The 1,029,223-nt window shown below is 43.2% G+C and overlaps 15 protein-coding genes and 1 pseudogene across 18 annotated transcripts; 8 read left to right on the top strand and 8 right to left on the bottom strand.

Moving 5' to 3' along the window:
• Positions 1 to 47,986: 47,986 nt before the first annotated feature.
• FBXL14 (F-box and leucine rich repeat protein 14) lies at positions 47,987 to 49,189 on the bottom strand (the record flags this gene model as incomplete). The annotated part of the gene is made up of 1 exon (XM_079541197.1): positions 47,987 to 49,189. One exon carries the CDS (start codon positions 49,187 to 49,189, stop codon positions 47,987 to 47,989), a length of 1,203 nt encoding a protein of 400 aa, XP_079397323.1.
• Positions 49,190 to 64,646: 15,457 nt separating this feature from the next.
• On the top strand, positions 64,647 to 80,213 carry WNT5B (Wnt family member 5B; the record flags this gene model as incomplete). The annotated part of the gene is made up of 4 exons (XM_079536744.1): positions 64,647 to 64,789; positions 65,330 to 65,577; positions 71,951 to 72,243; positions 79,755 to 80,213. The coding sequence occupies exons 1-4, from the start codon at positions 64,710 to 64,712 to the stop codon at positions 80,211 to 80,213; spliced, it is 1,080 nt and encodes a 359-aa protein (XP_079392870.1). The 5' UTR covers positions 64,647 to 64,709.
• An 8,266-nt stretch (positions 80,214 to 88,479) lies between these two features.
• Positions 88,480 to 128,453, top strand: ADIPOR2 (adiponectin receptor 2; the record flags this gene model as incomplete). Its single annotated transcript, XM_079538223.1, has 8 exons — positions 88,480 to 88,499; positions 107,913 to 108,148; positions 121,366 to 121,485; positions 123,280 to 123,451; positions 124,090 to 124,276; positions 125,292 to 125,479; positions 126,706 to 126,899; positions 128,322 to 128,453. The coding sequence occupies exons 2-8, from the start codon at positions 107,981 to 107,983 to the stop codon at positions 128,451 to 128,453; spliced, it is 1,161 nt and encodes a 386-aa protein (XP_079394349.1). The 5' UTR covers positions 88,480 to 88,499; positions 107,913 to 107,980.
• A 6,199-nt stretch (positions 128,454 to 134,652) lies between these two features.
• On the bottom strand, positions 134,653 to 248,508 carry CACNA2D4 (calcium voltage-gated channel auxiliary subunit alpha2delta 4; the record flags this gene model as incomplete). Its single annotated transcript, XM_079550891.1, has 40 exons — positions 134,653 to 134,739; positions 135,547 to 135,637; positions 136,015 to 136,140; positions 138,468 to 138,585; positions 142,595 to 142,615; positions 143,957 to 144,012; positions 145,003 to 145,055; positions 146,774 to 146,849; positions 147,705 to 147,775; positions 149,889 to 149,951; positions 150,871 to 150,915; positions 152,231 to 152,245; positions 153,198 to 153,259; positions 192,367 to 192,447; positions 195,197 to 195,324; positions 196,946 to 197,041; positions 198,252 to 198,345; positions 200,247 to 200,344; positions 201,827 to 201,872; positions 202,011 to 202,078; positions 202,721 to 202,782; positions 206,603 to 206,674; positions 210,171 to 210,257; positions 211,602 to 211,676; positions 213,826 to 213,906; positions 215,204 to 215,281; positions 216,493 to 216,510; positions 217,778 to 217,911; positions 219,896 to 219,974; positions 220,788 to 220,901; positions 227,483 to 227,572; positions 228,383 to 228,457; positions 229,566 to 229,716; positions 230,268 to 230,328; positions 231,216 to 231,347; positions 233,554 to 233,716; positions 235,341 to 235,400; positions 236,898 to 237,014; positions 243,267 to 243,348; positions 248,420 to 248,508. The coding sequence occupies 40 exons, from the start codon at positions 248,506 to 248,508 to the stop codon at positions 134,653 to 134,655; spliced, it is 3,315 nt and encodes a 1,104-aa protein (XP_079407017.1).
• On the top strand, positions 141,204 to 142,116 carry LOC306958272 (annotated as a pseudogene). Its single transcript has one exon. The product of its transcript is annotated as an uncharacterized misc_RNA (transcript).
• On the top strand, positions 168,203 to 175,797 carry LRTM2 (leucine rich repeats and transmembrane domains 2; the record flags this gene model as incomplete). The annotated part of the gene is made up of 3 exons (XM_079549741.1): positions 168,203 to 168,269; positions 172,647 to 173,237; positions 175,343 to 175,797. 3 exons carry the CDS (start codon positions 168,203 to 168,205, stop codon positions 175,795 to 175,797), a joined length of 1,113 nt encoding a protein of 370 aa, XP_079405867.1.
• A 23,442-nt stretch (positions 248,509 to 271,950) lies between the features above and the next one.
• Positions 271,951 to 312,819, bottom strand: DCP1B (decapping mRNA 1B; the record flags this gene model as incomplete). The annotated part of the gene is made up of 9 exons (XM_079548100.1): positions 271,951 to 272,117; positions 274,300 to 274,548; positions 280,397 to 281,233; positions 281,992 to 282,120; positions 288,884 to 289,019; positions 291,251 to 291,317; positions 309,507 to 309,634; positions 311,641 to 311,681; positions 312,667 to 312,819. The coding sequence occupies 9 exons, from the start codon at positions 312,817 to 312,819 to the stop codon at positions 272,037 to 272,039; spliced, it is 1,821 nt and encodes a 606-aa protein (XP_079404226.1). The 3' UTR covers positions 271,951 to 272,036.
• Positions 302,011 to 773,159, top strand: CACNA1C (calcium voltage-gated channel subunit alpha1 C; the record flags this gene model as incomplete). Its single annotated transcript, XM_079548089.1, has 49 exons — positions 302,011 to 302,140; positions 369,559 to 369,880; positions 373,616 to 373,721; positions 573,524 to 573,663; positions 582,259 to 582,398; positions 601,443 to 601,604; positions 603,879 to 604,075; positions 626,409 to 626,512; positions 632,915 to 633,087; positions 656,389 to 656,479; positions 664,831 to 664,857; positions 666,947 to 667,107; positions 668,397 to 668,622; positions 675,903 to 676,110; positions 676,900 to 677,020; positions 678,974 to 679,088; positions 680,140 to 680,260; positions 680,372 to 680,441; positions 686,846 to 686,978; positions 688,571 to 688,700; positions 692,269 to 692,328; positions 692,465 to 692,524; positions 696,226 to 696,332; positions 697,813 to 697,900; positions 698,355 to 698,462; positions 699,145 to 699,197; positions 699,305 to 699,451; positions 700,354 to 700,555; positions 700,946 to 701,104; positions 704,019 to 704,129; positions 721,358 to 721,441; positions 722,067 to 722,150; positions 741,954 to 741,986; positions 745,008 to 745,136; positions 748,046 to 748,111; positions 751,487 to 751,578; positions 752,259 to 752,424; positions 753,297 to 753,424; positions 755,068 to 755,164; positions 756,058 to 756,160; positions 758,114 to 758,215; positions 759,699 to 759,826; positions 760,520 to 760,654; positions 761,669 to 762,021; positions 764,248 to 764,376; positions 765,017 to 765,126; positions 767,122 to 767,225; positions 772,300 to 772,623; positions 772,863 to 773,159. 49 exons carry the CDS (start codon positions 302,011 to 302,013, stop codon positions 773,157 to 773,159), a joined length of 6,636 nt encoding a protein of 2,211 aa, XP_079404215.1.
• An 8,148-nt stretch (positions 773,160 to 781,307) lies between these two features.
• IL17RA (interleukin 17 receptor A) lies at positions 781,308 to 800,206 on the top strand (the record flags this gene model as incomplete). The annotated part of the gene is made up of 13 exons (XM_079549209.1): positions 781,308 to 781,436; positions 787,611 to 787,635; positions 789,029 to 789,175; positions 790,534 to 790,658; positions 791,557 to 791,683; positions 793,877 to 793,924; positions 794,008 to 794,165; positions 795,440 to 795,517; positions 795,944 to 796,019; positions 796,106 to 796,120; positions 796,933 to 797,034; positions 798,047 to 798,088; positions 798,711 to 800,206. 13 exons carry the CDS (start codon positions 781,308 to 781,310, stop codon positions 800,204 to 800,206), a joined length of 2,568 nt encoding a protein of 855 aa, XP_079405335.1.
• Positions 800,207 to 807,785: 7,579 nt separating this feature from the next.
• Positions 807,786 to 809,318, bottom strand: TMEM121B (transmembrane protein 121B; the record flags this gene model as incomplete). The annotated part of the gene is made up of 1 exon (XM_079550879.1): positions 807,786 to 809,318. One exon carries the CDS (start codon positions 809,316 to 809,318, stop codon positions 807,786 to 807,788), a length of 1,533 nt encoding a protein of 510 aa, XP_079407005.1.
• Positions 809,319 to 817,979: 8,661 nt separating this feature from the next.
• On the bottom strand, positions 817,980 to 822,556 carry HDHD5 (haloacid dehalogenase like hydrolase domain containing 5; the record flags this gene model as incomplete). The annotated part of the gene is made up of 8 exons (XM_079550865.1): positions 817,980 to 818,325; positions 818,893 to 819,081; positions 819,387 to 819,561; positions 819,973 to 820,006; positions 820,438 to 820,531; positions 821,901 to 822,013; positions 822,134 to 822,334; positions 822,461 to 822,556. 8 exons carry the CDS (start codon positions 822,554 to 822,556, stop codon positions 817,980 to 817,982), a joined length of 1,248 nt encoding a protein of 415 aa, XP_079406991.1.
• Positions 822,557 to 829,348: 6,792 nt separating this feature from the next.
• Positions 829,349 to 844,240, bottom strand: ADA2 (adenosine deaminase 2; the record flags this gene model as incomplete). Its single annotated transcript, XM_079538577.1, has 9 exons — positions 843,925 to 844,240; positions 841,519 to 841,744; positions 835,131 to 835,341; positions 833,880 to 834,007; positions 832,904 to 832,994; positions 832,471 to 832,579; positions 831,558 to 831,715; positions 830,297 to 830,499; positions 829,349 to 829,457 (listed from the first exon to the last, which is right to left on the bottom strand). Exons 1-9 carry the CDS (start codon positions 844,232 to 844,234, stop codon positions 829,349 to 829,351), a joined length of 1,545 nt encoding a protein of 514 aa, XP_079394703.1. The 5' UTR covers positions 844,235 to 844,240.
• Positions 844,241 to 856,179: 11,939 nt separating this feature from the next.
• Positions 856,180 to 948,858, top strand: CECR2 (CECR2 histone acetyl-lysine reader; the record flags this gene model as incomplete). Its single annotated transcript, XM_079550854.1, has 19 exons — positions 856,180 to 856,359; positions 902,958 to 903,052; positions 923,565 to 923,748; positions 924,478 to 924,617; positions 925,107 to 925,211; positions 925,857 to 925,906; positions 928,296 to 928,465; positions 929,188 to 929,265; positions 934,043 to 934,199; positions 937,999 to 938,128; positions 938,417 to 938,454; positions 938,541 to 938,632; positions 938,882 to 939,008; positions 940,418 to 940,851; positions 942,069 to 942,197; positions 942,427 to 943,237; positions 945,674 to 947,063; positions 947,561 to 947,666; positions 948,718 to 948,858. 19 exons carry the CDS (start codon positions 856,180 to 856,182, stop codon positions 948,856 to 948,858), a joined length of 4,557 nt encoding a protein of 1,518 aa, XP_079406980.1.
• A 14,277-nt stretch (positions 948,859 to 963,135) lies between these two features.
• ATP6V1E1 (ATPase H+ transporting V1 subunit E1) lies at positions 963,136 to 972,115 on the bottom strand (the record flags this gene model as incomplete). Of its 3 annotated transcripts, XM_079535415.1 has the most annotated exons (9): positions 963,136 to 963,198; positions 963,764 to 963,851; positions 964,616 to 964,710; positions 965,135 to 965,203; positions 966,430 to 966,519; positions 968,294 to 968,360; positions 968,837 to 968,946; positions 969,904 to 969,969; positions 972,083 to 972,115. In XM_079535415.1, the coding sequence occupies 9 exons, from the start codon at positions 972,113 to 972,115 to the stop codon at positions 963,136 to 963,138; spliced, it is 681 nt and encodes a 226-aa protein (XP_079391541.1). The 3 variants fall into 3 exon arrangements, with proteins under 3 accessions (XP_079391541.1, XP_079391543.1, XP_079391542.1); XM_079535417.1 differs by lacking the exon at positions 966,430 to 966,519; XM_079535416.1 differs by lacking the exon at positions 969,904 to 969,969.
• Positions 972,116 to 977,726: 5,611 nt separating this feature from the next.
• On the top strand, positions 977,727 to 1,009,324 carry BCL2L13 (BCL2 like 13; the record flags this gene model as incomplete). Its single annotated transcript, XM_079549858.1, has 6 exons — positions 977,727 to 977,847; positions 986,844 to 986,954; positions 987,881 to 988,037; positions 990,767 to 990,836; positions 997,372 to 997,515; positions 1,008,518 to 1,009,324. The coding sequence occupies 6 exons, from the start codon at positions 977,727 to 977,729 to the stop codon at positions 1,009,322 to 1,009,324; spliced, it is 1,410 nt and encodes a 469-aa protein (XP_079405984.1).
• A 6,540-nt stretch (positions 1,009,325 to 1,015,864) lies between these two features.
• Positions 1,015,865 to 1,028,838, bottom strand: BID (BH3 interacting domain death agonist; the record flags this gene model as incomplete). The annotated part of the gene is given in 7 exon segments (XM_079550841.1): positions 1,015,865 to 1,015,876; positions 1,016,324 to 1,016,527; positions 1,017,788 to 1,017,933; positions 1,018,875 to 1,019,085; positions 1,020,966 to 1,021,002; positions 1,021,004 to 1,021,030; positions 1,028,690 to 1,028,838. Coding segments are annotated over 7 exon segments (786 nt in total).
• Between the last annotated feature and the right edge of the window lie 385 nt (positions 1,028,839 to 1,029,223).

The following is a 1,029,223-nucleotide window of genomic DNA, read 5'->3' as shown; positions in this document are numbered from 1 at the left end:
AACTTTTTGCTAGGTTTGAGCTGAAAAACAGCTCAAGCCTGTAGTCCAGGTATAGTGTAAAAGCTGACATCCCAACCATGCTTGCTGATGATATCCATGAGTCCAAGCACATATTTTCCTCTGAATCAAGCCTCATTTAAAACACTAAAAGGACATTACAACACTAAAGTTGCAGTGTGAGAACATTAGCACTATTTGTGATTGGAAGAAGATTTGGCTGGAGTGCTCCCAAACAAAACTCTAAGCTTCTGCTATTATTTCTCACTTTGACTGCCTTTAACCAGCTTTCCCTTTAGAAAATGCCAAACTCTGGAGCATCCAGTTTTTGCCAAGTCCAGTGGATAGAAGGTGAAAGTCATGCAATGCACGAACTGTATGTGCTGTTTCCAGTTGCGCTGCTGAAATATACCTTCTCTATCAGATTTGCTGACTTTGTGGGTCTCAGTATTTTATACAAGGGAGCACTGATCTCATAGTTCTTATACGCATAACCCTGTTTTTTTAACCAAAGGGGCTCCTATTTTTGTTTGTCCTCTAATTCCCACCCATTCTGCTGCTAAAGCTCAATTTGTTGGGAAATTTCTACGGCTGATAACAGGTTAACAGAGTTGAGTCCCCACTCCTGGACTAATTGCCAGTTGTTGCCACTGAAGGGCTCTTTACAAAGGATGTAGAGAGCCATGCACTGATACCATTGCAAAAAAATACTTCACTACGTAAGTCACACGCGCATCTCTCGATGACACCGATAAAATAAAAAGGGAAATAGTACAATCAAGGCATCTGATGTTAAAAGCTCTACTCAGCTCAACGTCTGCACTGGAACGGGGAAATGGGGAGGAAGCAGAAGGCAATGGATAACTAACACTGCCCCAGTGAAGCCGGTGGGGTAGAAGGGTCAGGCGGAGGGTGTCCGGCGCTGCTGGCGAGAGCACCCTGCCAATCAGTCTCGTCAGCATGGCAAAAAGAATGAGTGTCGGGGGGGATTTTTAAGCAAAATTACGTTTTTAATTGTTTCTTCCACATAAATGGAAGGAACCTTATACAACGGCAAATCCTTCTGAACAAAATGGCTGCGTCCACTGACTTTTTTAAAAAGAAAAACTGTTTCAAAACTTTTTAGTGTCAAAAGCATAAACACAGAAATCCTGACTTTTTTCCAGTGTGTGTGGTGAGTGCTGTAACCCTGTCATCAGTATCTCTCCTGACTTTTTCAGGGGCGTTTTTTCCTGTTTTGTTTTCTGCTTGTTGATATTGTCTGTGTGGTCCTAAGGCTGGGGCAGTTACCAACAATGTGTGTCTGTTGTCGGATTAAAAAAAGATAGTAGTAGAACTGAAAAAGATGTGTTTTAAAAATATATAAAAAATAAATTTCATCAAAAGGAATTCAAGTAATGAAACAACAAAGCCGTGACTCCTCCTCTCAGGACTGTACGGAAAAGGATTTGTGGGCTTATAATTATAACCAGTTGCCCTTCACAGGCTTTTGAGGTCCAGGAGGCTTGGCCTCATTGGAAATGTTATGAACTATGTGTTGTAAATTCCTGCTTTCCCACTTTTAGACTGTACATGCCTCGTGTAGAAATGGGCAGAAAGAAAGGGGATTTTATCTTTTCTGGTATCATTGGGTGTCCCCTACAATGTGAACCATTGATGTAAATGGACCAGATTGTTTGGCCAACATGCAAGAGCCACGTGGAAGTGTAGTTTGGCTGTAGGCATGTGGGTCTATTTTCAGAGCTGCTTAGAAGGAACAACGTGAGGATAAACTGGCATGTTAACATTTAAAAAAAGCCCACACATTTTGCTTGATCTGGGATACTAGGTGAAGAACATCGTTAAATGAATGTATTTTTTCTTTCAAAGTTAATTAGCACGTGCTATTTATCCTCATTTTGCACTTTCTGTTTGGATCTTAATGAAGTAAATCAATTTTGCTTTTATATGCGCCTTGGTTTCTCGGTGCTTTGGTGGGTTCGTTGCTCAAAAGATTATTTTTTCAATTTGGGCTGACAAAAAAAAAGGATTTCTTCATCCATCGTATGTAATCTCTTTTATTATAAAACACGGTCATCAACTAAAATCCAAATCTGAAGCTAAATTGTACAAGTAGGCATCTTTCCTTCGATCTCCGTGGGCACGGCCAGGCCTCAGACCCTGTGAGATACAGGCTGCCCTCAGCCCTCAGCAGCACGTGGCAGCAGCCTGGCTCAGGGCGCCTGCACTGGGCCCGTCCTGAAATGTTTATTACAGTACATCTGGGGAAGTTGTGGTGGCAAATGCCTTTATCTGTTCAGATTCTGAAGGAGGATGAAAAATGGGACCATGAACGGGGAAATAACTTCTAGTGCTAGTCTAACGTGCTGCTCCGAGCTCACTAGAATAGCACGTTGCTGTTTTCCTCCAAGTCAGTACATAATGAGGGCCCCACTCCAGGTTCTGGCTCACCGAGTGTTTGGGGGCAATCCAGAGGATTGCCCTAAGGGTTAAAAAAACCGCGGTGGGATGGGATACTCCATCCTCTCTGCAGACATGGATCCCTCATTTGCTTTGGAAGAGATGTGTTGCACTTTAGTGGAGGGGGAGAAAGGCTTTGGGTATGGGATCTGGTGTACTTGGATTCCTTTTGGAAATAGCAGCGGGAGACATTGATGTCCGTGATGCAAGTGCGCACGCTGCCTTCAACTTGTATGTGTTTTATTGCTGGAGTCATGTTACTGACAGGATAATGAAATTGCAAAGAAAATGTGTTATATTCAACTTTGCCTTGATAATATAAACACTTTGTTCTTTTTTTTTTTTTTTTCTTCTTTTTTTTATTCACAGACTAAGTTCATCAGGAAATTATAAAATTATTTAAAAGTTCTGTGCCATTGTCTTTCATTTCCAGTGAATCCCAGTGTGTCTCTCCCAGTGCCCTCACTGCACATGATCAAGTCAGAGGACCGGGTGGCTGCATGGTTGTTCCTTGAGACCAGGCTTGGGGTCAGACCCACTCCCCCTCCATTCCTTTTGGGGCTGCCCTGTGACCTTGGCAGGGTGGGTGGGCACAGGTCAAGTTGCTGCAAGATGAATGTGAGTGAGCACTGTTGTAGGGGTATCCCCCCATGCCTTGGGATCACACCAGCCAAATAAGTGGAGTTGAAGCAACTGTGTTTACGGTGAGCCATTCCCTTTGTCTCTCTCTCACCTGTTTTCCGAATAAACACGACTCCAAGGTTGCTAACGAGTGATTGAATCCCAGATACACATTCAGCACTGAGCCTATTTCAGAATCGAGTCATATAGACTTGGAAAGACTTGAAGTGCAAAGGCCAGCAAGGCTGCCTCACACAGCATGCTGTCCATGAGTTCTGAGCACAAGTCCTGTCCCCAGAGCACCCTCAGACACTGCAGGGCTGCAGCTTGTCACCAGGGGTGGCCTGTGCCCCCTGCAGCGCTGGAGGAAACGGGTTCAACCCGGTGTTCTGCTTCCAGCTGCATTTTGAAGACGCAGGAGATTGCCTGAGTAATGTCACTATAAAATCTCATTTTTCTCGCATTTCTTAACTGCTCTAAAAGAGAATAGCGTTGCAAAACCAGGTCCCAGTGGTAGAACAATGTCCATTTTAAATGCACTCCACCAGATTCTCTGCAGCTATCCCAAAGCCCTGGGAGATGACTTCCCTACATCAGGACAATTTCTAATGAATTTCACTTGTAAAGCCTCTCTGTTTCTTCCCTCTTTTGTCTGTCCACACAGCAGATTTTTCTCTGGGACGTTCTACTGGCCATGTCCCTTCTGCTCACTGTAGATTTATCATTTTGAGGGGCTCTTCAGACCCCAACTAACTGCTTCTGTGGGGATGACCTCATACACCACAGCAAAAAGCCCCCTGTTCTCAGGGCCTGCAGAGTCCCTTCCCTCTGCTAATTGAATCTCTATCACTTGGTCTTCAATCAAATGCATAAAGCTGCACGTGGAAAAAGGATACACAGGGATTAAGGGTCTCCGGAGCTTTGAGAGGAAGAACCCATTGGCCTTTCGGTGCCTAGTCTGCTTTGTGTTCGGGTGAGCGTCTGGCCAGGAAAGGGCCTTCATGATTCCAATCAGGCCAGGGTGTGCCTGACTTACAGGGGAGCCCAGATGAGCTGAATGAAACCACATGCCACATAAATTTAACTGATTGCTGTACAATGATGGGCTGGCAAGTGGGCCCAGTGTCCCATCCCAGGACAAGCATGGGGCAAGGAGGTGTGGGCAGCAGGGCTGTGGGCCTGCAGGGCTCGGCTGGGCCAGCTGCTCGGCAAGCTGCTTGCTGTGCCCCTGCAGGCAGGCTCCTGTTTGGGATGGCCCCTAACAATAATGCTGTTTGTGCCACAGAGCAAAGATGCCAAATCCCTTTTGTGCATTTGTGCTTCAGGTTACATGTCATGGGTTGTGCAGTAAAACGCAACGAGGCATCTAAATAAAATTGTCCATGTTGACTGCTGTTAGTGAGACAAAAAACAGGCGAGGCCACAGTGGAGATGGAAAATGATCAGCCCCGTGATCAAACACACACAGAATGTTTTACAGTGTTTTCCTCTCTCACTTGGTGTGCACTGCAAAGGTGGGTTAGAGTGCAAGGGGCCTCACAGAGCAGCCTCACGTCCCCATGCATCTTCCTGAGGAGTGTGACACTTGCCCCTGTCTCATCTCTAAATTAAGCCGGTCAGGGAAACTGCTGAAACCATCTCAGAGAGCAATCAATGTGTTTTGGAGCTCCTGTTTCCAACAGCGTTTGTGCTGCCCTGGTTCATTTTGCTTATGCAGATTGATGCTACAGAGACACATCAGCTGCACTGCGCATGTGCAGGATTACCCAAAACAGTCATTGCAAACAAATTGCCTGAGCTAATGAGGTGATCTGCATTTGGCTAGTGACCCTTAGGCTGGGGCTTTGAGATATCCACTCTTCTCACTGGGCTTCAGGATGTTTAAAAATCATGGGCCAATGGCCAAAATCTGCCTTTTGCTGTCTCAAAAGGCCCTAAAACTAAAGAAAGAGAGCACTCCTCAAGAAAGCAAATGCATTGTAGCTGCACATAATAAACACAATTGTTAAAAAAAAAAATTCCTTGTCAAGCAGAGAGAGACAAACATCTTCTGAATACACTGATGATCCATCCGACCAGTGAGCCAGCTGGGCCCTGCAAGAGCCCTGGGCTTTGCTGCTACAGCCAGTGGTTCTGGGGCTTAAAATCTGGGTGCTTCTAAGCGTGTAATCAGTCACATTTGCCAAAACCATTACAATTGCAAACACTAGGACAGTCCTGGATGAGTCACCAAGAAGTTAAATATTAGGCCCAGGATCCACAGTCCTTTCGCATGTCACTCCATTCATGGGAACTCAGTTCCCGAAATGTCCGCAGATGCAAACCTCGTGACACAGCAAGTTGCGTCACTTGGTTTCCTTCTGTGTTGGGAAAAAGGAAGGGCTGCTGACCCAGCTTGGAGCCCCTCCTGAAAAGATTTTTATTCAGCTAGAGTAAACCCTTCATTTTCTGTAATGGCTCACCGTTTGGAGAACCACGAGCCTTGGAATGTATACAAATGCTCTTAAACTCTGCTATGTAACACATGGAAAATGTGTTTAGCTTCAGACAATGCATCATCTGTAGCCCAACACACTGACACACATGTGTACGTGTATCTCTGTGCATCTGTGTACATCTGTGCAAAAGAATATGTACTTATATACATACATCTGCACACTGGAAATCGTGTTTAAAGGATACTAAGCTTGCAATGCCAAAGGTCTGGAAATTAGAAAATACATGACTCCATGCCTGATGGGTCTATGATGGAATTTTTGGTCATGCATTTACACAACCAAATTTCAAAGAATGATAGAATCATTTGAGTTGGAAAGGACTCTAAAAGGCCATCTGGTCCAACCCCCCTGCAGTGAACAGGGACACCCACAGCTAGATCAGGTTGCTCAGAGTTCCATCCAGCCTGACTTTGAGTGTCTCTAGAGATGAGGCATCCATCCATTTTTCTTCTGGACTTTCCTTCATTATATGTGCAGGATGAACTGATTTATTCCAACCAGCAATTACATAAGCCTCAGCACTGAGGTTATCTGTGCTTTTCCCAAGGCCACCAGTTCTGCATTGCAAGCCTCTCGTTACTTTGATTCTGTAAATTGTCCCTCACATCAGCGACCTACGACACCAACAGGCTGCCCCTATAAGGAATTGCCTCAGAGAAAGAATTGCCATATTTTTAAGAGACATAAATTCAAATCTGCTTTGTCTTGAGTCCTAAAAGAATCAGATCCTGACATTTGGGAAGACCCAGACTTCAAATTCCACAGCTCACAAGTGTCTGGAGCAGGGATTTAGTCTGGCAGAGTATATAAAAATATATCAACTAGATCTAGAGCTGAAATGGGGATCATCTCTCTTTTTCTTAGGTCAATGAGAAAAATCTTTCTATTCTGGGGCTATATGCATCAAGCACCTACTTGTGTGCTTTGCACAGCTTAGTTTTGTAAGTGTAAAAATGTGATCTAATTCCCATTAGCCACACACCTGTACATGTCCAAGCCTTCAGCCTGTGTTGGCACTTGTCTCCTGCTCTTGGCTGAGCTGTCTGACTCTCCTCCACCAAACAGGTGCCAGGGATGTGCAAGGCCACAAATCCCCCGCAACTCAGCAGCTCACAACGTGAGCACCCCTGATCCTACCCCACAATTGGGCTGAGGGCAGCCTGCACACAGGCACCTCCCTACGCTTGGGTCTTTGAACCTGAACTGCCCCCACCTGGTTTCTATTACCAGAACCCCCCTATAGGAGGTAACTCATCTGAGGCTGTGAGGTAGTTAAAGACTTAGCAGGGCAGGGGGGAGATCCAGTTTGAAGTTAACGTGGAGGAGTAGTGATGGTCTTCCTCTGTTCTTCCTGTCTCTGGTGGTGACTGTTAAAGTTTGAGCAAAGGTGTGACTATCAGGGATACTCTGAATTACTGCTCCTGAACTCAGGGTATGCACTGACACCCCTTGCTGTAGTCAAGGAGTACAGTGCGGCTTTGGGGCTGTTTGCTGTCCAAGCTGCTGCCATGTGAAGTGCAGCCAGGCCATGGCAATGCCTACCTAAGCCAGCATGCTGTTTGCAGGAGGGCATTTTGTGCATCACTTACCATGGAACAGATCAAACACACGAGCTCAAGAACACTGTCACTCCACCACGGCTAGGCAGCCTGGACATTTCCAGCAGTCACTTGACATTAGATATGAAACCCTCCCTACGTCACTTTCAGCAGCAGATCCCACTCTATTCTTAGGAAATAGCATTGTGTTGGGTTATCGTGAGTGGGGATGAATGCAAGGCTTTGGCCAAAGCGTGCCACTTGTGTCTGGCTCTGCCTGTCCTGGGCGGTGCACAGCTGGGGCAGACCATCTTCCTTAGAGGCTGCCGTTCAGCACAAGATAGGAATCTCCCACTGAAGGTGGCAGTGAGATTGCTTAGCCCTCCTTCACCTTCCTTCCTTGCTGTTGTTGCTGCTTTTTTGTTTAATGCTTTCTAGTAGCCTGCAGCTGAAGTGGTAGCAGAGGAATTAATGGGCCTGCATGCAGCTTGGCTCCATTCCCAAGATGTCCTTTTTGTCCACGGTGAATATTCATGTTTTTGCAATCTCAGGGCTCCCAGAAGAGTAAAATGGACAAGAATAAGTGAGGAGTCATGCTGCTATTTTGATTCTCTGAATAGGAGTAGGACTTACAACAGAGAAGTGTATGGACAAACAGGAATTTCAGCTGAGGATGATATACAGCCATGGCAAGGCCTTCCTGCTTGGAAGCTAACTCACTTCCAATTTTTTAGTACTGTCAGCTTTCAGCGCATCTCAGAAAACAGTGCCTATTTTTTTACCTTATGTTTAACAGTTCTGCATTTCAATAAGGTGGTTTTGCTGGCTACTTTTGTTGGCCCACAAAGTTATCATCAGATGGATGTGGCAAACGGAGGAGCTGCAGGCCAGAGCAAGGGGTCCTCAAGACGGGAACCGAACTGCTCTGCCCACTCTGGCTTCTGCACGCTTTGGGATTGCTTTCTTTCATACAGTGCTGTGAGGTCAACAGGGTTTTTTGCAATGATTTGAGGCTAAGCTGGGCACAGTGACTTCAAGGTGGCAGTGGAAGGCTGCTCTGGGCCCTTATGGCTGGAGGCTTTCATTTGAACACAATGTGAGTGAAGCGATGACTCCTGAAAACAACAGCGGCAGCACAATTATTTATGTTCAGCTGTCAGAAGAGTAGATCAAAGCTATCTATAGAGCTGCAGACAACATCACCGCGGATGACCCAGAGGCTCCCTTTGTGTGAGGTGACAGACTGGAGCATGACTTCACTGGGAAACCAGTCTAAGGCCCACACAGCAAAGTCATCCCAGCTAACGCTGACCCAGAGCTTTTCTTTGCGTTTGCTTACAGCTGAGCAGCAACAGGGGTTAGGAAGGATGACGCCGACTTTCCCTGTTTTTGTTTTTCTGGTAGGAGACCTTGTTCAGCACAACAATATCGCTTGCGCTCATCATTACGTGTGCAGCCTTCAGATGCTATCTCAGCAAGTTCAGACACGATGGAGACCTTTGAGCCGCGTGGCTGTGGGGTGTGTTGCAGCCTGGTGTTGTGTGGGATTGTTTTGGAACCCCATAGCCATGTGAGGAGTCAGAGTGGCAGTAATGTCTTCTTGCCCAGCTCAGAGCCAGACCTGAAGCTCTTCCTGCTGCTCAGGTATCTCAAAGCACATCCTCACTGAAGTGCTGACACTGTCAAATGCCAACAGGGAAGAACCAAGGAACTTTAAGAAAAGGTAAAGGGCAAACTGACAAAAGGAGAAATTAAAGCTCATCTTCTCCCTTGCCCTCACCAGGGCTCTGTCCACACCACCACGTGCAACTCAGTTCAGCAACTCAGTCCAACAAAAAGGGCAAGAGAAGCCTGCAGGTTTAGCTGCCATGTGCAGGTTCCTGTAGCTCACTGACAATGAATGATGCGGTCACCCCTAATGCACAACTATATGTATTCCTTAAGTACCAGCAGAGATAGATCTGGGCCCTTTGCACCCAACAGCTCACTCATTTTCTGCAGATCGCTGTGGACAGGTTATTCAAACTTCTACAGAATGGTTTATAGACCAACCACATCCTGAAGGTGTTAAACGAGACATCATAATCTTTCATGACATTTGGTTCTTCAAATCACAGCTCCTGAAGTCCTGCAATGGAAAGAACATTTGCGCTTTTGTACACTTGCATGTACAAAAAAAAAAAAAAAGAATGCCAGCTCTCACTGCTGGAGAGAAGAAAAATGAAGCTTCAGTGAACTGGAAAGCTTCAGAAATAAGAATGAAATGGGCTAAACAAAAAACCAAAAGCCTCCTGAGTGAAAACAAGGCCTTGTGCGTGACAGCAAATATCATGTTTAGGGGCATGAATCATGGGGCTTGGGGATTTTTTCTTTGCAGGTGTGTGTGATTACAGTCACAGGATCTGCTGAAGCATTTAGTGAGTTTTGGCTTAACTTTTAGATGCCATGACCAGTGTCAAGCAGTGGGCGTTTTGTGTATCCTGGAGGATTCGTATCTCAAGCAGCAAATTCAGCCGTGATTTCTTAAGGAAGTTGACTAGAGAGAATACAGAGCACAAAAGGAATATAACTTAAGCCAAACAGGGCAACTCTGTCCTTGATTTTACCTTCACAAGCATATGTGACTGCAATCTGAACTAAAACTTATTGGCTTATATGCCTTTAGCTCCTTATGTGCATAAACACATGCACGGGTACCTTCTCCTAATTGATCCCTTGAAATGTGCCAAATGAACAGCAGTATTTGTGTGCAGCTCTTTGTCTGGTGCCTGAGCTCTTAGACCATGTTCAACACAATATGTGAGTGTCTATGAAAAGAACCATTATCTGCCACGTGGTATCTTCCCCTTTCATATCTTGTGGCTGTGCTGGTGCTTCAGTTATTATAATTTCCTTCTCTGCCTATTTTATGCACTTTAATTCTGGTATTTGTGTAAGCCCATATATTACCGATGCTAAATATGTTTGTTTAAAAGCCACAGTGTCTAAGAACTGTATTTATATTCCCTCTGGGCTTACACTGTGAAGGTGAGACTACTAACCAAAGAGATTTGTCATCAAAGGATGCTTTGCAGCCAACAAAACATAATAGCTTTCACACAAAGGTTTTATTGTCATTTGGTTTGTGAGCAGCAAAGCCGTGGAGGCCATCCCAAACCTGGCTTAAGCTCTGTAGTTCATCTCTGGGCTTTGTGGGACCCTAAAGTAAATCACAGAATAATATCACGTAATCACAAAGGTTGGAAAAGACCTCTAAGACCATCTAGTCCTGCTGACCCATCACCACCATGCCCACTAACTCATGTCCTCAGTGTCGTATCTATCCTTTTCTTGACCACCTCCAGGGACAGTGACTCCACCACTTCCCTGAGGCAGGAAGCACACTGCGGTTTCTCTGCCTCTATTCGGTGCTCATCCCAGGGCTGTATGAGCTCTGCCCACAGCAGTTGTGCACCCAGCAGGCACGCAGGGTGTCCCTCTGTGCTATGCCACCCTCCCTGTCCAGGCTCTGCCCGCTTCCCAAGCACCTCGGTGGCACCGGTCGCACCCTCCCAGCTTGGTGTTGTCAGCACATTCCCTGTCACCTGCCCCACCAGCAGCGTGTCACCCGCCCCAGAAGCCAGCTTGCATCACCCCCTGCCAGTGGCAACATGGAGAAGCAAGGGAGCGGCTGAGGAGGACAAGGGTACCCACTGATCTTCCAGTCATTTCCAGCATGCAGGTGGGAGATCCCTATGGAAAGGAAATGTCCCTGCAGTGTCAGGGCGGTGAACGCAGAGATGGGGTTGAAAACAACCACCATGGGCTGTGAGATGGGTCCTAGAGCCAGGCAGGGAGAGGGGTTGCCTCCATTAGCCCCAGTCTCAGCCTCTCCCCATTGGTGTGAACCCACTTGCTCGGCATGGTACATGGGAACAGACACAATGCACGGGCAGTGTGCTTCCTTCTCAATCTGCGGTTATTCTGCAGCGTTAATCCCAGTGGTTATCAGGAGACTAGTCCACTTTCTTGTTCCTGCTAAAGGAGAGAAGCCTACCTTGCTTTCAGAGGTAGAAATTATTGAAGAAAGTTTAAATGAGGGGACAAAGAAATTGTGAACGGAGGGGGCTGCTGCTGTGCCAGAGGGGTGCATGACAACAAACAGGAGCTATGGGGTCCCATTTGCCTCTGGCAGAGCCTCATGGGACATCTCACTGGATTTATAGGACTTCAGCATCACATCACCGATCTTGATGCAGGACCCAGCAGGGAGGCAAACACTGCTGCCCCTGCTGAAGACAGTGGTGCAGTTGATACCACAGACCGTATTTAATTATGCTATGGAGCTCGTTACCACAGGAAGCAGCTGAGGCCAAGAATTAAGTAAGGCTTGAGGAAGGGATCAGCCATTTCAACAGACAACGAGAATATCCAGAGTTGTCATAACTCATGCCGATAAAAATTTTGGAGAGGATGTACAACTCTTCACCTTGGGGTCTAAGCCAAGCAGAAGAGACTGAGGGCCTTGGTGTGAGAGGAGCGGGACTGGGGCAGATTACCTCACCGTCTGACTATGGCTGGGGGCCTGAGCCCCCGCTAACCACGTAGCCCCGGGACTGCTAGGGACATCTCCCATCTTCCTGGCTTGGGGACAGCATCCACCTGGCCAACGGGAGGGACGGATGGGGTGAAACCTGACATGGTCCTGGTCACCCCTCGAGGTACCACAAGGACCTTCCCCTGGTGCCAAGCAGCACTGGGAGCTGATGGGACTCATGTGGAAGGCCACTCCTGCTGGCAGGAGCTACTGGCTGGGGGCCGCTGAGGAGGGCAGTTACACTTTAACTCACTGAGCCCCTGGAGCCTGCTGCTGGGAGTGTCGGTGTAATGATTAAAGCGTTGACCGAGGCGGCATGAACTCTGCATGGTCTGGCTGCTGGGTTACGTGGTGGCAGCAAGTCACGGCTTCACACACTGCAGCCACCAGGTCCACCTGGGTATGACTGTCCTTCAAATCCCTGTGGCTCACAGAGAGGGTATCACTATTTGATTTCTACGTATTTTAGACCTAATAAATGGCTCAGCTCAGCCCTTCATACAGGGACGAGAGGAAGAAGAGAAAGGAGCTGAAAGGAAGAGGGTTGCCATAGGAGAAGCCCAGGAGCCCTTGCCCTGTCCTTCAGCCCGTGGAACTCAGCATCCAGAAATGCAGCTCCAGACTCTCAGTCCTGCTACGGGTGCCTGACAGGCCCAGCACAGCTGTGCTTCCCAGAGGAGGGGTAAACTGGACAGAGGACAGAAGGTAAACTGACCCAATAGCAGTGCAGCAGTGCCTATGCAGGAGCCGCAGGCGACCGCACGAGGTTGGCAATGAGCATTACTGGCTGTCTCTGTTTGACCTCAGAGAAGTGCAGCCACCAGCAGCACCACCAGATGCAGGAATTACTTTCAGGGATACTTTGAGTGCATCACCAAGGTAAGGAAAGGCAAACACACATAGTGCAGTTGCTGCATTACCCTCTGTGCCAGTGAAGGGGAAGAGCGTGCTTGGGGCACCCATCTCTGCTGGCAGCAGCTTCTGTCCATGCTGTGGACTCCCTACTTGGCTCCCACCTCTCGTCAGTGCAGGGTGTCCGTGAGTCCAGGATGGATTTGACTAGGTGATGTCAGACCAGATGAATCCTGGTTTAATTGACCATGGGTGAAATTGTGCTCTGATGGTTAATGTTATACTTGGGTCTGGGAAAACTACTGCACAATCATAGCAATTAGAGCTGGAAATGATTCAAGTCATCTAATTTATTTCCTCTCTCCCCCCGCATTGTCTCTCCCAGGGATGGGGCAGTATGGTTCCCAACTACGTGTACCCCTGTGCTCTGTCCCATCCTGTCTCACTGACTCAAGGAGTAGAGCATCCACGTGTCCCTGTGGGAGACAATTCCACAGCTTGAAAGACGTCAACGTGAGAAAATGTTTCAGAAGTTTAGTCTATATTTCCTTTTGTGGAGTGCCACAAATTCTCAGGTCGTGAGCTTTACGCCTCAAGGAAACTGGCTGCTTCCCACGAAAGCAGTGGCTGGGAATAAGGTGGTGGTTTCCTTTGGAGTTTGCAGGGGCAGGTAGAGAACATGGGGTGGGTCAATGAAGGTTTTCACACCTGCAAGGCAGGTCAGATAAGGTAACCTGTCTGGAATGAACCCTCCTTTGGCAGAAGATGGAGATATATGTATTTTTTTCCATTTCCAGATGTATATTCCATGAATTGCACTTTGACTCATGAAAGTCTCACTGCTGGAAATTTGTTCGGCTCCTCCAAATTCACCCCCTTTAGCTTGCTCCTATCACTGCCACTAAAACCACCACAGGAGTGTGGAGCTAATCAAAGGACAAAAAGCATCTGTTCTGGAGGAAGGAGTAGCAGAAATCCCTTGAAAGGTAACACGGAATGGGCATGGGGTTGGACTCCACTGCATGCAGAGAGGACTATGGAGAAATTTACTGTGCACAGGCAATGGGGACAGAGTCAAAGAATCATTAAGGCTGGAAAGGACCTCTTATCTCATCCAGTCCAACTGCCAGTCCATCTCCATTATGCCCACTAACCATGTTCCTCAGTGCCACAGCCACATGGCTTTTGAACACGTCCAGGAACAGTGACTCCACCGCCTCCCTGGGCAGCCTTTTCCAATGCATCACCACTCATCAGGGTAAGTTTTTCCTAACATCCAACCTGAACATCCCCTGGTACAACTTAAGGCCAGAAGCAACACCCAAAGGGATAAGGGCTTATGAGCACAACAAAAACTAGACTGGGACAACATCTACGTTATGAAAAGTTGGAGCCATATTACTTTCTGATGATAAGGTCTCCTGCTTCTGAAGAGGGCCTGACAGCACCACTATTATGGTAAAAAGAAAGGAGCAGCATGAAGATGACTGGAGCCATAGAAGTGCTTGTGCTCTCAGGGAGCTGCATTAAACAATTTTTTGCAATTGATCAGATGCAGCAGCTTCCTTGGTGTGCCGTGACATGTCTCCCACCAACATTAGTCACAGCTGAGTCTCTGACTGTAAAGTTCAAACCACAACCAGTTCCAGTTGTGGACCAACTCATTATTAAATCAATGAGTCTTAATCACATCATGACATCTTGCAAAGAACATCTGGATGACAACTGATGCTACACAGGAGCCCCTCCTGCCGGCAGTTGTTGCCCCTGGTGCCCAGTGAGGAGCAGCCCTGGCCACATTCACATGCCGCTTCCATCTTCCCGTGATGACCTGCAGTGGGTTGGTGTTCTGGATGAAGCACACCTGGGGGGAAATTAGATGAAAAGAAGGCAACCAACCACTCTCTTAGAAAGAAAATTATTACAGATTATTTTGGCAGAGAAGACAATGTAAAGCCACAGGTAGTCTGCTCTCTTCACCCAACCCCACAAGGACCTGAGACCAACTCATCTATGGAAGTCCATTCTTTCTCATGGGTTACACTAAAACCAGCACGGGCATTCAATAAGCCAAGATCTTTCTGAGTAAGCTTTTAAGCAGCATGTGCACCCAGTTCTACCTCTCTATCCCTGCTGCTGGTTCTACAGTGGTTCTGCTGTCCCCTCCTATCACCTCTAGCCCTGAGATATCATAGGACATGGAGCAGTCCCAGCACTCCAGTGGCACAGTATCAAAGGCAGCGATGAGGACCCCAAGCCTTCTGACCCACTGTGGCCAGCTGCCCCTTGTCACACAACAGTGGAAATGCATGTCACTCGACAGAGCAAGCCACCTGCCACCATGCCCCAGGTTGCTCCTCCTCACACCTATAGTTGCCCCAAGGGGGACCTCACAGTTCAGTGGCTCCCCAGACAGCCACATCTGCACTCTGAAGCCCAAACATGCAAAGCTGAAACTCTGACAGAGGAGCACCATAAAGCAGCTCCACCTTTGGATGGATAAAAGCTGGTACCCAGCATTTCCTGCAGCCAGCTGCAATTTCAGGACAGCATTTCCCCTCTAATTAGTTGGCATTTGCTGTCCCAGCTATTATCTTCCTGGTTACGTACCACTGGAGACAATGGGTCCTTATTTCCTGCCACAAGCACCAGGTTACTGTTTACCTCCAGCTGCACCTCTTCTATCCCCCTGCTCACATTAAAAGAAAGTATCTCTAATGACTGCTGTAATGGGAATGGCTAGTTGTAAACTAAGACATGGAGAGCCTGCAATCAGTGGCACTGCATCCTGCGCCCCAGCCCTCACCTGCTCTTCTCCAAAAGCTCATGTGGGCATTCCCACTGGGAACACACACAGATCCTTGGGGTTGTTTGCAAACAGATGCTTGTGCATGGATACGTGGCCGGAGCAGCATGATCCCAGCCTGGGCCAGGTGCCTCCCCAGTGTGACTCCATCCTGATGCCCACCTGCATGTGGATGTGAGAGGCATGGGTCTGGCTTAGCTGCTCCTTGTACTTCGTGCCATGCTCTGGAGCTCCCACTGCACAGAGACTTTGGATTGCAGACATCATGGGGCCCTGAGATAGGGATCCCAGTGCAACAAGTGTAAATCCTGGCTTTGTGCAGCCATTGGGCTGCCACCCAGCTTGGAGGCCAGACAAATAACTCTGTGTATATGCTCACTTCCCAGCCACGCCAAGGGCTGGGCACCACACTCAGCGATTCCCATGTCAAGACACGGTGATCCCGCACATACCCCTTGGCCACCCCCTGCTCCTATCAGGGCAAGACAGAATCTGGCAGTGAATCTGTCGAGTGTAATGGGCGCAGAGGCAGGGGAAAGTCCCTCGACGTGATGCCAGCGATGTGGGCACGGGGTGGCTTTGCCCGCTGGGAACCAGCCCCCCAGACAGCTTCACACCGCCCCGGCACCCGGTAGGTGAGGGGGGGGCGGCCGTCCGCGCCCCACGGCAAAAGCTGCGGCGGCAGCGACCCGCGGGCGGCCCGGTGCCTCTGGGGAGTCTCCCCGTCCCACACCACCACTCCGGGCCGGCGGCGCGGAGCTCCCCGCCAGCGGCGCCTCGGGTCCGGCCCCAGCCCGCCGCCCGTCCCCTTCCCGCCGGCGGCGGCGGCGGTGCCCGCGGCGGGGCGGGCGCAGGGGGCGGGCGCGGGGCGGGGGGAGGCGGGGCGGAGGCGGCCGGAGCCCCCGGGATCCGCCGGCACCTCCCGGGCCCGGCACTCGCCGCCGCCAACTTCGGCCGGGAGTCGCCTTCGGAGCCGCCGATCTCGCAGCCCAGCGCCGCCGGGGAGGGCAGCGCCGGGAGCCGCCCCCCGCTCCCCTCTCGCTGCCGGCGGGGGCTCAGCGCGGCGCGGGGGCCGCGGTCCCGGGGCAGGTGCGTCCCCAAGCGGTCTCCGGCCGACGCGGCGGGGGGCGCGGGGCACCGTGCCCGCCGCGGGCACCCGCTCACCTGCCGCCGCCGCCCGGGGACACGGCGCCGTGGAGATGCAGGTAGGAGGCGGCCCCGGCCGGCGGCGGGGCAGGGAGGAGGAGGAGGAGGAGAAGGAGGGCGGGGAGGGAGGCGTCCCGCTGCCGGGCGGCGCGGCTCCGCGGGCCGCTCCCGTCCCGTCCACGGCGAGAGGCGGCGCCGGGGGTCGCCGCGCTCCGGCAGCCTCGAGCGCGGCAGCGCCTCTCGCCGCCCGTCCTCGGCAGCCCCGCACGCTTCCCGACCCTCGGACGGACGCCGCTCCGCGCTGCTCCGGCGGCGGGGAAGGGTCCATCGGGGGGTGCCGAGCGGGGCGCGGGCTGCGGTCGGGCGGGGACCTTCGGCGCCCCTCGGCCCGGGCTCGGAGGGTCGGGGGAAAGGGCCGGGGGCCGCGGCGATGGGAGAGAGGCGGGCCGGCTCCGGCCGGCCGCTTCTCAGTGATGCGACGGGCGGGACTGGCAAAGCAGGTGTACCCCGGTAAGGCGGGCGGTACTCCCAGAGGAGAATGGGTGTTCCTCCTCGACGAGGTCCCGTGCCCTCCTGCGAGCCCCTTGCCCACGCTGCCGTTCTGGCCCTCGTGCCCTCAATACGGCAGCGGGCCTCGACCCGGGCAGCAGCACGGGAGGTCGTGTTCTTGCCCTGGAAACACGCTCCAGTAGCAATGGGGCTTCTGGTGTCATGGCACCAGGGTGCCAGCATAGCATATATATAGTGCCCATAACAAGCACGCTGTTCTACGAAACTTGCTTTTTCTGAGAATCGTAGTTCAGTACTTCTCTCATAATGGTACAGGCAGAAGAACTTCCCCCAATATATCCTTGTGTGCTGTGACACACTTTGCTGCCCCTGTTCTTCACGTTTTTCTTCTGCCACCAGTTGAGCATGCTTGTCACGCTCCCTGTGCAACCTTTTCCTGCCTCCTAATGCTCTCCAGAATTGTTCACCATCACCCTTGCTCTTCTGTCTGCACCCACCTACTCACGTTTGTCTCATTTTTGTGACAGAGCAGTGCTCTTGCTCGCACATGGAGCAGTATTTATATTCTTGCTTCATTTTCTTTGTAGCCAGTAACTGGTGTACATCCATCTTCAAGTGCACGTTTCTGACAGTGTGCCCTGCCACACTTCAGTGGTGCACAGGGGTTGTCTTTTGCCCCAGTATCTCCTCTCCTGACTGCTACACACTGAACGTTCTTTCCTGCTGAGGACTTTCTCAAAGGTCACAAGAGGGACAAAGTCCTCTTAAACCAGCGTCCCATCCATGGACACATGGATTTGTACAAACTTGGGTGCTGCAGTAGTTCAGGTGGAATTCTCTTCACGCATCCAAAACGTGGAATAAGCCACCATGTGTGGCAGCAAAGCTAGCCCAAGCACTCTTTTTTTTTTTTTTTTCCCTCCTTCTTTCGTGAAATTAGCCAAGTATATGAGGGGAAAAGCAAAAGGTTTGCTTGCCAGCTGAGGGTAGGAGGCAGAGTTGGACAGGAGAGCTGGCCACAGCCCAGCCATGGATTTCCTGAGCTCTCAGGCTGCATCGCTCACTCATGCTCCGTGTCTAGGAGCGTCAGCAAGGGATTCCTTCCTTTTGGAAGCGAGTTTCCCCACAGCTCATTCGGTGACTTGGGGATTGGTTCACCTCTCCTCTTGGCAGCTGTGTCCTTTGCCCAGTCTCTATTGTATGCAAAGCTAAAATGTCCTTGTGTGTTACTGGCCTCCATTTGGGGCATGCTGAAGCTGAAATTGTTGCTGCTGGCTTCCACCACTGAGGGTCTTCTCTCCCAGTCCCTTCCCTTCAAATCTGCAAAAATTCATGAGATTTGCTGAAAAAATTGAAGTTTTGGAAGTGCCGAGTCTAAAAAGTTTTATTTTCTGACGTTTTTTTAGGTGGTAAGTCATTGAAAAGTCTTTTCAAGACTTTTTCTTCAAAGACCAAAAACAGCTTTTTAAAGAAAAATTCACATTTGTGTATACTGAAGTTTCCAGGAGTTTGGGCGCTTAGCAGGCAATCAAACATTGTGAAATTTAGAAACCCAAATAGATCAGTGGGATCACCTTCGGTGTTCTTTTTCTAGTCCAGTAGGCCTCTGTGTTCCTGGACTGCTTTAGATCTTAAGTCTTTTCTTTCGAAGTTGTCGGGCTTGCGTTTCGAGGCTTGCAGGGAAACCAGTCTTTTCTGAAAACTGCACTATTGCTCAGCTGAATGAATATAAATTGTTTCTGTTCAGAAAAACTTTTTTCCTAATGGCTGATCACAGTCCTGGTGAAAACCATTTCATCATTTGAAAATTAATTGGACACACACATACAAGAAGTGTTTCAGAAAGATTTTTAAGCACAGTAGATCTTAAATCAGGACATGGATAGCCAAGGCATGTTGTCACGTACGATTGCCCAGTCTGTGATGTACTTCCACTTTTTTTACAGAGGAAGGGATGTTGGCTTGCTGGAAGAGGGATACAACTTCATTAACATTGAAGGTGGTGCAGAGGGGAGTCACGGGAGTTGTTCCTGGTCTGGAAACAATCCCTTCTAATGGGAGATTTAAGGAATGCGGACCTAAGCAGCGTTTCAGAGAGAAAACTGGGAGGTGGGTTGGTGTGATACCTGAGTGCATTCAGGGCTAGGAATTAGCTGGTACTCGAACAGCTTTCTGATTCAGGGAGAGAGCTGTGCACAGCAGTGTGTGGATGGATGTTTTGGCTATGTGCATTCACGTTAGCACTAGGCAACATGTTTGACAGCCGGGTGATGAGCCATCGGAACAAACAGCCAAAGGAAACGTTAGCTCTTAAAGTCCTCAAATAAAAGCTGAGTATCTGTTTGGAAGGCATGCTTTATTTCATGAGTGGTGGAGCTGGCTGCAGAGATAGCTGGATGGAAACATACGTACAGAATCATGGCAGGACCGGGCCATGCGATCCATGCCCCTTCGAGCCTTGGTGTGCGGATTGACAAAGCTTACGCGAATCTTTCTCTGCTGTGAGGGAGGCAGAGCAGCAGGGTCATTGAAAGCAGATTGCCGCTTCTCAGTGCAGCTGTCTCGCAAAGTAGGGATGCTCTCACGTCCCTTGTAATTACGCAGCCTTTCTTCACAGAAGCGTTTTGCAAGCCGAGACCGCTGTACGCTGCAGCCTGCCCGTCTGTGGGGATCCTTCACTTGTCCTTGGACGCTGTGAAACACGCCGTGGAGTTTGATGACTTGCAGTGAGGCTGCAGACAGCTGGAGGAAGGCAGTGCTGTGTATCCCCTCGAGTCCTCTGGGCCGGGAAGACTCAAGTTAAAATTTGGCTGAGTTTGCAAGACTTTAACTCCTTCTTCTTTCATTAAGTGTCACAAGCAATCACCAAACCTCTTCCTTCACGCCCTTTTCCCTCAGCATGGTTGCTCAGCAGGGCTCTGGCACCACACCATCTCTGTGGCCTCCTTGCATTTTCTCTGGTACCTTCTGACTGCGCTCAGCCTCACATCTGTCAGAGCTCGGCTGATGGGACTGCAGCCCACGCACACCTCCCTGGGGGACACAGCTCTGCTGTGGCCTACATGGAGGAACCTCTGCCTGTGGTTGCACCCTGCACATTTATTGGGGTGCCCTCCCCAGGCAGGCGGCAGGAGCTGTGTGAACCCTGTCTCTTCCCCTTGCTCTGTTTACCTGTCTATATTTAACTCCCTGGCTGGCTTCATCCCTCCAAAGCCGACCTGCTCTCTTGTGGCTGAGCTGCGGGTCTGGCTCTTGCTGCAGTGTTTCCTGGCGGCTTCGGGCCCGTGGTTTGCTGCTCAGTACTTCTCTCCAGCAGGCGCTGGTTCTTTCTAGGTCCTGGGCAGCTCATCCTCCCTGCTTCTGGCTTTATTTTTAAGCCTGACTGTGCAAAAAAGGGACCTCAGAGCTCTCAGGCTGGAGGGTCTCTGTCATCTCCAGATGTTCTTTCTTGCTATGTATGTTGCAGTGGGCTTTGGGACATCTCCCTTTGTCCCCTTACAGCCTACAGCTGTTTTCATTCTGGCCGTGATCAATCCCAGAGGGATTCCCAACACGCTGAAGAGCTCCATGGCTGTCTCTGAAGGGTCTGTGCCTCTTGCAGCCCTGCTGGACTCGGTGTTGCTCTGTAGGTCCTTCCTGATGGATGTGTCTTCCTTACTTGCTTTGTATGGAACTGAGCTTCCCTGGGCTGGCGCTGGTCCCAGTTTGTTTGGGAGCTTACCGATGTGTTCCTCGGCTTCTAAATAGCTGGCGAGAGGGCAAAGCCAAGGAGAGGAAGCACTCCTATTTCTGTTGGGTTGGGCAGAATTAACTTTCTGTAGAGTTTCAGAATCTGGTACAGTAAATATGGCCCAACCTGGCAGCCTTATTCATCTTCATAAAAACGGCAGGATCAGACCAGTAGTGTCCTGCATATTCCTGCAAAAGACCCTTAATTGATCTCTGCTTTTCTGGGCATGCCTGGTTGTCGTGTAGTTAATGCTGTGGTCTACCACATGAGAGAGATGGTTTGAATCCTGGCCTCCTCTGTCACTCTTTGAGCTAAGCCGGTGGCCTTCTGTTTAATGCCCTTGTATTCTGAGGAAGGGTATCGAAGGCCAAGGTTTTCAGCAGTGACTGGTGATTTGGGGTGTCCAGCTTGAAGTGCTGTCAAAGGTCTTGATTTTTATTTTTTTTTTTTTCCAGGGTTCGGCTCATTCTGACATTTGGGCTGGCTTAAACAGTCTGGAATTGATTACTCAAAATGACGACTCAGTTTTGAAAGACTGTCTCAGGAGCTGGAATGGCATTAGGAAAAATGAAATCAGATAAAATAATGCATTCTGTAGGTCTCTAGCAGGGATGCTCCAATAGGGTAAATCTTGCTTGAGTGGGCTTGAGTGCTCAGAGAATTTGTGGCACTGTTGCATGCATGGACTCGAAAAAAGGGTTTGGATGTAATTTTTGTTTTTCATTAGGTCATAAAAAAGCTTGAAGGGTTTGATAGCTTTTCTCTTAGGAAAAGGAGAGCAGCATTGTATCTTTGATAGATAGATAGATAGGTAGGTAGATAGAGATATATTTCTATTTATATGTAAAGTTTTTTTTATATATAAAGCTTAAGTTGTCGTTTTATTTTGAAGGATTTGGGGAGAACAGAGTGTACTTTTTCTAAGCTTTAGAGATGAAGGAGACTGTGAAGTTGTTGGATAGAGCATGTGTTTAGGCAATTTTTTTAAACATCATTAAGGGCAAAGGGTTAACAACAGTCATCCCAATACTGATACTTCAGAGTTCTCCCTAAATTTATCTTCCAGTTGTTCTCTTGGCTGTTTCAGTGTCATTGTTCCACAGAGTCCTGGAGAACTGTAGCACCTCTGTTACGTACAAGTCAGTTGTAAAGCAAATAAACCGAGCGTATCCTTGCTTAGCTGCTAAGACCTCTCTGAGCTTTGTTACACATCAAAGAATGACGAGAAAAACGTGTGAGCCCGAGTTCGCCATTAATAGGACATTTTTCAGAAAGTATCATTTTGTGGCTGTCAGGTTCATTAGTCTCTGGGGTGTTCCTAAGTACTTCAGAGTTGGCTGCAGTCATAAAAAACTGATACCATGCAGAAGAAAATGAAGTTCCTTTTCTCCTTTTTTTACAGATAGAGCAGTTTAGAGATTGCCCGATTATGTTCTGCGGTACAGACTTGCTGTGATTACCATAAATATTGGATGTGGCAGAATGCTGGGTTTTGTTTAGTAAATATGTTGCCGTTATCATTTCTGTGTCACAGCTGGGATGCTTTGTGTACCCTGTGGCTGTCATCACTGTTGATTCTGCCCAGCCACGTGTACTAGAAAAAAACAACTGGAATTTTACAGTCCTGCACTGAGGGGATGCAGATATTCATGAGGTAGCCCCATTACCCTGCATGCTGTAGGAGAGACCTCTGGTTTTGAACCAGGATGTCACTTCTTGCTCCAGCACAGAACATGCACAAACCAGATTTCCCACTGACATCTGCTGCCCTGTGTGCGACTGCAGCTGTTGTTCCACCTGCAGAGCTTCGTGGCCCACCACGCAGGTAGAGCCGAGTTAGCGCTCGTGTGAATTACAACCAATTCCCTGTTACAATTTCTCCTCTGTTTTTATAACTATTCCCCATTTCCATCTATTCTTAACAAGCTGTTTGGGAGTTTTGCCAAAGGACAAAATGAACTTCTAATAATTTTTTATTAATGGTGAGAAAGTTTTCAGCTGGGTGAGCTCGGTGAGCGCAGCGCTGTTTATGTGCATTTTTTATTGTGTCTGCTCAGGCTCTTTCAGCATCTCTGCTGCTTTCCTAGGGGCCTGTGCAATCCTGAAAGGTTCGAGAGCCAGTTGTTTTCTGCACAACTCACTTAGTTGATCGACCAGTCTGCATGACTACAGTGGCACTCAAAAGCATAAGAACCTACTGCACATAACAACCACATTTTTTGTTGACTAGGCATCTAAAACTTACATGTTTTCAAAGAAAATTGTGCCATTAGGTCAGACTTGCCTACAGGGAATGGTTGATTCCCATCAGCCTCTGTCTGCACTCAACTGCTGTTGATAAATCCCATCCATGGCAGAGCAGCACTGGCACTGCCTGCCTGTTTGTGACACCTTCCAGGAACATGAATGGAAGCAGCAGCAGCAGCTCCTGCTGGGATCCATGGCAGTACAATGGTGTTAACTGAGGCATATGTTTGGTTTGGTTTGGTTTTTTTTTGTTTTTGTTTTTACTCCACAAACTAACAAAGTTTTGTGGGGTAAACTTGATAGTAGTCTGGACCAGGCCTTATGCTAGATGATGCTAGAAGTTGAGCATAATAGACAGAGAGAGTTTTTTTTTTAATGAAGCCTGACTTTGGCTTATGGTCAAAGCCAAATTAGGAGATGTATTTTAAATACATTAGAGATAAGGCTCTGTCAGTGCCTTGCCACTTTCTGTGAACCTGTGTGAAATCCGAGTTGGTACGGGTGAACCTCACACTTCATGCAATCACCTCCAAACTGAGCAGATGGAAGGTGGCTGAGTACCGCTCACCATCGCGGTGTGGAGGGATGAAGCGCTTTGCCTCTCACCTATGCAGGCTTCATATTTATGCAGACCCATTTTTCCTCCTGGTAAAAGAACTGTCGATTTCACTGAGTCCCAATCCCTCTTTGGATTATCCATCAAACCTTTGTGCAAGAGGGTGTGCACAGGGGTGAGGGAGGCCCAGGAGAAGGATCCCCTGTGGGACTGAAAGAGCCCCCCAAGCAATACCCGTTCCCAAGTCCTGCACTGTCACCCACAAGGTCTGTCAGCAGAGCAGGCTTGGTCTGGTGTTGAAAGCTGTGGAGTCGCTCTCACAAAATTCAGTCCCCATTTGGATCTCAGGCAAATGTCACTGCCCTGCTGAGCGCTGTTGTCATTGAAATCTCTTTCTCACTGAGCTTTGCTTATCCCCTCATCTCCTCTGCCCAAGTGGGCAGGAGCCTTTGACTTTCAGTGTCAAGAGTGTTAAATGTATCACTTGATCCTACCACTCTTTTCCTTGGTAGTGCTTTCTCTCAGTGCACCTCAGCACGTACTGCTGTTCTTTCAGACCAACTTGCTGACTTATAACTTGAGGTCCTGTGCCATAGATCGACTCGCTGTGTGGTGTTAATGCAGTGCAGACTTGCACTCTCATGCTCCTCGTCCCATTTGTCAGGAAAACCAGACATTAGTGGCGTAGGTGCCTTGTTGGTTGAACTTCACAACCCTGTGTTTGTGCTGTACTGCTTTCTCTCGTTGTCCCCAGTTCTTCGGAAAACACTGGTTATTTCTGCACAGGGCAGAGGTTGCTGTTGGTTTTACATTTGCTTAAAGACATCTTCAGAAATGCTGAGGATTCCTAGAGTTTCAGTTCAGAACTTGTTGTTGTTGTTTTCTTTCTGTAAAGAATCAATATTAAATAAGTAACAAGTGCTAAGAGGTGATATAATATTTCCACAGTCCCATTTGCCTTGTCCTTTCCAAGATTTTGCAAAGCAGACCATGGGAAAGAGTTCTGTAATCAAGTGTGCTAAATAAGAAGTGCTGCTCTGTGTGGCATTTAGTTCTGTCTCCAGATCTTCCCCATCATCTGTGCGTAGAAGTGGGGTTCTGTTTGTCCACAGCTTATCTGACACTACAGACCCTTTCGTTGAAGTTGAAATCAGTAATTGCTCTATAATGTATCAGAGTAGGATATGACAGAGTCTAATGTGTAAGTGTAGATGATGGCATACTAGTTCCTCACAGAGGCCAACCACACCTGGTTCCCGGTGGGCATACTGACACTGGGGACATCCATATCCTTGAAGCACATGTTCTCTCCTCAAGCAGGAAACAGGAACAAACATGGAGCTGGTAAAATAATAGGCTTTGACTAGAAGACATGCTTTGGTCTACAGTGAAATTTTCAGAAGGAAAACATGTTTTTTCATAGTGATGTTTCAAAACCTAATGATTTCTGTTTCCAGTTGCCACTCAGTGTCATTTGAAGTTGAAACCTGAAACAGGAGTTTAAATTTCAGATCAACATACTGAAATCTCTTGTTTTGCATCAGTGTTTTGTGTTGAGTGTTTTGTTTCTATCAATAATACCTTGGTTTTTTTCCTCCACATTTTCAAATCAAAAACATTTGGAATTGTTCATGACATGAAATAGTATAATATTTTGACCTTTCATCCTTCCTTGGGATGAAGGCAAATGCTGAAATCCCAGACCTTCTTGGGGAACAGAGATTCCATTCTCTGACCAGATCCACAAAAGTATATTTCCACTGGTTTTGCTGGCTGGCTACTCCAATACTTTGTGTGCGATGACTTGTAATTCACTGCAGATTGAATCTGCGGCGCGTCCACATGGCTGGTCTGGAGAGGCTGAGGGCAGTTAATCTTCCTTACTCTGTGTTGTGTTTTCAAATTAATATCCAGATTTCTTGCCCAAGATAAACTTTCCTTTCTAACCAGTGTTTGGTAGTCCGCTGCATGGCTTCCTGATACAGAATCCACGCACAAAGCAGAACTCCGATGCTCTCTTGGCACAGCTACAAGCTCTCATGTGACATCAGGACATTTGGAAACGTGAGACAGATACTTGGTTGTCTGTTGTTTGATATCCTGCAAGCTGCCATTTATCTTCCTGCTCAGAAGTTACTTTTTCCCCTTTCCACCATGGTGGGGAATGTTTTCCAGGCTCTGCACGCTGTCTCTGAAGCAGTTTTATGGTGTTCCCCAGAAGCGTGCTTTTGTAAAGTTGCCTCAAAGCACAATCCAGAGAAAGTCTCTGAACCAAGAAATGCCTTTTTCTGTTTGGCTTTGAGGTGTTATCTCCACTCTTCCAAAATGCAACTGGCTCCATCTACGTCCCTAAGCTGTTTTGTTTGGAGCCAAGAGAGCTGAGGAAATCAAGGGAGGCCACACACATAAACAACTGTGTGTGAAATCAATTAGTTTAAATGAGCAGGAGACATGTTCTTGAAGGGGAAAAGAGTGGTTCTCACGGCAGCTTCCCCTGTGGATTGCCTTGGCGGGCCTGTTACAAACATTACATCACGGGAAGGATGATGAGCCAGGTGAATGTTTTAACTTTTCTTCTAATTTCAGTCAGTATTTAGAGTGGCGTTTGACTGCATCTGAAGACCCTTCCGTGCTTCCGTGCTCTTTGTGAATATTCTAGCAAGAGATTTTAATAACACAAAAGCTTGTAACTACCAGTAGCAAATGGAGGGACTTGCATTTTGACATCTTCACTTCAAATATTTGCATCCTAAATTTGTATCCACTCAGGGATAAGAAGCCATGTCTGTTAGCCTGGTGTGTTCAGGTATCAGATTTTCAGCAGTGTGTACAGAAACAGTCTACAGGACAGGAAATATTTGCAGGAGTTTTTATGAACAGTCGCTTATCTCAAATCAGAGAAAGATCGTACTGCTTTCCAAAAATCTGAGGAGAAAAAGAGGTTTCCTCAAGTTGTTTGCTGCAAGCTATTATTCCTCTCTGTGGTTGTGTGACCGTGAAACAGGACACCGATGTGCAAAAAGGATTTCTAAACCTGGTTAACTCTTGGATCATTGTCAGGTATGGCCAGAGTGCCCAGCCTTCCCTGCAGGAGCAGAGTTATTCATGTCTCAGCACATTGTGGTCCTGGGCTGTAGGATACCCCAGGGTCAGTGATTAAGATCACATCCCAGTTCCTTTCTGCACCTCTTTAAATAATAGTCTCCTTTCTTTGTAGGCTGGTCTGGGACACTGATGATGTTCTGGGAGCAAAAAGCTGCGTTTAGGCATTTGCTGGTTGAAGGATGGCCACGGAAAGGAGGCTGAGAGAGTGAGAGCACTGTTCAGGGGAAAAGGAAGAAAGATTGGGAAATCTGAGAGGCAGCTACTCAGCTCAACCTCCTAAATTGCTGCAGGAGAATGAAGCAGTGCAGCTCTGAGAAATCTTTTTGTCTCTGTGCTTGTGGTACCATTCAGACATTAAAGTCTTTTCATGGCCATGAACCTTCCCTGGCCCCATCCAACCTCCTCCCATTTGGGGATGAGGAAAACAATAAGGGAAATTGCTTTGTGCTTTGCACTGAGGGCTGCCTAATGAATCGCACTCTGCTTAGCCTTGCTCTGAACGGAAGGTTTCTCTTTCAACACAAAAGGTTCCCAAAGGCTTACAGAAGAATCACCTTTGTTAGGGAAAGCTGTGGGATAAGGGTATTGTCTGGATTCTCCTGTTTGTGCAACCTTGTGGTTAGGTTTTGGCTTGATTTCTTGTTTAATTTCTAATCTGCAATAATGTATTATTCCATCTTCCTCAGGCACTTTTATACATTGCCAAAGCAGCCAGTGTGCTTCTTTACGCACCTAAATATTGCTAGTACTGCCAGCGGCCCCTTGGCTTTCCACCTCTGAAAGGGGAGTCCCAGCGTGTTCATTCTTCTGTGATGCTTGTGTACAGCTGCCTCCCTTTCCTCTTGCAACACACCCAAGAAGCATGTGTCCTCTATGTTCCCTTCTTGGGCTTGGAGGGAAACACAAAGGGCATTTGACAACACTAATAAATTAAACCTCTAATTTCCAGAACCTAATTATGGTTCCTGGGTTTGCTGCCTGACCTGAAAATAAAACTCTTCTCATGAAGTTCTTTTGTTTTCGTTGGTGGTGGTTTTGTTTTGTTTTGTTTCAACAAAGAAACAAAAGCCACACTACCAGTGCAGAGAATGGTTTGCTGGGTTCATTTTCCCATGTTTCTGTCTGGGTTCGGCTCGGCCAGTTATGCCCCAAGCTGCGCTTTGGGAGGGGCATCCTACACTAAATATATCTGCAGTGTCTGTGAAATGCAGTATGGGGCACTGCGTCATTTGGTGGAGTTTACTTGGAAACTACGGTGGGAAGCCAGCTTTTATTTTCGGCCTAGGGTCAGATGCATTTGGGCAGTTGTCTCACCTAGAATTTTAGTCTCGATCAGGAGCTTGTCCTTGAAAATTGAGACATTAAACCTTCTCTCTAAAATAAAAAAAAAAAAACAAACCCAAGCTAACTGCAGCAACAAAATAACGTTGGAGAACCATCACTTTCTTGTTCAGCATCCAGATTTAAGATCCAAGAGCTTCTTTGGATAGGACACCTTAAAAAGTAAATAAAAAAATATATCATGTTCAAGTATCATGGCTTACTGAGCAGAGGAGGTGGTGCGATTCTGAGTGCTCTAAATATATCAGGGGGAACTCCAGCTCTGGCACGCACTGACAACTGCAATCCTTGGGCTTTTGGATATACTGGGACAGAAGGGTATGCCTCTAAGAAATGCATGAACATATACAACTTAGTGTCCAGGGAGGGTTTAGATTTGCATCTTCTAGCCACGATTTGAGGCTTGTTTTCCTTCCACATTTCCAGAGCATGGAAATGTTGAGGTGCAGCACCTGAGCTAGCCTGGGTCTCTATCTCACCTGGCCCAGTGAGGCTGCACTGATAGCACAGACCTGGGGCCTCCTGGGGAACTCACCCTGACAAATAGGTGGTGAAGCCCTCATTGTCTGCCCAGAGCAAGCCAGCAGCTCCTGCCTACCTGTCTCACACACAGCAGTCACATCTCTGGCTGCTGAATGTGTTTTTCTTTCTTCTTCTCTAGAGTGAGAGGAATGCCTGTATCTGTGGCAGTCTTTTTAAACTAGGAGATAAGGAGACTGTTCAGAGTAAGATCTAACATTTGTCCAGAGATAATGAAGTAACTCCTGCCTTCTGTTTCATGGTGCTAGGCAAACCTGCCCACGCTACAGACAAAAGCCATCACATTCTACTTGTGTAGAGTACTGGACATACCAGCAGCCTGACCCACAGTCCCTGAACCACCTGATGTGCACTTCATACCAACCACAATGAAATACTTCACATGTATTTGGGAGGATTCAAATATGAAGATGAGGGCTGAGATCTCTGTCTTTGTGACTGCCGACAAGGTGGAGCAACGTCTGTCTTCTCTTCATGGGCTTCACCTGGCACTAAGAATGCAAGCAGCTGGGAGGGCAGATGATTGTCATTACCATCTGAGCCTGCCAGGTGTAGATTGTGCTCTTTGTAACAGCAAAGTGTTGGGAAAATAGAAATACTTCAGCTTTTGTTACAGACTCTATGTCTGTCCTGTTCTTTTGGTTGCCTAGTGATTCCTAGGAAGATGATAGGTGAGTGAACATTCCTAGCAGATATTTTGGTAGGTGTTTGACAGCTTTGTATGTCTGTTTTTCCGATGCTTTCTTCAAGTGGGCACTTTTGCTGCGGCTGGGTTGCCATGCTGTTCTAGGGATGGTAGGGCTGGGGGCAGAGGGTTTTCAAGCCAAGGTGGGTAGAAGGCACAACCATGCCATGTGCTCTATCTGCTGCACAGCAGAGTTGGATGCTCATGGGTTTTGCTTAGCAGTAGCACAGAAAGCAGTCCTGTGTGTGCTGCATGCCAAGAAGGTACCTTTACTTGGTGAGGAGATGCCAGGCGGATGGTACCTGTCCATCTCAGGTCATTAACTAAGCCATGATAATGTGTAATTAACCCTTCAAAAGTAAGCACTGCTTTTGTAGGTAGCTTGCTCTATTCATTCTTTCTCCCTCAAACCCTTCTCCCTGCCCCTCCTAACACTCGGGATACCTTTTGACAGGTGTGTTAGTGCTTACCCCATACTTTATGGCCTGGGACTTCCGGGCAAGAAACATCCTCCAGACAACAGCAAGTCAAAGATTTTGTGTTCCTGAACTGCAGAGTCTTGGTCTACCAGGTGACTCCGTGGGGAGGATAAACTTAGGCCTGCTGCTCCTCACCAGTCCTCCTGCCCATTGCAAACAAGTGAATATAGAGCAGTGAATAGATCCTGGCAGCTCTTTGCCTTCTACATGGCTCGCACCCTTCGGTGCCTTTGAGAGAACAGCTGACAAGTTGGGGCTGCGGTTTTTGGGAGCGGTCTGGCTTTAAAGCAGCAATTCATTCATCTGTGCCAGCAGGAGTGGCCATGAGCTTCCCCTTAGTTTGCAGATATTGAGTGCAAGGGGTGAGGAGTGGGAAGAAGAAGGGGAAAGCTGCCTTGGGGTCTGGGAAGAGCAGGGACAGAAGAGGAAATGAGCTAGGAGAGGGGAGGTGGTAATCCTGCTGGGATGTGTATGGGAAACAGGGTGCAGGTCTTTTCATCCATCTCCCAGTGTCTACACTGCACTGGTGGGCTGTGATGGTGACCCCAGCACAAAATCCCAAAAGGCTGAGGAGCAGCATGCGTGTGGGGAAGGAGGGAATGTGATAAGGCAGAAGGTTAATCCTGCTGCTACAAGCTCTTTTCTATGTGCACCCATCTCCTATTGTGTATTGTCATCCATGTTTAGATGAAAGCTGTTGTCTCCTAAATGAAACTAGGACTTCATTCATACTCTGTAGCAAAGCCACAGAGAAATCCCATGGCTGCAGAAGGCTGAGTAGGAGATTAATTTTATTTAATATTTCCCCTCATAAAAAGTACTGAATCAGTGCTGCAGGAGTAAAAAAATAAAATTTGGTGTTGTGCCATGGGAGAGACGGTCTTATTGGGGGGGATATAAAACTTTGTGTGACTGCTGGAGGTCTCCTGGCGCTCCTGTTAATCCTCCCAGGTCTTGCTGTGGAGAATGTGATGTAAAACGCACAGTAAGTCCCTTCTGTAATTTTGGTAGAAATGTTTTGTTTCCTGAGCTGGTGCTCTGTGTTCCCATGTCCTTCTGAGCTGCTGCTGTGTCCCTCTCCAGCAGCCCTACCGTAACAGCTTGGCCGGTTTGCTGGGTGGTTGGGAGCCTTTTGATGGAAGGCGCTATTTAATTATCAGCGGTGTTATGTTCCCGGAGTTCGCTACATGAAAGCAAAATACCGGCAGTCTGTAATTAATCTAAGCTAATGTGCCACTGTTTACACTCCATCTCCCAAACCAGACAGATGTAAGAAGACACCCAGCCTTCATCTGGGATCCTCCCAGGTTATTTCTGAGCTATCTTTGGAGAACTGCCGTGAACGTATCTGCCCACCCCACAAGTCCCTCAGAAATGAGTACCTTTAACTTTCTGAAGGAATGAGTGGGAGACTTTGTTCTCTGTCAGGGAATGGGTTTTCATGCCTTTTCGTCTGCGTTACCACAGCTGACGTTGGCTGGCATGGCGCTGGAGTGCAGAACCGCTCCAGCAGTTGTGAATTTTGCGGTGCCGCTCGAGGTGACTATAGAAAGCTGCTGCGCATGGGGACCCGCTGGCTCCCTTTGTGTGGAAGATATGCGATTCTCTGCTGGCCTGGCCTCCGCTCTTAAAAATAAAATATCAGATGTGTTCGTTTCCGGTCACTCTGCTACAAATACTTAGCAAAAAAAGGTGATGAAAATGCTTAGTGCTGTGGAGAGACTTGAAAAGATTATGCATCTGTAGTTAGAGTGAAGAGTAATAAAAAGGAACGTGACAGAAGTATATAAACCTAGAAGCACAGAGAAGTAAACCAGGCATTCCTGTGTGTACTTTTACGTAGTACGAGGTTTCCAATTGAAACAAAACATCTGACATAGGTGAAACTTACTTTTTCTTGCAGCACGTAAATAATTGAGACCAAGAATTTAGTAGAATTCAGAAAGGATTAGATATTTATATGGATAAAAGTCTTACGATTTATGGATATTATTCTAGCTGCTTCAGGAGGTATTGGGCCTCTGCTCCAGGACAACCTTCCATCTGCAGCTGGTTAAGCTGGCCCCATGGACGCGTAGTGCCTTCCTTTGGAATACCTGGGGATGGATGCTGAATTAGAGCCTCATGTTCTCAAGCATCTCTGCATCAAGAGCTTTCTGTAAATATGGCTGGAGTTGGAGGTGACCAAGAGCTTCTAATCACTTGCAGGTTGATGTGAGGCAAGTGTGGCCGTCGTATTCTCTGACCATAGATCTGAGATGACGATCGTGCGCCATGTGCACTGCAGCGGGTAGGTGGGCTCTGCAGGCCCTCATGTGGCCCAGCAGGAAAGTCAGCAGAATCAGAGCCCATATGGTTCCCCTCCTCATGGGGAGCAATGTAGCAGGACACAGGGGGACCACATACAGGGGCCTTCCTGGGAATGCTCAGGGCAGGCCCCTACCTCCAACCCTCAGTTTCTTGCTGATTTGGCCAAGATAGTGTGCTAGCAAAGCTGGCCTGGATGGAAGAAAGCCTGGTGATATCCAGCAGAGGGTGCTCATGAACAGGTAGCCTGAGGAACTGGGTACTGCTGGTATCCTGCACTCTGGTTTCTGTGCAGCCAAGCCCCAGTTTCAGGGGGCTGTGCCCATGCTGACAGATTGAGTGGGGCTGAAAGGTGAAGCAGTGGGTGCTGAAGACATCCACATAGCAGTGTGGTGGGGGCTCCTGTCTAGGACTGGCTCCGATTAGGTTCTACAACATGAAGGAGTGTGAGGAGTCCTCCTCAGGCGTGTGGCCTGTTCAGTTTGAGCCGAAAGGAATCCATTCTGCCAGCTAAAAGGCTGCTTCAAGTTGCAGACCAGCACAGACAGCAGGAATGATGGTTTGAACTGCACTGCTGGCATGCTCCTGGCTGTCTCATGTTGGTAGTGGTCAGGCTGGCTGTCTGGTCCCTGCCACCAGAGTCAGGTCAGTCCTTTCTGAAATCCTGGTGAGTGCAGATGCTCCATCTGCTCTCGTGCAGGCAGGCTGCAGTCCCTGAGTTTGGAACTAAGTTTATAACTGAGAGTACAAACTCATAACTCTCCAAGTGCATCTTGGTCAAAGCTTCAGACTGCAATCAGATCTCTTTGTTTGAGCCACAGAGTATGGTGCAAAACTGTAACTTGGTCCCAGCTGTGCTCAAAAGGGTCACAAACCTTTCAGTGAACCTGGACTGAGTTCGTGCCAAATCCCAGAACCAGGTGTATTTTTCATGTGCTTTTAGGACTGTGTGCTGTAAATGTTACGTGGTTCTGAAGTTTAGTCCACAGAGCAAACGCAGCATGTCATCAGGGTACTGGGATTAGGGAAGAAGAGGAGGAATTTTTCTTGAGATAATTATAGGCAGCTGAGTTGCCTATGCTCAGCATCTTTGGAGTGCTTACTTACCTCGTAGTGTAGGCATCCCTGAACTCCTGTACATCAAAGGGTGTAATACCTGTCTGGTCTGTAATTCAGCACATTTTGCATTACACAAAGATCATAGGTCACAATTATATCAAATGCAGAAAACTGCTGTCTGTAGGAGTCTCTCTTAAGTTTCCCTAATACCTTTTCTACTGGAAAAAAAAATCCTAGACTGTTTAATAAATGTACTAAATTAACAGTACCATCTTGCATAACTCATCCTTATGGTGATCTCTTAGATGGAGTTTTCCATCCGTAGCTCAAAGCACTTTACAGAAGAGATTCTTCTCACAATCTCAGTGGGGAAACCAGGGTAGAAGAAGAAGGTAGAAGGGACGCGTTCAAGGTTACGTGGCCAACCAGAGGTGGGGGCTGCAATAAAATTTGAGGCTCTTAGTTTTGTGCTCTGCTGGAGTTGCTTCTTCAACCTCTGAAGTGCCTTTAGGTCTGAGTGAAACACAGCAGCTATTGACACAATTTGGGGCATAAAGCGGAGGGAGGCAGAAGTGTAATTACACACGTAGGAGCGGTCACGTAGCCAAATGCCAATGTTTGTGTAAAGCAACATGTCTTTAATAACCACAAGCGTGGTCAGGCACCCATTTATTTCCTCTGAAAGACATCCCGCCGTGCGGGTCAGCACCCTCCAGCACTGCAGTGAAACACTGGGTAGGTGTTGACTCAGAGGAAAGAGTGACACGGACTGAGTCACCGCATCGCTTCCTGAGGGACCCTGGGTTTTCCTGGGGGTATCAGCGGGACCCAGCCCTGCTGTCGGGGTGAGATCAGATGAGCTCATGACCTGAAGTGGTCTGGCTGCAGTTAAGTGTAAGGAGGTACTGACAAGAAACAGAGTTCATTATAAGGGCTACAAGAGTGTTAGATTTTTTTTTTTTCTCTAATAATTTCATCTTGAATTACAGAACTTAACAAAAAAAAAAAAAAAACCCAACGAAAAAGCCTTCTTTAACTAACTTGGTAATAATAGTATGGTTTTAAATGTACTTGTTTAGCCTATGCTGACTATATACTTACACAGCTACCTCTGGCCTGGGAAAGATCGAAACCACAATGGCTAAGTATAGAGGCCTCTAAAATATCTTCATGTATGCAGTGCCTGAATACACAAACAGAACTGGTCTCTTCTGTCTACAGGAGCAATATTTTCCATAGGATTTGTATTGACAGAGGTTTCCCCCAGAGTTATGCTTATTTATTAGAACAAGAATCCTCCAGAACTACATCCATGCGCTGAACCCCATTTCATGACCACCGTCAGCCTGGTACAAGAAATGTAATCTCTTCCTGAAAAAAAGTAAGCACTTCTTTCATTCTGTGGTGGAGCAGGCTCCTAACTAGGGATTGCTTTTTTGTTTCTCTTTAAGTTGTTTTTTTCGTGTTTAGTTTTTGAAAAGAGTGAGGAGTTATTACTTGGATTTCAGCTCTGACTCCTGAGAACAGCTGGTGCACAGAGGAGAAATTCTCCTGTCTTGAATCGTGCAAGGATCCACATGCTGAGCAAGCAGGCTGCACTGCTGCTGGATGTATGGAGTTAGTGCTTTGCAGCCTGTTTTCTGGAGTGCACATCTGTGCCTCTTTTGGAGCCTCACCCCTGGCTTCTCTGTGTGCCTCCCTTCAAGTCTTTCACTTAGACTGCCACAGCTGCTTTTGGGCAGCTGTGGGCAAAGCAGCTTTCTGTTCCTTCTCCGAGTGCGATACCTCAAATATGTTCCTGCTGATTCCCAGCTGTGGGCTACTTTTATACTGACACAACATATTCTTGTGTAAATGACAGATTCCTCTGAAGTGGGGTTAGCGGCGCTGGGGTTACACGTAGCTGTAGGCAGTGCGCGACATTGTTCTGGTGGGAGTGACGTCCCATCCGAGGCAGGAGGTGCTAGGAGTGGCATGCTGAATGCGTGCCCAAATTATGTGCTCCGGGGAGTAACACCTGGTTTATGAGACATGTGCAGATATTGCGTAGGTGGCCCTCAAGATGGTGTAGATTTTCCTATCGTTTCTACTGTGATTATCTCTGCTGGCTCTGGATCGTTTGCTGGCACACCAGCAACCCTGGAAACCCCCCAGCTTTCATAATAGTAAGAACTTGTCCTTCCTTTTTGGATAAAGCAGCTTCTTTAAATGTTTGCAGCAATGTGCAGCTGAATACATAGACAGTTCTTTCAACACAAAAACCCCACCTGACACAATTTGTCTGCAGTTACGGACTCAAGCTGTGTTTTGAAATACTTTCAAATACTTATTTCTACAAGGACTATTCTTCAGGGAAATGGTATGGAAGCAGGCAGAAAGGAATACGCTCTAGGACCACCTCCAGGATTGATGGGAGGCTTTGACAACCCCATGATGCTGTGCCTTGGGCACAGGGATATCAGGGATTATATTTGAGATGTCTCTGATGACTTTCTTGCAAAGGTCTCAAGTACTTTTTTTGAACTTCCACAAATTAGCTTTTCATTCTCATGGATATGTGATACTGCTCTCGATCTATGGATGAAGCAGCTGAGGTGCAGCCAAGTGGCAGGACTTGCCTGCTGGGCTGATGGTTGGACTGGATAATGTTAGTGGACCTTTCCAGCTGTAATGATTCTATGCTGTCATGCAGTGAGCTTGGAGCAGAGTCTACTCCCTTATTTATACTCAGAGGTGCAACTCACCAGAATCATAGAATCACCAAGGTTAGAAAATACCTCCAAGACCATCTAGTCCAACTGTTCATATACCACCAATATTTCCACACTAAACCACGTCTCTCAGTACAACATCTGAATGTTTTTTGAACATCTCCAGGGATGGTGACTCCACCACCTTCCCAGGCAGCCCATTCCAGCACTTGACCGCTCTTTCAGAGAATGAATTTTTCCTGATATCCAACCCGAACCTCCCCTGGCACAACTTGAGGTCTTTCTCTCTAGTCCTAGCTTCCATGTTGCTCAGGAATCTCTGAACATGCAGACTCCCAAAAACTGAACCCCTGTATAGGCCTCTTCACTTACTCCACTGCTGCTGATGCCCATGAGGGCAATGCAGTGTGTAAGACATAGAGTTCTAAGTTCCTGGGTGAGCAACATCCTCTCTGTGCTGTATGGTAGCTCACTACTTCTGCTGTGCTACACTAGCAGTGAGACTGGAGATGCAATTATGCCTTGAAAACAGTTTTTTACTGAACTGAACACATCTACCTTGTCACCATTAGCGGACCCTGGGCAGGGGACAGAACTACATCTTCCAGGGATTCCTGTGGAGATCTCTGCTGCTGGATGAGTGGGGTTGCAGTATGAGAGATCACTGAAAGGAAAGATAAAGGAGTGAGGCTTGCAGGAACCTGTAAGAGAAAGAAGTGGGAATGCTGGGACAGAGGAACAGTACTGAGTTACCCACTTGTAGTAGGACTCTCTTAACAACAATGGCAAGTTGTCTTTATAGTATACAATAATATTGTAACATATGAAATCTTGTAACATCCCTGTGCAGAAGTTGCTTTACATTGTTGACATTCTGGATTCAAATCTTGCAATCTGCAAATGTTTGGGAGGATTGTAATGGCTCATGGCATGTTTATCATACATCTAAAAATCCACCTATATGGTGTAGCATTATAACTGTGCTCTTCACAAAGCAAATCCAGCACAGAGATGAAGCATGCTGCACTTTGAGGTGCATCCACTGAGTTGAGCAAAAGGCCTAAAGGGAAAGGAGTTGCGTGCCAGGCCTTAAGAGGTTGCCCTAAACAGAAGAGTGATGAAGCCTTTTCTGTTGCCAGCTGTGGAAAGTACTTGGGGGTGGAGGAAGGAGGGGGAGGAGAAGCTTAATCTGCAGGAAATACAGAAGATTTTAGATGGATATGGAGAAAAATTATTACAAGATAGGGACCAGCAGGCTTTGTCCTTGACGGGTGAGTTTTGGGAATGGATGAGATAAACCTTTTGAGGAATGATCCAAGTATACTTGATGCTGCCTTTGTGCAGGATGTTGGGCAGGGATCTGTGGAAGTCCACTGTGTTTCACTGGTACTGTAAGGAGGGCTCTTGAAGGTTATCCGTGGATGGTAAGCCATGTAAAAACAGACTGGGAGCTCCAGGAGGGAGGCTTGCTTGCAGTGCTTGGGGATAGATGGCTGGATGAAAGATTCACTTTTTAAGCAGGATGGCTCTCCTGTGGGTTTACGCCTCACATTCAGTTGACTGGAGTGAGAAAGAGGAAGGAGAACTGTCTCTTCCCCAGCCTTACATTTGTAGCAACACTAATGAATCATACAGGTCACATACGATGCTACCAACTACTAGCAATTCTGAGTCCCTTATCTTTGGATGCTGAAGCTTTCCAGTCTTGGAGAGCGGACTCATCTGTCTTCTGAAAGGTGGACAAATACAGCGTATCTTAAAGCACATCAGCCTTAATGAGCAGTTTTGAAAATGCTGGGTCATTAGCCTTTATATCTTACCATCTTAAAACTTTGCAAAAGTACTGTGTGTGGATGGAGAGAGTGAGGAAGAGAGAGGTAAGAGACCTGATTAAAAAAACAAAACAATAACAAAGCAAAACAAATGACATTTAGGCAGCATTCAGAATTGCAAAATGAAAATCCCCACCTTAGGCACCACCTAGCTCCTGGAGGCATCTAAATTCCACAGATGCCTCATTTGCCTTTTCCTCTGTGTTTGTCTGGTTTTTATTTTAACACCCCTCAGGTGCTGAGTGCTGTACTTGCGTGCCTGCCCAAAATTGCTTGAATCTGATCATGATCCAGAAGGAGAACACCCTGGCCCCTCAGCCTCCCCAGGTGTTTTCAGAACACACCTAGCACACATGGATGCGATAAGATCCAAAAGGCAGAGGCAGCCACCGCTTTCTTTTGAAACATCTTCCGTACCAACCATATGGTTGGAAGGCTTAGGGGTCAGAGCCTATTTCTGTGCTTTACTCAACAGCTGCTGTATGGAATGTGAAGAAAGCTTTCCAGAAGTAAAGACAGGCCCTGAGAGTAAATGCTCGCGATCTGCAGTCATTCTTTTCCTTGTGTGCTCTTCTCGCCACAAATCTGAAACGACCAGTGTGGCTTAAAAGGAAAGGGGAAGAGTGGCCCTTTCTCCAGGCCTCACCTGACGGCTCATAGTTACTGCCTTCTCTGGGAGGTGTAGGTTTGGGGTGCTGCAAAGGGAGGAAGGAATTAGGCATGTCTTCCTTTGTCTGCTATTCGGAAGCACGGCATGCTGCTGCTTCCTCCAGGTCTGGTAAGGCTTGTTTGTACACAGGTGCAAGCACAGCAATTTGACAATAGAGGAGCAGTGCCTAATTGGATGGTTTGGATGGCGTGTGAGCGCAGGCACTTCCCAGTAGCTCTGATTAAGGTATGTGGCTCCTCAGGCAGGACAGCCAGCAGCACTGACATGTGGCTCCCTGCCTAGCAAGGAGTTGTTCTGGAGCCTCTGAAGTGTCTGACTCTTGTGTGTCAGCTGCGAAAGCACCAAGGACTCCAACCGAGGTCCCACCCTTGGAGCGAAGCTCTGGAAAGCTGGGTGTTGCAGTGCACACAGCTTCACTGCCAAGGCTTTTTGGAACTTGCTGTAAGTTACTTGAGCAAGACCTCCTGCATAATGGGTTTGCAGAGCCAAAGCCCAGCCTCATGGCCTGTCCAGAGGACCATAGCTCTGTCTGCTCTTTTTTGGTTATTTATTTTCTAGTTCAGCAAGGCTTACAGGACTGGAATCAGTTGCTTTTTCTTGAGTGATTATTAAGAAGGACTTCTAGAGTACAGTGTTGCTCCTGTTATAGGTGTGCAGAGCATTAGTAGGGCTCAAAGCCTGGGGTCTGGCTATAGGGGCTGGAGGAAGCTGCTGAGATGCGTGCTTGTGGTTTTTCTGGATCCAGCTGCAGTGGTTTAGGTTTCTGGCTGAGCCTGTCTGAAAGCGGCGCAAACCAAAACACAAAGAGAGGGAGGGTCGTAAGTACCCCCATTCTCTCCCGATAATCCCTTAAAAAATAATTGCAGGCCTAAACCTCTGGCCTCCAGCAAATTTTCCACTCGATTAGAGGCTTTTGTGAAGCTAGGGAAAGGGACACGCAGACTTGCACATTGTGCTGCTGCCTGAAACTTCCAGCTGGGATTTTTTCCATCAAAAGGGGATTTTAGTAAAACCATTATAAGGGGCTTAGTCACAGAAAAGCAGTTGAGCTGAGACAGGGGTAGATTAGCTCTAACATGCTTGTTTTTGGCACCAGGGACAGGGTGGAAGTTACACCCAGCCGTTCACATGCAGCCTCCGCATGTCTGCCCGCGCTCCTGGCAGGTGTGCAGGAGGTGTCATCCCAGCACGCCCCGTCCAAAGCAGCCCAAGATACGGGGTAGAAGCCAGCAGCCCAAACACAATTACTCCAGCTCTGCGGTCTGAATCTCTAAATCAAAAGCTGCTGCCATCCCATTGGTCTTTGGTGCGATCTGTGCGAGTTTTGCTAATGGACAGGTGCCCCTAGGGATGGAAAATCGTGATGGGCAATGCCATTTGTGGCCTTAAGGACCATGTCCTGTCCGCGCCTTTGATCCACACGGGTGGTCTCGCTGAGTCACTGCAGAGAGGGTCCTGGTGAAGATGCAGACAGAGCAGCTGGTGCAATCTGAGCCGTACCTGTTGTGACTAGACGACTGCCTCCAGGAGTGTCCAGGCACTGCTGTGTGTCAGTTCTGCCTTTGTTTTCGAGGCTTGCCCTGCTTGAAACAAAAGCTTCAATAGCCAAAGAATCTGGAGAGAGGGGGATGTTTTGCTGGAGTGGTCACTGTTGCTTGGAGCTTCCCTACAACCTGTGCTCATACATCAGCGCTTCTGGGGGTTCTGGATGGCAGACCCTGCTGTGAGGATAATAGGAAAATGGCCCCACACTTGGTGTTCCCTGCCCTGATCCTCCCTTTCAGGGCAGCTGAGGCTGGAAAGCTCATTTAGACTTTGCTGCTCCAGGTGCCAGCAGTGAGGAGAACTGTGGAAGCAGGAGGGGTGTACGTAATCTGAGTTGTTTCCACCTCTTTCCCCGTCAGTGATCATACTTGCCTTTCTGATGCCTGTGCATGTAATGAGCCATGCAGAAGCTAATTACTAATTCTAGGAAATTATTGGGTACAGCTGTTTCTGAAAAAGACACTATAACTGTGTTTGTAGCAGCAGTGTTAGAAGTCAGAGGGAGAAGAAACATTCAAGTTTAGGTGCTAAAAAGGACATGTGCATACAGCCCTTGGTACTTTAATCACCATGGAGGTATCCCACTGAGCAGCTGCCAGAAGCATACCCAAGCCCTGCGCAACGGAACAGAGCTAAAATAATCCAAGCATTAATTTGTTTTATCCTACTCTGTTCATATTCTCATACTTCTTGTGCATGATTTGCTTAGTGTGAAGCTGCAAAGGCTGAGACACAGACTGCTTTGGGTGTTGCTCTGGGCAGCAGCACTAAGCCTGGAGCCTGTGAGGAGGCTCACTGCTGGTGTTTCTATGGCAGAGCCCCAACCTGGCTCCGGTGCAGCAGGGGTGCTGGTTCTAAATCAGGGGGATATCTTGTCATACAATCACAGAATCATAGAACAGCTTGGGTTGGAAGGGACCTTAAAGTTCACCCAGCCCCAACTGCCTGACGTGGGCAGGGCTGCCACCCAGCAGCTCAGGCTGTCCAGAGCCCCATCCAACCTGGCACTGAGCACCTCCAGGGATGGGGCACCACAGCTTCTCTGGGCAGCTGTGCCAGGTCCTCACTGTCCTCTGAGTAACAAATTTCTTCCCAACATCTAATCTCAATCTCCCCTCTTTTAGTTTAAAGCCATTCCCCCTTGTTCTATCACTATCACTCTGTAACATGTCTTGCTGTTGAAATAGGTGTTTTCCAGCAGCAGCCATCTCAGTCCTAGACAAGTGGGTCCCACACGGGAACCAGGCGTGACCAGGCAGCTGTCTCCACACCATTTGCTTTAAGGTGAAAACCCACAGCAGCCTCATCAGTTTGAGGAGCTGGAGGAGCATGCTGGAATTAATTATGGGGAAGCCAAGTGTTGATGATGACAAACTCCACTTCTTGTTTCCTGCCAGACCAGCTTCCAATGGCAGCCATCTCACCCAGGATACTTATCCGTGGCTGGACTAGATGATCTTAGCAGTCTTTCCAGCCTTAATGATTCTGCAATTCTATGCCCACGTAGAATCTCTTCCCTCTCCTTACAGCCTTTCTGCCCATTTTCCTGCTAGTGCTGCAGATGACCCCGAGGTGACAACACATCTCCGCCGGCCTCGCCCTGCGGTGCTCAGGCGCGGCATTGCCTGCGCTCGGCACTCCACCTGCGCTGCGGAGCGCGTTTCCCAGCGCGTGCTAATTAATTAATTAGGCGGTGAAGAGCGCGTAGCCGGGTCCCCGTCCGCCTTGCCGGCGGCTGAGCGCAGCTCCCGGGGCTGAGGGCAGCCGGAGCCAGCCCGCTGCGGAGGCTCCCCGGAGCGGGCGGCGGCACTCGGCGGGCAATGCTGCCGCCTGGCGGCGCGGCGCGGAGCTGCGGCGGGGGCTGCCCGCGGAGGGCTGCCCGGCGTCCCCGTGTCCCTCCCTTCCCTTAGGCCTGAGTCCGGCCGAGAGCCGTCCCGGTGGGGCAGCCCCTCATGGAGGCCGAGGCGCTAGAATCGAGAGGAGGAGAACGACAAGGAAGCATCTATGTGCGCATCTCTGTTTCTGTAGCAGAACGGCAGCCTGGTTCAATACAACTCAATAAGCTCCTGTGGAAATGCTTGCTTGGGGGCGTACGTCCCTACTGCGATACTGTTGGCACCCCTTCCGAAGCACACCCCAGGTTTTAGGAAGCCTTTTAGAAGAATCTCGTTTCTGTTCATCATTCTGTCGCAAGAGCAGGTCGGATTTGGATCTTTCAAAATCTTGACAGCACTGTTTCAGGTTAGACTGGCATGTAGCTAATGCGTTTGGTAGATTTAATTAAAGATGGTGGAAAAGCACTCAGTGTCACTGCCAAACGTGGCTGGAATCTGAGCTCTGGCAGAGGAGCCCGTGAGCCCTCTCCAGCTCTGGGCTGGGGAATCCAGCGGCCAGGCAGGGAGCGTTACGCAATGCGGCCAGCAGCTCTGGCATGGGGCCTCGCTGCTGTCCTTAGGGGTCCTTGGATGGGCCAGAGCCACCCCGATGGGTTCATCGATCATTTTTCCTCCACAGAAGGCACTGTTAAATTACTGCTGGCTGAAGTAGTGGGGTTTTAGGTAGAGGATCAAAAAAGAGAAGGCAAAGGATTCACTTTGCTAGAAGCAGCCCGTGCACATATGTAGCGAGGCTGCCAGACCCCAGGGGTACCTACCTACCTTTAAGCTGCTAAGGACAGCCTGTGCTGACTTGTGCCCTTTGGATCCAAAAAGCCCAAGTGTGTTGGCCACCATGCTCTCATTTTGGCTCTTCTCCTTCATCAGAGGGCATGTTCGGTAGCTATATTTTCATGGGGACAACCTCTTGTCCTAGCATGGACCCAGGCAGTTTGCATTACACCTGTCCCTAGGCCCTCATGATTTATTAATAGGGAAACAAACGACCCCAAAATCTCTGTGACTAATGGATTCAGACAAAACTACAGCACAGGGTGGAAGCATATAAAATGTATAAATCTCCACGCGACTCCCACATGCTCGTCCAAGGGCAGTAGGACCCAGGTGGAGCCTCCCTTTCCTTCCATCTCTCCCTCCCCACATGTGCTTTTGGAGGTTGGTTGGGAGAGAAGCCAGCCACTGGCTCTGGCCAGGGACGCAGCTGCTGCAGCAGCCAGGGACCTGCACACTCGGGTGTTTCGCTGCAGCTTGCGAGCTGCCATCTTCTGCTGCCTGTCCCTTTATCCCCGCTTTGTGTCACACCTGCTCTGTTCCTCTGTCCTGGGCAAGGACTGCCTCAGCCAGCAAGGCTGGTGATGCTTTCGCTGGGCTGGAACTCAGGGGCTGGGGCAGGCAGTGCAGAGCCCTCGCTGCTTTCTGCTTTGGTGGTGCTCTGAGGAGTGTGGGGACACAGACGGGATATTTCCAGCCCGCTTCCAAACGGTGCTTTTATGGCTTTCTACCTTGGCTGCCAACTGAGTCATATTCAAAAATTCAAGAGTGTCTGGAGAGCGAAAATTAAGTTTTCTTGTTACCCTGAGGAGTCATATGGTAATTGGTCTATGGTTGTTGGCAATGGATTATTTATTTGGAGAAACCCGTCTCTTTACTAGTGAAAACATGCATTCTTCCTGCTCTGGCTTCACAGTACAGTAAGGCTGTGCCCAAGGAGCTGTCGTTCCCAGGCACGAGAGCACAGCAGTCGGTGAGGAGCACTGGCTTCTGCACAGTGGGAACAATCCCTGGTGTCTCAGGGTGCTTTGGTTTCAGCAGTGTCTAGGCTTGGCTTCCATTTAAACAGTATGCTGGGCCACGGGGCAATGGTTTTGGCTTTGTTTTTGTTTTGTTTTTTCCTCTAGTAGGCAGCGAAGTTTGGTGGTTTTTTTCTTGTATTTGGTTGTTTTGGTTTTGTGTTTTGGGGGTTTGTTGTTGTTTAGGAAAAAAATCCTGTTCTATTCCTGATTACAGAACTCAAGAGCCCATACATTCTAGTCATTTAGACACAGACATCCAACTATTACCCATTCAAACATGGCCCTTAATAAGGAGACACCATTTTTAGTCAAATCCAGTGGAAACAACCCTTTTTGGGGATCTATCATGCGAGATCTATCATTCCCCATCCCTCACTAGAACTGCTGGCTACCCTGGGAACGCTTACATTTCAGAGGTAGCGGGAACCTGATCTGGAATTCCTGTCGCTTATAGCGTTCGTACATTGTCTTTTTAGTCAGGAAGTTACTGTAGACCTTTTTCTTCATGCAGGAAAGAAAGACCCCACACCTCCCTCCAAGTAAAGGAAGATGGATATAGTGTCAGGCTCAATTAGATCCAATTGTGGTGGCTTTCCCCAGTGTGAACAATGCAGCTTTTGTGATGAACTCTCAGCAGAAAGCGTGGAAGTCTTAGAGAGGGAAAGAAGACAACGCAGACCCCAAAGTCCCAGTCTCAAGGTGCCGGCCCTTTTCCTTGGGGTGGGGATGAGGTTATGCACAACTGCGGCCCTCTTGAAATGTGATTTTCCCCTTTGAAATGCAGCACCGAGATAAAAGGGGAGAGGTGGTTAGGGCTGGGAACAAAGAGCCGTGTGTTGTCCAGCCTGAGCCAAAAGCATCGTGGAGGCAGAGGTGAGCACAGGGCCAGGCCCCACACCTCCTCGGTTGGGCGGCCAAGCACCAGGGGCAGCACCCGGTGAGCGCGGTGCCCGAGCAGGATAGCGCACAGGGAACAAAGTGGCCTGCTCAGTGCTGGAAGTGCTTAAAATGCAAATGTACAGGAACTTCAGACCATCCCCCTCCCTCCTCGGCATGGAGGAAAGCAGCTTAAATACAGCCAGGCCTGGAGAGGAATGTTAAAAAGAGGGGAAGAATCACCCTCCTCCTTTCCATAGGGACCCTCACACGGCGAGATTCAGTATGCATGACTGAACAAGCAAGCAAGGACAGCTCCTCTTTTAACTTTCCTGAACAATGGCTCTGGCTTCTTCCACCATTTCGCATTCTCTCTACCCCAACCCCTCCTTTAAGAAAGGAAAGGGGCAGCGGGGGAGAGAAAGCCCTGCTGCAGGACTTAGAGGGAGAAAAGCTTTGTTTCATGCCCTATAAACACCGCTTAAGCTCCATCTCAAACAACAATAAAAAACCCACATCGTGCAAGTCTAAAAGGGACCCTGTCAGGTTAAAAGTCATACATTAAAGAGAAAGATTACGGTATAGTACAAAGAACACCTTCAATTATTCAAACTTTTTTTTTTTTTTTTACGTTCCCACTTTACTTCCTCTTTCCTTTCATCTTTGCTTGGGCAATGGAAACCAGCGGAGCCATGTCAGATGTCCCAGGTTCTCGTGTGCTTGCACGGCTTTGCTGGGAAACATTTTTATCTGACGGGTGTTCTGCAGGGAGCGGTGAGGGTGGGCCTGAAGTCAGGCACAGACCTCCTCTACCATCTACCTGGCACTATGAAGAATGAACAGATCGGTCTTTACGCTCTCCCTTTCAAGTGTCAGCTTTCCCCTGTCACAAAATACCAAATTCACGTGGTAACAAACTCCAGCTGAAGCAGACACCTCACACCAAGGAGCATCTCAACACCAGTTCTCTCCATTGATGCCGAGAGCTCCCGCAGCCGGTGCTGCTGCGACCAAACCTTCCCTAGAACCTTTTAATGCTGATGCTACCCAGCATCCTGCACTGAGGGATCAGACCCTACCTCTTTTCCCTCAGCAGCGGCCCGAACCTCTCAGCACCACGAGCACACCAGGACAGGCAGGCACCTCTCATCAAGAAGCACAGACAACACAGATACTTTTTTTTTTTTTTTTTTTTCAAAAACATACTTCATATTTCCTCTTTTATTATATAAATATCAGTTTAACCTTTTACTGTAAGAATATAAAATGTTTTAAGAGGATCTTTGTTATTTTTATACAAATTCACAAACAGTACAATTAATCCATAGGGGTCTCTGGGTTTGCGTTAACTCTGTGGTCTGGCCTGTTACTGTGGAGGGTTTGAGATATTGAACACATGAGAAAGGGAAAAAGAAAAAAAAAAAAAAGAAAACAAAATAGCCAAGATAGTTTTCTGTTAAAAAAAAAAAAAAAAATCCTTAACTCTTCCTCTTTAAAATAATAATAATAAAAAAAAAATCTAAAGAACCAGCTCCATTTTATTGACAGAACAGAGATAAGACAGATGAACTTCAGTCTCCTCCCCTCGCGCTGCAGCCTCGGGGCCTGCAGGCTGCTCGCTCCTCGCCCACAAACAGGAAGCCTCGCACAGTGACCTTTTGTAGGTGATTCGAGAGGGGAGGGGACAGGATTTGCATATATCTCTATATAATTTTGTAAAAAAAAACAACTTGCATTTTACACATTTCTGTCGTAGCAGTAGCCTGATCCTCAGCACGGATTCTCACGTTACTTGTTTGTGCTACAAGAGGCAAAATGCAGAAGCACAGTTTGGGTCCCCAATCCCCAGCGAAGAGGGAGGGAGAGGCACAACCAGAATGTGAAGGTGGGACACAGCGGGGTAAGCTCAAAAGCAAACGAAGATTTTTTAAAAGGAAAAAAAAAAAAAAAAAAAGAGGGAGGGGGAAAGGGGAGAGAAAATGAAGAACAAACCCAAGGAAGGGGCATTATTCCAGTCTAGGCACAAAAATGTTTCAGTCTCAAAATCTCTTTCCTGTAAGAATTCCAGGGCTTTTGAGGAGGAAAAAAAAAAAAAAAAAAAAAAAAAAAAGTAACAAAACGAGGTAGCCAGACATCATATATATATTTATATATATAGAATATATTCAGCAGAAAAAAAATGTACTTAATCCACAAGAACAGCAACTTCAAATGTCTTTAAAAATAAAACCGTGTAAGAAAATGAATACTGTAAAGAAGAGAATGAATGAGGAAAACTGGGACCAGTTACAGGACATAAGCGAGGGATAGATGGGAGAGTAAGAGGCTGTTTTTGTAGCAGTAATTTTTTTTATGCATTTCAAAATAAAAACAGGTCACAGTATCTCAAATGAAGCAGAAATGAAGCTGGAGATTCTTCCTTAAGTCCCCCAGGCCGAGGGGAGCTGGCCACCCCTTGTGCCCTCTCAGCCCCCATCCAAGAGGAATGGATACATAGTTGGATATGTTTATCCCTGTTGCCAAGAAGAGGGAGGGGAGAAGGAGAGAATGGTGAAGGGAAGAGGAGTCTCTCAGTAACTCTGTGGCCCCTCGTGCATGGGAAGGTCTAAGAGACCAGGGTCCACATCCAGGCTCTACAGAAACAGGGTAGGAGGAAATGGTATCTTCATCTCCAATACGGAGATGGGGAGAAAGAACAGAGTGCCTGGGCTTTTCCTTTAGCTATAGTGCAGGATGACGTGGAAACGTGCTGACAAAAGGAGAGGTTGTAGCTGTCCCTATTCTCAGTGCAGTGGAGAACTGGAGTAGTGGGAGTATGTATCTACCCACAGCAGAGAGCAACACGGAACTGGAGATTGAAAACAGACTTTAAAAAAAAAAAAAAAGAAAAAAAATCAATGTACTTAGGGAGCAGTATTTCTGTCACAATTCCCAGCTGACAGGGGAGGGGCAGGCGCAGAGGTGGAATGGTTAGGGTTTGTTTTTCAGGGCTTTTATTTTTTTTGTAACCAAAAGCTGTGTCTGTGCCCAGTGCAGGATGACTGGGTGGCCAGGTACATAAGTGTAGCTAGGAAGCCTTTCCTGCTGTTGTAATTGTTTGTTCCCATTTCCATTCCTACTCTCCTTTATATAAATCAAAAATAATCTATTCTCAATACATGGCAGAGCAAGGGTCTCGATCTTTATCCATCCTTAGTGCAGGAGGGGATGGAATCAGGGAGTGGGGATAAAGAGGGGTGTCTCTAGCCCCAGTGCATAAGTGTGGGCTTCTACCTCTTCTGTAAGGGGGAGGATGCTGGGGTAGGGATGCGGAGAGCTCTGTTTCCCCTGTGTGGAGCTCGAGGCATGACCTGGAAAAAGGGTGGGTGTTTTGTCTCTTTCCTCCTGCCCCCCCACCCCACCCTTTCCTCCTTCTCCGCCAGAACGAGGGCAGGTAGGCAGCACACAGGGGTCAAGGATACTCGCTCTGTTCTTCCCTCCAGTGCCAGGGTGCGTGGGTAGCATGGCTGTGCGCGTGCCCCTCTCTCCTCTCCTCCGTTGCAGCAGTCAGTTAGTCCTTCAGTCCGTGAGTTCCTCCGGAGGAGACGGAGGTCTCGGGGCACCCCCTCCTCTCACCTGACCTTCTCGCTCTCAGTCATTTCCCACAGTCCCAGGTTGAGCACCTTGAGGCAGGGCAGCTGGGTGATGCGCTCCAGGCCCCGCTTGGTGATGCGGGTGCAGCCGTAGAGGTCGATGCCCGTCAGCTGGCTGAGGTGTTCAGCGATGAGCTCCAGGCCCTTGTCGGTGATGCGGACGCACTGGCCGATGTTGAGGGTGCGCAGCCCGTGCATCTGCCGCACCATGCGGTTGATGCCCTCGTCACTGATGTGGCAGGAGCAGAGGGAGAGCGAGCGCAGCCCGTCCAGTCCCTGCGCGATGTAGGCCAGGCTCTGGTCCCCCACTTTGTCGCAGAAGGAGACGTCGAGGCCGGAGAGCCGCAGGCTGCCCATGGCCAGGTGCATGATGCCCGTGTCGCTGATGTTGTCGCAGGAGCGCAGGTTGAGGCTGCGCAGGCTGCTCATGTGCGACAGGTGCAGCAGCCCCGCGTCCGAGATGCCCCCGCAGAAGCTGAGGTTGAGCTGGCGGAGGCGGCCCAGCCCACGGGCCAGGTGCTTGAGCGAGAGGTCGCTGAGCTTCTGGCAGTCCTGCAGCGTGAGCTGCTCCAGACCCAGGCAGCCCTCGGCGGCGCTGCGCGTCATGCCCGCCAGGTGCCCGATGCCCACGTCGGAGAGGTGCCTGCAGGAGCGCAGGTTGAGGCTCTTGAGGCGCTGCAGGCCCCAGGCGATGAGCAGCAGCCCGGTGTTGGTGATGTTGCTGCAGCCGCCCAGCTCCAGCACCTCCAGCCCCTTCAGGTACTGGGCGATGCGGCCCAGGCTGCTGTCCGTGATCTGCTTGCAGAGGCTGAGGTTGAGCGAGCGCAGGGAGCTGATCTCCGCCACGAAGGCGTGGCCCAGCCCGTTGTCGGTGAGGTTGTAGCAGCCGCTGAGGTTGAGGCTCTCGATGTCCGCCATGCCCTGGATCACGTAGCTCAGGCTGCGCCGCAGCGACAGGATCTGCACCCGCCGGATGCCCCGCGCCGCCAGGCTGGGGAAGAGCGAGGGGTTGGCGCGGCGCAGGTGCAGCTTCGCCTCCACGCCCCGCCACACGGAGCGGTGGTAGGCGGCGTCCCGCCAGGCCGTGCACACCTGCGCCGCGCGGCCCTTGTCGCGCACCTCCAGGTACCCGAAGATCATGGCCAGCAGCTCCGGGAACAGGCACGAGATGTGCGTTTCCATCGCCCGCCCGCGCCCGGCCGCCCCCGCCGGCGCCGCGCTCCGCCGCCGGGCCCGGCCCGCTTCCGCTCGGGGCCCGCCCGCCTTCCGCTCCGCGCTCCGCGCCTCGCCGCGCTCCTCCCGCCCGCCGCCGCCGCCCTCACATCGCCGGCCCGGGCGGCGCGGCCCGGCCCGCGGGAGACGCTGCTGCCGCGCGAGCGGCCCGGCCCGGCCCCGCGCCCCGCGGCCGCCGCCTCTACCGCCGCGCCGGGCGGGCCGCGCCGCTGCTGCCGCCGCGCTGCTGCCGCCGCGCCGCGCCGTGCCGCATCGTGCCGCCTCCCGGCGGCCGGGTGCGCTCCGGCGGCGGCGGCCCCCCGCGCTCCGGCGCCGGCCGCCGGGCCCCGCCGCCTCCCTTTGTCTCCGCGCTGCCGCCGCCGCCGCTCACAGCCCGCGGCCCCGGGCCGCCCGCATCCCGCGGCGGCGGCGAGAGGGCAGCGAGCGAGGCAGGGGGTCGCGCCGGCACGGCCCGGCCCGGCCCGGCCCGCCCCGCCGCCGGTACCGACTCCGCCGCTCCGGGCCCGGCCGCCGCCGGCCGCCTGCTCCGCTCCGCCGCGCGCCGCTCGCTGCTGGGCCCCGGCGCCGCGCTCCGGCCGGGCGGGAGGAGGGGGAGGAGGCGCGGCGAGGCGGGCGGGGAGGGAGCGAGGGAGGAGGAGGAGGAGGCTGGGATGGGATGGGCCGGGCTGCCGGCGCTGCCGCCGCCGCCGCTGGCGCTCCCCGCGCCCTTGCGCAATGGTACGATCCGGAACACTCCGAGCCGTCGCCCCGGCAACAGCGCGGCCCATTCGCTGCGTCCCGCCGTTAACCGTTGCCGCGCCGCCGGCAGGGCCGGCGGGGATTCCCGGCTGCGGGCCCCGAGGGGAGGGAGCGGAGGGGCTGATGCGGAATGTGGGGGGGGGGTGCAGGCCAGGCTGCTGCTGCGCGGGGCGCCTGGTGCCCGGCTATAGGGACGTGACGAGGGCTGCTGTTGTAGGGCCGCCGGGCCGGGCCGTGAAAGAACTTTCGGCTCGGAAACGGTGTGAGCGCTCCCACGAGCTGAGCGGTTTCCAGCCGTGTCGGGAATGAGTGTTGGAAATCCGAGTTTCCAGCGTGTTCGTAGCCTCGTGTGGGGGTAACAGCGCGGCTCGGGCCCAGAGCTGTCACTGGGTGCTACAACCGGATGAAGCGGTGTTGTGGAGCAGGTAAGGCTTCTCAGGATGCCTCCAAAGGAGAAGTGCTGGTCTTCCATGCCAAAGTGCTGTAAAAAAAAAATAAAGCTTGTATTCGTTCAACACGGTGGGGTGCGTTCTTAATATCGTTTGGATTGCTAAATTGATACTGAAATTAGCCTGGTTTTGACAACATTTGTTACAGTGAGACTTTCAGCAGCCTGAAGGAATGGGCTCAACTTTAATCATCTGTCTGCTGCAGAATCACCATTGCTCCCTCCTCACATGCGTTAGCATTAGTGTTAGCTCCAAGTCAGAGGCAGCAACAACTGATGGACTCTCAGGCCCTGATGCTGCCATGAGGTCCCAGCACGCGCACGTGCCTCCTCTAACGTGGCTGTGGTTTGGCAGCACACGGAGCCCAGCACTACAACTCCCAGGCACGTGATGGGACGCGCTGACCTGCTGCTCATTCACTCCGTCTGCTCGAGTCAGCTCGCGATGTTCCTGACAGGTTAACTTTTTATGAGCAGACTTTCTGCCGGCTCAGGTATCACTGAGCACAGCCCCAGCTGGGTCAAGTATCGTCTGCACCCCTGCAGCTGGCGCAAAGCTGGTGTTGAGTCCGGCTCTGCACCGTGCACTCTGCCTTGTTGAGCAGGAGTGTGCTTATATGTCTTGGCCTGATCCTGATCAAATCTGTGCTCCTGGGTGATCCGGCGCAGGGTATGGCTGGTTTTAATGACCATGGATGTCACGCCAGGTGTCACCTGGTGAGAACTGAGCTTTGTGGTACGATTTGGCTGTTTTGACGGTGTTAAGGGTGGCGGTTAACCAGCAGGTTAACTGGAAAATGATCAGGTGAATGGTGCTGAGCGGCAGTGCTGCAAATCTCAAACCATGCAGCCAAAGGGGAAAGTCGAGGTGAAGTGAGGAGCAGGTGGAAGGTGCATGGAAGATGTGTGAGGAGCAGCCAAGGTCACTTAGTTTGCTCAGCCGAGGAGAGCGGAGGTTTGGCTGAAGAAGGACTGCTCGGAAGCAGGATGGGTCCAGCAGGGATCCGGCAGCGTGTGGAAGTGAAGTGGCACAGAGGTGGTGTTGGGATCTTGTAGTGATTCTTGCATTACTCATGCCTGGCAAAGCACGAGCAAATTACACAAGTCATTCATAGAGTGCACTAATAAAGGCTGCTACTGTATCATCCCAAATTTGGTTGCAGAATCTTGACATGGAAGTAATGCTGCATTTCCCATCCCTCAGCCTTTCCTTCAAAATGACATTTGGGGGAAGCAGAGAAAGGCATGCTTTAAGGCATAAAAGTCAACACAAAATTTTTTTTTAATGCATCTTATCATTTTTTGGAGGCCCCCAAGTTCCCCATCTCACACATTATACTTCAGTTGCCTGTGCCTGCTTGCAAACAGTTCAGACTTAGGTGCTAAATGGAACAGCCCTGGAGCTTGGACTCTTTTTGGGGGGGAAAGATATGAAGTATATTCCTGGTGGGTTTTTATTGTCAACTCTAAGTGACAGATGTTTGGAAACAGAGGTTTAGAAAGAAAAGTAGAAGTACACGAAAAGGGGCAATTTATCTCATGGCTGTCCAGCTGACGTTCTGTTTCCAGGAGTAAAGAAATATGTGCCATGTTCATCATGATCTCATGGTACAAATAAGAGGAGGTAATCACCATGTGATAACCTGAATTTTATTAAAAATCTCTGCCTGCCTCTGTGCGTTTTGACGGCTAATCTGTCCCGCTGGAGCCGTGTCTGACATTCCAGCCCCTTGAGCAGCTCCCAACAGCCGCTTTCTCTTTTTGAAAGCACTTGCCAGATAAATGTTTCATTCTTTTTTTCCCCCGGTTATACCAGTGTTCAGTGGAGGCTGGACAGTTTAGCTTGGCGGCAGTTCAGGAGGATCTGCATAACTCACTCGTGGCTTCAGTGACTGGGTGCATCTCTTACTGCGTGGTTGGGCGTAGCATCTGCCAGGTCTTTCTGCAGTTTTCATCTCAGTCTCTCCCTGCTTGTTTCGTTTGCTTCTCAGCTTGCAGGATTGCATTTTGTTCTGTTCCATACCTGGATCCAATCTCTCATTTAAGAGATAACAAATGCAGATTCATTCCCTCTCCTTTCTTCTGCCACTCCATTCCACGTGCTTTCTGTGTTTTTACAGCTTCCTGGAATGGAAAACTCATGAATTTATCCACACGAATCTACTTGGCTTCTGCCTTTTTCTTACCAGTAGGTGGTGGCCACTGGGGCTGCAAGGCAGAAGCGTCATAAAACCACTTCAACAGTGCAGCCCAACCCTTCGTTGTCTTAATGCAGATGGCTCTGGAGATCCAGGCTGGCATTCAAAGCATTGGTGCTTCCCTTCCCACTCTTGGAAAAAACAAGGCATGGATGTCAGCTGCTGGCGTTTGGTGTAGAGGTCGCAGGCCCGTGCTGTTTGGGTGTAGCCTGATAAATCCCATTAGCTAATTTCCTGCGGCTGGATTGTGCTGCGTTTTTCTGTCCTTTTGTCCAGCCCACCACTGCATTGCTTCTCAGTTTAAAGCGTTTCTCCACAGCCCAGACTGCAGTGGGGAAATTTCTCCTTCCTAAAAAAAAAAAAAAAAAAGCTGGCTTAAGGAGGAGTTCAGCTAACACTGCTTTGGAATTTAGGTTCTGGTGTCCACCTCATTCCAGGTGGATGCAGTTGTCCTTCACAAATTGGTCTCCAGACCTTCTCCATCATATCTACATGCCCACGAAACTTAGCTTGGCCTGAGACAGCCCATTGTCTTTAACTGGTTCCATTTGGTTTTGTGGAAGGAACTTGTTGAGAGTTTGTTTGGGAAATGGCTTTGTTGTATGGAGGAGACCAAAGCGATCCTTCGGCACTGCTGATACCCGAATCGCGATACTCTGGCTCAGCACAATGAGGGTGCTGGCTTGCTGGAGAGAGAATATGTGGCGTCAGCGTTACACGTGAGGCGGGGTGCTGCTGCTAGGCTCTGCAGCACTTAGTAGGGTGTCAGAAAGCAGCGATGGCGTGATTCACATAGTGCTTTCTTTGCTTGAACGCGAAGAAGAAATGATCCCCTGCAACTCTTCTGTGAATGTAACCAGTAATTACCGACAAAGATCTCTATTAAGACGAGTACGTTTAAGTGTAGGCAGAACATGTGTCATGTGCGTATTTAAAATGTGTAAGTGTATATACGTTTATTATTGCACTCATATGTGCCTCAGTAAATCAAGATGGAGCTGCTAAGTGAGTGGGTTCCCTTTGGAATTCATACCGGTCGCGATCGTTTTTTGACAAGTCATTATCAAGGAGGTGTAATTAGTTACTGGGTTATTCAGGCACTGTGACATTAGGATCCTTCGGCATTGCAGAGCTTTGCTGGGAAGCTTAGGTCACAATGAAGCATTCCTTAAAACTAGTTTAAGAAGGAGTGTTTTTTAAATGGAAGGTATCGTGACTCTAAAGGTGAGGTGCTGTGTGAGCCTGTGTTTGGGGATTACACGGTTCCTCCTGCAAAGTGATTCTGCTCTGCCATGTATTTTCTGGCATTGGGGGTGACTTATCTGAAATATAGTGGACTGTGGTGAAATTCAGAGCTGATGTCTCAGTGCAAATACCAGCTCTGAATTGGAGCCTATGGGATTAGAGGTTTTTATCCAGGTTTTGATTTTACTTCTCAGTCAGTAACTGCCAAGAATATAACTGCTTATATGGGGAAGAATGGTCAGAGGGTATAAAGCATGGGATTTGTGGATTATTTTCCCCATTTTGCCATTAAAGTGGCCACTGACTGTCACTGCTGTAGCAGATTGAAACAAGTCCAAATGAAAGGATTACTGGGAGAACCAAAATGATTATGGTCCAGGCAGTTATGCTTGGATGTCATATACCTATCACCTATCATCTGCTTCTGTGTGACAGGGCTGTCTAGGGCTGCGATAAGTGGTTGGGGCCCTGGCCACGGCTCCACCATGCATGTCACACCTATTGTAGCTTTTATGCACCTCAGCACCCGATGGCTAATATCATCAAAGAGAAAGTGTTCTGGCAGGGCAGGGTGTAAAATCTCAAACCTCAGCGCTTGCAGTTCATTGCGTTGGTGCTATTTCAAGTGCTGGGCTTTGTCTGTCCTTTATTAGCAGTACCAAAGACGATCAAGATGGTGGGAAGTATCTGATGTAATCATTATTATTAAAAACAGTGGCAGAAAAACAAAGAGGCCTTTCAGGTAGTGCTTGCTTTCCTAAGCCATTCCTGGAGATTGAACTCTGAGACCTCTACGAGCAGAGCTGAAGCAGACAGCCCTGCAGCTCCAGCACAGACACGTGTGCCCGGCATGCCATGTGGTACTGTCACAGCAGCACGCTGAGAAGGCTGCCTCCAGCAGCTGCATGGGCCAAAGCCCAGCAGGGAACAGCGAATGCTGTGTTACATTCAGCTGGAACAAGGGGAAACGTTCTGGGCCTTTGGCTGAGATGGGAGAAAAGCAAGTGCCAGAAGGATAGATGTGGCAGTGAGGTCCATGGGAGGGTAACTCATAAGCTCTTCAGTAGAGTCGGAGGTAACCTCACAAGAAGGTAAGCTCAGCCCCAGCTACGGATGTAGCCATATGGTTCTTAAAACACAGTATTTCTGTACCCAAGGATTACTGCAGTGTTGATTTTAACTGTTAACTCCTCCCTCCCTGGATCCCAGCCACCGGCACATTTTCAGGTAGTAAATAGCCTTCTAAAACTGGCAGTTCACTAGAATTGGACAGAGTTATGTCACCTGCCCTACGAGCATTGGCTCCAATTAAGATTTTAGAGGAAAACTGAAAAATAAGGTAGTACTGTTTTGGAAAAATGCTGTGAGAATCGATGCCACAGTTTCAGCCCAGCGTGAAGGAGAAGAAGCTGCAAGTGAAAATTACAAAATATAATTTCATATGGAATGTAAGGTAAAAAAGCAAAGTTATGTTTCATAGAATGGGAGATTTGTATTGGTTCTGACTGAAGAAAAGTCAGTGTAGCATCGAAGGGAGATTCAGATTGGAAATAAGGAATAGGTTTTCACAGTCAGGGTAGTGAGGCACTGGATCAGGCTGCCCAGAGAGGTGGTGGGTGCCCCATCCGTGGAGACACCCAAGGTCAGGCTGGACGGGGCTCTGAGCAACCTGATCTACCTGTGGGTGTCCCTGTTCACTGCAGGGGGGTTGGACCGGATGGCCTTTAAGGGTCCCTTCCAATTGAAATTATTCTGTGATTCTGTGTTACTAGAAGTAATAGTTCAGAAAGTGTTGTTGCCAGGTTTATTTGATTTCCTGAAAGTTTTGTGGGTTTTTTTTCTGCAGTTCCAATAGATGCATAAAGAAGTGGTGACAATTCTAACTTCTGCTCTTGGGCACGTGCAGACACTTTAAAACCTCATTCAAACTGCTAAATTGGCCTAAATGAAGTATCTGGCGGGACGTGACAAAAAATCTTGAAAGCCTCTGAAAATGTGAGGGTGAGATGAAGGGCAGATCTGAGCAAAGTGGGGGAAAGTCTGAAGATCAGAATGTTGGGGGTGGAAATTCAATGGTTAAAACAAAGTCGGTGTTTTATGCTGGTTCTTTCAACTTCTTTCGGAAAAAGGAACCCTTGGCCTGCCACATATTTGTTAATCTTCCATGTAGCTGTGTAGCCAGAACCTGTCATGTACAATGAAAACACAACTTTCTTTAATCAAGATGGTTCCCAAGTTTTTTGTTGTTTTTTTTTTCTTAGTGTATATGCATGGGAGAACGCCAGACAGAAATACTGCTTTTAGTCCATTTTCTTTTTTTTTTTCCCAGCATACAAGCTGACTAAATGGCATGGAAAAGCAGCTTCTCTTTCCACTGTTTCAGCCCTGAGATCTGCTATTTTCCTAGTTTTGTTGGTGTTGCTGTTCCACACTTTTTGCCAGCAAACGCAGGCTGTATTCTTTATGTTCATCTTGGAACAGCGGATCCTTTCGTCTGAAGATTATTCTTAATGCCTTGAAGCAGGAAATGTAAACAAAAAGCCTTTAGATATATAGAAACCTCTGAAAATATTTATAGAACGGCAATAGCTGCCAGAACGTGGGAAGCGGCAGGTAACTAAATAATACTCCTCTGCGTCTGCAGTGTGTGTCGTTTGACAGGGCCAGAGCTCTATGTAAGTGATCATACTGTGAGCTCTGCAGAGGTACTGGCTGCTCCGAGGGAGTTTTAGCCCTCTTTCATCAGTGGTGAAACCTAGATCCAAAGGCCTGGCTGGGAGGTGTGCACCTGCCTCAGTAGGCTTGGGCTTCTGCTGCCCAGCAGTCCAGGCCCCAGCGCTTCCCAGCTCCTTGCTGAGTTTCTTTGGATCCTAGAGAGCACTGACTTTTTAGCAAGTCAGCTGGCAGCCCCGCCGTGTTTTGTTTCGCGTGGTTCACATTCTTCCATCTAATTCCCACACTGAAAATTTCCAGCTTCCTATTTTCCCCTAGCTGTCCCAGCAAGACGTATTGAATATGCAGATGTGATGGCACACACTCACACACGTGCTTTTCCCGAAGCAACCCCTCAAAGTTTGTTCTGCGTGTTTGTTTTACTCCATATCCTCTAATCCCCAAAGTGACATTGAACAGATTTTTTTGTTTAACCTTTGTATGAAATGCTCTTATTTGCAAGGATATGCGAGTTTAGTTACATTCTGTTATACTCCCTTGTGTGTGGAGGAGACACTGAGTAAATGAAAACACATTACAATTGTTATGCACCACGCACAAATTCCTTTTCAGACATCTTGTATGCATGCCTTCTCTAGGACGTATTTGTGAATGTGAGCACCGCTGTATTTTCAGACACATTCATGTCATAAATAACAGTGCTTTTGCATTGAGGGCCACTCATGTAAAGCTTTCAAAACAGGTTATCAGAGGCAGTGAGTTCTGGAAAAACCAGGGCTGGTGGAAGAGGAGCTGGGAATGCTGATGACCGTCTGCTGGTGTTGAGTCTCCTGGTACAGAATGGCACTGGGCCTGGCCAAAGAACTGTGCACATCTTGTCAGCACCAGTGAAGGAAAGACAATCAGAGATCTGGCTTCTGCTCCAAGTGAGGAAGTTATTTTGCTGCAACAGCATAAATCCTTACTTGGATCTCTTGCTTTCCCTGCAAAATAGAGACTTGAGCAATTCCTTCTCTCCTCCTACACGGTGCCCACCCCAGGGGTGAGTGCATGTATCCTCATTCACTGGCTTTCTGTGCTCTACAGAAACAAACAAGCATACAAGGCAGCATTCATAACACTCTTCTATGCAACACAACATGCTTTCCTCACCTGCAAGGCAAGCAATCCTCACCTTCTGTACAAATACAGCATTTTTGCAGGACACGCTTCACTAAATGGCTGTTGTATTTGTTCATCGAAGCCAATATCATAGAATCATGAATCATAGAATCACTAAGGTTGGAAAAGTGCTCTAAGATCATCTAGTCCGATCCCAACCCATCCCTATCATGTCCACTAACCAAGTCCCTCAGTGCTACATCCACACATTTCTTTAACACCTCCAGGGACAGTGACTGCACCAGCTGTCTGGGCAGCCTGTTCCAGTGCCTCACCATTCCTTCTGAGAAGAAATTTTCCTAATATCCAAACTGAACCTCCTCTGGCCCAACTTGAGGCCATTACCACTAGTTACCGGAAAGAAGAAGCCAAACCCCACCTCACCACAGCCTTCTTTCAGATCACTGTAGAGCGTGATAAGGTCTCCCCTGAGCATCCTCTTCTCCAGACTGAACAACCCGTTTCTTCAGCCACTCCCCTTAAGACTGTGTTCCAAACCCCTCACCCCCAGCTCCATTGCTGTTCTCTGAACACGCTCCAGGGCCTCAGTGTCCTCCTTGCACTGAGGGGTCCAAAACTGAACACAGCACTTAAGATGCAGCCCCACCAGTGTCAAGTACAGAGGGACAATCACTCCCTGCTCCTGTGGGCTGCACTATTTCTGATACAAGCCAGGATGCTGTTGGCCTTCTTGGCCACCTGGGCACACTGCTGGCTCATGTTCAGCCAGCTGTCAACTCACACTTCCAGATCCTTTCCTCCTCATGCAGATTTCCAGCTACTCTGCCCCAAGCCTGTGGCATTGCATGGAGTTGTTGTGACCGAAATGCAGGACACTTAGTTTTACTGAAGTTCATACAGTTGGCCTCAACCCAGCAATCTAGCCTATCCAGATCCCTCCGTGGGGCCTTCCATCCCTGAGGGTAGATGGACACTTCCTCCTAGATTGGTGTCATCTGCAAAGTTAATGAGGGTGCACTCAATCCCCTTGTCCAGATCATTAATAAAGATATTAAACAGGGCTGACCCCAGCACTGACCCCTGGGGAACACGACTTATTGACCGGTCGCCAGCTGGATTTAACTCCAGATGATGAGCAGCCGTTCCACCTACAGAAATTCCCCGGGCCTTTCCAGTCAGCATATTCAGTAGCATCATGTCCAGAGAGAATAAATGTGTTCAATGTAATGGAATAAAAGTTTCTAGTACTGTTAATATCCTTTTGTATGGCAGCATAAAATAGGTAGTTTTAATTTTCTCTATTTGAATGGTAATTGGAAGGCCTAGCCTCACTTAATTGGGTATATATTTTCCCATTATCTTCGAGAGAAGAACAAACACATCTCTTTCTTTGGAAAAAGCTGTCACCTATAAACTGTTCTCTTGCATTGGGACATTCTGCCTTAGGTGTCACTGTGCATATGGAGTTAATAACTGTATTTATATAGTGTCACTGAAGGATCTTTAAAGGCATTGGAGCCTGCAGAGGCTCTATCACGGCATCCACAGGCAATGTCATGATACTGGTCCTGAAATTAATCTAGTTTCCTTGGATGAACAGGGAGACTGAATTCCAGCATCCTGGGTAGTTAGAACCACAACGATGTTGCAGAGCATACTGGCACACTAGGGCAGAGCATACAGACAAGAGCATACAGACCCATACTATGGCAACCCCCTGCCTTCTAATAGATTGATGCATAGTCATGTACACATGTGAATTTTGACCATGAATGAGAACTTGTTAGTAGTTGTTTGTTTCCTTCTACCAGCATGATCCTGAGAGCTGGTGACAGTAACACACCATCTGACGCTGCAGTTGTGTCATCATTCACGGGTGACATCAGCCCACATTGTGTCGAAAGAAGTGGTCCTGCCCTCCTTCACCTCTGGCTTAAGGCCAGATTCGCCAGTGCACGCTGCATACATCAGCTCAAGCAGCACTTTCAGAACAGATGAGGTGTTAGATAAGCATCTGTGTTTTCCGGATAATTGAATCCTTGGAGTTTTGATTCCGGTTGGTTACGACATTTTTTGTGTCAAAAACAGGAATGTGGAAGCTTGGCTTTCCAGGGGTGCTTCTGAAATCAGATTCCTCCCTTTGAAGCTGAGCTCCTGGCAGAATAGATTTCCCCCAGTGCAATGCAGGATGTGCAAGGGGCAGTGTGTGCTCTGCAGCCCTGGGGGTAGGTGGAGAGCAGCCTGTAGCACCTTGCACTGCTTCTCCAGATGCAAAGCAGGTTTTTGCTTTTGTTAGTCCTGCTGGGCTGGCAGAGCTGCAGGAGGAGAGATGGGTCTCCACTCTAGTAGTGCCTGCACCACCAGCAAGCAGCCACATTGCAGCTCGTAGTGAGGAGAGGCAGAAAAAAAGGAGCTTTTCTTGGAATCGCTTTTGGATCGCACCAGTGACTTGGGGATCTTTCCAGTTCTGTTTTATTTCTGCTGAGGGACAGGACAGCTTGCAGAACTGGGGAGGCAGGAGCGTGGGACTGGATCTGTGTGTATCAGTGTTGATATGCTGACTTCTGCTTACATTATCACCTTGGAAGGGCAGTGTCCTGCAGCATAGGGCTGCTATGAGCTCCGAGGGTGGGAGGCAGAGGTATGCGTGGTCCCAGTACTTCTGCCTGTGGGACCCTATTGCTGGCTACAGCCTCAGGCTTGGCGTTCAGAGCTTTAAGGGATGAGCTGGCAACACAAACAAATGGATGTGAGCTGACCACTTTTAGACTGGAAATTAGAGAAAGAGTCACAGTCGACAAGAGAAACAGCTTTTTGCCTGGTGAGTTTGCACACAGCGTAGGGACCCAAATATAGCAAACAGCTTTCAGGATGCTTGGAAAATGTATTCATAGGATTGTATGGTTTGTTCCTGAAGGGTCGCACATCCCCTTTTTGCTATTACCTAATTAAAAGAAAAGAAAGTAAATGAATGATTGAGCTGCACTGTTCTGTTCAATCAGTGCCGATCTTAACTTTCAAGGCTTTGCTTTTGGTTTAGAGGATGGACAACCTGCACAACACTGATATACTGATACAGCTCTTTCAGATTAAGTTTGCATGAATGCACAATCTGCTGAAAATTTGTATCTGGAAACTTTATCTAAGAGCATAATAATGTTAAAATAGCATTTTACAAATTGGTTTTACGAAATGGTGACATTAAGCACAACACTTTTTTCTTCCTGGAGTTAGAATTGTACGTGTGATTGGTACTAAAATAGAGGTGAGATGTAAAATGATCTTCTTTTTGGTACAAATGTGTATGCAGTCTATTTCCAAAACAGTCTGAACAGGTTTAGCTTAAATCTGTTGCGTGCAGCATTAATAGGATATTCTTACACTGAATAGAAATGTGGTGGTACAGAAGATAAATAAAGTTCTGAAATTGGTTAAATTAGTGTAATCTGATGTCAACAGGACTTTATATATAGCTTCAGCTTTTTCTGTGCTTTGTTGTTGTTGTTTTAATACTGCTCCCTGGGGAGGTGGCAGAATCACCATCCCTGGAGGTGCTCAAGAACCATGTGGATGTGGCACTGAGGGATGTGGTCAGTGGGCAGGGTGGGGGTGTCTGTGGTTGAATTTGATGACCTTAGTGGTCATTTCTAACCTTCATGATTCTATGCTTGAACCATTCTTTCTCTCTATGGTTGGGTACTCCAGGGACAGCTGTCACCGGGCTGCTGAGGCTGGCAGCTGTGCCTTGGCATTTGTGCATGACATGGCCTGGTGACAGGGAGACCAAGTGCCCTTGGCCAGGGCAGCTGTGGAAAAATGAAAGAGCAAGGTAGCGGTGAAAGGAAATCTGGATCTGTCAGCAGGGTGGCAGGTGATGAGATGCAGAAAAAGGTAATGCATGAGCGTATCAGGAGATCAAACTGAGCACAGAAGTACCAAAGAAATGAGCAGAAATAATCTGCCCTTCCAGCAGAGAGAGATGGTGTGCAATAACACAGCAGGGCAAGGCAATGGCACAGGGAGAGAGATGGGCACTGGGGTGCTACACCTATTGTAAGCTGGACCTGTGGATTGACTGCTGCAGGTGAAGTAATTATCGTAATACATATAAAATAGCACATTTAGGTCGGGCAGTGTGAGCATCAGTGTGGCACCACAGTGGTACAGTGCTGAGGGAGGGACTGGTCGTCAGCAAGGAGCAGCAGAATCGCAAACAGGTACGGGTTGTGAGGAGAACAGATGATGTGGTTTCTGTGTGAAAGCTGCAAGGGACCAGTCTATATTCCATATAAAACTGACTGAGTGGGCAGATTTGATGATATTTCTGAAGCCTTGGTAAGAGCTGTGGTTAAAAACAAGCCTGGCTGCTGGAAGTGAAGATAGAGTAATTTGGTATGGCACGGTACATCTCTTGGTGCTGCCCATAGCACAGATTTACACGTCAACCCTCCTTCCCAAGAGTGGAGTCCTGTGTCTCTCTGCTGGCTCCTCCAACAGAGGAGACTCTACTTAAGTGAATATTTTTCCCATCTCAACTAAGTGTCTCATGTCAGTCCAGAGGGAGAAAATGTTTCTGGATGCGCTGGATGTTGCGAGGCATGAGAAACAGGCATTGAAGCGCAGTCAAGTTGCAGAAATAAACAGGAACTTGAAAAAGGCTCGTGATCATAGCAGGAAGAATGCACGTCCAGTTCTCCCCAGTCTGGGACAAACTGGAGCAGATACAGGAACAGTGACCATTGAAGAGACACTTTCTTTCAACTCTTATAGCTTATAGCACTCAATAAAGATCTGTGTCACGCTTGGGAACATCCCAAATTTTTGGAAAGCAGTCAATATCAGACAAGGAGTTTGCTTGAGTAGCTCTCCTTTTCCAACTTATCAGGGCTGTCTTCCAGCCAGGGCTCAACTTTTTTGCCTCCTGCCAAATCTTTGGGAATGATCTCATGGACACCACCTCCCCTTCTTTCTTGGAGCCTCGCATCTTCACTGTCAGTGCACGTGGCAAGAACAGCATCAGAAAAGGGCTCTGCAGCTGACTTCCAACACTTGGTGAGCAAACTCATGCTTCAGGCACAGTTGTCACCTCTGAACACTGAACAAAAGCAAACAGAGGTACTAATTTTAGGCAGCACAATAGGCAGTTGTCTAGGGCAGCAGAGGCTTGAGAGCATTAACCCAAGCTTTTCATTTACTGAAGCAAAAACTCCTTTTAAAGACCTGTAAGGCAATTAACAACAGATAACAGCAAGGAAGGAGGATTGGTGGTATTCTTCACACCACCCGCCAAACACTCTGCAGCTTTTGATTTGAAAGCTGCTGGCATTTCCACTATCCACAGCCGCTTGTGCCAGTGGCAGACTTGAGCTGCAGTTCAGCATCTCCTTCCTCAGCACCGAGGAGGAGACGTAGTGAGGGCAAAGCACAGAGATGCACCTCTCCCTCTGCGTCATTTATTTGCATGGTGCATGCCATGTGTATGTGTGTGAAACAGCCGGGGTCGCTGCTTCTTCTTTTTTTTTTTTTTTTGCCATAATTCTTCCCATTGGCCGTGTAGAAACAGAAAGGTGGCACATGGTCTTCTCCTTCAGCAAAAGGATTTTCTGTATCTGAAGCCGGCTTGGAAATTCTTGGGGTGACATCACACCGTGTCTGTGCAGCCTCATTGTTTGTCATGGAAAAGCCATTCATCCATACACGACTTCCTTCCTCCCCAGACTCCCAGAGATAAACTTTCCATTCTGTCTGTTCCCTATAGAAGCGGCCCCCAGCTCTGCGCGCAGCCTTCGCCGTCCCTCCGTCGTGCTCTGGGCTGTGGGAGCAGGTAGAGGCAGGGTATGAAGGTGCGAATACAGTCACCCTGTGGATCCCACTGTGTTGGGGCAGGCAGAGCACAGGCTGTGGGTCACACAAGGCTTTTGTGTCCCAAAGCTGATTCTGGCGCTGGTGGCCACACATCTGCCTGCCAGGTGAGGCGGGCCACCAGCTGCAGGTAGAGCACATCTGGACAGGGCAGAAAGCGGAGCGTGCCGCAAACAAACGCAGCAATTGCACCGTGAGGAATTGGATGAAAAATATATTTCAGCGGGGCTGAGCCGCTGGGTCTGGTGATTTCATGGCTTGGGCCACGCTTGCTTGAGGCAGAACAAAAGGTCCGGTGCTTGTGGCACAGCTTGGGACTGTCTGAGGACAGCAGAAGGGGACGGCCAGGGATGCCCAGGCCCCGGGGTGACCGTGGGGACGTCCGTCTGTGGTGTGTGGTGTGGGGTCAGGCAGGACGGTGAGGATGGAGTGAGCCGTGATGTGGGTTTCTGTGCGGCTTAGGGAGCGTTAGTTGGTGGTACCCGCGTGGGTCCGGGTGCTTTCTGCCAGTGTTGAGGGCGGTTCACTGCCGGGTTGCCCAAGTCGGGCTGTTGGGAGCGGGGAGCCTTTGGAGCTCTCTCACCTCTCGCCAACTCCCGACCCGGCTCCCCTCCTTCTGCCCATAAAGCCGCCCGGCGCCGGTGCCGGCCCGACCCGCAGCGCCGCGGAGCCTCTCCCTGCCCGGGGCTGCGTTTGAAGGCGGTTTCGGGGAGGCGGAGAGGAGGGGAGCGTTTCCGAGCCGGCACCCGCATTACAAAGGCGGCGGGGCGAGCGCGGCGCTTTGAAGCGCCCCGACGGCTCCCGCACACCTGCCGCCACGGGGCTGAGGGCACCGGCTCGTCCGGGGGGCACCGGCGGACCACCGGCGCTGGGGCCGGGGGGGGGGGGGGGAAGCTTCAAAGACGGCTCTGAGGCTCCGGGGGAAGGACGGCGGGGAGGACGAGGGCGGGGGTGGAGGGGACTCCCCGCTGCCTTCGGGGGCGGGGGGGGCGCGGCCGGAGGAGGGTCTGTGGGGTGGGCGGGGGCCGGGGGCCGCGCTGACCGCGCCCCGCCGCACGCAGACCCCGCCGTAGGGCTCAGCGCTTCTTCTTCTTCTTCTCCTCCTCCTCCTCCGCAGGGCGCCCCGTGCCGGCGGCCGCCTCCGCGGGGGCTGCCCCAGCGCCGCCGCCGCCCGCAGCCCACCATGACGGGGCCGAGACTAGCGCTCGCCGCCGCTCTTCTCTGCAGCTGCACCTCGCCGGTGGCCGACGCCAACTCCTGGTGGTGAGTGAGTGAGCGAGCGAGCGAGTGAGCGGGGCGCGGGGCTGCGAGCGGAGCCTTTGTCCGGGGCCGGGGGCGTCCCGGGGCGGGCGGAGCGCGGCGGCGGCGGCGGCGGCGAAGTGCCGCATCGCGGGGTGTTCTCGCTGCCTGCCCACAAAGTTCCCACAAAGGTTTTGGGGAGGTGGGATGCCTGCGTCCCGGGGAGCTTCGGTGCGGGGTCGGGCTTTGCGTGAGGGAGTGATGGGGAAGAGGGTGGGTGAGGTCTCCCGTCCGCTGCCATAGGAGCCCCTTTCCCGGAGCAGCGGACGCAGCCCGGCCCGAGGGCACCGCTGCCGGCGCTCTGTGCGAAGCAGCTCCCGCTCCGCTCCCGCAAAGAAAGTGCCGAGCTCTGTACCGCGTCTCCACGCCGGCTTCCTCCGGCTCGAGCCCTGGGAAAGGCTCACATCTGGCAGCGCGGGGAGGGGAAAGCGAAAAGCGCATTCGGCCCTTGGGACTGGCAGCGCTTATGAGACCGCAACCTTCGTGGGACGTTTCTCCGTGCAGGTCGTTGGCCATGAACCCCATCCAGAGGCCGGAGATGTACATCATCGGCGCGCAGCCCGTGTGCAGCCAGCTGCCGGGGCTGTCCCCGGGGCAGCGCAAACTGTGCCAGCTCTACCAGGAGCACATGGTGTTCATCGGCGAGGGGGCCCGCAGTGCCATCAAGGAGTGCCAATACCAATTCCGGCAGCGCAGGTGGAACTGCAGCACGGTGGACAACACCTCCGTCTTCGGCCGGGTCATGAAAATAGGTAGGAGCAGCGTTCTCCCTTTAAATACATGCGTGGAAGCGTTAGCACCTCTCCTAACACTGCCCTTAGCTTGTTCATTCACCGGTGCGCAGGTGCTGCCCGCACTGAGCCACCGCTGGAGCCAGAGAGGTGGGACATGGGCTGCTTTTGTTTATGTGCTGGTTTGGAGGTGGGGAGAGAAGCTGGAGCTGGGAACAGTGGACCTACATTATAATTCCCAGCATCTTGAGTGCCCTTGGACAGGGAGTGTGGTCCTGAGATGTGGGAAATATGGGCTCCCCCCTTGGGATCGGCTTCCTCCTCCATTCTCCGCTGTTTTCTGTGTAAACCGAAGGGATTTTTATAATTCCTGCCCCTGCTGGCTGTGCGGGGCACATTGGCAGGCCATCCCTGCACTTGAATTGAGGTGTGACCTGCCTGCATTGTCCCGGCTTCTTTTGAAATGCAATCATTTGATGGCAAGAAACTGAGAAATCCGGGCTGGGTTTGATGTGTCCGACAGGCAGGACAATAAAGAAAAGGTGTTAAAACAGCCGCTCACACACACTCACACACACACATGCACATACTCAAGCCCCTCCGAGGAGGGGTTCTGTGTCCCACCCGCGCAGCTGACGCTGAGGAATCCAGGGCCAGCGCTACTTTTCAGCTCTCGGGTCAGGGAGAGCACTTAATAAGGGATGGAGAACCGTTTCCTGCAGCCTCGGCTGCCCCCAGTATCTCTTAATGCCTTTTAGGCTCACTCAGAAAGCTTCAGAGCTTTAATGTCAAGGCAGTAGGGGTGATCGCTTCCATTCAATACTAAAATTCTTACATGTCTCTCTGGAGAATTTCAGGGATTTTCCTGCATGTCAGTCCCTAACCCAGCCCATCAGAGCCATTCCCAGCCCAGCCTTTCTGCCCATCTGTCCTGCTCACACCCCAACAAATCCCCTCTTCCTCGGGATTTGCCCTTGGGAAATGCCATTTCCTGACACATACTTTCAGCTGCTGACACACATCCAAGGCATCTGTGCATCCTTGATCTCTCACTGTTTGATAGCAAGGGTGGTGGCCAGATGAGGCAGTGCGCAATCCCAGGTTGTCAGTAGGGTTTGTGCTTCGGGGTATGAAAACTGCAACTCAGCCAGAGGGAATGGACAGCAAATCCCCTTCTGGTGTCCCTCCCTCCTGTGTAATTTAATGTCCCAAAGAATGAGGAAACATGCAGATTCCCAGAGAGATCCTAGTCACCCCACAAGGGTGTATGGAAAGAGTCTTCTTCTCCAGCACCTTCCTGCAGCCCCAGGCTGATCCAGGGATGCTCCAAACCTGGAAAAAAAACGTGAACTGAAGGCGATGGGAGGTGAAGGACAGAAAGCAGTCAGGAAGGATCAATGAGCACATGGGAGGAGAGGAAGAGATGGGTGTTGGGAGATGAGTGATACCTCTGAAAGGTTGTAGTGAGGGTGGGGGTTGGCCTCTTTTCCCAGGTAACAGCAGCAGATTGAGAGGTGATGACCTCAAGCCGCATCAGGGGAGGTTCAGGCTGGATATTAAAAAAAACTTCTCAGAAAGAGTGGTGGGGCATTGGCACAGGCTAACCAGAGAGGTGATGGAGTCTCTGCCCCTGGAGGTGTTCAAGATCTGTTGTAGAGATGGCAGTGGGGGATGTGATTAATGGGCATGGTAGGGATGGGCTGATGTCTGAACTGGGTGATCTTAAAAGTCTTTTCCAACCTTAATGATTCTGTGATTCTATGACCTCCTTTTTAAAATGAATTTGATGCTTTTAGATTAAAGTGGGAGTAGTTTCAGGGTTTGACAGGACAGAGGTGGTGTGAGCACGTACTGGTTGTGTCCAGTGGTGCCACTGCTGTTTGGTTTATGCTAGGGAATCTCCAGGAGGGACCTGCTGGTGTCTATGAGGCCATGGCCTGTGGCTGCCACCATTTAAGTCTGTCCCAGCAAAGAGCTCTTAGATCCTTTAGATCCCTGCTCTGAGGGAGTGCTTTCAGGCAGGGGTGTTAGTTCTCCAAAACAAGGAGATGGACAACAGAGGCAGCCTGGAGGGTTTCTGAAGAGTCACTGCTGATGTCCACATGTGCAATAGTTGCTGTGGAGGGGGATGCTGCCTCTCCTCCTCCCTCTTGGCTCTGCCTTGTGATTTTACTTCTGCTGACTTTATAGTGAGATGCTAGGATAAGAAAACAAACCCCTTAATCTCACAGATCACGTCAGCTATAAAGCCATTCTTCCCCGGGTTCATGCTGTGTGCCTGTTGCCTGTTCTCAGCCCCTAAACCCAATCCTGGACCACAGCCCTATCCCTGCACGTGGTGCCAATGGAATGAGAAGGGGCTGGAGACTGGAATATCTGCAGAGGCATGCCAGGGAGATGTGGAGAGGGGGAAGGAGATAAGGAGGGCCCAGAAGGTGTGCGGTGTGCCAGCAACCCGCGGCTGCCCACCCACCGCTGCAGGCATGGCATATGCTACGTGACTTCCTGAGCTGCCTTAGATTATTGAGGGGAGGAGAACCTACCCTGGCCAAGTCCAAAGCCTGGGAGAAATTCAGGAGAGAGTTCACTTAGTAACCTGGAAGGTTGCTTTGCTTCCCACCTCGCAGCGCTTGGCTCAGTGCAGGAATGGGAGAGCCGCTTCTGTGTTCAATCACTATGCCTTCATTCTGTGTGTGCTAGCAAGGCAGTGCAGCCCAGCAAGACAGGGATTTGCAGGGGAATTTGTAGCACTGAAGTCAGCAGCATTTTAATGTTGATTCTTCCTAGTGTTTGTGTTATGGTGAGAATCACCCTTAGCTTTCGAATGTAATTCCTGGCTTATTCAACAACAGTACCTGCTGATGTACAAAATCCTTCTGAAGATGCTTCTGGTCCTGTCAAGACAGATTTTAGGTGGCATATGTGTATATTCATACATTATATGCAAGTACATTCCTTATTTCTGCGTTTATGTAGAAGAGGGCAGAGCACCCAAGAAGTCCATGTTGGCATGTCCCTGGGGGAGGAGGGAATACACAGCCTGTCATCTCCCGCAGAGCAATCTGCGGTGGGTGAGGGGGGCTTCCAGGATGGTCCGTCTTCTTTGGAGCCATAGATCTTATCTCTTCTGCCTTTTCAAATGCAAAAAGGAGAAAAGGAGTCATAAAAAGACAAGAACAAAGAGAAATACTTTTCCCGGAGACAGGAACACTTCAGGGAAATGCTTTTTTTTTTTTCCCTTTAGTCTTTTGAAGCTACAGCTTTTCCATTAGAAAAAAGCTAGAGCAACACACTTCCTTCTTTTTCGCTCATTCTCCTGGCTGGGGTCGGTTCTCCTGTTTCCCTCTTTCAGCTCTTGGAGGCCTGATGCCCAGCAGGCAGAGGGGGGTGGCAGAGCCCGCAGAGCCCACACAGCCCCGGACTGTCAGCAGCAGAGTGGCAGGTACCGACCTGCAGGACGCAGGTTTAGGGAAGAAGCCAGCACCGAGGTGATGCTGTAGTAGTGTGGGCTAAGGTAGGTTCTGAGAAGATGTGCTGACATTCTAATGCTTTTTCAAGGCTGGAGGTATGTTAGAAGAGCAGAAATAGGAGACCAACCAAAGGATGTGTAAGCCCACAGCTACTGGCTACCAATTTGCTTTCTGTTAGCAGAGGGTTTCATGCACACGTCGGATTCTGCCTCCCAAACCAAAGCTGCATCAGCTGAGCACCATGGTTTGTCCTGCGTCACGTACAGCCAGGAAGAAAAACTACTTCTGCTTGTTGCAGACTCTCCCATTAACTATCCCAGACTTGTGCAGATCCGGGAACTGCACCATCCTGAGCTCCTTATGCAGATGCGGGGACTGCACAGGAGTTGAGTGCCGCTCCATCTGAAACACGTGGGTGCTTAAACAGGAACAGTGAAAGTGCAAAGCCAGCCTGCCCACAGTACAGGAATCACAGCCAGAGTTAGGGATCCTAAGCACCTGGAGTCATGCAACCACTGCTCAGCAAGCTGCAGCCCCAGGAGGTGTTGTCCCTGTGTGTATATCCATCTCTCCAGGTACCAGGAGTGCGGCTCCCACAGGGCATTGAACAGGAAGGCTGTTCTGTCTGCAGGGTTTCCACCACATGGGCACAGTGGTAAAGCTGCACAGTGGACCATTACCTTAAAATTGGCCATGCCATTGAAAAAGCTGGACTAGTCCCTGCAAAAGAACCAGAACTGCCCTATGGGCTGGAGTCAACTGAATTATCTTGACTCTCCTGGTTGCCTCTTGGTCTGGGAAGGTTCTTGGGGCATAATCCTCTTTCTTCTGACTCCCTTGCATGCTGTGTCCTGCAGCATTTTATCACTCTTTGTGCACATGGCAGAAGCCCTTAGTGTACAGTCCTCATTTAGGGAAAAAAGAGAAAAAGAATCCCAAGTTACTCTGCAAGGTGGGTGCCATTCACAGCCTCGCCTTTGTCTTGGATCATTACCACTAAGCTGGTGATAAGCCGCTATTAATTGCAGAGTGTTGGCACATGCAAATTGGAACAAGAGCATACCAAAGGCATCCGCTGGGTCCTGCTGAGGGAGCTGGCACTGAGCATGGTGACAAACTGCTCCTGGGGCACCTGCCCTGTGGGAGCAATCTGATTTATTGGGCAGCATCTGAGGGTCAGCTCTTGCTGGGGTTCTCTGTTTGTGGCCCAGCAGCATCAGATTGCTTATTCGTGAAGGCTTTGGCAGTTGTACTCTTTATCACCTGGGAGCATGGGGACGCATATAGTAACTCTGGAGGTGCTGGTTTAGGAATTTCTTACAGTGTATGGTGATAGCACAGTTGTGGATTGCCCCTCCCCCCTTGCAGAGCCATGGCAATTCACAGCATTTGGCCCATGCTGCAGTGTTGTGGCTGTGTTGGTGCCCGGCTCTGGCTGCAGTGAATCTGTGCCAGTAGCAGAGAGCAGGAGATACGCAGCAGCTGCTGGGATGCATCCTGAACAGGGCTGTCTCATGCATGTGCAAGCAGAAAGTCATATAATCATAGAATGATTGTTGAAAGGGACCTTTAAAGGCTATCTGTTCCAACTCCCCTGCAGTGAACAGGGACATCTACAGCTAGATCAGGTTGCTCAGAGCCCTGTTCAGCCTGACCTTGTACATCTCCAGGGATGGGGCATCCACCACCTCTCTGGGCTTCACTAAATCTTTTCAATTATCTGCTTGGGAAAGTTTGACTTCTTCCAGCACTGCGGTTCTGTAGATGTTGGGAGAGCTTCTGCCTTTGAGTGGAAAAATGGTTTCCTACAGTTTATTTTGAATCAAGTCTCAGCCGACTGTATTTAGCCAAAATGAAACTGGATGTGCCTCTTAAATATGCTTGTCCCAGTTGAAGTGAAGCACTCCTAGACTGTATATCTGGCGATATATGAAGTGCTCAACTTGTACAGCCTCACCCTCACTGGTTGTTCTCAATGGCTTTTTGCAGATTCGGTGGGCAGCAGCTGTACTTTCAGCAAATGAATAACCTGGTACCTCCAGGTTAAAATCAGAGCATCCAGACAAGGGCCATAGAAATGATTCCAGAGATGGAACACCTCCCTTCCAAGGACAGGCTGAGAGAGGCTGAGAGGGACTGTTCAGCATGGAGAACAGAAGGCAGTGAGGAGACCTGAGGGTGGCCTTTCCATATCTAAAGAGGTCTATAAGAAAAAAGGACAGACTCTGCTAAAGAGTCTGTTCTGACAGGACAAGGGGAAATGGTTTCAAACTAAAAGAGGGAAGATTTAGATTGGATACAAGGAAGAAGTATTTTACAATCAGGGTGGAGAGGCACTGGAGCAGGTTGCCCAGAGAGGTGGTGGATGCCCCATCCCTGGAGACATCCAAGGTCAGGCTGGACAGGGCTCTGAGCATCTTGATCTACCTGTGGGTGTCCCTGTTCACTGCAGGGAGGTTGGACCAGATGGCCTTTAAGGGTCCCTTCCAACTCAAAATGATTCTATGATTCTAAGGATTGACTTGAAATAGAGAGGGAAAGAAGGCTGAGCAGCCCCTGCCTATGGTGTTTCTATTTTTTTGGGGCAAGACTTAGTATTTCCAGAGCTCTTAACTGGGCAAACATAAGAGTAATAAAAATTATAGTCCCTGTGGAACAGCACTACAAAAAGTCATGACAGACACATTCTTCCAGGCTGTATCAGGAATCTCAGTTCCTTTCTTGGTGCATGTCAGAATCAGGTTTGGTTTTGCTCCTGGTCACGCAGAAACTACCAGCACTGGGCAGACAATTGCCTGGAGCTGTTATTGTGGAAAGAAAATACAAAAGGGATGCCAGCCTGTGTTAGGGTAGTTCTTCCTTCACCAGAGCAAGTTGGTGAAGGTCAAACCGTTCATTAATTTGCTTCTCACATTCCCTTGCAGGTAGCCGAGAGACCGCTTTCACCTATGCCGTCAGTGCTGCCGGGGTGGTGAACGCCATCAGCCGTGCCTGCCGCGAAGGAGAGCTGTCCAGCTGCGGCTGCAGCCGCACGGCCCGGCCCAAGGACTTGCCCCGAGACTGGCTGTGGGGCGGCTGCGGGGATAACGTGGAGTACGGGTACCGTTTTGCCAAGGAGTTTGTGGATGCCAAGGAGAGGGAGAAGAACTACGTGAGAGGTTCCGAGGAGCAGGCTCGCATGCTGATGAACCTGCAGAACAACGAGGCTGGGCGCAGGGTAAGCTGAACGCTGACCTTTCCCAGCTGGTGAGATTCAGAGGTTGTGAGATAGCGGGGTGCCACATTATTTGGAGGTTTGGTGAGGGGTGGTCCCGTCATGCCCCTGTAAGTCCTCTGAAATGGAGTGTGGTCCCATTTTCTGCATTTTTGTGTATAGCACAAGCAGTATTGACAATACGATATTCCAGTTTTAGTGGCTGACTTCCACTGTCTCTAAAGGCTATGAGTTTTGGGGCCTGCTGTGATGCTAGGCGGCACGTATGTGCAGACATGTAAGCCCTTGCCAAACAAACTAGATGCTCTCATGGCCCTCTTTTCAAGTTTAAGTCTCAGAAATGTGCTTCCCAGAGCTGCCAAAAGGGCAGGGTGATGTGAAGAGAATGGCCTGCTGATGTGTGGAGAAATCTGCTGCCATCATTCAGATTTTTGGGAATATAAGGCCAGAAGCAAACGTAGAATCAGGCTGCCTGGCTGTCTCCGAAACTTACACCTCGCTCAGTTACCTCAGCATTGGGCAAAATAAATAACTTGCACCAGGGCAGCAGGCATTTTCTGAGAAGATGGATGCATTTGCTCTGCAGACCTCTAGAGATGGAGAATCCATCACCTTCTTCATAGTACGCTGCTGTCATTAATCATCCTCACTCCTTTGACGCTGTGCCTCATTACCATTTGAATTTATCTGCTGTGAGCTTCCAATCAGTTCCTCCTCTGACTTTCACAGCTAGATTGAAAAACTCTTTACCAATCAGAATTTCCTCTCCCTAGCATTATTTATCTGCTGCGGTTTATTCACCACTCTCTTTATTTTACCACTCTCTTTACTTGGTTGAGAACTTGTGTCTGTCTCACTTGCAGATGTTTTCATCAGTAGTCAGATTGCTTCCACATCACTTTAGTGTACCCTTTCCAGTTGTCCTTTAAAACTCACATACAAAAACTGCGTGCCAAGTTCTGGTGTTGTTCTGACTGATGCCATAAATATAGGTGAAGTTGTCCCCTTTTAATGCTTCCAGTGTATGTGCATTTGCTTAATTTGCAGAAGGCAGAAAAGGGTGGACTTGAGAGCTCTGGAACTCAGTGGGTTTTTTTTTGAGTATTTTGCTTTAAATTTTCTGTTCATTTGTTTTGCTTGGGAGGGCAGAGAATCTGCATTTACTTAGAAAGGACAGTCATCTCTTGTGGAGTAGTAATGTAAAAGTGACATCTTCACTACATTACATACTTTGAACATCTTGTATGTCTGGAGTCATGAATTTGGATTACTACAAATAAATGTCCTTTGTATAACAGGGAGTGTATGCTACCAGCCTTTTTAACAGCTTGTATTGTTGCCATGAGAGAACCAGAGATAGAAAATGGTCAACAGTTTGAGGGATGGCTGAACTTCAGTAGCACCTGAATTGGAAGATCAAGTTAGAAGATGCTATGCAGCGTGGCGAAAACATCACTGCAACTTACTATTGCTGTAGTATGTGGTAGAAACTGAGTTGTGATTTCAAATGATGGCATGGTTTTTGATGGCGAAAGCTGTGTCTTCCTTAGGGGTACAGCTAAAACCAGTTCTGAGCTGCCTTTACTACAAGTGCAGTAAGTTGTTTGAACTGTGCTTGCAGTGCTGCAGTGCTTGTACTTTTGCAGACAAGACCCTCGAGACAATTTCTTTGTCTCCAGTTAGCTCAGGACTTGGACAAAAGCTTTCCTGAGGGCCCAGCAAAAGACAATGTTATTTCAAGGTTGTTTCTGGTAGACTCTGTAGAACAGATGGCCACAGAAAATAACCTTAGATTAGGTGAACACAAGTCGTTTAGATTAAATTGAATGGAAGTATAAACCGGTGTGTAATTAAGCTTGTGGATTTCAAAGAACAAACTGATAAAGTAAGGGAGCCAGTTAGTAAACTCAGCCGAGGAACTCGATGTGGAGGAGGTCTGGAACTTTTTCAAGTCAAAGATGCTAAAGCCATTACAGTTCTGCATGCCAAGCAAGAGGAAAAAGCTTGTAGGAAGAATATCCAGACCTCACTGAATGAATAACTACCAGAAAGAAGCTGTTAGGAATAGACCGAGAGCCTACGAAGAATGGAAAAAAAGAACTGATAGCAAATAAATAACAAAAACCCTCTGTCTTAGAGGTCAAGAAGTGTAAAGATGAAGTGAGAACAGTGAAAAATCAAGCTGAGTCAGACCTTGCAAAGGGTAGTAACAGAAACAGCAAAAGTTTTTTTTTTTTTTTAAACTTAGTAAATTGAAAGGGATTGGAAGAAAGGAGCTGCTGTTCAGTGAGGATGGGGCTGAGTTTAAAGTAGTTTTGCTCCCGAAAGTAGTTGAATGCTTTACCTGGAGCTTCAAGTCAGAACAAGGCATTGCTCGTGGGAAGGGCTACCATATGTCTGCTATTCAACAGAGAGATCTTTTTCTGTCCTCAGCACTTCTGCCTAAAGGAGTCAGTGCCCGCAATGTAGAATTGTAAATCCTCCTCAGACTGTGCTATCTGGGGACAGCCAGGCAGAGTGCCCTGGGGACAGGCAGCGGCGATGCTGCTGGCACCCTGTGGAAGTGAGAAAGACAGGAGGAAGCAGCTCTTCTCAGATAGGTAGGGGAAGAGGAGCTGAACAGCAAGTACTGATGTTTGGTGCCAGCAGACCTGGAATGGGTGGGATCGTGCATGGGGCTGCTGACAGAGAGCTTTTGGGATTGGGTTGAATGGACTGGATGATCTCCAGAGGCCACATCCAACCCCTACGTTCTGTGATTTAGACAGAATTGATCATCAAGCAGTGGCAGCAAAGGGCTGGGAGAATGGAGGGCTTGAGAGTAAATGGCACAAGAGTGTTGGGGTGGATTGGATAGATGAAGGTTTGAGGGTAGTGAGGAATGGAGATGCTGGGGTCAGGAAAGGAGATGAATTGAGTTGATCTAACCTGAGACAAATCTGAAGTGACTTTGCTACGAATTCTGGGGCTGTCTGGCCAGGACAAGACAGCTTTTCCTCACAGCTCTTAACATGTTGACATGGCATCAAAGGGTACTGGAAATGATCACCACCAAAGTGGAAGCAAAAATTGGGAAGCTTGAAGCTCTCAAGACACAGAGAGTCCTTTTAGTGCCCTGGCATTCTGAAAGAGCTGGCACCTGGTAGCACAGGCAGAGTGACCTTGGTAGTGTTTACAGGAGGACATCTCAAATTTCTCAAAGATTGATCACGTGGGTATTTAGAACATCACTGATTTACTGGAAGACAAAATAAATTTAATAGATAAATGACAGCTAAATGACTTAGCTGAACTCCAGTGAGATAATTTCATATATTTCCCACATGAAAACACTTGGTTAGATTGGAAAAGATAAGGGATACAGTGACTGTGAGATGGATAAGAAACTGGTTCATGGCAAGATGTCAGTAAGTTGTGTGAAAAGATGCATATTGATCTCAGCAAAGCTTAATTAGCAAAGCTCTTCAAGGACTTGCCTCAAGACCAATGCTTAGTATTTTTTGCTTCTTAGCCTGGCACAAGAGTTTAGGAGTGGGATGATGAAATTTGCTGATTATGCAGAGGTGGCAGATATCATGAATACAGAGAAGAAACTAATTTCACACTGAACAAAACTACATTGAAACAATCATTTCAAGGTCCTGTATGAGAAACATTTTTTCTCATTAGGAAACTAGAAAGGAGCTGTGTGTGGCTGTCAGCTGTAGGTGACAGCAGATGCAATGTGTCTCCTAAGGTGGCAAGTACCCTGCAACATAAGAAGGAAAGTCTTTCTGTAAAACATAGGGAATAGTAATGCTATTGTATTAAGCTCTTGTTAGGCCCCAAAATATTGTATGCTCTCATATTCCAAAGTAAAATGACCCCAGACTAGAGAAGGGTTGTTGTGCTTGACCCATGGGATAAGAATCTTTTCTTAAGAAAGCAGGCTAGAACAGCTTGCCATGTTTAGCCTAGAAAAGTGAAAGCTGAGAGAGGATATGACTGATGTCTATGTTAGTGGGAGAAATAATAGCGAAGGAAAAGTACTTTTTAAGCAAAAGGCCAATTTGGCACAAGAGCAAATGGGCATAAAGTGAATGCGCTTAGATTGGAAATTAGAAAAAGATACTTTATCATTGGAATAGTGATCAGAATAATGGTGCCTGAAAACCTAATTGCTTTAAAAAGGGCACTCAATACATTTAAGAAAAGCATTACTTGAAGTAGTGCCTACAATAGCAAGAGATTGTACTTAATAACCGAGGAGGTCTCAGCTAGTCCTACATTCCTGAATGTTTTCACTTCTGAGATGCTGGTTTTGCAGAGAAGAAGGTGCGTGTGTAACTCCATATTCCTGAAATTACTGCTGCAGGAAAGGAGTACTGAAAGGGGATGTGGCAGTGAGCGCTGCTAAGTGACCACCAGCTGCCATCCCTTGTGCAGCTTTGCTCCCACTTCCAGCCTGTGTTTGAGCGGATGATGTTTCTGATCTCTAGGCAGGCTTTTGGCAGGTGTTCCTGCTCAGTTTCCTCTAGGTGAGACAGTTCTCTTGAACCCCATGAAGCTCTGAGGGCAGAAGAGAGGATCAGCACTTCTCATGAGGACCTGAGAGGGCTGGGAAGGAAGCCGAGTCCTTTTATCTTTCAGGCACTTCTGACCCCATCACCCCTTCACTCCACGTCACAGTCCGTGTGGTAGTGCTCCTGGGTTTATTGCCCTTGTTTGTTTGTCTTTGGCTGTTATCTCAATATGCTCTTTCCTTCCATCTGTCTCTTTTTTCCAGTTGGTCTCCATTAGCTTCTCTTCTTTCTCCCATTCCTTATCTGTCACCCTTGTCTGGCGGGCTGTGGCGGTCTGTCCTTCCGTACCATTTACCCAGTCAGCATATGGCAGGCCTCAGTCATCAGTCACTCAAGCCAGTGCCAGGAGAGCCTGGAAGGGGGTCTGGCTAATTGACCACATAGGAATTCCCCATTAATTCTCTTCCTGTTCCCATTCTTGCAAGAAAAGAATTGGAAGAGAACTTGGGCTTATGGGAAGGGGCTTTAAGCCTTTCCATTAGACACATTTTCAACCTGCTTAAGTGGTGCGGCCATCAATCAGACCCTGCTTTCAGAAGTACACATGGGGTCTGTTATTCTTTACCTTGACCCTCGCCCAGTCAGAGAGGAGCCCTCCAATTTCCTCTGCGTTCTCCCCATCCAGGCAGCGAAGGGGAGAGAGGAGAGCCATTCAGAGGCTAAAGCTGGGGTTACCTCAGAGGGCTGTTGATGGCGGGGGCTGAGCGGCGCCATGCTTACCTGTGGTAGCTGGTAGCGCTCACGTTCCCCCGCGTGGCCGTCACCCACACGGGCCAGATGTTTTGAGCATCAGTTGCTTATAGCCAAGTCGGAGTGAACTCAGCCCCATGACATTAGCTGAGAGAGATCGGGTTGCAGTGTTTTTCTAAAGGAACAAAGCCTGGGATTAGGAAGAATCATAATACTTTCTAAAAACATATGCAAGGGCAAAGGAGGCATGAGTGGCCTGGGATTTGGTGGAACCATAACCAAAAAGTGTGAACTAAAGCTCGTAACGAGCATACTGGCAGTGTAGTGAGGATACAGTAAGTGTCTGGGGCTCGGGAAATTCAGCTGTAGCTCTGTCTGGTTGTAGTGCAGCAGGAGTCCTTAAGTAGCGGTGTGGTTGGTCCTCCACACTTACCCTTCAATTCAAAACGACCACTTAACTCCAGGCCTGTAGCTGTTAGTCTGCACTGCAAGTGATTGCCTCCACAAATTGAGCTCCAAGGAGCAGAACTAAAGCTCCTCTGTTTTCAGGACTCAGCCCATTGACTTTCTTGGGAGCTGGGTTGGCCTCCGAGTGATTTAGCAATTAAGCCCAATTGCATCTTCGCTAGCTGTGAGAAGCACTAGGTGTTTGTTAGAGCAGGAGCCGCCAGTTGCTTGAGGAGAACTCTGACCTCTCCCTGCTAGTCCGCAGTGTAGTCATACGCAGAAGGCTTTGTTTGCAGGATCGCCTTAATCGCTTGTTTCTTGGCAAGCGAATGTGGAGAGCTGAGAAACTTTCTTTTTTGTCCATGAGTGAGGCAGGAAAGGAACCTCAGACTTTGGCTGCTTTTTTCAGCAAAAAGCCTGTCTAGAAGACGTATCGCCAACTTTTTCAAAACATCCTATTTTTTCTCACGTTCCTTGATCTCCCCACCCCAATTGCAGCTGGTGGTAATTCTGCAGCCAGTGCCAAGTAGCTGTTTGGCATGTGGGATTTGGCAGACGCAATGCCCTGCAAATGTGCAAGAGGCAAGATGGCCATGAGAGAGCAGATGTCAGCCTCGTATGTAAAGTGTAAAGGGCTCTGGAAGTCAAATGCTGAACACTTGGTAGCTCTGGCTGAACGCAGATGCCAGCTCTTCACTTTGTAAACTCCGAGTTCCTGTTAGTGCTGACAGGGTCTCACATAGCCAGCAGTTTGGTACCTGCATCTGAAATTAATGGAAAGAACAAACCTGACCTGCACTTGAGGGTTGTTTTTTTTTTCATTGGTTTTGAGCTGTGTTATTCTAAAATGTTTTTAAATTTCTCTCTCCTCCCAGCTAGTGCAGGGAGAAGGAGAGTGAAGGCTGTTTTCCTGTACATCACATACTTGCTCTCCTGAGGGTTTTACACTCGTTGGCATAAATTCTCAAGACCATTTGTTAATTCTGGTGTCCTTCCTTGCAGTACAAGGTGCTGCATTTTCAGGGGTGTGATGCATCGTAAAGCCTCTCTTAGACTTTTGAAAGTGGAACTTGCAGTATCTCAGAGAAGACCAAAAAGTGTGTTTGCTTTTCGAAGCATATGCTCTTCTGCTTTGCACCAGTGATTTTGGTGCAGTGGAGTGTATGGACACGAGATGGCGCAAATTTTCAGCTCAGGCTTGCGTATCTGCTGTTCTGGGAGACTGGTAACACATCGAAGCGATGTGGACGGCTCTGTCACTTCCACACCGTGGCTACCATCTCTGCTCCTTGTTCGAGATCCTCGTCAGAGAAATGAGATCCTCAGCAGGGAAAGAAGGGAAAGGCATGGGTTCTTAGATTTATTCCAAAAGGACGCAGATCTATTCCTAGAGCGATAGCATCAGTTCCTGTTTTAGTTGGCAGGAAACGAACAGGTTTCCAGGTGTTCCCTTGTATCAACTGTGAAGGGAAAAATGTGCAGTAGGGTGGTCCATGGGGCATTTCCAGAAGCACAAGGATAGGGCTCTTCTCTATGGTCTTTCTTGTTCCTGACCATGCCATCAAGTCCGCAGTCTGCCGGAGGAAAAGAAGGTGGGGTGAGAGAAGCCATGGTTAGCAGTGTGACCAGAAATATTTAGGGAACCGGATTGCAGCTGGAAGGAGAGATTTTTGTTTGTTCTGAAGGATGAAACAGCAGAAAAGAGGGGTATAATCAAAGCTGTTAAGAAAATGTGATTGTGGATTCACTGTACCAGATGCCAGCTGCTGGGTTAGTTAGAATGCTTCGTTGCTGACCGTGCTCCTTTTCCCACAGGCTGTGTACAAGCTGGCGGATGTGGCCTGCAAGTGCCACGGCGTGTCGGGCTCCTGCAGCCTCAAGACGTGCTGGCTGCAGCTGGCAGACTTCCGCAAGGTGGGCGACCTGTTGAAGGAGAAGTACGACAGCGCGGCCGCCATGCGGATCAGTCGCAAGGGCAAGCTGGAGCTTGTGAACAACCGCTTCAACATGCCCACGCAGGAGGACCTGGTCTACGTCGACCCCAGCCCGGACTATTGCCTGCGTAATGAGACCACCGGCTCGCTGGGCACACAGGGCCGCCTGTGCAACAAGACCTCGGAGGGCATGGATGGGTGCGAGCTGATGTGCTGCGGACGGGGCTACGACCAATTCAAGAGCGTTCAGGTGGAGCGTTGCCACTGCAAGTTCCATTGGTGCTGTTACGTCAAGTGTAAAAAATGCACAGAGATCGTTGACCAGTACGTCTGTAAATGAAAAGAGCCACCAAAGCAACAAATCTATATTATATAAATCTATATAAATATATTTTATATTTGTATAAATAAACAGATGATGATAATAATTAAAGAAGCTTATTTAAGAGACATTTTGGTTTTGAGATTTCCCCCGTCAAGCCGGCTGCTTTGCCATCCCACCCCTTCTGCCGGGGAGTTTGTGTGTGCATCTCCCCTCCGAGGATCCAGGCAGGGCGAAGAGGCCACAGAGGTGCTGACAGAGTGAATCCCCTGCACGCACACACACACACACTCACAAACACACACACACACACACCATTTCACGACAGAAACCAAATTGGCAGCAAGGAGAAGGGTGGGTGCTCCCTGCTATCTCAGCATTGCATCTCTGCGTTTTGCACTGTTCCTGGACATCTGAAATTACAGCCAGGCGTGGCAGAATCCTGGTTGTTCAAATGTCAAGCCCTGCCACCCCAATAAACCCCAGTGGGGATTTTGGAACCAATTCTTAATCCCTCTAAAGAATTTTGTCACGTGAAAGGGAAGGTTGTCCAAGGCTCACGCACAAGAACACAGCTTAAACTCCACAGTCGTGTAAAGCATTCCTGGATGCTGCAAAGCCCACAGCATGGCAGTGGAAGGTTTGCATGCTGCTGTGAGGAGGGGAAGTGAGACCTGTGGCTGGGAGTCCAAGTGAAGCCAGCACCCTGCTCCTCCATGCCGCCAGGACACAGGGGAAGGCTGTCCAGCTCAGTCTACATGGCAGCATACAAGAGTGAGAACTCCTTTTAATCCCATGTTGAAACTTGTCATTGTAGAAGAGAAGTTGCCAATGCCAGAGACGTTTGCAAAGGAGATATACTTCATATTCTGACAGAAGTTATGTGCACACGACTGCATAAGCACTTCTGATGTCGTTGCCATCTTTCCTCTTTGGAGTGGATGCAGGTGGTCACCTCGTTTGGCTCTGTTGAATCCTCCTCACCACCGTCCCAGATGTATAGTTTCTCTTTAATATTAAACACCCCTCAATGAAATCTCTATCCCTCTGTTGCTTTTGTATATGTGTGGTTTTGTTTTTTTCTTTTTTGGGGCTCTTTATTTTGCTACTTTGCATTTCAGAGTCCAAGGGCCTTGCTCTTCCCCAGCATAAACCACCCGCAGGTAAGTTTGCTCCCAGAACATGGGCATAAGTTCTCCACTCCAATGCTTTTGTGCACTTTCTGTTGGTGTATAAGAGTATAATAAAATTGTACCAGGACAGAAGCCATCACTGATGCTTGCTACTCAATCTTACCGCTTTGGAGTCCAATTCATAAAGCAGGGAACAAATGCTGTTTCTAGCACAAGACGTTTCCTATGCCTCCTGGCATCTGCAGAGTTCATTTGCAGTCAGAGAACAATTAGGAGAGGCCAGTCCCAAAAATACAAGGCTTTGCTAATGTACATCCTCTTCCTTACTCGCATTCCAAGGGGGTTTCTAACTGTAAATTTTAAAAATGCACAAAATATGCCAATAAGCAAAGAGGCAGTTGTGAAGATTGTTTTTTTTTTTTTTATTAAACCTCTGTTTCTTATAAAATATTGCACTTTTACAGATTCCACCATTTCAACCACCAGAGAAGAATTTATATGTACCTTTCATTCTTCAAATATTTGAGGACTCCAGAAAAGCAGAAGGAAGAAAAATTATGTTTAATAATTAGGAGCCGTTGTTTTTTTAAACCAATGTGTCCAGTTTTTAATTTTATTTTTTTTACTCCAACAGGCAATATATTTGCTGGCATCCCAGAATGCAGTTTCTTGGAATATAAACAGTGGCCTAGATTTATTTTATTATATAAAATCCAAAGCCAGTGGTATTGTAATTCAAAGTAACGGAAATAGTTTTCCATGCATGGAAAAAATGTGAGTGCAATGACCTGATCCAACTCCCATTAAACTTCAGTGGGAGCTGGACTGAGCCCAAGATCAGATCAAATGTGTGAGCTATTCACTCCTGGGATTCTATACGTTTCTAGCCCAGTCATAAAACTTATTCTACCTTGGATACATCTAAAAAGACCTTTCCTCCCACCATCCTCGCTTCATGTTCTTGTCCATCCTCATTGCATCAGTCCTTGAAGGTGTCAGCTATTTGTATACGGCACCCTCAGGCATTGTTAACGTGTCTAATAATTCCAAATGATTTCACTCGGCCTTCCCAATAAAGACCACACATTTAAGGGAGCCCCAACTCTCCTTGCCATTTGGCACCACAATTAATTTTGTGGGTGTAAACAACTTTGGGAGTGGAAAAGTTGGCATTGTTAGGGACTGCTATTCATCTGGGTGTCCCTGGGTATGTCCTTCTTCCACCCCAAATTTTGTCTGGATGGAAAAACAATGATTTTGGCTGTTTCTCCCAGAACTCTGGACAGCCTGCTTGGAGCCAGTAGTTCCTACTGGACTGGACTGGGACTATAGAGAGATAGGAGAGAAGTGACTATTCCTCCCCCCAACCCCCTTTTTTTTTTTAACAAGACCTAGGTTTCAGTCTTCTCATCTTTCTGATAGTTTTGTATCCAAAAATGCGCACGCTAGGTTAAAACTTAATTTCTATGGCGCCCACGCATTGGATATCCAACCCCCTCAGGGTGGCAGTAAGTATAAAATAAATCAGAGCACGGCACGTTCGGTTTGATGCAAAGCCAAAGAAAAACAGTAAACTAGCAGAACTGCTTCTTTACTGTGAAAGTTCAAAAACGATGGGTTTGAAGCTGTGTCTTGTTAGGTACACAAAGTTGTAGAGGCATGTGGGGAAGGGGAGCTAAGCTTCGTTCTGGGCTTTGCCAGTGACCTGTTTTGTAGTCTTCAAGTTACTTCATTTCTTTGCATTGTAATCTCCATATATATAAAACAAAGAACAGAATACCTCTTTTTTCTGATGCATAGTGGTGGTTTGGGGGCACAGCAGGAGCCTTGAAGAGGAAAGGCTGTTCTACAAAACAGAAGTGAAACACAGAATTTGTTTTTGTGGCCATCGAATATCTTGTAGTAAAAGTAAAGCTTAGGAGTAGTAGCCTGGTTTCTGAATCAAATACCTGCCTGCTTACATTCTGTTTGCAGTTTCATATGGATAAGATATTCACACAATGTGCTGTTTTATAGCGTGTGCTGGTAACTGACTGCCACATTCCAACCCTGAAGTCGCTGCACTTCAAGGCTGATAGAAATGACCACCCGTAAGTCATGTAAAACTAAAATATTTTGGAGTTAAAGGCACTATGCAAACACGCGGTTATTGCAAGTCAGTGAACATCAGCTCCTAAACGGAGCAGAACAGGATGCTAATCTGTCATCATTTTCCAACTGGTTGGTAATATATAAGTTATAAAGTGAATGAATGAGGCCTTAGTACACTCTGCTGCAAAGTAAGCTAAGCAACAGCTGACACCAGAACAAACTGAAATTTTAATTAGATAGTAATTACAGTAAAAAAGGTAATGGCAGGCAGGGTTGTGGGAAAATTTTAACAGACCTTTTAACATCACTGGAGTCTCAGCCACTTGCATTGTTTGGAGGTTCCTATCCTTTGTCTCCAAGAGGTCTGTGCCTACCCAGAGCTCAGTGTAACTGAGAGACTGCTGCCTTTTGCAAATCAGGGAACAGCAACGTGGAACCTTATAGTTTAAGTTTACCTTATGCTGTCTACACAAACCCAAGTTTTATAGCCCTGATAAAGCACAAATGAAGCAGATCTTGTTCAGCCATATACAATCAAACATGCAAAGGTCTCTCTCTGCTCACTTGACCTGTCCTGGGAGAAGCCTGGTAGGTTTGAATTACACCATTGGAGCAATTCCTAATCACCTGTGGCTACAGAAATACAGGCAGGATTTTCATCAGCTGACATGTACGCAAAACATCTCAAGGAGAAATACCTTCCAGCAACTAAAGGGCGTTTCTCAAGTATCTGTCACAAGGTTGTCCAGAACCAGCTGCTTATATGGGCATCCATTTTCATTTAGCTTTTGTTTAAGTACTTTAACTACAGTCAGATGAAGTAGTTCCTAGAAGAAGCTCTATGAAATAAAGTTCACTGGGTGGCATGCTCTGAAAGACCTCTTGTGCAGCGGACAGTGGGCAGGTGTCACTAAAATATTGCTCCCATCAAAGGGAACCCCTCTCCTCAAAGTTAGACTTTGGCAACATCTAAACTATGGGTCCCAGATGCGTATGAACTTTGGTCCACAAATGCATCCTGGCCATGCCCTGACTCCTTGCCAGGGTGGCATAGGCACTTACACCCCATACAAAAGGACTGATGGATGCACAGACCATCAAGCATGCAGTCTGTCTCAGCCCCAGTTCCAGTGCAGATAGCTGGTGGCTTTGGGACTAGGCTATGTCATGAGCATGCCAGCTCTGAAGTCTAAATATAACCGGCCTCAAAGATAAGCAAAACAGATCTCTGTGGCTAACAGGACACATACCAGAAGGGACAAAAAGAATCATGATCAGCCGTTGTAAATCCCAGAATAACAGTGATAAAAACCCGCTGTATAATACAATGATCACAGCATGCTTGTGCCTTCCTGTCAAATTACCCATTGTCAGACCTCTCCTGCAGGGTTACCACTCCCTCTTCTTTCTTTGCTCTGTTTAAATGACAGTTGAAATCTATTTTTTGCATTAGGATACAAAAGGTCCTGACCTACTCATAGCATTTCCTCAAAGAAAGAACAGGGGAACAAACAGTGGGGTCAGAAGCTCTGCCTCTGTGAGTTGGGAGAAACAGTTTCTTTATTTCTTGTTCACACAGGTGAGCATCCATAGAATGGAAACCAAGGCAGGGGTTTATTAGAGCTAGCAGAAATAGGGCTCGGTCTTCACTTGAGTGAGTGAACTCTGGAAAATTTAACTGCGAGTAGCCAGAATTTGCATGCCTTCACAGTGAGTCACATGGAGAAAGGCTTCGTGGATTCTTGCCTTGTGATAAAAGAAGTCCTTCTCCCTTTTCCAGAGAAAACCATCAATGTATTTAACCACTAGATATTGTGCAAAAGCCTGGTAAAGTGGCTGGAGTGTACAGGGGACATGTGCTAAGAAAGTTACTTGGTTTTATTTCATTTGTTTGCCATCGTAATGCTTTCTATTTGTTAATTTGGACTTTGCCACCTGTGCTCTATAAAGAGCCAGCATTTCCTTGTAAGTGGGAAAGCCAAAGCATTCTTTCCATTTCCGCACGAACAGATGTAACACTCTGCAGCCATGCCTCTCCACCACAACCGCCCCTGGAAGAAATACACCCTACTTAAGCACTGATCTCTGAGCATTGCCTCAGCTCTGAGGAGCGCAGCAAGAGGGTGCCCGCAGCTCTCCTTTGATGTGATGCAATGTGATGGGAGACCAGTTCCACACAGCTGCAGTTTCAGAGTCTCTCTGACCAGGACCTTACGACCAGTGAGGCAGGGCTGTGCATCTGCTGGACACCGTAGGCATGAAGGTTTACACAAGTCCTCCAGGTGTAGTGGTGCCAGTTGTGTTGTGTGCACTGGCAGAGAACAGGGCTGCCCACTGGCACACCCATGGCAATGCGTCTGCATAGCACATATAGAAAGAGATTTTACCAACATATCATTTTCTTTCCTTCTATTATTTCATACTATTTTGGGAGAACACCAAAGCTAGGCTAATCTTTTAAAGCAATTTGTTCTTTACACTTAAGAGAGAGCCTCATTTTGATTTTTCCTTCCCCATAGATGGTACGTGTTTGGAGCTCTCAGTAGCATCCAGGAAGGCACTGGGAAGCCTTCTGTGACATCATACAGTTTTCTTGTGGAATCCCATTAATAGTTGTGGCTATTCTGTCTTTACAGGAAGATATCACTTCTGCCACCGTCTTTTATCCTCACTGCTCTGCCACTCTTGCTTTTCTCCTTGTGTCTTTTGCACTGAGGGAGTTTACACTTTGGGCTAGAGCTCATTAATTTCTGCCTCTATGTTCTTTGTATTTATTCTTCCCGCAGGGGTTGAGACTGGCAGGCTGAACCTTGGTTACGTTCAGACAGCAGGCTGCCCCTGAGATGGCTTGGCAGTGACTCAGGGACCACATTGCCCAGGAGGGAGAAACATGACAATCAGGTTGGCCACCTGAATGCCACAGTTACCTCCCCACACTATGTGTCCAGAGGGAGCCAGGTTTGATGACCCCATGGCACTGCCATCAGCCATCACGCTGGCCGCTGCAGTGAGCACCACCCCTCGGCACGCTGCCAGAGCATGAGATGAGCATGGGATAGGGAAGATTGTTGCAAGGAAATGCAAACAGAATGAGCAGGCAAAGGTTCACTGGGGGCCAGTAAAATAGTAATGCCAGTCTCCTGCCCCCAGGCCCTGTCTCCATTAGCGCTGCATAGCGCCGGTGTCACAGGGTTGCAGCCATCCTGGGAAGCACAGAAGGCAGCAGCTGTTTTCGCCAGTGGGGATAAAGCAGTTTACAGGCTTGCTGAAATAAGGCATATCCTGTAAGAAAAATGTACAGGCTCTTCCTTACCCTAGGGTAGTTTTATTCTGAATCATGATTTGTCTTTTGACTGTCCCTAGAATGCCATGTAGTTGTGTCAGTCTTTTGCATGATTACCAGAGCGTGGTGACTGGTGCAGGATGAGCAGGATGAGGCATTACCATGCAAGGACACATTACAATGATGCCTTTCAGGGAAAACAACAACAACAAAACCAAACCAAACAGATGTGGAGTAGAGCCAGTGTCACACCGAAGGTCACAAGTACTATGCTGGAACTGACTGTAGCCCAGCTTTGCTCACAGCCAGCATCAGTGTTCAGTCAGCCCCCTATCAGCTGAGGGCTTTAGAGCGGCAGCCGCTTTGCAATTCACAGTCATTATTCTGAGTTTCATTTACCACAAGCAAATTTGCTCCCTCTTGCTCAGGAACAATAAGAGAGTTAACTAATCACGCTAAACATAAAAGTAGCTGCCTACTTTCACAAAGTGCAGGACTGTATTTAGAACAAAAACATTCAGAGAAGGAATGAAGGCAATGAATATGGTATATTAATGCTCTGAACTCCAGGAATTACCTAAAAATGCCCAAGAAGTAATAACTCAGTTTTTGTGTTTTTTTTTTTTAATGTGTCCTTCCAAATGAGTCATTTGCTTGATACAGCAGAGCACAGCTTTGGTTTTTGTGGGTTTTTTTGTTGCTGTTGTTTTGTTTTTGTTTTTGCTTTACAGGCTCTTGAACCAGAATAAACCACTTTAATCCCGTTTATTTAATATTTAATGAAACAGTGCTCCGGTCTCAGTTTCCCTCTCCGCTGGCTGAGTCTGCTTTAAGTTACAGTGACAGGAAATGACAGATGAAAATGACATGTCGTTTTACCATGCATTTTTTGCCAGTGGAACTCAAAAGCATCTCAAATTCATTAGCGCCATTTTACAGATGAAATACTGAAACACAGGGCAGGAAATGCTTCATCTGCCAAGCAGGGTGGAGCCGGGAGCGGGGCACTGCAGCTGCTCTTCTCTGCTGTGCTGTCAGAATGCGTTTTGATTGATGAAACTGTAAACAAGGGCAGTAGGGCCGTTTTGGTGGGCGGCAATGACGCTTCTCCCTTCGAAACCCTGAAGATGTTAATGAATGTGTGAGACGGGACGTATTTTAATGGAGACAATAGGGATTCGTGTTTTTGTAAACAAGGTTTTGGGAAATATTTATCTTATGTTGGTAGGTATCCGGGGCCAGTGTTTCAAACACGGATTGACAGGGATGATTTTGCTTCTATAAAGGGGCCAAGGGCGACATTACTGCCCGCGCAAAACCCGTAGGAAGCAGTGCCACAGGGACGACTCCCTCTGCCCGCGGCTGAGGGCGGGCGGGCAGGCAGGCAGGACACGCCGCCAGGCACAGCCCTTCCTGAGTGCCATCAGCCCCAACCGCCACCAACCGCCCGTACCATGGTAACAGCGCCGGCAGAGAACAAAAGCCCGCCGAAACGTCACCGCCAATCAGAGCTGGCTCCCGGCGGCGGGGGGGCGCCCTCACCCCTCCCTTCCCCCATAGGGGCCGCCTGCATCACCCAACAAGCATCGGGGCGAGCGGGCCGCCTTTCCTTCCGGTGCGCGGCGCGCAGGTGCGGGAGGGAGGCGCTGATTGGCGGGGGCGTCCTCGTGCGATGATGACGCGCTAGGACCGGGAGGCGGTAGCGATTGCGGCAGGAGGGGGGCGGCGCGGGGCGGCGGCGGCACCTCGCGGGGCGCCAGGGCGGGCGCTGGCCGTTGCCAGGGCGCGCGTTGCCAGGTGAGCGGCGGAGCCGCGGAGCTTCGGAGCGTCCCGCCGCGGGGCCGGGTAGGGAGCGGGGTGGGTGAGCGGGCCTGCGGCGGGGGGCGCCGGGTCGGCGGTCGGGGCGCTACGTTGCGGCGCTCGGAGGGGCTGAGGGAGTAGGCCCGGGGCAGTCGCTGGGTCGGGAGTGGGAGAACGCGTCCTGCGCCCGGCTCAGGGCACTTGTTGCTGGTCGGGGCGGGGGGGTGGCTGCGGGCCCTGGGGTCCTCGGGAGGAGCGGGGAAAAACATAGCGCGGTGCGTGGGAGCCCTGCCCGCACGGTGTGTGTGTGTATCGATATAAACACCGCGGCTCTCAGCAATAGGGAACGCAGGAATTGGGCGGCAGCGCGGCCGCCATCCTCGTATTCCCGAGTGAGAGTTGATTTCATTAACTTTTTTACGAGTTGTTTTCCTCCGAGGGGTAATCAGGCTCTCGTCTCCTGTGCGTTGGGGATGATAAGAAAGATGGTAATCAGCTGGAAGCCAAAGCCCGGTGACAGCTGCTGCTCCTAGGGAGCTCCTCAAGCAGCCTGTGGGTTTTTTTTTTGATCTGCTTTAACCTAATAAGACAGTTGGTTTAGTGGCTATTGTGGGTTAGCGTATGTGTGAGAGAACCCTTAAAGTGAAATTGGAACTTCTTTGGTGCTAGGGCTTTGTCACTGTGTACATAGCCATGTAAACAAGCAACTGTCACAGTGGAAAAGCTGTAGATGTCATTCCTTAGTTAAAGATCCTTCTGAGTCTTAGTCCCGTGCTGAATTCTTCTAGTGCTTGAGCTGTCCTATTGCAAACTCTGTGTATTCCTTAACATGGACCTTAACGTCGACTGTGTCCTCTGGACAGACTGTGCTGCACATGAGCTGGCAAGGTCCCAGAGTGTAACTTAAGCTCTGTGTTCAGTGCCTGGCTGCAGTCGGTGTCTGGGAGCACTGAATTCCAGGTTATACTTTGACTGTGCTCTTCATGGATCTGTCCCAGAATCACCGCAGAGTCCTCTACACAGTCCTTTTGGAGCTCCTGCTTAACGAGGCTGTTTCAAAAATGCCTACAGACCAATGTGTGTCATGGAGCTATGGGTGCAGCCAGTCACTGCCTGCTCTCTCTTTCTATCTTTAGTTCTGAATTGTTTTCCCCTATGCAGAAGGGGAAGTGATCATGTTTTAGGTTTTTCCCTTCCTGTAGGGGTACCAGGCAGTTCCGGTTACAACTATTTTATGCTGTTGCTCTTCATGGAGAGAACGTATAGTGTGCCATTTTCAGCTGTCCTGTGACACTTCATGCTGTGTAAATGCTGTGTGTGTTAGTGGGCAGTTTGCAGGAAGCTCACTGCTGTTTTGGACGTGTAAAGTTAGCTGCTTAAAACATAGCAATGACTCCCTGCTCTGAGCTGATTGCTAAATATTTTGAAATAAACCTCTTGGTAAGGCTGTTGGCAGCTTCATCGTGGCAACCCTGGGGAAGAGTTGCTAGTGCTGAATCAGAATGGGCAGTGGTAGAGCTAAAAGCTGCAACCCAACTTTGTCTGGTTTATCAAAATCATGCTGTAAAACGGGATGGGTGTTAGAGCTTAAACTGCATCAGACCTTCAGCTGAGCCAGACACAGGACTCTGCTCCACCACTTCAGTCTGTGACACGTTGCTGGAATAGTATCAGTGCTGCTGAACTGGTGGCCCTCTTGTGAGTTTGCCCAGGAGCTGTGTTTGGGGCAGCTATGGGTGAGACTCAGACCTGAGCCCCACTCCTGGATGTAGGGTGGAAAGGCTGGGCTTTGGAAAGCCTACATTTGCTCGAGGTGAGACTTTATGTTGATTTGTCATGAAGGAAGATTAGCAGGAATTGGCAGGGCGTGTAATGCCAGTGATTGTGATGCTTGGATCTCTGTTAGTATCTTTTGTTTTCTGTTAGTATTCAAGGAGCCGTGTCAAGCTTTTCTGTATGAAGATTCTCAATGCTAGGCTGTTAAAGTGTGAGTTTTGCAGGTTTCTGGTTGTGTAACTTTATTGTTCAAGATGCTGTGCTGGAGAAACAAGGCTTGCTTTCATTAGTGTCTGTACATGAGGAAAATCTTGATAAGGAAACTTCAGGCAGTTGTTGGATTGTTTTGTTGTTATGCCATCAGTGATTCAAGTGCTTAAATAGAAGTAGTTCTGAAATGGAAATAGCAAATCTGAGTATTTATGATCTGAAAGTCTGTCTGAGTCATTCAATGAATTTTCTGGCAGACAGTGTGGGTAGATTTGAAAAGATGTTCTTGCACAAGATTTTGGTAGTGATGGCAGAAATGTACTTGGGACAGTGTTTAAGGGGAAGGCTGCTGCTCTGAGTTGTACCATCCTCTAATAAAGCTCTAAGTTCTTCCTGCAAGGCGTTCTATTTCAGCTGGTTGTACCCAGTGTAGTGACCGTCTCTCTTTGCTTTTTGAAGTAACAGGCTTGTCAAGGCAAGTTCAACCAAGACATCCTTTCTTAAAAAATAAGAATATTTATAAGAATATATAAAACCAGTGCCAACAAACTTGGCACTGGTTTTGCTTCTTCAGAGAAAAGGTTTCTGAAAACATGTTTAACTTTAGCTTGTTTATGTGAGTACGTTCCAACCCCCAGAATGCTTTATTTTTGAAGTTAAATGTTACAGCTCAGGATGTAAATTACTAAGAAGCAGAAGTTATTTCCACATAGCTCCTGTTGCAGCAGAGCTTTGAGAAGAACGACCTCTTGCCTTCCATCTGGACGCAACTCAGTAAGACTCAGGCTTTTATCATTAGGTAACTGTAAACCTGAGCTGCTCGGTCAGTACATACGTTCTCTGGAAAGTTCTTATCAATGGTGTGATGCAAAAATAAAATATTTGTCTTAGTCCGGTTTGAAGACAAACATCAAGGCTTACTTTCAGGGCACGATGACAGTCATTCTGAATGCAACAGCTACTCAACATGTCACAGCATGGCAGTTGGGGTGGCAGTAAGCAGCTGGCCTCTCCGGAAGGGATGTGCCACAGCTTTTACTATTGCTGTTGCAGTTGGGCTGACAGCAAAACTGACAGTGTGGTTCAGCTAGTTTTCAGCAGCTGTGAAAGTGCAATGGAGTCTGCTGCTGGGGTGTGCCAGCTGCTGTTGCTCTGAACAGGGCTAATTATGCTCTTGTGAGAACAGAAAATAGGCGCTATTTACGGGAAGGCAGTGTTGGAATAGGCAGTGCTGTAGTCCTTGGCTCCGAGACGCCTTTGGAGAACAGCAAATGAGAGCAGACGATTTACTTGTAGGATAGATTGGAGGTCTGTTCTGAAGTACTTAAAATGAGTAGAACACTACATTGCAAACTTCTTTGGGGATCTTCTGTGCTGAAAATTCTGCTTTCAGTAGCTACAGATGTCATGGTGCTACAAGATAGCACACAGACAAGGGAACATGAATTCATGGAATCATAGAATGGCTTGGATTGGAAGGGAGCTGGAGGATCATCGAGTTAGTAGTGTAGTTCCAAACCCCCTGCCACAGGCAGGGCCACTGATCTCCCCGTTTAATACTAGACCAGGCTGCCCAGGGCCCATCCAACCTGGTTTTGAACCAGGGATGGGGCGCCCATAGCCTCTCAGGGCAGCCTGGTTCCAGCACCTCACCACTCTCTCTGAATTGTAAAACAGTGTGAACTGTTATTTTTTTTTTTTAAATGCAGTTCTGGTCATCTGCTTATTTAAAGGTGTGCTCCCATTGATTTATAGGTACATGAAAGCTGTTTTTCACACCTTTTCACCTCATTTCCTTCCATCTCAACCAAAATAAACATAGTTTTCCTCAATCTTTTTGGTCCCACTTGATCAGAGGATTGCAGAGAACTGCTGTACCCTGTTTAAAGCCAAGGTCAGTTGTGCTGCCCTGTTTAGGTCTAGAGGATGAGGATGACAGCTTATATGGCATAGGTTTAGCTGGGGGGATCACTGGGTATGCTAAGCAGTCCTCTTGGGTGGTTTTGCTGGTGAGAGTCCTTTGTGGGCTTCTCTCTGTTGTAATGACAGCATTCTGGTAAGGCTGCTGTTTAGCTCCTTACTTGTGCATGAGCTTGCTGCTTGACTAGGCTTATCTCCTCAGAATCTTATTGTGTGATTTAGGAAATGGGATGTTTGTGGATATTTGAGTAAACAGTCTGCTCTTAGGAGAGAACGTGCCACAGACCTTCTTGATGTATGAAACTTTTTCTTCATGTAGTTCTGCAGTCTGATTTCTTGTACAAACCACTCGGTGGGTGACGTGTCCTGGGGCCTGCTGGTGTAATAAGGGCACCAAGCCAGCATGTCTGTGCGTGGCTCCTGAGTCTCTGTGAAATGGAGAACTTGTGATGAAAATGGAATAACTCTACACAGGCAGTAGAAGTTGTCTTCCGAGAGCGAATGACACCTCTGGCTTCAAGAAGACTTAATCTGAAGGATAAAATTCCTGCCTGCACTAGAAACTCTTAGATCTGTCTCCCAGTATGCAGTGGGAGCTGTTTGAAAGACCCATGCAGTGCAAAGAATAGCCAAGACCAGTTATCAGTCTTGAGAGTATTGGCAAGCTTTTACCTTCTTCAGGGAAAGTTATTTTAGCCTTTGGAAGGAGAGAGTGGATAGCTTCTTGGACCTGACCTTAAGCACTGCTGAATATGTACTTCAGCTTCTCCCAGCTGACAGTTTGGGCATGCTTTTGTGATGAAGAATTCCCCCCACTGTGTTTTCTGGTGGGCTCCTCTGTGTGATTTAGGGTTGCTTTTGTCTGGAGTGAACTGGTGGATGCTTTAAGCCTTGCTGTCCTTAAATTGGTGGAATTTGTGGGCATGCACTGCATAGTCAGGTTCTAGTGCTGTGATGGTAAGTTGGTGCTGCCTGACTTTATGACTCATGATAAGCCTCTTTTGCATGCAACAAACCACGTGCTTTGCAGGTGGTGGCTTTATTTGCTTTAGTTTGATTGTTTATGCCTCCTTTTCGTAGAACAGCATTATAGCATTGCAAGGTTGGTAACAGCAATATTCTCCTGTTCCTAGTTTTAATCTCCCATGCAGTTTTTTCATAATGGAATGTGACCAGAGATATAAAGAAGGGCCTATTAATAATTATTGTTAAAGTAGCTATGTGACAGAGTGCCAACCATTGGCTTTCTGCCTGCAGTACTTTCAGCAGAGAACAAAAAGGATTATTTTTTGAGGTGGATGTGCTGAGAATTGAGAAAAACATGAAGTCACCCAAAGCTTTACTTAGTGGCTTCATGACCCGTGTGGTCTGAGCTAAGAGGAGAATGCTGTAAAACACTTGTGTCCTGATAACCTTAATGTCTGTGCTTAAGTGCGAATATTCTTTGACTTCCTGCTGTGACCTTTTTAATAATTGGCAACCTTACTCATTCTGCAGTGTTATTAAAATAGTTTAATAAAGAATGTGTTCTAAGAATCTTTTTTTTTTTTCCCAGCTACACTAATGCAGCAGAGGAAGTTGCTAGGTAGCTTAGACTTGATTTGTAAGGTATCTAAGGGGCAATTTCCAAATATATTTTTGGTATGGAAGAGGAATGCTAAATCTCTCTGACTACTTGAAGGTTATGAATTGCTCATTTCACTCCTGTGAAAGGCAGAAAGAGGTGGTTAGTTTGTTTGCTTGGTTCGCTTTGCAGGTCACCCTCCAGGAAGAATGTAGTTTTTCATGGCTTTCTTGGCATTCTTATATCAACCAGGACTGTAAACAAGGAAGATCAATAATTAAACCTTCCATTTTTGGAACCTGGAAGTTAATGGTTGGTTCAGTAAGCGGGGCCATCTTGTCAAAATCGAGTTGTCTGTTGGTTTTTTAGCTACAGTAGCTGTAAAAACTCTCCTCAAACTTGGACTTGCTTCCTTAGTGCGAGATGTACAGGTAGGGTATTTCTTGTTTCCCAGCATTAAGGCAAACTCAATTTCAGGTTAAACTCATTCTTGATGGAGAGCAAGAGAGGCTGAGCAAGTTCCACAGCGGTTGCAAAAGGTTTCTGTCCAACATATCCAGCTAGCGCGTGATGCTGTTGAAAATGCCAGTTATGTCAACTGATTTGGAAGGGCTCCAATGTGCGGTCAGCGTAGGGAAAAGGAGATGATACGTAAGACTGGGGCAATAGTGAAAAACAAATATTAAAAAAAAAAAGATAAGGTCAGGGCTGATGTAACTGTACAGCTCTGTGTGACGGTAAGCAACTGTGGTCGTTTTGGATTTTGAGCCGCAGTCTTAAAATGCTATAGGACAAGTGGCACAAGATGCTTGCAGGAGGACATTAGTTTCTCGTTTTTCAATGCAAGCCCTCTCCAGCTGACTTTTTCTGTACCAGTTAAGCGGTTCAAAGCAGCCCCTTGTTACACATCACAGTAAAGTCATTGTGAGAAACAAAGCGTGATCACAGAACCCATGACTGTTTTCCTCTGAAAACTAATGTCTTGGCTCCCTTTCAATAGTTCATTATTATGTAAGTGCCTGAGGGCTCATGTGCCTGCAAGACTCACATGAGTGTTTTGTGCAGGCTGTGGTCATCCTTGAAGAGGTACAATTCCACATTCCTGTACCTTTAGCAGTACAGCAGTAAGATTCAGGTGGGACTAAAGTGCTTTCAGAGAGGCTTTGTCTTATGTGGGGATTGGAGCTGCTTTCAAACTCTGTACTCCCTCCTTACACGCGCTGTTCTGAGGTCACAGGATATTTGGAACACTTTCTCATTTAAAGCCAAAGGGACTCCAGAATTAGATGGTAATTTAAGTTATGTCTTTGTTATAAATGAACAGCTTGTAAGCACATTATTTGTTAGAACATTCAAAGTCACAGGTGATGGTGGTGGTTGGGGTTGACCAAAGCGTAGCTGCGTAATTCCTACCATAGGATGGCATTTAGTCATGCTAATGATGGAGTAATTGGGAATTACTGGCACTTAAAGTTAATTACTAGGCAGACATAAAAAGGAAAGGTGCAGGAGATATGCATTACTGCTGCTTGCATTTGAGTCTGCCTCTTCAGGGGATGTGACAGGTAATGATAGAGCTGCATGGGCGTGTTGTGTCAGACCATCCGGTCACTGACATGCAAGTTGTGTGCTAAGGCTGCTTGTCCTCAGCCTCCCTTTGCCTTTGAGTTTCTGGTTGGATTGTGCTGGCAGTCTTAGGTTGCCTGGTAAGTAGTCTGGAGAGTTGACTGTAGTAGTGAGCAAGTGGTTTGTATGAGAACCAATCCTGCTTTTTGTGAAGCTTTAAACAACTATTGGGTGTTCAGTTTTGTATGGGAATATACAGAGCACTTACTGGACATACTGCAGTAAGCATAATGTTTGAGCACACTTTTGTGCTTTGTGTACTATGTGAAGTATGGGTGAAGTGGGCTGTATGAAGTCAGAAACATTCTTCCTGCCACTGGGGCTCAATGAATGTCAGCTTGGAACTGGCTTTTGAGTGTTGTGTGTTTTACAACTCCAATGACACAAGATCTTAAGATAAACACAAGACTTCATTTAGTGGTTTTAAGGGTCTAACAACATGCCATCAAACAGTGCAGAGAAAATGGCAGTGAATCACAGGAAAAGTCTTTAGCATTCCTTGCTGTTTTCATGCTGCGATATTTGTCATAGATGATCACTCTGAAGCTCCAATTTGAAACTGCTGGGTGAACCAAAAGCAGCATTGTATGTGGTTTGATAAAACTCCTCTCTGACTGTCTTTGTGACTGAAGGCAGATTAACATGCAGGTTAATGTATTTGACAGTAATAAATCAGTCTTAACAAGTACTTGTTTAACTGGGAGTTTGACTAAAATGGGATATCTGGGGTTGCGCTGAGCATTTTATGGGGAGTGCTCAAGCTGAGATGGTGAAAAAATTCTCACTTCTTCTGGTCTTTTGCTGATGCACCTTTATATTTACTCAGAGACAGCTAGCCACAATTTCATTCAAGTCAAAGCTGTTTTCTTCGGGGAGGAATCGAGGGATTCTAAGTTAAATGGAACGTGTGCATTTTCTTAACAACTGTAAATGCTTGATAGCTGCTCTGTAACACAAACTAAGCATCTTTTCCTTTCTGCCTAAACTTATTATCTGCTTTTAAGTGGATAAAAAGCCATTATGTTGCTTTAACATTCCCCTTGTTGGAATGTTGGACATTGACTTCCTAAACTTGAATGTAAAACCCAAGAACCAGTGACAAAGGTGAGGTGAGAAATTGATCCGGTAGCAGCTGTTTGTCAGACAGCACAGATGGAGGCTAGGAATACTGGCTGTTAGTCTTGTTTTTTTTTTTTTGGGGGGGGGGTGTATTTTAGTGATTAACTGCTGTGTGTTACTCCGCAAAGAAGGTTCAAGAGCTTTTTGCTTTGTTGTTCTAAGCTGTGTTTCTCGGGACTGAGGCTTACAGGAAATTCATGTTTTCTGAAATGAGATGGCAAGCATGGCTTCTAAATTGGCGTCTATAACTGAGGTGTAAGTATAAAGTTGATGTGACTGAACTATAGTCACTCTTCTCCACTTCAGAAGGAAAATTGCAACGACATGTCAGATATTTGGTGGGCAGTTGAGGTGTTTCATTTCTTATTTTTCTTCTGCCTTAAACCACTGCTCAGTTTGAGAGTCAGTAGAAACCTGCGGCATCAAAGCGTTGCGTGACAGCCTGCATACTATTCATTGAACAAGCTCGAAATCCTAATCGGTTAACTGGCTGTCTAATCTGCATTGAAGAATCAAAATTGAGGCAAATGGAGTGTTTTGAGTCTCTGGAAGGAGGTGAGTCATTTCAGCTTGTCATTAGGGCAGTGCCCGCTGGCTCCTTGGGTGCCTTTGGGGAGCACTGCTGTTTAGGGACTTCTAGAGCTAGTGGTTATTTCTGGTTCTGAAGCACCCCTTCATGGATTTATCCCTTGTTCCCTATGAATCCTGATTCCGAGCAAGGATTTGTAAGGTTGGCTATCTGCTGCATCAGATACAGCTTCCTTCTGCGTTTGAGGTTGCTATCTGCTAACTGTGACCTTTCCTTGGCTAACAGAAAATGTTGCGTGTCTTTGCTTTTTTGTTGTCATTGTTTTGGGTGGTGTTTTGTTGTTGTAGATGTGAAGATTTAGAAACCTTGTGCTGTGTTGAAATCTTACTGGGATTTTGAGTAGTCGACATTGGTTTAAAATAGATTTTCACTAACGTAAAGTACATCCTCTACTAAATGCAAACTCATGAGCAAATCATTTCCTGAATGTACAAAAGGTGATCTAAAAGGTTTGAATAACTATTGACTGCCTAGCACACAATAAAAGTAGATTTCAGGTTTTGTATTTCATTCATGGCAAAGCTTGTGTCATTTCATAGTGTTGTTTCCTTAGCTACAGTTGATTCTCTTCGTAGGTCAGAGCATGACTGTGTATCTCTGGGCAGGTCAGCTGTCATCCATGATTTTACTTCTCTCTTAATGTTAATAAATTCACGCGTGGTTTACCAATTATTTTTTGGGGATTTACACCTCTGTCACTGTATGTTTCTTTCCCTGAATGCATCCATGCCATTACTATCAATGCCGTCAATACTGTAAGAATGTTTTGTACCTTTCACAGTAGCATATCTGGCAGTATTTACGTTCTCTTTACACCTAACGCCCTATATAGAATTCGTGGCTGGATTTCTACGTACGTCCAGATGAGCCTTTCAGCTGGTCAGATGAGCCAGGCATACAGATGAGCCTTTGGTGTCTCTGTGCAGTGCTGAGTCCCTGCTAGGAAGCTTGGCCTGCGTTCTGTCAGTACTGATGGTGACTTTGGCTGACTGTACGTGGCAGATGAATCTGAAGAGCTGCTTTGCCTTTCAGTCACTACTGTGGATGCAGTAGTTAGTCTCTGCATCAAAATCATGCTGAATGACTTATTTCTGTTATGGAGTGATAACAAGCTCGTTCTGGAATGTGGTGGGTTTTTTTTTGTGTGTGTTTTTTTTTTTTTTTTTTTTTTTAGGTGTGTCAGAAAAGGCATTTTTTCCTCTCTTCTAAACAGTTTATCTGAATAGTTCTGTGTGTATTAACATCCCTTGCAGATGCAGTTGGGCTAGGATAAGAGTACCTTCAGTGAGTATTTTAAAAACTAGGACAAATAACTATTCAGTAGTTTGACCCAGTTCTTGCTCTCTGCTTGTGTTCCTCCTGTCTGGGCCCGTGGCCAGGAAATCAACCCAAATTCCTACCCTTCTTACTCCTAAGAGTGTGGATGCTTATCGACTTGGCCACGCTTCCTTTTCGTAGGGTTTCTTAAAGAAATCAGATGTCTTCTGTGATGCCTGAATTTCTTTCTGAAAATAGGCAGTGACTGCTTAGCTGACTGCTTTTTGTATTTAGATGCTGTCATAGGAATGTATGTAAATACATGGAAGGCACTTTGCTGCAAAACAACTTTGACTGGGTCACCCTCTAACAAGGATTTCTCTCTAGGGGAAGAGTGTTACAAGTTCAGGTGGCCTATTTGGTTGCTTTACCTGGGGCTGTTTCAGACTCTATTATATTCTATTGTAATTTTCCTGTAGTGCTTTAAAGACTAATAATGCTTTCAGAATTGCAAAATGGGGGAAGAAATTGAGGCCTCCGCCCACACTGATACATTCTTGTTTATGGGCGAAGAGGAAGTACTCTGTGTGTTTGTGTGTGGAAAATAACGTGTGTAAGTGAAGCCAATGATACATTATTAGTTGAATAAAAATCTTAGCTGGCTAGCTCAAGATTCATTAGTCCAGATTTAGGCCTTAAAGAAAAAGAAGGAGCTCTTTAAATGCAGTTGGAATACTTACCTACAGGAAAAAAACAACTATGAAATGCGATTAAAATGCTCTCACACTCTGATTTCTGGCCCTTCTTTCAGTGCCACTCACCCCTTCTGTTGCTGCTTTGACTCTTTACATCAGCAGCTTCGTGCTGCTGGGGAGGATACCAACGTGCTGTCACCTTCTGGAGTCCTTGTTGGGAGGAGTATGATAGTGATGTTACCTGTTTCTTCTTCCTACCTCTAAGATCGACTTAGGGATATATTTTTGTATATTTGCTAGCTTTTCAACCTTTTTCTTCTTTGATCTACAGCTCCAAGTTGTATCTAGACTTACTATCTGTGGTGCCCTTTCTATATGTCAGTTTCCATTTCTTTATTGCTCCTGAAGCCACTTTTGTTTGGCTCTAGGTCTGTCTGGTTTCCTTACCAGACCCCTAGTGGATAGCTTACGGCCACAGGGTCTCTGGAGGCCCGAGTGCCCCATCTTTGTCCTGTGCCTGAACACCTCTGTACTGTGTTCTTATATGTCCTCAAGGCCACTGCTGTCACACCAGTCCTGTGTTTCTCTACGTCCTTGTAAATAACTTTCCACAGAGAAAAACTACTCGTCACTGCTATCTGTTTAAAACTGTGATTTTTTATTTATTTTTATTTATTTATTTATATTTTTTGTCACACAAAGATGAAGAAAAGTAAAATAAATAAGCCAGAGTCAATTTCCTGACCTGTTTGGAGCTCGGGGCAGGTCGGGAAGAGTTTGCAGAACAAGCCTAGCCTCAGTCCCTTAGGGCCAGTACAAGCAGTGGCCATGCTACATTACAGGGCTGCACTGCTACTCATCCCCCTGCCAGCATAAATTCTGTTGCTTTGCAACACATCTAACGTATCTGCTCCCCAAATGCTTCCTGGTTACCTGAAAATTAGCATGGAGCATGTTTATGGTTTTAAGCCATTTCAGACTTAATGTTTATACCAATGTAGCTGTGCTGATTAGACTGCAGACCACAACTAGATTAGCAAAAAACTTCTGCAGGGAATGCAATTACACTAGCAAAAAATTTTATGCCAGGATGTTAAAACAAACTGCAGCAAGATGACTTCTTGTGGGAGTGCCTTGGTCTAGCTAGAGACTGTAGATGTGTTTTGAGTTTAGGCTACATCTCTAAGGGTTTACATGCGTACAGATATCAGTTTGGGTTCTCAGTGTTCTAGCAGTAGTCTGAGTATCATAAGTAGATTGGGAGGGGAGGGGTGTATTTTTTCTCTCTCTCCTTTGTTATAGGGCAGTCATTTTGGATTGTATCAGTGTCCTTGGTCTTGTTTCAAAATTGGAGATGTCCTGTGTTTCTTTTCAGATAGTGCTGTTTCTCTGGAAGAGTGGTGCTAGGTGTCAGCAGGTACTAAAGGTTTGCTTAGGCTTATTCTTAACTCTCAGCTGTGATTTTCAGAAAACAGGCTGCATTCTCTGCCTTTTGCTTGAAGGCTATTAAGGTACGCATCATAAAAGTAACTTTACCTGGTCTTGTCTAGAACGTCACCCATTTGACTAAATACATTTCGTACTAATACAATGTAGATGCAGACTTATTACGGCAGATCTTTTTCAAAATTTATTTCTTGGAGTCTTTATGATTAAGAGAGTATCAGCAAAAAATGCATTCAAATCAGGAGCCTTGGTGAAGTGTACGGTTTGCTAGGCCAGTTGTGGTCTGCAGCTGGTTAGTAGGTCACAGGAAAGATCACAGGTGTATAGGTGACAACTTAGTGATTTGGTCAATGGAGCGCTGTCAGTATGTAAGAAGTAAGGAAAATACTGCCTGTAAAACACAGAAGGGTTTAAAATCTTAAGCGTGTGGCCCATCCCTCTGTCATGGTGCCCCTCCTGCTTATCTGGTGGTGTATTGAACCAGTCCAACTTGCCAGTTTGATAGAAAATGGTTGTCTTCTCCAGACAGCACTGGGATGGACAAATCCTATCCGTTCCTGTGACAAATGGCTGGTGCTGAGGTTGGATGGGCAGCAATGGAGCTCCCTGCATTTGAGAGCAGCCAGCCCTTCCATCTATGTTGTTGCAACATCTCCTAAACCAGCCATTCAGGCAAGCCTCGGGAACCACTGAAACAACTGTTCTAAATGTGTCCTGCTTGAATTTAGCAGCCTAAAGCGTGTGTATTCCTCTTTGCTTTTAACAACAAGGCAGAAGTAGTTGGTTTGGTACCGTTGCTCCAGGCATTAGAGTGTTTGTCTGCGCTGTAAAGGATCTCACTTCAGTTTCTAGAGATGGAATCCCACACTTGGAAGGAGAGCACTCATACCTGCCAGCACAGAGGAATGTTTGCTCTCTGGATCGCAGCTGCTGTTGATCTGGTGCCATTTACATTCTCATGCAGAGATTCTCTGTAGAGGGGAAAAGTGAAATGTAAGCTTAGCTTCCTCGTGTAGCAATGGATTTTGGTGCCTGCTCCAAAGACTTTGTTTTCATAGTTTCCCGACATCTCTTCTGTGGATCGGGTGTCTTTGAGGCAGGAGTTCAAAGGCTGTATTCTAGAAATCTTGGTTAAGATGAAAAGTGATGTCTGACTTCAGTCTCTCACCTTCAGACAATCTGCGATCCAAAGTGTTACTAACAAAAACCAACTGCATCTTTTAGTTTTTCTTTTTTGTGGGCAACTGTGAAGCAAGTTGGTGCGAGTTAGTAAGATGCCATAGAAATAAAATCAAAGAAGGGCACGAAAATGGGACATCTTGCACTTGGAGAAAACGAGCCATTGAATGAAAAATGAACCAAAGCTTCCCAGGTCTGGGCTGTGGTTTTTTTGTGGAATGCGGTGTGAAAAGAACTTGAACTTCTGTTCCTCATTTTATGTCTTCGGTGACAATTCTCTTGGCTTGGGTTTATTGAAGAGTAAAACTAATTTACAGCAGCCATCCAGTCTGTAAGAGCCGGACGTGGGGCGCTGGGGGTGGGCCAACCTGTGACACAACGCCTTCACCCAGTTACAAAACCGGGCTCCAGTTCGCAGTACAAATTGGACAAATGTTATAACAATGTAACGGGATCCTGTGAAATGGATGCATTCAGTTAATGTAGGCAGGCTCTTGGCTCTTTCCCTTTCTTTGGATCCAAACGCATCAGAATGTGCCTGATTGTTTGTCTCTGTAGCCTGCTGTGAAATAGTTTAGGCTGAAGTGTCCGGTGACAGTTTACAAGTTACAAAGACAGCTTTTTGGCCGCTGACCCTCGGCGGGAGCCTAATCTTTGTTTGGTAGGTGTCTCTTTGTCTAGGGAAATTGTATTGAAGAGGAGTGGTGCTGCATTGCTTCCTCGTTGTTCCTCCTTTTTTAACGATGCCCCTCCCCCCCAAAAGAATTTTTATAGCCTAATTCATAAGTTTCCTTCAGGGTACATTAAGAAAACAAGGTTTTCTATGATCTTCTTCCTTCCTCTGTTTGTAGGCACCCTTGTTTGTTATTTTAGAGCGTGTAGTTCAGGAGAGTACTTGATAGACTGCAAGACCTTAACTCCTTAATTGAAAAAGGCATGGCTCTGTCACCAAAAGGCTGATTTACTTTTTTGAAGAGGGGGTGAGAATCACTTATTTCAGGCTATGCTTTTAGATCTTTTGGTATTATTGTTTTGTTATCTTTCCAGCTGTGATCTTTCAGCTTGGAGGTTTGAAATGTATGGAGTGCGTATCTCTTCTGCACTGCTCTATGTGCAGCAAAATGCAGCCAATCAGCAGGTACCCCATCTAGTTAGTAAGTCACCCAGTTAATAAATAGCAGGGCCACATCTACAGGTGAAGCTCAGCAGCAGTCTAGTTCATGTGATGCAGCATTTCACATGACTTCCTCTTCCTCTCCCCCTTGCCCAGTGTGTATGTTCCCACTTCTTGTCTGTATGGGCACTTGTGCTGGTTTTGTTTCCCCAGTAAGCAGAGCAGGATACTGCACAGGCGCTAGAAGAATCATCATCCCACCACCACAAAAAGAACTCCAAAACAAATTAACCAAAAAAGCCCAATCCAAAACAACCTGCCAGCGTCTCACAGTTGATAAACTTGATTGAGGACTTGTACTGGCTCTAGGGAACAAGGGAACATGATGTCTGATTTGGGCAAAAGGGTGATGCTAGCAACACCTGATATAATTTGTTATATGATATTACTGAATAGTGCTGTTGTTACTGTGTCTTTGGGGAGGGGCTGCTTATGCAGGACCTCTCTAGCAGAAGTTTGCAGGATGAAATATATATCTCTAAGGAGGCTTTTCATGCAGTGAAGCCCTTCTTTATACATTAAGGAATGTTGTGAGAAATGATGTTAGCCTGAAATTTTCATGACCAAAAGGTTCCTTTGATAACTAAGTTCTGTTGGGGATAATGGACTAATATTAAGAAGGTTAGTCCTCTATTGCTCGTTAAATATTGTTCATACTAGTCTGAGAGATAGTTTGAGCAGGATGAGCAAGGAAAATGCAGAGTGGATGCCATGGTTTTTCTAAACAGATGGAGCACTAAGGCCTGAACCATGGGCATCGAACCAAAGTTGGCATCTAGATGAATCTCACAGCCCAGCATTATATATCATCGGTATCTGATCATTAGTGAAATATGTATGGCCATTAGCAAAATATGTATCTTAACAGCGCATCTTATCAGCAAGAGATATAGCTTAAATAAAGCGTTGTGTATTAACCTTTCTTTGTTTAGAAGCATAGTGTCAAGACCTGGTAGGACACACTTCCTTGGTTCTTCCTTGAGCCCTGGCCAGGCTTGAGGTGGAATCCAAAGGGAGAATGAAACTAAATATTTCTGTGTAATAGTCACAAACTTATTTATTCAACAGTATTAAAAGCTGGACCCTCTTGTAGCAAAGGAAAACTCACCTATGCATGGACACACTGTGTAGGGCCTCCCAGTAGCTGGGAAAGGCTCTCCAAATCCTTGCTGCAGCCCAGGCTCCCCATTGACTGCTGATCCGGATGATGGTCAAGTGTTTGGGCAGTTGTTGATGTATCTTTCTTAATTACAATCACTATTCTCACGCAGTAACAGTTAGGTACGTTGCCTTGCTCTGTATTATTCTTGCTGTATCATTTTAGTTATTACCTCATTGCTTTAAACTTAAGAGAAACTCACTTCTTTAACTTGATGTCTGTGGCCTTTGTGCTGGCCCCGACCACTGGCAAAACAGCCAGAATGTTTCTATCAGGCTGTTGATAAATGAGAGGAGTGGAGAGAGGTGACACTTTTCATTCTTCTTTCAAATACCGATTGTGAACAGAATGAAATGGGTCTTACGGGATTGTTGAGCTGCTTATAAGAGGGACGTGCTCGAGAGGGCTGAGTGCTGGGGAGATTGCTTTGCCTTGGTGTGGGAAGTAATGTGACCGTCTGGGGTCTGTTCTATCACAAATGAGGGAGTTACAAATCTCTGACATTTGTCTGCAGGCATTACCTTTAGAGTGCTTGCTTTGCTTTGCTACATTGTTCACTCAAGGTGGAAAGCCAGTCCTCGTGGGGGGCAAGTTGTGAAAGCTTAGAAGGTCTGTATGACTTACTGGAAAAGGTTACTAAGCTCTTGCAGTCTTTTCTCTTGAGAATATCCAGGAAGATCTTACAAAGGACAGCATCATCATCCTGTGGTGCTTTGGCTTGTGTAACTACTCTTGCCTTGTCATCTAGAGGATGACACCTGGGGGGTATTTGGTGTCCTACATATGCTCAGTAACTGTGGATGTTGACTCCGCTGCTGTTGCACAATTTCTGTGATGTGCTGAAATAGTTCTGCCTTCTGAATTTGTTCTCAGAAAGATAAGTTTGTCTCCAGCCATAAAGCAGTGCTGACTGCCCTTTGCTGTGAGGCTGACCTCTTCTGAACTGGGGTGGAGCGAGCAGTTGGAAGAGAGGAGCGCTTGGGCCACTGCAGCTTGTGGTGGCAGCTGCATGTTGAGTCAACAGATTGACAGAGTGCTGGTTTTGCTTCTAGAACTTAAGATAATATTAAAGTCTTACGTCCTTTCTAAAAACCGACACAGCCTTTTAAATTTTTGTACGTTAAAATAAATACACCAAATTCTGTAGATTCTCTTCTCAGCTGATCTGAAACACAGCAGGAACTAATGGATCTAGGTGTGGATATTATACTTGTTATATGTGCAGTTATTAAGTGGTTCTAGTTGTATATGGCAACTTCCTTTTTAAATAGAAACTAATCTTAATGAGTGCTCTAGGTTGTTGCATGCTGCAAAAAAAATTAAGGTGTTAAATTTAAGATTTGTAATTTCAAAAGCAAAATGACCTCTTCCAACAACCCAAGTGTCTATAGCTTTATGATGTTTGTTTTCATGAGCTTCTTCCTCTTAGGGACAGAATGGAATGACAGGCCTTCTTTGAGTGTTTTAGCTGCCATCTTTTGGCTAGATGGTACTGGCCACACTTAGGTTTTGCCCTATATACCCTGTGAGAGTGGGCATATTCAGCACTGAAATAGTACTGCTTGAAGGACAACACGGAGACATCTCAGTCCATTGAGCAGTTCTGCTGTAATTTCAAGAAACAATGAATTCTATTTTTATGATGCTCTGAAGCTCACCTCTGCTGCTGAATGCAAATCTGACTGGCAGGAGGTAAAATGCATCTTTTATTTTAAACCCCAGTGATTGCTTGGCAGAGAGTGCTGGCTAAGTAAATCTTCAAGGCCTGATTTCAGAAGTCTCTTGGCGTTCTTACATCTTTTCATATTAGCAGAACCTTTCACAAATGCATTGGCCAAATGTGGCCAAGCCTGTTGTGCCAGTACTGTGCCTCTTTGTCTTTGAGCTGCTCCCGCAGTGTCACGGAGGTGCAGGGTGATGTAAGGACATGCTCTTGGGCAACATAGCAGGCAACACAGCACACGGTAGCAGTCCTATTGCTTAAAGCTGGTGGAAGGAAAAAAAAAAAACAAAACAAAAACAAGTAAAACTTGCTGTTTACTTGGTAGACAGATATGGCCATTTGAGGTGTTACCTTTCTGATGGAGGTTGCTGATCCTGTAGTGGCAGGCTAACAGAAAGGTGTGCATGCCATCTGCTCTGCTGTTGTGCTGTAATTGTACTTTCCTGTGATGAAGGCAGCATGCCATGCTGAGCTCTGACAGCTGAGGTGTGCGCAGGCTCCTCAGTCTGATACCTGCTCCTTAGCAGCTCTTTTCCCTGGAGACTGCTGGGCAGCAGAGGGGAGATAACGTTACAAACTGCTACAGCAAAATTAACTACAGCACATTTGACAGAGCTGAGAATTATCTTGCAGTGATCATATTTAAATGAGATTAATCCCTTAGTTGTAGGGGTTATTTTATTTGTTGGCCTTCTAGAAGTGATATTTTATTGCGAGACCACCAATATCAAACCTTCATCTTACATTTTTAATTTGCCCTCTTACATTATGACAAAGTTAAGCATCTTTTATTGGGTTCTAAAATTCCAGTCTAATTATGCACTCTGGCAAGTTAAGACTTGTTAGATGGGTTATCTTAGTGTTACACATTAGTCACATCTAAGTACTTAAATGCTGCAGGAGCAGAATCAGCCCAAGCGATTATTGGTATGAGACCAGTGGGTTCTCATTCAGAGTGACTCTGCAGTGTCAGTTGAGCACTAATTCGTTCTTCTGGTTCGTGGTACTCGGAGCTCAAAACGCCCTGATTTTGTGCCTCCCGAGACAAGTGATGCCAGATGGGTATCTCTCAGCTTACTGTCCCAGTGACTACTGGGTACTGGTGTACGAGATAAATAGGTAACCAATAGTACTCTTGGATAAAAAGCTCATTAACAAGCTATCATCAGGTAGCGCTTGGACATTTAATTAATCTTTGGCATCTTGAGTTAAATTTGCCCTGCATCCTCTTTGCATTGTTGAAAGTGTAAAATGCAGTTACTTTTCTGTGTGGATAGCCTGGCTTATGGTAATTATCTATGGTAATTATCAATTTTCAGTTGTTGGGATGGAATGAATGGCGTAAAGCTGTTTAGTCTAACTCCTTTTGTAAGGTATGGTACAAACCCGTTGCTAGCAATAATTGTGAACACGCTAAGTTAAGTGATGGTAACAACATGATTGCTGTGTGTACTACTACCCCACTTTCACTTTGCCTAGAGCTAGCTGGTGCTCTGTGTGCTTGCTGCCATCCATGCAGCTGTATCAGTGCTTAATGTTCTAGTGTTAGTGGAGCCCAGGCAATGTGAAATGAGTCTCGTACCCGCAAAACTGATAGCTTTAGAATGTGTGTGACAGGTACTTTAATTATGACTAATATCAACAGCCCAGCATTTCTACTTCGTAAAAATAAAAAAGATTTGTCGGAGCACAGCTGTGCTTCTGTAAATGTACCATGAATTTCTGGGAAGCATTTTCTGTTGTTTTTCACAGACGTGCTTAACTTGTGTTAGAATACAAGCATTAGTGGTCAGAAGATAAGAATTCATTGTTCAGCAGTGTAAAACTATATAGAGATGATTATGTGGAAATTTGGGCACGTGTAAAAGCAATCATCATAGCTGTCTAGCAGCTTTTAGGCATATTCTTCTTCCAGCCAATTCTTATGCTGTTCATTTTAACTTCAGTATAGTTATACAAATCCTGTCTTTCAGAGCCAACGCGTAATCAGCCAAACCAGATCAAGAGGAAGCAGAATATTTGAGAAGGCTCCCAGCATCTCATGAATGAACTAACGGAACTCGATAATGCTGGTTCTCCAGAGCCAGGTCTGCGGCTCAGAAAAGGACACATGTCTGACTCTGCAACAGCACAGACAGCCTTTGAAGAGGACAGCTCTGAGCAGAGGCTTCTTTTAGTGGAGCCACTTCTGTCTTCTGATCAGGAAAATGTAAGTTATCTGTTAGAGTGGCTGAGATAAATGACTTTTTATGTGAATGCTTCATTCACTGGTTGAAATAAGTTCCAGACCTATGAACTGAGATTCTGTGACCATGTTATGCGTGTTAAATAATTGTAATAAAACTAGGAAGATACCAGAAATACTCAGCTGAATGTATGAGGGCTTCATGGAATCACAGAATATCCCAACTTGGAAGGAACTCATAAGGATCACTGAATCCAACTCCTGTTTCCACACGGGACCACCCAAAAATCAGATCATGTGACTGAGAGCATTGTCCAGACGCTTTTTGAACTTCAATGAGCTCAGTGCCATGTCTAATGCCCTGGGAGCCTCTTCCACTGCCTGAAGAGCCTTTTCCTCATATCCAGCCTGGCACTCCCCTGACACAGATCCATGCCAGTCTGTTGGTGTCACTAGAGGCTGGAGATCAGCTTCTGCCCCTCCACTCCTCTACTGAGGAAGCTATAGGCTGTAATGAGGCCTCCTCTCTGTCTCCTTTTCTCTGGGCTGAACAAACCAAGGGACCTCATCTTCTTCTCATACGTCTTCCACTAGTTAAGGCTGAGCATTAGTGACAGGACAAGGAGGAGCAGTTTAAAACTAAAAGAGGGGGAGGTTTAGGTTAGATACTAGGAGAAAATTCTTTGCTCAGAAGATGGTGAAGCCCTGGCACAGGTGCCCAGAGAAGCTGGGGTGCCCAATCCCTGGAGGTGCTTAGAGCCAGGTTGGATGGAGCTCTGGGCAGCCTGAGCTGCTGGGTGGCAGCCCTGCCCATAGCAGGGGTGTTGAAGCTAGGAGGTGATCTTCAAGGCCCCTTCTAACACAAGACATTTTATGATTCTGTGGTAAGTGTAAGTTTAGCAGCTTTTTTTTTCTATTCCTACCTTAAAGAGTAGGGCTTGAAATAATTTGTTCCCTGCTGAGATGTTGCTGAGGTAGAAAGATTTGTTCTGCCACTGACAGTTACAAATAAAAGGAGAAGAAACATTTACTCTAGCTTTATATAATCTGAACCTTGGCTAATTGCTATCCTCTTGGATATTAGGACAGAAAAGTGCTTGCAAACATTCTTACTGGAAGAACAGCTGTCTGGGTTAGACCGAAACTCTCTGCAGTAGTCAATATGCTGTCGCCAATAGTAGACTTGTAAGGAAGAATACAGGGATGGGGAACTGTGTTACTATGCTAGCTTTTAGCAGTTGGTAGTTTGCACATTTCTTGAGATAGTGGCAACATTTTTGAATTTTTGGCATGTGAGTCTTTGTAGAATGTAGGAGCATCCTGTAGAAAGGTATTCCACAGCCTAATTAAGTGTTGTACAAAGGTAGTGTCCAAGCACTGAAGTACCTTCTGGTTAGAGAGTTTCAGAACTGTAATTAGTGCTCCTCTCAGGATATACGCAGCTGAATATCAGGACAGTTAAGTAGAAGGAGCATTCATCTTAGGCTCACTATTAAATTCATAATGATTTTACGAGTGTACTGTATCAGTTTAGTTATGGCAGCTGTACATTTTTTTAGACAGTAGCAAAAACGTGCTGATACTACATAACATAGCCATTAATGGAGGGAGGATGAGCTATTGCTGTAATTGCATTTGCCACAGGTTTTGGTTGTGTGTGGACCACAATAATGATTTGGATGACGTGGTAGCTTGTATTAGTCTGTCTTAACTTTGTTACTGTGAGCACTTACTGCAGTTAGCTTAAGATGTCCTTGTAATTAAAATTGCTCAGAATACTGATGATTGAGAAGCCATGCCAATGATTATATGGTGCAATAACTTCTGCAAGCTGTTCTCAGAATCACGATAAAAGTGAATAAATGCAGTCATCTTCTTTGTATTATGTCATAAAATATGTATAAAATTTTCTACGTGTGTTAGCCAATGGCTGAATTTGCTTAAGGTAGGAAAAAAAATAAGAATAACACTAACAGTTATTTGGAACAGATATAATTTATCTGACTCTGTGTTTGGTGTCAAGTTCTGTAAGGTTTTCATTCTTGTCTCGACTTTCTGATTGAATAATGTGAGTTACTTGAAGATGGAGCAGAGAAAAGTAAAAGCCCAGAACTGATTATGGTTTGTAATTCATTCTGTACTTTTGCTTAGTGAAATACGAAGCATGTATAGAGTATTTTGACGAGTATATATTCAACCAGTTTTCTTTCAAATTTAAAAAAACAAACAAACAAAAAAAAAAAAAAAAAAAAAAAAAACACCAAAACTCTGATTTACTCTCTACCTTTTTCAGGCATTCTTAGCATGCTTTTGCGAAAGTATATGCTGCTTGAATTGTGGTTTACTATGAGTATTTAAGTGTTTTTGTTTGTTGCCTATCTTCTTTCCAGTCTCTTAAAATGCTGCCATAGAATGTTGTTGGTTTTGTTTTCTTTTTTTGCCACTTAGACCAGGCTTTTTTCTTCTGGGACTGCAACGCTTTCTTTGCAAAATGTGGCCTCATATATTCTCATCTTTTCTTCCTTCAGCCCAAAGTTTTATTTCTATTCTGTGATATCACAGTTTTAAAAACAAGAAATCTGAGGGTTTTTTTCCTTCTTAAAAGATTGAATGTGTGATGTTTCAGATGGAGCATCAGCACTCTGCTGTGGAACACTGCAGCGTTAGCTTACTGAATGGTCTTTATGTGGTGACTGCAGTGGTCTAAATAATCTGAAAAAAGACCATGCTGTATGTCTTCCTATGTTGTGTATAAGCCTCAGTACAGCTGTTATTTGGATGCACTGACATGCAAACTAGAATTTAGTTTTTTGCTCTACTGGCTATGTGATGCTCCCTATAGATGTGACTTACTAGTATGTTCAAATGGATGATTTTCTTTTGGTTTTGTTTAGATAACAGTGTAAAAAGGTTTCTGCTCTTCTGTAGATGGCAATAATGCCCAGGCACACAAGCTAAACAAACTTTATAAAAGTGACGCCCACAGTATTTTATTGGCCAAATACTTCCTGCTTCAGTGTAGTTGCAAAAATCTAGTAAACCCTATGCTGGTAAAGAGTGGATGAGAGCTGTATAGGGAAGGTGTACATGCCTAAGAACATCCACTGTATTTTCCTATGCTTTTAAATTGATTTGTTATGACTGATGTTTTACCAGGCAGGCGTATTCTAACAGTTACACTATTTCCCTAAAATTTACTGGGCGTAAGACTTGACTTATATTTCTGTCCTGTTATGAAACTACATTGTTTTTCTTCTGCCTGCGTGCTAACTGTTGATCTTATTAGCCTAGTTATCTCACTGCAGCTTTGTTATTTATAATAAATCTGCCTCAAGCTCTATGAGAATCCCTTACCTCTGCCTGTTTGCATGTTCACTTCCTACATGGGAGGGAACTGTCTGAGCCCAGAAGGGGTACTAGTTATTTGCCTTAACAATTATTTTAGTTGCCCTTCCATAGAAACAAGGTTGGTTTGGGTATTATTCAGAATACTTCACCACGCTTTCCTAAAATAATAGTAAAACAGCTGTATCCCTCTACCAGTGCTATCATCTGCCAGTTACATAGTGATAGTTAGAAGAAGGTGTGGATCACATAAAATTAATATCCGTTACATGTTGAACCTCTTTGTCTTTGATCCCGTAATTCTGTTCTTTCCTGGAGTGCATATATGTTGATAGTCTCAACTGCCTGCATAATTCCAGCAGTGATTGCCCCTAAAGAAATCCTTCTTATTGTGGCTTTCTTAAGCCCATGCAGTCAGACGAGAATGACTTTTGTAACCTGATGAATGAGATCTTTACGCAGCCCTAAAAACCTGTGCTTGACTTTCTCCTTTTTCAGCTTTAATCCCTCAGTGATAGGAGGTGAACAGGAAAACCATCTTCTCTGCCTTCTAGCAGTGAGGCTTTTACATTCCTGGCTGATGCTTCCTTTCATACAGTTGAGCCTTGTGTGGTTGCACTGGGTGGTGCTGAGATGCATCTGTGAAGTGGGGACATATTGCTCTGAATGTTTGGTAACCGGTAGTAAGGGTCTGGGAGGAGTTCCACGTGTCTCTCAAGTCATCTAAGTGGGCAGAAGAAGCCTGGGCAAATACTCGTTGGGATTGCTTCTCAGGGAGCGCGTGTTTTGACTTCAAGTGGAACTCGCTTCCTTCATGGAACTCACGCACCTCTGGCAAATTTAATGGTACCTGCATGTAGCTGCAAGAGACTTTCCAAGGTATGAATACCAAAGTGATGTGAAGGAGAGAGACAGAAGGGGATAACGCAGTTTCCAAGTATAAAAGAAAAGTCTTGAGAGTAATTGGAACGTGAGGAAATAACTTGAGGCATTTAACTTGAGCTCTGGAACTTGCTCAGAGCCTCTGCAGTTCAAGAAGTGACTATGAGTTGTCTACAAAAGTAGACCACAAAAATAGTTTCAGTAGCAACAGCAGTTTGAGTGTAAATTCATGGAAATCTTTAATTTGTCTTTATGATGGATTCTGAGTGGAAAAGTCTCAGGAAGTCTTGCAGGCCAACCGTATGCATTGGGGTTTTAACAGTAATCTTTCTAGAAGTGATATTCTTATATTCTGAACTTCTTTTTTTCTTTGCAAGTTTCTTGATCTGCTTGATTTCATTTAGCTTTAATTTCCATCCAGCATTTTCCCATTGGTACTTGGACTGCTTCTGCGTTTTCTTGCCTTCTGCATTGTACTCCTGGTTTTGTTGTTAGAGATTGTCATCTGAGTGTATGGGAGAAGCTTGGCATAATAGAATTCAAGAGGCCACCAAAACATGTTTATTTTAAAGCATGTTATGTTCAAAATCTGTCCTTCTATAGACTTGTTTGACCTTTTGCATCTCTCCATCTTTTTTTCAGCTCTTGGGAAAGCATGTTACTTCTTTGAAAGCAGACAACTTGGTGTTTTACTTCAGGTCAAAGATCTTAGCATCTGAATTTCTCCTTCAGTTGCTGTTCTAAGCACTGGAAGTAATGCATATCTTTCTCAGATGCCAGTCAGTGAAGCAAGTACTTGAATCTAGTATTGGTCCTGCAAAATGCCCTCTGTTGGGCAGCAAAACACTCTTGGATATACAGAGCAGAGTATCTGCAAGTTTTCCAGTTCAAGCATCAAGCTGAAGACATCTGATGCATCTCTGGAGATGGTTTCCAGGCTCCACTGGTTGGAATTTGGCTGATGCATCCTTCACTGACAGTTACTAATGTGCCTGGATGTTGACAGGCTTTTAGGGCATGAATGTCTGCAGGGGGAAAAAAATACTGTTAACCTAGTCAACCATGAGTAGACAGTCTTCTGCCACGAAGGATGGTAATGTGGGGAACTGCCGTGTCTGTGTGGCTGCCTCTTCTCCCAGAAAGCTTCCATATGAATTATCAAACTGTCTCCTTTCAGTCTGGAGAGCCTTAGCACATTGTGAGGGGAAGCACTGGTGCTCTGCTGGGCTTGCTGCCTGTCTGCTGGGTTTGTGGCTGTTGCTTGCTGCATTGGGTGTTGCAATGAGGCGAGGGAGCGGATTTGTTTGTAGCTTACTGGTACATCTGTTTTCCTGGACAAAGGTTATATTCCACAGCTTTTGCCTTAATTCTCACGGAGATCTTATCTGGCTGACTTGGACAGTAATGAGGGATGCAGCAACCCTTCAGAGCAATATGGAGAAAATAGTGTTGTACTGATGAGTTAGCCTGCATTTCTGCCAACTGCTTTAAATTGCTTGGCTTTGCTCTTCTGATAAGTACAGCAATGTGATTCCAGCGGTTCTTTTTCCTGAGCGCTCTTTTCCATAAGCCCACTGGGATTTTTTTTTCCTCTCTTTTTCTGCTGCCTGGGTTGATAGTAGTGAAGGAGCACAAAATGGCATATGATGTTTTTTTGCTGGCTTTTCTTGGAAGCGCACTGGTAAGAATGCGTGGACACTGATGTCCTCAGTCCATTGTACAGAGCACTGACAGAAAATCAGTAGCTGGTATTACGCCTAGGTTTAATGAGCCCTGTTCATCTGAAGATGTTTAATGAGGGAGCTCGTTCTAATAAGAGTGTGCTTGAAGCCAACATGATTTTTGTCCTAGAACTGTTTGCTAAACAAGTGTTAAATGTTAGCGCTTGTTTTTAATGAGTGCCAGCAAGCGGTCACCCATAACGAGTTGTGTAAAACTGTTTCCAAGTGCTGTATTAAATGGAGTGTAGCTTTTATAGGAAGGTGACCTACAAAGGAAAAATACTCAGCTGCAGGAACCCTCAAGTTCTTAACATTTTGACCAATAGGCTGCAAGGGTCTTTGGCACAGAGCTAATGAAAGACGTTTTTGGTTCTGTGACAGCAAAAACAGCTCTGCACACCCTGCATAGAGGGTTAGTTGGCCTTTTGGAAACTCTGGTATGTACATGTTTATAACCCTGCCAGAGAGACCCTTAAGAGAATGCGAACTCTTAGTGACAAAACTGTTTTAAAATAACCCAGTATGTGCAGAAGTTAAGGGAAGGCCAGGAGAAGTGCCCTGCTTTTCCAGTTAATTACTTACAATCTAAAGGACATAAGCTGATGAAATTCTGAAAAATGTATAACAGGCTTTTGGGAGAAAGTGCGTGGTACCACCTATCACTGCTTTCTCCTTGCAAAATGCACACTGGTAAAAGGTCAGTTGACAGAATGGGTACATAGGAATTGCTGAAGAAGGGGATCTGACTAACTGAAAAGAATGTTACAGGACTGCAGTCAGGAAAAAATAGCATTTTTATATTACAGCCTTCAACATATTTTGGCCATTATACTGCATGCTCTCGAGTTACTGAATCTGGCACATTGCCCCAAGAAACATTAAATTACTTGAATGTCATGTTAAACACTATTAATCATTCATCTGATGAGATCAAGATAAACAAGAGCAAGAGAGCTCCAAGTTCACGTCTAGACTTTGTGACTTCAGTTTAATATAGTGGATAACGGCGGTATTGTGAATGAGGCGATGTATGTCTTCTAACCGGTATTGTAGGAAGAGAATTGTACGTAAGTATGGGTTGCATAGTGTCCTGTAACTTACTGTTAATCAAGGCACTTGATTTTTTTCTGAGTTATCTTGCCCATGGTACAATGGTGCGTTCATATTGAGGCAGAGTTCTGTCTGGACGCAGGTCAAGAGGAGAACAGAACGGGGAACATCTTTTATCAGCTGAAGGAAGCAACAAGAACTATAGAACGCACTCAGACAGAATTGTATTTAGAAGATTCCTGTGATAGTAGTTTTAAGGCACCAGCAACCTGTCAACAATGAACTGAGATCAGAAACAGAGTCTTGACAGTTAAGGTTTCATTAGCTCCCGATCTTAATAATACGTAGGTATCTGTATGGCCCTCAAGTAATTGAGCAGTGAGTGTCCAAAAAGAAACCCTGACACGGGGAAGTTGTGCCCCTTTAAGGGTTTAGGTGATGTGTACTGCAGTTATTGGTGTTGCTGGTTATTATGTGCACTTCTGTACACTTGTGTGTACTTCTGCATCAAATTCTGTGGATGCGACTGGTGAAAACTACTGTACTTCTGGACGTGCAGTTCTGAAAATTGCTGGGAGTTTGGGGAAAACAGCAGCCTGAGGAAGCAGGTATTAGTTACATGTGGATTACAGAAAGCTAAACCAAGTCCTTATGTTCCTTTCAGTACAGAATGAGGGACTGGAAATAATCTGGTGACCAGCAGAAATGTATTGAACTGAAATTTGCTCACAAATGTGGTGAACAGAAGGTATTCTGTTGTGAACCTTGGTAAAAATGGGAGCTGCTGCTCCTGATGTTGCTGTTGCACTAATTTGAGCTCCTTCAATCTCTTGGTTATACGATGCAACATGATTATCTAACAGAGTTTGCCTAACAAAACTGTGAGCAACTTCTGCCAGGTTACCATTGGATCTGCTAATCAACCTGAGGGTCAGAAGTGCCAGAAGCACTTTACTAAAAGGTTGAGAGGATGAGAAGTGGATCACTTCTGATAAAATAAAGCTTTTAAGGTTGATTTAAGTCTGACTTGCTTCAGTTTGCACCTTCTAATGAGCAGATAGCATTTTTCTAGCAAAATTGTAGTCTATAAGTGAAAAAGAGCTTGCTTGTCACCTGGGTGAGGTAATAGTCACACAAACTGTCAAGCTTTCAGTAAGTCTTTAAACTGATGTAAAGAAAAATTATCTGTACTTTTGTTACTTGCAGTCTGCAGAACCCATCTTTCTCAAAAGCAGGTAAGGAGTTTCTGGAATATTATTCTGCTCTTGGAGCTTGGCTTCTGGCAGACTTTCCCATGAGGACTGTATCAACAAATAGGGCATCTGATTCAAGGTGAGGCTGGATCTGGCCCTGGGCAACCTAATCTAGCTGTGATGTCCCTGGTCGTTGCAGGGGAGTTGACGAGGTGGCCTTTAAAAGTCCCTTTGAACTCTAGGGATTCTATGATCTGCTGACAGATACAAAGGGGGCAGAATAAAAATTGTTACCCTCTCTATGAGAAGGGTGAGCTGTAGTAGCCAAGAAGTATATTGATTTTGTCAGAGCAGGTTTTGCTGTGGTTTTGTCTGTAGCAAGGTCTTTGGCTATGTGATCTGATTTTTATTTTATTTTTTTTCTTTTTGGATGGTGTTCAGACAACAGACTTTTGTACTTCACGTAAACTTTTCTAAAAAGTTCTCTGCTGTTGCTATAAAATGATAAGATTTAATGTGAAGGTAAACTAACTTCATGAGGGTAATTGGACTCTGAGAGGTTTCCTGCTCTTATTTGCTCGTATTCTATGTCTTGGTTTTGGCATTAAGCTTTTTCCATCCTTACCAAAATAGACTCTGAAATTCCTGTTTTGAAGATGGCCTGTCTGTGGATGTGCGTTGACCAGAACTCCAAACAAAGTGGTATAATCAAGTCTGTTTCTTACCTCTCACTTTTGCCTTCTTGTCTGTCACTGCTATCATGAAAGAAGCTGGAAGACTTCCCAAAATGAAGTGCATGAGGATGAACCAGTGAAACCTTTTTTTTCCAACCGTTGTCACTTGTGCCTTCAGGTTTAGCTTACCCTCTGGTACAACTTAACTCGGGATGCATTTATGCTTCTGTTACATAATTGATGTAACACTGGATACTGTTTGCCTGTAGTTTAATCCTTTACGAATCTGCAAAGGTGATATTGTTCAACATTTCCATAGACATAAACATCCAGATGCTTAAGTGTAGTGTGGAGTCTTAAGTATTCAGGAACCACGATTTCTGATTTGCATGAAAGACTGATTCTAGGCATTGCTACTCTGTACAGCAGGAGAGTGACAGCTGGCGATTGCAACAAGCTTGCTTGTTACAAGTGATTGAGGAGGGTTTTTATTTCAAAATCAAACATTTCCAAATGCCTTAAGGACTTCAGAGTCTTCAGTTTCAGTGTTGAAAACTTGAGATCACTCTTGCAAGGAAAGTTGAATGAGTTAGGCAATGCAGAATAAATAAGAACAAAGAACATCTGAAATGTTAGTCAAATAGAAATCTTCTTAGCCAGTAATCTGGAAAGTACAAGGCAAAAACAGTCCTGGAAGTACTTGGTTCAGGATGTACCGTATTGCACTAACAACAGTTTCATTTGGGACTCTTGTTTTTTTGGGTTTGTTTTGGTGGGTTTTTTTTGTTTTGTTTTGTTTTTTTGCAGGGTGTTGAGCAAGAGGGATTGTTTGCCCATTGTTTTCCAGTTTTAGAATGTGATTCTGTGGCAGAATTTGGAAATAGTAGAGAAAGGGTCCTGAAGCGCACGCTTGTTTATGTTGTATCTTTTATATGGTCAGCTAAAGAAGAGAAAATCTTGGAATCTGAAGACAGAGGAGCTTACCACACTGGATGGTTTACCATGTGCCTTCTGAACAGAAAGGTGTGGTTTTTGTTCAGTCATTATCTGAAGAGTTGAAGGTCAGTAGTCTCCTACAGATTTCCAAATGAAAACTGGTGTTGTTGTTGCACTCCAGATATACATTTCGAGCTTCCAAAAAGCAGTTTACTGTCCTTTCTAATAGAACATGGGGTGAAGGAGTTGAGAGAGGACAGATATTCCAGAACAGACCTCATTTTTCGTCCTTATGGAGAAAAAAGGACTAAGAAGCTGAGCTTTAGTTTTTTCCTTGAACGCTAATTTTGCAGCTTAATGGGCAGGAAGGAGATAGTAAAATCAATTCCATTTTCTGGCAGTAATCTGGACTGTGTTTGTGTATATATATGTGTGTATATATATATGATATGAATTCCTTTTTATCACTAAAAAGCTCACTAAAGATTTGTTTGTAGGCACATTGCCAAAATGCAAAGATTTTGGACTAGTTCATAAATAACTGTGCTCTTCGAGCTTTACAGTCTGTTCAAATTAAGCCTTCCCATCATTCTAGAAATGGGAGTATGTGGAGAGGGGGAAATGAACGTTTTTTGGCTTTGAGTCACTGGACAGACTGCAATGAATACGGGCTTTGATTCAGTAAGAGAAGGGACATTTTTCCTTCTGTCTGCCTGGTTTTGTAAACTGATGATTACTAACTTGATCACCCCGTTCCAGCTGGTCCTTATATGCTGCTGGGGGAGAGAATTGTAGGGTAGGTTAAAGGTGTAGCAGTACTTCTTACATACCAGCCTTGCTTTTCTGTAAGGCATGTCCTTGGAATCTCAAGTTTTCTTTAGTTTTGTAGAATCACTGAATGGTTTGTGTTGGAAGGGACCTTTAAGATCATCTAATTCCAACCCCCCTGCTATAGGCAGGGACACCTCCCTCTAGACCAGGTTGCTCAAAGCTCCATCCAGCCTGGCTTTGAATGCTTCCAGGGAGGGGGCATCCACAGCCTCACTGGGCAGCCTGTTCCAGTGTCTCACCACCCTCACAGTAAAGAATTTCTTCCTGATAACTTGTTGAAGTCTACCCCCTTTCAGTTTAAAACCTTTTCCTCTCATCCTGTCGCTACCTGCCCCTATAAAAATTTCCTCCCCAGGTTTTCTGCAGGCCCTCTTCAGCTACTGGAAGGCTGCTATGTTTCCTTGAGCTTTCCCTTCCCTAGTCTGAAGAGCCCTAGATTTTTCTGAGATTTTCTAAGATTCTGCAGGCTCTCATAATGAGCATCTCTTCTAGACCTTCAGTGAATTATTTATAATATTGGAAACTGAGAAGCCTAACAGGAGAGAGATCCATTAGTAGAGAAGGTCAGCAAAACTAACAGTGAGGGAAATGTCTGTGAATTTTGTTGAGTCAGAATGAAACAATTTTTTTTTTTATTATAGCACTTTCCAGACCCGCAGAACACATACCTATTTTAGAATAATTTTAAACCTATTTACAATTACATTGCCTGAAGCCTTTTTCATTGGAATGAATGGGAAATTGAGGCTGTGAGAGTTTATCTAATGCTGCTCTAAGATTTGCCTGTAGGCAATCAATACTTGTATCAAACATTTGATATAAAATAAGCAGTTGCTGTCCAGACTTGTTCAGAGGTGCTGTAGACTGGAATGGTAAATGAAGGTGAGTAAACCCTACAAATGATATGAGTTATGTGAGAAGATTTCAGTCAATTGAATTGTTCTATTGTGGATGAATGTGAGGTCATACGTAGTGTACAAAGGTTGTATACTGTGCATTGGATGAATGTGAGGTCATACGTAGTGTACAAAGGTTGTATACTGTGCATTGGATAGCAGAGAACTGTGTTGTGGATGAACGAAATTGGGTTGAGGATGATGTGGTGAGGGGGACCTTTGAAAAAAAGCGACTTCTAGTGGCAACTGCACACATTGGGTGGATGAACAAGCACTAATGTGTCATTCCTTCCTTGGGAGGCCAGAGTGAAATAAAGTTGGGGCATCTAGGTGAATGTTCTTCAAATCTAGAAAAGCTCCTTGTATTTATTTAAAAAATGAAACGCTTAAGCAGCTTGTTCAGTTTACTTGTTGATGGGACTAATGAAGAAGGCCTTACCCGAAGGAGAGTTGTAACGTGTGATCTGCACAGCAAGATCTTCCTTCTTTACTCAAAACCTAGGACACTGACTTGAACGTTACTGGTACTAATTCATGAATGAATTACAGAAAGTTATATGCTAGATTCCCAGTCACTTTAGACTGATTCAGTGATAACTAAACACTGATCTCGGTATGAGAAAAAGGAGAATGTGTTGTAGCTTGTGGTATTGAGGAGGCCAGTCATCATCCTGGCTTTCTTGTGGGGCTTTTCTTGACTTGGTCATGAGATGAGGCAGCTTCCTACATCAAGCTTGAGCCATACAGAAGATTCATTCTCCCCTCTTTAGCTTTCTCAGGCTTGTTTATCTTGGAATCTGGAGTATTGAATGGAGTCTCTGGGCTATGAGCATTGTAGTGAGTAAACTTGTAAAGCTCTTTTTGTTTCTCCATCTGCCCCTTTTTCTTCCCCTAAAATGAAGAACTGTAGTGTGCGCTGTGACATGGAGATGGTGCTCGTGAAGTGAGCACAGGGTAGAAAACTACCAAACCTGCTAACTTTTCCCTATGTATTTATTAGTGACAAGTATCAACTGACTGCCCAGGCTCAGTAGTTTTGTTTGTTTGTTCTCACAATTCTTCTGGCTTCTACTGGGGATGTGGATGATGGATATTTTTCTCTTAATCTTGCTTAAGGCTTTGATGGCAGTTACTGCTTTTATTTGATTAATGTGCTTTTGTCCAACTAAAAGAAGTTGCGTACTGATTTTTGGAGTGCCTTGAACTTTCAACTGATGACTAAACGACCTTTAAACAGAATAGATATTCAGATTCAAACTAAAAATTGAGCCTTATAACAAGGTAAATAGATTTCTTTCCCTGTATTGCTTTTATTGTTTTAAAATGCCAGATATGTTATAGTGGCATTAAAGCATACATGGTGGCACTGAATCATAAAACAGGTAGTAATTCTTCCCTAGAGGAGAGTAGGCTGCAAGCCTGAGGCTCTGTGTCTGGACTTTAATGAAGCATAGCTTAAAGAGGAGCACTGCTTTCTTCCAAACCTGGTGAAAGCATGTGCAAAATGAATCAGACATGTGAGTTGTTCTCAGATATCTGACAATGTAATAATTTTTTGGCTGGTTGTTTTGAATTTCTTCCTCAGTACAGTACAAGGATAGAAGATTGCTTGTTTGCCAACACCTCAGATAATCACAGTTTTGTATGGAAAACAACAACTCCTTTCTCTGTTCACCTTTTTACAAAACTTTTTTTTTTTTCTCTCCAACCCAGAGTTCTGAGGATAATAACCACAATGATGAGTCACCTCAAGAAGATGAAGGGTTTATGGGTATGTCACCTCTTCTACAAGCCCATCATGCCATGGAGAGAATGGAAGAATTCGTGTGTAAGGTAAGAGCATGTGGAAACTGCCAAAGTGATTTCCTTCTTCAGGAAGTTCCATTGGACAACAAACTATGCCTGTAGGAAGAGGAAGAGCAGGTACATAGCATCCCCTGAATGGGTGTCTCTTGTTATAACTAGGAATGTTACAGCTTCTTGGGATCTCAGTTTGTCATAAATAAAGTTGTGAAATATGGAACAGCAAGGATTATAAAAGACTCAAAAGGTGATCAAGCAACTGAGAAACCTTTTTTGAGAAACACTTGTGTGTACAAAGCAGAATCAAAGCCTTCTGTTTCCAGTTTTTTTTCCTCTTAAGGTACTTTCATTTACAAGGATGTTTTTATTTTTTTTGGGCTTTTTCAGACTCTCAGATATTTTGCTTTCCTGACACCCTTTGCATACATTGTAGAACAAGCTTTGTCCCTGACTCAAATAGAAAACAAGAATGTATTAAAAGTTATCCAACTAAATCCATTGTAGGTTTTGTAATTGCTGACCTTGGCTCGATTTCTGTTATTTATTAAGCCACGGGGTGTAGGCAGTATCGGCCTTGGACCCCTTTTCTTGGGTGAGACGCATGCTGTCCCTCTGTATGTTTGTTCCTGCTGGTTTTATGAACTATTCCTTGTTATTTTTACAGAGGAACTTGAGTTGCTTGTGGGTTTTTTTTTTTCTTTTTTGTGACGCATCTTTTCTACTTTTTAGATGCTTTGAAAGGTGAATTCTGTAAAATCTCATTCCTACCTTGACTTAAACCTTTGTTTCATTGACTAAAATTAATTGGTCTTGCTAAATATATTTAAGCATCTGGTCTTTAACTGGGATGGTTATTCTGATTATAATAATTTTCCTTTTGTGGAGGAGCAAGGAGAATGAATTTTGAAAACTTTTGATGTTGAAACTGAAATAAGAATGTAGCTTTCTAAACTTAGTGTTGCAGGATTCTCCAGTTTCACTCCTGTATTACTAAGCAGACTTCAAATGCAACGAACGCTGCAGAAACAACCCCGGTACATAAAGCACTTCCTTGATACCCCTCTGCTTCAGAAGCAGCACTTCACAAGCTAAACTGAAGACGACCTGTATCTTTCAACACTGGAGAATGCTAAGAACAGCTATATGTATTATTTTTTTTCATTGGGAACCAGCTACAAGAGTAGCTTCTTTAAAGAAGAAATCCAATGGCATTGACAGTCATGAATCTGTTGGCCTAACAAATCTGTCACTTTGTTCTGGGAATGTGGGAGATCTTTTTCCAGTCTGGATAGGGGGTCAAACACTTCTTACTGGACTCTTGCCATTTCATGTTTTCTTGCCTATTGTAGTGCTGATGAGCAGCCTTTTTACTAGATTGCCTCTAAATGCTAGCAGGTGTTATAGTCAGGTTGTCTTGTGGTTGGCAGAAAGGATTTTTATTGGAGAGAAAAAGTTGCCTTCAATTAAATAGGAAAGATCTGTGGAAATCTGCATAAACGGACATGGAAATGAATTAAATGCTCTCCCTAAATTAGCAGTAAAACAAACAAAAAGTACAGTATCTATCTTGTGTAATGAAATATTGAAGCACTCATTTTTCTGGAGAGGCAGCTAAACTTCATAATGATAATGTTTTGAATAGGGAAGAGTGACTCAAGCATTACACTTCAAGAGTGTGTCTTTTCCCCAGAGACATCCCATTAAACCCTTTTCTATTTATTACACCCGTAGGTTAACACTTCCACTAATGAGGGTTTTCTGACATTTGCCATACCCTACTGAAGTCAAGTTTCCTGTACTTAATCAAAACCTTCTAAACTCTAGGTATGGGAGGGCCGATGGAGAGTCATTCCCCATGATGTTCTGCCTGACTGGCTAAAGGACAACGACTACCTGTTGCATGGACACAGACCACCCATGCCTTCCTTCCGGGCTTGTTTCAAGAGTATCTTCAGAATACACACAGAGACTGGTAACATCTGGACACATCTTCTAGGTACGTTCAGTTTGCTCTAATGCTGGTTAGGTTTGTAGCTTTCTTTAGTTGAGATCGTGATAGAAGTTGGTGTGGAGTGATCAGCATAATCATTCCAATAGTGACCTGTTAAATTAGCTTGGTGTCCCTCTCCTGATTTTCTCCCACTGAGGTTGATTGGGATGTCCTTAATTATGACACTCCACTGCATGAACTAATAATTTCCTGATCATTAATAAATTACCACTAAATAGTCATTATTCCCAAGTGTGTAAGTATTAAGATTTTTTTTTTTTTTTTGCCTTGGGAACATGACATTGCAGCTTGTATCAGTGGTTTTCAGCTTGCAAGCTCTTTGAACTATACTCTCTCCTATACAAGATTCTATAATTATATACAAATTTGTTGTTGTTGTTGTCAGGATTCTTGCAAAATGAGTAAAAATACAGAGTCTGTGCAAGTCTGAAATGCTTCAGGCTGAAACAAAAACCTGCTTGGAAAGTGCAACTGAAGTATGGAAGACGTTTATTCTGCACTTGTGCTGCTAGTTACCGTGCAATTCCTCTGCTTATTACATCTGCACATTGAAGCCATGCTCTTTGAAAGAAAAGTTTTTGTTTGCACAAAATTGACACCTTTCTTGCCTTGTGGCTTGTCAGGATGTGTGTTCTTCCTGTGTCTGGGAATCTTCTACATGTTCCGGCCAAACATGTCCTTTGTAGCACCTGTGCAGGAGAAAGTGGTTGTTGGATTGTTCTTCTTGGGAGCTATCCTCTGCCTCTCCTTCTCATGGCTCTTCCACACGGTTTATTGCCACTCAGAAGGTGTTTCCCGGCTCTTCTCCAAGTAAGTGCCTAGAGGGCAGGGTAAGCCAAATAGGAAACAGTTGGGAAAACAGGACTGGAATTCGTGCCTGGCGCCCCAGTGTAGGAGTGGTTCACTGCATGAGTGCTCTGTATATTTTGGAACAGAACTGAGCAGAGATTGATTCACTGCAGCTTCTTCTAATCGTTGTTTGTTTCGCCAGGGGCTTTTGTCTTGTTTTAGGCTTAGAACTGTTTCCTTTTATGTTGTTCAGCAGGTGTGTGAATGCATCTTGCTGCTGCAAGTACTATACCTAGAGCTTAGTGGTAGAACTGTTTTTTGAATGCTACTGTTACTATTTGTCATTTAATTATTCTGGTAACTGAATCTTTACTCTTATGTAAGACAGCTCTGTGTATCAAGTTTGGTTTTGCCGTGCATTCTGCTAAGCATCTCATGTTTCTTAAGATTACTCAACCTGGGATTATGTAATCTGCAAGACCACCTTTAGGGTAACTCAGCAATTAAAATCCCCTACCAAAGAATTAACTCCATCTTCTCTGCTAGGAACACTTTGGCAGGGTGTGGTGAAAAGCAGTGGCTGTGGGAATTCCTTTCTTCATTGGTGTCTAGAAAAACAGCTTGGCTGAAAAATTACGACGCTATTCCCCAGTGGTCACTTAGCTGATGCCTAACTCATACTTGTCAGATTCTAAAGAGTTTGTGTTGGCTGTGCTCTCTCAACACGCTGTGTGCCCTTCTTTGTGTTCATAGCACTTTGTGCTGCTTTTTTCCTTATCCAAAGCTTAAATCTGAGTTTCCTTGAAAAGACCTTGATCTAAAGGCTGCTCAGTATGTTGCTGGTGACTGTCCAGAACTGACCTTGTGTGCTATGAAGATAACACATTACTGTAGGAATGCACTGGTGGAGGAGCTGTGGTCAGAAAGTAAGTTGAAGTAGAGGGGGAAAACTTCAGTGAAAGGTAGTCTGTTGGTCTGCTTGAGAAGCATATTAATGTTTGCATTTCCCACCAAACTGATTTTTGTTTCCTTCTAGGCTGGATTATTCTGGCATTGCACTTCTCATAATGGGCAGCTTTGTACCATGGCTGTACTATTCGTTCTACTGCAACCCTCAGCCTTGCTTCATCTACTTGATTGTGATTTGTGTCCTGGGCATCGCAGCCATAATTGTCTCACAGTGGGACATGTTTGCAACCCCTCAATACCGGGGTGTGAGGGCAGGTAAGACCTGAAATCAATTATTTTGCTTCTTGTCTGCCTTCCTTCCTTCCTGCGTGGCACTTGGAGGAGCTGTCTTGAGGAGGCGTAGAGAGAACTCAATTTTAGAGAAAGCTAATAGCCTTGGACTGTGAACTTGATGGATTTTCTTTCAGCATTGCTTATAGCCAGCTGGATGCACAGATGAGGGCTGGTGTCCTGGAAGTGCATTCGTGAAATGGGCAGTAACACATGCAGTAAGAATGGCAGTACAAAGTATCTCTAGCTGTACCTAGCGACTTTGCTCAAAATGGCTGGCTGCTTGGTGTGTGTCTGTGTGTGCAGCTTTTTGTTTTGTCTCTGTAACACCAGGCTAGCAAATCATTGAATGATTGAATTAAGCTGAGTGATTTGCCTAGATAAAATACTTCTTTAAGGCAAAGAGCCTAGTTGTTCTCCTTCATATATTGAAGGAATGAAAATGAGCTTGGTTTTGTGTTCTGAGGTAGGAAGTAATAGAGACCTGCAGTGGGCAGCTATGGACTACAAACACAGCTGGGGTGAATGTTAGTCCTTCTGTTACTTAACCTGAGCGTGCCATCTACAGTAAATCCAGATTTCCTGGACGAGCTATCGAGGTACCTTCGAGAGTTCAGCCTTCCAAACTTAAAATCTATTGATAGGATGTGATTATTTCCTTCTATCCTCCCCACGTTTTTTTTTTCCTCCAAGATTTCAGTACTTCTGAAATCTGAGTCAACCACCACATTCTCACGTGTGGCAGATGAGCCTCAGATATTACATTTGTTTCCTAGGATTACTTGCAGTGAATATGTTAAATGTCTTTGTTGTTTCTCCTTGTTGCCCCGCTCTTGAGAGACTGTGATACAGCATGACATAATTCATGTAGTCTCAGTGCCCTCTACAGTCCCAGATGTGTAACTGGTGTAATGTCTGCCAACTTTAGCATACAGGATTGTTAAAATGAAAAATTCCACTATCTGCTGGAACATACAATGAAGTAGCTTCTGTTACTTGAAGGAAATTTGTGCCTTATTTAACATCCCTTCCCTTCTCCCCATTAAAGTCTCCCCGTTACAGTTACCCAGCTTCAAGAGTTGTGACCTTTCTGCTGCTCTGGCAAATACTGAGTTTTTGTGCCATTGTTTTTGTATTTTGTTGTTGTTGTTGTCTCCTTTCTCTGCCAGTGTACTCAAACCTGACTCTCCCACATTTTCTTTACCTGCCAGGAGTATTTCTAGGTCTGGGTCTTAGTGGGGTTATTCCCACCCTGCACTTTGTCATCTCTGAGGGGCTCCTGAAAGCAGCCACAATGGGGCAGATAGGCTGGCTGGCACTCATGGCATGCCTGTACATCACTGGTGCTGCACTGTATGCTGCCCGCATCCCGGAGAGATTCTTCCCTGGCAAGTGTGACATCTGGGTGAGTCTACAGAATGACTGGATGAAGAGACCAACATGAAAGCTGGTTTCCCTTAAGGCTGGAGGATGTTGTGTCAGTGGTTTTTCCTGCAAATACTAAACTTCTGAATCAGATCTGTACCTCTTAAAGGGCCAAAGAGCTCTCTGAGCCCAGCTTGCCTTGTGCCTTTCTTGCTGAGTTATCGCAGGTTAGCTGGTCTGCCATATCTGCTGGTGTGCTAATTCACCCCATCATGTGTACTAAGTAGCTTTTAATAGGTAGGTGAGAAACTTTGCAACCCTTTCTTTCATATCTTCAGCATGTCTGCCTTCTTATCTTGTGAAGCCAGTGGAAACACTGGATAGAATTGATACATCTATGAGGGATCCCTAGCCCAGAAGAAGGGAAGGTGGTGGTAGGCAAGTTGGTCGGGTGGAAACTCGGGGTGAGGATCACAAAGGCTTGTGGAGTAGAGATCTGTGGGGAAGATGCAGAGGGAAAAACTGGAGCCAAAGTAGAGATTAGAGGGAGATAGACCTCTGAGAGAGAGGCAGTGTTGCTGTACTTCCATTAGAGAGGTTTAATGCCCCTAAAGAGGATTAGAAGGGGTCAGGCCTGGGTTGTCTGAGTGGCTTTTGCACAGCACCAGTTTGCCAGGTGTAAACATCAGAGGCATAGTATTGTTTAAGTGGCCAAATTAAACTTTGTGATAATGTGAGAGGCTCCAGAAGCATTGGTGTACCACCAGCTCCTTTCCAAGCTTCCCATGGAGCCCACAAATACGCATTTGTAGACTTTTTCATGAGCATCACCCATATTAATATGGCTTCCCAAAACAAGGCCATGCTTTGTCACGTACCCACCTCCTGGTTTTCATTCTGTAGTACTGTAATCAACAGCATCCTGAGTGTTCATTGAGAACATCTGGTTGTTTCAACATTTTAACATAGCGTTTTTACTGCTCTGTTTCTTTGTGACAGAAATTAAATAGCTACGTTCTGAAAATCTACTCAGTAAAACTTATACCTGTAACCAGAGCAGAGACCTTAGCCACTAGCTGCATGAGATAGTTGTGTTCTACCAATAAACCAGCAGTGTGTGTGGTTGAGGACCTAATTCTAAGTATTTTTTAAGACTTTTGCCCTGAACTTTGAAATTCTCCCTGCCTCTTAACAGAGATGATGCTTATTTATGTTGTGTGCTTGTAGATCGATCAGCTGGTTAAGATGACTGTGGAGGACGGGGTGTGGGGTTGCACGTGTAGGGAATTTGCCCTTTGCTAATGGTAGCAGAGGGCTGAGTTTAATACACAACTGAACTTTGCAGCTTGCAGTTTGAGGTACTGCTCCATGTTACCGTGTGCTTCAGCTGAATGTGTGGCTTTTTTGGGGACGGGGTGGCCCTGGAAGTACCCAGCTGAATGCAAACGTTTTGTCTTCACAGTTCCACTCCCATCAGCTGTTCCACGTCTTTGTAGTGGCTGGTGCTTTTGTGCATTTCCATGGGGTTTCCAACCTCCAGGAGTTCCGCTTCACAGTAGGAGGAGGCTGCACAGAAGAGGAGGGGATGCAGTAAGACCAGGCTTCAGTCTGAGATCGTAAGCAACACAGTGCAGCAGGGGTGGCTGAAGCCTACAGGCTAGCAAAATGAATACCTAAGAAGAATCCAAGTTTCAGCTGATGGAGCGTGGAGCTTCACGGGGATTCTGACTAACCGAGATAAATTCTATACCTCAAGCAATGGAATGAATCAATTTGAAGACCAGGAAATTCCGAAACCCTAATTTATTCTTGGGATCTACAGATTGAGCTACAGAGGACCCTTTCCAAATCGGCTTCTGTTCAATGCCATATTTATTTGTAGAAGTGGGGAGGGCTAGCTTAGCAGTTTCCTTTTTTTAAGAAAAAAATAAAAAAAAAAATCGAGGTTAAATTTATATCCTCTTGGAGGGGTTGGGAGTCGATTTTAGACGCTCTTTTGGGAGAAAAACAAATTGTAAATAAGATTTCTAACTTTCTGTTTAAATAAAATTTATATAAATGTTTTAAACAACGGGTGGGGAGGGGGGGAAAGGGTTTTGTAAAGAATGCAACATGCAAGTACCACACACTGTTTCAATTTTGCACAAAAATAAATGATTGCAGAAGGACCAGGTAAAATTCCCAGGAGTGAATCATGTTGGCCGTGCAGGTTTTCCTGATGGTCAGCATGCCCTGGGCAATGCAGGGTCCTGGCCAGGGCTTGGGGCGGGTTCAGTACATGTGCACAGATAGGCTGCAGTCATCAAGCTGACATCCAGCTCACAGTGTTAGCAAGTTCCAGTCGCGTAGCTCGAAAGATAAGCCTGCATCATGCCCAAGTGCATGGGACAGCTGCCTTCCAAGCCTGCCTGGCCTGCGTGGCTTTGGATCTCACAGCGAGCTGTTTGGTTCTCAGCATCTGAATTGGAGCCAGGTGGCATCACTGCACGTGAACTGGCGGAAAGTCTGACCCCATCAGTGCCTGCCTATACACAGGGGCCCCTGCTGAGTTGCCAGTTGAGGGCCTGCGCTGTTTTGTCTGAGTGTGAGTGCATGGTGGTCGTGCACTTGTCAAAAGGTAGTTGAGCATGTGAGGGGAAACAGAGGTGGGGTTAGGGTAGACTGGAAAGAGGAAGTTGTGTGCTCCAGGGCTTGGAGTTAACAGTTACTGCAGGCCTCCAGCATGTTACCTTCTCATGTGTCAGGCTCCATACGCCAAGGGGGGTTGCAGGTTTTTCTTTTTAGGAGGAAAAAATCCACACTTGACCCACTGCAGCTCCATTTTATTTTGTATTTTTTCTTTTTCCTTAGGTCTGCTTCCCATCTGTGCTTTAGTAATGGGACTGCTGGTATTTCTTAAACCTGAAACTAAGAGTTCAGCTGAATTGCTGTGGAGCAGACACAGCTCCTATATAGAGGGAGGCATGTACTCTTCTCTTGCTTAATTGATGTAGCTTGATCTCTGGAGCCCAGGCAGAAGCCAGACTGGAGGAGAATCTTTGGAGTTGTAAGATGAAACCTGAACGCTTTGTTTGTTATGGCACAAGCACTGCTTGGAGTGTTTAGTTGGAAATTCAGAGCAATTACCTCCAACAGATGAGTTCAACAGCTCATAAAATGCTGTAGTTCACAAAGAAGGAAGGTAGAAGGTTGGTTTTGTAGTTTTCTTGGCTTGTTGGGTTTTTTTTTTGGTTTTTTGGCTTCTGCAAGTTTTAATTTTCATCCTTCAAGGGAAAAAAAAATGTGGATTGTGAAGATGTCCCAGCATGCCGAGTGTCACCAAGTGTGTTTTGGGAAGTTGCTTTGTCTGCTGGAGTCAGATGGAAGCAGAGAGCCTTCCTAAAGTTGGCTGGGTAGTGGGGCTTCACCACTGGGCTGGAGTCTTTGTAAAGCCCCGAGTGCAGGGCCAGCTGCAGGAGGAGGTGCTGCTGCAGCCCTCTGTGAGCCTAGGGGGACGTGTTCTCAGTAGGGTCACTATGCTGGATGCCAGTGGGCCCAAAGGAAGCTTATCGTGGGGCTGTGTGGTAGTGAAATGAAACAAAGCAGTATTAAGTGGGTGTACGGGCTCGCAGCACCGGCACCCCGACAAAGAGGTGCCTAGCAGGAAGTAGGCTGGTGGCTGAGGAAAGAATAGAACATATCAGCATCAGACTTATCTGAAGGGTGCTTTGGGATGCCTCTGTACCAGAACCAGCAGGAGTGGCAGTCTCCATCCTGCATCATCCCACGTTCGCTCCTTGAAGGGTGATTGTAACCTGGTCCTACACAGCACAGAACTACTACAGAAACACAGTACTCACCTGCTATTCTTACCCGGTCAGTCTCTCCCTTCAAGAAGTTTGTGTGTTCCGATAAAAGCAACCTAGCTGTGCACTTTTCTGTAGCTCTTGCTGAGAACTCTTCCCAGGTTGGCACCTGAATGCCTTACTCTCAGCAGTCAGAGGCTTGCTTGCTCTGTGTGCAGGTTATTGCCATAGAATAGTTAGGACCTACAGCTTCTTTCCTTCCCCATTAAATAGTGGCCTTGTTCAGTATATTTCTTTTTACAAATTGCTTACTGTTGAAAGCAATGAAGCACATTCTAGGGTTTTGATGGTTGGGGACTCTGGTGATGGTTCCATATAAGATGGGATCTTACTACTTGCTGTATTCTTAACTTCTGCTAATAAAAGAACCAAATGGAATGTTGTCTGTCTGGCTTGGGTCCTTCTGGGCTGGGTGTGACACTCCAGAATCGCGGTGGCTTTCTTCCCAGCCCCCCTCTATCACTCTGTGCCCCTTGAACTGGCAGACAAGGGACTGGAACAAACTGGCCAAGAACCGAACTGGGTGGAGGGAGCGGGGTTGGTGGTTTGGGGCAGCAGTGAGAGGTTGAAGGTGGTGAGAGCTTGTGGGAAGGAAAAGGGGTGGGAAGGACGGGGAGTCAGAAGAAGGGGAGCTGGGCAGGAAGAGGATGGGTGCTGGAGTCCTTGGCTGGTGTGGGTTTTTCAGCTTGGAAGGGCTCTCTAGGAAGGCTGGATTGGAATTACTGGTGTGGAAGAAACGCTTCCTAGCTCTTACCCACGGAGGGGATGGGTGTCTCCTCCTGCTAAGCAGACATGGGCTGGTGGGGTGGGATGGAGTCGCATTAAGCTGGGGAGAGAACAGGGCTGCGGCCGACCAGAGCAGCTCCATGCCTGGAGCAGAGCCTGCTGCTCCTTCATCTCTGCTGCGCAGCTGTCAGCAAACATCTGTGAGCCGCCTCAGTGAGATGCACCTCCTCCTCCCGTGTTGGTTCAGACTCAGTCTGGGCACCTACAGCTGTGCTGTTTATCAGTTCCCATTCTTCAGATACAGCCTTGTAAGAGAGCCAGCGCCAGTAAATAATAACCCATGTCAGCTAGATGGCTCAGAATGGATTTTTTTTTTCTTTTTTCAAATGCAAAGCAAATGCAGGGAGCACAGAGAACTCCAGCATTAGATTACACAAGTTACACTAAAAAGAGCTACCGCATGCAAATGTGAGTTGGGTTTATTGTGTTTTCAGATACTGGAATGATACTTAAAAGCTGCCTGAGCGCTCTGAAGCTTTGCACCCTGCTGCCTCTGCACGTGGCTGGGGCTGTGCTTGGTCCTCCCTCTAAAATCTCTTCGTTCTTTGCCAACGTCACCAAGGTCATGGGTACAGATTGAAGTGCTGCAATCAAGGTGAACCTCTAGGGCCGCTGCCTAACTTTTTAAAAGCAGCTGGAAATAAATCTGGTGTGTGATTAGTACGAAGGAGCTGAGTTTGTTTCGGTTGAAGCTATTAGCAAAGCCGAGTTCCCTCTCTTTTTTTTCTCTCGCCTGCTGTGTGCCATCAAGCACTGAGCCAAACTCTCCTGCTGGTCGGCACTTCTATGTTTGCTTCGAGTGCTCCAGCCTCACTTCTCAAGGCTGATTTCCAGAAATGCTGAGCACCAGCTGATATGCTTTCAGACAGTCCCTTAAAAAAGCAGCTCCTTGGAGAAGATCCCAAGGTGCAAACTGCTATATATGGAGGAAGCATAGCAGCCCTGTGGCAACATTGAGTGTGTCACCATGGTCATCATCGAGCACCATGGCAGCACAGAAAGAGCACACGAAGGAATCCTTTGTCCAGCATCACCTGAGGACCTTGTTCTCCCCCAGGAAGGAGGCCTGGAGTCTGTGAGCTTATCAGGCTATCCTGCGTGCACCTGCAGGGCTGCGCCTGCTCAGCTCAGTTCTGGCACTCCAGAGCCACCTCGGAGAGCTTCACTTCACTGCTCTTTCCTCTGTTAACACTTGTAGTGGAACACCGGAGCTGCTGCTGCCTCTGAGCTCAGAGATGTTTGCAGCAACATTTGAAGTTGATCTCATTTTTTTTTAGCAGCTTCAGCTCTGGCACAGAGCAACTGGGCACGGAGGCTCTTAGCAGCTGGCATAAAAGCTGAGCTGCTCCAGTTGCAAATGAGATGAGAAAATCATATGCCTGGCTGGGTTCCCAGAGCACTGATGTGTTTCCCTAACAGAGGCAAATTACACCCAAACCGGGAGATACCTTCTGTGTTCGTCTGCAGCCGTGCTGAACCTGCACACAACTCTGGAGGTTGGCCTTGTGGTTGGCTGAGGCCGGGCTCTGTTGGATCAAGCCCATCATCCCTGTGAGGTGAGCCCCTGCGGGACAGCTGGGTCTCTGAGTGAGCTCACTCGAACTGCAAGTAGCTGATGTGCTGTTGGGCTGATTTTCCTGTTTTTCTGTGTGTGAAATCAGCCCTGCCTGGCTATACCTGTTGGCCCACAGCAGTGTGACTCAAGCTGGGGTGTCAGCCACACCATCCAGAAGTGGTAGAGGCACTCAGGGAATTTCCTCCTTTTGAATTTTAATTTTAAAAAGCCCAGTGCCTGCACTTTGCTTACAGGGGTGGACAGGACCTTGGAGGATCCTCAGCTGTGAGTTGAGCCAGGTCAGTATGGTGCTGCACAGCTGCCGGTAAGCCTCTGTCCTCAGCTCTCCTTGCTTCTGCCAGCTGGTGTCTGAAGGAGTGGAGAGCTGGACATAATTCCTCCTCCAGTACAGGTCTGTTCATGAGGGTGTGTTTGCTGTGGATTAATGTGCTGGAAATCAGCCAAGTGCATGCGCACACGTCTTCTCCAAGCGGAATGGTGCTGGGGCCATTAATCACTTCTGACAGCAAGGGCAGCCGTGCTGGGGGCAGCAGCTCTGAGCCCTGGGGACTGCCTGAGCTCTGCATCCCGACAGAGCCCCTTTTCCCTCTGCGCTCACTTTACCTTCCTTGGCTGTGCCTGACTCTGATAAGGTCACTGGATGTGCAGGAGGGAAAACGTATCCACCTCCAGAGATTGATCCACTCCCAGTGAATGATCCTCTCCTCTTTACTGCCTCTGGTTTAGCAAACCCAGCCACCACATCCCCCAAAGGACCCGGAGCTATGAGGGGCAGCACCCCCTGACCCTATCACTCCCTGGAGCACACCTGTGGGCATCTGGGCATGCTGTCTCCTTCCTATGGCCTCCACCTGTGCCCGTCCCCATGGGTTCAGCAGGGAGAGGGGTTTCTGTAGGGCCACGATGAGCACCAAACACGACACGATAAAGCTTAAATATCTATTTAAAATATGCCATATATATTCTTTTTAATGAGATGGTATGGAGCAGTTCATACAAAAAGAGATGAAAGATGGATGCTCCCCACCCCTTGTTCATAAAGCTCTGTGAGAAGCAGCCTGTGCCTGCTGGCCAAGCTCAGGCCCAGGGCCCCAGACAGCCACGGGCAGCCTCAGGGCAGCATTGCCCCAAGGGAAGGAGCCTTCCCTTGGTGAGCAACATGCAGCCCCTTCCCGCATGCACACCCACACCTGGAGAGGCATCTGAGCATTGTGCTGGCAGTGCTTGGAGCAGGTTCTCAGCGAGGTGCAGCTGCCTGGCAAAGCCGAGCTGCCTACTGTGGTCTGCCTGCAGGCAGTCAGTGCAATTCAGGGCCAGAGCCATGTCCTGAGCCCAGGGTCCTGGCTGATGACCATCGCAAGACCAGGAGAAGTTGCTTCACTACTCAGGACCCCGATGGCCCTGTACTGGCTCAAAACCCCAGCCTCTCCTACAAGGCAGGGTCTCCCACATGCCCACTCTCCTAAGGCAAGATCAGCCTGGCAGAGCCCTGTGGCTCCCAGGGCACACCGCCATCCCCGGTGTCACCAGGATGTCCCCACAGGGTCGGCAGTTTGTCCCTCGCCGCGTCCCCACTGGGAGCAGTGTCACCGCACAAGCAGCGCTGGGGGCAGGAGGAGCAGCATGGGGGAGACTGAGAGCTCAGAAGCACCACCACAGTCCTGGGCGTTCTCCTGGAGGATCAAAAGAAGGCATTTAGCAGGCCCTGCTGGCACTGGGGGAGGAAAGGGAGCCCATCCCCAGTATGCTCTCTCCCCATGAGGAAGCCTCCTGGGGAGCCACAGCCAGTGGGATACACAAAGCCCACCATCAGGGTAGGAAGGACCTACAGAGGGATCTGGACAGTCTGGATCGCTGGGCTGAGGTCAACTGTATCAGATTCAGCAATGCCAAGTGCCAGCTCCTGCACTTTGGTCACAGCAACCCCATGCAATCCTACAGGCATGGAGCAGAGTGGCTGGAAATCTGCACAGGAGCCTGCTTTGCCAGGGGCATTGGACTACATGATCTCTAGAGGTCCCTTCCAACCGCTACAATTCTGTGATTTTATGATGCTGGTTGACAGCAGCTGAACATGAGCCAGCAATGTGCCCAGGTAACCAAGGCAGCCAGTGGCATTCTGGCTTGTATCAGAAACAGTGCAGCCCGCAGGAGCAGGGAGGCGATCATCCCTCTGCACTCAGCGCTGGTGGGGCTGCACCTCAAGTGCATCCCCATCCCCATCCTAAGGCAAGATCTGCCTGGCAGAGCCCTTTGGCTCCCAGGGCACACCGCCATCCCCCGTGTCACCAGAATGTCCCCACAGGGTCGGCTGAACTGCGTTCAGTTCTGGCCCCTCAGTGCAAGGAGGACATTGAGGCCCTGGAGTGTGCTCAGAGAAGGGCAATGGAGCCGTGAGGGGTCTGGAGCACAAGTGTTATGATGAGGCTGAGGGAGCTGGAGTTGTTCAGTCACACCTCGGGGTATACCCACAGCCATACCTCGGGGTGAAACGCGTGGCACGTGTCTGGTCGCCGCCTCAGCTTCTGGGAGCGCATGCGGTCGCACTTCACCGATGCGTTGTGTGCAGGGCTGTTAAGGACACGGGCAGAGAGACGAGGCGCAATTGCAGCACACAGCAACGGGGTGCAAACCTATGGGTGCTTCTGCATGGCCTTGGTCTGAGCAGGGTAGGTTAGGGAAAGGCAACAGCCTCCCAGCTGCATGTTGCAGGGGTGTGGGCTGGGAGGCCTCCAGGAGCTAGAAGAAGACGAGGAATGCCCAATGGCTGGGAATGGCAGAAATGTATGCAGGAGGCCCAGCAGCAGCGCTGCTCTCTCCACCACACTGTTCCGTTTCCCTGCCTCCTGCTATCCCACAGGCAGGCTGTGCACTCCACACTTTTCCCCATGGGAACTGCCAGGGGAGCAGGTTTTCCACCCTCACCAGCCCTGAGCCCAAAAGCACACAGCAGAAGGATATATTTGACTTCTTTCGCATCCAGCAGGACAGGTGGGAAGATGCTGCAGTCGCAGGTAGCATCTGTCACAAGAAGCAGCAGGTTGCTGCTGGCAATCTGCTGGGCCACAAACATTCTGCGAAGAAAAGAGAGAGATGGAGAAATGGCAGCCAGACCCTGCATGGCACCACCACTGCCTGGTGCAAAGAAACCCAAAGGAAAGCAAGCAGCTCTGGAAAGGGAAGCAGCAGAAGGCGGGGAAGGAGTGAGGAGTACACCTTGCTATGGAGAAGTGCCCAGCCAGCTCAGAAGCACACCTCCACAGGGCGCAAAAGCCAAAATCAGAAGCAAAACCCAAATGACCAAAAACCAACCCCGAGCAGAGCCACTCCTCAGGCACATGGAGGCAGCATGAAACTGGGCAGCGTGGCTCAGAGGAGCACAGCTGGAAGGCCTAGCTTCATCAGGAGGTGGCTGGCACTTAGCCGATCTGTATTTGTGCCCAAACAACAAGAGGGACTGTGTGCTCTGTGGTCCTCAAGGGGCAGAGTTCTGAACATCACATTACTTGAGTGAGCCATGAAGAATCCCAGTAACATCGTGAGTGCTTCATCTTCTTGTAGCTTTGAGTCTGTCTGTCCCTTCCCTTCCCTGAGGGATGAGCAGAAAGGTCCAGGGGTGAGCATGGGCACATGCAAATAAGGATGAGCCCAGATGCAAGTCTTTGCATGACAACACCCACGTGAGGACCTGCAGAAGGGAGTGTAGGCTGTGCAGGAGCTGGAGGGCTGATGTGGGCAGGGCATGCACGTGTGTGTGTGACTGTGCATGAGTGTGCACACACGTGCACGTATCTGGGCAGCTCAGAAATGGCTCTGCACACAGGAGGCTGTGTGTACCTGTGGCTGCATAGTGCCACCTCACCAGCTTGCATCACCTCCCACCCCATGCCTCGTCTGTGCCACTTCTGTTCCTCCTCTTGGCTGAGGCAGAAGGCTTCTGGGTCGGGCTGTGGGCATACAAGTTTGTGAGGATGCCCTGATCGACTCAACTGCTCTGAAGAACCAATTTCCCTGACAGCTCACTGCCCATTGTCTGCTTCTTGCCTTCGGGGAACTTCATATTTGTTTCTAGAGGTGCTGAATGTCACACGCTGCCACTTGCTGAGGCTGTTTCATTCCTTCCTGAGTGATGACTGCTCCAGGAGGTCGGACATGCAGATTTTAACCCTGCCATCACAATGGAGGTGCCCAGAACGAAGCACTGCCCAGCTTCTCCCTGCACTGGGAACCATCTGGAATTTCTAAGAGGCACCGGGAAGGCCTGTGTGTCTGAGCAGGTCATCAGCTAACACTCCACAGAGCCCATGCTGGGGCTCTCATTCCCCTTGAACATCTGCATGAAAGGTGCAGGAGGCACACCCAGCTCCAGGGCTATGAACCCAGCCCGCACCTATAACCATACAGGATCAGAGCAGAGCCTGGCTTGCTGCTGCAGTGCTGAGCATCAGGCAAGGCATGCTGCATCCCCATGGGGCAAGGTGCTGGTCTGTGCCTTACAGAACTCCCCCTACAACCTTTGTCAGCAAATCTATGCTCTGAGCTCAGGCAATGCGTGGCACAGCCTGTTCTTCATCAAGCCGTGCTGACTAGCACAGGCTGTTTTCCTGACCTTTAATTCTTTCCTGCAACTAGTCCAAGACTGAAGCCAGACCAGGTAGGGCTTTGCTTTGCTTTACGAGGGATTCCAGTCAGATCTCTTTGGCCTCTGTGGGTCTGTGCAACAGCACATTAGGAAAAGCCAGGCCAGTGGAAATTCATCCTCTCTTCACCTTTCTACACGTGAGTGCTGAGGGTGCCATGTGACTGCTGAAAATGGCTCTTCTCACAATGCCTTTCTGTTATTTTTGACTGCTCATTCGCTTAAAACGAAAACAGAAATTAAAATGTGTACCCGTGTTTTGCTTTCTTTTGGTTTAACACTTCTTTTTTTCTCCTAATCCCTCCTTTTCTTTTTTTTTTTTTTTTTTGGTAGAAAAACAGAAAAAAGGGAGAATGAAAAGCGGAAAGGAAAGCTGAAAGCATTGCAAAAAGGAAAATTTTAAGGAGAAAACATTTGCCAGAAACGTGAAAAAACAGAGGGTTCCTTTCTGAAATTTGCAGAATGGAAAGAGACCTTTTTTTTTTTTTTTTTTTGAATGCTCTCTCCCTCCTCCTCCTGACACCTCTGCTTATTAACAGATGGCTCTGATTCTTCTCTCTATCAAGAAGTTGCCCAGCGGGGCCATTCCCCTCTCTGGGGATGCGCTCGCTGCACACACAGTGTGGGACATGTGCTGGGCACGGTGGCGAGTGGCTCTACTCAGGTTGTCACCATTCCCACTGCCACCAGGCTCCAGTGCTGGCACTGCTTGGGCACGGGCGCTGTGATTCCCGCTACGAGAAGGACAGCTGTAGTTCTTACTTTTGGCAGTCCCCGCACTCGATCAGCCCGTTGGTTTCCTTGATGGTCGGCTCGTACACGAACACGGGGTACTCTGTGTCGCAGGGCTGCAGTGTGTCGTGCTTCTTGTGCCTGTGGGCTGCGTGGGGAGGAGGGAGAGAACAGGCAACATCAGAGGAACACAAAGGAGAGGTCTGCACTGTGATATGAGGTGCGGTGGGCACGGTGGGGATGGGCTGGTGGTTGGACTGGATGATCTTAGCGGTCTTTTATAACCTGAATGATTCTATAAACTAGGGCTCCATCAAGGCCTGTCCCGCTCTGACCATAGCCTACCCGAGGAGCAGCAGCTGAGCACTGCAGCCATCCCGGCTCCCACTAGGTGGTGCGGGAAAACCAGCGTGTGCAGGGCTGCTCCACGGCTCACACCGTCTGGCCCTGCGCATAGCAGGGCGAGAGGCTACAGGACTGCCAGCCTGCTGTCCTCATCGAGGCCTCGTGTCCTGCCTGTTCCCGGGCACACAGTGTTATACAAAGGGCTCCGAGCATACAACAAAGATTTAAATGCTTCCCTGCGACACAGATCCCCCACAGCTGCACCTTGTGCTCTTCTCCTGAGCTCTCGTCTCCCACCGAAATCCTTCCAGGCTATGGGAACACCTCTCAGTAGCATGTTTGGGTTTCTCTTTTTTTACAGATCCAGAAGCAGACAGGACTTGAATTCGGCATCAGTATTCAGCACTCTTGATAATATCTCCATTCGTGGTTTGATGACAAAAGCTACTAGCACTTTCCAGCACAGAGCGGCTACAGAGCAGGTGACCATAAACTAGCCAGCGAAATCCCTGAAGGACTAACAGAGAGGGAAGAATGGAGCAGGAACCCTTTCCTTCAGACTTAATTTGCCATACTAGTGGCTTGGAAAATATCTAATTCTGTAACCTGTGGCCAGACTATCACAGGCACACTCCTCTTTGGGAACGTATGTGCCAAGACCCCACATCTGTGACAGCTTCCCTGGGCAGCCTGTTCCATGCCCATCTCCCTCTGGCGAAGAACGTGTTCCTAACCCCCAAGCTGCTCCTCACACACCTTGCCCTGCACCCCCCTCACCATCTTCACAGCCCTCCTCCGGATGCTCTCATAGTTTTATGTCCTTCTTATGTTGTGGCACCGAAACCTGCACACAGAGCTTGAGGCAAGGCCACACGCACAGAGCAGAGTGGGACAGCCCCTTCCCTTGCCTGGCTGCAGTACTGGCCCTGATGCACCCCAGGACATGGTTGGCCCTTTGGGCTGCCAGGGCACACTGCTGACTTGTGTTTAACTTGCCATCAATCAGAACCCCCAGATTCCTTTTCGCAGGGCAGCTCTCCTACCTCTTGTCCCCCACTCTGTACATATATCCAGGGGCTGATTCCAGTACTTGATCTCGTTAAACTTCACACAGTTGGTAATTTCCCAGCCCTTTAATTTGTCAGGATCTCTCTGCAAGTCCTCTCTGCCCTCGAGGGAGTCAACAGCTCCTCCGTATTAGAGTTGTCTGCAAACTTACTTAGTATACCTTAAAGTCCTGCATCCACATAATTTATGGAAACATTAAAGAGAATTGGCCTGACCCCTCAAGCCCTACAGGTGTTGCACAACTGCCTGCAAGAATTTATCATGCCGCTCATGTCATGGTCCTGACAAAACAGAGATTTTATCCAGGTCCTCATTTTTCCTATATCCCCAGCAAAGCAATTCATTCTCCATTAGCTTCAGCTTGTTGGTGCAGTGTCGTTGAAGTGAATGGAGTTAAAGCAACATAAAAACAGTGGTGTGAAGGATGGAGCACAGGTAGGGGGTGAATCAGACCCAGGCTTACAAAATACAGGATAGAAGTAGTGATGAATAATCAGGGTTGTTGTGCTGGAGTTGGTGGGTTTGGAGAACAGGGCCTTACTAGGAAAGGCAGCTAAACCCACACCAAGAACATACCTGGAGCCTCAGCCAGCCCAGCACTGCTTAGAGGCACACATCTACCCAAGCTCTGATGCAGCTCCCAAACCAGACCAGAGGTAAGTGATGGAAAGTACTGCAGGACTGGCCCCTGCAAGAGCAATTCAGCCCTGGCAGTATGGGCTGGTTGCTAACATTTCTGCCCACAACCTTTCATGGGCATCCACAGTTGCCTTGCTCTGGGTTAACCTCATCACATGCACTAAGATGTACTTTAAAGCTCCTGCACAGGCTGTCTTAGATCAGCCTTGTGGCACGGGCTAAATGAAAACAAGCAACTTTACAATCTCTGACTTCTGAACCAAGACAAGACCTGAGACAGAGATTATGCTTAAGCCTACTGCCACTTAATTTGCCTGGAAGCAATGCAGCTGCAGCAGTATTCTGAATCTCAGAGGGCCCAGCAGCATGTGCAGCATCAGCAGCACGCTGGGACTGAGCCTCTGCGTGCACACACTGAACATCAAAACGCTATCAGCAGCTCTGAGAGCCTGGCGGTCAGGGCTTAGTAAACAGTTGGAGGAGCTGATAACAAATTGCAAACTTTATAGCAAAGCGTGAGTTAATTCCCGGCTGTCATTGCTGCCATCTGCACTTCCAGAAAGACTTTGTCAGGCAGTTGGCAACCAATCCTTCTGAATAGCAAAGGCGGCCCTGCTCCTTGCTGCGAACTGTGCAGCCCAGATTGTGAGCCCTTTGCCACCAGCATACGTCACGAATGTCTGCGCCCATGTCAGTGGATTTACTCTGGTACAAATGAGACAAAATCTGCTGCTTAGATACAAATACAAAACACAGAATTTAATTGATGAGCTTGTAAAATATCCTCTGAGTACATTATCTTGCAGTCAGAAAGGAACTTTTCTGAGCTCCAGAATTCTGGAAATATTCTTTCTTAGGCTGCGTGTCTTGGCTGGGAGTATCTCTGGCTTAATTAAAGGCCTTCAAATCTGCACTGTTGTCCATAAAAGCAGAAGCCCTTACTGACACAGAGGGGAGGGAGATGCTGAGAGCATTGAGAAATCTGTGGAAGCAAAAATGTCTTTTCACCATCTCTGGGAAGCAGATTTGCACAAGGAGTGCAGTCCGAATCAATCATGCCCATACTCCAGTGGCAAGCCTTGCCCTCCCAGAAAGCACAAGAATTTGGGAAGCAGAAATAGGATCAGTGCACACTGAGCAGGGATGTGCATTATTAGATCCCCTAACATTAATTCCTCTGTACGTATCCCCGAATTCACGTGTACTCAGTTTCTCTCCCACAAAATGTCTCCTTCTCTACATACGCTTTGCATTCACCAGCTTTGGCAGGCAGTCAAGAAAATGTTAACATCCCTGGCAAAAATCTTCAGCCTGTTCCTAACAACATGTGCAACCCATTCCTTCCAGCTCCAGTGGTTTCCTTTCACCCTGCCACTCCCTCTCCCGTGCACGGACCCTCAGTTTTTCATCAGCCACACTCCCCTGCTCTTCCTTTTCTTCACGCATGAGGCACATTCCAACTGTCTCTATTTCTCTATCTCTGTCTCACACATACGTCTTGCTGGGCAGAGCGCAAACCGGCAAACATGAGCCAGGTATGGAAGCAGTGAGATACAAACACAGCCACAGTCTGGACTCTGTCTGGAGGGATTTCCAGCTTTCCTGCAGGAGTGGATTTATGAGCTAGAGCATATACTTATCAGTTAAACTGCTTGAATGTAATTCTGCATTACCCTGGGGCTGGGCTGTTATTCATCAGAAGGAGCTAAACCGTGGGGTGTGGAAAAGGAGACTTAAATGCTTCTTAATATCTGAAGACTATGGGACCCACAGAAGGCATTGATTTTGGTGTAACACCTGAAAAGACAGGGGCTGCTGGGAGACATAGTGAGGGACAAACCACATCACAGCAGCTAAGGGCCCATCTGTTCTACAGTCATTATGTGATGGTTTCATTTGTGCCTGCAGTTGCTGAGCAGGCTGGCGTGTCCCTTCCCAGCTCAGCCAGCTAAACAAGGAGTGGAGGGAAATAGCCAGGCACTGCCACACCACCGTGACATCCTTCTGCAAATTCCCTGTTGTCCAAAAAGGGGAAAATTGTCATTTCTAGCCTGGGATTTCTAGCTACATCCTCCTCTTTTTTGCTACTCACTGGTTCTACTTACAGTGATGGAAGACAGCCTTGGCTGGAAGAGTGGCATGCACAAAAACAGTGAAGATGGAGCCATGAGACAGGTTCACATGATGGCAGCACAATGGAGATGAGTTTGCACATAGCAGGCATGGAGATGATATAGGAGAGTTGAAGAAAGCACAAAATGAAATGGTGATGAGTAGTGCAGCAGCAAGAACCTTCTCCCTTCCCCCTCAGACATCCTCAAACAAAAATTAAATAAAGTTGCATCCATTTACTATTCATAACGTCACTATCAGAAATCTTGTACTTGCTCATCTGACTCTTTCTCACTGATTTCTGCAGGGGGACACTCCATGCAAGTTAAACACCATCCATCAGTGCCTCGCAGAGGAAAACTGTAACTTCTACTGCTTTGTCTGCAGATCCCCTTTGGAAGAGGTAAGTGGGACTGACAGCACCCAGATGCTGGGCTGGTTCTCTGACTAGAAGGGCAATTTGCTCTCTGAAAATGAATGTTACCTTGTTAAGACCAGGAAAGTCCCACAGCTTGCAGGGAATGTTCCTCTGCCATCACCCAAAGCACCACTAGTGCTGACAGTCTGTAAGGAAGCAGTGATGGTATGCTACATACAGGAGTGTAGATCTTGCCTGTCCCTTAGGGCTACCTTGGGGCCACTCACATTCCCTGCCTGCAGGGATGGGACGACAGAGGCTTCCAGAACACTCTGAGCAGGCAGCACAGTAGCTACAGGGCAAGTCAGTTGATTTCAACCTAGACCCCTAACCCACACCTCTCTGCTTCCTCTGCTGCACACAGCTGCTGTGTGGTGCCAGGTGCCACCAGCTACTAAAGCCAGTGGGAAAGCAAAGGCCCTCAGTGCGTTGTTTGATCCATGCAGGATGACTCAACAGAGAATCCCACAGCATGGTTGAATCAAAGGATGCAAAGAAGCTTGTTCTTGGTTGAATCTTACAGGCTTTCCTGCTAGTTCTGCAGAGCCCGCTGATGCGGCATCACTGTGTCCCATCCTGTGAGCCACCACTATGAAAGACAGGAAACCCTTCCAACTGGAGGACTTTTTGGCTGATAGACATGCATGCAGGGTGGGGTACTTGGAAGGAAAAGCCTCCCTTTCTCCTTGCAAAAACACTGAGGAAAGAAATCTGTGAGCTGCACAGAGTTTTCCTTGAGCTTGGGCAGGCTGAGATGGGGGTGGGAGGGAAACAGGGTGGTGCTGAGACCTAGAAGCTGGCTTCCAGTGTCTGCAAAGGGAAATGTGATGGGATGGTGTGTTCTTCCATGAGGCTTGGCTTCTCCATACAGCTCCTGCTGCCACCAGCAGTGGTGACACTCACTTGCTATGGGGTGGCTGGACTGCCGCATACTCACCGTCTGCCACATTGTCAGAGTGCCAGAAGCTACTCATGTTAAACTCCAACAGGAAGCTGTCAAAAGAGCAAGAACAGGGGATGCTTTTTCAGCAGCCTGGAAGGATGTAAGGGTCAGTCATCAAGGATGTCATCAAGGATGCAAGAGATGGCCCTGTGGCCCAGTGTGCATCACCTCTAACAAGTGTACTGCAAGTTTCCTGGCAGTGCAAGTCTGAATTTTTTGTTTGTCTGTTTGTTAGGTTTATTTATTTGTTTATTTATGGTGTGTAGATCTGTACTGTGGGATCTATACGGTGGAATAACTGAGTGGGCTTTCCCTGAAGGATATACTGTTCAGGGACCTACTGGTGAAGGGCTGAAAGTGGCAGCCCCAGAGGGGCACAGGTGGCTTGTGGGGAGCCAGCACTGTGGTGACACAGACTTTAGCCACAAGCCATGTTGAACTGTGCTGTGCCAACAGGCTCAAGGCCCAGCACCTGGATCATTGCTGCCTCTAGAGTTGGGATGTTCACGATCATTGTTTCAGCCTGGGCCCAGAAAGCTGAGCAGCTCTGGTCTTAATCTGAGCTTGATCCTGATTTGAGCTTTAATTTTTATTCGTTCTGTGGTGTGAAGTATGCCTGATCCAGAGCTTGACACAAGACCCCTCTCTTCTCCCTCACCTGCCACTCATACGGGAGCTTCCTGCTTCCTTCTGGCCTCCCTCAGCCCGTGGGGGAATCACTTATCATAGGAGAGTGAGACAGGGAGGAGGACTTAGCATCAAGGACCTGCAGGGCCTCCAGAGACCCAAGTCCTATTTCTGACTTTGCCGCTTTGTACTGAGTGACTTCAGGTAAATCCCAGACCTGCTCAGGGCCTCTGCCTCTGCCTCTGTGAAATGGGAATAGTAATAGCTTTCTGGCTCCCGGGAGCAATGCACCAGGCTGAATGTCACAAAAAGGCTGACAGCGATGTCCTGTGCATAGCCTCCTCTCACAGTCCTCTCAGCTCTCACCCCGCCTAGTCTGAGCCTCCCAAATACCCGCATCTTTTTGTACTCACATGAGGAAATCACTTATCAGCCATTTCAGTGCAGCTAGAAAGGCATAAATTGGCTAGAGAACAAAAGAAGAAATGAGACACACTATAAGGACCTGGTCAGAGAGTATACAGTTGTTATGCAGGACCCCATGTTTCAGATCAATTCCCTCCATTGCTCAGAGCTCCTGAAGGTTGGAAATTCAAGGTCTGGGCATCACTGGAAAACACTCAAATACATCAGAAGCAGCAACTGCCTTGCTGCTAATAATATCTTCTCACCCCTCCCAGTCAGGGTCAGGGAGTTTATCACAGATGTGTGAAGGACTTTGAAGATGTAATTGCTTGATGATTTCTCTCCAGTATGGATGACCTTGAAACTCAGAGCAGGAGAGAAATATAGCTAAATGGGGCACCACCATTCTAGGAAGCTTTTATATTCCAATTGCAAGTGGTGTTTCTGGGACAAGCTACAGCATTGTCCAGGAGTTGGTGTTATCTGCTATTGATTAAGTTTAACTGTGATTTCATGCAGCCTTTCCTCAAGATGGCATGACTTGTACTGTCTTCCATCTGTTCTGCTATGAACTGAAAATCCAGCATCATCCCAGGGCCAATTATTCTGCAGAGGATCCTGCTGGTTCTTCACTTCGGGGTAAGTAACCATGTTTAAGCTTCATTTCTCCCTCTCCAACTTACACTCATGTCCTGGAACCCAAAACATGCAGCAGTCATTGGACACGAGAGAATGTTTAATTACTGCTTATCTTCAAGCAAGATATGTCAGCAAGTAGGAAAATGATTGGAGATTTGACTGATTTTTTTCCTTCGAACTATATATATATCTATAAATGGACTTTTCTTTCTTCCTTTCTGAGGATTTTGCTACAGGGACAAAAGGAGAGATGGAATTTGGAGGTTGATTCTTTTGTTCTCTTCTCAATTCACCTACTTTTGGCAGCTGATGTATTTTGACATTTTTTTCAATTCTCGATCAAGCAAATATTTTCAGTACAATCACAATATTTTATCTATCCAGTTTCAGTATAGCTATTAAAATGAATACTTTGTTGAAAATTATTTTACTAGAAAAAAAAAAAATGACAATGTTATGCCATTAGATGTACTTCCAGCACACCACACTTTCAGCAGTCAAATCATCATATCAATAATAAATACATCTCTGTTTAGGGTTACTTTAGCTAATTTGAATTGGATTGAGTATTGATTAACGACTTAGTTCTGCCTGGTCAAGGCTGCTAGAAAGGTAGAGAGGAATTATGTTATCTGTTGTATCAGATTAAAGAGAGGTTGCAACCTCTGATAGTTTATTCTCTGGGCTGTCAGCTCTTCTCAGCAGCTTTGACCCTTCTTTCTGTTACTCCCAGCCCACTCACGCTTCACCTGAAAGGCTGACAACTTCGCCTCTCTGATGCTCTGTTCACTGTCAGGGCAACTCTCCCTTTGGGACTGCTGAATGAAAACACGTCCTGTGAAAGCATTTCTGTTCATTTCAGCTGCAAGCTGGTATAGTCTGGTTCCTGCCCCGTCCCTGTTTCTTCCAGTTGTCAGTAGGATCCTACATGCCAATAGTCAAATTAGAAACCACTGTCAGTGGCCATTACTGCCTCAGAAACTTGTCTCAGATGAGTCTAGATCTTCCCAGCACTTGGAAGTAAATGGCCCTTAAGTTCTTCCGGGCAATGTGCAACACTACATGTGCTACACCACTTTGTTGGAGATGCCCAAGGAAAAAGCCTTCACAGACAATCCCTGTGTGCAGTGGGATACGTACACTGAGCAGCGGCCGGGCACCACTGTGGTGGTGGTAGGGCACCTTGCACATTGCTTGGTAGTCATACATTGTCACCCTGCAATTAAAACAAAATAAGCAGGCAGTGAAGAGCAAGCAACCCAACCGACTATGAGCCACTCATGGCAGCCTATGCTACTTTATCCTACCTGGGTCCCATTCTACAAAAAAGTTTCTGTGTGGACGAATTAAAGCAGTGGCCTGCTTAAATATGTCTTTGCTGTTAGGTCAGTGCTGGACTTTGAAAAAGGAGAAATATGGGACTTGGATTAATGTAACTGGGTCAGTATGGGAGGCAATGCATCCCTAATTACAGGTGATGAGTAAAGCAGAATCTGAAGCTGGAGAATTATAATTGTGTATTCTGTAAGTTTCCCTAGTTCCTGCTTTCATGTCGCTGAATATCTGAGTTTTCTTTTGAAATGTGCTGGGAGAATGGAGAGAGGTGGTCAGAGAGATTTTATAAAAGATTTTATAAGGGAAGGAATGTTCTCAGACAAATGCAGTGCCGCCTCTGAGACCCCTCATTCCATCTCTCATGGAAAGGCCTTCCAAGTGGTGGGAGAAAATGAAGTGCTTTCACCTCAAATGCCAGGGTGCATTTCCATAGTACTGTGCCCTGAAAAAAAGGCAGAGAGCAGCTGTTCTCTGGCAACACTAAGACTGGCGTTGTACATCTCAGTGCGTCAAGCCGTAGGAGGAACAGAGAGGAGGAGAAACATGCTGTGGGGTGACAATGGCTGAGCCTGTCAGGGGAGGATGTGGGCAGCTGAAGTTGCTCTGGTAGCAAAGAGCCACAGATGCCTATTCAGGCATCCTGCACTGCTGAGTAGGACTGCTTGCTGAGCCTAACGTGCTCTGCCCCACACATCAGCTGAGCAAGGATAAGCATGAAGCAGGGACCCCCGCTTACCGTCTGAACATGCCCATGTTCAGTAGCTGGGTCATTACTGAGCCATCCACTGCACCAAGGAATTTTCCAATCTGCAAGCACAAGAAAGGGGAAAAAATGGCATAAGCTATCAAGAGTAAAATTTCCATGTCTCGAGTAAAATTTCTTTCCTGCTCCAGCTAACCTAGCCTGTCTGGAGGTGCACTACACACCACACATGCCTGTAAGAAGGCAGTGCTGAGCTTTGACCTTCATCTGGTGAGGACTTCCCCTACCACCAGCCCGGTTAACAGTCCCCAGATCCCACTGGCATGCCTGGATTAAATGTGGACTTTGTGGTTTTCTGGTCCCATTTATGTTTTGATGTCAACGACCTCAAATATCTCAACCCCAGACCTGAGAACTGCTGCTCTGGAGATTTCACATAAACAACAATTCTGGCTTTCTTGATTACTAAATCATGACAAATCCATTCAAAAATTGCTCAGAATCTGCCAAGCTCACTGCTTTGTTTGCATGCAAGAAAATAAAATACTCATAATAATACTGAAGAAATGTGCTGTCCTTTGTCTCTTCCTGACTCATGGAGTTTGACATAACAAGTAGCTCCCATCTACGATGGAGCCATCCCTGCAGTCTGGGGGGACATCTTACTTTTCCTCTTACTTTTCTTTGATAGGCCCCTAGTTATTTAGAAAGCACTAGCAGATGACAGATGACTCCATTTTTTTCGAGTTGGGCATTTCCAAAAACAAACAAGCAAATCTTAAATAGATTCCGTAAATAAATGTACCTAAGATCATATGGTAATCATCTACATGGTTATGGGAAGATACAGTCTTCCCAACAAGCTTTAAAAGATGTTTCACTATACAAGTAAGTATGTAACATCAACTCCCCTTTGAGCACTTGGATTTTAATCATCCCTGATGTCGAAGGTGTCTGAGCATGAAATAGCTTTTCTCACTCCTTGCTGTGACAAGGGCAGAGGGCCGCTGCAGGACCACAGATGGGGCTCCCCTAAGAATCCCTCTGCCATGTTTGTCCTTCTTCCCGGCTCTGGGTTTCCACATGTCCTGGCGATTTCAGAGGTTCACAGCACAAAATATCACCTCTGGTACCTTTTTTTTTCTGTGATCTGGCTGTTGATAAGCTTCAGGCAGTGGTTACAGGGGCCCAAAGGATCTCCACGGGGCAGGGTGTGGGATGGGACAAGAGGGGCTGCAGAGCACCAAGTGAGCATCATTCAGCTAGCAAGGCTACGAAGCACAGATACTGATTTAATGGTGCTGCTGCCTTGAATTCTCTTTGGGGTTTAAGAGTGTGGATGCTCATGGTTATGCTGGGAAACAAGCACAGTAACTGGAACAAGCAGTATTTTCTTTATTTTTCAAGTTTTCTTTGTTTTATTTTTGGCAAAACAAGTTGTTGAACAGGGACCTTTACTGAAATAGTCACTGTGCCAGGTAGGTCACTGTCCTGACAGAAAAGAGGCTGGTTTTTCTTTGCAGTGTGCCCTCTTTATATCTTTATATCTGTCTGTATCACCCCCTGGTGATACAGTGGTGCAGATTCACTTTGCTTTGTGAGTCCCAGCAGCCCTCATTTTGGCTTCTTTGAAATTATTGTGTAATTGTCTGCTGGATTCACAATCTCACTTTTTTCTTTTGCCAGCCTATTACGAGCGTGGTAACCAAGATGAGTCCAGATGGAAAATAAGGGACACACAAATTTTTATTACCAAAATCCTGTTTTATTACTCCTTTTTCTTTTCTGTCCCAGCTGCTTTGAGATGAATGACACTACCTCGTGCTCCACTTTCAAACTATAACTTCTTGAACAGCCTCTTATGAGATACTCTGCTACAGGCTTTGTGAGAAACTGAAATACAGTCTGCCATTCATTCTCCCCTACTACTGTTTTGCCAACACATGCAAAGAACTATAGCTGCTAAGACATATTTTCTTCTATCATAGACGTATTGCTTGTCCCAGTCACATCCACAGGAGAAAAGGAAACAAAAGGATGACATGACCGGTTCCTTCCTTATCATCACAAACTCCTGCCTTACCTGGGATGTGTTGTCCCTTCACCACACAGCCAAGTGTCACCACAACCTGGCCACCCTCGTAGCCCTTGTTGGGCTTCACTGGTGTTCAGTGAGCACACCATGCACCCTCCCCTCCTTCTCTTATGTACTCTTACCTCTGGAGGTCTTTTGGAAACAAGGATAAAGCCATTATTATCAATGAGGAAGCAATTCAGAACCTGCGGAGATGAAAGAGAAGTGACATCAGAGACAGAGCTGTGCTGGCTTCCACAAAGTGAAGTGTGTGGGCTCAGCCCCAACACTGCCATGCCTTGCCCCATCACACAGCTAACACAGGCTTTGGAGCACTGACTTCCCTCTGCTTCCCCATTTTGAGGTATTCAGCTTGTGGCAGAGATGCTGTCGTGCTGTGGCTGTATGTAGGGCTAACACAGTTTGAACCACTCTTAAAGAGATGATACATCCTGTAGGCATCGACAGGATATTTGGAGGGTATCCCTCTTCTACTGTTTTCCATCTCCATAATTCATATTTTATAACCACTCATTAAATAACCCTCTCCTCACCACTTAGTACCTGTGCTGCTTTTATCATTTTTACTTTGCAAAGTAGGAAATGGAGGCATGGGGCTCCAAAAATCATAGCCTTAGATGAACACAGGAGGATAACTGTGGTGATTCCACTCTCCTGGGCACAATATCATGTCCTCAATATGCTGAGACATGCAAAGCAGTGGCATAAATGCAAAGGGGACAGTCCAGCACATACTGTCATACTGCTAGCCTCTCTCTCTGGCAGGCTGGTGACACTGGTGGGACTGCCTTAGAAGAGATGGACGGCTGGAGACCAGGTGTCCCTGGTGGGCTCAGCTGGGATAGAATCATAGCACGGCCTAGAGCTTGGAACGGACCTTAAAGATCATCTGGTTCCAATCCCTTGCTGTGGGCAGGGCTGACGTCTCAGTTGATGTCACTACTAGCAGAACATCTAAGTCAAGGGAATATCTAAGCTGTCCTACCCTAGCTATACAACCTCTTGTGAGATGGCAGGCAGCACCTGATGTCTGGAGAGATAGAGACCTCCATGACCATCAATAGTTCCCATTGCAGATACAGAGAGGAAATCTGGGCAACTTACATCGTCCTGACAGCTCAGTGGACAGGCACCATCGAAGGCACTGCACTGGAAAGAAAAAGCAGGAATTACATCAAGACATGATCTCATCTTCCAGACTCCCCCTTGGGACTGCACAGGGTCTCCACACCAGCATCTCATGAAGCTCTGCAGGTCAGCTGGCATTTGGAACAAGACAAGAAGCACCCTCAGGCTGGTCAGTCCATGGCCATGTGCAGTCCTTGTGCTGTGCCTCCCCAGTGAGCAATGTCCCCTTAGCTGCCCCAGCATACTCTCAGCAGAACTCTGTGCCCAGAGCAGAGCCAGAGCTGGTAAGGGAAGGGGCAGCAGCCAGCTCTGCTGTGCTAGCAGAGGCTGCTGTGCGCTGGCAAGGAAACAGCACGTATTTCAGCATCTGCTGGGAAATACATGGCATGGCATTTTAGATCAGAATTATTCTCAGGCGGGGTTTTTTTTGTTGTTGTTGTTATTGCTGTTGGTTTCTTTATTCTCAGGACAGCTAATGATAAAATAGGATGTGAATGGTGGTTGTGTAGCCCCGGGCACCATCCATTTGTTTCATTTAGGATTTCTGTGTACTGGATTTGACATGTGTTTCACAACACTGAACCGGGTGGGGACACGAGGGGTTAAGTGGCGAGTAACAAAGCCCTTCAGGTGCTTATTGATTCTGTAATTGTTCGGAGTTGGTGGTGGCTGCCCATGTCTGTCTCTTTGTGTTATTTTTCACGCTATTCGTGCTAGCAGCTGAGAAAGGGAAGCTGACACGGCATTGCCATTTCTGTACATGGGGTCCCCTTCCTGCCAGAGGTCTTCCAGGGCCAGGGGAGGATGCTGACGTGTTGCAGCCTGCCTGCTCCCCCCTCCCCCACTGCCCTTTCTCTCTGCAAAGCCCTTATTATGCAGAAGCCCCAGCCTCTTTCTGGATGATTCTCAATACCAAGAAGCAAATTTCAAAGTACAACAAAGCCATTACTCTAAGGTAGGATTTGTTTCCCATCCTGAGTTTAGGACAAACTCTATTTCCAGGTTTCCATCCCTCTGCTCAGTTTCGAGGGAGGGCCAGTGATTGTCACACTGTTTGCACTACAGCTCCAAGCAGCTCACGGAGGCTGTGGGGAAGGTGGCTTCATCCACAGATGCAAGCACAGCCTCACTGCTGTCTTTACGCAGCACAGCAGAGAAATACAGCCATAAGGAGCCAGCGTGACCACCTGGGGGTCACATATATGGGACACACAGACTGGGGCCGTCTCCCCGACTGCAGGCCCCAGAAAGTCATGACCCTCAGACCCCCTGCACACCATAACCTTCATGCACTGGCACCCAGTGTACTCAGCAATGCCAGCCAGTGCCTACTTACATCGGTATCGTTGGGCTGGGGGCAGCCGATGCAGCATGTCCAGGGCAGCAGGAGAGAGAAAACAGAACTGTTAGTACTGCCCATGTCAGTCTATGGTCACAGGAAGCCTGGCAGGATTTTTCCTACAACCATGTTGTACAGGTGCTTGGAACACAAGCCTCCTTTCAGCTTCTGTCATAAGCACCCCTATTGTCAAACAGCTGAAATGGGCTTGTGCCCATGTTTGTGTTTGACCATGGGTATGGTCTGCAAGAGATGGGGTGCCTCTGCCTCCTGCTGCCCAGCCTCCTGAGTACCCTCCCAGCCCCCTGTTTTCCCAGCCCTCACCTTCTGACTCTTCCCTGCTGACCACCAAGATCATGTCCACTGCATGCTGCTCCAGCCCAGAGTCTGTTGTCCCCGCCAGAGGCAAAACCCATGAGGAAAGCCCCTGGTGCTAGTAGGATGGGGTTTCCCCTCTTCTGCCCCTCAGAGGAGGACAGCTTCCTCATGGCGCAGCAAGGGTTCAGAATGAGCACAACACTGAAACTTCATCCCTGCAGCAAATTATTTGTATTTTGGCAAGCTCGTAGCATTTTGTTACCATCATCAAGATGATAAAAGAGGACAGAATATTTTTTTTCCCCCACGTTCCTGAAATTTCAGATTTCCATGAGGTTTCTGAAAGGCAGGATGAGCAGAGACATGTTTCTACAATTAAATGTCATATGCAGCAGAGCTCATGCTGGGCTGGGATGCTGACACCATCACCGTAGTGATTATGGAGCAGACCTGGGGCTCAGGCAGCATTAGTGCTGTCAGAGGATTAGGGAAATGTGTGGCTTCCAACTAATCTACTTTCAAAATCTTCTAATATGAATTTCACTGCAGCCCTTATGAAGATACCACCACTGTGCATGATGCACTGCAGCCCTGGCCCAGCTGACCAAGAGCACTGTGTTGCCTGCACGCTCAGTGATGCTCCTACCTGCTGCATGGCCATCCAGAACTTGCGTTGGAGTAACTCCAGCTTGATTTGCACGCCCACCGCTATGGGAATAGGGGAGGAGGAAAAGAGGAACGTGTGAGAAAGAGAAAGACTAAGTTAGGAGAGGAGTGCTAAACAGACTGCAGTTGAGAGTCAAGGCTTTAACAAGGTAGGGCTGAGGAGGACGCTGGCTGCTACACTGAGGCACTGACACCTCCCTCCTGCTGAATACTGCCGACCTACAAACTGAGAACACCACCACTGAAACAACATCCCCCTAAAAAAACAACACAGAGAGAGCCTGTGCGCTTTCATCTCTGCCCTTTGTGGGTTTGTCCAGCAGGAATGGACTGCTCTGATCCTCCCTGTCTCATCTCCTTACAACCCAGTATCAATCAGCAAAAAGTAGGGCAGCGTGAAGAAGGGATGAGAACCTCCCCCTTCTCAGGGGGAAACAACAGTGATTGAAATGGCTTTTAAGCCACCTCAAAAGCACAAAACCACTAATGCCCCTTGAGGAGAGCATGTGGGGTAGTACTGCAGTGTTACCCCAGCCCAGCCCAGTGCACACTCCAAGAAGTTTGTGTTCCTTAATGAAGTGCACCCTAATTTCTCAGCTTAATTGCTCTTCTATTCCCAGCACCATGTTCCTGAAGCATGGCACAGCCCCACTCTGGAAGAAGCCAGGCAGGGTCTCCCTGACAGAACAACACAGCTGTTCTGATGCTGAGATCTGATGCTCTCATTTGGATGGGTGTGAATTAAAACCAGAGTATCGTGGTGGTAATTTCCATGCAGCACACACAAAGCCTGACACCAGCAGGGTCACAGCCATATCGTGGCAGCTCTGCCTTCTGTAGCAGTGTCAGAGCCCTTCCTGTCACAGTCCCACTGCTTGCAGAGATTATGGAATCCCATTCATGTGTATGCCCCTTACCCTGCTGCAGAACAGCTCTGACTGCCAGTGACTGGGGGAAAAGAATGATTTTGTACAGCTGCCCTAAGTCCTAAGTCCCGCACTGCACAAACTAGACAAGACACAGCTCTCACTTGAGTTTCCTCATTCTCTTTTATAGCTTCTCAGGAAACAGCTATTCCCCTTATCACAGCAGATCACATCAGTGCCACCAAGCATTATCCAGGCCTTATAGGTTTTATGAGACTGAAAGAGGAGTTGACACCAACACAGCTAACCTTGCATGGCACAGACACACTGAGTAGCTCATGTTTTTGCCGGTGGGAACATCTATCCCCAAAGCGTTCTTCTGAGGGACCTTAGCCCCTAGTTGCCATCCCTGCCTCTGCCCAGCAGGCAGGAGCAGCACATCCAGAGCCTGAGCTGCAGGGTCTGTCCCCTTCTGAATTTGCAGTCAGGTTTGCCTGTCTGCAAAGCACCCGTCAAAGGAAGCCATGGCGGAAGGACTGCCCCATGCTCCTGCCTGGTACCACCTCTCCTCATCACCCCGGTGTGGATAGACAGCTCAGCTGAGAGGGAGAGGACTGGAACAAGACCCTCTTCTCCCACTGAAACATGGCTAAGGGCCCTTTTTGGTCTGGTTGCAGAGTGTGTGCTGCAGGAGTGAAAGATCCAAGGCCATGAAATTGCGAATGGCCTTGTGTGCTGCACAGCAACAGCCTTGAAGTCCTTGGAGGGACTGTGGCAAATCATTTTATTCCAACCAATTACAAATAACCTGGGCGCCTCCAGTTTCCCAGCAATGAAATAAAACCCAGGGACAAGCCATGCTGCATGCTTGCATATCGAACTGGTGCTACATCATGCTGAGGAGCTACCTAGCAGCAGGCAGCTTCCCACCTGCAGGCCTGGCCAGCACTCGCTGTTACCAGCTTCTTGGTTCAGTGTGGAGAGAACAGCCTCCCCTCCACCTGCTTCTTCCTTCACCGAGCATGTCTGCCTCATTAGCTCATCCTCTGCCGTCTCTCGTTCTGTCTGCCTTCTCCAGCCTGTCTCTTTGATCATCCATATGCTGCTCTCATAAGGAGCTTTTCTCAAGGTTTAATTCTCTGGTCTGCCGCGTCACAAAGAGGCGCCACAAAGAGTTGTGAGATACATCCCAGGACCGCTTATCAAGATGTACCTTGCCATTCAGAACCTGTTTTCATGGTGGCCGCTGTGATGCTTAAATAAAAACTGTACTTCCAATGAAAGGACACGCCTGGGCAGCCTTTATTTCCCACTGTATTCCCCGCTCCCTATCTCTGAAATATTCCCATTCTCCACCTCCAAGCCAGAAGAGGAGCTGCCCCATTAGGTCTGAGAAAATCAGCTAAAAAATTTATTTAAAAAATAACTTCAAGACACATTGAAAATAGCAAAAAGCCAAAATCACACAGAAGTGGATCAGCAAAGCCTGGCAAACATTAGCCACTGGAGCTCCCAGCAAGAAGGGGTTGGCTTTGGCAGGATGGGTGTGGGAGTGCAGTGGGATGCCCGGAACATCCCTCAAAGCAGGGGCTTGGGTTTGGGTCCCTCCTGTGCCCCTTCACCAGCAGGCTGGTGGGCAGGGGAAAGCACAACTTAGAATCACAGAACGAACCATAGAACAGCTTGGATTGGAAGGGACCTTGAGCCCATCCAGTCCCAGCTCCCTGCCATGGGCAGAGCTGCCACCCACTAGAATCGAAGTGCCATCCTGTCTGACCTGCTCCCCACCACGCCCCCAATCCAGGGGAGCACACTGTGGGTGTCAGTGCTCCCCTCTTTCACCATTCCCCTCACTACAACCATTTTCTGTCCCCCTGTCAAGTTTTCCCTAAGCCCCCCTTGGGAGCAGAGGCCAGGACATGCTCCATCCCAGCACAGAGGGGTGACAGTGGCTGGGATGTACCCAGCCATGCCTGGTGAAGTCCCTGAGCCACACACCCTGCATTCTGCAGCACTGATGGAAGGGGGTCTCGCTCCAAGCCCCTTGGTGTCCCCCCCACTGGGTGTCTCATCCCCACTGTATGCACAGCCAACACAGCAGGTTTCCCTTCGCCTGCCTTTCTCCCCGGCTCATTGTGATCAGCCATCACATCGAGAGGAGGCGGGGAAGAGGCAGCCCGACTCAGAGCTCCTCTTGCAGCCTCTCGACTCGCATCAATCTGCCTCACCCCCAAGCTGGCACCTCCTTGCCCCCCTCGGCCCCTTGCACTGGGGGAGGGAAAGGAGCGAGGGGGCAGGAGGAAGATGGTGAGGCTGAAGGCGAGCGACGGTTCTTCCCCCAGGATAGGCTGAGAGAGATGGAAAACCCCCGTGTCCCTTCCTCCAACTGATCCGCATCGGACCCTGCCCACCGGCTGAGTGATGCCTCGGCACCACGGGTGCGCGTCCCCGTGCTGCCGCTGCCGATGTACCCTCAGCCCTGCGCTCAGCCTCTCTCGCCTCCCGCTCGCTCTTTCTCCCTCTATTTATTGCTCGCAGGGGATTACAGCTCGCTCCCCAGGCTGCCCTCTGAGTGCGCTGCTCCTCAGCCCCCCGTGTGGTGCGGCCAGCTGGCCTTCTGGCCACCGAGTCCGTGCCAACTAGAGCCCTCCCTGAGATTGCTGGGCGAAAAGGCACGTTCTGCTGGATTTGCTTTGGGATTGCCCAGGGTGCGCTGGAAAAGCCCCGTGTCTCAGAGGAGCGTCTGTCCCTGTAAGTAGAGCCGTCTCCCCGCCGCGCGGTCCTCCCCAGCCTACCTGAGATCGGTGGGGCTGCCTCTCGGAACCAACCTCCCTGGGGAGGGCCACAGAGTCGTTAACGTGAAGCTGAAGGGCAACTGTGTTGATTTTAGCCCAGTTCAGTGTGGGCAGCTGAATGTACCTTCTCTCAGACCAGCACTGGGTAGGTGACAGATCCAGCATTCAGCAAACGTGTTTTGGGGTACTGTGCATACATGTGGGTGCATGTGTGTGTGCGTGTACAACTCCACAGGCAGAGCTCAGGGACATATCTGCTGACATGAGGCGGAGGCTGCCCTACCATCAGCGTACCCAAAAATAAGTGCCAAGCTGTATCGAGCAGGCTGAGCCTGGGATTCTGAACTTTAAAGAGAAAAGGGCAAAAAATACAGCATGGGGGAACTTTACACCTTTCCTAGTGTTGCCTCTGAGAGCAGCTCTGCAGAAAAGGGGGAGAGAATTGAGTCTAAAACGAGCAGAAGCCTCCAACAGATTTTGCTTGTGGTGGGAAGACTATGTGTGAGTGGTAGCATGCACGTATGTGTGCATATGGATGCGTGAACCGACACGTGCACACACACATGGTGCACAGGGCATCCTGCCCCCTCCTCTCACTGCCTGCCCAGCACATTGCTGCCACCACCTCTCACCCTAAGCAAGAGAGACGTGTGAGCTCAGGTCTCTGCTGTGCTTAACAGAGGCTACGGCCAAAGAACTATGCCTCAGGACCACCATTTGTATCATCGGGGGGAAACCAAATGTGCTGGCCCCAGCACATCCCAGTTGCGGGCAAGTAGGATTTAAGGTGCAGATCTGTCAGAGGATGGCAGGAGGAAGGAAGAGCTGTTGTGGCAGAAGTGGGGCACCACACAGGGAAACGAACCCTGGAAGATAGCCCTGGGAGGCTCAGAGGGACCTGTCACAGAGCAGGGGACGGGCTGGCAGGGAGGAGGCGGGCTGCCGTTCTGGGATCACAGGGCATTTTTTTTCTGAGCTTTGTCACTTGGGCCCATTTCGGGGGGAGGATCTCTCTCTAACCGCTGTGGGCAAACAACATTTGCGAGGGAATTATTCCACATGAGCAAAAGGCTTGAGGGAGTTGTCTCCCCATCAGACATCAGCACAGGCTCTGTGGCGTATCTTGTCCACTCGGAGGAATTATGGTAAATCCTCAGCAGAGGGGCAGTTTGCAAGGAGAAGGGGGGAAGTCCTCTTACATAATTTTTATGCTGGATTATGGCTTTACCCTTGCCTCCAGCAAAGTGAATGGCACATGCTAGCAAGGTGCACTCATCCCGGGTATCTCCAGCTCCCTGCCCCTCTTCTGGCTCTTCCAGCCCCAATGCAAAGGATTTGCCGTGCTCTCTGGAAAGCAGAAGCATGATTCCAGCACAGCAGGGAGGGCAGCAGCAGCAGTGGGCCACGAGGAGACCTGGAGCTGAGAGTCTGGGCAGGTCTGCAGTGACTGATCTGCACCCGCCTGTTGCTGATCGAGTTTCCCTCACTTGCCATGTTTGGTTACAAGCAGCTGCTCACAGTGCTTGACATCTGTCCCAGCCCTGGGTGGCTCAAGCAGTAATTCAGATGACCATACTGGGATGCTCCTGGCAGCTGGGTAGTGCTCCAAAGTGCCACACCACCACATGTGTTCTGGCTGTCAGTGGGAAGAAACTGGGGCTAGTGTCCCAGGCTGTTCCTGTCCTTGCTGCAAGAAACACCTCCCAACACACACCTGATTCCTGCAGTGGCTGTACTGAAGTGCTGGCTAGCAAGAATGCTCTGTGTGTCTTGGGGGATGCTAAAACTGAGTTGCATGTCTAAATAGCAGTTCAAATGCATTTTGGATAGACCAAAGGGAAGGTTACTTCACCTGCGAGCTGTGGATTACATGAAATACAGTTTTATTCATATTGCTAAAACAAGCACTTGAAAGCTAGGAGGTGTCAGCATTCAGAGCAGATTGTTGTCTTTGCTGGACTGCAGCCCCTGGTACCATCTCCCTGCATGCTCACAAGGCTGCCTCGCTCAAGAGCTGCACTGATGGTGCTGGAGGAGGGAAGCAGGAAACTGTTATTTTTTTTGGAACAGCTAAGCATGTGCCTCTTTTGTTTGTTTACTGCCTGACATCCCAGCCTTTCAGGCAATACATCATCATGCATTGTCATGTGGTGTTCTGAAGACTTTCTCTGCTGTAGCTGCCTCACTGACAATAGAGAATTTAAGTTGTTGATGACGCATGAGGATGGTTATTTGCTTGCTGTCAAAAGGGAGACGAAGATTTCCCCTTAGCTAGGCAGGGAAGGAGCAGCAGGTGCAGGACTGCATCCTGGGGCGTCTTGGCTCCCAGTGCCACTAATTCCTTCAGACTGTACCAGTTTGCTGGCTACGCTGCCAGCATTTTGGAAAACAGCTGTGAGTACTCAGCAGTTCTGCAAAATGGCCCCTAGGGTCTTGTGTGGGGTACCCACAAAATTAGGAATGTACAGACTGTGGCCAGTTGCCAAAACTGCAGTTTAATATCTTGAGCTGTCCATATAAAAATAGCCTTATTTATTACAACATCTTCATTGTTAGCCTGAGTACCATGTGTTGTTTGTACAGAGTTTGGCACGGAGCCCTGTGAAAGAAAAGCAGGAGTACCTGCTGGGGTGGGCAAAGGCTATGTTGTCATGCATATTTGTATGAATGGCTGAATAAAGTCTGTGCAGATAATTAACTCATTTAGGTACTGGCTTTGCAAACCATGTGGCATATTTTTTCATACAGCCTTTTTTAAAAAATGAAAATAAGTTTCTTGACTTTTTTTATGAATAGGAAAACAAGACATATATAATGTATATTTATGCACTGAATCATAGAATGATGGAATCATTCAGGTTACAAAAGACCTCTAATCTCATCTAGTCTAACCGCCAGCCCACTGACCACGTCCCCCAGTGCCACATCCACATGGTTCTTGAACACCTCCAGGGATAGTGACTCCACCACCTTCCTGGACAGCCTGTGACGATGCATTATCACTCTTTCAGAGAAGAAATGTTTCCTAATATGCAGCCTGAACTTCCCCTGGCATAACTTCAGGCCATTCCCTCTCGTCCTATCGCTGTTACCTGGGAGAAGATGCTGACCCCACCTCAGCATAACCTTCTTTTAGGGATCTGTAGAGAGCAGTGCCTCACAGCCATCACAGGACAATTTGAGACCCAAATTCACACTGGGGTCATCCATGCCTGAACTCCAAGCAAAGGCTGCAGCCTGAAATCAGGCCCCGCAGCTGTGCCCCTCCTTGCTGTGAGGAAGTTGGGAAGCTCCCTTTGGCCACTCTGCAAAGCTGAGGTTTTGCTGTGAGATGCCCATGTGAGGACAGAGGGTCTGAAGTGGGCCCTGCCCTGCATCCAATAATATGGATGGGATGTGAATGTTGCCATGCCCTTATCTGTTCTATAGCTGCAGAAAACTAAATTCACCTCAGACCTAAGACATCCTCCAGCCCCTGAAGACCCTGCAGCATGGGGCCGCGCTCTGCAGGCCCACATGCATACGAGGAGGTGAAGCTCTGGGTTCTGATAGCTGTCACCATGTCCTGAGCTGTGGGCAATGTTCCCACCTTGTAAAGAGTGTGTGTCCCAGTGATCCTCAAGTATCCTCAGACCCTGTGTAGTTTGTGATGACTTTGCAGGGACATCCCTCCTGGATGCTCTGGGAGGATGATGGGGGATGATGGTTAAGAAGATTTCCAGGCCAGTCTAACAGGCAACACTGCAGTACTGGGACCACAGTGGCAACCAAGTGAAACAGATCCATGCAATTCACTAAGGCAGAAAAAGAAATCAGCAAAAGGTCTCCTTCATAGTTCAGTATAAATGCATCATGTGTGAACAATGAGAGCCAGCCACTCCTTGGGAGGTTTGCCAGGAGCTGTGTATGTGCTGGGTCGCCGATTCCCTTACGGTAAGAGCAGAGAGGATTTTTACTGCTGGCATCTCATGCTCTGCCCCACCACGAATCATCATGCCTGGTTGATCCCTACCCCTAGGAATACGCCAGGGGCACGAGCTTGTGAAGTGAGACACCAGTGAACTCCTTCCCTCTCCCCACTGTGTTTGCTGCCCCCTCTCTCTCCTCCTGCTCCAAACACCGAGCAGGAAGCTACTGTCCTTGCAGCTGATGGACTGACTCTAAAGGACTGCGGCCATGGACCTGCAGACAGGGTGCAGTGGGAGGAAAAGTGGGAGTGACACTCAGCAGCTTGGGTGGCAGCGATCTTCCATCACTCTGGCTTCTTCACTTTGCGGTATCTCAGCTCCCAGAAGTAAAAGTAGTGAAGCAAGCACTAGGAAGGTTAGTGAGCTTGGGGTCTGACCAATTTCAGAATGCAGACTATGAAAAAAGGCAAAAGCAGCTCCTGGGCTACTGCAGATAAGAGCAGTTGCAGATAAGGAGGTGTGGGACGTTCAGTATGTATGGCATCACCCAGGCTTGCTGAACCTCATCTGACTGTACTGACTGGGAAGCATAGGTAGAAAGGCTTATGACTGAAGTACCTTGGTCCAGATAAGATGTAACAGGTTTCTTGGAACTGATCTGGAGGCCCACTGACTTGGCTGTCCGGCTGTACTATTTGACAGATGTCCATCTGCCCAGAGACAGAACTGTGAAGGGTTGATAATGAAACTTGCATTTTCCTATCTGGCTGCTAAATTGATGTACCTCCATTTCATACTCTTGAGCATGTAAATACATCTTTCATTTCAGACAGGCTGGCAACTTCCCTGGTACAGACTCACTGCATCCTTTGCCCCTAATGAGAGACCTAAGGAAAGGACTGGGTCATATTGAGATTTCTGAGCCCCGACAATCCTTCTCAAACATGGGCCCAAACTCTTTTTTTGGAACACAAGTGGAATAAAACCAACAAAGGATTAATTTCAATTTCAGAGTACCATCCAAGTGAGAAACGTGGAAGGTATCTATGTGTGGGGTGGGGAGGGAGATGAGCAGCACAGCACTGGGATTCTCCCACTGAATCGCCTTCTCTCCTGGAGGCTCTCTGTGGGGTAAGCCGCCCACCCACCACCCATCAGGCTTGGCAGGAAGGGAGTGCAGTGCTCGAAATGCCAGCAAGCTGAAGGACACCTGCGAGGTACAGAAATGGAACCAGGAGCCAAACTGGGCCTCTTTCCGATCTGCTGAGCTGGGAGAGGCTGCAGTCCTTCTGCCAAGGGCTGAGTGGGAGGATTAGGGGTCTGAGCTATTACTGACCATGGGATTAACCCCTGCAGGAAATTAAAGTTGTAGAGAACGCTCTTCACAGCTGAGAGAAAAACTGGGATCTGGATTAGAACTGGCAGAGCTGGTGACAAGCCACCACCCACAGCCAACTGTTCCCAGCTGGATCAGAAAATGTTATCTCAGTCTTCAGGCAGAACCCCCCTCCACATCTCACTTGGTTATCAATTTTTGCCAACAGTGAGAGAAGAACAAAATACACATTTTAAATTTAAAAAAAAAAAAAAAAAAAAAGAGGAAAACTGGGAGGCCAGCTCACGTGTCTCTCTGCTGAGCCCCTCTCCCACTCCTCACCCGCTTCCCTGCACATCGCCCGCGCTCTGCTGAAGGAAGCACGCACGTGGTCTGTCGCGCTCAGAGAAGACGCTGGCACACACATGGCTGGATTTCTTCCTGCCAGCTGCCCCCTCAGCTCTCCTCCTGCTGCTGCTCCGGGCCTCCTCCATATGCCACACTCTTGCTTTGCTGGGACTTTCCTGTCACTCTTGTGTTGGATATCCCGGTCTCCCCACCTGCTTCCACAGACTCCCAAGGAATTTCACTTCTTCACTGCAATCTGGGTCTTCCCCAATGATGCTGCCCCCTGGCTCCCCTCAGGATGCTCTGTGCTTTCTCAGATGGTTCAATGAGGCTCGGTGCCCTGGGTTCAGCCCCTCTGACCCTCCTCAGTCTCCTTGTTGTGCATTGATCAGGAAGACTTTGGATGCAAATAATGTCTCCTGTTTAAGGTACAGGATGAGGAATCAAGACACTTGGCTCCCTTCCTGATTCTGGCACAGGTCTGTTGGATAACTGTGGGAAAGCCCCATCAAAACTCCTTTACTCTGTGTAACTTTGATAAGACCCACACATTTCTGCAGTGCAGAAGAGCATTCACAAGTCCACACAATTCTGAGCAATCACTGCACTTGGCAGCTTTGAAAATCCTAAGCTGGGAATTGATGTAGGGCCATGACAAAGTACCAAGAGCTGGGCAGCTGAAACTCCAACAGCTAAACTCAGCAGCCATTGTAACCTCTAAGATGGCCTTCCCCTCCATAAAATGAGAATAAAACTGACCTTCCTTGGTAGCCTTGGGGAGGAAATGTTTGTTTTACAACAATCACATTTGCATTTCAGAAGTGCCTACACACTGTCATCTCAAAGATCAGAAGATCTCTGACCTCATCACATCCCAGTGAATAGGGTGAGGTTTATTCACACTAAGTCAGGAATGTGACAGATTCCCTTACAACAGAGTGGGTTTTGCATGCTTTCTACTTACTTTATAGCTTTCTGTATGAGGTGTTTTGCTTTGCTGTGATCAACTGCTGCAAGTCAGATGGCACCGTTTCTTGTGCAGCTGGGTTTCTAGTGTGAATTTAAAATGTGCTTTCCATTGAGTGTGACAGCACAACACTAATGAATCCTGAACACTTGTGTTAATAAATCAGCAAGTGTTGGAAATGAAGCCCCCAGCTATTTAGCTTGTAAGCACACTGGGGCAGTGACACACTGTATGTTTCTATAGTGGTGCTGAGCTTGGCTGCCAAGTCTGGGTGTTTTTGCAATCCAAATAAACAATAAACGAGGAGCTGCTGAGACAATGGGCTTCAGTGTGAACTCACTGCTGAACTGACCCAGGTCAGTGGAGGGATAAAGAATGGGTATCATATACAGTCCATCCTAAACTCACTTGTGGTACTACAGAAGAGTGCAGCTTCCCACTAGGACTCATCAACCAGGTTGCTTAATGAACTTGCAGTTGCTGCAGTCAAATGACATGGCTGATGTGTCTCCCTTCCTTCTGTACAGACTCTCATCCTCCAAGTACTGATGGAGGAAGAGACGCAGGACAGCATGCTTTAATCACTGGGCTCTAGGGTACCACTGTTCCCCTTCATTATGGGCAACAGTAATAAAACACAAAACCTAAAAGCAACAAGAAAGGGGGAGGGGGGGAGATAATCTTCTTTAAGTGTACCCCATGCCCTCCCTTGCCTTGGTGCTTTTCTGATAAAGCCTAAAGCAATTCAGCACTGGGAGGGGACTTTGCCATCATTCATCAGGGAGAGCGTGGGGGAGGGATGAACGTCTGCTTGCATTCTGGTAATTTATCACTGGCATCTGTCATAGCCTCTGTAACCTACCCTTTTTTAATATAGGTCACCCATATGCCCTGCCAGTGCCAGTAAGCCAGTCTGTTAGAGGAGTCTGATCCCCAAGCCATGGTCCAAGCTCGGGTTAGTACAAAGGACAGGGAGGTAGAATCTGAGACAGAGGCTGTGGGCCTTGCTTGTGACCCTAGCTCATCCCAGTGACATGCTGGGACAATTACTTGTCTCTATAGCCTTCATGTACCTGCTGGAAGATGGGATAATTTTGTCCATCTACCTACTGGCTCTGACCACAACTTTGTTTCTGGGGTTCATTAAGTACAAAATAACAGCAGCAATACTTACTGTTATGCTAAAAGTCATTCGTGAAGCTGAATTGGGAAGATACTAAAGCAGTATTTGGATGCAGTCAACAGAAGCCCCCCTCACCATCACAGTGTGCTCCTTAGGATCCTGCTTAGCAAAGCCAAGGCTTTGAAGTGATACTGCAAACATGACTGGTATCTGGGCAGGGAGCAGGAAGCACCAGACAGTGACACTTTCTGCTGTACCTTTTATGCCCTGGCAAGCACTGGAGAGTCATTACAAATGTCCCCAGCACCCCCCCAGCAGTAAAGTTCCCTGGTTAAGCTAATTAGGGGAATCCTCATTAGAGTCCTCTGGGAAGTCTGACAGCAGGCCAAATGTCCAAGTGGCACTTCAGCTCAGTGTATTTTTGGCCTCTGGAGCCCACGGCAAGAAATGGATGATTCCGTTCTGCTGCTTTGAGCTGAAACTAAAAAAAGTTGCGCTTTACTGTCCTATACCAAATGGCAAGAATCAAAGGTCATCAGCCCTGCAGGCTCTGCTGTTCATTCCTCCAGAATCTGAAGAAGAGATTCAGCTCTAAGCACATGGAAGGAAGCTCTGGACAGTGTCCCATGGAGCAGAGGGGAACTGGCTGACAGGTTTTTCCAGGGTGAAGAACTCATCCAATAATCCTGAAAGATTAACACTGGGTTTGTAGAGCCTTTGGGTATCTTCAGAGTGTTCAGAGCTGCAGCTGCGTATACCATCGCTAGGCTCCAGTCAGTCCCGCGTCAGTTCAGAATGGATGGCACTGTGCCTCTCCTCACGGGCTGGGGCACTCCTGGGTCTGGCATAGTCCTCACTGCTGGGTAAGCCCCTGGCTGTAAGGCTGAGAGCAGCCAGACAGCTCTGGTGAAGCTCTGGGGAACCCAGAAGTGCGGGCAGGTCCCAGGTCGTTCCAGGACCATGAAGTTCCCAGTGCTGCATTTACCATAGACATGTGACTTCAGAGGAGAAATGCAGAAGCTCATTGGCCCTTTCAGTTAGGCATTCAGGAACCCCTACCTATTCCAAATCTCATGCTCTGCCCCCTGAACAGATGCTATGCTGGGAGAAGTAGGCAGTTTCATGCAAGACACGGATGACATGAATATGGGTCACAGAAGAGTCCCAAGTACACATGCAAGCCCAACTCTACAGACATGTTTGTAAATGCAAGCTAGATTAGCAACTATGTCTGCGTAAGCATATGATGGTATTTGCTTTTAAATCTTAGAAACATATGAATGCGCAAAGGTGTGGATGTAAATCTGTAGGGCAGAGAGTACTGTGTTTGTGTGACATGCTTTGAAAATAGTCATGGGTTTATTGAAGTACCTCCATCTTTGTGCATGTTGCAGCACAGGAGACAGCATTAAAGCCTGAACAGGTGTTAATCACTATGCACTGCAATAAATTCTAAACATAGGGAGAGGGCTTATTTATACACTGCTGCTCCTCCCACCTTGCACTCGGTGCTCGAGCCCTGGCACTGTCTCATAGGAAGAGACGCCTGTGAGGTACCAGGGATGGATGTGGGAGCTGGACATTGCCATTCAGAGCAGAACGGACCAGGGGTACAAACCCCGACCCTGTCACCAATCTTGGGTATGCAGTGCTGCTATCAGTACCTCGGCATTGCCTGGGGTTGGCGTGGTGGAATGGAGCAGCAGGCAGGGGGAAACCCTGGCCCTGGGATGGAAAGGGGGCCTGGGCTGAGGGGGATCACGGTGTCATGAAGCACCCAAGCAAGCTGGGTTTGTTGTTTTTTTTTCCCAAAGCCTAGCCCCCCTGCTTGGAGCTAAGCCAGCTGATACAGATGGGGTGTTACAAAACAGAGCCAAAAGGCAAGAGCGCAAGGAACAGAGCTATCTATAACCCAGACAAAGTTAGATGGAGTGAAGGTGGAGAAGAGGGAAAGACAGAGCGTGGCAGGCAGCCCCTGAATGATGCTGAAAGCAAGGATGCGATCAGTCGGCAACAGGATTTGGAAGTGAGCGGCTCCCACTATCCGGCAGCTAGATAAGGCTCTGTGGCTGTCAGCTTAACTCTGCTGTTTATTCCTGTGCTGTAGGGAGTTAAATAGAGCACAAGGAAAGCCTGCTGCTGGGAGTGAAAGTCACAGAGGGAGAGGGAAGGAAGCGGCAGCATCCGTGCGGTGCCCAGGGAGCCAGGTGGAAGTGACTGTGGGCAGAGCCCCTCCAGGTAAGTGCTGGCGGCTTTTCATCATCCTCACTGCTCCTGGAGATGGGAGGCTTTGGGGTGGCATTCAGGACACAGCCATCAGCACGGGGGAGGCTGGAAGTCTCCTTGTTGAGCCTTCTCCTCCAGCAGAGATTGCTGAAAGGCAAGCCTGGCACTGTGAGTTGCTGGGGGGCTGCGGTGGGCTGGAGTGGGTTGGTTTTGGTGTTGTGAGAGGTCTGTATCTAGCTGGTGCATTCAGTAAGCGAGCGGAGCAGCCTTGCAAAATGCATGAGACCAGGCACTGAGCCTGCTTGTCTTTCTCACCAAGATGCTGATTTAAATGTTTCCCGGTGGTTTACATTCCTGTCCAGAATAAATCCATCACGGAAGCCTGAGGGAGGGCATGTGCATGGGGAGAGCGTCCCAGAGGGAGCACAGCGCCCAGCTGAAATATAACCATGGAGGCTGTCAGAGCCTCTCAGGGGTATGAGGGGTGGTTTGCTCTGTGCCCTGGTAGAAATGCATCCATTTGAGTGATGTTGTGACTGTGGAGGGCATGTCAGAGAGCACCTGGGGAAGGGAGGGTCTGCAGTGTTCCCCTTGTTCCTGCCCGCAGCTATCCAAGAGGGAAGCAGGACAGAAGGGGGGACCTGTTGTCAGTCACTATTGTCAGGAGAGAGTTTATGGTCTTTGGGTTTCTAATTAGACTGAGCATTTTTCCTTCTTCTAATTAAGCCGTAATTCCTTTCTTTTCAACACTCCCACTCAGTCTCCCCCGCCCCAGGCCCTCCCTTCCCCTCAGAGGCTCCTCAGCTCCCGCAGTCACTGCAGTGAGATCCCCATGCTGCCCAGCCCTGCTCTAGACATCACATCCATTTTACCTTGAAACAGAAAGGACGCTGGTGGGGAAGATGCCGGGGGGAAGGGGCGGGGGGGAAAAAGGAGGGGGGGAGGAGGAAGAATCTGCTTGTCAGTCCCTAGCGTGCACAGGGGATGCACAGGTGGCTGCAGCCGGCACGGCAGCAAGTGGCGGGGAGCTGTCCTGGCAGAGTCACCTCAGCCATGCATCAGGATGACCTTGAATGTCGGGCTCACAGAGCTGCAGCAGCAGGCTGTTCAAGCACAGGCTTGTCTCTTTGGCACCTATGAGAATCAGGCCTTATTTCTGTAGTGAGAGGGGAAAGGTGAATTCTTGCTGCGCCTCCTGCAACATCCTCCATCTCTCCTCTGAAACAGGGCTGGTGCCCGAAAGGCAAAACTCTAGCTGGGGAGGGGAAAGGATAGCAATGAGTCCAGCCCTACGTCCAGTGCCAGGAACCGAATCCCACCCATTCTGCTCTGCTCTCCCCACCAGGAGCGGGTGGGCAGGCTTGGAGGTCACTCTGCACCCCGGGGCCGAGCGCCAGGCTGGCCGGTGGATGTGAAGGCGCGCTGGAGAGGACAAAGATGCTGCCTATGAGTGCCGGCCACCGGTGGAGGAGCAGGTCCCTCATGAGGTGGCAGGAAGCTTGCCGTAAGTAATGCCTACTCAGGTACTGAGTACAATGATCTTCTTTGTCAAGGGAGTGGGAAGAAAATAGGTCGCAGCAGGGTTAAGAATAGGGGAGAGGGACAGCTAAGAATGGAGATGTTTGAACTAATTCCTGATTCCTTTAGAGGCCAGGCTAGCTGGGAGGGAGAGCGAGACTCTAAAGCTGAAGATGGGCTTAAAGTGGGACAGTGTGTGATGATTGCTTCTGAATTCCAGTGGGCCTGACAGGTGAGAAACAGCAAGACAGATACCACTGCACACAGATCCACCCGAACACTCCTCAGATCAGCATCCTGTAAGCTGCAGCCTCCTCGCTGTGGCAGGGCTTAGTATGTAGGCTGCCGAGCACAGTTCCCAGTTCCCCATGGCAGAAGTCATGACAGAATTTAGAAGGGAATACAGGATGCAAATGCAGAATTCTCCTACTGGGCACTGCCAGATGCAGTGAAAATCAAAGAATAAATAAAGAAAATATCTTTCAAATTGAATTGTAAAAGTTCAGCATCTGCATCTTCCCAGTGGACAGAGGCATCTGCTGCAGCACCCCTGAGTGCAGAGCAGAACTGTCAGAGTGATGTGGGGCTTCAGGGGGTGTTCCTGTTTTGCAGAGAAGCTCCTGGGGACATTAGGGAGTGCCTGTCACTGTTGCTTGCTCAGGCCCATAGTTTCCTTCCTGCTTGCCCTCCTGATTGAATTCGGGACAGACGCTGTAAGAAGCTGAGAGAATTATTTATTTATCCAAGAAACAGGCATTTTTGTAATCCATCCTCACAGACTAGAATGCTGTATGAATTATTTACAATGAATACTACTGAATCTTGACTTAATCTGATATTCCTGGATCAGCTTTCTACCACCTACACGAGTCACCAAACACCTCACAAAGTAACTTCATCTTCACCTAACACAAAAACACATGCTGCTCATCCTACTGCAGGGCTGGAAGAGAGTTTGAGGTTCTGCCTATTGCTTCCCTCTTTTCCCTGTAAAGCTGCATTGTAGCCATTTCTTGGTCTCTGCTCACATCTTAGTAGATGCATCTCTTGCAAGGACTGAAAATGAAATCAGACTTTCTCTTCTCTATGATTTTATTACAATGTTTCCAAGGAAATGATGAAACCAGGCTGAGAGATACATTTGATGCAACCGAAGGAAGGGATGTCATCCAAAGAGATATGGACCGGTTTGAAAAGTTGGCCCCACCTGTGGGTTCTGGTGGATGGAAAGCTGGACATGAGCCAGCAGTGTGCACTTATAGCCTGGAAGGCCAAGAGTATCCTGGGCTGCACCAACAGAGGGGCAGCAAGCGCGGAATGGGAGGGATTGTCCCCCTCAGCTCTACTCTTATAAGGCTCCATCTGCAGTACTGCACCCAGGCCTGGGGCCCCCAGCACAAAAAAACATGGAGCTGATGGGTTCAAAGAAGGGCCATGAAGATGATCGAAGCGCTGGAACACCTCTTTCATGAAAAAAAATTGAAGGAGTTGGGCTTTTTTAGCAGCTTGAAGAAGAGAAGGCTCCAGGGAGACCTCATTGTGGCCTTCCAGTACTTGAAGGAAGGGAGACCAACTTTTTATACTGTCTGATAGCAATACAACAAGTGGGAAGGGTTTTAAACTAAAAGAGGGAAAATTTGGATTAGATATTAGGAGGAAATTTTTTACTCAGAGGGCAGTGAGGCCCTGGCACAGCTGTGGAGAAGCTGTGGGTGCCCCAAATCCCTGGAGGCACTCAGGGCCAGGTCAGATGGGGCCCTGGGCAGCTTGAGCTGCTGGGTTGCAGCCCTGCCCATGGCAGGGGTGTTGGAACGAAGCAGAATATGGATAATAACAGACTTTTTTGGCACATCCTATATGGCTGCAGAAACTTGGCATAAGTGCTTTTCCTGAACAACCACAGCCAGCTGCCTGAGATTATGTTCCTATTCACCACTGTCAGCACCCCAGAGGCAAGTGGTTGGGGGCCAGCAGTGAGTAGGTGTTTGGGGAGATAAGCCCCAAACAGAAGGCTACCTGTATAGCTTTACACAGTCTGCTTTTGCCTTCCTCAGTATACAAAGAAGCTGAGTTATCTCATCATCACAGCTGTCAATCTATTATTAATAGTGTACTTTTGTTAAGCATCCAGGAAAAGACAGGGTCACTCGAGTGACTCATGGCTCTCTCCCTTCCTCATTCTAGTTCTCATTCTTTTAATTCTCTTCCTACAACAAGAGAGCGATGTATTCTGAATGGAATTAAATATCACCCAGCCAGGCAGTACCTGCACTGTGCCAGTTCACAGGCTATGATCTGCTTTCATGTCAATATCTGCTGTTGACCCCAACCTTCGCATGATAAGAAAGCGCAGAGGTGTTCAGGGTAAAGATCTCGCTATACCTTACTGTAATGCTCTATATTTATCATTAAAAGAGCAGGCAGGCATGGCTTGGGCTGATGTACACCTGAGATCTCAATTGTAGAGCAAAAAGAAAAATTCTTGAAGGAATTGTGAAAAGATGGATTTAAAAAAAAAAAAAAAGAGCAGAGAGATTCTCTCTGAACACTCATCCCTTGGTCCTTAACAAAGTTACATAGCTTAGCATCCAAATTGCGCATTTCTCCTTAGGCTGTCAGTCCAAAAATATGCCAATTCTCACAAGGATCACCAGGAACACAAAAAGAACTGACACAGGATGACAGGATTCAAGTATGAAGGCAGCATCACTGAAAGAAGCCGCGTTGGTACATAAAATGGGCAATGGGGGCTGACTTAACTCCAGAAACAGTGGCATGAGGGAAGAGAGGAGAAGCAGACCTGTCTGCAGACCTGTCCCAGACAGAGCTTCTCCTCAATCTGGGTGTCCAACAGCTACCTGGCCTGTGACAGTCTCTTCAGAATTCCCCTTGGGACAAAAAATAAAATACTTGCTGATTGTTTGATGAAAAAGAGGGAACGCAGGCAGGGCATAGTTTTCAACCCAGGAAAGAATAACAAGACAACACATGCATCAATTTTTGCTACCATTCATTGCTAACGACTACCAAGCCCAAGTGACTTCTCTGAAGCAAAGTGGTAGGGCATGATGCAGAGACAAACTTATTTCAGTTTTAGTCAAATGCTCAAACTCATCACCTTAAAAAAAGCAAGGGAGCTGAATTTGCTTCCCACACTGAAGCAATTAATCTCAACTTCACAAAAGGAATTGGGATGAAGGATGCAAATGTTTTACACAGTCTGCTTAAACATAACTCCCACTCCTCTAACGACAGGAGGCACAAAGCTTGCTTTTCTGTTGCTGGTGCTTCCTTGTCACAGAAATGAGAGTTTTAAAAGTCACTGGCTCCCAGGAAGGGGTGACAACTACAGCCCTGACACTTCTCACAGGATCTGAATCCATTGCTGGAACAGGGATCCAGAACAGCTCTAAAGAATGCTATCTTGTGGAATATCCAACCTTACCTTTGAGTAGAAAGAGAGTGTGTGCTAACCCTTTTTTCTATTCTTCAATTACAAGTCTGGAATTTGTTCCTCATCTACACTTATGAGTAATTTTGGTTAGAGATGCTTGTGAGGCTGTTGCTGTGGGACTCGGAAACTATTTTGAGAGCAGCGGCACATACAAAGTGCCTGCTGGCTTAGTGTCTCATTGTTATTTGCTAATAGCTTTCTTTGGTCATCCCTTTGTAAGTTAATCTAATTCATAAGAAAGTCTTTTTCCACAAGGCCCGCACAATGTGCTGTAGATGTGGAGAGCAAATGATAAGCTGATTTAGAGACTAACTTGGACTTGGGTCTGATGTCATAAAGACCATGACACAAACTGCAGGAGTGAAATTGAGATTTAGGTTGTTTTGTTTTGATTTTCCTTAAAAGCTTTTTATTAACATGCTTACTTCTTTGAAAAGTAGAACTTCTTAAGTATATTGCACTGACTTCCCTCTCTCAGCTCTGACATTTCGAAATAGCTGTCCTTTAACAGAGGTAACCTCTCTTACAGCTCTCTCTTCCTTTCTCTTCTGAATTCTCTGGCAGCAAAGTCATCTGGTATCATTGGGGATTGGACTCAATGATCTCTAGAGGTCCCTTCCAACCCTAAAATTCTGTGACACAATGTCCTGTGAAACTGGAAGGATATTTATTTGCTTGCTAATTAAATAAAGGTTCACGAGAAACTCATGCTAGCAGGGTACAGGCCAGCAATAGGAGGATCTGTCTGTGAGGAAGTTCCTTTTCCTTGGGGCACTGTGGTGAGGAGTACCCTTGTGAGGGCCATACTGTGGCTGTAGCTGTGTACAGAGCGGTGCTGGCTGAGGATGGGAAAGCACTGTTCTAAAACATGCATTTTCTCTTCCCTCTCCCTTGCTATCCACCTCCCAGTGCTCGGCTGCTGGCTGTCACTGTGTGCTGCAGAGTCCTTCTTTGCCTGCCCTTCCTCCTGCAAGTGTAACAGTGGTATCCTGGAAGTGGATTGTAGTGGCTTGGGCCTCTCTTCCATCCCCTCAGACATCCCCACAAACACCAGGACCTTCCTCTTTCTCAACAACAAACTCAGCATTCTGCCGGGACCAGTGTTTTCCAATCTCTCTGCCCTGCAGAGGCTGGATCTATCCAACAACTTCTTGGATCAGCTCCCACAGAACATCTTCAGCGACCTGGGGAACCTCACAGAGCTCCAGCTGAGGAACAACAGCATCCGGGCCTTGGACAAGGACCTTCTCCAGCACACGGCCCTGCTGCGCCAGCTGGATCTCTCCATCAATGGCCTGGCCCAAATACCCTCGGGCATCTTTGATGACCTGCCTGCTCTCCGCTCCCTCTCACTCAGGTCGAACCGCTTGCAAAGCCTGGACAGGGTGACCTTTGAGCCGCTAACCAGCCTGCAGCAGCTCCAGGTTGGGGACAACCCCTGGGAATGCGACTGCAACCTGCGGGATTTCAAGCACTGGATGGAGTGGTTCTCCTATCGAGGTAGGTGCTTGCGCAGAGGGAGCGGAGCAGGCAGGTGTTAGTTTGCCACGAGAAGGGAGGAAAAGCAAGCAGACACAGCTGGCAGATCAGAACAACCTAAATTCTGGATCTTAGCCAAGGAGCAAGAGTACAGTGCAATAAAGCTGACTGACAGCATAACACTGATGCATCTTCATAAAATAATGCTGCCAGGCTGGAGAATCCTCTGCAGCCTCAGGCTCCCTAGTTCCTCATTTTGTTTTGAATCCCTAAGATGACTTTTTTTTTCTTTGAGAGGAAAGTAGTGTTCTCAAATAACTTCGAAACTTTAGGATTATAAGTTCCCCTAACCCTTTGCACCTAAAGAGAAGAAATGCTTTTCAAACCTGAAAACAACTATCCAGGTCTTCTCCTTAGGCTGGGAGAACTACAGGCTGGATTTGGCTGCGAAGCATTGGGTCTGCTTTCAGCAAAAGAACCATGGGAACAGTGTTGTTTTGGAAAATATTACAACTAGTACTGGCAAATCCAAAGACTTGACTTAATATGTCAGTCCTTAAATCATTATTTCAAAATCAGTGTTTTTTGACAAGTTTGTATTTACAGCTTATCCTTGGAGGTTAGAAAGGTCTGTATCACGCTGCAGGAATTCTGAAGGATAATTTCAGGACCTGCGACTCACAGTAAAATGGCACATCTTACAGGATTGAAGGCCTGACCTTCTGTCAGTGCAGCCAATGAGCAGGAAAGGGTCTCAAATCATGTGGATAGCAGCAGTCAGCTGTCACATCCCTGCTGATCACAGCCATGCTGCAAAGAGATTATCTATGCCTATGGCTAGACTGCAGTCTGAAATATGCATTTGTGTGAGCAGAATCAAACAAGCATATGAGTGCCACTTTTCTCTCTCTTTTTTTTTTGTTTTGTTTTGTTTGACTGTCATATCACACAGTCCATAAAAAGCACACAGAGATTTTGGTTTGTTTGGTTGTTGTTGTTGTTGTTGTTGTTTTTCCCTCAAAAAGAAATTGCCCAAACTCACTCAAGCATTTGTTTCAACATCTGTCACTATTTCCATAAGAGGGGGATGGATTAGTTGTTAGAAGATGGTACTGTGAATCTGTTATTTTGAGAAGATAGAGCCTGGCCCTGTCTTTTTCTTTAATTTTCCCCTTTCTAAAATGATTCTGCTGACATTTACATAACTCAGTATAAAGCACGAAACTGACTTAATAGATGGTTTCAGAGGGCTTTCACATCTTGGTCTTAAAGATGCCTACACAGATATCAAGCATCATGAGCCCTACTGTCAAATTCCATCTAGGTAGAAGTATCCTGCCATGGTTCAAGCCATTCCCTTGATGGAGGCCTACGGCATGCAAAACATCTCTAAATCAATCAGAACAATCATTTTAAAGGATATCAACCTGCCTGGTACATGGAGGTGCAGCCATTGCTGCTGCTCTCCACCCTTCAGAAGGCTGCAGATCTGGTAGCATTTGGAGGCCTGCAGCTCATCTTGACTTCAGCCTTAGCCCTGAACTCTCAATACATACTGTGCAAGACTGTGGCTGCATTTTGGGGTAGGGAGAAGATCTCTGAATATTCTGTTTACTCAGTAATGCATTCACACATGAGGGACTGGATTATATTTAAGATGAGAGGTACTGACCTTAAGTTGGGCCAGGCAAGGTTCAGGTTGGATATTAGGAAAAATTTCATCTCAAAAACAGTGGTGACAGATTAGCACAGGCTGCCGAGGGAGGTGGTGGTCTCACTCCCCCTGGAGGTGTTCAAGAACCGTGTGGATGTGGCACTGAGGGATGTGGTCACTGGGCATGGTGGGGATGGGCTGATGGTTGGACTAGATGATCTTAATGATCTTTTCCAACCTTAATGATTCTGTGATTCTGTATGGCCTCAAAGCTATACTGAAGCAGTCCTCCACTAGAAAACCATCATGCTGCTGCACTTCACTTCTGCAGGACAAATCCTTTTCAGGTGTGAATGGAGACATAGGAACTTTATCTCACCTGAGGATCTAGTTCCGTTGTCCATAAATGCTATGCCATAGCTCTGCATCAGGATGAAGCTGTGGTTCACTCCTGTTATCTCTGTTGGGACAGGTGGGAAAATCGACCAGCTGGCATGCACCCTGCCCAAGGAGCTGAAAGGGAAGGATATGCGAATGGTGCCCATGGAGATGTTTAACTACTGCTCACAGCTGGATGATGAAAACAGCTCCACTGTGCTGGACAATACTGGCCCACCCTGCACAAAAGGAAGCCCGACTCCCTCCAAAACTAAATCGGGCCCAGAACCAGAAGTGGAGCCCAGCGTGGGATGCCCTCAGAAACAGCGATACCGGCCTGTGAGCGTACGCCGGGCTATTGGCACTGTGATCATCGCAGGGGTGGTTTGTGGCATTGTTTGCATCATGATGGTGGTGGCGGCCGCTTATGGCTGCATCTACGCCTCCCTCATGGCCAAGTATCACCGGGAGCTGAAGAAGAGGCAGCCGCTCATGGGTGACACAGAGGGTGAACATGAAGAGCAAAAACAAATCTCTTCTGTGGCATGAGACTCTTCTAGGAAGGAAGGGACAGCAATGAACAAAGGTACCTGAGAGCAGTCAAGCAAGCATGGGGTCCTCCCAAAATACATCTTCCCAGACAGAAAGACAGACTGTGCTATTGTTCCACTCACCCAAGCAGTGCAACATGCTTCTGGGGAGTCAGGGCATCTGACTCTAATTTCTGTTCTTCTGCCCCGGGCCCATTTGTGCCCTTTCACCCTTGGGCCCAGACAAATAAAGTAGAGTCAGACCTCGAGTGCTTGCTGTGCCTCATGCCCACGCACAGATCTTCCCTCGCATGCCTGCTGTGGAGACAGCTGGCACTTTCTGGGAACCTGTGTCATCCTCTCAGCCTCAGTCCTGAGTTGTCTTGTATCCCACCAAGAGCTGTCTGGAAACAGAGAGAACAGCTCTATGAAAGTCTGTGGGAGGAGCAGGACCAGAAGTGTCCACACCTCACTGGAAGGGTCACTGCTGCGCTGTGACTGTAACTTGCTGCCCACAGTGTGCCCAAGAGCACATCAGAAGGGATCAAGGGTTCCTTGGGGGTGACAACAGTCAGAGAGAGGCTTCGTTTCTCACTTTTATAGGTGAAAAGATACCTAAATCATTCTAACACGCTGCCAGAGAGCACAAAGCTCCTCTTCTTGCTCCCAGCCAGCACCCAATCTGCCAGTTGCCTCATCATCCATTATAGGTGCACAGAGAGAGAGCCATCCCCCTGTACATGCTTCCTGACTCACTGTGATCCGAACGCACACACATAGTCTGTTCAGCTCCATACAAGCAGACACTGTGTCTGCGTATCCAGAGTCCCATTTGCACATACTGATCTGCCCTGTGCATGCAGCCATGAATCCATCTAGCCACTGCAGCTTAGTCTTATGGTAACAGTGTGCAGTATCTTCTGCTTTGGACAAAATGCACAAAGTCTGCCACTGAGGAGCTAACACAAACTTCTCAGCCACAGTAGGGAGCTGGTGAAAATGGGGAGGAGAGGACAGAGAGGTAGAGTTATTAAGGTTACAGCATGAGTCAGTGGAAACAAATGCAGAGCATGAAAAATAAGGAAGTTCTGTTATTCATTTTATGTATTCTCTGATAGATGGAGAAAGCAAAGATATGAAGCCTCCATTTGGAAATGTTTGGTAGACAGAGCAGATGTGGGCCATCAGGAAGTGGAGAACATGGCTTACCAGTCCAGGCAGTACGATTGCTGCTATGGGTCGTGTGGGCTGAAGGGGAGAAAAAGAAACAACCTGAGAGCTGACATTACTAGCAGAGGGAAGAGCACAGTGCACAAAGCAGGGCAATGTGTCTGGGCAACTGGAGAGAGGGGCACAACTCTGGAGGGTCTTAAGGTAAAGGCTGAAATCTAGACCATAGCGTGGCACAGGTGGGAGAGCCTGAAAAGGAGTTGGCATGGCGTACAGCATAGCCCACATATTCTCACCTCACCATCACCATTGTGCTCACTGACAGCTACAGCTGCGTGAGCTTCCCCGTACACAACTGCACTCACTGCTGCTTTCATGCAGTGTCTTCCCCCAACCAGATTTTAAAGCCCTCAGACTGCAGTGCCTCTTATTAGTCTCAGCTCTTTTCAAACTGACAAGGAAGGGGAAAAAAAAAAAAGCAAGAGAGGAAAAAATGAAGGAAACTCAACATAAGGACTCATTTTGTATTGCTGGAAGTGGATAAAATGCTGTCTCCAGGGGAGAGCGCACATTGCCATGGTAACCTGCTCTAACCCATCACAGTGGGTATTCCTGGGCTAGGAAGATGACACCAGAGGTCGTGCATCCACAGTGCCTGTGGATGGTGTGATCCTTGCCATGAGGAAACAAGCTGGCAGCGAGCCCAGCTTGGCAGGGTACTTTGCGAGTCACCCTTGTTCAAAGGCCAGCAGGCACTGCAGGTGGCACTGCCAGGGCACCTCACCTCTCCCTCCTGCTCCAGCTGGATCCTGAAGCCTTCAGACATCTCACAGTCCTCCTGCTCGCTGCTGCTAGGTCCCCGTGGGAGTGATGCATACCAACTCCTACCCCCTCCTGATCCCAGACAGGTTGTACTGACCCATGGGCAGGCAATGACAAGTCTTCAATAAAAGCCTGGATTTGCAAAATTCCTTCTGGTCTACCAGGGCCACCAGAGGCAAAGAGACAGGATGCTCTGGACTGTGTTAAGCATGATACAGGGCTGCATGGGACAGACGAGGATGTTCTCCAGGAAGCAGAAGACCAGGCTACCCTGGAAGAAGGACTGGGAGAAAACTGTCCACCCACCAGTGTGGGCACACATCGCACTCCCACTCTCAGCACACTGCTCGTGAGGAAGATGAGGAGGAGGAGGGAGGCTGGCAAAATGTGAGGAGGAAGGACTCTTCTCCCATGCACACTGTACAGCCACACAAACCATCCCATCTGCTGCAACCATAGCCCGCTCTGAAGGGCAGAACTGGTGCACTGCAGACTCCTTATGTGTGTTACTGCTGCTCCACATTCCCAGCAAGCCTGGACTAGACTCTGCCTGCTGAATCCAAATCCCCCCCAATCTCCCTCTCAGGGGAACTTCTCCCTTTACCATACTGGACTCCGCAATCATACTTGAAATGGGACTTGAGTCAGAGCGGTATATTTATGGATCTATATTTTACTTGCATCAAATAACGGTGAAACATTGCACAAAACCAATGGGATCTATATATGTGTGTTTGTGTGTGTGTGTGTGTGTGTGTGTGTGTGTGTGAGAGAGAGAGAGAGAGAGAGAGAGAGAGAGAGCAAGAGAGAGAATGAAATTGTTTTTAGAGGGATAGACTAGAGGCAAAATGAGTAGGAGGGAGGCAGGAGCTGGGGAAGGGGGAAATCCTCCTTTCTCTGCACCTTCCCTGTGAGCTCCTCCTGTCCCGACAAATTTTAATTTGTTGCTAATAACATTTTCTATATTTCGTGTTGTGGGCTGATGATGACCTTGCCCATCCTTTCCTCTTTGTTTTCAGTTATAAGGCAGAAACTCTGGATTCATCTCAACCCTAGACAAGGGACCGCTGTGTTTAGAAATCCACCAAGGAGAAAGACAGGAAAGGGGAGAAAAGAATGTTGCTGAGAAACATGAAGGCTGAATGCTATGGGGAGTCCCACTGGAAAGCAAATATCGTACTTGGAAGGACAAGGACCCGTCCTCTTTCATGCAGAGCAGAGTAATGGGATTCACTGGGAAATTACCTTCTTGTACCACTGGCAAACAGGCTCTTACTCTTTCCAAACACACCTGGAAAGCCCTTGCACTGTCAGCAAGCATCTCTAGGGAACAGTGTCTGACAGGGTCAGAAATTATGCTCTCCTGCAGGATGCCAGGCACACAATGAGCCCCAGTGCTCCCTGTAAGCCCAGGAAATGTGTTCCTCTGGTGTGTGGAATGGGGGCTCCTGCAGGCATGGGGGAACACCAGTAAATGCACTCTTTGCTGCAGGCAGGGGTACCAATGCCAAGAGCAGATACCTGCCCTCAGGGAATGGTCTTCTGGGGCAGGCATGCTTTCCTTATGGGCTGGCAGGACCACCAAAAACATCACCCCTGCTCCCTGCAGCCCCCTGGCCCCACACACCCACCTGTGGTACAGGCAGGCACATTTCTTGCAGGGAACAGATGGCACTTGTAATTTCTTTTTCTTTTTGTTACTGTTTGAGGGAGAGCAACAAGATTTTCTAAAACGACTGAATGGAGGTTTCTTTGGCATGAGACAGAAAATTTTTAAAGGTATATTATATTTCTGGCTTGTTGTTACAGAAGAATAATAAAGAATGTATTTTCCTATGCTCCTTCTTGTTTAAGTGAGATCTCTGATAGCAACTTTCCCCTTTTCTTTTCACCAATAAGGAAAACACTGCAGGGATGCAATCAGCTAAACAAAAAAGCCTCTGAATTTCCCTATCTGCATATGCTTCCCTATACATACTGTTTGAACTTGGAGTGATCATGCACATACATGCACACATGCAAATGCTACAAGCATAAGCCCTTGGCAAGCATCTGTCTGCAGTCAGGGTGAGGCTGGAGGACTGAACACGCAGGCAGTCAAGGTGAGACCCTGGATCTGGAAACAAACAGAGGCAGCTCCAGGGACACAGCCAGGCAAGGGCGATTGTGTAACAAGGATAAGATACTGTGGCAATCAGCTCATTACATAAAAGTAGAAAGGGCCAAATTAATCCCTAGTGTAAGAACGCAGAAGCCAATGGAGTTATATTCAGGTCAAATTTGATTCCAAAAACCTTTTTTTTTTCTTTTTTTTTTTTTAAATTAGAGCATAACATTCAATGAAACTTACTGTAACAAACAGTGAGCTATGGGTTGCTGCATCTCCAGATTTCTGCCTCTCCTGAGCAAGGTTATTTTAAAATGAATGGAAATCTCTATCTAATCCTATTGCACCCCCAAGTACACAAGCTGTCACCCTCGGAGCTAGATGAGTCTCTCCACCAGCTGTTCACTAGCGAGGCTTATCACACGCAGCTAAGATGTTTAAATTCTCCACTCCCAGCACTACGTATACACAGTTCATCACATACTCTCTCCATGAGAAACAGCTAATTGTGCGGCACGTGGAATCACAAGGAGTGTTAAACCCCACCACAAGCAAACCCTTCTGCCACTATACTGGCACTGTTATACTCAGTCATACTGTTAGGCTCAGTCTGACCTTCAAAGAGAAACTGTAAGTAGAATCAAGGTAACAGCCAAGGTATCTCTTCTGCTGAAAAGGTATGTGCTGTGAGAGAGTCACCACTGTTGTTCAACACTGGTGTGTCCATGACGCATAGTTTTAATCTAATTTTGCCATGGAGGTACAGGAGCACACAGAGGTACTACGCAGCAGTTCATATAATAATCAGAAATGCAGAACTGAAAATAAAGCAAAGCCAACACACTCATCTGATGACTCTCAGCTCTTGGTTCATAGATCACCTGGGAGCAGCCTATGATTTTCTGCAATTTGATTATCTTTTGTTTGGCAAATGTATTTGCTCCCTATACGTACCTATTCACACAGACATATAATTCTATATATATTAACATGTAATTTTGCATATGCCTATATAAAATACAATGCCTCCTCAGTAGCTTGTTCATGGGCAGCTCACTCTGCAGCCTTGCAGAGCACTTGTTGGTACTGGTAGGGAGCACAGGTCAGAAGATCACTTTCCATGTTCTTATTTGATAGGTGCAAGTCCTAGCATGCTATTTCTGAGGACCAAAAAGCCCTTTCTGAGAATACCGTGTGACACAAAGAATAAGCATTCCTTGAAGAGTACAGTTACAGAACAGGGTGAAAGCGAATAAAATATTTCCTGTGTCATTCTGGGAAGCTTCCAACAACAGCAGCAGCCCTAGAAAGGCGGGGACAAGGCAGCATCCTCACAGCATTTCTCCTTTAGGAGGGTGGGAGAGAAGCAACCAAGGGGCCAGACCTCTCCTTCCTACAGTTGCACTGTGCTGCAGCCAGGCAGAGGCCATGTGTAGGGCACCTGGAGAAAGCAAAGCATGCTGCTCAGAATAACAACATGTCTTGTGTGGAGCTTCTGAGCCAGGACAACGACGTGCCGCTCTTTGCTCGGAGCACTAGGTCCAGATCTGGCCCTTCATGTTTGTTTTTTCTGTGTTCTAACTCAGGAATAGACTTGCTTATTAAGAACATCTGCAGAAAGTGAACATGTAAAGGGCACAGAAAGAGTGGCAAATGCAGGTATTTCATTTGAGAAAAAACGCATGGACTATACACTGAGATATTCACCCAGCTCTGCATAAAGCTCAAGGGAAATATCCAGAGTAACAACAATGCTTTGCATTTCTATAGTGCTTGCCTTTGGCAGCTCTCTGGGAGCTTGCAAGCATTAATGAATTCACAGAGGCAGAGATTCAGAGAGTATAAAGGCCAGAAGGGACTTTAGATCATCCAGTCTGACCTTCTGTGTATTGCACGCTATGGGAAAGTGTGTAGGAAAGAACCACAAACGTTATTTGAGGGTGGCAGAAAATGCCTTTCTGTGAAAAGGCTTAAAGAGCTCAATCTGTTTAGCTTATGAAACAGAAAATAAAGAAGTTATCCTGTAGAAAGTCCAACGGTGTGTTTGCATGCAGCTAAGGTGCATTTTCCAGAAAGGCAAACCTTTGATTTGAAAATATTCAAGAGATGACCAAATCTCCTTGCTTCCCTTGGTACCTCACCAGAGCAACTATTCACACTCATTATTAGTGTTCATACTTAATATCTTATTTGAATCTGCTTGAATTTAGTTTCCCATCATAGGTTTTTGTTATGCTTCTCCCCGGTAGATCAAAAATCAACCTTTTTGTAACCAGTATCTCTTACTTTGAAGGTACTTTATACACTAATCACATCATCTTTCAGTCTTTTTTCTTTGGTAAGTTAAATAGATTTTCATTAAGTTCATTTTTGTGATAAAGCACTTCCTCTGATTTGGAACAATGCCATAGACATGTGTTGCATTCTTTTCCATTTTTCCTCCTTGTAGAAGCACACTCCTCACAAATCTGTGCCCTGCACTGTCAGCAATGCCTAGCTTTTGCCATACAATAGTAAATATCACCTTTCCCTACACCTGCCCATGTCTCACAATGCGCCTGCTAGGCTATGAGGGCATTATTCTTACTTAGAGATGCATGCAGATGGAAGAGATACTGCAAAACCCTTAAATCATTTTGAGGAAGCTGGTTAACAGGAGACTGGTTCTGATCCCCTCTACAACCACCATTGCTGTAACACTGCTTTCCCAGATTTCAAACAAGATTCTCCACATTGAAGTGATTCCTGGTAAAAGAAAATTGTTTGCTTAAATCTGATGTTGCCTCTCCAGCAGTTGCAACTTTCTAATTCACTTCTGGTCTCATACGGTATCTCTCAGATCTCTCCCCAGGACATAATGCATTGGTTCCCATCACTCCTCCTCTCTCCCTGATTATCGCTCTCTTCTGACTGTTCACCCCCTTTCAGCGACTGCTTCTGACCAGCTGCTTTTCAGATCCTCCCTTCTCTGATCTCCTCAAACTGTCACTTCTCAGTTGCCACAAGCATGCCAGCCCCCACATCCCCATCTGCTTTTTAAAGGATCATTATCATAAGCAGGGGCTTCTCTGCTCACTCCTCTTTACTCCACAAATACCCGAATCAATCCAGAGAAACTATCTTGGCCAGCCTTGCGGCCTTCCAGGCGCACCACCACCTTCTGGCAGATTTTTCAAACTTCAGCTTAAAACCACGTGACTTTTTACCTCAGATTACGCCTGGAAAGCTGTTCTAAAACTGCATTAGCCTAATGGCTAGAAACCCTTCTGTAGTTTTTCACCCTAAATATCTTCATAGCCTCACTATACTATGTTGTTTTCATATTAGCAATGTCGTTGAGATTGTTTCCCCCAAGATGCACTTATTACAGCAATCCTATCTGCTGAAGACACGATCCTTTCAATTCTCTCAGGATATGTTTATCAACTCATTCCGAATTATAGAATCACAGAATTGTTTGAGTTGGAAGGGACTCTTAGAGGCCATCTGGTCCACCTCCTGCAGTGAACAGGGACACCCACAGGTAGATCAGGTTGCTCAGAGCCCCATCCAGCCTGACCTTGGGTGACTGCAGGGATGGAGCATCCACCACCTCTCTGGGCAATTTCTTCCAGTGCCTCACCACCCTGACTGTAAAAAACTTTCTCCTTGTGTCCAATTTAATTTCCCCCCCTCATGTTTGAAACCATTTCCCCTTGTCCTATCACAGCAGACCCTACTAAAGAGTCTGTTCCCTTCTTTCTTATAAACTCCTTTAGATACTGAAAGGAAGAATTAAATAATAATAATAATAATAATAATAATAATAATAATAATAATAATAAATCCTTAATTTGGTAAACAGATCCTGTGAACTTTTGAGAACTAAAGGTTGATGAAGAATGGGGTGGAGCAGAGGAGGATGTGGCTGAGGCATGACCAGAGCTGTTGGGTACCACTAAGTATGCCTGGTTGCCTTTCAGCAAGGATTTCAGGATTGGACTCGGTAGGCATGAAGGGGCCGAGCCATGAAGGACTCGGTTAGGTTCCCTGAATTTTATTTAGGTATCAGAGGGCAATACAGTCTACATTGAGGATCCTTACTCAGATGTGGCAAAACAGACCCAGCAGCTTCCAGAAGACAAGGGCTGCCTCTAGTCCTGCTTGCCGTGCTCTCTGCCAGGTTATAGAGAGTTCCCTGCACATGGATTTCTAATATTAGTTCTCAAGCATATGACCTTGTCTGTCATACTACTGAAATTCATTCTGTTTCTTGTATTCCTGACAAGGTCAAATAAAGCTTTCTCTATGATATCCTGGTCCTTCCCTGTACTAGCAATGCCTTCTAGTGTTGAGTCATCAGGACACTTCCTCACTATCTACTCCTATTTTTGTCATGGTCTCAGACTTACATTAGCGAAGACTGAATGTGGCTGAACACTGGGGAGAGCTACGAGTAATCTTGTATTAGATGGACAGGTGATGTTGCTGTTGCCATCAAAGTAGACTCAATTTTACCTCCCTGCCCCTCACAGCTCCTGTGTCTTTCCTGATCTCCTTCAGTGTATCTAATTGTTTCTTATGGGTCACTGAGACACAAATATGAGAAATTTGAATTTTCCTATGCCTTCCAGGAAAACAATCATCTGAAAAAAAGATATTGGGTTAGTCCAGCACAATCTAGCATTGTTGAACTCAGGTTGCCTGAATTCCCTTTTCCCTAATCATATGATAATAATTGCATTTTCCTTCATGATCTCCTCTGAAGTATTACAAGCATTACAGAGGTTGCACTGATCTGAGACTGGCAATTCTCTCCCTTCCCTAATCCTGACTGCTGAATTTTCATTTTTCCAGCCAGCATGGAGTCACAACTGCAGGCAGAGTTGCAAAAAACCCTTGCTGCGTTTCCATATAGCAGCTCTGCCAGGGATGGAGTGCACCCAGGCCCACGCACTGAATGCACTAAGCAGCTTGAGCTGCTTATTCCAGTAGTCAGCTTGTTCCTTCCCCAAGGACAATATAGCTGTCCTTATTAATAACTTGGGTACACAGTCCTCTTTGGTTTTGGCTCAGACTATTAGTCTCCTTGATCTTGACTGCTCTCACTCCCCAGAAGTGGCCCCGCTTCTTACTCTCTTTTTCACTGAATAGCTGTAGAGTCTTTTGCTGTTAGTTTAAATCTCCATTCCAGGGTCTAACTCAGCTTGATTTGTAAGCAATCCTCACTTTATCCCTACACTTCTTGATTTCTAAGACATCACCTTCTTTGCTGTCTCTTCTCCATTCCATGTAGGCTCTGCAGAGCCAGCTTAAATAGCCTAAGCAGTTGCCTGTGGCAGCAGGCAGATGCAGGGTAGCAGAATCACACACTGGCTCACAACATTCCCCTCAAACCCTCCAGCCATGTGCTTTCTGTGAAAGCAGTGCCAAAAGTCAGAAGCCGACCACCCTCCTCACTCTCTGAGCAAGGTGTGGGCAATCTTTTTGGACTGATGAGCCATGATGATTTCTTGATAGCGCTGAAGCAGAACAAGAGCAGGGAAGGCAGAGGAAAAGAGAGTTGCTATCAGTAAAGCCCCTCCCTATACAGACTGAGAGTCCAGTGTAAATGCATTTGGGAGGAACAAGGAATATTTCTGAGAATATCACCAAGCAAATTACTGCGATGAAGCTCTAAGCAAACTGGTCTGACCTCATAGCTAACCCTGCTTTGAACAGGAGGTTGACAAGGGACCTCCTGAGGTGCTTTCCAACAGAAGTATCCTATGATCCTATGAATGAGACTTCTGTATCCCAGTGAGGGAAAGGAGGAGAAGAAAAAGGTCTTGTGAGTGGAAAGGGCTGCAGCGGGAGCCTCTTTACATAGCTTTGTGATGGGGAGATTTGTGTCTTAAGGGGATAGAGCAGCAGAAGAGGAAGGAAATAGGCTGTTTGGTGCTAAAAGTCATACATCTTAGGAACAGACTGGAACTGCCTCAGACCTGCTAAGCTTCTCAATCTGTAAAACTGGTTTGCTTATGCCTTGGCTGAATTTAGGCCAAACCGTCTCACATAGTATTTCCTATAACCTGCTGTATTTACCATCCTCATCCCCACATTCACAGACTGCTTCTGTGACCCTTTTAGGATCTTCTCAGTTGACTTCACTCCTCTGCCGAAGTACAGGCCCTAATACAGCTCATGACATCATCTGTAGCTGTGCCAAAGCCATAGTCCTTGCAAGGACAACACCACTTTACTCCATGTATTCACATGCATAGATAGGAGTTGCTGTGGAGGGACAAGCACAAGTGAGGCAATGTGCTGGCCTTGCACTCAGCTTGGTGAGAAACATTAATGCTCCTTCCTTGGCAGGCTGAGGATCCTCACACTGCTGTGAATCGGAGGCCCTGGCTTATCTGTGACCCTCACAGATCTTCTGTCCTGCTGAAAAGTCAGTGCATATCAACAGACTGCTGCCACTCACCCACACCCACTACAAACTACATCCACACAGATTACTCATGCATGTACCTGTGTGTACACAGAAAACACAAGTGTGCAGCCACACCTCATGTAGGAATACATGCCAGTATGTGCATGAATATACTGCTATGTGTGCAGACAGGTATCACAACCACACAACACACTACAGAGAAACTGTAAGTGTATGCAAAACCACACAAACAGCACAAATTCCCTCACACACTGTGCATCTATGTATTCTACATGCAAGATGCTCTCACAGGTCCACATGGCCCCAAGCAGACACAGATCCCTGATGATTGTGGCTGGGTAGGAGTTAATGCAAGAGAGGATAGGAAAGAAATTAAAAGCAAAAAAAAAAAAAAAGAAAAGAAAAAAGAAAAAAAGAAAAAAAAGTTGAAAACCCAGCACATGATTCTTCTCCTATCACATCTGTGAATCCTGGAGCGCGAGAGTAATTGTCTGCAATGAGTCAGACCAAAAGGCACAAGGAAATGGTTGCTATGGCAACCCTTGCACTGCTCTAATTCGGCTCAGAATTAAAACGATATCAAATAATTTGCAAGCAAAGGGAACACGGCAAAGGCGTTGAGTGTCAATCTAAAAAATCCAGCTATATGCAAGCCTCTCCTGAGTCAGTGTCAAGGGCTCTCTTCCCTTCAAGCGTGACAGCCATAGCAATCAGAGGAGCTACAGAGGCGAGAGAGATGGATAACCTCAGGCGAGAAGATTTCTGCCACACGCAGGCGAGAATGAGCTCCTGGGCTGGAGGTGCAGCCTGGAACAGGCTCCAAAACTGGGGATGGGCAGCTGTAGGACCCAGCGGGCTCATTCCCTGTGCAACAAGCAATGTCCCCACACATAAGGACAGTCTCTATGCTGAATTTCTTACCATTGTTGCAGACAGCACATACACCATGGATTAAAAGAAAACTGCTGATGTCCAGCCAGAGTGGGTGGAATGCTATGGGAGTTGTCTCACACACTTATTTTTTGCATTCTCTCGAAGATAAAATGAATGCATTTGTCCCCACTGTCAGTAGCTACTGTCTGTTTGTGGAGACATCTGTACATAATGGAGAATGGAGAGATACTGCTCTTGGCACGCCACTGGCACTGCGTGATGCCAATAACCTGGCCTGCGGAAGACTGGCTCAACTCTTAGTCCAATCAAATGAGCACTCACAGATAAGAGCCTCCAGATGGATCTCCTGAGAGGTGGAGAAGGCACGGCTGCTGGTAGTACTAAAACCACAAACACTTCTGCCTTACTGACTGCCCCTGGTGCTTCCTATGCCTGAGCTCCAAGCGCAGCCCCTTCAGATGTCTCTTATTTTGTCAGATCAAAGGGCTGCCTCAGAAACTGCTTAGGCTTCAGGGAATGCCAGGAAGGAATGGCATTAGACAGAAACTAGCAGTAGCAGGTAGTGGGATGAAAATGAGTTGGGTGTCCCTTCTTTCTGCCCACGCTACGACTGAATGCAAAGAAGATCATGCCTTTCCATAAAGACTCCCATGCAATGCCTCAGAAGCTCTCTGACATCCCCCCACTGTAACCAAGTTGGCACAACGTGCAACATTAAAAGAAGGACAGCATTCCTTCTGAATGTGGCAGCACAAGTTCAGGAGATCAGCTGCTCTCAGACTTTTTATTGGTAATATCATGCTGGTTTCCAAGTCAATCTAGTAAAATCACTTCAATCCTCTTGCTTGGATGTGTCTATTTCAGTGCAAAAGGTGCTCATGTCATTATAGCTTATTTCCATGCATCCTAGCTGCTTCCGCAGGTGCAACTCTCTCAACTTTCTGGAGAGGAACAGAGAGGAGGTTTTATCCACCCAAACAGCAAAACAGTAGGAATACAGAATTACGTGTAGATTAGTTTGAAAAGATGCCACAGCAACAGAACTGCTGAAAAAGGCACCTGCACCTCTTCCCTCTGCTTGCTGGTAACAGCCAGCAGGAAGCCAAAATTGGACCAAGGAAGAGGATGGAGAGACGTCAAGCTGGCCAGTAAATGCTTTTCAAATGAAGAGCTTCCATCATACTGATAGAGGTTGGATTTTAACCAGTGGTATAATGGCAAAATTACTTTCCATTACCCATTTCTCAGACTGACTGATTTCAAATACTTTTGAAAAAAATCTAAGCTTTTTTGAAATCTGCTCCTGCTGTGAGTGCAGAGCTCTTCTGAAAATATTGGCCTTAATAACTTGGTGCCCCCAAACTCCCTCTGTACAATAGGAATGATACTTCTTTCAGTCTTCTTTGGGCTTGCCTAGGACTCTTTCCAAACACATCTGTGCATACTGTTATCATCACTGGGTAACAATTTCAATGTGCCATAGTCATTGTAAATAAGAAGGAACGTTACCTTTGAATATAAACAGAGGTGAGAGGTATTGCATACAACAAATCTGGATCTCCCAGCTGCTTGACTGGATACTCTATTTGTTTTACTGGGGACAATGGAGCTTGTGCACACCCCATATTTTGCTGATATCAGTCATCTCCCATCCCCAAGACATGACAGCAATGGCATGGAACCAGTCCACCAGAACGAAGACCTTACCTGTCCCTGCTCTGACTGGCAGCCAGCTGACCACCGCATAACTCAAACAGAGAAAAGGCAATAAAAAGAGACATCATACCCAGACCAAAGTGACAGTTAAACTCCTGCGCAGATTCCAGCAGTTTCACTGGGGCTTTAAATCACTAAAAGCTGCTGTCAGCAACTACATGTGATTTCTGCAGCACACCCCTCCCCACCGCCCCGGAGGACCATAAAGCCTCAGGCTACTGACTCAGTGGAGGGAGCAGATGACAGTGCTATCTGGGGCAGGACTTGGCTTGAGGAGAGTGCCATCACGATTCCTTATTTTTCATTTCCAACTAAGTTAGAGCTTGTGAAAGGTACTGACTGACATCCCAGGAGAATAGCCGCCTGCTAATTAACTATAATTAATCATCCAGGCATAAGTTAATGTTTGCATAGTGCTTTGAACTGCCAGAGCACAATATAGCGGGTAGATAGTATGAACTCAAAGGAACAGGTATAGCTGTAGATTCGCCGGCATGGCTTCCCACTGACTCTGAGACTACTTCAATCCAACACACATAAGTGGCTCCACTGTGTTATCTGAAAGACCTGTGGGTACCTCCAGCCCTCAAAATGTCCGCATGATGTCCCACATGCCCCAGGTTCACGGGCTTGGCTGAACCAAGCCATGCAGAACCAGGGGGACGGAGGCCCCATGCTCCCCCTCCATTTCTATTCTCAGCCCTCCAGCCCAGCTGCTCCCTAATCCTAGCTGACAGCTCCCTCGCTCTCTGACAGAGCCCAGGCCGATGTCATCTTCCTGGACATTTGATTTTAGGAGTTTGCCTTTCTCTGCCTTGGCTGGGGCCTGCCATTCAGCTGCCAGAACAAAAGGGGCCCTGTCAACGGTGTTCTCCTTGCAGGGGCACAGGGGGTACCCCCTCCCCAAAGGCACAGCTGTAAATCCTAGAGCTTAATTTTTCACTGCACGCATAGTGAACATTTCAGAGTGCTTACAAATCCCCCCAAGCACCATCAAGTCAAGGAAATGACAGTAACAATCAGTGGCAGAATGACAGGCCAGTTCATACAAATTGCACTTTTATAGGGGCACTTAAAAAGCCTTCTGTTGTCCCCCCTTTACAGAACTGTGACAGGGTTTATCCAGAAAGTACAAGACTATGCAGATATTTGGCTCTCTGGGAACAAGTGCTGGATACCAGACTGATTTCTGGTAGTTTCCTGACTCTACATGAGCACAATTACCATGCTCACCAAGGTCTGATGCCATCTGAATAACAATAATAATAACAATCTGCATCCTATTCTGCTCTGATTGTCTCTTGTTGTGCCTCGTTCACCCTCCTTCCCTCACCTCTCTCCTGTACCCAGTGTGGGGGCAGGACCATATTGCAGCATCATCTCTGCTGCAGCCTCCACTGAGAGGTGAAGTTCCCCAGAACCAGGTCCTAGCCACTCAGCACTAGTGTGTAGGGAGCAAAGGGAGACCTATATACTTACTTTCATACCTGCTATCCTCAAGATCAAATAGTATTGTAGTGGGTAAATCTTTTCATTTCTTTCTTTTTTTTTTTTTTTTTTTTTTTTTTTAATGACTAGTGGAATTATGAAAGATTCAGATGATTAACCTATTCACTACTGGAAACAAAACAAAAGGTAATATATAGTGCCACTTCTCTCCCTGAAGCCCCACAACAAGTTGTAAACCTCTGCCCAGTATAGCAGATGGGATGTACCTCAGGAAACCCTTGCACTTCCACTGAGGTCAGTAAAGGCTACAGCTGGAGCCCGAAGGATTTTAGACCCTTTGGGAGAAAATGTTTCCTTCAGTGCTGCTGAATATACCACGTGTGAAAGTAAGCAGGAGATGACTGTGGTCATGTCACTGAATATGCCTACTTGCGACAAGGACCAATGGTATCTCTACGGTACAAAACCAATTGAGAATTCACTTCTGCGTTTCTCTGATTATGAATGAGGAAAATCATTTGTTCTGTATCAATTCCACAAAGGTCAGAAATTTTACCTTGCAATTATTGTTTTGACAGTTTTTTTTCCCCTGTCCTCTGCTGCTGCTTTCTCCACCCTCTGTTTCCACAGCAGAGGATTCTGCCCCTTCACACCATGTCCATAGAGACAGTTGATTCAGAATCCAGGATAACTGAGGGGGTGGAAATCTCCACAGGGGTTGTGGGAAGTGCTGCTGACAGAAGAGAATTGGCTCTGTCAGGGGCAGCTCCTACAGCCACTTGTTCTTGCGTTAGCTCTTCTACCTAGAAGTTTCCTTCCTAGTATTTATGTTGAGTGCCAAATCAACTGTCTGTGTGCCTCTGTTCTAACTCACAGGTCAGGAAAAGAAACAAAAAGAAACAAAAAGAATCACGAAGAATAATCTTTTTTAAAGAGCATTTTTTTTCCCCTCTCAAATTCATTGCCAGAAAAATGTCTCAGAGCTGCACACTTAGCATAATCTCAATGCCATTTCATTCTCTGCCAGTGTACTTGTAAAGTGACAGCTAGTATTGGTTTGGGGAGTATTTTCTATGAGTCAAACAATTAAAATGGACTGTACTGAAAACACCTTTTTTTCACAAGAATCTCTGGACAGGCTTCACTTCCTAATAAATTCCGTTGTTTGGATTTGAAGTGGTGGAATAGAATTGAAAAGCACTATTTTGTATCATCAGTCCCTAAGATTATAAGTACTCTCACAAACCACATGTGATACTTAGAGAGTACTACTCTCAGTTGGAACTTACTAAGAGCCTGGAAATCAAGGAGAAGTTCATCAGATGAAGTTAAAACGCCATAGTTTAACTTAATAGTAGACTGAAGATCATCTATTGCACCTGGGTTTACCTAGTCTACGTAAAATAAATGGCTGACAGTGATTTGAAGGTATTAAATATAGCCTTCTCTCAGAAGCAATTACTACTGAAAATGATAAAGGTTCAGGTTCAAAAGCTTTTGGATTTTGAGGGAAATACTATGCTTTACAAGTATTCCAAAAGTAGATGCAGAATCTGGTGAAAGTCTGTCAAATGGGGATCAAAGCTCAGATAGAAAGAGAAGTTTAGAAATCTAATATATGAGTTGGAAATCCAGCAGCAAGCCCATTCCACCAACAGAAGTTATTTTTCAGCAGAGATAACAATAAAGATGTAGGAATGTGCTGTTCTTTCGAAACAGTTCAAAACTTGCACAGATTTCTCAACCTGCTCATGCTCCAAGGAAATAGCCAGTCTCAGTCCACAAAGTCACTGGCACTGAAGATAGGAAGTTTCCATTCAGACAGCCAGCTTCCCTTCCAAGACATGTAAGCCATTTGTACCTTTTTGTTTAGCCTAGTTTTCAAACATGACAATCATTTGTGGCTCCCGTCACTTCCGTTGAATGACAAGAAAACAGCTCTCAACTCCTGCTCTCAATACAAGATGCTACCATTTCATTCAAGAGAGGAAGAAAAGTCAGAAATTTCCTACCTGCAGCAATACCCATCTTCCCATCGACAGATACAGCCACTGCCGTGCTAACTGTCACCACTTTTGGTAGGCCGCCGCCCTCTGTCAACACACAAAAACAGCAGACTTGGTTAAATTCACCACCGGAGATTAGGAAAATGCAGCAGGATTTGCATCCAGATCAGTGCATACAGATGCCTCAGCACTGAAGGATCCAGAGCTTTGGAGGAATGCATCTTCCAAACCACGCTAAGAGACCTAAAGGGCTAATAAATAAGGAGAGTCGTTTATCTCATGATAGAAGTGGTATCTTCAGCATGAAATGTAAAGGATCAGCCTCTTCCAATCTGAACAGGCAGAGCTCTTAGGCCAGAAAGCTGCTTTGCTTCACATCCCAGCTAAGCTTTGCAGGCAGAGTAGAAGCAGGACAAGGAATTCTGACATTGGCCCTACACAGCAAAGGCCATACTTATGTTTAGCTCTGCTACCCAAGACAGACTAGCATTACAAACTGGAGAGACAAACACAGTGCTCAGTGTACTTCCAGAGTGCAGTCCATTTTAGAAACAAAGTCTTATGGGATATATTTGGCTGTTTAAACTTTGTTATGCCCAAGGGTATCCTGTTTATGTTTTAGTTGCTCTTTCAAGTGTCCCTGCAGGTCCTGTGTCCCATCTGCCAGCCCCATGCAGATCTCTTGTATCCCACAGGGCAATTAAAATAGCATGGCTGGATAGACTTAAGCAACTGAGCCCCACGTCCTCTGTCTTTGTTAGTGCAGTTGTTTCAGCCTGCAATTGCCCATGTGACAGATTCAATTTTGTATTTTTAAGTGATTAGGTTAGCTTCAGCTGGGGCACCTATTTTGAAACTGCCAGGGGACAGTTTGAAGGTCAGCATGATCGATTTAATGTGTGACTGACTTCTTCCTCGCATGCTGGATGGAAAACTCCCGCTCAGAGGATGGGTCAGGGATCTTTTCCTTCCCAAGAGCTCAAGCATTTGTTACTGTTTTCCATTTCTGCTGTCATCGTTCTTGTTGGTACCCAGCATATCCTGAGCATGATTCAGTGGCTACTGCAGTTTAGCCTGGAGTCTGTCTTTTTCTTTTTTTTTTTTTTTTGACTGAAGTCAGATTAACTTACTAAAGGATGTCAGAAGAACTGGTAAAGCCTCTGTGAAACAATGACCTAGCCAACTCATGCTGACATGCCTTGCTCCTGATCATGCCTTTGTGGTGAACCCCACATTTCAGGCTCACCCCTGGAATAGAACAAATAAGCAAAACACAGCAATAAGCAAAGAACCCCAACACATGAGAGATCTGGGTTGCAAGAACAGTCCTACGCGGCTGGCAGAGCTTTCCCTGCTGTCATGTCTCTGAGACCTCTGGACTCTGGAAGGAGGTACCCTGGATAAATTACTCTGATGACTTGCAGCCATTGCCCACTGGACGCCTCCCCAACACAGGAGTCATCAGGCTCTTGCCTCTTACATGATCAGAGGAGCATCTGCTGTGAAAACTCCTTGTCACATGGTGGGCATACACAAACTTGCAGAAAGCATGGAAAGGGTATTTAAGAATGTAATCACCAAGAACTTCCTGAGAAACTGGGTGGCCTGTTCTGGCCAAAAGGTTTGCTTCTAAGGATGTCAAATGAAATGCTCAGAGTCTGCTGTAACAGTAAGCACAGTAACTCATATACTGTAACAGTAAGCAAAGTAACTCAGGGGAACTGGGTATTATTTTCTGGACTCTTCACAGTCATCTTGAATGATCCCATAGATCACAGTTTCACTGGGCTGGACTGTTCACCTCTAAAATGACTAATAATCACCTCTGCAATTTAGAGCATGAAGTATTCAGGGGCAGGCATTACTTCTTACAATGTACCTGAGTTGTGGCTATCTCAGAGGGCCCTATAGGGTGTTCCTGCCTGTTTTACTAGCCCAATATCTATTTCAAAGAACAAACGCTGTTGTGTGCAAGGTTTCTCCTGCCATGCCTGTTTCTTTCTCTTGCCACTTAAGTGAGATGTAAAGGTGCTATGCAGAGAAAGAGGCTTTGGTGGAAGTTTTCAAGTATTTCCACCTTCCACCTCTCTCTCTTTACATCTTGGTTCATCTCTTGCCTCCCTGTGTTGTTTTCTCCATTTTGCTACTTGCTTTTCCACCTACCAGCCTCCCACCACTGTGCCACAAAAAGCTTCGACAGCTAAAGCGCTGAGCTCTGTGACAGAGACTGAGTGCTAGGGGCTGGGGAGCAGAGGGGATTTCCACCTTCTGTGTAGGAGTCTCATAAGAGGGTTTTGTTTTGATTTCTTAATTTCCAGGCTCTTCTGCTCTCTTCCAGCCTTTGAGGAAGTCCTGGCTGGCTCTGCAAGCTCACAGGAATCAACACTCTAAGCAAGAGACACCAAAAAGCCACTCCTTGCTTTTCTCTGGTGTTTGAACTCTTTTGCTGAGTATGAGGTGATATAGTCGAGTGATGTGATGGAGGGGACATCGGGCACCAATGGCACACTCTCACTGAAGAGGAAACAATGGAAAAGCACTCCTCCCTTTTCCTGCACTTTCTTCCCCAACAAACCCATCCCTTCCTGTCGTGGAAAGCAGCAATGGGAAAAAAAAAAAAAGACACCCTGTGAAATCAATTCTTGAGTGTTTGCTGATATTCCTCGTCAGTCCTGGCCACTGCCCTGATGGTTCTGACCCTCTGCCAGCACTCAGGGTGTGCAAAACATCATGAGGCCTGACCTCTGCAATTCTCACTGTGCGACAGAGGCAATAAAGGGATCGGAAGGAGCCCAAAGCTTTCTCTTCATTTTTCTTGCATTCAGGCTGAGGTTACCTGAGTCATCTTCTGAAACGATGCTGTAGATGAAGCTCCCTGGGGGATGCTCGGCTGCCCGGCGGTACCACAGAGGGAAGTGGTCCATGGTGAAGATACTCTCTTTGTCCTTCCGAGTCAGGAATTTCCTGCCGGAAGAAAACGGAGAGTCGCCTTTTGCACAGGGCAGCTCTGCTCGGGGAGCCGCGTTCTGCAAGTCCCGAGGCCCGGCAGCCCCCCCCCCGCCAGGCTCCCCGACACTCTTGGGCCAGCGCGGCCGCCGCGCCGCTGCCAGCCGCCCGCCAGGTGCCGCTGTTGCCCAGGCCGAGGCCCGCGGCGCCGCCATCGCCCCCACGCCAGCCCCGAGGACGGACAAGGGGAGGTCGCGGCCCTGCGGCTGGACAGCGGCTTCTGGCCTTGGCAACGGCCCTGAGCACTGGGAATACATCCTCCTCTTCCTCCACCTCTCCCCTGGATGCAGCGTGGGCCGCCGTGTGTGAGAGCACTGGGCAGGGCCGGGGGGCAAAACGAGATGCTAGATATTGAGCTCCTAGCGATGCCCGGACTAAAGAACCTGAGGAAGCAGGTGCTTCTGAAGACAAGAGTATGGGTGCTGGGGCATGGCCTGCCAGGCAGCTCAGGAGAGCCCTGGAAAAAAATCAGGTCATTGCCTTCCCTGGAGAGCTCTCCTTCCTGGCTGACAAATCCTCTTTGTTTTCAGGCTCTCCTTTCGATGAACGTTTTGTCATAACAACGGTTACTCATTTATACGATTCCTTCCTTTCAAGAGATCCCAAAAGTGCCTCTCCTGTGACGTGTGGGGATCTGTCATTGAAATGTAGTGACTACAACTGTTCAAGCATTGAGCAACGCTCCTGATGAGCAGCGTGGGGTACTGAGTTATGCTATTAGCTTTCTATAGCACTCTTTCTTCCTTGACACCAAAGCCTGAATACTCCAAGTTATTCAAAGACTGTCTCAGAAACAAGGCGAGAGTGGCTGTCGGGGTGTGCACTTCAGGCACAGTGCAGCTTTCTGCTTTTGACAAATGATTCATATCTGAGAAAGTGGGAGATAGTGAAACACCTGCCAAGAAGCTAAGGACCACCACCACCATCCTGTTGTTCCATCTGCCTCTGCAACCTGTCCTTTCATACAGCAGCATGTTATCAGTCTGCATGTTCGAAACTAACCAACAACGAAAATCTATGCCCTTTCCATGTCGAAAACCTCCACTGAACATGCACTTTTGCCTTAAGGGAGGGGACAAGAGAATGAATCATATATGACAGATGTCAGTCACATCACTTAATGCATCACTGGAAGATACTGGGGTAGTAATGTGATGTGGGCCATGTGAGAGCCAGAACAGAATAAAACAGAGAAGAACTGAGACAGAAAGATCAAACCTAGCCAAGCTGGGATGTCATAGGGCACTGGAGTGCAGAGCCTTTACATTACAGAATGCTCCTGGGGATATTTAATAATGATGGACATTTTCTCTGTTAGCTGACTGAAGTCAGGGAATAATAGAAGTTTCTTATTTTACAATGAAATTAATGCATTTTGGGACAGCACTTCAGGAAAAAAATCAGAAGGATCAGAGCAACATAAAGGACCTGTACCCTGATTCTGTAAATCAGTTCCCATGCCACCAAGGTCTTTCTCCTTTTCTTTCTGTGTCCTCAAGTACATTTCTAAGTCTGGGAGTGGTTTCAGAGACACCTTCAGAGACACAGAGAAATCCCTTAGTGCAGCTTAGGGACTTACCTGTTAGAAAGTTTCTCAGAGCCCACATACAGGGCACTTCTCATGAGTCCAGCCCGAGTGCCCAGAAATGCCATCTCAATCCCTGCCTCAGAATCCCTGTGGAATTAAAACACATTAATGACAGCAAGTTTTTACTAGCTAACAATTGGCAGGCTTAGACTTGTGCCTGGATTGACACATTGGAAGCTTGCTCATTTGGTTCTTTGGAAGTAGAAAAGAAGCTGCTCTCCTGCTAGCTCTGCTCCAGCTGCCTGCATGTAGGTTGAATCAAAGAAGACTGCAGGGAGAAAATGGCTGTCTCAGGCATGCACAGGACAGGTAGGGTAGCAGACTGACTGTAGATTGATTTGTATGAGGTTTTCTGGAGTTACTAAGGGCACTGGTGGGAGAGTTGCACAGTGAGGAGTCTGCCATAGTGTGGTACGGAACAGATGAGAGAGATTTTCTGGTGTAGCTGCTGAAGGACGGTGCTGGTATTTGGGTGATTTAGCACAACTGCCCTGGCTCAATCTCCCTCAGCAGTAGGGATAGTGGTAACTGAAACAGGAACAGGAGTTCTGTGGCCACACACCTCTGTGAGTAGCATGTTGTTTGTTGAAAGTAGATCTGTGTGACATGATACCAGATACTACTAGCATCAGATGCCTCACTGGGAATAATAAAGAGGAATGCTTGCTGAAGCCAGCCTGTCCTCTTCCTTCCTGAGTCTCAGTTCTCATCAGGCATCAACAACAGAAACAAGACCAAACTCTCTTCTCCACTGCTAGTAGGGAAACAAATTCCATGCCAGCTGGGATGTAGCTTTTGCTACAGTCATGTGGAAGTCAATCCAAACCATGTTGCTGTCATTCAAAGGGATAACTGGTGCATAGGGAAATAACTCCAATACTAATTTTAAATTGAAGCAGTCTCAAGTGCCCCGAGATCCCAAACTGTCAACTACAGAGATAAATGCTGTGCATCCAAGTTAAACATAGCGAAGAACTGATGCTGAACACCCCCTACAGTGACACATCTGGATCACTGTTGTCTTCCAGTAATAGTCAGACATTTGGCATTAATATTCTGTTACCAAAACAATCCCTCACCAAACTACAGGCTTCCTTTAGAGAGCCCAACCAGCTGGAGTTTTCTCCTCAGAGACACTTTTGAGCTATTTCTAAATCTACTGAGCTACTTCTAACAGCTTTTTGAGCTATTTCTAAAGTTTCTTAGATGCTTTGCAGAGATCTGTGACTGTTTTCCACGCCATCTGGAAACACAGCTTCAACAGTGTGTTACACGTATTTATTTCTCAATCACTTACGTGGACATATTGAGGGCTAGGGTTGTCCAGTAGGCTTCCATGGGTGCAGTGACCACTGCATCAAACAGCACTTCCTGGACCAACTCCTCATCGCCTACAGAGGAAGGTGAACAAGAGTCAGAAGAGAAAGACATGTCCCCGTAGATGTCTCAGAGAGTTTCTCATTGTGAACCCTCTGCCTGACCCTGGGCAGTGGAGCAACAGGCACAAATGAGGCCTCCATTTCTAGGACTAAAAATATGACCTACAATCCTAGATGGAGAAGAGCACAGGACGAGGTGTTACAGCTCAGATTATAACACTGTTTCCCCTGCAAACTCAATGGAACGGTTTACGTTTGAAAGTGTAAGCAAATGAGAGGCTTCCAAATGAAGTTATTCATCAGGCTTTGCCTCAGATCCCTGCCTTAACCTTTCTTCTGGGTGTCCTGTTGTGAGGATGCCATCAACCCCATTCTACTCGAGAAGATTTCTTCAGAGCCCCTAGTGACTTCTTGATGGCTTTTAGTTAACCACCTGTCCTTACTGTGAGTCTCACAAAATGCTCTCCTGTCCTGGTTTCCCCCAGACACCTGACCAGTCTAGATTACCAGTTCAGTCCAGTCTGCATTGGGTCTTAGAGACGTTTAGAAAAGTTTGAGATATCATTATGTGCTAAATGGTATAGTCTAAAATCCTATTCATTTGACCCACTTCATTTCTATGCTGCCCTATTTCCATTTGTCTCACAGCATGAGGACGTGATGGCTATCGTATTGCAGATGTGGCCCTTCCAGTGCTGTTCTAGGCAGAGCCATCCCCTCTGTTTCAGTGTTTCTGGCTTCACATTCTGGCTTGAGCTTCCAGGTATCCTCTAATCTTTCTTAATCGCAATTTGCATGACACATTTCTCCATCTCCCTGTCATTCAGAACTCAAAATCAGAGGTCACCAGCTGATCTTTCCTTCCTCAGGCCCTGCATGCCTAGGTTGTGTCCTAGTCATATTTCTTTCTCTCTTACAGCACTTCCAATCTGCATGCTTCTCCCAGTCAGCTCTCCCAAAACTTTCCTCCTTCCTGGCCTCTTCAGCTACTACATCTCTTTTCAGCCTTCTCCAAAACAGTCAGGAGGGGTCTGTTCATACAGTGTAAGAGAGGAGCAATTATCAGATTACAGACTACATTTACATCTAGTTTTAAGATTAAAATCCTTGAAATCCTTGTATCAAAGCTTTCTTTGAATCCTTTTAGAATCATTACATACAGAATATTGATTCAGCACTTTGCACGACTAAGAAGGCTGAAGCCATGGAGAGCGGGGTGAACTGAAGGATATCCTAAAGCTAAAGTACTGTAGGGAGATCCCTATGCACAGTTGCCCACTTCTGTCTACCAACAGAGATCTCACTCTGTAGTGGTGCTACATCAGCTGCTTATGTGGCTGCACCTCACATGGAGAATCAGACCTGTTACAAGGGATGAGCAGCAAGGAAGGTAATCATTCTGCAACATTTTTTTCCCCCTTAAATCAATTACAAATTGTGTTTGGAAAACACAATTAGTAACATTTCTCTGAAAGTGTTCATCAGTCTCCATGGCGCAGTGCAATCCTCAGAGGATGCTAGCTGAAGCTCTGGGGAGCAGAATAGCCACAGCAGCTTTCTGGATCCTCCTGCCACCATCCTTCTTGTCCTGCTGGCTGGCCCATCTGAAACGAGGTGTTCAGCCCCCACCACATGCTACTCAAGCCTCTCGATGTTACGTATGTAAAGATCTCAGAGAAGTCAAGTTATGTGACAGCTTTGAAATGGCAAAAAAAATATATCTCTGCTGAAGACAAGAAAGTGGATCCTCAGCTCATTTCCACTTGTGAATTAAGCTAGGCTTAGGTTTAGCCCTGCCAGCATGAACAGGAGCCTCGGGAACTCAGCCTGATACCAATCAGCTTCACAGTTCTCACTCCTTTGTGACAGGTAGAGGAAAACTCAGCAGGGCCTTTGGGATGATGAGAACTTACATTCCAGGTCAGGTTCCTCTCCTGTGAGGAACCGGATTACAGCCTCCAGCTGGCTGAGCTTCCGATGGTCTGGATCGATGTCTGTGATGCAGTAAATCCTGGTGGGTAGGGAAGGAGAAGCCCAAAAAGGCAAAAAGAAATCATCATCAAATAAATGCTTCTTGAGAATAATAACTGCAAACAGGAATTCAGCAAGAAAGCTTAGGGTGCAAAGAGTTTGCTGTTGTTGCACACCATGACCACTCACACTCCATCAGTGTGGCTTTAAGTGAAGCCCTACCAGTAAAACCAAGCATCAACTGATGGCTGTGCTTGAATGTCCCATGAATATAGTAGGGCTATGAGCATAAGCTCACAATGCAACATATTAACAGTCCTAAATAATTACAGCAGATTTATCAACACTGTACACTGTGTAATATGTGTACCTTTGTATTTATACACAAAAACAATGTGATGGAGAGACCTGAAAAGCAGGGGGCCACGTGCAGTGTGAGTAACACTGGGCTAGGAACAGAAAAAAATGAGACAGAGATGCAACTGTGAGATGAGGAATGAGCCTGCAGTATGATACAGTGTCAACAAAAATTTTCCAATGGGACACTGCTGTAGGATGCATTTAAGGGAGAAATGAGAGAATGTTTTACAAGCGTGGGTGTGTGTATAATAAAAGAAACCAGCTTTCTAATCCTGCTTCCAATTCTGACTGCTTCATTGTCGGGACAAGGGAAAGGAAGGGATTCTATGAGAGAATTGCATCTCATTAAGGAGCTGAAAGGAATGATTTATGAGGAAAGTCTAGGAAAAATGAATATGTAAAATGTGGTAAGCTGACACCCCAAGTTAGGAGTAGAAGAAGTCACTGCATGCATCTCAAGTGCTCTGCCTATGAAACTTGACAGTGTAATGAGAGGTGTGAAGGACTGCGGGGCTTCTTGAATATAGTTATTTTGGCTTTGATGCAGGCTGGGTTCACGTGCCTGAGTGTAACTGAATGTTGGGTTCATGAAAATCCCAAAGCTCACAGCAATAAATGGAAAGTGCCATGTTTTACCCTGTCTTCTATCCAAACCAAGCAAAACTCTAAATTATGCATGCTATTGAAACAGCAGTCATAAATCACCTTTGTGTTCTCTAGGAATTAGGTCTAGACTTAGTTCAGAGGAATGCCAACCAAAAATAAGCAACGATTTTAAAAAACGTTTCAGTTTCTCTCTAAGTTTGCTACAAAATTCACTGACAGGTCTGACATACTGTGAGTTTTGCAGCACAATTCTGAGCATCACGAGGAGGAACAAAATGAGTTGGAGTGCAGACTACTGAGAATAAATCATAGGAGATGGTTCTTGGGTGGTGTACAAGGCCTTGGTGGAATCCCCCAAAGGAAGAGATGGAATTGAGGTCTGAAGGTAGCACTACATTGCCCTGAGACTCTCAGTTCTTTCCAAAGCTGTTGTCCCTGAACAGTGTTGCTTTTTTTCTAGGCCACTGAGGGTGGTGAACTCAAGCAAAACTGTTGGGAATTTTGTCAAAATCTCATGACAGAGTTCTCTGTCTTTGACAGGATTTCCTCCACTTACCATTCATTTGCTAAAGACACATCTGGCTGGAGCAGGTCATGCAAACCTGAAACCAAATAATACACTCAGAATTCAATTAGGTGGCAGACAGACAGATAGAGGCTGTGAAGGAGAAGCAAAGTAGTACATTTCAGGGTAGCAATCTTGTCTGTTAGGACAGTGGGGCCGTTCCAGATTAACCTACCTTCTTCCACTGAAGTGTTTCCCAGCAGAATGTACTCCCCATGTCCCCTGGATAGCACAACCCCCAGGCTGCAGGGAGAAGAGAGGGCTGGTCAGCAAGAAGAGGTGTAATCCTGAAACATGACAATGCATTCCCTGCAGTTGCAACCCTTAAAGACATTAACTCCCTTCACAGCAATTAAAGAAAAGAACATCATCAAAAGAGGATTAAGTGAAATCTGATTGTGGCACAAGAGGCTAAGGAACCTGCTTGTAGAGCTATGAGACATTTTTGGTGACAACATATTTAGCCAAAGTTGTAGGTTCAAATCAACAATAACACATACAAATTCTGTTCCAATTTTAAACCATTTCAGCCGTGGAAAAGGAAAGAAAAAGAAAATGTTTAGCTTGATTTCTTATGTGAAGTTTTATTTTCAGTTTACAATAATAATTTTGTATTAGAACCAATACCGGCACACAAGAATATTCAGTGGAACTGAAAGTTGAATATATTCCATTTTGCTGAACTGAAACAATGTGCTTCACCTAAAGTGTAGCTTTTGGGCTCTGAACTTCAGATAAATAACTTTCTTGATAGCGATAAGAACAAGTAAGTCAGTTATTCATGCTGCTCTAGTCATGAGTCACAGCCTGCTTTATGACCAGTTTGCCATCCCTGATGGCAGACTTCTGATGTATTGCATAGCTGATGTACGAGCCCATGCTCACCTGAAGGGTGTGCCACTGATGTCCGTGAAGAAATAGTCATTTGTGAGGAAGAGAACTCGTTTCTGGAATGAGAATGAATAAGAAAGTGAGAGATCATGGACAGATCAAGGTCACAGTGGCAATGGAGACCTGAGAGTAACATCTTTGGGGTTAAGGAAAATAAGTTGATCCCCAGTAGAGGACTGCTGGAGGCAGGGATGAATGTGTAGTATTCAGTATATTTAACAACTTGTGACTTTCAAGATCCATGCAGCCACCCTGTCTTTCCATCTAGGCCTTCAGTAAAATCTTCCTTTGCTCTAGGGCTCCTGCTTGGGATGGAGGAAAGCTGCCTTCCTTCTCATATCCTCCAAGCTTATACAGTGGAATCCTGCTGTTCTTTTACTGCACAAAACAACTCTGATGGCTTTGCACATCAACACGGTGCCCAGCAGGAGTTGGGATTCAGTGAGGCGGGTAAGAAAGAGGGGTGGGGTGGGAACAGAGGCAAGTTGGCAACCCTACTCACTGCTTGGGTTGGCAGCTAGGGCCAGCTCTCCTCAGCCTTGTGGGAAATGATGAGATTCCTGACATTTGCTTTCATGCCAAACTGGGACATAATATTAACATATTCCAATTTTGTCAAAAAACACCCGTAAAAGAAACAATTTACATTTTCAAATTAAACAAAAGTGCTGATTCAAATCCAAGCCATTTTGATTCATATGAAAATATTTGTTTCTGACTGACATTTCAACTCAAGAAAGCTGCTTCAGAACTTCAGCTGTTTGCCAGACTGGCCTTTTCCTATAGGAAAGTGGAACTCTTTTCCAAAGAAGAAAAGTTTTTGGAAAATTTTTATCCCACCCTTAAGGCAGAATAGGAACCCTAATATGTTTAAAATCCCAGTCCCAGTCTGAAAATGAGGTGAGAGGATGTGTGTGGGAGACAGCAAGTGAATACAGAAAACTCACTGTTCTCCAGGGAAAGTCATGCCTGCTCTAACCTGCTTAAGCCATGCAGCCATAGAAGAGGTACAGTGCACAAAGGACAGGCTAACACTGGGCAGATGAGAAATGGAGAAAGGCTGTTTTTTGGGGTCTTTTTTTTTTTTTTTTTTTTTTTTTTTTACAGTGAGGAGATGGCAAACAGCTCAGCCCTTTCCCTTCCCTCTCTCTCCATGTATGGTAATTGTGTACTGCAACAGAATAGAGACTTTTGCTGAGCTGAGATTGGCACAGTGGTGTTTTGGTGGTTATGGAGAAAGTACAAGAGAGACTGAAATTCCCTGTTTATAGTCTGATCTGATGGGGAAGAGGCAGAGCAAAGAAAGAGACTTGGGCAAGGATACAACAGATGACAGCCCAGGGGTACCACTGCTCTGAGATGTTTCAGCAGTGTTTGCTCTGATCATCCTTTACTCCCTACCTGCTGCCCCTCTTCTGCACACAGAATCACAGAATCCTGAACTGGAAGGGACCCACAAGGATCACTGAGTCCAACTCCTGGCTTCACACAGGACCACCCAAAAATCAAGCCCCATTTCTGAGAGCAGTGTCCCAAAGTTCCTTTAACTCCAGCAACCGAGGTCTGGGAACATGTACATTCCAAATTTGGGTATTGTGACTGTTCTAGGCAGTCAGTCACTCCTGACTAACGCCATCCATGTTTGCCACAGGCCCATCCATTTGTCCCCAAGCTGAAAACAAATGCAGTTTTTGCCACCAGATCTCTCTGATTTCACCTTCATTCCTTATACTTCCCTCTCTGTCTCACTCTGCCCTCCATACTTTCCTAAGATCAGCCTGGGGAATTGCTATTGTGTGGCTGACAGAATAATTCCTATCCCCTTCATTCAGCCCTTCACTCCGCTGACTGCCTCATTCTCTGTGGTTCTAGGCTCTGTCAGCACTTTCTTTGTTTCTACTGCTGCTCTGCTTCATCAGCTAGTGCAGCAACAGTGGGAAATGCAATTTCACTTCTGGTCTCTACTCTGTGTATTCAGATAATAGTGAAATTGTAACTTGCTCAATTTCTGTCTCCTATTATACTTCATAAGGCTCACAGTGTAGCAGAATAAAATACATAATATCTCTTACCAAGGCCTTTTTTTTTTTTTTTTTTTCCCCCTCAGGAGGAAAGCAGAAAGATGCCCTTAAAATATTGAACTAAAATGCTATCTTTGGATGACTCAGAAGATACGTTACTGAGGGTGCCCAGAGACAGAAAAAAAAGAGGTTAAATTAAAGAAATAAGCAATCTAGATTGACAAAGATAGATCTTGTTGGAAAACCCTGTTCTTTTCCAACAGAATAACAAAGATAATGGATGAAGAGAATAAAGGACATGCTCTGTATCTGGGTTTATATAAAGCACTTGAAACAGCTTTTCATGAAATTTTATTCTAAAGAATCATTTAATGTGACCTTAAATAGATCTGGAATGAGAACGAGCAGCAGTACTCTAAACAGAAAGAAGCAGTACACAGTGCATCAGGAGAAGATGACCTACTCAAAGAGAGAGACTGTACTAGGAGCCATTCTGTACTGTATCTGTAAGATAAAATAAATCAACATTTCTCTGCATATTGTGTTAGCGGCTCTAAAGATTATGAAGATGAAAAGGAGGAGGGGAATTCAGGTTAAAAAAAAAAAAAAAAAAAAAAAGCAACTGGAAAAAATAGCTAAGAAACATAGAAATGTAGGCAGTAGTTCTAGGACAACTGTGGGATGGAGAAAAAAATGAAGGGACAGCAGAAAGGAGGTCTGGGGCTTCCTGTTCAGAAATATCCAATGCAGAGAATAGAAGTGCTGTACAGAGAAAGAAGGAAGCAGTGCTCAAATAGTTCAATGAAGCTCTGGTACCTAGATACCAGAAATGATACAAGAAACAAAGGCAACAAAAATAATTGCTCAGGTGCTTGGACTGAATACTGTGTATTTCAAATGTAGATGTTGGGGAAGGGCAAACCCACTGCCAGCTGACAGTACCTGATAGTTGCAAACATCAAAAACAGAGATGGATAATTTAGTTACAATACCTAGCAATGCACCCATTCAGAAGAAATGGAGGGGTATCTTCACTGAGAAATGGCATAATTTCAGCCAATGGCTGTGAGCATTGGCCTATTGGAATTGGTGCTGACAGGCTTAGCATGGGAGTAGACCAGCCAGCTCTATAAAAAAAAAGATGGAAACTTTTTTTGGAAGACTTCTGGGCAGTTAAACTTGCAGGCCTCTGGAATACTTCCTAAGAGGAAATGATGGAAGCCAAACTCTTTGGGAAAGTTAAATAAACCCAAATGAAAAAGTACCAGTGAACCTAAATATACAAGACAATTTTGCACTGATTCCAGGGGAAGATGTACAACCTTACATTAGAGCTGGTAGGGAACATTCACAAGTCTCCATTTCACTAGAAGTTTTCATAAAATGCTTGTAAATATTTGTGTAGAAATTTAATCCTGGACTTGGATAAAGGAAAACACATTCTGACAGAGTGAGGGACAGTTTTCTTGAGTGTTTTTGGGTAAGGAAAGAGAGTTGAAAAAAGCATCCAAGCCTCTTTCTGTCAGCTTAACATGTCTTCCCCATCTCTAAACTCTTGAAGATCTCTGATTTGTTTCACAGCCCTATAAACAATGAACAGCATGCATTTTGGCTTTGCCTGGACAAAGCAGGGAGCTGTGAGGCATTTCCAGTGCCTTTGCTCATGCAGAATGCTAGTAGGTAAAAAGAGCACTTCTAACTATGTTCTATTTTATGTCTTTAGCACGTGTAATGTATGTGGTGAAACAATAAAATCCTCACACTCAGAAATGCTGAGAGTTAAAACCACATCCTTCATGGTTCTTTAGCATCCATTTCCCCTCCCTTTGTGTGACCTGAGCAGGATCATTCTTACCCCTTTGTCCACAGGAACCTTCACATCCATGGAGAGGTAGCCTGTTTCCCCATTGATCATGGCAGTTCTCAGCTGCAGAGGTGAACAAGATCAGCATTAGCATCTCTGGGTAGAGCAGGATGGGAATTAATAGAGCTGCTCATTGTTAAAATACAGGGCCTGACAGGAAAGAGCGGGTGTCATTTTTTTCCCCCCACAGCTTGGTTTTTTTTTTACTTCTTTTAAACGGAAAACCTGTTCTTGGTGGTCAGGATCCTTGTCCAATCAGTGAGACAGAATAAAAATGGCTTATGCTGAAAGCTTGTTGATATGTCTTTTGAGCTAAAGGAAAGGATCTGGAAGCTATGAAGCTGTCAGTCCACGTTTCAGACTTCATCGTTTGGCAGCCAGAATGTCATTAGTGTGATTCTCTGAGAGCCTGAAAGAGGAGACACCTGAGAATCCCACCGGCTCCCTCAGGCTGACTACAAAACCCTTTGGCATTTCTTTAAACTGATTTATAAATTATAGACTGTACAGAGTACCACTTCTGAGTGCAACAAAGCAGCTGTTTAACACAGCAAAGCAAGGCTGTGTGATAGCTGGGGAGGCAGTGCGAAGCCCACTCCATTCAATCCAGGTTCCAAAGTCAAAATATAATTTTCTCAGTAACTCCCAGCCTCTTGCGAGCAAGAGCCAGGAAATTTTTCCATAAGTGCAGAGGGTTTGACATTAGGTTCAGCCTGCCAGAGCATATCAGCCTGTTGCTTCAGCTTGGGTAGAAAAAAAAAGGTGGGAAGTAGCTTATTCATTCACACAAATTGCTTCCGTGCTTCCAGAGACAGGCTTCCATTCAGGTACTGGCCAGACTCAACTGCATTTGCTTTACAAGACCACAGCTCTATTTATTATGGCTGTTTGATGTGGGTTATTTACAGGCTTAGAAGCTTGTCTTTTCCAAAGTCCATGTCTTGGAAGTCCAAACAATGACTGGTACTGTAACTCCTTGCTAGCTAAGAGAGCTTGACCTCCTGCCAGAGCCACAGCATACTCTGTTCTGGTCTGACAGACTGAAGTAATTTCTCTGGGTCCTGGGTTCAGTTTGGTTGTTGTTATTTCATCCATATCTTCTTGAATGTCAGCCATCCCTCACTGCACCATGGGGCAGTGGAGAAGTAAATCAGTGGGAATGAGATATTGGATCTCCTCATCCTCAGCCTGTCCACAGACCTCCAATGGTGTGGCAGTGGCTGTAGGTTGGTGCCACAGCCCAACCTTGCTGCATCTTCCATGATAGTGTCTCCTGCTCTGAATATTCAAAAGCAGACACAGTCCTGGCATGCAAGATCTCAGAAGCAATGGATCCGTGCTGTCACCATTGCAGGCCATGAGTGCTGGTGATTCCTTTTCCCCATCTACTCATGTAGCTTCAAACCAATAGACGTACAGTTTTCCTGAGGGTTCTCATAACATCTAGGTGTTTTGCCAGTCACAACATCCTTGCATGCTAATTTCCTCTTTAAAAGTTCTGTCAAGGCTGAAGAAGCTCCATTTGGGTGGCAGTTCCTGATGCTGGACGTGATCCCTCAACTCTTCCCTGTTCCCCTCACACTAAGAATAGCCCAGAATTTCTTTACAAGCAAACCCAAACTTCCTAGCTGCAAGTCACACCATTCTACATCAATTTGTCTTTTCCAGACAGTGCTATGTTCCCTCTCTTTTTCTCTTTAGCAGCTGGCTGTATTATACATCATTAGCACTTAGGCATGTTTTTCCAGTCTGATTTTGCTGCTTATCAGTGTTGCTGAGATTACACTGCAACTGATGTTGAGTCTGTCATTGATCTAATACCATAGCTGTGAATCTGAGTGTTGAAACGTTGGCAGCTTTCTGCTGCAGTGGGTGTATCTTGAGAGACTCTCAACTTGCTGAAGTCACACTGCAGATATTGCTCACGTCACTGAATGTCTCTGTACTCTCAGTGGCTGCAATCTTTCTTTCTTCTGGAAGATGCAGCAAAAGAACACAAAGTGGCTTTGTTTTGCATGCCTCTTTTGACATCTTATCATTTTATCATGATTGCATAAGGACTGAAACCTTACACTGTGCATTATATTAGCATTCAGATAGCAATGTTATTTGATCAGACAGTAACCTGGTAGCCAAATAAATATGGCAGCAAAGTTTTAATTTAAAAAAAAAAAAAAAAAAAAAAAGTATATATATATATATATACACACACATATGTATGTATTTGTGAAACAGCATATTGAGTAGAGAGAGAAGTAGCTCCCATAGTGGCTCCAGCAAGAGAGAAAACTACCACGGGAGCAGAAATGCTAGAAGACATCAGTGAACCCACACAAAACCACAGATAACCCATATCTTGACAAGTCCACTGCATATAAAACTGCTTATTTTTACCTAATTCTCTATGTTAAACATATAGATGTAGTACTTATGGATATCGTTTAGTGGGCAATATCGGTAGTGGATTGTTGAACTAGATGATCTTAAAGGTCTTTTCCAACCTTGATGATTGTTTGATTTTGATTCTATATTTCAGCCTCATTTCCTTTCTCAGCCTGCCACACTCTTCCACTTTCCGCTTTCCCCTAGCACAGCCCTCAGTGCTTGCCCTGCACTGGCCACAATAGCTGCTGTGATCCCCTTGCTGGGCTCTTTGTCCCACCTAAGTGGGCATCTATAGCACCAGATCTGCTTATCTCAGCAGTCTCCCCTGTAATCCCAAAGCATGTGTCCTACAGCTAATTCTATCTTACTCTCAATTCAGTTCTTATCTTAGTAACTTAAGTAGCTATTCTCTCTTAACTCCTTTGAGTAAAAGAAAACCAGCTATGGAGAAGCCTGTCTACTTGCTGTTGTATCTTGATTCCAAGTTCTGATACACTGCAACATGCAGCTGTTGAGATGTATGCTGTTTCTTGTTTACCACTTTTTAATAGTTTTGCTTGAGAGAGAGTAGAAAAAGCATTTTCAAGTCATTTCCCTCTAGTCAGCTATTGTTTTCAGAGGCTCCATGCGTGCAATAAGGTGTTTTCTGGAAAACCATTTTCTTAAGTGATATATCCCATATGCTCTTTGTCTATCATTAGAAATGACTGCAAGCTTTGTCTCTTTTTGAATTGCACTTTCTTCCTTGCTGTGAATCTCATTAGTTGAGTGGGCTCTGCTATATCTCACATACTGCATGTACAAGCAACATCATGGGACATCTCCCTACTCCCAAGCTTTTCTGGCTTTGTATTAAGCTGAATCCAGAGGTGCAGCAGCTACCACCAGCACGTGGGCCATGTACACATAGGCTGACTCCCTGAAGCATCCTCCAACTTCTTCCCTCCTCCTGCAAGTACTTTCCCTCCCTGTTCCGTGGAGACAAAAGCTCATACAGATAAAGAAGGCAAGCAATTTGTAGGGAGCGCTGGCCTTGTTCTCTTCTCACCAGCTTCTCATAGAGCCAGTTACACATAGTAAAAGCAGGAGTGCCACTTCCCTCCTCCTCATTCTGTATAGGTATGCTTAGTAAGAAGGAGATACAAAAAGCTTGAATTCATTTTTTGATACTCACTATTTCATCCTGGTCTTCCCATTCCACCTCTGAGAGATCCACACTGTTGTAGTTCGGCTTAGGCTTCAGTTTCTTTCCTTCTTTATACTGGTATTTATTTATTTACAAAAAGAAAAAGAAAAAGAAGAAAGACAATCAAAGAAGAAAAGCACTCAAGTAAGTATCCAGATAAACTAATCTTTTCTAAACTAACCTGTGAAGAATTAAATTGAATTTGAAGAATAATACTGTCTCATTCTCTGACTGGGAAGGCAGCATTTGGGTGCAGGTGCCTTCTCAATCCCATGCTGTGTATTTCTTTATGTGGGAAAGGCTTTTTCAGGAGAAAGAGACAAGCAAGAACATAGGTGAACTTGCAGATAAAGGGTATGGCCTGGTTTGTGAGAATATTCAGCTAAATAGGTCAGTATGTTACACTTCAATACGCTTACCTCCAGGAAACCATTTTTTTCCTCTACAGCTAAGAGTGTAATCCCATTAACACTATTACACCAGCAGGAGATCTTTTCTGATGGGTATTAGGCTTCAGCTTCACTGAGAAAAAAGGAGGCTTTTCACCTCAGGGTTAACTGATAAAATACACCTATTTGCCTGTAATCTTCCTGATGAAGAAAAAGGTGTGAAGTAGACTAAGAGAGATCAGTTTCAGGTGGAGGATAAGATAGCAACCTTACCTGGCTTTGCCTTGCCTCTCTGGAAATGTGATATGTTCCTCCTCCTGACTTAATGAAGTAACTCCACACATGCGGTATGCCTTTAGGAAGATGGCTACTGGGAATCCCTGTGGTGGCACTTTCTTTCACCAGTAGCCATGTTAACTACTATTGCTGTGCATGTGAAAGTTTGTGTTGACAGGAACGCATATGAAGTATCAAATGCATAGCATACCTGGGTAATGAAACCTGCTGGGTGTTTGCAGAGATGTATGGTCTGGAGTTCCGTGTGGTACCACAAGTGAGAATTATCCTTGCATCCACCCAGCTGGTCTACTGGTCCCTAAATTGTCTCTGACCTACATGTGACTAGGATGCGTGATGCTGGATCCTGCTAGCCTCAGGTTCTCCACATGTCCAACACTACAGCTGCGTGCCAGCTGTTACTGGGGTGCTGAATCTTCCCGAAGGAGGTATGCGTGGGTAAGGGGTCCTTCAGCCCAGCAGTGAAATGCTGCATGCATGCAAATACACATGTACCCACAACACAGCAATGCACAAATATATCACCCACATGCATTCTTACAGAGAGGAAAGGCAGGGCACCTCCCACTTCATACACATGCATGCATATATATATCTATGGGTGTGGTATTGATTTCTCCGTTCCTCATGTTTCTGAGGCTGGTATATCAATAAAACATGAGAAGTCAGGAGCACTCCTGAAAGCCAGTTCTTCCACACTAGCAAAGCTTCTTAAATTCTCAGTTGTACATACCAAAGGACGGAGGTCTGGGTGTGAGAGGATGTAGCCATTGTTGGTGTTCAGAAAGGCATATCCGTGGACACCCAGCTGGAGAAAGAGGCATGAGAATAATTAGCTCTGCTTTTGCTAGAAGAACTGCTGCATAAGGATTGCCACTAGTACCTGGCCAACTCAGAATATTCAGAAATATTTTCTTATTAAAGGTATATACTGGTAGAAAACAGGCTTAATCCTAAAGCATTTATCTCTGCCCCTTTGGCTGCTCTGAGAGGACAAACTATGTTGGAGTGGGGAGCCCCAGATACCTCCCTTAGAAGCCAGGTCAGTCTGCAGAGGAGCTCTGTTTTACGTTTTGGTTGTTGGCAAGAACATACGGAGCCTTGGCCAGTTGTATAGGCCTCCCATTTACAGTGCTTTTTAAAGAGTAGCATAATCAAGCCAGAGCAGGCACCGTCTGACCTGATCTGCAAGAGATTTCCAAGAGAGCAATTACTCAGATCAAGCCCATACATAATACAAATTCCAGCTTAACTCGTGAGTTTCTGAAAACCCATGGATAGCCTATGCTTGCCAAAACAAGAGGTGTCTGAAGGAAGAATGGCTAAGGTTTCTATCTTCAAAAAAAAAGTAGCAAATTTATGTTCCTATAGAGACAATCTTGGAGGGCTAACAATAGGAAAGCAGGGAGGTAAGTCATTCACTGCACATTTTTTTTTGAAGGGAATGGATTATGTATTGCACACATCTTAGATCAAAACTTGGACTCTATTTAAAAGATTTTTTTCTTTTCAAATTGCTTAGAGCTCAGCATGGCAGATGCATCCAAGGCACTGGATCAGTACTACATCAAATTTCCTTGCTGGCCTATTAAAGATGAAAAGTGCGGACTCAAGTGAGCTCTCAAGGTAGCTCTAGAACTGGTCTTTTGTGGCCTGTATGCCAGGAGAGACAAGGTGAAGAAATGAGGTTTCCAAAGTGGTCTGAAACTGAAATAGCTTCTGGGAAATCACATCCTGTCTCTGATGTAAAGAAACCCTTCAAATATTTTCTTTCCTTCCATGGCATTGCTTGGAGTAAGGGACCATTCCTCTTCTAGGTCTAGAAGAAAGATTATTGCGACACATGGCTTTTGAGTGACACGGAGGAAGGAAAATGAAAAGGTATAAGTATTCTGCAGAAAATGAATGTGTATAAAAAGTGAAGCCTCCTGGACAAGGCTCTTACAGGCTGAAACCAGCTTGCATTGGTCTGTTGAGCACAGGCACCTCAATACTCTCAGTTCCTGGGTTGCCTGAAAGGCAGTTTCCTGTAGCAAACGGTCTGCAAATCCTGCATCTAGGTCTCAAGTGCCACACTCATGCATTGCCTCTGACAGCACTTCCATTCCTGTGAGTCTCTAGCAATCAGATTTTGGACAGCTGCCTAACTGGTAGTTGATGTCTAATAGTTCTTTAGGACAAACTGGAAATTGGAAATGATGGCTCAAACTACCTGATTTCTGTGGTGATTCTAGGATGAGTTTACCATCTCCTGGTATGCAGACCGACTGAACAAAATTCACTGCACAGAACTTACAGCAGAAACCAAACTAAACAGCACATCTCTGGAGTGTTTGCCTATTGGGGAATGCTTTTTCTTTTTTAAGATATACTGAGCACAGAACTAGTGGAAACTCTTGGACTAATTCTGGAGAGCAAATACTCTGTCTAGGTATAGCATCAGTGAGTGAGAGCCAACTCCCTGTTCACTGCGCTGCCAAGAAGTCTTCAAGCTGAGCTGGAAAAAAAAGGACAACTATGCATAACAAAACCATTTGGTTTCCCAAGTCCATTCAGTTCTTAGATTTTCTGCCAAGAATATGTTGACAGGGAAACTAGTTCGTTTTTTGGCAACTGATATGGCAGCTTATCCACTGGGAACTGGATATAAAACATTAATTTTTATGAGATGGACTATCCAATCCGTATCATCTTTGAGGGATCTGAGCAGGTGACCATAAAGTCAAAACTGGTGACCAGTTATGAATCCACTGGACCATCCAGTCCCTGTGTTTCTGAGGCATCCTAAGGGGTGAATGATTTCCTGTGTTGCTATGATGTATCACCACAACCAACTGCTCTTGCTTTATGCTCATTCTTCTTCCTACAGGCAGAAGAATGACTTTTCAGAGACATGACGATGGAAGAATGACTAAAGACTTTGCTGTATAAAATAGCAAGTTTTATCTCAATCTTACCTTATAGCGTGGAGCAAGTTTTAACAACTCCCTCAGTGGCACATCAGAGCCCACCACACCCAGGAGAATGCCGTGAGATCGCTTGAAAACAAGAATTCATTTTCAAAAGTAAAATCTGGGTAGTTTTCTGCCTGAATACACATTGCTGCCTTCCTACTGACCTCTCACGTGTTTTCTCCAAACTTGTGTATGTTCATTTAAACCAGCTAGCATACGTCAGAAAATCTCAAGGGTTGCTCCAATGTTTATGGGTAGGAGCATTTCTACCCAACACTAGTGCACATTTTTTACTGTGATTCAGAAGTAATAGAAAATGACTGAACACAAGATTTGAGGGCAAAAGTATTCATTTGGTATGTGTGAATAACAATAAGGACAAGGCAACCATGCGAAGCAATACATATTCGTTTGTCACCGGGCTAAGTGAACCAAATGCCAAATACAAAATTATCAGTCTAGGACAAACGAATGCATGAAATCCTCACAAAATGGGAAATAGTTTATTTATAAGCGTCTGAGGAAAAAAATGGCTCAGAAGCTCCCACTGCAGTGCTGTGTTAATAAAGGCTAAGGCTGGCCTAGGGCAGAGAAGACAGACAGCTGTTCACATGATCTAGGTGGAGAGTTTATGCCTTGTACAGCAACAGTAAGGAACCAGAAGCTGAGATGAGGCTGAAAAGCTAGAAATGGTACAGAAAAGCGTGTAAAGGGTTTCAAAATGCAGAGGAAATGCCCTCATCAAAGACACCTAAATTTTCTAACCTTTTTACCTTACCAAAATAAAGACAGGTTTGACTTCATTGCAGTGTAGAAGATAGTTCCCAGGAGAAATGCCAAAGGCTATGTGCTTTTTAGTTCAGCAGAGAAAGCCATCATGATGGGAGAGTGAAGCCAGACAGCCTCAAAGTGGAATTTAGACACCAATTTTTAACAGAGTGAGAAACTGCAATGGAGAGATCAAGACTGGATGCCTTTCTCCAAGGACACTTTGACCAAACACAGGTTATTGGACTCATGAAGGACCGTTACATGAAATGTAGAGGAATGTAATAAAATGCATAAACGAGACAAAGTAATGATTACTTTCAGTCTCAAATCTTACAGGGCTGTGAATTAGGCTGGCTTTGAAAAAGGAAGGATAAAATGGGGAGGAGTGTCATGTTCAAGAGGTATTTGGAACAAATAGTATTCAGAGGAAATGACAGACTATCATTTTGACAGACAAATTATCATCTGCACATCCTGCCCAAAGTCAACTGCAGTTCCTAATGATCTGGCAGTCTTTCAGAGAAGCGTTGGCTCTAAAACCCCACACAGGTCTGCTGCAGTCTTACACTTCTGCTGGTGGAAAGGAGAGCAAAGGCCATGTTGCACTCACCGTCTCGTTCTTCTTGCTGAAGACTGGCATAGCCACTGTTGTCATGAGCAACAGACTTTGAGCCTGAGATGCAAAGAGCTGCCAGAGAACAACAAGCCATTTGTTAGCGGATGCAGTATCGCAGAGAACCCAAGCAAAAGGCACTGGAAATCCCAGGGAACCCAGATGTTGGGTACAATCAGACACCTCCTTGCCTCCCACACCCCTCTGAAAACAGATGGCAGCATTTTTCAATGCTTTGTATCCAAGAGGATCGTAGGATGGATGCTTGCTCATGTGGGGTGATGAGAATGGGCTGAAAGCCAGTGAAATGTGTTGAAGCAGGAGAATGAAGAAACCTGTAGAAATGGTGACACAACTTAAAACCGACACATAATGGTGTATAGACATAGGTACTTATGCAACAAGTGTAAAAACCACCAACACATCTAGCACAGAATGTAGAAAAACAACACAAATATGAGCAAAACACAAATATAATCTATTCTGCAAACACATGAATAGCATGAATGAGAAACAGCATAGGCAAATGTTTAAAAGGCACAAATACACACACAGCTTGCTTGTATAAATTTGTCACTCACGCATCTAAGCATAGGAAAGACAGAGGACAACACAGTGAGCTGTCTGTACAGTTGATGTGCACACGTAATGGGGAAGCAGAGGGTCCCATTACTACAGAAGATAGATGCTCTAAAAACATACAAGAAAGGAGGTAAAACAGGCAAGATACATGCACAAGAGTCTCCCAAACATACCTAGCAGTGAAAAGGACCTATTGTCTTGATGCCAGTAGCATCTCCCTTCCATTTCTGCTTCGGTCAAGTTAGTAGCAAGGCAAGAACTGACTTCCTGTCTCTATTAGTGTCCATGCTGGGAGCCATACAGCAGCCAGCCAATAACCTCTGCAGTTGCTTGAGGGAGATTTGAGTCCAGTGTCTTGAGTTATTGGTCTGGATGCTTCTTTGTAAAGAATTCCCCTGCACAGTAACACTTGTGCTAATATACAACAAACTACTGTCCCCAGCACTTATCAAACGCATGGAAGAGATCCAGTGAACTAAGCTACCATACGACACAGACACCCCTATCTACTCTGGACCCACAGCACAGCTCTCCAGTACATCCAGCATTGCCTCCCCTCTTGTTTGTGTCAGAGGGCTCCTCAGAGCAGCAGACTCCCACCCCCAGATGTAGAGGCCAGCTGTGGCTGTGAGTGCTCACACTGACACACCATTCAGCACACGGCAACAGCACGGCATGCTCACAAAACACAGGGCAGCAATTACCTCCTCAGACTGTGGCAGCTAGTGGGAGACATGGATGAACAGGTGAATGAATACACAAATGGAGGAATGAGACAAAGATGAAAGAGTTTGGAGCAGAGGAAAAGAACTGCAAACCAAAGCAAGAGGCAAGGAAAGAGACACAGCAACAAAAGTGCAACAAACATATCCCAGAAGCTGTGGGTTCTCCCCAGTTCCTTTCAGGGCTGTGGCAGACATCCTAAAGATGCTGCTGATCACAGCTAGTAAGTGCAGTTCCACCGTGGAATTCTGTCCAGGAAATAGTACCTGAAAACATTCTCTAGAGAATTTTTTCCTCTGGTCAGTTCTAGTTGTCACAATTATGCATAAATCTGTCTGTGTGAGAATGCCAGTGTATGAAAAAAACCAAAACCAACACATCTCTCTAGAAGCGTGGAAAGCACGGAAAGAAGCGTAACTTTCCCTTTCTGTACTGAAAATCGAAGTGGAGATGAAGACTGAGAAACATCTTCTATTTGAGGTAGTGCAGGGGAAAATAACTTCAGTGATAATCAACTTTGTTTTTCCCTTCTTTCCTTTGGAAGGTGCATGGCCAACGTAACATCATGATGGCACCTGCTTGTGGTCCCAGTTTCTGAAGTCCTCCTCTGACACAAGGAAGGGGTGTTGGAAGCCCCAACTTCCTGGTTCTTTATTTCCCTTCCAGGAAGTGAGATGTGCCCATTACCCACAAGCTGAGCACAGGCCAGTACAGTGGGCGACCTTACATCTTACTAATCCTAAGAATGGGAGCGTGAACCTGCCTCCCAAACTGAGATCTGTGTCTTTGTGTGACTAACAGTATGTGCTTAGGTATTGGGCTAGAGGAAGTAAATCTCTGTGACCCATATCTTGAGCTGTAAATAGTCTTTCCTGTGAATAATCCTTTAGAAGGTAGCCATCTTTCACAGGAGAACTTCTTAAGTCATGCTGTGTCTGTGTGATTAGTCCTGGGCTCCTGGGTCACTGCAGATACATACCTGAGTCCATAAATACATCTCAGCTTCAGGAGCAAGCAGAAAAGAAATACTGCCTGACTCAGCCAGAGACCTGTAACTTCTATTTGCCAACCAGCTCCTGGTTTTACATAAATTTCAAGACTTCTTTTAGGCTCTGATACTACAACTACTTTGATACATAAGATATTTAGATGGGAACTGGGACAAGTTATATGCCTAGCATACTCACTGAAGGTTTAACACCTTTGCCAGATTGGCTCATAGGCCCTACTGTTTACTGACTAAAGACTTGAGGTGTCATTCCTTACCGCGCTGTCCATGTAGGCTTCAGTCCATATAATGTCGTGGTCATGGTTGATGACCATAGGACGGCTGAGAACATGCAGGTACTCCATCACGTTCTCCTGGACGTCCGCCAGCGTGGAGATCTGGGTATAGTAGCCTTCAATGGAGAAACGGAGGCATGAGTCAGTCTTCTGACATGTCCCTCATGTTTACAAATGAACGTTCATGTGAAGTCAGAAAAGGGAATGTCAAAAACTACATCTACCCAGACAGTTCTTTACAAAAAGCGCCTTGACATGCCTTGTAGCCATGCTTTTTATGTATACAAGTTTCCATGGAAATCTAGAGTTTCAAAGCACTGGCTCTGTTCTTCTCAAAGCACTGGACCGGTACTCAAGACCAGAGTCTTGAAATAACACAACAAGCAGATGTAAAAGGCTGTTTTAGGTCTTAGGCAAAAACATTCACGAATCAGGCTGCCTGTGTTCCTGAATGCCAAACATTTGCAAAGAAGGTATTCCACCAAACTACTCACTTCCCCTGCCCCATTTTATGTAAAGCCTAAACTCTCAGGTTCTCTTGCACAGTGCTCTACTCTTTGCTCTGCCTAGCTTTGCATCCAAGGATGGGGACTATGTCTATCCACCCATTGGAAGCAGAACCAAAAAATGTAAGTTACTTACTTCCAGAGCTTTCTCCTATAGCAGTCTAATATACAACAAAGAATACAAGGAAATAATGTCTTCCAGTTATCAAAAGATTGTCAAATGCTAGCTGCTTAATTGGTTAGAAATGCTAAACATGGATCTCATTGGTTACACTTGGTGTAGCACAGAGTATGTCAAGTATATGGAAAACTGTTATCACTAGGAAATCAATGCCATGTGAAATGGTTCATGAGTTGATAAGCTTTGTGATGTGGAAAATGTTGTATGCTTGAAAACGAGGATTAAAGAGCAGTATAATATGTTGAAATGGAGTAGCCAAGATCAGTGAGTCTTCCTTGGAGATCGAGTTTGCTAAGTGAGAATTGAAGTGCGAACAGTATATTTTTGTTCTCAAGGATAATCCATTCTCACATTTTATAGTGAAACAACAGTACTGTGAATTTCTTGTCACTAATCTTATGGTTGAATATGCAATCTGAAATCCTTTTTTTTTTTTCATCTAATAAAAAGTAAAAATGTTACTTGTGTTCATAGTGCTAACAGGTAAACATTTGAACCTTGGACATCTGCAGCACGTGTACACTCTACAGACCAGCAAATCTCGTATGTATGTCAATTATTTTCAATAGCAAATATACCCATGTCTTTCACAGAGTCCATTGAAGACACCGTTCAGACAGAAAGAGATCCAATAACACTAAGTGGTCAGGCCCCAAGCTCAGTCTCTTTTTCCGTTATCGGTTGAAAAAGTGTACAGACATAGCAAGCACTGCAGGTTGCTGGCCATTGCCAGACGTACTAGGGCCAAGTCAAGCTCAAACAGACAAGACTTTTTTTTTCCTTTCTTTTCCCATATCTGATTGGTCTAACTGGACTTTTAAACTGGCCTCAAATGGATAGGGATGACTCATCTACTTTGAATTAACTTTCCCATTCATGCCATTTCATGCTGTCTACAGAGAACATTGGTTGTGGGGCAGAATTAGCAAGCTGTCCTGGTACCTCAGTGAAGTCACTGGCACACAAAGAATTTGGCTGGCATGTAGGGGTTAACCTGCAGGCATTGTGAAAAATGCTGTAAAATCCTTTAAAAATATGCTTGTTTTACATCTGAGTCAAAAGATGTCAGGCTTACTGACAGAGGTTTAGACAGCTTGTCAAAAGCCAGTAGCTGGAACACAATAAGCACAGGGACTTAGGTGGACTAAGGCTGGCATGAATTTTGATCACAGTGTCCCTTGGCACCGAGACAAGAAAACATGGTGGCTCAGCACCGAGGACTTGCATTAGCTGGACATGGGCATACTCCATGCAGACTAGCAGGGACTGCTCTTTCATTAGGTCATCTTCCACCCAACAGTTCCTGGGCCCCTGAGCTGGTGGGGGGAACTAGTGGGGGAGTCCAGAGACCTACAGTCACGGTCCACATGTGAGGTGAGTGGTTGGAGTTGGGTAGCCATTACCACACAGCACCTTTGTTGTTGCAGGCGATCCATTTCACATTGGGGGCAAAAGTGACCTCCCGTCCAATGAGGTAAGTGAAAACCCGGACCTGGGAAAGAGAAAGAAAAGGTAGCCTAAAAGAAGCTGTCACACACTACCAAAGCCAAGAGGTCAAGGTTTGACACCCTGCCATGCAGCAGTGAGCGCTTGATTGTGCTGCAGGACAAGAGCTCTGCCTTCATGCAGAAACAGGAGCCTCTCGCTCCATTTGTTTCACATTTTCCGGGCTGGAACTTCATTTCCAATTACAATAAGCTCAGAAAGCCAAGTATCACCCAGGATCATCTGCATAACAAGGCAGAACTGCAAATTCTGTTTGATTTTAAGATAGCAGCTCTGCTAGGCACTCAGCAACAACATGCAGAGAGGTTTATAGCTCACAGGAATCCTTTACCCAGGGGAACAGCCGGTCATGTGAGCATTTAAAGAAAGCTTCACCACTTCTTGTGTATGACTAACAACAAAGGAGTGAATCCTGAAATAAACAGCTTTAACAGCTCTGGTAGGCTGCTTCTCTCCCTTTGTGCATTGCTGTTAGCTGGGATGAGGTAAACAAATAAATCTGGAGGGTTCAGGATGAGCTTGGTCTATTTCACTTTCAAAGCAAGCAGGGTTGGGAGGTACTGAGAGAGGTTGTCTGGGCCATTCCACAGCCCACCATATGGACTGGTAACAAACAAGGCTTTCCCAGACAGGGCCAATTATAAACAGTCCAGCCTGGCTGCATGGTGTTAGCAGCGGGATGCACGCAGGTGTTTGGATGCTCAGCTCTGCCCACTCTGCCCAACACCTTGGATCATCTTCTTCCCACCGTGGTTGGATAGCACCTTTCTTTGCCCTATCTGTCTTCTCCCAGACAAACCTTTCGATCTGGCCAGTTGTACTTTTCAAACACAGCTTCATAATCCTCCACTGCTCCGTCTGTGATCAGCATGATGGCTTGGTTACACAAGCCTCCTTGGCCGGCATCTCTGAACTGCAAGCAGAGTGAAGAGGATTAGTTATTGCAGCACTGACCCTTTCCATGTTGCTGCAGTGTCTTTATACACCAAGGGCCAGATCCTGTGTTTCTCTTGCAAATCTCACCCTGTGGGCAGAAATCTCTCCTTGCAAAAGGACGTTGTTTTGATATTGCATATGTGTATATATATATATTAATTTCTACAGCACTTACTACCTAATGTGGTTGCTGGAAGCTTTACAGAAGTAAAATAAGAAGAAAAGCACTGCAGAGGAAGGTGCAATTCACTGCTGCTTTACAGCTTGTGCAGTCACATTCATTTACACTAAATGGCTGTAGACTGACCATAAACACTGCCATTCTGATTTGACAGCAATAACTGTCACTTTTTATGGCAGAAAATGTGAGAGGAAGGGGAAATCACACTCATTATTTCAAGGCAAATCCATCGATCTACCAAAAAGAGCAATGAGAAACAGGAACACGTGGAAAAACAAGGCTGCTGCCATCAGCACTGAAGTAGAGCACAAATGCATCAGATAGAGAGACCACGTGCTGTAATGAGAGAGGGCCAGTATCTGTGCTTAAGTGATACTCAAGGCATATAGAGGTAGCTAGGACTTTGGTACAAATGTCAGTGCTCTGTTTCTGTGCTCCGACCAAGGAGAGGTCTAATCAGCATAGAAGGCTGCAGAAGCTGGTATGCAGAGTGAAAAGTACTGAAAGAGGAAAATATGACAGCTCTGCACAGAAAATTAATGAGGCAATGGCATGAGATGGAAAGAGTATGGGAGGCTATTTGAAGGGTGGCTGAGGTTATATCAAACAGCAGCAATTTTAAGCTGGAGAGAATAGACATAAATTAGGAATAAAGACTTGAAATGGCAAGACTAATTGCATAAAATAAAAGTAAACACTGGAGTGCAGGGTGTGAACTGGGACTCGTGAGGTGTTTCAGGTTTCAATTCACAAGTCTCTTCTGGCTTGGCAAGGCTGTTATAACAAAAGGCAAGCATCTTTACCAGTATGAATGGCACTGTGCTACTACTGCAGATTGGCATCATGACCATCAGTACCCAGAAACCTAGTCAAAGTCAAGACTTCTCCAGTCAGTTCACCACCCCACCATTACCTCTATGGTTATTCATCTATATAAAATACCAGAGTTGGTGTTAATATCACCATAATGTCTCCTTACATTTATGTTAGAGGTCCTGTCTTCTACAACACCATTCTTAATATCACTGAAATAAATGTTACTCTACTTCAGTGACCATGAATTCAACATCTACTGAGTGACCACTGTTAGAACAACATGTATGGTCCCATCCCTCTCTGTTGCTTAATAATCACAGTTATATCACTGACCAGAACCTGGACAGATTATTACAAAAGAGAACCACAGAATCCTTAGGGTTAGTAAAGACCTCTAAGATCATCCAGTCCAACCATCAGCTCATCCCCACCATGTCCACTGCCCACATCCCTCAGTGCCACATCTACACGGTTACTGAACGCGAAGGATGGTGACACCATAACCTCCCTGTGCAGCCTGTGCCACTGCAGCACCTCCTTCTGAGAAGAAATGTTTCCTAACATCCAACCTGAATCTCCCCAGGTCCAACTTGAGACCATTCCCTCTCATTCTAAACAGTGAGGTAATGTGGTCATATGCATATTTTTCTCTGTGGAGTCCCCAAGCACTGATGTTTCCAATGGTCCAGGAAGTTTCTATACCTTGTACCATGGAAAAGCCCTGAGTGCCAGCTGCAGGATAGGTCAGCCCAGGAGTGTCATAGCAGGAGTGTCTCCTGCTTGACAAGGGGACCCAAGGCAGAGCCTGGTAGTGCTGAACAGCAGCAAGAACAGGATGCCTTTTGGTACAAAGGAGGAAAAGGGAAAAGCAGCTGATAGCCACCAGATGAGGAAGATAAAACCACCAGATGAGATAAAACCACCAGATGAGGAAGATGAGAAGGAATCTCAGGTGAGCTATTCCTAGGACAGATACCAACGGTTTCCAGAGAGAATGGCAAATGTAAGTTTTCATCACTGAGGTGCAGGGTTATGGTGGTGCAGGAGACATCAGAATAAGGTCCATATCACAGATATGCAAGCCTTGTAATTACAAAAGCAGCTTATTCAGACCGTTGCAATCTGCAAAGTATTTTGTTTGGGCAATTATTACATTAATGTTTTATTAAGGTTGTCAGCAAACTACTTCAGACATCTCCTCTCTAGCTTCTTTAGACTTCATAATACTGAGATACTAAGAAATTAGATGCTGTATCAGAACCAGCAATCTCCTGATTACTGGAGTAGATGATATTTTCAACAGGGAAAATGAGATCATCACTGTCACAGAAATAGAGATTAAAAAGACAGATTTAGAAAACAAACGAACACGAGGTAATCCCTGATGTTTGGATCCTTTTGTGGCTGGCTGCATCTGTAGCAAATGATCTAGAAACACTCACACAAAGTTCTGAACATAATTCCCTGCTCTGACTGAAGACTTAAGGGTGTGAAATAAGGTGAGATGGGGAGCAAGATGCCCAGAGACAGATGTCTGAAGGGGTGTGGGCTAGAGATGAGGTCTGTGAATGAGGGTTGGGGCCATGTATTCTCCTGTATAAGTTTGGTCATGTTGCCAGGAGGAACAGGTATGATCTAATTCATTCAGGGTCATGATGTCTTACGCTCACTTATTTGTTCATTGCTGTTTACTTTGCAGTTTCAGCCTGGTCAAAACAATGGTGAAGCAATGGGAACATGAGCAAAGCTCAGTGATATACGCACCCCCAGAATAATGGTACACCCATCTGGCCAAATGGCTGAGTGTCCCCCTCCACCTCTGTCTGCCCCACATTCACACAGACATGCCTTCAGAATTATGAGGCATTCAAACTTATTGACAAGTCCCCCCTAGGCAGAAGGTTAGCACTAAGGAAGGAAACAGAAAGTCATTGAAGGAGAAACAAGAGATGGCTTTAAGCAGAATTGCAGAGGCTGGCGAGCAGGAAATTCTGAGCTTTGCATATCCTGGAAAATATACTGCAGAATCCAAGCCCAGAAAGATGTGAGTGGAATCAAGAAAAGATTTATAAACTTTCTGGTGAGAAGAAAGGGAGTACAAAGAGTACATTGGCAGATGGTAAAACAAAACAAAACAAACAAAAAAAAGCCCACAACAAAAACAGCAGAGAAATAATCAGACGAAGATGCTTTATAACCTCCATGTTTTATCATCAAAAGAACAGTATTGTAGTGGCTGGGTACAGTCTGAAGTTGTAAGAAAGAAAAGAAAGAATTACAGGGAGGGTCACAAAGTGATTGGATTCAAGAAGAAGTAAACTGAAAGCATTCAAATAATCTGTGCTGAGCAGAAAGGGTAAGAATTGCAGAACGTGCTGCTGGACTGCTTGCCCTGTGGGCTGAGACCAGACTGGGACCTTACTGAGATCCCAAAGGGCAACAAGGAACTGCCAGAAAGTACATTTTACATAGGAAAGATGGGTAAGTTGTCCTTAAGCATCTACACCAGTGCTAGAAAAAATAGTGACAGTCCTACCATGAGTATGCAGAGGTAAAGTCCCAGCTAGGTGGGATGTAAGAGGCTGCAAACTCTTTCAATTTCTTACATCAGACAGGTTTACTCTCTCCATGACATTAGTTCTCAGATATTCATATTTCATCAAAGGCCAATTTGTTACCAGTTTCACTTTTTCTTTTTTCTTTTTCTTTTTTACCTATAGTCATTTGGGAATGAGCTAGTCATAATTAATCTCACAATTTCTGTCACTTCTGAGTGCAGCAGTGAGTCAGGGTGCCATTAAAACAGCTTGGTGTTAGGAGCAGAGTTTGTTCCGTGGTGGCCTCAGAGAGCAAAATCCAGGCTTTCTTTTCCTCCATGGGATCAGCTTTCAAAATGCCTACTTACATAGAGGGCCCTGAGAAAGGAGGACCCAAAAGAGCCCCAGATTTTGCACTGCCTTATCCTAAGAGGTTGACTGTAATGAATATATGAAGGTATGTATGATGCCCCTAGGATTTGGGGGAGTGTATTTGCATAGATATGTGTGTACATACATATATATGGCATGACTATACAAATATAAAAATATATTTACAATTTATTTACACTGGGAAGAATAATCAGAGGCTCCAGTGCGGAAGAGGAGGCTGAACATTGGCCGGAGAGGAATACTGCGGAGGCAGATCAGCTGCCTATGAATTAACAATGTGACAGCATCTGAAGAAAGGTAACTGTTGTCTTTCGTTGCGTTAAGAGAGGGCTGTGGAGTGTAAGACAAGGAAAATAATTATTATGCTCCGCTTAGCCCTTGGTAGCTCTCGGCTGCAGCACTCGGCAGTGCTGGGAGCACTCTGCTCCAGGGGGGGCAGAGAGGCCAAACTGAGACGTACACAACTGATGGAAAAGAGCGAAGAGATGTGCCCAGCATGTGGGAAGAGAGAAGGCAGCAGTGAGATAGACTTGAACTCGATAAGCCAGAAAGGAACTCAGAAGACTGCGCTTGACACTTGAGAATTTGAAAGCGCTTTCTGAATGCCATGCTTAGCACCATCGGTTCCCCTGTGATGCATATTTCAGTGAAACTCTGTGGTGTGTGGCTAAATTGAAACAGAGAGTGTAAGTGGCTTATGGAACGTGGCAGAGGCAGGGGAAGCTGTGGCTAACCGTGCTCCTGGAGCTGCTGTGCGGATTGCGTTTGAGATTAAAATATGCCCTGCTTCCCCCAGGGCATCACGGAGGGAAACAAGGGCGGTGAGACACTGTACTCTCCTTCGCCCCCCTCTGCCACTCGTAGCTCACCCGAATGCGTCTCTGCCAGGCTATTAATTCTAAAAGCAATTGGGCTGAGGAAAATTACCGGGGAAATTCTGCAGTCACTTTCATTATAGATATTATTACTGGTTGTCTATTGTAATCAGCAAAGCCCATTTCATCAGCGTGATGTAGCATCTTTCATTCTCTTGCGTATGCTGCTGTGAACAATAACAGGACAGACAATCTGTGAGGAACAGTTATGATTACATGCTGAGAATGTGAATTTTGTCTGATGGAGGTGGGGTGGCTGCTTCCACCCAGGCTACACTCCAGCCCTGCCGTTGCGTGCCTTATCTGCATGACCATGGCAGCAGCACCACAGGTTTGTTTCAGGACAAGGTGATGCAGACCCCTTTCCTCCCCTGTGGCTGACTGGGATCTATTGAAGCCTTAAGAGATTTCAAAGTCCTTAAAGCACACATATGCTTGCAGGGGATGTCCTTCTGCAGACTTGGGGATTGCCTGTCCAATGAGGGAGAAGGTGTGCAGTCTAATCTCTTGTGGGAGAGATCATATGCCTGGCAGAGCCGCCTGCTGTGTCAGCTGGGACAAGGAGGTTGTCTTCAGGGCTGTGCTCCATTCTTCTCCACCGAACCCTGCAAAGCTGTGCTGGTTGAGAGGGCCTGCAGCTGAACTGCGTTAAGCATCTTCAATCTGTTGTCACTGTACATAACCAGTGACATGTTAGACTTTAAGAAACCAGTTTTATTCTGGGGGAAAAACGGTTTAAGTATTCTTATTTATACTGCTCAAGCCTACATATGCACTAGGTCTTTTGTTATGAAGATAAAATCTGTTTTGCCATAAAATGTGAGGATACGTTTAGGTAAATCTAACAGACATCTAGTGCACGTAATTGTTCTAGGTTTGTATCATTACTGTTTCCATGGTCATCTAAGCAATTATCTTCTGCAAAAGATGTCAAATTACATCAGTGATGATGCTAAACTACTCTTCTCAGGTAGCCGTTAGGTTCATCAAGCTTTAGTTACCGCTGCCAAGTCAGTTCAGTCACCACCACTGGTTGATTCAGCTCTGATCGCACCAGCATAAATTAGGAGCATGGTCACTGTATAGTCAATGAGCTTAAACTTACAGTCTGCAAAATGAGTAAGAGTGGAGTATCTTTCCCAGGATGCCAACATTTCTGTTACAACCTTTAACATCAGCATCCTTATTTGGACCACTGGCATCATACTCCTACATATATTTTGCCAGCACCAAGGGCATGGAATTTTTTCCACCTAACTCACTACAGACAAAGTAGTGAGGAGGAGGGGGTATCCAGCAGCCTTTTTTTGTTAATATTTCTTAAGGAATGGAATTCAGTCACATGTTTACCTCCAAGCAGAAATCACAAATGTTCACATAAGGCAATGAATTATTTATGAATCTTATCACAGCCAAAATCCTCCTGGCCTGTGATGAGCCAGTGCAACACAGCAATGAGGAGGAGGAGGGGATGATTCAGTGGGGCCAAGTGAGGAGATGTCCCCCCATCTGCGGGGTCTACATACCCACGAGCACTGCTCCCCTGGGCACTCAACTGCCATCCTGGGCAGGTTAGCAGCATTACACACAAACCTACACCTGGTCACTCTTGTCACAAATTCAGAACCCATAAGAGTAGTTTGCACAACCCATATCAACTCTCCCCATAGCATCATGGTGAATATGCTATATCAGATACAAAGGAGAGAGCAGGGATACACATGCCCTGTGTGAGCATCAGCACAGAGCCTCTTACCTCCCTCAGGATTTTGAAGGACTCTGTCAAGGCCTTGTTCACCGTTCCCACTCCTTTTGCCTGCAGTTCGTCCACCAGCTGCTTGAAATGCTGTCAAGAGCCCAGAAAAGTAGTGGTGAGCTGCAGGCAGGCTCATCCTTGGAGGGAGGAAGAAAGGGAGACCTGGAGAGCCCATACTTGTGGACTCCCACCCTTTTTTCATCGCTGGCAGTGCAGTGTCACACCACCATGGATGAAGGTGGAGAAGTGTCTGTGCTGTTAGCAGAGCCATTGCATTACAGAGCACAGCCCTTGGACTGTGAAGTCCCAGTAGATTGTGAAACATCCCAAAAGGGGGGGAAAAAAATAAAAATTAGAAATTAGACTTTCGTCTATCCACTCCTTCAGGAAAAAATGACAACAACAACAACAGACATTCCTGTGCATGTGAGAGCAACAGAATAAAGAAGAAGAAAACAAGCATTCAAGCTGGCTTTGATCTGGTTGAGACAAAACCCTCAGAGAGTGCTCTCCACAAAATGGACAAGGTCCAAAAGAAATGAGGGTCCTCTGGGAAACGCTGCAGGAGATGTCACCCTCTGAGGGCATACTCTGCAGCCCAGAGCTAGGCTGGGAAAGAAATTTGGAGAGAAAGTTGATGAATGATGTGAAGGAATGCACTACCTGGTTGCTGCCATTTAGCAACAAATTAACCCAATGTCATGGTACCTTTATGCAAAGTTGAACCACAGCCAGTACACACCACTGAGCTGGTGCTTGCTTCTGAAATACAGACCTACATGCTTCTAGGAGATAACTGTTTCTTGCTCTTAGAGTTTCATGTTGAAGCATCTTAACTCCATGCACTTATCACTTATCACTGCCTTGTCTGGATAGCATTAGTGGAAGCCTGGTACTTACCTCTCTGTTGTCTCTGTCTGCTTGGACCAGGATACCCTTAAAACAGGGTTCAATAAAATGAACATAATCATTGTACTGCAAAGATAAAATGAGAAGAAAGTTGGTGCAATGTCCTGGGTGAAGGCTGAAAAGCATTATTAATCATTAACACATTTTATAAATTTTTCCCTTTCAAATTGTTTGCAGTAATCAAGGAAAAATACAATTTTGATAAAACCCATGTATGTTTAAACAATTTGTTAATTATAGGGTTTGCTGTATTACATTTGGGCATATCCACATATACAATAATTTTTTTCCCACTCAGACTCTCTAGAGATCTCCATGCTCTACAAGCTTGTGCCCCTTCTTACAATTGTTTATTATATTTGCACATATTTTTTGACTTCTGTAGACTTTGAGCCCCAGTCATAAGATGAACCTTGTCAATGGTTCTGTAGCCCAGCAGTCAATGTCTCTGATACTCAGCTAAATAATAATATATTAAGTTACCCCACATCCACTGAATTACAATTATTAGTGCAGTGTCTGCTTCCAGCCTGATATGTATGTGAGGAAGGAGATGCCATTATAAACCCTTTCCTTTAAGGTTCAGATGAGTATATTTGTCATGGACTAAGGTGGTAATTACTGATGGTTACCAATGCTCAGCTTATCAATAGGACCTTAGGTCAGGCTGTAATATATCTGAACCAGAAGGCTCTTAGTGTAGGTGTAACATCACCTGACCTTTCTGTGATTATTATTTTTTTTAAGAGTAGATTATATTTACATCTTTTTAACAATTTCCTTCCTTTTATCTGCCAATACTATTCATTTCTCCCTCCGTTCATCCATATAAAGACAGAGCTGTCACCACTGGAGTTTCTAACCATGTTACACAATGGGAAAGCTGCCATGAAAAGTAGATTTTATATCTTGGTGATAGTGCCTTGGCAGACTCATATGGAAAACCTGGTGAAAGAGGCAGTGCTTGAATTAGCTTTGAGAATGAAAAGGTGAGCAGTCATTTGTCTCTAACCTGACTCGGAATCCCCCAGTCTCACTGTGAATCATGGAAAAAATTTCCTTTTGTGTTCATTGGTGCTGGTTCTCTCTGGGTGATCAGACTATTCTTATCATGGCCAGGGTCTTGAAAAGGGAGAGAGTAGCACCAGTGCATCCCGACCAAAGACATACTTACTGCAATGATATTGACAAAGTCATTTTCCCCAAGAGTATCTAGAATGGTGACAATGGTGTGTTTGGCAATGGTCATCCGCAGGCCCTTCATGCTTCCACTGACATCCACAATGATGACAATGTCCTTGGGAGAGGTGGCTGCTTGGATGTACCTTGATAAAGAAAGGAATACAAGAAACCATGAAAGAGTGGAGTGGAGGATTTCTGGGCATACGCATCTGGGTGATGTGAGCCACAGCATGACATGCACTGTGAGTATGGCTATCCCACAGGGTCCAGCTGTTCAACAGCAGGGCTCTTGCTACCCACCTGCCTCTTCCAGTGGCTCCAGCCTCTTCACACATGGACAAGAGTTGGGACAGCTGCAGACATATGTCCAGGTTTCAGCCAAGAGTGACAACTGCTACTATACTACACTTATGCCATTTAGCTGTGCTGAACAAACTGAGCGAATGCCAGCCTTTCTGTGTAAACAGTCCCATTCCTCTAGCTGCAGGTTTAAGAAGGAAGCACGTGTGATACTTTCTACGTGGCACAGGTCAGATCCCCTATGGAAAGTTGGCACTGTCTGGTGTCAAGCCTCTAGTTATGTACCCTTCTCCTTCATGAACAGCATGGCACAGCGACTGCTGCTCAGCAGCTCCTCAGGTGTCACTGTGAAAAAGAGGAAGAGGGGAGAACCAACTTTCTCCACAATGCTTACCAGCCACGATTCCTGCAGTCAAAGGAGATGACCCCATTCTCATCTGGTAGCCACTTTATTCCTGAGGGAAGCAGCAAAGGGAGCAATCAGCATGTACATAAACAGGCATGGACTCCCTGTCAGTGTATCCAAAGCACTAGCAGAGCTCTGTGGTCTTCAGCAGTTCCCAGAAAACTATTAAAATTTTATTAATGAATATTGTCAGGTGTTGGCTGGTGTCTCCTTGTAGTCTGGTAAAATTTGAGGAGCAGTTGCACTTACTTTAAACATTCTGATGTAGTTCTCCACATTTTTTTTCTCATCAAGAGCATAAGGCAGCAGCTGCAGAGAGAGCAATGTGTCCTATGTTCCCTGCTGGAGGCTCTGCTCAGCCATCCCTCTGTTCCCTTCCATAACACTTGGCAGACAGGTCATAGAGCAAGGGCACACAGCCATCTCAGAGAGAGGCCACCAGGTCACGTTGCAGCTGTGGAGGGTCTCCCAGCCTCCTCCAAGTGTGCGTGGGCCCTCCCTCTAGTGCTGTGACCTTACACAATGCTCAGAACTGGTGATCAGGTAGGTCAGGCTGAGCAACTGTTTTGGGCATGTGTGGCCTTGAGCATGAAAAAGGGCTGTGGCACTGTGACTGCAACTAAAAACAGCATGGAAGTGAAAAGATTACACCCAGTCCAGTAAGTTTCTTTGTAGGGCAGCCTGTCCAAGGCACAGTCCTACAGACAGGCTTCTCTGGGGCTTTAAGTGCACCATACCTGGGGGCCAATCTGGGAAAGAAATAAGGCTTTATGCCCGCTATGGATGCTATTCCTTCAGCCTAAGGTAGCAGTGAGACTTTTGGTTCACCACACCTTGTCCTTCATGAGGACATGCTATCCCCATCCTGGGCTCTCACACAGCTCTGCTCCATCCTGCTCTGTGCTGAAAGACTTGGGCTGATGGTTGTGCTCTTACCTGGGTAGAGCCTGAAGAACCCTGTAGAACTGCCAAAGTACTGCCAGGTCAGCGTAGGATCCCTTTCGAAGTTATCCACAAAGACAGGGTTCAAGGCTTCTGACATGTAAACACCATTCAAGATGTCAGGATCTGCAGAGAAAAAGAATAGAAAATGAGCAAAAAAAGGATATATAGGAGGGGAGACTCTCATGCCTTACCCTCCTTCAGGATGCAGATTGGGATGGGAATGAAGATGACCCTGGAGGAGTACAGCCTTCTCCAAAGGTGTTTCTTCCTGATCTGCCCAAAATCATGTCTCTTCATCACAGTGCCTCACAATGACGGCTGTCCCCTCACCAGCAGCTCTTCAGTAGAAGCAGTGGAGGGAGTAAAATGCATAGTTTAAGCCAGCTATGGAGGGCAGGTCATCCCTGGTGCCTGGAGGTGTTCCCAGCTGGGCATTATCCCCATTTCTCTTACGCGCAGTTGGAAGAGGGCTCTGAGAGACTAGAGATGATAAGCAAGTGAGCACAGACAGGCCTGAGCTGTTGTAAGCAATTGCTTACCACTAAGTGGAACAGCCTTTCTGCAGTGTTTAAATTTAGTCCCCATGATGCAATTTCCCAAGACAGAGGAGCCCTAGGTTTTACATGCTGTTTTTTGTCTCTCCACTTTTTCCTCACATTTTTCTTCCTTGCTTTCCCTCTCCTTCAAAAAGCTTGAGCTGTCCTCCCTTGCCCTCAGTCTCATCAGAACCAATAAAAAGTTGCAGATTTGTGTGAAGTCGTAGGAAGCAGTGTACATGCGGTGTCTGTGTTGAGTCATTGCCTCAGGGGACCAAACAGAGCAGCAGCAATAGAAGGGAATTGCAGGAAAATGGTCACAACAGGATTAACAGTATTAATATCAAACAGGATAGGAATTTGACCTACCACTTCCTGTTTAGTCATTTCAAAGTAGGGGCAAAATTTAACAGTGGCTCCCCAGTGATAGGATCAAAGTAGCTCATGCAGGAAAGGAACCAAAGGAGATTTGGAGAGCAAAAGCTTGCTGAGCCCACTGTCATACATGACAGAAGGAGCAAATGCTGCCAGGCCTGCTCCTGAGAGGAGCCCCGGGTGTGGAAATGGTCTTCACCATCTCCTTCTCCTTATCCTGCTTGTTCTCCAGTTGCAGCAAGAGCAGCTGGATGCTTTTTGTCCAGTTGTACAGACAAGTAATCAGATAGTTGGGTATAGCATCGCTGCTGTCTCCGACAGAAGCCATTTGGCCACCTTTTCGTGTGCCACTGCAGCCAGCTCCCTGCCTCATGCTCAGCTGCAGCCAGCCCTGCTGGTGGCTTGATTGTATGCAAGTTTTTGTGTCTGGGGGTCTCAGACCAGATGAAATTAATTTAAAATCTGGCGAGAAATGAAACTCCTTCTATTGTCCCTCTAAATAATGTACCAGTTGTAAGCTCAGTCAACAGTGCCAGCCCCATCTGGTCCTGAGGCTTGTAAAAGAGCTCCATCTATGAAAGAAATAATGGATTTTTTGTTTGTTTCCCAAATGCATTCAACAGGAAGAACCAACTGGGTGCCAGGCAAGGAGCCAGTTCAAAGCATCTTTGTGTGTTGACCAAACACAGCAGCAAACTTAGGACAGTCACAACTAGATTTTAGCCAGCAGCTTCTGCAGTGTGTGCACTGTCTTGAAGACGGACTATTTCCTGGTGCATAGGTGGAATGGCATCAGTGTGCAAGGGAGAAAGGACAGACTGGGCTGAAATGAGGCTATATGAGCCTCAGGGTCTTCCTGGTCTCCTGCTGCTATTAAAGTCTTATTGAGGAAAGCAAATAGCCCAGAACAGTCACGCTCCAGTAGTAGCTGTGAATTGTCAGCATCCCCCTTTGAGTGTGCTCACTGTGAATTAACAATGTCTCCATGAGTTGTTAGGCTCTCATAACCCAAAAATACTTGGGATCTATTTTCTCAGCTGAAATCAATGAGATCCTTGACACCTAAACATCTTGATAGATCAGACTCTTTGTGTAGAATAGCAATTGCCAATAAATCCACATCACATTTCATTTCATAGCATCTCTGGTTATAGAGATGAATCTTACAGACTATACTGCCTACCTAAAATGAAGGACAGTGTATCACTTGGAGGCCTTCCAAGAGCAGATTACACCTGAGCCTTGTCACAGTGATAGACTGCAACATGGGCATAACTGTGTCTTCAGAAAATACCTTTCCAGACCTGGTTTGTTTGTTTTTTTTCCTTTCCTCATCCTTTATTCTGGTATTATTACTCCCATTTAGATTTCACACCATCCTACTAGGACTGAGAAAGTAAAGGCCAGCCATCCATTACCTTTGTTGTAGACATTGGTAGGGAGCTGGATATCACTGTATGTTGTGTTTACCAGCAGGTTATTGAAATGCTCATTCGGCTCCAGAATGAATTCATCTCCAAGCTCCACATAATTGTCATTTTCATCCTTCTCATTAATCAGGAGGGAGTTGTAGTAATCAAACTGTTAATGAAGATAATGAAAAAGAAAAAGACAATGAGAGTACAGAGATCAGTACTACCTGAAAAAAATAATGTTCTTTCACCTATAAAAAAGAAGGGAAATCTGGAGAATGCGGGCTTCAGCTAGAATCAAGATGAGTACCAAATGACAGCCTCTACCAATGAAACGTGTCAAGCTGCCCAAATGATGGTTTCTGCCAGTTTCTTATTGGCAGGTTTCAAGCATAATCAAGCCAACTGCCAAAGAGCCTCCTAAGAGCAAAGGGATACAGTGTTAGATTCCCATGGTCACTCAGCAGCATTTGAGCTGCTGTCTGGAAAGGTGGAGTGTCTCACTGGGTCTGGCTCTCAGGTTTGCTACAGCATGCCTTTTCTGACCTTAGTCGCCCTGTCTCTACCACTGTCATGTACTGGAGTTAACTCCTGATGTACATTCAGATTGGATTATCCTCTCACTGTCACTCCAGGCAGCAGAAGCTCATCAAAAGCAAAGGACAAAGCAGAAGGTGCTCAAAGACAACACAAATCTCCCCTGTTAAGGCCCTCTGGGGATTTAGCAGCTGCCGACATGTTAGAATCTTCAGGATAGTCTTCCCTGTTGGATAACAGCCATTTTTAATGTGTTTTGTTCACTTTATCTGAGGCAAGAGGCCCTTTAAAGTCTTATTATGTTCAAGTACTATCAGTACTCAGAAGTGTGAACTGTGTGTGTGAATAAAGGGCCATGTGCCTTGATACTGCAAATGCAGCTGATGCAAGAAGTATGACTATAATGTGATTCTTAAACAAATGAGTAAGAGAGGCAAAACTGATATCTGGGTTGGTTTCATGAAGCGTTTTCAGTCCCTGACTTTCCTAGCATTAACAGTAGCCTGCACTTCTGCTATGCACTCATTGCTTACAGTGTGGATAATGAACTTCAATAATCAGTTTGCACTCCAATTCCCTTCACCAGCAATAATCCCATTGCTTAGTTACAAACAGTTACTAAAGGAAAGCCAATTATCCAAACTGCATAGACAGAACCAAACTTTCATCCAACAGGAAGTATTGACAAGTATGTGTCTGCAAGCTGGAGAAAAGTCAATGGCAGCTGGTGAGAAACTCTGCTCATTGGGATTAATAGTTTGCTACAGGTATTAATAACATTACGACCTTTGCAGCAGGACCCTCCCTGTTGCTCATATACCAATTTTTAGCTAATTTCCCAGGCAAGTAAACAGGAAAGTACCAGATAATTTGCACTAATGTGTCACATAATGACAATGCTTATTTTAATAATGCTTATTAATAATTAATAATGACAATGCTTATTTTAATATTACAATAAAGGTAAAACCTTTATTGTAACATCATGCAACCCAATGTCTTCCCAATCCCTTCTCATCCTAAAGAGACTAATCCCCTAGGTGTTACTTAGGCTTGGGATCTGCCCAAGGAGTCGTGTTGATTTCTAGATGAGCTGAGTGTTCTGAAGACAAGGATACTCCTAACCTGGCTCCTAGGTAGAGTGTCAGGTGTGCTGCACAAGGTGCTAGAGATGGGAGGTTACTGCTAGATCAGCCTGTTGCCTGGTCCTTATGAAGATATGCACCGTATTTTGTCACTGACGGGGACCAGCTTACCTCCAGTGAGGAGTTGTACTCGTGGTTCAGATCTGCATCCTCTGCTGCTTCCACCAACCTCTAATGCAAACAGATAAAGAAAGATGAGAGAGGCTGTGGGAAGTCCCCAGAAGCTTTTCCACCACCAAAAGGCACTCATATAATGAAAAGACATGTGACTGCCCCCTTCACTACAACAAAGACACAGGGCTGCAAACACTCCCTGTCCTCTGCTGTCATCCCATGCTGCAGCTTTATGACTTGGAAGTTATAGTCACATCTTTTATTGCTGAGTGCATTTACACCTGCTTACTCTGGAGTCCCTAACAGCCTCTCAAAGAGTCTCAGTCATTGTAGGACATGTACACACAAATAGAAACATATTCATTTAGACGAAAAACAGATATATTTCATTTTCCATGAACCCTTTCAAAAAGCCATGGGAAAGGCATTTTGGACCCAGACTGATGTCAGTAACTTGTCAAAAGAAAAGGAGTCTCAGACTGCCATTGTTGCTGAGAAAAAAGACTGTAACTTGGTTTCGTAAAGGACTCCGTGATGCTATGGCTGTTTATGAGATCTGACCATTTATGGTGCCAATATCATCACTAGCATTCTCCAATATGATGCTTCAGGGCACTAATTCTCACTTCACATGCAGACTGGGAAGGAATCCAGATAAGAATGCACATGTTTTCAGAGTTGCACAATTAGTGACAGTTTCAGCAAAGATACTTCGTGCTCCTTCACAAAGGGTAAGGCAATCCAAATGCTGGAAAGGTCTGGCTGTGAATTTAACATTATGAGCCAAAGCCCTGGATCTAAATATGTCCACATTTCACTTCAAGATTCAAATGATGTGTTTCTGGATGGCTTTTCCACATTAGATGTCTTAAACAGTCGAGGCTCTGTGACTACAGAAATATGCTTTGTATAGTGTGTAAATATAAGGGAATATGATAGATCCTTAGATGTGAGAGAGGCCATAATGATTACCTGCTCTCCTCATCTACAACAAAGCAACATCTGAAGCCCATTTGCCACCTACTCCACATTTCCCCTTGTACACTGAAAACCCAAGTGTTTTACTTGAAGCTCCTGCTCAGGGGCTGCAAGAATTTCCCCTGAGCTACACACAGCTGAAACAAGCTACTATAGTCTTCAGTGGCCAGAGGGTATCATGCAAGGGTGAACTTTATTTTCAGTTATCAGAGGCATCATGCAAGGATGAACTTCATTTTCACTTATCAGAGGCTTTTCCCTTTCTTCTAACAGCTATAGAATTAAACACCTTTAAGGAGAAAAGTGTTAATTCCCTTATATTTATTCCCAGGCTTTGTTTTCGTCTTATTTCTTACTCTGGGCTGACAGAGCAGCCAGCATTCCCCTGTCTGAACGCCCACGTCCTCCCACCAGTGTCTACTTAAAGCTCAGAGAAGCCAGCTGCTCTGCTCAGCAAGGGAGTCCTCACACAACCCCTGTGCCCACGTACCCCTGGTGCAGGCAGAGGGAGGCCAGCACTGGCTGCTTTGGAGCCACTGGGAGGGGACTTCCTTCCCACAGCGCCCATGGTCCTACCTCAACAGCTTCCACCTTCCTGCGGAGCATGCTTTCCATCTGCTCTGAGAACTTCTTTACAAGCTCCAGGCCATCCACCTCTTTGATCTTCAGGGTTGGCTCCACGTCTTTGTATTTCTGCCCAAGGGAAAGCAGAAAACCCTGCTGAGCGGGAGTCCCTTAAGGAGGGATGAAACTGTTACTGCTAGCTGGACACTGTTGCTGGTGATAAAAGATGTATTGAAAGAACCACCACAATTTACCTTCTTCTCTCATTTTTGTGTTTCTTCCCTTTTTACTCTGTAATTTGTGCACATGCAGATCCCTGACCAGAACCTGAAGCACTAAGTAAAAGCAAACAATCCAATTATGAGCTTGTGGCTGCTTAAAAAGACAATATACCTAGGAATTATCAGCATAGCTCCCTCTAATGCAAACATTAAAAGCCTGGGAACACTTCTGAACTGGGTAATTGTCCAATCTTTATTTCTCCTTTTCAAAAAAAATCCCAAAGCTAACAAACAGATAAGCTGAAAGAAAAGGGAAAATCAAGCAAAAAACACAATTTGATTAATGATAAACAGTTTGGTGGAAGGGCACAAATTGAGTTTCCCCCATCATCATATCTCTCTTTAGAACAAACACATCCCCTCCATTCTCATACAATCATTAAGGTTGGAAAAGACCACTGAGAATTTCTGGTCCAACTGCTGACCCACCACCACCATGCCCCCTGACCACGTCCCTCAGGGCCATATCCAGACGGTTCTTAAACACTTCAGGGGATGGTGACTCCGCCACTGCTCCATGGGCAGCCTGTTACAGTGACTCACCACTCTTTCTGAGAAGTAATGTTTCCTAATATCCAACCTGAACCTCCCCTGCCACAGTTTAAGACTATCCCTCTCATCCCCCCTCACCATAATTTCCTGTCAGGGAGCTATAGAGGATGACGAGATCTTCCCTGAGTCTCCTCTTCTTCAGATTGAACAATCCCAGTTCCCTCAGCTGCCCCCATAAGACCTGTGCTCCATATCATAGCTCCACTGCCCTTCTCTGGACACACTGCAGAGCCTAAATGTCCTTCTTGCACAGAGGGGCTCAAAACTGAACACAGTACTTGAAATGCAGCTTCACCAGTGCTGAATACAGAGGGATGATCACCTCCCTAGTTCTGCTGGCTGCACTATTTTTTATACAAGCCAGGTTGCCTGGTAGCACACCGGCTACCTGGGCACACTGCTGGCTAATGTTCAGCCAGCTGTTAACTAACACCCCAGATCCTTTTCCTCCTCTTACAGATTTCCAGTCACTCTGACCCAAACCTATAGCACTGCATGAGTTTGTTTGTGATCCAAGTGCAGGACTTGGCACTTGGTCTTGTTAAAGCTCATACAAGCTTCATGTTGTGTTGGCACCACAGCAGCAATCTCACTAGGGATGTGCTCTTTTTGCAAGTACAATATGAGGAAGTGAAAAGAACGAGAAGATGGCAGAAGCTTTAGTGGCACTTTTAAACTAGAAGCAAGTGGTGGGGAAAGGACTTTGCATATCTTGGGGGTGAGTGGGCACAGCTCCTTTTGTTCAAGCTGACCACTTGGGAAGGCAAACAAGCACAGGCAGAGTAAGAAATGCCCTGGAGCCTGAGGTGGTCAAACAGAAATAGCAGCAGCAACCAGTCTGCAGCAGGCATGGCGGGGAGGCTGCTAGTTCTGTCTGCCGTGATTAACAGCAAGGGTTTTACTGGATTAAAAATGCCTCGCATTCCCTCTGCTGCAGCTGATAGCTGGGGCAGTGGTGGATGAGGAGGAGGAGGAAGAGGTCAGGTCAAGCGGGGCGGTTGGCATAACCACACTGCTGAAAGAGGGAGGTTCAGCAGCCCCAGAGGGAGGGCTCTGGCTGATGACCAGCCTGCAGCACGCACCCAGCTGGTGCCTGCCCCATTTAGCTCCATGTCATGATTTCAGCAGGAGGGAGGTGATCTCTGCTACGGTTTAATCAGGCCTTCCTCGGGGGGAGGAGACTAATCTCTCCTGGGAGAGCAGTGATGGGGGAAGAATGCACTAGCACAGCCATCGTACACTTCACAAAGTGACCTGCCAGCAGCTACCTTGGGTCACTCCTTAGATTAAGAAAAGCAGGGTTCATTACCTCTCAATTATTTTTAGCGTGCTTTTAACACATTGAAAAGTGGAGGTTAGCAACATAATATAATCACAAGCTAACTCAAGCGGCCTGCTAATATCATACACATCTCAGCCTTGGGAACTAGCCAGTGCTGGGAAGATGTGGCAAATTTTTTGCAAAATTTCAATTAGCTATTGTGAGGAATAAATGGGGTTTGAGCTCAGATCCCCCTTGAGCTTTTCTCCTACAAACAATCCATAAAACCATTTTATATCTGTATTCCTGCCACTAAAGGCTCCTGCTATTAAGGAATATGCACTGCAAGGCTTCCCAGAGGTAGGCAACAGGGTTGTACCTTTAATTTCAGTATTGTTACCAGATTCCATGGCACAAAGAACATGGTAAGTGCCATCACTGGTACTTGTTACCAACCAAGTTCAACCAAGCTGCAACACAAGTTCAGGTTATCAAATCATTATATTTTCCAACATGGGAATCAGCTATAGGCTTGGGAGAATGAGCTGCAGTCAGCTGATGTTGAGAAGGCACCAAATAGGTAATTGAAATAACACATTCTTTCACATTCCTCTGGTGCTTCACTCCCTGAAATAGCAGGGACAATTCATTAAGATTCTCCTTCTGTGGGGGTGGCAAATTGAAAGCGGAAGATCTAGAATTCAGTACCTAAAGTTTTAACTGTGAACAGAGACATGTCACCAAATATATTTTCTTGTTCCCACCTTCTTAAAATTAAGCCCATTGAAGTATGTAGTGTTGCATTACTCACCGCTAGTGAAACTATATTAAGGGTGTGAAAGACATTGCTTTCATCTTCATCCAGAAACATGTCTTGATTGAACTTATTTTTCTGTTCTCTGCTTTGTAGTTACCTGCATTGCTTTATAGTAATCACACATCTGGAACAAAGTCTTGCTGTCCTTTCTAAGCTCTATCTACCAAGGAAGGCAACTGTCACCTCAGCTTCAGAAGGAAGCAAGAGGAATTCCCAGAAACATCTATATCATGCTAATGTAGCACAGGAAAAAATAAATTCTGGGTCTGCTGAGATTGATTAGTGTTTGCCTCGCTCAGAGGCAAGCTGAGCTCTGGGGAGAAGCCTAAAACCACACAGGGACCTCCCAGCATGGCTGCAGCTGGTGGCCCCAGGCCCTAGGCAACAGCTGCAGCAGGGCCATTGCCAGCAGACATAACAAGCCAAAGGTTAAAGCTGTGGGAGATGCTACTGTCCTCCTACTCAGCCTCCCACATCATCACTTGACCCCAGCTATGTTGCTGTCATCTGTCCTAGACCCTAGCCAGTGTTTTGGTGTAGATCCATCAGCAAGCCAGGTTCACATACCAGACTGGTACATGAGCTTCTCTTGACCTCTACTGCATAATGTCCAAGTGAATATGAATGCTTCAGCCATCAAATCAAAACAACTCCTAAGCTTTTGTTTCTCTGAGGTTAAATTTGGTAGCATCCTGGCTGCTTGAGACCAAGAGCCACCTGGGACTTTCTCAAAGCTGCTTGGTCCAGGATGAGAGCCTGCCCTTCCAAAACCAAAGGATATCTACTGCCTCACCAGTTCTCCAGAAGCAATAAAGCCTGGTGGGAAATAGAAGATTTGGGTTTGCAATATAGTATTTAGTTTCTTCTGGAGGGAAACAAAAAAAATCCAAAGAAATCCAAGCAAACTAAGCCCAGAAGAAAATTTATGCTAAGTAAGGAGAAGGTGCAAAAACATGCAAAACATTCAGATAACGAAGGAATTACAGGTCTCAGAACAATAAACTAGCTATTTTAATATACTACCTAATAGTCACAGGGGAAACATGAAATCAAATTTGGAAGGTGCAGTTGTCTCCATATCTTCTCAAAGAGAAAATGCCCATTGACTTAAAAAAGCCCTGAGGACACAATTGTTGGCACTCTGCATTGCACTCCACACCCTTGTACTTAGAGAATCTCTTGCACAAAGAGAAATATTTCATATGAACAAGAGGCAGTGGTCCCAGATGAGAGAGGTAACTGGGGAGCACGCACATTTTTATCTCTAGGGCACATTTGGCTCCTCTGGCCAGGCTGCCTTGCACTCTTTGCACTGGGGCAGCAATCTCCATGAAGCCACTTGGAGTCTGAAGCCACTTAGGTACTGATGCATGAGGCATGAACATTTTGCCTGTTAGCAAGAAGTTAGTCTGCAGCACTGTGTTAGGGACTAAGGGAAGACCTACAGAACTGTCCCTGCTTTGGGAAGTGTGAGAAGGTGTCCAACTCTGTGCTTGATTAGGTTGTTAGAAGGACTGAAGATGCCTTGAGCACTCTCAACATGAATTCTAGAATGGATTTGGCTACATTGGGCTTCTTCTTCATCCGTTCTTTTCTCTCACAATGAACTATACTAAAAGCCAACAGAGCTGTGAATTTTTATTTGAGATGGTTGCTGTGACTCCTAGTCTACTAGCATCTACAGGTCTTGTACAACCCCTACACCAAAGAGATCAAGATCCTGAGTGACAAAGTAAACAGTGTGAACAGAGGGAGGTGAAATGATCCTCTGCAACACCTTCATGAAACCAACAAAGCACAGCTATTTTGGAACCCACTTCAGGATCATGGCTGCTATCCTTGACCTCCACCATTGATTTGTAATGACATTGGCATTTCCAAACTATACCCTGTCCTCTGAAGTCCCACTGACTTTTGAACCTTAAGGAGTGTAAACCCCCTAATCTGCTAGCACTCTGCTAGGGCTGGGGCAGGTTGACAGTGTTGGAGCAGCATGGAGAAGACAGTGACAGCAATAGTTCTTGACACTATAAAGTGGCACCCTTAACATATTAAAAAAAAATAAATCTACAGTCTGCAGACTTCTTATTGGACATCAAATACCTACACAGCACCAGACACAGATGACTGACTATTTGATACCCTCATTTTGGGTGTGCACTGTCCACTGGTGACTGGGTGTCCACTCAAACTGCTGTAGCTTTGCTGTCACTTTGACTCTAGCTCTACTGCTTGAGGACGTCATACAATTGAATCCTCAAAATTGCTAAAATGCAAACTTTTGCCTATATCTGCTGAAAATTATTTATTGTACAGTGACACATTCCTTCTAAGAAGGACTGATAATCATCATTTGTCTTTGACAAATACTAAAGGCCTTTCTCAGGAAAGCCTAGCAAAGACTTTCCCTTTCTCCAGATGTAGGGCTCATTAGCACCTAGATTTTATTTATCTATCTATCTATCTATCTATCTATCTATCTATCTATCCATCTATCTATTTATTTTTGTGCTGGGATATGGGTATTACTAAAGGACAAAAAACAGTCACCCAAAGGCACTAATAGGCAGTGCATGGCTTGTGTTGAAGAGAAGAACCAGAGAAAGAAATGAAAAGAAACCGGCTGGCCACATGAGATCGAGCAGGGAACATATCCCCTCGGATGTGCTCAGCAGCCATCAGGCTCCCTGAGTAGTAATTAGGAAGGGATGGTTAGTACAGCCCTGCTGCAGCAGTGTGCAGGGATCAAAGATCAGAACAGGAGCAGCCATTCACCTCTGACTTTAGTGATCAAACACTACAGGGCAAATTCTATATGAGCGTAAATGGGAAAAATTATTTTAAGTCCCTAGAGCTGCATCCTTTAATGTTGGCAGAGAGCTTAGCGGAGAGGTCCTTATTCTTCAGGAAGATCATAGCTTCCAGGACACCTGCCTCAGAGACCCTGTGCAAACGATGATTTTAAAGGCAATTCAAATGCAAGGAAAGTGCCTTGAAGAGTTACTGGAGGAATACAAATGAGGAGGCAGAAATAAACAAAAGCACCAGCTGGAGAGCTGCAGGAGGGCACTGTGGGGTGATGACAAACAGATGAGCGATGTGCACACGAGGCGGGGACTGATGTGCACTTATAGAGGACTGAAGGGTTAGCATAAAAGAGAGTGAAATAATGAGAGGGTGAACTTGAAGAGTACTGCTAAAGTGCATTTATTTTTTTTTTCAACTGGACATTTTTGTGGCATTTGGCCATAGCAAATGAAAGTAGGGAAGATGTGGATCACCCTCTGCAGTTTGGCATAGCCATGAGAGATTACTATTCTCATGGATATGAACTCACATGGTTTTGAAAGTTGGCTGGAGATCTGTGTACTTGCCTTCTTCCACCCCAGGTTTTCAGTGGAGGGGGAAGGGTGGAAGGCTATGTGGGGAGTGGGTGCAAGGCCAGTGGGATCCTCACAGTTTTAACCTACCTTTTGCAATAGGAGAGAGCCTGAATACTTGGTCACAATTGAGTACAGCTCACCACCAAAGACATCTGCCCAAGACTTAACCCTAAAAAGAAAAAAAAGGGAAAATCAGTACTAATAATTCAGAGGTAGTAAATTACTTCTTTTTACAATGAAAACTCCATTTTTCTAAGTATGAAGCTCCTCATATTTCTCAAACTTGTAGAATGGCAATAGTAATGCTTTCTTGCCAAGCAGTTAGCAAGACAAGCAGTAAGGAAGGTGAAAAACGCTGATAAGCAGGACATTTGTCAGCAAGGAGTATCAGTGAATGCTGGCCCTGGTCACTGCCTGTTGATTCCAAGTGGAATTTGTCTCAACTCCCTTTCGAGGTGTGAAAGTCGTTTGTTTGGTCTTAGACATCATTTGATTTCCTCTACTGTTAGTAAAGCAAAATAAATAGTTCTCTGGAGATACTTGTCTTCACTGATTACAGACAGAGCCTAGAATGAAAGGCTCACATCAAGGCTGCTGAGCAGATATAAGTATCAGAGTTGAAAGAAATTGTCAGGACTCACCACTGGATTCAGTTCCCAGAGCTGTGTGGGGTAGAGACTAATGAGCCAGATGAATATACTGCTCTTAGAGGAGGTACTACAGCTTCATAATGCCAAGGAAGATTATGTACTTCCTCCTTGTAAAACACTACTCACATCTGTGCCATCCTGTAAATAACTGATGATAGCAATTCCACATGGAGAACATAAGGATGTTAAGAGCAGCCTGAACACTGAGCCATCCAAATGAAAATAGATGGCTCTCATAATTGACAGAGCACTTCATCAGAAATCTGTTACATGATTCACATTAGGCAGTTCCACCTACATGCAGTTCCTTCAGCAAGGATTCACTTAGGAGAGATTTATTTAATGGAATAAATGGGCCTTCACTTACCAGCATGCACTACTTATTTATGGGCTGCAGCCTTACCTGGGGCTCTCAGTAGGTACCTCCCAGCCCTCAGCAGGCTTTAATCCCAAGTCCTGATTGCTCAGCACATTGCACCACTGTTAAGGCAGGGTAATACGCTGACAAAAAGATGAACACAGGAGCAAAGGCAGCGCAGCAATGGTGGAATAACCACAACAACTAACATTAGCCTAGGAAGCCTGTCTGTTAGGCTCTCCTATTGTAAATGCAGGCAGACATGAGGGATGATTTGAAGCCACTGTAAAACTTCTGCCCTGAACAGTACCCCTCCTCAGTGCCTATGAAGGAGGCACAATGCGAGCAAGTGCCCTTCGCGACTACTCCTCGATTGCGAACAAGGCACTCATTTCCATCTGCTGTAAGCCAGCACCAGCTGAAATCAGTAAGTACAGCTACATTGTTTGGACACTGTGGCCTATGTCTTATTTTGACAGACAGATTCTATCTCTTCGTTTCATTCTTAGAGCAAAAAGACCACAGGTACCTGGTAGGAGGCCAGGATTTACTGCTGCAGTTCAGTCATTCTAGCAATTTCTAGAGAAAGAAAAGAGAAGAAGACACAAAGAGAGATGAGTCCCTCCTGGATTGCTTTCCTGACTGTTGTAGTGATTAGCTTATTGCCTGAATATCTATGAACCTGTATTTAACTTGACATAGCAGCTAGTTTCATAGTTCTTTTCTTGGTCTGAGATGTTCTGTGCTGACATTAACTAATACTCTCTAGATCTTACCTTCCACTGAAGAAAGAAAGAGCTTAAGCATGAAGTTTGGAATAGTGATTTTTACCCTATTTTTCTAAATAAAATAAATCAGAGGCATGTCATCCTACACTTTCTGTTTTGTGCTGTGTCTGTGGCCATGCATGTGACCTTCTTCCTATCTCTTCTTGTAATTTTTCTATTCCACAGGGTACAAGAGTCGGAGATATTAAGTTCAGACCAGTGGGTGTAGTTGGACAGCTTCAGCAGAACGATGCTGCTATTGAGACGATGGGTCTGCAATATGAGCTTAGCAATTACTGGTTGGTAGAGAAGCCAACCACAGGGCTTCGTGGAAAACCCTGCCTCAGTGCTCAGGGAACTGCTGGGTTGTAAAACTCTGAAGCCACGTGATTATGTGGGATTCTCAGCTTTCATAGAAACGGGAAAAAGGAAGTTCATTTTTTAGCCTTTGAGGCCATGGTAAAAGAAGCCTAAACACATGAATGTTGAAACATCCAGTAACAGCATAACTTAGGGGAAAGAATGCATTGGGATTTATGCATTTTCACAGTTCCTAAGCCTGTCCCAGAGGTGCTGAGTGTTGGCCTCAAGCTGCACACTACGGCCAAGTCTGAGCTGCCCTTCCTGTTGGGGGCTCATGTTCTGCTGATCCGCATGGCAAAACCCACAATGTGAGGGACAGGCAACAGTAAGAGGAGGAGCAAAGGGAAAAGGATGAGCAAGGCGGAGAGGGCCAGCACCTGGAGTGTAGGAGCTGGGAAACCCAGAGGAAAGAAAGAAAAGAGAAGAAAAAGAGGAAAGAGCGGAAAGAGAGGCTCTATGTGACAGGGCTGATGAGTGGGGAATTAAAATACATGGTGCTGTTTCATGGGGGATGAAGAAAATGCATAGAGGTGGTTACGGCAGGAGCCTGTTCCAGGTTGAATATCACCTTTCCCCACAGAAGTTCTTAACATTTCTGGCACCCCAACAAAGAAAGGCTGAGTAGCCAGCCCAAACACCCAGTGCCCTTGCAGCTCAAGAAATCCTGTGCTATGGCCAGCTTATAAATCAAGTGGAGGCCAGGAGAAAAGGGCAGGTGGTTTCTGTGCTGGATCTGTATCCCAGAAGCTAGCAATGTGCTGAGCAGATTTTTGCACTGCTGGAATTAAAGCCAGCAAAGAGGTAAGTCGGTGATGAGCCGAGGGCAGTGCTGACTCTGGGGAGGCATGACTCTGGGGGCAGAAGAGGGTAACTAAGTTTTCTGTCACTTCCAGTGATCAAACCCAGCTGGTGCTTAAAAGCTTTTGGTTTCGTGTCCCCAAAATGTCCTCATGCAATCTGTGGAGCAGCTCTATTTTCTACTGATTTACTTTCTTTTCTCCTCTGGCCAATGTCTTCCTCTCCTGAAATTATATTTGAAAAGGGCAACTTTTGTGTTGCAGTCAAATTCATGAGTGGATTTGAAACACAAGGGATTAATTCAGCTGTTGGTCTGGTTTTGGCACCAGAGGAGAAAAGCTCTTTTTCTATTGTTTATTCTTTATTCTTGTATATGAACAAGTTCCAAATTGTGCAAAGTGACGCAACCATTTTCTCAGTAGTAAAGGGCTATTACATTATAACCACACGCATCAGAAAAGGATTTGGCCAGAGATTGCCTGCCTGTAATCCCTGCACTTGTATTCAGTGGTGAAAACAGCAGAAAGGACAGGCTGTCTTCTTAATGCCACCGATGTCAAGGCCAAAAGGTATTTCCATGCAGCATTCACTCTGGACACAGAGAGTCAATTTTATTTTGCATAGCCTGAAGCTGTTAGGGGTTGAATTTTATTCTACAATAGAGGTTTAATTCTATTTTTGAGGTTGAACTCTAATTTTATTTTACAATAGAGGTTGAAATTTATCCGATGGAGCTAAGAGAAGAAAAGAGGGGAACAATTTTAGGGAGAAACCGCCTCTTTTGCTGGGAAGTTCCTTTCAGCTGGATTTTTGAAGTCCCATAGAATCATAGAATGCTTACAGTTGGAAGGGACCTTTAAAGGCCATCTAGTCCAAGCCCCCTGCAATGAACAGGGACACCACAGGTAGATCAGGTTGCCCACAGCCTGATCCAACCTGACGTTGGTTGTCTCCAGGGATAGGGCATCAATCACTAGGCAACCTCTTCCAGTGCCTCACCCCACCCACTGTAAAATATTTTTTCCCTGTATCTAACCTAAATCTACCCATCTCTATTGCTATGAAAGAGCATAGGGACACTGCTGCAGTTCAAAGGGAGCAAAATCACCCATGGAGACAAATGGGTTGTGCAGATGTGTGAAGTGGGCCAGCATCACTCTGTGTGGCCTCTGTGTCTTTTCTGTGGCACAGCATCAGGAGCACTTTGCTGGTATAGGGTTTGGTGCATGAAACCCTGGTGGCAAAGCATCCTGGAGCCCCCTGCATGAAGTCAGTGCCATGCTTTGTAATCACAGAATCATAGGTAGCCTTACTTAGGTTGGAAGGCACCTTACAGATCATCCAGTTCCAACAATCAGTAGGGCTGTGTTGGTGAGCATATCTGCAAGGGACCTGATGGCACTTTTTGGATGCAAAACACCTTCTCATTCTCAGCAAAAGGCACGAGATGACTTCGGTTGGTCTAGCAGACAAACTTGACAGCAGCACTGTCCCCTCCACACACTAACTACTCCCCTACACTAATCATCCCAGCCCCAGAGCTGCTGCCCCATCAATTCTCCTACAGACGTTTTTAATCCTGACAGGATTTAACTTGCCTAAGTCAGCTTAACAAGGTGAGGCTTTCACAAGCTTGGCCTGCCAGGCACTCTGAGCCTCCTGGTGGACACCAAGGCAGAGCAGAGCAGGTGATTCAAGGAGCTGTGGGCCCCATCCTCCGCTCAAATTCCCCTGCTGACATCCACATGGAATAAATACAAGTGTGCATAAGCACATCCTTGCTTTTATCAGCTTCCAGTGCACTTGGCTAGTGCTGCTGATATATAAGGTAAAAGCAGCAGCAGTCTCGCTTTTATGCTGAGAGACAAGCCCTCACCCAACCACCCATCTCCTGTGACTCCTGAGGCTGGGTTCTGGCCACAGCTATACCTGTAGACTGCAAAGCAGCACTCGTGAAAGCAACCCTGAGCGAGGGCTCTGGGCTTGCCTACATTTGGCTCCATGGCCGTATCACCGCAACTTGCACCTGCACTGAGATGAAGGTGTCATCAGCTGGTTTTGCCTTCCACATCCTGGAGCATTAGTGGCTGTCCAGGTGCTTAACTAGAGCAGATGGGTGTCACTGCCCTGCGTAGCGAGTGGGGAAAATGAGGCTTCAACAGCAGTGCTAGTGCTGGGAACTGAAGTTGTGGCTCCTGTCCTGTGTCCTTGCCAGCATCCATCACCACTGCTATTCACATCACCTGGAGGGAATGCCATCCCCCTCCCACCCCACCCCACCTCAAAATGAGAGGAAGCACTCACGTCTCCAGCGGTATCTTGGTCTGGAGCTGGGCGGCGGGCAGGAGGCAGAGGAAGCTGAGCAGCAGCAGCGGGATGGCTCCACGGTCCATTCTCCATGTGCCAATCATCAGCAAGGGGCCCGGCCGGCGGGATGTGCGGGATCCATGCCATTCCTGCTGCCCTGCGGGGGTCCCTGTGCAGCCCCCGCCATGCTGCTGGCCCCGTGCCCCGAGCAATGGCTGCGCCAGGAGGCAGCTCTGTGCCCCGAGCTGCAGCGGCTACGTAATCCCCCGGCAGCCCCTTAATCCCCTGGCCAAGCAGCAGCAGCCACAGATTTAGGGAAGTGGAGTGGGATAAAATCACCAGGGATTACTCTGATTCCTGAAGACGGGTTTCAGCTTCTCGAGCCGGAGGTCAGGCCGGCCTGCTTTAAAGGGTTCACAGCTGCGGGACCAGAAAAGCCCCCCAACCTTTGATCTCACCCACCCATAGCGTGGGATGCTGGGTACCCACTCTGGCACTATCACTTTGGGGTACAGTGTGCGGTTGAAATGTCCAGACGCCTCATATAGGAGAGACGAAAGGGATGGGCAGTCAGAAGGACTACCCATTACCTGATCTCCTGATCTCCTCCTCATGTGAGTGATGCTTTGTTAATAGCTGAACCTCTCAGTTTGGGAAAGATTCAATTGAGATTGCCGTCCCCTAATCAGTGTCTGGAGACCAATGAATCAAAGGAAGCCAATGGCTGAACGTGAAGAGCAGCAGCGAGCAGCAAAGTGCACAGTCAGATGAGGGGCACGCTTTGAAAGCTCATTATCATTGTGAGGAGTATGAATTATAAATAACTGTAGATATAGCAGTGGAAAGATATAAATGAGCAGAGAGACCTGTTGAGCAGCCTGACTCTGCAGCTATGAGTTAACCCACTCTTAGAATAACTTCCATCATTTTCTCCACGTTTAAAATGGTTTGTTTTCTATAAAATGCAAAGCCACAATAGATCATTAGGTTTTTCATAAGAATGTGAGGGGGCAAAGTGACTTCAAACAACTGAAGTAAAATCAAAGCACGTATTATAGATGTGCTGCTGAATGCAGTGTTGGTGCCACATGCTAAATGGGACAATAGAAGTGGCAGAGAAAATACAGATAAGGGAATTAAAGGGTGATACATGGAATGGAGGTTAAATTGTGTGATGCAGAGACTGAAAGCTCAGGCTGAGCAATTAAGTCATTACAAAGCTGACTCACCTCAGGATAGGCTGGTTTCTGCATTTACTGCAATCTTTACTCCAAACCAAATGTCTTTTAAGTTATGATCCTATTCAAGCAGATGGTGGATCTAACAGGGCTGAAATTTCCAGATGACATTCTTAAATCTGTGCTGTGCAAAGGGTTACACGGGAAGGTTGAAATGACTATTTGAGACTTTAAAATCTACAAAAAAAAACCCATAAATTTCTGCACATATAAACTCACACTCTTGTGACAGTGCCTTTAGGGTACCACATAGCTGTACAGCAAATGGCATTGTTAGCAGTTGAAGGTAACAGGTGGACAGGTCTAGATCATACCAGTACCTTTCTTAAACGGCCAAAACGTGCCATGGGGGCTCTCACCCTGACAAGGAGTCAACACAGATCTGGACTGCCCCAAGACGACTCTTTTGGTGAGCATAGCATGGAGAAATATCTTCCTCCAGCAACTACTCTCTGCAGACAAGGGGTGTAATATATTGCCTGTGAGAATGGATGGAGCTGATCGCTCTTCCCCAGACTAAGATGGTGCTGGCACCAGGGATCATGGGGTCAGACAGCTGCTGCTTCCTTTTCCTCCTCCTCTCTCTGCATCCTGAGAAGAGGAGAATGTTGTTCTAACAAGGACCAAGAAGACTGATCATCAAGGTCTCATTTCTCATTTACCAAGATTAAAAATGAGGGGTAGAGTACAGGCCTGCCAGGATACTTGTCTGGATACTTCAGGAAGGAGACGATGAAAGTTCACATTCTGAAAAAAAATCTGAGTGCAAGCTGAAGGCAGGAGAATCAGGGTTACATACAACATTTTCTCTCCACTTTGCAGGGAGCCATAAGCAAAGAATTATTGTAAGTGATTTTGCAGCATCTTTGTGCTAGCCTTTCCAGTCATTGTGTGCTATTTGCAGCGGGGACCCAGTGTAATCCAGATGGGTTTGGAAAGAGTCCTGCTCTGTGTTGAGCAAATCCTGAAACACCCGTAGAAAAGGCAATGAGATGCAGCAACATGCTAAATGGGGAGACCCAAATCCCTTTATTTGTATTGATCTTGTTTAATGGATATCACCTGACAGGTATACCTCACTTAACCTCTTAATGACCCAAAGTTGCAAGGGAAGGGAATTCGAAGATGAAATGAAAACAACAAAGAAAACTGGAAAACATCAGGTGCCTAGAGAGCCCTTAATGGGATTATTGTGTGTGGAGGTGCTTCTGCAGAGCTCAGCACTGTGCTGTGTGAGCACAGCTGAGGCACAGGAAGGAGATAAATGACAGCAGGTCTCATTGGGGAAGAAGAAAATGAGTCCTATAAGAAAGAATGAGAGAAAATCCTTAATGAAGTGTGAGCATCTGAGGAGGGTTGCAAGAGACATGGGGGCAGAGAGAGGAGCAAGTTAGAAATACATTTGCTAGACCATGAGGCAATAAAAAGTGCCAGTGTGATTCTGTGCTGTGTTCATAAATATAGGGAAGATTTACCAGTTCTGTTTGTTTCTGGTTTTACTAGAAACTGAGGTCAGTTTGGATTATCTTGCTAGGAGAAGGTGCTGGCAAGTGTCAAGATCAGCCAAAGAACAAATATAGTCAAAACACTGGTTTAAGCAGTGTTGTAGGTGAGTTTGTTACAGACACCAGAAATCCTCATTTGTTTAATGCATTCACATGATGACCTTAATCTGGGAATGCCTGAGCAGACTGAAGTGCAGTCTTATAGCAAGATAAATACAAAGAGAAAGGGAGAAAACAAGGAAAGGGAAATTTTACACTGAGCACCATAAAAAGCTGATCAGAAAGTTCTGCCGTGCATGGCACAGCCTTTTGAGGCAGCCTCTCTCCTTGCAGCACAGGTTGCCAAGGCACAACTGGTAGCAACCAAGCTTCTCTTTGTCAGAAAGCCAGCTGGAATGGGGGACAGGGCGGCAGCCCTGAACGAAGTGTGCAGCTTCATGGAGATGAAGAGCAGATGAGGCAGTGTCTTAGAACCCCTTGGGCATTAAGCTCCTCCTGATGCCAGGCTTATCTGCCTGAAGCTGGTCACCAGATACTTCTTCCCCGTGGCACCATGGTATGTGTCTCCCAGGAAGCCCAAGCAGCAGGGCAAGGATGAGCCCTCTGTTCTTCAGGACAATATCTTGGGGCCTACATGGAGTCCTTTCTGCACTGTGGATATCAGGAGTGGGAAGAGGGTGTAGAAGATGGGTACTCCCTTGGTTTTCATTATGGAGGTGCTTGCTGCATGTCTGCCGGCACCTCCAAGCAAATCTTTGCTGTACCATTATCCTGAGCTTAAACCAGCATCATAGCCTAATAAGAATTCTTTGCTTTGATTTTCAATAACTTAAAACAAAGAATGATGGGAACAAAATACTTGATCTTATTAACAGTAGATACATTTATCTGAGCTCATAATCTTGTGCCTCTCTGCCTCACACCAGGACACCAAGTGTCTGGGTATAGAAATTCCTTTCCACCCTGCTCAAACATTGTGCTTGAAAAGCTCCTTTCTCAACAGTGCTGGAGCCTGTATCCTGTTTGGGAGATATGAGGACGACGTCTCTGGCCTGTCTGAGGAGATTTAACTGTTCCCTGGCGTGGTTTGGAAAGCAGCTGTGAGGTGTTTCTCCAGCAGCAGGGAATTTGATCTGCCTGTCCAGCAGCTGCCAGGAAAAGGGGACCCTTGCCAGAGGCGGTGTTGGAAAAGCACTTTTATTTGTGGGCTTACTGGCTGGCCATGCAAATCTCTTCTGATCAGGTTTCAGAGGAGGGTTAAAACTGCAAGCTGACTTCACAGAAGAGTGGATTTACTGGGTGAAAAAGGCTGCAGACTTGCTCCTTCAGTAGTGTTGATGCTGCAGACAGGCCCCAAGGCTGGGGGCTGGGAAGCATCCTTATCCCTATCCCCACTTCTATCCCAATCCCTGCTCCCTGTGTGCGCTGCCCTCCCTCTGGTCCGACAGTGTCAGAGCTAGCACTATCCCACTGAGCCTCAGATGCTGCAGCTCACTGGGGCAATGCTGTTGAGTGACCGGTCACATGGAGATCTTGGTTTGAATACATACAGCACGTACAGAGTGCCTCACTGAGATCTCTGCAGAGTACAGATTCACCCTTAGAGTAGCTCCGGTGGTACAGGCAGGTGCTATACCCCCAAATCTCTCCATTTCAAGTTGCCTCAGAAGCAGTGAACAATGGATGCATGCTTGGCCTACAGAGTTTCCCCATGTCAGCAGGACTCTGGCCAACATGGCCTTTCAGACCTTCCTTCCATTCAGTAGTTCTGCAAATATCTGCCTGCAGATCGCTCATCTCAGCTGCATGCTCTACCTGTTGTTTATAGAAGCAGACATGTAGGTGTCACATTAATTAATGCCTTTGCCTGGTTACATTGTCTTTTTTCCTTTTTTTTTTTCCACAGCTAAATTTCCACTCTAAATTTAGACTTGTTTAAATACTCCATGTTGAAACAAGAAGAAAGGAAAAGGGGAAAAAAATGAAAAAAAATATGAACAGAGGTGTTCAATGGGGAGAGAACTGTGAGCAGACAGCTGCTTTCCTGGGTCTTGACACAAGGTAGCTAGAATGAAAGTCAATTTAAGCCCTCTCCCTCTACTACCAAGGGGTTAAACTTAATCTTTTCCATTTCAAGTCCGCATGATTTGAAAGAACTTGATTAGGAGAAAGGGAAACCCCATTTTGAAAGGGATTAAAGCTTTCCTGATAAAGTAGCTGCACTAGAACAGCTTTTTTGAGGGAGGAGGCTTTGCTTCTTGGGGAGCCCCAGGAACTGCAATGCATCAAGTGACTAAAGAAATGATGCCACTTAGTCTGCTAATCTCCACAGCCACGAAAACACTTGACTCAGTGCGCGTCTCGCAGCATCCTTCGTGTTGCCAAATCCTTTGCGTTAAACGTGTCATGCAATGACCCTGCTCAGAGGATGTGCTGCAAATACCTACTTCTCACTGCTCAGTGTGTTAATAAGGATACAGAGGTTAAAAAGGTTATCGGCATCGAGGTATTTGGGTCAAATTAGAGCTGCTGTCTGGGCCAGAAGGAAGTCTCCTCTGCCCTGTGTCCCAGCCAGAGTTGGCAGATCATAGAAACATAGAATCATGGAATCAGAGAATGGCTTGGTTTGGAAGCAACCTTAAATATCATCTAGTTCTAACCCCCCTGCCAGGGGCAGGCCTGCCACCCAGCAGCTCATGCTGCCCAGAGCCCCATCCAACCTGGCCCTGAACACTCCAGGGATGGGGCACCCACATCTTCTCTGGGCAGCCATGCCTCATCACCCTCTCAGGGCAAAACTTCCCCCTGACAGATGTGGGAGCAGAGATGAGTTTCTTTCTTTCATGATCTGACAATAATGCCCTATGTACATGCAGAAATTCTGACAAGTATTTACTGGCTAATGGCTGCAGAGTGCTTACACTGAAAGTCTGGGTGGGTGCTATTGTAGAAACGCATAACAGCATGGCTGCAATATTCAGAGGTCAATTAAAAATCTTAAAAAAATTTTTTTTTTTCCCCATCCATTTTGATACCACAGAATGGAGCAGCTCTGCCAAAATTCTAGGTCAGAAATTATAACATTTCATGCTTTCCTCCTTTGAAAACAAACTATTTTTTCCCCATAAAAATCAGAGGTGATCCAGTTTCAGTGCAATTAAACATAAAAGCTGGGCTTGAGATACATTTTACCACACACTGATGTAGGTGTAGATAAAAACAGTCCATTCTTTCATGAATATTAATGAAAACATGTTTGCGAGTTTAGGCAGCCATCAATTGTTATTAAAAATATCATGACAGTCTTGAGGAAGAGAAGGACTGTGAGAAGGTTTCCACACCAGATCCACAGTTTCCAAGCAGCTTGCATTTTGCTTTGTGATTCCTCCTGCAGTGAGAGGAAGATGTCTCCCCTGACCTATGACTACGGAAAGAGAGGCTCCTTCAAGCCCCCGGTGACTTGAACCACTTCCCATCAGCCCTAAATTGCCTCCGAGCCTGCAATTAACTGTCTCACCTGTCAGCTCCTTTGATTTCCTTCAAGGGGCACAAATTAGCTGAGGAAGAAACTCAGACTCTTTCAAGCTGGACCCCCACACCAGCAGCTATCATCCCCCCATGGGATGCTGGGCATACAGGAGGGCATCAGATTCAGAGGGCATGGCAGCTCACCAGGACATAGTCTCATCTGTGCACATATGGGAGTAAATCATCTCTCTCTTCTTGCTGTAACATGTAGCAGCATGCAAAATCTATGTTTGAAACAATCAGTTTCTAGCAGCCTCACTTATTCTGCTTCCTCCTGGCATTGAATCAGCACATGTGGCACTCGATAGAGACAGTGACAACTCAGCAAACCATTTAGCTGAGCAGAGCAGTCTGCAACGTGCTTGAAATTAGAGAAATGCATTCACTTCCCATGACAAAAATTGGGTCTTAGGTTCACCAGAGCTATTGATAAATAATGCATGCATATGTAATGAAGAAGAGAACTCTTATCCCAAGCTTTGATGTCCATAGTCATGTACCATTTGCTGAAGAAACACACTCCAGCTGCCTGCCTCCTGATGAGCACAACACTGAGGTTGAATCTAACACCTGAGATGGAGGCTCCCAAATCTCAGACAGAAGCTGTGCAGCCATGCCTTGGGGATGCCTGCATGGAATACCTGATTCGCAGCAGTCATGCAGACCTGCACTGAAATCTTGTTAGCAATGGTTGCTTGTTGCAGCTCTGACTTGAGCTTTATACGTGCGAGTGATGCCGGAGTTAACAGGCACTCCCAGTTTGGAGTGATTCCCGTTCTAGTTGTAGTGTACACCTAGGCCTGCTCTGCTCAGGGTGGCTCCATCACACAGTGAGGCAAGGAGCAAAGCAGGAGAGCTGGCAGCCCTCATCACAGCCTGAGATGGAAACAGGGCCCGGGACTCAGCACGTCCTTTGCTGGGGCATCTCCAATCCGTGCTACCTGCAAATCCTCCGCTTCGCGTCAGCTTTGTCTTTAAGTGCTGTAATCTCATGCATCTTGTATAGAACAAGATGGAAGTAGAGGAAGCATTTTAGCTTCAGGTAACTAAAAATTCCTTATAATTAATTGTTATTAATTGTGTAGGACAGTGAGAAAAGCTGACTGGTTGGAATGGCCACAGGAAAAAATGACAACAATCAGCTGGATTTATCATCGTGCTTCATATGGTAGCCAAGTAGAAATACGTTATAACCACTAGGAAAATTGCTGTCCATGTGGGTGGCTGCCAGGGCCAATAAGCTGTAGAGACAAACAGAGATGCCAAGGAGCACACAGTTCAGCCCTCAGGAGCCAGCAGCCATTTTATTGTTGAGGGGCCAGCAAGCAGTGCTATGCAGGGCTGCAGGGTGTCTCTAAAGGCTGTTGTGGCCAAAGAGAGGGGTAGCTACAGGTCCTGATAGGAGGTGGTCATGAATCAGTATCAGATTTTTGTATCACAGATTTGTGTCAGAAATAGCACAGCCAGCAAGAGTAGGGAGGTGATTGTCCTTTTGTACTTGGCACTGGTGGGCCTGCATCTCAAGTACTAGGTTCAGTTTTGGGTCCCTCTTTACAAAAAGGACGTTGAGGCCCTGGTGTGCGTCCAGAGAAAGCAATGGAGCTGCAATGGGTCTGGAGCACAGGCTTTATAAGGAGTGGCTGAGGGAGTTGGGATTGTTCAGTCTGGAGAAGAGGAGCTCAGGGGAAACCTCATCGATCTCTACCATGACCTGAAAGGAGGTTGTGGTGAGGTGGGAGTTGGCCTCTTCTCTCAGGTAGCAATGGCCTCAAGTTGCACTAGTGGGGGTTCAGGTTAGATATTAAGGAACAGGGAGGTGGTGGGGTCACCATCCCTGGAGGGGATTTCAAGAACTGCATGAATGTGGCACTGAGGGATTATGATCAGTGGGCATGGTGGTGTTGGCTTGGGGTTGGACTAGGTGATCTTAGAGATCTTTTCTAACCTCAATGATTCTATGATTCGAATAGATCCACCTGTTCTGGCAAAGCTGCATGTGCAGAGAAACAGTAGCACATGGGAGGTTCTTCCTTTTCCTCTCTCCCTGAAAAGGGACTTTCTGTTAATCCTGCCTTTTTTCTAAAGCAGCAATTGCTCACCTCTGAGCAGACTGTCAGAAAGCCCTTAGGACACCTGTTATGCTGCTGCAGTTGTTTGGTAGGAGAAAAACATTTTCAGGGAGGAAGTAGCTCTGTCAGCAGCACTTCACAAATCCCATCAGAGGCTCTGAGAAAAGCTGAGCAAGGAGCAGCTGCCAATGGGCTGAGAAGGGTAAGGGGAACAGCCCCTGGTACAGCTCTGCTGCATGGCTGGGAGAGCACATCTCAGAGCATTGTGACTTCTTTTTTGATCAGTGCAGTCACTGCATGTGCAAATACCATCACTTTCTGTTCGCTTCTGCTGACTGTGTTAGCTCTTCTGTCCTGCAGCAGGCTGTCATGTGCAGGCCACCTCAGCTGTCCAGCCCGTGGGATGCTGCAGGGGAAGGGAACACGGCTGCTGCTTCTCTTTGCTCTGTGATGTTTCTTGTTTTCCCTGCCCACACAACTTGCTGATTCCTTCTGAAGTGCTGCTGATGGGGGAGGGGGACATTTGGGCTGGACGGAGGGATTTCTGTTTGCTACAAACAGAAATTGCAGGATGCAGAAAGGACAAAGACTCCAGTGGTATGTGGCTGAGTCTCTGCCCATGCCTCTCTACTTCTTCTGCAACTGCCATAAACCCACTGTGTAACCATTTGTCACTGCAGTTTTAGATGGAGATGATAGTATTTCCTTCTCTCCTCTTTGCAAGGGTAATTTTTATAAAAGTGCTTTGTATCTATCTAGGTCTTTGCAGGAGAGCACTCTTACAGTGACATTGGAGACATACAAAATATACACAAGAAACATCCTTTAAAATCATGTAAGAGCTCTCATCCAAAGATGTTTAAGCGGATTATGAAATCACCGCTATTGTCGATATTTTCTAAAAAAAAGATCAGTGTTGTAAATGTGGGAATGGAATGCTGATTCTGCATTGGATACTGGTAAGGGCAATTGATCTGAAGAAGTAGAACATAAAGTGTTTGTATTCTGTAGCTTGTCCTTAGAAGTAGCTGATGTGAAAAGTAGAAATACCGTATACATATTAGTAACATATTTTAGAAACATATTTTAGAAACATAATTACTGAATTATGTGACAAATTCTTTCTCACAAAGCTGCAATAGATTTTGAGTGTTCTAAACAAGCTTTCAAAGAGCCAAGGCCTTTACACAAAGCAGGACTGTCCCACTCTGTGGGAAGGTTAGGATGTCACAGGCAGGCTCCAAGATACTCCCCTCTATCCTCCTTCCAAGCTTATCTGTGTGCAAGGACAAACAAGTGATCAACACAGTGACCAAGTGTGAAGGGAACAAATGCTAGAGGGTAATTAAATAATTAAGAGGTTTATGTTTATGTTTGAATTGCAAAGCAGGTGTCTGAAAGCAATGACCAGGTGTTGAGAGAGCAATTGTTGGAAAGTAATTAATTAAGAAATTTGTGTTTGGATGGCAAGGATTTGTGTTTACTGGGTACTTATGTGATCAGTGAAGCATCACAAAAGAGTGTGAACCTGCAGTACTCAGCCAATGAGGAACCAGGGGAGAAAGAGATAAGCGGGCAATAGGGAATAAAAGATGTAATGCTGTTTTCTGCTTGCAGGAGGCCCACCATTGCAACTGTGAATGAAATCTGCTTTATCAGAAATAGCGTCCTGGGAAATTATTTGGATATTTCCAACAATCTGGGGGCTTGTCCGGGATTATTATTGCCTCTTGGGGATCTCCCCCGCTGCCCTGGACAGGATAGGTGCACCCCACTGATTTCAGCGGTCCAGTCTGGGTGGTGAGGTGACTCCCTGGGACGGTCGATAGGAAACCGAGACTGTTACTTACATAAGGGACGGGCTCTGTGAAAGCCAAGGGATAGGTAGGCACGGGTGTTGGCCATTGCGACCAGGTAACTTTGTGCACGGATCAAGGTAAGGGAATCTAATTCTTGCCTTGGGGGTTGGTTGAGACTCTTGAGTGTGTGTGACTGAGATGCACTTCAGTGCGAAGCGAGTGCGGAGTCCTGACCTGAGGTTCTGTTGTCCCGCGAGGGGCACGGCCAGGGGCGGATGGAGCGGCTGTTGGTGAAAGGAAGAGTCTCGGGAGGAGGCTGTTGGTGTGCGGTACCCTGCGCACCTGACGAAGTGCCAGCAGTGCACCCCTATTAATCCGAGATAGGAGTACAGCACTCTGGGGGGTTGGGCCCAAAATCTGACAATGGGGGTCTGGTAACCTGTGAGCTGGGGAGTTCATGGTAGCATTCTGGAGGGATGGGTAGTAGGAGCTCCTGAGAGCCGGGGAAAAGGGTCCCCAAAATCGTGCCTATAGATAGCCCCTTGGGAGAAGTGCTTCAGAACTGGAAAACCAACCCCAAAACTAGGGACAAAGACAGGAAAGAGATGTTTAGATACTGTACCCAAATTTGGCCTAGAGAGCCTTTACAGGGAAAAAGACTATTTTGGCCAAAATACAGATCTGACAAAGATTGGACCTGTCAGATTCTGAATTCGTATGTAAAGAATAAAACTCCCTTGTTGGAGGAAGAAATAGAATATGCTGCTTGTTGGACACAAGAGGTCAGTCTACTGCTAGCAAAGAAAGGTTCGGATCAGGAAGAAGAGGAATTAGGAAAGAAAACTAATCAATGGGATCCCCTAGAGAACCTATCCCCCCCCCCATATAACTCTAGTGTAGTACAAGAGGTGACAGTCACTCCCCCAGAAGAACAAGAGAAGAGCCATAGAGTCATTTCACAAGAAAGAGGGCATGCTGGGCTCAGAAGAGAGTTAGAACAATGTAAGAGGGATATTGAAAACTTTCCTTTCCCTGATACTGACCACACTAACACCTCCATGTACACCCGATGGGAGGTCCCATTGGGACAGGGGCAAATAGGTTATGTAAACTCCCCACTCACAAGCGGAGAGGTCAGAAATTTTAAGAAGGAAATGAAATCCTTAATTGAGGATCCTGTAGCAGTAGCAGAATAATTGGACCAATTTCTGGGTCCTAACCTGTACTCATGGATGGAATTAATGTCTATCATGGGTATATTGTTTACTGGAAACGAAAGAGTTATGATCAGGTGAGCTGCTATGCAAGAATAGGAAAAGAATAATCCCCCTGGACACCTTGGGATGGTTCCAGCAGAGCAAAAATACCCAGTGGAAGACCCTAACTGGGACTGTAATAATGCACAACATCAGGAAAACATGAAGGACTTGCGAGATATAATAATAGCTGGAATTAAGGAGGCAGTGCCTAAGTCCCAGAATCTCACTAAGGCATTTGAGGTTCAGCAGAATAAGGATGAATCCCCTAGTGATTTTTCTAGAAGAGCTTAGAGACAGAATGAGAGAACACTCAGGAATGAATTCTGAGGATCCTGTAGCCCAAAGCCTCCTTAAGGTGAATTTTGTAACTAAGGCGTGGCCAGACATACAAAGAAAGCTTCAAAAGATAGAAGGATGGAATACAAGGGCTAGGTTAATGGTTTCCACAGTTGATCGTGTACTGAAACAAAGAATGGATAATAGGGAAAGGAAAATAGAAGAGAGGTTGAGTCCTGAAGGGTGGCAAAGAGAAGGAAAATTATGAGGATATCGATCTAGGCCTCAGTCAGAGAATAGTGAAAAGAGGTGTTTCAGGTGTGGTAAGGTTGGACATATAAAGAGAAACTGCCCAGAGTGGGAGAGAAAGGAGACGTTACTAGCTGCTTTAAATTGAGAATAGGGGTGCCAGGGGCTCTTGAAAATTTGGTCCCACTAGGAGCCCTTGGTAAATATGAACGTGGGACCTGAAGAGGAGGATATTGTATTTTTAGTTGATACTGGGGCAGCTCGGTCATCGCTGGCTCATAAAGCGTCAGGACTCAAATTAACAAATGAGACTCTAAAGACAATGAGGGTAGAGGGGACTGGGATGACAGTACCACTTTTTGAAGACTGAATTGAGATTAGGGAATAGGTCAACAACAGGACAATTATTTATGTGCCTGATGCAGGGACTAATTTGCTGGGGAGAGATCTTATGATGAAATTGGGAATACAAATAACAACCTGTCAGGAGGGAATTGTAGTATCAATGAATGTGTTAACTGAGGCAGATGACAAAGAGATAGATCCCATGGTCTGGGTAAAAGAAGGGAATGGGGGGGGGGGGGGGAAGGGGGCTGAAAATAACTCCTTTAAAAATAAAGTTGCAGGAAAAATACAAGACCATAAGACAGAAACCATACACAATTACAATTCCTTTAGAGGGATGCATTGTGCTTAAACCTGTGATACAAGGATTACTGAAGGATGGGTCTCTGGAACCATGTATGTCAGCTTTCAATACCCCCATTCTACTAGTAAGGAAACCTGATGGCTCCTATTGATTAGTCCAAGACCAGAGAAAAGTTAATGAAATAGTACAGAAATGGCATCCAGTGGTTCCAAATCCATATACCTTGATGAGTAAAATCCCAAATGAAGATGAATGGTTCAGTGTTATAGATCTAAAGGGTGCCCGTTGGTCTTGTCCCCTGGATCTGGAGAGCAGAAATATATTTGCCTTTGAGTGGGAAGATTCTGAGAGAGGACGAAAACAACAGTATCTGTGGATGGTTCTGCCTCAGGGGTTTGAAGAGTCACCAAATCTGTTTGAACAAGTTTTGGAGCAAATATTAGAACACTTTCAGCCACCAGAGGGATTATCGCTCCTACAATATGTAGATGATCTCTTCTTGTCAGGAGCAGAAAAAGCAGATGTTAAAAAAGCTACAAATGAACTGCTAAACTAAACTAGGGAAACAGGGACTGAGAGTCTCAAAGAGTAAACTATAATAAGTAGAAAAAGAAGTTAGATATTTGGGACACCTGGTTTCTGAGGGAAAAGGGGTGATCTGTAGGATCACCCCAGAGATAATTCAGGGAATTGTTGAACTACCCTTGCCCAGAACAAAGAGGGAATTGAGAAAATTCCTAGAGGTAGTAGGATAGTGCAGACTCTGGATAGAAGCATATGCTCAGAAAACCAAAGGGTTATACCTTGAATTATTAGATGAGGAACCCAACACCCTTGAGCAGACTGCCAAGAAAAAGGAGTTGATAGAGGAATTAAAACAGAATCTAATTCCAGCCCCAGTCCTAGCTCCCCCTGCACTGAATAAACCTTTCCAGCTCTTTGTTACTGTAGATCAAGGGGCAGCCCTGGGAATGCTAACCCAGGAATGGGAGGACAATCATCAGCCTGTGGCATATCTATCTAAGCTACTGGATTCAATATCTTGGAGATGGCCAGAATGTATCCAAGCTGTAGCAGTGACTGCTCTTCTGGTAGAAGAGAGCAGAAAATTGACTTTCAGGAGATGCTTGGTAGTCACTACCCCACATCAGGTGTAAACTATTTTAACTCAGAAGGCTGGAAGATGGTTAACTGACTCTAGAATTCTGAAATACGAGACAATCTTAATGGAGAAAAATGACTTAGTGCTAACAACTGAATCTTGCCTAATCCAGCTACATTCTTGTGGAAAGGGGAGGAGAAAAAACAAAATGTAGAGCATAGTTGCTTGGATTTAATTGAGTATCAGACGAGAGTAAGATCTGACCTGCAAGACACCCCCCTTGAGGAAGGAAAGCTTTTGTTTATCTACTGGTCTTCAAGGGTGGTGCAAGGAAAAAGACACAATGGATGTGCTGTAGTCGAGGGGGCAAAAGAGGAGGTGAGAGAGATGGGCCAGCTGCCTAATGATTGGTCAGCACAGACACGTGAATTATATGCCTTGAACCAAGCACTTCATCTCCTTAAAGGAGAGGGGGGAACCATATATACTGATTCAAGGTATGCGTATGGAGAGGTACACACTTTTGGAAAAATTTGGGAGGAACGAGGATTAATCAACAGTAAAGGAAAGGAATTCCTTCATGAGAACCAATCAGACAAGATCTAGAAAATTTACTGCTACCCACTGAAACTGCAATAGTGTGTGTCAAAGGGCATCAGAAAGGGAATTCGATTATTGCCCAAGGTAACCAAGCAGCATATAAAGCAGCCTATGAGGCTGCTTGACAATCAACAATTATTATGAATTATCTTGTGCTTGAGGTATCACCTCTTCCCAGAACAGATATTCAGTGAAAAAGAAAAGGAAACCTTTAGGAACTTAGGGGCCATGGAGTCCGAGGGAAGGTGGGTGGGAGAGAAGTATTGAATAAGGCAGTGACAAGAGAAATTTTAATCATCTCGCATAAAGGGAGTCATTGGGGAGTGCAAGCTCTGTGTGATGGTGTTCTGTGGAAATATGTAAGCATGGGGATATATACTCTGGTAAACAGGTCTGTAGGGGGTGTGTAGTATGCCAGAAAGTAAATAATAAGGCTATTAGAAATCAACCTGAAGAGGGAGAGAGCTGGGAACTTGACCATTCCAAAGTATTCAAGTAGATTTTACAGAACTTCGCACCCCCTGGCACTCATTGCCATCGGGAAAAGGAGAAAGAATGAATCAGACGATAAAGAAACATCTGACTAAGTTGGTCCTAGAGACTCAACTCCTTTGGAGCAAGTGCTTGCCTCTAGTACTTCTCTGAATTTGGACAGCACCAAGAAAGGATGTGGGGGTTTCTCCATATGTTATTTGAGTTACCATTTTACCATTTCTAGGAAAGAAAAATGAGATACCACAGTTTGAAACTAAAGATATGTTTCTTAAAAACTATGTACTCGGATTGTCTTCCTCACTATCATCTCTCAGGATCTGAGGACTGTTAGCACAAACACCACCTCTGGAATTTTCAATTTATCCATTCCAATCTGGAGACTGGGTCCTGATCCAGACCTGGAAGGAGACAAAGCTGCAACCTGACTGGGAAGGGCCATTCCAAGTATTTCTAACAATGGAATGAATTTAAGACTAGAAATCAAATTGCTGCAGGATTTGAGTCACTGTTCTGGTGGGTGACAATTTACAAAAATGTAGAGTGGATAAACTACATCTATTACAATCAACAGTGATAAACTATACAGGTATAAACTATACCAAGGAGGCACTAAAGAGAATTGCAGAATAATTGGATGCTACAAGTAGGATGGCCTGGGAAAATAGGACCGCCCTAAATATATTAGCTGAAAAAGGGTGTGTGTGTGTGTAATGTTAGGCACTCGTTGTTGCCCCTTCATCCCTAATAACACAGCCCCAGATGGCACAGTAACTGAAGCACTACAGGGGCTTACTACTCTTGCTGATGAATTGGCAGAAAACTCAGGAATAAATACTTCTATCACTGGGTGGTTGGAGTCCTGGTTTGGCAAATGGAAAGGGATGATTGTGTCCATATTTACTTCCTTGATTGTAGTAGCAGGAGTCCTGGTGGCCATCGGTTGCTGTATTATCCCCTGTGTGAGGGGGCTGGTACAGCGATTAATTGAAACTGCGCTGCTGAAGCAAACCATAATGGAGCCGCTACTGTACTTGGATAAAATGATGGTACTAGAAGAAATGGAGAATGAAGAAAGTGAAGAAGGCTTTAAAATCGTACCTTAGAAAAGAATTGCAGAAATCAACATTGTAAAAAAAAAAAAAAAAAGGCGGAATTGTGGGAAGTTGTTTCTGCACTGGATACTGGTAAGGGCAGTTGATCTGAAGAAGTAGAACATAAAGTGTTTGTATTCTGTAGCTTGTCCTTAGAAGTAGCTGATGTGAAAAGTAGAAATACCGTATATGTATTAGTAACATATTTTAGAAACATAATTACTGAATTATGTGACAAATTCTTTCTCACAAAGCTGCAATAGATTTTGAGTATTCTAAACAAGCTTTCAAGGAGCCAAGGCCTTTACACAAAGCAGGACTGTCCCACTCTGTGGGAATGTCCCACTCTGTTAGGATGTCACAGGCAGGCTCCAAGATACTCCCCTCTATCCTCCTTCCAAGCTTATCTGTGTGCAAGGACAAACAAGTGATCAACACAGTGACCAAGTGTGAAGGGAACAAATGCTAGAGGGTAATTAAATAATTAAGAGGTTTATGTTTATGTTTGAATTGCAAAGCAGGTGTCTGAAAGCAATGACCAGGTGTTGAGAGAGCAATTGTTGGAAAGTAATTAACTAATTAAGAAATTTGTGTTTGGATGGCAAGGATTTGTGTTTACTGGGTACTTGTGTGATCAGTGAAGCGTCGCAAAAGAGTGTGAACCTGCAGTACTCAGCCAATGAGGAACCAGGGGAGAAAGAGATAAGGGTCGGGCAATAGGGAATAAAAGATGTAAGATGTTTTCTGTGTGCACTCCTGCTTGCAGGAGGCCCACCATTGCAACTGTGAATGAAATCTGCTTTATCAGAGATACTGTCCTGGAAAATTATTTGGATATTTCCATCAACTATTGACCAGAAGTTTTGTGTCCCTTTGTTCTGTACTCAGTCTTCCCCATCCCACCATCTCCATATTCAGACCTGCTTCCTCAGTGCCCATGTTATTAAGCATGTTGTTATGCTGTGACATGAAGAAATCACAACCTTCCTCCTTGTGTCACCTCTTAAGCTGGTATTTGAATTCTTCTCATTTTGGTAGCTGATTCCTTCAAAGTATGCACAGAAGCACTTTGTGAAGTGCTCTGCTTTGCAGTGCCTGCTCTGTTTCAGCTGCCTGCTGATGGCTCAGAGATAAGCGCTCACTGTCTTCACCTTTGGTTACCTGGCTGCTTCAGGGCACTTTGCACTGAAGAACTTTCAACTGCTGGATTTAACAGCCTCCTGCAGTGAAGGATTAGCTTAGTTCGTGTCTCTTCTGAACTGTAACCTTCAAATTTCTCCTTTAATACAATGGAGTGAAAGTTTTCCTGGATGAAATTGAGTTTCATCTGTGCTTTTCCATCTCCCTTCATCCTTTTCCAATTTTCGCACCCACTTCTGTCCCACAGGTGAGCTGAAAATTCCCAGCTTACCCTTCTGTTTATAATTCACTGTCGTTTCAAAGAGTTCACTGCATTTTTTTGAGCATATTGCCAGCATACATAACTGTCAGTCAAGGGAGTGAACTGGAGATCTTTGATCTTCCTTGCATTTCCGCTGATTCCTTCTAACCTTCCCTTGACAAACCTCCTTTATGATTCCTGCAGGGACTTTTTTCAAAGATAACGATTTCATTTGTTACAGTAATCACCAGTCTTTCTCTGATCAGTTCTACCAATACTGCTGACACATTCCTAAGATGCAGGACACGTTTTTAGTGGGATGTGATCCATCTGAAAGTAGCACAGAGTGAGCACTTGTGATTGCTCACATGGAAGATGTGGGCAAACATCCCCCTGTGATCAGCTGCTTTGGAGGAAAAGGAGGTGGAGATTACAGGAACTGTGGCTGGGGTAGAAAACAGAACTGGAAGCACTGGGTTTGGGTCTTTAGATAGAGAAATATGGAGACAGTAGATCCCAAGAGGGTGAGACAGCAGGGACAAACAGCAGATTGTGTATTTCTACCCTGTTGCCAAACACTAAGCATTAAGTACAAGATCCCAGAAACAGGCTGTGATTCTCCAACCTGGCTGATCCTCTAATTCCAACACTTGGCCACAGCTCCATGGGAGAGGATAGCAAGTGCAGGACTGGCGCAGTAAATACCCAAGCATTAAAAAAAAAAAATCCAAAAAAACCAAAATAGCACTTTCTTAGAGGAATGAGAAATGCAGGCACTTCTGCTAAGTGGTAGGTCTGGGGCTACTGCTCTAAGGGGAAAGGAGGAGGCCGTTAGTGATCCAGGCTGCTAAGCAGCAGTAAAAATGAAAGAAGACAGAGCTTCTGTCCCCAGCCCTGCACTGGGAGTGCTGCCAGGAATATGCACGTTCCTTCCTGCTCTCCTTCTATCTGTAGTATTTACAGGCAAGTGCTGGAGAAAACCAGAGTTGTATCTTTTTGTAGAGACATAATATCTATCATTATTTCATAGATTTCATAAGTAGATTTCAGATATCGGGTGAAGAAATGTGGTACTGATAGCTGCACCCAAAGCTCTTTGCTGTACAAGAGATGCATACCAGCAGTGTTCAAGAGAAAGCACAGGAGTTCTGCACTCAGCTGATGGGCCTACGATGCAGGCTGGCAATATTTGGGCAAGAAAGGAATTAATAACTGTGTAGGATCCAGCCAACATTCAGCATCCCTCTGTATGCAGGGTAGCACCTGTAGAGCCTTGGTTCCTTCATCATTTGAAAGTGAACCACTATCTTACTAGTAGTAAAATGAGTTGTGATCCTTTCTATCTCTTTTGGCTTTTGTCCACATGATCTGAGGGTTTTCTTTTTTTCTGCCTATTTTGACTAACATTGTTAGTGCACACACATTGTCCTGAACTCTGAGCTTGCTTGACCTTCTGTGTCCAAATATAATAAAAAGGATTTTTATTCGTGACTCAGTCTCAGAAATGTTTCTTTTTTTTTATTTCTTGTCTGAGATTGCTGCCTTTAAAACACATACAGTGTCTTCCTATTGTATATACCAATTCATTCACCCAAGCATCTGCTGTTTTGTGAGGCAAAGTAGGGGCTGCCTTTATGGTCAGCAATTTCAACACAAGATGGTGGTGGTGCTGGGGAAGGTGCTTGCACAAGCTAACATTAGATCAGTCAGTCTAATCTCCCAGGCCAAGTTAGGTCTGTGCTCAGGCTTGTCCTCAAGACAATCCTGTCTTTCCATTGCCTCTACAGAGAGATTAACCTCATGAACAATGCTTATCCTTAGTAGAGCTATTGCAGACACTCGCATGGACCTCCACATACAACCAAAGCAGGGCACAGCAGTGAAATCACATTTTGATCTTTGTGATATCTTCTGAGTATGAAGTAAAGAGGCGAAAGGCCTTTTGCTAAGTTTCACAAAAGCTGAAGTCAGCTTAAAGCAATAGATCAGCTCAGTCCTCCTGCTTCACTTTCTTCTCTGCAGACCCCACCCATGATTTATATGTAGGTCTGCTCTTCTCACAGTGACTCCATCAGCAGCTGGGCAGCAAGCAGGAGAGCTGTCAGCCCTCATCATACCCTGAGGTGTGACTCAGAGTGTCCTCTACTGGGGCACAGGTTGCCCAGAGAGGTGGTGGATGCCCCATCTCTGGAGACACCCAAGGTTGTGCTGGACGGGGCTCTGAGCAACCTGATCTACATGTGGGTGTTCCTGTTGATTGCAGGGGAGATTACCAGGTAGCTCCAACTGAAAAGCTTCTGTGATTCTATGAGTACATTTACCCCCTTGCCTCACCAATGCAGGTACCTGCACTGCTGCTCGCCAAACTGATCTAGATTTAAAGCAGCATTGGTGTGGAGAGAGTCTTAAAATGCATTGTGGATAAACAGGTCCAGGTTACTATGAACCTGTCTTAGTTCAAAGGAAAAGAAATATATTGGGAAAAGGAAGGAAAGCTGCACACGCCCACACCAGTCTAAGTGTGGGTAGTGGCCAGTCTGCCTCTACAACCAGCTTAAAGTGTTTATAAAGCCACAGTCTTTGTTTCTTCATCTGTGTCTTGCAGGATCACATTTCCTCCTGTTTATACATGCCCAAACTTCCTCCTTTATTCCCAGTTCTGCTCAGTGCAGATTCATGCCCAGAGGTCAGAACAAGCTTGTTATGGATAACCATAGCAGTTTGGAAAAGGCCAGAAGTCATAGGAGGCTCTTAAAAGTCCTTAGTCAGGATGAACAGTAAAGTCTATAATATGTTGACTGAGGATTAATTTTTTAGTGCATTATTCACTTTCAAGACTGGAATTTTATCTTTTCTCTAGGTTTCAGGAATCCCTCGGGGTAAAGCTGCTGCCTTCTCATAACATTTTCAACATTAGAGCCTCAAATGCTTGATGAAAAATGTCTTTTAATCTCATCTTTTCCCCAGCAAAGATCTCCAAGTTTGCTAAAATATTAACTATGGTTTTTAATATCCTAAAGGGACTGAGTTATCTAGAATTCTACTGCACTTATGACTGAAATTCAAAGCTCAACACATTGTAAACAGGCTGTCAGAGGAGATGAAGCCTCATGCTGCTCCTGGAAAATTTTTATTTTGTTGTACAGTTTTAATTATCCACTTTGCAGCAACAACAAGGAAGCACAGACAGAGGAGCAAGGAGAGCTAATGAATGAAAATCAAATTAAGGATTTGAATTTTCTGTGAAAATGGCCCGAGGAAAGGTTTGGATGACTTCACAGAATATTATGGGTTTCCATGATAAACACTGGCAGAATTAGTTAGAGATTATGTTTCAGTATTTGACTGACTTATCTCTCTGGTTCAATAGGAATGGAATTTTGTAAGAAAGCAAACAGTACTGAAGTGGAAACACTCTGAAATCTAGTATCAATTCAATGCTGAGACTGGGATTAATGCGTAAAGCACTGCTGCAACACTGGAAATTCTTGCGAAGTACCAACTCCCAACATATTTACTCTACTGGGAAAAAGAGAGAAGAAGAAAACTTAGCAGTATATTCGATAAAATACATCAAAGAAAAAAATAATACATGGAGATACTGTGGAAATGCCTTAACTAAAAGTAATGCTAGTGGTGTCTTACAACTGTGGCAAACAACCTGGGAACCTGAGTGTTCAGAACCACTCTAGTTTCAAGGTAAGGATCTATAAAACCTGACATAAACATTCCGGTGTCATGCACAGATCTGACTGCCTAAAGAGACAGCCCCAGCTGATAAAAGGCTATGAGGCAGAATAATGTACATTTTCATCACTGCGTGAGGATCCTGCAGCTTTTCCATGGTACTGGAAGGTTCTGGCTGTATTTCTGAAAAAGTGTCTTTCTGTAATGGACTCTTCAGTTTACAGCAGAAAGAAGAGAGAACAGGGCAAGCACTTCTCTCTTCAGCATAGCACAGAACCAAAGTTCAGCCTCCAGCTCCCAAATGTCCCTGAAGAAGCTCATTTTGCCATCTAAAATAAAAAGCTGAACAACAAATTTGACTGCAATTCAGTTTTGTCAATACTTTTTATTCTTTCCTCTGTTGTCTTAGAATTCAGAGTGTTTCTCTTGTTCTACCTTGTTACTTCTGTTACTGTTGGTAAGTATGCAAGGTCAACTAAAATGGCAGCTCCCTTACAAAGTACCCTTATAAACACCCAAAAGGCAAGTGTACACTACCCAGTCTCAGATACTCCCTAGAGCTCTGAGGATGAGAGAAAAACAGCTCTGTTGGCGTTACATGGTATAGCAGTAACTCAGAAAGAGAGCAGTGAGAAGAAACGTGGAATTAACTTTACTCTTGTCTGCTTTAAGATATGCTTCAGCTTGTTGACACGGTGCCAATATTACCGTTGCCATGTGCATCAAGAGTTAACAGATATTTTTTTAGAAATACACCTTTTAAAAGTGATGTTATTCTGAAAAGCAATAAGTAAGGATGTTCTTAAAATTCGTGCATCAGATTTGTGGATTTGTGAAGGGCTTTTTTTTTGTTTTTGTTTTTGTTTTTCAAATATAACTGTTTCTCCCATGACTAGAAAACCAATCAATCACAGACACAGTCAGAGATACTCAGGGATTATCTTTACCCACCAGTTATAGAAGGTTCTACATGTCAAATTAGGTCATAACTATGCAGCCCCGTCATTTCTAAATTGTACTCTCACAGATAATCCAGAGTCACAGACATTTTGCATGTGTTTCATTTCATACACACTCCTTTGTACAGATTCCAACTTCTTTCACAGCAGAGAAGAAATCAGAATTGGGTCTTGCTGCCTTTAAGGTCTTTCTACCTGTGCAACACATTCTTTTCAGGGAACCCAATTTGGTAACAAATAGAACAAGAACACAACTTGCTCTTTATGAGCTACTTTGTGTAGGAAAAGTCTAGCAGTTTGGTAGGCACAAATCTCTTGGGATTTGGGATTACTCACTTGTGTATAAAACAAGTAGTTCTTCACTTTTTTTTGTTTGTTTGTTTACAAATTTGCCCAAGGAATGTGAGCAATGCTATTATCCCTCCCCAAAGGCCATATATGGGGAGTGGGGGTAACTATATAAACAGTTAGAACTACGCTAATTGAAACGTATGCCCCTATTTACACTGAAGAACCTTTCCCTCACAGCTGAGGCAGGTGAGCTATGCCTACATACCTACATCTATAGCCCGCCCAGACAAGTGTGTACTCATTTGTACATTACAGGTCAGACTCTCTGCAGCCATAAAGGAAATATCTCCTCAGCAACAACTTGTGATTCCTAAACTGTGGCAAACTTGCACTTAAGCAGGAGATGCTAATGAAAATACAGAGAAAATTTCTTTCAGCCACTTATTCTAATCTCATTAATGTCTCTTCTGCCAAGCGTAAGAACATTTTAAAGTCACAGAAATACAACTGATCCCAACAATTCTATATATATAGTCCACTGTAGAATAAAATGAAAACACCACAAAGTAGGGACTATCCATTTTATTTTCTTTAGAAATGGATCCATGAAACCACTGTGCTCCAGAAAAAAAGAAAAAAAAAAAACACACTTAAAAAAAACCCCCAACTTAATAGAACTTTTACATCAGGTAGCCTCCCCCTTAACAAAGCTGCACGTTGCTTACAGTAACGCAGATTGGATCTGGAGCAATAGGAACATGAATCCAGTGCCACCCCAAAGCTATGCTGATAGCAAGTACATTCACAAACAAAACCCTCCCCCCCTAGTTCATCAAAACACCTGCAGAGTTCTACTAGCTAGCTAAAAATATTTCTGTTAAAATAGAAAAAGATTTCTCTACAAAATTTTGGGGGATAGTCATGACATTTCTTCTAAATCTCTCTGCAGACAACTAAGTAAGGTGATATAACAGTTTACCTAAGACTTTCAGTTCCAAAATTTCACCGATTTTCACTTTCCTAAAAAAAAGTCCAACATTGCCACCATGTGGTCAGAAACAGGCATCGTTCATCGTGGAAGTCGCACGTGATATTGGAAGAAACGCACCCAGTCAATGAATAACCATGCGGTAAGTCAAAAACGAAACTGAACTCTGAGAACGGTGACTTTATGCAGGAAAACCAATTCTAAGTATGGGCCAGTCTACGAAAAATACTTTGCGATTAAGTCTTCAGCATTGTGACACACCTCTCCCTGAAGGCACAATCCATTTCCACCCACCTGCTAACAAGCAAATTCTGTGTGTATGCAAAGCACCCAAGACCATTCATTTCTTTAAATGTAACATCAGTTGAAAATTTGGAAGCCTTTTTTTCCTGGGATTTAGGAAGTAAAATTTCGTATTTTTTTTTTTTTTAAACCAACAAAATATCTTTCACATGGATTTCTTCATTGCTGCCTTTCTCACACTGAAGAGATACGCTTCATAAATAATGTTTAAGAAGTTGTCGTCGTTCTGAAAAACAAAACAATTGTTACTACAAAGGAGACATTCTTGAGTACACAGACAAGGTTCTTTTTTCATTTCACAGACAAAATACTTTTCAACCTTGCTCTGTCTTAAGAAGCACACAACAGAAGGGCTATTTCCTGTACAAACATATATTCTATGGCTTGAATGTAATATATAACTGGATGGGAAGCACAACTCTATAAGTAGTAATGAATAGACAGAAAGTAAACTTTCTAAACTCACATTGATTTATCTTGACTACGCTGTTCTTGCATGATACTGCAAAGAATACAGTTCAGAGCAACTTGATCTAACTAACCTGATCTAAAGCCCCTGTTCATTGCAAGGGAGTTGGACAAGATGATCTTTAAGGGTCCCTACCAACTCTGAGGATTCCATGATATAATCCTGTAATTTCTTCTCTTTGCCCCCACTTACCTAACAGTTTCCTTAAGTTTCTTCCGTTAGTTCACTGATTATTGTAAGTGTCTCTGAAGGAACAGTGGAACACTTTGGGTTTTGCTCCTATGCTAAATCCTACCTGGACAAATACTTCTATCTTGTTTATCACAGAACACCTTGGGCTTGAAGTAACTTCAAGTTCATCCAATTCCAACCCCATCCCAGAGGGAGGGCTGCCACCCATCCAACCTGGTCCTGACCACCTCCAGGGATGGGGCACTCACATCTTCTCTGGGCAGTGTGGGCCAGGGCCTCACTGCTCTCTGAGTAACAAATTACTTTCTAACATCTCACATAAAATTCCCTTCTTTTAGTTTAAATCCGTAAGCCCTTGTCCTATCACCATTAGACTGTTTAATTATTTTAGACTTAATGCTCCTACCACGAACTGCTTCTTTGGCTCTGCTGCGTGTTTAACTTTCCTCTTTAGAAGACCAGTTTTTTCAAGAACTAGCAAACTCACATTAAGAAAAAGTGTCTTAAGTAGCTTACATAAACATATGAAGATAATTAAAATCAGGGCAGTCCTTGAGGAAAACCAGGAGCAACTGAGATTGTAGTGTTATATAACTGAAAATGCTAGCTAAGAAACTAGCGATCAGCATCATGTTATTAAGCAGTAAATGATTTCCAGGTAACACAGTTAATCCTAGCTGCCATCAAGAACAGCAGGACTGAAAATGCATTTTTCAAATATAATTTCAGAGCACAGAATCTAGTTTTCTTTCACAAGTAGTCTCCTTTTCAATTTTGTACACAGTTTGCCTACTATCCAGATATTTTACATACGTAAGACAAAATATTACAATACTTTTATTTTTAAATCCAACATAAAAATAAAGAGGAAAATGAGAAGAACATCTAATGTCTAAAAGACACTATTTTATTTCTAGGTCTATAATTTAAACTTCATTTTATGTGAGTCACTTCAGCATTCCAATAAAGACATATCGTATTGCCAAGCCTTACAGGCATAGTTTGGCCTACAAATTAGACACTTCAACCCGTGCCTCCATTCATTATGTACTATAGCCAGTTCTTTTAATTCTATAGTCTCAACCTCCACTCTTCAGGTATTAAGTTCAGAGCAAGTTACTGAAAAAAAAAATCATAATCATTCATATAATCGCAGACCAGGAAACAATAATGTCCTATATGCTGTTAACGCTTTCTCAGATTTAAGATCAAATAATTCTAGCAAGAGGAATTTTAGCATTTCAAGTAGAGAAGTACATAGAACAGATAAAACTAGCATGTTGTTACTTACAAACATAAATATGTTAACCTGTATTTTAAAGTTGCTCACATTTCCCATGTGAGTTGTTCTTGCTGCTAGCATGCCTCTTTAAAGTATTTGCCTGCTAAGATAACCAACCTTTACTTTGCTAGAAATTCAACAGGTATCTTTCCAGCTCTCAGGACAGCCTTTTGAAGCTTTCAGTCATCTTTATTCTTTTCCTTCAATTGTATCATCTCTTCCTAATCTCAAACTACATTGACTAATCACAGTGCATTTAAGCTAGCAGTATGCAAGAAGAGGCTATTACCTCCCTGATCTATGGAATAGTGCTCAATTAACACAGCAATAAAAAGCACAATTCCAGCACATACTTAATTACCCCCTTAGTCTCTAAACAGATGAATACAACTCTTCAGATGACCAGGTGCTTATATTAAAATGGGAATAAAGGTTTAAATTGAAGTAGAACTCTTGGCACTTTACCTGGATCAGGTGTAGAAGTGTTTCCTGCAGCTGCATCTTTGTCACTGAGCTGCTGGTGATCACAGGTGGCTCTGGGGTTTGCAGTGGTAGGAGAAGGTTAGCAGAGCTGGCAGAAGGTTCTTGGTTTGATGCTGCTAACAGCCCACTTTCATTGGCTTTTGGTGCAGCAGGTGTGGGCTGAGTGAACACCATTGGGGACATCAATAAGGTAGGAGTCACAGTGGCAGGAATGCGCTGAGGTGAGATTACCTGTGCACATAAAAATTATCAATTAAATAACCTATTTAATTAATTATATATGATTTGAGATGATTAAAGCTGCAGACTGATTAGCAACAGGTACAGAAACTGTGGGAGATTGGTATAGTCACATGAACCTCCAAGTTCAGGACTCCTATATGATTCAATTCCAGATTAAAAGGACCTCCATCCAAACTGAGAATGCAGTCATGAGTTCAAATACAATACAGTCTACCTGTCAGGCAAGCGATCTGAGTACAAAAGCATGTTATCACAGAAATTAGACTATTGCTGAATAATGAGCATTTTCAGAGAATGCAGGTGAGAAGTTTTCCATAAGGTCAGTAAGCCCTGAAGTTTGATAATATTCTTTCTTACTAGCAAATGCCAATAATAAAGCTCAGTCTTTGTATCTAATACTAGAAAATACTTGCCAATTATCACTTTCGATATATGTACATATATATACGTGCATATATGTGCATACAAACACCTCTATATTCTCTTTTTAAGCTAGGAGAAGTGAAACAAAATGGAGATTAAATGATTTATGTAAAGACCTGCAGCGAACTAGTGGCACTGTAAGAAACAGAACTGATTCCCAACCAATACTCAGCTCATCAAAATGGCCCTCAAAGAGAAGGAAAATCCAGACACTGCTGAAGTTCCACGAGTTGTCATATCCATGCCAACATGCAAATATGGGTGTCAAAGAATTTTTACATTTCAAATTTGCGATACATCTCAGAACTGAAAAACCTGCAGGATTAGTCAGCACTAGCAGATATAATATATGGCAAAACAAAGTTTATTCACTAAGTTTGTAGATATTGAAACTTTCTGCTGGTAATTCTAGTAATAAATCCTTATCAGCTGTCTCCTCAGCATTCAAGCACCCAATCTTTTTTTTCAAGGAACAGAATGCACAAAGAAATTAGTTTTAGCCCTCCATGCTTGGAGCTGGAACATGATTTATTGCTATTCCACGAAGGTGAAAGGCTACAGCATCACTCCGCTCTGTGTCCTGAGTTACATTTCAATTTTGAAGAGAAATTAAGACTAAGAAAATAGATCTGAAGTTGATCTCCTAGGTGTGCAAGACAATGCACATGAACATTAAAAAGCATTCTTTCTTTCACTGGTTCTCTTAGCCCTAGCCACAATTGCTCTACACAAGACATTTCTGAGCAATATTAGGCAACAGTACAAAAAGAATAGAATAATGAAGACTGAGATTTCATGCTCGCTGGTGCTAAATTGAAGGAAACAGAAAGACTAGGGGCCAGGACAGACCTACACACATTAGAAAGCATGCAATATGCGTCTCAGGCAAAAATCTCCCAGTACACTTTCTAGGTAAACATTGTTCCTCTGTTTCTCAAATACAGAATATTACTTAAAAATTCAACTCTCTACCTGCTACCTTTTTTTCTCCCCTGTGAGATGAAAAAGTAAATAATCAAGTCTGTCTTACAAGCTCCTGAATGAATTAACAGTATTTCTAGCTTAATGCAGGTTTGCTTCAGGAAGTAAAGTGGCACAGATGTTTGTACACCTATGCTTAAAAACCAATGCTCATTTTAGAGGAAAACCATCAGAAGTCCACGGGGCCATACCGATGTAGATTGAGACCTTCAGCATGTGCACACACATCTCCTGCAGATGTGCCTGTAGAAGATCGGCTGCCTCCGGACAATCAAGACAGCATCTCTGACCTATTCATCCATGCAGCTTGAATAACTTCTCTTTAGTTTATCCCAAGTAAAACTGGTGGCTTACCTGAAATCAGATGATTTTTCCTAATGTGATTTAAAGAATGCACATGCTCTGCAGGGTAGGAGCCTCCAGCAAAGGAGTGGTGGGGAGCAGCTGGAGGAGGTAAATTATCTCACTAAGACAGGGAAACCTAAGACTGATGATGTCAAGGATCTAAACGATGAGTCCTTTGAAATCAAAAGACACTTACTTCTCTTTAGAGTCTGAGACAAACAAACAAAATTTGACACAAATTATGTAACAGATAGTTACTACTGTCCAACATACATGTGTTTTGTTTTAACAGATATATCAAAAATTGTTTATTTTGTTCTGGATAGAAACAGCTTTTTGGAAGGGTTTTCCAATCATATGGATGGTATATGGAATAAGCAATGCTGCCATCTACTGGCGACAGAGCTAATATCTACAGCTTACTGCAGTATTTCAAGTACTTGCCTCAGAAGAATACATGCATCTTTTATTCTCAGCCCATACTAAGTGCTTTTGTGTGCAAACATTAAAATGTATTTTCTTTTGCTAAGAGATCATGCTCAAAGCTTCTGCCATTTAAAAAACTTATGTGTAAAAAAAAATATGTTTTAAAACATAAGGGCAAATTTTCAGTTTAAATTCAATTCAGATCACCTCCAGCCACCTGACAACTGATGCCCATCAGCAAATGTAGGGCACTGGACTGGCATTGCTAGTGTGATTCCTACAGAGCAAAGCTTTTGCCAAAAGCACTGGAAACACTCTGTACAGACATACAACCTTCAAATCAGTCTTTTAGCCTTGAGTAATTTTGTACAAGGCGTAACAGCCTTTCCAAAACACTACAGATCCCTTTCTTTCTCACAGAATCTAACAAGAGCAGCTTGTGCATCCAGCCTTCCCTGAATTAGCTCCAGCTTTTTCAGGTCAACACTTACATCTCTGAGTCACTAATAACAGAGTGGGAATCTACTGTCAGTTGTGCAGCAATAAAGTAAGAACAATGAAAAAATGTGCAAGATAGTCACTGCAGCACGTACTATTCCTCCTCTGAAGCACAAATGCTCACTAAGATATGTTTAATGTTGTGTATGGCTGCTAGCAGCTAGACATTACAGCTGGCAAATTCACATAACACCACGCACTAAGAAACACATGGCGCTCCTGTAATGGGAGACTGGGACCAGGCCCTGCTTCCTCTTTCTGCGTGTGCAAAATTCCACTTGCATCAAGCACTCCTGTGGAACATCAGCACCCGGGGGATGCCATGGGCTGTTTGTAGGGGCACTATTTAGAGCTGAGAACACTTCATCTAGGAATGGCTCCAGAATTTTAAAAACAATTGCTGTTACAATGCAGCCAATTATAATGCTAATCGTAACATTGTTTTGTCTCTTGAGTATCATCCAGAAAATTTTAATTGATGCATAACTATCGAATCTGAGATTACATTTCATGACAAGTTTAACATATCTTTTGCATTCTTCCTCGGCATGCTTATAATCTCATGCTGAAACTGCAGTTATGGTAATAGGTATCTTTGATGCAGGCGTCACACCACTAGCTACTATGTACTGGACATACATTCAGAACATGTAACACAGCAGGTTTATGACATTTTTGATGGAAAATGCTCTACGAAATCAAGTGAGTGGTATACAATATAAGTGGACTTCTGAAGAAAAGATCAACTTGTGTCAAGGTTATTGTAAGCATTCTCCAAATCACAATTCTGATTAACATAAACACTTCAGCATGCATGAATCTATAATTGGCATAACTCATGCCTAATACTAAGCACATGTTTAAAAGCCCATTGCAGATTAATGCATTCTCATTGCATCCAAAGCACGTGTTACTCACTGTCTGCATAAGGAATACTTCTCAGAGTAGGGCTAGCATCAGACAAATGCTTCCAAGCATTATTCCTTCGCTTTTCATGTTTAGTTTTATTTTTTATTCTTCTGTAACTGGTCTTTTCCTCTCCACGTGGGAGAGCGCAGTTCTTACACCATATGGAGATGCAGAAGCCAATTTAAAATTGGACTTGTAATGTGTCAATTGTGGAAAAGACTATTGCTTTAATTTTCTCAGCACTGCTGATAGATCTGGGATGTTCCTGTAATGTGATTTTTCCAAACAACAAAGACACTGTCCAGATACCCTTCTATTCCTGTCAAGCGTTTTAGCATTCACTTTTTTCGTGTGCTGGATTACAGTAAAAGATGCAATACCAAAAGATAAGCAATTACAGAGAACAAACCTTTTGCCGTATTTGTCAGCAGAATCTACTTTGATCAATTTTGCATGAGCATGTGCAGATATATTGATGCCAACTCAATTTCACTCAAATGTCTGTCTGCAGGCGTGGCAGCGCTTAAAAGCTTTTGTCTATAGTATGGATGCGATTATAAAAACATTAACGTCGGTTTTAGAAGTTGTTTTGAATTGTTATCTTCAAGAATCTCTTCATATGGCAAATTCATGGTAATCTACGGGAATAAAGACTTATTCCTTAATTCCTATCCTTTTTTTCCTTTTTTTGGGGGGGGGGGGGGGAGGGGGGGGGATGGGGAAGGCAGAATCTGCTGCATATCAGAGAGGCCATTCCTTCCATATTGCAGAGATTTAGGTGTCCCAAACAATTATTAGTCATACTTTCATAATTTTTAGTCTGTTTATTAAGTTTGATTATTATTATTTTTATTCTATTTATACAAAAATGTGTCAAAAACTGATCTAATGCTGTTTCAATAGCAGCTGTAGCGGTGTCAGCATAGCCACCCCTAGGCAACTTCAATCTTTTTGGACTGCTCACAGCCATGCAAAGTGGGATTTAGAGTCTCTTCAGTTTTTTTTGTGTGTGTGTGTGTGTTTCTGGTTTTGTTCCTCCCTTTTAAAGCAAACTTGCAGCAATAATTCTAGCGGATGTGACTTCCAGTAAAAATTGTCCCTTCTCTCAAGCTATTTCTCTATTTATACTAAAGCTGTAAAATTATTGTAACTGCATTATTAGTGAGATCCTCAGAGAGCCTCAGCTCCCTTTTCATACTAAAACTAATGCTGACATCAGTTTTTTTCTCAAATATACACAAAGTCATTAGCCTCATCAGCATCAATACGGATTTTTCATTTGAAAACACATCAAGGTTTCTTCCCCACTCTCTACTGCACATACTAGCTTATTATGCATAGCCTGGTACTTGCCTCATTTCAGTTTTATCTTCCAAGTAAGAATGTCTTAAGTCTCCATTCTATACGCGCATTTCCCAATGAATTGGACAATTTCTTTCATTTGTAGCAGGCAAGTTCCATTCCCAGCAAAAACAGTAAATCACTGTGACCCTAGATCCTCTTTCTATTCATTAGCATTTCACTGGAAAGTCAGATTGCCATCTGTAAGCAACTGATCCTGAAAAATTTCAGTGACTAATCCACCAAACGCTCCTTCGCACAGATTCAAAATCATGCTAGTTTAATTGAAAGAATTAAAATAATGTGGCTATTCGTTCTATCAAATTCATCTTCCTCTGACCTCTCTCATGAAATTAGAAATCATGATCTGTCAGTGTTTATGACAGATGTAGCCCACGTGGCCCTTAATTGTTAAATGGCTATTTCAGGCTCCTCAGGTGAAAAATAGCTTTCTAGCAATAAGGAGGATATTTGGAGCAATAGTGTTTCATTCAACTATTTAAGAAGTTGCAGCAGATAAGCAGCAGAAAAAATAATGATTTATAATTTGGGTAAGTAACTTGTAGACTCCAACACAATATAAGGCTTATGGATTCTGTATCTCCTATAAAGGAAGTAAAAGGGACTTTAATGCTCATCCTCAAGCAGAGTACACATGAAGACATTCAAATGAGGAAGTTCCTACAAAGAATGACACTGTTAGCAGTGAGCAGTTGTCTAGGATTAGTAATCACGTTTGAGGTTCTCCTAAAGGACAGAAAAATGTATTAAGTAGAGACGTGTCATCTCTTGATGTCTCCTGAATTTTCTGGCCCCAATATCAGGGGCACAATCAAAAGAACTCAGTATTTTGGAGATTTGCTTTTTTTTTTTTTTTTTTTTTAGAAAACTGCTTCTGAAATTGTTTATTTACCTGAAAGAGAGAGCTCTGCTTTTCCGTACCCGGTGCCTTTTCTATCCAGGAATCCAGTGGTTTCAAGGTGTTGGTGTTCTGAGTAACAACAGGAAACTTAGCTGCCAAGGTTGGTCTGCTGGATACATGCAACTGTTCTTGTTGCACGATCTGGAGCTTCTTCAATAACTCCTGAGGTGATATCACCCCAGAATTGGCTGTCTGATTGCCAGAGAGAGAAACTGGTTGTCTAGGAAGTTTGGACTGTTCTTTACCAAGTGTCTGAGACTCTAAAGTCTGACCTGGCAGGGAACCATTGAAATATACCAAAGGTGGCTGGGTCACATTATTCATCTGTGCTGCTGGTGCTCCAACAGCAGCAGGAGTCCTGCTGAACACAGAAGCTGTTGAGTTCACAGATCCTGTTGCACTGGGATCCATTTTAGTCATCGACCCTGACTGACTCTGCAATTTCTGTAACAAGCTCTGAGTACCAGCAGCATCCTGAACTACGTGAGACGTTGCAATGCCACGAGAAGTCACAGGCTGGAAGAGTCCTGTGAAAGTCTCACCCACAGGGTGGATATTGCCATTTTCACAGAGTCGGTTCTCAGGAAACTCAGCAAGCGGGTGAAGGTCTGTCCCACGCACCATCAGCTTTTGAATAGCAGGGCAAAGCTGTTTCTCTGCACAGGGAGAATGCCTGCTAGGTTCTTCATAGGACAGAGAACGTACCACACCCTGCCTAACAGGAAGGTTCTCTTGATGCTGTTTATTAAGTGGTTCTGTGACATCTGTTTTCTCTTGTTTTCCAAACAGGGCTGTCAAAGACAAGTGTTGCGGTTCAGGATCCGCATTCTGCGAAGGGACAAAGAAAAAAATCTTAAGTGTAGTTATGTCACGCATGATAAATAACATTAAGTGGTGACAATATTTAGCCAGCAGTATTCAAGAAAAAGCCAAGAGAACTGCTATGCTCTTTTCTCCCTAGAGAATTTCTAATAGTTCAGTCACATCAGAAGGGCAAGAAAACAGTTGTCAAGCTGCTAATGTGGGAGAAAACCAGTGAATCTGAAAGATAGCAGTGGTTTCACTTTAAATACCATAAAAGAGCACCTACCCGTCCAGCCATCCGTACAACATTAATAAAGAACAAAAACCTCCCCCTGTGCAGAGCAAGGTCACTTCTGGTACATCTCCTTGTCACAGTTGACTGAATTCAGCTTTTGCAATATGGTATAGTTTGAAGATGCTTTTGTAAAAGCAAAAGACTTTTAGATTACCTAAAATTCCCTTGAAGACAACAAACACAAAAAATGTGGTTCAGCAATTAACTACACCAGCTTGGGATCAAAGCAGCATCTCAACATTGAAAAACAAGGTGGTTTTTAATTTTTTTATTTATTTTTAACTGCTGCATCAGGATGCTACGTCTCAGTACTCAGATTGGTGGGATGGAAGCAGACTTTTTTATATATAGATTAGTTTTGCATTTAAAACATAATCCTTACTGTGGTTTTACCACAAATTCTTGCACTGATTTTCTGATCTAATTAAGTACTCTTGGATGACTACTTGGTTATAACACTAGTCAGAACACACACAAAACACTTTACCTTGCTTTGCTGAGATATTCGTTGATGTTGATTTTCACTAGGCTTCACTGGAATTGGTTTGATTAGGTTGGGGTTGTTACAGATTGCAGAGGAACTAGTTATTTGTTTTGGCTCAGAACAGGTCTTACACTGAAACAGAAAAATCAGTATTTTTTAGTAACTGTTATTGTACTTTTCCCTCTTAGTTCTCTACCACAGTAAAATCCAGACCTAGCTGGGTATTCAGTTAGCAAAAATGACAGCCCTAGCACCATGAGGTGTTACGCTGTTGAAAGAACTACAACCTGATTTTCTAAAATCAAAAGACATATGTAAAAATAAACACTTAACTCCAAGGTTTTTTTGAGCACAAGGTTTCCCCTTAGCTTGAAACTCAGTTCTCATCTTTGGCTTGTCCTGCACTTAACACAAAATCAATCTGACACATTTTTCCTGTATCGGGAGTCAGCAAGACCTTTAATAGTCTCAAGTAGTTTAGATACAGGGATTTATGTACACACAGAGTATTTAAAATGCTTTTTGCTAACTGCTGAAATTTTAAAATCAAATTCTATTACATAAACATTCCACAATGTGGGAACTCGTATACTCACACAGAAAAATAATTAAAGATTTAATCAAGTTGTAGATTAGCATGTTTACCTATTATATATGACGGAATTAATAACTGTATTTATAAATGAGCAGGCAGAGACAGACGACTAAAAGTAGTCAGAGACAAGAGAGGCCATCGTTTAATTCAGAAAATGTGCAGAAAACACTGCATGAAAGAGAAAGAAAATACGGAATAGGAAAAAGTGAGTAACACAGTTCTATTTACACTGTATCCAAAACAAGAATCTAGTCAACAAAATTAAAAAGTACTGAATGTACAAGGAACGCTATTGTCAGTGTAATAGAAAATAGTACTTCAGAAGTCACTGACTCTAGATATGACTGAAACCAAGAAACTGTGAAGACATATATATATATATATATTTTATATATATATATTATAAATACAGTATATTATTATTATATATATAAAATATATTATATATAATTATATATTATATATAATATTAATATATTATATATATTAATATTATATATATTATATATATTATATAGTATATTACTTATATTTATTTTATATATTTATTTATTTATTTATTTATTTATTTATTATATATTTTAAGGTACCTACAATTTAGGACTAGAAGAAAACAAGTACTCCTATTTTCAAGGAAGGGCAAGAAAGAGTATTTGCAGAACTTCAGGCCAGTTTGCCTCACCTCAGTCTCTGGGATGGTGATGGAAGAAATCTTCCTGGAAGCCACTTCTAAACATGTTAAGGAAAATAGCATGAGCAGAAATAGCCAGAATGGATTTACTTGATCAACCTAATAGCCTTCTTCAGGGAGATGAGTGACTCAGTGGGTAATGGTAGAGCAGTGCATATTGTTTAGCTTGATTTTAGCAAAGCCTTTGACACTTAACATCCTCAAAGACAAACTGATGCAAAAGTGATGCAAACTGAAGATTAAAATGCAGGCTAGGTAAGCAGACAGTTAGGACTGAAAACTGTCCGATATACTGGACTCAAAATATTGCTGGTATCAAGTCCCACTGGGGACCAGCTGCTAGTACTATTCCCCAGGGCTTGATATTTGGGTCAATACTGTGTAACATAAGTAATAACCTAACTGATGGAACAGAGCAGGCAAGCAGAGGATGTAAAATGAGACTGTGTGGTCAGTAGACCCGGTGGTTGTGGTGCCATTCAGAGGTACATCATGAAGTTTAACAGAAGAAAACTGAAGATGAATAACCCTATGCACCAATATGGGCTGGGACCAAATGACCAGAAAGTAGTTTTGCAAAATTGATCCAGGGCTCCTGGTAGACATAATCATAGAATAGCTTGGGGTGAAAGAGATCCCAAGGATTATGAAGTTCCAGCTCCCTTGCTACAGGCAGGGTTGCCAACTGCCAGATCAAGCACCAGATCAGATTGCCCAGGGCCCCATCCAACCTGGCCTTATACACTTGGAGGGATGGGGGATCCACAGCCTATCCGGGCAAACTGTTCCAGCATCTCACTCTCTCTGTAAAAAATATTCCCCATCATCTAATCTAAATCTCCCCTCCTTCAGTTTAAAACCATTCCCCCATGTCCTTTCACTATTAGATAGTGTAAGATTTGATTTCCCTCCTGTTTATAAACTCCCTTTAAATACTGAAAGGCCATAATGAGGTCTCCCTGCAGCCTTCTCTTTTCCAGGCTGAACAAGCCCAGTTCCTTCAGCCTATCCTCATAAGAGAGGTGCTCCAGCTCTTGGATCACCTTTGTGCCCCCCCCCTCTGGACCTTCTCCAAAAGCTCCACATCTTTCCTGTGCTGGGAACCCCAGAGTTGGATGCAGTACTCCAGTTGGGGCTTCATGAGAGCTGAACAGAGAAGGACAATCACCTCCATCACCGTTCTGGCCATCTCTCTTCTGATAGAACCCAGGATACCACTGGCCTTCCAGGCTGTAAATGCACGCTGCTAGCTCACGTCAAGTTCAAAAGTCAACAGATAAAATATGGAATATACAAAATTCTGTTTAAACTAAGTAAAAAACTTTACTATAAGGCTGTTCAAATACCAAACGGACTGCCTGAAGTGCATGGCAATATTCAAACCCTGAATTAACATGCCTCTAGGCAACGTGCTCAAAGCAAATGAGGCTGGACAGAACTTTGAGATACCACTCAATAAGCAATAAGCACAGGAACTCCAAGGGAGGTTAGTCTGCACTACTCAGAGAAATTATTTTCATAGATTCTTTTCAGCTGACACATTGTTATCCTTGCATTTAAGGAATCATTTTTAAGCACACGAAGACACATGACTGAATTATTCTTAAATCACTTTGTAACTTCACTTTCTCAGTCAATTTCTGACCAGTGACTTTTGTTGTCACTTGTTCTCTTAATGACAATTAAATATCCTACCTGCTAATTAGCAGATTAAAACATTTTGATAGTTCAAGTAACTGATTCCTGTGGCCACTAATTTGACCTACACTAAAACAGGTGGATATCATTCCCTTTTTATTTTTTTTTGTTTGGACATATCCTAACCCATTATGATGTTATACAGAACAAACACACACTTCAGTAAGATTAAATATCTCTTCTCTCCCAGATTGCTCTCTTTCTACAGTATGCTGCCTTTTCTTCAACATGCCTCCTCACTGCTATTTTTCACCACAGGTTTTTAGGGGAAAACACATAAGCACCTACATAAACTTCTTCAACATGACGTATGACATAGTCTTGTAAATTTCATAATGAGTTCTGCAGACTTTCAATAAATGCAGTAGGCCCTTATTTCTCCAGGGTATTTTAATAAGCTGAATTCTTCGGAAATAGTGAGTACCTTAGATACCACTGCCATAGCCTACATAGCATCAAAACTAAGTGCTTACAAATGAGGAGTGCTCTTACCAGTGTAAGAGCATTTTTTTAGATGCTATTCATCAGCAAAATGAAAACATAAACTATAGCAGCATATACAGAGGTCTACTGTGGATGACTTTTACTTTTGACTTGGTATAATTTTCCTGATTTGATAACATGGCTAGCAGGCTGGTATCCAATACAGGAGTATATACTGAAGAAGAAAAGCCTTGTGCTGATTTCTACTACTGAAGCTCAGAATATAAGGTCACTTCGGCACACTGGCAGCATGGCCTAGCTGATAAGTAAATTAGGAACACCATCCTGACACTTAAGCCCCTGTTGTGTGGACAGGTAAAAAAGATACAATCTCCCATCATCATCAAACAGCAAAAAGCAGCTTTCATAGAAATGTCAACATACTCTTTAGTGTTAGAACCAGCAGAGTAATGATGTGCTACAGTACTTCGTGATTACCACATCTTGCTTCAGAGGTCAGTCCTGTAATCATGTGTCTTGTTCAAAGCTATGCCCCTACAAGAAATGTGTACGCAATTAAAAAGTTCTAAGATCAAGCTGAAGACCAAGCAGCATTAGAAAAAAAGGAAAACACTGATCAAAAAGAATATTCACTGAGGGTGTCTTAGGCAAGTTTGTCTTAAACGTCTCCGACTACACGAAACAACTGCTCTCTGCTAAAAGATTTCATAGTCTACCTGTGCAATATGAGGCTCAAGCTGAACAGGACATTGCCAGAAGAAATCAGGGAATGGTCAAGCATGGTACCATAAGCAGTGCAGCTGTCCAGAAGCAAATGCCATGTCACATCATCATCTCATGGTCTGTAGCTGAAATCTGACTGAGAAACAAGCTGCAAAGACCTCTCAAGTACAAAAACAAGATGCAAGAAGGCTTGATATCAGGAAAAAACTCTCAGCCAAGATTTGATGGGATTTAGTAGAGCTATGTAGGTCAGCTACACAGAAAGCAACAGAGAACTTTGAAGCTTCACAAACTTAAATGTGGAGAATCCCTGGAAATGTCTAGCTGATGTAAAGCAACCACAAGAAGATATTAGTGAGCAGACACATGAAAATGCGCAAGGTGCTCTGCAGAAAAGAAAAGCTCGAGGACAAGAACAGTCTTTAAAGAGAGAAGCAGCAACAAGGATATTCAGACAGAGCCCTCCTTAAGCAAGACATTCACACCCCACTCAGACCATTCAAGATTAGAAGCATACAATTTGCATCATCCAGCCTGAGTATAGCACTATGTCCCTAGGAAGGACAGGCCTTCTGGGGAGGTGATGAGCTACTATCAAGTCTTTCATGCTGCTAACAAACCAAAAACTATTAGGACAACTGAAAACTTAGAAACTCTATTTCTGTTCAAACAGGGCAGTATCACTGGAGTATTTTGCTCAAAGACAGTGAAGAAGCAATCAAAAGAAATAAAAACCAAGAAGCCTCTGCTCACTACCAGACAAGATGTTCTTATCAAATGTTTGTGTCCTCAGTAATGAAGAGCGAAGCTCCAGTTATTCTGGTCACATCAACCAGACAAAGCTTATGCACCTCATCTGACATCTAACAGATCAAAGGACAGTGAATTAAATGGGTGAATGCAATCAAGGAACAGGGTTGCACAGAGCTAACACCACTACAGTACAAGGCAAGGCACAATGGTTAAGGAGCAACACGTTTTGGTGTACTTTTTCTGTATCCTAGCAGCTCTTCAACTGTTTATCTTCCTAGCCATCATGATCAGGCCTCCTAAAAACACTTCTCATCAGATTTTAAAAATAATATCCTAGGATTTAAAAAATTAAGTAGAATTCCTTAGATGCTTGGAAAAAAATGATATCTTGAGGCTCACAACAATTTAAAGCACCTTATTTTCTGAAATCAAATGGAATTCAGAAAGAACAGCATAATTCATAACTCATCTCAGCATGTTAGCATTGTAAACTTTAAGACATACGTCAACAGGGAAGTAAATGTCATAAGGAGCTGAAAAGGACAATTGCTATGGAACATATTGACATAAAATACAACAATAGCTGTCACTGCCTTTATCTTTCATGCCCTTCCTAATTCTGTGTTACCAACCAAGCAAGAAAAAGCACACAGTTCATAAGACTATATCAGTATCAGATAATACTACTCAAAATGTCCCAGGTGGAAAAGTTTTCATGTTATTTCCCTATCAGCAGAAAGATTAAAGATGAAGTAAGACACAAATCTGGTAAAGATCTTAGCTGCAGAAAAAAAATAAATAAAATCAAGAAACTATAAAACACAGATCTAGAATTTCCTTTCCTTGATCTTGATTTGCTGAGTGTTCATGTAGAAGTGAAAGGTAACTTTTAAAACATGTACTACATCCTTCTCATAGTATCCAATGACAGTCTAATATTTTTCAGGCTTTCCATTTTTAAGGCATTTAGTGAAATTCTATTATGAAACATTTAAGTAATCAAATCCCTTTTATTCCAAGACTAGACGCCAATTCAGTTTAAAAATAATAAAAAAAAAAGATACCAGGAGCTGGAAGCGTTTGTTGACTATTAATACATTAAATCCTTATTACAGACAAAAGAGATCCTAGCTTCAAAATAAACTATACCAACATAAAAAGGGCATAGACATTACCATAACTCAAATAGTTCTTATTTGAGGACAATATGTCATATTTCAGAAAGTGAACTTTTTTTTTGTTACGCTTATGTTTAAAACATACATATTTCTAGACTCTGAGCACTTACGTAATGACCTTTATTACAATACACATGAAATACTTGAAATAGCAGGCTCTGAAACAATTTGCAGCATATATATGAACAGTTAAAATTATTAAATCTTTATTCCCTAAAGTAAGACATTTTTGATTATTCAATAATAGAGAACATTATTAGTCCATTAGTTACTTTGTGGTTTAGAAGCCTCAGAAGACCAATGCAGCATATGGGATCACACTAGATTTCAACCTTTTCATTTACTTCCAGTAGCATCTAAGATAGACAACAACTGCAGCTAAAGGCAGTAAGTTCAATGTTAAAGGCTTTCCCTAAGGTAAATCATTTGTGCAAATCACAGAATCTATTAGCAGTTTTGAATATTTCACCCTAAAAAGGGGACACAAATTTCAGGTACTGAAAGCACAAGGTCAAAACAAAAGCCAATTTAGACTTGCTCTTACACCCTAGCATTCATCAAATAATCAAATCTCATTCATGTTGTCCTTTCAGGAGTTACTGACAGAATTCAGTTCTTTCCAATCTTCAGAAAACTCTGACAAAACATACATACTTCCACAAAACAACAGAGCATTCTGTCAAAAAAATTAGTTTAACTTCAAGTAAAATTAGTTTACAGAATAAAAAGTTTTAAAATGTAAAGTTGGAGCAAATTAGCAACGCAGTATCACCAAAAACCAAAAGCTGAGATCTTAGAGATAGCAAATCTCACCTTAGTGTACTCATCTTTGGCCTTGGTAAGCATCCGTAAGATATCCACTTCTTTGTTATTAGCAGAATTTGTGACCATAGGGGACACTCCTGTTCCTGTGCCCTGCTGTGCTTTCAATTGCTCTTGCTGAGTTAGGCTGAAAACAGGAGGTGAGAGGAGAACACACAAGACAAAAACAGGTAAAATATAAGAAGTTTCACTACAACTACTTTACAAGAATTTTAAAAAAGTATTTTAATTCCCCCACCTCCCAAATTACATAACAATACAGTTAAAAATCTCTATTTAAATATCTATAATAAAGCATAATTTGACCAGGTGCAAGAAACATTTTCTTCAATCTTGAATAGACTAGGTCATACCCTAAAATTTCCATAACTCAGTCACAATTTCCATACCCAGAAGGAGCAGGGAACATATAACGTTATTCAGTTCTCCTGGTGATAAAGGATGGCAAACACAAGCAAATCAGTCATTAACTACCAGCAAATGACCAATTTCCTGCCCCAGCTGTTTTATTATTATTGTAGAATGCTGAGAATTAAAACACAGCCAATTGGCTGAATGACAGGTTTGTTTTTTTTTTTTAATCTATGTGCAACACCACTATTATAAACCACTACACGTGGTTTACAATAGCATGAATTCTCTGCAAACTAGTTTTTATTGTGGTAAATTACCAGTTTGAGAGTACCTAATCACCACCAACTGAAGCTTGAGCTAGTTAACTAAAATGAGCTGTCAAAAAAATGGGTTTCCTAGGGTTCACTGCTTATTTCTGGAAATTCATCCCCATCAATTATTCCTTGGGTCATAACCAAGTCAGTTTAGAGCTGCAGAACGTAGAGCAAAAGCAAAAAAACCCAAACAAAACCCCACCACTGTTACAGTCAGTGTTTAACAATGTTTTGTCACTGCAAAATGTAAAGCAGCAGGCAGTTCTTTAAAAAGAGATATAGGGGAAACATGACTAACTTCCCATCCAGTATTTTGGAACAAGTCCAATCTGAAACACAGTGGCAGAAGAATCAACGCACTTTGCTGTGGATTGAGATGTGCAATGATGAGCACATCCTTGCAACAAGATGAGTCCTTGTTTGGACTTGAATTGTAGGACATGAAAATGGGCACTTGATACTTTGGCAATCAGAATTGATGTCACTTCTTCAGCATGCTTCCGGCTACAGAAACATGTTTGCTAACCAGGCTGTTAAGATTGGTATAGATGACATGAAAAGGAAAGATTCACAGCTCTGACTATGCTTTCACATTGCACCCTGTTAGTATCTAATGATGTTGGCTTGACTGTATCAGTTTCTCATGGCTTTTCTGTGATGACAAGGACTGACCTCTAAATCATTCCTCTTCCTATCCCTTACATGAACTGTGACACAATGGTAAGCCCAACCCTCTATACCACAGACAACTACTACATCTAAAGTGTCCATTCCTACACTGTCCCTTTCCTACATATACTTCACATTATGCCTCTAAAAAAAAAAAAAAAAAAAAAAAAAAAGGGAAAAAAAAGCAGATTATATACGTTGATAAAATCTGTAGGATTTCAGCCCCTTCCTCTTCCAAGCAAGCATGAAAACCTGTAGAAAGTAGTCTTAAGAAAGGAATCGTTGCAAACAAGGCAGTCATTAGATCAAGCAGAGGGAAAAACAGAATGAGAACCGTCAATCCTGGACAAATAGAAAAAGCAGTGACAGTGACTAAAATAGCCACTGTGTTGTTAGTTAAAAAGCTATCCATTATGTTGTGAGCTTAATACAGTTTTGTACATAATTCTGATCTCCTGCTTCATTGCACTATTAAGGTTGTGTAACATAAAATATTCTTAATATGTATATAAGAGTTATGAATTCAAAGCTAATTAGAGCCTTTCTTTATAATCCTAAACCAAAGTGGATTCTTTACATACTGGTAAGAAAGAAAGAAAGAAGAAATCAACCATGATGTAGAAAAAGGATAAAAACAATAAACGGTATTATTGCAGCATTCCTTCATGATATTCCATACTTACATTGATAAAAGAAGGAAAGCTTCCCAAACTGAGAAACGCATTAACCCCTCCCAACGAATACAACTGTATAAAACAGATCTCTGAATTATCAAGAAACAATTTAGATGAACTTTTACACTTTGATGTAGCTAGAAACCTGCATTGCAAATTATGGAAAAAGTCCTGCAATTATTTCTGAATATATAAAATGCAGGTGTGAGACAATTTTACTTGCAACAAATTCTATACGAGCAGGTTTTAAGTAGAAAGGTACAGCCATCCTAGTAATATAATGTGCATGTATGTACAGAAATACATACATAAAAAAAAGCACAAAGTCTTGTTTACCCGTCACTTACTTTTTCATGAGCTCTGCAATTCTTTGGCATTCTTCCTTATCATAAAACCAAATCCCATATATGGACACTGTAAATGCACATCAAACACAAACTATGAGCATCTTCTCAAACAGCATTTCTACCTGATAGCAGTTCTGCCTGCTAGATACCTAAATATACAGGCTTGTGACCTGTAAGTTTTAGTTTTTATTTCTTTATTTCCCCTTCTATAAAAATGACACCTCAAATTCTCCAGCAAAATCAAAAAGGATTGAAAGGTGTACCTAAGAATGTACATTACAAGTTCTTGAACCCTGGTTGCAGGCAAAGGTACCTCTGATCCTTTTCTTCAAAACACTAAAACTTGGCTTGTCATTTTTCCCCTTAATGACTTGTCCTCATTGAATTTCCCAGTTGTCATATCATAACGATTAGATCCCAGGGGCTAAGTACTGCAGGCAGTGATGCACAGAAATATATGCAAGACGTGCTCAGTTTTCAACAACCATGGGGCTTATCTCATATACCGTCAAAGTTGTTATGGTAGTATGAACACATCTCTACTTCCTTGTGGATTTCCTGTGATTTTATCAACTAGTTTAACCCCCATAAGTTATTATCTGTATCTAACATCAGGATTAGAAAATCTTTATCTAAATTCAGACTTCTGATTCTGATTTCCACAAAAGTTAGTGCCTGCAGCTTTGTCCAGCTACAAGATTTATGTGTACTAACAGTTCAAAATTCTCCCATGTACACTCTACTTAACCACCATCGTGGTAATAGCCATAATGGAGCTGTAGCTAGTTAGCTAGCTCTCACAATCACCATAAACAAAGAGCTTTTTCCACCCACTACCTTATTATACAGTTCCTGTTAGCCTGGGAATAAACGTGTAACATTGTCCAGTCATATTCTCGTGAACAATCCATCCATATTTTTAAATTTTAACCTCAGATACAAATTTGCTGAGAGAAGGGATAGGAAGAAGCCTATCTTACCTACAGGGTAAACACAGACCTTCCCCTCTGCACCCTGCAATCCCTCTGTAACCTTGTGAAACATATACGTTCTCCTTATACCAGAAGGTAGCAAAAAGGTAACTACCCTGTTTCTCTCCTTCTTCCCCTCCTACTATACTGTAGCAAAAGCTTCCTTTAATGTAAGATAAGGCAATTTCTAGCATGCCTTCCAACACATTAGGGGGCTAGATTCTATTTGCAAGAAGAGGAAGTGGATAGAGTATCTGTTTAAAAAGAATTACAACACCAACACTGAACATGCGATATTTCCTTGCATCAGAGGAATACAAAAGCAATCGCTCCTGCAGCTCCAAAGAACAAACCCATGACATATAAAGTATAAGTTAGCTTTGTTAATATTTGAAAAGAAACTGCATGTGCAGCTGTTTGCAAGACAGAAGTGTAGTACTTATCACCATTTCCCCTCTAATTTTCAGCCACGTGTTGTCTTTGATACAGCCAAAAATAATTCAACTATTTAATACAGAAAAAAAAGTGGTGAAAAGCATTTAAAAAGCTATCCTGTAGACAGACAATAAGTACCTCCTATAATATATATAGTCCTTTTCATGGCTAAATTTTCAGAAGTTTGATCATGATTTCTATTATTCACCATAAAAATCACAGGTAACAATATGCCTCAGTGGTTCTAAGATCCACATACAAATGTCCAACATACGAGCTGAAGTACCTAGATCACTACCTTTTTGTAACATGGACGTTAATATCAATACGCCTTTAAAATAGACATTATTTTTACATATACCATCAATTATTTAACAATACCATCTACTTTACTGTAGAAAAATATGTGAATAATTAGCAATATACTGTCCTGTAATGCAAAACTACACATCCTTCTAACTCAACATACTGGAATATTTTATGATCTTTTAGTGTTGTCCATACCACAGCCATAAAATTCAGTGCAACAGTGTAGTAGTTTGACAAGTCAAAATCCTTTTAATTAATCAAGATTCTTCTTATAAAAGAATCTCCAGTGTAGAACAGTACTGATAAAACATCACTGAATGTGCAAGATAGGTTGAACAGCTTCAGTTTTTGGCCAGTTGACCAAACATGTCAGAGGCTATTTATGAATTTTTGATAAAATTGAAACCTGTCAGTCCTGCAGAAATACTGCAGTACTTCTGGTCATTACAAGTTTAAAGGCTGGAATCAACAGCAGACACAAGCTGTTTTATCTCAATTTGGAGACCAACACAAGTGAACTGTCTGACTACTCTTAAGTAATGGCCCTTCAGATTTTACAGAGTGACAGCTAATAGTTTGAAATGTGACTCATACAAATGCACAACCATTTCAGATTACAGCACAAGGATACTAATTATCATTAGAGTGGCCCACCAAAGCAAGCCACCAATGCAACAATAAATCACATTTTAAGCCAAGCTTAAAGCCAGTATATGGCAGATACACATACCTGCCTTCACCATCGAATCACTCTTGATGCAGAATATCATCCCCTCCGTACTGGTATACACACAAAGGCACACACGATTTCTCACCTCAATCAAAAGGTACTTGCAACCCAGACAAAGAAGCACAGCTGGAAGAATCTTGAGACAGAAAACCCACATCTGCTGAGCATACAACTTTTCCATTCAGCAGCAAGATCTTCCAGAAGCAGGGAATCCTCTTTTTCTCCCTTCCACACTTGCTCCATCAGTCCAGACAAAACAGATGAATACTTCAGAAGTACACTGAGAAAGAATCATGCAGGTGCTCCATTTGTTGCAGCACAATGTACTCTAAATGCTTTCACGCATGGGAGAACAACGTAACAGTGAGGAGACAATACTTTGCTGGTGATCTGAGATACCACGTACCCCAAATATGCTAACTCATGTTTTCATACTGGCTGCTCATCACCTCAGCTAACCGTGATGTAAATTCATACAATTCATCCCGCTATACTTACAGAAACAAAAATGGAAATGAAAGAAGTAAAAAACATCTACTGATGATCACGTTCCTCATTAATGATGAACACAAAATGGCAAGCTTTTCTTTTATGTATGACAACGCGTGAAAATCCATGACTAGCAAAAGAAACTGAGAGATTACAAACTGCAACTGTCAAGCTAGGAACCTGGAATGCTCTCCACTAACAAAAAAGATAAACAGACATACAGTGCAAACTTCACTGCAGGCTTTCTACCAGCATGAAAGCACTGTTTCATTGGGATTAAAACTAAAGAGATTATTTTCTTATCCACCCTCCGTCTTATCAGAAAACAGAAATCCAGACCTAAATATAATCTGTAGAGTGGTAATGGTAATTTTGCTAAAACATTCACATCTTAACAGTGAATCATTAAATGGTAGAGGTACAAAGCAAAGTCTTCCACTGCAGAATAAAAGAGGAAATATTATGTCATTTTTAGGCCCAGCTTCAGCTATCAAGTTATCAAGGAAGAGAGTACCATAAAAAACAAAGAAAGGACAAATCAAAATCAAGTATCTTTTGTTCCCCAAGCGGGAAAGCCACATTAAAAATAGCTAACAAAAGACCAATAAAAAGAGACTTTTATACTGACAAGATGGCATACATTTAGTCATCCACATTCAACAGCTCCCAACTCATTTGATTTACTAAAAGAAAAGAGATTTAATCATGAATTGATTACAGAAAGGGGAAAAGAGGCACCAAAGTTGTAACACTGTTAACAAGATTAAGTAGTACTAGAAAGATACAATACAGCTATCAAATCAACAAAATACAGTTAATATTGAACTAGAATAAATAGGTTACTTAAATTATCCAATTGAAAGCACAATTAAAATTAAGAAATATTGATCTTTAGAATTTCTGAATTTTAAAAAGGTAGATTTCTTCTCCTACTACATACTCAAATATTGCATCATCAATTTTGCCAGACCTACTGCAAAAAAGACCCAACTGTAGGTCATATAATCAATGAGTTCCTAACTTAAAACGTGACTTAAGACATTTTACTCTAAGGCAAATGCAATCCCTTTACCTGCAATAGAGTATTTAAGATTACTATATAGCCACATGATGTTCAATGCACTTCTCTCAGGCTCAAGTACAGGAGACTTGGCCCACTCAAGCTCAACATCCTGCTCCACAGGATAAAGCAAAACAGGATTGCAACAAAGGAAAGAGGGTTTAAAATATCTGCAGTTAAGTCAGCTGCACTCTGTCTCTGAAAGCTGAATACCATCTCTGACGCCATCCCTCAGATATTATGCAATGGTACGCAAGTTGTGAAATGTCATCATAAGTGGCTGTCACTGAGCGTGTATGCTTCACATTCAGTTCTTGATGTGAAATCCTAAACCTGAGTGTAAGATCTGAGGGCATGACCTGCAAAAACACCAGCTACTTACAAACGCAGCTGAAGTCTGTAGGAAGCGGTTTTGAACATATGAATGATAAATATATTGGAAAAATTGCACCAGAATAATTTAAAGTCACACAGTGCATTCAATGGATCTCTGTGATTTTAACCACTATGCCCCATGATCCCAATTGTAAAATAGAAAAAATAATACTTCTAATCCATCAAAGTGCAACAAGTTATCAGCTATTATACTGACGAGTGTCACAGACAACAGCAAAAGAAAAACAACCAATAGTTCTGTCCCTGCTACAGAACTTCCACAGCAGACGACAAAGCAAGAAGCCCACGTATAAGTAATGAAGAAAAAACAGAATTCTGAGTAGCCACTCCACATGAACATTGTTCAGACTGTTCAGTGACTGAAGCAAGTCTTTACTGCAGAAGATTATGATCATAGAATTTAAAATTTCTTGAGTAAAAAAGGGAGATTGCACCAACAACCTTAACTTCGGCATCTGTTAGTTTAGGAGAGTTCAGTTTTGCAGCTTTTTAAATGCAACATTTTGTTTAGCTTGAACAAAATACTAAGAAAAAAAAAACCATAATGATGTGGCATATAAACAGGATCACACCCCTCAGGTCTCCTTTCTTTCTGCTGTAGAAAGCAGTAAATATAAATAAACATAAATAAAACAAATGCCTTTGTTACTTAACACTGGAAATAGAGATTAGATTTATCTTGTTGTTTCTGGAAATTCTCAGAAATCAACATTTTCACAGCATCCTAAGCACAAAAATGCCAAGAAACTGAAGCAGTACAAGAATTTTCAATCAACATAAAACTGTGTTTTGATATGAGCTTAACTTCAGTTCCTAAAAAACTGGGGAAAGAAACATATCTGTCAAAGTACTGAATGCTTGCTCTTTCATTTAAAAGCTGATAATGTCCCTGGTTCCATAATCTGGGTGACTTTTATACAGACAAGGAAAGGAATGGTATTTGCTGTGCAAACCCAAGGATGTTTCACAGAATTACAAAGGTTGGAAGGGACCTCTCGAGATAATCAGTCCAACCCCCTGCTAATTCATGTTCCTTACAACAGGTTCCAAAGGAAAATGTCCAGGTGGGTTTTGAATATCTTCAGAGGAGACTCCACAACCTCTCTGAGCAGCCTGTTCCAGCACTCTGTCACCCTCAAAATAAGTATTCTCTTGTGTTCAGACGGAACTTCCAGTATTCCAGTTTGTGCCCATTGCCCCCTGCTCTGTCGCTGGGCATCACTGAAAAGAGCCTGGCCTCGTCCACTTGACTCCTGACCATTAGATATTTATAACTGTTGATAAGATAGTCCTGCTAGCAAGGGGGCTGGGGAGCAGAAAAGCTGGGAGGGACAGAACCAGGACAGTTGGTTAGAGAATGGAGAGTGACTGGTAACACTAAAAGTCAAGAACAGGTTCCCAACCATTGTCTGCTTATACCTTAAACACTTTTTTTTTTTAAATGGACTTTTAAATATTCCTATAACTTTCCACCAGTCAGGCAATTTGGCTGACCAACTCATAGATGTCCAGATATAGTGCCACAAAATATTCTGATGGTTATAAAATCATATCTGCTCTAATCTATGGAGACAGCCTGACTTCAGGCGGATTTTTAATCAAATATATTGGAAAATAAAAGAAAGCAAAACAATACAAAACAAAAAACAACCAAAAACCCCCATTGACTCTGTAGCAATCAAAAGAATGACTGACTAGAATGTCCGTTAAATAGTTTCAAAACTAAAATTATGCTAGCTTTGTAGGAAACTTTAAATCCCAATGCTCCATTTATTCCCATAAAGCTCAGCAGATGCAAGAGTTCATCAGCGGCTTCTTTACTGTTTGAAAAAGATCCCAAGCTCAATTTGCAACATTTACCTTAAAACTGAGTTCTTATGATGCAACAAGTTATTTTGGTCATGACACAGGAATAGAATCTACGTTATGATCCATCTGGCCCAGTGCACTTTTTTTCCCACTTGTATCCCCTGTCATTGCAACATCATTTCCAAGTAATTTTTAAATCATGATGATTCACGACACTGAAATTGAGGCAGGAAGTCTGTCTCTAGGGGCCAGGCTATCAATTTCTTAAATAAGAAGTTGTTCTTAATAAATCCTTTATTGTTCTTATAAATTGCTCTTCAGCAACAAGTGGTTTGCATTACTTCTTCACAATAGACTTCTGAAACATCGAAGGGAACGGAGCTCCACTGCTTTTTGTAATGGAAATAATTACAGAGTCTCATTCAAGGAGCATATACACTCCACGCAAAGAAATGTTAAGACAAACACATGGTGGGTGAAATTATCATTCTGTTTTTGATATAGAAATATGATAGACACTGACTTTGAAAAATTAAGCAAAGAAGTCTTTCGCAAGGCTAAAAAGTCAGTCCCAAAATTCTAAATCAACAAAAGCAACCTTCCTGTGAAAAAAAGAATCTCACCAGAGGACGGCTTAGTTGAAAAGAAGTTTAACTCCTCAACATCTAAAACTACGACTTCTACTAGCTTAGCAGTGCCCTATTATCTAGGCCACAAATCATTAAAAAGGTCTTCAGTGCACACCGAAATGAAGTCAGACCCTCATCTACGTGAATGATCAGAACAGAACAAAAAATGCAATTACACAAATCCACGCTAAATATATATCTATAACTTCTATGAGCAGAAAAGCTTACAATAACATATCATCACCACAAGTAAAAGAGAGGAAATTAGAAATTAGGCTCTCGACTCTTTGTACAGAATCATGCCCAGCAGTAGCTAAGAGCAATGAGAACACTCTCCAATCAAGAAGGTTATAACATTGCTTTTCCATCCAGAAGAAAGCTTGTTTATATTTCAGAGAATACAAAGGAGTTCTGCCCTTGCCTTTTCAATGTCTTGTCTTTACATTTCCATCCTGCTTTCCACTAGGTTAAGGAAAGCAGCAACTGCTGTTGAGTATCCAGGGACTCGGTCCTGTTACAATAAAGCTTTCTCCACTGTAAATAACACACACTGTGGTGTGGTAGAGGACACAGATGGATTTGAATATTCATTTATGATTTAGTCAAACAGAGGAATACGTTTCCAATGTGCATCTCTGATGTACCTGCCACGGGACAAAGTAAATCTTTATTTCCAGAGCTACAGTCAAGTTCAAGGGCAAGTCGCTTTCCAAACTATGCTGATGTCATTTATATATATATATATATATATTTTTTTTTTTTCCCTTCAATAAAAAAGAACAAAGAATATTTAAACTTTAAAAAGGTGTTCAATAGCATATCATTTCTTTTCCCTGAAGCCTGAGTATATACTATTAATCAGATTGATGACCCCAAATGACTGAAAATATATTTGCTAATCTGAAAGATCTTAAAATGTTAATGTGCAACAACAAAAGTCTAAACTGTTTGAATATATACACACCTTTGTCCTTGCAACAATTGACATCTAAAAATATCATAATACAGCCAAGTTTCTTTTTAAAATTCATCTCCTCATTTGTACATTTTGTACATGCCACCATTTTAGGAGCAAGCAACTTCCTCATTTTTCCTACACTATCTCTTCATTTCTGAAATACAAAAAAACATTTAGAAATAAGTAACTATAAAGTGAACTACTCTTTCTGACATCCCAAATATTCATATTTACAGCATCTCTTAAATATTTGCTTTTGCTGATTTTTCACAGCCTGTTAACATGTTATATTCAACACATTAATAGTCTCTATTTCTCTGTCGCAATTCCTTTTGCTTTAGTCAGCTGTGACACTGACTGAAATAACACCTTTTTTCTGTATTGCTGTTACAACTTTAAATATATCTGATTTTTAGAAAATACAATATAGTTCAACTGACACAGTAAAGCCATTTACCTACCACAACTGGAATGTACTTAATACTTTGTCTAGTAGTAAATGGCTTTACTGTGTCAGAACTTGTGAGCAGGCTGTACTTTCAGGTTAGGCTTCAATAGACATCTGTACCTTGTAGCATTTATCACTCACATATGACTGCTGCATTTTTATTTGTTCAAAATGGAAGGATCATTACATCTTATCATTTGGATTTTAGTTAAAAAAAAAGAAAGTTTAAAGCATACCTTATGACCTATTTTTTTGTGAAAGTTGCAACTACATAGTTTCTTTCATGAAGACACAAATGCCATCTCTCTGAACTACCTTATTGCTTCTTTATTTTACCAAATATATGCACACCTTTTAAAACCAATTCTAACTACTGAAGTTAATTGTTCAGACCATAGCAATCCAGTGACTTTTCTACTTTCTTCCAACACAAGTGGGGGTTCTCGTACAGTGGGAAAAACAAGAACATACTTCTGAGATCAAGTTTGTTATGACAAAAATAATTTAAACTGTTAAAATGTTCTTGTTTTAAGCATGTAGTCCAACAGCTGAAAGCATCACAAATTATGAAATTAATTTTATATTAGCAGCTAGAGATTTCAAAATACTGAAGCAGCACTGGGGTATATACCCTACAATTTATGAGTAGCTGAGTACGGAATTTAGAGGTACATTTCCATACAGATTAAAAACTGCAGTTGTGCACTGGGTGATTTTCATTACAGCAACGGCATATTTTCATACAGAAAGTGAAAGTGCATCATTTGACTTTGCTTCAGAAGTATTACATCACGTGCACGGTCCTTTTGGAATAAAACATTCATAATCATCTTTTGCTTCCCCATTCTATCCCCTCCTGCTTTTAACTCTTAGCGTCCATCTAAACCTTAACTTTGTTTTCTGTACAATAAAGACATACAAAATGTTAACGAGAGAGAAGCAAGGAAAAACATAAAAATACCACAAAAGTAAAGAGATGTCAATTAAAAAAGAAATGAAGCATGGCACGCAGGTACCATAGTTTAAATAAAAATACACTGTTAGCTCTTTTATAATTACGAAAACCTGTCTAGTAAGAGATGCTACGCATTCCTGTGTAGAGGATTTAGTACTGTATGTCGAAAAGCAAATAAACCTGAAATTTTACAGAAAGGCAGTTTGTTTGGCAGAGAGAAAAAAATTGGTGGAATTCATCAAACTTAAAATCTATATCCTGTCTAAGACAATGAGCAGCACCAGATGATTCACAGGAAGAACCTTTATAGTTCCTCTGTTGTTGACTTCTGACCCAAAGCATGTGTCTTGCATCACTTTTTTTTCTTCCTGGCTACAGGATCTCTGTCTGCTTTTATTCATATAAATAATCTCTCTGCTATGCAAAAGGATTACTGCAAGAGGCTCTAAAAGGCTTAGGAGTACATTCAACCAAAATAATGAAGCCAGCAGGTACAAGCCACATTTTTGGTGAAGACTGACTAAAAAAATATTTTACTCCATTGAGATTTAATATTTTATCAAATTTTACCACGACAAGTTCTGCACTGCAAAATAACAAAGGAACTGCAACCATAATCGTTAAAGTAGAGCAGATACCAAATACTAATTCCAACACACTTAGTAGTTTGTATGCCACTTGAGACAAAAAAGCAGCATTGCGTTTGCAGCCTTAGTGGAATTCCACTGGAACAGTAACACCGGCTTTCTGTATGTAACACATTCCTTGTCCTTTAAAGGGTATGCTATCTTATACTTGCGAAGGATTTCTTTTTCTCCTCCTGCAATTGAAGAATATTGCTTATTTCTGATTTAAGGCTTGTTTTGACGAAGACCGAGCTGATGAGGCACTCAAGAGCTTGTATTAAATCAGTAATAGACAGAAGTGGGCAGCTTGTATATGCACTGTGGGATACACTTGTTCCTATATTTATCTTTTGTGTTTTGAGAGAAGGTTACAAATATTTTTATATATATACACACACACATAAAAGAGCGAGAGCGAGCAAGCTCACATTCCAAGAGAAGTTTTCTGGCTATGTCAGGACTGAAGTCCACCCCTTGCTAGACAAACCTATTTTTTTCAAACACAAGAGGATATTATCAGAGAAGTCCGTGCTGATATACAGAAACCAGAGATCGCCATGGCTCGGTGAGGTGACGAGCTGACGGGTGGATGGCGCCCATTATCTCCACTTCTCAGTCCTGAAAAAGTTTTCCTGAAAAACCGCAAGGGGAGGAGAAGGCACCAACAGAACATAAGGAACACAATACAAGAAAAGGATTAGGAATGAGGAGAAAGGAAAGGAAGAGCAAGATAGATATTGTGGAGGCTTCAGAGAGCTAAAAAGTAGTTTTTAGATGAAAGGACCAAGTTGTCAGTAGCTCTGGTTTTTGGTTTTTAAGTTCTGCGCAAGGCTATTACATACAATAGCTGCATTAGGAAAAAATTGCCTAAAAGGAATTTACCTCCTTTATATTGGGAAAATATATTCAACTCAGTGGTTTCAACGCTTCTTGGAATTTTAAAACATGTTTCAAGCCTTTGTTCGGCAAGCATACCAACCGCTATCCAGCCACCAGCAAGGGGAATCTGAAACGAAGTACAAGGGGAAGCTGGTGCATGAAACTCAGCTCAACTGCTTCTACATCAAACCTGGAGGTAAGGGAGCAATTCAGATTTGTGTGCATGCAAACCGTACTGGTATCTGTCTGCTTAGATAAGTATTCCCTTTCTACATAAATAGAGCAGTCTGTATGATGTATGAAATAACACTAGTAATGTCGGTAAATAGTTGGGGATAAGGTACTGAAAATGCCTGTGTGTGTGACAAGACTTAGGGAATTTTGGTAATTGTCACATCTGTGGAGTTGAGCAGACAGCTTCTCTTGTTAACATGCTGTCTTTTGAGCATCTTTGAAAGTTCCTTTTTCACTTCCACTTTCACAATGGAGCAAAAACTAAAGGAAAAAGAAAGGCACACAGGTATAAGGAACAGAAAGTAAAGAGGCTAAGAGATTTAGAACATACTAAAGCTTAACATATGAAATAGATACCTATTGTGTAAAGGGAGTGAACTCTATAGATACAGATGCCTATTGTGTATGGGAGTGAACTCTAAAAACCAACTAGTTCTACAATATTTTCAATTGCAGAATGCATTTACACTAGCCTGGAAACATCCAGTATTTTATGCTGTACAAGGTGGAGGGTATGAAAGACAGGGTATATAGGTAGTCATGTGAAGATAACACTCTCTAAAAGTAAAAAAAAAAATCTGCTCCAACTTTAACTCTTGAGTTTTACTGCATCATATGCCTATCTTATCTTGAAGAGATGTCCGGAATTCCCAGTGCTTGCAGTACACTCTCAGCAGTAAACGTCCAGACCAGCTAATATGTTGCTTATGTGACAATATCCATAAATGGGAAGCAAAGACCGCTTAGCAGATACAAACAGTGAGACTCCTTCCTTTCTGTTCAGAATACAATCCACAATTGCAGGATGCTTGAACGATGCTTTTAATTCTATTTCATACATTTTTCCTACCAATTTGCTTGCCCGAACAGCAACAATTCCACCATATTCAGAATAATTATCAGCCATTAAAAAACTACTAAAAAACTTTATTACCTTATCTCCTTAGACTATTTATTTTTCCTCATGATATACACTCAAATCAGAATCCATCATTCTACATAGTCAAAAATTTACGTTAGCAGGACTGCACTTCTGTCCTTGTACTTTTTATCACCATCATCACGACTGAAACTGTTAGAGCAAGAAGATGGCTGCAGTCATCATGGCTGCAAGACCTACTATCTTGAGAAAACCAAATTCACAAACACAAAGTGTTCTAAACTGTTTGCTCTTCACGGCCAAAGTCTTCCACAACTGCAATCAAATCCTTAAGGTAGGAAGCATGAGAAGGAAACAACAAAAATGTCCTATAAGTCTGAATTGAAACCCTGTGTAACTGAGCTGAATCGGGCAGGGTGAAAAGGAATATGGTTTTATCCATCAGAGCAGATGCCTTAAGGATAAGGTCTTCAATTTCCACTGAAAAATAAATACATTGTATCTGTAGGAACGCGTGTTGAATAAGAAAAAAAGAAAGAAAGAAAAAACACTTCAGAAATACAAGCACAAAGAGTTTTGTTTAAAACAACAACAAAAAAAATAAACAGAAAAAAAACAAAATAGAATCATACAATTCCTCCTCTTGATCCAAACTCTAAGAACCTCAATTTGCAATCATTGAACTACACTTAGTTTTCATGATAAGCACAAAAAATCCTGCGTACTGGAAAACAGGATCAACCGATACCTGCTGATTATTTATTTTTGCAGTGATTTTTGCATACACACACACAAACACATCTTTTCTTAATAAATAAACAACCAAATAATCCTGTCCCCTTTCAGAGGTCACACTACATAAAAATCCAATCCAATTTCCATAGCATCAAGCAGTTTAGCAACAGATTTCAAAACCAGATGCATCTGACTGTATACTCTAAAACAGGCATGCCAGCTAATTGCTAGAGAAAAGATCAGGACTCCTGGCCTTAAAAGTCTCCTTTCTTAGGCTAGCACTGCTGTACGCCCATCTATGCCTTGCATGCAAAACACAGTTTAATTATGCCATAAAATAATCATATTGTTTTTACATCTCTACAAGTAAACATTAAGGATTTGTAGGTACCCTTGAAAATTTGAATATGAGACAGAAACGCCAACATTTAATATAGAAGCACACCTACTTTATGGTTCTAAGCATAAAAGTGCAAAGTAACACCTATGCCATTCCTAAAGGGGTAGATTATTCTTCCTGATATTTTGATTTTTTTTTTTTTTTTTTTTTTTAAGCACAATAGCATACCACAGAACACAAAGGAAGGCACTAAGCGGGAAATATAGTGAAGTAATAATGCTTTCACATATGCTTTTATAGACCAGGCTAAGAACAGATAATTTCTGCAAGCAGTTGCAAGGAAGACAGAACCTCACACAGAAAAGAAAAATAACCAAAAATTTATAGTCACTATGCAACAGACAATTAAATAAAACACAAGGAGGGATAAATTTGCTTTGAAAAAATTTGCATATACAATGAACTATAAGACACTTAAGCCACACAGATGCTAAAAAAGGTTTTTAAAAACATGCATGTAACGTGACAGTTAATCCTGTCAGTCAACTTAATTTTCTGATTTTAGAAGCAACACTGCAATGTTAATGTACTTTTGGTATGGATATTTTCCTTTCAAAAAGGAAAAATAACATCTGTTAATATATTATTTTAATATAAAACATTAGGATTTGAATGTTCTCAGCAAAACTGAGGTTTCAATCAGAGGTAAAGAATATCCCTGGAGAACAATCCTGACCTCAGCTACTGTTCCTGCCCAGCTGGAGGCAGGATGAATTTTTATCATACTGATCAAAGGAATGGTGGTAGAAGGGAAAGGAGGAGGAGCTACTTTTTTCCAAGACAAAAATGTCTCCCAAGGACAGCACCTCAGGTAAAACACACAAATTTGTATTCTAAGCAAACGTCAGTGGTTGATCCAGGCAAGCTTTTAGAAAAAAAATCAGCCAAATCTGGTTAGCAAGAAGAGATTTATAATACTGAATTATAGAATATATAATCTATGACAGAACAAGAATAAATTTCAGGGTAAAGCAGACACTTATTCATGCTATATTCAGTTTTACACATCACCCAAATTCTACTACTGTGGTCTCCTCTTTTATCTTGGGAATTAAACTTCTCATATTCTTCTAATCAAGCTGCTCCTTACAAGAAAAATGTTACCATTAGTCTACCTGCAGGATCAATGAGTCTTCCAACATGCCTACAGAATCAGGACACATTAGCTATTCAGTATATATTTATAACAATATATAAACATTGGAAGAGTTAATGAAAGGGACCCGAATTAGTCTCCCAAGACAATGAATTCTTCTGTTTGAGAGCGCTCTAGTATGCTGCAACGCAGAATCTACAGATGAAAAGTTTAAGAAATATATATACAGTTACCTTTTCCTAACATTTTACAATCATTTGCCTTGAAACACAAACCTACATTTGGGAAAAAAAAATAATCATGTAAAAATAGTTATGACATAGGAGGGAGAAAAAACAATAGCAACAATAAAACCCACCCATGACAAAGTTTAAGCTACTTCTTTGGCAAACTTCCAGTCTCGTCTACCAGAAGTCTTTGCAGTACAGAAATCTAGAAAAATGATGTAGGTTGTTTAGGGTTCTGACAAACAGAAGGTGGCAAGTTAAACTGAAATTATTACGAGGCACCTTTATGAGAAGCAAGCACGTCTGATCTGCCTGTGTAGCACTTCCTGGACTTTTACAAAACCTGAAATTCAATAGAATATGTCACATCTGGCTAGAAAGCTTCATTCACTTTCAATTTTACTAGATAGCATGACCAAAGGCCTTGCTACAAATATGACCCAGAATGCACAAATGGGCACAGAATCTGGTCAGATTCTATTTGTAGAATTGGTGAGACTATTTGTAGAGCTTCCAAAGTTTCTTTCTCCACTTCCTGTAGTACAATAATCAGCAGTGATAACTGGCATACAAGCTCCTTACAAGCTGGATCTGGTATCTTTTTCTGGCAGCTGAAACACACAAGGTGTACTGAGCTCTAACATATGCAACTTTCCTCAAGTACCCCATGTTTGATAAGCATGAAAAACAGTATTCAGTGATGAAATTGTACATCAGTCAACATAAGAAATAATTTGCTAGCCCAGCATACAATCTCATACACCTAGTACAAAATACACCATTGGGAAAAGTTGCAAGTAAATTATTGTACAGTTGACCACTGCTAGAAGGAGAAACTGAAGTTATTTCACCCAACAATTTACAGTTATGCATTTTTCTGAACTATATCACATTAACCAACATCAAGCTTCAAGCAAGAGGTTCCAAATGTTCTTTTTCTGCAATAAGCACCACCAAAGGTTAAGGAAAAATGTATTAATTACGTAGATAAGATTACTCAAATATATAATCCAGGAAATACTTTAAATTTTTGAAATCATTAGATGATAAAAAAAGCAGTACTGTCTTATTTGCACGCAGAAAGTATCTGAAACTGTGGTTAACTACCAATGTCTACAAATAACATGGAACATATTTTGCAGAATCATAGAAAGGCCTGGGTTGAAAAGGACCACAACAATCACCTAGTTTCAACCCCCCTGCTGTGTGCAGGGTCACCAACCACCAGCCCAGGCTGCCCAGAGCCACATCCAGCCTGGCCTTGAATGCCTCCAGGGATGGGGCATCCACAGCCTCCTTGGGCAACCTGTTCCAGTGTGTCACCACCCTCTGAGTGAAAAACTTCCTCCTAATATCTAACCTAAACCGTCCCCCTCTCAATTTCGATTCCCCCTTGTCTTATCACTATCCACCCCTCATAAACAGCTGTTGCCCCTCCTATTTAAACGCTCTCTTCAAGTACTGGAAGGCCATCTCACTTATTTGACTGATGTGCTCTTTGTTTCTTGTTGGAATTAAAGATTTCTTCTGGCATTAAACATGCTATAACCTGTATCTAACTCTTTTGGCTTTGAAATGAATAACTCTTACACCTGCCTGACTAGATTTTCCAAACCAAACTTTTCTGTGAAAGAGTGGATCAGTGCACTCATTTACTTGCATGGATCCCAACACCAACCCCCAAAGACCTGTGAACAGATTACAGGCATCTGAAAAGGGTTCTTAGATAGTATTTCAATTCTTGATTACCAAGAACAATGGACCAACAGGAGAAGTTTGAAGCACAATAAAGTGAAAGATCAAAAGTTTCTTAATTATTAATAAAATTTACTTTAATATGGTTTTAGAACGCTTTTTTTTCTACTGCAATAATATATTGGATGCAAAACAATTTTTCTAAGACGACAGATGCAATATAACAAGATCAGAAAACTAGAACTTGCAAAACATTGGGCGGGACAGATAATACAAGTCCTCTTATGTGAGAAAGCAACTATACCAGATACTCAACAATCACAAGATCTGGGGTCACAAATCCAAAACATAGCACTATGCAAGGAAAATTAACTCTCTTCCAGCTAAAACCAGCACAGTAGTTTGCCTCCAAGGACATCCTTTTCACTTTTGTGGCTCCAATCTTCCTTAGTTTGTCTACTACAACTCTTGCATTTCATCTCTAACATTACACTCAAAATGCTGCAGCTTTGTAGTACAGATCTACAACGTCTCCTAGCAGAAGGGAATATTACCTTACCAAGTGAAGGGGAGTCCTTTAGTGTGTTTATGAACATAGGAAGATTTAATAAAATTGCACAGAAGTGCAAAAAGACACCAACAAAGCACTCTGAGCTTTGTAAAAGCTGATGGATAATCATTTTCAAATCCGACTCCATTTTCAAATCCTACTCCAAAAGGAATCACTGTCTATGCAGAGCCCAAAAAAGCAGCCTTCTGCATTTTGCTGTTGCACAATTAACCAATAAAATACCAAGATGTGTTATCAGAAGCATGTTAGTACCTGTATTTGAGACTGTGCAAATCTATAATTATGACATCTCTTAGTGAACAAATGGCTTATACTTCTCTCCAAAGCCCCCAGATTTTTCTCCTAAATAGATCAGTTTATATGCAGTATTTGAACTGAAGACTGTCTTTCTTCATGCCAGTATAATTATGATAACTTCTAATTATTCTTATTGCTAATTGCCTCAACAAAAAGAAAGAATTAATAGATCAAGCTTCAAAAAGCAGGTATACATACATATACAAGTTCCTGTTGGAATTTCAAAACAAGACAAAAATACATTACATATACATAGGAAAGTTTTCATAATCACATGGGAGAAAAGTCTCAAGGTATTTAGAATCCTGATAGCCTAGGTTAGCCTGGAGATGTCTGTATTTCTTTTCAGCTTTTTGGGGAATTTCAGATGGCAAATTTAAACTGTTTTTCAGCCCACCAAATGCTCTTGGAAATAGAAGTTTCATTTAGATTATTTAAAATGCCATCTCTATTGCTCACGCATACTATGTGGTAGAAACAACACTATGTGGTAGAATTCCCTCTTGATCTACACGCCAACTCCAAATTAAGTTTATGAAATAAAAAGGTCTAGCAGATTATCAAACTGCGCTGCTTTGTATGCCATCAATTTCCTCTGCTTTTACTTCATCCAGAGGGAACACTTCTGCAACACATTTCACATAAGGATTTTTTGCAATGTACTTTTATGCATCAAGAACAAAATATAGATCATACTATAGCTCTATTTCCAAGTACGAATATAAACTTGCATATTTATAACTGTTTGTTCTTATACAATTGCACATTATCACAGTCTGTGTGTCTATCTGTGTGTAAAAGCACAGCTTTTTTATGTCTTCCACTCATTTCTGAATTTGCCAGATGCATGCTTGTATAGAGGTTCGACAATTATGCAAGACAAACATACAGCCCACAGTAATAACTTCATCTTTCATCGGAGTTTAACTTAGGCTTAGCGTCACAGCGTCATTGTTTCCCATAATAGTTGGGAAGTAACCCACCTTCTAAGATGCTCTAAGGACAGTGCATCAGAGCTGGAGCACAGAGGCTTGAACTAGCTGCATTTGTTTACCCTTACACAGCTCACAAGGATTATTCCAATCTTCAGTGGGCTTGTATTATGACAAGATATCCCAGCACTGACCAGAGTATATTCAGAACATACAACGCATGTCTATGAGCCTCTACACCCATCACGGTACATGGGGCCACAGAAGACTGTTATTTGCCAGTTTAAAGTGACTTCCTTTTCAACAGTGGCATTTCAGGTAGCACTTAACAACTCTTTCTGCATGTCAATGAGCAAAATACACTCCTTCAATTGTAAATGTTAACCAGCCAGTTCCAGCCCTTTAAAGCTAAACTCTAATCTAATTACCTCAACTAAGAATAGATGCTGAAGAGTTCACCTCTTCAGCATTTGACTCAACATATCACATACTTACATCTGGCATTTCTGTAAAGTAGAAAAGGGTCCTGCAGCTGGAAATCAAGGTCTTTAGTAATTGGTTCTGTTCGATTTTCCATGCTCAGCCTGTTCATAATTGTGAAGCCATGCCTTGGAGAAGCTGATCTGAAAATTATCAAGTAGAAATCACATCAAGTCAAGAAAAAAAAAAAAGGAATTACTGTGGTTTTCTCTGTTGCTTGGTCCTCTAAAATGCATTTTTTCCCCAGTCACAGATAGTATAAAATTCTCATTTTGTCCCAGATCACTAGCATCACATTTTCCAACCATAATTTCTTGTAGAAAATGATGATTACATTCAGAAATAAGCAAGGAGCACTGCATATTTGATTATTGCAATTATATTTATTATCATCACTAACCTTCAAGTAGCAATTGTGGACAATACTGAAAAACCTATCTAAAATGTAAGTGAAAAAATTGTGACATTTGCCTATGGTGGTTACAGTTCAAGCAGTTAGACAGTTTTTATTAATGTCAGGTGTTAAACCTATTACCATCCTGACAGGAGACATTACTTTCGTATTTGACAAAAGTATATTGTGATGCTTAAACATTTGGTAAAATTGCCATCTCTGGTAATTGCCTGTTGGTGGACATCTAAGAAATCTAAAGCATGGGGACCTGCAGTGGAGAGTAAGATGCAACAGGAAATGAAACAAGCAGAACCCTTAACAAGAATCCAATCAGTACTTTAGTTACAAGAATGAACTTCCATTGGTACTAACTCAGTGGGAAGCCTGATTTTTGACCCTTCCTCAGAATTTGCAAAGCTTCAACTCGTGATAAAAATCAGCTCCAGCAGAAGAGCCATGTTACATTCTCATAGCAGTAATAAAAAGTAACAAAGCAACATCAGCAGACTCCAACCTGCAGTCTGTTGGCAACGTTTATGACGTAACAAGATTTTATAACATTGCTCAAAGCCACAAGAAATAAAACTGGTGGGAAAGGCCCTGTATAATGTTGTTCACAACCTGTTTGCTGTAGTCACCTACATGGCAGGAAGGATAGCAATCTCTGCTGTAAATGGAAACTTCCTCAGCCAACAAAACAGCATGATGAAAGATCACAGATACAACACATGTCAGGTGACATGTTGTCAAGTTCTGAAGGTTTAAATCCAACATACCAGACAAATACCTCTGTTTTGCAGCATGCAACCAGCTACCCCTAGCTACTGCTAACAAAATCAAGGGCCAGCTCTTTCCTTTTGCAATGGTAACCTTTTTATTCCCCCTCATTTACCTTAAAGAAGTTTAGAAAAGTTACTGATGACAATTTCAACTGCTGGTACAAGAGAACTCAAAAGATTAATTCCACCCTTCCCACTCCACACAAAGCTCAGTCTCCTGGGCCTTCCTGTCCATTTGCCATTTTACTCACACACCTCTTGCCCTCTGAAAACAGTCTCTTGCTTCCTCAGTTTTCCTACCAGTTCCTCAAAAATAAACACTGAAAGAGACAGTTTCTTCTTCAGCATCCCATCCCATCAGCTACTGCACGATGTGCTCACTATGTCATTTTCTGATTTTAACAGTGCTACAAGGAAATGCTTGGGCGCTGCTTAGGAAACCTAAAAACAAAACACATTTACAACAGAGCTAAAGTACACATTGAAGTAAGTGACCAATTCCAAGCTCTGAAAAGCTGTAATTAGAGGTGCTGCAAACAGCAAGCACAGAGAAAATCCAAATGCTGGATGGAATATCCACAAAATTGAACAATCAGACTGAAGAAATACTAACTCCTAAATACAGTGCGCATATCTTCTATCATTCTTTAAGAAATATCATTATTTATTTCTGTTTGTTTTTTGTTTAGCCACCTTTAACCTGCCAACACTGAATCCTATTTAAGGCAGTATAACAGATTTCTATGGTTCAGCCACGTGAATTTAAACCACATCTTCAAGTCATATACATGATGATCCCTCCTTTTTTAACGATCCTTCCTTTTCTGCACTTCCTCCTTTATGTTTGTCTTTGCCAATCACAGTTTCCTTTCACCTCTGAGCACAACACAGTTGGGAGCATTTTCCGTCCTTCAGACAAGCCTCATCCCAGGTTCCCCACACCCACAGGCTGCACCTTCAGATGTAACACTCTCACCTTGTATAAACGAACAGCGTTCCTTCCACATCTGTCTTCTCCTGAATCAGAATATTAATAAAGTTTAAATTAGGGCTGCTTTTTGCCAGACACAAGCAAGTTCCTTTATCTGTTTAACCAACACATTTCACCTCTTTCCCATAAAGAAAAATAACAAATGAGGAAAGGTTGAGGGAAATGGGATTGTTTAGCTTGGAAAAGAGAAAGCTCCAGGGACACCTCATTGTGGCCTTCCAGTACTTGAAGGCAATGTTTAAATAGGAGGGGCAACAGCTGTTTATGAGGGCGGATAGTGATAGGACGAGTGGGAATGGTTTGAAACTGAGACAGGGAGGTTTAGGTTGGATATTAGGAGGAAGTTTTTCACACAGAGGGTGGTGACACACTGGAACAGGTTGCCCAAGGAGGTTGTGGATGCCCCATCTCTGGAGGCATTCAAGGCCAGGCTGGATGTGGCTCTGGGCAGCCTGGTCTGGTGGTTGGCAACCCTGCACATAGCAGGGGGAGTTGAAACTAGGTGATTGTTGTGGTCCTTTTCAACCCAGGCCTTTCTATGATTCTATCCCAGCTCAGCAGGATGGTGGTGAAAGAGCACAACTAGCACAGGCCAGGTTAAGGGTGAGATATGCCCCTTGAACTAACAGAACGACTCCATGAGGTTAATTACATCTTTAATAGCCTTTCTGCTGTTGGTAAACTGAAAGCTTGCACACACACACTCTGCTTCTGGCCAATCCCAATTTTCAAACAGCAGCAAACTCCTCCAGCCCAGCTCTCAACACAGCAGGCTGCCTAATGTTACTTTTAAAGCCCCATTACCAGGCCACAAGCCCAGCCCAGGAGGAGCAGACAAAGCCACCCAGTCCGCCCTACCCTCACACCTCCACATGGCAGGGCACCCCCACTTCCGTACAGGGATGGGGGCGGGGGCCTCGCCTTAGCCCCGCCCATATATGGGCGGAGCCTGGTGCCAGCTCCTCCCCTCGCGGCCGGGAGGGGGTCGCGAGGAGGGGCGGCCCGACGTACCCACTCGTTGGCGCGGTGCCCGAAGGTGTAGAGCGCCACCTGGCTGGCCACGTCCACGATGCTGCTGATGTAGGGGTCGTGCTGCTGCAGCGCCGCCAGGCTGATGTCCAGCCCCTTGCCCAGCAGGGCGGCCCCGGCCACCGCCGCCGCCATTTTGCCTCTGACAACAACACACGGTTCCTAGTAGGCGCGACCAATCCAGCGCCGAGTGAAAGGAGGGAGCTCCCCCCCCTCCCCCTGCTAGCCCTATCGGAGCCAAGTCACCACAATCGAACGCCGAGTGCGTGGCGCGCGGCTGCTGCGTGCGTGTATGTGTGTGTGTGTGTGTGTGTGTATATATATATATGTGTGTGTGTGTGTGTGTCATGTACATGTGACATAGGCAGCTGAAACATAAGCAAGTGTACTACGATAGGGAGACACACAAACAGCAGAGGAACAGATTGGCGAGACTGAGAATTTAGTTACCATATTTTCCTGTCAAATATATTTTTTATTAGTCTATTGATAGCTACAGTTCACAGTGAATATTTCAGCCTTATGTGGTGTGCAGATACACTCAGTATGTACGGACACATTTTAAGCCTTGTTTAACAGTTCAGCCTGAACCCCCTGCAGTAGCAAATTGGATTTGACTTCATCTTATCAGAGCTCTGTGACAGTTTTGTAAGGAGCCCCCAAAGCAGAATCACAGAATCATAGAATGGGTTGTGTTAGAAGGGACGTTAAAGCCCACTCAGTCCCAACCCCCTGCCATGGGCAGGGCTGCCACCCAGCAGCTCAGGCTGCCCAGGGCCCCATCCAACCTGGCACTGAGCACCTCCAGGGATGGGGCACCACAGCTTCTCTGGGCAGCTGTGCCAGGGCCTCACCGCCCTCTGAGTAGAGAGTTTCTTCCTAACATTTAATCAAAATCTCTCTTTTGGTTTAAAGCCATTCCCCCTTATCCTATCACGATTAGATTGTGTAAGATTCAGTCTCTCTCCTACCTATAAGCTGGAATGCCACAATGAGGTCTCCCCAGAGCCTTCACTTCTCCAAGCTGAACAAGCAGAGCTCCCTCAACTTTTCTTCACTAGAGGTGCTCCAGCCCTCTAAGCATCCTCATGACCCTCCTCTGGACCCGCTCCAACAGCTTCACGTCTTTTTTTGTGCTGGAGGCCCCTGGATGCAGTACTGCAGGTGGGACCTCACAGGGCAGAGCCTGCCACCTCCCCTCTGTTGATGCAGCCCAGAACATGGCCTTGCAGGCTACAAGCGCACACTGCTGCTTCATGTCCAGCTTTTCATCCACCACAACGACCAAGTCCTTCCCCGCGTTTTTAGACAGAAGAAGCAGGGCTGTTTAATTCCTTCCAGAGATTGGGATAATTCAGAAGAACTAAAGGCAAAGGTAATGAGTGCTAATTTGTTTGCAGTATTCCAGATGCCACGTGTTTAAAAGTGCAGTAGCTGGACACAGGGGAGGCAGACTGCCATTTTGTTTCTCCCCACCTTTGCATGCTAGGCTGCACTGAGGCTGTGGCATGCAGTGAGAAGTGGCATCTGATCCAAGGGCAGCCGGGCAAGCCCAGAATTAAAACTTCCACAGTGTGAAAGTGGGGATAGAAGAGATAGCAAGCTTGATGTTGTAGTATTTAAAGTAGGGACAGGGAGTCTCAAGAAGAGTTAGGAATGGATATGTTCTCAGAATGGACAGTAGAAGGCTGTTCTTTAGGATTCAGGAGAGAAAACTTAGATTTTTTTGTAGCCCAGAAGGCTGCTGAAAAAGAACTTCCTTCAAATAAGGAGCTACAGCTTGCTTTGTAGGTATAGAGTAGGAGGGGAAACCTCTTTACATAAGCTTTTATTATAATCTGTCTCACTTTGTCTTTTCTACAGCCATCTTGTTTTAGTTGGGACTGTAATGAGACATGACTTTGGAGTTTAAGAGTTTCCAGGTGGTATTGGAACTAGGGACTTAACAGTAATTGTGGCTTTGCACATTTGTTACCTTAGGGAGATAGACAGACTGAGCCAAGTGTGTCTCTTGTCTTTCTTCTCTTGACATACAAAGATTATGAAGAGCGTCTGTTTCCTTTTACTCTGTGAAGAAAACCCAACTGTGAGGTTCCCTGTCAAAAATGTTGCCTCTTTTCAGCACTTTGGCTTCTTTAGCACTGTCTTCCTCCTGGATCAGTGCATCTCTTTCTCCCATAGCTGGACAGACAGTTCCCAAGCCCTCCGTTTTGAGTCAGTGAACCTGTCAAGCTTCTGGTCATGCACTTGCGTATTTGCTGTGGCATCATGTGGTTGCTTTTCTTGGTTCCAACTGCTTTGCTGTGTAAGTGGGGCAAAACTGTTCCTTTCATTTAGCCTGAAGGAAAGGTAGTTAATAAAACCATTAGTTCTGCTCTGCACTGTGGTATCACTTGATAGTAGACTTAAAATCTTTCCCATGAAAAAAAATCTTGTTAAGGAGAGAAAGACTGAATTCTTAGTGCATCTGAAGGTAAGGACTTTTTAGCAAAAAAGTCACAGGTTGAAAAGGTTGATTCTTTAAGTTGTTATTTGCAGTCAGTTACCTATAGTCCATGATAACTATCAAATCAAGTTAGAATGATTTTGCTGTAATTTGTTTATGAAACAAATTCAGTTAGTAGCTTTGAAGGTGTCATAATTTCTTGAAGGATATAATTTGAATGTCACATTTTTGTCTTCCGCCCACTAGGATGCTATTCTGTTTAAAAAAAAAAAAAAAAAGGCAAAAAACTTTGATTTTGGCACAGTATGAAAAGGATTTTATGTAGGTAATATCCACACCGATTTAAGGCAAAATCCATACAACATGCCATTTTTAACGTCTCCACTAATGACAAAAGGTTAACATGTTCAGGCCAAACCATTTTGCAAGGATTGTTCAGATATTAAGTCTTTGCTTCACATTCAGTTATTGATGCTACTTGTAAAAAACAAGTCTTACTTAATTATCAGTACTGAGGATATGTCTTCATGTGAGTGTGTCTGGTGGCACTGCTGTGCATGCACAGCCCCCATTCCGGGTCCCAGTCACTCATCCATGCCATTCTGGCACCTTTGCTCTGTCCTGGCCCAAGTGCGTGTGTGGCCACAGCATGAACCAGACAGGCAGGGAAAGTGAACTGATTGAAAAACAAGTGTTCACACTGTTGCTGGGATCACAACCTCAACAGACTGCATTTCTATCTGTTCGTATACAGGCCTTACTTTGAGCAGTAATTTTTTTTAAGAAGCAGCAGGACTCACTTGAGAAAATGTAGTGCTGAGCAGCCACTTAGCGCTTTGCGCCATTTCCTCATATTCATTCCCTTTGAAGTTGTTAGTGCACAGTAGTTGCCTTTTCTTTTTATTCCTTCCCCAGGGCTGCCATTCAGTAGTGGCTTTTCTGTATCTGAAGGGGAGATATAAGAAAGAAGGGGGGCAGGCCCTTCAGCAGGATCTGTTTCATAGAATCATGGAATCACAGAATGGCTGTTGTGATAGGACAAGGGGTTTCAAACTAAAGGAGAGAAAATTTAGATTGGACACAAGGAAAAAGTATTTTACAGTCAAGGTGGTGAGGCACTGGAGCAGGTTGCCCAGAGAGGTGGTGGATGCCCCATCCCTGGAGACACCCAAGGTCAGGATGGATGGCGCTCTGAGCAACCTGATCTACCTGTGGGCGTCCCTGTTCATTTCTTGGGGGTTTGGACCAGATGGCTTTTGAGAGTCCCTTTCAACTCAAACTATTCTGCAATTCTGTGATTCTATAAATAGTTTCTAACTGAGTGGTGGCAAAGGTGCTGTGGCAGCATTAATATATTTCTCTTCCTGCATTCATGGCCACTTGCATATCTTTGCTTGATACCATCCGGTGTTCTGGCTTCCTGGGAAACAGTAGGTGGCTCTTGTGGAGCTAAGGTGATCCCACATGGCTCTATATACCACTGCGGATGTGCTCACAGCTCTGCAGCACAGTACCTCTCACCACCTGGGAGCCAGTGCTGGATGCTAGATGCGTTCCTTCCCAGACACAGGTGAAATGTGCAGACTTTGTAGCCCACATTTATTACAGACTCTCGGGAGCTAGCTTTAGACTGCTTTTCTCATGCTCAACAGTTGAAATTGTTGGTTGCATTGTTGGACCACTTTTTTACTCTAATTCTACGTGGTTAAAGCAATGTTAGTCTTTTTGTTGGCAATTTATGACTCGCTAGAAGTTCCATAAAATGTATAGGTCTGACCACATAATTTCAACTGGGGCAGTTATTAAAAAATCTCTAGATGAATACTAAATCTGGTAATTTTCATTGTGGGTCAAAACTCACCCCTCTACCCCCACATAAATCCTGGCATTTTATTAGCATGCACATGTGTGTTTGTAACATTGCTCCTGGGGAGGTTTGTGAGACTCTTCTGAGATTTTATGTAAAATGTTAGCCCAAACAACAGAGGGGTGGTATTCTTTGACTGTGGACTTTGTAGTTCTGATTTTTTACATACCATGTAAGGCTTAATATGATTTTCAGTAGAATTTTTATTGATATATTTGTTTACCAAAAGACTGTTTTTTTCTTTGACTTACCTTTTGCTAAGTGATTCTATTAGTAACTCTATGCTTTATTTTTTGTTGGATATTTATTTGAAAGATACTGAACTTTACTTTTTTAATAGGCCTGGCTTCTACCAGTGGCCTGTAAATATTCCTCTAGAGAATTCTTTTTGATTTAGTTTGAATAACTTTTAAGGGGATATAATTTGAGCTGAAAGAAATTTAGTACCAGGAGACGACCATTTCGAGATGAGTAAGGGGGATGTTTATCAATATAATTGCATTGAATCATAGTGTTAGAAAAAAAAAGGATTGTGTACATTGACAATGTATAGTGTTAGATTTTCACTGACTGGAAATACGATTTCAGAGCAGAAATGAGAAAATGATAAACCTGAAAAAGATTTTTGTGCCTGAAACATTTTTTTTCTAGTTATACTAGTTGACTCAACAAAAGGTGTTATCTTTACCCATAAACTTTGCCTGAATTCTACTTAGCTATGCAATTGTGAGCATGATTCTATCAGATCTTTTAATGAAATTCTTGATTACATCTTTCATCCTCTCCCAAATGCTGATACGTTCCACGCATACATTGGAGATTTTCCTTGCTATAACAAGGAACAAAACCCTGTGAAAAATCCTTGGCTTCTTTTGCCTTTATTTATTTAGCATATCAGAAATCATTGGGTTCTTTCAGAAACATTCCTCTCAAAGTTCAACTTCACAGGTTTTTTTTGCTTTCATCCCCACAGTAATTTAATTGCAGCTTAAAAAAAGGACACTGACTTTTTAATTATTTCTAAATATCTGTCCTTTTTTTCGTGAGGTCACCATATGAGGGCTACTGTTGAAGTTGTTAAGCAGTTCTGCTACCACAACTGTGTAGAATCACTAAAACATGGTTGCGAGCTGTTTTTTTAATGCAGGCCTTATGAACTGCCATGAACTGATTTGATCCATCAGGTTCTTTGTTTACACTGTCCAAAATAACAGTGAGGACAGAGCCTGCCTATTATCTCCCATAGGTTAATAAGATATACCAGTAATTACATCTCACCTAAGATAATACCTTTCCAACCACATATTTCTGGTAATCACCATTTAATTTGGCAGAATCAAACAGCTGTAGCTCTATAAGAACTGTTTTCCAACTAGTTACAGAGAAGAGGACCTCATTTAATTAAATCCTAAACTGAAAATTTCCCTCGGATAATTACATAGTCAAGACCTCATTTTTACACCTCGCCTGGCATGGGACCTCTTGCCATGGCAATGAAATGGAGTCATCACAAAGATGTGTTACCGTTGCTGCTGCTAAGATGCTGGTAGCAAGCATGAGGGGTGCCTGGGTTGAGCTTGGTCAGGGTAATGGCATGTGGGGGGAGTTCTGGAGAAAGGCAATGTGCCCTGGTGCCAAAGGGGATGCATTTTTGGAAAATGTGTTGTGTGCATTCAGATTAGCTTGTTTGAGGTCACTGTTGAAAAAGAGCAGCTCTGGATTTCTACTATATGCGTATCTGACTGACAAAAATATATTTGTTACAGACGTATGTTTTGCTACATATATTTTCGTTAACAAAGAACAGTTGTGTTTGTTAGGCTCTGATAAATGAATTTGCATCAGTAGATGTAGTGTGGGTAAATTAAGATATGAGAGTGTTGTGACAATACCGAATACTGAGGCCTACAACAGATAAAATGACGATGCAAACAAGATTTCTTAAAGTAACCAAATAAGCGAGGTGAAATTTCTGCCTCACAATTTGGTTGCCCGTGTTTACTTGTTATTAGCATTATTTGGCTGGCATGTGCTTTAAAGTAGACTTCCTTTCAAACTAAAAGTTGGCTTTTTCCTTCTCTTATTGAGGGTCCACAGTGCTCCTGTGCTTTAAATGTAACGTCTTGCCTCTTACTTAAAGTTAAGAATAATTAAGAATTATTTTAGTTCTTCGTTTCGACTTTCATACTGCTCTAGGTTTTGTGGGTGTGGGAAGAAAGGCTGTATTTCTGTAAGTGTGCCAGAAGTTGGAACTTGGTAACATTTGAAGTGTTGCGCAAACAACCAGCACAATCTATGCCGGCTGTTCAGGAGGGATTGATTCGGATGAGGGCAGCTTCCAGCAGGCACCCAATAGTAGATTTAAGCACTCTGAATGAGATTTTTGGAGTAGGAACTACAGATACTAGCACCACAAAACTCCAGTGAGTATCAGAGTCTGCTTTTATTACACTTGTGTCAATTTGTTTCCCCGGGTGAATTCTGAGAGCTGTGAAGGTGTTTGGCAGTCCCTCTCCTACAATCTGATTTTGTCATTTTCTGGGGATGCTGTGCTATGTCTTCTGTCAGATTAAATTTACAGGCATATTACCTCGCTTGGCAGAAACATGAGCTACAGAGATTTTTCAAAGAAAAACTTCCCATAACCAGTAATAGGCCAAGGTTTCTTTCTTCCTGTTGTTTTTCCTGCTGATTTGCCCAAATGTGTTAATTTTATTAGCTGAATTAATAACTATATGCTGAATTAATCCTATAAGCATAGCTTATTGTATTAAGAATTCACCTCCTTTGACCTGCTGGCAGCGCTTTCCTGATGCAGCCTAGGGTACCTTCAGCCTTCTTTGCAGCAGGGGCTCATTGCTGGCTCATGTTCAACTTGGTGTCTGCCAGGACCCCAGTTTCTGGCCTGCAAAGGGTACTCTGCCTGTCCTGCTGCTTGGGGTTGTTACTCTTAAGGTGCGGGGATTTGTGCTTCACGTTTAACCTGGTGAGGTTCCTGTCAGCCTGTTTTTCTGGCCTGCTGAGGTCTCTCTGAATGTTTTCTGGTGTTTCAGCCACTCCTCCCAGCTTTGTATCATCTGTATGCTTGCTAAGGATACGTTTTGCCCTATTAACCAGATCATTAATAAAGATGTTAAACTGCTGCTAAGCCCTTAGAAAACTTGCTTGGCTCTAATGCTAATCAATAGGATTTCTCTTCTTTAGATGGAAAAGCCATTGTGTTTATTTCTGAGTCTGAAAGGATCTTTGAGTCCTAAGGAAAGGAGGAACGAAAAAGTTTGGGAGGGGAAATGCGTAAGACAAATTAGTAGACAGGATTATAAAGGAGAGAGATCAGGATTGGAAAATAATTAGTTATAGCACTGTATTATTGGTGATGTAAAACCTAAGCCTATAGGCTGGAGAAGCAAGATGCTTGTTGGGTCACAGCTGATGAAATGAGGGGCAGAACAGCCAGAGCTGAGGTGGAACAAGGCCTGCCACGGTGGGGGGGAAGGCAGGACTTATGTGACAGCAAAACTGAAGGACACCTGTGGCAAAAAAGAGGAAGCTTCTAGGAACAAAATGAAATAAAAAGGACAGAGCTACTGGAGATGTTGGGCAGAAAAAGTTGAGTAAATTTTGTAATTGGAAATAGAGGAAAGGGGAGTGTTGGGCTTTTAGAGGGAATGAAGTATGGAGCACAAAGATGGGTAAACAGTGTGCCACCATCAGTGGAACCTGCCCTTCTGCCATGGCCAATTTTTATGTCACTTGAATGATTGCTTGTGATATGACAAAGTGGTTGTGGTTGCTGTTGTGCTCCACGTTCTTCTTAGCTTTCTTTCTGCCTCCAGAGCACTTAGAGAAGTCCTTCTTGCCCTTCGTATCTCTCACTGTTTCCACTTGCCTGTAAGATTTCTTGTCTTTCTTGGCTTTCTTGTCTCTATCCCTGCATTCTCAGACAGTGTCTGTATATTTGTCCTGGGTACCCTGTTCCTGCTTCCATCTCCTGCGTACTTCCCTTTTTTTTCATTTGAGCACAGTGAAGAGTTCCCTGCTCCTCCCTATGAGCTTTCTGCTACTCTTGTTCAGCTCCTGGCTATCAGAATGGCCTGCTCTTGTGCTCTGACAAGGTTGCACATGGGGACCAACCACCAGTCCCGAGCCTTTTTGCATTGCGGGACAGTCTCCTGTGGGATACTACCCAGCAGATTCATGAGCAAGCTGATTTCTCTCCTGAAATCCAGAGCTGTGATTCCAATATGTCCCTTGCTCGCTTTTTTCTTCTGGGATTTCGAACTTCAGAATATGATGTTTGCTGCAGCCTTGGCTGTCCATGACCTTCATGTTGCCCAGCTAGTCATCCTTTTTCATGAATAACAGATTGAATGCCTGACCTAGTCAACTCACTGATAGTCTGCATCAAGAAATTGTCATCAGCATCTTCATGTGATTATTCATGAGGATTTCATTTCATGATATGTGTAGTTCAAAATTACACATTAAAGAAGTTTGAGTAAGTCTCCAAAATGACTGGGTAATTATCCAGACAGAACTGTTTAAAGTTCTCCCACTCTTTTTATTAATAGGAGCCGCAATATTCCCATGCTGACTATGAAGGGAAAAATCGATTTCAGCAAACGTACATTCATATTGATTTATCATCCCCTTTGGTTTTCTAATTTAGTAAAGGCTACTAATGCAGCATTACATAAAGATTCTCAGGAGAGTAAAAAGGCTAATAAGATCGGGTATCACTGTTTGTTCTGTGGAAGTGAACTGACTTCACTATACAACGTCAACAGTGGAGTTATCCAACAAACGAATATTGCGTGAATTAGCACATCCTTTTGATCTGTGTATCAGAGGGCATAATTCCAGGGGAGTAGACTACTCAAGGCAACTTTTTGGAATACAGGCAGAACATACTGTTAGGATGCAGACATTAGTGAAGAGAAGTCCAAGGAGGCAAATTCTCAGAACGTTTTTTCCACCTTAGTATTCTAAGAAATGCTGTACATTACACACATCTGGTCAGAGCCTTTGTAACCTTCTTTCAACTAGATTGAAAATGGTTCTCTGGCCATGTGCAAGATCTTATGCAAATATTTGTGTTTTTTAAAGATATTTTTTCACGTGTTGTATGAGGAAAAAAGAATGTCTTATGAAAGTAATCAGTTTGCTTTTGCTTGTTCATTCTAAATAAAGGGAAGCAAATGAGGAAGGGAAAATGGTTTTAAGTTGGAAAATGAAGCTTATGTCCATCCAGAACTCGAGAAAGTTGTTTTTCTTGAAAAAGATCAAATTTTCATGTCTCATATACTATATACTTACAGATAAAATTAGGATATGATATAGAGCAGACTGTTGCATGTTTAAAGGGTATTAAGCTTCAGAAACAAAGCTGCTTAGTTTGGCAGTGTATACTTACACAGCTACACCAAACTTCTAACAACATTTCTTGCACTTAATATTAAATCTCAAGATATTCATCCTTTTAACTGAAATATATCCTCATTTTTATGTTAAAGAGATGAAATTGCAACAAGTTATAAAATGGAAATAATATTCATTGTATTCCTACTGTCTATCATCTATATGCACATGTTCATAATTGGAAGTATTTCTGTTTTTATAGAAGGTAGGACATTCATGAGGGCACTGTTGACAAGTAGCACACTTCCTTATCCTACCAAAGGACAAGAAAGCAGCAGTTTACTGAAAAATAAGATGAAATAATTAGGTCATGGAAGGCTCATCCCAGGCTCACAGAGACGTTTACTGTCCCAGAAGAACAGCTGATAGTCTGCAAGTGAAGATTCAAATTGTCAGGATGACTATAAATGTTGGGTCCTGTCTCCTACATCCCACATTCCTAATTTTGTGAATGTTTAATGAATTTATCCAGTGAGATGCAATTCCAAAGTGAGAAACCTGTTCTACAGTTCAGCTGAGGCAAGGACAATCTTTGTCATGGAGAATTCACTTTCATTACTCAGTTTCGTTAAAGGATAAGCTAGATCTTGCTTATGAAGAAAGATTACATTTTGATTTGAAGTACCAGATGATAGGATGGCAATGTCGAAATGGCCATGACATAGTTAAAAATAACTTGTGTTCAAAAGGTTCTTGCCCAGTCATCCATCAACAAAGACTGTGATGCCTGCCTGGAGCTACAGTAACTCTAGTTTGATTCAGTATAGAGATGCATCTTTTCCCCAGGGACAGAAAATTTGCTGTAAATATGACCTCTTTCCTCAGTCCCTTGGTTCCAAAGGCAGGAAAGATAAATCAGTATCACAGAAGGGATTCCTCAGGTCTTGTGAGAAAGTAGCACTTGAACATAATTTAAATATTATAAGACATAACTCCATGGAAACAGAACTACAAGGTTACTCAGCCAGGCTTAATTCTTGTTTCCTTCACAGAGTATTTTGGATGTCATTTTCTTGGTATACATCTCCTGAAAAACTCACACTTTCACCCACCCCCAAATTCAAATATATGGAATGCTATTACTGCACAGTTTATTAAAACAGCTGAAACATTTCTATTCACAGCACTTATTTTGCCATTTGGAAAACAGGAATAACTGCTAACAAGTGTAGGTGATCATTCTGTTACATCAGTCCTGAAGAGAAAACGGAGGTATTACATCTGTCCAGGGTTTTAATGCTATGCTCTCTGAGCAGAGGAGCTTATGAGATCCAGAATGTTGTTCTAACCTAGCTTGAAGTCAGTGACTCTTGTGATCTGGGATGTTTCCTGTCCTAAAGCTTGCTCTTCTTCCATATTGAGCATATAAAAGTCAGAATTCTTTTTTTGGAATTTTAATTTGGCAAAATTCATGTCATACGCATGACAGAAGGCCTAGAAATCTGAGCAATTCTGCTTTTCTTCTTGCGAGCTTCCAGTAGATGATTTTTTTGACATTACAGGGAAAAGCAATTCTTACCCTTCCGATAGAAATCGCTGAAGTCTCTCTTCCTTTCCCCCCCTTTAAAAACTTGCAGAATTAATTCAGCCTTCAATCTGAGAGTTTTAAATCCAGGCATTTAAAACTGCCATCAAAAACTAAAAAGAATGTCTCATGGCAGTGTTGCATGGTACTTACCTTGAGTAGAATAGGCTAATTTTGAATGAAAGTCAAATTACCAAGAACAGTTTGACGATAACTTAGATGGCAAGTTTATAAAATACTAGCATGGAATCATAGTTCTCTTACTACGTTTTCAAATAACTTGACAATTATTGCTCTGTAAGATGCAGAAATATTATATTTTTAATTTTTAATTTAAAAAATTGGAATAAAAGAGCCACACTTGGTCAATACGAGTGAAGAGGCAGGATACCTTTGGGGTTAGAGGTGAAATAGTTTATCCAGTCCTCTCTGGTAGCCTTTGAAGCTGCAGTTCTGCCTTCTGAAATGGTCTCTAGGAAAAATTTGGAAGTTCCATCTTTGTTTAGGACTGCTGAATTATACACTGTAGTAAATGTGACTCTAAATTCAGAAAGTTTTGAATTAGGTTTCTTCTTGTTATTGAGAATCTCAATTACTTGCTTGGTGACGAGTATATATTTGTCTTCCTTCATGTCCCTTTGTAGGTAGTGCTCTGCATGGCTTGCCAGCAGCCTCATTAGTGAATTTTAGGGTATTTACTCCTGTAATTTTGGCTGGTTAATGGAAACCTGTGAACAACTGTGATGTCTTGTTATCTGGAAAAGCAGCGATGTACAGACTAACTTAGAAATACTTCTGGATAGCTGGGAACAACTGTGTGGTGCTCAGCCACATGCCTGGTTAAACCACAACATGAGGGGACAGCTCATGTTTTTCCCAAATCATCCTTAGGTGTCTTCAGGTATTTTACAATATGTGTTACTTTGCTGAAAAATCATTTTCTGACCATTATTTTTGTCATCTGAGGAAGGGATGCCTACTTGCATGTAGCTTTCCACATCATATTGCTTATCCTAATACTTGGGTGATATTAGCAAAAAGATACAGAACAGTCAAAATTCAGACTCAGAAAATGAGAGGATGTGATGGATGAGAAAAGCAGTACAAAGAGACTGCCATGCCCTTTGTATCCTGTCATGAGGAAATCTGCCTGAAGATTAAGAGTGCTGGCAGCCTTGAGTTCTCCAAATATTCCATTTCATACAATTTTCCTTAAAACTTTTACTGCAAACCAAACCTTTTCCAAACGAGGTTTGCAAGAGGGCTGCATATCCTCTCGTGAAACTTAGGTTTAGCCATAGAAAGCCACCAGCATGCTGTGATTGGATTTCATTCTTGTAGCTGTCTCCTAGTGGTGCTGTCTTTCTCCCTGAAACACAGAGGATCTCTGGGGAGAGAAACACAGAAAAATGGGTTTGGTTCATAGTGTTACGGTAGGCCAAGAATCTTGGAGGTATACCTAAGCAGAGATATAGCTAGCAGTTAGCAAGGAGATGTCAAGTGCTTCTTGTTTCCATTTCTGCATGTTTAAATAATGAATTACCCTGCACTGATAAATCTTCTCTTCTCCTTCTCTCCCCTGCTCCCAGTGGGAGTGTGCCTGCTTCCATTGAGCTTGGCAGATGGAGGGGAAAGGTATGGAGATGTCAGTACAAACATCCTGACTGACTGCGTGCCATGGCTGGGAAATAATGTGTGGAGGACGTGGAAGTTCAGCTAAGTCAAGATGTGTCTTGAAATCAATATTTAAGGAAGAATTTGTTCTTTTTTCTTTATGGCATTTTAAATGTGATTTGAACCCAGTAAGCTAACTGGAGGTAAAGATGAAAAAACAAGAAGAAAGTATGCAAAATATGCAATGCATTATACCTTAAGCAGTGCCAAGTACTGAAGAAACACAAAAATAATGTTGCACATTCTTTTTTCCTTTGATTTTTTTGGGGGTGAGGACATCTGGTATATCTCTTTTATTGAAATGCAGAGTATTTTAAGATACACTCTGGTGTGTTCAGTGAGCTCCTGGATGAGAGGTGTCTGTAGTAAGAAAGAAGAAAGGTGTTAAATAATTCAGAGATCATTGATCTTTCTCTGATTACTTAACAGTCATTGTCACTTGGGTTTTAAGGAAGACCACACTCCCTCATTATTTTGTCATTGTGAGAGTAAATGATTCTGGAGCCCTTTCCCTGTGTAGTACTTGTAGTAACCTGTTGGCCCTTCATAGGCCGAGATTTTACTTAGCTCATCAACATCCACTATTTCCCCCAATATTTCAACTTTTCACTCGTGGCCCAGATCACTCAGTGATGGTTTAGTTTATGTTGTTAGTTTTTGTTTGCTTTTTCTTTTCTTCTTCTTCTTCTTCTTCTTCTTTTTTTTTTTTCCCTCAGAGCTGAAGATAACTTACTTAGAGAGGTGAATACAGAGTGAGTTTTTTTGACCCAGATATCTGTGCAGTAAGGGGTCCCTTGATCCCTTCTGGATTAACTTTTAACATTCAGAAGAAATAAAGTGATAAAAAACATCTTCATTCCCACCCTGCTGCGTGTGTGATTTATTGTGGGAGCTGATAATTCAATTGGTGGTGCATTCATGACGTACTTTGTAGTTTCTCATGTCCAGTTTTGCCAGATGTGCAGACCGTGACAGGCCAAATGCGGTCTTTTACTTTTGTCTAAAAGGAGCTGATTTTGGTTTTGGCAGTGGTTCTAATTGTTTTAAGTTACAAACAACTTTTTTTCCTTTCTTTTAAACCTATACAAAGGACAGGGCTGCTAGTGTTGCAAAATAATTGAGTCAGAGCCTGTTGCAATCAAAAGATGATTCGTTTCTTGTGTTTATGTGTGCTCTGATGTGAATTAAACGAATCTATTATGTCTGCCTTGTGTTCTTAGGGATGCACTATTTTTATGTGAAACTTGCAAAAGCAGGCACAGTTCACTGATGTTTATTGGTGACCTTGTCTTGTCCTCTGAATTATGGACTGTCTGCTTTGAAGATGGGGAAATGCTACTAGCAGTCATAATGAGGATGTTCGGTTTTTGGTAGTTGTTTAACCTCTCCAAGGCCCTGCTGCAGTTTGAGATGTTTTTTTGTTTTTTTTTTTTAAATAGAGAGAGGAAGAAACTGAATTATGGGTGTTTGAAGCTGAAATATTTATAGAAGCAGTTTTTATTTTAAAATAGCATTTGTGCCTGAGAAGATCAGATGTACCACTTCAGTATGAAAAACAAAACCAGATTTTAGTTGATATTATTAATAGAAATTGCATGAAACTCGATAATGTAATTTAGTTGAAAATATTTTCTTTCAGTCTAGGCTTTGGAATGTTTTCATGTTAGTGCACATAAGAAAGAATTTATTTAAAAATCACATGGACTTCTGATTTTGTGTTTTATAGTTCTGGGTTACAAAGACAAATCGCTGCATTAGTGTTTATAAAAGAAAAAAATATACAGAGTATCATAGCATGCACCATGGAAATTAGATCTTTCCAATTAAAATATAGGCAAATGATGTTAGAAAAATAGTTTTCCTTACAATGGGAAGATGAGCTTGCAAACCACCACTAATGAAGCACTATAAATTAAGATGAAAATGTGCCCTGGAAAAAGATCAAAATGTAAACCTGCATTATTTCAAATAAAAAAATTAGTTGATTGCCTGTACAAGGTGGTTACAAGGACTTTTAGAATCCCTCCTTATTATCAAATATGGAAAGTAATACACGAAATTCTAAAGCCATCATTGGTTTGATGTCACTATTTAAGGTTTTCAGCAGTTTACCTGAGTGAATATAAAACTGCAGAATATGGCCCAGTTCATTTTAAGGTAGTAGCAGCCATCAGTACTCTGGTTTCAGTAGCGTATCCAAATTTGGGTTAGTGTTCATAAGAACTGGAATTCGGTAGAAGGCAGGAGGAACGAAGATCTGAACCTAGATATTTTATCACGTATAGCAGATGAAATGAGCAAAGGTTTCATTCAAAGGATTTCTGTTTTGTGTATTTATTTTTATTTTTCCCCATAATTATCCATTAATAGTGTAGAATCACAGAATCATTTGTGTTGAAAGAGACCTTAAAGACCATCTAGTTCCAACCTTCTACCACGGACCGGGAAACAACCTAACTAGACAGTTACCCAAAGTCCCACTCAGCCTTACTTTGCAATCCAGATGTGTGAAGGCTCCATATTATAAGATCTTATCTGATCCCATCAAGATGAGGAGTTTGAAAGTATCCTGTATTTCTCTTTTAATGCTCAGACAAAGAGCATAACATACTGTGATGCTTTTCAGCTCAATGAAGGAAAATGTTCATCTTTTGTAAAGTGCTAAACTGTGACTTTCCAAATACTAACGTAGAGAGATGAAGGTAACATCCCTTTGGCATGAGGACCAAAGATCCTCAGCCCCAAATTAAAAAACAAACAAACAAAGCCAACACTAATTAGAATTTGTTTTGAAGAGAGTTTTTGCTCCACTTTCTTCAACATTTGAAATATTCTCAATATTATGATAACTCTTCTAGAAAAACTCTGAAGAGAAAAGTCTTCCTAAAACATTATCTACCAACTATGGACACCACAGCCTATCTGAATACAGAGACATTTCTGCTTCATGTCTCCTTAAAATTGCAGATTTCCTTGGCTTTGAAGCTCTCTCCTCAAAACAATGTGAAGCAGCACTCTTGATTAATCAAGAGAAGGCAGCATGCAACCATTAATATCAACTGTATTGCTTCATACCACCTGCTCCACCAGCCTGGAAATGAAATGATAACCTGTATTGTTCACTGAAAGGAAACAGAAAATTAATTGGAAATACAATTATGATTTACCTTTTACCCCTTACTCTTGATTACCCGTGGTCTACCATTCATTTTGTCTTCAGAAGACTTAATACTTCTGACTGCGCTGATTGATCTATTAAGCAAGAGGACAATATTTGCTGTATACTAAAGCACTGAGTGTATAAAAAGAAAAAGATATTAGACAGAAGATGGTGTAGAACTTAAAATGTTGTTTAAAAAACACACAAACTTTTTTTTCTTTCCTTACTGCAGAACTGAAGAAATGCTTTTCTGTGAGGGTCCATTTAAAATTTTTATTCTCAGAGGTAATTTATGGATACAGAGAGGAATGTTTGCATATAGGAATGCTACTGGCTGCCACCTACTCATCTTTTTGTTTCCTAATACATAACTGAACTGGTACGCTGGACTTATTTGAAAATACATGTGATCTTAAACTTGTGAGTACGGCTTTGTTACAGGCAAAGTTTCCAAGATCCCTGCAATTTAGTCTTGTTGAATCTGAACGTAAGGAACAAGGTCTATTCGTTATCTTCAAGGATGGTCTAAGTATTAATTAGCCCATGCTTTGCAATACTTTTAAAGAATTAAATTTCTAGATAGGCATTGTAATTTGGTTCTCCACTTTAGTGTCCTCCAGTAATTTGGTTCTCCACTTTAGTGTCCTCCAGCTTTTCCTTACTCTACTTGCCATATTAACTGGAATTTTACTCTTGCAAACTAAGTAGAGTTAGTTATAGTTATTAATCAAATGTGATTTAAGGTAGGATTTAGGGTGATATCAGGTATAGTAAAGCTAGTGAGTGGGATTGCATTCTTCTTCTGGAATAAGTACTGAGCCAACAAATCCATATGCTCTGGGTTTCACTGTGCTGCCTAATATTCTACCTTTCAACTGTAGCATACAGCTGGTAGCTTAACTTATGGTATTATGGATCTCAATGAACATTTTAGTAAAGTTTAGAGGACAACGCTAATTTCCTGTTCGCATAATTACATTTGGATCCAATTTTTAAACTAACTAAATAACTTCACACGGTATTTTTCACTGCATCTTTCAAAGTACCCTGTGATGTTAACTCAAAAGGAAGCTTTAACTCAAATGTCATTTCTATCTTTGTGACTGGTAAAATGATTTTAAACGATTTTATGTATGCTCTGAAGTTTTTTGGATGCAAGATATCATGAATATTATTAGTGACTGGATTTGATGCTATTGCAGACTGTGGGAGCTTCATCTCAAAGACTGAGAAACTAAGAACTTGGGGAATCATGAATATATTCTTACTTATGCCAGAACATCAGCTCAATTTGATTACTCCCCTGTGTCACTCTTAGGGCAGGACTGTGATTCATCGCTTCCATTTTGCTTAATGCTGAAGTGCAGATGTATCTTTATGGGTTTGATTTAACTTCCACTGAAGACTAAATATGCTCTTGATCTCATTTATAATAATATAAATTGGGAGTAACTTGGTAAAACTGACATACATCCATAGAGTTTTGTATGAGATCTTGTCAGGGTCAACAACTTCACTGGAAATAGGGTTGGTCTGAGAAAACGTATATATTTAGTTCTCTTGAAAAGTACACGGATTCCCCAAGGACACGGAAACAAATGTGGATTCTGATTCTGGTTTAAGTCTTGTGCTCTTCCTATGTGAAAGTTCGGGCATGGTGTAGCTTTCCATGAATGATAAGGCTCAACCACCAGCCTGCTTCCATTTTGACAGTAATGCCATCTGCTGTAGTGGGGTCGATCCTCTATCTTTGCAACACTTTTGATGACTACATTGTTTTGATATGATAGGCCAGTTGGACTGAAAAAATCTAGGTTAAAAATAGCTGCACGATTTTAAAGTGATTTTTTAAAAGTGTAGGAGCAGATGAAATTGTTTATATATGGTTATAGACCTATTTCTGTAGATCTATTTCTGGTAAACTGAAGCTATCTGATACACTAGAATAGCAAAAAGAGGAAGATAGATGTAAGTATAGGCACAGCCATTTCTGACTGTGGTCAGATCTTACTAGCATGTCTTTGGGTCACTAGGCCATGCAGTTTTTTTCTTTAGTATTCTTTTTCTATACACTCATTTTGAGAGCAGAACTTCCCTTCTAGCTTCTTTCTTCAGCTAATTGGTGTATTCTACTTCTAGACATCAGTCAGGCTGCAAAGCAGCAGCGCAGTAATGTACAGCTAAATACAGCTCAAAATGTGAAATCTGTCAGTCCATCCCTTGGGTGCAAGCCTACACCTATTCATGTTAGAACAACGGTCACACATCATATTAAATCAGGTACTCTTTGTGCATCCCGTGTACTGTGGATTTGCTGTGTGCTAGCTTTGCTGTTGTGCTTGTGCTGATAAGGACTCCTTCCTCAGGCTGCAGTGAGAACCAGCAGCCCCTGTGGTGCGTGGTAGCTGTTGCCATAAGCACTACACACTTGGATGGGAGAGAAATGGAATCAGAGGGTCATGATAGTCTCATATCATTTAAATATTCATTTTCTACCCTCTTAGATGGAATCAATCTGTATCTCATGAACCGTATTTTTCCATTTGGATGCACTGACCAGTGGTGGTTCAGATCGCTGAATAACACCACCTTCCTGTCTTCCTCAAAGTTCAAGCTGCGTTTCTGCAGATGGCAGCAGATGATACAGTAACTGAAAGAGTCAGAGACTCCCCTAGGAGATTGAAAAGGAAAAAAAAAGAACCTATTTCTGTCTAACAGTTACTCAGTTAAATAGCAGAACAGTCAAGCCATTTGCATTATCACACAGATGGAACTGAGTAAGATTTTGAGCCTTTGTTTCTTTGATGCAAGAGAAGTACTCTCCAGACTAAAGGAACATGGTACACTTGAAAGTGAATGAACCTTATTTTGTTTGTTCTTGATTTGGAATCATACTATATCAATGGACATTCTAGATTTATTATGACAAACACCAGCAGTGCCTCCCTTAAATTATGGCAGTTTTTCCATTCACACTCATAGAAACAGTTGACATTGGAAAGCCCTACTCCAAACTCCCCTCCAGGCACCAGCTTGCTTAGGGTTTCCTCTAGTTCAACCATATACATGCCATGGCTCCTTTAAGAAACCTGATCTAGTACCTGGCAGACCTAAGGGTAAAAAAAAAGTTTCTTAATGCTAAGTTGGACCATACTGTGTATTACTCTATGACCATTGCCCCTTGTGTCTGGTGTAAAGATCCCGGTTCTGCCTTGCTGTTGAAGCCTATGAAAAGAAACTGAGGATCTGGAGAGAGAGACTTCTCCAGGGATTTCATCATTCAGTAGCTAGGCCTGAAATAGTCATCTTGCTTTCACTTGGTTAATGTCCTTCTAAAGTCAAGAGACTCAAACTGTCTGATAAAAACACAAGTGCGTGAGATATAAAGGACATCTGAAAAGGAAGCAACAGGAGAACAAAGCAGAAAAAAGCAATTACTATTTTCTTCACAACTTATTCCTTTTGCAGTAACAAGACAGACATTCTATTCCTTTCTCTCCCTTCTCCTCTCCCCTCCCCTCCTCCTAGTTAGTAAGATTACCATGGTAAGCATACTATAGTTTATCAGATTACTGCTTTAATGCTCAAAAATCTGAGTCAGGATTGAGGTCTGAATTCTTTACAAATATATAAGATGCAACCACTATTTATTCTGATTTAAGAAAACTCCAGAAAGAGGAGGAGCACAGAGTGGGAAGGAGGAGTAAAGGCAAGGATATGATGCAATTATGTATACTTGCTATGTATATGACTGGCATGAACTTTCTATTCTCGAGTTTTATTTTTATTTATTAAAATTTTTTAAAAAAAGACTATTTTTCTCAAGGATTTTTGTTTGGTTGGTTTTATGTTAGGAACTTAACTTGGTCATTCTTGGTGTCATGCAGTTCTTGAGAAGCAACTCGTAAACTAGAGCAGACATCTGATGGCATTATAAAATAACGGAACTCTTAAGTATTTATACTGAGGAAATATAAATATTTCCTTCAGAACATGTGGAATTACTGAGCCAATAAACACTTTAGAGAAGAGTTGTTTATTTGTTTCACTTTGCTCATCTACATGTTCTAGCAAAGATGGGAGGAAATGAAAGGGAAGACGTAAATAAACTCTTCTGATTGCATGCTGGAGAGATAGTTTAAACAACAATAGAACATTTTCTCAGATTCTGAAATGACAGATTTTTTTCTGGAGAAACTCTGACTATAACAAACTTCTCCCGCACCTTGTTGATTCAAAACCTACCCAACGGTATTTTCTCCCAAATCAGATAATGCTCTCAATTTTGCTGCTTGGCACTCCACCTATTTTTTCTGCTTCAGTTCCATTGGATTTCCACTGGAGCTAAGGAGGCTTTGAAGAACATCCATTCAGAGACTAGACATTACATGTTGATCCAAGTATCTGGAATATTCTGCAGCACTCATGAAGTTTGTGAAGAGTGATAGCCACACAAGCAAGTTAAAATTAAATCCATTTGAATAACTAAACTGTACAAAACCAAATCAATGGAGTTGGGGAGGATTTAATTTATATAGTATTTGGGAATCCTTCCAGGATGCTTTTAATATCTTTCCAGCAAGATGCACTTTGAAACACTTTGTTTTACACTTCCAGAACTTCTGTAACATTTTAATAAAGTCCCACTAATGAGTTTCTGGATGTCCTAGGAGAACAGTTAGTTAAGATGGAACCAGAGTAAAATGTACAGTTATAAAGTCGATGATTTAAGCAATTCATTTAGGGTCTACGTAGTGTTTGTTTGTGGTGTTCTGATGATGATTTTTATGGGAATAAAGAGAGATTCTGAGCAATCTATTGGAATTAATTTTGTTTTCAAGAACGGTTTGAAAATAAAAGCTTTAGCATACTTCGTTGCAAGGCTTAGGTAGTACTGAGATAAGCCTGGACTGTAACCATTACAATTCTGGAAACTGGGATAGAAATCTAACATTGCTATGTATGGAAGTTACCTTTAACTTAGTGCACATTTGAATTGACCGCAGAGTCGTGAATAAACTAAAATCAATTAGCAGTCATTCTAACGGGATGCAGTGGGAGAATTGGTTTAGAGCAGATTTAAGATTACATGAGTTGAAGGTGAAACAGAAGCTGAGTGCAGGGTGAGTTGTGATTTTATCCGTGTTGGAAAGAAAAAATCGTGAAAAAAATCCAGAACACCACAAAGATTGCATTATAATCAGATTCACTTACTAAACAAATGTAGACATTTGATCTAGAAAGACCCACTGTACAAAATGAACTGCTTGACAATGTATGTAAGGCCAATACTTGCACAGTAGTTGCCTATACCAATGTATTAATTTCATCATTTTCCTTGCAGCTTGATACATATGACCATGACTTTTCAGACCATTTTTAACAATTAGTATTATACATCCTCTTAAATCTGTCAGAATTCCAAAGTCTCATCTTCTGTGAGTTTGTCCACAATTTTCTATGTTTGATAAAGGAGATTCAGAAGATCCAAAAATCATCTTCAAATGACAAAAAGAAGGAATTTGGTGTTATAGCCTGCACCTGCATCCCTCTTTCGTGGAGGTTCAGGTTGGATATTAGGAAGAATTTCTTTTCAGAAAGAGTGGTGCTGCAGTGGCACAGGTTGCCCAGGGGGATGGTGGAGACACCATCCCTGGAGGTGTTCGAGAACTGTGTGGATGTGGAACTCAGAGACAAGTTTTTGCAGATGTGGTGGTGATGGTTTGGAGTAGGTGATCTTAGTGGTATTTTCCAACCTTAATGATTCTGTGATTCTATGATTCTCTTTACACTCAGTTTATAGTTTTTATGCTCAGAATCGATTTTACTGACTAAATGTAATTTCTGCATTGTCTTCTTATTTTTGACCTTGCGTAGTTTTCACTGTTTAATAATTAGATCCATGGTGGTGTCAAAGTGCCAGCATCCTGCAACCTTTCTAGTCACTGTAAAGTATTCCTCAACAGCTTGCATAAATTTACTCTCTGAAGAATCCAGTGCTCTGTAAAAAAGTCTTCCTTTGAACTTGCTGTAGATCTCAGTTTATGTGTGGTACTTGGTTACATGCTTTTTTTGGTGGTGCTGTGTGAAGCCAGGAGTTGAATTCAGTGATTCTTATGGGTCCCTTCCAACTCGAGATAGTCTGTGATTCTATGATCCTACATATTCCTGAATATTTTGTAGAGCAACATTTGAAGATTAGAATGGTAATATCTTTTTTCATTTTTGGTGCGTAAGCAATTGCAATTATTGAAGATATAATTGCCAATAGTCTGAATGTTTTGTTTGTTTTGTGTGCAAATGTGGAGTGATTGGATTAAAAATTAGTTTTTCATTCCGGATACTCTTGTAGACGTTATAAGGTCATTTATTTTGTTTAACTGATGATTTTAGGATGACATTTAAAAAATGTATTTGTAGTAGTTATAATGAATTGCTGATGATAGGTCCCTTTTTAGCTTTACATTTTCCAATCTAGGGAAGACCCAGTGATTTATATTTCAAAATAGAATCAGTGCAGCTGCTCTTGTTACGTTCAAGACTTTCTCTTAAGCTTTTGTGGCATGGTTACTAACTGACCTTTTGGTTAGAAACAGAGACTACTTCTGTCTTGAAATTCTGATGAGTTCTTAAACCTTAGTTAGTGTGCTAATTAGTGCTATGGCCAGACATCCATGATGACCACAGCCTAATGAATCTTACCTACGGGGTCATGAAAAATGTCACAAGTTCTCCTCAAGCCTGAGAAGCATAATTGCATTTACATTTTACTTGGGATAAATGTTTCTTGTTGTTTCAATGTATTTAAGCATTTGTTTGCTGCTACACTTCAGATTTGTCCATGAATTCGTTCAGCGCTACCCAGTAATCATTCAAGACTAATCACCTATTTAAAACGATAAATGGCAAGTTCTTTCATTTCTGCAATTGGAGTTGAAAAATCACTACTGCCACCACCCACTGAAATCATCTGTATGGATTACAGTTGAAAACTGAGCTAGCTTGCATGATTTGAATAAAAACATACCTACAGATATCCCATTTACTTTCTAGAAGATTCTGCAGTCTGGAAAATCAAAACCTACTTAAAGGTTCTCAATTTCATCTAACTTACCCCTCTTCTGTGTCTAATGACAGCTTATCCTAATTAATAGCAACTTTCCTATCATAGAAGCATAGATTCATAGAATCACAAGGTTGGAAATGACCTGTAAAATCATTTAGTCCAACCATTTTCTCATTACCATTGCTACTACAAACTAAACCATATCTATGTGTTTGTCAATTTTCATTCTTTCCTTTTTCCCCTTCAGATCTAATATTTTCTGTTCTTTACCAGTTCTAGGCCTCAGTAGACTCTATAATTAGCCTGATAAATCTCATCATTTTCATTCTAAGTTTTTGTAGTTGCTTGCTCGTATTTTAACGTATGTATGAAAGAGAATGACTGAAATCTTAACATGAAAAATATGGCTAAGTTTTCCAAGTTGTGTTTGAAAATCAGTCTCATGTGTTTTAGCTAGTTGTTATTTTTGAGAGATCTCTAGCTTCCTGATAGTAGTTTGAATACCTTTAGGTAGGACTAACAGCTACTTTTATTCCAGTTATAATTAAGCGACTAAAGCAAACCTGCCAAATAAAGAACATTTTTGAAATCTCTGCTCATTATTGTTGTGAACATGAATTTTTTATCAGTAATGGTTAGGAAGGACAAATGGAGAGGAAGATGTATTTCTAGATGACACGGAGTAGAATCACAAGCAGCTTTGAGAATGATTCTAAACAAAGCAGTCGTGATATTTGAAAGGAAATTGCTACCATTAGTGTTTGATTTACAGTAAATGTGTTATCACACAGCACTGGGAAACACCCAGCATTTCCATTATAGCATCAAGGCAGCGTGGTCAGAAGTGACACAAGTTGTTAAGGATGTTATGTTATACATCCATGATGATTCTTTTTTGTCCCAAGGACCAACCATTTTAGGTTTCAATGCTCCAAAGGAAAGAGACACCAGATAGAAAACAGAATTACTAACATGTTGACCTTTGAAAAAAGGAAGGTCAAAGTCTTCATGCAAAGGTTGCACTGTATTTAGATCCCATCTATTTATATAGGTGACAAAAATATCCCATAATTTTCAGAGCAAGAAAGTGCTGATTCTTATGGGAAGCCTTCTCTATTAGTTGGCGGAGGTGTGAAACCTTAAATCTGTGGGATAAAAATCACTTCACAGAATCACAGAATCACAGAATCACAGAATGGCTTGGATTGGAAGGGACCTCAAGGATCATGAATCTCCAACCCCCCTGCCACAGGCAGGGCCACCAACCTCCACATTTAATACTAGACCAGGCTGCCCAGGGCCCCATCCAACCTGGCCTTGAACACCTCCAGGGACGGGGCATCCATAGCCTCTCTGGGCAGCCTGTTCCAGCACCTCACCACTCTCTCTGTAAAGAACTTCCCCCTGACATCCAACCTAAGTCTTCCCTCCCTCAACTTAAAACCATTTCCCCTTGTCCTGCAGTTATCTACTCTTTCAAAGAGTTGATTCCCCTCCTGATTGTAGGCTCCCTTCAGGTATTGAAAGGCTGCAATGAGGTCACCCCGCAGCCTTCTTTTCTCCAGGCTGAACAAGCCCAGCTCCCTCAGCCTGTCTTTGTAGGGGAGATGCTCCAGTTCCCTGATGATCTTTGTGGCTCTCCTCTGGACCCTCTCCAACAGCTTTCTGTCTTTCTTGTATACTGGGGGCTCCAGACCTGGACACAGTTCTCCAGATGGGGCCTCACAAGAGCAGAATAGAAGGGAGAATCACCTCCCTGTCCCTGCTGACTACTTGCAGCAAGGTAATGAAGATCTCTGTCAATGTTTCTCTGTGTTGGCCCTGAAAAGATTTCACAATTGTATTTTGAACCTTAGTATTATTTCTGGGGATAAATACATTTCTTTAGCACTTTTGAGTAATTTATCTTATTTTATAGCACAATGCACAACTGCCAAAATACCACGAGCACAACCTACTGCAATAGTATAGCTAAGTAATTTATGCAGTAGACCCAATGAGAGCCCTAGATCATTTAAGAAGTACTGAGACTGCTTAAAAGAGCCTTTCAAATAATTTTATAAGTTATGCAAATAATTCAGTGCAGAGCTGTGATATGCTCTTGTCTGTTTTTCATCCGTTTAATTTCTTGCCCCATCTGTATATGTCAGCAGATGGGAACTCTTCTTTTTTGAATCAAGGAGATGTTCTTCACAACCTATTTGAGCGATTTCTTTTCTGAAGATGGACATGGATTCTGATATTGGATGTTGAAGAAGCTGTTGTGCCCAGTCTACTCTATATATGGCTGGATAGGAGGGAGAGTACTACGTTGTACACAGAACAACAGAAAATGCCTTACGTGCAGAATGGACTGCTGCATGTTAATATTTCACACTCTACAAATCATTTTTGACACTTTGTAACTTTAAATAGCTGTTTCTCAGAAATCTCTGTCTTGGTACTTTCTACTATTGTTCGGAGTGATTGCAGAACAATTTTTCTCTTCTTAGCATTCCTGTGGATTAGAAAACTAGCATCTCCTCTTTACAGCTGGCCTAAGGCTGACTGCAGGATAATTTGTCCAACGTAGGTCATCTGCTTGGAAGGAACGAACACAAATTGAGCTTGGTGTGAGATACCCTGGTCTCTGATCATGTCAGTCTCCATTTTACCTTCAATCTGCTGGCTGCCATATCAGGCAAGCTCTAAGATCACCCCAATTCTTTTTGTACTGAACAAACCATTACTTCATGGCTTTTTTTTAAGATTTCACTTGTACGCTCATCTTTGGGTTGCATGGGTGGGGATCAAACTCTGAAGAAGGCTAAATGTTCTCCCCCATCAGAAGGCCTTAAGGGTTTTTAGGGCATCGGTCCTTCAAAGGTAGTAAAAAGCCTTCTCACCTGCTTAGTCTGGATGCTTCACTCTGGGAGTCCTGGCCCAGAATGTACATGATCAGAGGCTGTGCAGGGAAGGCCTGTTGTTGTCTTTGCACAAATCTCCAAGCTGCTGCTCTGGAATCTAATAAAGTCCCTTCTGCACTGCTTCTAAGAAAAAGTGGAATGAAGGTGAGAAGTATTGGAAGAAACAACCATGAAGCCAATTGACTATTTCCTTTTTCTGCAGAGAGTAAAACCTTGAGTTCTCTCCTGTGAGAATGTTAAACCTGAATTTCAGTACTCACATGAAGAAAAATCATAGAAGCACCTTTACTTCAAATGCCACCTCTACCAAACTTGTTTCTGCAAAGTACTTCTTTTTAGTGTACTGACATAGCAGTGCTTTAGGGGAATGTACAATGGCCACTGTTACATCACCTGACTGTCCTTCATTAGCAGGATCTTTCCAGCTTTATCCTACCATCAGTTCCTTTCCACCTCTCTGTACAGAAAATTCTTTGCATCAGAAGTGCTGAATAAAGAAACCACGAGCTATAGTACAATTTTATTTATACCAAAGAAATTAATGGCAGCTAATATTCTTGTTTCTTGATCTATTTTTTTCTACATTTGATTTTTGGTAATTGGCCCAACTTGTGTCCCATTGGGGGAGCTTGGCAGAGAGAGAGAGAGAAAGACTGGAGAGAACGATTTGTAGGTGGCAGGGACAGCTTGTGTATGTGGCTGCGTGCGGATGTGAGCTGGCATAAAGCACAGCTATGTGGATGTTGGCTGTTTAACTAATGCTGTACATAAACCCTTCACTAGCTGAGAATGTGACCCAAGAAGGGCAAATATATATATATATATATATATATAAACAGCTGCCCCACCAGTGTTTGATTGCTGTGCAAGAGTGATCAGCGTGCACTTAATTGCTTCCCCAGAGATTATGTCCATGCCAGGGTGAATCATTCAACTCTTGGTTGACTCATGGCTTGAGAAAATGGAATTAGCGCCATCCAAAATGGCAAGAATTTCTGATTGCGAGGAGAAAAATGAAATGCATATTTACACAGTACATTTAGGTAGGGAAGGATTTGCTGTCCTTTTATAGCAGTGAAGGGAAAATTTTTCTTTCTTAACAGGAGAAAGAATTGAATATGAAAGCTAATATATTGCCATTCAACCTCTGGATGTGATCTCGCTTGATCTCATAACTTAAATGGAATAAGTGCGTGTGACATTAGTAGAGAAAAACCAACAATAGAGGACAGAGTATTTTAATTGCTCGGAGGAACTCTTCCTCCTTACTCAGAAATAAGGCTGCACTTCTACGTGCTGCCCATGGCAATACGGTTTTGCCAAATTACCTTTTGGATAGCATCTAAGGCAGCAGTGGGGATGACTGGTAGTTATTAGAAACCTCAATGACCTTTCTTTAGGACAAGTGCTTTGGCTGCATCCAGTCTTTGGTAAGCGCTTTGCATCTATTCCAGTTTCCCTTGTAGTTCCAAGCGGATGTGTTTTGTTGATGCTTTGGCTCAAGCTGTTAGGTGTTGCCGTTTTCTACTGTATTTGGAGTTTCATCCAAGAGATCTGAAAGTGGTGGGGAAAAGGCTTCAGAAGGAGACAGATAGCTGATAAATCCCATTGGAATCCACGTGCAGGGAAGGCACTGAGTTCCTTCTAAATTCATTTGTAGAGGTATTAGCAACTACAAAGTATTTCGAATAGAAACGCTCTTCTCCTAGTTTGGATGGAAAACCACTGGACAGGAAGGGGAAGAACCACTGTCGAAGCACTGCACACTGGCTGTCCGATGGAAGCTCCGGGCCACGGGCAGCACGGGGCGGCGGTGCGCTGGGTATCCATTCCCACTCGGCACTCGGCCGGGCCGGGTCGGCTTCTCGGGCTGTGGCAGTTTGTATTGTCTAAGTCCGTTGAACATGGCAGCTCGGGGAACCCGGCTCCGCGGTACACGGGATGCATTCAGTTCGCGTTTCGTTCGAAAGAAGTCATTTTTGCTCTCTGCGGAGGCTTCAATTAGAGCGGGCCAAATGACAGGGATAATTAAGGCGAGCGGTGGGATACCGGCGGAGCACTTTGGCGTTTCCACCGAGGATTTGGCAAATCCGAGCTCGATTAATCTGTTTAAACATCTGTGCATCCTCCCGGCCGCGCAACCGAGCCCGGCTCCCTCCTCCTCCTCCTCCTCCACCACCTCCTCCTCCTCCTCCTCCTCCCCCGCCGCGGTTCGGGGCCACCGCAGCCCCCGCCGAGCGCCGCCGCCCGCCCCGCTCCTCGCCATTCCGCTCACGGCCGCGCTCCGTGCGGAACCGCAGGGCCGAAGCCGCGGATCGGAGCGGGGCCGGAGGCATCGCCCCGCCGTCCACCCACCCCCGGCCCCTCTCGTCTCCCCGCTGTCCCCCACTTGTCGAGGCGGCCGGCTCCGGCTCGCCTCTCCTTGACGTCATGTCTGTGGCGAGGCTCCGGCGGGCGCGGTGACGGCACGGAGCGCGTTAAACTTTGCGAGCGAGCGAGCGGCCAGCCCGGCGGCTGGCAGAGCTGTGCGCGGGGGGCTGCGCGCCGCCGCCGCAGCTGGAACATCTGGAAGCGTTCAGTGCGGCCGTGGCGGCGGAGAGAGGCGGCAGCGGGGAGCGAGCACTGAGGGAGGGGAGGGAGTGAGGGGCTGGGACTGGGCTCTCTTCCTCTGCAGAAACAGCTCCCTGCCAGCACAACGCGCTCCGAATGGCTTTGAAGAGGAGGAGCAGAAGCGTTTGAACATCTCTTCTTTTTTTTTTTTTTTTTTTTTTTTTTTTTTTTTTTTTTTTTCCTCCTCCTTTTCTTGCTTTTGTAGTTGGTGGATTTTAAAGAGACGTTTAACCCTCCGTGGTTTGCCCTGGATGCTTTTGCTTTTCGCCGTTCTTCCTTATTCTTTTTTTTTTTTTCTTTTTTTTTTTTTTTTTTTTCGCCCTCTCTCGCGTTTCCCCCCTTCTCGTTCTTTTTTATGGTTTAACAGCCAGAGGTGCTGTGCTAAATTCTTGGAAGGGGCCCGGATGTACTGAGGATGCATTGCAATTTCACTAAAGGAGGCAGTAGTGGAAAGGATCAGTTTTTGGTGTTTGATGCAATAATGGGAATCAGGTAATAATCAAAGGGGAAATTCTGCAGCTCCACTCTTCCTCGAATTTTACCGAGCCGATTTGCGGAGGGATTAACCTGGACTCGTTTTAAATGGTCAATGAAAACAAGAGGATGTACATTCCCGAGGAAAACCATCAAGGTAAGCTCGAGCTTCGCCCCGGAGGAGCCGGCGACCATTCTCTCCCGCAGCCTTTGTCCGCGCTCGGCTCCGCGGGGGCAGGAGGGGACGGCCCCGGCATCGCGTCCCCGCGGGGCAGGCGGACACCCCGGGCGGGGGCGTTGCGGGAGCCCCCCGCGCCCCCGGGGCTGGGTGTGTCGCGAGGCCGCGGGAGAGGAAAAGTTGCCGTGAGTCGCCGTCGTCTTCTTCCGAAGGAGAGGGGCTCGGAGGGGAGGGGGCCGTGCAGTGCGGCCGGAGGCACGGGGCTGCCCCGTGGCACGGGGACATCGGCGCGTTGAGGGGCGGGCGGCCGTGCCGCTTAATGCCTCCCCGGCCCTCCGCGCCCCGGCTGGGCACGGCTTCCTCGGGCACCGGGAGAGGAGCCCTTCCCTTCTCGTCTGTCACGCGCGAGGGGAGGGGAAGGAGAATCATCTATTTACACGCGCACGTCCCGGGAGAATGGAGACGGCGAGGAGCGCCCGCATTTCAATTAAAGTTGAGCTTTACTTCGGGCAGCGTTTCTCCCGCCCGTCTCCTCCGAGCATCGCCCGCACCGTGGGCACCGACCCGAGCCACGCTGCCCGGCGGTGTCGGCCGTCCCCAGGGCACAACTTTGTTTGTCCCAACTCCGGGAACCTCCTCCGCCCCACCTGGCTCCGCTTTCCCGAAGTTCCTGCTCTCCGTTACCTGCATGCGGCCACCCCTCCCTTCCCCTCCCCTCCCGCACACGCACGTCGCTATTGCGGAGCAGCAGAGCCATTGCCTCCCCTCGGTCAGACGGAGCGAGGTACCGGCTCGTCTCTCTCCCAACAGGGCCCCAAGCCAAGCAGGACCCTTCCCTCCCCCCTCCTCCGACCCTGCACCCCACTCCAGCAGGACCCCCGCCCATCACAAGGCCAAGGCATGTATGTTGAGGCTGGGGCAGACTTTGGTCGTGGGTGGCAGTGGGTTTCATTGGGAACATTCCCCCCTCCTGACAAAGAGATGATAGAGGTTAAAATGAAAAAAACCCAAGGCCTAGCACCCCCAGCTGCTCTATGGCAATGAGGTGGGAGGGGAAGAAGCAGCCCCTGATCGTGAGTGCTCCTGTCAAGCACACACATCCAGCAGGCATAATAGGGCCGCTCTTCCTGGGCCAGAGCTGATAATGTGGCCAGAGATCTCAGCCTCCATAGCAATATGCCAACACTATGGCAACCTAAATCCTGCTCCCTCCTTATCAGCTGCAGTGATTATATAATTGGAGGAACACTTTTGCATCTGTCTCTCGATGCGGATTGCCATTAGTGCCAGGTGAAAGAGCAACTTCCAAAGCAAACACAACCGGCCAGGTGGAAGAAAGTTCTGCCTCCCCAGAGTGCTCGGGCTGCCATTTATTTCCAATCTATCTTTGTTTTGTGCATACCGAGCTTGAAAGATTAAACTGCTTGGTAGTCAGGAGAAGCTGGTGGTGAGGAGATCAGAGCAAACCAATCGGGGTGTGCAATGAGTAATTAAAGCAAGCACAGCTTCTCACTTGCAAGGTGGAGATTAAACATGGGAGTGGGAGGCGAGCCTGGGGCCATGATATGGGGGTGATGCTCAGAGATGAGGGAGAATCGAGCTGAGATGCTCCTGACAGCAAGGTGGATGCTCCAGGTACTGCCAGCACGAGCCACGCTGTTATGTCTTCTCGGAGCAGTGAGCAGCATGGCTAGGCCTCTGCTGGCTGCTGCTTTCTGCACATGTCTGCTGGAACAGCGTGTGCTCAGTGCCTGTGCAGTGTGGGAGACAACAGTGCCTTACCAAAGGCAAATCCATGGGGTGCGCTGGAGGCCCTTAGTCAGGAGGTAGGGGCTGTGGGGAGCAGGAACTGTGTCCGAAAAGCCATCATTGACTGCCAATCCACTAATTGGGGTGGGTCTGTAATCTATTTCTTTCACACTTTTGAGTGCTGCTCAGTACCCTGGAAATGGTTCATCCCGAAGTAAGAATTTTCTCATTTGTTTGGATGCGCACATCTGAGCGTGCAGTGCTTTCAGTGCAGCCTCACATTACACAAAGAGAAGGGAGCGTGGCAGTGTTATCTGCCGGCGCTGAGATGCTTCTCAGTGTTTATTTTTGCTGCACAATGGACTATATTATGATAACAATCAATTATTCATTATGACCGCAGAATATGTGTTTATCTGGAAAATGTGAAAAACGAGCCCTAAATCCTACAAACCACCCAATGAGCGGCAGAAAAGAGCTTTCAAAACAGCCTCCATCCCGTCTAATGCACACGTGGGACTCTCTGTAACCCTAGACGGGCGTCTTTAACGGGCGCTTTGAAAATCTGCCCTCTTAACGTGAAATGGAAAATCGGTTTGCAACATCACGTTTCCCAGCCCTCCCAAGGGAGAGCACGCGATGACTCAACCTGGCCCTCGGTGCTGCAGCCCGAGCCCTGTGGGAGCATCACCCTGCAGCCCGCCGGCCTTCGCCGAACCGGCTTCTTCTCCCATTCCCGGGGAGCTGCGGTGGGAGCCTCGGGGCCGGGAGGGGCCGCTCCCGCCGCCCCCAGGAGGTGGCGGTGCAGGGCCGCAGAGCCGGGTGCGGGGTACCCCGGGGCTGCGGCACCCGAGCTGAGCCCGGGGACGGCGGCACGGAGCTCTCCGTTCCGAGCTCTGTGGGAGTGAAGGAGCCCCGGTAGGTCGTGCGTTCCATATAGCGACCGTCCTCCGGCTGGTGGAGCCCCTTGTAGCGGCGCCTCCGAGCTGCCCTTCCTTCCGTGTCAGCTAATGCCTTTGGGCTTTGTCCTTATTGCGTATTTCGGACAGATTTCTACCTGCTGATGGTAAAAAGAACCCCCTCAGGTATCTGTCAGCCGTAATTAGGTCTTCTGGCAACCTCCTTTCTTAACCTGCACGCATTTTGTTCTTGAAATCTTTCTCTGTAAGATACTCTTCTCCTAGTCCTTGTATCCGTCGTATGGGTTCAATTAGGAGCTAATTAGCATTGCCTTTATTTGTCAGGATCCTGTTGATGGGGTGAGGGTCAACTCACACGTGTACTCCCTAATGCATTTCTAATGCCTCTTCTGACCTGAGCTGAGGGTCAGATCCACAGATATTCCCCTTAACTTGTGAGGTATAAATACACCAGTGATTGTGGACACTTCACTGCTGATTTCAATTTAAGGGCTGAAATCTGACTCATGCTGTGCCACAAGGCAAAACCCTTGTAGATAGGGACTAGAATTTATTGGATGTTTGCTGTGATTATTCGCTCTGCTTTCAGAACACCAATTTTATCCCCTTCATTTTTGTGGGGCAGTGCTTTGACATGTGGAGATGGTGCTCTTCCCATGGCAGCAAAGGGATCAGTGGAGCAAATGGAATCTTCAGCTCAGAGTGTTCCTGTTGTCATCTTGTTTTTCTGTAAGGATTTGTCACAGTGGGCCGTAGATGTGGGGCATGAAGCATACTGGTGATTGGTTTGAGACAGCTTATCTTTGGATTTGGGGGAAAAATCTGAATCACTGTTTGAAAATGACGCACTAAAATTCCACGTCCACTGACTTAATAATGGCTGGTATTTATGAAGCGTGATCTTCTACCTCAAAGTACTCAAAACATCCTGGGTGCTCAGTGTCTGGTTCAGTATGATATGGAATGGCAGTAACATATAAAAATATGTTTAATATATAAAAATATATTTAATATAATGTTAAAGAGCAGTACTTAAGTACTCTGCATAATAAAGTCCACTGCATTGAGAAAGTTAAGGTAGAGCCTTCAGAAAAGTATTAAAGTGCTTTCAACCATTTCCTGTCCTTTAAAGGAGTATTTAGGTTTGGAGATCTGTACTTTTTATAGATTTCCTTTGAAATGACCATTAGTCCCAGAGGCTGAGTTGGGCTGGATCGCAATGCGAGTGTTGCCTTGGACAGGTAGTCCTGAAGGTTGTGAGTTTCTCCCATCAAAACCTCCTGCTTGTAAAGGACTCACCAGAGCAATCTGTAACCTGTTAGCCATTGTGAAACCCCCCTTGGTTGCTTATCTGCTCTGCAGTCAGTTTTGGGGTTTATTTCTTTGTAATTCTCTACAGCAGACCTGACACACCCTTGTGTGGAATGAATTTATTCTACCAAGATTTACTCTGAATTATTTGTCCTCATCCTTTTTTTGTTATTGTTGTTTGTTTTCTCAAAACATTTCAGTTGAGCAACATGCAGTATAACTTCAATATCATCATCTATGTTTAGGGTTTCTCATTTTCTTTTAGTTTTGTGGGAAATGAGTCTGCATACATATTTAAAGCAGCATTTATCTGAACAGCAATTGCTTCTGCCTTTCCTTTTTGTGGGTGTGTATGTGTGTTACTTGTCACTTCTACAGGCCAGCTGAGAACATCAATTTGCCATTTGATTTGTTAGGAACTGTCTCACTTAACCCTTTCTGGGGGTTAATTCAAGGAACACACTCCTTTGAAGTTCAGGAATAGCAAAAACAAGATCTCTGTGCAAGTGGCTCCTCTAAATTTATTGGCTATCAACCAACATTAACAGATGTGACTATGTGCAGTAAAAGTCTCTCTTAAATTATTGAAAACAACAAATCAGATCAACACTGAGAAAAGCTTTTACCAATGGCAGATATATGCTTTACAAAACATAATGTCGTTAAAAGGCTCAGCTGACTCTCTTTTCTTCAGACTGTAGTCCAACCCAATGCATTTTCATTTATCTGAAAGACTGTATTTTTTTATTTAGATAGTAGAAATAAGATGGATTTGAGAGAGTTCATTAATTAAAATGCTTATTGTTATTTCAGTATCATTAATTATAAGAGGAGAAGACAGTATTAAGCATTCAGACTCATTGATGACCCCTGAATTGTTTTCCTTTGGTATAGTTCATCTAATACCCAACAGAACATTACTTTTTCTGGTCAGTTTAACAAATAGAAGTCAGAAAAATGGAGTACTTACCTCTTTTAGATGATTTTGACTATATTGGAGTAAATGAAACACTGCATGCTTCTGCTACTTGAGGATATTTTCCCCTTTCTTTTGTGGCATGTTGCAGCTGTCAGCATCAGTCTTAGGTGGTAAAATGGTCTTGCTGGGAATTCTGAAATACAATGATGATGTATTCTGGTTGTATGAATACCTGCTATGACCTGTCTTGTGAGGCTTTAATGGAATAAATGATGGTGTAGTCAATGGCATACATAAATCTTTGTCCAAAAGAATCCTTAAAATGCAATGCTCCATCCATGGAAGCTGACAGAAACCAATGATAGTAATGTAAACTTAAGAACTTGAGAGGGATCAGGGTAGACCTCTTCCAGCTGAAAGAACACAGTTGTCTCTATATCTTGTATAGAGATTTCCAGAACAGAAGGTTTAGCTGAGTTTCTGCCAGAAACCTAAGTACAAATTTAATAGATTGTACAGCTTGGATTCTTGAATTTGATGGTCCAATGGCAGTGGGAGAAAAAAAAAAACCAAAAACACCTAGAAAATATCGGTATATGTAGAGTAAATGGTAACAGAAGACTTTGTAGAATCAGATTTTGACTTTATTTTGTCACATCATCACTTGTCCTGATAGGAAGGTGAATTATTAAGTTCATTTGTACTCAAGAGAATCTTAAATTGTGGAGAAGCTGCTGGAAATGTCTTTGAAACTGTTCTGCTCTGTACATCACCTTCTCCATCATCTTTCTCAGAAAGGATTGTTTTGAGATACTGTTCTCTCTGATACACATCTCATTGCAAAGAAAGGGACTTCCAGAGGCCAGATGGATCAACACTCTGCTCAGAACATGTATAATTTGATGAGGTTGTTCATGCCCTCATCCAGTCAAGTCCTGGACATCTTAGAGGACAGAGCCTCCATGAACTCTTTAGGCAGCCAACTCCAGTATTTAGCTGCACTAATGGTAAAAGATTTTTGAAGTATTAAGTCTATGTATTTAAATCTGTATTTAAATTTGTCTTTTTTAATATTCAGAACTAAGTTACATACACCAGCCAATAGCTAAACTGTGACCACATTTCTGTGTTTAATCAGACCTTGTGACCACTTGTTGAATCTTTGAGATGGAGGACTTGAGGGGTTCTTGCCTCAGTGCCTTATGCTGGTTTCAGAGTAGGTTATGGGCTGGTATTTTGCTTTTGTGTTTTTTTGGGGCCAGCAATCATATATAATCAGAGTTTGCAGGTGAGGTGAGACAAGCCTGGAGTCTCAATCACTGAGTTTATAATGGGTTGTTTTCCTGTGCTATGCTAGATTAGCTTTCACTCAGAACTGGATAGAGACAGTGACCAGCGCAAACACTGATGAGGCAGTAGAAATCTATAAATAATTCACTTCAATGTTCCAGTGCTTGTTAATGCATCAGGTCAATAGTTGAATTCTGCTATAATTTGCAAACATTCAGCTGAACCTAACTACTTGCTCTATGGATATATATACCAACACATCAAATCACTATGGAAGTGATGACTGTTAAAAAGGATTAGGGTCCTAACTCCTGTTTAGGCTCCTTTTCCCCTGCTGACTAAAGAGAATTGAGATAAATGTTAATGTATGTCCTATGGGATGCTAGAAGCTTTTACAGGAATTCAAAGATTATATATTTGCTGGATCTTGGTAGGTCACTTCTGCAATTTTCCTTGCATGTGTGTTTAGTCTCAGTACTACGTTCTAAATCTCAGAGGCTGTCTGAGCAGCTAAACATTCAGAATCCACATAAAGTGGCCAGGAAGTTGGGTTTCCTTCAGCAGCTGTGCGGAGTTACAGAATATTAGTTAAGCCTTGTATGAATGGAAGGGGGAAAAAGGGTTATAAAAAATATATAAAAATCTGGCTAATCCCATGGGAATTCTGCTTGTATCTTATACATAAATCTTATAATTAATTGTTTTAAGGAGATTATTATCTGAGACCCGTCCAATCATAATGGATGCCTTATCGTATGTTAAAAGTACACTTCTCTAATGCCTTTGTTATTTGTCTTAAAATTCTCAGGTCTTCAGCCCATGTTGTGGATGGTTGCCTTTGGGTGTTTTGGAAAAAACAATTAAATATGACTGAACATGACAAATACATTATTATAATTACAAAGTAAATATGCTCTAATTGAGTAATTAACTCAACATTTCTTCCTACAGGCATTGTAGGAACGAATTCATGTTAGTGATCACATTTCAGATCCTTTATTCCAGAGGAGGAAGAAAGACTGCAGTTCTTCAGTATTTCTGGTTGGATGTAACACTTTGTAGGATTCATCCATTTAAGAAAAAAAAAATAAAAAAGAGGCATTTTTGGTACATTAGATGTTTCTCAAACACTTTTAGTCAGATGAAATAAGATGTTGAATGTACAAAGAGACTACTTGTGTCTCTCTTTTGCAAGTCAGTCCAGCTCTGTTAGGTACCAGCTATATTCTGCTTCATGCATTATTGACAAGAATAATTGAAACTTGTCTTAAATAACATAGCTGTTAGCAGTCAATTTCATGAATTTTAGATATAGAAAGACCACAATGGGCTATGTGAGAGGCAACAGAAGCCAGGTGAATTCAAGAAGTAAGACTAATGTTTGTTGAATATACTGAGAAAAAACAACTTGCACATATATAAAATGAATAGTATGTTGGATTTTAAATCAGATACAGATTGACAAATGTCAGGAAGGCAGAAGTTGAGACTGATGTGCAATCTCAAACTTGACTGTGATTTCAATGTTGTTGCTTTCACATAGTTCACAACAGACCACAGCTTCCATGCAGGACCTATATGTGAATATTAGAAAATTAGATTTGATTGAGTGTTGAGTCATCGGATTTCTTTGGGAAGAATTCAACATATTGACTGCAAAGTTAGCAAATTAAGTCAAACAAGCCAAAATGCTACTAAAAAAAACAGAGGAAATTCATATAATTCATTTCTTTCCTGATTGGTGAATAAACAGACTTTTGTGTAGGGAAGAAGCTTAGTCTGTATGCTGCACTTCTCATATGGTACTTAAATCACCTACTATTGCTGACCTATGAATCGTGCATGTGCACACAGCGTTTTCAGGTGTAGTTTAGATTGGTTTGTTGTCTTCCAGAGAATGCACTTATTCACTGAAAATTGGGACCAGTTGGTTTAATTGTGATTTCAAAGGGACTGCACAGGAGCAATAGGTAAAAGTGGATTATATGGCATTCTACATCACTTTCACCTCAATTAAGAATTTTAGTAAGAAACCCAAGATTTATGGATAAACAGATTTGGTGCAGGCAGTGTTGAAACTGAGTTCTTGGACCGGTCAACTGCTTGAGTGATACCACTCTGGTATCTTCTGTCTGCCAGATACGATCTCACTGGCTTTGGCTCAGTTGCACAAATCCTGTAAATGCAAAGTGTTTGTTACTGCTCACAGATGTTTGGGATGTTTTGGTCTTGCACTAAATAGTGGAGTGCAGAGTTCTCACACACGTGTCTTTGTGGTTTTCATTGAAGAGGATTGTTTATCTCTTAAATATAGTATAGCTTATCGATTAGATCAGATATGGGAGAATCCCACATTTGTGTGAAGTTCAGGAGGGACTGTATCGAAGCTTAATTATTCATTTAGTGTTTGGATTTACATTGTGATGTGAGAGTTATATCAATTTTTATTTAGCTTTTGAGAACAAATGCAATGGCATAGTTGTGACAGGAATACAGACAGCTGATTTGGCCATTACAGCAAAAGTCAGAAATAAGAGTGAAAGAATGAGCTGAATAGGATTTGAAGGCTTTTGTTTGCTTTAAGGCAAAGGGTGTCAGGAGAGAACATGAAAACTTGTGTCTTAATTCATATGCAGTGATAAAAGCTGCTATGTAGTATGCCAGGAAGTCAGTCAGAAAACAATTAGAGGTCCTTGCTACTGGCAGTTCCTAAAGGCAACTATTCAAGTGATTTAAAATTAACCCCCAAAAATTAGATATCAAGCTTTGGAAGAGTTGGCTATGGAGCTCTACAGGCGCTTGCCAGCATCTACAGGAAAGCATCTAAGCCTGTAATCAGACTTGAATCACTTAAAAAATGGATCGGATTTTAAAATGTGAGAAACCAACATGTTTGAAAACCTTTTTAATGGTCATAATGCTGTTTCCAACATTTCTTATGAAAGACTCTGCTTTGACATTGTCTTAAGTGTGTTTAATTTGCTGTGTGAGTTACTCACCTTACAATATTTTTGTCAATAAATATTTGAATGGTATGTATGTCCCACTAACTTAATGCAAAGCTTGTCCTGAAATAAGGGCAAAGTTTTCTTCTGAATTTGGTGGTGCATTTGAGACCACAGTTTTCTATCAGTTCTTTTTTAGCATCTAGTGTTGTTCTTGAGAACTTCAGTTATCTTTGCTTTGATTTTGCTCGTATTTCACAAGAACATCTTTATTTTTATCGTGGGATATGCATTTTTGAGGTTTTGTCTGTTGTCCTTTAAGAGGCTTTATCATGGAGTGTATCAGTGCATAGAATATGGAGGTGAATGTGGCTGCAAATTGCTAAGCATTTTGGCATAAATGCATATGGATACACAATTTGGGAGAAATATGGATGGGGAAATTCTACATGCAGTCCATTCTACAAATACCAGAGGGCAGAAGTTAATCATCTCCCTATGTCAGCTCTGCAATACACTTTTGAAGTACAATTTTAAAATACTTAGATGATAGAAGTACTGTAGGGGATGAAAAGCCCCACTTGTCATCTTGGGACTTAAACCTCTAGTTTATGTGGCTAGTTGTTGGAATGACAGTGATAAAAAGTATCTAAAGCTGGTGCTTCAGCTAGGAAACACCGAACAGAGAGATGTGACAGATTGTCAAGCGCCATTTGGGAGATTAATGTGAAGTCTAGAGTATGAATGTTTAGGAGATCAGTCTGTATTTTAATTTATTTTTATGTTTGGATGTAGACTTCCAGAAAGGCTGTACTTCTTTCCTTTTGGAAGGCTGACAGAGAATTTTTTTCCTTATCTATCTGTCTTTACATATTTACATGGTCATGGTCCCTGTAGTATGTACATCTCCTGTATGTTAAATATTCTATTGCACTTCCCAACTTGCCAGGCCAATAGGCTTCAAAAATTTATTTTCTTTTTCTTTATAAACTCTACTGCAAGTGTGTTCTCAAGCGGAGATATTACTTTGGGAGATGCAGGTGAAGAAATTAAAATGGTTTTTAATTTTAATGAAATGAGTGTTATGAAGCTGTGCGTCTTAACTGCTCTCATCATGCCTGGAATAGACGCCAGCATGGCAATTGCAGAGAGCTTGTTCCATCCACTGGGATGCAAGTCAGGCAGGGCAGCTCCTGCTCCCATCCTCCTGATTGCACGAGCAGGTGCGATCCATCTGGCATGGCCAGAAAGGCAGTACTGCTGATTTACTGCTCCAGCTGAGTGCAGGGCCAGGACGTTGACCCCGGCATGCTCATCTGCCTGCAGCTAAATACCAAATATTCTGGGTAGGCTTAACTTTGGCAAGTGAGTCTTGCACACACTTAGGACACACTGAAGATTCTCTTCTGTGTACTTACAATCTTTTTTTCTTTTCTTTTTTTTTTTCTTTTCTTCTGGTTAGAAGTTTTGTAGTTAGGAAATGTAATGGTCATAGAAAGAGACCTGTATCTTGGGTAAACAGAAACAAAAAAAACAGGCAGGTTTGGAATACATGTTCAGAGAGCCTCAGACTTACGAAAAGTCTGTGCAGAGATCTTGGTGTGAGTTTTGAACTTGATCAGCTCACGTGTTGTTTCACTGATGGATGCAAGTTGCATAAATCAAGTGTTTCTCTTGAATGTAGATATCACCATGAGCACATGCAAATCTGGCAGAAACGGGGACTGTTCTCTGGTCTCTCTCCAGAAGCTGAACATGGCAGGCACAGAGAAGATTAGATGCTAATGGATAAAATGAATTATCTTAGAATCATTAAGGTTGGAAAAGACATCTAAGATGATCCAGTCCAACTGTCCACCTAGCACCAACACTGCCCACTAAACCATGTTTCTTAGTATAACATCCAAACATTTATTAAACACCTCCCTGGGCAGCCTGTTCTAGCACCTAACTGCTCTTTTGGAGAAGAAGCTTTTTCTAATACCCTACCTGAACCTCCCCTGCACAACCTGAGCCCATTTCCTCTCATTCTGTCACTGAATCCTGTTTCTCTTTCCCTCCCAGCAGTTCACTCACTTGTCAGTAGGCACCAGTGGGGCTTGAATAGCAATCCAACTACACAAACAGTTCTGGCTTGTCTGCCATTTTTTCAATGTGTGTCATAAGGCATTTGTGTTTTTTTGTTTTCAAACAGTGGGAAAAAAACATTTCTGCTCTGAAACCACTAGAGCATCTCACTTAGACAAATCTGCAGGTGCACTGTGTGGATATACGTGTGTATATGTAGGCTGAAGTGTAATTCACTCAGTGGGCCAGAGTGGAGTGATTGTGACTCAGTGACTGATTGGAATGGAGCAGTTATGAAAGATCTGAAAAGAAATCAGATGATTTGAAAGAAGGGTGAGATGGGCTTTGATCCCTGTAATCCAAGTTGCCTTATAATATGAAGACCTTCAGTCCAGAGAGTCCGAAGACGTACAATAAAGGCTTTTAGGGACATGCTTTCAAACTGTCATGCCTCATAGCCTAAAACTAATAATTTCTCATAGGTTTCACCTAACTTCACAGTAGATGTTCATCTAATTAATCATTTAGAATCCAAGTATAGGTAGTGGAGAGGAAGACAGCCATGGCCACAGAACCTTACGGATGTTTGAGATTGGTTGGGGAGAGTGCCCTCGTGGAGTTACTTAACTGTACCTTCTCTACACAGAGAGCTATTAATGACTGTTAGAATGAGAGCCAGGGTTTAGATTGCTAGCACCAATAGAATGAATTCACCTTCAGCTTGTGTGTTGATGTTGGTTGTCAACAGCAAAAGCATAGTTGGAGAAAGGAGTTAAATGCCTACGGTATGTTTTGATATCACCTGTCTTTCATCTGACCTGCCTGAATGCAACTATATTAAGTGTATATTTTCTGCCTGACTGTGTGCTACAAAATGAAAGAGGTGGTTAAAGCAGAGTTTGACTAGAAAAAGAGTAACTCAGGGAAAATCCCTCTTGGAAATCCAGAGAAGCTGTTTCTTGTGGAATCTACTGTCTCAGAGATATTCTTGAGGAATATCACAGTCCCCATCTGGGGTGAGAAAGATTCATTTTTCCCAAGGCTGTGTTTAGGAGTGGAGAATACAGTGAGCACACAGTCAGTAGCCTTGGGAAGGAGATGGGACTTTCCAGGCAGTGTCAGTGAGGGATGACGGCATGCCAGAAGACACGACATCAGAGGAGCGGTGCCGTAATCAGTTCAATCTGCTTCTCGTAGCTAGTGAGTGCGGTTAGCTGGGCTGACTGGAATGTACAAAATTTACAAGGAAAGATTAACAGTTAAGTAATGGCAATGTAGCGAGTTTAACTCTTCAGTCTGTGGGCTTTTGTGTTTTTGGGTGAACAAATACAGCATGCCTAGTTCTTTAAGTGCCATTTTTGAGCATTTGTAAACTTATACAGTAACAGGATCCCAAAGGGAATATAAATTAAGGTCCGGAATTGATTTAGGCTTATTGATGTAATGCTGGAAAACAAGCTTCTACCTGCTAGAGCCTGGAGTACTCTACAAAGTGTGCTGGGTCCGTGACTTCAACCAAAAGGAAATCTGTTGTCCATCCAGGTTACATCCAAAGGAGGAATGGAAAAAGATGTCAGGAGAATATGTTGACCTGTCTTGACAGGGCAAGCTTTTTATTTGTTTTCCCCTAAATAAATGTGGCACACATGCTTTTTTCCCCACATCTTTGTGATATTTTAATATCTCAAAGCATATGGAGCCTTTTGAAATTCACTTGCCTTGCTCTTGGAGCAGGGGTGTGCTGCAGCAGCTGCAATATGTGATGGAACCAATAAAGCTACCTGAAGAGCATCACCAGGTAATTCTGCTCACAGTGTTTGTCATCCAAAGAGGAGCAGACCAGTTTAAAGTGATGCCTGCCTTTTTTGAGATAAGCTCTGATTTGTGAGATGCTTATAAGGGGACTATTCCACAAATGATAATAATCAAAAAACCAAAACCGTAGCATTTCCTGATCACGGCTTCCAGTTTGAATTTTCTATAGAAATCAGAAACATATGCTGTGCCTCTATGGGAAGCTTCTGTAATACTGCACAGGATTGTCTGATGTTTTCTGTCATCATTTCACCATTTGCTTTTGGATGCTCTTTTCCTGCCAATGCTTTGTAATGATACAGTGACTCAAAACTTGAGACAAGAGAATGTCTCAGGAAGTGCATAGATTTAAGTGGGAGTGATTTGCTTAAAATAACGTAACTGTTTTTGTAACACTAGTTTTCTGATTAAGCCATTGTGCTGCAAATAGCTTGAAATCAAGACAGCAGAGGGGATCTCCAGTGTAAGTGTGAAATTGTTGGATTTATCCCATTACAGGCCTTGATATGTTGCAAAAGACATCATTTTACTGATAAATTTCAAAGTGATGTATTTTAAATATAATTGTAATAGTCTTATGTTTCCTGCCATCTTTGGTCTATGAACATCTTGTCCATAGACAATAGATTTTAAGGGCAGAAGACACATCTGCTAAGCTGAAGAATCTCACTCAGAGGTTTCTGGATCTTCCTATCTGAGCATCAATATGAACCTAAGAGAGAAAAAAAAAAAAAAAAAAAAGGCAGGCCTGATGTAGGAGATAAAGTGTATACAACCCACTTGAGTTTTCCAGTAGTTGGCTTCCTCACTTATAGTGATGGATACCTTATTAGAAGTCTAGGTTTGCTTGGTTACAGCTACCAAATATTTAATCTCATGAGGTTTTTTCTTGGTAGGTGCAAAGGTCATCTAGTGTTAAAATCCTTTCATGCTGGGAAATTATGATCAATTTTTTTTAACCATCTCTTATGTAAGACTAAATGAGTCAGATGCCTTTAGTCTCTCGTTGTAAGACATTGTCCCACTCTGACTCACATGTCTTCAGTCTCTCACTGTAAGATACTGCCTCAGTCTAAACATTCTTTCATGTCTTTTTCTGAATTCCTTAAACTAATTTGTTATTCTTTTTGAGAGAGCTGGAGACTGAACTGCAGTGCTCCACAGTAACTTTATGGCAGCCTGTACAGTCACATTACCTGGACTTTTAGGTTCATGTGTAGGTCAGAACTTATCAGGGTCCTATGTATTAGTTCACTGTGATCATTCTTCAGAGCCAGCAAACCAGCTGTCAGGCCAAAACAGTCAAAAAAGAGGAGTTAACTTGCATGCAAGCTCTGCTTCCAGACAGGCAGGGCACAGAACTGATGCCAAATTCCAGACGTTATGAGAGATGCCCATTTCTTGGTAAATAAGCTGAATGTCTTTTTCCTAATGAGCAGAAGTGTACGATTTCGCAACCAGGTCATGATGAGACCTGAGAACTGTTAGAAAGATGCAGCTGGAACAGTGGCTGGAGCTCTCCTTTGTCAGTGCAGAAATACTACTGTATTACTTTGCTGTAAGCAAAGGTGCCACAAACCTGGCATGCATGTGCTTTTGCCACCTTTGCTCTGGTATACGTAACTTCAGTAATGATCTGCACTTACATAAACAGGATTTTTTAATTTTAGAAAAAATCTATGACAAGGGTCTCAAACATTTGTCTGCATCAACTGGAGAAAAGGTGAAAGCAGCTGGTTAACAATGTTTGTATAGACAGCTGGTGACAAAAGAGCTATTCCCTATTCTAGTGTTGCACAACAACATTCAGTGTAAGATGCTGTCTTTTTTCCTCAAGAAGTTTTGTGCAAAGACTGTGTCTTGCTAATTTTCCCTACCTTTTATTATCTTTTTCCTCCTTTTTTTTTTTTTTTTTTTTTTTTTTTTTTTCCCCCCCCTCCCTTTTTTTTTCTTGGCTGCAGTTGCAACCTTCTGATTTAGTGCCTTATTTAGCTTGGGAATGCTCTTGACCAGCAGAGCAAGTCAAAAGTGCTTGTTTTTGCATCTGGATATTAGACATGCATAGTATTCAGACTTGGAACATTCTCTGAGAGGATACCAGTAAATAAAATAGGATGGTAGAGGAATGACTGTATGTTAGAGACAGAATGTACTGCTTTAGATACCTAAATGATTCAATAAAATTATTTTCTAAGAGTCTATAAAAATGTGACTATAAATCTGTTAATACTGCAGTGCCTCTGGATCACAAAGGCCTAGTATGAATAAAAGTATGTTTTTTCAAATTGCTTTTCTCTGTCACCCTGAAATCAAAACAAAACATTGTTTTCCTTTGTTGAATATTATGGTTTATAATTGTGCAGTTAGTAATTTTCTGTGGATTTATTGTAATGTTTCCAAGCAAAAACATTTTCCCTTGCCTCGTAGAGCCTGTTGGATATGAGGCATTCTCTTGACTCTGTAGGAAAAAAAAGAAATAGAATGATAATACACGGGCAGCATTTTTCCCCTTTGGTTCATGTTTTCCCACTTTTTGTGCAAATTCTTTCTAGCACCTTAACAGCGCAAAGTTAAAAAGAGGCCTGCTGTTGAAATGCTCTTATTTTTAAATAATTTTGTAGAAAATAAGTTTACATCAGTTGGATTACTGAAATGAAGGGAAAAAAATCAATTTTCACTTGCTTATGGATTTGGTAGAACTTTCGGTACAGTTGCTTTCCTCTGTATCTCCTTTTTCTGGTGTTTGGTTGGTCTGACTGCAATCAATAGGGAAAAGCACCTCTTCAAAATGGAAAATTGTGGTTATTAGAAAACCAGGATTAATAGATGAAATCAAAGTCAGTTTTGACACCTGAAGTGCCTTTCAGCATACTTTCCTTTGTGACTGACCGCATTTCTAGAAGGGAACGCGTCTTTAATTTGAGGATACTGCGTATTTAATCTAAAATTAGGTAAATACAGCTTAAAATAGACTCTAAGTTTTGGTTTTCTGGAAAGGAATAAATAGTTTTTAGGTGCCTGTGTTTTGTGTGGGTGCTAATGACAATTTACAGATGCCTGTTTTTCACTAAGTATAGTCTATTAGCTGCCTCTGAAAACAAGATATTATTCTCCTAAGTTTTATGCCCAATAGCTAGGGCTTCTAACATCAGTAGTCTCTTTCCAAAACTTAGACCAAGCTTCCTCTACACAAGAGGGAAGTATCTTAGAAGAATCAACTTTCAGAATTTAATGGTGCTTTAGAAGTTTTAGAAGTTAGTGCCATCAACTTTATGTAGAAAGCAATCAGATTCAGTATCTACCAGAAAAGCAGGGGACATTAAAACTATGTATATTTTTGTGGGAAAGTGTAAATAGAATGAGAAGCTGTCCATATCTTCTGACAGAATGACACACGTGGTGCTGAATAGAAAGTTAATTTGAAAAGTAGATGATTGGATAGAACAAGTATACAAGAACAAGTGATGATTCTACAAGTTTTAGAGAGAGAAATTGTTTGATATGACCTTAATGCATAAATCCTTGCTCATTCATGTACCTTTGATTTGGGCGCCCACTATAATCTCAGTCCTCGAAACCCTTTTTGCAGATGTGCAGGCAGTAGTGCCACTAAGTGTGGTGATGGGTAGCCAACAGGTTAATGGAATCTGCCCACTTTGAATGAGAGGACAAACAAAGGAGTCATATTGGGGTCCAGATGGCCTTCAGAAGTCACTTTATCCAAAGCTATTGTACGTTAATGCAGATTAATGATTTCCTAATGCAAGTATCCTCACTGGGAGAGAGGGCTGACAGGGAGTACCTATGGCATATAAAAGGAGGTTAGATGTATGTTCTTTTAAACTCTTGCTAAGTCCTTTCCAACAAATTCTGCCCACTGTTTGGTTTTGCACACTGACCTCAAAAACAACAGGAGAAAGGAAAAATTTTGGCCTGAAAAATAAAAAAAAATTTGCACTGTGCATGGTTTCCATTTAGTTTAGATGCTTAAGTGTTTTTCCTTTTTTTTTCTATTTTTTTTTTTCCTATGTTGTTTTGTTTAGATCTGTATTGAAAATCGGGCTCAGATAGAGATCTCTATAGAGGTCCGTATTTTGTGACTATTGTATTTAGCAGTTATCTACTTGATACAACTCAGAAGAGACTGCTCTGTGGGCTTTAAATTAGTTAGATATCACACATTTGTATGTACTTCTTAGACTCTATTTAGGACCGTTTAGGAAACACCCATCATAATTCCTGCAGAATAGCATCTTCAGGGTTTCTTTATACCTTATGCACAATCACAAGTGCATGCATGTATTCAACACACGTGCAAGTAATTTAATCTAATTTTATCCAATTAAATTTTATGTACAATTAAAATAATATTTTCAACTAGTTGTGTACAGTGTGAAAAGGAATTGACACTTCCATCTGTCTCTGAAGACTGGAAGGAATGGTCCTCTGTACTTATTGCAGAGGGAGCTTAGACAAGATCCCTTTTTCTTCTGATGACTTGGGTAGAGTGAGATAAATCACATTTATGGTTTTCTGTATTGATTGCTATCCCACTGTGTGTTCTCAGACAAAGAATCTGGATAGCATCTAACACAATAAACGCTATTTTAAACCTGTAAGAGCCTTGTTTCTTTCCAAGATAGTTATATTTAGATTATTCACGAAGTGAAGAGTAATCATTATTCACCAATAAGAAAATGACAAGCAGTTAAGTTGACAAGTTTGTCAGAAGAATCCAATCTACTGAGTTACAGTTAATCTCTAGAGGACTTCTACTGATGTCAAGGAAATTTTACCAAAGATGTATTTCATCTCAATATCTCTCATGGTGGTAGCTTTAATTTAGATGAATGTTGCAAAAAGATGCATTTAAGAATAATAAATCACTCCTGACACTCCTGTTTGAAGATCTGTGCCTAGAATTTGTCCTACTGGTATGTTGTCTTTCTGGGAAACGTATTGTGACACGTACACATGTTACAACAAAGGTTTTGTACTGATAGGTACACTAAACTGTTACAAGTGAAGATCACAAGGGCTTTTAATTTATATTCCATTTGGTGTTAGAAATGCCTTTTGTGCTTTGCATTCTGTGGGAGATTACATTATCACAGCAGAACTCCAGTTTTGTGTAAAAGTTCTTGTTAGATACTCCTTCAAACACACAGCTAATTGAGTTCTCTCGGGCTTACCTGAGATTAGTACAAGTACTGTTATTAGTGAAATTCTTTACATCACTACTCTTCCATTGCTATTTTTGAGTTTTATAAGTGAGATACGGTTGATGGAAAGAAAAGTGTTCCCTGGCTTGATTTCTGAGAGCTTAATCTAGGTGGCACCAGAAACGTACCTCAGGAAACCAAAGAGGATTATTTGTGGATTTCTTTGTATTTTATATCTTGTAGCTTAAAGGCCATGAGAAAATGGAAATCCTTCAAAGGAAATTGATCATCCAACACCCCTCAAGTAAAATAATCTCCTAGTAGAATTTTTAGTCCAGTTGAGTTATAATATAGACTTCTCTGGCTCTCTTTGTATCTTTATCAATAATCAGACTTTTCTTTAGAGACACTTGCCTTGGGGTAGAAGAAAGAAGCTTAACATTTAATAGGCTCCTTGCTTTTTTCCTCTTCCTCCTCCTGAGAAAGGAGACCTTGCTTGCCTTCTTTTCTCCTGAAACTTTTTCTGTTCTCTTTTATATTAGATCATACTGTAAAAAAATAAAACTAAAACAAAATAAAAACATTTGTCAGTAAGAAAAAACAATAATTTGCTACAAGATTGTGTCTCATTTTGAAAAAAACAAAACACAAATGCAAAAGCAAGTAAACAAGTAACCTGAATTGTGCTCATTGAAAAATATAGCATTTTCAAAAAGCAAAGTAGTCTTTATGAGCTTCTGCCATCACATGGTACATAGGGAACAACTCAGTGATCAGAAGCAGCAAGCATGGGTTTATGAATGGCAGGTACTGTTTGACCTGATCTCCTTCTAAGACCAGGTGACCTGCTTAGTAGGTGAGGAGGTTTATGTGGATTTTAATAGCATTTGACAGTGTTTTCCACAATATTCTCCTGGAGAAGTTAGCTATTGATGGCTTGGACAGGTGTACAGTTTGTTGGATGAAGAACATGCAGGGTGATCGAGCCTAAGCCACAGTGAATGGAGTTAAATCCATCTGGCATCAGGACACCAGTTGTATTCCCCAGAGCTCAGTCTTGGGGTCAGTTTTGTTTACTGCTTTTATCAATGGACTGGGTGAGGGGATTGTGTACACTCTCAATAACAAGTTAGGCTGGACTGTTGATGTGCTTGAGGGTTGGAAGGCTTTGCAGATGGATGGATTGACAGGCCACATGCAAGCATGTGAGACTGAACGGAGATAAGTGCTGGGTCCTGTACCTGAGTCATAACCTCATGAAGTGATATAGGCCTTGGGAAGAGTGGCTGATAAACTGTCTCCCTGAGAAAGACACACAAGGGTGTTGGTTGACAGCTGAACATGAACTGGCCATGTGGCCAGATGATCAAGAAGACAAATGGCAGCCTGGCTTGCACCAGAAATTGTGTGAGCAACAAGGCAAGAGCAGTGGTTGATCTTCTGTTTTCAGTGCTGGGGAGACTGCATCTTGAGTACTGTGGTAAGTTTTGAGCCTCCTGCTTCAAGGAGGATATGGAATTGCTTGAGTGTATGTGGAGAAGAGCAATGAAGTTGCCGGAGGACCAGGAAAGAATTATGAGGAGGACCAAACTGGGAGATGGAGCTGGAGATGTGTCAGACTGATGGTTGGACTTGATCTTGAAGATGTTTTCCAACCTTGGTGACTTTTGTTTCTGATTTATATGAAATAGGTAATGGAAGACTCTGGCAATGGTTTTATCTGTTTGTCCACATTTCAACATTCTACTGTGGGGTTTTCAGCATATGAATGATGAAGAATGACTTTTCAAATGAAGCTTACTGACTGACAGAAAGACAACAAATATTTCAGGCCATTGTTCTATTGAATAAATTATAGATTTGATAGCAATAATGCAGTGAACTTCATGTTTGTTCATTGATTAAAAGAGGAGATCGATGTACAGTGATTACATGCAAACAAAGGTATTGGTAAAAAAAGAGGGCAAATAACTATAGTTGTGCTGGAGTATGAAAGATCCTTTCATTAACACTATTCTTTTCTGTATTTTGTCCATCCCTCTCTTATCAGGAGATAGCAAACTGTGCCGTATGGGCAAATGACACTGGAAGAGCCTTTTTAGTGCCTGATCAGAAGTTTCAGAAGGCATATATTTATGTTGTGAGGCCAAGCTTAGCTCTTAAAATACTTCAAATCTGTTGAATTTTGTTCTTATCCATCCAGTTTCTTTCAGAGTGGTGTGTGTGTTCCAGTTAGCACAAGTAACTGCACAAAGGCCTGCTAATGCAGTGATATCAAGGAATACTGCACTGTGATGTATCTTGTGCCTCAACTGAGTAAATCAGTAAACAAAAGGAACAGTAGTATTGACTGTGCTCACATGTGTGCATGAGAGTGATCTCAGAGTTTGCAGTGCTTGGAGGGTAAATTGTAGAAATCAGTATCTCAGTGCCCAGATCTTTTACATGTCTCAGAGAGTGCAGAGGGAGTGTATGAAGGAAAGATATTATCAAGAGGGCAGTGGCTTTCCAGTATACTCTAGTAAAACACAGTGTTTTTCCATGGAAAGAATGTATTTGTGGTAAACTTAAAGGGAAGTATTTTCCTACGATTTATTCTCAGGTTCATGGGGAATTATTCTTGTTTGTGCATTTGTTTTATTCTCAAGATGGGAAACCATTGCACCGAACGTTCTACCAATGTAGAACAAATGTCTTTTCTCTTCTTAGAAAATTTATGATCTAAATGATGTTGGCAAAGCTACAAAAATTTACCATGCAACATCCCTAGTGAATTTTGAAGTGTAAATATTTAACCTAAAAGTGTTCATTACTAGACGTGAAAGGAGTGTGTGCACTTGATCTCTTCATTGAAACAGACTTGTTTTTTTTTTCACATTGCTGGTAGCTCATGGCATCCTTTTTACATTTATGTTCTGCAGAAAAAAACAACAAAAAAGCTCTGTTTGAAGAGGGGAGCTGAAGATTTAGTTACAAGTGAAGCATGGATCTTGAATAAGATTTCTTGTTTAGATTTTAAAACATTTAGTCTCAAATAAGGCGAATTAACTGTATTCAGTCACGAATCCTTTGTGTGCGTTCTGAAGCTCCAAAACAATTCACACACACACACACACACACACAATTCTTTAACTCTCTTATCTGAGCTAACAACTGCACATTAATATTTTAGTCTGACAAGATGTTGAGAAGCATATGTGTATATTATAAACTCTGTTACAGCAAAAGCCATAGTTCAGGTTGCAATCCAGCTTTCACTGTATCCCTATTGCTACTTACAAATCTCTTCCAGGAAAAAAAAAAAAATATTTCTGGGGAGCAGCTAGAGTAATTTCACAGTTAGCTATCAGAATTAAAAGGTAAAAAAAGAAAAATATCGAAATACCCCTTTAAAGAAGTTGAAGTGTACGTGTCTATGGGCTTGCATTTAGAATAGAGAATCTTAAGAAAAGTCAACAAGCGAGGCAGGCTGGATCAAGCTCTGGGCAACCTGATCTAACATCCCTGTTCGTTGCAGGGGAGTTGGACTAGATGGCCTTTAAAGATCCCTTCCAACTCTAATGATTCTATGATTCTATAAAAGTGTAATGATGATTTCTGAAAAGACTGGTTTTTTTTCGTATAAATCAGTTGGGTTATTTCACTTCATGAATTTAAAATTTACGTGTAGCTAGTTGTTAATATCCTAAGATATTGAAATAATTTTAGAAAAATATATTTGCAGAGTGAAAGTCAGATTTTAAAACAAAAGAAATGAAGTTCCAGGGCAATTGGACTGAGGACCATCCCTATGATAGAAGAAAACACGTATAAATCTTGCATATAGATAGATATAGAGCTGTGCTGATAGAGCTGTGTTGACTGAAATGATTGAATCAAGGATGGTTTATTCCGAATAAGTGTCTTTTGTTGATACATCAATCTTGAGTAAAATGTAGAAATTTTCTATGCAAAGGTCTTTCTTCATTCTAACAGAAGAAATGAGTACAAATCTAGCCTCGTCTATGTGATACCTGGTTTAAAAGACCTATGGTGTGAGAGATATTACCACCATTCCAGGAGATCATTATGTGTATGTAATTGTCACTGTTGTTAGAAAGTGTTTCCTAATGTATATCCTTGTTCTTCCTTATTGCAAAAGCCATTGCTTATTGCTTATTCACTGTGAGTGTGGTGATTGTTCTCTTTCTGTTCTTTGAAATAACTTACATGTATTTTTTATAGTTATATATGTGTATCATATATAACATCTAATATACTGTTACCATGCTACCCTTCTTCATCACATCTTTAGGAGCATCAGTCCAAGTCCTGGCATTCCCACTTCCTGTCACTTTGCCTAAGAGCTCATGTTTTTTGAGCCTTTTGTTGATCTCTTCTTCAGCCTGAACTGAGCCACATGAGCTTTCCTGAAGCATGGAACCTGAAGCTGCCCATTGTGTTGCAGCTGAAGCCCTAGGAAGAGAAAGATCACTTGTTCTGCATAGATTCTGTACCTGTTTATGCACTACATTGAGATGATGGCATTTTGAGGATAGAAAGCAGTATGACAGTATTAGCTCCTGTTCTGCTGGGCATCCAGTATAACCCCCAAGGCTTAACTGAAAATAATTTGGGCAGTTAATTCATTTTGCTTAAATGCATTACATTTTTTTCCCTGCTGAACTCCATGTTATTTTTAAGACTCTCCAATTCCTGAAACTCATTTTGAATTCAATTCTTGTCCTTCAGTACATTTGCTGTACCTTCCTTCTTCATAGTTACATATACGTTTTATAATGCTGTTCCCCATTTCATCATCCAGATCATTAATGAAGGTGTTGAACAGAAATGGATCCAATGCAGGCTTTTGGGTACCTCTGTGTGACACATCTTCCAATTAGACTGTGTACCAATGATAACTGTTCTCACCTATCTACTGTATGAGCTTTGTGCTTCTGTTGCAGCATTTCCTTTTCTAGCTCCTTTATTCCTAGCATCCTTGTGGAACTGTTGTACAAGACCTGATGAAAGTATTAATAAGGTTGGGAAACATGACAGCTATCACTTCCATCATGCCTGTATATTCTCATGCACTGTTGCAGAAGGAATTAGTTGTACTCATGACAGATGCACATCTGCTGATGTTTTTCTCTTTTTCTCCTCCAAGTATTTTTTGATGTTTCTTTGTTTTATGTATCCTGCATTATTATTTATTTACTTACGGAGACTGAAGCACAGTTGAATTTAAATTTTCACTTCTTGCTTTTTTATAAATGAGGTTGACATTTGTCCTTTCTCAGTTCTCAGATTTCTCGTGTCCTTTGAGTTCAGAACAGCAGTTAGCAGCTTTGAGATTACTTCAGAGACTTCCTTAAATGTTTTAGAATGCAGTAGCGAATGTATGTTTGTACTTACCTTAGTACACTCTAAACTTATCCTTTCTTTTCCTTTATGAGTGGAAATTATACCTTTTTTGGTTTGTGGGTTCATTTTAATTGTCACCTGCTCTTGATCTTCGTTTCCTTTCTTTAGTGAAGGTAATCCTTAAGCCCTATTGACACCTTGTGTATTCTGTCTCTGTTGTTTAATGGATCAATGTTTTCCACTTTCTTTGTATATTAACAAATGATGACATTCTTTTTGTTGTTCGGTTTTCTTGTTAGGTTCCTCCTCACCTCCGTGTCTTCTAACTTTTTCTCTGAACGCTTGAATTACTCTACATACAATCTTAGTAGTGATAACCAGTTTCCTACTTTGTGTTTACTTGTCATTGTTCAGCTAAGACTCTGATTGAACCAATTTTATCTTTTACTGTACTCATCTGCTTTGGGGAAAAATGCAGTTGTGCAACACCATTGTTCTGAGGTTTTCATTCTTAGGATTCTGATGTTCCTAGTGATTAGAGGAAAAAAAAAAAAAAGAACCTACATTGAAGACCTACATTGGCATTGCTCCATTTTCTTTTAAATAATTAATCTAAGCACAAGTTCCTCTCAAATAAATGTGAGGCTAAATAGATAAATGCAGGGCATTTAAAACTTGCAATTTCATCATGTCATTAACTGGATCATTTCTCATACAGAATGATTGCTGCTTAAATTTTTTTTCTTTAAATGAAGCTATCTATTAATAGGGGGCTTGACAGATGTACATTATTAGAATGCAAAAAGCCCTTACATACTGATGACCATTGAAGCCTTTATAGCATTTTGGCAATGTAGTTGTAAGCTTATAGTGTCAGGTATTTTTTGCAACATGTTTCATTTCCCGCGGTACAGCAACTTAATATGTTACTTTTCTGTCTTAGCTCTGAAGCCATACTTCTGTTACTGTGACATTTGAAATGGTTCTCCAGTTTTGCTTCCTTGCAGAAATGAAAGTTGATCCCTAAGATCTCAGAATCAAATTTATTCGTTACATTCACATATTGACTTTCCCATTTACTTACCATGCAAATATTTAAATTCATGATCTGTAACAAAAGTCCTTGAGAGAGAAGAGTTTTGCTGACCTGCGTGGTGTAGTCAACAGCGCATCTTGCTGAAGGGTGGGAGGGATTAGCGGGGTGCTGATGCTGCAGATCCCAGTACTTAGTGAGTTATTCCATTTGGATGGGAACTGAATCTCTGGTTCCCATTTCTTGTCAACTTCCAGCTTTTTAACTGTATAAATAAATATGGTAGAAGTGGTTTAGGTACAGTGAAACTTTATTTGTAGTGGAGAAATAGAATGAAGGATTTAAACTGAAATGTTGCAAAATGAAAATAGCAATTCCAGTAACTGCAGCTCTCGGATTACAGAAATGTTTTGCACTGTTTTCTCATTGCAAGTTTGGCTATGCTGTCCTTGAAAATATTTTGCACAGTTCCTCAGTATGCTTTATGTGGAGTTATGTGAGCATCACTCTTTTTAATTTAAGCTATTTCTCTAAACAGCCCGTAGATCAAGGCATTTGTCACTGCCATTAGTTATTTAGTAAAGACAGTCAGTAGCTTCTGAGCTTCATAAAGCAGACAGATCTTTATCAGTAATCAATATTTGCAATATTTGTTAATATAAATCTGTCATTACTGGCTCATCTTTTGAAGTTAATTTGAGATAAAGCACTTTGTTACGGGTAGAAGCAAAAGTAACAAAACCACCAGAAGCCACGTCCTTAACTTTGCTGGCACATCAAAGTCGGAGTGCAGAAACCTGAGTCCTCATGTGAAACCTAACTAATAAGCAATAATAATGGAGAAACTTAACGCATTCCCAAATTGCAAAAAAGTCTTCATTAAAATAGAGCAGCTGTTTGTGTTCTGGACCACATGGTCTAGCCAGCGTGATAAGAACACAGTGGCGATGGATCAGCAAGTTTGCTGTTACTGGAAGATACACACGTTTTCTTATCTGCTCTAATGGGTCGATATTAAAGAAGAGCTGGAGTTGGGTGAATAATTAGAGTAATTTTCCATTTATGTTTCTCCCCAGCCTGCTTCAGGGTAGGGAGGTCAAATGGATGCTAAGGAGAAAATGTGCATCTGGAACTAGTCTGAAAATAAATACGTATCCCATGAGTAGTGCTGTGTACAATTTGCTTAGTCTTAGAGAACTAACTCAGTTTGTCTGCCACTTCATTGCCTGCTTCATCTAGGAAATCTGCTTAGTCTGTGTGATTCTGGATACAATTTTTCTTCAGTTTCAAAATCTGAGGGATGTAAGTTAACTATTTCTCATTGCTTGCTTCTTTCAGCTTTCCCTTTTGCTTATCAGAGTTATATTAGTCACCAGCTCTCTTTGGCTGGTTTTGCAGCTCGGACATTTTCCAGTGACAGAGACAAGCTCTAGATTTTCTAACTGTGTGGTGAAACAATGACAGCCTGGAAATCTCACGGCAATACCTGACATAAAATAACATCTGACTCTATCATGTCCTTCCTTGCAATTCAGTGAGATGAACTTTAATATTTTGCATGCTTTCTGGATAGGAGCATGCCCTGTAGCAATCTAGGTGCCAATGTAATTGTATTTATTCTACTTGATCTAATTCATGTAATGCTGTTATGGCTGCGATTTCTTGGCATTGCACAATGGCAATAAAATATGCGCCTGAGGTAATTATTTTATTTCAAAACCTTGAAGCAGTTTGCTTGTTCTCCTGATTTTGCTTGTCTTTCATCCAGCACTTTCAGCAAAACAGGTGGCACATGGTCTTCTGTTTGTTTTGTCCTGTGAACTACAGGATCACATCTGATCTGTTTAAAAACACCATACTTCTGCATTAAACTAAAGAAGTGAAACACAGTCAGTAGGTAGACTTCATGCTTGCTTTGAAATAAGAGGTGATCTAACTCCATTACTGGCTTTCTACTACCCAACTTTTCCATGTGCACTTTTCTGAAGCATAGTCTCTTCAGTTCAAAAGCAAGGGAACCACAGTCCCCCAGGGGAAATGTCCTCATTGGAGGGGCACAAGTGGCTTCATAACTGTCTTTAGAGAAATGACTGAACAGTTGGGCTGGCTTGGGAAGGTAACCTTAAATTACTGTTAAGACCTTCCAAATACCAGACACGTTGCCTGACATATTTATTCTATTATGATTGAGAAAGCATACGCTCCTTCAGTGTCAGCTAAAAGAGGTGCAAAACATGGAACTACCTGATCTTGGCTTTCCTGCCAGTACAGTTCAATCATTGAGCTTTCTTAAGTTAGTTTTTCAGGATGAAGAATTGGTTCCAATTTCAAACTGTATGTTGTCTGGTCTAAAGTTGACTGTATACACAGCATCATTTAGGGCATAGAAGTGATGAATTCTGCCCTTTTCTGCAGCTACTGCTTCAGCGTCCCTTTTATTCAGTCTGCTTTAGACTTATATGTGGGCAATGTTTGCAGAGAGAATATAACTCCTTGTTGAAATTTCCCTTTACCTTGAAGTGATCTTGAAAACAGAAGGGTTTTCACTATAAACTTGAGAGTATTGTTTTGTTTCTTTGCCAGATACCACATAGCATAGTGCTGCATGCCTGTGTGATAGCAGTGAGAGTTAGCCTTACCTTTTAAGCTTTCAAACAATCTAACTTGCAAAATGTGTGGGTAAAAAATGAAACGAAGGACACATTCTTTTCTGTGGAATTTCTGGAGATTGAATTGATTGAGACACTTCTAACATCTGTGTCCTTTGGGCTTCTTAGGAGGCTCTTGCAAGATGAATGATTGCACAGTGGTATTATTTTGAAATGAGGGCTTGAATTGCAGGAACAAGCTCCCACTAAGTGGATACCCTACACTTATCCTTAACCTCAGATTTCCATTTTACTGATACACATGATTATAAGAAAAAAGCTTTATCTTTTCTACTGTTAAAGAAATACCTTCACAATTTTTTTTTTTTCCCTCTCCTTTCACAGGTTCCAACTATGGGAGTCCCCGTCCAGCTCATGCCAACATGAATGCCAATGCAGCTGCAGGGCTTGCCCCAGAGCATATCCCTACACCAGGGGCAGCTCTGTCCTGGCAAGCTGCAATTGATGCTGCCAGGCAAGCCAAATTGATGGGTAGTGCTGGCAATGCAACAATATCCACAGCTAGCTCCACGCAGAGAAAACGGCAGCAGTATGGGAAACAGAAAAAACAGGGTACCACGACAGCTACGCGTCCTCCCCGGGCACTGCTGTGTTTAACACTGAAAAATCCCATCCGGAGGGCATGCATCAGCATCGTCGAATGGAAATATCCTTTTTGATGTTCTCATTTGGAAAACAGCAAATTGTTAGTGTGCATCAGGCGCTGTTCATAAGTGGGAAGAAATCAATACATTAAGTTGAAAGGCGCCATTGGGAACATAAAGTACACAAGCAGTATTTGCTATCTTAACTGAGATCATTTGTGCTGGGAGAAAAAATGCTTGGGACTGAAGCCTTAACCGTACCCTTGTGTAGGAAACTGCCAGAAGCTTAAACGATAAAGGGTAGGGATTGAATTCTTTTAAAAACGTGGCTGAAGCTGAAATTGATGGGAGATATGCAAGGTATCTGAAGCCAGAATTGAGCCACTCCATGGGACTGATGGCAGATACTGCCTTTCCCTTCTTTCTGCAGAGCTTTAGCCACATAAACAGCTCTGGAACTTGGAATCATGTGATTTTTTGTTGAATACACAGCATCACCATTTCTACAGTATGGAGAATGGAATGGGGAAAAATGGGGTTGAATAGAGAACTAATGAGAAAAAAAAAACCCTGATGTGATAAATCCCTGAAATGAGGCTAAGCTCTGTTAATCATATTGGGATTCAATTGAAACCAGTAAGACTCCCTAATATATGGAAAGATAAACTGATTATCTCCAAGTAGGGAAAAAGACAGATAGTTAACATGATCCTGCCACATGTGCACATTCAATATGGGGCCAGAGCTAGCAGGCTGAACAAGAGACAGATTGTCACAGATGATAAACGATTACCACTGACATAGAGCTGCAGAAGGCAAGGGTCAGTGCTGCTTTCTTGGAAAGCCAATGAGAGCTTGGTTGTTGGCTCCTTCATGTGGAAGGAGCAAAGTCTACCTTAGTCATCTGAATCTGATCAGCAAAACTGGAAGTTGTGAATTTGGTGTGAAATAGAAATGGAAATAGAAATGTAACTCCCCTGTTTCCCTGAAGAGAAACCAAGACTGACTCTGAACAGTAATAGTCAGTAAATCACAAGCTAATGGGATTCTTCAATAAATGTGAAAGCAAAAGTACGTTAGGGGTAAATAAGCACGTCAGGGGAAGGCAATACTGAACTCAGCAGTAGTTAATATGATTAAAAAAAAAAAAAGCCATTTAAGACAATGAGATAATTCTGTCCCTTTGACATTTGTCCCCAGTGTCTAGTGCGACATTGAAAAGATAAAAACAGAATATGAGCTTATTAGGATATCATTTTCAGAAGAGCAACTTGCTAAAAGCATTGTTGTCAATTGTTAGATATCCTTAAAGTTTCTGCCTGCCTATTCCTTTCTTCAGATGCTAATTTTTAATTCCTTTGGTTAAGGTTTGCTACTAGTTATCCCTCCTGGCATAGGTGCGATACTTTGAGCATAAAATGATGGATGATGACTAACAGGATGAAGCTGAATATTGGTTTACTTGCCAGCACCCCTGTAAGCACATCTATAGAGAAAGAGCACATAGTGACATTTGATAAATGAATAAGATCAGCAATGAATGATGGGAATGGTGTGTTGTAAAACAGGATACAGCACTGCTGAGATCAAGAGGAGGACCAAACAATGTGATTAAAGCAATCCAAAGATGCTGACACTTGCATTTTTTTTGGTATTTGTTTGGTTTTAGGTGAGTTTGTGAAAATAGCTTCTTCCTCAGAACCTCTCATTGGATATATAGTGCTTATAAAGATGAAACACTTCAAGGACAAATAACAATATCAAAGGGCTGTGATAAGATTTATTTTTTTAACTGTATACTGACTTTTCCTAATTGCTGAAAATTACTGAGAAGACCTTAGCTTAATTTTTTGAACCTCTGAAATCTAAATGAGGTACATATTAAATATCAAATGGCACTTCTATGGTATTTCATATTCAAACATTGTAGTATTAGGAGCCTGAAAGCGCAGCTATATAGAATAAAAAGTGAAATTAAGTAATTTCCTTATTTTGCAAAGATTTACCTGCTTATTATTCTGCTGGATTTGCAGTGTATTGTCAGATTTTAAACCATTTTACTTTTGCAATGCTTAAAGAAGTAAAAATAAAAAAGTAAAAATAAAAAAATACGTCAGTAATGATAAGTTTATGAACAAAATGTCTCTAAGGAAAACAATTCTAGGCAAAAGGCAATTAAGAAAAAGAAAGCCTATGGATGTGTAAGTCTTTATGCAATGAACGCTGTGTGTGCATCTTGAGGTATCTGAGAAATCCAGTGCTTTCATCAGTAAGGTATGTACCCTGATCTGCAAAGCTCTGAAGTTTGCCCTGAAGTTTCTAAGTCTGAATGTCTACTAGTCATGTTATCCTTGCACTTTTATGTCAAGCCTTAGTTGTTGCAATGACAGCTGACTCCTTTTAGAAAGGACCCTACCTGTCTTCTTCCTCCATGTTAGCATGAACCTCTTAGTATTCATAGGCTTCAGCAGATAGCCCAGTAGGTTTGGAACCCTTTGACTCATCTACACGTGAAATACGGAACGTATATGAATATATACAGAAGTCAGTTGCCTGAGATTGTCTATTTCTTGCAGTTCAGGCAGTTGGAGATCCTGATCTCTAGTTTATTTTTGCTAAAACCTGCTGAGAATGGTGGTTTGCTGACCAAAAGCATACACACCGTGTTGACATCTGGCAACTCTGCGAAGCCAATCCCACGGTAGATAAACTTACACTCAAATGCACTCTGTGGCACAGGTTATACCTTGCATTCTCTGGTCCTTTTCTGCTTTTCATTCCCCTCCAGAGCACTGGTGAGTTATCCCAGAGCTATCTGCCAGGGAGATCTTGCAGGAAAGTAAATATAGACAGGCTGTAAATCTGGTCTCTGGTCTAACAGGAGACACTTCACAGCTACTAAGGTTAAGAAGTCTACAGAAAAAAAAATAAAAAAGAAATACACTGCCAGCAAATTGAAGTCAGTAGAAAACAGCCCTTAGATTTCCGCTGAGTATCGGTGGAACATCAGAGGTTGTGCAAGGTTGGTTCGTTGAACATCCAATCTGTTTTTTTTGCTCTGTTTTTGTTTTGAGAGCATTGATGGCAGGCTGTAATGCCTTGAATTGGTGGTAGTTTCTGTCATTAGGGTCTCTTATTTTCCTGGTGTCCCTACCATTCCTCATATACACATTTCTTTTGCCTATGAAGCCAGCTGAAATACAAATACAAGAAAAAGGAATACTATATTAAATAATTTAAAAGAAAATAGTGATAATACGGCTATAAACAATGTAAGTTCAATTTGGATAAAGCTTTTTTTTCCCCATAAATTGTATCATTTAAATGTTTTCTACCTGAATGTACACATGTATTGGGCCCTTGCATTTAACTCTGAGATAAGGGAGAGATTGGGAAAAAAATATAAAGGAGGATGGAAAAGAGTAAGAAACATAAAGTAACTGTGGGAGGAAAGATGACAGGCCTTTCAGAACAGGCTTTTGTTATTAAAAACAGTACAGCCACACTTGAAGGAAAATAGGGAAAATGCTATCTAAATAAATAAAAGAAGAAAAACTTTTAAGAAATCTGTGTTTACACTGGCACGCGACTGGCCTACACTGCTTTTGACATATTAGGAAGATTTTTGGCCGGGAGCAACTAAAAGCACTTAAAAAGGCATATGTTTCTTTTCAGAATATAAGGAGCTTGGAATGTTTTCTTTAAACAGAATTCTTATAAATCTTTTACTTTTTTTTTTTTTAATTATTATTTGTGTGTGCACATTTCAGAACAATTTCCTTAACTCCGTTCCTCAGACCATTTGAAATAATTATTTTACTGACTATTTTTGCCAATTGTGTGGCCTTAGCTATCTATATCCCCTTTCCAGAAGATGATTCCAATGCCACCAATTCCAATCTGGTAAGTCCTTGATGGTATCTAATCTTATTCCTTTGAAAGTCCTTTTTAGAAGTCTCCAGAGAGACTGCTGAAGTTAGAGAGCATAGATATATCCACCAGAGATGAAAGCATAATAAGGTAAAAATTGGTTTTGAGTGCTAAGTCTTCTCTATTCATGTGAGCACCTGTTTCAATTGAGCTGGCTTTAGGATTGTTCTGAAAACCGTGCGGGTGCTGGATTTGTGATGTTTTGGCTAGCAAATTTCTGCATGCTGCAAAAATGCTTGGTAAGTTTAAACTGCAGGTGTTTGCGGACAAAATCCTTTGACTGAGGATTATATGGTGTTTTTGCCTTTCAAAGTGCTATTGTGGAGTTGAGGCAGTCCTACTGCCAGGTGATGCCTGGAAGCACAGCTAGATGACTAATTTCTGGGAAGTGCATTAATGCGTGCATTTCACACCGAGATACGTGTTTTGTTGAACAGTATGGTTTTTTTCTTTTCCTTCTTGTGGGGGGAATACAGCTGTTCCTATGCCACTGCTGATGATAATGCTGGTAATTTAGGGTAAAGAAAGGAGAGTGTTTACTTTTGGCTTAGAATGAAGTCATAGTGAAGAATTCTGTTTGGTAAGGGGACGATGCAAAACAGTTCTGGAAGGCGATTCACTGAATTAGCAGAAAAACATTTTTTTTCCTCCCAAATATGTGAACAAATCTCCTACTTGTGTGGCTGGATCAGAATGAAAACTTACTCCCAAAGTTTAAGAGCTGGATGTTATTTCTTGGTTAAAATTTACTGAGACATAAGAATTTTTAGAGAAGCAGAAGAGGAAAATAAGGGCCATTTTTCCAAAGTAGGGATAGTTAGTGTGGCTGACAGACACTGTAATTAAAATGATCCATGCTGTACTCTGGATATAAGCCATTTGATTAAATATCTCTTGAAGTTGTGTAAAATAAAATGCAAACTTTAGGAGTTTTCTGGAACAAATTATTATTTTTTTAAATGAGTCTATGGGCAGTGCTTTTCCATAGTAACTCTGTAGAGAAGTTTAAAAACAGAAGCAGGAGGAGAAAAAAGATTGTTAACTTTTTAACTATTCTCTATATTTACAGTTAATTTCAAGTACAGTCTGGGTTGGGGAAATCTGTGGTTTGATGTCTCTTGTTTGCTTCCATCTCTATGCTAGGCCTGATATAGTGTTGAACAGTGATGAACCACAATGTGTACAGTTAGGACATCTCAGTGTGGCACCTTTCAGAAATTGGTACATTTTAATGAAATCGCATATTCAATTATTCCTCTGGCTATAAAAGGCAGCATGTTGTTTATTGCTTGTTCTGACTTGCAAGGTTTCAAGAGAAAAATTAAGCAGTGTTAAGGTCAGAGGATGTCTAATTTGTCTTGAGCTTAATTAGGTGTGGGTATTTCCTTATTTAAGTGATGAGATCTCTGGCTAATACCGGGTTCAAACAACCTCATAATTGAATGAGGTATACTGAAACTGCTCTGTTCTTAGAAAATACATGCAATTTGTGAGCTGTGTTGCTTTCTGAGTTTGTTTTCTGAGGCGTTTTTTTACCTCACTTGTTCAATCCATCAAAATACCCTTGTTAGTTGTGAGTAGGATTTAAAAAAAAAACCAGAAAAAGCAACCAAACGATTATAGGCTCAGGAGATTTTGGAAGTGTTACTGCCTTGAGGACGAGGCAGCACAGTTAATTGCTCTAACAAGATGTTTCAGAAAAGCAAAGGGATAAAGTAAACCGAGGAATTTATTCTTTGAGCCTCAATGAAAAAAAGTAATGAAAAATGGAAAATGGAGTACTTAATATCCACTGGCCTAGGAGGGGTTTGCTTTGGTGGAATTAAGACGCTGTTCTGTGTTATAGGTTAAATCCTAGAGCTCTGACTGCCTGGTAGACTTTGGTCCTGTGATCTCAAAAAGGTGTGGATGACAGGACATGGTTGGTCTGAGTCATTGAATTATACTTCATGTTTTGTTGGAATCAGTTCAGCACTCACTCTTGCTAGTATTTTTATTGTTGTTGTTGCTGTTCGTTTGTTTTTGTATTTTTTTCCCCTCAGATTGTTATATTTTGGCAGATAATTCCTTCTGTTGGGAACCAGAATTTTTGTGTATATTTTTCATGGCATTCTCAAACTCTTCGCAGGACTGTAGGTAGTTACCAGCAACAGGGAGGGAATGCGGACGCAAGAGGGTGAAACAAGGGTCAAAAAACACTAGCAGTATTTCAGAATGAGATGAAACTCAGATTTAAAGGAAAGCTATTCCAGATAGAATGAACTGCACAAGTCTGAGACCTTACTCTCAAATAGCCAAACAATATAAGGAACAGAGTAGAAAGAAGTTGGAGTTGGTGATGTCTTCTTGTAAATTTGTTATACTGGCTTGACATTATTTTCTTTTGACCTGTGAGCATGTATTTTGCAATCAGATTTATTCTGTAGCCATGAAGTCTAGAGCTCCATAATCTGAAACAGGAATGGAGACTGTCTGCAATGCTTGCATGTGGGTTAATAGTGCACACAGATGTGTGTTCTGTGCAGAAGTGTGAGGCTGATCAAACTATACAAAATGTTCCTAGTTGCCCAGGAGAAATTTCATTTCCATTTTGCAATTTAATTCTGTAGTGATAAACCTACCACAGATATTTCCACTTCCCTGGTTTCCTGAGCCATCCATAACTTTCTGAGACAGAAAGGAACCATCTACAGGAAACATATGATGGATAGTAACTTTTATACAGTCTGAAAGTGATGGTTTCCCAGTAAACTGCTGCTTTTCCCTTTAGGTCCAAATATTTCTCTTCTGAAGTTTCATCATAACTTTTCAATGAATATTTTGTTTTAGGTCTGAGATAAAGATTCAAACAATCATTTTTAATAAGCTAACTGAATAGAGGGCAGTGAGAGAAGACAGGAATTCTGAACTGAGTGTTTTCTTGCCTTTCTGTAAGAGGAGAAATACAGTAATGAAATAATATTTTGATACAGAATTATGATGTCTGTGAATTTCACAGATGTGATCAGACATTGATCCAGTGAAGCATATTCATTTGTGAGTACAGAAACCAGTAATATATGGGCACGTCTCCATTTTCATAAGCCTTGTCTTTAGTTGCAAGCCTTATTCAATGCTATGCCATAGTAATCAGCATTAAAATCAAATACAGAAGTTTCTGTTAAATATGTATTTTTTTCTTTTAGCAAGGAATTGTGGTTAACTATTATGCATTGATTTAGGACAAAAATCACACATGTACTGACTGGTTTCTTGAGGTATGACTTCCTATAATAATTGCTATAAATTATGAAACCATTTATGTCAAATCTAGGGGTGTTAGCTTGGACTGGGCAGCACTTTCATTTTCACGATGCACAGATGTATAATAAAACCCAGATCCTGTATTTTTATGCTTACTAGAGTTATTTTTGCTATTGGCTTTTAGAAATCTGCTAGAGCAATATCATGTAGTAATAACAAAAGCTTGAAATTGGCTTCAGCAGTTTGTAGATTTTTACTTCTACAATGTGTTGACTGGAAAACTATTAAACTTGTACAAATGGAGGGGATTTGTATTAGCTGCAACATCATTTTGGTGTTAATCAACTCTGCTGAGGTTTTGCTTAAATTTATAAGTAAAGAAAGCTCATGCATGACCCTGTGCAAAGAGCAGTTATGTATTCTCTTGATGCAGTCCGGAAAATTGGAGCTAGTTGGAGGGAAATTAAAGTTAGCCTGCATGAGAGGCTGTAACTGATACGGAGGCTTTCTGCTTGTTATCCCTGCAATTATGCATTAGAACAGAGATAATGTACATTTAGGAATAAAACTATAGACTGTCTGAGATAGGAAGCTGAGAGGAAAATGCTTCTGTCACTTTACTGGCAATTGCAAATGGCACAAGCCTGGTCAATGTCACAGCATGGCGATAACATAATGAGGTTAAGACCAACGTTTACAGCACATTCTGTGGAAGGCAACTCAGCTGGTTGCTTGTGCCTTGGATAAATAACAGGAGAAAGCTCCTCGTGTTGTTTGGCTAGCTCTAATTCCTTACTACAAGAAGGATATCTCGTCATACAATAGTTAAATTTTAATGAAAGATCTCTTGCATTTATATATCAGGTTATAATTGGATGTCACATTCAGAGACTGATTTGGTAAACCTGAAATAGGATCCTGTGAAAGAGAAGATGAGATCTGTGCTTGTTTGTTACTGCTCGTGCCAGATGGTGCGAGTGCCAGGCCACGGAAGAGGGCTTTCCTTTCAGAGACACATGGCTGCTTTATTAGCTGGTGATTTCGGTAGCATCCAGTTCAGTGGGTGATTCCTGTATCAAAAAAAGAAAAAAAAAAGAAAAAAAAAGAAAAAAAAAGAAAAAAAAAAGAAAAAAAAGAAAAATTTATCTTTTTGCATTTGCAGCAGACTGACACAGTAAATGTACACGTGGCTAGACACCTATTATATTTCTGGATACTGGCATAGCAAACTTTATCCTTTTCTATATGAGAATTCTGAAGCCAGCATATCAAACAGTTGCACTTGTCACCGTTTCTCTTGTGTGAAGTCAGACAATGTTAGAAAGAAAAATGAAGGTGAGGGGGTCAAGAAAAGAAAGCATGTTTTTTCTGGATAAGGAAGAATGCTACACAAAAGCTTTTCGTTTTCTTCTGTCATTGCTATCGTCCTCTTGTGTGACAGCTCTCAGCCACTGAGGAAATGAGATATGCTAACATAAAGAGGTGAGATGAGGGTGGTGTAGACTGGATACCAAGCTAATAAGCTGTTACAGGTTTACTAGCTTGGGCCACATACCAGTGCTACTACAGCTGGGGGAGGTGATTTGATTTGAAAAGTGAGGAATGAGCAACAAAATCTGGAAGATAGGATATGAGGATGGAAATGGGCTGCAGTGAGGAGAAGGAAAGAATCTGTTCCAAAAGAATCAGTGAGGACTCAAGAAAGATTGAGAATTGCTGATGTGTATGATGCTAAGAAAGCTGAATATGATTGAATTTAGCTGCAACATTTCTAAGAGTCCTCAGAATTCCTATCTCTGTCAGGGGGAGGTTGTTACTCAGCATCTCTAACAGCACTGAAGTGCAGGGTTGGAAGAATCAGCACTGAGTGTGAGAGGAAGACATTCAAGCCCATCTGCTGGTTCTGGTATTAGCAAACTGTGGGGCTCTGGGTAAACTGTGGTCTCAGTTTTCCCATCTGTAAAAGTGAGTTGGTTACAGCTTCCACAGTGAAGGTAATCAGTCAGTGCCTTACATCACACAGAGTGTTACGAGGAATACTGTAAAAAAGATTCTTAAGGCAGAAATAATTGCTTTTGAGCCCACTAATTGGAAAGGATAGATAAGAAGTAGGACAGGCCTTCTTCTTTTTGCATTGGGCAGTACAGATCTTAATTTCTGTGGAGAAATGTACAGGACTGTGTCACCAGAATTTGCCTGTGTGTGTTGAATTATTTGACGAGGCAACTTCTGAATGTTTAAATCTGCAGCCTTCCTATCATTCCTAATGTAATGGTGTAATTTCTTAGACTTTGTGGATAGGAATCCAGTAAAGCAGAGCTTAATACCTCCGTGCGTTATTAGAAGAGCTACAATTGTTGGTTTCCCTGCGCAAGCCTCTGCCACTGTGGCAGTAATTGGCAGTAGTAAGAAGTTCTTCTTTGTGGACCAGGTGAAGAAAGAACTGGGAAAGGTTTGCAGGATTCAGAGATGGGTGCCCACAGCAGAGGAATGCTTGGTTCTATACCTGAGTCTGAAAGGATTTTGACATCTCTGGCACATTCTTCCAAAAATACCTCCTGGATTTCTCCCCAGCTAAGGTATTGTTGTGTGAGCAATAACTCCTCTTCATTTCTGTCATTTCTATTCTTTTCCTTAACTGGACTTAACACCCATACTTCAAATTTCTTACCTTTCTGCTATTCTCATTAGCCATCCAGTGTTCTGCCCTGCACAGCACTTGCTGCTGAGGACCAGTCAGTCCCAGCCTCCTGCTTCTCTTTATACCAGCTCTTTATTCCTCTCTTTATTCCTTACCCAACCTGTGTTTGTTAGTGCTCACCACCTCTTGTTCTGCTCTGAGATGCCACTCATCTTGGTGTCCTTTTTTTTTTTTTTTTAACGTTCCTTTTTAAAATTCATTATGTTTGCTTTGCCAAGTTGCTTTCCTTATTCTGGCAAAATTTCCATCAAACTCGTCCCTTTTTTTTTTCCTTTCTTTTTCTGTGTGCTTCTAACTCTGATCTCCCCTCCACAGTAGTTTCATCCATTACTCGTAGGTCTCAGTTCTGTCTTCAGATTTGGATCCCTGACCATTTCTCTTGTTAACACTAGTCTTATGCTCTTTTCAATTCATAAGTGTCTAAGCAATCCCAATGCTCTTTCTGTATCCTTTCTCCTTCTCCTTTTCCAGTTCCATTCCCAGTGCATTGTTCTCTAACTCTGTCCCTGATTTAGCCTTAGTCCTTTTGCTTTTGAAGTCAGCTGTGTCCTTTCCAGTGCTGTTTGGGTGCCAGTGGCAGAAATACTGAGAGAGCAAGCCCAACTTGAAGTTCAGTGGCTTTACTCCACCTTGATCCCAACTGGTTAAGAGCAGTTACTAAATGATTAGATGTTGTAAGCCTTTGTAGCCCTTGTTCAGCTTTCTGGAAATGACACATGCATTCTGGTCTGCAGAAGCCTTAAGATGCCAGATTAATGTTTGTACTGACAATTTGGGTGTTAAGTTTTAGCAAGTCTCTGCAAAGCCTGTGCAGCTGGAGCTTTTAGAGCCCATCTGGCTAAACTTAAGTGGGAAGACAACACAAAAGATGCAGCCTTGACACAAAGACTGCTAATTTGCCTGTTCATATGACGTTATTGCAAAGTATACTGTCACTAAAGAAAATAGGTGTTGAGGGTTTTTTGACTGGATAAAAACAATGGATATTGTTCAACTGTTTTGGCTGAAATATCGCACAAATATTCAGCCAGAGGCAGAAATCAGACTGGAAAACTATTGTATTAACTGCTGAGTCTAACACAATTAAAAGCAGCTGAAAACAGTATCTTAATAATTTTAGATGTTGGATAGCCTTTACAGAAGTAGTGCTGGTGATCAGCTCCATTTCTATCTTTCATATTAAGATATAAAAGTGCCTCACTGAATCATGAGATACTGAAAAGTGTCATAGTAGGCTTTCAGAAATAAAAAATTGTATATAATATTGTAGTGCTATAAAGTCCATTCGTGTTATGCAGCACATGAGGTAGTAAGGAGAAGGATTAAGAAACACAGACCTAGGCAAAAAGTAGGTTTTGGATAGGATATAAAAGAGAAAAATATGCTTTGAGGCAAAATCTGACTATCCAAAGAGGACTGTCCTCATTTAGAGTTGCTGCAGAGGAGGGACCTTTGTATAGACAATGACAAGATTGTTAGAAATAGATACTCCAATTCACTTACAGTAGGAATCTGGAAGAGTAGCTGTGAAGGAAGAGTTCTGTTATGCAAACTAGTCCAAACCCATCAAAATATTTGCTTGAGGAAGGTTGTATGTACTGAGGTAATGTATTTCAAAATTGTAATGGTAAACTTTGGTTCTGATTGATGACAAGTTTATCAGTTTAGTCCAAACAGTGATTTATCCCATTTCTTTAGACAGCCTGGTTACTATTTTTCATTTATTTCTATGATTTCTTTGTGAAAGCTTTCTAAACCTCTGACTTACCAAGTATGTATTCAAAATTTTTTTTAAGTGATAGTTATTCCTACTTATGAACCTCATGTTCACTGTGGGATGCTGTTTTTGTTGTGCTGTTCAGGAACGATAGGGAAAATGTGGAAGCAGGCCAAATAAGAGACTTTTTAAGTGTTGTTGTTTTCACTGTACTTTAATTCCTGTCCTTACAAAAGTAACAATCTTCTAAAAACAGTGGACGTTCCCTAAATGGCAGGTACTACTTGCGTTGTCTTTTTGGTGGAAGTATCGTTATCCCTTTGTAAGCCCATGGGTGGTTAGACTCATTTTTATGAATTCATCAGTATCCTGTTAATGATATTGGGAACAAGCATCTCTGCCTAAAAATTCAGTAGTTTTGTGTAGGATCTTTAGATTCCTTCATGTATCATTTGTAGTATACTACAGTTTTTTTCTTATTCAAGCAAACGTACCATTAACCTCACTGGAGTTTGCATAATTAAATCTATCCACTAATTAATTGTATATAATTCACAAACAACATTTGGAACCTCAGACTTAGCTGACGTCTATGAAATCATTGAATTTAAAAGTGATACTCTTTGAATATGTGTAAACTAGAAAAAAAGCCCAAGAACTTTTAATAATTGCCTTAGAAAGAAAAGAATGGATGTGCTGCTTGCCAAGGGGCAGAAGTGCCAGAAGGGAAGAAAATGTTTTGTATGTCTGTCAAAGTTTTGACTGACTCTTCCTCTTAGGAACAATTCCTATTTTTTCCTCTGTCTTCTAACTCCTAAAATCAGAGGGTTCAAATGTCATAGCAGCTCTTCAGTTCCTCTGGCTGAATGATGGACAGCTGGTAGTTCAAAGCAAGCTAAGACCATCCTTGAATTTCTCCATTGAGAACTGCTGGACAGTTTTAGAAATGAGTTTGTTTACAACCAATGGAACAAATTATTTTCTGCTCATTATTCTAACCATGAAGAGCCCGTACTTATTAATGCTATTTTTCTGTTAAGAATTTAATGCTGAGCATTCACCAGTTAGGGAGAGACTTCCAGTAAGCAGCAGGAAAATGTTAATTAACATCTCTTCAGTTGCATTTCTGGCAGATGCTGGGAAGCTGACACAGCAGATTCTCCATAAGACATCTTTAGTGACTTGTGTGGCACCTAAACACAGGCTAAGGGGGCTGGGCCATCTTGATTTGCTTGGCTGAACTACTTAATCTATACCTGTAAACTCTTATCCATGAATGACATAAACTGTGGTCTTGATCCTCACACTGGTTTTATCCATGCAGATCGTAGAATCATAGGATGGCTTGAGTTGGAAGGGACGCCAAGGGTCATCAAGTTCCAACCCCCTGCCACAGATCTTGGGATCTCTTGCAGAATCCCTTGACACAAGGAGCAAACTTGCTCCTTGGGAACTGTTACCTACTTGGGGTGCTAATAGCACTTCTAACCACTGTTTTTTCATCTCTGTGACAGGGGTGGCAACAATTTTAGCCACATGAACTAAATTTGGCAATGGCAGAAGCAGATGCTGACTCCCGTAATATAATCTTTCTAAAAGTGGCATGTACATGGTTCCCCAGCTAGCTGTATTGGCTACTGTGCAACTGTTTTTCAGGCCATCCTGATAAACTTACACTGATGGAGAGGTTGGGGTCTTGCATTTCTTCCTTTTATGCTGGCTTGCTCTTGTGCACTGCTTGTAAAAATGTCTGTAGCTTACATTAGAAACTGACACAATCATTTTTGCATATGATTATCCTCATCTGGCATGTTGAAATGTACTTTCTAGTTAGTAACAGATTAGGCAAATGTATTACTGTTACTCCTTGATCTGAAGCTTGATGAATGTTTTTTTTTAATGCATATTTATAAATATATTGTTTCTACTACATACTCTCACACAGAAGTGGAACTTACAGGTTATTTTATTATGATTTTTATTCACAGACAGCCACTTGTAAAAGTGTTATCCTTGTATGGCCTTGGTGTTTGTTGCAGTAACTTTAAAACAAAAATCCCTGTTTAAATGAGATTATAAAGCACAAAAATATTAAGATCTATTTGCATAATTGTTTCACAATCTGAACTTGTATTTAAACAAACAAACAGAAAGGTTCTGCTCATTACAGTCATCAAGATAATGTCTGTATCTGAATAAAAGACGCACTAATGCCCTTCAGGAATAGCTGGGTGAGATGAAAGACTGCAAGATAAAATAAAAAGAATAGAGAATGAACAGCACCTATTCACCTCCTTTAGCTGTTAACATTGAATCACAACAATGGCAAACTAAGATCTCAAATACATACAATTTTTAGCACTGTATTAACAGATATATTGAGGCATTTAACTATTAAGGATAATTTTTCTGTAGAATAAGAAATTCAGCTGCCTTTGCTCTTCAAAGTCACTAGTGACCTTGCAACAAAATGAAAGAAAACAGGTTTTTAGCTTCCTATCAAATGCCTGAGGCTCCTCCTGAGCCCTAGAAGCTAACTAAGCATCTGCTTATGCAAATACTGAGTAATCATCTGCAACTGCAGAAACTGGGCAGTTCTCTATCTGTCACTTGATGTTTTCTGTAAAAGCCAGCACTCTACGTCAAAGTAGGGAGAACAGGTGGTAACAGTTGGCATGTGGATGTAGATATCCTGGGCTGAATGTGCACCTGCTGTGCAGATATTGGGGAAAATTTTCTTCCCCCAACAAGTGATGAGGTGCTGGAATAGGCTGCCCAGGAAGGTGATGGAGTCACGGTCCCTGGAAGAGGTAAAAAACATTTGGATGTAATAAGGTAGTAGGGAAATATTAGTGGTAAGTGGACTGTTGGACTAGGTGATCTTGGAGGTGTTTTCCAGTCTTAGTGACTCTATCAGCAAGAAGCTGATGCATCTCCTTTAAAATAACTAACTTGAATAATAAGTTTTACAAATAATTAACTGTGATTTATTATTCACTTATCCAACCTGAAATCAGTTTTCTTAGCTGTGAATCAAGTCACTGACATTTTTATAGCTCTTTTCTTATTTAATGTTTTTCACTGTATTCTACATTTGACAATAATACCACTTTTATCATTCTCAGGAGTGTGATAGTTTCATCTTGGATTAAATATATTGCTGTTTATAGAAGTCTGAGCTTCAGTGGTACCTTTTGTTTACTCAAAGTAAACACCTAACACATTCTGTACAACTCTTAGAGAGTTACATCCCAGTCTCAGTCTCTATCTTTCTCAGATATGAAAAAACCTAAGGTATGAATATTAATATCAGATTTATTTTGTCTCAATGTTCTATTATTCCTATGATAAAACCAGTACTGCTGCTGTTTTGTTTTCAGTTTGAAGCATCAGACTGCTGTATGTATTTGATGGCCCATAGGGAAAAAAGAAGAACCAGATGAAGCAAAGTTGAACGTTTTAGCCTTCCAGAGGCAGTGAGATATGACAAAGTGTTTGAGTCATTCAGATGATTTTTCCATATGGAAGCATTAAGGAGTGAATGAAAAAGAAGGGAGAATATGGCTTAAAAATATTTGTAACTCCTACAGTGTTTAGTCCTGCAAAGTTCTGAGCATGTTGATAGCAGTTGTCTTACAGAAGATGCATCCAGGTATGAGAGATATGAAATTTAAGGGTTTTAAAAGCAGGAGCTAATCTAGAGAAAATGTAATGCACTATTTGAGAGAAGAAAGTGTTGATACAACTATAGAAAGAGTTCTGATAAATATCTCTTGAAATAAATTCAGTTGTGGCTGACAGCTCCTTTTGCAAATGTTTGCTTTTAGTTTTATATTAAAATAATGTAAAAGGTTACCACAAAGATATTTATCCTTCTTTCAAAGGAAGAGATTTCACAGTTTGTATTCAAGCTCTTACTGTGTGCTTTCCTCTTCTGTTCATCTCATTTACTGAAGTCGTTTTTCATTTTCCATAGTAGGCAAGTAATATTGTTGGGCCATGGCACTAACTGAAAAGCGTGTGTTTAACACAGTTGGTGTCTTTTATGGTGTCATTTCCATCCCTCCACTATCCAAACCTGAACAAACATGGTTCCTAGCCCATGTGTCTGCTGATGTTGTTCTATTGCACTTGCAGCCTGGAAGGCCAACGGTATCCTGGGCTCCATCAGAAGACAGGTGGCCAGCAGGGTGAGGGAGATGTTTGTCCTCCTCTGTTCTGCCCTCGTGAGGCCCCAGCTGGAGTACTGTGTCCAAGTCTGGGATCCCCAGCACATGAAGGGTGTGGAGCTGGAGCACCTCTCCTATGAGGATAGGTTGAAGGAACTGGGCTTGTTCAGCCTGGAAAAAAGAGAAGGCTGCAAAGAGACCACATTGTGGGCTTCCAGTATTTAAAGAGAGTTTATTAACATGAAGGAAATCAACTTCTTATGCAGGTAGATAGTGATAGGACAAGGGGGAATAGTTTTAAACTAACAGAGGGATGATTTAGATTAGATGTCAGGGGAAAGTTCTTTATGGAGCGAATGGTGAGATGCCGGAACAGGTTGACCAGAGAGGTTGTGTGTAACCCATTCCTGGAGGTGTTCAGGGCCAGGGTGGGTGGGGTACTGGGCAATCTGATCTAGTAGTTGATCTAGCAGCTGACAACCCTGCCAATGGCAGGAGAGTTGGAACTTGATGATCCTTGATGTCCTTTCCAATCCACGCCATTATATGATTCATTCTATGGCTCTATGAATAGAATTCAAAGAAAAGTTTCATCAGATGATAAAATATAACAACTTAAACATTTTTTTTCTTTTCTTCAAAGAATAATAATCTACAAAGATGGATTTTTGAGTCATTAGCTCTACAGTATGTCTTGTAAAAAGCCTTTGTTGAGCTACTACATTGAAGTAGAAGTTAGAAGAGCATAGTTCTGCCAGTTTTGGGAGTGCTGCATCCCACTTCAGAGATCTGCCTTTAGGCCTGAGCGATGGATGCTTCTGAGTTGATAACAATACCCATCACAGAGAGGCTGTGCAGTTGTAAGAGATATGCCTTGTTCCTGTCATTCCCCATCTCTAACAAAAGTACATGCTCACACTGACACAGACGCTCCGGGTAGCAGGCTAGTCTCGAGGCTTCTCCTCGTTGCTGTGTGCAGACACAGCAGCAGCTGTGTGTGTAGGAGGAGTGCCTCTGCCTCTTCCTCTTCCTTGCACCTTCCCTTCTGTCTCCCTGGGATGGGTGGCAGGTCTGCCTGACAGCCTGGCAGGAGGGCAGGCTGTTCAGCTTTAGATGTAATGGCAGAGCAGGTAAGGCCTTTCACTGCTGTCTCATGGGTGACTGTTCTAAGCTTTGATTAGGAATGTGTTGAAAATTGCTGCTAATCGATGCATCTACATATATGCATATAGTCACAGGAGCAGAGGGCTGAATGCAGCTAACTCCAGCGACATCCATATTGTGCTCTGTGTGCCTCTGCCTACAGAAACTGATGTGCCTTTACCATTCCAGCTCAGAAGGGAAACTGGGCTTGGCAGAGCCTTTGGCCTTTTGAAAGCATGAAAATCTATAGGGAGCTGAAAATGATTCCTCTTTCATTGAACTGCTTAAAATAAAGTGGCCTATGGCCTCTTGAAAGTATGTCCGACCCTGTGGGATTTTGGAGAGACCAAATGAACTCAACCACTGCAGGATCCAGAGGTGAGTGCAAACTCTAATTGGGAGCCAAACTCCACGGAAGGGTCTATAGGTGGGAGATGGTGATCAGCTTTAGTCTTGCTTTCTACTGATAGTGTAATTTCAGGCATTATCTTCAGTAATTCATCTTTCAAGGAAAGATATTTGTAAAGACAATCTCAGTTCTAGTTTAAAACTGTTAAGGAATAATGTAATATGAAAGGAGAATTTTTTACTCTCTTCATACATTGTCCTTCTACTACTATAAATTTGCATCAAGAATGAAAACATCTTTCCTCACTCCATGAACATTCTGACAGATTATACTTGAGTCATACCTTGATTATCTTTATAAGGGCTATAACCTTTTCTATATTTTCACTATTTTCTGCTGATACTTCTTGTGTGGTGTTTTGTTGGTTTTGCTTTTTTTGTTTTTTTCTTAACCCTCATGAAGATACTCATCTGAATCACCTGATGAGTATTCTATTTTTGAAGGAGAGACATTAGATCATGTTCTCACCAATGCTCTCTCTAGCTTGTCATAGAAAGCTGATAATTATTTTCTGGTTCACTGTTTTTTCTTTGACATCCTAGAATCTTACAAGCCATCTTATCCAGAAACTTGGCCCATATGCTTGTGGTCAGCAAGACCTTGTTCATGACTGGGAGGCCACACTGAAGAACTGTTGCTATGCAATATTCCATGACAGTTCGATGAGTTTGGCCTACTTTCTTTGGTCCCAGACGTATGCCTTTGTTTCTGACTGTGTTGAAACATACACTGTTCAGTAGTTCCCAGTTCTCTGATACATACTTTTAAGATTTTGCTGCTTTAGCAAAAGCAGAAGCATTCAAACTGATAGCAGTTGGTGAGTCTCATTTAAACAGCTTGCAAAAACGTGTTTATTTTGCTGTTTCTTTGCCTGCACCTGGCACTTATCTACATCTTCTGTCTTACCTGCTGGAGCCCCACATTGTACAAAAGGAATTCTGTATCTATTCTGTTCTGTTATCAGTAGAAATATTTTAACTGGACTCCAGAGCAGGAGAGACTGATGGTAGCACTGAGTGTGTTGTACTCACTTGCCGTATTAAAAACTGTTATTTTAGATCATCTGGTCTGGGATGGAAAAGCAAGAAATGTGAGGGCCCATCTGGAGAACTGTGTCCAGGTCTGGAGCCCCCAGTATACAAGAAAGACAGAAAGCTGTTGGAGAGGTTCCAGAGGAGAGCCACAAAGATCATCAGGGGACTGGAGCATCTCCCCTATGAAGACAGGCTGAGGGAGCTGGGCTTGTTCAGCCTGGAGAAAAGAAGGCTGCAGGGTGACCTCATGGCAGCCTTTCAATACCTGAAGGGAGCCTACAAACAGGAGGGGAATCAACTCTTTGAAAGGGTTGATAACAGCAGGACAAGGGGAAATGGTTTTAAGTTGAGGGAGGGAAGATTTAGGTCAGATGTCAGGGGGAAGTTCTTTACAGAGAGAGTGGTGAGGTGCTGGAACAGGCTGCCCAGAGAGGTTGTGGATGCCCCGTCCCTGGAGGTGTTCAAGGCCAGGTTGGATGGGGCCCTGGGCAGCCTGGTCTAGCATTAAATGTGGAGGTTGGTGGCCCTGCCTGTGGCAGGGGGGTTGGAGATTCATGATCCTTGAGGTCCCTTCCAACCCTAGCCATTCTGTGATTCTGTGAAAACCAGATCTGGCTTCCTAAGAGGCAGATATACTCTCCCTTATCATACATGGGTGAGAAAAGTGGTGATTGTAAAACAAACCACCAAGGGGAAAATGGCTAACAGAGTAATGTACAGGGGGAAAATAAAACAAAACAACACATTTTAGAAAACCCTCTTGTTATGACTGGCCAGCAAGGATTATTCAGGAGTTCAATGTCAGAAAAAAAAATAATAAATTGTTCCTGCTTAGGGATATTTGCCACATTTTTTAGAATAGTGAAATTCTGTACACAGTCCTGAATGTTTTGGAATCTAGTCTCATCATGTCCATCAAATGACCAAATGAAGCTCAAGGTATTTATTGATGAGGCTGGATAAATTCTAGCTGAAGAGAACAGCACTTGTCATGGAGTGAGTAAAAACCTGGGCATGATGCCAGACTCTTAGGGACAATTTTGCATTCATGTCATATAGTGATTAATACTTGTCTTTGCTTCCATCATGGAGCACTAGAATGGGGAGAGGGAGGAAGGCAGAAAGCCATAGCACTGTCTCCTTACAAGGATGTTAATTGCTTGAAAGTTAAAATCTTTTCATTGTCTCTTTTTTTTTTTTTTTCCTGGAAAAACATACATTCTAACTTCATCTGAGCTTGTATAGAGTGTGCTATATGAAGCATATATGATGGTTCTGATAACCCCTTACATTAATTTTTTCATGCTAAGACTGATCCTGTGAACACAGACATTATTTATGTCAAATAAGCTTAGACTATGATACTGAAAAGTAGACTTGAGTTCTTGGTAGAATTTTTATTGCTCCTCAGTGATGTTTTTTTCTTTCAGTGAACAAAAGTTCATTTTTATCCTACTTTTTTTCAGTGAATCACAGAAAAATCCATACACTTTAAAGATGGAAATTGACCAACACACTTCTAAGAATTCAAGAAAGGTTTTTGTTTTGCTAGCTTGTTAAAATTAAGTTTTGCACTTGGGATCTGCCTGACTTGTGCAAGGGGAAACAGTTACCTCCTATTCCCTATAACCTCACAGGAAAGCATTCCCATACAAAAGTTGAGTCAGGACAGAGAAATGACTCATTCTTCATACCATTCCCCTCTGACATTTACTTCATGAACAATCAAGAGGTTTAGTATAAAGTATGACTCTTGTATAAAAATACAGAAAGTTTACATGAACTCAAGGAGAGAAGGGAAAAAGAACTTGGAAGAGAGTTCCATTGGGGGTTAATAAGTTGATAAACTGCATCAGACTCAGGAAATCCCCTAAGCTGAAAATAATTAAAGACTGGGAGAGTGCATGACAAAAGTACATGCCTCTCCTGTAACCAGTCTTTCTTTGGCATTTGATTATGGTCACTCTTGGAGGCATTCTAATGGGTTAGATGAAGCCTTGTTCAGGCGTGGGAAAGAAAAAGCCTGAAATTCAGACCTTTACAATTTAGAATCCGGAAGAAGCCAAGGTATTTTCTTATTGCTGTTTTATGGTTTCATGGTTAATCATTGGCTGGTTTGGGGAGGAAGGAAAGAAAAGTGATCAATGAATTATTATGAGTAGCTGGGACTTGTAATGCTGAAACTGTTCTCTAAGGTCAGTTGTCTTGGCGTTTTAGTGAACTTGGTTTAACAAAAAACAACTATACGTGAAGCTGAAGATTTGTGACTAGTTACAGTAATTGAACTTACAAATGGAGGGAGATTCAAGGCTGTCAGTTCACTTTGAAATGGTAATGTAAGAAAAGTCAAATGCAGGCAGATGTTTAAAAATGCATTATATATCAAGTGGCTCATTTTCTAGTGACAAGCTTTGGCTTCATACAGATTGTACTTGGACCTGTATGAACCGAGGAATGTGGCTGGGAGAACTATTCATGAAGAACCTTTTTCTCACAGTGGAACTCCTTCCAAGAACATTCCTTGAGTCCCCCTTCAGGTGTGTTATTTAAGCTGGTCATTACAGCTGCGGCTTATAAACCAAAGCACCAGTGATTCCTTCTGTGAAATAAAGCTGTACAGATATATTTAAGGTGACACTGCTACTGGCAAAACTAAATTCTATGCTTTTCTGAATCTTTCAAGAAGCTGGATTGTCCAAAGCCTTGGAGTTGGAAGTGCCCCCCAAAAGTCTTCCTGTCATAAACTCCACATTGCTGACATTCCAGTCATTGTGAAAGTATTCAGCAAATTTTTTTCATCTCGGAGTGATACAGAGGGTTAGAAGAGTGATACTAAGCTGGAATGGTAATGTCAGCTAGAAACTGAGGAGGAAAGAAGTAAATAATATCATGATGTTGTTTTATTGGTGATATAACCCTCTATTCAGAACATCTTTTGAAATCTAGTTTTGTTTCTACACTACAGTTAAGCAAGAGAACTCGGAAATCTGAAATGACGCCATGAATCCTGCAGTAGAATCTTGGTGGTGTAGTGTCACAAAGAAGCTGACAACTTGGCATCAGACTTGTGACACTTCTATTCACAGTGTCCTTCAGTAGCTTTATTTCAAGGAGTTTTCAGTGGAGAGTCACATACAAGGACTATAAAGGAGATGGCAGGGCCCAAGACATTTCAGCCTCTCTCCAAGGAAAATAAACCTAACAGCATGGTCTAGATATCATCCCTATTTTCATCAATTCCCTTGCAAATTTGAGTCCAGATATAAGTGTCCCAGATATCAGCAAAATGGATCTCTGAAAGGCCTCAGATACCTCACCTGAAAAGAATCCTCACAGTCTTTCCAATAAAGTTCTTAACTGGAAAACTTTCTTAGAAGACAGCTTACAGGAAAAAGCTATGCTTATTACTTCGACACACTATCAACAAATGCCAGCTGTAATTGCATAGGGGTTTTCTATGCATTTTAGCAAGGTATCTGCTGCTCCCTCTTAGCCTTTCTATGAAAAAGAAGCACAGCACCAGCCTGACATTTTCCAAAGTAGCTTAGGACTGTGCTGTTCAACTGCTGATGCTTCAGCGCCTTCAAGTTTCAGAACGGTGCTGCATTTCTAATGGATGAAAAAATTGCTTTCTTTTCTAACTTTTTTCTAAATCTTTTTAAATTTATTTAAAAGATTTTTTCTGTTCTTTTCAAAAGGGTGGCTAGTGGTACCTGCAAGTAAGTTAGGCAACACAGGTGCAAGAATCAGTTTACCAATTGTACAAAGGAGATGCTGTATCCCACTCAAATCAGGGTATGTAATAACCAGCCTGAGAATTTTGAGGTATCTGCATTCACTGTGTATTAATAATGAAAGTGAATTTCTTTTGGCTCAACTACTAGCCTAAGATGAGCTCTGAGACATGTAGGTCAGTCCCTGCTGTTGTCTGAATTGAAGGTCTGAATGCTGACTCTTCATGCTGGGAAATATACCGCTGTGTTTTGCATTGTTTTTGGCATTTCTCATATTCTCTAGGAAGACAATTCAGCAAAATTACTCTGAAAGCCAATAAAAAGAAGCTAAAAGGTTTTTTTTTTGTTAGTTCTGCTTTGTCTTTCAAGCACACTAATATATCAGCCAGATGCTGTTAGATTTCACATGACGCATTTCAAATTGAGATCCTCCACTTTATACACGTCCTTCTGTTTTGTGATTGTTGTTTTTTTTTTTTCGTTTTTTTTTCCCAGAGTTTTATTGACATCTGCTGTTAAATTTAAGTTTGTTGATAAGGTTTCTTTTATAGACCAATACTGGTTGCTACTCATCTCCTGAGGGCGTTAAAGCAACGCAACAAAACTTAGAGTTGCAATTCTGAATTCCCAGTCAGGTGAAGCAAAATTGCTGTTTTTAACATAATCTGTAGTTGGATCTACTTGATATCTGATTTGTCACTCTTTTCTCTATATCAGCAGGTGTGGAGGGTGAGTAGTATGAATCTCTTTCTGGATCTTAACTCCTCTGAACTTGTGTTAGGTTCAGATTCCAAACAGGACATAAATGTAGGTAAGAACCCAGGATCAAGGTGATCCTACAATGGCTCTAGCAGACCCTCTTCCTGAACTCTACTGTAGGTGCAGTTCCTGTATGTGTTGATATGTTGATGAAGTTGTTTTGTTTTTTTTTAATGGCCCAAAAATGTGACCAGATCCTTTTTGTTATTTCATTCACATTTTTTACAACTTTCCTATGTATACAGCTGAAAAACTGTTACAAGATAGAAAAACAAGTCATTCAACATAAGAAAATGAGTGGTATGCTAATTGTTTTACAATGTATGCTTCCACTTTCAGCATTTGGGTTGGATTCCTGGGTTTAAGGCAGACATCAACACCTTTTCAACTGTTATTTCTGCATGAAAACAATTTTAACAATATCAAGAGAATCATAGAATGGCCTGGGTTGAAAAGGACCTTAAAGATCATCTAGTTTCAATCCCCCTTGTATGTGCAGGGTCGCCAACCACCAGACCAGAGAAGGGTCATCTGTGAGTTGTTACAGAATTCTGCACTTGTAGACTGAGTGTACGTATCATGACAATGCTTTTGTCATCTTAATAGTATTTAATATAGTGATTTGAAAAAAGCAGTTCAGTCCTAATAGGAACACTAATTATAAACGTTTTAGAAGACTTCAGTAGTGCTTAGAACAAATGAGTTACAAAATAAAAATACTTGAGAAAAACTTTCTGCTAAGTGATTCGAGCTGATATTCCTAATTCAACCAGCACAAATAAATTCTGTAAAAACACAATTAAGTGAATAATACTTATGTGAGAAGGCTCTGAGCATAGGCAGTGCTAACTTATTTTTTAAAGACAAGTTTAAAACTGCAATAGAGCTGCTGCTTCTCTCTAAATTGTACCTTTAGAGAAAGAATCACTAACAGTGTAAATTCTGTGGGTTTTTTTTTTTTTTTTTTTCTTTTTTTTCTGAAAGAATCTTATTGGAAAACTTAATGAAGCAGCATTTGACAATATTCATCTGAACTATTTTTTAAAAAACATGGAAGTATGTCAAATAGTGCAAGGTGTATCAATACTGCTTTTTGAATTGTTACCACTAAATGTGAACGAATCTCTTGTTTTTAAGTGATATTGATGCTCTCAGAAAGGCTATATCCTTCCCATTACTGATACCCAGGTTTTTAGTTCGGCTGCCAGGATACCAGTTCTGATCATGCTTGCTGTTCAGGATATCATGTCTGCATGTGCCTTTGTGAAAGCTGAGAAGGATCAGAGTTTGTGGTTGTTTCTGTCTGTGAAGAAGCAGAAGAACTGCCACCCAATTCTGACATGGGTTTCAGATCTGGAGGAGCAGGCTGAATTTCAGTAGGCTGGGACTGATTCTAGAAGCATTCCGTGCATCTTTATGAAAATATCTTCAGCAGAGACTTGGGTGAAGCTGTCTTTTTAGTTTTGCTATCTCAAGCAGTGCAGCCACATGATGCAATGGCAATTGAGTGGCACTCAACATTTGTATTAGCAGCACAGAGTAGTTGTCAGATTGATCTGTCCCATCTGCGTCATTGCCTTGCAGTAGCGTTATTTAATGAATTCAGGCTGTTGGGAGCCTTAGAAGTAGACCAGATCCTGCTGTGCTGGACACTACTAAGAATGAAAGTTGACCCCTGTTCCTTGCTTGGAAGAAGCGAGCCTGTCTAGCTCAAATAGTTTCCTCCAGATGCTCCGTTCCTTGTCCTGAATGTGTACAGACCTTGTTTATATCATCACAAGCTGAGATCTGAGTGAGTGCATATACATACCAAGAGCTGACTCAAAGCAAGTGGTATTTATCGTACCAAATTTCTGTATTTAAGAATGTGAATTTGCACAGCATTTTCACCATAGCATTTTCACCTTCTTTAGCTGTGGAAAGTTATAAAAAAAGGAGAAGGGAGTCATAACTTGAACTGATAAAGCTCCAAGAATTGTGAATATAACTTTGTAGTTGGGGATTAATTTGTGAGTGGCTGGAATTAAAATGAATGAGTAAGGAAAGTGGTCCGTATGGAAAAGAAGCAACAGGCAAAAAGACAGCAGTTTCTCATTACCTTCAGATATTTTATAGATGAAGAACAATTTCAGATCAGAAGAAACACAGTTCCTAGTGAACTACAGGTTATGATAACTTTGTTCAAACCTGGTGAACATGCCTGACATTAAGAAAAAATGCTATACAACTGGCAAGTTCAAATAAAGTCATAGAAGTGGGCCACATACTTATGTGGCCCTCACAGTTCTGTCTTTTCCTCCCTTTATTTCTTAAGCTGGGATATGCAAATGGATCCCATTTCTTAATGGGATATGCACATATGTCTAAATTCTGCATCCTGTTCCTGAAAGAAAAATCCTTGAAGTCTAATACATAGTGAGATTTGTTGTTACACACTTACGTGGTATAAAATATTGGTGTAGGATCAGAATGAGCAGCTTTCTGCTAGATGCAAAGTTATTCAAATCAAATTTAAAAATATATTAATTCAGCTTCAGTCATTGTAGGAAGTCCTGAAGACTTTGTTCCCACACAGTAGTGGATTAACACAGAAAACTTGTCCATCTTTTCTTCATGCATGGCAAGTCACTTGGAAGAGCTACACAGCTGGCAGAGAAGATGTCTGAGCATGTCTGACTATTTGACAGGCTTGACACTATTTCAGCTATTTTAGTTAAATTAGCTGATTGACTAGGGGCAACTTCTAGTTTGTGCCAGGATAAGGAAGAACACCTCGGGCATTGTTTGCCTTCATCTTGTTTTCCATAGACTTCATATTACACTATTGTATGAAGAGAAAACTTGTTTGCTAGCAACACAAGTATTTTAGTTCTGTTTGCATAGAACAGCTTGGAAAAATCTGTGAAATCCTTATGAAGTTGTTACAGAATTTCACAGAATGGCCAGGACTGGAAGGGACCTCAAGGATCATGAATCTCCAACCCCCCAGCCACAGGCAGGGCCACCAACCTCCACATTTCATACTAGACCAGGCTGCCCAGGGCCCCATCCAACCTGGCCTTGAACACCTCCAGGGACGGGGCATCCACAGCCTCTCTGGGCAGCCTGTTCCAGCACCTCACCACTCCCTCTGTAAAGAACTTCCCCCTGACATCTGACCTAAATCTTCCCTCCCTCAACTTAAAACCATTTCCCCTTGTCCTGCTGTTGTCAACCCTTTCAAAGAGTTGATTCCTCTCCTGTCTGTAGGCTCCCTTCAGGTACTGAAAGGCTGCAATGAGGTCACCCTGCAGCCTTCTTTTCTCCATGCTGAACAAGCCCAGCTCCCTCAGCCTGTCTTTGTAGGGGAGATGCTCCAGTCCCCTGATGATCTTTGTGGCTCTCCTCTGGACCCTCTCCAACAGCTTTCTGTCTTTCTTGTATACTGGGGGCTCCAGACCTGGACACAGTTCTCCAGATGGGGCCTCACAAGAGCAGAGTAGAGAGGGACAATCACCTCCCTGTCCCTGCTGGCCACCTGTCTTCTGATGGAGTCCAGGATACCATTTGCTTTCCAAGCTGCAAGAGCACACTGCTGGATCATGTTAAGATTTTCGTCTATCAGGACCCCCAGGTCCTTCTCTGCAGGGCTAGTTGTTAGTTAAATTGTAGGATTTACTGATTAAACAATGTGGTGGCTGGGCTTCAATGCAACAAAATAATGACTATCACAGATTAATTATGCCACATGCTTTGACATAAGAGGGTTGCCTGTGGGAATCAGTGAAGTTGTCCTATTCTTCCCATGTTTACAGGTTTCTACTGTTAGCATACTGAATGGGGATTTGGTGATTCAGAAATCGGTGTCTAACTGATTATTGGACTAGATTCATGCTTACTGTATTGGATACTACATAGGAATTTATTATCACTTTGATTTCTTCTCCAAATTCATATTGGTCGTGGAGCTTTCATATTGTGATTGTGCTTGAAATTCAGTAGTGTGAATATTGTGGCCTTTGGTCTGGAATATCAATATCTGCATTCTTGGTAAACTCTTGAATATACATTGGTGTTTAGTCCAAAAAGGAAGAATACAGCTGTTTTTGTTTATGTCCATATATGATGCAATCTAAGAGGGATTTGTGAACTTCAGAATGGAAATGTAGGATTTAAAAAATGGGCAGAGTAGTGCTTTAGGGTGCTTCATGACAACATTCCAATTTCCATAACTGCAATAACAATAAATTCATATTGGCTTTCATGTTTGGTGTCCTTCCTTTGGTGGAGAACTGCAGTGGTATCTGACTAGACGAGTGGAAGAGGAAAATCCATTATAATGTGTAATCCTATCTGAGAAGGAAAATATTCATACTGTTTGGCTGAGACTCTGCAATACATTTTATTTATGTGCATTCCTTTTAAAACTCACTGAAGTTCTGAACTCCCTCATTTCTTGTAGCAATGAATTCCAGTATTGCTATAAAAGCTTTTATTTATTCAGCCAGACTGCTTTACCTGTCAAATTTTCTAGCTGCGTCATGAAAATAAGAGGGGGTGAAGTTTGAAAAACACACTTTCTTTTAGCAAGAAAAATGCGCATCTGAATTGCAGTGCCCTTTATTCTTTATCCTGAAAGTTAAAGTAGCAGCTGTACGCTCAGCGCTTCTGAAAATCAAATAGCTGCTTTAGATGCCTAAATATAGACATAAAATCCTAACTCCTAGCAGTCGCTTTTCAAATTCTTGGCTTTGGTTACAAATATCAGTGAATACAGGTAATAGCAGAATTGTAGCACATTGTGCCAGAATCTAAATAATGAAAAGACCTGTATGATAATACATTAAAACCTACTATGAAAGCATCAAGGGAATACTATGATTAACTCAATATTAAATCACTGAATGACACATGGGGATACATTTTAAGGAAACAGTTCTTTGTATGTATGAATAACAACATAATAAATACTTAGCTTATTGGAGCACATAAAGAAAGGAGAGGACTGGGAACCTTCGCTGGAACTGGTGGAGGCAAAGAAGACATCAGAGAACATACCAAATGATAGCAAACTATGCCGTTCCCTCGGCCATCCCGTTTCAGTTGTCATGAAGACAAATTCACCTGCCCTGGGGGTCATGCTAGTGTACTGCACAGTGACATGTGGCTGCTGAATCACTGGCAGATGCCTTGCGTGCCTCTGCCTGAGCCCTGGGGACAACTATCTGCAGTCGTACAAAACGGTGCAGCAGACAACTTGCTGCAGCCATAGCTGGGTGGGGTGAATGGAGGTTTTTGCTGTGTTTAGCTGTCACTGTGTTTGCCTTTGAAGTCAAACTCTGTTCCTCTCAACTTTGGGCATCACTGAGCAGGATTCATTTGTCCTCCAACCAAGTGAGCAGTTCTCAAGGGATTCCTCCCCTCAGCTACTGCTCTAAAGTGCCCCATTACCTGTTTCTTTTCCCTGTGCTAATAATGCTGCTATGTGGATCACAACCTAATTGAACCAGTTGAAAAGCTGGAGACAGCAGGATAAGCATTTCCTAAAATGATGGTAATTTTTACTAGTTCACAATGGCAAAAATTCATACATGGCCCCTTTATAGAGAGCTAAGAGTAGTTTCACTACTAAGTAATGGAAGTTTACTTTATTAATGGAGTGTTTATATAGCAATTTACATGTTTTCATTTTGTGAGACTTGAAGGAAAATGGTTAAAAATGAGGTTGAAAGTTAGACGGAAAAGAAAGAAAAATTTTAAGGCACGAAGTCATCCTGGATGTAGCTATTTAAATACATTTCCCAACCCAAGCCATACTGTGATTCTGTGATTCTATGATTTTGCTCCAAAAGTGAACTGAATAGGAAAATAGAGGTGGTAAGTTTCACACAGTCAAACCATGGAAGAGAACAAATTCCTTAGAGCCTAAAAAACCACTTTTAAATAATGGAAATTCCAAATGTCTTTACAAGATGGGAGCACAGGTTTTTATACAACAAATTCATTACATGATAAAAAGATAAACGCAGACTATAAATGCTCTGAAGATGTAATGAGAGGTAACTGAATATATAAGGATTCTGTCGTAGTAGCAGGTGACTGGAGAATTATCAGTACTGTAAAAATACAGAGGAACCTAAAAGCTTCATTGTTTTAGATATAGAAACTTAGAATTGGCCTCAACAGAGAACAGAACTTCTGGAAAGGAGCTCATGTCTGTGTATCTGCATTTTTATCAGCTCCCTAATTGATTCAGGATTTTTTGGAGTCTTATAGCTTGAGGGTGATTGGGCTTTTCTTATTTTTAAATCGTCTTTTAATTAAGTACCAGTAGTAATAGTTAGGAGGGAATCGGGGGAAGAAAGTGCTAGGATAAAATTATGTTCGCAGAAGCACTTTAAGCAGATGGACAACTGAGAAGATTGCATTTATAATCCAAAATCTTGGTCAATTTCAGATGTTATTTCCAGTCAGCTTCTAGATCTAAACCATGAAAAGAAATGGCAGACATGGGTGAGGAAGTGTCATGCCTCCACAAAAACAGCTGCGATTGAAGACTTGAGCTTGCAAAAACAAATAAATAAATAAAAGTTCCCCAAACTTTTCAGGCTCTGTAACGAATATTTTAGGATAGAATTTCTTAAAGACCTGAAATCAGCTTGGACATCAGGACTCTTCTTTGAGTGGGAGACTCAATCAGATGATCTTCAATGCAGATCACTTCTGGATTCTTTGATGCCCACTGGTATGCTTTACCATGGTCATAGCGGTACACCGTGCTCTGTACTCCTGCTAGATGAACTCAAAGGAAGCACATTGCCCCTGGAAGTGCCTCTTTGAAAGGTACAACTTACTGCACGTGTTCTGTGACCAGCAGAGGTTTGTCCAAAGAGGTCCTGAACCTACTGCAAGGCAGGACAAAGTGGTAGGGGCCCAAGATAACCATCCTGGGTAATGATGTACAGCCAAAGCTGTGAAGATATAAACACTTTCGGGAATGAAACATAGGGTTTGGGTAGGATTCACATTGCTATCCTGTGACAAGCACTCTGCAAGTGAATCACTAAGGCTGTGCTCAGCAGGAATCTTGAACGCTGTTTAATTTTCCTTAATTTGGGAATTGAGTACGATCAACTGTGTGTTTGCAGCTGTCACTGTGTAGACCCATGTGAGTTTTTGTGTGTTTTTTAAAGAATAAGGTAAGACAAAATGACTTTCTTCTTTGAACATTTTGGGTCAAATTTTTTAAAGCATCCCTGGGTTTTTAATGACACTTTATGTTCATTAGGACAATATCTAAATCGGCTTGAAACTTGTCTTGTTGTAGGCCTCAATGCATTGCCTGGTGCCTAGCAACCATCAGCAGGGCCAGTATTTTCATCCACTCTTTCTCTGAAGTGTTTTCCAGTTTTCTAGCTGGGGTCTGAAATAAAAACCTGAGAGACACTTACCTCTTTGTGTAATAGTGATGGCTGATTTTAAGTACTTCAGGACAAGCTTGCTGTGGTAGGAAGCCCTCCAAATCATTCTTTATTATTCTAATATTATGATTTGGAATCCTTGAATTTAATCTCTCAAAAATCCTTCCCAAGCATGTGGTAGGAAGATGCAGGAATTTGTGCAATTTTTGTCACTTAGGAAAAATTACAGGTCATCTGCGGGGAGGAAAGAAAGTGAAATATAGTCCAAAAGGTTTATTTTCCCTAAGTTGTTCTTCTAATGTGTTATCAGGAGAAAAAAGCATTCAGTGCTTTCTAAATAAGCAGAGAGCTTGCAGATACAGTTTTTCATCTCCGTGCTGTTCAGGCAATAATCCTATTTTCTCGATATTAATAACTGTAGGGGCTTTGTAGGAAAATCTACTCTTGCAGCAGATGTTAAACCAAAACTGCATAGGCTAGACCTTGTGTGCAAACTATATCTTTCTTTGCCAGGATTCATTTGGAAGATGTGCTAAGTATCGTTCTTTTTTTTCCCTTTCTGTTAGGAAGGTACTGCATCTGTATTACTTGATCAGCTCTAGGAGACTTGTTTATGTATTTGCAAGTGCCATTTGTCTATTGTGTAAGGATGATTTCCTCAGTAGTAGCTTAGCATTATTATTTCTCTTGGCAGTAAAGTAAAAGAAAGAAAGAACTACAGTTTGGTTTGCTTTTAATCAGGTAGCTTTAAAATTTGACCATCTACATTGCTAGCCATTGCATTTTATTTCTTTACAGTGCTCTATTCCAAATAGCGTATGCTGGAACTTGCAGTTCACATGGGTTTTGCAGAGGCAGTTCAGGCCACACTGGAGAACTCACAGTTTGTTTGGACGATAGCAGTACTTGCTTTAATGAACACACAATTAAAACCAGGCTGGTGCCTCTGGACTCCTGCTACAAGTTATTTAATTAAAGTTCATGGGAAGCTTGTGAGATGAGAACCTTTCTGCCCATATGAGACTCTTATGGTGATGAGCTATTTGCGAAGATGGAATGGTTTGCAGTAAAATAGAGTACTGATCTTGGAGCTAGATCATCAGCCTATGCAAGCTGGTCTAATGCCATCTATGATTCTATGAATCTATGATTCTGTAGGTTTTGATGAGACTGGGTTATAATCAGTTGAAAGCGAGACTGTAGTGTTAAAAACAAATTTAATTGTAGGGAGGGTGGGGAGCAATCCATAATCCCATAAGCTCCTCTTCCCTGGGACTTGCCTTATTTTACTTCTTTTTCACTGTCTCCCCACCTACGTAGTCCTCTTTTCTCTTCAGCAGTCACAGCAAGTAGCAAAATCTATTTGTGCAGTACAATACATTTCAAGAGACTGTCCTTAGGGGCTGGCTGATACATCACAAACATAAACTTCGGGTTTATTACCTGAGTCATGTGAAGCATGCTGTTGGAGTGAGATGATCTGCAAATATTCTTTCAGTGACTGAACTTAGTACTGGAGGTTTGATGTTTATCTGATTATTTCTTTTTTTCCAAAACATCATAGTCTAAACTAAGGTACAGTATTTTTTAAGCAAGTTTAGTGCTTGCATCTGCGATATCCAATGCTGTGTATTAAAGTTGGACTGTCTTATCTCATGAGAAATACATATGCATTGTTTTCATGATTTGTTTGCAAACTTTGGTTTTGGGTGCACATAATGTCCTGGTTTGGGTTATAAGGGAGAATAAACAGTAGATAGGAGCTAATTCCTCTTTGCTGTTCCATACTCAGTGTTCATCTCTGTGTGAGGAGCAAGGAGATTAGGAACATGGTCAGAGTGTGCTTGTTAAACTGAGTGGCAGGAAGTTTGGGTTATTCACCAGACATTGCATCATCATAATTGCAAGCCATTCACCTGGGATGCCTATATTCTTGTGTCTTGTTTATACAGAGATGGCAGAAATAGGGTAAGAAGGGAGAATTTTGTGCTGAAAGCCTCATTTGAAAGAGAAAGCCATCAGCAGCAGTGTCCTCTGACTCAAATCCAGTCTGGAGAAAACATGAGTTTCCAACATGCAGGTTGCATAATTGTCAGGAATTTTCTGATTAGCATAGGAGTCACAATGGGCACTTGCTGAAGGGCTCTTCAGATTCAGGGTGAAATTTATGGCTTAGATGAGAAAACATCTCACACAACCATACAGTCTCACAAACGTAAGCTGTAGCAGCCACTGAGAGCTCAGTGTGCAGGGTACTCACTGGAGATGTGGGTTATCCAGATTCAAATCTTTAAGCAGATTAGCAACTTAAGTAGTGGCTTTTCTACCCAACAAATGCCACAAATACTGAATCACAGAATAATCCTTGGCTTCTTACCTAATACAACTATTCTTCTTGGTGAACATAATTACAGCAACAAAAAGTGAGGACTAAATCCATGTCCACAGTTAGGATGTTCGCCACAGGTGGGTGAAAATGTTTCAAGTTGGACTGCAAGGAGCCGGTGTATTCATTTGTACTTAACAAGGCATCTCCAATGGGAAAGCTAGGAAGCAAATAATTCTATAATCTGGTAGCTAACAGTCTAGAGTTGAGCATAGATAGTGCATTACATGATGTCTTAGTGTTAAAGATGATAGGTGACTCTGCTCAATTTTATGCTTATGTTCTTCTGTTGCTATTGCTTCATTATACCCCTCTGTGGACAAACCACGTTCATCCATGTCCCAGCATACTTGGGACTGGCTGGCTTTGCTTTGCAGTTCCCCACATGAATAATCAGAAAGATTGATGAAAACCACTAATAATAGCAATACCATTTGCATTATTAAACTGCCTTCATTGTTGCAAAATGATTCGAATGTACAGCAACAGCAAAAGTTTTAGAAAAAGGTCTACGTATGTTTCACAAGGATGTTTCAATTACTTTAACCCTCATTTAATGAACTACACTAAACTAAGTGCTTAAAAGCCATATAAATAGTCATAAAGATTGTAAGCAGCCTTTTTGAACCTAAGGCAGACTAATGAGAAACATTGATTTAAAGGAACTGAATATCTTTGGCTCAAATTAGTAATGAAACAAGAGAACGTTTTGCTGCTTCAATAGCATGTGTGAAATGAATTGGTGGCCCCTGTCCAGTTTCTAGTAAATGTTTCACTGCTACAGTAATAGTCTCTCTATAAATCATCAGTAGTACCCACATCACAAAAGTCACTGCTAATATTTGACCATAATTGGCTGAGTGAACATGTTCATGCTGGATTGTCCTCAATGCCTTTCAAAGGAGTTTAGTGCTTGGTTGCTTTTTTTTTTTTTGCTGATTCTGAAAAGCTTTGGCAAAGAGTTTGAGGGTTCGGGTAAATATTACTGCAGATGTTTTTTGAGTAAATCTTGATTTCTAATTCTGTGAAAGTTTGATTTCTGTCCAAACTAAAATTCAATATCATGAATAATATGAGGAAAGGCTGAATAACCTGGGACTGTTCAGCCTGAGGAAAAGAAGACGGAGGGAGGATCTGATAAATGTTTATAAATATCTAAAGAGAGGTGGGAGGCAAATGGATGAGGCCAGGCTCTTCTCAATGGTGTGTAGACAAGGAGCAATAGCCTAACCATACAAACATGTGGAAGAACTTTACAGTCAGGGTGACAGAACACTGGAACAGGCTGCCCAGGGAGGATGTGGAGTCTCCTTTGATGCGAGATATTCAAGACCCAGCTGGACGCCTACCTGTGTGACCTATTGTAGGGTACTTCTTTAGCAGGGGGGTTGGACTAGATGATCTCTTGAGGTCCCTTTCAACTCCTGCAGTTCTGTGTAAGAGCAAGGTAAAGAAAGGCAGTGGATTATACATCTTGACTTTCTCTTGTTCTAATCCCAGTTGTTTCAGTCATTCTTTTTTCTGCTGCCTTGTCGGTGATGCAGGCAGTGGTATCAGTGGTAATTCCATTTCTGGGTGTTCACAGAAAGTACTTTGTTGTAATGTTTGCTGGCGTTTTCCTTACATTTAATATGGTAACAATTGTGTGTACTATATTGACTGCTATTTTAAATTTTCCTTATCATATGTGCTGTCTTTCCCACTGTCCTATTGCTTGTCTTATGGAATCACTACCATATATTCCCTTTAATGGGAGCTTGCAAGAGATGTTTGGTCATACTGCCAGCTTGCCAGAAGAAAATAACTCCAACTATTCAGTCTTAAAATTTGAAGTCTATTTGAAGTGCATCAGTGTGGGTATAAGATCCTCAGGACTGTGTTAACACAGCACTCAGGGCAGCCTGTTACAAATCAGTCCAGATAAAATTAGTTCAAGGACTTGGTAAAGAACAGAGTCAGTTCTGAACATAGATCAGACTACTTTTGAAGTATCTGTCAAATCTTTCAGATTGTAATTGGAATCTCTCATTCTAGGCTCTTATCTCGCAGTTTTGTTAAGATCTTCAAGTTCATTCTCTTTTGTTCATTTCCATATACTCTGCACTTGTTCTGGTGATGCAAAACCTGCATCATGGGAGGGTAGAGTCCTAAAACTTCTCCACAGAAAAAAAAAATAATTAAGCCAAACCAACTGAATACAACAAAGCAAGAAGCATAAATTCCCACACCTGCTCTTGAAAGACTTCCTTCTGTGTTAAAAGGCCAAAGAGGTTTGGTTAAAGCTTTGGGTAATCATCCATTTGGTGTGCTTAACGGAACCTCAAACCTCCAGTGGTTTGACTGTCACTGTTCAGGATTAAAAGGGCTTTCTTTGCTTGCATGCACTATGCATATCCAGAAGTCATTCTCATTTTTTCAGTGTGCTTCAGGCACAGTGCTGTTAGCACTGGTAGACAATTCTCTTAAAGGTCAGAGGAAGTCAAAGAGAAGCACGGTCCTCAGTGATAATAAAATGAAGCCAGAGATGACACTTCCACAGTGCCAAGGAAAGGGCAATCTATTTTTTTTTTCCTTTTTTTTTCTTCTCCCTATCTGTGTGCATGCATGCATATATATCTGCATCAGAAAGTCTCTACATTCGTTGAACGCCGTGACATCTTTGTAAGGGGTAGGTTGCACATGGAACCATCATATTGACTCTTGAATTGTTTTGATTCTCTTGAAACAGTAATGAAGAAGCATGAAGAAGCTGATCCATAGGCTGCCCTGAGGAAGCCATGATAGCAAACTCTACGATGGTTGCATTCCTGCAATCTCTTTGTTTATGGCAGACTGAAAGATAAAAGTCTTTGGAGGAGATATTTGAAGAATAAGGCATTAGAAAGGAGCTGGTTAAAATCACAGTACTTTGTGTGGCCTCATGCTACCTTATTTCCATATGCTGTTCAAGATAATTAGCAAGTTGAAACTCAGAGTGGTGTGACAGACTTGACACAGTGCATGGTATTTTGATTAGGTTATTTCAGTATTTACTATATGAACATATTCAGTCTAATTGGGGCAGTTAGGTGAAAATCAGAACACGCAGGGAAAAAAAGAATGGCCCAAGGGCACATACTCCATAATGAATACTTAAGGGCTGGATTTTGGGTGGCTGTTTTCTCACTCACCCACATCAATTGGATACTACACACATTGAATACTACTGTGACCTGTAATCTTAAGATAAAAACCCTGGGAGTCTCCTGCAGTGGGTGTTGATGAATGGAGTCAGGGAGGTGTGCAAAAGTGGAGGTGAAGTACACAATGGCTTCAAACTCAGAATTTTTTGACTTCCACATCTGCGTGTCTCCATTTGAACCACAGCACAGAGACATCTGTTCTGCTCCTGATTCTGCTGCAGGTGCAATTGGCTGAATGCCTGGGAACTGGGAGGGAGAGCAGGTGAAGTGCAAATTTTTGAAGTTTAGAAATGCCAAACTGAACAAATAAAAGTGGACTTTGGCATTAGTTCAGCAGTTAGTGCTAAGTCAGGAAATGGCCTTTTTTAGTACAGAAGTGCAGAAGTTCCTTCTTCAGGCAAAATTCCATTAGGGTTCCTCCAGCTTCAGAATTCAAAGGGATGTGAGTTGATGGAAAAGAAAAAAGGAGTTTGTAATTTGTGGGAGCCTAAAAGATGACTGACTGGGAAGATGGTTGTGCAATGCAACGTATGCTTTGAAAACAGATTTTGCAAAGAACAGAGGGCAGAACTCGAAGAAGAGTCATTATATTAGGGTGCACTCATGAGACTGTAAGATGCTACTGTTAGTCTGCAAAGCTTGGCATTGAAAAGAAAATCACAGAGCAAATTAGGTTGGTAGGGACCTCCTTAGAGTCATCTGGTCTAAACTTCCACACAGTCAGAGCCAGCTTTGAAGACTTTTAGACTGAATTTCAGAGTTAGATGGGCCATTCTAGTCTGAAACTTTTCAATTTATTCTAATTGTACAGAATAGTTTCGTACTAATTTCTTTTCATCCCATTCCAATTGTTCAGACATACTGGATCTGAAAAGTATAGGAAATGCATTCTAAACATGTAAAACAGTAAAAACAGAAAGCAAATTAGGTGTTTTAAGTCTTCAGAAAGATATATCTTTTTCTTTCTTTGTGTCTTACAGAAAAGCTTAGTTCCTATCCATTAGCTTAGGTTTTTAATGAACAATATGATGTCCAATGATCCCAAAATTGCACTGAAGAAAGGTGAACAACATCCAAACCACTTTGGATATCTAAGATATTCTGTGGTCCTGTGAAAATCACATTGTTCTCTGCCACAACAAATACTTCAGAGAGAGGAAACCATCTTCTAAATACCTCTTCAATGTGCCAGGAATGAAATATCTGTATGTTTAACTCCCACATGTAGGCAGTGAAGGGCTAGAAATCAAATTTTCAAACTTTATTTTAGATAATTTCTATTTAATGGTTTTTATGACAAAGCGTTTAGTTAAAAGAATGTGTCACTTCCAGTTACAATCACATTTTGGTAAGAAATGCAAGAAAAATAATTTATTTTATAGTCTGTCTGGCTAATAACAATACTTCATGGTGTTTGCCATTTTCTGTGGAGTTTATATATATATATATATATATATATATATATATATATATATATATATATATACATATATATCTTCTGTATTTTTGTTTTGCCAGTAAGAGTTTTCTAGTCAGAAAGCTTTCTTTCCCATAGAGGTATCTTTTGCACCTGCTCCTTGAGTTGACCTTGGTTCATTTGTAGTGCTCCTTTGTCTGATCTAACTTAGCCAAGGTGTGCCTGTGTGCTCTGGTTACAGCTGTGGTGAGTTCATCTAATAGATGCTGCAGGTCTATAGGCTTTCACAAAACCAGAGAAATTCAAATATGTTCTCCAGTATTCTCTTCCTTGCTAGCAGTGATAGCATCTCTGAGGTGTTAATATCTTGAGGTTACTTTGAAGTTTCGCTAGGCTTTCCTGATGCTCTCATTTTGAGAACAAATGTGGTCAGGGTTAAGGGAGCATCAGAGGAAATCTAAACTTAGCAAAGTTCTGAGAAATGATCACTTTTTAGATTCTGGTTTCTCATAAGGTCTGTGAATTCCTCAGATAGGATTCTGCAGCTACTCTGTATAGGGCTGATCTTAGTTGGAATTCCTTGCTGATAATTTTTATCACAGGCAGTGTCTTGTGAATGAAGGACCAATTTGGGACACAGCAAACACAGGTTCAAGTGCTCTGCTGTTTCCTACAAGGAATGTGAGAATGGCATTCTGCCGGAATGGTCCAACAGCTTGGAGAAGTTCAGCTATGTTTGATGTGGTGCGCAGGTGAAGCTTAATCATCCTTATCCCACAAGAAGCTCTTGAATAGTGAGGACTTTATCTTTCTGTCCTTGTTATTTATCCGTACAAAATAGGACTATTACAACAGGAGACAGTAGAAAGAAACAGCCATGGCTAAGTGTTCAACCAATCTGGACTATTCAGGATTACTATCTTCACTGTCCTGATTGTGGGTAGAGCTTCCAGTTCTCACATTCTCTGCTCAGCACACAGGCAGATCTTACAGTATAACTCTCCAATTCCTTTAAAATGAAATAATCAGATGTGTTTTACGTATCTTAAGACAAACAATTAAAATTTATTTTAAAATAATGCGTGGCTATTAAGACATCCCTTAATATTTCTATAATTCTTTATAGATAAAATGTTGTTTCCTGAAGAAAGAATATTTGCTCCTGCAGATATCCCAGAGGCCACTAATAGTTCCTACCAACCATAGTTTGCACTATAGTGTGTACTATAGTTCGTACTGATCACTGTATACTTATTCACAATACACCTGGGACCTTGCTGTGGGGCTCCATTCAGAACTGGGAGGTGCAGTATATTCAATCAACAGGGACAGTGCTGCACGTTCAATCTGGTGAAATAGGAGTCAGTCCCACTTAGAAAACAGAAGGAGCATTATATTTAAACACCGCAGGAAGTTTTTGAGTGAAAATGACCAACATTCTTGATTGAGTGTTACTTTCATACTGAACTATTAAAGTGCTTAAAAGCAGTAATTAATAAAACAAAATACCCGAGCATATTTAGGGTAGAAAATTCTATCAAAGACTCTGCAGCAGCATTTCATTTGTTCTAAAAATTTTCCCCACCCTTCCAGATTGCCTTAATAACCCAGACAAAATATCATTTTGGCTGCTTTATCCAAATCTCTCTGATACATATTTCCCTTTGTTTTATAAAGGAGAAACTCATCCTCATAGAAGGACCGACACAGGGCTATCCCTTGTTTTTACCATTGCAAAGACAAGTTAAGATTTTTGGTATAGAATTATAATCACACTGTAATCACACTTGTGTCAGTGGCATATTTTATGACCTAGCACAAAACACCTTTCAATTTCTTTTAGGTCTGTATGAAGTTCTAGATGATTTGGTCAGGAAAAAGCGTAGTATAGCAAGCAAAGCTATACTGAATCTGAGAAGGACTTTGTGGCAGAAGAAAGAATAACAGTGTGAGTGACAGCTCTTTGAACTGCATTTTTTAACACGGGTTCTTCAAGAAAAAAGCATAAGTGATAGCACTTTCTGTCAGTCTTCTGCTAATAAGTTTTGAATTCATTGGCAAATGTTAATCAAAAGTAACAGAGAGACAGAGGTCTCGAAGATGTTAAGTTCCTAAAACGCTTCTGAAAAGAATGGCTGATTAAAAGAGAGAAACCCTGTAAATAGCACCAGTGAGGGAATTTCAGAGAAGACTCAATTATTATCCGCTGAGTTTGGCAGCTGGCAGTAAGAAAAGTATACAAGCACATGCACAGTACTTCAACAGAGATATGTTGGCTTCAGACAAAACCTTTCTATGACTTGCCCAAACCAAGAAAGGTCATTAAGGTTTGGAGCAAACAAGTAATGCTAGAGGAGGTTAAAGTAGAGGAACCAAGAGAACTGCATAATGAATCAGTGGGAATACAGGGAGGAACAAAAAATATTTTTCAGGTAGCTGTGATTGCAGGTAGCTGGTGTAATGGAGAAGTACAGGGGGAGTACAGTGAGGAAGATGAGTTGGCTTGAGCTTCTTGCCGTTCAACTGGAGCAAGAAGAAGACATGAAATGTAAATCCACTGGAAGTCAGATTCCATTAGTTCTCCTGCCTCAGAAACTGTTTGTTCCCTTTTGTTTGGGGGAGGGGTTTGTGCACTATCCATCCTTTTAGATAGAATTGAATATGGTGTTGAATGTTTGTATTCAGCTTGGATCTCTGCATAAGGATGCTCATCCCAAAGACAGATTTGAATTGTACCAATTTATTTTTTTTTAATTGTGTATGTTTGTGGACTGTGTTACTGACATGAAAGATCATTTTTGAGTTTAATTTGAGTATTATGCTGACGATACACAAATTTTCTTAGATCATAAATTAAAGATTTTTACTCTGTCAGAGATCTTTGAAAGGAATTATATCCATATAAAGGAAATATCCATATAAAAGAAAAGAACCCCTCTCATGTCCTCTAGATGCTGATCAACATCTGTGTTTTTTCCTTTGTGCTTCTTGTTAATTGAAGTGAAAAGATGCATTGTGCTATTCTCATTTTCCTCTTTTTTTTTCCTTAATCTTTGACAGTATACTCGAGGTCCATGTTATATTTATTCCATGTCAGTTTGTTCCTTACTTAGTCATAACTAAAGCTGATTAAATCTTTGCCATTATCCTCACAAAAGACCTTTGAGTTTCGACGCTGATTACATCACATCTTTGATAGAATTTCAGCAAAACAGGTACAGATTAGTATAAATCAGTACATACCCAAGGCGTGGGAGGTTTGTGATCAAGTCCTACTTATGCAGATCAAAAACGAAGCAGAAGAAGTCAAAACTTCAAATGTTCTCAATATGTAAATATGTTGTTTTCCAGCCACTCTTACCCATATTCCATACGTACAATGCTGTTTATTGTGTGAAGGTAGTGAGATAGTCTAGAATAATTAAAAACATACAAGAAAGTGTAGGAAATATATACCTGTGACATTAATCTCTCAAAATAGTGTATCTGATTTCAAAGTCTGCTATTGCCAATGTTAGTGTGGCACTTTTGGTTATTTTGAGAAGAAGATCAGAGGAACACTGTGGATCTTGTGAAGTGAGGTTGAAGCTATAGGGCAGACAGATGGGAGGGAGGCTAGCTGGAACCTGGTGGGTCTCATGACCTCTCTCTTCAAGCATCTCTTGGAAGGAAAATGATGCAGTATTACAACTAATGAACAGGTTGATTTCAAGCCCATCTTAGGAAGTTTTCCAGAAGACAGGATATGGTGATCCCTGTTGAGAACAAAGTTATGATGATTTTTCTTGTACATTTCTGAGGGAAAGCCATCCTTCTGAGGGCACACTAATTCTCTATTTGTGTACAAAATGTATTTATTTTGTTTATTTAATATACATATTTATTTATTTAACATGAGTTAGATATACCTGATAGAGCCCTGCACGTTCATTATGCCCACTTTCTGCTTTTGTAACTGGCTTAGAACTCAAAACTTGAACGACTCCTTAAATTGCAGTTCTCAGAAATATGACTTTGTTTAAAAAGAAAAAAGATGTGATAGGTTGTCATGTTTCTCTCTATATAGCTTCAGATCAAATATATTTAGATTACAGATATTTTTGCTGTCAGCTTTGCAGACTAAGTGAAGAAAGACAAGCCTGATTCTTCCCTACTTGCACATCATCATCAGTAATATTCTACAGTACAGATTTGACTCTCAATGAAACTTATACAGGCCCATTGTGTCAGTGTAGTTTTACAGGTGCCAGAAACTGCCTGATCTGGCACTTCAATTGAAACTTCTAAATTGATATACAAGCCAAAATAGAACCTGTCTGACACTGATAGACATATTTCTTCCTCATTGATAGCATGACAAAAAGAAATTTAAAGCAACATCTAATCAATTAGTTATAACGGGATTACATAGGCAGTGTTCATGTTGGTAGAATTATTTTTATGGATTGCTTTGTAGAGAAGAAATCAGAAAGAGATTTGTGAATCTTTCAGGTAGATTTGAGTCAATTACGAGTACTTAGTGAAAATTAGCTGCAATTCAGTGGTTCTGGGGGATGGCCTTATTCAAAGTTCTAGGTTTAGAGTTTAACTGGCATGAAATATGCTCACTGCTAAATGTAAGAGGTTTGTGGAATAAACAATTTAGATATGTACTTTTGGGTCGGAAAATCTGGTATTCTTATCCAGTCAAGGGACGAGATTATCTTGTAGCTTGCTGAATTAGTTACAACTGAGCAAAAATACAGACAAGTCAAGTGAACAAAAATGGAAATTGTGTTCTCATGGGAAGCTATTCCAAATTACCTATTTTATTTTAAATTGACATTTTGCCATTTAATTTCTGTACAGAGACTAACAGTGACATTTTAAAGAGATCTGGCCTTCTAGTGATGAGGTGCTCCTTTTTTCCTAAGGGTGAAAGAGACGGTCACATTATTTAATTATTCAAAACAGATAAAGTGATACAGAAGGCAAATCCAGCACAGTTAGAACAAAAGTGCTTCTTGAAATGGCATAATATTTTCACTGTGCATTTAAGGTGAACTTTTCTCGAGTTAAGGGAGCTCAGGTGCAGTTTGTGAGATGAAATCAGAGCACCCTCCTTCTTGAGCTGCAAAAAAATGTGATGCATCTTTTCTTTTGGCTGCAGGTCTGATCAGCAGTTTTTCTTCCAGTGCACAACCTCCACATTTTGGAATAGTAGAGAAATGTTTGTGCTGGTATACCTGCGTGCTTGTGTTCAGCTCCAGATAGATGCCTCATTACAGCTCACCCCATTTCTTAGGTGAAAACAAAGCATCCATTTGTCTCTTGCGTTAATAACAGAATGGGTAACGTTGATGTAATGGCAGCTCTTTTTCACATATTTCCTGCGCTAGCTGTAGTTTCAACCTTAAAATACAAATTAGATTAAAGGTAATAAGAGGAAAAAAATGTTTGAAACAATACGAAGCTAAGAGGAGAAATAAAAGGATATGTATAAAACTCCTTAAAATTAGATGGTTTTAGTGCCTATATGTTAGAAGTAAATTAATAGCCGTTCCTGGGTTGCAGCCTGGTATTCCCCAAAAACTTCAAATTAAAGTGTAATACTTGCTTGCAATTTTTGTCTCCTATTGGAAATTCCAAAATTTGAGTAGAAAACAATCTGAAGTCAGAATATATATCCAACTTTTTTGAGTGAATCAAAATGTTGCAATTATTTGTGTCAAAATATTTAGATTTATTTCATTTCCTCCCTTGTATTGTATTTTGTCACTAGGTATAATGTACTTAATTTTAAATATACAATTACAATTAATGGTTTAATATGAGCAGGAGTAGTTAATTGCTATGTTCAGCACCTGAAATTGAAAGTTTTGACAATTTTCCGTCAAAAACTTCAGTTGATATCAACAACACGTCTGCTAAACATTTCCATCTTGATAAAATGCAAAAGAGAACTTTTTTGCCTTTTATTTTAGCTCTAAAGCATGCAGGAAGAAACGCACAGTATTGGTAACAGAAATAGAGAAGTATTAAAATAAGGAAAACACGGTGAGACCACTTGATGGTGGCTTTATCCTGCTGCTTGATTTGCCATTAGCATTGTACATGGTAGAAAGATGATATCTGCCGGCCACTTACAGTCCTCCCTGCTGCCTCTGTAATTCCAAGAGAAGGGTCTGTGCCCCAACACATCTAGCATTCCTTGCTGGCTCTGCTCCCAGCACTCAGGCTCTCCATGTGGGACTCACTGAGGGAAGCGTTTCCAACTAGTTCAGCCTTATGGAGACAAATGGGGTCCTACGCACAGCACAGAGAAAAAAATGCCTTTATAAAGGAGGTATACTCATCAGGGAGCTGCTTACTGGCACCTCCGTGTATGCAAGAGCTTGGCCAAAGAATCCCCAATTATATTTCATAAACAAAACTAGTGCAGAGAGTTCAAAATAACTCTCTTGAACTTCAGAGAACATTGAATCTCTGGAAGCCATGCCTGGATGGATACTCGTGTTTGCCAAGGGAATACAACAGAAGTAAAAAAAAAAAAAAAAAAAAAAAAAAAGCCACATATTTTTTAGTATTTTATGATTTTATGACTTTCTAAGGGGTTATCATCATGTTGGCATTTGCTTCATGCTTTTTTTGTTTTTTGTTTTTGTTTTTCTTATTTTATTTTTTTCTCTCTCTATGGAACTGAAACCCATACAGACAAGGAAATCAAGTTCTGGGCTGAAATAAGCAGAATTAAGATAGAGTTATTTTAAGTGTTGTGTGTCTGGTTATGTTTGTACAAATTAATCTTATCTGATACTATGCAAGTCAATATATATGAAATTCAGTGATGGATGCCAGAACAAAGGGAAAAGGGTAAGAATGATTCTTCTAAGTAGCTGAGACATTTTACTTTTAAATCCTTTTTGAAAACAAACAGCCACAAGAAAGAAAGCAAGAAAGCTCTCATTATTTCAGCTTTCTCTCTACTTTTTTTTTTTTTTTTTTAATTAATTTTCCACTCAAATTTGGCCTATTTTTATTTAGTGCCTTTTTAGGGTGCCTAAAAATATACTTTTATAATATTCTCAGTAAATCCACTGCTCCTCTATGTCACAACTGAGAGGTCCTTGTGTACAAGGATGTTATTTCAGTTTCTCAAATCCACCATACCACCAGTAAGTGTTTAATTGTGACATTCTCTATTTGCCACTGCTGCCTAATATTCTCTGAAGAGTCTATGTCTTTTATTTAAATACGGGGGAAAAATGAGTGGAAATGGAAGAACTATTTTCATCGTATTGCAGCTGAGGTGCTACATGCTCTGTCCTGATCACTGGGTCATGTTCAGGACAGAATTAAAGGGGGAAATATTATCTGTGTTGGGTGCTCAGAGCAGAAGACAGCATATTTTAATCAGAGGTTTTGCTACTGCTGAATCATACAGATTTTGCAACATCAAGACGCTTTAGAAATTCATTTTATGTTGCCAAGTTATTTGCAAAGAGAAATCAACAACATTCAAAAAAACACCAAATGTTTCATTTTATCATCTTAAGCATTAAAAGCTTACGTATTTTAATCAGAAATTGTTTCCTATTTTGCAATTACTTTTAGTTTTATGCATAACATTTTGCTTTTCAGTTGAGAGAAAAAGAAAAAGAAAATCCTTTCTAGTAGGAAGAATCAGTATTTCTTCACACTTTCCTAACTTAAAAATTAGGGATGGTGCTGGGGAATCCTTTTCCAGTTAACCCAAAAGAATTGTTTGTTTTGTAAGGAGAAAAGGACTCAAACTCGATATTTCATTTTGTTGATCTTTTCCTGTGAAGGGAGGCAGCTGGACACACAGCTTGGCCCAACCCCCCTGTATTCCTGCCATGGCTGATCTCTTGGAACCACAGAGGAGCCATTCCTAACAATCCGGTAGCACAAAACCCCATGGATCTTGGAACCAATTACTGTGAAGTGCTACCAGTTAGGATAGGCTTTGATTCTGATGTTTCAGAAGTCAGGGACTTGTACAACATTCTCTCCTTTAAAATTCTTGCTTTTTGGAAGAAAGGTGCTGCAGATACGTCTGTCTTTCTGTGCTATGCTAGGGCAGGCTGCAGTAATTAGTTTTGTTTTTTTTTTTATTGTTGTCATGCTTTCACCTGGTGACCATGGAGAAGCAGCAAGGGCCACATTTGCTTTCATAGTCATCACTCCTGTTGACTTCTTCAGTAGAACTTTTCCACCTTTCCTTCCTCACTGATAAGCCTTCACAACACTTGCTTTTGTAAGCTGTTCTGGTTAGAGGTGTCCTACCCACATCCCCACAATTCCCAGTGCCCCGATGCACTCATCGCACCGCATCCTGAGTTGAGTTTTCCCTTATTTTGTGTGGTCCATACGCACAAGGGTTGTCTGGGTGGAAGTAAAGCCCAGCTCTCCTCGTCCTCTCGCCTCAGGACAGTTCTGACCCTGCAATGCAAACCAGCAGAGCTGCCAATGCTTTCTGACCGCTGACGCGGAGGTTCAGAAGGCTTTTAATCTTCCATCTATCAGTTTCTTCACATATTCATAACAATTTATCTCCTTCCTGCATTTTTGTCTCATGCTTGTGTTGACTTAGAAAATCTCCCTACCGTCACGTTTGGGTTGTTGCTGTTGCTTAGAAAAAAAAAAAAAAAAAGGTGCTAATTTTAACAGGTGATCAAAATCAGCGTAACATAAACACCCCGTAATTGCAGCGACCTTAAGGGAGCCTTCCTCTATTTTGCCCGCTACACGGGGCCTTGCTGCTTCCCGGCCTCCTCTCTGCTGCTGGCTACCTGGCAACAGCCGATCGCCATGGCAACGCCAGCGGGCGGAGCCGGGCCTTGCGGCTGCTGTTGGCGGCGGCGCTGCAACGCGGCCCCCGAGCGGCATACCCGGGCGTGCTGGGTTGGGGCAGCGCAGGGGGGCGGGAAGGAGGAGAGGAATGCGCTGCCTGGGATTCGTGCTCCCAGCAATTCAGCATTCTGTCATTCTGTGCAGTTGCTGAGATGTAAAGAGCTGCTCCTGTCCACTTTAGCTCCTGTTTCGAGTCGCCGTCCAGTGTGTCATTTTCATTGCTGTTCATCTGAAACCACATCCCCTTGTCCTATCATAGCAGAAGTGTCTGTTCCCTTCTTTCTTACAGCCCCCTGTTAAATACTCAAAGGCCTCTCTCAGGTCTCCCCAGAGCCTTCTCTTCTCCAGGCTAAAGATCCCCAGCTTTCAACCTGTCCTCATAGGAGAGGTGTTCCACCCCGGGGTCATTTCTGTGCCCCTCCTCTAGGTGTGCTCCAACAGGACCCCATCTGTCCTGTGTTGAGGACTCCACATTTGGTTGCAATACTCTGGATGAAGTCTCCCCAACACAGAGCAGCGAGGCAGGATCACCTTCCTGACCTGCAGGCTGTGCTTCTTCTGATATAGCCCAGAATATGGTTTGATGGCTTCCTGGGCTGCGAGCAATGGTTAGGAAATATTTCTGTTAGCAGTATTGAACATATTGCTAACTTTACTACAAGCTCAGGATTGCTGCAGCTTCCATATCTTGGTTTCAACGCAGTGGGATATGACTCAGGCCTGATTGCTCTTCTTTCCATGGCTTATGCAAATTGGAAATGATTGGCATCTTTGCATTAGAAAATGTGTTCTTTTTATTGAAATTCTCCTCAATGTGGTTTGTGGAGGAGGGAGTGGATCCTGCAGGTGAATGTCTGGTTGCACATCTGATGGCAACAGAGAGATTTGGCTAGTGTAAAGAAAGAGAGCACAAGCAATCCATGATATTTCTGGAGTGCGTTGGTGATAACTTACTGCCATAGGTGAATGAGGAGAGAACAGTGATATGGCTCTCTGCATCTCATGCTTGCAGAATAAGAATTGGTCATAGTTATTAAAGCTGGGGACTACCTGGGCTTTGGTGACAAAGAAGTGGTACAGTTCAGGATCGTGAAACAAGATAACAAGGCACGTAGCAGGATCAAAACCTTTGGTTTCAGGAGAAAGCAGAGTTTGACCTGACCTTATCAGGGATCTGCTTGGAAGAATCGCATGGGAGACAGATCTGTGGAGCGTGGGATTTGGGACAGCTGGTCATTTTTTCCAAGGATCACATCCTTGAATCTTGAGAACAATTTATTCCAACATGCAGGAAATGGAATATGGCAGGAGGACTACGTAGATGGATGAGCAGCTCCTGACAAAACTCAGATTTTAAAAAAGAAAGCATATAAAAAGTGAAAGTAGGATCTGGTGAACCCAAGAGAACTATAGAAACATTGTCCAAGCATGAAGTGATGGGGTTAGGAGAACCAAAGTCTATATGGAGTTGAATATGGGCAGAGATGTGAAAGGCAACAAGAAGTGCTTCTACACGTATATCAACTGCAAAAGGAAGATGAAGATAATTGTAGCCTGCTGCTGAATATTTTGAGTGACCTGGTTACAAAGGACAGGAAAAGGCCCAGGTACTTGATTCCCTTTTTGCCTCAGTCATTAATTGTAAGTCCATCTTCAAGACTCTCGAGCTCGTGAGACTGGTGAGAAAGTCTGCTGTGATGGAGATCAATCAGGTTAGAGAGCTTTTAAACAAAAAGGACAGAAGTGTATGAGGACCTGATTGGATACACTCATGAGAGCTGAGGGAGCTGACAGTGTCACTGTAAGTGCACTCTCAATTATCTTTGAAAGATAATGGCAGTTGGAGGGAGGTTCTTGAGGACTGGAACATGCAATGCTTTTCAGTAGTGTGAAAATGGAGGACACAATAAGCGTAACAATGGAGAAAAACCAAAGTTAACAATGGCCACAATCTGATGAGAAACTGTTTTTTTTCAGGGGAGGGGATCAAAAAACCTGAACTGAAGTGCTATATGTCCAAACTGAATCAACACTGCCCACAGAAAAGCAGATAATTTTTTCTTTCCTGGGAAAAGAAGTTTCTCTGCAACTTACTGGTTGCAGAGAAGTTTCCATGGGGACCAAATGACTACTCTAAACAGTTGTCGTTTAAATACAATACATGCTGGTTTGCCATTCCTTTTGGGATGATGCCAGTGTAACCAAATCCAGCAATAAACAACGTATCATGAAATTCTTCAGTGATGATTTCACCACCTTTTTTGGATGTGTAAGTAAGCTATGAAATAAGTGTCCTTAGAGCCAAAGGACCAACTTGTGGCAGGTGTGCAAATGATCAAACTCAGCAGGTACAAAGTGGCATGGAGCGTAGCCAGCACAAAGGTGGATCAAGGACATAAGGGATCCTCCAAAATTTGTGAGGGCAATTGCTGCCTGGTCCTGCTTTCAGGACTCAGAGAGGGACTTTGCCTTGTACTCATCAAGTGAGTGATAGCAATGTTCCTCCAGTCCTGCTGAATTTCCACCAGTATATTCAACATCTTACCTGGGAAATGCTGGTTTGCCTTGGTGTGTCCTGTCTTGAGTTTAGGTTGGTAGGTTCTTTGTGTTTTCAGGTCCTAGACTTCCTCAGTGTTACCATTTGTTACTATTTAATAATACAACTTTGTACAAGTGAAAAGTTTTTCATTTTTACGAAACTAAACCCAAATATGTGCTATGAAAACCCAGGTATGCTTTGTGTCATGTCAGAAATGTATCTTTAGTGTCTTGTCACTTGGAGGCCATCAGTTGCCCATAAAAGCGCAGTGCAATGTTCTCACTTCCATATCAGTTGGTGGAATAGAACTGGTCTGTACTTTAGTAACTGCTATCTCACAGCACCTCTGTTAAGTGTTAGTAAGAAACCTAATGCTCAGGTACTAGGAAGTACTGAGCTCTACTCTAGTACTACTAGCTCTGGCACTAGGAAGTAACACACCGGTGTTACATATTCTTAGTTAGATATCCTTAGTTAGATATCTTTAGTTAGATAATTTTGGGGATATCTCGTTTAGATATCCTGAAGAGGAATCTGAATGTGCACATATATGTATTAACAAAGTGGAGGTCTAAAATCCGTTTGATTTTCTTCTTCATCATTCATAATTAATGTGTAAAATGTTTTATGTTATATCTGAAATATGTTCATGATTATCCGAATCTTAGCAGCTGCACTTAGTAATCTGGATTGAGTAAAAAAAAAAAAAGATGATTGTTATGAAGCTACAGACAAAATTGATATTCACTGACTGAGAGCATCAAGTTTAGCATTGATGGGAGTAAAACAAAATTCTTGTTCTTGGTGAGCCCTACATTGTTAAACTCTGTGAATTTAATGTAATGCCTCAGTCAAGATAGTGACCTACTTATGCACAGTTACTTTTTAAACAAAACCTGTGAAAGCATGGAGTTCTGTAAGTTCCTTAGCTATGCCATGTAACAATCATTACACTCATTCCATCAGAAATTTGACTTTACTCTGAGTCTAGATATAACTCGGCAATCTACTCAGGTAGAATGCTGAGGTTCTCAAGTAAGAGCTTGAAGCTCTTCCAGCTCTTACAGCTGGAAGCTGTAAGAAATAGGAAGTTTAAAAGAGCTTAATTAGTAGAATAGAATTAAAAAGGCTGAATAAAATATTTATGAAGAGATTCCATTCCTCTTTGATTCAAAAATTACATTAGAACTTGAAGCTAATGGGTGGTCCTTGCAAACCTGGTAATAATTTTATGGTTTGTTAATCCTACTCTGTTCACTGGAAATGCTGAAGGTAATCTTATGTCAAAGATGCATTTCATTCATCTGATACTACTAAAAGTCTTTCCATTTTAACATTTAGAGGCTAGGCTTATGGTTTTTGTTGCCTCTGCTTCAGTTTCAGAGCTGCAGAAGTCCTTGTTAGCATGAGGTTCGAGAACTTTAGGAGTCTTTTTGTTGTCTATGGAAGTCACCACTAGAAACCTTAGATAAACTTTGTAGTGTAAAAACCCACATCTTTAAATATCAAGGGGAAGGGCACTATTGGAAATAATACATAACAAAACAGATACAAAAGAAAAATCTTTAATCACTGAAATGTTCTTCCAGCATAAGAAGTTGGCAGCACTGGGCTGTGTTACGCTCCTAGTGGTAAGATAAATGATGACGGACTCCTTCAGAAGACAGGGAGTAAAAGATTGGTTGTTGTGAGTTTGGAAGAGAAATTTCTTTCAAAGTTGAGATTATTCATACAGCTGTTGTTCTTTAGCTTTTTACACATAACTCAGTTTGGGGGAGAGATTTTATGACTGCTCATATGCTTTTTTTTTTTCTGGATAAATTACCCTGGTGACATAGTAAACATTTTATTCTCTCAATAACGTAATCTGTCCAACAAGCTGTTGGCAGAAAGGAAGATGCTTCAGAATACATCCAACCTACAACTCGTTACAATTACAGTATTGTTGCCGGTGGCTCCTTGTAGTTCATCCTTTGGGAATAGAAGTCTTAAAAAATGTTATAGAAGAAAGGGTTTAATACAGTTCTTACAAATAGGACTTTTTTGCTGAGAGGAAGGACAGTTGTCCAGATACTCTTTTAGAAATTTATTCAGAATTGTAACTGTGAAGGAATCCCAATGGATTCTCTCTTAGCATCCCAGTTCCTGAAACTAGATGCTTGAAAAATAGGAAATATTGTTCCTCATTTCTACAGGTCTGGCAGTACTTTTCTGCTAGGAGTTTCCTCTGCCAGCTACATGCAGCTTCCTACCAGTACTTTCTGAATTCCACTTGGGCCTGCCCTGCCTCTTGCATCTTGAAACCTCTCACCATAGTTGGAATATAAAAACAGCTTACAAGAGCGCAGCATTTTGAAGTGTTGGCAAGGAGAAGGATAAAAGAAATTTTGAATAAGAATCACAAGCAGAAGTGCATTCCAACAGTAACTTTGAGGGGTGTCCCTATAGTTTTCTTCTGAAATTTCTTCTCAGCTGCCCACAGGCACACAAGCAGAAAATAATGGTGCATTTGTAGTGATTTTTTAAATTCCTAATCAGTGTATAATTTGCCTAAAGAGAGAGCCAGTGGGCCTTTGATTCGCTCTACTAGAAAGAGGAATACATGCTGAAATTCCTTAGAAAATGTCTCTGCAACTCTTCATTGTAAATTACAGTTATGGAGGAGAGCCTGAATGCTTTTATTTTTAACCATGAAGGGTTGACAGTATGTTATGTAACTTCAAAATATTGTCCTCATGCCTTTCTTGAACGTCTTACTTAAGATCCAGTGACAGAAGTATATTAAAAAAAGAAAAAAAAAAGTGCTTTGCTGCGTGCTCTGTAAGCATCATCAAGCTGGACTGAAAATGCAATGTGATATTATTGCTATCACAGATGCTTTTTTGCAATCAGAAATTCTTTCCTTTTGCAAGATGAAAAGATATTTTCTTAATGTTGATTACAGTGTATTTAGACATTAGTGCTCAGATCTTTTCATTGCATTAGACACAGCATTGTCGTTGTTCTTTCTCATCAGATGAAATTATCAATTAACTGAAATTGCATTACCTTCAGGTAAAATAGGGAAGAGTATGGTCTCAAGCTCTTAAAATCATGGTTTGCTTTAGATAATGCATTTAACCACTTGAAATAGCAGAGTGAGACATCTGAGCCATCGCCATGCAGCAAACCAGCAGAAGACAAAGTGATGCTTTTCATTTGTAGTACAGCACTCCATGCATACTTGAAGACAAAACCTATGGCAGAGATCGGGCAGCTTGTGATAAACTTTCACGTTGACTTTGGTGCATTAACAGGTGAGAGAGGGATGAGAAGATGTTAAGAAAGAGAATAGTGTATTTACTATGAATTTCTAGTTTTTATGCAAAGCCACAGATGTTTTCGGCACATGGATCCTGACACTGAGGAATTAAGTCTGTAGTGAAATGTTACACACTAAGGGTTGATGGCACTCTCAGGCAGATTAGAAGAAAACATTTTCATGGGAGTTAGGTATCTTAAATGTGTTTATTACACACATTTTGATGTCTATCTAATAAAACATCAAAGAGAAGCTATCTAGGGTATTGTAAGATTAGAACTGGTGTCCCAGAATGAGAATTGAGTTGAAGGTCATTGAAAGAAAGATATCTGACAAATTCAGTGCTATCCCAAGTCTGAAGACGGAATGATGAAAGGCAGGATCTGGGAGAAAACCACAAGCACTGGAGAGAGCACAAAAGAAAAAAATAACCTTATAATCTGCTAATCAGCAGCAAATCTAGTCCAAACCAACAATTTAAAATTGAAAATTTAATTCTGGCTGCCATCTCAACCTAAGAAAGTGAGTCTGTATCTCGAAGCCTAGGCCAAGGTTACTAAAAGATGCCATACACTTCCCACCTCCTCTTCCACCACCTTCCCAGCATGGAAGTATTTTGATTTCCACACTGTCACACAGGTGCTTAGGCTGGGTGGGAGAAGTGAGCAAGCAGGCAGGAGAGGGTAGGAAAGAGCAGCAGGCAGCAATGGTGTGGATTAAAGCAGTGTGGATTGAGGGAGCAGGGAGCGTTGAAAGCCTATGTAAAGAAGCAAATGAAGCAAAGTGGGGGAATTTTTTGGTAGCTGATTACTCAGCTAATTGAATTGCGCATATTTCATAAAACACTGGTTTTGGGGAAATGTCCTTTTTCTTTCCGACCACTTCTAACATGACTTTTCTCTGTCACTCTGGAAAGAGATGCACTATTTGGTTGGAGATATCCAGTTGAACCTTCTGAGTTCATTTTTATAACCAAAATGAACTTCCTGCAATTGCAAAATGGCAGAGAATATTTTCCAAAAATGTTTGGATTTTTACATATTATTCAGTAACAGAAATAAAGTCTGTTCTCAGAAAAAAATTCTTCTGTAGAGAGAAGACCTTCAATTTCTTCCTGTCTGATAACTGCAGACTTGAATGTCTTGGGAGAGGCTTCATGGTGATCTGTAGTTTGCTTTTATTTGTTCTCCAAATACATGAAGATCAAAGACTGAATTGAAGGTATTCCATTGTGACTACTAGAGCATTTGAAACTGGACAAGAAAGAGTGGATTATCACTTGGTAGAATTCTATGTGTTTGTCATCTGCTTAGAGTCATAGAATGGCCTGGGTTAAAAAGGACCACAATGATCATCCAGTTTCAACCCCCTGCTGTGTGCAGGGTCGCCAACCATCAGACCAGGCTGCCCAGAGCCACATCCAGCCTGGCCTTGAATGCCTCCAGGGATGGGGCATCCACAGCCTCCTTGGGCAACCAGTTCCAGTGCATCACCACCCTCTGAGTGAAAAACTTCCTTCTAATATCTAACCTAAACCTCTCCTGTCTCAGTTTAAAACCATTCCCCCTTGTCCTATCACTATCCACCCTTGTAAACAGCCATTCCCCCTCCTTTTTATATGCTCCCTCCAAGTACTGGAAGGCCACAATGAGGTCTCCCCGGAGCTTTTTCTTCTCCAAGTTAAACAAGCCCAGTAGCTCTGTTGAAATGAGAGATGGGAAATGCAGTAATGGTTGTATATTGCAAATAAAATTCTGAAATTCAGTAAACTTTGAAAGGCACTGGGGACTAGATATAAAATAAAGTTTATTCAAAATAGAGACATTTGTCAGCTTTATAGGCTGTGGTTAACATGCTTGGTGTTCAGATAGAAGTGCCTGGGAATGGAACAAAATAAAAGCATAATGGATATCCTTTTTCCTGATGTCTGTTGAACTCAGGAATCTTTTAATCTTGATTTTATTTTTTTAAATCAAACTGTCCAGTGATGCCCCTGAAGATATTAGGGATAAGAACATGTTTTTTGTTTCTTTGAAAAATTCTGATTTCGGACTTGATCATTTTAGCTTTGAAAATATCTATTTGAATACATTTGGCATGTAAAATGACAGCTGGGATGCATACTATATGCTGCATAGAAGAATATTTCATGATTAAGAGTAATCAAAGTTTCCTAGCACATTTTATTCCACAATAAAAAAGATCATTCCTGAAGAAAGTCCATCCTATCTCCTTCCCACTGCAGGTGCTCAGGAAAATCCTGCTTTTGGCTCAGTCCTGATGCCCTTAAGCAGCTTGGATTTGGTCATTACTTAAACAGTCACCTCACTGCCTTCAGTGAGTTCTTCGATTGAAGAAGAAATGAGTGAAAATGTGGGGACTTGCCCTTTGAGACTTCTTCATGATAGTTTCATAGGATGGAAGCATTTTAGAATTAAGAGAGAATTCCATCAGAAGTGTGATGAAGGGAAGAAGTATGGTTAGCTGTCAGAGTCATTCTCAGTAATAGGTTGTGTAAGAATAAATACTTCACACTTCTCTAGGTCCATGAAGCGCTTTATGAAGAAGACTACATACTATTATTCACACTTTGCAGATGGGTAATTTAATTAAATAATATCTGAAAAGCAGGTCTGAGGTCTCAAATAAAGCAGACATATCCAAGTTCACAAACGTACTTTCTTTTCCCAGTTAAAGCATGAGACCATCTTGCCAATCCTTATGACACTTCTTTTTAGCACACAAACTTTAGCAGATTGCAGTGAGATTTTTCTGCACTGAAAACCGTTTGGGTTTTGTGGTGGCTGTTCTTAATTATGCAAATATGCAATCACTGCACAAACTGAGATTTAAGACTAGTTGGCAATTATATCTTTTCAAATTGCTGTTGGGCAGACATCAATGGTTTTGGGTGACTGAACAGATTCACACTTGAGTGATTGCTTGACCTCTGGATGTGGGCTTTTTTTTTTTTCTTCTTCTTTTTTCCTTTACTGTCCTGATGGCTCTGAGGTTTACTAAGGAGTTTTTAAGTGCATCATTAATGAGTTTACTATCTTTACATACTCTTAAATCTAATAAACTACTGGTCGCTAATTTCCACATAAGAAAAAAAAGCATAAACCTACCTAGGAGTGGCTGAGGCTGACTCTGTCAAGAAAAGTGAAATGCTTGCTTCACACTACTGCTGTAATTCTAACCAATTGCACAGCACTGCATTTTAACTAAGGATTTCAGATTCAAGTTCACTATTCAATATTGAAGATAGGAGATCTAATTCTGTGAGCCAGCTGAAGTTAGAAGTCAATATTGAAGTGTAAACTTCCTAGCATACTTTTTATTTGTATGGGATTGCATGAAAACAGATTAGACTTCCTACCATTAGCATCTTTCAGATCAGTTCTATCAACTGGAAACACTGTATGTCATTTCTTTAGTTTACAATCTCACAGCTCTCCTTCTATTGGTGGTTACTTACGGTTTTATTGCCTTCAGTTCTTTTTCATTTGTCCATTTAACACAATATCTTTGAGGCAGTGATTGTTTTATCTGATGCAGAAATACTATCTCTGAAGAGATGGAAATTGAACTTCCATAGGCACTCTCAGTGATAAAAAGATAAAGCTTCAGCAAAAATAATTCCTTTATCCTAGATGATGTTATGGAAAAGATGTTATGGAGACTAAAACCTCTGCAAAACCTACCCTAGTCTCTTTGTAGGACTGATGCACAGGCCTAAAGTTAATCATATTCTTAAGCACTCTTCTGTATCCAGAATTTGAATTTTATTTTGTTGTTGTGTGATTGTTTCTCAAATGAAAACCTGCATTAAAATGGAAGTCTTCATTACCATTATCCTTTGTTATTTGGCAAATTGCATAGAGAAGTCACTGGAGAAATAAAAGCCAAAAGGACAGGTAGAGTGACATAATTGACAAACATTAACAAACATCAAGAGAGCCCCACTGAGACCAAATCTTATTAACATTCTTGTAGAACTGAACTGGATAATCTCTTTCCTGATTTCCATTTTGCATGGAGATGGTTGCTGTGTACATTAGTAGCAGAGAAGAAGCTCAGCCATCCAGTTCAAATATTATCTTTGTTGATCTTTGAGAAGGTCTATTTGTGCCCTATATTGATCTCGTGTACCCAGCAAAGTAACAGTGAGGAAATGGATTCTTAAAGGCAATGAACTTTGAGCAAGAGTCAGCTCACAGCTCTGTGGACATTTCTGAAGCTGAGTAGGAATGTTGTTCTGAAGCCAAACCGATCTGTGTTTGACCTACGCATCAATATTGGCTTTTTGCAATTAATTTTGCTTTTAGCCTGTTACTGCTATTAATTTAAAAAGCTGAGTTGTATTACTGACTATGAGCAGGCTATAGAATCCAGCAATTTGGTATGAATGTGGTCTAATCTGGGCTAGCTGATTTGCTGTGTGACAAAATGTACAGGGATATGATTGTAATGTGTTGGCTGTTTCTCTGCCTTGCTGAGTTGTGCCCCATGAAGGAGCCCTAGGGCTTCGACGTGTTAAAGCAAAACAGATATGAAAAGATCATTGAAACATCTGAATATCATCTGAATATACAGTTTATCATATAGATTTCCGTTCCATGTCTGTTTGAGTGCAAAATGTAAAATATGTATGAGATATCCTTCCAGACTCACAAACACAAATCACTTTGTCATTAGATAAGCATTAGCAGTGTGCATCTACTGAGAGAACAACCTGATCTCATGTGAGATTGGGTTATTCTTAGTGAGCTGCTAGCATCTGGGATTAGGCATTCTTTTTCATTTGAGGAAAAGTGAAAAGAAACACTCTTTCATCATCAGAGACGATGACTTCTGTGGGCCTGTATTATTACATAAACCCACCAGAAATTAATTCACAAAGGATGCCTGCAGAAGACTGCACCAGGAAATGAGGTCCGATGAGACCTTCTGCACAATTCTGTCATGCTAGGTGTGCCAGGAATTGAAGCAAAGTACAGATCTACTTGTTTTCATGGGCACAAATAGAAAATCTACTGAACAGATCTTTAGGTATTGACATATCTCTCAGCTTCTGTTCATTGGTTGCTCACCAGTCTACAGGTAGTGTGTTGAATTCACTGCTATGGTAACTGAGGAACTAAAGCCAGCAGAAACTGTTCTATTTTAGAGATTTCCTTTTACCACTACTGTTCTCTCCATACTTTTACCGGAGTCATATTCCGGAATTATGCTAACAAGTAAGTACAAATAAACTAAAATTGTATATTTCAAGTATGAATTAACTAGGCTTAGGAATGACTTGCTAAGTTAGTGATGGTTGAGGAAAGCTGAGGGACAGAAATACTCACTACATGTCTCTAGTAATGTGCAGTTGTGACGTTACTGAAAAATAATCCAAGCAAGGTACTTTCAAAGGTCTATGGGGAAAGGACAACACAAAAGACAGTGCTTACAGATCACGAGGGTGTGAGTAAGGACTGTATGACAAGTATGCCAAATGGTGGAGCTTACAGGACTGATTGGGTCTGGTGTTTATTAACACAATAAGCTCAAAAGCAGCTGTATTGGCATCTCCCACTCGGTTCCCTTTCCTAGGAAAACAAATAAGCATAGTTCAGAGGTTCCTTTACAGAATATTTTCAATTCCAACAAAAATTAAACCATTTGATGTAGGAGATAGAAGAAGTTCTGACTCTTGATTTTAACCTAATTCAGCTACAAGTAAAGCCATTAAGTATATACATATATATGAGAACCCCTTAGAAGTTAATAAAAATGGCAGTTAATAAATAAAACAGGAGTGAAAATGTTCAAAACTGTGCTAAGATACATTAACTAAACAATTGTGTTTTAGGGGAGAACTGATCAAGAGGAAGAATCTTAAAAATGTATTTATTACTTGATAATTTAAAAATAGATGCTGATAAATATAAACCCTCAATTTTGAGTACTCCATGCTCACATTAGCATGAAATTAAGTCAGCCCTTTTCCTGCCTCTGTTTTGTCTGTATTCTCTACCACTAGATTTTCTGAGTCAGAAATAATCCCCATTTCGTAATGCTTGCCTCGCTGTTGTACAAATCCTACCCCACTTCATAGTGAGGAGAATTTGCTCTAATTCTGATCTGGTGCCAGATCATTTGCTGGAGGAAATCAGCCAATTTTATTTTTCTTTTCTTTCTTTTCTTAAATTACATCTGCAAGTTTCATATCAAGACAACTGGTCCCCAGTCACGACAGCTTCATTTATCTTTCTGGATATTATATATCTTCATATAATGATTTATATATATTCCGGTATTACAGATCTTTGTGCAATAAAGATATATCCTTATGGACATTATTTGATCTGGACTTTAGAAGCAATTAGTAGAACTGGGCAGCAAGAACTGTCTCTTGTCCTGTGAGATGCTGAAGCATTTCAGACATGACTCATTCTGTAGTTGGACAAGTCTTCCAAAGTGAAAGAGATGTTCCTGCTAGAGCAGCAGACAACATGCTCACTTTGCAGACAGAGATCTGTGTTTGCTGGGGGCAAACATTTAAATCTTCCTCTCCCATTTTCTTGTTCTAGAAGAAAAGTGAGTTAATTTCTAGTCACCTAGATTTATGTTTCTGCCAAACTGAGGTTGGTTGAGCCGTTCCCTTTTTCTAGGTCAGAGAGCTCATCTTTGTTGATGCAGACATAGACATTTGTTTGAAGTCTTGACTTTGATTTATCAATGTCTTTCTTGAAAAAAAAAAACAAAACCAACAAACCACAACACAAAAAAACACCCAACAAATCCTTCTTTAGAAAAATCTTTCACTAGCTTTAAACAATATTGTGGTTGGAATGGCTTCTCTCTGACAACCGAAGCCAGACTTTGGAGGGGACTTTTTGTGTCTCAGAAGCTATTTTCCCCCTGCATGGGTGATCTCAACACCTGCCTGCCTCACAGAGAAGTTTTGAAGGTGGATGAGTTTATGTTCATAACTCGCTAGGCATCCTTCTTAATGCTAAATGCTGTCTGAGAATAAGAGGGCTGACCTTGAAATTGGATGTAATTCAGCTACAGGCAAAACTTATCACAAAGCAAATGTACCAACCCTCTATTTATCACTTTACCCAGCTGTTTTGCTGAATTGCAGCTCCTTTAAAATTGCACTGTAATTCATCAATAATTCAGCACTGAAGCCGTACGACAAAAACACTAGATGCCATTTTGAATAGCTACACTGTCAAATGATAAGCTGTTGAGAGAAGAGAGTGGGAATACTGCTGAGATGCTGTGGCTCTGTTACCAAGGAAAATTCAGTCAGCATTAGGAAAAGCTACAACACAACAGGGCTTGGGAGATTGTTTCACAACAGACCTTTGGTAGACACATAACAGAAAAATGGGAAGGGAGAAGGAAGCCTGTTGGGTAAATACATCGATGTGATCTTCGTGCAGCTTTGCAGGCTTATCTGGATATTTAAAGCCCACACAAGACAAGCAGATCAATGCGTGAAACAGTGAACTGCGCATGAGTGCAGGGACTGGCACCCAGCTAGGCTCTGCCAACACTGCAATTAGTCAGTGTGTGCTAAACAGATGTGTGTGGCATCCCTTTAAATCAATGCTGGGCTTAACTCCTTCGAGACAGTGTGCTCTGCGCACAGCTTGAGCTCGGGGTGCTGTCTGTCTGCACCTGCACACATCTGTCTTATCTGCTCAGTGCATCCCCACGCCTTGCAAAATGCTCCAGAGGGGTGGGCACAGCACTGCGTTTATTTTTTCAGTGTTGATGTGGTAAAGTGTGTTCAGTGGGATTTACTGCTATCTTGGAGGTCTGTCCTCTCTCATACTCCCTTTTTCCTATGTGTGTTTTAGTGTGCAACAAAATTATCCACGTGTATTCAGGCAAAGATATGGTATATGTATGTACTGATGCTGTAGTAACACCTACTGGGTGAGGCACAGTGCATGTTTAGCTGTGACTAAACAAATGCAGTAAGTCAGCGCTGATGATCTATCCTGTACAATAATTCACCTGCCTTCCCCTTTGGTTTGCACCGAAAATCTGAAGGACTTTCAGGCATAAGAATATTTTTGAAAGACATCCCAATGTGTAGTAAATTTTCTTCTAATGAAAACACAGTTGAGATACAATGAGAGGACTTCAGTCGAAAATTCTTTATGTTCATAGCTCCAGCTTTTCATGTGATAGAAGATGAAGGATCCTTCTCACAAAACAGTTGCCATGCAAGATATCTGAACCCAGGGACATACTAGCAGTTTAATCCCCAGCACCCTGTAGAATCAGCTCCCAAGTGGAACCTGCATAGCCTGGGGTTTGTTCCGGGCTGGGCACTCCACACAGAACTCAAACTCCTACAGAAGATGAAGGCTGAGTCCTCAGTTCTGGCTGTGCTTGCCTGTTCACTTAACCCTGTTGACACCAGTCTTTTCTCAGATGAATTTCTCTCTGTGCCTCCCCCTGATATCTCTGACTTCTTTAAAATTTACCTTCTTGTTTTCATGTGGGCTTCCCACGGGATTTGGTTCCTGTTTTTTTTTTCTTCTTTTTTTAAATTCAAGACCTTTAAGAGAACTGCTGCTGGAATGCCTAGTTTTGTGAGTAGCTCCATTTCTTTTTCATGGCTACCTTGTAGCTCTAAAAGGAGTCACTCTTTGCAGGTATTACTTAGCTCTTGGTGGCAAAAAGCTTCACTTTCCTCAGTCTCAGCACTAGCTATGGTTATTTACATGTGGTAACACCTAAGAACAGCAGCCTTGTCCTGCCTGGGCTATCTTTGTGATGCCTGCAGAATTAGAATCATGCTCTTATTTGTCAAGCACTCTTCTTTCCTTGTTTTATTCAGTTTGTTTAAACAAGGAATTGTTCATTTAAACACAAAAATTCGGTTACACTCAATAAACAATGTAGTATTAAAATGCAAACAGATTAAAAACAAAGGCAGCATCCTGCTATCCTCTTTCTCCTACACATGCCCAGGCTCAGGAGGGAGGCTGGGAAAGACATAGCATTAATAAACATAAGGCCAGCAGCAATCATTAAATAAATATCATTAAATAAATCCTCTTAATATTTCAAAAATGCTGGAGGCTTTTGTTTAATAAAAAATGGATAGGAAGATAGGATGAAATAGATGCCGTGGAGTAGTGAATTCCTCTGTCAAGAAATCACCCATGATACATGTAAGAGATCACATGAACATGCAGAGAGCACCAATTGCACAACCAGCAGCAGGGCTCTGGCATGAGGATGGTGTCAGAACTGTGCAGAAGCTCCTCTGTTACACAGGGCCTAATGAGGTCGCCTTCAAGCCTAACTATCACTCTGGGCAGCCCGTGGAAAGCACTCAGGGTGGAGTAAATCTAACAGCTTTTGTTGAACAGAAGAGCAGATGGACTAATCCAGCACGGACAAGCTGCAAGCTTTGGAGCTGCTCTGCAAAGGCAGAATTATAGCACCTCCAGCCACGTGGTGACCAAGGCACGTGTTGCTGATGTGAGTTTTGCATGGGATAAGTAAGGTCACAGCAAAGGCAAACTATGCAATAGAGTAAACATTATCAATCGTGTGTTCACATCTCTTTCCAGAGAGAATCAAAACTGATGTTAGGATTAGGCTCACTTGCTTCCAGTTTCTGTGAAATGGTGGAGGAGAAATGAAAAGAAATGAAGAAATGAATGTGAAATGAAAGAGGCAGTCAGGCAGGGAAGACTGAGGCTCACTAAATGGTCTAGCTCTGGACTGAAGTGTTGGCCTGGAATGTTCAAATCATTATCAGCTTTAAGGAAGGAATACCTGCTTCTACACATGCTTAGGACTATAAGGAGGGAAGTATTTTCCAAATACACACATGAAGACTTGGGAGTTATAAGACACAGAAAGCTGCCTATTTATTCTAAATAACTGACAGACCATTGTACAACAGTGTATATAACAGCTTAGTGTATAATTGCAATGAAGCCAGCTTTCAAACTGAATAGCTTGGCTAGCAATACTGTTTAAACACAACAGCACAGAGTCCAGTTCAAGCTAACTGCCTGAGTATTTGCTGAGCTTCCAAGGAAATCCCTACAGCTTGTTCTGTGTTCTGGGCTTCCATGGCTGTTCTGGTATCACAATGTCTGTAACCTACATTCAGGCATAATTCTGTATGTGTCTGTGTCTGTATCTGCATTGATGGAAACTACTGTGGAGACTATATATATATATATATATATATATATATATATATATGTATGTATATATATATATATATTTCTTATTCTGAAAATGTAGTTCATAAATATAGAAACATTTCAGAGTGGTATCTCTATGCATTCATTCTCTGCAACAAAAACAAAGGAAAACAAAACAAAAAACCACAACTAGAACAGTTTATATTGTTCATTTCTTCTGCTCTGAAAGATAGGTTGTAATATTTTGCCATTACTGTGAACTCAAAGTACTTCCAAACAAATGTGGTATTCCTAGCATTGTGTAGACAGTACTTAGTAATGGAGAACACTTTTTGCTCATAGATGGTGTGAATCCAGACCATCCATTTATTCTACAGCTTTTACCTCTAATTGACTTTTATTATATCTGCAAAATGGAAAAGCATTGAAGAGCATCTCTCACTTATAAAACCAGTGGCCAATTTTCTGTTTTATGTCTTTTGAGGATTCTTAATTGTCTTTTACAATTAGGTATTGAGAATGTGAACAATGAGATTATGGAGTTGATTTTATTATTTTTTTTTGTTGTTAAGTGCACCTAACGTGGGAGATAGGATGTTGCAGCAGTTTCCTGTTTCTCCTTTTGCATTGAATTTAACTTTTGTCATCGCTACTTTTTGTGCAGATCTACATCCTTTCTTAAAAAGTAAAATGTAGCAAATTCTCACGCCTGCAAATTGTGTGGTCCCCACAGTTTTCAATGAGTCAGTAGCCATCAGAACACTCCAAAGGTGGATCATAGTTTTCAGAGTAGAATAGTCCATGTTTTGTAGCATTTGGAAACATCACAGCCCAGTTTTACAGACTTCTCTCGTTTTGACTTTCCCTACAAAAAAAAATATGTTGGCAAGACTGCACTGATATGGTTTGCCAAAAACTCACTTACCTGAGCTATTCTCCAAGTCAAGGAACAGTTTTGTTTTTTTTTAACCCCCAGATCAAAACCAGTTAAAAAAAGGTATCCAAAGGTATTTTTTATTGAAATGCAGATTTTATACTTTTCATTCTCTTGGGTTTCATGCAACGTTTGAATTTCATAGCGGTTTGCCTTGAGCATTTCATTTGGAATAGCAGTGGCTCTTATTTCTATCCCTTCGTTTTATAAAAGCCGTTACATAACCGGTATGAAACATGTTGTGTCCATCCTCACAAGTACTCCTAAAGCAACATTTGAATAAAAAGTTGTCATGCAGTCTGAACAGTAGATGAACTAACTAGTCGAATACAAGTCCTGTGCTAACACTCACCTGTGTCTGAAGTTTTTGAACTAGCAGTTCATCAGCCCATCCTGTCTCTTCCAGTGAATTGATCATAGAATCATAAAATCACTGAATGGCTTAGGTGGGAAGGGAACTTAAAGACCATCCAGTACCAACCCTCTGCTTTGGGCAGGGATGCCAGCCACTAGATCAGATCTGGGGCTGTAGGAAAGTTACTCAAATAAATGGGATAACATGATGCCACCTTGGTCTGAAGGAAATACTCAGCTGTAAACGGAATGAATTAATTCAGATAAGCCTTGAATTGGCCTTGATGGACTACAGAGACTGGTTTTTGTCCCTTGGTACTTCACATTGTCGCCATTGCTTTTTACAGCGTGCTGAAGCATACTTCTCTTTGTGGAGCTTCCCTTCCCTCTGTGCAGAGCAGTTGATGTGCAAAGCAATTATTTGGGCATTAGTAGGGAAGAGTTTGCATCCTACAGTAGATGGGCTGGTGCAGAATGCAAAGCACTGGCTATATATCACATTGCCTCTCTTTCACTTTTTCCCCTAAGCCCATTGCTGCCCTAACAGCTTGACCATATCTCACTTCCCTTCTTAATAACATGCTTTAAATACAGCAGGACCTGCCTGCATCAGTAATAAGACCTCCTTTTTCGAAAGTGGAAGCTTTAGTATTTGCAGGTGACTGCTCCTGCAATGTTTTCAGCGTGTTGCAAACTTATGAGCATCCACTGCTGTCAATAGTGGAGGCCTCCTGCATTAGAATTTCCACAGAGGCCATGTGTGATTGGCACCCACAGGACAAGTCCTGAGTGGGCAGAGGGGAAACCACTGCACCAATGGAGCAATAAGTGGCTGCCTGTGAGATGTGGTCTTTGTATTCAGTTTGTCTTGAAAATTTGAGAAAAGTTTTACTTGATTGGAGTAGGTATATTTAAAAATAATTAAAATTAACCCACAACTAAATGACAGAAAAGATTATGCAAATGTGAAGTGTCCTCAGGTATCTGTGGTAGGGCTGCTCATGGGAAAAGTCACTGCAGTTTTAGGCAGAGAAAAGAATATTTTCTCACTGGCCAACAGTACAATTAATTCAATTGATATTAAAAAAGAAAATGTCACAAACTCAGCTCGAGGCAGGATGAAAATTTTTAGCAAGACAGTTAAATTTCAATAATTAGCAGTAGAAAAAAATATCTTTTATGATGAGGCATTTAGCAGCCTTAAAATAGATGCTACTGAAAAGGGTATTGCCACCTTTGATGGCTTGTTTGTCCTATGGTAGAACACTATATAAAGATAAAAATCTAATACCACAGAGAACATTTTTAGGGTGGATCTAGAGGGTTAAATAGAGATAATGACAGGAAATTATAGCAGAGTAATTTTAGACCTGAGGGGAATAGGTTGTGGAACAGAGAAATGGTGGGAGCCCTATTGTTGACACATTTAAATATAGACTGGACAAAATCTTAATAAATGTGCAATAGGGAACAATTTGACATTGTGCTCAAGGAGACAGAAAGGATGCAATAACGAGTCTTTTAAAAAGGTCTGCCAGGTTCTTTAATATACTTTACTGTAAACCTTATTTCACTTAAAGCATGTTTATCCTTAATGTAAATACAGCAGAATTTGGTCCTATTTATCAAGTGAAGTTTTGCACTGTGGGTTTTTTTTTTCTCCATTCAAACACTGTACTGAGTTCAGCCCTCTGCCCTTGCTTGTCTTGTAGGGCATAGGACTCTCTGCTGACTTGTACCTAGTGAGAGCAGAGACAGTAGTAATTTATCCTTTTGTACCTTGAAGGCACTAGCCTGCTCAGCTTTAGTAAATCACTCAGCAAGTAGCTCTGGAGAGGGGAACAGCACTCAACTACAGTTCTCTTGATTTAAAAATCCTCCAGAAGCGTGAATGTTTACATGGAAACGAGCAGAGGGATCAGTTAGATATCGATCTCGATGTTTTCTGATCCTCCTGTCGTCATCACGGCTGAGAGTCACCAATACTGAGCTGTTGGAAACAATCAGCGCTATCCAAAGATGATCTTTAGTTTGCAGGGAGACACAGTGTGATAGTGGTGGAGCTGCCACCTCAGGAAAAAGTGTGTTCAAATAAATATCATTTTAAAATAATTGAGTTGTGGTAATTTAGTTTACCTTTCTAAGCTCAAACAGATCTTCAGAAAATTGTGTTTGCTTTCATGTAACATATTGAAAAATAATTAATGGTTCTTGACATTGAAGTTGTAGGTCAAGTGTTAGAACTTAGTGTAGATCTATGGAAAAGTACCTTATAAATGGCATATAAAGATAATTTGTATTTGTTAATATTTTTTTCCTGGAGAGGGTCCAGATATTTTGCAGCTATCATACACGTGACAAGACCTTCACTTCTCAATCATATCTGTGTGTTGTTTATGAATCATCAGCATGCAAAGTGCTCTCAATATTCTATAGATACAGGAAAAATCAGTCATCATCCAGAAAGTTTGTGTGCTAATAGCAAATATGCACCAAAACGAGGTTGGTCCCATGAGTTTGACCAGACTAAGGTTACAACATTGCTAAGTACAAGAAAAATTCTGGAATGCAAAAGTGTAGACACAACACATTTATCTCTAATATGTTTGCCTTAACTTACTAAAATTATTTTAATTTGGGGATTTCCTTCTTACTAGGTCTTGTTACCTTCACATATCTCCCTTCTCAGCGCATCCTTCCCATCCTTCCCTCTCTTCTTCCAGCCTCCATGTTGGCAACTCCCCCTAGCACACTGCTGCAGGCCTTGTTATTATATCACAGATCAGAGGTGATATCTAAAAGAGTCCGAAAAAGATTATAAGGTGTCCTCATTATTTCAGTATAAACCAGAATAGCTCAGCCTTTCTGGAAATGTGTGGCTTGGCTTTACAGTCGGATGAATTCTTGAAACTAAACTATAGATGATATTTGAGAAGTTTATAGCAAATCAAAGGGAATTACCTTTTCGTGCTATTGTGTGTTTTGAGATTCATAGTCACAGTGTTTAAGAGGAAAATGTATTCTTCTTTTCATATATAATGTTCAATATCTATAAATCCTACATAGCAAAACTGTGTACTACGGTCTCCACTTTACTTAAATATTAGACTAGATTACATGGTAGGAAACCCGCTTGAAATTCTGATGCTTATCAACAAAAAAAGGCAAAGTATTTTTTATCAGGGGTGTAATAGCATGATTTTAAAGGAAGATGAAAAAATGGAAAGACATAGAATACCACTGAGCTTATTTCTGAAGAAACCAAGTACTGGAAATGTTCTAGTTCTACTAATAGACAATCCACTGGAAGCAGACTTGTGGAAACCTAACACTCTTCTACAATTTTTTTACTTCAGTTTTTCTTTACAGATCTTCTTACTTTACACAACTAATGATACTGATGAGTTTTTCCTTCTTTTAAACTGTGTTGAGCATAGATACACCAGTTGCTAATCCTAAATGAAAAGTGGTGAATGTTAAGCTTTTCTTACTTCTCATGAAGTGAACATCCTCTGCCTCTGTTCCAGTGTGGAAGGAACATTCGTTTTTATGTTGGAAAGGCTTTGGTTCTATAAATATGCAATCTAAGATAGAGTTTTCAGCTGATACTTGTTTAAGATAATGGCTCTTCTGTTTTCTCTTGGAACTGTTTAGTACTGAGGACTAGAGGAGGATCTGCCTCACCAATGCCATGCCTGTATGGTATAAGTTGTGCAGGGAAGTGCATATTACTACTGCAGAGACAATGGATTTCTGTGAGGTTGGATGGGTATTTCTGCCTTAGCAAGCATGGATGGAGAGATTATAGTGTGGGCAGTTTCACACTCTGCAGCAAGTCTCAGTGAATCTGAGAGCACAAACTCCAGTGCCTTCAGTTCTTTCCTAGTTTCACATAAAGAGAAGGAGAAAGGCTTGAAGATGCCTCACTGCTTGGCAGCAGTGACCGACTGCCAAGATGAGAACAGCACAAATGGGAAAAGACTTGTAGGGGAGGAGCAGTTCTGCCCTGGTGAGACATTAGGTAGGAAAAGGAAAAGCCTTTGGGGTGGGTGAGTGTTGGTAGCTGCAGTTAAGTAAGTGCAGGAAACTGGGGACATCCTGAGTTGCAGGGCACTGTATTGAACACAGCAGGACAGAATAGAAGGCTGCTGTTTGCCAGATAGTGCTTTTTGCAGCACTTTTGCAGGACAGAAGCAGGTTGAGGAAAGAGCAGAAAAAAAGAACATTTTTTGTATTCTGTACTTTGCATGCATTTTATAAATGTGTGAAAGGAACTGTATAGCAGCCAATCCTTTATTTCACAGCTTAATGGCCTGCTCTGGAAATGGTTTTATTAAATGACCTAGATATATTAATAATATCAATTAAATTAAAGGTGAAGGAATGGAACTGTACATGTGAATTCTTTAGCTTTAGGTAGAAAGAGACAAACAAACCTGCAAAGAATACTCAGTTCTGTTTTCCTTTTTGATAGCAAGTTACCAAGTGTACATTTTTGTTTGAAGGAACTTCTGCTGCTCTTGAGAACCCGGTGATAACAGGCTTTTTGTAGCGCAGTGCTTTGGCAGATCTTTGTTGCACTCATGTCTGAATGCTGGTCGATGTTCAGCTGAGGAGACAACCTCAGTCTGTCAGAGCAAAACCACCATATCTCACTCTCATTTGCATTCCACATGCCATGTTTCAATTTTCCATCATTAAATAATAATTTGTAGCTACGTACAATCTTTTATTAGGGATCTCAGAAAGCTTGATGAATATTGTATGAATGAATGGAGCCTCACAACATGCCTGTGATGTACAGCTGGGCAGGAGTCACTATCTCTATGCTACATGGGAGCAAAATAGGGCATTAAACACGGGGCTCTGGGTTTTGTCCCCAGATTGTGGCAGCACTGTCTCATAGTGAAGCATTCAACTTACTAATGTGAGTGTTTGCAAGAGACTGATGCATGTATTTGCAGGTAACTTGAGTGGTTTTTTGGACTAAAATCTGTTTTCTTCAAGATCACATAATGAGTTTAATCAGAGAGGAAGAGAACTGATGTCTTAACTCGCCTGTACTGTATTTTAAACATAGAGCAATTCACCCTCCTTGAAAGACTGAAATTAACAGGCAGGCTGATACATCCCACTGAGGATTAATCCTATTCAGAACTTCACGTAGGTTTCTGATTTGTTTTCCGTGTTTGCTAAACGTTTTTTTTTTCTTACATTGTCTTTTCAGTTGAATTGTTCCCTGCTGAGTTAAAAATAAATGTCAAACAATATGACTTAGAGAAAAACCTGTGTGTTTCAGAACTGTCAGCTTTCCCCAGGAAATTCTAGCCAATTAATAGAACAGGATGAGGGATTTTGCCTAGGGAGCCATCATGAAATACAACGTGTGTGCAGATACATGCACAAAGAAATACGTACAAACTCACGAAGAAAATTTCATTTGGACAGGATCTACCTATCAGTGAGGAAGTTTGAGGTAATGCAGGGTGTGGATGAGCACATATCATGGGGAAGATGCTATTTTGAAAGACTGATGAAGTTTTCATGGTATTTATTTTTGCTACTGCATGATGAAGCCCATTTGACTATGAAGTTGTCACTGGTTAAGTGTGTGTCTTAGAAGTTGCAAAGCAGTCATTATTCCCCAAAACACTTAGAAGGATGTTATAACTCATATATATGCTACCATTTCCATAATGGAAGAAATTTCCCCGTATCATACAGTTTGAATGTCTCTCTGACAACCTTCAGTGCTAATTTTAACTTTCTCTTTGGGGATCTGCTCTAATACCCGATTACACATAATATTAAGGTATTTTCTTATAGCAAATGAGACTTCTGGCTGTGAAGCATGAAGAGATTTTATGTATTGGCTTTGTACATGTTGGCCATATTGTTTCTGTGTGCCTATTATATGCACTGTGCATTCATCTTCAGACTACCCATCCTTGTCTTAATCTGTTCCACCTAAAGGCTAGTAAGTATTCTGAAAGGTTGTGATCACAGCCATGTCAGGTGGGGAAAAAGGCTTCTTAAAAGAAAGTCACCATTACAAATGCCAAACTGTTAAAGGGAATATTCTGCTTTCTGAAATCTTAGGGATTACAAGTGGCAAAGGCAATAAAACTCTTCTTTAAAGAGATTTGTGAATTATTAAGTAAATTTCTTCAAACTGCGTTATTACTCATAGGAATAGTATCAATCAACAGTGAGAGCTAAATTACTAGATCAGTCAGAAAATATTGTTGCAGCTGAAGAATCAATGCTAATTGAATCATTAAAGCATTATTACATGAAACACAAATAGCTCAGGATGATAACTCTTTGCTCTGCTTGATCTATAGTCTACAAAGAAGACATAATACCAATAATTGTAATGCTTGATTGTTCTACTCCTAAGCATTGTGTTTCCTCAATGCAGAATTTTTCTCTATCAGTCTCATTTCAGCTGTAAATCTCCTACTAGTGAATTTTAAAAACCTGAGCTGACTTTAGATTAATGCCATGCACGTTCTTTCTGTGGTTCAGCGGTCAGGCTTTCTTCAGCCAGTCTCCTGGTGTCTGCAGTGAAGTGCAGAGCTGGGGGCATTTTTTGCTTTCACTGTTTTCACAGTTTCAAAGAGTCTTGTCACTTCTGCCCTTACTACAGTTGTTGAAGCAGGGCTGGATTTGCTGGGAACTTTTAACAGTCTGTGTGAGACTGACATTAAGGGAACTCAGTTCTTTGGGCCAACTCTCAATGACTTGACCTGGTTCACTCCTCATGACAGAAAAATTTGCTCTTGATTCAGGAGATTAAGGAGGAGGAGGTATCCTTGATTTGATCAGGCTGCATTCCCATAAGATGAGCAAGGATGGAGCTGTGTCTTCTGATTGCTGCCCCTCCTCTGAGACACATTAATATCCACAGTCACTTTGTAGACTTTGCTCTTTTGCTATGAATGTTTCTGTCTTCTAGCAGTCGTAATATTGTTGTGTCATGGCTAAGGCATAGTGACAGTTAGACTGACAGCCATTACACGTGTATGTGGGTGAGAGAGAGAAAGTGAGTGTATGTGGTGGTGCATATGTGCTAGTAGTTGTGGTGGTGAGGATAGTATTTGGGTGGGTAGATGGAGGCTTCCTGGGGTAGAATCATAGAATAGAATCATAGAATAGAAGATGGGAAGATGAGAACAAGAGCATGTATGTGAGAAAGTATATGAATACATAGTTTAGAGTAGTTTTGAGGCAGTGCATTTGCTTTGATCTTCCTATTCTCTCTCGTTGTTTTTTTTTTTTGTTTTTTTGTTTTTTTGTTTTTTTGTTTTTTCTTTTCCCATGAAAAAGAACTTGAGCTTAACATATGTGCTTGCAGTCACAGCAGGATATTGATAAATGGGGTATGTCTTTTCCCATCTTGTCCCAACAGCTAAACCTGCACCTTATGTTCCAAAGAGCTGTAGGCTATTTCCAAACTCTTAATATCTCATTCTTCTGAATTAGGAGGATCATTTTAGTGTATGAGATCGTTTCTTTTGCAAACTGACCTCTTCCTTACTTATCAAAGGTTTGAAGTAGCGTAAGTACATATGTATGTATGTATATATAATGATCAGATAAAGAGCTGGAAGAAGTCAAGGAATGAGAGAATCCTCTGTACACTCTTTAATTCCAAAATTCATTGACTACATTAAAGAGATTAATTCATAGAGCTTGGTGCCGGGAAGGCACCAAGTGTACCTTTTTCAAGTGTACCTTTTGTATCAGTGCTAACATAACTTAATAGATAGAACCACACAGCTTTTCTCCTTTTCTTTTTCTTTAAAAAAAATAAAAGAAAACAACAGGACAAAGTAAACATTCTCTTTTATATTCATTTGTTGTGGCTCTGTCACAACACTTCCAGGAAGTTTGCCTGCCAGTCCAATGTATCAGATGACAAATTTATAATGTGCTTTTTAAATTTCTTCAGTTTTTCCACATTTCTGCTACTCAACAGTGTTCAGAATGAGTGGTCACCAAGTTCTGTAGTCACGGGAGAGCCGATGCTCATCATTACAGGCTGTTGTAATATGGAGCAAGATGCATTGCGTAGACAGCAAAACGTCCTGAGATCATTTTCACCCCAGCCTACAGATATTCAAGGATCTGTCCTTCCATTCTTTTGTCCTATGCCACAGCTGGTGTAAACCAAGGCAACGCAGAGTGATGAGCATCCATTCACATCTCACCCAGCAAAGTTCTTAGCTCAATCACTGTTAGAAAAAGTTGGGTTTCTTTGTCAAACACACATATTCAAGTGAAGTCACCTCTGTAGTGAAATTGTTTTAAAGTACCTACAGCTATTGAATAATTTTAGCAGAGTCATTTCTGGCTATTTCAGGTGTCTCAGAAGTAATTCCCTAAGCTGAAATTTAACTGGGGTACTGGCCAACAAGTGCATGCTGTGAATGTACATATGGGACTTGTTAGAAGAGACGGATATCTGATACAAATTCTTCTGCCACTGAAGTGGTCTCTACCTGTCACAAAAAATGATTTAAATGTAGCCAAGATCCAGTACTAAATCATGAGCAATTCTTGTGGTACTTTTTTTTGGTTTGGTTTGGTTGTTTTTTTTTTTGGCTGGCCTCCATTTGCTAGTGACCTATTCCTACTTCAGTGTATTCAATGAGTAATGTATTCAGTGAATACATTAAAAACAATAGGACCAAATTGAAAGATTCACAGCCATTTGGGGCATTTAGCAGTGATTTATTAGGTCATCTCTCTTGGCATTTCTGTTTTGCTTTCCAGTAAAGACCTGTCACCAACTTCTTTAGACCTTGGTAGATTGTTTCATTGGGTTTGTGGCTAATCCTACTGACATTATTGAGTTTTATTCTACTCACTTCAGTAGGGACAGGATTTGATCCATAAAGAGAGAGAGAGATTTTTATTTAGGTAGAAGAAAGTGTACTAAGGAATACTATATAGAAAGGTGAAAATGTCTAGAAGGTCTTGCTCATATACTGAATACTGAAGAGTCTAAGAATATCATAACCAAACTTTAGAGATGATGATGCAGAAATCAACATTTTTATTTTTATTTTTCCATTGTGGGTGGGTGATTGTAACAAATCACACATCCCAGGTTCCTGTTATGAGCAGAACGAATGACTTTCCTGGCTACAAAGATTGTTAATTTCTCTTGCTTAAATAAAAGTATTTCACAATTGATTTTAAGAGGGGTTTTTTTCCTTCATGTAATATCCCATGATTGAATAGTATGGCTCTCAAACAGTTTCTTTGCTTGTACATGAGAAAGGAAAAAAGTAAGAGGACTGAGATGTGCTTGCTTAGATGGATATTGGTCACAAGCTTCAAATGCTCCAGTAGTTTTTGCTTCACTTGAAAATGGATCCTATGATAATATTAATTAAAACTTACAGGTTTCAACAGTTTAGGAACAGATTCTGCCTTCAGCTCTCTGTATACTTCTCACAAACAAGCAAGAGCTCTATGTTTGTTTTAGGTCCATCTGTCCTCATCTTTGATTTTTCAGATAGGTAACCGCTGTTGAAATTCAGTGCAAAACTAAGGAAAAGTAGAGAAACCTTTAGAGCTTAAAGCTCTGGATAAGGGCCTGAGTTTTCCCCTGCTCTGTTTTTACCAGGGCATCCCTTACTTGCAGAGGCTTATCTCCTACAGTCCTGTCTCAGAAAATCTTCAGATTTCAACTTTAGCACTCCTGATCTATTTCAAAATCTGACAGTGCCTAAAATGGCTCAAGCAGAATCTCCATTTTGGGATAATCATCCATGAATTTTGCATTCCTCCTCAGATTGTTTATGCTGAGCATATGCTTCATCTCAGTTGCTACAGTGCCATCTTCTTTGTAAGAAATAATAAATCAAACTTGAGGTGTTCTCTCCTCTGCACTCATCTTTAGTCCAATGCATGTGCAAGGGTGAGCAGAGGCAGCCTGCTGGTTCTGGAATGCCTGGAATCCTTCTGATCTCTTTCCAAGGAGCATTTCCCCATGGCATGGCTGAGGAGCAGGAAAACTTTCCTTGCCTTTGCACCAAAGCCAAAGCCCTTCCTCCACTCATGCTCCTCAATATATTTAGCTTCTAGCTACAAGCAGAGTTGACTCCTTGGTACCATAGAAACTGACAGGTGATGTATGTTCCTGGTTGGCATTCTACATAGCAAATAGATCATCATGGAATGGTAGTGGCACTGCCTGATGAATGGGATGAGTTTTCCTTTACTGCACAGATTCTGCTATCTGCATGCGGAGTTCATTCTTTCTGATGGGAGCTACCAGAAGTTCTCAGGCTATGCTCTGATCTCTGAACATTCACAGAAGGGGAGCATGGAGCAAGTAGTGGTGGAGGTGCCAAGTTTCATCTATTGCAGTTGGTCTGAACGTTACATTGTTGTGCCCATGGGGGAAAGGCTAATGCCATTGTGAATGTCCATGTGTACCTCTGTGCTTAGTAGGATATTTGAGATGCTCAGGTGATGGAAAACTCAAATGATAAATTTTGAAGGTAATCTAAGTCTGGTCTTTAGGCAGTATTTAAACGTAATGAACTTTCAGCATCCAGGACAGGGAGCTACTGAGATCAGTGCTTTCAGAAACAAAGTAGTCTTCTGAATATTTAAATATGATTTTAAAGCTTATTTTCAGAAACCTGGTTACTAAAATGCAAAGCACAGTGATAGAAACATTGGTCTTGTTCCCCTTTTTAATAAAGATGGCACTACTTTGCGGATCTCCAAGTTATCTATAATATCCAGCAGTTTGACTTCAAAACCAACTTCCTCAACTACTTCACTGATTTTAATTTAAGAGCAATTAATAAAATGAATATGATGATTGGCCAAAGCTGCTGAGAAAGTCTGTGGCAATGCATCAAACAAGAAGCTTTGCTTGCCATTATTTTTAAGTTTCTGGTTGTCTCTGGCTTTAGAATATTCAAAAGATGAGCTTTTCTTTTTCTTAACATGCTATTTATTTTATTTGGAAGACTTACAAACAGAATTTTTTTATTCTTTTGTTTTAAATTGCAATTTTCATTGTGTTTACAAGAATAAAGGACAGGTCTATTTTGAGGTTTTCTTATATCGTGTTAGCTACTGTTTTCTAGTAGTTTACTGGCTGATTCCTCCTTTTGTCTGACAATCGAGGAAAATGAAAGGAAGTAGAAAATGAAGGTTAGGAATCTGTGGGCAGAGATACAGAATTTCCCATACTTTCACAATGGAAACAAATATAAGGGAAAATTTGCATTTTTTCTGATGTTGAAAATTGAGAATATATTTAAAGGTTTATTCCTTCCTTTTTTTTTTTTTTTTTTTTTTAATAAAACTTCCTTTTGCTTGCAGGGAAGTTAATTGATACAGAAGTAAACAACTACACAGTTAAAGGCATTTCAATTCCACAATCTTTGCAGAACTGAAAAATGTAATTATAAAGGAAACGTTTTCTCAAAATCATCTCATTGAATAAAATTAGGCTTTCAGCTTTCAGTCTTTTATTTTTTCTAGCTGAGGTCTGAGGTCTCAGTCTAAGTCAAGTCAGGAAATTTCATTTTGAAGTTGTGGTTGTTGTTGCAGGGAATTAAAATTTTCACTTATTACCTTTCTGTCAACCTTGTATAAAATATTCCTCAGATCTATTGTCAGATCGCAGCTTTGGTGGGTAAAGGCTCGTGCAATGAAATAACAGTAAGCACAAAAGTTTTGTTTTAAAGCTTTAATTTAGCTGCATTGAAAGTGGTGTCATATCCACAGATTTACTTCTGCAATGTATCTTTGAAATCAAGCAGTGTTCAGGGCACAGTGAGGGCCCAGAGGGTTATATGTATAGTTGAGAATCAGTTGAGAGCCTTTACACTGCATCCACAAACACACACCTGCTCTGCACGTGAGCCATAGCCATGCATTTCTAAGGTCCCCAGAGGAAGCAGTAAATGAAATAAATGATTGAAATTTTGGGCAGTATCACCCTGTAAGAAACTAGATTTGAACTGCTGAAAAATCTGCTTTCATTTGTGCTAAATTCAGCAAATTGTTCCAATTTTAAGAAGTGAACACACGCAAAAAAATTAAAGTATTTCATACTCTTCTGAAAACTGGTTGTAGGTATTCTGAGATATAAAATGGTGGGAAACTTTTCAACCACCAATGAAATAAATTTTCAGCTTTTAATTTTGCTGAAAAAAAAAAAAAAAAGTTGTTTCTCTTCAACCTGAAAAAAAAATATAATTAAATGTCTGAGCCAAAAAAGCACAAATATTGTTTTTAGCTTTAAGCAGAAGTTGAATTCATATGTATTAGAAAATACCTGCATTAGGATAAAAGACTCACAGGGTAACTTCAATGTCTTCACATATTTTTCCTCTCTGACTATTTGCTCATTCGTATTTGTTTCCCTGTACAACTCTATGTAGCGACACTTATAACAGGATGGCATTTGCTGGTGAAGGGCCTGAAGGCATTAAAGCAAGTTTTTCTCAACATCACGTCCTCATCATCTTAATTTTGTTGCCTGTCGTGGCCACTCAGAACTTCATGGCCAAGATTATCTTGGAAATCCAGCTTTGATTCAGTGGGAAGCAATGATGCATCATACACATTAAGAGCCAATTAATGGCAGCATCATTATAAGCAACCTTGTTGGGCATCTAATATTGTTCTGTAACTGTATCTTATCCTCTTATGTTATGCTAAAAAATTGATTATTCCACTGCCAAGTGATGTGAAATTTAGTCCATTTTATCCTACGTGTCAAGTGCCAATGCCTGGCTGGCATCTCTACTGTGATGTTTGGAGCTCTGCATACATGCACTGATTCAGAACCAAGAGCATACCCCTATGGGCAAGTGATAAGGTTGTTCCTCAGGCCTTGGGTTGCTGAGAGGTAACCTGTGTGCTATCCCAGCTGTGAGGGTGTATGGGAACTGAGGAGTCACGGCCTGAACCTCTGATTGATCACCTGAGGTGAGCCATGAGTCAGCCAGAGGAGCACAGGTGGAGGCAATTCACTGTGCTGCCGGAAGGGATGGAGCCTGGCTGCACCCCTCCTACACCTATTGAAGAGCTGGCTACCAGTGGGGAAGGATCTCTGCTGGAGATCACCTCTCTTGGTGTTTTGTGGGTGAGCCCAGGATAGGGGTAAGCTTTCTATCTGTTCTCTTTTTGTTATCATTATCTGCTTTGCCAACTCTCTTGTTTATTTTGTAATTATAATGTCTTAATATTCATTGAGTATACAGAGGGTTTCATTTTCCGTATTTTTCCACATGTAAAAATAATGTTAAATATTAATCCACTGTACTGAGCTTGCTGAGTCTTTTCCCAGAATCAGTGCGCGCGTGCTGCTGAAGTGATGGAACAGAGCTTTGTGCTTGTTCTTGCATTTATATAGCTACCTGGGAAATAACTCAACCTCTATTGGTTTGCTTTGATGAAAAAGCAAAAGTTGAGGTGGGAAATGTAGGAGTCGTGTGTTCTCTCAGCATGCGTTTATTCAAAATTTGTCCATCTTAATTTACATCTTTACTGGGGAATGCTTCTGAGCACTTGGGTGGAGTTTCTAGACTGAAGAAGAAACTGCAAATTCAGGTTCCATCTCTCTCAGATTAAGCCTATGTACTCAAATCTGTTGTCTCCTATGCATGATACTGCTATAATTGCAAGAGTTACTGCAGGAAAGGTCTGTGTTGTGTGTGTGTCTCTGATCAGAATCAGAACACAAAAGATGAAATGCTAGAAGTTTCCATGAAATGCAATTTATACTTTCCAGCTGTCCTGGTGAGAAGATAGATGAGAATGTATTATGACATTAGAAAGAACTTAGTTATATTTAAACATGACATAGAAATGACGTAGAAAAAGCATGAACAATTCTCATATAAACATGCACTCTAGCTAGTATTATTGCTCTGAAACATGAAAGCTTCTAAGAAATTTCAAATGCAATTTAAGTTTAATGAGGAAGTTCTACTGTTTCTCTTAGGAGACAGGAAAATGCTTAGTATGAGACAGAAAAATAGGGGTGGATATGGAATAGCAGCCCTTTCGAGAATCCAAAATTAAACATTTCTGTTCACTCTCTTCTCAGAAGGCATGTGCACACATGCTAACAGACACTCCTTTGGGAAAGCTAGCAAATGAGGATATTTCTGTGACAAGATTATATTTTTTTGGCTGTGCTTCTGCTTTGGCACCTGTTTGATCTGTCAGTTCAAGCTTCTTTCTGAAAAATGGGGTTTGTCTGTTAACTGTATTGGAAATTGGAAGCTCAGCGGGAATTTGTGATTCCAGTCGCTTGTAAACAGCTTTTGTCCTTCTTTATGGGTCCTCCTAACCCTTGTAGGACTTCAGGCATAAAGAAGCCTTTTAGCAATAACTCGTGCAGTTTCACTGACTTTTCTTCTTTCACTGCAAATGACAATAAAAGCAATGTAATGAAAGCTGTAACAAGCTGCTGCTTTGATGTAATAGTTTGGAAATACTTTACCCATGGCTAGAATGCACCTGATGCTCTCTCAGTTAAGCATTCCAAGCAGGGACCAGAAAAAGAAAACATGCCCAAATATGTAAACAACATCACCACAAATTACCTTTGAGTTTTATGGAATCCTGGCTACAATGCATGCTTGTTTCTCACCTCTGGAATGTGTTGGCTGCTGGTCGCTTTGCTTTGAATCTCAGGGATCTGGATCTCATATCTCCCTTGTAAGCTTCCTTGTAAGAATTGGAAGCTATTTCTGAAGAACAGAGGAGGGTATAGTAGGATTTTGCCACCCTGAGTCTAGTTGCTTTTTACTCCAGTCTAAGACATCTTCCTCAGAGTGTCCACGGTATTTCTAATAGCATTTAGTGTAGACCAAACAACTTAGAATCATAAAACCTCAGCTGAAATCAATGTATAGCATAGCCTTTTTCAGTGCTCTGTTGCTTCACCTCCTTTTCCTCCTTCATGGGAAGTCACATCCTGGTGTTAAGTGCGAGCTCCAATGTAGCATTTCTATCCCAATGGTTTTCAAGCTATTATACTTTCCATCTTGGCCATTATATAGTGACTTTGTTGTGTCCTATGCACTGAGAAGACTCAAATTTGTGCAAGTATAGACTTGATCATGGCAAAATTGTCTTGAGGAGAATCTAAGTCCCTTTTCACAGTATTTTTTTCAGAGCTCTTTCAGGTTGTTAGATGAGCTAAACAGAAGTTATCTGACTTGCAGAATCTGTCTACTCAGCTAATGTTCAGAGCCAACCGGGGCTCTGCACCCCACATCTACCACCCTTACAAAGCTTATGAGAGCTGGAGAAGTGCAAGGGCTCAAGCTTTATGCTAGGCTTCCAGGCAGGGAATTTATCTCATTATCCCACTCAAAGTGAATCTTGTATTGGCATTTGTGGTAGCCTCTTTAAGGACATTACTGCATATGAGCTGATTTAAAAAGATTTTAAAACTCTAATTTTCTATTGAAGTGCTCATGTCTTTGGAAGGATGTGTTAAGCGCTGTATCATCTGAATTAGGATTTCCACATCCTGCAGAACCACTGCCAGTCTTTTGAGAGTACAAGAATGCTATTTACATAAGCTTTTGTCTGTTCATAACATCTGATAACAGTATTGTCGACTAACATGTTGACCTCAGGTTAAAAAAAAAAATATTTCCATGTTCTCTTTGTTGATGAAGAAAAATAATTTAATGTCTCTAATAGTAAAAAGACTTTATTCCCCAAATACCGATATATTTTTATAGATACAACTTTAATATTTTATTTTTTTGTTAAGACAACTCTTTAAAAGTATTTTGGCAGTTTGTAATTCCCAGGGCCACAAATCACTTCAAAAACTCAGCCAAATAATTTAGTTCTTACATACCACAGTGCCTTAGCCTATCTGGATTGAATGCCCTTAGCAAATATTACAGCCCTTTTTTATTTGGAATGAAAACGAACAAGTTGGAAAACCAAAAATATTGAAAACTGCTGGATGCCAGGCTGGGAAAATAATATTCCCATTAGAATATTCATGGGGCTGCAACAGTTGAGCAGACTTTCAGGCCATAAAATATCTCTTTGCTCATCACAAAATGATGCAGGAGTTGTGAAATTTTGTATTCATCTCCTCAGATAGTACTTTTTCAGCTGAAGAAGTGGGACAAAAAAAGTTTGGAGTTCAGCGTCTACTTTGTAAGAAACACAGTGAATGAACAGTACTGTTTAAGCGATGACTCTAAGTCTCCTCTGTGATACGAACAAATCGATACAATCATCTCAGTGTTTGGGTATAAGTCCCTCTTCTCATAAGTATGTGCCTATCTATGCACCATAAAGAATCCAGCCTTATTCCCGTTCTGCACCCATGAGTTTTCGGTGTTCTTGGTTTACCTTTAATTCTTCCAGTACAACCGAAACAAAAGGTGGTCCAAAATTAGTTTTTTGATTCAAACAAATGGATGTAGTTTTGGAGTCCTTTAATAGTCCCCATTTACCAGCGCTTGGAACATCTGTGTGTGTTTGGTTCATGCCAGGCAGATTATTCTCAGAAGAAACACAACCAAAATCTCCAATCCATGCAAGTACCAAGAGAACTGAGCCAAGGTTCAGCCTGCTAGGGAGCTTCGCACCGCATACGCGGGAGGGATGCTTTCTTTGGTTCGGGAGAAACAGACAAACTTAATTTGAAATAACATTTGAACTATATACTGGAGACATAGGAACCTTGGTACCAACTGGTGTGCCCTATTGATCTCCTGCTGCGTTAGAAAGCTTTCTTACCTCTACACAGTCAAAGCATTTTGTTTTGAAACTGTGGTTTTTCAGCTTTGTTGTAAAACTGTAAGTAACCATTCACTCCCTAATTGTTTTTCTACTCCAGTCTGATAGAATACTGCACTGTAATCTAGAGCTGCACTTGATAGTTGAAAATAAGGTATGCTGTGGAAGATCAAAATGAGAAATATATTCATGTGACAATAGTCAGTAGTCTTCCGTGCTTCCAACTGCCAACTAAGAACAAGCACCAGCTGCCACTACGTACTAAAATGAAATGACATCTAAAATGCTAACCTGTCTTCCTAGTGGGAGTGTTCCTAGTGGTGACAAGTAATTGCTACTACTCCTGCTCTGGAAGGTCATTCAGGATAAAACACAGATGCTCCCATCTTGTCCTTGGTGTGAGTACAGTTGCAATATGAAGAAAAGGCAGCCTGATTTAATGAGAGCCTGCTGCTACTGAACACCTACTAAAGGAAATTCAGGATAATATGTTTCTGAGTGCTCTGCTACCATGAAAAGAAGATTAAAGGATAAGTGGCTTATTCTGTTACATTGATTTGAGACTACAAAACAAGTGGCAGAATTTTTCTTTTTCTGTGGCAGTTTTGGTATGCTCTTCATCAGTAGTGTATGTGTTTTCCATTTGAGAATTAAATAGGTGGGAAAATATATTTTGCCTATAGGGACGGATGTATTCCTGTGTGAGAAGAATGAGAAACAGAATCAGTATTCTAAGTAGTTTGCTCCATGACTTCAAGTAAATCATACTTTCCAGAATTTTCAAGCAAAAATAAAGTGCCTGAAATAAGGTAATTAAAACATTGAGGCTTGGTTAACTAAAGGAAAGAAATGAAGAAAGGTCAAAGGCATGCACACAGATGGAACACTTTCTGGCTGACTACTTCAGTAATGGAGAATTCATGCTAGTAGAGAATATTACTGGTTCCAGAGGGGTGGGGGGTGGGGGGGGGGGGGAAGTTTTATGCTGTTTTCTGCTTGTAAAGACCTTCTGAATCAGCTTCCTATGTAAGAGAAATGTCCGGAAATACCAACTTCTTGAAACATTTAGGAAATGCTTCTAATCCATTTCTGTGACATAAAACTTATAGGGCTCTCATCAGGCAGAGAATGAAAGCACACCTATCTGCTTCAAATCAGTGGTTATTTACTACATGTGAAAGTTGAAATATGCACAACCAGCCTGAAAATACCATTGCTGAAAAGCACTTCTTGGATCTGCAACATCAGCTTCCTCTTACTAGGATACAGGCATGTGATTTCTGTTTCTGCCTGCCTAGTTCTGCTCTACTGGAATCCAGTTATAAACCCTTTGCTGTTTTTGTTTCAGGGCCAAGGTATATTCTTTCTGTTAAAGCCCATACGTGGATTCTGGAGGTCTCAGTCTTTGGGATCTAGCCATGGTTTTCTTCTCCTCCCAAGAATCTGAATATACCTTTTCTGTCTTCCTTTCTCTCAGCAGGAACACAAACATAGATATAATCCTTAAGAGACGCACAAACTCTCTTCTCTTCTCTTTATTATTGATAAACTCAGTGTGAAGTTCTCTTCAGTGAGACTAGTCCTAACACTCCGCACAGAATTCTAATGGGAGGTACAGTTTTATTTCTTTGTGGACTGCAATACCCTGAAAGAGCAAAAGTGGGCATTCCAGACTATGTTCATGTAATAGAGTGAACTGGTAAATTTTTTCTACCTGGACCTTTGTGACCTGATTTTTCGTACATTACAGTTCTGTTAACCTTGGGGTTGAGACGCTGGGAAGCAGGGCTTCTGTATCATACAGCTGAAGTCTGTGTCTTCAAAACCTGGTCTGTAGCAGGTGCCATGGCTCCACCAATACCAAAGAAAGTTGCTACCTCCTTCAGTGCAGTATGCATGCATTTTACTGCGTGAATGCATTATATCTTGGAGAGGAATTTCATACAGTGCGTTTTCATGCTCTGATGCCTGGTAACATCTGAAACACAACTGATGTGCATCTGAGCAGATAAGCCAGGGATTAGCATCTGAGTAGTTCTGAAATCCTAGCTAAAGAGGTAGAAAAATCTGAAACAAATAATTAGCATCCCATTTCGAAAGTAGGGATCGCAATCTGAGATGCTCATGGTATTACCTTAATACTTTGAAATCATAATGCCATTTATACAAATTAAGCTAAACTTGTGTGTTTTTGGAAAACACACAAACGCAAACAGCATGCGATGCATTAGAAAGCATCTTTGTATGTTTTGCAGATGGAGAAAGTGAGAATAAAAGATAGTTTACTGTCTTGGTTAAAGCTATTCACCAGAATAAACTGTAGTGGTAAAATTTGTTCCCTGACACCCATGAGCATGTAAATAGTTTTTCTTCCATACATTTGATGGATTCATTCTCAAAGTCACTGTTGCAGACTTTCAACTGAAGATTTCAGAAATGATGCTTATTTAAGGTAGTTCATATATCCATAACCTACAAATCTGGAGGAAGAAAACTTTTCATTAGTTTGGTACTGTGAATTTTTTAGAAAGAATTTTCAGAATGATATCATGTTAAATGAACTGGCAGTTTGATATTGTTTTAAAAAATATTTTTTGAGTTGTTCTGAAATGGAATCCATGTAAAACGTGAGAGTCAGTGAGTTTTTTTCGGTTTTTTTAGAAGGTTTTTTTTTGATGCTTGCTTCTTTGGGTCTTGCCTGTTGTCATAGCCTGTGTGCTGCCCCTGTTTGCTCAGGGTAGGATGTTCTTTTCAAGGTAGTCTTTTTTTTTTTTTTTTTTTTTTCATTCTGTGCTGAATCCCGAGTCATTTTAAAGAACTTCGTTCACTTGGTACAGAGCTAATAATGAAAAATCACTTATGCTTTAGAGAATTTAACTTTCAAATACGTTGTGAGAAATAAGGTAGGGCCTAAAGTTTCCCCATAGAGTTCCTCTATATCCTTGAGGAGATCCATCAGACAAATATGTAGCCTGAAATGTCAACTAAGATGAAAGCGCAAACAAAAATAACCTCTCTGTGAATACTGGAATATTTTACCTTCAGCTGCCACTCTGAAAGATTTTAGTATTTTCATTAACTTCTTCAGAATTTACTAAGTGTATTTTAAAGAGCAGAATTTATAATTTATTAATGCAAAATGCTTTTGTGTTTTATTGATGGGTTAATTTTCGTTTTGCTTTTGAAGCTTTGATTCATAATGGCAGCAAATACTATTGTTAGCACGTTTCTAGACTCGTGTCAAGGTACTGAAATTGGATGTTATGAGACAAGTCTGCCAGGCAGTTTGTGTGATGTGAGTTAGTGGTTTCTGTCCAGTACCCACTTTACAATAAATCACCATCATTATTGGCACAAAAAGGTATTCTTGTTGGCAGCCTCGGAGGGGGAGGAAGAGATTTCATAAGTGATCCCTAGATGTGGCTCCTGTGAGTTACAGGAGAAACCAATTGAATGTTGCACGAGTGATTTGTTTAATACTTTTTTCTGCACCATTCACCAGAATTGTTGATCTGTAAGAATCATATAATATCCCAGGTTGGAATGAACCCATAAGGATCACTGAGTCCAATTCCTGGCTCCACACAGGACCATATGTCTAAGAGCTTTGTCCAGATGCTTCTTGAACTCTGGCAAGCTCAGTACCACGGCCACTGCCCTGGGAGTCATATTCCATGCCCAACCACTTTCTGGTGAAGAATCACTTCCAGACATCCATTCTGAACGTTTCCTGTTGCAGCTTCATGCCTTTTCCCTAGCTTCTGTCTTTGGTCACCAGAAACAGGAGATCAGCTCTGCGTCTCTGCTTCTCTCTTGAGAAACTGTAGACCACCATGAAGTCTCTCCTCAGCCTTCTCTGCTCTGGGCTGAAGAAACCAAGGGACCTCAGCAGCTCCTCATACATCTTCCCCTTCAATCCTTTCAACTTCATAGCCCTCTTTTGCACACTCTAATGGCTTTATGTCCTTTTTGTCCATTGGCACCCAAACCTGCACACAGTACTCAAGGTGTGGCCACACCAATGCAGTTTAGAGTGGGACAGTAATTTCCCTTGAGCAGCTGGCAATGCTGTGCTTGTTCTGTTTGCTAGTTAAAATAGACTTTCAGATGTAAGTAAATAGATGAAGTCCCTTTATTCTGGGTTTAACAGAGTCTTGTGCATCTGCTAAAATAGCAAGGACACTGTGTGTATGTGAGAGCTCATGTGCACGTTCTTTCTTGCTGTCCTGGTGGGTCCTTGGCCAATATGCTACAGGCTGGTGAGAAGTTTATGCTTTAGGGTAAGGACTGCATATAATTAAATGCTCACACATTGTCAAAATCCCAGAAGATAAAAAAACACTCCAGCCAGTAACTTGAAGAGCAAGCAACAAGGAAAATGACTTCAATATGCTGAAGAAATTTAGATGCCCGGAGGGAATGCTGATTCAGAAGAGATAGTAATAGGAATTATGGCTTGATTTACAACGTCCCTTGAAAAAAAACTAGACCAAACCTTTTGCTTTGTATGCATATAGGGTATACAGTCTCAATTCAGAAAAGAAGACATTAGCTGTTCTATTGTTAACTTCTCCAACCTCTTCTCCCATAAGTACAATTGGATTTTTTCCATCTCAAGTTAAACAGCTTCTTTGTGCCTTCATTTGTCCTTCCTTTTTCTACCTGGTACCCTCTTTTGCTTCATTTGAAAGTTTCCTCCTGCTATCCAAGATGCCTTTCTGATAGGATATAAACACCAGTTCAGTCCATCTTTTTATTTTTCTTCTTCTTACTTCTGTAATGAGTGTACTCAATACAGGCTAGAAAAGTTTATTTGCAGACAGACTTTCTGTCTTCTCTGCTGCCCTGAACTCTTTTTCTTGGATGTATCATTCATGCATAAATAAGTTTTTCTCCATTCTCCTTTCCATTCCCTCCTTTAAATCTTCCAGTTACTGTTGAGTTCCTATGGGCCTACTTAACCTCCAGTTTGGAAAAGGAAATTACTTTGCATAACAGTCTTGAAATACTGCTGACCCCTCATTTAATTTCTGTTGTCTGACATGCTCCGTACTCAGCCCTCTGCTCTTTTGCTTTGCAATGTTTCTTCTGCCACATTTTATGGAGAAGAGTCGGGGGAGAGAGAAGGATAATCTGTGAGTCACTTGTGCAATGATGACTTGCAGATTTGGTTTTTTGTTTTTTTTTTTCATCCTTCCAATCTTTTATTTCAGTTTCTTCCTTAAAAGGGGGGCAATTCATTTGTAAAGTACTTTGAATGCCTCAGCTTTTATTTCAAAGCATTATTAAAATATTATCAATACTTAGAGCAGAACTTCCCAACTTTCACCTGCAGGTGAATAAATAAAGGATTTTCTTTTCTTCTTCCTCAGGAAACATGATCTTATCACAGAGATTTTAAAGCCCTTTCCCTGAAAACTCATTACATACCCTTTGAACTCAGAGTTTCTTTTCAGATGCTGATTGGAACTTTTTTGTTGTGTGCTCATGCCTTTATTTTTTTTTCCCCACGTTGTTTAAACTTTGTTAGACCATGCTGATAATGTAATGTGGTGATTTAGGATACTGAAAAACATTAGATGTGTTGTTTGGGACCTGAGATGGCTTATTATTGCCAGCGGGTGGCTGAGTGGGAAGGTATGATCTAGTATTGCTCTGGACATTTTTGTACTGTATTGAGTAAGTATTCTCAAAGTCACCTGGAGTTTCTGAACTGGGGTATGCAGTTTCCTCACAGTACACCAGGTGTTTATCAGTGACTGGCTAGGTGGAGAAGAGAAACTCACAGAAGGGGAATGAGAGAGAATATGAAATAGCTTTATTTTAATATTTGTTGCTAGCTGTTGCTAGCTTGTTTTGAATCTGTCTTTTGTTTTGATTTATTTTGATCTGCCCATGAATTAGTTATTGCCATATGTTCTATAAGTAGAATTTGTGTCACTCTTCAACAGTCATCATTCGACGATAAGACTTAACAACACTTTCAGTTTTTCCTCTTTGACATTTTTAGGGTAAATATGTTTTTGCAATGGCTTGTTTTTTAAGTACTCAAAGCTGCTGTCAGCTAAAGCAGCCCAGGCAGCTTGTCCTCAGCATGGGACATTTCATTGCTGCAGGCCTGTGACCTTCACCAGCTCTGTGACCATCTCTCACCTTCTGATTCCAACCTTCTTCGCTGCTGCTGCTCCAGATACGTGCACTACTTCTACCATAAGTAATCTGTGAAAACCTTTTCTGTTCCTTCTACTGTTTCTCTCGTAGTGTCCCTAATGCATTTCACTTCTGACATGTGTAACAGCTTTGCCATTTGAGTCCCAGGTCTTTCTTGGGCAGACGTTGTCACATGTGTCAAGTCCTGCCAAAACTGATAACTGATAGCAGCCCTCAGTCATAAAGCATGCAGCCTAAGCCACATGTTAGGAGCAGAGCAATTCATGTCATGATCCTGGATTTGAGGCCATCTCTAAAACACCGAATCCATAAAATTAACAAATGGAGACTAAGATGATACCGTCCCACTCTCTCCCTCTGACATATACATGCAAAGTCTCCGAAGGGAAAATAACTCTCTTGGTCTTTTGATGCTTAAGAAAAAGAACAAATGAAAATCCCTTTTTTTTTTTTTTTATCCCAAACAATGTTTTACAACATTGAGAGTATGCTGTATGGCTTTTCTATTTTCCTGTGTGATGAGTATGATGTTTACATATTACACAGGTTATGACTTCTCTTTTGGAATACAAGAGTAGATTTATGAACCCATAGATAACTGAAAACTGTAATTAGAAGAATAAAAAGGACGATAAATTGAAGTAGTTATTAAAATAAAGGGAATTATTTGCAAATCTCAAATTTTAACATGCAAATTATCCTGTATTTAATAAGGTGAAAACAAGAGAAGGATCTCAGTAGTATGGATAGGGAGAAAAGTTGTTAAATGACTGATCTGACATTTTATCTCTCTTTATCTCTCTCTTTTCAAGAGAACATTGAAGCTTTCACAGCTCATAGAGGATAAATCTGGATGGCTGCATAAGTCTTTAGTATTTTCTTAAGAAAGTAAGTTACAAATAAAAAAAGACACATTCAATCCCCTATTTTGATTTATTTCTGAAATATAGTACATTGTATGCGATTCCATAATGGATATTGCAGTTGGAGTGAACTACTTACTTTTTATTTTATTATTTTACAGATGAGTGTTCATCACTATCATAAAAAAGAAATATGTAACTTGTAGCTAAAGAAGCTTAGCATGTTTACATTGCTGGAAATGTGTTCACAAGGAAAAAGTTGTTGATAACTAACCCAGTACTGGGAAAATACAGTCCTAAATATCTTCAAACAATCTAAAAAGAGCAAACTGATGAAATGTTTCACTGCATGCAGTTTTAAGATTATCCCAGAAGTTCTAAGGTGGTATTTCATTGAACGTTGCAACGTGAATGGTCTTGAGCCTTCAAAAAGTTGCATCCCCCCTCCTCACCAAAGGAATCTTCATATCCCTATGTCTTGCCACATTTGTCTCCTTTCATATTTTCTCAAATGGGAGAGGCCAATACCACCCTTTCTTTCTTGTTTTCTTTGTTGATTTTTTTCATTGGTTACTCTACAAAGACATCTTGTCAGCTATAATTTGCTTTGTGGATTTGGGTTTTAGTACAGCATCAAGAGGATTGCTGCACTTGGGTTTTTTTTACTACTATCATTTTAATGCACAGTTCAGTCTGTCACATGCATAAAAATATGCACACACACTTTCAGAAGCACTGAATTATACCTTGTATCTCTCTATTATATCAGAATGACTAGTATTGTCTGCAGCTGCATGAGATAATCAGAAAGTTGCCTGTTCGAAATATTCCAAGGTTAAAAACCAGCAATAGCCAGATTGGGAATACCCCTCTGCTTCCATCACTTGGTTACAGACAAATACATGGAGCAAGCTGAGGGCCAGATTTGATGTAGGTGGAAGCCCCTCAAACTGGAGCCAAACACCAATGATGGAGAGGTACTCTTCCTGCAGAGAGAAGAGGATCAAAATCCAAGTGCAAGCAAGCCAAGGGCAGTGAAATGCCTCTAGCATAGAAACAAAACAAAGTGCTGCTTGTTGTATTCAGTAACATGATTATCCCAAAGCCATGCTGGTTTGCAGATCATCATTATCTCTTTGGGGAAAAATGTACTTGAGTTCATCGGGGTGGATCTGTTTGTTGTAAAAAGACCCTCATAGCCTTGCAGTACTGAGTGAAACTCTAGCATTGTTAGAAATTGGTGGCAGAATTGTTACTGAGTTCAGCACAGCAATAGCTGCTTCATCTGAACCTACTGACTCCTATAAAAATGGTCAGGGTTCCTTATATCACAAGGGTTTGATGGCTCGATTTATCATCTTTAAATATTTGAACAGTTTCTACTTTGTAGATGAGAATTATTATTCTTAATGCATATTTTATTATTGAAATATGTCTCTATTTCTTCTGTGTATCCTTAAGTCAGTGTAGTGTTAAGATCCCCTTAGAACCATGGTGAGTTTTCATTTGTCATATCTTCCCTTGCTTTCTGTATCCACTTGCTGTCATATGTTTGTGAATTGTCATTTTTTAATTAAGAAACTGTACTCTGCTCTGTACGATAGGGCCCCAGGGAACGGCATGGAGCTGTCAGGAGAGGGCAGCTGGGGGATAGGGACAGGGTCTGCAGCACAGGGCGGTGGGCATGGCCCCAGGCTGTCAAAGTTCAAGGGGAGGGGCACTGGGACACCTCTCTCAGATACAGGGCTTGGATTTTGGGTGGTCCTGTGTGGAGCCAGGGGTTGGACTCAGTGATCCTTGTGGGTCCCTTCCAGCTTGGGATATATTATAATTCTATGAAAACATTTTTAGTTCTATATGATAAATAGAGAAATTGAGTCAGAGAAATAAAGATTGGTTGGTGATGGACTTGGTGATAGAGATGGATTTTCAAATTGTGTTCCTGCTCCCAGACCCATGCTCATTTCCCTACACAGGCTGCAGCAGGAGTCATACCATCAGAATTCTCCTTTTATGTGGGAAGCACTCACTTTAGAAAATAATAGTTGACTGGCCTGATGGTCTGCATCTGGTTATTAAGCTAATTAGGTTTGCCCATACAGCATTTAGGTTGCATTTTACTCCGTGGCTTTATCGCCTCTCTTGTTAGCGTGTTTAGATGGTCTTTAGAATTCTCACACTTTAATTCTATTCAGAGAGCTGTTTATGTGAAGCCCCAAAATGGATTTGTTTTCCAGTACCTCTCCTCTGTTGCATATTAACGCTTAATTAGCAAAAAGATCCTATTACCTTAGCTCTAAAAGTGAGAATAGCTAAGGGACCATCTAAATATAAAATTAGATGCACAGTCAACCTTTAATCTGGCCATAATGCTGTTACCTAAATATTATTATAACTCCTATCATAAACTATTCTTTGATTGATTTTGAAATGTTTATACCCAGAGTGTCTGGCACAAATTGTTTTTCTGAGTACGCTGAAGTCAAAATGTCTGAACTAAAGAGACAGCTCCTCTTAACGAGCTTTATTTGGGTCTTTCTTCTGTTTGAGTGGTTGGTCTGTAACATCCTTTCTTCAGAACGAGAACAGAGCTGAAATCCAAGTCGAAGATAAACCAAGAAAAACAATTCCCAAAGTGTAATTTAATCACTGAAATATTCTCATCGCCCTGAGGACCATCTTTCCATGGAATCTGTTTCTGAAGGAATAGCAGGCATTCTGCCTATGCTTCTGAGCACTGTGGGTGCATGAATAAGGCGCAGATGCAACATGGAAATATATGGGAAGATAAATTTTGTTCATTTAGTAGTTTTGGGTGAGAGGCATTAAGTCAAAGATTACATGGAGATTTTCACAAGGAGATACATAAGGAATAGCAAATGGAAAGGCTCCTAGTATGTCTGTCCTTCTGTGACTTTAAGGAGAGCTTTGCTATTTGTTACAACTATTACCACAACGATTTAAATGGCTTTTGGTAACGTGCCCTCTACAGAATCTCTTGACTATTTTTCCACTTAGTTTTTGTTGCTAAGTTCTGTTTCTATACATGACATCTCTGTGTTTTGTTTCAGCAACAGTATTTCATCATGGACATTTGTTTTGATATTCACCTATTAATATAGCAGTGAGCATCTCACATGTCCCTTTCTTTTAAATTTGGACCCGCTGTTAAAAAGTGTGAATTGAGAACATGCAGTAAAGCTTCTGGGATATTATGTGATAAGGTGTCGGTCTGAAATTTTCTGACAACCTATAGAACATGTTTAATACGGCTTAGAAAAGAGTAAAAATTGTGATACTGTTAGACAGAAATTTTTACTACGCTGCCCTTGCAGCTTCCAATTCTGAAACCGTCTTTGCTATTCTGGTTTGAACTTGGAAGCTAAAATACTTTGAAAATGACACAAGTGATTTGTTTTTGTAGTTTAGGAACAGGATATCTCTTGAGCGGATTAGGTCTTGCGAGCAGTTTGCAAATGAAAGAGGATTTTTTCATTTGTATTACTATTTATTACAATATTTTCTGCAAATATCATTTTAGGAGAAAGTTGTTTTTTTTGAAAAAATTGTTTTTTTTTTCCTTGGGAATTGTTTTACCAGTGTTTTCTTTTCATGGAAAAAAATGCCAAAAAAACATAGAATTTTGAGAATGCTTAATCTGGAACAAAATACTTTATTGTGTTGAACTGTATAGGAAGATTTTCTTTAAGCCTATTTGCTGGTAAGTTTCCCAAACTGATTTAATGCCTCAGAAGAGAGTTGTTTGAGGTACCTCTTGCCTCCCTGCGCCTATAGGGACCAGCATGGGTCTACAACACACTCCCAGCCTGTTCTCTGCTTGAACACTGAATGTCCATCATGAGAGAAGTAATCCCTAGAGCATGGCCCGTCATGTGTGATTGACATGAGATCCCAGAAACACAACTCAGAAGCATGTGACAGGCTGCAAGGGGTCACACTAAGAGAATCTTGAAGAATTTTCATTTCAGTGAAAGCTGTCAAACAGAAATAGTTCAATAATTCCAAAGAGGTCTTTTGTTTGTGGCTTTCATTGTTGTTGCTGTTTACTTTGTTTGGTTTTTTTAGATCTTTCAAGCTGTTTGAAACAATTGCTGGAAATTTAAGTTTTAAGGCCGAAAGCTTCACCATGTTTTATTATACTAGATTTCTTGAGAGGTGTTTTTTGATTGTCATTCTGAGTGGACAAGTATGAAAAAATGCAAAAGAAACTACATTTCTTGGTATTAAATATTGCAACACAGACTGGAACACCTATTAGAAGACTATAAATGTAATTCAGATTTCTTTGCCCACCCTGCCTTGGCAAATAGGCTGCAATTTCTGAAGTCCACGATTGCTGTATTGATTTCTGTGGTTAGTTCAATAACTAGCTCTTGGGACTTTTCTCTTTTCACAGACATTTGCCAACATTATTTTGATTGTGTATTAATCAAGTTCTTCCATTAATTCTGCTCTTCAGTGATTTGCTGGAGCAGATCTGGCTTTTCAAGGAGGGACCCAAAAACTAGATGAATGAAGCTGCTGATTCCCAGAGAGTGCATATTCTTCGCATTTTAAGAACTGCTGTGGGCTCTGGTCTAAAGTTAAAACAGCTGACTAAAGACCAGTAGGCATTAAAGAGTTCAGGTTGAACGAGCTGATATTCAGGAAAAGCACTGAGCTTGGCCTGCCATGCATTTGGCTGTTGTATGCATTAACAATTAGCTGAGTATTCGTGACCCAGGTGATTCTGTGTTATCCATCTGTCATTGTCATGCCACAGCACCACTGATGTTAGTCATCAGAGATGTCCTGTGGTCCTCTGCAAAAAGGCCAAACTCACCTGCTGCAAGGACAGATGGGATTAGTAGGTAAACTTCTTTAGATCTAGGGAGACAGATAAGAGTACTTGACAGCTTCCAGCTGATCCTAAGATCAGCCAGCTCCAGTGCAGACATGCACGGCCTTCACTTTAAAACACCAGTGAATGAAATTAGGGTGATTCCTTTTCTAAAGCATATGAGCCAGCTTAAATAACTTTTATTACAGTATTCCTGAGCTGGTTCTATTTATGTTAAGTTTTCTCATCTTTCTTCAGTCTTCTATAGTTTTCTCTACTGTTTGAAAATCTGTGCTGAGTTTGCTGTCTTGATTCCTTGTAGCAAAAAGTACATTCTGTGCGTTTGATTTCTTTCTGTTTTAGTGCAGTGTGGAAAGCGATTCTGTGCATTTCATATTAATTTTCCAGTTCTCTTACACAAACTGATATCGAACAGTTTTCACCATCACATTGACCTGATTCCATGCTTAGTAAACTAGACTTGTTTACAGCAGCAGAATTTGGGGACTGTATTCCTTTCCAAATAGGTTACTTGGAAAACAAGAACTTTTCATGTCTCCCTGAATAGTTAAGAGGAAAAAAAAAACAACTATGAAACAACTGAGAAACTCCTCAATCCACTGACAAGAAATCTGGTGCCTTCTATGTTATGTAAAGATCAGATACAATTCAGATGTTTGGAATGAGAATGTTCTCCTTCAGTATAGTTTAGAAACAATGTTCTCTTTGATATTGCAGCTCTCCAAGTATTCACGTTGAGCAGAAACACCTGGGAGCAGACCCCAGCTTTCCAGTTGCTTTAACTAGGTGGACTTATTAGCCCTCTTTAGGAAAGAGACAAATGGCTGCTAAAGTAAACAAAGGAGATAGCAAGGTGGAGATTTTCAAAGTTGTCAAAGGGACTTGGAGTCCCAGAAAAGTTGGCTTTAAAAGCCTTATGTTAAAAGCTGTCCAAAAGAGGAAGAAGAAGAAGGAAAAAAAAAAAAAAAGGCAGAGGCAAAGCAACTGTATGAGAAACTTAGTCCTTCAGGCTTCTCCTTTATGTTCCTTCCTCCTTTAAGAGATCACTCATCTATTCAGATCAGTGCTTCAGTGCTGTATCCAGACAAGCTGGCTTTGGAGACAAAGCAGGATAAAGTCTGTCTCCTCCTCATGAGGGCCCTTTTTGGTTCATCCTTTCACACCAGCTCTGTCTCCTAGCTGGGACCTGAGCTGTTGCATTACAGGAGCTCCCTCCCTGTTCTATTACTAATTTGTGTGTGGAGCCCTAATTACAATTTACCAAAATGTTTTTCCATTTTCTATCTATCATGTTCTAAGTCTATAAAAGAGTGGGTGAGAAGACTTGTCAGTAAGTCACACCTCTTCCATTTTATAAGCTGTATTTTTAGTTGACTGACTCAGATGGACTTTTGCTGTCAGAACATCAAAAAAGCCTTACCCGGTATCTCTTTCCATGATCAGTCATTTTGAACTTGGAATTTGAGTTCATGAAGGGATGTAGCTCTATCCTCAACTTACTGGTTATTTTTACCTTGAATGTTGCTTCAGTCTCCCAAAGACTGAGGATAGATTTCATGAAGACGTGAATACAGCGCACTGTAACTCTACCAGTTCCTTCTTGCAATGAATAGTTACAGTAGTAAGCATTTGCAGCATGGGGCTTGATTACTGTTGATAGGTAACATGAAATTTAGCACTGTTGTGTGCACTGATGGATCTGTGGGCCCTGCATTGAGAATGAAGTTTTTCATTGACCAGATCATTTATTTAGGAGGCAAATGAATGTGCATGAATGACAGGATAAGGAAGAGAGCAGTCACTGCTCTTGTTGAATTGCTCTCATTATTCCTCCAAGTCTAGCACTTTTCACAAAGCTGCTGTGTCTTCATTTGTAGGTTTATGTCAAGTCCTTTAATAATGCACAGCGTTGTTGACGAACATCTGTAATCTGTTTTCTCCAATAATAACAGCTTTTTCTTACCTCTTTTATTTGCCTATGTCCAGAGTCACCCATGCATTTTTACCCCTGCCTGCATACAACAAATGCACCAATTTGAGCATACGCACAGTTCGTTTTGTGGAAGATGAAACTGCTAGTAAGTCTTCCTTATCTTTACATGCCCATCATTCTGTACAATGGCATACCAGCTTTTTCAAAGATGCATCCCGAGGAGTTGCTTGAAATGAAAGTCCAGGTCTGAATGCCTTGAAGTTGAAAAAGCTGAGTATTTGATCTGAAACTGCAGCTAATGTGGTCTTTGTTGCAGAGGCTTAGGTGAAGCTCTCCTCTGGGAACTGCTCTTTCCAAAGCATATGTCAGTCTCAATTTAAGTCACTTCTATTACAGTCAGTGTGTCTTAAATGTTTGATGCTGTAAACATATGTAACAGGAAACAATTCATTCCTCATTGATCTTTTCTGGCAGTTTGCTTCCGTTCTACAGTGGAGATGGGGCACCTTTAGATTTGCCTGCCATCCAAGTGACTCTTTCAAACCCAACACTGACACTCCTGAAGCTATGCCTCTCTATGTAGGGGTTAAAGTCTGAGTGTTTGATGTCCCCCAGGTGGTTGTCAGATAGAGGAGTGCTGATCATCTGGCTGCAGACAGGGCTGACCCAGCTGTCCCAGGCATAGTAATACAGACTACAGAATCACAGAATCATAGGGGTTGGAAGGGACCTCCAGAGATCGAGTCCAACCCTCCTGCTAAAGCAGGTTCCCTACACCAGGTCACACAGGTAGGCATCCAGGCAGGTCTTGAACATCTCCAGAAAAGGAGACTCCACCACCTCCCTGGGCAGCCTGTTCCAGTGAATGTCACCAGGTCGAGTATACTTCTTTGAACTACTCTTTTCATAACATCTTATGGAAGCCAATAAATTTCCTCTTGTTCTTACTTTGGTACCAAAGTCAGAACCTTCCTAAGTACTTTTTTTTTCTTGTTTGCATGTGCATTAAACAAGACAAAGAACAGTCTTTGCTGTTTTCACTTAACACAGATGTTACAAGCACATCACTGGCTTCGATGTCCAGTAAAACAGACAGTGTAAAGCCACTTGCTGCCCTCTATGGTACAGTACAAGCCGTTGCAAAAGGACTGGATAGTGAAAGTGAAGAAACTTCCATCTTTTTGTCTCTGGTTCTAAAAATCACAGGAGGTCACTGGTATGACCTTCAGAGAATGATGTTCCCTGCAAATCCAGACTCATTTCTATGTTGAAATGAGCACAGGAGTGCGCAATGACTTGGCCAACACAGGCTTTTCTGATCAAGGCAAATCCATGATGCAGAGAGGGCTTCTGCCTGGAGCAGAGACAGCTGGGACAGGTGTTGAGAACCAAAAGTCTGCAGAGATGATCCCTGTTTCCGTCAGAGGAGTGCAAGAGCCACTCCTCCCAGTGGCAGTGGGAGATACAAAGGTGGGCTCCCTTTCCTTTATATGCAGAAACAGCTCTTATTTTGTCTCATAAGAAGACAGTTGTTGTGTCTTCCTAGTGCTCTATGCCTGCTCTACAGGAGTATGCATGTTAGTATAGCATCTAGATGGTGATTCCCGAGGTAGGATGTTTTCTGCAGCTCATGCTCTTCCCACTGAGTTTGTGATACTTTGCCTGTTATCTGATACATGTATTTCTGGTACATATTTAGTTTATGCAAAGCCTGTATGTTTTGTGAGTGACATTTCATCTACAGATCTTCCTTTGCACTGTATTAACAGCCTGGACACTTGCGTATGCAGCGGGTCAGAGAGAAGGTGCCATACATACTAATGAACGTGTTATTTGATTTGCTGTTATCTGGTGGCTCTCAGAGTATTTGTTGAGTAATATTCAGTGTACTTGGTTGAAAGAACTGTGTCTCTCAAAAGGTAGTGCTAATAGGTACGTCTGACCTGAAAATTACACTATAAGCTGCAGGGCAGTAAGTGTAGTATAGACAATTTTAATTAAACTCTGTTCAAAAGTTATGTAGCTCATTAAGGCAAGAGGATGCCAAATTGTCAGCTTGCCAGTCAAACTAAAAGGGTTTCCATCTAGCAAAGTGGACCCATCTGAAAAATACGTCTTATTGAAATTCAGCACCTTTGAATAATTAGGTGTCTGCCCTGTGAAGAAACACCACAACGGATGGAGTTGTGCCTGCCAGGCTGAAGCTTCCTGAGTAATAAAAACAGTGTGGGACAAGTACAGGCTGTGCACTGGGAGTGCCTGGGGGCAAAGGGTTCATGGGAGATGCCCATAAAAATGGGCTGGGTGTGCAAGGTCACTATTGCACACTCTTTGTTCTGTCTTACCTTTGCAAACTCAACATTATATGCAGGTCTGGTATTAATAGCGGAATTCAGAATTCTGATAATTTTCAATATGCTTTTTCAATACTCTGAGGAAGAGTAATATTGTGTACTCCGATAATCCTAAAGGGAAGGGGCTCTAGGAAACTGTTGTGTTAGTAATAACTTGGAAGATCATGAAAGAGCAAAACATTTTTCTGTAGTAACTGTCTTTGCTGTGGCTTCTTCAAGGGAAGGAAGTTCTCAGTTTTGTGCGTTCCTACTGCCCATTTCACAGTCAGCAAGGAAACAGTCAGTGTTGCACAGAATGTCTTTGGTCTGATAGCTGAGCGTGTCTTTGGCGTCCTTGGTTCCTGGCTAGTGCTTTGCCTGCTGGATTCTTCTTCTCCAGCAATTCAAATAGCAGTGCTTTTTCAGGGCTTTGGTCTGAAAGTGCTGCTGGGTCTGCTTCTGGCTGTCAGAAATGGCTGACTTCTTCCAGATTTCTCAGCATGTTCTTGCTAGAGCCATTACAGCTGCAAGCTGTAAAGTGTGTAACAAACCAGGAGTGGGATGTGTTCCACTTCTCTTGGATCTGTTGCCCTCCTACCTGTGTTAAATAGGGGTGGATTTTTTTTATTATTTTTTTGGAAGAATTTGCTGCCAGTATCCTTCACATCATAAAACAAATTAACAGCCTGCTTAGGCATTCCCAATATGGTTTACTAAATTTGCACTTTTCTCATCACTTCATCACAAGATATTGTAAGGTTATTCCCCTGTATTTACTAGCAAACCTGGCTCTTGTTATGAGTTCATGCCCATTTATTAATTCAGGTGGTTCTTCTGCTTGCTGCAGTATTGGAGTATCTCTACCTTTACTGGAAGGGCTTAAAGTGAACCTGTATGTATGCAGCATAGCAGCTGGGAAGCGTGGAAAAAAAGATCATATCACTTGCTCCTCAAATAGGAAGTGTTATGAAGGTCACAGGATGTTGTAGGATATTGAGAAAGGCTGGACAAAGTAGCAGATACAAAGATGTTTAGAACATGGAGGGGGCATGGCAAGGCTGAAAGTTGTGGGAGGTTGTTGGTTGTGTGGTTTTTTTTTTTTTTTTTTTTTTTTTTTTTTTTTTTTTTAATCGAAGTTGGTTTGGTTTAAAATAAATGATAATTTGAGGTCCTCACCAAAAAGGTACGTTGTCTTTTCTCGCCACCATCTTTCTGCCGTATCTCTGTGCCAGCACTTACTGCTTTCTCTGTGATGACTCAGAGCAGGGTGAAAGCTGAACTTGCAGAAAGGCCATGGCTAGGTCTCTGCAGAGCAAAAGGTAAGTGGGAAGGGTCTGCGGATGTGTAGCTGAGGATCAGGAGCTCATGGGGCAGGATTGCCCTCTTTGGATATCAGTCCGGGCTTACAATTTGCAGTAAGTTTCATGAACAAAAGCTTGAAAGCTGCAGCGTGCAGCCTGTTTATGGTCATGAATTGTGCTTCTCTGCAGGATTTGGAATGCTAACCACTCTAACTTTAGTTTGTGCATTCCTCTTCCCTAAATCACTCTTCTGTTTGGATACAATAAGCTTTACATCCCATCTTCTAATGTAGCTGCAAGTATTCTTCTTTCTGAATTCAGATGGCAAGTGCTTCAGTAATGAGTGAAATAATGAGCTTTTTGTACCTCATCCCCATGTGTCTCCGGGGTGTTATGATTGCTGATAATTGAAAGATGCTTGGAAACCAGTGAAACTAAAACAGTGTGGTCAGTCAGGGTGCTTTTAAGTGATGTAAGAAACATCAGTGATACATCTTTTGCTAATTTGCACACAGAAAAATGCCCATTTCCCTTCCACTTCTAGCCAAGATATAACAGCAGAATACTGCAGTGAGGCTGTGGTGATTCTGTTTTTTCATTACTGAAGACTTAATTGCTTTTAGAAATAAGCCAAAGGACACTTACAATTGCATGAAGAAATGTTATCATAAATAACTAACACTATAAATGACACTTGTAAAAAATTAATGAACAAAGTACATTGTGTGACACATCATGCTTGCATTTGTGATAGTGTTGTTCATTTGCTTAGTTCTGAAGAAAATTAAGGAATCTTCCATCTGTTTCACTATGAAAGATCTGTAAAATGACAGTTTACTGTGGAAACTTAAAGTCTGAAGGCTGGAGTTTGACCACGCAGTCAGATAACTCCTCTGACCTCCGTAATGAATGGAGTTCTGCGTATGTTTAGTAATTGGATGAAACAGAGGAAGAAAAACAAGTTTGTTTGTTTTTTTTACACTTATTCTGATAATGTAACCTCTATCTTATTCTAAAATATTGAGTTATATATATTGTATTCTTGCTTTTGTTGTGGGTTTTTTTTTTTTCCTGAAGAAAATAAGAAGGTGAAATATTCTATATTGAATTCAATGTTTTGACATTTTCTTCTTTCAACTATCGAGGTGTGGCTTTACTTTGGTGCGTTATTTCTTTTTGTTTCTTAATCTTATTTAAGTATTTTTGTCCCAAAATCTGATTCTATGCCTCATTTTTGTCTTCTGTGATTGTTTTTAACTTCTTCTGGTTTCATGCAAGCCAGAATCAGTGTTTTCACCTCTGCAACAAAATCTTCTGGCTCACAACTTAGGAGAAGAATCTTATACTCTTGGCCTTGTACCTAAATAAATGATTCCAAATGTGTCCTCAGTTTCATGGAGGAAAGATGAACAAGATGATGGCATAAGAAAATCAGTCGATTGCACACTAGTTTTCTCCTTATTTAACGTGCTAGTCAAGAAGACAGTTCTTGTTTCAAGAATGCTACAATTGAAAGGCTGGAAAAAAATTAATGTCTGGAAAGGCCGTATAATGCTTTAGCAAGCTGAACATCAAATTTTGTAGTTATATCATTCCATAAAGTGAATGGGAGTTTATGGACATGTGAAACAGCAGCAGAGATCTGGAACTGGAATAACAGTTCACTGAAATGTCTGGACATCCACACACAGGCTAATATTGTTGGACTTGTTTCTGTTGGAAATATCAAGGAAACTTTTTAAGTAAACTCAACCATTTTAAGGGAAAGCAGTAATTCTGTGATATCAAATGTAAGTGTAGTTCAGAAATCTGTTGTTGGCAGATTGTTAGGTTTTGATTCTGCTTAATGAGACTTTCTTTGATTTAGAAGTACTTCTGTTGGATACGTAGAGAACTGGAGAAAATGCTAGCACCATCTATTGGATGAGAGATCATTCCTCAATCTATGTGCTTCCTGTGAATGTTTGTACAAAAGGAGTGCTTTCACTTGAAGCTGAAAAAGCTCAAATTAGACAGCATTCCGTCTGTCTTCCAATAAATGTCGTAATTTGATCATTAGGTACCAGAACTGAGAAAGATGGGGGCTTCATTCCTGCACCGTCAGGGCTTGCTTATGTTAGTAATACGCCTAATGCTGCTGATCAGTTAGAAAACCCTCAGGCTGTGCACACAAGTACTATAGCTATCAAACTGTGGGGGACACGAGGTGGTAATTGGAGTTTGGTGCATCTCTTCATTTTAGCCTTGTAAACTTGCTTGTTTCTAAACTGTGCTCATCTCCCAAATAAAAGACAGTTGGGAGAGAGGGAAAAAAAGCCTGCCTGATCTGCTGTGTTTGAAAAAACCCTCACGCTGAGCTAGAGCTCCAGCGCTTCAGTAACTATGTTTAGAATAGAGCTGTGTTCTTCTTTTTCCTTTTTAAATAGGTTATTTATCCTTCCATATGCATGAACACAACTGACACAAAAGGCATAAAGGATAGTTATTTATTTCCACTCTTACTCTCTTGCTTCTTCCCTATTAACATTATCTCCTTGGTAACGCATCCCATGAATTGTCTGTGATATGCCAGTTACTGCAGTTGGTTTGTGCCTTGCTGCTTAAATGTAATTCAGTTTTGTCTATGGTGTCCTACCCTAAATTCCTTAAAATGTGTTTTTGTTTCCTTCCCTGTTCCTCGCCCTGCCGTATCTCTTCTGAGCATTTCTTTGTCTTAACTGATCCCAACTATAACACTGCTCCTGCCTCTGAAATGGATGCCAATGAACTCGAGCCAGAATTTCTCCAAACATCTTTCTGTCAATCCTATTTTAATAACTAAAAATGTTCAGGTATGTCTTTTTAGCATCTCTCAAGGATGTAAAGCTATACCTATCTGAATGTAAACATACACATGTGCATGGTCCTTTCCATCAAGTTCATTTTTATTTTTCCTTCTCTACAGTGCTCTCATGAAACAGCCTACTGAATTGACTTTAATATTTGACAGTGTGTAATTGGTACCAACCTGAGCCCCAAGCGCTACTGCTTTTAACAGTAAATATGGCTGAGAAAGTTTTTTCTTTTTCAAGGGGCTGATCAGACACTTAAGGGTAGTTCTCTGGGGGGAAATGCGATGTAGCAGACATCCACATTTTGGTATGTAGATTCTATATAGCTGTCCTCACAACTGGTGAGAAATCTATTAGGCTGTTTGAGATGAGATAGTATTAAGCTCTAAACTTCTGAATTGGCTTTGATACCAGTTACTTGAACTTCCTTATTTCAGGACCAAAGGAAACCCCTGCGATTTCCTTACCGTGATCATGCTGACTGGCACCCTGGAGATCTTTCATCTATTCACAAGCTTCTGAATGGCTTCCCAAATAAACACAAGGACGTAGAAACTACATCCAGGCCCTCAGAAAATATGCTTTTGGAACCAGTCCTCTTCTGTGAAAAAAATTGGCTTCATTGATTCAGAATTTTCTAGTAATGAGGAAACACTACATTGGCTACATCTAAAGATGTGCTTAGTTAGCTCTGATAAACGTCTTGGTGGCTCCCTTCCTTTTGCAGTAATGAACTTAATCAGAAGTGGAGGTATTTTATTTCTGCCTTGTGTAGCTGACACCTGCTCTCAGTGTACCTTGTCCAGTCATGCAGCCCTGAGTTCTCAGAAACAGCAGTTCCAGATAGCAGCAATCCAGTATGAATGAACTCACAAAATTACTGGTCCTTCATAGCAGTGTTATCTTTGTGTGTATTACAAAAAATGGAGATAATAACATCAGTAATTCTTAGTAGAATACATTATTATTAACATTCGTGAAGTGAATCTCCAGCTAGTACAGATTCTAAAATGCAAAATATGCAAGTAGCTGGTGACATCGCAGAGGACAATTGCCATTATTTAATGTGGAGATAATCCTAGGGAGATAACTAAGTATTGGCTGTGTTAGGGGAAAGAAAGCTTGCTGTGAATAACCCTCTAATAGGACTTGTATGTCTCAGGTGCTAAAGGGGCTTAACTGCCTCTTCCCTGAGACTGTATGTGTGGCCATGCACGCGTGCGTACATAGATGTGTCCTGCTGACAGCTATCTAAGGAATCCCAAATACAAACAAACAGAAAAATTCCATTCTTTTTCTTGTCAAGAATATTAGATTATGTTGAGCTACTCCATCACTCACCTGATTTGTTCATTAGTGATGAAACTGGCCTATGTGTCAAGCATCCAAGAAAGAACAATAGCATCATGGCAAATAGATGAAGAAACCAATCCAACTCCAGTGTTGAAAGGCTTGGAGATGTGTTGTTGGCATTGGGTGCCTGAGAGGGCAAGTTCTCATCCATGTAGGTGTAAAGGCATTGCATAAGCTTTTAATGTGTAGAAACTTTACTTTCGAGTGCATTTATTTGCTTTGTCATTGTAAATGTTCTCTATGCCAGGTGGTGATTAAGATCCTTTATTCCAGTAACTTGTTCACTGAACCCTGTGGACCTTTTTCACTAAGTAATCCTTATTTCTCTATTGAAACAATGATTTATTTTAAATTAGTAGAACATTTGTCCAAAATATGGGTACTTCTGTGTACAAGTATAATAACAAATTGTCCTTATCCTTGGTGACCAGTGTAGTGGTCTACATAGGTGGGGAGAGAAGGGCTGACAAAGAGAAGTATATTTCACGCATTTTAACCATTCTCTAGACTGTGTGGCAGAACAATGAATAAACAAATCTGAAGTATTTAAGCTAGCAACCGATGTATTTGCCCTTCTAACTAGCTGGGAAGCTATTGTTTTTGCTTCAGCAAAGCTGGGAAGAGGAATGTCAGATTCTTTTCTTCTTAAAAGACTTTTGAGATGCATAAACCAGGATCATACAACCTAGTGTCTTTAAACAAAGAGGTAAAATCCTCACTCATTAATGTTTCAAGTAGCGTGCCCCAAATCCGCCAATACTTCAAGGAAAGGACTTGTGAACAGCACGGTGGTCTCCCACCTAAGAAACACATGGAAGTGGAAAGAGTCCTGGTATTTGTTGGGAGAATGAACATTGATAACGTAATGTAAGCAAGCTGAATCCGGATTGTATTTGCAAATTTTCTAAACTCACTTACTTCTCTCAGTTGACATGTCTAAAACCTTAATGCCAATTACCCATGATGAGGAAGGCGAGAAGGGGAAATTACCTGAGCTGTCAGCACAATGAGCTGTGCTATTGACAAGGAGTGCTTACAAGACATATTTAGAGGTTGTTTGCTTTATCAGCCACATTGGCTGTGTTATAAAAGAGATACAGTAATCTTTCACACAAGCTAAAACTGACAAATACAAATCCTTTGACAGAAACAGACGCTGTTATTAGGTTACACATTTGTAGCAGGATTTTCTTACCACAATGTCACCTATTTCAAGAGAACAAAGAATGCCCAGGCTGCAGGCTAAGATTACAGGCTTTATCCTTGCCAGGGCAGGAAGGAGGTGTGCAGAGTCACCAGGGTTTACTTAAGGAGGAGGAGTACTGTTGTAAAGTGCTCTTTCAGTTCACCTCCTGAGTTTGAAAGAAGTCAGACCTCATGTGTTAGTAGGAAACCTTATCATGGTCATTCTTGTACTAGGTCTCTGAATGAATTACTCTGGGTGTTTGGGGAACCATTTTGGTCCAAGATATGATCTAGTTTTCTGACTCTATGCATTGAAGAGACTTACAGAGTACTAGGCTATGAGACTTTCAGAAGTCTCACTGGATGTTTTTTCATGCTGCGCTTAATTTCAAACCTTGGCACAACCGTTCCACCTGACCTGAGAAGTATAAATGAGATCATAATCTTGACCTACTGTAGTACTTCTAGAACTCAGTATGAATTTTCTTATAGTCTTGAGCACCACGTCTCAGGCAAGCAGCATTAAATCTTTACCTGAAGGATGTACCTTACAAAAACATCTAAGCTGGACCAGCTCTGTGTGCGTGCCTGAGTTATCTATGCACATTTTTCACGAATCTTGCATATGTTTCTAATATTACTCTGGAGGTGTTTGGGTGAGTGTAAAAGATTTCCCAAGAAGCCTGAGAGGATGAGCTTATACGGATACTGTAGGATTACAGTTTGCATGAGTGGCAAGTGAAAAGGTTCATCCGTGTGTTTCAGGAGCATTAAAAGGCCACTAATGGCAATGAAGAAATTGGGTCAGACAATCTGCAGCTCTAGCAACAAGGGCAGCCCTTCTTACAGCCTTCCAGCTACAGGAAGTCCTTTGAAGGTAGTGCTTCTGGAACTATGGATACGTAATCCAGGCAGTAAGTTACCAGTTTCCTTAGGAGTCCTGTCAATATGTTTGTACAAACACATTCCCTGTAGAAGTTGCATGGACGGTATGCAAGGAAATATTTAAAAGGCAACAATGGCAGCCTCAGAGGAAGCTGCTTGCGAGATGAATTAGAGAAAAAATAGGTCAAATCCAAAGTTGTTTCAATAAAATATGTAAATGAAACACTAGTGTAAAAGACGAAATTAGAGTAAAACAAAGCATTTACCAAGTTCTCATCCTTGGTGGCCTAAAACAATTGCTTTTTATAAATAATTTAAGCAGAAGATGCCCTTTGGCTTGCAAATTTTCCTCAGATTAATATCAGGACACATTGGATAAATGACAGTTCAGAAGTTGTCATGAATACTTAAGGTACCTCAGAAAGGTAGGCACAGCAAAAAGATGTTAGCTTGTGCGGTGCAGGGAATGCAGGCAGGAAATTGGTCCTCTTAAGTAGAATAAGAAAAAAAGTAACTTGATTTCCATTTTTTTTTTTTCTTTTTAGATAGGACTGGCAAAATGAAACACTACAGCATTCAAATCTTAACTCATTGGCTCCAGCTGTGTCTGCATTGTGACAGCTTTTGTGTTAGTTTTTGAATGAATACTCACCTGTGGTCCTTTTGGACATTCTAAGTTGTTGGAGGCATGATAAACACAGAGATAAGTACCTGGCGATTAGGGGATACCTCAGAACTGCTTACAAGGATAGGAGAGAGGAGTGTGTGCACATGCATATCCCATTGTGTGTTTATTCCTGTGTCTTTTGGTAGCAGAACAGTATCTTGGTTAGCTTAATAAAGGGTTAAACCACCACCACAGCCATTGCAGTATCTCCACTATTTCTGGAGATGTTAATAATGTGATTGACCTCCAATGCTGCCTCTGCACAGCGAAGTCGAAATGCGAAGTCATGATTTGAACCAGTGATTGGGCACCTGGTGGGAAGGCAGGACCAACCCAAGGGGACTCAGGTGCATGTAGTGCATCTGAGTGACCAGAAGGGGTGGAGCAAGGACACACCCCTTCCAAGACCTCATTTAAGGGTTGGCAGTGGAGGTAAGGGTATTTCATTAGAGAACCTTGTGTATCTGTGATCTTCTAAGGGTAGTTAGCTTCTTTTCTTTGTTTCTGTGCCCGTGCCTGCTGTGTTAGTGTAAGTCTCACCCTGCAGCCTGGCGCTTTGCTGCTCTGCTGTCACTATTATGCTTCTTCATGTTACGGTGTTATGCTCTTCAACCAACTCCTTGTATACATGCAGTTATACTCTTGTTCTCAGTAACTTTGCACCTATGGGATGTATGTGTTTCAAGGAAGAAGGCAATGATTTCTGGAACTATGTTTTGTAATGTAAAATGTACAGCAAGTAGCTACTTCAATGAGTGTTACTACTCATTTGAGATATTAGGAAATACAATCCCTGTTTTCTAGGGGAATGTAAGTCTTTTTACTTATAGCTATGCTGTAAATCTGTTCTTTATGAATAGTACTTAAAAACTATACAAGGCTTTTTGTGAATTTCTATAAACGTTCCTTTTCCAGCATTGTTAGTGGGGGTGGAATTAGAAACAAACAAGATGGACACTGTGGTCTACTAATACCTTTGTTGCTTTAAGAATAGCCTACTTTGTCTGGGTGAGATCCTCGTAAAACTGAGGACTGCAGTGATTTATTTATTTATTTATTTTTCAGAGAGGAAGGACTTATTTCTTTAACAAATACATGAGCTCTGTCCTTCTCAATCTTAACTCTCATTTTAGTTTTCAGGGAGCGGTGGTGGTTATTGTTATTGAAGTTTTTTATAGTATAGATCTACTCTCTAAGAAACATTCTCTTTCCATAAGTTTTACTAGCCAGGCAATACATGCAGGTCTACCACTGCTGATCAGAACTCTGAGATCGGGTTGAAAGGACATTGGTCCACTGTGTTTGTATTCACAGATGAATCACAGAATGGCCAGGGTTGGAAGGGACCTCAAGGATCATGAATCTCCAACCCCCCTGCCACAGGCAGGGCCACCAACCTCCACATTTAATTCTAGACCAGGCTGCCCAGGGCCCCATCCAACCTGGCCTTGAACACCTCCAGGGACGGGGCATCCACAGCCTCTCTGGGCAGCCTGTTCCAGCACCTCACCACTCTCTCTGTAAAGAACTTCCCCCTGACGTCTGACCTAAATCTTCCCTCCCTCAACTTAAAACCATTTCCCCTTGTCCTGCTGTTATCAACCCTTTCAAAGAGTTGATTCCCCTCCTGTTTGTAGGCTCCCTTCAGGTATTGAAAGGCTGCAATGAGGTCACCCTCCTCTTGCAGCCTTCTTTTCTCCAGGCTGAACAAGCCCAGCTCCCTCAGCCTGTCTTTGTATGGGAGATGCTCCAGTCCCCTGATGATCTTTGTGGCTCTCCTCTGGACCCTCTCCAACAGCTCCCTGTCTTTCTTGTACTGGGGTCTCCAGACCTGGACACAGTTCTCCAGATGGGGCCTCACAAGAGCAGAGTAGAGAGGGACAATCACCTCCCTGTCCCTGCTGGCCACCTGTCTTCTGATGGAGCCCAGGATACCATTTGCCTTCTGAGCTGCAAGGGCACACTGCTGGCTCACGTTAAGTTTTTCATCTATCAAGGCCCCTGGGTCCCTCTCCACGGGGCTGCTCTCAAGGACTGCTCCTTCCTGTCTGTATGGATGCCTGGGATTCCTCTGGCCCAAGTGCAAAACTTTGCACTTTGCTGTGTTGAACCTCATCAGGTTCACCCAGGCCCACCTTTCTAGCTGGTTGAGGTCCCTCTGAATGGCATCCCTTCCTTCTACCATATCAACTGCACCACTCAGCTTGGTGTCATCAGCAAACTTGCTGAGGATGCACTCAACTCTGTCATCGATGTCATGGATAAAGATGTTAAAGAGCACCAGTCCCAAGACAGACCTCTGGGGGATGCCGCTCGTTAACAGCCTCCACCTGGACATAGAGCCATTGATGACCACCCTCTGTCTGTGGCCTTTCAACCAGTTTTTTATTCATCAAGTGGTCCACCCATCAAATCCACATTTCTCCAATTTGGAGATAAGGATGTGGTGGGGGACCATGTCAAAGGCCTTGCTCAAGTCCAGGTAAATGACATTGGTAATGCAGGTAAATGACATGATGCATAGATTAAGATCTACTGGCAGTGTTTACTTTGACCTCCTGAATTACATGGCCTGCAGGATTTCACTAACTGATTTCTTCTATCAAGTCAAGCATAAACTGGAACATACCTTCTAGAGAAGTCGTGCATTAAGCATGAACAACATCAAGGGACAAAGACTTAAGCAAACTATTGAGGGATAAAACTTATTTTAATTTTCCTTTTAAGCAATTATTTAAAGCTTGTTGTAGTCAGAGTTCTGTCATGCTTCTTGTCTTTAAATGGTATATTCATGCCTTTTCAATCTCCTATAGAAAGGCAGGCCTTCAGCATCTCTGGAGCTTCTTCTTTAGGGCAAGGGAGGATCCTGTGGTTTTTTTCCTGTGGGACTGTGTTTTCTTCAAAGTGCAGACATCATGACTAAGTGTGCTACTCTGCTGATGGTCTAGTTATCATTAAACTTGCAGCAGTAAAAACACCTTCTGCCTTCTCAACATACTCTTTCCTAGCTGTCTAAATTCAGTGCATATTTCATCACCTGGAGTTCATCCTGCTAGCCATCTAGCTATGACCCTGGTCCTGTGTCTATGACTGTGGAGTTTTTGCTATGACAGCTGAAGTTGCTTCTTACTTATTTAATTAGAGAAAACACTAGAAAGGTTATACAGTCCGTTGCTTAAATCCTCTATTTCACAGTGATAAAAGTTTCATTACTTTCAGTTTCTGTTTACTGTTCTGTTTTTCATCTAGATGACATGTATTCATGCCTGAAAAAATTCTTGTAATATGATTCCCTTTTCTAACCAACAGTAACGTAACTAGAAACCATAGCTCTAAACTGCACCTGTACTTCTATGTGAAACTGTTATTTGTCTGGATTTTGGCAAGTTTTTTTTTTACTTGTGATCTTGTTGCTTTTGGATGGCTGATATGGTGACACCTGTTTCCTTGAGCAAGAAACATGTCCAATGGTTTCCTTTTAATTTAGCTCTTGCGTCTGTATGACCCATTAATTTGCTCAAACAATACATTAATGAGAGAGTACGTAGAACGTTTTCTATGCCTTTTCTTTCCCGAAGTTCAAAATGCCTCCTTAGGGGACTTATTTTCACTTATGTAAAAAACAAAACAAAACAAAAAAAAAGCTGTTATTTTCAGGATGGGAGACTAGACAATGAGACAGATCTAACTAGCATACTGCTTAAATCTTCATAAATCTTCATGATAAGATGAGAAATGGAGGTAGACTTTTAAAGGAGGCAAATAACTGTAGGAAACAGGCATGCAATGTGAAGTCTTCAGTGAGTTAAGGAAAGATTTGAGCACCAAAGGAATATTGTGAGTTTGCTCACCAAAAAATTTTAGATCTATTTTCAGTTGCTTGAACATGTTGACTCTTACATAAGATTCATTCAGAATATATAAGCTGTTCAATAAATATTCCCAAATGTGCGAGTCATATTTTCATCCATTTTGTTTGTCTTTCACATTCTAAAATAGGCCATGGGAGCATTTCAGATATTTCTGTAATAGTTACATGAAGTTCTAGCAGTGATACACAAGTATACATCACGTATTAATAACATTGCAGGGAAATCAGGACTTAAGCAAAGAGAGATGTATGCCATTTGATATGTGTGTATGTATATCTAAAAAAGTTCTCTTTTCTTGACTGAGTACACTGCGCTCTGTATTCTCTACTACATTATGGTGACATGATCACCAATGTAATCTATGCCGTATTTAACCACAGTTGTTGCTGTTGGCAGTTGTGTTGGAGTTCATGCTCAGGTGCATGGAGCCAAGCTGACTGCCATCCCCCTGCCCTGGGAGGTGGAGGTCACATATGAACATGACCTTATGTTCCTGAGTTTCTGTGCCTGTGGAGAGAGAAACAGTCTGATTAAACATTGAGGGCCTGTGGTCTTGAGAAGAAGGTTGAGCCTTCTGGGAACAAAATACAACTGTATTATCTTGCTGGTGTTGCAAGATGTTGAGGTGCAGTAATGGTACTTGACTTTGCATAAGTGTAGCTTAGTCTCATGATGTGGGCAAAGTTACAGTTTCCAAAAAAAAGGAAATTCTTTTTTCCATGACCACTGAGAACCACTGAATGTTTAAAATGGTATATTATGTTTTATTCAGTCTGCTGCTTCTCCACTTCTACTAATCTTAGGTATAACTGTAGTATGCTTATGCACGCTGTTGAAGACTAAGACCAATTGATCAGAGAAGGTATGATGCTGGGGCAGCGGATTTCACTCTTTAATGATGTTATGTCTGAAACAGTGTGGTGAAAATAAGATTAGCATAGACTATTTAGTTTAAAGAAATGTCTTTTGTTATATGTGATCCTTCATAAAATCTGTTCTGTCTCCAGAGAGAAAAGAGAGGAGGTCTCAGATCCTTTGCTACTTGCCTTGTGTGCAGCTTTCTCTAGGCAGATTTAAAAGCCAGTCTCGCATAAGTATTTCCAAGCATTCGTGGAATAAATAATAGGAAAGAGGAAGTGTTGGAAAGATTTAAAACAAAGAAAACCTTTATAGCCTTGCCAAACTAAATAATTTTACATAGCTTTCCTTTTAAGAAACAGTTAAAAAAAAAAAAAAAAAAAAAAAAAAAAAACTGGATTGCAAATTGCAAATGAGCACATGCCTCCTGAATATTAATCTGTGTTCCTGTTTCCCTCTGTCTGGGGAGGTGGGATTACTTCTGTTCTCCCATGCTCACCCTGCAAGTGGTTAGAACTCAGCACATGTATCCTGTCCGTTGGTATTTGCATACTTCCTGACTTGATCCTGCAAGGAACTGCAGGGCATGGAAGAAACAAAAAACAAATTCCTAAAGCAAATTACTTTACCTAACAGTAAACATCCTTGGCCAGGTTTATAATGTCTCCCAGATGTTGCCAGTGGTGGTCTGTGGGACTTCAATGCTCCTAAACATTCCCATGTCATAACTGTGCTTGCAGCTGCCTGACTTGAAGGTGAGGTGCAGCATGACAGTTACAGGATTTAGTTAGTGTCACCACCACCAGGTCTGGAAGCCTGCAACTAATTGTTTAGATTAATACCAAGCAATGTAAATCCACTGTTATAAGGGTAAGCACAATGGAGTGGCCTAGTTCCTCTACTTGCAAGGGGGAAATTGGGCCCCTGATGTTGGGTCTTAACAAAACCATCCTATTCTTTCTTCATTACCATGGTAGTTTTCACTATTCTGTGCTGGAGATGGATTGCTGAGTGCGGCAATCTGAAGTGTTTTCTGTTCTGGAACTGAGAGGTGTTCAGGCTGTGGCCTAATATGATCTGAGATACCTAAGAGGGTCACAGCTGTGCAAAACCTGCTAAAGCTACTTCTACTTTACAATCAGAAATGGAAAGCTCTCAACCTTCCATTCTGTATCTCTGAGATGAAAAAACCTAACCAGGGGCCTCACTAGCCCAAGGAGCAATGTAGTGCACAGAGGAAGCAAAATGTAGCATTTCCAGAGGGAAAAATGGTTAAAATGTTAAGACACACAATCAAATAGCATCTAGTAAAAACAATGGAAAGCAAATGTTGACCAAAAAAAAAAAAAAAAAAAATAATCAACAACACAGGGCTTAGCACTAATTAGCAAACATCAGGCTGCTTCTGAAAGTCTACACAAGGAAGCATAAGCTGTTGTGTGACTCACAGTATGCGTCAGATGAAGAAAATTCCAAACCCATTTTGCTGGTGCCTGGAGATAAACCATTTCAAAGAGGACAATTTTTAGCAGCAGCAGTTTTTGTCACACCCTCCATAACAGAGGTGTCCCAGACAACAGGCACCTTTGGGGAGGATGCTGAGCCTGAGAGCTGGCAGTGGCTGTGCCTGCTCCCACTGCAATCAGGGAGCAATTCAGCTCTGTAGATTCTTGGGAAAAAAAAAAAAAAAAGCATATTGTAGGTATGTGTATATATAACTTAAAAATGCATATTACATATATAAATATGTATACATGCATTTCTTGAGGCATTAGCAATTTTTTAAATAGTGTTTTCTCCTGGGGACAAAACTACAGCTTTATCAACGCTTCTTAATTTCCTTCTGGAATTCAAAACAACATCTCAATTTACAGAGAGCTGCTGAACCAACACATTTCAGGTTATTTTGATTTCAGCATCTGTTTACCTGGACTTCTGTCATTCTTCATGACTGTTCCAATTCATGTGACTTCCGCCTCTCTTTTCTTCCTGGGCTGAGCCTTTCCTTGGTGTTTGTGACAACTCTTTATTTTACTACTGCAGTATGAGTCTTATTCCATTTTAAAATGATTTATTTATTTTTTTCGAAGTATGGTTTTAAGTTTCAATTTGACATTAATGTCTAAATGAAAAATACTGGCATTTCCAGTAAAAACTTTCAGGAACCTCATGTTCTACAAAATATGCGTGATGTTTTGGCATTGTGACTGAGTTCTGGCAGATTTCTTAAATGAAAAGCAATGCTGAAATATCAAATGACAGCACTGAATTTCCCATTCCTGAGCAGTTCTAGCCTTTGTTTATTCTATTCCAGCCTTAGTGTACTCGTAGGGCTTTCTGTAATACTGAAGAGAGGACTTTCTTAATCAACTCCATCAACACTTCAGTAAGTGCAATAGTTATATATACATATGTATATATGATACTCCTACCTGTTCAACCACAACAGAAGGAAAGATCTACAGCCCAAGAAGTAAGTAAATAGTAGCAGATAACAAGTGCTGATACTAATGGCATGGCAGCATCCTCTGTGCAATGCAGCATACCCACGTGATTGACTTAAATCAAATAGAGTCATGTTAATCAGATGCATCAGTCATGTTCTTAGATGTATCTGTTCAAATAGTTCTCTCCATGTTTCTTTCCTCTCTTAAACTAAACTGCTTCTGCTTTATTTTTATTTTTGTTGTCTTTCTTTGGTATAAATTGCATCACCTTTTAACCTCTAATCTTGTTCCTGGATGTGTCTGTGGGCCTTTGGTGCGCTAATACAAGCTTTCCATACGGGAGCTGTACATTTTCCTATTCACATGTTGTCAAATATTTCAGCCAAGGTCACTAATCTTTGCTTTAATTACAACCTCTCTTTTTTCAGAAATAGCAGTTCTGTTCAGATGATGCTATTCTCAGTGACCAGTACATTTTCTACTTTCCTACTTAGACTTTCAGTAGCAAAAAACCATTCAGATTCTAGGTCCTATGCAAAATACTCTCAAGGTGCCGCTACAGTAAAAAATGAGGTACATATGTTGTGTTCTTAGTCTGTGTTGTATCTTTTTATATACAATTAGTCTGCACTCCTGTAGAACTGAGATCAATTCCTATGGTCCTAAGGTCATACTGTGTGTAATGGTCTTCTAATTGCATAGCATAATACATCTCTTCGGAGATTTAATGAAAATGTAACAATTTCTTCTGAAAATTTCTGTCTTTTGATGCCATTATGCAATTTGGTTGACCTCTCTGAAATACAAGATTGGTTTAAACAAAAAATCTGTCATATTTTTAAAGGGCTTTTTCCTGGTTTTATAGAAAATTAGCTTTACATAGAACAATTGTCTAATAATCTAAGACATACTCAGCTGTTCCATTTGTTCACCTAGAGGTTTTTCTTCTCAATAATGACTTAAACCCCAATCTCTTGCCTGCCTTGTCTAAACAAATAGCAAGGTGTGGATGCCTCTAACCCGATGCAACCATCTGGACTCCAACTGGTGATTTCCCATTGGGCAGGATTCAGCTGACCATGTCTAAAATGAAGTCGTCTACTTGAATGTAGATGTGTCAAGTATCTGAGTGAATCACAGCATAGAAGTGCCTCTTAGTTAAAAATCTGGTTGACTGTTTCAATTGCTGACATGTAATGAAGATGAATCCTATTCCTATTCTACTTTGAAGCTGGGAATCTCGTGATGCATTCCCTATAACTTCTTACAAGAAATACAAGAATACCTTTTCCTGGAAAAAAAAAAAAAAGAAAAAAAGGCTGTGATCACATATACCAGTGGGACTGATTGCTAGTTTAAAAACACTTGGATTCAGCCTACTAAATTTTCTTCAGTGGAGATGGGGTGTGGTAGTTTGAGCAGACTACAGTATCTGGGTTTGTTAATGCCTGCTTGAGCGTGCCTTCTCCTAGTGCTGTTGTCATTTCCACTGCAGTTCAGAGAGGCTGAAAAAGGGAGGGCAGATGCTACTTGGGGGGATGGCACTTAGGGCATCAGCAGGCATTCCCTGCATTTCCTGTGTCCTCAGAAATGGCAAAGCTTTGCGTCACTGTGGGAGGGAATATGTTTGGCAGCTGACTGTGCTTGACACAGATGGGAGTAGGCTTGGAAAGGATGGATTAGATGCCATGGGAGAAAGTATGCATGTGAGAAAGGTACTCAAATCTACACTCGTGTGGCTAGAGGACCCTGCTGGGCACTGTCAAGTCCCTTGTTTTGACAGTTAGGTGAAGATCATTGTGTGACATCTTTTCCACATAAAAGAAACAACACTTTTGAGAGAAGAGGTGTCTGGATGATTGCAAATAGTCCAAGTATGAGCTTCTCTCCACTGAGTGAAATACATAAGGCACTGGCAACCTCCTACAGATTGCTTCTGCCCATCCCTGTGCTGCTTATAGGCTAATGCTTAGTAGAGCAGGATGGCTTTCAGGCAAATGATCTTTGGCTAGTGACTCAGTTTAGCCTTAAGGATTGCAGTCAGGCCACTTGAAGAAATGCTGCTCTTCAGATGCTGTTAAAAGGGATGGAAAAGAGCTTTCATCCCCATTTAAGCACTGTTTCCTGTATGCTGGTCATGAAGTTCAGACTTTTTTAGTAGTTTGTACGGTTGTTTCTAAAAACATACTGATCCTTTTATTAGTTTTGAGGATTTTCAAGAAACAATTGAAGGACGCTGTTCAATATTAGGGATGTATAAAGTCATATGGCTCAAGAAATTACAAAAAGGAAATCAGGAGAATATAGCCACGGACAGTGTTTCTATTGTATGCTAAGGCTGAAAAAAAACAGCAGAGCAGAGGATGAAAGAATTCTCAAGAAAACTTTTTTCCTTACACTGCATATTTTGTGCAGTTACTTGTGTAGATTTATCCCTTGTTTTAGGACAGAGATTATAGTCTGACTTAAATGTTACCTCTTCGTAAGAACTCTAATCTATAGCAGAACTTCCTGAAGTACAGACAGAATCATAATAAATCAAGGCCACGTGACCCAGTCTTGAATGATAATTCTCTCTTGGGAAGGCAGTGACTACTCTGGGTCTTGGATGTCAGTAGCCTAATTCTGTTTTGACTGAAGTCAACTGTTCTTTCTGTGGAATTCTGTTCAAGAGGAACCAGGCTCCAGGTAAATGACAATGAAGTTGAAGATGACGAGTGTTTTTTTCTTTTGTATGGCTTCCTGTGGCTGCTTCTTTGCTCATCTTACAATGTTGTGGTATTTTTGACAAAACTAAGCTGTCTGCTGCCTAATGTAGTGGTACGGGCTTAAAAAGTTCATCAGAGCAATAAATTCTCAGAGTTAAATAATAAATGAATAATAGAGATTCTAACTAGATAGTTCTGAAAGCCACTTTTCTGACTAAAAGTAAAAGGTATTTCTGCAAACTAGGTTAAAAAAATGCTTTGGTGTAGAAATCAATCTCCTCTCCTCCTTCATATTGTTAGGATAAAGTATTTAAAGTTGAATTGGTTTTATAGTGTATGTGTACCTTCTGTTGTCTATATAAATAGTGTATGGAATACCATTTGTCTGTACTGTCAATGCCATGCTAATTACAAGCAGTAAAATCTTTTTTACAAGCAATAAATACTTTCACCACCTTCTTTGCCTCTACAAGGGAGAAATGCAGATATGCATGGGTATAATCAAAGTTCTGTAATCAAAGTGCATTTTGGAATGGTATGTTAGAAATTTGTTGTTTAAAAAATAGCATTGTTAAAAGGAATAATTGGCATTGTTCTTTCATGACAGTATTTGCTGAGACTCATAGCCCCTCTTCTGGGAGTAGTGGGATACAAGGAGTCTGCTTGTGTGCTATTTAGATGTAGCCACCTGATGGGAGTGAAAAGGGAGAGAAGTATGAGAGCTGCACAGCAACAAAATGTGATGTTACCAAAAAGTTTGGGATAAGAGGTATGTGTAAATGGCATTCAGTCTTGAAACTGCAGCGAGGGTTCCAAAAGGCACCCTCTAATCAGCTGCATGGGAACAGAGACCATGCTGCCATATACAGAGAATGTTGCCTCCTAAATCACTGCTGCTAAATGTTCTCTGGAGCATTTCCATTAAGCAGCTGACCTAAGTTGCCTTTCTTCAGCTCATGAGACCTCATGATACAGCGGTGTCAGGTGGGATGTCTGTGGGCTGTCAGTGGTATACTGAGATACTGGAGTCCTTGTAACAGAGGAGGTGCAAATCAGTTCTGCAATTAAAAATCCTTTGCTGCAAGAGGATGTAGGAGATGTAACAGTTGCCAGGGCCCGTGCACCCATCAGAAGAGGGCAAGAGATAAAGAGCCCTTGGCCAGCAACAACACGCACATTCCATCTGAGTCTGTTCTGCTTGTAGCCTTCATGATTTGGCACTGTTGTTTTTGTAGCTCGTACCCACACAATCAAAAGTAGCTTCTTAATGCTGTAGAATGTAATTATAGGCTTGACAGGCTATGACAAGCTGGTAGAGACATTTATTCTCGCAGCCGACAAATGCTTAAATGATTTTGTATTGGAAAATGTTGCCTGTGAAATGTTCTGTCTTAGTCTCTCTTACTAAACCCAGATTCATAATGAAGTCTAGCATCAAATATTTATGTGAAATTACTTTAATCTGTAAACAGTTTTATCTTTAAAAGATGAAAACAGCTGAAAAAAATTAGTTGGGGGATTCCAGAAGTGTGTGTTACAAAACCGTGGTGTGTTTCTTTTTCAGTTTCTTCTAATTGTTATGTAGGTGAGACTATACAGACAGAAGTCCACAGTCTCCATTGCTACGTGAAAGATGTTCATGTTCTGATGTATTAATAGCACTATAACCCATCCCTGTTAGGGTCACTATATATTATTAAAATCCTCTCACAAGACCATTTGGAAAAGCAGAAGGCTTTATATAATAACCATGAATCAGTCATAAATAAAACACTTTCTCACAGAGTTGTTCCCGAACCAGACTTTTTCATCATCTATATTGTCCTCTCTGCCTCTTGGTCTAAGCTGTGTTACCTCTAAAAACTAAAAAAGAAGAAATGAGCAGACCCTCGTTTGCCATGAAACAGCTTCAAGTATTTGGAAAGCTACAAGGAAGAGAAGGATATCTTCAGCTGTTTGAGATCTTACTCAGAGGTTTTGACAGTGACTGAGCTTCTTTTAATGAGTTGAGTCACTATTTGGAAGCCTCAGTAGTTGGTGGTTCATCTGCAGTGTGGCTGAGTCTAAAAGAGACTGCAGTCTGACCCTACAGAGTTGCACATTCCCTAAACATTATTATAATAGGAAATCTTTTCAGGTCCACCCTACCTAGCCTGCTGACTCCTCTACGAAGGGCGCTATGGAGGCTCTGCTTATCCCTGCCACAAGGGATATGTAAATCTTAACCACTGGCTCTGCTGACAATTTTGTTTTTCATAAGGTTTCTGAAAGTAATCTCTTTCTAGCCACTAATCTGACCTAGTTACTATAAACTAATTTCTCTAGAATGAAAGGACCAGCCTTTCCTGCGGGACTCACACAGATTACTCCATGGGTTTTGTACTTTCATTTATTGCGTTGTAGTTTGGAGGCCACCCACATGAGTGTACAGTCTATATGAATGTGGTATCTGAATAACTAGAAGACAGCTTAAAATTAATAACATCTACCAACTCCTTTGCAGTTCCTTTGAAGTTAGGAGGGGGGAACTTCTAGACATAGGTTTTTCTGTTGTTCTGTTGTGGTTTGCTCATTTGTTTGTGGGTGGATAGAAACTTTTCAAGGGAGAGAGAGCACACCTTTAAGGGGGAGCAGGTTGGAGGGGATGGGTTCTGCAACTAATAAGATTTTTTTTGTTTAGTTTTCTGTCTTGTGAGCGTAATCTTAGAAAATAGCTGCTCTGGAAGATATGATGTCATTTGTTGCCCTTTAACCAGGTCTGTGAAAAGTTGGTGTTGTAGGAAGGCTTGAATGTTGTAAGAAGGGTACCCCTAAGTTGCCAGTAGTCTCCACTAGGGGATTTGTCTTTCTGAACAGGGACCTTTGCCTCTATGTACAGCAGGATATCAGGATAGGAAACAGAGTATTGCAGGGAATTGCCTTTGAGATTTGTGTTGCTGACAGCATAAAGCTCCAAGAAAAGCGTGACAGTAACTACAGATATTCCCTCTGATGGGCTGAAAGGTCTATTTTTTCTCTAGACATGCTCAGAAGTGGGCTTTTTTGCTACAGTGGTTATTTAGGTGATTGCTTAAGGAGCCCAGATGAGACTAAACCCTGGTTTGTAAAGCCAAGGACAGATCTCTTTGAAAGAAGAGCAAAAAGCTGCTTCTTACCAATGTTACTCAGTCATGTGTAGGTTGTTCAGCTGTAGGTAGCTACCATGCCTCCACATGCTGTTTTCATAGAGGCACTGAGAAAACTGAGGGATGGTGCTGTTTATGTGTGATAAAAAGGAGATTTAGAGCTGTGGGTTGGCTCAAACAGACTGCCAGCACGACAATGTTTGTGATCTTACCATCTCTCTCAAGAGCTCTGTTCAGACAGTGGGTAAAGCAGAGAAGATATTTGAATCTTGAGGTGTCCTCCAATGTGGGCTCTGGAGGTGAAAGAGCAAATTCCCAGACCTCTTCTGAAGTGAGAACCTTACGTCAAAGGTTCCAACTGGCAACCAGTCATGAGTGGTGTTCCCCAGGGGTCAGTGCTGGGGCCTGTCCTCTTCAATATCTTTATTGATGACCTGGATGAGGGCACTGAGTGCACTCTCAGTAAGTTTGTGGATGTCACCAAGTTGGCTTGGAACACCAAGATCTGTCTGGGGGTAGTGAGGCCCTACAGAGGGACCTGGACAGGCTGGAGAGCTGGGCTGAAGCCAATGGGATGAGTTTCAACAAGGCCAAATGCTGGGTCCTGCACTTTGGCTGCAACAACCCCAGGCAATGCTACAGGCTTGGGGCGGTGTGGCTGGAGGACTGCGTAGAGGAAACGGACCTGGGGGTATTGATTGATGCTTGGCTGAACATGAGCCAGCAGTGTGCCCAGGTGGCCAAGAAGGCCAATGGCATCCTGGCTTATATCAGAAACAGTGTTGCAAGCAGGAACAGGGAAGTGAGAGTTTCCCTGTACTCAGCTTTGGTGAGGGCGCACCTCGAGTCCTGTGCAGTTTTGGGCCCCTCGCTGCAAGAAAGACATTGAGACCCTGGAGCGGTTTCAAAGAAGGGCAACAAAGCCGGTGAGGGGTCTGGAGCACAGGGCTTGTGAGGAGCTGCTGAGGGAGCTGGGGTTGTTCAGTCTAGAAGAGGAGGCTCAGAGGAGACCTCATTGCTCTCCATAACAACCTGAAGGGAGTTGTAGTGAGCTGGGGGTCAGCCTTTTCTCTCATGTAACTGGTGATAGGACTGGAGGGAATGGCTTCCAGCTGCGCCAGGGGAGATTTAGGCTGGATGTTAGGAAATACTACTGAAAGAGTGGTCAGGCGGTGGAATGGGCTGCCAGAGAGGTGGTGGAGTCACCGACCCTGGAGGTGTTCGAGGAATGTTTGGATGTTGTGTTGAGGGACGTGGTTTAGTGAGAGCTATTGGTGATAGGTTCATGGTTGGACTGGATGATCTGCAGGTTTTTTCCAATCTTGCTGATTCTGTGATTCTCAACTGAAGCAAACCAATATTGCTATTGACTGTTGCTAGTTCTCTCTGGAAAAGTCTGTAGAGTAAGCATGAGACATGGTGCTTTTTTTTTTTCTGTACTGAAGCCTGGAAGAATTAAAGCCATCAGACTCTCCAGTGCTGAATGCAATAGAGGAGAGCCCCACACCTTCATCTACCACAATAATTACTTTGATTTGAGGTCCTCTGTATAATGCTTATTATTCTTACAGGTTTCAAAACTTATGGTAGAAAATAATTTTTGCCCCAAACTCAGCTGAGGAAATCAATGCCAATATGTCTTTGCATGTTGAAATCTCTCAGTAATTAAAAATTTAATTTTTAATTTTTTTAAATTTTTTTTAAATTTTTTTTTTTAGGAATAGAAAAAGTCATAGGGAATTACAGATCATTACTTCTTGCAGGCAGCATGAAAGTGTGTAACTGACAGGAATTTACTCTGGATTATATGCATATTATAGGAAGGTGTTCCTTCTTATGCTCTTATTGCCATATCCATTGGATGTCTTGGAGCTATTATTATCTCTGTGGGCACTTCCAAACTACCACATAAAGTGCATTTTTCATGCATCTGCTCTTATTTTCATGCATCTGCTCTTACTATCTATGAAATTCACTGACAAGAACAGGGCTAGATGGCCCATGAAGGAATTGCAGAAATTCTCATGTTTGCTTATGAAAACATTTAAGATTCCCGTAATTACCTGCAGCATACAGATGCTCTTGATTCATGTGCACTAGACACTAACCTGTGGGAATGTTTACTCGTATCTGTTTACTTACCATGCAACTCTTTATTTCCTTTCGGAAACTAAAAAGTAACGATGTGGTCACTTCACTGAATGTGTGCTGTATGAAAATTGTTCTAGGGTCTGACAGCAGTCATCCCAAAGGCTTGCTCAGGGCTGTTGAAATGTTTCCATTTCTGATGGGAGCTGCAGCTAAACATCTTAATGTGATAAGAGGCATTAAGAATATAAAAAGGCTCCAGCAGGTATTTAGAGCGTTGGAAGGTCTGATTTTATAGCCTGTAATCACATATTTACAGTGCTTCATTACTCTAAATTAAAGCAAAGCAACAGCTACTTTCCATAGAAGTCAAGAGAGCTGTTTGCCTCAGCTGAGCAAGTGCCATGTTCAGAACAAGCCAGAACAGACTTATTTGTTCCACCTTCTGGAAATAAATAAAAAGGAAGAATTGAAGAGAAGTGAAAGGAAGGTGAGGAGCAAGGAAGGGAAGAGGAGAAGATATCTTGCCAAAACTCATGTTAAGATTACCTAACTGAGTACAATAGGTGAAGAAATGTAGAAGTTTTGTATTATAACATAAATCTCAGCACTAGCTATACACTGTCTTACATCTTTCACTTTGCTACCAGTCATCCAAAACAAGGCATGCAGTACAGTCAAATTGCCTTAATACAGTTATTGTCTATATTTTCTAGCAAAGGAATGTTTAATACATAAAAATAAGATTACAATACCCTAGATTTCCTAATTAAATTTTCCAAAGCTAAATTTGAAAGAATTCAGTGTAGAGAATAATTTTAAAAGGCTCACAAGCTTAGTACTAGGGAGTTACACAATCATTATTTGGCAACTCTGAAGCCTACGTGCGCATTGTAGATATAGAAATAGTCCTTTTCTTGCAGCTAGAGATGTGAAGTAGGGAATAATGCAGCTAGGAACAAACTCATGCTTTTTGATGTTGATTTTGGCTACCCAATTAAGTTCTGTGCTGCATTTTAGATTGTGCTCATCCAAAACTCCCAGTCCTTCAATTCTGGAGTAGGCTGGGAACTACTCCCAGTGTAGAAGCTCACAGCATGGGATAAATTATATCCTTGATGGCTGGGGACACAAATGAATATTATGGCATCCAGAAACTTCTGAAGCAAAGGCCAGGTACATCTTTGCCAGGAAAAGCAAGGATGCTGATAGTAGAAGACCAGCACAGAGCTATGTAGCACCTCATGCTTCTGTGAAGAGAGTAGATGAGTAGATAAGTAGATCCTAGGATGCAAAAAAAGGAGGACAGCATAAAGAAGAAATGAGAGAAACCTTAAGTATTATCAAGCATTGGTAAGACTTCAGGTAAAACTCTGAGGCTAGTGCTAGGTAGTATGTGTTAAGAAAGGTGTAATCCAACTACCTAGGGTGCAGAAGAACAATGAAAGCATAACCTGCAGGGTAGGTATGTTTTGTCTATAGATAGGAATAGCAGAGTAGATATTAGGAAAGAAATACTAACAATAAGGATGGTGAAGATCTGAAATACATTGCCAAAGAAAGTTGTGGAGACTCTTTCACTGGAAGCTCTCCAAAACAGACTAAGAAAATATTTGTGATATAAGTATATTCAATTTTTGCTTGGAATATAGGGGAAGGATTAAATTATGTTTAAAAGGATGAAATAAACTGGTGGTTTTCAAACTCTGGGTTATGCTGCTACACCTGGATTAAAAGGAGATTGAAAGTAGCGTCTACATCTAATAGTATTTGACCTTGAATTTTTCCCCCCATTCACATAATTGGCAAGACATAATCCAAAAGGGAGCTCTGCTTTTCAGATGAAAATTGTTGTAACAAATGGCTTTTGAAGGTTTCCCCTAGCTTTCTCAATATGTGATCTTCACAAAATGACCACGAGAGCAACACAAAGTGGGCAAGAGCAGGGATGAAATTCAGATTTTGATTTTCATTAATCTGTAGCAATCATTTTTATTTTTTTAGTTATTTATAAAAATACATACTGGTCTTTGCTGTCCAAACTTGTTGCCGTTGATGTTTAAAGTTTTAGTCAGTTCTTTATTGCTAGTTGAATTTTTTTCCAGAAAGATGTACAAAAATGCTTCCCATGTAACTTTAATCTTGCCATGTAAGTTTAAAAATGCCTGGAAGCATTAATTTGCTCCTATAGACAATGAAAAATAATTATATGTTCTGTCTTATAGACAATTCTTTTAGAAGGTATATGTGTAAGAGAAGCGCGTGGCTAAATACAGGAAGCTTAGAAAATCCACCACGAACAAATCTCCTTTTCATCTCAGTAAGAGATGGAGTTCACTGAGTAGGACAGTCTTTTTCCTTATAGGAAATAATTAAAGCTGGCTAACTCTTGAAATTTGGGCACAAATGAAAACATCTATAGAATAAAATAAAATTAGTCAGTTCAGTTCACTTGATGGGTAATGGCTGAGTGACAAACTGACATCAGATTAACATTGCTCATACCTCAGGAAAAGACCATCTATTTAGATCACTTACTCAGAAACTACTTTAATTTCAGTTTTGATTATGTCCAAAGATGGAGATACCACAGTCTCTCTGTGCACCTGATCCAGTATTTGTTTACTCTCCTGGTAACCTAAAAGGAGAAAAATCAATTCAATCACAATTTTTTTGCTGTAACTTGTATGTTTTCTCAAATCTGTTATGCTGCTTTGAATGGAGGTTGGATCTGTTCTCTACCCTCTAGTCTCTCCATTAGTCTCTACTGATACTTCCGTTTAGTTTTCCCTAGGCTGAGCAAGCTCAGTTGTCTCAGTCTCCCCTCTTACAGTGTCTGCTCCAGCCCCATTAGTCATCGTGGTAACAACTTACTGCGAGGCTGAAACTAGGCACTGTATTCCAGAGGTAGTCTCACAAGTGCTGAAAAGGGAGAAATGACTGCTTTCCTCCTAATTTTTAGGATGATTCCACCAAAAGACACATCTAGATTACTTCTGCGTTAGTGTGGTGATTCATAATGCTAGTTAATCACCTGTCATGCTTGGTTGCATGTCCGGGTGAAAAGTAGCAGAAGGCTTCTAATTTTCTAAGGTTTTCAAGGTGAGTGAGCAGTGGTGAGGGCTCCTTGTCAAGATCTGGCTGTTTTTGACACTAGACAGCAATGTCTAATCATCTCACCACAGTAAGAAAAAAAAAGCAAAACTTGATGTTCAAAATCTGCTACATTATGTTCTCATACTTAACAGTGTACAGCTCATGTTTTTACATAAAGTACATGACTGCAAATTCTAGAGTAGTCAGATTTGGAGTTTTAAAGGATATACTGGCAAGTGTCTTTAAAATACCACCACCACAAAAAAATAACCCCACCACAAAACAAACAAACAAAAAAGCAAACCAACAATGTAGGTGTTGTCCTCTTAATTTCAGTTCACAGAAGTTCTTCAGAATATAAAGCCCTTAATTCTGAGTACTTGTCCTCTGGCTAACTGTCTACAAAGACCGGAAACTCTAGATAGGCCTAAGCACAAAGATTAGATGCAAACTTCTTCAGCACTTGAGATGTTTGGATTAACCACTTTTATTCATGCCATACAGGCATTATGTTCATAGAACCATAAAATGGCTTAGGTTGGAAGGGATCTCAAACACTATCCAGTTGCAACCCCCTGCCATGGACAGGATTGTCAGTGTCTAGACCAGGCTGCTCAGCGTCCCATCCAACCTGGCCTTGAACAGCTCCACAGATGGGACATCCCCAGATTCTTTGAGTAGTCTTTTCCAGTGCCTCACCACCCTGGGAGTTAAAAAACAAAACAAACCAAACCAAAAAAAAAAAAAAAAAACCAAAAAAAAAAACAACTAACATCTAACCTCAATCTCACCTCTTTTTGTTTAAAACTGTTATCCCCTGTTGGCCTTCCAGGCTGCAAGTATAGACTGCTGCTTCCTGTCCTGATTCTCATCCAAAGAACCCCCAAGTACTTCTCTACAGAGCTGCTCTCAATGAGTTCTTCTCCCAGCCTATGCATATCTGGAATTACCTTGACCCAAGTGCAGTGCCTTGTATTTGGCTCTGTTGAACCTTGTTAGGAGCCCACTTTTCAAGCTTGTTCAGGTTCCTTGGGGTGGAATCCCTTCCTTTTCTATTCTATGAACTACACCACTCAGCTTGGTGTCATCAGCAATCATGCTGAGGGTACATTTGATCCCACTGTGTAGGTTGTTGATAAAGATGTTGAAGAGCACCAGTCCTGAGATGGACCCTAGGGTATACCACTCTTGACCAGCCTCCCCTTGAATATAAAGCCATTGACCACAACCTTCTGTTTGTGACCATCCATCCAATTTTTTACTGAATATTCTACCCTTCAAATTTATATCCTTCCAATTTAGTGATGAATGTGATGTGGGACCTTATCAAACAAGGCCTTGCAGAGGTCCAGGTAGATGACAGCAGTTGCCCTTCTGGGGCAGTCGCATTCAATCATAGAAGGCCACCGCTGTTGCTGTTTCTCCCTTCTCATTTATCAGAGGGGGATTCACTCTCCTTTGCCTGTCTCTTCTGATCAGTGTACCTATAAAATCCCATATTGTTATTTTTCACATCCCCAGACAAGTTTAGTTCCGTCTGCGTCTTTGTTTTCCTGGTCCCTCCTCTATAAGATCTGGACAACATCTCTGTATCTTCCCAGGCCACCCATCTCTGATTCTACTGTCTGACTTTTTAAATGAGATTTAAAATAATATTTTGCCTGTTGCCCCATGCTTTTTTAACCTGTTTGAGATTTTTAAAAATGTTTTTCTCTAAGCTTATGGTTTCTTTCCACACAAAAGAATTGCTGAACATCACAGCAGTCATTAAAAAAAAAAGTCATAAAAAAAAAAATCACAGTTTGCTTTGCATGTATTAACACACAACTATCATTGAAAAAAAAAAAATAGGAAAAATTGGAGGTGTGTTAGGGGAAGATATTTCAAGATCATCTTAATATGGAGACCCCTGAAAGTTTCAACATGAGAGCAAATGCTCAGATGTTAACAAGGACTTATGCCAGAATGAGTAAGGTTGTTTTTTTTTTTTTCCTGGATTTTAACTTCTGGAGTCTCTTTGATACAATTGTTTGTTAGTTCAGAAGGATCATAGTTTTAAGCTACATTCCTTCTAAAGATGACGGAAAACTGATGTTCCAGTCAACTATGAACACTCTTTACAAAGGTAACATTCTCGTCTAGGGTAGATCAGCGTTCCAAGATTTCCTCATTTATTTGTTTTTTTGTTACTTGTGACATAAATACAATAACTGCTGCTGTTGCCAAAGGTTCCATGTCCAAATAGCTGTCTACTTGTATCTCTCAAGAGCCAGTTCAGTGGTGCACTGGATAAAAGTAATTTCATCCTGTTAGTCTATCTCTGATAATTTCTGGCAGTTTTTGGCACTCTTTTATGAAGCATTGTTGCCTAGGCTTGACAGGAGTTGAGAAAGCAGTCAAAGATTGAACTATTTGGGTTGCAGAACTCTTTTCTGGCATTGAATCACCTTAATCCCTGCCAATCTTACTTCATTTTTCAGAATTCTATAGACTTTTTTTCAATCTTTTCTTTAATATCTATTTTCCAGCTTGCTGGCCATGCATGATCACATTCTTTCTCTTACTCTCTAACCTAGCCTCCTTTAAAGTGCTGCTCCAGGGACCAGCAAAAATGGGTTGCCAGATAGAGCATTATCTCTAATTACTAGCAAAAAAGACTCCTCAAAACAATGTGGAAATATATATTAAAGGAGGCTTAACTGAGTGAGGCAGCCATGAGTAAAAGCACAAGCAGTTGCATTAGATAAAAAAGAAAAGGTTAAAATATTTGAGAATTTCCTGATCCATAGTTTATTTTTGTTGTTTTTTTTGTGAGACTACAGCTTTAAACATAAAACATGTTTAAAACAATGCTATCTGTTGAATTCAGACAGCTTTTGAAATCCTTTAAAGACTAAAATATTGGTTCCTAGGATTTATAGTCTGATATGATTCCTCAGAAATGACTTAAATTCTTATACATAATTGTTCTTTCATGATTTGAAGTTGTTCTCCAACTCTTTGATTGCTCGCATACTGTTTGGCATCAGCAATAGTAATTTCTAAGTAAGTCTTGTGGGGCATTTGACATTGCTCCTTATCTTATAAAGGATATCGAAGCTACTATGCTAAATAAATAAATAAATAACGGTTGCAGGAGGACACGACAAATTAGAGCTTTAGCTGTTCCTGTTGATCACACCAAAATCCGGCATTTGAGCAGAATTCTTTTGTGGTATCACTTCGGAAGGTGATTTCAGTTTCAATTCATAGAATCATAGAATCACCAAGGTTGGAAAAGACCTAAAAGATCATCCAGTCCAACCGTTCACCTATTCCAATAGCTCCCACTAAACCACGTCTCTCAACACAACATCCAGCCTTTCCTTGAACACCCCCAGGCTTGGTGACTCCACCACCTCCCTGGGCAGTCCATTCCAGTGCCTGACCACCCTTTCTGAAAAGTAGTACTTCCTCATGTCCAGCCTGAATCTCCCCTGCCATAGCTTGAAACCATTCCCTCTGGTCCTATCACTAATGACACGAGAGAAGAGGCCGACCCCCAGCTCACTACAACCTCCCTTCAGGAAGTTATAGAGAGCAATGAGGTCTCCCCTGAGCTTCCTCTTCTCCAGGCTGAACATTCCCAGCTCCTTCAGCCTCTCCTCATAAGCCCTGTGTTCCAGACCCCTCACCGGCTTTGTTGCCCTCCTTTGAACACGTTCCAGGGCCTCAATGTCTTTCTTGCAGTGAGGGGCCCAAAACTGCACACAGGACTCGAGGTGCAGCCTCACGAGTGCTGAATATAGGGGAACAATCACCTCTCTGCTCCTGCTTGCAACACTGTTTTTGATGCAAGCCAGGATGCCATTGTCCTTCTTGGCCACCTGGGCACACTGCTGGCTCATGTTCAGCCAAGCATCAATCAATACCCCCAGGTCCATTTCCTCTACGCCGTCCTCCAGCCACACCACCCCAAGCCTGTAGCATTGCCTGGGGTTGTTGTAGCCAAAGTGTAGGACCCGGCATTTGGCCTTGTTGAAACTCATCCCATTGGCTTCAGCCCAGCTATCCCGTCTGTCCAGATCCCTCTGTATGGCCTCGCTACCCCCAGGCAGATCCACACTTCCAGCCAATTTGGTGTCACCTGTGAATTGACTGAGGGTGCACTCAATGCCCTCATCGAGGTCATCAATAAAGATATTGAAGAGAACAGGCCCCAGCACCAACCCCTGGTGAACACCACTCACGACCGGTCGCCAGCTGGATTTGACTCCATTCACCACCACTTTACGGAATTCACCAATTCCGTAAAGTTCTGTCACGTAAGTGGATCACTATTTTATTGATTAAAATGTGAGTGCTTAAAATACTGACAGACATTTATCGTGCTAAGGAATACATTAGTTAAAGTGTCAGTCTTGGCATCAATGTCAGTTTCAGGATAAAAGCAGTCTAAATACTTTTTGTGTGTTTCAGGATGAACTTTCCTGGAAACTATTCAGGATTATTTTTCTAGGTTATGATACTTAATTTGCTGTTTTATCTTATACATTAATAGTCTTTCATGAGATTATCAGCAAGATACACAATCTATATAGATAGATCATCTTCCATGTGCCTTTCTGAAGATTGATGCAAAGATACTGATATTATTTGAGCACTGGAACAAGTATTCTGAAAGACCTGTGAAAAGGAGGGAGGATTCAGAGGCAGGATAAGGGTATCACTCCATTCTTAGTTCAGGTGTTCTTTCTTAAATGTAATCAAACTACTTCCAGGTATACAGGTCAGAAAGATACTTAGTCATTGCTTCTTAAGATGTGACTTCAAATGATATTTTAAAACAATTGCAGAGGCAGTTTAAGATATGTTTTGTTGTGTTTTTTTTGTTTTGTTTTGTTTGTTTTAAACAAAATTAATGAGACGTAAGAAAAGAAGCATAAAGAGAACACTTTTACTCTTCTTTCACTGATTGCACATATTCAGAAGAAATGTGTTTATTTCTGTCTGCATTCAGCCCGAGGTCTACAGTACCTATTTTTAGCAGCCACGCACTATTGTTAATCTGAGATTTTTGACTATCCAGTGAGTCAGAAGGCCTGAGTGCCCAGAGATACATGAGTCAGACAGGCAGGAATAGTCTGTTCTTCTTCAAGACACCCGGAGACACAGATTTAAAAAGGAGGTTTCATACTTAGTGAACAATACAAATGGAAACATAATGTATAAATAGAAATCCTTTTACCCTTCACATTGGATTCTTTTCCCAGGAAACTCTTGTCTCAAAATTGTTACTTACTACGTTATCTATTTGTATATGAGAGGGGCTTGCTTGTCACCCTTCTTAATCTTTTTATAGCCCCTGTCTATTGGTTAGTTAATGTATTTCTAGGACACATAATCTTCTTTGTGTGACATAACTATTCCCACAGTAAAAGATGGAATATGAAAGAAACCTAGAGAATGGGTGTGGGTCAGGAGGAGGATTTCATAATCGTTTAAATTTATCTTCTGAAATGGGCTCTTTTAGGAAGGACAAATTCCATTAAAACATCAAAGACGAAGGAGTGTGTGTGGTTCTCATGTATCCTTCTGTAATGTGTTTCAATTCAGCCGCAGCCTCTTGTAAGTTTGCCTGAGGATGGCAGAAATATTCAATCAGCTATGAAAGTTGGTGAATTCTGAGCTCAGGTTCAAGTTTAATAAGCAAATGCAAGCTACAACTCTACCTGGAATGCTTGCTGAAGGAATAACTGTTCTTTGGTAGCACAGCAGTTCAGGAATTAAACAAGTATTACACTATATCAACTATGGTCATTGGTTTAAAGCCACCTACCTCACAAGAGTCTAAAATGCATAGAGATATTATAGAATCCCCAAGGTTGGAAAAGACTTTCAAGGTCATCCATTCCAACCATCCACATGTCTACCAATAGTTCTCACTATACTATGTCCCTCAACACAACATATCTGTTCAGAAAAGAGATCTTAATAATTTTAGGTCTCATTAGACCAGCTAAGAACACAAACAGCATTAGCTGGCTGCCTTGTGGTCAGTTTTAGCAGAAGGCCCTAGGATGAATGTAAGTAACATTCTCTTTGGATGAAGGAAAAATGAAATCTCTGTGATACTAGAAATAGTTTAACAGAATAGATGACTAAGTGACGCAAGGGAAATGCACCTTCTAACATCTCTGCATTTAGAAGGAAGTTGCAAATACCTCTTTTTTCCTCTAAGCTGAGCTAAGCTCAGTATGCTCAGTCTCCTTTGGATTTGCTTCCAAGACAAGGCTCGTAAAGTGATCTGTATAGCTAACTCATCAGTTATTGATTTTTACTATTTAGAGAAATAGTGGCAAGTAAATGAAGCAGAACTGAATTAAACTTGTGGTAAAATAGTTCCGGTTGTTTTCAAAAAAGACAAGCAGTTGGTCTTAAACTACATACTAAAGGTTAGATTAAATGTCTGTAACGATGTATTATCTGTTAAGCACTCAGTGGGCTTGTTGGGCTATGGTTTAGTTTCAGGGGATTACTACCAATAAATTTTTTTCTAGCTACCTATATTCTTGGAGCCATCTTCTCTTAATGTGTTCTTCAGAAGCCAATTCTTCCTCTGCCCCATGGTCAGTTGTGTGTTATTTCCAACTGCATAGTAATTGACAATGCGGGAATGTCCAAATGGCAAAGCTGGCAAAATAAAAAGATGGTGTTGTTAAGAGAAGTCAATGCATCCAAAATTTTCACTGTTGGAGACATCAAGAGACATATGACAAAATTTGTCCAAATTTAGTGTTTTCCAACATATATAAATACAACAATAGGGAACACACATCCAGACTTTGCTGGATAATACTCAGCTAAGTTTCAATTGTCTTTCCCCCTCAACAAAAGTTCTAGAATGCATTGTCTTTGCAAAGAAGGCTAATCAGAGCCAGCACTTTGACAGAGATCTTGCTGAATGTGTTAAGTCCAACAGAAGTGTCTATGCAACAGTCACTGATGCATGTCTGTATTGTTCCCATAAATTGAACTTCTGTGCTTTGTAATACTGACACATTCTGGCATGTATATGCTGTGGTATGGCACAGATGTCTCATGAAAAGTGTTTTTAAAGATGGCAGTATTCTCATTTTTGAGCCAAGGGATGCCAGTCCCTGATGACTGTTTAACATATACTATGCAGAGATTCATAAAAGGAAAGGAAGTTTGCACAATAAATGAGCTTTGCCAAGCACAGATACAGGTTAGGCAGAGAATGTTTTCAAAGCAGCCCTGAAGACAAGGATTTGGGGGTGTCGGTTGATGAAAGACTCAACACGAACTGGCAGAGAACTTGCAACCCAGAAGGCTAACTGTATCCTGGGTTGCATCAAGAGAAGTGCGATCAGCCAGTTGAGGGAAGTGATTTTGCCCCTCTTCTCTGCTCTTGTGAGACCCCACTCGTGAAACTCTGGGGTGACCTTATAGCATGTGGTCTTCCAGTATCTGAAGGAGGCCTACAGAAAAGCTAGGAAGGGACTTCTTTTAAGGGCATGTAGCAACAGGATAAGGGGAAATGGTTTTGAACTGGAAGAGGGTAGATTTAGACTGGATATTAGAATGAAATTCTTTACTGTGAGGGTGGTGAGACACTGGTACAAGTTGCCCAGAAAGGTCACTCCCACCCTGGAGGCATTTCAGGCCAGGCTGGATGGGGCTTTGAGCAACCTGGTCTAGAGGGAGGTGTCCCTGCCTATGGTGGCAGGTTGGGACTAGATGATCATAAAGATCCCTTCCAACCCAAGCCATTCTATTCTATGATAATTGCATGATCGTTTCTTTGAGTAGTCAATTAGTCTATCATCTCATCACAAATGTGTAATCTGACTTTACATTCCAACAAGATGAAAATGATTAAAGGAATATTAAAAGTGTGTGTGTGCTTTTGAGACCGGTCAACTCTTTGTTTTGCTTGACATTTAATCATCTGGACAACTTCAAAATGATTATCTTTGTGTTTCTTTGTTATGACATTCCTTCTTGATTTCTCAGTCAGACTTAAATTGTAACAGTGCCCATTTCAAAGGCAGGCTTAAGCAAAAATGATCATTAAAGCTGGGAAAACTGGAAGAAATATTCTTTGCAAGTTATGTGGCAGAATCAGTGCTTCACTTTGACTAAATCTTATTCATCCCTAATTATACTCCTCCAAAAAAGCATTAAATAAAACTAGTAACTCTTTAAATAATGAAATCTTATTCATGGGGATATTTGATATGGAAGAGGGGAGGGAGCAACCAAATTTGGATTTGGAAATAAAATTAATTTCAAATGTGCTAACTTCAGGTGGAAGCAGAAATAACAGATTAATCTACCATTTGGTAAAATAGCTATAAAATTAACATTCCAGGGAATCTGGAAGTAGGAACAATGCAAGGTGGTTGATTTGGGTTGTCTGGGTAATTTTGTATTGAGTTATTGTGTAGTTGAGCAAAAACTTTTAACCAGCAATCCGTGGTTTGCAATATACCAAACAACTGAGTTTATCATCTGTGTGGAATACAATTCATAATGACTGCTTAATTCATTGAATGAGTTGGCTGTAACAATCCTGTGCTTTAGTGTAGATTTGCAGAACTAGTCAGAACGGCATTACTGTTTTTTAGTAAATGGGTGATTCCAGGCTCACCTCCTCCTCAAAAGAGCTGTCTACTTCTGTCAGCAGAGCAGAACTGAACAAGGGCTAGGGAAGCAGTAATAGTGATCTCAGGACTGTTGTGTTCTGGAAGAACCATGTAAAAGCACAAGGTTGGAGATGCAAAGATGCTTGTTTATATACCTAGAAAAACTTTAACGTTAGTCATCATAGCATAAAAAAAAGAGTAGAGGAACACCATTCAGGAGGCCAGAAGATACTGCATGTTGTGAATAAATTGATTGGAGAAAAGAGCTTGTGGAAATGAATTATTACCACACAGTACCTCACTCAGATCAATATAATAACATAAATCTTTTATTGTCATAGGTATAAATAAATATGTAAATAAAAACAGGGGAGAAATAGCTACAGGAGATGTGAAAAAGGTAGCGAGCATTTTAAGACCAAGTATGGAAAAACAAAGTAAAATAAAAGCATGGACTCTGACTTTGAAAGTAGAGGTAGAGCCCCAATCTAGGGCTTACTCTGTCCTCTTCCTTTGTGGGGTCGTTGTCACTTGGTTCTCTTGGTCTTCCTGGTCTATTATATATGAGCTATCTGCTCCTTCTGTAGGAACCAGCCTTGGTCCATTCCAACACACACAAGTTCTCTGGACAAACTGTTCTCCATCCACAACAAAGAGATTTATATAGTAATAATAAGAACTAACATATCTGCTAAAGGAAAGATGACCTAACAGATTATTTTCAAATATTAGAGAAGTAGAGGATTCCTTGCTATTAAATATTATCACTTATGTCTGTTCTCTTCTGTCCATCAAGCGTTACTTTGTGACAATCTGTAGCTCAGAGATAATTAAGTTTTATTCAAATTACATTACTAACCCTGTAACTCATTCTATGTATAATCGTAACCATCTAAAATGATTCTGTAGGAGGGATGGCTTTCGGTTTAAGCCAACCTTTTTCTCCTTGCGTTGCACAACATTTAGAACAAACATCTTCAGGAAGTATTTTACCACTTGGTTGATGTCAACTTAGTCTTTTAATTACAAAAGCATCTACCTTCCCTAGTTTCATAATGCAATGTAATTTATTTTCATTTCTAAAAGAGATGAAAGATTTTACAATTTACAGTTATGTTCATTAATGCTATTTTATTTTACTGGAACAACAGTCCGTTACGTGAATAAAAGAAACGGTTGGTGAATTTTCCTCACTATTTTCTTGCCAAATAGTCATGGCCTCCAGCTGAAGTTGCTCCAAATTTTCACTAACATAGAATTAGAGTGAATTGCAAATGTTTTAAGATGGAAGAACAGCTTCAAATCTGAAATATAAGGTCCTGATTTTCATTTGTGATGATGATGATTAGAAACACCTCTAGTATAACTAGCAGAATAAACGCTAGTGAAAAGTCAATACAAACAAGATTAGAATAAGGTGGAATCAAAACGATCCTTTCCTGTCAGATCCAAGATCTATTTTAGGCTTAATTTATGCCTGGGCTAGAAGCCAAGAAGATCTTTCTCATGAATATGCAGGCGTTGGTGGTGGGGTAAGGAAAGTGGAGGGTGCGGATTGTTGTGTACTGTTTGGCAGCAGCTACCTTGACCATGAATTGTTGGTTTGATTTCATTTTAAAAATTTCTCTAAATGAGTCAAGTCATTGCAAAGGATAATATATATAATGAATGAAATTACTGTTATTTAGTTGCTAACCTGGTGAGAATAAAATGGAAACCACAGGCAATAAGGAGAGATGTGAAAGAAGTACATAAATCATTCTACATACAGAGTGATAATAAAGTGAATCAACAAGTATGTAAGATGCATGTCTGATAAAAAGAGCAGGTTGAAAGTTTTCAACTTTTGAAGTAGGATTGATTCTTGTTACTGAGCTTGATTTTACAACTGATGTTGTAAAAATGAGTGAGATGCCTTTTATTTTCTTCCATTCCTAAAATGCAAAGGTAAGCCATAACATTGATTTTAAAGTGAATACTTCTTGCAAGTCTTCATAAATACCAGCATTAAACCTTGTTTAGAGCATTAAAATAATTTTATAGCAAAACCATTTTGGATAACTTGATAATGTGCTCTGACTCCAGAAGTGTGAAAGACCTCTCTGCATTGATTCTTAGCAGTGCTTGAATACTGATGTTAGAAAAAAGCAAGCCCGGGGAAGAATGCATATGGGATTTACTTATCTACAGTGCTTTATTTCAGAATCCACTTCAGTGGTCTGACAGCTTGCATATATTCATAAATCTTGATAGCTACATGGTCTGTATTTGTAGAATGATTGGTATCATATGGAGAAGATTTAAAAGGCTGTGCTAAATGCGTAATCTCATACGCTATTTCTGAAGAACAATTTTAAATCTTTTTCAGAGAGAGAAGGAAAAATATAATCTGAAAGTGTCCTAGAATGTGGTTGTTTTGCTCCCTTCAGCACCTGAATGTGTCTTTGATAAAACTCGTTTTTTGGGGGCATTTACAAACAAACTACTGTTGAAGGCAAAAATAGTTGAAAATTCTTTTGGATTTTATTTTGTTTTTCTCTTCCTTTTTCTTGCCAGTAGGAATAATTCTACCAAATACATAATTTTACTTCATATGTTTTTGGTTGTGCTTTCACATATGAAATTTGTGAGGTAGTTTCAAGTAGCTTTTCAAGTAACTACGAAGTACCAAATGTTGCTGAATATAGTGAGCGTAAGCATAAGAATGGGAGCTCCTAAAGAGGAAAACAATCTTTTCCTTCAGCAAAGGAGCTAGATATAGATCTCTTAACATTAAGCACTTTTTAATTGTCCAAAAATTTGGTTCAAAGATGTGGATTTAGATCTGTGTTAAAATGAGGAAAACCTAGCTGCCAGTTACATAATTAATCCACTAGATCATGCCACCACTTAGCTCTGCTATTAAGAAATGTGTGCCTTTGTAACCTCTCTGAAATGGGGCCTCCTGATGAGATAATGTACTAGGGAACAATGATGGGTTGTTATATAATGAAACCAAACTCTCTATAATCTATGGCTGCGCTGGTTAAACAGAAAAGAAGTATATATATGCTGTTCAATCTATTCTTTCTGGAGCTAGTATTCTGTGCTTAGTATCTCCCTTAAAAAGCACTGAAAAATAGCTTTCTACAATCCCTTCTTCAAGGTCAGTGGTCTACTGCATTTGTTGTGAATGGCTAAGTGTAAACATGAGTAGGCAACAAATAAATAAAGTGGTTGAATTGACAGAGAATGGAGGCTAGACTTCCAAAATACATAGGTAACTGAAGATTCAGATATATGCCTAACAATATTTTCTGAAGTGCCTAAATAGTTTAGGGCCTTGGAGACGATGTATGCCTTTACTTGGTTAGTTGCGTCTGAAAATCTCCCTTGGCACTATTAGCCCTTTGAGTCTTCTCAATAGCTTTGAAAATTTGGCTCAGGGAGTTGAAAATCTGTTTTCTCTGTTCTAGAAACCTGGCACATCCTGCATGCCCTGGGTGTTGGGGAAGTTCCAGTGATTTCTAACAGACAGATTTAGCTATCTTTTGGTTTATAGGCATGTTTTCCACTGCAAGCCATTGCAATAGTCAAGAATTCCCTCCTTTGTGTTTTTATAGTATCTGCTCAATGTGGTAAACCATTTTGTGAGGTACATATGCTCTCATATGAACCAATTTGCAGGCGTAAGAAAATAGGGTATGCTGTTGGTTCCAGAAAACTGAATTAGCAAGTGTGACATGAATATACGCTTGCTTTTACTTGATCTGCACCTTAGCAATTCACAGGGAGCCTAAAACCTGGACCTCTCCAAACTGTTCTTGCCTTGGCTTGTAATCAATCCAGGGAGCAGTCAAAGGCAATCATATGTTTCCACTTGGCTTCTCCAGTCCTTACTTTTAATACCTGGTATAAATGAGGATATTTTCCCAATATGTGTAAATCACAGATCCGGCTATTTCTTCCATTCTTAAACTTGTCATCCCCTACTTATAACTGAAGGAGACCATCTGATTATTTTCTTTATTCTGTGTGTTAATAAGTTTAGACAGTGCATGTTTCTGACCTAGAAACACTGGTTGGGAATGAACATTTATTAAAAAGAGTAAAAAAAAAAACTTCTGTAACATGAGTGCTTAATCATTAACAATAAAAGCCATAAATGCTAATGACTAAATAAATATGAATGAAAACTCGCAGATAATGTTTTAGCCATCCCACGAGTTTGTGGGTCAACCCAAGTAATATTATAATTGCAGAAATGATAAGACAAGCCATCTAAACTCTCTCACTGTTTCATTGTTCTGTTCTTCTATAATGTTGAGTGTATGTTTTTTTCAATAAAACAACTGATCGAAGGAGACAGAGAGAGGAGAGAAAGTATTCCAAACCTGACTGTACATAGCCTCCCTGCTTCATGTAGGATTTACTAGCTGGTTGGATTCATAATAACGAGGATAAGAGAAATAAAGCACTTAATAGCAATTACGTTAAAATCAGAGTTGGGGATTGGGATGTGTGTGGAGAATATCACGGCAGTAACTCTATAAAATTCAAATCCAAAAGCAAACACTAAACCCAGAAAAAGGCACTTGATCTGTGAGGGCTGAATATAATTTAAAAACTTCTGATCATTTCTAGTACTGAGCTGGTAATCATATTACCTCAGATAAAGTGGCCTGAAGCTAGAAGGCAACAAGAAGAATATATCTTTAACCTCTAGATTTTAAATCAAAACATGTGGCTTAAATGGATCGTTGGGTTGCTTATGATTAAACTTTCCTGAACAATACAGGAATTTGCCATTTCTCAGCCATCTATGGCATACTTCAAATGCAATACCAATTGGAGTTTTTTGTTTGTTTTTCTTTTAGGACTTCCTGTACAGTAAAAGTAGGGATGGATATGAATTTGATTGAATATGTCTTTTGGGTACAGACAGCTGGAGTAGAAACTGTATGAACCAAACTTCACCTTCAGTTGCTGTTAGATGATCTCATTGACACTTGCAGAATTTAAGCTCAAGAAGAGACCAAATAGTTATGACTTGTCCTGTATGGTGTGGCTGTGTCTTCTAAGGAAGCCTCAATTTAGCTATTCATGGTTGAAATAACCTGAGCTTAGTACTTAGCACTTGAAGTTTCTCTCAGCCTGTTTTGCTTTCAAGCTCTGTCTCTGCAGTTTGTCATACACGTGGTGTCAAAATATTTTATTTGCATGTTTTTCAGCTCTCTTCTGGAATTTGAATTTTTGAACTTTTCAATAAACTCAAGTTGCTTTAGTAACATGGAAAAACACCCACAAAGTTGGGACGTGAGACCACTAACTGCTCAAGGAGCTAAAAGCTCTTAAACTTTTGTTATGCACAAATTCTTGCTGGCTTGCTATCACAGACTCTGGTTGTTTTTTTTCCTGCTGTTTTTCATAAACTTCTCCTGGTGCCTGGAAGCAAAGAGTGGTCATTCTTTTCTCAGTAAAGGCACATCGTAACAAGATGCTTACTTTCATTTTGCTAGCTCAGTAGAGCTAGCTGTGTTGTCCATTTTAGAATAATTTCACTTGAACTTCTCACATTAAATCCGTGTGAGAAAAATGGCACCCTTATATTTTAAACAACTCAGCAGCACTGAAGCCTGCTTTTTCTCTTTCTGATTTTGTACAAGGTGGTAGTGAACATGTCCTTTTTATATATATATATATATATATACATATATCAAGTGATTCAGGAAAAGATTTGTTTTCAAAGAAGCAACTCTGTCATAAGTTGAACAAATCTTGCACAAGAAGAACATGGAAAGCACAGAGAAATACTAAATATATTTGCTCACCTAGTTTGGCATGAGGAGGTAAATATTGTGCGTGTACATGTATATATATTTTATGGCTCCAAGTACTATTTGTTCCTCTCCCTCTGTGAATTCTTAGAAGGAATGTCTTTAGAAACTCAGTAATGCAATCATTTCTTGTTTTCAGCAGTTTGTTTTCCTTCCACTGTGCAGAACAATGATAGCTTTTGTATGAGAAACTTTCTTAGAAGATTGGTCTGCTATGCTAGCTCTCTTCTTTTTCCTTAGATTGCCTCATTCCTTTTATTCCTGTCTTAATATATGTCTTTGCACCTCCTCTGACTTGAAATTTCTTTGAAAAACAGATTTCTTCTATGCATCAATATCTCTGTCTAGGATATTGGTGTATTAAGGCTTTTTTCCATCCCTTAAGCATTTCTCTGGACTTCCAGTTGTCCCCTCATTCAACTTAATGTTTCTGTTCACTTCTCAAATCCCTGAGTGCTGCTAGTTTCAATAAGACATGGCCATGTTGTGTGTTTCTGTAAGACTTCTTTTGCCTGAGTAACGTTTTGAATATAGTCCGGTGGGTGAAATTTTGTATGTAGTGAGTGTAATAAGAATGGTCACTATTATATTTGCTCTTGTGTCTCTGAGTTGTAGGCTCCAGAATCTTTGACTATTTCTTATTATCAGATATTAAATTGAGCTGCTGAGTGAGTCTTCTGATTCACTGCTGTAAGACTTGTTATTTCACTGTACTTCTATTCCCAGGTTGAGAAGAAAAAAAGCAAGCAACTGTTTGTGAAGTTTTTTCCCATCTCATTCTGAAATCAGTGAAATCTCTCTGCCAGTGCAGACACAGATATGCTTTTTTTGTTGTTTGCTTTGTTTTTAATGTGTTAAAAAATGATACCTAGAGTTCTGAGAGATTTGATTAGAATCTAATTAGGATAGTGTATGTTGCTTAAAGACTTATAAGAGCTCCAAATTGCCTTGCTGTGCAAGCGCTTTGAGGTATATAAGCCAGTTTTGATAAAATGAGAGATAGCAGCAGTTCTTCCACAAAACTCAGATAGAGCTCCCTTTGTCATTTCAAAACATTCAGGCACTTTTTTGCCTTAATGCTTTGTATTTTTCATACCTTGGTGCTCTGTGCAGAAGCATCAAGAAACCACAATAAAGACCATTCTACTGACTCAAGAGATTATGATAAGTGTCTGACGTTGTGAATGCCTGTCTGAACCTTCAAGGTATTTGTGGTTTGTCCATGACTGATTTCTGGCAGGCTCTGAAGGGAGCAGCTCAGGATGACAATTTTTTCACAGTAATGTACCTGTATTTTTCCCTGTGCCAAACAGACCAGCATGTAAGTCTTCTTGTGCTTTCTGGGATGTCAGTGTGCACACTGTTCCTTTGTTTGCTTCTGTTGAGAGAAAGCCTGTAGTTTCTTTTCTCTTAGCTGACACTGCTCATTTACTTGGTTGAAGTGATAGTAGAGATTGTTAATGCATGATACAAGGGTCTGCCACCTGCCCATTTGCTGTTAATACAACATGCATTTAATGTAAGCAGGCAAAACATTAGGGTAACTGAGAAGGAAAGAGCAGAAAAGTCTGTAATTTTGATGGAAACACTACAAGAGAAATTCTACTCTTAGCCATGTCAGATGGAGCACCTGGGTGTCAGTGGGATTTCAGGTGTAGATGGAGACAGAATATGCCTAGAGGTATTTTTCTGAAAAGCCAAACAGTAACAGGGTCCTCTCAAAAAAGGCTGAAGTTGCTTGCTCCTGCCCCTGATTTTTCATAAGCTCGTAATCTCAAGGGGACTAACTTTCCCGGTAGTAACTTGGGGAATCATTTCCTTTTAAGGAAGCTAGAGTGTTTTGACAGTTGTATTTTTGAGGAATAAAAAAGTATTTTGAGGAAGAATAAGGAAGCATAGAAACTCTCAGGCCGTAAGTGTCAACTAGTTTTAGACGAGAGCTAAAGTGCAAGTAGTTTCTTCTTGTTATGACAACACTGGCCAATGCCAAAATCAGAGCTCTAAAATGAAATTTGTCTTCAAATGAGTAATATTTTCATTCAGCCGTTCTTGATCAGCAATTTGCATTGTACTTAGTCAGGAGTGGACAAACCGGAGATGTGAATTTTTGTGTTGGTATTAATATCTTTTTGGTCGTTTGTTTTACATCTGGAAAGTTTCCACTTCGAGAACATTCATAGTACACAAAGAACTTGCAGGCAATTCCCCACATAGCTACAGCAATTCAGGACGCAGGATATTTTCAGAAGAATATGTTTGACTTTATAATATGATAAAGAAGAATGGGTAGCTATTTTCAGGGACAGGCATATTTCATCTATCTCTGTCTGTTATTTAATTCTGAATCTCATGAAATATTATCTGTGGTACAAAATAAGACTTGATTTCTGTAGGTTCATTAGTAAAGCACAGCTCCGTCCCACCAGCCAATATTTCAATCTGTATTTCAGCCTGACATGTGCTTAAATCTCTTTTTAATCACTTGGGTTTGCAATTTGATTAAAGGCAAACTTCACTAGCATCCTAGACAGATAAAAGGAAAACCACCCAGAATGAGAATTCACTCTTTTCATAGAACTAAGGGTGTAGCTCTGTATCACTAAGGATAACCACGAAAATTTGTCCCTGGAGTAACAGTGTAAAGGTTGGTGAGATCAGTGTAGGAGAGCCGTTTAGGCCTTGTGGTTAAATCTTGGATTTAGACTGCTTGTCTCTGTCCTGTGAAACCACTTCACAGAATCTGACCTATCACCAAATGCCTATTTCACAGTTTCACTCTTTTCATAGAGCTATGGGTGTAGCTCTGCATCACTAAGGATAACCACTAAAATTTGTCCCTGGAGTAGCAGTTATACTTTCAGTGAAGTATTAAAAAACAAAAACAAAAACAAAGAAACAACCCCTCACTTAATAAATTATGTTGTTAATATAGTGCAGGATAGTGCATGAACTGGAGATGGAAGTGCGTTCTCACTTTGTTCTCTTTTCTCTGGGATTCTTCTTTATAAGATCCTTCTGTAACATGTTGGGATTTTTCCTCTTTTGTTCTTGCTTCTCCTTGACTAGCTAGCTGGTTTGGCATCTTATACTCATGAGTATTTTTAGCATCTCTTGAAAAACTCTGAAATGGATTCCTGCTGCTGATCAGCCAGTGCTGCGTTTGCCAGTAGTTGCCATCAAAATATCTTCTATCTGTTCCCTTGGCAGTCTTTACCCACCTATTTTTTCTGTTTGATGTCCATAGTGTTTATCTCATGCTGAGCCTTCACTCTATTTTAGGGGAAAGAAACCTATGAGTCCTAGCTTGTACTCTTGGATGCCTTTCACCTAGACTCTTGCTGTTTAAATACCTGTCAAAAACTTTAGGGGTGTGTTTCCATGGTGATTGCAACATGTTTACTGTAGTATCTGTCTTGTATTTGTCTTGCATAAGAGATCCCTTCCTCTTTTTGCTTCTTGTGATGCCTCAGGAATGTACCTTAAATTAATTTCAACAAAATAAACTTTCTGTGTATTTAATTCAATGGGATATATATTTTTTATACTGCACAATAACTGAAAGTGAGAGCAAATTGTCTTCAGAACAAAGACAGACTCAAGAGTTTTTTTTAGACCTACCCGGTACATCTTCTCCTGATGCAGTAGCTGCCTTATATAGAAACCTGAGTTTGCTCACTTCAAATTCTGAGAAAATATTCCTACCTATTACAGGCTGTTTATTAGAAATAGCAGTTTTCAGATGAAAACTTACAGAATCAGTATCCTTCTGCCTGGCCTCCCTCATGCCACTTGCTGGGAGGCTGGAGTGCCTGTGCAGTACTGAATACTGTGTTCCAAAGATGTTCCTTGCTGGAGCTTTCAGTATGGTACACGCAAAGGCAAGCTACTAAAAAGCAAAGCTCAAAGTGTGTCCAGATTGGACTCACTATCATTACCTGGAGAGCCTGGGTGACTGCGGCTGCGCCTGCCTGGGTTTCAGTCCACGGCACAAACGACCAGACATCCATTTACAACTGGGTCACACGAGGACAGTCTTTTGCATGATTTCAGTAGGAGAGCTCTGCCAGCTACAGCCCTGAAAGGAACACATTCTTTATTCCTTCAAAACTCTTCTCACTTTTGAGGTCCAGACTTCTGACTCCCCAGAATACACAAATTGGATTCAAACCAAATTTCTGAGCTTGCAGATGTTTCTGGGAAGCTCTCTGCCACACGTGGGATAGTGGCTGGTAACAGAAGCTCGCTTCACCCTGAGTTTTTCAGATAGCATTGCCAACGCTTCATGTGGCCATGGCAGGTGTTCCTCAGGCATTGCTCAGCCTTTTCAGCATTATCGTGGAGAATATATGGTTGTCAATTTACTACTTCTATGCCTGCTCACTTTTAGCATCACCTCTTATGTGATAACAGGCTTTGTCATATTCCTTGCTCTTTAACCTAAAGAAATAAGGTGTTCACCTCCTACGTTTGTTGAGCACAGAAAGAGGTTCCTGGTTCAGCAGCGATAGCTTTGTGTGCGCAGAGCTCTGGATATCAAGCTCCTCATAGAGGAGCATGCTTTTGATGCTCAAAACAAGAAGAAAACTGAAATGCCTCCTGATGATATCTGGGTGTTTTCAGACTCCTGGTATTGCAATATTCTGGTACAAAGGGGAGCCTCACTGCTTACTAAAGCTGGGAAAACTGAAGCACGGGAAAGTTCAAAGGGAATGCAGCCTATACCTGCTGTATTATGTCCAGCTTCTGTCACAGATTTATGACATTTATTTTAAGCGTTTCATGAAACCTTTATTTTTTCCTCCTTATGAAGATTGCTTCTTGGCCATTCAAAACATCTAGTGGTGTCAGCACCTTGGAAATGCAAAGGGCATAGTGTTGTGTCCACAGGGAAAGCTGTTACAAAGCTTCTCAACCCTTTCTTTCTTATAATTCAGCATAAATATATGAAAACTGTTTTTCTTACTTGAAAAGAGAAGATTCTGATTTTCAAAAACAACCGGATGAACCCTAGTAATATCCCTAAGGTTTGGCTTCCTTCTGTTTTGCAAAGTAAAAGACATCAACAAACGTCTCTTCCATTTTGACAGTGCCTTTCTTTAAACAGAAACTAATTTAACTGTGCTCTCAGTTAATTGGTTTAAAAATACGAAAAAGCTCAACTCGGGTGTGCAGCAAGCTTTTCATAGCACATCCTGTAGTCCGTTACCATGGCACTGGTAAAGATTTTTGGTCTCCATGGCAACCGCAGGTCGGCTTGTCGCACCTTTTATCTTGTGCAGGCCGAAAGCAGTAACTTGCACTAGCTGGAGTTGAAATGTTGAGAGGGAGGCAGGTACACTACTGGATGAGCACTGGGTGCTTGGGGTTTTTTCCTGCTTCCAGCTTAGTCAGGTTTTTAATTGCTGCTGTCCAGGCTAATGGCTGGAGCTGATGGTGAGGCCTGCAGCAGAAGCAGGGGCTGATCTCCCGCTGTTCTGCTGTCTTAAACTGCTCATCGTGAGGGTGCACAATTAACTGAGAGCACAGTTAGGCACAGTTGTTGCAGTCGCAGCTGGCTGGCTGTAGCTGTGAGATCTGGGGCTTGAATGAGAAACAGCTTCCATGCTCTCGCATCCCAAGGACTGCCTGGCAATGTAGAGCACAGAAATGTTCCATATAAGCAAGTCTGACATCCCTGGAATCACCGAATATCCTGAGTTGGAAGGGACTCACCAGGCTTACCACACGGGACCTTTGTTCCACACAGGACCACCCAAACATCAAACTCTGAGAGCATGCAAGCATCTCCATGGGAGACTGCCACACTAAGGGATGATTATTGCAGAAGGCAGAGTGAGGCAGGAAGCCCAACTCTGTTGGTGGTATCTAGTCACTGTTCATGGAAAGCATGGGAAGTTTAGTGGGGCTACAAAAAAGGAAGCGTAGCTCTGGCAATCCTCTGTTCAGAGCTTCTGCAGGTGAGTGTTTGTGCCTTCACTGCTTGTTCACCATGCAGTTGTACCAATTTTGAGAGCAGGCTGATGAGTGAGGTTGGAAGTGGAGCCCATAAATGGAGGAAATGTTTTCCAGCTCTGGAACAGATGATAAACTTTTCATGTTGATCTTCTCAGGGCAGAATGGCACAGGTGACTACAGGACAGTTGCTTAACGGTGGTTGTATGTGGTATAAGGTGAAGCCACTCCGTGTTGACTGAAACAGTCAATGCTTTACCCACGTTAATTGCCATTTCTAAATGGTTTATCTACCAGGAACTTCCTTCTTCCTTGTCTAACAAGGAGCTCTCCCACAGTCTGTTTTTAAAACTGGATGTGCTGTAAACTGTAGAACTAAAGAAGCTTGCTTTTGATGGTAAGTAGGTACTATGCATCTTCATATGAAACTGTAGGCTTTGAAAAAAAACTTGAGTAGATGATAGATGAATGAGCATTAAAATGCACCTCCATTTTTCATACCTATTTACTTGGATTCATGCAGCTGCCTTTGAGATGCATTTATTCTTCCCCTTTCTGTGACTGGATGATGAAGAAAGTCTCAAGAGGTCCACTGATTTATTTAGTAGGCTTCTGTTAAACCTCATTTGGGCTATGGAGTTTTCTGCTGCCTGAATGTAGCTTCCCCCCCTCCCCAAATCAAATATTTTCTCAATTTTTTTGTCTAGTTCAAGACCAGAGGGATGAAAATGAGGGCATATGGAATATTATCAGGCTTCAAAATAGATTTATATTTCATATGGACACAGGCTTTAACTGAGTCTTATTTTATCATCTGTTCTTAACCTGATGATGAGGCCAAGTAGCAAAGTTTGGATCCAGTTTTGGAGGGGGAAGGTATGTGTTGTGACAAAGGCCGTGTTTTCGATGGTGTTAAGCTTTCTGGCTCAATTTAGAAAGTCTATTTTAAGATTCAGATATGACATTTTTGTATAAAGCATTGATACATAAATCTGTATGCCTTTTAAATATATGGATTTCATTTAGAGATTTGACAGACAGAACAGAAAACACTTAGCTGTGGCAAAATATGACCCTGTTAAATATCAGAGAGAAAAGAGAGAAGAATTGGCAGAGATGGGAATCAGATGCAAGAGTGCATTTGGAATCGCTCCCAGTGTCAGAGGGGAGTGCTGCCTCTTGCCCCTGCACTGGCCCTTCCATGCCTCAGGACAGCAGCCTTGCTGCCTGGGGAGGGGAGAGCTACAAGGATGAAGTTCATTTTCCATTTCAAACATTGTTCTGCCCAACGTATGGCGAGACAGAAATGTAAAATGTACATGTAAAACTCCAATAGCTTTTCAAGTTGGTCCTAGCGCTGAAGACTTCCGCGTCTGTTTTTCTTGTGTTTTGAGGGAAGCATCTGTCTGCTGTAAGGGGCAATTACTGTGACTGAGGTGGTTTTCAATGCTTAAAACAATGCTTAACAAGTGCACAACAGCTCGGCACGGTGTTTTCAGGAATCGCTCTGCAGCGACAGGGAAGGAACAAGCAAAAGCAGAGCAGGCTCTGCTTTCTGCCTCACTTGAGATCAATGACAGTAATCACATAGACAGTAATCTGGCCTTCTCTGCTCTGCCACCTGCTGCTGCTGTTGTCGTGCTCTGCACTCTGCTGCCATCCTCTGTGACAGCGGTGCCTCCAGCTCAGCGCTGCTGGGATAATGCAGGGTGGCACAGCCCGCAGCTGCTGCCGTGCCACAGGGAGAGGAGTGAAGTGCTGGGAAATGAGCTGGGCTGACGTTTGGGCTGACAGGCAGTGCTGGGAGCTGTGGGGGAAGCTGAGGATGTGGAAGGGAAGTCTTTTTGTCTGGAAGTCTGGCTATTTTACTGGGGAAAGGAAGGAGCGTCAGTAGAAGTCCAGAAATAGTCAAAAGTACAGATTGTTGTAACAATAGTTTTACTACTATCCACTATAATAATTAGTAACTGCTAATGGTGAATTTAAGAATTAAATTCAAGTATTTTTAGGTATTGAGCTACTGGATACACTGAATTGCAAAGGCAGAGGGGATGCAGAGATCAGGATGATGATGGAGCAGGATAAAGAGCAGCAATTGTAGGATATGGAGGTTTCCAGTAGCTCTGCATTCACAGGTTAAGTGTTGTCTCCTAATACAGTGGTATTTAAGACTGAGTAGTGGATTTTATTTAACATGGAGCTCATGGAATGAAGCAGAAGCTGTGTTTCTAGAGATATGAGACATGACTATCAATGGGAAGTGGTACCTTTCATACTAATGCACAGCCTGTGTGGCCATTATTTTCTCTCAGTTATTTTAGGCTGACCCTCAGTAGATCAACATAAATAAGGACAGTTCTAAGAAAACCAAACACAGGGATTATTCATGTATATTTAAATGCATGTATAAACACACAGTATAAAATTGTGCACTGCCAAGATAGCATCTAATTATTTTGGACTCACTGACTGAAATACATATAGTGCAAAAATTAATTTTCAACCATAGATACACAGGAATTAACCTTGACATGCAAAATAAATTGAGACAATTGTTGCTTTTCTGTACTTGATTGTAAGGTTGAATTTGTTACTATCTAAGGATTTCCTACCTGGAAGATGCTTAGAATCTGCCATCAATGCCTGTGCTTTGGTAGGTCTCTACAGATAATGTTTTTCAATCTTCTTATATTTTCCATTTCTCCCTCTGGGCTCTGTAATCAGCTCCCATATGGCACTCAGAAATGGTCACCCAAACAACTCTGTTGGAATAGAAGGGTGAATTTGCATGTTATTTCATACATAGAATCATAGAATGGCTTGGATTGGAAGGGACCTCAAGAGTCATCAAACTCTAATCTCCCTGCTGCAGGCAGGGTTGCCAGCCTCCACATCCAACAAAAGACCAGGCTGCCCAGGGCCCCATCCAACCTGGCCTTGAACACCTCCAGGGACGGGGCATCCACAGCCTCTCTGGGCAGCCTGTTCCAGCACCTCACCACTCTCTCTGTAAAGAACTTCCCCTTGACATCCAACCTAAATTTTCTCTCCCTCAACTTCAAACCATTCCCCTTTGTCCTGCCATTATATACCCATGTAAAGAGTTGATTCCCCTCCTGTTTGTAGGCTCCCTTTAGGTACTGAAAGGCTGCCATGAGGTCACCCCGCAGCCTTCTCTTCTCCATGCTGAACAAGCCCAGCTCCCTCAGCCTGTCTTTGTAGGGGAGGTGCTCCAGCCTTTTGATCATCTTCGTGGCCCTCCTGTGGACCTTTTCCAACAGCTTCCTGCCTTTCTTGTCTGCTCCAGATGGGGCCTCACAAGGGCAGAGTAGAGAGAGACAATTCACCTCCCTGTCCCTGCTGGCCACCTCTCATACATCTCAATATACAAACAGTAACTTTTCACAGACAGTGAGATATGGATAACTAATCTCTAAAACTGAATTTGTGCCAGTTTTATACCCATTTTACTGACGTCTTGCTTTCCTAGTTTTCTACATTTACAACACATAAAAGCATATTCCATGCATTACACAAGTCAAGATGTACAAAATCTAATGGCCTTCCTCACCCACCAGAAAGCCTGTTACCAGATCCCAAAAAGAAACTAGATTGGTGTGACATGTTTGATTTCTTCTGTTGGCTTTTTTTTTCTTACCCACAACCAATCCCTGTTGGATGTTAGTAATTACCTCCCATATAGTTATAAATGTCTATTTAATTTGTTCCAGGAATTGAAGTTAAACTGATTGTTTCTAATTCCCTTGCTTCTCCTTTCATGTATTTTGAAAAAATAAAAGATTAGAGGACGGTAAATGTAATGTCTAATGCCTTACCACTCTGAACAAGTTCCCCACATGATAGTTGAAAGCTCTGGATTTTATCAGCCAAACCTTTAGGTTAGACTGGAAATGAAGCTCGTTAGATCTGGGCAAGTTGAACAAAATCTGATTTAACTAACACTTGATAATCTGTTTTATTTTGTAATTTTGTTTTTTTGCTTTGTCTACTCAAAGGCTTAGATCTTGCACTCTTGTCACTGGAATTAAAGGTGATAACCATCTCATGAAAGCTCATCTTTTGTGATGATCAGTGCAAAAAAAGCATTAAATGACTTGACCTTTTTGACACCACCCATCAATATCTTTCAGTTTCACTTTCATGGGAGACTACTCTTGAGCCTATCTTAATTGCCTGTGTCATTACTGAATGATTTCTTGATGCATCTTGCTGGTAACATCCAACTTTGTACCCTGTACCTCTTAGTGGATAATGTTCTGTAATATAATGTAATCCTTTTGGGCTTGGGAACCTTGCTTGCTTGGAAGCCTGACTTGGTTTTCACTACTGGCTTGCATCCTTTTCATGTTTTAGCTCAGTGAAGAGCTCACAGACTAGTCATGGTTATTGTGTGATTTGCCCTTCCAGGGAAGCAACTGGCACTTAGGGCCATTAAAATTATTTCTCTAAGGAGCATGCATCTCTCCTTACTGCCTTTTTCCCAAGGCCACCCTCTGGAGGTTTTTCCCAACAATCCTTTGGGATTACTGAGGTCCACTTCCTTGAGATCCCCTCCTTTTTCTTTCCTCTTATTCTATCTTCCCATCCTAAGTTGTTAAGAGTGGGAAAAATGAAGAGGTGAATCTTGAATTAGGCTCCCATGTTTGGTCCTCAAAGTTCTTCTATGCGATGAATTTCTTTGCTTTCTCTCCAAAAGTGCATTTTAGCCTTGAGTTGCATGGCACTGTCTCTTTAAGGAAGAAATTGAGGACTTGCAGGGAAGAAATGGGATCTGAAAAGTCACTGTGTGCTCTACAATTTTCTGCATACTGACTGATAAATTATTGTGTCTTCTGTGAGCTCTGGCATGTGGTGCAATTTGTCCCCAAAGCAGTGATGATAGGCTGTCCTGAGCTAATAATCAAGACCCTTTTGTTTGGATTCCTCAGCCTTTTATGGAAATCTTAAAAAAAAAAAAAGAAAAATCTTATCTCTTCGTCAGTTTTTATTCACATTTTATCATAAATGGAGCAAGCTTTTAGCCTTGAGATTTTCACTGTGATCATGTTAAGAGGCAATCTAAGCAAAGAAAAATAATCTCCGCTGTTTGCAGCAGCAGATTGTCTTTGTGCATCGCAAGAGACTACAGCTAATTGAATGTCTCAAAGTGCTTAGAAAAGGAAGGCTGCCATTCCTCTCATTCGCCTGAGACCTTTGTGCCACCAGCAAGTCTGGCTTTGCACTTGAGTTCCTCCAGCCTTTCAGCACTGGCATGTGATTTCCCACTGTGTTTGCGCCCTGTACCTGGTCACCTGTCCTGCTCCTTGCCCTCACATTGCCACTCAGAGCCGCATCCCAGCATGGGCCCTGCAGCCTGATGCCATTTCCCGCTGTCATTTCCTCACTATACCAGCTGAAAGGCTGCTTTCAAATTAAAAACTGCTTGGCAGTGTTGGGGCCAGCACAACTAACTTGCAGGTAGAAAAAGGTTGAAGAGAATTAATTCAGCTCTTCAGTTTTAAGCCTGCATTATTAGGTACTTGAATTTGGTTATTCACACCCAAATTGTTTGTGGGCAGTCTCTCATTCCTGAGGGACCAGAACTTTTTCCTTGTTGTGGAGACATTACTAATGGGTCAGGAAATGCTGACTCTCCTATGGCAGAAACTAAAGGAAGGGAGAGGCAGGTTTTCTCCTCCGGAGTACTTGCAGACTGCTCCTTCATCACTATGATCTGAAGCTCATGTGTGTCATCCATCTCTCATCTCAAATATTAAGGCTCACTTATTGATCTTTTGGTTCTCTTTTTCAGTAATCATATTTTGTTTTCTTGTTATTATTTAATGGTATAAATGTTTGGGCCTCAGGATTCCCTTGTTATTGCTTTAGGGATTTGCTTGGTCATGCTATGTTTCTAGGTCCACTTTTAAAGTACTTTAATCCAGAAGCAATCAAGCTTCTCACTGACCTGGCAGTTCCAAATGATTTCTTAAATGATTTCAGTGAACACAGCCCTTCTGTTTGTCAGTAAAAGCCAAATTAGAAAAAAAACTTCTTCATTTCCCAGTATCTTGATCTTTTTTCCTCCCCTAAATGAACAAAGCATAGCCTACTAAGACTCTTGGTTCAAGCTCTGCGAAACCTCACCGCATGCAAGGGCCTCTGTTTAGCAGAGTCTATGGTGATACGACAAAGGGAAACTGTTTCAAACTAAAAGGGGAGAGATTTAGGTTGGATATAATGAAATCACCTTTTACAGTGAGGGTGATGAGGCACTGGAGCAGGTTGCCCAGAGAGGTGGTGGGTACCCCATCCCTGCAGACACCCAAAGTCAGGCTGGACGGGGCTCTGAGCAACCTGATCTACCTGTGGGTGTCCCTGTTCACTGCAGGGGGGTTGGACCAGATGGCCTTTAAGGGTCCCTTCCCTTTCAACTCTAAGGAGTCTATGATTCTACATACTGTGCTACTACAAAACCATGAAGGTAGTCATTAATATCTACATGAAACATATTTTTCACTTTAAGTGGATTAATCTGAACTAAACCAGTTCATAGATACAAGTTATTTTGTATTAATGTTTCAAGGCAAATAATTCTGGGGAAAGCTTCGAAATTTCCTATGCATCTGTTATGACCTTTTTTTTTAATTTCGAAAGCAGTGCTTTTTCATTTCAAAATGACCTTTTCTTTGGAAAGTTAAGCTAATCATCATTAAAAATTTTTGAAGCTAAAAACTTCAGAATTTAATCTTTTAAGTAACTTAAACTGATTTTTAAAATCCCCTCAATTCTTCTGGGACAGAAAATTACATTTCTGTCCAGTCACAGATATTGCCTGTTTCTGACCAGCGTGGAAGCTAGAAGCTTGCACTGAAGAATGACATAGGAGCCTGGAGCCTGCATTTTTTTTTCTACTTAGTTATATAATCTAGAGGGGTTTAAAAAAAAAAAAAGAAAGCTAATTGCACAACAGCTAGTAACCTCAGAGACATTCCCTACTTTAAGTCAGGAATTATGCTTGCCGTAATTGCAGCACAAAAACCCTTTTTCCTCCTCTCTCCCACTTCCTTTTGAGATTTCATGTGTTCTGAGAAAGCTTATCAGGCTAAGGGCTGAGGTGCTGCACTACTGTATTAATGTTTGGAAAAATGGGAGAGCTATGGGAGAGCTAGCAAAAGAAGTTGTTGTCTATGGAATAATAAGTAGCAGAAAGACATGCAAATGTTTATTGCAGAAAGAGCTTTTCTGGGTGAACTCAGTTGTCTTACAGCAAACACACAGATGTCTTTATGATCTCCAAAATCATGTCGTTATCAAGTAACATCTGCCAGATTGAAGACTAACATGAGTTCTCCATAGCATTATGTCTAAAAGACGTAAAATTTCCTCAGCATGTCAAACCATGTTTATCTACTTGTTTGTTGTTTTTGTTTGTTTGTTTTTACCAGTGTGTGATACCCAAATTCTAAGACCCAAATTTTAAGATAGTCCTGGTACAACTTCCTCATCTGAATGCTTATCAAGTTGTTGCATTGTGATTATAAAGCTCCTGAAGGCTACTTACTTTTCTTAATAAATGTTGACTGAATTTGTGAGCTCTGCCATACTTACTGAGTAGAAGTCCACTGTCTAATAATCCTCCTTGTAATGTCTGACTCATTTGCTTTATCCCTTCAGAGCTGATCTGACCACTTAGCCCATGCCTTTGATCCAGGAATGTTGTATGTATTATGTTCTGAAAGTAATGCCTCCTATTTATTTCCATAGCAACTACAACAGACACAAAGAACACAATAACACTCCTTGATAGAGCTACAAACCACTGTTTTTCAGTGTAGTCACCACCCATACCTATGCATTTTCATCAGTGATGAACAAGAGCACGCAGGCTGTGCTCATAAAATTTGCATCAGCAGAAGTGACCAACTGTTTCACAGCTGCAATGATGGCATCATTGCTAGGAAACTGTTGTCCATATAGTCCATCTTTCAGCCTGAACAGCAGGTGGAAGTGAGAAGATGCCAAATCTGCACTATCCAATAAGTGCAATAAGACAGTCCATCCAAAACTGGCAATGTGCTTCATTGCCTTTGAACTGATATTGGGCCTGGCACTATTATGTTGCAAGGAAAGCGTTATTGTCTTCTCTAGTCCGACTCTGGAAGTCTGAGCCTTCAGCTCAGTCAGCATCGCAATGTAGTGGTAGGAGTTGATGGTCTGAGTTTCAAGAAATTCTTTCCTATATCAGAAGATGGTGCACATCACTTTACTCATTGTGGGCTGCATCTTGAACTTTTTTCTTCAGTGAGGAATTCACATATTGCCACTCCATGGGCTCTGGCTTGTATTGGTGACATATTTTGTCACTTGTAATGATGCTACCCAGAAAACTGTAACCTTCAATGTTGTATTAGTTCAATGAGTACTGATAAACTTGCATACAGAGTTCTTTCTGTCCTTCCATGAAGATTTATGGGACCCATCTCCTGAAAACTGTCATATCCCAACATTGCCTTGTTTCCAACTCACTGAAGATGATATTCAGCTCCATACACAATTCCCAGGTTGTAATTCACTGATTTATGCAAATCAGCTGATCAAGACACTCTTCATTTTGTGGTGGGAGAGCTGTGAATGGTCATCCAGAGTATGGCTCGTCTTTCACATCAGTGTCATCACTGCTGAAATGCACCATTTACTGCCTCACTGTGCTGACATTTGCTGTTTAGTCTACGTAAGCATTCAGCAAGCATTAATGAATGTCAATGGGTGCAATTTTTTCTGTGTGGAGGGATTCAATGACACCTATTTGCTTCACACACATTTCCATATTAGATGCCATTTTGTCAGATCACCCCTCTGCTGCCATCTGTATAGCAAAAAAAAATGTAGCAGAATATTGGTGGGAGGGTTCAGCCTCTACTGCCATATCACCATCTGCCTCTGATGTTATGGGCCAATGTAATAAAGTAGGGGGCTTTACTTTCAGAGCAGCCCTTGTATGTCATGCTTCAATGTATACCCTTTTGTGCATATCCACATTTTTTATGCCTCCAAGTTCATAAGGTGCTTTTTGAGTGTACAGAGACTCGCGATACATCTGGATCCTTCATCATATCTATCATTGGATTGAGTCTTTCTCCTAGCTATTTAGTCTTCTCCTTTCTCAATGGTTTTCTCTGGTCTGTGAAGCCGAGTCTTTGTATTTTCTCTCCTTGCTCAGGATTTCTGAGTGTGAATCTTTGTGTTTTCATACAAGTGTATCAGGCTCCTTGACTTTTTAGCAATTTATAGCATTCAAGTCTCCTTGTGCAGATGTTCTCACCACTGTTAAAGTCTCAGTGTTCTTCATGAAGTTTGGAGGAGGCTCCTTTCAGACATCTCACAAGGAGAGATGTTGAGGTTTAATGAGTGCCCATTTTCCTTGACTGGAAGGTTCACAGTAGTTTAGCTGACTCTTAGTATGTCTAAACCCTTCTATGGATCAAGCTCCAGGATTAATCGGCTATACACACAGAGAATTCTTGAATTTCCAAATGTCCACCAAATCTTAAGTCTGAAGGAGACAAAACTGCAAATTATATAAAGGTCTAAACCATCACCAGGGTCATGGTGTTAGGATGGAGAGAAAATTGAGGACTGAAAATAAAGGTCAGAACTGGAGGTGGGGGGAGGGGAGGGAGGGGGTGCGGGAGGAGAGGGGGAGTGGGAGAAAAGGACAAAACTGTTATGAAACTCACTTTCAGCAGCATAGCTGGAAATTCCAGCTTCTTGCTCCCTCATCCTTGCCAAACAAATTTGAATTTTGGCATTTAGTCTGCATTTTCCTGTTTCTTTCTGTATATTTGCACCAATTATATGTAATTAAGACAAAATTGCAGCATCACTGACAAGAAATGGTGGGACTCACTATGTTCCTAAAGTAATGTTTTCTGTATTGCATTCTTTTGAATACGGTATGTTACTGAGATTCATACTGTCACACCAGATACTCTTAATTTCCACAGTGTAGTGCCTTTAGTGATAACCTGTGCCTTTTATGTAAGGAAACTGAAATAACATCCAGTATATTTTTCCTGACAAATCTGTGCCAGTTGTTTTGTTTAATTTTCCATGCATTTTCCCTGAGATGCTCTGTATGCTGTGAATCTTTGAGACAGGGGGAGGGCTGACAGCAGATAAAGCTTTAGGTATTCATGAAAGAAGCTGTTGAGGTGGCTGGGGGCTGAAAAGATGAAGACGTGGTATTAGGAAGCCCAAAAAGGAATGTATTTAAAGAAGAAATATGGAAGAATCCAGTGGAAGTAATTTTTATCTCACTGAGAAAAATGCTCATCCTGAAGTCGTGTGGCAGATGACTTAGGAAAAGAGGTAGAGGACGATTTGCTGCAGCTTTGCACACGTCTGTCAGCAGTGCTACTTGCTACAGATCCCTGTCCTGTTGAGAGCATAACCCAAATTAGCACATCAAAACATGATTTTGTCACAAGGGCTTGGTTAATTTGGTGGCAAGAATGTAATACTGTAAAAAGCAAAGGGCCACATTTGCAGTTAGTCAGTCTTGTCTAAAAGGATAAGGCATCTAGCTTCCCAGAGCCTGTATTTAACCATGTGTAAATGAGAATAATTCTTACTTATCTTCCAAGCTCCTGAAATGTTTAATTAGTGTTTCAGATATGTTCTGAACTGTGCAGATACGAGGCACAGTAAAGTGCTGCTATTATTTCTTTACATACACACCCTCCTTATTTCTGTATTTTTTATAATTAAGAAAAAAAAAAAAAAAAGACGACAAAAAAGCCCCCAGAAACTTCTGCTGCAAGCTCCTGAAGCAGTGTGATGTTTTAGTCTGCCACCCTATACTATACCTTCCAGCCAGGAAAAGAACTGAGCCAGACACTGAAACGTTTACAGACACTTTCTGGTAATCGCTGCAGTTAATAGAAACTCCAGTGGCTCTATGAGAAGGCTCAGTTTATGGCTGCGCTTGGATTTAACGTGCCATGAAACCATTGTGACAGGCACAAAGCCTGAAGCTTTTGCTGCTCAAACCTCTTCCATGAAGCTGAGAATCCTAATGAGAAGTGAAGGCCCAAAGTGAAGGCTCTCACAACAGGCTGTTTTCGTAAACAGAGCAGAAAATGCACCCCGAGGTGAGAAATCCTCTTTAAAAGATTACTCTGCTGAGGCAGTGGAGGACTGCCAGGACCTCCTTTAATGACCAAATTATTTGGAGCCAGGTAGATGTCTTGGCAGCTGCTATTTAACGATAATGAAGGAAAAACCCACAGCCCCTTGGAATGTTTCTGCAGCAGTGCTTTGTGGCTGCTGTGAGAGCTCCCAAGAAAAGCCCTTCTACTACCAGAGTTTCTCTTTCCTGACAGTTCATTTAATCCTCCCTCTCGCCAACCCTTTCTCTTCCTAAATCCAAAGTACACATCAGTTCACTGGGTGTACCAGCTAACAACATTTTTCTGCAGTGAGCTAGATTGGTGTTAAATAGGGGATATTTCTGATAGGGAGAGCGTTTGGATGAGGCTCTGCTCTCCATTTCACACAGCTCGGAGGGCAGCGTGGGCAGCAGGATGGAGATGCCCTTCCTCGGTCTTCTGAGCAAGCTGCAGAACCCTGCCACCAGTCAGCAGCTGGGCTGCACCCAGTCAAAGGCTATTTCTGGCATATGGGTTATTTACAGAGAGATTCAGTGCAATGCAGTAAAGCTAGCCTCAATTTTTGGGTTGTTAAGTTTCTTCACAAAGCTGGCTCTGGTCTATGATAGGCCCTGTTCAGAGGGATGGCTCCTACCAACCAGTAAAGTTGGTGTGGGAAAGAGCCACTTCGTGTTTTCCTGATGGATTAGCGTGAGGTGTTCAGGCAGAGTAAGAGGGTGAGAGGGTTAGGTGCAAGTGTCTATTTTATTACAATCTCTGCTATTCTGCACAGTATAATCACTCAAACAGATCTACGTAGCAGTACTGTGGAAATGAAAATTCCTGTATAGTTGCAATGTTTCTCAAAGCAAGAGAAAAACTGTGGACTGTACATGGATGTGGTTGGTGAGGGTGCAGAACTAACTTACCCCAGGTGCTTGCTGCTTCAAGTCAGAAATACCAGGGATGAGCTTATCTTTGCTAAATGAAAAGGCTGTACTGGGTTCTATATCGATATACATGTAAGTAGACACATAAATAAATATCTAAGTTAGAGTGCACTAAATATAAGAAACGAATCTGGAGAGAGTGTCATTTCATATTTGTGTTGATGCCGATGCCAAAACTGAGTAAACACAATAAATTTGACAGTGCTCTCTGATCACTGTTGTAATCAAATTAAGTATAAATATTTTGGCAAAGGCTCTGATTTCTGTCAAAAAATATTTACTCTTTGACTGAAAAATAGTTTTCATTTCTTTTTCCAATATGACTACTTCAGGGCATATTTTTCTTGTTAGGCGTACTTGACTTCATAATATCTGCAAAACTCCCAGTTCTCTGCCTGTATTGCCTGGCTGCTCAATGGAAAAATGGCTTTCTTGCTCAGAACCATGGAATCACAGCTGTTCTGTAATCAGTGTCATATCAGCGTCCCAGGTAGCATTAGAGAGAAGAGAGCTGTATGTGTTTGTGTCTGTCTGGAAGAGACACAGCAGTCTGATCTGATAATTGATTTGTTTTGATTCGAGCTATATGCTCATGTGCTCTTTACTTTGAATACAAATGGCAAAAGTAAAAATAAAGCCACCCACTGGCATTTCAGCTGATAAAAATTCAAATTACAGGTGGTCACCTATTGATGGAGAAGCATCCCTATACTCTGGGCCTTGATCTCTTATTTTTCCACACTGTTCCAGAGCTGCTGCTTTACATATTGTACAGAGAAATTTCTCAGTCTGGCCTTGACTGTTTTCAGTATTAGATTATATAACCTCCTCTTACATCCTCCTTCCCCCATCTCTCAGTTGCTTGGAGAGCGAAAGAGCTCAACATTTGAATACTTGTTGTCTTATTCAAAACAGAAAACAACATTCTCTCAATATAGAAAATTTGCAGGGATTTTTGAAGAAACGCATTCTCAGAAAAGACCCAAATGAATTAAAATCTATTTTAAATAAATTATTTAAATGTGTAGGTTATTGGTAATCCCCAGTGCAAAGTGCAGCTGTGATAGGAGCTGTAAGAGTTCTTTACCAGGGCCTCTGAGATAAAATATAACAGCTTCAGAATCTTGAGTTGGGGTAAATGATCTGTCAAATAGCCTTAAAGCATGTGGTGTGAGGTCCAAAAGGGAATGAGAATGCCCTTTTTCTCTTCTAGCATATGAAGGAATTCTTAACAGATACAGCAGAGTACTGCTGTGGTTGAAGTTTGAAAATTGCAGCATCTTTCACATGCAGAGCATTTCTTTTTAAGCTTGCTTTGGTGTTTTGAACAACCAACAGCCTGTAGCTGTGGAATGGCTATAGTAATCAACATTGCTGAATTGCACTTGGTGGGACTTCTCCAAAAGAAAATAAAGCAAATAATTAGATTGTCTATCACTTACCAGTAGAAATGTAAGAATGCTGCTAATGTGGAAATCTGCATGGAGAAATTGCTGAGTTCTAGTAGCCCATCGGCTTTGTTAGCAACAAACACACAGCAGATGCCATGTTGTTTGTTATTGGTGACACCTTTGGAAAGCAGAGAATAGCTAACAGATTTTTTCTGTTCTCGTGGGATTCCAAATCAGCCTCTTGCAAGGTTTGTGATAGCAAAGTGTGTGTTTGGCACATATGTAAGGAAAAAGGAATGTTCTTTACGTGCTGTCACTGCTACCTCATTGAGAAATGCTGTCAGGGTTGGGGTGAGTGGAAGTGGAGGGGACTACACAAGCCTGGGGTACACGAAGGCAGGTGCTCAAGTAACCAGCAGGCAGCTGCAGGAAAAGAGGCTCCTGGCTTAAACCTCTAGAAGGAGGCAAAGGGCACGGGCAGCCAGAGGTGACAAGGTGCTGCAGTGGAAGATGAGCAGAGGAAATAGCAAGGTTGGGGCATCCTTAGTTATTTGTATGGCAAACTCAGCTTTTTTAGTAATTTTGCTGCTTATTTTGTTTCTTGGAGACAGATTAAGATGCATCATTTTTAAAAATAATGAAGTTTTGGATTAATTGTGTAACCAATGCTGTCCTGTGCAGGTCAATGTTACCCAGAGCTGGCTCACATCTACCATTCTGCTTTTACAGAAATTATGCCATCATCTGCATGAAACTTATTTGAGTATCCTAAAAGAGGCGAGCAGAGGAGATTTGGTTTGGATTCCTTTCTGGTTTGATGAAACTTAGACTATTTTCTGGACCCTGAAACCCAGGCTAGTTCTCCATGGCATGGGGCATCACAAAGCAGCACCATCGCTGCTAGCCCCAGCTAAAAAATACTTGATCTGATGTCACAGAGGCTTGAATGTGGATGTCCTGGTTTAGAAGATAGCAAGCAGATTTAACACACCAATGAGAGGTATTTTTCCACGCAACATACATTTAGATTCGTGTTACAGATAGGTTACTAAGGTAGAGGGGATTGGGCTTGTATTTGAGTAGAAATAGTGATTAATCTGGTTTGGATGAAATTATAAGCAGGTCAGCTCTCTGTGCTTTAAGGAACTTTTCAGCTGACATCAGAAAGAAGCAGCCTGTACACAGCTGGTTTACAGCATGGAGACAGTCAAGGCTTTGTGGAAGTCCAGTACTTAGCTGCAGATCTTCTACAGCTCCGTCATTGCATTTGCATACAGAGTAGCTGACCTTAGATTTGGAGAGTTTGTCTGGATACGTTTAATTGTTGGAAAGGAAAGGAAGATTGAAAACAAAATTGAGGAATGTCAGAGCCCTTCCTGAGCCCCAAGTCTGCTCCTGCTGCACGCAAGCCACATAATGATCCCTTTGTAAGTTGATCCAGCTCCACATTGAAATAGTTTGTACTTGAGGGACTGTCCTTGAACCTCACTTTGGTTTTAGTTAGGAATTTTTTTTCCGCGTCTCTTTGAGACACGTGCATGTGCTGTTGCTTGAGCCTTGTGCTTAAATAAGGTCTCCTCCTTCCTCAGTACTGACCGTGACTTGTGTGTGGGAGCACAGCCCAGTGTTGTTACTGGCCAGCCTCAGGTGGAGAGCTTATGTACCAAAGTCACCCCGGCATCAGTGGAAGTGCATTTCCTTACAAGAGAAAATAATGTTGCCCTGGAATTTGGAACTGTGCATTAAAGGACTTAAGGGGCAAAACTTTTGATGTTGATAAAAGCTGTGTTTATTCTATTCCTCTAACCAGAAGAGATGAGTCACCCTCCTGTGCCAGGCCAGGCCCGGGGCTGTTAGAATCATAGCATCATCGAATCATAGAATCACAAAGGTTGGAAAAGACCTAAAAGATCATCCAGTCCAACCGTTCACCTATTCCAATAGCTCCCACTAAACCACGTCTCTCAACACAACATCCAGCCTTTCCTTGAACACCCCCAGGCTTGGTGACTCCACCACCTCCCTGGGCAGTCCATTCCAGTGCCTGACCACCCTTTCTGAAAAGTAATACTTCCTGATGTCCAGCCTGAATCTCCCCTGCCGTAGCTTGAAACCATTCCCTCTGGTCCTATCACTAATACACGAGAGAAGAGGCCGACCCCCAGCTCACTACAACCTCCCTTCAGGAAGTTACAGAGAGCAATGAGGTCTCCCCTGAGCCTCCTCTTCTCCAGGCTGAACATTCCCAGCTCCTTCAGCCTCTCCTCATAAGCCCTGTGTTCCAGACCCCTCACCAGCTTTGTTGCCCTCCTTTGAACACGTTCCAGAGCCTCAATATCTTTCTTGCAGTGAGGGGCCCAAAACTGTTGGCAGCTTCTGGGACAGAATTATTTTTGAAGAAATACCATTGCTTCCGTGGTGCTGCTCATCCCACAGAAGCCTGGAGCAGCTTGCAAAGTGATGTTCAAACCAGATGTGAGGGTTATTTGTCCACCAGAGAAATGGAGGCCTGTCTCTGGGGCAAGATGCAGCTGTTTTGTAGAACAGTGTATTGTTACCACCATGAGAACAAGAAGCAAAGATCAAATTTGCTGGAAACAGCAAGGCAGATAGAGGTGTTTTGGAGAGGATACTGGCACAGCTGGTCTGTCTGCTTCTGTGCTCAAGCCTGTGAGTTCTCCCCTTCCTTTTGTCAGCATCCTTAGGTGTGCAGCTCCCTCAGTCATGTCTGTCATCCCTGGTGGAGCAGGAAATAGTGTTAATGGCAATGCTGGGTCTGCTTTCCTTTCCTTTCTTTTAGATTAATTTAGGCTTTTGAGCTAGGTGACAGCTTTTATCACTTTGAGCATCACTCCTTGACAAGTTAATTTATAGATGCATTGGCATTATATGATTAGGGACAAGCATGGTAAATAAAAAATGAGAGTGGTGTATTTTGAAATTTAAACAACTCCTCCCCCCAAATTCAATGTGCATGCTGTTTTCACATACAGGAATGTATTTTATTTGTTTGCTGAGCAATCTCATACTCAATGTACCTTTCAAGGATGACTGCTACCATGCAAAAATGAACACAAAAGACAAGGTATTAAATATCACTATGAACTTCATTCTACATTTCTGTAAAATCCGAGCTTACTAGATAGAAAGAAGGAGCAATTAGAATTCAAAAAGCTCTTTTGGTGTTTCCATCTTGCACCAAGTCAGTGATAATTAAATGTGCTCTAGTTAATCAACAGCAGTTAATCTCTAGCAACCAATGCAGCTGTCTGAAGCTCTCGGCTTACAGCCTCTCCCTGGGATCTTTACCCAGCTGTGCAGAGACAGACAAGTACTGGTGATTGGCACAGCTGCTGGAATTGGTTGGACATTATCTGGAAGCATTTCCCTTCTGAAAAGGTAATCCCAGCAAACTTTAAAAGCTGCAAAGATGTCTATTAAATTAGGCAAAATAACTAAAGCACAAAAAGAATAGAGGCAGAATCTTCCAACATTTTACTGAACAGAAATTTGGAACAGAATTTTATGACTTTTTTTCATTTTGAAAAGTTAATTTCATTTTCAACCATTAAAAATCCAAAATTCAAATAGATGGCTGTTTTTGCTGTCAAAAGAAACACCCTGTTCTTCTTGTGTGGATATATTCACAAGTTTTGGGGTTCCTCACAGCTGGTAAAGATGCAGTTCTCCTAGTAGCTGCTGCCCCAGCTCTAAGGTTTCCAGATCAGGACAAGCATTAAAGATTTAGAAACTCATGAAGTTCTCAGGACTGAAACCCAAACGTGCACACACAGCTTCTTACTTTCTCTGGTAATATTCTGACCACATCCTGTCCCTGTCCTTACTGAAGCAACTCTCTCCAGTGCACGATTTCTTTGTATGCTAATATCCATTTTTCCCTTCCAAGGTGAATGCCAGAGCAGCGTGGAATTCTCATAGAGCAGTCGGTTATTAGAACAAAGATTGGGTCTTCTTGTGCTTCATGAGACGCTGAAGAGCTTTCATTTCTGTTCTCACTTTTGTTTTACAAATGCCATAACTACCTTCACTTTGAATAAAGTCACTTTGTTCCACAAGTCTTTTAAAGGTTTATAGGTGTCATGGCTTTAAGCTTGAGATAATCAGCTAGGTTTCCTTGCTTAATTTAATAGATGGATGCCAATTTGAATAGGGGCATGAATAGAATAAACAGCAACAAACAAGATTAACGCAAGACCAGCACTGTATAGGAACTGTTGAATCACAGCCTGAACCTCTGATTGATCACCTGAGGCAAGCACTGAGTTAACCATGTGAACACAGGTGAAGGCAGTTCAGCTGTGTGACCAGAAGGGATGGAGCCTGGCTCCACCTCTCCTAGACCCCATTTAAGGGCTGACTGCCACTGAGGAAAGATCTTTTTCTAAAGATCGCACCCTTTGGAATTTTTCTGCAAGCCTAGGACGTGGGTAAGCATTTTTCATTTATTTTTAATTGTCCCTTTCCACTGTTTCTAGTTATCTGGTTTGTGGATACCAGCCTAATCACCCCACTCTATATATTTGTTGATTATATAACCACTTATTGAAAAATAGGAGGTGTTTTGTTTTTTATAGAATAGTATTAGTAGCGGGACATCAGATTATCAAGAAAGGACTGGTTAGGACACCGTATCCAGATATCTGTATGTATTTGTCTGTAGACATCTGTAGTGGAAATGCTACAAGTGACTAGGAACCTGGAGGGAAAGCAGGGCCAAGCTAGGGGAGCTCAGGTGCGTGTAGTGCATCTGAGTGTCTGGAAGGGGTGGAACCAGGATCTGTCCCTTCCCAGACCTCATTTAAGGGTTGGCAGTGGAGATAAGGGGATCTTGATGGAGATTCCTGCATACCTGAGGCCTTCCAAGGGGGCGTAGATTCTTTTCTTTGTTTCTGTGCCCATGGCTGCTGCATTTGAGGATATCCTCACTTGCTACAGTCTAGGAGTTTGCTACTTTGCTATTACTGCTGTGTTTTCCACTGCATTACGCATATCTGAAGATCGTTCAGGCTGCCTTGCACGTATACAGGGTTCTGCTATTTCAGTGTAACTATGCGATCCAGAAATTCTCTGAATCACTTCATGAAATTCCTTCACGTTCCTGATAATCGTAGATTTGAAAAAACAAAAACTCTTTTTTCTCCTAGATAACTTCAGTTGATGCAAGACTCACTCTGAGACTGAGTAATGTGCTGTTTTAGACCTTGTTCAGAATATCTTTACACCACCCCTATTACACCTTGTTAAATAATCTGCTCTTAATTCATAGTTACAGAGCTGGGCAGCAGAATTGATCTTGTTACAGAGAAGTGCATTGTGCAAGGTATTAATATACTTATAAATATGGTAAATAATACCATGCAAGTGCATGGTATTAATATACTTATAAATAAAATACTTATATATACTGGATACATATAGTTTTAATGGATTGAGAAATAGCATTTTCTACACACGGGGGTGGGAAGACAGGGAAGGTAAGACCATAGCTCACCATGGGATTTAACTCTGAAATTCACTGAAGCTGAAGGGGGAGGAGGAATTTTGCTGAGTTAAAAAGCCTCTATTAGGGAAGAGGTAGGATTGATGCATGAATAACCCAAACCATAGATGTCAGAAGTCAGTAAGGCAATTAAAGATGAAATACCAGAAATGTGAGTAACTAGCTTTCCTGAACTCTAAACGCAAGGGATGGTGCTGAAACCTCTCCCTTCCTTCTGACTTGGTTTTTCTATACGTAATTATTTTAATCATAAAACATAAATTCCTTCACAAAACTCTCTGCCAGAGTTGGTGACATCCGGGGAACATCTATGTGCTGTCTGACCCTCTGGGTACAATGGTCTAAAGCCAAGTTATTCCTCTACTTCATCCTTGTTCATTGCAGTTGTTTCTCAGAGCTGGCCAAGCCCTCCTGCTTGGAAAGGTTGACTCCTCCATATTAAACATGCATTCATTCAAATTCTTGGACAGCTGTGAGCTGGAGGATGCGTTTAGGTCTTGGATTTTGTGTACATGTCTTTAGGTTTGTGCTTCCGTGTTGCTGCTGCTGTGGTGTGTTTTGGTTAGAGGCACTCAGAGGCTGGGACATCTGTGCTCCAGAGGAGAGTGTGGGTGTATTGATACAAGCACCAGGAGGTACTATACATGCTAAAGCCCAAGAGGCTTGAATTAAAATTACCACATGAGAGAAAACATGTTGAAATGGGTGTGCGTTCTGGGAGGGCGTAAGGATTTCTTTATAACTACTACTGTATTTTTTTTTGTTGTTCCAATATTCCCTTTTCCTTTGTGAAGAGAGAAATTACGATTATAAACAAACAGTACACTTATAGGAGACCTAAATTACAATCAAATCTTTGATTTCTTTTATCTTTGTTCTTGTGGAGTTTTGTATACGTTGTTAGTTGTTCTTTTTCTTTTAATATATAACCATCCCCCAAACTTAGACATAAGTAAGGACATATGTAAATGTGGACCTTTCATTCCACTTTTACTTCTGGCACTGAATTTTCTTTAAGTCAAATATGCAAGCACTTGCCAAAGCTGTGCAGAATGTCACTGGATGGACACACCTGCAGAGCAACGCCTGAGTGTACTCAAGTGTGCCTTTGCACATGAGGAGGCTGTAACTGTCTCTCCAAATAGTAGGTAGGTGTAAACAAGGGACAATTTCTTCACACCTGAGCTGAGAGTATTTCCAAATATTAGGGAATGTGAGGGTTTTTTTTTTTTATGAGGCTATTGGAAAATATGATCTTTGGTACTTAGTTAAGACTACATAATGTGTAAATTAATCTTACACCTGTGATCACAATGAAAGATCAATAAGAACTGACTTACTCTAGACTTCTGTATTTTTTTCTTCTACTGAGGTGTTGTGCTGAAAATCTGTCTTCTGTTATTCTCTAAGTCTCCTTAAGAACAGCAGAGACAAAATTCCTCTTCTCTGCTCAGTGAGATGGCTTATCCAAGAGCAAAAAAATCAGTTTTTGCTCTTGGTTTCAGCTCCGCTGTTACAACTAAGTAATTATATGCACCTAATTTTCCCTACTATTAACTAGATGTAAAAGTACCATTGTTTAAGAAAAAGAGTTTGCGTTCTTAGGAAACTTCTTTCCATTTGTAGTTCTTCTGAAGGCTCCTAGGGCAGGTAACCATTGAAATCCTAAAGAGGAAACTGGACAGAGTAGAGTTCAATTGTTGGCTTAGCATTGCTGCCTTCTTTGGGTGCACTTCTGTATACATCGTGCTTCTTCAATTTGAGAACTGACTTGGGCCCAGTTCATAGCAGTAGCAATTTCCCTAAAGTCATTAGGAGCTAATTATTGGTTCCCAGCTGCTAATAGTAAGTCCCTGTTCTGTTAATGCCTTGTACTATATTGAAGAACAGTGTTGTGTCATATTTGCACACGGAATGAAAAGGATCAAAAGTTGTTTTGTGCAGGATCTGCTGTGTCCCTTCTCAGGATTAGATCTTCTGATTTATAACTGGAAAAAATGTTTCTTTGCTTTTTTAATGACTTAACAGCCAGTTCTGAAAATGTGATCTGAGAGTCAAGCTGCGCTCTTTTTGGTTCAAGCAGAATGTATTGTTCTGAGACACAATTAGACCTTGATTAACATTTTTATTGCTCAAGCTAGGAAGGAATGCTGTTTCTTCTCAAGATGCAAATGAATGTCCTTCTCAGTTGTATTTTGACAGAAATACTTCATTTAGACTCCCTCAATCTCTCTCTTTAATATATGTAATGTATGTACACGTTTCTGACTGCAGTTCACTTTAAGGCCACTGTTTTTCAAAACACTTTGCTGGCCCAACTAGTCAAGGTATGAGATGAGTCTCACTGCAAGCATCTGCTGCTACTGAGAACTTGAATGCTTTTTCTTAATGTCAAATGAGATCTGAAAGTGCTTAGGGACTTTGTAATCAGATCAGGAATATTTCTTTTTTTTTTTTTTTTTTACCTGAGCCTATAGGTAAACTTGAACAAGCCCTCTCTGTTGTGGTCCTTAATTAGGCAAAATCTCCTGCTGTGAATAGAAGTGGTCTAACCACCAAAGCCACAGGACCTGGTGCTTATTTTTTTAGGATGTAGCTGCAGGTTGCAGCCTCAGTTCCTTTGGAAGGCTCTTCCTCCTCTCACTCAGCAGCAACATATTCCCACAAGAGAAAATGTTTTTCCCAGTTGTTGAGCCTGCTTATGTCTACAGCCATCATCTGGCTTTTTATGTTAGTGCTCATGGAGATAATCAGTCATTTGGGTAGCCAGCAGCTCTCGGCCGCAACTGAACTATGTTTCGGAGGGTTCTGATGCACAAAATGCTGTAAGATATCATAGATTCTGCAGTCGACTGAATGGAAAATAGTGTTTTTTCTTCCCCTCGCCCCTTTTTTAATACATCTAGGTGAGTTTGGCTCTGTGCACTGGCACACTTAAACATACCACATAGCGGTTTACTGCTCATCAGGTGTTGCTTACATTGACGCAAGCATCCAGGGAGGGATCTGACATGGTTTACTATCAAAATAATCTTTGATGCTGCTGTAAGATGAGCTGGTGCTATGTACAGGAATAGACACCCAAGAGAGCTGTGTAGGAAGCCTGCCTTAGAATGAGACCCCTTTCATACTTACGCCCCTATAATCATGTTATGTATGGTAGGTTTGTGTTTTCTCTCTTTTCCAGCAATTTTAAATCAGGAATGTTTTTCGCAAAATATACCTAAATGCAGATGGGATGTTGCAGGTCTATGATAGTAATAGCTGTGGAATAAATTGAGCTATTTTAACCCCAGCAAGCTGAACAAGAGAGGTTCAAATGGGAGTAGTTGTAGGTTAAAGATTTTGGTGGCAAGCGGTTTAACTCGCATCTTTAAAAAAGATGTTGGGTATTTCATACTGGTATTTACAAGGTCAGCAGCTTTACAGAAAACAAGCAAGCCAGATCTTCCCTCAACTACATTTCTCAACCTCTGTGTAGTCAGAATCCAAACTTTATGCCCACGTGGGTTTTTAAGCCGTTGAATGCATATATAATGATTTCAAAAGGTCTCCTATGGTGTGTTTGATGTTTGTGTGCTCACTGTTTATATTACCAGTGATAGCTGACTGAAGATCCATCGATGTCTTCTGGGGAAACTTGCCCTTATGCATATATGTATTTATGCACACAAAGCAATATACTATTGTCTTATTTTATAATTCCTATACTATTATTTTATATTTCCTAGGCTATATGATCTCCTCCTCCTTTGGTCTAGTCTGTTGAATTAAAATTAACTCCTGCTGTAATTCTCAAGCCTTCGAATATAGGTACTGAACAATATTTTTGATGGATCTATTTTTAAAGTGATTTAAAAAAAACAGGATCTTTACTTCTTAATAACTGGGGGGGGGGGGGGGTTATATCAAATCCCAACCAAAAATCCAGGCTCGTTTACCAGACCAGTGGCTGCAACTTCAGCTTCAACATGCTGCATACGGTTTGCTTCAGTAAGAGGTTGTTTTGCAGATGGAAATGATTAGCAATAAAATGCACTGTAATAAGGAAGCGTGCTAAGGTTACGTAAGTTCAGAAATACACAGTAAAAACAAACTGTCATTTGCCTCCTCAACCAGCTGACCCAATTCCAAATGCTAGCTGTGCTGCGTCACATGAGCAGCTGTCCTGCCCATTCTCTGCACTTAATGCTTTTCTCATCTCCTTCTACTTCCCTTCTTTTTCTTCCTTTCCCTTGACCTGCCAGTTCTTCCCAATTAATGCCTGTGTATACCATCTTAGCTTCTACTATTCTCTTTCTATGGGAAATACTGTATTCTCGCTCCTGATAAGGAATGTGTACAAAAAAGAAAAAAAAACAAATGCATGCTATGATTCACCCCAAAGCACAGTCCATTCCCACTGAGGAAGTGGTGCTGCTGTGCAGAGCTGGAAGCACATCTGCATTGATGGTGGTGACAGGAATGAAGGCTGCCCTTTGTATTTCCTCCGGGAGTATCCAGACAGCAAGTAAATCAGTGCAGTGACTTTATACTTTTATACTTTATACTTATACTTTTATATACTTTTCCCTTCCCACCCAAGACATAGGGAATAACTTCTCTCCCACAGCAGAAACAAGGCAGGTGCTGATACTAGAGCTAACAAGTATCTCCTTTGCCCTTCAGTGCCAGCAGCAAATCTATCCTTACTTTCTGTTCAATATAGTTTCTGGGGACAAGAGTATACCTCTACTGCAGGTGTTGTATGCCATTACACTAAGCCTGAAAAAGCCATCTTGAATTGGATCATTTTAACAGAGGATGCTGAAGTCTATATGAAGCTACTCAGTGAAGCGTGAACTCAACAGAAAGGATTAGTCCACTGAGGAGAGGAAAGGTGTAAGGAGATCTATTTAGATTGCCTTCCTCCAATTTGCTTCATGGGTTTTTGTCTGCCTTCTATCTTAACTTGTTGATGTAAAATAACAACTGTACAAAAGAAGAAAATAAACTGGCTTTCTTGTTCAGGAAGGCATGAGTGTGATAAACACTAGCATTTCTCCATGTAATTATTGTGCTTGGTCATTAAAATCACTTGTGGTACTAAGAAGGGGTATAAGAAATTATTGTTCACTATCTCCTCTTGTGCAAGAATCATGGGCGATGAAGGATTGTGTGAAAAAGGCAAATTCAAAGTAATAAAAATATTTGGTTTTTAACATGCCTTGGGAGCTCTGTGGAGCTCCTTCATGCTGGATGTGTTTGATACTGAGAGTTTGCAGATGTTCAAGAAGGGATCTACCTCATTCACAGAATGAAAAGATACTAAAGGCTATCAAGTGCAAAAACTACTACTTATGGCTCAGAGTCCCTTACTAAGGTTGTGGTGCTACAAGATGTGTTCTGGGAGGTATCTCTGGAGGCTTGCCTTCACCTAGTGTCCTTAGCTGGGCCCATGAGAGCTAGAAAGATCTTTCACTGAACTGCAAGCTAGTGAGTTTACATTTTTGTGCAGCAACACGAACCTGTTTGTAAAATGTCATGACTGGTCCTGATTCAGGTTGACATCTTCATAACGCACCAAGGCTCATCTGGCAGCTAACTGATCCAAGAGTTTCTTTTCTCTTGTTTTCAGCCACTCTGATCTTTCTGGACTACGCTTTGACGGGTTGCCCACTTTCATGCAGTAGTGCATAGTGACTTCCACACTGCTTAGGCTTCTTTCTTTTTTCTTACAATAAGAAGAATGTTGGTGTCTTTGTTGGTGAATGATGTGTTTGGCTCTCCCAGTTCTCCACAGTCCTGGTTCTCTCCTTTTCTCACTGTATATCTGGCTCTACATTTTGACCTTTGACATTTAGACAGTCTGTCTATATAGGCTTGGGCATGTTGTGCTCCTTTATGTACCCAGAGAATCCCCCCTGGCCTCCAGGACCTTGGCTCTTCCATATGTTCTATGTCATATCTTCCACCCATTTGGGTGCCCCCAGTTGTTTTTTTTTCTTCAAAATGTCCCCATTGAGACAACAGAAGCCCACTCTTAAAACATATTTGTTTTTCTTTAGTAGTTTTCAGTGGGCCTACATTGCCTGTGTGTTTCAAATTCTGTTTTCTTCCTTAATGACTTCCTCTGCCCTGTTCTTTTATTCTACACACCCCTTCTACTACACTTTTTGAACTTTTTGCCTTTCCTTACTAATTTGAACAGTTCATCCAGCTAGTCCTTCATTCTCCTCTTTTTCTGTATTTCTCTTCACTTCCTGTAGGTCAGTCTCTGCTCTATATTTACCTTCCCTTCATATGCTTTCCTAGTGTCGATAATGAGGCCGCCCTTCTTCATGCATGTTGTCAGCTTTCAATCAGGAGGGTGTTTGGAGCATGGGAGGCACCTTCATTATGCTGAAATTAGCAGGCAAAATGTTTGCTGAGCTCTATGTAAACCTGTGCGGCAAGATGGGCAGCTCCTTAGTAGCTAAATGGCAGAATGAAGTTTTGGCTTTAACTGCTTACTTTGGACTTTTCTCATGCCTGCTGGCTAAGCTGCAGTTTGTATAATTCATTGATGAAATCATTTTCCAATAATAACTGTCGGTACTGGATCAAGTGCATCTCTGTACCTTTTTCTCCTGCCTGCCTTTAGTTTAGGGGATAACAAATGCTGTATGCTGGGGCTCTTTGGAGTACTTAGCCAAGTATATAGCCCCTGTTGGGTGGTGGAGGGTGTGTGAGGCTGCTGTGATAAACATGACCTCTGCTCAGCCCTGCTGCAAGTTGGGTGATGTCAGCCTTGCCATGCAGCAACTTCCCATGAGCATCCCCTGCAGCTGCCCCTACCTTGCTCACTCCCAGCCTGACCTCCTCTTGCTGAGAAGCAGGAGAGCATAGCGCCTTCAAACCCTCATCACCAAGGAAGGAGTTAAAATGTTGAGCTGAGAGTGTGTCTGTGTGTGTAATCCCTCCACAGCCACCTACTGCTAAGCCCCAAAGAGAGAGCCTTGCATCGCCTTATAAGGGGATCTTCTTTTCAGAAGAAAGTGGTCGGGAGCTGAGCAGTGCCTGTGCTCGGTCTCCCTGCTTGCACAGTGCTGCTCCTCACGCTCTGGGGCTCTGCAGAGCTCGATACAGACTTTGTCCGGTATCTGTGTGTGCAGAGGAGGAGCTCACATCAAGGCAGCTCGTCTGTGCTGCTCTTAGTAGGAAAGCACACTGACAAAGAGAGCCGGTGGGGACTCGCTTCACTTCTGCAGATTTTTCCAAGCCGGGGAGATAACTTCCCCTTTTGATTACAGTGGTAATATAGACTTGCTGCTCACAAGCTGCTGCCCAAAACTACTCTGAAAGTGTTCTCTGATCTTTCTCTTTTGTTGTTTTCCCCAGGTAGGGGACATACGTATGCATACGCATAGCCACACATCTACTTGCTACAGCACTGACCAGCATGAGTTCGGGGTATCTGAGCATGCAGGGGGCTTGGGAGGATTATTGACATTTCCTTATAAGGGGATCTTTGCAAATGCAGTTTGGTGGTGATTCATATTTTGGCCAACACTTGTCCTTAAGCCTTTTTCAGCTTTTTCATTAAAAAGACTGCTGCATTTAGCTGTTACAAGTGACAGTTTCCCTTGCTCCACTGCTGCCTGCCCTGGCCTGCACAAGGAGTGTGTGGTAGCAGAGGGGTATGAAGAGGGGCAGTGAGGAGGGGCATGTGCTAGCTGGTAAATCCCCTGAGCAGCCTGATCTAGTGGGTGGCACCCCTGCCCACAGCAGGGGTTGGAACTAGAGGATGTTCAAGGTTCTTTCTAACCTGAGCTGTTCTACAGTTTTACAAATAGAAGCAGTTGGGGGTTGCTGTGGGCTCGGCATGGCTTCTTCCTGGACACACGGCATTGTAAAGGACAGATGAGCACGGATGATGTGGAGGGGAAACTCAGGATGAGTGCAGGGTAAGAGGGAAACACACAGCACCCTCTCACCATTCCTGGCCTCTGGTAGGTTTGTGACTCTGACAACTCAGATGCTTTCTTTTCTATTTGTTTTATGCAATAAATGTAAGTAATGCTGCTCCCTTCACCCCTTGTTCTTTCAACTTTCCTGTAAAAAGTGCTAAATTAAATAAAAAATCACATTTCACAGATGAGAGGAAGCCTATAAGTTCAAGGCCAGAAATTCTTTCTCTGGGAGACTGAGTTCCTCAAAGCAGAGAGCACAGCGTGGATGTGTTCTGGGAAACAGCAGTACAGTTCATGCAACAGCCAGTTAGGTGCTCATTTCCCCTGCTGCGTTCTCAGTCTGGTGCTGGGATGAAAGGCTAGAAGCTGTGCTTGTCTATGCTGTGGCAGTGCATTTCCCTTTAAGGAGAGAAGATGAGGCACTGCCCATGCTGGATTTTGGCTGGAGAAGCCATCTCAGAAAGCCGCAACTTGTGGAAATGTACGTGCTGAAGTGAGCCACTAGATTCATGGCCACAGTGCCAAGTATCTGCCAGCAGTACAAGTTCAACACTACTCTGTCTTTGCAGATGCAGCCACTATGTTTTATTTCCTAGGTGAGATTGCAATTTCACCCTATCTTCAAGCCCCTCCTTCTTTATAATCTCATGTTAATTTTCACTGTCACAGCTTCAACAGTGTCCAGCTGTGGTACATGTGCAGCACTGCCCTGAAGGCTTAAATACTGTAGGCACTAAAAAATGATCCAGTGGGCTTGCTGCATTCCTTTTCAGCCATTGCACACTGACTTCCAAATGATATTTTCTGTTCCACTGGTGATGCAATTGCTTCATCCCTTTTGCAGGCCTTGAATTAATTTCTGAGGGATTGGACTCTTCTCATCAGCTTGTCTGTGACCTCTGTCAGTACTAATACTGCAAAAACAGACCTGATTAATCATTAGACTTTTAAAGAAGATTTCCAAATCTAGCTGCCTGGATTATCTGAAGCCATTGCTGACGCTTAATGGAGTGGGACATAGCTGACATTCAGTTGCACATACAAGCATCCTGTCTTTTCTCTATAAGACAGTGTGGCTAAAGAGCACTTCTCAAATCTAAGTTTGTTTTAGCTATTACAAAGCATCAGCAACCTCATCTACAGTCAGAAATGTCTGTTCCAATCTCTAGCAGGTACAAAAATTGCCCCTATATTTTAAAGTCTTCTGCTGTTCAGATATTGTTTATGCAACCGCTGTCGTGTGCAACAGGTACAACTCTTCTATTTTCATACTTCAGAGTATAAAGCTCCCATTCATTTGAAAGGTTCTGTTAAATGGGTATGTTGGTGATGGGCTGATGGCTAGACTAGATAATCTTAGCGGCCTTTTCTAACATTTATGATTCTATGATTACTTTGATACAGCTGAATATGTCCATTCTACCAAGCGACTGAGAACTGAACACAGCTCTGTCGTCTTGTGACTTCTAGCATGCTTCTCATTATCTCCTATAGCTTAAACTTACCCAAATTGACTTTAGAGGAAATTAGCTTTAATCTTGCTATAAGCAGATATAGGAAGGGAATCCAGGGTGCCCAACTTCTTGAGAAACTTGAGTTTGATTCTTGGCTTTGCCATTGTCCAATTCTGTACTAAAAGGAAGTTATTTAAGCTGCTATTGCCCGAGTTCTTTTCCTTTTCTTTACTTTTGTTCGCTGTGTTTTATATCCTTCAGATATTTGTTTTCTGCCAAGGTCTGAATATTTAGTTCTTACTTGGTCTTTCCTTTTAAGAGTTACTTTGAGATTAGATTCAATTATGTCAAGAGCATCCAATAAGCAATGTATAAAACTTGTATAATTTGCAGGACCTCTTGAGCAAAACAAGACAAATTATCTTTCACTATCTTCCCGTGCTAGAAAATCTCATTCTAATGTTTTGTTTCAAAATAGAGATTCAGAGAAGTCACAGTAAGACAAAAACTTACTAAATCATATGGCATTTCTGGCTCTCAGTACAGAATATTTTCCCTACAGAGCACTTTCAATTATTTGTCCAAAATCCTCTTAAGTACCCAAAGCAATGGATCTTCTGAACTTTTTTTTAGAGGAATGCTTGATAGCATACTAGAACTACTTGTAAAGACAAATTGATGTTTCAATGAAAGTTTATCTTTCCTTAATTTAATGTTGTTACTCCTAGGTTTACTACTTCTTGCACTAACCAAAATTCCTCTCCTTTCTTGGTGTTTATAGCCTTCAAGTATTTGTCTTTTCTTGTTGCATTCTCCTTCTTTATTGTCTCCTAGCCAAAGTCTGTGTGTTTTATTTTCTTTGTATCTCCTTTTAAGTCAGCCCCTGGTTGTTCTTGTTTCTCCTCTGGTCCACATTAGCTAGATCTTTGTTTCAGTTAATGAGATGTCTCAAAGTGAATGAAACGTTCCTGAGCGTCCTGGACTCTCCCTGTTCTCTGGTGCGCTGGTCCCTAGATCAGAACCATCTTAATACATGGTCTTGAGAGAAAGTCACAAAACCCCTTAACCAATGTGGGATTTCCCAGATCTCCTATTGCAGGATTTCCTACACACATAAAATATCATATGAAAAGAGACTCAGTGTAATTTTTCTTCTCTTTTTGAGGGTGCCAGCACTTAGATCTTGCAAAGGCTGCTGATGTACCTGTGCCAATAAATTGTACATGCAGAGGAGATCTGCTCTAGTTACTGTGGAGGCTCATCTGAGCACTGTGTCACATGAACACCGTCAGCTTTTCTCTCTGCATGTGTCTGTCTGGAGTTGCGGAGGTGTTCAATCATGGTTGTGTTACGGGCCACAAAACCCTTCAGGCAGCCCTATGCAACCCTTCAGCTGCTGGGGTTACTTTGCACATCTTGAACCTTGAGGCTGTTTTTCAAGGTTACTGAGGGACAATGACATCCATGCACAGTAGGCAAAAGTGAGCCTGGCAGCAATATCCCGCACTCTTGCAATTCACAGTGCCAGATTTGGTCCTTGTAGCTATTCTGTAACAGTAGGTAGTGCCTCTGTATAGAGCTCATTTCTTCAGCCTTTCTTCTCTTTTTCTGCTTTTTGACCTGCCTAGTTTCCAACCATTTATTTTATTTTTATTTTATAACCATACCATTTTTTATTAATAGGCATTTTTTCAGGAACAGTGATGAACATCTTAGGTGAAGTCTACACTAGCGTATCTGTAATAAGCTTAGTGTGCAAACTTGATATCATGCCAATAACTGGATTTTGTTTACTGCCGTTCAGTCTGTTTTTTGCTCTGGATGATTTTGTTCCTATCAAGACTGAAGTGAATTAAGTCTGTGAGTAATGTTTCCTGAGATGCTTTGTCAAATGCTTGTAATTCAGATGCATCATGCATACTATATTCCCTACAGCCACTAATTACACAGTTCTGTAAAAGATGCTCAGTTTTTGTGGTGTTGTGGGGTTTTTTTTGTTTTTTTTTTTTTTTTTTCCTGGCATTCCTTATCCATTTAAAAACCAGTGCAGATGGAAAAGTAGTTCAATTATTCTGTAGCTTAGATCTGACTGACTATGATCCCCAGTTTTGTATTTCATGTGGAGGGCGAAGAATTGACTGGTCACGAAGTGCAATCTCTTCCCCTAAACACTAAATTTAGTTGCAGGGAATTAGAGTACATTAAACACACTTCTTAATATTAGTCATGTATGTAAGCTGTTGTATTTGCTACAGGACTGTGATCATCAATATAAAGGACAGTAATCTGTATATCAAGAGGAAAGGGCGTTGTGTTTAGTTTGCACTGAACAGTTGACCTTCCTGAAGAATACAATATACGCTCTGATAAGAAAATTCAGCATCATTTCAATATTTGAAGACGTGAACATGGGGAGCTACAAAGTTTTCCACACCTTTTATACCCACTGATTTTGCTGAGAGTCATTGCAGTTCCACTCCTCTTATGCATGGAGGGTCTCCAACAAAGGCCATGTGCTGAAATCCTGCTAGCTGTCCACTGATATCTCTCTCCTTGAGTTCTTGCTGCCTGTTGTTCCTGGGTGAGATACCATCCCCGTCTTTGGGTATGTCGCTTCCTAAATTCATTTATTTATTTGTTAGTTTATTTATTTATGTTTACGCATCCTGTCTTTTGTCTGTTTGATTTGTTGCCATACAGAACAAGACAGAGTAAAGTCACCATCCTTGGGAGTGTTCAAGAAGCCTTTACATGTGCTACTAAAGGACATGGTTTAGTGGGAAATGCTGGTGGAAGGTGGACAGTTGGACTAAATGATCTTGGTGATTTTTTTTCCAACTTTGATGATTCTGTGATTCTATGACACAATGCAGCAACACAGCCTGTGCTTCACAGCTGTATAAGTTCAGAGTACTCTTAAAAGGTTTCATGCATCCTTCTGTTTCCCTGCCATGTCAAGCAATTTGTTTGCCTTTCTCTCCTCAATACTGCAGCTTTGTTCCCTTCTGCTGCAGGCTCTGTGCATCTTTCTGGACCCTCTCTTCCCATGCCTGTAGCTTTCAACCTTGATCTCCCTCAGACGAGGCTGTTCCTTTGATCTCTCTGCATCTGGGGCTCCAGGAGCTCCTTCCCTTGGTGCAAGGGCCCATGGTTTTTTGCTTCCCTTTTTGCGCTCTCTAGCCTTCAACCTGGTGAGGGATTCTCATCTTCCTCTGCTTACTGGCCTTATCGTGTATTCCTCTACTTTCCCCTTCATTTATTATTTGACTCTCTCAAATAAAACTTGCTCTTGAAAATTTCACATTGTGTAACATAAATATACCTATTTCTGCACCCTCACCCCTCCCCATGCTCCCTTTAAAATACAGTAGAGATTTTATTTCATTTCTCCCAAGTGAGGCAGGGTATTTTTGCAAGATCTGTCTCCTGGAAATGAGTAACGCAAGATTTGTCTTACTTTGTAATCCCTTGCTTTCTTCATTAAATGTCCTCTAAAAATTGTTAGTGTAACATATTGTTAACTTCAGTTCTCTAAAGCTGCTTTTAGGACAAATGTTAGTGGACTAATGACCTAGGAATACTGTTGTAAAAATAAATTAGATAAGCAAAAAGAAATCTTATACCACAGTAATAAATTTGGATATGTGGAGAAAACGCTTTCTTAGCATGTGTTTGTCTTCCATTAATACCAATAATGCCCAGATTGTTTCACAAGTGAAGGCTGATAAGATAGCCACATAAAGAATATCTTTATATGGTTCTGACCCAGTTAGCTGTCCTCAGCTGGGAACCAGCACATCTTGGTTGTATTTTTTACCAAGCTCTGTTTTTCTGAGTAAATTTGTCACTGCTGATATCTCTAATTTTATATTATTGCTCCTGTTACTGCAATCCTAAGAGATTTATCTAGTGCACATTGGCATCCTTTCCTCTTGGACTTTTAACTCTCACTGAGTTCCCATTGATGGAAAGAACCATCTTCTCATTGTGTTGTACTCTGCCAGCAGCTGCCCCTTTGCTTAAGTTCCATGATAGATACCACACTTTTTCTGCACTAGCGAGCCAGTATCCCTGGTTATCTGTTGATACACCATTCTCCCACTTTCCCCAGCTTTGGGAGTTTCATGCATATATTTTACTAAGCTGTGACTTGCAAGGGGTCGGTAAAGCAGGGAGATGGTGGGAAAATCTTCCAGCTGGCTAAAGCTGCAAAGAAGGATGTTGAAATGACAGGGGTAATACTATGGGAAGGATAGAAAGTGGGCCTTTCCAAGTCTAGACAGAGCAAAAAAGGAGCAGATGAGTAAGATGATCTCAAAGCTGTTGTTTAAAAAGGATCTTGATTTTTGCTTATGTGCTATCTCATAACTATCTCATAAGATGCTTGCGTGGCTGTGCCAGCTGTTTTCCCATCAGTATTTGGGGTGGAGAAGAAAAGTCATACTCTCCATAGTACACATAACTCTGGTCAAACTTGGTCTCTGTTATCTGGAGGCTGATCTGAATCCTCCAAGCGTCTGATGGGGCTGACTTGTCATGGATTAGCTCTGCTGGAGAAGTCGCGTGCTGGCCTTGGATTGGGCAAACAGGAGTTAAGAAGCTTGGCTTGTGGAATGTCCTCAATCTGTTTGAAACGTCCTGGGAAAATTCTCTCAGGTACAAGGCTGTGTTCACCCAGCCACCTCGAGACAGCAAAAGGAGAGCAACGTGCCAGCATGTTCTGTGAGGGCAGCTGCTTGGGCTGGTATCTCTTGTTGTGAGGCCTGGCCTGGAGCGCTCCCAGGATTAAATTGCTGGCACTCGCTGCATGAGCAGTGAGCCAAGGGAAAGTCCAAGTTGTCTGCTTTCTGATGCTTTGGTTAGATCACCTCGGCTTCTTCCCTCCCATCTGCAACTTGAGTCTAAAGTTAGAGAATCTGCACATTGCATTTTGCTGTCCTTACACTTGGTTGTTTTGTCCTTCCTCCGGCTGACGTAGGTAAAGGTCGTGGATCAACATGCTACCCTCCGCCCGGGCTGCTTTGTGTCACTGGGAGCTGTGATGATAAGCTGAGTTATTAGAAACTATCTGCCCACCTGTCAGCTGCCTATTAAGAAAACGTTGGTGTGAGTGTACATGTGTGTAAGTGTAGAAAGAACATGCATGTATTCCGGGCCAGGCTGCTTTGGAATGTGAGCTCATCAGCTCTGACAGCTCCAGGGAGTCAGCCCAATGGCTCCAGATCCCTGACAAGCAGCTTTTGCCAATGAGTGCTGCTAACCACCTACTGAGCCAGCTCATGTGGATGCCTGCTTGCACAGAAGACGTTGCAGAAAATGTGACATCAGAGCAGGAGGCCTTCAGCCTTTCTGGCAGTCCTTAGGTTGAGACCTCACATGTGAGGACTCTGCAGAGTCTCTGCTGTAGAGAACCTGCTTTGGCAGGGGGGTTGGACTCCATGATCTCTGGAGGTCCCTTCTAACCCCTACAATTCTGTGATTCTTCCTTTGACCTTGAAAAACCACAAGCAATCTTGAAAACAAAGTAAACTTTAACCCCGAGGCAAAACTCATTTTCAAGCTTCTGTGATGCCTCAGCTTGTGTCAGTGCACCCCTCTTACAAAGTCAGCAAAATTCACATCACTGGAAGTATCCTTTCTTCCATAATGTGCACACGACACACAGTAATCTTCTCTGGTTCATTTCTGTGCCTCCCTGGAAGCTATTACAACTTTAAGTCAGCTGCTTGCTTCTTTTGATGATTGAGTATCCAAAATACGCCAGCTTGGAGAAGCTAAAGACAGATTAAAGAACTGAGCCTCTTTTTAGGCTCCTTCCAGTCCAGTAGTAAGGTCACAATTGGTTTGGGTTTTACAACTGCAATATGTATGAGACTTTAACATGGAAGAAAAAAAAAAAAAAAAAAAAAAAAATCAGTCTGAAAGAAGGATGCAGAACTAGCTGGTTCATGGGACCAGTAATGGGGTAAGGGTCTGAGGTTGCCGCTTCCCATCTAAACAAGGTCAGTAAGTAAACATCTAAAAGCTGCCTAGTGTCCCTGTGCAGGGAGATGTGTTGGTGCACGCTACACAGCATTGCTTCACAGTGACTAAGGGACTGCTAAGTAGCAGTGCCCAGAATGCCACGATTAGTTGTGTGACCTTATCCAACAACAGGATTTTCAGGTCCTAAATGAAATGGATTTAAGATAAATTCATGACAGGCAACTACAAGGAAAAGGCTTCTTTTATGGGCTATTTTTTGTCATGTGAAGCTTGAGTTACCTGAGACTGACTGAAATGTTGAAATGCTTACCTTTCCCACCTCAGAGAACAGTATTTTTCTCTTCTAGGCCCAGGCTCCTGCTGGTTTTGAAGTGGCAGAGATTAACTTTGGAAAGAGAAGGTTGATGCATTCACCTGTAAACTACCGTTTTCACCTCTGCGTTAAAATACTTGCTCACAGTTCGTAGCAGGCTTCACATGCAGCTTCGTGTATTTTCTACTTAGGAATAACTTAAAATAGCCAATTCTTAGCATGTAAAGGTATGGAGAAATACTACTGAGCCATAACCATAACTCCAGACAGCACAAGCCTTGATTCAAAGGACTCGAGTTCTTTTGGATATAGGAGGGAGAAAGCGCACAAGGCTGAATCCTAGTCCTTGGGGCATTGCTCAATGCACATCTGTCCTTATGTTTGCTCCAGCTGTAAACAGTGAGATCCAAGAGTGCTTTGCACTGCTTAGGTCTAAATGTATTCCTTGGCTGCTTCTAAATTTTATGCCTGGAGGCATGTGGTCCTTCCTGGAGAAGAAAATCCAGGCTCAGGGACTGAGAGGGAGCTTTTGGCATGCTCTGATGCAGACAACAAGTAAATGAGACATCAGTTATAGCCCAGTGCTGATCAAATTGCCTGTGCTGGGTCCATTTTGTCTTTATCACTGTCCTGTGTTTGTTGGGTGCTCAGCTTCCTCTAGCAGCAGCAGGAAAACCTCTTGTGTTTGGGATTTGTTTATCCTGTCACCAGTTTCATTCTTACAACTGTTGATGAACCTTGAGCCAAGAAACCTATAGCCCAATTCTGGGACAGAACTGAGCCCCTCCCTTGACTTGAAATCCCTTCTCCTCTCTGAGTGGCCCAGGGTCACCTGTGGTTTGCTGTGAGCTCTCAGCTGGGTTGGCTGACCTATCTTCTAATGCTCTGTGGGTTGTAGCCTGCATGTCTGGATGCTAGTTAGGGGATATTAGTACACGCAATAAGATATCCATTTCTGATTAATGATCCATTTTGCAAGACAGTTTGCTCTGTTTATAAGGGGAAGATAATTTCTGGTTTGCACGTGGCCCCTATTCTAATGTCTAATGTTAATGCAGTTTGTGGTTGTGTCACAGAAGAACAGATATTTTGGGGTTGGAAAGGACTTCTGGAGATCACTGAGTCCAACTTGCTACTAAAGCATGCTCCCTCTAGTAGGTTATACAAGAAAGCATCTAGACAGGTCTTGAATATCTCTAGAGAAGGAGACTCTATTACCCTCTGGGCAGCCTGTTCCAGTGCTCTGTCACCCTCAAAATGAAGAAGTCAAGAAGAATGAAGGTGACTTTACTGGAGCCTAATTCCCTTTTCAACCTCATTTCTATTTTGCATTCTCTGGGGATGCATTTGTCCTCCCTTTCCCGCCCTGGTTTATAAAATCTCTGATTCTATTTTGGTAGACTTCTTTTGCTACTTTTTCTTTTTTTTGGTTTGCTTCTTTTGCTTTCAATGCTACTAAGCATTGAATTAAAAGAAAAAAATGGACTGATTCCTTAGTGCAAAAATAATGTTATACTTCTGAAGCAGTTGGTTAGTGCTTTTTTTTTTTTTTTTTTCTTTGCTTTTTTTTTTTTTTTTTTTTCTCCAAAAGACTAAAAAGAGTACTCCTAGGGTTTGGAAACTCCTTGGGAGAAGGGAAATTAAATGAAATCAGATAAAATGATGACTCGGGTATAAGAACACATCCCAGAAGTGAGGCTGCCTGGATTGTAGAACAGATTTGGAAGAGAAATAGTAAAGCTCCATCTGTATAACATAATCATAATAGAAGTTGACTGGACGTTGCAGGGGAGAATATGTCTTGCAGCTATGTCCTGTTTCTGCATTTGCAACTGTCTTTTTCCTGCCTTTCCTTTCCATGCTGTTAGTAGCTTGACTGCTGCCAAGATAAGGTGTGTGTGTCTGTGTGTGGCGTTCTCTATCAAAAGAGAAAAACAGGGTTTCTTTGGGGCAAAAGATGAAAGAATGGGAAATCCCTCTTTTGTTTGTTCATCTCTTGCTCTCTCCTTCTCCCTTACCCTTCGTTAACAATAGAAATTGAAGGTTTATATATAGCGTTTGTGGGGCCTCTCTGCTCAGCAGTACATTCTCTTGTGGTTTTGAGGCTGGAAGGCAATGGTTAATGGGGCATTGTAGAAATTTCAATTTCTCTGTCCTTGGCTGCCAATGTTAGTATCTGTAAGAGATCAGACTTGAGAGAAATCTAGAGATCTTGAGTCATAATGTCTGTAATTCCCAGAGAAAAAAAACATGAGGGACACTGTGGCTACATTGATTAGATAGAATGAGAAACGTTCTTAATGAAGGGGGAAGCTTTAAAAAGTTTGTATCATCAACTTTATCTCTTACTGACTCTTGTTCACATAGATGAGTTGTTGAGAGAGAAGTTTTGGAGCAGAAGGAACAATTCTGTAGAGATGTTTTCAAATGTATGAACAGTATTAATTGTGTGGAATGGAGGGAGCCCACTGAAGTGGGGAGCTCTGCACGAGACAGGCTGTGTCGTTATTTGATTCCAAGTAATTCTAAACATTGGAGGGTTTTGCCACAACTTCAAATGTAACTTCAGCTGCAAGCTTTCAGGCTAGTCACTGCTCTGCAGCTCTGGCCATTTCCTCAGTGAACAGCCTCCAAGTCACTGGATGCACTCTTAGGTAGTTCACATAATTTAACAGCTGTCATCACTGTAGATCTTGATAATATATTGCCTCAAGATGTTCCGTCAAGTATTAACCTTTAATATTCATTAGTCAATTCAGATGTCCACATGACTGTGTGAATACCGGTAACTGATAATTAGGTTATGAAAATGGACATAAACTGGATCTTAAAAGTGCTTAAGCTGTGAAAGGTTGTGTGTATGGCCAACATGTTAATTAACCATGAGATGCTGAAACAGACTGCTCTCAAACTGTTGCTGACTGAAGGTTAACAGAAATTGTACTTGTGAGAAAGTGGTGTAAGGACATAGACTCAAGGCTTGTATATCTGAGTTCACAGCACGTATGTCATTAACAAACTGTGAAGCTGTGATTTGTGGTGGTATGAATACCTGAGAGCAACCTTCTTTTCACATGATACCAAAGCACTTGTAATTCACTGGAATGCTTTGATAGTAGCCTCAAGGTTAAGGCAGGATGAAGCTGATGGCCAGTTATATTTAGCTTGGGTCCTTGACTCCTGGAATCACTCCCCTCCCCTCCCCTACTGGTGCAGCTGGGCCCATCTCTAATGACCTTCAGCTCACACTGCAAGATGGATTTAACTGGGGGGACCTTTTGGAAGTAAGAATTTGAATATGGATAAATTCTAATGGGTTAGGATGGACTTCGCTTGCATGCTTATTCTAATCTGTGTATCTAGTCAAATCCCACAATTTTACCTCCTGTTTCCCAATAGTTGATTGTTTTACAATAGCTCTGTCTTCTGAAGCTGAGTTCTCCTTTACTTTGGTCTGAAACATAGCAAAATTCTAGTCTGTTTCTGTAGAGAAGTTGAAGAAACTATAAATCAAAGATAAACAACTGAAACCTAATTGCTATTGTTACTATAAAGACCTTCTATGGCAAATTCAAGATTTGTACATTTATTTGTTGTTATAGTCTGTACTGGTTTGCAATATAGAGCTTTTAGAAAAATAAATCTGAAAAGAGCCATATAGAAATACAGAATGGAATGTAGTAGATCTGACATAACTCCAATAAAATTCCCTTGAAAAGGAACAAGCTGTAGGGGCAGATTGTGTGAGTGTGTGTCACAGAAGAACATATATTAACCCTAACCCCTCCCCTTCCCCCCAAGAAAGGGCCTCTCTCCTTATCCATCAATAAATCTAGAAGCAATGCTGCTGGAAACTATAGGAGCACGGCTAGTTTTCTCCCCACCGGGAAGAGAAGTTGGCCTTCAGGTGGGAACTGAACTGTGGATTAACTACAGGCATCTCCTCTTTCTACTCTCTTATAAAGCATCCTGACAGGAACATGTGTTGTTTCTTTTGCCCTGAATCAATGCACTAAGTGTTTTGTTTCCCATTTTGTATTATCAAAATTAACACTTATCATGTCATTTTTTTCCATCTGCTTTTGTGGTATGAGGTAGGGGCTGCAATGGTGGAAGGGTTTCATTTGAGATAGAAGCTTTGCTCTCTTGTACCTTCTGGTAGCAGAGGTCTTAACACTGTGTTTAATTAAGTAAGAGTTACTGAGTAATGTAAATTTCTCAAATGGAGAGGCTAACGATGCCAAAGCCTTCATACTGTATTGTTTGAGTCACTTGTCTCATTCTGTGCTGTCCCCTATTGAAAATGAGGGATGGATGCCACATGCAAAACCTGATCCTGGGAACATGAGGATCAGAGGTACATCATGAGCAATTTCATTTAGTTTGTTGGGATTTTATTGTTGGCTTTGTTGTGCTTTATAGTCTACACATTAAAATATATATCCATATATATATTTCTGAGGCTGTAAAATCTGTTGGCTTACCTTTCAGGGCAGAGCCCAACTGCAGCAAATGTGCAGTTGCCCCTACCTCTCAGGAGGGGGGCAAAAAGACAGCAGCCACATCTCATTCACCACTGCTCTCACCCATTCCTTCCACTCTGATATGCTGCTGTTTTGTGGCAACCAGTCTTGTTTGTTAGTATCAAGAGAAGCAAGCAGAGCCTTCTTGTACACAGAGCTTCTCTCGGGCTCTAAGATAAATGTTGACTTCCCAGGACAGCTGCTGCATGCAGATCACAGGGACGGTAGAAGACCTGTTTGGATGCTTGCTTCTGCCTTTACCCTTGAAGGAGAAAGAGGAGCTAGAATCTGTTTGTGTGGGTGTTGACAGCAGACAGGTGAATTGAGCATTCTGCAAAGCCTTCAAAATGCAGTGAGGCTTTCTGTCTGTAACTAGCGTCCCTTTCTTGGCTGCACTTCCTACACCCTAATAAGTATGTCCAGATCAGTTTTACTGGTGATAATCCACCAGAATCCTAAAGACTACAATTGTAGAAATTTACTTCACCCTTCATGGTGCTATGATATAAGCAAATAATTATGTTTTTAATATTTTGGTACTGCCACATAGGAAAAAATAATACTCATAGATTCCCCAATGCTGAAATCAAATGCAACCCACTTAATTACTAGCAAATAAACAATGATTCTGCCTCCTTAAAATACCCAAACACTTTCATAATTAGCTAATTAAACTACCATATAAATGATTGTTCAATGTAAAAGAGGGATTGAGAGGCAGGCAGAGGAGGAAAAGCAATGAAATCATTACCCGCAGACACGCTTTGTTCTCCAGAAAAGCTAGTGAGTCGTTACAGGAGAGATGATGGGTGGAAAATAATAAGAACAGTAGCAATAATTAACTCGATGGTAATAGTTAACTTGACAATATCCACAGTTTAAAGGCAACCAGTGTGTTTGTTTTGCTGATAGAAGGCCGCATGAGAAGACGTCTACCTCCCCCTCAGCACTTCCCCATTGCCTGTTGCAAATGGGGCAGACAGGCAGGGGACTTTTGTATCGTGCCCTCCAATGGCCTTCATTCACTGTGTGCTTTTCGGGTACTTCACATAGGCCAGAGTTTTTGCAATTGGATGTAAGGTTTTAAGCAACAAATTCTACGTTTGTGTGCAGCTTTTGAGTGGGCCTGAAGAACTGCAGAAGAGCCACTCACAAAATCAGCTTAGCAGAGCTATTTTCTGCTGCACACAGAGTGGCTGCCCTAATTTGGTGCTGCCGCGGGCTGAGTGGCCCTTTTAAAACTTCGCTGTGGTTGATGAGCCTCTGCTCATCTGTAGCCTAGGACAGAAGAAATCCCCAGCCTCCCTAGCATTCCTCTCCCTGGCTCTTTTTTAGTATAACTTGAGAAATCCTGGACGTTATGAAAGATCTTAACGTTTTGATTAACATGGCTGTTAGAGTGGAACTGTAATTTGTTGTGTCTTCTGCAAAAACGTGGTAAAATGTAGTCTAAAAAATGATCATCTTTCCCTGGTGGCTGTGTGTCAATGCTGAGATTTTAATGGCCTCTTTTAAAATCCAGGCAAAGCAGCAAACTTCTGCTGGTATGTAATTTCACATAGACAAATTTGTTAATTCTTGGCGTACCTAAGGGACAAGTATTCTGTTGCAAGGAGCTCCACTAGCTTGTTATATAGACTTAATTTCTGTTTCCATAGGCGTAACGATGAGGAGTGACATTCCTTAATTTCTGCATCTTCCCCGCAGGAACCAGCCTGAGGGAATTTCAGTATTTTCCCTCCATCATCTAATTTATGTAGCAAATATCCTCTGTAGATGTTCTGGATATTTCATGTTTCACTTTGAGTTGAATAACTGTTAAAAAGCAACAGGACAAAAAGGGTTAGTTGCTAACAAGGCAAAGAAATCAAAAGTTGGAAATGCTGCTCAACAGGATGAAAAATGCAGATGCCTACTGGGCTATGGAGACAAATGTCCTTCAGTAATTGTATGAGTCAGATTAATTCTTTTCCAGTGTTGTAAACTGGTCTGCTTTACTCTTTTTCCTTTAACAGTTTGGCACAGGACACAGATATCTGTTGTCTTTCCTCCCTTAGATCTAATTAATTTTTATAAGGCTTTTCTGTATTTTGATACTGGAGATGCTGCTGGTTTTGCAATCACTTGTGATGCGCTAAAGCGGTAACGTCCCCAGACAAGTGTTGCAGAGATGAAGTACGAGTTTTGTGCCCTTCAGCATCTGTTTTATGAGAGAAGTGCCTGAGGTGTGTGGGCCTTGATAGCTGAAATCAGAAAATAAATTGAAGTAATATCTTAATCACTGTGTTTTAGCTTTCCTGCCATGTCACTGAGATGTTTGTAATATAGGAAAGTGAAATGCATTTTGTTTTGCAACTGCTTAATGAGAAAACTGCTTAGTGGCTAAGTTTAAAGAAAAAAAAAAATTAAAAAAATGGAAATAAAGGCTACATCTGGGAAGCAAGCAATTCTGTCTGCCGAACTGATCAGCCTTCCCCCGAGCACCCAGCAAGCAGCCCCCGTTTTGCAGCTGAGTGAAGCTGGTTGAAAACTGGGTGAAACAATCTGAGGCTGCTGCTGGAAAATTGTGTGTGAGGGGGGATTTGAAAGAACAAAGATATGTGTGTTGCACAAACTCAATTATTGAAATATTTTGTATACAGAGTACAAAACTATGTACTTGGAAAATACAGCTCTGTTCTTCCACTGAGGACAGCAAGAGCTCTAAGAGCTGTATCCTAAATAGCTTAGGATATGGCTGTAGGTGCTTTGGTACAAACAAAGAAGTCAAACTTTGGGTACTGTTTTTTAAAGCATTGGCTCTGATTCCCTGTTGTGCCCACTGCAGGACCAGCAATAGCATGGGAAAATGTGGCTGTTGAACTTTGGGGTCCTTCTCTTTCCCAGCCATTGCTGTGATATCCTTAACACAGCTTGAAAGTTCAGCATTGTTAGCCTCCAAAGGTCCAGACCAGCATTTGGGAATACTTTATTGTCTGCGCACCCTCTGCCCAGGTTTATTACCAATGAATGAAATGATTTCATCACAGTGTTTCTCTGCAGCTTGGGGAACAATTGCTAGAAATGAGCTATGGGTCAGTGCGTGCTGTTTGTCAGACCTCCTGTTTTTAGCCAGGCTGAGCCCGTTTTCCTGGTGCTATCTTGTTTGGACTTTCTGTGCCTCTTTGTTTGGACTTTAAAACTTTGTCAGCTTGTGATGACTCCCAAGGAATGTGTTTTTCTTGTAGGGTTCCATTACACAAAAGTAGTCTAAGGGTTATGAACAGTGCTATCATAAGTGCTTGCAGTTTTTTATCAGTAGTTTGTGAATAGTGATAGTGAGATAGAAGCCAAAACAATGGCACATAAGTTGGAGGTGAAAATGGGAGAAGTTACAGGATGTAAAGACCATTAAGCATGAGGGAGAAAAACAAGGATCTGAAATAACACAGAATTCTTTTGGAAGAGAGTATCCAAATTAAACTCTGCTTGTAGGAGCTTTCTTGCTGCAGTCCTCCATGATGTCTTCTTTCCATATCAAGCGTTTGTAGAGACAGCAAACAGTCTCTGTAAAATCAACCCTCTGCCTGCTGCAGAATGTCCTCTCTGAAATACATCAGCCTTGAATCAGTCCCTGTAGTTAGCTGCCTTCAGGTCTTTTGAAGCCATGTTCTGCTGGCGAGTACTTCCAGGAGAAGTTAACCAAATTGCATTTTTTTTCTTTCATGAGTTCCTTACTTTCTTTAAGTATACTGAATTCAAATACCCCTTGCATGCACTAAGCACATGCTGGTGTGCTTTTTTCTCTCCTATCTTCCTTACGTAATTTTGTCACTCCTGAGTAAGTTTCACAGCCAAGCAATCTTATTTAGATGTTTTTTTCCCCATGAAAAAGCTAAGCATTCTTTAGAGCTGGACCCTCAGGCTAAACTGTGTTTTTTATCCACATTCATGCACCAGCACTGAATACAATGGAATCATCTGCTTCACCTTGAGATATCTTGGCTTTCTCTTGCGTGCTCTTGTGAAAACTGTGTGTGCTGTTCTGCCTGAGAGCTATATGCTGGACTAAGAGAGAGAAGAGAGAAAATATGTATTTCTTTCCTATAGGATGTCCCTTTCTTCATGCAATTAGAGGCAGATGCTAACACTATTCACAACAGTCAGCAAAAGTTATAATTTGGTGCACAGACTGTTGTCCTTGTATACTGAAGTAGTCGTAGAGGCATTCAAAAGCTACATATTTTTGGGCAAAGTTTGAGGTGTAGAAATGCTGGCATCTTTATGGTAAAACTGGAAGTGCAGTTGAACTTGAAGCGACATAACAGAGATGAGACTTACAAGTTCTACAACAGATAACTTGATATCAAATCCTCCTTCCAGTGCCCTGGGAGTCTGTTTCTCATTGTGCTTTGTTTTCGCTTTTCTTTCTTCCTCCTCATTTATCTGTATCATTTTTGTTTGTCATTCTCTGTCCCTTTCTAGTATTAACATCCCCAGTTAATATAGCACAATGTAAATATGAACAGCTCTATTACCTAATAAACAAGTGTACACATTAAATATGAGAACACGATTAAGCAACACTGAACACTTCCTGTGTCCTAGATCCTGCATGACTCATATGTCATGGCAGTTAATTACCAATCAGCCAATTTGAGGAAAGCAGGAAAAAGGATAATACTATAAGGAGGGGGCTAGTAGATTTTTGCATCACTTCCATGTAAAGGTCTGGGAATGCTCTGCCTTCCTGACAAGATGATGGGGAGCATACAGAAGGATTAAGCAACTCTCTGCTGGTACATAAGCATATCGGGCAGGCAGATACAGCTTTTAAAGGAAGAAAAGTCCCTGAAGTACTTGGGATACAAAAGAAAGAAAGCCTCTCCAGTCAAAACATGCAGGACCTGAGCATTTCTCTGATAGCAACAGGCTGTGCTTATCTTGCAGGAACTAATCAAAATAGAGCGTGTGACACTTCTAACTGATTAGGAAAAAGCCATGAGATTTTCACATCAGTTCTTATTCAACTGTTCTGAAAGGAAATTTTCCAAGGGGAGCTTGGGGCTTCAACTCAGAGTGCTGAGTGTGTCATACGTTCTTAAGTCTTGCTCTGAGATGAAAACCTGTAAGAGGGGGGAAAAAAGCATCCATTAAAGTGTATTGGTGTGCATAGGTTTGTATGTGTGACAGTGCACTTTTTTTTTCTCCTTTATAGCTGGGCTGAGTTTCAAAGACAGTGAATGTCAGAAATTGATAGTACCTTTTATTCATAGGCTCATTTTCCTGAACGCCAGCGTATTCCTAAACAGTTAAGAATAACTGCTAAAACTGCAGCATTCCTCTCAGAAATGACTGCCATTAAAGCACAGCCCCATAAAGATTACTTTTGGAGGCTGTGAGGCTTCCTGGGAAGAGCACAAAGCAGCAGCAGGGTGAGGTGTGGGACCACCGCCAGCTGCCCAGCCCCCATGTCCTTCCTGGTGCAGGCTGGCCTTATGTGCATGGTGCAGACACAGTACCAGCCCCACCTGAGGCTTGCTGGGACGCATCTCCAAGTGTTTTGGTGAGACTGTGCTAGGGAAGAAAGCTCTGCTAGCAGAAAGTCAGTAGTACCCCCTCCTGTTTGTGACTTGCTCGCACTTTAATCTCAGGTCCCCATTCTCACTCATCCACACACAGCGTGAATTCTTCTGATTATTTAAAAAAAATAAAAATAAAAAAATTTTAAAAAGTGCCATGGCCTTAGCACAGCGAGCTGTCCCTGTTTCCCTGTACAGACCTAAAGGTGTAAGCCTTCTTTTAATTGCTTTTTTTTTTTTGTTCATCCTTTTGAAGAACACTTTGTGGCAATCCTAGACAGGTACAGTCAAACTGAATTATAATTTTTCAAGGGAGATTTTTGTCTCTCAAAACAAATCCCATGTAGCAACAGGTGGGAGGAATGGCTGATTGACACAGGATTTAGCTCTGAGCTCCCTGGGAAACTTGTAATTGGCCCCAGCCAAGGCTTGTCAGTGGAGCAATGGAGCTCTTCTGTGCAGAGGGTAAAAGGGATGATTCTCCACCTTCTGCACCTCACCCAGCATTTGATCATGAGATGAAGAGCATAGGAGGTTTTTAGTAAATGAAACTACTTACAGACTGCAGTACAAAGTAATCACTGCAGTCATATAGCAAAGAATCATAGAATGGCTTGGGTTGGAAGGGACCTCAAAAATCATCTAGTTCCAACCCCTTGCCATGGTCAGGGCTGCCACCCAGCAGCTCAGGCTGCCCATGGCGCCATCCAACCTGGCCTTGAATGTTTCCAGAGGTAGGCTCCCACAGTTTATCTGGGCAGTTATGCCAGTGTCCCACCACCTTCTCAGTGAAAGAGTTCCCCCTGAAATCTAGCCTAAATCTTCCCTTCTTTAATTAAATACCACTTCTATCACTATCTACCTGTGTAAAAAGTTGATTTCCCTTCTGAATCTATCATGTCATGTGCTCCCTGATTTTAATGAGTGTGGCAACAAAAGGCTGCTAGACTGTTTTTGACAATCCTTGGTCATATATGATTTGCTAGTTGAGAGACCATGATGATGCTTCTCATCCGCGTTGAAACTGTAGTTGCTTTTGCAGTATCTTGGTATCCTTTCTTGTTACAATGCAAATGTCACTAAAAATGTTTGTTGCTATTAGCAGTCTATATCTGAATAGTTTAGAGAAGTGACCCAAAAAATAATCTCAATGAAGTTTCTTTGGCATCTCGCAAACACTGCCTGGTTATGTACACCTCATCTACTGTGTAAAATAGCAGACGATCACCACAGGATCCCACCACCCCACTCCTGATTTTGTCAAAAGGCGGTAGTCAAGTAGGTCCAGTTTTCAGATCCATCCTTCAGTTTTTAAGAGATTGTGACTGCAGTTTCATCTGAATCTCCAGAAGTATTTGATTTGGGAGGAGAAAAGTGGAACACAAACAATAAAAGCAACAAAAATATAAGAGAATATATATAGATGGTAAAAATGGGAGGGAAGATATGGGGTGGCAGCAACCATGAGTGACAAAAAGGGTGAAAGGCAGCAGCATCTCATTTTTCATCCATGATGAATTAATCAAAGATTTATAAACATTTAGACAAAGTCCTTTTGTGCTTGTCAGAAGTTCATCTTCTCTAGACTGTTATTAGCTCATTAGATGGTTAAGCAGACAAGCCAGTGTGCCAAGCTCTTATCCCTTGAGGCGTCTTTTCTCCAATTAGACTACAAAACACTTGGTGTCTCTGAAAAGAAATTAAAAAAAATCAGGCTATTATCGTCCTAAAATGGGCACTTAAAAACTGGAAGATCTCAGATCTTCAAATATACTTATCCTATGTATTTCTCAGTTTTCCCAGTTACGAACTGGAGGCAGTTTCTCTTTTGCCCATGTGGTATGATTCATATTTTAATTCATTCGTTACTGTCTGTGGAGTTCAGTACAACTCTTGGATGAAGGAAATTCTGTTTACTCAAGCTAGTAGTGTTGCTGCTTTGAAGGCTTCTCTGATCTGTGACGGGAATTGGTAGATTGAGTGGCCTAAGCCAAATTCTCAACAAATGCTGACTCTTCCTCTGCTGCTTGTAACAAGGGAAGTCCAATATTGCTCCAGAGGTGTAAGTTCGACAATCCGCTAGTCTCCAAATTTCTCTGAACACAAGATTGATTAAAAGTACGTTCAGCAAAGCTTGTATATTTCTGTTACAGGAGCTCTGTGGACTTTGGACCCAAAACAAAAGAAATCAGAAGAAAACTGAAACATTCACGAGGTCATGTTCCCAAAAGCCCTTCATAGTCAGATTGACTTAGGAATAGAAACTGAGCTGGCCAGATGAAAGTCAGGCAGAACAACAATGCCTGAGTGCCTTCTTGAGTAGGGAAAATCCCTCCAGTTAAATTGGCCTCTAGAATGTAATCTTTGAAAACTTTGAAATTACACCATAAGGACAGAAAAGCATACTCCATTCCAGTGTGATGGCAATAGCATTTCTAAACTGATCAGCTCTGGGGAGAAGCCTGAATTCTCTTTTCCCCAAGAGAGCTATTGGGCCCCTTTTTCAAATGATGACACGCAGAGTTATTCCTTGAAATCCCAAATGAGTAACAGATTTCTTGAATAAATCTGCTTAGCTGCAAAAGTGTCAAAGACATTTTGGAAGGATACTCACTCATGAATACAGGACTGTCCCCTGGTGTCTTTCTGTCTAAAACCAATAGACAGCTGCCTCTCTGATGAACAGAATCTGGCTGAGTGTTTGGTCTGCTGGAGCCTTAGCACTACAACATTTAGGTCTAGAAGATACTTTGAGAGGTCATTTACTGCATCTTCTGCACTAAAGGAGGGTTTATTTTCCAGTGATTTAAACTCTGTGAATTCCTAGGCTATTACTCTGGATCAATCCAGTCACCAATACTGGCATCCCAAGGATCTTCTATACATTGTCCATCCTAAATTTTCCTTGTTCCAATGAAGCCATTAATTCCTGCTATATTCAAAATGAATGCAGGGAAACAGGTTTTCATCACATCTCTGCAGCAATTTATAGCTTTGTTTTGTCTTTCCTTTTCTACAGTGAACAGCATCGCAGCGGTCTTTTCTCTCAGGTCACTTTTCTGTGCTTCAGAAGGTGCTCATTTTTCTCCCCTGGACCTCTCTAGTCCATCCCTATATTCCTTCATTCACAGTCTTCCAGCAGAACTTTCACTCCTGCTGAGTATAACGGATGGATTTTTTTCTTGCATCTTGTGGTTTGTGCGTTTGTTTACACATCCCAGCATATTTGCTTTTGTGTGTGTGCGTGTTGCAATACCGTGACTTTGAGTCATAGTCAGTCATAGACTCTGGAGTCTTCTCTGAAGGTCTAAATCACTAAGGTGATGAGGCAAACTTATTCCCGGTGATCTCATCCTTTCAATCCATTCTGGAAGACTTGTGGGATGATTTAGCCCTACTGGTTTTCACATCTGTCAAGTTATACAAGAGATCTCATTGTCATTTCCTCTTTCTGTGTTAACAACCCAACACAGAATAGTACAGTGAATCTAATAGCATTAGTTCTTGGTAATTGAACCTTTCACAAAAGGGATGAAAGTTAATTAAAATTTTAAAATTCTCTCTAATTATTGTTTTATAGCCCCTTTGTCAAAGATCATTGGATTCATAGTCCTACTTGCTTATTTTGTTCCATCATGAATAGAATTTGAAATTATGTAAAGTGCGGCAGTGTGGGAAAGTGGAACAGAGTATGTGCAAGTGATGTTGTGCCTGGAAGATGAGTTGTGGAATGGAGCTATTGGAGTCAGCCTCAGCCATTTGGGGCAAGTCCTTGGGACACATTATCTTACTAAAATTTTTCCTTATCCTTGTGAAGCCTGATGGTCCTATAAGGATGGAATGATAATGACAGGAAAAAAATGGACCTGGAAATATAAATTTAGATTGCTTGATGGAAACAGAGATATTTTAGCAAAATAAAAATATTTGCAAAATTTAATCACACAGTTCTTTCCATTAGTAAAATATTCCATAAAAATAAACAACCAACAAACAACAAAAAAAGCCTTTTTGAGGTTGTTCCCACAGCCTTTAAAGGGATCACAAGAAACTATGAGCAGGGCAGTGATACTTTTTCTTCTCCCATTGATGTGTTACTGCTGGTATCGTAAACTTCTAGTTAACACAGAATGAAAGAGTTATATCTAAAATTTTTTCACCATTTATGCATTTGTTCTTTTTCACACTCTTTTTGCTATTCTATGGATAAACCTTTTATACCATTTAATTTTAGTTTTTTATCAGTTCCACCATAGGCTTCCCAAACATTAGTACAGTTTGTAGACAGATGAAAGAAAACATTTAAATCCTTAAAGTCTATGCAATTCTACTTACTGTCCCTAAAGGAGAATATTTCTGGTATTATCAGACCAAAATCTACCGTACTTATTCAGCTTTTATTCAGCTCCTGCTCATGCAGACTTTTTAGAAGTTGGTGGAAAGTTTATCCAAATAAGGACTTCATTTAAAAAGTGTCCCATGACAGATTTCTTAAGTGTTTGCAAAATCTGCGTTTTTGCCTCTACTTGTTTTTGAAAACTGAAGTTAAGTTTGTTATACAGTGTATCTTAAAAACTTTGCCTGCCCTATCATATCGCTCCTTTTAAGGTATTACTTTTTTCGGTCTGGAAAACTGTGTCCAGGTCTGGGGCCCCCAGTACAAGAAAGACAGGGAGCTGTTGGAGAGTGTGCAGAGGAGAGCCACAAAGATGATCAGAGGGCTGGAGCATCTCCCCTACAAAGACAGGCTGAGGGAGCTGGGCTTGTTCAGCCTAGAGAAAAGACTACGGGGTGACCTCATTGCAGCCTTTCAATACCTGAAGGGAGCCTACAAACAAAGGGGAATCAACTCATTGAAAGGGTAGATAACGAGGGGAAATGGTTTTAAGTTGAAGGAGGGAAGATTTAGGTTAGATATCACAGGGTAGTTCTTTACTATAAGAGTGGTGAAGTGCTTTAACAGGCTGCCCAGAGAAGTTGTGGATGCCCCATCCCTGGAGATGTTCAAGGCCAGGTTGGATGGGGCCCTGGAAAACCTGATCTATGTATTAAATGGGGAAATTGTGGCTGTGCCTGTGGCAGGGAGGTTGGAGATTCATGATCCTTGAGGTCCCTTCCAACCCTGGCCATTCTGTGATTCTGTGACTCAATATCAAGCGTGTAGTCTGATTGGATTTTTCTGAATTTGAAGTGCTAGTTGTTAGTTAAATGTGGTAATCGTTACATGTATGACTGGGTGAGAACAACACGATAAGAGAATAATTGTCTTAAAACAGCATCCAGGAATTCATCCAGCTCCTGCCGTTCTTGCACTGTGGGCAATGAGCCCAATTTTAATATGCATGACCTAAAATGTACAAAAAGCAGAGTGGGAGAATGAACGGGTAAAAATGCCAAAAAATGTCATGGGATGAGACTGTGCAGAGTCTGCAAGGCTATGAGGAGTATGTACAGAGCACGAGAAGACACTTAAACACCACCAAAATGAGTTCAAGTGCAGGCATCAACTCTTTTATTTCAGTAGTGTGAGCTGGGACTTGGCCAGCAGCAAGGCAAAAGTAATGGTTTCAGTTTATTACAGATCAGTCAGAACAACTAGTAAGGATGAAAAACTTGGGACGCATCCAGGACAGCAGCCTAACATTAATAGCATTAAAAATAATTTTCAAGCAGATCAATATGAAAACTGTTTGTTTAAACCCTGAGGGTGATTGGAGAAAGAGAGAGAAAGAGAGAGAGAGAGAGTCTTGGGAACAGAGTAAGTGAAAACACAGAGTGTGTAACATTTGCATCAAGTGAATGCAAAATCTTTGAAATCCAAGTCTGTTTGGTGCAAAATGTTTGCCAGCCCAGAGCGGTAGTCTGTGTGACGTAGGGGAAACCTGGCTGAGTTCTTTGACATCATTTCAACAGGAATGGCCTCCAGAACAATGGGTGTAAGAAGGATTTGTCTGTAACTGAAGAAGGGGAATTTTAAGTTAGAGGTAGGATTTGGGATTTTTCAGCTGACTTTTTCCTTTAGGCAGACATCATGCGGCCTGCACTGCTTGCAAGGGAATAAAGCCACCCCTGAAGCCAGGAAATGGAGGAAGAGATGACTGTAAACTAACCAGAGGCTAATCAAGCTGAGTTTAATTAAAGAGCGTTATAGGATATTAATAACATTTGTGACCTTTCCCTGTCCAGAGTGTAATATTTTTCCCAATTTTTATTTTAAGTTTATCTACATGAGAGTAAATATTGCTGCAAGACTTTATCAAAGTGAGAGAAAACATAGGTGTTGCTTGCCTCTCCTCTGCTCTGGCATGGAAATTAGAAGTTCACTAGAATTCTTTTCAGGCTTTTAACTCACAAAAGGGTATCACTGCAATGTTCATTCCTTATTAATGCCTGAACTTCATTAAAAAATATTTTCCTATGTTTTTAATGCGCTAAATGTATCAGTATGAATTAACCTATTTCAAAGATGTTTCTTTTCTTCCCATTTTCCATCCTGCTGGTTTTCCAGCCAGGCTCCGGGAAATTCCAATATTTCAAAATTTGCTTTTGATGAATTGAAAAGTTGAAATATTCTGTAGACGATATTCCCTTTCTCTTCCTTCCCTGAGGGAAAGTTCTCAGAGAGTTTTAGCACAGAAATAGCAGAGCCTTATGCTTAAAGACTTTTACTGGACAAAAATGATTTAACATTCCCAGATCCCTGTGTTTGGGTTTCTTGAAACAAATCCAAATATTTTGTTACGACATGACCTTGCATTAATCTGCACCCACCCAAGCTGCTGCAGACTCTGGCAGGGTGATCCAGTGTCCTTCCTCCTCTGCAGGCTGAGGTTGCACCAACCTGATGCTCAATCCCAGCCTAATGGATGAAAGGTGCCATTGCTTGGCAAGGTTATTAGTGTTCCCTTTTACCCCTGCAAATGTGCACAGATGGGGATTAAATAAATGCTTGTCTTAGAAGAAATGAAAATAAGTGCCACCGTCTGACAGGAGGAGTCTGAATTCTGGCTTCCAGCTTCCAAGCTTTCTTGGGTCTCAACACCTGCAGCCTTTTTGTTGAGGGTAGGCAGGGTGGTTGGTGGCAGCTGAACTAAGGAATAGAAAAACTGGAAAAGAATATCAATTGCTTGGGTATTTTGGTAAATCTAACTTAGCAAAAACTATTTAAAACTGAAGCATTTCTTTCCATTCTCTGTGCCCAGTAGAAATCTTGCTACTATACCAAGCTGCAGCTTCTGAGTTTGTTTTAAAATGAAGCTCATTTTTATTCTCTGAGTACTGCACAGGTCACAGTCATGTTTTTAATTACCAATCAGACTTCCATTAAGGAAATAAAATGAATTTTATGTGCTGGTTGTCAAAGGTCCATATAGCTGCCTCATTTCGTGTGCCCTGTCCATTCAAGCAGCAAGCAAATGAACAGAAACTTACTCAGGGGTAGCAAACAAAACCTTGAATCCTTTGCCCCACAGAAAAGAGACAGAGACTGAGATGGAGAAGCTGCAAGGTCTTTTCATTTTTCATTCCCTTCAGCTGTGTTTTTCCTGTCTGCCATGAGCAGTGTGAACAGAATGTTAAATATGCCTTTAAGTTACTCACGGAAAGAAAAGGTCACACACATACACGTTCAACATCTCTTTCTTTTTTGTGTGTGTATTGTGTTTGTATGAATGAGCATAGAGAGACCCCAGCCCTAGAACATGAAAAACTGAACTGTGGGACCCATCTATTTGCTCAGAAATTTCAACAAGGAGAGATTATAATAGTCATAAATTCAATTTATTTATAAAGCATTCTCTGTCAGGCATCACTGCGCTGCACAAACAATTATGAAAGAGTTGTTGTAGATTAAAAACATAGATTAGAGAATCATAAAATGCACCAGAGTGATTGGATTAAAATGCATTTGACAGAAATGTTTTAAAAGTGGGATTTGAGCTCTTCTGGGTGGTCAGAGAAAAGTCCCTGCTCGGTGGTGCATTCAAACAAAGACCTGGGGGAGGATTTCTGCAGGGGATCCCTTGTGTCTCTCCAATTCTTAGTCTGGCCCTACAGTAGTTGTGGGTAACTCAGAGTGAGTCTAAATTGTGCTGGATGTGGCTATTGTTTCATGTTTGCTGACTTTTCATCCCAAGTTAGCTGCCCAAATGCTTCTTTTTGTGGTTGTGCTCATCCATCCCCAGCTAGCCCTGTCCTCTCCTGGAAGTGTGCCACATGGCGAGGGTCAGCATGAGGGACGCTGCTGGTTGGTCTGTCCACCCAGGGTTCCCCATGAAAGGCAATTTAGGGAAGATTTCCTGAGAATTTATAAAGAGGATAAAGAGAAATAGGAAAGTCAGCCTAAAAGCAATTATTGACTTACCTAGTAAGAGGACAATATTTTCCATGTTAAAATTAGCAGTAAAATTCTCCCTGGTTTAGTCTATATATTAGTCTAATCTGGTATATATTTCAATTACTCAAAACCTTATCGAATCAGATGAAATTAATATATATATATGAGAAAAAATGTATTGTCAAATTAATGTTGTGGGATGCAACTCTTCCACACCTCTTGTCCATGAGGGGACTATAAAAACACTTTGCATGAAAAACGTCTTAATATGGGTACATTTCCTAAGGAACTCGCTGTCCACATGTTGAGTCCTATCAGAAATTCAGTGCTTTGTTTTGGGACACAATTTTTGGTGAGGTCTTAGTGCCACCATCAGTCATCTTTTCTAAGTGCCACTAAGGCACATGGTTTGATGGTTGGATTGGGTGGTTGGACTTGGTGATCCTGAAGGTATTTTCCAACCTGAATGATTATATGAAAGATGAAGGTTCCTCAGCATAACACTGTATGCAACGACAGCTTAAACTTACAAGGTAGACAAACTGTAGCTGTGATAATGTTGATTCCAGGCATTTTTAAAAAATCATTAGTCTCCCTGAAATCATGTTGGTTAACTTAAAATTAATACATCTTGAGGACAGGAATTCACCTTTGTTAAGCATTTGTACTACCACTATGAAGTTTAGAAACTCATTGAAAAACAATGATCAGATTATAAATATATACTGAGAACTCCAGACCAATTACTTCAGGAACTAGCGTATATATGGCACGAAGCAATAAGATCATTAGAACAGCCATAGCTGAGATTCTGTATCCAATTTCCAAAGGCAAGTGTGATTGTGTATCCTGTGCAGTGAAGGCCTTTTAGAAATTGTCCTAATGAGCCAATATTGTTTACACTGATTTTTTTAATAGAATTCCCCCGAAATGGGCTATGTACCGTTCTGCTTGCCAACAGAGTCCGAAATTCAATATTTAACTCCAACATGATTTTGAGCATGGAAAGGTTTGACTTGAAGGGACTGTGTTTAAAAACAAAACAAAACCAAAAACTAATAACATTTTTTAAAATTTTAATTTAAAATGAAATAAAACACTGAGATGTTTTATGGTTGGTAGACTTGGATATCTCATTGCACAGATGAGCAAATGCAAACACCTAAGCATACTGAACAGCCAATGTGTAACTTATCTGAGCCATTCTGGGAGTTGAATGAGACATGATACGCCTTATGATGATCTATTAGATGTAGCTGTCATGCTGAAACTGCTCTGATTTAAATGGATGCCCCTGGTACTCTGTCCTTAATCAGTGTTTGGTAGACGGACAATTGACTGTGGTGTTTCAAATGGCTTTTTTAACCTTGGAAAAGGTACCAGACTGTCTCTGAAATTGCAGAAGAGAAACCAGTAAAAACTTTTCTAAGGTTGAATTTCATTCCTATGCATGGTAACAGCGCAACACCTAGCTGGCTTTTAATTCCTATCCAGAGATCCTAAATGAGTCATAAGCCTTATGCTGCCTTCCATAATGTTACTTCCCTCTGGAAGGGTAATCTCCTATTGGACTGATCTGAATATAAAGTGACAGTTCATTTCAATTTAATCAGAGTAGTGGACCAAAACAAAAAGAACTAGGACATGAATTTCTTTGCTTCTTCACAGCCACTCAGGCTAGAGTGTTTCTACATTGGATGGCTTCAGTTCTTCATCCCAACAAAGGAAAACAAAGTCTATAAGGCGAATATTTCTCTGACTTAGATCCATATATAATTTCAATTTGCTCCTGGACAAAGTGCAACAAAATAAATAAATACGGAGCTTAGACTAGATCCTGCAAGAGAATTAGGCATGAAGTATTTGTTAATTTGCCAAGAAGCGCTTGGAGACCGTGCATATATATCGTGTCTGCAATTGTTCAAAACTATTAATGTTCTCCTTTCCATTTACTTCCATGGAAGTACTTTTAAGTGCATTGTGGGCATGTTATAAATTATCAAGCACCAAAGCCTGGCTTGTGCTACATTCCTGTTTTATAGTTGCTCATTTCATATTTGCGAGAATTCTATATTTGTCTGGTTTATTCTTCTAATGCTGTGCATCTTTAAAGTTGCAGCACATGGCAGTATTCCCCATTCACAAGTGTTACTTGAAGGTGGTATTTCTGTAGTACTAGGTGTGTATTTAACTTTGCCCACAGAAAAGACGGAGATAAAGACATAGTATTTGGTTGGAGTAGAGGCAATGCAGATCATATTTGGAAATCTAAGCTTTCAGATAGTGTTCTGACTTCTGTTTACTAGCACAAGGGGTTATGTTTAGTTAAATACCAGCCATCCACTTCCTTCTGTGGTTTTATTTTATCATTGTCAGGTAAATAACTTTTTCTTGATTTGAGGGGGAATGTTCTTTTGGAGGAACTGGTAGAAAGAACAGTGTGTTTTAGGTCCAGTATTAGCAGCAGATTAGATTATGTTCAACCATACTCTATCTAATCGTTCCTTTATTTTTATTTAAAAAAAAAAAAAAAAAAAAGGGAAATGGTCAGTGTTTTCTGCAGTGGCAGCCATTTTCATAAGTCAAAAAATTCCAGACACTTATAGGTTTTATTCCCTGATGTATTTGTGTACTATTTTCATGCATACTTAGCTGGAAACATCTCCTGAGTAACCAAATACACTCAGAAGTAACTCAGTGTTAACAAACCTGTCTCAACATCTGCTTTATTGACTTGATCTTACATATAAATGCACACATGTGGCTCTTTCACAGTGAAAGTTGAAGTTATTAAGCAAACGGTAGCATTCAGGTCAGCATACTCACAGAGCAGGGATATCTGTATCTTAGATGTGATGGTAACTTTTAATCAAAAAAAAAAAAAAAAAAGAAATCTCTTGCACAAAGTATTAGGGCTGTTTTCCCAGCTCTGCAAGTCGGTTTCCTTGCTTCCCATCAGCAAAATATAGTTTTCCCTACTCGGAAAAAGTTTGAGTGTTCCCACCCTGACTTGTATCTCTCAGAGCCTATTTGTACAATTAATGAGAAAACATCCTATATGACAGAGGCCCTTAAAATATCATTGTTTTCCTTGGATAACTGAATATTTGCATTACTGAAGAACTGTATTCCGTTATGTTAAGGAAGCACTAGGGAATAGTAGTGCAGACACTGACGTAACTTGATCTAAGATCGCACAGGCAGCTTTAGATGGGTCCTATCTGTGAAGAGCTTGCTGCGCTTTGCTTCAAATACATAAAATCTAGATTTTGAAATTGTTTGTTACAAGATAAGCAGAGGTCTAGCAGAGACAGAGAGCAATATTTGAGAGAACCTGTGCTGAGTGAATTTCAGATTGTAAACTTTCTAGATTGGGATGTATGAAGTGCGAGGCTCTGACTGTGATTGAGCCCTGGCTAACTCTTGCATTGAGAATGTGCTCATTGCAAACAGAGCTGCTGGGTGCATGGGGTTTGAAGTGCCAAGGACTGAGATAGCGTCATTCTGATGACTGGGTCCCCAGGAGCAGCACTGGTCTGCTTGCTCCTCTCATGGCAGGAGAAAAACCCCAAGGCACCCTACAGTGCTGTGCTGGGATTTCCTGTTTTCAGACTCCGCCTGTGAACCCAGGCTGCCATTAGGTACCGTTTAAAAATTAAAAACAAAAACAAATCTATGACGTCTTCAGAAAGCACATGGGATTAGAGAGGCTTTGTACTTAATATAGTAATCTTCTTTTGGAAATACATCTTAGAGGCTCAGCAGCAAGTTACTGTTTGTTTCTTTAAGAATGAGATGATGTACAGTTTGTTTCTTGGCAGTGCTGGTGCTGGCTGGTCTGTCAGCCAGGGCAGCTGATGCTTATGTCCTATATCTGTAATAAAACAAATGAGAACAGTGGTAGAGCCATGTGTGTTCTCCAGGCTCTGATCAGTTTTAGAAAACTTTTATCAGTCCTCTTTCTCCACTCATTTTGCTTTTCTGTTTGGTAGTTTGTCTTAGGTGTTGTTTTTTTTTTTTTCTTCGTTTGAAACATTTTTATCAATACTATTTAAACAGGAAGCTCCTGCTTTGTAATTCTGCAACCTGCAACATCCTTATTGAATCTAAACCTCATCAGCACGGTTCCCATTCCTAAGACACAACTGAAAAAATACCATGCCCTCTTTCTTTCAGCTCCAGAATGTTTGCTGTCTTTTGATGCTGTGGTTTGAGTATGTGCTTTTAAGGGACGGTGCCGTGGTGTCTCCTTTCCCTCCAAGGATGTTGCAGGCAGCACCAGCAGTCCCTGGAGATGCTCAAGATCAGGCTAGATGGGGCTCTGAACAACCTGATCTACCTGTGAGTGTCCCTGTTCACTGCAGGGGCTTGGACCAGATGGCCTGTAAGGGTCTCTTTCAACTCAAACGATTCTGGGATTCTTTTGACATGGCACAAAACTGCCTTCTCAGAGGAGCAGGGTTTCTGTATACTTTATGGTGTTATGCCCCTCGGGAGCCTGAAATACTGGGGCCCAATCTGCCTAATTCCTGGGAGCAAAGTTTGGAGTGAGCAGCCAGCAGCAGCACGGCTGCCCATTTAGCAGAGGCAGGTTAATGGTCCTGGGGCTGCCAATTGCACTGGGTGTTCCTCTTGTGTCCAACCAAGGTAGCAGGTGGCTGAGTCATGTCTGAGCTCCCCAGGCAGGGGGCACTGAGTGGGACTGCACCCAGGTCCCTGGAAGTCTGCTTCTGTCTCCTCACTGCTGGGCTTTGCTGTGCTCATAACAGCTCTTCAGTTTTATGGTGTACGGCAGAAAGGGAACACAAATTAATTAGTAGGCTCTTCAAATTCTTCTCGATTCTGAGCGTGAGCAGCTCCCTGAAATGGCCTTGGAGTAGCTGCACTGTGTAAGTTGGGCAGCATTTTTCCTTCAGTCCTGAAATCATTAATTTAAGTGCAGAGGATCATAAAGTCTCACTCCTCTGCTCAGTATTCTGTATCTTATGTTCATTTCAGAGGCTTTTATATAATTTTGCTTTTTTTTGAAGCTTTCCATCGTAACCCAGGCATTGTAAAGAGTTTATTCACACCACCTGTAGCTTATATGCATACGTGCATATATATACGCATGTGCATGTAGGATTTTGGCATATTATTACCTCAGTGATGTGGTTCAACAAAGCAGGAGTCAGTCATCCCACAGACATCTTCAGAGACAGCGTGGTATGAGGCTCCTAAACCAACTCAGTGGAACCTGTTAGGTGCTGAAATACTGGCTGCTGTGTGCAGTGCTAAATAATGATAAAGTTTTTTTCCAGAATTTTCTCAAGTATTTGCCTTCTTGGTCTTTTTGTTGTATAATATAGGTATTTCAATGAAATTCATGGAGTGGAAAGGCTCTTCTGGCTGGGCAGAGCAGTACAGCAGAGCACTGCTGCCACAGAGAGCACAGAGCCAGACACAGCAGCATTTGTCCCAGTGTTTCTTGAGGTCAAGGGCAATGTTTAGAGATAAATCACTGAGCACGAGGTCAGCCTCAGACCTTCCCCTTCAGTTGTTTAGCCAGTCAGGTTCAAGTTGTACCTGGAGCTGGTAACCAAGAGAATGGGGCAGTCAAAATCCCTTTGACTGCCAAGAGACGTTGTAGGAGAAGGCTGTTTGGGGAACCCATGTTTCTCCATGAGCCATTTTCTCTGCTTACAGAGCAGAATGTATTGAGTACAAACAGCAATCTCAAGGGCAGTCTGAATGAGAGAGTGGGCTTGGAGCTGCTGGTGTTTTTTGAGGGGAAGAAGAACTTGCCCACAACTGTAGGAAACCCTTTGGATGGAACAGGGAGTGAGATTCATTAATGCAGTAGTCACTGGTGCTGTAAGCTGCTGCATTCTTCTCTGAGTTCAGTGGGAGAAAAATTCTTGGTGTCCTCATCTGTGTCTGTCTGGAACAATGTTGAGCAAATTCTGTATTGTGGGCATGTTCAAAAGCTTTACTACTGGATCAGATAAATACAGAACAATACTTTTTTAGGTGTTCTTTGTAGTAAATTCCAGGCACTACTGCAAGTGTTGTGGTATCATTATGGGAGAGAAGAGATCGATATTTTAAAGTGCAAGCGTGTACCTGCTACCATCAGATGGACTTTCTCAGGCTTATAAAATAAGAATGCTAATATAAACATGGAAATGGACGAGTATCACATTTTTTTGATTAATGAGTTGCTAGTGAGTTGCTATTAATTACCTGAATCTGAATGGAGGAAGTTCAAATGGGCAACTGAGTCAAATGATGAAGTGATCTTATGTAAACTCACACATTTTATGTTTTTGTGTCTTATGAAATTGTCATATGTGCATTTATCAGCACCACAAGGCAGAGGAGCAGGGCAACTGCAGTTTGGAACTGCAAAGACAAAGCACTGAGCTGCCTGATTGTCTTGCTGCATATCCTACAGGATATGAGCAAGACTATCTAGACTGTTTTAATTTCTATTTGAGATTTTTATTTCTTGAATGAGAAATACTCTTAATACCTCACTTTGCAGCTTAAACTCAAAAGGGGCCTAGTCTCCCTTTGCTGTCATCTTTTTCATGTACTTATTTCATGTTTTCATGTACTTATTTCCAATCCAGCTTGCCACACAGCACTTCTGTAGTGATTAGCTAATGCTGCCGTTTCCTTCCTACTTAGATGGAGGTCCCCATTACTTCTGCAAAGCTACTATTGTTATTTCATTCTGGGCTGAAAACCCAGAGATGAAGGACAGAGAGCCTGTGTGCTGTCTCCTGAAGGCTGCTTGATTGTCTGAATAGGACTGTACTGTCACTAGAAGTGACTTTGTTTGGAATGTGCTTAAATTTCAGCCCTCATTTCACAAGGACATGTACATTTCTGATGGAATAACTAAATGCTTCATGTGTTAGTCAGCCTGATCCAAAAATCAGAAACTGGTGACAAACCAGTAGCTTACCTATTCCTAGCAATAGAAAAAAGAAATCCCAAAAAAGACATTGTGCGAAACACTCATCAGTGAATTTCTCCCTGTCCTTCTCTGCAGCACTGCATCCAGCAACGCCTTCTTTCCAGAGGTAGAAAAGACCTGGATACAGTTCATTCAGAAGAGTGACAGCACTTGGCAGTGTTTCCTACAGAGAGCTGGTGCTGGCACATGCTTGTGGACCCTCTGCCCTCCTCTTGTGCACACACTTGTGCAGTGGTCAGTCCTTACTATGGCAAAGGCAGCAAACGCCTAACCAAAATTTGCTGCCATTGTCCTGTCGGATTGGCTGCAAAATATGCAAGTCTGAGGAAGCCCTCTGGCAAGTCACAGATGTTATATGTACCCAAGTGATGAGTAGTGAGCTGGAGGCCGTGTAGGTGGAATGTGACAGCAGAAAACTGTCCTTGTCCAGTGTTTGTCACTCATGCTAACCATTGTCTTTCTTGTTCTTTTTTCTCCCCAGGAACGAGTGGAATATCTCTTTCTCATAATTTTTACAGTGGAAGCATTTTTAAAAGTAATAGCATATGGACTTCTCTTTCATCCCAACGCTTACCTCCGCAATGGCTGGAATTTACTAGATTTTATAATTGTGGTAGTAGGGTGAGTACCTGCATCATGTCTTTGAACGCACTGTACACCTTGGGCCACTGGGAACCTTTGGGAGCATGAAGGCATATGAGGGTTGGAACATCCCTTATAAGTGATGTGAGGGGTTGCTATCCATCTTTTCCTCTCTATCACATGTTCTACCAAGCGTTACTGCACAATCTGAAAATACAGTTAATTCCTGCTGGTCATCTGTAGGTGTAACTTGATTCATGCTGATTTCAGTGTGTAGCAATGACTTGCCTTAAGGTAAATAAATAAGAATTGACATCCAGTTGATACATGTTTTCTCTCTGGTATCCCTTGCTAATTAGACTTTCCTAAAACTTTCAGTGGTTTGCAAGATATGGAAATTAAACTGCTGTTTTTGTAGTGGATGAAAAAAGAAAGCAGTGCAAGTGAAATGCTTTAACACATTTATGGTAGAAGAAAATCCCTTTATTTGCAAGTCTGTGTGAATATTAAAGAAAAATATATATGTAGAATTCATAAATTAACAATGCTATTTAATAAGAAATAAGTTCTGCATTCTTGTGAACTTCTACTCTTTTGCAAAGAAAGATGAAAAATTTAAATCTCAGGTTTTCATTTTCAGAAACAACAACAAAAAAAGTTCAATCACACTTCTGATGGTGATCTTTTGATTTGGGCAATTTTAATACTTTAACCTTTTTAAAGACTAATAATTTTACTATTATATATATACTATATATATAACTATATATATATTATCACATTTCCACTTGAAGCTGCAGTCTCTTCTCTGTGTTTTTCAAGCTTGGCATTTAATATATTTGAATAAAAACAAAGTAAAGAACCTTCCACTTTTTTTCTTACTGAATGTAAGAGATAAATAAGGTTCTTGATTTGTGATTGCTGAATGGAAGGAATGAAGAATAAACTATCCCGAAGACAAAGAGAGAAGGTATTTTTTCTTCTCAGTAATTGGTCCCACCCTCCCACAGCTCCATTATTACAGAATGTCATCGCCCACAAAAACTTTCAGTCTTTCCACCTCTTTCCCAAGGAAACTTTTCGTCAGAATCATAGAGTGGTTTAGGTTGGAAGAGGTCATCCAAGTTCCAACCCCCTGCATGGGCAGGGCTGCCACCCAGCAGCTCAGGCTGCCCAGGGCCCCATCCAGCCTGGCCTTGAATGCCTCCAGGGATGGGGCACCACAGCTTCTCTGGGCAGCTGTGCCAGGGCTTCACTTTGGCCTCTTGAGTGAAAAATTTCCTCCTAACATCTAACTTAAATCTCCCCTCTTTTAGTTTAAAACCACTCCCCCTTCTCTTATCATTATCTACCTTTTTGTAAAAAGTTGTTCTGTATTCTGTTACTAAGCTCCCTTTAAGTACAACTCCCAGGTAAAGATTAAAGAGGGCACTCTGAGTCATCAGTGCTCCTTATAATTTCTGCTTCTAATCAAAGTTCAAATTGACCATTTTTGGGATGGTCCCAAATAACTGTTTCAGCAAACTGTTTTCTGCTCTGTACTACTGGTTCCCTACTGCTTTCATTCAGCATTCTGGGGATAATGTGGTGATGTGCTGGAACAGGTTGCCCAAGGAGGTTGTGGATGCCCCATCCCTGGAGGCATTCAAGGCAAGACTGGATGTGGCTCTGGGTAGCCTGGTCTGGTGGTTGGCAACCCTGCACATAGCAGGGGGGGGTTGAAATGAGATGACCTTGAAGGTACTTTTCAACCCATGCCATTCTATGATTCTTTGAAAATTGGGTGGAAGGAGTTTCTACTGAGGGGAGAGAGAACAGGTCAGCACCAGTTGTTATTCCCAAGACATCACCACTCAAAGTGGGCATAGCTCCTCCGTTTGCAGCAGTGCCCAGTTTCCTTTGCCCTTCATTCCTGCCCGCAGCCAGAAGATTGCACAGCGAATTAGTAATTGAAAATTGGCAAATCCCCAACCCCTCCCCTGTTATTGTTGCCCAATTCTGTAGCTGGTTCTGCCTTTGAATGTCCTCAGACATCTCACATGCCTTGGGATCACTGCTTGGTGAGGAAATACTGGAGAACAGAACTCCTATGAATATGATTATTTCCTTTTCATCTCTATGAGAAAGACTTTTTAAAGAAAGGTCGTGTGTTACCTCTTCTTCCATTGGTATGCTAGATAGCAAGACTCCAGAAATCACAGGGCGGCATTATATCTAGTTTAAGTACAGTCCTTTTCAATTTTCCTCCCAAGACAGTTAATCAGCAAGATGATATACAGGCTGAAATTAATTCCCCTGCCAATTAGGGCAGAAGCAGCATGTCTCAGCTCTTGTACCCGCTCTTGCCTCCAGCAGCTCTCAGTCTCTAGATGGGCAACAAAAAATGTAACTGGGGTGGGATTACACAGCATAATAAACATGGCCAAGACCCCATGGTCTCTGTTAAATAGTAACAATCTCAAGTGACAGATTCCGCTTCAAGGCCAGATGGGTCCGTTTGATGTTTATCTGTTTGAATTCTCTCCTAGGCTGCCACAGCCTAACCCAGTGTGCTGCTATTTCTCTCCACAAGCCCTCTGCAAAATCTACGTGGCAATGCCATCTGTTCCTGTTCTGCCCTGTCATGTTCTCCTAGGGGCTGAAACACCTCAGTGACATCATGTTTAAATTTCAGTGGCATTTCAATAGTTTGTTAGAGCGGTAGCCCCATGGGGAAACAAAAATATACAAGTGAGGGAAAGTGAGGCGGAGGAAAAGTGCAGAAATAAAGACTTGTATCAGCATTTCTTTGTAGCACCTTTTTCTGGCCACTGATGAAGCTGTTGGAAAAAGCTGAATGATTTGGGCACGATTGTAGCACTGGGCAGAGGGGGTTATCTGGCCTGGGAGGTGAGGAACAACATGACAGTAATATTAGAAGCATCAAAAAAAAAAAAAAAAAAAAAAAAAAAAAAAAAAAAAAGACCATGGTAACTGATGTTTGTGCTTGTTCTGCCTCAGGCCTTATTTTCATTTTCAGTGATGGTTGTTTTCGAAAGTCTAGTTGGGAAGTATTTCATATAGTGATGAAAGCTAAGGGAACAAAGGAAAGGTTTTTAGATACTTTGTTCATCTCTCAGTCCACTTAGTATGTAGTGCTTACTACTTATGATGGTCCCTCTGTATGGGGCATTGGTGAAACCAAAGTCCTGACAGTATTATGTTCAGTTTTGGGCCCCCTCACAGCAGGAAGGTATGGATTTGCTGTGAAGATGTGAGAAAACAAGAGACATGAGAAGCAGCTATACAAGCTGGGCTTGTTTAGTGTGGAGATGAGGAAGCCGAAGGAAACTTCATCACCTTCTACAACTACCGTAAAGCAGGTTACATCAAGGAAATGACCATTTCTCTTCTTGGGTGACAAGTGATAGGATATGAGGAAAGAGCTTCAAGTTGTGCCAGGAGAGGTCTAGGTTGGATGTCAGGAAGAATTTCTCCATGGAGAGGGTGCTCAGGCCTTGGAATAGGCTACCCCAGGGGAAGTGGTCGAGTCTCCATGCCTTGATGTATTTGTGCAGCATGGATATGGTTCTTAGGAGCACAGTTTAGTCTTGGTTGTCGTAAGTGCTAGTCGGACTTGATGATCTTATAGGTCTTTTCCAACCTAAATGATTCTGTAATTATCATGGAATCATAGAATGGTTTGGGTTGGAAAGGACCTTTAAGATCATCCAGTTCTAACACCCCTGCTACAGGCAGGGACATCCCCCTCCAGTCCAGGTTGCTCAAAGCCCCATCCATTAGATCAGTTAAGACCCATTAGATCGATTAAATTATAATTTGGTATATCTTGAGAAAATAAAGCAGCATAACTGCCTTCCTTTACCTTAAAATATGCAAGGCAATAGAATAAGAGAAACGTGGTGATGTGTAGAACCGAGTGTAAATTTTAGGAATAAGTGAAGACAACTGCTGTGTTTCCAGGAGAAAGGATGCACTTTAGACCTGAGGGCTTATAACAGCTTATCGTTCTTGCAGTGCAGGAGATCTGCTTATTCATCAGTTAAGTCTTTTAAGGCTTGATTCTAGCTTGTCTTTAAATAGCCTGTGACCCTGCTATAGCAATACCATTAAATACTACTTTAAAGAAAAATGTCTGTCTGTGGGTACCAATCAGAAGCGCTGTGGATAAGAACATTATTAGTTAAGAGTAGAGATCACACCCATAAGCTGCCTAATGAGACACAACCCACAAGCACTGACAATTAGTCAAATTGTTTCCTATTTCCTGTAATTTTACTGTTCTTCTTTTGGAAAATGTAAAACTTTCAGATAAAACAGCAATGTCCTTTACCATTAGGCTGCTGGAGGAAATTTCTCTTGAGAAAAGACTAACTTGACAATGTTATGTTAGAAGACTATCTGTCTTTCCTGGCAATGCTGTGATTTGTCTGCCAAGCACACTCATTCTCCAAGGACCCATAGCTTCTGCCAGTAAAAAGGTGTCATAATTTGAAAGGCAGGCTTACTCGGGAAGGTAATCAGCGAAGGTATTTGGAAAAGATCTGAAATTCAGAATAGATTGGAAAACGTGATCACAGTATGTCTTCCTGAAGGCCTCTGGGAAGTTTCTAAAGGACGGACCCAAATGCTTCCACACTCACAAATCACAGGTGAATTGCAAAACACAGTGAAAATAAAAATCATTATAGCCTACTATTTATTTATACCTACGAGGACTCTTTCAGCTGTGTTTTTCTGCTGATTTTGGCCTTACGAATACTAAGTTCTCTGTTTCCTTTTTATATTCTGGAGGCCCTTGACAGGTTCCTTTTTATGCTCTAAAAATCAGCATGCTTTCCTCACAGAGGAACTGAAGAGTTGTAGAGCAGGTTGCAGCCCTGTCATGCTGCTGTTAGAGTCATCTAGCAAAGAGAAAACCTTTTAGATGTTTCAAATATCAGAAAGGAAACAGAAAAATATGAGAAAGTGGAAACAGTGATGCCAGCTTCATGTGTCATGAGTAGGTCTGAATCAAACAAACAGAATTGGACTGTGCCCATACACACATTTTGTGTGATAGAAATATGTTTTCTGCTTTCCATGCCTATCAAATGAATTTAGTTCAGGTGTAGTCAAGTCACAGATGAAATTCAGAAATCAAGATGTTAACTGCACTGCTGCAGTGGAAATACTACATCCTAATGAAAATTGAGCATGAGTTTAGCATGGAAGAAAGTAGTTAGCTGGAAGGAAGATCAATTTCTGAATTCTTTCAAAAAATAGAAAAGAAAAAAAAAAAAGTGAAGATTTTCAGTGGCCACAAGAGCTCAGCCTGCTTGCATTTTTATGTCGTCTAAACTTTGATTCCTGTGTGTGCAAAGAATCCTCTCACATCTTGCTTGCAGCCTGCATTTCAGCTAACTCTCCCACAGAGAAGAGACAGAAAGAGCAGGGTTTTGCTCTACAGTACCTTTTCCCACAGATTTTCATCAAAGAGCAGGCTTCCCCCCCGCTATAACTAGAAGGACTCTGGCCTCATAGTTTATACCAGTAGCTTAACATCTATCTGTCTCTTTTAGGACTGGAAAGCAATTAGGTGACGATCTAGGAAGACTAGATAGAGATTGTAGAAACTACAGAGTGTATATGGGGTGTGGGTTTTCCTCCTAAAAGAGGATGATGGAAGAGGCAGTCAGAATCCTTACCTTTCTTCTGTGTCTTCTCATCTGCAGTATTTCTAGACAGGTCTTATTTTTCCCTCTGGGTCATAACAAAGTTACAGCCCAAAAAGCATGTGGTGGATGTACCCTATGAGCCATAGAGCTGCCCCTCAGGAGGAGCAACAAAGGACAGATAGGGCAGGGTGTCATCTAACTTTGGAGAGAGGAATAAAGATTCAGTAGGCCAGATTGGACACAGTGTAGAGCCAGGTATAAAGAGGGAAGAGTGAAACAAATAAAGAAAAAGTTGTATTGCATTGGTAAAAAGCAGGATTAGTGCACAGGGAGATATTAAGCATGGGGCAAATGTGCTAAAGCAGGATTAGCGGGAGTAACAATTTGAGGTTAAACATGGGTTTTTAAAAGCAGCAATAGCTGCAAGTTATTCCTGACAAAGTAGGCAGTTCCATGCCTCAAGATAGCACGTTTAGCATGTGTCAGTATGGGAGCACACAAAAGGGTTACAAGGTCTACAGCTGAGCTGCACTACTCTGAGAAAGCAGGTTCTTGATCCAGAGAAATGAGTTGCTTTACCTTGTTTTTGTATCTTTTGTATTAATTTAGAACATCTGTAGCTTTTCTTAGGATTCAGAATTCTAGAGCAGTCCGTGGTTTACTCACTGCATGAGTGGCAGGAGAAATGCCCTTGATGCCAGCTGCCACAAACTGCTGTTTGGTAGAACGTAGGTCCAACCATGGGCAGCAAGGAGACTGGACCCTCACTCGTGCATAACTGCTGACCCAGAGTTCTGCGACATTTTATTCTCAACCTGAAGACATCTGAAAAAAACAGCATAAGAAACCTTTTACAGTGGATTCTTTTTCTTCCAGAGGATCCCAGGAGACTGGGACTGTTGTATGGGAATGTCAGTCATCATCTAGTATGGGAATTGTGTTGACTAGGAAGATAGAAATGTTTAAATAAGAAGTAGAGCACACTTCTAGAGCTTAATCACTTGCTTTCTGGAAATATATTAAGCCAAATTTGACCTACAGTGTTTCTATTATGAAGACCAGCAGAAAATTGCGACTCTGTATAATCTGTATACACAGCTCAAGGAATACATACATTCCAATAATTCACGTTCCTTACATCAGCCCTTGTTTATCGCTCTCTGTGGTGTCTGTAGTCAACTCAGTATTTCTGATAGGCTCTGTTTTTGTCTTCTCTGCATCCTGCTTCACAGTCTGCAACACCTACAGCTTCAGCATCCAACCTCCCCCCACACAGTTTTTCCCACACTTGTTACCTAGTTGTTAAATCTCTCTGCAGTGCCTGTAGTTGAGGCTTTCAATAGATCCAGTTAGGAGTTTCTCAGTCACAGATGACAAGTTTTATTAGTCTCTCTATATGAAATTTTAAATAAAATTAAAAAAAGAAAAAAAACCAAGCTGCTTAAGAAACTAATTTCACATTTGCATCTCACTAATCCATCTTTTTCTGTGGTTTTAGTGCTGGGGAAAAGTGTTGGCTTAGACGCTTCAGTAAATGAATCCTTTTTCTATTCAGGGCAAGCTCCCTATATTTGCAGCCCTATCAGTAGGCTGTAAGCAGACTGCAGAGCTCCCTGCAAAGCAATCAGGCAGCTCAGTCTCTGCTTTACATGCAGTTTGGGGGCTCTCTGTGGAGTCTGCCAGTTAAGAATGTAGATAATGAGATCCTGACAGAGGCACTGCAGACTGTGATGTCTGGGAGACAAATCAGCCAGCACTCAATCCAGGGCACTTCATCCAGACTGCTGCCTGCATCCCAGGCAGCTTCTTAAAGTTACATCTAGTGCTTCCATGGCATGCTGTGGGCCATAGGGTCTCTGCCACTTGCAGGCAAAGTTTTCTGCAGAGTGCCAAACATCCATTTAGACTGGAACATCTTTTAACCTTCGCTGAATTTTGCTGGGTTCAAGCCGACAGCTTTGAGGCTGAAAGTAATGTCATTAGCAAACTCATGAGGAATCCGTACTCCCCCAAAGGTTCCAGTGTTTTACCAGAAACATGGAAGCTGCTTCCTGACAGCTAATTTATTAAATCAAACACTTATTAATACACAGGGTGAGCCTTCATCCTTTTCATAGAAGAAAATTCTTTCCTGCCTTGCTCTGCCTTTTCAAATGTGTTTTGATAGAGACATCTTAAACAGCTACTCCTACTAGCCAAGACAAAACACTTGGACTGGTCTAATAAAATATTCTAATAATAAGACTCCTACAGTTTTGCACTTTCCATAGCCACTGCATCAAGGGATTTACAAATGGGTACACAAACACATAATCTGAGCATACTCTCTTATCTAAAAATGTGCACCTTGAAGGAGCTCTAATTTTTAAACCCAGTTCTACCTGCAGGGACCTTGGTAAATCTTAATTCATTGTAAAATGAGTGACAGATAATTAATTATTGAGTTAATTATGAATGATTCTTTCCCCATGGTGCATGGGTGGTTAATAAAGATAGCAAAAAAATGTTAACAGCAGAAGGGGTAACACCAACAATTTGTGGTTTCTTGCCTTTCCACTCAACTTCCCATGAGTATGTTCTTACCGGAGGCTGCCTCCAAAACCTGACCACATGCACTTTCATCATGAGACATTGCCAAAATGATCATTTCAAAGCACCCAGTGCAGGAAGCATACCTTCATATACCAACAGGCAGACAGGTACAGCTGGCCGAAAGGAACCATTGGGCTGAAGGAGGAACGCATCATGTTTATGTCTGTTCCAGAAATCAATGTTTTGCAAACGGTGCAGACATCACCGTTAGGCTATTGCATATGGGAAGAGTCTGTCTCTCCTCCACCATATGCGAATGTTGAGTGACATGTGTGGCACTCTTCACAGGTCTGTGAGATAGCTCATGTGATACGATGATGATCTCTGTTCTTGTTTAGCCCAAGCCTTGCTGTCTGCCTACAGCTCGTTTCTTTTCTTTTTACAGGCTTTTTAGTGCAATTTTAGAACAAGCAACCAAAGCAGATGGGGGGAATTCAATAGGAGGAAAAGGTGCCGGATTTGATGTTAAAGCACTGCGGGCTTTCCGAGTATTACGTCCCTTACGACTGGTGTCTGGAGTTCCTAGTGAGTAACATCATTGTTTTTGTTATATGTATGTCTGTGGAATGAGGATGGAGTAATTTGTAAAGCAATGTTGAAGATGGTATATGATGCAGATTGTTTTTGGTGTGGTGGGGAAGTCTTTTTCAAATGAATGTAGCTTTGTGGTAAAGATGATATTAATCAAAGGATGACCAGACGTGGGCAGGGGGCAATGGAAGTTTCATGGCATGTCAGATGTGATTGTGCAACCTTCATAAGTAATGGAAGTGAGAGATCCAAGAGTTTCAAAATTTTGAGCAAAAAATCCTTTATGTAATTATAAAGTCATGGTATACTGCTGGCATTGTATATTCCTGATCGTGGTGGAAATGCTATATGATCATTTGTGTTGGTTCTGGGGAGACGGGCTACTTCATTAAAATTGCATTTTCTTCCTTTTATGTGATGTAGACAGCTAGGAGCAATTTAGAATCAACGGGACACAGGGCAGCGATATAGTCATGTTCTATGTCTTATTTGCTTAAATTATTTCTAATGCATCTAAGGAAGTCCTCAAGCAACTTTTAACAATTTAATATTCATTTTCTTATTTACAGTAAAGGTATGAGTAACTACAAATCTGGTAATTCTATTGTGGAAGTGGAATATGTACTCATAGCATGGGAGGATTATATTGTTTATCTTGACTGTTTTAGATGGGATGCACAGACTTTCGATAAGATGGTTAGTTGAAAGTTGTCACTGCTTTCCTTGTTCATAGCAGTAAGTGATGCAGCAAGAGGAAAGGAGTTAATCTCCAGAAGAGCTATGAAGAGAGCTTTGTTTATTTTTATTTGGGAAGCCTGCTAGTTTGATATGTTAAAGTACTTCTAAGCCCAGTCATTCAAAAATCTTGAGTCAGGTTACCATAAATGCTGTGATGTAAGCTTAAAAATGATTCATTTGATTTAAAAGAGGCGTGAGGTTCTTTGGTGTGTTTTCTGATCCAGGAGATCATATCACAGCTGCGTCTTCAGGCTTTTTCTCCACAACCATATAGGGTAGAAACTTCTTAAATGGAAGGTGAGAATCTCTGTGGGAGGAGCTGAACCATTAATAAAAGAAATTAATGGCATTATTATTTGGTCTTAATGTAGTCATTTGTTTCATACAATTGCATACACTGCAATAGCTTCAGTTAGTGCAGAATGCAAAATCTTTTTTGGCAGAAATTTGTCTCATAAAGTTTAGTCTACTCCAGCACCCACTTAATTCCTGACTGTAAACAAAGGTTTTGTTGTTCTTTCCATCCCATTCTCTCAGTTTTTTGGCACTTACTAATTGTCTGTATGCTCAGTGGTAAGGGGAAAATGCTCAGATTTAAACATCTGTGGACTGTAGCACTCCTGATGAGATGCTGCTGACTGGGATGTGCCCTGAGAGTGGTTCTGGCGTGGGCTGAACTACTTTTATACTACCCTTATACTTCTTGTTCTTTTAGAGAACATCCTATCTTCTTCAAGGCAAAGGGAGGTTTGTCAGCTCAAAAGTGTCCCAAGACTTCGAGAGTAGTAACAAGTTATATCCCTTGTGCGTGTAATCAAGAACATTCAACAGAAGAAAACTATCCCTTCACGCTAGGTCCTGCTTGAAATTCATCCCTCCGATACATATCATCTGTGAGGGCGGTAATCTTTGCTGGATGCTTTTAGAGGACTAGAGGAAGCTGAGAGAGCCACATCTCATGTAATACATATCCATATTGTTTATATGATCTCAGTACCAACATAACCTATCTAATGGTCCATTTGTGGATTTTCTCATTAAGTAATTAATTTGCAGCAGAACACAGGCAGGGAGCCTGGTGCACACTAGCAAATACCTAATCTAGACAACGAGATACCAGACCAGTATGAAATGGAGAAACCATCTAGAGGTTACTCTATTAAGTATCACAAAAGTGCAGAGTTTTAGGTTTGGGAGGTTTGGGAACCTCGAGGTCCCACCCAAGTGCTGTCCCTGAGACATTATCAGCATCGCTGAGAGTTATACACACTGCCCTTGCTGTGTCTTTCCCTCTATAGAAAATTCCCTTTTCTTCACCTTCCAAAATATAGCAGCCTTTTTCACTATGAGGAGACTACCTGCACAGACTTGTTCTGACATTACAGGAGCGTTCCATGCACTGCACTTCTTCTTAGCAGATTCTGTACATGTGTGGCAATACTGTGATTACTAAGAGAGGATCCTCTGGGTCACTGGCAGCCTTCTTCAGCATGGAAAGCCCAACATCTGCTGTTTGGATTGAGATCCAGATCTAATTACCACTATTTGGAAGGGAAAAAAAAATTATGAAGCACATGGTGAATTTTTGCATGCAAATCTTAAACTCATCTAGATTGAGGTTGGGAAATGGGTTGTTTGAGGTGGAGAGATTGGCAGGTGATGTGGGAGCAGAAAGGATGGAATCACTTTTTTCTGAGCCAAGAAGAATTTGTGTGAATTTTGTATTTTTGGCTCAATTCATAAGAAATTATCCACTTTAAGAGGAACATCTTTTGTATTCAAGTTCAAGCATAAATGACCTGTTCAAGAATATTGAGAGTTTTCACATGCGTTGTCAGAAGTGAGGGAATCAACGTGTGAATTGGCTTCTAGAGTAAAGTACTAATACCTGCATCTTGCAGATGGCGAAAATGAAATAAAAGTTCAAGGTTTAACACTTCCAGAAGTGGCTTTTAATTCTGTGTCCCATACTGACTACCAATGCCAGCTACCTGAGTTGGCAGGAATATCTGAGCGCTTCAGATTGATAGGTACGGAGCACTAGTATCACAACTAAGAATCCCGTTTCTCTAAGTCCTACCAATGCTTGGGACACAGCTATCTCTTGAAACAAAAACAAAAACCTCTCAGTTGTGTAGGAAAAAAAAAAAAATCAGAACTGTTAAGCAGAGAAAGTGGTTCATCTGCAAGCAGAAAAGTTAGTTCACCCACATGCAGAAAGGTAATGGTACTGTTGGTAATCTTTATTAAGATCAAGCTGTCCGAGATGCCAAATTAATTTAGTGCCTCCCAAAATCAAATGGGTTTGAGGTCATGAATTCAACAAAGCCTGAAGACTACATCAGGATGACTGTTGTAAGGCATAAATACTCCATAGTCTTCAAGAGAACAGATGACAGTTTTATTCCTTGTGGCTATATGAACGTTTGCAAGACCACTTGTCACAAGGAAGGCAATGGACTGTTTATTTAAAGTATGAGATAGACGTTTTGTACCCAGGTCAGAAAAGCATCATGGGAGAAGCTTTCATCAGAAGTGCTGAACGCTGCATCTTTGGGTTCCTGTTGCTTTTAAGTATCCACAAATTTCTGCTGTGCAGAAGGGACTGATTGTTTCTGTTGTTGAGTTTTTTAATTAGGATTTTTTGTTCCTTTCCTGAAAATATTATTTGGGATGAGAAGTACAGTTTTTATTGTGATTATGTGAGGTGTATTGCAGAGCAGGAGTTAGGTACTGCCCGCAGGTCTCATCCCAGTGCTAACAGTGAACAAAATAGAAGTCAAAAGGAATGATTCAGCAACCTCTTTTATTATTATTATTATCATTAACTTTTTTCAAAATTAACACACTTCAAAAATATAATCCACCCCCAATCGGTTTAGCCTGGAATTAACAGTTAAATCAATGTTGAATATTCTCAACAGCTCATGGGCAATTTAAGTACTAAAATGCTAAGTTATGCTTAAGAATTAGACATAGCACTTTAGACCTTTGATGTACAGGCCAAACTGCTCTGTTCAACTATTCTGTTATAGTCATATTAACATAATTTTTGCAGTATGTGTTTTATTTCAACATACTTCCTGTTGTACCAAAGCAGCTTTCTTGTTAAAAAACTGAAATAAAAACCCTCACATGTGCAACAGAGCATCTGTCTTAACATAGCATTAAGATCAATATTCTGGTTTGACAAAGGAAAGAGAAGGAAAACAATTCCCAGGGTGGACATAAGTAGACAAGAGCAAAATCAGCATGTATACCAAACCTTAATCGCTTTAGTGTCTTGGAAACTATTACCCAATATCTCCTTTGGCAGGGGTAAAGTATTATGAGGCTTTCTAGGGACAGAGTTGAGTCAGTTCTTCTGTGGCAGCAGGTTTCTGATGATTACTCTTGTATCTCCATTTTGCATTATTAAATATTTTAAAACTTATTTTAAACATTTTGTTCTAGAGAAGGGCAAAAAAATGGCATCCAATTTGGCAGTGAAGAAGCATGATCCAATTAAAAAAGAAAATCACTCCTGACTATTGGAAAGGGCAATCAGTTACTCCTACACATGCTAACTCATGCCCATTTAACTTATTAAATTCCTTTTCTATCCCCTTTATTCATGCTGCTCACTTATGTCACCTCATTCACTCCGTTCATCCTCTCTATCTTGTACTTTGTCTTCATGTAACTGCATTGTTGCCACTAGTTATGGCCTATCTGATGTGTGCCAAACTTAATTTATACGCTCTTCTACATAACTCGAAAGCCAAATAATTTGATCAATATGTGTTGTGCTCCGTAGTTGCATTTTCAACAAGATCTTCTGCTTACTGAGTACTTGTGTTGGCAGAAGAACATGGTATCGTTACCAAAGCTAGGGAGGAAACTTGTCTGTTCCACTAGAAGAAGAACGTGCCACCTTTTATTCATGAGTGCTTGGATATGGCTACTGCGTACATGTATTTGAATGACTAAGTAGAACTACTTATTTTTCAGAATGGTTCTGTCGTAAAAGCCCATGATTACTTTGAGTCCCCGTGGAAAGTAAGCATGTTCAGAAAAAGTGAATGGAAAACTTAAACATTTTTATATTTGACCATTATGATTACTCCTCATTTGTTGTGAAATGTTCTTCTCTATTAAATTCACACTGCTTTCTCAGTACTAGCAATGTTCTCTGCCCCATATTCATTGAGGTGTTTTCTCATTACCGATCTTCTCCCATCCCCATCCCAAACTCCCTGACATTATTCAGTTTATTTCTTTGAACATTGTGATATGTAGCAAAGTATCCTGTCTTTACTTGTAATGTCTTGCTAGATCTAATTCATTCCAATATGCATGTCACCACGCACAACAAAAAAGAGAGATCAAAAAGAAAGAAGATAAAAGCTGCTAAGCATTCTATGAAAACAGTAGTGGATGAGGAAGGTTTGGCCAATTGAGAGAGGCTGTATTGGCAAAGTCATCTAGCTGCATTTATTATTTGCCCTATTGTAGGCAGGTAAAGCAACAAAACCCGAGGAGTAACAGTCCAGTCTAGGGGTTTTTTTTATATGGGGCACTGCACTAGGTACACTGTGCATACTTAATTTCAGTCAGTTTGAGGGGACGAGGAAAAGGAAAAAGGCTTAAAAATGCTTAAAATTGTTTAGGCTATAGTCCACATATTTCAATGAAGCTTGTTGTGAACTCTAAAATTGGCAGTATTTCCTTTTTCTTCTTTTTTAAGGAGTGTAATTGAATCTAATAAATTCAAATCATGGGTAGATTGTCTGTATGGTCTCATAATTCCCAAAGCACCACAACAATAGAAAAATATGAGGGGACTTGTAGCAAATTGTAGAATAACTACAGGATTTAAGACAATAAGGTCAGGTCAAACTCTCACCACGACAGTTCTCCTAATGTAAGGCTTAGCAAATCCTCTATTTCATGTTTGATTTTTAATCAGGAAGCTGAATTTGCTCTTGAAAATTATTTTTAAAAATGACTGTTGGTACTTGTATATTTGAAGACCTCTTAGTGCTGAAGGCATAAGTCTTCAGCTACACTTGATTTAATGGCAGTGTACCCAACCAGTGGGAGAACAGACATAGTGATTTCTCTTGGGTACAATACTGGTCAAGATAAATCTGTTTACAGGACACATTGAACTCAAGTTTAATTGAAGCAGTCTCAAAGCCATGCTAGCCAAAGAGTGGGGAAGGCAAAACCAGTAAATAAGGATCAAGCGTCATGCAGAATGCCTACTTCCTGCTGCAGACGCACACTGCTCCTGAACCTCCACATTCTGTCTGTCCTGCACAAAATGGGGAGAATGAAATGGTGATTTTTAATAAGCTTTGAATTCCCCCTTTTCCAGGGGGAATTCTTTCTTCCCATTTGTAGCATTGTGTCAATTTGGATGTGCCACTTTGCTGGCTGATGAGGATGGGGCATACAGAAACTCTGTGTGTTCATAGCTCTTTCTGTATCTCAGTGTGTAACTTGTAACACTTAACTTATTCCATGCCCTGCACCTTCCTGTCTTGCCTGTGGTTGCTCTTCTGCTTGGTCCCTCAATTTCTGACCCAGCCATTGAAGCACGACTGAATCTATTGCAGACACTATTTTATAGTCACTGAAAGAAACATACACAGTGCAGTTATTTGGCTTGCATTGAGTTTTTGGGGGGTTTTAGTTGAATGCAGAATCAAAATTTTCTGCTGTACTTGCTGTTTTCCAGACAATCCAAGAAAATTAACACCACTCTCTATAGCTGGAGAAATAATGTAATTGAGGTAATAAATACAGAATTCAAGAAATCCAAAATGACATCTCTTTCAAGTACCAGGCATTTTTTTAATATGGCAAAGAAATGTGAACCACTGCCTATTTCTATTAATTGAATTGTATATACAAAGTCTTAAGTTTTAAGAAAAACACATTGGCAGTCAGGAAGATGATTTCTTGTCAAAAATGCATGCTTTTGGCAAAGTGAAGTTGACAGTCATCTGTTTTGCATTTATACAGTGTCACTAATGGAGTTAGGGGCTTAAGTTCATCCTCCTGATGCATATGTGGTTATAGTCTAAATACCATGTGAACGGAGAAATCTGTGTTATCTTCCATAGATGGATTACAAAATATAAGAAGGAGTTTGATCAAAGTTTCCAACATTTGAAAGGTTTGTGCATGGATACCAAAGAACAGAGTAAGCTGGAGGAGACCATAACCTTGGCAGTTTATTGCCACCAAACCCATGTGACAAAAGTAATTGACAACACAGAGAATTGCTGCAAGTACCTTCAGGCAAAATTTGCCTTAAACTTTGCTGTTATTGCATTTAATCACATCAGTGACTGCAAAGTCCAGTTCCTTTCATTCCTCTTGGCTCTAAAAGCTTTAAAAAATCATGCTCTTGTGTTGACTTCTTACATACTCCTCCACTCTTCTCAACAAGACTTCTCAACCATCTGTACCATCTCTCCAGCACATAAGGCATCATGTGAGGACAAGTTGCATCACCTTCCCCATATTATTGCCTAGCTGCTTTTAATCTCAAGTGGCCAATTTGTTGTGCTTTCATTGCAAATGGGAAGGGAGTGGAGAAAAAAGGAGAGAACAGTCTGAACCAAACATCCTCATTAAACTTATTTCTTCACATTTTACTTAAAACTCAAGGCAGACTTGCAAGTCTTTTATTTACTTAGGTCACCATTACTCAAGGAAGTAATTTGATTCTAGCACTGCATCTCCCTTAGGTAGAGATCATTCCTGTGAGCAGGATTTACACAGTAAGGACCTAACGCATGTTTCTTTGAGTGTACAACCTGCAGAATGATGACATTGCATATTTTTTGGCAGAAAAGGTTAACTATGTGTGGCAAAAAGATGATCTTGTCTTTGCAAAGAATATTACTCACAGAGGTACAGACTTCTTGTAATACAGATTTCTCTCATATTTAAGGAATGCCAATGAAATCCGAGGAATATTTATTATTTAATCTCTGCTATGCAGCTCTTTTAAAAATAGCACTAACTACAAATGTACCCAATAACTGTCAGCCTTATCCTACCAATTTTTGCTCATGCTGGCATGATTATTCAGCGTGTCTGCAAAACAGAACCATAGGACCACATCAAGTTTTAGGCAGTCCCTTCCAATTGAGGAAGATAAACCCCACGCTGCTACCGAAGACATGAAGATAGTCAAGAATCCCAGCCTGGCTAAGTAGGGTGTTTTTCAGAATTGCTCTGGATGGATTAGACTCTTTCTAACACCTTTTTTTTCATTCTTCAAGTAGTGCCCAGGTGTTTCAGTCAAAATAATGGGCACGAGGCATAGCCATGGGAGAGAGAGTCTGTGCTATCAAGATGCTTGTCCTAAAGTGTCTGAAAATCTAATTATGCCATCCATCACCTTCTAAGAACAGTTTCCATCGTTGTTTGCATATACTTTTGTCTGTTAAACAGTAGTATACATGCAGACTGCAGCTAACCGGTATCAGCAGGAGTGTTGCTGGGTTTCCAGTTGTTCCCTTGTACATGCCGACTGTTGCTGTATCCCTTATGGGTGAGAGAAGATATTTCTGTTTCTGATCAAAAAAGTAAGGATATCATCTGATCTGTTTTCTTCTTATATTCTCTCCATGATGACATCTCCACTGCATGTGATGTCCCAAGCTTATACCAAATGGTGCTTCATATTTTTATTCCAATTGGCTAGATTTTGCACTGCTTATTCATTTAAGACCTCATAAGGAATGATTTGAAGACCTTTGTCCATTTTCTTTACAGTGAATGTACATCTACTAATTCTTTTAATTGAACTTGTGGGAATTTTAACATACCCAAAGCTTTCTCGTAATCTCTGGAAGAAATGACTAACACACACCAAGTAGCATTTGTCATGGAAGTGAGTTTGTAGAAGGGTTGATTGCTCAGAATACAAGGAGGCTCGTGGATGTTCGAGTGACTTCAGCATCATTTGAATTAATTTTGTTTGTCCCAGCACTGTTAGATGCCTGTGGTTGTTGTTGTGGTTTTCACAAAGAATTATCAAAATATCAGCAAAGCACAGAGAAGCAGACCAGTCAAATTAGGCTCTCAACTAGTGAATGCATTTTATGTCACTGTTTAGACTCCAGGTAGGTGATCTGGATTTGTATCCATATTACTTCCTGTATAAGTGCTGGTGGAGGAAAAATGCCAAAGTACAAAGAACTGAGAGGAGGCAAATACAAGGAAATATATTTAAGTGTCCAAATGGCCACTGGAGATCTTTCCCTCTCTCCAAAATTGGCTGCTGCTTTCTGAGAGATATCTGCTTGATATTACTGAGCTTGCTGAGTACACAGGAATACTGTCTGGGATAAACAACGAATGAACTTTTCTGCACTTATGATTTTAATTGATGGAACTGATAATTTGCCATTCTGATTGTGGTGAGGTATTGACCAAAGGCAAACAGCAGCCTAGCTAGCCTGCCTAGTGTCTTAACATTTCATCAAAGTTTTCTTTATACCAAGGAGAAGAAAAGGAGATCAGATGACTGACTTAATCTCCTTTTTTTCCCAGAAGCAAATCCAATTCCTGTTTAACACATGTAACAATAACCTATCCCATATGTGTTTTACCCTTTGTCGCAATTGTTTTTCTGAGTTGTCTGAGTAGCTGTGCCTCTTATTTTTTCAGTTTTAGATCATGTTCTACTGGTTTGTCCTGCCACATCAATCACAACTCAGAAAACATCTGCTAGCCCTCTGCAAAGAGTCTCTTTTTTTCAACTTCAGTAACGCTAAAGCTGTTCAACATTTTTCCATCAGAAGCATTTTTGACAGAAATTAGCTCAAGGAATTAAAAAAAAAAAAAAAAAAAAAAAAGAAAGAAAGAAAGAAGAAATCATTAAAAATTTTATTTTTGTCACTTAGGAATGGAACAATCTATAGCAATTCAATTTAATAATCAGATAACAAACCCTCTCTAATTTTTTCTCTTTAGGCTTCTTATCTTTCAATTAGAATCTTGCAGAGGGTTCCCCTTTTTGAGTGCAGTAGGACACACCTGGTGTTAGGACTGGGACATAGCAATCAGTACCATAAAATGATCATCTGTTATGCTTTCTCTTTTATTACTGTTAACACATACAGCTAGCAGTGTGGTTGACGTTTGTCTTGTTTTGCACTGACTGCCAGGTTTACTGATTTTTCTGCAGCAAATGCTGTTCCTTGTTGCAATCAATGTTTTCTCACAGGTTGTTACTGTATGTTGGTCTTTAATATGTATTGAAAGTTACCACAAGGTAAAATTCCTTTTAATCAAGTTAGATATCTTGGTTGCAAATCAAACCAGTATGCTCATGCCTCCATACAAATGAGATTTACAAGGGCCTGTTTTGTATATAGCAGTTTAGCAGCTTTGTATAAACAGTGCCCAGAGAAATAATTCAGGGTTGAGTCTCACTGTTATCCTCATAATATAGGTGAAAATAAATTCAAGTTTTAGCCCACCTTTTGCTTTAACATTCTAATGTTAATTGCACTCAAAATCTTCATTTTAAAGGAGGCCAAACGCTGCTCAAATTTATATTTGTAGATGTCCGTGTCTATAAAGAATTTAATTTAGCTTTTTAGTTTACTACTGTTGCAGCAGGAAAGCCTTATGATTTCCTCTTGACAGCTTACTGAATGTAAAAGGAAATTCAAAATAAATAAAGGATAAGTACCAATGCATTCCAACAATACATCCACAGCTTGCACGAAAAATTTTGAATTGTGGAAGTCATAAAGGAAGTTACAAAGGAAGTAAATATCAATAAAGAACCATTATTTCTTCTGACAAATATGTCTTTGCAAAAACTGCAGCCATTAATTTTTCTATTGAAACATATTAAGGCTACCTAGAGAGCTAAAGGAGGTTTTACTTATTCTATCAGAAGGCACTTTTTCCCCTAGGGGAGTTTTTTATTATCTGTTGTCTGCAAGCAGAATTTTAAGTTTAATCAGATTGTATAAATAAAAAGCAACGAAGTTACTAGTGTAGAAAAAATAAAAAACTAGATTTTTAGGTAGACTGAGATGAAACTAATTAACCATTGGATAATAAATCCTGGAATCCAAACTTCTTCTTAAAATTAGGAGGCAAATCTGGTTAGATTTGTCTGGCCATATATTTTCAAGAATTTGGCAGTGCAACATTTTCATTGACAGCATTTTCAGTTGTTAAAAAATAAAAATGAAAATAAGTGCTATGTATGCATAAAGAGAGTAACAATGCAGTGATCACATTTCACATGGTTTGCATAGTTTTTTCATTACCTGATCCAGCAACTTTCTATTTTATATGCTCTCAAAATACTCCCAAACATCCAGTATCACAGTGCTTTTGGAAATAACCTGCTTTGTCTACCAAGACCTCAGTCCCAACAATGCTTATTAAGCACTATCCAAAGTTAAATGTGGAGTCCGTTTTCTTCTCCTGGGTCATGTATCCTGTTTGTGTCATAGATGATGCTGTGCTCCTACATAGAAAACCAACGAAAGAGAAAATTTAAGGGTTTGTCCAATGTCTTGTTGCTCTTTTTCTTTCATGAGAAGATAGAAGTGCAGCTCATGGTATTCCATGATACGCTTGGAGCTCTTAGTTTTCATAGTATCCCAGGAAGATCTATTTTTGTCATCAATATTTTTTTTTCCCAAGAAAAGACTGTAATATTACCAGCATTTGCAGGATTGCTGTTAGCTTTTGTTGCCTTGTTGCTTTTACCTTTTATAAACCTGATTGCAAGTGATAAGTCGCCTTACCTGGTAAACCAGCAGGTAAAAGCAACGCTATTCATGACCATGAGATTTTGGCAGCTTTGGAGAGGTATTTGTCATCTGGAATCATTAGTTCTCCAGTTAAATACTGCTGCATGTACAGTTCAGACCATGTGCTCTGAGCCCATTTCTGTTACCATGATGCTTTAACAGTTACAGGTGTACATAATTTCTTGTTTCAAAAAAAATAAGTTACATCCTTAGGACACAATGATGTGTGTAATGTCAATAATGTCTTTGTGCAGAGCTGAGTACAAGCAACATTTGGCACTCTGAAGCAAAATTTTTTCCAGAATTATTTCAGATCAGAGGTTTCTTAGCTATTTTTTGCTATTTTGTATGTACAATAGACAAGACTTGTACAGCTTTTCAACACATTCTTGCAAGTTTTCCCACTGACTCCTTTGGTACAGGATGGGACCAGAGTTTACGCCGCTTTTGGAGCCTGAAAGGTGGTTCTTCATCACAGCTATGCTTGAGGAAAAAGGAATTTAAAAAGTGGAGATGCAGTGGATCATTTTATTCAGAATTAGTGCAGTCTTCTCTCTAGACTGTCTTTGATTTTGCATGGCTATGCAGAGAGAGGGCTGGATAAAATATCTCATTTTTTTTCTCCCCCCGGGATTAAGTAAAAACAAAATCTTTAAAATGAGCACAGGAACACTGTTCTCAGAGAATGTGTGATCATCATCCAGTCAGCAGAATGTCAGTGATAATTCCTGATGAAAGGTTACAGCTGATCTTTGCTGGCCTGGGAAGTGCCCTGGAAGTGTTCAGTGCCAGCTTGGATGGGCTTCTGGGCAGCCTGATCTGGTGCCTGATTTAGTGGCCAGCAGCCCTGCGCACAGCAAGGGGGTTGGAACTAGTTGATCTTTGAGGCCCCTTCCAACCCAAGCCATTCTGTGATTCTTCACCTGCCTTACTTTCAGCCTGTCTTTGGGAATTTCCTCATGGCAGTGAATACCTAAACTTCATCCTCTCCTCTCTTGCTAAAAGACTGCTTTACAGTGCATTGTGATCCTGGTTTAAGGTAGTTTCAGATTTAACTCACAGCACTTCATTTGTGGTTTGAACCAACACGGTCTTTCTTTTGCGATGTGCAGTTTTCAGTTAGCAGACAGTTGCTAATTTTCTCCCTGTGCTGCTTCTATATACACAGCAACTGCATGGAAGTGACGCTACACTTTTTTTTTTTAACTTTTTTTTTTTTTTTTCCACCTTGAAAGTCTGTAGATCTTTCCACCGAGCTAGAAACAAACATCTAGAGATTAAAACTGAACTTGTAGGAGCTGCCTAATATGTTGAGATTGGAAGGTGAGCGAGATCTTTTGGTCAGTAAGCAACTTTATAACAATATGAACGCTGACACGCTTTGAACAAAAAGCTATTAAAAATGTTAAAGCCACACCCTGTACCCTCCAGGAGGGAAGAGGAATGCTTCTATGAGTGGAAGCAGAAGTTTCTTCAGTGGAGGAGCATAAAGCCTGAGGCAGAGCATACATTTATCCCATCATCTTCCTCAGAGAGCCAAAAGCTGATGCTTCATGGGCTACCATGCTGAGGGTATGCTGTGTTTCTTGGCTAATTTAGGTCATTTTGGCTAGCAGGCAGCCCTCAAGATGAGTTATCTCCCATGACAAAATGATCCAGAAAGAAGAGATGGGTTTTGTTGTGGTTTCATTTTTCTTCTCGCCCCAAAGGATGAGGCAGGGGTGGTATTGCAAGACTTCACAAATATGAAACAGTTGTGTTTGCACACATACTCATTTGTATGAATTTTTATGTATTTATATATGTATTTATTTTGTGTGTGTGGATTTCAGCTTGAAATGTCAATGAAAACATAGTTTGAAAACAGAGGAATGAGAACACTAGGAGTAGATGCCAAAACTTTCTTTTTCTATTCATTCTAGCACTTGGTTTTGAGTTGCATATTCATATATGTTTAAATCGCATTACCTACTCCAAAATGGTTACTCTTTCCTAGCTTTTCTTTGCTACTAATACTTCATCTGATTTCCTGTCTTGTGTCATGACTTTCCCTGCTATTCCAAGACTTTCTCTATTATTCTTGAAACAGAAACAATATCTGCAGCCCCAACACTACACTACACCCACAGAATTTGCCTTATCCAGGAATCTACCTGTAATATTTCGAGACTCCAGCAAGACAAGAAAGGATATCTCCTTGAACTGTTACTTTACATCAGTCCTTAACTGAACCACGCCACCTGAGTTCCCTTTGCAACACTGGTGAAGAAAATCTTAATGTTTTCCCTCATAAATGGTTTCAGATGTAATTACCTTGGATATCTTGCCATGACTGTGTACTGTTTTGTGCTAAACTGTCTGTTATTTTCCAGGCTTCCTTCAAAACTGGTACAAAACATTTCATATTTATGAATATTTAATGTTTTTTTTCAATTTTCTTAGCCAATGCTTATGGTTATTACATGATAATCATCCACTTTGGGGAATGTTTCTGGTTACACAGCTTATGCTGTGGAAATGGAGATAACAGTGCTGGCCATCTCTTAGCATACCGCCCAACACTTGGGTAAGCTGAGCTCATGGCTGGGGACAGTGCAGCCACTTTACCGCTCAGAGTGGTTCTCAGAAGTGATCTGACTCAGGCACTCTGCTGAGTCACAGATCCTTCCCTGCTTCCTCCTTACTTGCAGAAAGTAGTAGTTTTCTTTCGAACTAAATTAGCAGAAACATAATTACCTCCCACGCCTTTGGCACTGGCTTAAGCACAAAAATCTGTGTGTCTGTCAGGAGGAGCGGAAAGGATGGATGAGGTTGAAAGCCCTCCTCTCCCTTTTATTCCCACTCATTCCAAAAGGTCATTTATATGAGACTGTGCCTGCTTATCTCATGATTCAGGCAATATGATGGTGTTGACAAAATATAACCCCACGAAGCAAAAGAAGGAACAAACTCAGGATATGCTTTCCCTAAAGATCTGGAGAGCTTATACGACTAGAAGAAGAAACCACTCTCTCCAGCACACCAAATTTGATTCAAAATGAAAGGCATGTGGAAATGAGAGATGTAGTTGTGCTTGGAAAGGCCCAAATGTTTTTTCTGAGAGCAGCCTACCATTAGTTTCCCTGGATGCGTTCCACCAAGCAACAATGCTAAGTACCTTTTAGCAGCTGGGTCCAGTGCTCTTTTTTGTGCCATCTTGCTGAGCATTGGTCGAAATCCAAAGAACCTTGTAAGTACACAATGGGATGTGTAAGTAATCCCATTGCTTTAGGTGCAGATTCTTCATGCTTACAGATAAGTACATTCTTCAATAATTGCCTGAATTGAAAAGACAGCAACCAGCCCCTCACGTGAATGTCTTCCTATGAGAAAAATACAGCACCATACAATTGCTCTGCAACACCTACATCATCCCTAGCAGTGTATATCCCATAGCTTTGGGGGAGCTGTGTTAAGGATACAAGGTCTTTTCCTTCTCTCTTCCCCATCCTCCCTACTCCCCAGCCGTGCCCTAAACCTTTGGGTTGACTCAGTCCTCCAGGGCCTGAAAAGGGCTTGACCTAGAATAAAAAAACAGTGTTGTTCCTATGTAGTAAATATTTAAAATGTTTTATCAGGGTAAATAAATGCTAAATTCTGTGAGCCCAGGGAATGAAATTAACATGTTTGGCTTACTAAAACATTTATAGAGTCAATGTCAGCCAGCAGAACACAGCCAAGAGGGTTTTTTAAAGGTAAACTGTAATGCTTTTAAAATAAATACTGAGAGCTGTTTAAGATCTTCAATTATTAACAGAAGAAAAGCAGGGGCTGAAAAACGGCAAACAATCCCTTTTGTGGTGCTTTTGCTAACCTCTGCTCAGTTATCTCTTTGTCCAGCCCAGAGCAAGCTCCCCAGGGCAGATGTTGTGCCTTCTCCAATGTCTGGAAAGTGTCTAGCACATGCAGAGAGCTTCCACGAATGAATAAGTAAATGCAGAATGCCAGATATTTGAAAAACATTTCTTTCTATATTTACTTGCCAGGATATAAATTCGGAACTATGTGTTTATAGTTGGCTGGCAATAGCACTGCCAACCTTTGTGAGGCAGTGTGAAAATGCAGCTCTCCACCCAAAAGGTGGTTGTTCACATCACCTACATGGAATCCAAAGGCCAGATTTTGAGTCTGAACAGTTCACCAGGCATTCTGATTTAATTACAAGCTGCACAGCTCATTGCTACGAATGCCAGCTTTAGGTCTGTAAGGGAGAAAGTGCAAAAGGTGTATTATGGTGTACTACCGAGAGCATTGGGCAATGGGGTTTGCATTGCCATGAGCACCCTTATTGGATGCTGTCTGTGTCATGGTGTGCAAAGGCCTAGAACATGCGTGAGCTGGGACAGAGAACTCACTTCATTTTAAGTTCAGCTGTCTTTTCTTCCTCTGCACGGGAAGCGAAAGGGCATGTAAACATGTGTGGCAGTTCTCACCATTGCTTAGAAAAGGTTGTTTGACTGCATGCAAGATGATTCACCTTGATCTACCTTGATCAGAAATGCATCTGATCCACCTTAGATCTGTGGTTCAGTTCAGACACTGATCTGTGGCTCTTGAATTTCAGAACACAGTTTTGACTTGTTTTTTTTTTTATAAAAAGAAAGTGTCTCTGTTTGTTCTGCCTATCTAAAGATCTTCCCTGGTGCTTTCTTATTCCTTCATCTCCCTGTTCTCTCTGGTTGTCCAGGCCCCATTCCCCATGCCACTTCTGCAGCAGCTATTCATGTTGCAAGTGGCAGAGAATTATTATGTAACTTAATGACAGCTACTGCATTGCAGCCATAAGCTTGACAAGTGTGGATAGAGCATGGTCCCTTATCCTTCTATGGGTAGCATTTGATATGTCTCAGAACACATTTTATGATTTCTAAAGCTGCTACAGAGATAGTGGTTTTAAACTTAAGAACTTACTTTCATGGTAACATATGTAAGTCTGCTAATTACTGGAATTATCTGGATTTGAAAACATCCTACCTGAACAATGTACTGCACAGCAAACACCTCAGTTCCTACTGACAGTATTCAATAGCTCATGTCTTCTTCAGTGTTGTTTTATTATCCTCAGAAGCTTCTCTCTAATCTAGCTGAAGCACCTGCAAATCTCAGAAACACAGAATTGCAGGGTTAGAAGGGATCTCAAGTGATCATCAAGTCCAATTCCCCTGCCAATGCAGGTTCCCTACAATAGGTCACAAAGGTAGATTTCCAGATAGGTCTTGAATATCTCCATCGAAGGAGATTCCACCACCTCTCTGGGCAGCCTCTTCCAGTTCTCCTAATATAAAGAAGTTCTTTCACAGGTTTGTATGGAACTTCCTGTGTTCAAGTGTTAAATCTATTAATTCTTTTTTATCTTCTCCGTGTTGTAGATGTTTCCCCACCTGTCTCAACATCTTGCCACCTCATGGTTAGGTGCAAGCCTTTGATTTCACAAGCACTGTTTTGTTAACAGAAAGGGCATTGGTTTGTGCAGATGTTATCTTTTCTGGACATCTGTAGTACACTGAAGCACTTTCATGGCATGAATGATGATGAAGCTATATTTAAAATGAGAGCTTTTTGTTGATGATGCTCATGATGTTTTTCCTCGCTACCCTTTCAAGAGCACTGGTTATATACTATGTTGAATATTAAATCAATTAATAAAAATAATTGAGGGCAAATTACGTAAGACCTGGTATTAGAACTTTAGAGCTTGTAATCTTGGCTATGATTTGAATTAGCAAGGCTAATTGCTAAAAATTAGGACCTTTCTGTGCTTTAGTGTTGATTTATTTGAATCTACAGATGTTTTAATTTGGGTTTGAGTGTTGGTTTTTGTTTTTTGTTGTTTTTTTTTAAGGTTCATAACCATATGTAGTCTTTTAACTTCCTTGTACTTGTTTCCATTGTCTAGAGGAAAGTAGGACATTGTTTTAATTTTCTAGTGAACACCAGATTCTCTACTGCTATAAAGTACTGGAGGGACATTGAATGTGGACTGTAATTTACTTTGTGTACATACTTAGAATTAATAGGCTGAATGAGGCAAGCAGTTAAGAGAACAAGTTGATTGCCTCATGTAATCACAGTGCTATTTTCCCGCTGAGATTAACTATCCAAATAAGTACCTCAAGGTAACCGAGCAAACTGAGCAACCAGAGCATCCCATTCTTGTCCAGGATTATTTTTGAACCTGACAGTATTTCCTTTCCTGTAAGGATCTCCTTAAGAAATCTGGCGTATTTCATATATAGAATTTTGCCTCCTTTGGATGCTAGCATGAACCATTGATGGGGAAGTGAACTGACTGCAAATACCTGAAGAACTGTTCTGACTGGAAGAAGCTAGTGGCCAACTTTAGATTGTGAGCAGTGAGCGATCTTGCTAGCCTGGCAGCTGATGCCACCCTTGATTGCATCTATTGCATCCCATCTCATAGCTGGGGAGCAAACACAAGGCCTTAGCTGTGAATTGACGAGTGGATTGCCTCTGAGTGAAAGTATTAAAATTTGAAGAAAAAAAAAAAGAAAAAGAAAACAGAAAGAAAAGAAAGAAAGAAGGGAAGAAAGAAAGAAAAAGTAATAAAAATGAGAACCCAAGTTCTTAGATGATAAATTTTCAAAGTTAATTGTTATCACATACTCTCTTGGCAGATGTATCACAGACATTTCCAACTCATGAATCATATTTTTCAAAAATCACAGCTAATATCAACTTCTCTGAGGAGATGACAGCATTTGTAGGAGACACTAATGGCTTCTGGCTCTCAGTCATTGCAAAATCATGAGCTTGTAATTGCTCTGATTTGGCTATTTGTAGACTATTGAGTTCTAGAGGTCTCTCAATATTTCCGAGATTCATAGCTTCCCAGTGACAGTGGTTGCCATCACTGCCACCAGTGATGATAACTTTAAGACCTTGCAATTCTGAATTCTTACTAAACACTTCGGAGGCTGCCTGGTTGTACGAAAGGAGACAGAGAAGAACACAAGTGTGCCGCTTGTATCAGGCTCACCTTTGAAAGAACTCAGAATTGCAGCAGGGACACAAACTCAGTTTGCTGTCTCCCCATGTCTCTCTGTGGTGTGGCTCTATGGCACCCCACCACTCATCCTCTTGTATATCTCACTGCACTTGTCTTGCTTCAGTTCTGATTGTTTGTCAGTCTTCCCAAATTTTAACTCCTAAATACCATCTTGGAAACACCCTAGGCCTGACTTTCAAGAACAGCCAGAACACTTAATGTATTCCTCTCCAGAGTGATGGTATTTCAGTGACAGGCAATACCTGTCTTACTTCAGCCTTTAGTGGTAAGCTGCTGAGATGCTTGGAATCTTCTGGAGGGAAGATGCTTATATTATCAAGGTAATTAGTTCAGGTGAGGGGGTAAGAATTAAAAATGACATTATTGTTCAATTTATAGCCTTTCATAGGTGCTTTCTGTAAATTTTGTTCTCTTCCTCATAAGTGCTTCCTTCTGCTCTCTCTGCAGGTCTCCAGGTGGTTTTAAATTCAATTATCAAGGCCATGGTCCCTTTGTTGCATATTGCCCTGCTGGTGCTGTTTGTCATCATTATCTATGCCATCATTGGACTGGAATTATTCATGGGAAAGATGCATAAGACCTGCTACCATGTGCAAGGGGGGCTGATAGGTAAGAGGAATGTTTGTTGGCATGTATCCCTGTTCCCTTTGTTTTCCGTCTCTTACATGAAGATTTCTACCAGTGTGTTCACATTCTGACAGGAGGGAAGTTTAATGCAGCCATATGACAGTCCGTATGTGCTGGTGAAAATAACAGCCAAATACTGAGCAACCACTTATTAGGATCCTGAAGTTCAAAGAGCGGGAGAAAGAGTGCTTTGGTGCTGCAAGTCTACTGTTGCAGAAAAAAATCTCTGGGATGAACAGAAGCATCCTTTTTCACAAGACCAGCTCCTCCATTGGTTGAATACATCAGTCACTATCCCTAATTTAATTTAATTTTAATCTTTACTGATAATCTGGGTGAGGGGATTGAGTGCACAGCCAAGAAGTTTGCTGATTACATCAAGCTGGGAGAAAGTGTTGATCTGTCAGAAGGTAGGAAGGCCCTACAGAGGGATCTGGACAGGCTGGATTGCTGGGCTGAGGCAAATAGGATGAAGTTCAATGAGATGAGGCAAATAGGATGAAGTTCAATGAGAACAAGTGCTGGATCTTGCACTTCAGTCACGACAGTGCTATGCAACGCTTCAGGCTTGGGGAAGACTGACTGGAAAGCTGCCTGCAGGAAAAAGATCTGGGGTGTTGGTCAATGCTTGGCTGAACATGAGCCAGCAGTGTGCCCAGATGGCAAAGAAGGCCAATGGCATCCTGGCTTGTATCAGAAATAGTGCAGCCAGCAGGAGCAGGGAGGTGACCATCTCCCTGTACTTAGCTCTGCTAAGGCTACATCTTGAGTACTGTGTTCAGTTTCAGGCCCCTCCCTACAAGAAAGACATTGAGACCCTAACGTATTTCCAGAGAACAGCAGCGGAGCTGTGAGGTGTCTGGAGCATAAGTCTTATGAGTAAGAGCTGAGGGAACTGAGATTGTTTAGTTTGGAAAAGAGGCTCAGGGGAGTCCTTGTTGCCCTCTATGACTCCATGAAAGGAGGTTGTGATAAGGTGGGGGTTTGCTGCTTATCTCAGGTGATAGCAGTAGGATGAGAGGGAATGGCCTCTAGTTGTGCCAAGGAAGGTTCAGGTTAGATATTAGGAAAAGCTTATTCTCTGAAAGAGCAGTGAGGCATTAGAACAGGATGCCCAACGAGGTGGGGGAGTTAGCATACCTGGAGGTGTTTAAAGAAAGGGTAGAAGTAGTATTTAGGAACATGGTTTAGCAGGCAACATTGATGGCAGTTTGACAGTTGGACTAGATGACCTTAGAGGTCTTTTCCAACCTTTATGATTCTATGATAATTTCATTTATTTTCATCTTGAGCACTCCATTTTTGGCCAGTATGTTAAAACTCCAAGAAGAACTGTCAATCACTTCTGAGTACAGTAGTGGACACTTTAATTTGGACCTTTGCCATACAGAATAAGAAACAAACATAATTGCCTGCTCCCCTGAACATAGATACCTGCATCTGTTACAGATACAGCACAAGGCTCTGAAATCTGTGTATTACTCTATTTCAGGAGTTTTTTGTGCCTATAAGAGTCTTTGTTCTGTAATGTTTTTCATAAAGTCAAGCATGTAGGCAAACGTAATGTAAGGGTGCTCAGATCTTTGGAAACACTTGTACAGAATAAAGGATGGATAATCAAGCATTAGAGTCTTACAGAGCTTCTTCTACTGAGCTATTGATAAAATGCCACATAGCTTCTAAACTCTGAAAGAGCAGAGCTCCAGAGACTTGCTGCTATAATTTAGTATTTCCCAGACGCATACTGTCCTATCTCCAGAGCACTGAAGCCTGTCTGCTGCAGGGTTTCAGCCTCCTTCAAGAAGGTGACAGTAAGTGATGCAGGTCCCTTCCAAGGTTAACCCTATGGCCTAGTGACTGCCAGATGAAAGCACTGGTCATAACTTGCAGCCTAAAGACTTGAAGTAATATTTTGTCTCATATTGAAAGGTGTTATTTCTTTCTCCTAGGAGGAGAGGTGTTTAATAATAGTAATAATAACAACAATTTTTAAAAGTGTATTTTAGTTTTGACTGTAAAATTTGACAGCTTAGCCATTTTTTTCTTTTTCTTTTTCTTTTTTCTTAAGAAAAGAAAGAGAAGCACAACAAAAAAGCCCTTTGATTGAAAATAATAGTTTCTCATGCATTTTAAGAGAAGTCTATCAAATTCATTGCAAAATATACTTGTTAAAATCAGCTAGCCTTCACTTGCTTATCACTACGTCAAACAGCAATTAATTCTCTTCATCTCTGTTCTCTCCCTCCTCTCCTCAAGATACACCTGCAGAAGATGACCCATCTCCCTGTGCGCCCCAGTCTGCACATGGACGGCAGTGCCAGAATGGAACCGAGTGCAAGGCAGGCTGGGAGGGACCCAAGCACGGCATTACAAACTTTGACAATTTTGCTTTTGCCATGCTGACAGTGTTTCAGTGCATCACAATGGAGGGATGGACAGATGTACTCTACTGGGTACGTATCCGAAAATGATAACTGAAAGGCCTGCCCAGGCTCTCCACGGTTTTGAAACATTGGGCATTAGCTTGAGCTTTGTTTTTTATGCTTGTTCTTAATAGTGAAGGCTTGGTTGCTAGTATGGAGCTTTAGTTAACTCAGAATATGGATGAAATGTGAGGGTTTAGATGATACAGTTAAATCAAATGTAAATACTGATTTTAAACTGATGTTATAATGTTGAAAGATGGCACAAGGCTTACTAGCTGGCTTGTGGCTTATTGCTCTGAAGATTTGCAGTGTACCTTTGTTGACTAGAATGTCATATAATGGCCCTTTTTGTGGGCTTACTATTTCATGCATCTCCAGATTTGTAATATAGAACTAGATGTTATATCCATGACATTAATGCAACAAAGGCACTATGCTGATCTGCTCATAGGTCTCACAAACCCTTCTTCATGCCAGCATGACTCCTGATTATAACTTTTATCCTAATACTAATTCTTTATTCTCTCCTAACTTTGATACTTGTGTAAATCTTGGTTATATATTTAACAAACAAACAAAAAAAATCATAATCTTTAATCTAAATGTAGAATTTTAAATGAAATCTCATCTTTCCCTTTACCTTAACTCTGAAACTTTCAATGCCTTTAGTTTCTACCTTGTAATTCCTAACATGTTGGAGGATTCAGTGGAAACACAATTAGGCTACAGGAGTTAAAATCAGATTTGGCCTGCATTTGTAAACCAGATATAAACACGATTAGATTCAGCTCTCACAGTCAACTTTTGCACAGATACTTTCTGATCCAGGCATTTAATTCACACACAGTTCACTCCTGACTGCACAAGGCTAACCTAGGCTATTTTTTGACAGCTGGAATGTTATGACACTTGGTTCTCCAAGATGGTAGGAATTCCAGTGCATGATGGAATTTAACCTGAGAAGACCCAAACACATGAAAGGGTAATCTGGACTGAAGCCTGACTGAAGCAGGCTTGCACTGTTAATCAACATTAGCTTCTCCCTTAAACAAGAGCCTGAAGCTGTATTCTACCCAGCATTGGTTTAGGGTTTACAAGATTTTACTTTGAAGATTTAGCTTATCTGCAATAGATATTCTTTGTGTGGAACGGCTAACAGTTGTCCTCTTATCCTCTTAAATTTAGATTAGAACTGTGACTCTAGCTTCCTTCTAATGCCTGAGATAAAGGGCAGAGATCAAACCACAAGGAGAGTCCAAATCACAGAAAACAGAGATTGGCTTTACTTGAAGAGAGAATATGAATTATTAAAATAATAAAGAAGAACAGAAGGAACTGGGCAAAACTATTCTACTGCTCAACTATAGCTTTTATATAACATACCTGTCTTTTTATCACATTAAGTTCACGTTCCACCAATATCCTAGCACCATCTGTCTTTGTGTAATTGAGAGGATTTATGTGAAGTTTAGGGGAAATAGAGAGTAAAAGATATCAGAAATAAACACAGAAATAGCTTTGGCAGTGCATGCCATTTAGTATTGCAAAAGCTGACCACAAGTTATCATAATTTTCTTTGAAGACACGTTTTGCAAAAGATCTTGCCAATCCCCACAGTTTATATTCTATGTGTCATTTGTATGACTGGATGTGAATCTTTCAGAACTCGGTTATCAGTTATCTAATATCAGAAGCATATACTCATTGCTAAATGTTTTCCACCATCACTGCTGCAGATGGCTTGACTTTTTTATGGTGTCCCTGCAACAACCTGGATAATAGCTGTTGGCTTTTGTCTGACATTCAGCCAGCTTTTTCACCAAATTACTGAGTTCTTTTTCCTTATGAGACAGTATGGCAAACCGAGAACAGAAATTAATATAGACTGATTATCATTATTTTTAGGGGCATCTGCATAGTTAGACTTTTAGGCTATGGCTTTGACAGAACTCTTGCTTTAGAAACAGAAGTAATATTTTCTATCTTCAGTTCATAGTTATTCCTAGAGAACACTACAAAATAGACTTAGCACTTCAGTCATAATTTTGGTAACCAAGGAGGAGTAAATTTAGAAAAATTAGTAAATGTAGAAAATTATAATACAACAAACAAACAAAAAAAAACCCAACACCATATCACCTATGCTTCAAGGCTGTGAAGTACCAAGTTTGAGTAAACACCTGAGCACCTGAAATGACAGACGCACTCACTTCAGCTGATGTAACCAATCCTAAGAGCACTGCTGTCCCATGTCAGGTTTTGCCTCTTTGCTTTATAATGATAGAAGTAGATAGAAGTCATCACTGACCAGTATTTGCTGTACAATGGAGGAGATATCTGAGATGTGATGAGCATTTCTTTCAGCAAAGAGGAAATGGGGGCAAATGTTAATTGGAAAGTTAATACAGGGCACACTTGTGAGAAGTACTGTGGGTTTAATATTCATATGTAGAAACTATATCTATGCATTCACACTGCAATTCCATGTGTGGATGTTTCAAACTATTTCTGATGTGTTTTATACAGGAGGGTTTATAGTCCATGCAAAGGGAATTCCAGCTTAAGCTATCCAGATAAATAGAAATAGTACTTCTAGATGGTAAAGAATAGAAGAGGTGCAAAATTTCAATTTGAGAGTGATTAAAAAGAAGTAGTCAGTAGTACAGGATGTAAATATGCATTATTAAACTATGTGCAAGTCATCATTTCCTTAGTGAAACCTGACTCATATATAACTCCACTTCCAAACCTTGCATTTTTCTGCCAAGTGGATTTGGGGTTTATGACCCACTGGAGGCTGCCTCTCAAGAGGGCAGAGATAGGCTGTTCTCTTCTCAAGCTGATAATATTTTGAAAGATCCCTTGTATCTACAGTGAGGTCATAGAAATTAAACTTGCTTTATTAGGAGATACACTTAATGAAAATAAGAAATACAGACTTAGCATCTCCACTCTCCAACTGCATTCTGAGAGAGAAATTCGGAATAAGAAAGGATTGTCTGCAATTCAGACAATTTTGTGTCTGAAGTTAATAGCTGAGGCTTTTCAGAAGTCATTCCTTATACTTAATGATGTAAGCTAATGGATTATTTTTAAAAGTGCTAAACATTCAAAGTTTGAGCTGACTGTTAGGTTTTTAGCTCCTCAGAAATTCAGTGGAGATACCAAGTTCTGGTTCTGATCCTGCTGAGTTGAATGGCCAATTTCCAATTAATTTCAGAAAGTCAAGTTCTCACCTTCTACTTTGTTAAATCTTCATTATACTGTGTAGATGTTCCACTTGCAGTCATATGTACATGAAGACTAGATAGATAGATAGATAGCTGTTCAGGGCCTTTTTGTCTGTTGTGCTGGTCTTCCAAGGACATACATGTTGATGTAAGGTGTTTTCTTTGCTCTCTCCTTAATTATACCTGAAAATTATACCTTGACCTGAAACAGCAGAACAGATAAGGCTCTGGCCTGACTTATTTAGCTGGAAATGTTTTGTCAGTGAAGCAATTTCATTGGTTTGAGTCATGGGAGCTTAGCATGTTTCAGCATGTTGCCCTGGAAGATAAAACTATTAATGTCATGAAACTCATGTTTGTCTTATACTACACTTTTAAAGGTTAAATTTGCATGTTTAAAAACTAGAAAGCTGTATGACTTGCTGCCCTGGACTCTTACTCCACTGAAGTAGCTTTTCAGTTTTTACCTTCAGTTTCTTGTTTCCTTCTTCATGCTTTCCTTCATGTCTCCTTCAACTTTCACATTTGTAGTGAAGCCTGTCTCCTCTCTCATGGAGTAATATTTCCCAACCTGATTCAAAAACTCACAAAGAGATAATCAGAGACAGGAAAGCAATGAACTTGTATTCCCTAGAAGGACTTGACATCAATGAGATCAATACATTTTCCAATCTCCTCTCTCATTCAGCAGATAAGAGGTGTGAATAGATTGACTTCTTTTGAAATGTGAAAGAAAAATGTTAGGGAAAAACAGTTGGACACTGCTGTGGTGTCAGGTAGATAATTGCTTACATGGAGACAATTTTTTATATAAAACGAGTACATTGTACAGGATGCAAATCTTTGCAAAGCAAACTTGTTTGCTTTATCCTGAAAGAATGATCTTTGTTGAGGAGAGAGCTAAGTACTTGTAGGATTTTATCTCATACACTGCCACAACCTTCCCAGGTTTGCTTTGTTCCACTATAACTGCTAGGTGGCTTTGTCTTATGCACAGTCAGATCACAGAATTATTTGAGCTTCACAGTTACTTCTACACATAATTTTTCGTATGTATTGGAAAAATTATTTTCAAGACCCTTCTTAATGTGTGATCAGCCATCCTTGGCTGCGTGCTTGCTTGTGAAGACACCAGCATCCATTTTTGAAGACCGCTCAATCTTGGGAACTTTCAGCAGCAGATGCAAATCCAAATGTTAGACACAGAGTCATTTGGTATTTAGTAATCAGCCTCTGCTGCAGTTCCTTATTCCTTATTGTCTTGTTGACTAAGAAGGGAAATTAATCCCTGTGCAGTTTGTAACAGCCTATTTAGGAATTTGTAGGCATTTGTTGGGTTCCCTTTATTTATTTATTTATTTATTTATTTATTTATTTATTTATTTTAATCTGAGTAGATTCTGTTCTTTTAGCCTCCCCTAATGGGACTCTCTTTTAGTTATTTTTGATCAGTTTGTTACTGTCCTTCAGGGGAAGCTTCAGTTTTGAGTTAAATACAGCTTGGACTATGCTATGTCTTGAGAAAGGCTTTCCTCTTCATGTGAAATCTGCTTTCTGCATGCAAAACTGTCCACTGCCACCTCAGTCCTAAGTGCCTGGTCTCTCCACTCCCTTGCAATTACATGATTGTATACATAAATGAAGCAGGATGTGCAAAACAGACAGGAATATTGTTGCATTGAGCTGTTCATACTGCTGGGTAATGGAGAACCTCGCCCTGGGTTGTTCCGCACACAGCTTGGCCATTGCAGCTTGAATTCTAGGATGGAGTAATTCTACTTTCTCTACTTGATTATTAATAATGAGCAACCTTGAGCCTGCCATCGTTTCTAGAATACTGGCTTCGTCCCATGTCATTTGGACAATGCATTAGAAGGCTTCACTGAATCTCTGAAAATAGCATTCAGTGCCTCCAGGGATAGTTTACCTGAAGGCTCTGACTGTAAACTAAATACCGTATTATTATAAATGGCCTAAGGCCAGCTCTGGATCAGATCCAGGGCACTAACTTGTCTCTGGAAGAGAAACCTGAACTGGCATATAGCAGATTGACCCCTTCAAATTTAACTGAATAATCCTTGGTAGACTTCCCCAGCCCGTGGGCAAGAAAACACTTCAGTAATCAAAGACAGCACAGTAGAGCCACCACAGAGTAGTGAGAGTGAATCAGTCAAAATGTTTAGAAGCATTGCATCTCCAAGAACAGCATGGACATTAGATGCAGTGTGTTAGACAGACTATCATGGAAGAGCCTTCCATCTCTGAATCTATGAAATAATACTTCCAAGAATCACTAAATGGAGCTTGAAACTGGAGCTCACAATCAACCTTACAATCCCTGTCATGAAATTAAAAAAGGGAACAAACAGATCAACAAATATAATTTACTTTGCTGACAGCATTGAAACATCTTTTGAGCTTTTCTCATCCCTCTGCAGCCTGTTGCATCCAATGAGGAAGATGTGAGGAATACAGTGCTACTGCCACAAAGTGGACGACGTTAAATGCAGAGTTGCAACCCCCAATTTTCACCAGCTGTGTTTTTCCTTGCAATCTTTTATTCTTGTAGCGCTTAGGCTTCATTTAGTAAGGCATTCCACACAAGAGAATGATCTAAGAATATATGTGTCTACATGTTTCCATGGTGTTTATTCCCCATCCACCCCCATCCCTCCAAGAAAGTGCTGGGCTTTTATTGTTGTGGGGTTGAGGTTTTTTTAATCATCTTTTTGGCAGGGTTTGGCATGGATGTGAAAAATTAACAAAGAATAAGCACGCAAGTATAAGCAACCCATCTCTGGGATTGCAGAGTTTTTTTCTTCTCCATCTGCTGTAACTGTGATGGGTAAGGGGAGAGGGCCTACAGTTCAGAGCACTGAAGGGCCACAGTATTAATGCCCTGGAAAAGTACAGTCCGTGCTCAATTGGCATGAATGCTGACTTGAATCTGTTTTCCTTTTTCTCATGAACAACTGCATATGCAACTGTCATGGTTGTCTGTACTGCTGCCTTGAGCATAGCAGCAGTGACTTGCTGTTTGCCACTTGCCATAAAAACCTACTGCTGAACATTTGCTTTATGCAAAAGCATACTAATTATGCGAAACGAGGATTTCATGAGCCCTTCAGGCCTCAACTTTGGGCTTCTCAGTCCTATTTCTCCATATGAAGAGAAGCTCTCTATGAAAAATAAGCGTTTTCATGGGGTGGTTATGGGTGGCGTTAGTGGAGGTCCTCTGCCCAGTGCTCCTGCGTAGGAAGGACTTCTTTAAGAGCCCTGTCATTCTGTTGCCCTTTCTCTGTTCTTTCTCGTTTTGTTCTACTGTGGACTCTTTCCTAATTGCTGATGTCTAATCACCACGGAGACTTTCCTTGTCTTTAATCTTTTATCCCAGAGCCATAAAATTAAGAGCTATGCCACTGGACACTTCTATGTAACCTAGAATTTTGATTGCCTGTTTGTGGGTGCACTGCTTGGGCCCTACTACCAGTTTTTCAAGAACTGGTGATCAATGTCTGCTGAAAAAATTGTCTTCAGAGATGTTAAGTTTGGACCTAGATCCATCAGGCAGATTCACAAATATTCACTCGTTTATTATTTTGTCCCCAGGAAAGAAAAAGACTGGAGAATATGTCCAAGGTCAGAACATAAGTGGCAGCTTGAGATCTGACTATTTGTAATTCTTATGTGTGAGTTTGGTTTTGTTTCAGCATCTTGTCTTCAAGACATAAAACAACCAGTTCTTCCCAGTCTTACAGTGAATAATAAGATCCTTCTTGGCTGTACAGGGAATTTGCCCACTAATATTGACTTTCTTCACTGATTTACGTGGGATTTATGCCTGCACAGAACTTGCAGACCCTCATATGTGTGATCATGCTGTCATACCTGGTTTACCTGCTCTTGTGGCTTCCTCTAGAACTTTTGTCTTCTAACATAAAAAACTGCACTGAGACTGGAGGCCTAAAAATGTTTGGCACATCTCCCTAAAGATGGAAAGTAACAAGAATTATAAAAGTAAAATCTGGGGGCTCAGAGGGCTCATCACTGCAGAACACCCCCACTTTTTAAAGCAACTCTAGAAGGAGTCAGACCTGGACAGTGTGTTCATCTTATTCACATAGTATTTCTACTAAGACTCTCAAGAAAAAGAGAAGGAGTGGCCTTGTGTGCTTGCACACACAGCTGCACCTCATTCAGCTTTCCCCATAGTAGTTTCTTCAGTGAACCTCAAATGAATGGGTAGCATGCTTATCAGATACTGTGAGGTCCAGATATGAAACATTTTGTTTGAGACTTTTGGGCATGATTTCACAACCAGAAGCTGGATTCATCATCTAAAATACAGAACGAATTCCTAGGAATATCATAGATTGGGATACTGGCTACAAAATAAAGTAGGATACACCAAGTAGCAAAAAAACAAACAGACAAACAAACAAAAAAACAGTCAACAGTCCCACCTCCCTTTAGTAAAGAAGGTATGTTCAGCTCGCAATCCCATTTTGCATTACCTTTATTTTTAAGGACTTTATTGAAGGTGTAAATCAATGAACAATATGCACTTGTGTACTCTTGTGCATGCAGCAGTCGGTGCTCTTCGTATATATTTGTTGTAGAGTTTGCTATCAGTATGCACTGAAATAAATAGAAGCAGTTATAAAATTGCAATACAATAAAACAGGCAGAAAATTCTTTCTGGATAATCAACCATGCAAATGTAAGTACAAAATAAACAGAGAAAGGAAGGGAAAGCCTAGAATTCTAGGGTGAAATGAAATCTTTCGATTTGGAAACCCACCATCCCAGGGGATATTTCCAACCCTGAAATCAGCATTTTATTCTTTTGGAGTGAATTTCCAAAGCCTTTAAAAGATGAAAAGGTTTTTAAATAGCTAAACAGCGGTAAGAGATGCAACTGCTGCAGTAGCTTTAATGAAAGAGCTGTGAGCCCAGTGGCTAAATAGCCTTTGGGCTTTTGGATGACTTTTTCAAAGATCAACCTTTTCCTTTTAAAGGGGGAAAAAAAAAAGAGAAAGAAAAAAAAGAAGCTGTACACATAAGAACAAGGCAACACACACAAAGCTCTGTGATTTTTGCCTCTGGAGGCCTAAATTCAAATCCTAATTAAGTCACACAAGTCAAAATAATTTTTGGAGGTCACTACATGCCATTTCTGCAAGTCGCAAATTCACCTAACAAGCTAACTTGTATAATCAGCCACATGAGAGAATGGGAAGTTTTAATGGGTGATGGTCTCTGGTTAGAGATCTGACTTCAGCAGGACACTGCAGACAGTTCAGTGGCATAAGTCTTCTCAAAGTAGGTCTGCTGCTCAAGATCCTTAAAGAGTGGTGCAGTAAGGAAGCAAAGATAATGTCACTATTGATGTTAGCTGTTGCATGGGGATGAGACAGGGAAAATGGTCTGACAGGCACCTATATCAACAAGCAAAGTGGATCAAGAACAGAGTCATGGAGCACTAGAGTCTATTTGTGGTAAGCCTTGGTGACCTTCTCAGTCTGGGCCTTGCAACTTTAATAAGAGCTCTGCCTAGATCAGTGTACGGTCAGTTCTTTCCATGCTGGACTGGATGGCCCAGGCAGTCTCAGTGCAGACAGAGCATAAGGGTGACCTGAGGCACCCTTAAAAAAAGCAAAACACTACCACACTTACGAGGGAATAATTTAGAGGGGATTATTCGCAACCTCGGAGACCAACAGATGCAATACAGTGTAGAATATGAGTTGCTTTATCACTTAACAGTAGATTAATAGCAATATTTCACTTTTGAGTTAAAATAGACCAAAGAAAAATTTTAAACAAAAATGCATGTGTGCAAATATAAGCTGAGACATTCCTATATTGTGAGATTTTGATTTGTCATTAGTGTTCCACTTGTTCTGTTTCTGAAAGTTTGTAGAGAGGTTTTTGGAAGTTGGGTCCCAAAATGTAGTTTTTAGGCTGGTGTCACTGCTAGAACAGTAAAAAAAAAAGGGGGGGCAAATACTCTGGAATACCCAGGTCTATTTGTTCAATCTCCTATTTTGTTTCAGAAACACTGAAATCAACCTATTGGTTGGCTGGACACATTTTAAGTGTGTTTCATGCCTCTCTGTTCATTGTTGCCTTCAAGGATGTCCATGTACTCTGTACACTGAAGGATGAGTTTTGATCTTCCACTAACATAGGTCCAGTTCTCTGCCTTCAATGAAGTCTGTCTAAAACTAAAACTTTGTCAAAATGGGGTCTGAATTGCTCATACAAGTACAGAAACCCAGGACTTCAGTGACAGTTATTAAACATCTCCTGAATGGAATCATTGAATGGCTTGGGTTGGAAGGGACCCCAAGGAACATCAGGTTCCAACCACCCTGCCACAGACAGAACCACCAATCTCCAGATCTGGTACTAGACCAGGTTGCCCAAGAATGTCCTGAATCTGCCCGTATTTTCCATGCAGTGCTATAGGTTTTATGGAAAATGGTTTATGTAGTTGAAATGGAAGAATTGAGATAAATTGGCCTGGTCATGAATGTTGGCAGCCTATCTAGTTTGTTTGTTTTCATGGTTTTCTAATTTTGGTTTGGTTTGGTTGTTGTTTTGTTTGCTTGTTTGTGTTTTGTTTCTTTTTCTTTTTCTTTTTTTTTTTTTTTTTTTTTTGATGTTTTGTTTTCTTCTCTCTTCCATATTAAACCCGGAGAAAAGAAAATGAGGTGATAGAGCAGGAAACTTGTTGGAGCTCAGTATTTAGATGTAGAATTTTGATGTAAGACATTCTATCTGCATAACTAATATTTTCAGTAGGAGTGTGGTAGCCCTGTGTTGCCAGACACTGTGAAGAGATACGAGATGTCCTCCAGTTTGTACAGAAAAATGGAAATGTTCCACCAAAAAAAAAAAAGAAAAAAAAAAAGAAAAAAAGGAAAAAAAAAGAAAGCTAGATGGAGATAGGAAGAGATGTAAATGGTAGCTTCCTGATTATTTCTGGTTTTCCTCCCTTATTATATTTGCCTACAAAAATTTCCCAGTTGTACTTGTCTTAACAACACTTAATGTACTAGTGTTATATCAGCAAAATCTGCTTCTCAAGCAGTTGATTTGCTATGGTAATCCACATCTATTTGGAGCATTATTGGTGCTACTAAATCTTGCAAATCTGTGAAAACAAAACTAAGCAACAGTGTTGTTTACTTCAAATTGAGGGTGAGCTGATCTTCATTTATCTGTTTGGAAATGAAAAATGTGAAGTCAAATGCCAGCGACCTTCAGCACCACTTGAAGTTGGACTGTAGACTTCTGTGAAGGCTGTTTAAAATCACAGATTTAAGACAGCAGTAAACACACCGAAGCCAATATTTCCTCTACCTCTTCTGCAAGCACAAAGTACTGTGCCGTATAAATATGGGATCAGAGAGCATTTTGAGAAGAAATAGCTTGCGATGGAAAAAGTTCAGCTCAATCACTGTGTGCCACAGACATTTTGACCTGCTGGTATTTGAATGCAAATTTTAATTCTCTTCCTAGGCTCAGTCAGGGACCTCATCTTTCCCATAATAGCTCAGTCTGTTAAAGAGCAGCCAACTGCAAAAAAACAATGTACACCCAAACCATAAACAGAAGAAATATGAAGATAGAAATGTACCAAAGAATGAAATAATACTGTGGAGTCCAGTAGCTATGCGTTGGAGGCTAAAAAACATGGTGGAAGGACTCAGTATCAGCATACTATACTGGTAACGTGGGGCTAGATGATTAAAAATTGTTTTATACATCTATGTCTCAGACTTTATACAGACTTTCCAGCTACAAAAGGGCGTACATCTATGCACAGGTGGGGCCAATATTTGATGGGTGAGGAATACGTAGCTCTGTGATGTTATAAAGAAATAAGCTTGGCAAATTCTGTCGGTAACAATACACTTCCTGCATATTATATGGAACAAAAAGCAAAGGTTTCTTCATGTCTTTCGTGTTTTCTTCATTAATAGGAGTTCATATAACAACAGAATGCCATTCCACTGTGACTGTGTAATTCCAAACAATCTCAAATGTCCATTCTACATGTTTTCAGTTTATCTACCATCTAGCAGCTACAGTTATAAGGCAGTGTTTAAAGATCTCCGCTCTAGCCTCATTCTTGCGCAAACTGCAGCAGCCTGGAAGGGCCATTCTGCAAAATTCCTGCTATTACAGTCTCACTACGAATTTCAAGCCAATCAGGTCATATTTTTTACAGGAGTGTGTGCTTTTGTGGCTTCGAGTTTCAGCCTGGCATTGCTTTCACTTCTTCATAGAGCTGTGTGGGAAGTTTGGTCAGTTCTGGATACTTCCACTTCTTATCAGGGAAATTAGGCAATATAGCAATGAAAATAATAATGTTATCCAAAGTTTTTCTAAAATAAATGAGGAATTAATATTTTCATGGATCAGAGCAGACTCTGGATCAGATCTCCTGGATTAATGTTCTGGGGTGAGGACATATAAATCAGATTTGGCGTAACCTATGTTAACAGAGTTGAAGAGGGAACCTCTGCAGACTCTGTCTGCTTCCCTCTCCTTTCTTCTGAACTCATCTTCCATTGCTGCAGTTCCTTTGATTCTTTCTCACAAGTTCTCAGTTGCAAGTCAATCACTTCCCTCGATGTTTCTATTGTCTCCATCAATGCAGTCCTCTCAGTAAATGCCTCCATTCAGCTCCAGCAGTGAATTCTAATCAAACTGCTGATATTTCTAGTTCAGAGTGGAATTTCAGTTTTCTCATTCCATCTCTACACAACATACGGAACAACTGAGGTACCAAGGTGCACATGGAAATCTTGGACTATGTCTTATTCTTCCCACTGTCCAGGCATGATGACTCTTTCCTATTTCCTAATTTCCTAAACAGATTATTTTGTTTTCATCCTACAGAGGCAATATATCAGAGTAACTTGGATAAAACATTTTTTTCTCTGTTTTATGATCCCTGTGCAATTGCCTTCCCCCAGCTCTGTCTTGCCCTTGTCTTGAGGATACTGTGATAGAAAGTTCTAGCTGTCCATATGCACATACACAATTTCCGAAATTCTGTGATTGAGGTTAGACAGTAAGTATGAAAAGCTTTAAAAACAAGTGCTTGGAGATTGCAACTGACCTTAAATTTTGCTTTTCCCAAAACTACTTAAAACAAACATAATAGTCAAAACAAATAATTTTTAACGGGAGCAAATGATCAAGTGCTTCTCCTTCCTTTGAGTGTCATCAGACTGAGGCTGGAGCAAACATGCCAGTCTCTCCTTTGCATCCATCTGACAGTGCCAGCAACAAAATATAGAACATTTCAGAACAGTTTTAAAGAGCAACTGTGGGTTACAGTCCCTTTAAGACAACTAGGATGTCAGTTTTTAGAAAGAAATTCTATCCAGAATAGAAGCAAAAGCATCTGGAGTCCTTTGCTTGTATTTTTTAGAATAAATTTTATTATATTGTTCCCAAGTCCATAAAAGTAAGTCTAGTTGGTTTTTTTTGTTTGTTTTTTGTTTTTTGGGTTTTTTTTTTATTAGTATTCTTAGTGTGTTTTTGCTTATTTGAGAATTGGGGTTTTGTATTTTTCACCTCCCTTCTTGCTCCTTTTGCCTTGAGTCAGCTCTGAGACGTTCAATTCCCAATTCTACTTGTCTTAAAGGCTCAGTAAGGCTGAAAGTATTTTAGGTTGTCAAGATAAATGATAATGCTTCTCATGATGCACTTGATTGTCTAGACTGAAATGCTTAAAACATTTTGTTTCAACCAATGATTTTGTCATGTCTTAGTCACTATGTACGCAAAACTTCTAATTTTACAGAGCTTTTTTCCAAGAGATTTCAGAAAATGTGGTCCTTATCATATATTTCTCCCAGTCCTGTACCCTATCCCATTCAAGCGGAGCACTTATGCATTTCAGTTTATTTTTACTGGTAACAATAGTATTGACTATTGGCTTCAATGGAATTACTCATATGCTTTAAAATATGCACCTACATGAGTACTAGATAAAATGCCAACGAAGTGAAGACAACTGATCAAATTTCAAATACTGAAGGATCTGCAAGGTGGAATATTCATCCTTATGATAATAATGCAATAAATCTAGATCTGTCTTTAAAGACGTGATGGTTAAATATGATCCTTTTGTTCCTTCTGTGAATGGTAGAGTCAGATGGACATGTGCTACGAATAGAATCACTTGAGGTGTATGCAGAAGCCAGGCAGGGATTTCTCAAGCAAAAATGTGCTTTATTTACATTTTTACTGACAAGCTAGGCAGCAGCCTTACAACATTCAGGCTCCAAACACATCAGCAGACTCAGAATCTGAAACTTCAAAATGAAGGCTTCAAGCAGGAAGCTATTTTAGTAGACAGCTAAGTGTTGCCTGTGCCCCTTCTTATTTATGCTACCTCTTTCTCCACATATTCTCCAATTTTCTTTTCCTATATGGTTACAAGCAAGATTTGGTTTCAGATAGAGATCTTGCTGTTGGCCATAACCATCACATTTGGCTAGATAATCTCCTGAGGCAGTGGATTGCACAAATTCATCATAGACTGCAAAGGAAAAAAAGATTTAAAAAAATTAAAAAACAGATAATTTTTACCCCAAAATTCCAAATTTGCTGTGCTTTAATTTTATCGAGTACTTTAATGTCACTCTGTAAAAGGTTATACACTTCATTATAGAATACTTGAATCATTTATATTTATAAAAGGCAATCAGAAATTTCTATAGTCATTAAAAATCAATTAGCAATTTACTCAAGAAATAGAAAGCTAACCTTGGTACCCTAGCTAACTTGCTTTCTTTTAAGTTTCTGCTCTCCAGCATTGTGCACAGAACAAGACAAACTTCAGATTTTTCTTCAGCTGTCCATTCAGCATGTGTGGCTTGCTGCTTTCCAGTGACAACTGTCCTTCTGTGATGGATTAAACTTTTTCTGTAGCTTGAGTTTGTCAGTTGTTTTCAAAGGCATCTTGCACAAAATGTAGGGGTGTGGGTGTGTGAATTGCAAAGTCAGCAGAATTTAATGAATTGTGTCTTCCCCTCCCATTAACTGGATGAAAGATGTCCTGTATGTGCCTGCTGATGCTGAACTATTGTGTTAATAGATAATATACCTCTAACATTATCTTTGAACTATGATGCTGTTGTAATGAATGACAAACTTGCAAAATGTGCCTGACTATTTTCCCTAAAAACAATATAACTCTAAACAACCAGAATATACATGTCTTCTGTGGCTCCAATAATAAGTCTTCACCTAGTTCTGAAGAACTGTGAGACATAAGCATTAAAGTGTATTTGTTAATAGACTTTCCATTCCTTGGCCTCTACCACAACTGTTGGTTGTAATTCTGATTATGAAACTACAAAATTAAAAATCCTGGTGTTACCAGTAGATTATCTGCCTTCAGTTAAAGGTTGCAGCTCTAAGGTCTCAGTAATTAAGGGTGCTTGGAAAGGAAGAGCACTTCCACAGTAAACAACGTCCACCAGACCTTCTCAAAATATGTTTAAATGCCCTCTTTTCATCCTGATGCAGAGCAGTTTCTTTGACTTCCAAGAGGAAAAAAAGTTTTGAGAAAAGTAATAGAATCTGATTCCCTTAGTCTGTGTGTAGTGAAGTTGTTCATAGTGAAATTATTTGCTTTGTCCAGAGAGAAAGAACTGAGTCCAAGTACATTTGGAAACAAGAGATATGTGTTACAATTAGTGCACTGGGGGATTTCAGTCACCAATATATCTGCTGGCAAGGCAACATGGCGGGCTGCAAGCAATCCAGGAGACTCCTGGAGTCTGCTGAGGATAACTTCCTCATCTGGATATTAAACAAACCAACCAGAGGCGAAGGGTTGCTGGACCTGGTGCTCACCAATGCAGAGGAGATGATTAAAGAGGTTAAGATAGTAGCAGTCTGGGCTGTACTGGGCTTGAGTTGCTGTTGACTGGTTGAGTTTGTGATCTGGAGGAATATGGGCCTTGCAAAGAGCAGAGCCAGGACCCTGAACTTTAGGTACAAAGTTCCCTCTGTGTAAGGAATTATTGGATGGGATTCCCTGGGAAACTGTCCTTAAGGACACAGGAACTGAGGAGCTGGCAGCTCTTTAAGAACTCCTTTCTGTGGGCACAAGAGCTCTCCAACACCCAGCAGAAGAAATCAAGCAGTGATGGCAGAAAACTGGCATGCCTGAGAAAGGACATGCTGGTTAAACTGAGCAAATAAGAAGGAATTGTACAGATGGTCGAAGTAGGGATGTGTAGCCTGAGAAGAAACAGGAATGCTGTCTGAGCATGTGGAGATGGGATTAGGAAAGCCAAGGCACCAACGGAACTGAACTTGACAAGGAGTGAGAAAAATAACAAGACATGGTTAAGAAGTGGGTTCTACAGGTCCATTCATCAGAAGAGACAAAGAGTATGTACCCCCATGATAAATGAGAAGAGAGAATTGATTTCAACAGATGCACAGGAGGCTAAGATACTCAGTAAGTTATTTGCCACAGTCTTCTCTGGCAGTCAGGTTTCCCATGTCTCTTGCATCCCTAAACCTCTGTGCAGGGGTCAGGGGAGCAAAATCCCTTGTGATGTAAGCAAAGAGCAAGTTCAAGACTGCCTAATGAGACTGAGTGTGTACAAGACTAAGGGGCCAATGAGATGCATCCCAGTCCCAAAAGAACTGGCTGATGTAATTACCAGGCCACTCTCCATCATATTTGGAAGGTCATGGAATTTTGAGAGGTCATTTGAAAGTTGGGTGAAGTCCCTGGTGACTGGAAAAAGAGAAACATCATTCCCATTTTTAAGAAAAGAAGAAAGACTCAGGGAACTACAGGCTGATGAGGTGAGCCTCAACTTTGTGCCTGGAAGATCATGGATCAAATCCTCAAAATTATGTTAAGGTATATGCAAGACAAGGAGGTGATCCAAGACAGCCAGCAGAGCTTAACTAAGGGCAGATCTTGCCTGACAAATCTGATATCCTTCTATAATGGATGGATGGTTTCAGTAGACAAAGGAAGAGCGATTAATGTCATCTATCTGAATATATGCAAGACCTTTGATATAGTCCCACATCATGTTTTCATCTCTAAATTGGAAAGTTTTGAAGAGAAAACTATTCAGTGGATAAGGAATTCGTTAGATGGTTACAGCCAGAGGGTGTAGTCAATGAGTCTACATTCAGGAGGAGGGTGATGATGAGTGGTGTCCCCCAAGAATCAGGCCTGGGGTCATTGCTCTTCAACATCTTTATCTATGATGTAGACAGTGGGATTGAGCATACACTCAGCAAGTTTGCTGATGACACCAAGCTGAGTGGTGCAGTTGACACAATAGAAGGAAGAGATGCGATCCAGAGAGACATGGACAAACTTGAAAAGTGGTTCTACAAGAACTTAATGAGATTCAAAAAAGTAAAGTGCAAGGTGTTGCACTTGGGTCACAGCAGTCTCAGAAATGTGTACAGACTGGGAGAACTCACTGAGACCAGGCCTGCAGAGAAGTATTTGGGAGTTCTGGTGCAGAAGCTTGATGTGAGCCATATGGAAGGCCAACAGTATCTGAGAGTGCATCAAAAGAGGAGTGACCAGCAAGAAGAGGGGGGTAATTTTCTCCCTTTGCTTTGCCCTTGCGACGCTCCATCTGGAATTCTGTGTCCAGGTCTGGGGCTCTCAGCACGAGAAAGACATGGAGCTGTTGGAGTGGGTACAGAGGAGGGCCACAAAGATTACCAGAGGTCTGGACAACCTCCCCTACAAAGACTGGTTGAGGGAGTTGAGCTTGTTTATCAAGGAGAAAAGAACGATCCAAGGAAACCTCATTGTGGGCTTCCAGTACTGAAAAGAAGCTTATAAATAGAAGGGAGACTGACTTTTTACAAGGTCTGGTAGTGGTAGGAGGAAAGGGAATGGGTTTTAAGCCAAAATTTAGAGATTCAGTTTAGATGTTAGATGGAAATTCTTTACTCAGTGGGTGGTGAGGCCCTGGCACAGGCAGCCCTGTGGATTTGTGGATGCCCCATCCATGAAGGTTTTGAAGGCCAGGTTGGATGGGGCTTTGGACAGCCTGAGCTGATGGGTGGCAGCCTTGCCCATGGCAGGGGGTTGGAACTGGGATGATCTTTAAGGTCTCTTCCAATCCAAGCCATTCTATTATTCTGTGATTCCCCAGAAAGATATTCTAGCCTAATAGAGATCAAAGCCAAAATAAAGATCAATATAGAGATATCAATAGAGATCAAAATAGAGATCATATGGCAGGTAAAAATCTCCTTAATTCTGGTTCTTGTTTAGAAAATAGGACAAAATCTTGTCTCCAGGGACTGTAAATCTGTGTCCTCTTATTACAGTTGTCATGGATGACCAGACAGTTGCTCCATTTATTTATGCTGAGATCTGACACCTATTATTAATGACCATAATAGACCTTGCTTTCATTACAAAACAGAAAAACTAGCCAAAACAATGTTGATGTTAGAGGGAAGTCACAGCTGCCATTTAGAGAAAAAACACCTCCTGTTGCTTTCAGTTCCAGAAAGTAGGTATACTGCAGCAATCTGGTTCTCATCCCAATCCCATCAGTGTGAGATCAGAGCAAAGCTAAATAATTCTGGCCTGAGGGACTAAGCTGGGTTCTCCAGAGGCCTTATGGTAAGTAAGGAGTCTCTTTTGCAAACTTCTTCCTTGAGGGGACAGAGTTTCAACCTAATTCAGCTTCTGTAACACCAAGGCCAGTCAACTTCTGCACCTAAATGCTGACATGAAGAAATTTTGTTGTACAGTACCCAGTGAGGCAAGGCAGTATCACACTTTGTAGAGTAGAAATCTGAAACATAGTAAGCCAAAATGATGTCCCCACAGTTCTAGAGGGAGCATGTAGTGAATCAAGAGAAGGAATCTGTGACCCTAATCTCTGAGGTGCCTCTAAGGCGTGACACATCAGCATTCAGAATTGTATCAACTTTCTTACCGTTGACAGAAGTGAGATATAAAGATGGAGAAGTGAGCTGTAAAAGGTCAAACAGTTTAACTTATCAGACTTATTGCTATAAATGACCGTCTGTAGATTTACACCAATGCAGTGCTTCCAGCTAACTTAGGAATTGTCCCACACATACTGAAGTTCACACCAGATTGCAATTACCTTGAATACTGTAGCTGGAATATTGGCATTTAGACCTATACTGGCGGATAGCCTTTGTTCAGACCTGTCAATGTAGATGATCCATTTTTTCTCTTGTGATTCATATGGCTAATAGTAAGCACCCCAGTGAGAAGTAAACAGAGAAAAAGAGCACTCAGTGACCAAAGACCTAAGCTGTGTATCAATGCTTGTGCTGTCTGCCCTAGAGGTAACTTGTAAGAGATCCCTTTTCTGTTGATTGTAGACAAGAAGACTCAAAAAAATATTCTGCAAACCTGATCTTCTGCATTCATTAGTGTGTAAATGACAAATCTCCTTCTAATCTCAGCCTTACCTTGTTCAGTTTCTCCATTTCAGCAGCATAATTAGGAAAAATCAACTGTATCACCTATGCTATGTTTGCCATGAAAGCCTCCAGCTGCAATCAAAAGGACATGTGTACACATACACATGTGATTAATAACTATGTATTTACAGAATTATGATATGTCTCCAGAAAGCATTTTTAATCAAACACAGATGCGAGGTTTTTAATGGTAACTGAATGGAAGCATTGTTCATTTGAGGGATGTCTATCATGGATTTCTAGGATGGTTCCACTTCAGAGGAAGTATTTCCAGGTATCTGGAATGATACAATCTTAGCCAAGAATTCAATGTTTCTTAAATGTTGATGTGTTACTATTTTCAGCAAGTGTGTTCCTTTTTCCCCCAACTTCTTCCAAGCAGCTTACATCTCTTCATTTCTTTTGGAGAAGTTTTTCTAGGGGAAATAGTAAACTTACAGTGCATTGTCACAATGTCGAAGATTATTATTGACTTACCAAATACCTGATAACATATCAGTGTATCAGTTCCTACCACCTGTGTCTCAGTCTCACATTATATGGAATGATCTCACCTTCTGCTGTAAAAAATTAGATGTGAGAGCATCCAACTTGTGGAGTCCAGCAAGTAAGAGACAGTAAATACACAACAGTCTGCCAAATACTGGTGGTTTCTCTAAGATACCACTGTCTCTGCCTCTTAGCTTATCTATCATGGCTGGTCAGTAAAAAGGAGGTGAAAAACAGACTCCGTAAATGTTCCGTTTGAGAAGTCCAAAATGCTCTACTATACTAGGACACAGATTTGCTTTTCAAGACTAATTTGTACCAATGCTAGCTGATATAAACATGCAGCTGTGCAGGCAGTGGGAATAGCCAGAGTACGCTATACTGTAGCTATATACCTTATTGGTTGCAAAGGAAGCTTCTTGCGATCTGGAAATTTCTTCATGCTGGAGTAGCACAAAGGGACAAGCCCTTCCATTCTCTACCAGAAATTCTGATATTTGTTATTTAGGATTCAGTCAAATCACAGCTTTGAGAAGTTGTATTTTTCCAGCTGACTTTTCCAGCTGAAGGAAAATGTGGACAAGAGATAAATGCCACATAGCTGAGGCTTTTTTATTGCCATCCATCATAATTAAAGAGTAGTCAAATCATCATTGTGACTGTGTAAATTCTTATGGCAATTTCTAAAAGTCATTCATAACTATTGTTTGTGTGGCATTCTTGGTAGAAGGAAGAGGATGTTAAGTCTCATTTCTTGACCTAAGTCCAGATTAGGTGCTTACATTTTGCCTGTATGATTTCTCTGCTGTGATTTTGGGTGAATGTTTGTACCATGGTGTTATCTATGCTCTCTTAAGGCATTGCTGTGTTTCACTTTTAGGTGAATATTTGTTTCTAAGTTGTACCATGGTATTTTGTTCTCTTTGAGGCATTGCTGTGTGTCACGACAGAGGTGTCTACTTTTTGGTTAAGTGTGATGAAAAGTGGCTTTGCAAGCATAAGGAATAGTTAGTGATACTTCCAAACTAACTGAGCAATTGTACAAAAGTATTCAAAGGGAAACTGGGTAATATGCTTAGTGTTAGAAAGACACCTAGACTTCTGAAAGGAGTTTCTTTCTGACCACAAACCTATTAATCCTCTGAAGAAAGAGATGATGATCTCTTTCCACAGAGACAGATTTTGAGGCTATGTTTTAATGAGTTTCCTTCAGTTAAGTTGCAGCTGAGGGAGCCCTGAGACGGAGTTTAGATTGGCCCATTGACTGTGGACTGTTGCCAGACGAGGACTTTAGTGACTGTACTTTAAAAGGAAAATGAATGATGAACTTCCACCCACAAAGAACTGATTATATTAGTGTTACTCTCCTGCCTTGTCTTATTGAAGGTCTGAAATCCTTTTCCTGAATTGTTATGAATCTTGAGTCAGATTGCCTCCCTAATGTGTGTCTCAGTGCCCATGTATGGAAGAATATTTCTTCTGTGATCACAACAAATGCTTAGGTTGCAAAGGAGAGAGCATTTTCCTAGAAGGAGAGTACAAATCATGATAAAACTTTTAAACACATGGAGAACAAAAGAACCTATATTTTTTTAAGCTGTTTAGGTACTTTAAAGTTTGCAATTTAAGTTCAGAAATCATTTTAGTGCTACTAAATATGTTAAGTGCCATCTGTTTCTCTAATGATGCTATTTCTGACTCAGGAGATAAGCATTTATGAAAAGTAAAGAAGAAGGGGCTCTGTTATTTTGATACCATCATGAAAATGCGGTTCTATGAAGGCATCTAGCAACTTTCCAAAATTTTGAACTTCAGAGGAGACTTCAAGATAAAATGATGTTTATACACTACATGCTTTTAGCATCTTACGTGCTAGAGTTGCTCTACACATAATACAGGCCCAAGTACTAAAATAACAGTCTTCCTGCTTCATTTGCAGATGCTTGTAGTAGTATTAAAACTATATTTATGTTCACACCATTTAATTTACATTCTCAAATTGTTTGAGTACTCAGTTGTGTAGTAGTCAGATTTTGAAAGAGGTATTCATGAATCAAAGAAAGAAAGTTTGCAAGAAGACTTTAGAAAACATTTGACCAGGTTAGAACACGTTGGGCCTTGGAAGGACTTTACTCAAAAGCATACAGCTACTACTCTGATTGTGGTAAACTGTAAAGATTACTCAATTGTTGCCAGGGAAAGATCAATATTTATCCACAGTTACCATGTGCTTCTCTCTAAAGTGTGCATACCTGTGCTACAGATGGGAAAAAATGTGATCTGATAACTCACTCAGGCAATGCTTAGCAAAAATTAACAATATTGTCATGGGCAGAAAACATATGCACAGAAGTTAGAACAGAAGCTCAGAGGTCGTCAGTTGGGCCCATGCAGTGCTCTGGGTAAATTCCAGAAAGTGATAGTCTACAACTTCAATCATACTAGACATCAGCCTATATTAATCATTGCTTGTAAGGAAACAGCCAGAAGAAAAAAAGCAATCAAAGGAAAGGTTGCACCAGAAAGAACGTACAGAAACACTTGCTATGATCATGTGTAAATCAACCACAGGCTCTATTTACAAACCTTTCTATCTGTTCCTTTGCTTATTCATTTCTGCTTTCCCTCTCTGTCTTCTAACTTTCCTTCATCTTTCCAGATGCAGGACGCTATGGGCTATGAGTTACCATGGGTGTATTTTGTCAGTCTGGTCATCTTTGGATCCTTTTTCGTTCTAAATCTGGTACTTGGTGTGTTGAGCGGGTAAGCTGACAGTTTTGGTGTCCTTTTTCCAATGCTACAGGGCAAGACTCCATAAGAAGGGTTCTTCCCTGTCACCAGGATTCTTTTGGATGGATTAAAAATCTGAATCCAAGGAAGCTTTCACATCAGCCCTCAAAAATCTTGGCTAAATATTTAAACTTTGCAAATAACAATACAGGTAACAAAAGAGGTGTGTTTCTCTGATAGAAATTCAGTATCGGGACTTCCAAAATCACTACTACTGCCCTTCCATAAATTTCCAGAAAATCGATTATTGAAAATCTTACTGCTGGTGACTTGGGATCTCTTTGGCTGGAGCCTTGCAGTGCTCAGACACTGAGCTTGTCTCACTAATTATCATTCCACTCTTCCAGGTCAATGATGCCATAGGAAGGGACTGGCCCTGGATCTATTTTGTTACACTAATCATCATAGGGTCATTTTTTGTACTTAACTTGGTTCTCGGTGTACTTAGCGGGTAAGCAGTACCAGGAAAATGTTTTATTACTGTTTATTTTTTAAAATTTGTATTTTTATTCTTACTCTGTTGTTATCAAAACAACAGACAATGGCAGGTTGATCTCTGGAATTTTAGTAGAAGACCTGGGCTATTGCTGTGCAAATGGAAAAACATGGCCTTCCTAATCTGGAAACTGCATTTTAAAATAAACTATTTAAAAAAAAAAATACAAGACAACTCTGTCTGTAACATATTCCTCTACCTGAAACCTCTACCTATACTCTTTGGGAAGAGGACAACACTATGTTCCCCTGTTAAACATGTAACATGTCGTTCACCACGGACTAAGGGGATTATAGTAAAATCTTTGGAAGGGTCACTGGGACTGAAGGAGGAATGAAAGTATGAAACAAATCCCTTCACAGTTGTGAATGATCCCACAGTTGTGGGATGAGATTCCTGCCAAATTACATCTTCTCACATGAGAAGTTTTCACATTGCTTAATATCTCTACAGCACAGCCTAATGGGAGACTTTTCCCTGGAGTGTGCCTTGCATGCGTTTCTTCTTTAATAAGCACATCCTCTCTGTTGTGTGGATTACAAGCCCAGCATTATTCAGGGAGAAAAGATAATTTCCCTCTGACCTTTTCTAAGACGGAGCAGAGAAACAGGAGAATTTTTTCTGGTGTTTAAACATCCCTAAGACATCTAGCTGTATCTCGTTCTGCAGTATAACCCTCACTGCAAAGCATTATTTTGGTAGATTTGATTAAAAACAATTGATATTGCTCCCAGTAGTTAAAAACTTTATTGCCCCTGGGGAGCTAGTTAATTAGAGGATTGAAGCCAGTGAGTATTCCTCTCTAGATTTTTTTAAGATCTCCCAGATTTAGGCATCAAATTCCATATTTGGGAAAGACTGGATGCCTACAGCCATTCCATGCAAATAGATAATTATGACATGAGGACTTTTATGCATCCTCTTCTTCATTGTTTCTAGCATTGTGCCTCTCTGCTTTCAGTGAGCTCTAAGCGAATTTGGTCAGAGCCAGTACTTGTCTGAGCAGGCAGCCCTTAAATCTCCTGTCCTTTGATCATAAAGAGGGGCAAAATCTTCTCTGAACAGGAGAGAGGTCTTGATGCTTCATGTGTGTTACATTCTCAGTGTGACAGAAGCATAGGAAGAGTAGTAGTAGGACTAGAGAAGAAGATTCTCCTTTGATCATTCTGGGAAGAGACAGGTAATAGCAGATCTACTTGAGGGGTTATTATTGTCTTCATTACTCCATTGAAGGTTACATGCAGCTAAGACAGCTGCTACAAACTGAAGAGTTTTCAAGTAGTGAATGGAGGAGAAAATCCCCAGTAATAAAGTGTCAGGCAGTAGTCTGCATTTGAATTTCTGGAGAATAATATTCCAGGTACAATTTTAAAACATAAGCTCCTTGTCTCTCCACGTGGATACTTTGCTCAGCAGGTAAGGATCTTTACTAAGCAGTAAAGGAGGATGACGACCTGACAGTGGGTAAGCGGTCTGTAATATCAGAGATGCACTCAAGGACCATGTAAGATGGTGGTTAAAGATTATATAGTATCTGATTGGATAAACAGTGCCTGTGAGCCCAGCCTGAGGACTGCATATTGTAGAAGCAGTGCTGATTCAATTTACCAACACTTGGATTTGTGTACATAGTGGAAAATTACATTTCCTCTCTCTTTCATTTTTCAACCAAAGAAAGTGTTTTGGGACCTGGATGCCCCATCTCCTGAGATACTGCAGCTAGACCACCACAGCTAGTGGTGAGAGATGAAAACAGTCTGCAGGGAGAACTGAAATTAAAGATGAAGTTCACCTTGTTTATGCTGTGAGTCACCCTTCATGGCTGTGTTCACAGTATTATGACAGCTGCACTGTTTCTGCAATTTTCTTTTTTTTTTCCCAACTGGAGAAAAGTAAAAAGAAACTTCAGTATTTGCATCTATGAAGAAAAAAAGAAAAAGAAGAAAAAAATGATGGCAGAAATGTTCGAAATTTTCTTTGGGCTAAATAAGCAATTCTTAAACAATTAACTTCCTAATGCAGTTCTAAATTCTGCTGAGTTGCAAAGTGTCTTCACTTTGCAGCTTCAGCTTTTTTTAATAAACTTGCTATTAGTCTGTTCTGTGTAGATGATCACCTGTCTGTTCTGTGTAGGTACAAAGCAATATTCCTGGGCATCTTTGTAGATCCATTCTGAGCATCTCTGATTTATCCCCATTTATCTATATCAGGAATGTTAACAAGCACGTTGTGTAGGTAGACTTCATCAGTGACAGATTGGCTTGGTTTATTTAATAGCTTCTGAATACGTAAGTGTAATTAATTGTACTCACAAAGACACTTTGATTGCACCTGCAAAATCAAATGCTGAGTTCTGTTCTGCCTGCAGATCTCATTTGTAATTTATTTTTCCTCAGTGTTTCACCCATTCATGATTCTTCCGGTGAATTTACTAATCACATGTTAAGCTACATAGTATGACAGAGTATTTATGTACAGAGCTATCATCCTCTTCCTGTCTTGACTGAGCATACATTAAAACTCTTGTATTCCAAAGGAAATATCTAGCCAACAGGTCATGCAGTTGACCTTCTCAAGCCAAGAAAAAAGGTGTCCACAGCACTGCTGAGAGTGGGGAAACTACTGCTAGAGGTCTTCTGAGAGCAGAGATATTTGCTTCTGTGTTACTTGTTTCAGTTGATTAGTGATGGAAAAAATGACAGTGTGGGCTCAACTTTCATTCTTTCATGCGGAAGCATACAAATTCACATTTATTTCATAGTTTGCTTATCATTGATCCAAATCCCAGGACACAGTTCAAACAATAAGTTTCCTAAAGCAAACTAAAGGCCAGAGAACAGCCATTTCTTCTGCTTTGAGAGGATCCTGGAAGCCCGGCTGACTGTTTCTGATTTTCTTCCTGCTGAAGAAACGATTAGAGTGGATAGGAGGCTGTCTATGCTTGCAGCTCCTCCTTGGAGCAGCATGAACAATATTCTTGACCTTTCAGGACTCTTCCTAGTCTAACCCCTCTTCCAACCCTTTCTAATCATAGAATCATAGAATGGGTTGGGTTGGAAGGGGTCTCAAGGACCACCAACATCCATATCTAATTCTAGAACAGGTTAGATCCTCATTGTACCTGTCAGCATGGGCCATGAATGATTGAAGCCTTATTCTGCACTAAGCAAGAGGTTTGAAGTCCTAGAATTCAGCTGTTCCACAACACCTTTTAATGTGAGAATTCATGCTGAGATCAGACATGGACATAAAATATATCTTTTTCCTCATCAGGATAGACAAAAGAAATTTTCTTCTGCACCTATACAGCCTACAGAGCTGGGTATTTATATTTATGACCTTTACCCACTCTAACCTCAGACTGAATATCTCTCGAGAATGCTCTGCTTTTTGATTTTTCCTTTGACCGAGGTGTCTTATAGTTTTCTAAGAAAAGCAAAGGAAAGTGAAGCAAACCAAATACTCGTAAAACCAATATTCACCAACTCCTGAACAGAAGTTGTCTCATTCAGTGAAGAGAGACAGATTATTTGGTGGTTCCGCTAACCTCTGCTGACCTTATTCTGACATGATATTGTTTGTTTTTTTTTTTGAGAAGGCCACCTCCAGTCTCAAGACAGCACCTCTATCAGAAAGCTTATTGGCTTTTTGGAAGCTTGGCTTCCCCGCTGAAACTGCAAACAATGAACATTTATTGCCAACTGTGATGGTGGCAGAGGTACTGTGCACACCTGCCTGCAATAGGAACTGGACTGAGGTCACCAACTCATTTCAGATAGAATAGTAAATGACCATGGGTAGTAATTCTTGATTGTAAACTACATTTGCCCAAGTACAGGCTGGCATTCCACACGGGAAGTGGTTGGAATTGCATTAGCAATTTCCAGAGCCACCTGTTCTCAATAGTCTAGTGCTAGCAGAGCATAGAAATTGAGATAATTTAAATAAGTTGTCTTCTTTGGAGAATCATACGAAAATTGGAATACTATACGTTGTACAAAGGAAAGAGACAAATGAACTCTTAGAGTAAGGGATCACAATATTTTCAGTTGTGCCATTAAAAAGCTAGTAACAAATTAATTTGTATGCAGATATTGAGCATACTACCATGCTGCTAAAATCTCACTTCAGTTTAGTCATCTCTTCTGCCAGCCCAAGTCCTGCTTGAGAGAGACAGTGCATGGGGCTGGCAAGTTCCAAGCAGGCACTCAACTGAGATGTATCGAATATGTGACCCAGTTCAGTGCACAGAAGAATAACTTTCTGCAAACTGTGTCATTTCATGATATTTTCCACACTATGTTTTTTTTTTTAAACTGCCTCTTGCAAGTTGTATCCATATAAACACAAGTACTTCTCAGTTGGAGTTGAGAATCCAATCCCTTTCGAAAGTGCTCCTATTTGCTAAAATTCCAAAATACAAGTTTATGACCCAACTATTGGAATACTGGAATTTGAGTTTTCAAACTGACTTAATAATGCATAGATCATTCAGTGGTTTTTTGTTGTTGTTGTTCTTATTGTTTGTTTTGTTTTGAAGAATTAATTCCTTAATTTGTATTATTTACAGTGTGAGACTCAGAAGAAACATATTATTGAAGCAGCAAAAAAATAATTGGTATTGATTAGATTTTTAAAAAATATTTTCTAGAGTTATTGTTGTTGGGGTCATTCTTGCCACGCTTGGCAGTAGGCTTTTCTGCCTGATAGCTGTTTGGTCCCAGGGTTGGCTATGATCTACCTTTGGGCCTAAGAAGCCACTGATTCTCTTCCTCATTTCCACCTTCTTTATCACTGTCGCAAGAGACATGTGGCAAGCAGTGTGACAGGAGCGAGGATCACACAGGCTTCTTTTGTCACATACTTTGCCTTCAAATAAAGACATCTTCTTACTCTCATTCTGATGCAGTGCTGGTGTCCTGAGCAGCTCATAACATGAAAAAAACCTGATCCAAAGACAATGAAGTGAATGGAAATATTTCAAAGGGTTTTGACCAGACAGGAGAGAAGTACTATAGCATCATTACTGGAAACTTAGGACAATTCATGGGGCACTCATTAATTTTTGGGTGGGATTTCATAAACCTAATATTACCTCACTAAAGTTAGTGATAAGTTTCAGATTTTTGGAGGGAATAAGCCTAAAGACAAGCATTAGGCTTTTTTTTTTTTTTTTTTTTTTTAAATTCTGCTTATCTCTAGCAATCAACAGAGAGGCTAATGGAAAATCCATTTGAAAGAATGACTTTTTCTCTCATTTTTAGACATAGTGGGCCGTATTATCTGCTGTATATGCCTTGTGTAGTGATCTGCTTCAGCAGATATAAGGCTTACTGTTAAGTACTTTCAGTCTAGCACTTTTTACAATTATTAAGCTTCCTTTTTATAATACAGGTATTAAAACCTGGCTTGAAGCCACAGGAGAGTCTTTAAATAGAGATAGATTGGCATTTCTAGAAAAAAAGTAAGAGTATAGATGTATCTGAAAGACAGAAAGAAAATGCAGAGCAGATGTAAAGAATGCAAAGCAAACATCATGGATCATAGCTAAGCAACATTAAATTCTTGTTGCTCTGCCCTCTCTTTTAAGTCCATATTCCCAATAGTGGTCTTCCATCAAGCAATCAGATGCCTACTCTGTTTCACTTTCTGGCAGAATCCATTACTGCTTATGTTTGTCTACCCAACTCGAGATTTGAAAAATAAGTTTCATTTCAAATAATAGTCCTGAATATCAGGTGCTATGAAACACTGAAATCTAAATTTTCAAATAGAGTGTCCACTCCCATAGGTGAAATTGCTCATAATTAACTGTGTATAGAATTGTGAGTATCATTACTTACACTTACAATTAGTGTCATTTAGTTGTGATTATACCTATAATCTTATGGACAGATTGAGACCTGGCTGAAAATTAGAGCCATTGTCTCACTCTCCAGATGTCAGATTATTGTCAAACAGTTCATCCTTGTATTGAGTTGACTGCTATTCACGTAGATATTTATGGATAAGTGTTGGAGAATATCAAGTGTTAAAGAATGTTAGAAGGTATATGATATTGTACATAAGCACCACGTGTGAGTTTTATTTCAATTATCAAACAAATGTTGAGAATGAAAGGATTAAAAAAGGTAATTATGTTCTCCTAAGCATTAGTAAAAATGTGGTCACTCCAACTGTATTACAAATGTATGTAGCAAGGATACTCCTTTCACATGTCTGTTCTGAAAGAATAGGGAAGGCTGAGTGTACTGCATAGGATATGGATACTTTCTAATGGAAATCAATCTAACTCACTGTTTTTCAATCTTTTCCTCTCCCTCCACCCACATCCTGTTCCTTCCTCCCTCTTGCTAGGGAATTTTCCAAGGAAAGAGAGAAGGCTAAGGCTCGGGGAGATTTCCAAAAGTTACGGGAAAAGCAACAGCTAGAAGAGGATTTGAAGGGCTATTTAGACTGGATAACTCAAGCAGAAGATATTGACCCAGAAAATGAAGATGAAGGCATGGATGAGGAGAAGCCTCGAAACAGTAAGCAATTTTCTTCTGTCCATCTTTCTCTGCTTTTAGCAAGGGAACCTGTGCCCACCTGCTCCAGTGCTGAGATTGCCCATAGGGCAGAGCAAGTTCTTCCTGAGGCTCTCACTATGCTTGTATGTGATCCAAGTGAAATACATGTTGGAATACGTGGGAGGGAGAAATATGTGTAAAATAATTGATTTTGTTCTGCAGATCCTCAGATTCTTGTCTGTAGTACTCACATTAGAACCTAGTATTAAACAGAAACAAGATCAATACTTGCTGTTATAAGTTTGCTACTGGGATAAGGTTTAAAATATACATGTCTCCTATTCATTTACTTAATTGCAGTTCAGTGTTGCAGGCTGTTGACACATGGTTAATTACTTTGAAAGCAAAGGTTTCTAGGCAAAGCAGTGCTACAGTATGGGAGAAGGGCCAGATCAACCCTGTTGTACATTAAGTTGGCCATCTGTGGCTCCACTGAAATCAGTGGAATTGCATTTGCTTTTGCCAGGCTGGAATTAAGCTTTCTGACATTTCTTGCAAGGGAATTACCTCTTTTTCTTCTGTTTTGGAGCTGAGAATATGTTTATACAAAATGAGAATTCATCAATTCTCTCTTCTTATTAGAATTATGAGTTTGAAGAAAGCAAAGATTCCTTACATTTAACTACCTTCACTCTGTCTTTTAATTCCACCTTGTCTTTTACCAGTATTTGAATCACTTCAGAAACATCTAGCAGTTGTCATCATAGGTCACTTACTTGGGAAATGTCAGTTTGAACCTTTAGGCAGTTACACAGCTAATGGGGACGGGCGCTACATTTAGCTTTCCTTATTTAAATCTGCATTATCCCAGCTTGATTTTGGAAGAGAAGACATGAAGCCTTTCCCTATAGCTCTCCTACTACCAAATAAGCAAAATCCATGGCGTGATCAGATCAAAGCTATATGTGTCGAGGAAGATTGGACACCGGAAAGTTAAACCTACACAAAAAAAAGGAAGAGTTGTATCAGATTCTTATGATTTTTGAGGAGACCGAGCACTACTCCCTATAGTTGTCACAACATTTTCAGAAAAAGAAAAAAAAAAAAGGAGAAAAAAAAAAAACCCAAAACTTATAGGGGTCATTAATATCAAGTCATACCCTTCATAGCTCAGTGTCTGGATTTGAGGGAGTCTCTGGGGACACCTGCTCAGACTTTCCCAGGATAGGTTACATTTATGTTGGTGCCTTCATAGGAATTACAGCTTACTTTCATGATTTAACCTGAGTAATCAGTGATTATGTTACTACTCATGGCCAAAATTTGCTCTTCTGTGGAATATAATGTAGGGAAGATCATATCTGTGATCCCGTTTCATTTCCTTGTAGACAGAGTTCAATATTAAGAAAATAACACCACTGTAACGGATAGTGCTTGATATGCTCAATATGGCATTGGAGTGGGGAAGTTGGTTGTCACAAGGTGGGTCAGTGAAGTCACCAGGAGTCTTTCCCTTTACTTCAATGGGAAGTAAATTCCTCCTACAGGCATGCCTGGTAAAGAAAACTGTAGCCAGAGGGGTAGGTACTGTGATGTGAACCTGCCAGGGCTACTTTCTAATTTGAACTTTTTTCTTTTTAATGAACATAAAAATAAGTATGCTTTGGTAAAAGTTTTTTGGGATAGGACAGATGTGGATTCATTGCATTCATTGCAAAGCGGTGAGGTCAGTCCAAATTTGAGCTAACAAACTCCTTTTCTGCGTAGTGATATTAAGAACTGGAAGATTACATATCTCCAGCTTGCTTTCAGTTCTTGTTCAGATTAATAAAGTGAGTTTTGTAAAAAAAGGGCTTAAAAAAATTGGTGGTATTATATCTGGCAGTTTCTCAAGAGCTTCTCACAGTTGGCTGTTAATGATAGAATTACACACTATTAGCAAACTAACTTGTTATCCATTTCTTTTCCAAACTTTTTATGCAGTATCTTCAGTGCCCCTGGTTCTAAATACCAAGTGTAAGGACAGCAGTATTAACCAATCTCTACTGCACAGTATATCTTTCTCTTTGCCTTAATCAGCTTTTACTACATGACAGACTAGACTTGGAAACGGGTATCAGCAGTGTCTAGTGGTACATAGTAATATTACATGTACATAATATTACATGTATATTACATGTTGTACATAATATGTACAACAAAAAATAAATTATTTGTAGATAGGAATTGCTTAGAATGTGAAGGAAAGCTCTGGAATGATCTTGGCCATGTATGAGGGAAAAGTCATGCTAAGAAGTCTCTGAACAAGATAATAGCAGAAGCTATTCTAATGCTCAGTCTGAGCATTAAGAAACGTTGTTTTTCTATGAGGATGGTCAGATGCTGAAACAGGCTTCCTTGAAAGGTGGTTGATACCTCGTGTCTTTTATGTTCAAGTGCCATTTGGATAATGCCCTCAATAACATGCCTTAACTTTTGGCTGGCCTTGAAGTAGTCAGGTAGTTGGACTCAATGATCTTTGAAGTCCCTTTCCAACTTTGCTAGTCTATACTATTCTATACTGTTCAGTGCTGTACCTTGGTTTCCTTCCTGACAAGGGCTTTTTTAACTTTGGAAGTAATGGGTCGTTGTGTTGCCGTCCTCTGATATAGAAGCCAATAGCCACTGAATATGGAAGGTAAAGAGCAACTTTGGGTTTCCCATCTTCAGCCCCAGCCCTCAAGCCAATAAAGATACCTTGGTGCTTACTCCCACCTTAAAGAGTTGAGGAGTTTGTATTTTGGTCATTCGTACTTCATAAATCACATTCCTTTTTCTTTTCCAGTAGGCTGCTGTATATACTTTTGTACAATTACGGGTATCACATTGGTTAAGCTCTATTGTATTTCCTGATACTTCTGAATTTCAATGTATATTCACGTGACAAGTGCTACTCCATTTTCAAAGCCAAATAGATTACAGACATTCTCTCCTAAGGTGTCATATTCACTTCATTTGTTGACATGCTTGACTGTCATGCCTCATCCACCAGACAGGAGGAAGGTATACTTCAGGTATACATACTGTACCTACCTATGTGGCCCCATTCAATGTGGCCTCAAACACCTCCAGGGATGGGGCACCCACAGCTTTTCTGGGCAGCTGTGCCAGGGCCTCAGTGCTGTCTGAGTAAAGAATAGCCACCTAATATCTAACCTAAATCTCCCCTCCTTTAGTTTAAAACCCACTCCCCTTTCTCTTATCACCAGCTTGAAATTTTTTTTTTGTAACCCTCCATTGAATAGTGGAAGACCACAATGAGTTATCCCAAAAACCTTCTTTCTCCAAGCTGAACAACCCTTCACTTTAGTTGCCTTTGCTTTGGTTACATTAGGCTGATGCTTAGGAGATTTAGATTCCAGATAATGACTCACACTATTATTTTAAAGAAGTCATGCTAGTTTTTACTTCTTCAGTTTCCCCATGGAAGTTGTATGCAGTTTTGGAGTAGTGTTGTGGGGTTTTTTTTTAGTAAAAATATTAAAGTAGAATCTCAGCTAATGTAAAGCTGCAATTCTGAGATTCAGCAGTTTCCACCATCTGTGCTCTTGCCCAGGTACTATACCTAAACTGAGTCACCCCAAGTACAGAGAACATATGTTTCCAGTCTCTTCTCTGTCCTTGGCTGTGGAGACCAGTTTTTCTGTCTCCTTACCCTGAAAAGAGAACTGCCAGCCTGAGAACTGCCTCCTATAGAACAGAGAACAGGAAGAAGAAGGGAAGAGTACTGCACTTGCATCCCCTTTGGTTTGATTGCCTTTGTCAGTCTTTTGGGCACCATAAGTCACATTTTGTATATTCCACTGCTTTCCTGAAGATGTTGAAACTTGCCCTGAGTCTCACTGGGTGTTTACAGCCCTTAATGAAATGGTTAAGTCCAAGAACTACAGCAAGAAGGGCCCCAATAGAAGAGAGGGTGAGAAAAGAAGGTGGACAGCCTTTAGCTGATGTTCTCTGTGGCAGAGGTCTTAGCATTCTTCTGAGGCATTTCTATACCAGTCATCTCACATTCACTGAAGAGCATTCACAGAGCAGTTTGAATTCATCTACACTTTCGGGAAGTGTATGTTGAAGGCAGTTCTTTTTACTTGTTTGAATACATGCTTTTTCTGTCTTGTAAAGTATGAGGTGGGAAATGTGAAAAGGCTTCTAGGGGCTATTTGTGTTAATAGTTTTCTCCTATGCTCTTTTCCTGATGGGCTTCCTGCAAGGGAAAAAAACATAAATTTGACAAAGGAGAGAAACACGTGTCATGGCACAAAGCACATACTGAATTTCAAAATTACGTGATAGTGAAGAGAATCATCCCTTCTGTTGCCACAGCAACTGGGAATTTGCCCTTTTTTATTCTTCCTGAGAGTGTTCTGCCATGCATCTGTGTTGCTGTAGGCAGGAACAGAAACCTCAGTCCAACCCAGATTCTCCTTCTATTGAAGTTAATTGGCAAAATTCACACTGACTGCACTAAGGTCAGTAAAAAGCTGTGAATGGCAATGGAGAAGTAATTTGATGTTTCTGACTGCTCAGATTTTGCCCTCCCTCTGTTTCAGTGTATTTCAGTCCTATTTGAAGATGCTGCCTGCCATGTGAGCACAACCACATTCATATCTATAGGAGTGACAGAGCTTACTGTTTGGCCTGGAGTTTGGTAACAGAGCTATTCATTCAGGAATACTCATTCTTCTAGTTAAGTCATATCCAAGGTAGTACCGTAAATTCAAGGGCTGATTTGCAAGTAGCTTACCCAGCAGAAAATCGAAAGTCTAATCATACTCCAGGGCTCTATTGCAATGGGACTGATTACTGTAAATAATCAAATTTTCGTGTAACGCAGCAGTAAAAACACTGCAAGTCAGCGTGTTGCCTATCAAAACATATAGCAAAACCTTCAGAATGTACACCGAATAATGAAAGATGCAGGGGAGAAAGGCTTGACTGTACATGTAAATTTATGCCTTAGCTCAAGTGGAGATATAAAATGCACAATGGAAGATGATGAAGTTGAGAAACACAGGAAAATTCTAAAATTCTTAAAAATCTAAGCTGTTAAAGAACAATACTTTTTTAACAACAGGTCTCAGTTTTTACTTTCAGAGCAGTTATTCCAGTATCTTTGTGACCTTTGGAAACATTTACTTGCATCTCTTGCAGCCTTATTTTTACTCACACAGTCACTGTTGCTTCTGAACAGCGCTATGTTTTCATGGCAGTATTTAATCTCAGTTTTGTGAGAGTCTGCCCTAGGAGAAAATGTTTTTGAAACAGTGAGGAAATTTTCAGGTGCAAGGTAAAACTTTGAGAAGAAATAGGGATCCTATGGACCATTAGAAACTTCAGAAAATCTTTGTCTTTCATGCTTTGTGCTTCTGAATTCTGGGACAGAAATAAGGAGAACAGGATAGCTGAGCTGATGGTTCAAACCAAAAAAAAAAAAAAAAGAGTTTGAGAACTCTAGAACCAGGCAGCCTCAGTAGTTTCAACTGAAATAGGGCTTTATTCCCAAGAGCTTCAATAGTATGTAGTTTGACTCTATTTCATAACAGAAATAAAAGCATGACCACATTTCTCTAAAAGTTCAGGCTACTTAGGTTTTATTTGTCCAGTTCCTGTTGACTTGACTTTCTTTTACAAAGTCAACTTCCATACTGTAAGGAGACTCCATTGATTTCAGTGAGTACCAAATAAATTCCACTGATTATAGGGAAAGTTGTCACTAAATCCTATGCAACCCTGTGCAATTTTGGTGTGTTGTTTAACCAGAGCACATTTGAAATGCTTGAAAGTATCTATTGATGGTAAATCCATTCGCCCTAATTTATTCTAATTCCGTTTGCAGAATTTGTCCCAGTATATTTAATATACATATGGAAGGACTTGGGCAACCTTGGGCAACCCTGGGCGACTCCTTGCCAAGAATGTACAGACTGATATGTTAGATGATTTCTACCTATTGTCAAAAAGCGATTAATAAAACACTGTGCTCATGTGGGATTTAAGATAATCTAAACAAAAGCTCTAAGAGGCGCTGTCTTAAAATCAAAACTTTTGTCTGTCTAATCCTCTAAAGCTAGTTGGTTATTTCAGAGTGTGTTATACAGCCTAGTTGTATTTTGCTTTCCATGCATAAATATGGCAAAAGAAAAGCCAGTGCTGTAAAGTGATTTATTATCTGTTAAAACATCATCTAAAGAAGAAGAAATCATACTATCATCTTCTTTGTCATTGTCTGCTGATGTGGAAAATAATCATCTGCTGACTAGGGAAAGATTAGCTACAGTGCCAACAATTGTAGGTATTTCATTTGGGCACTTGGTAGGAGTTTCACAAGGTTTAGGAGCTGTGATACATTGATTCTCTTTCACCTGGAGACTGAGACAAAATAGGGGTTTTCTGGTTCTTACTGCACATATTTGATTCTCCTAGGGTGAAAAAACATCCTCCATACAGTCAGCTGCAAAGGTCCAAAACCATGATTTGCTTGGACAGGAGTGTCAGCAGCTCTCAGACATGTGCCTTGCTCTATCCATGCATTGTAGAAAGTAATCCCAGTGGCATTTCTCTACCTTGCCATATCCAAAGTAGCTCAAAAACTGTTCTTTGGACAAATACTACAATTTGTGCACACTTAGTAAAATGCTTTGGTAAATGCTTTGTTTTTCTTGTGTGGAAATGTTGCAAAATGGGTTTGTGTTTCCAATGTCAAACTGGAGTCCATAGTTAGCATGTTGCCTAGAAAAAGCTTTGGGGATGTTAGTTCTTGCACTGGGATGAATCACTCCTATGATCCTTAGGCAAGACTCCTACTGAAGTTGCTGAGGATTTTGCCTGGATAAGGACTTGAGCCCCAATTTGTTTTATCTGAAGGTAGTAACAAAGTAAGCAAGCATCAGCACTAGAGAATGTTGTCTGATGTTAGGTCTTGATGTACTAGAGGCTTTTCTACTCTCATCCACGGCTTTTCCATGCAGCTGTTATCCACCAAAGGGAGAGCATGAGATATTTCAGATCTGATACCACTTACAAGACTGCATACTCCAGATACTGCTGTTTGCCCAGTGCATAATTCCACTGTCATACAAAATGACATTGTATGTGTCCTGAATTTGAACCACCATCATTACTAGCATTTTGATTCCATACCTGTATATGTGGAAATATGGAATTGCACCCACATAAATGTTTATATCCTGAAATGAAAAAATGACAGATATCACCAAAAGAAATGAGAAGGTAGCTGTGACAAAAAGTAAAGTTACCATTTAAAAGTAACCGCTTTCACTTTTGCCCTCTGTTCCATTAACGTCACCAAAACTATGATGTCAACAATTTGACCTTTCCCCCATTGGAAAACAAGTCTGGGAGTAGATTTCCCTACTGACTGACTTCTTATGTTGCTTTCTGTTCTGAAATCTCAGTTAACGAACAAGGTAGCTGTAGGGCCTTTATCCTGGATTGTTCGTCTTCCTCACCTCACTCTTTCCAAGAAGAAAAATGGTAAGACACAGAGATGGACAAAATTAATTTTCTCAACAAAGAGAAATTAAAAACTACTTGAAGCTTGTGTTTAGAAATATTTCTTCTACTAGATTGATTCTTTAAAACTTATATATAAGTTAACACTTGGATAGGGAAAAAATGTTCTGGCCTGTTTCATATGAGACAGCCAGCACAGCTTTACCAAGGGCAGGTCATGCTTAACCAACCTGGCAGTCTTCTATGGCAGAGAACAGTACTGGTAGATGAAGGAAAATTAACTGATGTCATCTACCTGGACTTGTGCAAGGCCTTTGACACAGTCCCGCAGCACTTCCTCATCTCTAAATTGGAGAGATATGGATTTGAAGGCTGGACATTAATTAGATAAAGAATTGGTTGGATGGTCACAACCAGAAGGTTGTGGTTAATGACTCTGTGTCCAGATGGAGGCCAGTTGTGAGTGGTATGCCCAGGGTTCCATCTTGGGACCAGTGTTCTTCAACATCAATGACCTAGATAGTGCGATTGAGTATACCCTCAGTGTGTTTGTTGATGACACCAAACAGAGAGGTGCAATTGACACAATGGAAGGAAGAGAACTGGACATGCTCTAAAACTGGTCACATAAGAGTCTAATGAAGTTCAGCAAGACCAAGTGCAAGGTTTGCACTTGAGTCAGAGCAATCCCAGATATGAGTGCAGGCTGATAGAAGAATTCATAGAGAGCAGACCTGCAGAGAAGGACTTAAAAGTCCTGGTGGATGAGAAGCTGGCTGTGAGTAGTTATATGTCCTTGCAGCCTGGAAAGCCAACTGTATCCCTGGCTGCATCAGAAGAGGGCTGGCCAGCAGGGAGAGGGAGGAGATTGTCCCTCTCTTCTCTGCCTTGTGAGGCCCATTTGGAGGCTGGCATCCAGGCCTGGGTCCTCCAGTATAGGAAGGATGTGGAGCAGTTGTAGTGGGTCCAGAGGAGGGCCACAAAGATGATCAGAGGGCTGTAGCACCTTTCCTATGAAGATAGGTTGAGGGAGTTGGGCTTGTTTAGTTTGGAGAAGAGAATGTGCCAGGGAAACCTCATTGCAGCATTCTAGTACTTGAAGGGAGCTTACAAGCAGGACTTTTTACATGATCTGATAGTTAGAAGACAAGGGGGATTGGATTTTAAACTAAAAGAAGGCAGCTTTAGTTTAGATGTTAGGTGAAAATTTTTTACTCACTGAGTGGTGAGGCTCTGGCAAAGGCTGCCCTGAAAATTTGTGGATGCCCCATTCCTGGTGGTGTTCAAGGCCAGGTTGGATGAGGCCCTGGGCAGCCTGAGCTGCTGGGTGGCAGCCCTGCCCACAGCAGGGTGTTGGGGCTGGGTGGGCTTTAAGGTCTCCATCCTAAGCCGTTCTATGATTCCATGACCTAGTTTAGAGAAAAAGGCACAAAAAAGGCTACATGATGTTCTGAAGGCCACCCACCCTCTCAGTGTGAGAGTCAGAGACATCTCTCAGTCAGAGAGATGCTACTGCTCTGTCTTTTATACCAGAGTTTTTACCTTATATTGTATAGCATAAGGCATTTATTGATTTGATCCAGATGGTCTGGAAAAATTTTCCTTCCCTGGAAAAGCACTGTAGTTATATTATACACTTCAATACAGTTTTCTCATTACCCTGGAAGTATGGATTGTTCACTTTGTAATTAACTAAGTCAATCAATAGAATTGTTTTTAATTAGTAATGTAATTTAACAACTGAGCTTTTATTAAAAAGCAGCAGTTAGGTTCACTGTCCTTAGATTTCACAACTTCCTAGTTTCTCTTCCTTCCTTTGTGGCTGAAGGGAAGCTTTAATCATAAAAAAAAAATGTGGGCAACTGTTTTGAAATCCTTCTTTCTTCTCTGTTGATGGTTACTGCTGCAGTTAGCTAAATCCCATCTAACCCAAATGAAATCTAGCTCAAGCCTCAAGAGGAAGATATGGAGAAGACAAATGGGTGCCTTTGTTTGAGTGGAGAGCAAAAGAAGAAAGACTGCTGGTACTCAAGAAGCCTCAGGATAACGCTATGGCCAACTCTGCAGTCTATAATTCTGATTTGCTCCAACATAGCATCAGGAGACCTGGTATTGTTTGGAGTGGAGTAACTCTTCAGTTTAGGGGAGCTGAGACAAATTCAGGCATGTGTCTGACCCAAGCAGCCAGCTCCTTGGAGGGACTCTGGTGTTTAGTGGAGATCTGAGATAATTAACTGACCCTGGGACTGTTGTTGCAGTGAGCACCTCCTGAGTCTTCTGCTGCTGCCACCGTTGCACAAGATGGAGGGCAGTGTGAGAACAAAGTCCACAACTGCGCCTGTGGCTTAATTTTTTTCTTTCTATTCCCTTACAGCATCAAATGCCACATAAATTAAATAAGCTGCCAGTGTGCTATAGTTCATGTCTGGGAAAAAAAGTTAGATTCTCTGTGACTGAAAATGTTTTGGTGATCTGCACGTGCTCACCTGTCTTGTAGCTGAGGATCTGGTTAGTGTTGTCTAACTTCAGTTTTTCTAGCTCCTCCCTTCCCTGATCCTTGTAACCTGGAGCACAAGGCTACACTGAGCACTGCTAGAGCAGTGAAGTGTGACCAGCTACAGCACAGAGAGGATGACATTTATGTTGATAGGACATTAAGTTTATCTGCTATAAAAGCTATTTCCCTAGTAAAGACTGTCTGGTGAGATAACACCTCTGTTTTGCCTGCTGGAAGAAAGACTTATGTTGATGTAGGAATCCTCTTTAGTACTAATGTGTTACAGAGAAATATCTTCAATGGTAAGGCTTTAGAGAGAATCCATTGTTTATATAGCTGGGGAAGACACCTCCGTGCAAATAAATTAATCTCCACCTGCCCTGTTAGGAAGTACTTCTGGAAGCTGTCAAGATTTATCTGCTTACACTGTGATTCCACTTCTCCTGAAGGGACATTAGAGGCAACTGTCTTTGAGGAAAGTGCCATTGCCTTACCTCCTGACAGATTGTATGTGTGTTATTTCCCATGGTTAGGAAGGTGCAGAAGGCATTCAGTGTCATGAACTCTACAGAAAATTTTAAGAAGAAATGCCATAAACCCTCAATTTGAATGTATATATGTAGAGCAAGGCCAGATCTTTTAAGTAGAGGCTTAAAGTATACTCTTAAATCACTATAAGGGCATTCACAGAATAATTTGCAAAACTATGGAGTGTTCAGCATTTCTTGCTGAAGTCAGTAAGATTGACCAGTGCTGTACGTTTGAAAAACAGTCATCACAGATGTAGCCTTAAGTGTCTCTCCGCTGAGAGAAAAGCATCAGTGGAGCAGGATAGCAGTTGCAACCCCGAGGACTTTTTTATGTGGTATAGCAAACTGTCAGAAGAGAGGCTATGGTGTTCAGTAATGATTGCTGATGGACAGGGAACGTGTGTTTGGAGGTAGGAACAGCTGCTGAGGGTGAGAATCAATCATATTACATTACTGCCAGATGACATCAGGACCAAAGTGTGCCTGACATTGACACTCAAATAAAAATTAGGGGTATGTCCAGAAATCAAAGACAGTTTTGGCTCCAAGAGTTTAGAGTCTGAATGGGCAAAAGGTGGTATTGTAATTTTATAATTCCTTTTTTTTTCTTTTTTTCTTTTACTGGACAAGCAAAGCTAGTATAGAAGGGAATAGCACTTTAGATACTTCATGGTACCCAAGACTTTCATTATAGACTGGCAGATAAAATATAGCAGTTGAGGCTTTATGCTTTAGTTTTGTGCAAGCTGGGAGATTTCAGCTGATGTGAGACATTCTAAATGCCATCCAGTGCCTCATAAGAGCCAACTAAGTGTGGTTTGAGCAAGGGCAGACTGAGGGAGGCAGGAAGAGCATTAACAGAGCTCCCCTGGGGAAACACCATATCCTCCTCTTCCCTGCCCCTCACAGCTATCTTAGCTCCAGCAGCCAGTTGCATTCTTAAATGGACTCACAAGCAGTCACAAGCAGTCACACAAGGAGGCAAAAATAATAGTGTTTTGTTTTAAATGCAAGTAGGGTTAGACAGCTAGCCCTGCTGTTGTGATGGCAGCATGGTGGAGCAGTGTGATGAGCTGTAGCTGATGGGAGCTTGGTGAGGCAGTGATGTCCCTATAGCACAGCATGGTGACAGGCTGTCTGGGTGACATTACACAGCTGAGCAGTGTGTTTGTGTGACTGATCTGATAGCCAGTTTTGGCACAGCTGAGGATTGACAGCTGTGAATGGTACTCAGCACTTTGGTGGAAGCCTGGAAAACTTGTGGCAGGACCCTGATACAGGCATGGCTGTGATGGAAGAGCAGTTACATGCTTGCTCTGTGACCAATCACATTTACTTATTGAATGAGAACCTTCCCATCCTCTCCAGTACAGTCTGCTAATAGGATAAAAATCTCTGGTTGGGTTTGCTCCTGAGAAGAAAAGCAGGCCTCTCATCTTGGTTATCTCATAAATGACATCAAGCCCAGAGGTGGCAGGGGAAGGGAAATGTTTCCAACTGGGGAACTGAAAATAGCTGTGGCACTGAGTCTGCCTGTTGACTGCAGCAGCTCTTCAGTGAGCAGGGTTGTAGAGGTAAGTCAACAGATGAGAGATCTGGCCTTTTAGGTCTTGAGGTCCATATTGAAATTCAGCTGAAGGATCCATGGATGTTTGTAGTGCTGCTTACACCTTCATTTCTGTGTACAGCTCACAGGGCACAGCGTGATGTACCTCACTTCTTGCCTGCTTGAAGAATGGCTGCAGTCAAACATGAGTCTACGAGTGGCACTGAGGGACATCATTAGCGTCCATGGTGGTGATGGGTTGGCAGTTGGACTAAATGATCTTAGTGTTCTTTTCCAACATTGATAATTCTGTGATTCTATGAAGAGCAAACTGTAGAGATCTGCAGGGGATGCACTAGTAAGTGCATTTGGGAGTCAGTGGAGATCAAGATGGGGAGGTTACCAATGGCATTAAAAACCAGAGGCTGAAATAAAATAACAGGAGGGCTAAACATCAGAGCAATACTTCAGTGGCAGAGTTGCATGGATCTTCACAGATGTGCAGATCAGAATGTAGGTGTATTATCTAGCTGTTTGAAGAACCATGAGCAGAATAACATGGCTATGCCAGGTCACTAATTACTTGCTTTAACACAGCTGTGTGAGGGAAACTTGCATAACACCTGCCCACGCTAAGCTCAGCTCAAGCTGTTGTTATCAGTCCCTCACTCTCCTGAGTGCTCCAAGTATTTGCAAACTAAGAATCTATTCTTTCTAGGCTAAAATAAAATGCCTATTCCTTTGGATTGGTGTAATTGACCTATTCTCAGTGCTCTACTCAAGAGATGTAAAAGCTTTAATTACTGGTTTGACAAGCTGACTTTAAGGACAAAACTCTTTAACTTGAATTCTTTGCTTTTCTCCTGGCTGCACAGTAACTCGGCCTGCCCAGCTAGCATGTCTCATGCTTCTGACTCACGTTATTGTGATAATAGTGTCTAGTATCAGACTAGTCATTATGTTAGCGAAAGTGTCTGAAAGAACACTACATGCAGGAGCAGCAGACAAAATTGCAAGCATTTTATTTACTAGGCACAGAAGAAATGTAACAGAGTAGGGCTTAAAAGCGGAAATTTATGTGCATTTCATACTAGAAGAGGTGATTTCGTTTTCAGAATCTGTCAGTGAGATCTATGAGTACAGCAAGGGTTCATCACTTTCCCACAGCCCTGGCTTAAGAGTGGCCTATACCTAATGCATGTGTTTATATTACCCATTGATCAGTGAACAGAACTGTTTGATTATTCATGATCAGGAAGGCATTACCCATGATCTTTCTCATGCATCCCGAATGAAGCCCGCTACTAAAAATGTCTGCACTTACTGAAAATTAATCTCTCTCAGGCACATCCTGTGCAGTGGGACTGCTCAGGGAGTGCCTTGTTGCTCTCTTTTCTTGATAATATTAAAGCTCAAATATTTTAAGTAAGCTACTCCTATATTGCATCTTCCCGCATGCACTTAACATAGAATCATGGAATTGTTTGATTTGGAAGGGTCCCTTAGAAGTCACTCAGTCCAACCCCCCTGCAGTGAACAGGGGCACCCACAGGTACATCAGGTTGCTCAGAGCCCCGTCCAGCCTGACTTTGGGTGTCTCCAGGGATGGGGCACCCACCACTTCTCTGGGCAACCCTGTGACAGTGCCTCACCACCCTTACTGTAAAAATCTTTTTCCTCATATCTAATTAAAATCTCCCCCCCATTTCCCCTTTTCCTATCAAAACAGATCCTGCTAAAGTCTGTTGTGATTGTCTCTCCCCTTTTTTCTTATAGATTCCCTTTAGATATTGGACATGCATAGACCACTCTTTCAGCTTGCAGGCATATCTCAGATTAAATAATCAGTCACTTCTGTTGTTCTTTCCAACAGCTTATTCACCTGTGACCCAGCATCTGCCTAGGTGCCGTGACTGTCCTTTGAAATAATAGAATTTGTCCCCCACATTCACTTTTCATTTGCATGATGTTCTGCCAACAAGAGCCAGCCTCCAAAAGAATAATTTCCTTCTTCAATACAAGACAGTCCTCAGAGAGACCAATATTCTTGTTCTTCTCAGCCCAGGCACAATCCCTGCCCAAACTTCCCAGCTGCAGGGCTGTGTAAGCTCCTCTTGGGAAAGATTTGCGCTGTGAGCTCCTGACTCACTGAAGCATCCAAACATAAGCACAATCTCTGCTGTCCTGACACATTCTCTTATGTGTTCAAGCTCATAAACCGTAGACCACTTACCAGGTCTTCAGGTGTCACCAACCTTGAAATGGCTTGTGACAGACAGGGATGTCATAAAACAGCTAGTGCTGCATCTCAGTCACTTTAAAGCTTGGCAATCTAGGTGGTGAGCAGCACTCCCTGGAGTGTTTCTGATGACCTAAGCAGATCAAGTTAGAACTGGCTTCTGTAATTTTTTTTGCTTCTCCCAGACTCTGCAGGGAAGACAGATTCATAGGGCTGTGAACTGAAAGAACAAAGATGCTTTTGCTGAAGTAGAGATCCTCATCAAAGTTACTGATTCACCACCCAGGTGTATATTTCTATGGATGGGCAGATGCAAAAGTTTCCTCCTGCACAGGAATTTAAGGAAACACATGACCTGCATTAAAACATTTGGACTTGAAGCTTATGTGCTGATAATTTCCACTAATAACAATGCAAGTGTGCAGAATATAAGTAGCCTCGTGATTATTAGAGGGACAAAAGTGATGAGAGTCAGAAGGATTTTGTCTTTTTTTTTTAGTTGCTGATTATTCTCTCTTCAGGGCACTTTCTTGGTTGCTAATTATTTTATTCATTTTGTTTCATCAACCTTTGGATCCCTTCCCAACACATTATCTACAATGTTTGCAGCTCTCATGCTCTTATTTGTTAGATGCCTGCCAGTCTGCATTATTAGAATCTTTTTGATTTTCAAGCAATGTGCTTATGCTTCTTGTGTCTGTGTATCATTTATTGAGTAGTTTCAAGCACATTTGATGGCACTGCTGCTTACCCCACTTTCTTCTGTTCAAAATCTTAAAGAATGAGAGAGAGATCTTGCAGACCCACTTGGAATGTGCAGTTCTGATTTCTTCACTAGCACAAAATATTGTTGAAAATGTCATAGATCCTCTGTTGTTTCACTGACCTTTTTCTTTTCTTTTCTTTTCTTTTCTTTTCTTTTCTTTTCTTTTCTTTTCTTTTCTTTTCTTTTCTTTTCTTTTCTTTTCTTTTCTTTTCTTTTCTTCTCTTCTCTTCTCTTCTCTTCTCTTCTCTTCTCTTCTCTTCTCTTCTCTTCTCTTCTCTTCTCTTCTCTTCTCTTCTCTTTTCTTTTCTTTTCTTTTCTTTTCTTTAAATTGAATTGCTCCAGAATTCTGTGCTAAAAAGTATCAGACCGAGAGCAGAAAATGAGGCTATAAACCACATCTTGGCAAGTCAATGCCTTGCACTTTGCTGCATTGGCTGTAGTTCCTAGCAAAGGCAAACAATACAAAACATTTATCAGATGAGAAAACAAGTTTAGGATATCATACGAGGATCTGGATTTAGGGGAGAGGCATCTTTCAAGATCTGTTCTGGTAGCAGCTCTGTCATTCTGTGACCCAGCCCATCTGTCTTTCACTGCAGGGGGTTAACGCAGGTTGCTCTCATAGCTCTTGAAGGCAGAAACTCTGCACAGCAGTCAATGGGCTCCTAATGCAGACTAAGGTGTTAGCACAGCAGAACCAGCAGTTACCCTGGGAAATCATTAATTTGGCCTTTTTGTAACAGTGTTAAACTCCTTTCTGGAAGGCCCTGTGCTTCTGAGTTATTTGAGACACCACAGGTTGTGCAAAAACTACCTCTGCCCTCCTTGCAGGGATGCACAGAGAGTTTTTAGTTCTTCCTTTCAAATATACATCAGTCAATATATATGTCAGAGGCTTGCAAAGGCTGTCTCTTGTCAGGGCCAGAAGTTTGGCTGTGCTTTTCTGAAATGTGCGTTCTCCCTACTGGATAAAATGAAGAAAAAATAGTGGAATGATGCATATTGCAGTTGATTATACTGTAAGAAGCAGAAAATTGGAATATTTAATCTGAAATATGCCTGTTTAAGGTAGACAAGATGTTTGTTGTACTAAAATAAGTCCCAGGAAGATTAGCTGGTGGCAAGATAATGCATTTGTAGGTGCCAGTAATCCGCATGTGTTAATGATAGATCTCTTAATCACATGCCTGCACAGCTGATACAGATCTCTCTCTCTCTCCCCTGCTCCTCTTTGTGGATCATATAAGTTTGCTAAGCCCGTGGCTGTGTCCCCTCAATGTCATAGAAAGTAAACCTGCCTTTGGTGACACTCAGGAAGGGGAGAAGGACATGTGAAAGCAAGGCTTTTTATATGAAAGATAGATGTTGCAATTTATACTGTAAAATGTATTATTTATATGTATATAAAGTGGAATGTGAGACTTACAGTACACCATCTCAGTATTTAGCAATGTTCCTACCCCTGTGCCTGTTGGTAAGCTGTGCTGCACTGTACCGGTCTTCTCAGCCCAGTTCTACTGCAACAATAAACCCTATGCTGCATCCCAGCTGCTCTGTCTTTGCTGCTGGTTACGCACTGGTGTCAAGGTCTTTTTGACTGAAGCAGATGCAACTGACAACCACTTCATGGCTCTTCATTGCTCTCCTGGGTTTGACCTTGAGTGCAACTGCAGCTCAAGCTCCCTCTCTCCTGCCAATTGCAATCATTTGTATAACCCAAAATTAGGTTATTCAGAGTGTTTCTGTTACATGTATTTAATGTCATGGTGTGTGTAATGCCATCTTTATGGGTGTTGGCCTCTGAGTCCTTGATAAACATTTTCACAGTTTTTCTGGACTTTTTTTTATAGTGTTTTTATAGTGTTTTTTATAGTGTTAGATTTACTGATGCATTGTGTCTATCTTTGAGAGATACATAACCACCAAGAGCCCGGTTCCAAGTTCCCTTTCCTCTTCTCCTGTAGAAGCCTTCCTATTGCATAACTGAGCTCCTTTTCCAAACAGAAACTCTGACAGCATTCCCCACACGTATAATATGTTGTATCCCATATATCCCATATATCCCATACATCCCATATATCCTATATGTGTGTATCCCATATAATAGCCACAACTATTATATTTTCCTGGGAAAAAAAAAAACAGGAATTGATCTAGAGAAAAATATTCACTTACCTCTGCATGATTTACTCTGTGCATGCTGCTTCCTTTTAAGAACACTCACTGATTGTTCATGAGACAGTGAACCTGTGTAGCAGAATAAAAGCTGTATCTTATTTACATTAATGAATAAGATGAATGAGTACAGCATTTCTGAACAGGCCATGAGAAGAGGAAAACTAAGCAATATTCACATATTAATTAAAATGAGAGCCCTCCACTGAAAAAAAAAAAAAAAAGATGAACCTATTGAGATTCTGACAGCTGTCCATAAACTCATTCATGGAATGATGGGCAGGAGAGGCACCTTGGGAAGCGGGGTTCTTAGGGCAGACAAAGTCATTCACTTGATGCACACTCTGGTAAAGGGAGCAGCCTGAATACTTCAATTTATTCTTGTTGTGCTTGATGGAAAAAAAATCTTAAATCTCAGCTGGAGAATTCACAAGACTTCTTTGCTCTTTCGATTTGCTTTATAGTTCTGCGGATTCCCACTTGGGAGGCATTAGCATCAGTAATAGCTATAGTACTTAGGGCTTAGTGTAATATGTTTCATCCACAGATCTCAAAAGGATTTGCAAGGTGAGTGCAGAATTATAATCCCCATTTTAGAGAAATGGAACAGATATGTGGGAAAGACTTGGTCATATGGCCAAGGTTACACAATAAAGTGGCAGTGACATCAGGTTAATCTGATCTCAACTAGCAGCATGGGCAAAAGGGGTGACTTAGGCCTTATTTTGCAGTGTCATTCAATACCAGCAGAAATTAGAGTGCTGGAAGAATTGGAGTCCTAATGAGCACTTCAGAATACACACTGAGGTGTATTTTTCCTTTTCTTAATCTGAAAACTCACTGCAGGTCTTTTTGAATAGGAGTGAACACACTGTTGACTTATCTCACTGTTCCAAGTGCGGTACCCAGTGTAGGTGTCTAAGGTAAATGCCCAGCCTGTCCATGCGGCAGAGGGAGCCACTCAGAAAACCTGTGACAGGAACCTGTCTGTCTCTGGAGCTTAACTCAAATAGCTCAAATAGAATCAGAGATGTCAAGTCAGGCAATGCAGCTTCTCACATATCCAGTTCTAAAATTAACATCAAGATCTGCATAGTCATTTAGTAATGTATCCTATCAACATCTGTGACATGTGTGTGCTTTGTCTATGTTTGTGGAACCTGGTATCCTTTGCCCAGGGATCATCTTATCCAGGTTTTAAATTCTCACAGCAAGATTCATTAAAGTCAGATTCAGCAACAAGCAAGTGTGGCAACATTATAATCCATGGAGATAAATTTGAATATTAGAATTACCTCCACTGTCAAGATGACAATACTGCCACAAATGCAAAATGCAACAGTGGTAGTGATGTTTCTGAAATGCAACTATATATTATTCCCTAAGTGTGGAAAGGCACAAAATATTTCAGTGCTACTTTGAAGGGGATTTGAAAGTGCTGTCTATCTTTTTACTTGAGCAGCTGGCTATCTCTTGGCAACCTGCCATCTAGTAATTTATTACATGTCCACAGGGCATTTGGTTGGAGGGACATATGTTAGTGCAAGTGTAGGGCTGGTATCAAAGCTTGATGCCGGTGACATGGAACAGAGGCTCTCAAAGGGTCTTGCACATCTGCCTACAACCATTCATAGACTGCAGACTTTGTCCTTATTTCTGTCCACTAGGTTTCAGAGCTAGAATTAACACAACATGAAGCTTATCTCAGGTTTATTTTTAAGGAAGCAGCTAGACAGCATTTGCTGCTTTAGTTGCTGTAGGAATGCTATGTAAGTAATATGAAATCAGAGTTTAGGTAGTCCAGGAGGAAAATACTGTATTCAGAGATGAACCATGCTGTGGAGAGATGTAAGAAGTGCAAATATTTCAGCGACTGTAGAGTATAAAACATACTGGTCGTCATGGTTTGCACTCTATCAAAATCATGAAATACCTGCATGGTTTAAAAGCTGTTTCACTTCCCTTTGGAAAGAAGTTCCTATGCTACCTTGGAAACGTGTAATTAATGGGAGATTCCATCAACCTGAGTGAATTATGGATGTGATCACTAAAGATAAATTCAGAAAAAGATCGCAATGTAAGCAAAGCCACCATGATTGCATATCTTCTATGGCATCATCATAGAATGACCTGGGTTGAAAAGGACCTTAAAGATCATCTAGTTTCAACCCCCTTGCTGTGGGTAGGGTCAACCTCTAGACCAGGCTGCTCAAAGGTATTCTAGCCCTGTGTGGTTGTTAGTAGTTCACTGCAGTGGTTTGGAATAGTATGGCTTGGTTTGGTTTGGTTGAGGCAAACTGCCATCTCAGTGTGCTCATCTCACTGTTAGCTGCACTGCTGTTCCTGGTGCAGTCCTGCAAAGGCAAACTGTCTGGTGGAAATGTCTTCTCATTCCTTTAACAACCTGCTCTCACATGTGCTGAGGAGTCACCTTCTACAGTATAGGTATTCAGTCATTCAACTACAACCCTAAGGTATAACTTAATATCCCAAGGTATCAGGTGTGCAATTGAACTGTGCGCGTGAGGATACAATGCCTGTGGTGTAGTTTGGATACTGAATTGCCTTGCAAGGCAAAGCCTGTGGTAGATGGAATACCTATGGATCTACTTGAAGGTCAAGGCCCACACTGCATCTGGCAGAACCCAGCCCTGTGGGGACCTCTGATCTGGGTACAAGGAGTTGATTTTTTGAACTTGACAGCAAACAGCTCTTGTAAGAGTGCATATGTCACTGATCACATATGGAGCAGGAGGTGAGGCACCAGAATTTCCATCACTAAGTCACTTTGTGTCTAGATAGGAGGAAATGCACTTTTGTCTCAACTTCCAAAATTACAAAGAGGAAGAAGTCACTGAGATGGCATAGTCCATATAGCATGATCCTGATAGCTCTGGTCTGGACTAGAGCCCACCATTTAGAAAAACATCTCTTCATGATTAAAACATTCTTGTGGTGGATTCACTACCAACATTGTTGGTGCATAGTTCCAATAATTAATTACTCTGACTGCAGAAAATGCCTGCCTTGCTTCTAGACTGGAGCTGGGGTGTGGGCAAAAGGTCTGCGTCTCTGAGAACTGAATCAGAAAGAAAGCTGTGTGGGCAACAGTTGGTCTACTTCATCTCATATTCAGCCCCAGTTTATACATAAATCTTCTGTGGCAACTTCAGTTTTCAGGATTTTTTAACTGGCCTAAATGAACCTCATAGCAGCTATGCACATGACTATCCATGATACTGAAGATGATGTGAGGTGCCACATAAAATTAAGTGGTTGTCCTGCTGAGAACATACCATGTTTGAGATTACGGTCCACATCTCCTGTCCATCCTGGCCTTTAACTTCTGGCCCTCTTTCTTCTTATACATGATAGCTTTGTAGTACTTTTTACTGTCCTTAACATTTACCAACAGTGCAGTGCAGTGAATGCTTGGGAGTTAGTGTCAGCAACTAGCCTGAACCATGGAAAAGACAGAGAAAAGACTGAGAAATGTAATTATCCCAACAATTTTTCTTTAGCATCTCCATCACTTTTGAAAAGTTTCTTGATATGGGAAAAATTTAGGAAAAAAAGAATGAGAAATCTGATTCAAAAATGGGCTGGTCCAGATCCTGGAACTAAAGATTAGAGGAAAACTTTGGGATATGTTGTGAGTGCCTTAGACTTATTGATTTCAGTAGTCAGACAGTCAAACAAGAAGACTTTTGCCATTGAAATCATTGGAAAAATGATTTCACCCATAAACTTCAATTCAACCACTTATTATTCTCAGAAGATAAATTTTAAAAAGAGCACAAAGCAAGGGGAGGTTATCCTCTGATGGTCTGATATAATGTTTTTTATTTTTATATATCTTATTTTTTCATTTCGTACTTTTAATTCACGTGATGAAGTTTTTTGAGAGAAGTGGATGTCATGTGCAAGCTGAGTTCCTTGTTTTTTTCTTTTGCCTGTCACTGGCTGCATGTTCTCTATTGATGTCTTGTTCCTGGTACTTGACCATCTTGTCTGTGAAAGGAAGCACTCCAGCTGGCTTGCCTGATAAGAAGAAAGAAAAGTTTTCTTGGTTTAGTCACTCCACAGAAACCCATGGTAATGTTCCACTGCACTTGGTGTCCACACTACGCATATTTGTATGTGTGTTTGTCTATATATCTCTATAAAGACTGACACATAATGTATCTTTGTGTATTTCTGCATGTGCGTGCCTTGCTTTTGCTATTGCTTGTGCAGTGTCCTCTTCATGCACTTAAGATAATAAGCTGTTCTGCAAATCAATCTCTTGCTAATGTCTTCAAGATTGTTTCCCATTTGCAAATAAGCTCAAATATGTCTTGAAAGTGCTTTACCTCATCCTCAAAGATGGCATACCAAATATCAATGTTTTGGTGTTTGTTTGTTTTTTTTTCCTGATGGGCTTCATCTGGATTGAAAATTTGAAGATTTTAATTATGAATGTCTCTTTTTCTTACAGTTTATTTGACTCTTCTGTGCACATCAAAATATGAATCCAGTTGATTTCTTTATTCATCTTTCTGAACAGACAAGATTTGTTAAAACATCTAGTCTTTGTAAAGAAACAGGCACCATTAGAGTACAGTATTTCATGGTTATGTCAAGAGTGCTAGAGAGACCATTATTTCATATGGTCTGTGTTCCTGAATAACACAATACAAGAACTTACAGATTTCCAAAGACATATGTTGGAAGCACTTGCATTATTGGGATTGTGTGCAGGAAAGATTTTGAAAGGCATTTCTGCCATAATGCTTTCAAAGCAAGAACCCAGTACCTCTTTGGAAGAACCTTCTGATATCTTTGTAGCTTCTGAAAGGATTTCTGAGCCCATAGCTCATTAAATATCTGCCCAACTGGAATGCAGAGCATATTTACTCTGTCTCTCCTTTTTTTATTTTTTAATCAAGGACTTACTATTAGATACTTTTTATTAATGAGTAACCTATTTTGACAAGCTATTAAAGCTTCTCCCACAGCTAATAGCGTGTACTGTCAAGACTCACCTGTGATATACATCCCATCTCAGAGGCCTAACTCTTCCATTACTCGTTGAAAATGTCATTTTCTGTATATTTGAAAAGAGGTGAAAAGGGAAGAGACACATTGAATGCTGTCCTTTCTTCCACCATATGTTGAATGTTAGTATGTTGAAGGAGTTACAGTTCATATAGGAGCTGGGAGAAATTCATGTAATGGAAACAGTGAATCTTTTTCATCTACAGAAGCAAATAAAATATTAAGGTTTCATAACGCATAGAAGATGTGACACCTTCTTGAATCCTAATGAAATAGGTTCACACCTAAGATTGCTTTCATTTGATGGTTATTTCATTATATTTCTGTAAAAGTGTAGGAGATTCTGTCCAGTTCTAATTTGATGACTGTCAAAATAAAATCTCTGCCACAGTTTATATTAATTAGTTTCTTTGTTGGTAATATCTGAAAGGGTCTGAGAGTTTGAATTCCCCTCTTTACCCCTATAAGTTCAGGCTCTAAATGCAAGGTTAAAACCCATTAACAGTGGTATACAGTACCTGGGCCATCAGTATTATTTATGTGGAACTTGCTATCAGGCCAACTGAAACCTTTTATCTGATTCCTTCTGAGTCTGGTACTTGCTATTTGCACTCCACTCCAGAAGAGACTGGAAAGGGTAGTAAAACGGTTGTGCTGGTGCAGGTGAAGAGGCATCTTCCTAAGTTTTCATTGAATTAAGCAAATGCTTATTTCTTGGTTTTGCCAGGTTCTCTCGTTTTTAGTGATTCTCATTCATAACAGTTCCTAGGAACTGACTCAAAAAGAAAGCAAGCAGCTGATTCTTTCCCTTTCTTTAGCATTTGAGTAAGCAGTGTGTATTCCAAAAGTCTACCAGCCCAGCCTTGTTTGTGCAGGGAGGCAGTAGACTTGCTCAGCTAAACGCTTGATCCTCTGGAGCTGCAGCGGAGGGTCTTTTCAATAAGACTGATGTGATTCATTAATAGATGTGTCAGGTTCTAATGGCGAACCCTCTCTTTTTCTTCCCTTTGACTCTTACAGTGAGCATGCCCACCAGTGAGACCGAGTCCGTGAACACAGACAACGTCCCTGGAACAGATATTGAAGGAGAAAACTGCGGTGCTAGGCTAGCGTGAGTACATATACACAGTTATATGTGTGCAGGTGCTGGCTTGAGCTTGGTGGTTTAAAGCCAAGGCAAATGTTAAACTCGTTAAGGGGAAGGAAACCACACTACGGGTGAAAAGAGGGTGGAGAAAATCTGTTAATCCCAGTTCTTATCTTAATTGCAATGTAAACTCACTCTGGATGTTAGTAGATAGCCTCTGGGATTACACAGATATAAATAAATCACAGAATTCCTACAATAAGCAGAGCTGGGTTTGCGTAGTAGCTAAAAGAAGAACTAATGGATAAGTGTTCTTATTTTAAAATTGGTCTTTAGTGACAGTTAATCAAATTCAGTATATGCAGACCAAACAGTGGAATTGACCAGTATATTTTAATTTCTCTAATGGCTCCTCTGCACTTTACAGTGCCTTGTAATTGAAATACACATGATAGCTTCCATCCTGCAGCTTGAATTATACCCTTAAAGTGCTGAGCACATCATAGTGAAAAATAAAACACAGCAATTGGGAGGGGGTAAAGCCTTCTCAAAATTACACCACTGTAGTAAGTAGACAGACTCAACAACATGTGAGATAGCACTTATGGAAGACGTTTATACTGTAAGATATGTTTTTTAGCTTCACTGTGAGCATGAATAGACCAGAGGAGTCCTTTCTTCCCTTTTGCATTACTTAAATAAGAATGGACCTTATGCTGCCTGGAAATATGTTTACCCTCTTTAATTTCTGTAAAAACTGGACTAAGCACTGTGCTGGAATACTTTGAGGCTCTGTCCTGTCCTTGGACATACTTTGAGCCCTTCTGTTTGATGAACTGCTGATCATAACTACCTAAGAAGAATTCTGTTTTGTTAGGCCTGTGGTCCAGTGTTCAGACCCTGACAGTAACAGGAGGGGAAGCATGCAAGCCTGGTCTTTTCCTGCCTTTTATTCCACTTCTCTGCTCCTGAATTCATGATTTTGTGTTAGAGATCTTAGAGGAGATGCTTCTCATTTTTGCCTTGAGAGGCCGTTTATGGACCTGTCAGCCATGGATTTATCTGAAACTGCTAATGCTGCCTATCCTCACAGTCTCCTGTGGCAGCAAGTTTCAGCTGTTCGCTACCTGCTGTGTAGACAAGTAGTTTAGTGTATCTGTTCTAAGCTGATATACTACTACTTTCAGTCAATGCCCTTTCTTCCTTGTACTGTGAGATTCGATGATCAACAGTTCTGCATTCAGCTAATCTATCACTTTCATGATTTCATAAACCTTGATTGTACCTCCCTCAAACACCCCTGGCCTTCTCCTCTGCAGACTGAAAAGGAAGCAATGTTATCTGCATTATAAGACGTGATGTGTGGAATATGTTATAAATTCAGTCTGCTTTCCTGGAAGTGTCAGCCAGTGGCTTACAAACGCTAGAAGAAAGTATGATAGCATTCCTTCGCCTGCTTGCTGTTGTCTACCTGCTGAGTCTGGTTTAGATTATGAACTCTTTTCAGAAGGAACCAGTCAAGGTCTATTCACAGCAGTAAGGCAGTTAGAGCTCTCTCTTTAGCACCTCACTTAGCTGCCTGTGCTCTTGTCACATAATAGGAAGCAGCAGCTGGATATGTGACCACTTCTTCCAGCTGGATCTGATTTGGAGAACTATCTCTCTTCTGCAATTATGGTTCCTAACACAATGGGTCCCCTGGTGCTACACAGTGCCAACAACAATGGGAACTGTTAATATAAAGTTGCATATATTTTTAATATTACAGCTTGCATTCATTTAATGTCCTTAATCCCAGAGGATCCTAAAACACTTCATGAACTGTATGTGTAGCAATTGTTTTCACAGTGTTAGAGTTTAGCTACCTTCGGGGTAAAATGTGACAGGTGTTTAAAAACATAAGGAGAAAGGACATGAGTGTATAAGGAGGTGTATGATAGATAACTTGTTTTGCGCTGAAACAGTACGGGGAATTTTGGCAAGGAGAACATAATTCTGTAAATTGGAATGCGGCCAGGAGAACTGAAGTTTAACCCAATTCTAAACATAAACATGACTTAGAATGTAGTTTACTGAAAATGATCCAACATATCCACAGGAGAATGACAGTCCTATGGTCTGACACAGTGCACACTATGCCCACAGTGTTAGGAGAGGAATGGCTGTATCCAATGCATTTTAACAAAGCAAAGAAAGACGACAAGAAAATGGAACTTTGTTTCTTCTTCCCATGTTGTAAATCTTAAAATTGTGCCTAAGTGTCACCAAAGCAGTACATATAAGATTGAGAGAGAAAAACAGTTTCCTTGCCTCATTCCATATAGTAGGCATATAGTAGGGAAATTGAAATCTGTTATTGAGAAGGGGATTTTTTTAAACCCCCCCCCCCTACCCAAGGACATTCAAAATCCTCAAGGCCTCAGGGAGATTGCTTTTCATCTCCAAGAGATGAATGGGAGCCTTCGACCAGGAAAATGAATGACTGTATCTTTGCATTTGAAAGTGTGGATCAAAATACAAATTTGTCAGTGCTTCCTGGTTTTGTAAATTTGTGGAGCTGCAAATTCCTCTCTTATGGGTAAATTTTGATTTGTCTTGAACTCTGATTCCATCAGTAATATACAAAATGTAAGCAGGGATTTCAGAACTGATTTGAGAGTAAGTAACGTTGGTGGAACATGACTTAGAGCATTAGGATTTGGCCAGTATCCAATAATAACTCAGTGCTGTTCAAGGATAGAAGTAGTTCTTCTGGGAAGTTGGGTTTTTCAAATGTGTTCTTCACATAGTACCAGTGAACTTTCAGTAAGTGTTAATGATTGTGATCATGACATCCTGATTTACTGTAGTTGAAGGTTAAGCCCAGACTCTTGAGCACTCCTCTGCATTCTGAAGTTTGTCTTTTAGAACTGAAATGGCTAGAGAAGTTTTCTGTTCAGCTTTGAGTTTCATGTGTTGAGTTTCAGATGATTTTTGATTTTGACCAGCCTACTAAAGTCACCCAATGGCCAGAAGTCCCCACTGTCTTGCTATAAACACGTTCTTCCTGGGGGTCAGAAATTGCACTGGGCAAGCTGCAGCTAGACATGACTGAAGCATCAGGGAGATTTCGAGGCAGAGGTAATATGTTTATTTATTTAGTGGCATCAAGCTGTTAGGGCATTTAATCACCTCAGCAACACCACCACCATGGTTACAGGCGGACCTTGCCATCTGAATATCCATGTGATAAAAAGAAAACGTACCTAGGAGACTGAAGGAGAATGTCTTTTTATTAAAGATAACTCCGTATTACTGGCTGTTCTTTTTGTTCTTATAAAAAGCTGCAGAGCTTTGAAAGGCATCATCTGTGAATGACAGAAAGATCTGCTTGAGCTGCCAGTCTCAAGCATGCCTTTTGGAAAAGGAGATCTTCCCTGACAGCCTTTCTCAGCTCCACAGAGACATATGCTACGTGAGATCAGGAGACTACCTCTCAAACACACGCTGTCTCCTACTGATTGTTTCAAAGGAGCTTTTCTTCCTATAGTATCCATACTATCATCTGTGCTGTCTGGAGCAGTGCCAGATTTAAACCAGCAGGAGTTTCAGGAGGAATGTAGTATCTAATCTTTTTGCTTAGTGTGTAAATCCAGCTTCTTAAAACTAAAACAAACAAGCAAACACAAACTTTGTTCGTATTCATCCTTAGTAATTCCGCTGCCATCAGGCGAGCTGTGGGAAGGAGTATTTTCCTTCCTAAAATGATGCTATCTTTAACATGTGTCCAAATTTTTTTTTAAAAAAAAGGTCTTGTGGGGTTCCATGGAGCACTGAAAAATGTCCCACAAATTCCACAGCATGTCATCTCTGTCATGACATTGCCTTGTACTGCACTGACATCTGTCCTGAAGTAGAAACACAACAGCTTTTATCCTCAAGGTCAGGAAGTGGAACTTACTTATCTTAATTGTGGCGTGTCACAACTTTAATAACCTGTTGCCTCCAGGTACAAAGAAATGTGTTTTCTCTACAAGTATCAGTGAGATAAACCCAAAACTAGGAACGATGGGTTTCTCTTTACAGGACAGCCTTATGCCTAGTAGTGAGTAGTTTCTCTGAGCCTCTTTGAGGCTCAGCAGGCCTCAAATTCCTGCCGGTAGGCTGTTGCTCATAATCAACAGTAATCTGTTCTGCGCAGGATGGCAGCGTATATAATCTTCCAATACCAGAATGCTAATTTTCTAATACAACCATGCAGACCTGGAGTGCCACAATAGAACTTGCTTTTATAAGTATGTCTTAGCTAAAAAGAGACCTTTGTGGAAACTTAAGTTTCACGGAGCTGTGGTAGAAAACTGAAGCACTTGAGCTCAAAGAGGAAGAGAACTTAAAATGATCTGCTTTCCCTGAAATAATAAGCCACTTGGCACTTTCACCTTGGATGGGATTTCCATATATTTGGGGGACAGTGCAATTGCTTTTCCACCGAAGAGGATTAAAAAAGTAAAAGAGGATAGAATAAAATGAACAATCTACACTGGCTTTTCAGAAAATGCAATGTCCTTAAAATAATATAGACAATGGAAGCTTTCCTTGGCAGCCAAACCATTGGTGATTTTCCTTTGGTGCTTTTCTGTCTGTACAACAGCTCCTTACGCAACTCTTGCAATAATCAGCATAGCAGCCAGTGGTAAAGCAGAAAGGGTCATTTTGCTTTCAGGTTCAGTACAGTTGCCATTGGTTTTGACCTAATGAGAAGATAGATTCCTTTGAGGACCAAATTCTCAATCACATCAGGAGCTGCGGAAAGAAGAGTTTGCCAAAAGCTCTGAAACCTCTGCTGACTTTAGAAGGAAAACACATGGCAGCAACCCTTTCATATCAGCATTCACTACTGCTCTCCAGTTTATTTATAAGCATGGCATTCTTGTTATTCACCGTCAGTTCTAGGTACGTGTCTCAGGACAGCAGCATGCCCTTGTGGAGGAGGCATTATCTTCCTGCTTCACATTTTGTGACAGGCCTTACCTGTGACTTGCCAAAGGGGGAGCAGGGCTATTCTCTCACTTTTAAGTGCTGGCCTGTTTCTCCAGTCTGTTTCCCAGATCAAGAAGGCCTAATAAATAGCAAACCACCTAAACTTTAAAATAGATAGATCCAGTTTCCTTAAGGATATTGTTTAGATTCTTATTGCTGCTAGCAAACAGCCACCTCTGTCTTAAACCCAGCATCACTCCTTTGGGTCAGCATGCTCTTCAGTGCTTGATTTCAATCCACTTCATAGTTCAAGTTCTCTGGGGCCAGAGTGTTTTGCTTGAAGCTTTTAATAAATGGACAGAAATGAGAAATGATCATTGTGTATCACTGTATAATACTGCAGTATTAATTGTATTGTAGCGAAGATAGCAAGCTGGAGGTCCATTGCTTCAGGACAAATTGCAGAGATGTAGCTGAGGGTAGAACTTATCCCTAAGACTCCATTTTACTGAGAGGCTATTAAGAAATGAAAATGTTATGTCACTGTATACTCTTGTCCTAGGAATGTGTAGGAATAGGGTGGGCATCTATTCTTCAGGGATTCCAACATCCCTACTAGAACAAAGAAATGCCCTTCCATCAGCAGGAAGATAGAAAGGGAAGAATGCTTTCCAAGGTTTTGTTGTGCTGCTTTATCTCTCAGAATATGGGATATCTCTGAATCTGATATATCTGAATTGTGCTCATTGTCCCAAGCTTATGCTGATAAAATTTTTATGTTTCACTGTTTTATCCGCATGTGGTAACTTTACCTTAACCAGGTAAGGTTTAGAAGAGTTTTAGAAAATTGAACATAGCTACTCAAATGGTAAAGGCCTGATTTCTGATTTCATCTTTTTTAAGATGTAATCTGAGTTACATGGATCCTATGACAAAAACACTCAGTAGTGATCTGAAATATTTGTCATATAAGCTCTAATATCATATTTGGAAAAAATAACCAACAACTATTTCTCAAGACATATCAGAGCTCCACCTGAGGAAGATTTCTTTCTTTCAAAGACATAAAACATCTAGGGTATGAGGAGTACAAGAGATCTGTCTTTAAACCTATACCACAGAATCTGATTAATTCTGAACCCCTGGCAAGTGCCAGTTTGGAATGTCACAAAGAGGCCATTTGATGACTTGAAAAATGCCATAAGTGCATTCTGTGTATGGTGTTAACCCTCATTCTGAAAGGTGAAGGCTTCTTGATCACAGGTGTCATTGTAAAAAATATGTTTCAGATTAGGGCATAATATTTTAAAAAACAGTTATTGCACAATTTGTGTTTCCAAAACTCAACTTCATTCTCGGATTCTGCCTCTAAATATAAATCTCTTCCTCCTCCTTTGTCCTGTTCTATATATATATCACACCCACTTGTGATAAAGCCTTCTGCCGTAACAGTAAGGCAGTGGGGCGGGGGGAACAGCTAACCTGTCGGAGCACTGAATGCACTTGGCTGTTGCTCATAATGCTCCAAAGATGTAATTATCACATGTGTGATGAACACTACACCTGCCACATCTCTTCTGCTTAAATAAATAAAAGATCCCTTAAATGCAGCAGAGCTCCCTCACTGGAAAGCCATCATCAGAGAGGTCATCAGAGGACTTCATACTCCCTGTCTTTTACTTCCCACTGGTCGAGTACCCCATTATATCCTTCTTGCTCTCTTTCCACCCCACCTGAAGCTTTCTCCTGTGAAAGTCTTCCCTCTCTTTTTTCAGCACCAAGCCTTGTCTCACACTGCACTATTTTTATTCTCTTTCTTTCTCCTGGCCTTGTCTGATCCTTCCAGTTGCCTGTAAATCTGATCCATTACAGTAGGCAGGCCATTTTAAGCAGGACTTCTCAGTAAGATGGTGGGATAGCATTAACATTAAGGATATGCTGTGTAGGTGCTTCACCAGCCATTCTTATTACAGTTCCATTGTCTCCTCAGCATAGTTTAGCATTCTGTTCAGCCAGTGCATTATTTCTTCTTTATCAAAATAATTCTTGCATGTGTCTGAAACCACGCTGCTGCCTAGTATGTGGCCTAGACAAGCTGCCTGTGACATAGCAAGAAGGATGTATTCAGTGCAAAAGCTTTTATTTTTATTTATTTTGACTTGGACCATCTGCTGGTGAAATGCTTCTATCACTAAAATCTCTTCCACATAAGGAAACTGACCCATCATTTTTTGTCGGTGACCAATGTCCTCAAACAGGTTCAAGATTACTACAGGAGGTAGCGTTGGATGCTTTAAGAATTGCTTTCCCCTGTGTCTGCTAACACAGCTCCATTTTTAAGCCAGTGCAGGGAGACCATTGCTGACTGTTGTCAACAATGAATCACTTTCCTATCATAGCGGGAACCTTAAGAAATACTTCCATTCAGCAGGAAAGTCTTATTCACAGTCACTCTCCAAATCTTCATTTCTTTTGTTGGTAGTGGATTTTGAAGCTCCCTAAGTCATCTCTGGTGAATGTCATTGTATCCACATACCTTTGTTCTCTCTCTGCCTGTACTAGTATTGTACATACCACAAGACAGTCTAAGAGTTTCTGGGACTTACAGGACAAGGGGCAAGCAGGGCAAGATAGCAGCCATATAACTAGGGTTTGTCTCTAGCTTTGCCTGTGACTTCTTGTATAAAGCTAATGGCATCATTGAAGAGAATGATCCTGAGTGCATGGATTTAGATAGTCAGACATGTATATAGTTTGAGCATGGCTCAACTTTCAGGAGAGCTTAATAACCAGAATTTCATTGACAGTGACAGAATTTCTGATTGTTCAGCCCATTTAAATTCAGATTGCTTTACACAGATAACAAAGACAAATAAATATGAGTGTTATTATCTAAGTAAAACAATCACTGTATACTGCTTTTCCCTCAATTGCTAGGAGAAAAAGAAAACATTATTTTCCCCATGATTTCATAATGTGCTTATACATCTTGAAGTGACAGGTGATATGTGAATGCAATATGTCTGTGTGTATATGTCATGTATATTTTAATACAGGTATATAAACAACTAGTGACTAAAAGAAAAAGAGTCATACTAAAAAAATAAACTTAGTAGCGGATGTATAGTAACCCTAGCTTTAGGCCATACTTTTACCCAAGAAAAAGGCTATTTGCTGATCTTAGTAGGTGGTAGACTCCTATCACAGCATGACTTCTGCTTCATAACTCCCACCAAAAAACAGGTTTGGATATCGGGGAATCCTAATCCTGTCCAGAGCCTACGGGGGATTCCAAAGGAAAAGAGTATACATGCAAAAAATTAATTGAGCTTGTTTCTTTCTGTTGCTGTTCTCATAAAAGCCTTAGGAGGTATGGAAAAACTTCAGAGACTTTAATGGCAATTCTTATCTTTCAGGCATCGGATCTCCAAATCTAAATTTAGGTAAGTAACTTTTGTTTTCTTCCTTTGCACTGATTTTGTTCCTTACCTTGTGGAATGGCTTATTCCTGCATCTGTGGGGTACAGTCTTGATTCTAGGGCATGCTGCCACATTTGGTAGATTTTAGTCAATCGTCTACTAAATAATAATATACTTTTTCTAAATTTCATACTGATATAAGGCACAGGGACTACTGAGACTATTTCACTGAAAAGTACGTATCTGATTGCTACCTCTGCATCTTGAACCATAAAAAATTAAAGCAGAAGGAAAAAAAGTTCTACCACATAATTACATTGTGCCCATAACATCAACCCTGTCAGCTCAAGGTTCTGTTTCCTACAGTGGGTTCCATTACTCTGTGCTGCTTGACTGTAAGTCTTTCAACTGACAAAGTTTGATATTGAGATTATTTGTGAATTGCTCTCTTTTACTATGAGACATGTGAAGCTTTTCTGGTGATACTTCCCTTTCTGTTGACTTAAAGCTCTTAACAATGTACATCAATCTGCTGGTGATTGTCTGTGGGTTTTCTCTGTAAAAGCTGACCAAATCCATGTAACTTCACTGTTGACATCCCATTCCATTTCTGCCGCTTCTGCAGGAGTCCAGCAGCCTCCATTGAACTCTGAATTCAATGTCAATTTTATAGAAAAGTAAATTAGCTTTCACAGGAACTGAGACAAGGACTAAAATGTTACTTAAATAAGGGACAGTAATGTAAATTCAGGAATCTGCATGTGTATGTATTGCCAATACGCATCCCTCTGCAGAGTGTTGCATACTTGATCACATTCATACAGTCCATGGATTTAATTATGTCAAGTGTAAGCACAAGAAAACATTTGTATCACCACATGGTGATGTTCCTTCTCCATTAGTGCAAAATACACACAAAACTGTGTAAGATTGCTGATGGTTTAAGGAGAATGTAAACACATCAGTGTTCTGACCATTTTGAAAATTGAAAGATCATTTCCTGTCCACAGTCCACTTGCTAAACATGCAGCCCTGATTAAATGCTTGAGCTACCAAGACTAGATGCAAAGCTAATTACAAAGCTAAAACAGCCTGGATTTTATTGCCTGTTGAAATGCTGTTGCAAAATTCTCAGCCGGTGTGCAGTGTGCACATTGCCTGGCTTTATTTTATCTATATACTGAGCCCTGACCTCAAGTATGGCCACAGTTTATCACTGGAAATTATATGTAAGAAAAGACTAACCAAGAGATTTTCTCTCCCCCTCTGTCCTGTAATGTTTATGTGTGCATCTGAAGAGCACAACGGACACCTATGTGTATAATGTATATAATATCTATATAAAACTATTAGTTTTATTATACAGTGGCAAGTGTTGCCTGGAGACTGGTTGCTATGCAAGTTAAATTCTGACGAGTAGGAGGTGTGTAATTAGCTTTAAATATCTTCTGTGGTTGGTAATTACCCTCAGAAATCAGTGACACAAGAGAACGTCTTCTTGGAAGGCAAACTTTAAAAGATCTGTTGATTAACAAATGGTATCCTTAGCTCCAGGCAAAAAGGTAAGGTACTGAGGTCCCCTAAATCTTTCTGTTCAGAGTTAGCTCTGGAATTACGCTAGTTTCTGATCATTGCCAACTGCTGGATACCTTCTATGAGTATTATATTTTATCTCACTCTCCAATTGTACACCTCCCATTGTACACAGTGGGAATCTTTTCATTGACTATCCCAATGCTGGGCCAAGTTCGATTTCAGGCCACAGGCATTATATAGAGGAAGAATAATGATTTTTGTGGGAATTGGACTGAAAGACATCTTAGGGTAGCTGTGATAGATGTCTTAATCAGATTAAGATATTGCTTGAAGAGGTTTATTCACCCTTAAATGTTGCAAATTGGTTTAGGACTAACTTCATTCCTAGAGCTAAAGAAACGATGATCACAGCTGTCGACTCAGATGAGAGTAAGAGCATGTTTCTCAGGGTGAACTTTAAAGTTATTCCCTACCATTTTCAAGCAATGAATCAAGACCAGAGTCTCTCTCACAGAGATTTGCAGTAGCCTAAAGATCTCTGTCTAAAAAGCACTTTTCCTTTTCTAATTTTTCAAGTCGCTATTGGCGCCGATGGAATCGATTCTGCAGACGAAAGTGCCGTGCTGCTGTCAAGTCCAATGTTTTCTACTGGTTGGTGATCTTCCTTGTGTTTCTCAACACCCTTACCATTGCTTCTGAACACTACAACCAGCCAGACTGGCTCACTGAGGTTCAAGGTGAGGAGAGAGTGATGGTTCTGTTTGTTTTGTTCAGTGTTAAGAAAGAGGGCTGTGGGAGAAGCTGGTGTGTTAGGCTATTAGGCTACAGAGTGTAAAAGGAACATGTGCAGCTGCAAGTAGTCCCCTTTCTGAGGAGGATCTTAAACAGCACAACAAAACATCAACCCGCATAAGAAGAGGTTTCGGGGAAGATATGAATCCCTCATTTTTAGCCAAAGTGATGTTCCACTGGGTGTAAGTGAAATCAGGAGCTTATGCTAAATGAATATCTGCAGCCATTGGATTTCTAATTTATGGATGGCTTCTGGAATCTATAAGTTTTCCAGGGTCTTCCCCTGGAAAAGTAGGAGGGCCACAAAGATCATCAGGGGACTGGAACACCTCCCCTATGAAGACAGGCTGAGGGAGCTGGGCTTGTTCAGCCTGGAGAAAAGAAGGCTGCAGGGTGACCTCATTGCAGCCTTTCAGTACCTAAAGGAAGCCTACAAAAAGGAGGGGAATCAACTCTTTGAAAGGGTTGATAACTGCAGGACAAGGGGAAATTGTTTAAGTTGAGGGAGGGGAGATTTAGATTGGACATCAGGGGGAAGTTCTTTACAGAGGGAGAGGTGAGGTGCTGGAACAGGCTGCCCAGAGAGGTTGTGGATGCCCCGTCCCTGGAGGTGTTCAAGGCCAGGTTGGATGGGGCCCTGGGCAGCCTGGCCTAGCATTAAATGGGGAGGTTGGTGCCTGCCTGTGGCAGGGGAGTTGGAGATTCATGATCCTTGAGGTCCCTTCCAACCCAAGCCATTCTGTGATTCTGTGATTCTGTGAAACTGCATTTATGATAAATTCTAACTACCAGCAAAGTGGCAAAGAATGAGTTTTTAAATTCTTCATTCTTCAGAACAGTTGAATCCTCACTGGACGTGAGAGCAGCTGAAAGGCTTAATTAAGCAACAGCAGGTAGCACAGCAGCTCTTCTATTCCCGCTCCCATCTGCAGATGACAAGTGTGATGGGAGATTGAGCACAGGAAGGCATATCCCTGCCGTGGAGGTTGTGCGGTTGTATAATACATCACAGCTGTATCTGCAATGCATAAGAATTGCTGTAAGCATCCTTGTAAAACATTTCTGCAGATGACATGCCCACACCTTTTAAGTCTACTCTTTCAAACAAGCTTGGATAACGTTACTCTTTCAGACTGATCCCGGAAGGGGGTTCTTACAAGCGAGGGTCAATAATTAATCTGTTATGATCTTTTGATTAAGTTTCCTTAATCTGTTTCTGTTTGTTTTTCATGAGACACTGCCAATAAGGTGCTGCTAGCTCTTTTCACGGCAGAGATGCTACTGAAGATGTACAGCCTTGGTCTCCAGGCCTATTTTGTGTCCCTCTTCAACCGCTTTGACTGTTTCATTGTGTGTGGAGGAATCCTGGAAACCATTCTGGTTGAGACGAAGATCATGTCACCTCTGGGCATTTCTGTGTTGAGATGTGTTCGGCTATTAAGAATATTTAAAATCACAAGGTACTTTTGTGATTCTTTCAGAATGTATGAGGGCTACAGAACATGTGTAATTTCAAGTCACTAACATGGTGCTTTTTTCACTTTTTCTACCATTAATTGGGTAGTGAGAGTGCTAGGCAAATGGTCCTCATCTTCCGTCAACCAAGGCAGGATGGGGAGGAGTGAACAGATTAGATGTTCCTGATTTGAGCTGGATTGGTCAAAAGTCGGTTATAGGGGACTGAAGACACTTGATACCATGCTGATTAACCAAAATCTTGGAGGATAATGTTGAGTTTGTGCTCTGAATTTCCATGCAAAAGACCAAGTGAAAACAAAAGAGCAGATAGCCTTGTGATGTTTTCTGGTGTTTTGTGGGTGGCAGAGCCTGAAATACTACTGTAAGTCAAAACAGTATTTGAATGAGTAGTCCATACCAGCTCATGGTTGAGGAGACTCAACCATGGTCTAAGTGTCAACACAAGCACCTATAGGCAAAAGGTGTTGCCAGCCTTTTTCCTTCAGAGAAGTTTGGCATGAAGCAGCAGCTCTACAAAGAAGCCAGACTTTTCCAGACTTTAATCTCTCCTATTTTTACTTTTCTTTCTGTCTTCTCTCCACAGTGGTGTCCATTAAACAGTTACTTCTTCTTGCAGAAATGCACTTCCAAAGCATCAGCTTGATTTGGAAGGAGTTTTTCAGCTTGAGGGAGGTGTAGGAGACGTCATCTCCTTTCTTACCCGTATTGCAGATCTTGGAACAAATCTGCTCTTGTAGCAGCATAGGGCCTGCCTTTTCCCATTTGAGCACTGGTCAGCATCTTATATAAAGCTTGTCTGAGGTGATTAAAGAATGAATTTTATGCAGGCTCAGCTACAAAAATGTCCCTAGAATTACTGTAAATTCCCCCAAAGGAAATTTCTGACAAATTTGAGATAAAAAACGCAGGGCATTAGAAAAACATGACCAGAACTGGAAGGCAGTCAAGGTGGCAGAACTGTGAGGCAGAAAAAAAAAAAACAGACTTGGACTCTCATATTGTACAAAATTTACCCTTAAAACTTCTGAGCTTCAAGGCTCTGGCAGTGTTGACTGTTTTCAGAGTCAAATGGCAGAGACAGAAAATCAGTTTATAATCTTGGAGAAAGTGGCCAAATCAAGCTTGCACCTACTAAAACAGAGAAAAGGTAGTCTTTTTTTAGATATGATCACAGGAGAGAGAAAAATGTTCCAATTGACAAGAATTTCCAGCAGGAGCAATCTCTTTGCCCTTTCAGAAATAGTGAAGATCTCTGGTCCAGCGAGTGTTTTTCCTGGATCTTTGGGTCTGAAAGCTATCATCATTGAATCCCAGGCCTGGTTTCTGAGGAAACCAGTAGCTGTTTCAGGCATTGGGTAATCAGATATACCCAGGGCAACATACCAACAGCTATAAAAGCATAAGCTTCTACATAGCATGCTGGAGAGGTCATTGTTTTTTCTAGGCATTTCTCCACTCCTACACAAAATATATCTAGCTAGCAGAATTCTCTAGTAGAAAGGAAAATGTTGAGAGAATATTAGTAATACTTTAGGAGGCTTCATCTATTGGAATACTGAGATATTCCTAAAGATTCTGGCAGAGATGTAAAGTATGAACCAGCCAGCAACAGGTCTAGTTATACTTACCTCCCTTCTGCATCATATCTGAAATCCAGTTTTTCACAGAAAAAGTATTACCTGTAAAATACCTTGTGATTTGTACAGGTGTCTGTGTATAATCAGAGCTGAGGAGTAACTCAAAGTGAACAATATACTAATCGGGTTTTCTCTTCTTTCCTTGTCCTAAAATATTGGCAAGTAGGTTGCATTAGTTTCAGATTTGTATATTTTTTAATTATTTGTAATTTTCTCCATGGTTTTTCCCCTCTGTGGGTGAAGTTCACCCTCATGTGGAAGGCCTTAGCACAAGCCTCCAAAGCTGCACTTCAGACCCAGTCATGTCAGACTGCAGGAGAGAATTTTCTGGCATTAAAGCAAAACTTTTACTTCGTATGTTCTCCAGTAAAATATAATCTTTTACTTTATTCACTCTGCTCTACACACAGTGATAGTTTAGTGATATTTACATTATCAGTACTGCTGGAAAACACCATCTGTGTAGATGATGATATGGAAAGATACAATCTTTTAAAGGTAGGAAGAATAGTAATGATGATCGTGTAATGTTTTATGTCAAGTGTGTATTCATGAGCAGTGATATGGACATACAGTGGCGATGGAAATAGTGATAATCAGAATAATTAAAAAGGCACAAAGCAGGGAAGATTCTCCGATGAAAATATGTCAGTAGTTAGCCTAACCATTATATATCTGTGGATTTTCTGTGATAAACACCATGCACAAATTCTGGATGCTTTAAGATAATGCACTTCTAGGAAAAGCACAAATACAGCTCCCCAGTATAGAAGAAACAAGTAAAGACACTAGCAGAAATCATTTAGAAATCGCATTTAGAATTTCAAGAGCAAACATTTCTTCTAAGACTATAAATACTCTTCAGAATCATTTTGTCTTGTACATTAGTCTTAGTAATTTGGGACTCCATGCTGAGAGGCACTGAGGCACCCCTTTGCTGCCCAGATAATCTATCTAGAGGTTTGCTGCCTGCTGGGTGCCCACATTTGGGTATCAGGAAGAGACTACCAGGTATGATAAGCTGGAGGACTGCTATTCACTCCTGCTCTTCAAGGCTGGGTCACAGGAGGCAACTAGGAAATTACAAAATATTAAAAATGACTTTATATCCCCTAGGAAGATGTTGAAGAGATCAGGAGCACAGGTAGTATTCTTCTCTGTCCTCCCAGTTGGAGTTTTGAGAACTGGGCAGGAGGAGTAAAGCAGATGAATTGGATGAATGTCTGTATGGATAGTGTCACACTAAGGGTTTCAAGTGCTGTGATCTTGGATACAGCTACAAGAGACTGGACATGTGGACATCAGACAGGATGCAACTGACCATGAGAGGCAAGAATATACTGGGCAGAAAGCTGGCTTAGTGATCACCAGGGCTTTAAACTAGATTTGATGGAGAAATACTATGTACTTTTGAGTGACAAAGAGCCAGGGAACACTGTCACTTCAGGAAGCAGCGAGAGAAAACCTTATATTTGTCCCATAGGAATTAGGGAGGGCTCCTTCAAGAAGGCAATGCATCCAATAGCCCAACAAAGAATTGGTTGGATGCTCAGAGCCACAAAGTTATGGTCAGTGGCTCTATGCCCAGATGGAGGCTGGTCAGAGTGTTGTCCCCCAGGGGTCAGCCTTGGGAGCCATGCTCTTCAACATCTTTGTCAGTGACCTAGACAATGTGATTGAGTGCACCCTCAACAAGTTTGCTGATGACACCAAGATGAGTGGTGCAGTTGATACTGCAAATTGAGGGGATGCCAAAAGGAACCAGGACAGGCTTGAAAAATGGTCCCACAAGAACCTGATGAGATTCAGCAAGGCCAATTGCAAGTTGTTCCACTTGGGTCAAGACAATCCCATACATATATACAAACTGGGAGAAGAACTCGTTGAGATCAGCCCTGCAGAGAAGATCTTGGGGGTCTTGATGGACAAAAAACTGGACACAAGCCAGCAGCTTGTGCTTGTATCCCGGCAGGCTGCATCAGAAGGGTGGCCAGGAGGGAGGTGATTGCCCCACTGTACTCTGCCCTTGTGAGGCCCCATCCGGAGTATGGCTTCCAGGCCTAGGGTCCCAAGCACAGGAAAGATGCAGAGCTGTTAAAGCGGGTCCAGGGAAGGACCACAAAGATGATCAGATAGCTGGAGCATCTCTCTTAGAAAAAAGACTGAGGAAATTGGGCTTGTTTAGTTTACAGAAGAGAAGGCTCCAGGGAGACCTCATTGTGGCCTTCCAGTACTTGGGAGTAATTTATAAACGCAAGGGAGACTGACATTATATATGGTCTGATAGTAATAGGACAAGGGAGAATGGGTTTCAAACAAAAAGAGGGAAGATTTTGATTAGATATTAGGAGAAAATGTTTTACTCAGAAGGTGGTGAGGCCCTGGCACAGCTGCCCAGATAAACTGTGGGTGCCCCATCTCTGGAGGCATTCAAGGCCAGGTTGAATGGGGCCCTAGACACCCTGAGCTGCTGGGTGGCAGCCCTGCCGCAGAACTGGGATTGGAACTGGGTTATCTTTAAGGTCCATTCCAACACAAAACATTCTGTGATTCTATGATTAGACAGGCAGCCAGCATAATCTCTTTTATTCTCCCTAATTTTTACAGCGCTATACAGATTTTTTTTCTTTGCTGAGAGAACACAAATGATTGTCTCTTAAGGCATAATATTTTATTGCTTTATAAATCCGTATATTTATTCCTATTTGTTTTGAAGATAAATCAATTTGCTTACAACAGTTTACTGAAATTTGATATTTCAAACCTAAATTCTACCACTGTATATGTCACTGTTAACTATAGGGAGGAGAGGCATGGCACCTTTTTTTGTACCTGCTTTCAAAATGGTTTTATATTGGATGAACAGTGTGGGAAGCTTTCCCACAAAGAGGCTTCCAGCTGTCACTACTGTTTTAAGCTCTGCATTTGTGATTGCAAGTATCATAAAGCCATAGTGAAAAGCAATGAAGAGGAGAGAGAAGAGAATAAAAGAAGACATTAAGCTCTAATCCAGTTCTTCATTTAATTTCTATGTGAGGTGTTGAACAAACCATTTAACGTCTCTGCATCTTATTTCTCCCTATTGAAACAAGGATCATAATCATGTCCTTCTCACTGGAGTTTTGCAGAATCTCTTTCACTGGTTTTGGGAGATATTAGGAAGCACATTAATTTCCGTATTGGTCAAAGGAAGCAGCAGTGCTTTCTTTTTTACCTGCCATTATATGATGACTAGTCCAAATTCTCTGATTTCTTCCAGCAGTGCCTTGACATTTGTTGCAACTGGTGTGTTTTTCTCTTTGTAGTACATTAACCAAAGAGGACAGAGTGGTCAGAGAGTCTTTGTTTGGGCTTCTTCTTCTATGGCCAACACAAGGCTCTTTGTTTTAATGAGTAACCCGAGAGGTTTTGGCAGAGTGTTTGAGTTAGCTCTCCAATTGCCTAATGTGGCAGCTGGTAACCTCAGTTCAGGCTTCCGGGAATCTGAGATAAGACCATTGTTACTTCCATATCCTAGTTGGGTCAGTCAGTCCTTATCCTTTCCTTTTTCTCTTTTCCCTCTACTTCCCTATTGGTTTGTTTACTTTTCTAAAGGTGCTGTATTTCTAGCTAGCACTCAGAGCACAGAAAAAAACAGCACTAAGCTTATCTCCATTAATTGCTCTAAAGTTGATTAGTTGCATAGGAAACTGAATCTCAGATATGGAGCCATTTGCAAGAATTGCAGAGCTGATAAAAGTCTGTGCAGCTGTGCTATAAGATAGCAAGACACTCAAGCTTAAAGCAAGTCATTGAGACTGTTCAGATGGGTAACAGCTTTACTGCATGTCTGTTAAGGGCATGTGTGTCCTGACTGACATTGGAGGGCTTGGTGATATTCTAGACCCCACCAGTTTCTGTTTTGAGCATGCTAAATTCAGTCCAATTTCATCAGAAATTATTTTTCCCTTTTCCTGTGTCACTTTCTCTTCCTCCCACAGTATGAATGTTGTGAACTGTAAGCATAAACACAAACATAGAGAGCTGTTACATAGCACATTCAATCTAGACATTTGGTGGCACCAAGCTCACAAATTCCATGCCCTTACCTCTGCTCTGTAGTTTTACAATGCTCGTGTCTTTAATTGCAGTTAAACTTCTAAATCACTATGGTTTTCTCTGAAGTGCTGAAGCTGGGATGGAGGGAAAACATCACAGTTCTCTTTGAAGCTCAGTGCTTGGAGATGAACCAGTCGCTGAACTTCAGAGGGCTTGGCAGTCCCTCTGCAGGTCAGATTGCTAACCCTTGCAAAGTAATTGGGCCACCTGAATATTTGTCTGCCATGGGACAACAAAAGCCTTCTTTTTACCCTGGCATTTGAAAATATTCATTTCAGTACTATTTTAAGAATCCCTGTCTCTAGTGACCACATTGACTTAAGAAAAGATGGATTTGTATGTAGAATTATCCGACCTCCTTCAAGTGAGAATGCTTGACATGTCTGACATCCTTCTATAATAGAGCTTCCTTCTCCAAGGAAAATACATCTAGAAATTCAGGGTCTTCTAAGGAGAGAAGGGTTCACTGTTAAAAGCTTTGGGAGAAGGGAGTGGAGGATGCCAACCATGTTGTGATCTCAGATCATGGTAGAAGGCCACAGGAGATGATGCTAGAAGAAAGACTTAGCGACTTACATTAGATCATAAACGTTACTGGCTTGCTGGCCTGTGCAAGCCACCCAAGGTTGTATTCAAAATGAGGTGACTGGAAGATGTCAGCTAATCTTAAATCTAGTCTGAAATATTTGTCAAACTCAAAAGAACATACAGTAAAAGTGTTCATGACATTCTAAGCAGTAGGATAAAAATGTTTGAGCACATACCAGGCTGAAGTGAAAGTTGTTTCATTGGCAATGTGGTCAATTCTTCACAAAAATGTAGCATTTTTCCAACACATGGCTACACTGCTGGTTGGCAAAGGTAAGCAAGCAAGCTGATATGTTAGAGTAGAGCATACTACTTGCATTACTTTGAATCCTTAAATGGGACCAAAGGGGCTAGAAGATTGTCTTCTGCATCGTACATCAGTCAGATCTGGGCATAAACCTGAATACACCGAGAGAAGATCTTAGCCATCCTCCCTATCTAATGGTAGCTGCTCAAAAAGCAGGAGTCTCAATCACACCATATTTTGGACAAGTTTCTATTTGTATCCAAACTGTTTCCCCATCTGCTCCTGCCACTTATTGCAGGCCATTCTCTGGAGTGAGGTATTCTGGCATGCCATAACATCTGTGAGTGTTGTAATGAGGTTGGTTAGAATGTAACTCACTGAAGCGGCAAGAACTAATCACTGTATATTGATACAAGATTTTCAGAGACTTAGATGGAGAGTGCTGCAATAATCTTCTGGGTGTGAGCATCAAGTGGGGGTGGAGGGAATGTACACGTGTGGTAGTGAAATTACTCATTAGCTGCAGTAGGTCTCATTATCTTAGGGAAGTACATAAATGATTCACTGCTGAACAGGGTATTTAGAAATGCCTGCTTATACACAGGAGTCAGCCAGAACCAATATCCTGTGCAGGCCAGGAGCACCTGTCTCGAAGTGAAGAAATTTTAACTACTTTTGTTTTCTCTCCCAGATATTGGAACTCCCTGAGCAACCTAGTGGCTTCACTCCTGAATTCAGTCCGTTCCATTGCCTCCCTCCTGCTGCTCCTCTTCCTCTTTATCATCATCTTCTCCCTGCTGGGGATGCAGCTTTTTGGGGGCAAGTTTAACTTTGATGAAATGCAGACCAGGAGGAGTACATTTGACAACTTCCCCCAGTCTCTCCTCACTGTGTTTCAGGTAAGAGCATGAGTAGGTACAGATGGGACCTAGATATTGTGCTTTAAATGGGGAGAGACAGACAGTAGGTCCTGCACCCCTCTTCTACAGCCTAGTAGTCTCTGAGGCTATTCTAATAGCTCCAGGAGCAAGGCACCATGCTGCCAGCACAGGGGTATTCCCTTCCAAAGTGAGGAAATATCATAAAGCCATCAGGGCTTATCAGAGTAGTACATGAGAATGGCCATTACCATGTTGCATGGCCTTGCCTGGAAGCCAGAGCCTGTCCCTATGGCTGTCCTCTCCCCTTCCACAGTACTAGGGAACAAGTATGTGCTCACTGCACCAGTGGAGAAATTAAATAGCTTTCAAACTGACTGCAATTTTGAGACTGATCAGCCAAGAGCATCGGGATTGTGATTTCACACACAAGGTGAAGGGATGTATCTGGGAGGGCTGTGCTGAGTGCTGTCCTCAGTGCTTTACTTGTGCAGCTTGTCTGAAACAACAGATGTGGAGGGAAGTGCCAAGGTGAGGTGGGGAGACTTAAACAAAGATGTCTTGTGGAGCCATTCGGGTTCAGCAATAAGTCTTCAAGGGGACATCTCCAGTTTTTTTAACAGTTCTAGTGCCCTTTTTGCATAATCTCATTTTGTTTTTAATTTGCTAAATGGGTACAGCCAGAGTTTCCAGCCATCTTGGGGGAAGGGATGATCTCTAGGATAGTGAATATCTTTCTGTTAATGGGGTTTTCAAATTCTCTGTGTGGTCTAACACTGTATCCCTTATTGGTGGGAATGTGTCATTTAGATCCTGACTGGGGAGGACTGGAATTCGGTGATGTATGATGGGATCATGGCTTATGGCGGCCCCTCTTTTCCAGGAATGTTGGTCTGTATTTACTTCATCATCCTCTTCATCTGTGGGAACTGTATCCTTTGATGCTACTCTTTTCTCCAAACGGGGTTGAATTTAAAGTCACCCCTTATTACTTTTGCTGTGTCAGAAAGTAATTTTGTGCCTTATATCTTCACCTTTTCCCTAGCTCAAGATTTTGGCTTTGCACTGTCAAAAGTTAAACAAGTTTGTTTAATCTTAGCTAGTGCTAAGCCTTCAGGCATATAAACATTTATAAGAGCCAGCTAGGTACTGGTTCTGCATGCCAGCTTTTATTTAGTACCTTTACATGTTCAGGTTTTTTATTTTTTATTCCCCCTAATTTTCTCATAGGTCTTTCTTTCCCACCTTCCTTATAAACAAATCTCTTTGTCTACCTGCTGTACTTACTGTGTGTTTTTACTTTAATTGCCATTTCATTAACATGTTCCATTTGATTTCATCCAAACTTTATGTGGAATAAAAATATATGTAATATACAATATGCTAGATGCAAACTTTGTAATAGGAGTACCATATGTTTGACACAATTGATTTATGTGAGATCGTATATTAACTCGCATATAAATGAACAGGAACCCTGTTCCATTTCACTTACTGCAATGTGTTTGATCTTCAAACAGAAAATCATGTAGTCTGTTATCTACTATCCTGAGATGGCATTAACTTGAGTTCTCTCTGGCTTCAAGGTGAAGTGAGGGCAAAGTACATAACCCAGCAGCACAAAGCACACTGCAGGACTAGGCTGTGAGTGTCCTTTCATAGGAATTTGCATTGAACACAGAGCCATGGTTCAGTACCGTATCTGTTTGCTCCAAATTTGTTCATGTTTAATTTCTGTTTCCTTAATGAATAGCCCTCATGTGTCAGAGGTGACATTTCTTTTTATACTAGTTCTTCTATGGAGCTACCTTGTAGTTTCAGCCCAGCTATTCCAACCTTTCCTCATAATTCAGGTCTCTCAAACCCTGTTATGTGACATTTCGGTTGACCTGCATGCCCTTTCTTCAAAGTGAGATAGTGCCATTACACTTATCTCAAGGTCAAGGGATGCTGTCTTCCTGATAGCTTTAAAAAGCTACAATTTGGATCTCCTTGTGAACTGCAGAGGAAAATGTGAGCCAACTCCATGTGCTGGCTGACTTTGTGTCATTAGACCTTGGAGCTTTGGGAGAGGAGTGGCTGTATTTCCAGACTAAGCCTTAAACTGGAGTTTACTGAGAACTGATGGCATGAGACCTACTCTAAAGAAATCTCAGTAAGAATCTGGTGTTCAGATTTATAACACAAGGTCTTAACACTGACTGGCAAGACAAGAAAGCAATTGTCATTACTTACCCTTCAGCAACATGTGCATGACTAGTTTACACTGCAGCTTCCATGTGTGGGCTCTCGGCTAGGAGACGGCAGAGTTGCCAACCCAATCCTTTAACACTCAGACTAAATGAATTTCTTTTGTTCCCCTCAGAAATGCTAATGATAGTGATATCCTTACGGTCCTTAAAACCTACATATGTCTGTGGGAAAGGCTGATGAGGTTGTCCAACTCAAGCATGTAAGCCAAAATTGGAAAGCTCAGGTGCCTAATGGTATGAGGATCTTGAATATGAAAGTTCTTTAACAAAAATGACCTGAACCTTCAAAGGCATCCAGGGCTCCCCTTATCCTTCAGCGGAATTTGTTGCATAGAGCAAGACTCTATATGGAAACCAAAAACTGAAATCTAAGTGTTAAAGTCTAGGCTTCTATCTTTTCTATCAGTCATTCCATTGTGAAATTTTGGAAACCCTACACAGTGTGTTAGACATTTAGGTGGAAGTTGTAGATTCGTCATACTCAATATGTGCACCCTGAACATTTGTGTGAATTGGAAGTTTGGAAAATCCAAGAGATCTGATGACAGGTTGCTAAAAATTTAAATTAAGACACCTTCAGTATAATGTTGTTCTGCAGTTTTCAAAGCCCGTTTTCTTTAAGTAGCACACAGACATCCTCCTGAATGTCTTTTTGGCCATTGCTGTGGACAACCTTGCTGATGCGGAGAGTTTAACATCTGCACAGAAAGAGGAGGAAGAGGAAAAAGAAAGGAAAAAACTAGCTAGGTAAATCCATATGCATCCACCTCAAAATCATCCACTTGTATATATATCCATATATAGAACCTAACACATTATGCTTATTTGTATGTGCAAGTATGTAATATGTTTAAATTTTCTGTGTGTATATAGATTACATAAATATGATTAATTTATATTATATATTGTATATATAATTATGTATATATGTATTTTAATTCAAACTAAAGGACAAGAAGGTGTTGGGAGTTAGGAATCTCACAATTGCAATGATGTGAACAGAAGAAAGAAAGGCTGAGTGACTGGTGAGATTTCAGGGCATCAGTAGTTAATGAGTACAAAATGGTATTGGTGTAACAGTACCGTTTGAATATCCCTATTACCTCCTGATTGCTCTGGACCACAGAGCAAGAAAAAATTTCAGATTCCCAAGACACAAGATTCAGTGACTTCCTTCTTTTTATATATCATACGCTGGAGAAAAATTCTGGCTAGTTCTATTAGTATATCTGCAGACTCTCAGGTGACTTGAGCTGGACTTAGAGCTTCTCTGTCATTCCCTGTTGGCAGCCATGGAGAAGTCTTTCCTAACCAGTTACCTCAGTTTGTTTCTGGGCTACTTGGAGAGAATTCTTTGTGCAGATCTTTCTGCCTGTGTCCTACACACCATTCAGGAGAATCTCCTGGGCTCTGGAAGTGCAGTGAGCGGCAAAACTTTGTAGGCAACTTAGTGGAAGTCCACAAGACAGGGTTTGAAAACACTTCATGCCATTGTTATTGAGTGAACAAAGAGAAGATATCTAGTCACATGCCTAGAACGTGCACAAAAACGCAGTCACCTACTTCTCCATGTGCACTCTCATACACATATATAAACACAAGCCATTGAGAATGCTATGAAGTAAAAGGATTCTATATGGAATTAGAGTAGAAGAGGAAGAGGTGGAGCCGCTGAAATATAAGCTGGACTCAGAATGGAGGTGACAGTCAGCTGATCATTCTCTTAGTGTGTGCTGTACTACATGAAACAGCTTTTCACCTTTGTAACTGTTTTCTTTTTATCTTGTCAAATTATTAGGACTGCTAGTCCTGAAAAGAAACAGGAGATAGAGAAAACAGCTGTGGAGGAGGAGACAAAGGAGGAGAAAATTGAGCTGAAATCAATCACTGCTGATGGAGAGTCGCCACCTGCTACAAAGGTCTGCTGCTAGCACAACAGTCTATGCAGAGATGATGTGGACAGCTTGAGTTTTGAGGGGAATGAAAACCCTCTGCTTTGTTTGAGTCTTTTTTTCTTCTGTTTCTGTTAGATCAACATGGATGACTATCAGCCAAATGAAAATGAAGAAAAGAGCCCATATCCCACAACAGAAGCACCAGGTATCTCTCTGTTTTCTCTCGTTCCTGATCTAAAAAAAAAAGTTCCAGTTGCTAGTGCACATATAGCCAAATTACGATAGCAAGCAAGCTGGTCTTGTAATGTCTTCATGATGGGAGAAGGTGATGCAATTAAATTTGTAGAATCACGGAAGGGCTTGGGTTGAAAGGAACATTAAAGGCTGTCCAGTTCTAAACCCCCTTCCACAGGGCAGGACACATTCCACTAGATCATGTTTCCCAAAGCTACATCCAACCTGGCCTTGAACACTTCCAGAGATCGTACCTCCACAACTTCTCTGGACAGCCTGTCCCAGTGCCTCATTACCTCCAGGGTGAAGAATTTATTTGTTAAAGCTAATTTAATCCTACTCCCTTTCAGTTTAAAACCATTGCCTCTTGTCTTTCCCCTCATCCTCCTCATCCTTACGTTTAGGCTCCCTTTAAAAAATGGAAGGCTTTTTACAAGGTCTCCCCAGCACCTTCTTTTCTCCAGGCTGAACAAGCCCAGCTCCCTCAGCCTTTGTTCATCAGAGAGGTGCACCAGTCCTGTGAGCATCCCCTTGGCTTCCTCTGTACCTGCATCAACATCTCTATGTCTTTCTTGTTCTGGGAGCACCAGGCTTGGATTCAGGATGCCAGATGGGGTCTCAGAAGAGCGCGAGCAGAGGGAATCCCCTTCCTCACCTTGCTAGCGACACTTTATTTGCCCATGTTTCCTTTGCAGTTCCTGTAGTGGTTAGTGGTACTTGATGTGATTCGCTGTAAAGAACACATTACGTGATTAGATATATATTTTCAGTTCATTTTTTCAGTATTCTATGTCAGGGAAGATCAACAACAGATACTTATGAAGGTAAAAGTGCTGAATGCCTTTTAGAATTTTTTTTTAATCAAAAAAGTCAGTGCAACTTTATTAATATGATTCTAAAGGTGTAAACTCAGCCTAGAATTGATCATTTGGACCTGATGAACTTCATCCTCAAATTCTTTATATAGAATTGGATGAAGCAATATCGGAACACAGAGCAGTTTTACTTTGAGAATTCCTGAAGGCTAGGTCTTTAAAATGGTGGGTAGGGGTGGAGCAGAGGTCAGTTCAACTTCCATTCTTGGAAAAGTCTTGAAACAACTAAACAAATACAACACTGCAAGATAAGGAGACTAACAGGAACATGGGTTTACAGAGAACAAATCATGTTAAGCCACTTTCATTTTCTTCTAAGAGGGGCTGACAAGACGGGAGAAGAAGTAGATATATGCTTTGACTTTGCTGATGGTCTGAATGTCTCTAAACATTCTCATAAGCCAGCTAGAAAAAAAAAAAAAGGTCTAGATGATTGGGAGATAAATTGGTCGGACTCTGTACGTGGAGAGTAGCAATCACCCAAATGAAGTTCTACAACCCAAAGGCCTGTCTTGAGTTCAGTTCAGTTCAATGTTAATGACCTGAGTGATGGAAAAGGAAATATGCTTATTACATTTGCACATGACATGAAGCTAGGAGGGACAGTAAGCATACTGAAGGGCAGCATTAGAATTCAAAGAGCTCTTGAGGAACTGGATAAATGGTCTAAATAAAATTGAAAGTGCCAGGCTCTACATAGGCAGGAATAAACAACTCACAAATAAAGGATCTTAGGTGACAGTAGTTAGGTAACAGTCCTTGAGAAAAGAATTTGAATCTTGTAATCACAAGCCCAGCAGAAGCCCATAACATTTTGCCACCTGTCAAAAGGCAAACAAGTAGTTACGAACAGTGAAAACATGACCCTTTAGTCCATTTACAGGTTTCTTCTAACAGGCCAGTGAAAGCTAACCAGAGTAAAACAACTCTTTTAGTCTTTTAGCAATTGAGATCTCCGTTGAGATACAATCTCATTTTGGGTGCAGTTAAGAGAAGTGGAGCTGAATTGGGAAGAACCTAGAAGGGCAAAGTGAAAGCAATGCAAGGAGAAATTGAACTGAGACTGAAAGAGCTGTGGTTTTTTGAGCTAGGGAAGACAGAGGAAATGGTTTCAAATGCATAAAAGGTTGTTACAGGTAGAAGGTAAATAATCTCAATCTGTTATGGTTAAGGGAATTAACCCTATTAAGGTTCACACAAGGGGAAGATTTTCTAGTAGCGAGGCTCTAAACGATTGTGAAGAAGGTTGTGGAAACCTAGCATCACCAAATATGGCTAAGAACAGGTTAGAGAAATATCTGCCAGAAAAGACTTAGATACAATAATTAGTTGATTCTAGCTTGGCAGTCATTTGGCCATGTGTGATCTCTTCTCGTTCTTCCCTTCTTCACTTCTGATTATATAACAGACTGTAATAGGTAATAAATTACGTTCTTTTCTATTCTATCATTCCTAAAAAAATGTGTGTTAATAGGTTAATTTGATAGGGTAAAAAAAAGGCAGGATAGTTCACTTTAAGTAGATGAATGAGAGTTTCAGACAATCAGGAAGGAAAACTGTTCATTGCATTTGATTTTCAGAACAAAAAAAATCTGTGAGCTTGCCATACTCATATTTATCCATATTCCTAGCCTGTTAATCTGTAGACTGTGTTTCCAACACCATAAAATGCAGTTCACTTTTGATATTTTTTAGAGCAGATCACTCTGGATTTATCCTTCCAAGTACCTCTGTAGACACAGGGCATTCACTGCGCACCCATTCACAGTTACTAATCTGTTTTAAGGAATCTTCAGTTACAAGAACAAATTAAAACAGCCTGAAACAATTCCGTTTCTGTTTCTCAACTAGCCAGAATTTGTAGACTGTTATATTTTTTAAAGTAAAGATGCACATACCTGCATAAGAAATTTAAGCCTACTGATAATAGAATTATATTTCAATTACCTTCCATAGAAAATTTAGAAATAGGCTCACAAATGGAATGTTTGACAAAAAACAAATCTACAATTTGTTATGGATTTTCTAGCTGTAGGATTAGAGGTCAGGAAATAAAGCAAAAACACTTTTAAACTCCTGCTTTGGGATGCCAATCCTTGGACTGGCATGCGGATGTATGCTAGGTTGTATTCTGTCTTTCAGTACAAAGCTCAGAAGCACCAGTACCCTCTTGGAGCAGAAGCAGCATTTCACATCTGTCTCATGTAAGCAGGTCTGGGGAACAAAACTCCAAGGAACTCAACAGCAATAGCAAGCAAGAATTTCCCAGTCCCCAAGTGTGTACCACTGTCCCTTCATCAATTCCTTTCTGATCATCAGATCAGCCCAAAATCCTTCTGGTGATTGCCATGCTTCAGAAGGTACTGTGCAGCTAAATGCAGCCCTCCTGGGAAAACATCCTTCACACCAACTCAGTTTTTCCTTTATTATTTGAATCTACCCCACTCCATTTCCTATTCTGTTGCCTCAACTAGAATTTTCTCAATAACCTCTTCTGAATGTTTTTGCTGCACAGTATTGCTCTTAGTCCCCAGAATACACTGTGTATTTGCAACTCATCAGTTCACCTAGCCACTTAGTTGGAGGGAGAGACTATTCTTTCCAGAGATTTGTGTACACTAGAGGGATTATTATGCTGACATGTTTATTATAAGAAGACAGGGAGCAAGTCCTGCGGTCTGGTACAGAAACAGACAAAGAATTCAGAACACCAGATGAGGGTCAGATGAAGGCTTGAGGTGATTTATGGAAGCTTGAAGCAAAGCAGTGTCCTTACACGACAGGTCTGGTCTTTGTATAGAGTAAAGAAAAAAAGCCTTTCCATTGAATCTGTCACTGATTCTGCACTGTAGCCTGTGTGTGTCCTTCACAACCAAAGGATGCAACTGTTCTCATGAAGTATAACTCAAGATGACAGTCCAAGTTTTGAGTTTTCTTGAATTTCAGAAGAGTTCTAAACTAGATCTCAACTTGGTAACTCTGAGTCTTGCTTCTTCATGATTTCATGGCAGGCTTGAATGAAAAAGTCACTTTTTAAACAGTGGTATACCTTAGGTATAGAAAATGGTCAAAGAACAAGTGTGGGATTGCAGCTGACATGTCTCCCAGCCAGCTTGTGAATACCGTGTTGACCTTTGCTTGTATGAATGCTGACACCTGTGCAATACACTGGTTTCTTTATACTGGTAATTAGCTTACACAGCAACCTGAGCTGATGGTGTAATAATATTATACTTTTTGTATTTAACTCCTGTTTTTTCCTTTCTTATGTGGCCCAGACCCTACTTTAAGTGAAAAACGTTTCAAACATTATTCTTTCTCCATAACTGAGGAACTCAATGTGTTTTCCAGTCTGCAGCTATGTGGTTGCCAAAGTCATTAATATATTTCTTGCTTTATGGCAGACACAAGAGAAAGAGGAGAGAAACAGTCTTCCTCATAATCTTCATTTAGGGGGGCTGGTCCTTCTGCTAAGAGTCTATTTTCCAGAGGCATTCTCCTATACCTATTAGGAAAAAAAAATTAAACACTTTAAGTAAAGCTTGCTTCAAGAAAAAGAAAACAAAAAAAGATCTAATATTGCTGGCACAGAACTGAGGCTCAGAATAATAGTCTTTCAAGCGAGAGCTCTCAAACATCCTACATGATTATGGGCATTGGTATTCCAGACTGTTAAAGAAGAAAGAATTTGCTTACCCCACTCCTTGTCAATCCACTTTGACATCTGTAGATAAAAGGTGCAAGTGTAAAGTATTGTAATATTATATAAATATGAATATTAGCACAATTTTTTTCGAGTACTATTCACAAAAGTACTTCAAAAGGAATAAAACCTGTAGAATGGGTATTGTTAAGTGTGTTACGACATAAAATTGAGCTGTTAAAAAATAGACCAGATTAAAAAGTGCAGACTGTGTACCAGATCAAACATATCCAAAAATCTATCAAGCGAACTTGAGCCAAACTCTTGCTACTAGAAATGTAAAGAAAGAATCCTATTTGCATGCAATAAAAGCATGCATTGAAAAGGCCACTTTTCTCCCATCTCTGACATCTAGATTAGGATCTGTACTGATTCACCTATTCTTCTTAATATGTCCATTACCAGATGAAGTGCCATACCTGGCCCTGAAGGAACAGGCTTTTCCTAGAATTTATCTCACTTTATGGAGTTAGGATAAACCCTTTAGCTACAGTTTCCTCTTTTGCATTGACTGGAAGATAAATCAGTTGTCAGGATCCCTTCTTGAAATATTTCTTCCTGTCTTGCTAATTAGGTGAGAGGATTGTGAACTTTAAAATAGCAAAATCCCGTTGTGTCATTTACAAAAAAGCTTCTTACTTCAGCACGTAGAAAAAATCCTCAAAGGTGGAAGGCTGTCTTTCACATACTACTGAGTTCCCATCTCTACAGTTTCTTCCTTGAGTGTCTGTACAAGGCCTAGAGTTCTGCTCCATAGGCATCAGGTTCAAGAGGCTCAGATTTGTCACCTGCCCTTTTATTCTTTTCACCACTGAATATTGAAAGAAGGTAGTTTTAAGGATTTCTGATAGGTGTATGTTAAAGTACCTGTGCTCCATGTTTGCTTTATGGCATACATGCATTCATCAAAACACAAGCCTGCGTGCGGCAATGGCTCCATGGAGAGCTTGCAAAGAGGATTACAAAAAATGCTGATAAACTGGAGGAATAGTCTGAAGACAAGAAGGTGCAGTTCAGTAAGGATGAGGTCAAAGTGCCACTCATGGGAATCAGCAGTAGCATAAATGCAGAAGGGACTGAAGGGCAGAACAACCATTATATTGTGAAGAGTCAGTGGTTCACGGAAACCAAAAACTGGTGGCAAATTAACACAAGAATGTGATGAAAATAAGTGCCTACAAAAAGTATTTAAACAGCAAAATGGCATTATAAGATATAAAAAATAATTAACTCTCCTTTGCACCGGTAGGACCTCAACAGCAGGTTAGTTCTGCTGAAAATCCAAAGGAAAGTAGTGAGAATGATCTAGAGAACACAGCATCTCAGGAAAGATTGTTGTTTTTATCTAAGAAAAAGAAAGCCTGGCAGAAACAAGCATGTTAAATCCTTCTGCAAGAGGAAGGGAATTCTCTCTTTTCTGTACCCATGGACAGTAAGAAAATAAGCAATGGATTTAGACCACAGCAAGGAAGCCTATAGATAGTCACTAGGGGGAAGTATTTTGCAGAAAGGACAGTGAAGCATCTGAAGAGACTGTTGTGAGGATATTGTGGACTTACCAGCATTGATGGTTCTACAGACAGTCTTGATCAATCTCTGCTGGGATAGGTCCAAGGCAGAGGTTAGTGCCTCAGAAGAGGGAAATGGACAATAATCCACAGGTTTTCATCATCCTATTTTTATGCTTCTAATTTAGTAACTTTTATTTCAATGGAAACAAATGTCCCACCACTCCATGAGGGGTCGTATTTTGCATAAAATAAAACATTTCGTGTGAAATAAAAATATTTATTGCAGCAGAGGAAGATGAGGAAGAACCTGAGATGCCTGTCGGCCCTCGGCCTCGCCCAATGTCTGAGCTGCACCTCAAGGAAAAGGCTGTGCCCATGCCTGATGCCAGCGCATTTTTCATCTTCAGTCCTAACAACAGGTATGTAAGATGCTGCTCAGCTGTAACAAGAAGAGATTTCTGGCATGAAATCTCCATGTAAGCACAAATGTAGAAAGCCCACTGACGATATGCAGTGCGAGTACAGAGCACCTGCAAGTCTAATTGAAGACACAAATGATAAAAGCTTTGGAAATAAGGGATTCAGAGGGAATCCAGTAATTGGAACTCTCCAGCAAATTCAGGTTTTAAGCAGATTGTAAGCAAACCTCATGCAATCAAACATGAGGTAGGAGCTTCTTGTCCAAATAGCTGCTCAAAATTCACTCCCAGTAGGGAGTTTTTGCATTTCTGCATATTCCCACTCACCAAGAATGAGCATGCAAGGAAGGAAACAAAGAGGACAACAATTCCCATTGTTCTGAGGGGAGCTTGAGGAGAATTATTCTTCATCCTCTTCCTCCAGTCTCCTTCAGGCAGCCTGGCTTCACATTACTCCAGTTCTCTTTCCAATGCCAGTGTATGAAACCAGTACCATGAGTGGAGGGCTGAACTATGGCATGAGAATATATCTTTCTAAGGGTGCAGGAAAGAGCTCACTGATCAAGTGGTCTGTTCAGTGCCATGTATCCCAACATCTCCCTTGGAGACTTTGCCACCAAACACAGTCTCAGAGCAAGGCAGGACTGTGAAGGCCCAAAAGAATTCAGAGTTTATCTTCCCACAGCAGGGCTTATGCCACTTCTCCTTGGTATGAGCAACAGAGAGAGACTGATGATGATTGGGACTCGTGGACTCTAATGTCGGCTTTGCCACCCACCCCCACTGTTGCTTGTTGAAAAAGTAAATTAACCTCTGCAATCATCTGTAAAATTGCTATAATAGGGGCTTGGCAGCTCAACAGCCAAAAGTAGAGCTAAATAGATTAATGAAGTGCCTCTAGAATTATGCATAGGACTGTTATGAGGTTTAACTCCTCATATCCTGATATAATTGTGTGAAAGGTGCTCTATTAGCATCAAGTAAGCCTTCTATTCTGTATGGGAGACTGCTACTGCTTGCAGGCCATTTTCACACTAAGAACACCAGCACTTCATATTAGGTTGAGCTTTAGTAGATGCTGTGTATGGCATGATAACCTCCCAGAAGCCCTTTGCAAATGACTGCCTGGGCTATAGCCAATTTGCCAGATTTGTGCCCTGCTAACAGGTAGATTTCTCATGCCTCATATCTGTGACTGTCTAGCCCCATCTCAGAATGATATTGTTCATCCCCAAACCCATTTCTACTGCTTACCCCCTATAAAAATGGGGGACATTTCTATGAATGGAAAGGATTTAATTTTGGGTTGGCAGTCTGTAGACCATATTTAAATGGAGAACCAAGCCTGACTCCTGCAGGCAGCCAGTTACCCCTGTGTGCATCACTGCATTATATGGAGAGTTGAGGCTGCTGAACACTCAGCAGGGCAAAGCACAACTGCCTGGGATGCTATTCTCTGCCAGGGTAGAGTGAAGCTGCTATGCAGAGCAATCCCTCAGGGCCAGTCTTGACAGCTAAAGAGGAGAGGGGAATGTTTCCCAGGTCTTCCTGTTCTCTGAGAGATAAAGTTGTGCCTCTCCTCTCTCTTTCAGGTTTCGTGTCCACTGCCATCGAATCGTTAACGATAACATTTTCACCAACCTGATCCTATTTTTCATCTTGCTCAGCAGCATCTCCTTGGCAGCTGAGGACCCCGTCCGACATCTCTCCTTTAGGAATCAAGTATGCTTATCACACTCCTTCCCTTGCTGTGTATTAAAAGTGTAGCACAAGCAGCTCATGAGGTGAAGTCAAGAAACACAGAAAAGACTGCATCAGAGGTGTTGGTAGTGGCTCGCTACTCTGGTTTATGCCTTTAGTACACTGTGTGTGAACACACAGGGAAAATGAATCAGAGCTGAATTTGGCCTCGAGTTAATTTTGGAAGTGTCTGTAGGAAAAGAAATGATAGACAGCTGAAGCAAAATTATTGCTCACTGGCATTAAAGGCTTTAAAAATGGGCTGGAGAAAATTGAGGTCCAGAGAATTCTGTGTTGGGAGATGTGCAAGTTCCCTTTGAAATATTTGTTCTCCCAACACATTATTTTTTTGAACGAAAAAGTGCAGGGCCTTTGCTCACACAGGTGTAAATCAGAAGTACAATTCTTGAGTTTGACACCATCACTCTGGGGGAAATTGGTGTCTTTTAAGTTAGAATCAGGCTGGTTCAGTGCAAGCTGCAAAGCCATCACTGAATTTGAGATAATCCTCAGAAAATATGCCATGCTCCTCTCCTGGCCAAGCTAGGGGAAGAAGAGGAAAGCATTCAGCACAGAGATATATTCTCAATTTCCTTCTTGGCCATTCTTATTAGCCTTTTGAAATGCCCAGTGCTTAGCTTTGCCAGTGGTAGTTTCCATTAATCTGGGATCACTACAGAAATGAGAAGTGTCAGCAACTATATGTGAGACTTCTGATCTCTGCTGTCTGCAGTGGCAATTTGTTGGCTGGAAGAGCTTGCTAGACATAAACAATTTTTTTTCCCTTTTTTTAATAATAAGACCTTATTTTAATGCTCAGTGTTCTACTTCCCAGAACTATCCTGGCCTGAGCACACATTTAAATGTATAACTGCATGCAGAGAAGGTATTAATGGAAGTTTATTTCTGAATTTATCTCAGAGTTGCTTTGCATTTCCTCCTGAAGGAGGGTACAAAATAACAGCCCAACATGTAACAGTAACAATCTGCTTCTACATGGGTGAGTGTGCCCACCATGTAGGACTGCAAGTACATCAGTTGGTATCAGTACTGCAGAATGGTATCAGCTGGCATACTGGATTCTGACAGAAGCAGATGCAGAATCCATAGCAGAGATTTAAATAAGAAAAAAGTAGTAAATAAAAAAGCTGAAGTTTTAGTGCAAAGTGTTATGTTTTGTATTTGAACCCATTGATTTTGCATGAAATTCTGTGTTTAATTTTTGCAGGTACGGGTGTTTAAAATGTGTCATGCCAGGGGACACTGACAAGATGTTTGGGTTGCAAAAGTGGTCTGCCTTTATTGTTTGGCAGTAGTACAGTAAGATCGTGTCTGCTCTGTGCCTGTGAGGGAAGTAAAGCAAGCTGAAAGCAAACAACCTACCCTGCCCTCACTGTGGAACAACATAAGCAGGCATTCACTGTGACTCTTGCAGACCAGTGCTCTTATTGACACAAACTGTCCCAGAGCTGGAAGGGATAGAGAGCAGCTCCTCCAGCAAGGGCTAACAAAGAGGCCTGGGTACTGCATCTCCCCTGGGGTGAGCTAGTGGCTGCATCTCTCCTGTGTCACACAGGGCTCAGGCAGCAAGTCTGTGCAAGTGTCTCTCCAGTCTGGTCAAACACTCTTCAAATCCCATGCATGACCTAAAATGTTAAGTTACAATGGTCTCTCTGTTTTTTTGTTTTGTTTTGTTTTGTTTTGCTTTTAATATATTCTGGATTAAATATGTGTTTAGGGAAGAATAGGTGTGCCTGCTGGTAAATAGTACCAGTTACACAGGTGAGATTTTTCGTCTGTATGGAATGTCTTCATGAGCTGCAGCTCTGGATGCAGGTTCACCAATATGTCCTAGCTGCTTTGCAGTGTTCTGGTGATGTAAAGCAGCTGCAGGCCCAGCATAATCATCCACTTTAATCAAGTTTATGGCCACTTTATGTCGGTGGAGTCATGCAAACCAGCCTTAGAGTACCCATGAATCCAGCACATTGATTATAAAATTATTCCACTGATACAATAACCAAATGTCAGGACCTATAAGGCAGCAACGTGAGGGGACATTTCCAGCTCTAATGTGTGGAAATTAATATACAATGCAACTGATGTCCATCCATCCTTGAAATGGCCCTTTTTTAATTCTCTAAATTGCAAAAAATTATGAAGCCTAAGCCAGAACTGAAGAGGTCAGAACAACTTCTGCATTAGTCTTGGGGTCAAAAATCCTGTAGAGACCAGAGGGTTTTTGGGTTACAAACCAACAGTAGGTTATACATGTCCCTATTTGACCTTCATTATCTGTAAATTAGTCTAGATTGGGATCATGCTTTAACAGTATGATCTAAAGTATGATCTAGTTTGCAGTAGTTGCTTCATTGCCCAGGATGTACCAAGCTGTAAGAATTTATCCACCTGAGTTAGAGCAAAATCACCTAGATAGAATTAAGACCTGTAAGAAGGGTAAGTCTACTTCAGTATGTTTGTTAGTGTTTTAGCAGTAGAGGCTTCAGTTTGAAAAATAATCAGGTTTCTACTGCTTCCATATAGTGGCCTGCATGTTTAGAACTTGATTAAGCTATAACAACACTTATCCATGGGCACAAAATTTGTAATTTTTACTTTTTCCAGCGTATGTAACACCAAAATGGTTGGTATTGGAATTCATTGGAAACAAAGAGAGCTCAGTTCTGGTCCCACTAGTCAGTAAAGGAGTTCCCATTTACCTTTGTGAGATGTAGATCAATGGGCAATGAAAGACATCTGCATCCTTGATGCTGTTACTCTGCAAATCATTTAACCCTTCCAGACTTGCTGCTGCCTTCTGTGACAGGGCCCCTTCTTGTGGTTTGCTATGCATGCCACTGCTATGCCCACCACTGGATCTAAATTGATGGAAATGATGGGTGTTTTAGCTTGCCTGTTTTACAGAACGTCAATGGAAAGATAGAAGATATAAGTTGGGCACATTTGATGCATGGCTAAATTATTGTCACAGTGATTCAGTTCAATTGGCAAAGCATTTCTATTTCACCCTAACCCAGGGTAGAGGAAAAAGAAAAAAGAGAGATTGTGCATCAATTTGCAGTCTGGATACCTTTTTTTCACCTTTTTGAGAAACACAAAACAGGCCTGAATTCAAGTTAGGAATCTCAAGTTTTCCACTGAGAGACCAGAAGTCTTCATGTTCTCAGTTTGGAAATCTATTTAATAAAAACCCTTACATTGTCTGCTCTTTATCACAATCAATAAATAGATCACTAAATAACCAATAAAGAAAGAAAATCCTGCAATAAAAGCAACCAAAAGCTTGTTTTCCCTCCAGAGCCCTCCTGGGATTGTAACTTAGAAAATGTCTCATGCAACGTGCTGCTTGTCCTATGTGTCAGGACCTTCACTACACTCTACAGGACGTCATTACAAAACCATTTCCCATATAGTCCTCCTTTTTCCCTTGTTAAGAGACTTGTGTATTTGCTTTTGAACTGTGATTTCCCATTCCAGTGGCCAGTCACTGATCTACCTTCCCCACTCCTATTCCCTTTTGTTTTTTCAGGTTCTCTTTTATTTTGATATAGTTTTTACTGTCATTTTCACCATTGAAATTGCTCTGAAGGTAAAGTGCCCATCTTCTCTACCATTACCTGTTCACAAGCTTACTAGTTTTCTGCCACTATCTGTTGCTAACACACATGCCTGTTTGTTCCTGGGTCACGCTCAGTACAACTAACCCAATTGTGCTTATTTTTCAGATCCTAGGCAATGCAGACTATGTCTTCACTAGTATCTTTACATTAGAAATTATTCTTAAGGTAACCAATCTGAGCAATAAATTCATTTTCTGCTTCTATCTCCTCTCTCTCTCTCTCTCTTTCTTTCTTTCTTTCTTTCTTTCTTTCTTTCTTTCTTTCTTTCTTTCTTTCTTTCTACCTACCTACCTACCTACCTACCTACCTACCTACCTACCTACCTTTCTACCTTTCTTTCTACCTTTCTACCTTTCTACCTTTCTTTCTACCTTTCTTCCTTTCTTCCTTTCTTCCTTTCTTCCTTTCTTTTTCTTTCTTTCTCTTTTGCCTTCTCTTGCTCTCTGTTGCACTCCTTTTTTTTTTTTCTCCTTAACTCCTTTAACTCTCAGCACAAAAGATTGCTTATCTTTTGGTTTCATGCTTTTGATAGTTGCTTAAAAATCTTATGTGAACTTGTAAAATAAGGCCTATATCAACATAGTGCTTTTTAGGGGAAATGCAATGACAGGATGACAAGTAGGAGAGGACCAAGAAAAAGGCCATCACCCCAGAAAATGCTCTCACTGCCCTGGCCAGTTCTTCCAAAACTGAATTTATTTGCTGTACAAAGAACCCTGAGCTCAGACTCCTCTGATTCGTCCTACAGCTCAAAGAGAAAGTCTCAGTTCTGCACAGGTCATGAGGTTGGGCCAGAGAGCAGCCAATGACTTCTGTGTAAGGTTACAGGGTGCAAATATAGGAGCCAGGCAGTGATTCTACCACTGAACACAGTGCATAAGCTAATTTTTTCAGGTATGGAGAAATAACCAAGAATATAAAACACTGAAACACAAAGGACTGTGGCTGCAAATATGAACTGCTGCAGTACCTCTTAAAACTGGCTTCGTATTTCCCAGGAAATGTGCCCTCTACCAAAGGAAATGTGCAGCAGAATGTTTCAGCTCAGAAGAAAATAAAAATAGGCTGCCTTGTTCTTAACTCTAATTATCCCAAATTTGTAGGCTAATAATTTAAATAACAATAATTGAGCAAAGTTCTGGCTTTCTAAATGCTAGGTTTGCTTGGAAGCTTGCTTTTTTTTCTCAGCAAGCTGGTGCTAAGTACTGGCAGGCAGCAACCTCAAGTTGCTCAGATCTTGCAGCTGAAGACCCTAATAACAGTATCTGATCTGGAGGCTGGCAAGTAGGGCGGCCTGTGCATATTTTTGTAGTGAGCCATGCTTTTGATACGACTTTAAATCACCAAAACCATAATATCCTTCAAAGAGGTATACATAATATGCTGCTGTGGCATGTGCATCCGTGTTTGCACAATAAATGTGAACGTGCACACACCTAAAGGCTTGTCAAAAAAGGAAAACATCTCAACAGCAACACTTAAAAATTATAGTTCAATACTTGGCTTTCTACATGGGGGCACCATCCCGCCTGTTTGAAATTACAGCAGCAATTCTGCAACCACTGAAGCAAATGGTAATGCTCCTAATGACTTCAGAGAAAGCATAAAAGACCTTAATTCATTGGCATATTGCTCTGTTTTCATCGGGGAAGTGTACTGCATAGTACCTATTTATTACCTCCTTGATGTCCTCCTATTAACGTGAGAAGATTTAGCTCAGCATCTCTGGACTTCCTCCAGGCCTAAGTGGGAGAGAGATGCAAATACTACCAACATTTAAGAAATTCTTCTGTCCTTATCCTGTAGTTTCTGCTTCACAATTTCCTTGGTTTCTCAGGGCCTGTTTCTCTGCTGCCTTGTATTAAGCAAAATCTTTTGCACAACAGAAAAGCTGGAGTAAATAATTAGAAGCAAAAGAGTAAATGACTATGTGATTATCAAGGCCGTGAAGAAACAAGCTTTATCTGACCTCATGTTGATGGCAGTATCCACAAGACTTACATTGCTATGATGGAGTCTGATGAATGTTAGCAAGGTGAACAACTTTGCAGTGTTTTGAAGTTAGTTATTGTTTGGCTTTACATGGCATCCTGAGCTTTGTTCAGTGCCCCAAGTGGGAGGCAGACATAATTTATGCACTCTGTGAGTGTCTCTTCAGTAAAAAAAAATTCTCTCCACAAGTTTGAGAGAACCACAGTTTGTATATAACATAAATTCAGCAGAGCTTCCCCTCCTGATTTCAATGGTGTCTCCTTTCTTTCAAGATTGCCATACAAAATCTGACCAGTAAAGGGCACCTTTACCTCCTTTGTTATGGCAAGAACCCCCTCACCCCTTTCCCAATCAAATATGTTGTTATAAGTATAAATTCTAAGCCAAGCCGAGAGTTTATACTTCCTCCCCTCTCAGTTCTGTCTGATTGATTGATAGCTGGTTCCCTGATGTCATGAATGTTTGGTGAAGAAAATAATCTGATATACCATGTGCCTTTCCACTCTCCTCTGACTGCAGTTGTCACAGGTAGGCATGTCTGGAAATCGATAGAGGCTGCGCCATCCTGAGCTATTGACAGGAGCCAGAAAAACCCAGGTTGAATTTTCAGTTCATACTTCTCAGTTGGAACAGTCCAATATTTGGGGAACAGTCTCATGGTGTCTGTTTCAAGTTACTATAGACATCTAACTTAGATGAGAATCAGAGGACTAAATTTAGAAGCCCATGTTCCTAGCCCAGGTAATGAGATTAGCAGCTGTGGGAATGGGGTATCTTCAAAGGAATTAGTTTACATCATTCACCAAAGCTAAGGTAGGTGGTAAAATAAACCCTCACCCTCTTTCACCATGTCAAACTCATCTAGTCACATTCTAAAACTGAGCTCATTCTAAAATTTAAAGTTAAGGCCTTTACTTTTGTGAGCTCAGAAGTGTTTAGATCTGACACTGTGGCTGAGACCCATTTCTATTTATAACATTAACATTTCTGTCACTTAATCCAGTTCTGGAGCTGAGACATCCTCCTTGGCACCAGCAAGTGTTCAATACCCCTTTGTACCCAGAAAGGGTAGAGAGTCCAGGTAAAATAATTAAAATCTTTCCCTTCCTCAACTGAATGATGCTCATAATGACTTCCTCCATGAGCAAACTTCTCTATGTCAAGAAACATTACTTTGGGTTTTGTTAGGAAAACCAAGGAGAAAATGCAACTTCTTGTAAAATAAAAAATGAAAGAAACTTGGTAATGGTAAGAAAAAAGATGTAGGATTGAACTGAAGGAGCAAACTGAAGAGAACAGAAATTCTGCCTAATGCTTTGCTTCAGCTCTAAAGCAGTTAAATCCCTTAGGAATTCTATATTTTTTTTTTCACAGAAGGAAGAGAGCTCAACTGTCCACTGCATCTGTGCATTAAAAAGCATCACAAAAGAGCCCTTTCTATTTCATGCTTTTTATTCAGTTCAGCTAAAGATACCTTTAGATAATACTTAGCATAATACTCACAAGTGTCCTCTGCCTCTGAAGAAAAAGGGAAGCTCATATAAATGCAAGGAGTAGTTTTTGCAAACAATTATTTTACTGCTTTACTGACTAAATTTTATGTACTCTATGCACTCAAAGTGCATATTTTCCTCACTAAACCTAGTATTGGCTTTCCCTAGTTAGGTCTTTCATAGTTATTTTACTGTCATCTTCACTCTCTCTTCTTTCCATGGGGACTCAAATTCTCCTTTGGGGCCTGTGGGTAGATAGTCTGCTATGTTAGAAATGCCACTCCTGCCCAAATATATACTCTGAGCTCAACCAGATGGGTTTGGTTTCTGAACAGATGCTAATGGCAAAGTGTGTTTGTGTCTTCATGTGCCTTCCTGCAGATGACCGCATACGGGGCTTTCCTCCATAAGGGCTCCTTCTGCAGAAACTATTTCAACATCTTAGACCTGCTGGTGGTCAGCGTTTCTCTCATCTCTTTTGGAATCCAGTGAGTGAGCTATTTTCAACTGGTTGTTTTTTAGGGCAGGGTTGGGAAATGGTACTTCAATCTCATCATTTCATCCGGGTAAGATTGTTTTCATGAGCCTCAAGACACTTGATTCAAGAGGCATAAAAACTCATTCTCAGGAGGGGTTCTAATGGCTGGGAAATGCTATACCAGTGATCTGGATAGAGGATCTTCTTGAAAGATCAAATGAGAACAAGAAATTTGGTCCATTGGGAATTATAACACTTAGCTTTGTTCCAAGATGTATGAGTCACTTTGTCAGATCAGGGCAGTTAAGTGACGTACTGTTCCATCTCATTATTTCTTTATAGAATGTAGGGTGATAGTGTTTTGCTACTTCCTAGTATGCTGTGAGTCTTGGTCAATGAAGGACCATCAAGTGATTTAAGAGCTGTGCAAGAATGTGTGGAGTACTGGTGGCAGTGGCAGTTGAATCCACTTCTGTGAATACACTTTTTATTGTGATCTGCTAATTTTCTTAATAATTTACAGATTCACTTGAATATGTGGAACTGTTTGAGTTGGATTGAAAGTTTCCTAAGTAATAGCATGGTTAATAAAAAATCAGGTCCCTATTGTTCTCATCACAGGTTAGCAGCTCATGTATGATAAGTTTAAGAGCTCAATAAGTCAAGCAGAAAGATTTTTCAGGACCATTGGGCTTTCAGTAGAAGCCTTAATAACAGCTCAGAGGACATTTTGACGTCCTGTTTTGTTCCTATAGCTCTAACTAGACTATTCATGTGTTTGCAAAAAAAAACTGTTCTCAAAATTAGTAGAAGGACCTGACATCCTCCAGCATGGAGAAGATCTTCAGTCAGGGTTTTAGACAAAGAAGATTAAAAGCTCTGTAGTTGTAGTAGGTAGCTGTGTTCTGCACTTAAAATTAAGCATATAGGTCACCCTGTTCAGTGAGCTTCCACATCCATAAAGTTACATACACATTTAATTGCTTTGCAGAATCAGAGGCCAAACACGTTGAAGGATCACACCTTACCTGGGCAGTGTACTTTATTGCCCAAGTTGTCTAGGCTGTCCATTCTTCTATGAATATTTCAGCAGAATGCTTATTTAAGACTTACCTGAAAATGTCTTGTAGTGCTTACATCTTGGCACAGTTTCCATTAGATAGCTGCAGAGTATTTTGCAATTTGCTCTTTTATTAAAAAATCCCTGTCCATATTCCGTTCCTTTCATTAACATAGCATAGCTGGTGAAAGTCAGGAGACTGTATACTAAGGCTGCCCAGATCAGGAAGCAAGACCTATGAAGGTGATGCAAGAATGATTTTCTTACCCCTGAGGTGCCACAGCAAGTTGCAAATAATTGACTGTAGTTGTCCAACCTGTCTAAGGCTATGTAGGATTTCAAACAAGAAAGAGTGGGTGAGATCTATCAGTCCTTGCAGCAAACTCACTGTATTTTTGTCTCTCTCAAACTTCCCAATACTTTCTTACAGATCCAGCGCCATCAATGTGGTGAAGATTTTGCGTGTTCTGCGAGTGCTTAGACCACTGAGGGCCATCAACAGAGCCAAAGGACTAAAGGTTAGAAGAATCCCAATGTCTTCTGCAAATTATCTATTCAAGTTATTTCAGGCTACAAGGACTTTTGTGACATTTCAAATAGTGTTTAAGCATCACCACTAATGTTAAATTATGTCATTTTCTATAGGGTTGCAGATGGGCTCACTCTTTAGCCTTGCTCTATTAGTTAAATTTCTTCATGTGGGCTGGTGAGTGCCCAACTATGTACGGTTGTGTTGCCAGACATTTCAGAGAGTTGAGCTCTGATATTTTCCTGACTCTTTCTGCCTGCTTTGAAGAGTATGGTGATAAAAGTTACACACTGGTTTTCTCTCCCTTTTCCTGAGACATTACTTAGTGGGCAGTGGCTAAATGAAATTCTTGTATTTGTTGTTACAGTCTTGGGCTTCATTTGTAACCATAGCAACTCAGAACAGTCCTACAAGTTACTTTTGTTCCTATCTTCCATTTGCAGCATGTAGTCCAGTGTGTGTTTGTTGCCATCCGAACCATCGGAAACATTGTGATTGTCACCACTTTGCTGCAGTTCATGTTTGCCTGCATTGGAGTTCAGTTGTTTAAGGTAAAACTATTTGACCCATTCATTCGTCCATTGCACTGAGCTGTTTTCTCGGGTAGGAAGAAAAATATCATGAAAAACCCTGAGGAAGGGGAGATGGAATCTTTCCATGTGAGATAGAATGTGGGGCACTGTTGGGGCAGTATTACTTGGTCTCCTACTACCAGGAGTTACTAAAACTGGATCGATCAAATTCAGAACTGTTGCAACTCATCTGTAATTTAAGAAATCATCAGTAACCCTATTCTCCAAATTGCTTGTGGCATGACTTAGTGACAGAGGTGAAAGGGGCTTTTCTAAAGGACTGGTAATTGCAGGCTGTCTACATTACATTTTACAGAAGAGTGGGCATGCATCCAGTGGTAATCACTGGAGATTACTCATTCTGTTCTTTAGGTCTACTTTTATTTCTTTGCCCTTCACCACCCTTCTGACAATCAGTGTTCAGCAGCACTTAGTGCACACGTACCTCAGGATACACAAAGAGCACTATGCAAGCCAATGAAAGTCTGTGCTCTGAGGTACCCAGGCAAAGGCAACTCTTGGTCTAGTTCATTCACATCTGCCTGTAAAAGAGTATGTAAACATACCAATAGCAGTTAAGCAAGCCTACCTGGTATATGATCAACCCTATCCCTTCCACTGTTAGGAAGGGAAGCTTCATTCCTCTTTCTTCTTCTTCAAGGGCAAACTCTACAGCTGCACTGACAGCTCCAAGCAGACTGAAGCAGAATGCAGGTGAGTCTGACCTTTCCCACTTAGCCACTTTCACTTGCCACCTGCTCTCAGGGTCAGGTACCAGAAGTGCAGTTCTGCCATGTTCTCTCTCTCCTTTCCACCCACAGAGGATACTACATCACATACAAGGATGGTGAGGTCAGTCAGCCAATGATCCAGCCCCGGAGCTGGGAGAACAGCAAGTTTGACTTCGACAATGTCTTGACTGCCATGATGGCCCTCTTCACTGTCTCAACCTTTGAGGGCTGGCCAGAGTGAGTGCTTCTTGGTCCAATGCTTCACTACTAATGTCCTCATTCATTTCAAAAGAGAAAATTCAATTGTAGAGAACTCTCTTTCCCATTCTAAGTATTTAAAAATTTTAGAGCATTGAATGTAGCAATAGTACCAGCAGTCATTGTAGTATTATGAGCTTTGTAAATTCCTCAGGACCTGCATGAACTGCAGTTCTTGTGCTTGTTAACAGCTTACAGCGCTGTCTGTAGCTCTTAAGAAATTATTGCCAACAGCAGCAATAGTAGCAATAATTGTTACAAATACTGTGTATACAAAGGGATAAAAATGCCTGTCAGGCACTTGTCAATACTGGTAAATGTTAAAAGTTTCCTATGGAGCCAGTGGGCCATTATGAAATCCACCAATGCTGGCAATACAGATAGACACAAGATAACTCACCAGGCTGTCCTGTCTATGTGACAGAGACCAAGGATACCCTTGGTTTCACTCAGTCAGACTGACATAGGTTTGCTAGGGTATCCTGGGTTTGTCCCTGAATTGTGTCACTGGGTGATGCCAACAGCAGCACTAACAAATGTTAAAGTGTTGAGATCCCTTTTTCTCACAAAACTCAGTTCCCAACAACATGGACTCTTCTGTTAACTGAAGGGCATGCTTGTTGTTGTTTAAGTTTTTATTGTTCAACTAGAAATACAATTTACCCTTGACCCTGGCCAGATTCAAGTGTATTAAATTAATAAAAGTTGTGTCCTCTTTTTTGCAAGAGTTTATACTCAAATCAGTGCAAATCAGTGCATCTATGAATGAAGTAATTTTGATACAAGTAGAAAAAAACACACAGATGAGTTTTATAATATCACCTATAAGGCCTCATGACAGCTGCAGATTTTCTCTGCATTGGGCTCCTGTTTGCTTCCAGGTTGCTGTATAGGTCCATTGATTCCCACATGGAGGATGTGGGACCCATCTATAATCACAGGGTTGAGATCTCCATCTTCTTTATTATCTACATCATCATCATTGCTTTCTTCATGATGAACATCTTCGTTGGTTTCGTCATCGTCACATTTCAGGAACAAGGAGAACAAGAATACAAGAACTGTGAGCTGGACAAGAACCAGGTAATTCATGACCACTTACTGCCTCTAAAGATAGAAATGCATGGACAATAAGAATTTAAGAGAGAAATATATACAGAGAGTAACATGTGAAAATGCAAACAAGATGAATCTGCAAGATTTGCACAAATGAAAATATTTACTTTAAAATGTGTGCTGTGCCATTTGGCTCAGTGAGATTAGATGAGTGTTCTCTGTCCAAAGAAAATACATATGGATGTCTAAAACAGGTAGAACGTACACTTTCTCTGTACGACCTAAAAGAAATTCTTGTTCTAAGCAGTAATTTAAGAAAATAGATTGAAACACGTTGTGCTTTTATAATATCTGGAAGTAGCTAATCAACCTTGTATTCTGTTTTTGATTTTTAAACATATCATATCTCTTTCACAGCGCCAGTGCGTAGAGTATGCCCTGAAGGCCCGGCCCCTGCGGAGATACATCCCAAAAAATCAGTACCAGTACAAAGTTTGGTATGTGGTCAACTCCACCTATTTTGAATACCTGATGTTCGTTTTGATCCTGCTGAACACCATCTGTCTGGCCATGCAAGTAAGTAAGCAAGTAGAAATCCTCATAGGTGATGAACTGTTAGACTTTGTTGGGGAAAATGTAGAAATTACAGAGATTGAGACCTACTTTTGCTTTCACATCATTAGTTGAGGGAGAGTGGGAGAGGAACATGATTAAAGGAATTGTACAATGCAAGTGATTTCTCAGTGCTGACTTGTATTCTATGAAGTGCAAGAATAAACCTTGAACTGTCAATCACCTGAGATATGAATTTTCAGTTTTGGCCTTTCCTATGTTAAAAAATAGGGTGCAAATAGGTTGGTAAACAAAGCAATCAAGGCTGTGTATGTCAGGTATTCTTTTGGTGTTGTAGAGCTCAGTGCTGCTAATTATGAGGTTGAATCTGTACATGTAAGGAGGAAGGCCAACAAAGCTAATTTCCCAGTGGGAGTCTATTATAGACCACCCAACCAGGATAAAGTATTTGACAAGCTACTGACACAAGTCATACAAGCAGTAGCCCTTATTATCATTGGGGATTTCCACTTATCAGACAATTGCTGGAAATACAATACAGCAGAAAAGAAACAGTCTAAGAGATTACTGGTGTGTGTGGAAGATAACTTCCTGACACAGCTGGTAAGAAAGCCTACCAGGGAAGGCATCTCTCTAGATCTGCTGTTTACAGAGAAGGATTGATATATGTAGTTGTCAGAAGCTATTTTGTGTGTAGTAACCACAAAATGATAGAGTTCTCTGATCTTGGTTAAGTCAGGAAAGGAGTCAGCAAAACTGCTGTGTTGAACTTCTGGAGGGAAGACTGTTCAGGACATTGGCTGGGAGAGTCCCTTGTGTGACAGTCCTGAAGGGCAAAGGGCTCCAGGGAGGACGGATTTCTTCTCAGAAAAAGAATTGTAACAGGCTGCCAAGGGTGCCAAGAAGGCGAGGGGGGGCGGGGGGGGCATGGACTCACCATCCCTGGAAGTGTTCAGGAACTGTGTGGATGTGGAACTGAGGGATGTGGTTCGTGGGCATGGTGGGGATGGGTTGATGGTTGTAATAGTTGATCTTAATGGTCTTTTCCAACCTTAATGATTCTATGGTTCTATGAAAGTGGGAGTAGAGCATAGGAGATCCCTGGTATCTACTTTGTTATGTGTTAAGAATCATAGAAATTTCTTTAGAAAGAACCCCAAGAGGCTGTATTCTTTTCTCCATCACAGCAAATTGGGATCAATTCTACCTAAAATATTCTTGATAGATGAGTACTAGCTCACTTCACTAGTGGTGCTACTGATTGCCTTACTATCACTACATTGAGAATTTTCCTTAATGCTTGAGGTTTTTCAAAAACTAGTGTTAGTTGTCATCATAGAATCATAGAATCATAGAATGGCCTAGGTTGAAAAGGATCATCTAGTTTCAACCCCCTGCTATGTGCAGAGTTGCCAACCACTAGACCAGGTTGCCCGTCCTCCAAAGAGATATCCAAAGCTAGATCTCCAAGAAGAGCAAATAAAAGTAATAGTGAAATATGTGTAGGTGTAAGAGCAAGGAAGAGGAAGAAGACATAACAAAGTGGTCAGTTAACAAAAAAATTTCCATATTAATTTTAGTCAGAGAATGAGGCTTAAGAGAGACACTGTCTGTTCTGTACATTTCCTGAAGTCTGCCCTTTTCTGGCTCATTCCTTGAACTCTTTGCTTAAGATCTCTCTTGCCTCCCTTTTCATTTTGAGTTGGTTCCTCTCTGCTCTCATCTGTAGGATCTACTGCTTTGCTGTGTCATGAAGCAACAGAGGACTATTATGTTCATTCTCAAGTTCTGGAGCATGCTCAGTTGCTGAAACATTGGTGGACAGAAAGGGCAGATGGAGCTAGAAGCTGTGAGATGTTTGTGAGCCTGCAGACAGGACAGCATCTCTGGAGATTCTAGGAAGCCTGTACTCATCCTAATGAAAATGTAGTTTTTCAAAAGTTTATGGTCATATTTTGTCAAATTTCGTAAGGAACAGCTGACACAAAAGCCACATTCCAGTAAAATTCCAAGTTTTTAAATCCTAAAGATACTAGAATCTCACAAGGGAAATGTCATAATAAATTCTGAAAACGCCTCAACAATGTACTTTTTCCCTGGCCTGTCCTTCATTGGCAGCTGAATTATTTTAACAGAAATTCATTTCAAAAAAAGTCACCCTCAGCTATTGCAGAATATGAGAATTCAGCCCAAGTTGTTAAAATTATCAAAATTAAGCAACAACAGAGGAACATGCACTGAAAGACAACCTTTGAGCAAGGCAATCAGTCCCAAGAGTAAAGATCTGGAAATAGGGATATGGAAAGTGAGGTGGCAAAATCTGCAGGAGACAGTATACGAATTAATCAATAGATGACAGAGAGTAACTTCATAAGATCTTAATCAAGTTAAGTGAATAGCCAGCATGATTGCAAATTTAATTCAAAATTGACAAATGCAAGATAATGTATTTTGGAAAGATATGATTTGAGCTGCTCATGTGTTTGTAGAGTCCTGAATTAAGTGCAATTACTTGGGGAATGGCTTGGTATCATTATGAACAGCGCAGTGAAACGTCCATTCACAACACAACAGCAATCAAACAAAAAAAGTGACCCAAGTCTTAGAGAAAGGTGAGATAAACACAACTGCAAACTGCTTGCACCATGTGTGCAGATTTATAATGAGCCCTCAATTGGAATGATAAGTGTGACATTTTTGAAAAGAGATGAGATTCGGAGTCAGATGGCAAAAATGGCTAGAGGTATGGAAATGCTTATGTTTGAAGGGAGATGGGAATTATACATCTTTCTTAAATGGAGCATACCGGGATTTCCTTTCAAGAACTCTGATATGGAGGAAGATTAGCAGTAGCCATGCATGTACATGACTAGCTGGTATGTCCATTCCTCACTGCTGCCGGGATGATGTTTTTCAGCACTACGGTCAGAGCTGCATGTTCAAGGAAGCCATGAACATCCTCAACATGCTTTTCACTGGGCTCTTCACTGTCGAGATGGTCCTGAAGTTAATTGCCTTCAAACCCAAGGTAGGTGCTATAGGTGTAGAGTTTCCTGGCCTCTGTGTGTGTGTGCATGTGTGCGGGGCAGCTGTGAGGAGAAGGAGGAGGTGAAACTCTCCGATCTATTACCCCACCAAGAACTGAGCAGGACAGTTGCTCTCTGGATTGGAGTCTCACATGTATTTAATAACTTTTTCACTGGAGAGTAGACATGCCAAATATTAAAACGTAATAATAAGAAAATAACAAAAACAGCAACTTCTGCTAATAGAGAAGGTTCCTAGTTCTGTTTTCATTATGGTATACTGGTGATACTATGTCAAGGCTATAATATATTCCATGCTGAACGTCATTCTGATGCTTGCTGTGACTTTGCTAAAATGGAATACAAATAGCATCCCATGATTAGTCTCCTGGCCCAAGTAAAGTTAATCAAGTATGACTCATTTTGAGTTATGAACCTTAGGAAAAAAATGTTTCTTCTGGGAAGACTGTGGTTCAGTGCTAGTTTGGCTTAATTTAGTTTGGAATTTAAGACTTCATTGATAGTATTCAGTACCTCAGCAGATGCTGTCTGAAGGGGTTGTCCAATCCATTGGGCCATGACATTCTGCTAGTATAGTTGTATCATAGAGTAAGATACAAACTCTTCCAAGTCAGTTGTCACAGCTCAAAGGACAAAGTTTCTGACCTCACATATGTAGATCGCTCTGAAAGTAATGACTCCTATCTGTTTTCATGGAAACTATAACAGATACAAAGAGGACAATAATGCCAGTTAATAGAGAAAATTCTCAGCTACTAAAGACTGTTTTGCAAAAAAAAAGTCGCCATTATTAGCTATGCATTTTCACCAGTAATGGACAAGAGCCTGAATGCCGAACTCATAAAAATCTGCACCAGCAGAGGTGACCTTCTGACACTGTTGCCACTGCTGAAATGCACCACCCACCACCTCACTGTGCCAACATCCACTGTTTGGTCTCCATAAACATTCAGCAAGCATTGATGAATGTCAATGGGTGGGTTTTTTCTGGGTGAAGGCATTTAATTACACAGCTTTTCTTCAAGCACACTTCCATATCAGGCACCATTTTGTCAGACTGCCCCTCAGCTACCATCTGTCACACAGCAACAAAATGTAATGGAATATTTGTGAGAAGGCCTGACCTCTACTGCCATACCGCCAACATCCACCTCTAAAGTCATGGGCCAACGTAATAAAATAGGAGGCATTCCTTTCAGATCAACCTTCATAATTTAAAATTAGTTGAGTCTTTTTTTAGGGTTTAAATTCAGTGGCACATCATAAGGAGAGTAATGAAGATACCTAAACACAGACAGGCAACTCATGCCTTTTTTTTTATATTTTCAACAATGCATTAGTACATGGAATTGCATCTTGCAGAATGCTTTAATACACAGGGGTTGGCAAATGCTGTCTGAGGCACCAGTTATGACTAAGATGTCCATCATGTTAAACATGCAGGAGTTCACTGAAGTTACACCCTTCTCCTAGGTCTTAACATCTTCATCCTCAGCTCAGAAACATTGTTCTCCCATTCTACTGAATTCAGTATAGCTTTCTCTTGTTATTTCTGTGTTGACATTAAATCCACCTGGCCTCTCTCCTTCTAGGAATGCTTTTTCCAGGATTTTTTTTTAGAAGAGTCACAATGTTTGTTTGCTTCCTGAACCCAGTATCATTTTCCTTTCTTAGATGTACTTCTCTTGAAGGTTAGGATCATCTCATGCTGTCTTGGTGAAGGGCTGTTATTTCATGAGATCTCAAACACTACATTGGGAAATTTAGAAGTGTCATCATCTGTATCAGAAGGGATTTCAATTCTCAGGAGGGATCTACCTTTCACTTTTGAGATTTTGCTACCAAATCTTTCAGCACTTTGTAAAATCTTTATCTGCATGTAGTATACCAGAAGTGTATCTCACAGACTTTGTAACGCTCTTTTGATTTCATGGTTCTACTTTATGGGAGATTCTTAACTTTGAGAAAGTTGAGGTTCTCTGGCAGAATTTGTTTTGAGCATTTGGGGAAGAAGTCCAGTCAGTTCAACTCTTGAGCTCCGTATATACGCAGAAAAGATTTTATCTGACATGGTTGCCCCTAACAGTAAGGAGGTGGATTTGTGGATGTTGCAAGTCCTTTCTACTTCCTGTGTCTTACTTTCTTGTGTTGAATCTCCTTTTCAAGTTTTGCTGCACAACAAAGAATAAAGCAAAGTCAGCTGAGGGCAAACCCATCCTCCAGACAGAAAAACACTGTAAGATTCCCCATAGAGATTGTGGAATCTCCATCATTTGAAGTTTTAAGATTAAGTAAAATGAACCTTTTCTTAGAAGCAGTTTAGGAATGTACAGTCTACCATGGGACAAGGCAGTAAACTAGTTTTACAGGATTTCTCTCAGCCCAGTTTTCCATGATTCTGTAATTTCCAATCTAAATTCCCAGCTACTACAGTATAGTAGAAGTGAGAATATAAAAGAAGTCTTCCTTGTGACCAGAATAGTAGAATATTAATAAAGACTTCATGACTAAACATCAGGCACCAAGTTCAGACTGGGCCCTGCCTATCCTGAAGGAATAGCCATAGAAAGTAATAAATCTGTTTAAAATCCCAGCTTGGACTGTATGCCAAAAGTAGTTCAAATCTATCTAATTAAAATGTCTTAAACTGATAGTGTAATTAAACACTTTCGAAAATAAACAACATTATTTAAAATGGGACCACAGAACTTACAGGGAATGAGAACAGGAATCAACTCATAAAAACTGCTAGCACAATGACTTGCCTCTAGCATTGTACTCTCACCAGATTATGTTGAGTTCAGTCACTCAAATTTGGAAATATCAAAATGCTCTGTGTAACTTGTCAGTGTTAGTCCAGTACAAAGATTTAACCTTCATTCTGTGCTCCATGTTGACTGAACCTGCAACTCAAAAAAGGAAACCACCTCTCCTAGAAGACCATTTGGACTGATGTGGACCAGCACTGGGTAGCATAGTCTGTTCATCTTTAGGCTGCACATTTGGAATTGAACTTGAACTTGCCAAGAATACGTTCTCGTGTAGGAGTCTTTCACCATTGAGAAAAGTTAGTTCCAGCCTCTGTTTGTCCCAATCTTGTGTTCTCCTTTAATGAAAGATATAAAAGCAACCAACCTACATTTGCAGGTGGAGGTTATTCCCAGTAACAGCAGCTGAAAAAGTCCAAAAGGATTTCATTGTGTCACCTAGGGGAACAGCACAGCCACCATCTCTTAGTCACTACCAACAGTTTTACAGGCAAAGACATGAGATGCAAAGTGATATTAGTGTTTCCCAGATAGGAAACAGCAATTTTAGAATGCAGAAATGCAGAATTGAATGCCATTTTCATAGCAATTAAACACAAAACAACCTTTGTTTAAGATGCTTCGTCTCATTTTGATTTTGTTCTCCAACATCATTCTTTTCTATCTGATATGTTCTCTAAAATAGAGGAACTGTGAGCTTGTCTTTAGTAAAGTTGACAGCAAGAAAGCAAGAAACTTAGGTAGCTGAAGGTGTTGTGTCCTCACCTTGGTGGCAACACCCAGGAGAAAGTGGCAGAACAGAACTGAGCACACAATTGAAGGGGGTGAAATTCACTATTTCACTCTAGTTTCTCCAATTTTGCAGTGCTTAATCTAGCAGCTGATGCTGCAGCTAACCTTCAACTACAGTAAGCAGCGCAATAGCTGATTTGTAACTTCGAAGCAGCTTCCACAGAGCTCTCATCTTGGAATGAATGGTCTGCAGCAGCAATACAGCATCACAGCTTTCTCCATCTGTGCAAACTAGAACAAGGTGCTATTTATTTGTAGCTTCTCTGGAGAGAATTGTTAACAGAACTGGGGGAGGTCTCTGGGATGCTCAGAGCTGCTATCACCCAGCTCCTTACAGAAGTCACCATGGGGACATGGCCATGCAGAGCAGTTTTGGAGGGAAGGCTGAAATTCCTAAGATGCAGAATTCCTGCTGCAGACAGTGATGTGGCACAGTATTATTTGAAGTAAAAATTTTTGCCACTCTAGTGCTGCCTATATATTACCAGTGCAATAATGGAGGAGTTGGCAGTCTCAGACTGAACAGATTTTTTTTTTACCATATCCAGTTTTTAATTCTTCACTCTTATTCTGCGAGGAGATTTGTCCCGCTTATTTTCGCTCTTGGTAATAAAAGTGAAAAAATGCAAATGCTACACTAAGTAGGATCACAGATCTGCCTGACTGCAAAGAATCAATCAGGATAATCCATCCCTACAACTAGTACTTGTGTTAGATCAGAGATTTACCCCAACTAAACATACTGTTACTTTTGAGATTGGTTGATCTGGTCAGTAAGCTCCCTGGTATGATTCTTTTTTGTTGATCATCTCAAGGGATCAGTGTTTTGGTCATAGTCTCTGGGGAGGCTGTAGAGAAGAGGACTGTGTTAGCTGTCCATCTATGTACCATCTGTGTACCATTTATGGGTACAGGTAGTGTCTCCTGGGCAGGGACAAGACCTCTGAGAGCCCATGTGTTTCTGTATGGTGCACTGTCTGGAGGAGAGGTTCCATTCTCTCAGGGTTTATTTTTCCTGCAGGATAAATATAAGCACTGTAAAAGACAGCTCATCTGTGCTTGATGCAGTCTTGGCAGGAGGGTATGCTAACAGTGAGCAAGAAAGATTTGGGATGATTAGGACTGCTGATAATGAGTACATCCACTACATGCCCTGCATCTCTTTAAGGAGCATTAATGTGCTGCTCCAAAGCAAAATTCCCAAATGGACCTGACTGTTTGTCTTGGCTGAAGCTCATAAACTGCTTCAAGACTAGCTGCGTCAAAGAGAGACAGTCTAGAAGTAGTGCTGTTGAGCCAATGCCTTTTGCTGCTTTGTTTTTCTAATTTTATAAATTCTCCAGACCATCTGTTGAGTTGTTTTCCAGTTCCTGCACAGAAAAAGCTGCTGCTATGTCGTGCATTTTCCAGAGAAAGCTATTAAAGGGAATGAGAGGAGCCGTGATCTCTTGTGTGCCCACAGTTACCGCTGTTCTCACATCATAGAGAAGTCCCCACAAGGAGCAGTCCATGAAGACCAACTGCTCTGCAAAACCTGCTAATGTGGGGATGGATTCTCCTCCAGGAATTTCAGATCTTTCCAGCCCCCTGGAATAAGTTATTTTACTGATGAACAACATCTAGTATTCATTTCAGGAAACATTTTACGTGTCTACTTATTAGCTAGATCAGGACTTGTAATTGGAGAGTTGTGAATTGAGATGTGCCATCTCAAAGTATGGCAGATAGGTCAACAGAACTACTCCCATGCATAAAGTAAAGCACGTGATCATATATTTTGTCAAATCCAGGTCTGTGTTTGTGGAAAGGGATTTCCTCTGAGGAATTATGACTATCAGAGAGACTAGAGATCACATGCCTATTCCCTTTGCCAAACACTGACGGCACCTTTCTCCTCTGAGTGTTTATGGATGTTGTTTGTAGAGCAGCAAGTCACAATGCCATCTGCCTCAGAGAGTTGGTTCAGTCCTTCATTTATCACTGCTATTTTGCTCTGAATTCTTGCCATTCTTTAATGGCTTCTGTGCACCATTTCAAACAAGTTCCACAGTACCAGTTCCTACAGGATCCCAGGAAGGGCTATGACCCTCTGGGTAGTGGATGTCACCAGTATCACCCATAGTTATTTCTTAGGCTGCATTTACTGGTGGATCTACTTGTCCTTAGTGTTTCTTTCTCCCCTGAATTATTTACCCTCTTTATTCCTCTTTAAGCACTATCACTCAGCATTTATCCTGCATTTAATGCAGTGATATCTCTTCTCAAACCTGCAAAATGACTCATCTGATTTTGTTCCCTTTTTACTACTCCATTTCTGGTATATTTATGCCTATAAACAGATCTCTGGGCAGTCTCTATTGAAGTCACACTGCCTGCTTCATTCTACTTGTATTCTTCTTTCTCACCATGATAGTGATCAGTCATTTCTTGGTCAGGAAAGAGGCTTCAGCATTTTCACAAACAACTGAAATTTATATCCAATCTGTCACCTGCACCATTGAGACAAGATCAGTTAGCTTTGGAAATCTAGTGCTTTTTGTAGTTCTTCATTCTAGTACCTTCAGAAATACCTCTGTAGCTTAGAATGCTACCCTGGCATCATTCATCACAGTATTTTATTTCTCCCAGCTTATACAGAGAAGACAAAGATGTTCTGCATCAATACAGAAAAGTCAGGAAACCTGATTACAGTAGAGTGGTCTTTTGCCCACAGCTGAAAACACTGCAGGTCCCCCCAACAGACAGAGGAATCATATTTGGTTAAAAATCCCATGGTCTAGGATGAAGAATAGTGATATAAATTTGTAGTATAGGTTGTGTAAATGTGTAGGAAGAATAAAGCCCTGATTTCTGTCAGGCTGTCCACAGCCTCAGAGTCAGTGCCCTGCAGAGCCCATGGTGCAGGCAGCTGCCTCCTTTTCAAGGACGTGGGCTACACAATCAAAAGACTATTTGTAGATTTTCTCTGCTGCCTTTGGCAGCTTCTTAGCCTAAATAATTGGTTTCTGATAGTTTAAATCCTCAGCTGCAGTGCCATCCTTTCTATTTTGGGTGGGGGCAGCATCTGGACATGGAGTGTTTGCTGACTGATGCATCTACCAGATGCAATAGGAAGTGCAATCTCCAACCACCACTTTGCATTTGATGAGAACAAGTGTATAAAAAGGCAAAAGAAGGGAAGAGAAAGTGGATATGTTTCTGGATCTGTGGCTGGGAAAAAAAATGCACTTGATTCAACAGAACAAGTGATCTCAGATGATTACGCTGGGTAAGAAGTAGCATGGAGAGAACTAGAAATAGTCAGGTAAGAGCCTATGAATTGAAGAATGTGAGAGAACAATATAAATAGGAAGAATTATGTTTGGGAAGAAAACAAGAGGGAAACCAAACCTTGATGTGAAAAAACACAAACCCAAGATCCAGAGAAAGGAAAGTATTAAAGGATTGGAAAAATGGATGCAAGGAAAAGAACAGAAAGAGAACTGAAAGGAAAAACGAGCACTAGAAGTTGTTTCTAAAAAATGAAGAAGGGAATTAAAATGCATGGCTTTTAAGCTAATGAACAACTTTTTGTGCTTCAACATTTTATTGAAGTTCCCTGGCAGACATCCCAGGCCTCCATGTTCAAACACATCAGTATCTCAGCCACAAGAGCCTTCCTGTGCACTGTTTTGTCAAAACAGCTTGCTGTAAAATTTGGGTGCGATGCATTCCCCCACTTCTCTGGAATAATCTCAGCTCTGTTGCAAAAGGTTAACATCAGCACATTTCCCTAGAAATACTTTCCTTTTTCACCCCATCTCCTATCTGAGTGAAGACTGAAGAAACTGAATATTCCACTGTATCTTTTATATCACCAGTAGCTAGCTGAAATTACTGTCAGCTGCTTCAACAAGCCCTGCAGCCATATGAGTAGAAATCCCTCACATTTCTCAAGAGCATGGCCAGACACTGCACTGAGTGTATGCGTTCAGTCTGAGGTTCTCCTAAAACTGCTGATTCAGGCCCAAGGGTTTTGGAAATACACTAGAAAAGAGAAAAATCTCAATCCCTCGTTACTCCTCTGCTTCCTCTTCACTCTGATTACTTGTCTGCCAGGATTTTCATGCATTTTGCATAGCATATGTGTCATGTGAAGCCTTTCATGTCTGCAGGTCTGGGAGGAAGATAATCTTTTCTAAGTCCTTTCTGCAAAAGCAAATACTGAAAGTATTCTATGTTAAAACAGCATGTTTAGATGACCTTGATGTAAAGTCAAGAAATATTTGTAATAATAATTTTGTAATATAAAATAGAATATAAAATAGAATATAAAAATAAATAATAAAAATGTAATAAAGTAAAATACAATAATTTTAGACTAGATATTAGGAAGAAATTCTTTACCATGAGGGTAGTGAGACACTGGCACAGGTTGCTCAGTGATGCTGTGGATGCCCCCTCCCTGGAAGCATTCAAGACCAGGCTGGATGGGGCTTTGAGCAACCTGGTCTAGAGGGAGGTGTCTCTGCCTATAGCAGGGGGGTTGGAATTAGATGATCTTAAAGGTCCCTTCCAACCCAAACCATTCTATGATGCCATGATTCTACAATTAATGTGTACTTAGAAGATAAGGTCATCTCTACCCTATATTCATATAGAGGGTAAGAACAGAGGGTCATCAGGTAGACCTGCTTCTCAATTCTGCTTGCTTGAATTGAGAGAAATTCCATTTATCTAAGAGAAAGGAGGGAAAAGAGAGGCTAACCAAGTCTTTTGCAGCTGTCCATGCCATTCTCACATAAGGCTGGCTTTCAGACTTAGTTGCAGAATTTGGAAGGGCATCCCACTAGTCCAGGACCAAAACATGGCTGTTGTTATTCCAGGCCTTAGAGTGAAGATATTCAGGAGTCTGCTGCAGACATATGACATAGAAGTGACGTTAAAAAGAAAGAGGAACTGCATCCTGTTTACTGTACTGACCTAGTAAGCTGAACAGTACACCTGATGTAGCTGTAGAGCTTTAAAAAGCAAATCCTCCAGTTTAGTATGGAAAACAAAGACCTATAGGAGAACACTTGAGGTTTGGGTCATTTTAGTAACAATTTCCACAAGTGTCAACAAGAAAAAAACCTACCTTCTCCATCATGTGAAAGTACAGCGAATCCTCTTTGATACTTCTACATTTCACTGACTTCCTCTCCGGTTCCTGAGTTTGTGTGAGAGAGGAAGTCTGGTCATTCCCAGCACTTTGAAGTAAAGCAAAGTAGTGCCAGAATAAGGTTTTCCTATTGTGAATACACTTATGGTTGCCCAGAGAAGTTGTGGATGCCCCATTCAAGACCAGGCTGGATGTGGCTCTGGGCAGCCGGGTCTGGTGGTTGGCGACCCTGCACACAGCAGAGGGGTTGGAACTGGATGATCATTTTGGTCCTTTTCAACCCAGGCCATTCTATGATTCTATGATTCTGTGGCATAGGCGTGACTCCACCCGAACAAGTCTTACAGCATGAAAGCATTTGATAGGTGAATGTAACAGAAGGAACCATGCTGGTGGTGGAAGGTAAAGCCTAGCCCATACCTCTTGTTCAGGTCTTCCATACTTCTGGGTCAGAAGGCATCAAAGTCTTCCTTCTGAACACTGGTTGACATCCAGCATGAAGTATAGTAGTCTCTTTCCAATTTCTTCCTGGAAGATCTGTCATACAAGGTCACTAGCATTATCGATCCCAGCCAGCTTGTTTGTTGCTGTCCCCACAGAAGAGACCAAGAATGGAATAAGTGAACAGAACAAACTTTATGGAAAAGTCTGGTGTCATGATAGAAGCAATCGGTGAGGGATAAAAATGCAATTTGATCTGTGCTTTCCACATTACACTCATTGTTTAGCTGCAGGATGTTCTTCTTGAAGGAAGAAGCCACCAGTTCCTTGCACACAAATAGCTCCTCTAAATATGCATAGAATGCATGACATTTCTAACACACATCAGCCAAAGTGGCATGAATCCTGCAGGCTTCTGAAGGATCAATGGAGAATCCAGAAAAAAAGGGTCAAAGAAACTGCATAAGATGTTCAATGAGAAAGGACCGTTTCCTTCACAGCAAACCTACCCAGAGAATTTGCCTATTACTGCAACATTGTGACAGATTTATTTTCAGTCTGGCACTCGAGGGTTTTAATGCCATTATGAATGATCAAAAATAATGATATGACTGCACAGAGCAACAGTGTGGGAAGTACTGAATTAGCTATTATGCTTAATTATTTAATGCAGAAAATTATTCACACAGTGTTAAAAGCCCAGTGGGATGGTGCTCTTGGGGTCTCATTCACAACAGCAGAGACAACGTCAGCAGCAGCACGTGAAGGGAACAACTCAAGGGAAAAGTGACTTGTTCTCACTCTCCCAAGAAAAATCCGAACTCCCTGTCACTTTATGTGAGGATATTTTAAAGGGTCAAAAGTTCTCACAGATGTGAATCTTCTTTCTGTGCAAGAATGATGCCAACTAACAGGCTGTGATACGGCCTCTGGTAAGAACTGTTTGTTGCATTAGGAAATGACACCTCCACTGCCAGATGGTCACTGCAATTAAAGCTAGGAGCTGATTTCTCTGTTCTGTCCACCCGGCTTTTCTAGGATTTAGAGACTTTAGTTCTCTATACTCCTTCTTCCCCAAGGAAGTAAATTAGAGTAAACATCCACTTTTGAGAAGTTGTGTTTGACGGACTGACAACATGAAAGAAAATGTTATCTTACTAAATGCTCTAATACATATAAAATCAAGCTTTTTCCAAAAATGGAGGCAACTTAAACAAAAAAATAAACTATTAAAAAACCTACCAGCCATACCTAATAGCCTGTTTCTAGAAGACTGTGTCTTTCTTCCAGTGAGTATCCAACTCACCATGCAGCAACCGTATCAGAGCTTTTTCCCATAGTGCATACAGAGACAAGAGAAATTCTTCCAAATCCAGCCCTGTATTCATAATTCCCTCATTACCTGCCACTATCTCATCTTCTCACAGAAAGTGTTTCTTCACTCTGGACAACATTGATTATGTTCTTTTGAATCATTCTCCCCCAAGCTGGAATGTCAGTCCTACTTTAGAAGACAAACTTAGATAGCAAGGCCCATCCTTTTGTTCTTTTCTAAACACTGTTTCATGCTGATGATCCGGTTTACTGCCTTCACAAGCTATTTGTTCATTCTTACTAAGACCTACTTTTTCCAGACCTTGCAAAGTCTTTGAGTATTTACAGCTTTCTCCTAATGGGATTTGGCAGCAAAATTCTCACAGAATCCGTTTTGTGATAAATGATCTATTCAGATATAGCTAGCCATCACATTCACTTTTCAGTCTTTCCAGTAAGACCAGTGTTGAGCTTATTTCTCTTTGCTGTGAACAAGTCTGATTTCTGACTGCGGGGCAATGATTGTTGAATGATTGCAGTGAAAAAAAAATGAGTGCTCCTGAAAGAAATGACCCAACTCCTCAGAAGGTATTACTGTGCCACAACATACTTGTAGGAAAGTCAAGTGTGGTTTTGTTGGGTTTGGGTGTTTGGGTTTTTTTACGGCCAACAGCATTGATAAGAGAGCTTTATCTGCCTCCATTTTCATGCATTTATACCATGGAGACTTTTGGCATTATTGTTCTCAGGCATTTCTCACCCTCCCTTCAAAGGCAGCTAAGAGCAATCCAGACCAAGAATGACATCAGGGTCAGCTACTTGAATCATCCAGTTTCAGCAAGTTTTGCTGTTAGCATTTCCTTAGACCTTCCCAGACTGTTGTCTTGAAATACAATTTTTCTCAACAATAAGAGATGCCTCCCTAATAAATGCTTCCACATTGTGATGATTCCATCCCAGCCTTTGGAGGGCTTGTGACCACAACACTGCACTTCAAACCTCCCATGTCGTTGAGTGCTTACATACTACTCATTAATTTAGAGGAAAAGAAATATATAAAGGTGTGAGATAACTGTGCCTCCACATTGATGGGTATGGAGAGACTCATGGGACCATACTGAAAATGTAATTCTGGTGGAATCATCTGAGTTGTAATATTTAGAAGTGGGAATTCCCAGTTCATAGAACAAATATGATGCAGACTGCTCCAGGTCTGTCTTCACAATATGTTGATTATCTGTAGGTGTGGAGAGCACAAAAAAAGGTCTTTAGTACCCTCAGACCCCAAGGGTCTGTCTGTTTTCACTGACATCTTCATGCAGGAATTTTGAGAGAAAGAATGAAACAGTGAGAGAGGATAAAGGAAAATATCAACATCATTCAGCATCTGTCTTCTTTTATAAATTGGTCTGATTTTCTTATGGAACGAGTAGAAAGAGGTAGGAGACCTCTTCAGATCCGAACACACCTTTGGAACAGACTGGTGGCTGAAAAGCTCCTCTCCTTGCTTCCTGCCTGCAAGATTTGGTGGAGTACAGGGGGGACTTGTGCAACTCCCTGCAGCAATGACTCATTACAGTGACTGGTAGGTGAACTGCAGGGAGCCTGTGTCTCAGAATTAATCCATCAGTGGATGAGAGCTGATAGATAGTATGTAAACATACACTGTTATCCCACAGCCTGTCAGGAGCTTCAAGCAGCTGCATCATTTCCTTTATTCCTTCTCTGTTAGGATCTCCTAGGTTCTCTGATTGCTTTTTTGGCTAAACTGTATCTCAGCATAACAGAATCTTCATTATTGCCATTTGGCACCATCAACTATTGTAGCTTTGTAAGATTTCCCAGGATGCCTCTGAATCCCCCCAGTGTGCTGTGAGAAGGTATGCCAAGAGTCATAGTGCTGTGTAAATGTCATTTGACTTGATTCTGTTTTCCAATGAAAGTTCTGCTCAGGAAATCCTCTTTTAATGGAGTCTGATAACTGATTCTCAGAATTCCAAACAGCCTGCTGCATTTTTGGGAAAGAATTCACGTACTAAGCAAGCCTCAACCAGACCGTGTGTTCATCTCATTTTGCAAGTTACCAGCAAGGTCTGCTTTGGTGCTCTTTACAACCAGCAGAATATTTCTGAGTATCAGGAAATAATCCCCTTTCTCTCTTTCCTACATGTTCTTTCCAATTGATTAAGATTATTGTTTCCTTTTGTCATTTAAGTATGTTGGTTCATTTCAGATCAACGGCGGCAAGGTTTTCAGTTTGCTTTCCTTTTAGGCCCTGTAGTTATCCATTTTCTCTCTGTCGATACTTCATTTCTGTATTCATATATGCATGTATACACACATGTACACATATCTCTCCTTGTTTTTCTGTGACATTGTAGGAGCTTCTGCTGGAGAGCACTTGACCTACATCAGCTCCCACCCAATGGACACCTTTGGCCCTTGCTTTGGCCCTTCATCCTTTTTTTCATAATTTTGCCAACCACCTCATAAGAGATAGAAGTGAAAAGCTGGGACTAAGCAGATAGATAAAAAACTACATGTTAGTAAATACAAAAGTGGGGGCCAGATGCTCATAACCCAGCTGGTACTACAACTCAAGCAGTGCCCTTCCACTGAGGATCTCTGTGTTTCAGAACAGATGTATAGCTCCCCAGCCTACCTTATGTTCTTACCTGGGGCCATGGGTGACTCTGAGCTCAGACATTCAGAAAAGGCTGCAGTGGGCAATGTTCCCTGCTGTTGGCAAGACATCGTAAATGCTGCATTTAGGATCTCATATTCACAAAAAGTCAAAGAAATGGTCTCCAGAGATTTCAATGCCTCCGTTAGTACCAAAACAAACTCCAGCTTCGTTCATAGCTAATCTTGGTGACTAGGAAACCTAAAAATGATTGACATATTCATTCCGAAATGCTACAATGTCTGCTCCCCTCACACAAATGAGATTCCATTCCAGTCAGCTACTGCATATTTATGCTCAGCCTTTCATTAACATAATGATCATGTGATGATTCACTATTCTTCGCTATTTTGGGGGAAATAAAAAATGGGGAAAAAAATGTGCTGTAATGGTGGGGTTATTTCACGCTTCCTGAATATTCACTCCAATCCTCCTGGTCTCTTTCTGTCCTCCTTTCTCCCCAAAAGTTTCACAGATCTTCAGAGAACTCCCACAGGAGAGGGTGACTACCCTTCCCCTGCGTGCCCCTTGGCCTGCCATAACATGACATGTATATACAGCTAAATCAGGGTGAAACATCTCCCTTTAAGGGTAAAATGTGGTATTGCACTCTAAATTCCCGTCCTGCAAAAACAAACAATACCGTCAATTTGTTTCCAGTCAGACCTCCACCCCCTTGGGAAAAGCATACAGAACTTTCTGGTGGGAAAAACAGCTTGGAAATACAGCCTCTTTACTAGAGTGAAAGTTGTCCCTTCATTCAGCTTGTCCTTCATTATCCACCCTGGTACACTCCAGGAAGGACTGTGGCTCTAAGAGGTCCTTTAAGGTCACGAGAGGCAAGTCCTCGGGGATGATGTTATTCACTCTCAGTGTGCACTCCGACAAGATTAGGAGGTCTGACCTAGGGCTGAGCAACCACATGGCCATTCATAGGTGAATGTCTCTAAGGAGCCAAGGCTTTCTGAGGAAGGATCCCACTATCCTGCACACAAATTAAGCACCTATGTTCTCTGTTTTCTTTGAGGTCTCTCTCTGTGAATAATATCTTTCTCTTTTTCACCTTTCTGTTTGAAATAGAGGGAGCAGGTGAGGAGGAAAAAAAGGTTTCAAAGTTCTCGTGTTTCTTTAATTTAACTCTGGCATATTGGATGCGGGGTTGAGTAAAACCACATTCCTACCCATAGGTCCTCTTTCTAACAGACTAAGAGGAAGAGAAGTGCTCTCTGAGTCCACCTGACAGCTGCACAGCGACATGCTGGTTCTGTGACCCCAGCTTTCAGGCAAGGAGCTGGCTGGTGGGACTCAGCAGAGCATCTCAGGGGAAGAGCTCACAGTGTAAATCTGGAGCAACTCCACAGAATTAGCTGAGTCACTCCAGATATACGCTGTGATCACACAAGTGTCCAAAGCAGCTACTTGTGACAGCAATGAAAAAGGCACCTTTTCTTTCCAGGCCTGAATCTCTCCTGAGATGTGCCAGCGATATCAATACAATGTCATTGATTCCAGTGAAGTTGCACTCCTGCAACTGGGAGTGATGCTGAATTCACTGGCTTCAGTGGTCATCTGAGGACAGGATTCTCTGCTGCTTGTCCCCTGGGTTTTGTACCATCAGTAAATGCTGTTCGAACAGCAGCTGTGTTAAGTTTTGTGTCCAGAGTTGCTTAGTAAAAAGAGATAATAATTTGGTTACCCCCAAAACACTCTTTACAGTATGATGGCAGTTATGGTAAAAATAGTAAAAATAACCACAACGAATTCAAAAATAGGGGGCCATCATTTTCATGGGTAAGATGTGAACAATGCGTTCTGGATCTTCACCCTTGCAGCTGCCCAAAAACAAACTGTTTTTTGGAGCTGTTCGGGTTCCTGCAAAAGTCCATAACAGTTCCCAATCTATTCAATTTGCGAAGGAAATGGAAGGGTAGCCATGCCATTCAGTGTATTGATTTGGATATAAGTAGCGCCACTGTCATCGTCAGGAACGTGCACACGAATGGGGCAGGAGGATTGGGTCTGTTTTCTCCTCCATTCTCTTTGATCTTCCAAGTGTCTTCTCTGCCAAGGTTGCATCAGGCTGCAAAGGCACTTTCTGCAACTCTGTATGATCTGTGTCTGTCCTTTATTTATTCAAAATGCATTTGCCTCTACATTTTAATCTGCTGTTCTCTCCCTCCCCTTTCTCTTGGTGAAGTCTAATTGCAGTTTTATTCCAGGTCCATCTGGTTGCTAACGATGCTGGACATCACTGCTGAATTCATTCTAATATTTGTTGTGTATTTTCTAGGCTGGATGCTGAATAATAATATTCTCTGAATTTGCTTTTGCTCCTGTTTCCTTCTTCCCTGTTGTAGCTTATTTTGTAGCCATGAGCAACCATGGTGCAATTACTCCTCCCAGTGTAGATCCACTGAGAGTTGCCTGCTTCCGATTGCAGAAAGAAGGGTGTTTTTTTCTGGTTCTGAGAAGATTTCAAAGTCTTCTCTTATCAGCTCTCTTCACTGGTGTGAACCAGTTGATAGTGGCTTCTCTGCTGTTTTTAATTTTTTTTTTTTTTTTCATTATTCCAGCCCAACACAAAACACAGGTTATAACTGTGAGTCTCAAAGCATCCTGTTAGGCAGCATTTCAGTGTTTACAAAGACACTTTTTGCCAATGACTGATCCTATGGTTGGATCCACAGTAATTTAAGACTTCTAAGCATGGCTAATGCAGTGCCACTACTGGGATTTTTTTTTCTTTTCTCCTTTTTGCTCTCTTCAACACTGCCTGGGAACACAGCCTGACACTCTACCCATGACCTGACTCTCTGGCTAAGAATAGCAGTGGCAGAGCAACTTGGGTTCAGTCTCGCTGGAAACATGCTGCAGCTGGGAAACAGGGAGGTCAGACAGCCCACGCTCACAAAACCAAACACATAAAAGGAGCACAGAGGATTTTGGAGGCTTACCTCCATTTAGGACTCCAGAACAAGGGTGTTTAGGTGCTCAGTGGACCAAGATATGAGGTTTTTGCTTAGGACATTGAACTGGGAGGAAATTGACATATGGAACCTGGGCTAAACAGGATTTTTCCCAAAGGGTCCTGTATCCCTATGACCCAGGCCATGAAAAATCATGCAGGATGGGGGAAGGCAAGCAGTGATGATTAGAATCTCCTGAGCCCTGCTTAAGACAGTGTCAGAGGTGGCTCTCAAAGAAATCCTACACAGCAAAGCAAAGGTATGAGCTTAGCATATGGTACCCAATCTGTCACAGCTCATCCTATATAGCCAGTGTCACAGTGATGCTGCATCTTCAGCACGAGTGAGCAAGAGGTCTGACTCTGAGCACATGCTAGAAATGACTTTGCTCCCATCCTCACCCCTTCCTAGCAGCATGCGCAGGCTGCATTCACGATTTCATTTTGTAGGACAGATGTGCTTTCAGGGTAACGTAAATACAGTCCTGCTCTGTAGTTTTAAGACAGGAGCTAAAGCACAAATAACAGCGAGTGTTAGGCTAATGGCTGTCATAGTACTTACTGTGGCTGGGTAAAGATAAAGAAAAGGATCTGTTTAAATAACACATCTCCAACTTGACTGGGCCCTCTGCTCTGCCATACCACAGCACATTGCTGCTTTCCACACCAGCACAGAGGCATACGGACAGGTGAATCTACATTCACCCTGGCAGAAGGAGAGCCTTTTTTGAAAGTACAGGAGAACATTCCTGTCCTCTTTCCCAGCCAAATCTAAACCAGATGGGGAAGGGACATATATGGCTAGGAATCGGAGATGTTTGGAGGACCTGGTGCTCAGCTCTTGCTCCCAAGAGCAGCCTTCCCCTTCACCCCTGTCTCAGTCATAGGTGAGGGGTATCTGGCCTGACATCGTGTTTGCTGGAGAAGGGCCGTTCACACAGGTGAGGGATGCCAGCAGTATGCTACGGCCTGAGAAGCCTCAGGTAGAGTTAGGAGGAAAACCCCTTGAGGTGTCAGGGCAATAATTCTAATGGTAATTTTGAACTGTTTTTGTCTGTCTAACATTCCTTTTTAATCCCCATCCTGCCTGCCCCTTCCTTATGTAGGGTTACTTTAGTGATCCTTGGAATGTTTTTGACTTCCTCATCGTAATTGGCAGCATTATAGACGTCATTCTCAGTGAAACTAATGTGAGTATTACTCTACCCTCCCCAGGATACCACCACCTCCTCCTCCTCTGCTGTTCCTTCTCTCTTTCTCTCTTTCTCTTTTTTTTTCTGATTTTCTTTTCCCTCTAGTCATGCTTTTATTGAACTTGCCGTCGTCCTTCTCCTTCTCCCAGGGTAAAAAAAAGGAGGGGGGAACACCTCCTTCTTTTTCACTTGTCATAGCTCGCCCCAAGGCTGTGACTGGTGAAAGCGCACAGAGTTTGGGGTGTGTGTGCTTTTTTTTCCCTCCAAAAGGTAGACATGCTTGAGTGTAAGTTTCTGACTAACCAGGCTTTTGTTGATACCCTACAACATGTGAAACGTTACAGAGCTTTGAGCAATCAATACTGTAGAGTGGTAAGAGACTATTTAATATGCCCACGTAACCTCTTTCTTTTCTTATTTTTTTCCTCTTCTCTCCCTCTTTCATGCTTTGTTTTGTTTTGTTTTGTTTTGTTTTTATTTTACCTTTTCCTTTTTTTCCCTCTTTTCTCCCTCTCCCTTTTTCTTTCTCCCTCTCTCTCTCTTTCTCTCTCTCCTTCTCTCTTTCTTTCACTCTTTCTTCCTTTCTCTCTTTCTCTTTCCTTGGCTTCTCTGCCACATGCAGCACTATTTCTGTGATGCATGGAATACATTTGACGCCTTGATTGTTGTGGGTAGCATTGTTGATATAGCAATCACCGAGGTGAACGTAAGTAGCTGGCGTCTGTCCATGATCGTGCCTGCTCTAACATTCATTTGTCTTTCCCGGGTTCTTTATTTTTCCTCCCCCTCCTCTCTTTCTTTTGAGTTTGTTTTCAGAGTTTTTTCTTTATTTTTCGTTTTGTTTTGTTTTTATTCTTTTGTTTTCTGGAACGACTTAAAGGACTGTTGCATCATTTTCTTCCCTTCATAATCCGCCTGGCATGAATTAAACTGTATAGCAGGAAAAGTGACGGGAAATGTGGAGTGTAAGTGAAAAAGCTATTTGTGCCATGGGAAGCTGCTAGAAAAGTCCCAGGCCAGCTCTTTGGTCTACTCAGTGTTATGCTTCCCTTCCCATGGCGGCTCGGTACCCTCCACCCCACAGAGATCTAAAGGTCTGTTCTTTCGAGGTGGAACTACGGGAACCAAACCAACAGTCCTCCTGGTGCCTCCTCACCCAGGCTTCCTCCAAAGGAAATAAAGACCAAACCATCTCCGTTTAGAGGAACGGGCACTTAACACTTAGTCTGTAATTTGAAAGGAAAAATAAATAAAGAAAAGCTAGATAAATTAAAAGCAGAACACAAAGCCCTAAGAAATACAGTGCACCATGTTTCAGCCCAGTTCAGTTTGCTCCATATCACAAACTCCACCAGAACAACTGATACTGATTGGCCCCACCAGTGCCCTTCTCAGCAGACAGGTGAAGGATTGAGAAAGCCATGGAGACTGAAATGAACAGCTGGTGTTCAAGGGAATAAATCACGTCAGGCAAGCTTTTTCCTCTCTCTGTGGAGGTGGATGGATATAGAATTACTGAGTAAATGGACAAAGGACAGTCAGAAAGCACACAGATTCCTGAAATAAAGACTACAAAGGAAACACTGACCACAGACTAAAATTTTACTATAAAATCCAGCTTAGCAAAGCCAGGAATGTAGCAAGAACAAAAGAAAATTGCTGTAAGGATGTTAATGAAGAGCAAACCCATCGTGAATTTGCAGGGTGATGTGACTGTTGAATAAATATTCCAGCTTGGAATTGTTAAGTACTGTGTAGGCAATCCATTGCAAGCAGAAAAGTGAGAGCAGTGTTCACTCAGTGTTGTCTTCAGGAGAAAATGTAAACAGCAATTTGAAAAAAAATCATGATCCAAACAAATTGTTGTTATATTTTTATTCTACTTTGATTTCTGCTTTTTTTTTTTTTTTTTTAATTCTGAAACAAAGAAATTTATCCAAATTCTGATACTTTGATTCAGACTGGGTGAATGAAATATTTGATTTAACACTAATCTATTTTCCTTGTCTTTTGAGAAGTCGGTTCCTGCATCTTTTATATGTCCTGCTTTCTACTCTAATTTCACCCAGAATTCTGGAAGCAATTTAGAGTACCCTTTTTCTAAAGAGAGATTAGGATTGGATTGTATTTATAGAGGGAAATGATAATGATCAGCAGGTTGGAGTTGATAATTTTGAAGAGTGACATGAAAGTCTTTCTGCATCGCATTTGTCACAAGAAAACTAAACAGGGCACCTAATAGTAGACTTCAGATTGTGAAAATACTCAGTTCTCATCCACAGAGGCAGAACTGTACATGGTGAGGAAATAATCACAGAAATTATAAAGAGATTAATTCTGCTAAATATCAGTGAGATTTTCCTGACTGTTATATTTGAGTCTGTAGAAAAGCCTTCCAAGTAGAAGACAGACATATCCTTTTGTTTTGCCAAATAAATGGGAGCCTATCCTGGTGTATCACACAAACCCCGTGATGGCAGGAAAATCTAATGGATCTTTTTAACAAAATTCACATTTATTTCCTACAAATGAAAGAATTTTTTAGGTCATGGTATAAAACATTTTGATATACATTCTATTATCCTTCGGTGATCTGAGAGGAAGACGTAGTCACCCAGGTTTCCTCCTACAGTTAGTGGTCAGAAGAACGCCTCTCCCCCAGGCCAACTGTTCCTCCTGTATTTCCGACAGGGGAAATGAATGGCTCTGTGGAGGTGCCCACCCAGTGATGCAGTCTCTGTGTTTGTCAGGTTTGTCTAGACAGCCAGGTCTCAGACACCAAAGGTAAGCAGGATAAATCACATTCACACTCGGCACACCTTGTTGAGAAGGTCACTCTGCCTGCTAATTGGGCTACATCCAGATCTTCAGTCTCCAGGGCTATCCATACTGATGTGTTTAATTACCACAGACAAGGCTTCCCCGCTCTTCCATTCCTTGTCTAAATGCAAGTTCATACCTTGCTAGAGAAGTCTGTGAGGAAGGAGGATATGCCTTTGTTCAAACACCCATTGCCTGTCTTAGTTGAGGAGGCAGCAGGAGAGGCCCTGACACTTTTAATACGGGCTACAAACAGCATTTCATGATGGTCCCTGTGTTTCCTCTAAAGAATCCTTTCCTTCTATACAGTTTTTACAGATTTCTGCACACGTCTTTTTGTTACCTGGCATGTTTAAATCCTCTCTTTTTATCTAGGCAAATCCTTTGCTACTAGTTTCTGACGTTTGTCACTAAAAACTTGCACAATCTTTTGATGCACTGATAAATGAGCAGCAGCTATGGATGGAGTTTGTTCTGAAATGTTTTGAAATCCCTTTGCACTTATAACCCTTATTGAATAAGAGAATGTATTGTATGTTGGTTTGTCCTGTCAGATTCCCTTCCTGCTAGCAGCACTTGATATGTTACACCTGTGGCAGATGGGCTTTGGAAGTAGCAGCCCATCTTGGATGGACAGTTGTCATCTTCCCAAGCAGAGTGAGGCAGTTTATCAGATACACTTCTCCCCTTCTCCTCTGGAGCTTGTTGCTTTCTTGCTGTTTGTGGGTTTGAGCAAACCCTGCCTTGTGTTTCTGTACACTGTCTTGTCTTGTTCCAGCTAGACCTGGAGTCTGAAAAAGAAAGAAAAAAAAAAAATGTCAACAAACTCCACTAATTGGAGAAGTTAGTCTGGCCAGGTGCAGGTAAGATGTTTTTGCCCAAGGCATTAGAAGCTGACAGACAACTATGGTAGAATCTTTGGAGTTGCTGCTCTTGGAGCTGAGGGACAGTTTTCACTGCAATCAGTCAGGGAAGGCAGAGAGACCTGGCACAGGTTGGTCTGACATGAGGCCATAGGCATGTAAACCTCAGTCTCTGAGAAGTTTCCCTGAAGCCTGCAGACAGAGAAGGCATGCCTGGCAGAGGCTGAGCTGCAATAGCTGTAGTTGTGGTGAGAGCCCTGTCTAGCAGCACCACTGCGTGCGTGTAGGTATGTGCTTGCTTAGGCTGAGCAGTTCTCCTTGCTCTGTTTATTCCTTTTGACGATTATTTTTGTTTCTTGAAAAGGAATTCCCCAGACCAAAACCTTCATTAAGATATATGTGAGTGTGCATGTGTTGGTCTTTGTGTACTCCATTGGTTGTAGTATATGTTCCTGAATGTGTTCAGATACATGTACTTGGGTTACAAATCCATAGGAGAGTGCACAGACATGAATCCGTGTGTGTGGGAAAGAGAGTGTGTATGAAAGTAATATGTATTTGTGCTGTGGGTGACTGCTGATGGAGAAATGTGAGTTGTTTATATATAACTGAGTATTTGAATTTGTTTTCTTAGCCATTGTGGCTGCCCTAATGTGCAAGTTTAATTTGCTCATGGGTGGGTGTTTCTGGCTGAAAGGCTATAGCTGTATGCAGGCATGTTCATCTGCATGCCTGTGGGTGAGTGTAGACTTGCATGTCAAGCTCAGCATATGTTTGTTGGCATGGCTGTGTATTCACACACAGTGAGAAGGCATGTGCTCATCAGGCAGGCCCCCAGTTTGACTTCAGCATTCCAAGTCCTTCAGGGATGCCCACTCTTAAAACACCTCCATCGTAAGAAAATGTGTCAAGTAGTACATCAAATTGCATCACATTAGGCCCCCTTGCTTACTGTAACTTGGGAACACCTCCCAGGTCCCCTCAGCCAGTCCCACACACATACAGGGATGCATTTCACACCACTGATCATGTGGAAAGCATATCTGGTGGATATCAAAACTCCTTATGTAACTAAAGAATGCTGGGGGAGGTTAAAATCTGAATCATAGAATCATAAAATGGCTTGGCATGAAAGAGACCTCAAGTATCATCAAGTTCCAACCCCACAGGCAGGGCCACCAGCCTCCACATCTAATACTAGACCAGGCTGCCCAGGGCCCCATCCAGCCTGGCCTTGAACACCTCTGGGGACAGGGCATCCACAGCCTCTCTGGGCAGCCTGTTCCAGCACCTCACCACTCTCTTGGTAAAGAACTTCCCCTGACATCCAATCTAAATCTTCCAAAAAAAAAAAAAAAAAAAAAAAAAAAAAAAAAAAAAAGAAAGAAAAAGGGATTTTCATAGATATATAGCATCATGAAGATTGGAAAGACCAATAATATCATCCAGTCCATCCAGCACATCTGCCATGCTTGAACTCTATCTAAGTGCTAAGACCAAGCATGATCAGGGAGTAAAATGAAAGATGATGTAGTATATGGGGCAGTAGTACCTAGGAGGTAGGGCCTGCAGGTCATATTACTTGGGCCCTGCCTAGGTCCTTCTACCTCAGCCTCTCTATCAGCAAATTTGAAATTGCGTTTATTCCCTAAGTTACAAAAGCATTATCTCTAGTGTTTTGAAAACACTTTGGAAGCAAACATTATGGTGATAAAAAACAATTACTACCTATTGTAACAGCAATAGGAATGAAAATGTTACAGGAGTTGAATAAAAGCTAGCAAATTTGGAATGTATCATCCCAGAAGTAGCTCCAGGCAGAGGCTTGCATTTCTTTCCACATGAACAAACACAGCCCAGAGTTCAGTGCTGTGCAGCTGACTGACAGCCTGCTGTCACCTCCTCCAGGCACAGAAGGTTTCTCATTACGATTTGTTGTGCTATATCGGAGGGGGAAATCAAGTTTGATTTGTGCTCTGTGCTGCAGTGCCCAAAGAGATGGGAGAAAAACAGCCAGGCCCTGAAAAAGGTACTGATGCGATGTCCTTCCTCTCAGCTGTAAAGAGAAGACAATACCTTTCTAGTCCATAGGGCCCTTTCTCCTTCATCCTTTCCCCTACCAGTGTCAGACCAAAGACTGGCTGTGGCTGAGTGCTTGCAAACTAAGTGATGCTGATGGCTGAGCTGAATGGGCACTGGTTGGTCCATCCAGCTGCAGCACATGCTCATGGCTGCAGAGGTGTGAGTTACAGAGGCATGGTCAGGAGAGAGCATGTCTCTCGAGTGCAAGTGTAGCTATCAGTGGCCATGGGGATGTCATGTGTTTGAGTCTGTCTGTCTTGAAAGGATGATGGGGAGGGAAGGACGTCTGGGTACATCTGTGTGTGTCAACCACGTCTGGGAGTGCATGAGGATGACTGAGCCAAAGTATCTGGACTGTACAAATCCCACCTACAATGCTCAGTGACGGTGAAAGCACCTTTATCTCTGAGTGTGCCTGTGGATGCTGAGCGATATACAGAGAAGGAGGTACGTAAGGGAGGTATACAGTGTGATCCTGCAGATGTGACGACTCAGGGGTGTGCATGGATACAAGAAGGAAAGTACCAGGGATAAGGAATTGCTGACTTGTGGCTTGTGTGACATAATGGAAGCAGTACAAGTTTTCATAAGAGCAAGCATTATGACAGGTCTGAGAGTTGATGGAAACGATTTTGGTTTTGGTTTGATTAGTTGTTGCTTTTTTAAATGGGAGAGATGACAGAAGGAGAAAACAGGAAGGTGCAGTGTGGTGTGTGATCTTATCCATGGTGGCATCTGGGAGACATAGAACTGTAGAATGTCTTGGGTTGGAAGGGACCTTAAAGGTCATCTAGTTCCAAACCTACTGCTGTAACTATGGGTTTCAGGAAATGACTACCCTATGAAGAAGGTTAGAGAAACCCCAAACCCATCTTGCTGCTTTCCTTCCTCTGGAAAATGCTGGAAAGGTCTGTTGTGTCCAGACCTGCTAGGTATGGTTAGCTGTTTGTCTACAAGGTTCAGGAGGCCTGAGCACATTACATGAGGCATTTCTGAAAATACCCAAGTACTGATAGGAAGTCATCTGGAGGTTGCAGCTGTGTTGAGTTCTGAGGACAGATGCAGTAAGGGAGATACCAAGGTGTTCAGATGACAAGAGTACTTGGAGATCTGTGCACAGATTTCCCCTTTAGTCTTTTATTTCTGAACAAAGCAGCTCAGGCTTAAACCAGACGCATGGAGGCTTTCCTTACAGTCATCCTGCTTTTGGTGTCAAGAGGCTTCATTTGATTTGTCATGGGCTCCCGCTCCCATTCTTTGGAATATCTGACAGCCTATACTCAAGTCTCCCTCTCACCTCCTCCTGCACTCTTCCCTTTTAACCCGCCCCTTCCTTTCTTCCTTTTCTGCCTCGCTTTCCTCTCCCTCGTCTCCAGCCACAGTAAACCTCACGAGTTCATTTTCACCCTCAATCAATGTGTCTGAAGGCAGAGAACCAGTGGCTCTAATCCTGCAGCCCTTACCTGGGCAGAACTGCCCTGGGGCATTCCGTCTTTGCAAGGGCTGGAGCAGGGGGCCCCGCTGACACAACCCTGTACACACACACACCCCGCAATGGGAGCAAGGATCGGTGGAAGGACGACATACATCTAGCCTGCACCTCAGTTGGGACTGGCACTCATCTCTGTCGCTGCGTCTGTCTGTCTGTCTCTCTGTCTCTGCCTGTCTGGTTCTCTTTGCTTCCACGCCCTTTGCTGCTCAAATTTTGGCCATCAGCTGCCACCAGTCACACAAACCTTTGCGGTTCCTAGAACTTGCAAGTTCGTCTGCCCAACCCTCCAGGAAAAGGCAGAAAAGACCTCCTTCCCCCTCCCCTCCCATCTCTTTCTCAAATGCCACCTGGGTAGCAGAGGCCTCCAAATGATGTAGCAAAGGGCTGGAGAAGCACAATGGCTTCTTTTGACATTCGTGTTGTCATACCCCTACTGCTGCCATCCTAGAAGTTGTATGTAGTCCTGAGCTATCCCTGTGTGTGTGTATATGTACGTATATGTGACTTGTTTTCTTTTTGGAAAAACCACTGATGAAATTGTTGCGGGGTGGGGGGTATGGAATTTGCCTTTTTTAATGCCTGGTAGTGTTTTTATCACTAGAATAACCCAGGTAACACACCACAGATTCCCTATGCAAGAAGCCACGTTGAAGCATGGTTGTGAGCTGTAGCAGTGGTATATGGAGCTTTATTTTGCCTTTGGTGATCTTCAGCAAAGCTGCCCTCAGCTCTTCCCCAAATTAGGCTCAGATCAATTCAAATTTGACCACCTTCCACATTTAACCAACAATTCTAGCACATATTGGTGAGAAGGAAGTACGGTAAGACTATCTGAGCACAACCATGTTTGAACAGGGGTGTTTTGGTTTTGTTTGTGTATTTTTTTGTCATGAAGATGGGGCCTCTTCTTTATTTTTTTTCTCTTTTGGCTTAAGAAATGTTGGTATTCTGAATGCATTTCCAGGGTCTGAAGAAAGATTTGCCCATTCAAAGAAGTGCTTTTGGCAATGGGACAGATTTTCTGTTAAAAAAAATAATATATACATATATACATATATATATATGAAATATGGGCAAACAGAAAAAAATGTGTTTTTTTTTTTTTTGCAGAAAAGGGAGTAGTGAATGCCAATGACTACTTCCTCATTTACCTACTTGAGCTGTTGCTGGTGATTAACAATCTTAGCAATGCACTGTAGGAACAAAGTATGTTGTTTCCCCGTTGTCAGACTCTCCATAACACCTAGATTTGAGGAAACACCTCAGTATTGCAGTTTCCACAAGACTTCTGGTTGATTTAAACATTACTTCAGGTGCTTGGAATTATCCAAATGTATCTTAATGGAGGGGAGATTTCAGAGCAGCATAAAAACAAGAGATTTTAGAACAACGTAAAAACAATATTTGTCTTAACCATGTAAATTTAACCACATACATGCTGGTTAATTAAAATATGAGAAACAGAAGATAAAAAACCCAGGAGAACATATTCCTGTAACCTAAATATAAAAGCAGTCAAAAGGAAGTTAGATAGCCCTATAGCTGTAAGCCTTATAAGCTGTACAATCCTGCCTGGAGTCCTCCTGGGTGAAAACATTCAGAGCTCACTTCAAAACTCAGGGACTGGACTGGGAAATGGGGTGTTGCTTTTAATTCCTGCTGCTTTTGACCTACCCAACACCTTTGTACATTTTAAGTCTTTTAGGGAAAGAGTCACCATTTCATATTTGACTACAAATTATTGTTTCAACGGCTAATAGTGAGAACACAGAGTACTACAGGCCTTGTCCTGAACTGGTTCAGTGGTGACATAGGTGTGTGGCACATGTGTTTAAGTACAAAGTGTTCTTTAAAAAGCCACATCCAGTTTTCTTCTCCTTTTTCTGTGTATCACGTTAAAAAAAAAGCTACAGTATTCTTGTATCAGCAGTTGCAATACAAATACACTTACATTTTCTTTTTAATGCCAATGCATTTTTCTTCAAAGGCAGTTAAAATGTTCAAGAGAAAATAACATTAGAACTGCCCCAAGCTGGTTATATTTTCCATTGGCTTCCCAGCCAGGATAAGTCATTTCTGTTGGCTAGAAAAAGTTTCTTGTAACTTTCCCTAAACTCCCATAGAATATCTTTCTATGAATCCATAGAAAAGCTCTGACTCCTTAAATCATCTCTGAGCAAATTAACATTACTTAGTGATAGCTTCCCAAGCACCAAAAACTAGAATTTCAGAAGAGTGCTCAGCTGAGTTCAGATCCAGCTAGCTCTGTCATCTAAGGCTGTTCCTTGAAGCCAGGAAAGATGCTTTCCGGCATTTAATTCTCCTTTTTATAAGACCAATTTTGCCTGGAACGCTTAAGGAATTTTCCAGCACTGCTATTCTGAATATTCAGATCGAAGTAATAAAGGGTGCGCAGTTCCCTGTATTTCATTCATTCAGGTACGTTGTAAAAGCTTCTGGTGTTCTTCCAAATTACCAGAGATTTTAGCATCAGTTCTCCAAGACCTCATTGTATGCACCATCTCTTACTATTATGCGTAGTTAGAGATCTGCTAACTGGTTCCAGATTGCGCTGCCAGTTGCAATGAAAGCAGCAAAGGTGAAAGAGAAGGGGAAAAAATAAAAAGACAACTATTTTACATGTCTTCCTTTTTAAATTTCTCTTCCTCCCTATCTTCTTACCCCTAGCTTCTTCCCCCAAATTTTACTAAAATCTTGAGTAGCAGGGATCATGCTTTCCATTCTCAGAAGCACTGGGATTAATTTTCAGCAAGGCAGCAACCTCCACCTACTCTGTCAGTGATTTTCCCTTTCTTTCCTCAGCCAAGATTCCATCAGCCCAGGAGAAAGGCTGAAGCCTTTGTGGCGTTTTTGTGCCAGGCACTCAGCAGCAGTTCAGCACGGTGATGTGTACCGTTCTGCACACCCAAGTGTACAGATCAACAGCAGTTTTTGAGGTTCCCATTATATTAATCCCTCAACGTGTTTTTTTGCTGATAGGCAGGAGAATGTGACCTCCCAGACAGATTTTTAATCAAAGGTAAACGCAACTAATTTTACTCTTTCTAATGTAGACAATATAGTGTCTACACAGATCCCACACCACTCTCTTCACAGGAACTGTCTGGCACAAGATGCCAAGAAAATGACTTCTGCTTGATGTATCTTCCTAAACATCTGCTAAGTGGGACCCATTCCCAGCTGCATCCAGATGACCTAGCTGTAGACACTAGATTGCTTCTTATGGTCAACTGATGATTGATAGCCAAGATTGTGGGTCTGGTTCTAATTGCTACTACAACTGGCCATGTTGCAGAACAATGGGACATCCCAGCTGGTCCCATCCTCGTCTTCTGTCTCAAAATCCACTTTTAAAATAGGAGATGCCTGGCTGCAGACTAGGAGAAAATCTGCTTTGCCCAATGCCACATCAAGCGACTTCTTTTCTTAAGCTGAACAGACAAGAAGGCAAAGATGCCTTGGCAGTAAAGAAACACTTGTTAGTAGAAAGACAATAAAATAAATTGATATTTGGAGCTGGGGATTTTGTCTCATCTGTTTGCCCAGTCTGGGCACAGTAAATCATACCCAGTGGGAATTATCTTTCATCCAAACTATCCCTAACTTTTTTTTTTAATTTTTTTTAACTGACAAATTCATCAAATCCATAATCATCTATTCTAGGAAAGAGGTGCAGAGCAAAAAAATATTGCTCAGTTGTTTTGTAACAGGTAGCTGCAGTCTCCAAATGACCATGTCTAACATGCTTCGATAATGCTGGAGATTGGAATTGGAATCCCAGAATGATTCCCATATTAACAGACAGAGATAGAGTGTGCATGAGAAAGCATTTCTTTTCTAGGAAACTTCATGTTGTGCATCAATATTAAATAACTTTCTAATTGAAAAAGCAATGAATTCACAGCGTATGAATGAAATCCTAACTGATACAAATCTTAAATGAAAATGGTCCATTGTAAACTCTCTCTTTTGGGCTGCTGGTGTCCCTAGCTAGCCTCTCTTGAGCAGAGATCCATTACTTAAAAGTAACAGGGTCTTCTCTTCCATCTGTACCCACTGGCACTTGCAAAGCAAAGTCCTGTTGCATTTGGAGAAAAGTAGGTGTTTTTTTCTCCTGGTGTCAATGAGATGTGCAGTTTCTTTAACCTTCATCAAAGCATAACTTGGTTAATTCATCTTCACCCTGCCCAAGAGCCTTTGGGCTTGCCAAAGGAAGGATCCTGGCAACAGTGCAGAGTCTTTGAGCTGGTAGGCTGCCTGTGTTCCTCCTTGGGAAAACATGATCTAGTCTCCCTTTGGCTCCCTTTGTGCCTGGAAGAGTTGCCAGACTAAAGACTGGATTTTACAGCAAACCACAGGCCTGCTTCTGACCTGTAACACCACTGGTGTAATTCTCTGTTAGTTGCACAGGAGTTGCAAATGTGCACTTTACTGGATTCGCTGCATCTCTGTAAACCATTCGTATTGAACTCACAGCAAACCTCTGGACAGATGGAGCCCTACAAAATCCAGAAGTTTACTCCTTTCTGCCATGTGCACGTGAGGCTGCCCAGAGAAACCCAGTGGCACCAACATGCAGAGGGCACCAAGTTTCATTCTGTTCTTTATTATTTCTTCTTCTTTATCCCCTTCCCACACCATGTGATCCTATCAGCTAATATATGAATAATTAACAAGTAGCTGTAGAAGAAGGGGCTCAAATGTTGAGCACATTGAAGTATAGCCACGACAGAGGATGGACTTGCTTCTAGGAATCTGCTTTGTTTATGAAATCAGCAGCCTCCAGGTAATATGAAGCCAGGGGATGATACACATCCTCTCAGTGCAATGGAGTATTACAGGATATTGGAGACAAGGAAAGCTCCTCAGGAAAGTCATCTTAGAGAAGAGCTTTACTGCTATTACCCTTTCCAAGACAGGCTGCAGGATGGCATGAGGAATGGAAAAGGCTGCACCTTGTACAGCACACAGCAGCATCGCTTTAAAGCAACCAAGACTGAGATGAATGTTTTGAACAGCCTCTTTCTGTTTCGTTTCAAGACCAAAATTACAGAATTACAGAACGGTTTGGGTTGGAAGGGACCTCAAAGCCCACCCAACTGTGGGCTGCCACCCAGCAGCTCAGGCTGCCCAGGGCCCCATTCAGCCTGGCCTTGAAAAGCCCAGTGATGGGGCATCCACAGCTTCTCCAGGCAGCTGTGCCAGAGCCTCACTGCCCTTTGAGTAAAGAACTTCCTCCTAATATCTAATCCAAATCTCCCCTCTTTTAGCTTAAAACCATTCTCCTTTGTCCAATCAGTGGTATGGTCTTAGTAAACAAAAACCTTAACAGACAAGTCATGTCAGAGGTTCACTCTCTATTTGTAGCCCTCTAAAGCAGCTGTGTTTTCAAAATAATATTAAAATAAGAAGCCAAGATGATGAATCTGTTTAGGTGTTTGGAATGGGAGAACCTGGAGATGAAAAGAACAGTCTTCAGGAATGATTCAAAACCAGAACCAGGCTGTGCTCCATTTGGATTACCTCGATTTCCCTCACTCCCTCCCAGACACTAGAAAGAAAAGAAGAAGAAAAAAAAAAAAGAAAAGAAAAAAAAAAGAGAGAGAAAAAGCAGAATGACCAACGTAAGAGATAATGTAAATCTTCCTAAAGAAACGGAGGAGAAGAAGTCTGTCTGTTCCATCAGAATGCTAAATACACTGCTGAATTGGGTGCTTAAAAACCATGTTAACTTTTTATCTGGAAAAGATAGTGAGACCTGCTGGACTATTTAGAAACAGCAGTGAGGAGACAATTGGCATGGATGGTAACTGAGCAGAGGAAATCTGGAGACCTGGGAACTCTCTGTTCTCACTTTTTGTCTGTTCCAGTCTTGCTCAGTGGCTCCCAGAGTCATCAGTCTGCTCTGGGCTGGGATAACTTCATTACCTCCTGTTGGAATGTTTGTTCTGTGGACCACGTATGGGGCAATTGAGAAGGGAACCGGAATGGAAAAAGTCCACTCTATCAAGTATGGAATCAGGCAGAGGTGTTCAAATCAATTGAAACCTCTCCTCAGCTGATATTCAGAGTAGAAAATCTTTTAAATTACTCCACCTTTAAAACTGTAAGTTTCTGCATACTACTGGCCTTTCAACATTTATTTTCATGACTTAGTTTATCTTCGGAGCCTTCATTTCTAGTTGTTCTAGGGCTTTGTTTGTCTACCTGTAACACAAAATACAAATAACAAAACATAGGCAAGCTGCACCTGCTTCTTCAAGTCCTGTACTTGTACCTGAAGATGAGTGCTGCATCTCTGAGTGTTTAATATCTTCTTGTTTCATAGGAACACCCCAAGTCTGATTACCATAAGACTTGAACTCATCATTTACCCAGAGCTAATGAGAAGGATTATTAAAACATCCTGAAAATTATGAACAATTTGCATGGATATACTTTACCAATTGTTCTGCTTTTCCTCTGAAAGTCATGAAAAAAACAGAGCTTTCAGCTGTATATAAAGGGATTCTTTCATTAACTGCCCAGTAATTGTCAATCTAAGGTAATTTGCATAGCCAAATTAGAGCAATTGACTTCCCTTATATTTACCTTAAGCGTTTGAAAGTGTAAGATAACTGTCTCACAATTTCATGGATATATATATGAAATTAATTAATAACCTATTCAAATTGGTATGATTTGCATATTTGAAGCTAATTAGTAGAGCGAGCTCTAGAATTTCAAAATCTTAGAATACATAGGAAATAAAGGGGAAAAAGCAGCTGGAAAACGCACTTGCTGTAAAAGTTTCCTCGACACTATTAACTGGTTTTGGGATAGGCTTTTGTTCACACAGAAATGCTAATACTTAGCCTGAGATCTGAGATCGTATGGAATCTGTGTGATACATAAATATATATATCTTGCATTTGTATGTGCTAGCACTGCATGTAAATTGACGTGCATAGTGCTGGCAGAAAGGTAATGGCAACTCCTCGTACTGCACTAAATAAAAATGTAGTTGCCCAGGGCAGGAGATTTTCTGCAGGGCTGCTGGAGGATTAGGCTGTTACATCGTTCTTCCCAAGGAAATCAGCAAGCTGTTCACCATTTGCCCCAGTAAAAGCAGCATCATATGCGCTGACTCCCTGTTCTCCTGTAGGGTGGTGCTCTTTTGTAACAGATGCTAAAACCACATCTCAGCATGTGGAAATGATCCCAAAAATCTCCACTGCTTCACCCAAGCAGACTGGTTTTTTTTCATAGTTACATAACATCTCTAATTGAAACAGTAACTCTAATTGACACGAAAACTCGTATTGATATGTGCAAGGGTAAAATGTCAGATTTTAACTTCACTAACATTTCTGAAATGTATTTTTCAACACTGCCATGTTTCTGCAGGATATTTCAGCATTCTTCTGATAGAAAATGCTCTTGTAGCAAAGAAAATAACTCTGGCTAGTTTAACTCATAATATTCCCACAAATTCTCGAAGAAATGTGCACTTAATGAAAGAATACAGCATTTGAACAGCTTGCCTGGCTTTAAAAAAAAAAAAAATCCTGCTAATAATTTGATTTTGCTGTAAGGTTGTAGGAATTGAGAATTATGCCATCTGCAATCCAGTAATACTCACTGTCAGAGAAATAGCAGATACATTTCTGCCAGGTCTTATCATAACTTGACAGACTTTGGTGGCAGGTGGATTATCTCTGGAGTATTTATGATTAAAACCACACACAGCAGTGGCAGAGAGATGACTCTGGAGGGGGTTGTGGTAACTCCTCGGTGTCATGGCAGGCTATCACTTGCCAGCAGCCAGGCTAATTTTGAACCCTGACTTTTCCTCTCCCTGCACAAGGACATGTGTTACTCAGCTTCCTCAGGTCTTTCAGCTTTTTACACTACACACACAAGAGAAACTCCAGTGGCATGGCTTCTAATCACATCTCCGTGGCACTGATAAATTCTGGATGTCTCCTTCTCCTATAACCTAGTAAATTCTTGGTATTCCTGAAACTTGTGTCATCTTAGACCACGTCTCAGCTTGTGAGTGACCCACGTGTGAAATAAACATCTCCAGAACAGTAGTGCTATTGTCTTGCAGCTGCCTTATTTGTGCCCTAATCTTGACAGCCAGTCAAGATTAAAGTGGCCAAAAAGCTGAAATAATCCTTCCGTTCTTTCTCCCCCTCTGTAGCAACAAAATCAAAGCACTGTTTGCCTGCCTGGTATTCCTAATGAACATACTTTTAATTTAATTCCCTTCTGAATCTTAATTATATTTGTATGGTGAGGTAATTTTCTCAGAATGTCTCTTTCCACCATCATTTTGTGCCTAAGAATGCTACAGATGCAGTGTGGCTGAAGTAGACCACACTCTTGGAGGACTTCAGAATACAAGCCTTGAGCTCAAGAGGACCAATATTCTAGAGCTGCAAATTAATTACACAGCACTGCTGCCAGCTCAGCTGAACTCTGCAGATTCTCAGAGGCATCCTTCCTGGAATAAGTAATAAAAAGCAAGTGGTGATTTATCACCCCCTTCTTCATGGGAGAGCCAGTGGACAAGTTTCCAGCAGATATGGCATCTTCGTGGGTAACTTTTCATTCTCTGATCATCAACAGCAATCAGAGAACCAGCGGACATTCATCACTAGCAACCAACTACTGCGAGTGGTCTCTTAAGAGCTTCCAACACAAGCTATGTTCTCCTCAGTGGAAAAATCCTATTAGTGATTCTTAGTCACATAAGGTAACATAAGTATCTGACCAGTTTGATTTTGTGAGAAATACCAAGATGCAATCATGTCACGGTGCTACAGTCTCGGATTTCCTCTCATCTCTTCAAAACTAAGGCTGCCAGGCAAAATTAGAAATGTGGCCAATACAGCATTGTGTTAACTGAGACAGCTCTACCTAACAAAGCACCAATAACTGTGTGCGTTAAGCTGATTACCAGTTCTTCCTATCAAGCCAGGCTGGATTCTGCCTTGCAAAGGATTACAAAACTAGCTTCCTTCCTACAAACAGAACATGGCTTGCTGGAAAGTAAAAAGTTTCGCTTCTCAAAGGCAGGGAGAAACTCAGCTTGGACTTCCTAACACGGATTAGAGCTTCAGTGTATCCTGTAGTGTAAAAAATGGCTAAGTAATGGGAATGCCACCTGCCCATGCTATCATCCCAGCAATAATCAGACTTCTATAAGTACTGCCCAGCAGTTATGGAGCCTCCTTGGATTTACTAATTCACTATATGATGCATAATGCATATGATATGCATATGATATAATGCATATGATGCATATGATGCATATGATCCTAATGGAGTTCCCCTGTTTCTAGGTGCTATTTTTTCTGATGTAGTTTTCCCTTGTAGTTGTCAGAAAATCAGCCAAAAAGAACCAGGTAGCTCAAACTTCTCAAAGTGGTCCTCTATCTCTAATGTTCCACAGGGACAAGGAGGGATTGATGCCTCTTCTTGGGATTTTTCTACTGAAACTTTGATTTGAATTTATTAGCTCGCCTTATTATTTTCTTCTAAGTCACTGTGTATCAGAAAATATTCTAAGCCAGGGCTCTTTCAAGGGTCTTCAATACCACTGTGATGGTATAAAGCCTTTAATCTTCTTGCTCATATTTTGGCCTCTGTTCTTACAGATCTTTAGGGCCAAGTCATTCTCTCTTCAAAACTTTCAGAATTTCAAGATGGGCAGCATTTTGTAGTACACTATTGACTGTTATACATTGCCCTTAAAACACTGAAACTGGTTCTCCCAGAATGCAAATGTTATCCTCTCCTAGTTTACAAAGCGTGTTGGATTCAGCATCTGGAACGCCCCTAAACATATTCCTCCAGCAATATTTCCTTAACTTGGTGGCATGATCAGATATGACTCAAATGTGAGTCAGCATGTATGTTCAGGAGATTCTGGCCCACTCCCACCTGGCTAGGTGAAGCAGTACTGGTTAACCAGAGAGCAGGACTGGCAGGAAGACAGAACAGTTACCATATTCTGAGCTGTGTCCTCTAAGATTTTAAGTATCTCTCTGTTGAGTACACATGCCTTCCTTCCTGGGAACCTTCTTACCTGGGATCTTGAATCATAATGGGTACAAGCTGTGCCTTTTATTTTTGGGCTCATAGAGGCTTTAAGGATGTATATGAGTGGGCAGCAGCTCAAGCAGTGTTTCCGTGTGTGCTGACACATACTAAACATGGTAAAAATAACATACATGTGGGCAGCAAAATTCTGAGGAGTTTTCCAGACATGTTTCAGAGATCTCTGTCTTTATCCTAGTGAATCTTTATGTTGACTTCTAGGACCTGCCTCTCTATTTTTTGACCTTTTCTGCTCCTTGACATCTGCTACCTTTGTAAATGTGTTAACATCAAGAACAAATCTAAATAATAATAATAATAAAAGGAATGGCCCAATCAGCTCAGTGCATTCATCCCCATTGAGTGCCTTTACATGGAAGTATCCTGCCTTAGATGTATCTCTTGCCCCTCTTAACCTGCAGATTCCTTTTTGTATCACTCTTGGCTGTGTCTCTGGACTTGCTTGTGACTTATACTCTTTTCTCTGTGATGGAAGTTGCTCAGAACATCATCTCTTGGTTAATCTTACTGTCATTGTTTTTTCCCTTTTTGATTCAGTTACGTGCATAGTACTTGTCCCCCAAATGACAAGAGTGAGGTAGAATAGAGCGAAGTTCCTTTGCAGGTTAGACCTTAAGCAGAGGAAGAGATGACTTCAAAAGAGTTCAGCCAAGGCTGCTTTTTGTTACATGGTGTTGCTTATCCAAAACCTCCTTCAAAGATAATAAACAGCTGAAGATTTGCTGTAGTACATTTTTCTGAGATATGCAGAAATAAAATCTTGTCTGCTTTAACCGGGCATTCAACACTGACTTTAATTCCAAGTACCTATCATCATGTTTCCATCCTTCATTCTCAGGTGCCAGGTGCTTGTCTTTGTCCTTAAATTGGCGTGCTCTCATCATTTGCAAGGTTACAGATTCTCAGAGAATCTAGCGATGGCTTTCTGCATTATCATTAGGAATGGCCAAACTTTAAAAGTTACAGTAACAGCTTCTCAGGTATCCCTGCTCAGGTCCATGTGGTGATTCTTTGGCATCCATGGAAAATGGTAGTATTTGTCTCCCCTCTCAAGCTGAGGATTGATTCTGCCCCTATATACCTAAGCACAAAATACCATAGAGTGCAAGCATATCGAGAGCCTCAACCCATTTTGCTAGCTTGTACAGGTATCACCTGCCAGCATTAATGGAAACTTTCCTGTGCTGCTTTGGAGCACTTATTGTAGGTAGAGATACACTATGTTCCATATTTGACTCCATCTTAAAGCATAGGCCAGTTACTTAAGGGAATAAAAGAGGAGTAAGTCAAACTCTGCTCCATGTCTTAGTGACATGGATACTCAGAGCCTCTGGTTCCTAGTTCTCCAACGTGTTGCCAGCTTCCTCTAAGTTGAGCATCCCATATCAACAGTACTATCTTAGCTTGTTACAGTCATATCCTCTTATACAGATTTTTTACTGTTACATAACTATTTTCCTCACTTCCTGATGAAGCACTGAAAATATCAAACTGACAATTAAGTTACATTATTCCACAGTAACTTACAAGGCTTCTTCAGACAGACAGTCAGAGATGCACTGCCACTGTCAACTAGGAAGGATGGAAAATCCTGAAAGGTTCTGAAAAATTTTTTACTTCCTTCAACCAGTTTGGAGGAGCTTTGTACCTTCTACCAGGAAAGCAGTAACTTGCAGAATAAAGCTCCTGTTGTAAGAAAAGATTATTTGCAAAACTGATAGGAGGAAAGAGGGTGGTACAGAGAAAAGCACTGCTGGAAAGGAGAGATTTGCCCAGCAACACAAAATCAAAATCTCTGCCTGGGCTGTAAGAAACATTCCCATGGGCAATTCTCCCTTATTTGGCATTCAAGCCAACATTTGCCTGTATATGTGATATGAAAACACAAGCAAACGTGAAAGAGGAGGAGAAAAACAATGAAAGCTGTCCCTACCAAACCAACAAGTTAACCCAAAAGAATATTGCATGATCAGATATAGCTTGGCTTTTTAATTCATCTTATTTGCCTATAACACCAAATTGTCTAAGCATCCAAAATACAGAGTTTATTTAGGTAATACAGTGACAGTTTTGTTAGTACAGTGCCCTTGGAGAGCAGAAGCACACTGATTTGGCACTAGAGGAGAATTTTGCCATTGGCAGAGAAGGTCCATCAGTTTCAGTTTTGGTAGCATAGTTATAGGAAGCAATGTAAGACAGGCTTGACATGGAGCATATGGCAGAGATTGGAGTCTGGAGGGTTATACTGCCATTGCACCAAAGGATTTCTGATAACACTGCCTTTATTTAATTTTTAATTCTGCTTCTTACACGTAAGGGTATTTGCTGCCTTGAGTGTTTTTTAGAATTGCTTTCAGTATTGGAAATGGCCCCAGGAGTTAATCAAGAAGTGTCAGGAAGAGTGTTTGCAGCAACTACACTCTTCCAGGGAGGACTGGGGCTCAGCTCAGCTGAGCTTGGCCTCAAACAACACATCCAATGGGTGCTGCAGCTTTGCTGAGGTGGGTGAAGGGTAGAGCAAGCTAACCAGCCTTACTAATCTGCTTTTCTAATCAGCTGGAAGTAGGCATTTAGGGTTGACAAGAACTGATTGCACTGTCCCAGCACATTTTCTTAGTAAGAACAATGTGATCATCCAGAACTATGTGTAGGGAAATGGGGGTATATAAATAGAGAACTTTGCTTTAGCATTGGGATGTTGTGGATTTAGTTAGACTGATGCACTAGATGCTGGCTGCTCCCTATGCAGTCATTGCTGGATCTGGGCCGAGGAACTGAATCTAGTCTTGTACCCAACTTGGCTGTGGTGATGCAAGAAACATTTTAACCTCACCTGCCTGGATTCTGGGATGTCTAGCACTGAGGAAACAACAGGTCAAATTTACATGTGGTGTTAGTGGATGCAGCTCACATTGTTGAATTCAATGGGAGTTGTACCTACTTCTGCCGTGGCCAGCTTTGATCCTGGACATCCTAAGGATTGAGCCCAGCCTCTTGTGCATTACTTTCACATTCTTTTTTGCCCTTTCTGCCATTTTGTTGCTCCTGTTAGCCAAGACCTAGTTTACTAGGGCTCTTGATTGAAGACTTATTACAGCTTATTTCTGTCTGCCTTTCTTTAAAGCCAGCTGAAAATACCCAATGCTCTTCCTCTATGGTAAGACCGAAAATACAGACCACCCTCCTAGCTTCTGTGACACTCTTTCTAACACACTCCTTTATTCTCTTTCCCCTGATCACAAGTTCTCTCTCCAAGCCCAGCCTAGTTATTTGTGCATGAAGCTGCCATGTTGTGTATTGGTGTGAGTCTGGTGTTCACATGAGCTGTGAATATGCTGCACATGTGTATTTCTTGTGCATCCTGAGCTTTCCTTTGGTCAAGTTAACTGTCGTTCTGCCTTCTAATGAATCACTAAGAGAGAACACGACCTGTTCAGATTTCTTGTTAGCCATGACCTACATCACTACCAACGTGATGACTTTGCAATGAGATTTCATGTCCAATTTTACAGACTGGAAAAGGAGTGAGATTCTGAAGCTCCTCTTTGGTGAGGTGTTGCTGCTGTAACGTATGAGTTTATAGTATATACTATAACCATGCAACGGTGCACATAAATTGTACTGCTTTGGTGTACAAGGAAGTTCCTACACTGCACCAGCAGAGCTTCAGTGACTCCATTCTGCGATTGCCACTCTGGAGTACTTTTCTCCTCTGACAAAGATATGCCTTCAAAAGTCTGGATGGCTGCTAGGAAAGAGTAAGCAAGTCTACTCAGACACTTACACGTTAATGTGCAGCCACCTTGTTTCAAAATGGCCTCAATCTCCTGAGGCATCACTGATTAATTTTGGCTGAGTGCTTCGATGTCACTGAGTTACAGAGATCTGTGTCAGGGACAAATTTCACAGAATCACAGAATTGCAGGGTTGGAAGGTACTCAAGCGATCATTGAGTCCAACCCCCTCCTAAAGCAGTGCCCTACGTTAGATTGCACAGGTAGGGGTCCAGATGGGTCTGGAATATCTCCATAGAAGGAGACTCCACAACCTCTCTGGGCAGCCTGTTCCAGTGCTCTGTCACCCTTACCATAAAGTTCTTCTGTGTTTATTCCACGCTGTCCACTTTTTAGATCTTCTCAACCTTGGGACCTAAGGAGGGCAGGGACAGTTGTCTGCTTTCATCCCCTGTCTCCTCACAACAAGACAAAGCAGTGTCTGTCTAGACCCATGTCCTATCATGCTGCCATCCAAAGAGCTAAGCCCAGAAGGAGCAGCAGCAGCAGTTAGGATGAGAAAAACTTTCTTTTTTTTGTCACAACCACAGCAGTCGTGATGTCCACACTACTTTGGAATTTAAACCTCAATTCTTTTTAGGTGGTACTGGAATTTAGCTCCTTAGGGAAAGTGAAAAGGAGACCGTAGGGCTTCTGTAGGACTGGGGGATGTACACAACCCTACAGCTAGCCCTCTGGGACTGTAGTTCTGAAGTCATTCAATGCCAAGATTTTTGATTTCTTGACAGCTATATTCCCTCCTTCACCTCAGAGCCATTCCCTCCAATTCACTGAAGCCCCCAGGCTGTTGCTCAAGTCAGAACACAGGAATGGTGAGATTTAGGGAGCAATCAGCCATTTCCATGGCACAGCCTATTCCCCCCCATCTTTTTCACCATGCTACTGTGTGGGCAGCCAGGATCAGCCTTTGCTGCAGACTGGAGGAGGCTGCCCAAAATACCCACTGGTGATTCACACGGATAGACAGACAGACTGCAGCTGTACTGCAGTTCTGAGGCACTGCAGGCACACAGCAGCAGACAGGGCTGAGAGGCAGCCAGGTGGATGAAGCCAAACACAAACCAGCATGTCCCAGGTGGGAAACAGAAGATGCACACAGCATCTTCATCTGCACGTCTGGAGTTTTAATCCCAGAAATGCATATACGAGAGGTTTCTGTGCCTCAGGTTTTATCAGAAATAGAGACAGCTGCAGCTTTTGCTGTCCTGTGACAGGAAATCCCAAGGGTCTGTTCTCTCTTGGTTTACACAGTGGTGAGTAGTTAACAGCGAGGGTGATCTGCACTGTTTCTTCCTCCAAAATGTTGCTCTTTTGGTGTTTCGACTCCAACTTTGCAGGATAGGTGTGGACAGAACAGGGGTCTCTGAGCCCTTCATTGCAAGCCAGGTGGCAGGGTGACAGTGTTATCTCTGTATGTGACAGAAGGCTATATTCCCACAGTGCTTCTAGTGGAAACCAGGAGCTCTGCAGTCTGCGTGCAGTATTTTAGGGAGTTAATGAGCTGGGAAACATTGCATTGCTGTGCCTTGTGCTAGGCAGCAGGGCCTCCACAGGTGAGCCTGCTGGCATCTGGGCAGTCAGAAGGAGATTGCCTTCACATGTGTGAAGTCTTAGGAATGTCAGAGTCGGTTACAGGCCCAGGGGAAAATGCTTAGGGACAAAGCAGATGCTGTGAGGAAAAAAAAAAAGAAAAAAAAAAAGGGCTATTTAAAAACACTGCACGCTTGAACAGTAGCAGAGAAGCCAAAATAAAACATTAAAAAAAAAAAAAAAAGGAAGAAAGCAAAAAGGCAGATCGCAGACTGTGGGAAGTACAACAGGGTCATGAGAAATGCACAAGGCCCAAATGCAGAGCAGCGAGTGCAGCTCAGCCCCAGCAGCATGGCCGCAGCAGGGCCACCATTGGTACACGTAGTGCCAGCATCCCATTCTGGATCTCAGAGCAGACCTGGGACCTGCTGTTTCCCAGCAGAGCAAGTGGCACGTGGCCGGTGCCTAGAGATGCTGACTGAGGGGCTCACTGGGATCAACCATCTGAGACAGGTCCATAGAAGAAGTATCTCTCTTCTCCAGTAAAATAGCACAGGAGCATTGCATCCTGGCACTGTTAGAGGGAATGTAATGAGGGGAGCATCATCAGTCCCTGATCCTCAAAGTTCAGGCAAGCTGAAAGGAGATTCTGATGGCCTAGGAAGCCTCGTAGATAGCCTCACCGCCATGGGAGAGAAGGCCCATCCATGGTGTGCATGGGCACTGCAAGCCCAGGGAGCATTACCAGGATAAGGAACAGTGCAGTGAGCTCTCAGCATAGCGTGCTCTGTGGCCCAGGGCCCTTGTTTCTCTCGTGCTGTTGTAACTCCTGCCTCTGTGACAATGGCTTCCAGAACGCAGAGGAAAACTCTCGCATCTCAATCACCTTCTTCCGACTCTTCCGTGTGATGCGTCTTGTGAAGCTCCTGAGCCGAGGGGAGGGCATCCGGACACTGCTTTGGACCTTCATCAAATCCTTCCAGGTATCCCTTCACTTGTTTCTATAGGTCATAGCCCTTCTGTTTTTCTCCCCTTGGCTGCCCCACAGGATGTGTTTCACCCCCACTGCCTAAGCCAAAGAATGCTCAGCAGAGCAGCACGCACAGGCAGCATGCAGCACAAAGGAGCCTCAGGCAAAAGGAGATCACAGTGGATGGCTGCCTGGGTATGAGTTTCATCTTTAAAGCATGAGTAATTGCTTGAGACCCTCCTGAACCTCCTTGATGGTTCTCTTCAACTCAATTACTGTCTGAAACCGTTTTTTTTTTTTTTCTTTCTTTCTTTCCCCTCCCCCCCCCCCCCCCCAATTTTGGCTGTATTTTATAACTTGTTTTAAGTGGAACTCACAGGGGAAGGCAAGGGTCTCAATTAAATTTCCCTTGAGCCTTGTTTTGAGGATTCCAGTGAATATTAGGGGTGTGGGCCCCATGCTTTCATCCAGAAAGGATTTCACCTTTTCAGCCCTAAACCTTTGGCCTTGGTAACAGTGACAAGTTATTGGATCACTGATGCTTTCACGCTGTAGACAGGTGCATTTCAGTGGTAGGTGAAGTACCAGAGGAGAGAGTGGACGCAAAGGAGACCAGACAGGTTAAGAATTGTCACCCCTGGTGGTGAAACAAACACCAAAAGAGAGCTTATTGCTAGAAAAAAAGCTTCCAACACGGATTCTAATCTAGCATAGAAAAACATTTGTCAAAGATTAAGCAAGTTCCTGCCTTTTTGATAAGGAGGTAGTGGGCCAGCACAACCTGTCTGATAGTTGGGGCGAAGCTGGAGAAAGCATCAGGTTATTACTTGAGCTACTCCAGTGGGAGCCATTTTGTCTGCATGCACAGGAATGAGGTTCCCTTGGCACCACTCAGTGTCCCTGATGGATGGAACAGTCACACTTTTGCAGTTCCTGGTCCCCCGCCCCTTGTCTCCAAGCTCCTCCAGCTTGCTCTTACCCTGAGCTCAGTGTGCCAGGGCTCTCGGCTGGAGAGGATGACGTGGATGGGAAAGGGAGTGCCTGGTGCTTCAGTGACCTTCAGACCTCTGTGACTGGAGAGTCACTTTTAGACAGGGTTGAAGGGTGATGAGAGAAAGTATCAGGGGAGGTATCTTCCATAGCAGGGGAAAAAAAAAAAAAAAAAAGAAGAAGAAAAAAAAAACCAAAACACCCACTGAGCAAGTTTCTTTCTCCTTTAAAGCCCTTAGCTGTTTATAACATAGTATTCTCTGCTTGGAGCTCCTCCTCTTGCAACTACTTTATAGCTAAGAATAGGCCCAGTGCAGAGCTCCCAGCTCAGCCACTCCCACCGCCACAATCTGGGATCCCTGCAGATTTTGTCTGGCACAAGCTCTTCCCCGTGTCCCCACATGCTTCCAGGAAGTGTTGTTGTTCACACAGGGCAGCCTCAAAAGCAGCGAACTCATGCAAGAGTTCAGATCCCATCATGACCACGGTGCACGCTGGGCGTATGATGCCTTATATATAGCCCAGGACACTGGTCAGAGGAGAGCCTGGTGGGAAAATGCGCAGCGGGGTTTCCGCAGGAGAGAGAGCAGCAGAGAGCAGGCTGGTGGGTGGGAGGAGTAGGAAGCGAGAGGGGTGCTGAGGGCCAGGCGAGGCCGTGGGAAGCAGAAGGACAAAGTGGTAAATGCAGGGAAAGACAGAGCTGGAGGAGGACAGAGCCAGGGGAGGGGAATATGGGAGATGGGGAATTCCCATGGGGAGTAATGGGCAGAGATGAGTGGGAAGGTGCGTCAGTGGGCTGAGCAGAAAAACATGGAAAAAGGTTAAGGGCCAGGTGGGAAGACGTTCTTCCAAGCCCCATGTGAAAGATGGAACTGATAAGGTTACGCCCATCTGGACACTGACAGACATTTTTCAAAGGTTTAACTTACAGCTATTTTAATATTCAGTTCTCTTTGAGATTACTTTTGCAGGTCTTCATCAAATCCCGATGGCAGTCAGTGAAAATTCCTCAGTTTTTCCTGTAGGATTGAGTCCTACTGAATTGAAGCATAAACTTGAAATGTATAAATAATTTCATGTTAAAAAATAATAAGAAGAAGAATGTTGTAGATCCGTAAAATGAGGTGTTCAGAATCCTGACCAGGAGCTGTACTGACATTTTAGGATAAATACTACTGCCTGTTGCCTTTGAAGTGAGGTCTGGAAATCTCTGGCCTGAGTACTATATATTTCAACAGCAACAGGGTAGAAAGTGCCTTCTCAAAGACCCAAGACTGTGAGGGCCTGAGCTGTATCCTGATTCCTGCTAGCATGGAGGAAACCAAGAGCACTCAACACTTTGCTGATTGCACAGGCCTCTTCCTTATGAGGCAGCTCTGTGTATCAGGGCTCTGCATTTTCTCTTCAGTAGCAGATCACTGACACGTAGGGCATGGCAGACACCGTCACAGACACCTAACACTGAGCCAGGAACAAAGCTCTGGCTGCCTTAGGTACTTAGGATGGGATCGGTCATTGTAGGAGAGACCTTGAAGTTGGGTCTGGGCAGCTGTTGCATTTTTTATTTCACCAGACTGGATCCTGAAAATAAACAAATAAATAAATAAAAACAGTTAGAGGACATTGCCATTCGGGACAGAAGGATAGCAGTTACAGTAGTTTTCTCCTGCCTGTAGGCAGCTGTGTGGGCTGTTTGTGCCCTGACTTCCCCCACTCTGCCAAGGGCAGGACTAGCTCAAATGGGGAGAGGGAGCAGAGTCAGAGCCCGGCTGGGCTGGGAGGGAACAAGGGTGGCAAGTGTGGGCCTGTGTCGGCATCTAGTGGCCACCTGGTGAGTTACAGCCTCTGCCCGGTTTTCCCAAGCCTGTGCCGCAGAGCCCTTCCAGGATGCCAGGCACGGTGGAGACACGTCTCTTTCTTTCTCATTTCTAGGCTCTCCCCTATGTGGCTCTTCTAATAGTGATGTTGTTCTTCATCTACGCCGTGATCGGGATGCAGGTAGGTCATGCTAATGAGCTCAACTGCATCTTTCTCCTCCTCTTAGAGGTGTGAGGACTGACCTGTAAGGTCACTAGGTCAACATGTAGTTGTAGAGGCTTACATGAATGTTTTCCCCAAGCAAGGTAAGAAGGCAGCTAACCTTGATTGGAAAGCATTGTCTGCATGTGCACTTCCAAAAGAAGTAAGTAAACCCACTCCAGCAAAACCAAAAAAATGACCCATTTAATGATAAAACACAATATAAAATCAATAAAAGGAATGTGCCAGCCCTCCACACCACACTCCCAAAGGAATACCCAGAAACGCTGGCAAAGGTGAATTACTGCCTTGCTCATTGGCTCAAAAGAGTTGTTTCAGTGGGCTCGTGGCCATGCTGCTCTGAGCAAACCCCATTTTTCTCTCCCATCACTTTCATGCTGGCCTGATTCTACTGGCTCATAAAGAGCAGCTTTTGATTTACACCCTTGAAGGCAAATATGGGATCAGAACCAATGTACCGACTCTGTGTTTGTGCCAGTTCTTCAGGAAGCTGCATCAATACAATATCCTATTCAGCTTGCAAAATGAACTTGGAACCAGACTGAGCATTCATCTGTGCAAGGAACTGATGTTGCATACAGACCATTGAAGACAGCATGTGATAGAGGCATGGTCTGTGACAGTCCCAGCCTCATTTGCTGTGCCTCTTTTCAAACTAAGCTTCACTTTCCACTTCTGTGTTAATCAAAGATCTCAGACAAGTCGGCCATCTGGGCCCAGAGACCATAGCATAAAAAGGCAAGGCATAATTATTTCCAGAGGTCTTTAACCACAACAGGCTTCTTGGTTTCACAATGCAGACAGAAGTTGTAACAAAATTCATCTCACCTTTCTGACCTTATTTTAATTTGTTTCCTGTTACTATAATCACATCTTTTCATAGGCTCCATCCACCCTCTCCCAGTATGAAAAATAAAACCATTCTTACCTTGAATTATCATAGGTTATCTTAATTGCCCCCAGTAATTACAGCTGTCATTTAATATACTGGGCTCATACTTTAAATGTGCCTTTAATGCCTAACTAGCTCAAACGGACAAGATCTTTACAGGATTACCTGTGCTAAACAGAAAATCACTTGAGAGTATTATACTATGTTATGTAGCTACATAAAGCATTAGAAATGGCTTCCCTGCACCTACCCAGATGGGGGCTTATGATGATCATGGCACTGCCAGGGCTAGATAGATTATTCTGTAATTGTATTCCCTCTTTTGTCAGTTACTTCTAAGTTGTCTGTTTAATCACTGGCAAACATTCATGCCTCTGTTTTAATCATCTCGGCAGCCTGAAGATCATACATTTCTCTTTCACATTATCTAGATTACTGGATCGCTTTCTGTCCCCTACCTTTCAATAGAAAAGAAAGTTCCTCTCTTTTGCCCTCTTTCCTTTTAGCCTGCTGACCTGCTACCATCATTTTTTGTCATAATGGCATTTCAGACATTTCATGTGCTGTTCTCTTGGACCCTCTGACAGGAAGAGTTCTCTCACACTCAGGGATCCATAGTAGGGAGAATCCTTTTCCACTCCACTGAACAGCCTCCTTAAAGCCTGCAGGCACCAGATCTGAAGAAAATGTAAGAGTTCCCCACCTAAACAAGATCTACCACGTTATCTCAGCTACTCACCTGGCTAGGAGTGTAACATTCAAGCCTTGCTATTTGATGTGGACAAGTGGAAAAATACAAATTGATGATGGCAGAGGCAGCCACTGCTATAATGGTGCGGGAGGCACAGGCTGTGGGAGAGGAACCTCTACCTGCAGCTCTTCACAGTTGACCCATGCAAAGCTGCCATGGAAGCAGGTGCTGGTGCATCATGTGTGAGAGAAGCTGCTGGGAAGAGAGGAAAAATCAAGCTTCCAGCATGGGAGGTTCCCTTGCCTACGCTTGCCTGAAACAAAAAATACGGGCTGCTTCAGCTCAAAATGCCTCTGAGCATTTAAGCTGTTCTGCTCCTCCTCAGCACAGCTGGGGCTGTCACTGCCACCCACGGCATAGGGACAGCCGGGGCTGTTCCAGGCCTGCACATCCACCAAGATCCGCTGCAGAAAGGCTGCCATGAGCAGGCCCTCCTCCCTTCTGGTATGGCTCTTCTGTCATTGTCCTTGACGTCTCAGGATGTTAATTATCAGTGACATGTGCTTGAAAAGGAGCTCCACGTTCTCTCAGGGCTGCTCTGTTCCTGCTGCTCATCTTGGCTATGAGATTGCAGCTCTCAGCCCTTGAGGCCTCTGCCTTGCTGCTATCACTGGGCAATAGTCCTGGCCAACAGTGCTGTGCAGACCTTGTTGCCAAGCAGGATTTGTCAGGTTCTTGGTCCCAGTTCCCACAGGTATAAAAGTGTCAGACTTTCTCAAAGAAGCCTAGAACTGCCCTGCACCAGGGACTTGGCATCTGGCAGTGGGCTCCTAAAAGCTGCACCAAGTGTTGCAGGCTTCATGCTACAGCTGAACGAATGAACTGGTACAGTGATGGTTGGCTGGGCATGGGAGGAAGCTGTCAGCCATCCTTTGTGGCTCTAAGGAAAGGGCTGTCAGATCACCGTTACAATTTGGAGCAGCTCAGGTGCAGTGCATGGAGAGCCCCAAGAAGTTTGAAATAGCAAGCAGAGTTTTTTCTTCTGCACTGACTTGAACTGTTACCATCATCACTTTGTACCTAAGAGCAAGTTCCCTGCAAGGGCTGTAATTCTTCAGTTGCCTTCTCTGCATAAGCATTACTGCTGCAGACCACCTAAAACAGAACACAAGACACTGGTCTGCTTCATTTCTGTCTCAAAGAGCCACTGCTTTCATTTACATCATGAGGCTTTTAAGCTAGATCTTCCCTGTCATACACCTCGCATGTGTACCTCTGTTAGGCTTTCCCATCGCTCCGTTCCCATTTTCTCATCTTCACACTGCTGCATTCTGAAGGGTCCTGAGACATCTCCTGGTGACAAGCATGGTTTACCATGAGGGCAGGCATTTAGATAATTTCCAGACTCAACATACTTTACACTGTTTGGGGAAGATGCAAAGCACTTCACAGACTTGGAACTTCAAGGAACTTCCCATATGAGTGCCAGTTTACAGAAGGCCACATATCACCTATTCACTGTATATAAAATAAGGAAGTATATCTTGTTTAACATGAGTGCTATTCTGGTAATTAAGTACAAGCACAAGAAGCAATAGCAAATATGAAAGACCAGTGAAAATGTTTGAGAGAAGGGCAGATTCTGTTAAATGTCAGCTCTCCGGAGTGAGGGGGAGGCCAAGAGCTGCAGGTAACAGGAGGTTTGGGGGTTTTACGAAGCTAACCTTAAAAGACCTTTGCTTTCTGCCAGGTATTTGGTAAAATTGCGCTGAACGATACCACAGAAATCAACCGCAACAACAACTTCCAGACCTTCCCCCAGGCGGTGCTGCTGCTTTTCAGGTGGGTGTCTGACAGCTCTGGATTGTGTCAGTCCAGGAGTGTGATTTCTCTGCTCTTGGGCACAGTTTATCTCCTTCCAACACGTCATGCTCACAAGGTGAGTAGAAACATGTTGTCCCTTGGCGGGAGAACCTAGGAGCTGTGCCAGATGAAATGACCGCTCTGCTAAGCCTCGTGCCCTGCCACCTGCCACTGGTCAGCACTCAGTGCCCAGGGAGGGAAGCAGCTCCTGCTCAAAAGAATGGCAGACAGCTGTTCAGTTCTCTCACACCATAATACTTATCACAAACTCCTCCTTCTTTCAAATCGAGCCAATATGACTCCATCTTGTTCTTCTAGCAGGCAAAGGGGGATGAAGCCCCAGGCATGCTTTGGCATGCTGTGTTTGCACATCATCTGCTCCAGCTGTGGCCAGGTGTGCTAGGCCCAGGGAGGGGTGTTGAAGGTGGGGAGAGGAGGATGGGGAGTTGGTGTAAATGCAACTCTGTCTTTGTTTTCATGGAAGTTTTTCATGTAATACATAGCCACTGTCACATATATCTCAGCAAAATGTAAAATCCCAGACATCGGCCTCACCTGCTTGTAGTTGACTTTGGGAGAGTAGGAGAAGGTTGCTAATGTGCAGGTCCCTCCCATATCAAGGGTCACTGCTGTCTTCCCTTACTCTTTGCTGTACCCAGGTGTGCCACCGGTGAGGCCTGGCAGGAAATCATGCTGGCGTGTCTCCCAGACAAGAAGTGCGACCCAGAGTCAGAGCCGGCCAACTCCACTGAAGCTGACCACTCCTGTGGCAGCAGCTTCGCTGTCTTCTACTTCATAAGCTTCTACATGCTCTGTGCCTTCCTGGTGAGTTGGCCAAAGCACTTGTAACTTACCCCAATCAAACTGACCACTGCCTCTCCGAGCTTCAGTGCTGCACAGAAGAAGGATGGCTTCAAAGATGGGAAAATTCCTCGTGGGGTCTTTCCCAGTAGCACTCTTGCCATGACAATTCCTCCTTGGGCTCTGCAGGTTCCACCTCTCCCTGCAGCCTGGGGGATGCTCTGCTTGCACCCCAACTCTTTGTGCACAGGAGCCCTCTTCCCTCTACCCCTGTATGAGAAAACCAAATTAGCATGTTGTGGGCTGTGCTGAGGCTAGCAACGCCTCAGCCACACTTCCCACCTTCCCTCCTACCTTCCTTCTGGCTGCCGAGCAGGTTTTTTCTCCCCTGCCAGCAGCAATGACTGTGAGAATACACATACCCCACTTGCATCTGCTCCGTGTTGACAATATGGCATTGCTCAGAGTGACAGCACATGTTCTGCAGCACGCATCAGTGCGCAAAACTCTCCCAGTGAACAGCAGCAAGATTTTCAAAATGTTGGTCTGGAGCCAAGAGAAAGGATTATCTCAGCCTCACAACCCATAGAGGATAAATTCTAGGTTCTCTACCACTACCCCTAGTGGGCAAAGACACAGGTAAAAAAAAAGCCCTCACTGCACGCCCTACAGCACACTTGGGCCTCATCCATCTGCTTGCTGAATGCTGACCAGCTGAGGACTGTCCTGGGTATCTTCCCGTTTAAAATGTGGGGCTTACATGCAGGAACAGAGAGAAACCACCCCAAATGACCTCCTAGATTTACAAGTCCAAAGCTGGACTTTGAATTGAGAATGTGGAAAAGTCTGCCTGTTACCTATCTCATACACCAAGTCGTCTTTGTTCTTGTTTGCAGATCATCAATCTTTTTGTAGCTGTTATAATGGATAACTTCGATTACCTGACACGGGACTGGTCCATTTTAGGACCGCACCACCTAGATGAGTTTAAAAGGATCTGGGCAGAGTATGACCCTGAAGCCAAGTAAGTAACCCAGCCTGGATAGCAGAGCTCTTCAGGAGAACAGGCCCGTTGTTTCCTGTTCTCCAGACACAGTGCAGTAAGTGCAACATCCCTTCCTCAGGAACCCCTTTTTTTCTGCAAGAATCTTAAAACAGATCCCTCCTTAAGGTATTGCTGGTAAATCCACAGGCCAGCAATGCAGTGACACACACAAAAATCTATGCATCTGAGCTGTGCCATCACCTGGCAGGACATTGCTTTGCTTTCAGTCAAGGGGAGAAACAGACTGCTGAGTGAGGGGATACTAGAAAACTTCAGAGAAGGTTTGAGAGTTGTTCTACTGTTGTATGTGTTCGGGATATTGAATCCAAGCTATGGCAGTTCTATTTGACTTTCTACTCACAGAAGAACTGCTGTGCTCAAATCTCCACTTTGTCATGTGTCATATAGGTCCATCAAAACTGGTAGCTCCACATGACTGCGTTACATGATCTGCAGGATTGTATCAGCAGACTTGCAGGGATTTAAGGTTACACACGAACAACTCACACGAGAGCTTAACTGACATTCAGTATTACATGCTCTGCTTGACACATGCTTAGGCTTAAAGTGCATTTAGATCCCCGTTGCATAACAATGTAGTTGACAATTGTAATTGCAAAGTCTCTTCCATAATGCAAAATCCATGGAAAGAGATCTTAGCATGAATGAAAAGCAGATCTCTTCAGTTCTGGATGTGGAGACATAATGTCAAGATTAATCTGGGCTCAAGCTCTGCAATATGTGAAGCCATGTCACATTATCAGAGTGATACTTAAATTGAAACACCTCTTCCCATCCAGGGTAACAGTCCAAAGAGAATTTCAATATCGTAAGGGAGCAAGCACAGCATTCTAATAAATATGCTGTTAGCTTACAAAACAGATGCTACTATTTGTGTTTGTTTGAAGGCAAGACTGCAGCAGCTGAAGCCATATAACAGATAATCCCTCACCAAATAATATTCTGTTCATCACTGTCTATATGTGTGCTCTTTTTAACTCTTCTCCCTCAATGTCCCATGGTTGAACCTCTCCCCCCTTTTCCCCCCCCTGAGAGAATTCTTCTTTTGAAATACCATTTACAAAACTTAAATCCAACTGCTCCTGTCTCAGTTGAGGCACTTAAGGACTTTGTTTTGCACTGGCCCCAGTGATAGCCCAAGGCATAAACAAGCATCAAAAGACAGTGGCTCATGGTATGGGAGGGAAAGCTCAAGAAAAAAAAGAGACCCTCTGCACCTCTGCAACTGCTGTAGCCTTACAGCCAGGAGGCAAATAAGCAGTCATATATTTAGAGCGGGTCAGTGGTGTGAGGAGAACACCAGACTACTTATGCACTAGGGAACTACAGCTTTCAAAGCACTGAAGTCAATTCTTACAAGTACTGACTTACATATCACTGGCATCTGTGTGCTCTGTATTGATGGGAGTTTTGAGAGTATTGGGCAAGTCCTGAGGAATGCACTGAATACAAGAGGCCTGAAATAACACCTTCAGCTGTGTCCAGGTTAGAGGGGGTGGCAGGCCTGGAAAGATCTTGGTGGTACTTCTGGCAGCATCTACATGGGGTTCAGCGAATCATCCGTGGTAAGGATGTGACTCTCAATATGCTTTCTTCCTTAGGGGACGGATCAAGCACTTGGACGTGGTGACATTGCTCCGGCGGATTCAGCCTCCACTGGGCTTCGGGAAGCTTTGCCCTCACCGAGTGGCTTGCAAAGTAAGGCACACGGCAGCTTGGAGAAGGCTGGGAGTCACATGCAGTTGTGGTATCAAACACACATGCCAAGGGCAGACTTTCTGTCTCACTCGTTTCTTTGGTTGTGTGACTCCAGATATGGAAAAGATTCTCTCTAGTGAATATTGACGTGTTTATACAAAGGGCAAGGCATATATACAGAAATACCATTGCATGAAAGTGGCTTTAGAGCTCAAACAAAATCAAACTCTTAAAGCATGAAGAGCTCAAACCAAGTCCCTAGTGTTACCTCTTGTCCCAAGGCAGAAGGATGGAGCATCTGGTAAAGGCTACATCTTGCCTCAGATATATGTCCTTGGTCTCTATGAAGTTCATCCTGCAGCTGCAACGGTATTCAGCACCCAGTCTCTGTCCTACATGGCCTTACCATACCACAAAGTGGGCATAGCCCTGTTTTAAAAAAGAGAAGGAAAACCATTCATCTTTCAGGTTCCATTAATCCCATTTGTTCTTGCCTGTCACCTATGTCAGTGAAGGCTTCTAACCTTCTGTTTACATACACTTCCACTGGGCATATATTTAGTGCAGATGAGCCTGTAAGTGCCTCATGGGGTATGAAAATTCAAGTTTGCTCAAATGCCTACTGGCCGCTGGGGAAACAAAGGGTAGAAATTGATAGCCACATTGAAGAAAACAGTATACAGCAGTGGGAGAGAGATCCCAGGGCAAACTCTGAACATAGCTGGGACAAAAGCTGTGTATGACACATACTCCTATGATGACATAACCAAACTCACAGGCCATGGATGCTCAGTTGAGAGGGGTGGCAGACCTGGAGGGTATCATAAGTATGTAAGGAAGAGCAATTCAGTCCACGTCAAAATATGATTGTTCTCTTTCTCCTTATTCCACAGCGCCTTGTCTCCATGAATATGCCACTGAACAGCGATGGAACTGTCATGTTCAATGCCACTCTCTTTGCACTGGTCAGAACTGCACTGAGGATCAAGACAGAAGGTAACAAGCTTGCTGAGCGCAAGGGTAGCTGAGCGATGTACACACCAAAGTGTGCTAAGCTAGAATACAACAACATTTTATGTAAAATGAGCCCAGTTGTTAATATGCACTACTGGGTAGAAAAAATCAGTGTGAAGATGTTTGAAGGAATAATGCCTTCTAAGAAGTGTTTCTATCTCAATATTATCTAGAAAGCTAGTGCTTCTATTAACATGAGTTAACATGACATTGCAGTGATAGCGCTGTTGTAGGCCGAAGGTCAGATGGGAAGCAAACAAACTGTTAAGATATTTTCTTGGACCAGCTGGGGAAAGCAGGCAAAATCTGGGCTCAGCTTGTCCTCTTTATTGCACTCTTATCACCTTCTATAATGAAAGATACTGGTCCTGAGTCAAAACCTGGCTTGATAGATCAATTAGGTATTCTAAAAGAGCATGTGGTTCTGTCATTCACAGCTAGTCCTTGTCTCAGGAGTAGCTATGTTACATTTCAGGCACAGGAGAGCACACACACACACACAGAAAAAAAAAAAAAAGAAAAAAAAAAACCTGTAGGATTAAAAAAAATGATAGTGAGGCTTTGAATCTTGGGCTAAGCAATACTTGGCTGTAGCCAAAGAGGCTCTCCTGAGGAAAAAGCAAACTGCAACCCCGATACAACATCTTGTGTCTTATGAAAAAGAGGCCCAAAGAAAGACATGAATTTTTCGTCTGTCTTAGCCTTAGACTCTCAGGGTCATCATCAGTGAACTCCTGGGAAACCATCTAACTGCTTGCTTTTTCCTTTGCAGGATCCTGTAAGTGGTTAGGGCAGGAGTCTGGAATTCAACCTTCTGAGTCATATTTCTGCCTTTGATGCTTTCCAGCTGTTTCATCCTCACCAATGTTATTTAATGTTCATGTCTTCACTGCATCATATTAAGAGAGCTGCTGGCATGCACAGGCTTAGTGTAGCACACTGAGGAGGAGGAGCCTTAGCGCTTGGAGAGTAGGAAGAAAAGTTGGAGGAACAGCACCTTTGAAAAGAAAATACAGTAGTTTAGTCCCTTGTAGTTTATACTTGCAGCAGGGGATTCTGGCTGATGGCAAGCTGAACACAAATCAGCAGCGTGCCCTGGCAGCCAAAAAGGCAAACTGTACCCTGGGATACACCAGGCCCAGCACTGCCACTGGGCAAGGGAAGAGAGCAGATCCACGGGGAGCAGAGGGGCAGCGCTGAGCTCTGCAGTGTGTGACAGCAACAGGGCTCAAGGGAACGGCATGGAGCTGTGTCAGGGGAGGGCAGCTGGGGGTCAGGGACAGAGGGTGGTGGGCATGGAATGGGCTGCCCAGGGCAGTGGGCACGGCCCCAGGCTGCTGGAATCTGAGGAGTGTTTGGACACTGCTCTCAGCCAAAGGGTTTGGATTTTGGGTGGTGCTGTGTGGAGCCAGGAACTGGAATCAGTGACCCTTGTGGGTCCCCTCCAACTCAGGATCTTCTATAATGCTACAATTCTATGAGGAAACTACTGGAAAGGGCCACAAGGAGGCTTAGATCTTCACACTTCTAGCTGAATCTTCACCAACAATTATTTGTATTCTTCAAGGAGTAGTTAGTTTCCCATTAACAGACCTCTATTCTCATTATATTTAACCTTCACAGGATCTCAGAATTTGGAAGTACTGGATGAGATTTTTGCTTTTCAGAACAAAGTAGTGTTGTGGTTCTCTTGTTTCTGGCTTACAGAGATAGTAACACGGTCACCTTCACCCCGAGATGACTGTGCATATTTAGGAAAACAATCTCTCTTTGTAAGGGGACTTTAGCAATCATCTGAGAACCTATTTGCCCAAAACTTTCCACCACTTTAAGAGCTCTGGTGTTTTCCTCCTGAGGTTGCCATGCTAGACGTGTGAAATTGCTCCTCTGCAGGCTCTGGCTTAATTCCTGTCTCTGATGATTTTCACCCTGCAGGTAACCTGGAGCAAGCCAATGAAGAGCTTAGAGCAATAATTAAGAAAATCTGGAAGCGCACCAGTATGAAGTTGCTGGACCAGGTGGTGCCTCCTGCAGGTGGTGAGTGCAGGATGCTGTCCCAATCTGTGAATGTCTGTCATTTCCCTACCTGACACGTCCTACTGCACCTCCTGATCATCAGATAGAGTACAGGGGTCAGGCTTTCTTCTACAAACTGTTAATACATGTTTACCTGGCTTGATTGTTCATCAGATTAAGATGTGGTTTTGCCTGTACCAACGTATATATATTGAGCATACATATACATGCTGAAAAATAGAGGGAGGAAGAAGGATGTTTAAATATGAGTTTGAAATTTTCATTCCTTGATGTTGCCCCACTCCAGCTGTAGGCATATGCTCTCTTAGGCATTTCTTAACGCCTTGCTGGGGACAAAGGAAGCAAACAGAAGTGAGTAGCTTCAGGGACAACGTGGACTTTATGTGACTGTATAAGAGATATGGCCTTACAATCAAGCTGAGGGTGCAGCCCCTTCTCTTATTTTCTTCACAGTTAGCAAAACTACCTTTACTATGCCTTATAATTCCTGTTTTATTCACATAACTGCTTTCTACTATGATACCTAAGACATACGGACACAGGGACAATTCTCAGCACTCAGAAGTGGTGAAACTGACTGCTGCAGGTTTCTATGCAGCATCCCTGCTGGACTGTAATTAACCAGGACTCCAGGTCCTCCTTTGCTAGGCTTGTTAGAAGCCCAGATGCGTGGGCATCTACTGTGTCCCTTCACTGACCTTCCAGGTTTTTCCGGGGACTATCACGTAAAATACCACTTGGCAGCTTGTTAACAGTTGCAACCATATTTTGAAACCTTGCTCAGCTTCTTCTGAACTCAGCGGACTGTATCTTATAAAAATTTCCAGCAGGTTTGAAGAAAGGAGAAGAGTTGCCTGAATAAAAGCTGGGTGCAAAAATGGCTCATCAACAGCTTGTGTTGAATAAAAATATAGTAAGAACTGAGCAGTGACTGCATTTCTGGGGAGAGGTGATCACTTTGTTGCTCCCACACCCATACTAGACACAACAAGACAGAACTTCAGTGTAGAGAAGAGCCAGATCAGATCTGGGATGGATGGTCAGTCAGATGCTGTTAATTAGAACAGATGTGGAGTATACATTACCCCCCGGCTGTCAGAAGAGCATGTGCTGACCCAGGCTGGGAGGCTACTGCTACAGCAAGATCGTATGTAATAAGCCAGTACTAGAGACTAGAAAGCTTAGAGGCACTTCTCCATAACAAAAGTACATCCAGAGATGCATAGCAATAGGCATTCTCTGCCAGCTGGGCCAGTCTATCCAAACACCATGTTCTCCTCACCTCGGATTGCTTACATAAAGCTCTGACTGTGGAGCAGTCCCTTCATTCAGCCCCGTGTACTGGTGCTGTAAGTAGCAAAGAAGTACTGTGGTGCTTAGTGTTTCTGCTTCGAACTGCAAGTCTCACCGTAGAAACACACCATTTAAAATGATATGCTTTCTTTTTCTTTTTTTTTTTCGCCCTGGAAATACCCCTTTCCAGATGATGAGGTGACTGTTGGGAAGTTCTACGCCACTTTCCTGATTCAAGAGTATTTCCGGAAGTTCAAGAAACGCAAAGAGCAGGGCCTGGTGGGGAAGCCTTCCCAGCGCAACGCACTCTCCTTGCAGGTGACAATGGGCACAGAATGGACAGGGGTGATATGGTTGAGGCATTTGATCCCCCCCTTCCCTATCAGCCCCTGTGGGGGCTGCATTGGGCTATCCCCACTGGAAAAGAGTCACTGTAACAGGGTCAGGTACAGCATGTTGCCAAGAGGCAAAATCAGTTAAGAAGCAAAAGCATACCTGGGTTCCAAGACCATCCAATGGACAAAGCATCATCATACCTCCCTGGAGTGGACTTCAGTTCAGTGAGGTGTTTGAGCACTGTCCAGATTCTGATGTCAGAAGCTTGGCTTTGAAATCCTTATTTAAGCTTCTGATCAAAAAGAAGAGCTGTTCAGAGCTGCCTAAGTACATGGTTCAGCTGGAACTGTGGCTGCTCTAGGGCTTCTGGTAGTGGATCTGAGAAGCCAAAGTTGAAAGCTTGCAGACTTGCTCAGTCAGGCCCATCAATTTATGGCTTTGACCTGTTTTGATGAAACCAAGAGACTAGCAAAGAGTATTCCTGGGTTGTATTGCTAAGACTTTCTCCCTCTCTAAGTTGGAGATGAAAAAAGTGAATTTGTTGATATTTTCCTAGAAGCTGGGCAATGCTATGTTAAGTAGGAAAGCTTCACTGTGCTTAGAAGAAATAGCATTGCTTTTATACCTCATATAACCACTCGGAGATATGAAGCTCTACAGTTTGCTGTTTTGCAGGCTGGTTTGCGCACACTTCACGACATTGGTCCAGAGATCCGACGAGCAATCTCTGGAGACCTGACAGCTGAAGAAGAGCTAGATAAGGCTATGAAAGAAGCTGTTTCTGCTGCCTCTGAAGATGATATCTTCCGGGTAGGTGCTAAGCAAATTTACAAGCTGAGCCTAGACCAGTAGCTCAGCTTAAAGGGTTCTGGTTTTTTTTTGTGCCCAGTCTGTATTTCGGCTGACAAGAAGGACTAGTGGAGTCAGGGTGCCAGATCCTACAAATTTTACATGTTTTTATCTCATTTTATTATTATTGGACATTTTCACTGCATTAAATCTAAATAAAATCAGAATGACAATGGCCAAGTATCTGAAAAAACACTTTAAGTTCAGCCACCTTCCTGTCCATATAGCAGCAGCTAGACACACTGCAGCTTTTTATTTAGTCTTCCTTTCAGTGGCACAAGTATTATCCTTTCAAAATGTACCCCAGAGCCCAACAGAAATCCTACGGTCCTGGACAAAATTTCCTGAGCAATTATCTAAATGTTCTCTTTCTTATTTCATTCCCATTCCTTCTAATTGTACCCTCTGGTAATATTTCTTCTCCTTTGGCATGTCTCCTCTTCAAATCATTTACAGAAAGATGCTGTCTGTCCTTCCCATAATTCATCATCCAAACAGTAGATGACTAGCTTATTAAATCTTTCTTCGTTTCTTCCTCCAGGTGATTAATAGCTACTTGTGCTCTTCTCACATTCCTTCCTATGTCTAGATACTGTTTTGTAACTATACTGTGAAGACCAGAAAGCAGTAACCTCTTTCATGCCACCTACCCAGTCATGCACTCGCAGGGTTGGTGGGAGGTATATGGACACCTTTGTCTCACCTATGTATGAGAAGAACCTCCTGTCTCATCTGTACATTTCTTCAAGGTCCTATGAAATATCGTTAAAAGGTGACACTTTTACAGCCTGTCTATAGAGGTCTCTGTGACAGAGAAGTCCATGGACTGCATCTTCTGCCATAGAGAGCAGTGTCCATAGTGCCCAAGCTGGTCCTCACATTTTCTTTCCCTCAAAAACAGGCTCAACAGGAAATACCATGGCCCTTGCACACCTTCTTACTGACAAAGGAAAATATTACTTGTTTCTCTAACAGAGAGCCGGAGGCTTGTTTGGAAACCATGTCAGCTATTACCAAAGTGATGGCAGGAGTGCGTTCCCCCAGACTTTCACCACCCAGCGACCTTTGCACATCAATAAGTCTGGCAACAACCAGGGAGATACCGAGTCTCCATCTCATGAGAAGTTGGTGGACTCCACCTTCACTCCCAGCAGCTACTCATCTTCAGGCTCCAATGCAAACATCAACAATGCCAACAACACTGCCCTGTGCCGCTTCCCAAGCCCACCCAGCTACCCCAGCACTGTCAGCACAGTGGAAGGCCATGGGACTCCATTGTCGCCCACCATACGTGTGCAAGAAGCTCCTTGGAAATTACCATCCAAAAGGTAAGCTTCACAGCACAGAGTGGGCCAATGGACCAGGGGGAGCAACAAGCATGCCAACACCAAAGCACTGCTGCCTAGCTCGAGTCACCCTGCCTATTGCTCTGCCCACAGGCTGGATTGAGCCTTCTGGGTTCTCCACTTGTGCTAAAGCCCACAGTGTAACAGACACGCATCCACTGACCGCTGCAAAGCAGCAGCAGCCTCACTGATCAGCACAGTTGATTTCTTCGGGCTTTATCATGAAGAAACTTTTATAAGGACCAAAGGGAGCCTTATTTACCCCTTTTTCACCAAAGGGAGTTGTTTTATCAACTGCTAACTGAAAGAAAAAGGAACTACAATGCATCTCTTAAGTACCCAGTTACGGAGATCTGTGGAAGTCCATGTTTCTTTATTTAGTGCATCATATCCATAAAGCAGTCACCAAAGATATTCTGTGAGGAGGGAAGCGAGGTTTTTGGAAATGCAATACTGAGTAAAGCACAGAAAATCCCCTTCTTTGGGCATCCATCTACACACAGATGACTAATGCAAAAGAAATGCCCCCTTTTATCAGTGGAGTATTTTTTTTAGTCACTCAGTAAAAACAGGATTGAGCTGAAAATTGTTTTTTTAGACAGAGAGCAATGTGAAAAGGTGGATAGATGCTGAGCCAGAACAGGACTGAAGATGATAAGATGGAGGAAATTCTGTGGGTGCAGCATTGCTCAAGTAGTTACTCAAGTGAAGAACCTAATGGCTTGTCTACCTCCTGCCTACCTTATGGAGGCCACAGTGTGTTATCAACTGCCCCCCACTTGCTGACTTGTACTGATGTGACACTGCTAACATGGTGTTCTTTTCTCTCCTTGCTTCCTTGTGCACCTTCCTTGAATTAGGACGCACTACTACGAAACACTGGGACGGTATGTGTTCTCTCTCATGCTCTAACACACTCTGGGTTTAAGGCCCATTGTTTGTCCCACTGAAAGTTCAAATCCCAATTAATTCTGAATATAAGCTTTTCTTTTTAGAGTCAGTAGGTTGAAAAGGAGTTTTATGGTTTGCCATGACAACTCCAGAAAATACTGCCAATTTAGAGCTTTTCTGCCCACCATAATGTATAGACTGTTTCTAGCTGGTTTCTAAATTTTTATTTTTTTTTTTAGAGTTTCTAGCTGGGATCACACACGTAGGCACTCTCTGGCCATAGAACACTGCAATACACCCTGCCATGTTCACACAGAAATTTGGTTTGTTTCTAACTAAACAGAGACTGTTGAATTGGGGAAGCTATCCTTTGAAACTTAGCAGTTTTACTTGGTTCCCATCTCAGATGGAAGATCACTCCAGCACCGTCCTTCAGACTGTTCTGTACCATGGATATATACTTTGCTCCTAGTGCTTTTTGCTTGAACCAAATGAGAAAATAATGTTTCCTGTGCAGTCCCTGAAAGATGAAAAAAACCTTTACCACACTGCTTTCTTCTGTGAATGCTAGTCAAAACTGACTCTAATATCTGTATGTCAGTACTTCAAAGATTCATGCTAACCTCAGATTTTACTCTACTCCTCAGAAAACAAACTCAGAATGAAGTGAAATATGAGGGCTGAGACTTGAATCAGAGGGACAAGATGGAGCCAAGCAGGGAGTTAAGGGCTGTTATGCTGAGGAGTTTGAAAATATCAAATGAATTCAGGCAGCTAGTGATGAGAAGAAAGGGAGAAAAGGTGAAAAACACTGGAAGAAATGAGGACCTAAAGAAGAGGCAAGAGGGAGAGATTATGTAGAATGAAGGATTTGAGAGATAGAGACAGTACACCACAGAGCTGAGAAGGTTATTCTGTCATGGAGGCTCCTCTTTGAAGTTCATAACCAAAGCTTTTGCAACAAGATAAAAAGCTGAATTTCCAAGAAGCCATATGAGATTATACTTCAAGTTCACAGCCCTGGAAAAATTTTCAGGGTGATATGCACGTGTATAGAATACATGTAGTTGCAAATGACAACAAAATGTTTCCAGTATCATTCAGTATTGACTTAAGAAGCTTCCTCTGAAAGAGGGCACAGGCAGTGGTTGTTGCTTTTCTGTTTGTGAACTTTTCAGTTGTGTTCAGTGACTGATTTTTCTACCGTAGCTCTGAAACACTGTAATAAACTGAGACAGATGGAGCCTGTCATTCTTGTCTCTATAGCAGGTTTTCTTTACCGTCTCTGTATCTTGACTTGTCTTTTTTGCTCATTAGCTCCAGTTCCAGAGACAGCCAGCTGGCAATTGTTTGCCAAGAGGAAGTGTCTCAGGATGAGACTTATGATGAAAATTTGAATGAAGACATTGAGTACTGTAGTGAACCAAGTCTGCTCTCTACTGAAATGTGAGCTTTGCAGCTTTAGTCGAAGTGTTTGGGTGGTTCTTGAATTAAGGGGGAGAGGTGGGAAGATGTAACATTTTTCTACAAATTTTTCAGTTTATGGGATAAGGCCAGAAAACTTTAGTCGTGCCATTCAGAATCAGAAAGTTTAAAGAAAAACAAAAAGCAGTTCAGCCCTGAGAAATAACAAAATAATATTGAAAGAGAGACCCTTTGGATCTTTTGCATGAGATTTTCCTTCTCCTCTGAATGAGACATCTGGATGTGCGGTGCCTCCCCACCATTCACTTCTTTCACCATCCCTGGATGTGTTTAAAAACCATTTGGATGTGGTGTTCAGGGACGTGATGCAGCGGTGGGTTGTTAGGGTAGTTAGGTTAGGTTGTGGGTGGACTTGGTGATCTTTAAGGTCTTTTCCAACCTGAGCAATTCTGTGATTCTATGATTCTACGATTCTACTGCCTAATGCTCCCACATCTCGTATTTAAAGCATTCCTATTCACGGTCTCTGTTGCTTCACCTGGACCTGTTAGCTAGCTCACATCCATTTGATAGCATGATCTTCCTGGCTTTCCTGCTGGAAGAGGGGTTATTCTGTCCAATATGAGCTACTTTCCTAGAATCTCTTTGCTCTCCTTTCTAGGCTCGCATACCAAGATGACGAAAACAGACAACTTACTCCACCAGAAAACAACAAAGGAGAGGACACCCGGCACTCTCCGAAGAAAGGGTTTCTGTGCTCCTCAGCACTAGGTAACGTCCCTTCACAACATACCAGCTGTGTTCTCCTCTGCTTTGGCTGAGTTCTTACATCTTGCTGGAGAAATCCCAGCATACATGGGGCTGGGTGTCAGTGTTTGATGCATTTAGATATTGAGACCAGGAATCCCATGGCATGCATGCTGTCCTGATCATGCAGGGGGCTCTATTGACTTTGTGTTCAGTCAGTATATAAACCTGTGGCTGTTTGGACAGTCCATGTGATCTGTTTGATTAAACCTTCTTATGAATTAGGGAAGTTTATTAGAGCTCTGTAGGCTCTCCAGACAATCACTAGGGAGTCACCAGGTGGACTGGCCTTGAGTATATGGTGTTCTGTTCTGTGTATATTCAGCAGGGAGAAAGAAGAAGTTGTCTCTTTTGTCTGCTACAGGGAAAGCAGTGAATTTCAGTTTAAGTTAATACAATTAAAATTTGCTCTGTGCTCTAATTATACCTGAAGGTTTTCAAGTGCTGAATCTGCAGACTGTGCTCAGGAGAAATCCATGAGCACAAGATTTTATGAAAATAAAAGAAACCTTATAAACTCAAAAAAAAAAAAAAAACTCTAGAATAAAATGAGATATTCCATGTATAATAGTTTTCAGCCTTTTTCCTGAGTGCTGCTGTGGGAAAAAAAAAGAAAAAAGAAAAAAAAAAAAAAAGACATTTGGGGAGAATTTAAAAAGAATTCTGCATATAAGATTTTTTTTAACATACAAAATAATATCAGACCATGGAGTGTATTGTTTAAAGTGATGATTCACTTAAATCCTCTACTTAACTCCTTTACCAGGAGCTCACTTAACTCCTTCCAGATTGTACAATTGAGAATTTTAAGAGCATTTACTTCATTTCAGAACTTAAAATATTTGTCAGTGAGAATTCCTGTGTTTATCTGGAAGGCCAAATTTGTTGCCAGTCCTTGATACAATAATGATTAACTGCATTCTAGTGAAGTGATGCAATACCTTATTACACTGTCGGTGGGGTTTTTATCAAGAAAGAGAAAACATCTCCATGGCAGCATCAGTTCTCTGTGCTAGAACAGATATTCCCTCCATTCCCCAAGAAGGCTTATTCTCAACATATTAAGAATATAGATTCTTACTATTTTCAGACTTGGAATTTTCTTTCCTATGTTACAATGTCAATTAGATCAAGAAGTAGACAAAACATTTTAGTGCGCCATGCAGCTTTACCTTAAATAATGGCTTTATTTGCCATTCTTCAGAAGTGCATTTGTATACTTTGTAGCACTTTGAACTGCATAGGGAGCACATTTCTCATAATTACAGAAGTAAAGCTTACTTTTATATCAAGTAAACAATGCAGATATTTTAATAGTTCTTCCCAACATCTTTTATTTTCTTTAAAAAAAAAAGATTTTTTCTCTTCCCTTCTTTTCAGTTTACTAAAAGCACCACATCTGTACAAACTTAATTCACCAGTGAATTCAACCACTGAATTAATTCCCTTGCACTTGATCGTGATACAGACACAGCCTCATAAACTGTGGTATGTCTGGCTGCTAAGGGAGACAGGTCACATGCAAGTGGGAGGCCAATGTCACCTGAGCAGCCACACGTCTGCTCCTGAACATTGGGCACAGCCAGGCATAGCGCCAGGACCTCAGTTGCCCTCTCAGCCCTGCCAAATTTTTTGCCTGAACCAGGAAGATTTGAGAGCACTTTAACTGCTTGGGACAATCATAGAATCATCCAGAATTTTGTCTTGCAACCTGCTTGGAAAATAGTGTCAGTTAGCCCATGTCGCTCGACTGTGTTTTGCAATGATGTCTCAAAAATTAAAATCAGCAAGACAAATACAAGTACCTGGGAAAGGGTAAGGTGTAGAGGGAAAGCAGACAGCTTGATTGTGGGTGTCTTGGCTGTCTCTCCAGAGGGACTGAGGTAAATGAAATTGAACTCAGATTATCCATAGTATAATATAAGTGATGGACACAGTTGTTTGTGATTGGTGTTTCAGGCCGACGAGCATCTTTTCACTTAGAGTGTCTGAAAAGACAGAAAAACCAGGGCGTAGATGTCTCACAGAAGACAGTTCTGCCTTTACAAATGGTACATCATCAGGTAAGTTTTTCATAACCACAAAGGGTCCAGCAATGCAACTGAGAATCTATCATGTGCAATGCTCTCCCATTGCATCCCAGCCAACTTTTAAACACCTTTTGAGATAATTTCTCATCCATATTATAGGTTCAATTTTTAGAAAATGTAGTTGTCATCCCACTCATTTCAGGATTTTTATAATTCCAGGAAAGTGTTACATGGACATATTCTTGAGAGTCATCAGAGTTATCGTTACCCAATGCTCATTAAAGAGCACAATAGAAACCTAGCTATCAGATAAAAATAACTACCCAAATTGCACTCTGTTGTGCAGTTGCACTGGCTTGGACAATAGTGCACATATGAATAAAATGTGCCAAGTCTAACTTCATACTAATGAATGGTGGGAGATGTGGAGGTTGGAGGCTGTCTTGGACAGAGTGATCATGAAATGATAGACTTCGTGATTCACGGTGGAGCCTGGAGGGGGAATAGTAATACTGCTACCTTGGACTTCAGGAGGGCGGACTTTGAATTGTTCAGGGGACTAATAGGGGGAGTCCCCTGGCATTCAGTCCTAGCAAGCAAAGGGGTCCAAGAGAGCTGGTTGCTCTTCAAAAAGGAAGTCTTAAGGGCGCAGGAGCAGGCAGTCCCCCTGAGCTGCAAAATGAGCCGGCGGGGAAGAAGACCGGCGTGGATGAATAGGGAGCTATTCCTGAGGCTCCGGGAGAAAAAGAGAATCTACCGCCTGTGGAAAGAGGGACAGGCCACTCAAAATGAATACAGGGAAGTTGTTAGGATGTGTAGAGGTGAAATCAGAAAGGCAAAAGCCCAGCTTGAATTTAACCTAGCTGCTGGTGTGAAAAGGAATAAGAAACTCTTTTATAAATACATTAACAGTAAGAGGAGGACAAAGGAGAATATCCACTCTTTGCTGGATGAGGCTGGGAATGTGACCACTGAAGATAAGGAAAAGGCGGAGGTTCTGAATGCCTTCTTTACGTCTGTCTTTAAAAGTCAGACCAGTTATCCTCAGGATACCCCTCTCTCTGACCTGGTAATCTCGGCCGGGGAGCACACTAACCCCCCTGCGATTCTGAAAGAAACAGTCAGAGACCTACTGCTCCAGCTGGACTGTCACAAGTCGATGGGGCCAGATGAGATCCACCCAAGAGTGCTGAGGGAACTGGCGGAGGTGATAGCCGAGCCGCTTTCCATCATCTGTCAGCGCTCCTTGTTGACTGGTGAGGTCCCAGATGACTGGAGGCTTGCCAATGTGACTCCCATTTATAAGAAAGGTCGTAAGGAGGATCCGGGGAACTACAGGCCTGTCAGCCTGACCTCGGTGCCAGGGAAGGTTATGGAGCAGATCGTCTTGAGGGAGATCATGCGGCATGTGCAGGGTGACCGGGGGATCAGGCCTAGCCAGCATGGGTTCATGAAGGGCAGGTCCTGTTTGACCAACCTGATCTCCTTCTATGATCTAGTGACCCATCTGGTGGATGAAGGAAAGGCTGTTGATGTGGTCTACCTAGACTTCAGCAAAGCCTTTGACACTGTCTCCCACAGCATTCTCCTGCAGAAGCTGGCAGTCAGAGGCTTGGATGGGTATACTCTTGGCTGGGTAAGGAGCTGGCTGGAGGGCCGGGCGCAGAGAGTGGTGGTGAATGGAGTCAAATCCAGCTGGCGACCGGTCGTGAGTGGTGTTCCGCAGGGGTCGGTGCTGGGGCCTGTCCTCTTCAATATCTTTATAGATGACCTCGATGAGGGCATCGAGTGCACCCTCAGTAAATTCGCAGATGACACCAAATTGGCTGGAAGCGTGGATCTGCCTGGGGGTAGCGACGCCCTACAGAGGGATCTGGACAGGCTGGAGAGCTGGGCTGGAGCCAATGGGATGAGTTTCAACAAGGCCAAATGCCGGGTCCTGCACTTCGGCCACAACAACCCCAGGCGACGCTACAGGCTTGGGGCGGTGTGGCTGGAGGACTGCGTAGAGGAAATGGACCTGGGGGTATTGATTGATGCTCGGCTGAACATGAGCCGACAGTGTGCCCAGGTGGCCAAGAAGGCCAATGGCATCCTGGCTTGCATCAAAAACAGTGTTGCAAGCAGGAGCAGAGAGGTGATTGTTCCCCTATATTCAGCACTCGTCAGGCCGCACCTCGAGTACTGTGTCCAGTTTTGGGCCCCTCACTGCAAGAAAGATATTGAGGCCCTGGAACGTGTTCAAAGGAGGGCAACGAAGCTGGTGAGGGGTCTGGAACACAGGCCATATGAGGAGAGGCTGAAGGAGCTGGGAATGTTCAGCCTGGAGAAGAGGAGGCTCAGGGGAGACCTTATTGCTCTCTATAACTTCCTGAAGGGAGGTTGTAGTGAGCTGGGGGTCGGCCTCTTCTCTCGTGTCATTAGTGATAGGACCAGGGGGAATGGTTTCAAGCTACGGCAGGGGAAATTCAGGCTGGACATGAGGAAGTATTACTTTTCAGAAAGGGTGGTCAGGCACTGGAATGGACTGCCCAGGGAGGTGGTGGAATCACCGACCCTGGGGGTGTTCAAGGAAAGACTGGATGTTGCGTTGAGGGACATGGTTTAGTAGGAGCTATTGGGAGTAGGTGAACGGTTGGACTGGGTGATCTTTTAGGTCTTTTCCAACCTTAGTGATTCTATGATTCTATGATTCTATGATTTTAATGAAAACTAGCCAATAAAGGTAATTAATCATTTAAAAGATAAACTGCATATATGTAATTTATCAGCCTCTTAAGACCTTTATAACTGCATTCAGCAGCCTACCAATCTATGCTTAGGCATGTATTAGACGGTTAGCCAGCTGTCATAATCCAGAGTGGGTTTGTGTCTTTTATTCTGATGGCTTCACTGTCACCATAAAAGAAACAGGCGCCAGTGGCAGCACCAGTCCTGCTATGTGAGGCATCCCACTCCACATACTCCCCCAAGGCAAGACAGAACAGGGGCATAGGAGCAGAAAATGCCACATGGCAGGGAAGGGAGGAGTGAGAAGTCACAAGAGCTGTAGGAGTGAGAGGTGAGTGTACCTGGGATGCTCTATGCTTTATCACTTCCATTCTTGACAGCAGCAGCAGCCAGTTATACTGTGAGGATCAAGCTCCAGAAAGCAGTGGTCTGCAGAAAGCTACAGCTGTGGCAGCGCATCTGTTGGGACAGGGTACAGAGAACAGTTCCCTGCCTTCCCCATAGCAGTGTGAGCCCTGCAGACAGAGGGGGCATATGCCTCCTACCCTCTCACCCTGCCCAGCCTGCAGAATCACTTCCGTTCAACCTGTACAAAGAGGATGGAGCTTCTTTGTCCTTCCTCATCCCACCATAGAGTTCCAAACCTAGAGGGACAGAGCTCTACGCACCTCAGCATCCCCCAGGCAGACTACAGGGTCATCATGAAATTGGCATCTGGCTTCCAGCTGGCAACACCCAGCAATGTTAGTACTTTGCAAAGTCACCTGCCTCCAAAAGTGCTTAAAATGAGAATATGAAGTGGAAATGTTGCCTCTGCTAAGCACAATAGATTCAGTTGTTCCTCAGAGCTTGAAGGAGGATTCTCATGAAATACTGATGCGTAATTATATCTAAATATATATACAGCTGAAAAAGTAATCCCTAAGAGTATTTCAACCTCCTTGGTACCCTACATTTTGGATAAACACCTTGTATGTATTTCTACTAAGCTGAAAATCTGGTTCTGTTGTTCTGCTTGACAGATCTAGGGCTCTCCTTGAAGTCCCCACAGTGTAAAGGAATGCTGATGCCATCACAGCCTGCAGGCTGTGACTTACATGATTAATTTTTAAGGGCTTTCTTCCTTGATAATATTTGATAGGACTCTGGCACGTAATTCTTGAGAAAATTATGATAAACTTTTTAAGTGACCAATAATTGATTCTTTTGCTTGTCTGCAACTGAAATCAGCAGCACAGCACACTGACAGCAGTTCACTGGAATTTCAGTGGCAGATCGATTGAGCTTGACTTAACTTCAGATATCGAAAAGTTAGCTGTCCAGTTTAAACCAGTCAGTTCGGTCCCACTGTGGTCAACAGAGAGAAACAGCATCTCCAAAGGGCAAGTGTAATAAGCCTTGTCTAAATCTCATCCTCCAGAGTGCATTGTCAAGCAGGTATCCAAGAGGCAGGAGCTTTCTGGTGTGCCTCTGCCCAATAAGCTTGGACTAAACCCATTGCTTTGAGACAACTGAAGTTGCAGAGACAAACTCCAACCTGATCAAGAGCCACATTTTGTATTTTCTATGTGTTTATTCCTTTGTTCATATTAGACAGCAGTGAGCTGCGTGGCATGAGATGAGCTTCTGATTCTGATGGCATTGCTTATGGAACAGGCAGCATCCACCATGAATAAGGCATCAGATCAGCTCTGTGCAGCAAGGGGCTTTTTGAGAAATTTGTTATCAAAAGGAAACTGAATGACTCAGGGGCTGTGAATGTAATTGTGAGAAGGGCTGGAAGGCTCAAAGTACAATCATCAGATATTGATCCTCCCACCCACAGCAGATGCCTTAAAATCCAGTGGTGGTTTTATAATTGTTGCCATCTGCTGACATACCTAAAATTCACATCTGGTATTCATTCAGGTTCTACAATGGGTGCTTAGAAAAAGCACAGCAATTGGCAGTAAAAGCTAGCAATATGGGTGGTGACAGTGTGGGAAAACGAAGCTCTGTCACAGCCAGTGGAGAAGAAGTGGTGTTTCTGGCAGGGCTGTGGGGCATAGGGCTCATCCCTCCTGTCAGCTTGGTGGGTCCAGGGTGAAAGAAGCTCAGCCTTGAGAGCTCAGTCTGGTGCTTGGCACTGGTGCAAGCTACACCACTTAAAGGAAAACTTGCAAAATGAGTTTGGAGAAACATCCCAACCATTGCAAGAGCTGACAGCTATTTCACAAGCCTCATAAAGGTCATTATCATTGGAAAAGACCACTAAGATCATCTGGTCCAAGCCTCAAGACACTCTGGGCCTCTTGTGGGTAGTTCCTCCAGCACTCTGCCATCCCAGGCCTGCAGTTTGAGTGAGCCCTCACTCCATGTGTGCCCCCTCTCTCTGCAGGCATTGGCGGTGGCCGGCCTGAGCCCCCTCCTCCAGCGAAGCCATTCCCCCACCACGTTCTCCCGGCTGTGTGCCACACCACCTGCTACACCCTGCAGCCGAGGCTGGCCACAGCAGCCCATCCCGACGCTGCGCCTCGAGGGGGCTGAGTCCAGCGAGAAGCTCAACAGCAGCTTCCCCTCCGTGCACTGCAGCTCCAGGTTCCCCGACAGCTCTGACTGTGGCAGCCCAAGAAGAGCCAGGCCGGTGTCCCTCACCGTCCCCAGCCAGACAGCGGGGAGCAGCAGGCAGTTCCACGGCAGCGCCAGCAGCCTGGTCGAAGCGGTAAGGCCACGGTGGTGTGGGGACATGGGAGATGTGGAGGCCAATGTAGGAACATGGCCCTTGGGAGGGCACAGCAAGGCCAAAGACCACCTGAGAGCAGGGGTCAGCAGTATGAGTGGGAGGAGAGGGGCCACCATGGCCAGCATGGCTACAGGAAGATGCAGCAGGGGTGCAGTAGGGCTGGCAACTCAAGGTGCTAATGTCTACTTTTGTCTCTGGTTCCCTGCCTCCTCCTGAAGGTATTGATTTCGGAAGGACTGATGCAGTTTGCTCAAGATCCAAAGTTCATTGAGGTCACGACCCAGGAACTCGCTGATGCTTGCGACATGACGATAGAAGAGATGGAAAACGCAGCAGACAACATTCTCAATGGTAACAGCAAGCAGAGCCCCAATGGCAACCTGTTGCCTTTTGTTAACTGCAGGGACGCAGGGCAGGACAGTGCAGGCGAGGAAGAGGAAGAGGTGCAGAACCCGGATTGTAGAAAAAGTCAGGAGGAGCTGAAGGACAGCAGGATTTATATCAGCAGCCTGTAGTTGCCAGGGCTGGAAGCAATGCTGGTTTTTTATTTGTTTCAATGTTCCTAATGGGTTTGTTTCAGAAGTGCCTCACTGTTCTCGTGACCTGGAGTAACCGGAACAGCGTTCTTCATTCATTTCTGTTGGGACGAGTCGCAGAGTTGGGTGGTGGCAGAGAGCTTGTCAGGAGCGGATAGGACCCCGGCACGCGGCCGCCTGGAAAGAGCGCGGCGCCCAGGAGGAGAGCCAGCTCCCTCTTTTTCCAGTCCCTGCACAAGGCACGACGACTGCCTCCCAAAGGCGGCCCAGCCAAACGCGCCTAGCCTCCAGCGGGCATCCTTCAACTTTGCTTGTAAAAATCATTTTGCACATGTTCTGTCCGAGCCTCACCACCCCCAGCCACCCCGGCCCCGCCGCCCGGGCCCGGAGGACGCAGCACCGCCAAAAGGGGAGCGCGGGGACTGCAGTGGCTCCTGCTGTTGGCCAATCAGAGCTCGAGGGTTGCTCACCAGCCAACCCGAGTGCGGGCACACCACCTGCCGACCAATTGGAGCTCAGACAGCCGGCCCCGCCAGCCAGTGGGAGAGTGGGGAGTGGCCAGGCACGGGTCTCTCCTTGTCCCGCAGTTCGGTGTTTCCTTGAGAGCATGTTGCGGTTTTTATTTTGACTATTTTATTTTTATTATAATTTTTCAGAGGGAGAAGGGAGTGTTTACAAGGTTCTGTAACCACCGACCTTTTTGTTTGGGTTTATTTTCACCTTTGCAGATGTTACGTTGGTTTGACCATTGTTGTATTATTTAAGCCAGGTTCTTTTCTCCATTGGCGTTTGGTAGAAGCATAACGCTGTAGGCGAGTTTTACCGATCACTATGTACACCGAGACTCTGTCATTTGATTTGCAAGCGAGCAGAACCTCCTTTTTTTGTTGTTGTGCTATCATATAATGGCAGCGGGCAGCGCGCTTGGCACAGCCCCACACGTCCCAGGGACCAATGGGGCCATTGGGATGCAGTGCCAAAGCAGCGCCTGCTGTCAGGAGGGGAATCAGTAACTCTTTGCATCTTCTGTTCCACAAGATATGCAAAAACAATGCAATAATATTAATTTTAAAATACAATCGTGAGTCGTGTTGGCATTAAAACTGTATAGAAAAAAAAAACAACTAATGGGGTGGGGGGACAACCAAGCAGAAGGCGTTACGCTTCAATATATTCCGTGTGATGTTTTATTGCATTGATGATGTTTCTGTTGAAGAAACCGTTATACTTGAATTCAGGTCAGTTTCGGTATTTTTCAAATATTTTTTTAAAAGGAATTGCAATTGTGCCAAGCAAATATATCAAATCGAATTAAGTTTGTTTAAGAAGAAAAAAAAAAACAGAAAAAAACAGTCACTTCTTGTATATTTTGCTGCATGTCAAGTGAATCATTTCGTATTTGGAATGTGCCAAGCTTTACCTTTGAACTTTTAAGTGCTTTTCTACGTGTGGTCGGGGACAGGGGTACTATTTTTTTTCCATTTTTAATTTGTACAATGAACAAAGTGTACCTGGTGTAAGTGACTATTCTGCAATCCACTGACGGGTCAAACGTTACTGATTTTGCATATCTTGTGTTCATTACCCTTCCTCCTCAGCTCTTTAAACATGCACGATGACTTTGTTGGTAGAGTACCTTTCTTCCCGAGGCCGGGATGTTTTTTCAGGCTTTGTTCTCTTTCCTTTTGCTCAGCCTCTCTGAAGGTCTCTTCCCACGAGAGGGTGGCGAGATCCCCAAGCCCATGTGAAAGATCCATCCTATTTCTTCAGCTGGCACCAGCAATTCTGGGAGGGAGAAAGCACCTGCTTGCAGACTGAGGTTAGATAGTTCATCCTGATCATTGTAACAGGATCTTGGAATAAGCAAATGCAAATGGCAGAATCGTTTGCAAAATAAATGTGCCTAATTCTGGACTGAAAGCACTGGGTGAGGGACAGAGCTCTGGATTGTTGCTTAGGAAAATTGCTGTGGTCTGGTCATGACACGGATGTTTGGTGACTTTTGTGTGTTTCCATGCACATTCCCAGACCTTAGCATATGGGTCATGCTCCAAGTCACAAAACATCCGATGGCGCAGCATGTCCCAGCCATATTTCCCTGCTGCTGAGTGTGAACCTCTCCTGATTCACCCCACGATGGTACACGGCCTTAACCTATGGCAGAGGCTGAAAAACCAGGGAGATATTATTAGATTTTATGTGTCTGATTTCTGTCTAGACTGCTGCTGGTTTTCTCCCTTTTCGAGATGTTTCATAAATTTGCAGATGAGTGCTCAGAGGTGTGATCTGACTCAGAGCTAAACTTTCATTCCAGTCTTGAGCTTCACAGATGTTTGAGTACATCATTTATTATGTATTTTTGTAATGCCCTTGGGTTTACTTCTTGACTCTGCTGGGGCCATTAAGCAGAAATAGTGGAAGATATTTTTGAAAGTGCACTTTTTCCTTGTTATTTTGAACTGGCCAGTAGCAGCTCAAGATGCCTTGCCAACAAATTCTTTTAAACTGGGGAAATGTGAACCCACTTAAGCAACCATCTGGCATCAGAGTCCCAATCCAAGTCTTTGGAGAAAGCAACCACCTGAAGTCTGTCAGCCTCATTTTTCCATCCCTCTTGTCTGTACCAAGATTGGCATGCGAGCAGTTCTCCCTTTGTGAGTTTGTTGTTGGTAGCTCTGCAGTGCTCGAAAGCTACTTGAAAGGAAATAATGCTGTGCTAGCTGTTTTCTGAAAACGAAAGCAGCAAAGGGGCTCCCTATCTCATTTTCCTCCACTAGAAAGTCCCCCTGGCCCTCCCAGTAAGAGACAGAGGTGCTCCTTGCTCCTGATTAACAAAGTACTGGCCTAGACCAGCGGAGGCAAGAGGCATTATGGATGTCTGCCAGCACTTGTCATCTTTTAGGACTTTTCCTGAAGGGAAGGAGAAAAATGGAAAGGACTGTGCCTTGCACACTGCTGGTGAAGCTGTGGCTCCCCCATGGGTCAAAGCTGACAATAGCCAGGAAATCCCTGCAGCCTACTGGAAAATGGCTTAGCTCCTGCAGAGAAGTGCATGGCTAGCAGAGCATGCAGATGCCTTGTGCTGTCTGAGGGGCAGGTGTTCAGTATAGGCATTGCTGGTGCCAGCTGTGCAATTTTCTCTTTCTGGAGAGGGTGGCTTTTTTTTGTTTCTTTTTATTTGAGGTACACGCAACGTGCACATTGTGACAGGTCTGAGCAAAGAGCTACTGTGCTCCTTCAGGTGGGGTGAAGTCTGGGGGTGATGGAAGTGGGGCAGGCAAAGTACATGGGAGTCCTTCCTCTCCCAGTGTTGGGAGTAGATGGTGGGTACAGTCACTGTGCTGTGGATGGAAGCCATGGAACCAACGGCCAAGGAGTGGCATAGAAGGAAGGAAAGAAAGGGGAAAACAATCTGCTGTTTGGCACTGAGCATCTCTGACTTGCAGAAGTACACTGCAGACTAAAGACATTTCTTACAAACAACAAACCTCATCCCTTTACCACTCCTGCTCATTACTCTGGGCAGTACTGATCCAGCCACACCGGGTGCATTTCTTTTTTCTTCCTTATTCTGTGTGGCTGATGTGACAGGGAAGCAAGCGGAACTCGTGGTCCAGAGCTGGAGTTTCACTATCCACAGACCTTTTTTGCATCACCTGTATCTTCAGCTGGACATACGGATGATGACGGCGTGGATGCTGCTGCTACTGCAGGGTCCAGCCTGGTTTGTTACCCTGCCCATTTCACCCAGCACGGAAGGACAGCCGGACAACCAGAGAGGTGCCATGTACAGAACCGCATCTATTTCTGCTTTGTTTTCTGACTCAGAACCCTGCCCCCAGTGACTATGACAACGATGATGAAAACAACAACAACAAAAAAAGGGCAAATGCATTTTTTACATTTCTTGATAATTTCCAAAGCAATGTATCATTGCTTTCTTTAGACTGACGCCAATATAACAGTTGTATGGGTCTCAGCCAGGCTCCTGTGTCTTTTCTGCCTGATAGTTTCAGATTGCTGTATGAAATGTATGCGCGTTTGCACACAGACACAATCGCACAAGGTGACAGCACCACGAGCCCGTGGGGTTGCGGACTTGTGTTGAAGGTGAAGCTGGAGGCCTTGCTTCATACGTCTAGGTGAGAAACCCCAACCCATGGGCCCAGAAAGCTGAAGTGGGGAATCCCCACTGAGTCAGAACTGAGCATCCTATGGTATGGGCCAGTTGAGACTGTCCCAGGATAGGGTGGGAAGAGGAACAGTGAGTGGAAAACAAAGGAAATAGAATCCATTCAGAGGCTTCCGGCAGTGGTGAGATTTTGTAAGTTCCAATAATTAATTTGTAGTATGTACTAAAAATACATATATTCCTGGCCATCAGAAGCCCTGTTCCCATCTTGCTACCACAAGGACAGAGTTCACTAGTGGTCAGGGAGGTTTTACTAATGTAAAAGATGTGGAAAACAGAACTGAGCCTAGAAAGAACTTAATAATATTTTTCCTACATTTCTTCTCCAAAGATTAAGAAATGCAAATTTCAATAGCTGCATAGGATTTCTTTTCTCATCTTTTGAATGTTGCAAAGATATTAAAGTCTCATTCTGGGTTAGAAAGCCCAGGGATCCAAAAGGTTTCCAATGGGGATCTCAGTCTGTGGAGCTTTGCTCTCTCTTGCTTTGTTTCTGGACAGCTAAATTGTGGCCTTGCTGCTCCAGTGCCTGAGAAGGTATGGCTGAAGGCAGAAACACAGCAAAAAGAAATCCTGTACTGAAAACAGACCAAGCTATAACTGCTATCAGAGCAGTAGCATCACACTGGAGTGGAAAAATCCTTTTCTGAAGAGAAATTTAGTGTTCTAGTTCAATCTTCCATCTTTCCCCCACCCTATGCAGGGAACGTGACTTAACTGTTAACACATGATCTTAAAACAGGCCTTTAAGGGCACAGACCTTGATTGAGCTGCCAAAATGTGTGTATCCTCTGCTATCTGAGACACCCTGCAGTATTCTGCCCAGCCTGCAACAGAAGAAGTTCCAGGAGGGCAAAACATTTCCCCTTGACTGGTGCCATGTCTGCCAGCCCCATGTGTGCTGTGTGGGCCGCAGGCGGCAGGGGACAGTTAGGCAACTTAACCAAGTCCCTTTCTGAAGGGCTAACCAAGCCAAGCAGCACCAACGGCTGAAGTAAGGAGGAAATCTTCTTTAGCATTACCAAGGGCTTAGCAAGGCATGACTGGGAGCCCATCTCCATGCTCCCATGCTGTTCTCCCACCCCACGCCATGCGGCCAAGCCCTGCTCCTATGGCCTGGAGCCCTGGCACCCTGCCCAGCCCTCACCTAACACAGGCCTAGTGCCTGCACCCCAGGCCCTCGGAGTAGCAGCAAGAGCAGGCATGGTCCCACCACACAGTGCATTTTTTTTTCTGACAGCGTTCAAATAACCCCTTTCCAAAGCATTTTCCTATTCAAGGCAGACCCACGGGCTCAGACACCATTCATTAGCCTCATCATTCTGAGGATAAAATACCTGTTTTTCTGTTTTGTTTTGCATTTTGTCCAGTCAGGCAAAATGCAAACTCTTCCTCAAAAAGGCTGCAATGCCTTTTACTTTTTTATTTTTTTCTAATAGTTTAAGCATCCTAAGCCAGTCCACTCCCATCCTAAGCAGGTAGACTGGTAACCAATACTACCTAAATATCATCAACTTCACAACTGCTCATTGGAGTGATTGGTTCAGGATTATTCAGTCTTGACAATTTGAATGTGGGAAGATTTCAGAGGAGGAGGAGTCAGATTGTAAATATCTCTTTGACAACACTGCTGCATCACACACAAAAACGGGGAGATACTTTTAAAACTGCCTTAAAAATCAATTCCGAATGACGGAGTCTCCCTCCAAACAATTGCCACTTGGTAGACCAAGGGATAAGTCGCTTTGGGTAAATTCTAGCAAGAAGTGGTTGGAATCTGGTCCAGTTTGGGAAGTGTAAATGTAATTTAGGAGCTGATCTCTCTCTCAGTCTGACTTCATATCCACACTAACGACTGAGCACTGCAGGATCAAAACTCCTTAAGGCATGGGGTTGCTGTACCTGGCCTGTATCTGTATGGCGCGGTCTGGCCTGGCAAGGTACTGCATACCTGTGTTTCCCGGTGACTTCAGGGAAGATGGGGTTTCCTCAACACCTCTTCAGTTCAGGCCCTGGAGCATCATTTCCTGCTCTGATCATCAGCTATAACTGTTGATAAATATAAGTGTTTTGCCTTCATTTGAATTGCCCAGAGCTGTAAAATGACCTCTCTCAAGTATAAACCAGTCAGTCACCTCCTCTCCCACTCTTCCCTGTGCTCTCTGCCCACCCCAGCCCTCCTCTCACCTCCGCCCAAGTCCTTTCCTCTCTCAAGTCTTTACCTCCTTCCACAATTTTATATCTAGTTTTCATGAAGCCACAGAAATGCTTTTGTAAATAATGCTGTACAGTTTGTAACCATCATGTAAGCCTGTCATCAGTGCCAGAGTCCGTCTTGCCCTCTCGCACGTTTTAAAGTCAACAGAGAAAAGTTAGAGTGAATGGCCTGCAAGCGAGCTATAGGGTCATCTCTGTGTGGGACAAATGTATATTCCTGTAAGATTGCATTTTTATCTAAGGAATGATGTTATTTTAAAATTGCTAATAAATTTCTAAACAATGTCCAGATTTGTTTAATATCGTAAATGTTACGAGAACTGCTTTGACATTGCTCCCTTTGCTCAGCAGTGGCTGCAAACTACGAGGGCATCCTGCAGCCCCTTATTTCCCACTGGCGGTCCCCTCTAGGTTTGTGGAGTCTCTCATGTGCATAAGGGGCTGCAGAACAGCATGGGATAGTAACAGGCTGTCCTGTTAAACGTTAACTTAGAAAACCCTGTCACTTGTGTACTGTTATCATACAGAAATGCTACCTTGTACTGATGCCCAAGGTATGACTCACTCATAACCAAATAGTTACCATTTTCTCCACAGGATTCTCTTTTATTAAGTGTATGCATCAAAAGAGGAATGCCTGCAGCCTAAACACCATGTAATTAGTCTCTACATAAGCCATGAAGCTAATGGGACGATAATAAGTAACGCATTACACATTTACTTTTCAATCAAACAAATTTGTTCTAACAACACAGTTATCAAGCCATTATGTTGTAACGCCAGCTGAGTGCTGCACAGAGTGCCACAAAGTGCTTAGCCAAAATATGCTGGCGTAAGATCAAGCGCAAGAAAAAAGCATGCTTTTTTTATTTTATTATGTGTATATTTATATTCCCCAACTTGCACACAAAGGCCGGAAGCTCAAGGTTTGTTGTTAGGTAGTGGTGTCACACACCGGTTGGAGCCAGGAGGTGATCTCAAGCCATGGATGCCACCACCAGCATGAAGAGCTGGAGGACAGGACAGGACCACCAGAGCTCCCATGCCTCCAGGCTCAGGCTTTTGAGCAGTCTTTTGTCACCACAAGCCCAAGGATGCACCATGCCCTTGGGTTGATGGTTGGACTGGATGATCTTAGTGGCCTCTTCCAACCTTAATGATTCTGTGATTCTATGCCCTCGGCTGTTGGTGGAGCAAGGCGTGCAGCTCCGCTCTGCTGCCGGCTCACAGCGCCTGGGCTTTGTGTAAGAGCCACGTGGAGACTTGGTGGTGAAAGCCACTTGTGGGTGTACCGCAGAGCAAAGAAAGGTGTGAAACTGGGTGAAACCCGTGAGACCGCCGGCAGCAAGCATTGCACAGCTTCCTTTGAGCCGACTGCACGCAGAACTGCCCAGAACACTTGAGTACACAACCCTGTGTCGGAATGCTGCCTATAACTACGACACTTTTATCGGCGCACGCTTTGCTCACGACGTTCTCCTGAAGCTGGAGGACGGCACCCCACAGGCAATCCCCGCAGCCCCGTCCCGCAGGCCGCAGCGCACCGAGCAACCCTCAGCCCCGCCCTCCCCTGGGCCGCACCCCCAGCGAGCAGCGCGGAGTCCCGGCCGCACCCAGCTTCCCGCCCCGCCGCGCAGCCCCTCCTCAGGTGCGGGTCGGCCCCGCCCGGCGCTCAGGTCGGAGCCCGGAAGCCCCGAGGTCGTGGCGGCGGCAGGGCTATGGCGGGCGCGGGCCGGCCGGGCTTGTCTCCTCCGCTGCTGTTCCTTCTCGTCCTTCCCGTGCCGCCAGCGGCCGCCGCGTTGCGCTTGCTGCTGGGCGCCGCGCCGCCCTTCACGTGCTCGCAGCCGGTAAGCGCCGGGGAGGGATAGTGGGGAGCTCCGGGGCATCTCGGGCCCGGGGAGCGTGGGGCTGTCGGGGCCCTCTCCGAGAGGCAGAGCGCTGCCGCTCCGAGCCCGGGGCCGGGCCTCTCCTGTGCCGGGCACTGCGGCCTCCCGCTCCCGGCCTGCTGGGAGGGACGGGGACGCCGCGCTGGGGAAGCGGCTGCTCGGATGTAGCTGTATTCCTTTGCTGCGGGGTGGTGCGGCTATGAATGGGTCTGTGAGCGGTTTGCTTCTTGTAGCGCAGTCCGTCTTCTGCTTCCTGGAAGGGCTGTGTGCTCCCAGCTCTCGTGAGAAAGGAATTTCCCTCTGTGTGTGACATCAGGGTACGTGTGGTCAGCGGCATGGAGAGAGACAAGTCCCATCTGCTCAGTGGCAGGCTGTTTCAGAGCCTTGTGCACGCATCACTGAGTGAAGCCTGCAGCACAGTATCCATCATGTCGTGTAGAAATATTTTCCTGTCCCGCCCGCGTCAGACCGACGTTGTGCTGAGTGCTGGGCTGACAGACATGTCCTGTGCTCCTGGTGCCATCTGCCTGGCCTCACAGGAAGCCAGGGCCCCTCCTAAAATGTGACACTCTTCATCTGTAACCTTCTCCTATATTCATTTTCTGTCTTTTGTCTACTCAGTCCTTTCCTGAAGTTTGGTCACACTCTTGTTCCCATGTTACCTGACCTCTCCTCTGCTGCTTTATGCTCCTGTGTGAAAATATCCCCTTAAAAGCAGTTTCCACATTTTTACTTTGGGCTGGGTGTTGTGAAATTACAAAGTGAAAGCTCTTGGAAAAGGCAGAGAGCACATTACAAAACTGCATGGACATCCCAAACACCATTAGTCACACAGAGCTTGAAAGCAGCGCAGTGTGGAGTTCCTGCAGTCCTTGATGTTTGAACTGACCATCTCCCTGGCTCTCAGTTTCTTTCTTTTAAAGGGAAGACAGACCACTGAGCGCAGTGAGGGACTCCCCAGCGCAGCTCCAGCTTTCAGAGAGGAGCTGGCTTAAAAAACAAACCTGAGAGCAGCTCTGCTGAAGGGAACAGTACTGCTGCTGACACACACATGCAGAAGTGCGACTGACTGAGGCTGCGGCAGTTGGTAGCCGTTTCCCTTTTCTGTCGGTTGCAGGGAGCCCCTCCTGTGGTGTCAGAGTTGGGCTGGGTGCTGAGACCACATCCTCCTGCTCACCCGCTGCTGCCAGGCATTGAGGAAGGGCAGAGTGAGCAGCAGCGGATTTCCAGCAAGGGGCAGAGGAGTGAAAGTGTCACAGTATCACAGTATCAGTATCACAGACACCTTTAATTGTAACAGAAGTAAAATAAATGCTCAGTAGCAGGAGCCCGGTGTATTAAGGTGACAACAAATGCACTTAATGTTCCTTATTTGCCACTGCTCCATCCAGCCTGTCTGGCTGTAGACTAAGCAGCAGGGCTGCAAACAGCTCCTTCCAGTAACTGTTACTGGAATGTGTCATCTCCAGGGAGGTGGTGCTGGCTTTCCTCCCCAGGCACAAACACATTCCATCTGGCTGTTCTTCTTGAGTGCCCGTCGTGAGGCACTGTACCTGGTGTCAGCGGGATGTGAGGTTTGTGATAGGTGTTGCCTAGTTGGGTCATGGGAGTTACTGTTGTTGGTTCAATGATATTCACTAAGTCTCCAGAGAACAGTGATGGTGATGCATGTGAGGAAGCCTTTACTTGTGCCTCTTTTACAAGCATGTTCACTTTGCTTTTGCTATTGACCTTCTCCTATTGCTTTCTGCAAGAGTTTGCTGTGTAGGATGGAACCACTGACCTTGTTCACAATTAGAGCTGCTAATCTGTTCTGGATTACATAGCCTAAAAAGGATCAGTGATCAAAGCTACCAAAACATGATATAAGAATACACTCAAAGTAATTTTAACAAAGTAACTTCAGCTTTTGAAGTTGGATTCTATTTTGCTTAGGATTTGTAGAAAAGAACATTTTTCTCTATAGTTTCTAAATTAAAACACATACAATTTGTAGAAAATAGTTTTCCATAAGCCTTAAATGAATCGTTTTACAGTAATTATTGGTTTTATGTGTTCACGTCCTATTGATCTCTGCTGCTTTGAACGGACAAATCAGGAAAGGGAAACTGTAGAAGACTTCGTATCAGACAGGCATCAGGAGAGAGGCAGCATGGCCTGGAGGTGAGAGGCAGATCTGGAGAGCTGGAGCTCTTCCCACTCAGCAGTTGCTCTTTAAGATAAAATTGGCTGCTTGCCCAGCTTACTTCAGTTTCTTGCTAGTTACCACAGCATCCTGCTGGGAAATCTTGGCCTCCAATTATTTCAGTTGAATTGTTATGACGTGCTGCTGTTATTCAGTTTCTCATATGTTTCAGATTCATGTGATTCTCGTTGGCATATGGTTTGTTCTTCTCTGATGTCAAAAGGAAGAAAAAGGCTTGAAAAAGTAAAAGAAACAGTTGTTTGGCTTTCTGTCAAATATGGCAAGTAAAACAGGAGGAGTTGGCCGTGCCTGTGCTCCTCTGCCAGAAGGTTCCAGGCAGCACGTGTCCCTGTAGCTTCGCTTCTTCGTCTTGAGATGCAATAGGAAGTATGGGAGAACATCTCAGTTAAAGCCTCTTCTGTACCAGCACACACACAGCACCCTGCCTGGCTGCAGGCTCCGTCTCCAGCTTTTGTGCAGAGCTCTGCATTTGTTCTGCTATCTCCTCCCATTTGCTTGCTTGTCTATCCTGTGCATCCTGACATGTATCGGCTCTGTCAACGCTTCTAGTTGTGTGTGGGCGAGCAGAAGCAACCATCACTGTAATTGTATTTCTGTTGTATGATCTGAACTTGTGTTTGCTCATGGAGGGAAACTAGGTTAATTGTTTCTGCTGACTGCAGCTTTGCTAATGCAGTCTGAATGAGCAACTGCATCAGATAAGGCTGAAAATCAGCAGTATTCCCCTCCAGTGTTGAAGAGGTAGCTCATGCAATTCTAGAGGTAATTAACTTGTTTTACTGCAAAACTGACTTATTTTTGTCTTTAATTGCCTCCTGGTTTTTAGCTGTCATTCTCCGGAGTTACGTTCTTTTGGTGTAGAGTTGAGTCAGCACTGTGGCTTCATCTCCTGTTGGTTTCCAGTGGCCAACAGTAAGGATATGCTGACTGGATTGATTCTTCTTCTGGGTGTTCGGGGCTGTTGGGTCATTCCTGTACTGCCTTGGGGCTGGGAAAGGAGTGGGCCAGTGCAGGCTGCCCTCTGGATAGAGGGTCCTTCCCTTCTGGTGGCAACCTTATTAAATTCTTAACTACTAACAGCATAGTAAACCATCATGGTTGGTGCATATGGGGTGGGAAAACACTCTGATAGCTTCTTGAACAGGACAAGGGAGAGCAGTTTCAAACTACAAGAGGGGAGATTTAAACTGGATATAAGATGATATATATATATTTTTTAATGATAAGGGCAGTGAGGCTCTGGAATGGCTTGCCCGGAGAGGTGGTGGATGCCCCATCTTTGGAGACACCCAAGGTCAGGCTGGACAGGGCTCTGAGCAACCTGATCTACCTGTGGGTGTCCCTGTTCATTGCAGGGGGATTGGACTAGATGGCCTTTAAAGGTCCCTTCCAATCAGACAATTCTATGAAAAATCATTAGGTGGGTCTAGGGCATGGTGACACCTTGTTGTTTGTCTCAGTAGAAAATCAGTGTTGAAAGTTTAAGCCATCTTAATTGTCAGACTTCAGTTCTGAATTATCGTTAACTAACTGAGTGTTCCGTGTTCAGCTGTTCTTTTTCAGAGAACACCAGAAAGGGAGTAGTCTCATCCTGGAAACGCTTCACTCAGGGCAGTATAACTGGAGGAAGAGTCCACTGATCTGTTGCGCTGGTTCAATGTTCACACTGATAATGAAACAAAACAAATTGCAACTGTTGCTTGGTTAATTGTCTTATCTGCTGATAAACAGAAGCACCAACATGCAGATAAAAGCAGATGGTGGTGCTCTTCAAGCAAATAATGCGTTATAATTTATATAAGGACTGTATCATGGGGCAGTTTACAGTAAGTACTGATAACTGAAACGACAGGAGGACAAAATGACTGAGTAATAATTGATAGCTTTTAACAAAAGTAATTAGGTTACAAACCAAACCCGTGGATTGTATCCCATTATTTTTGTTGCTCTGCTCAGCCCACACCTCTGCTCACTTGCTCCTCTTAGCCACCTGGGGAGAGCCAGAGGGTCACAGAAAGGAGACTTGTTGGTCAAGCACACAGTTGTAAGGAGCTGCATATAGAGGAGCGAGGAGGTGCCTCAATGCTGCACGAGCACTGCTTGGCTGTGGTAACTGGCTCTACTGCCATCACAGATTCCAAATGCAGCTGCTGTGAGAAGGATTGACTCCATCCCAGCCAAAACCAGTGCACCTGTTTATGCAAGTGGCACTGTCACTTTGAATAATTTACTTAATATACATCTTTCTGTGAAGGTAGCATGGATAATTTTGTCACGGTTCACCAGCATTTGCTTGCTTGCACTCAACGTTGTTTCCATTGCCAAATGTTTCCATTGCAGATGTTACATGAGAGTCTTCCAGTAGTTGAAAAAAGAAGCCAAAAACTATAGCTGATTTCAGAGATACAAAGTTGTGATAACATTTCTATTAAATATACACACCATTTTTAAGTACAAAAAGATATAAACAGTGGAGGATTTATCTGCAATAGTTAAGTGTGGTGTAACTGTAGGAGTATTAGTTCAGACTAAGTTGTTATCTGATGTTCAGATTATCAGGGTATTTCCTCCAGTTGTGGCTGTTCTGACCTTTATAGTCAAGTTCCTCCTGGCCATTTTACGTGTTGACATTAAACATATTGATTTATTTTGCTCCCAGTTACAGTACAGATCTGTTGCCCAAAGCAGGGCACTGCTGTGTGCCTCTTGGTGCCACCTGTCCCAAGGCCCCATCTTGCAATGAGAAAAGCCCCAGCCTGGGGCTGGGGTTCTCCCAGTGAGCTCTGAACCACTAGTCCAGAGCTGAAACAGTGCAGGAGAAGGTAAGGGTTCTGCCTGCATAGATTTATATTTAAATATGCAAGGTGGCCGATCGGGCAGATTTCTTCCTTGTGATTGAAATGAAAGGATGGTTTTCTGAGCAGTAATGAAGTTGATCAGTACTACGTAACATAAATATTGCACTGAACCTTTCTCAGTATATCTGTATTCGTATATTGAAATAGTCCTCAAGCACTTGAGACAAGTATTTTTATACTGCCACTATTTATTGCAGTGTGGATGTGTTACTTGTGACAGAAGCTTGAAGATTTACACCTTTGTGTTGTTTCCACTTGCATAAAAGCCTGGAAGAGATGTTCAGTTTGGTTGGTTGGTGGTGGTTGTTTTGTTGGTTTGTTGTTTGTTTTTTAAGCACAAGGACCTTAATGCTGAATCTGCTTGCTTTTTGCTCAAGGTTTGAAAGAGCATAGTTGTGCTTGCTGAAATATGACCACTGATGACATGTGTGCTTTTCCTGAGCTAGCAGAGCTGTGTTCCCATTTGAAATAACCAAGTGATCAGTGTGGCTGGTGTGATGTCTGACTGTACCTGCAAGCCAAGCCCCAAGCACACCTTGTATTGGCCATAACAACCTGCACAGAGCTCAGAAACAACACTGCCTTGTCTCATGTCATGACCACAGTGCATTGACAGCATCCCCCTTTATATGTTGAGGCAAAGGAAGAGAGTGGGAGGAAAGCTTGCCTTCATCTTGATCTGCGTAGTCGGCAAAAACTTTTCTTATCACTAGGATCACATTACCAAGCTACTTCGCATGCTTTTTTCCTACTGATGGTGGGATCTGCCAGCATAAGCAAAACACATGTGGGGAAAAAAAAACACGTGGAGAAACCAAGCAGAGCCCCCATCATCTCCACATGAATGTGCAAGGCACGCGTCGGGTCATTGGGCAGTGGCTAAACCCAAACCCGAGCTTTGCTTTTCTGCAGAACAACTTTATGTAGATGTGTGATGGCTGATTCTGCCAGCTTGTATGCCTTGCTATTCACTAAATTGCTTTCCTCCCGCTACCACAGAGAAGCAAACTGTTTTCAATTCAGTTTCTATTTAATGAGTAATATTCTTTTTCTTTTTCCTTCCCCCAACAGGATTTAAAGTGCCTCGTAGGAAATAGTAAGTCATGTTTTTCTTCATTGCCACGTTCTCATCAGATGAACCCTTTGTTTTTTTAACTGGCTTCATACAGAAAGTCCTTCCTGCTGGAGTCAAAGAGATGTGAAGCAAAGCATTGCTTGGGGAGTCTTCAGTTTGATCCATGATCAATTCCAGCTAAAAGACAAATGGAAAATTGTCTCTTTCCCAGGGTAGAGTTGGAGTGTGGGAAAAAGCACGCAACCCAACTTGTTTAGTTTATTTTTAAATCCAAGAGAGCCCATTTTTAAAGAAATGGAATTTGAGGACAAGTTTTTCAGTACATGTTCATTTCAAACTATTACTTGTATGATAGTGCCCAATGGAAAACTATCGGGCTAAATTTTTTTTAAAAGGGAGCATGAAGATTTACAGCTGAGTGTAAGGAGTGTATATTACTGGGTATGAACTGGAAAAGGAAACTGAAGTTATTGTAGGTCACAGACTCTAAACATTTTTTTGCCAAGAAAAGGGGCTGGGTGGGATGGGATTGGATCATATTTCCCATTGGCAGCTGGGCATTACAGTACAGCCTGGAAGCACAGCGAAGCCAAACTGCAGCTCCACCATTAGAATTCTCCCTTGATTGAATTTGGTTTAAATTCTGGCTCTTGCCACCATCACAGATCTATTTAAAACATTCAAGCAGTAACAACTTCCCTCTTGGAGCTCCTCCTTGACTTGACAGCCTGGTTCTTCCTGTGTTGGTGCTTTTACTCAGCAAAGCTATTTTTAATGTGCCCAGATGATCCACTTTTGTCCAACATTTCACTTATCGTATCCATCTAATGCCTGTCATACTTGATAACACTTTCTGATGGGATTACAGGCCCTGTTTTCCCTAACATTCTATTGACTGACATAAATTATTTTTCTGTCCAGAGGGCTCATTCCTTTAGGAAAGGCAGTGCAAGAGCAGTCACTGGACGCTGAAGTCAGATGTGTATTCAAATGAGAAATAAGGCAGTTGTTCCAAAAGTTAATTACACTATTTAAAGAACTGCTTGAGTACCTGACGTTATCACTGGAAAGCTTGAAATGAGTGCTGATGTTCTAGCACAGTTCTGTTTCAGCAGCAAGATAAGAGCTTGCTGTGGGAGGTACTGAGTAAAGTTACCTGACCCAACGAGGCTAACTGTGATCATCTATTAATGGATTCCAAGGAAAAGAGGAAATACAAGTTACCAGAATGCCTGAGTTGAGAATATTACAGGCAATTTATAAATTATTGATGTGCTGAAAGCTGCCTTTTTGAACGGTGAAGCAATCTATTACTCAGATTTGCCCTCTGAGTAACCCTCACCTAGGCAGCAACTGCAGTTAAGCATACTTTATTCCATCCTCCTCTGGATAACAGCTTTTATTTGCTGGGCAGGTACCTGCATAGAGAGGAGCTGGCTGCAGAATCAGACGTGGACACCCTCTGCTCCCAGTAGCCTTGATGTGTTCTCTGATGTTTTCCGTCAGACAGATGGAGAGCTGCTCCCAGTGCTTCGGATAGAGTGGAAGGTGGCTACCGATGGTAAGCAGAACAGAGGAGTGAGGTGTGGTCTAGGAAGGACAGGGAGGAGAATTATGACTTGAAGACTTTTACTGATTGAGCTGTGGAAGGACAGCTTGAAATCTGGGCTTTTGCTGCTTTGCTTTGCTTTTGCTTGAGGGGTAGGTTTGTTTTTTCTTGAGGAATGAATCAGGATTTGGGGTATGCTGGGGATTCAGAAGTTTAAAACACTCCCATTAGCATGGATAATGGCACTTAAAATGGGAAAAGAATGAAACCTAACCCAAGAGTGACACGTACCATTACCACCATAGCAAGGAGGAAAAAGACTTGTGCTACAAGCTTTGCAATAGTACTGACTGCTGCAGTCTTATGCAGGAGAATTACATCTGCAAACTGAACAAATGAGAGCCAATTTGAGAGCATGCAAATATGAATTCATGTGCTGTTAACCCAGTGCAAATACCTCTTATTTAGGGTAATCTAGTTGTTGTAACTTAAATTTCCTGTATGCGCATCTGTCTTGGTAAAGAAATAATTGACTTATTAGAGTCTTAACGAGTACCAGTTAGTCAGGTTTTCTTATTGTCCAAATATCTAATGGATTTTTTGTTTCTATATGATGTTCTGCTTATGTGCTCTCATTCATATTTTTGCAGTTATTCAAGATAGGAAACAAACATGCTTAATTCTGCTTCTGCAGGATCTATGTCTGTGGGTAGTATAGAGCTGTTACCTCAGCATAGCTAAGAAGCAGGTGTGCCTCAGGTAACCCAGAATCACAGAATCACCAAGGTTGGAAAAGACCTTCAAGATCATCCAGTCCAACCATCCACCTATCACCAGTAGTACTCACTAAACCACGTCCCTCAACACAAAATCCAAACGTTCCTTGAACACCTCCAGGGTCAGTGACTCCACCATCTCCCTGTGAAGCCCATTCCAGTGCTTGAACCCAATCACTTGGTGCAGCCATTGTTATGAACTTGCTCACTGGGATTGTTTATATCAAATAAAGCAAGATTTGCTTTGGTACCAAAACCACATAAAGCAGTATTGAAAGGCAGAGTTAAATACATCACCAAACAAGCCGAGAATTTCCAGGGTGCCTAGAGGATGCAATTGCCTGCTGCTCTGCCCCTTCATCAGCATGGATGGAGCTCTTGCTGTGCAGGACAACCTTTAAGCTAGTAATGGTGTTAGTCAGCCCTGCACACTTGGTTTTTAATAGCCAGTTACCTCTGTGCTGAGATCCCCAGCAGCTCGAAGGAGTAAGGCTGCAACAAGTCCAGGCATAGTGATAATCTCTGTGGGGTTGCAGCCTTTGCACGTGCAGCTGACAGGAAAGGGAAAACACGTCTCTGTCTGTGTGCCTGCAGCTAGCATCCGCTATCTCCGAGGGGCAGAGCTGGCTGTGATGCAAGTGAGCAGCAATCAACAGATCTGTGCCCAGTTTGAATTTCAGAACAACTTGCCTCTTCAGGTCCGTCCAGATGGAGGCCGGGTGAGTGCTAAGGGCCCTGAACTACCATGGGTTTGGTTCCGCTTTTCTTATCTTGTAGCAAGGCTACCTTTTTTTTTTTTTTTTTTCCTCTTTATGTACAGACTGGTTAGTCAGAAGAGTTGGCATAACAATCAAGATATTGGGTCTGAGGTCTGGTGTCATACCCATTTTGTTCTACACTTGCATGTATCCATCTACAAGCTGCTCTACTTAGTTTCCCTTTCGCTTTTACTCTTCTCTGAGTTTAAGTAGTCGCTCTCAGTCCCTACCACATGTCACTGTTTTGGATGTTGCTTAAAGCAAACAGTTGTGAGAGTTTTTGCATTCTGTTTGGCCATTGTGACTCAGCCTCCTTTCAAACTCAGCCTTCCTTTTTAAGTCAAGTTCTCTCTTGTACTCTCTTGATGGAGAGGAAAGCACCAACCTGGTCCTTCCAACTTGTGCTTGGTTTAGGGAGCTCATCAGAAAATCACTGAACACCCCACACCTCCTTACTGGAGAGGAGGATTTTGGAGTTTGTTCCCTATCACCCAGAACTGGGCCAAAGTTCATTTACCAACTGAAGCCATTCCCTCTTCCAGAAGTTGAATAACTTTACTGATATGTGGAAAACAGCATAAACTTAGTACATACGTATATATATGTAAAATGGCCAAGTACAGAACTCCACACAGTTGTTTGATGTGAGATCATTGTATCAGCTCAGAGATTCCTCAGAAATACTTTTTCCCTTCGTTCCAAATGTAAGAATTTGAGATAGACCAGAGGACTGATACATTTAATGGTTTTCTACAGTCAAGCTTTAGAAAAAAGTTCGTACGAGACAACAGAATGGGGCAGGACCTGTTAATTTCAGTTTCTTGACAGCAGTCTCATTTTGAGTGTGTTTTGTTTTCAGTGGAATTTCACTTTTAACCGCTTTGAGGTGGAACCTGGCCAGACTTACCAAGTGACTGTCTACCACTTACCCAAACTGAGTGTAAAGGGAGACTACAATTGCAAGTCTATGTCTCTCACAATGCCTGGTAAGAGATGCTCTGTTTTCCTTAGGCTTTGAGCTTAGAACTCTGTTTTCTAGCTAATGGACCTGTTTTATTGTGTTTCTTAGGTGTTTCTTTTTCCCACAAACTAGGCCCATGAACTGTGAGCAAGTTTGGTAATAAAGTAATAATAATATTTTTCAGCACCAGTGCAGCTGTGTTATACAGAGAAAGGGAGAATCACTGTGTGATACAGGCTACCTTAAGGGGGGGGGGGGGGGGGGGGGGGGGGGGGGAAGTCAGTGAGGAGAGACCTGCCCAGGGTCACTGGTCTTCATGAGAGCTGGTGATGCAATGGGAGTGGAGCCTGGAGCAGCAGTGTAACACTCCCGCACATACAAAGGCAGCTCCTAGGGGGAGGATGAGTGACTGGGAGTGTGCTGGCTGGGATGGGCAAATGGGGAGGGCATGGCACAGCAGTTTGAGCATGCACAGGGCAGACTGCTTTCTTCTTATCTGGGAGCACTACGATGCAGCGCTCTGTTGAAACAAACAAAGTGACCAAGTGCCACAACAGTCAGGCTGAGGCAGAAACCCAGACAGAGGGGCCACAACTTTTCTGGGCTGACACGTGCATCCAGATGAAGCACCTGAGAGACAGAGCTGCCTAGACCTTCAGTTGCATGGAACTTCAAGACTCGAGTTCCCCAAGGGCCTGAAAAGGAGGAGGGTTTCATGGGTGCAAACCTGCCCAGCTGGATGAACTTTTTGAGCAGGTGGCTAGATTGCGAGAGGAAATCACCAGGCTGATATGTATCAACTAGAGAGAGAGAGGTTGATGCTATCATGCAGTGAAATGGGCAGACCAACAGCACTGTCTTAAGTCCCAGAAAGGGGAAAAAGATAAGCAGGCTTCTAACCTTGTGGAGATAGACAGTAGAAACATGCAGGATGAGGGAGACTGGACCCTACCTAGTTGCTGTTTAGAGCAGGAGGAGGAGCCTTCCTCTGAAATTCCCCTAATTAGCAGATAAACAGATACAAACTTTTTAGAATAGAAGAAGAGGATGTGGATAGTCAATCCACAGTCTAACAAATTTTAGGTACCTGAACTTTGATTTCAAAGGTATAGTTAGATAAGATTTACCAAGAAATTTGATAGAGCTGACTGCTTGATGCTTTCTTCCATATAGGAATGTTTTCCTATGACTAAGAAGAACTTGTTTTCCCTGAAGATGGGGAGCATCTTCAATGCTCTGGCTGTATTAGCTACTTTATAAATACATTCTATATGTGGTTTAAAAACTGGTTCATAATTTCTTTCTTGCTTATAGTTGGCAGTATGACTTTGCAGTTAGAAGATATGATGTAGATGGTGTGGCAGTCAGTGTGTGCTGAAAAAAGTGAGAGGGCATTCAGTTTTCAGCCATCCTATCCTTATTGTATGTGGTCATACTGAGCTCTTCTGGTTTTATCCTCCTTCTGTTCCTCAGAAACCTAATGCATTGTGTCAAGGTCAGCAACTGCAAGGAGCTTTGCTGATTAGAGCATACTTTGAATTACAGGGGCCTAAACTTGAAAGTTGGAAACTTAAGATCCATAATTTTTTCTTTCAGCTGTTTAAGCAAGCAGTTATAGAGAGTTCTTTTGGTTTGTATTCATGCCTTGGAAAAGGGTTATACTTTAGGCTGAGAACTGTAAATTCCACATTGCTAAATGTTGAATGCATAACTCTGTATTAGTATTTGAAAAAGGTCCCAAAGAGGCCCTGGCCAGTCTGCTAAATTAAGCTCGTAGAATTATAAAGAAGAAGAGAATTTGAGTTTCAAAGAAGACACCAACCTACTAATGACAGAATGTGACAGAATACTTTTGAAGGAAGTTATGGCAGTGATGCTTTCAGTCCAGAGATCAGTATGAAGCTTTAATTCTACTATGACCCCAACTCTACCAAAGCCCTCTCTCAGGAGGAGCTGTCAAGTATTATTGTCATTATAAATACTATATGTTTTTAGTCTTTTCTTGTTAGTATCTCTATAACGAAAAAACCTAGCATCAGTGGAAGGACTAGTTTATGCACTGTGAACTGATATTTCTCCTGTTGAAATTTGCTGCTACTTTGGAGCAAAGACCTGCTTATCAAGGTGTGTCTCTGGCTTCTGCTAAGAAAATAGGTATTTCTCCTAAACAGCAGTACAGTGTTTCTGACTAGTCACTGATGGTGTGTCTGTCTTGCAGATTGCAAGGACTCTCTGATGAAAAGAACCACCCCATGTGTAAAGACAGGTAGGAATTTGTCAGAGGCATGGATGTCCTGTTGAAATGCTTTTGACATTTGAGAAACTTGAGAATACTTCCCCTATTTCCAGGCAGTCTGTGGGAGCCCAAGATCCAAGCTAAAAGTCTAGATGATATAACTCTGCTTGTGAGCTTTAACCCATGGAAGGAGCCAACCCGATACCAAATTCATGTGACCAGTTTCCTGAATGAGAGGAAGTGTAAAATGATCACACGTGATGTCACAGAGGTAATTACCTTTCTAAATGATATCGATTATATCTTCTGTGGAAATTTAGACAAACTTTTCTTTAACAGTTGTTAAAGGAGTTGGAGCCAAGATGTGGGAGATGTAACGCATGCACTTGCACAGCAATTTCCAAGTTCTTTTCAGATTATTATCTTGCCTTTGAAAAAGAGAAGTTTCTATCAGGAACTTGATGGTTAGAAGACCAAAAAGATGTTCTGAAAGGTTTGTTTTTTAATGTGTGAGGCAGAGTGTAAGCACCCGCAGTGGAAATGGAATTTTGACCTACGACTCTTCAGCCTTTATTACCTTTGTCAAGCTAGCACCTGGGAGGTAGGACTAAATAAGTTAACCAAAACCAAGGTACAAAGCTTTGATAAATCGTTGAAGTAGTTCATTAAAAGTGATGGTGTGGGGAGAGTTGGTGGTTTGGTTGTTTTTTGTTTTGCTGGGTTTTTTTGTGTTTTTTAAGAACAAGACACTAATTTGTAACAGGTGTTTCAATTAAACTGTCAATCAGTTCCTCCAGTTCTTGTGACCTGTGTGCTTGAGAAGCACAAAGCAGATGCAGAATGCCTTTTGGCATAAGAAACCTCCCCTTTCAGGTATCTGATGGAAGAGAGGTACTGAATATTTGTTACCAGTCCCCACCCTTCCTGAGGGCAGGGCAGGTAAACTGGCATTCAGCTTGCTTAATTGTTCCATTTCTTCCATACTTGAAGTTTTTATATTCCATGTACCGAGGCGTGTCATGTTATTACAGCAGGTACAGCTGTGTGCACACTTTCCGGACAGAGATGAATAAACTTCAGTTTGGAGTATATCTTTGCCTAGCAGTGGAAAGAACATATTTATGTTATAATTAAATTGATGAATTCTCAACAAAGGACAAACTTCTCTGTTGTGGTGCCAGTGGTGGCAGCAGTGTTGACAGCTTTTTTTAATTAAACACATGAGAAACACATGTTAATTAAACATCTACACGTTAAATAACTTAAGATAGTAACATTGTTAACTTAAGCTTACAGTTTCTTAACATATTTAAAGTTATGCAATGTACAGATTTGTTTCCTGCTAACTTGTGCAACCTCAGTGTGCTATCTTAACAGTGTTACTATGTCAGTCACACGTGATGGTGGCCAGACCTTTTTTTAACAACAATTGGAAATGTCTGTGTCTTTGTAATGCTTTGTATTCTCTGCTCAGCTTCTTTTCTTTTTTCCTTCTTTCATTCCATTTTCTTCTCCTGTCCATTAACTCATATCTGACTTTTGCAGGGCGAACTGCAACCACAAGCAAATGTCACAATCAAAATGGAGAAGAACTTGAAAGCTTGCTGCAACTACAAAGTACAGGTACAATCTCACTGTTGTCTCCATGTTATTCCTTCCTCAGCAAGGCAATGTGTAGCTTAAGAATTCTGTATTTTTCACACGGTGTTTTGTTCTGAGCTATTACCTACATCAGGGAAATAATGATTATGGCAGAAAGAACATTTTATAAAGGTCTTCTTTGTAGACAGTGGCTTTTCCTTAGTGTAGAGTTGCCAAGTCTGAGTTTAAAGTGGGAATGACAGGTGCACAACCACAGAAGCTCCCTGCCTTGTTAATTCATAGTGAGCAGTGTAAGAATTCTTGATTAATCTTGTTTTCAGAAGGGAAGTGGGAATTCTGTCCCCCTATGGTAAAGTAAAGGGAATGTAGGGGCAGAGGGGAAAGTCAAGCTGGAACAGAATTGCTTTTAAGAATAGCTTTTGTTTTCTGAATTTATTTTGCCTGCAGATTCAGCCATTCTTTGCCATCTGTGGTACAGACTGTCTGAGGCACTCTACTTTCATCCCATGTTCACCAGCTCCAAGTGAGAATTTCCATTTCTCTAAATTACCTTCTCAATATTTTGTATGGATGAGAACTGAATTTTAACATAACTCTTGTCTTTTGCAGGTGTGGGCCCATCAGGTAAGGTCTCCTAATACCCTGAATCATCTCTTACTACTTTTACTGTCATTTCAAATAACAAATGATCCTCCCTGGCCCAGTGCTGGGAAATGTCTAGTTGTACCCCTGAGTTCAAAATGAATTGTATTACAGTTACTTCACAGCTTTAAGAAGGCATAAAACATAGAGAGCATTTTTTTGAGATACTTGCATAAAATTCCTTGAGAAATGCTTTTGACAAGACGAGTCTTAATATAAAATACTTTCTGTCACTTTGCCTAGAGTGTTTTTGTTTAATTATATAATATTAAGCAGCTTTTAGAGAGAATAACTTGCATATATTCATTTCTATGGATGTCAAGATAAATCACGTGCATAATGGTTTGACGTCCTTTTTTGGCTGCAGTGACACCTGATTTTAAAAAAAGCACCTGTAGTTTGAAAAAAATACCTCACCAAAAATGTAAAAAAAAAAAAAAAAAAAAAGACATTTTTTTGGAAGATGTGCTATGCAGAACAGACAGGACGTGGGCTGCGTACCTGTCGAAGCTGGGTAAACATTTCTGAGTAGAGAGAAAGATTATTGGTCTGTGTTTTCTATGTGTTGCACATACAGTTCTTTGTAGAACAAGTTTGTGGTGCAAAGCAGCATCACAAAAGCAGGATGTCGTGATGAGTGACTGTGGTGTGGCCTGTTGTAGGAGGGAAGTACTGGATTACCTGTAGTTTTGGGCAAAACTCCCCCTTGGCCCCCGCTGCTCAGCAAACTTCTGTTCCCAAGTGAAACTCTGTGTTTGTGTAAGCAATGTCTGCATGCTCTTTTTGTACCACAGATGATATGATGATATGGGTGTACTGGTGTATCACTGGGATCTGTGTGTTACTGGTGGGATCAGTCATAGCAGGTGTCATTTGTATGACCAAAAAACGAGCAGGTAAGACTCATACCAAGTAGAAACAAAAGACTTGTTGCTAAAACTACTTTTCCTATGTCTGTAATTATTCCTCTGGTTTTTTTTCTTCCCACTTTGATGTACTGCCACTAAAATAATGTCAACATAAATACTTTCTTCTGATCTACATCATGGGATTTGTAAGATCTTGATGCTATCCACCTATCTAAATAAAGTCTTCAATGGATTATGCTGTCTGGTACTCCATTTTCATATAGATCTTCAGAGCTCGTGAGGGGAAAAAGAAACTTCATAGTTCAGCCCTTCGATTACCGCAGATTGCTACAGATATCCTTTCCATTTATTTTTTTCTCCTATTTTATGCAGGAGTTTTACAGGACAGAAGCTTCCCATTTGTCCAGACCATAGTCTTCTGTTCCACCCAGAGTCTCTGCAAAATTCACTTTCTTACTTTTTTGAGTTTAAGTAATGTTTTTCTTCTTCCACATTCACTGAAAAACACGGCACGAAAAATATTTGTTGCACAGACTGGAGAAGTGAGTGATTAAGAGCTAATTCCTGTTCTATTATGCTATTACCATGGAGCAGTTATCACAGGAGCATGAGTGATGGGAAATATTTTGGAATATTTCTTAATATAAAATTGATCTGTAACATGTATTTAGGGACATTTTAGCTAGCTGGGTAAAATTTTAGGTAAGCCTCTTAAGAAAATGCCATCTCTACAGCATTAAAGAGAGGTAGAAGAATGTTTGGGGGTTCTGTACTCCTCAGATGAGGGGAAGATGGAGAAAATTGGTTTTGTGTGCATCTCTTCTCTCCATGGAGAGATGTAGAGAAGTAGCAAAATTGGTGGATACAAGTCTTCATTCATTTAGTATATTTTGTATTAGACTTTTTCTTCCCTGGGTCATCCTTCTGGTCCCTGTTGCCTTCTATCCCATGCAGTTAAAGATTTTTGAATGTGGCCTTTGGAAGGGGTTAATTTTATTTCTTACTTTCAGTACTGACAGTGACTTTCTCTTTCATCCAGGACACTGGCGAGGAAAGTGCAGCCACTATGATTTGCAAACTGGTAAGTTGTGCTGCCAAATACATGTAATGTATTTTGGAAGTCTCACAACTGTTCAGAAAGGGGCTCTCCTGGACTCTGCTCCTCTGTAGGTGCTTCTCAAAACCAAAATGTGGCCTTGGGATCTTCCTGGTTAGTCAAAAGACACTTTGTAATAACAAGTAGCATCAACATCAACATCAACAGAGAATATGCAAGTTGGAATACCATCTTTGGCAGATGGGAGATAACTGTTTTGTAAAGTGAGTGACCCAGCTGAGGCTGTACTGGTGAAAGAATCTTTGATCATCTAAGCAGTAGCAGCAGGAGATTGTTCTGAGGTGCACTGAACTCCCCAGCAGGGAGCATAGCTGCAGGTGCAAGCCTCTTGAAGCCCATGTGTTTTACTTTTGTGTGATGAAATTTCAATGACTAACCAAAGATCAATATAAATCACAGTTCCACTGTCAGGACTTTACTATAAAATTTTTACAATAGTGTGTTGTCTCTGTATGTTGCCAAATTAGCTTCAGAACTGCTATTTAGTGTAACCTTTTGTTAATGTTCTCCTATGTTGATTGCTACTGGTTGGCATCGTTACAATGTCAAGGATGTGGTTGGGATTAATATTTCTGTCTTTCAGCAGTACCACCCACCAGCCTTCCTCTACCACCCTTAAAGCCTCGAAAGGTTTGGATCGTGTATTCTGCCGATCACTTGCTCTACGTGGATGTGGTGTTGAAGTTTGCTGAGTTTCTGATGACTGTCTGTGGCACTGCTGTAGCCTTAGATCTGCTAGAAGATCATCAGATCTCAGATTTTGGGCCATTACCCTGGCTCACTCGACAGAAGAAGGAAATGGAAGAACTATCCTCAAAGATCATAATCTTATGCTCACGAGGCACCCAGGCCAAATGGCAAGCCATGCTTGGGAGCGCACCTGTGTGTCTCAAGCAAGATCAGCAAAAGCCAACTGGAGACCTGTTCACCCCAGCCTTAAATTTGATCCTGCCAGATTTCAAGAAGCCAGCCTGTTTTGGAATGTATATAGTCTGCTATTTTGATGGGATAAGTAGCGAGAAAGATATTCCTGATCTGTTCAATGTCACATCCAGGTACCAACTGATGGACAAGTTTGAGGATATTTATTTTCGGATTCAGGACTTGGAGAAGTTTGAGCCTGGGCGCATCCATCGAATCCAGGAAATCACAGCTGAAAACTACATTGATACCCCTAGTGGTAGGAAGTTGAAAGAGGCAGTTCAGAAGTTCAGAAACTGGCAGACAGAGCACCCGGACTGGTTTGAGGCTGAAAGCATCAACCTGGATAATGATGAAGAGTTGCAGTCCCTAAACAGAGAGAGCCAGGTGGATTCGTTGCTAAGTGAACCAGGTGGAATTGTGAAACAGCAGCTGCACTTACGAGAACCTGACCCTAACTGCTGTTATGTCGTTAATCTCCACATTCGTGAAGGTGAGAACAGAGGTTGTATACTACAGCCTCAGCTTAATCTCTGTGGAGATCCAGCTTCTCAGACTCTGATTGATCCTTTGGATGAGGCTGCTCCAGTTCAGAGAGTAGAGCCAGTCTCTTCCATGGAAGACAAAAATATTTTTGGCCATCATGTGCTGAGTAATGAGGACTGCATGGAAGGAGTTCATCTTCTGGAAACAAGTTTTCCAATGAGGAACGACATCATCCTCCATGATGACTGTGATGTTTCAGCAACAGATGACCAGAGTCCTGCAAACCTCTCAGGTGAACTGAGGCACCATCTGAATGGGCTTATGTACTCTCTTTATCAGCAGAGTGTCATTCCTTCAGATCCGTGTTTCTGCCAAGAGGAGGCTGAAAAGCAGCACCAGTTGATCTTTGAAGACCAGTGCAAAGACCAAAGACAGTCAGTGCAGTCAGACCAGGGTTACATCTCTAGGTGTTCTCCTTTGCCTCCTGATGACCCCGTGGAAGAGGAAGAAGAGGATCAGGAGAATCAGGTGGTTTGTCATGAACTCTCTCCAGAGGTCTTGAACAGTCTAAAGAGCCTCCAGCAGCAGCTTTTTTACCAGGACATTCAATGGAGCTCTGAGTCAGGATATCCAGCAGAGCTGATGAAGATGAGCCCATCTCCAGAGGACTGTTAGGCTCTATCTGGGACCTGCTCCATCTGAAATACACAGATGGAAGGTAGTATCGCATCCAGCACTGAAACTGCATTTCCAATGCCATCCTTCTCCTTGTATTACATGTGACTAATTGGTGGGATCTTCCTGTCTGCTGCAGAGAAGCAGGGTTGCCCAGCAGTTGATGAACATCTCTGCTTCTAATCTCTGTGTAGAGAGAAGCAACAATACTAGCCATCACTGTGACTGAACAGGCAGTAGTTCTGCTCCTGGGGGACGTGTATTATATTGAGCCCTCACTGCAGAAAAATAACCTTAGCTCATCCACTAGTGCCTTCAGAACTCCCTCCAACTGTAATGATTTTATTGCACTGGACAGAAAACAAGGCCAAGAATCAGATTATAGAATTAGAATGGCAAACTTTTCAATGCCAGCTTGATGGGTTTTTTTAATATATATACATATATGTATTTTTTTAATAATGTGTTTAAAGATGTGTGCCTTAAACTTCAGCTAGGTTAGGACTGTCTTTACATAGTCACATAATGGGTTAGGTTGGACCAGATAAGCTGCAGAGGTCTAACACCTCTGCCCAAGTAAGGCAACCTACAGCAGATTGCCCAGGCCCGTGTTCAGGTTGCTTTTGATTATCCCCAAGCAGTGAGACTTCACAGCCTTTCTGGGCAACCCTGTACATTATTAGCTGCACAGTAAAGAAGTGCTTCCTGGTGTTCAGAAGGAAGCTTCTGTTTCTATTTGTGCCTATTGCCTCATGACCTGTCACTGGGCACCAATGAAAGGAGCCTGTCTGTGTCCTTTTTTGTACTCTCCCTTTATTTATGCACGTAATGCCTAGAATAGAGCAAGAAAGAATGGCCTCAAGATGTGTCAGGGAGAATCAGATTAGGGATATTAGGGAAAAATTTCTTCTCTGAAGGAGTGGTGAAGGATTGGAACAGGCTGCTCAGGAAAGTAGTAGGGTCACCATCCCTGGAGGTGTTCAAGAAACGTGTAGATGTGGTACTAAGGAATGTGGTTTAGTGGGCAGTGTTGGTGGTAGGTGGTGATGATGGTTGGACTAGATGACCTTTGAGGTCTTTTCCGACCTTAATGATTCTGTCATTCTACATAGGTAAGATGGCCCCCAACCCTTCTGTAGGCTGAACAGACCCAACTCAGCCTTTCATTGTAATAGAGATGATGTAGCCCCTTAGCCATCTTTGTGGCCCTTCATTGGACTCTGTCCAGTATGTCCATGTCTCTTCTGCACTGAGGAGCTCAGCAGTGAACACAGTATTCCAGGCATGCCTCCGCCAGTGCTGAGTAGAGGAAAAGCTTTATCTGTTGGCAGTGTTTTGCCTAATGCAGCCCAGGATACCTTCAGCCTTCTTTGCAGCAAGGACACGTTGCTGGCTCATGCTCATCTCAGGGTCCTCTAGGATTTCCATGTCCTTTTCCTCAAAGGGCACCTAGCCTGTCCTGCTGCTTGCAGTTGTTACTCTTAAGGTGCGGGGATTTGCACTTCATGTTGAACCTGATGAGCTTCCTGTCAGCCTGTTTCTCTGGGCTGTTGAGGTCTCAGAATGGCAACAACACCTTCTGGTGTATCAGCCACTTCTCCTAGATTTGCGTATCTGTGAGCTTGCTAAGGATATGCTTTACCCCATCATCCAGAATCACAGAATGGCCAGGGTTGGAAGGGACCTCAAGGATCATGAATCTCCAACCCCCCTGCCACAGGCAGGGCCACCAACCTCCACATTTCATACCAGACCAGGCTGCCCAGGGCCCCATCCAGCCTGGCCTTGAACACCTCCAGGGACGGGGCATCCACAGCCTCTCTGGGCAGCCTGTTCCAGCACCTCACCACTCCCTCTGTAAAGAACTTCCCCCTGACATCCAACCTAAATCTTCCCTCCCTCAACTTAAACACATTTCTCCTTATCCTGCTGTTATCAACCCTTTCAAAGAGTTGATTCCCCTCCTGTCTGTAGGCTCCCTTCAGGTACTGAAAGGCTGCAATGAGGTCACCCTGCAGCCTTCTTTTCTCCAGGCTGAATGAGCCCAGCTCCCTCAGCCTGTCTTTGTATGGGAGATGCTCCAGTCCCCTGATCAGCTTCATGACTCTCTTCTGCACACTCTCCAACAGCTCCCTGTCTTTCTTGTACTGGGGGTTCCAAACCTGGACACAGTTCTCCAGATGGGGCCTCACGAGAGCAGAGTAAATGGAGGCAATACCTCCCTGTCCCTGCTGGCCACCCCTCTTCTGATGGAGCCCAGGATACCATTTGCTTTTCGAGCCAGATCCTTAATGAAGATGTTAAACAAGATTGGAGCCAGTATTATCCCCTGGAGTACTCCTAGTTACTGCTTAGTTAGACTAAACCACTGATTGCCACCCTGTAGTCCTAGCCATTCAGCTAGTTCTTTACCCGCTTTTGAAGCGTGTTAAACCATCTTGTACTTCCTCAGCTTGTCTATGAGGATCTTACAAGGCACAGTATTACTGAAGATAATTACTGAGGTCTTAATGAAGTGCAGGAAGGTGATATCACTGCTCCCCTCTCATCCCAGGTTGATCATTTCATCATAGGAACTCATCATAGGTCAAGCATGACTTTTCCTTGGTGAATCCATGCAGACTACTCCTGGTTTTCTTGCCCTTCATGTGCCTGGGAATGGTTTCAGGATGAGTTCCATCAACTCCCAAGGGATCAAGGTGAGGCTGACCAGTCTATAGATGCCTGAGTCTTCCTTTTTGTCATTCTTGAAGATAGGACATTCGCTATCCTCCATTCTTTAGGCTCTTCTCCCAGTTACCATAGTCATTCAATGATTATCAAGAGGGGCCTCACAGTCACTTCTACCAGCTCCCTCAGCACTCACAGGTGAATCCCACTGGGGGATGGGATGGCCATGATTGATGAACATCCAAATTGCTGATGTATTCCCTGACATTATCCAGAGCAAAAATGAGTGTGAGATGTTCTTTGTGCGAGTATAGACACAAGCACAGGTATTGCAGGCTAACCATTGTGAAAACACCCTCATAATAGGTTATGGGGTTGATCCTGCCAGAGCAGTGATGCTAACTGTCAATTCCAAGATTGAGCGTGATGCACTAGGAAGACTTATTCCATGCAAGTGATCTTCTATTGGCCCATGTAGCACTGACTGAGTAGCGGACTAGTTGGAGCCAGCATTTACTGTAGGTATTGTCACACTTTCTGCAGTCTAGCCAGCTGGTTACAGTTCATGAGATACAAGCACCTCCAAGCCTTTCTGCTTTGTGTTCAGAGAAGCTTGTCATCTTCCTGTCCTTCTAAGTTTACTTGTCAAGAGATTTTGAGATCATGTTATTTTGGCTTTTTAAAAGTCTGATATCTCAAAAGATAATCTGCTCATTTGACTTGCAACCAATGTTTTATTATGTATATTTTATACTTTTGTTTATGACTTGGTTTTTTTCTTTAAATTAAAAACAGGAATGCTTTTGGATATATTTACTTAAATACTTGTATGTCCTCAATTCTGCCTTAATTGTTAGATAAGGATTTCTTCTGGCAAAATTGAGACAGCACCAGAACCAGATCAGCTGGCAAGCACCAAGACATGCCTGCAAGGGACAGCTGAGGACCTTTGTATATGTGGGAAGAGCATGTACCTTCCAAATGGGCGTTATAGAAGTTGAATGCATGTCATTTCTGCACGGGGCCTGGACAGTGAGGCAGAGCTGTCAAGAAACACTGGCTGTCTCTGCAGCAAAATGCTCAGAACACTGGGTACTGCATGCAACCAAACTTGAGATACTATCGCTCTACAACTCCGTGAAAGGTGGTTGTGGCAAGGTGGGGGTTACCTCTTCTCCCAGGTATAGGATGAGAGGTAATGGCCTCAAGTTGCATCAGGGGAGGTTCAGGTTGGATATTAGGAAATATTTCTTCTCAGGAGTGGTGAGGCATTGGAAGAGGATACCAAGGATGGCGATGTGCCTGGAAATGGTCAAGAACCATGTGGATGTGGCACTGAGGGACATAGTATGGTGGACATGGTGGTGATAGGCTGACATTTGGACTGGATGATCTTAGAGGTCTTTTCCAAGCTTTCTTATTGTATGAAAATTGGCACTACCTTAGAGTCCTGTCTGCACAGGACCTAATCCACTGGGAGCTAAGCAAGTAGTAGCTGTGAGCTCAGAGTTTCTCCAGTGGGAACTCATTTCTCAGATTGTATGAATAATTGCCATCTTGCTGATCCCAGCTTTTAAAATTTCTTTTATCTTACAGTAATTAGCATTTAAATGATACGGTTTTTTTTCCCCATGAGCTCTTTTCAAGTGGTATACACTTCTGTGAATCATCTAAGTAGGAAGCTCAGAAGTGTCATCTGGATTTTTTTTTATGTCTTCATTATTCCCTTCTCAAGTAGTCCCCTTGGTGTTGCAGCTTTTAGAATTCACTTTCACTTACAAGAAGTTTGTTTGAGGGGAAAAATCCAGACACTTTTAGCAACCAAACATGAGGAGAGCAAGTAACAATAATGCATCTGTTGGTCCCTGAACGCAAAACTGAAGAGCTCAGCAAGACTCAAAAGAGGACAGAATCAGTCACAAGTTTCTAATTTTATTTTAACAATCTTGCTTTTTAAAAAATACAGCTTCTGATTAATGCCAGGGGGATGCCAAGTGTCCACTGGCCGCAGGCCTCATCTCTCACTTCTTTTTCCCATCCTGGGAATAGTCTCTTTTTTGTGAGGAGAGCAACAGAATGCTAAATAGCTGAGCTCTGCTACAAGCCTTGTAACAGGACCCCAAGGGGTGTATATTTTCATATGGCACAACTTGATATTGCAAAGTGTTATTAACCTGGACCAGTAATTAATGTTGGGCACAAGATAGTAGGCGTGCAAGGTGTGTTGGGTGAGGTATTGTTTGCTCTTGGACAGCACTACTGTCCCTTTCTTCTGCAGACAGATTTGTTGTGCAGCAGAAGGGTCTAAATGGACGTGAGAGCTCAATTAACAAAGAGAAGGGAGTTCAAAAGGTGGGGCAGGCTTATGAATGAGAGACTGCAGAGCTTTAATTGCTTCTCTGTAAGTAATTGGAAGGTAGCACTGCCCTCCAGTAGATAGTTGTATGGGGGCTTCTGTACAATCAGCTGCTACAGAAGCTTCACACATCCCAAACAGCACATTTTCTAACACCCTATAAGTAATGGGGCTACAAAGAACCAGTTTTTCTACAGAGGAATTTGATGCAACAGCATCATCATTTTGTGGTGTCATCTGCCCCAGGTAGTTACTGCATAAGGGGACAAATTTGAAGTGTAATTTCAATGTAGTCAGAGGTTTGAATATGCCATGGCCACTTAAGTTTCCAATACGCCATTTTCTCACTAATGTCTTAGATGGAAAAAGGCACTCAATATTGAAAGAGCAGCTGTGAGGGGGTACTGAATAAGTAAGACGCATTAGTAGTAATTCTGCTGTGATTCTTCCAGTGTCTCAGCTATGCTTATGCCTGCGTGTATTAGGGATGCTCTACTCACTGCGGTGCTATCGTGAACCACACCATAGGAACAGCAAAACAGAGCTGGGGATGAATAGCTTTTTCTTCCTTCACCGTATTTTTGGCACATATTACGCTCATTTGACAGAAGCATGGAGTACTCCTAGATGCAATGTCTTCTCATTCTCCCTAAACAGTACTGCAGCTCTTTCTGAGCTTTAACTATCCGTATAATGCTGGAAAAGGCAGGTGCAAGGAAACCAGCCTCTGCATAACCCCAACAGACCTGCGACTGCACCCCTTTGGCCTGGACAGTAGCATCCCCTAGACACAGCTCACATCACATAGGAAAAGTTCACAGTACTTAGTTTTACAATCACGGTCACTCACAGCACCAAGATTGTCCAGACAAGAAGGAATTACTGAAGAGAAGGCCACTGGCCAAAATTCACACAAGTGCCCACCTGAGGTCTCAGGTTAAAAATAAAGCACTGGTGGGAAAGTTAAGCCGAGTCTGTGCTGGCTCTGTTTGGCAGGGGGAGAGCAGCAGGTCTACACTCTCAGCTCGAAGCAGAGCAACGCTGTCACCCCGTTGTTCCTGAGCCCTGGAGGCTTGTCGGCCACCTGAGGGCACGTGGTTCTGCCAGGGGGAGCTGGAAGTTGGCACTGCTGTAAACATGTCTGCTGCATGAAGGGGCTGGAGCCCTGGAAGAGGTGGGTGTGGGCAGGACTGGGCCGTGCCTGCGTCCTGCTGCTGGCTCTGCGGAGGAGGCGGTGGGCTCTTTTGCCCGTTGCCGTCAGGACAGCTTGAAAAATGGCTCTGGACAGGAAGCCAATGACAGCAGCCTTGGCCAGGGAGCGAAAAAGAGGCCTGTGGGAGCCTAAGGTCTTCTTCCAAACATGGCCTCTGCGCTCCTGCTTCAGTGCAGCCACTTTGGGGAGTGGCTGGAGCCAGGCTGAAGAGCAGGCTGCAACTCACCCCACGCATGCATGGAGCTTAAAACCAAAGATAAGTGTTTCTATGAGACAATAAGTACAACCAACTGCTCCCCCACCACCTTTAACCACGCACATCTGCAGGGCAGGGTGCTGGAGTGTCCTGCTCTGTGTTCAGCCAGCACAGGCCATGGGCAGCACCCAGCCCCGCACCGCCATTTGGGAGCTGCCCTGCTGCTCCCTCAAACAGATGTGGGAAAAGGTCAGGAGGGACCTTTCCAGCCCTCCCGCCCTACACAAAGGGAGTCCCTACGCTGCATAAAGGAAAACCAACACTGATCCCACAAACATGCATATTCACAGAGAAATGAGCGCCCCAACAAGCGGGCGCTGCTGTCTGAAGCCAGCAGGAGGCTGCCTAAACCCTGTTCTCACCAGAAGTCAGTGTCTCGGTGGGAGCAATCCCCCCGACTGTGTCCATTTTGGATTCACTTGTTTCTTTAGTGCGTGAAGTCAACATAAGATGCCAAAGGTTGAAGCACAGAGGTAGACATTTACAGCTCGGAGGAAGTGGCTTCAAGGCTTGAAATGAGCAGATGGCTGGCGTGCTTCTAGGTGTTCCCCAGCTGCTCCTCCCCAGTCTCCCCAGCTCTGCTGGGTCATGGGGGTGGCTTTGCGGGACCGGTGGAACCCAAGCGTGTTTGTTCTTGTTCTGCACGCACCAAGAAGGCACATCTCTGCTGCTCGGGCCCCTCTTGCATCTCATCGCTGGTCAACAGTTGTTCCTGAAGGACTGGGGAGCATCTGATCCCTGTTGGTTAGGGGAAGAAAAGAAAACCAAATCTTTATGGTCACAAAGCAACACAATGTCTTGGCGGGGAGTTGGAGGGGAAAGGTTGGGATCCTCCAGGCAGTGTGGAGAGGCAAAAGCACTGAAGAGGACCCGTGGTGAGGGGCAGATGTGTTTTTCAGGGGTGAAAGATCGGCCGTGGACTCCTGCAGGTAGCAGGCTTCACGTCAAGCTTCTGCTGACGGAATTGTCTATAGGACAGGGAGGGCAGCAGGAGTCCGGCAAGGTGTCCATGTCCTTCCCACGCTTGGCCACAGCAGAGGGAACCTGAGCAGAAACACAGAGAGACTGGCGGGGCTCAGCAGGCTCAGCCCTGAGCAGTGACAGCCAGCGCATTGACGTAACCATGGGGGCCCACATCGACGTCGGACAGCCCGTGGCCCAGCGGGGCGGCGGTGGGGGGCCCGGCAGCAGAGCCATACTTGGAGGGCGGCAGGGTGGAGGTGGGGTGCAGGAGGCAGCAGGTCTCCAGGGCCTCCAGGCCACGGCAGGCCAGGAAGAAGAGGTTCTTCAGCATGAAGAGGGAGAGCGGCTGCTGGTAGCGCAGGAGCAGTAGGCAGCGTAGCGCCAGCAGCGGCGCGTCCAGCAGCCCGGCGGGCAGCAGCAGGTGGAGGGTGAGGCGTGCGGCTCCGGGCGGGCGAGCGGCGCTGAGCTCGTAGAGCCACAGCACCGGCGAGGCCAAGCAGAGGAAGTAGACGGCGATGAGGAGGTAGCGCAGCGGGGCGGGCAGCGGCGCGGGGCGGCTGGGCTGCAGCACCAGCTCCAGCAGGGAGAAGCTGTCGAGGAGATCGAGGCAGGTGGCGAGGAAGGCGGCTGCGGCGCGGTGCTGCGGCGGAGGCTGCGGGGGCAGGAGCAGCTGCCCGGAGCCCTCGGCGCCGATGGCCCGCAGCAGGCAGTAGAGCAGCGGGGCGGAGAGCGCCAGGGTGATGCGGAAGCCGGTGGTGCCCAGCGGCAGGCGCAGCTCGATCAGCTCCAGGATGGAAGTGCCCAGGATGAGCGCCGCCTTGGGCGTGAAGGCGATGGAGTAGATGAGCCAGGCCAGGTGCGCGTAGGCGAAGTCGCCGCCGCGGGGGGGGCCGCCGGCCCCGCGTCCTCCGGCCCCGCGTCCGCCGGGGGGGCCGTGCAGCAGCAACGGGTGCGGCGGCGGCGGCCCGGGGGGCGGCGGGGGCCGCTCGCGGCGCCGCGCCCGGCTGTTGCGGCAGAAGAAGATGCCCCAGCCGGCCGCCAACACCAGGTCGGTGGCGATCCAGCTGCACCAGTACAGGTCGGTGACGGCGATCAGGTAGAGGTCCAGCAGCGCGCCCTGCCCCAGCAGCAGCACCAGGGACAGCGCCTGGAAGCCCCAGCGCCGCCCGCCCGCCGCCCCGCCGGGCCCCAGCAGCAGCCCCCCGGCCGCCGCCCCGCCGCCCGCCGCCCCGCCGCCCGCCGCCGCCGCCCCGTACAGCTCCGCAGCCGTCATCCCGCGGCCCGGGCTCCCGCCGCCGCCGCCGCCGCCGCCGCTGCTGCTGCTGCTGCTGGGGAGCGGCGAGGCGGCGGCGGGCGGCGGGGCGGCGGGCGGCGGCACCAGCGGCTTGCTGATGCTGATGCTGTCCTCTTCCTCCTCCTCCTCCTCTTCCTCCTCGGGGCTGCTGCGGGGGCTGCGGGGGCGGCGGGCCCGCGCCGAGCCCGAGCTCGACCCCGAGCCCCGCCTGCTACCTCCGCTGCTGGAGCTCCCCGGGAAGAGCGGCTGCCGGTCGGCGGCGTGCGGCGGTGGCGGCGGCGGCGGCGGCGGCGGCGGCGGCGGCTGGAAGGAACCCGAGGAGGAGGAGACCGAGCGCTGGTTGGAGGCAGCGCGGTGCATGGTCCTCCCCGGCCCCCGAGCCGGCGCGCCGGGCCCGACGGCCGCGCCGCGGCCCCCGACCCGCCCCCGGCCCGCCCCTGCTCCCCGCGCCGCCGCACCGGACCGACAGCAGTACCGAGAAAGAGCCCGAGAGGCGGCGGGGCGCGGCGAGGGGCCGGGGGCGGTGCCGATCTGCAGCGCAGCGGCGGTGGGTGGGCTGGGGGTGGGCGAGCTGAGAGCGGCTGTGCGCCCGGGGGGGCAGGAGGGGTCGGGGGAGGAACCCCCCCAGCTGTTCCCGTAGCTCGGGAACGGAGCCTCGGGAGGGTAGTCGCCCGCCCACCCGTATGGCACAGCCCCGGCACCGGACTCAGAAAAGCAGAGGGGCTTCGATGGCGCTGGTCTCTCCCGGCCCCTCGGGCTGACCGAGTGAAAGGCCGCAGTCCGGGCGCAGCCTGAAGCCGAGCGCTGACCTGGAGCGCTCATCCTGGAGCTACTTGCTTTCACTTTGTTGTAGGTTAAATGCACAGCCAAGTAAGTGGCTTATACCACGCAGATTTCCTGATCTCAGCTATGCTAGGTAGTGAGGGCTCTGCCCAGCCTGCCTTGCTGGCACAGTTGCTTCATGTTGGACATCTGGAAAATTTTCTTCTCGGAAATAGTGATACTGCATTGGAAAAGGTTGCCCAGGGAGGTGGTGGAGTTACTGTCCCTGGAGATGCTGAAGATTGAACCATGTGGATGTGGCACAGAGGTACATGCTCAGTGGGCATGGTGGGGATGGGCCAGCAGTTGGACTGGATGATCTTAGAGGTCTTTTCCAACCCCAACGATTCTGTTATTCTATTCATGTTGATGTGAATAGCCCTCAGGTTCCAACTGAAAGCACTCAGAATGAGCTGCTGTGGCACCACCACACATGGCACACTGCATTCCCAAGTAGAGCTCTGTGTTCCCAGCCCTTTGCTCCCTTGCACCTTCTGAGAATAATCCCAAATAGCTTGACTCCTATGGGTATATGCTCCTCAACACATAGGGCTCAGTACTGAGGAACAACATGAGGGACAGAACTCCAAGCCCTAAGGTATCTGGAAGCATTGCAGGCCTAGGAAGCAGTTTGTGTGGAGGTGGTACAGCCCACAGGCCTTCCCCAAGGTCCCCCACGCTGTTTGGAGTCCTGCAGCTGGGATGGGGACCCATGTTTCCTGCTTCTCTCACGCTGTTTCCTATGCTCGTGTGCCCTTGCCAAGATCCATCCTTGCATCTACACTTCTTGTGTGCACTGCATTCCTCTAACTCACCTTGTCGTGGTGCATAGGGTGAGATGAGACCACGCATGCATGCACTCGCATGCTGCTGAAGAGCCCTTCCTTTCTAATTTTTACTAGCATTTCTGCTAGCCAACAAACCCCCTCCCTTTTAAGAAGGTCAGTGACCGCAGATCATATGGAACACAAATGTTCAAAGTGTTAAGGACAAGAGGAATCATCCCAGCATAGAACGGGCACAGCACCTGTGCTGCACGTAGGCCAGGCCACAGCCCTTGACTGGGCACAACAGCCCAGGGCTGCCCTTCCCCATGGGCCATCCCCGTCACACTTCAGTGCCTTGGTGGCAGTGCCACCTTCATAGTGACACAGGACACACTTTTCCATCTGCAGTGCTGGGTGCAGTCCCACCACAGCCGGCACAGGAAACCTGCTCGCTTCTGAGTGACAGAACAGCATGGTGCTGCTCAGAGCTGAGCAGTCTGAAGTCTTTTGAGACGCAAGAAGACAGCAGAAAGCAGAAAGATGCTTCTCCTTCCTCTGCCAGATACACTCCCATGGTGCTGCTCTCAGCCCTTCAAGATATGCAGATTTGCCTGGAGATGAAAGCATCGTGTCCTGTGAGCACAACTGACAAGCCACGTTTCTTGACAGAATGGTGTCTGCTGTGGAGTGGGGTCCCTGGGCTTTGGGAAGGATGAGTGGTCTCCTTACATGCCCACACAGCTAGGCTGCCCATATGGGGAAACTGGCTGGGTGATGGAGGCAGCTGGGTGCTAAGTGGGCTCACCTGGGTTAGTATGGGTGAAGGGGTTTGTGCCTCATCCTCCCAGGGGGGTGTGAGTCTGCTGGGCCTGGAGCTCTGTGAACAGGGCTGGAGGAGCCTTATGTTTCTCTGGAGACCAAGGGATCTCTGCTCAGCTGGAAAGGCTCCTGCATCCAAGGTAGGCAGGTGGGGAGACCTGCGATGAGTAGGGGTGGGTGAAACTGAGCACATGGACTCCAGTGTGGGAAATGATACTAAACAAATGGGTGAGAATAAGAAAATAGCTTTTTTGTGTGGAAGGGAGAAGAAATGGTATCTGTATCTTAAAATGGGAGTGAAGGGGAAAATGTCTTCTACTTGAGAAAGCATTGAAGAGCCTTTTGTAGCACACTCTGGGATGAGATATGACAAGCTGATGCTTCTTGTGTGATCTAGTTCTTTAACGTAATTGTGCAGCCCTTGCAAGCGTTGGTACTTAACCATTACTGTTAAAACATTAAAAACCCACACTATAAATAGCTTCCCCTTTTCAGCATCTCTAAAGCTGTGTTTCTGGCTTCTTTATACATCTCTGTAAATACATAGGTGTAAGTGTGTGTGTGTGTGTATTTGAAGGCAAGCAGCAGACAGCATGGTTCTGTGAAATAGTTGTAGAGAATATAAGAAATGCTCCTGTTTCTAGTTTATAGAAATAGCGTGCCCTCAGCAATAACCCTGCTGGGGGAAAAATGAGAATTTCTTGAGGGCAGAACACAAGAGTAAACAAAATAATGACTCAAATGCTTGGGAGGAGGAAGGTGCTGGGGGGGAAAGGGACAAATATATGCCTGTGAGAAAGACCAGAAGCTAAAACCCTAATCGTACCCTGCAGTAAGCTGTCAGAAACTGGCAGCAGTGGGAGGGAAAGAGGCAAAGCTGATTTCAGTGAGTTTGAGCATAATCTGCTGTAACCATGCTTAAAATGCCTTTTGTGTGGGAAAGGAAGGTTCTGGGATTCTCTAATGCAGGCTTTGTACTGCAGTTATTTAATCCATGTGGATGTTCAGGATTGCAGTTGCAGGTAAGCAAAGAGCAGGTTCACCTGGCCGGCACCAATATTCAATGACTTGTCAGCCCCAAATGCTGAGTCTTTGTGACAAAACTGCTGCTCCAGTATTATGATGTGGGAATACAGATATTCTTCAAAAGGTATAAAGATGTAGCCGTTTATTATTTTTAATTATGTTTCAGTTTGAAGAGCATCTGTTACCAGTATAAAATGTAAAGACTTTTTTTTTTTCGGCCTTATCATGGTTAAGGGCTTGGAAGTGAAGGTTGCTCTTAGTATTTTGTGCTTAATTAGTCTTTTCTAGCATACAGTACGTATTGAAACTGACCTTGAGGAACAAGTGAAAGATCTTAGTGATTGAACTGCCTAGTTTACTGCAGTGAACAAGAAAGGACTTTATATTGATGGAGCAGTTTGCGTCTGAGAGGTTATGTTACCTGTCTTACTGGTATGGGATTTTAAAACGTTGCAGGCTGGATCCAAAAAAGTTTTTAAGTTGTTTGTATGGCTGCATAAGTTGTCCATGTGGGCCGTTATTTTTTTTACAATGGAAGCTAGTTATTCAGTAGATGGAGGGTGTGGGTATGCCAAGGTCTGTGAGCAGCTGATGGTATACCACGTGTCTGCAGCCTTGCTGTGCCAAGTATTCCCCACAGCATCTACCTGGGAGAAAACTCCAATCTGAGCTGTGCTGTCAGTCCCTCCTATTTAAATTGTTCCTCCTTCAGTGTTTCATGAGGCCAATGTCTAACCATGCTCCTTATGTCGGTTAAGGGCTTCCAGCTCAAGCTGTCTCCTTCAAGGACACCTTTGCTCTGGGCCACCCCTTTGTTTTAACAACGGTACAGTGATTACGCGCATTCATTTAGGTTATTTGGGATCTGATCTCTGTCTAATTAAACCTTGGTCTGCCCTACCTTTGGCAAGTGCTCCAACTACCTGAATACTGGATAAACTAGGGGGGTTGGTCCTATTTTTATTTATTTGAAATCTAGGCCATAGGTCATTTCTCTGGGATGTAGGGTACAACTCAATTCCTTTCTCTGATGAGAATGGGAATCCTTCTCCTGTACGTTCAAAACTGCTTAGAGCAATTAGTTCCTTTTACTATCAAGAAGTTGGTTGGTCTGTGAGTCGTGCACATGCTGTGGTCTAACGTGCTTCCTGTGAACTTTGTAGACACAGGATTTTGGGTGGAATATTGTATAGAAACAATGCGAGTGAACTATTGCACAATGGCAGCTTCTAAACCGTTAAAGCAGATAGCTTTCACCTAGTAGGATCTTTTGTTTTCCATGTGCTGCAATCTGCAGAAGCTTTAGCTCTCCTTCTGTATCGGTCTCTTTAACACCACTTGCTTTCTTCAAAAGGTAGAAGAGCACAGCTGCCTTGTCCTTGTCAAACAGGATGAGTTTCTTAGATGATCACAAAGGGTTTAACGTAGTGTCAAGAAAGCTTCTAATGGTAAAGATGGCTTTCATACCACCTCAGGCTTCTTCTGCAACAGCAGATTAAGTTGGTGATATCTAGTTTGTTGTTTCCCCACCCAGTAGAAATAGTCATTACAAATGGTTGGTTAGGTCAGATCATAACTAAATGCCCGCTCTGAAAGCACTTCATACATGTGGCATCCTAAAATTGATTGCAAAGTATCAGTCAGGACATAATTTGATGATTTCCCCTCACCTTCTCCCCCCTCCCCCTTCCCACTTTATGGAATGGGAGTAGTCAAAGTTACTGTTCATAGTCTCATCTGAATATGGCAAACACAGAGCTTACAGGGAATTACAGTTTGGTCCAATTAGAAGAATTGCTGGAGAGGTATCTTGCAGGGTAGTTCCCTCAAGACAATCTGAGATTGATTTGATGAGCACAACAAAAGACAGCATTTAGTCCTGATAATCTTCTAGGGTGAAGGTATGAAAGAGGCCAGGACAATACTCACAAAACGTACATATAGCATGCTAAAATTTATTTCAAAGAAAACCTCTTTTATTACTTTTAAATGTGCTAATTCAAAGGAGCAGCTCTGGATCTGGGTTAAACTTGATTTGAATGCTAAAACAAACACATCTTGTGATTTCTCTGTACCATATATAATCACCCCAATGCAGTGTACATGACATAATTTGAAACATTACCCATTTATGGTATGGGGGAGGAAAGGGTAGAAAGACACATCAGGATTAACACTGGAAGAAAGGGTACAGTAGTGTTACACGATTCCCTGAATGCCAGGCTAGTGGTTGCATTTGTCCTGTGTAATAACAGAATTGTCCTTTCTGATCATCATGTTATTGCATGATATAAAAGCTCTCTGCTTCAGACCCAAAATTAGGTCAGACCCTCCTTCAGTCCCCCCCTGCTGCTCTCAGTTGCCTGAACTCACCATGTACTTCCTTTAGACTTGCCTAAAACCTCCCCATATGTGGAAGATGGAGCTGTTAGGATCAGGTCTTCACTGTTTGCTTCATATGGTGCGCTACCTTATGCATGTTAAGGGATCAGAAGAACAAGTGAAGTCTCCTGTCCTAACTTGGTCCAGTAATTTGCACAGAAATATGCTTACCCCAAATTAGAGAAGTGTGGCATCTGAAATGCAATACATGAGATACAGGAAAGAATATATTCCAGCTACTCATGAAGCTTGTTCCAGGAAACTGCGATTCCGAGGAGGAAGGATTTCAGTGAATTCTAGCAATAACAGATGTCCATGGATGAGCTGCCGATAAGCAAGGAGCCTGCTACGAGATTTTTCTAGACTTCTCCCCTCTGCTCTGTTTCAACTCTCAAGTGAAGCATTTCTTGAATTCCTTATTGCTGAAGTTCCTCCTACGCACTTTAAAGACTCCCAGAGCACTGTTTTAACACTAACACAGTTCAGAAAAAAAAAAAAATCTGGAGCTGAAAGCTAATTTGGAATCCAAAGCTGATTCCCATCAGTCAGTTCTCCATCACTGCTGTTCTAAAGGTGGAGATACTTGCTCACTCTCTGTGCAAATGCAAACCTATTCCTTTGCTGGACAGGGCCTCATTTCTGTCCTCTTGATGCCTATTTTGCTTCTGGCTGAGACATGCCATGTATGTTGGTATGAAATCAAAAACTGCCTGTGATTTCTCAAAATTCCTGTGCATGTTCTTCCTACAGCTGGCATCAGAAGCACGGCCAGCATACCAGGTTCCATCTGAGATGGCTATTTCAGTAATGCTACACCCCTCAGGGACCACTGGCTCAGCAGCACACCTGGTCTTAACAAATAACGGGAAAGAGCTCTACCAAAGGCTACAGCACATGCACACAGTCAGACAGTATTTCTGTGGAGAAGTACCTACCTACCAACTAGAGGATATGGCCAGGAGTAATTACCAGCAACCAGCTCCCTGAGGTCTATACCAATACTGCAATGAAAGGGAGCGTTCCTCTTCCTGTACCTGTGGAAAGTATGGCTGAGGGACACTGGAGTTAGTTAATGAATGGGACTTGGGCCTCTAGTATCAGGCCTTGCACACTGGATCCATAGCATGCTTGTAACTCTGGAGATGCTCTGAAAGCTTAAAAAAAACCCCTTCCTCATGTTTTATGCCAAGTCCTTTCCTGTATTTATCCTTCTGGGAACTGTAGGTGAGCCCTTGTTTTGTGCAAGTAGATGAAATGGACTTCTGCTTTTTGTTTTTATCCTTCCAGTGAAAGGCAAAAGATTCAAATCAAAGATAAGTGTTCCATGCTCTACAGCTGCTCTTAGAAGCAGCCAAATTATTCTTGTCCTGATAAGACAAAGAAAAAGAATCCTAGCTAGTACTAAGAAGGGAAAAGGCTCCTTCCTATTACTGATTTCACAACAGGTAAATTCACCCAGGGAAGTATTTTTCTTGCTCCTATTCAGAAAACAAAGCCTGGAGAAAAAAGCCATCTTTGCTTGGGTCTTTGACTGCATACCCAAACCCATTCAGTCACAGAACCCAACAAAACAAGAAAAGAGCCTGCTCTGCAGTTTGACCTTCCTAGGAAGGTACATCAAGCTGCTGAAGCAGAATGTAAGCGCACGCGGATGCTGAGATTTTAATTAAGAACAACACAGAATATCTTGCTCGTATGAAGCTGCCTGATAAAGCAGGAAGGAGTGAAGTGGGGGTAGAGCAGACCTATTTCTGATCTCTCTTTGGTGGAGGCTGAGTATAACTAGGAACACCAACTCTGTTGTGCTGGTTCCAAATGATTTCCATTGCAAATGCAAACTGACTTACACTTCTGAAATCACAGTGCTCCTCTGGAATTACAACACCCCTTGCTAATTCAATCTTTCATATGGAGTTCCCCAAACAGTGACTGCTTAACTTCTTTGGATTGTCTAAGAAGACGCAGGACTTGATTCAGATATCCCAAGCTAGGAAAACAGGCAGTAGAACGTGCGTGTCAATAGGGATATAGAAATGTTCCCAGACAGAAAAGTCCCATATGCTAGTTCATGTTAAGGAGGCTCTATTTGCAAGCTACAGGAAGAGAAGGGAATGGGGATCAGACCGTATGAGGTATTCCTGAATTTCAAACCAAATGTGGAAAGTGGGAAAAAGAAAGTGAAGGACAGATTCACTTCCACTGTTAGAGATGAAGACCTGGAATCTGGGGCTAAGACTTGACAATCTTGCCTCTCAGTCACTGCAGGCAAAGCAAGAAAAAGGCTGGGCTGTTACTAGTGTTGGCTGGCCCTTGCTCTCAGTGCCCCTTGTTTGATAGCTGTGTCAGCTGGAGCAGGGCAGTGACCCTTGCATCAGCTGTGGTCAGGGTGAGTGCCACGACACCTTCCTGCTGTAACACTGAGTTCTGGCCAAAGACACCTCTGGAAATGCAGGGATTTCTCCTGCTACTGAAAACAGGCTGATGGCTCCCTAGGCAGGATGCAAAAAGGCAGAAGTGTTCACAGAATGTTAAAGAGGGGGGAGGGAATAACGACTTCCCACGAGGCCCTGCAGCAAGTTGTTCTGGCTACTGCTGCTTCCTTTGAGGGGCCCTGGCCCTTCATCACTGCTGGAGAACTGCAAAATGGGACTTTGTTACAGGCTGACAGCAATGGAGTGGCAAATCCCCAAGCAAGCAGAATTTGTTGAAGTCCATAGGCACTTATTCTTTATAAGGAGAATGGTAAGACTTAAAGCCTTCCCTTGGCAGAGGGCCACCACAACACAGTTCCTGGTGTGCACTTTTTGCATACTGGACCAATAGTACAGTGTATGAATGGTACGCTGGCTGATAGTAGCTCCTTGCACAGGGAAGAGCTTCATCCTCAAAGATTGCATGCCTGATATTGTACACAAAGGGTAGGAAAGAAAGGACTCTGGTGGCTGAACAAAACTGAGATTGCAGGGATAAGCCCTTTCCCTTACATCCTGTTTCTATTATGGCTCAAATTGTGATCACAGAAATTTAAGTTCACAATTAAAAGCCTGCTGGCAGGACTGTGGAAGATTATTAGTAAAAATAAGGGGCTTTTAGTGCTGAAATGGGGAGATCTCCTGAGTGTTGGCTAGATTAGATCAACCCAGGTCTCTCTCCGTTCTTCCCCTCTGCCCTGACAGCAGTTCTTTAGGCACATCTGTCTGTAACCCTAATTCCAGTTCTCCTTCTCAAAAGCAAGTTGCACAGCTTCATTCACATCCTGCACTACGTAAGATGCCTCCACGAGGCTGGGGTCAAAGCAGAAGTCCCGATGGCCGTGGAACACAGTCTCTGTGTTGCACTCTTCTAGCTTCCTGGAAACATCTGCATTGTGGCGGTAGACCCCAGTGCAGACCAGAATTGATTCACAGCTCTCCACCGCAAGGCGGTCCTCAGTTTGGGGATTGGCTGCCTGTGGGATCCTCTTCACCCCAGCCTCGACTTGGTTCTGTTGAGCTGACTTGAGGTAGTTGTTGTAGAGGTTTGCCCCATAGACATCAGACATAGGATTGTCCCTGGATAAGGTCACAGTATGAAACAAATGAAAAACCAACCCAAACATCAATTTCTAGTTCTGGCAATCTGGGATTCAGGGAGCACCAAGGGAGGAAACAGTACAAGATGTTTGCTATCATCAAGGAAATCCCCTCAGATTAGGCAAGTGACTCCACTTACTGGTGCATCCAGCATGCAGTGATGGCCACGTGCTTCACAAGTATCTATTTTGAAAGGGAAAGAGACATGTCCAAAGCACCCACAGCAGTTTCAGCCATTACCAACATTTATTCCCTACAATTCCAAAATGTTTGGCTTAACTGGGCTACATCTCCTTCTTTAAGCCAGCCATGCTATATGTACATCCTACAGTAACAGCTGTGCTAGGCTGACGGTGGCCTTTAAATTACTGTAGGATCTGAGGCTGCAAAGATGCCATGGGGATTTTGGTATTCAATTTAGAGATTTCCATTTAAAACAAAAAAACACCAAAACAACGATGAAAAAAAAAAGAAGCCCAAAGCCTACACTTACAACATTGTGCATGTTCCTAAGCAAGCAGAAAAAGAAAATATATAGTCTCATACCCAATTGCATACAGGCGTCGGATGGGAGCCTTCCAGCCATGTTTCTCGGCCTGTTCTTTTATCAGGTATTCAGCATAGTGGTAGGTGACTGTGCTGGGTTTGCCAATCAACGCCTCATACTTCAGCTCCCGACCTGTCACCTTCTTGTAGATGCTTTCCAAGCAGAGAAGGAAAGTGCCATGGCCAAACCTGCTCCAGAAAGGAGGCCATCAGTATCCCCAGCCTCGCTTGCGTGGCAAACGCTACTCAGTAAGGGGCTCCTGGTACTGCCTGCTTTGACACGGTGTATCTACCCACAGACTCCTACGCAGGCAGTTAACTATCTGGCTCTGCCTTCTTAAAAGGTAGTCTTGGTTTCTCATGCAGTTTTCGTGTTTCTGCTGCTAATTATGTCACAGTTAAGACTCTAACACTAAAAAATGTATTGTGTCAGGAAAGATCATCTGCGGGAGTGCTGTATGAATTATACTAAAATTAATACAAGTGCTTTTTACCTCGGCATCTTGGCTTCAGCCATCCATAGGAGATCCATGTTGCAGGCGAGGACAGGCAGATGGGGGTATGGTATACCTTCTGGGTCTGCCCCAGGATTCCCATTGCTCAAGAGCACATCAACAATAAGTTGCAGGCTTGTCTCCCACCTCACTGGCTCACCAAACAAAACCACCCCTGGAAGATTTGAAGAGATGCTTGGAAACTTATGGTACTCACATATATGACCCGACACCAAAAGCCACCCGTGACCAAAAGCACCCCTTATTGCATATTGGAATGGCCTGGCTAATACAACTACTTACACAACACAGCTGGTATCAGAGCTCCAGTCTGAGTAATGCTGTACCAAATTCACCCCTGCTTCCAGATGCTGAAGCACAGTGTGCAGAAAAGCTGACTTCGCTTTTACCAGCTCGTGCTTTGTGTTATGTGGAGACAGCATAGCTGCCTCCTGGCTGTACTCTCTGCATAAGCTGCACGGGGATGCTGATGAGCTGACAGCACATCATTAGTTGCCATCCAAGCTGGCTTGCATTACTGCTATTTCTGCTTGCTGTTCTTACATAAACAAAGGCTGCTGCTTACCTTCTATAGTGGGAAAGCCAGTGGTTGGAGGAGGCTGCGAGAAAAAAAAAAAAACAAGGTTAGCAAAGCAAAGTCTAATGTCATCTCCAAAAGAAAACTAGAAATGTAATCCCATGCAGAACTGGGACAAGGCCACCTTGAATCCTGAGAAAGATTTCCCCTCCTTTCCCATCCCATTTCACAGATCTTGTTTTCTCAGCCCTAGGCCCCAGAGATCCAACCAATCCATTCACTGTGGCCACTGAAGGACAATCAGTGCAACACCAGCACGGCAAAGCAGGGAGAAAAGTTGCTGCCCTTCCAGGCAGGAGCCAACAGTGGAAAAGCACAGAGATGCTGACTGCTCAACGTCAACCCTGTGCTCACACTAAAGACAGCCACTAGTAGCCAGGTGCTGCTCCAGCCCATGCTGTTTGCTGTAAGCAACACCTTGCCACCCCTTCAACCCACGTGTCAGGAAATTACCAACTCCTTTGGCCTCCGGCTCTGATCCACCATGTCTAACAGGGGATATGCCTTCCGAAGAGCCTCTATGGTGACCACATGCTTGAACCCCAGGCTATTTCAATTCATCAAGGAAAGACACGAAGACTCTTTCTTGATTGGTTTTGTTTTCTGAAGTTACTAGTAAGGGCATCTACAGGATTAGGAAATACAGGTCCTAGCAGCAGAGCTGTTCCATATACATGGCAATGCATAGCATTTTGACTTTCAGTCAAACTGTAAGTTAAGCTTCAACCTAAAGGTGGCTCTGAAGTTTACCAAAAACAAAAAATAAAAAAAACAAAAACAGGCTGGGGTGATTTCCTTTGTGATCAGGAACCTTTGGAAGTAGGCATAGAACATAGGTGGGTTCAGGACAGATACACTTTAGGAGCCCTTAAAGGCCAAGGTGTTTGTACCAGGGCAGCCTGGGTCAGGCTTCTTGGCTAGGAGCACACCCAGTAAAGCTCTGGTGAGCTTAGCTACTGAAAAAATGGAGCATGCTGTTAAAACAAGCAAGGGAAGTTTGAATTGCATTCACCTGCAAAATGCCTAGCCATTAGCTCACCTTTGTTTGCCTTGAGGAAACATGCACAAGCAGATGTTTCACATCAAGTGCAGCCAAAGGTTAAGCACAAGGTGTGACCACATGCACTTGCACACACACTTGCAGAAGGGCAGAGTCTGTTGTTCTGTCTGTGCTCTTTTTCAGTCCTGTCCTTCACTGGACCCATTAAGCTAACTCCAGAAGCTGTTCAAGGCCTCAGAGAAAGAACTACGATCGAAATCCACCCCTTCAGAGAAGCTAAGTGAGCAGCAGCAAGTTTGGACAAGGTTCTCCTTCCTGCCACTGGAGATGACATAGCTTCAAACACCCCGGGAATGAGGCAATGCAAATGAGGAGGAGATGCCCACGGCACTTAGTGATGAAGCTGATGGGCTGAAGTGGTGAGCACATGCTGCAGCTAGATCTTAAGCTCCTTGCAGATACGGGCTACGTCAGACCTGCCATGCCCTCAGCAAATCAATATGCACTTGGGATTGTCTCTGTACTACGATGCTCTTGTTCTAATGATATTTCAGCTGCTTCAAGTGCCCTGAGATTGCTGGAGAAAACCTTATAGCTGTGGGAGTGCTCAGAGTGACACATTTTGTCCTGAAAGCATTGCAAAGAGCAAAATTTTATCTCAAAAGCGAAAGAAGCCCGAAGTCTCTGGTCTGTGCTGCCAGCAGGAGGAGCTCAGGAGAGAGGGAATCTGCATGAGAAGCGAAACACTGCCCTAGGTAAGATGGGAGGTGACTGAGGTCAACAGCAAGCACCTAGATGTGAGCCTGCCCTTAGGACGACAGCAGCAGCGGTCGTCGTTTCCTTGCACTTCTAACAGCTGGCCGAGCATTTAACAAGGATGAGCGGAGTGCCATTGGTTGAGCAGAGCAAAGGATACTTGCGGGCATTCTCCTCCACCGGCCCCTGCCCATCCACCAGCACGCACTTGGGGTGGAACTGGCTGAAGAGCCGCAGCGGGCTGTGGGACAGGATCACCTGCTCCGGAGACACCTGCGGGGAGAGCAGAGGCTGTCGGCGGCAGTACGAACCGTCTCCGTGCCGCCACCCAGGGCCCTGCCCGGACTTCGTCTCCCCACAGGGCCGACCCCGTCCCGCAGGACCCGAGCTCACCTGCAGCCCCAGCGCCTGGGACAGCTCTCGGGCCTTGGCCGCCCGCAGGCAGTTGCCGGCGTTGGTCAGGAAAACGACGGGCACCCTCAGCCGCCCGTCCGCGTCCGACAGCCTCCGGAAAGCCTCTCGGGCGGCGGGCACCACCTGGCTGCCCCGCACCAGCACCCCGTCGATGTCGAAGAGGAAGCCGAAAGCCGGCGGCTGCAAGGCGAGCGGAGGGCACGGTCACCGGCGCGCCGCCATTTGCTCGCCCCGTCCCCCACCCCGCACCGCGGCTCCCGGCGCCCTTCCTAGGACGCGCCGCCTGCCCGGGCCCCCGCCGCTCACCCGGCCCCCGGCGCAGCCCCGGCGGGCGGGCGGCCCCGGCGGCCTCGCGGCGCGCAGAGCCCCTCGCCCGGCCCGCAGGCAGCCGCGCAGCGCCATGCCGCGCCGCTCCACCCGGCTCGGCTCGCGGCGGGGCACGCCGGGGCGCGTAGTTCCCGGACTACAGCTCCCAGCGGGCGCGGGGATGGCGGGCGGGGCGGGCCGAGGGGCAGCGGTGCCCTCCGTGCTGCTGGGGGGAGGGATCTCGGCGCTGGGGTCTGCGGAGACCTGAGAGGAGCCGAAGGTAGCCTTCGTGGTCGTGGAGATGAAACGGTGCCGCTTTGCTTTCTGGAGAGGGTTAAGATCTCCTGACTCTTGCCGTAAGGCAGTTTTAGTGCGTACGACTTTAAGCATCAATTACACAGAATGGGATTGTGTTTGTTTTCATTGCCGTGCGTGCCAATATTCATTCATTTTTACTCACTTTCACACCCAGAGCCTTTTCTGCAGAGCTGTAAAGGTGCTGGCAGCACAGGGTTGTACATCTGTATGGATGGTTACACCTCCCTGGAGTACCTTTGCCTTAACTGAATTGCCTGCTGCTTCTTTTACATCATTTCCACAACCTGCCTGTGGCATTCTGATTTCTCCTCACAGAATTTAGAATCATGGAATCATCTGTTGGAAAGGGACCCTTAAAGGCCATCTGGTCCAACCCCTCTGCAGTGAACAGGGACACCCACAGCTAGATCAGGTTGCTCAGAGCCCCATCCAGCCTGACCTTGGGTGTCTGCATGGATTGGGCATCCACCACCTCTCTGGTGGAGGGCAACCTCTTCTGGTGCCTCTCAACCCTTACTGTAAAAAGCTCCTGTATCTCTAAATCTCTAATACTCTAGATCTGTCCTCCTTTATTTTGAAACCATTCCCCCTTGTCATATCACAGCAGACCCTATTGATCGAGTCTGTTCCCTTCTTTTTTCCAGTCCCCCTTTAGATACTGAAAGTATGCTACCAGGTCTCTTCAGAACCTCTTCTCCAGCCCCAGCTGCCCAGGCACATTGCTGACCATGAGGTGCCCACTCCCAGATTCTTTTTGGCAGGGCTGTGCTCCATCCTTGCATCCCCCAGCCTGTACCGATAGTGGGGTTTGCCTCAACCCAGATGCAGACCTTGCACTTGGATTTATTGAACCTGATGAGGTTTACCTAGGCCCACTGCTCGAGCCTGTCTGAGTTCCTCTGGATGGCATCCCATCCCTGAAGCGTGTTGACTGCACCACATAGTTTGGTGTCATCCACGAACACGATGAGGGTGCATTCAATACCACTGTCGATGTCATTCACGAAAGTTTTAAAGCACTAGTCTCAGTACTGAGCCCTGAGGGACACCACTCATCACTGATCTCCCTTCGGACATCGAGCCATTGACCACCGCTCCCCGCGCACGATCCCGCACCCAGTCCCTCGAACGACCCGTGCAGGGCCGCGCACAGCCGCCAGGGGTCCCCGCTGCTCCACGCCGGGGCAAGAAGGGGGGAACAGGAGCGAGCCCTGGAGGTCGGCTGCAATGGACAGCTGCTCTCTTTCACCCTCTGGGAGTGAGCAATTGTCCCCACTGCTGCAGTTTGGTTTACGTGCCCTTTTTTTTTCCTGCGGATCAGCAGCAAATGCTACTCACTAGGAGCACTAGTAGCAAATGCTACTAGGGAGTAGGGCTGCCAGCGCCCCGACACGCAGCACGGGGGCTGGGATGAGCACAGCCACGTGGGGTGGGCCAGGCTGTGGGGAACCAGCCACGTTCCCAGCCGAGCTGTAGAGGCCCCCAAAGAGTGTGTGTGCCCCAGCTCCCAGGGCTGGCAGCAACGCTGTATTTATTTTTACAAGGAGGACAGCCCAGCAGGCTGAAGTGTTTATTTTTAAAGCCCCACGAAGGAGTTTGCCAGCGGTCAGGCACAAGCTGGGCCTGGCATACAAGGCCAGGACTGGAGCGGTACGGCTGCCAAGCTCCACACCCTGCAGTACCCGCTTTGGCTGCCGAGAGCCTGCCCTGCCGGCTGCAGCAGGCCTTAGTCCGCTCATCCCTAAGCCGAATGCTGCCCTGTGACTTTCCCTTGGAGCTGAGGCTTTTGTCAGCGTTGCTATCCGGAGCTCTGGCTCTGCACGTTATACATGGCCCTGAGGATTCCTTCTAGGGGCGCATCTGTTGCCAGCTGTATCTCTAACACCCCCAGAGGCCGTCTCTGCCCCTCTCACGCCAGCCCACAGAGACTCTTTTTCCTCTCTTAGATGTTTCCCCGCCCCCCTCTCTTTCAAGGCAAGCACAGCAGTTGGTTGCCCACAGCCTCCTCCTTTGGTTTCTGTGTAAACCCTGCAGCTCTGTTTTCTCCGGGCTCTCAGCCCTGTCATCACCCCCTTACTGACCTTCTAACACCCTCCTTGGAAGCAGCCCACCTTCCCTCGCTTTTCTTCCTGCAGAGGCCCCAGTGGGTCGAGACAGCCCTTCCCCCGGCTTTATCTCCTCTCCCTCCCTGCTGCAGACTGCCTGTGGAATGATGGACAACCGAGAGGTTGAGAAAATACAGTAAAATGCCTTTCTTATCCCGTAATGACCTAGGGGGAGGACACGGCCTGATAAAAATGACAGGCCAAGAGAATTGAGAGCCAGACCCTTCACCTGCCTGTCCCTCAGCAGGCAGAAAATACTCGATCCACTTGCCATCATTGCAACTGCTGCAAACCTTTAAAGAAAGGAATTAAGCACTTAGCCAATTAAAGCTGCACGTTTCTGGCCAAGGAAATGTCCTTCTGCTGCTCAGAAAGAGACTAATTCAGCGATTTGCAGCAGAAAAACGTACCTCAGGCTGAGCAGCCCTGTGCTTTATGGCCAGATAGAAGGGTTTGCATAGCACCTGGCTTCTGTTTGGTCCCACTGCAGCAATGGAGGCTTGCATATAGCCCCACTGGTTTACTTGGGCCTACCTCTATTTTCAACCAACTGTTTTCCACTTCTCTGTTTTTGCTGGCTTAATTTTTGACAGCAACTTATAGTGCTGGATCAGCAGTTTCCTACTAGTGAGTGACCCGAAGGTAAACACCTCATTTACTAGAGTGCTCCAAAGGTGATGTGAGCTGCTGTGCCACAGAACAGCCATGGATTTGTGATGGTGTGCGGCTAACAAAGTTCCGTCCACTTCCCCCTTAACACAAATCAAGCCTGAAGAGGCCACAGGGAGCAACTGGTGAGGGAGAGCAGGCATAAGGTTTGATATGTGCCTGTGACAGCTTGAGGTAGCCAGTACAGAAAAATCTCAGGATTTTCTGCTCTCCTTCCTTGCTCCTGAGCCCACATGAACATGAAAGGGGGCTCCTTCTTCCCCATCAGCTCTAGCTTTGTGCAGCACAGCCTCCTACCGCTTTCACTGCTGCCTCCAGCCCTGTTCACTCCAGCGCCACCCATGTCTCAGGTTCTCTAGCTGGCCCTTTCTCCCCATGCTCACCATTATTGGCACTGGGGAAAAGAGGCCATGGCTGTACCACACAGTTAGCTGATGCTCCAGGAAGCACTTGTCAACTTTGAAAGAAATGGGCTGGTCACAGAGTGTTTACCCTTCTTGTTTTCCTCTGTTAAAATCATGCTAGAAGTGGGTGAAATGACCTGCAGTAGCTCCTTTTACTTGCTGTGCTGTGGCCACTGCAGAGATGGTACAATCTGTAATGGGAGGAGAGGTGAGACAGGCAGATCATGTCCATCAGGTGATATTCCTTGGAAACCATGACCCAGAGCTGGATGCAGCTACTGTGTGCAGTGGGAAAGAGGGACTGGGAGGGCAACCCAGGCTCAGCTCCAACATACTAGCCCTGTGGGTCAGACTGCCCTTTGCACCATGCTGAGAGGGCATTTCAGTCTCACAATTGTACTCTTCTGAGTGACGTGGAACATCCCCCTTGTGCTGCACATTCCAGAAGAAAACTTTGCATAAAATACTGGTATCCTCAGCTCTGTTTTTGTTGGTTCATTTGTTAAAGAGAGAAGTACTGGGAATGGGTTTAAAGATTTAGATGAATACTGTGTTCAGAAGGAAATGTGCGTGAGAGCATTACATATGATGTACATTAAAAGTGATCAGGGATCTAAGTACTAATTGTACAGAAACAAACTGGCAGCAAAACACTTAAAATGTTGTTGTGAATGTTAAAAGCCAAGTCCCAGCCAAGCCCCATAGCCAAGTTTACCCTAAGCCTTGAAGCTGTCTTAAGTGGAATAGATTCCACTTTCTCAACTGCAGCGGTTCAGCCTTAATCCCTCCTTTTTGCACACCTGGAGCTGGAGAGGTGGGGATGCAGTCTAGATTTTTCTGTTAGGATCCTTCTCTGAAATAAGGCGTGCTCTAAAAGAGTTGGTTGCCAGCTGTAAATCAGGGCAGCCCTCCTCCTGTCTAAACCTGCAGCTCTGAAAACACTTATAGCTCATCTTCCAAAGGGACTCCTGGGAAGGCCCCACATAGGCAATGCCCTGTTCAGAAGGAGGTACAGGGAAGGCTATACTCTGGAGTCAGAGGTTCAGTTCAGGTTCACATTTAAACACACCTGATTAGGATAGGAAAGTGTCTGCCATCTGACCAACCCTCAGATGGACACCTTCAGCAGCAGGAGATCACAAGTCAGAACATAGGCCTGTACAGTCAAGGTTCACCTTTCTGAGGGCTTTGTCTGAAGACCACCTCAGACCTGCACAATTTGAACTCCCCAGTGATTTCTATGCTGTAATCCCAAACAGTGTCACTCACTGGTGGCTCCTGGTTTCTGCTATTAGCTTCATTTGGTCAGCAGTGAGGCTTGCCCTGGAGGAAGAATCTCATAGAGAATAAATACTTCCTCCCTTCCCATACAGCAAAGGTTAAATTTTGAGGGGACTCAGAGGGACTTGGCTTTAGGTCACTGGTGAGCAGACATCCTACCTGTTTGCAACAGCTTTCTTCAGCAGGATTAGACATTAGATATTTTCCCAGGCAGTAGTTGTTATGGGTCTGAAAGGAATGCCTGCATTGGGAACTTCAGACTGAGCTCTGCATGCTATACCCATGGAGAAGGAAAAGGAGGAAAGGTGCTTCTACAGTAACTCCTCTTCCAGTATAACGCTCATCCCATGGATAGATGTGCAGTGAGGCCCACAGAAGGCTGAACAGCAAAGCTTGGCTGTGGGGGACAAGAGGAAGGTGTGGGTCATGTGGGCAGATCTGGAGCTGAAGGCAGCTGGTTGGAAAGGCCCAGCAGAACCCAGCACAGAGCCCACCCGCTGCATGTGGTGTCTGACTGGCTTCTACTTCTGCTTTCAGTGGCTTGCCTCGCTGGCTTCTGCAACCCAGCTGCCTTCCATTTGCAGTGAGTTTTTGTTGGTTTTGCCTTGGATTACTAGGCAGAAGCATGTGGGCCTCTTAACGTTGAGCACGCAAGGGATATGTGGGCTGCACAGCTTGATCTGCTTCTGTAGTGAGTATATTTGTCTCCTGATAAGGTGTTTTAACCAAGGTTAGTGGAAATAAACAACGACCAGGCAGCTTGAGACAATTAGCAGGATTATTAGCTTAAAGGGAGCCAGTTTGCCCAAGCTGGTCAGATCAAGAAACAGCAGTCCACTCAATCTTGGGCTCTGAGGAGGAGGCACCTTTCAGAAGGAACATTTGTAAGATTTCCCTTGGCTGCTGTAAACCGGGGCAATTGTACTAATGCCAGAGAGATGCTGGTTGATCCTGGCTTGTTCCTTGTTCCGTGTACTCACGGATTTTGCTGGATTTATTTAGCATCCTGATGAAGATTTTTTTAATCTCCAAGAAACTAGTTCTTTCCATGATATTTTTGAGCTTGTTAAGTAAGGGAGTCCACTTGCCTGGGCACAATTTGCTGTGTAGCTGTTGTAATAACTTTTAGTGAAAATACTGGCAACTGCAAAAGTCCAAGTGAACGTATTGGATATGCACAGTATGAGACTGGTTCTCACCAAGGTGAATATCACCAAGGTGAATGGGCTGATTAAGGCAATGAAGGCCAGTAGTGGAACCTCTTGATATCAAAAGGCACTTCCTATAAATTCAGAGCCTATGTTAATACCTTGAAGGGCAGGATGAGTGTTTAGTCAAACAGGATGTGGGAAGCCAGGGTGGGTTTTCTCAGGTGAAAAGTGTTTAGATTTCCTGTGACCAGAAAACAGGAAAAGATTCTGCAGGGAAGAGAAAGGAAAACAGCCATGGGCAAATGAGGCACCTCTTTTTGTCCTTCTGATCTCTGTGCAACCAAGCTTACACAGTCTGGGAACATTTGTATGGTTCCATCTGCTTGTTTCCAGCCATGGTAGGTCCTGAAATAGCAGACATCAAACCTACGACTGGTACTTCAACCCAGCAGTGCTATTTTGGCAGCAGGCCCAGGGTTAAACATAACAAGAGTCATTTTCAGTCCTTGCTCTCCGAAGGTCAGTGGCCCAAGTGGCTGGATGTTTGTCTTAGCTGTTTCTGGACAAGGTCTGCATTTTGTAACAGTAAGGCAAAATTCAGGGATCCTCATGTTGGCAGTGATCCACTAAGTCTAATTAGAAGGCAAGCTTTTTCTAAATAAGGATGTCAGGATTTGGTCATCGGCAACTTACAATTATTTTGACTATTTTGAGTGGCATGCTGTGCTGGTATTGTTACAGAGGCTCGCTGCTTTGTTTCACCTCTGGCCCTTGACTTCTACAGGATAGCACAGCTCATTCCTAGCATTAAGCTCAGCTTAACCACATTGCCTATGGCTGGCTGAGACGTAGAGGTTCCTTCATCTGCTCAAGTCACATGGAAGAAGCAGGCTGCCTCCCAGCAACAAGGTTGGCTTTCTCTGGCTTGCCAAATGCCTTCCGAGACAGATCTCTTCCCTTCTAAAGCTCCATCAACGAGCTATCAGTGAGATCAGCCACAAATTGGTCCCATTTTTTCTGCCAGACCTCTCTGGCCTTGGCTTTCTCATCCAGTAGCATGGCACTGTATCTGCAAGGAGTTGAGAAGCCTGTATCAGACAGGAGTCAAGGAGGCAGCTATTCCAAGATCAGTGACCGCAATGAAAAGGCAGGAAGCAGCAACAGATTAACCCTTTGGGGACATACCCATACTGCTCAGTGAAACACTGTGTCCCAGCCATTTCAGCAGCTACTGAGCGCTGCACCGTGAGAACACACCTCAGCTCAACCTCCGTTAGCTGAGGGCTCACTGAGCAGCACCCAGTGCCTCATACAGGACAGATAGCTCTGCTGCCCCTTGGAGTTGATCCAAATCAGTAGGAATGTTTGTTGTCTTCCTGGCCGTGCAGGGATTTGGGACTGGCGTGGGATTTGGCAAGCAGACAAAATTCTAGGAATGCGGAGAAAGGCCCTGCGCACCATAGTCAAACTATTTTGGGACATTCATAGCTGTCTGGGTAAACAGAAAAAGTGGTTAAATGCAGCCAAACTGCAAGCTGGTTAATTGTTTTCCTGTGTTTCCCCAGTGGCAAATGTCAGGACAAGTCAGATTCAAACAGAAATAGGCAAACGGTCCAAGGACATAATGCCTCTCCCCTACCCAGAATCAGACATTGGAGGAAACTTCGCAAAGGGTGGAAAAAGAAAGAAAAACTTGAGACACTGGAACAGAGAAAAGCACTGAAGGGCATGGACAGGGGTTCCCTGTGTTCTCCTCCTGAAGGAGACATGCAAAGGAGGCTTTGGATAAACAGAAGCTTAGTTCATGTGGCAGAGGAAACTGTAACCAAAACCCAAATGAGATGGCTTTTCTGAGAGAAAACTGATGGGTTTTTTGCTATGCCTAGATGAGAGAGATGAGAAACTTACTTTATGGAGTTGAGCGCAAGTTGTTTTAAGGTCCTCAAGTCAGCATTCATCCCTCCAATGGCCATGAACAGCTCGTAGAAGTCATAGGAGACACCCTTTGCCCCGAAGATAGAGGGATCATCAGGGCTGACCACAACAGGGTGTCCTTCAGCCATTAGACTGGCTGCGGGATGGCTCCGCAAGTCAGACACCAACAGCAGCACCTTGGTGGGAAGACAACACCATGTCAGGTTATGGTGTAGCCATGTTTACACCCATCACACCGGGTACCTGATGTAGCTGCTTAGGTAAGCAGGCAGACACTGGGGAGGAGCCTGGGGGCTATTCAAAGCATATTAGGCATTGTGCTCTGAATTGCTGCTGGAGGAGCCTACTTTTCTCCACTGACTGCATGAGGAGATTGGTTTCTTAAATTAATCGCCTCAAGTCAAGGCTAGCAGTGTGAATAACACCTGTTTATCTAATATAACTTAAATGTGAGCATTTCAGGAGCAGTCTTTTGGTTACACTTTTTCCCTGACACTTACCCTGGGGCACCTGGAGCTGGTGTCAGGGTCCTCTCCCTCAAGGCCCACCAAAGCATCTCTCTGTTCTGAGCATCCATCCTGCTGTGCCCAGGGAACAATGTGCATCATGCTAATCATAGAATCATAGAATGGCCTGAGTTGAAAAGGACCATAATGATCATCTAGTTTCAACCCCTCTGCCAAGGGCAGAGTCGCCAACCACCAGACCAGGCTGCCCAGAGCCACATCCAGCCTGGCCTTGAATGTCTCCAGGGATGGGGCATCTACAACCTCCTTGGACAACCTGTTCCAGTGCTCCACCACCTTCTGAGTGAAAAATAATAATGTGTAGCAAAAGAGTTCCCCTGGCTATGAATTCTACCAAACCAAAGGGACTTCCAGTTGCTGTCTTGGCTTCTCACCTTCCAGCCCTCCTAGCTTTAATGAATTTTCCATTGTGTCTCTTTAGGCACTTCCCTGGCTCTGAGCCTCATCTCCACCAGAAGCACTGCCTTTCCAGGTTTCCCTGGATATGAATTTAAATGATTTTGAGCTAACTGGTGTCACAAGCTGTATACTCATGCAGCATGCATCTATATAGCAGACTGTAGTGTAATGCAGTACAAAGGAAACTGAGCCAACCTGTGTACAACAAAATATCTGTCTGCCTCCAGTTCCAGTGAGTTGCACCTCACTGCTCTGGCAGATACCATTCCAATGACCCAGCCCTCAGACCTAAGCTTTTACCAACATACCTGGTTGGAGATGGGACAGACTTCTACAGGAATATCCCTCTTCAGAGACAAATTTTTGGCTATTGGGTGTTTGGTGAGGGCAAGTCCATGGCCAATCCGGCTGGTATTCAGTATCAGAGCATCCAGTACATTGTTGTCTACAGAGGTGCCCTGCCAGTCTGAACAGAGATAGGCAAGAATCACTGCAGTGCTACAAGGAAATGCATCTTCTCAAACTGCTAGATGGTTTTCTTAATGCATGCCTTGGTTGCAAGATGAGGGGATTGCTCATGCTCTGCGTTCCAACTTCGCATTTTCAGTGAAATGGGAATTCAAATCTGCCCATGGCACATGGCACTGCTCAGCATCAAGAGAGCCACTCATCTCACCTGGCAGTAAATGTCCACAGTATTTCTCTTACACCTAAGCTAATCGTGTTGGTCTCTGCTCACAGTCGAGGGAGATAGGTACTGATTTCTAGGGAATGACTGTATCAGGATGAGATGCAGTGTACCTTAACATTGTGGATGTGAAGGGAACCCAGGGTAACTAGTTGAGATTTAGATACTTTCACTGTAGATGTCAACATTTAAAAGTGCAATGCAGTAGTCAGACATAACTGTCATGCATAGTTTGGATAAATACTACCCATATTGACTGAACAATGTATTAGGACCAGCAGCAGCAGTAGTAGCTCTTGCAGAGTGATTACACATTACACACAGAACAGAGATGCTGACCAACATGATGCCTACACAGGTATTGGAGGCCCCATGTAGGAATGCTACAGCCACAGTCTGGTGTGGGAAGCACAGGGAAAACACAGCACATACCCCCACCATCTTGATACAGCCAGGCTTGCTACTTCTCTCCTTTGTGAGACTTCACCTCCTACCTCTGTAAGCAGTAACAGGCCTTGAGTCCTCATGCTTACCTGTCTCTCCAGCATGGAAAAAGTAAGGCAGGTTGACCCCCCGGGAATATGGGATGGTCAGGACATCCTTAAACTCCCATAAAGAATGACCTTCATCCTCATTGCCAACCTGGGGAGCAGAAAGAAAAACAGTGTTTTTGAACATGCTCTGGAAGATGGTGGGTCCTACAGCAGGAAAGCACCGTGTGGTGCCAACTGCACCAAAAGTACTATGCTGTGCTCTGAGTGGGAGCTATGGTGCTGATTCTTTCAGGACTTGGGTTTTTTGTTTTTTGGTCTTTTTGGTCAATTACTGCCATCAATATCCTTAGCTAGAGGATTTTTGACTTGTTTACACTGATTTCAATACAGTGGCAGAGGATCTGCCATACTTACACATAGTTACATTGCACCTCTAGGGGTTAACTCAAAGCCACAGAAGAAATTCAGTTACCAAGTCGAAGCCTGCCAGAGTATCTGGGAAGTGGGCTCTGAGTTCCATAGCGGTGATGATGGCTTCTTTAATCTGGGAAATATTCAGCATCCTAAAAAGCACAAGAGAGAAGGCAATGAGCAGGCTCACGTCCACAGGCCTGCCTTCTTTGGAATTGTCTCAACTGTGAACTGGGACCCTCAGGGTTATTTCCAAAATGCAAAGTTGCTTCTGAATCTGACAGCCAGCTTCAGATCTCCTGAGTAACAGCAGTAGAAAATTGATATTCTGAAAGGAAACCTCTGAACAACCAGGAAATGCCTGGCTAGACAATTCTGTCACTTGAGGTGAGGCATGCCTGGCTAACACTCGCTGGCTTTTCTCTTACACCAAGAAAGGAACACTTCAGCATGGAGAAAAAAAGGATTTTGTTGTTGTTGTTGTTGCCTTTCTACCATTCTACTGGGAGTTGGGACAGCAGCTTTATTTCAGTAGTTTTAAATCTAGCTTTCCCCCAGCCCTGCTGGACTTACACATCAAAGCATGTTTTCCAGAAGGGCTCTGTTCATATCCACACTGGCCAGAGACAAGCTGCTCTGAACTGGAAACTGCATCGTGCTGAGACAGAGTGAGTAAATGCCACTAAGTGATATGTTGTGTTTGCTCAGGATCACCTCACGTGACTTTGTGGCATCTGGCTGACTTGGAGAACAGCCTCGTGCCTGCCTGTGAGCAGCAGCACAAACATAGCGTATGTAGGCTGCCAGGGAACAGCACTCACAGGGTCCTCTGAGGACCTCTGCTGTGCCCTGTGCCCATACTCGGGCACTGCTGTCCCTGCTCAGCTCCACAGGGATGGCACGACTACGTGAAAGCCTTCCCCTAGCTCAATCCTCTCATCCCCAGGGGAGACCCACAGATGTGGCATTGCTCAGTGACGGCAGCATTTCCAGCCCACCCCTGGAAAAGCCCTGCTTGGATAGCTCTCATTTTCTACCTGTGCGCCGTGAAGATAACTTTTGCTCCGAGGAAATCGGGATGCTCCTGCACAAACCGCCTGCTCACCTCCTGGTACGCTGCCACCGACCAGGACTTGTTGTGCCGAGTGCCGTCGAGCTCATACACCTGTGGGCCACGTGGCAAGCAGGAATCAGAGGGGAGGTTTTATTACAAGAAAAAAAGGACAGCCTTTCTCCCCAGTATGAGATACAAGAACCAAGCTTCCCCACACTCAGCCCTCCGTGCTGCTGCTTTGCGTTGCCCACCACTGAGCCCAGTGCCCCATCACCTCCTGCCATCTCCTTGCCAACACCCGGGTGGCTGCAGATATCATAGCGACATTTCCACTGCCACTACTCACGGAAAGCTGAGACTTTGCACAGCTGAACTTGCAAATACTGCTGGGGGGCTTTTCTGCAGCGTTTGCTGTTTCACACTAAATCCCAGCTTTCATTTACTTTACTTCAGTGATCGCTCCTGGCAGGTTTTGTTGCAAGGCGAGCTCCTGCAGCGTGGGTGCCATTGCCCCAGCATGGATGAGAGCCCCAGGCATACAGCTGCCTTGCTCTCCCCCTCGCACTCTGCTTAAAGAGCTGGATGGAATATGTGTCTGGGAAATGGAAACAGCCACTGAGCTGGGGGATCTGCTGCAGCCACAGTGGGCTCAGGGTGCTGGGAAGGTGTCAGACAACATGGGACTGCTGGATGGCGCTCAGGAGGAAGTCTGACATGTCACCAGCAGACTTCAGCACTAGCAGCAATGCAAGGAGCATCTCCTACCCAGAATTTTAGGTTGTCTGCAGAGTAAGGCTACATTCTGCAGTTGGTGCAGTATCCTGCTCAGATAAGTCATTCTGAAATAAGCCATAAATTCAAAACAATGCAGCTGTTCCAGAATAAGTTTCTGCTGCAGGTGGGAAGGTATTCCAGAACAGGTGATTCTGGCACAGACTAAGCGTCTTCCAAACCAGCAAGATCAGACACAGCTCCAGTCAGATGGTACAAGGCAGTTTGTACTGTTGCCACAATCGGTATCTTCCTTAACCATTAAGAACAAAGCGTCTCTCGTCTCCAAGCCCTCAAGCATGCAAATCTCCTGCAAAGACCTTTGAATATGATAAAGCTCTTCCAGCGTCCTGACAAGGCCAGGTATGCAAACATCCAAGAACTAAATTCAAGCTAGGGCTTGAGAAAAGTTTTGAAGAAATAAAAACTTAAAGGAATATTAGAGAAGCCAAAAAATACATACCGCAGGCAGGATAGCTCTTATCTCAACATACTGTATGTTATCCTCATAAAGCTCCAGCAGCCCCTGGTAGAAATAGGCCTTGAACACAGGTGCATAGCAGATAAGTCCAGAAGCGATGAGAAAGACTTCTTCAAACCTTTTCCAAATGAAAGCCTGGGAAGGGTAGGCCAGCTCCGGGGCATCCGTCACCAGGGTCAGGTTTCTCAGCAAGCTGCAGAAAAGGGGAAAGGGAAGAAGAAGAATCAGGAGAGGGGGGAAGTCAGCTGGCTTTCAGCCTGCAAAAAGAGGGATGTGTTCATAGAGGAGGACCAAGGGAAGAAGCAAAGCAGCTCCTGCTGCAGCAGAGGCCCAATTCCTAACCTGAAGACTGAGAATACCGCAAGGCATATAGGTCTAGCAACTGATACAACTAGGAGACAGTTGGATCTTTTTTGTTTTTTTTCCCAGCTGTTTTAACTCTTCTGATGGCTGATACAGATGATATCTCTACCTTGTGACAGATAAAAATTCATGCACTACATGTTAAGCTGGGTAACACTTGACGTTCAAAGTACCCATCATTTTGAGGGAATATCCAGAAAGAAGCAAGGCCAGCAGGTCAGGGAGGTGATCCTGCCCCTCTGCTCTGCATTGCTGAGGCCTTGTCCAAAGTACTGCATCCAGATGTGGAGTCCTCAGTACAGGAGAGATGTGGACCTGTTGGAGCGCATCTAGAGGGACACAAAAATGATCCCAGGGATGGAATACCTCCTCTATGAGGACAGGCTGAAAGCTGGGGCTGTTCAGCATGGAGGAGGCTCCAGGGAGATGTAAGAGCAGCCTTTCAGTATCTAAAGGGGGCTGGAAGAAAGAAAGGGACAGACTCTAGGAGAGCCTGTTCTGATAGGACAAAGGGAAGTAGTTTCAAACTAAAGGAGGAGAGATTTAGATTGGATACAAGGAAAAAGTTTTTTACAGTGAGGACAGTAAAGCACTGGAGCAGGTTGCCCAGAGAGGTGGTGGATGCCTCGTCCCTGGAGACACCCAAGATCAGGCTGGACGGGGCTCTGAGCAACCTGATCTACCTGTGGGTGTCCCTGTTCATTGCAGGGGGGTTGGACCAGATGGCCTTTAGGGGTCCCTTCCAACTCAAATAACTCGATGGTTCTACGATTCAACGATTCTATGATTTTATTATCTTGGAGTAACGAGACTTAGAAAAGCAAACATAACGTTTTTTATATCCTAAGAATTGCACTCTGTCACCCAGGACTATTCTTAATCTCAAAGTAGGCTAATGTGTTACTCCCACAGACCATATATTCTCCCAGGCATCTTAAATGCATGTCAAGTATTTTGACACCTTTCTATCAGTTCACTGGGCAGTTTCCTGGAGATGCCAACACCACCATTATTGTGACTTCTAACCTGTAACATTCCCCAGTACTTTCTTCTTATCAAAATGTGCCGGATTATATGGGCAGAGAGGAAATGTTTGAGAACCAGAAATCTTTTCCTCCTCTCCACTGAAACAAACCTGGCATCCCTTGACAGCAGTTACTGTTTTTTAATAACGTTTGGTGTTTGAAGTCTCCTTCCCACAAACATGATCTGGACCAGACTCATAAACTAAGACATGGGACATCCCTCCATCCCAACCTTACAATGAAGCTGACTTCTCAGCAGCTGCCTGCTGGCTGCCTCTCCCCTCCCTCAGGGCCCTATTCCTGCAGCTGCAGTTCCATTTCTTCTTCACTCAGCTAATTTCTTTGCTGGGAACTATTTCAGAAACATAATTGTACATAAGAAAAGATATTTGGATCACACTGAGGAAGAGCTTTGAAATGCCAGCCAGTCAAAAAATTCAGAGAACCTACAGCTTTGCCCTCCTATGCGTTAGAGTGGCATCTCTACTGCACTGTCACACGAGGCTGACATCATCCCCAGATAAGTCCAGCAAGCAATGTGACTTGGCAGAGAAGCTCTGCCACACCCAGGGAGGCACAGGGGTGATGCTCTGTGATGCTATGGCATTGCAGCTCAGGGAAGGATGCTGGAGCATCACCCCAGAACTGGGGCATCTGTAAGGCGCTCACCTATCGTTGGCTACCAGTGAGGGGGTGTGCTTGAGGAGATGCAGCCAGGCACCTTGGCAAGCCTCTGGGAAAACAGATGTGGCAGTGCTCCCTGCTGTCATCACCCCAGCCCTGGCCAAAGGCAGCTCCCCACCACCTCATGCCCTGTTTTAAACTCAAGTTGTATGGACTCAAGGTTGTTTACCCAGCCTTGGGCTATAAATCCTCACACCGCCCTGCTCCTAAAAGCACATCAATCAAGTAACGTTTTTTTTATAATCCCCTTTCCTTTGAGACCGATTATTGATCCCTATAACTGTTGAAGATTTATGGTGCAGTGCTGACCCAGCCTTGATAACCCGATAATCTCCTAAGGGTTTGGGCTGATAATTTTTCGCCATGAGGAGATCATGCAGATGAAGCAAAGCTTCATAAGGACACTTTTGCTTGTTTTCCAGAATGGACCCCAGCCAGTGATCAGGTGCAGACTACAAATAGCCTTCCATGTCATGTCATATAGGCAGTGAACGATGCTATTGCAATGCGTATGCCCAAAGGGGCACAACAAAAACAATCAGCTCAGGATTATTCATTTTCGACCATGTTTTTGCTTTTCTCTTTTCTTGCTATTTTTTTAACTGTTTTGCATTTTTGAACTATATAGTGCAGAAGTGAATGGTGTGTTGTCTTGTTTTTAAAGAGCATCTTTTTCCTGCTTCTGTTTCTCTCCTCCATGGGTAATTATATCTCGCTCCTCGCCATAGTATCTGAATGTCTTCCAGTGGTGCATTAAATAGAGTGGCTAACATCTGTCACATGTGGCTCATTCGCTTTCTGTCTCTCTCTCTTCCCCTCTTTCCTCCCCAAGGGGAGACTTGTACAGAGAGTGGAGTGCTTTGTTTCTCTGGTGGGGTTTTGTGTACACTTTTTGTGTGTGTCTACTGCCCTATTTTCCTTGAGATAAGGCAGTGGAGGGCACAGAGGGGAGGTGATGGAGGTCTGCTGGCGCCCAGGGGATTCTCCCGCAGCTCGAGCCGCGTGTCAGCTTGCTCGCAGATGACTTCATCCTTGTGACAGGGAGCTGTGCCTGGGGGCATGGCCCCCACCCTCGGGCAGGGGGAGGTTCACAAATATCTGGCATATCAGCGCCGCTTCCCTTAAATATCTGGGGGCATGCCCATTGTCAGCCCTCACTTTAGAGATTGTGGTGATTGTGTTGCTTTTTGAGGGGAAAAATGCCATTCTCATATATCCTAATTGATTGACAAGTAAATAAGTGAGGATTCTTTTAAATCTCAAAGCAAAATTTCCTGCCTTTCTCTGTCTCCTAACCTGTGGTGTCTTGACTCTCCCAGCAGCATCATTTTGGAAGCTAACCCCAGTAACAGGATACTCTCCTTGGCCCATAAGACTTGCGATTTGGATGTGAATGACAAAACCTTCTTTTGAGGCAAGCAAACAGAAAGACTTACTTCCAATACACATATAAATGTACATGTATATGTGGATATATATCTGTAAATGTACACAAAAAAAACATACAGCAGAAATGTTATGTGGCTTCCTCCCACCCTCTTGCCTTCCTGGCCAGGAATGTGGGAAGGTAAGAGAGGTGCAGTGAGGGTTTTTGGGAAACATTTTCCCTGTTCCTTCATATTTGCTGATCCACGCTATCCTGTAGGAGAACCCTTTCCCAACTGCCATGCTCACTTGATAGCTCCTTGAAAGCACCCAACTATCCATCCGTTCCTGCCTGCAACATCTGCTTTCCCTCAGCTTGTCAGTGCTCAAGGGCAAAGAGGAGCGCAGGAAGAGAGGTAGCCTGGGATGCACATGTTCGAGAGGCTGGGAGGATTTCCAGGAACTGAGAAGCAGAACAGACTGGGGCCAATTCCTGACTAGAGACCTATTTTCAGGCAGCCAAAAGCATTCCTAACCCTCAGACTAGTACCCAGGGATAAGATCAAAATAAGAGGGGACGTGCCTCAGTGTGGCTGTTGTTCCAGTGTTTGCACATTATGTGCAGTAACTCCGTTGCAATTTTGCAAGAAATAAAGACCAGTATAAGTCTGAGCACCCAGGATGTAGGAGATCCATGTTTGTATTTGGCTGCAGCGCATATTTACTGAGGAAAATCACTTCACTGGTCTTTGCCTTGGTTTCCCCTTCTGCCCTTTGTGAGACTTTTGCAATAGAGAATGCCACAGTCAAAAGCCTCTGCCAGGAGGAGGCATCAAGCTACATAAATCCAACTGAATCCCAAATACAACTTATGGGTTGATCTACACAAGGGCTTGAGATACCCAGAGCAATTGCTTGTGCTTAAAAAAGTGGAGCTGTTTTGACATCTAATCTCTTGCACATTATTTATGAGTCTCCTGGTGGGGCTGAAGAGTGCTGGTCCTATGGTCTTTCCTCATTACTCCCAGAAGAAATTGGAGGAATGAGTAACAGGTTTTCTCTTTTGGAAGATGTGAATAAGTGACTTCTCACTCAATCTTATTTTGTCCACCATGAGTCAGGACAGTAGAGCCTTAGGATGTGGAAGGTTGGGAGTCCTAAGCCCAGCACTACCTTCTCCTTCCATTCTGGAAGTGTCAAGACCTATGTAGGACAGGAGCTGACCTGACAGCTCCCCAGCCTCCAGCCCAACCTCCTTCCCATGCTGCAGCATGGAGTCCTACGGCTTCCATACAGAGGGGTATGGACCTAGGAGGTCTTGATTTAGAAGCACATGTGCACATACGTTCAAAACCATGAAGTTTCACTCAGGAAGCGCCATAATTACGGTCACCTATGTCACCTTCATCTATCTTCCCCTTGTGTGCCAGCTCCACAATACTGTCTTCAATTACATTGAACCACACACTGTTTTTCCACAGAACCCAGCAGACTCATGGAGCCCAGCAGACAGTAGTGCTCCTTGACCATCTCAAACTTAGTGTTTCTTTTTGTCCTCATCACTCAGTGTCTGCCTTCATGCATTATTTAGTGCATGCTATCCAGCCTCCAGACACAGTGCAGAACCACACGCTCCCCTTGGCCTTTCAGCAGGGCTTTGTCACAAGATGAACGGACCCATGGGAAAATCAGGCTTGGTCTTCCTGATACCATGCCTGGAGGGTGAGCCAGGCCATTCGCACCCACCTGTAAGTGATTAAATGTGAGGTGACTGCTGGGCACTCTGCTCACACCTGGTCCTGATAAAAGGCTGACAGCAGGGAGGGAGCTCTTGCAGAATGGTGAGTGATGCCTGGAGGAGTGGGCTGGGCTGTGAGCTCCCAGATGGCTATGGGAGACCTGACCTGGAGGAGAGAGTTCTGCTAGCAGATGGTGTGCTGTCAGGCACAGAACCCATGTGTAGGGCTCATTGGTTCAACCAGTGCCCTGGCTGAGACCTAACCCCTTTTGTGGGGGCAGGTGGCTTGCCTCTGTGCCTGAGATCCCTCTTGAGGATCTTGAGACGGATTTTCTCAGTTGTCTGCTCTCCTCATGGTTACCTTAATGAGTGAGGTGAGGTCCTTCCCCATGGAACCCTGTTCCCTGCTGGAAGCACATCCAGCAGGTGCTGGCGGAGGTTGGGGCAGGTTACATGAAGCAACTTAAACCACTGACTTCAATCTGTCTGTACAACAGACCAAAGTAGAGGTGCAACAGAGAACTTCAAAGTTAGTAGCCTCTAATTTTAGTGTACTTAGAATCATAGAATCGTTAAGGTTGGAAAAGATCTCTAAGATCATCAAGTCCAACTGTTGACCCATCATCACCATGCTCACTAACCACATCCCTCAACACCAAATCCACGTATTTCTTGAACACCTCCAGGGATGATGATCCCACTACCTCCTTGGACAGCCTGTTCCTGTGCTTCACTCCTCTTTCTGAGAATCAGTTTTTCCTAATATCCAACCTGAACCTCCACTGAAGCAACTTGAGGCCATTACCTCTCATCCTCTTGCTGTTAACTGTGAGAAGAGGTCAACACCTACCTCACTACAACCTCCTTTTAGGGAGGTGTAGAGAGCCATAATGTTTCCTCTGAGCCTCCTCCAAACTGAACGATCCCTCTTCCTTCAGCTGTTCCTTGTAAAACTTGTGCTTTAGACCCTTCACCAGATTCATTGCCCTTCTTTGGACACACTCCAGGGCTTCAATGTCTTTCTTGTTGCATTACTTAATGCCTCAAGTTCTTTGCCGTTTGCTTGTTATGTACACAGAACTTGAAATATAGTCCCCTGCTTTCAGGGCAACAACTAAATGGGGAAACTGGTCCAGAACAATCCTGCTGGCCATGCAATGACACCATGAAGCACTCACACCTCCTGCTTGCTCACCTGTCGTCGAACTCAGTCACATTGCGCAGCTGTTTTCGGTAAGTCTCCAGCAAAACCCACTGGGAACACTGGGCTGGCACTGGATGAGGAGGGTGAGGCTTGGAAAAGTGAAACCGAACAGTGCCCGTGTGGGTGAAGCAGATGTAGCAGTCAGGGAGATAGGTAGCATTGTACACCAGCCAGTCCACACTCAGCATGGCATAGTCGTGCAGGTGTAGGACAGCACCTGGGGAGAGGAAAAGCAAGCCGAATGAGATGATGTTCTGGGAGCAGAGGAAAGGAGGCTTAACATCATGAGAGCTTGAGTTTGCCCATTAGATATGCAGGGGGAGCAAAAGGAAGCTGAGCTTCCCCACTGTGACAGAAAGTGTTCTTTCAGGCTGTCTTCTCTGAGAGATGGCTTGGGCTCTGCTGACTGAAAGAGGAGTTCTTGCAGTAGTCAGCAGTTCACAAAGCATGCTAGACAAGAGACAGGGCTGGAGAAAACCTCTGTATCTCAGCTTTGTGACCCCCAGCCTCAATCCTTGCTCTAGTCTGCATCTCTTCCTTCATCTCTATGGAACTCTGGCATGCATCAAAATCATAGACAGTGACACCGTGGGGAACTGCCATCAGATGCACTTCCCTTATCAAATAACTGCTTGCTTGTGTTGTGCACCTGCTGCTGGCCAGTACCATGGGCTTTTGGCATGCTCTGCTACTGTGCAGCATGTTGGCAACTGCCAGTCTTCCTGGCACAGGAGGCTTCTGCATGCTCACCTTCCACAGCTCATCCATTTATTTTGGTGACATCTCTTTTTGCAGAGACTTCTTATGCTTGAAATAAACTTCCTCTTTGTAAAGGGAAAGAATTTAAAGCTGACGTCTTACAGACACATGCTCTATTAGTCTAGGGGAGATGTTATCGTCTAAATAGCTTTGATGCCCTAAGGAGTAAAAGGCGAACATGAGTAGCAGGAACAAAGGCCAATATGCATGTGACATTGGACAAACTGAAATGTCAAGACTCTAAGCTGTAGTAAACTGATTATAATATATAGATAGCCTCTATAATCCCTCATTGTAAAGGGTCTGAAAGCTAAGATGCTGAGCATCTGCAGCTACTGCTCTCATCAGAGCAACAGAACGTGTGCCACAGCTGTCTAGATCCTCCTGCCTCTTACAGTGCTGCACTTTTTCCTGTGTTAAGAACAAAAGAAATGGCAATAGTACTTGAAACAACAGTAATTCCTAGGGGTTCTGATCAAGGCTGAGGTCCACTCAGGCAAGGCACTCATTACAAGGATGTGACTTTGAGCCTAAAACCCACAGCTCCTGCAAAGATTGAGAACATATTTTACTATATCATAGGTTGAAAGGTGTTAGATTTTTGTTTTGATTCTCCCTTTGTCTCAAAGATTGACTTCACTTGAGGCAAAAAGAGGAACACTTTTTTATTCCTTGCTTCTCAATTCAGCAATGAAGAGAAGGCAACGCTGGCATCCCAATCTCTTGCAGCAACTGCTCAGGATGCTGCAAGCCAAGCAGCCTCATCTGACACAGGACAGTGGGAGGGAGACACTGGGTGGTGAGCAGGCAGCTCTTATCCATGCACCAGTGTCACCGCCTGACAAATGAAAAGCAAATCTGACTGCCAAGTCCTTCCAAGTGATTCACCAACCTGTTTTCAAACAGCCAGATAGGCAAGGCCACGGAATGCTAAATCTAAAAAGGGGCATTCTGGAATGGTGAACATTCTCACAGCTGTAGAGGTAGGGGCAACTTTCATTGCAACTGTCTCTTATCTTTAGTTAAAGAAGGTACCTTGTTCAATGCTTCCTTACTGAACGAGAGCTGCAAAGGGAGAAAGCAGCCTGCTAGGAGTCAAGGTCTTTCTCCAGCAATTACTGTGATCTCTCCACTGAACTGTCTGCAGCTCAGAGAAGTGGAGACATTGGGCTTGCTGCTGCCCAGCATCAGTGGTTTAGGTTTCCACTTGGCTGCAATATCTTCTCCCCCTTTTCAGTGTAACCCAGAGTACTGAGCATGTTTGATTGGTAGCAAGTCTATTGTGTCTGTGTGGATAAAGGACCATGTTGAACATGGATGTCTGTGATGTCTTCATCTTAACTTCCTCTGCCCTTTCCTTGCCTTTAAAAGGCTGAAATATCCATATTGCAAGTTACTGGTGAATGCTACAATTGCTGGAAATGAGCATTCATGCAATCTAGCCACCTCTTCCTCTCCCCTGCCCCCAGCTGAGAGGCAGGGCTCCTCGCACCAGCCTGCCAGCACTATTCCCAGCACTGGGAAGCCCATCTGTGATTAAAGCTCTGCTACATCCCACGCTCTTTCCCAGCTCTGGCACAGAGAGCAAAAGGCAAGAAAAGGATGAGTACGATGAGCAATTGTTAAGCCCAAGCCTACCTTTTGGCATGCGCTTCAGGATGCTGAACACTGCACTCTGTTCAATGAGGCTTTTTGCCCGAAAGAAGTGCATGCTAGGAGGGAACTGCCCCGTGTTCAAGGCTGCTGCGACCTCTTTCTTCTTGAGGCCGATGAGCTTCGTGCTGAGCTGCTGCTCCTGGGTGCTCAGCACCAAATTGCCACCTGTCAGTCTGGCTTTCTCCTCCTGCATGAGGGAGTCTCGGTCCTCCCAGAGCGGGGTGGGAAGGCAGAGCGAAGCCAAGCTGAGAAGGCACGCCAGCCTTATGCCTTGCCCAGATGGAGGCTTCATCTTGGAGCTGCACCTGGTGCACAAGGAGAAGTCAATGTGTTAGCACAAGGCAGAGGCAGCATCTTAGCAGCAACCCACTGAGACATGAAACTGCTGGTCCATCCTGCAGGAGAAGTGAGTTAATTGGAAGCTTAGTGCTGCGGGAGCATCTGATAGTGATGTCCCCTATGTACAGGAGCTGCATTCACGTTTCCGAGCAATGCTGCTTGCTTGTGGCAAGACGGTGTTCAGAGTGGAGAGGAGAGGCTACTCTGGGATCAGGCAGCACATGACACGGACCTGTGATGTTGGGAAGGCCCAGACCTGGAGCTGGGTGTTGGTAAGGTTGGGATGCTGGCTGGTAAACTGTGCAGAACCCCTCAGAACAAGGGGTGCTGGGGACTGCGTGCCCGAGGGACTTCTGTGATCACACAGGGTGCACCAAATCACAGAGCTGACTGGATGCTAGCTCCGTGCAGCTGGGGGAAAGCCTCACTGCACCCTTATTGGAGGGGCTAATTTATGGGTGAAAACCCCACTGTAGCCCCAGAGGCACAGCCCTTCCTTGCAATCTTCAAGGAAAGAGAATGGGAGGGAGCCCACGGAAGCAGCAAGAGATCACAGGCAACAGGCACATGTGAACTCGGAGAACTCTGCCCTTCCCAAAAAAGCTCAGCTGCAACATAATCCGTCAGCGCCAGGCGCCGGTGACCCTCTGCACCCATCCCTCCACACCAAAGCAGGCTGGGGGAAGGCTGAGTATTTCGGAGCAGATCTGTGTGCATCCCGCATTACCTCCCTGCACACACACGGGGCCCTGTATCTCCTCCAGCCCTGCTCCCGCTGGGGTTCCTCAGCCCCACGAGCAGCCGTGCCGTGGGCCTGGCTCTGAACCAGAGCAGGAGCCATCCCCAGAGTCACCACCTCATCCCTGGGTCGACTCACGCAGGGCAGCTCTCCGCTCCTCACACCCTGCAGTGGGGTTATCGTCTCTCTGGTGAGCCGGCGGGGCCCAGACGAGCAGCGGGCTGCGTCCTGGAGAGTCGCCGCATGCACAGTTCCTCTTCCTGTGTGCAGTCTCAGCTCACTCAGCTTTTATTTATCCGCGCCCCACCCGCTGTGTCCCTGTGCTTCATGAATATATAAAGAGGAGGAGGAGGAGGCGGAGGTAAGCGGAAAGCGGGGCGCAGGCGGGAGGCAGACAGAGCACCGCGCGTTAATGCCAGCACGGCAATTAACAGTGCTTTTCTTTTTTTTTTAATCAGAGAGAAAAAAAAAAGGAAGAAAAAAATACAGGCATTTGTAAAGGTGCCTCTGAATGCTTTTGCTTTCTCCCTGCCAGCTGCACAGAACAGGCTGGCCTCAGCCCAACGCCAGGGCTGTGTTTGGGATGCCGCCGAGCAGAGGGGTGCACGTGCTGATGTTTCTGAAACATCACAGCAAGCATTGGGGTTTCACCATTTTATTTTGGTCGGGATGCACTGAGCTTTAAAGTTATTCAAAACAGATGTTACATAAACAGCTTCCAGGGGAGAACAAAGCCCGCTCGGTTTAATTTAATCCAAATTTTAACTACTTTAATTTTTTTTAATAATAAAAGACCTTGTAAGTTGAGAGCTATTGAAAACAACCCGCAACAATCACAGAGACTGCTTCCAAGGCACAGAAAGTCAGATCTGGCCAATAACGTGTGCGATTTCACCAGCTGGCATCGTTGCAAGCAGATGGAGCTGTGGGATGGGCAGCCCCCCCAGTGGCCACCCCAGCGTTGCTTCTTCCTACCCACTCACCCTGTGCGTGTCACCAACATCAGTTAAAAAAGCTTTGCCCACTTCCATCCATGCAGTCAGCTTCAGTGCGCTTGGGGCAGCCCTGCACAGGATGGGGTGTTTATGGAGGTTGCTCTCCCTGGGAGGCCAGAGGAGCTGCAGGACCATTCGGTGCTCTGTGGCCACCATCAGATGGTTTAGGAAGCCCAAGGTGGTAGATAGAAGGATGGAGAGGAACAACTCTGTGGGGATGAGTGTTCTGCCTATAAATACCTTAAGGGAACAATATGAAGGAAGGAAGGGAATTGCTCGAATTATCTCAAAGCAGTAAAGCTTGAGTTTGGGACCATAAAACCAAACCAGGCTAGGTTGGAAAGCTGTCTTTCTGTGGGAAAGCAGGCACTGGAGACACATTGCAGAGGAAGGAAGCTGCAGCGGTGAAACACAGAGGCAACTGCCTTCCGATGGTGTGCAGTGGACAGTGGGATGCCCTGCAGCAGGACCACAGTCCCATGGTGCAGCAGCACAAGCTGCAGACAGGCAGCCCCCCCGTGCCCAGCTGCACAGTGGGTACAAGTGGGGCTTTAAATAGCCAGGGGCCACTGCACAGTTCTTGTGGCAAGTTCCCCATAGCTCAGTTTCAGTTCCATACACCAAACTTTTTGTTTTCAACTTTTCACACCTCTTTGATATGACTGATGCTCTCTCCTTCACCAGATCCCAGGAAAGCTGGAACAGGCCACAGGACAGCTCCTGCTCCCAGCACGCAGATTCCAGCTATGTAGAGTGCTAGGTGTTCTAAATTAGTATTAAGAATAGACCATGCCAAGATGTTTGGGAACATTAAAGCTTCCCCACTGGCCTGCTAAATGACTTCAGCTTTGGTCTGGCTGGGCACAGGTTGGTTTTTGTGAGAGTTTTTGCCTTTTTTTCCCCCTTTGTGCCTAGCCAGGCAAAAATATGGGCTATTTAGTAGCCAAGCAAGGAAATCAGCTGGAGAATCACAGAATCACAGAATGGCCAGGGTTGGAAGAGACCTCAAGGATCATGAATCTCCAACCCCCCTGCAACAGGCAGGGCCACCAACCTCCACATTTAATACTAAACCAAGCTGCCTAGGGCCCCATCCAACCTGGCCTTGAACACCTCGAGGGATGTGGCATCCACAGCCTCTCTGGGCAGCCTGTTTCAGCACCTCACCACTCTTATAGTAAAGAACTCCCTCCTGACATCCAACCTAAATCTTCCCTTCCTCAACTTAAAAACATTTCTCCTCATCCTGCTGTTATCTACCCTTCCAAAGAGTTGAAAGAGTTGAGAGCTTCATCAGAGCGAAGCCGAGCCAGGCTGCCCCAGGTCCTACTGGCAACACTGCTCCCCAGCCTACAGCCATGCTCAACTCAGCCACAAGATGCCTCTCCACATTCAAAAACTCACCCTCAGCTTCCCAGCCTGCCTTTGTCCATCTGTCCTTCCTTCTCAGCTACATCTGCAGCTATCTGATGATTTAGCATGAATAAGGCTCTCAAGTCTGTCCATCAGCAGGCTCGCTGCCTCCCATGGATCAGCTTGGTTTTGAGGCAGCTAGCCCCAAGCAATATGCAAGGCAAAATTCTTCTTCCTAAAAGCTGTAGTCCACCCAAACATCCCATTGCTCCCTGCTTCCTACTCCCTACACCTCACTTCCAAACTAGGGCCTGCTCTCCTCTCTGCCTCCCCCTCTAATCAACCACCCTCAACAAATCTCATCTCTGCCTGGACTCCTCCTCCCTCCTCATGCCCCAGGCATCCTGCATGCCTTGGTACAGAGGAGCTGTTTGTCCCTGGTCACTGCAGCTGTGAGTGTCCTCAGGCCACAGCCACCTCCTCACCTCACTGTGCTCAGTAGTAGCCTGGCTAGGATAAGTCAATGGTGTAACCAGAGTGTGCATGGCACACTGCTCTTCAGCTCTGTTTCCGGGAGCAAAACTCAGCTTCAAAAAGTAAGAACTGGGAGCTGTGTTTTCGGCAAGCCTTGCTTCTGATTGTTTTATCCTCTTGATTTTTGGTCTGAGAGCAGATGCCATTTAGAGCTGGCTGTCATTTCTTTTTTCCTTGTCTGTGGGCTTTTGGCAGCTTAGAGCCCTACTTGCCCTGCCCCTTTGTGCAAGGCAGAGATAAAGACTGGGTGCCACTGATGCTGGGAACTGTTTCCCTGGTTCCTCCTGAAAGCAGAGTGCAGTGGAGGGGGGGTTGTAGCATCACAGCAAGGAGTGGCTTCTCACCTCTGTGTCTTCTGTAGCAATGAGTCTCTCTGCTGCTCTGAAGATCTCAGTAGAATGGAATATCCCTGTAGAAAAAGAGAGTGAGCAGAGAAGTTGACAACAGTATAAACATAATGGTATTTTAGCAAAGTTTTAAAGCAATGCTGAGGACAGAAAACCTCATAGTATACAGGGGAGAACTGTGTTTTAGCCTTAGCTAAACCTCCCTCTACTAAAATGGTGTTCCTGATTACACTATAAACTAAGCTGAACTCTTATCATACTCCAGTGATTCTGACAGTTTCTGTTCATTCTCTCTGTTGTGAGTTGGACCATGACCAGATCCTATCTACACATCTCTCAGGTGTGCAAAACCCACCTCTGGGGAAAGGCAGGAAGGATTAAACAACATTCAGCTTGTCCTTGCTCCTTTCGTGATAGAAGAGGAGCAAGCAGCCACCAGTGGCTTCTCTAGGGACAAGGTATATCAAGGCAGGGACCTAGGAGGGAGAGGTTCAGAGATCTGAGCTCCAATTGCCAGCACAGGAATCCGGGAAAACAGTGAGGCTCTTTAGCTGTGTGCAAGCCCTCAGGCCCTCAATGGACATTACCTCATGAAGTTCCAGGAAGCACAGCTGAAGCAACTCCACTGCCTACACTGAGGAGGTGAAATGACATTGTAAATAAAACTTAAATAAAAAGTGGCATTTATTGATGAGTTGTGTTAACCTTGTCTAAAGCCATTTAGACAAATTAAAACACCACGTTGTATTTCCCTGCCACGTTAAAAGCAGCAAGGCATAAAGCAGATTGATGCTGCTGGCCGCACTGGTTCTTTGTGAGCTCTGCATGAGCAGCACCCAGAGCTGACATTGGGGTAACCCAACATGGGGGATGGAAGGGAAGAGGGGAGCTGGAGGCCTCCTTGAGCTGCTTGTTCTTTCATGGAGTTTTATCAAAATGCAGCCACAGAGGAGAGGAAAAAAAAAGATGGATGCAGCTAAGGCTAGGGAGAAAGATGCCTTTGTTTTTTATTGCATTGTTCTGCTTCCTGTTTGTAATCAAAATTAGAAGTACTCTGTCTAGTGACAGACATTCTTGATGCTTTTTCCCTTCCTGCACCTCAGTTCTGCCTGGTCTTCTTTGCAAAAGTAAAACTGGTGTAGGTTTGAATCAGTATGAAGTGTTGGCTAACAAAATCTGCACACAGATAGAGGTGGATGAAAAGGAAAACCCCACTAAAGCCTCAGGCTTCCCATTTATTTTACAGGGTTAGAAAACATGAAAATCGAGGAAATGTAGTCCAAACCAACTGAGAGATTAATGTGGAACCCCCTGATGCCAGAGCTACAAACTTGCTTTTCAGGCAAGAACAATACTTTAAGATGAAAAATTCATTACCCAATCTGTGAAAAGCAAATGAAACTCAGCTTTTCCTAACCTCGACATTTCTCAGACTGCGGGCCAAAGCCATGGGGAGGACGCAGGCCCCCACCCCCACCCTTCAAAGGGAGAGCTGGTGACAGGAACATTTCTCAGATGTGACTGATCTCCTCTGAAGGAGCCGTGTCACCACACAGCCCAGCTCAGGCAGCACCGAGCATCCACACCTCTAATTGCCAAACCCAGCTGTGCAGCCTTGCTGCTCCTAGTGCGTGCTGGACTGGTGTGCTCCCCAAAGTCACAAGGCAGAAGAAGAGTGGGTGAATGCAAAGGGCTGCCTTAGTGAGCTCATCTGGCAGGAGAACGTTTGCACATTGCCAACTGCCAGCGCAGCTCTGCGTGCTACATGATAGCTTCTGCCCAAGGATGGCAACACGAGGGACACTTTTCTGTGCTCACTTTCCCATGGGATAGAGGCTCTGTGGAGGGTGAGGGTGGAGGATGAGAGCCTGTTGGCTCCGAAGAACTCTTCCCATTCTGATGAGAGTATTCCCTAAGCCCTGCCGATGAAAGGCACAGATGTGCCTGCAGAGGAACAGTTCTCTGTGCACGGTATGGTCCCTAGAGCCCTCTTCAGCCAGTTTGATGTCTAAGTGGAAGGGAAGAAAACAAGCTGACAGTGGGGTTACCACCCGGGTGATTTGCTGAATTGATTAGCTGCTTCTTCCTAGGGCTCGCACCCAGACAAACAGCAGCCATGCTGTAATGACCTCGGTGAGGAGAGCACTGAAGGAAGACCTGCCGTAATGATGTGCTGCTTCCCTGGGCAAGAGACAAAGGAGAAGCCCAGGGAAAACAATGCAAAGGGAACTAAATACCAGCAAGAGAGACAAGGGAAATGCAGATCGTGGAAGCGAGAAGCAAAACAAGCACCATTCAGTAGCAGCTGGCTTATAATCCAGTGTGTAAGGGGTGGGTAGGTGAAGCCCCTCCTGGTCTGCTTGTACCCAAGTGCTTTGTGTGCAGTCTATGCTCTGAGTGTTGCTGGACGGAAGCTGCAGAGTAGGCAGCCAGCAGCAGGAGCTGTTCTTCAGTGCACTGTGGAGTGATGGGTGTCGTATAAATAGGAGTTGGAGAGCAGGGAGACTTGGGCTGGGTTCCAAAGGATTGCACTCATTTGGATTAAATACCAAAAAATCTAATGCTGAAGGGAAACAAACGGCCCAGCCTCCCTCATCTTTCATTCCTGCCTTCTCCCAAAACCCCAGAACAATGTGGATTAGGAGAGGGAGGGAGAGAAGGGTGCTGCAGAGCCCATCTCACTTCTCTTTCCCATCTGTGCTGTGCTACTTCTGCCAGAGGTTTTATTCAAAGAGGGAAAAATGGGAGGGAGGGAAGGATTAAAAAAAAAAAAAAAAGGAAACAAAATACACAGTATATTCCCTCTGCAAGTGCCCCACACCTAGAAGTACAATCTGCTGCTCCCAGAGCTTCTAATTAGCTAAGCAAGGCAAGCGCTCATTAGCCCCACCTGGGTCACTCTTCAACAGGGAAAGCAGAGCATTAACCCCCACATGGCTCCAGAATAAATAGTTGGGAGGTACAGCCATGCTGGAATTGTGTGACTGGATGGTATTTGTATGGTTAGTTCCCTCTCTTGGCTGTAGGCTTAGTGGGAGCTCTGAGCAGGGGAGAGATGCATGACAGCAGCGCAAAGCACAGTGCTGTGATTTCAGCATCCCAGAGTATTTCTACATGTGAGCAGAAGGAGGCTCTGCTCAGTGGGAACAGCTATGGTCTCAGCCTTTGGCCTGGTGCCTGCTGGTTGGATTTTGTAGCTGTAACTTCAGAGAGCAAAACAGAGGCAGTTGAATAGAAATATCTGAGGTATGTTTTTGGTATTATTAGGTTCGTGGGCAACCACGTAAGCATTTCTCTCCCTCTGTGTTACTACCTTTTTTCAGGCCAGGTGCTTCCAGCTGAGCCTGCATGTGTAGGATGAGCCAATCACTGCCTCCTCCAGCCTATAGCTTTTGAGTGAAGGTATTTGTACATGAGTGACTCAAAATAGGCAGGCAGGGTAAGTGGGAGGGTAGAAACAGACGTGTGGTTCTTCATCCTGTAAAGGTCACTATTGATTTTAGGAAATTGGTGCTAAACTACAGAAGGCATCTATCTGGAGAAGGGTGGGAGAGGAATGGGAGCAACTGCTGTGGTTACAGCCTGGGGGTGGTGTGAAGAGCACTAAATGGCAGCCAGCACTAAGAACGCTGTGCCCGCTTCTGGTTTTAAAAAGCAGCAGTGCAGGGTATGGCAGCTGCAGTAGGAAGGGCTTAAAATTCCTCCTGAATCTGCCCACCTCTCTTGTCTGCTCCTGCTATGCCAGCTCTCAAAGCACACAGTGAGCTCTGCCTAATGCCAAAGCATGATTGAGTCTGGATCCATGGCACACACACACACACAGTGAGAACACCTCACACTTTGTCACAGCATGTGGCTTCTGAACCTACCTGTTGCAGTTAAGAGCATTCACACAGAGTTGTGAACAAAGCTGCATGTGTCTATAACCACTGTCAATATCTTCATTTCACAGATGTCTTTCTTGGGGAAGTGAGATCATTTGTACAACAGTTTGGACTGTTGTGAAGTCAGGAGTTGGACCTGATAATCCTTATAGGTCCCTTCCACCTCAGGATAAGTTACGATTCTGTGATACAAGCTGACAGCATGAAAAAAAGGGTCAGTACTTACACTAGCTGTTTCCTTCCCATATTTTTTTCCTCCGCTTGATCAAAGGAATTAACTTGGCTGGTTCTGTTGTATTTCAAGCCATCCTTGCTTTTCTTTCTGCTTATTAGTCTTCCTCAGTATGGCCTTCAAATTCAGGGCTGGGAAAGCTGCAGGGGAATTCTGAGTGTCAGTTTGGTTTACATTTAATATCTCTGTTGCAATGGTATCCGTATGCTTTGCTAAATGAATTTTTGCTTGGCTTTGCTTTTAACCTGACTCCTGCAACGCTACTTCAGAGCAACCATGCCTGTCTCTCACGGGGAAGGAAAAAATGGTTGAAAAGAGTGCCTGTTGTGGAAAGGTGAGGGTGTAGAGTTCTGGTGGGTATTTAGAAGCTCTATTTACATCAGAAAGAGAGGGGAGGGAAAGCAAAGCCGAGAAGTGGAACCTCTGCCTCTCTAACCAAAGAGGCTCCCCAGGAAATGGTGGCCTCCTGGGGGCCCCTTTCTGAGGCCTTGGAAGCACAACGCACAAGGCCAGGAGCCATTTTAGGCCTCAGTCTATAGCCCAGGGGCTTCAGGCTGAGAGCAAGGCATAGGATTGTTGTGTGCCCAGCAGTGCAGCACCTTCAGCACTGCTCTTCAGGTGCTGGCTGCCATCCTGCCTCACTGGCTGGGCTATGGGCCTGGTGCTGCAGGGTAGCATGCTTCACGGCACCCACAGACAGCCCTGCGTTGGCACTGGGCTGGTTGCCTGCCCAACTCGCATTTGAGTTCCTCAACCCCTTTGGGTTCTCTGTGACTCAAATCCTGCTCTGGAAATATGAGCAAATACAGGCACTATTATGCTTTACCGCTTATTCTTGTAGTGGACCAGCAGCATCTTCAAAGGCCTGTTCTTTGAGGAGGAAGAAGGTCCTGCCCCATAATTCAGCCACCCGTACATCTACGTTAGAAGATTAATAGCTTGACTGTTCTGTATCTTGCCTCCCCTCCCTCCTCCCCCCCCAAGCCTTTTCCCCCTCTCTGATCACAGTGCATAACGTTTCTGACTTCCACACTGCAGCTCCCTGTGGGGCTTTGCCTGAATGCACAAACCAAAGCTGTGCTGAAGCAGCACGCAGGGAGTCCCTGGCATGGGGAGCCCTGGGGCTGAGCCCCACATGGTCAGAAGTGGCGAAAGGAAACCATCCGGAACTGTCAATCCTTCAGCTGCAGAATATTGGTTTCCATGGCTATTGAAGTTAAAACCTTGCACCAGTGTGGGTACTGCTAGTGCTCAGTGCACCTTGTCCGCCGCAGCATGTGTGAGGGAACAGCCACACTGCCTTGCAGCCTCAGGCACCTCCTCGTGAGGCACAGATGCTCCAGTTCCAGCTGTGTTTGTGCTGGATGAGTTTAATTGCATGTGCTGAATTGAGCAGACCAGTAAAAGCTCAGCTCAAACTGGTTTGAGAGCACTTATGCTAGGAAGCTGGAAATAAATCAATTTTGTTATATGCTAAGGAAACTTGTTTTCAAGTGGGAAAGGCTTCATAGCAATGCCATTACTGGGAACACCAGCTTTTAGTTCTTACAGAGGAACAGGATTCAGTCACTCCATCTTACCTAGAATAACAATGTTTAGCATGTAAGTAGCATTTTACAATTTCAAAGCAATAAACACCAAGATACCATGGTAATGAGAGCTGACAAGGCACTAGCATTAACTAATTAAGCCTCACAACTTCCCTGGGGTATCTAAATACAACAACTCTCATTTTATAGATGGGGAAAATCTATCTGAATTGATTTACTCCAAGGCACAGAGCAATTCATTGAAAGAGCCAGAACCACAGCTCGGCACTACCAATGCTTGGATGGCAGCTCTGTCTTCCATGAGGCTCTGTCTTATTTCTAGATGATGTCTTGTCCTGTTCTTGGTCTTGGTATTGGAGAATACTTCAACCAGCTCAGGCGGTGTATTTCCAGCACCCAACAGCAGTTGCTTTGCGCTGCTCTTTGGGGAAGGTTCATCAGGATCTGTGCTTGCGAGATTTGAATCCATTGCCACAGATGAGGTTGCTCTCTGGGGGACAAACCAAGTTACAACCTGTGGTTTTCAGCTCTAGTAGATTAAGAGCAGAAAATCTGTTGAGACCTAAGGCTCAGATCTTTGGGTTTGATATGCAGTTTGCAAAGCACGCAGGAGAGGAGCCTACGAAGAGCATGGTTTGCCATGTCAGGACTGGCCAAATTCCCAGCAGGCAGATGCTTTTCAACCACCTAAGAGACGATGTAAGCTGAAAGTGGCAGGATGCTGCTAATTTTCTGCCTAAGTCTACAGTGATGTGTGTGACAGCTGCAGTGTTCCGTGCACCATCCTCATGCAGCTGCCTCATACCACTTCCCCACTGCTTCCCAGGGAATCTCGTGCCCTTGTTTTTGCAGTATGTGGCCTTGTGGGGAAACGCTGTGGGTCTTCCTGTGCCCAGGCTACAGGCACCCAGTCAGGGAGCTTCACCTGAAGGCCATGATAGGGGAATGCCGGGAATCTGCATTTTTACAAGAGATCCTTCTTGATGCTACCATTGTATCAACTGGAACCAGCCCCTGCTTTCTTGGTTCTGGCACTTTGCATTTGGTGTTTTTGGCAGTGTGCTCCCAGGTCTTTGTGTTCTGTTGAAGGTGGGTTGAGTAGTTGTGGGCCCACAGGATGTGTGCTGGAAGCAAGGCTGGAACTGTAGCAGTGCACCTTTGAAGCCATCTTTGGGGATCTGAGGTAGCATCCCTGCAGGGAAATAATGTTATCAGGGAGAACACAGCCTAACGGCAATGGTAGGGACGATAGAGGGAGCCAAATTAATTCATAAAAAAAAATGCAGGGGAAACGAGGGCTGTAGAGCTTTGGACCAAACGAGCAGTGAGGAAACTTCAGTAAGGTTGGTGGCATCTTTAATGGGACGGAGCGGGGTTACTGCAAGGCTGCTGTACCCACGGGCAGCAGAGACGCAGCACTCAGACAAGAACGGCTGGGCGCTGCGGGAACAGTGGGCAGGAACGTCGGGGAGAGAGAAAGATTGCAGCACGAGCACCCCGCACGTAGAAGTGGGGCAGAACGCCGCGCTCTGGCAGGGAAGCGGGCACTCGCCGACCCATCGCTTCCACGCTGCCCGAAGGGCGCTGCAGCCCATCCCGCGGCTCTCTTCCTGCGACTGAGCCGCTCCGCTCCGCCCACCGGCACCAGGCCCCGCCCAACCCCGCCCCGGGAGGCGTGGCCCGGCGGGCGTGGGGGCCCTGTTGTTGTGATGAGGAGCGGCTCCACCCCCTCCTCGTGCGCGGCCCCCCCGCCCCGTCGGCGGGAAGCCCCGCCCCCCCCGCCCTCTGGCCTTTTGTCCACTCCCCGCGCCCCGCCCCTCCGGGCACGTCGCGCCACGCCCCCCTCCCGCTCCGCCCTTCCCATTGGCTCTACCTCCCCTCGCCCCGCCCCTCCCCGCGCCGGGCCCCGCCCCTCCCTCGCGGCCCCCCCCGGGCCCATCTGTTCCCGGCGGCTCGGCTGTTGCCCTGCAGGGCGCGGGCCGCGGCGCGGGGAGGCGGAGGAGGATGGGCCCGCGCAGCGGCGGCCGCCCGCGGCAGGGGCAGCAGCAGCGCCCCCGCCGGCCCTAGCGCCCCGCCGCTCCGAGCCGCCCCGCGCGCGGGCGGCAGCGAGGGGGCAGCGCGGGGCCGCCGGGGGGCGGCCGGGGGGCGGCGTGGCGCCGGGGGGCGGGCGGAGCGCGGCGCAGCGCCGAGCGGCGGCGGCACGCAGCCGCCCGCGGGGTGAGGCAGCGCTGAGCGGGCGGGCGGGCAGCCGGCGGCCGCGGGAGATGTGCCCGGAGGAGGACGGCGGCTGCGGCGGCGGCGGCGGCGCGGCCGGTACCGGCGGCACGGACGCGGCGGCGGCGGCGGCGCTGGACGAGCTTCGCTCCTGGTGGGAAGTCCCGGCCATCGCGCACTTCTGCTCGCTCTTCCGCACCGCCTTCCGCCTGCCCGACTTCGAGATCGAGGTGAGACCCCGCGGCCCCCGCGGCGGCGGCGCCGGGCGGAGCGCTCCTAACTCGCCCCGCAAACTTTCGTCGGCTCCGCTCCCCCCGACGGTGCCGCATTGTTCGGGGTCCGCCGCGGCACACAAAGGTGGTGGCGGCAGCGGCGCGGGGCCGCCGTGGGGTCCCCGTGACCAAAATGGAGGCGGCGAGGGGCGGGCCTCGACCCCCGGGGTGCCCGGACCGGGCCCTTTGTTGGGGCGCTGGGATCCCACCTGGGCGGACCCCGCCCGCGTCCATGGCGGCATTGTGCCCGCACCTCCGCCCGGGGCACGCTGTCCTCCGCAACTTTCTCGTGGGTTTTTGTTGTTGCTGTTTAATAAGCGTTATCCCAATTCTTATTTCCGCGCGGCTAGCCGGGGCTCTGTGCGCGTTTCCTGCTTCGGCTACAAATGTTGCGGACGGAGCGCGTCCCGGTGGGAGATGCCCCGGCAGGACCCTTTTGTGCCGCCGGGAGCGGCTCCGTGCCGGCACCGCGCCGTCACGCGGGGCTGCGGGGCAGCGGCTGCGCTCGAACGCGAATTCCGGAGATGCTCCGAAGTTCCACGGGATGCGCGAAGCCCTGAAAAGCCGAAACTCTTCGGGCGGGGCGCGGATCTCTGAAGAGGGGGAATCCCTTCCGTGGTGCTAGAGCTGGAAAAGGGAGAAGGGCTCTCAATGATGCAACTTCTAACCGACGGGAACTCCCCTCCCCCTCCTATTGATGCAAACCCATCGCGGGGAGGCGCGGGGCTCGGAGGAACCCGAACGTGCGGTGGCCGTGGGGCCGAGGCGATGCGGGACCCCTCGGGCTCCCGGCGCATGTTTTGGGGGGTCCCACCGCCGTGCTCCCGTCGCTGAGACGCATCACATCGTCCCGAGGAGCGCCGGGTGCTGTCTCCCTTGTATAAGCGTCACCGGGAACGTGTGCCCTAAGGGATGGGGTTGGAGACCACCGCTCCCATCAGCTTGTGTGAGTGCAGCTGTCAGGGGCTGTCTGCAACATACGGGCAGCTCCTTCCTGTTCCCCGCAGCCCTGCATGGCTGACTATCCCCGTTGTGTTCCCTCCCATCCAGCCCCATCCGTGGCTCTGAGGATCTCAGGAGTGGCACGCGGAGTCTCCTTGCCGTATGAAACGAATGGCTTTCAAAGGGGCTGTTCATGCGGTTCTGTTGTGCTCTCCACGAGCGATGCTGCACGTGGCTTTTGGGTTTGCTTCCCCTTTGGGTTCGAGCCTGCTGCCCGTTCCGGTGTCTGAGATGGGCTCTGTGATTTGGAGGTATACCACCTGCATTTGGTTGGGACTTTTCCCAGCCATTGGGCAGTGTTGGGAAGATGTGGAGCGATGTTGTGCACCAGCAGTGCGCTCTCTGTTCAGCTTTGGTGTGCCTGTGGATACACAAGCGTGGTTTGTGGTGTCCCTTCCCCAAAAGCCACTGTCCCTTGGTGGGGGGGGGGGACTTGAGCTGCAGGGTGGCAGTGCCCAAACTGAGAGATACACAGTGAGGCTTGTGCGGCCGTGTTCCTGCTTCCTCAGACAGATGCCAGTTCCCCGTGGTGGGATCTCCTTGTCCCAGAAGAGCAGAGCTCTCCTGCCCTCACACCTGGCTCTGGTGGCTCTACCTTGTCTAAGATCTCAGGTGGCATTTGGTGCTGAACTCTTACAGCATGATTGCAGAGGCAATAGTTTTGGCACTCCCCAGTGTTTTTATAACAAGTACCCCCCCCCCCCCCCACACTCCCTCCAATTGCTCTGGTTTTACCTTAAGATTCTGTTGCATCAATCGCTGCAGAGCCTCATTTTCCAATATGCTTCACTAAGTAAGGAGGTGTCATTATCTTTTCTTTTGTGCTGATGGCTCTGCTGGTCGGCCTGCCTAGGTTGCACAGCGAGACAGAGGCCATCTGGGGCATCCTCCCACACCTAGCAGGTTCTCCAGTAAGAAGTTTGGGGGCTTGGTTAAAGCGAGACAGCACGGAGCTCTTTCATACTCTTATCTCTCTAAACACAACCCTTTTGCCCAGCGCTTGCTGCCCCAAAGAAAGTGAAGTCTCCGAATGCGGGCTGCCCTTTGCAGTCTTAGACTTGGCTGGCAGATGTTTTTCCTTTTTCCTTGGACCAGGGCAGCCCAATCTCCCTTGAAGACGCATCCATCAGGCCGGGCGCCGGGCATTGTTCGGGGCAGGGGCAGCCCCCATGCTGGCTCACTTCGGCAGATGCAGGCGCCTGGCGAGCCCGAGGCCCCGGCGCTTTTCAAACCGGGCTGGGGAGGGGGCAGCCGGCACCGGGTCAAAAGTTCAGTGGGGCAACCTCGGTGTGCCGGGACGCAGCCGGGTCCACCCGTGGGCCTGCCCGCATGGCCGGGAGCGCGGCTGTCACCGCGTTGTGTTAGTAAATTCCTTCCCCCCCTCCTTTACATGGCTGCCTTGTCAGCCATCTGCCGTGCCGAACTTCCACGCCGCTTCCAAAGTGGGCTCTTGGCTACGCTGCAGTGGTCACGGCTGCTTTCTGAGTGGCTTTAGAAACCAGCGTGTGCTGGGTTTGTCCTTGCTTACTGTAGCAACACTCTGGGGGGAGGAGGCCTGTCCAAATAAGCCACTTCTAAGATATTATTTTTTGTATTTTTGATGGTATATCTTGACCTGGTGGGCGGAAGGGATGCATTCTGCAGTCGGGTCGGTGCATGTGATGATAGGAAGCGATTTGTTTTCCTCTTCAGGACCGTGGGACACCTCCCGTGACAAAGTGTCTCCTGGCCACATGCCCTTCCCATTGCGACAGAAATGTCCTCCTGGCAGCTGCAGGGATGTTGGGGTAGAAAAATATGGGGAGAATATTTAACAGCGTTTCAGCACAACTTACAGAAGAGCTGGAGGGGCGCCAGCATGGCATGGCCACCCAGCTCCTTGGCGTGCACTCCTGGGAGCTTCGGCCCGGGTAGGTCGAGGGGAGGTGACTTCTGAGAGTGTGCTTGGAAATAGTCAAAACACTGTTGTTAACTGCATTTATTTGGAAAGGGGGAAAAGCCACATTACATAGGGAAAACATAAATCTTTTCCTGTGGTTTTTAAAAGCGCCTTTGGGCAAATTGCCTCTGCTGCTGTCTTTGGTATGGCTCTGAGACGCTTTTCCTCTTCCTTTCCTGGTGCTTTGGGCTCCAGGTCTTTCTGTCAGGAATCTGATGTGGCTGCCACACATCAGTGGCTGCTGCTCCCATGGGTCCCAAGGGGAGGAGGAAGAGTGTGGAGAAAGGGGATTTGTGCGGTGGCTGTGGAGGAAAGACTGCAGAATGAAGATCTGTTCTGCCTCCACAAACCAAGTAGAGCTTGAAAAGCCAACGTTGTTTAACCTGTTAAACTGTAGGCATGTTGGGGTTTTAGCACTTCGGTAAATGTGCCCTTCTTTTCTAGGATGGCCAAATAAACCTTAACTTCCGCTGTCCCATCGTGTTGGGTGGGACTCAAAACTTCTCAGTAGAGCCCCATGCTCTCTGATCTCTGTGAACATCCCTTGTGATTCATGGCACCAAACTTCATGGCCTTATGGGGGATCAACCCTTGTGCACAGCTGCCAAAACTTTGTGCTAAGTCCTCACCCATCCATCGCAGTCCTGGTCCAGCACTGCATTGTTCTTGGTAGTACAGCAGCAGCCACAGCACCTGTGGGTTGTGTCCTATGGTAGCCAGATAGCTTTGGATAGGAGAACTTCGGATTGAGATAAATGCAACAAGTAGGTGTAACGAGCTGACTGAAATGTAAGTGAAATCATCTAGATCAGCTCTACTCATGCAAGGTAAGTTGGAGCTGGTTTAATGGCCTTTTCAGTAGAGTACTTCAGGCATGGGGATGTGCCTTTTGCCATCTGCCCAAAAGTGGTACACATCTTGGAAATTTGAATATCAAGTGAAAAAAAAAGAATGAAATGCTGGGTGAGCTCTGTTGTTCTTCCTACCTGTCCCATCTGTGTGTGTTGGGTTTTATTGATTCTGCAAGCATCTCACTGCTCTCCCCTCATCCCTTCCAGCAGCAGCCCTTACTTTGCCGGTCTTGGCTTTTGCTGCCTTCCTTATTCTGTTAATAATAGAATCATTAGCACTCTGAATGTCAGTATTGGGCTCTAGAGTTCATTGAGATTAATGGACAGGGAGGCAGAGAGATACTTCTCAGAGCCGTTGTTTCAAGTGGTCTGTAAATTGGAAGGCATTATATCGGTTTAGGTTTCAGATGCAAGGCACATTTTTCACAACCGCAGATCTTGAACTCTTTAACAAGTGTTTACATTTTGTCTGATGAAACTGTACTATAGTTGGATAAAAAATAAAATCAGCGGAATAGGTAGTTCACGGGGCTGGTACATGCATTACAACGTTATCTTAAGCCCCTGAAAAGAAACAAGAAGTGACTGCGCGCAGAAAAAAAGGCTGGTTGAACAATGGGCAAGGAAGGTTATTTTGACAGCAACATTTTGAATGGCTCTGACTTAGGTGACAGGGAAGTCGGAGAATGACTGCAGCAATCGAAGGCTGAAGAGAAAGAGGAAGCAAGTAAAAACTTCAGAGATTTGGATACCATACTCGGGGCTTGGTATCGCAGATTTTCTGCGGTAGTTGGAGACAACTGCCTCTCCCAGCAGCACAGCTGAGTGGAAATCCTATCTGTTAGCTGCAGTGTTTGTGAGCTCGCAAGTTAAACGCTTTAAGCTGAATTTGTTTAAAAACCAATTTAAGATAATCTGGTGTAAATCTTTCCCCACTAGGAAAAAAAATATGTTCTGTATAGCAGCTTAAATATGACTTAGCGGTTTGCTTTGTTTACAGAGCCTTGACTGCTGCAAACCCGTACCAGTTTAATGAAGCTGGTGCAAACTCCTGTACGGTGCATCTAAATTAGTCATCGAGTTTGTTCTGCTTGGAATCTGCTACAGCTAAACCAGCTAAAAGTAACACCTTAAAAGTGTCGCAGCTTTCTGTGCAGACCTTAACTGTGGTCTTTCTCTCCCTGCGAATAATACCGGGGAGCTGTGCCATTCTGCCCCTGGCATCTGTTAAGTGCCTGCATGAAGGGGGAAGAATTAACTTTTGTAATGGCAATGGATGCTTTCATAGACTTCTTTCAGACAAAATCTCCCCAAGAAAAGGGCTGGGGAGAAATGGCAACAGCAAGGGGAGTAAAAGTTCCCAAATTAAAAGTTTGTAGTTTAAATCTTATTGTAGGTATTTATGAAAATTGTTTTTTCCTCTCGTTACCAGCACAAACAGCATCTGCTGTGATGGCGAGAACAATGCAGTCCAGTGATTCCTCCTTCCTTACAGTAGAGAATCCTGTTAAACACACAACACTGTGCCTTAGAGTGTATCCTTTCAGCAGGCTTGTTCCTTTTAATGGGTGCCCATTCCTGGGGTCTCCATTGTTTCACCAACAATGGCACTGGGGGCAGCTGATTTGGTTGACAGAAAATGTGTTAATTTAACAGATCTATTCCCTTTAGCAAGTCTCCTTCCTATTGTGTCCCAGTTCTCCCAGTTCCTTGGAAGGAGGGCTGGGGAGCGGGCTCTCTGTGGTGGAGTGCTCCTGCAATTAGGGGGGAGGGGGGGGTTGTGGCCTTTTGTGTAAGGAGCAGAAAACAGCTGATGGGTAAAAGTGAATTTAGTCCATTTTGCTTGCTTCCAGAAGACACGTTTTCGCTGTATTTTCCTGCCTTTGTGTGTGCGCGTGCTTTTAAGTTGGCCTTTCCTGGGGATGGGGTAACAGCTTTGCGCTGCAGGCCAAGCGTGGTCCAGGCCTTTGCTTTGGAAGCATTGCTCAGAGGTGGCCAAGCAGCCTCACACTGCAGCTCCTTTATGAACTCTTTATGTTTTATAAATGCCTAGCTGAAATACCGGCTTCCCACTGAAAAAACAGCGCTGCTAGTATAATCCAGGGCAGCGAGCACCGAAAGATGTGAAATACGAGGGGAATGTTTCTTAGACCACCTCTGTTCTGGGACAGGCCACCGGTTTGATGCTGCTTTAAGGGCAGTTTGAACACCACAAGCTCTTAATGCTGGGTGTGCTGAAATTGGTTCAGCTCTTAAGAGCACGAATGTAGCTGAGTGCCTTACTGACAGGGTAGGATGGCATGCGTAGTGCTGTGGCAGGTGGGTCTTGGAGCTCTGGTGCCACAGGTCGTGTTGCCAGCAGGGAGGTCTCCTGTCCTTCAAGCTCTTGCCTTGCCTCAGCGTTGTTTCAGGTGCTCTGGGACAAAGCTGGGTGTGGGACCTCATAGTTGTGAGCTTCTGGGTGGTTCCACTGCAGCTCTTGAAGCTGCTGTCCTGGTGTAGTTGGGGTGCTGGGGCTTTCAAAGATCTTCCTCCTCTTTAGCAAAACTGTTTGTCCTCTCATTCCTTCCTGTTAGGCCTGCTCTAAAGGAGGTGGAACTTCGGGCTACAAAGATGAAGAAGGGTCTGGAGGGCAAAGTGTGTGAGCAGCAGCTGAGGTCCCTTGGTTTGCTCAGCGCAGAGCAGAGGAGCTGAGGGGAGGCCTGATGGCGGCTGCAGCTCCTCACAGGGAGCGGAGGGCAGGGCTGAGCTCTGCTCTGTGTGACAGCGACAGGGCCGAGGGAACGGCATGGAGCTGTCAGGGGAGGGCAGCTGGGGGTCAGGGACAGGGTCTGCAGCACAGGGCGGTGGGCATGGAACTGAATGCCCAGAGCAATGGACTGGCCCCAGGCCGATGGAGTTCAAGAAGTGTCTGGACACTACTCTCAGTCATATGGTCTGATTTTTGGGTGGTCCTGTGTGGAGTCAGGAGTTGAACTCAGTGATCCTTGTGGGTCCCTTCCAACTTGGGATATCCCACGATTCCATGATTCTGATTCTTTGCACAGCTGAAGGACTGGAAGGCAGAGCTGGCTTTTTATTTGTGGTGAGCTTTATGCACTGGGAGTTGTGGCAGCAAAAAAAAAAAAAATATTTATATAGCCACAACAGAAAGCAAAAAGGGTTTGGTGGTTGCTTTTTCTTTTTTCTTGCTTGGATTTTCTGTTTGTTTTAGGAGGCAAAGGGTGAGAGTTCAATTTAAGAACTTGACTCTTAATAAAGCTTGTCATTGTTACTAATATAAAACAAATGATGAGCATGGGAGAGGAGGGCAAGGCTCCCTCTTCTGGTGTGTTCTGAAGGTTAAAACATTAAAAACCAAGTCGGGAAGAAAAAGGCCAACAAGCAAGACCCTTCCATGTCACCACGTGATGTTTTAGGACCTCACTTATGCCTATCCTTTGCTGAGCATAACTTCATGCCATCTGCATAACTAACATAAGGGCACTGTGAAAATGAAGTGTGTTTCCAAATGCAAACCACACAGCATTTAGAAGTAAAGTGTGTACTGATTTCACACGGGTTTCCAGTTTGAACATGGAGGGCGACAGTCTTGTATGTCCTCACAACCAACTTCTCTAGAGCTCCTCTCTGTCCTCCTGCCAAGCCCATAGCTCATCCCAGGCAGCTCACCTCCCAGCCAGACCCTGTATGAGCACATAAATGTGTTTGGGCTGATAGGAGGGGCCAGCAATGGTGAGTGCCCCATATGGAAACTGTGTGCCCAAGACTTCTGCTATCCCATCTCTTTTGGTTGAGTCAGACAAGAATGCAAAAGGTATCAATAGGTGATAGATGGAGAAATGCACCCAAGAAGGAATACTTAGGGATTTTGAGGCAAACTCTCTAAAAATCTTTATATAAAAGTGTAGTGTTGAGTACCTTTAACATTAAAAGGATTTCAGGGGAGTAGGGATGTGACTTTACATCGTTTTCCTATTTTTGCGTTCTTCAGTGGATGGCCTTTCACCATTTTGTTGACGTATCTAGTGGAACCTGAGGGTGTGAATTTTCAAGGAATCCTCCCCTGCTCTTTGCTAATGGTAGTAAAATGACTCATCTGGCTTAAAAAAAAAAAGAGTAGTTTTTCTTAGAGCTTTGTTGAACTGGGACCACTTCCCCAAGGTGTTAGGTGCATGGCTTCACAGAGGGTGAAACAGCGGCACAGGAATGGAAACAGGCAGTGGAGGGAAAGGGCTTTTTATAGCTGACTCTTCTGCTGAAAGCAATGCTTATCACCTTGCATTTGGGGCAGCAGGTGGAGCAGAACTGCACAGGTAGCAAGAGGTTGTGTAGCAATTGGGTCACTTGTGGTGGAGCCTAGCAGACCTCTCTGCAAGGTTTTGGGGGCATTTTCTAGTACTAAGTCAAAGCATGATGTATTTTCCGTATTTTTCTTTTCTTTTTGTTAGTTAACATTCTGGTTAGAAAAAGCTTAACTTAAAAGTTGATGGTCATCCTTTAAATTGCTCTTTAAAAATTCAGATCTGACCATGCAGTTGAAAGCTGAAATTAATTGATTTAATCTCACTGCTGCTGACAAGATACTGAAAAGTTTGTCTGGTAGCTCTTTCTTAGAACCTCAGTTTTTCTTTTAAACAAAACAAACCCCAAATCTTTGGGGCTTTTTTTCCTCCTAAATTTCTCCTGGCACTGTGACCCAGCACACGTCGGCATCTATCCATTGGGACTTACTTGCTGTGCTGGAGAGGCCTGATTGTCGGACAGGCAGCCGTGTAGAATCAACATGGAATAGCAGTCTCAATTTCTTTTCTTTCAGCCCGATACAAGGTGCCGAGGCACAGAAGACTATTTTGCCCTTAAGATAATTGTGTGTTGGAGAGGATCAAAGGGCTTGAGGGTTTTTTTGGTTGAAAGGGGATTTTCTCCATGGACAGCTGCAGTAGTGCATTAGTCCTGCAATGGATTATCTTTCCATGATCTGTAGGATCTCGACCAGCTATCAGGGGGCCCCACTGAAGGCTGTTGCTTGGGGGAGGCAGAGTGAAAGTCTCCTGTAACAGGGAGCCCCACAGTGCCAGGCGGCTCGGACCGCTCGGCTCCCCCTGCCCCGGCGGACTGGTGCTGGATATTCTTAGCCTGCAGATAGTGTCTGGAGCATGGAGAAAGGGAACGCAGTGCTCAGTTATGATTAACTGCAGCTGATGCCCTACATCCACCCCACTCGGCAATGGAAGTGCTTATTAAGGAATGTGAGAAGGGAGCCGATTCCAGCTGCTGCGGTGTCCTGTAAAGGGCAATGTGTAATTTGGGAGGGTGTTACGAGTCCCTCGGTGGAACAAACTACTCGCTGTAGTAAGTGCCTGACCTGCCAAACGCCCGGACTTTCTCATTTGGGCAAGTTTTGGATTGTGGCTGCTCCGCAAATAGCCATAGCGTTGTGAGGGAGTCCCCCTGTGCGTGCAGATGGGTATCTGCATCCCATTCCTCTGACACGCGGCCGGGTTGTACAGGGCTGGGACAGGGCTCGGTGCTATCAGAGGTGGGGATCAGGTCATGCTGTGCCTGCCCGGCTTGCAGTGCTGGGGGAGCTGGGCTGGAATGTGCCCCGGCACGGGCTGCCAGTGAGTGCTGGTCCCCAGGTGCAGTTGCTTGTGCTGAAGTCGGGCTCGAATTGCATCTGCGTGCTGGTTAATGAGTGGTGGAGTGGGACCGCCTTGCAGGGCCTGTTGTGTGCTTTGCCTGAGGTTGCAGGATGCAGGAGTACAGGGTAACAATGCCATCTTCGTCAGCAACAAATTCCACCCTCGGCACCTTTAGAATCTTCAGCTAACTTCAATGACACGTATTTTATAACTTACCACTTTTTCTTTAATTTCTTGTAGCTAGTGATGCACAAGCTGGAAAGAACCCAGCTTTGGATTTCAGGGCTGGGATATATATTTTTTTTCGGGATGCGTATTTAGGAAAACTTGTCTTTTTGTAATTGCAAGCAGGACTGGTTTCAGAATTAAAGGATGAGCGTGGACAGCCATATGATGTTGTGTTGTTTTTCCTTGGAGGAGTAACTACAATTTATAATCACTGCCTAGTCTGCAGCCAGTTGGCAGGAAGGCTGTTGTGAAGGGATTGATTATTAGTGGATGCTTCATTGTGCTGTCCAAGCCTGAATTTCTTGATCTAACCAGTTTCCTTCGCTTGGAATGGCTGCAGTCAGCAGAGAGGAGAGAGATGCATCTTCCCATTTGGCAGTCCTATTTCTTGTTCATGGGATATGCTCGGGAAAAAAGGGTCAACGAAAAGTGTCAACACTTCAACGTTCTCATAGAAAGCCAGCTGTCTAGCTGACTGTCTGGAGGCTGCCTGCAATTTTTCTGTTCCTCTTGGGATTCTCTCTGTGAATGCATTCATTTTAAGTGCGGTGGCTTAACAAAACTATGTCTGTTTGGTGTGAGCATCCTGGAGGCTGTGTTTCTGTTCCTGGGTAATGCGCCAGGAGAAGTGTCACCAGGAAGGTGATCTTGCTTTCAGAATCGTATACCTGCCCTGCAGAGCAAAGGCGTGCTGGCATCTGCAGCAGCAGGAGCTGAGTTAGCATTTATACTGGCAGCAGAGGACATGCAGAGGTACAGTTTCAACAGCACAGACTGGAACTCTGGCAGCATCATCTCTTGGGTCCTTTCAGGAGATACTTGGGGGGACTTTGTCATGCAGAACCGCACCCTACTGCAGCTAGGGATTAACCTGGGCTGCCTAATTAAAAAGTTAGCAAGTGCACAGCTGTGTGTAAAGCAGTGGTGCTGCTGTGGCAAAGTACAGGGCTTCGAGCAGGAGCAAGTGTGCAGGGCTGCTTCAGAATTGTCCTGTGCTATGCAGCTCACTATAGCTGAGCTTCTGGCCTGGGGGAGAGGCTGAGCTGCTGTGGCTGAGGGAGGACAGCTGAGCTAATGCTTAAAGAACAAGGACTCCATGTCAGGGCTAGGAAGGACGGTCCTAACCCTCTGCTTCTCCTGCTGTCCTCCCCCACTGCCAAACCCCCTCTTGGGCTGTGTGGAAGTGTCCCAGTTCTTGCAGCTGTGTTAATTGTAATGGGTCATTTAGTCCTGAAATCCCTGTTTAAAAGGGGCAAGTCCTTGCCTCGTGTGACAGCTGCCGCCTTGCACTTTTCCCCAGGCTGGAAATAACTGCATATGACACAGAAGCAGAGAGCAGCATGGGGGAGGGAGGAGGCTTTCTGGCTTCTTCTTAGTTCTCTAATGGCTTTGCTGTGTGATTCTTTTCCCATGTGGACCATAGCAGAGTCATGCCCCACATATTTAGCAGCTCTCTCAGTTGGCAGTGCCTAGGTGATAGGCAAAGGGCCTTGCGCTCTCCGGGTTCCTGACTGAGTGGGATATTCTTGGCCATCTGGGAGCACAAGCAAGGGGCACATGGTGGTGATGCTGGACACTTGCCTGGAGCATTGGGAGCCTTTCTGGAGCCAATGTGCTTGCCTGCCTGGAAGGGAGAGCTGTGCTATGTTCTGTGAAATGGGGAGAGGGAGGGCTTGAAAGGTTTGCCTACTGCCATACCCTCCCCAAAATCCCAGAGCCTGGAGCCCATGGAAACATGGCCAGCTTTTCCTTCTAACTGAAGGGCTGTCTCCTGATTGGAATGACAGCTTTGAACTGGAAGACATTATTTCATTAGCGTGCTAATCAGATACAGAGATTACCTGATTGGCTACTTAATAATTAAATGAAGTTGCCTGTAATTCTTTGAGCACACACAGAACTAATTAAATTAACCCTTCACTGCCCTGTGTGCCTGGGGTGCACTTGTGTGAAATGGAGAGGGCAGCTTCTTCAATGTGGGGACTGCAAGCATGAGGGGGCAGTGGTTGTAATGCAGCTAGGCCTGGGCTGCCAGGGTGGCCCTTTCTGGTCAGGAGCCTTGCAAGGAGGAGTATAGGCAGTTTCACTCTCCAGTTGAGGTGGGGCTTTGTCTGCCTGGCAGGTGATCAATATGGATGGATGGCAGCGCTCTACCAAAAAATCTTATCTCCGAATAGCCTGAAGAACACACTTGAGCTAATGGAAGTTGATGCCCTGGTGTGCTCTGTAAGCCAGCACTGCTTTGTCTCATACAAGGGAGAGCCAAGTGTTAGAGAAGAACGATGCACTTCACAGTTCTTTAGAAGAAAGGGTCAGTTGGAGATCAGCAGATGTTCTCCTGTTCTTCCAAATCAGACTTCCCCCTCCCTTGCTGCCAGGTTACCTCCCTGCATTTTTCAGGATTCCACTGTGGCCAACCATTTCTCTCTGCCTCTTCAACGGCTGCATGCGAAATTGCATTTTGCACATGCTTACAGGGACACAAGTATAGCTCTTGCAGTTTGAGGAGGGCCCGGTCTTATTAATGCCCTGGTTTTGTTAAAGATTATAAAATGAGTGTGAAAAGAGTAAAGAGACTATTTTGCAGTGTTTTCCAGCCCTGGTGCTGTGCCTGATCTTTCAGCTTCTGTGATGCCAGAGGTGTGGCACAGTTTGAAATTTATAGCGAAAGGCTAAAGTTATGACTCTTGCCTATACTTGTGAGAATATTGTTATACCATCGAAGACACTGTGATTATTTCATTGCTAGGGTGAACAGTGGGCATCTACTTTTTCTTTCAGCTTTTAGCCCTGAGTGCTAGGTTGATGTAGTCACCTTATAGTAATGCAATGCTGTTCTCTTGCTGCTGTCGCCTTCTAGACTTTGCCCATACATGTTAAAATGAAACTGTCAAATTAAGCACATTTCACTGTCATCCAAGACTAAACTTGGCAGAAAAAAAGCCCTTGGACCTTCTGGCCCAAGTTAACCACGGCTGGCTTCAGCTACCCCAGTAACGAATTGCTGCTCTCCCATTTGGGACTGGCTTTTTACTTTCCTGTGGTCCCTGTTGCAGGATGTGTTCCCTTCCCCTCCCCTAAAGATTGATGGTAGCAGTGGTGCCTTCGGAGTCTTTAGTGGAGGGATAAATATCTAAGCCACTGCTTTGTCCTTAAAATCTGGCTTCCACATGAGATGCCAGTGAGAACGGATCAGGAGACAGAGGAAAACAGGGATGATGCAAAACAAAAGGGCAGCGCATGGGGTAATGAGGTGGTTGTGATGCCCTGTCCCATAGTGAATGTTCTCCTGTGAGAAATGATCCCCCGTGTTGGCTGTCTATAGATTTGGGCTCGCTGACAGGGCCTGATTAAGATCAGGATGCTCACAGAGTAGTGCTGGTGAGCCTGGAGATGGCATGTGCCCTTTGCACAGGTCCCCAGCGCTCTCCTGGCAAGGGCAGCCATCAGGGCTGCGTGCCCTCAGCCTAGCCTGGCCTCTCCTGTCCTTTCTGCACCACACAGCACCCAGTTGCAGACTCGGAGCTGTGGGGCCCAGCTCTGGAAAGCATGGGCAGGAAAAGTGGGATCTGGGGAAGGGGTGGAGAAAGCACAAGTTGGGTGACATTTGAGCCCAGCTGCAGCAACTATTGGGTTTGGGTGTATTATTAATCTATGATGTTGCATTGTTGTACAAGAGCAGTGAGTAAGGCTTGGCTGGTCTGTCACAATAAAAACTGTTTTCTGAAACAAAGAAGATCCTGGCGTGTGGTGGAAGTGGCCATTTAAATGCATCTGGCCATAAAGATGGTGCCTGCCAGCAATGTCGATACCAGAGCCGGAGATGCACTCATGTGGGTGAAATCCTGCTCCACAGGGCAGGGCCTGAATGCCAGAGATTGGGCCTGGGGATGAAGCTCAGGGAGGCTTTTTACCTCTTCTGGCCTCCTCTTTGTTTTTGTTTATGGGTTTACAAAGTCAGATTAGCATTTCAATGGCGTACCTCTGAGGCGAAGGCCCTTGGGGTGCTGTGCGAGGCGGTGGAGCCGAGATGGTTTGGGATTACTGGCTTGTCCTACAGAGGTGCTTCCTTGGGGCTGGAGGAGCAGAGCCCGAGGCCTCGTCTGTGCTGGGAATGGGCCCAAATTGCAGCCATCCGTCCAGCTGCTGTGCTGCCAAGTCTTAAGGTGGATGGGCAATGTCACCCTGACCTCTCGTTGGCCTTATTTTCAAGCGAGGAGATTGAGTAGCACAAGTTCTGAGGAAAAAAGCAAAAAAAAAAAAAAAAAAAAGAAAAAGGAAAAAGAAAAAGGCTGCAAATCCAGAACCTGTTGGTTTTTCCTCCTACAGCTGCTGATTTTATAGAAAACTTTGCCTCTCCTTACCTCTCCACAGACTTGCCCTTGCTTTAGTCCTTGCAATCCCCCTTTCACAGTCCTATTACTGTAACAAAGCTGGGCTGTGAACGAAGCAGTGATGTTTGCCCTTCTCCTCTCTGAAAGGCATAATGCTGCACTCAGTCACGGCCGTGTAAACGTGGAGCGAGTCCAGTGGCTTCAAGTGATGTACCCCCATTCCTGCTGTAGTCACAGAAAGCAGAATTTCATCTTTGGAATATCCCATTTTTTAACTGCAGGTAACTTCTGCTGGGGTGGTACCCAATCTCTACACCAAATGTGGGGTGCTACAGGAACAGTACTATGGGGCCCTGTAATGCACGGCAGTTGTGTGTGGTTGAGCTCGCAAATGCGAGTTTAGTCAAGAAGCTTAAGGAGGTAACTGAAAGGCAAGTGAATGATTAAATGGGTCGTATGGCGTTTTTCCCTCTGTTTGAAGGGGACTGCATATTCTTTGGTTAAAAAAAAAAAAAAAAGAAAAAAAAAAGGTCCATTTCAAAAATCTCAGTTTGCAGCTGTCAGAACAACAAAAAAAAAAAGTTGAAAGCCTGAATGTCTCCAAACTGGTTTCACTTTCTTGGTTGTGTGTGGTCAACGCCTAAGTTTTTATTCCGATACAGGATTTTGATAAGTTAATGCTACGTGCTGCCTCTCTGCTCATGCTGGGGCACCTTCATCCCTGCTTCCCTCCACGTTGCTGTTTGCCGTCTGGGAGAGAAGTCATCCAGGGTGCTGCTGAGAGAATGGGGAAAGATGAGCTGGAGGTATTGTTCTGCTGGAAGGTGTTAATTGGCGCTATCAACCACTTGTTTGAGTTCTAGACAATCGCTGCAGTGCTTGAAGTTGTGCCTGAGCCAAACAAATGGCAGGGGCTCTGTGCGTTTCTCGTTTCTCTTTTGAGTGATTATCTCCCCACAACCACCCCAAAAAATTAAACTAAAACCAGCAGTGCTGTATGCAGTTGAGCCAGGAAGATGACCCTACGTGCATGTACCCTGCGTGGTGGATTGGAAGGACTAAATGTAGAGCACAGAATGTATAGGGGATGCTGAACTGCGTGGAGCCGCTTCTGGCTTCCTTAGAAGCAGAGGAGCAAATGAGAGTGATGTTTTCTTCTGTGACGTTTCCTGGCTATTGGACAGATGCTTGACATTATCTAGGGCAGATCCTCTGGTAAGAGAAATACCCAGCTGCCAAATAAAATCTCTTATCTGTCCTCTGGGACTCCTGCCCAGAGGGAGGGCAAGTGAGAGCCTCTGTTTACCCTGCAGGAAGGGGTACAGGTCTGACCTGTGTCTCCAGATGAGCAGCTTGCTCTTCTGCAGCTGAAGAGGAGAAATCCTGTCCCCTGTTGGTCTTTCTGCCAGACAAAGCTGGGTCAACCCCTGTTTCCCAGACATTTTTTTTCCCCACTTTGTGGATGCAAGAACAAGCAGGATGGAGAGTACCTTGTGGTACAGCTTCTCTCTATATTTTAGCCTGGGTATATTCATGCTTCTTCCCACCATCAAGAAGTCCAAGGTTTTGCTGGATGTTACTGAGGATGTTACCTCTTACCATTCATACAGACACATGCATCCAGCTCCAAGTGCTTGTTCATCGTGCTCCTTTGGTCATGGAGTGGAATATTGCTACACTAGTGTCCTACAGTGGGTGTAATGGCTTTAGTTTTTGCTCAACCTTGACCCTTTGTGGTGTGCAGATGGTTTTGAGCTATGTCATGCATGGAGAACAGAGTGAAAGACAGCAGCTGAACAAAGAGAGGTGATGCTAAATAGAGACTGATGGTGTAAATGATCTGTGGAGAGCAATGTTACTAGATGGCTGTTGAAGACTTTTCCTCTCTTCAGGAAAGACTGATAAAGAAACCCCTTTGTGGAACTGGAGAAATACATAGGAGGTCAGACTAAAGACTTCCAGAAACTCCTTCTAGTTGGATCAAGACTGTTGCCAACAGTGGATCAGGTTACCTGTGGTCTGGAGTAGAGTCGTGCTTTCCTATGTTCTTTTCTCCCGCTTGCCAAAGAAGAGAGCAGAATTGTTACAAAAATTGTCTTGAAAGAACTTTAGCATAATCTAGAAGCAACAAAGCAGTGCTAAAGTTCAGGTTGGAATGGAGGAGAGCTGGGAAACTGGATGGTGTTTGGTTCTGAGGTGGTGATACATGCTTGGCTGGTGTTTGTTGAAACTCCCCGCAGGCTGGGATTGGTAATAAGGGGCAATTGTGAAATGCCAGTTTTTTTTCTCATTCCATGGGGAACGGCTTGTCTCTGAGAGATGGTTGTTGCCTGTGCACTGGTACGTCACTTTGGGGTTGTCATACGAGTACTCAAAACAGGACTTGTGGGTAAGGAGCACATGAGGTAGCAGCAATTGCCTTGCTAGAAACATCTTGGACCAAACAGGAAGATTTTTTTTTTTTTTTTTAATTGAGAACAGATAACGCAAGAATTCTGGCTGTTACTTTTAGTCCCAGCATCCCTATTGGCACTTTTCAGGTGTGCACAAATGTTTGGGAACTCTTGGGAAGATCAGGGAGCTGATATGGCTGGTGGTGTATTAAATATATATATATATATATATACACACTGGATTTAGTTTTGTGAGCTGGCTTACAGAGTGGCACAGTAAACAGTTGTGGTGCCAGCCACTGCACGGTGTAGAATTTGGAATAAGTTGTAGGGATGAGAAAAGGGGCAAGAATAACTTAGTGTTGAAAGTGGACTGTCATGTCACACTGATTATGCAGGGTTTTGTCACTGTCAGTGGAAAGAAATTGATCTTTGAGAGATGAGAAGAGTCTATTTTTGACTGGAAAGAATCACTCTGAAGGTGTTTCTTTCTGTGGGGATGATGGAGAAGAACAGAGTGCACCAGCTTAGGCAAGACACCAAAATGTAAGCCTCACTTTGTGACTGTTTTAAAAATGGAAATATCAGCATGCCTAATTAATGTCCCTAATACTTCTCCTTCACTGCTATTGTAAGTATAGGAAATGTCATCAGCTAGAAGCACAATCCCAAACTTCCAACAGGGCAGGTGCAAGCAATACAGAAACCATGAAAATTCAAACACTATCTATAATGTAACCAAGTGTCAGCTCTGGGGAGAAAAAAATGTCTTAACTACTTGCCTTTGGGTGGATTGCCCATAAAATGGGGCTGTTCCTGCATGCTTTTCAGCATTTGTGTCCTGTAGTGAGTGCTTCAAAGAACAATATTCTCTGCTTGCCTGCTAATGTAATTTGTACTTGAGCTCAAGTGGTAGCAGCAGTAGAGAAGGTGTCTGTTTCAAAACACTGCGGTGACATGATAGCAAGGGGTTTATTGTGCGTTATTGTTTTCTGTGTTGAAACCGATGCTAAACGATTACAAATTCAATTACTTGACAGGAAACTATAGATTTACAGTTGTCTGTGCAACCTTTACTCCATCGTCTTGTACCTGCAGATGATGATCGTTTCTAATTACAGGGTCACATGCTTTTTCCATGGGAGAATGGCAGAGCTCTCTTTGTAGGACAGATGGTGCTGAGAGTATAAATCAAGGCTGAGCACTGAATGAAGCTGTTATATGGGTCTCACCTCATTTACTGAAGAAGTTTGAAGGTGGGCAGGAAATGAGAGGCTGGGGCTGCTACAGGAGAAGAAAGGTCCGTCTTTCGGTTAAGTGCAGGCGTAGTGCCATCATTCTTTCTCCAGTGGCAAAGCAGCTTTGAGGTCCTTGTCTCTCCCCTGTTTTACTCTTGTTCCTTGCCCAAGAAATTACAGCCTCTTCTTGTCCACCAGTATTTGTATAGGGAGGAAAGAAAGAAAGATGATCCAGGCTCCAGAAGCAAAATTCCTGTTTGTTTGGGGTTTTTTTTTCTCTAATTGGAAAGTTTTTGGTGTTCAGCCTTGCAATGCAGCCTTCAAAGGAATAAGAGATGTAAAGGAGTAAGTTCAGGCTTTGCTGACAGAAACATACTGATGTTCAGTCTCTCTGTTCATCTCTGTTGTGGGTTTATGATAGGTAGTGCTTGCTGGCATTGCTGGTTCAGAGGAGTAACCCTCTGAAACATCTTAACTATGTTGTTAAGCTATAGCTTTAGAAAGCACTGAGAGCTTGCTACTGAAGTTGGTAATGATAGGCAGAGCCTGCCCGTAGTGCGGGTCCTCTGTGCAGCTTTGGGCGAGGTGCCTTTCTCTCCCTTGCTGTCGCTGGTGTGTGTTGCTACCTATCCAAGCCGGAAGAACAACAGTTAGAAGTCTGTGCAGTTCTAAATGCTGCCACAGAACTGCCATGCAGGGTATTTGTGGGACTATTTTTGAGGTTGAAGGAGGGAAGACCAATCTCACACTGAGATGCAGTGACTGGCTACTTAAATTGAACGGTGAATTTTGCAAGCATCAATTGTTGTTGTTTTTTTGTTGTTTTTCTTTTTCTTTTCGATTTCTCATCTGTCAGATCAGATTAAAAATCATTAACTTGTAAATGGGTTGAGAAAAGAGTTCATGCTCGTTTGATTGAGATACTGTGAGGAGGGCCACCGCAGGAAAAGGTCTATGAAACGATTAATAGCTTATTTGGTGGTCAGGCTTGGAAGCTATAGAGCAAATTGGACATAGGGATACATAAAGAATGAGAAGGATAAAAATCAATATTGAACAGCTGTCTCTCCTTCCTAGTCACACTCTCCCGTGTACTGAATGAAGTATAATGGAGAGGTATGTGATTACTCATTTAATAGCTATTATAAAGGGTATGAATAATGGGACAGACCTCAGGTTGTTTTTACAGTCTTTAAATGTAGCTTTTGCTTTGCACATTGTCACCTGAACTGCTATGGAGAATCAACAGTCTGTGGAGATGATGTAAAAGAGGTAATAATAAGTGAGACTGAATGGAAATGTCAAAAACAAAAAATACTCCCACGTAACAATGAGTTAATAGTAAAATGCAGCTTTGGTGTTTTTGTTTGAGCGAGGAAAGGAAGAAATGGAAAAAAATAATAATTTAGGTTACTGGAATTGGTAGAGGATGAGAATAGAGGGAATTGTCCAGATCAGTGATAGGGAGAATATCGTACTGATTATAGTTTTGAATTGTTCTGCTCTCTGACTGTGTGATTACCAAAAGACTCAGAATTACAGGATATGCAGCTCCCATTCAGAAGACAGATGGTTTTGCTGATAGACATCCCTCAAAGCTTACTGTTTCTTCTTAATAACCTTTGCAGCCTCAACAGGTCTGTGGTTTGGAAAAATGCAAATTTCCACGTGTCTGATGGGATGGGCTGTGTGTTGTGGATGTTCTCGACAAGCTGGCTAGTGCTGGAGCTGCTCTGTCGCCTTGGAATAATAGAATCTGGGAACAATTAAGGGGCAGTGTAATCAGTTCCTGGCGGCAGGAGCGTACCCTCTTGCTTTTCAGCATTCCCTCATCTGACTCATGAACTCCGTTGATTGACTTGGGAAGCAAATGAATCCGGCTCTCCTCCGCAGGGAAGAGTTATGGAGGCAAGGTGGTGAGAGGAATACATCACATCTTGGGCAGCTCCTGCCCTCTCTTCTGTGAAATGTGTGGAATTTACAATGGCTACTTAGCTGCTGGTGGAGCAAGATTTTTTTTTTTTTTTTTTTTTTGGCCTTGAAGTTTTGTCCAGCCTTTAAGTTAAGGTTATAGCCAGGAAACACTTGTACTTGAGCAGAGAGGAAAATCTTGGCAGTTTGCTAGAAAACCGGTTGTAGCAAACGAGTATAGTTGTGCAAAAATAAAGGAGCAATACAGTTTGCAAGTACCTCAAATACATCTTGGTGTGAGAGTGGAAATGGTTTGTTAGAATTTGCAGCTTCCTGGCCAACTTTCTTCTTATTCAGCTGTCCTGAGGCAGGCAATGATCTCTGTCTTGGGGTACAGGTAGATGTCCCCGGTGTGACACACCTTTGTATTTTCACATTTCCTTCCTGCCAGGAATGCTGCAGGTGCTTGCAGCCAGTCAATGAGTGGGGCAGGGCTCTGGGCAGGTGAGGTGCAGTGCTGTGGGTTATGTGAGCTGCCACAGGCTTCCTGTGTGACCTTGGGCAGCTCACAGTATGAGCCAGATCATCTGCCTTCCAGTCCTACACGTGTAAAACACAAGAGCCTTTACAGCACGAGAGCTCTCAAAGCATCTTTTTTTTTTTTTTTTCTTTAGCATCATTACTTAGTTCTTTTGCCAAAAGCCTCTTCCTTTTTTCCTTTTCTTTTTTTTTTTTTAATACTGTATGTGATGATTTTACACTCTAGAAAGTTGCTTGTTTCTCATGCACACAGAGAGGGGGGAGGGATACAAGCATGCAACAGACGAAAGCACATGCAAGGAAGAGACTAAGTGCATGAGTGGGACTTGCCTTTAACCAAATTTGGCTCGTGATATCTTAGGTGCACGGATGATAAAAGGGGCAGTGGTAAATCCAACTCCCAGAGCCCTAGCTGGGTGATGGCTTGAGAGATGATGGGGCTGGGAGGGGGAGAAGAGGCAAGCACACAGAAAATCAATTCCTGCTCCCTGGAAAACATGCATGCAGAATGATAGTGGGGCAGGCATGGGGGCGTGCAAGCAAGTAACATCCCAGAAGCTGGAAGAATAAAATGAAAAGGCAGCAGGATCAGCACACAGATGAAAGGCAGCCCCTTTAACATTTGCTCCTGGACTCTGGCAACTCTCAGCAGTTGGCTGGAGACTAAGCTGGACGGTCCTGTGGAGCTTCAACAAAGGGACGAAACAAACCCCCGTCCCCCGGGGCCCCCCTCCCCGACAACGCGTGAAACAACTTGATAAATGATTGCTCTGTCAAGGGACGCAGGGATGGAGACGTCTGGGAGCGCAGGGGGAATGCGTCCAATTCAGGCTCATGGGGAGCTCGGGCTGGGAGAGGGGAGAAGAAAGAGGGGCGGTGGGATCCCTAAGTATGCAGGGGCACCAGTCCCCAGCAGGGCTCAGGGCTGCATGAGGGCTCAGCCCCCACCGCCTCTGTAATGAGGGTGGCAGGAAGCACAGCCTCCCAGCCTGGTTGATAGCATTGAAAGCTAGAAGGGAACTATTCAGGGGAACATTAATTACCCTAAAACAAAACCAGGAGGAGTTCGCAGCTGGGGCCCAACACTTCGCATTCCCCTCCCTCCCCGGCTGCTCCTCCAGGGTACGTGTGCGCCAGCCCTCAGCTCGGCCTCCTTGCTCACACTGTGGAGCTCAGGCATGCAGACCGTCGGTGTCAGCCTGTGGGCCCTTCAAGGTGTCGATGGTTTCCATGGAAGAAGCCAAGTGCCACCACCGCCAAAATAAGTGATGGCAGCCCTCTGAGGTCTTGGTTTTTTATGTCGTCATTTTGTGGCAAAATGTAGGAATCATAGTAGCTGGAGCCGAGCATGGACTTGCGTAAGCTGAGGGCATCCACCAACAGCAGGCAATGGGGCTGTGTCATTCTCGTTCTGTCCTGCTGGCCTCTAGAAGGGATATGACAGCAGTGGCTGTGGTGTTTCCTCCCTCCCCCTGTGGGACTGGAGCAGAGGACTTAATTTAGAGTGATCCCGAGCCACTGGTTAACAAGTGTTTGATCCAGGAGGCAGCTGCTGCTACCGCTCGCAAGGTGACCCATAGCTCTGCTCCCGCCTGTCCCAGGCCGCCGATCATGAGCAGCACCTGTTGCCAGGAATAGAGAACCCAGCAACATTTATAAATAAAATGAGTTTGGGGCAAACTTCTACGTCCGGCTGATGGGCTGAGCTAAGTTTTGTTCTTTTTCTGGGTATCAAGTTATTGTCACTTATCCAAGCAGAAGCTGGCCCCGTGTGTTGCTTTTGCGCCACATTGGCAATACACGTTAACAAAAGTGATTAAGATGTGGAGCCTGCATGTTGGGGGGGGGCGTTGTTTGGAAAGAGGCTCACTTATAGTGACAGCATGGCATTCATTTCATACTGCATTGAGATATGGTGTCCTCAGTATAAGAGAGACACAGACCTGTTGGAGCGCATCCAGAGGAGGGCCACAAAAATGATCCAAGAGATGGAACACCTCTCCTGTAGGGATGGGCTGAGAGAGCTGAGGCTGTTCAGCATGGAGAGCAGGAGGTTCTGAGCTGACCTGAGTGCCCCCTTTCAATGTCTAAAGAGGAGCTACAAGATAGAAGGGACGTACTCTTTTGCAGGGTCTGCTGAGATAGAACGAGGAGAAATGGTTTCAGGCTCAGAGAGGGTGGATTTACATTAGATATAAGGAAAAAGTCTTTTACAGTGAGAGTGGTAAAGTGCTGGAACAGGTTGCTCGAAGACACGGTTGAAGCCCTGTCCTTGTAGACTATCAAGGCAAGGCTGGATCAGGCCCTGGCAACCTGATCTAGCTGTGCGTATTTCCTGATCATTGCAGGGGAGTTGGACCAGATGGCCTTTAAAGATCCCTTCCAACTCTCAGGATTCTATGACTCTATGTGATTTAGGCTGCTAACTCTCCAGCTTGGCAGTAGAGGTAGAAGCTAAAACTAGTGTACTCAAAGCCCTTTTGCACTTCCTCAAACTCACCTTGTATCTAGAGAAAATGAACACATTTTCTCATTTCATAGGAAGATTATTTTGGAATAGCTCCGGATATGGCAGAAGAGCTGTGGGAAGTGCCTCTGTGCAAGAGTCCAGCAATTCCTGTGTAACCTTGCAGGGTAGGCACTTGTGCTCATTTGAGGCTAAGTGAAATGATGTTCCGCTGAGTTAAGTAAGGACCTATTTATAGTGTAGAGGGACTGGTTCCTAGTGCAAGCACTGCTGCAGATTAGGAGGATAGGTGATAGGAATTAGTCATCCTTTTTAATGCACTACCTAGCAGAGAGGTGGAACTGCTGGTCACCGTGTCTTCTCAGTCCTGCAAAGACAGTCATTGCTGTGGTGTATTACAGAGATGATTTGCAGCCCCGATAACTTAGATTTAACTTCTGGAAAGAGGGTACTGTTTGCCAAACATGCCTTTTATTAGGGGGGGAAAAAAAGCATTGTCTAGAAAGACTGTGTTGTATGGGTTGTTGGGAATGGAGGGGGAAATAGGAGGAGGTTTCATATTATGATGTCTCTGCTTTCTTTCTCTGTACTTCAGTTTTTTCCTTGTGGGCCTGAAACAGTGGTAGTGAATAGTGGGGGAACACAACAACAAATAATAGTTCTTTTGCCTTGTTTGGACTATTTCATTTATGATTATTTGCACAGAGTTGCAGCACCCAAGTGTAAAAGTGCAGCACCAGGAACTTGTTAGAACGTAGACTTTCCCTTGCCGTCCAGCAGGGAACAAATCCTGTCTTTTAACCTTAGATTTTTGCAAGTGCATACATCAGCAAGGAATGCAGACACCCCATTTGTTTTTCATTTACTGCAAATTCATCTAGGACTCTGCCACCTTTTTCACCAGCAGCCTTCTCTAGTGTTTGGGCGGTAACCTTCCACAGAGGGACAGAGGAGATAACTGAATGCAACAGTTTCTTTTCAAGCCCCTGAGATATTTTAGCACAAGTTGTAGTCTTACTTAGTGGTAGGTGGTTTTTGTTTTGTTTCTTTCTTTCTTTCTTTTTTTTTTTTTAAGGAAGTAATTTCCTACACAAAAAGGAAGTATTTCTTCACGCAAGACATAATTAAACTGGAATTCATTGCCACAGGATGTTGTGGATGCCAGAAGTCTAGATGGGTTCAAAAAGCAATTAAACAAATTCATGGAAGAGAAGTTCATCAAGGGCAATTAAACACAAAGATACAATCTCTGGCGCAGGAAGTCTTAAGCCACAGCTTGCTGGAAGCTGGTAGGGGGAAGTCTTATGGTATTCTTGTGCCATTACACACCCTCTGAAGTATTTGCTGCTGGTCACTGTCTTAAGACAGGATGTTGGGCTGCATGGACCTTTGGTCTGACACAGTGTGGCAGTTACATTTTTACTATGAAAATACAGCGTTCAGGGATTTCTGTGTCCCTCTGGAGTGTCTCAGCAAGTAAAATGCAGAATGAAGACAAGGTCTTCTGATGGCAGAGGACAGAGCTGCTCTTGGAAGGGAGGGAGGGAGGCAGAAAGCAGAGGCAGCATGGGGAAGGAGGGAAAAGCAGGCCACTGCTCAGCCACTGTCGTGCTGCCACATCATGTGCTACATGACTGCAGACACTTCATGTGCTCCTACAAAATGTGTGTCTGCACAAGTCCCATCTTCCTGAAACTTGCCCTCATCTACCAACTGCTTCCTCTGGGACGTTCAAACCACAGGCAGCATCTTTTATGATGGACTTAAAATGAGACTTAATGCTGATTAACAGTATGTAGATGCATAAGGTTTAAACAGAGACGAGAGATTTAGGTTGGACATTAGGAGGCAGTTTTTCACACAGAGGGTGGTGACGCAGTGGAACAGGTTGCCCAAGGAGGCTGTGGATGCCCCATGCCTGGAGGCATTCAAGGCCAGGCTGGATGTGGCTCTGGGCAGCCTGGTCTGCTGGTTGGTGACCTTGCACATAGCAGGAGGGTTGAAACTAGGTGATCGTTGTGGTCCTTTTCAACTCAGGCCTTTCTGTGATTCTGTGATAAAATAATTATTCACATGGAAAATAGCTTGAGTTTTAGCCTTTCCCTTAGTTTTGTGCTTCCTCTAGTTTCCTTTGGTTCAGAAGTGTAAGTGAAACAGTGATAATACAACATTGTATTTAGTGCTGTCCTTCAAGATAGATAATGCATGCTACTTTGTTGTTGCTAGAAAGCATTTGATTTTCTCAATAATGTTGCCTAATTTATATAGAGAACTGAAATTGTAATAACCAAAAAAACTCAAATCCTCCCTTCCTAACCTGAGCAAACCTGTAATTGTAAACCAGGCTGCACTGTGAGAGAATATAGCTCAGGGTTCCACAGAATGAGAATTAATTTATCTTAATTTCACTAACGATTCAGAGAAGGAAACAGGCAGTGTATTAATTAAATTCATGGATGCTTAAAATACTGTACGTGTGCTGCTTAAAAGTGCAAGAGCTCAGAGAGATTAAAAGTTAGATAAAGAAATTAAAGTTGAAAAGTCTGTGTTCTCATATTTGGATATAAATAACCAAAACCAGAGCTGGCTGGTGGGGACACTCAGTGTGTCAGAACAAATGTGCCACATCTTGCTACTTTTGGCCAAAACCTTTCAGCACTTACTATTTTACTTGATGTTTCAATTCCTGATGATGATGTTTGAAAACATAAATCATAGAATCGTTTGAGCTGGAAGGGACCCAATGAACAGGGACATCTACAGTTAGGTCAGGTTACTCAGATGAATCCAGTGCTTATTATAGTTTAAATAAATAAATAGAAATCTTGTGAATCTAATAGATAATGTTTCTTTTTTTCTTTTTTCTTTTTTGTAGGCCTGACACTTTATTTTGAATTTTTTAGGGCAGTAAAGCAGACAAGCAGTTCCAGGAAGGTTGTAACAGCGTGATGTTACATGATGTTTTCTTCTTAAATGTGTGTTAGTACAAAGGAAAGCTACTGGCTGCGTATAAAGGAATGTTGTACCATAAAATGAATTAATACTGGCAGAAACCCCTGCCCTTTTCTGTGACCACACCTGTGATATTTCTGAATACCTTATTAAGAAGGAGATTTAAAAGCTCAGTGGAAGTCATAGAGTATTAAGGGTAATAACAATGGAAGAATGATCCTATTGTAGAGGGGATTGAAAAGCCTCAGTATATTCAATGCTCACCTGTATCTAAAGGATGCACCAAGGGAGCCAAGGAAATTGGGTGATAGGAATAATAGGCTGAGCTGAAGGAGGAGAGAATTGGTTCTGAACATGAGGAGGTGCTCCGAAGTAGATACAGGAAACTTGTGAGACATTTCTACTGAACAAATGCATAAGGGAGAGAGATGTGAACAGTCCTGAATCTTGTGTGCCTTCTGTCTCTCTGAATTTTGTGAATAATAGAGTGAATTTGGAAGCAGGGGGTGGTTAATATTACGGATCAGTGGCAGGTACAAATCAGCAGCCACTGGGATTGTTTGACAAAGTAGAAGAGTGGGCACACTTCAGAAGTGCATTATTTTGGCAGAATTGGACTAAGTACTAAACAAGAGATTTTGGATTTACTGGAAGATGTGAGAAGGAAGAGGACAGCAAATGCACTGTGATCTGGCTATATGAGTCATTGCTCCAGGGTATGAAGGATGTAGGATGTAGTTTTAGCTGACTGCTCTCTGATCAGTTTTTAATGGAGATATTTTCCCTCACCAATACTGGAAAAAGATCAGCATCTCCTCAAATACTGTGTCTTTCATAGCTGAATGGCTGTCAGGGGGTTAATCTTACACCCATCTTGCTCTTTGCCCACTGCATTGATGTGGGCCACATTACGTGACCTGCAGGGCAGACATACAGCCCTCCCTCCTGCCCTATCAGCCCTTCACCGCTTTAGCATTGCGACAGTGTCCACTACAAGTTGTGTCTGTACGTGATGTAGTTCAACAGCAACTCTTCTACTACTCATTCTGAGCTGAATGAACGTGCAGGTGTAGGCATGACATAGGCAAAAAAAAAAAAGCCTCCTGTTTGATTTGGATGGAAACATTGGTGACAGCAACAACAGAGTTGCTATCACCTCCTACCACTTTCAAAAGCAGGCTGAAGGTTTTACAATACTTTGTGTCTGTTTCTCAACATTTTTTCAGCTAGTCTTGTGGTGACTTAAACCATCTTTTCCTTGAATGCAACTCACACAATGAAGTTAAAACCACGTCTTCTCCATTTCCTTCCTCTTTCATTTTGAGGTACTTTCATGTCCAGGGTTTGTCTGCCTCCTGGCACTGAACCTTCTAAGCAGGTTCTGGATGGGGCCACTGGCCCAGCTTGTTCTCGTTTCCTGTCCTGAGCAATGCCTAATATTAGATATGTTGGAAGAAAGATAAAATCCTGCGAAGGCAAGTGGGAAAATGGCAGAATTCTCTTTACTCCGATTGCTGACATTGTGGATGTTTTGTGGTTTTTAATCTTATTGAGATTATTGCTTCAATAAATACCTTGCAGAGAATAACTGTATGGGTTAGTTCTGTCTGTATGGGTGACGCAGCATTTTCTTTCATCACTTCTTAATCTATTGTCTCTTATTTAGTTGGACAACTGCTTGCCCCTGTCTTATTGGGAGAAAAGGAGGGTGGGAAGGGAGAATAAGTGCATCCAGATGGCTTTCTTTTCCTGCTTTATGTATCATGTGCTTGGATCGCTTCACCTCTTACTTATCAGCCTTGAACATAGCCCAGAAATTTGAAAATCATTAAAATTCTTATTCAACAAACTTTTTAAATGGGATTGTAGGCCATCCAAATTTACATTAACTGGAGTTCAACATGCCTGTGTTTTGTAATGTTTGTGTTTTGTAAATAAATCAGACCGGCATCTTTCTGGAGCTCTAATTTTTGTCAGTTCCTTCTGGAATTCTTATATTTCATATTTATACAAAGACAAATGGGTTGAATGTAATGTTGGAGACTGAAATTGCGTTTTCCGTATTATTCCTTATTTCTCTCTAATACAGAGCAACACATCTGGTTTGTGGTCATGACAATGGCTGGATACTAAGCAGATGTTTTTGCTGTGCTGTCCACGAGGGCACTTAGATCTTTGTTCGAATGGTTGCAATTAATGTAGAACCCATCCACGTCTACAATTAGCTCCAACTCCTCTTGCCAATTTACATGACGTTGTACTTGGATATACTGAAATTTGTTTGTTCTAACTTGGGGAGATCCTTCTCCACTTTTAACCAACGCAGAACAGTATTGTCAACATTTTTTTTCCTATTTCACGTTGCGTGTGCCCCTTTCCAGATCATTTAATATATTAAATGTTGATCATAGTATCCGCCCCTGGGACTTCCCCCATTAACCCTCTTGAAAACTGGCCATTTATTCATGCTGTTCGTTTTTCCTAAATTAGCTTTAATCTATTGACAGATGTTTACCTCTCACCCCATGACTAGTTTCCTTAATAGGCTGTGGTGATTAATATTACCAAAGGCTTTTTGAAAATTCAAATTAATTATACCTACGAGTCTCAGTTCTCCTTATAGAAAATATGGAGGTGCCCATTTTTCTTATGTAAGTACCATGCTAATCTGTGCCTCCTGTACTGCATTAATATAACTGTCATAACTACCCTGTTGAGCCATTTTACCAGGTACTAAAATAGGGTTTATAAGTGACCATAATACCCTAGCCCACTGTTGCTTTTCACTCATGAATATATAGCATTGCCTGCCCTGCAGCTTTGCCACCTCCTATTTAATTTTAACGATCAAGCTGCCAGCAAAATATGTAATGTGTGGCTTCACTCTTACATTATTTGAAAGTCAGGCAAGTCCTACCTGGGCCAGTTTGTTTCCAATTTAAATTAATTTTATGTGACTCCAGGCAACAGAGGCAGCCTGCTCTGTCCTTTTACAGCTCGTGCTTTGGAGTTGCTGGCTGCAGGCAGCACAGTGGGGCTCTCAGCAGCACGCTTCCCTCATACTGAACTGGTGGGCTGAGTGAGTGCCATCTTTCTCTGAAGGTTCTCACTCTGGATATTCTTCATAAAGGTACTCTGAGCAACTTGGTAACCCCCTCTCTTCTTCAAATTTTTGGGAAGCTTAAGCAAGTTTGTTAAAATTGTGTATTTTTCTTTTTTAATTTAAACAAAAAATACATCTTCATTTAAATATGATTTTAATGTTTTAAAGCAATATAGGGCTTTAATGTGCATTTACTTGGGTTCATTTGTTTGTGACAAAATTATAACCATTTCTTGCTGTTTGCAGAATGAATTTTCAGTTTGTTACCTGTATGAAAATGCCACTGAATGAAAATTTCACTAAATCTCTTGAAATTTGTTTGGTGAAGTGGTTTAGGGCTTAGTATTCATAGAATCACAGAATGCCTTGGGTTAGAAGGGACTTAAAAGCCCACCCAACTGCAACCCCCTGCCATGGGCAGGGCTGCCACCCAGCAGCTCAGGCTGCCCAGGACCCCATCCAGCCTGGCCTTGAATGTCTCCAGGGATGGGGCACCACAGCTTCTCTGGGCATCTGATCTGAACCTCCCCACTTTTAGCTTTGAACTATTGCCCCTTGTCCTATCACTGCATGCCCTGGTAAAGAGACCCTCCCCATCTTTCCTGTATGCCCCCTTCAGGCACTGGAAGGTTGCTGTAATATCTCCCTGGAGCTGGACCTCTTCTCCAGGCCCAGCTTTCTCAGCCTATCTTCATAGGGGAGGTGCTTCAGCCCTCTGAGCATCCTCATGGCCTCCTCTGGACCTACTCCAACAGGTCTGTGTCCATATGTTAGGGGCAGCAGAAATGAATGCAGTGCTCCAGATGGGGCCTCATAAGTATTAAATTATTAATGAGCCAGGTGTTCCTTACAGTGCTTTGCACCTAAGACTGATTTACTGCAGTTAGTCAACAGACCTGCTTGGCTTCAGGGCTGTAGGAAGCCAACACAGAATCATCTTAGAAGGATATTATTCAGAAATTGGTAGAGGACAAGTAAGCTTTCACTTTGCAGCTTAGTGTTCTCCTGTGTGTTGAGTTGGGTTGCCGCAGGTGGCTGTGAAATGACTATAGAAAGGCTGTAAAGGAGCACAGAGGAGAAAACACAACCAGCTGCTTGGTTTTAGAAGTAAAAAACTGGCCAAGCCTGTGTGTCAGCAGCATCAAGTCATGGGGAGACAGGCAGAGGAAGGTCACACCAGCCTGGCAGTGCTGCCATCAGGTTCCATGTGAAACTTCATCTACGACAGGGAATAGGCAGAAATGAAGTGTGTATTCCATGCCACCCACAGATGGGATCCACGTTTGTCAAGGCTTAGCTGATCCTACTGGGAAGATATCTTCTGGACTCCGCTTTTCTGTTTTCTGCCTGCTCAGTCTGTGAGTCTTTTAACGCCTCTTGGCAAATATTTTGGGTGTTTTTAAACATAATTTTGAATGGTTGGGAATAGTCAGGGAAAGCTTTGGTTCTTACCAGTGAGAAGCATTTCAAATTTAGCTGCAGATAGGTCTAGTTTTAAAGATATTACTCTATCTCAGGTGTTTGAGTGCAGTACTTCAGCAGATAATAGTGGCCTGTATTGCTGTTTTTTGTAGCTTTTTCACTGGTTCTTGGATCACAAATCAGAGTCTGTTTGTCTCTCCTCTAGTGATATGCTTCAACTCACATAAAGTTTCCATTCTAGTTTTAAGGGAGGGAAAATCATTAGAAAGCCTTGAAACTGTTAAAGCAAAGTATTGTTTCTTTGTTGCTAAATACCCTAGTGCATCTTGAGCGTAGACTCTGCTATTACAGTCACCTTGTACCCAGTTATCCTATTCATCCCCCACTCTTGTGGCGTCGTGCTGGCTCTTTCCTACCAATTGCAGCATTTTTCAGAGGCATTACAAACTTTTCAGCTCCTTGAATGCTGCCTTATGTTTTGTCTGTCCTCAATATCTCTTCCCCTTGCACCTTATCAACTTTAATTTCCCTGGGTCCTGAGGTGGCATTGTTTCCCCTCCCCTTTGCTCCATGCTGTGGCTGCACCCTGTGCTGCATGTTCTCCCAGTAGCTGGTGAGATGTGGTCCTGGCAATGACTGTGCTTGGTGTTTGCTATCCCAGCTATTATCCTTCAGACAATATGGTGCATCTCAGATGTTTAAAGAAGCCTTACAGCTTTCCTATGCATTAAGGAGTGAAATGCCCAACATTGTGAAGAAGGTCTGTGGCACAGGGGGAAATGAAGTCTAATCTCCCTGAGCCTGTCCAGCACCTTAAATACATGATCATCTCACTGCCTCATCTGAAATTTGTCTCCTGACATTGAACAAGCATGTCAAACTGCATTTTTCATCTTTCTCTCATCTCTACTTGTAACTCAAGGCATTGGAGAAGAGTGGAGTTCCTACATGTTGGGAATCTCCTGCAATACCATTCTTCTATCCTCTCTTTTCTCTCTCCTTTCTTACATCCCAAGTCACATAAAATCAGACATCCATTCCCTTCTACATCTGGAATGAAGTTCTCTGTGTTCATACATATACACACTGAAAAATTTCATCCCTACCCTCAGTTTTAATGCTGCAGCAGGAGTCTTTAGGACCTCCATGTTTTTCCTCCTCTATGACGTTCAACTCCAGGCAACCAATGTTTTCTGCAATTGTCATTTAAGTCACATTTTTTCCTGTTTGAACTTTGCCATCCCCAGCTTGATTCTGTATGGAATACAAACGCTTTTCTGCCTTGTACACAAGAATGGATGTGCAGGGTTAGATCAAAGGTCCGTCTAGCCCAGCATCCTGTCTCCTATTGTACGGCGGATACCCAGGGAAGAGTGTCAGAATAGGGCAGTCGAGCAATGATGCTTCCCTAGACTGTGCTCTCAGCCTCTGGCTCATGTTTGCAGCTCAGTAATTGCCTTTTGTATTTAACAGTCCATGATAGATTATTTTTTTTCCCCTGATAATTTTCTTGTTTCTTCTGTGAACACGTGTACAATTTTAGTATCTGCAATGTTCCATGGCAAAGAAATGGACAGATGATTCATTGTGTATGCAAAGATGCGTCTATCTTCTTTTTTCACCTGATAATTTTGTCTGATGTCTGTCCATAACTTTTCTGAAGGGCCTACAGGCATTCATTTGCTATGCCATTTCTGGTTTTAAAGTCTTTCATTGTTTCACATAATGTTTTTCCTGCAGAAGCTTTTATGTTTTCACCACTGTTATTGCCCTGCTCTAGGTTTTCCAGTTCTTTTATTTTTTTTCCCCCCAGATGTGGGGACAAGAAATGCATGTGTTATTCAAGGTATATGATACACTTCCTTTATACAGAGGTACAATGATGTTTTACTTGCCTTTCCTAGGCATGCTCTCTATTATTTGATTGTTTTCAACAGCTACTATACTACCTCTTCTTTCAGAGTTACACACACTGTTGCCCAAGCTGTATCTCTGCTGAGCCTTCTCATGCACTTTTGCCAGTGGTCTGGACTCTGAGTTGCTCTTCCTTCACCAGAATTTCCTTTTTCCTCTGGTTTCTCTCTTTTTATGCTTCCACTGTGTCTGAAAGAGTTTCCTTCCTCCAGTGCTCCTACCCACCTGGATCTCTAAATTCCTGCCAAAGATTCACGCTATGAAGCTCTTCAAAAGCATCTGCTCTTTTTTCCCCTTATCTAGTGTACCAGCACTGTCAGGGAACTTTCTATTATGCTGGAAATAAAAAGTGCCTCTAAGATTCAGCCAAGCTCGCAGAATGAAAATCCACATATGTATATCCAATCCACTCTTCTTTCTTCTCCTTTTCTCTTCACCATCTGTTTTTTAATCTGGTTTCTGTGTGCATTAAGGTATAATTTTACACCAGTGCAGATAATTTCATGTTTAGCTCCAGTTTGTACTGTCGAAGTATCATGCATTAATAAAGCTTAATCTGATCACACTGGTGGGTAGCATCCCAAGGAAAGCAATTTTACAGGTTTTAAGCAGCAGTCCAGGGGAGGCTGGGGCCTCCTATGTTCCTGTCTGGGAGTTTTTGGAGAGAAATCACTCAGATGATCTGTGTAGCTTATGCCTAATAAGCCTGATGTTTCTTGTCTGTGTTGGACCCACATCACCACTGATGTGCAGATGTACGTGTTTGCCTTCCAGACACATCTGACTGTATGTAGCCTCAACAAATGGTGAACACACATGCAGGGCTGGAGATGCACCAAGTGCATCAGGCTTGCTGCATACATTTGTCAGCACAGAAGTTAGTCCAGGGTTGTCCTGGAGGAGTGGCACAAGAGGAGTCTAATGGAGGAATCTGCCGTCACGTGCCCTCCTTCACAAGTCCTGGATTGCTATGTGCTTTAAATGCAACAAAGGAAATGCAGCATGAAGTTGCCATATCCCCGTTACAAGTCATGAAATTACCTTGATGCCCTCTGTTCCCTAACAGTGTGGCATCCCTTGCTGTTTCAGCAACAGAGAGTTGCTATGGACTGTGCATATTCAAAAAACTGGGTCTTGTGCTTAGCTGCTCCCATGTGGACTTTATAGCTCGAATGCCTTCCTCTAATGTGTACCATGTCAATCCATTGGAACAGATGTTGGCTGAGCATGAAGCTGAATGACACTGAGCTACAAGCGTGTTCATGCAGCGGTCTGCAGAAGCCTGGTCAGTGAGTTGTTAGACACAGTTATACTGTTCTGCATTTGGCTTCCTGTGTGATCCAGGGCAATTCACTTAGCTCTGCTGTGAGAAGTCCATGTGGCTGATGTGAGCTTGAATACCGTAAAGACATACAGAGTCTTCTGGTGTGCATGTTGCTGGGCTTATTTGGAGATTGATGATAAAGTTAACCAAACTGACCCTTCTTCGTCAGCTTTTCTGTGTCCCAGATGATCTTTATGGCTGGAAAAGAAACACTTCAAAAATTTCCATATAACCACATCTCAGTAAGATCCTTGCATAGGCTGTACTTGAATAAGCGATGTTGAATTTACATTATTAGCTATTGTATCTAGTGTTTATGATGATATTGGCAATGTGATCTGCTTCTCTAGTAAACGGGGTGCAGAGCCATTCTGATGTTAAAAAAGAGACAGAAACAATTGGAAACCCCTGCTGCCAGGCAAAGGAAGTATGAACAGGGCGGAGGGAATGGACAAAAGCTTCATCTCTCTGTTTCTCTACGATTTTGTGCTAATCAATTTTAACTAACACAAAAACCAATTTTAACTAACACAGAAACATCAAAATCATAAATCTGTTCAGCTACTACGTGACTCCTAGCAAAACAGTTTACAGACTGCTTGTGCCTTAGCTGTTCCCTTCCAGATTGTGCCATACCTAGCATTTATTTCACATATAATCCACTCCTATGATCTTTGCAGGTTTAACAAAATTTGAATTCCATTTGAGACATTGGGGCACACTTTCTTTGGTTATCTCCTTTTTATGATAGCTGTAGGCATTATATGAAATCATAGCAAGGAAGTCCGAAGGCTGGTGATACAGTCACTGCGCTCATCCTTCTCCCCCTCCCAAACCCTCCCCAGGAATTGGGACTCCTGCTTGCTGCTATTGTGAGAATTAATCCTTCAGTGTTCCTCACTGCTTTACCTTCTATATAGCCAATAAGCACACAGGGGCCAGGAGGTTGCATGCGTGTTGGAAAGAATGAATAGCAATGGATCAGAATGCTGTTGCTCTTCTGCAACTGCTTTTGGGGGTGGGGGGGTGGGGGGGAAGTAAATTGCTTTTCATTTGAAAGATAGCTATGATACCTTAATTTATACCAAAGGTAGTGTGACTTTTTCAGGATTTCAGTTCCTCAGATCGTGGGGAGAGAGGGCTGGCAAATTCCTAACTTTGCACCCCAGCTAGAAGTCAGTATGGGAATAGGAAATAGTTCTGAATGCTGATCCTTGACTGCCAGCTGTGGATATGCTTCTGCATTGATTAAGGCTGCCTGCCATAAACACATGGATGGATTTTTATTTCCAGAACTCATTTCAGGGGAAAACAAAGGGATGTTGCGTTGCTGTGGTTTGATAACTTTCTTCTGTGTAACTCACTTGCAGTGAGCAAGTTTTGTAGTTTGCAGCATAGGATGTGATGCTGTTGTTGTTATATTTTTCTTCTTTTTGGATTGGGTAGAAGTGGCATGGAGGTTATTGTGTTAAAATGGCTTCCTGAAGTTTCTGTACGCTAGGAAGGAACTAGTTGGGAGCAGCTGTTGGCACTCATATTGCTGAAGTCTTATTAGTGAGGCTGATTCACAAGAGATGTGAATTCCAACAGTGTGATTGGATTCACCTTTCAATACAGCAGGATTCAGTTCTCCAAGGGTGACCAGGTCGCAGTCACCTATGGCCATGGGCAGGTAGGTCTTTTGGCCAGAAGCAGCTTAGGAACGCATTGATCAAAATGTTGATGCAGAACACAGCTGTTGTCCGTTCTGAAAGATGCACGTCTTTGAGATGCTGTCTTGCGTAGCCCAGCTAAGGCTCCGTGCTCCCTCTTTTAAGGAGGTTTGGAAATGATGGGATTACTTTATGCTCAGGTGTTCACTAGGCGTGGAAATGATGGGATTACTTTATGCTCAGGTGTTCACTAGGCGTTCTGTCATATTTTAATTAATCCCAGCTCCATGCAGCATACAGTGCGATTTCAAACAAACAAGGTAGTGTCACAAAGGCACAGTGCTTATGTAGAGCTGGTTAACGTATGACTTAGAAACCCTTGTTTTATTTGAAAGCTTAAACAATACTAATATATTGAAAGCACCGTATGAAGAGCATGAAGAATTTGCTCAGTTTTGGTCCTTTTGAATGCCTCCTTTGGATAGAAACGTTGAACAGAAGGAGACATTCAATTAATCGATGAAATAAAATAATTCGTAATGTTGTGATTGGGGTTCTTGAATGTATGAGCTGCCCAATGCTTTTGTCTGTGGGATTTGCTGTTCGGAACAAGCCAGCGTAGAAAAGATCATGCCTGCTCTCCTGCTTTGAGAGGTCCGTGAACAGCCAAGCTGATTCTTGTTGTCTTACAAATATTAAGCCTTAGGTATTTGTCTCTATTTTGTGCGTATTGAAAAACAGCAGAAAATTGTCAGGTTGGTTGCCTGAAGTCACCCAGCCTGACAAAACTGGGAATAGGTTTCCTGGCTCCCACTACTGTACTTTAAACCACAAGATTAGTCTTTTTTGAAAAGGATAATCTGTATGTTCAAAGAGGGCTTTATAAAGCTCCCATTAACCCTGGTGCCATACCTAGTGAAGAATCTAATTTATGTTCTGGCAAATGAAAGCAGTTTCGAAGACCTTAGTGCTGCAGGTCACTGTCAGACCTTCAAGGTCTGTTGCCACCAGTTTAATTTTTCTCCTGCTTGGATTTGCCTGTCTGTCGTTTCTGGGAAAGGAGGAAAAAACTGTTCTCCTGAGGAAAGTTTTCCAGAGACATCCAGTTGCAGAGAGCCGAGAACAAGGTCCACGTGTGATTTTTTGCTATGGTTAATTAATACACAGAATGGCTGATGTTTCCATTCATTCCTTAAAAGAGATACTTTCTGGCAAAGCTCTTATTCATGCATTTTATCACTGGATTGACATCCAAAGATCTGAATTCCAGTAGCCAGTGGCTGGAAGTGTCCTTTCAAACTAAAACGTTGAACTTCAGAGTTTATCCCCAAGTGCTGGAGCTACCTTATCTGGACGTGCTGCAGAGACGAAAAATGTTCCAGTTTTATTCTGTTATCTCCACTGAATGCAGTGTCTGAGCACTAGAGAAGTAGCAGTGCATCAATCTCAGCGTTGCATTACTCAAAGTTTGCAAAGTGCTTTACGGGGCTGGGCAATGATTATCTAACTGGTTGGCTTGGGGGGAGGAGAGACTGACAAACAGAAGTGTTGCTCTCATTGCTGCATTCATGAAGTGAAAATAAAGGCCATGGCTTTCCTGCTCCCGCGCTCCACTAATAACACTTGTACAAGCTGGTTATGTAATTATATGTCAGCAGCATTTTCCCCCGCTTTGGGCAGATCCCCCATTTCATCCATCCAAAGCATAAAGAATTCAGGAGAAAAGAAAGGTTCTGTGAAATAGTCTGTGGAATAAGTGTTACAGTATTAGACCTAAGGTTCTTGTGCATCTGGACAATAGTTTACTGGCCTTCTCTCAAATTTTGACACTGCTTATAATATCTGTTTAAGAGTGTAGTTAGCATTAACATTTATGAACATAATGATTACTATGAGCAATAATTTGCTGTTTCTGCCTAATGACTATTATTGCATAACAGTTGCCAGCTGTTTGTAGCAGCCTGGGAGTTTATTGGCTGTAAAGGCAGCATTAAGTTAAGCTGGAGAATTCCTGTATGGCATGTATGCTGAAGACAATTCACCATTCTGCGCATTGGAAAGACAGAGAGCTACAAACACTCCATCACCTCTTTTATAGAGCACTGGTGCCAGATGTGGAGTAAAACACAGAGCGTCCGTCTCCTGAAGGCATGAAGGGCTCTGTTTCGTTTCCCTTAGCAAACACAAACGTGAGCTGGGCTCCTTCCAGACCTGGTAGTTCATTGCCACTTCTGGCCAAGGAGTGTTGCTCCCGTCTGTATTAGTGTTCAGTTACTCAGAGTATGTCACAAGGAGCAGCTCTCAAGGCTTTCAACTTTGCTCAACCACTTAAAAACCCTGTGATGCTCAGCTTTTCACATTGTTTGTTGTTCACAGACCTTTCTCCCTTCTACCATTCCTCTGGCTGCAGAGAGTGGGATGTGAATTCCTGTGGGTCCTTGCCTCTTGTCTCAGCTGCTCCCAGCAGCCACCTTGGTCACTAGGCAACGCTTCTGGGTCCCCATTGGGTTTTCCACCAGCATCCTCTGGAAGATGAGGGCACAGTGGAGCAAGGCAGGTCTGTGCATTGAGCAGGAATGCTGCAGGATTTCTGTTGGAGCTGAGCGGGTGGCTGGGAGCGCGTGCTGGATGTGGGTTGGGGAGCAATTGCTGGGGGAGGGATGCGTGGAGCTCAGTCAGGGCTCTGAAAGCACAGGGGTGCTGTTCCAAAGACCTGATGGAATACAGATGTTGGACAGGACTGGAGGTAGAGTTGGAGGATTGAAAGAGGTAACTCGTCGTGTAAATTCTGCAGTAACACGCGTTAAAAAGATGGAGGAGTTGTGTAAGGAGCATGTTGCAATATTCAACAGATTTGGGACACCTCTTCTGGTGACAAGTCTGTCTCCTAGGATTTGCAGCTCACATTCAGACAGTAGCATCTGTTTCTTACAGTAACTTAAAACTTGCTTAAAGCCATTAATTTTTGTATTAAAGCTCATCTGGACTGTGCAAGCTTGGAACAAACTCACAGACTCCCTCAGGCAAGCAAGAGGATGCTTTTGAGTATGCAGAATACTGCTAAGACAGGTATCAGTGCAAAGAGGACTATTATTTATATTTCCACAAGCTGATAAGCAATAGAATACATGTGCATTTTTAAAACATATTCTTAGGCCTGAGCCTCTTGCAAACAGGCAGTTTGTGTATCTGTAGGGCTAACTGGCCGCATCATTTGAATGGATATCAGTAGCAAATTGTGTCTCTGAAAGTTTTTCTTTGCTAAATTAACAGCAAAAGGCTGGAACTTGGATTTCAGTGTACCACCACCACAAAATTCATCTTTCTGCTATGTGCAGTTGTAGAAATCCATGAAGTACCTGTGCATAGCTACCAGGCTCTCTCCAGCTGTTCTTTTGTTTGACCCAAAACGAGGAGGAAGAATTTTTCGTGCCGATAGCACTTTAAGGCCAATCTCCCCGCTGAGCCACAAGCCAGGGTTTGTTTGCACTGGGTACTCTGTGGACTGCACTCAGCAGCTGAAGGGGAGTCAGAAGAATGGCTGGCTGGGGAGATCAGATGAAAGAGAAAAGCAAGGCTTTACGGCCTTTTTTATCTTAATGCATTTCACCGTTTCATCCTGCTTTTTCAGGCAAGGTTGAGCAGAGACCTTTTCCTCATTCAAAAGCCAGGCTGTTGTTTTCATTAGGGGGGGCAAAAGGGATGTCAGGGAATCACCTGTATTCTCAGAGGACAATCTGCGCTTTTTGTTTGTTTCAGCACACGAGAATAGAGGTTTTTCACAAGGTGCTTATCTGAGGGCAGCTCGTAGCACCCTGGTGGGTGAGGGGAGCCATGTGAAAAGCCAGAGCACTGCTGTTCCCTGGTACAGGAAAGCTTTGATGGCTCGAGTGGGAAACAGCTGCATAGCTTGGATGCCATGCTGCATCAGCAGTGTGTCGTGGCAGAGAGGAAATTCCCAAGGAGCTGTGGATGATGTGTGGGCTAAAAAAGTGGAGGTTGGCAGTAGGTATGTCATTGTGGAGGTATCAAGACTGTTGAAAATTCCCTTTAAAAAGTTATTTTCTCAGTAAGTCTTGAGATCTCTGCAGAAACTTTCGCCAAGCAATCCATTCCAGATTTTGGCATTCATCCTTTCTCTTCCCGGTGCTCATGCTGAGCAGATGAGCGCAATGGCCAGACCTAAAATGAGGAGCATCTACAGTCTGATCTCATCCTCCCTTGCTGCCTTTGGCTGGAGTGGAGGAGGAGCTTTGAAATCGGATTATTACTTCGAGCCTCTTGGCTTTGGAGCTACAGACTGTTCACTACGTTGCCAATGGGCTTAAAAGCTTAGCAGAACTCCCACTAGGTGCCCAGGAAGCCTCTTACCCTCGGAGGCGGTGACATCGCAGGATCAGCTGTTCCTTATTTATCGTACAGCAGAATCATCCGGGGAGGTGTCTCATGAGCCCAGTGATGTTGTTTCCAGAAACAACATCAAGAGCAGGTAGCTGTGCTGATGCTGTGCCTGCCCACGTGATTGTTCTCAGCCAAGGCACGGTGTCAAACAGTTGGTAAAATTGCTTGGCTTCAGCCTCTGGTAGTACTTAGTAAATGGGAACATCAAACCCAGTTTTTGTGAAGAAAGAAGGGTTGAAGGTGTCTAAAACACCCTCAGGGGGACTTGTAAGCCTAAAATAGTAAAGTCTACTAATAAGTTAGCAATCCGAGTCATACCTGTGCAGCTTCCAGGAGAGACTCTTCCTAGGCAGTAATAAATGGTATCTTTCCTATGGAGAAGAAAACAGGATGCAATTCAAGTGGACTTTGTTTCCTCTCATACTGTTGTCTTTGGAGGTTATTTTCAGCTAGAGGAGTTGAACTTGTGGCTTGGGCAATAGTGGTCATCTATTTTATTGCAGTGTTCATTTGTTTTGGTGGGTTTTTTTGTTTTGGTTAGGTTTTTTTTGGAGGGCATGATCCCAGTACTGTTTCCATAGAAGGCATGGACCCTTGATTGGAAATGTAAGCACACCAGTGTTGAGCCTGCTTTCCCTAATTGCCTTTCATGGGCTTCTTGGAAGTCTACCATGAGGTTTGCAAGAGGTCAGCAGTCCATAGGCTGGTGACCAGTTCAGCTGAGGCTGAAATTTCTGTCTCTCTACCATGTAAAGTCAGCTCAGTGCCCAAGTGTGATGCCTGCCCCTCAGCCAGCATAACTGGCTTATGGTAAATGATGTAGATTATCTGCTCTGAAGGAAAAGGGGATTATTTTGAAAGGGAGAAATGATCCTTTGGAGGGAAATAGCTCAATCTCCAAATGCTTTGTCTGCTAATAAAACTGCTCAGAAAGAAAGGTGATGGCAGTGGCATCAAGTGTCAAGCCTTATGGTTCTCTCTTAGCTTCGCCACAGAGTGAAGTATGCCCTCGGTAAGGATGCTGGGCTTTGTGATATTTTCTCCATCTGTAAAATTGCTCCGTATGTGGGTGTGTTCCTCCCCTTCCTTCACAGGTGCTGTAAAGCTTCGTTAAATATTTTAACAATGCTTTGATGCTCTGGCATGAAAGCTACTCTGGAGGCATAAAATACTAACGTCTAACTATTAAGCAGAAATGAATCACTTGTTACATCAGAACTTCAGATGTGCCCTGTCCATCTGAAAGGGTACTTTGTCGGAGAAGAAACTGAGTGAGCAGCAGTTTTACATCTAAATGCTGACAACGCATAAAATTTGTAACAAATGTAGTTCTTGTCCCAAATTGGTTACCCTGCAGGCAAGATGATCTAGAAGGAGAGGAAAGTGTTATTATCACCAGTAGGCTGCCATGGGTCATGAGGGAGAAGGGCTGATCATTCTGAAATCTCTTTTCAATGCAGTTTAGCCACCCAGTGTGAGCTGCTCACATTTGTTTGTACTGCACAGCAGTGAAAAATCCCAGTTGCAGAGCAAGCTGCAGCGTGCTGTGTAAACAGGGGAGGGTCCCTGTCCCCAAGGGGAGATCAGAGGCAGCAGGTTAACATGGATGGGAGTACAGGAAGACACCACTGTTCTGGCTGCAGGGTAGGCGACAGCACAGTGGTCTCGGTTCACCAGCAGCCTGGTGCTTGTCCTGACTTTTAAGCATTCAGGTAGAGAGGCTATAGAATGACAAAAAAGCAGGGTTTGTTTATAAACCAAGCATAGAAAGTTGTACCATGACATTCATCAGCACTGCAGAGCATTTTTATTTTGAAACCTACATGGGCCAGAGTGAAAGGAATTCAGTGTTTGTGTGGTCCCATCCATAGCCAAAAGGGGCTGCTAGGAGAGAGGAAGACTTTTGCTACCTGCACTGTTAGCACCGTGGAATTTTGGTCTTTGCAAAGGGTTGTAACATGGAGGCAATACGATAAATTCTCCATGGGTTTCTGCTTATAACCATCTCCCTAGTATAAAGCTGTCATCTCACACCTCTGCTTGGTCCTGGCATAACATTATGTCCCTATTTACAACAGGCTTGAAATAGCTTTCAAACACTTCTTACAGAAAGCTGAGGGAAGGACTAGAGGTATCAGAAGGTACCGACAGACAGTAAGGACTAATCTGAAGAAAGAAGAAAAGGGAAGCCCTTTGCTGCTCCAGTTTTTTCCCCTTCCTGAGATGACAGTCCCTTTCTAAGTGTGCATATTTTCTCCTCCAAAAGGTATGTGCTTTTCACCATGACATCTCAGATGCTGTGCAGAGGTTGCTGCAGCAGTGAGTGTCACTGAACTCCTTCACCTTGTGCCCCTGAAGCTACCATAGAATCCCAGCTCAGCTTATGGTCCCCAAAAGCCAAGGTGAAGATGAAGGTGAAGATTCTTTGAGGAGAGCTGCCAGTTCTTCCCATGATGCAAATACAGACTGGAAAAGGCAGGGGCCCTGTTCACATAGGGAACCATAAAGTCCTGGAGCACTACACAGAGAGCCAGGCACGCAGCCTACACCATTGCCTCCAGGATTGGGGCAGCTGGGAAGAGAACACGAGGCTGTAGCAGTGGTGGTCCTAGCACTGCAGAAATAAATATCAGCTCTATTGTTGCCAAGCTGTCTGTTAGGGCTGGGGAGTTGTGAGATATGCGGTGTGTGAAGCTGGGAGTGTAATCTCCTCTCAAATATTTGGATAACGGTTGGTGCCTCCAGTCAGCCACTGAAATTAAGATAATGTGGCTGGGAGACTCCATCAGGACCAGGAACTGTAGCTGCTTTCTATGGCTTTACTGCAACCATCTAAACCCACCTCTGTGTGTGCTAAAGGGGCAGAGTGCAACACTGTTTGCCACTTCAAACTGGCAACCTCAGTAGAGTTCATGTTTTGAACCTTTACTTCCATACAATGGCAGCAATCATATGTGGGGAGAGCATGACAATGGCCTGAAGAAAGTGCTCTGGTTGCTGAGGAAGATGATATCTGAAGGGAGCTGAGTACATCTCAGGGGCCAAGCGTGTTGACAGACCCAGCAGGCTTGTTCCCTTTGGTCTGGGACTGCATCTTGGTTTTTGTTGTGCTGACCTCTTGTTGCTTTGGTTGGATGGACTGGATGTGCTTTGCACTGGAAGGAGGATGCATTTGCTGCACTTCTTGGCAAGTACCAGTGAGGTGCAGAAAAAGTCCTGGCTCCATTTAGCAGTAGTGTTGCAGTTTCTGTGCATGAGTTAGGGCTGGCTCAGCACGGCCCACGGGTGGCTTTCGGTGATCTCCTAAACCCCTCAGCAAAAGCCTGTTGAGTCACTTGGGAGCAATGCAGTAGAAAGCTGATAACAGCAGCAGTCTAGAAATAGATCTGAAGGGATTGGATTTTTAAACTGGTGACTAACTTGGACAAGGCTTAGCCAAGCTTGAACTGGTTATGTCCCATCAAATTCAGCCACAGATGATTCAGCTCCAGTGCAGAGCTGAAGTCTGCGTGGGCCTACATCTCCATGCTGCAACACATGCTGGGCCTCCCTGCAGTTTTGGAGCCCATCTTCTAAAACTGGAGCCGTCTTCTGAAACAGCCAGGGGCCAGGGGCCTAGTGAGGCCACCTCCCAGCATGTCAGGAGCCACAGCCCACCCCTGCCCGCTCCTTTCCCAGGGAGCAGAGGAATGGGTTCATGGCCTCTCGCCCAGCCCGGCTCACCCCGCTGTGGGCCAGCGCTCCTTGCAGGCAAGGTGGTCACCCTTGCTCCTGCGGCCGCTTTTTCCCAACAGCCACTGCATGACTCAGAGGGGATTTAGTCAGGGCTGGGGGAGGGAAAGACGTTAAACAGGCTTTTCCCTAATGAGGTGTGACGCCAGCTGGAGAGGGGGAGAATCCTGCTTTTCTCCTGTCTCTTGCTCTCTCCAGCTACCCGAGGAGGAGGAGATGTGTCCCCCCCTTCCTCTGCTGATTTGCTGCCTCTTCTGTTTCCTTTCTGTTCTGTCCCCAAAGCATTTTGGCAAGGTTCAGATTTCTGCGCTCACAGCTCAGTGCTCAAAGAGAAAAGGGAAAAACAAAAGGGTTGCAGGCGCAGGGGGGAGGGATGGTGGCAGGGAGGAAGCCCAGAGCCCGTCTGGAGCACAGGGATGGGCGCCCAGGGGCAGGCCCTGCCATGAGGACTGAGGCTCAGTGGCCTCTTTCTCCTGGGAGTCCCTTACCCTGCTTCATTCACCATTCTATGGACTTTGTGGGCTGCTGGTGGAGGGGATGGCTGGGAAAACAAGGTTAAATCCTCCTCCTCCACAACCTGGGCTGAAGCAGTAGGTGCAAACCCAAGAGGATCCCAATTCTGTGATCCAGAAATGTTGAGATCTACATATGTCACGCTCCCTGGTGTTCCCACATCACCTTGTGCATGTGGGGAAAGTCCTGCACTCAGATGCTCTGGGGCAGAAAGCATTGCACCTACGTACAAAATAGTGCTGAATTGAATGGGGCTCAGAAAGCTCCAGGGAGACCTTGCTGTGGCCTTAGAGTACATGAGGGAGCTTACAAACATGAGAGAGAACATTTTACATGGCCTAATAGTGATAGGACCAGAAGTGGGGAGATTTAGGTTAGATGTTAGGAACAAATTCCTTATTCAGGAGGCAGTGAGGCCCTGGCACAGCTGCCCAGAGAAGCTGTGGATGCCCCATCCCTGGAGTGTTCAGGGCCAGGCTGGATGGGGATGGGGCCCTGGGCAGCCTGAGCTGCTGGGTTGCAGTCCTGCCCATGGCAGGAGTTTGGAACTGGATGGGCTTTAAAGTCCCTTCCAGCCCAAGCCATTCTGTGCTTCTATGATTCTCTGACCTTCCACTGGGAAAGTACATCTCGCTACTCCTGCCCTATCAAAAGCAGCAACCCAAGAGAAGTAGACCAGAGCTTGATAGACAGTATCAGTATCTTTCTCCAAGGCTTTACAGGACAGCATGTGCTTATCTTTTTCCTGGATGAATGGCCACCCCGGACAAATAACTACTGCAGAAGTGACCAAGGGGAAGCAGGGGAGGCTTCTCCACCCTGTGTGCCCATCCTCGCCCTGCATCTCAGGAATGTCCCTTATCTCCCCGAGCGACCCGCAGGCTCCCAAAATGTAAAGGTCACTGCTGGGCCTGGAGAACAATCGCTTGCAATACAGGACTATCTGAGGGGATTGTGGCCGCTGTTTAATGAGTGCTAGTCAAACAGCAGGCTGAAAGGGCTCACGGGAAGCAATTTAAATATCCCTTCCTACAAAAGGCTGTCACATCCCAGCAAAGGCAGGCTGGTGACTGACGGCTTTAGTGCACAAGTGTACTATGGGTGAGGGAAAGGGGGAGGGATATCCTCAATTGGAGGCTTACTGTTTTACCCTTTCCTGTGACTCCTCACATTTCATTTTTTACAAGGTCCCTGTGATAACCTACCTGAACATTTCTGGAGGTGTCTTAGCACATTGCATACCTTTTTTTTTTTTCTTTCTTTCTTTTTTTTTTGTTTTTTTTTTAAGTTATTCTTCTCCTCTCAAGTGTGTTTTGTTAGAGGGCAGATGACTGCCAAAGTCCTTCACAAACAAAATAAGTCAGTGCCTCCAAAATACTAGCTGATTACCAAGAGAATTCATTTGGTGATTATTATTTACATAGCATGATTGCTGTTTATATAGCAATAACATCACTCCATCTGAGTGATGGCAAGCAGTAACTGTACTTTTTGCATCAACTTCTCATTAGGCAGAATAGTCATCTTGAGGCCAGAACTGAGATTCCTGGGACATTTTCTATCTCGCAGCAGGGATGCTGTGTTAGGCTTAGGCTGCCCCTTGTTCTTTCTCTGCCTCAAGATTTCCTGTAATAGATGTGTTTAATACATTCTTCACAGGGCAGGTGTCAGGCTTCTGCTTATGAAGCACTCTGGGTACTCTGCCAAAGGTAAATAAGAGTAGTGTTCATAATGAAAATATGCTATTAATACATTTCCACTAAAAAAAAAATCTATAAACAGCATTTAATCTGCAATCTATTATCAATAATTTTATTACTGTCATTACTGAGGCCTAATAAAAAAGCATTTTTCTTCTTTATTGGGTAAGTGCCAAAGTGTTTATCCCTTATTCTCTGGTCATTAACCTTTATTCTATGGCCATTAGCTTAGCCGTTTGTGTCTGTGGAGTAGCATTCAAGTAGGAGTTTGTATTCAATCCATTATTTACTCTGAAACTCAAAAAGAATAGCTTCTTATGGCTCCGTTATTTTTCAATATCGAATCTTGTTGCTAAGTTAACTGCTGATGATCACTCTAGTAGTAATTGGATTTTTCATACTGTGAGTAATTTTCTGGAAAATGAACACAACTGTAGCTAACTCAGTGACATTTTGAAAGTAAAGCTTGAAATCTCTTGGTGAAAAGCACACGTTTTGCACACAATAAGAGACCAGGTGATCGGTTGGACTAGACGTTCCTAAAGGTATTTCCAACCTTAATGATTCTATGATTCTGTGAAAATACCAAATATCTACATTTCAGAATTCTATCTTTTTTATCAGTGAGTTTATGCAGCAAACCTTTATGCAACCTCTACTGTGCTGAAATAAGCTGTAATACTCTCCACTGCTCTGTCAGGGGTTGAGGGTTGAGGGTGGGGTCGTGAGGTTGGACATCCCTCCATTCCTTCTTTCTACCTTCTTGAAAAAAAGTGAAGAGAAATAAATTAAAAACGGGCATTTTGATTATTTTCTTTGAGGCATTTTCTTGCTAGCTTTCAGCCTTTTCTGCCTTCCTGTCTAAAATTCCTCTTTATGAGTGGCTATTTGGGCCATACTTAAATGAACTCACCAGTCATAGTGAGTAGAAAATAAAGAAGAATGAAACTGCTGATTCATGTCCATCGGTAGAACACAGGAGAAATCATGGATTTCTTATTAGACCATAGCATCTTAACCTGACTGAACCATATTTTTCTGTTTCCAGAGGAAAGCTGAAGAGTGTCATTCAGTAAAACCCTTTCAAGGTCCTCATGTAAACTCTTGAAGTGAAGAAGTGGTAGTAGCAGTGTTCTTAACGATAGGGACGTTTGGCTTACCCAGCGTATGCCTTCCTCCTGTACATGTACTTTAGGCTGCTTGGCTCTTCTTGGTCCTGATAAGCTAACAGTATATTTTGAGGAATTAGTTTGATGGCTGGATTTTTTTTCTCTTTTTTTTTTTTAACTCATTAGGAACTGGAAGCTGCTCTTCACAGGGATGATGTGGAGTTTATCAGCGACCTGATCGCCTGCCTTCTTCAAGGTTGCTATCAGCGCAGAGACATCACGTGAGTAACCTCGCTCCGTGGCTTAAGTGCTTTGCATGGGAGCTAATTAACAGTCACAGGGATGTTTCACAGCTTTGGAGTGATGACATAGCAGTGATCAGCAGTCACTAGCAATCAGGCAAGATTCTTCACTAAGTAGAAGGGAATTCCAGTTCTTCAAGGGCTGAGTTGCGGGTTATTGATTTGATGGGCCCATTGTTAAGCAAACTTCTTTGGGAGAAAAAAATATTCAGATCCCATGCAAATCTGTTTAATGTTCTGCTGTGGTGCTAACACATACAGAGAACATCTGCTTTTGTGTTCCAAACTCTTATTTGGTCAGTTTAGTAATACCACAGTAAATGTTTAAATCATCACACATTTGAGGGATGTGGTTTAGTGGGTATGGTGGTGATTGGTTGATGGTTGGACTAGATGATTTTAGTGGTCTTTTCCAACCTTAATGATTCTGTGATTCCATGTTTTCAATGTTTTCTATGCATTGCTTAGAATAAAACTTGCTGTTCCACAAGCCATTTCACTTGCATGGAAGACCCCACTGCTTTACAGAGAAAACTGTAATTTTCTTGGAAATAAGAGGAGCATTGGAAGCAGTTCAGTTGCAGAATGCTGGAAAGTGCTTTCACATGTCTCTGGATGTTGAAACATCAAGAGTACACTTCGTTAGTATCCACGTAAAGTAGCCTTCTGAAAACAGACTGTTGTCTCATTTCATCCATTTCATCCATTCTTTGGATGATCACTGCTCCCACAATGGAATGTGCTCCCAGTGATAACAGTGCTCTTTATTTGTTCTTCTACCATGAATCATGTTAATAAGAAAGCATAACTGAGGAGAAAAACACAACTTGGCAACAGCTGCTGTTGCTTAGAAGAGGTACTTAGGCAAATACATAGGCATAACCACAGGTGCTTGTACACTATTTTTAATCAACTGATTATGTTTATGTGTGTGTGTATGTGTATATATGCCCCAAAAGTATGTTTTCTTGCACTGCTGCGTTGCCAATGGGCCCATGTGGATTTTGGGACCTGAACAAGGCAACTGTACTGTGTTTAGTGTCTCTGAATGAAATTGATGTGGTGAGAAGAAGCTTGATCGTAAAGTGACTACAATAGCGTACACCTCCTTCATCAAAGTAGTCACAGAGCAATGTGCAATCCTGCTTATAAGCATACCAAGTTTATTTGTTCGTGCTGGAAACACTGGAAGTGTAGTTCCAGTGTGTAGTTCAAGTGTTTTGCATGCCTTCAATCTGTTCACCTTTGTGAAACAGAGGAAGATTTGTCTTTGCTAAATTTGATGAAATCAGCATTCTGAAGTTCTCCTAAACTCTCAAGACCTGAGAGTGTTCACTTAACAGTTGCACTCTTTAACTGACTCCCCTTTCTCTGTTATTTTAATTAAGAAAAATCAGGTATGATTCATGAGTGAGTTGTTGGCACGCTGTTTGTCTTTTGGGGGGCTTTGCACATGTACACATGCATATTCACTCACATACAGTAACATCTGGACTCACCTGGCAGCTCAGCAGTGTGTACGGATTCAATATTGTGTATAGGTACCAGTTTGTGTGCATGTAAATACAGGCTTGCTTAAGTCTGAGCTGCAAAAGATAAAACGAGGTAATGCCACTGCAGAAAAAAGAAGTGGTAAGCCAAGCATGTTTTTGTACAGCCTAGTACCTTCACAACTGTTGCTCTCTCTATCTGCGTATAAGAGGTGATGTGGGAAATAGAGAGCTTACACCTTCTCCAAAAGATTGTGCTAAGGAGAACATGAGGTCCCTGAAGGGAAGCCAGCTCAGCCTTTCAACAGCACCTCCTGTAGTATGGGGCTAATGAATGGACAGGGGAATAACAAGAAAAGTATTTTTCCCAGGGAACCTGGGGATTGAAGCACAGCAGGAGCAAAGCATTGGGAATAGTGGAAGGAGAGTATCAGGAAAACTGGAATTACTGAACCTCTGGGAAGGAGGGTTCTGAAGCACTGCAGGAGAAGCAATAAGGAAGCAGGCTGGAAACAGAAGGAAAGGTGCCATATGCAAAAGGATGCTATGAATGAAGAAGCATTAAGATTCAGTCTAAACCTTAGGCTTAATCCTAGTCTAGTTAGTCTAACCTTAAACTGATTTTTAGCCAAAAAACTGTAGATAAATGAAAAATGATGGCCTGGATGTACTTAAACAAAGTTGACCTGCTGCTTGTTTTATGCTTATGCAACCAGCCATGGAGTATTTATTCAAAATAACCTTGTGTTTTTAAAGCCTAAAGTTCTCATTGTTCCTTAAGATTTATTTCTATCACCTTTGTTCCTTCTACTCTGAGCTCAAGAGCCTTGGCCAGTGCTCAGCTTTCCTAATCTACTCAGTTTGTCCCTAGTTAACGGTAAAGAATTGAGCCTCTAATTGACCTTTTGAGTGCTCAGTGGACAAAAATGTGCAAGCGTAAGAGGCAGAACTTGTGTGGAAGATGAGCTTAGATCTGTCTTCTTATGATAAACCAACACTCCATATTTTTTTGTTACAGACAGCTAGGAGGTGTGTGTGTTGCATGGGAAAAATCAGCAGTCTCATAGACCATCACAGTGGCATTACAATAGCAATTTCTACAGTCATTTGTGTTCTGCATCCTTCTGCTGAAGCTCTGAGCTGTTAATCTTTAGCCTGTAAACATTGCTTCCTTTTGCACCCATGAGGGGAAGGTAGGAGCTTGCTTTCATCCTCGGTTTGGGGCTGAAATACTGAGGCTCATGCACAAGATGCTTAATAAAACTTCATATAAAATGTCGTTTACCTGCTTCTCAGAGGGTTTTTGAGGTTTAATTAGATTTGTAGTCTTACCTCTTTGATGGCCAAAATGTTATCTGTCTATGCTTTCTCACAGTCTGTCTGGCAGTAGATTGCAGTCCTTGTCACATCTGTTTTGACGGCATGCAGAACTTACGGGTGAGCCGGGTTGCCTGGCTTTAATCATGTATCATAAAGGGGTATAAAACTGTCACATACCTTTGCTAATTATAATGTGCTCTCAATTAATTTTGGAAGTGGAACCTAGCTGAGAGCCCTTCTAACACACAATTTAACACAGTCTTAAGTTGATTTGCTTATTATTCGGGGGGGTGGAGAACAAGATAAGTAATTCTGTAGGATTCTGTGATTCTTGGTTTTTAAATAGAGCACTGTGTTTTGCAGCTTTCCTTTGGTTTTGATATTCTTTATGACAGACTTGCATACGAGAGAGACTGTTTTTCACTCGGTTTGATGGTTAAGGAGTCTTGACTGTCTTGTAACTTACAACTTCCTTTAAGGATATAATTTCACTACTGCAGTTATTCAGTGGGATGCCGTATGTTAGTCTCCAAATTGTTATTTATCATAATCACAACAGTTGGGAACACTCTTTGTTGACCTGATTCTTAACACATTAAGCATTGTAGAAGTACAGGACTTAGAAGATGGTAGCCTGCATTTCTGTTTTCCAGCATCTTTAGCAATGACCCAATAGCTGTCCTTGTTTGGCAACAGGCAGGCAAAGCACTTGCCCAGAACAATTTCTCTCTTTCTCTTCTCTCTCCCTTCTGATCCAAAATATTTTTGTGTCATAACCTGCAGCTTTTGTTGTTTTGTAAATGCTCTTAATAGTGTTCACGTAGCATCCGTACCATCTAAGTACTAACCATAGAATAACTGATACTCTTGAAGCCTTTTTCTATGATCTCTCTTCCCAGTCTTATGTTATAGGCACAATTTGGTTTGATGTCAGTGAGTTTACCCATATGTTTTTCCAACCTTTAGCATTTTTGCACAGACCTTGAAGTCTCTATATTTCTTTTAATTGTTTCAAAATGCACCTGCCTGGAAAGCAGGGAGTGGCAAAGTAGAGAACTCTTTATAGAATTTGGGGTTTGTACAGCAAATTTTTAGAGCTGTTTTTAAAAGCAGTCATGTTTGATTCAGAATCTCTCTGATACAAATTGGGCAGCTGCATAGTCCCTAGGGACTGCCACTTTACTTCCAGCAGGAAATGTGACTTGATGACTTGTATCAAGACAGGAAGATCAGAGCTTCAGCTAACAGCAAAGGCCACAGCAGGAGCCTTCTGCAGCTGTTTTAAAGTCAGAAGTGATGGTGTGACATGGATGTGTACACTCAACTAAAATAATCCAGAAAAAAACTCCCACTGTTCGACATTTCTTTAGGTGAAACAACAGCTCCGTTGTTGCATTTTAGCTACTTTTCAATGCGATGGCATAAAAAATTGCAATGACTTCATTGTGCTTCTCATTGGAAAATGTTTTACATGCTACTGTCTCTTGAAAGAACATTTTAATTACTTTTCTTATAACATGTGTCACTTTTTATTTTTTCAACATGGACAAAGGTGCAAGAAAGTGAGGAGAGGAGCAAAACAATCTCGCAGCTCTTGCTGTGCCCCATGAGACTTTGCTTCTTTAATCTTGGAAGTCTGGTCCATCATGGTTACTGAAAATTAGATAATTGACTCACGGCACCACAGAAAGCCTTCGCTTACTCAAGAACCTCAATGATTATTCTTTTTTTTATTTGCCCTCCTAAAGCACTGGAATTTTTTTCTTCCCAAGTGGATGTTTTTTGTGCCCACCTTCAGTTCTTTCTGGATCTGTAAACTAACCTTGGAGTCTTTGACCTGTAGTTTGTGCTTGCTTTGCTCTAATGAGGACTTTTCCTAACTCCCTCTCTGCCCTCATTTTTCTGAATTACTTCTCTCCTATCCTTATTTGAGGCATTGAGACTCTCACTGTGATGACTGAAGAACTATGTTCCCTCTCTGTTGAACTGACAATCCAGAATACTGCCTCTACTCTTACTGATTTTCTAATGCTTGTTCTGTAATCAGGTATTCGAGTGATCACCAGAAAAAGATAAGGGATAATCTGAAATCGTCTTACCCATCTGGGCAGAATGCCTGCTTTTGTGTTTAATAGCTCTGACTATTTCACTTCTTGTTTTTGCTTTGTCATTTTCTGTTCACCCTTGTTCTTTATTCTATGTGGACTTTGTCTTTAAAGAGTGCTTTGGTAGAAATGCCTTCAGTAAAACGCTTCACATCTTGAAATTGCTCCTTTGCAGATGACTCTACAGAGCTGCTTCCTTACAGAAACTGCTGTATATTGGTTTGGTGTAGGGAATAAAGTAGCAAATTGTCTGGGATAGCTGGTAAACCAGTGCCAGGTTTTCAAGCTCATGGATACTGTGATGAACCAGGCTGCAGAAATAGCTAAGCTGACATACCATGACAGTCTGAATGGATCCAATGCCTCAGTTGGTGCCGTAATATCTGGGGATATCTGGGGCAGACAGTCTCAGCTCTGTCACGGCAGACCTGGGGAACAATACCTTTTGGAAAGAGTTTACAGCCAATGCTTGCTTGCACTTGTGCCAGTGACCTCGATTACAACAACTGTTTCAATGGCCCAGTCACAAACCACCTCACTAAGTCAGAATCATATTCATGAGTGCCAAGTGAATATCAACAAGATCAGCATTATTTTCTGCCTGACTTTTAACAAGTGCTGCGTTGCGTATGTTGTGGAGATTGGTGGATGGCCTCTCAAATTGACCCAGTATCATCAAAGCAGGAGATATCTAGAGGGGGTGAGGGAGATGAAGTGGCTGCATTGCTCATCTTGCATCTAATATTACTATTTATTGTAATAATAGCCAAGCCACACAAGGTGAGGCTTTTAAAGGGTAAAAAGTGGAAATGAGGCAGTTGGCAGGTTTTGGGAAAGGAAGGATGAGATTACAGCAGTAAAATAACATGGTCATTCAGTGATTAATGAGTAGTACAGTAGAATAAAATTGAAGAGAGTTTGAGTATAAATAAAGCTAAGTAAGCGTCTTTGATTCTCAGATGGATAAAATGAATCTCTAAAGAAGAATTTGAAGAAAAGTTGGTTGTGTACTCTGGAAGTGCTATTCCACAGATGTGGTGGGAAAGACAGTGTGTGTGAAAACTGCATCATTGCCAGGGCAGATGGATGAGAGACGAATAGATTGGATAGCTGGGGAGAGGGAGTTATGCAAAGTATTGACAGGAAGGAATAGGTGGCTAGACTTAAAAGGCTGGATAAAGAACGGTCAATGAAGGGCCCTGGAAACTGCAATGATGCCATAATGCTGCTGTCGTTGTTTCAAATATGAAATGGACAGCTGTGTGTTTAAGTTTTTGATATTGCAAAATAAATACTCCCGAGAGGAGGAAGATAGTGATGACAAGGAAATAAATTGAGAAAGCATGTGGAGAAAGTCTGATGTTCAGGCAGAAGGAAGCAGATAAAGAAAGAACGGCGGAGAAAAAGGGACAAGATGTGGAAGTCCTCTCTATGTAAAACCTTTGTCCTCACTTCTGAGTCTTGCATTTCAAAATAGTGATGTTCCAAACCACTGGTACAGGATTTTTGCTCTAGCACATCTGTGCTGTTAGGTCACCTCCTAGCACCTCAGTGAGGCTCTGAAACCAGTCTTTGGCCTCAGGATGAGTATTGGAGAAGTCGTTTTCTGGAGCCTTTTTAACCCCAGTGAGCTTGATGATTATCTGAGGTAGGTACTGGCCAGCTAAGAATCTACTACAATCAGTTTCAGTTTTTTTACCTTAGTAAAGTTTTACCTTGTTTTATCTTCTATCCTTACTCCGTTTCCTTTTTACTCAAGCAGCACAGGTAGTTTAAACTTTTGGAGAAAAGAGGAAAAGCCTGTTCTGAAACAAATACACAAAAAGTCTTTTTGAAGATCTACTTGCTTATCTGTAAAAACTTGTTCTTACTTCTTGTCCCCCAGAATACTGCAGGGCTGGTTCTAGGACAAGAATTTGCTAAGCTTGTTTGCTCGAAGACCACCCCTATGCCAGGTATTTTTTGCCTCAGAAAGGACTCTCTTCTCTCACATTAACTGCATCTTTCTGTGAGCAGCAAGGCAAATAAGGATTTGTTTCAAATGCATTTGTGCCATAATACACAAATGTGTCCTATTTCCTCATAATCATCAGCAAAATAAGTCCAGCTCCTTCTCCTCAGTGCTCATCATCACTATAATACCCTAAGGTCCTCCCTACAACCCCTAAACAATCAGAATAGTTTACAGTGCAGCAACACTGTTGAGCTTCCTTATGGCTATAATTTGGAAGCATGGTTTCTGTTGGTGAGCGCTAAGAATGAACAGTGCAGCATTAAGCTGGCTCCTCTTGTTCTTCAAGGAACCAGGAATGAATAGTAAGTAATGATCCTCTTCCAGTCTGAATGTGAAGCACAATGAGCATCATTCTTATTTGCTCTTTCAGAATATAAGAGATGTATTTGTGTCTTTCTTAAGCTGATCAGCTCCAGCTCTCAGGAGTTGATCTGCTTCTCTTTGGAATGAGTGTCACCATCAAATAACAGGAGTAGAAAGAAAAAGGTATAGAGATGAAAATCAGAAAGCACAGACTGAAGCCTGGGTGGTGCTTTTAAGGTAATTGGTGGGAGAAATGAAGTGCCACAACAAATGGACCAAAGTGTTTGCTGTTGTATCAGATCGGCAGGTGAAAGTCAGGCTCTAGGTATGTTCCATTGTCCTTGACCATCCAGAAAGCTGTGTTCATCCCTACTGAGACAGGAGGTACTATGCCTTAACATTCATTTCATCACTTTTGGAGCAGCTTGTTGTTGAGCATGCGCAGTATGTGGTTGGTTGCCAAGGTCACGTAGAGTAAGCCACAAAAAGGAGGGGAAATAACTCAGTACTAAGAGTCAAGCTGTGCACCTGGAGACAGTGTGGTCAGAGCACAGCGATTCTCGTACATAATTGTGTCTGTGTGGCAGCAGAGATTGCTCCTTGAAGGGCCGCACGTCTCTTCCAGGTCAGATAAGTAGGCACTGGCTATGCACCCAGCCTATGTAAATCAAAGCCCCTCTTAGCCAAGCCCTTCAAAGCCGTAGCTGGCTGGCCTCCCAGCCTCCCCAGCATCGCCACTGACACAGATGGACAGAGCTAGCTTTCCCAAGGGTACTCATTTCCCCCTTGAGCACCCAGATCCTTCTCTCTCCCTTTTTATTGTATCTAATAACTTGTGGATAGTTCTTTGGTTAGCTAATAAATACTTCTAACACCAATTCTTTTTTCTTCTTTTTGGTCCCTCAAGGGACAGCCATTTGTTATTCAAAGCCCAAGGTACTTGACAGAGTAGCAATGCAGAAGCCCCCAGGCTTCGAAAGCTGTCTGTGCTGTGCCATCGTTATGCCTAGGAATGATTCCCATCCTCAATGCCTGATAAGCCTGAGGTGGAAAGAGCTGAGTGGAGAAGAATGCAGCATTCCAGATTCCTGAAGGGTGCTGGGAGGCAACTGTCAGTGATGGGAGGCAACCATCTGTGCTGTGATTGGAGGAGTTTCTCTCTCACCTGCTCATCAGGGCCTTTCAGGATCAGCACTTTGCTTCCAGCTTTGTCTGACTCCTTTTAATAAAACCAGCCTCCTATGTGTGAAAGGAAGGCATCTCCCTTTGTTGAGTTGTGCTCAGAAGTGTCCAGGATAGTTTTGTTTTGAGGCCTCGAAACTGCTCCTTAAGCTCTAAAACTAACCCTGGGAATTGGTGTGTCTCAGATTTATTGCCTTGTGAGCGTATGCTCTAAGGAGAACCTTGGTTCCTTGCTTTTCAGTTGCATCCAAAGAGTGACATAATTTACTGATCCATTAAGTCTGTCAGTGTCATCAAGCCTACTGCCTGCTGCTGTGCTTGTAAAGTCTCCAGTTTGGCATCAGTGCTGCTTAATCTTCTCTTGGTGATCTAATGTTTCACCAGGAGACCAGCTGTGTCCTACAGATTAGTGTATTCTCTGCCTAGTGCACCCGTGTTCTAATCTCAGTGCTGGTCATCATGACACTGCATTGCTTACCTTCCTGATCGTGGGATGCATGTGCACCAGTACCTTCAGCACACATCCTGGTGCTGATGCTGAGCCTCTGGACATCTCTTCTTTCCCTTGACATTCTGTGGCGTGTTTTTCTGATTTTGAGCCTGGCAGAAAAGTGCACTTTGGAGTCTCAGGAGATTCCTTCCACTTTACTTAGCATGCTGTCAGGGAAAAATTATGTTCCCAGTCTAGCTGCAGTGATGGATCTCTTTGGGTAAGGAAGCATTGAGTTCTGACTCTCCTCAGCTCTCCAACCCTATTTGCTAGCCTTCCAGGGAGTTCATTGCTTAATGAAAACCATTTTCCCTGGCCTTTTCTCAGCCAAGATCAATGTCATCACACGATGAGAAATGGCATACAATTAGACTTTTCCCTTGAGATATCCCTCAGAATTACATGCCACCTGGACACCAAGCTTCCTTCAGGCATGATGCAGAAAATTTTTCTGTTCTATCTATCATTAACCTTCTGCAGGGGCTTGGGTGAAATGTCATTTTCTGGTACTCTTCCACCTTGAACATAGTGCAGGATGGTACCACACTGTTACCAACTCTACCTTTCTTTCTGGGTAAAACTTCAGTAACTGGCACTGCCTCTTTCTTGGGCTCCCTTGGCTAAACAGATTGATTCTTCAAGGATGATAAAGAGCATCTGACACTGTTGGGGGTGTGCGTCTTGTCTCCCCTGTGACTGAAGAACTGGGCACCAAAGTGATCATCCCATGTTATTCAGTATTCTGCCTCCATCAATTTACAGACTTTTTTGGAAACAGTTATTTTATAATATCCAGCACTCATTTCCAGGAATGATATTTGCTCTTAGTGCAGCCCCTGATAAAGAAGCAGAAACCATTCTTTGCTTGGCAGACGCTCAAGTCGTCTTCCCACTCAAGCAGGATATCTGACAGACCATCCTTCCAGGAGTTTTCTGAAGATTCGTAGACCTTTCCAGATGCCTAGTTTAGAATTTCAACTGTATCTCAAGGAAATGAGATTTATATTTTTAGGCATGAAGGAAAAAAAAAAAATTAGCTTCAATATTACTTTCCTGGCACATGCTGGAGCTGTGATGCATGTTTCAACGTGGTGGTAGGCAAATGCATAGCGGTTGTTGTTGAGAATAGTTTGAGAATAATTTCCACTTGGAGTTTAAACCTCTCCTTGCTCATCTTCTGGCTTGTACCTCACATTTGAAGGCAACTGATTCATTACTGCACCTTTTGGTGAAGCTGGATAAACTGTGGAGTACACAGTATCTGTGGGGTTAATATGGCAAAGCTGAGCAGGTGAGTTTCAACACACCTTTGGTTTGAACATGGTCAACCTGAATCAAACTCAGGAATACTTGTGGAAGATAGCACAAATCAATAATATTTATGCAGTACTACAATTAAGGGGGGTGGGAAAAAAGGTTTTTAAAATTGTCTCAAATTACCTTCTTGTAAATCTTTAAGGCCAACAATACTTTCTGTGTATCTATCGCTACTTTGATTCACATATGTCTTCACATATTTACTTAGCAACAACTATGTGCTCACCACAGTGAGGTTTCAGGATCTTCCAGCAAAATTAGTTTTCTTTCCCCCTTTTATCCCAGTTATCCAAAACCATTGATTTGCAATTATAAGTTTTCAGTCGAATTGCAGCATCAGTAATGGGGGAGGGAGTTCCTGTTGACTGTACCTCTGGACCGAAATTCTGTTTGTACTGAGAGCATAAATTTTCCCTTCATGGAGACTCAGCTGAGCAAGGAGTTGAGCTGGCAGTGAAGAAGAGTTACGTTTTAAGTAAGTTTTATTTTATCATTAATATTCTGTTACTTTGTCTGGGCAGTATATGCATCCTTGTCCTCATCCCTTTCACACCCAGGACTTTTCTTCCTTTGCCACCGTACACTTTCAGCTGTTGTTTGGGATGTTTCTGGCTTCTCTGGTTTTGTTGCTGTTCATATTCTTATTTGTTCCCTTCTCTAATCAAACAAAAACACGCAGACAACCCCTGTTCCTGCCTAAAGCTCAAATGCAGCCAGTGTGTATGTAATTAGCCATACATGTATTCCTCATCCTTCAAGTAACCCACCAGACGTGACAAACCCAACTCTTCTGTCCTTCAGCACTTTACATCTTCACACCAACTGCTTGCTTTCTCCAGCTTACTTGGCCAATTAGGCTGCTGTTCTATTGAGACAGAGAACTGGATGCTGGGCATCTGCTTATTTTCTTGTTTTTGTAGTGGAGATAGAGCAACAAGGAGGCAGATAAAGACAGGAACAGGTTGGCATATAGGAAGAAAGGTCATCACTGCCTTTGGATTGTATTTCCTTCATCAAAAATCACTTTTACCTTCTCACGTGGAAGGAGTTAGGGTGAAGATGCAGCATTCCTCTTTGTTGTCTCCCTGTACCTTGAGGTGTTAGAGGTAGGACAACTATACATAACACTTGTGGCCTCTCTTGCTGTTTCTGGGGTTGGTGATGACAATAGAGAAGCCCTGGCTCACAGAAGGGCGCTTGGAGCTGCTGCAAGCAGGGAGATGGAAAATGGCAAGGCAGTTCAAAGTAACAGGTATGTGTGATTTCTCCTGCCAGTGCTGCCTTTCTCTCTCACAGCCCAATTAACAGGGGTCACAGAGCACTGATTAGCTGCCTTGGCGGTTTGTGAACATAAAACAGTGAGAAACCCAGGGTGAATGGGGGAGAGAAGATCAAATAGACACTTATCTCAGCACTCCTGACTGTCCCCAGCATTTGCCAGCCAAAGGGAAGAGCCTTTTCAGACCTGGCTGATATGGGACAGTGCTCTATCAGTTCCAGTATCTCTTCTTCTTTTCTGTCTTCTCTCAGCAAAACAACAAACAAGTCACTCTCAGCTGTTATGTTGAGCAAAGGGCGACTGCTAGATAAAAAAAAAAAAACAGAATCACGGGAAAAGCATGGACTATGGGCAGCTGAAGAAAGCTAATGTATGCCCTATTGCCATATTGGCTCATGAGGTGAGTTCAGTTCTTACATTTGGCTTCCTCTTTGAGGGAGCAGACCTACTGCCTCATGGTTCTCACATGAGGGAAATGAGTCTATATGAGACATAAGGCAGCACACATTGGTTCTCAGCGGGTGAAAGGGCATCTCCATCTAATCCATGCATTGGTGACTGTAGCACTAAAGAGCCCAAGCTGAAAACTTGCCTGGTTTCCAGTTTTCCTGTCATTGCTAGGGTGAGAAGTCTGTGCATGCAGACCTGGAACCTCCCTGGAAGGGTAAGCAGCCGCAGTGACCTTGTGGCTTCTCCTTCTTCCTTTGTGCTCCCTTTTTTTGGGGTAGCAAAGCAACACTCCCACTTCTGCTGTCATGTCCAGGTTAAGTGGCTGCACTTGCTTCTGTCAAGCCAGCACATGCTCCTGTGGTGTGATCCCTTATTAGACTAGACAGCCCACATCAGCTCTCCATTCTCTCAGCCTCCCTGGAGACATTGCCTCGCTCCATAGCTGTTCCTATTCTGCTTCTCTGTGGGATACAGCATGTCTGCCAGCTCACCTTCCAGCTTCTCCAATGTTTATTCCATGGAAGATTGCTCAAGGTAAGATGGAAGAAGATGTGGAGCAGGACTGGAATGCTCTTAGCTACTGACAGCCTTGGTTTCTCTGAGCTAAGTCTTCTCCTAGAATCACAGAATATTCCAAGTTGGAAGGGACCCATAAAGATAATCAAATCTGACTTGTAGCTCCACATGGCACCACCAAAAATCAGACCATATGTCTGATGAGCTCTGTCCAGACGCTCCTTGGACTCCAGCAGCTTGGGTCCCTGGCCACTGCCTTGGGGAGCCTGTTCCATGCCCACCGCCCTCTGGTGCAGAACCTTTTCCTGATATCCAGTCTTGAACACAAGCAGTTTAGGAATTCAGCTGGGAGGATGGTAGATTCTGTTGTATCCGACACTGCCAATTAGATTTCTTTTGTAAGATCAAGCAGCCCTTCTGCTGGAGAACCTCCTGTCCTAACTTTGTGTTGCTATGCTGGAGGAAAGGCCCTAAACTACGCCAGAATCCTGTTGTCTCCACTAAGCATTTCTTCAGCCTGTTCGTTCTGGTGGTCTCAGTGCCACCTTTGAGCTCTGGAGAAAGGTTGTAGGATGGGCAAGTGAGTGGTAGGGAACAGGAATTTCTGGGGTGCTGACTTTACTCTGCTGTCCTCAACTTCTGTGAGAGTCTTAGCTGTACATTTTAGGGATGTGGAAATCTCCCATGACTTGTGTTTCAGACTGCTCAGTCCAACAGTTTGACCAGACCACTTTTTACTAACTGGCTATTTTTTGTTCTTATGGTTTCAAATAAAACCATGGCTGTAAAGTAGAAAGAATGTCTTCCCATGTCACTCATGCAAAGGTGAAGATAGAGATCAGAGCACTTTGATTCTTCTATTTTCTCTTTCCTCTTCTTCACTACCAACACTCCTGAATGGCCACACAGGTATGCCATAGAATTGCTTGGGGTTTGGGCAGTGCCTGCATTCAGAAAACTTGTTCTAGCTGAAAGTGAAGCAAAGCAGGCAAGCCTGTATGTGCATAGTGTTGGACTCCTATGCCAGCAATCTTTGCTCTCTTTCTGACTGTGGGAGTATGAACTTCACTCTGGAGGTCTGTCCAATTTTTTTATTTTTCCTGTTTTATGATCTTATTCAGGGTCCATTAATGTAAAATGTCCTCCTTTCCTTTGTAGCCCCATGTAGGTCAGCTGGTTTTCTCATGGTACGATAACAAGGAAAAGCAGGGCAAGGCTAGGAGTTTGTTTCCTCTCTCCCAGGGCTCTGCAAGAGCTTGCTGTCACCAATTTGGTGAGGCCAGGAGTTACTTCTTCCCTCATGACTGGTCCTGGCTGGAATTCAAGGTCAGTCCCCACCAGCAACGCAGGAAGCTGCTGGCTGGATTGGAAACAAAACATGGGCGTTAAAGCTTGAGGTCATGATTCATGGATCTCCTGCTCCTCGGTCATTTTGCTCTGCTGCAGTGAAGTGCTCAGAGGGGAGGCCTTTCAAGGTGCTTGTTGCCCTTGAGCTTCTGCCAGGCTGATCACAAGTTGGCCCACGGTCTGAAGAATACACGCTTCGTGTTGGCTTGCACACCTTCTGAGTGAGACGCGCACAGAGGGCTTGGAAAGAAATAGGCAATATTCCAATCTGACCCTTTTTTTCATCCCCAATGGATGAGGTAGTGTCTTTTTTTTTTCCCCTGCATCGTGCCTGACTGAGTTTCTGAGTAAGGTAAGTGGTTTGAAGGTAAAGTGCAAGCTGGTCCATAAGCCTTCCTCCCCCGCCACAGATAAGAAAGCTCATTAATACAGTAAAAAAAAAAGTCTCCATTGTTACATGAGAGCTCAAGGTCAGGCTGGTAGTACTAACTCATATTGCTTCTGAGGTCAGCCTAAGCTTTCTCTTTCTGACAAGCCGGGATAGATTGATCATGGGAGCCCTTACATTATTTTTTCTTCTGAAATAGGCTTTGCTTCTCCTGACCCTGTTAATGATGTTTGACTGAGGTCATCCCAGCAAACCCTGAATCCTTCCCATTACCTTCTACTGGGCTTGCCTTTGTGCCGAAGCATTGTATGCTTGTTAAGAATTAAGCTTTCCTGATCTCTGCTACAGCAAAGAAGCTGTCTTCTGTGCGGGGGGGAAATATCTTGAATGCCATCTGTCAATTAATGCTCTCATTAGCACCTGAGTGACTCCCAACACCAAGCTGGTACCTTCTTGCCAATTCAGAACTTAAAAGGTGCCAGCCCATAAGGTGAAATATCTTCAGTCCATAAAATTAATTCCATGATAAAACATCTGTTTTGATGAGACCTTGATTTTTCTTGTTTCTTTTAACTGAGAGATCACAGAGGCAAAAAAAATTAAAATAATCCTGTTCACTATGAATTAGATGCCCAAAAAGTCTATTTTCCTCTTGTAAATGCAACAGTTATGGTGGGTGGCTGAGAGAATCCAAGTCTTTTTCAGCTTTTAAAGCTTTTACCAGATAGAGATATCACTTCTGTTATTTTTCTTACTGGCTAACTCTGCAAAAGGAAATACAAGAGTAATTCTGTTCCTGTTTAAATACTCTTTGGGGGGAAAAAATTGAGCTCTCCCAGTCTTGCTTTCCTTTTCCTTCTCACAGACTACTTTGAAGATGTCCTCAGTGTCAGAGGAGGTCTATAATTGTTCATGCTATGTGTCATCCTCTGGTTTGGTCAGGGTCCTTGGTTTTAATTTTGGGTGCAGAATGCGCTCTCTGGGATAAGATGTAGGTCAGGCTTACCATTTTACCAGCCCTTGTAGCTTAAGTGTGTTCCAGTATTTACTCTCCCATTGCATTTTGTAAATTAAATGGAAGGAGACTTAGAACCCTGTCAACGCGATAGATATCCTAGCTAGTGGTCCTGGCAATTATTCAGCATCTGAACTTTCACAAGGCTTATCTATGTGTGCCAGCAGTATCTGAGCATCGGTGAGAGATTTTTGTCTCCAACTCCTTATCCTAATGTTTCTTTTAATCCAATATTTACTCTCACAGGCTTGGGGTTTTTGTGTGTGCTTTTTTTAAAGTTTTGTTGTTGTTGTTGTTGTTGTTTTAATTGGAGTGGTGAGGGGGAGCTTGTAACAAAGTTGGCAGCAGTTGACCGCATAGGGAAGTATGCTGTGACAGTAATTCCATACTTGGGCCATGGCACCCTGCCTGCGGGAAGTGCAGATTGACACAAGGACTCTCTTACTGAATCAGTGTTTGTTTTTGCTTTCTTTTTTTTTTTTTTTTTGGCTTGATTTTGTTTACAGTTTCCCAGCCAAGATTTGATGTACTCTGGAGACTTTAAAACTAAAGAGCACAAGTGGCTCTGCTTCCTTTTGAGATGAGGGTTTAAAACAAAAACAACAAACCAAACAAATAAGTGTAGGTGTGTATTTCCAGCCCTACTCTTATTGGATTCACTCAAAAGAGATTTCACATTGAGTTTGCCCTACAGGGTTCCCTGGGGGCTGGGGTCCGTGGGGGCAGCTATCTTCTCCCAGCTGAGCTCACCAGGAGCTCCAAATTAATTTTTCTCTGCATCACGTCAACCCTGTGAAATGTTTACTCTGTCCTTTGGCAGTGTCCAAAGGCAGCTCTGCAGGAAGCATGTATGCACTGGGAAGAGGCTTGCTCCGCAACTGTCCTCACTGTCTTTCTGACAGCAAAGCATCGCCCAATGCATCAAAACCCCAGGCAATGGGAAGGGTGCCTTGGGGAGCAGGATGAGCCCCAGCAGTGGCAGACTGCTGGATTGGGATGGCCGGGTGGAGGATGGAGTGCTCAGCTCCCGTTTCCTGGAGAAACCTCCCTCTTCTGGGAGGGAGCTGGTCGGCAGATGGCTGAGCTGCAGCACTGGGCTCTCTGGGGGTGTATAATTTCTCCGACTGTTCTGGACGCTGATACCCATGTTGGGGGGAGCCCCTCCTTAGACTTGCTCGTGCCGTCTTTATGCCCTGATTTTTTTGCAGCTGCTGCTAAAGATCACAGGCAACTTGAGCCAAAGCCTCGCCGGTACTCTTGTGGATTGTCTGCAGTTATTTCTCCCCTTTGACACTGATGTGCTAGGTCACGTCCTTCCCTGTGCCCCAGATTTCTTTTTATGTGCACAGAGGTCCACGAGGTATGATTAAAATTTTCAACCACAGGTACAATTCAGCTTGACCTCTTTGCTAATCATTGCAAAAAAAGGTAGGGACCTCTGACAACAGCCCAGGGGGTTCAGAGCACAGTCAGGGATGAAAAATTACATTGGGCTCATGAGAGAAATCAGCTGCATCCACTTGGGACATATTGTGTAGATAGTCATGTATTATACCACCACTTCCCCACTACAGCTATCCAAATTGCTTTGCATGTTGGGTGGCAGCTTCAGAGCAGAGATATTATAACAAGTGAGGGAAACTGCCTTGGTTTTCTGAAATATTAAAAGTGCTGCAGCTAGTGAAGTTGGGATGGGGAAGAAGACTTACTGTAGGAAGGAAGAAGTTTCACAGTCTCAGAGTGCTCTAAGGTAATTAACTCTTCTGACCTTTTGTAGATGATTTCTACAACAGTTTTCTTTTGCTAATGAACTGTATGGGAGAAGCTTTTGCTGCGTGGCAGTGGAAGGGAGAAGGGTGAGAAATGGTGACAATCACCGTGTGCCATGGGCTCTCTCTTAAACAGTTTCTAGGAGCCCCAGCTTACTTTCATTGAAGAGCTGATTTTCCTTTGGATACTTGTCCTGAAACAGAATGTGTCTGTGCATCGATTCACTCCCACATGTTATTTTTAGAGAAAAGAAAGGATGTTTGTCACTTAACGTTGCTTCTGTTGGTTGAGTGCTGTTACAAGTCTCAGTGATGCTGAGAAGCTTGGAAGAAGAGGTATCTCTATCTCAACTCAGTGATCTCCCTGCCTTCTTCTTGCCTACAAGAAAGGTTTTTGGAGATTCTCAACTGCAGCTGAGACGCCCTAGGACTGCCAAACATGCAGATGTGTCTCTGTCTTATTTAGAGCTTTAAAGAAAGGTATTTGACAACTGCATCCAGGCCGTTCCTCTCCAGGACATTGTCTCTCTGATTCTTGGTTCTGATTTTATAGCTACTGCTAAATGATTAGTCTGAAGCATTTATGTGTTAATGGGGAAGAACTCCAAGGTGTGAGGTCTCACAGTTGGCTATGCTCTCTGTAGATTTTCTCGTTCAATCCAAGGGATCTGTTTCAAAACCTTTTTTCAAAGGGAGATTTAGTGGAGACCAGCCAAGTGGAGACCATAGGTGTTGCAGATAGGTTGAAGACGAGCACCCCATGTTTGTCTGGAGAAAAGAAGCCAGACCTCTTGAAGAGGGAAAATATAAATTGGGTAAGATTGAGAGTGATTGGGAATGCCTTGGGACATCTGGTTCCCATCTCTGGTTCTCATTTCTATCCTTATTCAAAGCGACAAATGCACAGTAGCCGTCTTTGAAAATTGATGGGGGTAGGAACTCAGAGTACTCTTGAGAACAGAGCTTGTAATGTATTGGACACTGAGTGGATGGCGGAAATTTCTAGTGTTAGCCACTTATGTGAAAGTCAAACTCAAACCAAATTGGATAAGTCAACAGAGCCAGTCCCCAGAGAGAATGAGAGTTACATAGGCAAAGATTTCAGATGATCTTTTGGAATTGCAGGGCTTCCTGGATCAGTTTTCTTTGAGAGTAACTAAAGTGGTAAAGCAAAATCAATGAGCTCATGTGGGTAGTAAGAGTATCTGTCCCTCTTTTTTGGTGGAAGAAAAAATCAGCCAGAAGGCTAACAGGTCAAAATTCTGTTCCCTTTGTTGCTTCTTCCAGGCATCCTATGTCACAACTAGGATCCTGGGAAAAATGTGGAGGTTTTTTGGTTAGTTTTACTGTAAATAGACAGATCGTCTATATCAAAGGTAATGAAATAATCTTATGCCTTGAACTCAGATGCTTTTGGAAAGCTTAAATGCTTCCACAGTGGACTTAACGTCTGAATATAGGTGTTGGTCTGCATTTAGAAGAGGATATTCTAGTCACTGCTTCTATTCTGAGAGCTTGAGTTGAATCTTCTTCTTTGTTTTTTTTTGTTTGTTTGTTTATTTTGTTTTTTAATACATAGATGTATTTAAAATGTATGTATTTTTTAAATACACACACATATATCTGATGGCTTTAGTAAATATCTAGTATTTAAACTTTGTGTGATCAAAGAGCACTCTCAAACACAAAACAGGCTATAAAGTTGAATCTAGTACCTCGCTTCTTGCCAAGTTGAAGTCATTGCTGAAAGTTGGGTTGGAGTATAATGAGGAAGACATTGTGGGAATGCACAGCTACTTAAGGTAAATGCATCGTGCTTGAGTATTTCAGAGAAAAAGCATACTTTCAGTATTTTGTATACTATAATTAGTACTCAAGACAGAAATCACTTCACAGAGCAGTTCTTCATTGTGTTAAACATCATACGTGTAGGGAACTTCTCAAGTTGCATATATTTGACTGCTGATATTAGTGAGGCAAAACAATTACACTCAGATTGGAAAGACCAGTGATCTGCTTGTGTCATGCAGAGGAAACAACCTCTAGGCTGCAGAAGGCATTAGATCTGGGTATATTCAAGCATCTGTTGTTAGATACAACCAGGAGACTGATAAAACTCATCCGGTGAAAGGAGTTGGCTCTGAGAGGTCAGCTTCCATTTGACGTCAGAAAGAGGCAGGCTGGTGGGGAGCAATCTGCAGGCTGGTGAGGAGCAAAACATCAATTTCTCTCCATCTGAGGAGGAAGGGAAACACTGCCAGGTGGAATCACGTGGCATCTGTTTCCTTGTTCTTGCAGTCATTGTCCCATCATGGTTGTTGTAAAGAAGTCCAGTCTTTACCAAGTGCTTTAAGTCGCCCTGTCTAATAGGTAACTTCTTATTGACTTCTAACAGTCTTTCACTTGGATCCTGCTCCTCTGTCTCATGCTTAAAAATAATGGCTTTTGTAGTAGTTAGAAATTTCTCGGGCAAATGCAATTCTGTAATGCTGGCACAGTTCCATTAATCATATAGAGCAATGAGTTTGTGCCAAAAACCTATCAAGTTGAGCTGCCTTTTTGAGAGCTGGTGGGAGTGTGTACCCAGTGGTGTTCTTGCCGGCATATGGACTTCCCGTGTGTGCAGGAATGGCCGGGGAACGGGAGGGGGAGATCCCCTTCTCTGTGCTCAGGACTCAATGCTTGCAGACTAAGAAAGACTGGAAAGTCTCGGACGTCAAATTGATATAGATAGATCTTGAGAAAATGTTGTATGTAGGGGCACATGGCCTCACCAGCCGTTTTTTTCATACCCTCCCCTTAAATTTTCAGCAGTCTGAATAAGCTCTCCTTAAAATATAGCCAGGAGCTCTTTTAGCTTTAAGTTCCACCAGCAGTCTGTGTCAGATAGGAACATTTATCCTCAACAGATGAGGGTAAGAAATGCATTTCCTTGGATTATGTGGTGAGCTGCTGGCAAAGAAAGGGGGATTTAATGTGGCCCAGCTAGCAAATGAGGAAGATTATTCTAGGGGTAGTGTTTAAGAAGAACTTAGATGTTCAATTTGATCATCTGGCAGACTAGGGAAGAGAATGCAGTGGTCTGAACCCGCACTCCGAAAGCACACTTTACCCCTGTTGGGAGCAAGTATGCTCTGCTGCACGACAGGTCCTGTGTGTTGGCTAGGCCCTGTGGGTGTACTCCAGAGCAACTGGAAGAGTTGGATGGGTGGGAAAAGGAGGCACCTTGGAGTGCAAGGGAGAAGAGAAGAGGGGCCACAACAGGAATATAGGAGGTGTACGGTGGCGAAGCAGAGAGGAAATAGTGGTGGTGGAGACGGTCAGCTACTAAAGTTTCAAGCCGCTGAACCAATGCATAGAAAACTATTGAAGGGGCAGAGAGAGGAGCTTGGCTTAGCGATGGCAGATATGAGGAGCGAGTGGCAAGGTGAAGAGCTGTTTGATTGTTCCAGGTGTTTCTGGCATGGCAAACTACATTATGTGTGGGCGTTTGTTTCCTTGGTTAGATCCCAGACATTTCACAGCTACCTGGAGGACATCATCAACTACCGCTGGGAGCTGGAGGAAGGGAAACCCAACCCCTTGCGAGAGTCCACCTTCCAGGAGCTACCACTGCGCACCCGAGTCGAGATCCTGCACCGCCTCTGTGACTACCGGCTCGATGCAGATGATGTCTTTGACCTCCTCAAGGTACGCTGGGCAGTGGGAATGTGGGGACAGAGGAAATGGCCTGGCTGTGGGCCAGATTAGGGAATCTTTTTGGGAAGGATATTTTGAGGCCAGACTCTTGGTGGCAGTGCTATGGGTCAGTAGTTCCACATCTTGTTCCCCAGCTCTCACCCTGCAGAGGATCCAAGTCAATGACGTAGGACTACTCCTGAGGCTCTTGCTCTATGGGGATGTGCTTGTAACATAAAAGTCACCAAGCAAGTTGGCTTCATTAGCTACTCTTTCTGAGATGACTGAATTTGGAGATGCTCCAACTGCAGTGGCGGGGCTGGGCAAGCTGGGGCTGTGTTGCTGAGGGATGGTGTGAGATGAAAGGATAGGACTGAAGTGCATTGGGGGATGGGGGAAGGGTGGTGAAGAGGGGGAGGGAGCTTCTCAAGGCTGTGCATGGCTGTCGCCAGCACTAATTAGACCTTCGCTGTCAGGAGCACCAGAGATGAAATGTTAAAACGAGAGAGGCCATTCAAATTAGAGATGCCAATCTCAATCCCTCCCTGGACGGAGAGCGAACGTCGCCTTCCCCCCAGGAGTAACATTTTCCCAGATCGCCCCGGAGGAGCAGCTGTACTGCTGTTGTGGCATGGTGGGAGGGAGGGAGGTGTTTGCGGAGGGGTGTCATCATGTTTTGTGTGACAGTGTGGCTGCTTTTCAACTTGTCACCGTCTGGCGGGGGGCTCCCCGTGGGTGCAGGGCTTGGACGCTGACAGCCTCCGTGTGGAGCCGCTGGGTGAAGACAGCAGCGGGGCTCTGTACTGGTATTTCTATGGCACACGGATGTACAAGGAGGACCCAGTGCAGGCGAAAACCAACGGAGAGCTGGCTCCAGACAGGTAACGGATACTCAAATGCCCCTATGCCCAGGGCGTGGTGGGAGGGGGACAGCGCAGCCAGCCTGACCGGAGGGGGATCCGCCTGACTGCTGTTGTCACGGGAGGGGGTGGCTGGGAATGCAGGGCTGCAGCAGCACGGGGCAAGCACGAAGTTGCCAAGCAGACTGCGAGCTGTCCTGTGTGGCACAATGTGCCGGAGCCAGCCTGCAGCCTTTGTGGCACCAGCAGAGCCTGCTGCTGAGCGATGCCGCCCGCCCTACCACATTCCTTGCTGGCTGCCCCGCACCGTGCCGGCGGCTCCCAGAGCAAGCTCTCAGCAAGGGGGAAACCCTCATCTTCTTTTCCTCTCCGTCCTGTGGCTGCTCTGATTTAATCCCTCCTTTGCTTTGGTTCCTCACAGCTGTTCCAATATCCCTGCCTTTCTCTGTCCCCGCCAGCCACAGTTCCCGTGCTCAGCAAATATTTCATGGTGTTTTTGCCATTCTGCAGGGGATGTGGGGGACAGACAAATACTCCAAACGTTCCTGGGAAAACAGGCAAGAGACGAGGGCGACCCCCAAAGCGGAAAAAACTACTGGAGGAAAATCTGCTGAGGTATGGAAAGGTTCCTGCAAGAGATGTGGGATGCATGTGTTCCCAGAGGAAAGTCTCTCTGATACTTCTTGCAATTAATAATATAATGTGCTTCTGGGGTTCCTCTGGTAAGTATGTATATGTCATGCAACCATAATTTCAGTGCATCTCTGAAGTGAAGCAAGCTCAGGCTTGGTGGATGCTTTGATCACTTTCCAAAGAAAATTCTGACTGAGCTGGAAGCCAAGCTTGGTGAAACGCTGGGTATCGCTCTTCCAGCTGCCTCACTTCTAATGCAGTTCCTCTGTGCAGTGTTAGGGGATATGCTCTTGATAAGGAGTACATTGACTCACTGCGCAGTGCTTGAAGCCAAAATCTTAGCCACTTGAGTCCGTACACATTTTGGGGTACTTCCCTTGAGTATTGAAATACTGCCCTGCATCCCTCACTTCTTCAAATTTTTCAAAGCTATGATAAATGTATATATGTGTAGATATGTATGTGTGTGTCCATAAACATATGTATTTAAAAAGAGTAGGTTTTTTTCCGTGGTTTTGCTCTGCATTGAATCATTGCTGCAACCTCATTCTTCTCTTCGGAAGCAGTGTTTCAGTGATGTGAAGTAATGCATTTATTGTATAACTCCTTCTCTTTCTTTTTTGGTAGGGAGAAGGCAGAAGAGAACTTGCTAATCCGTGAGACTCAGATAAGAAATGGTAAAGAGATTTTTGTGGGGTCACAGTTGATATGATCAGCTAACACAGCTTTTAAATTATCAAAGCCTGTGGAGATGCCTTTCCTGGGAAAGGGAGAGTCTGTCTGTCAGTGGTCTGACTAAGTCTGGAAGGAGGGTTAGCGTTACAGGCTGCCTTGCAGCTGGGAGCCTGAGCACCTGACTGCTTCCTATCTTATTGTGGATTAGCTTGGGATGAAGAGATGTAACTTATTGGGTTACATGAGGCCTTAGGGGCCTACCTTCTCACTCAAGTTGATGGAAACGGGCTGTGAATGGCCCTTTGCCTCTCCAGGGGTGAGCTGAACGCAAGCCCCTGTTTGTAACAAGCACATTTTTTCTTTCATGCCACATGCACGGACTGGGAAGAGAGCGAGGTCGGTGATGCCAAGACAGGGGAGGACCTCCCTGATTCTCCTCACCTCTCCCTCCTGGGGGCTGTTGGTGACTGAGCTCGGTGCTCTTAAGTGCTGACTGGGAGATACCTACCTAAGGGTTAATGAGACAAGCAGAAAAAGAGAGTTGGCAACATCATGTGCAACTGAGTCTGAGGGGGCCTGGGCTCATTTGTCATACATGAGAATCCCTAGGCTTCCACATAACTCACAGGCTCAGCCTGCCTATTCCACCACAATAAAAGGCAACTGTGGCATTGTCTTACCGTGCCTCATTCCCTTCTGCTTTTGTGCTCAGATTTCCTGGCTGCTGCTCTGGAGTCAAGAGACAGAGCTGAAGCTACATGCATGAGACACTGTGGGTTTTATCAGATCATTGTTTTCTGGCAAATTGTGTCACTTTAGCTGCGGAGTAATCTTCTGGTGGCACAAAGCAGTGCATTGGTCCTGGCTGCTTTTGAAGCCAATCGGCCACAGGCAGCTGGCAAGGGAAGGGAAATAGAGGGGGCAGACTCGGGGGCAGCACACAGGTAAGCCCCAGTAGGTTGGCTGCAATAGCTTGAGGTATCGCAGTCTTCAGTCCTCCTCTGCCTCCTTTGGCCCAAGGAGACAGCATCACAAAGCCAGGGTGATGGAAAGTAGTGTGAAGTTGCTCCTTTGCCATCCCAGTTACATGAACGTGAGCTGCAGCTGATGGTGAGTTCAGCTGTGTGCTGGCCTGTGACCTGGAGCTGCCATGGAGTTGAGGTGTGTGACCAAGGGCAGGGGATCAGGGGGAGGCTACAGCTCCCCAGCCTTCCTGGGGGAACCTGATTGATAGCTTGCATATGGGAGCTGCTGACAGTTCAAAACCACATAGGGACCAAGGTCAGGCTCAGAGAGTAAGAGGCTCTGGTTTTTGCATATTTTTATTTTTTCATTGTTAATCTGTTTGAAAATGCAGTGAGAAGCTGCATGACATCTTATGGTGGGGTGGCAACTGTTGCTTTTTTTCCAGTAGCCAGTCATTAGCCTGGGTTTTCTTGAAAGCTCCTCAGCCCCAAAGGATTTGAGCCAATCCTCCCCCTCCCCAAAAGCAGTCCACTAACTCTGCCTAGAGAGCATCCTTGGGCAAAAACATGCAAGTTGCAACCCATGAGGCTTCTCTGCTCTGAGTAAACATTTGTGCAGCAGGAACCGCTTGCCTCTTTCCAGGTGGGTGTTCCAACCACTGTGTGAGAGCCTTTCCTTCACCATTAATATTCAAATGTTTCACACAAAGCAGAACGGTCCCGAATGTTTTGGTAGTTGGGACATGCTTCAGAGCGGTGGGAGATCTGCTTCAGATCTGACGCTGGATCAAGCAGGGATGGGATGTGAACTTCTGCAACTTCCCCCTCATCTGGCAGCCCGATGAACCCCGTCCTTCACTTCCTCTTCAGTTCTTTCAAGTGCCTGCAAACAAAACGTTTCATTTGGGTAGAATGGGAGGTTTCATTCACCGCAGCAAAGGTTTGCAGCACTAAAAAAAAAATAAAAAAAAATGTTGGCTTATTTCAAATAGCATTCATTTCCAGTGTTTTTATTCTGCTGCCAGACTAAATCAAGCATTTGCATTACTCCATGTCCTGCTCTGGCTGACAGCCTCCGTTACCAGAAACAAATTAAATCCTTTCCTCTGGAATGTCAGAACTGAAACTGGAGAGTGCCACGCTACCAGTACTTCTTCACCTGTGTCATTCCCCTGTCTTGGCATCACTTGCAGTGTCACTAGGGGAGGCAACAGTACTTCCAGTGGGTCAAGAGTTTTGGGTCTACAGCAGTGACTTTTTGTGCTCATTGATGGTGCTTACACTGCTAGAGCATGTTTCCCTTAGCAGTGACCCTGAACAGTGTCTTTTGCTCTTCCCAAGCCCTGAGAGTAGGAGAAGAGAAGGGATAAAAGTTCTTAACTTTTCATAACTGCTGTGGAGATAACATTCTTGCATGCTGTTGAAGGGTCCCAAGGGCCAGGCCGTGGGACATGGTGGCTGCTGTGCCAGACGGAAGAGGAATGGAGGCAGGTCACCGAGAGCTTCAGAGAGAGGACTTCCCTTAGAGAGCGGCAGCTCTACAAACTCTTGAGTGAAGACTTCCTGCCGGAGATCTGCAACATGATTGCACAGAAGGTGAGGAGGCATAACATCCTGTTTACCTCTGTCTGGCCACTTCCAAGAGCACGGACATTTGCTGACAGAAGGAGAGCTGACTGTGCAGACATCATCCCATCCTGCTCCCACCTCCAGACTGCAAGCGCCCCGGATATAGGGGCTGTCTAGCTTATCTACAGGGAGAAAGACTCCCCCTGATGAAGTGGCAGGGCTAGAGATCTGATTCATGATTGCACATCAGCATTGGTAGGATGGCTGAAGGGGTTACTGTCTTCAGCTGTGTTCTGTGTCCCTTTCTTGCTAGCAGGGAATCTGTCTGCTTTGAACTGCTGCGATTTACTGCCTGGCTTTTCTATGCAAACTGCCTCTGATTTCACTTTTACTGCAGTTTCTCTGCTGGCTCTACTGCAGGGGCAGTTGCTGCTTTGGCTGTCCTCTTTAAGTCTGCTTGAAATAGTATGTCAGAGCCTTCAGACTCTGATGGGTACCGTCCGTTAAAGGAATGTTTTCAGATGGGTCAGAATAGAAGTGGGATCCTTCAGCTGGAAGGCTTTGTAAAACGGGCTCTGCAGTCAGCATGGTACTCTTGGACTGAGTTCAGCGTGTTTGCTACCTTTGTAAAGCTAACAGGGATTTCATGGTCACTTCTCTCCCCCAGAGTTTCTCCTGCCACTGTCACTGATGTGCCCTAATTTCCTCCACTCTCTTTTTCTTTCCCTCAATTCTCAACCCTGTTTCAGGAGAAGCGTCTACAGCGGACAGAGTTTTCTCCCAGGTGGATGTCTGACCATCAGCCCATCAAACCAATCAAGCAGGAGGTGAGGGGGGGTGTGAGGGGGAGGACAACGGAGGGAGGCGAGAGCAGATGCCTCCTGGGGGAAAAAATAAACCACAGCATCGCTATTCAGTGGGAAGGAGCCGTTTGAAAAGTGCTCGTGCTGAAAGAAAGATGGGTGGTAATGCCGGTCAAACGCAGGCTGACACTCAGGGTTTCTATGGCGAGCAGGGAGGTGCTGCCCTCTGGATCGCAGAGGTAACCGGCCTTGCTGCAGACGCTGGTGCAGCTGCATATGGAAATCTGCGCTCAGCCTGGGGAATTCCACTTCAATGAAAGTGCTGGCACATTCGAGGCAGTTCAAAGAAAAGTTGAAGAAGGATGAGAGGGCTGGAAGAACTGGCTTACAAAGGGAAATGACAGAAATTCAGCCAAGGGAAAAACGTGAGGCTGCAAACACATGAGGGTGTAGATAGTGCGGAGAGAGACAAGGACTTGATGCAGCACAGAGCTGAATTAGGGGGAATCAGATGGAAACAAAAATCACAATTTAGGCTGCTTAAAGAAGCGCTTGTCAGACCAGCTCAAGCAGCTCTATCCGTGCCTCCTCACCCTCATCTCCTCCGCCCCGTTGATGGCACGGCACTGCTGCTTGTGTGTCTGTGCAGTGAACCAGACCCAGGAAAACGACTGGAGTTAAATATAACCTTTTTTCTTTGGTTGGGGTTATTTTTAACGTAGATCAGTTTTCCAATTCAGTTCACCATTCAGCTCCCAACAGTCACGTTGGCACAGCCAGGGGCACGGTACGGCAGAGATGGGGGGTCTTTGAACTGGCAACTGCTGCCCAGAGAAATCGGTCAAGCAACACAGGATTAGCTTTGGAGGAAAAAAGTGGCTTGGTTCTATCAGGCTGTGGCATAATCCCTCACTGCAGATGTAATGAAAGCACAGTTATCTGGTGTTTTGTCCCAGAATGCTATCAAATGCTGGGAAATTGAATGGCAGGGAATATTCCACGTATGTCAGTGTTTCCTGCAAAACAAAGGAGAAAGTACAGCTCCCCACAATAAATATGATTACTTAGAATACATAAAGGAAGGAAGAGCCTCTCATCATGCTGCAGATAAAAGCCTGCAGAGGGGAAAATAAGACCCTGGTGATGGTCAGTTTGAGGCCAGCATTGCTCTCTGCAAAGCCCCCCATCCAGGAAACGCAGGGCCACGTGTTTGTTCGCAGGCAGCAGAAATCCCAGTGGAGAAGGGGAGTGGGAAACACATGGAGCCTGAATGATGCTAATCAGTACCGCAGGTGCTCCAGGTCTGCGGCTGCAGAGGGTTGTTAATTGCTGCCTGTGGGCCAGTGAAACGTTTTCCAGTGAGCGGGGGCCCTCCCAGCTCCTGCCGTGCTGGGGAGCAGGGAGCCAGGCAGCACCAGGGTGGTGAATCTCCAGACAGCGAGGGATGTGGCAGTTGTGTGTGCTGCAGGGAGGGAGGGAAGGTGCCAGCATGTCTGATGGTTTGCTGGCTGAGCAAGGGGTGGGCAGCAGGCAAACTTTGAGGAGAAAAGCTCAGGTCCCTTGTGGGGGTAACCCCCTCCTCCCAGCTCCACGAAGTGGATGCCACGTTTGTCCAAGATACAACTGCTCCATAGGCTCCTAATCCTGCGGGGGTTTCTCAACAGGTGGTTCAGATTAGCTCCTCATTAAAGAGTTGCCTGAGCAGCACCCTCATTAGGGCAGTGCTGCAGAAATCAGAGCAGAGAGGGTTTGAAGGGCAAAGCGCTGGGGGGCATCTGTGCCTCTGGTTCCTCCTGAAGTCTGATACCCACTGTCTGAAAGCAAAGGAAAAGATAGAAAACTTGCCCTTTTGGGGTCTGGGGGAGGCAGCAATGTTGTGTCCTGGAGTGCTCTCTGGCGGAGGGAAGGAGGTGGTGATGCCATGGTCACAGATGTGTGGGTTGTTGTTTTCACTTGAGTATTAAGCCAAGAGAAATGCCCTTTTCCACCTTTTCTTTCAAGAAGGCGGCTTAACTTGTGTTAGTTTCTTGTGATTGTCTTGCCAGTAGGTCTGTCACACCTAGTATGAGTTTGGGACCTCCTGTCTAATTTTATTTGGCTTTGTTTTTTCTCATACATAGATATACTTTTTTAACTCTGAGATATGAGCCCAGTCAGCTCCAATGGGTGTAAGTGGGGCAGCAGGCAGTAGGTCCCTCTGGAAATCAAGCTATTTCTGCATCTGCAGTGTCTCAAAGAGCCCATCCCAGCATTGCCACTGCTGCTCTACTACTGCAAGATCTACAGGGGAGCACATGCTGTGACTGTGGGCATCTGCTGCAGCCTTAGATACCTTCTAGACTGAGTTTGTCATCCCTTCTCTTACGAGATCTGTTAGGATGGCATCGTCTGCTTTGCCTGACATTGTCCCCCTGCTGTGTGAATGCCACATTTGTGGTGGGTTGATCTGGAATGTGGTGTGGATTCTGTATTGCGCCATTACAGCTTAGAGTGCTCAATGCACCCAGCAGGCTCAGAGAGGTCCTGGTTTCACCACTGCTACTTGGATGTTGTGTTCATGTTTCTGTAGGTATTGAATGATGGATGCTGTATGAATCTAGGGGAGAAGGAGGTCTTAGCTGTGTACCACCTGCTCAAATCAGTGTGGCATGCCAGGCTGGCTTAGGTCTACAGGCTAGAGAAACCAAAGGCTGATGGTCACATCCTCAATTAAATCTTTACTGTGCTGACTTCTGGTGGCTGGTTTCTGCTCTCCTCTTTCTCTTCCTAATGGCTGCAGAACACAAAGGTTTTTTTTGTTGTTGTTGTTTTGTTTTTTGTTTCTATTATAATTTAAGGATTGGACAAGAAATTTAGAAGAAAACTGTTTCAAGACCGTCAGGATCAGCTGAAAAGATATGTGCAGTGTATGAGTAGAGAATAGGATAGTAGAATGGTTGAGAAAGAGGTGAAAAGTATAGAAAGTGAAAATGTAGGACCTAATTCTGTAAGTTCTTAATGTCTTGTAGTTGATGTACCAGTGTCAGTACTGGGCATCCTGGTGTTTACTTATTGATGGGGAGGTGAAAGCATCTGAGAAATACAACAGGAATGATTAGGGAGCTGGAAGGATTGCTTTATGCAGAAACATTTAAGCTAGGTACAGAAACACAGAAGTTTTGTGCAAGTGTCTGAGGAAGCCCATAAACACTGGAATGTGGCTGAAGAAGAGGAACATTTATGCCAACACTGAGGAGCGTAATTAGGCATAATTGGATGGAATGAGAGGATGAAAAATTAACTTTGGACTGAAAGTGAGGAGAACGTGGCTAACCTAAACAAGCTGGGGTTCACAGAACAGTTTCCCTAGGAAATTAGTGCAAGCGTTAATTGCTAATAGCTGGCAAAATCTAAAAAGGAGAAGAACATAGGCAGAGTTCCCTGGTGGTGAGATCCTGCTGTGAGTTTTGCCTAAAAAGATCAGCACAGACTAGGTGTTTGTGCTGTCCAGTCTGTCCCTAAATGTAGGCTAAGGTCCTGATGTTGTGAAGAATCTCATACTGGAGGCTTCTTTCTGTAGCTGCTTGTGGTAGAAGCATAATTATCTTGATGTATTTCTACTGGGGACATGGAAATAACATGTGATGCTCATTGTGGAGATCTACCTGGGGATACTGTAGACTAAAAGCCTATAGGAGAAGGAGAGGCAGAGAGGGAATGAATGTGTGGTAAAACAGACAACTTTTCTGGGCATTTACCAAGACACTTGGAGGTTTCTCTTCTAGATAATGAAACAAGAACAAAATAGTAACCGTGGTGCCAGATTTTTTTCTGGGGATTATAATAGGCCTGGGGAGGTTGATGGTCTGAGCACCAACCAGGGAACTCCAGCTGATTGCTAATCCTCAGGAAATGCCTTCTGCCTAAGTGATAGTTGCTGGTTAGTCACTGAAAATGAAGGTGAACAAAACTATGCACGTTGTTCTTTTCTAGTAGACATTCCATGCTTATCAGGCACACTTACCTTGATCTTGCATAAGTCAAGGAGTGGTTGACTGATTCATTTGTCGTTTAATTAAATTAAACCAATAAAGGTTATTCCACACTGTGGTATACATACTATGCACTTTATTGGAGAAATAGGAGCAGGCAATTCCTGGTCTGGGAAGTGTGCAGTCTTAAGTGGGATCAAACACAGCCTTACAGCCTGCTGGGCATGAGGAGGTAAGGAAGTAGGGCAATAAAGAACCAGGCGTACTTGAATGAGAATCCTGGCCAGGGGACTCAGTAGAAAAAAAACCTGCCCAAATAAATGAGCAAGAGCTAGTTTGGGGGAGATTAGCATACAGAAATACACTTTGAAACACAAGGAATACCTTGATGTAAGGCCATACTGGTCTCTTTTTCTGTCCCAAGTACTGTGTATTGTATGATAGAGCCGGGTTCAGCAGAGTAGTTTTTACTGCTTGTTCTTGCAGCTCGAGATTCGGTTAATGGAAAGAGTAGAAGGTGCTGCATAGAGATATCAACAGCCAGGATTCTTTGCCCAGAAGGGAAATCCGAAAGATACATCTCTGATGGAGCAGCAGTTTGTCTAACCAATTACTTCTCCTTCCTTTCTCCTTGGGTCAGTAGGGTTTCATTGCTTGACAAGTAACTTTCCTTTACGTGTTGCTTTTCATCTGAGAATTCACATGTACAGATCTTTTTGTTGTCGTTCCAGCGTTCACTGTGCCTAGTACTTTCTCAAAGTAAACCTGCCTCTGCTCAGACCTGAATAAGTCAACGCATTACATTTTTGTTGTGCACTGTTCTGTCACAGGTAAACCCAAATGTGCTCAGTTCAGTGGAGAAGCAGAGGCGCAGAGAGGAAGAAGAGGAGCGCCAAATCCTTATAGCGGTGCAGAAAAGGGAGCAGGAGCAGCTGCTAAAGGAGGAGAGAAAGAGAGAGATGGAGGAGAAGGTCAAAGCAGTGGAAGGTACGTGCAGTGTGAAGCAGAGCTGGGAGATTTCGAAGCTGAGACCAAAGCCTTGAATTAAGATCTACCATTTGCATTCCTCCCCTGCCAGGCATGCTAATGGAGATGTCTTTTCTTGGACTTGGCTCAGATAAATTGGTCTGACACTAGTTTCTTTTTGCCTTGTCCTCCATCTCTGTGTTGATGACTGTTATCTTATGTGCCCTTCAGTTTTGTCTTCTACCTTTGAGTTATACTCATTTTCTCCCACCATTCATATTGTTCCTCTGCTTCCTCCTTCCATCTTCCTGCTGTGGTCCTCATGTATTTCTCTGTGTGCCGGATTAGCTGACTTTACTCTTGCTGAACAGCCATTTGTCCTTTTGGTCTGCTGCATGACGAAAGGACTCCTTTCAGGACAGAATGGAAGGGGATGACATGGGAGTAGCAAGAATAGTAGTTTCATGTTGCTACTGACCTCATCAGCTAGAAAACTTAAGGTGAGAGGACCAGGCTAAAATGAGCACTGGCAAGTGATAACTTCAGTTTTTTTCTGCTCTGCCACAGTGACTGGCTGGGCTGTTGAAGCTCTAGGGAAACGCAACGTCTTCATGAAACTGTTCACATGCTGCATGACGGTATCAGTATTGTGAGTCTTTAAATTGATAAAGAATCAGAAGGGGAAGGGAAAAAAAAAGTTCATGCAAACCCCATAAACTTTCCAAGATGAAACAGTTTGCTACCAGATGTTTGATAGCAGACCAGATGTTATCTAAGAATAGCTTCTTTTACCTGCTTACTTTCTAACCCTTTGAGAATCCAATTACTTACTTGGCCTTCATATATTTCTGGTTGCCAGTCCTGGCTGATCTGGTGCTCTAAATTCAGAGTCATCCAGCTTCCTGATCTGCCACAGACATCTGTTTCACCTTGGCATATTGCATATTCTTTGTGCTTTAATTCTTTACCTGTATAGACAAAATTAATCTTGAAGATCCTGAAGATCTGCAAAGACAAATGTGATTTTCAGAGCTGGGCTTGTTTTCTTATAAGCTGTGTCAGTTTTTGGGTTAACACAAGCACTGTGTCATCTGATGTGAATGTACCAGAGCCAGTCAAAAAACTGGCATGGGGCTGGTCAGTAAATTGTTTTAAGCCATTTTGTATTAATTAGTGCTTTCTTTGACTGGCATACTTTTATTTTCGTTTGAACAGTTTCTTTCAGTTTAGTTCAAACTTTTTCCCCAGTCAGTTTAGGCTGAGTCAAGAGAAGTCCACTTCTAAAGTGATGCAAAAGTTGTTTGGAAAGATTATTTAAATCATTTGTTCAGTTAAATCACTTCAGTGTTTTTCATCCCTAGAAACGGCAGCTTTCCAGGAAAAACTTTGGCTTCTTAACCATCTTTCCTTATTGTCAAGCACCCCCTCCATTAGCATAGCACTGTGGTAGTTCTTATGATGAACAGAAAGTCATTTGAAAATGAAGTCATTTGTTTTGCTTGGCTCAGACTTTTTAAAACTGGACATCCCCTGACTGAGAGTAACAAGGATTTTATTGTGTTTTGCCTTCTTTTGTTAAATCCCAAGCGATTTTGCAAGATCTTCTGTAGAGGGGTGATATGAAACACAGAATGGAATGTCTGTGCTCTTTGAGACTTCATCAGCACTTCACCTGGCTCTCGTTTTTGGACTCTGTGCCTGTTTTCAGATGGCTTTCCTCTTTCTAGTCTGGGATTTCACTTCCCCTCACTCCAACGCACACCCCATTTAGTGACCCTCCTGCTGGGCCCATCTGGACTTTCCTGACTTTGACTTAAAGCAGTTTTCTAGATTTCTACCAGAACAGAATGTTAGAGTTTTCCAGTTTTCTTCACAGATGCTGCTCAAACATTACCTCTCACGTACATGACTTGCTAGCTGTCTGAGGTACTTTTTAGGGCATTACTTAGCTTTTGATACTTGATGAGTAGATCTCAACCCATTACAACAATTACGGTGAGCTGTGCCTTTAACATGCTGTGTAATCTTCCTGTGCTGCAGGGGCCTGAGCTGTATCAGGGTAGCACATACCAATTCCTGTCAAGTTTATTTGGGTCCCTGATGGGTACTGATGGATTTCTAAAATCTACGTGACCTTACCTCTTGGTTGCTGTTGCCAGGAAATTCTCCTTTTGCTGCCCAGGTCATTGCCATACATATTTCTCAGCTTGTTCACTTTGGCATCCATAGTAATGCCATCTAAGTGATGTCAGTTTTACCAAAGAAGCATGCGGTATTGAACTGTGCTTGACTCTGCTAATCTCTGCTAACTGTAGTTTGATGTTGGACTCCTTCTCATTACATAGTATAAAAGATGCTGATAGATTTTGTAGGACATCTTAAATGCAAGCCCTGTCCTTTCATCTTCAGAGCAACCCACAGTCTGGTTATGGGAAATTTGGACTTTTTTCTAACTAGTCTTTGATGTATCTGGTCGTGGATTTCTCTGTAAGTATCTCCCTTGTAGCTATTTCTGAACACCTGTTATCTTGTCAGAATATGCATTAAGATAAAGGACTTGTTCCTCATGTGAAGCCATGACTTGCAGTGATGCTAATGGTGGTCATGTCAGTGTGTTACTGTGACATCTCTGGTTTCTTCCCAATAGAGAAATCCATTGCTTTTTTTTGATGGGGCACAAGCTATGACTGTCAACTTCTTTTCAGGGAGAAGGACGTTTTCCTCAGTTTCTACAGGAAGAACATGTAAACCTTTATATTTAGCACCAGAATGTCTATGGAAGTGGTCACTCTAATGTCAGAGTAAGGACTGTAAGGAAATACGGATAGAGCTATTCTGGAGATGCCCACTTCTAGTTTTCTTGTCTGCCTGCTCTCCATCTCAAGCTTTCTTATGGCGGAGTAAGAGAGAATATTTATACCCTTCCACCTGAGCACGTGCCCCAGCTGTGGCCTGTTTTCTGGAGTGTTTTTTTCTGTATCATCTCTCCTTGAGTACTTTTGCAGAAAGTTCTGCTTAAGCAGAAGGTTGATACAATTGCAGGTGTTTAGCAAGTCAAATGAATTCAGATTTGCTTTAACAAAAAGGAAATGAGGCTCATAAGAGTCCATAAACTATATATTATGGAACAGTCTGTTAGCCAGCTGTCTGGTTGCAAACCACAGATTATATTACTAGCATTGCCTCTTCCTGTCTTTCACCTCTTAAACCAAACCTGTCTCAATGGCCTTCCAGCATGGTGGTTTACTTGCCCAGGCAGTGAAGGCCCACCTGAACAATCTTCCCAAAGCTAGCTCTGGTGATGGAAAATATTATTGACCCCAGCTACTCATTGCTACCCAGATGGGAGAACTTCATTCATCCTTCAGCACTGCTCTTTATCATCCTCAGTGCAAAACCAGCTGCCTTGAGTTCATGTGGCTGAGGAATAATTGCTCCTTCTTGACAGCATGGGAGTAGCAGTGAACAGCTGTAGGATGGTAACTTAGCAAGCCAACTCTTTCCATTGAACTGATCTGTGCCTCAGTCTGTGCTTTGAACTTCTCTCTTTGTACCACGCCGTCTTCAGGAACTTTTCTGGAGGTTGGCTAAGAGATCTGCATCACAGTATCATGCCAAAATTTTTGATGGCATTGTCAACAAAGACTGAAGAGATGTGTTTGTGGTGCATGGTATTCTATCAGTTTCTCAGCTTCTTTGCTGAAAGAACATTTCAGTGGAGCTCTTGAAAGCCACAGGATCTGCCTGACTTTTCCCTGCAAGACACTGTTGACAAGTAGTGCTGAATGGCTTCTTTGCTCATTTTCCCTTCTTGCTGCAGAACGAGCCAGGAGGAGGAAGCTTCGTGAAGAGCGGGCCTGGCTGCTGGCACAGGGGAAGGAGCTCCCACCTGAGCTTTCCCACTTGGATCCCAGTTCCCCTACCAGGGAAGAACGAAGGGCCAAGGATCTGTGAGTATGCAGCTGTGCCTGTAGTACACCTGTGCAGTGGGGCATTTGTAGGGAGGGGAGGAGTGTGATCATTCACAGAAATGAGGAGGGAGAAATGAGGTTGGAGAGCTGCAAGGAATAAGCTGAGAAACATCTGGATTTGTTCCATGCTAGAGGAGTGTTTGTGATGAAGCCTGTTAACATCATGGCACTGCGTGTGGTGTGGAAGGGAAGATGAGGTAAAAGGAAATGCCTTGTTTGTCCTAAGTCTGTGTTCACTGTTGTTGTTTTTTTTTTTTTCAATTACAGCTTTGAACTGGATGATGAGTTCACAGCCATGTATAAAGGTTAGTCATCCTGTCCCACTTTTCTTCTTTGAATGACTCTACTGGGCATGTGTGTCTAACAATTGCCTGTCTTTTGTGACTACCAGTTCTAGATGTGGTAAAGGCTCACAAGGATTCTTGGCCTTTCTTGGAACCTGTTGATGAATCATATGCTCCCAACTACTACCAGATCATTAAGGTAGGGAAGACAATACAGCTTGCCTGGTTGATGCTCTTTGTTGACTGAGGTGCAATTATTTATTTGTGCTTTGAAGTTCTGTGGGCTGTGTTATCCTCAAAGTCAAATTGCAGGGGTTCCTTTGGGTCTAGGAAATGCATGATGAGTCTCTGCTCTGCATGCCTTTCTGTGAAGAAGCTTGTAATTTATGCAACACTGCAAGTCCCACTGCACTCACTGTAACTCAAGGGAAGCTTTGTTGCATTTCAGGCCCCCATGGACATCTCTAGCATGGAGAAGAAGTTGAATGGAGGTCAGTACTGCACCAAGGAAGAATTTGTGGGCGATATGAAGACCATGTTCAGGAACTGTCTTAAGTACAATGGTGAAGGCAGTGGTAAGAGCAGTAAGATGCTAAGTTCATCTATTTGCAGTGCTGAGTCCAAACAAGTATTGACCTTTCCCTACTCACCACAACTGGATTTATGTCTATTTTCTTCCAGGGTATTTTTGAGAGTCTGGAGGAAAGAGTAAGAGCTCCTGATTAATAAAGCCCAGGGATTAGACAGGTTTTCAGCACAATTGTCATGCTAATTTGTGGGCTGGCACAATGGGACTCATATGTTGGTAGATAATGAAGACGGAACATACAAAATCTGGTTTTTTTTTTTTGTTTGTTTGTTTGTTTTTGTTTGTTTTTTTGCAAGGTTGTTCCTTTGTGTGCCTGCATATGTTTCTGTGCTTCTTTGTCTCTTACTATCTAACATGTACTTTGAAGAGCAGAGGAGTCTAGTCAGTCCTCAATGTTTGCAGAGTAATGCAGAAATCTGAGAAATGAGACTTTGGGATGGAAAATACATCTTCTTGTTTAGCTTCCTTGGCTACTGAATGAATAACATGAGTTCACAAATGGGAAACTCTGGGTTTAATTGCCATGCCAATTAAAATTCTGCATGTTGCTTAGGTAAGAAATCAGTTCCCATATGGTGGGTCATCACTGCAGACTGTCTTCAAATTGGAACTAGTTCGAGCTCTTTAGCTTGTCACTGTGGGCCCCAAGTAAAAGCATTCCTGTGCTGCCACTGGGAGAGCTTTGTTTCCCAAGGAAGTTCTAGGCTACTTCAACAGAAACAACTGGAAAGTTATTTGCTACAAGCCCTTGTCATTGACACCTCTCACACGTCTTTTTTTATTCTTATCCATTCCAATGAAATGTAGGTGCCCCCCCTGAGCAGAACTGTACCATGGAAATGACACGATTATGACACTGATATTTGTAATAGCTTTTTTGTCGTGGTCAGCAAATGCTTTAAAAGCTGAAAGTGGAGAAAGTGTCTTTGCTGATTTTTCTCTGTCTTGTAGCATATAGCAGAGATCTGAACCAGTCCAAGAAAAGCCTCTAAAGATAATCGGGTATCTTTGGAAGTTAACATTTCTTCTGTCAGCACTGCTGGCTAACTGTGCAGGTCACACATCTCTGCAAGCAGAGGTGGTGTCCGTCATAATGTAATTCTTGGCACTATTCTGGGACATTAGGTTAATGCTGACTGTGCAAGCCGTGCCGCTAGCGGTACTTTGTCATGGCTGTGTGCCTGTCCTCTGGTGGGGTTACTGAACAAATCTGATGCTGCACTGCTTATCAAGTTTAAGAACATAAACCAAAGTCAGCTAGATAGAAACGGAAGTCTTTCTCCAAAAGACTTTGTGGAGGTAATTTGGCTAGGAAATAAGAAAAGTCCAGCATTGCTTGACAGTTCTTCTCTAAAAGTCTCTGTCCCTGACATTGCTGGATTTTTTTTGTGGCAGAATATACCAAGATGGCTTACAATTTGGAGAGATGTTTCCACCGAGCAATGATGAAGCACTTCCCTGGGGAAGATGGAGACACAGATGAGGAGTTCTGGATCAGAGAAGACGGGAGGCGGGAGAAGAGGAGCCGGCGGACTGGCCGCTCCAGTGGTGGCAATGTTTGGACTCGGTCACGAGACTCAGAGGGACCAGGCAAGAGGCAGCAACGCCTGGAAAACGGAGGGAAGCCTCCACCGTATCGAGCTACTTCTAGGGCTCCTGCTTCTTCCTCCTCCTCCTCGTCTTCCTCCTTCTCCTCATCCTCTGCAGAGGATCCAAGTGGAAACGCCATGCAGCCTCCTCGAGAAGTGGGCCCTTCCAATGGGAGAGGTTTCCCCCGCTCGCTGCAGTACGGTGGCATGCCCAGCCCTGTGCCACATCCTGGCCAGATGGTAAGGGGTGGTTTCTGATGGTTTTTATCGATCCTGCCTGTGGAGGCAGGAAGGGAAAAGAGAACAAAATTCTGTGGAATACAGCAAGGATCTTTTCACAGAGATTTGAGGGTCAGAGCTGTGATTTCTCAAACTGAAACATTTCAGCCCTTAAATTTAACCTGAAACAGTTCAGTCTTACCAGGTCTTCGTGTAGTTGGCTGAGGAAACTGGACAGAAAATAGTTACTGTTAAGACAGTATGTTGAAGCTAGAAGAGTAGCTACTTCAGTAACTGAAGGCTTTTCCAGATTGCTGCCACAGTAGTTAGGAGTGGTCTTGTAACATTCTATGTCAGCAAGTACCCACATATGCTTGGTCAGCCTCAGCTCCCCCACTTCTATTTTCTCTTTGGAGAGGTACTCCATGTGCATGTAAAGTAGTCACGTTTTCTCTTTTAACCTCCAGTTTATGATGCTGAGCAAGCCAGCCTTCTTTTGTCTCAATTGTTTACAGATGCCTGGTAACTTTGTGCCATCTGCGTACTTCTGCATTTCGTGCTTTGAGTATTCATAAAGGCTGTAAACAAAACCACACACAAGGCCACCCTGGGCTGTAGCAGTGACCTCCCTTTAGCCTGATGTTTCTTCTCTGAGGACCACCTGTTCTGCCTGTTCTATGGGCTGCTCCTTACCCATCCTTCACTGTCTTTTCCTTTTTTAAACAGTGATGTCTTGTGGTGCAGTGTGACAGCTGCTCCTCTGATACCAAGATACCCCTCTCTTTTTAGCTAGAAATTAAATAATGTTTTAGGGCCGTTCTTGTGATGCAGACAGTGAAAGCCAGTAGGAGAGTTGGAGCCAGCTATTCTTGTGAAAGAAATCCAGCACATTCCCTGCCATTCTACTTATGTGCTCCTGTGGTTTGCTCCAAGGAGAGGAACCCTGTCCCCTCCAGTCTTCTTGTTTGCTCCTAAATAGCTAGGAGGTGTGTGAGTGTACCACAGCTTGAGCCTAGGGACACGAGAGAGAGAGAGAGAGAGAGAGAGAGAGAGAGTGGAGAACTGTGTCATCTCATGAGAGAGCCTGTGGGTTTTTCATGGTATCTACAAAAAGTCCATCTGCTTTTCTGTGTGGTTCTTTAGATCTTGACTTCTCCATGCTTGAAGCTGTTCTGCTGCCTTTTTACATTTCACAAATGGTTTTATTTCTCCCTCCCACACGCCTCCTCATCCCCCAGAGACCAGCCGTACCAGGAACGTTTGGACCCCTGCGTGGATCAGATCCAACGAAACTCTATGGCTCACCGCGAGTGCCAGAGCCCCATCCTGGAGACCCGGTTCAACAGCACCAGCACTTTGCCATGCAGGTAAAAACAAACAAACGAATGGAGGAAAAACAAACAAAAAAACCCAACAACAACAAAGAAAAACCACCATAGTTTCTACAAACGCTGCTGTCTGCTTTGGTAGTAATAAAACAAAGGCACTTTGCAGATCCCCTCTGCTCCCCTTGGTGCCTCTCTTCAGAACACACCGGTGATGGTGCTTACCCACCTTCCTCCAACTGATACTCAGCCACTCTCTTTCCTTCCCCAGCCTGCCGTGGGACTGAGCGAGCACCGAGGGCACAGGCTGGCCACTCCCGAGAAGCAGGTGTGTGCAGGGCCGACCCACATTGCTGGTCTTGGACCCCGTCCCAGCGCCTTGCAGCTAGGGTGCATGAGTGGACCCCCTCCTGACGCCGTCTACTCAGCAGCGCAGTTCCAGCAGGGATTCCTTCCTCCCAGGCACAACGGGCCTCCAGTGAGGCCGCCAGAGGGTTCCGAGATGCCACCAGGACACATGTACCGACCCTACAAGTACCTGAACCGTGGGCACCCTGCCTTGTGGAATGGCAGCCATGGAGCCAGCGGCCAGAGTGCAGTGGGGCCAGAGGAGAAGGCACCCCTGGGGCCGGCGCCCTCGCTCCAGCCCCGTGCCATCGGCCATATGATGGAGCCCCGGGCCATACGGGCACCTCTGCCTCCCAGCCAGTGGACTGAGCAATCAAACTTTCTACCTCACGGGGTGCCTCCCTCAGGGTATATCAGACCACCTGGGAAAACCGCCAGCCAGAGAATGCCGCAGCCACCAGCCGCTCTTTTTGGGGGACCGCCTCAGGTTCAAAGAGGGTGCCAGGGTGGGGACTCCATGATGGACAGCCCAGAGATGATCGCCATGCAGCAGCTGTCATCCCGTGTGTGCCCGCCAGGCGTGCCTTACCACCCTCGCCAGCCGCCCCCGCCGCACCTTCCCGGGCCCTTTCCCCAGCTGGCTCACGCTGCCTCCACTGGCGTGCCACCCCCAAAGCCTGTCGTTGGGAATGGGAGCTCACAGGATCAGACCATGGAGCCGGAGAGCAACCAAGGTAACTCCCCGTGGCTGACCAGAGGCCACATAGAAGCTTTTCGTCTGTCTTTGCTACTGCCAGGGACTCTGGATGTAGAGGATGCAGCCTCATGGGTCCTTCTAGCTGTAGATGTCTCTGTTCATTGCAGAGAAGTGGGACTAGATGACCTTTAGAGGTCCCTTCCAATTCAAATGATTCTATGTTTTTTGTGCCTGTGGGGAGCAAGGAGCTGTTTCCAGTGGATGGGCATTCACAAAGAGTAGCTCTACTGCTCTAAAGTCTTGGTGTACCGACCTTAATTGTGTTGCTGATGCATGAAGCCTGTATCTGTAGATGTGGTTTTATTCAGATTTGCACCACTAAAGAGGAGGGAAGTTTGTTTTTGTTTTTTTTTTCAGACTCACCAGAGTCCATTTTAAATACTGGTAGAGGCTCAGCAGCAAAAGCGAGTTTTGTTCTAGAAAAGAATTAAATTACTGATCAAACAGCTGTGGGGCACATCATTTGTATACACACTTTTTCTTTTATATATTTTATACATTTCCTGCTCCAGCCATCACTGAAGTTTTCCTAAGATTTTTCGTCTTACTGTAGCCTGCCAGAGATCCCCTCCTTGCCAGTTATACCTGCAAGTTGTCAGTTTGCCTTTGGGTGCAAATGCAAAGCACAGTCTGTGATGCTTCTTACAGCTCACTTGGATTTAATATAAAAATTGAGTCTGCAAAGAGTTAGGTAAGGAGAGTAAATGTAGTGTGCGTAAATGGTTTAAATACACTTCTTTGAGTGTCTGTCAGTGTGACTTCTCTGAAATGCACATCTGCCTCATGAGCTTAATGTCTCAATATCTTCACAGAGGAGGAGTGCCAGCAAGGTGCTGAGCAGCCATGTCAGTTGAGATGGGATGGCAACGTGTCATATGTGCCACCACAAGTTTCTTTCTAGTGGAATTTCATTCACTCTAGCTGGTAATCTAGAGATCAAAAAAACCTTAAACCTAGAGATCAAAAAACCCTAGAGATCAAAAACAAATATTTCATTAATTCTAGCTGGTAAACTAGAGATCAAAAACCTTGTATTTTTATCAATGCCTTGTGTGCCTTAAAGTAAGAGGAAACTCTTTCCTTGTGTGGCATTGCTTAAAACTCATTATCATTTAGCTGTGCTGGATATAGAACAGAGACTGGGAGAGAACACTGGGTGATTTCAGAGCAGAGTGGCCGCATCTTCGAGTTTTTTATGCAGTCTGATAGTGAATAGGACAAGGGGGAATGGCTTTAAATTAAAAGATAGGATACTTAGGTTAAATATTAGGAAATAATTCTTTAGTCGGGGTGGTGAGGCGCTGGCACAGCTGCCCAGAGAAGCTGTGAGTGCCCCATCCTTGGAGCTGTTCAAGGCCAGGTTAGATGGGGTCTTGGGCAGCCTGCACTGGTGGGGGGCAGCCAGCCCATGGCAGGGGGTTGGATGATCTATGATCTTTAAGGTCCATTACAACCACAGCCTTCTTGTGATCTCCAAATCATAGTTGGTTAAAACGTGGCTGTGATTGGCTTCACAGTGCCTTGGTATGTGGCAGTGCTCTTGCCCAACTGCAGGCAAGCAGGGTTTGTGGCCCAGAAAGGGCAATACAACCTGAAATCAAAAAAGCCCCAGCTTTTAGCTCACTCTCGTGGGGAACATGCAGTATTTTCTAGTGCAGCCTTTCTATGAGGCAGCCTCTGCATGCCCATCTGTCAGACCAAAGCCATGTGTGCCAGGTTACTCTGATGGTGATTTGCTGTCTACAGTGGGGTTTTATCTTAATGGAAATCATAAGGACTCAGTTCACATATGCCATCTTTCCCTGAGAGGTATGCAACCTCATGAGTAGTATTAAAAAGAGCTCTTTTGAAAGAACAAGCTCTTAAAAGGTTGCCCAGCTTTGCAAAAATGCCCTTTGGGATTTCTAAGGATCTGTGAAAGAAGAGCTTTCCATTGGCTGTGGGAGGAAAGCCGCAGCCCCACAGAGTTCACATTTATCCTCGTGCTGTGCTCTGGCCATGGTGTGAATAGAGTTGAGTAGGGGATGAGGTATTTTAGGCTTTGAAGCACTTTGAAATCTCTGATGGAACCATCTTTGTGGCTTTAGAAAGTCACTCCCCTTCCTTTTGAACAGTTCAGCACCTTGGGGTACTTTCTCCAACCAAATGTGGAGGATGTGTCAGAGCCACCCCTCAAGTTTTTGCTGTGGTTTTGTGTCAGCAGCCATAGAGAAGAGAAACCCATCATGAATGAGGCTGCTGTTCTCTCTGCCAAAAGTGGGCCCTGGGAGGTTGTTTTGGCATATCTGACTCAGCTGAGAGGAATTATTTTTTGGCAAATCCACTTTGGGTGGGCATGGGCATGGGTGTGGGTTCAGGAGGGCTGCCTTCCAAAACAAGACCAGCACCTGACATTTACACCCTCTCTTTCCAGTGGAGCCACTGGCCGGCGTGGAGGAGAAGGCTCAGTGCATCGGCATTCCCGACAGGGCCTACGCCAAACTCCTACCTCATCCCAAGCCCCCCCTGCCCATGGAGTGTGCCCGGCGCAACCTGCCCCCAGATGGGGAGGGAGATGGCTCCAGCCTGAAGAGTGATCTGAAGGCCAACCAGAGCAAGGGCACGTGGCCGGCCGAGAGCAGCTACGCCGGCCCAGCTGCCCAGGGGTGCATGAGGGACCTGGCATCCACCCCTGAGCGAGGAGGACCCGTGTCTGAAAACGGGGCAGCGGGCGAAGGGCCGGCAGAGAGCAAGGGGTTGGCTGCCAGCCTGATGGAGAAGCCCCTCTGCGGTGGAGGGAAGGCTCTGCCCGAAGCTGCCGTGCCTTGCATGGGGCAGGGCACCAGCCTTCCCACCATGGATGCTGGCACCGTGGGAGCTGCCCCCAACCAGTTCCACCCTCTCTACATGCCGGGTCTGGAATACCCGAATTCAGCTGCTCGTTATCACATCAACCCGGGGCTGCAAGGGTTCAGCCCAGTGATGGGTGGGAAGCCTCCCCCAGTGTCCCACCCGCAGCATTTTCCTGCACGGGGCTTCCAGCCAAGCAGTGCCCATCCCGGGGTTTTCCCTCGCTATCGGCCCCACCAGGGCATGCCCTACCCCTACCAGCCCCAGCCTCAACCTTCTTACCACCACTACCAGCGGCCACCCTACTACGCCTGTCCGCAGGGCTACTCGGACTGGCAGAGGCCTCTTCACCCCCAGGCCAGCCCCAGCGGCCACCCGCCCCTGGCCAGACCCCCTTTCTCTGACCGGGGAAATGTGAGCAGCTTGCAGGGCTGTGAGGCACTGAGTGCTGCCCTGGCTTCTCCCAACCGCATGGACGTAGCGAGTGCCAAAGAGGTTTCTCCAAGCGACGGGCAGGATCTGGGGCCTGAAGATGAGAAGTCTGAGGAATCCCAGGAGCGGCCGGAGAGTCCCAAAGAGTTCCTAGATTTGGACAACCACAACGCAGCCACGAAGAGGCAAAGCTCGGTGGCAGCAGGAGAGTTTCTCTATGGAGCTCCCCCACCTCACCTGGGTTCGGGAATGGGATTTGGGCCATCAGCTTTCCCTCCCCACGGGATGATGCTGCAGACTGGCTCTCCCTACACATCCCGGCATCCCGCCGGTCATTTCCAGCCCAGGACGTACGGATCACCCATGAATGCCCACCTGTCTCATCATCCAGCCCCTGGCCAAGCTAATGGCCTCTCTCAGGAGGGACCCCTGTACCGCTGCCGGGAGGAGAACATAGGTCACTTTCAGGCCTTGCTGATGGAGCAGAGAGGCAGTGGAGGTGGCATGGGGGGGCCACCCCAGGACTTGTATAGACCATCGGGGTAAGAGCATGTTTTCTGTGAGAAGGTGAGATGGGAGGGAGCGATGCCTGGGTAGCAGCATGTGTTCGATATCCTTGAAAGGCCCAGACTGAAGTCTCAGGTACTATGGAGGGCTAACAGATGGTTAAACCTTTCTGTGAGCTGCAGAGTCTAGCTGCAGCTTTTTAAAACTAGTAATATTAGCTATCATGGAGACCTGTTAGCTTGTCCGTTCCGTTTCCACACCAGGGCTTTGTTTTATCTGATGGTATTTTGTTAATGTGTTGTCTGGTGTTGTGCATCTCTTAATCAAAAGGTCTCTGACCACTTTCTTTGCAAGAATTTTGTTGCATCTATTCATAGTGGAGGGAGTAGCTAACTGAAGTGGAAGTTAGCCTTGTTTTGAAGTCTGTTTCAGTGTTTCTGTGTGAGTGGTGCATGTTTGCATTCATCCAGGTAGATGGGGTTTATCCTTGATGTTCATGTGCTAAAACTCTCTCCATTAAACCTGACTACAGAATGCAAATGCATCAGGCTCAAGTTCCTTTCCCGAAGATGCCTACAGCAACCATGTCTCGAGAAGATCTGACGCCACAAAAATCATCAGCGTTGCCTCTGGATCAAGTAAGGGCCACCAAGGAGAGCTCAGATGAGAGCCTTTTCTTGCTCTGCCAGTTAAAGGAGTGAAGTATTTGCTAGCAGTGGGAAGCGTTGGAGGAAGCTGGGAAGTGAGCTTACTGATAGGCACAGGAGCTGGAGATGTCTATTTTGTCACAGTTGACTGTGCTGACTAGTTGACTATCTGTTAGCACAGGTAGTGCCAGCTTTGGAGTAATAGCATGAAATTGTGAGGTTGCTCCTTTCTACAGCTGCTAGTTGAAGGTCTCCAACTCCTCTTTTTCTTCTTCCAGAGCTAGTCTGAGGAAGGAAGGACCTCACGAAGATGAAAGCCACACGTAATTTGGACAAAGGGGAGGAGGGGCAGGCCTTCCTCCCACCCTCCCCTCATCCAAGCAGCATGTAGCTTCCCGGGTCCATGGATCGCAGCATCCCGACGGCGTTTGTGCTGGAATTCCGGAGCTGTGCTGGGCCCCAGCCAACCGGCCGAGCAGCCGGCTTGCCAGCACAGGGCGAGCATGGCCAAACTAGTGGCTTTCTGAGACTGGAGACTGCGTCTCGTTCAGGGTTTGAGGGATTTTGGTGTGGGGAGGGTGGGGGTGGGGGCTGGAACTTTCATTGACTGCTAAACTCAGGTATATTTTTCAGGGTGGAAGAGGACGATGATGGAATTTTACTTGTAGTATTAACGTGTGTGTTTTGGAGCTGGATCCAGTTTACAGAATTTAACCTGTTGCCTTTTTAAATAAATTTCTGTTGTTGGTGAATGTATTGTACATAATGGGGGAGGGGGTGGGCCCAGCTTGTAGTGGGCTTAGCACTGGAGGAATCTGTTTACAATCATATCACACTGAAGTCTTTCAGGATAGGGTGAGGGTCTGGGGGAGCGGGGAGAGGTCAGGGAACATGCGATGAATGACTTGCTGTCCTTTGCAGCTGTGACGCCACCCGATAGTTGTTAGGCTGAATATCAGGAATTGCTCAGGAGCATAACGTGTCCTCCTCTTTCTCTTCTCCTCTTCCTCCTTCACTCTCACCCCTGCCTCTGCCCCTCCAGATCCAGGGCCTGAGTGCACTTCCAGCTCCTGTCATCACGGGGGAACAAGGAAACCAGGACCAGGAATTGAAACCAGCACAGGACGCTCACAGAATTGTCCCTTCTGCTAGCGTAGTACCCTTCTCCCTGCCTTTCTCGTAGGAGTAGTTTGTACTCATGGAAACAAGAAAGGGCCCAGTTGGTCACCTTGGACTTATTTTGGTGAAACCAGTGCCTGCTGACTGTGGAACAGCACCTACCCCATGGAACAAGTGTTGTACAGGGCTGTATTCCCTGCTGACAAGGAGGGGAACTGCATCCCTCCTTAGTTTCTCTGTCCTTTGCTATATTTACCTACGGGCAGCAGCAAAGCAGAAAGTAAGCTGAGATCCCTGACATCTCAGTTGCCTGTGGAAGAGCGTGAGGTTGGTTTGATGGAGCAGTTTGCTGCAGTGTAAGCTGTTTGTTGGCCTGAGGAGTTGGGTTTGCTTCAGCAAGTAGCAGGTGATTCAGCAAGCACTGATTTGAAATCTGGAGTTGATGGAATGGCTCAGGCAGTAAGAGACAAGAGAGCTGTGTGCTTGAATGGAGTCTGTTCTTCTCCATCTTTGGTGCTGTAGTAGCATGTACCACAGGCTGGTGGCAACTTCCCTCAAGTCAATACACAATCTGTAGGGACTCTCCACCAGCAGTGGCACTGCACAGAGGAACCCCGGTGCCCCAAGTCTTTGGCCAGATGCTGAAGTTCAAGTGTAGGTTTGACAAGTTGCTTAGAAATCTCATCAGCAGGTATGTATCCACATAAACTATGTTAAAACTAACATAGGTGAATGTTTTTGGCAGAGCTGGAGTAAAGCCAGGTAGAGTTGCTACACTGCAAGTCTGGGCAGAAAGATCTGGATCACAGCCTCAGTATGGGCTGCAGTTGGCATTGAAGGGACAGTAGTGTAATTAGGATGTGCCATTGTGCCTGCCAAATTGTGGTGGCAGAGGTGAGCGTGTGAGGACAGAATAGCATGCCCCGGAGTCTGCAGTACCAGCCAGGGAAGGGTTCCTGGCTTCAGGTTTCTGGAGAATTTTTCTGCCTGTGTTGTCATTTCAAATGGTGCCGTCACCCATAGTAGCTGCGCTGCATCAGCATGCATGGCCACACCGAGCCTAACAGGAGTTAGAACTTCTTCCTGCTAGTCCCACAGGTGTGTTTATGAGACTGCTCCTTACTGAGTGCTTCAGCCAGCCTGTGGCCTGCAGCTGCTCCCTGTTCTGGCTCCTCCCCAGAGGAAGACTTTGGTATGAGAATGAGTGTAAGTGTAACCACTGTTCAGTTCAGCGAGCTTAGGACAAATGAAGAAGCAATTGCTTCTCTTTTTAAGGCTGTCTTTAGTTTTCGTAGTTAATTTTCATTAAAAATGGAGGCTCTGTAAAGTCTAACTTAGAGCAAAGTGTTTGAAATGCTGGGAACATGAATGCATCTTCTGCAAACAACCCTTGTCGTACTTCAGCCTGTGTCTTCTGCATCAAGGATGGTTACCCAGATACTTGAAGTGCCTTTGAGCTTATGGAGAACTTTATGGAACAGGAGGTTTTAGATGGTATAAAAAAAGCCAAAGCACTCTTGATCTTCAGCTGGAACTGGCACTGAAAACATGGGGGTCACAGCATCTGGATGGGTGCCAACCCTAGGTCAAAACAGGAGGAATAAGGCAAGGATTGCTTGTGGTCTGCCTGCAGAGAAGGTAATGGAGAGTTAGGCAGTGATAGATAGCCCTAGGATCCTATATGGAGTATGAGGCGTGCTGTCCCTTACCTGGCAGGGTTGAGTGGGTTTCTGAGTAAATGGCTTTTGATTGGTAGTTGGTAATTCTGATGAAAGTGACTAACAGAAGTTAGTTGCTACTAGGGAGACACGTGGTTTGTATTAGAAAAGAGCTGATGTAGCACGGAGGGAACAATGGCTGGACTACAGGGATATCTTAGGGACAGGGCCAAGTGTTGCTTGTGGAACCTTAGTTCTGAGTTTCCAGACTTTGAAATACTTTGCTCAGTAATGTTTGTGGGTTGTGTTTGGGTTGGATTCTGTTTTGTTGTTGTTGTTGTTGTTTTGTGATGATATCTAAGCACACCACCCCTTTCTCCCCCCAAAATCAGAGTTTTATCTCGCTGGGTACAATCTGAACAAATAACTGAAAATTTGCACCTCCCAGAGACCGGGAGCAGTTAGTGGGGTGGGACAACAGCAAAAGTGCACAGAGAGAAGCAGAGAATGAAATTTTCATTGTTTCTGGTCTCCCACCTATGCTGTGTGGGCTGGTTTGTAGATACTGTTAAAGGGACAGATTTAACGAGGGATTTAGAATAGAGTAAACCAGCAGCTCTTTAGGTACAAGCTGAGGTTGTTTTCCTTGAGTTGGTGTACAGTGCTGAAGAAAAGTAGCTGCATTTTTTAAAATAGCCTTTGATTACTGTATTTGCGTCACTCGAAAGACTTTTCAGCAGAGTACTGGAAAATTCTGGAATCTGATGAGAACCTCCTCTTTCTCATCCTCTGCAGTGCTGTAGTACAGTATATTGCCAAGTGAACCATTTTCAGAAGGCATATTGGGCAAGTGACTTTGCAAAGTTTCCTGTAGGTATTATTATTTTCATATGAAATACATGTTTTGTAATTATAGATGTAGGTCACTCTCAAAGTAATGCCTCCTGTTTAGTTCCTCTCTTTTCCCGCACGGAGGAATTCAGTTCTGTACTTCTGCTTCAAACACACTTCCATGTCAGATGCCATTCTGTCAGACTGCCTTTCTGCTGCCATCTGTCACATGGCAACAAAGTGTAACAGAATATTGGTGAGAGGGTTCAACTGCCATATCACCAACATTCAACTCCGGCATCGTGGGCCAGCAGAATAAAATAGGAGGCATTACTTTCATGGTAGCCCTTGTAGGTGTTGAACAAGATTGCATAACAGAACAAACAATGCTGAGCATGCCAAAATCTCCTAATGCTCTTGTGGTACAAGTGGCACATGATGCTCAGTCCCATTCTAAATGCAGTTGTATCATCTTTGACTCTGGGAACTTTTGGCATCTTCAGCACCATGTAGCCAAGCAATTACCAGCACCAGGGGCCCTGGTAATTGAACCAAGTATTTTAGGAAGATCAGTAGCTGAGGGTTCGCAGGGATCTGAGCCGTGTCCGGAGCAGAAGTTTGCAGTCTTTAAAATGCCATGGTGTGACCAAAGCGTGCGGTGGCAAGCCACAGTACCAGGCTGCAATGAAAAGGACAAAAGAGGAAAGCAAATTTGAAGTTTCAAGGCCTGGCTGGTTTGATCTGTGACTTTAAAGTACACAAAGACACTTTTCTTGGAATGGCTTCTAGTTCTTTCTCATCTGCTGAATGCCTTTCCCATGCAGAATTCTGAAGCAAATCTCCTGTGTGTATTTTTGTACGTGTGGTTTCTTGGGGTCTTGGAGAGCTATCAGCTTCTTGATGTCTTATCTGAAAGCTCATCACGGGGGCTGTCTCTCATTCTGCTGACTGAGGCAGCTTCTCTTTCTTTACAGCAACACTTCTCCATTTAAGATGAAAGTATAATGAGAGAACGACCCGCATTTGTCTGCTCCACTGATGGCTGTCAGCTTTCTGTGCATTCTGCACTTGTATGCAGTGTCTGAGAGACCATGGGCTCTTTATAGTTTTAATGCTGATAGCCTAGTGTCCACTTGGGCTTTTCCTCCTTGTTCTGCAGCAGTGGAGATACGGCACAGCTCTTCCTCTTTCTAAAATGTGGATGTCGGAAGAGGGTGCATGCAGGAGAGAGCCATGACTGCATCCAGCAGTGGAAAGGGAGACGAGAGAATAATTAGGGCTAAAGAATCATTGGGATTGTCACCAGCTCCACAAGGTCTCTCTATCCATTGCTTTTGTTTGTTTGGAAAAAATGTGGCTCGCTGGCAGAAGAGCAGTAATTGGGAAATCGGCACCTGATTAGAAGTGGAACTGACCGTGGGCAGTTTCCTCAGTGTGGGCAACGTTGGGCCAGGGGCTGCCAGGGACTCTTTGGGCCTTCCAATCCACACAGGGCAAGCTGAAGTTGTGCAGCAGCATCCTCCTGTCCCAAGGCAGCCAAGCAGCTGCAGGAACCAGAGCGTGGGCTTTTGCTTTGTGTCATGCACCAGTGCTTCCCTTCTCCTTGCTACCTAGTTTTCAAGCTCCTTCTGTCTGTGCTTCACCATTGCTGTCAGATGCAGAGACAGCAGCTCGCTGTCCGTGGAGGGGCAGAAGGTTCAGCTCACCAGCTGTCTCCTCTGCACACGCAGGCAGAAAGCAGGCAGGGAGTGCACATCACCCTCTCTGTGACATCAAGGTGTCCTTGGCATCCAGCAGTGCCCTCCTATCCACTGGGCTCACGGTGTGGCACTGGGTGCCATCCCTCTGCCAGGCACCACTGCAGAGTGGGACCTGCTGTGTCTACCTCTGTGGTAGCTTTGGTTAACAAAAAAAATGCTGTGTACAGCCCAGAAAACTGTTAGCTCTATTCCTTGGCAACCTCAGTGAGCACTGCTGCCTAATTTCCCTGAGTGATAACAGTGTGCAGCAGAGCAGCTCCAACCTTCCTGTGTCATGGCAGGGAGGGGATGGCTCCAAACCACACTGCAGGGCTCCAGGATGTGGCTGGGAAGCGAGGTGCTTCCTGCAGCCCTGCTGCCACATGGCTGCTTTCCCAGTGACCGATGGGTTGGTTTAGGTCAGGAAAAGAACAACTGGAGCCGAGCCTGGATTCAGGACTGGCAGGAGGGGGTGCCTGTTGTTGGCATGCCCTGACTTTGTGCCTCTGGGTCAGGGGAGCATCCAGAGCTGTCTGGCTTGGCACTGGGAGTGGGAGAGCCAATGCTACTGCATCCGTTTTCTGAAGTGGGGTGATGTTGGGTGGGGTTGGTTTGCTTTGTCATTTGGGTTGGATTTTTTTCTTTTGTATTATTGTAAGTTTGTAAAGAATGTAATCTGTCTGTTGGGAGCACAAGGAGGACACGGGGCCGTTCTCTTTCTGGGTGAGACTGTTCATGAGTTGCTGTGTGTTTTGGTGCTGGGTGGGGAGGGGCCCAGCAGCTGTGGGGGCAAAACCAGGCCCTGTCAACCCATGGCGACTATCATGGGCAGCAGGAGGGCGAGTCGGTGCTGGGCAGCAACCTCCCAGCCTGAGTGGAAACCCTGCTCACATTCTCAGGTGGGGGGATCTGAGCACGCAGGGCTCTGGGCAGGGCTCTCCTGCTCAGGGCTGGTCCCACTCATCCTTGGCTCGGGTAGCAGCCGAGCTGCCCAGCTGCTGAGCAAAGGGAGGGCTGAAGCCAGCAGCCCGAATTTCTCAGTGCAAGGACAAATTTGAGCCGCAGCTGCCAGCCTGCGCTGGCCCTCGTGCCCGCCTCTCTCCCCATCCCATAGAGCACAGTGTCAGGGATCCTCCTCTCTCTCCTGCTGCTGCAAGGTCGTGTGAACTTTCCTGGTCAATACTGGAAAGGGGAATGCTATTTATTTTTATATTGTGTATATTTTGTCTTGGTCTGCTGATTACCTTTGTTCCCCAGAGCGACAGTTACCTCAATAGTTAGTTTAATACTGTGTGTTGGGTAATTTTTTTAAAGAACTTTTTTAAAAGCTTGATCCTTGGAGGTCTGTAGATTTTATTTCCATATGAATTGGTTATTTTGTATAAAGTACGTTCTTAAAATAGCAATCTCCCTGGCTGTGGTGTGTTTTCTCGTCTCCCTTTGCAGGGACAGCGGGTGGGCTGGGTGGGGAGCACACAGGCAAGGCCAGGGCTGCACAGGGCCACGCTGCCTGTAATCCATTTCTTTCCAACACAGGGAATCGCTGCATGCCCGCCTGGGTTGGCACTGCTGAGTGCTCCCTGTGTCCCCAGCAGGCTGCTAACAGATGCTGCTGCTCACATCTCCTGCCCGACAGCTTCCCCGGGCCCATCTGCACTCCCACAAAGAGGTGCATACAAAGGACCCCGTGCTCACAGGCCAAAGGAAGACCTCCTCCTGCTGCTGTAGCTCTTCTGTCCCTTTCTGTGCCCTAAGCAGCGTCAGGCTGCCAGCAAAGATAGGAAAATGAACTGGCCAAGAGTTGATGGCGACTCCCAGTGTGTCCCTGCTCCCCGGGTGGCTTGGGAGCCTCAGGGCTGACTTAGCTTTCTGTCACATCTCCTCTCACACCCAGAGTGATGAGAGCAAGCTGTCCAATTTAGGCTGGGAGGAATGCAGCCGCTGCAGTCCCAGGAAGCATGGGTCAGGGGCTGGAGGGGCACTGCTCCTCATCCTTGGGCGCTGATGCTAATTGGAACCAGTCCTGGGGGGGGCATCACTCAGAGCCCTGCAGCTGCAGCCAGGACAAAGCCCATCTGTGCTGCAGGAGCTGCCATGACCCAGCCTTGGCAGGATGCTGTCAGTAGCCCCATGGGCTACTGCAGCAGGCCCCCCATGTACCCCTCCTTCCTCACCTTCCATCTTAATATCTGCTGGCACCAGTCTCGTATCTCCCCTTCCCACTGTGGGTCTGGAAACCTGGTCCTCAGAATGAGCTTTTTCTGATGCTTTAAACTCCTGTCTTCCTTTCTAACTTTCTTTTCCCCACAAACTAGGATGCGTGCCTCCCTTTTGTCCAGCCCTATCATGGCAATCAGCAGCTGGTCCGTGCGGGTGTGGATCAGGGGTGGCTGGAGGACTCAAATCGATTGAGTCCCATGGGCATCAGCTCAGCGCATGGAAACAAATGGCTGCTCCCGCAGAGAGCTCTGGCATGGGATTTGCATCGACAGTATGGGGTAGCTTTGCTAGAGCTAACAGGCAGCATGCCCTTGGGGTGCCCAAGGAGGAAGGAAGAAATGGAAATGGTGTTTCCCCATGGGTGAAACTTCCAGCCCCAAGGAAGCTGCATGTTCCCAGCTGGGTGCCTGCTCCTTTTTTTGTAAATTCCTTTCCCTGTGCGACTGCCAGCATGGTGGGATCACTAAAGTTCACCCCCTGTCACGACTGCATCGCTCCTTCCGGGGCCAGTGGGCACAGGTTGTTTGCAATTTCCTTAGGCCGTGACCTTTGTTTTGGCCATGGCAGAGGAGAGTCCATCCATCACCCTGCTGGGACTGGGGGCTGGGGCAGGGCCACATCCTGCATGGCCCCACAGGGAAAGGCCTGGGCGAAACAGCTTTGCTACTGCTACGGTCCTGGCTGCTGCGGGAGGTTTCCAGGCCAGGCTTTGTGTTTAATTAGGAAAGCAAGCAGCAAGCCATATCCCTACCCCGGGGATGCCTGCCTCCACACTTGGCTTCCCAAGGGGAAATCCATCCCAGCACTGCTGGGGTCTCCCCTTTGAAGACATCCCTGCATACAGAGTGATGTTCCCTGAGGACATGGTCTGTGCACACTGGGCAGCCCCGCACCCCTTGGCTGCCTGCCCTCTGATCTCCACTTCCCCAGGGAGACTCGTCCCAGCATGCTTCCTGGTCTCCAAACACAGATTCCCCTGGGAAGCAGTCCATTCTGTGTTCAGCATGGAGACTTTCAGGACATCACGCTGCCCATGTGTAACTCCAGCCACAGGCTTCCTGCGCCCCAGTGCCTGCACAGGCACTAGGAAGGAGCTGCATGCTGACTTTCAGGCCGAGCACTGTGCCCTCAGCTCCCAGCACGCGCCTTGGCCTGCCTCACACATGCATGCTAGTGGCTCCTCAGGGCCGTGGGAGCAGTGGGAGCAGGGGCAGGTGCTACTTTGCCCCCACTGTATTCTGCAGGGTTAATGCCGCCTGCCTGCTTTGAAGGAGGGGGAGCACAGAGCATGGGAAATGGCTCTGCTCCCACTATGGGTTTCCACCCCTCCCGCAGTCACACATGTCCCTGAGCCTGCCCTGCAGGCAGCTGTACAGCGGATGCCCACATGCCAGATGTCCTGGGAGATCAAAGTTGCAGCTCGCCGCATCCTCATTCACGCACACACGCCTGCGCCTCCCTGAAGACTTATAACTTATGCTCTCTATCTCCTATCCAAGATATTTCCCTCGCTCCCTTTGTTTGCTTTCCAAGCCCTGTTCCCCTCTGGCATGCAGCAGTGGGGGGAAGTGCCCTTTGCCCTGGCTGCCAGCACCGGGCCCTGGGGCTGCAGTACTGCAGCCACGCATCTCTATGCACTCCCACCCCACGCAGCCACAGCTCCATGCCCTAAGCGGTACCGGGACCCCACTGCCTTTCCCACTGCTCATTTCCCCACCCTGGTACTGGGGGTGGAGGCACGGCTTGGGGGCTCCAACCTGCTGCCAGCTCTGCCCTCGAGCACACACAGCCCGTGTGTAGCTGGACCTTAATGGGAAGGGGAAACGTGAGATGAAAAAGGAGCGATTAGCAAAGAGCAATAAAACTGATCAGATGCAGGCAGATATGTTAGCAATATATTAAATAAGGAACAGGACCAAGCCAGATGGTTGCGCCAATTTACTTTACAGCTCCAGATGACTTAGCAAGAGGTCACTTAATGGAGCTGCAAGACAAATGGTTCAGGCTGGATGAAAGCAAATGCTTTGTGCCGTTCCTCCTCATGCACATGGGGGCTGTGGGACATCCTGCTGCAAGACAGCACCAGCAGAGCCCCAGCAATAACCATGCTTTGAGTTGTTTTCAGTAGGGTTGCACTTTTCTCTGTGTTGCAGCTGCTCTGGGATGAGAAGAGCAGAAGTGCAAGGATGTTAGATGAGGGGTTGCACTCAGTCAAGAAGAAACATTCACAGAGGTATCTGCACACCATGGCTCAGAGCTGATCATCAGTGCTGAAGGCAGGAGATTTGTGACGCGAAACATTGGGACCACTTTGTGATTTGTGCTAGATTTTTTCATTGCCTTTTGCCAGGGAACGCTGAGCAGCACATACAGCCTGGTGAGTGAGAGCATGCGTTTTGGGAGTGGTGTTTCTCCAAGGTTCCAACTGAGGCTGATCCCCATTGCAGGGTTGCTGTGTCCATCCAGTTAAGAATGACCATTGCTGGGAGGAAAATTTTGCTCCTCCAGACCATGTCCAGCAACATGCCAAGGCACTGCCTCAGTGTCTGATGCCCGCAGCCATGGTGAGCACCATGGAGCTGCAGAGATGCTGGGAAGCTGCTGCTCTTCACCAGCAGCTGTCTGCTAAGGGGAGGGGAGTGGGGAGAGAAACGGTCCTGCTGAGACACAGGGTTGTTGTTTGCGCACCCCAAATCTGGTTTGGGATGCAACAAATCTTTTAGAATTGTTTTGAGTTGGAAGGGATCTTTAAAAGCCCTGCGATGACCCCCCTGCAATGAACAGGGACGCCCACAGGTAGATCAGGTTGCTCAGAGCCCCATCCAGCCTGACCTTGAGTGTCTCCATGGACGGGGCATCCACCACCTCTCTGGACAACCTGCTCCAATGCCTCATCACCCCTACTGTAGAAAACTTCTTCCTCCTATCTAACCTAAATCTCCCTTTCTAGTTTAAAACCATTTTCCCTTGCCCTATCACAGTAGACCTGCTAAAGAGTCTGTCCCCTTCCTTCCTACAGCCTCCCTTTAGACACTGAAAGGCCGCTCTCAGATCTCCCTGGAGCCTTCTCCAGGCTAAACAGCGCCAGCTCTCAACCTGTCCTCAGAGGGGAGGTGTTCCTAGGATCATTTCTGTGACCCTCTTCTGGCTGTGCTCCAACAGGTCCACATCTGTGTGTGTGCGCTGAGGAATCCACACCTGGACACAGTACTCCAGATGAGCACAGCACAGAGTAGAGAGGCAAGATCACCTCAAAGGCCTTGCTGAAGTTCAGACCCATGACATCAAAAGCTCATCCTTTATCCACTGATGCAGTTACACCATCACAGACCACGAGTTGGTCAGGCAGGACCTGCTCTTGGTGAAGTTACACTGGTTGTCCCAATCACCTTTCTCTCTTCCATATGCCTTAGTATAGCTTATAGAATGATCTGCTCCATGATCTTCCTCAGCACAGAGGTGAGGCTGACAGGTCAGCAGTTTCTTGCACTCAGCAAGACCGCTCATGGTATAAAGCTGGAAGGAGTGGCTGACATGCCAGAAGGCTGTGCTGCCATTCAGCAAGACCTGGACAGGCTGGAGAGGAGAGCCTGATGAGAGAGGAACTTGATGATGTTCAATGGAGGTGAGCATAGGGTTCTACACCTAAGAAGGAACATCCACATGAATCAGTAGACGATAGGGGCTGAGCTGCTGAATAGGACCTTCCCTGCAGAGAAGGACCTGGGCGTCCTGGTGGGCAGGCAACAAGCTGGCCATGAGCCAGCAGCATGCCCCTGTGGCCCAGAAGCCCAATGGTATGCTGAGGTGCATTTAAAAAGAGAGTGGCCATCAGCTTGAGGGAGGTGATCCTCCCCTGCACTCTGCTCTGGTGAGGCCACATCTGGAATACTGTGTCCAGCTGTGGGTTCCCCATTTCAAAGAGAGGGATCTTCTACAGAGATGCCAGTGAAGAATCACAGAGATGATCCATCTCCTTATAAGCCAAAGCGGAGAGAGCTGGGACTATTCAGCTTGGAAAAGACTTAGGTGGGGAGGGACCTTATTGATGCACATAAATACTTAATGGGCAGGAGTCAAGTGGATGGGGCCAGGCTCTTTGTAGCAGTGCCTAGCAGCAGGACAATGGACACAAAATAAAACATAGAAAGTTCCATACAAACATGAGGAGAAACTTCTGAGTGTGACAGAGCACTGGGACAGGCTGTCCAAAGAGGCTGCAGAGTCTGCTTCTCTGGAGATGTTCAAAATCTGCCTGAATGCTTACTGTGTAACACACCACAGGGAATTTTCTTTAGTAAGAAGTTGGACTAGATGATCTCCAGAGGTCCCTTTCAACCCCTACAGTTCTGTAATCTAAGTCTTTTACCCATCACTTAATGCCAAACTTGTTCTTAAATTTTCCACTGCCAACTATGCAGAGTAAGTGCATCATTAGCTCTGCTTCCCTTTTTCCAGCGCTGGACACAATCAGCTCTGCACTGTCCGTTCATTCACAGTCCTTGCTTCTGTCATCACTATATTCCTTTACCTGACTCTGATTTAACATGTCCTTTGTTCCCTATTTGTCTAGTTTCTCAACGTGCTGGCACACGATCTGACATAGGGCTTATTTACCACACCCAACTGGAATACTTTGCACGCTTACAAGAAGATGGATAAAGATCAATACTCTCATTGATTTGACCCAGGTCATCAGGTAAATCACTAAGAGAAACAAAAAAAAAAACAAAACACAACTGTGCATCCTCATTTGTTTAAATCAGCAGTGCAGTTCAAATAATAAAGTAGTGCTGCAGCAACACTTCAGCAGGAACTGCAAAATCCACCTGAAACGTGGCTTCTTATTTCACTTTTTACTTCTAAAAACTTGCATCCAAACACTTGAGAGGCTTTGATGAAGACAACAGGGTTGCAACCTATACTAGATAAGCCAGGAATGGATATTCCCCTTTCTCTGCTAAGATGCTAAAATTTGATAACTGCCACTATTGCATGAGATGCAGGCTAACGATGCTGCAAGTAATGTAGACATCACTTTTTCTAATAGAGTTCTGTTATGCGTTTGTGTCATGATTACAAGCAGCCAGTGCTTCTAACACTCTTGGAGGGAATTGCTGGTGAAGTTCTTGTCATAGCTGACATGGCTTAAGCTCAGAGTGCCTGCAATTCTGTTAATAAAGGAATAAGTGCTTCAGTTAGCATGTGAGGGGGGTACAGAACCCTAGGCTCAGACTTCATATGCCATACACACAAAGTGCTCAGACCATTTCTTAAGGGCTGGCTTTGAGCCACTGCTGCCATGTGATTAACTAACAAACGTCCTTTCCCCAAGCTAAAATCATTCCTGATGCTGCTTAATTGTGGCATGCTAGTATGACAGAGGTTACTTCCTGCTCTTTCCTGCACAGGAAGATACAAGGGGAGATGCAAAGTGAACAGAGCAGAGTACACTATAAGCAGTAAGTTCAATATCTTCCACTCTGAGCTCCACAGTCAGACAATAAGTTTTCATTCTGCTTTTCAAAAAATAGGCAAGATTAGGATTTGTGAAGGTCTCACTTCTTCATGAAAGGAGTAAAACCATCAAATACTGTATGAAGAATCCCTTTCTGTCACAGTAAAGCACGCTTACAAGTATCAGATAAAGTCTTGATAATTCCTCATGCACTTTTCCCCCTTGAATAAAACCTACTTGAATATCACAATACCGCCCATCAACACAGGGTGACATACAACAAACAGACCTGCCTGTCTCTTCTGTGTGCTGATCTTTACCTTATTCTGCCTGTGACTTCAGCTACATTTCTTACACTATTGCCTGTATTTGCATTCCATGGAAGCAGTAGCACTAGGACAACGTAAACGTTTCCTTTCCAAGGCATGATGGACAGATCTAGACCATTCATTTCTCCAGAAGTCACCAGTAGGTCTGCTTAAAGTTTTTGCATCAAGTAGTGATGTCAAGAGCAATAATTTCTCATCTAGCCCTTCAAGATTTTATTTCCATCCACTGTACTCCATTTTGACATAGAGTTTCTCTTCCTAGCTTTAGCAATAGAGAAAATGAAGACCCAAATAAGTTCAATTGTACTTTTCAAGCACTGGTAGATACCCAGTCGATGAGCTGAATGAACCCATCAGAAAGAGAAATGATAAAAATCAGACCTGTTCTGAACAATACTATTTGAAGCAGGAAGCAACAAAGTGAAGCACGCAAGCACACAGGCTTTTCCTTCACTACAGGTATGTCACAAAACCACAGCTCAGGGCTTAGTCAGGGAGATGAATCACTGACAGATGCAAAGACAAAAGCTGAAATGATTATCCAAGTATCTAGAAAGTGTGTAACTTCAGTCTTGTTGCCTAGTCATAGAACCACGTAACAAAAGGCAAAGCACTGCAAGAATAAATACTGTAGCCACGTATATGGAAAGAACTGATGCCTAAACACAAAGGGACTACTAATACGTAAATAAGAATTTTAAAAAGTACTCCACATAAAAGCATGCACTTCAGCTTGAGAGGAAAGGGCCTCAGGTTAAAAGTACTGCACAATGCAATGTCACTGCAACCCTGGCAATTATTCTTCACGGCAAAACACAGGATCCCTTCTATTCCTGAAGCATTGCAGTGCTTGAGAAAATGACTTCAAAAACATTCAAGCAGTAATTTGTTTGTTCCTTATTCCCATATAGCAAGCCTCAAAACTGAACACTAGTTGAGGAGTGAGGTACTCTGGCAGAGGCTTGTAAGCGTGGCAAGTCACCTAAAGAAACTTTCCGTCCTAAACCATAGTAGGTGGAGGCAATACCAGCCAACCCTGCAGAAGGAAAGGATGAGTAAGTGTCAGCAAAGCCTAACAGGTTAGGAAGTGAACGTAGTTGTGTTACTTTAACTTTTAAGGTGTTAAAAGTTAACAGTTGAGAGAATACTTGTAACAGGCAGCTGCTGTTCCCAAAGTCCTCAAATATAATTACTAAAGGAGTAGGGTTTGGATCTTTTGCACAGAAGTAACAAATCTGTAACAGGCAATAAATAGTTATATCTCAGTAGTGCAGTCGTGTTAACCTCTTGTGAAAAAGATTTGAAGGATCAAACAGCAAAACTACTGGCTCACTTCTAAGCAAAATTAAGCTCAGAGCCTTATGCAAAAGGCTGGCCTATAAATCCCACACTATTCAATCAATTAGCCTTACAGTATTCCATACACTTCAATTCTAACTTCACAGAACAGTGTTGACACAGAACCCACAAGCAGTAAAGTCCTCAAATACACAAGGTCACTTCTCAAAGGTTGCTGCCAATCATTCACAGAGAAGCTACAAGGAACTCCATATACACACACACATTTTTATTTTAATAAATAGTGTTTTACAGGCTCAGGCTTTTTTGTTTTTTGTCTTTAAAATCACATATACAGAACAGAAAACTGCCTGACCAAGTAACAAGAATTGAACTACTAACCCCGGGAAGGAATGCATGCCCTCGATAACACTGAAGACCTTAACTGAAAGGGGACATCCCATGGGCAGCACAGTAATTCACATCACAGATCAGACAACTTGAGAGAAACGTGGCCAAAGTAAGATGAGTGACCTTAAATGGACCACTTGTCTTTACAGAGCCACAACAGTGCAAGGAAAGCAAAGAGCCCAAAAGCCTCCATCTTCTAGGGTCACTCCTGGATGCACACACATGCCTTCGCATTCTTTAAGCTATACATTCTAACCACAAGTGGAGAGGCTAAGCACAGCAGGTATGCAAAATTATTCCATTGAAGAAGAGATTGGATGACACAGTAATGTTACATTTCAAGATTTTAAATCAGCAGATGCTTTTGCATCCCTTCATTATGGCAGTGGAACAGACCCCACCTTTTCTTACAGAGGTTTAGTCCAAAAATTTCCTGTTGGCATTAGCACCGAAGAGAGCCACTCTGATTTCTGGCATCATCTGTTGAAAAAGAGTACATCAGTTACATGCAACACAATTGCAGAGCATTCCTCACTACAGGAATTGTGTGACAGCTAGGTTAGTCTTCAGAATTAAGAAGGTAATTCACTTGAGTTTTCTGAAGCTTTTATGTGATTTCATACTGCCTGCTAGTCTGTACACTGAAAGGATTGCCTACACTGCAGCAAGAGGAAGAGATGCCACAGCTAGTATTTCCACTAGGACATAACAGCATCTCAGCCAAAGTTCCTTGTGCTGAAGCTAGTTTCAATAAACAAAGTTAAACTCAGTATATCAGCATCTTGTCTGCAGCACAATCACAGAAGCCTTTCATTACCATCTCTTCTAGAGTTTTTTGCTCTTTCTTAATCTGAAAAGTATATTTTTGGGGAAAAGCCATTTTTGCTGTAGAGAAGCGCAAGCAATAAGTAATCTTCTTTCCCTTCAAATGATCAGCTCCTTGTTAGCCACACTGAAATCTGATCCCACACAATATTAGGATTTAATTACAAGATAAAACCAGTTAATTAATCCTCTTCTCACTTTAGCTGTGAGAGAAACTCACCTGCTGGGCTACAAGGTCCAGCCGACTTTCCAGGGTATTAGAAACCTTAATTTTACCATCACTATTGTAGATTTCAACACCTCCAGCACTAGAAAGGAAAAATAAAAGTCATGGAATCCATGATGCATCTCAAAGCTATAAGGTGGCAAAGACATTATCCCAAATGTGCTCTTATTGGCAAGTCAGAGATATAGGTAACTCTTGTTCATAAACATTTTTTGATCATGCCTTATTAAGAGTCAACACAAAGTAATGCAGTGACAACTTCACAGCTACCAGGTACACAGCTACATACAAAGATACTCTTTAGCACAATGTAAATACAAGCAGTGCTGTGAAATCCACACTACAAAACAGTTTCAGACTTTGCATTTTATTATTAATAAGATTCCTTCAGATTTTGGAAAGTGAAGAATAGTACTGGAAGTTCTTTGCTTGTTCATACATTAGAAATGATCAGTAATTTTCAGAATAGGCAGCTTTGTTCCATGTTAATTAATTAGGGAAATAAAGCCTAGCAGGCCTAACAAACACAAATTACTTTGTGTTGTTACCCTGCAGCACCTTGCCTTCCTCCTTAGGACTCAGTCTGCTTCCTCCAGAGACAGAAAGCATGGCTACATTTCTATTCTCCCACTCTAAAAGGCCAACAGTTAATTAAGCTTTTACGTACAGTTATTCTATACTTCAGTAATGTGCAACAGGCTGGAGGTTGCAGGAAGCTTTTATTAATAGTTTTGATCCACTAGAACAGCAGTAGACACTGTGGAGATACTACACACATCATTTTCCAAGATTGTTCTAATAGCTGTATTAAGTTTGGGCTCAGTAAAAGACACCCATTTTCCTTACATTTCGTCTGGCAGGAAGTTGTCTTGGTCAATGTGAATATCCACATCCCTTTTTGTGGCATTTTTGTAGATAGGAATGCTCTTTTGTACAGCAGCCTAGGACACAAGAGAAGCATGCCATTAACGTGGATAAATGCTAGCACATCATTAGGATTTGGTTGCTTATTCATTTGGAGTAAAAAAAAAAAAAAAAAAAGAAAAAAGAAAAAGAAAAAGGGATTGAGGTGTTTTGTTCTGTTTTCTAATTAGGCAATCTGTACAGCTTTTGAGCTGAGAACATTTATTATTATTATTAATGTTGTTGTAGTGGTCTGAAGTTTCCTAGGTAACACCCAAGCAAGGAAATGATTCCCAACTTGAAAAGTATACTTGTTCTCTCACATTGTACCTGCAGCAGAAGTACAGCTTGAGAGCATGCTTTCCTTGTTTTCACATCACACAGATGTGACATGCAAATACTTGTAGTCAAGTCTCAGCCTTCACAAGCAAGGATACTGTCATAGCACTGTAGGTGTCTTACCTTAACCATAGGGAGATCTTGTTTCCTGCACCGGACAACTATTCTAGGCTCAAGCAGCTGGTAGAATCCCTGCACAAGATAACCACCACTCTATCAGAAAATTGTCATTTTAATCATCTTAGAATTATTTAACCCTGAAAAAGGAAAGGAGCTGATCCATTTGAAGAACAAGATCTGGCAGTGCTAGCCTATTCCAATAAGAACCGTAAGTTCACCCCATGCAGGTATTCCAAGAAGATGGCAGCAACACCCAGGAAAGCCTTCGACTACAGATCATATGTTCCCTATGTTAGCCTAAAGTTTGGAACCTGAGTGCAACTAAATGTGCATATCACAAGATTGAGCCACCCAGATAATATACACCATTATAAAAGGATGACTGCTGTCCAGGCAAACTGAGCAAACTGTCATTTTCCTTTTCAGGTCTTGGAGAAAACATGCTGTAGTTTCAGTTCAGTTCCTGTAACTCCTGCCTTGTAGTGCCTGTAGTAATACCACGAGTACTGATCCTTCAGCAGATCAAATCTAACCAAGATGGACATGGCTAGTTTGCACAAGTGAGACAGGTTTGTTTCATATCAGCTAAATGTGGCATGGAAACAAAAACAGGGAATCGGAAGCACCAGCTGGGAACGCTATTAAAAGCATTCTGCCATTAAGCTGCAGACAGGACAGTTTGGGGCTTGTTTCTCTGAGTTTATGGCAAAAAGGACTAATTCACACCAGATGGTGGCACTAGTGGCTGCACAAGTGACCCTAGACAACACTTGCTAGATTTTTAGCATAAGTTCTAGTGCTAGAGAATGGTATTATGAATCTATATTTTACCTATACTTTGCATGTGTCACAAATGTATGCCATACTGCAGTGAATACATCCAAGCTAGGACTAGCTTTGCAGGTAACTACTGACTTCTAGGATTGAAGAAACAGCTTTACCCAAAGCTTCATCTGAGTAGCTCATTCCAGCTAATTACCACAAAAGCTTAAAGCATGCATCCTAAACATGCATCTTACATATGATTTATGCGTGCACATCTGTAATCATTCTCACAATGGAAGCCAGCTGCTGGTATACTACATCTTACACTTCAGAATAAACTACAGCTGTACCTGTTCAGAATCTAAGATCAAAAGATATAGCAGAAGTGATGTTTAAAACTCAAAGATCATCCAGCAACGTTTGATCTACAGTAGCTGTATCCAACTGTAACCTCTAGAGTTGGTTCCGTTTGAAGAAAGACACCAAGGTGAACAAAGCTGCAATCATTTATTAGCTATGATTTAAATATTTACCTGTAGAACTAGTCCATCCAGCAGTATTTGGTACCTGGCAGTATCCTTCACCACCTTGGCAAGTCTTAGCTTGGCCTCATTCAGCAAATCCTACATTCAGAAGAAAATCAGATCAGCAGAGCCCATCTGTTTGGCATTTGGTTTCATGCCTACCAACTTTCTATACTCCTATTATAGCTATCACACCCTGCCAACACGTAAATGTACACTCCAGCTGGTGTTCATCCAAGCTAGACCTTCATCTATGTGCATGGCACAATGTCCTTTCCAAACACCTCCCCATTCTCTGCCCTGATCTGAACCCAGAATAACCAGACAACAGTTCTTTTTTTTTCCTGAAAGAGACCTCAGCAGTAAAAGGATGATATTTATATTAATTCACAGAGCAACTACATAAGTTATAAATTGTTGCCTAATCTAAACTAATAAAGTTGTCCAAATCACTATTTTTTCCAGCCTTGTGATCAAGTAAAAAAGTTTAACCTATATTTTTACCAAGCATTAAAAAAAAAACATTAATTTTGTAAAAAAGCAACTTGAAAATCAAAAGTAAAAGCTTATTTTTAATTCAGAGTAGATGTTCTTGAATGTCTTTGTTTCAATAAATCAGTATCAGAAGAGACTGATCACATTTCTTTAAGATTCAACTCAAATACAGCTCCTAGAAGTGAACCACTCCTATAATTACTTCAGAAGAAGCAATTGTATGATTTGGTATAAAACCTTCTTTACTGTCCTGCCTTATGGTGTTTAATAGAAAAGTGCACATCAATGCAATCAGTTGTAAAGTATAAGACTATCACAATTCAACAACGTGCTCAAAATACAGTTACACTACCAACTACAGAGCAACACAGCATTTCTGGAAGGGTTCACCTTTATTCTTCATGGAGAAGGGTAAAGAGCCAATAAGGGAAGCAAGAACAACTAGCATGTGACTTTAAAGGGTTTTAAATGAGGAAGAGCGTTATATATTACTCAGAAGCATGAGATTGAGTCAGCTGATACATGAGGAAGAGATTACCCAGCAGAGACACAATGCAGCTCGTTTGTTAGCCACCCCCTTCCTCCTCACTGTCAGAACAATCAAAAATTTGAAACTAGCCACTTTCTTCTACTAACTCCTTTTCCACAGCAGAGCTGACTCGAACATCATTACCAAGTGTTTTACATTCGATTTGTTTTTCCAACAGCTCAACAGCACCACCCAGCCAGCACATAGAACACTGCAACTGTTTGAGATGGGATAAGAAAAGTAGTGATAGGTAACCTTCAGGCTGCGTGATAAACAAATAAGAATACCTGCACATGGTGCAAGATAAACACAGCGAGACTAAACAGCAGCCTGCCTTGGTAAATGATCACTCACCCTATACATTTATACACAGACTGGTTACTTACTTAGCAGAAAAAGAAGCAAACTTTTCCATTTACTAAGGCCACTAAAGATGAGAGAAAAAAACAAACTGGAAAACAGTGCATTAAGGCACACCAGCCTTAACGTCAGCAAACAGAACTTCAAAGTTCTACAGCGTGTAAAAGAGAGTTCTTTCAAGTCCATAAAAGAAATAAGCTATTGTCCAAACAGTAGATAAAACAGATGCCTGTAAAGCTCCCAGCAGAGAGCTGTGTTTCCCTTTTAAAAGAACAGGCAATAGAGACTGTGAAAACAAGCTAAAGCAAATTAGTGAACCTGGATCATACCTTCAGTGACTTTTCAGATTAGCTGGGGTACTGGGCTGCTGTACATTGATGCAAACATTACTCAATCACAAACCATGTTTTCCTTCCCAGAATGAAGAAGTTCATTTCCTAACAGATGGTTGGAATCAAACCTTGGTGTGTTTACTGCAGGCATACTCACTGAAATAAGGTCATCCCTTGCTTTGAGGACCTTCAGTCTTGCCTGATTCATCAGGTTGGACATCTGACTGCAAGTTACATGATGAAGTTGAATCAGCCTACCAGGCTTTGAATACAGACAGAAAAACTACAACATTTAACTGCATACATTTAAAAGTAGCAATACAACAATGTTTAATAAAAGCCTGCTTAAATATTTTAACTTGTGTCTGAACTCATGCAAATGATTACAATGCAGAACCTCACTGTTCAGTAAAGGCCCACCAAAACAAAACCTGACACAACCATTTGTGCAAGAGTAACAGACCAAGCTGCAGTTTTAGACAGACATAAAGAACTAAGAGAGATTTTTTTCATCAAATCTCCTACCAGTTATACAATTGCTGCTCACCTTTGATAATTACTCCTCAGAAAAATTAGAAATTTGGAATTAGAACTCAATACATTAAGCTGCAATTTGTCCACTTACCAGAGTCTTGTAGAAAATTAGTAATAAGAGAAGAGCTCAGGCTCCGAAGCCAACCACCTAGCCTAAGCAACTTACATTTTCTTTTGCTGCTCAATTTGTTTCTCTTTCTTTTCATAGTACTCCATGATTTTCAGCCTCTGTGTCTGAACAAGACGACCCTTTTCAATGTTGAATTCTTCTTCAGCCTGCAGTAAAGATTAAAGAAGTGTATATTGATTCCACGGGTTGAAAAAGTAGAACTAGATGAAATGGCCACGCTTTAAGAACATGTTCACAGATAAACTAGGATCATATAATTTATGGCTCCCTATAAACAAAACATCTCAATCAAAACTCAAGTCAAGGGGAACTTTACTAAGATACAGTTTATTTCATCAGTATGTCTGTGAGTATGTCAGTGAGGAATTCTGCAAATAATTCAACCCATGCCTTAAATACAAACGTATGCTTTTGTTCCCCAGGATACTTACTAAACCACATCTACAACTGTGTCTGCAGGTGGCTACACAGATTTAGGTACAGTTGCAAACCTGTTTACAAACAAGCTTTCACCAAGGTAATTCAAATAGTTAACTTTCATTTTTATTTACATTTTTTCCATTTGTTGCAAGCATGAACTTGTGCTTGATTACAAACATCCTTGCTCTGATTTTGATTTCCTACTGATGATGATAAGCCTAACATACAATGGAAGTCAAGCCAAATTCAGAGTAACAAGGGAACAGCTTGCTACAAGAAACCTTAGCGGAATTCTAAATTATGTAGGAAATTCTCTCAATTCTTTGTGTTCTCAAGTTATGTAGAAGAGGCAGGGAAAGTGTTCCACTTACTCCAGTCTGTTCACATTGCTATTCAGCTCTCCTGTTTGCATAAAAATGTAAGTGAACTTAAATGTGAATTTATTCATGTCCAAGAACTGCCAAGAAACTTGGGCAAAAGTACAGCTCCAGCTCAGTTACTTTGTTTTGATTTGTAAACAGATAAGAAACATTATCTGTATTCAGTAGCATCATTTTTGCTATACAATGACTAAATCTTAAGTAAACTACAGAATAGTTTCTTAGGACTGCTTTGAGTGCAATTATCAAACCAGGATGTCAGAAGCAGTTCTCCTTTTACTGACATTGAACTTCCACTTTTACCTTTGCATCTATTTCTTCAGCCTTTTCATTGGCCTCCTGCTCAATGAAAGCCATCATATGCTTGATCTGTAACAAGAGAGAGAAAAGGTATTTTCTGTTAGAAAGGATCTGATGAGAAGTGTATCCCTCAGAAAGGCACAGATGGCACCTGAATGAATCCTGCTGATAGAGACCATAGCAAGCACATGACATGATAGAGACTGGTTTGCATTAACACATTCAAATTAAAGATACTTTTTGAAACTGCTCCACAGGTCCAACAGCTCAAAGACATAGAATCCAATTGTATTAAGTTCTTGTTTATCTTGCACCATGCCGTGGCCAGGTTTAAGTTTTGGTTCAAATCTGGAGCAGACCATAAGGAATCATTGCCCAATCAAACCACAACTTCTAGCAGCACAGCCATTTCCAAGCACAGATGAAGTGGATTGTAGACTCAACTGAACCACAAACGCCTCCTTTTTGCTTGCACTTAATGACAAGTTATGTTTCACAACCTGGTCTGAACAAACTTGAATGCAAGATCCTATTTATGTAATCTCATGCCAAAATGAAGCTTCTTAAAGAAAAGTGCTGATGAGAGAACAGAACCCACGGGCAGACAGCACTGTGGCCATATACATGAAAAAACAAATGGTAGCAGGAAAGTGGAAGGTATTAGGCATACGCTGTGGAAGAAATGAACAGATTTCTACATCCTCAAAATGAAGTCAATCATTTTTATCTGAATTCTGGTCTGCAGCACCTGGGTTTGCAACTCCACTTAAAACGTCAACTTCTTATCCTGCTTGCCTGACCTGGGTGGCTGATTGAATTAAGCTTTAGATCTACTTGTTTTAAAGAAAGAAAATCTGAGAGAGGCAGATAAAACATGGACATAATTTTGGTGAACAGCCTTGTTTTGAAGAAAATGATTATCCTTTCCATGGGAAATCCTAGATGTCAGGATGGCTTTGGCCTTGCATGACTAGCAATGCTAGATGGAAGAATTGACTAAACATTGTTGCCAGAAGAAAGCAAATATATTATTGAGAAAATCTCTTACTTAAAGATGGTTTCAATGGGAAAATTTTTGAGAGTGCCATAGTAAGTAGTTAAAAGTTCAGAGGCCCAGCTGGCAAATTCATGCCAGTATTTATGCACAGGCAGAACCAGTGTGCTACCAGCAGCACTCTTTTCCAGTCAACAGGATCACCCCAGCTAGGTTCAGCAGTGCAAAACAAGGGCAGGAAAGTTATAGGTGTGAAAGTCCACTAACACTGTGTGTTTCACATATCCACAAAGCCCACACTAGCCCATGAAGTCTACCATAGAAAAATAAAATGGCCTGGTCGAAAAGGACCACAACGATCATCGAGTTTCAAACCCCCTGCTATATACAGGGTTGACAACCACCAGACCAGGCTGCCCAGAGCCACATCCAGCCTGGCTTTGAAGTCTATGCCCAAAGTAGCCGAGCAATGCCAACACAAGGTCAGCTTTATTTTTACAATCTTCACAGAAGAGGAAGGAAATAATTCTAATAATAATAATAAAAATAAGAAAACACAATGAGGCAATTCCCCTTTTGGAGAAAGACGACCTACTGATTTTACTTTCAATGTGATGCTTCCCTGCCAAGAGACTATGTTTACTGAATGAGAAAGTGAGACACAAAGCGCTTATGATGCAGAGGACACCTGGGAGGTCTGCCCACTGCCTGCAGGACCGGTGCTGGCTGGATCAGTGCAGTCGCTAACAGCACACACCGCATCCAGCCCGGTGCTGAGCAGGATTCTGGGCAGGGGCACTATTTACTGTCAATAAGGACACAGTGCCCTGGCCCAGCAGGAAGCTTCCAATGTTCAGAATTCAGACTTAAAAGTTTCCATTGCAGAAGCAGCCCGGTTTGCACCGCTCGGCTTGAGGGTACAGAAGCAAAAAGGACAGACGAATGCTAAGTTCCAGTTAGATCGAATTAGCGTAGCCCTACGAAAACAGAGGAGCAGAGCCCTTAAAATAACATCTAGAAAAGCAGAGCTTATGCAAGGCAACGTATTTACCTGCCTCAAAGAACAAGTATGCGCTGAAGACAGCACAACACCCGGGCCAGCTTCGAGGCGAAGCCGGCTGCAGCCTACAGGCCGCCGTTCCGCCACAATCACCCTCCACCCACCCATCAAGCCGAGCCGAGCCCTACCTGCTTCTGGACGTCGGCATCGCTGAGCGCCATGGCGGCGGCGGGCGCGAAGGAAGGCGCTCGGGGCCCAAGGAACGGCGGTCAGAGCCGGCGACGAGCACGACTGGAATCAAATCCGGTTCGGGTCACAGCTGCCGCTGTGTCACCGCGCCCCGCCCTCTCTTTCGCCCTAGCCAATAGGAGCCTGTGCTCTGCGTGACGTCACCGACGGGCGGGGCACCGCGTGAGGCAGGCTGCCATCTCGCGGCCGCGGGCAGCCCGTCGGCGCTCGCACGTGGAGCGTTGCATGGGAGCGGTACGGCTGGCCTGGAGCCGTGCCGTGAGGTGGGCTGTTCGAGCGCCTCACGGCGATAAGCCGCGGGGTTCCAGGCCTTTTTGGATTACTGTGACCTCCTGTCGTGCTGTGACCAAGCCCATTTTTAAGAGATGGTTCTTTCGAGTTTTGCTACTGCTTCTGTTTTACGGCCAAACTTTACGCGTGCCCACCATAGCGCTTGTTCACCCTGGCTGGCAGGGAGCGCCTCTTTCCCTTCTGTAGCTGCGTTTCCTGAAACAACGGAGCCGCTCCTTACACACCAGCTCGTACCCACGCTTCTTGTTTCTACTTCCCCAATTTAACCACGCCTTTCCCGGCGTCCTCGCCCTTGCGGCGGGCGGTGACACGGCCGTGACGCGCCGCCTTCTCCTCCTCCGGCCCCACCATCATGGCGGCGGCGGCGGCAAATTAGGGCAGAGCGAGCTCTGCCCGGTGCGCGCGCGCGCGCGCGCCCACCACCCCCGGCGGCTGCGGCCCGGCCCGGCGCTGCGCCGCTCCTCGCCCCGCCCGGCCTGCCCCCCCTTTCCCTCCCTTCCTCCCTTCTCTCTTCCTTCTCCCCGCCTTTCGGCGGCGGCCGCAGGTGAGGAAGGGCCGGGGTTGGGGGAGAAACGGGTGGTCGGGAGACTTCCGCGCGCCGGTTTATTTCATTATTTTCTGCGCGTTCCCGCCGGCAGGGAGGCGTGCGGGTGGGGGGGGGAGGGAGCGGGCGCGCCCCTGGCGGCCGTCGGGCTGCGGCCGCTGAAGGGCGGCGGGAGGAGAGGCGGCAGCGGGGGGGGAGGGGGCATGGATGTGCGCCCGCACCCGGCCCCGCACCCGGCCCCGCACCCAGCCGAAGCGCGGGATGAGGGCTGCGGCGCGCACGGCCCGCCGCCGCCTGACTCATCCCGGCTCCGTGCTGCCGGGATAGAAATATCTCATTCATCGCCGTAGTAACGGAGTGGCTTACGAAGCGCTCCCGCAGAGCCGCGCGTCTGCTCCGGCCCCGTTTTGTGGTGCTGTGTGGGCCTGCGGGCCGAAGGCATGGTGGGGGGCGATAGGAAAAGCGTTCCTCGCCCGTTAGCAGAGCTGTGCTGTAGTGGTTTGGAGAGGTGGCTGGCAGCTCTGAAAACAGAAGCTTTCTGGTGGATAGCCCGCACAGGTCTTGGTTTTCTTCCTAAAAGATAGTCAAACGTTTCACCTAAAATGCTCACTTAATTACAGCTCCTTCTAAGGCCAACCAAAGCCGCCGCCCAGATACTCTTTCCAGTGCTACCATCCATTACGTGACGCTGGGGACTGGTAATGGATGTAGCATTGATTCATCTCCACTTGGGATCGGCGTGTTTGGACTCAGTAGTTCACAGCTTATTGAAAGCAATCTCTTAGTCATTAGTACTCTCAGAAAAGTAGGCCGAGGAGTTTGTCTAGTAGCCAGCCCACAGCCAGGTGCCCTGCCTGCTAGGGCAGGTGTTTGGGAGGCAAACTGCTGCAGGGTTGGACCAGTCCGCGCACGCACCTCATCCCAATGCCCCGCTCAGCCCTTCTGGTGAGGTGGCGGAGAGCTGGGTGGTTTCCATGAAGTTGGCACAGGGTGTGGATTTGTAGCTGCACATCCTGCAGGCACCTCCTCGCAGTTGGGTACATCTGAAAAGTACCGTGTAAATGTGAGGCTGTGAGTTAGAGACACGTGTTGCCAACTAGGAAAGCTGAGAGCAGTTATCTGTTACAGAGAGATAGACCAAATCCATGAGCTTCCTTAAAGTGTTTTGAACTCCAGTGCTGCAGGTTTGTTGCCTCTCTAAATCTCAGTGTCTGTGCTCGGCTGAGCAGTTACTGAATGAGGCCGCGTGTACTTTGAAATAATTCCCCAACAGCAGGAAGTGTTCTGAGGTGAGATTGTAGCTGGTAAGTGAAGCTTGACAACTTGCTTCGAGTCTTGGAATGACTGTTTTTGAGCAAGACTTAGATACTGTCGTGACAGGGCCTTGTTCTTAAAAAGAAGGCGGTCTGTACTTTGCTCTTGGTTCTGGACCTGTTTTTGGCAGGTTACACAGAAATTGGTCGAGGTATTGATCAACTGCTATTTTTATAAGCATACAGCAAAATAGTTTGCAAGGCTGCAGCTCCACATGCACGCAGCATACCTGTGATGTGCAACAGTCAGATGTGCGGCAGCCCTCGGTGGCAACTGCTGAGTTGTTCCGCTGTGCAGTATCGCTGCATTTTGGCATTTGAATGGTGTGCAGCAAATGCAGCTGGAGGCACACTGGGATTTTTCAAGGGAGGACTGAAATATGGCTGAGTCCCTTCTCTAAGGGATTATGTTGGCTGTATTCGTGGGTAGATTTGCATCGCCCTTTAACTAACATGTTACTCTTCTGTGGATTAGGACGTGACAGATTGCATGAGGAAATGACAGTCTGACTAGGACTGCTGTGTTCAGGTCAGTTGAATGGCTCAGCCCACATATAACAAGCAGCGTGGTTGGTTGAAGGAGTAAAGGGCAACAGCAGCTTGAACAGGGGTAGGTTTTTCTCCCCCGTGGGTGCAGAGTTAGAGATACTGTGAATTACTTCCTACGAAGGAAAACTCACCTCATTGTGATGATCTCTTTAGTTTTTTAAGTAGCAGTGCAAAAATTTTCTGAACCAGAAGTAACCTCCTTGGCCATGTTTTGAAGGCTTGTGTAGTCCTGCAATGCCTTGTTTCCTCTGATCCATTACATCTCCCAAGCAAGCCTTTGTCTTATTCTCTTAAATTCTTTCTGGCCTCTTTTACATCTTGCTCCTCTAGTGGAAAGCTCTCCTCCCTCTGATCTGGTTGTTCAAGCTGTGTGTCCTTTTCTAATCCCAGTCATTCCTGAAAAATGGTCTTTTCTGCAGTACTTACAGTATCTGAGTCAGTATTTGCCTATGTCTTTTTGAAAACAAAAGCAATAGTTTGCAATTTAAAATGAGTAATTCAGTTATGGTGTTCTCTGGAAGGAAGACCAGTGAGTGACTTTTCCAGTCTGATGTTCTTTTTTGCGAAGCTTGAGATAGTCCTTCTATTCAAGTTTTTGACTGTTCCTTGTCATTCAGTATAAAACTACCTCTCGATGTGCATCTGCCCAAGTGGTTACTTTTCTTCAATTGAAGTTGTTGTTGTTTTTTATCCATTGCTTTCCCAGGGAAACATTAAGCCACTATTTAAACAAGTTGTGGTCTGACTCTCTTTCCTCCACCCCCTCCAGAGGTGCTGAGCTAAGCATGCTGAAATTTTCATGAGTTAGACTTCACTGCTGCACATGGATCACTGTGCTGATATAGAATTTCGTTCTTGTTTTGACAAATTTTTTTCTTCTTCAATTTTCTCTGAAAATCTGTTCTGAAGACTGATGTTTATTATATATATTCAGAGCCGGTCTTTGACATGCATCGTAGTGTCTGGATTTCTGTAGACCACCCATCAGGCTCATTCTTTCTGGACGGGTCTGTACAGGTTGGCTTGAAGGGCTCCCATTCATTGTGTAGGCATTGCAGAAATTGCTTTAGTTTCAGGACTGTGGATCTCTGTGAGCAAAACAAAACTGAGATGTACTGAGGAGCTTTTGCTTTCTGGTGAATGGCATCTTTCACATCTGCAGATGTGGAGATTGCAGCTGGGGATCTGGCCTGAGGAATACATCTATTGTTAATGATCCTGAAGTCTCCTGAGCAGTTCTTTCCAAATCTCTCATGTTTATTGAAATCTCAGTTTGTGATGGTGGCTGAAGGGTAGCTGCATATTATAGAAAAGTCGTGTTTGTTCTTTGCTGTAACCTCTTGCATTTCTGAAGCACGATATGTCAAGTGTTACCTTTAGTTTTTGACATTGATTCTTTCCAATATAAATCACTGTTTCAGTTCTAGCTGTAGCAAAGACTCAAGTGAATATTTCTGGTAAAGGGTTTCAAGAATTTGAAATGCACAAGAAGAGGAAGGGCTTCCCAGAATAGAGTCTTCAGGAAAGTATCCTCCGTTTTCAATAATGAACAAATTTCAGAAAGTAGAGCTGTTATAGTTTAAAGAAGGAACTCTTAGCCAATTTGCCACCAACTCTTTTTTCCCATTATAGCTGGAAGTTTTAAAATTGACTTAAATATTTCTTCTAAACATATCCATATTCTGAAGCTTATAAATTCTCTAGCTCCTTCAATATCTGTTATGTACCTGTTCAGCAGTGCGAGTGTTCCTGCTGGCCTTCCAGTTAGGCATCAATTCTGATGGCCAGGTGGGAGCTGCTGCTTATCTGGGAGTGGCTGTTTGAAGTGATGGAGAGCTTGATGTTGAAAATTCATTTGGAAGCTCTTGTTGCTGTTGGGTTTATCAGGTTGATCGGAAGTAGTTATCCAGGCTGTTCCTCATACAAAATGCTAGAACATGTTGGTTAGTCTGACGCTTTGTTTCAATCTGCTGTGTTGCTTTTTCCTCACTTATGTGTTGTCTTTTGAGATTCGTTTAATTTTTCCTTGTCACTGATGACTGTTTTTAATTTCTATTTCTCCTAGCTTCTCCCGCTGTTGTTATTTGAGTGTTTGAAGAAGCAGCTAAACCAATAGTGAAATAAGGTCATTCTTTGACCAGATGTCGCTATTAGATACAGCTTTCTGTTTTATGAGTATTAATGTCTGGTGAGAAATCCAGGACACACGGCCATCTGTTCTTCCAATCCCAGCAACGAACTTAGAGTTTCCTGTGTTGACCATGTGTTTGCCATTGCTGTTGGAACAGTAAAATGAGTTTGAGACAGTTGTCTCTTTTCCTGCAAGAAATTTTTTGCATTGTAATATGGAATCTGACAAAGCAGAGAGTGAGCCTTGTGAGGCTTAAGGGAAAGGAGTTTCCTCTGAAGGCTGTTCCTTTTACCTCAAACTGCAGTTAAGTGAGTCTTCAGAACCCTTCAAACCGCTCTGCATGACTACACCTGTATTTTTGTATGTGGTTGAGTTGGGAGGTATTAGAAGGCAGACACATGGTGAGGAACTCTTCAATTTGCTTTAATGTGAGAGTATGTATGCCAAGCAGGAGTGAGAAATTCCACTGCTAACTGCAGTCAGAGCACTAGACTTGAAGGCATTTGGTTTTACTCTGCGTAGTTTTTATTAAAATAAGAATGCATAGGATATAAAGGCAAAACTCTGGATATTACTTCATGATTGTTACATAATTCCTTGTTATGTATGAGTTCATGACCTATTGCAACTTTATAAAAAAAAAGAAAAAAAAGAAACAACAAGCAAACCACTCTCCTTTTTTCTTACAGTGTTCAGTAACCCAGAGAAAAGCCTACGTGCCCAATAAGAGCACTAAGATACTGCAAGCCAACCTGATGGCGTCCTCTACTGCTGTGCCTGTAGGATTTCACTATGAAACAAAATACGTAGTTCTCAGCTACCTGGGGCTTTTATCACAAGAAAAGCCACAGGAGCATCCTTCTGCTTCAACTCAAGGTAATATTTACACGTGCCTGTTGACATATACAACTGTTTTTGTAATATGCATGTATGCAGAATGTCAGCCTAATGTTTTGTGTTGTCCATCTCTCTATTCATTTCAGTGAATAATAAAATGAGCAGTAAGAGATACTGATCGAAACAGAGTTGTTTTATTCAGATTACTGTTTTACTTTGAGCTATGCAGGGCTGACTGGCGTTTATGAAGAAAAAGAAAAGTTTTATTAGCTGTCTCAGATTAGGAAGGATGGATTTGTGTTACTGCTGTTGAGCAATCTTAGGAATCTGAGGCCATGCTTATTTTTTGGGGAGGCAAGTAGAATTAATGAGGGATGAGGAGGTGTTTACCAGCATAAAGCCTGTGTGGTGACTTAAGCAATCTCATGTACTAAATAGTTTTGCCCAGTTATGTTAGCACTTCTGTTGTTGTCAGTCAGTGGTAGCGAGAGATGTGAGACTTAATCTGGCCTACACTGCATCTATTTATTCGCTTATTTTTAAGAAGCCAAGGGCTGCATGGAGTAAGATGTTTCTTCCAGAGCAGGTTTACATGTACAGGAGATTAAGCAGAATAAAATAAGTTTGACAGATTGTCTTTCATGTTCTAGGTTGTGAGACTTCCTATATTTTGTGTTGGCAGACATTTAAACAACATTGTTTATCGAGATTTTTGTGCTGTCCTGTCAGTTCTTAGTGATGTATGTGTTGCTACCAGTTCCTTCAGAACTCCTGATGAAGGCACATTTAAAGAAAAAAAAATCCTTGAGCAAGCATTTGAAAATATGTACTCTGTTACTGAAGTTACTTGTCAGAAATTGAGAAATGCTTGAAAAGAAAAGAGAGCATCAGAAATAAGGCAGAAATAGTGTTGTCAGTATGGCTCTGTAACATATGCTGGTTATATTATTTCCTGTGTAAAATTGAGCTTTGTATATGTAAGATGTGTCTGTTTCTTCCACTGTGACTGTATCTGCAGTCCATGAATGGAGAGACACCTTCATGCCAGTATGCTGTTTCACAAAACCATTTGCTGGAAAAAGTGCTTATTTTAGGAATAACATCTCATACTGAATAACCCATCTGGGATAGTTTCTGTAATTCATTCTGTTAATTTATCAAGTAAGTACAAAGCTATAGCCAGGAAGAGTCTAATTCTTTCTACAAATGCGTAGTTTGTAAAGGAAACTTAGTCTTAAAGCTTTCTTTCTATAATTTGGCTTTGGTTACCTTTGAAAATTGAGAGGAAACCGAATGGTTTGTTAGTACTGAAACCACTAATAAATATTTGAATTCAAGAGCAGTATTAAAACTGTATAGAGAGGAAGCTATAAATGCTTAAATGCAGTTTTTCTAATCACTTAAGGAGACTTTTAAGTCGCTGAGTAAACATAACAAATCTACTTTTTGGACATGATTTGGGTATGTTAGCTTATGTGACAGCAGAGTATAGTTGCATTTGCTATTAAAAGACTCCAAAGCATTGATAGTTTCCAAATCTGTCCTTTCATCCCTTTCATTCATTGCTCTGAAACTTCTCTTCTAAGGAGGAAATTATGCATTTCCTTTACCCAAACTCTCTAATCCTGAAAGTCAACACAACTTTTTTTCACTGCTAGATCCCTCTTAGTGATATTATGTCTTTATGATCAACAACTGTGGAGAAAATATTTTTCCCTTTCTTTTCACCTTTCTTGTTTCTCTTTCTGTTGACAATGCCTTGGATGGACTTCATCCTCTTATTGAACTAAGTCTCAAGACTAATCTTGTGTTTATGGATTTGTTTCATTCTTTCTGAATCAATTCTTCCTGTTGCTTTTCTGCTTTCTGTATTTCCAACACCTTTCATTTGTCTGGCAATTACTTTCAAAAGATCTTTTCTCCTACTTTTTTTCTCATTGCTTGTAATTGAACAGTCAGCTACACTCAGGCTATGTGTGGCAGCAGCTGTGTGTATACTTCAAAGTGCTGTGTGCATATTATTTGAATTTGAATATCAAGTGGCTACGTGTAGTCAGTATTCCTCGTTGGCTAGCATGTGGCTGGTGTCTATGAACTGAAAACTGCCAAAGCAGTGTGCTCTGTATGCTTCTCCCCTAGGGGGACAGTGGGAACAAGAAGTCCATAATGGATGTTACCCGTACTTCCTAATGTGCTGCTGGAAGACAGTTGGGCGCTACAGTTACAAGTGTAGTGAGAGGCCTGCTTAGGACAAGAGATGTGAAAGCCAGTAAATAAAAATGAGTAGTTGTTGTTTAGGATCCCATTGTGAAGAATAAACTTGTTTTTCATAAAGTAAACTTGAGGCATAATAAAAATATGACATTACATCATGCTTGCTGGTGTGTTTTTCATATGTTGTCATCAGCCATGGAAACAGTACTTTGCCTGACCCCTATTTCGTTTCATTGATGGTTTTTGTGGTACTTTAAAACTCTAATCACTAACGCTTCTACTCTTTGTGGCTGAATGCTTTTATTTATGGCTTGAGGGGGTTCTGGTACAGAGGACTGGCACTGAATCTTATTTTGCTTTAGTTTGCTTATTATGCTGGTAGACCTTTCATGGCAGACAATATAAGAAGTGATGTTTGACTGTTGCTTGTTTGTAGTTCAGTTGCATAACACTGATCTGTTTTATGCATGTCATTCTTGTGAAGTCTTGACTCTGGTTTATGATACTCTCATATATGTATTTCTTTTAAGTCTAAGTCTTTATTCTTTGTTTGATTTCTTTATCTTATTATAATGTATGAGGAGTGTTCAGAAAGGCTGACTTACCTTTATTATGTTAATCTTTTCAGTCTCCTTTTTCCAGTGGAGAGTAAGAGTGTGGGTCAAAGCAGGATCCTAATTATAGCCAGCTTGAATCACCCAGTGGAGGATCTCGTCTCTTTCCATTACATACAAAATGCTGAAATATGAATACATACATATTTACCAGGTGTAGTTAGTATTTGTATACTTTTCAGGAATCTACCCCTTCACCAGTATCCCAAATTTCAGTGGAACTTCTGCAATCCAGTTAAACTAGAGTCTAATGGTGCTACTTCATCTCATGATAGGAGAAATTGAATGCTTTTGTCCATTTACCTGCTACAGCCATCTCCCTAAAACCTCAGCCTTCTTGCATGTCATGCTAGAGAGTTCTTTCTCCATGTCTTTCCATTCCAAAAATTCAGTAAGAGTAAAATCTTTAAGGCACTTGTTTCTCATTTTTTTTCAGACCTCATGTATTTACTAGAGTGATTGCTTTCAGGGAGATTTGATTTAGTAAAGAGAAACCTCAGACAAATTACATGGATATCTACCTCACTGTATTTCCTTTGGGACATTTTGATTGGATCGGGGTTTGTTGCAAGAATTATGGTTTCAGTTACAACAGCTAAAAACACTTCTGGCTTCAGCCAAAGGAGGACAGTTTTTAAGTCAACATCTGATTACTAGTTTGAACATTTAATTCAGATAACTGCTGTTCAGTGCAGGGACTAAGAAGAGAACCATCTGCAGTTATCTAGGCTTCTGAAGATTTATTGGGCATAATCTTTTGACATGATGGCTCTATGGTTTGATATGGTTGATTTCAGTGCAATATTCTCTGGTAGATTTTGGTGTCTCCAGAGGAAAATCCAGCAAGTTTAGAACCGAAGAGTAATTTTAGAGGTTACTTTTAATACTGTTTTGGCAGAATAGTCACCCAAATTCAGCCTACTTAAAGCCTGTTAGCAATGAATTCTGCCACTTATTGGTAGATTTTCTTATAGGTGAAAATATAAATTGCTCCAAGAAACCTGCTGTTGCATACATGATAAAATATCATTTGTGTAAGTTCATACAGTCTGAAGCAACTGGTGAATGCAATCATTTAAAATGTGTGTGGAAGCTGTCAGTTACTTGTTTATTAAATTGTGAAGAAGTGCTTTATTATTTTTCCAGAACTCTTGTAGTGTCTGTAACTACTGTTTCAAACACTGAAAATAATAATAACAATACCAAGCACTGGAAGATATTTCTACATCATTTCCCTTGATAACGAAAACTTTCAGTCCACTGCAGCTGTTAACAGCACTTACTTTTTAAGTGAGTTGAAATACTCCGATTTTGTGATTCGATATATTTATAATATAAACACGTCTGTGTGTTTAAACAAGGAGCAATTTTTAGCTTATTTGCTTTCTTAATCTACTTTCCCATTATTTGACTTCATTCCACGTGGCAAGGATTCTCAAGGAAGGTGCTCTTTTCTGTTTTGTGTTTTTTTTTCCTTCAGCAGTCTCCTGAATAAGAAATCTTAATATCTTAATTAAAATCTTAATCCCTGAACTCACATAGCATCCAGGAGATTGATAGTCAAGGCCACCATTACACGGTAGCACGGATGATAGAAGAGGTGAACAAAACTTTTGTCGCTTTTGTGTTTTCCCTGAGATGCATCTTATCCACAGTACTTTTAATCCAGCTGTTTTGCACGATGTTTTGTTACCATGTGAAGTGAAGTGCTCTAAACATTCAAAGGCTGGAGCCATTGTGATCATTTCCCACACAACGGATCTTACAGCTGAGTAGTGCTGAACTGGGATGATGGGAGAAATTGGTTTGATGTTTATTTGCTCATTTCTCTTCAGTTTGAGGTGAGTTCTGTTACATCTCAGAAGATACACGTACAGCTGTGCAGAGATGATAGGCTTAGTGCATTTTGGGTGAGCTCAAGGCTCCGTAGTGGCCATCCCATGTTTAACATTGCTATCTGTTTTATGTGGTAGTGACCATCATGGGTGGGGTACTTGTTGCAAGATTTTCTATCAGCAGTTGGCTGTTGGAGTGGCTGTTGTAGGCTATCTTGGTTTTCTTTGTACTCTGTCCTTGTATCTTCTTTTAACCTTTGTAGCGTCCATTGTTGGTCTATAAGAAGTTAGGGGAGTTTTTGAGGTATTTTTAACTTAGATGTGTGATTGATTTCTTAGAAACTTTCCAGTTAGGGCAAAACATACATACTTGAGCTGAAAGGTCACAGTCTGAAAAGATTAACATCGTATGTTGGAGCAACTCAGTGGTAGCAGGGAAGCAATTTCCTCAGCTTAGGCAAGGAAAGGGAGTTTTTAGGGTGTGACTTGGACAAGAAAAAGGTAGGCCTTCCTGGAAAATGAATTCTCACTTAATAAAGACTCCTCTCAGCCAACATTAGACTGCTAATTGACAACGTCTCGTGTCTTTTTGGTTCTTCCTATTTTTGGGAAGAATATATTTCCTATATTACTTTAAGCAGAATCGTCTTATGGCTTATAAAGAGCTGCTTTTAAAAATCTTCTACATTCAAGTGCTACTTCTGTGTGTCTGTATTCTGGAGTTTGCTGGGGTGATGCACATGCTTTTCCTAAAAGAAAAAAGGCAAATACATTTAGAAAGAGATTTGCCATATTCTCATCACTTCTCAATGATTGCAGAAATTTTATGTGCTCGCTTTTCCTTGTCATTGTAAAAAGTCTGAGGTATTAGAGGAGTATTAGTCATGCTGAGAGTAAATTTCTAATTGAATGTTGACTATATGAAAGTTTGTCTAAAATCTTAAGAAAGAACTAAAAAATGGAGTTATTGGTAAATTAAAATGACAGGCATTAAAGAAAAAAAAAAAGCACACACAGAAGCAATCTGTGACATCAGAGGCATTCTTGCTGGAAAAGAAAAGAGGTGTAATGCCTTTAGTCTCTCCTTGTAGCTACTGTTGTCTTGCTAGCTTTAGTTAACACAAACGCTGTAGAATCAATGCTGGTTCTCTAATTAATGCATGGCTTCCCATCCCTCCTCCTCCAAGGCTGAACCTTGGGGAACAGGTTAGTCTTGTATTGTTACTAAACTTCTGGAATGAATGGCCATACTGGCAGAACTTACTGCACTACTGTATTTGTTGGTAGTGGCAACAGTGTCTGATGGACAGCCATGCTGTGCCTGAGGGACTTTTGAAACCTTTTTTCCCCTACTTTGCAGGCTACCTGTATATGACTGAAAAAGAAAATCCTAACAACAAAAAATACTTGTGAAAAGGGAACATTTGTTCCATAAATAGAAAGTAGAATGCACTTCTTGTAAGCATGTGTAGCAGAAGTTTGCTCCGTCTCTGCATTGGAAAGAGGCCTTTCAGAGTCAGTTTAGCAAAAGCTCTTAGTAGGCAAACCTGTAATTTTTTTTTCAGCATACAGAAGCATTCAGTGTTTGTATATCTTACAAGTGCCGTTTCTGGTGTGACTGTTTGCAATATTAACAAATGAACATCTAGAGGAGTTATTTTTACTGCTTTCTTCTACCTGTTTGCCAACTGACATGGAAGTTGTCTAAAGAAGGTAAAAGATGCTGCTTGTTTAGGAGCTTTGCAGTTGGAACACACTGTTCTACCAATACTGCATGCATTTTTTTGTTGTCAGAGTCACTGTATGTGTGAGATGCAGAAAGCTGAAGTCCGTCGATAATTAGGATAACAAACAGTGCAAAGTCACTCATCCAGGAGGGGTAGGTTTTTGATTTTTTTTTTTTTTTTTGGCATGACTGAATAGTCAGGTGCTATTGGAATCAGCAGCAGCTGCAAAGTTGTGGGTGTTACGAGATGGAAACCATTGACTGCAGTGCTGATTATCTAAACAGCTCTTTTGTATGCTGGCAGCAGTGGAATTTCTCTTCCTTCCATTTTCCGGGTGACTTCTTATAAAGTATGACAGCTTGTCATGTGTGATCATCATCACGTCAGTCCCGTGAGAACGAGTGCTCTCCTGCATACCCTCGTCCTTTTGGTGTACAGGGTGAAGCACAGGTTAAAATAAGAGTTTGCACTTGCACATACTTGTTGTGCTTGACTGTGAAGCAGTGGTATGGTTTTTTAAAGAGTCAGCCGTAAAGGGGTTGACAAGGTGTCAGTGAGTGTCTGTTCATTAACCAGAAGGAGGAACAGTTTGCTCCTCTCTGGAATTTATGGCTCAGAGTGACAGAACAGACTGTTTGAGAAGGGATTTCAGAAATTAAATGAAGTTCTTCTGAATGTGGTGATGGTGACATAATTGTGAGGTTGAGTAAAATAGAATTTAATGACTGTCTATTGTTCCTATGGCCTCTTCACTTAAAGAAATGTTTTACACTGACCTACGCGTTAGTTGGCAAGAATTTGTCTCACAGCTATCTATCAGAAAGAGCATTGGTACATTTGGTGAGTTGATTCTGTGGATTTTTAACATAGCTTTCAAGTGTAAGAGACCTTGCAAGCTAGTTGTCGAGCATTTAAAAATGCAGAAATATGCCTGGTGTACTTTACTCCACATCTGTGTGTATACTGTTGTGGCTTTCACATGCCAATGTGAAAACCAGTGATGCTGTGTCTCCATTGTGGAGAAAATGGGAAGTTAATACAGTATTTACAGTAAATTTAAGCATATATGAATAGAAATAAACCAAAGAAAAGGGGCAGTTGTTTGTAGAGCACCACATTCAGGTTTAGTGTTTTCCAGACAGAAATGAAGAAGTGCTGGAAAGCTGTTTGAGTGAGGAAAGAGTGGGCACAAGCAGTATTATCAGAAGGTCAGCCAGGAGCTGGTGTTTAGATCACGCTAGTCCCAGAAGAGAATTCTAAGTAATATACTGAAGTAAGAGAGCTAAGAAACTGTGTTTTGGGTAACTGTTGAAAGCAACAGAGTTCAGGGCTAACAAGGACTAATAATTAGCCCAAATTATCCCAAAACTTTGGGAATTAAATGGCTGAAAGTGAGGTTTTAAATAAAAGTTTTGTGGTCAGTTTCAATTCATGTATTTCGGGAGTAAGTTTTGATGTGAAGCTCACTTTTAGGTCCATGTAAATACAACAGTTAGCTCTAAATAGGACATCTTAGGGAATCGAAAGAGAAAAGAAAATTGCAGTGGTAGGCTGTTGGCTCAGTGATGTTTAGTGAAAATGAGTCAGTGATTATTAGAACGGTTTTCGTGTACTTTCAGAATAAAATTTAAAGAAATGTTTGAAAGCTGATGGAATAAGCCAAGACAAATGCTGAAGATGAAAAACACCAAGAGAAAACAGCTAAACTAGCCTCTGCACCACTGCCTGTGCCAGAAAGCAGCCAGCAACTTGCTGTACTGCCTTATACTGGAAATGTTGACAGTTAGAAGGCAGTTCAAATGTTCTAAAATACTTATGCCTGTTTAGAAACAGATTGTAGTTCCTCTTTATGCTTATATACATACACAAAATAATAATGAAGATGGTTAAAATTATATATAATCCTGAATGGTAGGACTGAAACAATTTCTTGTGACAAATGACACAGAAGATGTGTTTGTGGTATTTGGGAACATGCAGCCATTTCATGTATTTGAATGATATAATTAGGAAATGAGCATTGACAGTTGACTGACCATGGTGGGGTCACTGCTGTTACTTATGAACCCTGTACTAAGTGATTTAATTGTGGCCTGAAGGTTCCCAACAAGCAGTGAGCTGATGTACAGTTGATATCTTGTCAGAACTTTTCATTGACAAAGCAGAGTGTTTTTGTACATTTTGCAGGGATCAGTAGAAACTTTGTATTTTGCTATTTAAAATAAATGTTGAGCTGAAGTTAAGACTGAGAACACCTGTTTTGTTCTGTAGTTTGATGAGTAAGTCAATTTTAATGGTGACTTGTTCATGCTCATTTTGGGTTGATTTTGGTCTTAAATTCAAGATAAGGTTGTTTTTAAAGCTGTTATGTACTCTGTGGCTTTACAGGTCTGGATTTCTAATTTTTTATTATTTGTTATTTTTTAATATTCATTTTCTATCTTCCAGAAATGTCAAACTTTGTGTTTTGTGGTTCATATAATAAAACTTACTTAACAAATGCACTTAAGGCATCACATATCATGCTGCTTTCTGAAATAAAATTTTCACTTTGAATTCCTTTACTGTTAGTATTTCGATATCGTGTTCCATTATTTACCTTATTTGAAAGATTGCATTGGAATGATTTCTCTTATTTCTTCTAGGGACTCAACAACAGCTTATGGCACAACACGCTTCAGAGAAAGAGGCTTTGGAAAAGATTAAAATAGAAATCGAGGAGGAGCTGAAACATCTTGATGAAGAGATCTTGGAAGGTGCTCTTCAAATTTCCCCCTCGCAATTGATGATTTCTATGCAGTGTAATGGTGGTTAATTTCTAACAAGTGCTCTAGTTAAAGAGATACTTGGCTGCATTGAATCTCTTCACCTCCCCTCTCCAGCTAAGATTTCTACACATTGTCATATGAAGTTAAATGTGACTGTGTGGAATGGTGCAGTCTAGCCAAAGCAAACAATTGCACTGCTTTCATTAGACTGCTATAAATAATGAAATGTAAACAGCCCTTCAGCTGCTCCATGACAGAAGTGTAAACATACTGAAACAACTAGAATTCTGGGGAGTGTGGACTGCAACCACCAGATTTCTCACCTCCACAGTTTATTTTTTGGGACATGCTTTAAGAAGTAGGTGTGGCTTTTATGGGACTCCCAGCAAGAGACAGTTTGGAACCAGTCTGCTTTGCATTTCAGATGGGAAGTATGAACTAGAATGACTCTATGTCTGGTTATCTTAATCCACATAGGCCTTTCTGAGAAATTTTAAACAGAGAAAGAAAAGGTTTATTAACAGAGTATTGTTTTAAAAAGACATGTTGTAGTACTGCTGCAGAAATTCCTAAGTGGGCAAATTTTACCATGGAAAAGAGGCTTTTTCAATGCTCCATCAGGACTGGCTTAAAAATTAGCATAAAAATGAGAATATTTGCTAATTTGCTGGTTAGTTGTGAGATAAGGGTAGAGGGGAGAAATGTAGCTTACAGTCATCTCTGACTTGGAGGTATCGCTTCCAGATTACATTTGGAACATACTTGCTTTACTAAAATTTGTTTGAAGCATGCTATGTCTATGGAGTTTTCATTTCTTTCTCCATCATATGAATTGTGTTTAACTGATGGGGTGAGAAATCTGAGGCTGCTGTTCTTATACGTGTCTACTTTATTTCATATATTTTTTCTTTCAGCTTTTACTACTACAGGATTTGACTGCCACACTTCCCCAGTGTTCAGTCCTGTCAATCCAGAAAGCTCAATAGAAGATTGCCTGGCTCATTTGGGGGAGAAAGTATCCCAGGAATTGAAAGAACATCTGCACAAAGCACTAGAGAGCTTGCTTAGCAAGTGAGTTTCCATTTGTTTTTTCAAAGGGAAGGTGTTTGGATTTTGTGTTATGATTGCTACTGAAATGCTAAAGATAACGCTACATTCTGTATTGCATTTCTCTTTTTCAGTGTCTCTTTATCTGGTTATGTTCTTGTTTTGTGTTTTAATCTGTGAGTACTTCTTTGTGCTCCTCTCTTTGGATTAATGTAAATTCTGAAAATATTCCAAGCTTTAATCATTGAGCTTCTGAGACCAGTTGAAGTATTTTGACTAGTTGGTGAAACCAGAAGCTGAGAGCTGCCAATTGCCATTGCCAATTTTATGAATACTGGATTGTAGCCATGTTAACTTGCCCTACCTAGTAGTTAAGAGCGGAGCTGGAGGCTTAATAAATAGTCTGACCAAGTCTGAGTGGGAGAGTCATCTTGAAGGGAAGCTGTGTGGATGCTTCATGGCAACCTTTTAGGACACGGGTCTGATGCAAATGTGACTCCATGAGCTAACCTTGGGGCATTAGGAGCTGTCCTTCCCGTTTAATCTTATTGTTTAAATAGCACATGTACTTGCCATGCTCGTATATTGGTTAATGTCATTTGTAAACTTGTAAAATTGCTGTGGTTGCTTGTTATTCTAATATGAATTACTAGCCTCGTTTAAATGGATCCACATAAAGTACGCCTCGCTGTTCAGAATGACTTCTAGAATGTATTTGTAGAGAGCTGGAGCTGTAGAGTGCTATGTTAGGACAGTTACAAATGAAGTTGTAAAGACAGAATTATCAAATAGCTATCTGAGGCTGTTTTATGGATTCACTTAAAGGAAGCTGAGAATTACTAGAATTATTCTCTCCACTGCTCATGAAATGTATCCTAGATATCAGTGTCTAGCAAAAAACTCAGGTCTCATAGATGGGGTTGAGCATGCCATACAGGCTTTAAAGAGGCATCTCATATCCTTGTGAAGGTAATTCCCTTCACGGCAGACTTCTGCAATATTGTTAATTTGAAAGTTGTTCCTTCTGAACCAGGGAAGATCTTTAATTGTCAGGTTTCTGAAGAGGTGTGTGGAGTCGCTGTCCTTGGAGAAACTCCAAAGCTGTCTGGGTATGGTCCTGGGCAGCCTGCTGTAGGAGACCCAGCTTGAGCAGGGAGTTTAGACCAGATGACCTTCAAAGGTCCCTTCCAACCTCAGCCTGTGATTCCTTAACTAGGTTGTTGTCTTCTTGTAGAAGCTATAATGGTTGTTGATTTTTATGTCCAATTTTATTTAAGACTGATGAAATCAACCCTGGATTCAACATCAGAGGTCACACGTAACATCTGACTAGACAGATGGAGGCAGTTGGCTCTTTTCACTGGCTCATCCACAGGAAAACTCTTCATTTAACTTTCAGTAATCAATACATATGCAGTCTGTTTCTGTATATAGGTTTGATAGGATGAAAATGTAAGTTTAATGTTGTGTAAACTAAAAATTATTTAACAACAAAAAATGCCTTGCAGGGTGCAAGTTTTCCTTTAAGCAACAACAGATGTGTTAGTATGTTCCTCCAGAAACGGCAGACACTTATCTGCCTTAACAAAACTGCATTCAGATGTTATACGGATGGATATGGTTTAGTGACAAGTATTGGTGATAGATGGACAGTTGGACTGGATGATCTTGGAGGTCTTTTCCAACCGTAGTGATTTATGATTCTGTAAATATATATATGAAGTCTGAAATGCCTATGAAAATGTGGTGGCATGCACATTTTTTTGTAAAGTGAACTAGAAGTACTGTCTAGACTCTCAGTAATATCCTTCCTGCAGCTGTTGTTGCTCTTCTCATCCTAGTGATTCATTTGGATTTGCATTCTAAAGGGATTAATGTACCAAGGAAGTTAAGAGAATGCACTTAGAATGACAAGCTCAAATTATCTGTTCTCCAGTGTACTTTAATTTTGTTCTTTCACCAGTGTTTCTTACTGTAGCATTATTTGACAAAATATTTGTTTTGCTAGTATTTTATATTTTCCTCTTGTGTGCCTATACGCAAATATCTTTGTGTTATAGTACAGCAAGCCTGTTAGATTTTGGAAGATTATTAAAGTTCACTAAGCAGTTAGCATTTCTTCTCTCCAAAATCAGATACCACTTTCTGCCTTAAACTGAAGTCTAAACTTGCCTTCTGTCTTGGTCTGGCTTCAGGACAACTGCTTTTGAGGCAGCACATCTTCTCTTATCACTTGTCAGAAAGTCTTCATTGTTGTTGCCTGTAAGGTACTATTTGATCTTGGAGGAAAGAGAGTAATTTCATCATCCCAATTCAGAGAACCTAGAGGTGTGATAGATTTAAAATGAGAAGTCTTTGTTGAAATGTCTACTGAAATACGATGATTATTTTTGCGATCAAAAGTGCTATCTCTTGCAGCTAAATACTTGAACTCTAACATAATGTTAATGCTGCCAGGTGCATGTTGGTTGGTAGCAAGTCAGAGAACCTACTTATCTAATATCCTTTAATTTGTAGACTATCAGATTTTTTTTAATACTCACCTAACCAGTTATTTGAAATTGTATAACTGGAAAAAGGCGATGCTTTCTTGCCCAACTGCTGCTGGTGAAATACGAGATTTTTTAGCTCTTGAAAATTACTTGCTGTAATGTATGTGAAAAAAACCTTATTATCAGAAAACTGAGAATTTTATTTTATTCTTGTTCTTTTGTTTCCTTTTATAACTTTCAGTGTTGGTTTAACTTCTGCAGGCCAGTAACATATCAAGAATATCGAGAGCGCACACAAGAGGCAGCCGCACATGCCAGTGGATGGAACAAGGTACTGAATAAGTGGCTTTGACTTTGGTATCTCTTGCATCAATTTGATGTCCACAGTGTTTCTTGCAGCGGGCAGCTGTACTTTACAGAGGACCAAAATTAAAAAGAGCTCGCTTGTTTTCAGTGTGAAATAACACGTACTTTCTTAATAAGGGATGTAGACATACTATGTAGTTTTTGGATAATTTAGCCAGAAGTGATTTAATTGAAGTATTCGGTCAATATTCCTTTATTACAGTAAAATGAAATGTTAGAATTGTTGCTTGACATAATTTTTTGCAATAGTTATTAAAAAAATAATAATTAATTTCCCAACATATGCTTATTGTTCTAGCAGTTTCAAATGCGATCTGAGACAATAAGATCATTTTCATAGTATTTGTCTACCAACTCTTTGCTTCCAACTCAGGCTCAAAATAAAATTGCTAGCATCCTCACAGTGTTTCAGTTGTTCATAATATGTAAGGAGAGTGTGTGCATACCTGGTTTAAGGAGTGGTTGTCTCAAATGATACACTTTTTTACTTTCTTTAGAACGTAAAGATCTGTAAGCAAACTGCCTTGTGATAGCTTGAAAGTAGAATGAGTAGAATTCGTCTTTCATTAATCATTCCAATTCATAATTAGTTATTTTCTGAAAGGTTCAGTGTGCGTCAGAAAAACAATGAAATAACTATTTGCAAACTTAATGACAAATGAATGTTAAAACTTAGTCTCAAAGTTAAAGTAGAGCAAGAAATCTGATTTAAAATTTCATTTCCTTAACTAGATTCCACTGCTTATTTCAGAAACTGATCATCTAAGAAAGGGTGTGGGCACTTTTAAAGCAGTTTGTTAATGTTGCTTGACAAGTTCAAGCCCATGGCTATGGCAGTTACAATTGCTGTGCTTGCTTTCAGGTTGTTGTGTTATGATTCATAACATTTTAGTGAAAGTAACCATGAAATCTGGTTCTGAAGGAGGTGCTTTAAGATAAGTACCTTTTGCTTTCCACTTGACGGAGGGAGTGGACAGAGCTTTGTTCCCTACTGCATCTCTTCTTGCAACTGTAGCCCTGGGTGGGTTGATTTGGAGATTTATGATTCAACCTGTGTTGCTGTTGCATTTGTGCAGCATGTGTTCTTGAAGACAGCTTTTGTTCTTTGGCAGCTTTTGATGGAGAGGATTAGCCAGAAGGTTTCTTTATCATCATCTTTACTTACCTGTAACATTTGTTGCAGTCCACAAGCAAACCTGAGTGGAAATTTTGTGTAATAGTACAGCATCTGTTTATATTGTTTCTGTGGTAGCTTGAAGCTTCAGGAATGTTTAGCAGTTCCTTTAATAATACTTGTTTTGAGGAGATGGAATATGTTTCTTTGGTTTCATTTCCTTTTAAATTCCTTTACTATCTTAAGCAGAGCCATGTTTTATAACAGAAAAGATCTAAGTACCTTTCCTCCAACTTTAATGTAACTTAATTCTCAATCTAAAGAAGAAGCTGTTAGAAAAAATAATAAAAGTAGCAAGAAATAGACATGCAGTGTTAGGTCTAATTAGCAGGCACATGTAGCAGCAAAATGAAGTGGTGCTGGCCTTGGGTCTGGGAAGATCTGAAGAATATGCATTTAAACTGACTACCAGAAGACTTGTCCGCTCTTGAAAATTTACTGATATATTTCTGGAAGAAAATATCTGTAAGAAGAGGTGGGAAGCAGTGAAGATAGTCCTTGGCATGACTGCATTAAGAGGGGAAATACAAATTAATAAGTTGATAGTATTTAATAGTGAAAAAGATGAGAGAGAAGAAGCAAGACACACAGTTCTCCTGTTAGAAGAGTTACTTATGGATAGTTTCCTAACACTTCTTCAGGTTTTACATAAAGGTGTATCTCCTGTTGAACTTGTTTTTGTCAGTTTGCTAAGAATGATGCAGAAAAACTTTTCATCATTCCCTGTTACATGCTCCTGGATATTACATATCCTTTAATTGCTTGGTTGGAGCAGAACTGAAAACACAATAGTTGTGGCAGATGAGAAAGGGTTAAAAATCTAGAAGGGTTTTCCCCCAGAAAAACATGGGTGGTACATCTGTGATGTACCAAGATGTCTGTGCTTTTTGTAGCCTACAACTGAGAATCTCACTTTAAATTTCTGACTCTTTGCTGTCGAAAAGAAAATTGTATGGCCCCTTGAAGCAACTTGGACTTGGTGAGGAACCTAAGTTAGAATTAACTGATTTTCTGCTGTGATTTCACTTGTTATCAGATCTTTCGTTTATTTGTGCATGTGTGTGTATAGGTATCTTTCATTATATGTGTTTATGTAAAAAAACTCCTCCTATTTAATGTATTGACTGTGATGTGCTCAGAGTGTCACACCAGTCCCCTAACAGCACAGTATCTCTGTGGCACAAGGCAGATCCAAAGCAGTCCTTGCTAATCTTACCTGATGTTATGTGTATGTGAGACACAGCATAAGGTAAGCATGTGCTTCTGGGTAGGTATTGCATTAAAACAGTGATGTTAGGTTAGTTGCAAGTTGAATGTGAACAAAGGCTTCATCTGCCTCATTTACAGTTGGGAAGAAGTCATTTTTCATCATGCTAATTTTCACCAAACCTGTTCGTTACTCAAGATCATAAAGAAGATGCTTTGAGATGTAGCTGTTATTTTTACCATTTAAAAATGTGGACCTTTTCCAGAGAGCAGTGGTATGTCTGAACTGCTGAAGGGTTACGATTAATTTACAAGGGCTTGTCATGTGAAGGAATATTTTCAGTCACTAAAATGTGAGCATTCATCTCAATAAGAAAATATTGCTGGGTAGACATATGCGTAGGAACATCTGTTCATCCACTGACATCCCACAGAAGCAAAGTTTACCTGTAGAAATTTGAAGCACTGGTTCTCAGTAATAGAATTTCAGGAGGAAAAAAAAATAAAAATACTTCATGTGTTTCTCAGAAATTGCGATGTGGAAATAACAGATACAGTGATGGATTCTGTAAAGAAAAGGATGAGGCTCTCTTTAAAATAAAACCAAGCTAATACCACACCAACTTTAGAGGGATTTGTGTTTCTGTAATAAATGTATTTTGAAATCTCATAGTGAAACACTGCACTGTTGAGGTTTTGATACTATGCTTAATATTGAATAGTATGTAAATACTAAAAAAAAAAAAAATTCCACTAGTGTGCATCAGATAAAAGGGTGACGAGTCAGCTGAGGTAGTAGGTAGGTTAGCAGTCATCTTACTGATGTTGTTTTATTAACCTTTGATTCCCATTAATTAGTAAGAACTAATTTTGTAAACAATAAGGTGAATTTTTCTGTTGAAATAGTCAGAAGATGCATGGAAATGGCAATTACCTTTGATGCAACTTCCTCAAAATCTTCTTGGCATATTGTACTATTTAATTTTTGTTTTGCAGACATGTACTGTAGTGAGGGATTACAAAAGTGTAATTGGCAGAAATTTTTCATTTACACAATCAGAAATCTTCTGATAGTAACTTTTTTTTTTTTTTTAATGATTCCCCAGAAGTTTTCTCCTGCCAACTGTTTGCTGGTTTGCTCCGCTTGATTTTGTCTTTGTGTGTCTTCAATCACAGTATAAATAGCCCCTACTACTCTTTCCTATGTGCACTGGTGGAGTGAATTGCAATTGCTTTGAACTGTTAAGGGTCCATTTTATCTGTGGTCTGGTTTAAAACTTATCACTATTCACATAGCTACTGTTAAGTACAAAAAGCTGCAGTTAGCCTTAGTGGGAGTACTGTGAACCTGATTAATTTGCAAACCTGGTTGCCCTACTGCTGATCTCTAAGATAGAAGTGCCAGTAATCTCAATGGGAAAGAAAAAACCGTGTGTTTGTCAGTCTGCACAAAACTGAATATCAGTGTTTGAATTTGGTCCTTAGCTGTAAAGGCCTACAAAGGACTCTAAATTTGGGAGGAATGGGTAGATTCGATATTTAAGTTGGCAAAGGAAGAAAGCAGTAGTTTGAACTCTCTTCATTTCCTAAGCAGCCTCTTTTTCTTTTTTGCCTTTGTTTCTTTCCCCTTCAGCTTAAAGTAAATGCCAAATATTTTGAAATTAAAATCTTCATGCAGTTGTAGAATTAAGTGGATGCATCCAAAGCTTACCTAGTTCTGACAGCATGTTTTCTTTTCTTTAAGCCAAGAAGACTGAAGTTTCCTCTGATGCTTACCTTACCTTGACCTGCTCCTTAGGCTTATGCTTATTCACATAGCTGTAAGCCTGCAGCTTTTTCTGCCTCTGGTTCAAGATTAATTACAAGAAACTCAAAAAAACAAAACAAAACAAAAAAAAAAACAAAACCAAAGCTAAGAAACCACAAAGCTTTTAAAATTCAAGTACCATCTCATTTCTAGTTAAATGAATGAAGCGTTAACTATTTTTCCCAGAACAATAATATTACCTGTCCTCTGTAGTATTGAACTCCCTCTATTTTTAATCAATTGGAATGTCTTAAATTTATCAGATTACAGGCATTTTTAATACCTTATCTATTTTTAGGGATCCATCTGAATGTGACTCCACCATGGATTTAGTACAAATGTCAAATCCAGCCAAGTGCCCGCTCTTCTTGTGCTTCTTCCTCCAGCTTTGGTTCCCAAGGTGTGATTTCTGGGAATAGTAATGGAAGATATTTACACAAAAGAAGATCAGGCTGAAAGAGGAGACTGGAGAAGGAAGGGGCATTTGGAGTTCAATCTGAGCAAACGTATTAACCTGGATCTACCTTGTGTGGGCAGAAAACAACGTTCTGATTTGCAGCGTTCTAATGATCCTCTTCAGCATTTACAGAGAATAGAAGTACAATGCAGTTGTCACAAACTAGGTGCAGTAAAATTAGTAGGACTTTCTCTTGTGTGGTAATAAAGCTTTCTCGGATGCTAATGGCTTCAGTTCATACCAGTTTTTCCTGAACTTGGCAAAGTGCTACATAAACTTTGCCCAGAGGGCCACTCGCATGAAGAATAAATGTAGAGTTTAAAAGTTCAACTGCATGTTGTTAAGGCAAACAGTAACATAATTTCAGAAGGAAGCATCTAGAACTATGTTATATTAAGGAGGTGAGTTAGTGCATTTTCTAGAAGAATTCACATTTGAGTTAAGGCTGTGCGTTCTGTTAAACACAAAAAAAGGTTGAAAGGAGAAGAAGGGGTAGGAAAGAAGGCAAGGATTTCTGTACAAAGTAAATTTGGCATACAAGAGAGAGTTCAGTGTAGAGAGGGCTGTGTATTTATCACTTGAACTAGGCTTGTAATCTTATTCTGCTGTGAGGAGTTTATAAAACTGTAGAATACCCTAAGTTTGAAGGGACCCGTAAGGATCATTGGGTCCAACTCCTGGCTCCAACACAGCACCACACAAAATACAAACCCTCTATCTGAGAGCAGTGTCCAAAGGCTCCTTGAACTCTGGCACTTGGGGCTGTGCCCACTGCCCTGGGCATTCAGTTCCATGCCCACCTCCCTGTGCTGCAGACCCTGTCCCTGACCCCCAGTTGCCCTCCCCTGACACAGCTCCATGTTCCCTCAGGCCCTGTCGCTGTCACACGGAGCAGAGCTCAGCGCTGCCCCTCCGCTCCCTGTGAGGAGCTGCAGCTGCCATCAGGCCTCTCCTCAGCTCCTCTCTCTGCGCTGAGCAAACGAAGGGGCCTCAGCCACTCTTCACACATCTTGCTCTGCAGACCCCTCCCCATTTTCATAATCCCAGACTGCACCCAGTGCTCAAGGTGAGGCTGCAGAACAGGACAACCCTTCCCTTGCCTGGTGGCAGTGCTGGGCCTGATGCACCCCAAGGTATGGTTGACTCGTAGCTGCCAGGGCACATTGCTAACTCAAGTTCAACTTGCTGTTGGCCAGAGAGCATAGTCTGTGGGGCTGCTCTCCTGCCTCTTGTCCCTTACTCTTTACATACAGCTAGGATTGCCCCCTTCCAGATTCAGAACCCAGTGCTTGCCAATGTTAAACATCATAGATTCTGGCTGCCAGCTTGATGTAACTCCATTTGTCTTATAGCTGTTTGAGCCCAAGTTATTCGGTTGCATCCTGTCTGAAAACCAAATGTAAACTTCTAAAAAGACTGTCCAATGCAATGCATCTATGAAAGAATGAGTATGAGTTTGCCGTTTGAAAACAGTTTGGATGTATAGCATTTTAAACAATAACATTGCTTTTTGTCTCTTCCGATGTTGGAAGTTCTGGACCAATTCTTGCTTCTTTTTACTTGAATCTTGTGTTGTGGAAACATGGTACTCAGGAAGCCACTGCAGTCCTGTTCTGTGAAACTGTCAAATTACACCGTGATGTTTTGCTTTATCAGATTTAAGTGCTCCTTTCCTACTGTTTTGTATTGTATTTCTGCATCTTGTCTTCACAAAAATGACGTGTATATTCCCCTGATAACTTTGAACTTCCAAATTCAGACCGTTTCCGTAGGTCACATAAGTTCTTCTGTTTTACCTGCCTCAGGAGTATTGATAATGTTCTTTGAATTTTTTTGTAATTCTTGTTTTTTTGAAGGTCTTGGTGCCCCTGGTTCTGCTACAGCAATTTCTGATGGAATTAACCAGAAGAGGCCAGGAACCACTGAGTGCACTTGTGAACTTTGGAGTGACGTATCTAGAAGACTATTCTGCAGACTATATCATTCAACAAGGAGGTTGGGTAAGAAGATAAAGTTGAATTTCCATGTTTCATTCAAAGCTTATTTCTAAGCATGGTGCTAGCATTGAAAGCTAAAAGAAGTTGATGGAAATAAATCTGTGAGAGGATGCCTCAGGAAAAAAAAAAAAAAGGCAGGAGGTTAGAACCATATTGTTCATGCAGTTGGAAAGGGGCCTGTCAGGCAGTAATGTATTTCACCTCTCTACCCTAAGGCAGAACTGACTTTTACCCATTCGTTGCTTCTATTCACATTAAAGATCTGTGTGATTGGATGTCACAATTTCTACAGGCAGTTCGTTCCAGTTCTTTGCATGTCTGGTTTGTTAAATTGCTGTTGATACAGAAAATGTCCTCAGAAGTGAAATCATAGTTTCCATACACTGCATGTCAAGATGCTAATACACTGCCACATGGTTGAGCTTTTGTTTGAATGCTCTTTCCTGTTAATATACAGAATTGCGTTTACATGCAGATACTCTTAGCAAAAGAGATACCGTGCCTGAGAGTATCATCTTTTTAATCTTGTCTGCATGCTACAGTGACTGCTGCAAATGGTCTATGCTTTTTTCCTCCTCTTAAATTTCAGAGGGTTTTTAGCAGATAACTAACTGGGGAGCACTTAGTACAGAAATGCCAAGAGGTACAAATTTATTTTTATAATAAGTGACAAAGTAGCTAACATAGATTGAATTTTACATAGGAACAATCAAGATCTCTTTGTGTTGCATTTCCTTGTAGAAATCTTTAGATTCACGGTAACCAATGTTCCAGAGTCATGGCCTGCTGAGCAAGTTACATTTTAAAATACATCAGATAGCTCACAGCTGTTGAGCTGTGTCTTGAAAGCAGAGCTTTGCTAAAGGAGGTTGAGCTTTAGATTACTGGGCTTGGGAGGGATACCAAATTTGAATGGAATTAATCTGGGATTAGGAAAATGCAAGTTGATTTATTATAAAAAATAAAGCTCTTCAGGAAAACCCAGTGATTAAAAAGCATTAGTAGGAAAAATCTCATTTGAATTGTGCCTCAGATTTCATGAGTTTACCTGAAATTTTCTGTAGGAGTAGTTAGTTCCAGAATTTCTGTATGTCTGTACCTCCCTAAATGCTTTCACTTCTTGGCAATTGTGGTTAATAGTGTTCAAAACCTCTTGGGGGTGGGGTGGGAGGGTGGAGGGTTTATCTTTAATGGACAGAAAAACCGAACAGCGTGCATCCAAATGACCTTGAGTCACTGATAAATGAATTTCCATTTCAAAGTCTTTTTCTCACAGGGAAGGCACTTACTTTTGACTGTTGTGGTTTAAGCTGGCAGGTGGCTGAGCACCACAGTCTTTTGCTTACTCCTTCCCCTTCCCAGTAGGGTGGGGAAGAGGATCAGGGAAAAAAAAGGTGGAACTCATGGGTTGGGATAAAACTATCTACTAGGATGGAGTAAAGGAAAATGATAACATTTATGACAATATGCATGTATGTGTATGAATGTATATAACAAGTGTTGCACAAGCAATTGCTCACCACCCCCTGACTGATGCCCAGCTAACCCCCTGAGCAGCGGGAGAGAGAGAGAGAGAGAGAGAGAGAGAGAGAGAGATGAACCCTCACCCCCTTCAAGACTGCTTCTGCATGATGTCACATGGTGTGGAATATCCCTTTGGCCAGTTGCAGTCAGCTGAACAACTTGGGTCCTTTGCTGAGAATGGCCTTGGCTCTCTACAGCACTGCTTAGCAGCAACTGTAAACATCAGTGTGTTATCAACATCGTTTTTCCTCCTAGAACCAAAATATAGCATCGTACCAGACACTCTAAAGAAAACAGTTCCATCCCCGCTGAAACGAAGACATCAACTTTAAGAGGAGTGGGTAGTAGTGTTATTTTGTCTTTGTGGTTTTGTTTTGTTTTGTTTTTTATCTCAGGAAGGTAGTGATCTGTTTTCTAGCCCCCATGTGAGGCCTGCTATAAACATACTTAATACAGCACAAAGCCTCTGAACACAGCAGCTTTCCAGCATAGCCTCCGAGGGAGGGGGATGTGCTTTGTGTTTGTGTGACTATGCATGTATGTACAGATCTGGGTAGTCTGCGTTTAATGGGCTACAAACTTGTCTGTATACATCCACTCAGGCATAAAATCAGACTGACATAAGCGGTGCAGCAAACAAGCCAGAGCTATTTTTGAAACAGCAGAAGAGGCGAGGAAAGAGGCAAGGTGATGAAAATCCTTTCCAACTGAATTAACGTAGCCATGCTAACCCTTTGTGAGTTGCTGTGGGCATGGGGCTCGAGACCCACCTTGTTTGCAGTTTTACTTGCAGAAAGGGAATGTATGGTTTTACTGTCTTCTGTTTCCTGTAAGGAGAATGTTCATTTCTATAGGGTGAGGTTCTTCTCAGTTTGTTCTGAATCTGTGGGATTGTATTCTGGGAACGTCCGTGCGAAGGGCAGGGAGTGGAAGATGCATGTTTTTGAGCAGGGCTGGGGGGAGCTGCACGGCAGGCTGTTAGCTGTTACGCAAGTGTTTTGAATTCATAAGAGAGGCATCTGCCACAGGAGTGCTGTGTGCCAGATCAAGCTGTCAGTTATACTTTGCTCGTGCCATAAAGGCAGTTTATAAACCCAGGAGTCTCCAGTGAATTATGGTGTTATGACAGTAAGAGATTTGGGTTTTCCATTACTTCAAACATGTATTTCTTACATATGACAGGTATTTTGCTTGAAACTGAAAAGATACTAGAACAGCCTACCTAGTGTTTTGTAGATGTGGAGCAAAGGAGAGCTTTATGGGAGCCTGTTTTTCAATGGTGAATTGAAAAATGTCTGTAATCTGATCAGGTTCTCTCGCATTCCTTGGCACCATGTAATTTGGGATCCTCCTCAGTTTTTTGAGTGAAGCCTACCTTTGACAGAAGAAAAGTAGTCAGTGGGAAGAGCAGGGGCTAGCTGAGCCTGTCTGCTTTCCAAGCTGCTGTTCTGCAGAGTCAGAACACTCTGGAGTTGCATCATCCATTTGCTGTATAACACTGTGCTGCTGCTGTAGAGCTTGAAGAGCTCCTGAGATTCTGCCTGCATACAGGGTTTCAAGCTATTTGGTGGGCTCAGGAGTGTTGTACACCCAGGAAAGCATCTGACTGAGGACTATGAACAACAGTTATGAGAAGCAAAATTGCTAGCTCAAGGGAATAAAGATTGAAAAAATCGATAGTTGGGAAATAGATTTCAGTAAATCAACGTGGCTTGTGAGAAATGGGAAATTTGAGATGCCAGCTGTAAAGCCTCTAAGGTGAGAAGCATCCTTTGGATTTATTTATTTTTTTCTCTGTCATGTAGAGATGTAGTGATGAGACGTGTTGAGCAGTGAGTGTTCCCTTCCCATTCTTCCTTCAGGCACTAAAATTTTTATTCCCTTAATTGTTAAATTAAAGGAGTGGGACTGTGTTGTAATGACTGCTTAGTAGGAGAATGGCTGGCATATTTTCACTTCGAAGTGCGTATGATATTCTGATGTTATGATTCTGGCTGTTGTGTAAGTCTTCTAAAAGGGCTGCCTGTCCTCAGTGTGCTGCGTGTTGTGTTTGGATGCAGCTGTCACGTAGATGTCGATGAATGAAGAGCTGAAATGACTACTCCATCTGGGTTACAGTCTCACAGATTTGCAGCTAGCTGCAAGCTGTGTTTAGAAGGCCGTAGGAAAGCAATGTAATCTTGCTTTCTTCTGGACATTCTCTGTTTTACACCAGCTGCAGGGAAGGGTTTTGCTGTAGCACTAGCATTTTACTCTGCTTGACTTTATGTACAATCTCTCTTTGGAGCAAAAGCATGTTTGGCATCTCAAGTGCACTGAATAGCTGTGTGTGAGGATAGACATTTCTTCTGATGCTGTTTTGATCCCAAATGAATCCTAGAATCCAGTTTCCTTATCATTTTGAACCACCACAAACCAATTCCCAGCTTGATTTGGCAGTAATTTCATTCTTCTGTTTCCAGAGACCAATGTTAGGGCTCAACAGACTGACGTGCAGTGTACACACTCTCCCCTCCCATCTCCTCCTATCCCCTCCCTTTCCCTCCTCTTACTTCCCCTCCCTTTTTCCTCTGTCTGACTTCTCCAGGACTGAATGCTGCTGCATCAGAAGCAATTCTTGGTCTCCTGCAAAAGTGCACAGTAAGGCCAGTCAGTTGGTAAGGTTTTTTTCCTCTTCCTTTCCCATCCCTCCTTCCAAATAACTTATTTCTTCTCAAGCTCTGCATATTATGATTTTTAGTGGCTAGATTTCATATATCTGAGGATGTATATAAAGAAGAAAAGGCATAAGATTACTTGGAAGCTAGGTGCTTTTTCTCAGGTTCTCTCTCCTGTTACAAGCCTACCTGCTTTTCAGTTGTTTGAAATGTGAAATGAGTGCATGGTCAGGCTCAGCTGGTAACCTTCTCTCAATGGGAGGCTGCTATTTGTATTTTTGACAATAGCTGAAATTGTCTCTGCCCTCCCAGTGTTCCCGTCTCAGGATGTTCAGATCTGAATTTGAGTTTGACTAGCCATTGCATGTGTTGAAGACGATAAATTTCCTTAAAGTGTGCATAGTGTTAATAGTTTCTTATCTTTAGAAGGGCTGTTCTTTCTCTCCTGTGTTTTGATTTGGGATTTTCTGCTGTTCTTGACATTTTCTTTGCTGCTGTTGATCGAATAATCTGTGTGCTGGAGTCTGTTAACTGTCTGGACAAGGGTAAAGAGGCACTTGTCATCCCAGGGAAAGGAGGCAGGCAGCTTGTGCAACTGGAGCAGCAGTCCAGGTGTCTGCCTTGAGAATGACAATGCAAAAACAGACAGACCTTCTACGCTGGAGGAAGGAGAAGAAAATTTAACATGGTAGAGATGCAAAAAAGGACAATCTAATTAGAGAAGTTTTATATGGGAATTTTCCTTTCAAAATAATTATAGTTTATTTCTGTCTTGGAAAATGGCAATGAAATATACACTTTTGTTTATGTGTAACTTCTTTAGTACAGGAACAGATTTTTTTAGGCACCGTGGCTGAAAGAGAAGGAGCTTAAATGGCAAATGACTGAGCAACTAGGTCTCCTTGTCTTTTTTCCTTTCAGCAGCTTCAAATCAGTCTGTCTAAAGAAGTCGTCTCTAAATTACTGATTTTGCTTCAGCATACACAGCTAAGATTAAAACCTCATGAGCTGTTGCTTTGGAATTGGCACTCTGCAGGTAGTAGAGGTTATGCTGGAGGACAGGGAAAAGTAATAGGATCATTTCTGCAGGCTGTTCTAGCCAAAACAGTCCTTGAAGGGGATGAAAGTAGCGTCTATAATGTCAGTGTGGTTTATTTGGTTCAGATGAACAGTTGACTGTCTTCTTTTTTCCCCCTTCCCCCCATTCTTTTAATAGAAAGTTTTAAGTCTGATACAGTTCTGTTTGTGTATTCTGCTCTGTTTTTCTTGTCTCCACCTACCTTAAGTTTCATGAAGATGAATGCTACAGTGAATGAACGTCTCGGGGGCTTTTAATGCCGCTGTTATTTTTGAACCGTTTTAGACCTGAGGTTTGTGAGCTCATACTCTCAGCTCTGGTGAAACTTGTTACTGTGGGAAATTTGCTTATTTCATCAGAGGGAGCTCTCTTGGGATTCCAGGATGTGGGCAAGTTCATAATTCATTGCCTCCTGTTTTTCAGACACTAGATTTTTAAGCACAAATGCAGCTGATGGTTTCCTATTACTTATACTGCTGCTGTGACACTGATGTGTAGGAAAAAAATCACTGAGCCTCATCTTGTTTCTCTTTGATAAATTATATTACAAGGTAAAGTGAATACTCGAGCCTGAGGAACTTCCTAGCTATGTTGAGTGTTTTGCATTATTTTTATCATAGTAAATACTGCTGTTCTGGAACATTCCACTTTCTGACAGCATTTTTTCCTGTACTGCAAGGGGTTTTCTTGGGGATTTACATAGAATCTCAGAATGGCTTGGGTTGGACAGGACTTGAAAGATCACCCGGTCCCAACCCCTGCCATGGGCAGGGCTGCCACCCAGCAGCTCCAGCTGCCCAGGGCCCCATCCAACCTGGCCTTGAATGCCTCCAGGGATGGGGCACCACACCCTCTCTGGGCAGCTGTTCTAAGCATCCTCACGGCCCTCCTCTGGACCCACTCCAACAGCTCCACATCTTTATTTTTGTGCTGGAGGCCCCCGGATGCACTACTGCAGGTGGGGCCTCACAGGGCAGAGCTGAGGAGGACAATCCCCTCCCTTCTCTCTGCTGCCACCTCTCTGTTGATGCAGCCCAGAACACAGTTGGCCTTGCAGGCTGTGGGTGCGCACTGCTGCTTCATGTCCAGCTTTTCATCTGCTGGAACACCCAAGTCCTTTTCTGCAGGGCTGCTCTCAGTCCATCTGGTTGTAGAGAAAACAGGGAAAAGGCACCATAGTGGCAGAATAGATTTCTTTTTTTTTTTTTCTTCTCCCACAAGGTGGCACTCCTCTCTGACCCCTATGCACAAAATTTTTCCTGTTCTGAATGAAATCAAGATTTGGGGTACATTGCTGGCTTGCTTGGCTCTACAGCTTTTCTGGGTCTTTCTCTTTGTTTTTGAGGCTTAATTTCAAATGATTTGCCTACCCAAACCATTCCTTGTGCAGGCAGTCAGCTGTTGAAACTGTAGACCAGTCAAGCTTTTCAGAATATTAAAACACAAGTAAAATCTCTGTGTTTAAAGTTATGGGGAGGTGATGTGAAGGAAATGGTGTAATACTGGTCAAGTTGGTGATAATGTAGGGGACTTAATTTTGTCTTTCTGGTTTCCAGTTCTTAAACACCTAATCTCCTCACAGCTAGTAATTTCTAGTCGCAGCTTCTGCAGCAATTAGAAACAGTCATTTTAGATGCATTTGCTCTTGTGGACTTACAAGGCTGGGCTTTTGAAGTCTTCCCTAAGGTGAAGTAAGTGCTCTGTTAGGTGCATTCATGGGTATCTCTTTCCATTCTTTAACAACACCTCCTTTACAGACATAACACTGTTTTTCTAGGGGAAAAAAAAAAGTTGTTATCTTTGAGACAATCAGAATTTAATTTGTTTCCACCAGAAACAGCCTCACATAAATGAGATTTAAATTATTATTCAGGTAAGTAAGATTTTCTTTTCATATGCATCGTTTTTGTTGTATAGCAGAAATAACTACCTTAGTAAATCAGTTTGTATGAAATTAATAACAGACTAATTAGAAGACTATGAAAAACAGTACTGTTGTTGTCATGAGCATCAGTTTCTAGGTCTTGATTTTTTTTATTTTTCTGTTTACTGTCTTGAAATCATAATTGAAACCGAGATATGATTTTAAGTAATTCCTATGTTCTGACTATATGTTAGCGGTTGGTAGTGTTCTGGATCCACTGCTGAGACTGCTTTTCAGCAAAGTTCAGATTACTGACGCTTGCATAGATCCCCATAGATCACATACAGTGATTGGCTTCTGGAGCTTCAATTTATGTCTGCAGTTCTCAACAGAACTAAGTTTATCCTCTCCTCAAGGCTGCCGCATGTACTGTGGACCATCCTGCTTATGTTCAAGCTAAGAGGGGAACTGTCTGGTTCTCCTTCCCATTACCGTGACTTGTGCCAACTCTTCCCTCAAGTGGCAGTAGTTGGAATCAGGAGTGGTGGTGCAGCGTGGTGCAGTGAAGGACGTCCTCTGGCTTCTGTATAAGATTGCTGGAGGAAAAGCACTCTGAGTTTACAAGTGTCCCATCCATCATTTAAAAAAGCAGAACTTGGATTTTTCTGGTCTGGAGCAGTAGATGATCCCTTCATTTACAATAGGTGAAGCAGATAAAGAAAGACATACGTACTTTTTTTTTAACCATTAAATCAAAACAGTGTGGCTTATATAAGGCCCAGAGTTATTAAAAATCCTTCCAAATGTTCCATCCTGTCCTGAATTAATCTGTTTGTTGGAGCTTTGCTTCTGGGTCACATCTGCAGATGAATCAAAAGAACTGTCCTGAATGTCATTCAGTTTTTATTGCTGCTGCTTTAAAAGAAAAACACAACACACACACAAAAAAATTCAAACCCCAACCAAATCAGCAGTAAATCCTGCCTTTATCCTCTTAATTTGCTGAATTAACTCTTATTCATCTTAAGAAACATTAATCATCTATCCTAAAGAAGGTTGGACTGTTGGACTTCTCAATTAAAACTTCATAAATGTTTAGTGAACTAGTGGAATTACACATTGATGCTCAATACGTTGGCTTTCCACCTTGTTTTCACTGTTGGGCAATCAGTTTCTTCAGGCTTAGAGAGTTCTGTCCCCAAGGCATTGACGTGAAAGTGAAGTTGTCTGTGACAACTTGCTGCAGAAAGGGCTCGCCTGGGCTTTATAAGGCTCTGATTTATAGGGAGGCAGTCGCTGATCATGTCCTTTCCAGTAAAGCATGAGCCTCTTAGGCCCATCCATTCTGATGAAGGCAAGGTGGTTGTGTGGTTTCTACAGGAATTAATGAAGGCTTCAATGCCCATATTCCCCCGTTGCTGTCCCTTCTTCATTCCCTTACCCTTTCCAAAGCAGTTTAGCATGTTACCCCATGTTACGTGCACAGATTTTACCTGTGTTCTGTGAGTGATATCTCTCCAGTTGAAAGTGCTTCAGCAAATCATATGGCATTTAAAAATGACCCGAACTCGGGAATAACTAATGCCTCATCCTTACATGTCAGCATTGCTTCCAGCAATCCTATCACGCTGAGCTAAGGAATTTTGCTTGGTCTGGGGGAGCTGCAGGTCCACATGGTTGCTGTGATGGTACTCTGTGCTATTTGTTTATCTTTGCCAAACCATTTGTGGGTGCCCCATGAAGAATGACCTCATTGCGGCTCTCACCTGCAGCATTCAGGCTCTGTAGCCTCTGCATTTTCTCCCACTTCTTGGGTCTTCTCTTTCATTGCCCTTACATTACAATGCTGCTTGCTTCTTCTTCAGTGACAGAGCTCTGTTTTGGTTTAATGGTGTGCAGTGCACTTGGAAAAAAAAATGGGTTTCATAGTGAAGCACAACTTTTGAGAGGGTACCGAATTCTTGAGTTTTCAGTCAGTGCTGATAGAAGAGAACTTGCTTTGGATTTGTTGGTGTATATGGGGTGTCTGACCACTTTATGAATGTAATGCTTTATTGCTTTATATATCCTTGTGAATCGAGACTTTGCCTCCACCTTTTAACTACTTAGTGAAGGACATGATCACTTTCAGCCTTCCTCCTGAGGATTTATGTGTATCATTTCTTTGCAGAGTTTCTGAACCTGTCACTGATCCAGGTGATCCATATATGTACCCAAGCAATTTAAAGGAATTTATGAAGATAAGTTCCTTTAGTGTTCTGCCAATTTCTTCTTTTAGTGCATAATTATCTTCCAAAAGTCCGTGGGCCGAGAAGATGAGATTCAGATCCTGTCCCTGCCAAGATACATTGTGAAGTCTTTATGTTCTCAGTGCAGGCTGTAGTACAGGCACTGTTGTACTGAACGGTCCAGAAATGAGACCATTGAATTTGGTAAAACAGCAGGGTGTTGCTGGGGAATGAATAGAGAAACCTCACTCCTATGCTCACTCTGAGGTATGCTGACACCTTTTCACAAGGTTTATTGATGTGGTGATAATTCATGCCATGAGAGATTAAAACGTTACTGCCCCTGAGCTCCCCATATCTCTCAAGTCCCACTTCAGTGCTTTAGCCAGAGGTCCGTTCCTGCTTCATTTGCTCTTCAGTTAGTACAAGTGATGAACAGTGTTTGCTCTTTCTCTCCTGTGCCTGCATGCTCTGTTTAGTTCTGTTTTGTTCTGTTGGTGTGGAGATCCTTCCCTCTTCCAGAGGCTCTGTGCAGGCAGAGCCCGGCCCCTCACGCTTCTCAGGGAGAGAGCGCTTTGCTTCTGGCCTCGCTGCTATCAGCTCTGCTGATATGCCCACTGAAGGTTAGAAACCATTCACTTGCAGGCACTGAATTCCTTGCGTGTTAGGAACTGAGTGATGACTGGGAGTTACCAAGGCTGAAATGCATTTTCCTTGTACTCTGGAAGCAGGGCACTGGGATAGATACAGCATTTTTTGGCATCAGTGTGAGCAAGAGCAGCTGCTGGCTTCCATCTACCCTCAGTCGCACACTGGAGCGTCTTGGCAGACCTAACTGGAAACTGATCAGGTTTAAAAACAACTCACCAGGATAAACAGTATGTTTATTTTTAATTTGGAGCTGTTCCTCGTCAGATCACTGCTTGGATCCACACAAAAGTTGTGGATAACCAAAGAGGTGTCTCAGTGCCAAAGGTAAAGGACGAGCAGAACCAAAACCCCAATTCATAGGTGTCAGAAAGGGTTTAAAAGAGGGGGACAACTGCCTGGAGTGCTTTGGGACACCTTTTGATTGCGGAGCGGGGCAGGGAGAAGAAAAAATAATGGATTTTTTTTTTTCTTTCCAGTGCTTTATGTTATGATGGGACTGTACAGGAAACCTTGATACTTGTGAAAAGAATTTGTACCAGCAGGGCTGCGGTTCTGTAGGAACTGGCAAAATGCTCAAACTGGCAAATGGTTTTGTTAGGAGCAATGGGGTAATCAAATCTTTGCTTCTGGCCTCACAGACAAACTCTGGGGTTCCTCTCAGCCCCTAGCTACTGACTCTGTGTTTGTGTTATCACACCCATTGTAGGTTGTTCTGCACATAATGTATTTTTCCACTTGTAATTTTAATCTTGAGACAAATCTCTTCTGTGGTACAAACTCAGCAGCCCACCCATGGCTAGTTGTTCTGTTCTCTGGGTGTCCCTCTTGCATTGGCTGGGTTTTGTAGTCTCCTCCAAAATGTAGGTTAGACGAATCCTGCTTCTCCAGAGGCCCTCTCACTTTGCTGTCAGCTTCATTAGATTTCCAGGCATCCTCTTTCTTCCCATACAGGGCACGTAATGCTGAAACCATTGCTCACACGTTGTGTCCTTTTCATTCATAGGGGACGGTCTTTAGTTTGGAATCTGAAGAGGAGGAGTACCCCGGCCTCATCGCAGAGGACAGTAATGATATCTACATTCTGACCAGTGACAACTCAGGCCAGGTGAGCCCCCCAGAGTCCCCGACGGTGACCACATCGTGGCAGTCAGAGAGCCTGCCTGTCTCCCTGTCAGCAAGCCAGAGCTGGCACACAGAGAGCCTGCCTGTCTCCCTGGGGCCGGAGTCCTGGCAGCAAGTGGCCATGGATCCTGAAGAAGTCAAGAGCCTGGATAGCAACGGTGGGGCTGAAGAAAGGAGCGAGAACAACTCTTCTAACTCCGACATCGTTCACGTGGAGAAGGAAGAGATACCAGAGGGGATTGAGGAAGCAGTGGTGTCAGCAGTCGCTGCAGAGACCGTGCAGGCAGCGTTTCCAGAAACCCCTGCTTCTTTACAGGAAGTAAAACCTCAAGCTGAAATTGTTGCTGTAGAAAAAGCACATCCCTCTGCACGTCGTACAAAACAGGAGAAGGGAAAAGTGGCCGAAGAGCTTGTTGAACCTGAGATCCCCGTGTTAAGTAAACCTGTCCCAAAGTTAACCCCATCGGAAGAAAAGGCTGCACCAGAACCTGAGAAAATACTGCTTCCAGGGGAAAAAAAAGTGGGGAAAGAAGGCCCTTTGGAAGAAATAGAAGAGAAATCCTCCACTGCAGAGGAGAAGCCTATCTTATTGCCAGAAGGGAAATCGATATTGCTGTACGGTGGGGCTGCTGCGGTAGCCATATTGGCTGTGGCAGTCGGAGTAGCGCTGGCGCTTAGGAAAAAGTAAGAGCTCTCTTGAGGAGGAGGAGGGGGAGAGAGAAGCGAGCGCAATCCAATTGTTGTAGTTGTGTTACCTAAAGGTTGAGCTGCCTGCTGTGTAATTGGACATTTGAGTAATGGTGACGGGGTGAGGTCATTCAATAAGCCTCCAGCTATGGACAATCACGTTTTTAGTAGAATTGGGGCGGGGACTGGTTTTTCCTGATTAAAGTACAGGGGTATTTTTAAAGAAAAAAAAAACAAACAAAAAAAACAATACAATAATAAATTCTGCAAATGTAAGAACTTAAGTGCAGGTGCTGAGGAACGGGGTGCTCGTACTCGAGGAACTGGAACAGAGAATTCCTGGGGAAGGGTAGAGCCAGCTGCTGCCAACCCCTGGATTTTTTGGCTTCTCCAAGCGACTGCAGCTGCAGCTGTGCTGTCCTGTCACTTCCCTGCGCTTCCCGAGCCCTTCCTAGCCCAAGTCCTGCAGCGAGAGGCTGGTCTCCTTCTAGCTCAGCTTCCTCTCAGGTACTGCACTGCTCCTTGTAACTTCGCAGGTTCCTCTTAAACCCCAGCAGGAGAGTGCTTATTCTTACCTCGTCGCTCCCACCCGTTCTGGCCCTTAACAGTTTCTGAAGCCTCCATACAGATGCTGCCTCTCTGTAGCAGTACTCGCTCTGAGCACCCCGTGTTCTGCAGGGAGAGGTGCACACAGCACCTGCTGCTGTGGGGCAGGGTGGGAGGGCCGCTGCGCTTGGCTGGTCTGGGAACCCATTTGTCGTGTTCCTGCCCACCTCACTGCCACCCTTCAGATAGTGGAGTTGCACAGCTTACACTGGACACGGTGCCATTTGGTAAGCACTTGGATACCAGAGTGTATTCAGCAAAGGTGTGGCAAAACTGTGTGCAAGGAAGGCGGATGCCTCCTGTGAGATTCGCGGGTTCAACGCTCTTTTGTCCTGTGTCATGCTGCAGTCTGTATTGTCTTTCACAGGTTAAGCACAGGGGGTATGTAGTCCTACTGTGGTTTTGGTGACAGAATCCCACGTATATAAAGCAATGGATTCTGGTCACTAAGCAAAACAGCATTAAACACCTTTCCCTATTTGCCCGTTCCCAAGCTGACCTGGAGTGTTGTGCAGTGCAATTTCTTTTGCGACTCTGAATGTGTAACAGTTGGGTGACGTTTGCAGGTTCACAAATGATGAGAATTTAACTGTGGAAAAAGCAAATCCCTCTTCCTGCAGACACAACGCTTCAGGTGTGTGCAAGGAGAAGCCTTTAAGGCACTGCTGTACCAACAGAGCTGGCCACAAGCTTTCCTTTTGGAGCGTGTTTGTGTCCCTCCTGCTCTGGACTGCAGCTCTATGCGTAAGGTCGCAGATTGTCCAGGCAGAAATAGTGATGCATCTCTGAGGGCTGATGCTGGCACTGTGGCTTAGAGCAGGTGGAGATAGGGGAAAGGGGACTTGGGATAATGTAAAAATCAAAATGTGAGCTTACGGTAAGCTTACTCTTCATAAAGCACAAAGACAAGGTACTTTATCTCTAAACAACCTTATCTAGAGTATTTCCTGCAATGAGCCTGTTTCTTAAGTGATCTGAGAATCCAGAGATTTTTCGCACATTCTGTTTCAGCTTATTGTTGGTCCCATCCCTATCCCATTCATGCTGGTAAGTCAGTAGGAAGCTGGCAGAGTCTGGGGAATTCTTTGTTTAAGGTTTTTTGAGAATGGATTTTGTAGAAAACTTCTCAGGTTTGGATTTGTGTGACTTTGAATGCTGAAAGGAAGGACTGTTACGTGTGTACCCGTGCTAGGAGGGGAGCCCCAGCTCAGGTGCTGTGGATCAGCAGTGTGTGGGTCAGAGATGGCGCTTCTGTGTTTAAAAGGGAGCAAGCTGGCCTTAAATAAACCAAAAAGCACCACCACCAACAAAACCCAAAACATAAACTATGTTGCAAAATGGAATTGGCTTTGTGTGCTCCTTCTGACATGTAAGAACATACAGTTTTGCTTCATTTCACATCCAGCAGTGTTCATGGATGAATGATGCAATAGGTGAGGGCAGTTGCTTATTGCCTTGTGGCAGGGCCTGCTTTGTGGTCCCACAGGCTGGGATGGGGTTCCCCTCTACTGCCGCTTTGCTGATGGCTGCTGTGTCCCTGCTGTTCTTGTGGGCATGGGGCTGCTTTAACCCCAGCTGCATCCTCTCCTTTCTGAAGGCGAGGCATTGACATGGGGGAAGATGCCCCATCTGCAGCCACTCAGTGGGTTGTGTCCCTGGATCTGCTCTGAAGCAGAGATGGATGTTTTGGATATGCTGGATAACTTGTGTGCACATGAGGGGTAAAGTCATTCTTTGGCTCTTCTCTTTAGGTGGTTATATTGCTAGTAGTGCAGGAGGTGGGTGCAGGGCAGATGACAATACGTCTGCCAGGGAAACATTTCTTACACAAAGGGCCCAATGGAGCATTAAATAAGAAGTGTCTTCTCTCTTATATAGCAGCAGCAGAAGTAAGGAAGACAAATGCTTTGAGGATTTTTTTAAAGTGTTTTCATAGTGGGGTGAAAGGCCTGAGTGTGGGGTATTTTGCAGCATTTAGTGGAGCGCCAGCTGCATTTTGGTTGCTTGGTCCCTTCTTTACATACTTCCCATCTTTAGGGCCTTAGAGAAATATCTGACAATTCAGAAAGAATTTGTACCTTCTTCTTCCCCAGTCCCTGTAACCTAAACGCATGTTTAGACAGAAAGTCTGTTGTGTCTCCTCTTTCCCTCTAGGAACACTCCATTAGCTGGAAAGGTCGCTTACAGACTCAAGTGCTGAGCCTGTTGTGCTTGGTCAGCACTGGAGCAGGCCCTGGGGAAGTCACCAGAAGGTTGTGTAGCCTTAGCGACAGTGTTCTTATTGAGCTGGGTGCTGGGCTCCTTGCACTACTGCAGGTGTGAATTAGGGAACAGAGAGGCTTTCTTCTATCTTCAAGCACTCTGAAGTAATCCTTAATTTTAATCAGCCTGGTCTGATTACCTTGAAGTGGGTGAGGCAACCTCTGTTCAGTAGATCTCTTGCAGCAGGCAAAGGCAAGGCAGCGGACTATCTACTTATTTAAAAAAAAAAAAAAAAAAAGCATCTGGAATTATTCTCACTTGTGTTACTTACTCCCTTCCCAAAAGTGCCTCAATATGTCCTTGAGTGGCCTGTACCTTAACAAAGTATCTACCTTAGACCCATTTCTTCTTCACCTTATCCTTGTCTGCAGCACATCCGCAAGCTGAGATGATAAAACAAAGGGCTGGACCTGCAAAACGTGTGGAACGCTGCATTCTGCATGCCTCTGTGCACAGCTGAGAGACCTGGGTTGGAAGCTACAGCCTGAACTAAACGCATAGGGAACTACCGTGGGTAGCATACTAAATAAGGAGCTGTCAGGAAAACAGCTTTAGAGATGAGGTGAAGCTTAACTTTCAGTTGTGCTTAACTCTAGGCTCTGCTCACCTGGGCACTGGGGCTGGGAACTGGGAAAGGTCTTTTTTTTCTTTCAGAAAACAAACCTGGAACAAGAACTGAAACCTGGAGTCCCAGTGTTGTAGAGCAGCCCAACCCACCCTCCTGTTGCAGCCACATGCCGTGTAGGAGCATGGTGAGGGGATCCAGGCTGCTGGTCCATAGCATGATACAGCTGAGCCAGCTGCTTGGCTCAGCTGAAATCAGAATAGGGTGAGTAGGAGATAAATAACTTGGCTGCCCAGAATACTGAAGGTGGCTGGTGCCTAAAATACTAGGTCTAATCTCGTGATGAAGCAAGCCAGAGATGGCAAAGCAACCCAGGCTGCAGGCTTCTGACTGGTCAGATGTCAGTCCTTAAGCATCTGCTTGCTCCAGGTCTGAGCAGCAGCTCCTTGCAGTGGAAGTGTGGTCTTTTCTGTATTGCATCAGGGTTTGGACAGCAGCAGCTTAACTTCAGGATGCTGTAGTACTGGCAGCTGGCTCCTTCTTTCCTAACCTGCCTGCCTGTTGTCTTGCCTGGGGCTGTGCTCTGGGGGTGAAAGCTGTAGTGCTGAATGCTTTTGCACAGGACAAGGTCTGTTGCCAGAATCCTGTTTCCTTTTTACCTAGCTCTGAACTCAACTAGGCTGACAATTTGGACTGTGTTTTTAAACTAATCAATGCTTTCTAATGGTCACAACTGGAAAAGTGTTAAAGTTAGTTAGTTTGAAAAAGTTTAGTCTTTCCTTTCATTGTAATGATGTAGTCAACAAAATAATTGAGGTCATAAAGCTTTCCTTCCTTGAACCCACAGGGGTATGGCAGTCCTAGCAAAGCCCTGCTAAGGCAGGTGTTACTATCAGGCAGAAATCAACATGCTTTTGGCAGCACAGTCGTTCCTTCACTGAACCAGAACGAGTGCATGCTTTAAAATGTGTCTCTAAGAATGTAATTCCTAGATTGTTTAGCTGTGAATGTTTGGGAGGAGGGGAGGAGTGAGCACTCACCCCACCCACCATGGGTACACGGAGCCCAGGTCCTCCATAGAATGTCTCATTTTAGGCACAAAACATACTGAAAGCTGACTTGTCTTGTATGTTTTCTACTCCAGTAGGTCATAGACAGGAGAATGTGTTTCCCAGTGAAGCACGGAGCAGTGAGGCGCTTTACTGCCTGTACCTATTGAAGGCAGAAGCTGTGCATAACTCGTTTGGCTCAGTCTGCTTCACTTCAGTACTAGGAGGCTACAAGAGCAGCAGCGCTTTGACTGTGTGCATCTGTGCTGTGCTTCAAAGTGCAAGCTATGTATTGCCATAAAAATAACAACAAACAAACAGGGTGGGAGGGGGTCACATGTAATCCACCAGCAGTCACTCTGGTCCTCCAAGCTCAGGCCCCTATGGAGCAGGATGTACAGCGCTCGCTTTATGCAAAGGCTCTGCAGCTGCTTGTGGTCATGGCTGGAGAACAAGAGCTGCACCAGCTTGGAAGGGGGCAGCTGCAACATTACCAATACAGCCAGGGGAACCAGAACACATTGCTCAGCTTCACCTCCTGTGTTAAATGACTTGGTCACTTTTTTCAGTCTCTTAGGTAGGCTGACTTGCTTCCTCCTGGGTAGAAGTCTATGGTATGCTGTAGGAGAGGGGGAGCTGCAGTTAGCTTCCAGTGGAAGCTGCTTTTGATCTCCCTGCAGTATCTGCAGGGGAGGCAAGGAACACTATTGAGTTGGACAGAACAAGCTGCAGAGGATGCATCTTATTGCTATACCTTTAGGGGGTCTCTCCCCATTTTTATCTTGCATTATAAGCTTTTATTCAAGTGTAAAGCTAAAACCCACTCGGGTTAAGTAGCAAAGTCTAATGGGACGGACTCCATGTGTACGTCTGGTCTTCCACCAGGCTTCTGCTGGCTGGCAGCAGGGAGTGCAGGTCCTGTTCCTGAGAGACTGAGCTGGGGGAAAAAGTCGAGCCTGGGCTGAGGGCATCCCCTGCCCCAGGAACTGATCATACTATTCCTTTTAATATGCAAGTGCAGCTCTCTTGGGGAAAGCTACCTAAAGCTTCTTGTGCCATTTGGTTAATAAAAGTGTTTCCACCTTTAAAAGAAAGTTATTTCCAGCTTCGTTGTTCTAGAATCAGTTTAAGTGAAGGGGTATATGCATTTTTCCCTCTACCACTGGGACACTGCTGTAAGACCATGCCCCCAGGTTGCACTTTAATAAATGGTACAGTTTTCAAAAACATGTCAGTTGTGTTTTGATATTTTTTTTTTTCCTCCCCTGTTCAAGTGCAGGTACCAGCAAACAACAGAGATCAGTTTCTGTATGCAGAGTGCACAGCCAAGAGCAAACAGCTGTTACCACTGCTCTGTTACCACTAGCAGCAGCAGCATAGCAAGAATGCTGTAAGGACTTGCACAAAAGCCCTACGTTTCTGTGAAAGGGGGGAGAAGAAATTCAGTTGCTTAACATGCACATGTCATGTCCATTTTTATTTAAAAAAAAACAAACAACAGAAAGCACCACCAATAAAAGGACATTATTTACATTATTTCTTCAGAGGCAGCTGGATCACAAGTAGAGCCTCAGCCACCACGTACGTGATGACACATACATCAAACAACCTGAGTCCAAGTCTGTTCATTGAACCTGAGATGTGAGTACAATGTGCTACTGCCCAGAGAGACACCAGGTACTCCTCCTCATTCTAGGCTGGTATCTTTTTTTTCTCTCCAGCAAGCTGCTCTGAAGCCAATGACCACCATGCCTAGAGGCATGAGCCAGGGGCTGTACCTGCATTACATCTGCTACTGATAAGGAGAGGGAAGAAAAAGAAAAAAAAAAAAAGAAAAAACACCTATTTGTAAAATGGAGAGGAGTAAGCACTATATCTTACAGGTGCTGGCAGACCAGTCATGCAGCTCTCACTACCATTGCTACTGTGCTACTCTACAAAAGCCCATCTACAAGCTCTGCCTTCCCTTTTGCAGCTGTGTCTCAAAAGTTATGAGCAGAAGTATCTGAGCAGATCAAGAAGTTAAAAAGTCTTCAGGCAGCCAGTGGCTGGAGATCTCTCACTCACGCAGCTAGGAGGAAAGAAACAGAACCGGCATTAACCACAACAGTGTCTTCTTGCAGCCACAAGCCCTCTGCCTGCCAGCCCAGCCCTTGGACTTGGGCACATGCCAGGGAGGCAAAGCAGCAGCAGCCCGCGCACCCACGAAGGCCCCTGCACTCTATGCAGATCCGTGCCTCAATGCTGCCACCTGCTGCGCATCTGTTAGCCCTCAGCCCCACATTCTGTGCTAGGACTGGCTTTGGGGGGGTCCCAGGGAAGTGAGCAAAAGCTGGATATTGCCCTCAGCCTTCGGAGCTTGCACATACCAGCAGCTCTTCCCTGCCAAGCCCCCAGAGCCGCAGGCATTATAGGAAAAACAGCAGGCATCTGGCAAGGCTTGCAGGGAGTAACCAGGGCCAGCAAGGAGACTGGCTGTGACTTGCACTGAGCTGCAGAGCTGCTGGGTAGCACTCACCATTCTGACAACGTAGTTGTGGAGGTGTTGGCTGATGTAGTTCACAGTGGTGCTGAAGACACGCTGTAGAAGGGAAGGCACCCGGTTTGCCACTTTCTTAGTTAAGAGCATTGCTAGCACCAACATGGCCTTCTCTTGCTCCAGATCTGATGGGATGGCTCTGGCAAGCCCTTCTACTGCCTGTGACAGGTACCGTGTTATCTCCTGCATAGAGGGGAGAGAGGATGTCAGTGCAGCAACTGTGCACCTGTACAGACACAGCACAAGCTGCCACGTTTCTTCCCAGGCTGTTACACGCCCAGGTGGCAGCAAGGATGACTGATGGCCTCAAAGCTCAGCTGCTCCCCCAAAAAAACAAAGAAACAAGGAAACACCACACAGCATTGGAAGAATTAGGTAGCACCTTACACATTTAGGGTGCAGCAGCTCAGAATCTGCACCTAGCCTGCCCGGTCCTGAAGTAGCCCAAGAACCCAGGAGACAGGAACCTACCTTAATCTAAACACTGTAAGTAGCAGGGCTACGTGCCTAGGGGCAAACTGGTACGGAGAAAAGCTTCACAGAAAAGTCTTCACATAGGCAGGAGCTAAAAAAGGGGTCCAGGCACAGAACAACCACTACCTCACTTCTGCTTCTCCACTCCCCTCAAAATAAAATCATTTCAATCCTGCCTTTTCAAGCCCAAGCAGACCTCAAATCAAAGGCAGCTTTAACTTCATCGCAGGCAGAGAAAAACCAAGCAAGCTAAATATCCAGTTATGCAGTTATCTCTTGAAGAAGCCAAAAGGCTCTGGAGAAGCAAATTGTGGCTGTTGATCCAGATGTGGATACTTCCCTTGCAGAGCAGTGAGGCACATTAGATGCTGGACCAGGGATGCTAAGTCTCATCCCATCATAAGCTAAGAGAGAACCTGCACTGGAGAGAAGAGAGAAGCAGTGGAGGTGCCACCCACAGAGGCCTTTTCAGCAGGTTACCCGTACCAGCCCAAACCCACTGCTACTCCCAACACCAACAGCCTGTGAGCCAGAGGATTAAGGCACCGTAAGAGGGAGCACTGGATCTCACTGCTTGCTGAGTCTCAGTGTTCAGTGATACACACAAGCCAAACTTCTGCCAGATTTGTCCATCTGACAAGCAGCTGACATGCAGGACCCAGCATCAAAGATCTTAAAATTACCTCTGAAAGTCAACCCTGCTCCACAACCTCACTTTCCCCGCCTGCAGAAAGGGACAGAGCCCAAGCAACTCACTTTGCAGGGCAAAGGCTGCCAAGGATACAGGCTCACCATAGCATCTTCTCTAACAGAACTTCACATCAAATATTAACATTTCAGATTAATTTCAGAAGTGCAGTAATGAAGGCATCAAATTAGCAAAGGCGTTGCAAACTTGCTGCTTCAGTCACAGCACGAAAGACTCAACGTTTGTAAGGGGAGCTACTCATCAGATTGCTTTTCACTCACCTCTCTAGGCAGATTCTCATTCAGAAAATGTTGCACTAGATCATTTACTACTTTTGCTTTGATTTGTTTATCCAGCTGGTCTCCGATCTCAGCAAGCTGAGCAGCAATGGTCCGGACGATTTCTTCATTTACCTCAGGGTCAAGCACTGCCAACACACACAGCAGGATTTGGTTCACAGGCTGCAGTCACACTGGGTTCAGCACAGGTGAGGTGAGCTAGGGCATTTTGCCCATCTCCATTGCCAATCTTCCCCTACCCCCAACCTTCTTCCCATACTGCCTTTGTGACAGCCATACACACTAAATGGGGGAAGTCAGAACAATTCCAACCAAGATTTGTTCAAGATAACTACAGCCAACATTCTGTCTAGAGAGGGGAGGGAAGGAAGAGTGTGCCTGATTTCTCAACTGACAACTGCCAGGACCTGTGTCATGAACACCATCTAAAACACAGCATCTCCTTTTGGCAAAGCTTCCCGTTGTCACTTTGGGCCATGAAATCAATACATTTTGCAAGATGAGGCAATGTTGACTATAGTGGTTACTCATTACACTGCTTCACTACTTCAAGGTGCCAGCTGGCACTTTGTGGGCAACGTGCAATACCCATGCTGCTTAGGGCTAGAGAAGCAAAGAACAGTACAAGGAACTATATAAGAAATCGCCTCTGCCGCACTAGTATAGCACAGGGAATTAACTCAGTAGCAGAAAAAGAGTTGCTCCTAAATCCTAGCTGAAGTGCTGAAACGAAACTCCTTGAGGAGCAACGGGAAGCTTAACAGAACCACTTAAGATCCCACTGCTTAAGGACAGAAACCATTAGAACCAGATCTGTAGCCCTTGTCTCACATGCTACAGACTGTGCAGAGGGACAGGTGCTCAGCCACCAAGAGGGAGCTGCACTGCCAAGCATTAGCTGTCTTACCCCAAGTGATAAAACCCCAACCAATACAACCACCAGCTGTTAAGTTTCTCAGTGCAGAGAATATTGCCAACCGTCTGTCACAAGACAGTCAAGAGACAAGGAGATAGAAACAAAGCCCACCATCTTCACAGAAGGCACGTGGGGAAAAAAGAGAGCACTCACCTAGCTCACCATTCTGCAAGTGGCCACTTCGATTCCCATCGGTCTGAAGTTCCCCATCACTATCATAAGATTGAACACCTTTAACGGAACACAACATGCCCTGGCTTTGTAGGAATGGCAGCTGCTCTCTGAACTCACAGCCAGAGGACTCCGCCAGGAAAGCAAAGAGCAGCATGCGTTCCATATGGTCAGATCCATCACTATAGATATCCTAGGTGGAAGAAGAATCACTGTTAAACCCACATCATGCTGTGTAGGTTTGTACAGATGCTGTTTTTCTTACAGTGGACACCTTTTTCTGGTCTCTTTTGGGTATGGTGCACAATAATGCCCAGTTTGCAGGAGCTGAGCAAATGCACACTAACTCCTAGCCACATACATGCACACAGCACTGTGCTGGTTAATGCTGGCTGGCTCTGGTCTTACAAACCAGCAGTTGAGGTGTCAGCTCATCTCTTGAGTGGCAAGGACGAAATCCCTGATCAGGACTCCTCTTCTGAAACAAAGATGAATGCTCAGCACAAGTGACTCTATTCACACATCTGTTTCAAAGGTTTTCCCTGTATTTGGAAATTGGGCACCCTACTTCCTGTACAGAACTAAGCCAACAGTTCCCCATTTAACTTTAATCAGAGCACAGCAGTAACAAGGTGGGGAGCAGAGATAACAGATAGCATAAGCCTGCAAAAAAACTCAAGTTTGCATTCCTTTTCCCTCTTGAATGGGATCTAGACAAGATCCATAAAAAACATATTTAGATCCCTGCACAGTCAGGCAGCTGCTCATAAGAATAGCAAGACAGCAGACCATTGGTGCCTCATATCCATTTGCTTGCAGTAAGCAGGCACATGCTGCTTCTGCTGTCACATGCTGTCTTCCATCAGGGCAGCACAGAGTGCCCAGGTGGGTTAGGCTGAGGAGGTCCAGCAGGTGGGCAGTGATGAGAGCAAGAAGTCCCACAGGGCCTCAACCAACCAAGACCTTTGCAGGAAAACAGAAGGCTGTCCAGTAACCCCAATTAAACAGCTGATGAAGCAGGATGTGTGAGTGCAGAAATGAAACAACAAAAATAAAATCCCTACTCTTGTACCCAGACTATCTGCTCATGCAGTAAGAAGGTGCTGAGGCTTGAACAGATCTACCTAAAGGAATCAAGGTTAAAAGAAAATTGGTTTGCCTTGCAATTTCATAGACTAATGGGTAATCAACCAGGATGAGCCTAAGAATTAAAACAGTACACCCTTGGTTAAGTGGAATCTTCCAAGGTCACTCCATATCTACATAACTATATCAGTGCTGTCACAGTGTGCTGTGATGGCCTATGCAACAGCAGAAAAATTGTGATGAATGTGTTAGAAATAATCAGGGACACAATGTTTGCTGAGGGGATCAGGCAGAGGAAGGACAGAACAAGGACAATGAGTCTGGAAATAAAAACAAGAGGGAAATAAGGTACAATCAAAGATAAAGCACACCTCCCTTGAGTATGGGTGTCTACAGACAATAGTGAAGGTCACTGGGTGCCCCAAGCACCCCAGGGCACCACACAAGCACAATGAACAACCCACCTGACTTACATTTCTGTTCAAAAGACTTGTGGGAAAGCAGAACACAAAGAGGGCTAGAATCATGCCTTGCAACCACGCTTAATGCTAGAGGGTGACAGAAGTTTGAATGGGTTTATGGGGTTTGCAACATGCACATGAGAAACAGTAGCTCTGAAATCACATTTATTATAGTGTTTTGTGCAATATTCATTTGATCACAGTGATGGGTCAAGTAGCTTATTTATTAGTTTCAGTGGTTTGCTACTTAATAAGCACCACTGCCTCTTAAATCAGTTGCATCTCACACCTGAAGTCTAATGGGAGAGTCTCACACTGTGGTAACAAGGAAGCAGCTTGCAAGCTAAACGGTTCCATCCACCTTCTGTCTGTATTCATGATGGAGGGGTGCAGCATCAGAGACTCCAGCAGGAACTCTGAGGAAGACGAGAAGGGCACAAGCCAGCACTTTTTGAGACTCATCCCCTTCCAGGTACTTCTGAACAAGCACATAAGAGAAGTGACTTCAGTGGCATTTAAAACTAACCTGTTCCATGACAGATTCAGAGATAGAACAGCTCGTCAGTCTGTTTCAGATCAGAAGTCCTTGTCCTGCAAGAGCAAGAAAGAAAATGGTAAATGGAAAAAACAAACCCCAACACACTTACCTTCAAGCAGCGCCCATAGGTCTTGTAGAAATTGACCTTTCTAGAGATACACACATTTCTGGAGAGAAGTGCCAATGAACAAGGCTGAGAGAATAGCAGCTGTTCTGGCAGGAAGGGCCCTAAATCAGGTGAATCAGGTAGGGGAAAATGCCTACCTGCCATAGATATGTAGCAGACAGCGATGCAACATGACCTACAAATGGGGCTTAAAGCCCCTTTAGGTGGTGCCAGAAATGAGAGCAAAGGCCATTTGTAGTGCCAGAGCAGGAAAGCAGGGTTATCGCAGAAAAGATTCCAGCCCTCTAAAAGCAGTTCATGTCTCCAGGTTTTCCAGGTTCCTGATAACCAACTGAGAGCCAGTGAGCTGCTCAGGTCTGTGTGCACAGTAGCATATTCCTAAGTGAAGCACCCAGGTGACATTACAACACATCTACAGGATTTGAAGTGCTCCCACCCCATACGCCTAGAGATGTTTGGATACACTCCGGCTTTGTTTCAGTACGTGTTCCTAGATATTTGTTGAAAAGGAAGGGCTGGATCAAGTGCCAAAGGCTTCCAGGCACATCAACAAAACTAAGCCTGCAGAGAAGTTTGATTAGAAGATGGGGAAAACCAGCAGGTCACAACCAGGGCTGACAACCCACAGCCTGCCTTACACCTGGACAGTGCCTGGGGAATAGGTACGTGGGGAGCAGGGAGGGGTGCAGAGCATGCTGCAGAGAGCAGCCTCCCTCACTCACCAGAAAACCAGCGCCTGCTAAGAGCACAATGCTCTCTCCTCACCTAGGCAGTGAGGTAGGTGGGTGGGTCAGACCAGCAGACCAAATAGCCACATCCGGTACAGGAAGGCACAACGCGGAGACCATCAAGCAAAGACAAGGCAAGGAGGGGAGGAATACAGACTGCACATCTGCATTTGCTTCCTCACACGCACGGCCATACAACTGCATGCAGAATTCCCTATGGTAAGCTGACTTCATGAGCACTGCGTTCCCACCAGGCCTCTTCCATGTTGGGCAATAACCTGGCTGCAGTGCAGGTACCTGCTGACCCGCGTTAGGGTGAGAGCACACAAGAGCTCACCCATCCAGATCACCAGCTGACTACCAGAGACTTGGACTCAGGATGATGCATTAAGTTTTAGAGCAGGAGGGTTTCCAAACTGTGTTTTAAGCAATTAGGTGTGCAGATGGGAAAAGAGGAAGGAAGTGAAAGCAGAAGTACACTCAAACTCTGAAGGAAGCCAAGTTACAACTTCAAGAGACCAGGAATTTCCCAGCTTTTCGAAGACTTAGAAGCTTCCAATGCCAAAACACAACCTGAAATACGTTTTTAAAATAAAAAAAAAAAAAAATAAATAAAAAAAAAATAAAAAAAATACCAAGAGCCCAGAGGCAGCTTTTCAACCATGAAATCTTTTTCATTTAGTCATTACACTAAGCTTCTGGCTTCCTAAAACAAATTCAACTTCTGCTGCTTTGCACTGCACTATTTTTATGGTCAGTTCAGATCCCAATTGCTGCCACTCACCCCTACCCCAAAGAGCAGGCTGGTTGGTTAGAGAGAGTCCCTCTGTTCTCCTGGGACCTGACAGGAGCTCTGGAACAGCACGGGGCTACCTTTCTCCTGACCTTTGTCTTTGCTGGAGGTCAAATGTTTATTAAGGTTGGAGAACTTCTTATACCCTCACTTCCCTCCTGGTCCCAGGGATGCTTTTTCAGGTCCATGGCAGCACTGGGGCTTTGTGTAGAACTGAGAAGCTGTCCAGAAGCAGCTGCATCATCCTCTTCCCACAGCAGAGATGCAGGTGTTTTGCAGCACTGACAGAGCTGTGACGCAACACAAGCCACTACAGCTGCATGTACACAAACATCCAGATGTACAAGTGAAACTAGCTGAGTAGTTTTTCCTCTTACAGTGCTTTACAAGAAGTGGACCACTGCCACCCAAACCCAGGCAAACTGTTAAAGGGTGACTGCCTTCTTCCTTCTGGAGGGGTATTCCAGAACACTGCTGGAGGGTCAGCTGAGCAGTCAGAGGGTAAGCTGCCAAGAACGAACACCAGCCTGTGTACAGAGAAATGGAATCTTTCTTGCAAAATACTGCTTAAAAACCCAAATTCCCTCATTTTTATTCACGCTGCTGTGAAACCTGTTTGGCTCAATCCAAACACCTATGAAAGAAGCAATCAAAGGCAGAGGTGCTACTGCCTTCTCCCATTCCTTGCTCTAGAAGAGGAGACAGACTATTCTAGCCCAAAATAAAAAAGGAAAATGGACATTCTACTCTATTCTCAAATCAGCAAATACAAGAACTAACAACAGGGAGACCCAGACCTATTCTGGGCACACCCATACATGCTCGTAGGCATTTTGCTGAGTAGGGTTGGAAAGGCAGAGCACAAGAGCTTCACACAAGCTTGCGCGAGTGCATTGTCAACACAGTAAGGGGAGCTTGATCCAGCTGGAACACACACATTACTCATGTGAATTCCTAGGAAGCTGCAGCAAGCCCTGTGTGCCTGGCTACAGCTCTGAAGATCCTAATGTCACATTCTGACAGCACTCCGTGCTTTTCAAAGACAGAAGGTGTTAAGCAACCCTTGCCCTGTCACAGCTTCCAGGGTCCCTGCTGCTCCCAGAGACACTAATGGGGTGTGCAGTGTTCTTCCCATCATGGGATCATCCAAGCTTTATAGACACTCCTCAGGGCTGGTCCACAAGAAATAAGACATTCAAAAAATACTTTAAGAAGTCACCCATCCTAATTGCCAATTACAAGGTTGTCCACTCTTGTTTCCTGCCTTAGCTTACGTGCAGCAGTCAACAATACCCACCACACCCTCCGATATTTATACTGAAAAAATTAACACAAAGGCTAGAAGATGATGGATAATTCCCCATTAACTCTTCCCTACATTAAGCAATCACCACCCTGGCAGTAAAAAAAAATCCCCGAGGCACTCCAGCCTTTGGCTAACAAAGCTCTACGTGGGTGGTCAAAAACACATGTGAGAACAAGAAAAAAAATAAATTCTATCACTACATTTTCAAAAGTATTTAATTAGCCAGTAGCTCCAGAGACCTCAAATTTCAGCTAATTGCCTTGAATAAATATAAGGGGGTTTGATACTTCTTCCACTCACTGAAAGATGTCTCATCTACAATCAAACAGAAGCCTTTAGTACAAAAAATAGAAAATGCCTACTAACTCCATCTCACTCACAGTAAAACTAGATAATCTAGTCAGGCTGTTTTATAGCTGCTAGAAGTCTTGGAAAATATTCACAGAATCGTTTGAGTTGGAAGGGATCATTAATGGCTGTCTGGCCCAACCCCCCTGCAGTGAACAGGGACACCTACAGGTAGATCAGGCTGCTCAGATCCCCATCCAGCCTGACCTTGGGTGTCTGCATGGATGGGGCATCCACATCTCCAGGCAACCTGCACCAGTGCCTCCTTATCTTTATCATAAGGACATTTTTTCCTCATATCCAATCTAAATCTCCCCTTTTAGTTTGAAACCATTTCACAGCATGCCCTGCTGAAGAGCCTGTCCTCTTCTTTCTTAAAGCCCCTCTTTAGGTATTGAAAGGCTGCTAAAAATTCACCTCAGAGTCTTGTCTTCTCCATGCTGAACAGCCCCAGTTCTCAGCCTGTCCCCACAGAGGAGCTGTTCCATCCCTGGGATCATTTTGTGGCCTTCCTTGACACATGCTCCAACAGGTCTGTGTCTCTTCTGTACTGAGGACTCCACATCTTGATGCAGTACTCCAGGTACTTCACCAGCACAAAGCAGAGGGGCAGGATCACCTCCCTGACCTGCTGCCCACACTTCTGATGCAGCCCAGGATATAGTTTGCTTTCTGAACTGCAAGGACACACTGCTGGCTCATGCCCAGTTTGCCATCCACCAGCACCCCCAGGTCCTTTTTGACAGGGCTGTGGTCTACCCTTTCATCCTATAGCTCGTACTAATAGGATGGTTGCTACAACCCAGGTCCCAGACCTCACAATTGGTTACCTGGGCCCACTGCTCTTGCCATCTAGGTCTCTCTGGATGAGCCTAGCAGCACTGTCCCTGCTTCCACTGTCTGTGCATTCTCTTCTTACTCTCCATCTCAACCAGCAGGTCCTGGTTCAGCCATGCTGGTCTCTTGCCTTCCTTTCCTGACTTCCTTAATGGGGATGCAAAGCCCTAAGGAAAGCTCCCTTAAAGATCTGCCAGCTCTGCTCCCCTGCCTTTGAAGGTGGTTTCCCAGAGGGTTTTGCTGACTAACTCCCTGAAGAGCTGGAAGTTCGCATCGCTAAAACTTGGCATCCTGATTTACTTTACTAATTTACATTCTATGAAATATAATTTGTTTTTAAAATGAAATACCAATGAATTTAATGTATTACTTGTTTTCAGTCTCAGTTGTAAGCCAGCACTGTATCAAGGAGGAGACTCAGCAGCAGTCCCTCATTAGCAAAGAGATGCAGCTTGAAGTCTGCTTATGTTTCTTGTTGCTATCTATACACCGACAGTTCTTTATCTCCTTATTTCCTCTTTCCATACAAGAGTGTTCAGTTTTTAAGTGAGCAATGAAACAGTGCCAAACAAATGAATTGCTGTAACTTGAGGGAAAGTAACCTCTATGTGAGGGAAGAAGAAAATAAACAGACAAAAACACGGAAAAGAAAGCATAAGGACAAAAATGGTTTGGGAAACCCCTCCTGGATAGTAAAAAGCTGTTGCTGTACATTAATGCAGAGCATACGATGAGCCTCACTGAGGCTTACTCAAAAGCAGAGAACACACTGGCAGTGAAAGGCAAAGTTATTTAAATTCCTCCTCCTAAAAGCCACCACATGCTACTGCAGGCCTGCAAAGGACAAACAAAACAAGCACTTCTCGTAAGTGAAGTTCTCGAAGTGCCAGAACACTAACAGATTTTACACAACAAGACTGACCTCAAAAGATGAGCTCTGAAAGTCTAAAATAGCAAGCTATCACTTCCCTGTAGCTTTTGTACACAAAGCTGCCTCAGGAGCAGAATTATTTGAGGAGCACTCAAAACAAATTGAAGTTGTTCAAACCCTTAAAGGTTCATGCAACACACGCACCTTGGACTTTCCCTGGGTTCTAATGACTGGAAGCTACAAAGGTGATGGCTTACACTTCATGCTTAAGCTTCTAATTCCCAAGGCATCATTTCTGTCACAAACAGAACTGTTAATCTGCTAAGACACTTCTGTGTTCACTCCTTTCCTGCCACTGTACAGTTCTCTCTGCCTAACCAACGCAGGCTGCCACACAGACAGACACCACAGCAGCAGTGTATCTATCTATCAGCACAGGGCACCAGTGCTTATTTCACCCTCACACACTCCAAATTCTTGCAAGAAAGAACTCTGTGGTTGCTTCCCCCAAAGCAAGCCCTCGGGGTTTCCTTCCATGCACATGCCACTGCCCAGCTGGTGTTGAGTGTATCCTGAGGGACAGCACAAGAGTTCCTATCTACACAAGGAGAGCTGTTGGAGGAAGTTCTCAATAGCTCCAGAGGCAGCCATAGAAGAGTCAGTCCCAGAATCTCTATAGCAACAGTGCTGACCTAAACCAGCTTTTATCCCTTCTTCACATCTCCAAGACAGCTCAAAAAAGAACCCATGCCATGAATAATGCCCCTGGCTTGCCACCACTTTCCCTTCAGATCTTTCACCTCTCCTCACAGCTCAGCCAGCAGTTGCTATTCTTAGCCCTATCAGACACTGTCTGGTTATGAAAGCAGACTTTCCAGCAGCAGAGCCACATGCATGTAGGACTGCCTCCTTTAACAGCTTGTCTAGATTCTGAGACACATTCTGTACAAACACCTGGTCAGACACTATCAAAGGACTTACTGTGAGCTGTCAAGATATTTATCTTTGTTTCATGTCTGGGTTAGGACTGAATTCAAGTCTTCAAAGCAAAATAATCCATCAGTCATTGAGAATGCTAACAGCCAGTACAGTGATTTCTGTCTGACACCCGAAAGAACTTCCTTTTTGGGAGTCTGAATGACATCATCATTGGAGTCAATGAAACAATACCTGTTTGTCCACTCCTGGACCCGCTGGCTTTTACTTGTTTCACAGGGAAACATTTCATTAAAGAGCTGCAAAGCTCAATACAGAAGCATTTCACAGATAGGGAAACCAAAGCACCTGGAGTTGACACAGCTTGCTCTGCCATCTGACAGGTAAAAATCCCCACTTCAAAGCATAACCACACTATTTCACTGTGTTCCCAAAAGCATGCCACAGGCAAACTGCTCTACATGACAAGTCAGCAGTCCTACAAAGTCATAAGAAAACCGTACCATAGACCTACCAAGTTCCTTATTTGAGGACTTGTAAACAGTGCCTGACTACCAGCCTTAACACCTCCAACAGATAGAGCAAGCAAAATCCACAAACGGCCCAAAACCTCAAAGAAATCCCCATCACCCTGCCACACACAATTCCTAGCCCAACAACCCAAAAGGAGCCACAGAGCCCAGATGACAGCAGATGCTGGAGCTCCTCCCCACACTTCTCTAGCTGTGGAAGAAGCCTGACTGCTCACACAGCATCTGCACACACAGTTTAGACTAAGAAAAGACAGGGAGAGAATACACAGTAAAGGTAGATAGACAGCTTGAGGATTTGCAAAAAAAAGAAAAAAAAAAAGTTTGTGCCAAGTGCAGACATTACCAACTAGAATATTATCATGATTATCTTACTGTGACAGTCCTTACCACTACTCAGTCCACCAAAGATACACCACTTGCATCAGCACTTCGGACGCCCCATGGTTTTGCCTCCTCTGTGATCCCCTGTCCTCCTAGAGAGAAATTTAACTGTAGGCTTAGGAAAGAAAACATGGGTGAGGAGAGGGAAACAAAGGTACTGCCAGGTGAAGGATAGGCTGAACAAACCCTTTTGTGCATCCACAGGTGCACATGTGCTGCCATGAAATCAAATGAGTTGTTTGGTATCACCTGGTTAATATCAAAGCTACTAACTTGGAGTTTCTCAGGACTTGTCCATCACAGACAACAGCTTCCAAAGCGCAGGCATTCTCCATGCATTTACCTCAGAGGGAGGATGCACCATTATCTTCATTTCAGATGTGGCAAAACATTGAGATGGCAGCAAGTCTATGGCACAGCATGGGCCAAAACCCATCTCCCAGACACTTGTGATTTATTTGCTAGACACTTAAGTAAGACCCCCTGCCTGTCAAGAACTGTAAGAGCTGCTTACACTCACCCATCCCTCCCACCTCTCAAGCAGGGGCACTCATTGCTCGAGGCTGTCAGCTTTTGTTTCTCTTGCTCTCAGCTTCAGACTGCTTCCTCCTTCGAGATCTGTGAATAATGCCACTTCCAAGCACTCCGCAATGAACAAAACCACAGTCTGCTCATAGCATCACTGATGGAAAAACACACCAAAACGTGCTGAATACTTCCTGTGCTCAGTAGCTTCACCTCTCAGTGTTCAGTGGCACCAAAATGGTACACAAAGACCCAACACCAACAAATGCCTACCACCTTCGCTAGACCAGTTTCATATTCGCTTCCTTAGTACAGAGTAAGCATCACAGCCTGAACAGTTTAAGTACTTGCTGTGTACTTGAACTCAGTAAACCATAGCAATTTGTTTGATGGGACTCTTCTTCCCCCTTTTTGAAAGAAAAATGGGACTGGAGACCTCCAAACAAGTTTTGGAGCAACCTTCTCATTTGAGGCATATTTAGTCTCCCTGAGGTCTGCTGCTGTGTCACACTGTTTTCATATATTCACATCTAATTCCATACATTTGGATGGAGATTCTGCTGTGAATCATAGCAATAATCTTCTAGTTATCAGAGGCAGTACTCAGACTTCTTAGGAAAAAGCACCACACAGCTTTCTCAACAGCCTTCATTTTCACTTGGCTCAACATACCCTCACCCAGCCCGTAGGTGGCACATCAATGACAACGAAGGAACACAGGTCCTCTTTAAAGAGGAGAAAAAAAAAAAAAAAAAAAAAAAAAAAAAAGAAAAGGCATGAGCTTGCAACCGCTGCGGTTTCCGTATCAGATCGGGGGCTGAAGGCAGCATGACAACACTACTTAGCAATCTTTAGAAGCCA

The sequence above is a fragment of the Tetrao urogallus genome (assembly GCF_951394365.1).
Source record: "Tetrao urogallus genome assembly, chromosome: 1".
Taxonomy (NCBI): domain Eukaryota; kingdom Metazoa; phylum Chordata; class Aves; order Galliformes; family Phasianidae; genus Tetrao; species Tetrao urogallus.
The sequence above is the reverse complement of the archived record's forward strand: the minus strand, read 5'-3'. Positions and strand labels throughout refer to the sequence as shown.